The sequence below is a fragment of the Opisthocomus hoazin genome, chromosome 1, assembly GCF_030867145.1.
Source record: "Opisthocomus hoazin isolate bOpiHoa1 chromosome 1, bOpiHoa1.hap1, whole genome shotgun sequence".
Classification (NCBI taxonomy): Eukaryota; Metazoa; Chordata; class Aves; order Opisthocomiformes; family Opisthocomidae; genus Opisthocomus; species Opisthocomus hoazin.
Window position 1 is genome coordinate 8,394,084 of NC_134414.1, and position 1,153,433 is coordinate 9,547,516.

Genomic DNA, 1,153,433 nt, shown 5'->3' on the forward strand with positions numbered 1-1,153,433 from the left:
TAAGGCCTCCCCTCAGCCTCCTCTTCTCCAGACTAAACAGCCCCAGCTCCTTCAGCTGCTCCTCATAGACTTTCTCTCCAGGTCCTTCACCAGCTTTGTTGCCCTTCTCTGAACAGATTGTGTCTGTCCAGCATCTTAATGTCCTTCTTGTAGTGAGAGGCTCCAGCTCCTTTTCTGTCAGGCAGTTTTCCAGCCACTCGTCCCCAAGCCTGTAGCGTTGCATGGTGTTGTAGTGATCCAAGTGCAGGACCCGACATTTGGCTTTGTTGAACCTCAAGCTGTTGGCCTCGGCCCATCGATCCAGTCTGTCCAGATCCCTCTGCAGAACCTTCCTAGCCTCAAGCAGATCAACACTCCTGCCCAACTTGGTGTCTTCTGCAAACATACGGAGAGAGCACTCTACAATGGAGTGACTATGGCTGCCTAGTGATTAATTGCCAGCTGCCAGGTTAAATCACAACAGCCTACTGGAGCGGGTCTAGTGGAGGGCCACAAAAATGGTCAGAGGGCTGGAACACCCCTGCTGTGAGGAAAGGCTGAGAAAGTTGGGGTTGTTCAACCCGGAAAAGAGAAGGTTTGAAGGAAACCTTGTAGCAGCTTTCCAGTATCTGAAAGTGGCATAAAAGAAAGCTGGAGAGGGCGTTTTTACAAAGAGGGTAGATTTTGATTAGATATAAGGAAGAAATTTTTTACAATGAGTGTGATGAAACACAGGTACAGGTTGCCCTGAGAGGTGGTAGATGCCACATCTCTGGGAGCATTCAAGGTCAGGATGGACAGGGTTCAGAGCAACCTGATCAAGCTGAAGATGTCCTTGTTCATTGCAGGAAGGTTGGACCACATGACTTTTAAAAGTCCCTTCCAACCAAAAATATTCTGTGATTCTATGAACCCTGGGAAATGTAAGTTTTAATATCCACAATGGAATTTGTCTCCTCATGGTTTCAAGGGTGAAAGGTAGATTCCACTTATCCTGAGAAGAGATAAATCTAATTTTCTGCAGTTTTGTGGACCTGATTTATGATCCTACTGAACACTTTCCACTTATCTCTTTTTCGAAGTGGAGAATCTTTATTAATTTCTTCCATGCAAGCTATTCCATTCCTCTGATCCTCCATGTCATTATTCTCATTAGTCTTCTATTTCTTTTAATTTTTGTTGTGGTAGTATGACTAGTACATGTGCCTATAAGAAGTCACACAAGGAACCATTTAACGCAATAGAGATGTTCTTTTGTTCTCTACCTGTTTTCTAGTTATACCTCAATAGTCTATTTGTCGTCTGACCATACCAAAGACTGTCCTTAGTCTTTCTAATAAATGCCTGTAGCAATTCCAAGATCTTTTTCCTGAATATTAATGACTGATTTAAAGATCCTCATTATATACATATTGTTACAGGTTGCTTTTTCTTCTGTGATGAAAATTCTGTGCTTTTCAACAAAAAACAGTCAAAAACCCATGAAAATTTGAAATCTACAGAACAGCACAATGTGCTTCATGCAAATTTGGGAACACCTCATGAAATGTGAAGAATGAAGCAGTAGGCAATATTTCATGAGGTGTAGAACCTCAGAGTATAAGCTAAAGGCAAACATAAAATCTGTGCTTTAGATGAAAGTGTTCAGTACACGTTGAGAAAAAAAAAACACTATTAAATGGATAACATTGTTACTAAAAAGGTAGATAAATCGGATTTTTTGGATAAATATTTTTGTTCTCTAGTTGCAAAAAGAAAATTATTGGAAAATTAAAATCAGAATAAAATGCTACAACACAATGTAATGCTTTTCACTCCATTAGTAACCAAGGAAGATGTTAAACTTCTATTAGTAATGCATATTTGTTACCAGAAAGCTTGGATAACAATTTACAGCTGATTTTTGCACAAAGGAACATTTTTAATTAGTGCCCTGAGACATAAATAAGCGCCTAATGATACTTTGAAAATACTTAAGAGCTGAAGTCCTTCTCATTTTATTGGAGATAGGTGCCTATGTACTTAAAAAAAAAATCTGATGAGCATCTGCCTACATTTTACACACCTAAATACTTTATAATTCTAATTAAAAATCTTTTAGAACTAATAATTACACCATTAACTCATCCTTTCTGGTGGCTAAATTGAACACCTGCTTTTAATTATGATGACTTGGAAAAGAGAAGCAGCCTGAAGATTACAGGATTGTAGAATCGGAAATGCAGTGTTACATGAGTATATTTTGTTTAAATAAAACTGTCTTATCAGACAAGTGCCCAATTATCATTTGTATCAGAAAATATTTAATTTTACTCTTATTTGCTTTCAGCAAACATTAATTTCAGTACATGTAATGGGGAAAAGCAATGATCCTGAAAGCAGAAATCTCAGTTATGGATGATTTAGAAGCTTTTGGGGAATCAAAATTTCTTCTCTTCTGATTGAAATTATTTCTGTTTTCTGATTATGCTTGTAGACCATGGGCAGATGCTTAACAACATTAGCCTGTATTAATCTGTGAGTTAGGTAGCTTAGTAAGAAATGTACTACAGAATAGAAACTGATTATAACAAAACAAAAAAAGATCCCTGGCACTTTTGAGTAAATCTGAATAGAAAGTACCCTCAACATTTGTCCAATGGAGCTGTCATTTTAATCTATACTAGGAAGTTTAAATTATACCCAAACTCATGACAATCAAAACTATTCCTACAATGTGGATGAAGAGTGCTGTCAAATTGAAATCACTTACTCCTTTTATATGGGCATTGTGGGCTGGATAGGTGCCTTGTATTAAAGAAGCGGGCTAAATATCTTCATCACACCATGCACATTGTTGCTTTTTAATAAGAATACATAAGAATGACTTTTGAAAAACTGTATCTCAGTTTATGTGCATTGCTACTAATTGTCATAGGCTGGCAGAATTGTAGGCTACATCTGTAATGTGTAAGAGGAAACTAGATGGTGTCAGGGCTCAGGCTTGATGTGGGCAAACAACCACGTACATGATTATGTTGTTAATACAGGTCCTCTCATAAAATATAAACCAACAGATTTGAAGAGATGTCTAGAGACTGTCCAGTCCAACTTCCCACTCAAACATGTTCCAGCTTATATGTTAAAACATTTTGCTTAGGGCCTCATCCAGTTCAGTTTTGAAAACCAGGATGGCTGAAGATTGCACTCCTCTGGACTTCTGTTTCTGTGCTCGGTCACTCTCATTGTGACTTTTTTCCCCTTTCTCCTTATATTTAACCAGAATTTTCCCTTGTGCAGCTTGTTTTCACAGTTTCTTGCCTTCTACTGTGCACAACTGATAAGAACCTGATTTTGCCATTTCTGTAGGTCTGTGTTAAGTATCTGAAGACAGAAGTCTCCTCCTCATCTTTCTCCTCTCACAGCTGAATTAACCAGATCCTTCAGACTCTCTCTGTATTTCTTAAATCCTTTGATTTTCTTTGGCATATTGGATTGCATTTACTGATGGAGGCCATCACTTGCTTTGACAGGTTCTCTAGCCATCATGCTCTCAGCTGTGACTAACATCCAAGCATTGTTCACTTTGGAAATTTTGCAATTCAGATATAAGACAATGCTTTATTATTTTGAAATTCTATTAGAACACCTGACTAAGAGCAGAAAAATATATTTGTTGTTTTTAATTTAAAATCATCTGAATTTCACCTCAGACTGGATATCTGATCTTTGAAATACTATGCATTATTAAGCTGTGTAAATGTCCTTTGCAGTGTTCAGCTTTGCTTCTGTCAGCTGTCTCCAAATTTTCCCATAACTCTGCTCTCTGTTCAGCCATGTAGTTCAATGCTTTGATTTCTACTACTATGAACCCTCTATTCCCTCCACTTGTGCTTGCTTCTTCTCTAAAGTCTGGAATACTGAATTAAGGGTTATAAACTCAGTATAAAAAATATCTTGCAGGGTTTTTATATGTTTCAATAATTCACTACTACCATAAAAATGAGGAATAGTCTACTAAAATAATATTTTAATCAGAAGCAAAGGCAAATGAATATTGGAACCAAGGGTGAAGCCATGATATTTTACCAGCTGATGTTATTTAAATAAATCGACTGATCTGCACAACAAACACAAAACATAAATGAGATGTTTCATCCATCACTTCAAATCTTCAGGACTAGCTGATCAAAACCCAAATCCAGATTTGAATTTGACTATTGTTTCACATCGTCTTAAGTAATGATAACAAAGTGTTGGATGTTAACATCTTTAGGTGTGGAAGATGCAAAATCAGGGCACGGATCACGTCTCAGAGACAATTCTAGAATCTATGTCAGATTTTGGTTCATATTTTTTTCTTTAGCTTACAGCGACTTCTAGAAGTAGCATAGCTGGCTCTGTGAAGACTTCCCTCAGCACTAGAGAAACCTTGGATGATGAGTAATGGTTGAAGAGACAATTTTAATTAGTCATTCCCCATGAGAGGAACGATGATTGTCCTCAAATCCAGGAAATTCCATCTGTTTACATGAAGGGATTATTTGCATAAAGTATGTATTAGACAGCTGTTAAAATCCAAGTTTACTCCTGAGCTGCATATTTAATATGTTTACAAAATAAATAAAGATTTAGCCCATACTCTTCATACAATCTCACCTTTCATTAATGATCCAGAGAGTTGCCACCTGAGCCCAAAGAAACAGACAATCAAAAGCACTCAAAAAACAGATTTGGAAGGAAGTGTCAGGAGATCTGTTTGTGATGTGAGACCTCATTTCTTTGGAGAATCGAAATTGAAGAGGTAAATTCCTTGGCTGTTTTTGGTTGTGCTGTACCTTCCTCAGACACATCACCCCCTTTCGCAAAGTCACTTTGAAATGAGGCACCAGAAAGCTGCAGTTAGATAAGTGGAAGAAAAGTAAGCAACTCATGCAAAACTCTTTGATCTATAGAAAGTGATGGGCATTGCAGTGATGACAGTAGAGCGAGTGTGATGGGAAGTTTCAGCAGAGAGACCCACAAGAAACTGTAGGAAAACGGACAAATATTGGAAATTGCTAGGTATAAAATATTGCTCTTCCTTCAAAGTAAAACTACAACACACTGTGAAAGAAATACCAATTATTACTTCTAATTACAAAGAAGTGTGAATCACCATGGGTTTTTTTTCTAAATCCAAAATCTAATAAAGAGAATAATTAACATCTACACAGAATAATATTCTGGTGCAACCTACCTGAAATATTACATTGATTTCCAGGCTGTCATATAGCCAGACAGAAATTAATTTTCAGTAAGAACCTTAGAGAGAAGAAGCTGAAAATACAAGAGGACTAAAAATATTTATTTGTGAAATGTCCCCATTATGTGTAACTTCATTGAAACAATAAAGGCTTTTCCTCTAATATTTCTTCCTAATAAGGTTAAGGACTTGAATCTGCAGTGCACTTCAAAGCAGTTTTAAAATTCCTTTGCAGCTTAGGGATGGATTTTAGCTTGTATTTCTGCATATTGCTGAATTAAAAAGAAAATTACAGGAGTATTTAAGAATGTATAAAGTTTTGAAGGGATCAGAGTGCCATGGAGTACCATGGAGAAAATACTTAGGATGTCAAATAAAATTTACAAAAGAAGGAAAAAATGCTGAGTATGGAAAAAAACATGGAAAAATCCAAAAAGAAAATACATAATATTTGATAATCTTTAAAGCAGATTATTAAGGCACTGGGTAATATTTTATTCTCTCTGGAAAAGTAATGATCTAATACTAAATATTTTCTTTCCTTCAGATGCAATGATATATAAATAGATGTAGTGATATATGTCTTACTATAAACAACACCTAATTCATACATGTTTATATTAATTGAACAGGAGCTGCTATACTCTGGAATTTACTCTGAAACCGTATACTAATCGAAGATTAAACAAGCACATATCTGGGAGGTTGTAATGAGGCACCTTGTAAAGATACAGAAAGGTGAATTTTGGACACTGAAGCACTGAGCATTAAGTCAATCTAATCTAAGTCTTCCTAACATGACACAGCTTTATCTTAAAAACAAAACACTCCTAGCTGTTAGCTAGTGCTTTTTATATACTTTCTACCCTGAAAAGTCTGTTCTCCACTACTAAAATGATTGGTAATCTCCTAATTTCCATATATCTTCAGGGTCAGATTTACTGACAGCTAGGCATTACTCAGAGATGCGTAGGGGCTTCCTGAAAGGCACCAGAAGCTAAACCGCTTCCAGCTTACCCAAAAATTGTTTTTCCGAAGTTGTTTATGTTTCCCTTCTAGAATATCGTAGATAGTCCTTGCTTTGAATGCACAGTGAGGAAGCAGTTTTGGCTGTAAGATTTTTAGAGGAGATTGTAGTGGGCTTTGTGAGCTCAAGTAAAAAGGACTGATGTAGTGTGAAATTAGAGTTGTAAGTGATTAATACAATGGAAAGGTTCTGCCCTGTAAGTCTTAAATGACCTTCAGCTCTGATATGTAAATGTGCAGCAAAGCAGATCAAGGAGAATTTGTAAGGCTAAGATGGAAATTCTCTTTCACACAGAACATATAAATTATACAAGCATTGCTTATATCTGTATTTACCACTCAGCTATCTCAGCCTTCTTCCCCCACAGGTTTTGTTTTCTGCTTCTTTTGAAGGCATTGCTCTTTCTTTCTCAGGTCTTAAGGAGAAGCTGTATCCCTGTTTCCAACAAGACATGCTGATTTCATTTTCTGAATTCTCTTTAATCTGCCACTGAAGTTTGATGATGGCTTTACTGCAGCAAATATCTTTAATTTTGGATGTTTTGAAGAGGAAAACACTTTCTTTCCTTCCTTCCCTTTCCATTTGTATCAGTAGAAGATCTCAGTTCAACCAAGCACATAAAGATATCTGTAATTGTATACACCTGAGTGCTCATGTTGGCTTCACTTGTGTTTTTAAAAACTGGTCCAAAGGTCAGTAAGACTCTCCTTGACTTCTTTTTCAAAGGGGTCTGTGGATTGGATTTTTTTCTAGCAAACGGATCAGGCTTAAGCCCCCACAGCAACTCAGGAAGTTTGACATTCTCTTAAGCCTCCCTGCCTTCTGAAGAGCCTGACAACATTGATATGTGCATTAAATCATGTAAACACTGACCTGATGGTGTCATGAAGAAGCAGGCACAGGCAAGGCCATGGCACAGAGCCCTTGAATGGGTCCATGGACACTACTGCTCTATTGAAGCCAAGCAACTTCTATGCAAAACCAGACTTCTCTACAACAAAATGTTAACTAGGTGGGTGTGAAAATGTAAGCTGTTAGATCAAAAGAGATTCAAACAGTGGAATCTATGTATAGAGACTAATTCAGGATTCATTAAAGCGGTCAGGAAAATATTGTCTCTAACACTATCAGGATGCGGTCTGGGCTGAATTTAGATAGTAAAATTTTGTCGAAGTAGACTGTGCAAAGCAACAGGCATTTAAGTGCATTGTAATGTTAAAAATACCTTCACTTTGGTGATTTTAATCTTATATAGGAAAGTGTTCAATAAAATTGTGAGCTCAGTTAAACAACTGTTCCTTCTCCTTTCATTTTAATCACCATTGATAGAATAATAATAATCAGGAAGCATATACAAAGGTAAAGCCAAGCTCTTAAGCAGCTAAACCACACAAAATAATACTGCTTTCTGTGGCTGTACTTTTCTTCACATTTTCTACTAATAATTTTTATTATCCAAGAAGAACAATACTTCTGAAGAAATAAGCAAAAAATGGGAAGATGTTTCTATAAACATTCACTCACCATATGAAATGTATTCTTCTATTATTTCTTGCCCTGGTGGGTGTGCTTTCACAGCCAAATATGTAGTAATATAATGATGGAGGAAATGGAATTTTAAGCTTCCTCAATTTCCCCCAGAAAAAAAGAATTTAAAAGAAATCACACAGCTTTCCCATAAGCTTATTGACCAATTAACAATGTGGACATTATCAGATGATTTATGCAATAACTTGTAAGTACATATAGATATACGCAGTGAAATGCACATGAACAAAGTACACTTGGCTAAGCAATAAAAGAAAATAACAAGCTGCTTGGTGACTTCCTTATCACAGAATCACAGAATCACAGAATAGTAGGGGTTGGAAGGGACCTCTGTGGGTCATCTAGTCCAACCCCCCTGCCGAAGCAGGGTCACCTACAGCAGGCCGCACAGGACCCCGTCCAGGCGGGTCTTGAATATCTCCAGAGAAGGAGACTCCACAACCTCCCTGGGCAGCCTGTTCCAGTGCTCCGTCACCCTCAGAGGGAAGAAGTTCCTCCTCATGTTCAGACGGAACTTCCTGTGCCTCAGTTTGTGCCCATTACCCCTTGTCCTGTCACTGGGCACCACTGAAAAGAGCTTGTCCCCATCCTCCTGACACCCACCCTTCAGATATTTGTAGGCATTTATAAGGTCCCCTCGCAGCCTTCTCTTCTTCAGGCTGAACAAGCCCAGTTCCCTCAATCTCTCCTCGTAGGGGATATGCTCCAGTCCCCTCACCATCCTTGTAGCCCTCCGCTGGACTCTCTCAAGTAGCTCTTCATCTTTCTTGAACTGGGGAGCCCAGAACCGGACACAGTACTCCGGATGAGGCCTCACCGGGGCAGTGTAGAGGGGAAGGAGAACCTCCCTCCTCCTGCTAGCCACACTCTTCTTGATGCACCCCAGGATCCCATTGGCTTTCTTGGCAGCCAGGGCACACTGCTGGCTCATGGTTAACCTGTCGTCCACCAGGACACCCAGGTCCCTCTCCGCAGATCTGCTCTCCAGCAGGTCCACCCCAAGCCTGTACTGGTGCATGAGGTTGTTCCTCCCCAGGTGCAGGACCCTGCACTTGCCTTTGTTGAACCTCATCAGGTTCCTCTCTGCCCAGATTTCCAGCCTATCCAGGTCACGCTGAATGGCAGCACAGCCTTCTGGTGTATCTACCACACCTCCCAGTTTGGTGTCGTCAGCAAACTTGCTGAGGGTACATTCTAACTCTTCATCCAGGTCGTTGATGAAGAAGTTAAACAAGACTGGGCCCAGTACTGACCCCTGGGGGACACCACTTGTCACCAGCCTCCAACTAGACTCAGCGCCGCTGATGACAACCCTCTGAGTTCTGCCATTCAGCCAGTTCTCTATCACTTCACCGACCACTCATCCAGCCCACACTTCCTCAGCTTCCCTAGGAGGATATCATGGGAGACTGTGTCAAAAGCCTTGCTGAAGTCAAGGTAGACAACATCCACGGCTCTCCCTTCGTCTACCCAGCCAGTCATGTCATCGTAGAAAGCTATCAGATTGGTCAGGCATGATTTCCCTTTGGTGAATCCATGCTGACTACTCCTGATAACCTTCTTTTCTTCCACTTGCTTGATGATGGCCTCCAGGATAAGCTGCTCCATCACCTTTCCCGGGATGGAGGTGAGGCTGACCGGCCTGTAGTTCCCTGGGTCTTCCTTCTTGCCCTTTTTGAAGATTGGAGTGACATTGGCCTTTCTCCAGTCCTCGGGCACCTCTCCTGTCCTCCACGACCTCTCAAAGATGATGGGGAGTGTCTCAGCAATGACATCCGCCAGCTCCCTCAGCACTCGTGGGTGCATTCCATCGGGGCCCATGGATTTGCAGACGTCCAGATTGCTTAAGCGATCCCTCACACAGTCCTCCTCAACCAAGGGAAAATCGTCCTCTTTGTAGGCTTCTTCTCTTACCTCCGGGGCCTGGGATTCCTGAGGGCCAGTCTTAGCACTGAAGACTGAAGCAAAGAAGGCATTCAGTAGCTCTGCCTTCTCCGTATCCTCCGTCACCAGGACACCCGCCTCATTCAGCAGCGGCCCCACGTTGTCTCTAGCCTTCCTTTTGCTGCTGATGTAGTTGAAGAAGCCCTTCTTGTTGTTTTTGACATCCCTTGCCAGATTCAATTCCAGGTGAGCCTTGGCCTTCCTCGTCGCATCCCTGCATGCTCTCACCACGTTTTTGTACTCTTCCCAAGTGGCCTGTCCCTCTTTCCACATTCCATGGACCTTTCTCTTCTGCCTGATCTCCGCTAGAAGCTCCTTATTTAACCATGCAGGTCTCCTGCCTCCTTTGCTCGATTTCTTTCTCAGGGGGATGCATTGCTCCTGTGCATGGAAGAAGTGTTGTTTAAAAAGCGACCAGCACTCATGGACCCCCCTGCCTTCGAGAGCCCTGGACCACGGGATTCCTCCCAGTAGCTCCTTGAAGATGGCAAAGTCAGCCCTCCTGAGGTCCAGGGTTTTGATCCTGCTTATCGCCCTGCTTCCTCCATGCAGGATCCTGAACTCGACCATTTCATGGTCACTGCAGCCGAGTCCACCTCCAACCTTCACATCCTCCACCAGTCCCTCCTTGTTTGTTAACACGAGGTCCAGCAGCGCGCCTTTCCTTGTTGGTTCCTCCACCACTTGCATCAGAAAGTTATCATCGATGCTCTGTAGGAACCTCCTGGATTGCGCCTGCCCAGCTGTATGGTCTTCCCAGCTGATGTCAGGGTGGTTGAAGTCCCCCATGAGAACCAGGGCCTGTGACTGTGAGGCTGCTTGCAGCTGCCTGTAGAAGGCCTCATCAACCTCCTCCTCCTGGTCAGGTGGCCTGTAGTATACACCCACCGTAATGTCACCTGTGTGAGCCTGTCCCTTAATTCTAACCCACAAGCTTTCAACTCGTTCCTCATTGGCCCCCAGGCCAAGCTCAATGCATTCCAGTTGCTCCCTCACATATAGAGCAACTCCCCGTCCTCTCCTTCTTGGTCTGTCTTTCCTAAAGAGTCTGTAGCCATCTATGACAGCATGCCAGTCATGCGAGTTGTCCCACCACATTTCTGTGATGGCGACCAAGTCGTAGCCGTCCTGCTGTATAATGGCTTCCAGCTCCTCCTGTTTATTGCCCATGCTACGTGCATTGGTGTAGACACACTTGAGCTGGGCTGTCAATCTCACCCCTGGCCTTGGCATTCCAAGCCTAGGCTCATCCCTAGTGAGCTGGGCAATATCCCCTTCCCCCTTCGAACCTAGTTTAAAGCCCTCTCAATGAGCCCCGCCAGCTCATTTGAATATTCTTATATTCAAATTAAACTATGCAGTTTTCAGGCAATAAAAAAATCAAACACAACAGAATTGTATTTGTATTTAAAGAAATCACCACAATATTTATGATGAATGCAAATTAATAGCAAGAGACCAAGGCAAAACCCTCACAAATGCAATGACAATACACCGAGCCCAAAGAAGCCTCAGGTCATATAACTTGTCACAGAGTAAAAGTTTACTCGCTTTGTCCCTTTACGTGTAGATCGTGATCAACTGTGACCATCTTTATCTCCGCAGGGTGCAGAGGTTAGCATCATCCCCACTCCAAGTGCGGTGGGAGGAAATTCAGGGGCTGTACCATGCCCTCTCTGATTAGTTCCCACAACATGGATACTCGTCTCCACAAGCTTGGGACTCACAACACCAAAAGCAAACCACTGCGATGGGAGGTCATAGAAAGCCAGATTTGATGGGGGGGTGTCTTTGGAATCAGGAGCTTTGGGGCAGCATGGCACATTCAAGCATTTTCAGACCGTTTTTTTCCACAGGCACAGCCGGATTTATTCAGATCATCCTACTTTAGACCAAGGGACAAGCTCCAAATCCCACCCTACAAGTGTCAGACTCCCCAGAGTGACTTGATGGGGTTCCTGCAAAAGGCACAACCCTTATTTGCAATATAGCTGCCCAAGAGTTGAAAGGCAGATCTATTTTCCCAAGAGAGCGACTATGAATTTAAGAGCACAGCAATTTATGACACTATAAGCATTCCAGGTCAAAAGTGGTGTCCAGTTTGAACCAAAATAAAATCACTTAGGAAACTCATAATCAGAATTCCTTCCTCCTTTCATCAGCTGCACTTCATCTTCAACATAAAAACTCACTGTGATGGACTAAGAAGGATAGGAAACATTTGCATTAGGATTCCTAGCTAAGAATATATTTTCATGTAAAGCATGAGGGCAGAAATTTAATCCTCATGCAAACTGCTAAGCTGGGTATTCCTCAGCCAAGTCCCATGGCAAAGAAGACTCGCAGTCACTGTGTCAAACACAAAGCAGTGATGTTCTGGCAGCTTTCAGTGTGTGCTGTCCAAGACTGGAGCTTCTGGCATTCCCAGATAAAATCTGGGAGCACACCTGCTAAACAGCAAGCCTGAATATCTCAATAGGCCCCTCAGTCCTCTGTTTCACTCCTCTGTTCTTCCTCCTCCTCCTCACTTCTCTGCTATTCTTTTCATATCCCAGTTCATGCTTAACAAAAAAAAGTTTGAGAAGTACTACCTCCATTCCTGGTTTAACCTAATTGAAGCTAATAATAATATTAAAGCAAGCATGCATTTTCTTCACAGTGTCTTGGCTTTTTGCAGTATCTTAGAATTCTACATATTTTGTACTTTGTTCTAAAAATCCATTAAAGGCTTAGTAATTGGCAATGAGCACGTTATCATGAGTATTGCTGTACCCAAAACCTAGAATAGGTAGGAGGGAAAAACAAAACTAGCAGATGATTATTTCAGAAGCTCATTGAAGCTGGACCCTAATATCTGCTTATAATTCTTTCGATGCCATTAATTCTATCACTTTAATTCTGCTGATATATTAAGTTACTTGTGCTTTCACTAGGAAATTGAAGAAGCAGGAGGTCAGACCTCAAATATTTTCTTTCTTATTAGAGACTATAGAGATAATCCAGGATTTATGGAGTGTTTTGGGCTTTGAGGCAATAGCTACTGGTGGATGAAATGTTTTATGTATTGCAAAGGGAAGGGAAACCGTCAAAACAGAGCAATGTATTTCTGCATAGTCTCTTGAGCAGAAAGCGTAAATGTCTGGTTATTATTTCTGATTTGCTTTCAACTCTTCAACTCAAGTTTAAAGATGATACAGAAAGATTAATCCTTAGAATTGTCTGTCTCAGATGCTATAGATGTAAATGTATTTCATTAAAGGGGGAATGTGTTTAAATAGGAAAAGTAATCAAGTGGAATCTCAGCTCATAGACATCAATGGAAGCTTTTGCATTGCTTTCAGTGGAGCCAGCTTTTCACTAAGACATTGCATTTAAAAATCAAGCAAAATCTATTTCTTTTTTCTCACGTCTCTGTATTTCAGAAAAAAAAAATCAGTCACTGAAGCTCAGTGAACAAAGAAATATTAAAATTCCAAATTAATCTTGTTCAACTCTGTAGCTGTGCCACTGAGACAGAAAAATGGTTTTGGAAATCTGCCTATATGTTAGCACAATTATTAAATGTAGCCCCTAGATGGTGCTGCTAGAAACGTTCTGGCAAGTCAACCAAACATATAGACAATTACACCTAGGAAAATCTATTTATCAGTGGTGGTGAAGTTTACACCAACATTTACCTTGTTCTTTACCTGAAAGTCTGTGCTTAACATTCTTGGGTGTTTTTTCAGTATGTAACTAATGTGAAAAAGTCATACTCATGAAAGTAATATTAAGTGATGTTAAATGATATCAGACTTCACACCAGAAATGTGAAAATATCTGCACCATCTGACAAACCCCTTTTAATATTGCAGGAAGGTTGGCTAAAAGCTCCCATTGTAGTGTTTCTAAGGGTAGGATTGGCCTCATCTAACTTTCAGAGTGGCCTTCAGGTCCACATTCGTACACCGTATTTTATATATCTCTGTGTGAACTATGTGAACTTGTCTTTCAGCTAGTGCTCCAATGGGATACAAATCTCCTGTGTTCTGTCTGTGACCCCCATGAGGATGTCTTAGGTGTATCCGGATATCTCAAATGGTAAAAGAAACCTGTATATAGACAGCTGAATCCTGATCTTGGCATTAATTTAAATGAATTCCACATGTAATTTAAAGAGAGAGAGTAACTGAATAACCAATGTTATTCTGGAGGCCTTGGAAATCAACAGCATAAGATAACAAAAGCTTTCTCATACTTATCCTAAAAACAAAAAGTACTTCATATTTCATGAAAACACATTATAGAGCAGTACAAAGCCATCAGCTTTGATTGTCTCTCTACTTCTTTCCCACATCCTACACTATAAGGACCAAGCTCAAGAGACAAGCTGACTTTGAAACCTAGCTACTAAATTTGCTTCAGTCATCTGAAAACGGAATAGCATGCAAAGAAACCAAACCATAAACATGTTCCCTGTAGGCAAGTTGAATACAGGGCATTGTCACTATCACAGAAAGTTAACGAAAGAAGAGATTTTGCATCGTGGAAGGCAACTTCTTTTCCATGGCTGGCCATAAGATTAGATGGATTAGGTAAGAAAAAAAGCATGAAGGAAGGTATGTGTTAGCATCTGCCAGCAATAATTGTGCCTTGCTGAAAGTACAACTTGGAAAAAGTGCTCAGTTGAATTCCTCAGCAGTAGATGGTGACACATATACGCTTCTGCCTACCCTAGAAGATAGCATTAGCCAGTGTTGTCTTTGGACTTCACAAATTTGTGTCAGAAAAAGCCACTCAGAGGAAGTCCACCTGATAATCCATTGGCCTATACATTATTCGCCTGCATACAGTGAATACAAAACAAATTGAAAATACTCTCCTTTTTCAGTTGCAGCATTTTTACAATTATTTTGCCAGGGTATCCCTACCCAAGGTTTTTTGGGAAAAAATGGTCTACTGAATTTATGGCAACACAAGGCTCCAGATCCATCATCCACAGGACCTTTATTTTATACCATTGTGTCGCAACACCAGAGGCTGTAACTCATAGTTGTCATCAGTGCCTTAGAGTACCTGACAGGTTTTTCTGTTCTTTCTCCAGTGACATTTTGACATTTTGGAATTTTTGTTCTGATCTATGAGCAAGTAGGTGAAAGAGAAGCTCATGTGTAAGTCATGAGACAAGACCAAACAGCAAGAACAAAGGTCAACAGTGGTGTCCCTCTAATCTATATACGCATAAGGCACTCTGAGGATGGGTAGGTAACATGCCTACTGTATAAAACACAAAAATGTACCAATAGCTAACACATCTCTAACTAGATAACTCCATTTCCTATGTAATTGGGAGGAAAAAAAAAAAGCTAACATTAAAAAGCACAGAGTTTTTCAAAACGGCAATCATATTAAAAGAAAGAGAAACACCATCCAGAAAAAGACTGGTTTGGGAAGCAAATCTGAGAGATCTGATCATCTCATGCCTAACAATAAATGCAGGTGACATCAAGTGCCAAAGGAAGGAAAATAACTAAGAAATTTACACAAACATCACACTTTTACAGACTGACCTCAAAGAAAACTTTTATCTCTCATAGTCCATCTCTACCAAACTCACTCATATGAGTAAGAATCCATTCGGGGGAAAAAAAAAAAAAAAAAAAAATTAAGGTGTCTGTAAAATTCTGTTGCTTTTTGTACATTCTGATGTGACTCCCATGATTTTCACCTTTGCTTGTTCTTTAATTTGTCATGACAAACCTGTAGCCCCACTTAGAATACGGAAGTGAAATACAGGATGTTATAAGTAAAAGTGACAGGGACATGCCAAAACTCAAAGTACGCTTCATACAGCACCCAGACAAAGGTTTTTAAAACATTTTATAAAGGCTAACCTGTCTCTACTCCCTTCTCTCATAATGACTATAATGCTATCCAAACGAAGGTCATTCTAGTGGAGCAAAGGGCAAAGAACCACAAATATCTCTTTGCAGTATGAGGGGTGACATAGATCAGAAATGTTTTCCATGTATCACTTGTGCAGGATCTATTTTGTGAGATGAAGATGTGACAATATACGTCCAGGCAACTTTGTGTTTACCTCCGAGGTAGAGCAGCATTACTGCTCTCCTCAGGGAAGCTCTCTCCAAAGAACTAGGAGAAGGTTTCCTGGCTATGTCTCCTGGTGCAGCTGGGACCCTGTGTCAGAGTGAGTCAGAGCCAGAGCACCAGCAACCACATAATCTGCACTGAACAATAATGTTTAACATTTCCAGTATACAACCCCAAAACCTGTTTTTCTGCTATTTCTTTGACATAACACCACACTGCAGAAGGAAAAATCAGCCCGGCTCCCAGTTAATCTACACCGGTGCAGAAATGCAGATAATTCCCCATCTGCAAGCTACCTTGAGAAGGCAAAACACAGCACAGAGAATGGCTGGCCCTCCTGTAATCCCCTGTGTCTTATATTTTGCAGAATTGAGGCCCACACATGTAGCACAGCTTAGTACTGCACTCCCACAGCATCAAATCTGCAAACACAAGCATGAGATTTGACCACAGTCAGTCGGCGGCTTTCACCTTTTGGACGCTTCCCATTTTGTCTGCACTGTGCATGCTATAAAGCATGCTCTTTCTTTGGGGTTAACCAGATTGCTCTTTGGCAATAATGCTACAGCTGTTGGCGAAGCTGCTGAGAGGGTGCAGCGTGGGTGAGTTACAGCATGACAGGGCTGCACAGCACTTCAGTTCAATGAGCTAGGGCCAGAACTGAATATGCAGAGAGAAGTCAAAGGAATAGGTCTGTTATAAAGTGATCTGCTTTCTGTACCTCTCGCATTCTGGGAATCGATTTAGGATTTCCTAGGTGAGAGGTAAAGCCTCTGCTGTAAGGACACGTTGGGTGTGCATGGCAAAGTTTTGGTAGTGGGGGCTACAGGGGTCGCTTCTGTGAGAAGCTGCTAGAACCTTCTCCTATGTCTGGTGGAGCCAATACCAGCTGTCTCCCAGACGGACCTGCTGCTGGCCAAGGCCGAGCCCATCAGTGGTGGTCTTACCACCTCTGGGATAACATAGTTAAGAAGGGGGAAAAAAAAACCCTGGCAACTTTAGCTGGACAGAGCAGTGAGAATATGTAAAAGAAACAGCTCTGCAGACACCAAGGTCAGTAAAGAAAGAGGGGGAAGAGGTGCTCCAGGCGACGGAGCAGAGATTCCCTTTCAGCCCATGGAGAAAACTATGGTGAGGCAGGCTGTCCCCTTGAAGCCCATGGAGGTCCACGGTGGAACAGATATCATCCTTCAGGCCAGGGAGGACCCCACACCAGATCAGGTGAGTGACTGAAGGAGGCTGTGATCCCATGGAGAGCCCATGCTGGAGCAGGTTTGCTGGCAGGGCTTGTGACCCTGTCGGTGACCCACACTGAAGCATTCTGTTCCTGAAGGACTGCACCCCGTGGAAGGGATCCATGCTGGAGCTGTTCATGAAGAACTGCAGCCCATGGGAAGGACGCACATTGGAGCAGTTCATGGAGAACAGTCTCCCGTGGGAGGGACCCCATGCTGGAGCAGGGGCAGAGTGTGAGGAGTCCTCTCCCTGAAGAGGAAGGAGTGGCAGCAATGATGTGTGATGAACTGACTGCAAGCCCCATTCCCCATCCTTCTGTGCTACTCGGGGGAGGAGGGAGAGAAATTTCCTTGGGATAAGGGGAAGGTGGTATTTTTTTTGGATTTGTTTTTATTTCCCATTATCCTACTCCGATCTGATTGGTAATAAATTAAACTAATTTGCCCAAGTCAAGTCTCTTTTGCCCATGACGATAATTGGTGAGTGATCTCTCCCTGTCCTTATCTCGACACACGAAACTTTCATCATATTTTCTCTCCCCTGTCCAAATGAGAAGGGGGAGGGACAGAGCGGCTTTGGTGAACACCTGCCATCCAGCCAGGGTCAACCCACCACAAAGGACAACTGTCAGTTTGAGATACTTTTTGTCTGCTATGTCTCTGGCATGGATTATAGTTTATGTTAGTGATATGACAGAGTCAAAAGCGGGTCCATCTCCCATCACGAGCACGTTTGCTTTCCCACAGTAATTTTTGAGGGTATAGGAAGCTTTTTTTCCCAAATTCATTTTTGAGGCTATAATGTGACTTTGACTCCTTTTAGATGACTGGAAAAAGGATACTATACACTTGGCCAGTCGCTCATGGTGAAGAGTGTTTGTGAAAAAGCATAGTTTTTCAGGGTGGGACTATCTGGGGAAGATTTTGGCAGCTAGCTACAAATACTATTTCAGATCCAAGCACCTTACATTGTTCCACATTGTGTAACACTGATCAGATGAAGCTCTGTGTCCACAGTTGTATTTTCTTTCTGTCCATTAGGATTATTAAACTGTTGTCCTGCCTACCTCTATTACTCAGATGCCAATACTGAAAATATCTTCTGCGAGTCATACAACTGGCATTTTGACACCTGTATACTCAGCCCCCACAACACTGCTAATCAAAACCTACAGATGCTTTAAGAGAGGCTCATGAGGTGCTGGCATTCTCCAAAAAGGAAAAGAAAAACAGCTGTTCTCATTAACATTAAATGTGGTCCCAAAGCAGTACAAAGTTTCTTTTATAGAAGTCCCACCTGAACTAAGTTCAGATAAAGATTGCTGTGCCTCTTGTGTGAGCGGTTCACTCTATGTACAAAAAGAAGTGGCATGCTAGGTTCAAAGCCAGGACTGTAATTTCACCAGAACGCACTAAGGAAGGATTAGTGTTGGAGTCTGTGTTTGTGAAAAAATTTATAAAATAAAATCAAATCATTACAGCTGGTGTTTGTAGAGTACAAAGGAAAAGTTTTTGAAGTGATGGGGTCAAATTTTTAAATACAGATATCTAAACTGCACTTTGCACTCAAAAACCCCTTAGTTTATGCAATCTGAATAAATTAATGTTTATATACTGTTTTCAGTCTCTTTTAGATATGTGTAATTTTCTTTAGGATTATACATGTTATGGGTTCAGAAGATATTCTTCCCTTATCTGCCTAGGTATTACACTGCACTTGTCATCTGCTACATGTTGAAGGATATCAGTATCACTCCTCTTTCTATTGCTGGCGCCTCTCTGACAAGTACATGTGAAGCCCCTAAATCTCTTAAATGGGAACCCTAAAGCTCAGATGGGCATATGAAAGTAAGAAAGGAACAATAAGTCTCCTAGCTCATATGGTACAATGTGAAAAAAGGTGCTTTGTCTCCCCAAAAGCCCCAGATTGGTATTCTGTCTTAAACATCTGAATGGTCCTCTTCGTCTTGTAGACCTGGCAGATCATGAAGATGCTAGAGTTGAGCACCAGAAGGTAACTCAGACTTCCAACCTGTCCAGTCAAGTTGAAGAAGGTGTGAAAAGGAATAGGAGCTCCAAATCTGGTATAAAAATATTGTCTAATAGCTAGACTCCCAGTACTCACTTGGCTTATACAACACGAAGATCATTTCAAAATAATTGCAACAAAGGACATCAGGAGTCTGATACAATTTAGAACAATAAGAGGGCCTCAATGTGTAAGAATGTACAAGATTCTGCTACTTTAACTCACTTATTATACCTATGTAGTGTAACTGTAAAATAAAGAATTCAATTTATGTAGAAGGAAGTTAGAAGAACTTTCAAAAGAAGAGTTAACAAGGCATTCTAGGAAGTCCAGGTTGGAATACCATAGAAAACAATTCATAACACCAGCACTCAAATTTTTGGTTTAATTAGTTTAATCAGTGGGAAATTGCAAATTAATTCAAAAAAAGAATCCTAGACATTATTAATAGAAAACTGTAGTAAATGGAAAATCAGACCTATTTCTGGCGGTCAGATCCTTCCAGGAAAACAGTACAGAAGAACTATTTATCACCATGTCCTAAAGAGGATGATGAAAATACATTCAAGCAGCACGTATGACACTATCCTTTAGAACCAATCCCTTAATATAAAGAATATCACTTTACACTACAGGCAATAGGAACACCTGATGTTTTAAAATCCAGTTCTTTTCAGATGGTTTACCTATTGGAAACATTTGACTTCGAGCAGTAGAGAGACTAAAACAATGAATATTAAGATTTCCAGAAATCTGAGTGATTAAAAAGTTTTAATAAACTGGTTTACATTAAATTGGTGTTATTATTGCATACCCAAAAGTAAATCTGCAGATGGTTTAAATGGGCCTGTGCTAACAGACACCATTGGAAGATTTGGTAGATAGATTCTGTGCAAATGAGAACAGCCCTTGTTGCTGTTAATCTTCAGTAAATGTGCTAAATAAACAAGTGGCAACTGTTTAATATGTAATAACTTTCTTTTCACTGTCTTTTAAAATTAACTTGAATGCTCATTAGGGAACATCAACTGAAAAGTGTTAACATGAGTGTCACATTTTCAGGCGGTAACCCAACGTGTCACTAATACAAATCTATTTGTTAAACTGTATTACAATTATGAAAGAACTTGTAACCATAATAGCAATAAGACTTCTTGTAAATAAGCTGCCTGTTTGTGACAGGGGGACACAAACCTTGCCTTCTTTTTCTGGAATTATTTTGGAATTTTTTACCATTTTCAGAAACTTAAAATGTTCCAGGATTACATGTGCTGGGATATTTAGCATTTTTTAGTCCATTAAATATCTTCTGAGAGCAGCTGTTAGTACAAATTTAATATAAACAATCATTTTCATTTTCTGTGCCGATGGACTCACAGAAGCAATCTCAATTAAGGGTGTAAGCTTCTAAAATGATAAAGGAGGAGGAATCAAGCGGCCAGATCCTTAACTTTGAATGCCCTTTACTGAATCTCAATCCCCTACATGTCAAATGAGACTTAATCTTACATAACTACAACAAGATGGGTACAAGAACACATACATCTGAAACTACCTACACTTCTGTTCCCAAACATATACCTTTAATGACATATTTTAAATGAAAGGACTTCTTCTGTTGTTGAATGCAAAATTTGCCTACCAACCAAAAGTCCTTCTCTTCTGCTGGCAGGAGTGATACCAATATGAAACAAAGAAGAATCTATAATTAGCTAAATTTACATTAATCAGCCCCTATGTCAGGACCCTCAGAACACTAATTAGCCTTAATTGTCCTCACCTGTCTCACACAAGGCCTTCACCTACCCTCTTTGCACAGGGTCCCTTGTCCCATTCTGAGCTATGCCATAGGTGCGCCTGTCTTCAGACCTGTCCTTGCCAGACCTTGGACCTATGGTTTAGCTAGTCTATCTCCAGTCACGTCTTTGGTCCATCTCCTGGATGGACCTCTAGCCAACATTGCAGCCCTGTCTTGTGCTGCTCCTGACAACTCCCTAGATAGACCCTGGACCTAGTTATAATTATGTATATAAATGCCATGAATATGTAAAATGTATGTATGAAAACACACATCTGACTGAATCTATCCGTCATTTTGCTTCATAAGTTCACTAAGCAGGATAAAGGCAGGAAAAAATAGAAGGAAAAAAAAGAAATGAAAATGAGAAAAATATATCTGTAATTAATTAGTTTCATTTGTATGATTTTAGGCACTTGACACTGAAAACCCATAATTGTCCTTTCCAAACATTTTCATGGCTTCTTACAGGGCAAGGGCCATGGCTTCCTGAGTGTTAATTATATTCCATCCATTCCAAAGATTTTTGCAGTCCTCCAAGGCCTCTTTATTTCCTTCAAAAGGAGTAAATTTGCCTGAGGTTGGGGTCAGGGAATGGACATGAAGAATAATTGCCCTAATAGAAGAGCAAGAAGCAGATCATATGAAGACTGAAAACCAGTTGTTTGACTCCAAGATTATTTTAAGTCCATAAAAGCCACTTGCTTTGGCCTGGGAGGTCATACATCTTGTCTCTCTACCTCATGCTTGAGTCAAGGCTCTGTTGAACCTGACAAGCCATAACAAGTTTCTAAGTCAAAATTCTTTTCTTCCCATCCTTTTTTACAAATCAAGAGCCTCCCATTGCCACCCAGGTTTCCAGTTTTACCTCGTACACCTCACTACTTTGACAGCCTTGTGGGAGGACATGCAATGCAAGAGTGGCATGCTTATTTATGTGCTTTATCTGGGAAGACTGTATGACAAGTGGAAAGGAGGTAATCCCCTTGCTACGTGCCCTCCACTGAAGAAGTCTGGCTTGTGTGTCAGCTCTTTATTGTCCAGCACAACATGCTGTGCTTACTGCATTTTCATTCTGCTTGAACATCTCCTGATCTTCCAGAGTGTCAATGATAATTTGTGAATTAATTCTACTTTTTGGAATACTTTGAGTTCTGTGTAATCTCTCTGCAAAATTTCTAATGTATCTCAAAGCACAATGGCTTGAGGCTTTTTTCTCAGACTCTCTAGGCTTTGGATAGAGGGTGAATGTAACTTCAGTTTACATCATTGTATTGATTAAAAAAGAACATTTGGTTATTTTTAACTTCAGCTGTTTACATACCACTGGACAGCTCGAGGGGCCATTCCACAGCCAGAAGAAGCTTTGCTTTTTGAAAAACAATGGTTGCGCTGGATTGCCAGGCTAATACTTCTCACACCTGTGAAACAGACTGAAACAGTGGTATACGGTTCATAACTGGGGAATTCAGCTACGTCTTTCTCTGTACCATTTCTTCTTAAACTAAGAGTTGCATAGATAAAGGGTTTTTTTTAAAGAAAATGTTGTGGTGCCACAGATACGTGTACAGCTAAAGCTCAGTCTGTTTGCAGAAGAAACACAATAACTCCACTAAAAAAGAAATAAAAGATAATGCTGAACAAGTTAGCTCTACTTTCTAAGACATTTCTTTGCATCCAGCCACTTCAGAGCACCACTGTAAGAAACATCCACAGGGAGCTCTGACTCTTGAGGCAACTTTTAGAGAGAAACAAGATGATGTAACAAGTTAATGCAGCTTCGTATCATACAGTCGGAGAGGCAAAGTAAAAAACAATAAACCCTTTTAAGCAGCCTGCTCCTCTTGTTTTCCTGCTGTAGTAATATATGTTTGGTGGTTACATTACTCTTCAATATCTGTGATACCACTGGGGCAGTTTCAGCATGGTTTTGTTGGGTTTTGTTTTGTTGTTTGTTGTGTTTTGCTTTTTTTTTTTTTAATCCACACATGTTATTAAAGGGATGGAAAACTTATCTGCATGGGATTCTGCTTTTTCTTTCCTCTTCATTAATTCATCTTACCTCCAGGGGCTATCACAGAGTAGTTAAAACTGAGATTTTGTAAAAGACCTCTGGAAAGTTCTCACCTTTCCTAACACCACCATACAAATATTTTCTTATGCATCTGTTTCCTGCAATGACTCTGTTTATTCTTTTCACCATCAGTAATATACATCGTCAATTAATATCCTGTGTGCCTTTTTGCCAGCCAGCAATCATGCTGGGATAAAAGAGCTCCTAGACCTTATTCTAGGAAACATTCAGCCATAATTTAGGATAGCCAGACCCATTCCATCCCTCTGCCCTCTCCTTTTGATTTCAATCCTCACAGCATTTCTGAGAGAAAATGTGTTGGAGAAATCTTTTTCTCAGTGACTGATGCCATCTCAAGTTCAGAAGGGCTGGAAACTACAGTCAGCATTTGGCAATCAGGAACCCCGAGAGAGCCGTTTCTGTCACACATGAAATGCACAACAAATAGTAAAATCTCTGGTCTTAGAGTAGTCTTTGTGGAGGTGACAAGTCTATTGCAACAATGTAGGGCAACCAGCATGGGTATTCTCCCTTGAAGTGCAATTTGAATTCTCTGTCGGTAAAAATCAGCATTGTTTTTTCTGACTTCAGTGGAGCTATTCCTGCTGACAGCTGCTGTGCTTCTGGCCAGCCGTTTCCGATTGCTTGATTTTATGGCAATTTCTGAATCAGAGAGGTACATGGATGGTGCCAGACCACAGAACTTTCCCTTCCATTTTCGTAAATCTTTTAATAAATCTAAACAGAATTTGTGGAAAAACAAGAATACAGTGCTGAGTACTGCTATCCTGCAGATTTCCATAGGAACACAATGCAGTTATCTCCCTAGGCAGTCATTTGATATAGTTATGAAGTAATACACCCTAAAAAAACCTTTTTCTGTCATATTTATAGCAATTATGTCAAATAGTGAATTTAAATAATTTGAGTTGATTACTGCTGGTTTGTGAAAACACACAGTTTGATGTATTCACAAGTTTCAACTACAGTACGTGGAATGTAATTACATGGAGTACAAAGCTCCAGGGGAAGTTGTGTTTCCTAAATACACCCTGTCTGAAATGCAATGATCTATACATTTTTTTTCTCAAAATTTGAAAATATGATACATTTTATCAGTGGTTGATCATCTAGCAGATCTCCATTTTTAAAACTGAGCAGACGGTGCAAATAGAAAATAAAAATAGTCACAATCACAACAACCCATCTGTTATGTGAGCATGTAAATGAAATAATTATTTAATTTTGTTTCATATTTTTGTGGTCACTGTTTAAGACTGCCCTGAGTGCTGTTTTTACACAGTGAAAGCTAGAGTACAACTTCATTTATTTCAAAATAAGTCTTTGTAACAGGAAATCTGATAACAGTATTTTATCAGCTGATTCATAAAGGGGTCTTTAGGAGTTATTTTCTTAAAAGTATTGTAACATTTTTAATGACCAACAGTTCCTTAAGGAAAAAAGACTGGAATGATCATCTGACTATCAAATCCTGATGACTGTGATTGTAGGAAATATACAGAAAATGTACTGTCTTCAACTGACATGCTCCCAAATCCCACACAGCTTAGCACTTCCAAAAAAATCATGGTTATAATATGCTACAGAAAAGGAGCAGGAGAGCTGAGGTCTGTGGAAAGAGGCAGGGGGTGGAAGTCAGCATTTTGCCATGGTGCTGATCCCAGTGTTTATAGCAGCTTTCCCTCTTGTCCTTGTGCAACAATTCTTATCAGCTGCAGTGCCACAAATCCTGGCATAAATGGTTGTATTTCTGTGAGTTCCTCAGCCCCATTCACAGAACTTCCCACATGGAAATGCTGATTAAAATTTATGTTATGCTCTGAAATATACAAAGTTTCAGATTTGTTAAGTTTGAGCTTCTCTAAAGCATTTATATCTCACAAAAAAAAGATGAACATTAAAATCTGTTTTATTTGGGTTGCTGTGACAACCCTGAATAACCCTAAATTCCTTCTGTTCATATTTACTTACATTCCTGGCTTTGGAAACTCCTTATCCTTCTGATGCCTTTATTTTCCTTGCTGGTGAAGATCTTTTCATATCTAGCATGGGATGCATATCTGTTTATTTTATTTTTGACAAATAGTGCAACAGACATCAAGGAAGACTTTAGCGATTATTCTTTCTCCTTAAGCAATTACGTGCCCCTTCTATTGTTTCACATATCAAAACAATTCCAATTATTATCATTAAAATTTTAAATTTCCTTCTTCCTAAAGAGCTGAAATATATGTTTTTGGCAGGTTTAGTAATGGTTTGATTTGAACTCTTCTTCAAAGGACCAGGAAAACCTTTTTAAATATCTGGATAAATAGGACTTTCATACCCACAATAGGACAGTTTATTTAAGATTAACTAGAAATGAGCAGGGTAAGAAGTGAGGGAAAGTTCTCTTTTTGAAATAAATTGTGTACCTCCTGGGTGTACTCAGTTGCAACTTTGCTTTGACACAAGAGCACCTTCTTACTGTCCTTCATGACTAAACTTTTCATTGCTGTATCATTAGCTGATATACACTCATAAAAAAGAATCAGGATGGCGTGTCACTTTCTAATGTGACCGCTGTGTTCCAGTATAATTCTGAAATAGTGTTGCCTTCATGTTCTGCTCACGCTGGTGTTATGTTCTGAAAAAGATCATCGTCACAGAAAATGAAAAAAGAAAAAGTGAAATCTATAATAATACTATTTAGTTTCAAAAGCCTTTGAATCACATAAAAAATATGGCTAGAAAGAATGTCTCTCCCATTGACTATTTTCTACATAATAACTTAGATTATTGCCATTTCTTTTAATATTCTTGTACAAATTTCTAGAAAGGAGGAGTCTATACAAATGAGAATATATTTCCATGCCTGAAGATGCGAGCAAGTTTACATAAAAGTATAAGTGTATTTCCTTGTTCAGACATCTGGAAATTACAGAAATCTAGAGCTATCTGTAGGAATAGACAAGGAACTAATGCCACTTTCATTTATTCAGTGTATTAGTGCTTCATCTGGCAAACCATGACCTGACTACATGATCTTCACACTCACCTTCTCACATTGTAATATTTTTCCACTGATTTCAAATGTTGACCAATTAGTTAGAAACACAGTAATGATTATATAACATGTGTTTTTCTGGGTTTCTAAAAAAGCAAATGAATGATCCGATACATGAGAATTTACCACAGAGAAAACAATCTGTGATGATGCACTGGTCATAAATGCATGCATGGCCCAAAGACAGTATGTGATATTCATATTGGTATTAGCCAAAGAAGAGATATCAAAAATAAATGTGGATATATATAAATAAATGAGCGGTACAGGGAATGCAAAGCAGGTGCTCTGCCGTGGGGACTTTTCAGACAGTTCTGAGCAAGTGCAAACCGGAATGTCAGCATATTAGCGGCTGTTAGGGCATTGTTACCCAGGAAGATATGTCAGTAATTTCCTGCATGTATTGAAGCCTTCTTGAAGTCTGCTGGACCAAAGACTACATCCTAACTGATTTTTCCTCCAAATATTGTTATATGTCTGTTGCAGAGGTGCTCTTTATCATATCTCCAAGGCAACACCAATACAAATGTGTCCAAAAAGCAAAAATAATTCTTTGCCTTGGGAAAACCTCAGATTCCTGACTGAGTGGAAATAGCTGCAGCTCACCACACTGTCAACCACTGTCAGTAATCCCAGCAGCAAGACTCTTCAGGTAGCGAGGCACAGATGAAGAAGCGTTTTTATTATAAGACTTCCAGTAGGGCTCTAACTACAAGTTACTTCAATCAAAACACGTTCATTCTAGACCCATACACTGCACATTTCTAAACGAAAAACAACCCAGCTTAGGTTAGTTCAGGGTACCTGTTACTCTTCACTTTTGTGTTAGAAAGGAAGAAGGATTTTTTTCGGAGCAGTGGTAGAAAACACTGATTCCTCTGCCTATATGGTTATGCAAAAATTCCTTACGTATCTAGTCCATGCTGTCAGGAGTCTCCTTTTCCCTTCTTGCAAGCTCCTTCTCTTCAAGAGTGTGGACACAGATCTTAAATCTAATAATTTGCTCTCTGCTGCTGTCTTGAGATCCTTACTAACAGCTAGATAGCCTGACTCGTCTATAGTGGATGCACTCTTTCTATTTCATTTGATTATTACATGTTATGGTAGTTGATGTGGAAAAACAGCATCAAGTAAAAGATTACAGGAAGGTCATATCTTGGCTTTTACTTTAAAGGATCTTGCAAATTAATTTAGCAACAATATCAAATACGAAGCCAACTGCAGCTTTTAATTAACGAGAAATGCGTATTATAATTAATAATTTATCTTACAGACATAAATCATTTAATGACTTGGAGGTTAGAGATCAGTATACATAAAAAGAGATGTAAGCATGGAAAACATATGAAAGGTTTAATAAGAGGTAAAATTTTTCACATACATGGATTATAGTAATATTCAGTCTCCCTGAGAGGTAAAAGCACTTCTGCCACAGGATAACTGGGCTGTTTATGTGACATGAATTGATAAACCCCAGCTAATATACTGGATCCTTGGATTAAAGAACAACTTTCAAGAAATTTCTGTTCAGGAAAGGAAAGGTCTGAAGGAACTGGAGAGCTGGAACACCTTTAAAGAATACAACTCTTCTTAAAGTTTCTGGCCAAAAAAGTAAAAGTAAGGGTAGGTATTGCAACAATAAGTAGATGTGCACTAGGTTTCAAGACTATCAGTTGTTTCATTTTAGAATACTGCTCTGTTTGATTTTGAGCCAAAACCTACTGAAGCCAATAGAAGTTTTGAATTTGCACTGTGAACTTCATAGCATGCCCATGAATCATCCTCGTAGGCCTAAATTAATTTCATCTAATTTAAGGCAGCTGAGATGCCCATACGTGGAGCCAAGCTACAAACTGCTACAGAGAATGATTTTTTTGTGTTAATTGTAAAAGAAGTGGTGGAGCAATGGCATTGCTAAATAATCCTAATAACAAATGTGAATCCCCCACAGATTTGCAGAAAATTGTGATATATATGATATACTTAGCTTCCTAGATCTTTCCATGGCTGCTATGAAGCAATTCAAAGGGAGCTATTATTCAATTAATACAGAATAACACAGTGCAGTCACAGGCTATCAAAGAAAGAAAGAATTTAAGCACTTCAGAGAAGAAAGGAAAAAAATTAGGCTGTTTACTCAAAGTGAAAATATTTAACATGATACAGCACCAAATATAGCCGAAGCCTGAAAGCATTTCAAATGAAGAAATGAGTGGGGAGAGTGGAGTTGTAACTACTCTCTCAAAATCTACCTGTCTCAGCTTAAAGGCCAAATTTCTCTGTCAAGTCAAAACAGAGTAGAAAAGCTGATCTTCTTCACATCAGGAAGATTTAAAAGGTTTACACCAAGAGCCTAGATCTCTTGTTTGATCAGCAAGAAAACTGTCTCACCTAGGGTTTTTCTGAACCTACCTTTACTGGTCTCTTTAACAAGTTAGGATCATATGTCAAACTTAGTAAAAATCACCCCATGTTTTAGCTACTGAAGCTCCAAAAGTAGAAGCAAAAGTGCTATTGTAAACAGACTGAATCTAGATAATATCTCATAGTTAGACACTTAAGGCTGCCCCTACAGTGAGCATTGCAGCAGAATAGGAACAGATGACGTTCCAACAATGCAGCGAGTGGAGACAAATGGGAGATTCCCTTCAAAAGTTCATCCTGGTATGAAATAAAAGCAGGATTTTAGGTTCTCAATTCACTGTAGATTAATTAGAAACTCTAGATTTATGCTGCACAAAATTTGAAACATCTCCAAGAGAAGCTGAGCAGTTTTCCAGGTCAGGAAAGGATGCTTTGTTCGTGCAAATAAGGTAACACATTAGACCCTGAAAATTTTGGTTTCATCATCATCAAGATGATTAATTTTGATAAAGAAAGTCCAAATCCAGTCCTGAAATGCAAATTTATGAACAAGGAGACAAATAGTTTTGAAGTGCTTGCATTTCATTTTAGATCATTTCTGAATTGTGTTGAATGTATTAAGTTTAGGGCTAGAATTTAAAGAGCTGCTTTTGTTAGTTCTACTTTTGCATGCTTTCTGGTGTAGCCCATTGCAAATGTTCTCTTACTTTCTCATTTGGGCTGAACTTGAACTTGAATTTCCATACCGCAAGTCAGCACCAGACCAAAATCTTTCCCCCTTGCCCTATGGCTAATCTCCCACTTAGTCTTAGAGCCCCGTAAGTGACCTGATTTAATCTGAGTGGAAGTATCAATTGCTAATAGGTAGTTTTAGCAACAATACTTGTTATGTTACCTCAAAGCAACAAGACACCTCCTGTTTAAACACAATGATAGTAGAGGACCAGCATGTTTCAGGAACCTCAGGGTACAGGAGCCTGTCCTGATGTGGTCTGGTCTACGAATAAGGTTTCACCGTCAAGGGATGAGTTAGAATTTGAACTCTGAGTCTGATTAAATATAAATGTGCGTGTAGACAGGTCTGGCCCAACCACCCTTCTTGTATGAACTAGAACATCTTCCAAATGGTACTAATTTTACACCGACCATGATACAGATTAGCTGTCCAACATAGGTTTATTATTTTGATGGGGGATAGTTTTTGATTAGAAATCTTTAGGTGAAATTCAGAAGATACCACCCTCTGCTTCAAAATAAATAGTTTCTAAATTTTTCAGTATAGAAATGAGAGTTCACATTTAGGCACTGGAATGGTGATCAAAGATGTTTCTGTTTAGTATGATCTCTGGCCCGAGATTTTTTACAAATTTCACCTCCGATTCCCAAATGAGCTCAGCTAATAATCAGTGCCTTATTAGAAAGTTTTGAGAAACAACATGTCTTTTCAATCTGCCTACAAGGTCAAAAAAACTTCCAGCAGGATTTAGTATACGTGCACAAGCTTGATGTATTGAAGTGCTGCATTTTTTTACAATCTTAACAGTTTGATGAGAATATCAATTAAACATGACTGTGTAGTTAAGATTTCCATCTCCAAATCAAAGCAGTGTTATAATTTAGCACTGATCAGGAAAGCAGTAGCCGTCAGAAGGGAATGACAGAAGGGAGGCAGCTGCTTTCATATCCTTTTAGTGTCCATCTCTTTAATGAGCCTGAGGAGACAATTCCCTGCTGACTATTCATTAATTAATAGAATTTATGAGAGAAGAAGAACTATCAACATGCAAACAAGTAAAGAGCAGGTGATGACAGTCTTCTGTTTGCAAGGAATGAACATATGATGGAAAGGAAGCTTTTGAATAAATAAATGATCTGAAAGGGATATTTACCAAAACACTAAGTTCCCAATTCTTTGGTTGGGCAGCAATGAAGTGTGTCTTACAGCTTACCGGCAGTATGTTATTAAACTCATATTCTGAAATATCTGTGTTCAGATCAGGAAGAAAGAAGGAAGCAACCCAGAGGGTTCAGCAGATGACTCTTTCCCATTCTGAGATGATAACAACATTTTGCCCTGACTTGATTGCATTAATAAATGTTTGGGTAGACCCTGCTAGGAAACACTGCCTCCTTCCAGGTGGGTCTTTCAAAGTTATCCCCATAGCTTGCCCTTTGGTTGGGAAGTCTGAGATGCCTTGAGTAAGTTTTGCGAGGCAAACCAAACTCTTTCCCAGCCATGAAGATCTTAGGGTGAAGAACAGATTGTACCTAAATCAACCTTCAGAGGTTAATAAAGAGAGGACAATACCACAATTCTGGGTGACAGCCACCCTTTTGTCAGGCTAGAGACCCTTTGAAAATGTAAATCATCGTAGGGTAGCTGAGATTTCACAATTGGTGATAGCCTGGTATCAGTTCACAAAGGGGTTCTTTGAGCCTCTTTGCACAACTTGAATTCATGTAATATTAAACACCCACAGGCCACATTTCAATTCATTCTCTTTGTTCTGATCAGAAAGTGTAAAATAGCTGGATTTAGACACATTTGTACAAAGGAGAACTACCAGTAATGCTGATTCTGTCCCTTTTTTACTGGGGGTATTTTGTGTAGGATGTGTGAGGAACACAGTGGAGCTCAGCTCTGCAAGTGCAAGATCCTTAAAGACTTGATAATAGCAGCATATGCCAGAGCAACCACGAGTCTGCTGTAAACAGGACCTGATGAGGCAGCAAAGACTGGACACGCAAGATGGATTCCAACTATAAAAGCTCCAAACACTATCCCATCATGTTTTGGGGATTTACATTAGAAAGGCCATAGTGACAATCACTCTCATACAACTTGCCACTCGTAGAATTCTGTTCCGCACAATCTTGCATCTCTTGCATATGCAGTAGCCAAACACAAGGATTTCGTTCTTGACACTGTATACAACACACAAACTGCTCCACATATGTTCACAGGGTGGGTAGCTATAGCACATGCATTTTCTACTAAAGTTTCTAAATGTCAGGAATGTTACACATTTTTCTCAATAGCTGGTCTGTCGGATGGATGATGGAGAAATAAATAAACAACAAAATGAGTTGAGCAATTTTATCCAAGGTCATATGCAGTAGCTTAATGCATAACATGTCTGGAATGCTTCATAAAGGAAAAAAAGCACAGCAATTAACATGAGAAAATATGGAACACAGGAAGCCCTCCTCCTTTCATATTATGTTGTTTTATCAGAAGTGTAATAACTTAGGCAGGGGAGGAAGGGGGATTTCAATAACATGATTGATACTTGGATAAAAAGAGATAAGGCATAGGTAATAAAGTCCTTGATTCCATCATAAGTACATATGAGGTTAGATTTTGAATTTTTCTACTAAATATTCTCTATTTTCTTGGATTTCTAACATCTCTCCACATATTTTCTAAAATCTTCTGCACCAGGAGCCCTATGAAAACCTCACTTTTTATTATAACTTAGGTTATAATTAAAAAAAATCCCATCAAACCATACCAGAAACAAGAAAGTAAAAAAGTGTATTTTAAAACATTGTCTTAATGTTTATACCAGTCTTGGGTTTCTGTTTTATTTCTTTTGTATTTTAAGGGGTAATCCTCTCAACACCTCTTCCTGAATCCTTGAAATGACAGTACCAACTTTCGGGGGAAAGGACTGTGGTTATACAACATGTTTCTGCCTGTGCGAAATTCATTCATTGGCTCCAGCTTGGTTCAAGACTCCAAAATATTTTCAGTACAAACATGAAATAACAGAAAATAATAAGAGTAATTAACAAGTAAGCAAATTATAGTAGTTCCCTTGTAGTTACCTTCAAACAAGGTTGTGTGATAGAGAATGGAAGCCTGTCTTGTTTCACTGTAAAATACTCTGTTGACTTCTAACACGCAGCTTTCTTGACCCAGCAATTTCATTGGTGCGAAAGAACTATGATACCCCTGGACATTAAACCACATGCTGCTAATTACAAACAGGCATTTATATTTGTACTTTTTGACCATTTATCTCATTTCATGGTATCTTTAATCCAGCCACCAGTGAAAATATGACACATGGGAATCCTTATATCTTTTAAATTAGCTGACATGAATATTATAGCCATGGTGCATATCAGAAAACACAGGTGGATTGCCCAAGGTAGCACACACTGGAGCCTGGTGTCAGGCTGCCAAACCATTACAAAGATTTCCCCATACCTCAGATGGCAAAACCAGCAGATGTCTAGAGTGATGATTTCCAATGGAAACTGGGACAAATCCACACACAATTCAAAAGGATTGTAGCACTCTAAGCTACAACCAAAACAATATCAAGGCTACTAGGGAAGAAGAGAGAAGGGTTGTGTTTAAGGGGAGAAAGAAAAATAAACAAAATCATTGTTTTCCATTTTTTTTCTCGTTTTAACCACTGAAATTATCAGTTGAGCAGCTCTTTCGCACCTTCATGGCTTGACTGTGTTGAGCAAAAACAATCCTGGTCAAGACAATGGGATTGGAGCAGCTATCAAAATGCAAAGAGCTGGTGGATATGAAAACCCTGTCCTTCCCTCTCTCATACTAGGTGAGTTCACAGAGCACAGATACCCCAATGTTCGACGCAGGAGGCATGCAACTGGTGCATGTAACGGTGACTCAGACCTCCACAACCAGGTCACCTGATTGCACCACATTGAACAGTAGAATTAACAGCTTTATTCACTCCTTTCATTTGACAACCCTTTTTCCACTGACACAACCTGCCTCTCCCACACAACAAAATCTCCAACACCATCCATTAACAACAAATTCTTACTTGAGTTTATACTCATTTGTACATCGAAGTTGATGACAGGTGTTTTTTAAATATGCATAGTCCACATCTGGTACTCTTACCTTCACAAAACCAGTAGGATGTCTGAGCAAATCCAGTGAAAATGCAGCAAACTTCCTAAGAAAAATGAAAAAAAATTATCTGTCTTTCTGTCTACATATATACATAAATAAAGACTGTAATCAAATCTATAACTGTGAAATATATGAAGATAGCCAGTCTGGTGAGAACTTTGTACGCCAGCAATACACTAAGGTACATATCCTCCTTCCCTCCCAGCCTTCGGTTAACTCTAATTGTAGATGAGCATTCAAACATACTTGTTGCTAATAGTAATATTCTGGTCCCAGGTCTGATCATCATATGAAACTTGCCTATATATTGCACCAGAAATAATAGAGGAAATTAATAGTAATGCTTTCTGGTCTTATCTGTTACTATATGTGTAACAGAACAACCAATTTCAAAACAAGATCTGAACCGTCTGTCTAGAATTCTGGAAGATTTTTCTTGGTTCCACAGGTTTTTTGTTTATTCCTGAGGGTTATCAATCTTTGCGTATTTAGTGAAGGCCTAGAACTTATGAGACTAAAAATTTCAGATTTCTAGAGGCTAAAACTAGAACTACTACTATTTTAAGTTAAAAAAATTGAAAAGAATTACATTATCTTACTGTTCCTCATGAAATATTCAGACAACCAGTAAAAAAAAAAAGCATATAACTCCAAGAGTGAAGAAAAGATCAAATTGTTGGCATTCCTACTCAGCTTTTAGTCATGATACAAGAGCATAGGGAATCTGAATAGAATTGAAGGAGAGAAAATGTAAAGATCGTTAAGGAACATTTATTTCTTTATAAGATTCTTATTGAGCTTCTAAAACTCCTAGCTAAGAGGTAGTTCTGATACCAGAAGTGGCCATCAAAACATTTAGGAAAAAGAAGTTGTATCTGACTTCACAGAAAAGTAAAAATTACTGTGCTTTAAGCCCTGCCTCTGCTCTCTGATAAATTGTTTCAGTTCTGACTTCTTTTCAGTTCTGCCTTAACCTCTGTGTTTCTATGCTGAAATGACCAAATGAAGTATTATGAGGAAGCGTTTGGTGGTTTTTCTTTAATGCCTCAGACACGAATCACTTATTGTTCTGAGATGGATGAAAAAGCTGAAAATTAAGGAGCTGAAGTATCACTGATTCACCTGTAGTTTCCTTATGCAGATGTGTTCTAAAAGACTGACAGCGTGAGTCCGTAAATGCAACCTGTATTTCAATGCAATTGCTCCTACCACACCAGTTGTTACAGACTAAACACCTAAGTTACAGCACCCTTTTGGAATACATTTTTCCTAGTAATGCAGCTAACAGCCAAACACAAAGCTCAAGTTCAGCCTTGTCGAATTTGCTACCTATAGAGATAGATCTCCTTGTTTCTGATCCAAGTTCCTTCCTCCCCTTTTGCATTTTGTTTTGCTTTAATTTAATGACATGTGCTGGTTTTGGCTGGGATAACATTAATTTTCTTCATGGTACCTAGGGCGAGGCTGTTCTGGATTTGAGCTGGAAACAGTGTAGGTAACACAGGGAAGTTTTTGTATCGCTGAGCAGTTCTTACACAACATCAAGGTCTTTTCTGCCTCTCGCCCCAGCCCACCAATGAGGAGGCTGGGGGTGCACAAGGAGTCAGGAGGGGACACAGCCGGGACAGCTGACCCCAGCTGACCAAAGGGATATTCCATGCCGTATGATGTCAATCTTAGTAATAAAAAGCTGGGAGAAGAAGGAGGAAGGGGAGGACATTCAGAGTGACGATGTTTATGTTCCCAAGTAACCATTATGTGTGAGGGAGCCCTGCTTTCCTGGAGATGGCTGAACGTCTGCCTGCCAATGGGAAATGGTGAATGAATTGCTTATTTCCTTATTTTGCTTTGCTTGCATTTGCAGCTTTTGCTTTGCCTATTAAACTCTCTTCATCGCAACTCATGAGTTTTTTCACTTTTACCCTTCTGAGTCTCTCCCCCGTCCTGCCTGGGGGAAGTGAGCATACAGCTGCATGGTGTTAGGTGCTGGCTGGGGTTAAACCACGGCATAGCATAATTCAGAAAAATCATACTAGCACCTTCTTCCAGAGTTGAAGACACCAATCAGACGATTTCTCTGATGTACACCCTGTACCTTCCTACACAAGTTTGCAATGCGTGCTTCTCATTTACAGATTGCATCCAAGTGTTTAAGGCATTGACTTCTGCCAGCTACACCATGCAGACACGGTACTTCAAGGAAACATGAGCAAAGAGGACACTAGAGCTACAGCTGGAGTGCATGAAACATCCTGAGGAAGGAAGCTGTGGGGAAATACAGTCATTAGGTTTTCTGAAAGCTGCAGAGTGAAGTGACCTTAACCAGGAAAGTTTCTCTAGTTATATTAACTGCAGCAGGAGGTAAGACCAAGTCAGAGGTACTTGAAACAGATGTGGATGAGAATAAATCTCTAAATTAATTTGTCTAGGGAGTAAAGATGGGGTTGACCATGTTTTCTAAGGCTAATTGCATTTTTTGCTTTATTTTTCAGTTTCTGTATTTTTCACTTTAAGATTCTAAAAGAAAATAGGAGCCTGTCAGACAAACAAGCAAAGAATACACTTTCTCTATCATTCCTTTTTTAAATTCCTGTTATTAGACTTGTAAATCCTGGAGGTCCATTCACTCAAGAGGAGGGATCTGCAGGTGTTTCATATATGAAATCTGCAAACTTTTTGTTTGATTTTCAACAGAAACAAAAAAAGTAATTTAGGGTAGATCACTGAGTTAACCAGTAAGAGATGAAAAACAGTCCAATCAATCCTCCAACACTGCAATTCTGTATTCTGTGGCTGAATAGTCAGATCTTTCAAACTCCACACTAGAATTTACTCTACAATTTACACTAGATTGTAAACTCCAGGTTGCTGTCCTCTCCCATTTCCTTAAGTTTAATGTTAGCATGGATATTATATAGTTCTACAGCATGGTCCTAGTATTTACCGTAGTTTTACACTGATGTGCATTTATTGATTTCAGTTGTACTTATTCCCAGTTCACCTTGGCGTTACTGGGAAGACAGTCAAGCTCACAGTTTTTATGATTTGCATTTTTTTTCAAACAGAAGTGAAGAAAAACACTGCTGTGAGTAATTTGACATAATTTATGTCAGATATTAATTTTCTTTATTTTTCATCTACTACAAATATACATGACTTATTGGAGAAGATAGTTCTTCTGGAGGAAAAAAAGCTCATAAATTCCACTGAGTAACAAACTATTTTAAGTGGCTGTATATTTGAGTAGCTCATAAATATGCCTGATTTCAGCACTGGATTTACTATATTTTTAATTTTCCTACAGATTGGCCATAGTTTTAAAGGTTTTATCTGAAGCCGTCTGGTCCATTTAAAGGGCACAATGTACTTAACTATTCAACAGGCACTTGATCCCGTGAATGCACTTTGCTAGTAATGGGATTGTCATTTTCCAGGCCAGTAAAAAGCACTCACTGGAACACAAACAGATTGTGAGAGAGAATGCTCATGCTGATGTCTGGCAGCCTGACAAAGGGAAAAGAGAAATGTAGCCCTTTCCTGGATTAAGTTGCACTGACTCTATCTGTTCCAAACATTTGACTCAACTTCATTCTTCTCATTATACTTAAGACAATAATAGGATAACAGATCTGTGTCATGAAGGCACTGACCTTTGTCAGAGGGAACATTTTGACAGGAAAAGATGTGATATGCTACTACACTCTGTAATTTTGACAATGACTGACAGTGTGGCTGTATGTCAACATGGCAAATCTTATGCTTATGTTCTGACATTGTCATCCCTGGATTAACTCCTGTTTTTTTAGTGTCTATGATCACATAAAACTTTTCCAATGAAATTGCTAGATGGAGACAATTCATGGTGCCAGGAAGCCTTGATTCACCCCACACCTGTAAGAAATAACTTGTGCCCTAGGGAAAGAGGAGTTTTTGGATAAAGTGACAGGTAAACCTAGTGAACACTAATGCTTCTTATTTTGTTTCACTCCAGGGTGAGGATACTCTCAGCTTAATAAATTCCCATTTACATTGCCTGCTTCGTTGATGAATGTTGTATGTTGATGATGAACATTTGATTCTGCTCATTTTTCCGTTGAAGGGCTGGATTGGACAGAATGAGCAAATTTTAACATTGAGAAAAGATGTGTTATTGCATGGAATTTGAATACTTAGGATATAATCAATACATGGATAAAAATATTTTTCTTTATCTTCGGGATTTCTGTGTAGAGACACATCACCACACCAGCAAAGAATCCTATCCATAAGAAAAAGACATATATTCAAGTGGTTAGACAAGGTGAAAAAGAAAGAGGCACAGAAAAAGCCATTTGTCCAGAGACAGGGTGCAAATGTTCAGTATCTTTTTCAGAAATAGAAAATATTTCTCTGAATGTGCACTTCAGTAGCCACACCAAACAATTTATGCTGCCTGGTTTTCCTATCTGAATTTTACCTCTTGTTTGGGGGGATTGCAGTATCGCAATGTGGTATGGCGTGCAGTGTTCAATTCTTTTTTTTTTTTCAGAATAGCATGAAGAATATCTTTAGTGCTGTGCAGAGCAAACAAAATTGACAGTCTCTGCCCTAGTAGATCTTGCCTTGCAAACACTTACACAGAAGCAATTTCATTAATTTGGAATTTGTTCCTGTTCCCAGTGAAATCACTGGTGAAATTCCCAGTAACTCCAGCAGAGCAGGATCAAGACCAAGAATATTAACACTGACTTATGTGAGAACTCTCAGAGAACAAATTAAACTGAAATACAATCAAAGCAATGAAAACTTGTTTCCTATCTTTCACCTTCCATGATTTAGGTATAAAATTGCCTAGATGTAGCATCACTTCTCATTCAACTCTCTGAGTGACATTTAATGAGGTTTCATTTTTCACTATGACACTTTGACAAATGCTGTGTTACTATTGCTCTTAAGAGTGACTGTGCAAAACATTCCCACTCCGGAGGCATAGCGTGAGTATAGTGAGGCTCTAAATGAATTATGCATGAAATATGAGAATGCAAGCAAATGTTAACTAATTTCAAAATCGGTCAAAATCATGACAATTTAGTTGGTGACAAGTGAAGTCGTTTTTCTAAAACATTAACCGTGTCCCTTCTGGTAGATTGATTTGCAGAGCAGAAAAGGTCATTTTCCAAGCAGATGGGATATTTCCCAAGCAGAGGGGAATTCAGCTTCTACATGCCAGATATAATGAGAACCAATAAATTAGACAAAGCTCCTGTTTACCTAAGCTGAAATATTGATGGCCAAGTCCACGAGAATGCTAATGTCTGCATTCATCATTTTTTTTAAGTCTTCAAATTTAGAGCAGCACATGTTGTGATAGATCTATATATCATAGATACAGTAACATCAGACAAGGTACCAGCCACAGAATACGAATATAATGCAACAGAATAATTTCAGTTTCTTGCACACAAATTTCACTTTTATTGGCTAAAAAGAACTGGGATGTAAAGCACTACTAAGAGCAAACTGTATGTCTTGAAGTACTGATAGCAGATTACAAGATCTTTTAACTTTTGTGTTACCAGTGGCTAGAAGCTGGTCTGCAAGCTATGTGACATGATCTAGTGGTCTTCATAAAGTTCCCAGATTGTGACACCATATGGGTCCTTCATAAAGCAGTGTAACCCAGGCACAAGGATTGTAACAAACCTTTCAAGACAGAAAGGTACCATATGACTGGAAAACAGCAAGTTTAACAGCTTCACACACACAGACACACAGAATGTTTGGGGTTGGAAGAGACCTCTGTGGGTCATCTAGTCCATCCTCTGATTAAGTTAGTAGAACTAAAGTGATCCATATAACTAAAGGCCTTTATCTCCAATTTCTGAAGGATGTATTCTGAAGGAAAGGATAATTAAAGCCATGAAAACAAGTGAAAATATGTTAAAATACAGTAGCCATTTTGCCACGAGAACATAATGTGACAATAATCTGTTAATTTAGACATATGAAATAACCAGGAAGAAACTGTAGGCCTGTCTCAAAGGTTGTTAACATATGCAGGGGAAATCAGACAGGAGGTTTTTCCCAAGGGAAACTGCCCCGAAGGGCAAAAAGACCCAGGAATCCTAGATGCTCTCACGAGGTTCAACAAGGCCAAGTGCAAGGTTCTGCAAACATGTCAGGGCAGCCCTCGGTATCAATACAGGCTGGTAGAAGAAGGGATTGAGAGCAGCCCTGAGAAGCAGGACATGGGGGTGGTGGCAGATGAAAAGCTGGACATGAGCCAGCAATATGCACTCACAGCCCAGAAGCCAACTGTATCCTCAGCTGCATCAAAAGAAATGTGGCCAGCAGTGCAAGGGAGGAGATTCTGCAGCTTTACTTTGCTCTGGTGAGACCCCACCTAGAGTACTGCATTGAGCATCAGCACAGGAAAGACATAGACCTGTTCGAGCGGGTCCAGGGGAGACCACAGCAGTAATCTGAGGGCTGGAGCACCTCTGCTATGAGGAAAGACCGAGAGAGTGGGGGCTTGTTCAGCCTGGAGAAGAGAAGGCACTGGGGAGAGCTTCTGGCAGCCTTCCAGTACCTGAAGAGAGCTTATAAAGAAGGTGGCCACAGACTTTTTAGTAGGACCTGTAGCAATAGCACAAGGGGTGATGGTTTTAAACTAAGGGAGGGTAGATTTAGACAGGTTATAAGGAAGACATTTTTTACAATGAGGGTGGTGAAATACTGTCACATGTTGCACAGAGAGGTGGGAGATGCCCCATCCGTGGAAACATTCCAGGTCAGGTTTATGAACCTGATCTAGTTGAAGACGTCCCTGCTCATTACAGGGGAGCTGGACTAGACGGCCTTCAAAGGTCCCTTGGAATCCCAACTATTCTATGAATCTAGGATTCTTTCTTCAAAGGCAACCTCCTCAAAGTGCAAGAATGGCCCAACCCCAATGTGCAGGGACTCAAGCAGTAGTAGCAGAAGATCAGCATGAATAAACAAGGACATCCAAACTCAGATCAAACACAAAAGGAAGTGCAAAGAAGAAAGAAGTGGAGACAGATTTTCTAAAAGTATTTTAGATACATTTCCTGAGTGAGCAGGGATGGAGCTAGAACAACCCCACAAATCAGATGGAGTTCAGTCTAGCAAGACATGTGAAAGGCAACAAGCAGAGCTTAAGTACATTAGCAGTAAAAGTCAGGCCAAGGAAAATGTTTGTCTTGTGTTGAAGGGGGCTGATTACACAGTGATGAAAAATACAGAAGACTGAGTCACTCCATACTTTCTTTACTTACTCTTTATTGGTAAGTCTGCTCTCACCTTACCAGATCTCTGTGCCTAACAGTAGAGTTTGGGGAATGAGGGAAAGCATGACAGAAGACAATTATACCAGGAACTACTCTAACAAACTGGATGTACATAAAGCCATGGAAACAGTTGAGAAATGTCCAAGTATACCACAGAAATGGAAGTAATTTTAAGACTTCTTTCTGCCATTTTTGAAAGATCGCAGTGGTTGCTGGAGGGACCAAGTGGTGGAAAAAGACGATGTTACACTCAATCAGAAAGAGTAAGGAGGGAGATCCAGGGAATTACAGGCTCAGCAAAGAGCAGAATAAAGTCTTGGGAGTAGAACAACTTTATGCAACAGCACAGTCTGAGGACCAGCTCTTTGGGGAGCGTCTCTGCAGAAAAGGATATAGTGCCCTGATGGGCAAAAGTTGAGCACTATCTGCAACATGTCCTTGCTATCATGAGAGCTAAGCACTTTTGTGGCTGCTTGAACAGCAGTATAGCCAGACCGCTGAGGAAAGTGGTGATTGCCCCCAACTCAGGTATCATGAGACCATATCCACTGTACTATGGTTAGCTTTGGGTTCCCCAGTATGCAAGTGACAAATGGAGGAAAGTGCAGTGGAAGCCACCAAGAAAATCAGAGGTTGGAGCACATGACATACAAGGAGGGACTGAGAGAGCTGGAATTGTTTAGCTGGGAAAGAAAAAGCTCTCTTCAACTGCAAAGAAAAAAGTGATAGAGATCATAGACAGGCTCACCTTTGAGGCCACAGTGAAAATGCAAGAGGCAACAAGGGAAGTTCAGTTTGGATATTAGGTAATAGCTTTGATCTCTTTGATGAGAGTAATTAAGCACTGGAGCAGACTGCTCAGAGAGGCTTTGGAGTCTCCATCCTCAGAGAGAGTCCCTGTGCATCTCTGAGAAACCTGGTCTAACTTTCAAGCTGCTCCTGTAGAGGACCTGTAGAAAGTTGGAGTAGGCAATCTCAGAGAGTCTTTCCAATCTTCATTACTGTGTGATTCTTTGTCTCTAATTAGATAAAGAAGAATTAATGAGTCCATAGTGAAAAACAGCATCCTGGCAGAAAATCTGTCCCAGCAGGAGGAGCCTAGCAGCACAATTTTCATTAAAATTTCCTGTGGAAATTTTGATAGAACAGTATCTGAAAGCTGCAGTACAGTGATTTATTCTTTCCAACATGTAAAAAGACTGTTTCAACTGGAACCTCGTTCTGAAACAACATTTTGAAACTTTCACCCATTATTAAAATGGAAAAATCATGTTTATGTGATTTAAAAAAAAAATAATAAATGCAGGAAACTTGAGAAAAATTGTAAGTAGGATTGAATCTATAGCAATGTGGTGGGTACACGCTATTTTGATCTAAATCTTTAGCTCCTGATATAGATCCTTTGCACTGATCTGTTATCTTAATGCTGAGCTAGTAAAACTCCTGGGAATTCACCCTCTCTAAGGAAAATCCTAGCTGGCAGAGAAAGCAAGTATAGCTGCCTTTGCTCCAGGGTACTGAAGAGAAGCCCATTTCCAGGGCTGGGGTGGGAAACTAAACTAACCCATTATAATGGATACTGGGTTTGACAGTAATGAAGACGACTGTCACGTCTCCATGTAAGTACCTAAATATGTGGACTAATGAGACTACTGAAAATAGGTATACATTCCACATCCTTTGGGACAAAATTTTCATCTTTTTTTTTTTAATCAACAACAAAAAATCTCCAAATCTCTGATTTTTGGAAGTCTATAAATCTATTAAAATAAATTAACACTATAAAATAACGCTAGAGGAGAAAATACCTCTATTTCTTCTTAGAGGCATTACTCCTTCTGTGAGAGTTATGTTGGTTTCCATAGCAGCAATTGAAATGTGATGCTAGATTATGATTTTTCTTATAACTATATAAATCCAAAGTAGCATAATTATTAAAGTATTTGTTATGAATATTTACATGGTTTTCTGAAAGAAGAATTTACTTCACACCTTTACAATTTTCAATCATTCTTTTTAAAGCAACGGATAACTGACTGTAGCACAGAAAGAAACAATATATTCGTTATTTTAAAGCACATTCCCTCTGAAACTGTAGCCTTCTAACCAGTTAAGTTCATATTTCTTAAAAAACAAGAATGATATTTTTGCTGAGATTAATGAGAAAAAAAACAAAATTGTGTAAGTCATATATTTGTATTTTCTTAGGACATGCTGCGGAATTCTAGACAAACCTGTCCTGATAATGAATTTTGTTTATTAATAATGTCAGGCTATAAAACACTGCACAGTTTTCAGTACAGCCCAGAGATTAAAAGTCTTCCACTACACTCACATTCAGTGTAGTTTTTGATTCTAGACAAAATTCCAGACAGTAAGATTTATGCAATATGCTCAGAGTGCATTAATCCACTGCCCTACAAAGTCCATTAATTTTGAATACTGCTATCAATTGCACTACATGACATGGTGATAACTACATTACTACCTTTATAAAAATGCCTTTCCTGATATTGAGGGCCTCAGTTTTGCTCTCTGAATACTTTGTACAGTTATCTACATGCACATGGTTAGGCAGAAATCTCAAACACATATGCATATATGTTATATATTTGCATTAATATATTAGTTATAATATTAATTGTATTACATCTTCAACATAATGTTAGGATGCTCATTTCATTATGTTAGAGATTCATCAACTTTTTTATTGTTTACTCTTATTGTTAAACATTGTAAATTAAATTATCCATAAATAGAAACTAATGAAACTAAAGACCAACAACAGAAAGTAAAACCAACAATTCCATTCCATGCTGGCGGATTTAAAAGGATCAGACTATGGGTGTCAGGAGAAATTCTGATTCAGATGCACCATTCAATTTTATGGAGTCAAGGTGTGCTTTTCATTTTTAGAAGAGGGATTCATATTGTCTAGTTTCAGATATTTATAACATTTACTTCAAATGGAGAGAGGAAAACTAGAATTTTCCTTACAAACATGAGACATGTTAGTGTGTAAATCAGCTAACTGACACAGTCAGAGGGATCTCAACAGGTTGCTGAGAATGGTTGACAGAAACCCCACGAAGTTCAACAAAGGAAAATTAAATTCTCATAAATACAAGGATTTTTTTTAAGGACTTTTTTTTTCTCTTTTTTAATTGGAGGATGATTAAACACTGGGGCAGGTTTTCTGGAAAGGCTGTACAATCCCTATCCTTGAGCGTTCAAGACTTGACTGGAGACAGCCTTGAACAATCTCATCTAATCAGACCTGCTTTGAACAGGTGGTTGGACTAGAAGCCTTCCAGAAGTCCCTTCCAACCTAAATTATTTTCTGATTCTGTGACTTTAAAAGGGGATTTTATTGCCATCCTCAGCTGACAAAAGGAAGGCTATACAAGCTGTACTGGATGTGCAGAGTCATAGGATAAGACATGAAAGACACAAGCTCAAACACAGGAAGTGCTAGATTAATATAAGGAAAAAATTCTTCATCATAAGAGTAGTCAAGCACTGAAAAAGGGGACAAGAGAAACTGTGAAATTTCTAGGCTTGGAGATATTCAGAACGTGGCTGAAAAAGGTATTGAGCCACCTGATCTAGTTTTAAGGTTAGTCTTGCTTTTTGTGGGAGCCTGGACTTCACCAGCTCCAGAGATAATTTCCAATGAAGATCATTGTATGGTTCTGAACGTATAAAATTCCTCTTAATTTTGTTTTCATTTTAAAGGCTTGCATGAACAGTTTCTTCCAGGCATTCTGCAATCATTTTTTGATAGAAGCATCAACATCTGGTTGCAAAAACATCCCAGAGCAGTATTTACCTTTTCCCTATACATACATTATGTGTGCATTGTTTTACAGCAATTTCTGGTTCAAATTAGTGTCTGCAAAGATATAAGTCCCTCTGAAAGTATGACTACATATATGATCATATCTGAACAATGCGTAAGCAGTAATTAACCGTAGATTTCTTCTCTGCTTGTAAATGAGACAGAATTGGTAGAGCTGGAAATAATCAATGATTTTGTGACCTAATCTAATTTTTGCTTTGTTTCTTCTTGGATTATCTCAAACAGATGCTTGTGACATGTTAACTGAAAAAAAAATCCCAGTTTTCTGTTATAGAAAGTCATTAATACATTGGTCTGTCTATGGGTGGTCAAACACTTTCTACAGAATATGTTTCTAAGAGAGAAATGTGGCTGTCAGATGTTTTAAACCACAGCCTGCTTTCTACACAAATTTTGGGGTTGTTTTCAGAAGGAAGAATTCTGAAAAATTATTTTTTCACATGAAAAACTGGGTACTAAAAGAGAATATTTTGCCTTCCTGAAAATGGAAGGACTTTTCCATTTAATGATAGGCTCTGATTTTTATATGTATGCAATCTTTTTTTGCTGGACTTTAATTTCCTATGACATATAATAACCAAGGAACCCTCGTTTTACCATCCATGAAGCAAGGCATTGGTGTACAATTGTTTAAGTGGTTTAGCCAGGTGACTAGAGAATTATTTTTTTTAATGTTTAGTCATTATAATTTTCTTTCTTTTGAAATATTTCTTCGTATGTACCCCTGGGAGCAGCATGTATTTGCTGCATGTGACTCATCTATATAAGGCCTCTTCTAAGAAAGACAGTGGTAGAATTCAGGCTTGAATTTAAGAAGTCTTTGTTATGTACTGCTCCTCTAACCTGCACACAAACAAAACAAAACAAAACAAAAACCTTTTTCTGTCAAAAAAAGATCGCAATTAAAAATTTAAAAATGGTTGTGCATTTTACATAATAACAAGAACAATCCTTCCTCAATCAAATTATGAATTGAATTCTGCATATTTAGACAGGGTATCTGTTACATATGGTGCTGAAAGGAGTGTTTTTAACCATGCTTAAGAAAAAAGCTACATAAAAGTCATGTGGTGTAAATCTAAAGTCAAGAAGTACTGACATATTTAGTCTGATGAGGAAGAGGAAAACAAACTACTGGCAAAGTATAAGAGCAGATGGCCTTTTGTCACCCACATATCAAGCTTCTTGTATACCAGCTGTCACGGTGACATTTGTCTTTGTTCGTAGGACCCTAGGTTAAATAAGTCTCAGGTTAAGTAAAGGGATTTTTTTTTAGGTGAATTAATTCCTGAAAGCTGGGAGGACATCCATGGGGCCATTTGTATGCTTGTTATCCGTATTGTAGGTTACCACTTCCAAATCACTTACAGCAGCTGCTGGGGCCAAAAGTCCCATCACATTGTCTATTCTCTGAGCACAAATAGTTGATATCTAAATAGTTCATTGGTCTTCAGTTGTAGAATATATTTTTCTTGGATACAGTATAAATATGCAGATTTAACATGAGTAAGAGCTAAAGAAAGCTCCCAAAACTATTTTCACAAAGAAGTTTGAACCTTCAAATAGTGATGTATCAGCTTATTTTTACTTCTGTGAGCAATCTCACTAAAGTTATTTCATTAAGCATTAGGTAAATTCAGAGGGGTTAGGGACACTGGATCTTTAGTAGTTAACCTTGGTATGTTAAAAATTTCATATTGGGTCTTTAGGGTGTAAGGAGGAGAATGGAACAGAAAACTAAAGATTTTATCCTGTTTAAATATAACATTTCTTTTTTATTGTGTTTGTCTTTTCTTCTTCAGCTTTGATGGTCTCAATCACAGGCTTTCTCATGGATTGAGCTCTGGTACAGTGAAATACAGTCAGGGCAAGAAAAAATGAATTCTTTTAGTGTAAATATATATGAAAACACCCTAGGAATAGGTAACACTCCCCATCCTCTGTCTCTCAACATTTTTTGCATACTGGGTTCAAATATCTAAAAATACTCCCTGTCTGAGCTTTGATTTTTAAAGTATCTTTTCTGTCACAGTTCTGATACTGCATCTGTAGTAAGGAGAACTGTTGCCTTCTGGTAGCTACACAGATTGACTTTTGGCTCTCATATGCGGTTCATTCTCTCAACCCCTTACAGGACAGAAACAGAAACATTCTTCTCCATTTTAAATTTTTTTTTTAACGCTTCACTTGGGCTTTTCCTTTCTTCCTTATTTTTATTTATTTATACAGCATGAAACGATGAATTTTAAACCTAAACCATCTCTTGGTTCATCTTGTTCTTATAAAGTGTCTGGAAAATCTTTTGGGCACAGATTTTTTTCAAACTCCAAAATAAGGGAAATATGAAATATGTAACTTATATATGTAAATTTCTGGGTAGATACTTAACCATCCTGATGAGCAACTCTATTACTTGAGACATTTTCTATTTTAGATTGTGTCTACACAAGAGCAAAAGCAGCATGGCAATTTTTTAATCTTGCTCAGTGTTTCTTGTGACCTTTTGAAAGAGTGATCCTTCCTGACTCACATGTTTTCAGGCAACCCTAAAAAATCCACCTGTCCCTAATAGTTTTCTAGAGATGTTGGGGAATGCCTATCTCTGCAACGGCTATGTCTTCAATTACAATGTAGATGTACCCGTACTGTGTTACCAGCAGCCCTTCAGTGCTATCAACAGTACACTGGAGCACAGAATAACGCTGTTTAAAATAGTCAGCTGACACAAAGAAAGAGATTCAGTGGGAGAGGAGAAATCAACTACAGATCTATGCTCTAAAAATACATCCAAGTGACTGCAGAAGAGTCATCTGGCAGAAGAATCTCTGATTTAATAGTGACTTTACAGCCATTTTAGCCAATTGCTAAAGAATAACTGCTGGACAATGGTTGGAGGTCTATGATGCACTATCAGCAGTTTATTACACTAAATTACAATAATCTCCCTGTAAAATTTGTTTCCCATTTTTCTGTTTGCTGTAGCTACACACCTTTTCCTCATGCCACTATAAATGTGAGGTAGGAACTCATTTTTCCTTACAGCTAGGGTACAATTCCCGGTGCAATGAGCACAGGCCTCTAAATTTGGGTTCCAAAAGCTATAATAACATAAATCAATATCACAATAAATGTATTGATAACTGTGCAAATAGTTGAACAATCCTAGGCCGGTTTGATACAGTGTTAGATTCTAATCTGTGAATTCAGTGAATTAATTACACCTTTCATTTTTAATGTAGATTGCTAAATATTGTCCTGTTTCATATATCAATTGAAAAGTCAAAAAAATTACTATAAAAACCTATTTTTGGACAGCGCAACCCCATCACATGAGGTGAGACTGAATTATGCAACTAAACCATAACTGGAGAACATTATGGTTTTACATCACAATATAATCAGGATCAAAAAGCATTACGCACATTGAGAAACCTTTCCTGACAGTATGTGCAGTGGGCCTCGTACATATCGATAGTGAAAACGGTGACAACATTATCCAAATCCCATACAGATTTCCACTGTTGTGAGAGACTGGCTGGGTAGACGAAGGGAGAGCCGTGGATGTTGTCTACCTTGACTTCAGCAAGGCTTTTGACACAGTCTCCCATGATATCCTCCTAGGGAAGCTGAGGAAGTGTGGGCTGGATGAGTGGTCGGTGAAGTGGATAGAGAACTGGCTGAATGGCAGAACTCAGAGGGTTGTCATCAGCGGCGCTGAGTCTAGTTGGAGGCTGGTGACAAGTGGTGTCCCCCAGGGGTCAGTACTGGGCCCAGTCTTGTTTAACTTCTTCATCAACGACCTGGATGAAGAGTTAGAATGTACCCTCAGCAAGTTTGTTGACGACACCAAACTGGGAGGTGTGGTAGATACACCAGAAGGCTGTGCTGCCATTCAGCGTGACCTGGATAGGCTGGAAAGCTGGGCAGAGAGGAACCTGATGAGGTTCAACAAAGGCAAGTGCAGGGTCCTGCACCTGGGGAGGAACAACCTCATGCACCAGTACAGGCTTGGGGTGGACCTGCTGGAGAGCAGCTCTGCGGAGAGGGACCTGGGTGTCCTGGTGGACGACAGGTTAACCATGAGCCAGCAGTGTGCCCTGGCTGCCAAGAAAGCCAATGGGATCCTGGGGTGCATCAAGAAGAGTGTGGCTAGCAGGAGGAGGGAGGTTCTCCTTCCTCTCTACACTGCCCTGGTGAGGCCTCATCTGGAGTACTGTGTCCAGTTCTGGGCTCCCCAGTTCAAGAAAGATGAAGAGCTACTTGAGAGAGTCCAGCGGAGGGCTACGAGGATGGTGAGGGGACTGGAGCATCTCCCCTACGAGGAGAGGTTGAGGGAACTGGGCTTGTTCAGCCTGAAGAAGAGAAGGCTGCGAGGGGACCTTATAAATGCCTACAAATATCTGAAGGGTGGGTGTCAGGAGGATGGGGACAAGCTCTTTTCAGTGGTGCCCAGTGACAGGACAAGGGGCAATGGGCACAAACTGAGGCACAGGAAGTTCCGTCTGAACATGAGGAAGAACTTCTTCCCTCTGAGGGTGACGGAGCACTGGAACAGGCTGCCCAGGGAGGTTGTGGAGTCTCCTTCTCTGGAGATATTCAAGACCCGCCTGGACGGGGTCCTGTGCGGCCTGCTGTAGGTGACCCTGCTTCGGCAGGGGGTTGGACTAGATGACCCACAGAGGTCCCTTCCAACCCCTACTATTCTGTGATTCTGTGATTCTGTGAGAGTGCTCCAGGGATACATTTAAGGGTAATCAAGACTAGCACACATAGCAAACTGAAGCATATTGCGCACTGCTTTTTCCTTCCACATGTAGGCCCACAATTACTTCCCCTTTTTTTTTATTCTGCAATATGTGGGATGACATCTTTCAGCATGCTTACAATTTGTACTTCTGGAAATGGCAAACTTTGCCAGAAATAAAGTAGATTGTTGCCTTGTCACAAGAAAGGTCTCATCTTTCATTGTAAAGACTCCAAATTGTACATCAAGAAAGGAAATACTGGCAGCTATAATTTATAAAAGGGTATTCTTAAAGAAACAAACTAGAGGAACTCTACTCCAGTTAACTAGGGTCCAGAGGAGGACAACAAAGATGATCCGAGGGCTGGAGTACCTCTGCTATGAGCAAAGGCTGAGAGAGTTGGGGCTGTTCAGCCCGGAGAAGAGAAGGCTGCAGAGACCTTATTGCAACATTTCAGTACCTGAATGGGGCCTAAAGAAAAGATGGGGACAATCTTTTTAGCAAGGCCTGTTGTGATAGAACAAGGTGTAATGGCTTTAAACTAAGGGAAGGTAGATTTAAACTAGATATAAGGAAGAAATTTTTCACCATGAGGGTGGTGAAACATTGGAACCGGTTGTCCAGTGAGCTAGTGGAGGCCCCATCCCTGGAAACATTCCAGGCCAAGTTGGAGAAGGCTCTGAGCAACCTGATCTAGTTGAAGATGTCTCTGCTCACTATGGGGGGTTGTGCTAGATGTCCTCTAAAGGTCTCTTCCAACCCAAAGCACTCTGTGATTCTATAATTCTATGATTCTATTCAGTCCTTCTTAGTCACAAGCTGTTTGAGGTTTTCATCAGCCAGTGTTTGCTGGCCATGCTCTGATCTCGAACTGGGACAAATCTCACTGAATTCAATGAGCTGATTCAATTCCATGACAAGCTATAAAGTGTGCAGGTGATGGCTCACATATGTCACAGTTCCTCATCCTTCAGTTTTGCTTCTTGATAGCTTCTCCATACCATCATGAGTGGTTTTGCCCAAGAAAAAACAGGACGGTCCATCTGTTTTATAGTAGCTTCAAGACATTTGTATAAAATTCTGCTTGAAAAACCAGAAAAGCTAAAGACAGAATAAAGAGGATAGTTGTCCTCACCACAGGAGTTTTTCTAGTTGGATTGCTTTTTTTTTTTTTTCCTTCAGACCTTCTTTACAGTATTTTAAGTAGTACTAAATCAAAATCCCATTCCACAGTTCATTGCATTCATTAAGTTTTCTACTACAAATATTACTAGAATATGGTAGAAGGAGACATAAAAATGTGACCTGCACCAACAATGGTCATTTCAGTTCCTGTTCTACTTTTATTAGCATTGACGTTATAACTTCAAGTATCCTTCTCATGTTTGCTTTTGGATGTCTGCATTCTTCTACAAAAATGAAAACAGCAGTTTTTTTCTCCTCCCTTCTGTACCTGAAACTGTATCATAGATTTCCTGTGACCTCTTTGGCATGTTTAAAGTGAATGAAATGCTTTCTGTCCATTGAATAGAGTAGTGAAAAAAAAAAAATCCGTATATTTGGATCATGGCTGAAGGGGTTTCCTTCACATTATTGTTATTAATAACATAAATTTTAATATCAAATTTGTTTTAATTTGTAACAGTGTGAACGCGAAGTAATACTAATGTCGTGAGTGAATTTACCCTGGATTTTTAGTGAGTAGAGGCTCTGACTCGTGGACATCATTGAAGTTGCTCTGGATTTACCTCACAGTAATATGTCAGAGAATTAATCTGAGATTTGTTTACAGGAGTATAAAAGGGTAAATTTGCAGAGGACAATACAAGGACCAATTTAATTAACAGCAGCAGCATCCCTGAGAAAATGTTGGCTTGGCTTTTATTTACTGAGAACATTTTCTGTACAAGCTGGATGGATTCTTGGAATAAGCAAGAGAATGCAAAATCCCATTTATAAACAATAACAGTCCATTGTCGTGTCTTTGACTCATTGCTATTAAAGTATTAAATATAGCTCAGCCCTTAATGACTCTTTCAACAAAGAACTGCCAGTCCGAATAGTCGTCTTTAGGGTCTTGTATATTATTATTTTTTTCTTAAGCTGTCTCCAGTGGCATAAAATATTACTTATCGTGCAGAAGTCTGAACAGGTATTATAACTCCATCTTAAACAAAGAATGAAATGAGACAACCACACCTGTTTATTTTGTCCATTGCCATATGACATTGGCTACCAAACCCAACCAGTCTTGGGGGCGGAAATAAATCTTGTTAATTTTATGACTGGACAATGAAAGAATATGTCCTGCTCATTTTAAATAGTCTAACATGTAATAAAACATCCTCTAAGCTCTGGCTTGTAGGGAGAAATTTATTTTCGTATTATTCACAGTGAATTGCTCTTGATATTAATTACACAATAGCAATGGTATTGAATCCGTTGCTCTCTAGGGCCCATTGTACCCAGTAGCCTGACTGAATTTCCTTCTGCTTTCCCAACATATCAGGGAAAATATGATAGTTATAATACAGAGCAGGACGTGCACAAGGTGATGTGATCTGAAGTGGTCTGTAAAAACATCTGTTGAGCTACTATGAACGATGTTGTGTTCAAGGCTAGGAGACTGCCAATGGATGAAAAAAAATCACTACCTAATGGAAACAAATCTAAATGTTGATAAGACAAGAGAAATTTAAGAATTGACACAGAAAAGCGCTATATAGCTGCTTTCTGCCTTAATCAACTTGTGGTTTAATTTTTCTAACTAGTCTTACTCATGGTTTCTTGAAAGCAAGGGGGACAGATCCATTGTCGTGTTTGGATCAGTGGTATTTTCTATCAAAGTAAGTCTGGTATGGTTCCTAATTTATAGTAGATTTTGTAGTATGAACCGATCATAGTTGAAAACAGCAAGACACCCAAAACAATGTTCAGTTCTCTTGCAGTAAAGAAAATCTGTTTTTGACAGCTCTTGAATAAGAAGAGTCTGGGAGAGAGAAAGATAAAGATTTAGGAAAAAAAAAAAAACCTGTGAAGATGGCTATTTTGAAGAGTTGTTAAAACAAGTGTGGAAAAAGATTGAAAGTGGAAATAAAGAAATAAGGAATGAGAAATTTCAGAAAACACTTAAAAGAAATTGAAGAAGTCATTTGCCTACTTATAAATGATAGTATATTTTTTACAGCATAGATAAGAAAGGAGTTTTTTATTATTTTGTTTCTAACTCTGGCAAAAATCTTCTGTCCAAGTGAGGAAACCTTTGAAAGAAAGACAAATGAGGTCCTGGGTATTTCACTGTGAAAAAAAATGTATGCAATTAAAGTGAGTGAAACAGTACAGTCTAGAAAGACCTACTCTAAAATATACACAATGACAATCAATTCACATATATAACTAAGATACAGAAAATTCCATGAAAATTTTCCCTACATTGTGAAAGAGGAACAGTTTGGGTTATTTTGGGTTTTTTAGGGTTTTTTATACATAGGAGATAGAAACCCTAACCTCTGTTACTTTCCTCTAAAAGTTTTAGAAGATAATATCATATCTATAGAAAACCAGCCATGGATGCCAAAGTATAAAACTTGCTTTGCTGAAAGTCTTGCAGGTATTTGTGGTGAGTTAATTGCTCCTTTCTGTAAAATAACCCTGTAAAATGTTGGAAAGAAGGGTATCTGTGAAAGTTTTCCCTGTGGAGTTCCGTAAGGGAGGACAAAGAGGCAAGGATTATACAGAGACCATGATCTTTTCCTGTTTCCATGGTGATACAGTTTCAGAAATGATGCACCCATTTAAACTAGTCGATCCTGCTGCATTGTATTTTAAGAAGATTTAACACTGCTGGTTGTGCATTGGAACGAGGATGAAGATCCTAAGCCCTGTTCAAACTCTTTCCATCCCTCTTGGACAGCACGGGGTAAGAGGAAAAACAATGTAGAAAAGCCACTGAGAGCGTGAAGATTCATGAAAAGTCTGACATTTCGAGGAAGATGGATTTCAGACATATACTCTTCAGAAACGGCCTGCATTCCTTACACAGTGATGGGAAAAATGAGGTTTTCTTTTTAAAAAAAGTCTCAGAGATGTTTCTATCAGTTGATCAGACATAATAGTCTACCTATGTTGCTGCATCCTGGAATTAAATTGTCACCATTTACTGAGAATGTGAATTGTCAGGGCTTGGCTTTGAGTTTTCTCTATTATGTATGCACTTATACCAGTAAGGAAGATGAAACTTTTAAATGGAGATAACAGTTGTCATCACAATAACCATACACATGGAAAATTTAGACAAGCTACTGGGCATCCATGTCCCTCTTCCAAGCCTCAAACTTCAAAGCTAGGGAAAACTCAGGTTAAGAGAAAATACTCAGTTTATTTAGGTGTAGGTTAGGTAATCCCTAAAATCAGCGTAGATCTGAGAGGATGTTAGTAGGATGATAGGATAATTATCTCTCATGAGAAACAGGAAGACAGATAGTTATTGTCTGTAGTTAGTGTAGGGGAAAGACAATATAACATGCAAAAAGATCAGTATCTCTACTTAGTTCATTGTTTCTGATATTCAACAGAATTATGAATTTTCCAGACTTTTCATTTCAGGGTGTTTTTCAAATCTTTATTGAGAATCATTAAAGAGGAAGTGACTGTTTTGTAAGAAGTGTTCCCTTACTGTCAGTGGGGTGTTTCTGCTCTTTATTGATTGCGTGAGTTGCTCCTGCTGTGTAGTTGTCCTGTGTTGCTACCACGAGGATACTGCTGCTCAAAATGAAATGTGTTACATCCCAGGACATGCAGGTACAAGATCCATGAATGCAGATATATCTATTGTGGAGTTATATACTATGGCTGTGGTGAGATCTGTAGGTGTTAAACTTGTTACACAAGCTACAAACAACTTGTCTCTTCCTTTTTCCTACAAAACAACTACTTTATCACATTCCTTAGCTGCATCCCATAGCCACTAGCGATTTTTTCCTTCAGGGTAGTCCATCTGATACATGTGTTATTAAACCATGACCAACTGTTCGCATCTTGAATTAGGGTTTGAAATGTCTTGGTTTTACTTCAGATACAAAGAAGGGCTCATGTGGCTGACAACTCAACTGATGTTTCACTTTCAACAACTGGTCTAGCAAAAGTTAAGACCTCTATCTGCAAACCTTATCTCACTAGTATCTTTGAACTTGCATCCAGATGAGGCCAACAAAGCTGGTGAAAGGGCCGGAAGGAATGTCCTATGAGGAGCGGCTAAGGGCTTTGGATTTGTTGAGTTTGGAGAATGGGAGGCTGAGGGGCAACCTCATTGCTCTCTGCAACTTCCTGAGGAGGGGAAGTGGAGAAGGAGGTGCTGATCTCTTCTCCCTGGAATCCAGTGATGGGACACAAGGGAATGGTTCAAAGCTGTGCCAGGGGAGGTTTAGACTGGACATGAGGAAGCATTTCTTTACTGAGAGGGTGGTCAAACACTGACACAGGCTTCCTAGAAGGTGGTCTATGCCCCATGTCTGTCGGTGTTTAAGAGGCATTTGGACAATGCCCTTAATAACGTTTTATCTTATGGTCATCCCTGAAGTGGTCAGGTAGTTGGACTAGATCATCCTTATAGGTCCCTTCCAACTGAAACCTTCTGTCTTCTCTTCTCTTCTCTTCTCTTCTCTTCTCTTCTCTTCTCTTCTCTTCTCTTCTCTTCTCTTCTCTTCTCTTCTCTTCTCTTCTCTTCTCTTCTCTTCTCTTCTCTTCTCTTCTCTTCTCTTCTCTTCTCTTCTCTTCTCTTCTCTTCTCTTCTCTTCTCTTCTCTTCTCTTCTCTTCTCTTCTCTTCTCCTCTCTTCTCTTCCAGTTGTTACTAAATGTATTCAGACAACATTCTGCAAATTTTCAGTATCTTCTTCCTGTCCTGGCCTTTTGCAGCATATTCCCATTTTAAAATTTTGATATAATCAACTCATAATATTATTTTACTTATCGATATATTCTGTTTGGGAGCTGGATTAAGACAGTTGCAGTGCCTACTCCCAGACTAATATAACCTGAGTAATCTTCCACAGATCTCAGGGCTCAAAATTTTTAATGACATATATTTATATAGTGTTTAATTAATTTAACTTCTTAGTTAGAGATTAAAAAATAGATTAAGATAGAAGAAAAGTGATCTGGTTTACAGGTATCAAACTATGCCGTTGAGAAACACAGAGAAATTAGTCACTGCTGTGAGTATTATTGAATTTACCCTATTATGGTTTAGTTGCTTAAAGCATAAAGATTTATGACCTTTAACAAGATAGGTTTTTTTATTTATTTCATTAAAAATCTCCTATGATGCAATTTCAAAAGAATAGAAAGGCAACAAGAAATGGTACATGTTCATTAAGAATCCAATTCAACATAAAAAAAAATGTATTTTTCGTAACCTGTATCGTTTGCTTTAGCCAGCAGTGTTCTAAAAACCCTTCAAAACTCCACATTCACGGGAACAAGTGTTATTCTTCTATACTCATCTCACGTGTTTATATGCCAATTTCAGAATGGATATGCCTTTCCTGGAAATCCAGCTGAAACTTCTGTAAAAACAGAGTTGGAGCATAGTCCCTTTCCAGGGATCTTAATCTGACACATAAAATACATCAGACAAATTTTATCCTGGCAGTGCTGCTTTCCTTCCAAGACTTCCAAAGGAGCCCAGATTGATGAGCTGGGATTGGACACCTGCGTTGTAGATAAGTGAACTGGATGAGATGTAAAGCATAGTTGGTTCCATCTGAACATGAGGAAGAACTTCTTTACTTTGAGGGTGACAAAGCACTGCAACAGGCTGCGCAGAGGGGTTGTGGAGACCCCTTCTCTGGAGATATTCAAAACATGCCTGGATATGGTCCTATGCATCTTGTTCTGGGTAAACCTGCTTTAGCAGGTGGGTTAGACTAGATGATCCCCAGAGGTCCCTTCCAACCCCTAACATACTGTGATTCTGTGACTCTGTGAGATGCATTTCCATAAACTATTTGCTAAGAACAAAAGTTAGAACTCCTGTGTCTACTTCTCAGAAGAGGCAAATAATTATGGATCCCTTGGGTTCTTGGTACTTAATCTCAAAAAAATCCCTGATTCTACTCTCCGAGGTAATCATTCAACTTACTAGGTATATTAGGTGCCCACAAACCTGCCTCCTGAAACTACTGCTATTTTGAGTAATGCTTTAAGATTACAGTATCAGATATTGGTGACACCTTCCTCATGGAGAAGAAATGAAAATTTTTTAAGGGTCTTTAATATTTGGAAAGTGTAAACACCTAAAGAAAAAAGCACATTTGTCAGAGTGGGGAAGTACATTCAGCTAGAAGTAATGAGCAGAGACATAGGGCTGTTTCTTTCTCTAGTATATGTCAGATACATTTATGAACTTGCAGTTTATTGTGCCTAAGTGTCAACCTTACAAATGAAAATTTTAGCAAAAAAGAAAAGTTTTATCACAAAAAGATCTGTTAAGCTTTGGAAAGCATTTTTGTTTGCTCATCAACAACTGTATAAATTTTAAAAATGCAACTTTTTTAAAAGATCGATTTTGCTTTTGCAAATAGAGGGACAGATTCTGTAATATTAATGACTGACTTTGAATCCATCAAACAAGCTTTAAAGTGGTGTTGCTTCACTGCAATGTCATTAAAAATTTGTGCAGAAGGATACTAGTGTAAGCTGAATTTGTCATTTGTATTCAGTACAAAAGAAAGTAGAAGAACAGTCATTGATACTTTCATTTTGGCAGGTCTGTTTCCTAGTTTATTGTAGACTATTTATAAATGCTACAAATATTTTAGTCCAAATTGGTGCACATTTTAGTACCTGAAAGACAAGATCTTTCTGATGGAGAAGTGTTAGCTGAGTACAGTCTGCTTATATGTAAAATGAGACATTGAAATTCTCTTCTCTACCGTAGTTAAGCAGTCTCAATCTCTCCCTTTGGAGTGGACAGACCACCTATTGAGACTCAAGTATTGGAAGCAGATAAGAAGTTTCTGAACTAAAATCCCTATTTCCTCTATATTTAATTGTTCTCAGTAGATCATTGACAGAGTTGCATTACCCAGGGAGAGGTAGTGTTGTGTCATTTCCATAACCAACTCTCTCCATGTTGTACTGTTGCTTTCAATAGTGGATCAAAGAAGCGAACAGTACAATCACGCTTGCTCATCTGAAAGGAATTAAATCTTTTAACCCTATGGTGTCAGAAGAATTTTTTTTGTCCTTTTGAACTATTTTAGTAGAGTCAGTTCATTATGCTTTAGTTTTATAGTTAACAGATGTGCTAAGAGTTTCACTTTATCCGTTATGGATCAGAAGTATTAATGCTATTGCTCACATATAGCGTAAGTTCATCTGGTTCAGCTGTGAATATGAGTGATGCTGAAAACAATATTGAAATGGGCTAATTATTAATCACAGAATTGCTGAGAATGGAAGGAAAGTGCTGAGATCATCTAGTCCAACCTCACTACTCAGATGGGGTCAGATGGAACATGTTGTCTGGGACTGCATCCAGTTGAGTTTTGGATATCTTCACAGACGGTAAAGCTATTTTTTGGCATCAGTCATGAATCTGATGTGCTTGGTGGGCCGTACACTATTACTTATATGTAATGCTATATAGTGTCTGGATTTATCTCAACGGTTTGCAAATAGGAAGGAGAAGCCTGTGAACAGACAGTGAAGAATTGCTGAAAACTAGTAGCAGGACAAGCTGGTTTGAACCCTCCTTAATCAGTAGTATTCCAGCGTAATTGGCATTATGGGGAATGTTCCAGAAATATATGAGACAAAAATAAAGCCAAATAAATAAAGGAAGTTTTGAGGGGCAAGGAAAAGTAGAAGACAGATAGACAGTGCTCAAGGAGAACGGAGAATCTGTCAATTCCAAAGGACGATAGGATTTTAGCAAATAGATACTCTTGTCCACCCTTTTGAAACTACATTTATTTTTCTGATGCTGTACATTAATTACAATAATAAGAAAAGAAGAAAACATTAACAAGAGGTGGTTTGACCAGTGTATACCATCCTTCATCCTTCCCCAAAGGGAAGGACTGCAAATACTCAGATTGTCTCAGATACAAGGAAGCTGCTGACACAGTGCAGTATAGCCCATGTCAAAAAAAGCAGAGAGGGCTTTGATCTAGAAAAGTGCTGAAGCATGCAGTTTAAATTTGGCTAAATAAGCTACTGGAAGTCTATTAAAATCAGTGGGGATTATAGATGTTCTTAAATACATGCTAAGCATTGACATGGTGTTCCCAGCCAGTGAACTCCAAAATATCTGAGGGATCCTACAAAAACACAGTGATCCACTCATAGGCAACGTCACCACTCAGGGCTTACCTCTCCTTACTAAGTCAGTCTATTTTGTAAACTGGGGATGACAGTATTGCCGCTTTTCCTTCCTTTCTCTGAAATCAGGTTTTTTCAGGACAGCAGTACCTCTCAAGCACGTAACCTCTGCATAACACAAAACAGAATGGGGGTAGTCTCTTGATGGGGGATTCTCAGTGCTTAAGGAAACAGAACTACAAGAAGCTATTAGCAAAAAAACCTCCCTGTAGCTCTAAGACGTCAACATTTTATTCTCTTATTGAAGCTGGATACTCTTTAACCTATTGTGTTGTTCTATTTGCAACATATGGAGAATTTTGGATGTAAATGTGATCTTCACCTTTGCTTTCACATGGCTTTAATAATAACTGCTGAACTGTTGAACTGCAAATCTACTGTACATAGAAATCAATTCTTATATCCTCACAGTAGGGACTATAAAATCAGGAACATAAAATCTCACGGATAGATACTCAGGAACTACAAATAATTCATCTTCATCTCCAGCATTCACAACAAAAGCGTGACTTTGGGCTTAAGAAGCTGAGGTAGATCAGTAGCTGGGAGATATGTGATCCCTTCTTGTCTGCTTTGTTCCTGCTTCCATCAGTGTAAACCAGTAAGCCATTCCTAATTGCATAAATAAAACACACTTCCAGTGTTAACAGTCCAAGTTCATTTCGAACAAATAAAATACAGAGACAACATTTTAAAATATTTGCCCGTAGATGGCTGAATTAAGAAACTTTCTTTAGCTTTTTTGAGTACTACCCAGCAAGAACAAATATAAAAATACATCCTCAATCAGAAACCAAGATTGGATGGAAATATCCTACTAATCTACCTCAGGCAAAAGCCTGTCTGAACAGATGGGCTTTTCTCTATGCCTTCAGGTTTTATTGTGTTACTGGTGGAAATTAGTTCCAGAGGAGAGAGCCTTCTCTTGAGAATTTGTCATCATCTGCTTCAAGATGTTAAACTCAGTATCACAGAAGGAGTGAAGCATTTCCCCAGAAAAATGGGACCTAAAGCATCTTAGAGAGTAGGATGATTTTATTGGCATGTAGTTTGCAGGGGACTCTCCTGGGCTGTAATGCCAACGTGTGCTGTCCACAGCTAATTCTTCTTCTGCAAGCAGTGTGGGAAAACCTGTCCTGAGAAGAGTGTTCACATTTGTTTGATATTTGCAACATCATACTCCAGACCAGACCGAATTGCTGAGCCACTCTCCATCATCTTTGAAAGGTCCTGGAGGACAGGAGAGGTGCTCGAGGACTGGAGAAAAGCAAGTGTCACTCCAGTCTTCAAAAAGGGTGAGAAGGGGGAGCCAGGGAACTACAGGCTGGTCAGCCTTACCTCCATCCTGGGAAAGGTGATGGAGCAACTCGTTCTGGAGGTCATCATTAAGCAGGCTGAGAAAAGAAGGTTATCAGAAGTAGTCACCATGGATTCACTAAGGGGAAATCAGGCTTGAGAAATCTGATAACATTCTACGATTGCATGACTGGATGGGGAGAGGACGGGAGAGCAGTGGATGTTGTCTACCTGGACTTCAGCAAGGCTTTTGACACAGTCTCCCATAACATTCTCCTTGGGAAGCTCAGCAAGAGTGGGGTGGATGAGTGGTCGGTGAAGTGGATAGAGAACTGGCTGAATGGCAGAACTCAGAGGGTTGTCATCAGCGGCGCTGAGTCTAGTTGGAGGCTGGTGACAAGTGGTGTCCCCCAGGGGTCAGTACTGGGCCCAGTCTTGTTTAACTTCTTCATCAACGACCTGGATGAAGAGTTAGAATGTACCCTCAGCAAGTTTGCTGACGACACCAAACTGGGAGGTGTGGTAGATACACCAGAAGGCTGTGCTGCCATTCAGCGTGACCTGGAGAGGCTGGAAAGTTGGGCAGAGAGGAACCTGATGAGGTTCAATAAGGGCAAGTGCAGGGTCCTGCACATGGGGAGGAAAAACCCATTGCACCAGTACAGGCTTGGGGTGGACCTGCTGGAGAGCAGCTCTGCGGAGAGGGACCTGGGTGTCCCGGGGGATGACAAGTTGACCATGAGTCAGCAGTATGCCCTGGTCGCGAAGAAGTCCAGTGGCATCCTGGGGTGCATTAAGAAGAGTGTGGCCAGTAGGTCGAGGGAGGTTCTCCTCCCCCTCTACACTGCCCTAGTGAGGCCCCATCTAGAGTACTGTGTCCAGCTCTGGGCTCCCCAGTTCAAGAAAGATGAAAAGCTACTGGACAGAGTCCATCAGAGGGCTACAAGGATGGTGAGGGGACTGGAGCTTCTCTACTAAGAGGAAAGGCTGAGGGAGCTGGGCTTGTTTAGCCTGAAGAAGAGAAGGCTGAGAGGGAACCTTATAAATGCTATAACCTTATAAAGGCTGTCCAGAGAGGTTGTGGAGTCTCCTTCTCTGGAGATATACAAGACCCGCCTGGACAAGGTCCTCTACAACCTACTGTAGGTGACCCTGCTTCGGCAGGAGGGTTGGACTAGATGACCCCCAGAGGTCCCTTCCAACCCCTACCATTCTGTGATTCTGTGATTCTGTGATAAATATCTTCAGGGTGGGTGTCAGGAGGATGGGGCCAAACTCTTTTCAGTGGTGCCCAGTGACAGGACAAGGGGCAACGGGCACAAACTGAAGAATAGGAAGTTCCATTCGAAAATGAGGAAGAACTTCTTTACTGTGAGGGTGACAGAGCCCTGGAACAGGCTGTCCAGAGGGATTATGGATTGTCCTTCTCTGGAGATATTCAAGACCCACCTGGGCAAGGTCACGTGCAGCCTGCTCTAGATGACCCTGCTTGAGCAGGCTGTTTGGACTAGATGATCCACAGAGGTCCCTTCCAACTGCTAATGTTCTGTGATTCTGTGAATTACCTGAACAGACTGCTAGGAAACTTAGAAAATTTCAGGGGCTGAGAAATCTGGATATAAAGATTCGAAATTAGGTTCAGAGAAGCATACTGCCACAAAGCAAGAGAGTAACTAATTTCTCTAAAATGAAAATATTTTTAGTGTTACAACCATTTCTAAGTTTTAATTACTGGTGTTGTGTATAGCACCCTTTTGACGTAGTCCTTGATCCTGTGACTACTCACGGGATTTGGAGATTTGCTTAAAGAAAAATAGAAGTGGAGGTTGTTGCTCATCTGCCTGATATGTTTAAGGTTAAGCAGAATTATTTATTTTTTCCTTTTATTTTTGAATCAAAGTTTTTATTATAAATTTACTGTCCTACTGTTCATTATATATGCAAGTTATTCTAGAGTGTATTGTCATTTTAATTAATGGTTTTCACAGAAGGGAAGACAGTAATCCATTAGGGCTATATAAAAAAACATTTTAAATTAAATACAATCAACAGAACTTTACAGAAAATCAACTCCTTTTTGGTAAATGGCGTATTGATTTTACAGCTTTGCATGCATATTGTGTCATTTAGAGAAAATGTCTATTCGAAGTGTCTCCCTGCTCCTTGTGAACATGCTTCTGAAAAAGTAAATAGTTTGCCAGGGTCTGGTCTAATTTAGTTACACTACATGTTGTCAACAGCAGTAGGTGGCAATCACCATGGGACCAAAAAAAAGGCACTTTGACAGCAAATATAAAATGGTGAATAAAAATTGTGTTTCTATACAAGATGAAAATTGGTTGTGAATGAACTGGACTGGAAACCAGATGCAATATTTGGGATTGATTCTGACTTTTACTGGGTCACTATGAGGGTGAAAATTATTTTCAGTCTTAGCAGACTTCACTAGGCACCCTGTTTAGGAAGGCTATGGAATTTAAGAGACAATGGTGCTTTTTTAAGATAACGTGAACTGTGTGGTCTGGTTGCCTAAGGAATGGATGGCTTGCGATTCTTAGTGACAGGCACAGAAAGATCCTTGTTGGCACGTAATGGAGAGTGTGGACCTGTCAAGGTGTGGGTGCAATCCTGTACTGTGACACCAAAGAGAGTCTGGGTGATGCTCTTAATCATATGTTTTACTTCTAGGTCATCCTTTGCGGAGCAGGGAGTTGGACTTGATGATCCTTACGGGTCACTTCCAGCTTGAGATATTCTACGATTCTATGATTAGGGCATCTGAGCCAGACTGACAATGGGAATGACAGGGCATGACCAGTAGTACTGTTGCACTTGGCTGAGTACCATATTTCACAGAGGCAGAAGTTACTGAGACTTCAGAAATGTCTCCATGCTGCATGCGGTCAAATCCAGAACTTTTGAAAGGTCTTAAATGAGTAGAAAAAGTGGAGTGCCCACATGACGAGGATAAGCACTTAAAACAGAAGAAGCCATCAGACAAATGTCTGCTGTACCTAATTGGGATCAGGGATGTGAAAGTGGGGCATATCCCAAGTGCCGGTTAAGGATTCAGGCATCTAAGCTCTCAGCTATGCTAAAGTGGGTAATTTTCTCTTATTCTGACTCATCATTTCTCTTCTGGGCCTAAGCAGCTATGCTGGTCTTTCAGTGCTAGCAGATATTTCTCTGAGGACATTTTATGTCAGATAAAGCTGAGGAGTGGAGCAGGGTAGGTGAGGGGCTCCAAAGGGAAACTTCCTAATTTCACAGCGAGTGGGTAAGCAGATAGACAGAAAATGTGCATAATTGACCCTTTTTTCTGAATACCTAACCAGGTGGGAGCACTAAGATATACTCTGAAGATATGTTTCTATCATATTCCGTGGGTTAAAAGATCAAAAAAAGAATGAGTGAACTCTTGTTGACTTTCCTGGTTGTCTCTGTGAGGGACAGAGCTGAGGACTCAAAGCAAGTGTTATCTTAGCACCATGTTAAAGAATTATGTCATTTTAAAAGTAGGAAATGGAGGGTTGGGTTTTTTTCCATAACATGGGGTTTTGAAACCGTAGCACTCGGCTTCCATGATGATTTTTCTCTCTCTTGACCTAACAGTATAGGCTTTATTCTTTTCTCACTTTTTAATCTGCTTTAAAACAAAATTTAACTCCTCTGGCTTTGGCGGATTCATTCTGAGTCATACCCTGGAGTAATGAAGTGAATGACAACCCAATATGAAGCATATGATTGTGCAGAGTGAATTCTGTATTGGCCTGCACCCTGCATAATTGCATCAAAGTCAATCTAAGCCATGTAAGTTACTGCAGAATTTTTTCTGTGAAAGAAAGAAAATAAAATAAAATGAAAGAGCCCGTGTCTAGCCTTGTGTTTTATCCTAAGCCAAATTCATAGACAGCTTGCATTCGCCAACCTTCTCAGAAAGAGCCTAAAGGGACCTGTTTGCCAACATTTGATTCCCTGGCAGCAAGCTTTTTGTACTTCCGTTAATTAGCCAGCACAGGATGTTTTCAGCTTCTCTGGAATACTCTAGCCAAGGGCAGACTCTACGGACACACATCAGAAAACAGCCTCTGACTCTACAGAAAACCACTGAGGAATCCCATACTCATTGCTTGGAGAACTGGAACAGATGCACTGAAGAGAAGAGTCCAGGAACACAGATTTTTGTGTATGTTTTTTTTCAGGGTTTAACAATCCTATAGTGGCATGCATTTGACTTGCCAAGCAGAAGGCAGTGGTTTCATCTGTATCAGGCACTCAGGCAGAGCAGCTTGTTATATATTATAAACAAATATGCTACAATGAAAGCATACTTTAATTTGTTAAAAGCAGGACTAATTTCAGGTCAGAGCAGTCTGAAATATCAGCACTTATTTAAAGGAGATATAGATGCATAAGCACACATGTTTGGAGATGCAGGCACCTCCTTCTGCACAAATTTAGCTGAACTACTACCCAAGAGTACTCTGCAGTTAGTGACATGAAAATTTAAATATCCTGTCTAATAATCACTATGTCTTAAAGAATACAATCTGTGGGAAAGACATGAATATATTTAAACAAAAATATACATAAAAATATCTGATAGACAACTTTTTGTTTCTTTATGAGAAATTACATCTCTCTAATACATTAAAATATGATCTCATCACATTGAGGCATAGAAAGTAATACATATTGAATAAAACTCGACACAAATGCATTGCACGACAGATGAAATGCCTGCTAAACCTTCTCTGAGATTCAGACACCTAAAAATGACCAAATCAAGGAAGTCAACTAAATCCACTATATTTTCCCCAAAATGAGGAAAGTTCAGTGGATTTCAGAAAAATAGTAAATTGCCTTCTATACAGTGAAGGCACACCTGCTAACATTATTGATATGTCAGTGCTATCTGGTTTTCAGTGACTGTTCTCCGAGCAGAAATGTTCTCTTCATAGGAATAAATAAAGAGAGAAGAACATCCTGAAAAAGTTAAAATCTCTTAAAACATAATTAGAGGGGAATGGATGTTTCTAAAAGATGCATTTAAAACTATCATAAAAAAGAGAAAATTTATTCTGATCCAGGTCTTCCCAGTGGTCCTGTGAGAAAGGTGTGTGCTTAGTATTCCATACTTCTGACTCCAAAGGAGAAAAAGATCTACTTACTTTTTAATAAGTTTCACTTTCCTCTGTATGCACACTTTCAAATACCTCCCGTTTTTCCTAGTAATCAGTTATTCAGTGTGAAGCTACTGTTCAACACATCACAGAGGAGCAGATCATTACTTGGTGTAAACTGTTCTAATTTGATGAAGACTTTGCATCCAAACTGTTGCAAACATGATGCTGTTTTTCCAAGAATTACAGTATTCTAATAAATTTACTTCAGCTGACAACTGGTTTCCTGCAAATATTTTTAAGGAATTTTGCAGGCAGGACTGAAATTCAGCCACAGCATATGACCACATAACTTTGTGAGAAGAGTAATTTCCTGAAAAATAGAGATTGTGATGTATACAAATGTACTTAGCCTTATGTCAAATGGAAGGAGTTACATTATTTCATTTTATTGTACACTTCTCTGAGAACTTGAGGTGAAAAGCAGTATACAGAAGCATACACCAGAATAGGTCAATGGACCAACTAATATTTTGACCTTGACAGTGACCTGTAGAAGTTCTTCAGAAGGGGATGTAAGATCTTTGTGACACACTAAGCGAAATAACTTGTACACAAACGAGAACTTCCCCTATTCTTATCTTATTGCTTACTAAAAAGTGTGATTTTTAAGTAAACAAGGCTGAAATCAATAGAGAACAATTAATGTAAGAACCATCCAAAATCTATTCAAGAGAAAGCACAAAAAATTAGTTCTGTCTTTAATATTTTATCTTTAAAAATATTTCATCAATTAGGAAAAATGTGTTTGAATTTCAAAGCTTTCAAATAGAGCATTTCTACAAAAGCAAGGAGAAAAAAATAAATTGTTATGAAACTCTATAACAGTCACTTAACCCTATGTATTCTGTGTCTTTCTATGCCTAATTTTCCTTCCACTTGAAAATGCTGTATTAGCAACACTCTTCATTGATGATTACCGGAATCTGGTCCTTGGAGTCCAGCTGAGGTTGCAGAAACTTTCGGCAAGTTCAGGGACAATGTCCTAAGCGAAAGCACAGAGGTTTTCTTTTCTTTTTAATTTTTCTTCTTTTTTTATTAAGATTTAACTGAGCTTTGTTTCAGAGTAGTGGACTGTGAAACTAGGATAGGAAGATTAGTCTTTGCTGGGAAAAAGTTATGTATGAAATATTACTATGACAAGGTTGTGTGGACAGTTTGTGATGTGTGAAATGAAATCCCTACTCAATGTGCCTAGGCAATGCAATTAGTGCTATCCTGGTCAGGGATTTCTTGTTAGAACTGAGAAGATTTGTCCTGAAGAGCAAGTAACTAAAGTAAGTTTATTTAAAGCCCTACTTTTACAAATGCACATTTCCTTGAGATATCCACTCTGATTTATCATTTTAATGCATCTATAATGGGTTAAAGTGAAGGGTCATTTTCAAGAAACTTTTGTGGCTAAGTTCTGAATATCTAGCAAATCCTCAGTCAGAACAGTAAAAGCAGCAATTCAGTCACTGTGCAGAGGTGGGGAAACTCAAGCTGACTAGGAGATTCCAATTCAATTAATTTTTCATAGAGTATACCATCTTAAAGAAAACCAACAACTGCTACATAAGAAATTATTATGTTTTTCTGGCCAAAAAACCCAAAACAATATAAAGAAATAAACATAAAAAACAACATTCGACTTTCTCCAGGAAAACTGAACCATTGTCTACCGGGCAGAAATTACTTTAACCTGGAGCGGCAAGTCACAATTGACAAAAGAATTTCTGATTTGAAAATATAAATTTTATTTCTTCCCTTCTGACAATGAAATGTAACCTTTTTTCCCTGTTTTTTTTCCAATTCGTAACAAAACAACATGTTTTCAGAAATGGCACTGGTGGAAAACAAGTACATATTTTCCAGCCAAGCACAGCCATCAGAAACCATACAAACAGCTCACCGAGACTGAAGCGGACACGCTCCTTTATCAGTTAGTTATTCTCATTATCTTAATATTATTTAGGCTAGAGCTACTTATTTCCCGGCTTCAAGGCTTGAGAGGTTCATAAAGTTTCGTTCTGACCCTGTTCACAGAGATGAAAACCATACTTATGTTATTACGTCCTTGCTGTAAGGACTGTTTAATACAATGAGATAGTAATATTGAAGGCTTCTAACAATTTAAACCTTTATCAGAAATGTGACTGAACCAGCTTGCAGATGAAAACAATACAAAGACTGCACATGATAGTAAATCACACGGGCACAGGAAGAATCCTAGACACCAGAGTGTGCAAAGTCAATAAGCTGTTAATATGTTCTTTGGCATGAATTTTGGCCGTCTTTCTGTACAGTTCCCTGATACAGTTTGGCTGTCAAAATATTCCAAAGGTGATTCCAAATAGCCTGTTTCTACACAGCCACCTTGTACTGAAAGCTACAACATGGTATTTGGCCTCAGTGTCGGGAAGCATTTCTGGGCATGTTCAATTTACTACTACCCAAAATGTCCTGGTTTTTGGCTGCCCAGATGTTGTGTGTGTTCCTTGCCTGTGTCCATAAGGCTAGGCAGAAAACAGAAGTTTATTATCTCTGACTGAAAACATAAAGTGGGTAGAAAAGATGTTTAAAAAAACAAAATAAAAATGCTTTTAAAACTGAAAGCAGAACTGAAATAAGGGTCTCCAAAATCTGAATCTCTAGTCATTGAAAGGTAATCCCGTGACTCAGTCCTTAGGGCAGCATAGAGGGACACAGTCAGAGAAATACACGTAACCAAAGAAGTAAAACAGAAATCCAGGTGGGAACTGGTCTTGAAAGGAATTATAAATTCCATATTCATGAGAACACTTTGAAATAAGATCTGACATGAATAATTTCATTCAGAGGGTTAGAGTCATGTGGAGAGAAAATGTACTTTATTCAGAATAAAGGTTGAATTTTTGTCCTGTGTGATTTATTTCTGTGCCTATATCTTTGTATTATTGTCAATGATATATAATGAAAACATAAACAACCAGGAAAGCCATTTCATAACAGGAGTCTCAAAAGGATGAACTAAATTAGCTTTACGTGCATACTTTAAACATAGTATCATTTTACCTGTTTCTTTCTTTTGCAAAATCTTCTCAGACACCTAGATTATAAATTCTCTACTAAAAAGCATGTTTTCCTTCCAGTATATTGCCTAGCTCAGGAGAGCTCTGATTCTTATTAAAATCCATAGATGGATTAACTGCTATTAATTATTCTAATTTATTACAAGTTTAAAGAGTAGTGTCATCTTCAAATAAATATAATTGCTTTGTCTGTTTGGACTTTCCAAATTAGGAACTAAATCTCAGGGATTATGCTCAATCTAACATAAACTGTTCCTCACCTTGGCTAGATCTTTGAGATGCTATCAAAAGATGTATTATCAGGAGTTAAAAATTAACAATATTTCTTAGTTTTGATGAAGTTGAAAAGACAAAACTTGAGACAGCTACATAAAAAAGGGGGTCTAGATAAATTGAAATGGGAATGACAAAAGAGAGATGCTGGAGTGTGGTAAATCTCTAATGACTCATTGGGAATAACCCTGAATTCCAAAACAGGGGGAAATGTAGTTCAAAACAATTTCAAAAAGTGGAAAATGAATAAATGTTCAGATGAATCTGGCTTTGGGAATTAAACACGCAGTTCTTCGCATGAAGTAATCCTACTGAAGTTACTACTGTGGAATGGTAATATTTATAAGGAGGAATAGCTGGTTGAGATGAGATTACAAACCTTAGTCTAACACAGGTTCCTGTTGTGGCATATTTACTAGGTAGCCACACAAATCTTTTATAAGGAGTTATTTGCAAGCTTATGACCTTTTCCTTCCTTTCATTCCCGTTTCACTTACATTATCTCTCAAAATATAAGAAAGGGAGTCTCAGAACTAATTCAGGTTAGAACTATATATTGTATAGAGGAAACCTTGATTTGAAAAGAAAAAGTAATTTCTTAGAAGTTCTCCTCTGCAAGGATTTTGCTTCTACCAAGAGTTTAAAAATTGATACATACTCAATGGAAATAGTGATTATGCAAAGAATAAAAGATTCTGTCAATAATTTGTTGTTGGTATGCTAATTATGGTTTTTGTACTTTGCAAATGCTTTACAAACAAAGATTTTGAACATGCAAAATAGAGCTAGCTGAAATGCTTTTTGATTCAAGTGATATTCAACAGAATTGAGTGCTAAATAAAAGCTTTTTTTTGCTATGCTTTTTTTTTCCCCTCAAAAATATCAGCCTTTCTTAGGAAAAATAAAATCACTCCAAATGACTAAAAATTGAAAAATGTTGATTTTTCAAGACCTGAAATGGTTTTGATGGAGTGTCTCTACTATACCTCAGGGAATTCACCATGCAAGCCATCACTTTTTTAGGGTCATTTCCTGCAAAATGCCAAACAGTCCTCTAACTAGCAATAAATGCAATTCATTCTCTCACTGCCGCTTGATCTTTTCTATATTCTTTCTCTGCTGTTGCCTCTGTTGGAGGCTTTCACCTCCATGAGACATATGGCAAAGCCTGGTTGGATAGACTGCAGGTGTGAAACCCCATATTAACAACCCTTAGCTTCAACAGTTAAGATCTCACTAGTAGATACCACAGGTACTTCATGTATAGCTGACTACTGAAATTGTCTGCAGTTCCATCACCTGAATAACCTATGTGGCAAATAAACTTCCATGTCTTCACTAAATCACAAATTTTCTTCTGTTTTATGAACTTTTTCTGCAGTTATGGAAACCTCTACAAATTATACAAATAGCAACAGAAAACAACTCTGCTTCTGCTGCAGAAGAACTTAGTTTGGAAGGGACCTCAGTACATGATCTAGTCCTAACCTCTGCTTAAAGCAAGGCCAACTTTGAACAGGTTGCTCAGGACCTTACTCGAAGTTTGCAAATCTCTGAGGATGGAGGTTCCACAAAATCTCATTGTTGAGCCATTTCCCTAAGACTTAATCAGAATTTCATTTGTTGCAGTTTGTGCTCATTACATTTTATGTACACCTCTGACAGCAGTCTGGCTCTATCTTCTCTATATCTTTCCATTAGATAGATGAGAACAGCAATAACATAGCCCGTTGGGCTTTGAAGTGAACAAGATGAACTGAACAAACCCAGTTCTCTTCGGCTTTCCTTGTACATAAGTAGTAGTGCTTGTTTACCAGAAGTCATGACAAAGAAATCAAAGGAGAGTCAGAGCCTGAGGAATTTTACTAATTTCTTAATCAGACCCTTTTCCTTTTTGCTTTGGCTTTTTTTTTTTTTTTCCCCCTGTAAAAAGCTGTTTAAGGAGAAAAATTTGAAATCTTACCTTTCCTGGGGAGTTGCACATCACAAAAACATGGAAACCTTTTAAATGAGAAGGCTTCTCCAAGTCAAAATTATCACTAAAATAAAGTTAAATTAAAATAATAATAAAAAATTTAAAATAACTAAATAAAGCAAGAAGATATAAACAAGGAGGGCAGGAGAAAGGGTGAGGATGATATAATTCAGTTCTAAAAATTCTCCTGTACTACATATGTACAAAGTACATATACATAGTGAAATATATTACAGGGCCTACGACACCATACATATGTAGCCTGTCTCTGAAGAGTCAAAATATAAACTGGAGAAAGTCTGCTAAATGACCTGGAGATTTGTAGGAGGATCAAGAGGACTATGGAGCTCCATGTTCTTCCTCAGTGACCAGAGTGGATACTTGCACATCAGAAAGATTTGTGTTTCCCAGCCTTAAATGATTGGAAGGAAATTTTAAAGTGAGTCTGGTTAATTTATTCTATTCTTCTGCCAGAGCTACAAGCAAACCATAATACTGCACTGTAAACCCTCACATTTTGTAAACCCTACCAAATAATCTAACTCATCAGATTGGAGAAGTTTCTGTTTGTTCTGTCTGTTCAATAGAATGGCTTGAATGTAGAAACATGCTTTGTTGAGGTTGTTTTTTGTGATTCCAAGTGCTGAACCTGGTGTCAAACTGGGCTAGTTGTGTTTCATAGTTACTTTAACGAGTACTGAGTGTTAAAAAAATATGTATGCAACTCCTACAATTTACACCCCTGTTATTTCAAATAAAAAGCTCATTTGTTTTCTCTCAGTATTTTCCCATGTAGACAACCTGAATTTCCTGAAATGGGCATCAGAAAAAAGGAAAAAAATGTGCTGATGCAACAAGAATGACAAGTTGGTGAAGGATCTAGAGCACAAACCTTGTGAGGAGTGGCTGAGGGAATTGGGATTGTTTAGTCTGGAGAAGAGGAGGCTGAAGGGAGACCTTATTGCTCTCTACAACTGCCTGAATAGAGGTTGTAGTGAGGCAGGTGTTGGTCTCTTCTTTCACTGTGTTTCAGGATTATCTCTAAGGTGTCTATACTTATGTGAAAACAAACATCTTTTAAAAATTGTTCTTTCAAGAACATACAACTTTTTCTGAAACCGAAGGTTCCAGAGGGAGTAGTGTTTTCAGAGTGATTACGTGACTTTTGAGTTATAAATTTTACATCTTACTTAGTTTTGTATTGCTGAAAGGTAAGATTAAGTTCTTATTTAAAATCTATATTTTTAAGAAGTGTGAATACATAAGGGAAGAACATAGGTTTGGTGTAATGATCTGCTGTTTTAAGTTGTGCCCATGTCTGCTTTTTAAAAAACGTTATAAGATTATTTCCCATGGCATGTTGCCTGAAGTACATTTTATTTTAAAAACAGATTTAAATAAACAGCTTCTTTTTCACCCTGTAGTCTTTTCAGAAGCTTCCAGAGTCCCTAAGAAAACGTCTTTACCTCTGCCTAAAGCAGTAAATGTTTAGGGAACAGCCGAAATAGCAGTAGAGCATTTGCTGCAGTAAATATAAGCTGAAGCATTAGTATAAATGTTAAAATATTTATTAAAAAGTCTGAGTGAAATAAATGGTCGTGTTGTAAAAGTTTAATTTATTCTAAAAAAAATCAAATATCTAAAAGTTGATATGGGCCCTTTAAACAAAGAAAACTTATCTGTGGAAAAAAAAAAAGACAAATTATACCTTCAAAAATGCAATAATGGTGCCCATCTGAAGGCAAAAGCAAATGGATTGTCCAGGTATATCTGACCTACCCACAGTTGGTATGTTACCTTGCTACGTAGAAAAGTACTAAAATACATTAAATATCTATGCTAATTTGGTTTAGTAGAAAGCGTTTGCCTGCCTAGTCAGGGGCTATTTATTTAAAGGTCTCTCAAGACTGGAGCATTGGATCATTTTCTAAGAAAGTAAGTTAGAAATCATAGTGTGCCTCTCTCTCCCCTGTGTACCCTACTCTTATCAGCAAAACCTTGATTTGACTAAAGAGTTTGTGTGTATTTTATAATTATTCAGGAAAAATAAATAACTTAGATTTCTGAAATCTGATCCAAAATCCATTAAAGCCCTGAAAAGATTTAAATGATCTTTGAATAAGGCATTGTCTGTTAGTATGGTTATTTCAGTGACTGATACAGTCTATCTAATCCTACAGACTAATTCTGTTTACTCCACCTACTGTTTTCCTTTCTAATGGCTGGAATTTTACAAATTAGAGCTGAAGGTAATTTTACCTGGGTCTGAGACGATACGCAGGATTTTTGATGTTTAAAACTTGTAAGTCAAAATTCAAGTCTGAGAGCACCTTAGACTGACCTAAAAAGCAGTCAACACCATATAATGAAATTACTTCTTTTATGAGTGGATATAATGTGAATAACAAGAAAATCATAACGTCTGTAATGATTAAAAGCCTTTGTTTGTTGATTTTGGGCACAGTTGTTCTTCTAATGTCACAAAGAACTTCTGTCTCTGTCTGATATCTACGTGTGGGGTTTTTTTTCTTTTTATGCTCTTATCTTCGATTTTATTGGTGATTATTTTAACTAATTACTTTATAGACAAAAAAAAATACTGTTGCAACATGCCAAGAAGAACACTACGCTTATTTCTGGCGTAAGAAGGAACACAAGATCCAGATCACATACTGTAAGGCTCCCAGAAGGGTGACCAGAAGGACCAGAAAGAGCTTCTTTTCCTAACTCTACTGCTCCCCTTCTTACACTGAGCTATGACCTTCTAGTGGCACTCACTGCAGCCAGGTTGATGTTTTTCTTTTCTCCATATAGACAGTGGAGGACCTGGTATCCTTCTGTATTTTCAGCAGTTCAGACTTCTGCCTTTGTCTTCTTTATTCCTCCCCATCAAGTATTTGTACACATGGATATGACCTGCCTGAGCCTTCCCTTTTCCAGGTTGAACAACCCCAGGTGTCTTGGCCTCTCCTCATGTGAAAGATGCTCCAATCCCTAAATCATCTTTGTTGCCTTTTGCTGGACTAACTCCAGTACATCTGTATTGTACAGGGTAGTTCAGGAAGGGACTCATCATTCTATATGTGTCACACCAGGGCTGAGCAGAGGGGAAGGATTACCTCCTTCGACGTGCTGGCACCTCTCTGCCTAATGCACTCCAGGAAGCTGATGTCTGTCTTTGCCATGATGGCACATTGCTGGCTTGTGTTCATGATGGTACCCTTCAGGACCCCCAGGTTCATCTCTACCAAGTTGCTTTGCAGCCGGTTGGTCCTCAGCCTGTACTGTTACATGAGGCTGATCTTCCTCATGCAACTTTTTCCCTTGGTGAACTTGAGCTTTGTTTCAGACTATTTCAGACTTTCTCCAGCCTGCCAGGTCCTTCTGACTGAGAGCACAACCATCTGGTTTATCAGTCACTTCTCCCAACTTTGTATCATCTACAAACTTGCTGAAGGTTAACTGCACTCCATCATCCAGGTCATGAATGGAGATGGAGAATTGACATCAGTACCAACCCCTGGGGTGTGGTTACAGACGTCCTGCTGGACTTTCTACCACTGATATCAACCCTTTAAGCCCAGCAGTTCAGCCAGTTTTCAGTCCACTTCATGGTCCGCTTCTCTGTCCATACTTCATCAGTTTGTCTGTGAGGATGTTACGGAAGACAGTGTGGAAAACATTGCTGAAGTCAAGATGAATCACATCCATTGCTGTCTCCTTTTCCTGTCACCTAGATTCAAGACTGCTTAACTGAATTTCTGGCTATGGCATATACTTGTGGTCTTGCCAAGAAAACTAGTTAAGAAAATTCAGGTATTTTTGTGTTACAGAACACAGAAGTGCCCAGAAAAGTATTTTGCAGGTTATCTGGATTGCATAATCAATACAAGTTTTCAATATGTCTGCACATGTTTAAGAAGTGAGGTTCAAGACACTTTATCAATGCATAAGCTGCTTTGATCACAATCCATATTGATTTGAGGGCAAATATCTCACTATAGTGAGAAAACAGTCTTCTTAATGTGTGCTTTTTAAGAAAACAAACTTCTGTCAGATAAATATATTTTTAAAGGTTCCGTTATAAATGTGCACTAATGTATCAAGGAGGATGAATACATTAAGAACAAAAATCTGGCACTCGTACCCCTCTGTCTTTTTTTTCACTTTGCTTTTTAACATGGCAAGGCAACCAGACTGAATACCTCTGTAACTCTGTTCCCTTGTGTGATATTTTTTTTTTGTTTTCCCACACATTTTCCTTGAGATTTCTCATAGTGCTAGAACAGTTTATCTTCTTCTGAAATGTGCTGATTATGAAGCAGCATGGAAACGTGTAACATGAGAAGAGTTGAGTGCTACAGAAAGTAAAAATGACTGTCAATATTGATGATATTAGCCACAACCCTTTTTCTCTGAACATCTTTGATTATACTTATTTGAAGAGCAGTCAAGATACAGAAGATCAAAATCTGGTCTTAGTTACATTGATTTATATGCAGGGTGATTGCACTGCATTTAAGTGTTCCTAACAAAAGAGATGAATTTTTATTTGGTTTCTATATACAAAAAATACAGTTCACTAGCAACCTGCTAGGGTGAGGCTTTGGGATTTTTTTTTAATCCCTACTCCTTTGATTCATTCCTTCAAAGTATGTTTATTTATGCATTCTTTTATGAACGAAATCACAGCTCATTTTGCATTTCTCATTGGGATATCATTTAAGCAGAAGTCAAGCTTTGCCACATAGAGTCAGATGGTTTAATAGAGAAGATTGCTTAAATACCAAAGAACTGATTAAAACAGAGCCCTGGTGGATTCCTCAGTAAGTATTTTTACATATTACATATATCTTACAATATTTTGTTACGAACTGTAGACTTTGAGGGGCTGTGGGACAGATTCGAGTCAGCAATCTACGTACAAAACTGCGGACAAAATAAATCCCTGAACGCAGATGACTTTACATAGACTGTTTACATAGACAATTCATACAAATTAGTAATTTTAAAAACAGGAAAGTTATATTCTTTGAAGTATTAACCAAATATAGCTAAGATTTTTTTTGGCAAAAGAATGACTATGCACAGTCAAAACATGTTTAAAAAAACCACAAAAACCTTCTTTAAAGTTTCCTTCAAGGCTATGTTTGGTAAATCAGACTCTAAACACAAACGTACTGAGCAGAGTTATAGTAATTTTGTCTTGGTTTTCCTTATTTTATCTTTATTGAATACATCAGATTTTATTTTATACACAAGTACTCATAGATTGTTTACTGAAGTCACCCTTTGACTCCTTTAATAACTCCTACATAACTGGTTAGACATTAATTTTGCTAAATAGTAAGTGCTTAATTGGTTTTATGAAATCTGAATGTAATCAGACAGTCAACAGCACAGAGGACTCTTAACTAAAAGGTCTCCTAAAGAAGAGATTGCTTGTGCTTCAGCGGCAGCTCCATTAGGGTTTCATGAGAAGATTTCTTAGTGTGGAAATTGACTTCTTGTTAGTGAAGAAAATCAGAGAAAACTTATTCTAAAAACTGTCTGCCATGAGACTGGAAAAGAAGTGTCCCTGAGCGGAAGGATGTATGGCTGCAGTCACCACCAAACAAACCGTTGCAGAAGTTGCAATTGTGTTTCCTACAGGTAGAGCAAGTCATTTAAAGTACCTTTCAGTACTGGTTTCATTCAGAGTTGTTTTCTGGCTTTGGTCCAGGAGAAATCTTACTTTCTTCAGTATGCATATGTAGAGAAAAAAGTCCCTTATTCTAGCAGAACTTATTCCTGTTCACTAGGAATGGTGTATTTTCATAGGTTCTAGCTACTTAACAGCTATGTTTTTAAATGAAATCTCACAGACAAAGTGAAGGACTAGATGCTGGTGCAGGAACAAAACAGTCCTGTCTATTGATAGCACCAGTGGCAGCAAAAGAGGTAATCTGAGCAGGTCAGCAAACAAAGGTGTCTCAACCACATTGAACTGCCACAACTACCTTCACACCGTCCTCTTTCAACAAAAGATTCATCTTTATTGCATGCTGAGCTGAACAAAGATAAGGGAAGGCAGTGGACCAAAAAATGATACAGTACTTGTATTTAATTGCATTCAGTTGAATCTAACATAGCAAGAACACAGCAAAAATCAATTCTGGAGTAGTTCTTGAACATGCAAGACCTGAATTTCTGAATGCAAAACTTCCAGTCCTGATGATACTTGGCAGAGATCACTGGATCTATTTTTTTCCCATCTTTCTAGGAAGGACACTATATTAGTGCTACTCATTTAAACTGAGTATTCAGGTCTGCAACATAAGAGAGAAGGAGATTTCAGAATCCCCCTAACTTCTGAAATGCTTTAGAGTATCCTGTAAAATATCCATTACTATCTTACACGAGTTTGCTCACAGTGTGTTAAGCTCTGAATACCGAACAGTGAACCTACAACCCTCCCCACAACAATATTTAATACAATATGAACAAATCCCTAGTATAATAAATACATAAGAATAAAAAGAAACACTAATTTTCTTAATTTATCTGGTACTGTACAATCACGCAGAGATCCAAGTCACTAGAAAAATTGTATGAGGTAAAATGTGAGAGCACACAAATGTCCTTTCCAAACGAGTTCAGAAGTTTGTGTATTTGTGTATTCTGTTTTACTGTGTCAAATGACAAGTAAAAAAGCTTAAGAATAAGACACAAATATGACAATGTTTTTACAGTATATTTCCCTAGTGATTTCAAATAATCTATAGCTGTGAGAGTTTTTCAGCTAGTGATATCTTCTATTTACTAGATCTGGAGAGGTTTATTTTCTTATTAATCTAATTGCTTTTTCAAGACACATAAATTACTGGCACATATTTCTGTGTCACTGAGTTCCACAGCTACAGTATATTTTTTTCGTAATAGCACATCTGGTTTGCTGTTGCATGACTGTTGAGTAAAATCACCTACATTTAGTTATTTCACATCTGCTTTTCTATATTCGTTACAATTTCATAGTACTCTACTATGCACACACTCCATGGGCTTATCCAGTCTGGAAAACTGTGGTCAGTTTAGTCCCTTTTGACTAGTCACTACTTACAGTAGGAAACTATTCAGTACTTGGGATTAACTTCGTCCCCTTTAGCTTTATCTGAATTTACAAGGAAACATGGAGCATCTGCAGTATCTGTCTCACACAGGAGTTCAGTAAGGAACAAGCAATCAGGGAATTTCACTATAATAGAGAACAACATTCTGAAAGTGGGAGATGCATAAAAATAGATACAATAATGTATAAAAATACACAAAAACATATACACCCCTAAAGATTTTGCTAGTAGATGAAATGGGACTTTGAAATATAACACACAGTTCCTAAGTTTTGTAAGATCAACCAGACCTTCCGATCTGCACTGCAAATAGCTTGCTGTTCGTAGTGCCTTAAAACATCTCTTATGGGTTAAAGTACAGAGACACCTTAGTCTGAGAGACAAATCATTTCACTGTGATGATTCTTATTTAAATAAGGGACACTGAAGCAAGGAATTAAAATGTTTTTATTACCAGATTTGGTTCTGAGTTTAGTTCTCGTAGGAAAATCTTGACTTTAACTCCTTACTCGTAACTGCAGGTTAATGGAATGAAATTCAAGAGCAATGGAAATAAGTTTACTGCTTTGAATCTATTGAAAAGTTATGCGTACTTACTGCCTTCTGTACTGCTCCTAACCAGACTTGGACTTTCTCAATTTTGAGTTGTTTTGTTAGGCACTTGTGAGGTACTTGGATTATCTTGAAGTTCACTGGGAGAATTTACCATAATTGATGTGGTCATGTAAAGTGTGTGACCCAGTTGAACTCAGTATGAACTTGGAGCTCTTTACTAAATCTTCCCTTTGGGGAAAGTCAGAGATGTAAAATTTAAACATGACAGCAGGGTTTATAAACTTGATTATTACGGCAGGATTTCAGAGCACATTTATGACCTAAAACAGATAAGTCCCCGGACTAAAATAAGGTGGGGTAGCAGAAATCTTTCTATTTAGGGGTTTTTAAGATGATTTGTAGATCTGTCATTGAATTTATCTGTCTTAGTTGAGAAGCCAAAGAATGGCAGATGAGTCTGTGGATTTTTAAATCCACTTTGGAATGAGTCAACGATTTCAGATACTATTTTGACTAAATAGGATCTTTAAAATAAAGATCTATAAAGTAAAACACACCCTTGCACATTTATTCAGAGGATTTATAAATCACAAGTAGGAAAATTTTTAAGAAAAACATGCCCTGAAAATGTTTAATTGTTCCTGTGTTTGAAACTACCTGGCTTGTTTCTCCTATCATCTCCTCATTTAAGATGGAAATAAATCCTCTGAAAAAGTGAGATTTTCTGAAACACGCATGGACTCACCCCAGTTACAGGATAAAGCATGAATCTCAGCTTCAATACAACTGAAATTAGGACACTAACTTCACTTCTCATTAACTGAGTTCCTGGAGTACAAGGGTAGAGAGACAGAATATTCTCTGACCCTTTGTGCAAATAATTAAGGCTGCCATTCCTATAAGTTTTGTAGACTTTGCACACAACAAACTTTCTTACCTTAAGATTAGTATGGATACTCTCTTATGAAAGTGATGGACCCTATTCTTGGACAGCTTAAGGTCAAGTCTCAGCAGAGTTACAAGGAGGTGAGTGGCCTAAGGAGAGTTTGTGTCATCATGTACCAATTCTAATTAATCTGCAGTGGCACTCTGGTCAAGTCACTTTCCCTGTACTACTCTTTATCTTCCCATTTTTCATTTCTTTCATCTATTTGGTTAAAAAAAGTCTACCTCTTTAGGGCAGAGACTGTCTTTCATACATATCTGTCAGGACAGAGATGTTCATACACAAAACAAAACCAAACAACTGTATTAAACATTTTGCATTCAACTGAACTTTGAAATGGGTCACAATCTTTGGCTGAGGAATCAGTCTGCTATAGATAAGCTCACTTTCTGCAATAGTAGATAATTCTTATCTTGAAGAAGTTGTAATGTCAGCCAATATTATCACTATCACACTTCAAAAATAGGAGATAGCTAAAAGAAAGTAATTTAAAAACAAATAAACTGAACTCAAAAAGTGCTGCAGCAGTCTGAAGGAGTAATTATGGAGCTCTACAGTCAGTATTGCTTCTGTATATCTCAGCTGGTTGATTGAATAGCAAAAAATAGTTTTAGCTACTTTTGTTGTTTTAGATTTAGAAATATTTTCTTTTCTAATGTATGTGACATTGTTTCATTTGTGTTTCAAATCTTTTTTCTACTGAGACCTTCTTTTGGTAAAATAATTAATTGTAGACTAAGGATTAAGCATAATATTAATTTTTCTCTTTGTTAGTAAGGCTTGGAAACATTTCTGTCAAGCTACCTGTGAGCAGAACTGGGTGGGAAACAGTTTCAAACAAAGATCCATGCAGCCAGCTAGTCTGGGCTTGGGGTAAAACCCAAAACATTCAGGGCTGTCAGCAGACAGATAAAAATAATCTTGATATCAGTGATGTGGGCTCCCGTGTCAGAGGTATCAGATATGGGTTCAAATCCTTCATTAATACAAAAGAAAGAAAAAAAAAATGAAAAGAAAATAAAAACAGCCTTTGAACTTCAGTGTTCCTTCATAGTCATGCAACCTCATTATACAGACATCTGGCATGGGATGGGGCAGTGAAGCGTTCTTTCTTTGAAAATAGCTTCAAAAAAACCAAAATTTAAAAAGCCCCCTTTAACTGGGGCATTCTTACAAAGCAAAAAAAGAGTGGTTTCAATAAAATTCCAATTAAAACAGCATTTCAGAGTATTTATTCAGCCTAAACTTCTGTGAATTAGGTAAATGGTAGTAAAATTAGTATAGTCCCAGACAAGTATTCTATATTACATTTAATTACTAGAAAACAGTGTTTAAAACTTTGAAACATTGATTTATTCTTGACCATCAATAGAAACCCAAAAATCTACCTATATACATACTTGGACTGAGACAGGAATCTCATTACTACTTGGCAAAGGGTTAATTGATGTATCAAGAACTGGATCTTAAAATTTTATATGAATACATATGAAATCCAGTCACCAGGCACAAGGCAATGACTATTCAGAATTATTTCACTAGTTATGTCAGTGAAATAGTCTTTATCACTTAAACAAAAAAGAGGAATTATTATAACTGATCTGCAACAGAATAGCATCTATTAGCATAAAATCTTTGACAGAGATATTGACTGTCTTGAATGTATTTTTCACAGCACATTCCAACTACTCTGGCATCACAGGTGAACCATGTATAATCCAGGGCTGTATCTTCTCAGTAGTGAAAACAGGTCCTCTTCGTTTGTAAGAAGGACTCAGAGAGCAGAAATCTCTTACTACGAGATTCATCCCACCCAGTTCGAACCATCTATGTTGTAGGCATATCTGAATTAATTGTGTAAATATTTTCTAAAGGTAATTGAGGGAAAAAGGCATTCATAGAGAACATTTTTTCTCCTATTAAGACAGATAACTAAAACAAAGCATATAAATTGCACTTCCACAATGTCTTTTGTTTTTCTTTCCAGCAGCTGTAGGAGACTGAACAACCGGTTCAAGTGCAGATACCTACATTTCAAGGAAGGTAAGATTACCACAGGTCATCTGTGAACCATTCCCTCAATGACTTAATAATTCATTAACAACTTCCACAGCTGCCTGAAAGTCAGGAGAGTTTGCCCCACCCGAGTTGTATAAGAATTAGTACCTTTTTCTAAAGGCTAATACAGATCTCAGGAAAGAGATCATGATTTTTCAGTACTCATAACCAGATTTTGGAGTCTGACCCGTGCTGAGAACTTTGCAAGCAGTCTCAAAAATCTCAAGAAAGAAATGACTGGGTAAGAATCAGAAAAGCAAATTTCAGGTATCTGCTAAATTCACAGGATGAGCTGCAATTCAGCTCACAGAGACAGCCAAATATCTACTTTCAAAGCTTGTACATTATTTGTACAGCTGAGTCAGGGAGCTGTCGTCTCTGCACTGTGATGGATAATTATGGGACATCAGTCTGTAACTCCTAAATATTCAGAAGAAGCTTTTGTTTATAAAGACGTTTTAATACAAACAGAGAATTATTATTACAAAATAATAAGGTAAAAGAATATAAAAAATGGAAAATCCTTTGAATGTAGAAATCAATGGAACACTGGAAGGTACTCAGCGAAGAAGGAAGAAATCAAAGTAACTGTTTGAAATTCATGTTGTGGGGTTATTCTCTATCTTAAATTTTATCTAAAGATTTATGAAAAATTATTAATTTACAGATTTATAGAAGACCCATGAAGAAACTCTCTACTTATTTCAAATAGTAATACATCCAGACAATTCTGTGTTGAAAGATTTAAAGAATTGCATACATATGGAATATTGGCAAGAGCCAGAAAGACCTTTAGCTGAAGAAACTGTATCATGCTAAGTGAGCCTGTCTCTCTTTTGATTAAAAATACATGAACCACATCTGTATAGGTGTTTTACAAAGCTCCATCTCTTGACAAACACAATGCCTCAGATGGTGCATGCATCACTTTAATTAACAAGGCTTTAGAAAAAGATCTTCATGAAGAATTTTTTTGACCGAGCATACTAATGCATGATATGAGGAAGGACAATGCAAAAAGAAGTCTACTAGCTTCACTCCGAGCAACAGTAGCAAAACAGCAGTATTAGTACTTGTATGTCAAAGCTTTCATCGGTGGCTCTGCAGTAGGATCTTCCTTTCTATTAACTTGTCTACCTTGACTATGACTGAGAGTTAAGAAGGAGACCTAGTAGTTGTGTTAGGGATCTTTGTTGCTTTTTTTGGTTGTTGTTGATGATTTGTTTTAAATTACTCAAAAGGAGACAATTCTTTTTTCTGTAATTGGACTACAGATGTACTATTCAATGTTTGTTCATTTTCGTTAGAAATCTAAGGCTTCATGAATAGAGCAATATAAGAAATTTTAAATAGAATTTAATAATCTACAAATTTCAAGCTCTATTGATTAGGATAACGAGGGGGGAGAGGGGAGACAACTCAAAAATTTTACCTGAGTCAATCGCAATATCTCAAACACCAGAAAGAATTTTAAAATATCCCAATAACACAAAAGGGGATGAGAACTAGCAGCTGTTGCCCAGAAAAAGAGATATTAGTATGGACTAGTTTAGAATCATAGAATGCTTTGGATTGGAAAGGACCTTTAAAGGCTATCTAGCCCAACCCCCTAAAGTGAGCAGGGACATCTTCAATTAGACCAGGTTGCTGAGAGCTCCATCCAACCTGGTCTTGAATGTTTCCAGGGATGTGGCCTCCACTACTTCTCTGGGCAACCTGTGCCAGTGTTTCACCACCCTCATTGTAAAAAAAATCTTCCTTATATCTAGTCTAAATCTACCCACCCTTAGTTTTAAACCATCACCCCTTGTCCAATTGCCACAAAACCTGCTGATAAGATTTTCCGCTTCTTTCCTATAGGCCCCCTTCAGGTACCAGAAGGCTGCTAGAAGGTCCTGCTTCGGCAGGAGGGTTGGACTAGATGACCCACAGAGGTCCCTTCCAACCCCTACTATTCTGTGATTCTGTGATTCTCCAGGCAGCCTTCTCTTCTCCAGGCTGAACGGCCCCAACTTCCTCAGCGTTTTCTCATAGAAGACGTGCTCCAGCCCTCGGATCATTTTTGTGGCCCTCCTCTGGACCCGCTCCAACAGGTCCATGTCCTTCTTGTGATGGGGGCTCCAGAGCTGGACGCAGGACTCCAGGTGGGGTCTCACCAGAGCAGAGTAGAGGGGAAAAATCACCTCCCTTGACCTGCTGGCCATATCTCTCTCGATGCAGCCCAGGATACGATTGGCCTTCCGGCCTGCAAGTGCACTTTGGTGGCTTATATCAAGCTTTTCATCCACCAGCACCCCCAAGTCCTTCTCGGCAGGCCTGCTTTCAGTCCCTGAATCCCCCAGCCTGTATCGATACCGGGGATTGCCCCAGTCCAGATGCAGGACCTTGCACTTGGCCTTGTTGAACCTCATAAGGTTCACACAGGCCCACTTCTTGAGCTTGTCCAGGTCTCTCTGGATGGCATCCCATCCTTCTGGCATGTCATCTGCACCACTCAGCTTGGTGTCATCTGCAAACTTGCTGAGGGTGTATTTGATCTCGCTAAGTCATTGACGGAAATGTTAAACAGCACCAATCCAAGTAAGGACCCCTGAGGGACACCACTTGTCACTGGCGTCCATTTGGACATCAAGCTGTTGACCACTAGCCTCTGGCTGCAACTATCCAACCATTTCCTCAGCCACTGAACAGTCCACCCATCAAATCGGTATTTCTCCAATTTAGAGAGAAGAATGTTGTGAGGGTCTATGTCGAAGGCTTTACAGAAGTCCAGCAAGATCACATGCATAGCTGTTCCTTTGCCTACTGATCTAGTCACACCATCATTGAAAGCCACAAAGTTGATCAGGCAGGACTTGCCCTTGGTGAAGCCATGCTGTCTGTCTTGAATCACCTCCCTGGCCTCCATGGGCCTTAGCATAGCTTCTAGAAGGACCTGTTCCGTTATTTTCCCAGGCACAGAGGTGAGGGTGACAGGTCAGTAGTTCCCAGGGTCCTCCTTCCTACCTTTTTTAAAAATGGGCACATTGTTTCCCTTCCTTCAGTCACCAGGGACTTTGCCTGGCTGCCATGACCTTTCAAACACCATGAAGAGTGGCCTGGCAATGACATCAGCCAATTCCCTCAGGACTCTGGAATGCATCTTGTTGGGCCCCATAGACTTATATATGTTCAGGTGCTTCAGGTGGTCCCAAACCTGGTCTTGCTTTACAGTGTGAGGGGCTTTGCCCCACTGGGTCCCCATCTTGGAGTCCATGAACAGGGGAGGGGTGAGGAGAGTGGTTGCCAGTGAAGATTGAGGTAAAAAAGTTGCTGAGTACCTCAGCCTTCTCCTCATCTGTTGATATAAGGTTGCCATTCTTGTTCATCAGGGGAAGTATGCTTCCTTTAACCTTCCTTTTCTGGCTGACATACCTGTAGAAGCCCTTCTTGTTATTCTTCTCAATCTTCTCCAAGTTCAGGTCCAGCAGAGCCTTGGCCCTCATGACCTCATCCCTACACAACTGGGCAGCATCGCTATACTCTTCCCAGGATACCTGTCCCTGCTTCTACTGCCTGTACAGTTCCCTCTTGCCCTTTAGTTTGACCAGCAAGTCTCGACTCAGCCATGCTGGTCTCTTCCCCTCCTTGCCTGACTTCTTACACCTGGGGACTGAGAGCTCCTGTGCCCTGTGGAAAGCATCCTTAAAGATCTGCTAGCTCTGTCCTGCCCCCCTGTCCTTGACCACTGTTTCCCAGGGAGTCCTACTGACTTTCTCCTTGAAGAGCTGGAAGTTGGCTTTCCTAAAATTTAGGGACCTGACTATACTCTTTGCCTTTCCGATATCCCTTAGGAGTGTGAATTCCACCAATGCATGATCACTTCAGCCCAGGTTGTCTCCAGTCTTGATGTCATCTATGAGCTCACTTGCATTGGTAAACATCAGGTCCAGTATTGCATCCCCTTGGGTAGTGGTGTCAATTGCTTGGCTTAAAAATTATCCTCAATGCATTCTAGGAATCTCCTGTGTTGACTGCAGCTCACCGTGCTACTTTTCTGGCAGATGCTGGAGTGCTTAAAGTCCCTCAGCAAGATGAGATACTGCGAGCGCGAAGCCTCCTGGAGCTGGTGGAAGAAGGCTTCGTCAATAGGCTCCCCTTAATGAGGCAGCCTGTAGTAGACATCCATGACCAGGTTCCCTTTGTTTCTTCTGTCTCTAATTCTTACCCGTAGGCTTTTGACCTGCTCATGACCGTTCTTCAGGGACAGCTCTTCACACTGTATTGATTTCTTAAGGTAGAGGGCAACGCCTCCACACTTCTTTCCCCATCTGTCCTTTTTGAACAGCCTGTAGCCATTGATAGCCATGCTCCAGTCATGGGATTCATCCCACCAAGTTTCAGTAAGAGCAATCAGATCATAGCTTTCTAGCAGCAGTTTAACCTTGCAGAACTAGTTTACTTTTATTGTCTGACTTCATGGCTCTTCAGCCTCTTACCTACTAACAGATTTATCAAGACACAAGGTAAATTAATGAAAAAAAACTAAAGTATCTACATTTTCATACTTTTCATGTCAGTGTAATATTCGTGAATGTGTAGATAAGTCTATCAACAATAGAAGGCAAAACAAATCTTTACTGGAAAAGTAAAACTTGTATTAGTTGTGTCTCTTTTGGAGCTAGTTACTGTGCCAGGATACAGAAAAATCAAATCCTGTTCAGAATGGCTTTTCCATTAAGGATGAAAACAAAGTCATATCCAAGTAGATAACACAGAAGAAAATGATTGATATAAACAAAGAGATCTGGGTAGGTTTTTTGTGTAAAGTTAAATACTTACAAGCTATGACAGTGTAATTTAGTTTATAAAGTAAACAATGACTACATACATATTAACTTTAACGAAAGAAGTATTTATTTTTCAAAAGTGGATTTTGTACCTTATCCTCTCCTTCCCTCTCTCTGTTTCCTTGCCAGTCAGCTTTCTTTTTCTGATGATATTTTGTGGGGGGTGTTCTGTTTAAAGATTTCATAAATGACACAATTTACTTGGAATTATTTGTATATGGTTTTAAAATATTTGCTTTTTAATATTTTTAGATGACTCCCTGATCGTTGTCTTTCTACTTGTGAGCAATATAAAAAGCTTCCAATATTGATTTGCTGCCTTCTTCTTCACATTGTTTTTATTAATTATCAGTAAATGCACTCAGTTATCTCAAACTGGAGAACTGAGTTTAGTCTTGTTGCTTGCAATTGAGTCACAGAGTGTTAGTTTGTAGAAGACTCTTCTCTTTGAAAAACAAAATCCACCACAAGCATTGCCTTTAGCATATCTCGCAAAAGCAATGTCAGAGCAGAAGAAAGGGAAAGCTCCCATTTTTCTAACCAAGTAAAATCTAAAAATTCTCAAGGGACATAAACAAAAAGCAGTATGAAAGGGTTTATTTTGTTCTTTTTTCTCTTCTTTTCACCTCAATTAAAGATGTTGGTTGAACGTCACTTAATTATCAAATTGCCAGGTGTAACACTAAACCTCTTGCAAAGACTTGTCTGCACAAACAGATTGAGAACTTCAGATTGTCATAAAATTAGATGCCATTGCATCTAGTCTTGGAGAGAAGGACTTCTCACAAGACCTATGAGGGTGAAAATCAAGAAAATTGAAGTGCCCCATTGGTTGATGCATTCTCCTTGGATGCAGAGAGGTCCCAGCTAACCCACGTTCAGAGAAAGAGCTTGGATCTCCCATATGCAAGTAGATAACCTTTATGTGTGTATATGATTGACAACTGTTTTGCAATTACCTCTTCTATAGCCTTAACCGAAAATATGATTCTGAACTGCAAATCATTTCCCAGTCACTGCCTCATCCAAAGAGGATAGACAAAGAATTCGATTTTAGTAGAGATGTCATGTTTTTTATTAATAGTAATAATAACAAAATCTGTGAGGAAATTCTAAATGTCTTTTTTCAGTAGCAGCCCAAAAAGTGATTGATTTAATTCTGTGAGGAAATTATATTCACAAAAATCAACAATAAAGTAGACAACAGAATGCCACAGACATTTTAAAATGATTGTAGCAGCCAGTAACCAGTGACAGATAATTTTCTACAAAATTAGTTTCTGATCTCTTAGTCCAAATTATCAACAGACACTGAAAGATTTCTTGAATAGAGGAGTCTGAGAGCAAATAATAGTAAAAGTGATACTAAATATAATGAAGTCTATAAATATCTTTGTCTATGTATGACATACTAAAATTTAGCCACGTCCCTCTCTGCTTGGTATTCTCTTTTCCACAGATAAAAATTTTCATGTTATTTTACAAGGATCTGTATTGTGGATACAGTTATTTCAACTTGTGGGATGGAACATTTGCAGAGTGTTGTCTACACTGACAGTTGTGATTGTACAGTTAGGAGTTGAAATGTTGGAGGCTACAGTAGTTAAAGAGAACTAAGGACTTAATAGATGAGTAGGAATCTAAATGTATTTTGACTGTGCTTCCAACCTGATTTAAAGTTGTGGAAGAGTCTGGGGATTGTTTTCTTATTTCATTTTTTTTTCTTTTTAATATTATCCTGTGAGAAGTAACATTATCTTAATCTGATGACATGGAAAATGGATACAATTTAGTGGCATTTTCAACAAACAAAGTACAAATGTTCTTAGCTGATAGATGTTTTTCACTGGCTTGTAAAGCACAGCAGGTGTGTCTAAGTCTTTGGTTCATTGGCTTGAAGACCAGTGACTCTCAGCATGCCCCAGGTTTGTCAGCGGCTGAGTTGAGCCCATTAGATGTTCCCACTGCATGCACACACCATGCAGTAGACCACAGGAATGAGCTGTGATGTTGATCTGTTCTAATGGAGCAAGTGCTCCTGCAGTGGGTACATTTTGTACGATTTTTGAGAAAATCTGATTTGGAAGACCACATTAAAAAAAAAAAGTTCATTATATAGTCATGAAATGCAGAATATACATAGCATACTGAAAGATTTTTTTTTTTTTTTTTGATTTCCAAACTGTTTTCCAGCATCTCTAAGTTTTTAAAATAGTGACAACTCACCTTACAGAAAGTGTGAATACCAACTATTTCTCACAGCTCCCTGTGTAACCTTCAGATAGTGACTATTGCCAGACCGATCCATAGTTAATCATTCTTCCCTACACCTCTGTAGAATAAAATAAAACTCCCTTCTGCCAGTCACAGAAAGGAAAACAAAGGAACAAAGACTATTTATCTAATACCACACATTTTCTGCCAATGAACCATTTTGGAATGTGGGACAGAAAGAATCTATCCTCTGACAGGGTAGCAGACACTCTAAGTAAAGAAATTTAAAAAACAAAAAAACATATATGGACATCAGAGAGAAAAGGAACAAGAGCAAAACAGCATCATTTTTAACTATAAGAAGGCGTATACTGTACCATTAAATAAGAAAACTGTCATTGAGCTTTGTCACCATGGCTGCACCTCGTACACAAATATAAGTGAATAACTGTGAAATGTGATAGCTGGAAACTCTGCCTGGGTTTGCATTATCAGCCTAAGAAGTCTTTGTTACAACTGACTACATTAGGATCCAAATGAATTTGTATGAATTTGCACAGCATTACTAGTGTCAAAGCAAGATGTTACTGGTGTTAAACAAAATTCAAGGGCAAGTGCAACGTACTTAGCAAAGTGATTATCTTTTCTACATAGGATTACTATTAAAAGGTTAGATAAAAAGTAAATTGAAAACTAAACATTTTCATAATCTTTAAAATATAAAATCTCTGTCTGGAAACACAAATGAAGTGATCATTAATCAACAAATTATACATTTCTGAAACAGATGTAAACCAATGCCATTGCAGCTTCAGATCACAATCTCCTGCTCTGCAACATATTTTTATAAATGTTGTAGGAATCAGCACTATTCTGAGTTTCCATTATTCTTTATTTTTGGTCAGACTAAAAATAACTCAGAGAAAGAGCTGTTCACAATATGCTAACACCTTTTTTAATCCTCCGTAGAAATAACAATCACAATGGTGAAAAAAAAAAGACAGATATCTCTAAAAAAGTAATGCAACTATTATCAATAAAGTTCTTAAACACAAATTTTTTTTTTAATTAAATGAATGTCTGCACTAGTTTTTTTTTACAGTAGAACAAGTTTTTTTTTTTCTCTTAACCAATATAATAATTGTTATTATTATCCATTTCCATTACAGGAAACACCTAGCGGGTCAGTAAAAGATCAGGGTCTATTGTTTTCAGTATAGAGAAGTAACGAGACAAGACTGTTGCTTTCCAGACAGCTCATAATATAAGTGATAGAAACTAAATCTATACTAAAAAAATCAAAAACATCAAGAAATATTCCCAGGCACTGGAATTCATTTGTTTATGTTGTGAATTGTCAGAGTGGTCTTCAGCATGTTTCTGGATAGGTCCAGGTAGCACTCTTCAAAATGATCCTAAAGTATGAGTCAGGAGGTAGTATGAACCGGAGACAATTCCCAGTCTACATTTTGAATTCAGCCACATTTTATTTTATTTTATTTTATTTTATTTTATTTTATTTTATTTTATTTTATTTTATTTTATTTTATTTTATTTTATTTTACTTTACTTTTTGTGCAAGCATGAATGCGGAGGCTGAGGGTCAAAGAAAGTCTTACACGTGTTTAGGACTCAATACTTGTGTAAAAGAGACAAATGGATGTGAGACTTAGAAGATAAATACGATGTAACAGAGTTTAGGCTGAAGAGCATTTCACAGAGCATGAACGCAAACTTCACAGCACTGAGGATCTATGCACAGTACAGCCTCTGTTCCCCTTGAAAGATCTTCAGACTAAGATAGTCCAAAAATGCCTCTTTGAAGTCTTTATCCCTCAGTTAGCCTGAGACATCCAAGAAAACCTTTTCCCTTTTTGTAATTGAAATCTGGGACAATAACGTATATTTTTTTCTACCATTCCAAATGATCCACTTCCAAATTGCTAGCATAATTCTCAGCTTGTCCATGAAGTAGAAAAGGCTCATTATTACCATGTCCTTGCTCTTGTCCTCATTTGGGCACAGCAGGAACAAGACTTCATGGGCTCTACAGTTCTCATATTTTGCAAGGGACTGGTAGTATCTCACGGAGCCATGCATTCAGACATCCTCTGGGCTGCTGCCTTCAGTTCCCTGAAGTTCACAATTAGGTTGATACCATTTTGGCTATTTCTATTCTTAGCATACATCACTGCTGTTTTACCTAGACAATTACATCACTCTCTGTTCCTCTGATCAAGCTCATATTCCAACATAAAAATGTATTTTTCAAAGGTACTTCACCAATGGCAGTGCAGTAATGTAGTTAAATACTGATTCTTCTTTAATGATATGATCTATTTCCATTTAAATTGTCCTGTTGAACTCACAAGACCTCATGCTCTAAAACTGAGAACATATTAAAAGTATTTTTCTGAAAAGGGAGAAAGACAAAAAGTCTTGTAGCCTTCATCTGAACACTTGATGGTGAAGTAGCTTACAAAGTTTGTTACACTTCGTACATTTCAGGTGTTTTTTTTAATTTTCTCAAGTAGCTTAGTATGGCATGCCTGCTTTGGGATTGCCTGCATTAGAGAGCAAACTTCTTCCCTTTCTTTTTTATTACCTAAGACAATAATGGTGGTTTTACCACTTGAAAAGAGGGCAATCTCTGTGGATAAGACACAAAATACAGTATCCATTCTGAAGTTGCAAACATAAAATCCACTTGCACAATTAATAAAAAATAATGCATATTTCTTAGCATTAGAGACACAACAAGAGATCTAACTTATTAAACTGTAATGAGACGAAATTTCATTCTCATCTGCTGTTTCCTAGTTAGAACAGTTAATAGATGGAAAACCAATTTAATTAAACTTCAAGAAAGGCTAATCCAGTAATGTAATGAAGTGGATTTACCCTGACTACATGTCAGAAATGTTCTCCCAGCCTCCTCCTCTGAAATGAATCTAATGTTAAGATACCTACAGATTCTCTCACTGGAGTCATGCGGCATTCAGAGTGGAAGGTCCTGCCGATTCGTCAATTTTTATGGAGATATACCTGTGACTTCTCAGGGCCATGTGGCTATGGGGACTCTTCTGATGACAAAGAACAACCCTTGCAGGGGTACAACACAAAAATGGGTGAAAAGATGGAATCATTCCATCCCAGAAAATTATAGAGATGCTGTGACCTTCATAGGCTCTGAAGTTTTATTTCTAGGCAGATCTACACAAGTATCTACACTCTGCTTTTCTTGCTCAAGATTGCATTGTATCTCTGTGACATCTGTAACTTATCACACAAATAGTTTTGTAATATCTGGAAAGACTTGCTATACACGTAGATTTTATAAACTAAGAACTTAGAGTAAGTATATGAAATATGAATAACAGGAAGAGACTGGTTGCAGGTACTGAATTTTCACTGAGCAAAGCTGTCTGTATATCTTATCATTGTTGCATATTTTATGGTAACTTTCTCTAACATCTTTTTTTCTGTCTTTAAGGAACATGAAATGATTGTATTAACACAAAGTATGTATTATTTTTTATGGTGGAAACACCTAGTAATCTTAGGCATAGAGCACGGCTGCTACTCCTAAAAATGTGTAATGTAACAGCATTCCTGGCACCCAAAACCTCAAAATTCAAGTGTGAAACACATGATAGTAGGATAATGTAGGACCCATACTTCAAGTCACATAATGAACATATGGCTGGATAGGTTCTCCTTGTCATGAACATGATGACTGCATTTACTACTAGAAACAACCAAGAAATTTCTCACGTTATATAGGAGTGCATAGGTGTGAAGACATCTAATATCTCTCCTAAAATACTTTAATACACATAAATCTATTAACTGGAAAAACAAAACAGAAAAAATCCAGCCCACTTTTAAATTATGATCATTGTTTAGTAACTAAAAACAGGCAAGAAACAAAACCACTATGTGTTCCCACACCACTGGTTCATGTATTTACTAAATCAGAAATCTTGAAATTATGAAAACTGGTGCTTTTTGCCCAATAAGCTTGACAACTCCAGGTGAATGTTATGGCCCTGCATAGAGGACCATAACATGCTGGGGCACTAACAAGGTTAAAATCAGTAGTGGTATGCGTATTTTGTTTGCATAACTTATCTCAATCTTCTAACCCTTGCAAAGCATTTTTGAAATCCTGTCGTTGCAAACACAACATGGAAATAACCTAGCTGGTTCTTCTACTCGTATTAAAAAAAACCTGTGTCCTTTCTCTGACCCACTGTGAATGCCACAGTAATCGAAAGAGAAGAAATAACTGGCAGGCAGCTTTGGAAGCACTGACACAAGGACAGTGGATAAGCACTGGCAAATAGGTATTTAGGCTTGTTTCAGCTGGTATGCCAAGCCATGAGCAGAAGGAGAAAAATCCCACTGAGCCACTGCGAATGTGGGAGAGGTGCAGCAGCACGTCCCCACTGATGGGTTACAAAGAGAGATAGGATGCTGACATTACCAATAGGAATTGAAAACAGAAAGAGAGAGAAGAGAAAAAGAAGAGACAGAAAAGAGGGAGGAGTATAATAGAACTGGAGAAAGTTTTTAGTACTCTTTTACCTTATTCCAATTACCATGTTACTCGGAAAAAGAGGGATTTATCTGACAATGGAATTGAAAGCTTGGAGGGAAGGAAACAGAAATGCTTGTTTGCCATTAATGGTTATAAAGGACAGGTTTGGTGTTTTTGTTTGTTTTGTTTTAAAGCAGGCCGAGATAGAGATTCAGAGAATAGGGTCTACAAATGGTGGCAAGTAATCTAATGGATTTCACTCAGTTAATCAACTAACTAAACTAGGGTTGGATTAGATCACCTGAAGCAACAACTATGAACACATTTCAAAGCTATACAGCAAGATTCATTTGGATCCAGCAGTTACATTTATGATATTAATCTTTAAAAATAGCTGCAGAGCAGAAGCATTTGGGTTCTAGAAGGGCAGTTTATGAAAATTATTTAAAATAAAATCAAATAAAATAGAATAAAATAAAATAAAACAAGTCTGGTAGGTAGAGTATAGTTGAATTTATATGAAAAAATAACATAGTATCACATGGCGTCATGCTTAAAAGTTATATTTTATGCAAGATAAGTTTATGAAGTCCTATGATAGAGGGATTAAATCTGATTTACTAATATTGCAAAATGCAATTGCTAATTTTGAGTAAGAAGAACCCGTTACAGAAGGTCACCCAATAATAGCACTCTTGCTCCACAGCTATTTAATTTTCCTAATCTTGATTTAGATCACAGTATAAAGATATTTCTGATTAAGTGAATGGATAACACAAAAAAACAGTTGGACTGCAAAACATAAAGGACACTTTGTTGCTGTTATGAGACAATCTGAACTGCCAGGCTGCTTGATCACAGTCCAAGGAAACAAGATGATAAAGGTTTATGTAAAGAAACACATAGGGAAAAAGTGAAAAGTATATTTCCAGCTGGGAGATTATGGCTTGGACACAAAATATTCTGCAGGAAAAAACGGTGCAATCATGACTGGAGACAACTTGAAGCACCAGTAGCTGATACACAGAAAGGACTGCTGCAAGGACACCTCATTTTGTGCAGATCAGACTCCAACATAAGAACCAGAAAGGACTGCTGCAAGGACACCTCATTTTGTGCAGATCAGACTCCAACATAAGAACCAGGTTTTGACCCAGATATTTACACTGTATCAAGTTAAATTAGATGGCCATGATGATTTGAGTGCTGAGTGGGCTTCATGTAACCTAGAGATTGGATGTCACCTGGAGGTTAACCAGCTAGTTTCCTAATTCCCTCAGAAGTTAATGGAGACAGTAAATCTGCCTCCAGATTTGTACAACGAGGACTTCTCAATAATCCTGAGCTTCACTGTTTAAAACCAGTAAACCTTGTGTAAGTAGTGTGTTATCTCTTTGTGCAGTGGAAAATGTAACATAAACTTGTTTGAATTTCTTCTTTTGTTGATCAGGCTGCAGGAAACACTGCTGTGATGATTCTCAGCTTATTCACAACTGCACACCAGATGGGAGACATTCCAATGAATCTTGATACATAAAAGGATGTATTTGCAGCTTGAGAAGTAAAAAGCAGATTCCCTAAAAGCTGCTAAGACTCAAAATCCCTATGACAGGGAATAGATGGAATTGTAACACAGAGATGAATTAATAGTGTTTTTCTTTCCACTTGTAAGGAGTACATAAAAATCTATGTACATAGAAACTAAGTATTGAAATACACAACCTGTATAGTTCTGATTACAATCTCCTCCTAAATGTTTGAAAGTTACAGTCTTTCAATACATTATCTTTCACATTCTGTGAAGAAGCTCCTTTGCAAAAAGTCCTCAAAACAAGAAAAAAAAAAGGAGTGGAGGAGAGGATATTTATCTTCTAAATCCCTTATTTTGACTTCTATTAAAAAGAAATTCTAGATTTCAAACAACCGTGTAATGTCCTCTGTTGAATGTAGGACTTCTTTCTATTTGGAGGCTTTAATGATGAGTTTAAGGATTTCATTTCATAGAAATAAAGCACCTTGTTTCCCTGAAATCTTTTCTTGGACTGATATCCTCCTATTTAATAATGTTTTCTACAGCTGTACTACAGTAAGTATTTTTATTAAGCGTGGGTAGCCCTGAAACATGGTTAGCAGCTTTAGAGTACCATAGATTAAAGTTTTTTATTTGACTTTTATTTGCGAATTCAAATCATGTAGTGTAGAGTTCTTGTTACCTATTTACTGAATTTATCTTTCACTGTACTAAAATGCTTTTTAACTCGTGTGTCCTGATACTCACACATTCTTAAGGATGACGGCAACCATAAGGTTGAAATACTGAAAGCCATCAAACAAGTGTGAAATGCTCATATCTTCAAGCACTTAGAGCACAGGACGCATCAAATAAGTAATAGGAAAGCAACCAGATGCATCTCTGTGAATGAGACTGAAAACAGCACTGAAGCTTAGAAACAGAGGAAAATTTGGACACTGAATACAGCTAAACTGTTTTTTACTGAAATTATATATTTATATGGAACAGATTGATTTGTAGAAAGCAAGATGATGTTTTTGCAACTATTTTTTTCAGGCACACAGCAGTTTCCAATAAAGGTCTGCTGGGACTTCCTTTGGGAAGTGGGGCACTGATCTTTCAAATCTCAAGCAAATTACACCATCACTGTAGGCAAATACTTTAACCATGTGCTTGCTGATGTCCTTTTTAATATGTAATTAAAGTATCTGCCTTCAACAAAGCATTAGCTTTTGGTTTACCATTTAACTGTTTTGCTTTGTTTCCAAGAATATTTCCTTATGTTTTTAAGTATCTTGAACATCACCAAGATAACTACACGCCTCTGGTACAGACCCATCTGTTGCCATCTACGTGAGGCAGTTGTCATAAGAAGTGTCACCATTTAGACATAAATGTCTCAGGGCTTAACACTTACCTAGGAGAGCAAGGTTCTGATAACCATTAAAAGTAAAAAAAGTAATACCTTACCTACTGTAAGTTTTGTTTATCAGTACTAAGACAAGTTATTAAAGAGTATTAGACCTAAACTACCTCTAGTCTGCTCAGTTCTGCTCTGCAGGCAGGAAATTATTTGCATACGAGATCATTACACACCTTTGGTATACTGAGTACACACAGATAAAGGACGTCCAAATGGATGTCCTTGCTATTGAAACATCAGCCTTGAATGACACCAGTAAAGAAATACTGGAGCTGTTGGGGTATCTAATGCAATTGAAAATGGAAACCTCTTGCACTCACAGTAACACATCAAATTCCAGATACTTCAATGAATGCAAACAACTTTGAATGTGGTCCACATGGAAATTTTTGAGTCAAGTGCTCTGTGACTGAAATCCATTTATGACCACTGTGAAAGTCTTCTAGAAGATCCTGCACTGCTATCAATATCTTCAGGTTGGCACTGGTGCCTCTAAGTTGGAAAAAGAATAGAAAATATGAATATTATCACCAGCCACTGCTTAAGCAGGTTCTTGGCTGCGCAGTAATTCTAATGTCTCTGGCAAACTAAATGCTGTCTTGTCTTACCGGCATCTCTCTCAAGAATAGTCTATTCTTTCTTCATCTCTGTTCAGAAGCTAAAGATATAAAATCCTGATGTTCGGAACTTCCTCTGTGTCTCAGACCTTCTTCAAGATAGTGAGACATGTGAGGGTTAGGAAGGATCATCCAGCTCAATCTGTTCCATAGTCTTATAATTTCAATGTTCAGTGACTATTTGCAAAAGTATTTGTGATACTTTGCCTAACCCTAAATATGGCAAACTGTGAGACTAGCAAGAATGCCAAACTGTTATCAGTGTCCGCATCTTAAAAGGAGTTTGGTCCAGAGAAAATCTGTTCCAAACATAAAAAAAAGAAGTTTTAGTCTTTTTTCAGGTAAGTAAGGACTTCTGGGATTTCATTGCAGGTGTTTCTGTATTGTCAGGAAAGCACCAACATTTGTCTCATCACTGAATCACCTTGACTTCTTCTCAATGCATTTGTAAGATTGCTGTGGGAAAGTACTCCTTTACTATTTTCTGTAAGCACCTTTCACAATGAGAAGTGCTCTCAAGAAACCCACAACTTGATGAAGATAATAAAAACTATCCAGATAAGTGATTACACTCATAAAACTGGTCATGACCTTGTTACCAGCTATAGGACAGAAACTGGAAGACGATTGTCAGTGACATGTGGCTAGTGTAAATGGAGAAATCATTACAAAGCTCATACTGCATTTGAATGCTAAATTAAGACACTTTCTGTAGAAGTAATGGCATAGTAAACCAGAGGTGAGTAAAAGTATGGATGAATTCCTACCAGATACAAGTCATCAAAAGCATTGCAACACAGAAGCTGCTCTCTGCCAGACCTGTAAATGAAGACATGACAAAAAGCAGAGACACCATGCCATGAGTGATGTCTCTTGAAGTCCTGTATACAAAGTCTGCTTTCAATCAAACAGATTTGGAAAACTGCAGATTTAGTCCTTGTTTGCTCCTGGTACTATGTATGCCCATGTAGAGGGCTTTCGAGAGGACCACAGGCATTAGCAAAATAAGACACGCTAGCGGTCTGTCCTGTCAGTGGCAGAATATGACTGATTCAACCCTTGAAACTTGAGTATGGATTGTTTCAAATAAAACTGACAGCATCAGCCATCTGTGAACAATCCAGCTATGTCTAACTCCTCTGACCTTTTCTTGCAGTACCAACTGCCTTGGCAACTTTAGTCAAACCTCAGCAGAGCCTTTACTCAGCTCCTGCACGTACTTTAAATCATTGAAATATTGTAAAGGCAACACCAGCCTGTTTGTTTTCTTCTCTTGTGCTCCAGCTTCTTCTTTGGGCGTTTCATCCATCGTTAATGCATGTATTGCAGAGGAGACTGTGTAGCTCTCAACGTTATTAACGGGCAACTGAACTCTTTAGGTCAGATAATACAACAGATTTTTAGAACAGATTAGTAATTGTAGCAGTTCAGCTATAGACAAAAAAAAGTGCTGCTTTCCAGATCATACTATCCAGAATCATCATGATTTCCAGCATATTCCGTATTTTTTTTCAGCTTAGAGTCCTGTTAGGGGTCTTAGAGCAGGTGGGGTAAGGCTGGCAGGAAGAAGGTGAATTTTCTTGTAGAATAACTAATAAATTTGGGAATAACTTACAGGTCTTAAGGAGCAGATCTTCAGGGACACGTTTCCACCAGCCATTTTATAAAACACAAGTGACTGTTGTTTATACCTTCCTATATTCTCTTTTCATACAGCCTGCTCCAGCATAGTGCGTGGTTTGATTACAGACCCTGAGAGATGTAATTATGAAATAGAAACAATAAATGTATTAGGGTCATTTATCTAAAACTAGATGTCAGTAATTGGTGACTGTTGTGTGCCCAAATGATAGCATCAAATTCAAAGAGGAGACTCATTCATTTTCTCACACAAAGGTAACGTTTTTTCTACACAAAAATGGATTTGAACAACAACATGCTTGTAGAGCAGGAGTGGAGTGCACTTCCGGGGAACACTAGAGAAAACCCAGATTCATCTCACTTGTGAAATATTTGTCTGAAAAAAAAGTTTAGATATAATAAGTTAATATTTTTGTTAAAAGCTGTGCTAATAATTGTTGCAGGATGTAATTGATTTTTATATTTCATTTTGAGAAATACTCATCAGCAAAATATTTTATGAATATTGTAAAAATTCAGCTGATATTTGACGCATAAGTGAATACACTTTCACACACATGAAAATCATTATATGTAAAGTATGTGAGTAAATCTACCTTCTCATGCATATACATAGGCATACTTGTCCTACATATTTCTATATCTGTGTGCTTATCTGTGTGTTAGTGAAACACAGAGATTAGCACAAAATTAGTGAAACTGTGAAAACATTCCTCTGAGATACATGTTTGTCTGGACAAGAAATAAGCAAATTTACCCTTGACCCAGTGAATCTGGAGGTAACCACTCAGATGTTTCCTCTTCCTCTGGGCAGATCCAGATGTGCTCTGGTTTACAAGTTTGCCCTTTCATTCTCCATTCAATTAACTTCTACACAAATATTGGCGAAATTAGGATAGGATAACAAGGAACACATGCACATAAAGGAAAATTGTCAAAAATGTTATATAATAAGGTGGATTTGTGTTGAGATTTATGATGACAGTAAATATTGGGATTATGAATCCTTTCTCTACACATGTATAAATAAAGAACACAGAAAAACAGATATAGACATTCAAGGGTTTCTCCAACTGCGCAGAAACTTTTTCCAGAACAGGTTATTTTCAACTCCTTCCCCCCTTGCTATGTGCTTTACAATTTGTCAAAAAAAAAAAAACAAAACAAACAGCTGTTTAGTTTAGTTTCAGTATGACTCTCCCTACCCTAATTAACTGAATACAGAATTATTACTTGTTTCAAATGTGCTTCTCTGGTGCTCGTCACCATATTATCTGTCTAACAAAGACTAATGAATTTATCTTCCTAGTGCCCTTGCGAGATAGTAATAGTACAGAAGAAAAATAAATAAGTAAATAACATCCCCTCATTCTTAAGAGCATCTTACGAAAAATTCTTCACTCATTTAGAGTTAAGCATATAAATTACAAGCGTCCACTGGTTTCGTAAAAAACAGTGATTCTTATAATGACACACGGTTATTAAATATCCACTGAAGACTTTGATTTATTGATCCAATTATCCCTTTAAAATACAGAGGTGTTACTATTTCTATTTTATGAAGTTTTTATATGGTTGGTCCAAGGTGACCCAGGAAACCACTATGTCACCTTCTCCAAAGATGGCTTACCAGATCCCTTAAAAGAGGGACTATGAAACAGTTTTGAGGAGGTGGTGCATGAAATTATAACTGAAGCATTACTTCCGATAATGGCACTGACCTTTTGTAAGTGTTGTGATAAAACTGAACAGGATCTGGAAAATACCTACAAGAATCGCAAGTCACTTTGAGAATCCTTCTAGACACCCATTATCTATATCTAATGTATGTCCCCATTCAGCACAAGTTGCCCTAAAAGAGGATACAGTGAACAGTATGAGAAGTACGGAAATGTACTGATTTACTATTCTGACTGCAGCCTTCATGTAAACTATTCGTCTGGATGCCCTAATGATTCTCATCTTGCTATGTTGTTTTTGCTTGGAGACAGCCTGCTGAAAAAATTACTTCAAAAAGTATATAGCAAATAAAAGCCCAGAAATGCAGACTGTGTTCAATGATATTGTTCTGGACTTAGGATATTGCACTCTTTTATGACAAACATGACAGGTCTACTATGGTATTTTTTGTTGGTTGGATTTTTGGGGGTTTTTTTTGTTTTGTTCTCTTGGGGTTTGGGGTGGGGTTTTTCCCCATAAATATAACTTACCCCTATTAATTCTTACCTCTTCTTTACAAATTTTTCCTTGAACTTGTCCTAGGCTTTATAAACTCAAGAGCACAGAAAGAGCAAGGAGACAAAGGCAATTTTGTGGTTGCACAAGGTACAGTCTTTATAGCACCTCATTCTTGCTGCTATAAAATGGTTGTTGGGCTTTTTTTTTAGCATTGCCACTATAAAATGTTATTAGAATGGTTTAATGTAGCAGACATTTTAAGTCACTCCAAGCAGAACTTCTTATACATCCTATTCAATCAAAACCACAATTATTTTCCTCTAAGTCTACTGTATGCTACTGAAGTAAAACTTGACTTAGAATGATTTTGGAAATGACTAAAGGTAATTTTTTCTTCACCCTCAGAGAACAGTGTGCCTGATACAGACACCGATTTTCTTTATAATAGCTAAAATATTCTCAGAGCAGAAACCACAACTTAACAGTCTCTCTTGTCTCCTCTCTAGCACCTTCACTGTGGTAAGAGTGTGGAGGTTTTCTCTGCTTTAGACGATGTACAGAATACACACAAGAGAAAGGGCAGAGGGATATCTGCCATAAAACACCTGGAAGAATTGAAATTACCTTCTGAGAAAAAAGGTTATGATTTCAGTGATATGGCTTTGTGCAAGGGGGTATGAAACTGTGTTCCAGATACACTGGAGAGGGACTGTTGCATAGGCTCCAATACTTCTGATTTAATGAATGTTTGAGCTGACCAACCTATAATTATTTTTGTGATTCATGGACAGCTCAAAATAATTTGGTTTGGGGACAATTTTATTTCTTAAATTTGCAGTTTTCTCTAATCAGTAGCAAAGTCCACATTATGTTTACATCATGGATGACAAACAGTTTAGAAGGTAGACATAAACTTCTTCAGCATTTTGTCTCTAATGTTTTGGTAATATAACACTGCACAGACTGGCAAAGTACTTCATTTCCAATAGGATTATGGAAAATTAGTCTGAGCTGCATATTTAAGGGGGCTATTTTAAAGGGAGCATTTTTATGCTGCACATTGCTCCCTCTTCTTTGCTGTCCTGCCAGTTTTCCATTCATTGACCAAGAGAGCCACAGAACAGCAGGACCTGAATATAGAATGCTCACCACATTTTTATTTTCAAGCAAGAAAGAACCCTGCTGAGTCAACAGGGCTCCTCGCAAGCTAACCATTCAGAGTTGGTGTGGTTTGTACATGTGCTTGTGATTATTTACTGGATTGAAGCTAGGCAAGGGAAAGAATAAATCTAACTTAATTAAAAAGTTTCGTTAGATGCATGAAACACACTTGCTAAACTCTTTGTTAGATTTATTTTTCCTTTATTCATTGAGGAGGAAAATGCCCTAAGAACTACTACATCATCAAAATGATAGAAATATAAAAAAAACCCACCTGACAGTGTGTCTTTAAAGGAACCTTGTTTGGAATTTAAGATTTTATGCCAGAACGCAAGTTTTCCTCTGTACACCGAAAAGGGTAACACATTCAGTGTCAGACTTTACCTGCAGAACCTTTTAATTTACAGAGAGCTAATTCTTCTTCTGAGCTCTGTGAGTTATTTTTTTTAATCGTACATGAGACTGGGCTATAGATTTCATTAATGGAGCCTGAGAACTTCTGTTATTCTGAAAAGGAAAATATTGGAAAGATCTTGGATATCAGAATATGATATATAGCTGCTGTGTGCAAAATTTTCGGTGCATTTTTATCCTTGAAATGATTCTATTTGTGCTCTCAAGGAGCTACCAATTCATAGTTTGACAGCCTAATATCTGCCGTGATAGCCTTCATTCTGCCACAGTCTCTTGGACAGGGTAATTAATGTAAGCGTACAAGAAACTGTAACTGACATTCTGATCAATAAAGGTCTGCTTGGCAAACTTGCAAACGACATTGAAGTGGGTTCCCAGGAGCTATTCTAATCTCAGCAGAGGGGTACACCATGTGAACACCTTCAGCTGCTCTCCTACACAATGCGTAAGCTGTAGTACAGTAGGTCATTAAGACTCAAACATTTTTATCATCTCCTTCTTTCAGCAATAGTTGCAGTGGGTTTCTGCTTGAAGAAAACAGCTCACAAATTCTTTTATCAAAATAATATGCAGATGTACATTACTGTAATGAAATGGGGTTAGCTTGTCATTTAACATTGGGTTACAACAGCCAAATTATACAGCAAACTTATTAACAGAAGGAAGCACTTTGCTATTTTATCTGAATAATATCTGATAATATTTTCTCCCCTAGGACAGTGAATTCCCAAATACTACAGCTGTCACATCCCTCAAAGCACCTATATCAACCCTGACTCTGACCACAACAATTTGAAATAAAAGCACAAATGTCCGTTCTTAAGATCTAAGGGAGACACATAACTCTCTCTTATGCATTTTTTTCATCAAAGAGTATCAATTCAGTTTTAAAAGGGACCATCTATTGTTTGTATTGCCAATAAAAAGGATTTGGGAAGAGTGGGATTAAAAGATGAAAAAAAAGTGTTTAGCAGCGTATACACAAATTTAAACACTGGTATAAAAATATTAACTAATAAACCCTCTGATTTTTCCTGGTAAATGGAAAGGCAACAAACAGATTTTAAATTCTGATCATTGTTAACCATGCACAGAACAACTTCAGTGTTTTTAATGAAGATGTGCTGAAAAAAATCAAAAGATGCTCTATTATGCAACTTGGATTATGTATTTTGGGATTGTGACTGCAGCAAAACACTGAAGTGTGTGATTAAACCTTCCTTGGTAAGTGTACCTAAAGGTCTGTTGAATCAGAGCCCTGATTGATTTGCTCAAGACCACACTGTGAATAAATACTCAGCAAGGAACTCAGACAGGACAATAAATTCACTGCACCTGAAACAAGTGAGTAGAGCTATATATATTCTTTGCTGTGGAACCTGCAACTTTAATCAACCAGCTGTGAGGAACAGAGAGAGATCTCTTTTCTACGGCACATGGTGACACAGATAGCAGCTGCTTAGTTTGCTGGATAGAGGTTTTATTCTCCTAGTCTGTAATTCCAACACCTAACAAAGTGCAATATTTCCTTTTGTGTGTGTGTGTTCTGGGAACAGGTCAGGTTTTTTTCTGGATGTACAGGGAAACTCTCTAAAACCACCATGTAATAAATATCAAATCCCAGGCTGCTTTTAGCAGCAGGACAGACTGAGGGCAGAAGCGTGATGAAAGCTGTGCACAACAGAGATCTGTTCATGACTTACCCAGATCATAGTCTCAGCAGTTGTCTCTGCTGAGATTCCTTCACCTGTCCTTACTGTCTGATTCCTGTACAACCTCAACCCCAGTCTGGTGTCAGACATGAAAATGGTCAAGGAAGCAGTTGTTTTGGGTGTGGTGAACTCACAGAGGATGCAAAAAACAAGCAAGAAGATAGAAAGTACATAGAAGGAGGTTTAAGTAACGGTGCCAATTTACTACGAAGCAATGAAGCCACAGCTGAAGGAGCGCTGGGAGATCCCTCCCAGGGATGCACTGAGGACAGTACGGGCTTTAAGGGTGAAAGAGTTGGTTGCAGAAAGGCAAATGAAGAAACCACACAGAACAGAGAAAAGGAAAGCAGAGCTACTTACTAGGCATAAATCAACGTCTCAGAAGTTCTGCTGGCTTTCCTGGGATGGGGAAATCAAGAGTTTCCTTCCTCTCATATTATTACTGCAAAATGTCTGGTGTCTCAACCTTTACGGGGCCACTGAATCCCACTCCCTGAGTTTGCTACCTAAGCTCTTAAACTCCAATAAATCAAGAAAATTGACATTTCTAAAAATAGCTCTTTTACATATCCTGAGGTAATTACAGCCCAGGAGGATTAGAAGCATTAAGCGTACATGAAGCCTCATGAAGTCCCTGGGGTATGATTCATCTCACCATACCACACCTCTTGCCTGTCTCATCCTAGCTAATCACCAAATATCTCCTAGTTTCTCCGCCTCTCTATTCTTCACCCCTCTTCCCCTCCCTGTAGAGGATATCTGTGAAACTGAAAGCTGATGCAAAAAAATGAGAACAATAGCTTAAAAATTCCCATTGTTCTGTTTCTGGTGGAAGAATTTCTGGGTCTTGCAGAGTGAAAGAAAATCCCCAAATGGTCATCTGGCTCCTTGTTATAGATCTCACAGCACTGAAACAATTTAGGCATGACTGGGAGTAAATATGGAAAATGTTAGCAAATGAAGGATTGAAAAATGACAGTGTAAAAGATGGAGAAAACTGGCTGGAATTTCATTTTGTGGGGGGATGAGTACCGACTCCAATGGGAAGCTGTGGGAATAAACACTTCTTAAATTAATCCGGTTTGTAGAGAGACTGATTTTATTCTGAAATTAAAAACTTTCTAGGAAGCAGATGGCACTTTTATTTTTCTTACCCTAGGGACACTTGCAGCCTTGGTGTTTCAGTACATAGGACTACTTATAAAATATGGGGGCTGGTCTTTACAGGCAGTCAGTCCCTCTGTATGCTGGTGCATGGCACAGTATGGCTAGAGCATCTTATACCACAAGAGCATGTAAGGCTGAAAGCAAAATGAATTACAGTGATTTTTGTGACTACCAGTTCCACTTACAAAAGTGAGTGAATAGAAAGACATAATCTACTGACTACGACTACTGGCTGGGAACATAACTGGTCAGAAGCAGCAGCAATCAGTTAACATGCATTTCTCTAACTGTTTTCACAGAATTGTTCAATTGTTTACTTATGAAGCAGAATATGACACTACCTGCCATAAAGCAAAACTGCCACTTGGAGTGTAACCTAATTCTGAAAGGTTAAGAGGAGAGAAAGGTACCTTGACACCATGTAGGATAAAGACTTAAGGACAGCCAGCCTTATCTTCAGGACATCTGTGAATCGCCTTGATATATGTCCTCAACTGGAAATCCACAGTTGTCTGTTGTGATGATTTGGTACTTGTCTCTGAACTAGCTGCCAGTAGCCATGACTGGAGGCACAATATTACGTTAGACAAACCATTCATCTGATCCACATTGCTGATAATTTCCCTAAGAAAACTGAGCTTTCTACATATTCAGCAGTTCAACCGTCTATAAGAACTTAAGAACTTTTTATTGCTGTAAGACATGTAAGATATCTAATTAATTCCATTCACTCTCTCTAATATCACATAAAATAATTACTTTAGTGTTGCATAAAATTGTCACATTTCTGAATGTGAATTCAAGATCTAACTTTTGTCTTCCCCATCTTATTCTTATCCTCACCCACATGTTTATGAAAAAGTGTTGGCAAAGTGTTTTTCTAAGTTGTTAATTAGAACACTGTGTACAGAATATTATTCCTTCATTATAGGAAACTACAAGTAGGTTCTTTTCCAGCAGAGACCGAAGAGTGACTTCTTTGCATGCTTTCCTTTCTCATTTGGTCTAGGAATAGTTTTCAACACCTACAGGAACCAGGAAGTAGTAACATTGATAATGCAATGACTTCTTTGCAGTTGGACTTGAATTATCAAAAAGCTGTTACTGAACTCCAGCCGAGACGTAGCCAAATCTGCTCAATAGCCACATATCGGATGATTAACTTTATATTACCAGTTTAGATGTTCTGACTTTCAACCAGAACTGTTGAATAATGCCACGTCATTAAACTAGGAAGAAGATAGTCCATTTCTATTTCTGGATCCTCTTGCAAGCCTTTGTGAATAAGGTTGGGAATAAGATAACAGCTCTGAGATATTACAATTTAAACTAAAGTCAGTATCTAAAGGCAAAGTGTCTAGTGTAAGTGAGGCTCCCTTTACCGACAATGGAAAAGACAGCAAATAAATTCCCAATCTATGAAACCGTAGATGAGGAAAGGTCTTCAATACGGAGTGATTCTCTTCACAGGTCTTTTTTTTACTTTTTTTTTTTTTTCCCTCTGTTTACTGTTTGCTATGCAGTTGGTATTATCTAAATGTTTAATATATGTTGGTGGCAAAATTCAGAACATTATACTGATAGTACATTTTATACACCACTGTATTTACAAGAGGTAAGTAAATGTGAACTCTAGAAACTGAAGGTGTAGATATCAGTGTTGACTCTTTTAGCTATATTCTTGCTCTTATTTTGGTGCTTTTTTTCTGAAGATACCAGCTTAGGGAATCAAGCGCGCTCTGCATCTATACACAGATGTAAAACTAGTTTATAGATTATGTCCCATTAAATAACATTTCTCATTATGTGTCTCAGTCTCAGTTTGTAAGGAAGTGCCAGAAATGTTATTCCTTACAAGAACTTTCTCTGCACATCCATTTAGATCAACATTAACATATATCAACACCAAGAAAGTTGACATGAAGTAATGAAACACTTGGAAAATTACTAGAAAGTTCGTAAACTAGAAAACAAAAATAAAATAGACCAAAATAACACAGAATTGTAAAGGGCTAAGTTCCATCTAGCGTGTTCTTGCGTTTTATGATACTGGTGCCTGATACTCAGACTGAAATAACTTGTGTGCTGTCACTGCTTCCTTAGAGTCATGTATTTCATGGTGAGGAGGATCTCTGAAATACATGGATAAACAGATATAAATACAGATGTGCTTATATATATTTTCCCTTCTGAAAAAACAAGTACAAACGTTCCTGTACTTAGCTATTTTGATTCAATTTACAAGTCATCTTTGAAGAGCTTTCAGTGGAATTGAACTTTATTGTGGAGTTTTCTACTTGGAAGACCACACTGGAGATGGTCAAAAAATCCATGAAGGTATAGAACAAACCAGCCAACTGAAATGTTATGAAAAAACATATATGACATGGCAAGAACTGAGATGAATTCTTAAAGTGGTGGTAGGGAAAAAGAAATCAATAATTACTTTAAAGGTCACCCAAGCAAGTCTAAATTTCAGTGAGAAGTGACTTTTACTATCAACATGTTGGACAACTGTAGTTGCTGACGGGAGCTGATGGGCCAGTAGACCCTCTCCGGAAGGAAACAGGAGACCTGGTTACCTGTGATATGGAGAAGGCTGAGGTACTCAACAACTTTTTTCCATCACTCCTCACTGGTATGGCCTCCAGCCATGTCAGCCAAGTCGCAGAGAGCACAGGCAGGGACTGAGAGAATGAAGAACTGCCCACTGTAGGAGAAGATCAGGTTCAAGACCCATCATATGTGAGAATTTGTGGCAGTCCAGTGAAGTTCCCAGTGACTGGAAAAGGGGAAACTTAACCTCTGTTTTTAAAAAGGGAAAAAAGGAAGACTTGAGGAACTACAGGCCAGTCAGTCTCAACTCTGTGCCCAGCAACTTCATAGAGCAGATCCACCTGGAAACTATACTAAGCAAGCGGAAAAGGAGATTATTGGTGACAGCCAGTGTGGCTTCACTAAGGGCAGACGGTGCCTGACAAATATGGTGGCCTTCTATGATGAGGTTATTGCGTTGGTGGATAAGGGAAGAGCAACTGATACCATCTACCCGGACTTGTGCAAAGCATTTCACACCGTCCTGCATGACAAGGTTGTCTCTAAATTGGAGACACATGGATTTGATGGATGGACCACTCGGTGGATAAGGAATTGGCTGGACGGTTACACTAAAAGAGTTGTGTTCAATGGCTCAATGTCCAAGTGGAGACCAGTGACGAGTGACATTCCTCAGAGGTCGGTACTGGGACTGATGCTGTTTAACATCTTTGTCGGCGACATGAACAGTGGGACTGAGTGCACCCTCAGCAAGTTTGCTGACAAGACCAAGCTGTGTGATGCAGTAAACACGCTGAAGGGAAGGGTTGCCATCGAGAGGGACCTCTACAGGCTTGAGAAGTGGGCCTGTGAAAACCTCATGAAGTTCAACAAGGCCTGGTACAAGGTACTGCACATGGGTCTGGGCAAGCTCAAGCACATATACAGGCTGGGCAGAGAAAGGATTGAGAGCAGCCCTGAGGAGAAAGACTTGGGGAAGCTGGTTGATGAGAAACTCAACATGACCCGGCAGTGTGTGCTCACAGCCCAGAAGGCCAACTGTATCCTGGGCTCCATCAAAAGAAGTGTGGCCATCAGGTTGAGGGAGGGGATTTTGCCTGTCTGCTCTGTTCTGGTGAGACCTCACCTGAAGTCCTAGCACAGGATAGACATGGAGTTGCTGGAGTGGGGCCAGAGGAGGACTACAAAAATGTTCAGAGGGCTGGAACATATATGCTGTGAGGAAAGGCTGGGAGAGCTGGGGCTGTTCAGCCTAGAGAAGAGAAGGCTGCGCGTTGACCTTCTAGCAGCCTTCCAGTACCTGAAGAGGGCTTGCAAGAAAGCTTGAGAGGGACTTCTTACAAGGTCATATAGTGATAGGATGAGGGATAATGGCTTCAGACTGAAAGAGTGGAGATTTTGATTAGATATAAAGAAGAACTCTTTACTATGAGGGCGGTGAAACACTGGCACAGGTTGCCCAGAGAAGTTGTGGCTGCCCCCTCCCTGGCGGTACTCAAGGCCAGGTTGGATGGGTCTCTGAGCAACCTGGTGTAGTAGAAGGTGTCCCTGCCCACACCAGGGGCATTTGGACTAGATGATCTGTAGGCTCCCTTCCAACCCAAACCATTCTATGATTCTATGATTCTATGAACTTTTCCATTAAAAGTGAAAGTAGGGAATGCAAAATAAATAATTCCCCTCTGATGGAGACCATTTTTCAAAAAGGAACTCTATTTTCTTTGAAGGGTAGAGAGACAGAAGGGATATTTTTTCAATAATATCAGGTGTCTTTCCTGTCCTGAATCCCCAAGATGCCTTAGCATCCCCAGAAGCTTGGAATGGCCCAACACATAGGAATGTACAGGTGATAATGGCACTGAGCTAGAAAGTCCAAAGAAGTTTATAATTAATTTCTTATGAACCTGGAGATAGTTACACTAATTTATCAAGTAGTGGGAAAAAATTTATTTTATGCATTCTAAAATGACTCTCCAAGCCTCAACATGTGTTTCTGTAAGATCACATACTAATTAAGTAGTTACTTGAAGTTGTACTCTCTGATTTTCCCTAAAATATATTTTCTTTCAGATTTTTATGTTCAAACAGTTTATTAGAGATTAAGAAAGTAACCATTTGGAAAAAAGAAAAACAGCAGAGAATCAGGAATAATTAATAATCTATAAAAAAGGTTATTTTGAGTAACCGGAAGCAGCACCTCAGCCTTAGTTCAGGGAACCCTCTGTATGCCTTACTTATTCAATTGCTAAGTCTGCCTCAGCAGGAGAAATAAAAAAATAAAACATTAGTTCTGTGTCAGTCTGTACAGACTGCCAAGTACAGCTGAGGAGAGACTGGAGATTTTAAGAGAAAAGTAATTTAATGAATTGATAAGTTTCAGAGCTACCTCTTCTTTTAGAATTGTTAGCTGTGTACAGAGATGAGAGTTTTAGGAAGGATTTTACAAAGCCCAGGGAGTCAAACAGGTGTTCAGATCCATTGGCAGCTTTTGAAAATCTCAGCCATAACTGCTGCTTTTTCGACAGGGTTGTGTGCTATGCTCCGTTTACATTCTGAAATCACTGATGGAAAAATGTTGTTTATTTTGGGCCAGAGTTAAGCTGTAGTGGTCTAATGAAATATGCATTTCCATCTGTTTGATCAGAGTAATCCTCTTACATCTATAATGTATTCAGCATAAGCACTATGATATCTTTAGTCATTAATTCCCCCAACATTAAGTGTTTGGGATTTAAATATGAGGCAGCAAATTAGTGCACAGTTACACTTAGAAACTACACTTAGTTTTCAGCAAATATTTTAATTTTCTCTTGGAATTTCCCAGGTTTTTTTTGTTTCCTTGAATAAAAGAATGAAAAACCAATTTATTGGATCAGAAGAAGCAACCAAACAGTGGTGATAAAGCATTTTTTATTTCCCTTTCTGATTTTGAGGTCACCCCTGGAGGAGTCCATAGGTTAAAAGGTACTGCCTGCAAGTACAAAAAGAGCATGCTTTTCAGAATGTTTGCACTGGCAGGACTACAATACCAAGAAACAATGTATCTCCCCAGTTTCTCGCCTTTCACTGTTACAAAGATTTCATCAACAGCAGAATCTCTTTTGCATTGATACCTTCATAAAACTTTGGTGCAGACATATGAAGGTACCTTCCCATCTCATCTCCCCAAAACACTTGTGATGCTATCTTTGCTCGCTCACTCTAGGACCCACCTTCCTTTTCAGGAGAGGACCTAACTGCTCATTTAACTTTTTAATACTTATTTTGGAGCTGCAGATATAAAACAATGTCAGTATCTTCTTGATTTGTTGATACAAATTTCTCTGCTCTTTCTTTCTATGTGTTCACTGCATTAAAATCAAACTCTGCACATCTTTGAACTCAAAACTTTGAATTCGTATGAGCAGCTCTGCCATAATATCCTTCTCATTCTCAATTTTCTCCTGTTTCTCCTAGACTATTTTCTTGATTGTCCTACTATCCTAATCTTTTTTCCTGTTGGTGTCCTTCATCCCACACAATGTTCAATGCCTTCCAGTGAAAAACCTGTCCTCTTACAAGCCAAAACCTATGTAATTCCTAGGTAAGGGTTTTTTTTATTTCTTTTTACTACAATGTAAATTAAGCCTTTTGAGATTTTAACAGCCCGTCTGCTTGTTAACAGAAGAGATGAGACTGCAGTGAGACAGGTCCCAGAAACAAGTTGCCATTACCTTTTTTAGTCTACCTGAAACATTGACAGTATCATCAATAATGTCAGCACAGTAACGGCCTTTGTATAGATAACTCATGATTTTTTGCAAGCTGACTGCCTCTGAACTGGGAAAACATCTTAGCATTGCCAATAAAGAACAGCTATTAAAAAATAATTTGTTGACAGTTTTAGTATTTTACACGAAGAAAGATAAACCTTATCAGAACACAATGCTCACATCCTATCCTGCCTCTGGAAGACAGTCATGTCTTAAACAACTACTTCAGTGTAGCTCTCAAGATTTCCACTGCAGCCTTCTATGGATTTAGTTAAAGATCATATGTGGGAGGTGACCAATTTTTACTAGTCTCTTGGGTAGTGGCTTAAGACAGGAATCGCTCTGTCACACTAGGTATGTCAGACTCTCAGGGTAGAAGATAATTGCTAGTCTCCTTTGAAAGTGGGGCACTACAAAGAAAAAAAAAGACAGGTTTGTGGACATAGCTAAGAAAGAACACATTAATTGTCCATTATTCTACCTAAAGCACATTGCTTGCTCATTAAGCACACAATGAACAAAATGGATTTACCCATACAGGGCCAGAAATTTTACAGCCCTCCCTTTCAAATAGTATGTCACAATATTTTATTTGCTTAGTCTACAAAAGAAAAGCAATAATACAAATGCAACTCCCCTTTCAAAGAACCACTTTACAAAATCCTGCTTACTCCTGTGATAGGAAAATAAACCAATCTACTTAAATACGATTATTAAGATAGTAGACCAAATATTATCTATTATTATTGTGTCAATCTTCTCAGCAAAAACTAGACAAGTACATATTTTGCCTAGGCAAGTAAATTTTCATAATCATTTCTGCAGCATGGGTTTCTGTTTATAAAGGCTTAATATTAGGTGCTACTTCAATACTTCTGAGAAGTTGAAAGACTTTTTGCCTCTCATTTGTTGCTTCTAGACCTTTCTTTTCTTCTCTTTTTATGCTTTTGATAAGAACTGAAATCCTATGAAAAAATATTTTGATATAAAGTGTCTGCTCAGACAGAACTCTCTTAGTATTATATATATGGGGATATTCCTTCTCAAAATTAACTACAATTAATTTACCTCTTTGTTTGCAAGAGTTTTTGGGAAATTAGATTTGATTTTGTTTTTTTCACTGTAGTCAACATATAGACAACTTATCATTTCCTTCATTCAAACTGTCCTTACACTCTCAGCCTGAAATTAACATTATTTTTTTAGTGTTGAGATAACAAAGATGCTCTTAAGGGATTCAGTAAGATTTCACAATACTTACATTGATTTATAGCATCTATCAAGTCTCTTTAACTAGATCCTGTCATCTGTGTCAAGCACAATTCCAGAAGATTGCACGTCTGTAATTCTCTATTGCTCCTCTACAGGTTTGGAGGTTCAAGTAAGAACTAACAATTAACACATTATTCTCAAAAAATATTCTATCAAACCAATAGAGAGTTGCGCATCACTAAATACTAAGATGTATATCCATACATTTTTCACCATGAAATAATACTGTTTTGAACTATTAGCAACCGAATTAAGAAGAAATCTTGGCACAAAGTAGTTTGTTGATATACTTCAATGTCAAAGGTTTGGGGACAATTTGGAAATTTTGATAAACAGAATATATTCCTGTGGATATGAAATTCAAATCTGCATTAACATTATGTCGTGAATCACTGACTAAAAGACAAAAGGTTTGAATCTGTTCACACTTAGCAATATCATATTTGTAACTGTAGCACTCACCTACAGCAAGGGCCAGAAGGAGGATCCCAGGAACTACAGGCCTGTCAGCCTGACCTCCATGCTGGGCAAGATTATGGAGCAGTTCGTCTTGAGTGTGCTCACTGGGCTTGTGAAGGACAGACTTGGCTGGGGGCCAAGCTCTTTTCAGTAGTGCCCAGCGACAGGACAAGGGGCAATGGGCACAAACTGAGGCACAGGAAGTTCCATCTGAACATGAGGAAGAATTTCTTCCCTTTGAGGGTGACGGAGCACAGGAAGAGGCTGCCCAGGGAGGTTGTGGAGTCTCCTTCTCTGGAGATATTCAAGACCCGCCTGGACGCGGTCCTGTACAGCCTACTGTAGGTGACCCTGCTTCGACAGGAGGGTTGGACTAGATGACCCCCAGAGGTCCCTTCCAACCCCTACCATTCTGTGATTCTGTGATTCTGTGACAGGGGATCAGGCCCAGTCAACATGGGTTCCTGAAAGGCAGGTCCTGCTTGACCAATCTGATCTCCTCCTATGACCAGGTGACCCACCTAATGGACGAGGGAAAGGCTGTGGGTGTTTTCTACCTGGACTTTAGCAAGTAAGGCCTTTGACACTGTTCTCCACAGCATCCTCCTGGAGAAACTAGCTGCCCATGGTTTAGATGGGTGTACTCCTCCCTGGATAAAGAACTGGCTGAATGGCCAAGCGCAGAGAGTGATGGTGAATGGAGCGCTGAACTATTACTTTGAGCTCAACTTTTGTAGACAGTGAATTTATCAACGGCAATTCCGAATCTGTGATAACTGTCGCTTGAATAAATTACCTATTGTTTCAACTTTGCGAAACTGTTTCAGTGAAAGTCCTTGGAAGGGCTCTGGCAGGTTAGTTGAATGTCAGACTCCCCTTACCCCCCCCTTCAACGCGACAGTAAAAAAATTGGCGTAGTTGGCAGGATTGCCATGGATAAACTGCTACAAAAATATAAGTGTGCACCTTCACAAGCAGGTATTGAATGGGCCCAGAAATTCTGGAAAGATGAGGATAAAGTGGTAGAACGTATAAAACAATGTTTAAGTGAGCAAAAGATCAAAGGCACTAAAGGCAAAAAATTTATTTGTGCTGTATTAGGGGCTTGCCTATCTTGCACGCAGAAAGAAATCAAAGAGTCCCCACCACCTGAAAAAATTGCAGATGTAGAATATGCTGCACTAAAATCAGAAAATGAAGTGTTAAAAACTTCACTGACTTTTGAAAAGGAAAGTGGAAAGAAATTTGAGACACAAATCGACACCCTAAAAGGTGAAATCGGTTACCTTAAATCGCAATTGTTTTGGGCCAATAGGCAAGAAAAACATTTAGAAGAAAAATTAAATCTCTCATTAAACCCGATACCGTCCTCGGTCTCAGCTAAACAAGTCCGCAAATTAACACAATATGCGGATCCCGAGACATGGGATGGAGACATCTGGGACAGGGATGATAATGGTGAACTGGAGGAAAATTCTGATTATGATTTGGCCCCAGAACCTATACCTATTCGACCATTGATTAAAACAGAAACCACCGATGAGGGTGGAGAACAGGTTCGTACTACTGTACGAACCATTCCATGGTCTCCTGCTGAATTGGCAAAATTGCAGGAAAAATATTCCAGGTATCTGGAGGAATCCGAGATGGAATATGTGTGTCGAGTCTCCCTTACTGGGGGAGATCGAATCCTCTTAAATGAGGAAGAAGCAGGAGGCTACTGGGGTCCTGGAGTATTCCTAACTACCACTCCAGGTAATCATAATTATTCATTAACTATGCGAGCTGCTTATTGGGCTGGTGGCATAGACCCACATGACAGAGGAGAACCTTCTGTTATAAAAACCTCAGAGTTCTCTGATTTGGTGACATCTGTGCAAAAGGCTGCCTGCATACAAGCAATGCATGAGCAGGATGTGTTAATAAGATCCCCAATGTTAGCCCCTATAGATCCAGCAAGATTAACTCCACTGATCCGAGGCCTCCCAGACAGTTTAAAAACATATGTGGCCAACATACAAGATCGACTTCAAGTCGCTCGCCCCAGACAAGGCCGACGCCCATGTCGAGGGCAAGATCGGGACCAAGATCAAAATCAAGGAATCACTTGGAGTGAATTTGTACAAGATATAGTAAACTACGGGCGCAGGATGGGATGGATCAGATCCTCACAGTTATCTGATCCGCCACCTCAGCGACTTCGCCAGATTCACAGCCCTAAGGCTAAGCCCAAATGCAAATTAAAATTTGATACGGAGCGTAACGAGCTCTGGCGTAAAGCTCGAGCTGTTGGGGTGCCACGGCATCTACTGATTGGTATATCCACGACTGACCTAAAAATTCTCGTACAGTCGTTAAGCCATAAGCTTAATTCAGCAAAGACAGGTCAGCCGGCAGAAAACAAAGCAACTTTTAACACTGCACCCTCCGCCCCACAGCAGGAGCTAATTGATCTGACAGACCCTCAGGCAAAAAACGCCTATCCGCAGGGAGGGCTGTGAGCCTCCTTCCTCGGTGGGTACTAGCTATACAGTGGCTCTCTGATACACCTCCCGAACCTGTCATTGCCATCCCGGTGGGACCAAAGAAAGTTTTTGTAAATTTTCTCATGGATACTGGTGCTCAAATTTCGGTAATCACCAAGGAGACTGCAGCATGCTTAAATGTAAAACCTGGTCGCCGTAAAGTAAAATTTACAGGCCTTGATGGAGTCATAAGGGAATGCCCTACAGCAAAAATTACCCTGTGGCTCCCGGGCGAACAAAGATTAACCCGCACTGAAGTACTGGTCGGTGCTGCTAACACTAATATTTTGGGATTTGATTTGTTGTATGGCAGAGTGTGGAAACTCCCTGATGGTTCAGTTTGGAGTTTTGCTGGGCGAGAAATTAAACAGAATGAGCCTAAAAAAATTAATTTATTAGAAATGTCCATATCTTTACCACCATCAAAAATTACAAACACAAAGCAGTACACCTTACCAGCAGCTGCGCAATCGGGTATTGACGGGGTGGTAAAAGACTTAGAAAACCGAGGCATCATCACTCGTACACACTCACCCTATAATTCCCCTGTCTGGCCAGTAAAAAAACCAAACGGGCAGTGGAGACTCACGATTGATTACAGGCGATTAAATGCCAACACTGCACCTTTAACTGCAGCTGTACTGAGCATTGCAGAATTAGTAACTCAGATACAGGGAGCATCTCACACATGGATGGCAACTTTAGATGTAAAAGATATGTTTTTTATGGTTCCACTCCAGGAACATGATAAAGCCCAATTTGCTTTTACCTGGAAAGGGATACAATACACCTTTAACAGGCTGCCTCAGGGATATTACCATTCCCCCACCATTGCTCACAATGCTTTAGCTAAAACACTGAGTGGAATTCCTGTTCCATCAGATGTTACTATATATCAATATATAGATGATCTTTTGATTGGAGGGGAACAATTTGACACTGTTAAACAGGCTATGGATGATGTGACATTGCAATTAACAGCCTTGGGTCTGGAAATTCCCCCATCCAAGTGTTAGGGACCAGCACAGGAAGTTAAATTCCTAGGGGTCTGGTGGATCAAAGGAGCCTTCTCTATCCCTCCTGACACACTGGAGAAAATAGAACAGGGACAGGATCCCTCTAATGTTAAGGAATTGCAACAAGTTTTAGGAACTTTAGTATACTGGCGTAAACATGTCCCTGGATTTTCTATCATTGCTCGACCCCTTTACAATTTACTGAGAAAAAAGAAATCATGGGAGTGGACAAATCAACATTCTAATGCCCTGAAGACACTGGTAAAAGAATTGAGACTATTTCAGCAGCTAGGTCCTGTACATCCCTCTGATCCAATTCATGTGGAATGGGGATTTAGTGAACACGGTTCTCACTGTAATGTTTGGCAAAAAGGACCTGAAGGGCCTGAGCATCCACTTGAGTTCAGTTCAAAGTCCTTTAATGATACTGAATCGCGATACTCAGATCTGGAAAAGGGACTATTGTCTTTGGTACGAGCTGTAAAGCGAGTGGAACAAACAAGAAAAAAACAGAGTGTAATCATTTGGGGATCTTTCCGCCTCCTAGACACAATATTTAAAGGGACGGTGCCGCCTGCTGGCATTGCCCAAAAGCCCACGGTCCGTAAGTGGTATGCCTATCTGGAAAGCATCCATGACATTATGCCTATTACAGAGGGCAGCACTAAAGTGTCTAAACTGCAAAAAGATATAGATAATACTTCGCTGTTCCAAACTCCTCCAAGCAAACCATCCCCAATTCGGGAGGCACTTCCTCTAACAGAAACCAGCAACCTCGAAGGGGTATGGTTCACTGATGCGTCATCCTACAGGCAAAATAATGAGTGGAATTACAATGCAGTGGCACTGGAAGTGGCCACGGGAGAACGGGTCAGGGAAACAGGTAAAGGAAGTGCACAAGTGGGGGAGCTTAGGGCAGTTTTATTAGCTGCACAACACAGTGCTGACTATATTTACACTGACTCATATGCTGTTTTTAAAGGAGCTACCGAGTGGGTTAGCCACTGGGCAGCCAACGACTGGCAGGTAAATAGAGTCCGAGTCTGGCAAACTGACAGCTGGAAACAATTGCTAAAAATAGGAGAACAAAGGATACTGCACATTGGTTGGGTGAAAGGGCATGATCAATCAGCCTCTATTGCTGCCCAGTTCAATCAACAATTTGATAGCCTCACACGGCTACACAAATTTGATATTGTAACTGATGAATTAGAATGGGAACGTTTACTTGAATGGTTACATGTAAAACGAGGGCACACTGGCCGAGCTGATTTGTATCGGGAAGGCATAGCCCGGGGATGGCCTGTGTCAACAAAACTGTATGAACAAGTGGTCACTGCCTGTTCACAGTGTCGCCTGCGACTTAACAAAGATCATCCAAGTAAGGCACCTCCCATGCACATCCGAAATAAAAAAACACTGTGGCACACCTGGCAAATTGATTACATAGGTCCATTGAGACCCTCAGGGGGTAAAAAACATATATTAGTAGGGGTGGAAGTTGTTTCAGGAATTACCATGGCAACAGCTGTCCCGGCTGCAACTGGAGATAACACAGTTTACAGCCTGAAGGAATGGTTCAGCACACTCCCCCTTCCTGAGGAGATTCAAAGTGACAACGGATCACACTTTACAGCTACAGTGGTACAAGACTGGGCAAAAGAAGAAGGAATTCGGTGGGTATTCCATACTCCGTACTACCCCCAAGCAAATGGTATTGTTGAGAGAACAAACGGGTTAGTTAAGCGATTTGCTAAAACCCACGAATCTGGGTGGCATCTACGATTATCCAATGCCATCTATCAATTAAATAATAGATGGGCTGGAGACGGCTGTCCCAAAATGAAAGCATTCTCTGCTTCTGCCACAATTCTGGTGCCAAAGGCAGATGTAAAACCAGAACATCCTACTGGCTTTTACGCAGGCTAGCCAGTGCTGGTTAAAATGCCTCACATTGGAACAGTGGCACTAGTATTAACAAAACCAAAAAATCTTTACGCTTGGGAAGCGAAAGATAACTCCGGAAAACTGCATCGAATCAGTGCTAGATGGATAGTACCTACCTTTTAACCTATTATATGCCGGTTTGAATGACAACCGAGCATTTTCCTTTCTTTTCTGTTTACAGGTGTTTTCCAAACGCTGGGAAACTACGCCTGAAAACACAGACTGTCACGTGTCAAAACAGACTGCCATTAAGGACTGCTAATTTATACTTCTAGTCCTAATCTGTGGAATCATCTGTGAACCAAAGTTTCCAGAAGGTCGAAACAATCTGACAAAAAGGACAATAGTGATTTAATTTTGATAGGAATACTGATTTCTAATTTTACTTGTATATTATGTGACCTTTTTTTTTACTTTTTGCTTTATTGTTTAGGTTACTGTTTTTATAATGCAAAATAGTTTTATTTTGTTGTGGTTTTGATAGTTATAATTTACTATAGAATTGTCAATATGAATCTTCTATCATGCATTGGCAGTGGTAGACAAATATGTGTAAGTTTAACATGTGTTTACATATTAGGTGTAATAACTGTGCGTGTGTTCCATAGAGATTATAATCAAAAAACAAAGAAGTCTTTGGGTATGATAGAGGAAAACGCAGCCTTTAAGTTATTACAAGGATTTCTTAGAATGATGAATTGGACTCAGGGAACCACTTGTCTTATGTTGCCAACGACCCCTGCAGAGGAACTCCCTTTTATGGTTATTCCCCTTGACTTAAAAGGAGCACTGCTGGATTTATGGGAAATGAAAGACAATACCATCTCCATACCATGGGGAAGTGGAATTACCTACAAACATTATACTTATCCTTCAAATCTTAACTATACCAACATATGGTCTAATTCTAACTGCACTCGAGAGCTTGACAAAAATTTCCTGAATTTAAACAACAAGATAAAATTGTCTATCGACTGCACGGAGGTACCCTGGCTTGACCAGCCTCCTCGACCATTCTGGGGTGTACCTATTACCTTTAAATATAATATCCCAGTACAAGCTGAATGGTGTATCGAATTTCCCTCAAACTATGGATCTAAGTGTAGTCCACAATCTAATGATGTACCTTGTATGTGGACTATTGCTGATCATAGAACTCGTTTTACACAATGGGGAGAAAAGCCTCCAATTACCATGCCGCTAGGGCCAGTCCAATTATGGAATTGTACTAACAAGATAACTTGTTCCAATATTGATGACTACCCATGGGTATGGATGGTTGCAGACCTTTACCATGCTTTAATAAGTGTATGTTTATGTCATAATTATAGTGCTCCAATCCCTAAGACAAGGTCAGAGTGTATGATAAAAGTGGATCCCAAACAGGTTAACACATGGGCATATCGTATAGTTTCTAGCAACAATGCTGAGCCACAGGCCAAAAGATGCCGAGTTCCTTTCCAGCATTATCTAAATGGACATAATAGCCTCGATGAACTTTAAAATAGTACGTGTAGCACTTTAATGCTACCTGCACCGCCTGAAACTGTATGGGTGTGTTCTAATGGACAAATATCAGACTACATTCAACCCTACTGGGATGGATTAGAATGTACTCTAGGTATTCCAAGTTTGTGTCCTACTATAGCTTTTAATTTCATTCAATCCTTAACAAAATCACGAGGACATAGAGCTAAAAGACAGTCACAAATGTGGAACTCTATGCAAGAAAATGTTAATCTTTTTGCCTGGCCGAGCTATTATACACCAGCAATGAGAATAAACTTGGGAATGAAAGCTTTTTGGGGTTATTGGACAGTAATTACCAATAATCGATTATATATAGAAAATTTGACATGGCAAGTAGAATCCCTAGCAAACTGGACAAAAACAGCAATTAATGCAGTTGACTTGCAGCTGCAAGCTACATCCAAAATGACGCTACAAAATAGGTTAGCCTTAGATATGATTTTGTTAAAAGAAAGTGGTGTTTGTGGATGGCTAAATGCCTCCTATCCTGTTGAAACTTGTTGTGTTTCTATCCCAAATGTATCCGTCACGTTACATCAAGCCATGGATGAAATGCGTAAGATTGCAGAACAGTCTCGAGAACTCCGTGAAAATATGAAGCAGAAGCCCTGGGAATGGACGGGGTGGATCTCGAAAGTTTTTAATGGACTTGGACTAAACATTAGTGGATGGATACAAAGTTTGATTCAATATGTACTGATGTTTATTGTACTCCTTATTGTTATTTCTGTGGGTTTATCATGTGTACAATCTTCATTAGCTAAAACTTTTAGTACGCATATTAGAATGCTTAAAGTTCATAACCCTGATTATGTACCTTTAATTCCTTCTCCTATTAGGGAGGAAGATGAGCCCCTCAACCCATCTGAACCTAAATTCCTCTAATATTCCCTTTTTACGAGATGTGACTAAAGTCACGGGGTGGATAATGTAATCGATGGCCTTGCTGGACTTGTCAAATGCAAGACAAAAGACAAACGGACTGAGGTTGTCAAGAGCTGAAGAGCTAACAAAGGAAGTAAATAACTGGTGCTTATCTTATCAGACAAAAGTAAGGGGGGATAGCCCATCACTGTAAACTCAGTGATCTGTGGGGCGCCGCGGAGGCTGCGCAGCCAGAGATTGCTTCAGAGATTGCTTTGGACAAAGCACAGATGGCCCCCGAATACACCTACCAAGATGCCCGCTCCGAAGGTGTGTCACACTGCTGAGTCCCGCCTCTGACGACACGACATTCCATGCCAAGAGCCAATCGATACACAATAATTGACTTAGTCCCACCTCGCAAAAAGATTTCCAAACATATAAAAATTGGCACTTGAAAACTCTCTATGGGAGGAGGAGCCAAGCGAGAACTTCACCTGACGGATGGGTCGACGGGCCTGAACCTCTCTTCCCCCCCCCAAGAAGGGACGCCTTTTTGGTAAGAGTCGCGCCTCTGACTTTGTCAGACGTACCCCCGGGAACACATTGTTAACTAAAGCGCTAAACTATCACTTTGAGCTCAACTTTTGTAGACAGTGAATTTATCAACGGCAATTCCGAATCTGTGATAACTGTCGCTTGAATAAATTACCTATTGTTTCAACTTTGCGAAACTGTTTCAGTGAAAGTCCTTGGAAGGGCTCTGGCAGGCTAGTTGAATGTCAGACTCCCCTTACCCCCCCCCCTTTAATGCGACAGTTCCCCATTTCCCCAATACTCTATTGCACAATTTAATTAAGCAGCATACGACTAATAACTTCATTTGGTTTCAAATCTTCTTCTTGAATTTTAATCATATTGTTCTTAAAATAGTGAATATGCTTTCCTTAGTGAGCTTTCAATACCTTCTATCATACATCTTTTTTCCCCTCTGATACTGTTAAAACAAACACACAGTGGGCAGACAGAAACCCAGAGAACCCTCATCAGTGCCATGAACCTTTCAGGGGTTCCTCAGGAGGCTTTCTAAGATCTCGTACCTTTCACATGTGAGATATGATACTGAAATTAGCGCAAATACTGTAAAATGTTCATGAAACTTTGATGTATTGGAAAAATACAAGGAGAGAAAAAACTGGTCTGAAAGAAATATTGTTTCCAGATTTTCCTCATTCTTGAAATTAGTTGACAATTCAAAAGTATGAATTAATCATTTCTTTTAGACTCTTATGAAGAAAACTAACAGCTGGATATTTTTGCAAAACAAATAATTTTCAGCCTTGAGGACATTTTTCATTCAGCTGCAGTAGTTTTGTCTTCCAAGCTTGGTGTCTAGTTGCACTTTTCAAAGAATCACAGAATTATGGAATGGTAGAGGTTGGAAGGGACCTCTGGAGATCATCTGGTCCAACCCCTCTGCCGAAGCAGGGTGACCCAGAGCAGGCTGCACAGGACCGCGTCCAGGCGGGTCTTGAATATCTCCAGAGAAGGAGACTCCACTACCTCCCTGGGCAGCCTGTTCCAGTGCTCTGTTACCCTCAGAGGGAAGAAATTCTTCCTCATGTTCAGGTGGAACTTCTTGTGCTTCAGCTTGTGCTTGTTGCCCCTCGTCCTGTCACTGGGCACCATTGAAAAGAGTCTGGTCCTGTCATCCTGACACCCACCCTTAAGATATTTATAAGCATTTCTAAGGTCCCCTCACAGCCTTGTCTTCTTCAGCCTGAACAAGCCCAGCTCCCTCAGCCTTTCCTCATAGGAGAGATGTTCCAGTCCCTGCATCATCCTCTTAGCCCTTCTCTGGACTTTATCCAGTAGTTCCTCATCTTTTTTGAAGTGGGGAGCCCAGAACTGGACACAGTACTCTAGATGGGGCTTTCCAAGGGCGGAGGAGAGGGGGAGGAGAACCTCCCTCAACCTGCTGGCCACACTCCTCCTAATGCCCCTCAGGATCCCCATTGGCCTTCTTGGGAGCCAGGGCACACTGCTGGCTCATGGTCAACTTGTCATCCACCAGTACTCCCAGGTCCCTCTCCACAGACCTGCTCTCCAGCAGGTCTGCCCCAAGCCTGTACTGCCCCTGTTCCTGGGGTTGTTCCTCTCCAGGTGCAGGACCCTGCACTTGCCCTTTTTGAACTTCATCAGGTTCCTCTCTGCCCAACACTCCAGCCTGTCCAGGTCTTGCTGAATGGCAGCACAGTCTTCTGGTGTATCAGCCACTCCTGACAGTTTTGTACTATCAGAAAATTTGCTGAGGGTACACTCTGTCCCTTCATCCACTGATGAAGAAATTGAACAAGATTGGGCTGAGTACTGACCTTTGGGGAAACAGCTGAAAGTGAGGAACTCCCAGAATAAAGTGAGGAACAGGGAGAGAAAATGAAACTTCTTTTTACCCGTCCTTAAAGAATTTTAATAAGAAAATTATCTTTACATTACTTCTGTGGAAGATGGAAACATTTTCCTTGAACACATTAATAATTGTCTGAAATTAATTTTTCATTGAAAGAGTGAAATATATCAGCATATCACAAACATAGACATAACAATTCAGACCATGTCATGGGCTGACTAACGAAAATCCTTCTATCTATCACAGCTTTCCAGCTGGGAAAAAAGATTATCATGGGTCTAGCACGCAGACTCACTAGAGTTTAACTGGATATTAGGGTTCAGCAGAAGGCGATAACAGTATTAAGACACTGTGAGGAAATGTCTATAACATCTACATGAGTTATGATTAATGAAATGCAATTGAGTCCAGAATGTCAAATAACTTATAGTCAGATCTTTGAGAATAAATGCTACTCTCTTGATCTAAAAGTCTTAAAACTCCATCTAAATGTCACTTTATTCACCTGTGTTCTATCTTGCATCTCACCTTGAGCTTCTGAGAAACTTCAGAGCATTTACAGAATGTGTCTCACTGGCACCTAATATGTCCTGTCCATTGCTGGCCAGTGCTGGTGTCTGCCTTTGCTTTTGCAGGCTTGTTTCATTCACTCTACTCTATCTTTATAGAGCTTCTGTTTAGTGAACAAAATAAATGCTTGAGTCTCAATGGAAACTCCAACAAACATCACAAGAGAACAATAATTTATAGAGCAGTAATGTGTGGAGCAATGCTAGAGACCACTGGCTTCTGACATCCTTTATTTTATTCTCAGAATGAGAACTAAACCACTGGCAAAGTCTTCTGGTTGGCGAAGGAGCCAACTTGGAGGGTTTCCCTATCGGAAACATGTTGCTTAGAGCACGAGACAGGAAAAGTGAACAACTGGTCTGCACTATAATTAAGTTTGAACAATAACCAGTCATGGCTTGATCGCCAGCTTATTTTGTCCAGCCTGGAATTTGCCATAAACTCAAAAGCCTTCCAGTGTTGCTTCAGCTATGAGGAGTACGTTTTGTTCTGTTGGAAAATAAGAACGTCTCGTGCAAAAATAGCAGGTCAAACTTCCTGCTGGAGTAACTCCATTTATTTCAGGGAAGTAGCACTGGAAGAAAACTTGACCAGACGGCCTAAATGAGAATCTAGATTACATGTGAGACATCAGTAAAGCTTTCTACCCTTTTTTTTCCCCCCACATCACTCTCTAGTGACCATATCCTCAGCATGCATAAATGACTATAGTTGCACTAATTTCCAACTAAGCCATGACTATTTGCACAGATTGAGAAAGCAACTACAGGTAGCAATACTGTTTTCCAGGAGTGAGTAGAGGAACACTCCACAGTGCTGTCAGAAGAGGTTGCATTTAGTTAATGTGAGATATAAAGAACCACAGGACAGATAGTGTCACAGTGCTATCAGTTACTAATATCCTTTAAAGAATATGAAAACTAATCTCACTGCAGGGAAACGAAATGGTCTTTTGATTTCCTGTAAATGGCCTTCCTAGGTAAGATCGCAAGTCTGCCTACTCCAGTATCCTGTTTCAAACTATTATGAAAAGCAAAGATGTGGTGAAGAATTGGAACAATAGGGTAAACCTGTAGCAGTCCTTATGCAGAATACTTCTGCAGATTACAGTAATTTCGGGTCTAGGGAGAGGTCAGGCAGGAGAAGGTGCACTGTAAGCCACTGGAATCATGGCAGTTGTGACTGAAAAACTCAAGTCATGTTCAGGATGAACAAATAATTAATTCTCTGAAATTCACTACTGCAGAATTCAGATTTTACTGCATGTCTTCAACAGAGTTGCTTATTTCTATGTCTTACAGTTTTTTTCCAGATATAACATTATAACAGAAAATGGCATTTGGTATGAGTGTGTTATCAGAAGTAGTTGATGTAATTAAATGATGTTAGTGAAATACTTAAACCAAGGTCAAAATTCAGACCAAGTTAATACAATGCAAGACTGATTCTGAAGTCCTTTCTCTCTATTTCAGTGTGATTACCATTTCATACTAACTAACACTGTTCAAGTAACTTGTATTAAACAGTTAACATGCAGTGTATGTCAAGCTGTTTAACTTGAAAATCACCTAAAATTTTTTGGGGAAAACAAAGAAAGGAAAAAACTCCAAACATCCAGTATGTCTGAAAGTGGTTAACTTGAGTAATTAATATATGTAGAAGTCTTAATATTTCCTCTGATGTTTCTGTCACCTAGTCTGTATCTTGTGGCATTGCTAAGGCATACCCTTACAAAGATTTCAAGGTTGGAAATCCATCATGCCCTTTGTAGGTTCTACGTTTACAGGTTTAGCAGTTAGCAGTGGCCCTTGAACAACAGGATGACTAACATCTCTCCAGATTAGTGAAAATTATATATATGTGAGTGTAAAATCTGATGAATCCAGTGACACAGGAAACATGATATGTAAACAATAGGTGGAAAACAGTGGGCAAAATGAGATAGTGTGGGGGGTGGGAGTGCGGGGGGGAGGATTCTTTGCATTTTGTCTTGCTTTTTTTAATTTTACATAGCAAACTCACTTGCAACATCACAGTAAATTTATGAAGGTTAGAGTGAAAACATTGTCCGTAACAAGAAAAACAAAATCAATAATGGTAGATGGCTTTGGACAAAACTTGAAGACCACTGTTTTTCGCAGCTAAGGAGTGCATTGTTATGGGCGTCAGTAGATTGTGAAAAGTGTGACAACTAGCTGTCTGAATTAATTCAGTTAATTTTAACTTTTAATATTGTGTCAATTTTTTCTTTCCTTTGAGAAATAAGGAAATTCATATTCATTAGGTACTGGTTACTTTTTTTGCTTTTCATCTGACATTCCAACAGACATATTTAAACAACACAAAACTCAGTGAAAGTAGAGATAAAAATAATATGTAGACCCTCTTATGCTGATAATACATGAGAGACTTGAAAAGTTTGTTGTCTTTTTTTTCCTTGCTCTAAGAATTAACATCAGCAGGGCTGGACAAGCGTATGAAAGGCTACAGTCAAAAAAGTTATTTACATCAAGGAATGCACAGCTTGCTTAAAAATATGCTTAAACAGTTGTAAGTGAAGGTAAAGAAGCAAAATATATGTTATGCTACATGACATTCGGTGAAGACGCTCACATTTGCTTTAAAATATTACAGCAAGATAGTCTGTATTTTCTGATATACTTTTAGGAAAGTACTTTAGAATTCAGATCTTGCTGTACTATTTCTGCTGTTTGGATTTCCATACAATTCTAGGCCAAGTCCCTGGGATTCGTTACATAGGTAGTGTTATATCGATAATGCCTTATGCCCTTACTCAGAAATAAATTCCCTCTTGGCAATTATAATTTGTCTCTGGGCTATTATTAACATCAGTTATTTTCCTATGGAAATAAAAGTTCACTGCTGACTGGAAGGACCTTACATTTAGGAGGTCTTCAGCAGTGTTGGCAAATAAAGGAGCTTTCACTGAAAGGCTGCTATATGGAGAAGAGAAATGAACTTGATGCTTGCTGTATTACTAAGTGTTATTTGTGTGCCTAGAGTTGTACATTGTAGTACAAAAATATTGCATTTAAGCATGCAAAATACAATTAAAATTGGTTTAATTAAAGAATACAGTTATACTTGCTCATGTTCAAAAGGGAAAATAAACAAAATATAACATTATAGAAGCTCCATTGATTTGCACAATGACAGAAGTCATTAACTGAGCTGTGGTTAAATGGCACTCATCTGTTTCCAGAGGAAATGGGCCTGTGCTGTGGCTCTGTGATATATCTCAAAGTATTTTGCTTTTCATGTGTGATATGTATGAAATGTGCATTCTGTTGACTGGTAGCACAATCAGCAGGACGTATTTTGACAGCTAAATGGCAAATTTAAATGTGACTTTCTTTTTAGTGCTCTGGAATTTTTTACTTTCATTTTTTTTCCGCTGCATGTACAATATAGCCCTGCTGAAGGTTTTAAATATCTCATGCAGCTTACCCATAATGTATCATTCCCTGCATCTACATAAGTGTCATCATGTCCATTAAGTGTAAGCTGAACGTGCTACTCTGTTAGGATGTATTGCCTCAGGAATGTCTTCAGACTTCATCACACGGTAATTGTCATACCGATTACCACTGGGAATGCATAGATGAACCAAATTCAAGGGACTAGGGACTTCTTGTCTGAGAGAACAAAGCATATTTTATGTTTAAATGGCAAAGCCATTTAAAATGTTTAACTTTGCAAATGAAATTCTGTTTGGGGGAAGACCTAACTCTACAGCTTTAGTGGCTAATTAAGAAAAATCTGTTAGAAGATATTACTTTTCAGCTTTATAGTGCTCATTACTGAATGAACTTTACAACTCCTGGACTGGTTCCTCAGCTAGATGGAAACGCTTTCATGCACAGATTTCAATAAATTGTTTTAATGGAGTTACAACAACATTGCAACATATTTGAGAAAGCATCCTGTGCTTGGTATGATTATGTCCATTTTACAGCAGAGCGAAATGAGGGAGAAAGAGATTAGAAAGCATACTAATCTCATCTATTTTTAAGGGTGGGTTTCAGTTTGAAATGAAGACATCTAAATGTAATGATAATCCATCTCGGGGCTTAGTTATGCACACATAAGAGGGCTTATAATGGGATATCAGACATCCACAAGGAATTGGCACAGGAGTTACAAGCGAGCTAGCTATTTGAATGGTACCTAATCATGATGAATCTCCAAGGTACTAGACACGTATGTTTTGGATGTGATTTTCACCACAGATATCTTTTGTAGACTAATCTGAATTGTGCTCTGGGTGCCATTGACTATGTGCTCAATACAATTGCCCAAATGCACATCCGGTGCCAGTTATGTTGCCCTGGGGGTTTCCAGAAGGCATGCAGCTGCCACTCTGCAAAATCTAAATCTTCCTTGACCTCCTTCATTTCTGACAGCTCTATACAGATTTTCCGGACATCCTAAGGCAATTCAATTGGTCTTTTTGCATTTTGAATTTGACATCAAACTTACATGGAGATATCTGCACTTAGTATCCAGAGCTTATTCCCGTCTAAGATGTTTGCATAACGCATCCAATCTGAGATCACTTTGCAGTTAATGGAGAGGGATAATCACTTTTGGGATATAAATCACCTTGTTATAGAAAAAATACTAGACAGAATATAAGAAGTGTTGCTGTTTTGGGGCCTGGTATGCTACTCATATATATATATATTATTATAACTAAGTTGCTTAGCATTAGTGGCTAACTTCACTGAAGCCTTAGGCTGCACACTACGAATTAGTCAGCTAGATAAAGTGAACTTTCATTGAACCCTTGCCAAACTAAGTGAAGGAGTGCCCCAAAGACTTGGTGGCAGCTAGAAGATAGGGAAGACATCCATTGACAGCAGCAGGGCCTCTCTGAAGACAAGGGAAGAATCTTCAACCTGCCTAGAGACAATGCAGGGCCCCAATGAGGGACTGAAGCCCCCTGACCCAAATAACACCACTGGTCCTGCTGCTGCTTGGACACCACATGGAGAACTCTTGCAGGGCGGGTGTAAAGCCCAGTCCTGGCTAACTGGGGAGGTCCCAGTTGACGCTAAGTTAAGAAATGTGACACCCATCTACAAGCAGGGCCGGAAGGAAGATCTGGTGAACTACAGACCTGTCAGTCTGGTCGGTACCACGGAAGGTTGTGGAGCAGATCACGCTGAATGCCACCGTGAGACACATACAGGACAAGCAGTGTGATCACGCTCAGTCAGCATGAGTTTATGAAAGGTAGGTCCTCCTTGACTAATCTGATTGCCTTCCATAACAATGTGACCTGCTTAGTGGAGGATGGAAAGGCTGTTGATGCTGTCTACCTAGATCTTAGTAAAGCCTTTGACACTGTTTCCCCACAGCATCCTCCTGGAGAAACTGGCTTTGATGAGTGTACTCTTCACTGGGCAAAAATCTGGCTGGATGGCTGAGCCCAAAGAGTTCTGGTGAATGGAATGAAATTCATTTGGTGGCCAGTCACAAATGATGTTTCCCAGGGGTCGGTACTGGGGCCATTTCTGTTTAACAACTTTATCAACGATCTGGATGAGGGGATCAAGTGCACTGTCAGTAAGTTTACAGATGACATCAGGTTGGGCAAGAGTGTTCATCTGCCTGAGGGTAGCAAGGATCTGAACATGCTGGAACAATGGGCTGAGGCTAGTTGACTGAGATCCAACAAGGCTCAGCACTGTGTTCCGCACTTCAGTCACAAAAACCCCATTCAACGCTGCAGGCTTGGGGAGGAGTGACTGGAGAGCTGCCCAGCAGAAAAGAACTTTGGGGTGTTGGTTGGCAGCCTGCTGAACATGAGCCAGCAGTGTGCCCATGTAGCCAAGAAGGCCAACAGCATCCTGGCTTGTATCAGGATTAGTGTGGCCAGCAGGAGTAGGGCAGTGATCGTGCCCCTGTACTCCACACTGGTGAAGATGCACCTCAAATACTGTGTTCTGTTTTGGGTCCCTCACTAGAAGAAAGACTTTGAGGTACTAGAGCATGTCCAAAGATAGGCAATGAAGCTGATGAAGGGTCTAGAGCACAAGTCTTATGTAGCACAAGTCTTGTAGCAAGGTGGGGGTCAGTCTCTTCTCGCAAGTAACAAGCAATAGGACATTAGGAAACAGTAAAAAGTTATGCCAGGAGAGGTTTAGATTGGATATTAGGAAAAAATTCTTCACTTAAAGGGTTATCAAACACCGGAACAGGCTGCCCAGGGAAGTCATTGAGTCACCATCCCTGAAGGTATTTAAAAGACATGTAGACGTGGCACTCAGAGACAAGGTTTAGTGATGGACTTGGCAGTGTTAGGTTTACAGTTGGACATGATGATCTTAAGAGTCTTTTTTCAACCTAAACAATTCCATGATTCCATAAAACCGTTATTCTTTAGTTAATGATAGTTTAGATCTCAGAATTCACAGCATTTGCAGAAGGCAGGGGCTTAGGAGGGAGAGTTAGGAGGGAGCGTAAGTGTTGAAACTAATACCAGTCTTAACCAGGAGAATGGGGAACACTTTTCTCAAATCAGACCTCTGTTCTCATCAAAGTAACAGTAATTACATTATTTTCCATGTTGCTGGAAAGACTGTCTTGTTCTTACACACAGTACCCCTTAAGAGACCCATTGCAGAGTTTATGTGAGGTTTAACTTGAAGACTGGTCAAGCCACAGAACATTTCTTTAAGAAAATTAAAACCTGTGATTCTTGACATCCTGGCAAATATCTTGAAAGGCTTGCAGCTGATCTACTACTATGGCTAAATCACACAGAATTTGCTTATGCTTCAGTTCTGTTCTCTCTTTTCAGAAGTGAAGTACATATTTCAAGATCTTCAATGATGCTTTACCTCTCAGCTCAGAAATTTCTCAACACTGCAGATTCTGCAATGAGATTGTGGTACCAAACTTTCTAGTAAGCAATGAAAAGATGAGGATACATTCAGACTTGCCTTTTCATTTGGAGGATAAGAATTAAAGATTATCTCAGCATCCACAGCATTTTCTTTTTGTATGTTATAGGTAAGTAGAAATTCCTTTGAATACACAAATAAACAAAGTCTTGGTGCTATCTTGAAAGGAAAAAGTGAACAGGCTTGAACCATTTTAAAGAAGATTAAAATTATATCGAAGACACACAGGAAGATAAACTTTCATCATTATTACTGCAGGTGTCTTAGAATATGTATTAAGGCAAAAGCCAGAGGTAGGAAGCCCGAAATGAATATATGTAAATACCCAGATAAACCTATTGTTTGGGCACATTCTTATGTCTGTGTTCTGGTGGATGCGGTTTCCACTTCTTTTTGTGAATATTTTCCCTACCACAGAGCCAGGATGTGATTTATCTTGTCCAGTTTTGAGCATCATCATTACGGACATCTACATGGGGACCATAACAGGCTGAGGGTGGCTGACTTGCTGTAGTCATCTACATGAACTGCTTTCCTTGACTTTAAAGGGAGTATAAAGTGATGAGCATACACAGTAGATGTCTAAATTTCATCACATGAATCTCACTCTAAACAATGGTAAAGAGAATCCCCACAGTACATACATAATACCCAATTTATGAATGTCCTGTGTTCAGCCAGGAGAGGGTTATTTTTCACCAGAAGCCAGGAGGGGACACAGCTGGGCGGGCTGACACAAACTGGCCAAACAAAACTGGGTGTTCAGTACCATGTACCGTCATGCTGAATTCCGGTGGGGGAGCTGGGCAGGGGGAAGTCAGTTGCGGCTCGGGAGTGTGCGGGGCACTGGGTGGTGAGAGTTGCTCTGTGCATTTCGCTGTTTGTTTTGCATATTCTCCTTATCAGTATTATTGTTGCTACTGTTCCCATTTTTGCTGTTCTGTTAAACTGCCCTTATCCCGACCCATGAGTTTTTGCCTTTTTTTTCCAGTGTGGGGGAAAGGGGCGATAGAGCGACCACGTGGCCCTTTTGTTGCCGGCCACGGTCAAACTACAGCAATGAAAAGCATCAATAACATTGAAACAAAGAGCTATAGGTGTTCCTATTTGGAGAACAGGCCAATGTACAGCTTAACCACCTGTTCAAAGCAGTGTAAGCTGTGCAATTATGTCAAACTGAAAAAATCTATCAGTTTGTGGGTGTGTTTGTCTATAATGTTGCCTGTAATGCCTATAATGTCTATAATGCCTATAATATTGTTTTTGTTTTTTGCATGAGATCCAGAAAAAATTCAGTAGAAACCCCTAACAACCAAAGGCTAGTAAACCCTGGTGGAACAGGCAGCAATCAAGGGACAGTATCTGCCAGGTACTAAGAACTCATTTAGATCCATAAAAGTTTAAAGCACGTGGAGTTAGTGCTTCAGTATGCAGCATCTAGTACGTGATCAGCAGAGACAGTGTAGTATGGAAGAGTATAATAATTCAAACCTTTTATAAGCCAGTAACGGTCTGAAATTATTCTCTCACTATGGCCATTTTATACCTTGGGTTCTCACTTGCTAAGCACCAGCCTAATTTGGATTCGACTAATTATATTTTCCAGTCATTAGTAGCCCAGCAATGATGCAGAATAGATTTACAAAAGAAGTTTCCTCTTTTCCTTGTTCTTTAGAAAGGATTGAAAGCAGTACAAGGATGAAGCAATTAACAAGGAAGAAAGAAATCGGTGCGTTGTCTTTGTCTCCCAAACATTTACAGGATTACATCATACAAAACTAAGATTAGGGGAGAAAAGATGGTTTCAAAGGGAAAGTCAAGAACATTGCTAATCCCCATCCTGCTCCTAGAAGGGGAAAAAAAATCAGGCCATTGCAGGCCAAAAGGAAATTTGCTCAAGTTTGGAATTCATTATTTTCAGTTTAATATGTTGCATTATTTTTTCTTTTATTCTAATTACAAAACACTTAAAAATCTTGAAAAACAACTATAAAATATGGTTTTAGAAACCATGGAAATTCTGAAACAGTGTTTTATCAGCAGCACAGTATCTTCTTGGTGAATTAAATTAATTTGAACTTCTTGGTACGCATACTGTGGAAATTCTCAAGAATGAAAATTGCTTTCAATCCCTCATGAAGGTTCAAGGCTTTACAGCTATCAGGATGTCATATGAGTTTTGTTTCAGGATTTACAGACTCTTTGTCCCATGATCATTTGGGGATACTGGAACAACAAGTATTAAAATTGTAGGAAAATGAGGACTCTGGTAGGTGGCATGTCTTCAAAGCTGGCAGAGTTGCCAGGCACAAAGATTTCACATCTTTCTGGCAAAGATGTGAAAAGAGCCCCTCTGAAAATGTAGACTCTGAAAGAGTCTGGGCTCTTCATTCTGAGTTTATAGAGACCATTTAAGACACAACCAGTTCTGTATCTCATCGGGAAACAGCATAACCTCTCAGTGGAACTCAGCCTGTAATTCATTCAAGGTTTTGTCAAACTGAAGTTATTTAGTAACAACATTTAGAGCTAATAAAGTTAATGAGTTTTGATCAAAAATTCACTTTATAAGAAAGATACTGACCTTCTTAATAACTGGAAGTTTTATAACACTTTGATATTTTTAATTATGTGTCAAATAGCCAGGTGAACTTCATGATCTTAGAGGTCTTTTCCAACCTATGATTCTATGATTATGACATTATGGGTTTCTTATAGAATAGTGGAGAATTTAGTTGCAGTGCGTAGCCAATATTCACAAAACCAGAAAAAAACTCATACCGTAGAGGCTTGTTTCCCCTAACTTTTACTAAGATCAGATACATAATCAAAATTATCAATGAATAGCAGAAATTATTTTATGTTTGTTCTTAGCCGACAACTTACGTGGGATTGTAAATGTAGTTCAATTTATTTCAAATTTATAGACATTTGGACATTAGAGAGGTGATCAAAATATCTACTCTCATGCACTGTCCATTATCAAAACACCTCCGTCTCTGCTCTGAACAGGCACAGACACATTTCCGGTTGGTTCTTCAAATACTTTGAATTCAAGCAGGCAGGGTATTCTTGCTTGATCGGTTTCTTGCTTGATCCCAACAGCTTATCTAATATCACTCAGCCAGTTTACTGATACATGAGGACTTGTCAATCACCATAATTTTATCATGCATGTGAGACTTAACTCTTCCAAATGCATAGGTTACTTCTGAGCATATTGCCTTGATGTCTCTGTGTCTCTGAATGTGGGTATTGGCCATTTGTTTCTCTACCTAAAAACAAGTCCGAGAGCGAAAGAAATAAGAAGAATATGATAATAAACGAAAAGCGAATAAATAAAAGTTTAACGATATGTAATATATATGTTGTATATATTGCATTTTATGTTATATATTGTATTTTTTATATTATAGAATCAGAGAATCATTTTTGTTGGACAAGACCTTTAAAATGATCAAGTCCAACCATTAACCTACTGCTATAGCAGGTTGATCACTAAACCTTGTCTCTAAGTGCCACGTCTACATGTCTTTTAAATACCTCCGAGGATGGTGACTCAATCCTTTCCCTGGGCAGCCTGTTCCAGTGTTTGATAAGCCTTTTGGTGAATAAATTCTTTCTCATATCCAATTTAAACCTCCCCTAGCACAACTTGATTGATTCTATATTAATAAATAGAAACTTCAAACAAGTTTAAACCGGAAACAGGATAGCTTTCACATGAGGCTTTGTCAGAGCTGTTATCTGAGACAATGTTTTGTCTTAGAAGAGACTATTTTACAAAACAGTTAAAAAATAAGAAAGACATTTCTAAAAATTATTTTAAGAATTATTAAGAAGTCGCAAAGGCAATAAAAGCAGCTATTCTGGATTACATTTGAACAGCAAGGGAGAAATAATTTACCTGTAGTTCAGCTGGTACACTTTACTTGTCTTGATATTTTGGGAGTGTTTTAGTTTCCAATGCTTGAAATACATACTGGAGAGATAAAAGTATGTTTTTACAAATAGATTGAGTGGAGTGAGTCAGTCATGGCTATAAGTTTTCTGTTTCTCCTTGGCTGTAAATTTGTGGAAGACAAAGAGAAAGCGAGACTATTTGTTTTTGTTGTTTTAGAAGAAAATCCTCAATGAAATAATGCAATTTTGCATTTAGCAAGTACTGATTACTCTTTTGCACTCAGAAAGATGAAATTTACCTATGCTGGAAACTAAAACAAGTAGAAATTTATCATGTCATCCACAGGTGGTTAACAGTCTGCACTATTTCTCTGCACTGAATGCCTTTTTTTTCCTTGTCTTTTCATTATATATAATTTATTATATAAAATATTTATGTAAATACAAATATAATACATAAATATAAATTAAATAGAAGTTAATATAAAAATGTAGTGGTCTACGAACTTTAAATGAACTGCTTAAGCACATCAGGTATTACTAGCCTCCTTAATGAGTCTGGTATCATATTTTAAAGTAATCTTATAACTTGGTAGTCAGATATGTAAAACTGTCTGTTCTGCTAATCTCAGAATAGTAGAAATGGGTAATTACTAAGCAATAACCTTCTACATTCCTATGGTTATTGCGACTAAAGGGAACTTTGCAGAGTGCCTGTTCCTAAAACGTCAGGTATTTACATCAACATCTTGATGACACAAGCCTGTATTTTTTCCTTTACTATTAAAAGACTACTATGGAGCAGTCAGATTCAGTGATAATGAACTAGAATAAACAACTAGCTTGCTAACTAGAAATTACTCTTATTGCCATCACTTTAATAATCGCTCCCATACGCTACAAGGAAGATAATGTATTTTCTAATAAGGAAGTATAAAATGAAGGCGTCTTATTACTGTAATGCAGTAAATTTTAATGCCAATAAACACGTGAAAATGCTAAGAAAAAGGAACTTCCTCAAACAGCTTTACTTCAAAGTCAATGGAAAAGGCTCTTCATTTAAGAACAGCATGATCTCTTTGCCAACTGATACTGCCACATGCAGGGGAAAAGAACAGTACATGGGAGATTGGTAGCCTTCTTACTATGAAATGTAAAGAAGTTACATTTATTTTATTTAAAATCCCACACCTTTAAATGTTTTTTCCTCCAAATTTGAGTGCCAGATTAGTCTTTGGAATTCATACATCTTTAAATTTTCAAAGACTGGGTGGCAATTTCATTCCTTCTGATGGGTAGAGGAAAATTTCCTGCTAGCTTTCAGGACATTGTGATGGAAGAACAAATGCATTTGGTGATGCAGAACACTCTTCAAAGTCCTTACAATAAGAAATGCATGAGTCAACCCCCACTAATATCCCACACTAAAAGGTAACAGCAGAGCTGCTTTAAGTTCTGAACTGTACCAGAAGATAAAAGAATCATAAAGTTATGGGTCAGAAAAGACCTCTAAGATCATCAAGTCCAACTGTCAATCCAACATCACCATGCCTACTAAACTATGCCCCAAAGTGCCACTTCTACATTTCTTGAAGACCTCCACCGATGGTGACTCCACCACTTCCCTGGGCAGCCTGTTCCAATACGTAACCCTCTTCCAGTAAAGACATTTTTCCTAATATCCGATCTAAACCTCCGCTCACGCAACTTGAGGCAATTGTCTCTCATCCTGTCACTAGTTACCTGAGAGAAGAGACCAACACCTGCCTTACTACAACCTCCTTTCATATCATTGTAGAGAGCAGTAAGGTCTGCCCTCAGCCTCCTCTTCTCCAGACTAAAAAGCCACAGCTACCTCAGACGCTCCTCATAAGACTTGTTCTCTAGACCCCTCACCAGCCTCGTTACTCTTCTCTGGACACACTCCAGCACCTCGATGTCCTTCTTGTAGTGAGGGACACAAAATGGAACACAGTACTCCAGGTGCAGCCTCACCAGTGCTAAGTACATGGGCACAATCACCTCCCTACTCCTGCTGGCCACACCATTCCTGATACAAGCCAGGATGCCGTTGGCCTTCTTGACCACCTGGGCACACTGCTGGCTCATGTTCAGCTGGCTGTTGACCAACTACCCTAGGTCCTTTTCTGCTGGGCAGCTCTCCAGCCACTCCTTCCCAAGCCTGTAGCTTTGCACGGGATTGTTATGACCCAAGTACAGCACCCAGCATTTGGCCTTGTTGAACCTCATACAGTTGTCCTCAGCCCATCGATCCAGTCTGTCAAGATCCCTCTGCAGAGCCTTCCTACACTTGAGCAGATCAACACTCCCACTCAACTTGGTGTCATCTGCAGACTTACTGAGGGAGCACTCAATCCCCTCATCCAGATCAATGATAAAGGTGTTAAACAAGATCGGACCCAAAACTGAGCCCTGGGGAACACCACTTGTGACCGGCCACCAACTGGATTTAACTCCTTTCACCACCACTCTCTGCACTCGGCCATTCAGCCAGTCCTTTATCCAGCGAAGAGTACACCCATCTAAACCATGGGCAGCTAGTTTCTCCAGGAGGATGCTGTGGAGAACAGTGTCAAAGGCCTTACTGAAGTCCAGGTAGACGACACCCACAGCCTTTCCCTCATCCACTAGGCAGGTCACCTGGTCATAGGAGGAGATCAGGTTGGTCAAGCAGGACCTGCCTTTCTTGAATCCCTTGCTGGCTGGGCCTGATCCCCTTGTTGTCCTTCACATGCCCGGTGAGCACGTTCAGGATCAACCGTTCCATAATCTTGCCCGGCATGGAGGTCAGGCTGACAGGCCTGTAGTTTCTGGGATCATCCTTCCAGTCCTTTTTGTAGATTAGTGTTACACTGGTGATCCTCCAGTTATCTGGGACCTCCCCTGTTAGCCAGGACTGCTGATAGATGACAGAGACCAGCTCCTCCGCCAGTTCCCTCAGCACTCTTGGGTGGATCCCATCCGGCCCCTAAACTTGCAAGTGTCCAGGTGGCACAACAGGTCATTAACTGCTTCCTCCTGGATTATGGGAAGTTTGTTCCGCACTCTTTCTCTATCTTCCACACTGGGGGCTGACTATCCTGGGAATAACTAGCCTGACTATTTCAGACTGAGGAAAAGCAGGTATTAAGCTCTTCAGCCTTTTCCTCATTCAGGTTGGCAATATTTCCCCCCGCATCTAATAAGGGATGCAGACTCTCCTTGGCCTTCTTTTTGTTGTTGAGGTATTTGTAAATACATTTTTGTTGTCCCTTAGAACTGTGGCCAGCCTGAGTTCTAGCTGGGATTCTGCCTTCCTAATTTCCTCTCTGCATGACCTAACGAGACCCCTGTACTCCTCCTGAGACACCTGCCCTTTCTTCCATAAGTGGTAAGCCCTCCGTTTTTCCCTGAGTCCCAGCAAGAGCTCCCTGTTCAGTCAGGCCGGTCATCTTCCCTGTCAGTTTGTCTTGCGGCACATGGGGACAGCCTGCTCCTGTGCCTTTAATACTTCCTCCTTGAAGGACGTCCAGACTGCCTGACCCCTTTGCCATTCTTGACTCTCTCCCAGGGGACCCTCTCAGCCAGTGTCCTGAACAGGCCAAAGTCTGCCCTCTGAAAGCTCATGGTCGTGGATTTGATGGCCCCCCTCTTTACTTCGCCACAAACTGAGAACTCTATTTCATGGTCGCTAATCCCAAGATAGCCTCCGACTACCACATCTCCCATCAGTCTTTCTCTGTTAGCAGGTCTAGCAAGGTACCTCCCCTGGTGGGCTCACTTAGCAACTGCTTTAGGAAGTTATCTTCCACACACTCCTGCAGTTTTGCGACATCTCTAGAAGATAAATGCTGAAAGCCCCTCCAGCAGCCTTTGTGGCACTGGTGTTACCAGGGGCTTGCAATCCATCTCTTGAACAGGACCCAATCATTGCTGCTGTAAGCAGAAGGCTTCAGAAACTGTCACTCAAAGCAGCAGTTCTCTTTTATCTTGCTCCTAATTTAAGAGTGCAAATGGTAAATTAGCTAAAGAGGTAAAAATGAAGGCAGATTAACCTTTGAAACTGCTGCTAGGAGCTGTTGATTACCTTATTCAAGTCAATGAATCTTCACTAGAATCTGCATTACACACACAAATCTTTTAAGACCAATATATTGAGTATACACATATTCTTACATGACTACACCTTCACAATCTTTTTGCAATATTTTCCTCAAATTCTGAAAAGATTCTTTTTTTTAGCATTGTTTTCTTATTTCTTCTATTTAAATTTATAGGAGGTGAGATCTGGAGAGAGAACTCATTTTATTTTCTTTTAAGTGTAAATACCGCCTCGGTAATCATATGGACAATATATTGTGCTACCACATACTATAATATACATATATCTTTTTTGTCTGCTTGTGTGAGGTCTGCAAGACATCAGTATTTATGTTGTATAGTTTGTAGTGTCATCTATGTCAAATGACTTTCTTGAGCTTAACAGGAATGAAACTGAAGTGCTGATTATTAGCCCTCACACTAAATTGCTGCTGACTGACTTTCCTTTTCAATCAATCTTTTCACTTAAAGAGCTGCTGATGAAGCCTGACTGAAGACTTTGACAGCTATTCTATTTAAAAACAATTCTATTTATATACCATATGATTACTCTTATGGATACACGTGACAGAATCTGGTTTCTTGTGATTAGCAAATCTTATATGAGAACAACACTTTACTATTTCTATATCTTCCTTTCAGTAAGACGTCAGATACAAAACACAGCCCTCTCCTTCTCTTAAACCATTATTATTTCAAATGCTTCAGTAAGAGAGAATGGAAGATGGACTACAGGTCCCATAGTGATAACTAACAGTGGAGATGCAGATAGAAAAATAGTGGGTTAGACATACAGGGGAAAAAAAGGGAGCAAAATAAATCATGTTTTGAGATCTAGCAGTTATTCTGCGGCGCAAATCTGCTTGGTAATATGAAAGAAGGCAAGACAGTGGGGTTTGTTAGTTGTTTATTAAGTTATTTTTGAAACTATAATTTGGGTTTCTATTTTACATGTGATTTGGTCCATGAGATTTATATGGTGGCACTGAAGACTGATACTGGATTTAAACTCTGGCTCAAAAAATGAAATTCATAGCCCTTAGTTTGACAACAATGATCCCTGTACAGCACATGGAGGAAGTTAGAGTCAAAAAAAATGGATTCCCAACAAGCAGATCAACTAAACCAGCTAACAGGAAATGCTTAAGAATTGGCTATTTCTTCCCTTATACCAGGTTTGAGAGCCTCTGTGAGACTGCCACTCACAATCCCAAACCTCTTTCAGCTTAAAGTCAAGTGATTTCTAAGTACAATGAGCTCCTTCACTTCACTTTACAGTAATGAGGAATGAGCAATCACGATATGGAAGTGACAATACTTTTCAAGGAGCTCAGAAGTCTGGTTCATATGCATGATCGGCCTTCAGAAACAAATATCTGCACCTTTACCATGACAGGACAATACCCTAAAACAGTATTAATGGTCACCAGATAATCAATACTCTGAACTACAGCCATTAAAGTGGATTTAAACTAGATATTAAACTTTATAAAAATCAAGAACAGACTCAAAATAGACTGAACTGGGTGACAGAGGGAAAGGCTGTGGATGTTCTTTACCTAGACTCTAGTAAAGTCTTTGACACTGTTTCACACAGCATTCTCTTGGAGAAAGTGTCTGTTCATGGCTTCAACAGGTATTTATCTTGCTGGGTAAAAAACTGGCTGGATGGCTGGGCCCAAAGAGTTCTGGTGAACGGAATGAAATTCAGTTGTCAGGCATTCACAAGTGGTACTGGGGTCAGTTCAGTTTAATATCTTTAGCAATGATGTGGATGAGGGGATCAAGTATACCCTCAGTAAGTTTACAGAAGACATCAAGATGGGCAAGGGTGTTCATCTGCCTGAGGGTATGCAGGCACTGCAGAGGGATCTGGACAGACTGGATAGATGGGTGCCAAGGCCAACTGTATGAGGTTCAACAAGGCCAAATGCTGGGTCCTGCACTTACGTCACAACAACCTCATGCAAAGTTACAGACTTGGGGAGGAGTGGCTGGAAAGCTGCCTGGCGGAAAAGGACCTTGAGTTATTGGTTGACAACCAGCTGAACATGAGCCAGCAGTGTGCTCAGGTGGCCAAGAAGGCAAATGGCATCACAGAATCACAGAATCACAGAATGTTAGGGGTTGGAAGGGACCTTTGTCCGTCATCTAGTCCAACACTCCTGCCGAAGCAGGGTCACCTACAGTAGGCTGTAGAGGACCTTGTCCAGGCAGGTCTTGAATATCTCCAGAGAAGGAGACTCCACAACCTCCCTGGGCAGCCTGTTCCAGTGCTCCATCACCCTCAGAGGGAAGAAGTTCTTCCTCATGTTCAGACGGAACTTCCTCTTCTTCAGTTTGTGCCCATTGCCCCTTCCCTCTTGTCCTGTCGCTGGGCACTACTGAAAAGAATTTGGCCCCATCCTCCTGACACCCATCCGTAAGATATTTGTAAGCGTAAATTAGGTCCCATCTCAGCCTTCTCTTCTCCAGGCTGAACAAGCCCAGCTCCCTCAGCCTCTTCTCATAGGAGAGATGCTCCAGTCCCCTCATCATCCTCGTAGCCCTCCGCTGGAAACTCTCCAGTAGCTCTTCATCTTTCTTGAACTGGGGAGCCCAGAACTGGACACAGTACTCCAGATGAGGCCTCACTAGGGCAGTGTAGAGGGGAAGGAGAACCTCCCTCGACCTGCTGACCACACTCTTCTTTATGTACCCTAGAATGCCATTCGCCTTCTTGTCAGCCAGGGCACACTGCTGGCTCATGGTCAACCTGTCGTCCACCAGGACACCCAGGTCCCTCTCCACACAACTGCTCTCCAGCAGGTCCGCCCCAAGCCTGTACTGATGCATGGGGTTGTTCCTCCCCAGGTGCAGGACCCTGCATTTGGCTTTGCTGAACCTCATCAGGTTCCTCTCTGCCAAAGTTTCCAGCCTGTCCAGGTCACGCTGAATGGCAGCACAGCCTTCTGGTGTATCTACCACTCCTCCCAGTTTGGTGTCATCAGCAAACTTGCTGAGGGTACATTCTAACTCTTCATCCAGGTCGTTTATGAAGAAGTTAAACAAGACTGGGCCCAGTACTAACCACTGGGGGACACCACTAGTTACTGGCCTCCAACTAGACTCAGCGCCGCTGACGACAACCCTCTGAGTTCTGCCATTCAGCCATTTCCATTGCTGGAGCCGCACCCTGCCCTCCCTGAGGCAGCGGCAGCAGGAGGCGGCTCCACAGAAAGCAGAGAACCCCCATCCCTCTTGCCACCGAGCAGAAAGAGGGGGCCTAAGAGATGGGGGGGAATGGAAACGGGTCCCTGCTCGGGGGGGCAAGCGAATTTCCCCCCGGCCTCCCTCACCTGCTCAGTTGCCCTTAAGCAACAGGTATGGGGCTCTGGAATGTGAGGGACTGGCCACAGAGGATGTGGGTGAAGGTGAGGCTCCATCCAGGGGGTTGCCTAGAACGAGTCAGACAGCCCTACGTATTACAACTGCCTCAACTAAGAAAAAAAGGAGGGTCATTGTCATAGGCGATTCCCTTCTGAGGGGAACAGAGGGCCCGATCTGCCGACCGGACCCATCCCACAGGGAAGTCTGCTGCCTCCCTGGGGCCCGGGTGAGGGATGTTGCGAAGAAACTCCCTGGTCTGGTGCGGCCTTCTGATTACTACCCCCTCTTGGTAATGCAGGTTGGCGGGGACGAGGTAGCAGAAAGAAGTCCCAAGGCCATCAAAAGGGACTTCAGGGCACTAGGGCGACTGGTTGAGGGATCAGGGGCGCAGGTGGTGTTTTCCTCCATCCCATCAGTGGCAGGGGACAGCACTGAAAGGGGCAGGAAAACTCACCTGGTTAACAGGTGGCTTAGGGACTGGTGCCATCGGTCAAATTTTGGCTTTTTTGATCATGGGGAGGTATACACAGCACCGGGCCTGCTGGCAACAAGTGGAGCTCAGCTATCACAAAGGGGGAAAAGAATTCTTGGCCACGAGCTGGCGGGGCTCATTGAGAGGGCTTTAAACTAGGTTCGAAGGGGGAAGGGGATATTGCCCAGCTCACTAGGGATGAGCCTAGGCTTGGAGTGCCAAGGCCAGGGGTGAGATTGACAGCCCAGCTCAAGTGTGTTTACACCAATGCACGTAGCATGGGCAATAAACAGGAGGAGCTGGAAGCCATTATACAGCAGGACGGCTACGACTTGGTCGCCATCACAGAAACGTGGTGGGACAACTCGCATGACTGGCATGCTGTCATAGATGGCTACAGACTCTTTAGGAAAGACAGACCAACAAGGAGAGGTGGGGGAGTTGCTCTATATGTGAGGCAGCAACTGGAATGCATTGAGCTTGGCCTGGGGGCAAGTGAAGAAGGAGTTGAAAGCTTGTGGGTTAGAATTAAGGGACAGGCTCACACGGGTGACATTACGGTGGGTGTATACTACAGGCCACCTGACCAGGAGGAGGAGGTTGATGAGGCCTTCTACAGGCAGCTGCAAGCAGCCTCACAGTCACAGGCTCTGGTTCTCATGGGGGACTTCAACCACCCTGACATCAGCTGGGAAGACCATACAGCTAGGCAGGCGCAATCCAGGAGGTTCCTACAGAGCATCGATGATAACTTTCTGATGCAAGTGGTGGAGGAACCAACAAGGAAAGGCGCGCTGCTGGACCTCGTGTTAACAAACAAGGAGGGACTGGTGGAGGACGTGAAGGTTGGAGGTAGACTCGGCTGCAGTGACCATGAAATGGTCGAGTTCAGGATCCTGCATGGAGGAAGCAGGGCGATAAGCAGAATCAAAACCCTGGACCTCAGGAGGGCTGACTTTGCCCTCTTCAAGGAGCTACTGGGAGGAATCCCGTGGTCCAGGGCTCTCGAAGGCAGGGGGGTCCATGAGTGCTGGTCGCTTTTTAAACAACACTTCTTCCATGCACAGGAGCAATGCATCCCCCTGAGAAAGAAATTTAGCAAAGGAGGCAGGAGACCTGCATGGTTAAACAAGGAGCTTCTAGCGGAGATCAGGCAGAAGAGAAAGGTGCATGGCATGTGGAAAGAGGGACAGGCCACTTGGGAAGAGTACAGAAACGTAGTGAGAGCATGCAGGGATGCGACGAGGAAGGCCAAGGCTCACCTGGAATTGAAGCTGGCAAGGGATGTCAAAAACAACAAGAAGGGCTTCTTCAACTACATCAGCAGCAAAAGGAAGGCTAGGGACAACGTGGGGCCGCTGCTGAATGAGGCGGGTGTCCTGGTGACGGAGGATGCGGAGAAGGCAGAGCTAATGAATGCCTTCTTTGCTTCAGTCTTCAGTGCTAAGACTGGCCCTCAGGAATCCCAGGCCCCGGAGGTAAGAGAAGAAGCCTACAGAGAGGACGACTTTCCCTTGGTCAAGGAGGACTGTGTGAGGGATTGCTTAAGCGATCTGGATGTCCACAAATCCATGGGCCCCGATGGAATGCACCCACGAGTGCTGAGGGAGCTGGCGGATGTCATTGCTGAGCCACTCTCCATCATCTTTGAGAGGTCCTGGAGGACTGGAGAGGTGCCCGAGGACTGGAGAAAGGCCGATGTCACTCCAATCTTCAAAAAGGGCAAGAAGGAGGACCCAGGGAACTACAGGCCGGTCAGCCTCACCTCCATCCCGGGAAAGGTGATGGAGCAGCTTATCCTGGAGGCCATCATCAAGCAAGTGGAAGAAAAGAAGGTTATCAGGAGTAGTCAGCATGGATTCACCAAGGGGAAATCATGCCTGACCAATCTGATAGCTTTCTACGATGACATGACTGGCTGGGTAGACGAAGGGAGAGCTGTGGATGTTATCTACCTTGACTTCAGCAAGGCTTTCGACACAGTCTCCCATGATATCCTCCTGGGGAAGCTGAGGAAGTGTGGGCTGGATGAGTGGTCGGTGAAGTGGATAGAGAACTGGCTGAATGGCAGAACTCAGAGGGTTGTCATCAGCGGCGCTGAGTCTAGTTGGAGGCTGGTGACAAGTGGTGTCCCTCAGGGGTCAGTACTGGGCCCAGTCTTGTTTAACTTCTTCATCAACGACCTGGATGAAGAGTTAGAATGTACCCTCAGCAAGTTTGCTGACGACACCAAACTGGGAGGTGTGGTAGATACACCGGAAGGCTGTGCTGCCATTCAGCGTGACCTGGATAGGCTGGAGAGCTGGGCAGAGAGGAACCTGATGAGGTTCAACAAGGGCAAGTGCAGGGTCCTGCACCTGGGGAGGAACAACCTCATGCACCAGTACAGGCTTGGGGTGGACCTGCTGGAGAGCAGCTCTGCGGAGAGGGACCTGGGTGTCCTGGTGGACGACAGGTTAACTATGAGCCAGCAGTGTGCCCTGGCTGCCAAGAAGGCCAATGGGATCCTGGGGTGCATCAAGAAGAGTGTGGCCAGCAGGACAAGGGAGGTTCTCCTTCCCCTCTACACTACCCTGGTGAGGCCTCATCTGGAGTACTGTGTCCAGTTCTGGGCTCCCCAGTTCAAGAAGGATGAAGAGCTACTGGAGAGAGTCCAGCGGAGGGCTACAAGGATGGTGAGGGGACTGGAGCATCTCCACTACGAGGAGAGGTTGAGGGAACTGGGCTTGTTCAGCCTGAAGAAGAGAAGGCTGCGAGGGGACCTTATAAATGCCTACAAATATCTGAAGGCTGGGTGTCAGGAGGATGGGGACAAGCTCTTTTCAGTGGTGCCCAGTGACAGGACAAGGGGTAATGGGCACAAACTGAGGCACAGGAAGTTCCGTCTGAACATGAGGAGGAACTTCTTCTCTCTGAGGGTGACGGAGCACTGGAACAGGCTGCCCAGGGAGGTTGTGGAGTCTCCTTCTCTGGAGATATTCAAGACCCGCCTGGACAAGGTCCTGTGCAGCCTGCTGTAGGTGACCCTGCTTCGGCGGGGGGGTTGGACTAGATGACCCACAGAGGTCCCTTCCAACCCCTACTATTCTGTGATTCTGTGATTCTGTGATTCTCCTGGCTTGGATCAGGAATAGTGTGGCCAGCAGTAGCAGGGCAGCCATCATGCCCCTGTACTCGACACTGGTGAGGCCACACCTGGAATACTGTGTGCAGTTTTGGGTCCCTCACTAGAAGAAAGACATTGAGGTGCTGGAGCATGTCCAGAGAAGTGCAATGAAACTGGTGAAAGGTCTGGAGAACAGATCTTATGAGGAGCGGCTGAGGGAATTCAGGCTGTTTAGTGTGGAAAAGAGGGGGCGAAGGGGAGAACTTCTCACTCTCTACAGCCACCTGAAAGGAGGTTGTAGTGAGATGGGGGTCAGTCACTTCTCCCAAGTATCTAGTGATAAGACGAGAAGAAGCAGCTGCAAGTTGAGCTAGAGGAGCTTTAGGTTGGAAGTTAGCAAAAAATTCTTCACTTAAAGGGTTGACAATTATTTGAACGGGCTTCCCAGGGTGGTGGTTGAGTTACAATTCCTGGAGGTATTTGAAAGACTTGTAGATGTGCCACTAAAGGACATGTCTTAGTGGTGGACTTGCCTGTGTTAGGTTTACAGTTCTACTTGATGATCTAAACTGTCTTTTCCAACCTAAATGATTTTGTGATTCTATGATTCATAATTTACACTAGAGGATACACTACAGAGACGTGATGCTTTTCCTTTCTGGATGTAGGCCTGAGTTCGTAAGCAATATTATGTAGTTTATTTTCTATTAAGTAATTTCTAAAACAAAAAATTATTTTAGCTGCTCTCTGGGCTCCTTCCAGATTCCTAGGATTTAATAGGTTTTTTAATTTATTTTGTTTTCCCCAGCATAATACTTTTGCTCACGGGCAATAGCAGTCATAAATAATGCTGAAGTAAAATATGGGCGACGGACACTCTTACAACTCACTCATCTAAGGAAAAAAAGGAAAGTTTTTTCCTATACAAGGTGGTTCACAATATCTGGCAGGTTATGTGACTCACACTGTAGAGAGAATATTTCTCAAAATTAGGAAGAAACAGATAAAAATTAATATAATGCAGAAGTATCTCTCTGGGGATACCGTTTCCTGTAGTAAAAGGTGTTTAATACAGCAAAACCAGAAGAAAAATAAACCCCAAAAGCCAACAGCAAGATTCAACACGCAGATTTAGAAGCTAGCAATATTCAGATGAGGAATAAATGGCAATACTGTAAAACTAATGATAGTTAACCAGGAAAATCACTCAATCTGAGAGGTGGTGCCTTCTCTGTCACTTGGGAGTCTTGAGATTGAGTTTAGGTGTCTTTCCAAGGGATATACCCATCAAGAACCTCCAGACTAAAATCTTCCAAGTAGGTGGTCAATCTTTCTGAATTCAGTGGAAGAAATATGTTTAATGCACTGAGGCCAGCATCAGTTCTTTAAATTATGAAGACTCCTGTCCCTACATAGACTTCTACTGAATAAAGAATACTATTTACAGCTTAATTAGATAAATACAGGAGAGAAGATAACATGGGTGCAAGGCAGTAGAAGTTACCATCTTTAGAAAAAATGAAAACACAGAACAATAAGTGCTTTACATTAGCATATTTAGTGCTATTAAACCATCAGCATCACACAAAGTCAAACTCTGAGAAGAGAAATTAGAAAGAAATTACATTCATACTTTCACAAAATGGTGCAGAAAACTCCTTTTCATATGTTACAATGTGGAAGAAACTATATAATGACTGAGGGAATATGTATTGATTTAGTGATATAAACTAGGATGTGCTTTTCTTTTGGCCACTATGATTTTACTTCAGAAATGTTCAAAGAAGGTTAGTATACCACTAAATAGTACTTAAATTTGCTAGGAGTATTTGAGTAGGTTTTTGTTTTGAAAGACAATAAATAAAATAAAGATTTTGTTGTGGCACTTCCTGGCTTTTTGAAGGTCAGAAGCATTTGTTACGGAAATAAAATTCTCTACAGAAGTGGATGGCCATGGGAATATTAATAAGATTTGAAATTTTCTTGGATTGAATCCTTTGAAACTAAATTTTGGCTTTTAACACATGAAAGACATGGTCTGTTCAAAAACGGAAAGATAGATGACTGGTGAATCTTAAAACATATCCAGTTACAATAACAAAGGAGTGTGTGTGTTTCTCGGAGAAATCAGCTATTTTATAGGATCGTAGGCAAGAGAACACAGAGAGACAGGCCTGAAACAAATTATGAAAATTTGTGCATGGCCAAACAGCACCAAAATTGTTTGAATAATCTGAATTTAATTTTACTGTCCAATGCATATCCTACCAGAATACTACTCATCTAAGAAACACCTTAAGTTCTGGATGTTGGACTACAAATAACAAAATAAGAATGACGTTGTAACCTGTTGGAATATGGCACATGATTTACTGTGACAGTTCCATCAAAATTCACTTTTTTTGAAAATTATGGGAAATAAATATTTCATGCACATGGTTCTCATTAATTTTCCTAACCATGAAAAAATAAAACAATATGTAAAATGAATATTTTAAAACAGAAAAGCATTCTCAAAAAAACCCCTTATTTTTTCACAGTCTTTGATACATGAATAGAATACTTTTCATTTGTTTTGACATACTATGGGAGCAACAGAAAAACAATTAAAAGCATTTTTACCATTTCTCTATTGCCTACTAGAAAATTTCAGGAAACTGTTAAAACCAAAGATTTTAAATTTATTGTTAAACTGAAAAGAATTGGGGAAATAGTATCAGTTAATTTTATAACATTCTGTGTCCGCGCATTTTTTTCTTCATGTTCTGTTATTTAAAGATCTGTAAGAGATTATAGGAAACAAGATTCAATGCAACTGCCATCTATGCTGATAAAAAATTTTGCATACGACTTTTCTTACTACTATTATTAGCTAGGATTGACAAGATTAAAGAATAGTGTGGAGAATGACATGGAGCCACGCAGTGGTGTGGCAACCTGGGAAATGTCAAAATATGCCCGTGCTTCTGTTCCTGTGCCAAACTGTTTTGTGAGAATGGCTAAACTTCTACCTATCAAAATACCCACAAGGGTAAAGTCACAATATGTTTCGCTGGTTTTAGTGAGCTAAGGGCACTGGGTATCTCCAGGTGTGGGGATTTCTGATGAGTGTCAGTCTTGGTTGCCTCGGGTATCTCAGTTCTTCTACAGACATTAATTGGGGTTACCTACAAGCCCCCAGCACTACCACAGTCTTTCTGCAGCCAAAACTGAGCAGCAGAGTGCAGGGAGCTGCACATCAGACATAGCTCAGCAGCCTTAAGTCAGTCACTGCAGTTTTAATGGGAGAGCATGGCTAAAGCAGTTGGATGGTGATGGTGTTCCTCTGTCTTTGCGACATTTTGCTGTTTCTTCTAGCCATTTTGCCTCTTACACAGGGCCTGGCCAGCAAGCCAGATGATCATAATATCTGATAAATGTTGTGAGTGAATGGAGTGGATACTGCTGTGCATTGACAACTGAGCATCTGATGGCAAAAGTAGTATGTGCATGCAGAATATGTAGGAGAGAGGGAAGTATAATTGCAGGACAGAGAGAAACAGCATCGGAGGTTTCTACAAGAATGATAATAAGAATCATTAGGAGATGAAATAAAGCCCTCCTCCATGAATAGAGATTGTGAAGAATGGCATTATTTCCTGGAGAAATTAAACAAGCAAGAGGGGACATAATAAAGTGTTAAAAAACAAATGCTCTGTGGCAGAAGGAATGGGAACTACTGTTCCACCCTGGTATAAAGGAGGCCTTCAATCAAACAAGACAATTGCTGATTATTTCTAGACAATGAACAATTAGGCTGTGCAATACACAGCTGCATGATACAAAGGGAGACTGGACAGTTATATGACTAACAACACTACTGACTTAATGATCCAAGTTTTTGGTAGGGACACAAAACCCCATAATTTATATCAGTGTCTGTTAGCTATTAATAGCAAGTCTTTTGGAAGGAGGCAGCTTTTTTGTCTTTCTCAGCACATATTTTTTGTAGTTACTTCTCTGCAGCTACTGTTGAAGACATCAGAAGATGAGTTATACCTTTTCACTTGTACTATACCCCCATGAAATGCTACAGTACATTTCACCACAGTATGTGATAGACTTCTATTTTTGGGTACTGTTCATTGAAAATATATTGCCCTGGGAACAAGATGTAAAATGATCCGTTTCTGGCAGAATTATGCAGAACCTAATAATCTCCCATTAAGTCACACACTCAAACTCTTAACTGCTTGTCCAGCATCAGAGACACGAATATCTTCGGAAGCAGCACCTTCTGTCATAAATTTTATAACTAACTGGGAGTGTATGTGCTGGTGGTACAGAAACCAAGCCTTAAAAAATTCCACAGTCCTTTTCTTTCAGCTTAATGGGTTGACACTTCGATACTACTCAGCTGGCTGACAGTAGCTCTGTCCCAGTCTGACCTCCGGGCCACTGCAGTCAGCTTCTGATTTGCCTTCAGGTGTGGTTCAGAAAAAGTCAACTTCTGTACTGCATGTACATCTCAGACATGCTACACAGAGAGCCAATGTAGGTCAGCTGAGCACAGTTTTAATAAACTCTGCTGGTTTTCCTGTTGTTGCTGGCATTTCCATGGTCCAGCAGTTCAAGAAACTTCATTTCACATACCAATTCACTTCATTGTGTGGCTTTTCCCAAAGACTTCTCTTTCTGCAACTCTTCTTGCTCAGCAGAAATTTATGAGTCAGAAAGCATCCAGGAGATTCAGAGCATAAGATTTACCATTTTGGGGATAAACATTACCATTCACGAGCCATGCACTTGTTAGACAACTGTCATGCTGCCACCACTCGTCTGCTTGGCCAAAAGCATTAGAGCAGTCTAGATCCCTGTGGATTAGTAGAACCTTTGGATAGTGAAGCACTTACTAAATTGGAGGGACTGTGCACCACGCTGGCTTTGACTCTGTAGGAGTCCAGTGAGCATCACTCCTGCAGAGTTTATCAGCTGGCAAACTTTCACAGTGCTCTTGTCCTTGAGTAACCTGAAATGCTGTTTTTTGGCCCTATTCCTCAAGGCAACCTTGCCACGGAAAAAAATTTCAATCTCTTTTTGATAAGTGCAGCAAGAATTAGCTCTCTACTTCAACATGTTGGGATGGGTTCAGTGAGGAGACCACTGTCACCTCAAGCGACATAGCAGAATAACAGAAGCAGAGTTTATTAGGGTTTTATTACAGGTCATCTTTATAATCCTTGCTGCTCCAAGGACAGCTCACAGAAATGCCACAGTAAGCACAAGCATGTTAACATCCATTACCTCCTCTGTAGAACACCTTTGGTCAGCACTGAACAATGGTCATCTCAATCACTTAGATAGGTTGCCCCAGGAGGTTGTGGAGTCTCCCTCGCTGGAGATATTCAAAAGCTGTTGTCTTGGGCAACCAGCTGCAGGTGGCCCTGTGTGTGGGTGTGGGGAAGGAAAAGATTGGACAAGACCTCCAGAGGTTCCTTCCAACCTCAGTCATTCTGCGATTCTATAAAAGCAATGACAGGGCAGTTGATTATAATAGTTTACTTATAATCAGCATTTCTTGTGGAAAAATATTTTTGTTTTATATCATCACCACCATTTACTATCTATGTTGTGATAGCACCAAGGTTAGAGCTCAGTGTCAGTGACAGTGCCAAGACCCCTGAGCCTTGTAACATTAAGGCCAGACTAGAGAGGCTGACCATTGCTTCTCTGCCATGTTGGTGGTTATAAGAGTAGGGGATAACTATGTCCTATAGCCCCTCCCTCCATATCACTTGATTGCATTTGCATTACCATTGAGTTGTACAATGCTCCTACACAAAGACAGCATTTCCCCACCATGAGACAGGCAAAAACATCTTAGTAGCTGTGAACCTGCTCTTTCCACTATTGACTTCCCAGAAGAAAAAGGGCTGCAGGAAGGAGACATAATTGCTCCTCAGAAAGCTAACTTCCAATTCAACATCTTCAGACTAAAGCTAGTAAACTAAGGTGTTTACTGTAACCCTGAGCAACTTGGCCCTAATGACAAGTAAATCTTCATTCAATGGCACAAATATTAACCTGTGCCACAAGACAGAAATACTGCTTCAAAATGGTATTTTCTGCAGCATCAGGTTCTAAAAACCTACCACCCTACATAGTTACCTAGCACCTGGCACTAGAAGTAATGCTGTTTTATAATGATAGCTTCCAAATTGCACTTTTTAATCAGTAATTAAACTTTCAGAAATTGAAAGCATGTATGTCCTGGGTTTGGCCAGAACAGGGTTAATTTTCACCGGAATCCAGGAAGGGGCACAGCCGGGGGGTGGGGGCTGACCCCACCTGGCCATACAGAGCCGGGTATTCCATACCATGTGCCGTCACGCTGGGTTCGGGGGGGGGGGGGGGGGGGGGGGGGGGCGCGGCGGGAACGCACTCGCGGCTTGGGCGGGGGCAGCGCCGGTCCGGTTTCGGGAGAGCGGCTGTTGTACGGTTCGTGGTTGTGTTTTGTCCTTATTTGTATCGTTGTTGTTCCTGTTTTCCCTCTGTTTGCTGTTCTGTTAAACTGCCCTTATCCCGACCCACCAGTTTCTGCCTCTTTCCTTCCATTCTCCTCCGCACGCCGGCGGGGGGAGGGGCGGCCGCGTGGCGCTTTTGTTGCCGGCGGCAGCCGAAACCAAAACATTAAATTGGCGCCCAGACGTGGAGCGGGGATAACGGCAGGGCTGAGCAGCGGGTGTTAAAACTGCTTTCATAGATTTTGTTAAAATTTATCATACGCATTTACTGTGTTAGTTAAAGTCGCCGGTAAAAATGTTTCTGTCTGTGATCAGATGGCTGTGGTTTTTGAATCCGTACTTGCACTATGTTTTCCCTGTGGTGCTGTTCATTACCTCGGGGAAAAGGATCAGGGTGATGATTTTGCTATACTGTATGATGTCGACTTATGACATGATAACGTCAATGTGCATGAAATTAGGCTTGTATTTGCATGCGGCTCTGCGGTCATTTCCGTACCTCGGATCCTATGTCTTAGATTTTGTTAATAATCAAACCCAGTCTGTGGGGAAAACCGGAGGGGATACCTTCCCCCACTCTTTCGCCCCCCCTCTCTCCCTCAGGCTGGTCCTAACTGCTTTTGAGAATTTCGAGTACCCGTGGGATGCTCAGGGCAGCACTCTCCTTTTGTTATGCCTCCTGAATGGGTTGCAGGTTTTGTTTAGGGTTAAGCAAGTCGTTAAGAACATCGTGCAGAGACCTGCCCCGGGGCCGGATAGCTGTGAGTGGCTGGGTGTGTGGGACAGCATGGGCAAGTACCTAGGGCAGTGGACACCCCCGATGTTTTTTAAACTCACCCCTGAGCAAGTACAGAATCCGGAAAAACTAGTAAAATATCTGCAAAAAGTGTGCTGCCACCCTGGGAACTCCAGAGAGACACAGATCACAGCAACGTGCTGGGGTCTGGCCCACGCCTACCGAGCTGCCCTGTTTAACACTGTTCAGTGCCCTAAAGGGGAAAAGGGGGGAAACGAAGCGGCAGGCACTGCGACTGGCGCTGCCCCCCCAGCCGGCCCTGCAGCACCTCCAGCCCAGCAGGCAGTCACAGCCCCCCCGACCAGCACCACCGCTGCCACAGCTGCAGGGTCTGCCTCGGTTTCCCCAGCGGGCACAGCAGCTGCTCCAGCCCCAGCTCCAGCCACAGGCACAGTGACTGAGCCCAATGACCAACCTGTGCAGGTAGCAGTCGCCCCTGTAAAACTAAAGAAAGACGCAAAGAGAGCAGATCGCTCCAGGAGGGATGACGATGAGCCAGGGTCATCGCGGGAGACAGAGACAGAGATCATCACCCGGTCCCTGTCCCTGGGCGAGCTGCGAGACATGAGGAAAGACTTCAGCCGCCACCCAGGCGAGCACATTGCCACCTGGCTGCTGCGGTGCTGGGATAATGGGGCCAGCAGCTTGGAATTAGAGGGCAAGGAAGCCAAGCAGCTGGGATCCCTGGCCAGGGATGGGGGCATTGACAAGGCCATTGGGAAAAAGGAACAAATCCTCAACCTCTGGAGGAGACTTCTGTCAGGCGTGAGGGAGAGGTACCCCTTCAGTGACGATTTTGTATGCTATCCTGGCAAGTGGACCAATATGGAAAGGGGTATTCAGTACTTGAGGGAATTAGCTGTGCGGGAGCTGGTTTACTGTGACACAGACGATGAGCAGGTACCCACAGACCCAGATGAACTCCAGTGCTCACAATCCATGTGGAGGAAGTTTGTGCGGAGCGCACCCTCCTCGCATGCCAACTCACTGGCAGTTGTAAACTGGAAAGGTAAAGACGCACCAACAGTGGATGAGGTGGCTGTCAGACTCCGCCAATATGAGGAAAGTCTCTCTTCCTCCCTTGTCTCAGCTGTGAATAAACTGTCCCGACAGTTCCAGCAATTCAAAGAGGATATGTCCTACTCCCCACCTGTGCGGGCCCGCATCTCAGCTATTAGGGGCAAGCGTTTCTCTGCTCAGGAGAGAGAGTACAGAGGCTACACACCACGGGGCACCCTGTGGTTTTACCTGCGTGACCACGGAGAGGACATGAGGAAGTGGGATGGAAAACCCACCTCAAGTCTAGAGGCCCGAGTACGTGAGTTGCGAGGGAAAACAATCACCAAAGGGGATTCTGTTAGGAAAAGTGCCGCTCCAGTTTCCAGAAGCCAGCTCTCCAGACCAGGTAGAAAGTTTGACCTTGATTCTGATCCTCTGGAGGGGACCTCCAAGTCATTTTTACAGCAGGTGAGCAGCAAATTCTCTGACCAGGATTAGAGGGGCCCTGCCTCCAGCCAGGTGGAGGAAAGGGACAACTGTGTCTATTGGACGGTGTGGATTCGGTGGCCTGGCACGTCAGATCCACAAGAGTATAAAGCTCTAGTGGACACTGGTGCACAGTGTACTTTAATGCCATCAGAGTTCAAAGGGTCAGAGTCCATTTGCATTTCTGGAGTGACAGGGGGGTCCCAAGAGCTGAGTGTACTGGAGGCTGAAGTGAGCCTCACTGGGCAGGAGTGGCAGAAGCACCCCATTGTAACTGGCCCCGAGGCTCCGTGCATCCTTGGCATAGACTATCTTAGGAGAGGCTATTTCAAGGACCCAAAGGGGTATCGGTGGGCTTTTGGCATAGCTGCTGTGGAGACGGAAGAAATTAAACAGCTGTCCATTTTGCCTGGTCTCTCGGAGGATCCTTCCGTTGTGGGGTTGCTGAGGGTTGAAGAACAACAGGTACCCATCGCAACCACAACGGTGCACCGGCGACAGTATCGTACCAACCGAGACTCCCTTCTCCCCATTCATCAGCTGATCTGTCAACTGGAGAGTCAAGGAGTGATCAGCAAAACTCGCTCACCCTTTAATAGTCCCATATGGCCAGTGAGAAAATCTACTGGAGAGTGGAGACTGACAATAGACTACCGTGGCCTGAATGAAGTCACACCACCGCTGAGTGCTGCCGTGCCAGACATGCTAGAACTTCAATATCAGCTGGAGTCAAAGGCAGCCAAGTGGTACGCTACAATTGACATCGCTAATGCATTCTTCTTCATCCCTTTGGCAGCAGAGTGCAGGCCACAGTTTGCTTTCACCTGGAGGGGCATCCAGTACACCTGGAATCGACTGCCCCAGGGGTGGAAACACAGTCCCACCATTTGCCATGGACTAATCCAGACTGCACTGGAAAAGGGTGAAGCCCCAGAACATCTGCAGTACATCGATGACATCATTATATGGGGCGACACAGCGGAGGAGGTTTTCGAGAAAGGGGAGAAAATAGTTCAGATCCTTCTGAAAGCCGGTTTCGCCATTAAGCGAAGTAAAGTAAAGGGACCTGCGCAAGAGATCCAGTTTTTGGGAATAAAATGGCAGGATGGGCGCCGTCAAATCCCAATGGATGTCATCAACAAAATAGCAGCTATGTCTCCACCAACCAGCAAAAAGGAAGCACAGGCCTTCCTGGGTGTTGTGGGTTTTTGGAGGATGCACATCCCAAATTACAGCCAAATTGTGAGTCCTCTGTACCACGTGACCCGGAAGAAGAATGATTTTGAATGGGGCCCTGAGCAACGACAGGCATTTGAACAGATTAAAAGGGAGATAGTTCATGCCGTAGCCCTTGGTCCAGTCCGGTCAGGGCAAGATGTTAAAAACGTGCTCTACACCGCAGCCGGGGAGAATGGCCCAACCTGGAGCCTCTGGCAGAAAGCACCAGGGGAGACTCGAGGTCGACCCCTGGGGTTCTGGAGCCGGGGATACAAAGGATCCGAGGCCCGCTATACTCCCACTGAAAAAGAGATTCTGGCAGCATATGAAGGCGTTCGAGCTGCTTCAGAAGTGGTCGGCACTGAAGCACAGCTCCTCCTAGCTCCACGATTGCCGGTCCTGGGCTGGATGTTCAAAGAGAGGGTCCCCTCTACGCATCATGCCACCGATGCTACGTGGAGTAAGTGGGTCGCTCTGATCACCCAGCGTGCCCGAATGGGAAACCCCAGTCGCCCAGGAATTCTAGAGGTCATCATGGACTGGCCAGAAGGCAAAGATTTTGGAGCATCGCCAGAGGAGGAGGTGACACGTGCTGAAGAGGCCCCACTGTATAACCAGCTGCCAGAAGATAAGAAACAGTATGCCCTGTTCACGGATGGGTCCTGTCGCATTGTGGGGAAGCAGCGGAGGTGGAAGGCTGCTGTATGGAGCCCTACACGACAAGTCGCGGAAACTGCCGAGGGAGAAGGTGAGTCCAGCCAGTTTGCAGAGGTGAAAGCCATCCAGCTGGCTTTAGACATTGCCAGTCGAGAGAAGTGGCCAGTGCTCTATCTTTACACCGACTCTTGGATGGTGGCCAATGCCTTGTGGGGGTGGCTGCAGCAATGGAAGAAGAACAACTGGCAGCGCAGAGGCAAACCTATCTGGGCTGCCCCATTGTGGCAAGATATTGCTGCCCGGCTAGAGCAGTTGGCTGTAAAAGTCCGTCACGTGGACGCCCACGTCCCTAAGAGTCGGGCCACTGAAGAACATCAAAACAACCACCAGGTAGATCAGGCTGCTAAGATTGAAGTGGCTCAGGTGGATCTGGACTGGCAACATAAGGGTGAACTCTTTATAGCTCGGTGGGCCCATGACACCTCGGGCCACCAAGGAAGAGACGCGACATACAGATGGGCTCGTGACCGAGGGGTGGACTTGACCATGGACACTATTGCACAGGTTATCCATGAATGTGAGACATGCGCTGCAATCAAGCAAGCTAAGCGGGTAAAGCCTCAGTGGTATGGAGGACGATGGCTAAAATATAAATATGGGGAGGCTTGGCAGATTGACTACATCACACTGCCACAAACCCGCCAAGGCAAGCGCTATGTGCTCACAATGGTGGAGGCCACCACCGGATGGCTGGAAACCTACCCTGTGCCCCATGCCACCGCCCGGAATACCATCCTGGGCCTGGAAAAACAAGTCCTGTGGCGACATGGCACCCCCGAAAGAATCGAGTCGGACAACGGGACTCACTTTCGCAACAGCCTCATAGACACCTGGGCCAAAGAACACGGTATTGAGTGGGTGTATCACATCCCCTACCATGCACCAGCCTCTGGAAAGATTGAATGTTACAATGGGCTGCTAAAAACCACTTTGAGGGCAATGGGGGGTGGGACTTTTAAAAATTGGGATACCCATTTAGCAAAGGCCACCTGGTTGGTTAACACCAGAGGGTCCACCAACCGGGCTGGTCCTGCCCAGTCAAAACCTCAGCGCCCTGTAGAAGGGGATAAAGTCCCTGTAGTGCACATGCGGAACATGTTAGGGAAGACGGTTTGGGTTAATCCTGCCTCTGGCAAAGGCAAGCCTGTCCGCGGGATTGCCTTTGCTCAAGGACCTGGGTGTACCTGGTGGGTAATGCGGAAGGATGGGGAAGTCTGATGTGTACCTCATGGGGATTTGATTTTGGGCGAGAATAGTCCATAAATAAATTGTATAAAGTTAGTTGTTAAATAACCCTGTCACTGTCTGTTATCACTGTTATAATTGTTATATTTTGTACCAGTAGTAGCATAGTAAGAATCGTCCAGATTAAAGAAGGATGGATTTTTTCGATGAAAACCTAGCAGAGCACGGTGATGATGGAACTGGACCTGGCTTTCAACAACTGGCATCCAGCGACTTCATCAAGATCAACATCTCCTGCAGACTGTGGGCACAGGCCGCACCAGATACATCAGCCGTGAGCTCCGGATGCAGCAAGTGACCGCCCACCACCACACATCACCTCCCCTGCCACGGAAGACCATAACGACAGATGGAGCCTGAAGTCATGGATTAAATGAACTCAACGGACACTTTAGAGTGATGATCCATAGACTAAGGGAATGATATCTGGAGACAGGAGAAGTGGTGGTGATCGACCGGACAATGGGGGACCTGGGCATGACGTAGATGGTATGGAATAAGGGGTGGATAATGTCCTGGGTTTGGCCAGAACAGGGTTAATTTTCACCGGAATCCAGGAAGGGGCACAGCCGGGGGGTGGGGGCTGACCCCACCTGGCCATACAGAGCCGGGTATTCCATACCATGTGCCGTCACGCTGGGTTCCGGGGGGGGGGGGGGGGGGGGGCGCGGCGGGAACGCACTCGCGTTGGGCGGGGGCAGCGCCGGTCCGGTTTCGGGAGAGCGGCTGTTGTACGGTTCGTGGTTGTGTTCTGTCCTTATTTGTATCGTTGTTGTTCCTGTTTTCCCTCTGTTTGCTGTTCTGTTAAACTGCCCTTATCCCGACCCACCAGTTTCTGCCTCTTTCCTTCCATTCTCCTCCGCACGCCGGCGGGGGGAGGGGCGGCCGCGTGGCGCTTTTGTTGCCGGCGGCAGCCGAAACCAAAACAATGTACAAAAGATGAAATGCTTTCAATTGCTCTAATCAAAAGCACATTTTCATACATCTATGTACATAGAAACAAATGAATAAGATCTCTTAGGAACACATCCTGTCTATTATGCAAAATAAATTTTTTTTAGTACAAAATATTTGCAACAAAGTTCTCATTTAAATCCAGTCATCTGGGCCAAATTTGTTTTGAAAAGACAAAATGCGCAGGCTTCCCTGATGGGAATTTATCTCTCAGTAATTTGATGCAGGATTGGAATATCTGATCACTACTTTGCAAAGTTGCTTGGTAATGATGCAAAGCTACACTGAATACAGTCTAATCCAGTGTTTTGAGCAGGGGATCAGACAGCCTGGATACACTCTTTCTATGTCCTTTCACCTGCTATGTGATCCTAAACAAGATGCATCACTTCCCCGTGCCTCTCCTAGATATCCTTCCATGCCATTGTATTTTTTGTTTAATTTCTCATCTATCCCACATGCTGTCTTGTTTCACTTGCCATACATCCAGTATTTATGATATACATGATATACATCACTCCTTTAAGGCTATAAATTCTTTGTCTTTTACCAAGTAAATGTGTACCTGATACAAGAGCTTTAAAGCCTATTATTAATCATCCATCATGAATCACAAAGTCATAGAATCATAGAATCATAGAATGATTTGGGTTGGAAGCGACCTTACAGATCATCTAGTTCCAACCCCCCTGCCATAGGGCACACCTTCCACTAGACCAGGTTGCTCAAAGCCCCGTCCAATCTGGCCTTGAACTCTGCCAGGGAGGGGGCATCCACAACTTCTCTTGGCAACCACTTCCACTGGCTCACCACCCTCAGAGTAAAGAATTTCTTGCTTATATCTAAGCTAAATCTGCCCTCTTTCAGCTTGAAGCCATTACCCCTTGTCCTATTACTACATGCCCTTGTAAAACGTCTGTCTCCAGCTTACAATATACAGGCCAAAATATACACCTAAAAAGACGTACAAATAGTATAAATTGTGGAAAGGGGGTGGTGTACTTGCATGGGCAAGTTGAGGGGAAGGAGGAGGAAGGAAGCCTTGTGCTTCTTCTAAGCCTTATGAGAAATTTTTATAATGAACTTTGAATGAAACCTTGATTTCAGTAGGGATTTCTGGGTGCTATTGTAATACAAGTAGTAAGTACCATTAGATATACAATCTCAATTTATGCTCCAGGTTTAATATTTTTAAGCTATAGAAGTAGCCCTGATTATATGTCCTTCACTGACTTTTAAAGCATTTATAATTAGCTGCCAGAGCAGTTTTAGCCACTGACTGGAAATCTCCCAGCAAGGTCCCTATAAATAAACGGTTCAATAAATCATGTGATCTTCTTTCCATGGAAAGATTTGCTCTTATGAGAAGCAATGCCAATAGAAAATAACTAGAAAAATGATATTTATTTATGGAGAGCTAAGACGACACAGAAAAAGTGTTTGATAGTATACTTACTTAAACCTTATAAATTTTTTATTCATGATCCCTTCTTCTATACAAAATTACAGCTTTTCTTGGAGATATGTATTATAAAGATATTAATTTTGTATTGATTACTGTTTTCTATTATGTTTATGATGTTAAACACTGTTCAGAGCACAAACACGGCTCTGTATCCGGGGCTTAAAATGCTTGTTGCAGGTATGCACAAATTCTATTCTAAGCTATCTTAAAGCATATCTGCCTCAGAAAAATCAATACCACAGAGGAAAATAATAGCGTTTTGGGATTTTTTCATGATATGTCTAGGTAGGTCAGCAAAGATGGGATTTGAAGGATCAGTTTCCTCCATGCTGGAAGGCTGAATGGGTTGGACTTCATAATCTTAAAGGTCTTTTCCAACCTACATAATTCTGTGATTCTGTGATTCTATGATCACGGTGAAAAGCATTTCCCATGTCCCGAGGAAAAATGTGCTGCAGCATAAACATTGAAGAGTTGTGAAAAGCCTGCATTTTTTTCCCAGTTTATTTAAGTAAGTGAAGATACAAATTAAGTAGTAGTGAGGAAAAAGCTTTAGGCTTAGAATCTGTAACAAGCTCTCACCAGACCTACACACAGTAGAAGCACCACTATAATGCGAATACATCTTAACATGCCTGAAAAGGATTCAACATGACTGACAGTGAAATGTGTTCTAACAGCACAATTATCTGTGAACATATAAAGTCTGATCAAGCTCTTTTCATCCTTGGTTCACAATACAAGGAATTGTTTGTCTATCACCTTTTCATGCTGTTCATTTTTCTCCAGAAATATATTATTTTCACAAAAGCACATGTCAAAACACACATACCCACAAGAAATGTATGCATACATGTATAAAAAAGCTGAGCTACAAAGACCCTTTGTGGCAGGGAGACTGGGGCCATGGAGCAGCAGGACTTGAATTTTATGTTTCAGTCAAAACCTGGGCATTAGGTCAGTGTTGATTTTTTCAGCAGATATGAAGAGCTGAAGTGGTGAAGGTGAGGGACCATGAAACCAGAGCTCACGTTTGACTGTGGAAGGGGAAAGAGAAAGTTTCCTTGGCCACTGTGGTGGAAGTTCGATTTTGCCCTGCAGGGCCTAAATAACCATCACTACCTCTCTAGCCTTTATCCAGACTCAGCAAAGACAGGACTTATCAATCTTCCACTCACCCATAGCCTCTGCTATCTCCACCTTCAGAAGAAGTGAAGAGCTAGAAAATCTCCACTTCTGCACCCCTCTCACCAGCTGAAATCTACATTGCAGCCCATGAGCAACATTGCTCTCTGATAAAGTGTTCAGCCTGTGAAATATCCTGAGGGGTGCCGAAGCAGAAAATGCAGGCAGCCCAGCCGCATGCGACAAGGTCAAAAAGGGCACAAACAGCAATGTAAGACGTGTTCAGCATAACCACAGTTGCTCATAAGAAATTACAGCTTGCACACCTCTAGAAGATAAGGGAAAGGTAAAGAGATAGACATGCAACCTACTGGTTTTATCCCTTCAGTGCCACCTGCCATCCCACCAAGTCTTCTTCTTGGTCCGCAGTGGGATGCCTGGTGATCTTACCCCTCTGCAGCCAAGGCAAAGATGACATGAGTACTAGCTGGCAACATTTGGGAACTGTGATGAAGACTGTTCAGGCAGCTACTGAAGCTACTGCTCCTTTCTCTTACACTTGGGATGGAAAAACTCTTGAGTAATCTCACAGAGGTTTTGCAGGGCACAGCCAGCAGCCACTACTCAGAGGGCGTTTGAGACAGTGGGGACCAGCCACTGACTTGCAGTGACCATATAAACCACATGTTTCCACATACAATGAAACAAAGGTAAAGTATGTATACACTCCTGTGCTGACCAGGTACAGTACAATTACCCAGCAGCACAGGGGTAGGCAGTCTTTCTGACAATACAAACAGGTACCCAAATGCCATAAATGACTCTGTCCTGGCATGGAAACAATCAGTCACCGCAGGCTGGAGCCTGAGACCACAGCTTGGGAATCAGTGAAAATCATATTCTTTAGCTTAAGTTTGGGCTCCCTAAAATTTGCTCAGTTGTTGTAAGGTGGTGGTGACAGGTCATAGCTGGGGGCCTCAGCTCTGCCTCTCTGCACCTTCCAGTTCTGCACTGCAGACACTGTATTTCCACCAGCCTGAGCTCAGCTCCTAAGTACATAAAGTTCCTCTGACTGGGACAGAGTGATGCTATTGAGAAGGTGCAAGAAAATGAGCGATAAAGAAGTCTACAAACATTGGTAACAGGTCATCAAGAATTTCCTCCAAACAATATTCTGCAAGCATATGAGTTACCCTTCCCTGCAAAACCTGCCTATGTCCAATGACCAAACCAGGAGCTTGGCAAGAGAGGGGAGTTGGGTGACAGTGCTGTGCTATTGTTCATGAATGAGTAAGAACAAGACAGCTAGGATCTGGAAAAGAAGTAAGTCGTGACTTTAGCCAAGAGCAGAAATAGAGCTTGATTCCACCTTCTGAAGGGGACAACACTAGAAAAAAACACAACTCCAAATTCCTACCATCATCTCCATAAGACAGATGAAAGGGCAGCATCGCATTTCTGAGGAAAGTCTGCTGAAAGATCTCCTGTTCTGAGAGAAGATATTCAGGGACGTAATTGTATTTTGGACAGCTTCAGGTTACATGTTTATTGGGGATATTTTGCCTACAGACCAGAGCAGAGCTAATCAAAGGTAAAACACCTGAAATGCTTTAAGCACATACATTAATTTTTTGGTATCACCTGCTTCTATCTACTTGTTTTGCTCTTGCTGTGCTAATGAAAGCAAAGCCTGGCCATCAGTCTAAGACCCTAGAAATCACTCTGTTTACTTCTTAGCTCTCAGGCTTAGCTTTTGAAGGAAACAACTAGTTTCCTCCAAAGATAAAGGTAGGAGAAATGTTTCAGATGGTCTTCTTTCACTCCCACACTCCTAAGGAGTGACCCATGGTGCTTTTCCCTGTCAACATTCCCATTCCTCTGCTGCTACAGTATGTACATTTGGCTTTTGGCAAGTCTGGCACTTCTGGCAAGTTGTGGCAAAGGACTTCACCTTTTTGGAGTGCACTTTGTACTGAAAAAATATGAAAGTATGCTCTCCAAGTGCACTTACTAGAACCTGGAGAAGATCCAAGCCAGGTGCACTATGGTGTGGGTGAACACTTCGTGCTCCACAAGGAGCTAGTCCTGAGCAGTGTGGGTGGAATGTGCAGTTCTGCACCATGGCCTGAAGAGTTCAGTTCCAGACACCTTTAGCACTGCCAATGTTTTCTGTCTTCTTGGGCGTACTGTCTACGTTTTCCTACTTCAATAACTGCAGCAAAGCCTGCACACCCACAAAAAATAGTTGTAACTGTCTGAGTTTAAGGAAATTACTGCAGCGATCAGTGTCTAAGGGATTAATCATTTCCCTTATTTTCCAGTCACGGAAGAAGGAACAGTTTTGATGTTAGTTGGCACAACTAACGTTCCAACAACTCTACACACCAAGGTTCAATGAAGTTTAACTCTGTTCCTATTATGAAAGATTCACGTTGTCTAGGAAGCCCCTCCTTAAAAGGCTTAAGTTTGTGTTGTAAACGTGTTTTACATAAGGTAAACATTACATATTTTTATCCATGTCTACTGGCCATACAGAACTTAACCTACCTATATGATTATTTTGTTGAGTCTTTTCCTGTTTAACCAGCTATCTGCAAGAAACCAAAATAAACTCAGTAAAATCATTATTTTTGTAGCAAACTCCTTTCTAATCATTTCCCAGAAGCCCATGCTTTTCATTCACACTAATGGTCACTCAATGGGCAAGTGAAAAATGCAGGGAAACGTTTTGAGGAAAAAAAAGTGTAATTCGAGTGCCAGCATTTCTCCTAGTAAGTACATAGTAATTTTACACAGAAACTGGGCACTGTAATGAATGCCCAGTAAAACAAAATTGCTGTATAGAGTGCACAAGGAGGCATTTGAAGAGGCTCTGAGTGGATGGACACAAGCCAAGAGCAAGCAACAGGGGAAACAAAACACCCAATGATACTTCAGTGAAGTGTTTGCATGGGATTAGACTGTCAAGTCTATGCTCTTTTGTGTACTGAAAGATCTGCCATTTTGTTGAACTTGCTGCAGCGGCATGACCTGATGTCAGGAGAAAGTGCTCTGCATGCCCAGTGTTGATTCCCCTCAGCTTCAACTGATTACTTTGCCAATCAGTCAGATGCAATTTACAATCAGTTTTAAGATTGCTCATCTTTTCCTCCGACTGGCATGCTGACTCTTTGACAGAACAACAAATTATGGCCCATACCAATCAAAAGCACAAACTGGTTTCAAGTCGTATCCCTTTGTTAAGCAGTGGTGTATATTTCTCTTTCTCTTCCTGAAGAAGTTGGCTACACTTTGTTAGTGGAAATGGACACAATGGAAGTTCATACACACAGATAGCATGAGTTATTGGATGTCTATACACTTACCACCGTATCTACATTGAAGACACAAGTGATAAATTTCATCTTCCTAAACATGTTCTGTTGTTTCACGATATAATTAATAGAAAAATAGCACACTGCTCTAAGCACCAGCTTAAGAGGCAATAGTGGGGTATCTCTCTGATTCCCCTGGATGGAAACTGTGTTCTAGCAGTCTTGGAGAGAAGAGTATTTCAACTTACTTTTATCTCTTGATCTCATATGGCATAGTACCTAGTAATGGGCATGATGGGTGCTCTTAAGTATGTGATCTGCATCAGTCAGAAGATCTAGCCTAAGACTTCAAGGATTAGAGGCCTGCCAGTCCTATGCTCATCACTTTTAGCAAAACTACTAGTGTACCCCTACACCAAGGATTAAAATATTAAGATTTTGAGTACAACTTCTTGCACTAAGTATTAGCATTCCTTACAATAACATTCTCAGCTGAAAATGCCTCGTGAAAATTAGCAAGCTGAAGCTATTACCATGGCAACAAAGAGCTAGTAAACTCACATAAGAAATGGACAACAATTGTGAGAAACTGTCCTATATTTGACCAAGACAGACTCTGTTTTTAGGACACGAAATAGTTTCATATCATAGAATCATAGGGGTTGAAAGGGACTTCTGGCACTCTTCTAGTCCATCCTCCCTGACAAAGCAGGGTTACCCAGAGCAGGCTGCACATGACCTCATACAGACGAATTTTGAATATCTCAAGAGAAGGAGAATCCACAACCTCTCTGGGCAGCCCATTCCAGTGACCCGCCAACCTCAGAGGGAAGAAATTCTTCCTCGTGTTCAGACAGAACTTCCTGTGCTTCAGGTTGTGCCCATTGCCCCTTGTCCTGTCGCTGGGCACCACTGAAAAGACTCTGGCCTCGTACTCTTCACACCCACCCTTAAGATATTTATAGGCATTTATAAGGTCCCCTCTCAGCCTTCTCTACTTCAGGCTAAACAAGCCCAGCTCCCTCAGCCTTTCCTCATAGGAGAGATGTTCCAGTCCCCGCATCATCCTCATAGCCCTCCTCTCCAGTAGCTCCTCATCTTTCTTGAACTGGGAAGCCCAGAGATGAACAGAGTACTCCCAGATGAGGCCTCCCTAGGGCAGAGAAGAGGGGGAGGAGAACCTCAACCTGCTGGCCACACTCCTCTTAATGCACCCCAGAATACCTTAGGCCTTCTTGGCAGCCAGGGCACACTGCTGGCTCATGGTCAACTTGTCACCCACCAGTACTCCCAGGTCCCTCTCCACAGAGCTGCTCTCCAGCAGCTCCACCCCAAGCCTGTACTGGTACGTGGGGTTGCTCCTCCCCAGGTGCAGGACCCTGCACTTGCCCTTGTTGAACTTGTATACCTATATGAAACATATATCCATAGGGAAATATTTTCTACTGCATTTGAACTGTTGGTCATTCACTCATTCATTCATTCGTGAGGAGTTTGTATCCTTTAAGAGTACATTTTAATCAGATCTGTTGGGTAATGAACACACAAATGTCTTTGATATTTACTTCGAATTTGCTTATTCCTTTATTTCCCTGTTCTCCATTTGCTCTGCTTAGGACTCATTTTCCAAGTACTAATGATTAAGATGAACACATATTTTCTTCTTTTGAAGGGAAATGAGGTTCTGGTACATAAGGCAGGTGATTCAAATCATTTACTGAATTGTACCCGAGTCCTCTGATCTGTTTTCAGAGTTGCCTTGTAATGTAGGAAATGTCTTGTACAATGAACCTCAAGAGTTAAGTTGCAGACTATCCTAAATCAGTCGGTCTTGAGCCAAAAATTTATTCAGGGACATTAAAACAATTCAGTGCACGGGTAAGTGTTTGGGACTTCTGCTTTATTTGCTGCAGGTGTTTCAAGCTGGAGGTATGCCAGGCAGAGATCTCTTATAACACTCCTTCACCCTATGTAAGCAAGGACACACTCCTTCAATATATCTATAAGGGCTGGGAGAATCAGAGCGTCGGGATGCTTCAAACACTGAGGGAAGCTCCAGTGACTCCAGTATTCCTGAACATCAGCAATAGCAATGGCAGCTGTGGCTGCGGTCAATAAGACATTTGTCTAACAGAATGTTAAGCTGCTTTCCTATACTGTCATTATGCAGTTGACTGATTCTGATGTTTTCGTATAATTGTCTTGCTTGACGAGGAGTTCATTCTTGTCTCCTCATTTAAGATAATTTCTCTGACAACCATATGGACAGGATTTGTTCGTTAAAACGCCCACCCTTACTGTGAAATGATTTTTGGAAACAGCAACGTTTTTTTTTTTTTGTTTGAAGAAGAGGTGCAGTAGGAGGCAAAAACATTGTTTTCTATTTATCAATAGTTTGACCAGATATTTTGGTTAGTTTTGTCTGTTGGCTTAACTTGGGCTGGAGGTTTTGGATAGAATTATGCAAAAATAACATGATGCTTTGAAAATCCATGCACTCTAAAACCAAACAAATCATACCTAAAAAATTTCCTGCAAGCATGGGAATCTTGCTACTGCAGACAAATATTTGAAAAAAAAATGCATTCAGGTCCCTGTGACAAAGCTTTTAAATCTGTATGGTGAAGAAAGTTTATGATGACATAACCTCAATAAGATGAAACAAAGGAAAGCATGGAAAGGAAATGTTGTTACAGGGTAAATATGATTTTTTATAATATCCCTTAAAAATTTCTGCAGTATTTACAAAGAGGTTGGGTATTTAGAGAAAAGCTTGGAAAGTCTTTTTTACAATGAGAGTGGTAAAACACTGGCAAAGGTTGCCCAGAGAGGTGGTAGCTGCCCCATCCCTGGAAACATTCAAGGGCAGGTTGGAAGGGGCTCTGAGCAACCTGATATATTTGAATAGGTCCTTCCTCATTGTAGGGTAGGGTTGGATTACGTGACCTTTAAAGGTCCCTTCCAACCCAAACTATTATATGATTCTATGAAAATCAAAGTGATTGAATTATTTTCCTACCTTTCATATTCCTTTCCAGTATCATCTCAGGCAAGCCAGTCAGCATTTCGGTGTCTCAGCTTCATACGGGTAGGACAGAAATACTTCTCTCACAAGTAAATGTAAAAAAGCCACATACACTTAAAGACATCTCAGAAGATGAGGAGGAGTAAAATCTCTATGAATATAACATGATCCAGCCTGTCAATATAAGCTATAAGGGCTTAGCTGGCCTTGCCTCAGTCATAGTGCGAAAGATGCATGTACCTGTAAGGAGAACACCTTTGTAGTCACACCAGTACTGCTGTTGCCTCACTTAAAACAATTGTTCAAATGGGAAAAGAAAAATAGTATCTCTTAAGTTGGAGTGTCGAGACTATTTATTTGCTGTTTTCCAAAGATCCTTTTCTGCAATACAATGAAAATAGCACGCAAGATGTATTTTTTCTGTATATTGTACACAGGCAGCCTGTTGTCCTGACCCCTGTCACAGGAGGATTGTTTCCACCAGGCGAGAGTTGTATATAAGTATGAAATAGTTGTAAAGTAGTAAAGAAGTTTTTAATTTTACCCATCTGTCTTAAATGCAATGACATAACAAGGGTGTGCGTTTATGATAGATTTCCATAATAATGAGTGTTCATGTTTCTGCATAAGTAGTAGTCATAGCATGAAAATCAACACTAAGATACATTACAACTTCACAAAGTTTGTTTCTGTATTACTGTAAAACGGGACAAAGTAAAACCATACACACTTCACATGCAGATCACTGTGGTGTCCTGTCTCCTGAATCTGGAGTTTATTGTACAGGTGTTTTAACATGGAAGATAATTTTTTTCTGACCCTTCAGATGAGTTCCTTCTCTCTCTGTCCTTACCAAGGGGGATCATCTCTGATACACCATTTACATATTTTTCCAGAAGAATGCAATCCTATTCATTATTTCTGTTGCAACTGTCATAGAAAAGCCAAGAAAATATTGACACCAGTAATAATTCTACATCTCGCACACTCTGCACTAGAAAACTGTTCCCACCTTAAAGCTTTTTACACAATTTATTTTTCTTCCATCTATTCTTTAATTCCCTGTTTCCCTGAGGCATCTGGTAAGTACTCCTTGAAAGTTACGCCAGGATCACCCTGATGCTAAAGCAGCATTTTAGCCTAGCTCCTTGCAATTAAAGTCTGAACCAGAAGGCATTCAGCTTCCACTTTACTCTCTCAAGCATGAACAAGTGCAATTACTGCAAGAAGCTGAGAATCCTTGTCAGAAGCAGCAGGAGCCTCTGTCCTTAAAATGTTACTCTCATGTCACTGTCACTTACCCTGGACTCCTACACACCCTGATGGGGTGTCCTGGGAATCAGCCCCAATCGTATTCAGCAAGGCTAAGAAAAGACTTCACCTGTTAAAAAATTTCTTTCTAACAACTGGTGAGTTTTGGCTTATCTTCTGTTGGACTTCTTGTACTTGATGATAATTAAGAAGTTGGGGCAGCAGTCTCTTGTCAAATGTATTTTTTCAATGCTTCTTATCCAATTACACCTTCTTTTCCACCACCTTATATGTAAAAACCCTATTTCAGCATGTTCCTTAACATTCACCACAACACTCCTCATCTATTGTGTAATGGATAAGGTTTTTATCATCAGGATGAAATCATAGATGATCTGTCCATCATTTCTATGAAGACTGGGAATTTACTTAGATCTCAGAGATACAAGTCAGGATGAGATGTTTGTTGTTTTAATCTCCAGAAAATACTAAATTTCCCCCACTTTGAACAGTTTTTTTATTTGAGATATTTGTGTTCAGAATTTGACCAAATGTTGCTTAGTTTGTCTTTTAAAAAAAAATTCATTGCAGTTTGCTCATTCAAGAAAAGGATCCCAAATGCAAAACGACCTTTTCTATTGGCACTTACTAAAATGCCAATCATTCCTGGCCAGATTTTTTGCTTAGTATAAATTAAAAAAATGTCATTTGGAAAAATAAAATAATTCTCTCTTCTGATTTTTAGCCAGCAAAAAACCAGAATCCCCAAAAAAGAAAAGGATCCCAAATGCAAAGTGACCTTTTCCATTGGCACTTACTAAAATGCCAGTATTTCCTGGTGAGATTTTTGCTTATTATAAAATTAAAAAATGCCATTTGGGAAGAAAAGAGTTCTATCTTCTGAATTTTAGCCAACAAAGTTTTAAAAATTTATTTAAGTAGCACACAGGAAATTCCACAGAAAATTTCAATAGTTTGAAGTTTTGGCTGAGATTCAATTTGCCTTTTGATGCAGATTACCTGAATGTTTTTATGCCGTTTTGTCCCGAATAAAGTCTTTTAGGCTACTAACGGTATAGGACTTGTAGTTGGAACTCCTCAGTATTTACATCGTGAAAGATATTTGGTAAGTTACAGATGTTATTATGAAGCACTCAAAGCAGTAGTGACAGCCATGCGAGTGTCTTACAGTAATCCACCTTAATGATGATCAACATTAAATGTGTCAGTTACATCACAGATGTGTCCTTCAATATCATAAGCATCGGTCCAAGGACATAGTTTGCACTGTATTTCCAAAATTCTTAATACAATGAGGTTTCCAATTTTATGAAACTTGCAGTAACTATTGTAAAGTAAAATAATAAACAGCAGAAGAATGGAGATCAAGAAACCAGTAAAGGTGGAAAAAGCCCTTGGAAATATGCATGAGGCTAAAAATCAAAGGAGCTGAGATTTTCCCAGAAATCTTCAGTTCAAGAAGAAATCACATATTTCCTCTCCAAAGTGCAGTTCCAACACACTGAAGTCAGGAAGCTTGTTTTGCACTGTCAACTTGTTCAAAAGAAGGTGACTCACACAGGGTCGGAAGCAATAAGAAAAACAAGTAAGTCTCTGAAGATAAACATATCAACAAAATAACTTAAAGCAAGAGGTAAATTTGATAGAAATAAAAACTAGTCAGAAAGAAGCATTAATTGGAATCAATACATGGTTATGAAAATGTTTGAAAGACCTAAATAATTACAGCACTTAATGCTGTTGTCTTAAAGTAAAGTAGAAAGGTCAGATAATTAAATTGTCTTAATGTGAACAACAAGGAGTAAAAGCTGCAGCTTTTAAATGTGTTGGACTAGTACACAGACACGTGTGAGAAAGTAAATTATTCATTGACGAGAAAATTAAACTCATAAAGGAGAACCTACATAAACTGACATTTCTTGAAGCACTTAATGTAAACCCCTAACAAAACAAATTACCAGTAAAATGAAAATTAATAATTTTCTTGGCTCAAGTGACTTGCAGTGCTTCACATATTGTGGAAAATTGTCTCCCAATTCACAAGAGCACTGGCAATCACCAAAGACACAAGACATATTGAACTGTGTAGGGGAAAACACTGTTTACTCCCTAGTGAGGTAGAGGGAGAGGAGGAGATCTTTTCATTTGTAGTTCACCAGTCAGTTCTGGATAAAACACGAACACTTGGAGATAAAGGAAGGTGGGATTTTATTTTCTCTCTGCAGGAAGAAATACTAGGGAGAAGAAATGTAATCACCCTTTAAGAGGGTTTTTGCTTTTCACTAGCCGCCTTCTAATATTCATCTGCGTACACACCAAACCATCTCATCTACCCTATTCTCAGATGGGTCAGCGTGCTCTTGGGAATAAACAACTTAATTGAAGATAACAGAATGTCAGCACTAGTTTTAATACCTTAAGCTGGTACAACCTCTGTTCAAAGGATTCAGTCAAAAGATTATGCTATATTCAAAGAGGGCACAGAAACTCTTGCTGGAACTGTGAAAAAAAATAAGAACCTCAGTTTTGTACCAGCTTCTTCCTCCCATGCAACAGTCTTCTGGCCACACCATGCTGCAACTTCTGATAACTGGTATCATTTAGCAAAAAGCATTGAGAAGTACTGACTTGGAGAACGGTGTCTCTCTTTGAAGAAAGATTGTTCAGATTCAGCCTATGAATTACTCAGTATCTCTGGGCTTCACTTAGAAGTGAGGCTTATGAATACCCAGTTAGTATGCAGAATAAATCAATACCATTGTTAATCTGCAGTAAAATAATTATAATAAAATAAAAATCCACATTTCTTCAACAATTTTTAAATGCAAAAAAGCCTCCAACAAAAAATCTTTAGCTGAAGATCATAGCTCCTACTACGTAAGAGCTGTGGAAAAGCACTATATCAGTTACTGCTCCTAAAATACCCATTTAAGTGAGAAGTGAAGGTAACGATACCTAGGCTACATTTAGAGAACATGGCAGGTCATTTCAGTGGTCTGCCCTGGTGTACTGCACTGCAGTCGCTCCCACCGGAGGAGCTATTGGAGAAATTCAGAGCTCCCGTTTTTTCCCCACACCTTGACCCCAGCAGATTCAGACTCGGCAGCTGGGAAGCACCCCGTTTCAAAAGCGTGATGTTGCTTTCTTGACACGAATTTCAACATTTGATTCAGCTGCTGCAAGACTGGGTAAGTCAGTTTGTAACTCAAACTTCAAGTCCTGATTAAAATCAGGTAGTCTTACTTTAGGAAAAAGGAAATTCATCATTAAACAGTGGTCAGACTTGTGGAAATTTTCCCTCCCGGATCTCTTGAATTATCACACAGCATCTTATTGACCAGTATGTCAAAATGCCAATTTCTTGCTTGGAATGTTGGAAGTAAAAAAGCAAATCAATATCAGGAAATGTCACTCTTTCGATTAAATAGTTAAAGTTGCTTACAGAGTATGGGAAAGAATTAATTACAACAATGAATTTAAGGTGCTGGATTTTTTGTTCAGAAACCAGATAATTTACTCCTTAAGAGATTCTACATTTGAGATACAAAAAAAAGAATTTAGACGCTTCCTTTCTTTTCTGAAATAATTTGCTGTGAACGAAATTATGACAACTGCTGATTTGTGGGGAGACAGGGAGTCTTTTTAAATACTTTACTCAGCTCCAGTCAAAGAATTCCAACAGTCTCTAGTTTTGAGCAATGATAAAATAAAGTATTCATTTATACCAGATTCCTCCCTTTACTTGGAAAGTGTTTTATGAGATATAATTTAAGAGGAACTTCCTGCTGTGCAAGTGCCGCAGAATTGATCCATATGCTGTTAAAAATCTCCTGGCGAACAGAATAAGAGATTTAAGGACAAATTAGAAAACAAAACAAAATAAAACACCCAGCAAAGCAACTAATTTAGCTAATAAAAAAGAAACAAAAACTAAGTGTCTCATTTGTCTCTTCTCTTAAAGGTCTGCTTCTCTTTCACCTTCTTCATAAGCAAGGGCTGGAACACCTCTCCTATGAGGAAAGGTTGAGAGCTGGGGCTGCTTAGCCTGGAAAGAGAAGGCTGTGGGGAGACCTTATTGTCTCCTTTCAGTACTTCAAGGGGGGTTATAAGAAAGATGGGGACAGACTTTTTAGTAGCACCTGTAGTGACAGGACAAAGGGTAATTGTTTTAAAGTGAAAGAGAGTAGGTTTAGATCAGACACATAGAAGAAATTTTTTATGGTGAGGTTGGTGCGACACTGGAATAACTTGCTTAGAGAATTTCTGGATGCTCCATCATTAGAAGTGTTCAAAGGGGCTTTGAACAACTTGTTATAGTGAAAGTAGTGAAAGATGAGGTTGAACTAGATGATCTTTAAAGGTCCCTGACAACTCAAGCCATTCTAAGAGTCTATACTCGCTGGTATGTGTGACTTGGTATGACGTTATATTGAAGTTCATCATGGTACCAAAATGAAGAGGGAAACAAACTCCTTGGAGGCAGATGATACAATTAGGTTCAAAAAACAATTAGATAGCTACATGGGAAACAAGGATGCACATCCTTGGAGGTGCACATCCATAAGGGGTGCAGATCCATAAGTGCTCAACTGTGACGGTGGGGATAGGAGGAAGATGGTGGCCAGGCTGGTATGCTCTCCTTGTGTGATGTCTCATAGCAGCTCCTGGAAGGGAAGTCACCTAAATGCACCACTGTGCAGTCTGTGAGTGCTTTGTGTGTCATACAGCAAAACTCTCACCCTGAAATTATAAGGTTTTTGGGTCAGAGGCTCTCTGTGATGGTACATGTATATCCATGTCAGCCACACTACACCACCTGTCCAGATTCATCCCCTTTAATTACTAGACAATGTAAACAGTGAATGTGGTCTCCAGTTAGCAGACAAAATCTGCTCTCTCTGTTGCATCTAATATTCCCTGCAGCCTGCTTCCTCCCCTGAAGAAGGTGTCAAATTTAGCTGGAACTAACTGGCAGAAGTGGAAAAAATTCACAGGTGTTCCACATGTCTCTTTTCCTCACAAAAGGAGGATAACCTCCCATCACATTCCCCCTTGTCAAGAAACTACCATGAAACTTCATCAGCAATCAGGAGTATCTGGAACGAGATATAACTCACCACAAAGCAAAATGGGGGGGAGGGAAGGCAAACAACAAATATTTGAAAATCATAAAATGTCATCTCATGAAGAAATAACAGCTTGTTTTTTGATGTGCCAAAGCTCTCTGAAAGCCACAAAGGAACTGTGTATGCCAAGATAAAAAATACAGAAAATAGGTTTATTCTTTATTACATCTTCCTGAAAACCATGGAGGGGTTCTTTTAGGTCTATATTCAAGCATAATTAAGTGCTTAATATCAACTTTATTAATTTATTTGTGCTCATTGCTACATATCTTAGCATTTAGGACTCTAAGAAGCAAGCCTTACATACTGATTCTGTGATTATTTCCTCATAAATAGTTATGCATCGTAAAGTCATTGCTCATGCAGAAGCAATATGATATAAATACAAGTTACCTAGTCTGTTACAGCTCAGCAAGATTCTGAAAGATGGTCAAGTTACATCCAGGAAAGTTTACCTGTATTTCAAAAAGCACTGAAACAGATTTTTTCCTAAGTAAAAATGCCAGAAATCTATCAATCTTTTTTGACTTATTGTGTAAAAAGTGAAAGATGTCAGCCACAAAATCCAGAAGACAATTCCTTTTAGTTCCAGCAAGACTTGCTACCGACGAGTTGGACTTCTTGTTACCACTTATCCTTCATCTGTTACTGCTAAGCATACAGTAATCCTAATTTCAATGGAAAAGCTGTCAACAAAGTCACAAAGCTTCAAATGGTGTTCCTTCACAAGGAAGGGCAAAGCATGAGCAGCTGGTAACCACAACCCAGGCAGTGGTGACAACTTGACCACCAAGGATACAGTCCCAGCATACCTGAGCAAGATGATCCAAGCCTGGCTCTGCAGAGCTGCCAAGGGGCAGGTTGCTCTAGCAGCCTAACCATCATCACACAGCCAGGAGGTAGCTAGTCAAGTCAGGAAGTCAAGAGTGGCAAAGGCCAGGGCTGAAGACAGGTACATTTATAAAATAGCTCAGGTCCCAGTGCTGAGCTTAAACAGGACACATGAACAGAGGGTCCTTGGGTGGGAGTCCCAGGTGAGCCTGGTCAGGTCAATGAAGGTCCAGGAATGCACTCAGGCCCTTGAAAACACAACACTTAGCTCAGATGCAACAGGCTTAAATTCATATATGCAGGAGGGAGCTTGGTCTGCAGTCTATCAGATGTATAACCTTAACTGGAGGTCTATCTCACTCTATATAGATGTATATTCTATCATTATTTATTATCATTCCACAAAACCTTGTATGTTGGCTCCTTAGATTCCAGCTGCCCACACACTTACGGGCAGGAATAGCTAGCACAACTTCACTTTCAACATCTGCAGATAAACATACGTAATGCAGCATTTTGGCATAATGATTCCAACAAACAAAGTTATTTTTTTCATTTTCTCAATCTAATTGCACAAAAACTTAGCCACTTATTTTAAAATGCAAAAACATAGTAACTTCCAGAACTTTTAATAAAAAGGAAATGTATTTGGTTATTTATCACCCTACTAAAGACACTGGTATCACATTTGCATAAGATTTTTAAAAATTTATTATGCCTTGGCCTCTTTTAATGTTTTGAACCATTTTTTAAGAAAAGTATATACTGTTTTCATTTAAGCTACTCCAATCTCCTGCTCCTTCATTACAGATATGTTTCCTGTTTTGTTCATATCCAGGAAACCTGTGATTGGTTGGAGGATGTTATCTTTATTCTCAGCCCTTAGGATAATTAACCCTGAAACACACAATCAAGGCATTCCCATTAGTATGTTATACCGTAGCTACGTATTTTTGAAGATGCTGTACACATTATCCTACAGTCATCCTTGACATTTCATTAACAGCAGACACAAATGTATATAAGGTGAGAAAGACCTTGCTACAGGTTTTTTAATCAAAAAGATCCTATTCTTTAAATGTCACTCCAGCCCATTTTGAAGATTATTGTACGACGTGTTTTGGCTTGTCTACCTGAACAGCAGCTGCCAGCCTCAGGTTTAAAACCTGCCTCTGAAGGCCACAGGCGCAAGCCAAACTGGTCTGGAAGTCACACATCACCAAAGTAGAGCTCTGCTTCCCTTAAAAGAAAAAGGCCAATAGGTGCACTGCTGTGAATATGCAGCTCTGAGTTCACACCTGGCTTACAACTGGCCGTACGCTATGTCTCTGTGATATGTGTTACCCAGTAATATGACTCTGTTGTGAGATCCAGGAGGCTAACAGACTGGCCAGTGGTGAATATCATGACTCCTAAGACTCAGGAGACTGAGCTTTGGCTATTACTCTGCTCTGTGTACTAAAACACTGGTGATATCAGGCAAGCAAGAAAAGAGTTCATAACCTCTAGCAGAAATATTGATTCTTTACAGAAAGCAGCCGGTGATACTGTGCTCTGCAGAATAGCTAAACCATTGTGAAAAGGAGGAAGTTTGGGGGTTTGGACATTTTTTCTATTTATTTATTTTTTTCTTTCAACCTACACTGTGATAACAGCAGAACTAATCACTGGATTGGTATGTTATTGCTTTGGAAAGCTCAGTGTATACATTTGCAATTCTGAACAGCTTGCAGTAGCCTAACTATGAAATTCACAGAGATACTGTCAGGTTTGGTGAAGGTTAAAATGAAAAAAAATGTGTAACAATAGAAGCCTGCTTCTTCTGTCACTTGTGTGTGTTTCAGGCTTGTTCCATGCACACTGAAAGTGGACAGTCTATTCTTAAAACTGAAGCTATTTATTAATATTAATAGTTATTACAAGACTATCTCTGGAATGAGAAACCCTGTTGTTAATGTTCTAAATCTCTTATTTTTATCAAACTTCCCAGAGGAAGATAGCATTAGAAACCAGTCATACACCATTAGCTTCTTGGCATAGTGATTTCTCATAGGAAAACACTCTTATTATAGTAATGAGATTTAACACATTAGAATACAACCTAGGTGAAACACTTGCTTATAGTACAGCAGGACTCTGGTGGGTGTAAGAGTTCCCCTTCTGCACATTTAAACTTTGCATAATGAGTTAGCTTGGTGGTAGCCCAAAATGAAGAAGAGAAGCAGCAGAGTAGCTGGACAAGGAGCATGAAGGGAGATCAGACAGATACAGTAACCAAACAGAGCTCCACCTCTCTTTTTGCTTTTGAAATACATTTTATAGAGCTTGGTAGACTAAAATACCTTTTCTGTAACCATACTATAACACTAATCTGCTCTTCTACCTCTTTCCAAAATTTTTTTCAGAAAGGTTTGTATTTTTAAAAATACATGGACAATGGAAAGACATTCTTCTCCATTAAATCACTGTTGTTTAACATACTATTTATTATATTTTTATAAACATGATTCATATTTCTTCAGTGCTTCTCTAAAACCTGAAGCTAGCATATTCTTCATAGCTATGAGGAACGAAGGCTTCCCATGAAGTCTGTGTTCTAAAAGACAGAAGGAGAAGAAAAAAAAAAGGGGGTGTGAAAACCCCATAAAGTATAATTCCTATACCAACCAGCTTGACAGAGCTGAGGATCAAAAGCGGCTTTCATGAAACACAGATGTGAATAGGGCAAGGGGCTGTCTCTCACCTCATGAAAGTTGTGCAGTTCTTAAGGGGCATTAACACGAGCCTTGGGAGTAGCTGAACTTTGGGATGAAATGGAAAGGGAAAAAAGACAGTTTAAAGAAGTAAGATAGTAAGGCAGTTAATGTTTTACTGGGAATGATGAAAGGTGGCATGGTAATAACAATGTGTGATGTCAGACCAAAGCAAATCGGACTGGCAAAAGAGCAGGAAAATTTACAGGTGGCCTTACACTCCCAAGGCTATTCTGTTAATCAGTTCTCCAGGCAAATAAGTTTTTAATTATAGAAGAAACTTACTTACTTCTGTCTCTTAGAAGGAAGCCAACAGATTAAAGAAACTCTAGCTCTAATTTGTTAATTTCTGTCCATTTTTATGAGAAAGTCTGTGTAATGGAAACTTACAAGAGCTGAGTTACTAAAATATGAAAATCACAGAATTAGCATTTATTCTGATTCTTTGGCTGAGGCTGTCAAGAAAAGAGCTTGTGCTGATCACAGAATACTACTTAGCTTAAGAGCTGCTGCAGTTTGCTAATTTTCATTAACTGTCAAGGGTTAACTCTAAGAAAAGTTAAATGGCACCAATTTTAGATGACCCACTTTAATATTGATGAGATTAGGCTCTTATGCTTATCTTCAATGGTCCCTATCACACTGGATTTTGTCCTGCTTTATACACTGCATGGTTATCCAACATTTCATTGTCTTTAGATTTGAGGGTTAAAGGAGTTTGATTCACACTTCATCCCTAGAGAACACTCATTACCAAGGTGTTTAATACTTCTAATGTGTACTACTGCTTGCAATGGCTTCTGTAGTACATTTGGCATTAACACATACCAATTCACTTTTCGCCTTTCAAATTGTTTGTGTTTATGCTGATTTTGCAAGAAATTTACCAGTAAGTTCTCATCTGAAGACCTCAGGAGGTACTAAAAAGTATGTACGAGAGAACACCATATTTAGCTCTTATTAAGAGATGTATGCATGGGTTTGCTTTGTTTGAAGGGATTCTGTGCTGGTTTATGGAAAAGCAGGTAATGCAGATTAAGAGAAAATTTAAACTGAGCTAGCAAGTCATGCTGGGAACTACTAAAGTTGTTAATATTTGAGAATATAATGAAAGACAAGATCATTCCACAAAAATTCTGCGAAGGATTTTCAAAACCAGACATTTTAATCTATGTTAATCACAGTGATATCTGAAATCTTGTTTTGTAAGGTTTGATAAGGCTTTGGAGACACTGAGAATAATATATTTAACACCCAATGCATTGCATGTGTGATTCATCATCTAGAAAAATTAGGGGAAACCTTTTTGTGGACTGCAAACAACGATGTTTCAGACTTCGGTCATCTTCAGAGGCACTCATCTGGAGAGGCAGGGATTATAAAAATCAGAATGGAAATGAGGCATACATGATTCAATGGAAAGAAAACCAGGCAGGGCAGCAAAAGAGAGGGATAATGGAAAGTGGGTTTGCAAACGCAGAAGAAGATTGAAGGAGTTCATTGCAAAATACCTAGAGACAGTCTGAGATAAAGGAGATCCCTGGAGGGTTCAGTCACCAAAAGTATATATCTCCATCCTTGGTGTATAATAACTCTAGCATTGAAGATATTGGACAGTGTGTAACCAGGAATTCTGAGGTCCCTCAAGGGAATCCAGTCCAAGTCTAGAAGCACTACGGGCAAATCTGCACATGACTAATGAAAGTGACTTCACCACTTCGGGAATTAAGCTACCCTCTGAGCTGCAGCACTTGGATGGACCAGCTCAGGTCTCTGCCATACGCTCCTCTGTGCAGTGTGAGACATTCCCCTGATGCTATTCTGCAGAGCTCCTCCTCAAATGCACAGTCATTGAACCCCTTCTCCCCCACCCACAAAAAAAATCCAGGGTAATATTGCTTTGTTATTTTAATAGATTATTGCACATCAGAATCAACAGAGAATGTGAGTGGAGATGACTCGTATTTTTTTTCAAAAGAAGAGTTGAACATGTGAATTGAAACCGGAGAAAATACTTCAAGCATAGCTCACTTCTGACAGCATCCTAATCAATTTATCTATCCCATTGCATAGATTAAAAAGCATCATATGCACTACAAGTGCTCCACTGTGCTGTCAGATGCCTCTGCCCTGTCCCTGTGCGGATGCTGAACTGGCTGAAAGGTCTTACTAGAGGCTTCTCCACACAAAATATCCCTTCTACTAGATAAAACCTTCAGTGGAAATCAGTCTTCATATTTCTACAACTCACTTACGCTTTTATTTGCTCGTAAACTTAGACCTCTGAAGAAGAATATTGAAAATCCATCAATTACATAAAAGGTTTGTGTTGCCAGGCCCAAAGGTGTGACTCAGCATGTTTATCCTTTACATGCATTTAATAAAAATTCTTCAATCACTGTGGTCTTTTCTCAAGGCAAAGCATTTTAGAACAAAATAACTAAGCTTGAAATTCATGGCAATGGAAACACATGAGAGTGGTTCATTTATAACTTGGCTGCAAGTAATTGGTATATTGTTCTTCTCTATTGGTTTTTCTTATTTACCTCTTAAAACAGAATGTCGTGTCATTAAATCTGCTCCATTGGTATCTGCCAGCTTAGCAGTATGTTGCCCTGCATTTTTATGAAGTATATGTGAAGCTTTTAATTTGCTATTCTTCACTGCATTTACTACTCTCACAAGACCATCCTGTGTCATCCTTTTCCAAGTAGAGTAGTAATTTACCCTGAAAATGATTTTTTTTTCATTAGATTTCAGTAGCACAAACTAATGCTTTATAAAAGAAAGGATAGAAGAGTTTGGCCCAGGTGTATGAAAATCAGTTTTTCTTTTTCAATAAGGACAACACATTTTTCAGAGGGTTGTTTTGGTGGATTTTTTAGTGGTTTTTTTTTCTTTTTTTTTTGATCAGAGAGTTACTTAAAAAATCAAGTTAGAAGCTACTGAAAACTTTTCAGAGGAACAGTTTTCAGTTAAAAAGACTGCACAGCTTTGCCTGAATCAAAACATTTTATTTCAACATTTCTCTTCAATGACATTTTCAATTTTGAGTGTCATTGTTTGCAGTGTGTGCTGACACAGTAAGATGATTTATTTTAACTTAATAATTTCAATACCTGTTTGTTCTGACTTTTATAATATGAAATCTTTAATTGCAATTTTATATACAGTTTTTCCTTGACTACTCTGTTTTTCCTTGAAGTAGTCCTGTACCTAGAAAAAGGAACAGCAAAGCCTCACTACTAATAAAGCAAAACATTTCAATGATGAGAAATGTTGAAAGAGGGAGAGAAAAGTAAGCTGAGACTGTCAGGGTCACATCCCCTGCCAAGGCTCAAAGCTTCTATCAGAAGACCATCTGTGATGTGAAGAAATTTTGTGGAAAAGGGATGCCTTTTAAAGGTCTGTGAAAGAAACCCTGACCAGTGTGATTGCTGTAACAGCAAAATGTTCTTGCTGATGAATGAATTAATAGTGACATACAACATTAAAAAGATGTCAGCTTGATATTACATGACAACGGCAGAAGATGACTAGCTTTCTGCAACCCAGTCAAATCAATTACTACAGCCCACTTCAGAGGTCAACTCGTTGCCCTCACTATGACCCGGGTCCACACTGCAACATTACACATGGGGGAACTGAGTGATCTGTGACCAGTGTGAATATTACCTAAACAACCCTGTGAACAAAGACATAAATGTGGCACCAAGCAACACAACACCAGGGCTGGAGAGCACAAAATTGATGGGGAGGCACCCAAAAGGGATGAGCAAAATAGCTCTTATCTTCTCCATATCCCACAATATATGTGTGCATGATACAGTCATCAACCACAATCCTTAAATGTTATTTCATCCTCACAAACAAATAGGTTAGCATTTCAACTTCATCACATTTTTTATCAGGTTTCAGCCTTCTCCTCTGAGATGTGCTCCCCAGATACCTTTGAATTATTACAACTATAATACAGATAGATAAGACTCTTGTAATGCTAGAAGCATCCTCCCATACCACTCCCAAATCAGAAGTGGACTGAGCTTGCTGGGTATGCTTGCTGGCAGGGCAAGTTGCTATTGTCCTAGCCAGATCTTCGATCCTTTCAAAAGAAAAAGAGAGCCCTGAGTTTTAGCTGATGCTTATTTCTGAAGCTTTTGCTGCTAAAGCAATGTGCATACTAAAGTACTGCAAATGCTCAATAATATTGAAGTAGTCTGGAATTTCAGAAGCTGTTCTGGATTCATGCTGTATGAAAACTGTCCGTCATGCATGGCTATTGTAACCAGGTTTAAAGCATAAAGAGTCGAGGAATACATGTGTAATTTCTGTGTCCACTGTGTCTGCCAGGATTTAGAAGTGCAGTGTTAAAAATCAACTACTCTCTCCCCCAAGGATGTGTATGATGAATTATTAATAACACAAATGTTTCCCTGCACTGTTATTTTACTTCAGTAATTTTGCATAACTACCAGAGCTCTTTCAGGGCACTGCCAGTTTTTTAAAGCTCAGCCATGCTGCACTAGAAGAAAGCAAAACATTACAAATATAGTCTTTGTGAATACAAATTGTGAGCAGTGTGTATTTACCAACACACAGCTGAAAAATCTCTGTCTAGATGGGACAGAGTTGATAGATAAAAGCTGCCATGCAAAGAAAGAAGATTATCCCAATCTACAGCTTTTAATAAAAATATGTGCTGAGGCATAGTTTTACGTACTGTTTTAAAAATGCAATATTCATGCATGTATTAATGTAAGAAAAGTAAGGTATAGCTCCTAAAAAGCACTTTTAAAGTACACACAGTACATTTATTGAATAATGAAGCTAACCATAGTGTAACTAGGAAATACATTCTGGGGTGATATGTAAACCTGCATTGATTTTTCTCCTTTCTTTTGACTAGCTTCTCCTCCATTTACCTTAACAATAGAAAAGGCATTTAAACTAGAAGGAAGTTCTCCAGGTCACTCAGTTTATCTCTTAGTTTAGTGTATTTAATGTTTTATATCCTTACTTAAACTGAGATAAATCTGAAGGACAAATTGTAGCCTCACATTCCTGATTTCAGCAGATTATATACCTACGAGAGTAAGAACAAATGTTAAAAAGACTGAAATGGCACAGAAGAAGCCTGTGATGACTTGGTTAGCAGGGACACACTAGTCATATACATTTCACGGTAGCGTTGAATTGAAGTATCAGGTATCGTCTTCTCTTCGGACCAAGCTCAGCATCAAGTGATATTCACTTGCTGCTTGCTCTGTCAGGCTGCACATTTGCTCATTAAAGCAGCTACGTTTTATACAGTCTACTTTTTTCACTATGTTCTCAAAATAAATAGGAAGCAAAAATAACAATAAAATAGTAAACACTTGGAGTGTACTGTTTTTTTGTATCTTTGCCATCACAAAAAATCGATATATTCTTAAAGTATCTCGGCGGCTTAAGTATCATTCCTTGGATGAAAAGAGAACTAAACCACTGAGACAAGACACGAGTTTCCTTGAGCAAAGTTTGTCAGCTTCAGCTATGCCACAATGAGCTGGGCACGCTCAGCCCTTCCTGAGCTTCAGTGCTGTTGAGGCTGAGCTCAACCTGGTCTTGCAAGCATCACCTTCTTCCCAGAGCTTTAGCTCCAAGAGAACCAAGAGAAAGGAGTGCAGTCAGGGTATGCAGAATGCACATACGTCAATGAATCATTTCAATATTTTAAGTATGTCATCTAAAATTTCCATCCACAGTTCCAAATCATCGATCAGACACATTTTTTTTAGTTCTTTCACTCAGTTTGTGCAAATACAAATCCCACTGGCACAGAAGAAAAATGCTGGAATAATGGCTACATTTTGTTTTTGTTTTCTGTGCGTTACAACAATCATAACTTACTGTCATTCTAGTGAAAGCCATATGCATCTAAACACAGTGTCTTCAGAAAACAAATTAGAAACTGAATAAGCCACATACTGAAACAGGAATCTAACAGATCTGGAAAGCAGAAAGAAACGCTGATGAATTGCATGCAGCTTTTCCCTCATAAAACTGAGCACTCTGTTTGAATGCTGGCCAGACATGCTGTTCGTGTTTCAGTTGATCCTCACGCCTTAAGATTACATATTATTTTTAAAAACTTCAAGTATGCATCTGTTTAGAAATACATATTCCTCCATACCAAAAGGACAGGTGTGGTGATGCTCCTGGTGACTTCAAAATCAGTGGAATATTTCTCTCTTCTCCTTGAATTGATAATATATTTGAATAATTAGAAATCCCGAGTTTATATCTCGGTGGCTGCTACTTATTTCCTCAAAGTATTTAAAAAAACGTACATTTCAGGTAATATAAAATAAGGGCAATATTCAAGTCCAAGAGATTTAAAAACTTGATCCTTCATGGAAATTTTATGACACAAACCTCCCAGAGTCATCACATACTGCAAAAAACCTGTTGTGATCGATCTCATAGATGTTTACAGACTATGTAAGAAACGTCTGGGAAGTAGAGGTGTAACTTCTGAAACTGGTTAGTAAGCTTGGTTGCTGAATACAGATTTGCGTACTGGTGCCAATTAAAAAAACCAACACTACCATCAATTTCTCTCAAGCATCCATCTCTCAAAGCTAAAGAAACTAAACGAACTCTGCAAAACCTTTGTGGTTGCCTCAGGATACCCTAGGGCTTTATGTGCCTTTCATCATAATACAGCGATCAGAGAGAGCATGTTAAAACACTGGAAATTTGCAATTGTTTTCTTTTTTTGTCTCTTTTTTTTCTTTTATTTTTTTTTTAAATTCTGTGGTTCATTTTAATCTTCTGAATGTAAAATACCCAGCCCATTTATAATCTAAATCAATAAATCTGTGGAAGGTATTTGGGTTGGCACTTCATTTGCACAAGATTTTCTTTACAGAAAACTGATAAAGTCAGTCTTCTGTCATAAGCAATTATTTTAAAACTAATCTGTTCCATTGCTACTTAGTGGCAGAAGGTCTTAGTAGTGCTTTGTGAAGGTGTGTTGCCTGGAACCGCAATATCCTGCTTCAACACTACAATACTATCTTCTTCCTAGAACTCAGAAGAAGTTTTATTTGGTGGCGGTAAGCAGGTATTCTTAATAAATCATTCATTAAGTAAAGTGCTGGTCTATATCTAAAATCTTTTATGAATTCTGATTGAATTTGATAAATAAATCATTATTGCACTGGGGGGGGTGGGGAAATAATCACAAACAATCAAACAAAAAACCAACCCCATCCTTCCAAGGTAAATTTACAAAACAAGTAAGGTTTATTCTTTTATCCAGTAGCCTATGGAACAAGAGGCTTACTTGTGCCTACAAGAGATACATGTTTTAAACCTAAATGTCTTGAACCTACAGTTACCAGTACTTTGTGTGATATTCTGCATAGGACTACTGCTGTTTCTTTCCTTGAAGCTATCCGAATGCAGTATGACTTGAGAGTGATTTAATAATTTGAAAACAAGTATACAAGTATGGAAGTGGGGTTACCTAGGTTTCAGTATCTACTTTTTTCTACTTAATATATATTTTTTCTGAAAACCACATGGTGCTTCCATTCATGCTGAAGTACATTCATTACTAGAGTAATTTAGTTCAGTTCCATAACCTCCTGAAAAATTAAAAATGAAGCTACTAAATTTTCTAAGCAAAAACCTTAAACGAAAAAATACCAGGTTGTTTATTTCTGTCTTTTCGATCTGAAGTCCATAATACAGTTAGGTATAGGACTTCTAATCTAATTATGATATTTTGGTCAAGGACTGTGATTTCTTTGGGATTTTTACATGTTTATAAAGCACTAAAGATGCTTAGGAAAACAGGAAACCAATCGAAATGCTTCTGATGTATTTTACTGCAATATAGGATACACAGGTGTCTGGCACCACTAATACAAATTTCCATACAGTATTGCCTTGATGGAGAGTTGACAGTAATTCTGTCTCCCTTATCTGATGTTGGAAAGCTCTTGAGACGAAAAAGACAGACTTCAGACAAAACTTTGTTATTCTGAGTGGTGAACAAAGTCTTCTGTTGCCTCTCTTGCTGCAAAGTCAAGGCTTAATACTTGCTGGTTTCTCAATTCAATGACTACTTCATGGAAAACTTCATTTATATATCTTTGAGTTTGCAGTGAGGTAGATTAAGAAAAGGATGGAAACAATTCTGCTTCCTCATCATTAGAGTAATTTAGACGAATGCAAGAAATAAGTTTTTTGATTGGAAGGAATAGCCAAACTGGAAGGTGTTAGAAACTTGGTAGAAATTTGGAAGGCTATGTCTATTTTTAATGCAATTTAAGAGAAGAACGGTGAAAAAGGAAAGTTTCAATTGCTCTCATTAGAACTTTTTATTACACCATTACAGTATTTTTCATTCTGGTTTGATGTGAAATGGAATCAAAACCCTTGTTCCACTAAAGAAGGAATTTCAATTTTTAAAAAGCTTGAGTTAATGATGCTGTGTATAAAAATAAACAAAAAATCTTCCCAGCTGTCTGTGGCCTCTCTGTATTTCTAAACTAGTGATTAACTTGGTTGCATTCTCCATCTGTAAAATGGGGTGGATTGCAGCAACCTGATGCTAGAGATGTTCACAAACAGCACAGTGAGGGAAGTCATCCAAGTGCAGAAATAGCTAGGTACACTGCACTCACCAAAGCATTTACTGGGAAACCTAAATCCAATCTAAGAAACTGGGCTTCTTCTAAGTTCAAAAAGCTAATTAATCTTTGTATTCATAAATGTTCAGAGGCCCCAGGGGGCTGATATATTTTTAACAGTGCTGGGGGATGACAGGTGGTGGTTTTCACCACTGTTATCAGCTGTGATCTTGAACATTGACAGACAGTTTCTGTAGTCTATTTTTCCGCTTTTCTTAATTACTCAGGCTTTGTGAAGTGGCCTTTTTTCTTTAAGCAAGCAAGGGGTATTTTTTAGAGAAAACAGGCATAAATTGGTATAGGCTGCAGGAAAAAAAATCACAGCACGAAACAGTTCTTGATATATCACATAGAACTGTTCTCAGAAATCTTTAATAATAAAAAAAAAAAACCAGCCAAAGATAGGGAACAAAGAGAACAAGTAGACAGGAAAAGTTTAGTAGGGGCAGGATGTCCTTCTGGGGGAGATGAAATATATCCTCACATATCAACCCTCCGATCAGGCTTACTTTGCTTCCCCTTCTCCCTGGAGGGAAATAGAAGATTTGTTCTGCCAAAGACAGTGTGTTTCACTGATAAGCAATGCTTACCTTGCCAGTGTCTCACTGCTTACTGCTCTTGCTGCTTTAATAATGCGGCTATTTATTCTGCTTTCACTGCAGGGAAACAAAGGCTTTGGTTAAATTTCCTTTGATGTCCTGATTTAATCACCTTGCATTAAACTGCTGTATTCTGTAAGCAAAACAGAAATCACCATGAAGTGCATTTTCTCCTTATCATATCAATGCATAAGTAAGAAATCTCTTTGCAAATCAGATATTTCTTTCACTAATAGAAAGAATCTCACCTGTTCTGTGTTTGACCTACCAGCAGAATACTTAATGTAATGTTATGTTCAGGTACAATTTTTTAATTTCCTTCTAGCACTGTCTATGAGTGTTAGAGAGAACAGAGAAGGCGTTTTCCAATGCTTTAAGAGGCTTCTTTCTTATAATAAACAAATTATAAAATATGGACATGGTTTCTAAACCTCTGTAAAAAGTCAGGCTTTTCCAACGCTCAGATCTTTTGCTCGAATTTTACTTTTAATTGTGCTTTTGCTCTAATAGTCATACATATGTTTCACAATTCAAAAGGAAGTACTCAATGATCCATTCTATTCTTCTTTACAAAAACTACGCCCCATCGATGGCAGCACACACTTGTCACCATATATATATGCAGTTTATTTCCATTCAGAAACACAGGTTTCTCATACCTGGTTTTCAGATTTATTGTAACATCATTATGCTTTACTATGGGCAAAGACTGCAAATCACACTGAAATATGAAATACTTTTTTATGTGACTTTTATTGAACAGGATAAAGGATAATAATTAAAGTGCCACAAACTTGTCTCAAGCAAGACAATAATAATAATAATAATAATAATAATAATAATAATAATAATAATAACAATGATGGAGTACAAACTCTCAAAAAAGATGCAAGGCAGGACTAACTTCTTAAAAAAATAAAAAAACTACTAAGTATTCTTTGTGTTTTACTTCCCTGAGCTGGAACTACTTCGCTAAAATGAAAAAAATGTACTGATGTTGAAGTTAGGAAGTTATAAACGGAGATGGTCACACTCAGTCTTCTCCTGACTGGAAATGGGGACGTGGAGCTGCAGCAGCCTCACCTCTATTAGGCTGCTGGATTCAGCAGTTCCTAACAATCTGCCTTAGTTTTGGTGACCTATCAGTTCTTTCAAAGTTTGTTCCCCAGCAGCGGTTTTCAGAGACTGAGGCACAGCAGCTTGCTGGGAAGTTGTGCTCAAATCCATCTTGGTGAAACCCACCTTCACCAGTAACAAACTACAGAGCAGTGCAGTGGAGTCTTGTGAAGAAACAACTAACCAACAACAACAAATTTGTTTATGATTCAGTATTTCCACAGCACTACCTTCCCCTGAAAATTTACTTTCCACCAGTAGCTTTGAGATCTGTAGCCTTCTAATCTGATTTACAAGGAAACATTTCCTTCTGAATATTGTAGTTCTGCAGGGACTTCCCTTGATTTGTTTAAACTGCTTTTGAAACTCTCCACTTTTCAGTATCCTCAGCTCCCTGAGAAGGATGCAAAGGTTATTCCAAATGATAGTGGATTTGCTAAACCTACTTATGGTCCCTTGCAAACCAATTTTGTGTTATATTTTTTCACCTTCTTAGGCTCTGGCCAAGAGGCTCCTTATAGGAGACAAAACACATCCCTATAATAAACCGAGTTTAGGAAGTGAAGCAGTACAAACCACAATCTGGCTTTTTTTTTTTCACCAAGGGCTCCATCCTGTCCCTCTGCTATTACATGATTTTTATTGAGTTGAAAATATGTGGGGTTAAGAAATGTATGTAATTATTGAAAAAAAAACAATATTAGGAAAAAAATCTTTAAGGAGATTAATTTATTTATAGATGTAGAAAAAAAATTAAATTTTTGGGGAAAAAAGCTATCAGGTAAATACAATAGTATTTCAGGAGGAAATAATTTGATAGAAGCTCTTTAATTTAATTAAAAGTCTTCCTTGTGATAGAGACTGATGTAAACCCCAGGATTCTTGATTTTTACCTATTTATGAGGAATAAGATAAAACCTTAAATTTTAAACTCTGACTTTTTCTTCCAATAAGTACTCAACTAACATGATTGTTTACTACATGGGGCATTACTCTAATTTCTTGGAATGGTACAGCTGAGCAAAAACCTTGGAGGAACAGTCTGTCTCTCTGCACTTCTTATAAAGCTGATCGAAAACTGCAGATAATGAAGAGTTGTTTCGGTCCTTTAACATTAACATAGAGGTTTGTATGTGTACAGATTCAGTACATCCTTCAGGCTATATGTACACCAAAATAATTGTCCCTATACAAACACAAAGGCACATAATCCCAGCCCTTCAGAGATTTCAATATAAATTATACTGTTATAACTCAGATGACAGGGGATAAAGTGTGAGACTAAAGGTAAAGAGTATTGGTAAAGTGGCTTTTGATGTTAGCATGACTTTTATTGTTAGAAACTGCATTTTTACTTGTAAATTATAGAGCAGCAAGTATGGACATCATCTCAGAATGACCATCAGAAGATGGTCTGGTCCAAATTTTGTGGGAAAGGCAGCCTAGATGAGATTAACTAACACCTGTTTGTCTCATCCAAAACAGTTTCTTTCTTTCTAGAAAAATTAAAATAGTTCCATGACAACTCTGAAATAAATCAACTGATGCTCTGGAATATTTCAGCATTCTGGATATTTCATTATACAACTTAAGCAGTAAGCATGAAACTACAAAAATTTAAAATGAAAGGCTGTAGGGAGTCTAATAAAGTCTACATTATTTCAACCACCACCACGATACTGCCACACAAACACTGGTTTTATTACTTGCAAGGAGGACAGACTTTTCATTTCAACAATAACAAAAATTCCCAGAACTCATATTCAGGTATTTTAGGGGGAGAAGTTAGTTTATTAAAAAAATCACAATTTTCATGCCATGTTATTGTATTAATTATTCCTTTAACTGTTGTGCTTCTTAGAGCTCTACAGAACTGTCCTATCTTTCATTAAAGTTGCAGCTTAATTGCCCTTAAAATATTTAAGATTAATAAAAACATTCTTGGCAATGAAAATGATTGAAAACGAAAAATTAATTTAAATAGTCTTGGATGTGAACAGTGTGTTACATGGACTGGAGACTGGGAATAGGACAAAAAGCAAAGGATGCTTAAGTGGTACTATTACTTCTTAAAATTTTATATGACAGTGCTTTACTTCAGGGGTTGTGTTAATCTGCCTCTGCTGGTTTGATCCAAATCAAAAATCATTTCACACCAGGAGTTATGTCTTCAGTGACCTACACGGGTTTTATATCAGACTCTGTTTTACTTCATTAATTAGTAATGTACATGGGCTCAAATACCACCAAAATTTAACTGACAGGATTAAATTTTGAATTTTGCATTTAGCAGTGAGGGCAGATGAGTAATAGGAAAATGTCCAGATAGGTCCAGGTAAATCAAGAAATGTCCTGATTCTACCACAATATCAGGGGCCCAGGAAAATGTGCCTTCAGGCTTCATGTTTCTGTGAGTCAGAAAGATTGTAATACCTTACTAGCAAAAGTGTCTGCTTTGAACATTTTGGCACTAATCGAGTGAAGAATTTGCAAAACTGTATTTGCAAAAGATAATAACTTGGTTGTACCTGATGAAGATACACGGGTATTTGCGCCCCTGGATAGATTTACACAAAATACCAGATGACTTTGTAAAGGTTTCTTCAAAACAGTGCAGGTAAATGATGCTCGTGTTCCTATAGAAGCTTCAACTGGACTTCTATGTATTGATTACACCAAAATTCCTGTTGGGCACTGTTCATAATGAAATATAAGGAGAAAATAATCTTATCTGGTTTTATCTGTCTAAGAGTTTATCCTCTAGTTCAAGTTGTTCACGTAAAGGCCTTTTATCCTTAATGATACAGGAAGTATAGACCTCTTCAGGGAGTGATTTGTCCCATCATGAGACAGATGCTCTACACCACACAAGCGACTCGCCCACTGCAGGGGTAAATTTCTCTCTGTTGATTTGAATTGGGATTTCTAGTATATGGCAGCATGCTCTGCTTAATAATAGGGATACTTGTTATTATACAAAAGCAGATAACATACATTTAGCTATTTAATAGGTATACCTAGAAGTACTTTCGTTTTATATAGTACATTTCTCAAAGGAGAAAGGAAGGGTGTCTAATTTCAATAAGACACTACTGTAGATATTTCTCCCAAATTACTTCTATGCTTTCAAAATTAAAAAAAAAAAACCAAAAAAACCCCACATCTCTGTGACTAATATTCTGGCTTAATGCTTTTGCCGAATTACTCAAAGGGAATACGCTTTGTTTTTCTTCCCAGAGGCTAGGAGTCTGACTCAGGGCTGCAGAACATATTCTCCCATGTTCAGTCCTGTCCTGAAAAAAAATTTCTTTAGTTTAAAAAGATGTGTCCTTTTATTATTTTTTTCCTTAATAATGTAAAGGGGATGTATGTTTTCATGGAGAAAGAGTAAAAAATTAATATATTATATTTTAGTTTGAGGGGTCACTTAGTAGAAAGGAACAGAATAAGACTAGATCTTTTATTTAAGGATGCTGAAGGATTTTATTCACTGATCATGTAATGGAAAATGCATAAACATTCCTTGAAGCACTTACAGTTATTTAGGAGTTTTCTACTCTAATTCAGGAAGGCACTATCTACTTGCTTATTTCAGACTTGAGTATGTACTGCAACCATTAGGTATACTCACAATAAAAAATGTGAATAGCTGCTCGTACTCTATCTACATTCTTTGACAGCCAGGCAATGAACAAGCACCAACTAAATTCAGAGCCAGGGTATAACAGTACTGTCACTGGAGATGGAGAAAAAAGCTCAGTGAATGAGGCACCAAACCCAGAGCAGTTCCCTGCCCAAGAGGATGTGTCTTGAGGATATATCAGATATTAAATTGCTCATTTGATTCCAGCCAGGATTCAGCCTTGTTTGTCTCACGACATTTTCAGACAAACCTTTACTGAACTGTTTACACTTCTCAAGGTAAGTCATCCTTAGAGCAACACGGTCTGTCACTGCTGAGGGAAAATGAAGGGTTTTTTTCTCATGTAAGACAAACAGCAGCAACATCTCCGGCACATCCTCCCCATCCTGGGAAACAAAGCAATCATATTTGCTATTGCACTTTCTATCAGCATAGCATAAGTCTGCCAGCTTCCCCTTTTCACCTCTCCCAGCTTTCTAGTTTCTTGTTTGAATGCTCTTCATCATTTTCAAATTTTCCTTTTGGTAGATTCAATACTCAAATAACTATTACTTTGCAATGCACACACAGTAACCCAAATTTTCCATTCACTGGATTATCTTCATTTTCTAAGGAAAAAATAGCACTTCATTACATATCTATTCATCTGTGTGTTTGGTGAAATGCAAGATTATTCTGGACAGAATATAGGCTATTTATTTATTTATGTATTTGTTGGAGATAAAAAGAGGAGATGGACAGGTGGTTAGTAGGGTATTAAGGGACAGGATTTTTGGAAGGGTGGCTTTAAATGTCATTATTAGTATCCTTTAAACAGACACCTTTTCTCTCCAGTGCAAAGTTTATGATATGTGATGATATAGACATTTTAAAGGCAATTTGGGGTTATACTAAAAATTATAGTTAAAAACTAATTATAAGTGTTCAGGTGAAAACTCGAAGTTCGAAACTTCAAGAAGACACTTGATTTTTTTAACCCTTAATCCTCCTTCCTTGACAATAATATCTTTCATGTTGTAAAACTGGCATAATAAACTAATTTAAAATTTTACACTAATTTTTTATTTTTATTGTTCTTTTTCAGAAAGAATAAAGCAAAGGTTTCTGACACCAGAAAAAAATATTAGCTGTGCTCTGGTGTCAGGGATGGCACTTCTGCCTAAGGCAGCCCCACGACCAGTTGATAGCAAATATGAGGAGTGAGGGTAACAGTAGAGAGGACCTGTCTTTGGTCAGGACACATTTAGAATCACTGTCATTAAGAACAAGAGGAAACCACAGACATTTTGAAGGACACATTTCCATTCAGGAGTTCATTGCAGTAGATATTACCCCACCAATGACACTGAAACAAACCCCTCAGCTACCTCCTGCAAAATGTTGATTCAGCATCATATCTGATGTCCTGATGTGCAGGATGTGAATTGTAGGAGCTGCTGGAGATGCTAGGATGTGTGAACAGGCAGGAGGAGGAACCAGGCTACGGCTGGAAAAATTAAAAAATCATCAGAATAGGCTAGTTTCCCCTGAGGATAATTTGTGGTTTTGTAGAAAAACTCCAATAAATAATAGAGTTGATCGCGTAGATAAACAAATAAGTAAAGCTATCAAAAAAAAGAGGCAATATATCCTTAACACATCATCAGGTCTTTGGAGGCATTCTATTGTAACTTCAACAGTCTGTAGTTTTATGCAGTATTAATGCCAGTTATATTTAGATAAGGTTTAAAATATACAGCCCAGTGGAGGGATGCGTTGATAATAATGAAGCAAAGTTATGCTCTTAAAGGTAGTTAAAGTAACATGATAGGATATTGCAGTCTTACACAAAATATTTCTGAAGATGAAAGCAAATTTCTAAGGTTTCTGATGAAATATTTTTAATATTGATATTGGAAGTTTCTTTACAGAAGGCATTTTGTGTTCACTTTCAGAATAGAATACTAGTTCCAAAATCTTTTTTTATAGTTTCCTACTAGGTTTATGCTGTTTTAGTTCATGAAATGCAAGAGTGTAAGAGATTTTTTTTTTAAAAACCAATCTCATAGTAATTGAAGTCATATCTTTAGATATTGAAAAAACATATATTTTATTGTGGAATAGCAGCGATTAACCAAGATGCTTTTGTTAGCTTACACATTGTCATGACATGGATGCATCCCTGTGTTAGAGAGAGAACACAGCTGCATGGCCAGTTATGTGTTGCAGAATTACAAGTACGTGTTTCAATTTGTGAGGACCTTAATAAAAGGTACCATGGGTCAAGAGGGAGATTTTCACCTCTCCCTTTCAAAATACAGACCTCATTTTATCTGATTGTCTTTGTCTTCCTCCCTCCTTCCTGCCCCACAGGCACCAGGGCATAACAGACCGTATTTATTTATAAGTCTGTATAAATAAATAATAGTAATGTAACAATGGGTAGACAGAGATTATTTCCAATACATTAAGCTGGCTGCTCTATGGTGTTAATACCAACACACATGCACAACGAAAAAGAAAAGAAAATAAAATGGTATTTATGGGAGAAGGGAATGGAAAAAATATCAGGGAAAATACAAAATCCTAACATTACTTCAAAAATCTGGTTTTTACCACATGAAATAATTGTAATCACAATTTTATATTCTAATATGTTGGCTTTTATTTGTTGTTTAAAAATTTAGTTAATATCGTCATGCAATTAAACATAGACTTTTCACTGCATTATAGTGACATTAATGCTGATATATAACACAATGGCAAATTACTCCTACAATAGTACGTTCTTTGTGTTCTCATGATAATGACATTTCTGAATATGTCAAACATCACTAACTGTTGCATATAGCACCAGGTTCATAAAGTCTTTCCAGGTCCAAGTTAGTGTGCGTGTACACAAAAGAGGAGGATTTTTATCATCATTCTCACATTTTCACTTGGAAGTTTCTGGTGCTGGGATCTTGTGGTCAGCATTTCTTTGTGACATGAGAGGCAACAGATGTGGTTTCCTCTGTGGATAGATATCCCTATCCTATGTTTTTTTTCCTTCCTTTCCTTTCCTTTCCTTTCCTTTCCTTTCCTTTCCTTTCCTTTCCTTTCCTTTCCTTTCCTTTCCTTTCCTTTCCTTTCCTTTCCTTTCCTTTCCTTTCCTTTCCTTTCCTTTCCTTTCCTTTCCTTTCCTTTCCTTTCCTTTCCTTTCCTTGCCTTGCCTTGCCTTGCCTTGCCTTGCCTTGCCTTGCCTTGCCTTGCCTTGCCTTGCCTTGCCTTGCCTTGCCTTGCTTTTTTTCTTTTGATTTGGCAGAAGTAAATTGCTATATTTCAAACAACCACAAGAGCTCAGAGCTGGTGCCTGTCAAGGGAGCCTTAATTCCTTTCTGTGTAATTCCCTTTTTCCCTGTGAGCCCAGGCAGAGGATAAACATATGCTCACAGTGTAACCATACATTGGCAGAAGGGCAGAGTCCCTACCGCTGAGGTATCTTGGGTTTTAATCTTGAAGTACTTGAATTTAAATTCTTTTAATGTCTACAGCTATTGGAAAATACTACAGCAAATTCTGAAGTGACACTTGCTTGTCGGCCTTCAGGTTCTGCTACAAAGTTGGAGCACAAGTTTGTTCTCTCTAGAAGTAAGGAGAGGAAAGAAATTTGTTCCATCAAGGCCATTTGTTTCCTCACAGAAGATCCCAGATAAAATTCTGGTTCTTTCCTCCACCTCTGTTTTCAATATAGTCTTGAAATAAGTGATTCAGAGATCTCTGAGTTTCAAAAATATTTTCCATGATACAGCTAAACTTTTTTGGCTACTTAGAATTTATCTTAGACAATTCATACAGATGAAATAGCTCAACCTCTGTCTTCAATTTGTAAGATGATGCAGCTGCTTTTATATCCCAAGCATACTACTTATACCAAAATATGTGTACAGAGGTGAAAGAGCAAGCTAAATTTCTTTATGAGAGTCATGTAACAGTCAGTGACGAATAACTCATCTACTTTTAGGATTGTGACTGTATTTATTACCTCAAATCACAACTAAGGAGAAGAAATTAACTTAAATTGTAGCCATCGACTTTTCTTTGTTAGTAATTGAATAATTATTTTCATCACAAACATCAGAAATGTGAAACTACTGATTTTTCCATAATACAACTTCAATAAAATCCTCTTGTCCTGAGGTTGTCCCAGGTATCAAATCTCTGCTGAGCAGAGTTGTGTAGCTTAATTTGCCTCTGGGTTTTCTTCATGTGCATTTTATTCCTGGAGGTCTGGGTTGGTGCATGCAAGCAGTGGTTCTCCTTCATCTAAGTTAATTGAAGAGGATCAAGTGAATTAAATTTGCTTAAAAATGTTATAATAGTTGTCTGGTTGAGCTAATGAATGCTTAGTATATACAGTAAAGATACAAAAGAGGAAGCAAATTAAGGTTGACATAGAAACTCTGTATCTCTAATGTAAAATGGTCCAAGAAGATTGCTTTACTGTACTTTCATCTGCTCTTTCAGGAGAGACTAAAAAAATAACAGAGACTTACAAAAGGTGCCACTTTATCTGATGGCATCTAGAAATGAATCCTCATAAGCAGCCCCATTTCAGCCTTTTGTTTCCTTTAAAAGTGCTGTAACATTTCAGTCAGATACATTTGGATTTACTAAAGGTCTGTTAAGCTAGGCTGGCCTTATACCTTGGATACAGTGATTTACTATATTTTAGGTTAAAGGACATAAGCGATATTTAATCTGCCTAGAATTTATGACACCATCTAAAAGAATGCCAAACAGAAAGTTAATTAAAATGGCAAAAATAGGCTTAACAGAAATATTGCAAGATGGAGAAGGAATAAAAGAACAGGGAAAAAGGTAGCTACTGGATTGGAAAGAACTTATGGAATACATCAAGGACCAGTCTGGAAATAACCTAAGTTAGTATTTGTAATCATGGAATGACCTAAAGTAGTTCGTTAATCATATTTACAAAAGATGTGAAGTGGGATAACATCAAAAGTACAGAGAAGGGGAAACATTGTGCAAGGTGAGCTGAACTGTAAAGCCTAGAATAAGAGAAAGTGGGTGAAATTTATCAGAATAAATAACAAGGTTATACTTTGGGATAGAAAATGAGATAGATAACAAAACACTGAGGGAAAACTCCAAGATCCTGAATAGAATGTAGTATTCTGATTGCTCACATTTAGGAAGAATCAATTCAAAACAGAATAAAGACAGGAAGAAACTAGTAGAATAGGGGGAAGATGAGGATTTTTAAAATGGGACAAAGAGCCATTACATAGAAGTTTCTGAGAAGACATAATGCTTTGTCATATAAACAAATATGTGAAGGGAATAAACACCACAGATGTAAAATAACTATTTCACTGAAAGGCCAAGAACAAGCTTTGGTACAGAAAGAAGATGGGTATAAACAGTTTAATTAAATTTAGGATGGAAATTAGAAGAAGGCTTCCACCTTTCAAGAGAAAAAATTCTGGGAGATATTTCCAATATTACAAGAGGAGAGAAGAAAACCTAATCAACTTTACAATGGATTTCACAATGCAGGTAACCGGTTTGCCACTGCATGATGCAATCTCCTGACACGATACAGGACTGGGCTTGTAGTCCTGTTGCCTGTGTTGCTGACTGCTGGAGTTCTCCTGTTTGTAGCAACATCAAGTTTATTATCATTCCATAGCTATTCTTTAGTCACTATAGTTATTAACAAAGAAAGGATAATTATTTTAGTAGTTTCTCACAGAAATTGTTCTGTATGCTCTTGTAACCATCCTTGCTAAAAATGTCACATTATTTTGCATAAATATTTTTAAAACTAGAAAAATGCTAGATTACTGAAAAACTACATATGAAAGAGTAGAGCTTCAAAAAATATATGGGATTAAATTTATATAGCTCTTATTGGTTTAAAGCATTCACATTCAGTGAAGTCTCACTCCAGTATGCTCATAGCTATCTCCAAAATAACCCAGTTAGGAAAATCCTTAAATAATAACACAAAAACCAAAATCTACTTGAAGGACCGAACTATAATTCACAAATTATCATTCTTTTCCTGGAGGATTAGACTTCCACTGAAGGCTATGGAAACTTCTCATTCACTGAGTTTGTATTTTTCTGTGTATCAAGTTTATAAGACTGACACCAAAAGCAAATGCTAAGAAAAACGAAGTAAATTCCACAGCTCTTTATCAAAGCTAGTAAGGGCTAAAGCTCCACTATAAGAAAAGCACATCCTGACAGATGTCTCAAAACAGACAAATGACTACAATACACATTTAACAAAAGATTGACAATAAAATGCTGAAAATCAACAGTTAAATACCCAAATCCCACTGTTGTTACATGTCTCGACTGAGATCTTTCATCCCAGATGCCCTGCATAACTAAAGTACCTTTAGTGTGACATGTGCTGTTTCTTAAGAAAGCACACTATCAGAAGTGTCAACAGTGCATGGAACCAGAGATGTTGCAAAGTAGGGTCTTCACTGGGCAGTAGAACCAACATGCCCCCCAGATATCAAGGACTCATAATGGACCAAATGTTACACAGGGAGTGAGACTCAGTCCCAAGTCCAAATAATTTGTCCTCTTTAAAAACAACATGCATGGTTATACCAAACTGTGAGCTATGAGCTGTCATCAGCCAGTTCTGGTGTTGGGAAAGTTTAGCTTTCCTCTTGGCTCTCGTGGTCTTTTTATCCCTGTACTTCCTTCCTCCATTGTAAGAACATAAGCACTCAGATCAGTGTGGAGTTAAAAAGGCTGTTGAACCAACCTGGACTAAAACTAGCCAGATCTGAGTGTGTTTGTGTATATGTGTTTAACTAGGATCAGTTCCCCAGAAGAACACTATATTGCCTAATTATTCAAGTGTTTGCCAGCTTCTAGCAAACGAAATTGCTTGAGGAGATGCTGAACTAAAGTATATTTGCAGTTCTGGTGTTCAATTTCTTTCAGGAACATTTAATTTACCAAAAATAGTTTCCAATTAGTATAGGTTGCTTTACACTGTGTCGAACCAATTCAATTTATTGCACACAAAACTCTTCTTGAAAAGTGCCTGAAAATCAGAATGGCATTTTATTTGGAAATTAACTGCCAAGTGTTCTAACCCTTTCTGTTATGAGTCTCAAGAGCTTGCAGCATTTGAAGTTGAGAGATAGTGTCAACATGGTCAACAATGAATAAAAAAATGAAGAAAAATGATGTTTCAATATCATGGCATGAGGATACCTGCTGAGAGTGACCAGCCAGGACCTTGTTAAAGTTGTACTGAGCTCGATCAATGAAATCAAACATCTTATCAGCAAATTCTGCAATGTGATTGGTGGGCAAATCCAACTGGATGGACTGTATGTCAGCTATTTTTCAAAGTGACAGAAATAGTAATGGATCATCCGGAATGCTATTATTTAGTGCTAATGAATGATTGTTTGGTGATGGAAGAAAAATCAATTATGACAGCTGTGAGAGATGCTGCCCCTGTTCCATTATTCCAAAAATAAATAGCAAAACTGCCTGCTAAGGTAGGAAATAAGCTAGCATTCCCTGTGAGAGACAGAAGTTATAGGCAAAGAAGCAATTGGAACTTATGCTTACTGCATATAAATGATAACAGAGCCCCAAGACAGGAGCAGAAGTCCTTGAACTACTGCAAACACAATATTTTCCTGCTCACACTGCAAGAAATCAAAATGCATTCTCTCTCCAGACTGTTGAACAACTTTTCCTTGAACGTCAAATTTTGTCTTTTTGGGAAACCTTCATGCCTGATCCAAGATGAACAGTGCCTGAGAGGAAATGATGGGTGAGAAACAATTATGCTTGGACTGCTAAAAATTTAAGGAACAACAAGGGTTTAAAAAATAGCAAGAACCATCTTTTACAATAAAAAAGCCATTCCACCAAAAAACTAGCAGAAATTCACACATTGGCCAGCTTAGACAGAGCCCATATAGGAGTGTTTTCACTCTGAGACTAGGTAATGTGTTACTTGGAGCAGGCATTCTGTGCAACGAAATGAAGCTAAAAGCCAAATGAGAAATACAATTTCAGCAAAGATAGTAGGCAGCGTGCTCCTCCCTTCTAAAAAGGCTACAGTTAATGCAAAGTTTTTAAGACTACTAGGGATTTTTATGTGTACCACTGTGCATACAGATAGATATGGATAGACAGATATAGATGCACGTAGATATGCAGACCTAGACATAGACATAGACATGGGCATATGGGTACCAGAGTCATCTAACATCATCTCAGTTTAATATTGCCATCCCAGTACAAAATCAGTTTCCAAGGAAGATCTCAATTTCGATCTGCTTCCCAGGAATAAGGGAGCCCTCCTTCCCTTCGTGAGATCAAAAGGAAATGTGACAATGAAGTCGTGGAGTTGGATTGTGCCAAAGTTCACAGCTGAGTGCCAACAGTCAGTTACCTCCTCATTGCCTCCTCAGCCTCGGCACTTATGGACCAGACCCAGGGGACTACTGTCTTGTTCAATAGCACCATGCTCTTGCCTGTGCTTCACTCCTTCTGTCCTACCAGAACAGAGGAAGAGGAAGAAAAGGCATGAAAGGGATGGATTGAGTGTGCAGACATTCAGGCAATGTCCACTTACACATGGGCCACTCCTCTGGCAGTCTGCAGCTACAAGCAGCTGTCTTCTGTGTGTGTAAAGCTAGCCATGCATGGACTTTTTTGAAGAGCAGAACATATATGTATGGTCAGAATCTCAACAGACAGATCTAGCATTCACAGATTCAGTTGAAACCTTCCTCTTTATACCAACAGACTTTGACCAGAGTCTGAACATATTGTGCAAACAAGAGAAATAAAATTGCAGCAGAAGTTTCACCTTTAGGATACTTAAACTTACAGATGTCCATGGATAAATAATGAAGAAATAGGACAGGGAAGAAAGAATATGCTAAAAATAATATGTTTATAAAATTTTTTGAAGTGAAACAAGTTTAATTTGTGAATTCATTACTCTAGCGACAAGCTGCTAAAACACCAGTTGTACTAATGTGTCACAAAACTAGACACAAATTGAAGGAGACTAAACTTTCCATTATCTGAAACTCCCTTGGTAACGGAACGTGATTATTAAAGACAGTTGCTAATATGTCTTACTACGAATTTATCTGGGATTTAATACCTTTGATTACCAATTTAAATTAGTGTTTTAGTTATTTTAGCTCAATTTTATATGACAGCACAGCCAAAGGGAGATTTACCAGCAAAGTGAAGGGTAGCAGGACAAGAATATTGGTTTAGCTATGGGACATTTTGAGGCAGCTTTTACAAACTTTAATGAGCATAGCACATAAGTTAATTCTGGGAAAAGAATTCTGGAAGGATAAAAATACCTCATGGTGCATTTATCACAACAGTCTGTTCAGAATAAATGAAACACTGCCAGGGAACTGACCATCCAACATCTGCCAAATGTGGAACAACCGATGTCTTTCTGGGTACTACCTTTGTTAGCAAGTGACAGATTATTTGGGAAGCAGAGAGGTGTAACGTAGCCTCTTAAGTCTTAGGCATAGCGGGAGGTAATAACAAGCTCAGTATATGCAACTAAAGTTGTTAAGAAACACAAAAGCTGGGGCAGTTCCCTACCATAAGTCATGGAAACCATAGATGTATTTTTTTTTTCCATGCATATTTTCCACAGTATAAAACTATATAATAATTTTGCAAGGTGGTAAGAAAAAAGCTAGAGTATTTTATTTGAAAGTACTAAAGCTGTATTAATGGTTTTAAACTAAAAAAGGGTAGATTTAGATTAGACATAAGAAAGAAATTCTTTACTCCGAGGCTGGTGAGTGGTTGCTCAGAGAAGCTGTGGCTGAACCCTCCGTGGAAGTGTTCAAGGCCAGGTTGGATGGGACTTTGAGCAATGTGGTCTAGTGGAAGATGTCCCTGTCCATCGCAAGGGAGTTGGGACTAGATGATCTTTGAAGGTCCCTTCCGACCCAAACCATTCTATGATTCTGTGATTCTACAATTTATATCTTCAGCAGGAGACCAACATGCATTATGGCATCCTAAGTAAACCAAAATAATTTTCTCATTCATTCTGGATCTTTCTAAGCTCTGAGTGCCCTTTGACAGAGCCCTGTGACAGTTTATCGAAGAAGCCCAACAATGCAGGCAGGACAATTTGACAAAGAATGTAGGGGAATATGCAATAAAGCTTCACAGCCAGGAAAAAAAAAAAGCAGGCCTACTGAGCATACCATTGGACACCTTTGGAGGTATATAATTAACAATCAAGGACAACTGTGGATCTCTTCCAAGCCCTCAGTTCCAGGTAAGATGAAAGATCAAGTTTCTTCTTCAATATAATTTTGTTGCTGCTACCTTTCGTTGAAGTCGTTTGTCATGCTGTGACAAGCTATAGACAGGTTTCTGAGGACTTATGATTTTCTCAGATAAATACAATTATGGTAAGTTTAGTTCATGTTTCCTTACAGAAAATACAAATTAATTGTCTTCTGGTTTAAGTATTGCTTAAATGGATCTTCTTTTATTTTTTGAGCCCTAGCTGAACCAAAGACAATTAAAAATAATCTACTTTGGATTAATTCACTGTAATTTCTTGTTTTCAGTCAATCAAAACTTTTACTCAACATAAAGCAGCCTGACTTACTTTTGATATTTTAGTGTTTGTATTAAAATGCCTATTTGGCTAGATTTGGAAAAGAATTCATATTTAAGCCATAACAAACTGAAAATTTGAAAATTTTGAACTGCAGCAATATTGTACAATGAATCAGCCTTTCCCCTTGTTCTTCTCTTCACTGCAATTAGAGCAATTTTGCAAATACCTCGGTAAATTTTTTCTGCAAATAAAAGAAGTAGACAATAATTTTGAGGCATTACGTGTGTCTATAATACATTTATAAGTATTATGTGTTATCAATTGTCTGGTCAGAAACAGATTCAAAGCTATTGCATTTCAATGCAATTCCTATTCCTCATCTAGGGTGAGCTTTTGGGACTGGATTAATCCCACCTAACTTTAAAGACCTGATTGGTTTAGTATCATAAAGACATATTCACCTCATATGCATAATGCCACAGAAGGACACAGGAATCTCCTGAGGATCTCAAGCATATTTTCTGGGCTCAAACCAAGAAAGCACAGGGAGATAATAGGTTCTAGAACACAAGCCAAATGTCTTGGCAGAAAAAAAGTTTTAGGAAAAGGTAAAACAATGGGCAAAAAAAGTAAGCGTGATTAGTTCTCACTTTTATCTTGAGTTTCGTTATCTGGAGAATTTTAATATCTGCAGTTTCTGGGAGAAAGTGATTACAAGAGAATCTTCATGTTACGTTCAATAAATAAACAAAAAAATGAAACAGAAAGAACTCTGATCTGATTGCCAGGGAAAAAATAACTGGAAATATTAAACTTCAAGGATTAACATCCAGAAGGAAATAAAAAAATCAGGTGTCTACATTCAGAAGCAGCAACAGTGATTAACTGTTACGGATTGACAAAGAACAGATGCAACAATGAAATATGGAAAACAGTATGCAAAATTAAAGGCAATATCTGCAAACAAGGGTCTAAAATGAAATTTTCAGGAGAAGCAGAAATGCCCTAAATAAGCTGTTGATAAAGGTACATTCAAGCAACACCTTTCTTGGGTCTACCCCTCTAAACACCACACGGAATTTGTGGTAAATTCTATACAAGACATTACATACTTGTAAACATAAATAAGATGTAAAGCTTCACCCTTCTTTTTGCTAACATCAGGCAAGCATTACTTGAACATAGCAAGGCCTTGAACAATTTCTACAGTCAAAATCCAAAATCCCTTGGGTTGGCGGAAACAAGTAGCTAGGAAAACAATTTCAAAACCTACATATTCATTTATGTATATATATACAGAATCTGTTAGAATCTCATATTCTACCAGGTAAGCATTACATTTACGACACATTAACATTAATGAGGGTTTGAAGGTCACCAAAGTGTCGTTATCAGTGCTTGGCCCTGCAAGTATCTAAAAATGTTTCCTGTCAGCACAGCTTGGTTTCAGAGCCATCTTATAAGAATACTTGATTCTAAAACATCCTTATTGTGCACTCTAGGCATATTTCTAATCTAACAAATCAACACATTAGAGTGCTTATTGCCTTATTACCCATTTACAAAATCATGATCCTTCTTCTATGTTCAAGGCAAACCCTGACATGATATTTTACATATAATTATGGTATATAAATGATAAAACTCTTAATCAGTTAGATCTCTCAAGAGCCTGATTGCTTCTACCTACTTAACAAGAAGCTTTAATATAGGCAACAGAGCAACATGTCTAAATATACACCCTTAAAGAAGAATATTTTTCCATACGTTTCTAGTGCAGAGATCCCAAGGATTTTTATCACAGTTTATCTCTGACACATTTCTAGTGGCTGTAGATGGGATGAAGAAAAGTAAGTTTGTTTCAGGAGTTAATTTGAAGCTTGGACATTTGATTTTTCATCTAGCTTGAATCCAGGGGAGCCTGGGGATGAGCCAGGGGTTCATGGAGATCACTGTCTGTTTGCCTGCTCGGTCACTAGTTGTACATGGAGTGGACAGAGTTACACTGTTTATACAAACCTGCACACTACACTGCACTGCTGGAGCAACTAATACTGCTCGCTGCCAGTCATTACAGAGAAAACTGAAAGCTGGGTTTCATCTGCAATATGTTTTCTTCGGCAATTTAACATTCAAATAACCTGCAAGATTGATTTGTGGAAATGCCCTTTTTGTTTTTTTTGTCTTTCCTCTATCCAGAAAAAGGTAAGGTTCACTCAGTTAATCTCCCTAATGTGAAGACTGGGCCAGATAGTTTAATAATGAAAGCACAAGGTTTTGAAAGCAGCTTTGGGGAGCTTTTCCTGTTGCCTTCTGTGCTCCTTTTGTCTTCTTCAGTATTTGAGATGTTTTGATCTAGATATTTCATTTATTTCCATATCTGAATTCTGACCTTACTTGGGAATGTTTTGCTGATAAACTGTGATAATCCAGATCCACTAAGGCCATTTTATGTACCTTAGGAGAAGGAGTGGGAGAAAGGGGAAGGAAAGAACAACAAAGAAAGAAAGGAAAATGAATCAGGTCACAGTCTACACCAAGAATTCTTTTTTTTTTTTTTTTTCCCGTGAAAAAGAGCAGAAGGATAAAATGTCATAAACTTCCAAGAATAATCTCATGATTGATAGTGGTATAAATTGATGGTTGTCAATCTTAACAAAGAGGAAGCAACATTGCTGTGTTTCAAAGCCAAAGTTTCTGTCCCTGTAGTAAATCAACACCATCCTAAGGATGCTTTCAAATGTATGTATGAGAAAATAAACAATCTGTAAAACTACGTTTCTTTCAGGATTAATACTAGAAGCATCAATGACATTGCTGTGCTGCTAGAATGCAGAAAAATTTGCAGATGTAAATCTTTTCTCTCTCTACTCTGTCTGCAGCCAGGGAACTCTAGGAATTTTAAAACAGAGAGGCTGTGGACATGCCTATGGTCTTTTCATGGTGTTTTTATTGGAGGCTTGGGGAGCCAGCAGTGAAGCTTCACCCATGTCTTCTGCTAGTTTAATCCTGTGGTGGATTAATCCTAGTCAGCAGTACAAACCCACAGACACGGCTGTCAGGAGGTGCCACATCCCAGTCTTATTTGCAAGTCTAGTTTGAAATATTTTGCAACAATGAGAATTCCCTGGAATGAAGATATTACAGGCTAACAATTTTTCTGGTGTGTACAAGTCACCAGGTGTTCCAATTACATTTTTCTATACTTTGTTCTACATCTTTTAATGTCTAATAGGCAGTGCTACTCTGATGTACAATAATTCCCATCATGGGATCTCAAAGGGCTGAAACAAACGTTAACTAGTTTGCAAGACCTCAGCGCAGCTGGAATTTAAATATAGTAGTTGAGTGAGATGAATGGACAAGAGTGTTTTAAGGTAAGCTAACAAGAAAATACTCCTGGAAAAAAATGCTGGAAGCTATGAACTAATACGATGTTTTGTTAAAAATGTTTCTCTACGAGTTTTGCTAATAATATTCAGAGTGTGTGCAAACAGTGAATGCTTGGAGTTGGGACAATTTCACGTAAGTCTGTTTCCATAGAGAAAAAAATATTTTTAATATAATTTTGATATAAAATTTTAACTTTAAAAAGTGCATGTGATCCTGAATTTAGGAGACTCCTCAAAGACAGAGAGAGTATGTGTGCACTGTGGAGTCTAGGATGCCAAAGCTGGCTCTGTGTCCACTTACTGGACGCGAGGGGAAATCTTGTCAACAAGGATGAGGAAAAGTCTGAGGAGCTTAATGCCTGCTTTGCCTCAGTCTTTAATAGTCAGACTGGTTATTCCCAGGGTAGTCAGCCCCCAGTGCTGGAAGATAGGGAAGGAGAGCAGAAAAAACTTCCCATAATCCAGGAAGAATCAGTTAATGACCTGCTATGCCACCTGGACACTTGCAAGTCTATGCGGCTGGACGGGATCCACCAAGCAGTGCTGAGGAAACTGGCGGAGGAGAAGGTCAAGCCACTCTCAACCATCCATCAACAATCCTGGCTAACAAGGGAGGTCCCAGATGACTGGAGGATTGCCAGTGTAACAGCCATCTACAAGAAGGGCCAGAAGGAGGATTGTGGAGCCCTGGCTGGACGAGAGGGGACACAGTTTGGTGCCGTTGAGCAACCCAGGCTTTGTGCCAGAGATGGGCCTGGAGGGCAGTGGAAGCAGAGCATTGCTGGGAGGGCAGAGCGGTGAGCATGGAGCGCTGGCGCAGGGGGACTGCAGCATTGCCGCTCCCTGCCTCCTCGCCACTTCCTGCCCTATCGTCGCTTCTGCATCGAGATGACGCTCTGCTCCAATCGCAGCAGTTGTGCCCATATATGGTTAAAGGTAACTAGCCAATCAGAGGCTGTAGTTGCTTTGGTATATAAACCTTGTTTTGCTGATTAATAGAGGAGGACGATTTATGCTCATATTGAGTCGACATCGTTACTGCCGATCCGTCCTCCACTCCAACAAATGGAAGCAGAGGATGGTTGATTTCCCTGCTGCAGGGGCAGGTTCCCCGCAGAAATCTCTGAGACTGCCGTAAGCAGCGAGAGGGGGGGGAGTGGGTGAAGACGGCTGGGAGACGTGCTGCCTGGGTGCACAGTCGCAGGGCAGACACGGGAGATGTGCTGCCCGGGTGCATAGTCACAGGGCAGACACGGGAGAGGTGCTGCCTGGGTGCATAGTCGCAGGGCAGACATGTACAGCTGCCTCCCGGAGAAAAACGGGTCCGCAGGTGCTGCCTGGAGCAGACACAGTTTAAGGTGAGGCCGGGGCCGCAAGCATCGAGGTAGAGGCTGCGGCGGCGTTGCTCGTTGGTATTCTCTCTAAGAGAGGAATAGACGCAACGGCGGAGCAACTCGTGGAGTTGATTAACTTGGGGCAGCGATGGGGTCACTTTGTGGATACCCGGCTACTGTATTCTGTCTCGGAATGGCAAAAGTTGGGAGAGACAATGTGGAAAAAGACAATAGTGGGAGAGGAAAAGGAAGAGAAGGAAATAAAGGCTGTCCAGGGGCTCTGGCGAACAGTATTAGGGACTTTAAAGGCTATAGAGGCGGAACGAGGGACAGCGTGTGCGGCGGCACAGGTACTAGCTCCTGAATCCGGAAAGGATAAAGCGCCTAAGCCTGGGAAATTAGTACGGGTTTCTAATCTACCTGCGGTAAAAGGGATGACTGGGACTACCTGTAAGTCGATTGCCGAGATCCGGGCGAGTGCGGAGTGTAATTCGGACACTGTCAAAGGGGTGGGAGCCTTGCCGGAAGTTGCCCTTAGAGAGGCTAAGCAGAGAAATGAGCCTCATCCGGAAGTACTGCAACCCCCAGGGAGAGGGGAAGAGTGGCTGGTACCGCCCACAGAGGGGGCAGGGGAAGAGGCACGGCCTGCAGCATCGGCCCCTCCTCTCTATCCCCCGTTGCCACCCCCCAGCAAGGCGTCTTCACTCTCGACTCCCCCTAGTGGCAAGCGATACGAATTGCAGGAAAAGAAAGCGTGTGATCTTTTACAATCAGTTGTACACTTGGAAAGGCAGTTAACCTACCCCGCCCATGTGCTTCAGTTGTCGGCGTGTCTTGCCTGGAAGCTTTCCTTGTGCTGCCTGGTTCGTCTGCTCCATCCTTCGGAACCATCGTGCAGGGAGCCACTGAGAGTTACAGTAACTTCATCGACCGGCTATGGGACACGGTAATGAATCGCCCAGACTTAAACAATGAGAGCAAGCAATAGATGTTTCAGGTACTGGCTTTTGACAATGCCAACAGAACTACAAAGCAGGCATTTGTGCTATGGCAGATGGATGTCATCCCTCTGCTGTAGAGGTGGGGACCCCTGACATGGAGTTTAGATCTTCATGCAGCTCCTTTGCAGAAGACCTTCTTTTACAACAGCCGATTGCTCCCACACCCTGCAAGAAAAGGCTTAATTCTTTAGTGAGCTATTGTCCTGGGTTCGGTCAGAACAGGATTAATTTTCACTGGAATCCAGGAAGGGACACAGCCGGGCGGGCTGACCCCCACCTGGCCAAACAGAGCAGGGTATTCCATACCATGTGCCATCATGCTGGGTTCCGGTGGGGGGTAGCTGGGCGGGGGGAACTCTCTCGTGGCTCAGGAGCTCAGCGGTGGGAGTGGCTCTCTGGGTTGTGTGGTTTGTGTTGTGTTTTCTCCTTATCTGTATCGTTGTTGTTACTGTTCCCTTTGTTTGCTGTTCTGTTAAACTGCCCTTATCCCGACCCACCGGTTTCTGCCTGTTTCTTTCCATTCTGCTCCGCACCCTGGCAGGGGGAGGGGTGGCCACATGGCGCTTTGTTGCCGGCCACAGCCAAACCGTAGCAGCTATCTAATCCCTGGGATTACCTGTTTAGGCTTCAGGACATAAAACTGTTAGCACTATCACTGATTATAAATGTCATCAGCTGTAAATAATAATAAAAAAAAGGATAAGGATAAGGATAAGGATCTCAGTAACAATAGTGCTTCAGTTAATAACACAGACCATACCTTTCTCTATACTGCTGCTTCCATGAAGTAATTTCATTTCCATTTAAAGCATAGATTACAGATTGGGCAAGAAGATAAGGAAACTATTTTCCTTGTGTAGGTAAAGTTCAGATGTCACCCATCTTTCCTCCCTTACTTCTCCTAGATGTCCGAACAGAGAATATGGCAGAGTATTCAGCAGCAAATGACGCATTGCAAGTCATTTCCCTCTCATCAAATTACACTTCACAGGATATTAAAATTCCACATAATTAGACTTGTTTCTCAAGAGACTGCAGTTCTGCTGCTCTGCACATTATTTCTAGCTCTTCACCTGTTGCTACATCTCAAACCAGTGCTGATCGTTCCACAGATCCTGTAATCCCCCTTAAACCACATACATAGAAGTTTTTTTTTCTTTTTCTGACGTCCACACAGGCCATCAAGAGTGTTTCCATCAGCCAAACTCCAGATCAGTTTTAATGATCAAATTCTAGTCTTTTAAGCATTCTAATCTGAATGACATTAATTAAAACAGGTAGAGTAGGTAGAGAATGAATCAGATATTCACTTATTCTTCCTACAGCAAATGTTCAAACTTTCACACACATTTCAGAGTGAGTAATAAAAAAATTTCTAAAGGAAAAAGTATGTCGTCAACATGATTTTTAAATGCAGTCTTAAAGGGAAGCAGAGTATTCGTTTCTTATTTAAAAAGAAAGATTTCTTCTCCACTGGTAATCAGGGTAGCTATTAAACAGAAACTGCTAAACAATTTTAAATTAAATAATCCAAATATCTCAATTCGACTATCACAAAATTTGTGATAAACAGAACTCCCTGAATCTGCTCTGCTTATTTTTAACAGGTAGTGGAACAATACTTAAAGATCTGAGAGGACCAGAAATAAACTGCTATTGTGGCTGTATCTAAGAAAAGGTAAATAAGGATTAATTGGCCCATGTAATTTCAATTCAATCTCAAGCGGAATCATATAAAACAATGTGGGATTCCAACCACAAGAGTTCATATTGATAATGAAATCAAAGCCAAGCAAACGGTTTTACGGATGTTGCATACTGTCACACAGTATCATTTTTTTTTATGAGATCAAAAGTTTGTTTTATAGAGAAATGGTGGGTACAATCCCAAATGATGTTCAAATAAAGCTTAATATTAAATAAAATAAATGATATAAATTACACAATATAAAATCAAATGGAACACATCATTAGATTTCAGAATGTCACCTAGAATGGAGAGCCATCAGACAGTGAGTGTGCTTTAATTGAGATATCTCAGATATTTTGTCACAGTTTAGTGTTATTTAATACATTTAGAAATTATGTGCAATAAAATATAAAATAACCATTGGTAAAACTTGTAGATGAAGAAGTAATTAAAGTTTGGCAAGTGGGGCTTACTTCTATATAGTGGATTTCTGAGGCATACGAACAATTGATCCTTTATTACCAACTAATATTAGCCACATTCTCAAGATCAGCAAGATCTCAGCATTGTAATATCTAGTGCCTTCAAAAGGTCACTAAACTTCAGAAAAAAAAATTGTAGACCCTGTGTCTTGGTTTTGACTGGGATCAACTTAATTTTCTGTCTGGTAGCTGTTGTAGTGCTGTGTTTTGGATTTGGGATCAAAATAATATTGATAACATACTTATGTTTTTAATTATTGCTAGGTGGTCAAGGACAACTCAGCTTCCCACACTGCCAGGTGCACAAGAGGTTGGGAGGTGACACATCCAGGACAACTGATCCAACTGATCAAAGGGATATCCCATGCCATATGGTGTCATATTCAGCTTATAAAGCTGGGAGAAGAAGAAGGAAGGGGGGGACATTTGGAGTGATGACGTTTGTCTTCCTGAGTAATCTTTATGCATGATGGAGCCCTCCTTTCATGGAGATGGCTGAACACCCACCTGCTGATGGGAAGTGGTAAGTGAATTCCTAGTTTTGTTTTGTTGACTTGTATAGCTTTTTCTTCACCTATTAAGCTGTCTTTAACTCATCCCACAAGTTTTCTCACTTCTACCCTTCTGATTCTCTCCCTCATCCCTCCAAGGTAGGAGTGAGCAAGCAGCTGCCTGGTACTTGCCTGGCAGGTGGGGTTAAACCATGGTAACCTGATACGTAATCTGCTAAATTATGCCATGTACACTTGAAAGAGAAAGCTAAACAATCAAAAAAGTTTGGGACCAAAAAGAAAAACACAAAGCAAGACACACACCACTCCCCCATGGACTGATGGACACACCTTTTAATGAGAAACTAAAGCCCTCTGTCTATTTAACAGTTACACTCCATCTATTTAGTAGTCTGTGATCTGCTAACACATATATGTTTAGTGAGGAGTTTTCTGACAGCTGATTATTCTTCATTTCAGGAGAAACAAAAAATATTGGTGAAATCAGCTAGCTGGAAACTGAGGTTAAACACACACATATGAGAGACAGGGTGCACGTTTTGTAACAAGAAAATAGTAAATAGCACCTAGGACTCCCTGTTTAATAATGTCAATGCCTGGATATCTTTCAAACTGACAATCTACCTCAAATAAAAGTACAAGCTTACTTTAGAAGAGTTTGGGTAAGACATTTAGGCACATTAATGAAAAGATCAGGTCAGATATTTGTGAAGGTCCTTCCCAACCTTATCTTTACTAGTCTATATAAACAGGATGGTTTGACTGATGTCCTGAGTGCTTCCAAATTCAACATGAAGGTTTTGGGGCAAAGAAAAAATGTACAAAATTTTGTGAACAGCGTTCTCTATTCTAAGGTAGATATCTATCTGTGAACTGGTGATCCTGCATCTTCTTCGACTAAATAAAAGAGAGGGACATCAAGAAATGATTGATCTCAGTGTCTCAGCAGATGATGCAAGAAGGCTGAGGCACCTTTCCCAGCTGCAGAGTTCTGCACTATAAATACCTGTAAATTTATTAAATGAAGTAACCCTTCCCATCAGGGGGATTAACCTCTATGATGGAAAGACAAACGGGATAAAGTCAGGACTCATGACCAAGGTTTCTGGAAGAAACTATTCACTACGTGAAAATATGATGGCTTCCAACAATTGTGGTGTCAGTTCTCAAACTTTTCCCCATGGGGACAATAGCCCAGAAAATATTTTAGTGCCTTCCAAATTTACTATTTTCTGTTGTTTGAAGCATCAAGATGCTGACCCTAAAGTTATGCTTGCCAATTATTTTTAGGTTATCCTCTCATTGAATTTCAGTGCAGAAAACTGTTTTAAAGTAACTTCAGTTCCTGGAGCATAATTTTGCAATGTGAAGTAGAATCTGCACAGCCTCAATCATGATATCAGTTCATAAAAATAATTAAAGACTTGAAATGGCAGGACTTCAAAATGCACAAAGAAACATTACTCTTAGGGACTGTGTCTATCTTCTGAAAGAGATGATTATTTGAGATTTTTCTGTTTCATGAGTGATGGATCCACGAGCTCATCTTTCATTCTTCTGTTCTCTCAAGAAGGTTATATTTGCACAAACTAATTGGCAAAGCCACAGAAGTAAAATGATGTCAGTCTAATGTTCTCACGCAATTTCATAGTTGGCCTTTCTATTATGACAAGTTGCTGTACTTGAGAATAATGAGAGAATTCATTTCAAGTGGCATATCAAGCACATGGAAAAGCCAAAGTTACTGTAACTTCACATTTATGCATCACACACATGCATTGTACAGTTCTGTCTTTATCATTGGGAACTAGCAAAGTTATGTAAAGTGATCCAGTTGTGAAATGTAGTAATCTTTTCTGAGGTTTCCCTAAGGAGTCTATGTGGTCCATGTGGATCAGGTAAAAAACTACAGCTTGTAGAAGCACACACAAAAATAGGGAAAAAATCCCTAAGTATGACCCCAGACCACTAAATTAATTGAACACGACCATGATCTAAATTCAGGCCTTTTCCTAAGGTTACCAAAAGTACTCAGACAACAACATCACACTAAATATATTTAATAGACAGTAATAAACCTCAGCCCAGCCTTTCCATCCAAACATTCAGAACAGCCATGAAATCCTGGAGAAGTCAAAATGTATTTCTAACACTGATAATTGTTTATAGAAATTTTCCTGACTTACATTCGTGCACAGAAAAAAAATGTGAAGGTATGACATATAAATCTAGACAAATTGTAATCTCTTTTCAAGGAACCTGATACTTTGCTGGACCAGTAATTAAGTAAAGGCATTACAGACAGAGAAAATGTCTAAACATACACAAAATGTCACACTATGCATCAAATTATACATTTTCACTTAGTCACTGCAAAATTATTTTAAAAGGGAAGAATCCTCAATTGTGAATAAAATTTTTATGGTTTCTTAAACTGTAATTTATAGTATAAAATTATATAAAGCTGGGCTTCCAGTTTGTCGTTGGAATTTGAATTTAGATTTAAAATATGAAAAAGATAGGGCAGAAATGCCACCTTAGGTGGGCTGTCATTGGAAATGTTTCTGTTTGTGCTACATTTATGTGAGGGCTTTGTTGTTGTAATACCTTTATTAATTAATTTATTATTTGTATTCCTACTAATTTATTCATTAATTTATTCTTGTGCTACTTCATCTCTGAATTGTCAAAATCATATCGGAAAGCATAATTTAGGCTAAAAGGTTCTGCTAGCTTTTTTATTTTACTGCAGGCATATGAAAGGAAATACAGTGTACCAGTAATTAAAAGTAGGTAATGTTTTCATGAAGTTTGAGAAGTTGGTAGTGAACTAATCAGACATTAAGCAGGAAAAGAAGATCTCTGTTCCTTAGTATTTAAATTGTACAAGTACAACTTGTTAAGGTCATGTACTAATTTCCAGGCTTTTGGATCGTCTGCTGTGCTGTACCTCCTGCTGCACTGGGGTGGGATGGAGACAAAGGGAAATCATAGAAGTACGGAGTAAGTTAGGGTGGAAAGTGACTTTGGAGGTTGCTTGGTCCGATGTCTTCACTGCACTGAAAATCCCCAGACTGGACATACTTTGTGAGATGTCTTTTCACAAGTGCTGAATAGTAGGAAAAAGCCACTCCCCCTACTTTGCTGGATATGCCCTTACTAATGCAGCTTATGGTTTTGTTGGCCTTCACTGCTGTGAGGGCATGCTGAAGGCAGGTGGACTCCCCACTGCAACTGTCTAATCCTCTTTGACAAAGCTGTTTTTTCTCCGGTCTGTTCCTAACCTGTATAGCCGTATAGGGTTATTCAATCTCGGGTGCACGACTATGCGTTTGCCTTTGCTGAATTTCATGAAGTTTCTGCCAGCCTGTTGAGGTTCCTCTTGATGGCAGCCCTCCAGTACATCAGTTGCTCCCTCCAGCTTGGTGCAAGTTTTTGGATCATTCAGGTTGTTAGCAAGGACAGAAATACATTCACAAGCACTCACAGAAACTTTGCAGCACCCTCATAAGTTGTCTGAATAAAGTAAGCTCTAGTTTCCTTTCAGAGGGCCACAAGGGTGCACCTACCCTACAGAGCCACTGTCCAAAGCCAGGACACATGAGACTCACCCATACTCTCCCGAGAAAAATCTATAGCTTTAAGAGGATATACAGCCACTTAGCACATAGTGCAGCACACTAATAATGCTAGTTATTGTAGGGAAAATCATTAGGAAGAAAGAAGGAAAGGAAGAGAGAGTGGAAGATACATACTTCATGTTCAGGAGGCCTGAAGTCATTACTTTTGGGAAAGGTCATCGCATTTTTTTGTAAAAGGCAACTCACAAGTGGTGTATTGAGAAATGAAGAGAAGCAAGGACGATTCTGCAGGGAAGAAGGGCTTTGGGACTAATGCCACAAAACCACAATAAACCACAAGGTTCCTAAATGACAGCAGAGGCAAGAAGGAAAAAAATCCCTAAAACCACACTAAACCAGAGGTCATAAACCAAAGGAGGTATCAATAAAAACAAATGGCTGAAAACAGAGAAGGCATTATGGATATTGTTAAGAACATTACTGAAAAGACCTGATACCATGGTTAGCATGATTTTAGAGGGCAGAAATTTGTCACATCACATATACTTCTAACGCTCAGTCAGGTTGAAGAAGTTGGCAGTTTAGAAGCTAGAAGCCTGTTTTAGGCTTTCTTCCAAAGTCAGGGAGAACATGAAAATTCTTCATATGATGATGGAAAAGTTGCCCTCTGGAGGCAAGTCGAGGGACACTATACTCCTAACATGAGTGTCTCTAATAAATTAGGCCTGGGACCATCTAACCTAAACACTTAAATCACCTTTTTGCTATTATTCAGCTATTTAAGCTCATGGTCTCCTAAGTGGGTTCATGCCCTAAAGGGGAAGTACATTTTCTTTACAACTGTTTTAAAAGAACTGAATTTTAAAACTCGCTCCCTGTAACAACCACAGATATAACAAATTTACAGCTTCAGCCAACATAAAAGATACAGGAGCTAGCATCTCCTTGCTTCTTCTGAAATCCTGCTATGAAAAAAAAGCTTCTGTGTTTTTTAATAATGATTTCTACTTTATTTAAAAATAAGTACCAATGGGATTTATAAGATTAAGCAACCTGGGCTTTAAGTGATGTTTATATATTATTATTTTTTAGCCTGAGTTCTATCTTCAAAATTAAATTTTTAATAACCTTTCGGACTTATAGCCTCGGGGTAACAAGTTCTTTAACAGTAGTTCAAAGGTTTAATGTCACAGCAAAGACTTTGAAATATGATGTGATCCCCTTCATTCCAGAAAATTAGTGTTAAAAAAACATATGTATATCAAAGTTAAAATAATAATGAGGAAAAGATATGGACCCCAGCTCCAAAACAAGACAGGAGGGGAGGGAAATAAATTCAGCTATGGAAATGTTTTTGTGAGATTTCCTCCTGTGTTTTCTAAACTGTAACTGTTCCTAAACCTTCACAATCAAGCTGCAAATATTTATGATTTAGGAATGTGAGAGAGGGCAGTTACTCTGAACTTCACCTCCAGGTGAAGGTTAGACAAAACTTTGACCATGGGAGCATTCTCCCACCCATCCATCCCGTGGCCGATGTCCAGCTTAGTTATATTATGGTTGAAATCCATCGGTGAATATGGAAATAAACTCAGTAATGAGATACTGTAGGGCTTTTAGAAGGCTATAAGCCATTCAGAGTAATACAGTTAGTCTGACCCTAAGTGTCTGCCTAACACAGAGTTTTTTCAGAGATTTCTTATTTGATCAAATTTCGTCAGATATTCAGTTACTCTTGGTAATTCTGGATTTCAAATGCTGCCTTTGTTTCTCCGGATGAGGTCACTGTTGCTCGTGAGAGTAAGAGAATTATTTCGTGTTTCAAACTCCCTTCCAAAAAATTACTGAACCACTTGGAGTGAAATTGTCTGTAGAGGCATACAGTCTTTGTCAGTTATTGATGCCTTTTTTTTTTTCCAAATCAGAAAAATTATCCCACTAATTGAAGTTTGTTCATGTCGCAAATAAATGAAAACAGACTTTTAAAATATTTATCTGACAACTTCTTTAATAGCTTTCAGCTGACCTAGAAACATTTAGACAGTCCAATCCAGAGTTGATGTGCATTCCTGAATGACACAAAACAGACTTCAGTTATCACAATACTGCTCACATTCTTCTGAAGCAGGTTGTATGACAGTATGCTGCCCAAAATAATAATAATGGTATAAAAATGATGACACAAAAAAAGTCAGCCACCTCCTTCAAATAGAGTTCAGTGCTGTAATATTAAATGTATGCTCAGCAAAAAAAATAAAATACATGAATTAACCTCTATGTTTTCCTGTCCCTCATATAGACAGTACATAATTTGAAGTAATAATTCTATCACAAACTTTGATGCCAACAGAGATTTCAAAGCATTGACGCCAGTACGAGTGGGTATACACCAAAACCCGGCATATATCTACTTAGTTTCAAGGTTTATGTACAGTCTCTTTTTTTTTCTCTTCTCTTTCCACACTGCGAATAACAGACTCTCTAATATGGACTATCCACAAATCTGTTATCAAAAGAACAGCAGGAATGTATGAAAAACAAGTGTACATTCTGGAGAGACTGCCACCTGCCTTTTTTATTTGAATTGCTAGGAAAAGCTAGGTAAATAGCGCTAAATAAAAGAAAGATTTCAATACTTATTCAGAGCTAAAACCAGCAGACAAACAGAAGGTTAAAAGCGGGAAAAGGAGTTCAAGGAAAAAAAAAGAAAATCATATTGGTTAGCTGGAGTCATACTGTTCCCACAAAAGGACTGCATATTTGAAGATCAACAAAAACAATAGAAAAAATAATTTAATACCAAACTAACACATTGTTTAAGATAAGATTATTGTATCATCTGATTTAGTGTGTAAATTTTTGCACATTAAACAAGAGAAGTCATTGTTTGCAGTGGATTTGGGCTACTCCATCTTCAAAACCAAAGTATAAAAAATAGGCTTGGCCTATGGGCCAAATGGGGAAGAAAAGAGGTGGAATCTATAAACAAATCAAGATGATTCTGCTTTTTCTGCATGCTGGATTTTGATGACAATATTGCATGAGAAAGAGAAAAAATATTTGTATCTTTTTTTCCAGATTAAAATATTTAATCCTGTGAGTTCCCTCACAACAGTTTTACAGCTTTTGTGTTGTTTATTTTTCCCATCAGACAGAAAATAACCAAGCAGAGGAAGGGAGGAAGAGGAAGAGGAAAAGGAAGAGGGGGAAGAGGAAGAGAAAGAGGAAGAGCAACGCACAAAACCAAGAGGTGGAGACAGACCCATTCCATTATTTTTGGAATTAGAAGGAACAATCTGTATTTTTAGTCATGAATCAGCAAACTTCCTGTCTAAATCTCGTATTATTTCTGTGAACAAGCCTTTTTCTATGGAAAAAAAATCTTAACAAATTATTTTTCTTTTATATTTTTACAGCAAGTTTTGTTTTTGAGCAAATTATTAGACATGCTATAAAAAATTACATACTTACACTTCTTTTTATTTTTCAACATGTTTATTCCCATGGCAAAAATCAAAAGCAACTGAATATTTGGTCTACTAGCAAAACCAAAGTGAAAATATATTTTCAATGCAAGCTTTTCCTGATGGAAAATTGTAAACAGTTTTTTTTCCACTAATATCAGGCTTTTTTCATCCTGTTTTCCCCTGTGTCTCTTCCAGATGGAAACAAGTGGGATAAACAATAAATGAAGCTGCTCAGCATGGTTGCCAGATTTTGAATATTAAATTTCAGGCCTAAAGAGGGAAATCATACATGCACGTGTAAGTGTGCATAAAGAAGTAAGTCAAATGTCTCAGATATTGCCCAGGTCATCTAATACTTTCTTCCTGAACATTACCCAACACACCTGGCATTGGACCTAAGGCATGATTGTGATTTATCCAGAAGTTTGCTATAGCCATTTTTGTGGTTGACACCACCCAGCCTCCTGTACGAATGTAAATTTCCTTTCTGTGATTGCAACCAGTTGCTGCAAAAAATTTTTTTGGAAAAAAGTTATGTAAGGAAAGCATAGTTTGTATGGGATCTGACTCTATACATCAGGATAGCCCAGATCACATTAAGAGTTTTGACAGCTCTTCCATTCAGCTCTCTGCTAGTAAGCATAATCTGATATGGAGGCCATAAACAAGTGATTAAGAGCTTGCTTTCTCATATCAATCTTCCACTAAAAATATCAATGAATATCTATTTTATGTTGAAGGAGAAATTCCAAGGTATCTTGTAGAAGTCAAGAAAATTCATTGTAAGAATATTGGAGCAGGAAAAAAAATTACTGAAGACAAGCCAAATTATGTCCTCAGAAGATTCTATGTAAAGCTTAACGGCTTCTCTGCAATAACCTTAAGTCTATGTGAGCGTCACATAGATCAGAATTTCATATTACATCAATCATTTTTCAACACAAAATCATCTAACAAGAAAAAACAATCTTTTTATTTTTATCACCCCACACACAAACACAAACTGTACTAATATTTTACAAGTTCATCTCAGCTCTGCATTTTCGTTTGGAAGGCCATAGGGGAGGATGGAATGGATAATTTGCTCTAGCATCAAAAGGCTTGAGCATGCAAAGCAAAATGGGATACACGCATTTCTTCCTAGACGTCCCTCATGATGTTTCACATGACTATGTTTAAAGAATGAAGAAAATAAACAGCAAAAGATGTGTTTCTGGCTCACTGAGATTAATCACATTCAATTATTCTGCCCACGATATTTTGGAGAATGCAACGAAAACAAGAGCACAAAATCGACACCCCTTGCCAAGGCTATTACATATAGTCACCCAGAATCCTGCTATTAGTCATTCTAACTACAAGTAATCTACCAGTACAGATGCAATAACAGGGTAATTTTTTATTATCTTTTTCCCAGTGCAGCAGTTCGTGTTTCTCTGGTCATCTTACAAAAGGGCATGATTTTCTGCAATGAATGTCAGTCTCCCTCATTTTCGAACATGGGTACTGTAACACTTTGACCACTCAGCACAGAATTTAAACTAAGTCACTGGATTTAAAGTGTCTTTACTCCTCCACTGCTGCATGCATAACGGCTTTCATTGTACTCGGGAACACAGCGTGGTCACCATTTAACCTCATTACTTTCTAAAGCATCTTGAAAGACGCTTCCAGCTCAGAATGGTGCTACATAAAACTGTGTCCCCACTCTAAGGGCAGCTGGCAATTTAAGTGATATAGGAGGAGTGTGCTATAAAGAAAAGGAAGATAATGCAGTGGTTAGAAGGAGAAGCCAGCAGAGGGGAATCTGCAGAGTCTTCTCAGATTTCCCTCTGCCTTGGTGACTGATCACAAGGAATTTGTATGTAGATTTGATGGAAAAAATAATTGTGATTTTAACAGTGAAAGATCTCAATATATGCCCCTGCACCATGGCTTGTATCACCTAATGAGTTCATTGGATTTTTCTGAATCGTCATATCAAAGGGGAGAGACGTAGTTCCTCTCTCTAGTGAAAGAATCACCTAGTAGACATCGCTCCCATTCCCTGCTGTGCCACAGTGCCTCCCCAGTGTCCTCCATCCTCCCACAGTACTCAGCACCCAAAGTTCAGATATTCTGCACTGGAAATCTCTGTGGTCCTGGAGGTTCATCTTGAGGATCACCATAAAGTGATCAACAGATTTCTTCCCACACCTCTTTCCCTGACCCCATGTAATCTCTGTGAGGTTAAAGACAAATCTGAAACCACTTCTGTACTGCTCATCATTCTCCTATTGCTCCTGCCCTGCCTCCTTGGAATATAAACGTGAAATTAGAGGATTATGGTAATGCCACATATTCAGTACTGTTCTGCAATGGAATGCCTCTCTCTCTTTAAATAAAATAAAGCAAATTTTAGTTAATTGTGAAAAATTACAAGTCATTTCCATGCAAGAAGAAAGGATTAAAGAGGTAAGAACATGACCACAACTTGAACTGAGACATGGAAAACCCACAGAGCAAAACCAAAAAACCAGCAAAACCAAAAAACCAAGAAGCAGAAAACACCAAAAAAAGAATCTTACTTGTAAAAGAGTTACTTTTTTCCCCCAGAAGCAGAGGATACTATCTGTGCTGGAGAGAGATGCATTTTCAGCTTTGCTTCCATAGCAGTAACCTCGTCTTTGACTCATTCAAAAGACATAAACTAAGAGTGGTGACATTGTAAGGGTGAAAATACAGAGCGTAAAACAGAGCGATGACATTGGAACGAATATTGTTCCTGACTTGCAGTGGAGTAATGAAGGTGTAAAACAAGATTACAGTTTGTCTAGTGCCTGACATTTTTCTCCCTTTGGGACATCTTCATCACCAGTGACAGCACAATGACTTTATATGAGAACTTTTAGTAGAATGGTAGAGTCAAAGGGTAGAGTGTTCAAATGCAATTATAAGACAGTTACATATGCTTGCGTTCACACAGCTTGCTTCATCAATGTTCACATTAATTGTATTCACAAGCTACCTTCTTTATCAGTTTTTTTTACCTACTTGGAAAGAGCAGGAGTCTTCCTGATGTATGAGTCACTACTATACACTGTCAGCTCTCAAAAGACAAGGAAAGAAAAAAAAAAAGAAAAAGTAATGAAATTTTGCCACTCTTCAGCTCTGGATTAGTTCCAGACCTCCCAATTAACATCACTGTAATTTAAGTAAATGCCAGCTTCTGCAAAGATTTTTGTTTATTAGCCTTTTGCTCATTTCAATATTCATTTATAAGTTAATGTATAAAGTGTGAAAGTCACATAAGAGGGTATGTGGCAAAGCATAGCACTAACACAAATATGATTTCAAAAATTAAACTGCAGGAAATTGGACATTAACATCCTTCACAAAGATTATGTATAGTAACATGGATTTCTCTAGCAACTTGCGTCTGATTTCAGACATTCAGCTTCAGCTGTTGTCTTAGAAGTGTGAAACATCCACTGGTGAAACGGCTGAGACAGTTTTGCCGAGTTTCTAGAAATACAAAACATCCAAAAGTCACAAGTCATATCTATATCTTGGCAAGGAGAGCTACCCCTTTTCAAACACAGCTATAATATTGCTCCCTTTTGCCTCGACTTAACTTAGCTTCTCTCCTTACTATTTCAGCTCCTTATTTTCAGCCCTGTGTTCTCATTATATCTCTAACTATGGTCATTTATTCAGTGATTGCAGTAATACAACCTTGGTGTATTGAACACAATCACTGAATCAAAGACTATTCTTTTCTCCTGAGGGAACTTCTCTTAATAAGAAGGCTGCTTGCCCTTCTGGATAATCCGGGTACTTTGACAGCACGTCACCTTTTATTTACTCTCATTTTCTTCATTTGTGGTGACCGTGACATAGAAGTTTGTGCCTTTAGTTTGAAAATACTTCTGCAGTCCTGTGTTATTACTTTATGGCTGTTGTAGATCATATATTATAATTACAAATCCAGTGAAAAGCAAGAATAAATTAGGATAAACCCAGGTCAATCAGAAACTAAGCTAAAAAGGTGTTGCTTTTTTTTTTTCATATACTAATATTTAATTTAGCATGGTACTTTGTTTTAATATGTTTAATTGATATTAAAAGTGTTTGACTGCATCAACATGCAGTGCACAAATTAACACTAATTAGTTTTCTTCAATTTACAGCTAAGAAAATAATTCCCATCTCTGATATAAGAAACTAGTTGGAAGTCCAGGCACTGCATTTTGTGATGAATATTTAATTGCTAGTACAGCTAAATGTTCGTTTCTATCATTCAATACAGAATCCTGACATGTTTCTAGTCTCATATCCAAGTTTTTGGCTTTAGTAGCACCGTTTTTTTGTCAGTGGTCCACAAGGATATTTGTAGTCCTCAGAAACAAATTGACAAGTCCAAAGTGAATGGCTAAAAAACAGAAGATGATCAATACTGAGTTCCTAAGAATTCACAGTACTTTGGATGTTGCTTCCAGCATAGGGCCTGCTCCTGAGAAAAATGTCTCAACCACAGCTCTTTTATCCAGGAAAGCACCAACGTACCTCTTAAGAAGATGCCACTCACTGTCCTAACAGAATTTATCTAGGAACTGTTGGCCCCTACAGAAATAGGAAGTAGTAAAGTTTTTAACAGACAAGTTGTCATTTTTCTTGCATTACTCTTTCAGGATCTTTATTCTTTTCCAGATCTGTGTACCATGAGATACTGGTCATCACTGTGAGTAAATAGTAGTCCAGTCATAACCATGAGCATGCTACTCCAAGGAACATGGAAGGATGACCCATCTTCAACTACCTGTAAGAGCTCTCTATATTAGGAACAACATGACACCATAACAAAGAGTTATTACTATGTTGGTACTGCTCTTTTTATACATGTAGATAAAGAAGAACACTGGGATTTGTACATCATGTTCTGTTTAGGACAGAGATATGATGTGACAAAGTAAGAAGCAACTTCTCTAACATTTTCTGATTCATAAATTCACTCCTGGTTGAAGCCATTTTCTATGTTTTCCTCAAGGCAGACTGCAAAGTACTGTCCTAAATCATATTATGATAAACATTTCTTCTTCATTAACTTTTCTAGTTAGAAATATGATCTTTAACTACAGATAAATGTTTAAAGTACTAAAAACAGAAGAGGTACTGATCAGTGACTTTATTGGGAATGACTGGATTCTCTGGTTGTCAAAATGTTGAGTTACTTGCATTAAAGAAACTAATAGATTTCTGCTTGCCATGTTAGCAGAGGCATGAGCTAATTAGAAGAATAAACATTTCCTTTGCACATTTTACTTGTTAATCCTTCAGGTTCATTTCAGGTACTTATCCTGTTGCTTAGTTTCCATATTCAAACTGGAATGGAGCCAAGTGACTCATTTGTACCTAATTTTAGGAATTTTTTTTTTTTTTTAATATGAAAAGCCAGGAAGTATTCTTTCTAAAAACATAAAACAGCATTATAAATTCTAAATTCTGATATCACAACTAACTTGGCCATAGAACACAATGAATTTTACAATTTAAAGTAATTCTGGTGAATTTAAATTATACCTTTAAGGAAAAAAAATACCAAACATTTTATATTTTCAGGAAAAAAAAAAAAAAAAACACAAAAAACAGAAAAAGTAAAATAGTTAACTATTTACTTCTTCCCTCTTTTTGAAGATACTTCCAATTCAAAATTGACCTTATTTTGATTGGTTCAGATCAGGTAACAGCCATGGGTGTCTTCCAAACAAATCCACTCTAGGCTTCTATAATTTACATGCTGTAAGTATGAAATAAGTCTACATTTAATGATCCCTTCAATAGAAACTGAGACAGATCGATGTTTTTTTCTAATTTCAACAGATGAAATAACTAAATTGTTCCACCAAATTAATAAACCTTTGTAATTTATGAAAAAGAACCAAGCTTTGTTAACCTACAGAATACACAAAATGCTTGAGTCAATGAAAAATAAACTGACAGCATGCAAGGTGATACCAGAAGATGTATATTCATGAACGTGACATAATATCCTGAAAGTCTTTAAAAATATTGTTGTCTATTATTTGTCTGACTTAAAGAATTATTTTGATAGTTTAACCAGAATGATAAAAACTAATAAATTAAATACTGAGCAGAAATTACAATGCTGGTTAGACAGCTGTCTTTGCATCATGTTTATCATCTTGGTCTAAATCTTGGAAGATACTCCTACTTTTCTGTGTCAGCATAGTTTTACTTTCTCATAAAAAAAACCAGAGGTGAATTCCAAATTCTTTGCTTAAGTTCAGAGAGATAGAGGAGTTGAAAAAAGATTGAAGAAAGTTAAATGGAAACTGAATTTTTCTTCATTCCCAAATTGGTCATGCTGGAAAGCTTTTGAATGCTTCATTCCCACCCAACTAGTGCCTCTAATTTTCCTTCTCATGGACAGATAGCACCACCGAGAACTTATCTTTACATAGCAGAGAAGTGGTTGACAATGCACACGAGACACCCAGCCTGAGCTCTAAAGCTCAAGCAAAAAAAAAACTATTTGCACTAAGGGATGAGACAAAATCATCAGCAAAAACCAAGATCTCAGGAACAGATCCAGGGCTCAAACATTGAGTATCCCAGCTGCTAATGCACTTATGAGCAAACAGATTATGCTACACAGTCTGTGAGAAGCCAATCATTTCTAATAAGGTACCTTCTCCAAGGACCAGAGAGTAATGTACTCAGTCAAAGCGGGGCAAGTATTGCCAAATATCTGCTACAAAATTCTTCTGAAAGCAAGAGGTCCTTGATCCCTCAAGGACTGCTAGTGACAACACTGTATTTGCTAGGAGGAATTTATAGGGCAAGGCTACAGCATACTACATTATGCTGGAACGTGTTTCATGTTCAGGATGAACAGACTTCTTCATAAAAAGATACTGATATGTCAGAAGGTTTGAAACTGCAGTTATAAGCTTCTAGATTTTGCCACTTTGTATAGCCACAATTTACATTTGATTTTTATTTGCATGTCTGAGGCATGGAAATTAGCAGAAAGAAAAACTCCGACAGACAAAGAAATGAGAAAGGAAATGGTCACGAAGGTTCCATTTAGCTCAGGGAGACTGAACAGCCCTGAGTTTATTTGTGGTCAACAGAGAAAGATCAACATCTTCAAAGGACAATGCTCAAAACTAGGTTCTTGCTCTGAAACTCCCTGTTTCTCAGAGGAAATCTCACTCCATCCGCTGACTAGAGCAGGATTCAGGGGAATCTGCCCTCATTACTTTTGGGCAATACCACTGAAACACGTAATTCAGAATTCAATAAATATACATCTGCAAAGTCTGTGCAGACAGATGTGTCTCCATTTTCAGGGCGGTGTCTTTTCTTTTGATTGAGTGGGGTTTTTTGTTTATTTTTTTATAGATCACTTTTGAGAGCTTTTGATATACAATAGCAGCATTTAGGCTAACAACATTTCTGAATATTTATGCAGGACAAACTATTCCACTAGATGCAGTAGTGTCATAACTGGAGACATGCAACTATATGACAGATTAGAATCCCAACAAAGCAGTGGAAAAGAGAATGAGATCATTACACAATTACACATTTTACCTTAGCTTACGGGATGCTGTTCATAGTGTTTTCCTCAGTGGGGTTAATTTGTGAATACACATTGTCTTCTCTGTGTACTCACCTATGCCTTCTCACAGGACCTTTACGTGCCAATGATTTTTTCCTGTTCCCTATCTATTCTTTTTGTACTATGCATATAATTAAAATTACTCCATTTGTACTGCTGATAGAGGTGTGTTCCTGTGTTGTGGGTGAATTAGGTCATGTTTTGACCAGGCAAGAATGATTTTTTCTCTGTCACTTTGCTGAAGAAGTTAAAATCTCAGTGCAGTTAAATCATATGAAGTGTTCCTTTTAACTTTTGATACGGTATCTGTGAAGGGTCTTGAAACGCAGAACCAGATCACAGCATGAAAACTGTAGACTAAATGTATCCCTCTGGTGTTACATTTATGGGATTTTTTCCTCCCTCTGTAAAACTCTGTTAAGAAGTACTTATCTGCCTGTTCCAATTACTTCAGTACTTAAGTGGAGGATATAGGGGATACGTTTCTAGGAGGAATAGCGTAGAAGTTTATTAGTGACCTTAACAGCATTTTAGAGGTAGGAACATAATACTTCAGAATTTCAAAGCTGGGTCTTATTCATGCCTTTAAACCTGTAAGTGTCACTCCCATTGCTGGTTTTAGAACAGGAGAAGACAATTATTTTCAGAAAATTCTGTGTGACAGCAGGAGGGCATTCAGTACAAAATGCTTGAGAGACGTGGAATGAGACAAACTGCTATCCATTTCAGTGTGAAACACAAAAAAGAAATCAAACCAGGGTGGATTTGAGATAGCAACCGAACATTCTCTAAAAATTATTCTGTAAAAGTCATCAAACTATATAGTTTTTGCTTAATGAAAAAGTATTTTTTAAAAAGGTATAAGAGGCAGATTAATCTAGAAAAATATAAAAGGAAAATTCATTAAAACAAATGGATGTCTCAATGAACTTTGTATCCCGTAGCACAGAAGTTAGAATTGTTTTGTGGTTCCACCCTAGGTGCAGCTATGCATTTCAGCCAGAAATATCTGAAAAGAAAAGAAAAGAAGAGCTTACCTATGTCACCAATTTACGTAACTGCATCAAGTACGTCTTCGCTTCAGAGTCATCGATGGATTAATGTTGTCTGGAGGACTACAGTGTCCTGTAATGACAAGTTATAAATCATATGAAAAAGGAATTTATCATGTGCAGACAATAATAGCAAAGCATAGCCCAAACTGGGTTCCAGAACATTGTGTTCATCTACCATTTCTACACAGATGCCCACAAGGCATATATTACTTCTGTATCTTGTATCTGCACAACTAAGTGGAAAGAAAATTTACATTGTAGTGTGGGTAAAATATACTCAAAGGTCGAGTTTGACCTAAACATGAAGTTACTGCTATTAATATTTTAATTTTTTAAGAGGAGCTAAAGGAACAGGAATGATCTAATTAGCACATTATAGTATCACTAATTATCTAAAATATATTTTTACATGCCATTTACATTTCGAAGTCTTGATGTCTTATTGTCATTTTGATGCAAATTCAAAAATCTTCTGCCAGGGTAGTATATAAAGATAATTCCTCACTTTTAGTATCAAGAGATATAAAACATAGTTAGAAGAGGGCTGGAATGAAAAAAAATAGCAATCCAGTTTTACTACTAGAAAAAAAGATAGCATGAGCCTGGAGAGAAAAAAGAAAATGAGAATAGATCTCTGCAATGGTTAAACTGATACAGGGGACTCTAGTCCTCTTTTTTGTAATTTACATCTGAGACTTCAGCGCTGCTCTTTGACATTTGTGTGAAGTGGTCCAACAGTGAGTTGATTAACTATCCTGGGCTGAAATTCAGCAGTTCACCGGTCTGTCTCTTACACACATATATGGAGATTCAATTCTGGACTGAAGAAACCTTCCCATATAAAAGTTTTTTTTTTTTTAAATTGGCATATTTCAGTGGAAGAATTTGTTTTAGTGGAAATGGATTTTATTGAACAGGAAAACAGTTTGGCAGAAAATTTACAACCAGCATTAAAAATGAAGCTTTGACTTCTACTATTCCCAAACCACAGGGCATTGTAATTAAACTTCAAATCACTGTAATTAAGATTTGGCAGGAACTGTACATTCATGACAAATATAAGCAAAGTACTTCTTTTGGGATTTCCAGAACAAACTTGGGGATACTGACCCCCCTGTATTTTGTTGAATGATCAGCTGGTATTTTTGAATTTCCACTACTTACAGTGTCTGGTTGTCTGTCTAGGAGTCATTAATGTTGTCAGACCAACCCTGCAAGCCCAGAATTACAGGGTCCTAAAACATTTTAGGTTGGAGGGGACCTCTGGAGGTAATCTAGCCTAACCTCAGATCAGGTTCTGCTTTGACCTGAAATTTTTTCAAATACAGTTTTTTTCATGATGCACCACTCTACAAATTTAATGAACTGTTCCTTTGTGCACAAAATTGCATCACAGAGTGTACATGCCATTTTACTATTTTGTGGATACACTGCATCACAGGATATAGAGAGAAACGAGAACTGTTACTGAAGCACAGAACAGAATATTAGAAACCAAGGGGCAGAATTATTTTAACCCTCGAAAGTTGAATCAAAGTTATCTTGAGACTCCTGCAACATTCACCAAGTCCAATGAAAATTTCCCAGATAAGATCTCCTTTTCAAAAAGTTTTTCCTGTGTTTCCACAAAGTAATTTAGATCATTTATGGGTTTGTTTTCTTCCTGTCAATACCTGCCTCTTGATTTTGACTACATAGAGATCCTAGTGCTGCTATATGCCTGCGTACCTCCAGCACCTTCAATAGGTGGCTTTAATTAGAAAGTGTAAACCTAGGCCTTATGTCTTCATGAAGACTTTTATTTCTTCTTATATCATAGGTTAATAAAGCCGGATACCTTTCATATAAGTAATTTCTTTTTCTCTTCCAGGAATTTTTATCTTTGTACAGTTTTACAGGACTCCTAACTAAGGAGATAAATTTTGCAATGTGTTTTCATATGTTGTGTAACTGCCAGTTACTAAATGTGTGTATTTGTATCAAATAATAGATTAAGTCAGCTTTCTATCTGAAAAAAAAAATTTAATAAAAGTAAAGTATCAACTTCCAGAGGAAATGTTGGGACAATTTGCCTAGCAAGATGTAAAGTGAGTTGAGGCAACACCAAATGGGAATCTATATATTGTATTATTTTCCACTGAGTACATGCACAAAACAAAAATTAGAAAAAATGTTTCATACTATTCTAGAAATTATAGGACGTGTAGTTCTTCTCCAATTTTCTGATGTTTTGGAAAGAAGCTTATTTTCCTTCCTTGCAGTCACTGAAAGAACTCTAAACAAACTGCTATGCATCATATCGCTCACTTTAGTAATTTACAGGCATTTACAACTGCTAAGAACAGTACCACCCACAGAGAAGACTGCTACCGAATTATGCAAGAGCAAGCCACATATTTCAGACTGAATGAGGAAAGTAAGAACCATGTTGGATATTAAGAGAATTTATCACATTCAGAGGTTTGTAATTAATCTTGTCAGTGCATGAAACAGGCTAACCTGCGGGCAGGAACACAACCTTTTGGCACATTTCCCGTCTATGAGTGCACAGCCAGCCATGAACATACAGGATTGGAATCCATTAAAGTGACTGGACATACAATATATGTATATAATGGACATATACAATATATACATATTGAACATTTGATACATCCAGTATTGATACACACTAGTAGACAAAGGGATTGAGAGCAGTGCTGCCAAGAAAGACTTGGCCATACTGGAGGAGGAAAAGCTAGACACAAGCCAACAGTGTGCATTCATAGCCCTGAAGGCCAACCGTATCCTGGGCTGCACTGAAAGAAATATATTCAGCTGGTTGAGGGATGGGATCCTGCCCCTCTGCTCTAGTGGAACCCCCACTCCCCAGGAGCCCTGCTTCCAGCTCTGGAGACCCCAGCACAAGAAACACATGGACCTGTTGGAAACGGTCCAGAGGAGGGCCACAAAAATGATCTGAGGGCTGGAGCACTTCTGTTGTGAGGAAAGGCTGAGAGAGTTGAGGTTGTTCAGCCAGGAGAAGGGAAGGCTCTGGGGAGACCTCATTGCAGCCTTTCAATGCTTAAAGCGGGCTTATAAGAAAGATGGGGACAAACCTTTTTGTAGCGTCTGTAGCAATAGGACAAAGGGTAATATTTTTGAACTAAAAGAGGGGATATTCAGACTAGCTGTAAGGAAGAAATATTTTACCATGAGGGTGGTAAAACCCTGGCACAGGTTGCCCAGAGAAGTGGTAGGTGTCCCATCCCTGGAAACATTCCAGGTCAGATTGGATGGGGCTCTGAGCAACCTGATCTGGTTGAAGATGGTCCAACTCATTGCAGGGCGATTGGACTAGGTGGTCTTTAAAGGTCCCTTCCAACCCCAACTATTCTGTGATTCTATTCTATGACTCTGTAGTCTTCATCAAGTTCTTGAATAATATACTGCTTTCTTAGAAGTATTAAATATTCTTGTCATCAGTTCATAAATGTTGTACAGAAAACAGACAAACGCAATGCATTTTTAATAGCTAGCCTACAAGTAATGATACAGACCTTTCTAGAAGAGAATTCCATCTTGCTATCAGTGGAAGCAGAGAAATTTGCTCTGCAGTTGATCACAGCATGTCTGACTGATGGCTGGAAATGTCAATATTATGCCCATAAATACACTTTATAAATAACATTATCCTTGTTTTATGCAACCAGTGCAATCACCTAATTGAATACATTTACTTCTAGAACTTGTTCACACTCAAGATACGTGTAGTGAAATTGACTGAAAATAAATTACAATAGATTAGATTCTTTTATTGACCTTGACAAATGTACAAATGCACAAATTCCATACATTGTGATGATGATCCTTTTACAAAGATAAACTATAAAAAAGCATGCTGCAAAGGTCACTGCTGTTAGCACTGCTCTCTCCGTTGATTACAGGGAGCTTTCAGTGACAAGTCCAAAGGTAGGTATTTTTTAAGGAAATTGATTGTAGTGATTAAAGAGGCCTAAATTTCCTGTTGTGTTTCACAAAAGAAATATTCTGATTGCAAATGTAAGCATCTAGGTTAAGTAAGTTCCTTAAAGGGAACAAATAGGTACTCAATATGACCCTTCATACTTGCAATTTTTTATTGACTTAAGTGGTCTATGTCAGAGGGAAACTAAAATACAAGGTTAAGGAAGGCATCTTATTCGTGGTGACTGAAGGGACATGTGAGAAATGCTACTTGTGCTACTTATGCTTGGTATGCAGGGATCTTTTTGGTCTTAGAAAGCCCTTTCGGTAAGGACTATTACTGAAAAAAAAAAAAGAAATCGTGTATGCAAAACTGAAGTACTGTGACTGTGCATAGCACTCTGCAGTTTCATAGGAAAAAATGAATTGTGCCCCTCTTACATTAACAAATAGAGAATTGTACTGATTTTTCTATAAATGTACATTTATAATGATGCAGCTTGCGTGTATCAGTAAGGTTGACTTTTTTGTTTGTTTTTTTTTTTTGCTAGACATGAATAAAATATAGAAAAAGAAATAAAGGAATGATTCTGGAGGTAATTAATCTGGAAGTCAAGCTCATAGAAGTCTCCAGAAGTCCTAACTATTTGCATCAGAAGTTCTACTTTTACTAGAAATCACAACTAATTTGGAAAAAAATAGCCAGAAATATGTTGAAAAGCATATTTGGAAATGAACATTCTGCTTCCCACATTCTTTAAAACTTTGCATTCTAGTATAAAACATACCACAATAATATGTGGAAATATTGTCAGATTCTAGTGTTTTGATTAAGTCTTTTGTTTTCCTTCAAAAATCAAACATAATTTACAAAGCATGAAATCATTACCAAAGCTCTAACTCTCACATTACATCAGAATATCACATGGTAAACTTCTGGACATGGCTGGAAAGTGGACTTCTTTGTGTTGCATCATTTTTCAGTGTCTGAGCACCTAAGGAACTGATCATCTTAAGACATTCAGCTTCCTACCTGATAATACACATGGTATATTGGAGTTTTTACCCATACACAGATCCAGTGAACTGGTATAAGCACAAATTCAGACATTCAAGAACTGTGGAAAGTAGCAAAATTTATCATTTTTTAAATTAGTCACCAACATGGTAGAATCATGCTTTCCCAGTCCACTAAAATTTCATGCAAAGTTAACATTTGTAACTGACCCTGCTGATAACAGTAGCCTTTGAGCACCTAATAAGTCACCTGAGACAAAATCAATCTTATAACAAAAGTCTCCTGTGAGCACCATCCTTCAAGGATTGCCAACCTCATAGAAGACGTTTCTTTTTAAATTTCTCCTTTACTTTCAAAAAACTAAGTATGAACAAGATCAGAAACGTATGTTCTCAGGTGCCAATTTCCCCAGCTCTAATAGAGATAATAGAGTGAAAAGTGAAAAAGATAAGGTAATTGCCACTACCTTTTCTTAGCTTTTAGAGCAGGTTATGAAAGTACAATTTACTGCCTGTTACAATTATTAGAGTGATTCTCAGTTATGAGAAGAAGACTATGCTTCTTGCATGTACAAATATTTAGATTAATTTCATAATTTTTGGAAGCAATGATACACTTAATGAGCAATTACATATTTCTTCTTTAAGATTTGAACTGAACCTTGAGTTGATTCTCTTGCTTGCTCCCCATGATTTCAGTGGGACTGTAATTTTACTTCCCCTGACACTTTGGTGTGGGCAACCCCCCTTGCTCAGCAAAAGGAAAGGAAAGCCTAGAACATGAGTAAGAAAAATATCAGTTTTTTAAATCAGACACTTTAAGATCTAACAGCGTGGGTTCAGCGCATTCTGGACTGGAAAAGCAGCAAGGAAAGAGGGAGATGGGACAGTTAAGGAACAACCTGGATCCGGTGTTCGAGGAAGCGCGGAGGAAGTAATAAAGATTTTGTTCGGCAAACCCATCAGTTTGCCAGTCACTCCTGCACATCGTTAGCAGTGCTGTCAAGTTCAAAAAGGAAAACTGACATATAGAAAGCCATTCAAGTATTAAAACGATGTCAGAGACCCCACATTAGTTTGAGCCGTAAGTTGACCAAATGTCGTATCAAAAACTCTCCAAGCCTTGAAAACACTTTTTTATTTTGTGGGAAAGGAAAGATGTTAATGACCCAATTTCTTGCTTCCACAAACATGTTTAATAGCTTTTGAGGTTCTGAACACAGAAAAATATACTTAATGACCTAAGACAGCTATTTAAATAACAGTTTTAAACTTTAGCCTGCTCTGTAATGTTTCTTAGTAATGTAATTGAAGCCTTTGTACCTCATTAATTATTAAATGAATGTATTTTCCTTACAGCTTGGAGTCTTACTGACCTAGTCTATACGGAACCTGGAAGCTGCAACTACTTTGCACATAGTAATAAAAATAAGTTACGAAGTGCAGAGCTGACGAGTTGTTTTAAAGTACAACCATTTCCAAGTGAGATCACTTGGTCACCTCTGGTGATCAAGGATCTCCAATAACATGGATGGAGTGAGTCTTGATTTAAGGAACTGCAGTTCTCTAATCAGTGCATGAAGCAGACCCTTAACACAAGCAAGAGAAAAAGCTAAATATGTGATCAGCGTAATAATCCAAAGCTAAATATATGAAAAAACTTAATTTCTGAGGCTGACAATGGTCCTTTGCATTACATTCACTACAGTGCAGGCCTATTGCAGAGAAATGGACTTCAAAGTCATCATATGTGGACAAATATTCAAACAGAGTAATTGTAAAATGGATATAGGCACAGTTTAGTAGAGCAGTGCTATGTTTTTACAGAGTGAACCCGTTTCTGTGTTCAGTGTTATAATTTTGAGCACTTTCATTCAAGTTGGGTAAGCAGCTGAAAAAATTGTACATCCAGCTCCTTAGATCCCGATTCTTTTCATTTACGTGATGTGTTTTTTTCTAGTAAACAGATAGCTGGGGAAACAAGAAAATCTCCACAGGTAGCATTCTTCACAACTTAGGCACTTACTCATGTGTATGACTTGCTGTTTTAGGCATAGCTTTGCTAGGAAAAGAGAATAAAAGAGAAGCTGGAGCTAAGAGGATGTGTCTTATTCATCAGCTTCCAAAGTCCTGGTGCAACTATGCTGATTTAGAGATACACCAAATCTGGAACCAGGCACCTTCATAATAATTGTATATTCAACAGAGTGTTATATATTGAACCTATCCTTTTTCCTTTCTTTTTATTTTTCAGAATTATTTCTTTAGTAAAAATGAAGGAAAGACATAGGAAAACAAAAAGGAAATTACGTGTTATGCCATGAAGTCCTTTGCTGGAAACTGATCTTCCTGTCCCTAGCTGCTCATTTAGCAAAACGGGCTGTATTGTGACAAAAAAATTCCCCCTAGGAATCAAAAAGGCAGAAAAAAATCTGAAATACCTAAACAGTGCTTACCTATTATATTTCCTTCTCATAAGAGGCAGGAATTCCCAGGCCACTGTATACAGCTTTACCTAATGGACATGAACTAACTTTTATATATATTATCCTAAGCAGCCTTTGAGATGACAGCTCCATTCTTTCAGGCACTAAACAACACAGAACTGGAGATAATTCATGACCCAGAAACCATATAGTCCAAATAGAAGGAGAAATAAGAGATTATTTTTTTTCTTCAATAAATTAATGCAAATGAAGTCTTTTAAAGCCTACGTAACTGTTAGAAATACATGTTCCCGACACCTGGATCAGTACTGCATAAGCTATCCGCCAGTGCTGTGAGTATGAGCAGTATATCATCCTGTGATTTCAGTACCTTGAAGACTGAGGAACAGGACACTGCCTGCTGGGAACTGACAATTTGTCCTTTTACTCAAGTGTTTGAATTCCTCATCACTATGTTAGGCAAAGCACCTCCTTGGTAGTAATTGATGTGATGATACAGCCAAGGGTCACACTTCTGCTGTAGCTGGTGTTGAACCTTTTGATGTCTGAAGACTATTTGGAATGCTTCCCAGTCTATACATCTGCCCATCTAATTTAGAGTTAGGCAAATAAGGTTTCACTGGGGTGCTACAAGGATGATTAAGAACCTTAGTACCAATACTACACCACTTCCACTCTGTCAAACCCCCATGGGCTGTACTTTAAAGAAAATTGGGCAGATGGCTGCATGGTCAACAAATATGTGACAAAACACTTCTTCTAGATATTTGCAGTTTAACATGTGCTAGTGTTTATCCGTTTGTAGAACAAGCCACCTGCCAGTTGTTTGAGTGATATGACTGGCTAAGCATTGCTAAGCACTCTGTAATAACAACAACAATAATATTGCCAAAAAAAAAGAAAAAGTTGTACACAAGGTATGGACAGTGATGGCTTTTGCAGACAAAAAGCACAAATTAAGTCTCAGACAAAAACAATCTTCTGTTGCCAAAATATTTATTCATGGCATGCATTATCTGCATGATTCAGAAACAAGTACACCACTACTATATTACAAAATTTGCTGACAAGATGTAGAAAAGGCTATAACACTATAGCATCTATGCACTTTCTTTGTTACTATGCTGAGGTAGAAGTACATGAATACATTTTCAAAACTAGTTATATAGCTGATTGTCAGCAATTCATTCTCCAGCATCTCTGCTGCGTATCCTTGATTCAATTAACCCCAGAGCCATGAACATTTGGAAGCAAATATGAAAACAAAATCTTTGCAGCATGCAATGGATACAGATATCTTTTAGTAATATGTGTGTCTAGGGTAGCAATGATACCTCACTAGAAAGATCAACTGGCCTTAAATCATAAATGGACTTGTGACATTAGGTAATTCTCCTTGTTCTATTACAGATTAGGTGCCTGTACAGGACTTTAAAAATTCTCCCATCTCCAGTTGTGGAGGGAATTCAGCAAATTCTGAGTGTCTGTTTGAGTGCATTTTGAAACCTTAAACATGTGAACCATATCTATTTGTATTAATAAAATTCTGTATCTACATTCATAAAAGCATTTTTATCTCCAGCCATTTTTCCCCAATCTTTCAATATTACCAGTGACATTGCTGGATCCTAGTTGTTATGCAATACCTAAATGATGTGTAATCAAGGAATTGGAATAGGTGGTATATAGCGGCATTAACAGCTTCCTTTACAAGAGTAAGCAAGTTATACTAGCCTGAGTAGGTAAAACACTGATGACTTCTTCTGAGATCGTAGCTAGTTTCAATGTCCCTCTTGGGATGTTAAGTCTCACAGCATGATGTAAGATCCCTTGTGCTACAGTACACAAAAATAAAATATTTTTTTGCATTGGCAATTTTGACACTCACAGCACCTGCAAATTTTAATGGACTGGTGTTTAGTGACAAACTCGGGACACTCCTGTCTATTTCTTCTCAGATTAAATTGAAGATAAAATGAACACAGTCCATCTCCATCTACTCTTTCCTTAAACTAAGGAAGATCACAGAAAGAAAAACACCTGAGATACATCTCTAAAAGCTGAGTTTCTCCATAGTCATCTGAAAAACAGATGTTGGGTTTTCTCCGGCGACATCAAATCAAACACAGTACACACAAGTTCATTTGGATCTACATTCCCACGTTTGTTGTTTGATACAGATGCCTTATGCCAAGAATGCAAACTGTTCAGCTGCCAAAAGCAGGCACCCACAACACGTTCAAACGAAATCTTGAGAAGCACAGGATAAACAAAAAGTTATGTCCAGGCATACAGAAGCCTCATTATTATTTTAGACACTGCCCACTCTTGCAGAGAGTCTTCTTAGCTCTAAATCTCTACCAACAGTTTCCTTTCTAAACCCTTTTATATATTATTCATTACTAAACTCAAAGTCCCCAGTCAGGATGTCACTATGTTTTAAAACCATGCTGATGATTTTCCTCAACTCTCTGAATTCAGAGGTATAGGGGGAAAAGACTTGATGGGGTTGCCAAGTTTATTGCAGTGTAGAGGGTTGTGAAACACGGAAAGAATACAGCAGTTTTATGTCTTTTCCTCCCAGTTTTGGGCCTTTCCTGCCAAACTGTGAGAGCAGGCTTATGTAGCTGTTAGAGCTCTGCAGTCAGAGGGAAGGCTCTCTGCATTTTCGTTCTGCACATTCCTGTCAGCAGATGCTCGGCTTGGTACCCTTTATGCTATGCAGATCAAATCACAACAAACAGATCTTGAATAGAATTACCAGGTCTGCAACTCCACTAGAGAGGTCTTTGGTTACTAGCAATTTCCATATTTGTTAGTTCTACCCAGTCTCCGGCAAATAGAGAGAGGATCACCCAATACCGATCTGTCACTTGCCAAACCCTGACCTGGATCAGAATTACTTCTCTGAAATGGGGGTCTTAAAATGAAATTACAACAATATTAGTTAGCTAAAGTACTATCATATTTGCATTAGAAACAGAGCAATAATCTGAAAAATTATCATAAATACTAGAGTCTGGTACAGCACAAGGGCACAGTGGTCAAAGGCCAAAAACGTTTACACTTTTAATTTTTCCTTTCAAGAGGTTAGGATAAACCTTCCATTTTTGCAAGGTCTCACCCAGCTCAAAGAAAATAATATTCAAGTGAGATTCTTCAGTATAACTACCTCACATGTAATGAACATGAAAGCACCTCAATGAATGCCTGAATTTTACTTTATTATCATTCTCTGGTGGAAAAAAGAAAGGAATTTCATTTACATTTGGGATGAGTGTCCTTTGCTTGGGCTGGTGCTGGACTTTATTTCTAGGGTGGCTCTTATGTGCAATCTAAAATCAAGACTTTACACATATGCAATGTTTACCTCACTGTCTGCAAGACATGAACAAAACAGGACTCTGATCTAAAGTTTGTTAAACTCTAGGAATGTGTGGGGTCTGAGAGCAGGGAATATAATGAACTGATAATCTGCATAATGAGAAAAGTGTTGGGAGTGAAAGGTCAGGAAGAGGACTGTGTTCACAGAACACAAAATGTACACCTGTACAGGGTCTGCAGTAGGTTAGACTTGCCTTGCTCTATCTGAGCCCAAACAGAGCATTTACTGTAAGGAAAATTTCACCTGTCTCCTCTGTGGAAGTTTCCAAAATAAGCTGTTCCACAAATGAGGTTTAGGGATGTAGGGAAGAAACAATTATTGCACCTTGTAAACTTCTTTCTAGAAAAATTACAGTTATATTATCTGTGATGAAATATAGATTTGGGGAAAAAGAAAGAAGCAAACAAACAAAAAGATCACTCCAACCTTCTTTCTGCCTAATATTTAAGGGTAGAGAAAAAAAAAATTAAAATCCCTTGCTAATGTTTATGACAAATGAAGTAAAAGGAAGACTCAGAAAGCTTTCTGAGACTTTCAGTGTCTATTTTATTTCTTGCTATAAAGAAGGTGGGAAAACACAATAATGGACGTAACTCAATACGTTTTTACAAACAGATATTCTGTTCTCAGTGTGGTGTAGCTGTAACTGAAATTTCAAAGGCAAAAAAGGAAGCACAGTGCCAAAGAAGAGGTTTTTAATCAGAAGGAAGTTCAGCAGAAGGAGCAGTAGTATGGCTTCTTCACTGGTACAGCAGGACCCTCTGAACAATGAACCGGTGGCAATAATGTAGTAACTAATAGGAAAGCGCATATAAAGAGCAGGAGCTTAGCTTAGTTTGGGAAAACAGGGAGATTACCATAAGTGTGGCTGCAGCTTTTGCATTAGGTGTTTTAAAGCAGACAATGTTGCCGTGATGGGAAGCATGGAGTGACATAAGCAAATCAGGAAGCAAGAGGTGCAGAATTAGTTCATATGTCTAAAGACACTCTGGGGGCCAACGCCAAGAATAGCAACAAATCCGACTTTTATTATCAAAAAGCCAAGTACAGATAAAAGTAATTAGAAAAAGGCTGTCTGGTGAAGTAATTATGGATGCATGTATGCAGGTGGGCCCATTTGGGGCCTTGGTGGATAAATCTATACACCTAAACAAAAAAAAAAAAGGCAGAGTCTCTGTAACTGTCCAACATCATCCATACCTTCAAAGTGTTAACATAGTTACTGCAGTTTTAGCCCAAGATGAGTGACAGTTCTCCAAACAGTATCTGGGAACGGTGTGAGGTTGGCCCACGCCAGGGATGTTCAGAGATTTCCAACAGAGCCAACAGAGGTGCCCCACCCCCCAAGCACATATGCCCCAGGACACACAGACCCCTAAAGACACATCCACACACACACACACACAAATGCACTTTGATGGGTGTCACACACCCGGACAATGCTCATACTCCTGTTACCTAATGCAGTGCAATTTGTTAGAAAAGGATATGTTTTCTGCATATACCAACAAACAGAATCAGATTTCAAGTCATAAACATCAGCTGCGGGAGGGAGGGGGAAGCAGATACTATATTTATGAGTGTCTGAATTAATTTCAGACTCAGAGAGATGCTATTAAGGTTCTTTAAGAAAGTAAAGTATTTAAGGTAGTGAAAACATATCACAAATGTTCCTAGTTTCATTTGTTTACTGCTTTCACAAACGACTCCAAAGGACTCATTAATGGAAACTGATTGGAACAGGTTCTTTGTCCATGTCCAGTTTCTTTTATAATTGCTGAAGTCACTGAATTGGCATGAAACAGCTCCTCTTTAATTTGTCTGATTAAAAAGGGCACTTTCTCTTGCTGTACTCATTGGAGTGGAAATGAATTGTTCCCTGTCATGCACCAGGCTGTCCCCTTCATTTGATAAACCAAAGGATTAGGCAAATTTAGTCAAGGAGTCTTGAGGACTCTTCCCTCCCTCTATTCCCTTCATACCATGAGGTGAAACACTTTACTGATTATGAGACCTCCTTTTAATTTTTTGATTACATTAATTAATTTGGCTGTCAGGAGTGGACTGAATTTATTCCAGTCAGTTCTTCAGTAAATTATTTTCACAGAAGTATGTTCCTTATTTGAAAGGAGGATGCAGATTCCTTTGTCTTAAAAACAGAATGCAAGAATGAGTTTCGTTCATGGATAGCCCTTCTTTCATGATGAAAATTAAAAGTGTGGGGCTGGAGAGACCTCATTTGCTACTGTCTGACGAATGATCTAAATGTCAACAACTGTGTGAAGTGGGAGGAGGCTGCCAGGTTTATTTGGCAGTGTACTGTACCAAAGGTATTGGCTGCAAAACTGGGAGGGAGCACGGAAAGGTCAACCCTGAGAAAGCTGTGATGTTATCATCAGGGCAATTCAGAAAATCTACAACACCGTGAAAAAGCAAACTCGGGCTTCAGGTGTGCTATTTATGCACAAGGCCATGCGTTGCAAAGCACTTAGGGGAAGAAAAAATCTTTCACACAGAGCTCTGAGCAAGGTGCACCAGAGACACTGTAATAAACCTGTTTCTAGTACCTATGCACTTCTGGGATACTCTTGGGACTCTGAAGTCCTCCGCAGCCAACTTGTCTCTGTGCCCTCACCACTCTGCCCTCTACCATCCTCCCACTCCACAAACCTCAAGACTGAGGCTGCACAGCAGCTTTAGGGTAACTCAAAACCTACAGAAATGTCAAAATCACTACCATTAACATGAGTGGGTAAATGTATGGTGCTACACCACAGCAATCACTGCCTGTGCACATCACCTCTGAAATATGGAACAGGTGATTAGGCAGTCCTGAGAGAAAAAGAAAATGAAGAAAAAAAGGAAAAAGTTCATTTTTCCCCCTCCCGAAGACCAAAGGGAAAGGGGTGGGTGGGACACCAAAACTGTAACAGTTTCAACCAACTTCAGGTGTCACAAAAGGAAAGAACTTTTTTTGTTTTGCTTACTTGTTTATTTGCTTTTCTCCATTAAAAATCCACAAGAGCTCTCTCTGCTGATAAATAAGTGTTTTTTTCTAGGAAACAGATGCAAACTACATCTTCTGGAATGGGAAAGTTCCCCCTCATTTTTAACTTTTCCTAAAAAAAAGCAAGTCATGAATTCCATGTCTAAAAATCACAGGAATTGCAGGTCCGAGAAGTGTGGGGACTTGCAGAAGCAGCTAGAAACCCACACATAAAAAGCATCATGTAATTTTAACAGGTGAGTAGCCTGCTGCAGAGATATGGGACCTGCCAATTAACATGTCAAGTACGAATTAGAAAGGAGTTAATGTTATTTTTGGCAGAATGCCTTAGCCTCAGCATGATGTGATAAATCACTTGCTCCCCTTAAAATAAAAGGCCTTATCTTGACTTTAAAGACTCAATTTACTCCAGTGTGTCAAATGTACTTAGAATATCACCTCTCCTCTTTCAAGCAGCTTATCAGTATCCCAGACACTGACTCCTGGAGCCAAGAAGTCTGCAATATTCAAGCTGACTTTTTTCTCAACAGGAATAAAATTCAGGCTTTCTAGGAACTGCGGGTGCTTTTCTTTCCGTGGAGATAGAGTGACCACTAGATCACCAAGCTGAGCTCCTATGATCCCAGTCTAATCAGCTGTCACACTTTCCAGCAAGAAGGGGCTGGAAGCAGAGAGACATATGTAGTGAAGCAACCCCATTCTTCTCCAAACTCATGACATTTTTCATGACTTTGCAGGAAATTTGGTCAAAAAATGCTCTCGTGCTTTGTGTTTCATTCTGCATTATTTTTATATGCAGTTTATGCAGAATAACTTAATTGCATAAACAAATGCTGACAAGCACGGACTGTTCCTTCAGACACGTTTGACTACTGCTATCCAACCTTCATTCCCTTGGGAAGCCATCTCAAGTGTGACCATGTTCCTCCTTGCAAAATTTTTTCTGATATTTTACTCAAATTCATCTTCCGTGACTTTAGCCAATCGGAGTTTATTTGTAGGGTTAGATTAAAAAGCGAGGACCCCACAAATGGCTTCTCCCCTTGCCCAGTAAGTGTGAAGAGAAGCTAGACCGTAACCACTTTTCACAGAATCACAGAATCACAGAATGGCAGGGGTTGGAAGGGACCTCTGTGGGTCATCTAGTCCAACCCTCCTGCCGAAGCAGGGTCACCTACAGTAGGCCGCAGACGACCTTGTCCAGGCAGGTCTTGAATATCTCCAGAGAAGGAGACTCCACAACCTCCCTGGGCAGCCTGTTCCAGTGCTCCGTCACCCTCAAAGGGAAGAAATTCTTCCTCATATTCAGACAGAACTTCCTCTGCTTCAGTTTGTGCCCATTGCCCCTTGTCCTGTCACTGGACACTACTGAAAAGAGTTTGGCCCCATCCTCCTGACACCCAACCTTCAAATATTTGTAAGCATTTATAAGGTCCCCTCTCAGCCTTCTCTTCTTCAGGCTGAACAAGTCCAGCTCCTTCAGCCTCTCCTCACAGGACAGATGTTCCAGTCCCCTCACCTTTCCCGTAGCCCTCCGCTGGACTCTCGCCAGTAGCTCCTTATCTTTCTTGAAGTGGGGAGCCCAGAACTGGACACAGTACTCTAGATGAGGCCTCACCACGGCAGTGTAGAGGGGAAGGAGAACCTCCCTTGACCTGCTGGCCACACTCTTCTTGATGCACCCCAGGATTCCATTGGCCTTCTTGGGAGCCAGGGCACACTGCTGGCTCATGGTTAACCTGTCGTCCACCAGGACACCCAGGTCCCTCTCCGCAGAGCTGCACTCCAGCAGGTCCACCCCAAGCCTGTACTGTTGCCTGGGGTTGTTCCTCCCCAGGTGCAGGACCCTGCATTTGCCCCTGTTGAACCTCTTCAGGTTCCTCTCTGCCCTACTTTCCAGCCTGTCCAGGTCACGCTGAATGGCAGCACAGCCTTCTGGTGTATCCGCCACACCTCCCAGTTCGGTGTCATCAGCAAACTTGCTGAGGGTACATTCTAACTCTTCATCCAGGCCGTTGATGAAGAAGTTGAACAAGACTGGGCCGAGTACTGACCCCTGGGGGACACCACTTGTTACCAGCCTCCAACTAGATTCAGCGCCGCTGATGACAACCCTCTGAGTTCTGCCATTCAGCCAGTTCTCAATCCACCCCACCGACCACTCATCCAGCCCATACTTCCTGAGCTTCCCTAGGAGGATATTATGCTGTTTTGCTGTTCAATATTTGGAGGTACCAAATCTGCAATTTAGCATCTGGTAGTAAGATTCCTTCTGAGAGCAACAGAGTGTTCTGTCCCTGTCCTTCTTTCTCCCCATCCTCCCAAATTCCCTCATGAACAGTTATTCTCCTATTTGTGTTTTTTGAATCCCTAAGGAACAGGGAGCAGAACCCCAGCAACGTATTTGGCCATACGTGAAGGTCACTCTTGGCATTCCCGGTTGGGTGTTTGTAGGTACCTCTGGGCAGCTACAACTCTTCCCCATATGAGATGGAATAGCTACATCTTTTAGATGGATTGGATGCTTTTATTCCAAAACAGGCAGAAGAAGGAAATATGCATAGCTCTTAAACCCCCAAAAGAAACTGTGCATCAGTGCAATCACAAGCCAAACTTGGCAACGTTAGCAACAAACTGCGATACTGTAGAACTTAAAGTGCGCTGGTACAATCTTATTCCTTAGTTGCAGGAGAGACTTTTCCTGATAGGGCCCTCCCTGCACACCTTTGAGGGAAATAAAGCTTTGTGAATTTTTGGTAATAAGCCAGTGGGCTACAGTTTGTGTTGCACTGAATCTCTCTCGCATTTTTTATCTGCTCTTAGGGCAAATTTGACTCTTAGACCTTCTGTAATTCCACTGAAATCAATTGGACTGCCTGATGAGCAATTCAGAGTTGAATTTAAACCTCTGAGACACAAGTGATCCCTAACTAATTAACCTACAAACATTGTTGTGGATTGGCAATATGCCAACATATGGCCTGTATTGAAGATCCAAATCCATCAAAATTTATGAAGTTTTCTCAGTTAAACTCACATACAAGCCTTCTCCCAAAATCAGTGCTGAAGCAAACCAGCATGCACCACTGAAAAGAAAATATTTGTCCCATGAAAAATCTAATGGTAGAACAGCAACTGTCAAAGCAGTTTATAAATGGAACCATTGCAGTTTCATTTTCCTTGGCATGCTTCATGACATTTAATAATGGCAAATCTGTGAGGGTCACTATTCTGAAAATAGCACTTATCACTTAGCAGGAGGGGTTCTGTGTTCATGGCATTGCAATGACTTACAGCTTGAAGAGCTTGGACCCCTACCACTCTTAAAAATTTCCTATAAACTTCGACAACAGACGTACCTTATCTCTGCATATGCACACTATTTAGCAATGAGGCAGTGAACAGTAAGATACATTCCTAGACACATCTGTTTAACAGTGACCACACCATCAGCAAGACCAATGAAACCTCGTGAAAAACCTCAAAGTTTTGAGGAAGGATCACTGATGGCATCAGTCAAAGGCAGTGCTGCTCCAGGAACCATTTTCACAAGCAAAACCGGATTCTGAAAAAAGATCTCCTTCTCACCCTTATGGGCTGAAATAAGTTTGTATAGGTTTTTATAAGGCAGAGGAAGGGAAAGGGAAACTACATGTTCAGAATGATAAAGTTAGCCATTTATTTTGGCACGCATTATGAGGCAACAGGCACTTACTTAGTAAAACTCTTTTCAGTGACTGCTCTTTTGAAATGATGTGAAAAGATAGCTGTAAAACACTAGGGTTTTTATAATACTGGTATTTCTTCTTTATATGAAGATCTCACTTTTAAATTGCCATGTACTTCATCTTCAGCAAGAAAATAACTTCTGAGTAATACTCGCTTCAACCCTTTGAGCAATTCCCTTCAACATGAGCCCATCTCCAGTTTTTAACATTCACATCCAGATTCACCACTCACTTTTTTCTATTTTGACTCTGCTGTTCAAAACAGAATTATTATATTTTAATTAACTGAGATGAGGATACCATTTCCAGCTGTTAAATATTCTGTAAGTGCTCGGTATGTAATCTGAACACTAGTAACTTCTGTTCTTGGTATATTTAATTTCTCAAGTTGTCTTTCGGTATGAACAATGCAAAACTACTCCAGTCTTCCTAGTGAGTAACTTTGAACAAAATTTCTTCATCTAGAAATCCAAAACTTTTAAACATTTGAGAAATCTAATACATTTTAATCCATTTTTTCCCTGAACTTCATTTTTTATTTTCCTCGTAAATAACAATTTATTGAAAGTTCTCCCAGTTCTCAGCTATGACTTTTTATTTATTCATTTGACAAGTGAGCAAAAAAAGCCATTCTAGTTTAAACTCTGATTTGACATGTGCCCTATGTCACATCTCATGTAAAATCAGTCTGAAAACCTATTTTTTTTTCCTGAGGAAAACTATGGACCATAACATAGGAAATACGAATTGTTATTCCAATTGTGTTGCAATGCTATGGTTCAGAGCTTGTCCAGCTGTCCTTGTCTAGACTTTACAATGGGAATACTGGGTCAGAATAGACAACAAAGTCATACCTTTTTTGTTTTGAAATATCATTTTTAATACAGACAACTGCTTTTAGCAAGGCCTGAATCTTGACAATTTTAGAACTCATTTTGCACAACTAAAACCAGTCTGAATTTTGGTACTATCTAAATACTGTTGATTAAAATTAATTTAATCGTCTATTACAGTTGCACTGATAAATTACCTATCTTATATGCCTAACCTTCAAGTGATCTACCTGTATGATAGTTTCCTTGTGCATCTTTGTGCCACTAATGCTAAATGTAACCATTTTAAATATTTATACAAATTCCACTGTGAATTAACATGTATTGCCCCCAGACTTGGTAAGAAGGAGCTGAGAAAAAAAAGGAAACAAACAATAATAATCATGGAGAAGACTATTAATACAGTTTTACAAGAGTATTAAATTCAAATAAAATATTTACAGAGGATAAGCAATGTTTTTGGTACACTATGCAATTTACATTACAAGTAGGAGCAACTAATCTTTCACTCATTCTGGTTTATAACAGCTAAGCATGCACACACCAATTGAAGGGAACAGAGTTTTCATTATGAAACTATTTAAAAATAGATGTGTGAATATAAATGATCTATTTGTAGCCAAGCTCCAATAGATCTAAAATGAAAGCCAAAAAGTAAGATGGTGTTGAACACTATTGCTTTCAAGAACTGATTTATGTTGGGTTTTGGTACTAGAGTTATTCCCAGCTTATGAGTCCCGCATAACAACAACAATCTCAACCTAACAACAATGAAGATTTCTGCTTACTTAAATGGCTACTTAATTTTCTTTTTAACAGTGTTTCTGATACCAATTAAAGACAAGTGCACATTAACTGCTATATAGATGCTATTAGTTTTTCTTTTGCAGTTGGTAGCTCAAGACAAATAGCCAGTCTGCTGTTGTAAAGATTACTGTATGACTACATGATTTTTCAGCTTGCTGACAATTTGGAGCAAGTGAGAATAAAATCATTTCTATTGGCATAAACATATGGTAAACTGATATACATATTTTACCAAACACCAAATTTAAAAATAAAGCATCTCACAAATATCAATACATTTTTGAATGTGCGCAGTTTCTGTTAGATCTGAGAAAAGCCGATTTTAAGCAACCTTCAATTTACCAAAAAAAACCAAAAAACACCTCTGAAAAAAATAGACATTCTAGAACAAAAGGAACCATGTGAAGCACAGAAAGAAAGATACCTACTTCTATTTAGCTTTTCTATATTTGCCTTGAATTTATACCAATAAAGTCACAGAATCATAGAATGCTTTGTGTTGGAAGGGACCACTGAAGCTCATCTAATTCGCCCCTCCCCCCCTTGTCGCTGAAAGGGATGTCTTTTGCTAGATCATATAAAATTACAAAAAAATTAACAGGACATTAACGATATTTTGAAAATCAACAAAGCCTTATTTTTCAATGAAATTTCACAGTACAGTATGTCTCCAGCTCTGCCTACAAGTACACATGCATACTAAGGGATTGCACAGAATATACATTTATACATGTACGTACAGACACATATATTTTACATCTGTTTATACATATATAACATATATTTATACTATAAGTTTCTGTTATGTTATAAATGTTACACAATCTATGTTTCCACATCCAAAGGTGTTCCTTTGAGTTTGTTTTCTCTTGCTTAAGCGAAGAGAGCAGTCAACCTGTCTTTCACTGCTGCTTTTACAAAGCAAGTGTCCAGGACTCCACAATTAACATTTTATCTGTCAAGTTAATTCTCTCTACACAGTAGGATTGTCCTAAGCAATTTCCTTTCTGAATGTTTACACAATAAGGCAGTGAAACTACACTGTTGATGATGCAGTGTAAAGTTTTAATAATTTCTTTAGTTGATCTGGATTTGAACTGCTGGAAACTACCCAAGGTCTCAGTAGGTTCACTGCTTTGCTACAGTTTAAGCCTACAGATATTTTACTGGAAGTCTGCTTTTGTACGGCATTGACCCGGCTGTATCTGAAGATCATCACAATCACAGGTGTGAGCCTCTAACATTTCAGCTAACAACCACCTTCCAAATACAGCCTTGGCTCTAAAGGCAGCCTGAAGTGGACAAAGGTGGCATTTTTCTTCTATTATAGTAAGTTAGCTTTTCTTTCATTTGGGCCAGCTTATAGAAATTATCCTAGCCTTGATTTAAACTTATCTACCTCAAATATCTGCAAAAGATGATCAAAATTACTACTTGCCTACTTCAGCCAATGTTATCTATTTATTTATTTTTTATTTATTTATTTTCTAAATGTCATATCTTCTAAATCTTTAGTAAACACTTCCAATTTGAATTCTTTACCAGTGTGGCTAGTAAAGCTGTTTGGAAAGGGAGCTTTATAGGCTCTCACTTCAATGTCTGCTCATTCCAGTCAATGGAAAAATAAGAGGTTCTCCTTCCCCTCTCCTCTGCCCTAGTGAGACCCCATCTGGAGTACTGCATCCAGTTCTGGGTTTACCAGTTCAAGAAAGATAAGGAGCTACTGGAGAGATGCCAGAGGAGGGCTACAAGGATGATGAGGGGACAGGAGCATCTCTCCTACAAGGAAAGGCTGAGGGACCAGGGCTTGTTTAGCCTGAAGAAGAGAAGGCTGAGAGGGGACCTTACAAATGCCTATAAATATCTGAAGGGTGGTGTCAGGAGGATGGGGCCAAACTCTTTTCAGTGGCGCCCAGCGACAGGACAAGGGGCAACGGGCACAAAATGAAGCACAGGAAGTTCTATCTGAACATGAGGAAGAACTTCTTCCCTCTGAGGGTGACAGAGCCCTGGAACAGGCTGCCCAGGGAAGGTGTGGAGTCTCCTTCTCTGGAGATATTCAAGACTCGCCTGGACGCGGTCCTGTGCAGCTTGCTTTAGGTGACCCTGCTTCGGCAGGGGGGTTGGACTAGATGACCCACAGAGGTCCCTTCCAATCCCTAACATTCTGAGATACGGTGATTCTATGTTTTATGAAAAAAATCAATGTGAAAATATATATATATATTTTTTTGTCTGAAATATCATTTTTCATAGAAAAAGACATTTCCTTTTGCCAGGACTGGCTGTTCTTTCCAAAATGTATATTACTCAAGTTTTGTGCACTAAACTCTACAATGTTCTGTGAATAACAAAATCCTCTTGGGAAGATCCTACCCCAGAATGTCCCTAGCACTGTCAAACCAGCATATTTTCCAATCCATCTGTAGTCAGGGGTACTTTCCCACACTACAAGTTGTCCTTTATAGAGACGAAGTTATAGTGAACACTTTACTGAAAGACCTTTATTCTTTTTTTTCCCAGTGTATACATAAGTACCTAATGTTTGCTGCCAATTAAAATAATAAACAAACAGCATAAACTGTATGGATTAGAAAAGGGTGTAATTGCCCTTTTTAGTTGTATAAGTGAGTGGTGGTCTTGCTACAGGGAAGAGATAAACTAGACGGGAAGAGACAAACTAGGCTGGAATTCATTTTCATCTCCCATGGTGAAAACTTTTATTGTTGTTTTTCTGTGCTACAATAGTGGAATACAAAGCCTAAGTCACAACAAAGCAATAACACCACATTGATGTGTTCCCAGAATTGAAGCCATAGGCAAGCAACACTACTTACGGTCGGGCCCCAATTCAAGTCTCCTTACAACCCTCTGGGCATTTTGAGACTAAATAGCTTTGAAAAGGGGAACAGCACATTAGCAGGCCCTCTGAGACAGTCTGAGTAGAGTTACTGCATAAAAAACCCAGTTTAAATTATGTTAATAGAGCTGCAAGCTGCAAAGAATTTATTTCTGAGAACTAGTGCAAGACCCTGGAGTTTATGCATTTTTTACATCAGACTTTCACTCCCTTTCTGCAGTCCTGAGTCTCGCCAACAAACCTTTGTATGCCACCAGCAAAGGGGAATCTGTCGTTTATATCAACTATGCTTTGACCAGCTGTGGTCTTTAATGCCATTCATACCAGATCTTCTCTGTGTCTGTTCCCTAGAGTACGTCAAACCACTCTTTGTGCCCCAGAGCACATCAAAGCCCTCACTGCAATCCCAGTATGGCCATGGCATCGTACAAATGGTGTGTGGCAGATGGCACAAACCACGGCCATCCTCACAGCTGGGTCATGGAAGGAAAAGTGCTTCAAAGAAATTGCTGCAGTTGCCTAAATGGGCATTATGTAAGTCAGGAAGATAGTTCTCAGATATATGGGAACAGGGACTACGTTTTCACTGCAAGCTAATAATTAAAAACTTAACCTTGGAACACTAGCTATGATATGAAATGACAACCTGCCAAGCCCAGGCTTCTCCCATTGAATGTATATCTATCAGCAGCCTTCATGAATCATACAGACAAATGAACAAAAACAAGAACAGAGTGTGAAGGGGTAAAAGATGTGTATAAATTATCTGAAGTGACCCCAAAGAGGTTAATTGGTCTGGTTCTGGGAAAACTATGTGCCAGTGTCACTAATTGTGAGAACGTTCACCAGAAGATGTTTCTGCTGGCAACAACCAGTGCTTTAAGGAAAGAAAATTAATTGTCTCTAGCCCAAATTTTATCCTTTCTGACTTCATGGTGTGTTCAGCTGCTTGAAGGAGGGACAGTTGCTCAGCAGAATGCCATCTGAGATGACTGAATGGCCTTTCTACAAAGGGAAGAGGTTTGCATTCAAAATTTCATCGAGAGAGACACTGCTGCGAGGCGAGATCTGATTCCTGTCTCCCTAACACCAGCTCAAATCAGCAGGAAGCCAATGAAGTCAATAGACTATCAAAAGCAATAGGGTTAGACCCACATTAAATGTGTGTGAAAATGAGTGGGAAGAGATAAAGACTCAACATATCTGTATGTACATTTAAACCTACGATTTCTGAAAATACCAAACATAAGAAAAATCCAAGGTAATCTCGGATTATAAATGGGTCCATTTAGTTTTGACATTAAAACGTGGGTGTCATCTTCATGGCTTTTAGGTCTTTAATCATTTCGTTCTGCTATTCCATAATTCATAGCCTTCCACAGTTTATTGAATTGTTCAAGACTACTCACCCTTTTTTTTTTCATCTTTTTATTTTAGTTCTAAAATTTTTGTGTGTCTACATGCTTAGGAAGAAACGTGAAAGAGCTACTTAGCATTCAAAGGAGTGCTGCAAACAGTTATTTCAAGCCTTTTGTTCTAAAATAAAATAAAAAGCCAGGGGAGGAGATTTTTAAAATTTGTTTCAGAAAGGCTTTATTGCTCAGGTTTAAGGGAAAGACTTTTCCCCTGTCATAAGCCATCATCAATCTATGGTGCTGCTCTAATTTACACCACCTGAGGACTGAAAGTGACATAAAGTCAGAAACTAAAAAGTAAGAGATCACATGTGACTAACATCTGTCATATTGCTTAACATACTGTTGCTCAAGGAGCAAGATGACAAGAATTGGTGTAGTGCAAAAACAGAGCACGAGAAAAGCTTAAGCTTCGTATCTTGCTGCAAGTTTTCATTACTCCTACAATTCTTTTAAAAATGCAGCAAGTAGAAATACAACCTGCTAATACTAGCAGAAAATGGTTGGGCAGTTTTATCATACCTTTAAAGATGAGGTGCTGCAGGCGAGGTTGCAGAATGGCTTCTGCAATTTTATGCAGTCTAAAGATCTCTTGTAGGGTCTTTCTGATGGACAACTTGTAGTAGTTTCTGTTGACTCACAGAGTAAAGAGATTCTTCAAAACCAAGTGTTGTATACATTAAGAACACGGGGACACTGCACACGTGGAATGGCATGCAGAAAAGGAGTCACACAGGCAAAGCTCACTTTCTTTTCATAAAAAGTGTCTTGGTGAAGTTGTGGGCAGTCTCAGAGTCCATATGCCAATAAAAAACTTTTATTGGGATACCTTGTACATTGCTTTGGGAATGAGACACTAACGTTATGGAGACTACAAGAAAAGAGTTATAGGACTATAACAAGATATTGCAGAATAAATCTCACAACCCCAGGAGTCTTCAGGCAGAAGTCAAGAATGTTGGCCAGTTAAGGCATTTCTCTATTCATTGCAACATCCATAGTACCATGCTTGGTCTTCATACTTTGTTAACAGAATTCTACTTGTTGTAAATGTAATGCATGTAACAGTACATGGTAAAAATTCTCTTAAAACAACATACGAAGTTGTACAGTATGCATTCTTAAAGTTCTAATAGAAATGAGAAGATTTAAGCATAAAATATGTAATTAAGATTGCTCGTACTTGTACTTATAAAGGAACCCGAGGGATTAAGAGGGAAGGTAAAACTCTCATCACTTCATTGCAGTGGCAGAAACCCCAGTCACAGGAAAGTGGAATGAGTAAGGGGCAGCAGAGGAGAAGAGTCCCTTCCAAGCATCTTTCCACACTCCTTGGAAGTAAGGAGAATAGTGATGGAGGGGGGAGAGGACAGCAGCTATCACCTTGAGCAAAGAAACAATTTTCAAAGAGGAGAGCTGCTGAGATCAATTTACTGTAGGAGAAAGACAGATACAGAGCTGAAATATAGAAACAGCCAATATCATATCTAGATGATGAACAAAACTTAGTAACTAAGTTATTATTAAAAGATAACTAATCAAACAGAACCTTAACAATGTTAACAGAACTTAGTATTTTGCTTTATTTATGCATGTATGTATGTATCTTTTTATTTCTCTGATGCCTTGTACTGTGAATTTATGTTTTGATGTAAACATATTCTTTCAGCCTTAAAAATTGTCCAGGATGGAAGATGCCCCTGTCCAACCTGACACACAATTCCACATCCTTTGATGTAGTGAGTCTTCAAAATAATTTAAATGGTCATCTTGGCAACTGTCCATCTGCTCAGCATATGTTACAAGGGTGAGCCATGTGTGCCACCACAGAAGGGTTGGATAGACTGGCTTGAGGTCTGGTGCCACAGAAATCAGAGAAGAGGGGTCTTCTGAAGATCAGTGACAACTGGAAAATTTTTTACATTGTGGGCAGGGAGTGAGCATCAAGCTTGAATCTGAGGGACTGAGAGAGAGTTTACAGCAAGAGGCCAAATTCTTTTATTTGGGTACTTCTTACAAGCCATGTTCTTACTTTTTTTTTTTTTCTTCTTTTTTTCCTGGAGCAGGAAAGGACAAGTAGGAGGAAAAGACTATGCTCAGCAAATGCGGAATAGCCAAGCCTTGCAAGTTGTTAATCCAAAAGAAGATCATGCCTGGTTTTCCGCATCTTAAATTCTGCATAGGCAGAGGGAGAGCAAAGGACCTTTGTGTGTGTATGTTATTTACTCCTAGAAGAGCACTCAGCATTCTTTCTGTACTGCTGCAACACCAACCCATCAATAAACAGTAATGAAAATAAGAACATGTATAAATATTCCTGGGGGATACCTATTTGTTTGATTGATAGAAAGTATCCATCTTTTATACACTGTCATGCACTGTTGTATAAACATGCATCGTCTGAAAAATAATATAAAGAAAACCTAGTTAACATTACTGTGACAACCGCCAGAAGGTATGCAATACACAATTTTTCCCCAGATAAAATAATTTTGGAGTAAAACCTAAAGGCTATTTCACCCATAGTTGAGCGAAGCTAGGGAATGTTATTAATTACAGGGTCAAGGTGACCACAAAAATCTCATCTTTCTTTAAATGCTGCAAAAATCTTTGAAGTATTCAAAGGTCTTGACCGAAAATCTAAAGACAAATTTGGGTTGGGTGACACTCATATTTGTCTCACCATATGCCTGCTCTGATAAGAGAGCTATGTAACCTAGGCTTTTATTACTCCAAAGTCCACAACACCCTGTCCGTACTCACAGAATCTAGGCTCAGACCTGGTTGTTACCAGTTTTTCAGAAGAGTGAGCAAAGTCAGGTCCCTCATGCATTTGAACAATGTAGACATAGTTGGAGAGTCATTTGGGCTTGCAAAAAATGCTGCACGTGGCTCTCCATTTCCCAGAAAACAGGCCTCTAAAAATACCTTCATCTAGATGAAAATATCGTATCTAGATGACTAGTTACATTGGAAAATGTTGACCTTACTGAAAATGAGTATCAAAGCTTTCTTAACTGCTATTGTCTTGGTTTATTTCCTTAAGTGCCTTGGATGTCCACAAATAACATGTCGTTCTGATAGTCTAAAGTGCTTAAGTACAGAAAGCAAAAGTGAAAGAAGCAGATTCATGTGACTGCACATGGACTATGAGAAGAGCTGTATGGGTCACACCAGAGGTTCACTTAGGACCTGATTAATGTGATCGCTAGTGCAGACGCAGTAAAACAGAAGAGGTGGTCACAGTTAGAGGATCGTACACTCCCAGCAATATTCTCCTATATTCCGGGAATCTGTCACCTTCTTGGTGTCTTGAGCTGGTGGTTATATCTTTAAAATTCGTAACCTAGAATCATGTGTACTTTACTTATTGTTCCTATGATGACAGAAAAAAATTTAAATTAGCAGAATTCCAAAATAATTTATATGGAGAGGGCCTCTGAAGGTCATCTGATTTAAATCCTCATTCAGAGTAGGGTAATCATTGGAATATTTCCAGAACAGTTAATGGCTGCAGCAATGCTCAACCACAAGAGTTAACAAATAAAAAAATACACACCCCTCAATAATTAGCCACCAGTGAAATTCTGCTGTAGTCCATGGTTTTAAAACTTTTCACTACTTTCTTCCCTGCATATGGGCCACATTTATATACTTTCAAATGTGCAATATACTCTGAAGCCAAATCACACAGCTATCATGATGGACAGAACTGAAAGCAGCTAGTATTTTGAAAGTAAATCTATAGAGAAAGAGAAATAAGCCAATACATAAGAATCATTTATTTTAGTCTGACACACATATTGTTGAACATCATTTATCAACTGTAGAGCAAGTTACAGTCCTGTTACAGCACCAGTTATTTCAGGGAAAAAGAACTTCCCAGACCATCAGCGGAATTCTGGGGCACCAGAAAAGTGTGCTGTGCCCTGTATCTCCTGGGCACCCGTGCTGCATTCATGGCTTCACAGATCCCAGGCTTACCCAAAATCAAGGAGAAGCACCCTCATGGGCAAAATAAAGGCATGTATCACACGTAACAATTTCCCTCTAAACACCCCACAATTCTGCAATGCTATTTTGATGTGCTTCTTTTATAACAGAGCATGGGTGCCCTTCTCCAGGCTGTTTAGACCAGACTGTTCAACAGATGGCAAGGCAAAGTCATGTATGTCCTCAGCAGCTAACCCATATGCGGCTTGAAAAGAAAATACAGAAAGCTACAGTAACATGACAGAATCCACTACTGGCTTTTAATCCTGATAGTGATGCAGAGATGAGCCATGACCACAGCTGTATGTGCCTTTGGGAGAACACTTTGCCCAGCTCGGGTTCAAAAACAGATGATTAGAAGTAAATCAATATAACCTGCCGTTCTTCTTCACTCTGTCCTCTTTCAGAAAAATAATCAGCAGCACAGCACTGGATATTGAGAGCTATATTCTGCCTGAAACAACTCACATCATACTGAAAATTCACATCATACTGAAAAAGTTCACATCATACTGAAAAAGTTCCTGGAGGACAGGAGAGGTACCCGAGGACTGGAGAAAGGCCAATGTCACTCCAATCTTCAAAAAGGGCAAGAAGGAGGACCCAGTGAACTGCAGGCCGGTCAGCCTCACCTCCATCCCGGGAAAGGTGATGGAGCAGCTTATCCTGGAGGCCATCATCAAGCAAGTGGAGGAAAAGAAGGTTATCAGGAGTAGTCAGCATGGATTCACCAAAGGGAAATCATGCCTGACCAATCTGATAGCTTTCTACGATGACATGACTGGCTGGGTAGACGAAGGGAGAGCCGTGGATGTTATCTACCTTGACTTCAGCAAGGCTTTCGACACAGTCTCCCATGATATCCTCCTAGGGAAGCTGAGGAAGTGTGGGCTGGTTGAGTGGTCGGTGAAGTGGATAGAGAACTGGCTGAATGGCAGAACTCAGAGGGTTGTCGTCAGCGGCGCTGAGTCTAGTTGGAGGCTGGTGACAAGTGGTGTCCCTCAGGGGTCAGTACTTGGCCCAGTCTTGTTTAACTTCTTCATCAACGACCTGGATGAAGAGTTAGAATGTACCCTCAGCAAGTTTGCTGATGACACCAAACTGGGAGGTGTGGTAGATACACCAGAAGGCTGTGCTGCCATTCAGCGTGACCTGGACAGGCTGGAAAGTTGGGCAGAGAGGAACCTGATGAGGTTCAACAGGGGCAAATGCAGGGTCCTGCACCTGGGGAGGAACAACCTCATGCACCAGTACAGGCTTGGGGTGGACCTGCTGGAGAGCAGCTCTGCGGAGAGGGACCTGGGTGTCCTGGTGGATGACAGGTTAACCATGAGCCAGCAGTGTGCCCTGGCTGCTAAGAAGGCCAATGGGATCCTGGGGTGCATCAAGAAGAGTGTGGCCAGCAGGACAAGGGAGGTTCTCCTTCCCCTCTACACTGCCCTGGTGAGGCCTCATCTGGAGTACTGTGTCCAGTTCTGGGCTCCCCAGTTCAAGAAGGATGAAGAGCTACTGGAGAGAGTCCAGCGGAGGGCTACAAGGATGGTGAGGGGACTGGAGCATCTCCACTACGAGGAGAGGTTGAGGGAACTGGGTTTGTTCAGCCTGAAGAAGAGAAGGCTGCGAGGGGACCTTATAAATGCCTACAAATATCTGAAGGGTGGGTGTCAGGAGGATGGGGCCAAGCTCTTTTCAGTGGTGCCCAGTGACAGGACAAGGGGCAATGGGCACAAACTGAGGCAGAGGAAGTTCCGTCTGAACATGAGGAGGAACTTCTTGTCTCTGAGGGTGACGGAGCACTGGAACAGGCTGCCCAGGGAGGTTGTGGAGTCTCCTTCTCTGGAGATATTCAAGACCCGCCTGGACAAGATCCTATGCAGCCTACTGTAGGTGACCCTGCTTCGGCAGGGGGGTTGGACTAGATGACCCACAGAGGTCCCTTCCAACCCCTACTATTCTGTGATTCTGTGATTCTGTGATTCTGTGAAAACCAGAGGAAACCAGCAGCAGCAAAAAAGGGAGGTTTTATTCTTTCTAAAGAAAAGTGAGGGTAAAAGTCACTTGCAAAGAAAATTATCACGCTGTTTCCAGGCTATGAAAATCACGATGTGACAATCTGCATCAGTAATTTTTGTGCAGGAACAAAGATCCAGGGCTAGATATTATTCTGCTGGTTCATGCATTAGAAGTGTACAGGTAATATTGAGTGTTTCCGTATTTGTGTGTTATTAGTAATATGCTCTGTCCTAACGATCGTATTGTGATGGACAGTGAATGAGCACTGTCATAAATAACTTCTAAACATTTTGTTCTTTTGCCTGTTTTATTTCATGAATAAAAAACACATAGGTATGAAGAGATCGGATGGCTTGTGTAAGGCTGTGCAAAATACCCATTTGACAGTCCTGTGTTGAATTACAGAGCCCTGAATACCAAGCCTCGACTTAACCGTAACACTATCCTTATCTTTCTGATCTTGTGATCCTACAAAAAGTCTCCATTGCTCTGAAACAGACATTTTTGCCCTGTGGAAGCAAGATCCTTCAGCAGAAAATTTACTAAACTTTCAATGTTACATGTTGAACAAGGTCTGAAGTTATAAACAGCCCCACCAATCCTACTAGGAGAGCTAGCCAGGAAACAGAATTTCACTTCTGTGAAAAATGTCACAGTTGAGGGAAAACTAATTAAAAAACAAGAATAAAATTGCATGGCAAATACCTTTAGAAAAGAAATTCAATAATATGTCTTGAAGCTTCTGTATCCCAAAATATATTCCTGGCTGCCCTGCCCAGGTGAACACATTTCCACTCTGGGTTCCTGGAGGGTCTCGCCTTCAGCTCATCTGCAGTCTGCTTGCTGATCTTCTGCTGACACACATCAGTACCTGGAGGCATTTTGACTCAGAAAGAAAGTTTCTTGGAAGGCAGATTGGTGGGTGAGCTGGCAGGAAACCAGGCAGCTTTGCTGTCAGCCTTGCTCCTCTTGGAATCAACATGTTCCCGAGGAACGTTTAACTCTGACAAATCAGCTTTTTTCCAATGGAAAACATTCTGTCAGAACATTTCTGCCCACTTCTGCTATGTCTTCATCCTTGTCACTCTCTGCCACGATGGGAAAATGTAACTGTTGAGATTAGCGCACATTGGTCGCCTTTCTCTCCGGGCAAGATGTTGAACTTGCCCATCTGCCACCCCTTCCCCTTGGGCAATGTTAGTAGGGTGTGACATAGGAAAATGTTTCTTGTGCTCCTACTCTATCACCTTCCTCTTACACTACCCTGCCAGAACATTGGCTTCATAAAAGACACACAAGTAGTGCTTTGTCCTTTAAAAATGTTTAAGAGCTTTCCTGTAAGAGAACCGAGGTTGGGGGTGATTTTTGTTTACAGTCTCTAGTATAACATGCTATCGCGTCGATGTAATAAAATGTGAGTGCATTATTTTTAAATACTGCAGCAGATTTAATTACTGCTACTTGCAAAAATAAACGCCACTTGTTGCCACAATTATCAGGCACAATAGCAGACATCAACCACTCTGCTGTTCACAGTTTTAATGAGAAGCAGTCACTTCATTCAGGTTCCTTTTTTCCTCTAAAATGCAATTAACAAACAGTGATTAGTTGAGCCAATTCCAAACTGTATTCAAATGAAAGCAATTTGGCTAGTTTGTAAGTCCAATAGGTGATGCTTTCTGAAGTCCCTAAGAGAATTAATTGCATGTTTCCACCCAAACATGTTCTAGGGAGGAGAAAGATAAAAGTTCTCTTTGATACAAAGGCTTTGCTTTTGACAGTGCAAATTATTTTTCTATAAAACCATATCATTTGGACACACCCACAAGACTGAGAAATATGTATCTGCACCAAAGCTTTTTCTTCTTTGGAGAAAGTATTGTTCCTTAAAGTGCAAAATGTTCTTCTTCAGTATAACTGCACATCTGAAACACTCCAGCTGCCAACATTTTAAGAAATTTCATATAAATAAAGATTTTTTTTTTTAATAGTGATGTCTATTTATGTCCAAAACCTGAAAGGAAACATTCAGATGTGTTCTAATAATTTCAAGAGACTGATAAATCAGTGATGAGTTTATACGGAAGTGATTTTCTTACCTTCTTTGCAAAGCACTTGGTCAGAGAGCTCAGCTTCACCATAAATACAAAACATGACTGCAGTTTCATTTTCAAACAAGTTCAGACCCAGAAGCTATGGCAGCATAAGGACAATTCTGATGGCATTATTAATGGTTTGAGTTCCTACCCAGAGAAAGCAGAAAGCTTTCTAACTGCGTTATTTCCATTTCATTTGTTATTTTTCAGGTATCCCAGGAGTTAAGAAGTCTAAAAATGAAACTGCAAAGTACAAGTAACCAAGAATGCAAGGACTTCAAAATGCTAAGTTCAGTAACTTCTCCAAATCTCCCACTGACTATTTCCACAAACCTAACAGGGTTGACAAAAATCCCATTACATTTTATGCAAGAATAAGACTGTCTTCTTTAGAGTCCTGGCCAAATTCTAATTACCTTCAGCCTACCTAGAATTCTCCCTGAAGTATTAATGGGATGTGGTTGTCTTCACTTTCTGTCCTAAATTGTTGTAAAGTGCTCTATTAAACGGCTGTCCAAACCTGGCTATGCTTTACTGGGGAGCAAAATAGTAATAGATTTATACACAGCGCACACATGCATACAGTAGGTATGCTACACATACCTAAACAACACTGTCAAAAACACTGTCATCAGAGGATGTCATTAGCTGTGCGGACTGAACACCAGCTGTCTCAAAACAGAGACAGTAAGAGTTAATAATACATGCAAGGTTTTATTTGTTTGCATTGAGGTTTATCCAAAATTTGCTCATGACTCTACTTGCATGACAACTAAGTCAACAAAGGTTCACTGATGTTAAAAATGGGTGCATTATTACATGTTTTTCCACTCCACAGAGCTGCAGGAGTAGCTGATATGCATTCAGTCCCCAGTGAGTGTGAAAATTCATTGCACATAGATGAAAATTGCAATATAAAGATATTATTTTTTGATGGTACTCTCACTGAATTGTTCCTGTGTCGTAATTAAGGTTACACCTAGAATTGCAATAACCAAAGCAAGTTTGAGAGTACGGTTTTTCCTCAACATATCCACTCATCTCTTACACTCTTGGACTCTCCCTCTCAGTCACATCTCAGGTTTTGGAGTTTGCACAGGTGTATGGAATAAAGGCCCATCAAACGCTCAGAAATTTGTCTTTTGTCTTTCCAGTCCTCACCACTCATTAACGACACTCGCAGACACGGCTTTGACTGTTTTCATTTTTTTCTCCTTCACTCCCTCTATTTCATGTTGCACAAAGAGCTGTGAAACAAAGACTCATCAAAGTCATCATTACACTACATTTATGTGCACAGAACTGCCTTTCTCATCTATTAGGCTTTTTAAACGTTCCAGGTCCCTCTGTGGCTGGATTTCCTCTCATTATATTGGCTTCCTTGTCACCCATGGCTGACAACTTCTGCAATTGCCCTCCTCCTCCTTTCCCCCTTCTCTTTTTTTTCTGGGCAAAATACCACTATGCATAATCTTCCATTTGTTTGAATTCAAACAAAATAGCACTTTTTGTTATTGTTAGCAAAATTAAAATTTTAAATGAGTTATTGTTTGCACTGATTTTCATCTGAACAACTTATTAGTCCCTTTTTTTCACTTTCAAAGAGTCAAAAATGTTTACTGGTGAAAAATTTTCATGTATTTTTCATAAAGTGTAAATATGAAAGAACCAGATAACCTGATTTCTCTGTATCAGATTAACTGCAGAAACCCCTTTACAGAAGTGTTTTGTAACAGGTCATAGTTTTTTATAGGTGAAGAGCAGTAATTTAGCAGTGAAAAAAGAAAAATAAATGTATATGCACATTAGTACTGTTACCTACATTTCTCCCATGGCCCACCCACAGGAGAAAGTCCCATAACAGTTCCTGTGCCTCCATGACTGAGCAGATACTCCATCACATGGTGGCTCACCGGCAGGTGACAAGCTGCCTTTCAGACCTTCTCTGTCTTCAAGTGTCCTGCGAACTGGGAGGTCTACCCTGGCTCCACCTTCTTTACTCCATGTTGTTGGATATTTATACACACTGACAGAACCCCTCTTGAGCTTTCATTTCTCTAGGCTGATGAGTCACAGCCTTCAGCCTCTCATCATATGTCAGGTGCTCCAGTGACTTAGTAATCTTCATGGACCTTTCACTAGACATGCTCTGATAAGTCAATATTTCTTGTACTGGGGAGCCCAGCATTGGGCTCAGCATCCCAGATGTCTCTCACGAGACATGAGCAGAGGAGCAGTGTCACCTCCTTCAACATGCTGGCAATGTTCTGCTTAATGTAACACATGATACTGGTGGCCACCTTTGTCATGAATGCACATTCCTCCCTCGTGGTCAGCGTGGTGTCCACCTGGATCCCCAGGTCATTCTCTGTCAAGACGCTTTCCAGTCCGTTGGTCCCCCAGGGTTATTTCTTCCCAGAGACAAGAATAAGCATCTCCCTTTGTTGAACTTCACGAGTATTAGCAAGCCACCAGCAACATACAGAAACATTAGAGTCTGACACAGCCTTTTAGGTAAAACACATTGGAGCAAATTCTAGTTCCATGAAAAAAAAAATTCCTAGCAACAACTGCAGAATCTGTAACTTTAAAGTTAACATATAGAATTAAAGCAGTGTACAATAGGATCATCACTGGTCACTTCTAGTCTAACGTAACATACATGCCACCTTGTATTCTCTACAAGACAAAGGAGACATATTTCTCGAAGCTGTGCTAAAAAGGATTGTCATCATCAAGAATTTTTTCAGAGTATCTGTTAGTGTAGTGATGTCAGTGGTGTAAGGCTGAGATATACCAATTGAAACAAAGCAGACACAATAAAAATACTTGGAGCAAGGTTATAAACAAAATGCCCTCATCCTATAATCTCTTATCACCCTCCAAAAGATCCTTTCACAATGTTGGTTTAATGCAAGGCTCTGAGCCTCACCAGTGATTTTTGTTTGAAGCCAAAAGCACAGGTCAGTTACCGTTCATGCTGATGCTTCCTTGTATTAAAAAAAAAAAAAAATAAATCAAAAAAAAAGGGTTATAAACCAGACTGCTGGAATAACAGTCTGGGCAGGAATAAAAGAATATGATTATTTCCCGCTACTGATCTGTTGACTTTTGCTGCACTGCATTGTAATCTACAGGCAGTCAAAACATGCAAGATCAATATCTTTCGCATAGTTACTTGATGTCCCGTGGGTTGCCCCTGGATGACACGAATCTCAGGCTGCTACTGCAGTGGTTGTGGGCTGCTAGGCTTCCCTTGCTGCAGCCCTGGGGAAGACACAGCATCACTGCACCCATTCCAGCATGCTGAAGTTTGAGTGAGATTTTTTTTCCAGCATTAGATGAATACAGAGAGTGTGGTAGGAGCAGAATTATTCCTAAAAGGAAGATGTGTTGTACGTATATCCAATTTGCTCTTCAATAATTAAACATATGTTTATAAGCTAACCAATTTCATTTGCTAGCATACAGACTTAAAAAACATGATTTTTTCTAAAATATTTGTAAATTTTTCAGGCTACTCTATTCTTTTTCTGCATTTCTTAATAAAGCCTAATAGCTCTTCTCAAATTAAACTAAATTAATATGCCAGCTGTACCCAGCTTTGAGCAGACAAAACCCCCAATGGTTTATAATAAATTAATACATATGGTGATGGTACATCTTAACATGAAACTCTCATTTGCATGTTGGATGCCAGAATCTATTAGTTTTGCTTCATAGTTCTTACATTAAGTTTATCTCAAGACATCACTCTCCCTGCCGATAAGTGCAATTAACTAAATATTAATTTGCCCTAAGTGGATTTTTGTATTCTGATTTATAACTGATGGATGAATGTTTAGTAAAGAACTGTTTTAAATTCCAATATTTTCTTATTGCCCCACTAAACTTATAATCCCTCTCCCCTGTGGGTTTCCATTATCCAGCTGTGACTTGCATTTATTTTTTTTTCAGTTTAGGACCTCTAATGGTTAATATAGGCACCGTTGCTTTAAATGGACGTTAGTTTGGCTGCCACATGGACTCCAGGCTTGACTACAATTAAGCGTGTACATAAGCATTTCTAGAATCAGCATCTCAGCAGCAGCCTCCTCTCTTTTTCATTTGTCTTCCGCTAAAAAGAAACACTGGACGCACAGATAATCTTAACAATTTATTGAGCTCCAAGTTCTAGCAGAGACCAGACATGAAGGCATCGTGACCACTTACAGTGCAGATGTCTTCCAAGATTAGGGTTAAAAAGTCAGATCCTCTGTAGTCATTAGTATTTCAGTTCTGGGTTCCATTTCAGATATGGATGTCTAGGGCAGTTGGGTATATTGTAAAATATCCTATTTGGATTGCAGCCTCTGGTGCAGTCTCCCACAGATCCTGTGTCATATCTGCCTGACTTGCGTGGATTTCTGTCATATTCTACGGCAACTGAGATAACACTAAGCAGTCATGTGTGGGCCACTGAGAGAAGCCATCAGTGGGTGAAAGGGACATTAAAGGTAAAATTCCATATGCGACAGACAACTTCGTTTAGATGTTCTCTAATGAGTGAAGTGTCCAAGCTCCCACTACAATCAAAAGAGAGTTATTCAACAGAGAGGCATTGGCCTAAAAGTAGGCCACTAAAATTATGTTAGAAATAGTGGGCTATCCTCCCTGACCTCCTGTTGTGGTTTGGCTCTGGCCAGCAATACAGGGCCACGCGGTTGCTCTATTGCCCCTGCCCCACTGGGGCGGGGAGGAGAATGGAAAGAAAAAGGCAAAACTCGTGGGTTGGGATAAGGGCAGTTTAACAGAACAGCAAAGGAAAAGAACAGTAACAACAATAATATTGATAAGAAGAATATACAAAACAAACAGTGGAATGCATAGAGCATCTCTCACCGCCCGATGCCCAGCGCTCTCCTGAGCTGCTATTAACTTCCTCCCAGCCAGCTCCCCCTTTCAGAACCAAGCACGACGTCATATGGTATTGAATACCCTGTTTTGTTTGTCCAGTTTGGTCAGCCGGCCCAGCTGTGTCCCCTCCTGGCTTCTTATAAAAATTAACCCTATCCTGGCTGGACCCAGGACACCTCCACCTGCTACTCCAAATGATCATTCAGTGTCACTTCTACCAGCCATCTAAGTTGCATCTAAGCAAGCACCTATCCAGCTTGAATAACTAATGCCTGTTATGCTCATGCATCTGAACCTCAGCCACTGATCCTGTTCAGCTCTAGGCTCCACTGACTATACTGACGTATGGGGTCTGGCTGGGATGGGCTTCACTTTCCCTATAGTGCTGTGCTTTGTATTTGTAACTAGAAGGTGTTGATGACACTGCAGTGTTTTGGCAGCTGCTGAGCAATGCTTGCACAGCATCAAGGCTGTCTCTCCAAATTCCCTTGCTCCCCCATTGATGAGTAGGATGGGGATGGGCAAGAGGTTGGAATGGGACATAGCCAGGACAGCTAACCTAAACTGACCAAGGGGCTATTTCATTTCATAAGACATTGTGCTCAGCAATAAAAGCTGAGAGATAGGAGGAGTAGGGGCATTCATTATTTAAGCATTTATCTTCCAATGCAACCCCTACACATACTGAGGCCCTGCTTCCCAGGAAGTGGCTGGCCATCTCTTGCTGATGGCAAATAAAGAATAAATCTCTTTTGCTTTGCTTTGATTTCGTGTGTGTCTTTTGTTTTTCTTTATTAAGCTGTCGTTATCTTGACCCGTGAGCTTTTAGTCTTATTTTCTTCCCCTGTCCTGCTGAGGAGGAAGAGTAATAGAGCAGCTTGGTAGGCACCAGGAGGCCAGTCAAGGTCAAGTCACCACAATGGAGTGCATATTGATATGTAGAAAACTAAATGCAAGCATCCCACCCTTGGTGTCCAAATACTTTCAAAGACTAAGCTAAAAGCTATATATGTTATATTTGCTAAAAGTATACATGTTAAAGCTTTATAAGTACATGTATATATACACATACACACCTACAGGTATAGGTATATATATGTATATATGGATCAACAGGGAAACAAAGCTTTAAAACAACCAGAAGCATGCATGCCTAGAAATGTCCATTTTAATAGAGCAGTGCTAATAAAAATACTCCCCACGTACCATATTTATGCTATACATGTATGTAGTATTTGGGGGTCTGTGCAGAATACTAGCAGAGTAATGTCACCTTTCCTAAATAAATTTTCTAAACGGAATACCACACAGTGAGAAGATTTTTGTGAAGCCTAACTCATCAGTTTCAAATATGTCTCACTTCCTTACGAGCAGAGGTTAGGATATTCCTACATCCAACTATCTTGGAAAATTTCGTGACACCTACAAAAGATAGGGGCAATTAAATTACAATTAAATACAATTAGTCTCTTTCTGTGAGTATTAGCTTTCAGTGATGGCTAATTTGCCACTAGATCATTATTGGGAAAAGTATCCACCATACAGTTCCAGCACTGCTACTCCTTGTTATGGGGCTGAGAAAAAACATTAAGTCAAAACTTAACCATATGGATTTGCCCAAGATGTAACAGTGGTTAGGATATATTAGACACTGCATCAGAAATAATGCCAAATTCATTAGCCAATTAGACAGCGTGATACTTGTTCCCAATATTGCATCTTATCTCAAATTATTTATTAATATACAGCATCAAGATCAGTAGCTTTGTCCTCTACAGAGACCTCAAGGTAAGTCATCAGGAACAACAGGCATTTCTGCAGGGTTCCTTGAAGGCTTCAAGAGAAGCTATGCCTTTTTGGGAGCCAGTAAACCACAAGGTATTAAACATGTGGTTCCACAGCTGAAATTGCAAAATTGTTGAATGAAAAGATTGTAGAATATATTTTGCCTATTCAACAGTTTTATATGACGAGATGTATTTGGAGGAACTGGGGTTTATTCCACCCATCTGTAGAGAGGGAAACTGGACTTCAAGGAATGGAACCACCTCTGAAGGCACATCACTGGCCTGATGAACAACCTAACAAATTTGTAAATGATCCAAGAAAATAATTGTGTTTCTGTTCCCTGATTCAGTGACTACTTATGTATTTACTTCAGAGCGTCATCATGTAGCACCAGAAGAAGCCACTGGGACCAAGACTCTTCCTTTCCAAGGGAATGACTTCCAAACCAGATTCCAGGTTTCCTCACTTCTGATCTCATCAATTTTGCTTTCCATTCTGATTGCATCCAGATCCATAAGGACTGTAGAGAATGCTGTCACCACTTGCAGCTTGAGGATAGGTGCTCTGCAGGCAGATAAGTTTCTTCTCAAGATGAGAAGGATATTGGATTATGATATGTCAGTTCCTTCCAATAAGTGTTAAGAGCTGGCTACTAATGACTTTGCTGAGCTTTAGATTTTGTGAAGAATTTTTCCATAAACTACTATCATGTTGCCTTCAGGGGGTTGAACTGACCAACACAATGACAGTTAATTTGAATAACCTGCCCAAACACCACCCTAATTCTGTTCAGCTCTGTTGAACAAGTTGAGCTCTTCTTATTCAAAATAATTATTAAGAAATATTTGGCCAAAGGTGAAGAAAAAAAGAACAACCTGGAGGTTCCCTTGAAAATTGGTAACTGTGGCTTTGCTTGCATTTGTGCACAAGCCTATTCAGAAACTATATGGTCCTTCTAGAAATGGTCTTGTTTTCTATCATCCCTCTGTTTGGTAACCTTAGCATTAGTGTCTCAGGTGAGAGCACTGGAAGATGTCATCACCTGAGGGACACTGGCCAAGAAGGAATTACAGGTGATGGGAGGATGGGAAAATGCAACACTTCTTGGCAGGCTGGCTTACACAAGTAAAAACCAGAACTTTTGGTGGAAGCTCATCAGGTTTTTGTAAGACTTACAAAGAAAGAAGTGATTATACTTGGGTAGTTGCTACATTGTGAGATTACCTGCTGTTCTTCTAATAGCAACAATCATCAAAAAGCTCTGTTCACCTTTTGTATCTATCTCCTGTAAATGCTCAAAGGTCTCCAAGGTGAAGGTAATATATCCCTTCTAAGGCTACCTCAGTTGTGAGCTGGATACCCTATTGATGTTCTTCCCTTAACCATTGTTTTCCCACAAACTTCTGGATTTTGTAGCAATCCCATTGACAGCAAATCTTTTGGGGTCCAGGTGGTTGAGGTGTTAAGCTCTTCAAGCAGTTGTTGCCATTCTAGAAATTAGGAGATCTATATGCTGCTAGCTGTGTTGCAGAATAAGTACTAAGTAATGAAGCTGTCAGTAGACAATTCTCTGAGGTGGATATCTGGTAAGTCAGGAGGCACAGTTTGAGAGAGTAAGGAGACTTTGATCAGGACAGTAATAATTTATGAATCAGACAGATATCATTACAAAGACAGAGGATGACAGAGGATATTTTAAGGGACTTTTTCTGATCCCTGGCAACAGATGACTGCAGCAGTTCTTTCTATTCTGCAACATCTGTTCATTCTGTGGAGTTTAATATATGTACAAATGGATCTTTCAAAAATCAAAATAGAAATTGAGTCACATGCCTTCTAAATTTCATATGTTTTGACAAGACAAAAGTGAGTAAATAGCAGTCTCTGTTTATTATAGTCATACAAATATTGGTGTACATAAATTGTACACAGCAAAAATATGGAGTGGTAGCTAGCAGCTATGACAATGGAATCTAGCAACCTTTTAGCCTATGTTCTTTGCCATTAGCATGATTCAAAGGATGCATAGTACTGCATATAAAAAAAAAAATTTCTGTCTCTATTAAAATGGAATAGCTAAAGTGAAAGGTTTTCCAAAAAATACTGATGGCCTAACTGCGATAGAGCGAGTATAATTGCCCTTGTTCCAGCAATTTGTACAGTTTTAGCTCTACCTTAAACCATTAAATTCCAGCTGAATAATCATAACTCTTTCAACACCAGAAATGTGGTTTTTAAGACTTCCACCATTTCTCTCGGGAACAAAACCACTTTAAATGCCATGCGCCTAAATAAAACAATTTGAATTTTAAGCAACCAGCATTTACAAGGAAATGAAATGCAATCTAAAGATCAGGACTTTTTTCAAAGCAGTTGTTTGCAGAATAATAAAGCTTACTGGGAACTACAGTGTGCTCTGGAAAAATCTGCAAATAGTAGAAAAATACACTGAATGGAATATTCGTTATTTGTCCAGCCCTAGTCACGGACTCTCAAACGTTTCCACTACAGAAGGGAAGCTCTGATCAGTGTCCAATAACATTAGACAAACCCCAATAACACAACAAACCTTCAGTTTAAGTATACGTCATAGAAAAGCACAGGATTTAGGTGAGTGTGCGAAACTGCCTTCAGAGTTACGGTTTCCAGCTTTGTATCTTCTGTGACAAAGAGGACCATGATTAATGCAGCATCTTCCACAATCTGACTGCTCAAAAGAGATGGAAAAAGCTAGGTAATTTCCTGGTCCAATGGAATTTTTATTAGTTCCCATCCTATCTCTCTTTATTTTCTGATCAAGTTGAGCATTTTAAGATCAGTTTTCCAAACTATCGCTATTAGAGAGCTGCTCTGGAATTCAACTCTTCTAATGAAGAGAAGTCACCTTCCAACTTCCTTTTTTCTTTTCTTTTTTTCTCATGAGCTGTTTGTATCCATTTGTTCGTATTCCAGTGTTCTCCTGTAGTTTAGCTTGTACTTTTGTTGCTGTCTTTAATTTCTTGATCCATTTACACTCTGCTGTGCAGGGCTGGACAAAGTCAGATCCAAAGACATCAAATTTGCAAAACATTCAAATCTGCATTTAATTTTAATGTGCATGTAAAAGACTTGTCTAAGTTAGAATTTAAGTACATAAAGCTTCATACAGATACACTGAAATCTGTTTTTTAGAGAAAAGTATTTATCTGACAGTCATGCCTTTTCAAAAATCTATTTAATCCACACTGCACACTGGTGTCCATACCCACACTGTTTTGAGGAGAAATAATTTATGATGATGAGACTTTAAGGATATTTTTATAATTTTATGCATTTAGGCCAAATTTTCCTGTCAGGTTATGTGACTAAATGACCATCTCCATGAACACAAAGGAGCACAGAAGAACAGTGACGGGCACAGGGTGGTTCCAAATAACTGCATCAGAGACACGAGCCCCTGAGGTGGTGCCTCCCAGGGCTGTCCCAGGGGGGTGACTCCCAGCACCATGGGGCAGTGGGAGAGAACCTTATACACTGGTGGTGTCAGTGCCTATGGGAGTTGTGGGGTGAAGGGGAACAAGATTTGGGATTCCACAAGACTTGCTATGGGATGTCTAATGGAGAAACCAAAAGTGGGGACAGGAAGGGATGAAGGTAAACAAATGTAGAAAAACAGAGACGAGGGGACAAACAGAGCCAGCAGCCTCTAAACAGTGCATGTGTGTAGCCATGCTCCACACCCGATGGGCACAGTCTGTCCTGTCTTCTCACTTAAATGTTTTCTTGGGTTGAGGCCTCTCTATTTGGCTGTGTGCACGCCTATGAGTATCTGAACACCAGTGAATGGGTTGGGACCAGAGGTCATAGGGGCCCATGTGTCTGTAGTGCCAGAAACCAGGGTGAAAGTAGAACGGGCACATCATGAGAGTGTGTATGTCAGTGAGTGATCACTACCAAACATCACGCCAGACTAGGTGGCAAGTAGGATTTAACACTTGGAAGCCAGATATCAGAGAAGCCGTAAGCCTGGGCTGGATACAGGAGGGACCTAAGGGGCTGTGAGTTGGCTGTCAGAGGGACCAGGGGGACCCAGCTAGGGGCTCACAGCCACGGGTTTGAATCAGCTACTGGAGAGACCCAGTGCACAGTTGTGTGTGTGTGAGTGAAGTCATTTTGACCAGCAGGCTGTGGCCTCAGGGTCTCCCGTGTCCAAGAGCCAGCAACCAGGGAGACTAGGATCCAGTGTCAGGTCTTGGGCAGAGTGAAGGTCTGATCCTAGCTGCTGGGGGGGTCCACACTGCACATAGGTGTATACATATGGACATTTCCCAGCAGCAGACCTTCATACCGATGAGCCGGAGGATAAGGCTATTTGCGTTGATTGTGTTTGTGTGAGCACTGTGTATTCTTTATGTGTTGATAAGCGTGACCAGGCATATGCGTGTGTATAAATACATTGCATGCACATATATCTGTGTATGTATGTGCCTGTGTGGAGTATATGTTCAGCCTTGCTCCTGGCTGGCCCTAAAAACAGAGCTGCAGCAGCCTTACCTGTATTAGGCTACTGCATTAGGAAACTCATAACATCTTCCACAGGTCCTTTATTTATATTTGACAAACATGCAAAATAATCAAAATAACAGCATTTCTCAGATCTGAGTTGGGGAAAAAATACGTGAGATCTTTAAGGCCTAAGGAAGGCATTAGACAAAGGTAAATTGGATTTTGTTGGAGATATTTGCTTTGACACTGTTTTTTAAAAAGAGTTAGTTAAATTTGCCCAACGTTATGTGTTCAAAAGGCAAACAAACCCAGCATTTTCCGCAAAGCAGACTGAACACAATATACGTGTATGCACACAAGCAGAGAGACTAAAACAAATTTGCACAGGGTTGTACACGCATCTATCTGATGAATGCTGGGAAAAGCGGGAGGGAGCGTTCTTGCGGTGCGTGACACTGAATACATGCAGTGCTGGGCATAGGGGTAATTATAGCCTGTGCAACTCCTTGAGCAAATCCGCATCCACGGGCTCCAATTCAGTCTTGACCCACCTGAGTACTTAAAGACTTGGCTTGGCAAGAGGAGATACTGCGGAGGCTGTTAGGCATATACCAGCTTTCTATGCATTAAACATGCATGCAACATGTGCAAGGAAGCTATGTCACTATTGCAATTTGCAGTGTTAAAAGTTGTCAAGTTTCAAGTAGGAGATACTGCAGGAAAAGCATTAGTAATGGTGCCATCTTGTGTTCAACATCTGAAAATGTTGCATAATTTTTCACTGTGATAATAAATTTATAACTAACTTTATGAAGCCAGAGTGTATAAAAGACTTCAGCCTGAATTTCTGTTGATTGTCAGAGAAGAAAACAAATTTTTGAGCCTTCTTTCAGCAAATCAGTTTGTGTTTAAACATATGGGATTGTGTTTCAAATGAATGTTAGGGATGATTAATCTAAAGGAAATAAAATATTACTAGCAGTGATTTTCTCAGTCTCACTATCAAGAAGTCTTTATACATTACCTTTTTTTGTGTATTTTACACTGTGCATAGCATTCCAAATCTAAACTTCATAGAAATGTTACCTCAATGAATTGCTATAAAATTTTCGAAAGAGAAAGCCGAGTAAATGCAAAATCTTAGGAACACCAAGAAGGTACTTCCTACTTATGTCCTTATACCTAAAATTACATAAAACAGCAAAAAAGATGCAACCTTCTGCAAAGAGAAATAAAGCTAACAAGCCAGCACCAGAGCCATCTGGCTGCAAACACACAGGAAGCCACGAACCGTACTTTCTTTTAGTGAAGGTGATTTCTTCTGACAATAGTCTCACAAGATGCAAACTGCACAAAGAGCTGCGAAAACATCTCATCATCCAGAGAAGTTGCTCCATCATATATGCAAAAACCCCAAAGATACTTCAATGCACACACATATCTCCCAGAATACTGAGGGATCTGACCAAAGTAAAAGTATTTTTTTGGGGTTTTACATTTTCAACAATTTTTATCTAATGGCAAGAAGTGCTAGAATGTTAAATCTTTTGCATGTGAAAAATTATTTCCTGATTTGTACTTATCTTGGGCATGCAAATATCAGCTTCAGAAACTCAAAGCATATGTACAGCTTGACCCTAAATATGAATTTAATGTGATTTCAGTGGAAATAACCTGAGGTCTATTTTACTTAAGATGTCTACTATTCAATGCAGTTTTTCAGTCGTATCAAGTAACTAATTGCACTGAGTGACAGATAAGGCTATTTCAACAACTGGGAAAAAAAAAATCAAGAAAAGTAAATCATCTTTCCTTAAGATCTTAAAATAAATTTATAATGACACAAATTTGTTGCATACAGTTTGCTGATGGATTCAGGGAAAGAAAGAACAGCTTATATAGCTTATTTTTTATATCAGTTGTTGATGTTTGAATTGCAAATCTCTGGATGCAATATGTTTTACAAGAACTGCTGAGCTGCAATATGTCCTGCTTTCAGAAGGCTTTCAGCATGGCAATAAGCAGAGAATGTTATCCTTTATCTGACCATATATTCCTGTTGGACAGGATGGACATATACTCCTGCTTGTCCCGCGTGATTTCCTTGTCTCTAAATTGGAAGGACATGGATTTACAGATGGACCACCCTTTGGATAAGGAACTAGCTTGATGGATGCACACAAAGAGTGTCCATGGCCCAAAGTCCGGGTGGAGACCAGTGACGAGTAGTGTGCCTCAGGGGTTGGTACTGAGGCCAGTGCTGTTCAATATCTTTGTCCGTGACATGGACAGTGGGACTGAGTGCACCCTCAGCAAGTTTCCTGACTACATCAAGCTGTGTGGTGTGGTTGACATGCGGAAGGGAAGAGATTCCATTCAGAAGGACGTTGACAGGCTGGAGAGGTGGGCCTGCGTGAACCACATGAAGTTCAACAAGGCCAAGTGCAAGGTCCCACACATGGGTCGGGGCAATCCCAAATACAAGTACAGGCTGGATGGAGGATGGGTTGAGAACAGCCCTGAGGACAAGGACTTGGAGTTACTGCTGGATGAGAAGATCAACATGACCCTACAATGTGCGCTTGCAGCCCAGAAACCCAACCGTATCCTGGGCTGCATCAAGAGAGGTGTGGCCAGCAGGTTAAGGGAGGTGATTCTGCCCCTTTACTTCGCTCTCCTGAGACCCCACCTGGAGTCCTGCATCCAGCTTTAGAGCCCCCAAAATAGGAAGGACATGGATGTGTTGGAGTGGGTCCAGAGGAGGGCCACGAAGATGATCCATGGGCTGGAATACCTCTCCTACGAGGACAGGCTAGGACCGTTGGGGCTGTTCAGTCTGGAGGAGAGAAGGCTCTGGGGTGACCTTCTAGCAGCCTTCCAGTACCTGAAGGGGGCCTACAGGAAGGATGGAGAGGGACTTTTCACAAGGGTTTGTAGTGATAGGACAAGGGGGAATGGCTGTAAACTACAAGAGGGCAGATTCAGATTAGATATTAGGAAGAAATTCTTCCCCAGGAGGGTGGTGAAACACTGGCCGAGGTTGCCCAGAGAAGCTGTGGCTGCCCCCTCCCTGTCAGTGTTCAAGAAGAAGTTGGATGGAGCTCTGAGCAATCTGGTCTAGTGAAAGATGTCCCTGCTCATGACAGGGGAGTTGGAACCAGATGACCTCTAAAGGTCGCTTCCAACCCTTGCCATTCTATGATTCTATGATTCTATGATAGAGTTCAACAGTACTTGGCTGGGCAGTGTTCTAACTTTACACGGAGTAAAACATGACTACTTGCAAACCACATGTTTAATTTAACTCTTTTCCACTGTTGCTAGATACTTTTGGTGTATCCTTGCCATAAACTTTTTATTTAAATAAGCATTATAAATCCCAATCCTTATTTCTATTAATATGAATCAGAATATGATTGCAACAACTGTGGAATAATCTACACAAGTTGGTTTCATTGACAGCAGCCTTTATCAACTGCTTCTCCAGCGCTCTCACAAATGCTGCTGGATATTTTTTCCATAATGCTCTCAGGGCATGGGGAAAAACTGTCTTGCAAGTGATTAACCTGATATTTTCCCCTTTTTTTAAAGCTGTCATAACATCAGCAGATTACTTCATTATAGCAGTGGGTAGAAAACTGATGAATTTCACTTCAGCACTGTTTTGGTTTGGCCTGGATAAATGCCAGGTGCCCACTAAAAGTGCTCTATCACTCCGCCTCCTCAACTGGACAGGGGAAAGGAGACACAATGGAAGGCTCGAGGGTCGAGGTAAGGACAGAGAGAGATCACTCACCAATTACTGTCATGGACAAAACAGGCTGAACTTGGGGAGACAAGGGAGTTTAATTTATCATCAGTCAAATCAGAGTAGGATAACAGGAACTAAAACTAGATCTTAAAACATCTTCCCCCATCCCCTTCCTTCTTCCCGGCCTCAGCTTCAATCCTGATTCTCTATCTCCTCCCCCCCAAGCGGTACAGGGGAATGGGGAATAGGGGTTATGGTCAGTTCATCACATGTTGTCTCTGCCACCCCTTCCTCCTCAGGGGAAGGACTCCTCACACTCTTTCCCTGCTCCAGTGTGAGGTCCCTGTCACGGGAGACAGTTCTTCACAAACTTCTCCAAAGTGAGTCCTTCTCATGGGCTGCAGCTCTTCACGAACTGCCCGAGCATGGGTTCCTCCCACGGGGTGCAGTCCTTCAGGAACAGGCTGCTCCAGCGTGGGTCCTCACAGGGTCACATGCCCTGCCAGCAAACCTGCTCTGGTGTGGGCTCCTCTCTCCATGGGTCCGCAGGTCCTGGCAGGAGCCTGCTCCCATGTGGGGCTCCCCACAGGGTCACAGCCTCCTTCAGACATCCCCCTGCTCTGGCATGGGATCCCTTCCACAGGCTACAGGTGAATATCTGCTTCACCTTGGGCCTCCATGGGATGCAGGGGGAGAGCCTGCCTCATAATGGTCTTCATCACAGGCTGCAGGGGAAAAGTCTCTGCTCTGGTGTCTGGAGCACCTCCTCCTCCTCTTTCTTCACTGACCTTGGTGTCTACCGACTTGTTTCTTTCACAGAGTCTCACTCCTGTCTCTTGATTGTTGCTTCCCTACAGCTTTTTTTCCCCTTCTTAAATATGTTATCATAGAGGCACTACCACTGTCGCTGATTGGCTTGGCCTTGGCCAGTGGCAGGTCCGTCTTAGAGTCGGTTGGCAGTGGCTCTATCAGACAGGGCGGAAGCTTCTAGCAACTTCTCACAGAAGCCACCTCTATAGACCCCCGCTAGCAAAACCTTGCCACGCAAACCCATAACATTCTGCAATACTTCCTGAAATGTTACTTCTTATTCCCAAATCCGTTCACTTTCCCCCCGTTTGTCCCAGTTCTCACCAAGGTCCAGCCCCACAAATTCCTTTAATCTCTTAATCTTCCCATAGAGGGGCTGCCTTTGTCCTGTGTTATTCTTTACAATGTTGTTAACACGATCAATTAAATGTGCAAATCAAGAAGGAACAGTTTGATACAGAGTTTAGTTTTGTGGGGTTTTTTTCTTTTTTTTCTTTTTTTTTTTTTTTTGTTTTGCTTTTTTTTCTGTGGGTTTTGGGGCTTTTTTTTTGTTTTATTTTGAGGGGTTGCGGTTATTTTCTTTTAAAGGCCTCTCAAGCTCTACCACAGATCTGAACTTTCAGCAGCTTTCATGGATACTCCTCTTGGATCTATGGCCTACTCCTAGCTCTGCTCTTTAACAGTTATCTTTTTTATTTATCTGCCTCTTAGATTTATTTATATAAGTTCATCCACATTGGTACCTCATAGAATATATTCAGAGGATCTGCTTAAATTTATAACCTATTTCCAGACCAGGTACATGAAACAAAGTGGTCATATTTTTATGAAACTAAGTTGTGTTCTGACTTTGGAGCTGCAATTCACTTCACAGGTTATAAATGAAAAAATACATTTGGAAAAGGACATGATTTTATGAGTAATGTTTTAAAACAATGCTTTTTAAGCATATTTGGCACAACTCTGTTTGTGTGGGGAAATTGAAGCTCATATTACTTTCAATAAATTATAAACAAGAACTTTAAGATCTTTCTTTAAGAAAAAAAGAAAATAAAACCAACAAACCACACTGTGCCAAAATGCAGAAAGATGACTTCAGTGCTATGGCATGATGGAATTTGTTAACTAACTGTTAACATTTATGAAATTCTGAGTGGGGAGTCTCTCTACTGACCTGAAAAGGAAATGAAAAAATTATAGACAGTGCAAAAAAGTACTTAAAATGATGTGGCACAGGAGGAAAAAACAAGTAAACAAACAAGAAACTGCACCCAAGCAACCAAAAACAACCCAAATCAGCAGCAATAAAAAAACTGTTCTGTTATTTAGAGTAAAAATTCTACTGCAATACCTAGAGGAGGTGGAGCTATTAAGCGACAAATCCAGGATCACTAATCTCTTTTTACAGATTGTGACCTGAAAGAAGCCACTCCAGATTCAGAGTCTCAAAAGATAATGCAAGTTCTGTGCTACTTGATGCTTCATGACCTGTATGATTTTGGTAGGTAGGACAGCTTTAGAAATGATAGGTGTTTGGAAGCTGTATCCCTTCAGGAGCTTCTCAGCATCTCTAAGGCAAAGCAGAGGTTATATAAACACGTTCAATACTGAGATGTTGCTGCCTGCTGAAACACACATAACGTAGGTGTAAATGTTTTAGTAAAGATAGAAAAGAATGACCTAGAAGGTTTGGGTATTTTAAGCTGTCTTGCAAAATTCAGTCAAGGAGAAAGAACTTAAAAATCAATATTTGAATGTGGATATGCACGTGAAAAGATATTTTCAAATCATCTTCAACGAGGAGACCTCAAAACATTCCCCATGTTTTGGGAGACGAATTATGCATGTCTATGTGCTTGTGATGTGCAGCAAGGAGCTGCACAAATCTCACTGATGGACAAGACACCTACAACCTGCATGGAGGAAACAGGGCAATAAGTAGGATCAAAACCTTGGACTTCAGGAGAGATAACTTTAGCCTCTTCAAAGACCCACTTAGAGGAATCCCGTGGGTCAGGGCTATAGAAGGTAGGGGCGTCCAAAAAAGAGCTGGTCACTGTTTAAATATCACTTCCTCAATGCTCAGGATCGGTGCATCCTCCTGAGCAAGCAATCTGGCAAAGCAAGCAGGAGACCCTCATGGATGACCAAGGAGCTTCTAGTGGAACTCGAATGGAAGAGAAAGGTCTATGGAATGTGGAAAGAGGGACAGGCCACTTGGGAGGAGTACAGGAACTTTGTCAGAGCATGCAGGGATGCAACGAGAAAGGCCAAGGCCCACCTGGAACTGAATCTGGCAAGGGATGTCAAGGACAACAAGAAAGGCTTCTTCAAGTGCATCAGCAGAAAAAGGAAGACTAGGGTTAATGTGGGACCACTGCTGAATGAGGTGGGTGTCCTTGTGATGGAGGATGCAGAGAAGACAGAGTTACGGAATACCTTCTTCGCTTCAGTCTTCAGTGCCAAGGCAGGCCCTCAAGAATCCCAGGCCCCGGAGGTAAGAGAAGAAGTCTACAGAAAGGACGACCTTCCCTTGGTCAAGGAGGACTGCGTGAGGGATCACTTAAGCAATCTGGACGTTCACAAATCCATGGGCCCCGATGGAATGCACCCACGAGTGCTGAGGAAGCTAGCGGATGTCATTGCTGAGCCACTCTCCACCATCTTTGAGAGGTCCTGGAGCACAGGAGAGGTGCCCGAGGACTGGAGAAAGGCCAATGTCACTCCAATCTTCAAAAAGTGCAAGAAGCAGGACCCAGGGAACTACAGGCCGGTCAGCCTCACCTCCATCCCGGGAAAGATGATGGAAATGCTCATTCTGGGGGCCATCATCAAGCAAGTGGAGGAAAAGAAGGTTATCAGGAGTAGTCAGCATGGATTTAGTAAGGGGAAATCATGCTTGACCAATCTGATAGCTTTCTACAATGGCATGACTGGCTGGGTGGATGAGGGGAGAGCAGTGAAGGATGTCTACCTCGACTTCGGCAAGGCTTTTAACACTGTCTCCCATAACATCCTCCTAGGGAAGCTCAGGAAGTGTGGACTGGACGAGTGGTCGGTGAGGTGGATTGAGAAATGGCTGAATGGCAGAAATCAGAGGGTTGTCAGCAGCGGCGCTGAGTCTAGTTGGAGGCTGGTAAATAGTGGTATCCCCCAGGGGTCAGTAGTCAGCCCAGTCTTGTTTAACTTCTTCATCAATGACCTGGATGAATAGTTAGAATGTACCCTCAGCAAGTTTGCTGATGACACAAAGCTACGAGGAGTGGTGGATACACCAGAAGACTGTGCTGCCATTCAGCGTGACCTGGACAGGCTGGAAAGTTGGGCAGAGAGGAACCTTATGAGGTTCAACAAGGGCAAGTGCAGGGTCCTGCAGCTGGGGAGGAACAACCCCACGTACCAGTACAGGCTTGGGGTGGACCTGCTGGAGAGCAGCTCTGTGGAGACAGACCGGGGTGTGCTGGTTTATGACAAGTTGACCATGAGTCAGCAGTGTGCCCTGGCTCCCAAGAAGGCCAATAGGATCCTGGGGTGCATTAAGAAGAGTGTGGCCAGTAGGTCGAGGGAGATTTTCCTCCCCCTCTACTCTGTCCTAGTGAGGTCGCATCTGGACTATTGCATCCAGTTCTGGGCTCCCCACTTCAAGAAAAATGAGGAGCTACTGGAGAGAGTCTAGTGGAGGGCTACGAGGATTATGAGGGGGCTGGAACATCTCTTCTATGAGGAAAGGTTGAGGGAACTGGGCTTGTTTAGCCTGAAGAAGAGAAGGCTGAGAGCAGACCTTATAAATGCATATAAATGTCTTCAGGGTGGGTGTCAAGAGGATGGGGCCAAACTCTTTTCAGTGGTGACCAGCGACAGGACAAGGGGCAATGGGCACAAACTGAAGCAGAGGAAGTTCCGTCTGAACGTGAGGAAGAAATTCTTCACTCTGAGGGTGACAGAGCCCTGGAACAGGCTGCCCAGGGAGGCTGTGGAGTCTGCTTCTCTGGAGATATTCAAGACCCGCCTGGACAAGGTCCTGTGCAGCTTGCTCTAGGTGACCCTGCTGTGGCAGGGGTGTTGGACTAGATGACCCACAGAAGTCCCTTCCAACCCCTAACATTCTGCAATTCTTTTAAGTTTTTAAGAAGGAGAAAGTTTGGGAGACGTCATGTACTAACCTCCTTCTATAATTCACTGAAGCCTCAAAAGTCCATGTCTACTATACCAGCTTCCTCAAACTGGGGCTCCAAATGAATTAAATCAATGAGTTTGCAACTGATAGACACTACAAAATCAGCTCTTTTAGTTAATTGTATTCATAACTTCCTGAAAATTAAAACTATACCACAAACACTGTGAGATCAGCTAAGGAAATTCATAAGCAGAAATTATGCTCTGCAGATTTCTGAAACTTCTGTATTTCTGTTCTGTTTAAGACCAGGTGGGACATCTTGACTTCTGAGGACTGGGCAAACTCAAAATCTATAAATTTTACAGTTGGAGAAGAAAAACTTTGTTGCTCTTTACATGGCCAAAGTCAGTTAGAGAGAGAAATGAGACCACCAGCTCAGGAAAGGGGAGTTTCCATCAGAGAAACACTGAGGATACTGGGCATGTGGTAAGAAGACTGAAGAGGAGAATAAGGAGGTATGTACATGAGCAGTAATTTATCTTGGTTCTCAAAGTCTTCCGCATTTAAAGAATAAATTCCGGCAACCTTCTTTGCTACTCTTGGAGGATGCAAGCTCTCGACACGATGAAATGTGTTAAAGTAGCAGCCTGCTGACTCATGGATACATTGCACTGAACAGATCTAAATATTTTATGAAGCATAAAATGAGCAATGAACTGTGCAGCATTTCAACACTTGCTTACAATTCTAGCTATTACAAACTAAAGCACAGCAAGTCTTTAAAAGACGAGAGAGAGGAAGAGAAAGAAGAAAAGCCCTAAAACCCAATACAGCTGGCTAACAGCTTTTACAAAGAATTCTGACTCAGTCAGTAGAGGAGCAAACCCTAGATGGTGATATTAAGGGACTGGAGGCTGGCAGGAGATTCTCTCATCGGAACAACAGCACAAAAGAAAAGAAAACACATTTACTAGTTCAGGGCAGTTTTTTTGTCATCAGACTGCAATTCCCCTGAGTCTTAGGGCCATGTATATCAGGGATGGCACAGGCTACTCTGGTAGTGAATTTGGTGCAATGTACACAACAGGGTCTTTTGGGCACCAAATCCATGCCAGAAGCCATATAGTTTCATGTTGCTTTCTTTGATCCCCATCACCATGGTGGCTGAGACAGCACTACGAGCCGTGATTGGTATAATAAGTTTGGCCCGAACAGTACTAAATAAATGAGTTATTTATCTTTGTTTACTTGCGAATCATACTGAAGCATGATTTTGTATCTTGTTTTCGCTTCTGATGCTTCTGATGAGTCCTTTTATTTCAGTAAATGAATAAATAAAACTACTTTGTGTCTGACATCTATAATATTGTCCCAAATTCCTATGTTTCATTGTGTGCTTCAGCCAAGTATTCCACTAGATGACCTTTAAAGGTCCTTTCTAACCTAAACTATTGTATGATTCTCTGATTCTAATCTCTGAAGCTTTGTGGAGAATTAGGTTCCCATCATCTGCCCGAGTCTCAATTACTAGCTCTGTTACAATTAGCTGCAAAATTTTTTAGTCAAAATCACACCAAATGACTCCATACAGTACCATCTGCCTAAATCTGGGTATGGTAAAGACTTTTTCCTGTCTATGTTTTTGACGTCTGCATAACTTGAATAAAAATAAACCCCCCCTAGACTTAGAAACATAGACTAATTTAATCTGGAGAAGGGCATTGTCTAGTGCAACCTCCAGATGAAAGAAGGGCCAACTTCAAAATTGGATATAACTCTGAAGTTAGACCGTGGTTTTTGACTGCTTCGAAATGATGACTTTTCATTTCCTTATGTCTAATTGGATTGTCCCTTACTGTGTTATATGCATTCTGACTCCAGTTCTTTCATTGCTCAGCTCTGAGAAGATTCTGTCTCTTAGTCTCTGTGTGCTCCCAGTAGGAAGCTGCAGACAGCAAGAATGTTCCTCTTCTCCTCTTCTCCAGCCTGAACAACCCAGCTCTCAGCCTCGCTTCCCACATCCTGGCCAACTTGGTGGCCCTTTGCTGGACTATCTCCAATATATCAATGTCTGTCTTGTGCTACAGAGCCCCAAAGTGAGGAAAATACTGGAGATCAAGTCTGAGAAGGGCTGAATGGATGGAACTGTAAACATAGAAAGAATGGCAATCCACCAAAGAATCACAAAACCAGGCAAAAACTAATGGCCTTAAAAAAAAGAAGGAAACTTGAGGCTTTAACTCTTCTAAAGTTGTAGGAAACAGAGCTTCCTTTCTTAGAGAAAGCACAGGAAGAAATTTCTGACCAGCAACACAAAAATAACATTAAATAAATTAATTAATAAATTTATTTTAAAAAAATTGTATTTACATCAAACACTGTGATCATGGGACAGTTAGGAAACAAAGATGAATGTGCAAGAAGAGCCACTCTAAATTATTCAGAGTCTCAATTCCTGACTCCCATCACTACAGTAGGCGTAACAGACTTTTCCTGATTCTGCTTACCTGCAGCGCAGACTCCCTTTTGATGTAGAAATCCTGCTGTAGCAAATATTTCTGTTGATATCATAAGACTGATTTGGCTCTAGGTGAGTAATCTGTCTCTCGGAGCTCCTCCTCACTTGGTGTGTTAGAGCTGCAATACCACAAACTAGCCCATCCTTTAGAATATTTTTGGATTTCTGACTTGTGTTTGCTTTGCAGTTGTGTGCAGACAGGCGTTGTGTACAGCCAGTGATGGCGATTATTATTTTCTGAGGAAGAATATACTTTATATTTTATATCTATTTTTCTTCATATTTTGGATTTCAATACAAACAAAAGAGATGTGGATCAGTTAGGTCTGTTGCAGGTTAAAAGGCTGCACTCTACTGTTCAAAAACTATACTGCACAACATTTCTAAAATCAGTCTATTCTTGAATGCTTCCTTTCTTTATGCAACTAAATTTGCATATCCTGCAGCTGAAAAAGGCATAATTAGTAATTTGTGATTAATTTACGCGGGAGAAGCTATAAAAATCTTAGGTATTTACATAGTTCTCATAAATTAGAGTCACAAACTGTAATTTGTTAAATTGAAATTCTGCTAAAAGCTTGCATTTACATAGATGTTCAGATGCTAAAGTGTTGACATGCATTTTAAAATCAACACTGCTGGCACATTCATAATTCATGCCAATGAGCTGGAAGGTTTGTTTGGGAAGTTATTCGGATAGTAAAATACGATGGCCAGTAAGAAACTGCAATTGTAACCACTCTCACCCAGTGAAAACACACATCTTCTTAATTAAGAGTAGAAGATGTTTCTACGGAAGATCTGCATGCATGATCATTGCCAAAAATGGGGCTACTCTGATTGATGTAGTATAATAACTTGTGCTAGTCCCGTGGACCTGCTTGATATTCAGTATTTGTAAGAAAAAAGGTCAGGAAATAGGCTGCACAAATCTGCGTGGACAAGTCTGCCCTTGGTAGATGATGAAAGTTCGCAGATGAAGACATCAAACAAGATGTTCACTTCAAGAAAGGAATATGAAAAAAGTCAAAATTCCCTCATTTTAAGATCTGTATCAATGCATCTGAATTCAAAATTTAAAGGTCATGTTAAGGTCTGGGAAAGCTCTTTTCTGTAATGTTGCAACTGTCAGTGGTACTAATGCAAATAGTGAGACGGTTAATGGACTGAGAGAGAAACATCAATGCCAGGTCACACATTCGCTGACACAAGTTAGCATAGATCTACAGAGGCATAGCTAGCATTATGTCCTCCAAGAACCTGTCACCTAATGTACTCAAAAATGATCAAATTTTACTTGTTAACAGTGAAGAAGCAATGTTTTAGTATTTTAAAATACCAATGTAGAGAGTGTCTTGGATAGATGAGTGATTTTATTTTTGTTTTCAAACCACACCCTGTGTAACCAGATATGACTAACTTAGGACTAAGTGTCTATGCATACAAACATTTGTATATTTATAGAAAAGTAGGATACTATATGATTTCCTTCTAAAAGGTCAGCATGGTTCTGTAGGAGCAGAAATGGATAAAATAGTACTGAAATATAAAATAGTATTGAAGTATTGATATATGCCTGCTGTATAGATAAGTTAACTCTGGCAAAAGATGGAAAAGTAAAATGCCCAGTCAGTACTTATTGATGATGTCAGGTGGGATGTCTTCAGAAATCTCTAGGAAAACAGTTTTTTTCTGGCACTGCTATTTATCCACACACTGGATACAAACTGATGGAGGCAACATCCTCCCTCTTGACTCAGCAGAGGCTGTGAACAGAGTTGCCCAGATTCATCTCACTTGGTCTGAAGGAACAGTGTAGCTCTTAATGCAGTGAAGGGTAAAGACAGACCACTCCAGGCCCAGGTAAGATCATAGGTGGGCTGAAACTCCCTCTGAAGACATCTGATTCCTTCCTCTTTCTCTCACTTGCAGACAATCAGCTCTTTTCCCATCCAGGTGTCTAAAGGTTTGTGAGATGGCTCCTCATCGTTGTATTTCAAATGAAAACAAGCAGTACAAGCTCTTGCACTATTTTCCAAAACTTTCATTTAGTTTTTTCACTCCTCTTTGGTCTCGTTCCGTGCTGGAAAACTGTATATCAAAGTCTCCATATTCTCTAGCCTTTTACAGAGATGCTGTACAAATTTATCTTTCATCTTATTGGATTGCCCAACCCAGGCTTGATGACACTCTGCTAACACTACACACATGTCCATACCTATACCCAGAGGCAATCTTCCAATAGAACAGACTTTGCTCTCTCGGGTTCTCTTTCTGCCCAATTGCTCTGCCAAAGCCTTTGCAACCCCAAGTAGCTGCACAGTGATCTGTCCCTTGTTAAGTCAGATCCTTAGTGAATGCAATATGAGTTTGTGCTTGCCTCTGTCCCAAAAAGCAGTGAAACAGATGTTTGCATACCAAAGTGCCATCAATGTTTATTTGAATCTGATACCTTCTAGCGTTAGATCACAGGTATGAGCCAAGGCAATGCCCTGGAAATTTGCTGTAACAGTAAACTCCTAATGGGTCCAACAGTATGGAAGAATATCCTCTGTCCATCCAGAGCTGACATGCAGTCTGGTGCTTTGCACTGCGGTATTTATCATGGACTTAGGCTATCCATAAGGTTTAACAGATGTATGTGACAGCAGCCAAGATGCTGACTGTAAGTGTTGAGAACACTTGTCAATGAAATAAAAAATCTAATAGAATGAAAAAAATTACATCGGACATAATTTTCAAAGTAATAACGTCTATTTTTATTGTCTTTTTTTTTATGAAGTATTACATCTCCTTCCTTACTCTGTAGCACTTTACTTGAGACTGAGTCCCACAACCTAGTCTACTGCAAGCTCCTTAGAGAACAGAAAATTATGTTTTCAGTTCTTAATTTTCATGCACATCTTGCCACAGTGGCTAGCTCTCCTTAGAAGAGAAGCGGAGTTATTTGTTACTGCAAAGCATGCTGCTGCTAATAAGATTAGAGGTGATGCATGCTCATATTTTCACCATTACCAATAAAGCCTCACTCCCATGTGTTTAACTGTTCAAATCTTCACAGAGATCTGTGATTAGTAAAATGCGAGGCAGCCAGGAGTTTCCACAGAAGTCAGCAGAAACAGTACTCAGCAGTTCTGAAAATAAATTTTGAAACCAGAATAATCATATAATCTAATTTTTTTCATTGTGTTGGCCCCATAAAATGTATTTAGATGCCTACATAATCTTTTAGAGACTTTCTTATAGATATCTGTATCTTAAAAAAAAATTAACATTTTCTCTGGTTTTCAACATTGGCCCTATTAAATACTGCTACAACATTCAAGGGACATTTTAAATTTTTTATCTGTATTTCTTGGGGATGGCATTAGATCAATTGGCTTTTTCATCAAGTTGTGAGTTTCACATAATCAAAACAGTATAAATTTACTTCCATGTTTTAGTTTTTATCTTGTTACTTAAATACTATGGTCAAAAACGGCTTGCCAGAGGTTAAATACTGGTGTTGTAAGATGTTAGGAGTTTTGGAAATGTTTGTTGTAAAGAAAAGAACATATAACATACAATATACAGTGACAAACTTGTTGCCCAGTCAAAGAAATTTACAGTAGACCCATCACCGTGGGTAAAATAGTCAACACTATTGACTAAATAGTATAATAATATTTTATTTTATTTTATTTTATTTTATTTTATTTTATTTTATTTTATTTTATTTTATTTTATTTTATGTGCCCATATACCATTGCATCATAGCTTTTGTTGAGTTATGGAAATAGTCTGTCTGGGGGACCTTCAAATGCATGTCAGTAAATACTGTGAGAAGGAGTTTAACCAAATTTCTGTCAGGACTAGTTTAGGCTTAGGTGATTTTTGGAGGGGAACAGGGACATGAATGGTCACCAGAAGTCCACTCCTTGTATTTTGATAAACAGAAACAGAACTGCTTATGAACGCCATGTTAACATATGCAGTTCCTTACATACACCCTTCTATATGTGAGATTCCTTGCTCCTCTATAGTGAAGGGAAAAGGCAGATGGGTTCCAGAGAGACATTTAGATTAAGGTTTTAATCCCCAGCTGCTAAGAATTGACACTTGCAGTTGGAGCTGTTGGCAAGCACTACTGTATAGGACCACAAGGCCAATTGCAAAAGTGCCACAAAAATATATTGATACTCCCACCTGCCCTCAATCCCTTTCACTATCACATTTTTTGCCTCTTGTCTCTGGCACAGATTATATTGACAGCCTCAATTCATATTCTTCTGTCCCTAGTACTTCTGATGAGCAAGCACTGAATAAAATTGTGCTGCTGGTTTACAACAGGGATTTGGCTATGGTCGATGTACCAGATGCAGATCAGTCACCAAGACATGACTGTCTGAAGCAAACACACTCTTTGGAAAATATCTTTACTCCACTCTGTTTAGTGGACACGCATAAATAGAAAACTAGGGGAATTATTTGGCCAGACCTTTGTCCCTATCCTAGAGTATAACTCAGCTGAAGATGAAGAGAAAAACTACCAATTTTCAGAAATACTTAAATTCTGAAGTGTGGTAGACACTGCCTAGTGTTTTCAAGGATGTTTTAACACATTTTTAGATTCCTGAGGTTTCCAAATTTCCAGTCCAGCAAGGGATTTCGAAAAGTACCTTGGCAAGGATTGTTACCATCAAATCTCCCATAAAACACAGATATATCTGTTTTCTTTCCAGCATGGTGATGGTGTTACCCCCTTTTCCCTCAGGTTACACAAGAGTTGTACGTTCAACCAGTCGCAGCCTCCAGTCATTTAAAAATAATTTGCAGGAGAACTCATAAATCAACAAACCAGAGATTTGGCTTAGAGCAGGGAGGTTTCCATTCCTTCCTGCTGAACTCCTGCTCCTGATCAGAAGGGAATGAAGAATTCAAATGGCCAGAATAACAGAGGCAGAGGCACTCAGCAGCTGAATAGTTATAAAAGTACTTCAAGATCAGGGAGTTTTGAGAGTCTCCTCCTGTTCCTAGGAATGTTTGAATTTTTCTGTTAAACTGAAATGATCTGGGGAGCAAGGAAGATAAGTACTGATTAAGACCCACCATATGTTGATTCAGAAGAGTTTTCTCCATCTTACCAGTTAAAGTAGAATCCACAGCACAGAAAAATATCTGAGCTTTTGTGAGATTATCTGACTCAAAGAAGTCTTTTGGGGATATACCTGGTGAAATGCACTGAAAGTGTGGTGTCAGCATCTAAGAAAGGCAAAGAAAAGTAACTTGTGTCTGGTTCAAGAACTAGATTAAATTTTTGAAAGCTCTGTAGGGAGCTGGAGGTTCTTAAGGGCAGTGGTGGTTCATGGGGGTAGATGCAACAGTTTTCAGAGTAATGTATATGCATGGATACCACAACATTTTATTTATGCATCATAGTTGCAAATCAATTGAAGATCCAAATCTAATCACTGCAGCAGGAGCTTGCTCCATCCCTAACCAGAAACCTCTAGTTACGATTCAGTCTTCCCACTCAGCATACCATATCTTAAGTACTGGTCACAGTAAACGTACCTTCCTTCACCAAGCTTTATTTTTTGCTGACTCTTATTTTTTAAACAACTGTGAAAAGTAATCTCATCTGGTCTGTCCCTGTACTGAATTAATGCTGACATTCTCCACCTCTGAACAGCCATTTCTCTAAAACGGTTCTGGCCCTTTCAAAGACTCTAGCTAAAGTTTTTTTGTCTCCAGACTCCAGCTCTCTGCACAGTTGCTCTTGCTCTTGGGAACATTAGAAAATCTCTCCCTAATTGGTCCTATGCTACCTTTTAAAGGTCATACCCATGATTCTTCTTATTCACTTGAGAGCAATTCTTTTAAAGGGCAGGACTGGGTGCAGATTTATAATAATGTTCCTATATTGTTGCTGGATAGAAAGCAACAAAAAAACATAAGTAATCCTATAGGCAAGTCAACTGTCATAAGCTTTCCAATCCATAAGACTCTTGACTGAGTTCCAGCAAGTTTTTCAGAAAAGGATCCAAACTCCTAGATTTATTTCCATGCTGTGAAACTTTGGACGTTTATGTCTAGTCAAATCAATTCACTTTTATAAAAGTGATATTACATCCCAGAGCTGACTTCCTATCTGTCAATCAAGAACTTCTTTTAATAATATTTGAAAATACTAAAGGGCATTTATTTATCCTTTGCAATAAGTAATTTAGGTCTCAGCACATAATTAACATAAGTCACTAGTTAAACTAAGCAAGGATTAGCAAATTAAAATGTAACTAGTTTTTTTTTGCATAATTTGTTAAAATTATGTGCTTTGTGTGAATGACAGGTGGGTGATAAAGATTTTAATACAAATTGTGTTCCAAAAGCTTCTCTGACTTTGTAGGAGTTTCAGTGGAAAAGTAACTGTTTATTTCACTATTTTATTTTAGTGAATATGAGTCTGTCACAAACTCCTGGTAAATGTAGAGGAATTAGACAATAGTTTAAAATGTTTTTCCAAACTGTAAGACGATTTACTGTTCTTTTTCATAAACTCCAGGAGCACTTTAGGATCCCACCCAGAACAGCTTAGAGTCTCATCAGGTTAGAGGGCTTGTTAGACAAACAACAAAAGAAATGAAATTACTGTTTTAGTAGTGGAAAATCATAGCCCAAAGGGATCATATGACTTGTTCAAAGCCATGTAACAAAAATGAGGAGATGGAACTGCATTGTCTGGGTTTCAGAGCAGCTGTTTTGCTGCAGTCAGTGCCTGCAAACTAGTGTCAGACCAGCTTTCTCCCAATCACTGCACCACATTCAATTCAAAATTATGCAAAGAGGCAATTTAGGCTATGTATCCTGAAAAAGTGCATGCAGTATTAAGAAGGTATAAATTTATTATTTCATATATTAATCTCATGGAATGGTCTAGTGGAAGATGTTCCTGCTCATGGCAGGGGTGTTGGAACCAGACGATCTTTAAGGTCCCTTCCAACCCTTACCAGTCTATGATTCTGTGATTCTACGCTAATGTCAAAATAATGGAGCATCAGAATAATGTTTTGGTAAATCTTCTGTGAAATGTCTATATTTGGTTTCTCTTTGCAGAAACTGCTTCATCTCATAGATGTTTGTTTTTAATTCAATATGCTGACATGAGATATTGTAAAAAGGTATAACTGTGAGGCAGCTAAAAGGAGAAGACTCCTCACTCCTGTTGCTCACACAGCCTTAGTTGATTTCCTGTACTGTATAACAACATAATGCAGGATACTTCTGCAGAATCCACTTAAACTTGACTAATAAACTTCCACGTACATGAACTTGCAGCATTAACAATATCTACTCATTAGTCAGCTGCGCCACCTGAAAATGAAGGTGTGCTTTGTATCAGGGTTTTTACAGCATCAGAAGTTGAATGTATTGCAAAGTGGTCCAGCGAAGCCTCCTAAACATATTTGGTCTTTAGTGCACTCTAAAATGTTCTTAACAGTTGTGTATCTACTCAATGCTTGCATGGCATAATTTTGAGAGCACATCGAGGAACTTTTTTTGCCTTTGCAGAAGGAAAGAACACATGGAAAATCAGCTTGGGGAATATGGCCTGATCCAAAATGCATGCATACTCGAAGTAGCATGCACTGATTTTAGTGGATTTAACCTGTGTCCTGTGATGAAAAGAACCAGGCACTGCTCTACAGAAACAATCCCGAACATTACAGATTTCGGCACACGGAGAAGTACAGGTAAGGCTGATAGCTCAGTTTCTTTCTTTGTGGCCATCATGTCTCTGCTAGAAAAGGATGATGTATTAATTCAATTTCTATGAATAACACAGATGATACAGAAATGGCAAAAATGTTTCTATGTTTTTCACTGGCTGGGACCTACAAGGGATGTCCTGAGATCTGGCTGTCTACCTGGGTACAGGAGTGGGAGCACAGCACTGACAGTTGCTCTATGGTCACACAGTGGTCCAGCCAGCAGCTGTAGGCAGGCCTTTCCTTTTTTAAACTGATTCCTACTTTTTTTAAACTGATACAAGTAAAACAATAGGCCTTTTTTAAAATATATGATCTTATTTTCTTACCTGACCTAGATTTGCTAATCCAGGAAGCCACCTTTGACTTTAAATGACGCTGCAGGGTAAGTATTTTAGCCTTCCGTGTAGGTATTGGCTGACTGAAGTATGAGAAGGTTTCAAGAAGCGTTTGCAATGTGGATGTAGGGTATCATGAAAATACCTTGTATGTGGCTAGAAGGAAGATTCAGATTTACGCAGACTAGAAGCATGAGGTATATCTCCTAAAATAGCTATTCACTTGCTAAGGGTTCCACTGAGGCTTGAAGGATGACAGAGTGCCATTATAAATAAGCTGTTGTCTGCTCAGCTTTGGATGACAAATTCAGGTGCTACAATGCTTTGCCTTTTGCAATACGTCATTTTCTTAAAGCATACAGTTGCTTAGGCAAAACTCTGCTTAGGTGCTAAAAATTCTCAGAAGGACAATTAGCAGAAGTAGGACAATTGTACCTGACAGTTCTATAATAATATGAACGCTATTGACTTGCCCAAAATAATAGCAGCACATAAACCAGAGTCATTGTATATGTTTGGTCTTTTGTCTATAATTTAAAGGATAACTTATATCTCCTTCAGTGTGATAGCACTATTAATTATATTTTACTACAGGTGCCTATTTTTGGTGTTGGAAAGGACTAAGGAAGTTGTGACTGCAGAAGGGAAACAAAGTTAAAAATAGTGCCACAGACAGCTGTACTGCTTGGCTAATATGGCTCCTTCTGCAAGAAATGCTAGTGTGACCACTTTCCAGCAGATCACCAGTTCTCACTTAGGTTAACATCACCTACCTCTACAATTGGCAGTTGCTCCTCAGTGCAACTTTATTGTTCATACACCAACAGCTACATCATCAGTTGCAAGAATTTAATGGCTTGAAATTAATAAATTAAACTACCTAAATATAGTTTTAAAAAATCATATCCTTTTTCCCAACTTAATTCTCCAAGAAGCTTTGTCAATTGTCCTCAGAATAATCACTTACACAAGATGCAGGGGCTGCCAGAACTACTCCAGTGTATTCTGAAATATTTTCCATGCTGGAATAAAATACACAAGCAATCCTCTCTTTTCCTCTCCCTTATGGTCATTAACCTTGCATACAAGAGACCAAGATACTGTATGAAGTTCCTGTACTCTAAAAATAGCCACATTTGAAAGGAAAGGAGTAGATACATACCCTGAGCTGATGGCTCAAGGTTGTCTGTTCTGATGGGAAAACTCATATCCCTGCTAACCAGTTGGATACAGCTCAGTTCAATACTTCTGTTTTTAGCATTTCTTTCTGCCTAACACGAGACAGCTATAGACCAAGTACTTTTACTTCAATCTACACGTTGATTAATGTCCTGCTTTGAGCCTTATTCTGAAGTACCTACTTCTCATGTACCAGCACAGAAATTAGCACAAGGATGACAAGTCCTTAGAGTCATGCAAGTATTTTATTACAGCTACATACCTATTAGAGAACTCTGGATTGGGTGAATGATCATTCAGGTGTTCCTGTCCACCCAAAAGGGATACAGTTTTTAGAAAAGAAGAGGCAAGGCAAGGCAAGGCAAGGCAAGGCAAGGCAAGGCAAGGCAAGGCAAGGCAAGGCAAGGCAAGGCAAGGCAAGGCAAGGCAAGGCAAGGCAAGGAAAGGAAAGGAAAGGAAAGGAAAGGAAAGGAAAGGAAAGGAAAGGAAAGGAAAGGAAAGGAAAGGAAAGGAAAGGAAAGGAAAGGAAAGGAAAGGAAAGGAAAGGAAAGGAAAGGAAAGGAAAGGAAAGGAAAGGAAAGGAAAGGAAAGGAATACAAGAATATTTTATTACTAAGATGAAAAATATTCTGATAAAATGGTAATAGACTAAGATGTGTTAGAGTTGTGAGGACAGGACACACAATATAAATAGAAGGCTTCAATTATCCTCTGTAGCTGTGTAAATGTCACATCACAATGTGATGGTGAAATGCCACCTTCCTCATGGATCAGGTAGTTAAGGATACCAAAGTGAAGAAACAGCTCTTGACTTGATCTAGGTTAGAAAAAAGGAGCTGAATTATAATTCTATTGTTAAAGATCTTCTCTTAAAGTGCACATAATGTGTTTAGAGTTAACAATCCTCATAAGTGAATCAAGAACCAAAATCTACTACAAGAGCTTTTATTTTCAATAAGGGTGACCAGTGTGTAAGCTTGTTAAGAAGGAACCAAGAGCTAAAAGGCTTCAATGTTTGCATGTGGCATAGAGATAAAGGACATAATTTTAGGCATTCTAAGCAAGTATATGTCTGTCAGAAAATTGTATGGCAACAAAAAACCACTATAGAAAGACCAGAAAAGAGAAAAGAAAGGAAGAAAAAAAGGCAGTAAGACTGGACAGAAGGACAAAAGAGGCCATTAAAAGAACAACATTCCTTAAGAAAGCTATACTCATGTTCAACCAAGGAAAACAGAAAACACACCCAAAGCAGAAAAAGTTCCTGTCAGCTGGTAGAGACAGTGTGCATTCAAGATATCAAAGAAGGACAGATTGATTAAAAGTATAATACTGACCAAAACTAGTGAATTAACTGTAAAATATGATCAATATTGAGTAACAGGAAATAGAGAATATGCCAAAGACAGGCATGTGTTACAATCCACTTGCAGTTCTCTGAAGGTACCAAGCAGCATGTTGCTTAAAAAGGGCCAATTGTTATTGTTTGTCTCCTTGTATGGCCAAAGGCTTCTGATAAATCTCTCATTCATGATTCCTACAGAAACTAAGCTGCTGTAGGACAGGAAGAAATACATGTTCTAAACTAAAATACATAGGTGAAATTATAGAAAACAAAATTAGGGAACAGATTATCAGTTTTGAGAATGTAGGGAAGATTGCCACTAAAGTACTACAGGGACTAAAGACTGCTAGAATGCTAGAGTCTTGTGCTAGTAACTTCTACTGGTTGACTTCTTAAGAAATTACCTAGGAAATGAGCTAATAATGAGTAACAAATCTTGCTGATCAAACTAAGTCATTTAGAGCAATATAACTGAAAAACTGATTGAGAAAAACTGCAGAAAAAAATCATGGTACTGAGTGTCATTCATCTGACCAAATCTGTGAATCTACAGTGCGCTGAGGCCTCTGTTCCCTTTTTACAATCAGTGGAAGGATATAGGTACTTTTATGGAGTGACTGATCTCACAGAATCACAGAATGTTAGGGTTTGGAAGGGACCTCTGTGGGTCATCTAGTCCAGTCCCCCTGCTGAAGCAGGGTCACCTACAGCAGGCTGCACAGGATCATGTCCAGACAAATTCTGAATATCTCCAGAGAAGGAGACTCCACAACCTCCCTGGGCAGCGTGTTCCTGTGCTCCGTCACCCTCAGAGGGAAGAAGTTCTTCCTTATGTTCAGACAGAACTTCCTGTGCCTCAGTTTGTGCCCGTTGTCCCTTGTCCTGTCGCTGGGCACCACTGAAAAGAGTCTGGCCCCTTCCTCCTGACACCCACCCTTCAGATATAGCTAAGCATTTATAAGATCTCCACCCAGCCTTTCCTTGCAGAAGAGATGCTCCAGTCCCCTCATCATCCTCTTATCCCTCCTGTGGATTCTTTCCAATAGTTGCTCATCTTTGTTGAACTGAGGACCCCAGGACTCACCATGATGCAGGTTTGGATAAATCATCCCTTACAAATGCCAGTTTGTCTCCATTGATTATAAAGGGAGCCAAAGGCAGAGCTCAGATGTCACCAGATAAATCTCACCTTGAAAGATTTGGGCATAAAATGCCTGATGAAATTTGATATAACTATTTAGAAAGAGATGTATAGGATAACCAATCCTAACTTTACATACACAATATAGAGTATCAACTAGCTATTACCACTCAAGAAGGTTATCTTAAAATTATATTTCTTAATTCCAGGAAATGTCATTTCAGTGCTCAGAAGCAGTCAAAATCAAACCACATGGCAATAATTAGACAATGATAGAGAATACAACAGAAATCGTCATGCCACTGTGTAACCTCAGCAACTTCAGTACTGTCTTTGGTTGTGGTCCTTTCTTTCCAGTAAATGTAGATTGGAAATAGGAAATATTCAGAGAAGGTGACACAGACGATAACGCTACAGAATAAGACCAGGACCCTCCAGTCTGAAAAAAAAAAGAGGGTGGAGGGGACAGTGATAGTAGCCTATGAAATAGTGAGTGGCATTTATAAAGTTAAAAAGCAGTTACCATTCACTGTATTTTTTTTTGCTACATAGCCAGGTACACTAAATTAAATTACTAGAATGAAAAGTGTAGCAGAAACAAAGGGAACAGCTTTTCCACACAGCTGGATTTAAGGTGGGAAGTCATTTGCAGCAGAAGACTGTGGAATTCAAATGTTTCTGTCAACTCGAAGAGCAATTAAAAAATTTAATGGAAAAAAATAGACACAGGTGCTACTGAAACCAAAAATACCTTTCTTGTTTTTGCCCCAGAATTCTGTAAGATGTAGTATTCAGATTTCTGAGAGGACATGGTTGAGGAATGTTACCTGTGTGTTTGCCCTGTTATTACATATATCCATTTTTTCTAGGCCCCTGCCACAGACTGCTAGAACTAAATGAGCTATAGTCTGACTTTGTATACCTGTTCTCACATTCTAGTGTAAACCTTCTGACCTATTATTTCCTATTACATTTTCCAAGGGAGCTACAAGTCCCTTAAACCTATTAACAGAGACTTGTCTTTTATAGTTATTTTTCCATACACTGAGCTGCAGTAGGGCAATGATTTGTTATTAAAATGTAGAGACTAATTCTGTCAGTAGTATGGATGGTGTAGACAGGCAAAGGTGAAAAATTAGGTTGTTGTAAAAGTGTTTTCTTTGTAAATTATAACAGATTAAAATGAAGCAGAGTTCATTGTCTATTCCCATATTCAAAATTTTCATTAAATCTGCTCTAGAATTATTTTGACCCACCCACAGTACTGATAGAATATGTTCAATAACAAGCCTCATATCATAATGAGCTAAGCTATTCCTGATGAATTCCATGGGTTCTGAAAGAAAACAGCATCTGGTAAGATCAGGCTATAAGATAAGTTACGACAGGCATAGGTTCACTTTTGCTTTGGTTGTGAGTGATTTGAAGAGAAATTCGGCTGCAACATGAGCACTTAATGAATTTTGTAGATCCCATAAGGCTTCCTAGAGCTGTGTTCATAGAGGTTTGTGGAGCCCTGGCTGGACGAGAGGGGACATAGTTTGGTGCTGTTGAGCAACCCAGGCTTTGTGGCGGAGATGGACCTGGGGGCAGTGGAAGCGGAGCGCTGCTGAGAGGGCAGAGCAGCAGGTGCAGGGTGCTGGTGCAGGGGGACTGCCGCACTGCCGCTCCCTGCCTCCTTGCCGCTTCCTGCCCTATCGTCGCTTCCGCGTCGAGATGACGCTCTGCTCCAACCGCAGCAGTTGTGCCCATATATGGTTAAGGGTAACTAGCCATTCAGAGGCTGTAGTTGCTTTGGTATATAAGCCTTGTTTTGCTGATTAATAGGGCAGAACGATTTATGCTCATATTGAGTCGACATCGTTACTGCCGATCCGTCCCCCACTCCTACAGAGGTTAATATCATATTGCTTTCTAGAAGTGTTTTTGTGAAACTCTTGTGCTTTACATCACTGATGAACTCCATGATCAGGTGTTTCCATTTCCCAGAACGTTTCTTTACTGGCCAGACAAGAGATCACACACCAAGGTGATGATCTGCTCTGCTCCTGGCAGGGGGGATTGGATGGAGATAAATCCCTGTCTTTTCTGCTGCCAGAGATTGTACTACCCACAGGTTGACAGAAATCTGCACGGAGCCCCCAGAAGTGATATGCACTTCAGACTGACCCTTGTCACATGTAGGACTGCAGTCAGACATCATGATGCTCTTGCCATGGAGGGAGCAATACTAATGGGTTGAGTTATCAGCTCAGTAGGCAAAGAGCATTCAACAGATGAACAGAAGCAGAAGGGAGCAGATAAAAGAAAAGGAATCTGTATTCTGTTTATTGAATGTTGTGCTTCCTCCAGAGTAACAGCAACACCTTTTCCTTTTAATTTTTCCATTTCAGTTTGATCACAACCCATGCAGATGTTGTTTCATGCTTCGGGTGTTTAAACTGACTAATTTTGAGCGTGTCCATGGGGTATGCATCTTTTAGCACTTGAGCAGTGCTTCACACTTCTGCTCCTCACACTTCTGCTCTTTATAGGCTTTGGGAAATGCTCCTTCACACTTGGAGACACTTCCGTTAAGCTGCCTGGAAGCAGGAATTTTGTCCTATCATTTTAGTAAATTCAGACTTAAGCTGAAAATAAGGAATCCTGAGAAAGTCAGTTTTTCCTATTTTAGAAACCTATCAAATATTTCCCCTGTGGTTAGTTAACATGAAAAATATGGACAACTCACAACTGAACTTTGTATGTTAAAAGCCCTTTCATCAAACTGCATTTATGGAAGAAATTACCTCAGTGAAAGACAAAAAAAAAGCTTTATCAGGATAAAATCAGAAGGAACTAAGACTCCTACACTAAAACAAAACAGAGGCATACTGAATTTTCTGAGCACAAGGAAGAATTCAAATAAATTTCAGTGGGGTTCTTAACAGAAAATAATATAGACTGCACCAGTAATAATTATACATGTAAAAAAGCAGTCGAGAGGAAAAAAAGTTCCTCAATGTTGTGATACAGACTATCCATTAATTTAACACATTTCTTTATCATTAAAATTCCAGTAAAAAAGTGGTACTTTTTCCTCTTTTTCTCCTTTGGAACACAGAGAACAATTAATTCCTCTCTACAACTGAATGCTTACTCTACTTTTCAGGAGAAAAAGAATGCAAATCTCTTCAGTGTTTCACTTTAGGTTATATTTTCTAATTTTCTGATCAATGGTGGTTTCTTCTGTCTTCTCTATTACTTGTTTACATCTGTGTTAAGGTATGTTTCCCAACATTGGACACAGTATTCAAGTGCCAACTGAAGCAGAATAATTACTTTAGATGTGTCTGCCAGTCCTATGAGTGGATTCTTTAATATATTTCAATTTATTTGAAAAGATATCCTATTAAATAAAAGCAGAGTAATTACCCTTAATCTCCTGACATTCCTAGCAATATATCTATACCTAAAATCCACCTTTTTTACAGTGATAACACATTAAATTAGTGTATAACAATATTTGGTTTGGATGAGGAATTTTGAAGTGGATTTCCAGGAATTTCCATTTATCGTGCTTTTTTTATCATCAGAGAGTGGTCTCAGAGTAAACATGTTGAATTCTGTTAGGATGAAACTCCCTTGGAAGTTGTGCCAAGGAGCACATGTAAACACAAGTTCTTCAGCTGCTACCTGCTTTTAAGATCACAGGAAGGACCAATCTACCCTTAATCTGAATTTACCCTCTCCTGGAAACACTTTTTGCATTGATTGCATGTTTTCAAGATTTTTTCTCTATTAAAAAAAAAAAATATTTTGGGCTGCACTCATTGCTAAAATAAATTTAGCTACTTTGAACTCTCACTTCTTTCAGGCTTATAAGCATATTTGTATCATTGTCCTCACCAGCCTGAAATAATCCTATGTCAAAGCTCTTCTGGGCATGCAAGTTTAAGTGACTTAGTGTTGCAATGGAAGTTGGTAGAAGAATGGTGAATTAAACACAAATACCCCAAAACATACACCACTACCTCATTCTTCCCTCCAGCTACATTAGCAAAGGGGATTTTATGAGGTTTTTATTTTGTTTGGTTTTATTTTTCTCCCCCAATGCTGTGAGACAAAATCAAGTAGGCATATGCCATATGATGGTCTGCAGTTGCAGGGAATATGTCTCAACGGAGACAGGTTTTTCATATTACCTTTACTGTGCACTTTCTCAATGCTGAGGAGAACTTCCCCCCCCCCTTTATTTTTCATTACTGTATTAGTAATTTTGATGGACCTTCCATATTAGATTCAGCACCCCAAGATGTTATTTTAAACAGTATTTTAGTTGAGAATCTTCCATATACATGCTGCAGTCGTACTGGAAAAAATTTTTATTAGTAAAGTACCATTAGGCTATTGCAACAGTAATCTGATTTTACAATATAGTATAAACTGGAGGAAAAGAAACATTAAGTGTTATTTGTCAAGAAGAGTGATCTTTATTAGATCTAACCTTTCTCTAAGCCAACACAATAAAAAGGTGAGTGTCATTTTTATACTTGTAAAGAATAGTTTTGCTTACAGTAAGCAAAAGATGAGTCTCACAGAGGACTTCAAAATCTCTTTGGAAATAATTGAATCTCATTACCAAGCATGTACTATGAAGCTCTTATGATTTGCCCCAATCAACTATTAAAACCATGTTCCTACTCAGAGCACTACCTACCCAACCTCTACTGCTACACAGTGTAGTACTAGTGAATTGACCTTTTATGAAGACTTACAGCACCATGTAATTAACATTTTCTATGTACAGAGTTAAGACTTAATGAAACTGTGAGGTTAAATGTCAATACATCCTTTGCAAGCATTTTTGATATTACAGTTCTTGGCTTTCAGATGTTAATGATTTGCTTTCTGTACCCATTTTGTTTTTTGAAAAAAAATTGCAAATTTGTACTGCAGCGAACAATGCGGTCCAACTTCACTCTGAGCAACACCAGCCAAGGAAGAATAACTCTAAAGTGCAAAGCAATAAACTGTGTTGGAGATTATTTTATGATCCTGATCGAAAATCCATTGCAGTGGATGGAAATGTATTGTACTTGAGTTTGCATGGTTTCCAGATATCCTGTTCTGCACAGTTTCATTTTAACATCCAGAGCAGCAATACATAAGACTTCTAGATGGTCATCACAATCTTTTTGCAAGACTAGTAGTTGATTCTCACACCTCTGAACCAAAGTGACTACCCTAGAAATAGGCAAGTGTAGATAGTAGTTTCATCGGTGGTTGAAAACTATTATTAAAGAGATAAATGAGTATTGTTTCCCCTATATCTTCATGATACTTGAAATTCAGAGAAGAGATTTCCCATTTCTCACTTCAGATTTTTCCATTCACAATTCAAATCTTTCACTGACTGTAAGATTTTTGGGTATGAATGAGTCTTCTCGTATCTTTACTTGAACACTCTGGATTCAACTAGGAAGAAGCTGTGGTATAACAGACACTGTAAGAGTTGCTTCATCTTGAGTACCATAGAAGTTGAATGTATTTCTTTATTTAAGTAGATCTATAAATACTAAATACTAAATTGCATTTACTATTGTGTCTCAGTGTCATATCAAATTAAACTCTGAGTACTCAGGCTGTTATCTGCCTATGTTGACATGCATTTTGTTTCACAGATAATTAATTCTAATTAAGACAATTAAGAAAGATCATGTTTCTAGGGCAATTTTGCATGAATTTTTTTAAACGCCATTGACTAATACATTTAAAGCAGTTCTGAAATCCATACACAACTGAATGAGCACTAGAATTTATGAAAGCCACACTCCTATCTTATCAGCTGGTTCTTCTCGTACATCTTATGATATACATCACCGATTTTCATTTTCATCTCACTGAAAAAATGCCCAACATGCTGCAGATCTTGTCAGAGCAGAGCCAAAACCAGTTTTTCATATACATTGGGAAATCAACTGAAAGTGTATATATCACTCTGGAACAGCGAGTTATTATAAGGAACGTTTGAAATCCAGCTAGGAGGCAACAGGCTATAGAACAGAAAGTGAAGGCTAGACGATAATCTACTGAGTCCTCTTGGCTCCAAAGAAGAAAGTGACCTTCGAAAAAAGAAAAAAAGGCAAAGGAAACAGATTTCTGAAACAACTAGAAAGGAAATCTTGAACTGCATGGAAACTGGGCTTCTAACGTTGCCTGTCCCATGGTGCCACAACATATCAAAAGACCAATTTGTTCAAAGTTTGTCCTTTCAGGTTTTCAGGGAAAATGTCTTTTATTATAACCAACAGCGGAGAATTGTTTTTGGGAATCTTTGCAACAACAGTAGTCACACATTTGTCTCTAGCACATGAATTGTGTCCCAGAAGAAAATTACAAAGTATTAGCAAAAGAATATTGGAAATTATAACTAATATTTTGCTCATGGGCTCCTGGAAGCTGCAGCAAATTACTTTGGAATTAGAAAACTCTGGACATCCAGCACTGTGTCCAAGGCAGAACACAACCACATTACAAAAGACAGATCCTAGTAAAAAAATCCAATCTATGCCCTTCATTCTCTGTCTTTCAGAGACATGTCCCTCCAGTTTTCAGCTTAGCACTTTCTTCTGACATTGAGTTTGCTATATTTAGTGGTTTGGCTAGTAATCTACATGTTACCTGTGCATTTCTCTCTCTTCTACACAAGTAATCATAGCAAAGGGGAGAGTTAGAGAACTTTAAGGAAATAGACCTTCTGTAATTCAATGTTTCAGGCCAAAATCTAAGGAGACGTCTCCCCTACGAGGAGAGGCTGAGGGAGCTGGGCCTGTTCAGCCTGAAGAAGAGAAGGCTGCGAGGGGACCTAATAAATGCTTACAAATATCTCAAGGGTGGGTGTCAGGAGGATGGGGCCAAACTCTTTTCAGTGGTGCCCAGTGACAGGACAAGGGGCAATGGGCACAAACTGAGGCACAGGAAGTTCCATCTGAACATGAGGAAGAACTTCTTCCCTCTGAGGCTGACGGAGCACTGGAACAGTCTGCCCAGGGAGGTTGTGGAGTCTCCTTCTCTGGAGATATTCAAGACCCGCCTGGACAAGGTCCTGTGCAACCTGCTGTAGGTGACCCTGCTTCAGCAGGAGGGTTGGACTAGATGACCCACAGAGGTCCCTTCCAACCCCTACCATTCTGTGATTCTGTGATTCTGTGAGATCTTCCAGTGCTACGTGCAGGATCTGATGGAGACCTTACTGCAGTAGCACAAAACACTGAGTCTAATTAATAGCTGGAGAATTCCTTTTCCTTCTTCCCTGACTACATTCCCCAAGGCTGAGGTGTGGCTTTTATATTCAGTCTAATTTCACTCAGTCAGAAGTTAAATACCAGGCCCTCCTAAACCAGGTGACAATGTGAGGCTAGAAGTTCTGAGATAGGTAGCATTTGCTAACTTTCACAATAAAATGGCATGACCCAGGAGTGGCAGTTAGACAAAGAAAGAAAAGAGTGCTCTTGTGGCAAAGATGAATGATGCATCTTTAGGTGCAATATGAAGGAAATTTCTTAATAGCAGCAGAAAGAAGATTCTGAATTTCTGGAAGTTTGGGGGGGTTTTGTTTTGTTTTTTTTTTTAATTGTTTGTTTATTTGTTTTGTTCTATGCAAGCAAAAAAATGTGTGTAATAAAGACATAATTTAAAAAAGGTTTTTAAAGTTCAAATGAAACAAAAATTTTCTTTAAGCATTTCTATCTATTGCACTTTCTCAGAAGAGACATACAAATATTGTTTAACCTTCTGCCAGTTAAAAAAAACTGTATAAACAGAAAGTGTTTATAAATGTATGATTTATTTACATAGGCACAGCATTTATAGACATCCTAAGCTCAGGCTGCCTATATAGGCAAAACAGACTCAAAGTCAGGTCAGATACAACACTCGTGCAGAGAAGCAAGCTCCCAACTGAGACCATAGTCTGACCCTTTTATATTCCCATCCACATACTGAAGATTCGAACTTTTACATAAGTTATTCCATAAACTCTTCCCGTTGTTCACCCATAAAAACAACTTTATTCTCATAACTCTTTTGTGTTAAGATCACATTGCATCAACACAAGCAAAGGAATCTTCTTATTTCTGTGCTGATGAAGGAAAACTGCTTTTGAATATTGTGTCTTATGCTCTTTATTAATCTAATGGAAATCTTCAAGGCCTTCTTTAGAATGTCACTAATTTCTGATTTGAATATGAATAATAAATGACTAATAAATCTGTTGGAAGTTAAGTTAAAAACCCAACTTGATAGGAGTATCCCAGAAGAGAAACAAGAAAGCCAGGCAGGGAAAAATTATACCAAACATTATCTTTGACAGCGCAATTTTCATCTCTACATGTGAAAATGCATTACAAAGGAAGTTAATTATCATTATTACCACTTTCCTTTCAGATTGGTAAGCTTAGTCTTAAGGTGATTATATAACTCAACAGAGATCCAGGGTGAAAAGCAAGGGAAAGAACCTGTATCTCTGAATATCTGCCTGTTTGTTAGCAACTTGGCCAACCATGAAAAAAGTGAATGAAATATTGAAGGCAATGAAAAAGTAGCAATTAGCACATCACAGCAAACATGTCAAAATATGTCTACAGTGGCTTCCTTTAGTTAGGGTTCTCCATTTTTCCTAGGTGCCAACTGCCAGGTGAAAAAGAAGGACATGAGGGCCAGTTTACAATATTATACTTGAACCAGCTTTTGATAAAATCTTGCAGCTAATATTCAACAATGGCATAAAAAGACATGGCCTTGGAATAAAGAATTCCTATGGTGTGATCAGAGTAAATTACTTCTTTTCTTTGTATTGTGTATAGCTTCCCCTTTTATTTCATAAATCATGTGGAAAACATTTCTGCTTAAGATTTTAAATCAGTTGCTGCATACCTCTAATTTCATCTGCACAATTGCATGGTGTGGCGTACCTTAAAAATCAAAAACTACATATGAATGGATAGCAGAAACCTACTGGCTTTTATCCTGCAAGTTCAACAGCAATACCTTTTCTTGATGTTGTTCTTTAGACAAAAGTATTGTTTCTTCTGAGATTAATAGTATTTAATAACACATAGCCAGAGGTACAGATGATATTAGAAAACGCAGACTCTAAAAACTTCCTGGTTCTATGCATTTAGGGTGTCTCCTCTACTTTTAACTGTCTTTTGTAGACTCTGAATTGTTCATAGTTTAGTTACAAAGGCAACTTTCCTTCTGCAAAGCCATGAAATGATGCAGTCTTCAATCTAAAACCTCTCAGAAACCATTTAGCAAGAACTGTGATAACAATTTTTTCCATAAAAGCGTAATTTCACTAATAATTTTACAACTAAGCATCAACTTCCAAGTAGATCTTGATGATGTCTCTATTGGTCTGCCTGTGAGTAGAGAGGCACGGTGGAAGAGAGTTTCATTAACCATGATTTTCTCTCTTACTAGAACTCTTTAGAAGAAGTCTCTTTGCTTCACTTGGTGTCCCTTCCTGAGGGACTTTTCTCAGTAGCTTTCTTTTCTTCTTTCTTTGGTTTCCTTCCTCTTGTTTTTCACCTATTTTTCATATCTTTTTTGTCCCACCATTTTCTCCTCCTCTCATTCATCTCGCTCATGTTTTTTTATTAACCTCATACCACATGAACTGTCAGACAGCACATTACCACTGCAAGTCATATTGTCTAAACAGTAGAAATACTCTGCTCTTTATTTTCTGTAAAAGCTTTTGTAAGAAAAAAAGAAGTTTTTATGTTCTGAGGGTATGAAATTACTCTGTAAACTCTGATGATCATGGCTGTGTTGTCTGATGTTTCTGTCTGTTGATACTAATAAAATTTGTAAATAACACAAGACACCATTTCAGATCTTGGTACAAGCCTGGAGTTTTTCACAGTATGAGGATGAATGTTTCAATTTCATGTTAGTGCTGTGGAGATCACTTGGGCTCCTGATCTTCTCACCGCACTCATATTCTAGGTGTGTTTTGAAGAAGCAATGAAAAATTATCAAAATACTCACACTAGCTGATGCAACAGCTGGAGCTTACATCACATCAGCTGAACGTCCAGCTACTTTCATCATCAAACTAAAACTAATCTTTACTTGATCCTCTGATAAAAGCATTTATAAGCTCCTTAAACACTCTGAGGTGTACAACGGAGTATGATTTGTCAAAGGCCCTTTTCAAACTCTGTCTGTGAATCGGTTTACAATGGATTCAGTAATGACCTCAGGTTATCAACAGACTGCTCTTGTGAGCAAGGACTTTGATTAGAAAGCCTTAATACTGGCGGAAACATCTAGGCCTGAGAGCAACTCAGATTTCAGAAACAAATAGTAAAAAAGGTTACAACCTATAAAAGATACATTATTCAAGAATTAACAACAAGAAGCTCTTTTCTTTCATTCTCTTTCTCTGCCCTGACTCAGGCACCTACAAGTTCAGTGGTTTGCTCTCTGATGTTGTCAACAGCTGACATTTCAAGAGTAACCTGTGAAACTAGTGCACTCTGGCAGCCCCCCTACCAGCACCTCCTATAGGTCATCCAAAATGAGAGGAAATTTGAGGGATCTTTTTAATTCAGTTTTATTCTGAAGCTAATCCTGTAGCTCTTCAAATACCAAATTAGGAAAAAAAAAAAAACTTAAATAAAATAAGGCCATGTCGTTCATCAATTTAACATTGGGAAAGTTTTAAGTTGAGATGAAATTATACCCTTCTATACACTTCTTTTTATTCTCATCTTTTTTCCATGGTTATGATCGTGCTTAGTTTCATCTGCTCATTTAATTTTGTTTGGTTTCTTTTTACTTCTCAACCCTGTATTTCATAACATTCACCAACACATCAATTCTCTGCTTGTGACATAAACAGTACTGAAGTTTGGTCATAAAATGAAGATGGAGATTCCAGCTGCTGTAGCCCTAAGGGAATTCTTTCATGGGTTCTATGGCCTCACACCAATGCAGGTTCCTTTTCCAGTGTTGTACTCTTGCAGCGCTGCCTCTGGGTTGATGTTCATACCTAGGTAATGCAGTACTTTAAAAATACTCTGCACTGGGGAGAAATATTGGAAACATCTTCACTAAGATATTTTATTAAAAAGTACTTTCTCATATACATTAGCTGTCACTAGCTAACATTTGTGGAGCACATATCTGCTGTAAAGAAGCGAGCATGCAATAGCAACAGAAGAACAGTGACATGATGTTCAAGAATTTGGGATAAAAGTGGATGTTTGTTTCTTTAAAAAAGCAAGATAATCACTTATAGGATATCTAAGTTAATTAAATGTACCATGTGGGGGAAAAATTAACTACAAGGAAAAACATATGGATAATTATAAATGAGATTCAAATACTAATTATAGTAATACAATTTCACTTAAAACTCACAAGCAATTTTATTGAGCCTATGGGAAGACGAAACATAGTCTGCAGTTTTAGAAAATGGTAGCATTGTCAGAAGAGCTATCGCAAGAAGTTCACAGCCCCAGTCTAACCCTCAGTGTTTTCTGCTTCTAATTTGCTCATCTGAGTGAGGCAGTTAACCACAAACCCACAAACAGATGTACTGGTACAAGAGAGACTGAGTCAAACAGCATCATAGGAAGACAGGACTGTAAAAGAATCCTAAGATGTCTTTGTAAATCAAGCAAGTACCTTGTGAAACTATACTCTAAAGGTAGATCCATAGACGAGTTTCAGATATGGTGGTAAATTGTCTGTACTAATACTTCTTGGCTGCCTGCATCCTGATGTGGAGCCTGTAACGTTGAGTTACAACAGCATCTCAGAGTCAGATGCAGAAAAGGCAAATGTTAACCTGAAGAGTTTATGATAAACCCTCCACTTCACTGTCCCCTGAGAACATCCTGGGGCTCTACTTAGATGTACTGGGTCTGCCTGAGAGTTCATTTTCTTCGTAGCAGTCAGTACGGTGCTGTGTTTTGGATTTGTGACCAGGATGACCAAAGGGATATCCAATACCATATGATGTTATACTCAGCAACAAAAGCTGCGGGAAGGAAGAGGAAGGCGGTGGGGGTGGGGGGGGCAGGGTGGAGAGGGTGTTGGAGTTTGGAATTATGCCATTTGTCTTCCCAAGTAAACAATACATGTGAGGAAGCCCTGCTTTCCTGGAGAAGGCTGAAAAACTACCTGCTAATAGGAAGTAATGAACAAATTCCTTAGTTTCCTTTGCTTTATGTATTGAACTGTCTGCAGTTTGAGGCACAAGTTTTCTCTTTTACCCTTCTCATCCTCTCCCTATCCCACTGGGACAGAGCAAACTGCTGTGTGGGGCTTAGCTGCCTACTGTTAACCCTCAACATTATGTCAGATCAATTTACTCAGGAGTCTATTCTCTCTGAAGAGTGGCCTAATCATTGGTCGTGGTCCCTCTTCCAATCTCCCTCTCTCCCTGCTGGTCCAGTTCATCTTGAATTAATTTACTGAGAAGAAGAATTTCAGAAAAAAACTTTTCCCCGCTCTTTTTTGTGCATGCAGTCCATGTCTCTGTCTGATTACTCAAACTCTCCATTTGCAGAAGGACTCATGGACAAGTTTCTCTGAACAGTGATCTTCCACAGCAAGTGCAATAATGTGCAAGCAGACCTGGGAAGGAGCTCTGAATCTTTCAGGCTGAGAAAGAGAGCTTACCTGCAAAGCAACCATTTTATGAAGAAGGGTATCATCTTCTTTTTTTCAATATTTTTAAGTGACAGTATCTTTGGCACTATGCTCTGCAGAGACCCTAGTCCTTCCATTGATAAGGTTAGGTTTGCTTTCGTAGACTTCCCTGAGGGCCTTTTATGCAAGAGACTGCCTCAGTTGTCTCTGTATGGGCTAAATTTGGTGGCAAACACTCACTTCTTTACACCATGAAACCAGTGGACACCCGCAGAAAGATAGATAAGCACAAATGCACAAATAAGAGAGGTGCCTGCTGAGTGTGGGTGTAGGGTCTATTTGCTCATATGTAGACATCTATAAGGAAAATAATCATCTTAGGCTCCCATACAGTCCAAAGAGGTAAAGGATAATTTGTCACATCCTAAAATAGATGTTTAAAAGAGACCAGGCAAAAAATATCTTTAAAATTCTTCCTAAACTTGAGACAGAATAATATGAGGCACTAATATCCCTAATATCCCTTTTTTCTGATCTGGCCTCAACTTAGGTATATGAAGGCTGTATTTCGTGAATTTCTGAAGTCACCTACATATACAAATGATGTCACAAATCACTGTTAAAAAGAGCCCCAAAACAAGTACACTTAAAACTTGGAGGTATTTTAATTCCAGATGATGAATTACATTTGATGAGAGTCTGCATTTTATTTACTAAGAGGATGAAATTTCTCAGCTGAACTTTAAATGCAAACCCATATTTGATGGCTTGTTTTAAGTGTCTTACCCAGAACAGCATTTAAGCTTTAAAGAACTGAAGGCCTTCTCTAATGTCCCTGGGACCTCAGTTTACAACATTAACGAATTGTTGGCTTAAACAGTGATGCTTTTCTGAACTGCAAGCTGAAATCCAAGTGGTCCTTTAGGGTCCACGTCTCCCTGATGCAATGTGTCAGCACTGCTGTTCACAGTCGGTGATGGTTTGGTGTATATACAGTAGCAAGGGCAAAACTGACCCTTTGTGTGACAGTCACAAATCATATTTACTGTAACGTGCACTGGTAAAAATAGCAAGGTAAATGCTTCATTGTCAGAAGAATCTGAAACACATTGTTGAATATTTGTTAACACACTAGATCTTTGTATCTTGTGCAAAAACCTCATGGCACTAGCTCACACACAATGTTCAAACCTCACTTCTTCATTCAAGACATGCATGCAGCTGTATTTCTAGCCTACTCTTTCAACTGCACATTCATCAAGAGAAGAATATTTGGGAGTCATGGGGGAATTACGCTTTCCTCAATCAGATATTTTAAAAACAAATATTTCCCACAGATAAAAAAATGAAAAAAAAGCAAAAACTTCTAAACACTTTTAACAGAAAAAATAGCTATGCAGCATTTTCTGCATAATTGTCACTGAAAATCCCTGAGCAAGCTTCAAAACAAGCCAAGATTTGTGTGTTACATTCCCCCCTTTTTTAACGCAGCAACGTCAGAGTGTCAGTGTATTCTGTAACATGCTGTGAACTTCCATAGAAGGTTTCACAGGTTGGAGGGTAGGGAGGTTAATGGCTTCTAATAAAGTCGTATTACAATATGATGAGATTTTGTTTCTAATTTTTTTTAAACCTTCTCAAACAAAAACCAGATAGCTGTGTGGTTTATATCTTAACGAACTCACTACTTCTGAGATGTTTTGATGAAAGTGGCTAGCTCTTTGTTTTTTTGAAAAAATACTGACACTAATATGACAATCTCACCACTGTCTTCCTCTTAGCATTTCCATGAGTTTAGTTTTGCTTAGTTTTCATTTGTATCATTTAATTACTGAACCACAGGGATTAAACAGAATATTGCCAACAATTCACCTGTGTGTTGACCTGTGTCCTCTCAGAATCTCTCTATTTCTGTGCAAAGGTCCCAAGTGACAGAGACATTTTTACCTTTAGTCAGAGTCTCGACTAGTGACTCCTTATCGCCACTTTTAGAAAATGCATTTTATTTGTAGTTTGAATTTATGCAGCTTTCAACTCCCAAACATGGGATTGGGTAATCCTTCAGTCTCTTAAAGGACTTCTGTTGTCTTCTTTGAAAAGCAGCCTGTGGAACAGACGTGTTATCTACTGTGCCAACAAGGCTTTTATTTGGACACTATTTTTCACCTAGCATATCAAACTTTCTATTTATGGTGTCATTTAAATAACTGCCAGTGAAGAGAAATGGTTGCTCGATCAAGGCTAGTAAAACTCAACTTGGGGAGAACACTTTTTATGACAAATTTTTAAAATCTAAGAAGAAGAAGACGTAACAACATCCAGAAGTAGGAAAGGGAAACTATGTAAGCTAATCTGAGGCTAGAAATAATGAAGAGAATTTACCACTAAGACAATTAATAAAAGCACGTCATGCATTTTTCAGCACTAGAGATCAAGACTGTATACCTACTTCAACACATGGAAGTGCACTTCGCAGAATTATGAGCTAGAAACAGGAATGATTGGATGGAAATCTGTTCCTGTGGTGTCATGAAAGCAAGTTCGATAAACAGGCAAGCCCCTTTTCATCTCCAGTTGTTCAAAGAACTACAGTAAAAGAGGATAAAACTGGATGGCAATGTAACGTACAAATAAACCTGTCACAATTTTAATTTGTCAAATTTGTTTTTTTCTTTTCCTAATAAAACAGGTATATTTAGTCATAAAATGACCAAAGAGAGAAACAAACAACATAATTTCATGGTAAGATTAATGGAGTTTTATTGTTAAATTACATATGTCTGGATGGCTACAGGTAGTCCCACACAACTATCACTACAGTTGCAATATTGACTTTGTCTTTTTTACACCAGTAAGGATGAAATCTTTAAACTACAAAACACTGAATGCCTGTTTAGACTGTCGAATACCCCACTGTCAGTGTTGTGAGGGAGATTTTGCCCCAGTTTTGGGAAGGCTGGTAGAAAAAGAGATAGCGAAAAGCTTTGTAGAGCATTTTGCTTTAATAGATGCTTTTTGTAGAGTTACTTAAAATGTACTTGCTACTGAAACAAAGATGGGTTCAAGAAATCCACAGGAACTTATTTTCAAATCTGATAGGCCTTCTTGGAAACGGAAACAGTCTGCAGTTATTTCTGCAAAATTCTGTCTGTTTAGATTTGTTTAGTCCTTTTTCAGTTCCTTGCACTGAAGGAACCTCAGAAAGAGCTGCCATCCAGTGCTGCTGCAGTCTATGGTTCTCCGAGAAGAAAGTTTGTTCTGATATCTAAGGGCAGAGACACTACAGTGCTGCTGTAGCTTCTACACATTGCTAACCTAGATCCTCTGACAGCTCACTGAAGTGTGAGGTCCCAAGCTAAACTATACAGATTGTCAAGACAGAACATCTGGAGCATGTACGACAGATCTACAGATTCATCCCTGTTACAATTTTCATTTTCATTGAAGCATTAACCTCCTGAAACCTTCTCCTATTTCTACCCACGCATGCATAAGAAGGGTGTCATTAGCCACCCGATTTCATACTGGTTTTTATTGCTGTTTCTTAAATGTTTCATACGGTACAACTGAATGGACAGAGGCATCCAGAATTGGCACCTGATCCTCTGTGAACTAGATGAGAAGAAAAAATCTTAATACTCCATTCCACAGATTAGGTTTTATCAAGACTATCCAGCTTTTATTATTGCCAGAAAAGTTATAGTCTTGTGAAAAGCCATGTCAAAAATGTGTTATATATCAAAGCAACTTTTAACTTTACAAGCATGTTTAAAATTATGTATGCACTGGGGAAATTAATGTGGAAATGATTCATTTGAAGAAGTTGTGTTTGATGATGAACCTTGAGTTTTACATTCTGCTGATATCTAGCGTCAGACAGGTGAGAAAGCACATCTTTAAATTATTAAAATGTATTCTGTCACGATCAGTCCAGACATAAACAGCTCTTAAATTAGCCAAACAAATGCTAACTTGTTTAAATGGACCAAAATCTCCAGTCAGTCAATTCTCTTGGTTTGGACCTTCTGTGTCAACTTGATGTGATAAACCAGGGTGGGATGATGTCGCACAGAAAAAAGAGTGCAGGTCCCTATGCAGTGATTCATCTCACTTATTTATTATGAAACTGTTTAAAGAAAAGAAAGATCACCGAACTCTGCATGTCATTTATCTCAGTTCATATCTCAAGAGGATAATACTGGTTCATATTTATCCTTCCTTCATGAGATACAAAAACTCCAAAGTTTTAGGGAAGACCAGAGATTCAGTCAGGAATCCTTCTTGAATTAAAAATCTTATTTTATAAACACGGAGGAAAAGGTATTACATAAAAATTGTGATATAAACTCCCCAAAACATAGAATGAATTGCATAAATATGCCTAAATGAAATGTATTTTGGAGGGAATTTCTTCTCCAGTGCTTGTAAATTCAGAGTTAACAAATATGAGGACTGTTATGGCAACATAAATAGAATATTTATGGTTTATGGGTCTGGTTCTCCCATCCCTCTTATCAATCTTCTGTAAATGTAACTCTTGATAGGTAAAACTAGTTTAAAGATTTTAAAATTTTCAAGATTTTCAGAAGAATAGGAAACTTCCAAAAGTTGCAAAGAGCAGCAAGTGGAAGAAAAGAAGGTTATCAGGAGTAGTCAGCGTGGATTCACCAAGGGGAAATCATGCCTGACCAATCTGATAGCTTTCTACGATGACATGACTGGCTGGGTAGACGAAGGGAGAGCCGTGGATGTTGTCTACCTGGACTTCAGCAAGGCTTTGGACACAGTCTCCCATGATATCCTCCTAGGGAAGCTCAGGAAGTGTGGGCTGGTTGAGTGGTCGGTGAAGTGGACAGAGAACTGGCTGAATGGCAGAACTCAGAGGGTTGTCATCAGCAGCTCTGAGTCTAGTTGGAGGCTGGTAACAAGTGGTGTCCCTCAGGGGTCAGTACTTGGCCCAGCCTTGTTTAACTTCTTCATCAACGACCTGGATGAAGAGTTAGAATGTACCTTCAGCAAGTTTGCTGATGACACCAAACTGGGAGGTGTGGTAGACACACCGGAAGGCTGTGCTGCCATTCAGCGTGACCTGGATAGGCTGGAAAGTTGGGCAGAGAGGAACCTGATGAGGTTCAACAAAGGCAAGTGCAGGGTCCTGCACCTGGGGAGGAACAACCTCATGCACCAGTACAGGCTTGGGACGGACCTGCTGGAGTGCAGCTCTGCGGAGAGGGACCTGGGTGTCCTGGTGGACGACAGGTTAACCATGAGCCAGCAGTGTGCCCTTGCTGCCAAGAAAGCCAATGGGATCCTGGGATGCATCAAGAAGAGTGTGGCCAGCAGGACGAGAGAGGTTCTCCTTCCCCTCTACACTGCCCTGGTGAGGCCTCATCTGGAGTACTGTGTCCAGTTCTGGGCTCCCCAGTTCAAGAAAAATGAAGAGCTACTGGAGAGAGTCCAGCGGAGGGCTACAAGGATGATGAGGGGACTGGAACATCTCTGCTACAAGGAGAGGCTGAGGGAACTGGGCTTGTTCAGCCTGAAGAAGAGAAGGCTGCGAGGGGACCTAATAAATGCTTATAAATATCTGAAGGGTGAGTGTCAGGAGGATGGGGCCAAGCTCTTTTCAGTGGTGCCCAGTGACAGGACAAGCGGCAATGGGCACAAACTGAGGCACAGGAAGTTCCGTCTGAACATGAGGAGGAACTTCGTCCCTCTGAGGGTGACGGAGCACTGGAACAGTCTGCCCAGGGAGGTTGTGGAGTCTCCTTCTCTGGAGATATTCAAGACCCGCCTGGACAAGGTCCTGTGCAGCCTGCTGTAGGTGACCCTGCTTCAGCAGGAGGGTTGGACTAGATGACCCACAGAGGTCCCTTCCAACCCCTACTATTCTGTGATTCTGTGATTCTGTAATCTTCTGTTGCAATGAGTTCACTTTAGTTTTATATGCTCAAAAGTTTTCTAGGCACTTGGAATCACAGTTTTTGAAATCTCTATAGTAAATATTAAAGGGGACAATGCTGAAAAAATGTATCTGCCTTAGGCAGGCCAACAAATAACTTCACTAACCTTCTGTCCAAGATTTGAAAACAAAAATGACAATGCCAAATCTACAGCATGAATTTGCTTCTGAATAAACTTACAACAAAATAAATCAAGAGGAAACCCTAAGGACCATATTTAGTATTCAAAGATGCAGAAGAAGGGACTATTTCAACTGAGTTACTGAAACAGAATTTGTGATGGGGGACTTCTAACCTCTTCATTTTAAATAACTGCACTTGTTATTTTTTCCCATATTAAATTAACTGATTTCTACTAGGTCTTTCAACATCCATTCATTTCAGAAGTTTGTGTAAGTAATCACAGAGAGAAGTACAGATATCTATGCATATTTTGTATAAAAATGGCTAATAGAAGGACCGATGCTAGCTTAAAATGCCATTACCTATCTACCTATATTTTTGCCATTGTTTAAACATCACTTTATAACCCGGTTATTCACAGCCTTTTGTAAAAAATTGCATACATTGGAGCCTTTACCGTACAGATACTCTACATCTTGGAACTGGGAGACTACGGGATTTTTTGATGCAAAGACAAACTCAGCTTGCAGGAACAGAAAAGAGAATTGCTGAAACTATTGCTTTTGTGAAGCATTTTCAGTAAAGACACTGCTTTGTGATTCAATCCCTGCCAAAAAGGGGGTTCTATTTTTTTTTCCGTTTCCTAGAGAACCTTGTACACTTTTCATTTCTAAGTAAAATGACAATTTTTTTTGCTTTGTTATTACTACTTCATGGTTCCACATCTTAATTTGCTAAGCATATGCTCCTCTGATGAAGTCAGCAGATGTTTCTTCTCTTGAGCTCAGCCTGCAAATGTCTCAGCATTGTTAAAAGAGCTATATGCCAGAAATGCTAACTAAACTAACCATGTAATACAAACAGATAGAACCTTTATTGGTCAAATTCCCAGGTTATTTTTATTATTTCATAGCTATCATTAATCTTATCAAAAATATAACTGTGGCTTCAGAATTCGAAATTCTCTTTGTTCCCAGAATCAATGCATCAGAATTCATCTTTAGGATGTGATATCATTAATTATCTCAGGCAATTTAAAAACAAAAAACCCAGCTGCATTGTTTAACAGGTGACTGGCCAGAGTCAGGCTCAACACACTCCCTAGGGATATTATTTTTTACATCATTTCTGACCTTGCACACTAGGCCTGTCACATCTTTCTTATCCCTATCAATACACTAAAGTATGTATTTAACATTTCAACCCTCATTTCCCCAACCTGTTGTATTCCCTTTGGGCTAACAATCTGTATGTAGCTGTAGTAGCTGGTGAAAGCATTTCACTGCATTATTTAGTATTGTTTGCTTTGTCTGAGTGCTGGAGAGAATATTGATGAGCACGACTGTTTTATTCATAGCACTAATTCAGAAGTCATATCTCTTCATGTACCTGTTTTACAGTTGGTGACTATGTTCTTTGGGATTTTTAAGCAATATTGTTTTTCAAAATGGTGTTCTGTCTTACACAAGCCACACATGAGTGTAAGAAACAGTAGTTCATATACTTACCTGCAGAAGAAGAAAAGGATGACGGGTTTAACACCTTCAAATATCTTCATTTTTTCTCTTGAGACACTGACATGCAGTAAGAAATTTCTTACCAAAAGTTCACTGAAGATTTGCATTTTCTTTCTTTGCATTTTGGACACATAGGTACTGATGGTCCTATACTACAAGTTCTAACTTCAAGAAAGCCATATTTATTTCTAATTCTAGACACACTCCCTGAGACCATGAGGGGTGTATGACTGACGATACGTTCACGTCCATGATTCTCTGGAAGACTGGATTCTCCACCTACTACAAGAGATGTTGCATCCCTTCCATCACCTGTATCATAACCTGCCAGGTACACTTCAACATAAGCCATATCATTCTGTCAGGGCCCTTCTAATCACTCCTGAGGTTCTACCTGCAGCTCTGGTTGCTTTACAATGTGCATGGCAGATGGCAAGCATAACCTCAAAAATGACATGTATCACAACGCTTCAATCTATGCCATAATCCTAAGGTTTGTTCGGCATAAAAATTAAGGTTATTATAACATATCCAGAATCTAGCCTCACACGTGTTTGACTTTCTTTAGTAGTCCAGGAAGGTTATACTACAGTGGAGGGGAGCAATAAAAGGCAGATGGACCTTTATGAATACACAGAAGGACACCTAAGCAGTGTTCCCTAGAACCAGGTAGAAATAATAGTTTCTAAAAGTGGAGACACCTTATTCACCTCATTCACCAGCAACCCTGTTTGCCTTTGTTCTCAGTACTGCTGAGTACCTATAGCACAATTTAGGCTGGTTTTATGTTAGCCTTTCCCTGACATTTAGCTGCTAGGTTAGCCATATCTGCAGAGAAGAACAAGCTAGCCCTCCAGTGAGCATTTCTCTCTCTACTGTCGTTAGCTTTTTTTGTTTGGTTGTGTGGTTTTGTTTGTTTTTTTCCTTGATTTTATACTCTATTATTGAGACAAACACAAATGAAGCTGCCATTATTTGATCATTTCGTCACAAAACTTAGCAAAGTCTGTATTTTAGAATTAGCAAATGTCCTTCAAATCTTGATGTACATCTGACATTTTTCATTGATCAGGACTTGAAGACGTCCAGCTCTGCCTGGAGAAAAACAATTACGTATGCCAACAGAGAAATTCATGTATCTTTCCTAAACTTCTAGTAAGTTTAAGTTTCAAGAAGAAACCTCTCCTAGGGGATCACTATCTTATTTAATTGGATGTTGTGGTAGGCTAAGATGAGAACAGTTGAGCTGAAGAAAGAAGTCAGAAAATCTTCATGAAAAGGCATATTTTTTCCTGCACCTCTAGGCACCTAGCAAAATAGAGCTCTGATCAATAATTAAGGATATAGGAATAGATTTGGCAGAACTAATAAACAGTATTCATGTGAAAGGTACTGCACAAGATATTGTTCTTTCTTCTTGGAGTCATTAATGGACACATACTTTGTTCCTCATTCGTGAGATGTACATCGATAATCAACCCACTCATGAAAAGAAAACAATGAAGCCCAACATACAGTTAAATACGCAATATTTCTTCTATCATAAAAGATTGCACATTGCTAGGAAGAGAAACCATCAACAAGCTCAGAAATGACAAATACAATTCGGTTTATTCACAGAGAGATGAGCAGTTCACTTTTGGCAGTTTCAGGTTATTGAACTGAAGCAAATGGACACAGTTCCTTTCAAAGCTAAGAAATGGTGTTTGACAGGTGATTAATATGACAATCAAAATAAGCACATTAAAAAAAAGCAACACAAAAATTGGGATTGCATGAGTCAAAATTTTTACGCTACTTCTAACCGTGTAAGTCAAAGGTCAGAGTTTGCATTCCACTGGGTTTTAGATGGGTGACAAAGATCTAAAGTGAATAACAATGAAAAATCGTAGGGGAAGGAAGGTTTGGTCATCATGAGATTAATTCCTTTGACAAGTATAATGTTTTCTATAACCTCAGTTTCACGGTCGAGCATTTTTAGTATAATGAACTTTCTATAATAGATGTTAAGGAATTCCTAGACCATGTGTGGTAGAAATAAATTTTGATAAAATACATACTTCACCTCATATTCACAGGCAATTAAGAAGACAACTATTTTAATACACAGGGGCTTACACATATTTAATACTCCAAATACAAAAAAACCCAAATAAGAAATTTTAATTTATTTTTTATTTTCTTCTGTGTCTCTTCAAAGATTACAATATACACTTTTTTAGGGGTAGAAATTGAAGATTTTTAGTGATAATTTTATATCTTGTAATGAGTATTTCAGCTCTTTAATGACTTGACTGCAGTGTAATTAATGCTAAATAAAATAGATCCCTCTAGCATTTTACTTATTAGCTGTAGATTGAAAATAAGATCAAAAAGATTATGCTGGCTGATATACTGGGTAGTATGACCTTGACCCTAGTAAGTGTTGATACATATTATCCACCAGCACCTACATCTGAGAACAAAACTGACTTTTTTGTTTAGTCATTTCTATTATTACCTGGATCTTCATCTTCAGATGTTCACTCTCTCTATGGCTTGACCATAATCCAACTGCTCAACAACTGAGTTACCTGCATCTTATTAACTAGCATCTCAATTCACCTCTGCTGGGATCTGAGACTGAAATACTAATGACAAGAAGAGAGACTCACCCAAGCATCTATTACTACACTACAAGACAAATAACAAAAAAGATAAGAAAGCCAAAGGCACCTACATATAGATAAAATTATAGAACTATTAATACAACTGGAACCTTACCTGAAGTCAAAAGAGTGGTAATAAAGTATTTTGTTCCTATGAAGAGTTTTAGAGAGGTCAAATAATTTTTGCATACAATAATGTCACATTCTCACCCAGTACCATGAGTCAATGGGTGTGCACCTTACAGACTGGGTGGGGGGTTCACTACTTACAGGGATGGGACAAATTGTGGGGGGCTGGAAAAATAATCTTTGGCTTGTACAAGACTTATCATGGGATATTTAGGAGAGCAATTAAGATGGGGAAAGAGAGTTATCAAGGTAAAAAAAATGTGGGGAAATAGAGGGAGAAGAGGGAGAAGAGCTGGTTGCATATCAACAGGCTGCTAGTTGGTGTGTTTGTCTGGCCATGCCCTGCAGCTGGTAGGTGCAGCTGTCCGTATTCTCACTGAACTCCATTTCTAGCTGTTTTCTCAGGTGAAGGGCTCTCTGTTCTGCCTGTGTGTATGTGTATGGGTCTCTGAGTACCAGTGAATGGAGTGGGACCAGGGGTCATAGAGGCCCATGTGTCTGTGCTGTCAACTAGAGTGACTAGAGCACATGAACATCATGTGGGTGTGTACATCAGTGGATGATTGCCAGCAAGCATCAAGCCAGATTAGCCAACAAGTAGGACTAGGCACTCAGGAACGAAGTGTTGAGGTGGCCATAAGTCTGGGCTGGGTACTGAACGGACCCAAGGGGCTGTGAGCTGGCTGCTGGAGGAGTCCCATTCCGTGACTGTGGTGTCTGAGGGCCAAATGGGAGACCCATTTGTATGTTTATATCCCTGTGCATGAGGCAACTGGAGAAAAGAGGATCCAATAAAATCTACTTTATAGCCTTATTCAAGATAATTTAATACAGAGACCCACAGTACAAGTGCACACACACATGTGTGTGCATGAGCAAAGCGGTGTCTACCAGCAGCTGGACTGGGGCTGCAGCCTCAAAAGCTCATCTGTTCAGGTACCAGCAACTGAGGAGACTGGAATCAAAGGGCAGCTACTGGGCTTGACAGAGGTTCTGACCCCGGCTGCTGAGGGGGATCCACCTTGCAACAGACCTTCATCCTGATGAACCAGACGAAGGAACAGGATGAGACTGTTTGTGTTTGTGGGTGCTGAGTAATTGTATGTGTGCCTTGCCATGTGTGTGTGCGCAGACGTGTATTGTATACATCTCTTTGTGTGTATACCTATAGGGAACACACACTCAGCAGGGGTTCTGGCTAGAGTTGGTAACAGGGAGCTGTGACAACCTAGTATCTGTTGGTCTCCTACATTTCACAGCTTCAAACAGAATGAGCCTGGCTCATCCAGAGCTACAAAATAGATTTAAAAAAGGATATAGAACAATATCAAAACCTGTCATCCATTATGTCTTCACTAGGGTTTTTTTCTTCCTCATATAGCGTGGAAGTTTATGCTCTGTATGGTTTAGCTGATCCTTAGTTCTTTAGGAGTGGAGATGTTTCTATACAAATTAGCTATAGAAAACAGATGTTGATAGTTCTTGGAGCCCTGTAGCCCTGTAGTACGGCTTTTCCACTCTGCATAACAGGCCATAAGCTTCGTGCTGAGTTTGCAAGGCCTCAGGACTGAGAGTTATCAGGCTTGCTCTGACTGAACTTTTGCCAACCTGCTTAAGCTTCACTATAGTGGCTTTAGCTGTTAAAACGATTTCTCTAGTAGACCATGTGTCTGCCTATGTGTAGTTTGTAATACTTTCATTTATCTTTGCATGATACAACTATAGTTTTACATAAACAGAAATAATAAGCAGTTATTCAATGTAGAATGAGATATTTATGACTCTAACCCAATGATTTAGAGAAATACAAGCCTAGTAGGATAGCAGAGACCTTGAGAAGGGGAGACACAGGACGTGGCACAGAGGATTAGAGACGGGATGGTAAGAGGTGGGCAGAGCTGGCATTAGAGACAGCTCACCCACAGTGAATTAAACAAATACAGACCTGGAGCTGGGCAAAACTGAGTTTAGGGGTGACAGAGACAATGAAGCCATATCTGACAGAAGTACCTAAGTAAATTTGGATGTAATGTGGAGCTGCAGACAGATGAAGAGCTAGGTGTAAAAACATGTTAAATAAGCATCTGAAAATGGATCCCAGGTGGTTCCTAGGACAAGGAAGAGGAAACCATCAGCATGAACATTATATTCCTCTTGATAAAGGACCCCAGAAGCTGACTGTTTGCTGTAACACTCCCTAAAACAACCACTAGCAGAATAAAACTGCCAACCTTGGGACCCAGAGGAGCAAAGGAAGGGTGAGAACACCAGGGCAAGGAACAGAGAATGAGAAGTGTGTGCATAACAGTTTTAACTGCATAATTCTTTCTTTTTCTGTAACATTTAGGTCTCAATAAATAGCATTTCCTGGATATGACTGTTGAGATTTCACTTACATAAAAAATAAATTCTTGGGTTTATACATATATTGAAAAAGTGTGCTTACTCTTTTCCCATAAACAAGATTTTGAGCCTAATATTCTCACGTGAAAGTTACTAAAATTACTGAATTATACTGGCTGGAATGAAACCTGCATTATGCCCAAAACAATAATGCATGATTTCCAAAAAACTGAACCAAAGAATGAAAGAAATTTAATCTTTTAAAAGCCCCATGAGACATATAATAGTAATACAGAAGCACGCTACGAGCAATATTTCTCATGTAGTGCATCACTGGTTTTAAATTTGATCTAGAGGCAAGATTTTCAACTCATCTTTAACTAAGCATCAATTTTATACACGTAATTTTGCAGACACAAATAACTACAGAAGCATTTTATGCTTACTGTGATACAAGGAACAAAAACCAACTAAGTAACTCGTGTAAATCATAGCAAAAAGAATACAAATATAAATGGAGCAGGCAATAAACACTGGGCCATGGATAACCACAGGTTTAGGTCGTTCAGAGCTTTTAACAGAGTGCACTTTCACCTGAAGACAAAAGCTGCCAGTGTTTTGCTTCCACTTTTGAAAATAACTTTTGGTGGAAGGAGATTTAAGTTACCATTCCTACTTTGAAATGCAATCACTAATCATGTGCATGTTCTCCATTTATTATTATGCAAAGTAAAAATGGGTAACTAAGTGAAATGCAGAAAGCAATGATAATTTCTTTAGACTGATATGTTTCAATTCATATTTCAGTTCATTAAGGGTATGTCAAAAGGAGTTATTCAAGCTCAGCTGAAGGTTGGTAGCATTTTGAGAAAAGAAAGGCAATTTCTTCATTGAATGTCTCTGCTTGATCACTTGTACTAACCTGATAATATTTGTTACTGTTCAATAGGTCTCTGTGCAAGTGGTAGAAACTGATTTCCTGGTCAAAAAACAGCTCACCTACCCCTGTTCAGCATACTTTTTTTTTTGCCTTTTTTTTTTTGTGTGTGTGAGGATATGGTCTGAAGAAGGAAGAAGTGATTTAGGGATTTGAACAATTTGTCTGTGTAAACACAGGCATCTTCTGCCATTTGAGATGCTCTTGCTTCCAGTCATCCCTTAGGGGATGCATAAAGGGTCTAACCTAAATCTTGTCTATTATCTGCCAGTCCACATGAATGCCTTAGATACACCAGGATACCTCTTAGCACGACTTAAAATGTCATTATATACCTCTGTTTAGGCACTTGAATTACTCTCACATGGTCTCAAATCACTTAAAACAGGAATGAATTACAGCTGACATGCTCAGAGTAAAGCCCTTGGAAAGTTATTATTTCTGGAGCTAAATACTAACCGGGTTCTAAACCTAAACTCCCTGCATTAGGAAAGATGCCAGTGAAATCACGAAAATTATGCAAATAAAACCTGGATCATATCTTGGAAATCTAAAAAAATGATTTTCAGGACGTTTTCCTTCATTGGTGATCTTAGAGGTCTTTTCCAACCTTAATGCTTCTGTGATTCTATGGACTATTTCAATTTTTTGTGTTTTTGAGTGTCACTGCATTGCTCAGAGTCATAACTGTCTTATAGCCCTTTTTCTTGCAAAGCTTTCAAACAAACAACCGTTCTTTTTCCTGCACTCTTTCTCTCCAGAAGTACATCTACATATATTTTCCAAAGCTACTATCTACCTCTTTGCACCTCACCGAATGCTCTTTATCAGACATCTGTTGCTGTACTAGGTGATGTCAGTGTCAACAACTCATAACTTGTATGCAGGTGGCCAGGTGAACATAAATACATGTTTATAACCCTCCACTGCAAGCTCAGAGGAACCACCCTAGATGTGGACTGTAAGACTGAAATTTCTGCAGGGGTGCCTATCCTTGCTGTAGGTTTGAGAGAAGGGTTAAATAGACGTGAGGTGCAAGTACTGTGCTCTTTTTAGTATTATTATTACCACTGTTATACCTAATCTAATAATACCTCAAAGTATCAAGGAAAAATCAAGACTCAGTTTTATACCAGCCTACATATGCAAAATAAGACCCAAGTTTCCAAACCTTATCCTTGAACAAGGTAGAAGAATAAATGTGTGAAAAATAAAGCCTTAAGAGTTCCTTTTATACTCTTCAGTCAGGAACAAAGAATCTCAGAGTTTAAGAATGTGAAAAAAAGTGAAAAATGTACCTGAAATATATGTGAAAAAATGTATGACGTGGTTTGGAAATGAACATATGAAATGTATTTTTTCTGGAACAGTTATATCAATCTTAAGTTGAGAAAAACCTCATATCCATTCCAACAGTGAAAACTGCATTGATAAATCAAGAATTATTTTATTTTATTTTATTTTATTTTATTTTATTTTATTTTATTTTATTTTATTTTATTTTATTTTATTTTGTTTTGTTTTATTTTGTTTTGTCTTATTTTATTTTATCTTTCAGCTGAATCTCTCAGTAGGAACCTGGGTCTGTGAGTTCCTACCCATTTGGTCTAACAACCAAATATTTCGTCCCTGAAGCATAACCACTTAAATTTACTCCTTTTTTATACGTTTTTGTCTGAGGCCATGAATTGTGGTAAAGCACATAGAAAAAGGATTTTGTCTTTTTCAAATGTGACAGATTGACATAAACAACATGTGCACCGTAGTCAATGTGAATGGATTGATGTAAATATTCACATGTTCATCTCATAAGTAACTGACTTGGTAGCAAACGTTGTAATAATTTTCAGCAGTGCAAAATGTCTGGAAAAACTTAATGTTGAACAAAAACACACCAAACAAAAGACAACTTTGTATATCAGTCGAGTTCATGGAAATACTGTATTTGTTGTAGTCCCCACTGAAAGCAGTAGTTGATCTTCTGCCAAAGTCAACTTGGTGACAATTTTCTTGAGGCTAAAATGCATTGCTATCAATTGCAGCCGAGTACTGTGTCCAGCCCTGGAGCGCTCAGCACAGCAAAGCCATGGACCTGTTGGAGCGGGGCCAGAGGAGGCCACAAAAATTATCAGAGGGCTGTAACACCTCTCCTACAAGGAAAGGCTGAGAGAGTGTGGGCTTTTCAGCCTGGAGAACAGAAGGCTGTGGGGAGACCTTAGAGCAGCCTTCCAGCACTGAAAGGGTGCTAATAAGAAAGATAGGGGCAAACATTTTAGCACAGACTGTTGCTATTGGATAAGGAGTAACGGTTTTAAACTAAGGGAGGGTAGGTTCAGGCTACATATAAGGAAGAAATTTTTTTCAATGAGAGTGGTGAATCACTGGAACAGGTTGCCTGGAGAGGTGGCAGACGCCCCATCCCTGGAAACATTCAAGGTCAGGTTGGACGGGGCTCTGAGCAACCTGATCTAGTTGAAGATGTCACTGATCACTGCAGGGGTTTTGGACTAGATGACCTTTAAAGGTCCCTTCCAACCCAAACTATCTTATGATTCTACGATTCTGTGATCTAATACTTGTTTTGCCACCCTTATCCCTTTTCATTTATGAGGTGTCACATAGGAATTATCCCTCCCTATATCTTTCATAAAATATTTTGGTGCTACTTATTGAGTAATATTGGTCATTACCGTAAAATCATGAATTGTGATTGTCTGGAAGAGAATCATCTTCATTTCACTTGTTCTGTTCTTCATTCTAGTGATACATATGTCTCCATATACCTAGGAAATAATTGGTTTGGAAATCTCAGCACAATCTCTATTTCATTTTGAAAGAGGGAAATGGTTCTTTTGACTACCTATCTTAAAAACTGAAATAAAACTTTTGGCTGCTCTGTCGAGACATCCTGAAGAGCATCATGAGTGTGTTTGCTTCTTTCTAAATGTCATAGTACACCTGGATGGGCCACATTCTCAGCTGGCACAGGCAACCTTAATTCTCATGAAATCAATGAACCTGTATTTGTCTATGCCAACCAGGAATTAGAAAACTGCTCCTCCAGTCAGTAGGTATTTGAGAACAGCAACATCAATGGACGCAGATATTTTTATGCACCTTAAATAAGTTCTCTGTATTAGAAAACATATATTTTCTGATTGTTTTACAAGTAGGAATGTATTTTAACCTTCTCACACAACTCCTTTCACAAACAACAGGTAGGAATCTGTACTGTATAGAAGTCTACTGCATAAAAGGTGTTTTAAAAATGCACAAGTGTTATAGACTGTTGTGAGATGATACATTTTAAAAAAAGAAGTTTGTATGTGCCTTCTAAAGTAATCACCTCAATTTACCCTTAAACTTTTGACTACTTTTATTTTTCATCGAATTTTAGGCAAATTCTTCTTTGAGGGGTTAAAGATTGCTTATCTTGAAAAGAAGTGCACAAAGTTAGATAGAAAAAGAGTGACAAATGCTTTTAATGGCTGGGAAGCTGGCTTAGGGCATCTTGTCCCTTGCACCAAGCACATGCTAAGTGGTCTCAAGTCAGTTGCTGTGACCAGGAGAGAGAGTTTGTAGTCAAGAAGGGAAAGAAGGAAATTATATGGTGAGAAAAGTGCCCCAAAAGGACTTGAAAATGATGTAAATGAATTCTGAAAGCTTCAGTAATGACCCAGACCATCACGTCCTTCCACTCAGAAGAGAGGGGAAGTTTCTGCATCGACAGGCTTTTTTAAATGTCACATTTGATAATAATACGGAGGTGCAGGATTTAGTGAAAATGCATAAATTACATCTCAGCTGTGTAGACGAAAGTGGACTTGTTCTGATTTGCATCCTGCAAGGACCACATCAGTGTAAATTGTGCAAAATGCTTAAATTAGGCACTGTTGCAGAGCCTGAAATTTAAAACCCCTGAATGCTTCAGAAGAGATCATGAACAGGTTTAATCATCACTAACTCTGAAGTATGTGCAAACAGAGCGGAAAAGCAGCATCTGTCCACTGACAGATATCACCACACATTGCCAGGCAAAGATGTCTGAGTGGCTTCTGAACCAGCTCAGCCAGAAGGAGCAATAGGATGTTGGTGTGATACCTCACCCAGAGAAATTAAAGCCTACAAAATTATCTGGGGACGTGGGATCATTTAATTCAGCTAAACTGCCTCTGGCATTCCAGCTAGCAAAACAGGACAGTTTGTGTTTGGACTAACAATAGTTCTCAGTACTCCAGTTATCTCATATGATGTTCAGAGTCCCAAATGCACATTCACTACCAACTATACATTGAGCTGTTTCAACCCTTCTTCTGGTTCAATGTATTGCCTATTTCTAGTACCTAGAGCATATTAAGTATAGACAGGTCTAGACAGAAGGAAAAATTACATTTTTTTTTTCCAAGTGATAGAATCTTAACATCTTAGAATGCTTTAGGTTGGAAGGGACCTTTAAAAGCCATCTAGCCCAAACCCCCTGCAGTGAGCAGGGACATCGTCAACTAGACCAGGTTGCTTGGAGCCCCGCCCAACCTGACCTTGAATGTTTCCAGGGATGGGGACTCCACTACCTTTATGGGCAACCCATTCCAATGCTTCACCAACCTCACCGTAAAAAATTTCTTCCTTCTATCTAACCTAAATCTACTCTTCCCTTAATTTAAAGCCATTCCTCCTCGTCCTATCGCAACAGGCTCTGCTGAAAAGATTTTCCCTGTCTTTCCTATAGGCCCCCTTCAGGTACTGAAAGGCTGCTTTAAGGTCACCCCGCAACCTTCACTCCTCCAGGCTGAAAACCCCCAACTCTCTCAGCCTTTCCTCACAGCAGAGGGGTTCCAGCCCTCTGATCATTTTTGTGGCCTCCTCTGGCCCCTCTCCAACAGATCCAGGTCTTTGCTGTGCTGAGGGCACCAGAGCTGGACACAGGACTCCAGGTGGGGTCTCTTAGAGGAGAACAGAGGGACAGAATCCCCTCCCTCGACCTGCTGGCCACGCTTCTTTTGATGCAGCCCAGGACATGGTTGGCTATTTAGGCTGTAAGTGCACATTGGTGGGTCATGTCCAGGTATTCCTCCACCAGTAGCCCCAAGTCCTTCTCGGCAGGGCTGCTCTCAAACCTTTCATCCCCCGGCATGTTTTGATAGCGGGTATTGCCCTGACCAAGGTGCAGGACTTTGTACTCGGCCTTGTTGAACCTCATGAGGTTCACACAGGTCCACTTCTCAAGCTTGTCCAAGTGTCTCTGGATATATATCTAATAAAAGAAAACCTGAGTAAAATTATGCAGTTCATGGGAAAAAAATTGTTGACATATTCAACAACCCAAATAGTTTTTCTTAGCATAATCTCAGTAAAAGATAAAAGTTTTTGTTCTATCAATGGTTTTTACAGTCTGACATGACACATAGACAACATGAAATCCCACCTCTGCAATCTAAATGGAAAATCTGTAATATCAAATTCTCATCTGTTATCACCAATAAGCATAGTTCATAAGAAGATAATGAGAATAAACATGCTCTAAAATGAACATAGGAATTCATTGTTCTTTCCCTGATTCAACGCCAGAAATCAGTATTGTTGAAGCTTTTCTTTTTCTTTATAAAAGAAAATAAAAATGATGCGATGGAAAACCATGATTCTAAAGTATTTATTTTTTTCATTCTGGAACAGACTGAGGTGATCCTAACCTTGAGGAGCTGCTCTCGGGGAAGAACAATTAGCCAGGGTAGACACTGCTGGACCAGAGCTGGTGAACTCAGCTAGCACCAAGGAATGTTGAGGATTGCGGAGTGTGAGCAGATAAAACACAAAACTCAGACAGGCAATGGTTATCTGTGGCTGGTGAGGCTGGGAAGATCAGCAACCAGTGAGGCTGGTACAAAGCTGGATCTAAAAAAATCTGAAAATGTCAAAAATCAAATGCTCTGTTTATGGAGAACAGATTAATATGCTTAAGAGTTAGAATTCTCTGAGCCTGGAAAAGAAACTAAGAGAGGACTGAAATTGAAGAAGGAGAAAGTTACAGAATGAGGTAGTGCGTTTAAAAAAAAATTTAGTGACAAGCCCAAGCAATAGAACAAAACTCATGCTGTTGTGAACTGAGCCCCATAGGAAGGGTCAGGTTCCATTTACTTCAATACAGTAAGAGAACCTTGCCCCATATATCAATGTGCTGGTAATATAGTAAATGATCATTTCCATTTTGCAGCAAGAAAACAGAAACAGTGAAGTTAAGCACCCAAGTTCACACCAATAACTATATCCAGACTGCTAGTCTCTTAATGACAAGACCAATGCCTTAATCACTTTTCTTCCCTGATTTCCATTTCTCCATATGCCACATTTTATGACCATAATCAAATCCTTTGACTCATGTGTATCATCATTTAACCATTCATCATTTAAAGTATTTACCTCGCAAAGGATGCCGGAGACAAACATTCCATGAATCATTAAATACTTTCATTGAAAATCATGTCAAACATGACTATTATTATTAACTGTATTAATAATAATTAGTAATGGTCATTAGATAACACATTTGTAGTGCTCATAATTCTTTTCACTAAAAAGCATCTGTCCTTTAGAGAATAACTGCTCAAAGTTAATTGTCAGGTGGTCTTAATGACATCATTTATACTGAGGATATAATAGACCATAAAGTGAAGTTCCCTAAAATGCTAAATCTTCAGTCTAAAATGTTACACTTACAGAATCACAGAATCACAGAATAGTAGGGGTTGGAAGGGACCTCTGTGGGTCATCTAGTCCAACCCCCCTGCCGAAGCAGGGTCACCTACAGTAGGCTGCACAGGATCTTGTCCAGGCGGGTCTTGAATATCTCCAAAGAAGGAGACTCCACAACCTCCCTGGGCAGACTGTTCCAGTGCTCCGTCACCCTCAGAGGGAAGCAGTTCTTCCTCATTTTCAGACGGAACTTCCTGTGCCTCAGTTTGTGCCCATTGCCCCTTGTCCTGTCACTGGGCACCACTGAAAAGAGCTTGGCCCCATCCTCCTGACACCCACCCTTCAGATATTTGTAGGCATTTATACATAAGCTTTGTATTTCCAAGACAAGTTTAAGACAGTAATAATAAGTGCTTAACAAATGATAATCATATAAAGGTGTTTCTTGCTTTCTGGAGACCTATAGGGATGTGTCACTCATTGAAACCAAATCAGTAAAGTGTAATAAATGCAGCTCAGGTATCAGATAAAGTATAAGAGATACAATAAAAGATTTTCGCCTGAAACATGGGCATAGAGCACTGAACAGCAATATAAATACACAGAGGGATTAGAATGTAATTGTCCTGTGGAACAGGACTTGGTTTTTTAGTATGATTTCCTCTGTCCAAATAAGCTCCAATTTTGCATTGCAGCAAGAAAACTTCTCCTTTAAGCACCATCAATAAAATTTCCAGCTGACCTTTTCACGCCTTCTATAAGGAAGCTAAATGTTACTTGCTTTTCACATTCAATAAAAACTATTACTATTTTCTAGTTCAGTGCATATCTGTGTTATCATGGGGGAAAAGTCACTTTGCACTGTGTGTTAATCTTGCCTTTAAAGTTCATTTCCAAGCTTTTGGGTTGCTAAATGTGTTGCCTTGGTTTATTCAGGAGCCCCAAGTCATGTGTGACAGACTAACTTAAAGTTCATCTGAAGGTCTTCAGATGTTTGGGCCTTCATATCCATTTGCCATGTTTTGCATTTTTAAAAAAATAAACAAAAGTAACCAGAGAATATTTTTCGTTTAGCATAATGCTAGACAGAATGGCACTGAGTTTCAAAAAAATGAATGGTTATTCTGGACAGAACTTCAACTGGTGCAAAGTAATACAGTAGCACTGACTTCAGTAGAGCTATTTCCCAGTTAAGAATAATGGGACACTTCTGATGTATCTCTGAACAATGATCCCAGTCAACATTTTCAGTGACTGGAGTCTAGTTGTGAAGTTTGAAAACTCTTTAGATAATACCACCAACTGTATCTTCCTCATCAGATTTTCTTTAGATGAGATGCTCTATTAGCCTCCTGAGATCTTCATAAGTAGCACCTTACATGTGAGCATCTTTCTAAGCAGAATACTCATGTATGTAAGAACACTGATGAATTATGGTTTGTTTGTTTTTTTTTTTCTCTGTCCAGACAGCCATTCATAGCAAAGTAAGGCTGAAGGCGCAAAGTGTTAAAATCTAAATCACAAAGTCATTAAATTATAGAATGGTTTGTGTTGGTCGGGACCGTTAAAGGTCATGTAGTTCCAACCCTCATGCCATAGACAGGGACACCTTTCACTAGACTAGGTTGCCCAAAGCCCCATCCATCCTAGCTTTGAACACTGCCAGGGAGGGGACATTCACAAGTTCTGTGGGCAACCAGTTACAGTATCTCACAACACTTCGCTTCAGAAATAATTTCTGCCTTATATCTACGTTCTTTCATTCAATAGCTGTTGCCCCTTGTCCTGTCGTTACAGGCCTTGGTAAAAAGTCTCTGTCTGTCTTACAAACCCCTTTATATACTGGAAGAACACACTAAGGAGTCCCCAGAGACCCACACAGATAAGGTAAACAATGCTTTTACATTCACTGGAGCCAGGATTCCTCTCCTATGGACCATTAGACTGTAGATACCTATTTTTCAGCTAGTTGCCCTATATTTCCTTTGTACCAATGAAAAGAAATAGGTGTCTTTAAACATACATAGTTTTGATGTGTATTTTTGGCTGAGATAAATCATACTCTAGAAGTGCCTATATCTCTCAGGGACTATAAGAGAAATCATTATAACTAGCTTCCACCCTGGAAGCTCTTCCTTTTCATCCCTTAGTCCTCGAATGTAGGTTTCAGAAAAGTTAGAAACTATAGAAAACTCCCTTCTTTACTGGAGCTGTCAGAATCCTCTTCCTGCTCTATAACAGGAAGTCTTTTAGAGCTGTTTATTCTAAGTTTGTTATAAGGAGGCCTTTGACAGTTTTAGTGGAATTACAGTACTACTCAAAAGGTGTTATGCACTACAATATTTTATGTAAGCACTGAAAATTCATCTTTCAGGTTTGTAATAAAGACATTCTGTCTTACGTGCCGTTAAAATACCACCCCAATGAACTATTTGGACACTATTTCTATGATACACGATGTAATAAAATATATGAAGAAGCTCTAAAAATTTCTTAGAAGTACAAACCATGAGTGGTTAATGTCTCAGGTGTTTGCATTTCAGTTGGTTAGTCTCAGAGATCCTAAATACTCTGCGATATTCTGAAAACTGTAAAAGAGAGTATGTCCCAAACAGAGTATAAAATGACATAAATCTTGTAAAATATCTAAACCTATGTGAATGCATGTGGAACAAGAATTATATTTGCAAACTTTTTTGTAATCTCTGTTAGCTCAGTGAACCAAGGACAGATCTCCCAAAATTCTCTTTCACCTATGATAATTAATTTGAATTTAATTATGCTGATTATTGGGCTTGAACCTGAGTTGCAAAAGATACTGTACTAGAATGGGCTCTATGCAATTCCTCCTCCATGTCATCAAGATCCTTCTTGGCATCTGACCCTCACCTTCACCCAGTAAGACGAAGGATGGCAGTGTGAGCCAGGTGCTCACAAGACAAAGGATCCAGCACATGTGTGGAGAAAGAAAGTGAGAAAGGCTATGTGCATGTGTAGAGAATCTTGGTGAAACTTGAGATGGGATCAATAGGGAGAGACATAAAAACTTCAGTATAAGTGTTGGTGTATGGAAGATTAAGATTTCAAACAGCTAATCAGCTCTTTATATTTTTTTCATTTATATTATTGATTCTGACTAGAAGTAACGATAAGCAGCCTTGTTCTCTGTCACTGGCTAGAAATGTCTGTTTCCTTCTGCAAAGGCTACCTTTGCCTTGACATTTACTCCATGTGCCCAGACATAGATGACACGACCCTTAGGAAAAGTCAGTTAAAGAAAAAGAAGAAAGGCAGAGTTAGAAAATAACTGTTATTCAGAGTGTGCCACTGTCTTCTGGTACAAAACAAAACTCTGAGAATACCAGGCTTGTGAGGATCACTCTCCCTTTTGTTCATACAGATCTACAGAAGAGCAGCACCTTCCTCCTCTTGTACTCAGCTTTCCCCTCTTTGTAATAACCCACAAAAATTATTGATAAAAAGTGGCCTCAAAGATATACTGAAAATGTCAAATAGAAATACCAGAGTTCTGCCAAATGTCCTAAATCTAGGAAATTTTCTTCTAGTTTACTGCACAAAGTGCTGAGCAAACCTAACTACTCAAAAGTACTGTCCAGATAAGTTATCAGAAAGATGAGCACTTCTTATGCGTATGATGAAAGGCTTTTTTTTTTTTCCTTTCTTCTCTTTTCACAGAAGTGTAATGTCTGATAATTTAAGAAATAGTAACCATAATTACAATGTAATCATGTTTTCACCGACATCAACATTAATTAGCTAGTAAAATACCAGACAATACTAAAAGGAATCTTTTAGTTATTTCAAGTAGTGTTCAGTCAGATTCCTTTGAAAGTCAGTAAAAACCATCGTGTAAGAATAAAATTTGTTTCTGTGGTTTTAACAGCATGCGCAGTATAGAAAGAAAAATGTCTCAAATCATGCTATATAGCATTATGCGAATAAGTAATAGTTTCTCCCCAGCAGACTAAGTCAGGTTATGCAACTGCAGTTGACAACTTTACATGAGAAGTCTCAGTGCAAAACTTCATCCAGATGCCCTGAAAAGGAGAATTAAAAGTTAAAATAGAAATGGCCAGATTTGGATGGGATTTTCAACAAACCCATCCAGTCTTAATGGTGATGTTTCAGGAATTCTTTGGCTATTTACTACTTCCTGTAGCTGAAATCTTATTTGATTTCCTTTCCTCCCTTTCTCATCTCGTTTTAAAAAGGCCTGACTAAAAGCACTGAGTCACTAGTATCTTGAATTTTCCATTCTTTTTACCTCCCCTAATTCAAATCAAAATAAACCTTGAGTAGCATTCCTTAAAAAATACATCAGCCTCTATTTTCTGTGGCATTAGTCAATGGTTGCAGTCAGCTAGTGCCAGATTATCAGTCAAGTCCCTCTTCTTGTACTGCAAGGAGGACTGCACTGTGGTAATACCCTGTTTCAGCCTCTCTACTTTTCCTGAGTACCAGTTTTTTTCAATCACAGGGGAAAAAATCTGATTTAACTTCAGTATTATTCACAAAGCACTATGCAGATTTAAATAACAGATCTATGCTCTGTAAGTCCTCACAAGCAATTATAAGCAGCAGTTTTCAGAGAATACCAATGACAGAGCAAATCTTCACATACAGAAAACACTCTAATAGTATTAAAAATACTTAAAGATTATTAAAGAAACTAGTGATGCGTAAAGTGCATCAGCCACAGAGAGATTCACCCTACTTAACCGTACACATCTGAAAAGTAGGTGTCGCTGCCTAAGATGATCACCAGATGCTCCTTTTATCATCAATGGGGAAAAATACGTTCTTTCAGTGTGAGATACGGCCAGCTTTTTCAGATGTACACTAGGATGAGATGAAGCATGTCTTCAGAGGCTGAGAAAAAGGGAAAATCCTCCATTCCCCCCCCAAAATCACCACAGTCCTAAAAGAATAGTTTTAGGACTTTAAAATGGCTTCACTCTAACTTATGAATGAAAAGGTGTCAATTCAACAAGTCATTGAAACAAGATCTGTGTACTGTATTATGAATTATGTATACACTGAGACCAGGCCTCAGTGCACATATACGTCTTGTTCATGTACTAGCCATCAGCTGAATCTACATGACTGTCTTCAGTTTCTGTGTTTACTTCTTTCTTCCTCTAGCATTGATTAGATCATCTCACAGATACAGAACACAGAGCTTTCATTCCCTTCCACTCAGCCTCAGAAATAAAGAAATATGAAACCCAAGGGTTCCAAGTGCAACACTTGCAAGTGTATTTTTGGTCACTTCTTCTCTTAGCAGTTACAAACGCAAAGCTGAATATGAACAAAAGATTGCAAATGTTGCAATGTTTTGTGTATTTCTCCACACATTTCTACCGTAATAAAACTGTGTTATGTTTTTTCTTATTACCAGCAAACTTTTGGGAATCTTCTGGGAGTAAATGAAAAGCAAAGCAAAACCAGGTGAATATCTGATTGTACACATTGTCTAGAGTTTACTGCAAATCTTCACACATCTGGAATGTATTTGGTTGAGTGCAGCATCTCAGCTGGGAGTGTAACTTTTTAAAATGAACTTGATTTCCTATATAGCATTAACACTTTGTCGACAGATATCAGACTTATCAAAGACATATTTATCATGTTTTCAGGCTTTCACGTGAACATCCTGTAGCTCCACTGACAGTGTAGTATGGTGCAGTGAAAAGAATCAGTCAAATTAGTTCCTCAGCAACTAAAGAATTGCATCCGTTTTCCAACAACCCCATTCTTAATCACTCAGGAGAGCTGGAAAAATAGCTGTACTTCCGAAACAGCAAAGAAAAGCCCAAAGTCCCATTCAGCTTGCTTACTTCATGTATTCAAAGTGGCTTACAGGACAACAGCAGCAATTTCTTTCCCCGTGGTGCTCAATACTACAGTTGCAGAATGCAGTGCAAACAGTGATGCAAATATTTCCACAGCTCATCTTGAATGGTGGCATATTAAAAAACAAACAAACAAACAAACAAAAAACAAGATCAAAATTGCCAATTTATGTCCTATACCTTGACTTTGTGTTTAGGATATTCCACTCTGCTTAGTGCTTTATACATTCAAGGCAGCAATCCCATTGGCTTCATCAGCAGATGTGAATGATCAGCACTTCCATAAATCACAGCTAAAACTTTCAGTCACACATCCTATCCCAACCCTAGTAGCATCTACCTCTGCATGGGCCACGTGCTTGGCTTCAATTCTAGATCATCTTCTCCATTCCTGCCAGATTTGATTCTTTTTCCATGCTGCCACCCTGAAGGCATGACTTGGGATAATGAGCACAGGACTGGCAAATCCACTGTTGCAGCCTAAAGCAGCGTTTTATCTGAATGTTCTCTATATTTTGGTAAGGACCATACCAAATTAAGATATACTTGAAAAAAAAAAAGTACATAATGAACTGCATAAGATTTCTACTGAGCATGACAAACTGAGATTTCTGCAGATAAAAAGTTCATAGCAGGTGTCCAGGGTGGAGAAATTCAAGCTCAAGCAAAAAGTATTTGAGATAATAAATGATAACTGAAAATAGAAAGATAAAGTGAGTAATTTCATATAACCTTCTATTATGATTGTGTTACCAGCCACATCAATAAACAGAAAATCCCTTGGCTGAAGTTAACAGCATAATACATTTTGATCTGTAATTATCTCACATGAAAACTGTCAGCAGATCCCCAGAAGATACTCTCTGAAGTAGTACATTTATTAATGCTAAAGGCTTACAGCATAGGTTTTCTTCTTTTTTTATTAAGGTTTTCAAAAAATAAATTTTCCTATGATATTGGAAATCTTGCATTTAAAGACACTTTATAGGATCACAGGTCAAGATGTCTCTGGTGGATGTCATAACTTTACATATGGTCTCCTTCATCTGTGAGAGTAAATAAACAAGCTACTAATCTCTATTTTTCAATTAGTAAAAATAAGCCATTCGAAGATATCTCTAAAGAGGTTTTCTGTTTGACTGATACTTAGCAGAGTTACAACAATGCTCTTCAAGCTCTTATAAATTACTTGTAAATGAGTCTTATGAATTACTAAAGCCCTACAACAAAATTACTGTGACTCCTTGTTTATTTGTGTTATATCAAGAAGTTACAACTGAGTACAGTTACTCATAAATAAATGAAGTTTCAAATAAATTTTGACTAATATATTAACATTTTACCTTGATGATGCTTCCCCTCAAAAACATATAACCTTTTAAAAAGATCCGCATCCACCAGCTGTCAAAGTTTTAGTGATCAGTGTCAAATTTTAGTGTTAGGAATGCCCTTTATTAGCGTATGAGTTCATTACCCTCATTTTCAATCCAAACCACTGGCATCTCTGAACAACACAATGCAGGACAGACCATGGAAATAGGGATTTTTGCCATCTTTGTAAAACATATTGAGATCCCAGGACAGATAGCAGCTACACAGTAGTTATTGCTACTGTTATTTCTGTTCTTTCAGTCCAAGTCTTCATGACAGTTCTCAAGACGATATGAGACAATCTCGGAGAGAGGTGGCAAGGAAGAGCTTTATCTGCCCCTACAGCTGGAGGAGGGCTTGGTGGAGATGGGCCAGGGTAACGTGCTCGTGAAGATCAGGGAATGGTGTGGGCTATGGTTGACCACAGCTGTTGCAGAGATGCTGGCTTTGTGTCAGCATGTGGGAGAATGGAGGGTGGCCTTTGTTTAAGGTGGAAATCTGTCAGCAGCTGAGTTGATCAACTGGTGATGTTTCTCCTTGAGTTCATCAAAAATATGAATGTCTCCACGACCTAACCAGACCAACACAGGGATCATGAATATGTGGTTCAGCTCAGACTAGAGTATGAAGGCTGAACAACTGACAGGAAAGTTTTGGGGAGAACGGCAGTCTTGGGCTGGCTTCCACCCAAGTGTTCCTTCCCACTGACTGGGGATGCCCAGCATTGTAATCGTGAGCAGATAATAGAGACCAGTAATGGGAATCACATTCGTATTGTGATCAAACAGTGTTTTCCGATATCTATATGTATATATTGCTAAGTGTAACCTACATTTATATTATGTTATGCAATACATTCTGTATCACTCTGCTAAATCAGAAATCCTGTGTAACATCAACTATCTTTAAATAAATAAATTTGGTATTACACATTACAACCTCCATGTGTACAATATCGAAAAGAAGCTGGTCAGAACGTATTGGACTCTGATAAGCTTTAAGTGCCAGTCCTCCGCTCCAATATATTGCAATAATTGAAATAGCTCAAACAAAATCCACAAAATATATGGTGAGCGCTCAGAATATTTTGCAGTAGTTCTTACCTGAGTAGTAAAATAACCCTGATTATCTCTGTATTTGAACACTTCCCTAAAGATAGCCATTCTTAGACTCTCAGAAGGCAAACTGATCCAATATGATGGGACCCACAGCAGTGTCATGTACCACAGCACATATACTGAGGCCTTGTTTTGTAAACACCAGCATAACACTCTCTCATCGTCAGAATCATTTATCCTACAACATTTCTCCCAAAACATGGAAAATGGCAATTCTGAGCAACAACACTGCCAATATTTTTACCTAGCCTCTGGCTATCCACTAAGTACACAAGTTGTCCTCTTTGGTTGCAATCAGTCTGGAGCATCCAGATGATCTCCGGTACTTCAGCAAGTGGCTGGGCTAAAAATGGGAGAGGAAATAATGAATGAAGCACAGCTGAAGGTCAGTCTGTATAAACTTGTCTCTGGTAGTGGCTGCTGGAGGAGACAGTTAGATATTTCCAGGAGCAGTCAAACACAGGAAAAGCAGATGGCTTAGATCTTCTCAGGGCAGAGACCTTGTCTTATAACATATAACTGCACAAATCTACATACAATCATTACAACAAGTAAACATTTCTCAAGAGCTCTGCCATTTCTGATGATTATCTCTTTCCTTAGAGACCACTGAGTTTTCTGTGCTAAAAATGACAGAATCACAGAATCACAGAATGGTAGGGGTTGGAAGGGACCTCTGTGGGTCATCTAGTCCAACCGCCCCTGCCGAAGCAGGGTCACCTAGATCAGGCAAAATGTTCATAGCCTCCTTGAATAGACCCGACCCTCCCCTTCATTAGATTGCTTTTACACTAGTATTATTTAGTTCAGCATCATGTTTCTACAAATTTCAATTATTTTCTTCCAAGATCTCTCTGCGCTCAAGACATTCTAAGATAGGAGTATAAACATGTAATTTTAATGATAGATAAATGAGACCTATTTCAATATTTTGGCTCAAATGACCCTTCATTGCAGTTGTTCCAGGGAATGAACTGCCTCTTAATGTTTGTTAAATGCCACTGATAGAAGACCATATCTGTAACTGTAGAGAACAGTGTGTGAAAATGATTTAATGTTTCAAAACTCTCTGGAACTCATACTGTGGCTGACTTTCTCAAATCGATTTTTGACAAAGTAATTCAAAGTTATGTGCTAAAACTGTATTATGCAACCTGCTCTGGAGTCTGCCATAGTTCACTGGTTCTGCTGTGTGCTCACAGATGACAACATCTACCAGATCTCATCGGCGCCACAATTTTCTGCACAACAGGAAGATTTAAAAACAAACAAATTGAAGCTGAACAAGTATCAAAAGAGACAACTTTGATGGAAGGCATCATTTAGCCTTGAAGATAACAACAACAGAAAAGATTTAGATGTCAGATAAGCTGCAATCACAGGTAATCTGGATTCATAAGAGATATCTACAACAGGCTGAAACACAATATGAAAGGCCAGAATTGTATTCCCTTGTCCATTTGGGCAGAACAGGAGTGTGTTTGCTGAAGTCTGTTAATGTTAACGTTACTGAAACGGGAATTTGGATTCACATCTCTGTTTCTAACAATGTATATAGTTCATCTTGTATGTCTTTCCCTCAGAGTTATCAGAATCCATTCTTTTGTATCTGATTCTTCACAGATACTTTTCTAATTATGTTTGCAAACACCCAATCAATATGAAATCATTGTTCTTTTTAAAAAGCATTTAATCAAGCCAAGATGTGAGACATGCACCATAAATGAGTTTTGTCCTACTACAGTAATTTTCAGCCTGCTGTACAGGCTATATATCTTGCTCACTATTTCACATTCATAGTGACAACAAGAACAATTTTTTTTTATTATCTGTTTTGGTGAAGACCCAGCAGGCAATGAGCCCTTGAGCTCTGTGAAAACTTGGACAGACTAAAGAGACTTAAACAGGAGGACAAACATAAATCTATGAAGGTGAAGTCCCTTGTCCAACAGACGACAGCATCAGATTAACTCCACAAGACTCCTGGAGCTGAATTGAAGAGCCTTCTACAAGTACTTTTCTCCTCCTTTTAGTATCAGACTTGGTTTGGTTTTTTTCCCCCATCTGATTTGCAAATAGGGGAATATGAGTATTCAGTCTTCAAAGTAACTCAAAATTACCTTGGCATATATAAACTTAGGAATCTTCTAAACAACAAAGTGCTGTCTTGATCTAAGACTGAATTCCTCACACAATTAATAGGTACAATAATAAACTACCATTACGCCAGTTTACAGATATATAGTGCCTGTAATCCTTCATCAAGAATAGCTTGCATGTTAAACTGTTTTCACAGATCTGGCTCTCTATACAGAAGACAATGTTATGTGATGACATAAAAGTTTTATTACAACAAATTTGAAATGACCAAGTGAATTACATTGGCCAGCCCAAACTTATTCTAATAAAAAGCTTTACAACTCCATCCTGTATTTTGCTTAAGCCTTACATTTCATAGAAAAGCTATTTTAGAATTTTTTTTATTGAGTCTTTAAAAAATGTATTGGCACCTTAATTTGTATTTCTGTGCCTGCAACATCCAAGCTACTCTAATGCCATGCATCTAACTATACTGTCAATTAAAAAAAAAAAAAAAGCTTTTTTTTTTTAAACCTGTAGAAACACATCTAAAACCATTTAGGCCAGATTCTATGCTATCTTTCTGGTGTAAAGAGAAAAGTAATGCTTTTCATGTCAACAGAAAGATACTGGTAAAGAAATGGAAACAGAGAAGGATCAGTCCTTTTTAATATAAATCAAAATATCACTCCTGTTTTAAGGCTCAATATTTAATCATCTGCTAGGTTTCTAAATAAATGCTCCATAACACTTGATACAGCTGAAAAGCTGAAACTCTCAGCTCTCCAATGAAACAGAACACCTATTTCTAACCCTGACAATTCTCAAGAGATTGAACCTTAAAATTATTGGTAGAACTGGGCTGAATATTGCATTAATAGAACTTTTAGCAATATAATTGCCAAGCTCAAATTTTAGTAGACCCACCACTGAGGAAAAAAAAGGAGAGAAAGGGAAAGAGATGGGTAGAAAAAATTAAGGAAAAAAAACCCAACAGCCCCCACATGTTAAAAGGTCAGGAGATATGTTTTGAAAACCTGAATTATATGTGTGCACATAGATATATGATAGTTTTTAACAGAGCAGGTACACTGTCAGACAAAAGAGCATAAATTGTGTAAGCGGTTAGAAATAACATTATCTTTGTTGGGGGTTTTGTAGTGTTCAGGTACTAAAATATGCAAAGTGCTACGTTACAGAGAAATGGTTGTATATTATAGCACAAGAATGAGTTGAACAGAAAGAAAAGAAGGTGGAAATTAACTACAATTTATTTAATGTTCCTCTGATATGCTTTTTGCCAGCTAGTCTTTTACATTTAGTTACATGTTTCTGTTCAACTTAGTTTGAGGGTATGATCCCCTCCCTATGCATTTATTTCAGTGCTGAGTTGGGGTATTTTTTCAGTTGCTTTTTCTAAAATCATGGGGAAAAAATGTGGTTTGGGAAGGTCCAGAACTTCTCTTGGCCTGAAGGCCGAACCACTACGTGCTTCTGTGGATCCGTGGCATTAGTACACTCTATGTTACAGTATATTTGTGCACTGTACTCTGTAGAGTTTCACCTTATTTTTTCTTTGGGAGGCCCCAGAGGTTTCATTACACAATGCTGTTTGTAGCCTACCATTATTTCAATGAGAAACATCTAAGACAGTGCACAGATATATAAGATGCTACAAAGGAATGAAGTAGAGGAGAAGACACCAGCAGTAGGTGCAGTGACCCAGAAGATCCTCGATCTCATTCCTGAAACTGAGGTCACATAATGTTCTCCAAAGCACAATGTTTTACGCATGTGACTTGAATCATGGAACTGAGATCAAGACACCCTCATTCCAGCGTGTACTGGAGTCTTGCTTCCAATGTAGCTCAGCTATCTGGCTGTATGATCTGGTATGGACCATTGCCTATACTTGACAGCTATACTCCACGTACGGCAGCGATACAGTCCTATTATTCTGGTGCAGAGCACACAACAAAATGCTCTATGGAAGCACTGTGAAGCAAGTATATATCATCATGCCAACATTTCACATGTCATGCTGAAAAAACAAGGAGACGTAAAATGCCTTGATTTAAATATCTAAGATCCTATATGTCAGAAAACATGTTCTCTACCTTCAATTTTGTTAGGCTGTCTCTTTGTGATATTTCCTCACACATGAGTAATTTTATGAATCTACATAAAGATTACCTGAAAGTTTGCATTAATTCCAGATAAAATGTATATATCTGGATGGCTACAGAAAAAAAAAGAGAGACATCAAAGACTGCAATGACTTCAGACAAAAAAAAACCAAAAAGATGATCAGTTAGTGAAATAAAATGTTTATGATTTCCCTTAGTCACAGCTTTAGGTGTGTATATATATATATATAGACATGCACACAGAAAAAATCTGTAAAAGTAGGTCCAGTGTTCATATTGCAGCAGATAACCAGTAATCACAACAGATCAGTTTTGGGGGACAAAACCAGAAAAGAAGGGAATAGCTCAACCCTTCTGAGAATTCAAGTCAGACAATCACAGAATCCCAGAATTTTAGGGGTTGGAAGGGACCTCTGTGGGTCATCTAGTTCAACCCTCCTGCCGAAGCAGGGTCACCCAGACCAGGCTACACAGGACCTTGTCCAGGCGGGTCTTGAATATCTCCAGAGATATTCTCCAGGGAGATGCCCCTCCCTAGGGAACCTGTTCCAGGGCTTCGTCACCCTCAGAGGAAAAAAGTTATTCCTCATGTTCAGATGGAACTTCCTCTGCTTCAGTTAGTGCCCATTGCCCAGTCCTGTCACTGGGCACCACTGAAAAGAGTCTGGCCCCGTCCTCCTGATACTCACCCTTAAGATATTTATAAACATTTACTGCGTCCCCTCTCAGCCTTCTCTTCTCCAGGCTAAACAAGCCCAGCTCCCTCAGCCTTTCCTCATAGGAGAGATGCTCCAGTCCCCTCATCATCCTCATAGCCCTCCGCTGGACTCTCTCCAGTAGCTCCTCATTTTTCTTGAACTGGGGAGCCCAGAACTGGATGCAATAGTTCAGATGCAGCCTCACTAGGGCAGAGTAGAGTGGGAGGAGAACCTCCCTCGACCTGCTGGCCACACTCTTCTTAATGCACCCCAGGATCCTATTGGCCTTCTTGGGAGCCAGGGCACACTGCTGACTCATGGTCTACTTGTCATGAACCAGCACACCCCGGTCTGTCTCCACAGAGCTGCTCTCCAGCAGGTCCGCTCAGAGCCTGTACTGTTGCCTGGGGTTGTTCCTTCCCAGGTGCAGGACCCTGCACCTGCACTTGTTGGACTTCATCAGGTTCCTCTCTGCCCAACTTTCCAGCCTGTCCAGGTCTCGCTGCATGGCAGCACAGCCTGCTAATGTATCCACCACTCCTCCCAGTATGTATGAAATATATGCTTTTGCTTAGAGTACAAAATATGCAATTAACAGTATCAGCAAACACAGTATTTGAAGATTCAGATGACTGTTGCAAATGTCATACTGCAGAAGCATGCCAAGTACTTTTTAGTTGTATGCTTATAAATTCTGAAGTACAAACTACTTAGCAAAAGAAAAATAAAATTAAAAAAAGGAAAATGTAATCGCAAAAACAAGTTAAAACTGTTTATTGCTGATGAGAAGTACATTAATTCAAATGAAAATGCATTATATTACAGGCACTAAACAAACACTATCAAAATCCTGGAGGTTTTTCTGCATTAAAAAGTAAGCCGCAAAAATCACGTACCAGTGGAGAATGCATCTGGTTTATAGCTAGCTCTTAAATTAATAAATCAACTGTCACATAATTGTAACTTCTACCTGAATGACAGCTTCAATTAATTTTGTATTGGTTCTCAGTGCAGAGATGAGGTCAAGGTATCTTTTCGCTGCATTCCTAAATTTAAACAACAGACAATCTCATCCTTCTGGTTAAAAGTAATCAATATTAGCAATTTATCATAATTTGCTTTACAGTGCACACTTGTGCTGTTTAATCAAATGTCCTACCTGCTTTGTTTGTTCACAGTTGCGTGAAAGACATCCACTGAGCATGCCCAATACATTTTCCTTTTCCTCACAGCATCACTACTGTGCCCACTGCCCCTTGAGTCATGCTCCAAGTGTTACTGGATAAGTTACCCTGAGATTGACAGGGCCTAGAAATGAGACACCACCCTAAAGATCTCATGATAAATGAGTCAGTTTTGCCAACAGGTTCCCCAATGAAAAAAAAACAAACAAAAAGCCAAGAAAACCAACAAATCAACCAAGCAACAAATAAACAATATGACACCCCCCCCCCCAAAAAAAAAAGGAGTTCGATTAGAAACTTTCCTATCTCAAATATAGAATAGAATCATAGATCTAATAAGCATTTTAGTTGGAAAGGACCTTTAAGATAATGGAGTCCAACCATAAACCTAACACCACCAAGTCCACCACCAAACCATGTCCCTAAGTGTCACATCTACACATCTTTTAAATAACTTCAGGGATGTTGATTCCACTGCTTCCCTGGGCAGCCTGTTCCAATGGTACACAACCCTTCCATTGAAGAAATTTTTCTAACATCCAATCTAAACCTCCCCTGGTGCAAGCTGAGGTCATTTCCTCTCATCCTATCACTTGTTACATGGGAGAAAAGACCAACATCTGCCTCACTACGACCTCCTTTCAGGTAGTTGAAGAGAGCAACAAGGTCTCCCTTCAGCCTCCTTTTCTCAAGGCTCCGTTTTCTTATCTTTAAGGTAGATCAATCTTCAATGAGATTTAATGGTAGAATAGGAGAGGCTGTCGTAATTACCAGCCATGACCTTTTATATCCAAAGCTAAAATACAACATTTATTGTTAGGAGATATGCAGTTTACTGTAATGGACTATACAGACTCTTTAAGGATCAGGAAAGCAGCTGGCTCAGCTCTTAAATGAAATGGCTGAAGGACATGATTTCCAGCTTAGGTTTTTAACTATCTACATCCGAGTACAGAGTGATGGAGTTAGATGAAGCACAGCATAGAATCACAGAATCACAGAATGGCAGGAGTTGGAAGGGACGTCTGTGGGTCATCTAGTCCAACACTCCTGACAAAGTAGGATCACCTACAGAAGGCTGCAGAGGATCTTCTCCAGGCAGGTCTTGAATATCTCCAGAGAAGGACAATCCACAACCTCCCTGGGCAGCCCCTTCCAGTGCTCCATCACCCTCAGAGGGAAGAAATTCTTCCTCATCTTCAGACGGAACTTCCTGTGCTTCAGCTTGTGCCCATTGCCCCTTGTCCTGTCACTGGGCACTAATAAAAAGAGTCTGGCCACATCCTCCTGACACCCATCCTTACGATATTTGTAAGTATATATTAGATCCCGTCGCAGCCTTCTCTTCTTCAGGCTGAACAAGCCCAGTTCCCTCAGCCTCTCCTCACAGGAGAGATGTTCCAGTCCCCTCACCATTTATGTAGCCCTCCGCTGGACTCTCGCCTGTAGCTCCTCATCTTTCTTGAAGTGGGGAGCCCAGAACTGAACACAGTACTCCAGATGAGGCCTCACCAGGGCAGTGTAGAGGGGAAGGAGAACCTCCCTTGACCTGCTGACCACACTCCTCCTGATGCATCCCAGAATGCCTTTGGCCTTCTTGGGAGCCAGGGCACACTGCTGGCTCATGGTTAACCTGTCGTCCACCAGCACTCCCAGGTCCCTCTCCACAGAGCTGCTCTCCAGCGGGTCCACCCCAAGACTGTACTGTTGCCTGGGGTTGTTCCTCCCCAGGTGCAAGACGCTGCATTTGCCTTTGTTGAACCTCATCAGGTTCCTCTCTGCCCAGCTTTCCAGCCTGTCCAGGTCTCACTGAATGGCAGCACAGCCTGCCGGTGTATCTACCACATACCTCCCAGTTTGGTGTCATCAGGAAACTTGCTGAGGGTACATTCTAACTCTTCATCCAGGTCGTTGATGAAGAAGTTAAACAAGGCTGGGCCCAGTACTGACTCCTGAGGGACACCACTAGTTACCAGCCTCCAACTAGACTCAGTGCCACTGACGACAATTCTGTGTGTTCTGCCATTCAGCCAGTTCTCAATGCACCTCACCGACCACTCATCCAGCCCATACTTCCTGAGCTTCCCTAGGATGATGTTATGGGAGACTGTGTCGAACATCCACGGCTCTCCCCTCATCTACCCAGCCGGTCATGTCATTGTAGAAAGCTATCAGATTGGTCAGGCATGATTTCCCCTTGGTGAATCCATGCTGACTACTCCTCATCACCTTCTTTTCCTCCACTTGCTTGTTGATGACTTCCAGGATGAACTGCTCGATCACCTTTCCTGGGATGGAGGTGAGGCTGACTGGCCTGTAGTTCCCTGGGTCGTCCTTCTTGCCCTTTTTGAAGCATGACTTAGTTAATCTCATTTCTCTTGAAGAACTTCCCCAAAAGTAGGTCTGTATCAGGGGTACCTGGGAGACACACTGAGGCATGTTCTGCGATGAAGATATCCCGTTTGAAGCCTTGCTGGAGGATGATAAGTTTTTTCATGTCTTTTGGGCGTAATTATCTTTGATTTGGAAACCAAAGCATGGGGAAAAGGAGAAAAGTGGATGCTCTAGTATTGTCCTGGTGTGAAGTCTGGACATGGGTAGGTTGTATCACTAGATCTAGGATCTGGTAAGAAGAAGTACCAGGTTCATTTAAAGGTATAGCTAGGAAGGGTGAAGGATATAGCTATAAAGATATAGTTTCTTGGGTGAAGTTCTGTCCCAACTGAAGAGCCATCAGCTCCCAGGAGAGTTGTTGTTACCCTTTTGCGTGAAAGGCAGGCTTGCCTTACCTTTTGTTGTTAGTCTGTTAAATATAATTTGTTTGAATACTTTTTCATTAGAGTGTCAATAAGCATCCTTGCCTGTGTCCTAAAGGAAGACTAGCCTAGGTTCACTAAGTTGATGCCTGAGTAACTGAGGCTTTGTAGGGGTACAGAAGTTATGGTTTTAGGGGGCTCCTTCCTAAGGGCAGAGTGAAATGTAGTGTCTTCTCTTGCCATTTGTCCACACATTGAGAGCTGTGCTACATGTCCAGGGATTGAGGCAACTGCAGTGGTGGTGGATGGCATATACACAAATGTCTTGTAGTGTGAATTGGTTTCTTCAGCATTGGGGATCAGGTAGGTATATGACTACAAAGCACCACCCAAAAATGGGATTGCAGGTGCAATCCTTAGGCACACTAAGAAAGTGGACCAAGAGAAGCAGGAAGCAACAATGTTAGCAGGAACCTATCAAAATCCAGTTTTTCCTGTATTTTTATCTAAAATTGTATGTTTTTCCTCTTCAACACAGTGTCTTTCTCTAGGCTGTTTTTCTGATGGGGTGGTGGTGGTGTGCGTTTTTTAACTGTCTCTGTGGTGGTTCTCAAAGTCAAAATGTGTTTGATATTTTTGAGAAAGCAGGAGTTAAAAACAGGTAAAACCTCCATAGGTACTTCTCCAGTTTAAGCATCCCTCTGTGCAGGCATTTTTCCAAGTTTCCCAGTGTTCCCTTGCTTTAGAGGAGGGTGATTGTCCATGGCACTGTGCCATCAATGTGTTGAGTCTGAAAGCCATCCAAGGTCAATACAGTCCTATTCCGGAAAAATATGTGTTATTTTTTACTGTCTAGAGCTAATTTGCAGAACTACTAATACCATAAGTTAGGGCAGTATTTCTGGAAAACATCTGTGAGTGTCTGAGGAGACGTAGCTTTACTAAAAGAAGTGTAAAATAGTAGATCAGCATGGTGAAGTTTTGCTTTCATTAAACTGTGTGTCTGTTTATCACCTGTCCTAAATTCTACACTAAAGCCAAAATAAAGCATCAGCTATATCCCTAGCTGGTAACTAGAAAAGATAATAGTTTGCTGGACACTGCACCTAAATCTTCCTTACATTCCATCATTTGTCACTCAAATCCCAAATGACTGTAAATTATTCAACTTGTTTTGGCTCCATCTAAAGACAATTTTTAACAAAAAAGTTTCCAAAAGTACTATTCTAGGTTTATCATACTTGTGGAAATCTTTATAAAATATACCTGTAATGCAAATACTTTGGGGACATTCATGGTTTACATGCCTGAATAGACCTTGCTGGACCTCGTATTAACAAACAAGGAGGGAATGGTGGAGGATGTGAATGTCGGAGGTAGACTCGGCTGCAGTGACCATGAAATGGTCGAGTTCAGGATCCTGCATGGAGGAAGCAGGGCGATAAGCAGGATCAAAACCTTGGACCTCAGGAGGGCTGACTTTGCCCTCTTCAAGGAGCTACTAGGAGGAATCCCATGGGCCAAGGCTCTCGAAGGCAGGGGGGTCCAAGAGTGCTGGTTGCTCTTTAAACAACACTTCCTCCATGCTCAGAAGCGGTGCATCCCCCTGAGAAAGAAATCAACGAAAGGAGGCAGGAGGCAGGAGACCCGCATGGTTAAACAAGGAGCTTCTAGCGGAGATCAGGTGGAAGAGAAAAATCCATGGAACGTGGAAAGAGGGGCAGGCCACTTGGGAAGAGTACAAAAACGTGGTCAGAACGTGCAGGGATGCTACGAGGAAGGCCAAAGCCCACCTGGAATTGAAGCTGGCAAGGGATGTCAAAAACAACAAGAAGGGCTTCTTCAACTACATCAGCAGCAAAAGGAAGGCTAGGGACAATGTGGGGCCACTGCTGAATGAGGCGGGTGTCCTGGTGACAGAGGATGCGGAGAAGGCAGAGCTACTGAATGCCTTCTTTGCTTCAGTCTTCAGTGCCAAGGCAGGCCCTCAGGAATCCCAGGCCCCGGAGGTAAGAGAGGAAGCCTACAAAGAGGACGTCTTTCCCTTGGTCGAGGAGGACTGTGTGAGGGATCGCTTAAGCGATCTGGACGTCAAAAAATCCTTGGGCTCCGATGGAATGCACCCACGAGTGCTGAGGGAGCTGGCGGATGTCATTGCTGAGCCACTGTTCATCATCTTTGAGAGGTCCTGGAGCACAGGAGAGGTGCCCGAGGACTGGAGAAAGGCCAAAGTCACTCCAATCTTCAAAAAGGGCAAGAAGGAGGACCCAGGGATCTACAGGCCGGTCAGCCTCACCTCCATCCCGGGAAAGGTGATCGAGCAGCTTATCTTGGAGGTCATCAACAAGCAAGTGGAGGAAAAGAAGGTGATGAGGAGTAGTCAGCATGGATTCACCAAGGGGAAATCATGCCTGACCAATCTGATAGCTTTCTATAATGACATGACCGGCTGGGTAGATGAGGGGAGAGCCGTGGATATTTTCTACCTTGACTTCAGCAAGGCTTTCAACACAGTCTCCCATAACATCATCCTAGGGAAGCTCAGGAAGTATGGGCTGGATGAGTGGTCAGTGAAGTGGATTGAGAACTGGCTGAATGGCAGAACACACAGAATTGTCGTCAGTGGCACTGAGTCTAGTTGGAGGCTGGTAACTAGTGGTGTCCCTCAGGAGTCAGTACTGGGCCCAGCCTTGTTTAACTTCTTCATCAACGACCTGGATGAAGAGTTAGAATGTACCCTCAGCAAGTTTCCTGATGACACCAAACTGGGAGGTATGTGGTAGATACACCGGCAGGCTGTGCTGCCATTCAGTGAGACCTGGACAGGCTGGAAAGCTGGGCAGAGAGGAACCTGATGAGGTTCAACAAAGGCAAATGCAGCGTCTTGCACCTGGGGAGGAACAACCCCAGGCAACAGTACAGTCTTGGGGTGGACCCGCTGGAGAGCAGCTCTGTGGAGAGGGACCTGGGAGTGCTGGTGGACGACAGGTTAACCATGAGCCAGCAGTGTGCCCTGGCTCCCAAGAAGGCCAAAGGCATTCTGGGATGCATCAGGAGGAGTGTGGTCAGCAGGTCAAGGGAGGTTCTCCTTCCCCTCTACACTGCCCTGGTGAGGCCTCATCTGGAGTACTGTGTTCAGTTCTGGGCTCCCCACTTCAAGAAAGATGAGGAGCTACAGGCGAGAGTCCAGCGGAGGGCTACATAAATGGTGAGGGGACTGGAACATCTCTCCTGTGAGGAGAGGCTGAGGGAACTGGGCTTGTTCAGCCTGAAGAAGAGAAGGCTGCGACGGGATCTAATATATACTTACAAATATCGTAAGGGTGGGTGTCAGGAGGATGTGGCCAGACTCTTTTTATTAGTGCCCAGTGACAGGACAAGGGGCAACGGGCACAAACTGAAGCACAGGAAGTTCCGTCTGAAGATGAGGAAGAATTTCTTCCCTCTGAGGGTGATGGAGCACTGGAAGGGGCTGCCCAGGGAGGTTGTGGATTGTCCTTCTCTGGAGATATTCAAGACCCACCTGGACAAGATCCTCTGCAGCCTTCTGTGTGTAACCCTACTTCGGTAGGAGGGTTGGATTAGATGACCCACAGAGGTCCCTTCCAACCCCTACCATTCCATGTTTTTGATTCTGTAACCCATTTTTTTCCATCAGGACTATGTCACGTCTCTAAGACCGGCAGTAATGTGAAGGTATTAAGCTGTAATGACTCCTCAGGAGCACTCTGGGACAACAAATCGGGTGAAGTCTATGTAGAAATTGCAAACGGGCCAGAGAGTGGAAAAATACCCTCATTAAAGTACAAGGAAACATGTTCTATGTATATATTGGATCTTAAAAATTTCTGAGCTTGATTAGTGACAGGAAAGCTCAGAATTAGTCACAAATATATTTAAAAAATACCTAGGACAGAAGAATGTATTGATGTTTATACAGATTAGGCTTCTATTTCATTATAAGATTAGCTGAGAAAAACTGAGTACCATATCTATGAGAAGGAGATTACATCCATTATTTGGAGTAGTCGTCACTTGCATAAGGCAAAATTATAGATTGCTTTTTGGACAGTGGTCACAGACACTGAAGACTTCACAGCAGTGAGGAAATTAAGGCAGGAAAGTGCAGGCAAGGAGTTTATTATTTTTGTTCAGATCTGTACATCTCTTCTGATACCTTTAAAGTAAAGGGGAGCTTTGTTCAGAGAGCTTTGCAGAATTTTTCTGTGCTTTCCATTTCAGCTGTTCAGAGCAAAAAGCATTAGAGAGTTGGGATTCAGTAAAACTCCTGTCCAGACACTGTGGTCATTTCTGGGCATGAGACATTTGTGGGATGGGGGGCAGCATCCCAGTACAGTGCAGAAGTAGCATTCTGAGTTTCTACCCAAAATAGGCTGCAGATCAGCCAGAGACGGTCACTGGAACCTGCAGAGATCCAGAGAATGTAATGGCTACAAACACAATGGACTGAAGCCCAAATACAGCAGTTTGGTCAGCCTCCACCCTGGAGGACTTCATCTGTGGTAGACCTTCCAGGGAAAAATTTTTCACCTTTTGACGCATTTTCCACCTGGTCAGTTAAAACCTGCAGAGGACACCAACTTCGACTGTTGTACATCTTGAATTGCAGCCAACCACGTCATTTCTGCTAGTGACGCTGACTCACAGGAATGCACAGATATTTCAGAGAGCCTGTGCTTCAGCAAGGGCACAGCCAAGCAGTTTGTACCAATAAACCTGCAGTGACGGGAAAAGGTTTCCGGGCTATACTAGCAAAGGAGTTGTTTTTATAAACAGTTTGTTTTCAGTCTTTTCAATTCCACATACCTTTACTCCAACCAGCAACATCAAATAGGTTCATCATGTAAGTAAAATGGGGCATTGTATATCATTCTAATTTGAAACCCACACCTATATCTGAAAATGAAGACACAATCTGGAATTATAGACTTTTTAAATCTGCACAGAAATGAGCATATAAAGCCATTTTCCTTTGTAGTTGGTTTTCTCTTTATAGACATAGGACCCGTCTGAAGCCAAGTGAGAGTTTTTCCATTTCAGTGGGCTTTAGATTATATCCATAATACGCAGAGGGAACATATGTACTTTATAATAGCAGGATAAAAACTGCATCTGCAGAGCAAGGTGACAGGGTACAACTGCTCAAATCCCTGTGCAAGAAAATGCATATTACAATCTTTTCACTAATACTTCATGATTCTTATAATCAGAGCTGTTGATGAGATAGGAAAGACATCGTTTTCACTAAGGACAAAGAAATTCTAAACACAAAATCAGAAGACAATAGCTTTACAAAAAATTAAAAATCACATACTACACTCAAGAGAAAAGATAGATGCGTGAATTACTCCTTGTAGATATGTTTCTTCCTCCAGGTTTGAACACTAAATCACAAGATTTGTAAACCAAGGATGCATCTGATTATTAACAATCAGGAGAACATGAAATACAGTGGAGTTCTCTACCAAAGCACTCAGGTGTGTTTCTGTCTGAGCCTTTAACCTGCTGAACATGATTGTATTATTAATACTAGATATTTCTGTATTGCTTGCAGCCCTGAGACATAAATTACACCATACAGGTTTCTAAGAACTTCAGTGCTTTGGAGGTGAAAATCATATGGAAGGAATGTGCCATAGAAAACACAGGAAGAAATCTGGAAATAAATGCAAAAGATTAGTTACTGGGTAAAAAGAGGGAAGCTATTGCGGAAGCCACATTATTGGGAGGCTGAAAAGCTCTGCTTACTACAGTACGGATTCAAGCAGAATAAAATAAATTTTTACTTTTATTCTAGTTATTCCTCAAGGTCATCATTTGGATATCTGCCATTTGCGTAGTGGGATGTAAACATTTTTTGAAATGTCAAGTTACACAGCGACAATTCGGGGCTGAGCAAACGTTAAAGCATGTTGTTAAGGGTATTGTCTTAAACACTGACTGGCTTGGGACATCAACCACCATTCTAGGAAGTCTGTTACAGTGTTTGATTATCATCTTTGTAAAGAAATGTTTCCTAACATCTAGTCTGTACCTCTCCTGATGCAGCTTTCAACCGTCCCCACACAGCCTGTCACTGGATCCCAGGGAGAAGGGATCACCACCTCCCTCTCTACTTCTTCCTCGACGTCACCCCTCAGCTTGCTTTTCTCCAAACCAGACAAATCTGAAGTCCTTAGCTGCTCCTCACAGGACATGCCTTCTAGCACATTCAACAGGTTTGTTGCACTCCTCTGGACACATTCAAGGACCTTAACATCATTCATAAATTGTGGGGACCAGAGCTGCACACAGTAATACAGCTGAGGCTGCACCAACCCTAAATACAGCAGGATAATCATCTCTTTTCACTGGCCAGTTATGCTGTGCTTGACACTCTGCAGGATGCAGTTTGCCCTCTTGGCTGCCAGGACACACTCCTGACTCGTATTGAGCCTGCTGTCAACCAGCACCTCCTCTCGCTTGTGCCTGGCGTTACTCCTTCCTGGGTGCAGAATCTGGCATTTTTTCTTGTCAAATTTCACGCCATTTCTAATTGTCCAGTGCTCCAATCTGTCTAGATCCCACTGCAAGGCTTTTTGTCCCTTGGGAGAGTCAACAGCAGCACCCAGCTTGGTAAACTTGCTAATGGTGCATTTGACTCCTGCATCCAGATCATTGATAAAAATATTGAGCAGAACAAGCCCTAGAACTGAACCCTGAGGAGCACTGCTGGTTGCTTCAGATGCAGGCCCATTCACTACAACTCTTTGAGCTCTGCCCTTCATCCAGTTCTTCACTCAGCACATCATGAACTCTCTCATTCCACAGACGACAGACGACTTTTCCAGAAGGATGTTGTGAAGGACAGTATCAAAAGCCTTAGTAAATACCAGGGGAACTACATCTGCTGTAGCTTGCCCTGAACTGGAATTCCTATGACATTGGCCAATATAACACTGAATCTGAAGTAGTAAAATTGCTGAAAGACAGTGCATTATCTTTGCTCTCTAATGCCATGATATACTTGCTTGGCTTTGGAACGACTCAAGGAGAGGGATAAGTGAAAGCCCACTTTTGCCTAGAAAAGGCTTGCACAGCCCTAACTCAATATGCCCAAGACAGGTGACGACAGACCAACCTGGTGTAGAGAAGAGCTACCTTGTTGAACCATGGCTGATATAGGTCTTGGCTTTGGGAACGCAGCTGCATCCCCATGTACAGTGACATTTCAGTACAATGCTATAGCACCTTTCTTCTCAAATGGGAACAGGAAGGTAAATCTGATCCTTCTTCTGTTTAAAGGTGTCTCCCTTTTGGCACCGAGGGTGCAGTTCCCTGAGGATACATGTGTTTGTGTAAATGATCTTTGCAACAGTTAAACATCATTTATAGCTCATGGTCTGTATCATGTCTTCAGGACATTTCTTTGCAAAACAGATCAGCTCTTGTGTAGAGGAATTTATCTGTTTGTGTCTGTTTTAAATAGCTTTTGCATCTTGTCACTGCTTGCATTTTCTGACTTTCTTCTTTTTCCTTGACAATTCTTAACAGCACCATGTTAAACTTACTGAATGCACTAATTTTTTCTTTCAGTAAGTAATTACTACACCAAGTGTCGGATCCAATTCGGTATCTTCATTCATTTTTTACACCCTTTTATTTACTGTTTACACACTAGTGCTGACCTCAAGCAGTCTGGCTGGATTTTTCTTTGAGCTTCAGGTATTTTTCCTTTGTACTCTTGGGCAAGTACGTAATTTAGCAGATACTTCCATCTTCTCGCATACAAAATTGCTTGTACGCAAGAACCTCAGATTTTCCAAATCTTGACTTTTGCCTAATTTTTTCTTCTTTAGTAACAGTGTTTCACTGCAAAATAGATGAGATTTCCAAATCCTGATACTAACATAACAAAGATAAAATGCCTTCATTAAGTGCTTTCCTAAATGCTCTCAGTTAGACATTAGTGACACACCTGAAAGTAGTTCTTAGTGACTGTTCAGCAGCAGCTAAAACCTGCAAAAGCCAAACTGACGTGATAAGTGAGAACTTCAGAGAGAAGTGACAAGGTCTGCAATAGGAACTGGGACTAGTGTAGAAGCAGTGGGTCTGAACTATTTCAGGATCAGGACTGAGCTACGCAATTCACAGATATTTGACAGAAATGAATATAAAGAAGGAATTAAAAAAAAAAAAAACAAACCATCCCAAACTAACATTAAGGCATATTGTTGCAGAGTAGAAATTGAGATAATTACACTCTTTGAGATTTCCTCCTTGCTTACTAGGAAGTTGCCTGGAAGCTGCCTTTTAAAACTCGGTAAGGCAAATATCTTGGAAATGAGTGGTGAAAAGCAGAATAAAGGAAAATATGTGTTCCTTGTCTGACAGTGCGATGTAGCTCATAATGACCATTTCTTTGAACTTCACATGAAAAAAATAATAAGAATAGCTACAGGAGATGGACAAACTAATCAAATATTTGCTACTGTGTGCTGCATTTCATAAGGAAATGTGACTTGTGCAATTGCACTGTCTGTTCAGCATCAGTTTTCTCCCTGGAGTTATTCACCCTCAAAGTGGAGAGCTCCTACATATTTAAGTCTGGGGAAAAAGAGCAGCTGAGAAGAAAAATGCAAGTTCGTGACTATTTACCTCAATTTTTGTGCCTCTCAAAATGACTGCAATGAGGGAAAAGTTGCAAAAGGAGCTCAGTGCTTCAGTATTTTTCTTGTCTGCTATCAAGCCAGTCAATACATTTATATAAGCTGAGCTATCAACATATACTTATCCCAGAGCCTGTTATGGCATTTGCTGTGCCGCCGCACAAGGGGCTTTGCAGGGGAGCAGAGGTATTCAGGGACTGATAAAGTAACAGAGAAAGAAGATGCTGGGAAAGCTGGAGATGTTGTAGTCAGGAAGGGAAAACCAAGTAACTCGTGGCATAATTCCACCTGAAATCATGTTTTATTAGTTCTGCTGCTTGTGCATATTCTGAATAAATTCTCACTAGTCTTGGCATGAGATTGTCACATCAATTCTTGCATAAAGAAATGGAAAAATAAAAACTTGTGATTAAGATGAAACAAGAGAAATCAAGACATTTGAATTCTTATTCAGATTCTGTCTCTGTCTGCTTTGGGAAAAATATGTACCATCTTTTGAAGACATTGGGCAACTTAAATGAGAAAATACAGCTCTACTAGTATCCCACATAAATCTCTCCTGGAGTATATAGGAAATCCCTGGGAATGCAGGGAAGAGCTGGAATACAGCACTTTTATAGCACAGGTTTCGTATCACTGCAGTTACTGTGGGCTTTTTCAGAGAAAAGCTGCAAGCTATTCATCTGCTAATGTTTTAAAAGCAGTTCTGTGTTGCAGAGACTGCTCTGCAGGAGATATGATTTATCCTGTGGCTGTATGAATTCTTCTCTGCTGGATACACTCTGGAGTGGGTGGGAACCTGCAGTGCTTGCTGCAGCACAGACAAATACACGCTTCACAGTAATGTTGCTGCATTAATGATTTGTGTATTAAATTTAGGAATTATATGAGAGAAATTTGTAGCAAACATGAAGAAAGCTGCTAGAAAAAAATGTTAATTCTGATAGACTTCTGAGGTTGCCCTTAGGGAAACAGACAATATATTCAGGAGACACAGTGTCTCGGATTTTTAAGGCCACTAACCTGAATACTGCCCAAATCAACTAATTGTCCAGGACAGTGAAACAAATTTGCTATGACAGGCTAAAAGGTAATAACTTGTTTACTAAAGTTTGGAAGTTTACATCAAACAAGTTGCCAGATGAATAAGAAATAAATCAGGCAGGAAGAGCATATTACAGTATGATGGATGCCTCTTGTATGGCATAAGAACTGTCGTCTGGAAAAGTGCTGTCTCCAGGCTTTATGAGAACTTGGGAAAAAACATCTATAGATGAGTTTTATGCCATAGTCAGCATGCCTGGCAGTCAGGCACTTACAAAGCTTTATAACTGGAAGACTTCTCAGTTTGTCCCCAGATGCTGAAATAGTTGCAAATCCCTGGAGAAATGTATTTGCCAGTGGCAGTAACTTTTTATTCATTTTCATAACTCTTCCTGAGGTGTGAAGTTCCTGTAACTGTTGCAGATAACTCCTGGTCAGCTTTTCTGTCAACTGGTTCAATACGACTGATATTTTGTGCCATGTGTTGTGACTCTTTGTTCTGGTTTGGCTGTGGCTGGCAATAAAAATGCCATGCGGACGCCCCTCCCCCTGCTGGGGTGCGGAGGAGAAGAATGGAAAGAAACAGGCAGAAAACGTTGGATCGGGATAAGGGCAGTTTAACAGAACAGCAAACAAAGGGAACAGTAACAACAATGATACAGATCAGGAGAAAACACAACACAAACCGATGACCCACAGAACCGTTCTCCCGGACAGGACCGGCGCCTGCGCTCCCGAGCTGCGAGTGAGTTCCTGCCCCCAGCTCCCCCTCACCGGAACCCAGCATGACTCACATGGTATGGAATACCCTGCTCTGTTTGGCCGGGTGGGGTCAGCCCGCCCGGCTGTGTCCCTTCCTGGAGTCCAGTGAAAATTAACCCTGTCCTGGCCAAACCCAGGACACTCTTCAATCACCAGAAAGATTGAGCTCTGATAACTGATCACTGTACATATCAAAAAAAAACCAAAATTGAGGTGCTGTCAGACAAACCATTACCTATAAATTCTTTTACCTGACCGAACCAGTAGAACTCTACCATAGAAATCTGATGTGATAAAAGCCAAAAGCAAAACAGAAAGCGGCCATTGAATTGTTGGTTAAAGCAGGCAGCTAGGGGACAACTAGTCCAGCCCCCTGACAAACTAGAGTTGTTCCCAATACCATACTGGGTAAGCAGCTTTGCATCTGGACAGCTCTTTGAAATATCCAGTAATGGTCATTCCACAGCAGAAACCCTGTATCTTGCTGAGAAGACATACATATGGGGAGTGATGAAAACCTGTCTGTACATCAAAAAAATGACAGATGTGGTTAGTCTGAAACAGTTGTATTCCCTACTACACAATGCACAAGCAAATTTAAGGCCAAAGAACCAAAAGTGATAACACCAGTAAAGAAATGGTTAAAGAGATTTTTGTATAAGGGTTTGTAATGAGGAAATTTAAACAATGAACAAGTGAGCTTCCAAGGAAGGTGTCTGTGAGGGAGAGAGAAAAATCTGTGTCTTTCTTTTCAGGCTGCCAACACTTATGAAGTTAACTAAACTTTTAAAGCCAGAATACTCTAATAGGCATACATTTTAAGGTCAACATCATGGTCTGGCAGAATCACATATTCTTACAATAACTCTGAATTCCATGAGAAATTATTCCCTCCAGTCAATGTACATACTGAAAATGTCTTAGGAACATGTAGCATGGAACAAATTAACACAGTATTTTGGAGATATTACATTTCCACATACTTTAGTGAGAATTTACTTTCTTCATCATTTTGATTATAAGGATCCCTAAGCATGTGATGAATGCCTCTAAGCAGAAACCTGTTTTATGGAAAGACATATGATTCACCATTGTACTTGAACAATTTATTTTTTAATTAGAGCTCAAATGTAATAGCTGAGTATTCTCCTGTCCTGTCTCTATTTTAAATGTCCTCTCACTTTCTTCTAGCCTCATCATGAGAAAGCGAGAGACATTTGCTAAACTACATTTTCCAAAATACTTAAGGAAAGTCTGAAGAAATCTTTCAATACAATCTCCCTGAAATCTAACCACATTCTTTACAAAGTCAAAAGTAGAGATAACAATATATGTTGCCTTATGAAGTGTTGTTACTAGCCTGTGTGAATTTGCAGGAATGTCTGGATACTGCTATATGTATTTAGTTTTGCAACGCCCAAAGTTACAGGCTGACAGTTAAAACACACAACTAGGTAGAGTAGAAAAGAAAAAAGCACTGTTCTGATTTACTTTAATCTATTGTGTGTAGTTTGAGAGTCTCATACATTCTATACTTGGAGATTTTCATAAATGCATCTTAACTTTTTACTCTTAAAAACTGTGGATATTGTAATCGTATTTCGAATGGCTCAAACTATGAAACATCCTCAGATGCTTCCTGACAGTGAAGAGCTGGAAAGGCAATAAAGATGAGGGTGAGATGACATTTAAAAAAATATATACAAGAAATTAGTATTTTATTTTCCTTTCTTAAAAATGCACATTTTTTTAAATGGTGGGCTTAAATCTAGTATACCAGTTTTGATGTTACTATATTTAAAAAAAAAATCCAATTAAATACTTCACTAATGCAGATTCTTTTATGTTCTTATGATTATTTATTTTGTCATATTATGATATGTCTTGTTATGTTGTTGAACCTTCGGTGCTCACTTCCTCTTGCTGTTTTATGAGCTACAAGAAACTTGTCCCACTTTGTCACATGGCTTGTTCCTGCCTTCAGCCACATCTCTGTGAATAAGTCCACATCAGCTTTTGTGAGCAGGCAGAGACCAGTTCAGTTTTTTCACTGAGGTGATCAGAAGGTGTGTAGTCAATGCAAAACTATGTTTGAGCTAAAAAAAGCAGCACTTTGTTATTGCTGTAAGATATCTATCAGTTCTGAGTAAGAGCACAAAGTCTTTTCTTTGTGCTTATGGAAGTCTGCAAAGCCACACTTATAACCCGGTGTTCAGATTATCCAATTTGTAGATTTTGCGGTACTGAATTGGATACTTCTTGCCATGTTCTTTGTGGGGAGAAAAAAAAAGAAACAAAGAGGCTACAATTGATGCAGAGGACTCTTGACAGACCTTTGATTTTTGTTGTAAGATCCTGTTACAAAACTTTTTTCACAGTACAATATTTTATACAGTCACCAAACATACGTTACCTCATGGTTTTCAAGCTCATTGTCTTGGGTTATGACAGTGAACTACATGCATTAGAGTTTACAGAGGAACTTTGCATAGAGGCGTTCAGAGAGATTTACTCTGCACTCATAGAAACTTGAAATAAACCATATCAAGCACACGTAAAGAACTATATTGACTCCTCACGGTTTAAGGTCACTGGTTCACCTCCATTAAGACATCTGAAGCAATCCTAACAAAGTTGTCATACATTCAAGTCGTATTTACTGGACCTAATCTTCTTAGAACCATGTCACTGCTGCTGGAATAAACAGGGACATGGTTGTCAAAGACTCTTAATTTTCAGTGACAGCTGTCAAAGGGTCTTTCTTAGACACTAGTCATATTTTTGATAAGAAAATAGAGTTTCAGGCCACAAGCTGGCCACAGAAAAAGAGCAGTTGTGACTGCGTACAGTCTTGTTTCCCCCATTTAATTTGAAATCACAAATGGTAAATTGGATTTTGTGGTTCAAATAAGATAGAAACAGAGACTAATTATCTCCAGTTTATTTATTACTTTTTTCAATCAGTATTTATTTTATAAACTAACTGACACATTATCCTAGCTCAAAGCAGTGACATTGGACTTTTTTTTTTTAAACTTGAATTTCGTATGTACTTTTAAAAAAGAACAATGCACTACATAAAAGCAAAGACAAAGCTGTGGAATGTCAGCTGGGTTGGTAGGGACTCCCCAGGGCAATGATTCATGGTGCACAGAAATAAAATGACAGATGACCACTGACCTCAAAGGGTTTGGCTTTATGGTCCTAGAAATGTTTCCATGAACCACAGGGAAGACACATGATGCAGGATTTTGCTACAGGCTCAAAGATTGGTGTACGGAACTACGGAAAGCACAATGCTTTCAAATATGTTTCTCTTGAAATCTTTCATGTTCTAACCTTAATAAGGGAAATAAATGAAGCAGAAACACTTACAAACAAAAATTAGAAAAAAGGAAAATTCACATGACTTAATACAAAGAGGAGTTTTGAGATTTATAAAATTGGGGTTTTCATTCTCATCCCTCACCTTCTGCCTCTTGCAATTCATTTTTCTCTCTTGCAGCCTACTGCATCACTCCTAGATTTTTGAAGGAGTTACCAGTGAAGGACTCCAGAGATGCATCACAGAGATAAAGATTTAGAAAATACTGAAAGACACCAAAGGCACAGGCCTGAAGAAATATCAGACAGAGCTACATTATACAGCTCAGAGTTAATTGTTCTGGGAGAAATGAGGGCAGCATTATCCACAGAATCAGTGTTCCTCAAAGCACATCTTTAAAAAAAATCTCCTTTCTACAGAAGACCTTCTTGACTACTGTTCCAGTGACCTTGTATTGGAGCAGACCAATACTCACCTCTGCATTCGTTCCACAGCCTAGTTCTTCCCTTCACATTTTGATCAAAAAGTATCTCTCAGCCTCAGAGGGCACCGTGGAAACTCAGATCTCAGAAGAATCACTCAGCCTAAAATGAAAAGAGGCAGACTTCCAGACAGACATGACTGTATAATTTCTAAGTCATGCTGCAGATTGAATAAGATGAAAATTTGCAGATACACAACTGAACAAAGTCATACTTTTGAAGTGCAAGTTATAAAACCATCTTTAAAGGCAAAATTATTTAACTTTCTAGAAATACACTAAAAGAAAATCTTCTAAGTGCAAGTATAAAGGATATGTGTTTTAGTTGAGACATTGACTAAAACTGTAATAAGAAAATAAAAATTCAAGTTCAGCTTGTTTTCCCAATAGCTCTGTTTACAAGGGTCAGAAGGAGACTTCAGTCAGATAAGGGTCTAAGAACAAGTTATTACACTTACTGTAAAAAACAATGAAAAAACAATGAAAAATCTAATAGTAAAGAAAATTTACTTTTCCATCAGGGATGTAGTTTTAGGTTTCAGATCTTAGACTCCTTTTTTAGTGTTAGAAAGAGCCCTCTCCATGGGGTAGATAACACAGGTAAATCTGGTTCAGACCCTTGGACCCTCCTCCAAAGCCTCACCTATTAACCACTCCTTGAGACAAAATGTATGAGTTGAAGGAGGGTGCAATTTGATGTCTGACTGGTTGATCATTAATTAGGAAGAACACAGCTAATTATCCATCTTATCTATGCAAGTTGTCTGAGGTTCGGTGTCCTGTCCAGGCTAGTCACTGAGGTTCCCATTAAAGTGAAGAGAAAGTTAAAAACCACTGCAGAGAGTTCTTCATTTTGTTCTGAGCTTGGTATTTGAGGTGAATGGGATGAAATGTTTTCTGGATCCGGCTGTTTCTTCCACTGATATATAGGGAGTTTAACAACCAGGCTAGGCCAGATACTGATCTTTCATATCCAAGGTGAGACAAGACTTGCTAAACAACACAGAGAAGCCCAGTGCTGAGGGTTTGAGAGATTAAAGCTATTCTCTCTATTTATTTGTCTCTGTTTCACTGTATGGTTACTGGCTAGAGCAATTCCCGGGCTGCTTATTGCCTATATCAGATTTAAAAGCACAGTTTGTGTGTCTTCACATGAGTCCTAAGCATTTATCACTGCAATAACTTCACCTCACTGATCTGGTAATATGCTTAGATGTTTTATAAAGAAGTCATGATCATAATTTTTGTTGTATTATAAAATTCACGAAAATACACATCACTGGGCATTCTTAGGCCAGATGCAGAAATGCAAGAAGATTAAGTGTTTAATTCTCATTGTATTACAGAATCACAGAATCACAGAATAGTAGGGGTTGGAAGGGACCTCTGTGGGTCATCTAGTCCAACCCCCCTGCCGAAGCAGGGTCACCTACAGCAGGCCGCACAGGACCCCGTCCAGGCGGGTCTTGAATATCTCCAGAGAAGGAGACTCTACAACCTCCCTGGGCAGCCTGTTCCAGTGCTCCGTCACCCTCAGAGGGAAGAAGTTCCTCCTCATGTTCAGACGGAACTTCCTCTGCCTCAGTTTGTGCCCATTGCCCCTTGTCCTGTCACTGGGCACCACTGAAAAGAGCTTGGCCCCATCCTCCTGACACCCACCCTTCAGATATTTGTAGGCATTTATAAGGTCCCCTCGCAGCCTTCTCTTCTTCAGGCTGAACAAGCCCGGTTCCCTCAACCTCTCCTCGTAGAGGAGATGCTCCAGTCCCCTCACCATCCTCGTAGCCCTCCGCTGGACTCTCTCCAGTAGCTCTTCATCTTTCTTGAAGTGGGGAGCCCAGAACTGGACAGAGTACTCCAGATGAGGCCTCACCAGGGCAGTGTAGAGGGGAAGGAGAACCTCCCTCCTCCTGCTAGCCACACTCTTCTTGATGCACCCCAGGATCCCATTGGCTTTCTTGTCAGCCAGGGCACACTGCTGGCTCATGGTTAACCTGTCGTCCACCAGGACACCCAGGTCCCTCTCCGCAGAGCTGCTCTCCAGCAGGTCCACCCCAAGCCTGTACTGGTGCATGAGGTTGTTCCTCCCCAGGTGCAGGACCCTGCACTTGCCCTTGTTGAACCTCATCAGGTTCCTCTCTGCCCAGCTTTCCAGCCTATCCAGGTCACGCTGAATGGCAGCACAGCCTTCTGGTGTATCTACCACACCTCCCAGTTTGGTGTCGTCAGCAAACTTGCTGAGGGTACACTCTAACTCTTCATCCAGGTCGTTGATGAAGAAGTTAAACAAGACTGGGCCCAGTACTGACCCCTGGGGGACACCACTTGTCACCAGCCTCCAACTAGACTCAGCGCCGCTGATGACAACCCTCTGAGTTCTGCCATTCAGCCAGTTCTCTATCCACTTCACCGACCACTCATCCAGCCCACACTTCCTCAGCTTCCCTAGGAGGATATCATGGGAGACTGTGTCGAAAGCCTTGCTGAAGTCCAGGTAGACAACATCCACGGCTCTCCCTTCGTCTACCCAGCCAGTCATGTCATCGTAGAAAGCTATCAGATTGGTCAGGCATGATTTCCCTTTGGTGAATCCATGCTGACTACTCCTGATAACCTTCTTTTCTTCCACTTGCTTCATGATGGCCTCCAGGATAAGCTGCTCCATCACCTTTCCCGGTATTAATTCCCAACAGATTTAGCTATGTATTAAATTTGTGCATATATATACATTATACAACCTTTATTCTAAAGTTTGTTGGGTTTTATCTGTGAAAGCAGTGCATAGTCCGTGGCTACTGGACATGGAAGTCTTTTGGCAAATCTTTCTTCTTAGCTTCTGTGAGTTTACGCTTTGATTTTGTCCAAATGCATCTACTAAGCCAATTTTTGGAATAAAGAGAAAAGTAGCTCCTGATACCATGACAGCAGAAAATATGCTATCACAAGTCACTTCAGTAAACTCCACCAATTTTTCATACTCTGCAGAAGGTGTATTTTGCTATTCTTTCTGTACTGAGAAAGGATGCATTTGACTCTATGGAACTGATCTGTTCCCTTAGGACAAAGCCAAGCTTCTCTCGTTTAGTTTCACGGGGCTGACTGAAGGTATCTTCATTCTGTAGGCTTCAACAAAATGTATCTGTTAAGTGCACATATGTATTCTGAGACCCTAATCCCATGGTATATTTAGTGATGTTAAGCCATTTAATGATGGAAACCAGAATTTCTTTGCAACCTAGATTAGGTCTTGCCCAGGGGAAGAAGTTACTAACATAAAGCTCTCTTTTGTTTGTCTTTTGTTTTGTTTTGTTTGCTTGCTTCGGTAAGATAACCTGCTCATTCACAAGGCTTTGACCTCCACATTCACACACAACCGCAAGCTGGAAGAACAGAAGATGACATTTGCCTCCTGAACTGTTGTTATGTGTTTAATATCTTCATTATTATTAGAGGATAAGGCTGGTGTTTGATATGCAGATTGCCTCAGGTTTTCAGTTCTTTCTTCAATTTTACTGGAAGAGTTTGGAGTAGAATTTATCAGGAGGAAAGATAAAGACCCTTAAAGGATAGTCTTTTAAGAATGGTCCTAATAATTCTAAAGTACACTTAATGAGATCGTTATGTATTATATTCAGTGACCAACTGACTGGCTGTGTCCATATTTATACATGGCAAGAAAGGTTTCTGCAAAACATTAGACCATTTTGCAGATGAATGAGGTCAAACATATATTCTGAATACATGTCAAGTCCTTTTGACGCTTTTTAGAGCGTTTTCCAGATATTTAAGATGCCAATAACATGTTAAGCCTCTTATTTGCCTTTACGTGTGCATATTTCAAATGACTGGCAAGCAAGAACGTATTTTATTCTTCTGGGATAGTCATATAGAATTATTGTCACAATGTGCAGCAGGTCCACATAATGCTCCACAGTACTAAGAGGTAAGGAGTACTCTTTAGCTGTTCCCAGAAGTTTAGGAGCTGATAATGAGTAGGTCAGCATAGGAAGAGTGTTTTGCTGTGTACTACCATAGCCAGGAGCTCTTTGGTAAACAGTATGCTATAAAGGTGTCTGCATCTCAACAAATTCCCAGCAGATCTCCAACACTTTATAATACAGGCAACCACTGTAATTACACTACTGAAAAGTATAAGAAGTATACTATTATACCATTTTGATAATGACCCTACAGAGTCAGTTTGTGAAGACAGAAAGAAAACTTCTGAGAAAGCACAGTGTAAATTAAGGGGTGTAAACTCAATCCTCCTGCTTATACGAATTACTACTAATCATTTTTCATAAAAAATCTTTGTATTATTATAATACTTTTACAGCAACACAACGGCAAAACAATTATAATTATGCTAAAAGTATGTTAAAAGAATACCATTAAATCCACCAAGTCAAGCACCCAGAAATTACCATTTGCTACACTACTATAAAGTTCACTTCTTTGCACATAGAAGTCACAACTGACTTAGTTTATGTGATCTCAATTACTTTTCCCCAAAGCCCTGCCTTTATCCATCCACAGGCTAGACAGTTCTCAGTTAACACAAGGGTCTAAGCAGCCTAAGATAAGTTTGAAATTGGCCTTGCTTTGAACAGAGAATTAAACTACATGACACCCCAAGATTCCTTCCAGTTTAATTTGTTCTACCATTCTTTACAGTACCTTTTCTCCATTCTTATTGCTGATTCTGTAACTCTAGATTTTTTTATAAAGTAATAAAACTCCATTTAAAATAACCAAGCTTCCTATGGTGACACCACCATCATTCCACTTTTATAAATGTGAGACTAAAAATGGAAACATTTCCAAGGCCAAACAGGAAAAATGCAGGAGAAGAAGGGAATTAATTCGAGTCTCATGGTAATATCATACTTACTGTTTCAACCACACTCAGCTCCAGTGCATTTTTAAAAATAGCTTTAAAACCAGCTCCGCTTTTACAAGCTGAAGCAATTGAATGGACCCAGGGTCCTCCTTTGGAAGATAGCAGCATACCTTTAGAGAACTGTTAAACTTCTGAAAATTGTCTTCCATACAGTTATGCAGTGATTAGAGATTCCAATTCACAATGCCAAGAAGCTCCATTTTCTTCTTTTCACTTAATTCCTGGCAGCTGCATCCCCATATCTGTGTATTCCCCAAGCCCAGCCAAAACAAACCTTAAGCTCTGATTTAACATAGATTTCAGCTAGATAAAAGAATCATTAGAGTGACCCATCAGATTCATACTGGTTGGAGTCAAATGCTAAACATTAGAAAGCTTTAACTGAGGGAACCTGCCAAAAGAGTCAGCTTAGAAGTCCATTTCCAACATACTCTTGACAGAATTCTTTTATTAACTGTTCTTTTGAAAACTTAAAAATTTTGTTCAGAATGAACATATTTGCATGAGTGCATTATCTACTCATTTATTATATATATATCTTTTTTGCAGAAAAATCTCAATGTAATTATTATCAGATCCACACTGAGAAAAGCCAACTATGACTGTAATATCATTTTTCAAGACTCAGTGAAGGCATGGGATAATAGATAGGCAGGTTCAGCATTAATTGTCTCATGGCCCCCACAAATGAGACAGAACTAGCCCATTGAAATGGCCTACCCTGCATCAATGCCACCCTAGACCAGGTTTCTGTGGAGCAAAGTTGTTCCACATATTTTAGCACTTGGATCTGATCTTTTAACTTTATGCTGGAGGTTTGTAACCTATGGCATTTTTTTTTATAGCTTTTTTTTTTGTGTATATAATTCTGCTCAAAGGCCTCAGAGCAATGAGATGGCACACTTGCATTTGCTTCATTGCTGTTTTGTAGTATGATGCTGAAGGTGTGGTTCATTACCTTCTCATGCTAGGAAAATGTTGAATATTTACATGTCCATGGCCAACTGGGGTAGAGCTGGAGGACTCCTGTGTGCAGGGACTTGAATGCATTGCAGTCCTCACCCACACTGCTGAGCTGGAGAGGCTCTTTGAGCAACTGGCTCAGTCTGTATGTCTTTGTGGAATGAATGATCTGGCTTATTCCAGAAGTGACTATGGCAGCCCACCAGGAAGAAGCTTGCTATTTGGAAAGTCAGAGGACAAGGGTTCTGGAACAAGGCAGGGAAAGAAACAAACCATTTGTTTAGATCTTGCAGTTGAATAAATTTGTTCTAGAAATGATAAAAATAGTCACTGTGAAATCGTTTGTGCACTACTGAGCTTTATTAATTTCAGGAAAAGAGTTTAAAGCAAGTAACCTGAAAGCATTTTAGAGGTTTCCACTGACTTAACAAGGTCTGACTTAGGTCTCAATGTACACCAAAAGTAATTTTACCATCACAGAAATTACTTAATCTTTGACAAGTCTGATTTGGTTATAGTCAGTAAAAAAGATTCACCAGGGTATACAAGTACATGCAGAATATTATGTCTGTAAATCAATGAATCCCGAGTAAAACATGACTTCCCCACAGAAAGGAAAATAAATGTCTTATGAGACAGTAAATGTTTTCATAACTCACTTTGCATACAGGCAATATGAGAAATATTGATGTCATGCTGCAAAAGGTATTGAGAAATGAATAAGCAAGTGTTACCCTTTGTATCATACATTGTACTGTCTTAATGACTTCTCATGTGGCTTAAAGAGCCTGCACTAGCTTCCCTTTCATCATGGCATCAAAATCGACTCTTTCATTTGCATATATCTGACATGAGGGTCACATGGGGCTAATTCTTGGGCTTGTCCAGGGTCCTCTCGATTCATCCATTCCCTCAGGCTTCATACATGCCTAGATTATTCACTCATTTTGCTTTTACACCAGGTTTAATCTGCTGATACAACAGTTCCTCTTAACTGACATCAGCCCTCCATGGTTAGTGAAACAAAATAAACATCAAGAGTAGCAAATAAAGTTTCAAAATATTTGCTGCTTATTCATTTTCAAAATACTTCCCTTTCTGCTTTCATTTTTGCTGAAGCAGGGGCCACAAAAGTCATCTGACTCTAATGACTTTCAGGGGATTTGGAGAGAATAAAGTCCTATGACTTCTACAGGAACACAGGAATAGAGTTTTCTGTCTATAAAATCCGTTGGATACTACCATTTTTCCAGGTCTTTTCCAATTTCCAACAAATTTCCAGGCCATTTTAAGACTGAACCATTTAATTCTCTTCATTAACACAGCACCGCCTCCAGCTATTTCTAAGCAAGCCCCAAAGTGACCTTGGTTATACTTTTATTTATTTAAATTATCATTTTGATAATAACAAAAATAAAATCGTATCAAATAAAATTATTGTTAGTCTGCAGAATAAGTTTGACATGGGCTTCATATCCCTCTGAAGGTATTTGAGAGAGCAATATGCCAAATGTATAAAGGTCTAAGTGGAAGGACTGAATTATTTATGCTCAACTCTCTTCTAGAAAGGGAAAACCAAAATGAACCAAGAGGTTAAAAAAAAAAAAAAAGAAAAAAGAAATAGTACTGGAAAAGTAACAGGTACTTTGAGTCTGTATTGCTGACAGTCTTAAACCAAGAAAGACTCTCCTTGGATATGCTGGTCCCATAACAAAGTGAATTTGTTGTGATTTCAGACATGCACTTTGTTACAAAATACACAAAGCCTTCCTGCCTCCTCCTCACCCACTCCCCAACGGGAGCTGGTATCTGTAGCACTTTGTGCTGTGCTTCAGCAGTTCACATAGCATTTTAATTCCTTCTTTGGTCTTGCAAACAAAATCCTTACATATTTTATTTCATTGTAAGAATGTGAGGAGAAGAAGGAGACTGTTAAGAATATAAAGAATGATTGAAGGGAAAAGGGAACAATAATTGGAATAGCCTTCTAGAAAAAGCAAATACCTATTTAAAAAAGACACTACAACTGGGAGACCAGGGAGAGGAACAGTTTACTATTGCCAACATTCAGTAAAATGCTGGTTATTAGAGAAATATCTTTATTATAAGCTGGACATTTTTATACCCTATGTAAAAATGTCATTGAGGCCTCCTGGTGTTTGTGCATAAAATACTAACTACTTTTCTTCCTCTCTTTTAGGCAAAATGGCCACCAAACCTGGAAGAGAGTACATCCATTATCACATTCATTTGCTTTTGGCAGTGCTCGAACACAGTTTACTTCCAATTCTTAGGACCTCTCTTGGTAGGCAATGGAAAATACCGACATTTGCTAACAAACTCCATGTTATACACCTGAGTTCTACACATGCAGAAATGTCCTAGCTTGACTCAGCCTAAACATGTGAAACACAACTGAAGCAAGATTAGTATTAAAAACACAAGACACAAACACAAGGTAATTTTTGAGTGATGATTACCTCAATGAACAGTGATCAGAGTTCATTACAGTTGGAAATTTTGCAGGATCTGTGAGAAGCGATTCAAAGGAAATCTTCTAGGAAAGATCATATATTGATATTGCATATTTTTATATATCTGCTTCTAGGAGAAAACTATCTTGTTTTGGCATTTGGAGAAAACAATAAAATATCCAATTTAACATGATATTTCTGTTAATATAACAGTGCAAGGGTATAAAATCAGGAGATCTAGGAAAGTCAATTTTTGCACAGCAGAATGATACTTAATAGGCACAAAAATGACCTATATAATCTACTAAGTGTGTCTGGTCTAGTTATTAAGTTTCCCAGTCAATATGTGTAAAAAAATTCTTATCTTTTTATAAAGAGGAATCAATATTTGTTGTATACTCTGAGCCCTCAGAGGTTAATTAGAAAGCAGAAGGAACAAAAACTAAGCCTCTGTTTTTTGTGAGAACGTGTGATTGTTTATCATGGGGAATATACAGCAATGCATCTCAAACAAGCTTGTTTAAAGGCCGCATCTGTGAATGACAGAACTATAAGTGCCAAAAACAACCTTAGGAAAATAGGACAGCTTACAACTTGGGTAGAGCCAGAACTGGTGTAGTCAAAAATGCAGAATAGGTGTGAATTTACATAAAAGATAAAGGTTGCTAAGAAGTAAAAGTCTTTCTGATCTCAGTTCTGTACCTTACAACTTAAGAAAGCATGTTTCCTTTTAATAAGAAAGAATGTTTTCTACAGCTACCAGTATTGCAGGAAGGTTACTTAACCCTTCTACAGTCAGTCTCTCTAAAAATCAGCTGAAATGAAGTATCTTAGTAAATAAAAAGGGATGCAATTTTTGAAAGAGAAAACACATCCAAAGGAAAACTGGAAAGACGGCCAAATCCTCTGGGTGTTAGTACTGATGGCCCGCAGCCATACTACCTTGGATTGTGATCTTGAAGTCTCACAGGACAAGCAAGGTCAGACTTGGTCAATACTCAAAAAGGACACCTACAAAGTAAGTTCAGGTGCTGCAAGCCATAGTGTTGCCAATTCAGCAGCAAGAACTTTTCTTCTGTCTTGAGCATTTAATCACTGCCTCAGGCGTGGTCATAGGGATCATTCTACTCCAGGCAGTGCTACCTTCTGAGCAGTTATAACATTGCAGTCCTGACCACTTGAGGGCATTAAGAAAATCACATCACTTCTTAAAGTGCAGAAGCATTAGCCTTACTAGCCTGTCCAGATTTCAATCAGATATTAAATATTTCAGGTTGTTTTCACTGATTAAGTATTCTTTTCAGCTCTTTCATAAAGCAGAGCTTTATTGTTGCTCTGTTCTTTTATATGCATACACAATCAGTAACAAACATACATTGAGCATTGTTATGTTTAAAGGTTCTTTGTGAGTAAAACCCAATATTTTTTGGTCATAGGACTAAAAAAAAAATCACTAATGGTCTTCTAGGGTTACCACTGTTTTCATCATATAATATTTTTTTTGTTTTTTACTCTGTTAATATAATTTTTCAGTGGTGCTTTGAAAATGCAAACAATTGCTGTAGTAGTCTTTAGCAGGTTCTCTGAATAGTTTTTAATCTTTTTCCTATGGTATTTCTTACATTTAGAGTTCTTTTCCTTTGTTTATACAGTGGGGACTTTCTTCAGATCTGTCTTCAGAATTGCTTCCTGTCTGAGAATCACCAATGACAATATTTTGACTATCTCTGCTTAAGTCTTTCTTACATTTAATTTGGTCTTACGGGCCTGGTTCCCAAAAGCCCCAGAATGGCTTTGACCCCTTTCTTTGCAGTAAGGCTCAGCTTCCCAAATGCTAAGCAGCCTGAATTCACATTGCCTGTTATGGTATCTAATTTAGGCATCAGAATTGCTAGGATTTCTAAATTCTAAGTAGTAATGAGCAATTTGTACAGCTGCAGAAACAGGCAAAGTGGCCTGGTCCTAAGTCAAGGGCCATGTCCAGTTATACGTATATGATGGCAAGAAAAGTCAGGAAAACTATCTAGTCGGAACCCATTGTAAGATGGTTATGGTTAAATAAGAGAAATATTAGACTTACTACATAGTTTGAGTATTATGAGGGACCATTACAGAGCTTCAATTTCTTCTGAATTAAACTTCATATCACTTATTTGCACACTGTGACTCTGTGTGATTTCCTCATGGTTTCTAACCAAATAATAAGTATAGAAGATGAAAAGGAGGAGACCACAGTTCAGAACTGTTATGCATAAGGCAAGTGCCTTCCTCTTTAAAATTATCTTGTTTTGTATGAAGATTCTTTCTATAAATAACTGTGATTCCCCCACTGCAGTTGAGTTTTTTCTACGGCAGTCTAGTTTTCCAGACCTGTAAGCATTTTTTTTCTTTTTTTTTTTTCCTGTTTTTCCAAATGATACCCAGCTAATTTCCTTGTAGAATTGGTGGTTTATCTGTGACTACTTCGTGACAATATCATGTGAAACAGTGTCAAATGACTTGTTAGAGTCAAGAGATACAACTTCTACTGTTGCTGCCCTATGTGTAAGACCTGTTACCCTATCACAGAAAGGAATCAGATAGGTTTCACAGCATTTGTTCTTGACAGATCCGTTCAGAGAGTTTGTCCTTTCCTTGTTTCATTTTAATGCTCTTATGTTTATTTTTTTTCCTTTTATTTTCCTTTTTCACCCTTAGGCACTTCTAAATAATTTGTTTCATTCCATGTCTCAGTCATTTTCCAGGAATCAACAACAGAGCAGCTGTGAACTCTCAGACTGAGCATGGGTCCTACTTGTTGAAGTCAACAGAACCGAAACAGGTGCATGAGTGTTTATCTGAGCAGGAACGGACAACGATAATAGAGCAAATGTCTGTACCAAGTACTTAGGGGGAAATGTCAATAGGTTGGGCTTTTTCTCACGGCTTTCCCTGTCTGGTGTGATGCTCTGAAAAGCCAGAGTTGAAGACTCAATAGTCAGAGGGTTATTAAGCAGGTATTCTTTATTGCGGCGCTGCGTACATGGGGGATCTCTCCTCCAAACGTGCGCACCAAACACCCTGTCATTTCAGGTTAAATATAATCACAATATAACATATTCATTATATTTCCGAGAAATGCTTAGCATATTCATAACTCTTCCAACAACTAATTAGCATATGTTAATATCTTTCACGCTTGTCTGTTAGGGTCCTCAGGTGGTCTTTGAGGGTCTCACAATGAAGGCTTATACTTTTCATCACAGTGTCCCCTGGTTGACCTTTGTTTCTGCGCAGACTCATTTCTAAGATTACGTATACCGTGTCATTCCAGATTGTTTTGCTCTGGTCTTGTTGCCCTCTTGGTGCCTCTTTATCTCTGTAGCTTGGTACATCTGCCCTCCCAAGGCTGAACTGTCTGGACTAGAATTATTTAGGAGCCTTTCTCTCTTAGAGCTTTCCTGTCTTCTCAAAACAGCAAGTCAAGTATGTCTAAGTAGTGTTATTGAGCAGCCTCTTTATCTTAAAGCTTTCCTGTCTTCTCAAAACAGCAAGGATCTACTTTAGTTTAATTACAATCACTCTGGTAACTGAAAATTTTACATTTACGGGTATCAGGTGGCTACTTCAAAAACATTTCATGTATTTATCAGCAACTAAGAAAAGATACTGTCTTTAGGGACCTGCTTTTAAATATTGTTGAGATGGAAAAATAATAAGGAAGAGAAGTTACTATCTTAATGTGATTTGCAGCCCTACAATATGTTTTAGAAATGAAGAAAATGTATCTGGGAATAACAAAGGCTGTTCCTACACTATAGAACTCTGTTTTCAAAAGCACCTACTCAGAGATGCATTTGAAGTCATCATGGTTCACCATTAACTCTCAGGAAACAGTACGATCCTTGGATATATAAAAAAATTTGCACAGTTCCCCCCACCTTCCCCAATAACTGGAAACCTAGTTCTAATGTCCTGTCTAAATTTATCCATAACCAGGATTTAGAGTCATGGAATCATAGAATGGTTTTGATTGCAAGGAACCTTAAAGATCATCTAGTTCCAACTCCCCAGCAATGGGCAGCGACATCTTCTACTAGACCAGTTTGCTCAAAGACCCATCCAGCCTGGCCATGAACACTTCCAGGGAGGGGGCAGCCACAACCTCTCTGGGCAACCTGTTCCAGGGCCTCATCACCTTCATAGTAAAGAACTACTTCCTTCTATCTAATCTAAGTCTACCCTTTTTCAGTTTGAAGCCATCACCCTTTGTCCTGTCACTACCCACCTTCTAAAAAGTCCCTCTCCATCCTTCCTGTAGGCCCCCTTCAGGTACTGGAAGGCTGCTAGAAGGTCTCCCTGGAGACTTCTCTTCTCCAGATGGATCAATGCCAATTCTCTCGGCCTTTCCCCATAGGAGAGCTGTTTCAGCCCTCGGATCATTTTTGTGGCCTCCTCTGGATCCACTCCAACAGATTCTTGTCTTTCCTGTGCTGAAGGCTCCAGATCTGGACACAGGACTCCAGGTGGGATCTCACCAGCGCAGAGTAGAGGGATAGAATCCCATTCCTCAGCCTGATGGCCGTGCTGCATTTGATGCAGTCCAGGATATGGTTGGCCTTCCAGACTAAGTGCACACTGCTGGGTCGTGTTCAGCTTTTGATCCACCCGTACCCCCAAGAACTTCTCCCCAGCATTGCTCTCAATCCACTGTCCACCCAGCCTGTATTTGTACTTGGGATTACCCCAACTCAGATGCAGGGCCTTGTGCTTGGCCTTGTTGAACTTCATGAGGTTCACATAGGCCCACCTCTCAAGCCTGTCAAGCTCCCTCTACATGGCACCCCTTCCCTCCAGAGCATCAGCTGCACCACACAGCTTGGTGTTATCAGCAAACTTGCTGAGGGTGCATTCAATCCCACTGTCCATGTTACCATCAAAGATGTTAAACAGTACCAGTCCCAATACTTACCCCTGAGGAACGCCACTCATCACTGGTTTCCACCTGGATATCGAGCCATTGAATGCAAATCTTTGAGTGCAACCATCCAGCCAATTCCTTATCCACCAAGTGTTCCATCCATCAAATTCATGTTTATTTCTGATTTAAGAACAAGGGTGTTGTGAGAGACAGTGTCAAATGCTTTGCTTGAGTCAGGGCAGATGACATCAGTTGCTCATCCCTTTCCACCAAAGTGGTAATACCGCTGTAGAAGGCCACCACATTTGTCAGACATGATTTGCCCTTATTGAAGCCATGTTGGCTGTCAGCTACCACCTCCTTGGTTTCCATGTGCCTTAGCATAGTTTCCAGGAGGATCTGCTCTATGATGTTGCTGGACACAGAGGCGAGACTGACTGGCCTGTAGTTCCCCAGGTCTTCCTTTCTTCTGTTTTTACAAATGTAATTTACGTTTCCCCTTTTCCAGTCACCTGGGAACTTCATCAGACTGCTACAACTCTCACATATGATGCATAGCAGTTTAGCAACTTCATCTGTCAGTACTCTCAGGACCTACAGATGCGCTTCATCAGGTCCCGTGGACTTGTGGGCCTTCAGGTTCCTTAGATGGACTCAAACATGATCTTTTCCTACAGTGGGCCGTTCTTCATTCTCTCAGTCCCTGCCTTTGCCTTCTGTGACTTGGGCATTGTGGCTGGAGCCCATGCCAGTGAAGAGTGAGGGGAAAAAAGTCATTGAGTACCTTAGCCTTCTCCATATATCAGGTAACCTTGTCTCCTATTTCCTTCCAGAGAGAGCCCACATTTTCCCTAGTCTTTATCTTAGCACTGAAGTACCTATAGAATCTTTTCTTGTTGCCCTTAACATCCCTGGTCAGATATAATTCTATCGGGGCTTCAGATTTCCTAACCTGATCCGTGGCTGCTCAGAAGGTTTCTCTGTACTCTTCCCAGGCTACCTGTCCTTGCTTCCATCCTCTGTAGGCTTACTTTTTGTGCCTCATTTTGTCCAGGAGCTCCTTGTTCATCCAGGCTGGCCTCCTGACATTTTTGCCAGACTTCCTTTTTGTTGGGATGCATCACTCCTGTGTTTGGAGGAAGTGATCCTTGAATATTAGCCAGTTTTCGTGGACCACCTTTCCCTCCAGGGTTTTCTTCTGTGATGCTCTACCGAGCAGATCCCTTAAGAGGCCAGAGTCTGCGCTCCTGAAGTCCATGGTAGTGAGCTTGCTGTGCACACTCCTCGCTACCTTAAGCATCTTGAACTCCACCTTTGTGGAGTTCCATTTGTGCTAGCAGACTTCTCAGCTCTGCTGACAATATATAAGATATTCCAGTGTCTGTTCTGTATTTTATTTTTTTTTTCTTTCTAAATGAGACAAATAGAAACGTGAAAGAATACACCATATTAGGCAGCACTGATAAATAAGAACTACAGAAGTTTATTGGAAAAGTGGTGGATTTGTCTCTCACCACTTAACATTTTAAAAATGAAATTATAGTATCTGCCTTAAAACTGCATTTTAACCTAGTGCCTGTGGGCATGAAGAAAGGGAAGGCTAAACAGATGGATGTGATGATCTCTTTGGCTAAGGAATTTTTAGATATATTTTAGGTGTATCAATTTTCCTATTACTTGCTGCTTTCCAGAGTCTCAGGGAAAACAGAATCATCTAGAGTACTGTGTCCAGTTCTGGGCTCCCCAGTTCAAGAAAGATGAAGAGCTACTGAAGAGAGTCCAGCGGAGGGCTACGAGGATGATGAGGGGACTGGAACATCTCCACTACGAGGAGAGGTTGAGGGAACTGGGCTTGTTCAGCCTGAAGAAGAGAAGGCTGCAAGGGGACCTAATAAATGCTTATAAATATCTGAAGGGTGGGTGTCAGGAGGATGGGGCCAAGCTCTTTTCAGTGGTGCCCAGTGACAGGACAAGGGGCAATGGGCACAAACTGAGGCAGAGGAAGTTCCGTCTGAACATGAGGAAGAACTTCTTCCCTCTGAGGGTGACGGAGCACTGGAACAGGCTTCCCAGGGAGGTTGTGGAGTCTCCTTCTCTGGAGCTGTTCAAGACCCGCCTGGACAAGGTCCTGTGCAGCTTGCTGTAGGTGACCCTGCTTCGGCAGGAGGGTTGGACTAAATGACCCACAGAGGTCCCTTCCAACCCCCACTATTCTGTGATCTGCACTGCCTTCATCACCCTTTTAAGACTTGAAGATATGCACAACTCTTTCTTCAGAGGCTTCCTACCAGGATTATGACACTTACTTCTTACTTTCTTTCTCCCTCCAAAGTTAAAATATACATATTTGGAGGTTGATCTCTCTGCCAGCTTTGGAAATTGGCTTGTGTTAGAGGCAGCACATCAGCAAGTGAAGATACAAGCTTTTGTGACACTGAAAGCTGACTTCTCTTAGGTGTTTGGCTACTGTCATTCTGTCTGGACCAAGAAGACATACTGGATCCAGAAAATCTCTGCTGTCAATTCTGGGGAAGTTTGTTGGCAGACAGCGTAAGGTGGGTTGCTTTGCTTTGTAACTTGATGAAGATACCAGCTGCCATGGGCAGACCATACCTTTCACATCCTCATCTCCTCCAAAAATTACAGGTACTGTAGCTTTTAAGGCCCTCGAGTTCTGACTGTAACATGCATTTTTTAGCTCTAATGACTCAAACTATTAAGTCTAAATTAAATTCCTTTGTTGGTGTACCACATTTTGATCAAGTTGCCAAGAATAAAACATCTGGGAAGGAAGCCTTCTACCCTTTAACGCAGCAGAAGTGATGACTAAAATTGATACAGAACTGCTAAAAATGTTGAAATAGACTATGCTGTGGTAAAAAATCCAAACACCTAATGGAGGAAGTGTTAATACTTCATGTTCCCCCATCTTTCTAGACCTAGAGAAGGTTTCAGTTCGTACTTAATTTTTCTCAAATTGGTGTGAGGTCTCATACTTTATGGACTAAAGATTAACACTATTCTTTTTCCGCCTAAATTTGTAATAAACGAGCAGTGCAAATACCAGCTTATACAATGTATTGTGGACCAGAAGGATGTGAAAATTACAGTATGTCACAATCATTATTTCATTTTAATTGACACAAGGAAGCCTCATATTTTTTCCATGCCATAAAGATAACTAAAAGTGAGAAAAAAACCTGGCTTTTGAGTACTATTATCCTGATAAAGTTCTGTCTCTTATTTTGCACTTGGGTATTTTTCTTCTTTATCTTTCCTACTTCTGTACTATTTTCTTTCTGAAAACACATAATTTTTATTAGGACATATTGCTGGCAAATGTGTTGATAGACTGAATCATGAAGATGAAAGCATAAAGAAGCCAGGAATTTTAGATGTGTTTTTGCACCTGTCATTTTTGCAGCACACTCTCCACCTGGGACTGACACTATTATTTTGTCTCTTGAAGTTGGGTTACCCTGACATACTTGCAAAGGCTGGAGGAGAAGGGAGCTGGCAATATTCATTTCACTCTGATTTCTGAAGCTACAAGATCGTCATCTGCATTAAGCAGGTTTCCAGTACCTTACACAGTCAAACATGGCCAATATGAGTTATGCCCTGCAGGACGGTTTCTGAGAAATCCGATATGAATTACCCTTTGAATAGCCTTAGCCCTTTAGCTTTGGCTGGACACCCACATTTTAGATTGTGAAAGCTGGCTGAGATGATTCTTACTCAGAATATTTATCTTTATTAAGCCAGATCTGCAGATCTGTGTTATCCTGACATAGCACTGCTGAAATGAACTTAGCTTCCTTTGTCAATAATGTTTGAGAATCTTTCAAATTTTAGTAGCAAACATTGAACTTTGTTAAACATACCCCCGTGCCCTAAGTAATAGAAGGCATCTCAGAATTATTATTGTGAAACTGAGAGATCAGATAATTCTCGAACTAGAATGCATGCATGAACCTAAACACATCCTTCTCTTTGCAAAGAAAGAAAAGACACATCCTGCTGCTCGTAATCATGGAGAAAGGTGTCTTTATCCCAAGAGCAAAAGAAGTCAGCAGAAATATTCATGGAGTAAAATAGAGCGAAGTGACAGAACAGGAAAACAGAATCTGGACTTTTGGATTTAAAACAGAAACCTCAAAACTGAGAGCCTGTGATATCTAAACAATGACAAGTTCACAGCAAATCATGGAGCAGTCAGAACCAGCACCTCCCAGTAGGAATGCTCCAGTACAAAACCAATTTGTCTTATTTCCAAAATTTCACTGTCTCATGGCGCTTAGGAGCTTGCTTTTTTTTTTTTCTTATCTGCCAAGAAAGTACAAAGAGTTACAGGTAAACTGCTTTGGGTCACCTCTTTTGAAGTGCCAAGTACCCTCAGTGATGTTTTGTAATGAGCAGAACCTGACTAGAATACAAACATGGTATTTTTTATGCTCTCTGTGCAGTTTGGAAAACAACAACACGATCCCCAAGCAGAATCGCAGATAAATGGCATCAGAGCTCTCTCTTGGCAATGTGTATCTCTGCTAGGGCCCAAAACTCTTTGAGAAATTTCAACTGTCAGGCTGCAACAGACGAGCCAGCCGTTATCCTCCTCAAACCCACAGGCCTGATTAGCACCTGCACTGTCATTCTTCTGTCTGCAAGGAAGTAATAAACCTGTTCAACAGCTGCGTAGGTGAAAATATACCCTGTGGCGTATCTCAGCATCCTGCTATTATAGAGAGGAATACTCAGCAAGAACAGCACAAATCTGATGAACTACTTAATGCTCTGCCTTTGGAGTTGACTTTCTGGTGTCTAGAAGAACTTCCAAGACATTTCTTCCCCACAGGATGCAGTAACACAGGACAAGTCCTTCACTTAACTCTGAAAGGGTTTGAACTGGAGTCACAGGACCTGACTTACGAACAGCACCAGGTTAAATCAGGCAAGACTAATTAATATAGATGGCATATACTTTCTGAAAAACAGATTAATGTCTGAACATGGTAATATAAACAACTCCGTAGATATAGCAGCCCAATTCCTTATAGCAAAACATTACTGTACTGTGGGCTGTAAAGGAGTTCCATGGTTACAGCTACGCAGAACAATTTGAAAAGAAGAAACCTCACTGGAAAGCCTCAAGTGTGGCACTTTCTTCGGGTAGTGCTCTTTACTGACTGAAGACAGTATTCAATTCACCTTCCTAAACTAGCTGTGTCAGAAAAATATTTAAAGGTTTGGTAAAATGAATTCTGTGCATGGATTTTAATGTAGTACGAATAAATTACACACTGCAAATAACCATTAAGGCTAACTTAACTGTGCTGTAGCCATTTGATTGTATAAGGTGACTGATTTGTGTCTTTCCTTAGGAAAATACTTCACATATTTCTTACAAAATTTTACTAATGACAATGCTGTACTGATATACTAGTAAAAGTGTTTACAAAATGTGTTAAAGATTCTTTCTTTACAAAACCTTGATAAAAGTCCAAACAATCTACAAAAAATGTCCATGAGGACATTTGTTTGTTTCATGAGAAGAAAAAAACTGCAGAAGGTGGAAAATGATATTCAAGTATAATGTAAATTCTTCATTCAGCGTTTTCAGTTCAAAATTGCTCTGCAGCAAAAGCCATACAAGGCCATGGAGATGTCATTCCCATTAGATATGCTGGAAGATCTCTGATTTAAGTCCTGCAATGAGGACAGAAAATTGCTGTAGAATGTCTTTTTCTGTGAGCCAAGTTCCTAACAGTGACACTTATTTGATTTCTTTGGTGGTAATTTTAACATTGCTGTTATACTCTTTTCTGGAATAGGTAATTCATAGTCCCTACATGGCAAAGAGAATTGTTCTTCATGTTACTCTGGAAAACAGAAACAGTCTGAGAAGTTTAACCATTTCGTATGTTTATATGCTGCAATTCTCTGTAAGTCAGTATGGGATTTACCATCTTTGGGCTCACACTAAAGAACACAGAAATGCCTGATTAGAAACTCTGGATCCTAGAGATGGTGGGTTTAGGAGGCAATGATTATATGTCTTTCAGATGCATAAGGCTGTTTTCACACAAAACTATCGTTCCACAGTGGATTTTTTTTTTTTTTTAAGACACGCAGGTATATTTTACACTCCCCTATGCTTTTCTACATTGCAAAGGCATGAGTCTCATCACCTCTGTAAAGCTGTAAGCTGATGTAACTCTGTTACTCTCGAGTGTTCCCTAATTTAGTCAGCACTATATCAAATCAGTCCATGTTTATTTTTATAGCATATTGGAAAGCTGTGAATAGGTATATGTGTTGTTATTTTGACATTATATAGAATAGTTTCAGAAATAATGTGCAAGATTGCAGTGCTCTAAGAAAATTTCACTAATGGTGTTTCCCACAGTAGTAAACTTAAATTGGCAAAGAATACTAATATTTAATTTATGCTAAAATAAATTTGCATACAGCAAACGACATTTTTCCTATTACTTAGTAGATTGCACAGTGTGTCTGAAGCCAGCCATAAGCAAAACACACTTTAATTGTCAATTTAAGTGGGATTACTGTGATATTGTTTCTAAAACTCAATGTAGTCACTTCTAATAGGATTCATAACAGTGCAGACATACTTTCTTATTCGAGATGAAATTGCCTGTAAACTATTCTGCTCCAAACAAAATGTTTCTCTCTAAGATACTTGGTTACTTGAACAATGGTGGAACAATTTGAAAGTCTATCAAACATATCTCCTAATGTGTGTTAGAATTTTCTACCTTTACAAGTGTTAATCTCTACAGCAGGCACATGCACTGTTTAAAACTCTGATTTAGTTTCTTACTGTCTCATGGTGATATACATGAACTACAGCGTTTGAAATCTTTAGCGGATTTTTCATAAAGCTTCTCACAAGCTTTATTGATGTTACAGAGATTCATCTATGACCTTCTCCACATAGGCCTTAAATCCAGTCCTTCTTAAAGGATTTTCATAATTAGTACAAGATTCAGTAAACCACATATTTGAGTCAGTTAAAATTGTAGAATCATAGACTCATTTATGTTGGAAAATACCTTGAAGTTCATAGAATCATGGGTTGGAAAAGACCTCTAGGATCATCATGTTCAACCATCCTCCCAACACTTCCTTGCCTACTAAACCATATCCTGAAGTGCCACATCTACAAGTTTTTTGAACACCTCCATTGCCTCTCATCTTATCGCTAGTTGTCTGGGAGAAGAGACCAACACCTGTCTCACGACAACCTCCTTTCAGGTAGTTGTAGAGAGCAATAAGGTGTCCCCTCAGCCTCCTCTTCTCCACACTAAACAGCCCCAGTTCCCTCAGCCGCTCCTCATAAGATCATCGAGTCCAACCGTTAACCTAGCACTGTCAAGTCCACCACTAAATCATGCCTCATTTACACGTCTTTCAAATACCTCCAGGGATGGCGACTCAACCACCTCCCTGGGCAGCCAATTTTGAATACTTGATAACCCTTTCAGTGAAGAAATTTTTCCTAATATCCAATCTAAACCTCCCCTGACACAAGTTGAGGCCACTGCCTCTCATCCTGTCACTAGTTACTTGGGAGAAGAGACCAACACCCACCTCACCATAACCTACTTTCAAGTAGTTGTAGAGAGCAACAAGGTCTCCCCTCAGTCTCCTCTTCTCAAGACTAAACAGCCCCAGTTCCCTCAGCCGCCCCTCATAAAACTTGTTCTCTAGACCCCTCACCAACTTCACTGCCCTTCTCTGGACATGCTCCAGCAACTCAATGTCCTTCTTGTAGTGAGGGGCCCAAAATGGAACACAGTGCTCGAGGTGTGGCCTCACCAGTACCAAGTACAGGGGCACGATCACTGCCCTACTCCTGCTGGCCACACTATTCCTGATATAAGCCAGGATGCCCTTGGCCTTCTTGGCCACCTGGGCACACTGCTGGCTCATGTTCAGCTGGCTGTCAACCAACATCCCCAGCTCCTTTTCTGCTGGGCAGCTTTCCATCCATTCTTCCCCATGCCTGTAGCATTGCATGGGATTGTTGTGACCAAAGAGCAGGATCTGGCATCTGGCCTTGTTGAACCTCATACTATTGGCCTCATCCCATTGATCCAGCCTGTCCAGATCCCTCTGTAGAACCTTCATACCCTCAGGCACATCAACACTCGTGCCCAGTCTGGTGTCATCTGAAAACTTACTGAGGATGCGCTTAATCCCCTCATCCAGATCATTAATAAACAGAACTGGCCTCAAAACTGAACTCTGGGGAACACCACTCATGACAGGCTACCATCTTGGTTTAACTCTGTTCACCACAACTCTTTGGGCCCTACCATCCAGTCAGTTTTTTTTACTCAGCAAAGCATATGCCCATCTAAACCATGAACAGCCAGTTTCTCCAGGAGAATATTGTGGGAAAAATTTTGATATTGAAGGTTCATTTAAGTACAGTTGTATATATTTTTTAGGTAGATGTTTAGCAGAGGACACGATAGTACAGACTAATCTCAAATGTCACTTTTCATTCTTTCCATTAGCCCAAATATTCCAGGTCCATCACAGTGTTGCAATGATAATTTCATTACTGTTTTCCACATGGAATAATTCTGAAGTTCCTGAACACCAGGGACCTCAGGCAAAAGCCTATTAACCCTAAATGATCTCAACAAGAGATTCTACATCTGAGAACCACATACTGGCTAGCGTCAGAAAGAAGAATAAAATAATGATTCCCAAACTTTCCAAAAAGACAAGACACTCTCAACAACATGGCAGTTCTCTGCAAAAAACATATTCAGATACGAACAATATTTTGAAACCCAGTCAATGATAAAAACTACAAACAGTCAAAGCAGTGAACTGCAGCGAAAGACTTACATCGTGTGCTGTTTGGAAAAAACATATCACTCACCCTTTTCTTGGACTGTACAATAGATCTACAGCACTAGATGAATGCAATCTCTCTCAGAAAGGCTTCTTAAGCTCTTCTCCCACCACATAGCTCTGCCTGAACTCATTAAAGAGTTCTCTGAATTGGTTTCACATGTGAACACAGAGATTTCAGGCCCCTTGCTAGCGGAACAATATTTCATATTGTTCTTTGTTAGTCTCTTTGATCTTCCGAGTTCTAGATTCTATGTCTCAATACGTGAAACACTAACAGAGGATCTTATGCTTAAGAGGGAGAGAAAAAGTGATACAAAAAAGGCTTTTCAGAATGGTTTTAAGGAACACTAATGTAACTGAAAATCAAGTCCTCCAGAGTCAGGTAATGAGTCGTTTACAGTAATATGGTGTAAACAATCCAAAGACTAAGATAAATCAGTAAAACAGACACAAAGGAGAAGTTCTCCATGCATGGATCATTTTTTTCCAGAGGATTCTGTTTCCTTTAAGTTATCTTTTTCATATTGTTTGCATGGCAGTAGAGAACAGCCAACAAAGAGAAGAATCATTATGCAACTACAGTTACACCTGAACAAAGTGTGTGCTGCTGTTAAACATTTGTCCTCTGCTTTCCTAGTTAAATCTGTTAACAAGATTTACTCTTGGGGAAATAGGCAAGTGCAGGTTAAAGCAGGAACTAATTTCCTGCTGGTATTGTGTAAAAGTAAATAGTTTTGTATGAAACTGAATGCTAATTTAAAAAAACAGAAGGCCCAAAAATCATGCAACCCTTCACAAACATGTCACAAGATCTTCTCCATCTTTTTGCAAAAAGCAGAGCCTTGCAACTCTTATTAGTGTCTGGATCATATGTCTGAGAATTAGGGCTGGATTCTTCTAATTCCATCACTTTATTAAGTTGAATGGCTCTCAAACCAAACAGCTATAAACGAAAAGGAAGTCAAGCAAGCAAACATCCTTATGTTTGTGTCTTTGCAATTGGGTGCTCAGGAGAGTTCTGTTGAGTTCTCTGCTCAACTACACATTAACTGGGAGATCTCGGTAAGCCCCTTGGGGCTGATCCCGCGAAAGTTCTCAGACATCACACAGAACTTCTTTTCCCGGTGTCTGCCTCAGCACAGCTCAGAGCTCTTCGCTGGTGCTCCAGCTCCCATCCAGCCCAAAGGAGGATGAAGGCTAACACAGTGCCTTAGACTGGGACCTATAAATCAGTACTACACTAAATGTGGGTTAGTTGCAAACCAACTAGTCAGGAGCAATTGCAGACTTTTGCAGATCCTTCTTTCAGGCAAACATGCAAGAGGACTGAAGATAGCGAGCAGTGCAAAGAATCATAAGAAAAATAGACAGAATGCTTTTCTGGAAGCACCTTTCATGTGCTTTCAAATTAGCACAGCACTGTGCTGTGCTTGCCTGGACCATGCCTCAGACACCATTGGATGATTTTGATGGGAACAGATATTGCAAGGATAACTACAGAGGCAACAGGCAGGTGTCAGGCTGCTAAGTGCAGGCAAGATGGCAGCAGCTGTGGATAAAATTTCCAACAGAAATTGAAATATTTACAGCTTCAGTACTGAAAACACAGATGCTTGCTTGTTGTGTAGCTCGGTGAACACTTCACTTCTTCCCCAATTACTAGCCAAAGGTCAAAGGCTTTGTATTGACCTAACAGTACAGAATCTAGGGAGCTGTCTGTACTTGTCTTGGGTTGAGATGATTTGGGTTGGTTTAGCTGTGACAACAATTGCTTAGTGTTCAGGTGAGGACAGTCAGACTTGTTTTTAGCTTAGTTCTATGAATACTGTAGCTGAAAAAGGTCAAACCCATGTAGTCACTGAGAAACTAACATGAAACCTTCATGTAAGTTAGGTCTGAGAGAGAACACTGTGGTGGTTTAGCTAATAGCTGGCAGGTGAACATAGCCAAACTTTGAAGAAAGGTCATATAAGTAGAATGTGTTAGAAAATATACTCCAACTGGGAGAAGAAAGAGATTTGTACTATCAAAACCAAGCTCTTCCCAGGAGAGAGCACAGGATGCTGCTGACTTCCTGCAGTTCCCTCAGCTTGCTTGAGGCAGGTACTGCAAACCAAGGATCATAGAGACAGATGAAGGGTGAGAACCTCAGCAGCTAAAAGGGGTGCAAGCTAGGAAGCTTTCGTTTAATCATTTTAATGCCATTAGGATTACTCTTTAATAACTAGATTATTTGGAATATTAGTTGTAGTATCATTATACCTGTACTGCTACAAGTAAGTGTTGATGCTGGTTAGGCTATAACAAAAGCATGTGTGTGACTGATGGCTTCAGATGTCTCAGATCAGTTGCATTTTTCAGGATAGTATACTGGTAACAGAAGAAAATTGTTAATATCTTATTTAAGGAGCTTCAGTGCTTTGCATGATCTGGGCATATTTTTTCTTGCCATGTCTACAGTTTTTGTCAACCTTGTCAACTGCCAACTTTTGAGGACAGTTCCTTTCACACTGCTGCAGGATGTTGCATTCATGTTCAAGTCAATCACGTCCTATGCCTGAGCTTCCTGTCCATGTGAGGCAGTTTAGCTCACTTCGGATGCCAGCCTAACTGTAGGTTATATGGATTCAGGGAAGTCTGAGCTCAAGCTATAGAGAGAAAGCAAAGGGTTGTGCTTGAGTCACTGTTCTCCCTAGTACTAGAGCAATATTTCAATATCTGTCAGGGGTGATATGAAAAAAGTTGCTTTAAAGATTGTGATGTGTCCTGGTCTTTAACGATGAAGATCCTAATAATAATAGGAAGTTATTTAAACAAATCAATTTCTCTTACAGGATACTAAGATTTTTTTATCTGTATCATTGTTAAAGTTTGTAGGAAAATATATCCCTCCCTTTTGTTTTTAAAAACTAAACATGGAGTCTGAGATCTCTAAAGACCTGAGAAAGAGGAACAGAAAAGTATAGGAACTCTATTAATATCGCCAGAAATTTGCTGGTCAGTTTGTAGAAACCAAACCAGACTGCCAGTCTAGGAGAAACTGGATGTCAAAGACAACTAGGTAAAAATTCACATACGCACTTAGCAAAGGTCTGAAGTGACCCTTTGCAGCACAATTAGCTCTTATAGAATGCTAGTGCTCTCCACCTCACCCAAGCATAACAAACCACATACATCTGCCTCAGGTTTGGAGTCTATCACATGGGATTGCCTAGTTTCAGGCGAGGTGGCAAGGTAGACAGAAACCATATCATGCTCTGTTACTTTAGCCATACTCCATGACCAGCTTGTTAGTATACTTGGAATTGAAACTCAGAGATATATCTTACCATGAAGCAGGAAATATTGGATTTCCCACAGTTACAGCTGCCAGTCATATTAATTTCAAGATATTCAGTATTTAGTGAGTGCGTCACTGACTTATTATTATTTAAAGGATAAAGTTTATAGTGTTAAAAAGTACACAAAGCAATAAAATTGCTTTTGAGGTTGATTAAATACCTCAGCAGAATAGATGTTCATTCCCTTGAGAACTTATAAAAAGAGTCCAACACTAGATGAAAAGAAAGAAAGGATTTAACCAACATTATTTCAGGATAGGAGCTAATTTCCTACAGGCACCAATCCCTTTCTTACTATCAATATGTTCCTTTTGTGTAGAAACTTTTCATGTCATCCACATAATCTTTTTCATCTATGAACTTTCACTGTCATAAAAAAGACCCAGGTAGAAACCGCTGAGTTTTGCTTTTTTTCTCCTCTCTCTCTTTCTTTCTCTCTTCTAATTCATGTTCATACACTATTGATTTTCACAGTTCTGAAGAAATTTATTAAGAAATTATTGCATTTTGAAGGAATACTACGAGCAGGTTAGGGTTTTTTGTTCTTAGGAGATAAAAGAACCCCAAGAGAATCTTTCAAAATTTAACATTTTGGGGAAAAATATTACTTTTAAACTTAGATGTCTCGTATGTTTTAGAACAGATGGAATTGAGTAGAGAGATGAAATGGGAAGGCACTTGTTTTATTTGCGTAACCTTAATGCTGACATTTCTGCAAGGCAGATGTTTTAAACAGACAAGGGGAAAAAATGGATGAGAAATCAAATTATTCAGCCAAAGAACCATAGAATTTAGGAACTGTGAGATGAACTCAGTTTTCTTAAAATCTCTCTGATGTTGTCACTGAACGCGATCCAGCTCTAAGTCAAACTGGTAGAGCGATGTAATTTCTTGCTTGCAGTTACCTGGTAAGCTGTGCCCATCTCTCTCTAAAATGGCTGCAAGTCCTGGTCTCCCCACCATTTTGTAACTACATTTCAGGTTGTAAAACTGAACTTCGATACTGGATATCAACTTTGAACATTGCATACAAATTGCAGAATGTGCAACACATAACACAGAAGCAAAGCACAGAGTGTTTCACACATGCTTCACCGGTTCTCAATTAAAAAGGTTTAAACCCAATTCAGTGTGCCTTTGTTAATCTCCAGGGCTGAGGTACCACGAATTCACTCCTTCCTTTGTGAGCCATCTAGACAGATGGAAGACAGGGCACAACTTTGAATCAGAAGTGGCTTAGTGGAGGAATACAGAGAGTATAACTCCTTATCACAAGAAAACAGAGTTAGCCTGAGCCTGGCAATATTCGGAGCAGAACACTCCTCCTCCTCCTCCCCTTGAACAAATTATGCCACAATAATGAAGGCTAGCTGTGTAACAAGGGAAGGGATTTAATGGAGAGGGAGGGGAAAAACAACTGAAAGAGAATGACTGAATCAAATAAAAGGACAATATGGTTCCTTTATGGCAGAGTCTGCACAGTTCTTCATTTTGTTGTGGTGGTTCAGTAATGTGGTGATGAAGGAGATCTTAAAAAAACCAGACCAGATGAGCATAGGTTATCTGAACAGCAAAATTCACAGCCAGGAACAGTAAAAAGAAAATACATGTATAACAAATGAGTAAGGATTTTTTCTCTCCTACTTAGCAAATGTTAAGAGATTGTTCATGCCTCACTGACTCTACCAGATCTTTGGCACTGTAGATTACAAGGTCTCATATTCCTATTAACTAGTGAAATAGGAGCTTTATTCAGTTTGAAGATCAAACCAGTGAGTATCTATTTGTCTCAAGAAGAGTTGTAGTTTGCTCAAGATAAGTTTATGGTCTTTCAAGTAAATAAATAAATAAATAAATAAATAAATAAATAAATAAATCTTGCTGTGAATCTTAATATATTCTTGAACAAAACCAGCAAAGAATAGTATTATATTGAATATAATTATACTTCTAAATTACATCTTGAATTATTGATGGAATATTGACCCACACAGTGTATCTCTAATAACCAATTCCTAGCATCCACACTTACAACTTAATACACCCTAACAATGTATTAACAGAACAGTAGATGGAACTATAAATTAAATCTTTTTTATCACCCTATATTTTATTAAAATCCATTAGACTATTTTGCCATGTACAAAGTCAAACCTAAAACTTATTCAACATTCGCTTGGCCAAGTTACTGCACATAGAAGACTTTATCAGACCATCTGCAACTTTAAAAACTTTAGTCTCAGTAAATCTGTCAGAACTAAGAATAATAATTTGTTGTGGTCTTGACTGAGTTACATGTACCACAAAAGTGGTAAGATTAGTGAAATGAACACAACACTAACCAACTCTGGTGATTATATTTCTTTAGCATAAAAACTACTAAAATGAATAAGAAATTTATCTTTTTCTTTTTTTATTCTTTTTCTATGCATGCAAGGAACTAAATTTTGTTTATTTTTTTTGGCATATAATCATAACAGAATCACAATAACTGCTTCATTAACATCTCTTGATCAGATCCTGATCTGAGCTTGCAGGGTTGCTAACTGGGAAAAACAAAACAAAAGAAAAATCAGACATTCACTAAGAAACATCAAATCCCCTGTAACACTCCATTGTTACAACCTGCTTTTTGATTTAAAAATTTACAAGATTACTCTGGAGTGAGTGAAGAACAATAAATATGATCACTGTATAAAGTACTGTGTAAATGTGAAAATCACTTCTAGTGACCAAAGCACTCTAATTAATACACAACCGTGAAGATGTTACTGAAGAAAGTGCTTTTATATCTCTGCTTTTGCAAATATTTATGTAGTTTTGCTTGTACATACATACAAAATTTAATATTCTGTAGTCTAATTGTAGTTCCGTTTTTTGAATCATGACAAAATTATATAGTGCCAGGTCCCTAATACTCCAGAGACCTTACAGCTCAAAGAAGACAGGGATACAAATTCAAGAGGGTGAAAATGTCACAGAGAGAAGCAGTTTACAAGACTTCACACCACCAATGAATGTGACATGGACCTAAGTGACACTGGCTGTGACTTATCCAACGGACCTGGTTTCCAATCTCTGATTCTCTTTTTTTTAAAAAACACAGCACCCCTCAGGCTATGTTTTAAATAGAGTTCATTGGAGAAATTATCTCATTTACTCTAGAGTTTCTCAGTATGCTAACACTGAAAAAACTTAACAAACCTTGCTCAATTTTGATGAGAGTGCAGTTGGCTTCAGACAAGGGTTTATCTTCTATCCAGTGGTGGTGCGTAAGTCCTTTCCACCTCAATGCTGCAGCTAACAAGCCTTTATGACTGTAAAGACCAACAGTGCAATAGGAAAGAAAAAGTCCTGGGAGCCACAGACTAAAGCAAACATTTTTTTTCTCCACTTCATATTTTTTCCTTGTTTGAATAGCAGTAGTGAAACCGTGCAAGTGGCCTTTTGGTCACTCCACAAGAGCCTGCTTAGTTTTATTTCTCATGTTCTCTGGTAGGCTGAAGTAAATTCAGTAACATTCAGGACAGTTCAGTCAGCGGTGGCTCTGCTTTTGATGTCCAGAGTTGTGATGCGATATATTAGAGCATGAGCAAAGATTATGGGGATTACCTGCCCTTTCAGAAAAGCCACAATTTCTTGTGCCTCATACTGAAATAAAGTGAAACGTCACCTGTATGACAGTTTCCAACTTTATGATCTATTTGATGAATGATGGAGTAGAAGATATTTCCAAATAACAATGGCTTATAGAAAGAAATTAGGCTTCCGAGCCATTGTGAATGTCAAGTAGTTTAATGTCTGCATCTCCAGCACTAAAACATAAACTGTAAATTTTGTTGTTCACAGTGGCAGAACTTGTACTCCTTACTCCAGAATTCTGTCTCTGGAATTCAGCTTGTGCCATGTGTGTTAAACATGCAGGCCATTAGAAAAGACAATCTGTAAATATGTTTTATATTTCATAGAATCATAGAATGATTTGGGTTGGAAAGGACGTTATAAATCATCTAGTTCCAAGTCCCCTGCCATGGGCAGGGACACCTTCCACTACACCAATTAGCTCAACGACCTATCTAACCTGGCCATGAACACTTCCAGGGAGGGGGCATCCAGAACTTCTCTGGGCAACCTATTCTAGTGCCTCAGCACCCTCATAGTAAAGAATTTCTTTCTTCTATCTAATATAAATCTACTGTCTTTCAACTTGAATCTATTACCCCTTGTCCTTTTTAAGTCAAACTAATCAGGAGTGACCATACATTTTGTATTCAAGAAATTTCTAAGACTAAATGAATTTTTGTTAGGGTAAAAAAAAATCTCTGTTCATGTGGTCTACATTGCTGTTATGGAAAATGATCTGAGGGTTACCTTATTTCTAATTAAATGGACTAAATGAGACAGAATTAAGCCTTTATGAGAGATTAAAAATAGTGGCATAACCCACAAAGGAGTGTACAATCCAAAGTGAGGACACTTAGTTTTTATTATTTATGTATTCTCAAGAGCATTCTGTAAAAGCTTTTGAGCATTCTGAAACTTCTTCATCATCTGAAACACTTATACACTTGTTTATTTTAAATATTCAGTGGGTTTTATCAAATGTTTATAGTTAATTGCATATGGAAATATTTTACTGGACAGGGGAAAGAAGAAAAAAAATAAATTAAGACTCATTCCTAAGATTTGAAAAAAACAATGTGAAAAGCAAAAAAATTAACTAGAAGTACAAATTAAAATGATCTTCAATTCCAAACTTGTGATGAATTCATGCTTCCTGAAGCATTGGTCCTGTAGGAAAGGCTGAGAGAGAGTCTTATTTACCTTTACGACACTCTTCACTGAAGCTGTCACATAATGAAGTCTCAACTTTAAGTTTTCGATGTTTGTTCAACTAGAGACTGAACTTTACAGAATTGCCAGTTTATCACTGCGATGTTTCCTCAGTTTTCAGGAGAGCATTCTCCATCTTTAAGACTCAGGTAAATGGTGTGATGCACCATGAAATCACACTGTCATTCACTGAGGGGGGCAGGCAAAGTACACAGATGAAATATTTCTACACAAATAGTAAAACCCATCATTGTCCCAAAGTTCGTCTTATGTATGTACTGCAATATTCTATCAGTTCTTAGGCACAAACCTAAAAGTCTGCTTCTCCTCAAGTTGTAGATTATCCACTTGGAACTATCATCCATAATTTCAGAGAAAGCATTCATCATCTCCAAAAAATGTAAGCTAGAAAATCTGACGAGTATAACATAAAACTCTCCTTATAATATTTCGCTCTTACAAGTGCATGAACAAACACACACTGAGGGTTTGGCCAAACCGTGTGTAGTACATTGCTTCAGGATCAAACAGACCTCTGTGTAATAACTACGCTTTTCTGATCCTCAGGACTGCCTGAGCGCTGCATTGTTCCTACTGAAGTTAAAGTCTTTTCTGATACTCTGCTGCACAGTAGTTGTGCTACTTTCATGTAAGAATCTGTATAAATGGATAGAGATGGTGGTGATAGTATAGGGAAAATACTCTGCTTATTTTAAGTTTCAAGTCCTCTGCAGTGTGATACAATTTAACCTGGTGTTATTACAAGATCTGACTTAACCTGGAACAGATTCTGGCTTGCTGAGTAGTACAGAAATAGAAACTAATTATTAAACTAATTATTATTAAATTTTTATAAGTGTTAGTTCCCAAAAACTAGCATTTGTCTCAATCTCCCTTTCAGATAACTATTAAAAAGTTGTAAGTTCTTATTTCGAGAGCAATGCAAATAACTTATAGTAATTTTTGAAAAAGATGAATTACAATAGCACTCGGTTTAAAGAAAATAAACCACCAAACCAATAAAACATTGAGAGCTGTCCAAGGCGCTTCCAACGAAGAGTATATTGCATCTAAATTTCACCAGTGACCTTCTACAACAAAGCTCCATGCTACATAAATTATAAGAAATCACTTGGATATAAAGAGAAATGGCCTGATATATATTGTAACTAGAAAAATTATTTGTTAAAGAGAGCCATCTGGAAAATTGTCTTTTGCCTGCTTTCCTATAAATAATGCAGAAATCTTGCTTCATGAAGAGAAATAAAGACTTCTACTCTCAGACACAGTTCTCAGACTCATGCTTTCTGGCAACCTCTTCATTTTATAATAATAAATTTATTTTAAATTAGAAATTAACTGTATTCCTTCACTTTGATTTAAGAAATGTGACAAAATCAGAAAATTTAGAAGGTTTTCCCGGGTTTAAAGTAAATAGTCTGATTTATAACTTTTGAGGCTACCCATAGAAACTTATTTCAATAACTGCCATAATTTTACACATCTTTATATAATATTGGGATGGAAGAGTCTTCTGAGGAATTCACTACTCTACTAGTTTGGCTTGCTCTCACGGTATTTTCCTGATGTATTTTAGAAGTTAATTACTTGACAACAGGATTAAAGCAAAAGGAAGGCGTCAGAAATCCTGGACTGCAAAAATGGAATTCAAATATCTGTATATTTATTGCTGGCTGCTGAAATCAAAAGAATTTGCACTCCATAGAATCATAAAATCATAGAATAATTAAGGTTGGAAAAGACCTCTAAGATTATCAAGTCCAGCCGCCAATCCAACACCACCGCACCTGCTAAGCCATGTCCTGAAGTGCCACATCTACACATTTTTTAAACACCTCCAGGGACGGTGACTCAACTGCTTCCCTGGGCAGCCTGTTTCAATGCCTGACTACTCTTTCAACAAAGAATTTTTTCCTAATATCCAAACTAAACCTCCCCATATGCAATTTGAGCCCATTTTCTCTCATCTTCTTGCAAGTTACCTGGGAGAAGAGACCAACACCTGCCTCACTACAACCTCCTTTCAGGTAGCTGCAGAGCGCAATAAGGTCCCCCCTCATCCTTCTCTTCTCCAGACTAAACAGCCCCAGTTCCCTCAGCTGCTCCTCATAAGACTTGTGCTCTAGGCCCTTCTCCAGCTTTGTTGCCCTTCTCTGGACATGGTCCAGCACCTCAATGCCTTCTTGTAGTGAGGGGCCCAAAACGGAACACAGTACTCGAGATGTGGCTTCACCAGTGCTGACTGCAGGGGCATGATCGCTTCCCCGCTCCTGCTGGCTATATCCAAATATAAACAGGATAGATCCTTCCTAAGCTATTGTTCATATAGGGAGTGTGGATGGAACATTATTCGTTTATAAATGCTTTTTTTTTCCTGTCTTCTCTACAAAGAGGAGTCTGATTTTGTGTCAGGATTTTTGTTATTATGGCTCAAGCCTTTAAAAGAAGGTCCATTCCTATGCATCTGGGCACAATTAATTACCGCTCCAGGCATAGAAAAATGAATATTCCAAATTGCTGCATATGATTACTAACCAGAGACAAGAATTTAATCTTGTCTGTAGAATAAATAACAGGAGTCATCAGAGATGGAAGTGAATAAAACAGAGAAGTTTAATGAAGCACTGTACAATTTTTTTTTGTTTATGTCAAATTAGTTGACCAGTTACCTCTAGCTATACCAATTAAAAATTTAGTAATATACAAAGACAAGGCGGTTTCTGCCTTGATGTTGCTAGTCCAGATCAGTTCTGTACTTTCCATATAGATTTAATTTTAGTGAGTTACACTGAAGCAAAAATTGCCTCTGCCTCTAAAAGCATTGTGATAATTATTTCTAGCCAAAAATAACCTTCCCCGAAAAAACACCCACCTAGTTTGCAGATGGGGAAAGGCACAGGTTACAATACAAGAGGTTATTACTGCTGAGACTGTGGCTATTTCCCTACATGGACAGATTTGAACCGATGAAAGCAACGGTTGGATGCCCTGTTTTCGTGCAAATGTCCCCTGCGATAATGGATTGTGCAGCAGATCCTTGGCCAAGGCACAAAGATGTACCGCAAATCCCTCGCTCTTCTATCATGCTGACATCTGAAGCACCCAGCAGAGAAAAAGAGAAAGTGGCTTGTAAACAAATTACTTCTTCATTTATTATCTGGGAAAAAAATGTAAAAGAAGAGAGAAGGAAAGAAATTTTTGGTAGTATTTTGGGACCAGCTGTCGCTGTTTTGTGAGGCTTGGCTGATGCTGCATGAGATATAGAGCAAGAACTCAGTTCTTGCGCTATAGATACATCGCTCATGCTGTGTTTAGTTTTCTGCAAAAACAATAGTGTGGGGGCGGGGGGGGGGGGGAGGAAGCAGGGTGTTGAGCACAACCTGAGCTGTGACTTTCCAAGGGCATGGTAACACCCTTTTCTTGGGATGGGTCCCAGTTAAGGGGATGATGGGATTTGGTGTTTGGTGCTCACTGCTCTGGTTGGAAGGTGTTTCGTGGTGCTCCTGTCCCCAGGAAAATAGCTGGCAGTGGTAGCTCAGAGGGATGTTGGGGGGTTCAGCCTTCAGCAAACTGGTTGTGGGTGGAGGGTTAACACTGCGGCTGCCTGAATACTCAAGAATACCCCTTATAAACCCGAGCAGATAGTCTGTATAGAAATGGGCCGTAGGCAGTCAAAAGCACCTTCAATCAACCCTTTTCCTGCGGGTCCTCATTCAGCTTCCAACATGCACATCCAAATCACAGAATCACAGAATGGTAGGTGTTGGAAGGGACGTCTGTGGGTCATCTAGTTCAACCCTCCTGCCGAAGCAGGGCCACCTACAGCAGGCTGCACAGGACCGCGTCCAGGCGGGTCTTGAATATCTCCAGAGAAGGAGACTCTACAACCACCCTGGGCAGCCTGTTCCAGTGCTCTGTCACCCTCAGAGGGAAGAAGTTGTTCCTCATCAGTTTCTGCCCGTTGCCCCTTGTCCTGTTGCTGGGCACCACTGAAAAGAGTTTGGCCCCATCCTCCTGACACCCACCCTTCAGATATTTGGAAGTATAATTAGGTGCCCTCGCAGCCTTCTCTTCTTCAGGCTGAACAAGCCCAGCTCCCTCAGCCTCTCCTCGTAGGAGAGATGTTCCAGTCCGCTCACCACTTATGTAGCCCTCCGCTGGACTCTCTTCAGTAGCTCCTCATCTTTCTTGAAGTGGGGAGCCCAGAACTGGACACAGTACTCCAGATTAGGCCTCACTAGGGTGGAATAGAGGGGGAGGAGAACCTCCCTCGACCTGCTGGCCACACTCTTCTTAATGCACCCAAGGACACTATTTGCCTTCTTGGCAGCCAGGGCACACTGCTGGCTCATGGTCAATCTGTCATCTACCAGCACTCCCAGGTCCCTGTCCACAGAGCTGCTCTCCTGCAGGTCCGCCCCAAGCCTGTACTGATGCAATGGGTAAATGCTACTATGTCACACACACCATCTCTGCTCTTAAATTTATTATTATTTCAGGCAGACATTTGTGTTCATAGTTCAGAGCTGTGCCAGACCATGTGTGCTGTCCATAAGCTGGCTTTGAAACATACAGGTGTGCTTTCAATCTGAAAAAGAAAAAGGCTTTTTATAAAGTTCCCAAACTCTCTAAGAGAGTGGTACAAACAAGTGTGTTTTAAGCACTTCTAACGCTCACATCGTCACAGGCCAAGCCTTGTGAACCACAGCATTGCTTTGTGCATTACACAAAAGGGCTCACTTCCATCAGCAAAACATGTAGCCCAAAAGATTAAATCAGGCAAATGTTGCTTGTATGGTGGGAGTTTGCTCCTGTCTCAGCTCTGTGTGAGGGAAGCACTAGTGTAACAGCACACATTATTCAAAATATATGAAACAACATCAGAAGTGTGGTATTCACTGGCACTGTATGTAATCTAGGTAGCCTACTAAGTCCCAACACCCGTTTATCATACCATTAACTTTGTGCCCAATTTCTTAAAGAGGAAAGCAGCCTTATGAGGGGAACGCACCGCTGAATTAAAGCTCAAACCATTGTCCAGTGTTCATTTGCTGCAGTACATAGGTTCCTGGTGACATTCAGCTAATGAATTTTCTTGATGATTAACTACCCATTATATGCGGCCATTATAATAGAAAAGTATTAGCTCCTGTTACAAGGGAGGTGGTTGTCATTACTACAAGTAGTCTGGTTTTGTATTTTTTTTCTCTTCCTCCTTTCTCTTGCAAAGTCAAAGCAAAACATAGCTTGGGAAAATTTCATTAAAATTCAGCAATATGCTGAAAAGAAAACACTGCTCTGCTGAGCAATAAAAAGTATTTGGATTCAGATTTTTCACTAGCTGCTGAATTAGAAGAAAAGTGAAATGCAGACATAGATATAAACCAGCTCCTATCTGGAGTTTTTATATTTATTTTCATTATAAATGTAATTATACAGAGCGTGATCCAGAAGTCAAAAAGAAAAAATAAAAATAAAAAGACCATGTACAGTTTGTACAGATATTTCTCTGATAACAGGTCTTATAATGAACAGTGAATGTTCTTTTTCTTTTCCTTTGCCAATTTTCAATGCTTTTCATATTCGGAGAGTGCTCTTTTTTTGCTTAAACTGCACTGACATCTTGTGGCACTGAATTAGTAAGATCCTAAGAACAAAACTGTAAACATTCATAAAATGCAAGTTACCTTGTTTGTCTTCATGCAAGTGCTGTCCTCTTTAACTCTGGAGCTGGTTTATGTTTACTCGCTTGCTTACAATCAAAGTAGGTGCGTGTTATGTAGGTAGGGCAGACTAGTGCATGAACACTGTAGCATATGTTTTAAAAATGTATTTACTCTTGCAAATTTGGGTATTAATGTGAGAAGTTCTCTACAGTTTTGTGCCACGACTCAGGAGCGTTCACCAGGGCAGCAAAGCTGCTTTAAGGCTGAGGCTAATCTGACAAAATCTACCTAAAATTTTGAGACATCATGATAGGATAAGATTTTATGCCATAAAACAGAGTATGTGTGAAGCCTGTTGACTAAAAAGCCCATGTGGGTGAGCACACACACTCACACCCTCTCTCACACACAGGCATCAAGAGAGAACATCATTAATCTCCTAGCTGGTGCTTTATCACCTTGGCAACAGCAAAGCATTTAGAATAACTTCAGGCCTTTTCATCATTGAAAATGAAGACAAGATACTGGCAGCAATCATCAGCTGAATAAAGATCTCCTAGTGGAAGTCCATACACAGAATAGATTATTTGGCAGCAAATTAGGTTCCTGAATACAGTAAACTCCAAAGGAATATCTTTTTCATCTTTTCAAAAGACCAGGAAATAGTTTGTGATGATCTATTATAAGCAAAGCAAAAGCAAACTACAGTTATGTAAAAAGAAGTTTTCAAGGGGAGGTAGCTGCAGCATTTCTTTTGTCTGTCATTGTATACTTCCCGAACTGAATGCTCCTAAATCTTGTGAGTATTATCAGAGGCTATATACTCATATCAAAGGAAACCACATCTCCCTAGGAAACCACAGGAAAACAGGCAGACACTTAAACACTTAAGCTGAAGTAGAGTTTCCATCACATTCATGCCTGTTATCCATAGCTGCAGTATCTGAAAATCTCTTGTTATATATATATATATATATTTTTTTTTTAAGCTGCACAAGACACTTTTGAGAGAGAAACATTACTATACTTTACAGATGGAGAACTGGAGCAGAAGAAAATTAAGTCATTTGTCTAATATGAGAGAAAAAATATGTAGCGAAGTGATGAATTTAAACAAATGCATCAAATGAAGATGAACTAGCCACTCTCTGAATTAGCTGGCATGTTGTTGTCCAGCTCAGTTTTTTTCCTTCCATTGATTCTTCATATAAACTGTCTAACAAACCTGATCAGGTGGCATGCTCTGTGGGGTTTGTGCACATGCTGAAAAATGGAATTAAAAGGAATTCCTATTAGGACACTAAGGAAAAAAAACCTGGAATACAGACTGACTAAAACAAATCACAATAGCCTGGTTTCTGAAAGCTTTGGGAGAAGATAATTTTTTAAACATTTTCTAACTTTTACTTAAAGTTCTGCCTGCATCAACTGTATTTGAACTTTCATGTGAGATTTCTGTGTTACAGAAAGCCTGCTTTATTTCGATGTGTGCTTGGAGAAAGTCAATAATGATGATGTCCTGGTTTTGGCTGGACTAGAGTTAATTCTCCACCCAGTAACTGCTGTGTTTTGGATTTAGTATGAGAAGAATGTTGACAACACTGATGTTTTTAGTTTTTACTAAGAAATCAAAGACATTTTCCAGTTTCCCATGTTCAGCTAATGATCAAGCATGCAGAAGCTGGGAAGGGGGATAAGTCAGAGAGCTAGCCCGAACTGGCCAGTGGAAACATTCCATACTACAGGCATTTATAAATGGAGGTTGGTGGGAGGGAAAGAATCCTGGTTTTTTTTTCTCTTCTCGTATTCTGCGAGTCTGAATACTCTTTTATCAGAAGTTTGAACTTTTCCAGGAGCTCAGTCTTATTTGTGAATTTCACTAAATTTGCAAAATCCATGAGTTCCAGGTTCCATGATTGCTGCTCAGGGACTGGCTGTGACTTGGTCATCAGGAGGTGAGAAAATTGTATTATGTATAGCGCGTTTTGCATATTCAGTAGTAGCAGTAGTAGTATTTCCTTTATCGTCTTATTAAACTCTTTTTATCTCAGTCCAAAAGTTTTGCCTTTTGTTCATTTCTCCTCCCTGTCTCACTGAGAGGAAGGGAGGGGTGAGCGAGTGGCTGTCTAGTGCTTAGTTGCCAGTTGCGGGCTTAAACCATGACAGATGACTCATGGACTTTATCAAACCATGGGAATAATCAGTAGCATCGGCGATATCTAATATTGATTATATGTGCAGGGGTCTTTTCCCTTCCCTGAATATATAAAAATATGCCTGTACTGCTATGAAAAGGAAATTCAGAGTATTCTAGTTACTTTCTTGATTTTTGCCATGCTCAGTTTTTAGGCTTGATTAGCTTGTTTGCTTCCATATTCCAGACAGGGTAGACAGTGATGGCATGCCTGACCACCTCTGAGAGCCATTTTAATGGGACCTGTGGTATTTAAAGCAGTATGAGCAATTTTCTAACACAGCTCACCCAAGTCATTGATAAAATTTATGTATTATTGCATGATAATAGGGCATCATTGGAATACGTCTTAAAAAACAAGAACTTCTATTAAATAAAAATCTTCCAGGCTGCTAGGAGGCTGCAAAGTTTTCCTTTGCCAAGGACCAAAACAGGAAATATCTATAAAGATCCTGGGAAATCTTTCAACAACGAAATTATCAAAATGGTGGTAATCTTCCTATATTGGTGTGCTGATTTCCAGAAGACTGACACTCCAAGAATCTTCTCTCAAGACACTACTATATTGTTTCTCAGCTTCTCCTATACTGTTTTCATTCTTTTCTGCCACTAAATGTTCTTTATTCTTAAGTCTTCCACTTAAACAACTCACCAATGATAACAGGAAACAATGAGAAATACTCACACTGTATGATGTGCTTTAACATATTTAACTAAGGGGATAACACAACTTCAAGTTAATAACAGAAAAGCTTTACTATTTACAGAGGAGCTTCAGCCACTCCCATATATTAAACGGTTTGCCTGGACAAATTCAAGGTCCTGTGTGTGGGAGAGTCTAACACTCCCCACTCCCAAAAGTTATGTGTTGGAGACTGACTGTTCCAGTTCAGCAGAAAAGTTAAGGGGCATGAGCAAGCAATGTGCCCAAGCAGAAAAGAGAAGCAGCAGCATCTTGGGCTCTAAGAGCAGACGCAGGTACGGAAGATCCAGGGAAAGAATTACTCCTCTATAATCAGCACTTGTGACACCACATGTAGCCACTGCATCGACTTTTGGGCACCCCAGCATAGGGAAGACATAAATCAGAATGAGTTCATTCAAGGGCCACCAAGAGGATTGGGGCTGGACCACTTGCTGTGTGTAGAGATGTCATAGGAGGTGGGCTTGTTCAGAGTGGAGAAGAAAGAGCTCTAGGGGCACCTAACTGCAAGGGATCGCTTAAGCGATCTGGACGTTCACAAATCCATGGGCCCTGATGGAATGCACCCACAAGTGCTGAGGGAGCTGGCAGATGTCATTGCTGAGCAACTCTCCATGATCTTTGAGAGGTCCTGGAGGACAGGAGAGGTGCCCAAGGACTGGAGAAAAGCCAAAGCCAATCTTCAAAAACGGCAAGAAGGAGGATTCAGGGAAATACAGGCCGGTCAGCCTCACCTCCATCCCGGGAAACATGATGGAGCAGCGTATCCTGGAGGTCATCAACAAAAGAGTGGAGGAAAAGAAGGTTATCAGGAGTAGTCAGCATGGGTGCACCAAGGGGAAATCATGCCTGACCAATCTGATAGCTTTCTACCATGACATGACTGGCTGGGTAGACGAAAGGAGAGCTGTGGATGTTCTCTACCTTGACTTCAGCAAGGCTTTTGACACAGTCTACCATAATATCCTCCTAGGGAAGCTCAGGAAGTATGGGCTGGATAAGTGGTCGGTGAAGAGGATTGAGAAATGGCTGAATGGCAGAACTCAGAGGGTTGTCATCAGCGGCGCTGAGTCTAGTTGGAGGCTGGTAACTAGTGGTGTCCCCCAGGGGTCAGTACTGGGCCCAGCCTTGTTCAACTTCTTCATCAACGACCTGGATGAAGAGTTAGAGTGTACCCTCAGCAAGTTTGCTGATGACACCAAACTGGGAGATGTGGTAGATACACCAGAAGGCTGTGCTGCCATTCAGCATGACCTGGATAGACTGGAGAGTTGGGCAGAGAGGAACCTGATGAGGTTCAACAAAGGCAAATGCAGCGTCCTGCACCTGGGGAGGAACAACCCCAGGCAACAGTACAGGCTTGGGGTGAACCTGCTGGAGAGCAGCTCTGTGGAGAGGGACCTGGGTGTCCTGGTGGATGACAGGTTAACCATGAGCCAGCAGTGTGTCCTGGCTGCTAAGAAGGCCAATGGCATTCTGGGGTGCATTAGGAGGAGTGTGGCCAGCAGGTCGAGGGAGGTTCTCCTTCCCCTCTACACTGCCCTGGTGAGGCCTCATCTGGAGTACTCTGTCCAGTTCTGGGCTCCCCACTTCAAGAAAGATGAGGAGCTACTGGAGAGAGTCCAGCGGAGGGCTACATAAATGGTGAGGGGACTGGAACATCTCTCCTACGACGAGAGGCTGAGGGAGCTGGACTTGTTCAGCCTGAAGAAGAGAAGGCTGCGAGGGGACCTAATATATACTTACAAATATCTGAAGGGTGGGTGTCAGGACGATGGGGCCAAACTCTTTTCAGTAGTGCCCAGCGACAAGACAAGGGGCAATGGGCACAAACTGAGGCACAGGAATTTCTGTCTGAACATGAGGAAGAACTTCTTCCCTCTGAGAGTGACTGAGCACTGGAACACGCTGCCCAGGGAGGTTGTGGATTGTCCTTCTCTGGAGATATTCAAGACCCACCTGGACAAGATCCTCTGCAGCCTGCTGTAGGTGACCCTGCTTCGGCAGGAGTGTTGGACTAGATGACCCACAGAGGTCCCTTCCAACCCCTACCATTCTGTGATTCTGTGATTCTGTGATTCTGTGATTCTGTGATTCTGTGATTCTGTGATTCTGTGATTCTGTCTCAGAGCCTACAGGCAGGTCATTTAGAAGGCAAGACCAACTCTTCACAGCATTACAGTGCTGGGACTTGAGAAATCATCTTGGCTTCGTGATGATATAACTGCTTGTTGGTATTGTTAAACTGAAGTATGTTGAATTGTTCTAGATAAGCCAACATATTGAAGAGAATCACTGATGCTTCGTGTAATAGTCAAGAAATTAACCATACATTTCAGCACTTATTTGGTAGCAAATAACAAATTTTCATATACCTGGGCCTCTCCAGAAGTTACTGTGTTCTTAAGATGACTTAAATTACTAGTAAGTCTAGACAGTGTAAGGAGATGGAGGCAATTGTCTACTTGGATTTTGATTTGGGTTTGCTGTGGGTTTTTTTCATTAATGACATAATTGTATTTCAACGACTATCTTAAGGGGTTATAAAAATCAGTGAAAATTCATTCTTTTTGGACTTCCCCTATCACTTTTTGTAGAAATACAGAAGTAGCTAGGCTATAAAAGCAGGGATGGTAAACGAACTGCAAAGCTATTCACGCAGAAAACATTTAAAGGGACTGTGATTTATTTATAGTTAGAGTTTTCTAACTGGAAAGATCCCTTTTACAAGAAAATACACACCAAAAGCCCAGGAGAAAGATTGATTTTGCAGTGCAAAGCAACACTAACCAACGTACTCAAGTTCATCCTGGGTCCTGGAAGCCTGTATTCTTCCACGTGTTTGGTGTAGATTCTTGGGACAAAATTTAAATCCATGTTGAGAGGAAACCTCATTTACTTTAAACATCTAGTGAGATCTGAAATCAGTGAGATTTTTTTATCTTTCCTTATTTCACGCTGAGCAAAATTTTTTTGTATTTCTCACTTTCACTACAAATGCTTTTAGAGTGTACCTATTTCACATTGTTACATTGGTTAACTGTTATAGGTACCACTGCTCTGTACAGACTGACATCTCTTTTGTGCTAATTTAACATAATCCTATATCTACACCACTGACACCCAAAAGACAGCTCCTATTATTTACTTAAAGTGCCTTTAATTCACCATGTCTCCGAATCCACCATAATATATAACATTCTCTTTTCAAATTAAGATATGAAATCAGGTTATTAAATACATGTTATGATAACAAATTTTCTATATACCTTTATTTTAACATCATTAATGACATGCATACTTCTCTTTGTTACTACTATATGGAAAACTATTTGTTTTTGTAAAAACCTCTTGGGTTGGGAATACAAATATTATTTGTAATGTTTGGAACTACTGGTAAGAGTGCAACAGAGGGCTACAAAGACGATGAGGGCACTGGAGCATCTCTCCTATGAGGAAAGGCTGAGGGAGCTAGCTCTGCTAGGACTGTTTAGCCTAGCTCAGCTAGGACTGTTTAGCCTAGAGAAGAGAAGGCTGAGATGGGACCTTATAAATGCCTATGAATATCTTAAGGATGGGGCCAGAGTCTTTTCAGTGGTGCCCAGTGACAGGACAAGGGGCAACAGGCACAAACTGAAGCATAGGAAGTTCCATTTGAACATGAGGAAGAAATTCTTTACTTTGAGAGTGACAGAGCACTGGAACAGGCTGCCCAGACAGGTTGTGGCATCTCCTTCTCTGGAGACATTCAAAACCCACCTGGACAAGGTCCTATTCAGCCTGCTCTAGGTGACCCTGCTTTGGCAGGGTGGTTGGACTGAACAATCCCAGAGGTCCCTTCCAACCCCTACCATTATGTGATTCAGTGGTTATTGTTTTTTAGAGACACAGTTTTAATATTTTTTGCGGTTTTCCCCAAATATTGGTTTTACTCTCATTCCACTCAATCAAAAACTGATTTACTTTGGAATGAAGGCCACAGGCATTGGTAGCTGTGGTTTTTTTTGGTACTGCCACAAAGACAAAGACTTGAACTTCCAGAGAGCAGATATCCTGAGGAAACAGTTCAAACATTTACAGTAAACTGTCCCTGGAGAGTCCCTTTAGAAGAAACTTTAATAAGTTTTCACTTTCCCAGTTTGCCACAGTCCAACTTGGTGCACTACTGCCAATAGGTTCTATAGAAGTCTCATTCAGCACATTTGAATAAAATATAGATTTTATTTTTATGAATGAGAAAAGTATTTTGAACAAAAATTGTATTTGGGAAGATAATGGCTCAAAAATAAAAAGATAATGCAAGAAAAAAATATACAGAGAAACATAGATGCTTACTGAACTGAGTCTCAAGATTTGCCTTATCACAGTGGACACTTCACTTCTGTCAGATTCAAAGAGAGCATCTAAGAAGTTGGGAAGAATTTGATGAACTTGGTTAAGATAGACTGCTTTTGCAGGCATGCGTATTTCTTGTCTATTGTGATGTCTTAGAGATAGAAGTGTAATTTCATCTACTTGCTTTCCCGTAAAGAAGAATATTTTCCTCTGACAGACATGTTTCCCAAATTAAAGTATTCTGTGTCAGAAGATATTTTTAGGCAGCACTCCTAAAACAATTAACTTTTACAATGACTAAATTGCACCTTTGTTTTTTTGGTTACAGCATCTTAACCTTTGTAATTATAAAATGCAGTGGATAGGGAAGTTGTTTTGGGACTAGCTGATAGTACAGAAACTTTAGGTTGATCAAGGTTTGGGTGTTTTTTTTGATTTTGATTTTTTGTGGGTTGTATTGGTGGTGGCTTTTTGAGATATGAGGACAGTTTCTCAAAATATTACAGTCTGCGAGTCAGCCACGCAATTTCACACAGGTAATGGCAGTAGGCACTAGCCAAGCAAGAAACCAATTTGTATAAGACTTCACTTTATCACACCAACCTAGAAGGATGCTCTGTGTAGTAACTACACAAGGCCTTGATAATAAATGACTCTGAGGGAAAAGTGATTAGTCATATTTGCAGTTGTTAGTTTAGCAAGGTGAAACACATTCCAGTGGAAGAAGATTACCTTACTGATACATGTTGAGAGACATGAATTCAGAGGCCATAGTAGATGGGCATAAAATTTAAAAGTATGCAATTTATTTTAAGAAACTTCTTTGTTAGAGGAAGGCTGTGGAGACTTCTTTTTAAAGCACAATCAAACAAGCATTGGAAAAGGGTGATCTCTTCTGGAACATACACGGACTGGTCATATGGTTGATATATGCAACAAGTGTAGGATCACGCTAAACAGATGGCACACAAAATACTTCCTTTTTCGCTCTACTTCCCAAAGGAGAAAACAATTGACACACAAGATACGCCATGACATATTGTCACAGGCTGCTCTGCATTTAGCATTTCACAATACTGTTCTCTTGAAATGATATGCTATAAAACAGTCTTGGTCTTAAAGGTCTCCCCATCAAAGTTTCTTAGGTTTCTGTTGGTTTTCTGTCTTCCTATAGCAATATAATAATTTTGGCCGAAGTTTTTACTGCTATCAACTCAGATATCAGCAGATACTGTCACGGCATGAGCATCATGGTTAGTCTTTCCCAGCAGCCTTTTGCAGTGGTTCATCACCACTCAGCTTGTGCAATGGAAGCTTAACAGGAGATGCAAATCTACTTGTGCGTTTCATTCTAAGTAGACAGCAGTACATATATAAAATGTCTGCAACCAGGCCTTCTATTACTTGCAGTCACTGGAACTGTTCAGAATGAGGTCTGAGTGCCATGACAGTCAACCTCTGTGGTCAGCAGCAGTGGGAACTGGATTTCCACCTGGCATTTCCAAAAATATCTTGTTACTTTCTTATATAGATGAAGTGGTTGAGGGGGAAGCGTACTGATTTTTTCCTTATGTCTAGTCTAAATCTACCCTCCTTCAGTTTAAAGCCATTCCTCCTTGTCCTATCGCAAAAAGCCCTGCTGAAAAGATTTTCTCCATCTTTCCTATAGGCCCCCTTCAGGTACTTTTTTTTTTTCTTACGGGTTGGAAGGGACCTCTGTGGGTCATCTAGTCCAACGCCCCTGCCACAACAGGATCTCCTACAGCAGGCTGCACAGGACCTTGTCCAGGCGGGTCTTGAATATCTCCAGAGAAGGACAATCCACAACTTCCCTGGGCAGCCTGTTCCAGTGCTCCGTCACCCTCAGAGGGAAGAAGTTCTTCCTCATGTTCAGACGGAATTTCCTGTGCTTCAGTTTGTGCCCATTGCCCCTTGTCCTGTCACTGGGCACTACTGAAAAGAGTCTGTTCACATCCTCCTGACACCCACCCTGAAGATATTTATAGGCTTTTATAAGGTCTCCTGGCAGCCTTCTCTTCTCTAGGCTAAACAGTCCCAGCTCCCTCAGCCTTTCCTCATAGGACAAATGCTCCAGTCCCCTCATCATCCTCGTAGTCCTCCGCTGGACTCTCTCCAGTAGCTCCTCATCTTTCTTGAAGTGGGGAGCCCAGAACTGGACACAGTACTCCACACGGGGCCTCACCAGGGCAGAGGAAAGGGGGAGGAGAACCTCCCTCGACCTGCTGGCCACACTCCTCTTAATGCATCCCAGGATCCCATTGGCCTTCTTGGCAACCAAGACACACTGCTGGCCAACCTGTCGTCCACCAGGACTCCCAAGTCCCTCTCCACAGAGCTGCTCCCCAACAGGTGCGCCCCAAGCCTGTACTGGTGCATGAGGTTGTTCCTCCCCAGGTGCAGGACCCTGCACTTGTTCCTGTTGAACTTCATCAGGTTCATGACTGCCCAACACTCCAGCCTGTTCAGGTCATGCTGAATGTCAGCACAGCCTTCCGGTGTATCCACCACTCCTCCCAGTTTGGTGTCATCAGCAAACTTGTTGAGGGTGCACTCTAACTCTTCATCCAGGTCGTTGATGAAGAAGTTAAACAAGACTAGGCCCAGTACTGACCCCTGGGGGACATCACTAGTTACAGGCTTCCAACTAGACTCAGCGCTGCTGATGACAACCCTGAGTTCTGCCATTCAGCCATTTCTCAATCCACCTCACCGACCACTTATCCAGCCCACACTTCCTGAGCTTCCCTAGGAGGATGTTATGGGAGATAGCATCAAAAGCCTTGCTGAAGTCGAGGTAGACAGCCTCCACTGGTCTCCCCTCATCTACCCAGCCAGTCATACCATCGTAGAAAGCTATCAGATTGGTCAGGCATGATTTCCCGTTGGTGAATCCATGTTGACTACTCATTATAATCTTTTTTTCCTCTGTAAGGCCTGTAAGGTCTCCCCGCAGCCTTCACTTCTCCAGGCTGAATAACCCAAATTCTCTCAGCCTTTCCTCACAGCAGAGGTGCTCTAACCCTCGGATCATCTTTGTGACCCTCCTCTAGCCCTGCTCCAACAGGTCCATGTCTTTCTTGTGCTGAGGGCTCCAGAGCTGAATGCAGGACTCCTGGGGGGTTCTCACCAGATAGGAGCAGAGCAGCAGAATCACCTCCCTCAAACTGCTGGCCTCACTGCTTTGGATGCAGCCCAGGATATATTTGGCCTTCTGGGCTGCGAGTACACATTGGTGGCTCATGTCAAGCTTTTCATCCACCAGTACCTCCAAGTCCTTCTTGGCAGGACTGTTCTCAATTCCCTCATCCCCCAGCCTGTAACGATAGTAGGACTGCCCCGACCCAGATGCAGGACCTTGCACTTGGCCCTGTTGAACCTCTTGAGGTTCTCACAGGCCCATTTTTTGAGCTTGTCCTTGTCCCGCTGGATGTCATCCCATCCTTCTGGTGTGTCAGCTGTACCACTCAGCTTGGTGTCATCTGCAAACTTGCTAAGGGTTCTCTCAATCCCGCTGTCTACGTCATTGATGAAAATGTTAAATAGCACCGATCCCAGTACAAACCCCTGAGGGACGCCACTTCTGACTGGTGTTCATTTGGACTTCGAGCCGTTGAACACTACCCTCTGGCATTTAATCTCCTAGTGAGGTGAGTTTCCTCCAAAGTTTCCATAAGATTCTAAGAGAAACCACATGCTGATTTTCCCTTCCCAGGGTTATGGAGAATCATTTAAGATACTTGACTGTATTAGTTAACGTACTGAATATTAGCCAGTTATCACACAGAGTGTTAAAAGTATCCCACAAGAATTTTTTAATAATATAGTTGTTCCTCTATTCTCTTTAACAAATGAACAGTTTATACAGATTTATCAAAAGGTGAATATCACAGTCGTCCCAGTCACTCTTTTCTTACAAGCAAGCATTTCTGTCTGTGCGTGTTCTGCCCTCAAGTCCTGTATACTGAGATACTGCATTTCACTATCGCCTGTTGAATACGTTTGTCTGCATTCCCAACTCATTGGAACTTAATATGCTTGAAATTTATAGCTTATGCTTGTCTTACTGCATTGTGATATTGTAATTATTACTATTAATCCTTTCATCACATAACAATACAACATGATACTTCAGTCCTCTGTTACCAGTCAGTAACTGTTACTCACTAAAGTGCTGTCTTTTACCTCTGATAAAAATCCTGCATTCTATTTTCCTCTACTTCGGATCCTTTAGGTCATTAGTTTGACTAAAGAGTCCTTCAAATGACCAGTAAAGAGATTTTTGTGTTCTAATTCCAGTGATCAGTCCCTTACCTGTAAGTAGGCAGCTTTTCTAATTTCATTGTAAGTCTGTTCAAAGTGTTACAAACACACAGGATGAGATCAGACTGTTTTTTTTTTCTTTGCATTACAGCACCTCTGAATGCACAATGAGGTTATTTATTAAATTTCTAACTATGTAATTTTGGTGAAAGGGACATATTGGTTTTGGATGAAGACACTAGTAAGAGGATTTCAATATAATACCGACATGATCTTAGTCATACTATCTATTCTCTCTGTAGGGTGTTTTCAGTTTCTTCCAATGTTAGTCCGATTTTTCTGTTTAAACTAGGTCTTTGTTAGTAGGAACTCATTATTATATCTATATGTTTTAGGCCTCTGATCTCCGTTGGGATTCTTACGGATTTGATGCAAATATATGGTATTAATAATACAAAACCAGAGGGAAAATGTATCTTCACTTGAAATGCAGTATTTGACAGTTAAATTGATGCGGTTTTATTATTATCTGTCTAGTGTCTGTAGAAATTCTTGATTAAAACCAATTAATAGACATGGTAATCTTGGATGTGTTTCATGCCATCAAAGCAAAATCAGCATAACTAAAGAATAAATTTTAGTAATTTTAAAAATAATACATATTGAAAGTCATTGGAATTAAGATTAAGACATGGCTAAAGAAGATCAAGACAGCTGTTTAAACATCCGGTTCAAGCTTCTTGCCTTTTCTTTCAAGGTCCTACATAGCTTATTCAGCTTGTTAAAGAGAAGGTTGAAAGGTGATCTGATCACTTGTTTGAAGTACGTAAATAGTGATACTTATTCTGGGGAAGTTCTGCTCAACAAGTGCCTAGCAAAACCACGCCTGAAAGTGGAACCTGGAAAATTAAAATTTTGGATATAATAGTAAAATTTTGAGGAGTGAGAGAATTAAAATACTTAATATTTAACCAAGCTAACTTGAGAGAGAAATCTCACCATCCTATTTCTTTCTACAAAGAAATCAAGGCAAATGTTGCACCCAGCCTCAAGAAAAGTTAAAAAGACAATGCAGGGAACCACCAGCTGGTCAGCCTCACCCCAGTCCCTGGGAAAACCATGGAGGTGAATCCTTCTGGAACACATTATGGCATACATGAAGGAGGAGGTGATCAGGAGCAGTCAGTAAAGGTTTGCCAAGGATAACTCACAGTTGACCCAACTGATTGCCTTCTATGAAAAAATAGTGGCTGGATCTCTGGATGAGAAGAAAGCAGTGGCTGTTACTCAGCTTGTCTTCAGCAAGGTTTTTGTTCCTGTCTCCCTCATTGGAGGCTTTCATGTCTCTTCCTGAGAAACCTGGTTTGAGTTCAGGGTTGACCATGCTTTGAAGAAGAGATTGGGCTAGAAAACCCCTGAGCTCCCTTCCAGTCTGAGCTATCCTGTGATCCTCGGAAAGATCTTGTTCCACAAGAGGACTGAGATCTAATATGAGCTGAACTATCCTTCTCCAATGCCTGTAAAACAGTCACTACAGTCTTAATTTGAGTGAGCTCAAAGCAGTGCCTAAAATTAGGTGGGATGTTCCCAGGCAAATTGACATAGTGTGGTTACTACTGTCTGGAGTCCCTAAGAACGGATTAGAGTATGTCATGTTTTTCTCCAGCTACTAGTGTGTTTTCTATAGTTTATGAGGGGTGAGGGTCAAGCTAGACTGTGAGGAGTGCTCATTCTGGACTTTGTAACTCCTTTTGTGCATGGCTACCTATGGACCAGGATTTCTAGGTTACTTTTAAAGCACTGATGCTACTCACAGAACTGTTCTAGTTCAAATCTCACAGGGTGGAGAATGACTACAAGGGAAGACTTAAAAATAGGACAGTGAAAAAAAATTCTCTTTCCCAGATTTATTTCCATATTAGAGCTGTAACACTATGTACCTACCAATTTTAAGCACAAGATAAAATATAACTTATATAAATTATTAGTGGGATCATATTTTTCAATAACTTGTTGCTCTTTTAAACATTTATGAAAGAAGTTAGGGAAAGAACACCAGGAAAAAAACACACAAATCTTGTAATCCAAAAGTCTTTTGGGTCTATCATTTCAACTTAGCCTTGTTCTTTCATAACACAGGACAATCATATCAGATTAGGATTTGTCTTCACAGACAATGTATGAGCTGCACCACAATTACCTTGTTACACGAACATCACAAGGATTGTTGGTGCCTTGGGCGAGAATCCTTCATGCTGCGTCATTTTGCCTTATGATAAATTATACTCATTAACAATGTATGAATAATGGTGGCTTGCAGTGATGACAAAAGACTCAGATGATTTTACATTTTATTTAAAACCTTGTTGTGTGGAAATCTACCTCCTGCTGGACTTCCAGAGTCCTAATGAGTCCTACTAAATGGTTTATTTTTCAGTTTGTAGCTGTTTCTAGCTCTGATGCCTGTTTTACAAATTCTTCCCCAACAAAGAAGAGTCATAAGTCTTGAAAAGTCCTGGTCACACAACTGAAAGTGAAGCAGCATGAGACAGCAGTAGATGGGACTAAGATTTGGGAATTTTAGTGTTTTCTTCTAGTCTCTGTCCTAATAATCTCAGGAAAGTCATTTTCTCTTCATGTTCCCACTGGTCCTCTCCTCTGGAGAATGAACTACTTAATGAGATATTGGGACCCTAAATTCAGGTAGGACTTTTGTAATACAATATTATATGCTCCTGATTTATAGTTTCCTAGACAACAACCTGCTAAGGTGCAAAAAAAGAAAAACACCCCAACGAACAAAGAGCACTCTCCCCTAAAAAACACCCCAAGCAACAACCAGGATTTCCAAGTATTAAGAGCTTATTTCTTGCAGAGGTTTGTGTCTTATCTTGGCAATTCGGATACAGTGATCAAGTCCATGATACATTAGACAAAAGCTGTATAATTTTTCCGGATTGCAGTGTACATTCTGAGTTCTGAATACAGAACTAAAGCTTGATTTTAAGTGTTCTTTGTATTGTCTTCCCAGTATAATGTTAAATTCCCATCTCAAATTAAATACATACATAGTAAACAGTATAGTTTACTTAGTTTTTTCAAAGAATGTTATTGCACTAGATTCTCACTTATAAATCTAGAAATATTATTTACTTACATTTAAAGTTATTTACAGAAAAGAAACAAGGTATTTATAAAACACACTGGGCACCCAGCTTCTTTCAAACTTCAATGGATTCTGAACAAATCTCACTCATTCAGACTGATATCCAGCCAGATACATTTTCTGATTTCACAATATTAAAGAAGACCAGACCTGTTTTTAAAAATCATCTCAGACAGGATTTTTCAGGTTAGCTAGAGAGGCAGAAAATATTGGTTATTTGACAACTTCTACAAAGGCAGAGAAAGCATGATTTAGAGTTCAGGAGCATTTACCTCAAAAAGCATACTCATTATCCACCTTGTTAAAACTGAGGTGAAAAGTACCACTCTTGGACTCTTTATGATGACTCCAGTCCTGGCAAGCTGTGGCAGAGCCAGTGCCTCTGAGAGCTCTGTCTCAAAAATGACTGTGAAGTTTTAGTAAACCATCATATTCTCCAAATCAGGTTTGCACCTACACGTCAGCTATCCTCACTTCTTCAAAATCAGTGCAAATAAGTACACCAGATAAAGTTGGTATTGTCTCTTTTCCAAAGTACATTATTCCACTTTTCACTGTAAACTCTATTTTATATATTGATCAACAGACTTGTTTGCCATTGCTTTTCATTGGTAAGCTTCAGCACTTATCAGCTGCATGTTGAACTTTTTAGATCAGATACCATCAGCAACTCTTCTTCTTTTCACTAGTGGTTATGGATGTGACAAAGAACCTGCAGGATATAGAATCTGTTATTTCCAGTGCTAAAATAGATTTACAAATGCACCTTGCACTAAACTTGTCTCTGCTGATCTGCCATTGATTTATTGTGTTATTTGCCTTCTTGAATGTGCTGTTTAGGGTAGGCAAATGCTCTGTAAATTCATCCAGATTATCGGAAAGTTGTGTATCATAACATTGACTTGATCCGTCTTTAGTGTTGCTTTTGTAGCAGGTTAAACTAATATGTCTCATCATCATCCTTAATCTGGTTTGGATCACCTATGAATCCTGTTCACAGATGCTTGCATATGTATCAGAAAATCACCTCATTCCATTTATAAATAAAACCTCTACATAGATATCTTTTTTTAAGAAATAACTTTTTTTTTTTTTTTTTCTGGCAAAAGCATTCCAGACCTGGTTGTGATAATTATTGTGATATCTAGGTTGCAGAGATTGGGAGTAGAATTCACTGTGTTTATGGTGAAGGTGTCATCAGATTCCACATAGAGATGCATAGTGAAAGGGCAAGAGGCAATGCTAACAAGACAAAGCAAGAGAAATTTCAAGTAGCCGTGAGGAAAAAGTTGTTCACAATGAGAGTGATGAAACACTGGAAAAGTTTGCCCAGGTCAGATCTGAGATCTCCATCCCTGAAGATATGCAAAACTCACCTAGGCAAGACTTTGAGCAAGCAGATCTACCTTTGAAATTGGTCCTGAGCTGAGAAGAACTTTGGAATATATGATCTCCAGAAGTCCCTGCCCACTTAGATTTTTGAAATCAGGAGCCTGAGTTTCTATTCACTCATCCAGGAACTATCTACCCTAAAATTTTATTGCTTTGAACTGTTACCAATTAAACTCTTAAAAGCTTTTACTGAAGGGATAAAAGCTTAACAAATGATTGGCAAATGTTAGTAATAGATGGAGATGTAGAATATATTTTAGTGGTTAAATGCATAGGATGAAAATAAGTTAAAAATAAAGAGAAAACTGGACTTAGATGGTCTGAGGTTAATACTAGAAAGCTAGAACTCATCCTAATCACAAAAGTAATTCCCTCTGTTTGTGAAAAATATCACAGAAGGCTAGAAAAGTCCTAAGTCTCACAGCAGAAATTTTCAGATCTTAGCATTCTATTTTTATGCAAGTATTTTCTAATATTTTCAGCCAAAATGCAATCAGTGATGTATCAAAAACTTTAATTTTTCTCTTCTCAGCTTACATATGGTGCATTGCTATAGTATGATGTTAAACTTTGCTTTGCAGAGGTTAAGCCATCTGAAGAGAGCACGATAACTAACCCTTTGCAGAAAATGATCAAACAAATATAATTCTTGAAAGTCAATGTATTTTGAGTGACAGTGCAAGATTCTGTTCTGACACAAACTTACAAATGCCTAGAAGAAGAGGTACAAAGCCACTAATGTTCAAATAGAAACTAAGAGAAACTGAAATGTATGAATATATCAACATGATTAAAAGCAGCAAATCACGGTTCTGAGCAGTTCTAATACAATGAAGTAGTCAGAATTGTCCTATTTATCTGCAGAATCAGTGGGGAGGAAGGCACAACTCCAGTAAGCAATTCACATCAGAGGTGCAATTAATTGCCCTCCGGAGGTGCTTCTATAACCCCAATAGCTAAGAAAAAATCTTGCTCTTTAGGGTTTCCATGAGATGAATCAAGGTTTAACTTATCAAATGGAATAGCCTTTTTCTAGTTAAAAAACTGAAATGAGCAGAACAAGCATAAAGCAACTCTGAAAATACTAACAGGATAAAAGCTGAAATTGTTACCTAGTTACACAAAAAATTACTGGTAGGAGCACTGCAACATTCTTTAACAGAATTATGCTGTTAAAACTACTTGAGTACAGCTATAATAAAAATGTGAGACACAGGAAGGGCTAGAACCTGGACCTGACCCTTTGTCTAAGTCCATACCTATGGGTACATCCCCACCAGTAAATGCAATGCGTCAAGTGCCATTCACCACTACGGAGGGCAAGATGCACAGCACGCTTCTCCATGCAGGTGAATTCTTTTCTTTAATAAAGTAGAATGATTTCTACCATGCTTCCAACTGAGAGCAGCCTGTGGTTTGTGCCATTCTTCAGCTCATGATGGACATTTGTTGGGAGCTCACAACGCGCAACAAAGCATATGCCACAGTCTAGGCTCTTTCTAGCTTAGTAACACAGATGAGTCATAAAATCCAGTTTGACCACAAGTTCTTGTGTAGAAGTTCTAGATTAGGATGATGCACTGCCACAGATTTCTCTAAATTATGCTGGATGTAATCAAGGTTAAGCGAGATGATCTGAGGCATATAGCTTTGGACACCTCCCTAATCAGGTCCTAGACACTGTTCTACTAGATAGCTTACTGTGCTTATATAAATATCACTTTTTCAAAGGCACTTTCTTATTCTGGTTTTGGAAACATTTTCTATTCCTTTCTAAAGTCTTTTGTAAGCTGTTTTCCAGGGGAATAGCTTCCTTGCATAAAGGTACCGCAGCTGCACTGGGACCAAGTGCCTGCCTAGAAAGTGGAGGCAGACACTGTGCAGGCTGGAGAGGCAGAGACAAAGCCAATAACACTATATTATTCACTGCTTGATTTGATTTCTGGTCAGTGGTATGATTTCCCCAAAATGAACTGTGACATTTCCTACAGCTGCCTCCTCAGCATATAAAAAAGGATTCTGCTAACCTGGAATGGCCACAAGGGAAAATATTTGCCAGCTCTAGCTCTGTACACAATGCGAGAAAAGAAACTATTCAGTTCAGCTATGTGATACAGTTCAATCACAATGATTCCCTTTTAGGAGAACAGAAAGAACACTGTGTTTGAAAATTCATGGTCAGGACCCATTCTTGTTATCATTCAAGGATTTGATATAAACACACTATCGTCTCAATATGAGCTTAAGACTGCAATCTTATTTTGTACAGATTTTGAATGTAATAGAAAGAAAGGTTAAAAAACAGCATCTTACTGATGACATTTCATGTATGTGTTGTAATAGAGCGCCTTGTGTTACTTTCCTTTTTCACGTCAGTTCATTTTTTAACATGCGTATAATTTTATTCCTTCGATTTGGTTAACTGGCTTCATCTGTTGTTTCACTAGTAAAAGAACTCTAAAAAGATTAATAAAACCATAGAAATTTCAAACAAAAATGCTCTGTAATTGAGACAATTTGATAGAAGTAGATCTATGTTTTCTAAATAGCATGTTGCACCTCTTTTATTTCTCTGACTTTCACTTACTACAGATTACATTTTTCACAGTGAAATGCTATTGTATGCAAATGTTATTTCAAGAATCCATGGGCAAGCTTATTTCATGGTCTCTATATATCTTGTTAAACTCTTTTGAATTAACATCTTGTGATAACAGATACCTCAAGTTACAGGTGCACGAGCAGCTTAAAATAACTATTTTTGTACCCTGGAACAGTAACATGCAATACTATATATCAAATTGCAGACACAACTTGATGAATACCTGTGCAGTTTCTCATCTATTGTTAGTTGTTTCATTTGCTAGGCTTTTTAAAAATAATTTTTATTGAACAATAAGATAATGATTAGATGGTCTATATTTTATTTTGCATTGTGTCAATGTACAACAAAACACAGTAAAAACAACATGGTGATAAGTGGCTAAATCAGTTAGTGTTAACTCCAGTAGAAAATTTCTATTGGAGATAATAGGAATAGTTTCAGTATAACAAATAGATACAATAACACTCAGCATATTTTATGTCAAATTTAAAACAGAATGATCCAGCTACCACTGAACTGTACAGAACGGTTTTCTTTGACTTGGATGGTCCTGAAAAACACCCTGACACCTCAACCACATCTCTGAAAAACATCAGATTTGGAATTCTGTGTATGTACCATAACACTGACACCACATATATTTCTGTCAGTGCAGAGTATGAGTTTTAGGAATGACGGATGAACTGCAGCACTGAGAGAAGTTACGCAGCTTCATTTCCAGCATGTTCAGAGACATGTTTAATTGACCTAAAATTGAAGTATGTTGTGAGGAAAAAGGTTAAAGCTAAACCATTTTCCTCTGGTGTGGACACCCATTTGCAAGGGCAAAGATTTGCCTTTGAAACCATGATTAAATATTAGGCTGGTATTACAATGAATTGAATTAATTCTTGAATTAAATTGAACATTTTGATGGTATTAAAAGAACAATCCAAGAAAAATACATGTTCAAACATAGCAAGTTTCAAATCAGAAAGACTTACCAATCTGTCAGTAATATTTTAACGCCACTTTTCTTAACAGCAGTTGGAGACTGGGGAAAGAGAAAGCAAGAGATTTGTCTCAGTTGCTTTATACAGCAAGGTAGGAATCAGAAGTGGGTGCCAGTGAATCAGATGCCTCAGGTCAGTGGAGTGTCCTCCAGCACATCACTGCAACATCCCGAGTCCTCTGTGATGGCACAGATTTATACCAGAAAGACATCAGAAAAAGAAACAGAGAAATACATATACATACAGATATATATGTATGTAAATATGAATTAATCTATATTTATATTTTATATATATGCAATCATTTATATATGGATAGATATTGGGGTTTATATATATATATAAACATAGTTTAGCCAATATGAACTATTAGCCTTAAAAAAAAGGGCAAAGGTGTAACTTATGACTTAAATTTTAATTTAAGCATTTGAAAATTAATTGAAAACATACTATCTCAGTAGAAAGATTTCAACACATTATTTGGTTTTAAACTCTGAAATAAATTACAAAAAAGTACATCAATTCAGAGGATAAAGAATGAAAGTCACTAAACTGATACAAAAGTTTATAAAAAATTCCCACTCACTTTAACAATTGAAGACCCAAATACTGACTCTAAGAACAGTAAACAATGTTTAAACCACAGCTTTTTTAGGAAAAAAATATTTTTACTATAGATAGAATTTTGCCATAAGTGAGGAGTCAGGATATTTTAAGGAATATCATACTGTATTCAGTGATCAAAAAACATGAAGTCTAAAAGTTTAAATCTCTTCTGAAATTTGGCATATTTGGTCATAATTAAATTCTAACCTAAAAATTATAAATGTTCATAGTAACAAAGTGAAACATACCTGGCTCATAGGACTTACGGAAAGCTACTGGGTCTAACGTCTTATTCCCTCTCTACAGGCACCATCCAACACTCCACAACAGTGTTGAGAGTTTGGTAATTCTCTTTATTGGAAGTTTAGTTATAATAATAATAAAAATAAGATTCCAAGAAGTTGGTGAGCATTACTGCATTAGTAGTGCACAGACACCCCAGAGAGAATCAAGCTGCTTCTCTGTTTTCTCAGAAGCTCTTCTATTCAAAAACTCATCAGTTCAACCAAAATTGGTGTGTCAGAGAGGAAGTCACAGCTAAACTCAACATAGCTTTAGGCTGCACTGAAATATTGAAATTAATTGAAACAAAATTACTGAGGAAAGTGAAGATTCTAAATGTTATCAGACCAAAATGCCAATTATTTGTAAACCCAATGGTCAAATTGTCTTCTTCAAATCCATTATTTCAGAGTATAAAGGCTGTTACATGAGAAGATGAAATGTTCTGTATGCAGGGGGTTAAGCAACTGTCATTAAAACCATCATGAGACTTTAAATAGTGACAAGAGTAAAAAGTAGCAATCCACACAATGTAATCTCAGCTCTGTTTTCCTTTAATACCACTCACTGCATCAGGTCTGTACTCTGTGTATAGAGGCTTAACACTATCTGAAGAAATCCCACTCAGTCTCCTTCACAAGCAGATAATGACGGGAAATATCCCTAAGAGCATTAGTCATTCACAAACAATGGTAAGTACTATGGGATTTTATTCCAACATCATTTTATGCTTCTGTGGTTCAGAACGCTAATGAATTAGATTGTATTTCTAGTAAGAGGCTCTATGGGATAAGAATGTCAAATAAATATCTACTTAAACTGTAGGTTTTCAAGCTTTTTACAAATTCTTTGCTTCAAACAAGCTGATCACATCACAAAAACAGACAGATAAACATAACAAATTCATGTATATAATACTTTTTTTCTGGTTACTTACCAACCTAAGACCTAAAATTTGATTGTTACTAGTGAAGGCTTATTCGAATCAAGATCAGAGACAATAAATTTAAAGACATGAGCCTGAGAAGGTTTTTATGTTGCTGTTTCGTTTACTCCTACTATCCATTATGTTTTCATTTCCAAACCTACTCTGAGCTGTATCTGCTTAGAAGATGGTTGTGGATGAGTGTCATTGTTTGTCAGAATTTGTCTGTAACTCACACCAAGAAATTTTCTCCATTTTTACCCCCACTACATAGTTAGTTACAAAGAATACTACTACATATTTTCAGCATGGCTAATCACACACCGTAATTAATGGGGTAGGAGTACCATCAAACAGACAAAAGAACTGCCTAGTACAACAGAAGAGCTTTTAATGGAGGCATGAAATACAGAAGGAGAGAATTTGCACAAAAAATAAAAAACGTAAATAGTATTTATGGACAGCTGGTTTCTGTGTTAGAATATTGCCCAAATGGCAACTGGCCTGCCATGTGAAATTTTTGAAAGCAGGGCGGGAAAAAGCAATATAATGTTTTGTGAAACAATATTGTTCCCGGAGAAGTGGCCTAAATATGCAAACAGTGCTTTCTCTTTCGCTATGTTAGGAATGTAATTAAGGACAAGAAAAAAAATGCTTTTGACTGGGAGATTTAGCTCCTCCTGTCAGAACAAGAAGAGTCTATGTTTCAGTGAGCATCCGGTAAACCCATGGAAAGGGTTTGTTCTGAAGTACCTCTTGGTTATTATTGTAATTAAATGTAACTCTTAGGAAACAAGATGTGAATTCCCATCATTTTGCCTTTTCTTTCAGCCTTTTTATTGTCTAGAGGAGCATATGTGTGTGTGTCTCACATTTAGCTGTTAGTAGTAACTGCTATCCTGTCTATTCATACAGACGTATTTTCCCAACATACAACCATCATTACTGAGATATTCACGTCAAACTATGCCACCTATTTCACCTTCTGATGCAAGTAGAGCAAATGTTGGTATTTCACCAAGAATGATGAAAATCATTGTATTCCCATAAATTTACAAGAACTAATACATTCTCTGCTTAAAGCCAAAGAAGATTTAGGACTGAGTTATATATGATAATGACACACAAGTTGCTTAGATAAAATAGTAGCCACGTCAGAAATATATTGTGATGAACATCCAAAGAGGGGAAGTTGCATTTGACCCATTGCAATAACGAAGAAACAGCCAGCTTGCTGGAGTGAGCACACTTCAGATTAAGAAATCACAAAGAAGGACATTTTGGAGTAGTCTGCCATGTAGAAGAGAGCCTGTTGAAAAGGCAGTAGTACCACACGAACCCCAAATGATGCATTAGAATCATGCAGCAATACTAGTTCTGCTTCAAAAGCAGTATCAGCAGCACCACAGCTTAAGTTAATAGCTACACGTAAGAAACATTTCAAATTGAGAAACTGAGGATTTTACTGTTAGAATATGTTATATTTTAGTTTGCCCATAAAACCTTGAATCAGTCTCCTTTTGCATACATATTATGAAAGTCCTTCATTGCACCACTTGAGTCTCATGCAGTTCACAGAACGAACAACAAGGGTAAGGAAGTACGATTACTTTTGTACAGGCAGGTTTTTTCTGCATGAACTGATTATTGATGTTTTCAGATCACTCCTCCAGCACACTGCTATGCAAACATAAGAATACATGATCTGTTCTTCTGGTTATTCTGAAATTCCAGGAAATTTTGGGATAGGTCTGAGTGGTCGTTCACTTCTTAAATTGTGTAATCCAGAGATTATACACTTGAAATTGGTAGACTGCTTGGCTGGGCTTCATTTCACCTACCTTTAGCCACATAAAAATTAGACTCGTAGTCTAAGCCAGGTTTCTAATTTCTTTCTATAAGCAATGGAGAGAGACAATCACTTCCAGATTCATTCAATCCTGAACTAGACAACGAAGATTAATGAAGGACTGTCTGAACAACCCTGTCTCACTTAACTGACGTTATGATTGGCTTAGACAAAACCCCTAACAATTATATGGTTAATAAGACATGATTGATTCTACCTCAAAATACACAGATCTCACTTTCCTTCCATGTTCTACCATGTATTCATAAGGGAGCATTAAGTGTCCCAATGAAAATAAATTGCAGGCATTTTCTTAAGGATAGTGCAATAGATGTGCTCAGAAAACCATGCAGCAAAAGTGAGGAAGTCCTGGTCCATTGGTCAGCAAGGGACATGGCTATTCCACTATAACAGTTACTTAGTGTTAGAATTAAGACTGAATAATCATCTCTGCTGAACAGAAAATATAATTATTACGAATCAGGCAGTCAATGACCCTGATGTAAGCCTATTGTAGAATCTCAGTGCTATAGAAGCACACATATGTAAAGCTAAAATGTAAATGTATCAATGCATAATAAGTAAAAGGAGGGTTTCTGCATATTACTTCTAATACACAGAAGTAATTGACAGCCAGTTACCAGCTAATTAGGAATGACCATAAACTGTTTAACAAAAACAAACCTCAGATTTTGGAGGGGCAAAAAAAAGAGTTTAGCTGTGAATTTTCCCAAGATCTCAGCCAGTTTATGAAGATACAGGTCAAAAAGCATGCCTGTTAAGTCAGGGTACTCATGCATAACCTCATTCCCGTGTCGCTAAGCTGCTTCACAGGGCACTGTTGGCAGCTGTGGCTGTGCCGCCACCCAGGAGTCCTCAGGAGAGGCCAGTCTAGCTATAGGGACAGGCTTCCAACATCCAAGAAGGTAACATATATACCTTCAGTACAACTCTTTTGGCAAAACTGCACCCGAGCAAAGCAAAAGCTATTTCTTAGATGCCTGAGATCCTTCTACTGGCAATAACCAAAGTCGCATTCAAGAAGCTTCTGCATTGTCTCCATTTATTAGTGAAAGTTATGTAGTGTGGTGATGCATCCGTCCAAACCTAGATATTTCATTGAATGGACGATGTGGCATAGACAATGGTTCTTTCAGTCTTTCAAAGCATACTAAAAGTTTTCATGTCATTCATTTAATCAACATCAGGCCTTGCTCTGCAAATCAAAGTACTGGCCTAGAAACTTCCCAGCTAGAAAGGTATAAAAGAAGGAAATGATAAAAAGTATGTAATTTGCATTTACTAATACAGGAGTAACATGTTTTAAACTGAGGAGTTTTGAAGACTACAGAAAGAATAAGGAAATGCAAAATGAAAATCAATGGATGACAGCAGGTATGATGAAACATCTGTTACTTCTGCTTAACACATACAAGCTCAGAAGGAATAGCTTATGTAAAAACAGAGCAGAGGAAAAAAGTAAAATAACATATTCTGACCTACCATTAAGGAACAGCACCTTATCAAGGCACAACACAAGAGTCTAAGAACGCAAAAATTCCAATTTTCTTAAGTCAACTTGTCACATCTGATCAAATCTCACTTATAGCTTTGCTTATGTGTTGGTACACAAATATCTGTAGGCACGTGTCTCCAACCAGAGATTCTCTTTCCCTTCTCCACTGAATAGGTGAATGGGAAGACATTGTCCCTCTGCTAGTGGGGCTGGTAGTGGAGTGGCAGCAGCTGCCAGTTGACGTGGAGCAGATGTAAAAGCCACTTCCACAATGTGTTATGATGCACACAGTGGGATTTATCTCACTTAGGTTTTGATGTCCTCAGAAAAGACACCTACATTTAGGATAATCACCTGGACCTTCATCACTGGCACTGCTGAGAAACAGGCACTTTCAGAGCTTGACTTCCTTAAATAGACATTTCGCACCTCTGGGCTCATACGAACCATTCCCCACTTTTATTTTGAATCTCTCTACCACATTTCCCAGTCTAAGAAAGCAGCTGCATCTCCTGCGAGGCAGCAGTCAAAAGTAGATGTGGAGTGCCAAAAGCTTGCTACTGTATTACAATTTTTTTTTTTCCTGCCACTGAAAAAAGCCCTGTGTTTTTATACTCAGAAAAGTTGTCAAGTTTTTTGCAGCCCTGAATTCAGTAACCAACTATGATCCCACAGCAGGCACTTCTGTATTTTTGTGACAGCTTCTTAGGCAAAAGTAGCTCATTATCAAAAACATTTTTAAAGGACTTGAAATGGAGCTTCACATTGAATTTTCATCCTTTTTTCTTAATTTTTCATTAGACCTTTAGTTTTTTCATACTCTAAATCTGGTGTAGTGCCTTGAAGCAGCCATGTTATCTTGCTGATAGAAGTGTTGCTTACACCTTATTCCTTCCTCTTTTACAAGCATTCAAGGAAAAGATACAAATAGTTTAAAAAGAAAATGTTTACTCAGGAGTAAGGTCTGGTTCATCTAGTGGATTTTTTTCTGAGTTAGATTAATTCTTCTAGGGATTTCTGGAGGTTGCTTCTTATGGCTGTATACACTTTTAAAATAGATGTGTTTGCTGCTTTGATTGCTTTGTCTTTTATTTAAAGTTTTTTTTTGGCTGATGCTTTGGGATATATGTCTAATTGATTTTTTATGTTTTTCACACAGGATTTTCAGTGCTAGGTGTACTACATCATTGTTTCCAGGGGTGGGTAACTCACTGCTGGGCCCTGAGGATCCCAAGTTTGCCTTGCTCAGTAAATCTGCAGGTACTATTTCTAGAACCTGTTTATTTTATTGTAAGAAATGGACAATAATTAGTCCTTTTCTATTTTTTCCCCACACCATAAACTGTACTTACCCATCTTTTCCCTTCTGTAGGAGGATTATTTATTGTTATTTGCCTAATCGTCCTCCTCTTCATTATCATCATGGTAGCTGGAGGTTTTTGCTGAAATGTCTGTACATGACCAGTTTATAGCCAGAAGATAAGAGAAAAATTCTCACCCTGAATACCTTGCAGTCTTCTGAGAAAGAACAGGGGAGGAACTGGAGGGAACAGGAGGCCTGAAGCATGTTTTGACTGCAGATCCAGTGTAGCACAGGAAGACGTGAGCTTGCTTTAAACAAGCTGCCTCAGGTACCAGAGCAGCCTGGCCACAAGCACCCAGACAAGACCATCGGCCAATTTTTGAGAAGCAAAGCAAATTAGGCCATGTGTTGCTCTCTGCTTCCTTGGCTCAATAGTTTCCTGTAGGTGAGCTGAAGACAAGTATTGATGTGTAGCATCGCAGCACCAACCAAGCTTACTGCTGATAGAAATCCTACATCCCAGCACAGCTAGGAGCAAAATCTAATGCCGCATCCCACTTCGTGGGAAATGTTTGCAAGGAACCATCAGACTGCAGGGATCTGAAGAACAAATGAAATTAGTGTTTTAAGGAAATGCCTTTGCCTTCAGGATTCTCTAGAGCCTGACCCTGCAGCAAGCTCCACAGAGTTCACCCTGTTCCAGGATCCAAGCCAAGGCAGGGAGTGCTTTCAGCAGGGAAAGCACAGGCATATCATGAATTTATGCTAAAGGTACCCCTCTGTCAAAACAGCTGTTTGAAGTTGAAAAACCTGGGAGGAAGTCAGGCAGTTTTTCCAATCTTTAGTGTTGAACTTTTAAGAATTAAGTCTTTGTGCAGCTCCATAACTGCACAGAACTGTTTCTTTCTCCCTGGCTGCTGTAATTCGTAAGCCTCCATGTTATCTCTGGATCTTTGGTTATTACTTCTTGATTAACAAAATAATGAGCAAAAAAAAAGTATTTTCTATTTCAAGGTTAAAGCCAACTTTATGTGTTGAAAAATTAAGCTATGAAATATGTTCAACATCACTGATTAGTTGTCCTCTCTCAGAAAACAGTCCCTACCTTATCAACGCACAGGCATAATAATGTATCTCTTTCATACCTTGTCTTTCAAGGTAATATTTAAATCATAAGTAGCTGTCCTAAAGGATTCACAGATTTTAAGGCTGAAAGAAGCTGTTCCATGACCATCTAAATGCCACTGTTTCATCCAGTAGTCTTGTATGGAGCCTCATTAATGTGTTTAGCTAAATCATTGTACCAGAATGACACCCATTCTTGATTTAAAAAGTGAGACACAGAGAACTTGCCACCTATCTCAATGCCATTTTTTTAGTGCCCTGTGGCAGTGATTTGTAAATGTGTACCACTGAATTCCAATTCTACCTTGTGCAGCTTCATCTTCTATCCGTTTTTTCCTTTTACACATCTCAAGTACATTGCATTACCTATCCAGCAAAAGTTTAGTGTGAGGATTGTCAATAGATTGAATAAATGCAGTAAAAATAGGACCATAGGAATGTTGATAATTTTCCTTTTTGATACTTCAAGTTATTACTGTTTGATTGTGGGGTTTTTTTCCAAAGTTGTTCACAATTTCTCCTTTAAAATTCTGCTCTTGAGAAAATAAAAGCTGCTGATAGCAGAGGTTGCTATAGAAAAACCACACAGGGCAGAATTCTTAAGAGATTCCTGAAGAATCACTAGCAGAACCAGTCTTTCTTATATCTCTTTACTCTCTACCATACCCTCCCAATCAGGTTTAGGAAAACAAGAAGATTCCTTTAAAATAATCTCCTTTACTTATGTAAAATCAATAGATTGTATTCTGATAATATGAGCATGTTTGCTCGTTGATTATTCCCAATATTCATGAATAGAGCCCGGGGGCCACTTCTGAGAACGGTGATGCACTATGTTTCATTTTTTATCACAGATGATAGAAAGATTCTCTTGCTAAAAAGGCTTTATCTAGATATGTAAGACATAGCTGAGAGAAAGGATCTACATTTTGGAAGAATGGACAATGAGGGAACTAAGCACCTCACCCACTTCACATTGAAGCAGAGCAAGTCACTTTTTTGTATTCTCCTGTTTCACTGCTGTAGTATTTGAGCACTTTATAATCTTCAGATACAATTATGAATCTACTCAATTCGTGTACTTGGTGGAGAAGTACAACTGTCCTCATTTTTACAAAGAAAGAAAAGAGGGAGAGAGCAAAAGCAAGCAAAGAAAGGACCAGTTGTCTGAACAGGAAGCCACCTTATGAGATATGAATTTTTGGCAATTGTCTCTAGTGACTTTAAAAAAAAAAAATTGCTGAGCTACTTCAGGGTATTAGCTATTACTGTATGTAATACACTTCCCAAGACTGGAACAAATATCTTTTTCATTTTCTTTGCATTACACCCGCTGCTAAAAACTGGCAGTAGTATTATAAATATTTTTTAGTTTCTTCATTTGTTGTTAAATTCATAAATCTCAGTAACTATAAATGTATCTCAAGGTCAGAGTTACTACAATAACCCATTCATTTTGTTTTCCTTTCACCAAATCCATTATCTGAACAGATCATTAGGTGACCTTTTTAGTTACAGCAATTCAATAAAACTTACATTAGATGGAGTTTCTGGAACATTAGTCTAATGTGCTTTAAAAGATCACCTTCTCTGAGCAATATAATAAGTTTCTGTGAAAAGCATAAAGCATGTAATATGTAATAAAATCTGGCCTTTAATGAACCATCTAGAAAAACTGACTTGTTTTATAATTCAACAGAAAACCTCCCTTAATTAATGGTTAAGGGGCCAACAGTAGCTGCTGAATATTACTTTTGATTATAGATTCCACTTGTTTTTCTTTTTTAAATGTATGCTTCTGATTTATGCTGCTCAAGAAATTACAGTTTAGATGACCTTGGTTACAGAAATAATATGCAATGAAAAGCCATACTTAGAGCTAATTAAAAGGGCTCTCTGATTACCAGCTTGTACCAATTGCACTAAGATACTGCATAATTTTCCAAAGTAGTAGTCAGGACTGTAAATTTAATAAACTGGCTTAGATGTTTGATGGATGCTGATTTTCTTCAACAGATGCAAGACTAGAAAACACCTTGTGGCCAGGCAGATAAACAATAAATAAAATATAGCTCCAACTATCGAGCAGGAAATCTGTATCAGGGAGATTGCACAGGCTCACTAAAATCCACGATTTCCCTGAAGAATATAAGACATTACATCTGGTTCTCCTTGCAACTAAATCAGGAATAACTGCTTAAAAACCAGCTGGAATTATCCAGTTGGAATTACGTACATCTTGTGCTTCCAGATTGCTGTCAAGAAGAAAGTGAGTTTAACTTTCATTTCTAACCTGTCTGGAGAGGTTTGTATGCAGGAAGAGAAACAATAATAGCTTTTCACCAGTCCAGCATCAGCAATCAGTCATTTCTCCTCCAGATGTATGCACACAGGAACATAAACCAATTTGAGTAAAGGTCAGAACACATCAAAATATCGAACTGAGTAAGTTCCTATTGCTACTAGGGTTTATTGAGCAGACTTGCATTCATTCAGTCTGTGGGCATTTCATTTCGCTCCATATGTTTCCACGTCACCCACTGTCACCCACTGAAGCAGCTGGATGCATATAAACTTTTCAGAATCTTTGCTTGGTTCTTCATCCACAGAAGCATGGTAGTAATTATTTCCTTTTCCCAATCACTACCTCTACGACCCATCTGCACAAAATTACAGGATATATTAAGGAACTATTTTATATTTCAGAAATAAAAACAATTTTAATTGCAATATTACAATATATTTAATATTACAATTGCACAAGAGATAGACGGCACGTAAAGAAGTAGTCCAAATGCGACAACTAAATACTCCAGTTATTTTTCAGCTTGTACCTTTACTTAGTAGATTGGGTAAACCACACTATAAATTTAGGTATACCATGGAATCATACTGCTTCCAACAACAGATACATATTTTTCTGGTTCTGTGATGAAGTCAGTTACATAATTTACTTGTTGTTGTCTGACCTTACCCATAGGCCACTTGCTAATTACCAAACAGTGCATTTGGATAGCGGTGTTATATCCCTTTCAATACCCATCAATAACTTCGCAGTACTTCTCTGCTAAATTTTTGTATACCATATTATTTTGAAAACCCTAAGAATGAGAAGAATGTGGGTTCTTCTTATGCATGGGCTTAACAGGCCAAAACAAAGAATTGTCTAGTTTATTTTTGAATCTCTTTCAGTAGAGAGTAGTTATTAATTAAAAAAAAAAAAAAGTGTAAGGAATGCTTTGTTTTCAGTTAGAGATCCAATTCATAATCTTCTATTGCCCTAAGAAAACTTGGGTGTCTGGCTTCTCAGATGCCCTTTCATGTCATTTTTCCCTTCTAGAGACAATGCTTTTCTTGTAGGTTCATTTATTATTGTCATGCAAATTATCGAAATATGTTAAATGATCTGTTAATTTTATCTTGCTGTTCTGTGTAATTAAAGAGATTTAAAAAAAAGGTTATTAAAGAACCGCTTGAAGTATGCTACATTGTATGTTGATAGAGATCAGCCAGTGATGTGCAGTTTTTTTTCTTGAGTGAAGCAGTACCAATCCACATATGTAACCCAAAAAACATTTGTTTTTTCAGCTGTTTCCTATATATTTTTCCCAGATCATAACCCAGCATAAGACTAATTTCCAATATCTTATCACCTAAACTCTCTCTATTTTGCATTAATGTCTAAAATATTCATATATAATTTCATATCTACCTCTTTTTATTCATTGGAGAATTAATACCTCATAGTCAGAAGTTCTGAGATTTTTTTCCCCCTAGTTCCTAATAATAGTAATTTAAATTAGAAAAATAATGGTCTCCTTTATTTTCTAAAAGTCAACCATTTTTCCCTCGCTAGATAAATTCTTTAAGATTATTAATTTGTGCAGACAACAATAATGAAAAGCTGCACCATTTTAATTATATTTATTCTCCCTAGGCAACTAGGCAGTTAATTGTTTGAATTACTAAGTTAAAAAGAAATGTTAAGTAACAGGAATGCCAGCATTGCCAATGACTTCAGTGGGAGCAGTACTGAGTCCATAATTGGCTCTTGAATTGTGAAATGCACTCACGAGGCCTGTGAGCTTTCTAAATTCAACTTAAGTATTTAAGAGTGTTTAACAGGTCTCATGCATTGTACAGGCTTTGAGGTGGCCTTCCAAATTTCCCCAGCACAAAGTGTATTTGACATGATTCAGAAAAGGTTTTTATGCTGCTTATGGTGTAATAGTTATTCTCCTGCTGCACTTCAGAAAGCTGAGAAACACACTGAGCATTCATAAGCACTGCAACGTATTACAGATTGGCAAAAGTAAAAACAGCTTTCCAGTCTTCATGTTGCTGAGACAGGCTGCAACATGGCACATGCTTTTGTACTGTGATATCCGGGAATTTTTGAGGTGGTTTCCACACAGCAATGATTTAGTGCTAGCTTTGCAGTTCTCTATATGCATTCATAATGCTTCGTTGATTTTAATTGCAGGATCTTCTCCCAAATTCTCTCAGAAAACATATACTATGTCCCCCAGAAAAATAAAAAAGCTTCTTTACTGGTATCATCAAATAATTATTGAGATAACTGCAGAGGTACTTGTGCATTTATGCTTTGTGTTAAGTTATCCAAAGGGCTAAGCTGCCATTTACCTTAGAAACCATTGGTGCTTTTGGGCACAGGTCAACCATTTAGTATTTCTTGTCAATTTCCTTGTAGAAGCTGGCTAGAAATTCTTTACAACCAATTCTTCCTTTAGAAAAATCTGATCATCAAAATTAACATTTTACAATTGATTTTTTATCCTTTTTGGTTTAATCTTTTTCTCATCAGAGATTTTCTTTCTCTATAGTGGAATTTTTTTTAAAAAGTAAAGCTGGAGAATAACATCTTAATTTCCCAATAATTTAGTAATTTCGTACTAATAAGAAATAGATTTACAAAAAAAAATTTATATTCTCTAATATAAATTTGACAAACTGGATTTCTGAGATCCTAGGCAAGTGTTGTGAACAAGAGGTTACTATGAAGGTATTCTGCTCTTTAGTTTTCCCAGGAAAAAAAATTAAATGGTCTTAACTATTTCACACTGGAAATCAAGAAAGATTATGAAATTACAAAGACAAGTGAAATAAAAAATCATATATCCACTTCCAGTTTAATTTCAATAACACCTTAGCTTGACTGAAATAAATAAAGCTTAATACAGTATAAATCTTCAGTAACAGCCATCACTTTAGCAACTAACTTTAAAGACTCTAACTTTTAAAAATATTCTCGGAGAAAAAATTAAGATTTTAGCTTTCATCTGCAACTAAACTACCCAGGAAGAACCATAATATCTCTCCAATATGAATACAACTTGCTAAAAATTTCTAAAATATTTTTCCTCAAACCTTATTTTTGTCATTGCAATAAATTAGACACACACATGTTTTTGGAAATGCATTGATAATTTAAGTGCTACAAATAGTTGCATATATAACCGAGATGCCAAGGAAACAAATGTTACAATCCTCTAAGACTTTGCAATTGTTGGTCCAAAATGCAAAGTGCTTGGCAACTTAAAGGATGAAGCTGTGTTTACTAATTTTCTAGCTGGGAGGTTAAATAGGAAGGAATCAACTCTGAAACATATGCAAGCAGTCTGGCTTACCCACTTTTGTAAGTCCCCAAACAGCTGGTGTAGAGAAAACCCGCTGTTGTGTGTTGCTGAGCCACTGAAGGGGATGAGGAGAAACAAAGCCAGTAATAGTTTTCGAAGGTCTCTCTTGTAACTGTATGAAATTAAACTCTTCGGGAAAAATCTCCGTGTGGTCAGGACTTTTACTAGGAAGAAGAATGATTAGGGCTTTAATAGATGCCATAGTGACTTACTATTCATATAGGCTGATGGAAATTAATTTCTGAAGTCCATATTAATAAGTGAATGGGCTTTAGAGGTGCTGAGAACACCCATTTATATGGACATTGAAGAAAGAGAAAAGACTGGTGTAATTGGCAGAGAAAAAAAGAAGCACGAAGAAATGATTGTGATGGATATGTAGGGAGAACATATACAATTTACAACTTTGCAGGCAAACAAATATATCAGCTGTACTTTTCGAGATGAGCATATGGAAAAAACAGGAGGCACCACAATGCAGTGACAGCCATTTGGCTGAGCTGGTCAGGGTCAAGACAGTTTCAGAGGACATAGTAAGGACATGGATGAGGCAGGACACAGGATTGTGCAGCAGAGACCGATTCCCTCTCTATGTAGGAGCATGGGGGTTTACTTTAGAAAAAAAGAGATCTTAACACGCCAGTCTAATCTATGTGAAGACCCCCACCAAAGGTCAGTGCAGGGAAGCCCACACTCCGAATGTTTTGAGCCATCTGTGCTTTGTTACTTAATCTTGATGAAGACTAATACAGACGTGTTTTATGCGCTGAAACCAATTGCACATCCAAATCACTGGAAAAGTACTGCTGGTTTGGGGTTTTGGGGGGCTTTTTTCTTTATGTTATTGGATTTTTTTTTTTTAAACAAACAAACCCAACAACAATGAAAACAGCTGCAAAGTAGCAATTTCACTTCTGTCACCCACGTTCCAGACCCTCTGGCTAAAATTACACCACCCAAATCAAGAGTGCAGCTCCTACAATCTGTTTCTTACCTAAACTCTCAGTGTATTCTGTAGTGTGCAGCGATGAAAATGATTTTTTTATGTAACACTCCATTAGATTCAGCTGTCTCCTTTATGCTTGCCAAATGGTATGTTCTTCCTTCTTGCTTACCTCTGTGTTGCTCTCCAGCTGCTGCTATCTACCTTCATGTCCCACAATTTTCTGTCCATGCATGCTTTGATTACGACAGTTCCTACAATTCTGATCAGCTTTTGGGCCATACAACGTATTAGCTGGTGACAACTAGTCCAAGATTAGTGTCATTAGCTCTTAGTAAGTACATATGTTCAGAGATTTACACCTTCCCTGTCTCCTGAGGTTTACAGAAAACTGAACTAAACAAGCAATACCAGATACAAGAAGTTCAGAGGATATTTCTCCCACTCAAGGTATACTTCATAGCATTGCTCTTCAGTTATCGCTATTTAGAGAACCGTGTCTTCCCATATTCACTTGCTCAAATACAAATACCAAGGTTTCTAAAATGTCAGGACAGAACTGGCTTTTTTTGTTATTGATAGCACGCAGGTGCTTATTTCTTAGCTTGTAGTAGTATTTCCACACCTGTTATAGCAACAAAGCCTTTAATTCACAACTTCAAGAATGCAGTTTGAACATGGCATATCTGAATTAGATAGAATAACAGATTAGTTTAGATTGGTAGGAAACTGTGATGTCAGCTATTCCAACCTTTGCTCAAAGTAGAGCTGATTTCAACTTTATATGGAGTTGCTTAGGGCCTTTTACACTTCAGTTGTGAATTATTTTCAGAGCTGCAGATACACAGCCACTGTGGGCAATTCTTCCTTCCTTTTTCCCTTGCTGAGATTTGTGCCTATTGCTTCTTATCCTTTCACAGTGTCTCCTTCAGAGCCTGGCTCTGTTTTCTCTCTGACCCTCCATCAGGTGTTGGAAGACAGTAATAAAATGTCCCCTTTACCATCTGTTTTTCAGACTGAACAAACCTGGCTCCCTCAGCCACTCCTTGTACATCATGTACTATAGCTCTCCAGCCAACCAGACTTGCACCAGTTTGCCAATCTGTCTCTTATGCTGGGAAGCCCCAACATAGACAGTACTGCAGATGCAGCCTTGCAAGTACCAAACTTCCTGCCACCAGCTGGTTATACTTTGGCTAACACAGACCACTATGGAGTTAGCTTTCATCACCAAGGGCCCAGTGTGACTTGTATTCAATCTGTTGTCCACCAAAAGTCCCAGGACATTTTAGTGGAGCTGCTTTCTAGCCAGTTCTCCCCCTGTCTGTATTGTTGTATGGGGTTAACTCCCTTCCAGATACAAAACTTTGCATTTACTTTTGTTAAACTTCATGAGGTTTCTGCCAGCCTATTCGTAAAGCTTGTCGAGATCTCTCTGAAGAGCAGCTCTGCCTTCCAGTGTATTAATTATTCTCCCCAATTTGATGTTGTCCATGAGCTTGCTGAAAATGATTTCTGTCCCATGGCCTAGGTCACTGACCATGAGTGACAGACCAGTATCAGCCCCTGAGGACTGCCATTTGTAACTGGTCACCAGCAAGACTTTGAATCTCTAATTACTACCCTCTGTCCAACCTGCTCTTCATCACTTGCTCATTTGCTCACCAGAAAATGCAAAATGTCTCTGAATTGCTATAATTGCTTTTTTAATTGTCACCATGTTGATCTTGCTTGCTTTATGTCTGGATTGCTATTTACCTGGGTCATAATTCTGACTTTTAACTTGAATTTTAAATACCTGACACATATTTAAACATATAACTTCACATGAAAGGTAGGAAAAAAAGTTCCATCTTGCTCCTGAAGATAAATTAGGAACAAACATCACTTTGCTCTTTCCTCTTTCCCACTCCCTGATGCTAATGTATTATCCCTGAGAGTTTCCGCTATTTTCTTTGCAGCTCTAGCAATGCCTTGTTTACCTGCTTCATAATGATTACCTGCTGCTTTCTTTTCATCAGGTTGTCTCATCTGGAACAGAGCACACATACTGCTTATTTTAATTAATGATAACTGGAGTACTAGGCATTTTCTAGTTGATCCAGTCTGATAACAGTCAGCACAATTGATCGCGCAGTTGTGTACCTAGTACAGCATTGTTTCAGGGCAGCACATCTGCCTCCATAGTAAGGAGAAAGATGGCTCTGAGACAGAGGGAGGAACTGCCCAAGTGTGGAATAAAAAATCTGGGGGGTGGATAAACAAGGTCATACTACACCATCACATATTTTCATAAAGCTTTACATGAACAGACAGATATTAATGTTTCAACTCGAAAGATGGTGCACGACAGCTCCCAGCCTTAATGGTAAATAATTCTTTCACCAGAAGACACAAAGCTTTGCTTTTTCCCTTGCTCCTCCATGCAGAGATATTCAAGGTGCATTTCCTGAATTGCAGCATGAAGGACGTTAAATGATGAGTCAAAAAGTGAACAGTCTGCACACTGAAAGTCACATTTTGCAGGAAGGGATGTTACATGAGGTAAGATATTTCTTTCAATGCTTTTTTATGTGTGTCCATGCAAATTTTCAATGTCCACAAAGGACTTTAAAAAGCTGCTAAGAATCAGAAAATAACATCTGCCAAATCTTCCAATTCCTGGAAGCTGAATACAACAGTTTTATGAAGAAGTTAAAGGAGAGCCACAAAAAGTGATTCAGGAATTGGAAAACAGTGAATTAGAAAGTGAAATTTCAGGAGTATGTTTTATTAAGGTAGGAAGTGAATCAGTCATTGCATAGTGTTAGTGTTTAAAAAGATATCTGATGGTGATGACAGGTCTTTCAGACAAAACTGTAACAAGGATCAATAGTTAAAAGATGTAATTTTTCTAGCAGTGGAAATACTTAGATCAGTTTATCAGAACAGCACTGGCCTTGGCTTTTCCTGGAATTATTAAAGTCAGGTGAATTATGTTCCTAAAAGGAATATAGAGATTATAGAAACTGGATTAAAACTCTCTGTGTAAATGACAGACAGATGATAGCTTGGCCAAAGGTTGTACCTAATCTTGAATACATGAATCATAAGAGTCTTATGCGTATGTTGCACTTCATTGCTTTTTGTTCCAGTTTTCTACAGGACGTATGCAATAATTCAACCCATGGTGGACTGACATGGTATTGTCTGCCCATAGTTATTGCACTTCATGTAGTTTAAATTAGATTAAGTTGAATGTGGATTACATCTGAACCTTATAATTCATAAATATATGATATTTAGAACAGTATTTAATAAAGGCACTATCTTCAAGCACGTATTTAAGAGCTTGGAATTAGTCTGGAGGCAATATTAAAAAAATCAGAAATAGTCAGAGTTCATCAGGCTCTTGGCTAAAATAATGACATTGACAGCGACAGGACGACATTTCAGTTTGAGCCATTACTGAGTCTTGGACAAGGGAAAATCATTAGCAGATGAAAAGAAACAGAAATCTCAATGGGAAATACATGGGTCTCTCTGTTTTTCATCAGAAACAATTTCAAAACAAAACAAAATAAATCCAGTCATGTCTGGGCTAAACTGGTAATACTTTTTCCCTAATCTAAGATGTGAAACAAAAATACTATCTGCAGTGTGATAATTAATGAAGAAAATATACCAGAAGTTCTAGGTCTTTTTTTCCCCCTCTGTATTTTTCAGTCATATATTGCTCCTGAAGGTTTTCCTAAAGTCTAATCACATAATTATTTTGGATACAATGCAAGATGTCACCAAGCCATCAGCACCTGTCAGACAGGTTCGTGCTCTCCAGCCAAACTGCATGTGCGTGTTCATGCAAGCACTATTTAATCTGTCTTGGTCTATATCCAGTTACTGCCAACTACCTGCAACAGTGGTAGAAACTATAGCATAAAAGCAGACTAAGAGCATTTTTGTTGTCCAGCAATGCAGTTTGGCTGAAAAGATTCTAAGGTGCTCAACTCCTTCAGTCAAATGCGAAAAAGAAGCATCAAATTGCGTATTTAGCCAGCTGAATTTAGAAACAAGGCTTTCATATGACTAGATAGCTACTAACTTCCATTAATTTAAGGAGTGAAAGCTAGTAATTACGCTACCAAACATTAGGACAGGGGTGGTGAATAATCTGACTTCAGTTCTAAAGGGAATTTCTCCTTTCAGAAAAAAGTAATTATTCACACCAGAATCTGGCAGGACATTAGAGTTAATCGCCACTATTCTTCATAAAATCTTTAATGATCACAAACAGTCAGGACCTCCAATTTACATCTCATTTGCAAGATAGCATCTTTTAGCAGCATGGGACTTCCTAACACACTCTCAAGTACTAAATGATTAAAGACTTCTTCTTGCAGTACCTAGATTTTCTCAGTCTAACCTTACTTACCTCTGCTGCAACTACTACATGAAGATGCTTAGCCTGTAGTTGCAGAAATACAAGGATGTGTCTACATTTAATCATTTTTTTCCTTCAAGAGGCTAAAATTGAACCTTAAGAGGGAGAAGAGCATCCTCTGCTTTCCTTCTAGTAAAATATGACAAACCCCACTGTGCTAGTCTCTGTCTATGAAGCGCTCTCCAAAGAAGCAGATGAACAGACCAGATGTACACAGCTTGTCTGATACCTTGCTGCTTCAATAATTTTCATTACAGTAATTGTTGCTTAATGCTGGTATAATTTGTTGCTCAAAGGAAACAATTTTTGTTTCCTTTGATGATGTTACAGTGATGCCTGCTCTTTTCCTGAAAGACCCAGGACCTCTCCTACCCACAGAGAAGCTTGGAGGTGAAGCTGACTTTACGACCCTGAAAGAAGGCAGAAGGCCGGGGACGTCTGAGCACGGGGTTGCTGTGAAAAGCCATGAAAGCATGGATAGCTGCAAGCCTCCACAGCTCGTGCTGTGCATCAGCAGACATCAGCAACTGGCAACTGTTGGAGTAGCAGTCATATATTTACATGGCATGTGACTCCTTTACACTGACAGCTTAATTTTATTAACGGTAGCAAGTGGTTGAAATGCTATTTGCATAAAATATGTTTTGCGCTAGAAGTAATTTTATGTACAAGAGACACACTTTGGAAATATTGCTTGTAAGTCTGTTTTTCTTAGGAAAGAATACATAAATAAAAGTAAAAATATACACTCTACTATGTGTGTCTACATCCTCCCCCCCAGTTTAAGCTCTTTTCCGATATTCTAAAGCCATCTTGTCACTAGTCTTCCCTTTCAGCTCAAGGCAGAAGTATTTTTAAGAGGATTCTAGTCTGAGAGGTTGTGTGATTTGAGGACCAAGTAGGATTTGTTATCTGGTTTGGACAAATCACCTGCAAAGCTTAGGGCTTTGTCAGTCCACAGCGTCTCCTAGAGTTTGTCTGTCACAGCACAGAGAAAGCGACTAACCCCCAAAATTAAGAAATCCCTCAATATGCTCATGGGACTTTTTGTTCTCATAGTCTTTGCAAGCTGATGCATGTGTTAGATCCTCTGTCCCAGACAGAAGATCCTCTATTGAGCAACAGATTCTCCCCTCAAAACTAAACCTATACCTTATACATATTTACTAAACATACAAATATATTGAATTTTCTAATAGACATATTTACTAAAGATACTAAACTGGTATCTCATAACTGTTTCTAGCTCAACACAATGGTCTTTCCCTCTTTTACTGCAGTGCTTCTGTAGTACAGCATTGCAGAGGAGGTAAAGTTGAGCAGGAGAGAGGAACCATTTATTTAGCAAGAGCACCATTTTTTTGAAAGCTTCTTTGCCACATGCTAGTGCAGCAGCTCTCCCTTGATGCCTTATATGCACCAACTAGTCACTGGCCTATAGGACAAAAGACAAATCTGATTTTGTCAGGTGAGAAACGGGGAACAAGAGAAGGGAAAATCAAAAAGGCATCTCCTGAAAAGGAAATGTTGTCTGAGACAATCACTTCTGGGGATAGCCCTGAGAAGCATGATATGCTTCCTGCTAACGGGCAGTTTTCATCTTTTTATTTTAACCTCAGAGAGTTATTAAATTCTTAGTGGTAGAAAGGTCCACCAGCAACTATTAAACATGTTGGTCTGGATACAGTTTCCAAAGTCTTGTTGTTCACTGCCGAAGATACAGAATGGGGACAAGGTATACCTCTGATCATGTAATTGCATGACTGTGTAGGGATTTGTGTGTTCTCAGTAGGAAGGAAAACTCACCCCAAAACTGGACATAAATGGACTGACACTTTATCTCACCTTCACTAAGAAACTGACCTGCAAAGCACCAGTTTTACTTAGGTACTCTCTTGGCAAACAGTATTCTCGAACAATGCAAAAACCCCACAACTCCTCAGATGCAATCAGGGCCTTTATGCACTGTCAGACTGCAGAACAAATGAAAACTTGTAAAACAGATAATACCAAATTAAACTGTTGCTGCCACGTGAATGAACATGGTCGTATATACAAGCTCAAATAGTGTGATTTGGGTCATTTGAGATCTCTCACATGAAATATTTTCTCTGCCGTTAACCAGACGTACGTTTACTTTAGTGCTTTCCTGTGCACCAGATTAACTCCATGAGAATGACAAATATGAATGTTATTTTAAAAGATTAATCTCTTCAACCTGTAAAAGCCATGAACTTCAAAGTTAATACAGGTTTGACAATATGTCACATACAGGCTTGCCCTTTCTCCCATTCCCAAAAGAGGAGTACTGTTTCTTATTTAGATATGGGATTTTTCTGGTTTTCTTAAAGTGTTGGGAGAATACTTCCATTATATAAAAAACATTTTTCTATACAAATATTAGTCATTACTTGGTTCAGTGCCCAGAAAAGACATCCCCTGTAGTTCTCTGATCTGCTTAACAGGTGCTCTTTTAACCACACTGTCCTCTTTCATCAAGCAGTAACCTTCAGTAAACTGAGATAATTTACCGTCAAAGTTCTGCTCTCACAAACCTGCTGCTGTAACAGAAAATTCCAATCTGATGTGACAAAATTCTGTTAACCGCAGTGCAACAATATGAATCACCAAATTTGAATTGAATGAGCCTTGTAATGCCTCAGGCATAACGTTTTAGTGGCTGAAGAATTTGACATTACACTCATTTCGAGTATCTATAATCCTATAGTTATCCTGAGAGCAAAGAACCTCCGCTCAATAACAGTATCTACACAGCAGACATTATTAAAATACACTGCACATATACAACAAGAAAAGTAAGCTTCACAAATGGAACTCTCTGTCACATACCTGTAACAGGTAATTGAAGGAATCAGTTTTTAGGTGACCCATATATTTTGTATTTTCCTGCTAAGACCCTCAACAGCTTTCATATTTAAATATCACAGCTCTTCAAGAAACCAGAAGGACTCCACAAGTTTGGGTTTTCTTTCAGACATACAGATTCCTGGGAGTAACAAGTACACTGAAAACGTTGGAGTTGGAACTGGCATAAACAAAAGAACCATCAGGCAATCAAATTCCGCAAAGAATGGAAATTATTTTATCTAAAGGACAGTTGGGAAAATTCCATCTATTCTGTAAGCTATACAAAGCTCAGCTCTTGCCTATTCTCCTGTGGAATAACTTTAGCCCACAGTTTCTCTGAGGAATACCATTCCATTAATGTGATGTTTGTATTTAAGGCCAAAACAGAATTGTACCTTTTTAGAAGATGCCCAAGGCACGGTTGGAATTGTTAACATTTCTACCTTCAGAGCAAGTACGGAACAACAGAAAAGCTTTTATCTCTGGACATGGTGTTTGTGTTTCGAGTCTAATACCCAAATCCCAGCTACATTCCACCCTACAGCTGTACCAAGCTACAGACAGAGTAGAGAACTAGTCACATTTGAAGGAGGATGCGGCCAAACTATTGTCTCTGCTAACTGAGTTTAGAGTGACTGCATGCCATATGAGGTATATCAGTTTTTGTAGCTAGTGGTGTTTTCATCTTCAGAAAAAGCTCTTGGCTCTTAGAGTAGAGGTTAGGCAGATGTGGACTTCAAAGGGCCAAAACTGAGGTTGGTCATAGATGCACTGTGCGGTGGTCATCTAATGATGGTAGTGTCTAGAACCGGTGAGAAGCTTCCCTTAGGTTAAGTTTCGGTGAACGGGTAAGGAGGAAGAAAGAGCAACTGCCCTCCAAGTTGCATAATATGCCTTTTTTCCACTCTTAACAAAAATTTTCTTTATCAAGTGATCTTGAAAGAGCTAACACAAGGCATACGGTAAGCAAAAGTCAGTTTAGATTTATTTCAGCTCTCAGTAGTATGCTAAAAACACACCTCTTTGCCTAACAGTACATTAATAAGGACACTTCAGCAAAACGTTTTATTTCCCCAAACAAAATGAATCCTGCAGTTTCTGCTTCTTCCTAAAACAGATTTGGACTGCCAACGCTACAAACGGGTGCACTCCGGACTCAGTAGAGTCCTTGCTGATGCAGTAGTGATTCATTCCCTGTTTCATTGCACTTCCTCAGTGATAGTTGGAAGACACCATATATGTAAAAAATTGTGAAGATGAAGTGGAAGATGACAAATATCACATGTAGTGCAATTAATGCACAAGAATTCTAGCATAATTTCCATCCAGGATAAAGTACCACAAGTAAAAAAAAAGACTCCTTGCAGCTCCAGGTAAAAAGCAACAACTACATGATCATAGAAGCATAGACATTATATACATAATTGTCCCTGCTCACCTTCTCTGTGAATGGGGACTCAACATAGCTACAGATATTGGATTGATTATATGAGGAATGAGCAGAAGGGGCTGATAAAACAACATCTAAATAAACAAAATAATAAAGAATCCTACCAAAGGCATAGTAACAGAAAAAATTTGCTTGAAAGAAAGTACAGGAATGTAAAGAAATAGCAGCAGAAAGAAAGATCCTGGGGCTCTGATCCAAGGTCATTTCATTGTTACAGTTAAGAGCTTCCCAGTTTTGCTCATGAAGGAAGGTGATGACTACTCTTTCACTTCTATATTCTTTGCGGTTTTTGCTTGATGATTCACCCACACAGGATTTCAGAGCTGCATAAACTGCTTCTGTGCTGAGCAATACAGCAGGAAGGCAGGTTCAATTAAAGTCCTCCTTCAGTACTGAAGGCTCCATTGCATGTCATTTATCATTTTTTTTCCCCACATACTACTAGTAGTGTAATAAATAAGGACTAGTTTATAGCTGCTATTTCATAGAACCATTATTTGAAAAAAAAAACAGTAATAAAATTAATTGCATATTTAAGCAGAGTTAACAAATGTTCAAATGTCATCTGTCTGAGCCGAGTGACACATTTTTCAACTGTTCACTAATTCAATGTTGTTTCAGATGCCTGAAGAGATTTCTCAGAGCTGTTTCATAGTCAGGTCGCAGTACTAACCATGCAATTTCAATTATTAAATTAGAATAAATTCTTAGGAAACAAGTGAATACATGATAGAAGAAAGCCCAGACCATCTGAGTCTTTGGAAACTCTTGTTGTACACAGCGGGTGTTTCATCAGGATCCAGATCAATTAACATCCCAAATCAGCACAGAAACTTTATAGAAGAAGATGCACAGCAGGCAATATATGTGTCAGTCATCTTTATCCACCTGCTGAATCTTCTTAACTCTACTATTTTTCATATGTGATTTTCTTTAAATCGTATCATTGCAAATCAATCATCTTGGTGTATTTTCACCTTAAATTCCCTCTTTCCTCAAAAACCCTACACTGCACACAAGCAACATCATAGGCAGCCTTCTAGCCATCTCAGTGTCAGCGATAAAGAGAGATGGATGACTTTCATATTCCTGAAGAGGACAGAAGAGACTCTTGTCTCTGACCCAGGTGCCTGGTGCCACTGTCTTTAGTGTGGATAAATGCTGTTAATATGACAAATTTTCTGAAAGAGCTTTGTGATCTTGACAGTTAGACAGCTCTCAGGCACTGATTTTAGATGCTGCATCTGCTTGTCTGCAATTTTTTTCAAACTCCATACTTTATAGAGGTTACACTTACGGACAGGGACTTACTATGAAAACCAGTCACCAAGCACACTTGCTGTAACACTGTGGTAACGATTTCTTCTTGCTCCTCAGCACATCCTGACGGGGGAATTCAATCAAAATAAAGTCATAACATAGGACAGGAGTGAGGGAATTCACAGAGCTTGTACAGGTCAGAGCACAGGCTTGAAGAGCACGCACTGACTTTGCTTGTTGAAACAATGTTGTGGCTTGAGTCGGGGCAGTGCATTATGGTGAAAACTATTTTATTTCACTCATATCCACTACATCCTTACAACTATGGGAGGCAAACTGTTAACACTCTGCCGTCTTTCATCTTAAACCAAGACACAGATGCCAATTTGAGCTCTAATCCATTTTAATATTGGTCATTTGAAAATGTATAAATACAGATATTTCAAGATCAACTTCTGCAACTAATTTGAAAAAAAAGAATACAGAATTGCATTGTGATTTTTTTTTCTAGGATAGGATCAGATTTCACGACTGTTTTACAGCTAGTGACTTACCTAACAAGATAGCTAGATGGTGCTAAAACATACTTGTTGCAACATAGTTTTACTGCTGGTTACATGTTTTTAAATAGAGTCTTTTCTCTTTATGTTTGTCTAGAACTACAATATTTATGTACACTCTCATCCAGCAATATCCAGAAAAAATTCCTAGTGAGTCTGGAAAGCTTTTTTATTCCTATACTAAAAATGAGATATATGAGATGGAGAAATAAAGGGACTATGATCGATCAATCAGATTTCTTGAGTCACAGATGAGTAGGTTAGCCACAGGACTATCTCTTCTTTCTGAAGTGTGCCCACCACTGAAATATATCTTTATCTGGAGTGAAATCTAACAGTTAACCCATGAGCCAGGCTAAACAGAAATTTGTATCTGAAGAAAATGGAAATTCAAGAATTAAATTGAGTCCATGCCATAAAAATCTAAGCATCTGAAAAATATAGTAACCATGTTATGAGTATTTTTTGAGTCATACATAAATATTTTAAAATAAAAATTAATAAAAATAAATAAAAATATAACCTCTCACCTTTTTTAAGACCCATACTCATTTAAAGGATAAGCGGAGAACAAGTTTGTATAGAAACCCAGATTTATTACAGGCATCATTTTTCCAGGACTAAACTTTCCTTGTGGAAATTTTACCAAGTAATCAAATTTCATTTTACCCCCATTAGAGGCTTTCTCAGGGAAGGCTGCTTATAAATTAAATCAAGTAATTAAACTGAAAGTGAGAAATATTTGAAATAATCAGATAAATTTAGTTGCATACACTGCATTCATGTTTGTCAGGAGTATTTTTTGCTAAACTCATAGTAGTCCGCTCCTCACAGCTACTCAATTAAATCAGTCTCGTTACTTACATCACCTGCTGCAAAGCTGCTCTACATTAATGAATCAGGCCCATTTTCTTTCTCTTGTATTTTGAAATGTCTTTTGATAAAAACAGGAATATAAAAATCCGCTAGCTAAGAGAACTCAGTTCACTTTGAGAACAACTCCAGTAAGTGATCAAATCTTCAAAGGCTCATCTAGGGTGCACAGCATGAAAACCAGCTCATGTGACCTGCTCAGAGCAGGGATCTTTTCCACGTATGATTCCCATCTGCAGCTGTTGAATACCTAACAGATCGTGTCTGGAAATTGATGGAGGTACATGTTCCTCCCTGCTGTTGTCTGCAGCCCTACCCATTTCAGGCGAGGGTTGGAGGTGTGGGATGTAGGAGCAGCTTGTTGCTCCTACATAACCTACTGAGCTTGAGAGTGCAGAGTCCCATGCTGTGGTCTCTGGTCCCAAATCATTCTCTAAGAACTGCAGACACCCTGTCATTTTGAGCAAGGACTCTTTTACCCAGTTGTACCATTCAAGTTTTCAACAACAGGCAAGATTTTATCTATCAGACCAATGAGGAACTGCCCCAAAGTTCACAATACTGCCTTGCCTGACCTCTAAATCTTTAAAGAAATAGCTGTTTTCGGAAAGAATATGTTTATACTGAGCTGATTTCTGTACCATTCTATCAAGGTAGGGGTAGAGCAGATGGCTCCCAGAAGGCCAGCTAAGGCATTTACATATTCCTCTTAACACACCGGCAGTTTGATCAGTATCTACCCAGCTTTGGAGGCAGAACAACTTTCACAGGCAATTCTTTTTCCCTGTATTTTGTGTTTTCAGACTTCTACTTGCTTGAAGTGCAAGGACTGTGCACTTCATCACAACAACACTCTTGAATCTGCTTTTCTGCTTTCCTTTGTGGTTGTTAGGATCTGTCAGGCTTCTGGTACATCTTATTCAGTACAAGCACTACAATGACCAGTGACCTGGACCACTTGTTCAGTGTCAACACAAGGAGAGAGGAAGAAAAGCACACGAAACAACAAACTGCTGAGGAAGGATTTGCTATTGCTCTCTCAATAAGATGTGAAACTCTCTTTCCATTTATCTCACTCTCTACACACACTGGTACCTGTGAAGATGAAAGAGCTTACAACAAACGAAGAAGTGGACATATCAATTTCTAAACCATCCAGTGAAGTATTTCCTCCTTGGCAGTGGATAACAGTAGATGCTTCAGGGGAAGATGTCAGTGTGGCATGAAATAATGAAACCTCTTCCATTAGGAAGAGCATGTGTTGTGTTGTTATGTTTCAGACTTTCATGTTTTGCTTTTCTGGTTGTTTTTTTCCCTTGTTTTTTAAGTCCTTGCTTCATAAAAATGTCTATATCTTTACAGTAGCCTGTTAAACTCTTCAGGTCTCTGGACATGTTCCTACAGCCAGGTACGGACAGCTGCTTGGCAGGTTCACTTCTGCTCCTTGCCAGAGATATATGAACCAGATCCAGCCCAGAGACCTTTCAAACATGTTTAATGACCTTGCTTTCTCAGCAGGGCTTATTAGCATCCGTACAGCCTAGCTTGTTGGAGCAGGATGGCCTTGTGCCCGACCAGGCTGGACGATGGACAGAGCAGTGTCTCAATTAGACCAAAGCATCAGGTAAAATTTCCCATGCTTTCCCCTATAGAGCAGACATCTCCCTTCATAGGTGCTAAGAAATGCCATCTTCAGGGCAGAAAGAAAGGCTAGCCAATAAAACCCAGGGAATTTTTCAAAGAGTCTATCCACTCAATCACTTGAATGTTGAACAGAAGGGACCAGAAATACAGATGGCAATTTCTCCTTTCGGTTTCTGCAGAGATTTGGGCTCCAGGCTACAGATCTCAGAAGGCAGTCTTCACAGGTGATGAAATGCTTTCCTTGTCAAAACAAGACTTTTGTTTTTGTTTTTTTTTTTACACAGACGATTAGATAGCAATTTGGTTAGCAGATGCTGAGTGATAGGATCTCACAAATCAGCAAATCCTGCCTTCCCCCCAGTCTACACCTGTTATTCTATCACCATGATGAGTGCTGAACCTGAAAGTGATTGAATTTAAATATCTCCCTCAGATATTTATGGAAGAAAGGAAAAAGCAAAACAAGGCAAATTTGGAGAAGTAGTACTCTGGCCCAGAAAGGGGCAAATTGAGCTGCAGGAAAACAGCATCTTGCCTTTTTAAATGTTCATTTGCTCTTACTGTTTATACCTTACCTGAAGCCACATCACCTTGGGTTTATGACATCTCCGCTGGTGATTTTTCAAAAGATTATGATATTGGATTAAATATAAGCTGCAATTTTTATGACAAAAGACCTATTGCCCTTTAGAAAATAAGCAGTAAATAGGACTCCCGTTTTCCAAACATTTATATAGCTATCAAGTTGTTTTCATACTAAAGGCTTATTTTGGACAGATACAAACTCAGATTTTTTTCCACAGAGACTAACATTTTATTCCAAATTCTGAATTGCAATTGCACTAAAAAAAGCCTGTTATTCAATAGCATACAAAATTAAACTTATCGTCATGGCTTTCCCTATCCCAATTTCAGAGAAGCATATGGACTTGGAAGCCATACCTTAGCTCTCAAATCCTGGCAGCATACTTAGCAAAAGTATCTCAATTCCTTTACGTGTTGCTAACATGGCATCATTAATTACTGAAGTAGCTTCAAGCTACTTAATATTTATTATAAACAACAAATATGTGGTTACCATGTTTCACTCTGGATCCATTTTATTTACCCAGAAAGTTCAAATCTATAAAATGAAAAGGATTGGGAAAACTTGATTTTTGATGTAAAGAGCTCAAAAATACACATTTTTTTTTGCTCCTAAGCAAATATAACAAGTCCGTTCTCCTCTGCTCTCCTGATTTCATTACAGACATATCAGTGGAGTTACAGTGGTATTAGATTGAAGTAACCAAGTGGTGAATTAGGTCCTGTACATTTCATTACAGCAGCATAAAGCAGGTGCAAAGTTCATATGGTTCTCTGATAACATGAACACTGAAAGAGAAAATATATTCATTCTAGTAGTTTAAAAATATCTAACTAGAGAAAGCACTGACATGTTTATTTTTCTTCAATGGTATCTATATACACTTCATATCTGAGAAATAAAAGATAAAGTTTGTAAAACTGCCACCACAGTGAACTCTGTTGTGTGATTTATATCATGGTATTTGCAGATGACACTGTACTGCATTAGCTTAGGGCAGACTAAGAAAACATACTTGAATTGGAATAATTTGCTCAGCTTTTAGATCAGCTCAGTGCTGGACTTATATTTATCTGCAAATTCGTTTGCACCTTCAAATTTGTCCACATTTGCAGATGAATTCTTCTTCTATTTTACCACAAATCACAAGTAAACTTGTATGACAAACACTGATGAAAACCCCTGCTTGTCAAATCCCAGACCATGTACTCAGAGTTTATCCTTCTTTTCTGCTAACTGCTTTTTTGGCCCTGTGGACTACAATGCATCTCTTTTCATTTTGTAGCCATGCCACAGCTTACATGATTCTGGTCATCCGACTTTGTGTTCTTCCTCATTAGTTTCTCCTTCAGAGTTCAAGCGCTTTTTCTCCTATTCTCTCCTGCATTTTGTAATTTTGATTGCATTTTGTATTTTCACAGTTTTCATAAGTATTTTTATACCAAGGTCTCACTAACTCATTTCAAAATTCCTGGCTGGATGCAGATGTGTGAATTCCATGAGGCAAGCAGCTGCATTTTCTCCATCTGAAATTTCTGCAAACTGCATGAGATGTCTTTGTGACTCCAGGCACAAGAGAAGGTCAAGATAAACAACAATGACTAAGAACAAGAGTATTAGGCTTTATGTAAGAGTTATTCGACTGGAGAGCTGCAGATAGGTAAAAGCATTCATACCAAAAGAATGGTTAACATTGTTATAGTATTGTGTTTATAAATTTCTATGTAAATATTTGTAAGATGCCCAGTAAACAAATTGTTTGATAGAAATGAATAAGCAAATAACAGAGCTGGTTGGAAATTTTCCATCAGTGAAAAAAGCTGCTTCTATAAAATTAACATTTTCTATGGAAAAATGCCTGTGAAATTGGCACTTTCAATTAGGGAAGAATCTAAAGTTCTGTTTGTTAAACCAATTGAAGTATTTTTGAATCATTAAATAAATGGATTAACTAGATTGATATCTACCAGTATGATGGTCTCCTGACCTGAAGTTCAAGATGAGGTAATCAGCAGAGTAAAGGGAATATTTTTTTTTTTTTTCTCTTTTTTTAATCTAATGCCTACAACAGGTGAAAGGTGGACAGGGAAGAATTCCTTTGAAAGACTTGCTGGGCTGAGCTGTCTGATCAAGGCACAACAGCTGGGTCTGTATTTTCTTGTTGCCTGTTTTTCCGCTTTCTACATTGGCTCAAAAAATCCAGAAAAAAAGCCTTGTAACCTGTAGAGAATGTCACACCTGGAAACCTTTACCCAGGCTTTTCTACAGTCCACAACAACTATGTATGGCACATATTTTTTCACAGTGCCACACTGAGGAATAAAAAAATTAAGAATAATCTCTGTGGACTATTTAAGCGAGATTTGTAAATTAGTTGCAGACATATTCAGGCTTTTTCTGCCATTGTCCCAAGCCAGCTGGGTGACAGCCAGATCTAGAAACCACACCTGCAACAGTGAGATGGTGTGCTTGGGCTAATAAGCTTTCTCTCTCAGCAATATAAATTGGCACAAACACAGTTCTCTACTAAGACAACTGTACAACATCTACATAGATGAATCGGATCCATCCTCAGGGAAAAATTGGCCCTTGGGTCAGCATGGGTTAAAACGTAACTAATTATGGATTGCCCTGTCTTAAACCACTGGTCCCTGGTGAGAGAAGCCTGAAAACAAAGACAGTTTTTACCATGGAGACAACGGTATCTATACCCACCAGAAATTTAACACACACCAGGGAAAAGCTTTCTGAACACTATTTCCCTCTGGCATAAAACATCAACAGTGCTCATACCATCACCAAGACTGGCTACACAGCACTCTGGACTAGGAAGCACCCATAGGAACAGCACATATACTGTGCCTGTCCTTGGAGATCCCACCAGGTAAAAAGTATTACAGCTGTCCATACCTGGAAGTTGTACAAAACCTCCTTCATCCCCGCTTTAATGTTTCTTAAATATTCTTTGTGTTTATAAGCTGCTGGTTCAAGGTTATTGTTAATTGCCATGCAATTAGCATAATAGCTTCTGGTTATCTTGAAACACAGGCAGAAACAGATCACATCCGCCTGCGATTAACTCTGTAGGCAGTCCTCAAAGTTGCTGTGCACAAACATACCTAAGAAGCTCAAAAGAATGAGGAAAAGAAGCTGTCCTAGCTGTCCTACAGTCACTACCATCCAAGTTTTCTCCCATTGACATACAAGTCCAGCACTTTGTGGAACACGTATAATTGCTTTTACTCTTTCCTCCTCAGCCTACTCTTCTTCCTACACTCCTTTACCAAATAGATTTCCCTCTATAGCAGACAGTAACGAGCAGTACTTAATGAGTTGCATGATAATCACTGGGAGAGGAGGCCTGTCATGTCCAGAGTCCACAGCTGCAAAATATTCTTCTAGCAAGAAAACACAGAGATGTAGAAGAGGAAAGCATCTTCCTTTAACCCATAATCTGTTTGCTGATCTTTGAACAACAGAAGACTAAAGCATTGTGACAGCTCAGCAACCTGCCCCTTTCTTAGCATTTTGTTTCTGTAAATCAGTTATTTATAGTGTTTGTACAGACAGAGTGGTATTTTTTTTCCCTAATAATAAATACACAAAATAACGCTCTGTCATCAATCTGGCTAAGTCTACTCATCCTGCTTTCAGCTGCACAATGACCTTTTCATGCTGACTGAGTAATGTGTCCCTTACATGTTTTGTAACAGATATAGATTGCTTACCTTCTCTTTTTGCTTGATGGAAAGCTGATTAATAGCACCGTGAGAACTATCCTCTTGTGATCAATTAATCATCTGTCATAATTGTTCCATAGCTAAATAATTATTAATTTTGGGTGCTTGTGATAGTGAAGGTTGACAGTGTTGAAAGGAGAACATGTTCTCTTTGCTTCACTGGGGACTTGGGTCTAAAAACCTCACAGAAATAGATACATGTCAAGGCATTTTATCCTTCTGTAATTTGTATTCTAGTGATCCCTTTCAGGGAATATATCAAAGTATTCATTAGATGTCTGTAGCCGAGGGAAACAGATAATGGAAACACAAAGCCATTCTTGGGAACACTGATGGTTTGAAGGCTGTTCCAGCCAACCCCAGCTCTGCTACCTTACTTCAATAATAGTATAAATGAGTAAAATTATTTATCTTCACTCACTACTCAATGACCTATGTGCAGAGAATAAAGTAGATTTATTATTTCCTGCTAGTTATCAGTGAACACCAATTTGTATTTGAAAACACCTAATTCATCAGTGGTAACAAAGGTGAATTGCATCTTGACATGCCCTCCACTCCAACACCAAGATCCTTTTGGCCAATAGAGAGTCTCAACTGGTAATGCGGGAGGGCTCAATGCATGCATTTTTCCGTCTAGGTCTGTAATTTGACCTGTCAGTGGATATCATGTTAGGGAGTTCATAAAAAAGGAGAATTCTGGCTGAGCATCATTCTGTACCTAAGTGCTCAGAAGACTATAGCCAAACATAGCATGAATTCATGAAGAACTGTGCCACAGGAAAACTGACTTTACCATTTTGCTAACCCTTAGAATCCAGACCTGTCTAAAAGTGTGATAGTACTATTTAAATACAATATCTGAAACAATGACACTACACCTTAAAATTTAAAACCCTGCAAAATTATTTCCTTACAGAGAAGTTTTACATTTAAAGGTTTCCTTTAGAACTTGCAAAAGCCAAGACTACTTCTCTGTTCTTCCAATTTATTAAGAAACCCCAAACAAACCCAAACCCTAAAAATTTATTAAGAAAAGCCATTACACCCCTAGTTCTTCACTTCTTGTTTGAATACATATCCCAAGCAAAGGGTTTTCAAGCAGAGGCAAGCAGGGTTTCTAAATAAGTAAGCATTGTGCTGACACAGATTCTAAAGACGGTACTCTTAGTTCTGACTCCTAATCTTATTCCAAAGGACTCTTAATTCTTTAATGTTATGTATAGTAATACTGGATTTTGGAGGTGGGGTACTGTTTCCTTACTCTACTCTTCGTTCGTTATAAGGTAAGATTCATGACACACAACCTAGGGGTTCAGAACAGACTCACAGGATATCTTATCTAGAAGGGGAACAACTTTTCTGATATGAAAGAAGTGTTTCATAAAATGAAGGGATAAGTGATCTGTGACCAAGACATCAGTGTTTCTAATGCACCAGATGCCTTCATCAGTGTTCTTCCTCAATTACTGGAGAAAAGACTACTTTGAAAGTTGGACATTTTGAGTTTGGTTTGGGCATTGACATTGAACTAAACACAGTCTTGAGACTGTATCAGACAAGCAATCTTTTTCTTTCTTTCTTTTTCTTTTTTTTCCCGATTAAAGGAAGTGTTGAATATATTTGTAAAACATACTAAAAAAAAAAAGCAACCCCACATTAGAAAAGAGGTAAAGCAAACAGTGTAATATTCATGAATGCTATCCCTAAACTTCAGAAAGACAATGAAACTTTCTTGAGCACATACAGCATCATTCTATTGCTTCCGAAATTCTCAAGATTAATCTTCAGCTGTTGACCTTTCAAATAAGGATCTAGTTATCAAAAAAATAACCAGTTCTTTATACCTTTCTGCATTTGCAGTTTTTCACATGAAAACTTAGATGTCAGTGGTGGCATTTTAAATGAAACCATGATTTCACAGTTGCTTAAGCAATAATACTGAAAAAGAATCATATTATGGAGCTCTTTGAATGACCAGTCCACTTGAGTAGGTATCTAATTAAATAAAACAAGGTCCTAGAAGGTGCAGTCGTTTCCATTCTCTTGAATGCAAACCCTTGGCTCTCAAGACCTTGGGAAATGCAACATTAATGCATGTTAGTACAGAAAAAACCAGCTCTTTTCTGAAAATCTAACAAATTATTATTATTTCAGTACAATCATACAGCATGATTTCTGTATTATTTCCTTAGTAAGCGATGTAAGTTGGAAAATAGATGCTTTATGAGAAATGAGTAAAACTGTTGTTAAACTACCCTCTCAAATGACAGTGGTTAATTTTGTATTTAATGATAACATTTGAAAGTAAAGGCAATTTGGAAGCCAAATATTTACTTTGTGTGGTATAGCCTCTTGAATAAATGACTGTTCTTAAAGATAAGCTTGAGGATTACGTGTGCGCAGATAACAAGATTTACCAAAAATAATTCAGCATGATTAATGGTCTTTGACCAAAGAAGTTAATGATATGCTTTCATAAAATATTAACTCTCAGGAACTGTGGGTCTAGCTATCTGAGATTCTTTCTTATCTGTATATTTATCTCCAATAGCTGACATTTCTATTACCGCGTATTCCTACAGCAAGAAATCCCCTGCAAAATATGAAACTGGAGTAAAATTCATATCGTAAAGTCCTCTACGTTTTGGGCAGTCTCCAGATTCGTTCAGGTTTAGACCAGTCTCTGGATTTTATTAGAACTTCCTCCTGTTTTCTCTGACTTATTTAATTCCTTTCCTCCCAGTTGTTTTCACCTACAAATTTACAGACAGATGTTGGGGTGTTATACTGAAACTGTGTAAATAAATTAGTAAATTAGGCTTCATTTTCTGACACTGGGTAAGTTGTCACAACAAAATTCTCCAATAGGTCTGCATAATTTAAAGAAGGAAAGAAATAAAAATAAAACCTTCTACAGTGTGTTTCCAAAAAGCCTTAAAATAAAAAGATTGTAAATTGTGCTACCCCTCTTTATCTTCAGAATTTGCTTCATCTTCATTAGAAAGCAAATGAAAGCCGGCCTCAAATACTGGGCATTTTAAGATTTTTGGACCATGCAGAATATTGTATCTCTTAGACTAGTAACGTGCTTGTACGCAAGATTTTCAGTTTTCTATTTCTGATCTTATGTTTGACCTGTTTAACTCAGAAGTATTCCTGGAAAGAGAAGGAAGATACTTCGAACAGTTACAAGACTCATCTCCTCTATTCATATAGATGAAAAGGTGTCTTACATATCACTTACTAGGAAAGAGTGAAAAGCTGAATTGTATCCTGGAAATGCATCCTTTTCACTACTTTCACTACTTATGTCAGACTTAAATATATGTACTTGGTGATTTGACTCCACTTTATTACAACGTCATTCTCTCCCAACATTAGGTATAACAGTTAACGTCTCGGAAGCATGCAGAAGTGTGTTTAAATAGATGGAGCACCTTTACATGTTTCACCCAAGTAACTTCACGGCATGTCCTTTTTTCTCTGTTAGATATGATTTACTTTACAAAATGATAATGCCAGATAAATTTCATGTCTTTAAACTATTTTTCAATGTGTATTAATGGCTGACTACTGTCATTCATACCGACTGTAAATTACATTGATTTTTTGAGGGAAAAATTTCCTGGGACATATTTGATTTTTTCTAGGAAAGTGAGAGTATAGTTTACCACAAGTTTAAGGTCACTCTTTCTTGCCCAGCTGGTGTTCAGTGGCATAGTGCTGTGTGGTATTCTGAGGTGCTGAAGTGTGGGAATAACAAGGTTCACCTATTCTAAAACTCAGTAATTTTACATGAAATTGTGTGCTGGTTTAGGCTGGGGGGACAGTTAACTTTCTGCATGGTAGCTAGTATGAGCTAAAAACAGCATGAATAATACGGAAGAGCTAACTTTGGTCTCTTCAAGGACCTAGTTGGAGGAATATCATGGGTAAAGGCTATAGAAGGTAGGGGCGTCCAAGAGAGCTGGTCACTGTTTAAGCATCGCTTCCTCCTCAGGAAATTGTGGTCAGGATCAGTGCATCCCGCTGAGCAAGAAATCTAGCAAAACAGGCAGGAGACCCACATGGATGAACAAGGAGCTTCTAGCTAAACTCAGTTGGAAGGGAAAGGTCTATGGAATGTGGAAAGAGGGACAGTCCACTTGTCAGAGCATGCAGGGATGCAACAAGGAAGGCTGAGGTCCATCTGGAGTTCAGTCTGGCAAGGGATGCCAAGGACAACAAGAAGGGCTTCTTCAAGTACATCAGTAGAAAAATGGAAGACTAGGGATAATGTGGGCCACTGCTGAACGAGATGGGTGTCCTGGTGACAGAGGATACAGAGAAGGTAGAGTTAGCGAATGCCTTCTTTGATTCAGTCTTCAGTGTTAAGGCCAACCCTCGGGAATCCCAGGCCCTGGAGGTAAGAGAGGAAGCCTGCAGAGAGGATGACCTTCTCTTGGTCAAGCAGGATACTTTGAGTGATTCTTTAAGCAATCTGGACACTCACAAATCCACTGGCTCCTGTGCAATGCACCCACGAGTGCTGAGGGAGCTGGCGGATGTCATTCCTGAGCCACTCTCCACCATCTTTGAAAGGTCCTGGAGGACAGGAGAGGTGCTAGAGGACTGGAGAAAAGCCAATGTCATGCCAGTCTTCAAAAGGGGCAAGAAGGAGGACCCAGGGAACTACAGGCCGGTCAGCCTTACCTCCATCCCGGGAAAGGTGTTCGAGCAGCTCATTCTGGAGGTCATCAACAAGCAAGTGGAGGAAAAGAAAGTTATCAGAAGTAGTCAGCATGGATTCACCAAGGGGAAATCATGCCTGACCGATCTGATAGCTTTCTATGATGGCATGACTGGCTGGGTAGATGAGGGGAGAGCCATGAATGTTGTCTACCTAGACTTCAGCAAGGGCTTTGACACTGTGTCCCATAACATCCTCCTAGAGAAGCTCAGGAAGTGTGGGTTGGATGAGAGGTCTGTGAGGTGGATTGAGAAGTGGCTGAATGGCAGAACTCAGAGGGTTGTCATCAGCGGTGCAGAGTCTAGTTGGGGGCATGTAACTAGTGGTGTTCCCCAAGGGTTAGTACTGGACCCACTCTTTTTCAACTTCTTCGTCAATGACCTGGATGAAGAGTTAGAATGTACCCTCAGCAAGTTTGCTGATGACGTCAAACTGGGAGGTATGTGGTAGATACACCGGAAGGCTGCGCTGCCATTCAGCGAGAGCTAGACAGGCTGGAGAGCTGGACAGAGACAAACCTGAGAAAATACAACAAGGGCAAGTGCAGGGTCCTGCACCTGGGGAGGAACAACGCCATGCACCAGTACAGGCTTGGGGTGGACCTGCTGGAGAGCAGCTCTGCAGAGAGGGACTTGGGAGTCCTGGTGGACGACAGGTTGGCCATGAGCCAGCAGTGTGCCCTGGCTGCCAAGAAGGCCAATGGTGTCCTGGAGGGCATTAAGAGGATTGTGGCCAGCAGGTCGAAGGAGATTCTCCTTCCCCTCTCCTCTGCCCTAGGGAGGCCCCATCTGGAGTACTGCATCCAGTTCTGGGCTACCCACTTCAAAAAAATGAGGAGCTACTGGAGAGAGTCCAGTGGAGGTCTACGAGGATGGTGAGGGGATTGGAGCATCTCTCCTACGAGGAGAGGCTGAGGGAGCTGGGCTTGTTCAGCCTGAAGAAGAGAAGGCTCAGAGTAGACCTTATAAATGCTTATAAATATCTTAAGGGCGGGTGTCAAGAAGATGGGGCCAGACTCTTTTCAGTGGTGCCCAGTGACAGGACAAGGGGCAACGGGCACAAACTGAAGCAGAGGAAGTTCCATCTGAACATGAGGAAGAACTTCTTCCCTCTGAGGGTGACAGAGCAGTGGCACAGGCTGCGCAGGGAGGTTGTGGAGTCTCCTTCTCTGGAGATATTCAAGACCTGCCTGGACGCGGTCCTCTGCAGCCTGCTGTAGGTGACCCTGTTTTGGCAGCGGGCTTGGACTAGATGACCCACATAGGTCCCTTCCAATCCCTAAGATTCTGTGATTCTGTGATTCTGCAGATGTTTTATTTATTGCTGAGCAGTGCTTACAAAGTCACAGTCTTTTTGGTTTCTCACACCACCCCACCAGAGAGGAGGTTGGGGGTACATAGTGAGTTGAGAGGAGACACGGTCCGAGACAGCTGACCCCAACTAATCAAAGGGATATTCCATACCACGTGACCTCATGCTCACAATACAAAGATTGGAGAAGAAGAAGGAAGGGCGGGACGTTCAGAGTGACGGCATTTGTGTTTCTGAGTTACTCGGGATGTAGCTCTGCTTTACTGGAGAAGCGTGAACACCCACCTGATGATTGTGAAGTGGTGAATGAATTCCTTGTTTTGCTTTGCTTCTGTGGCCAGCTTTTGCTTTACCGGTTAAACAGCCTTTGTCTCAACCCAAGCGTTTTCTCACTTTTACCCTTCTGATTCTCTCCCCCATCCTGCTTGGGGGAGTGAGTGAGCAGCTTTCTGGTGCTTAATTGCCGGCTGGGGTTAAACCACAACAAATTTTTTTATTGCTTTTGCCATAATGGACCATCAATCACGTGAAACTGATTTTGTAAATCCTGTATTGCTTCTGGCAGCTGATTTTTTTAATAGGTCAGTTAAGCTTTCTCATGGCCTAGGCTTCATAGACTCTTGGGATTCCATTTCAACATAGAATTATGCTTGTGTATTGCTTGTGCCATAGAGATAAAATCTTTTTAAATTTTCTCAGATACTTGATGTAGTGGATTGATTATTTATTTATTTATTTATTTAGTGACAGTTAGGATCTTTTCAAGCTTACTTGTTTGGACAATTTACCCATCTGTTTGAATGCTGATACTTCAACAGTACCTTAGTAGCTGGTGGTCACAATAATTAGTCTTACTATGTGTTTGATAGGTATTCTTAAGACGTTTTTCTCATGCAAATTGTGGCAACAGAAGAATCATAGAATCGTAATCACAGAATGGTTTGGGTTGGAAGGAACCTGAAAGATTGTCTAGTTCAAAGACCCCCTGCCATGGACAGGGACACCTTCCACTACACCAGGTTGCTCAAAGCCCCATCCAACCTGTCCTTGAACACTTCCAGGGAGAAGGCATCCACAGCTTCTCTGGGCAATCTGTTCCAGTGCCTCACCACCCTCACAGTAAATCACTTCTTTCTTATATCTAATCTAAATCTACCCTCTTTCAGTTTAAAGTCATTACCCCTTGACTTATCCCTGTCCTATCCTCATAAAAATCCCTCTCCAGATTTCTTGTAGGCCCCCTTCAGGTACTGAAAGGCTGCTCTAATGTCTCCCTGCAGTCTGCTCTTCTCCAGGCTGAACAGCCTCAGCTCTCTCAGTTTTTCCTCACAGCAGAGGGGTTCCAGCCTTCGGATCATTGCTGTGGCCTCCTCCGGCCCCTCTCCAAAAGGTCCATGTCTGTCCTGTGCAGAGGGCTCCAGAGCTGGATGCAGGACTCCAGGTGGGGTCTCACCAGAGTAGATGGGCAGAATCACCTCCCTTGACCTGCTGGCCACTGTGCTTTTGATGCAGCCCAGGATATGGCTAACCTTCTGGGCTGCAACTGCACATTGCTGGGTTATGTTCAGCTTTTCATGCACCAGTACCCCCAAGGCCTTCTGGGAAAGGTTGCTCTCTATCTTTTCATCCCCCAGCCTGTACTGATAGTGGGAGTTGCCCCATCCCAGGTGCAGGACCCTGCACTTGGCCTTGTTGAACTTCATGAGGTTTGCACAGGCTCACATTTCAAGCCAGTCAAGGTCTCTCTGGATGGCATCCCTTCCTTCCAGTATGTCAACTGCACCACACAGCTTGGTGTCATCTGCAAACTTTCTGAGGGCGCACTCCATCCCACTGTCTATGTCAACAACAAATCTGTCAAACAACACCAGTCCCAATACCGACCCCTCAGGAACATGACTCATCACTTGGACATCGAGCTGTTGACCACAACTCTTTGAGTGCCACCATCCAGACAATTCCTTATCCACCAAATGGTCCATCCATCAGATCCATATCTCTCCAATTTAAGACAAGAATGTTGTGCTGAACTGTGTCAAATATTTCGCTCAAGGCCAGGTACATGACGTCAGCTGCTCTTCCCTTATCCACCAACACAGTAACCCCACCAAATAGTTCTTGTTTCTCCAGGTCAGAACTCAAATCACGTTATGTCTGCAGGGTAAAGTTTACAGTGAGGGTTAATAACTTTTAGTTGACTAATAGACATGTATGGAAGAGACAGACTAGAACTTGGAGACACAAATTATTCTTCAGAGAAATGTGACTGTCACAAAACCATGTTCCACTTGCAAAAAAATTCACAATTTTTCAGCAAAATGTATTATGCAGATATGTACATTAAGTTTTCAGTATGGTCATACAAAATTCCCAGAGTTAATTCTCTCAGGAAAACTTGTTCCCATTGTTATTTGCAGAGTCTGAGGTTTCTGTCGATCTTCTTGCCAAAAAAAACATTTTCGCCAGAAAGCTAGCACTATGACAATAAACAAGGTTGGAAAGTACATTAAAAAAACAGCTCAAACTTCTGTTTACTCAGCATTAATAAATGTCCAGGTGGTTTGAATCCCCTTTGCATTGCTAAATTAGGGTAGCAAATGACAGAGGACAAGAAGGAAAAATGAAAGACATTTCTACAGAAGTAAAAGAAAATATACAACTTCAATATCTCCCAACAAGAATAATAGGACATGACTAGATAGTTATAGTCTGTATTGTTACAGCTTTGCAACACTGCCAGGCCTAATTCCACATTTTACTCTTTAGGAGTCATACTTTCAGCCTTTGTGGAATTGGGTTGTAGCAAGTAAGTAGTCTTACTCAACTTCTTCCCTCTGAGGGTGACGGAGCAGTGGCACAGGCTTCCCAGGGAGGTTGTGGAGTCTCCTTCTCTGGAGATATTCAAGACCTGCCTGGACGCGGTCCTCTGCAGCCTGCTCTAGGTGACCATGCATCGGCAGGAGGGTTGGACTAGATGACCTACAGAGGTCCCTTCCAACCCCTACCATTCTGTGATTCTGTGTGATTCTGTGATTATATGATTTTTTTTAAAATGGAAATCCACTGTCAGTTCAGTAGAATTTGTCAACTAGGAACTGGATGATCACAGAGCCATGATGTGGCTGAGTTTGAAGGGACCTCTGGAGACCTAGTCCAGTTCCCCTGCTCAAACTAGCGATCTACAGCAGGTTGCCTAGGGCTGTGTGTAGCTTCGTCCAGATCGCTCAGCCCTGAGGGAAAAGAGTTTTTATCTTACGCTTGAATTAAATTTCCTGTACTTCGTGTCCATTGCCTCTAGTCCTGTCACTGGACAAAACTGAGAAGGGTCTGGTGCCACCTTCTTTACTCCTCCCCATCACGTATTTATACACATTCATAATATCCCCCTTGAGCCTTTTACTGGCTGAACAGTCTCAGCTCTCTTAGCCTAACTTTGTATGGAAGATGCTCCAATCCCAGAACCATCTCTCCTCCCTTTGGTGGACTCTTTCTGGTATGTTCATATCTGTTTTGTACAGAGGAGCCCAGAAAGGGACACAGAACTTCAGATGTGTCTCACCAGGGCTGACAGAGGGGAAATATCACCTCCCTTGACCTGTTGGCAATGCTCTTCCTAGTGCAGACCAAGAAGCTGATGACCCACTTTGCTGCAAGGACACATTGCTGGCTAGTCATCAACTTGGTGTCCACCAGGATCACTAAGTCCTTTTTTTTGCCAAACTGCTTTCCAGATGGTCAGCCTCCAGCCTGTTGGGGTAGTTAGGGTTATTCCTCCAAGGGGCAGGACTTGGCATTTCCCTTTGTTGTCCTTGTGAGTTTTTTGTCAGCACATTTCTCCAGCCTGTGCCCGTCCCTCTGGATGGCAACACAACGTTCTGGTGTATCAGGCATTCCTCTCAGTTTTGTGTCATCTGCAGACTTGCAGAGGGTGCATTCTGTCACATTGTCTAGGTCACAATTAGATTGATAACAATGGTAAAACTTGGTATTGCAATTTCCAAGGACTGTCAGTTCATGAGAAATAATGTTTTATTTTTTTTGTTTGTTTTTCTATCTGCTCACCAACAGCAAAGGGTAAAAAATGGTCTTACTAACTATTAAAACAAAGTTCATAGACTGCCAATGAAGCAAGTTTAGGAAAAGGCAGATGTAACTGAAGACAAATCAAACAAGAAGTTTGTCATGGCTGTTATCCTCATGGGTAAGATTTGATCATCAACTTACAGAAATAAGTGTAAAATCACATGATTTTTGGGTTGAAAACCATAATGGTTGTATTTTTCATGTGTAGATATGAAATATGTCAGATTTAAAACAAAAAAAAAAGAAAACGTAGCAAATAATATTTTATAGATTGACAAGTGAATGTATCACGTTACTGAAGAGTTTTTAGATGATGTTGATTGACTAAGGAGGAAAATAGAGCTATTTGTTCTTCCTTTGCCTTGCCTTCCCTGCCCTTCTCTTTGTAATATAATTTCAAGAATCACTTTCATTTTAAAATCTGCCTCCCTTTAAAGACTTAGAGAAACTTTTATGGAAGTTACTGTTTACTAGGGAGGAAGAAATGGTAGAATAAACTAGGAGCAAAAGAAAATTTGTGGTTTTACTGGGAGGCAGGTTTCAGCTCCTGAATAAGACCTGTTTAGGTATTCTTGTGTGAGGTAGTTTTCAATGTTCCTTTTATAATCAATAGAGATTGAGAATATACTCCATATTCAGTTAACCATACACTAAGTGTCAGCTTCGGGTGAACAACATTACTTTCCAAGGTTCATTTAATTTATTGACTAGATCCCTGTAACTCACATGTCAATACCCAATTGTACTTGTCTTAAGCTAAATCTGAATCCCAACGAAAGTTTCTTTTTGTAAAACAATTTGTCCATAAAGAATAAAAATTCATGGGATTAAACACTAGAATTCAGGAACATCAGCAGCTTTAATCACATGCTGCTTCTGTCCCTCCACAGACTGCCCCTCAAGATTGTTGAGTTTTCTGTGTGTATTTCCAGCCAAGTGGAAAAGAGACAGTGGGACACTAACCAGTAAGTGAAATTGGATAAGGAAGAAATATCATGACCTAGAAGAAATATTGATGGAAGAAAATTTTAAAACTAATGAGCTCAAACCTTAGGACATTTCCAATATAATCATTTTAGGACCAAGTAGGTCTTTCCAGATTTTAGATACCAGGCATTGTTCTTTCAGTAGTGGGGAGAAACAAGTTGAAAGTCTTTGCTCTCCATAAGGAGAAATTGCAGATCTAAGTAGGGTGGAAGAAAAGCTCTCCTGGAGGATGAAGTGGGTGGATTCATGCACGTGTTTCCTCTTGCTTCTGTAGCAGACCAGCAACCCCCACATTGGCTGACTCAATGAAAGTTTTTCCTTCATTTGTTATGTGAGACCTTTCTTAATAGTTTAAAACTATACGCTGTGTACTATGTACTTCTCCATCATCAAGTAATTTAACTCCTTGGTTTGCTCTTGGGTGATTGTCTGCATTACATTATTTCAGGTCCAGACTCTGTTGGAGTGAACTGGCTAGTTCTTTCTGGGTTAACACCTAGATGAGATTCTAGAAATAGTTTTCCCCAAAAACCATTCTTACTAGATAATATGAATGAGACCACATCCAGTCCAGATTTAGGCATCCTGAAACCATTCCAGCATGTTTTACATCCATACATGTCTTTATATGATGCAACACATATCCTTGGCATCATGCCAGGTTGCAAGACAGCCCTCACTTTATTTCAAGTACTTACAGGTATAAATATGCACAAAAGGAGACACCTGAGCAAAGAGCTTTGCAGGCTAGATATGACCATCCTACTTTATATGAATGTAACCGTGAGTGGTGTCAATGCAAGCTATTCTCCACTTTGTTTACACCAGCACTACTTCATGGAGTGGGTGAAAAGAAGAAATATCCATTTCAGTTAGGGCAGCAGGTACAGAACCTCCAAACCCCTTTTTTTCATTGTTGTTTAGTAATGTTCTGCAGAAAAATCTTAGTCCAAGACCTTGACATGACCCATGATGAACAATGAGGTATGCGATTTTTCAGACTACCCTCAGGGCTGAGCTGAATGGCTTTTAATCGGGTCAAGGCAGGCTTATAATGGACTTCAGTGTCTTTTCTATCATGTTCTTATTGCCATGATAGGGGCTCAGTTTGATAATACAGTTTCAGGGCATTATCATGTAAGTAGCTTTCATATTGAATTAGCAAATTATATAACAACAGGATAAGAAAACTAATGCATGCTGGACGTCTCTTACAATAAGCTTCTGCATCTTTTCACCACAAAATGACATCTGAGACCTTTATTTTCCTTTTCAGTGCAATCAGTCAGTATGAAAAGCTCTGCTCTACTGTTAAAAACAGATCATCCCACCTATTAAATGTTGTTCAGCAGAACATCCATGTCAGCCTTGCAGCAAGAAAAAAAAGATAACAATAGTAACTTATGTTCCATTTCTGTTTTCTTTGAAATATGTACGGAATTATATAGGCAAATATATTTCTGTGTTTGTGTTGTCTGCATTAGCTTGACACTGTGGATCCACAATTGCTAATACTAGATCTATTCTCTTCCACAGCAGCTGTACTGCTTGCTGCGGATCTGAACCACACACTTGACTGCCTATGTCAAATTAGCACCCGATCCGGGATTTATGTCACCTTTGTGCTGTCTGAAAGGCAGCAGGGAATATCTGATCTGGTAAGAAGCCACATAGCTGAAGTTAGGCAGCGGACGATTTTTTAAGGGGCAGACAGTTTAATCCAGAGATGCACTGGATGCTCCATGCGGAGCTGTTTTTAAGTGTATACTAGTGCCAGATTTCCTGTATTGTTTAGCAAGCAACTGAAGCACTCGCCTAGCCTGAACTGACCTTTAAAGATGCTTTCACCAGCTTGACCTATGACTTAAGTCATCTACAATCCCTAAAGTTCTTTCTCAAAATTCATCTGTGGCAATGACTGGAAAATAGCTCAGGTGCCCAAAGTACCTTCTCCTCTGTCCAGAGAAACTAAATCACACATGCTCTGAACATGCAAGCATTGAATGTTAGAGTCAGGCTGCCCTGAAAATTAACCCGTTCAGGCAAGAGTCAAATCTTCTTCCTTTGCATGGAAAATGAGCTATCTCAAAATGCATTCAGCTCTTTCATCTGCCTATGAGTAGATACACATTTATTTTAAGAATGCCATGCTATTTTATGTAATCAAGCCATTCTGTAATAATGTATGCACCTTTCTTCATCCTCCATGCTTCTCAACCAAACACCATGTAGTTATGAAAATTTTTCACATATAGGTGTGAATATTTCTCAAGGAGGGGCACATCTGTAGTTGCTGACAATATTACCTTATTTATTATTTTATTAGATTAATTACTAAAGTAATCATCTATCACAGTATTTGCAGAATACTTTTGACCACATCTTTCAGGGATTTTTCTGTATGTTTAATTTCTGATTCTGTGTGATTACTGTCATATTATGGCATACAGTTTGGCTAAAGATTATTGACAGACTGTTCGCTACTGTGATTTGTCACAGGTCCAGTAGTTTGCACAGAAATCATAGAATTCAAATGACACTAATTGAGCTTGTGTGATATGCTCACAAGCGTAAAAGTAGTGACACTTGATAAAGACAAACATGGGTTTGTTGGTAACGGTCGCACAATGTAGAATATTGTCTTGTCTTCCCTAAAGTTTATGGCAAAAGTACCACTTCCTTCTCCAATGCCAGGACTTATGTGAAGCTATTTTTCTGTGTGTTGAAACTGGCAAGTAGCAAACGGTCTTGTTATAGACCTCTCACTGAGATACCGGTCACATAGTACCAAAAATGGAAGAGGAACATTAACTGTCAAACATAGACGTAAGCCACATAACAAATACAGCAAGAAAAAAAATAAACTATCTTGTATGCAACAGAACAAGGAAAAAGAAGGAATCTCATGCTTTCATAAGTATTTGTTCGTTCAAAAAATAAAGAACCTTTCTGTACTTCACCCTTTGCCATCTGCTTTTCTGTTCCTTTGCCTTTGAAGGTTTGTGCCCAGTGCTGCTGTGGGTGTTGATAGTGTGATCACAGCACATTGTGTTTCAGGTTCATTTTCCAAATAAATCAAGCAGGGGCAACACCACCGCACAGGTTTGATGTGCCTGGGCAGATATAGAAAATATTAACCTGACGTCAAGAAACCTGGGAGTAGACGCTTTCTGTCACTGTATGGTCTGACTCTACCCTGAGGACTCTGTTCAAGGGTAGAGAAGTACTACAGTTCCCCTTACAGACAGGAAAAATTCAGAGAAAATATTTCTAAGATTTTCTACTGCCAGGATACCACTGGATGGTGATTTGCATATGGATAACCATAAAAAAGGATTGTACACAGCCTACTGAAACACGAGAAATCTGTGACAAAGGCACACTAAAAATCAGTGCTTTAACCACGCAGTCATCTTTCTCCTCTGAGAGGTATCCGCCTCATTTTCAAACTGTAGGCACCATAGACACTAAAATCCTGGCACCTATCTCCATGGCGAGCAGAGTTGCAAACCTTAAATCATCTGATTGATACAGAAAGTACATGTTTAATCCTTGGAGAGCAGGCGTTCTCTGCACAGGTGTTATTTACATTTGGCTCTTAAAGGTGAGGAATGAAAGCACTAACTTGGGGATAAAACACAAATACATTTGATGCCTTGATCCCCAAATCTCTAGCTATGTCCAGAAGAAAATGAACTGTAATGAGAGTCTGCCTGCGCTGCTGTTGAGAGAGCCTGAATTTTCAGAAGATATAACCTGGCTGTTACTTATTTGTCTTGTTCTGTGTGCACTGAACTAAAAGAACGAAAAATACACATCAGGAATGGATTTTGTAATAAGCTCTTAAAAATAGACATACTTATCTGCATTTCCTCCTTGAAGAACCTGACAAAGAACAGTGTTATGAAATAGTGAACTGATTTAAATAGCTTCTGAAGCTAAGAGTTTTGCCTTGTGAACCTGTTGCACAGGGAGAGCAGCTGCAATTTAATGGATTAAGTTTGAGCCTAGGAGATTGCAAGCTCCAACTTGTAGAGTAAACCTGCCTTTTAGCAATGATACGAGTTTGAGCTGGAGGCTGGAGCCTCTGTGAACCTCAATGACCTGGCTTATCTGTAAAACATGGAAAGCAAAGCTGTTTTCTAAAAGCTCAACAGCTGTACAAGGCAAGAGGAAATCTAGTTTATTAACAGAAACGGGTTTGGTCAGAGATCTTCCTTATCATATCTTTCATCTTTCTCTCCCCTCCTGTATACATGATACATGAAATATGCATTGGGGGAGGAAGGGGGTGGGGTGGGGATAGAAATACTGATTCTAGAACAGAAATTTTTGTTTTGATGATTCTAGGGTTTTTAATCGTTTTTTGTTTTGGCCTGAAAGACAAATAGGAGTTCAGGACTTCCCCAGGGAGCTGATACTTAGGCACATTCCTCTCTGGTTTGTTTGAATTTTCTTTTTACAGTAGTTAAGCTTTCACTTAGAATCCCTGCTTTTACACTCAATTTTTAGCCTGCCCTGTTACTGCTCCAGATTTTCTAAGGACCTTCTTCTTCCCAAAACTCTTTGTTGATTTTTACATTCACACTTAACAACAAAGGAGAGACTTTCCTTGTAGTCCATTATAGAAGTTATAATTAAGAATAATTACATAATATCAGCGATACGGGTGATTCTTATTTACCCCATAGTACTAAGCTTCAGCACTTTTTATGTATGTTTAGTATATAGCGCTTTTCTTCAAGGCTATACCAGACTCCCACATTTATTTGCAGGGTCTTGGAAAATTTTGCCCTATCTCAGCTGACCTAAAGTCTACAGCTTCTCAACTTCTCTTCAGTAATAGTTACAAATAACTTTTGTGGATTTACTAAAATACAATACAGTTGTTTCTTTCAGCATCACCGGAGAGAACTGGATTGCCCAAAATAAAAAAGGTATTCAGACGGAAAGAAGGTGGTTGTGTCCTTTTATCTCTAATCTCCCACAAATCCTTTTGTACCAGAGTCATTTTCTCACCCTATGTAACCACTTTCTTGTAAAACTATCTGTAACTCCACTGACCAAAAATAACCAAAAGCTGCACCAGAGTACAAGAGGAATGGATGTTTCTCACCAAGAAATTAGCCCTGCACATGACTCATTTTGTGACCATGTAGGATCCTACTGTTCTTGTTGGCTTTGACTCTGGGAACAAGAACGTTTTTCTCAGAGACTGAGAGCTGTGGAGTCTCCGTCATTGTGTGTGGCCATAATGACAAATCAGGCCTCTGAATATCACTTGGAGCAGAACTTCACCAAGGAACACCTGTATCAAAAAAACAACCTCATGTTGAGTTACCGCATAACTTGAAAGACCTTAGTTGGTAGTCAATCCATCATAACTTGATATACTTTGCTCCAGGGGGTTAGTTACACTTGCAGATAAAATAAGAACCTTGTTCTTAGTCTAATCTTGTCTTTCTTCATCTCTCAGGTACTGTATCGTGTTTCTCTCTACTAGTGTAAAGAGCCTTTTCCTACCAGCGAACTTTTCCCTATGCATGGGATGCTCTTGACCTTCTTTTTGAGAAGTTTCATAGTCTGAGTTACATCAGCCTTTCAGTCTTCTAAGGAAATTTTCTAGTAAGCTGTTCCTGATGTTTAGTCAATCAGCCTCCTTTTTGAACCTTTCCTCTTCCTGGTCCTTCCACCCCAAAACAATTCCACACAAATTCAGACATCTTCAGAGAATAACAGAAGTCATCAGAGAACCATGGGGAGCAGGAACTTACCACCTCCAGTCGTAGGTACCATCTTTCCATCTGTTTACCATGTTCTCATCTCAATTTTACTGACTTCAGACATCCAGAATTTAACAGATGGGAAGGAGATGATTGAAGGGAAACCTCACAAACTTCTCACATATTTATTTTAAAATTTGAATTTTCTTGTGCATGTTTTCGTCAATAAAGTTGGTGTGTGAAAGCATACAGCATGTCCAGGGTGAGATATATACCTGAAGAGTATAGCTTTTATTTATTTTTTATTTTATTTTTTTTTAAGCTGCCTGATATATGTGGAAAATACTCAAAAGTAAGTTTCTCTCTCTAGGTTCTTTGAGGACTTTGTTGAAAGGCAAGAAAATCAATTGTTTATACAGCAACTTCATTTCATTCCAGGCATGGACTGAAGCACACACTTATTTAACAATAAATCTTCTCCTATGAAATATAGGTGAATGTGATAAAAAAAAAAAAGAGCAATAAAATATTCTGCATCTATACATAAGATTCCATGCTCTGCTTTCAAACAACTTTAGAGTGGTGGATAAAAAGCTTTTTATTACTGCAGGAAAATGAAACATGGAGATGGTTAATGAATTATTAGAAGCCCCACAGATACAAGATCTAAACCGAGACGAACCCAAGGTATGCGTCCTTCTTGCTCAATTTACAATGCTTTTCACAGAACCTACTAAACCTTGTGAGGATCAGAGCTAGGTTAATTCCTTTAAAATTCGTTCTGGACAAAAGTTATTCCATAGCAACATTTGTTGAATAATGTATTTGGATGAAGACTGCTCAACCAGCGCTACGAATGTACAATGTTTGAACTGCATGTGAATATACATTGTAAGAAGCTCAAGTACTAGAAGTAGTTCATGGGCTGTTCAAAGCAAGCAGTCAGTTATCAAGATACATGACAGCAAGGTGTATGATCATGACAACAACAAATCAATGCAAAAAGTGATTTTCTAAAGAAATCATTAAAGTTGGTTTATAGACAACTATACTGCTTTGGCTATGAACTCTTAAATAATGATCCATAATACTAAAACAAAAAAAGGTGGGAAAAAGAGCCTTGAGTGAGCTATTTGACTTCTAATATTTTGATATAAGATTTAACAATTTAACTCTTGAAAGCTCAAGAGCTTTCAGCTTGCTCAGCTTAAAACTACAAGGATACAGTGGATTTCATGACCAAAAAAATATAGAATTATATTTAGTTAATGCCTCAGAAATAAATGAGGAAAATATACTGCATATTCACTAATTTTAAATTGTTTGTACTTTGAGTCACTAACTTTTTCCTCCAAGTGTGAGTGTATAAGAACAAAGTCAGCACCAGGGACTTTCCTACTTTTGTGTTTGCCCAAATCTGTCACACTTTTCTTAGAATTCATCCCTTCAAAATGAGGAAGGCACTGCACAAGAATTTCCTAGACTAGGGTGGCTTAAAGGAAAATGTGCAACACTCTGAATAAATGATTTGTTTTAGATTTGTTACAAGCTGAGTAGAGAGTATTCAAACAAGAAGCAGTGGTCCCTAAAGACAGTGCAGGTTATCTTGGAGATTTAGCTGCTGCAGTTGAATAGCAGCACTGTGATCTCAAATGAAAAACTAGGAACATACAAGGAAAGCAAAAAAAGCCAGAAATTAGATAATATTTACATGCACACATGTCCTGGCATTGCTGGAGTTGAAGGCTTTCTCGCTCCTTCTTCCGGTAAATATGAGGACAGAGATAATTTACTGAGTAGATGACATCAAAATGCAGTGATGAAAGGGAAGGACATCCCAATGGTGTTCAGCAGAATGATACAGAGAGCTGAGAAACCTCAGCATTTTCCACTCTGTAGTCTATGAGATAATTTGTTGCCGAAGTATAAAAGTAGAAGCTAAAATAAGCCAAAATATAAGGAGAAAAAATGAAAGAAGAGACTAGCAATGCTCCCAGGGGTAATTTGGGTATCATCCAAGGGTTCTCAGTTTTGCTGAGAACAGCAGTTTGAAGCTACAGATGTTCACACAAGTGAAGATGTTCAAACAGAAGGTGAACTGAAGACTGTTAAGCATCTTGTCCCTTAACCTGGTAATGCATGTAGGCTTTTCTCTACAGTCAGCAAGAAAGGCAAGGTATTTCTGAATGCATCCACAGGGCCAGCCTGAGATTTTAACCTTATGCCACTGACTCTAGAAAGAAAAGAAAGTCATCTCCATGTCAACAAGATGCAGTAGGCCAAGGGACTGGGAAGAAGAAATTTTAATAGATGTCTGAGTTTTCATTCACTTTCTGAACTCTTTTTTGAGAAAATGTGCTTTGGAGATGACTTTCAGAATAATCACAGACTGGTTGTAGTAAGTGCCAGGAGGCAGGGGATTTGTGATCTTAGCTCGTCACAACTTCAGGGAATTTGAGCCAAGAGATATTCTATCCCAGCATAATCTCTTGTAGGTGATACTTTTGGGAAAATTTCTGTCTATTCCTTGTGCTTGAGCAGAGCTATGACATGAACTCATGCAACTGTAAAAAAAGAATGACAAAAGAGACGGGCTGCAGCTGTGGTCCACAGATGATTTAAGAATGACAAAGTAAGTTTTTAGATTACATCTTTTCTCCATTCTTGCTGAATTTATCTGAGAGATAGGTACATAATTATTCAGCAGGTACAGGTATGTTACTCTACATGTCCAATAGCACTACTTCAGATTCCCAGAGGAAGCCCTGGACATCTCAAGCATGAGCAATAGGATTTCTTTGTCCAATGGCACTCAGATTACACCTGTATAGCATGTTAGGGGACTGAAGTTTGTTTGGTTGAATACCTATATAAAAGTTCAGAATGTATGTCTTCTGATTTACCAAATGAGGGCAATAAATACTTGTTCACAATTCCTGTTATATATCTTTCTTGGAGGTATTCAGAAGTTCCTCAGAAAAAAAGCTTATTTCCTTCTGTTCTGATGGTGAGAGTTAATTATAATAGACAGACTTCTCTTGTCTTCTTTAAGAGAGTGAGAAAGTCTATAAATACCTTCTTTTTTCTGATGTTTCTCAGGATGCAAGTTTTTCAAGTATTTTTATTCTTCACCACACATCTTACATATACTATGTTTGAACAATCTTTCACATTGATGTTTGGATACATGCAGCTACATTTTATTTCCTCCTTTTATTTCTTATCTTAATTTTAGACAAAGAAAATACTTGTATGGCCATCTCTTCTCTGGAAGGGAAATAAACAGTGCAAACACAGAAACAAACAAGAATGTCTGAGGGGTTAAAAAGTGAAGATTAAAACTGAAGAGAGGAAAGAGAAAGAAAAAAAAATTAAGAACAATCTTAAAGGAGACAGGGAAAAATTAGGAAAAAATAGAAAGACAGCACTCTGTAAAAGAAAAATGAATCAGCTTGTGGGGTAAGCGAAACCAAGTGACAGGGGAAGGACAGCAAAGCAGAACTGACTGAAGAGGGAATTGAAAGGGAAACTTCAAATATCTCAAGGTCTCAGCATGTGGGCTTTTTCTTTTTTAAACACCTTCACAAGGAAAAGGAGGAATTGTGTCTACAAAGCTGTCACAAAACAAAAAGTATAAATCTGCCAAAACCAATAAGCTGTCTTGTAGTGTGTGCTTATTAGAATAAAGTAAACATGTGAATGAACCCAGTTTGATGTCATTAGTATGCATTTGCAAAAATAACAGCAACAGAAGCAAAAACAGCCAAGATTTTTAGAGGAAGTGATAATAAAGCAGTGTAATAAATGAAGAATAAAATAATTTTCTTTTCTAGAAAAGATAAAAATACGGACTCCATAAAGGAGGGGAAAAATAAAAGAAGAAATAAGGTTAGGAAAAAATTAAATGCAAATATGACATTAGCGAAAGGGGAGGGAGAGGGTAGAAGAGGAGAAAAAATCTAGTCTAATCACCTGCCAATCCATTTTTTAATTTATGTATTTGCTTGTCCATCTTAATCTCATCAAAATATCACATCCGAGTGCCCAAAGGCCAAAAAGGGTTTAATTTCTCCCCTTCTCCCCAACATGAAACCGAAGGATAAAGATGTCAAGTTATAATTCCTATTTAGCTGTTTGACTCTGCTTTTCCTGTGGTAGCAAAATAACTGATCTGCAACAGAGCGTTCAGTGTGAGAATCCCAGTTCAGCATTATCTGCTTTTCGAAGGTTGCACCATTGCTCTGGGTTATCTATCTGCACTGTGAAAAGAGACCACCCAAAATAGATGGCTCAGATCTGTACAAATTTTCCTCACTTCTCCCCCTTTTCAAAGTGATCTTTGTTTTCTGATAAGAAAATGTTGTCCCTCTCCCGTCACACAGATAGGCTGAATACTAGTGTGGCCTCTCAGGAAGGAAAAGAGCAAAGTTTTAGGCATCAGACAAGATCCTTTAACCTCTGAAATGCTTACGAGTGTCAGGAACTCTGGTTTTAAGAGTGCCAAAGTTCTTTTCCATTGTACATTGCCAATAATTGGTAGTCATTATGATTACTTGGCCAATATAAAGATCTTTTGAGTCATTGCAAAGATATAGGCGTTGGGAGGGAGAAATGGTAGTTTGGAAATTCTGAAGCATACAGCTAAAAAGTTATATGAACATGCAGCTAATTTATTTTTTTAATCACAGAATCACAGAATGGTAGGGGTTGGAAGGGACCTCTGTGGGTCATCTAGTCCAACCCTCCCGGCGAAGTAGGGTCACCTACAGCAGTCTGCAGAGGACCGTGTCCAGGCAGGTCTTGAATATCTCCAGAGAAGGAGACTCCACAACCTCCCTGGGCAGCCTGTTCCAGGGCTCCGTCACCCTCAGAGGGAAGAAGATCTTCCTCATGTTCAGATGGAACTTCCTCTGCTTCAGATTGTGCCCATTGCCCCTTGTCCTATCACTGGGCACCACTGAAAAGAGTCTGGCCCCATCCTCCTGACACCCACCCTTCAGACATTTATAGGCATTTTTAAGGTCCCCTCTCATCCTTCTCTTCTCGAGGCTAAACAAGCTCAGCTCCCTCAGCCTCTCCTCGTAGGAGAGATGCTCCAGTCCCCTCACCGTCCTCGTAGCCCTCCGCTGGACTCTCTCCAGTACCTCCTCATCTTTCTTGAACTGGAGAGCCCAGAACTGGACACAGTACTCTATATGGGGCCTCCCTAGGGCAGTGTAGAGGGGGATGAGAACCTCCCTCGACCTGTTGGCCACACTTCTCTTAATGCACCCCAGAATGCCAGTGGCCTTCTTGGCAGCCAGGGCACACTGCTGCCTCATGGTTAACCTGTCATCCCCCAGCATATCCATGTCCCGCTCCACAGAGCTGCACTCCAGCAGCTCAGCCCCGAGCCTGTACTGATGGACAGTGTTATTCCTCCCCAGGTGCATGACCTTCCACGTGCCCTTGTTGAATTTCATCAGGTTCCTCTCCAGCCTGTCCAGGTCTCGCTGAATGGCAGCACAGTCTTCTGGTGTATCAGCCACTCCTCCTAGTTTTGTGTCATCAGCAAATTTGCTGAGGGTACATTCTAACTCTTCCTCCAGGTCATTGATGAAGCAGTTGAACAAGACTGGGCCAAATACTAACCCCTGGGGGACCTCACTAGTTACAGGCCTCAGTGTTAACAGATAGTCACGATCAGTTGCACATTCGTTCAGTAACCAAACTTTTTTTCGCATAAATCTGTTTCTAGACACATGTTTCTATGAAGGATTGTCTGACAGATTCAAGAACAGCATTATTTATACACCTAGCTAAGCTCCAGTGACCTCCCATACAGATGTCCTCAAACAAGAAACAAATAGAACAAGAAATATTGAGAGGAAGAGGGATTAGCTTTGAGAAGTGTTTCATAACATTGAAGAAACTGTCCTTGTGATATCAATGAAATGAAGGCTGAGCGTTACTATAAGGAAGACAGTAAATAAATAGAGATAAAACTAATCCCAGGTTATAATCCTATTATAAACTCTTCCAGAAGGTAGAACTTTACTTCAGACCTTGCAGGAAGGTGGGAAGTCATAGTTCAAGAAAAGATAGGTACAGTCTGGCATCTTCATTGACACGTATTTTATTTTTGAGATTAACCAAAATTCGTCAGAATAAATTACCACCATGGTGCTGTCAGATGCAAAGAAGGTCAAAGGCTTTGTGATCACAGTTAGAAAACTGGCAACAGAGAAAATTAGAGCTTTAGCGCCATTTATAAGAACATCTGTTCTGAGATCCCTGGAGCTGGCAGTGCTGCCTTGTGTATCTCTGCAGAGAGGTAATTAGCACCATGGAGGACACCAAAATATCAGAAAGAAAAAGGAAGACTCTATGGTTAGCAGTAGAGACACATTAATATTAGAGTTAACAGAGTTCATATCCACCGCCCAACTGCTGATTTGGTCAGGTACAGCCTGTGATTAATTCAAGCAAAATGAAAATACATGACAAAGCAGACCAGCACTGAAACCCTGAATGTCTGTGGTAACTCCTCTTTCTGATTCACATGCTGGAAGACTAGTAGGGAGAAATTTGCCAACTTCATGAAGATGCTACTGAGATTGCAATCCAAAGTCCCTTAATTTTTGCACAAGAAAATACTGCTTTTCCTGGAAGGAGAATTGTGATGAATTCTGACCTAGAAAAGCAAACACTGTAGCACTAAAAAACCCAAAAATTTGGCAGAACAAAGGCTTGTTTTTCATGTAGTCAGCATGAACAACTGCACTACTCACCTTTTTCAGCATCCTTACAATGATCTTGGTTCTGCCATAGCTACTGGCCTTCTATGAAATGCAGATAGCATTTTCCCATATCTGTTGTCTGCATTTCATGTAACTTGCAAAGTTCAAGGGGAAATGTACTGGTGAATGAAGTCTTATTTTCAATCGCCATATAAACACTGCTTAGTCAAAGAAATCTTGGCATACTTCTCTTTAAACATTTTTTGTGCAAAAATAGTAATTGTCAAAACATTAATCACATTTATTTACCTACTTTCTGGGATAAACTAGACATAGAAACAAGCCAGCTACAATTTGATGCATGATATTTCATTGTAAAATAATAATCAGAAAGCTTTTATAAATTGTACCAGAAAAAAAAGATCCGCAGAGAGTACAGATAATGAATTTAGGAAGGGAAAGGTTGAAATCCAAAGAGCAGGGCAAGATCAGAAAATAGATGGGAAACTGTATCTACTGTGGAAGAAGATATGAAAATAAATGGAACCTTAGGGGAATGATGGAAAGGGAAAGGACAAAACTAATAACTTATTTACCAATTCAGTCATTTAAAATTCTAATTTATGTACCCATCTATCCCACTCTATGCTGTGTGTAACAAAAATTTCATCAGTACAATATAAAGACATCAATTGCTTGAGCTTTGTCCTCCTCTCCCCTGGAAGCACTGAAGGATATTTTATTAATCATTGCTCCTGCTTCAGATCTTCCCCTCCTGAAGGGGAGGAGGCAGTGAAATAGCCGAGCAGGGGTCGTTATTTTCATACTCGTCTCTGATCCCTTTCCTTCAGAGTGCCACGAGAAATGGGTTTGCAAATATATAAAAAGAAGTGAGCTCACTGGGGAAATGAATTTTGCCAGAGCTTCCTGATCAGGTTAAAAAATCCAAATGCCATTACCAACACCCCCCCCTCTTCCTAAAAAAAAAAAAAAAAACTAACACAAAAAATTCCTCATTTCTTTCAGGATGCTTTCTGTTCATGATGTTGCCAGCTGGAAAAAGAACCAGATGTTCCAACATACAGTTACAAAATACAATTCTATCTTCATATGGACTATCAAAAATGAGAATTTATAAAAAATCACATCTAATTTTCACCTACCTCTTTCATTTTCCTCTAAGCAAGGACAAAAATGGGAATAGCTGCTTGAGACACAAAGGAACATTTCTGCCATGCAGACTCCTGCCAGTTCCTTGAGAAAGAAGCCATCACACAACCTCTGCACCCTAGTATTATTTAAGTCTTCATGACTTCCTTGATCAATCTGATAGCTTTCTATGATGGCATGAATGGCTGGGTAAAGGAGGGGAGAGCAGTGGATGTTGTCTACCTTCAGCAAGGCTTTTGACACTGTCTCCCATAATATCCTCCTAGGGAAGCTCAGGAAGTGTGGGTTAGATGAGTGGTCAGTGAGGTGGATGGAGAACTGGCTGAATGGCAGAACTCAGAGGGCTGTCAGCAGCAGTGCAGATTCTAGTTGGAGGCCTGTAACTAGTGGCAATCCCCAATGGTTAGTACTCAACCCAGTCTTATTCAACTTCTTCATCAATGACCTGGACGAAGAGTTAGAGTGTACCCTCAGCAAGTTTGCTGATGACACAAAAGCACAAAGATAAAAAAGGCCAGTTTACGAGTAACGGCAACCAGGACATGATCACATCTGATGCTGACTCCAATTTGACTCCAGACACAGTGACCAGGTTGTCCACTGGAGAACATCTGTCTCTCCTCCTGGTATGCAGCTCCTTGAATTTTCTTCTTCCCCTCTTCTTGCTCTTTCCTAACCTCAAAATTTAATTGCAACACACTCTTGCAGAAAGCTGAGGAAGGATATGAAGGGTGGTGACAGTTTGAGCACCATGCATAAGTGAATCATGGCTACACAGTATATACACCCTAGGATTTTACTGAGTGCCACAAACATGTGTGCTTTAGGTGTCATGGCCAATATTCCAAATTGTGGTGACAGGGTAAAATGAGACAGGAATAGCATGGCTTGTGATGGGTCACTGCGTAAATCTGAATAGCACCCTTCAGTCTGGGGAGCTGCTCAAAGGAAATCCTTGACAGCAACCTGAGGGAGATGTAGAAGTGGTCTCATGGATTATCCTCACACTACTGGAAAGAAAATAAGACTACAAGGTGGTTCATTTTGTTTCCTCTGCATTTTAACAAGTCTAAAATTCCTACATTTATAACAGTGATTTACAAATGTGCAGATTTGGACGTGAATGGAGTCTGTAGTTCAGAATGATGCTGTATATCAAGAACTTCATGCTGCAATAACAGAAGTTTCAGTTTTCAGACAGTGTTTGATATCATGAAGAATACTCTGCCTAATCTACGTCTATTTGAAATAAATATTGATGAAAATAATGACAATTACCGCAAACATTTAGAAAGTAAGTAATACTTAGATTGTAGGAGTCTTTGACTTATCAATTATGAAGTCAGAAGGTGTCAACATAATCTTCTAAAAAAAACCAGAAATCAATATTTTAAAGACACTTACACAGTCACATGTCCTTGGGTATATGAAATCAGACATATAGATTCATGTTTGTCTCCATTATAAAAACAGCCGCAATTAGTGTGAAGTGAGAATTGTAATAAAAGAAATCAGGTACTTTGTAAAGTACATGGAAAGTTATAAAGAGCTTTCATGACACAGACAGGGCTGCCATATTAAGGCTTTTTAGTAGACTGCCTTTTGAGCTACAGAGTTAATGATTATGATCAGGCTAGGTTTAACTGGCAGAGTAGATGCAAGAGACCCTAGAATATGTTAGAGTTCCTTGAATTTATCCTCTGGTGAATTTCTAAAAGCAACTGAGCTACAGAGTAATGAAGAGACTAGCAATTCTTAAAAATAATCATAGGACAATATCAACATGACACAAATAGTAAATGTTGGAGAGGACTATCTGAACCCGTACAATATTTTCCCTTGCAAGATAGATCTCACTGTACTCAGAGAATTCAGGTTCAGCACAGTATAACAGCTTTACTCTTTTGATTCATGAATTCCAATTAACAAGGGCAATAAATACAGTTCCCACAATCCCTACACTGAATTTAATTATTGTAGTTAGAGACGTTATTACAGCACAGCAAACAGCTTCCGACTCTTGTAAAACACAGCCTGTTCGACTCATACAGAGATCCACAGAACTGCAATTAACTGGTATCTGGCTAATCTTTTGGCATTTTACTCTGAGCAAGAAGCGTATGAAGATGATACTGTGTGGGTAGTTAAGGCTTGGCGGTCTGAAGATGTCGCGCTGTACGGAAAGGTAGTGTCCCCCCCCTCTCCTAATAGCCAATAGCGTTTAACCCGTGAAGTAAGCAGACGGAAATGATGCTGTAAACCTAGGCTATATAACGCTGTGTTATTTATCAATAAACGCCATTTGCCGTCCACCACATTGGTGTCTGCGTGCTGATGACCCAAGCGGCCGAGGGGTGGGTTGCCGAGCCGTCCCTGAACCAGGTCGCCACGCCAACAAAGGCGACAATACTGGAAGATTTATTTCCAGTATTGTTCAGGAAGATGCGTATCTTGGAAATGTTGCTAATGAATCATCCAAATACAGCCACTGTTTCACAATTTTTAGTGAGAAGTAATTGTCTACGGCTGGATTTTGGATAGGAAAAATTAGAACGTGTTCAATAGGACTGGATTTTTCTTCTCATAGAGTTGTTGCTGCTATCGTTTGGAGCAAGGGCTTCGATTTCGGTGTGACATGACAGGTGTTCAGACTGCCACCACCCTTCATTATCCTCAGTCGTCTCTCTGCCTGCTAGCAGATGTGTCTTCTGGTGCTCTCACCAACACCAATCCAAATGTGAATAAAATTTCAAAATTTGTGACGTGATAGCTCCTGCACATTCAGGAAAAAAAACACAAAACACAATATGTTACAGATGGGCATCTAGACAGTCTGTGCAGCTGAACTCCCTTCCAACCTGAGAGCCAAGGTTCCCATTTCATGAAGGTGAGGACACATGACAAGCTGTTACAGGCTGGTCCATGACCCGAAGTGAAATGAGGATGCGATTAGTGTGCTTATCTGAACATGAGCATGGGGAAGAAGTCCCAAGCCTGGCAATTTACATTTAATCTTAATAGTCTATTCTCACAGCAGCAGAGCTGGCCATAAATGAAGAGTGCTCTAGATCACCAACCTAGCTGCAGTGCTGGGGTCTTGCAGTCTCCCTCCCGTCTTCTGTTTAAAAGAAAAAGTATACCCAGCTGCAATCCTTAAGTTTCATTTTGGAATCATACCCAGAGAGAAAAATCTTGGAAGAATTTCAGCTTTTTACCCACCTCCTACTGACATCGTACTTTTCGGTTTGACAAGTGTTAACCATTTGCAGACTGCTAATGTGTTACTCTACCACAACTAAATTAGAGGACTTGCAAAACAGTCCAAGAACTCAGATATTAATATTTCCTTGATAGTAAACATTCAATTTCATAATGAAGGGTGTCAAGGAGATGAGAATAACTTATTATTATTTGCTCATACTGTGTGCTGGAAAAAATACAGGAAAAATGCTTTATTCAGATTTGGAGGAAAGACTCTGCTTTCCAGACAATCATAGTAAATTTAATTTAATTGGAGTACGTGGCTGCAAAACCCTCATGACATTTGTTCACCTTTGTATCATGAGCTCCTCAACAAATAAGCTTTTTACACCCCTTAGTCAATTGTACACAACACTTCTAATGCATTGTACCATAAAGTCCATTTCTGATTGAAATCTTTAAGCACTGGAATAAGACAGTGAAGTACTACTGCTGCTAAGATCCTTATATTAAAATAAATGAATAAAACTGAGTATGGGAGCATACTTGTATAAGATGCAGAAACAGGTCTACAAAAGAAAACTTGCAAAGAAGATTTTATCAGAGAGCTATCAACATCTGGGTTTAAGAAGCATGCCCAGAAGCAGCATTCTTGGCTCAATCACCAGCTGTTTGCATGATGACTTTCCAAAATAGTTTATCAAGTGTTCCTCACACATTTTACAAGATATAGAAGACTTAAAAACCTTAAGAAAATATCCTACATCTGGTAAACAACAATAAATTATGACATTTAACATAGTCCTAACTTTATATTGTATGAAGAAATAATGTTGCAAAATATCTCAAAAATGTGTGTGAAAGTGTGATAATCTATTTTATCATTAATTTTCACATTGTCATACTACTGCTGTTGTTGTACTGGAGATGGTGTACTGATAATTTCAGTACAAGACAATTCTCTTCTTTTTTCAGAAAAACCTGGTCAAAATGGAAGACCCACCAGACACAACTAAGGGAAAGAGTCCTCTGAAATACTTGTGAGAAGTCAAGAAGATCAAACAATGTAGTAGATCAAAAAGAAGGTGTAACTAGAATTTTAAGAAAGTAAGAATGCATGTACACTCCAAAAGGAAGAAGCTGGCAATAGGAACAAGATACTGACAATTTGCAGTTGCTCCTTGCCATGAACATAGAGTTATGTGTTAGCTGGGTGAACAATAAAGCCTTTTCATTTTGTCTCCACATCAAGACCGAATTATCACTGTCTGCAACTGTGGTTCCATCCTTATCTGATCTTTGTTACTATGACTGGAAGAACTCCTCTGAGCTGAGTTTATTTATTTGAGTATGACATGGCGTCAGTCAGAAAGCTGAATAAAGTCTAAGGTATAATAAAAATTGATCTTTAGGGAAAGCTTTCAATGAAAGCATGTCATTCCTGAGTTTTCAGTTTCAATAGCATATGTATATTTCTTGCGTTTATTAGAATAAGTAAAGACTTCTAAGCATGACTGAATAATTTAAACTTAGTTTGCCATTTTCAAGGAACGTTGCCTTGTACTCTGTTGAAAACTTGCAAAAATTTTAGTGTTCATACAGAACACTTAGAAGAAAAATCTCTAATTACATCAATGTAATCTCTAATTACATCAATTGGAGCAATAGACCTTGGTAACTTGCATTGCCCAGGGGACATGACGATGTTTTGTGCTTTGAAAAACCCAGTGTTGAATCACTAGGAGGACTGCAACTTAACTGTTTTTTTCTTGTTAAGCAAGAGAAGAAAGGATGAGGAAAAACCTGAAGATGTCAGAAAGTTGATAGAAAAAGCAAATCACAAGGAAGCTAATGTCTGTGCAATATCCCCCTTCTTTGGTTACCAGCAATAAAGTTAAATGTCTGAATCACAGAATGCGACAAAAAAAAGTGCATGTACAGAAATCATCAAGCCCCAAACTGTTCTTCAGATATGTAGTAAACCAAATTTTAGCACGTGAGTTCTGGGAAGACCAGACATCTTAAGAAACAAATTTTCAGTCCATTTAGGGACTTGCAGGACTATAACTGCTCCTTTTCTCACATGCTTGAACAGTCTTTCTCGTCAGAAGTCACCTTGCTGCCACTCTTACTGCTTGTCACAAACTCTTTGGGAGACATCTTTTTCTTATCCTGTGTCACTAGACTTTAAAATAACCAGTGGCCAGCATCTACTTCCCAGGAACCTACTACTGATGCTTCTCTCTTCCTCCCTTCCTCTCTTTCTTATAATACTGGATTTTAAATTCTTAAAATACACATGTTGATATTAGGAGTTGTCCTCAGTTTTTGTTGCCAAATGTCCAAATGCATCTGGAATATAATATTATCTTGTAACAATACTCTTTAATGGTGAATTAATATCACTTAAATTGCTTAATATATTGTTTTCCATTCAAAAAAAATGGTGTTTGCAATCCTTTTAGGAATGTTCTTGTACTATTTGGAAGGAATATTTGAAATTCAGTGACCAGAAATCTCTGTTTCCTTTTGCAATGAAGCTATCCATTGGAAGAATTCAATGAAAAAACTGTATGTGGTGATATCATTAAAGATTGTAACTTCTGGGTGTTGCAAAGGCAAACTTAAATAAATTTTTTTTATTTTTCAAATTTTAAATGACTACTTTTGCCAACTCTATATCTTTGACATGAATGTGCCTTTCAGTGCACAGAAGTGTTAAGACTGTGATACCTTTTGCAGGCCATCACCGTTTCGGCACCATTAACAAACAGCCTCGCACTGATATGATGCTGAATTCATTTGTGCTTGTATAACCATTGTGCCATTTTGACAGCCAACTGTAATTCAAATCCCTTTGTCAGTACTATACACCAATTGTGATGCATATTTGAATTAATCCTGATTTTCATTGCTTACTTACACTTTTTGAGTAATGTAAGTGACACACGTCACAGCAAATCCTACTCACCATGGAAGTCAGCAATATTTCTGGCACTGCCTCTAGAAGAGGGAAAATGTTATCTGTTCAGAAAGATTCACACTAGAGCATCTCCTTGTACCTCTTCATAACCAGCGTGAAGAAAGCAAAAGTTTCTATTCTGGTAATCTTTTTTTCAAAGCACACCATTTAAGTTACAGCTTCTGTAAAACCCTGGAATTGGGTTCACTTGCCTTTTTATTCCGGGTTTTCAGTTGTAACGAAAATTAATAAATAACCTCCACTTCAATCTCTTACTTATTTTACAGTAAGTACATGTCACATTGGTGTGAGCACCGCTTGGGGTAGCGCAGTACATTGAAATCCTTTGCAAGCATGCCTGGGTCCAGATAGTATTTCTCAATATCCTATCAACTTTTAAGTTTTGCATTAATGAAATGTTACTTTGTGTGATTACTATAGCAAGAGGTGAACGATGCATGAAATAAAAAGCTGTCAAATCCTTGAGAAAGTGCTCAGCACAATGACACATGCCTGCTTACTGTATTCAAAGAGTTCGAACAATATTCTTCTCAAGTGAGAAGCACTGAAACAAATGGTTGTCACTTCACAGGACTCGGACATACTCAAAATCACAAAAATCTTGTGCAGTTTTTTCCTATGTTTTAGACTAAAATGAAAGAAACACAAGGTCAATTAATCCTGTTATGAATTAATTTCTGCCTTGGGATGTTGCCTGGAACAGTTGTAGTCAGGCTTCCACAAAATAAAGTACTAACTAAGATCTTCAGTGTGGGAAAATGGACGATTCTGGAGAATATCCTCCTAGGGAAGCTCAGGAAGTGTGGGCTGGATGAGTGGTGAGTGAGATGGATTGAGAACTGGGTGAATGGCAGAACTCAGAGGGTTGTCATCAGCGACACTGAGTCTAGAACTCAGAGGGGTGTCATCAGTGGCGCTGAGTCTAGTTGGAGGCCTGTCACTAGTGGTATCCCCCAGGGGTCAGTACTCAGCCCAGTCTTGTTTAACTTCTTCATCAACGACCTGGATGAAGAGTTAGAATGTACCCTCAACAAGTTTGCTGATGACACCAAACTAGGAGGAGTGGCTGATACACTAGCAGGCTATGCTGCCATTCAGCGTGACCTGGAGAGGCTGGAAAGCTGGGCGGAGAGGAACCTGGTGAGGTTCAACAAGGGCAAGTGCAGGGTCCTGCACCTGGGGAGGAACAACCCCATGCATCGGTACAGACTTGGGGTGGACCTGCTGGAGTGCAGCTCTGCGGAGAGGAACCTGGGAGTGCTGGTGGACGACAGGTTAACCATGAACCAGCAGCGTGCCCTGGCTGCCAAGAAAGCGAATGGGATCCTGGGATGCATTAGGAGGAGTGTGGCCAGCAGGTCGAGGGAGGTTCTCCTTCCTCTCTACACCGCCCTATTGAGGCCTCATCTGGGGTACTGTGTCCAGTTCTGGGCTCCCCAGTTCAAGAAAGATGAGGAGCTATTGGAGAGAGTCCAGAGGTGGGCTACGAGGACGGTGAGGGGACAGGAGCATCTCTCCTACAAGGAGATGCTGAGGGAGCTGAGCTTGTTCAACCTGAAGAAGAGAAGGCTGCGAGGGGACCTTATAAATGCCTACAAATATCTGAAGGGTGGGTGTCAGGAGGATGGGGCCAGACTCTTTTCAGTGGTGCCCAGTGACAGGACAAGGGGCAATGGGCACAAACTGAAGCAGAGGAAGTTCCAGCTGAACATGAGGAAGAACTTCTTCACTCTGAGGGTGACGGAGCCCTGGAACAGGCTGCCCAGGGAGGTTGTGGAGTCTCCTTCTCTGGAGATATTCAAGACCCGCCTGAACGCGGTCCTGTGCAGCCTGCTGTAGGTGACCCTGCTTCGGCAGGGGGTTTGGATTAGATGACCCACAGAGGTCCCTTCCAACCCCTGCCATTCTGTGATTCTGTGATACGACCTACAGGTACATTAAAATCTCTTGCACAAAGAAGGTGAATAGGACTGATCTGTTACTGTCTTTGCCAGAACAGGAAATAGGTGACATCAAATGAAAAAGGAGTTAAAAGCAAACAAAAGAAGGTGGTTTTCCACATAACACATGGGGAAGATGTGAGACTCCTTGCCAGAAGAGACCAGTGCTAAAAGTCTGCATGGATTCAAAGGATGAATGGACATACCCACAGGAATGAAATCAATTGGTGTTACTTAAATACATAAAACCATTTCTGGTTCACATAGTCCGTGTAAAAGTTTAATGCCTGGAAGAGAAACGGGAGGAAGTAGAATTTATGTTTGCCCAGTTTGTGCAATCTTCTCTTGGCTCTATGCTGCCATCAAAGGGAGGTCACTGGACAGACAGAATTCTGGTCCCAATCAGTATGACTGAATTAATGTTAGTGAATTATGCAGCCTCATAATGTCTTTTCACTGTATATTTTATGAATTATAACAATTCTTTCATGGTTTTTGTTATGTCCAACTATAAAATATAGCCTCCATGCCACAGCTATAATTATTTGTATTAGTCAAGTACCTGGATCCCAGAAAATAATTGCATCCTAGTGTGCCAAAGGTTGTAAACACATGCACAGCAATAAGAGCAATTCTGTCCTATGTAGCATAAGGACAAAATTAGTTCCAAATGCAATTATATTGGATCCAGAATGGTCTCCCAAATGAAACAATTTTGTCCGTTCAGAAGGATTGACATTACTGTTTCAACTCATTACTCTTCATATCCAGTAATAAAGCAAAAGCACAAGTTCTACTTCGGTTGAATCACTTTCACATGACTAACACAGTACAATACAGTGGAATTATTCTTGGTTTACTGTGTAGTAAACAAGAGAATAAAGCTCATTTCAGAAATGGCAATTAGTTATTCGCTTCACTTCTATTTAGAAAGAACAGTTGTGTTTTTATTGGAGAACACCTCTTTCCTGTTGTGGATCCTGACTATTATTTCCAATGATGTTCAACTATTTTGCATTTAGCTTTACTATGCATATCTTACTAAATCCAAGAAGGTGAAGTTTGGCTTTCCTTGGGAAATGCAGAACACTTAAAAATCTCTCCAGGATCTTTGCTACATATTTCCTTTCACCTAAACTTTTCAAAATTATTATGAATTGACATGAGGAGAAAAAGGAACACCCAAAAAAATACTGATAATTTTTGTCAAATTCTGGATATCAAAAAATGTAATTATCTTTAATGAATGGACAGGTCTGATTGTCAAGATCTCCTCAGTGCACATAGGTTATGTACCAATGATTTATATTAATTTTAAGTGGATTAAGGGCACATTTCAGCGATGCAGCTGAGACCATGCAATGTCTCCTCGTGGCAGAGAAAGGGCCATCCTGCTCCTACCAGCTGCTGCTGGTTTCCTTGTGCCAGATCTGATTCCCAGCAGTCTCCATCACAAGTATTTGTTTCACTGAACTGACAGAAAACTAACACACCAAAACAAGTGCGTGTATTCTGTAAACTTAGCAAGTTAGATCAGCTCAGTGAAAGCAGGAAGAGGAGTGCCAGAGTCAACTCCTACGCGGAGCAGGTGGGAGAAGAGTTAGGGGCAGTCTGGGAGGAGACAGAGCAAAACAGAGCTGCTCTTTACATTCACAGCAAAAAAAATAGATGGACTGAACTGTAGCACGCAAATATACAAAAACACAGTTCTTGCAGGTTACAACAAATTCTTACAGTATTTCACAAATAATTTCATGCAGTAATTAACTAATTTATTAGGATCCCATGGGGCCTAGCGAAGAAAGATGCTCTGTGGTGTAGATCCGGCCAATATGCTCTGGATGAAGACACCAGGTCGTTTTAATTGTTTTACCTTAGGGCCGGGGATCCATCCCTGTGTCCTAAGCAGGTTAGGTCATTATGTTCGCATTCTGGATGGAGTTAAAATAATTTCCTCTACATAGAAGCCTTTAATGCTCTTTTAAGACTAATCCCCAGCAGTCTGTTATCCTAGATTCATGTTCCACTATTCTACGATCAAAGTTGGTCAAATATGAAGTCCAAATTTAAAAATTCATTTATACATGTTTTAAAACAGTGTTATTTCACAAATTCGGTAGTTTAATATTGACTTCTGTTAACAAAATATATGTCACAAGTTGCAGAAACGCTGTTTCTCCCCTTCTTTCTGTCACTCTCAGACAGCCATGGAGTGGTTTAAGGGGTAACTTTTCTAAGTGTGTTGTGCTGAGATTGGAATCAACTGAAAATTTATGGACTGACAACCTCTAGACTTCTTTTGTAAGAGACTAACAGCATTTCTGGTAGGAGCTATAGATGTCACTAATCCAGAGGTTTATTTGAAACTCAGACAGTCAGTACTTTATGTTTATTTTTTCCCCCTTTCTGCACCTTGGTCATGAATGGTTCTATCACATCTCCCTCATTCAGGAAGAGCTTGTGTCTGACTGTATTGTAGATTGAATCACAGCAGCCACATTCTCCTCTTCTACTCCCACTCCCCTCTCTGACTTAGCCAGAGAGTCAATATGATGACTAAGGGCAGTAAAACTGTTTCTCATTCTGCTGTGCTTCACTAGGCTGCCTTGTTATTTTGAAGTCTCTCCTCCATATGGTGGCATGCTCTTGTCCCCATATTTCACTGTCTTCCAGGGGAGCATCCATCCACTTTTCTGATACCATGTTGCCCTCTAGTGAAAAATACTTCACTTCTCTCATGCTTCACTTCACCCAGCTCTTACGGTGCTGACATTTTCTTGCAGCATTACTGGTTATATGGCTGGGGTTCTTTTTGTTCTGTTTTGGTTTAGTTTTAGATCATGCCCTTTTCTATGCTGGAAAAACTTCCTTCATCCTGTCCCTCTAGGATATTAGTTGAGGCAGACTCACTTTGGCTCCAGTCTGCAAGAAGATCCTGAGTTTCTGCGCTGTTCTCAACCACATATATTTATATATGATGGACTGAGTTCACCCAGGAACGATTTCTGCCTCAGGGCTTAGTTATTGCAGAAAGCAGGAGTAATTTTGCCTCTATCGGCATGACAGCAGGTGGCCAATGGTACCCAGTATGTAGAAAATTCACTGGAAAAATGGGAGGAAAAGGAGGCAGCTGCAAACACCTCACCTCTTCCTTTGAGACCTGACTGTCAGTGTCTACTCTCACCTGGTCTCTGGAGGGAGGCAGAAAGGCCCCAGCGTGCTACTGTGGGACCCAAAAATTATTTCTGTGTTTAAAAAGGCATGTATAAACTAGCAGACACTGGAGGCAGAGAGGAGACAGTCACCTGTAGCTCCTGACACACTTGCTGGAGTGGGTTAAACTCTGACTTTCACTTTAACTGAGTTTATCCAGGCTCTTTCCTCTTAATGTCCATACAACAGACTTTTATAAAAATGGCAGAGAGATCTCCTGTGTTCATGGGAAATGCTGTGGCAGGGGGTGATCCCTATTCCTTCCACATAAAGAAATAATTCATATTTTAAATGTAGGTGATCGTTTGAACAGCTTCTTTCACTCAGGGCTCTAATTCAGCATAATTCTGCACTTTAAGATAATTGTCTTTGCTTTGATTTTGCTTAATTTAGTTTCCAAAGGCACTAGCTTCTAGTGAGATCTCCAGAAGCCATGTCACCAAGATACATAATCTGTCTGGACTACACAGTCCCTCCAAAAAAAGTTATACTTTCTCTGAGTACGTCTACGTCTGCCAAAGTTGATGGGAAAATCCAGATGACAGAAGAGCTCATTTGAAATATGTTTTCATTATGATTATTAAACACTCCCAAACCAGAGGCAATGCTATAAAAGCCATTACGCTGTCTTTGATTAATAACACCACTACCAATGTAGCAACATTAGATATTTATTCCAAACTGTGTCATTCAGTTAATGAGATAGTATTTGTTCTTTCTTGGCTTGGACTCAATGTTTTCCTTCTGTTCTGCAATCTCCTTTTAGGCCTACTGTGACACAAAAGTGCTTTATATGTTGTGAGACTAGTGGTGAGCATTACCAGAAATCATTATATATATTAACGTGACTGTCCCATACTAGTGAGGAATCAGTGCAATGGACAGCACATGAATGTCCAAATACTGAAAAATATTGTGAGCAAGGTATTCCCAGATTTTCAGAAACAGGCTCTGGAACTTTTCATATGACTCAACAAGTAACCATCTCAGGGATCTGTACCAAGCTAGTCTTCACTAACAGCTGTTGGGTTTTGGGGGTTGTTGTGCTTGGGGATTTTTTTCAAAAAAGAGATTTCTTAGTGTCTGACAGATTTGTTATTGGCTTATTCTGAGGGAAAACGGCAGAAGTATAGTCCACCTCAGACTTTCTGGAAATGTGGAAGGGTTGCTCAAATGTACTAGTAATCTGAAGTCACCACCTGATTCAAATGGACAGTATCCTTTCCCATCACCAGAGGAAAAGGAACAGCTGCCCTGCACGTGTGGCCTTGAAACCCATGTACAGTGTGCTTGTTAAGTAAAGTTTGTCTACAAAATAACTTGACTTTATACACACCCTCACTGCTTCTCATTATTTTTCTTCATTACAATGTTAACTTCAGCTTCTCTCGGTAACCTGGGCAGCCTTCTGGTTTACAAAATCTAGTATACGATTGCTTTGTTTCAAGAGAAAGGGTGCTAATAGCAGCCCTGATAAAGATATGCAACTGAAAACAGCATAAACTGTTGCCAATATTTAAATCTCTCTTCTGGTTCGCTGCGTACCATTATTCTCTGTGCCACGACATTTACTGCTGCTCCTGTAGGAGATGCTTCATGGGGTTGCCAAAAATGCTGTCAGAGAACGGCACTATTAGCGACTCCACATGGATGTGAGCAGACAAGTAATTCAACATTTTGCAGTCACCAGACCATGGTTCTTGGAAGAAAACTGGATGGTGGCAAAAGCAAAGAAACAAAAAAAATCCCAGCCCCTCTGCCTGTGAGGGACACAAATATTTTCACAAACACAGGAATTAATACGAAATTTTTACAGAACTGGGGCTCAAGCAGATTTGTTTTCCCAAACAGATTCTTCCATTCTTAATCAGCATCCCCAGCTGTCCCTGCTGGGAAACTCTGCATCTCTTTTCACTCTTGTCCTTGGCTGTGCTGAACTGGTGTTTCCAAAAGTAATTACCTCACGAAGTGTAGTTGAACACCCAAAAATACTAAGAATTGCTTATTCAGTGCCAGCTACTCTGCTTCCCCAAGCTGAAAGTGCTGCTTCAGGTCAGCAAGAGTCACAGGGTGACAAGGGAAGCCAGGACTTCACCAACAGGGACAGGCTACAAAGCAACTGGATGGGGGAGGGGTGGCTGGCTGCTTATGAAATGCAGATCCAAGACACTGTCTCAAGCTACACATTAGAGAAGTGCAACACAAAAAAAGGCAAATTTTGTATGTGCACGTGTGGAAGAGTGTATGTGCATGGACAGTGATAGTTATGGACACACTTGGTCATGTAACACAGCACTAAGCAACTGAACAATTAATGCTTTTATTTACTGCAAATTATTTTTAGTAACAATACTCTAAAATTTCTTGAAATATTAAGTTAATTTGCTATTAGCAGTCTTGACTGAATTTTAGCTATATCTCAGAAGCAGTGATATATTAGAGTAAGAAAGTAGTTTACAATGCTAAAATCAAATAGCATTACAACCAAAGGGCTTGTAATCATGAAATTGAAATACTGCCTCCTTTCTGGGGTAGTTTACACTACAAGTCACCTCTACCCTTTGCAATAAGCTAAGTCATTTCAAGGTCACAGAATCAAAGAATCACAGAATGTTCGGGGTTGGAAGGGAGCTCTGGGATCATCTAGTCCAACACCCCTGCCGAAGCAGGGTCACCTAGAGCAGACTGCACAGGACCTTGTCCAGGTGGGTCTTGAATATCTCCAGAGAAGGAGACTCCACAACCTCCCTGGGCAGCCTGTTCCAGGGCTCCGTCATCCTCAGAGGGAAGAAGTTCTTCCTCATGTTCAGCTGGAACTTCCTCTGCTTCAGTTTGTGCCCATTGCCCCTTGTCCTGTTGCTGGGCACCACTGAAAAGAGTCTGGTCCCATCCTCCCGACACCCACCCTGGAGATATTTATAGGCATTTATTAGGTCCCCTCTCAGCCTTCTCTTGCTCAGGCTAAACAGAATCATAGAATGGTAAGGGTTGGAAGTGACCTGAAATATCATCTAGTTCCAACCCCCCTGCCATGAGCAGGGACAAAAGATGGGCCACTGCAACGGATAAACATACCAGTCCTCTCACAGTGACTTCATATCTGTTCTTCTGTTGTTGCTTCCCATATACTAAAATCACAACAATCCATAGATGAAGTACTGTTGACGTCTGCTCTTTGCCTAACAGTAAGTGCAACGCTAAGATACATGATCTTTCATCTTGAAGGATCTCAAAATGCAGTACTGTCTGTTATTGAAATTGCTTGTTCTCTACTGAAATTCAGCAGTCATCAAGAAAAAAAGAAAAACACTCATTATTTCGTTCTGCTCATACCTCTGTCTGAGCTACAGAGAGCTTCTTAAATTTTGAGCTTTTATCAGCTCTGTCTATGCATTATTAATTTATTAAGATTGAACTGAGTAAGTGCTAATATCTTGTACAGAAATCTGATATTCTTTTATTTGTTACGAGTGAGTCATTTTACTTTTCCTACTACCAAGATCTTCCCTACACTTAAATATGGCTAGCAATTGCAAAATTTGGCTTCACAGTGCATCTAAGCTGATGAAAAGGCAGTAGAATCATAGCAGGGATTCCTGACATTGGTAATTAAGATCCTTTGTACAGTTTTGCCTCAGATATCAGTGTTAGATCCAGTTCCACATGCAGAGTACATTAATTTTGTCCATTGAATTAAAACACGCATCATTTAAGTCGAGTATCTCCTATTTTCCATTTGAGGGGCTTCTGGGAACAGTCCTACAGTGAAAGCGGGCTGGGAGAGCCATGCCAGCTATACGATAGCAGACTTCATGGCACACAGCCAACTTAACCACTCCTTTGCATCTGCGTGGTGGGATTTATACATCTGTAAAGTGGGCATAAAATACTACAAAACCATTTTGTCTAGGTGAAAAAAAAACTAAATAAAGCACAAGAATACGGTCTACTCAGTACCTCAGGTAATTGTAATTAATACACGTAAGGCAGCTTTCCACTGAATATCATTAATCTCAAGGGGAAATGGGCAGTATTGCCTGTGAGGTTTATACAGCCACAGTAGGCAAATACTTTAAATCAAATTGCAGCTCAGAAATATGATGGTATCATCTGCTCTTATTTATATTGTTTAAGCGTGATCTGCACAGTTATTATCACCTCACAGAGACTCACACACCACATCGTGAAATTTGCATGAAAACAACAGCTGTCAAACAACAGTAATTGCAAGAAAGTACCACGGTGAAAAGAGGCAGCTATGAATTCTCTTTGGCAAAATTAGCAAATTCATCAGAATTAGCTTCTGCATGACCAAATGGGATAGAAACACATCTACAAGCATGTGTGTCCTTCAAGTACATAAAAGTTAGCATTAATTAAAACGCTTATTTTTCCATCTGTACTTTGCAATCCATTTCTATCCAGTCTGCTCTGTGTGTGCACTCCAGCAGAAACTTTGCAATCCAGGCATTTCCATTAAAATCCTCTTTTTCAATAACAAGATGTGGTACACAAAGAACTGTTGCAGCTGTTGGGGAGATCATTACTGTGGGTGCAAGTAGCCATTTGCATGCGTCCAAGCCAGTTATGTGGGGAATCAGCTAAAATGCCTCATGGACCACTGAACTCTTGAAACTGGCCTTGGGGGATGTTACGCACGTATGATCAGTCACAGAGGAAGACATCCTTGGTGCCCTCCGAAAAGCAGAGATTGTGACAGAGCAAACAATGTATGTACAAAAGGACCCTTGCAGCCATTTCCTGATGTTCTGCACTTGTGCTGGTAACTTAAATGAAACAACAGACGTGGCCAGATGCGCATGGATTTCTTTCATCACATATTTAGCACGCATCTATTTATTATTTATTCACAATTTAGATACCTCCATTACAATTCATCAGTGAGATCAGGCCTCAGTGGATAACACTAAGTCGTTTTGATTTGGTTTTTTTTTTTTTCAATTTGTATGGCTTGTAATCTTTACATGCTTACAATACCTATGTTTCATAGTGGATCAGGATTTCAACAGCAGATTTAAATAAAACATACTAGAATGTGGGAGGATGTAAAAGGCAACAACTTATAATGGATATCTAATAACAGCTAAAAAAATTTGGAATATCTTTGATAATCCTTTTATACTAAATTCTACATCTGCTATTGTTTCATTATGCTTATTGAATATACTTTTATTCCTATTTATTTTCTCTTTATAATTATAGTTCATTATGTGTATTACATTTGTTATCCTCTAATACTGTAGAATCATATCAATAACAATTTTCAAATAGTTCAATAGTCCAGACCCCAGCTGAAGTCCCCACTGAAATCTAAATTCCGGCTGCCATCTTCTTTTCTGGATGGAAAAAACTGAGTCTTCCAAGGAAAGACAATGAATAGTATCTTAATGTTGTGCCCGCCAGAGGGATGGGATAGGCAGAGGTAGCAATAGGTGCTAAGGTCCTTAATCTGGCAAAGGAATGCATTTGAAAGTTAATCTCAAGGAGAAGGTGCCCATCCACACAGGTAGTTATACACCATACCCAGTTACAAGTATTGCTTGCAAGTATGACAGTTATGACTTCAAGAAAATTCTGGATAAACCATGGACAGTAGTTGAGATACAGCAATAAACCTGGGTACTGCAGAAGCATTGCACAAAAACAGTCCTCTCACTGACTCTGTAGTTAGAGGATTGAGGGACAACACCGAACTACAGCGTACTAACCATCTCCATCAGCTAAATCACAGTAGTTGAGCTTATGCGTATTACCAGACTTCTGTTTTGTGGGTTAAAACACGTTAGTTCAAACCTCTATCTTTGGAGGAGCTGTATCGTGAGACTAGGGTGAACTCAGGGTACATGCTCGGGTACTTTCTGCTGTAGTGTATTGCTCATCCAGCACCTAGTAACCCAGCAGGCTTCCCTACCCTGTCCACCTCTGAGCTTTATGTCAATTCACAGACAAGCTAGTGTTCTGCTTCAGGACATAATCACAACCTCAATTTAAAGCCTGTGTGCACATAAAGGTGGGATTTTCGCTGCTGATGGGTTTTTTTGTGCATCTGTCAACAGAGTGTGTCGTTTGCTACATGTTGACATGTAGTCACCCTTGTCAGTGTACAAATGCAATGCATCCTTACTTTCTTTCCATGACCCTCAGATGTTGCTTGTCTGCCCTTCAATTCTTTTCCAAATGCCCATTATCAATTGGATTTAACTCCACAGATTATGTAAGAATGATAAAGATTGCTTTTGCCAGGCAAACAGGTCTTGGATCCAGAATTTGGTCAAGACCTAAAGGCAACACAAGCTTTCATTCCTCAAAAGGCTATTGTCCTTCTGGAGTGGCTGAGCTTACTCCCACCTTTGTGAAATCCCATAAAAATGACCTAATAGCTTTCACTTAAATAGTGTCACATTAAGCATTTTGCACCAAACAACTGAACTTCCACAAACCACTTGTGGTCATTGTAGTATTTTAGTGGAATTAAAGAAAGAAAGAAAGAAAAAGAATTCATAAAACTGTATTTTAAGACTTAGTACACCCAAAAACTCTTCCTGAATTCCCCACACAGAGCAGCAGCTGTTTCCACGCCTGAAACTTAGTACATTGGATTTGTTGAAAACTCATCCCAGTTTAAATCCTTTTACTTTACAAAATTCTAATCTTCCCTGTTTTATACAGTCCTGTTTCCTCTTATGTTTGAATTCCTCCTCTTCTGTGCAATAAAATATGTGATAGCTAAGCTCCCATGTCTACCTCTGCTAATCCAGCAGCCAGCCTGTAATTTCAGTGAGCCCTACGTACCTGTCCCCTAGGGCTCAATTTAATTCTCTTTCACTTATCTCAAGGGGAAAAAATCACAATCCTCATGCCAGGCCAAGCTGGCACAATCACTCCAAGAAAACTCATTTTATCTTTGTTGTTATTTACTTCAGACAGCAAGCACTTAAACCAAAGATATGATCCTCGATGCCAAAGGCTGACACACAGCTCTAGCAAGCACTGAGATGCTCAGTATCTCTGCCAGCTATGAATGATACATGTGTGAGGTGTAAGGGTGTTCTGTGAGCAACATTAAAGTGGGTTTTGATCATCTGATCAAAGCGTGCTGTAAATCAGCGTAGTCTTTAATGTACCGAATATGAAGTTTTGTTCCTTCATGAATGAAAGTGACTTGCTATATGTAGGGCAAGGCTGTTTATAACATACAGCACACCGTTTTAATTGTCATTTTGCACTCTGTGCTGCGTTGCTTCAAAACAGTGAAAAAGCATTTGCAAATAAATTTTAAAATATTCTTCCAAATGTGAGGGAGCTGTCTGGTTTAGGTGCTTAGGTGGGAATGGGAAGTCTGTATTTCTACAACTAAAATATTAAGCTTTAGTTTGGATATGACATAGTTTTTCATTGACCTCAGCCACTGCAATTAAGAGTCCCTCACAACATGAGAGGTCCATTTAAGTACCTAAAGACTTCTAAGAAGAGACTATCTCATCTCTGCTCATCATCTAGGTCAAGAGAGCTTCCTGTTTTCTGTGGTAGACCTCTGAGATATGTCATAGAAACTGAACAGTATAATTGCCCTCCTCTCCGTCTTCACTAAAGGAGAAGGCTACAGTGCTCAGTGCAGATAGATTAGATAGAGCTGCCACATTTAGCCACATTTCAACTTCCGAGAGTGCATGAGTCTGACTGCTAACATAGCCAGGGAAGGTGGATATCAAAAAGTGAGAGGTGGGAGTCTCCAGGGATGACTAACTATACCGTGCTGGGGTGTCCCAGAGCTGGCTGTCAGAGCCTTGCTTAGATTCAGGGCAGGGTATGGCTTCGGAAAAATTGCCCATACAAGTGTAGAGAGCCTTAATATTGCAGAGGAACCACACTTCCAAATTTCTTATGTCAGTCGTAATGACTAACAGGCTACATAAACCCTTAATGTGATGCACCATGCTCACATGCACTTTGCCTTTCTCATCCAACTTCAATCCTGCAACAGAAAGTGAAATGCAGTCAGGCTCCGTGAGAGAAAACCATGTTTAGGATCCTCATATATGCCTTCACTTTGCTCTATAGCATGACAGTTGTGCATGCAGCACAATATGCTGGTGGTCTAATTCACAGTGTTATGACCAAGGTCTGTCTCTGTCCATGCGTGAATTATCCAGAGCATTTCAGCTGCCTTACTACTGTTCTACCAGTGTTAATGCCTGCGGGGGCAATTGTTTGGAAAAGCAGAGCATAAAAAACATTTTTGCTTTTAATGTAGCAAAAAATTATTCTAAAAGATGAGTGACACAAACTCCATATACGGAATAAAGAGGTGGACTGTCTAGCAAAAGGAAGAGAAAAATAATTTGGACACTAAGATTTAAACAAAATCAGTGAATCCCTACACTGAACCAACCCAAAACTTTCTATGATTCTATGATTCTATGATTCTATGATTCTATGATTCTATGATTCTATGATTCTATGATTCTATGATTCTATGATTCTATGAACTTGGGGTGTTCAGAAAGTGCATCCCTTTACTGAAAAGCAGTCACATCACGGGAGAAGAGTCTGCTCAGTTATGTGAATCCAACACGTACATTTGCATCTGCAGACTCTAAGACACACCAGCTTTCAAAGTATTTATGTCTAATGTGCCAAACAGTAAGGAAATGGAAACAGCTTTACTCCAAGGGTGCAAAAGTGAGTTCTCAGTAATATGCCTATGAGTGGAACGAAAAATGTGTGCTGAGTTAGGAATGCATGCCAGTTCCTTAAATATTGACTCTAGCTTTAAGCATCTGCTGATGTGCACAAGACTGGAGTTTCTCAGAAGACAAAGCTCTCTGATTTGGTTTGAAGGTCCAGTCACTTTAACTAATGCACAAATAAAGCAAATCTTAATGGCCTATTACTGTCTGCATACTTAGCCTGGATCATCTCCAGAGTTCGCTTATCTAGTTACTGTGGCCAAAAAAAAGTGTGCATATAAGCCTTACAATAACTCATTATGGATCCATTACAGCTTCTCCTGAAGACAGTGACTTTTTTTGACTGACTTTCACTAGTACTAAATTAGCAAGTAGGACAAATACAGTAAGAAAAAAACCAGAGAAACACGTATATTTCTAGGGTTTGCAAATACTTTTGGCAAGTTGTCATTTTTCAGTGAAAACTTTTTCATTAGAAGTAGTCCTGACCATCCCTCTTCGTGTGGCAAGAAATGTGGAATTTAAGTTATAAATGGGACATAAGAATGAAATTCACATTTGTCCTATAATTATAGTTGTGGTGTAACTGTGTACGGGGGGTGTGCCTATGCATAAATCTGTTGATGGCATAATGAGCAATTTAAACCCTGGACCATTTTGAGATGAGGGGGTAGACTGAACCTCTAGCCACTGTCTTCACAAAGAATGGGATGAAATGTTACAGGAGCAATCCTAGTGGTAATCTGGGGCAGTCACAACAAATCCCCTTGTCGGCTTGTGTCTATGCCCCAATGAATTTGTTTCTTTCCAGTGCATTGATTCATATCTCAAGTGGAGAAACTACCATCCTAGAAACTCCCCAGGGTGTTCCTACTCCAGAGCTAACCAACCTGTACATAGACAAGATACTCGTAAACAGGAGTTTCTAGATATGCAGAATCACAGAATCACAGAATCACAGAATAGTAGGGGTTGGAAGAGACCTCTGTGGGTCATCTAGTCCAACCCTCCTGCCGAAGCAGGGTCACCTACAGCAGGCTGCACAGGACCACGAAAAGCATCACGCAGGACAGTGAAGATCATTAGGAGCTCTTTGGTAGATAATTTAAGGTAATCAACAGCAATAGAGTGGACAAGTGATGAAATGATCACACAGGACTTCAAGCCAGTTCGATACAGGAATTCAGCAGAACAATGTTTTGGGGAGTCTTGGCCAACCCTGCTGGAGATACTGTTACAAAGACACTTGCAACAGAAAGTCTTACCACCACTCAGACAGTAGCTTGCCATCCTGTTCAAGAGATTTTATTCCTCATGCAAGGATTAGCCTGTGCAAAGATCCCAATACACTACGGTTTTTTTTAGCAACTTCCTCTCCATGAGTGTCTGTGCAACATCTAAAACAGTTACTTTTGTCTTGAGGTGCATTCCTTTACTGTTTCACGTACAGACACTCCAGCCTGTGTTCAATCCTGTGGGACGTACTGCTTGCTTGACAGTGTTTCTGTTACAGAAAAAACATTAAAAAGCTTAGGTGAAGTGCAATGATCTATCTCAGTCAGCCTTGTTGTGAAATCAAAAGCAGAGGCACAGAAGAACTTCTGGACTCGAATTCAGGAGAGCTAATTTGGCCTCTGCAACGACCTACTTGGAGGAATCCCGTGGGTCAGGGCTATAGAAGGTAAGGGGGTCCAAGAGAGCTGGTCACTGCTTAAGCGTCACTTCCTCCATGCTCAGGATCAGTGCACCCCCCTGAGCAAGAAATCTAGCAAAACAGACAGGAGACCCATATGGATGAGTAAGCAGCTTCTAGTGGGACTCAGATGGAAGAGAAAGGTCCATGGAATGTGGAAAGAGGGACACGTCACTTGTCAGAGCATGCAGGGATGCAACGAGGAAGGCTAAGGTTCACCTGCAATTGAATCTGGCAAGGGATCTCAAGGACATCAAGAAGGGCTTCTTCAAGTACATTAGCAGCAAACAGAAGACTAGGGATAATGTGGGGCCACTGCTGAACGAGCTGGGTGTCCTGGTGACAAAGGATACAGAGAAGGTAGAATTAATAAATACCTTCATTGCTTCAGTCTTTAGTTCTAAGGCCAGCCCTCAGGAATCCCAGGCCTTGGAGGTAAGAGAGGAAGCCTACAGAGAGGATGACCTTCCCTTGGTTGAGGAGGACTGTGTGAGGGATCACTTAAGCAATCTGGACGCCCACAGATCCATGGGCCCTGATTGAACGCACCCAAAAGTGCTGAGAGAGCTGGCAGATTTCATTGCTGAGCCACTCTCCACCATCTTTGAAAGGTCCTGGGGGACAGTGGAGCTGTTGAAGGAATGGAGAGAAGCCATTGTCACTTCAGTCCTCAAGAAGTGTAAGAAGCAGGACCCAGGGAACAACAGGCTGGTCAGCCTCACCTCCATACCGGGAAAGGTGATGGAAGTGCTCATTCTGGAGGTCATAATTAAGCAAATGGAGAAAAAGAGGGTTATCAGGAGTAGTCAGCATGGATTCACCAAGGGGAAATCATGCTTAACCAATCTGATAGCTTTCCATGATGGTGTGACTGACTGGCTAGAGGAGGAGAGAGCAGTGGATGTTGTCTACCTCGACTTCAGCAATGCTTTTGACAATGTCTTCCATAACATCCTCCTAGGAAACCTCAGGAAGTGTGGGCTGGATGAGTGGTCGGTGAAGTGGATTGAGAACTGGGTGAATGGCAGAACTCAGAAGGTTGTCATCAGCGGTGCTGAGTCTAGTTGGAGGCCTGTAACTAGTGGTGTCCCCCAGGGGTAAGTACTCGGCCCAGTCTTGTTCAACTTCTTCATCAACGACCTGGATAAAGGGACAGAGTGCACCCTCAGCAAGTTTGCTGATGACACAAAACTGGGAGGAGTTGGCTGATACACCAGAAGGCTGTGCTGCCATTCAGCGTGACCTGGATAGGCTGGAGTGTTGGGCAGAGAGGAACCTGACGAGGTTCAACAAGGGCGAGTGCAGGGTCCTGCACCTGGGGAGGAACAACCCCATGCACCAGTACAGGCTTGGGGTGGACCTGCTGGAGTGCAGCTCTGCGGAGAGGGACCCAGGTGTCCTGGTGGACGACAGGTTAACCATGAGCCAGCAGTGTGTCCTGGTTGCCAAGAAGGCCAATGGTGTCCTGGGGTGCATTAAGAAGAGTGTGGCCAGCAGGTCGAGGGAGGTTCTCCTTCCGCTCTGCCCTGCCCTATTGAGGCCCCATCTGGAGTACTGCGTCCAGTTCTGGGCTCCCCAGTTCAAGAAAGATGAGGAGCTACCGGAGAGAGTCCAGAGGTGGGATAAGAAGATGATGAGGGAACTGGAGCATCTGTCCTACAAGGAAAGGGTGAGGAAGCTGGGCTTGTTTAGCCTCGAGAAGAGATAGCTGAGAGGAGATCTTATAAATGCCTATAAATATCTGAAGGGTGGGTGTCAGGAGGATGGGGCCAGACTCTTTTCAGTGGTGCCCAGTGACAGAACAAGGCGCAATGTGCATAAACTGAAGCAGAGGAAGTTCCGTCTGAACATGAAGAAGAACTTCTTCCCTCTGAGGGTGATGAAGCCCTGGAACAGGCTGCCCAGAGGGGCTGTGGAGTCTCCTTCTCCGGAGATATTCAAGACCCGCCTGGGTGAGGTCCTGTGCAGCCTGCTCTAGGTGACCCTGCTTTGGTAAGCAGATTATACCAGATGTTCCCCAGAGGTCTCTTCCAGCCACTACCATTCTGTGATTCTGCAATTCTGTAACAGTTTTCATTCCATCCGCTTTCAAATACATGGAGTTCCTTTTAATTCTTTACTCACTGATTTCTTTAAATTTTTTATCAAATTTTTTTAAAAAAGAATTAACACCAACGTTGCTGTAGAGTGTGATAATAAAAACAATTTTGTGTATTGTTTTCTTAAGAGTTTCGAGGATGACACAATAAGAAGTATTAGCAGAGCCAAAGTGGGAGATTTTGCATAAGTATTGTCCTCATTAAATGGCATTGACAAACCTCCTGATGTAGAATAGAGGATTCTTACTGTAACCCAGGACTAGATTGCTTAAGAGGACAGTTCATAGTTGGTTAAAGAAGTGTTTAAAATGAGACTGTGACCTCTTTGAAACTCGAGAAGAAAATTGGGAGCTTTATCAATTTCAGTTGGTTAATTTAACATTGAAGTGAATTATCGAATTTTGTAAGAATCTGTTGTATTCTGTATTAACTGGTTTTTTTAGTATTTTTATTCACAAACAACACTTTAATGAATTTTAACAGAAGTTGTTTTAGGTCTGTATAGTGTAGACGTAATGTAAAATGCCACAAAGCACTAGTGACCATGTGCAAGTCCTGCGGTAAATAAGAGCCTCTAATACTTGCAAGATTGATCCAAATTATTTTTCTATATTCAGTATTAATTGATTTTTTTTTCCTGATTTTTACCTAATTGAAGAGGGACTCATTAACAAATCTTTTCCTGTAGAGCTTATTTACTGTCCAGTATCCTGTATTTTATAGAATTGTATAAAACATGTCAAAGTTTTCCTATAAGGGAAATGGACATCGTTAATACAACAGACATCCACAGAATATTGTTCACAGAAGACATACAAATTAAAGGCCATAAATGTTAAATAATTAACAACGAGGGAAAACAGCAGCCTCATTTTTTCTCAGCTTTCTTTCAGATGCTGATAAGAAGCAGACAATGAATTCAAAGAACAAAAGAACCATTTAGAAAATGTCCTGGCACCCACCATCTTCAGATTATACCTGGGACAAATTAATGCAGAGGTACACAATAGGACAATTAGATAATGGCCAAGCAACCATTTTTTTCTATAAATACTGAAAATGAGGATGTATTGGGAATATTAAGAACTTCTGAAAAGAGATACAGCCACCTTGCTTTCTGATATGCAGAACACCAGCTTCCTATTTAATAAGTAAAGCTGCCTTCTCTAGTCTCTTGGAAGAAAATCTCATAATACACCTTCCATTTCATGCATGTTAGAAATACAAAATCTGTCAGTCACGCAGGTTTAACGACGATTTCCCAAACCCTTCTGCATGGTACTGCTGCTTTGATTATGGCTCTAACTATAGCAAAAAATCAAACTCTGAACCCTTGTTGTGTTAAGTGGGAAAGAAAAAAATCTATGACACAGTTTCTGCTGGGTGGCCAGTATGGATGGCTGGTTGTAAAGGCAGATTGTACTTTCATGTGATAATTCTTCTTCAGGGTCAGTCAACCAGAATGCTGATGTCAAGACGATCTGTCCCTCTGTCATGGTTTAACCTCGTAGATCTGAATTAGGACCATGCAGGTGCTCACCAGTGACTAGGATCACACAGCCTCTTACTTCTCTCTCCAGTGGGATGGGGAGGAGAATGGGACAAAGTAAAAATAGTGGGTTGAGATAAAGACTGCTTAATAAGACAACAAAGGAAATAATAAAAATAGAATATGCAAAACAAGCAATCATAGAATCATAGAATCATTAAGGTTGGAAAAGACCTCTAAGATCATCAAGTCCAACCATCAACCCACACCACCATGCCTGCTAAACCATGTCCTCAAGTGCCACGTCTACATCTTTTTTGAACACCTCCAGGGATGGTGACTCCACCACTGCCTTGGGCAGCCTATTCCAATGCCTGAACACTCTTTCAATAAAGAAATTTTTCCTAATATCTAATCTAAACCTCCCCTGACACAACTTGAGGCCATTTCCTCTCGTCCTATTCTGGTTACATGGGAGAAGAGATCAACACCCACCTCACTACAGCTTCCTTTCAGGTAGCTGTAGAGAGCAACAAGGTCCCCCCTCAGTCTCCTCTTCTCCAGAATAAACAGCCCCAGCTCCCTCAGCCGCTCATCATAAAACTTGCTCTCTAGACCCCTCACCAGCCTCGTTGCCCTTCTCTGGTGTCCAGGGTTCGGCCAGGACAGGGTTCATTTTCACCAGAATCCAGGAAGGGACACAGCCAGGTGGGCTGACCCAACCTGGCCAAACAGAGCAGGGTATTCCATACCATGTGCTCTCATGCCGGGTTCTGGTTGGAGGGGAGCTGGGCAGCAGGAAGTCAGTCAAGGCTCAGGAGCCCATGGCAGCAGCAGGCGGTAAGAGTTCTGCATTCCACTGTTTTGTTTTGTGTATTCTCCTTATCTGTATCATTGTTGTTACTGTTCCCTTTGTTTGCTGTTCTTTTAAACTGCCCTTATGCCGACCCACCAGATTTTTGCCTGTTTCTTTCCATTCTCCTCCACACCTCAGTGGGGGGAGGGGCGGTCACGTGGCGCTCTTGTTGCTGGCCACAGCTAAACTATAACATTAAATTTGGTGCCCAGCGTGGGGCGGGGATAATGGCAGGGCTGAGTAGAGGATGACAAAACAATTTTCTTAGAGTTTGTTATACGCATTTATTTTGTTAGTTAAACAGTCACCAGTAAAAATGTTTCTGTCTGGCCACCTGGGCAGACTGCTGGCTCATGTTCAGCCGGCTGTCGACCAACACCCTCAGGTCCTTTTCCACCAGGCAGTTTTCAGCCACTCTTCTCCAAGCCTGTAACATCACATGGGATTGTTGTGACTGAAGCGCAGCACCCGGCGCTTGGCCTTATTGAATTTCATACAAATGGCCTCAGCCCACCAATCCAGTCTGTCCAGATCCATCTGCAGAGCCTTCCGACCATTGAGCAAATTGACACTCCCGCCCAACTTGCTGTCATCTGCAAACTTACTGAGTGAGCACTCAATTCCCTCATCCAGATCATTAATAAAGATATTAAACAAGATGGGTCCCAAAACTGAGCTCTGGGGAACACCACTCATGACCGGCCGCCAGCTGGATTTCACCAGCACTCTCTGGGCTCGGCCATTCAGCTAGTTCTTTATCCAGAGAAGAGTACACCCATCGAAACCATGGGAAGCTAACACACAACAGAATTATTTTTCACCTCCTGATGACTGGTTGTGCAGCCAGTCCCTGAGCAGAGATCATGGAACCCACAGACTTCACCAAAATCCCAGAAAAAGAGAATTGCTGCCCACTGGGCAACCCCCAATTATAAACTGAGCATGATGTCTATGATATGGAATATTTCCAATGACCAGCTTGGATTAGCTACCTGGCTACGTACCTCCCAGGTCCCGCACACCTGTTTGTTAGCCGAAAATGGGAAACTGCAAAAAGACCTTTTTAGCAACAACTATAAATGTCAGCATTATCAACATTATTCTCATACTAAATCCAAAAGACAGCAATTACTGGGTGGAGAATTAACTCTATCCCAGCTGAAACCAGGACACCCTCTAAGCTGAAGTATTATTTGATCTTACTTTTGGGATTAAGCAGCTTAACCTCACCCTTTTCTATAGACTGTGAATAAAGGCATAACGTAGCCCTCAGTAAATATGGCACAATATTTGTGATTTAGGGGCTTTAAAGCACACCCTGCAAGGTGTTTCTCAGCTCCAGAACCAGTGGCAGCACAGCCGTGCCAGTGGGATGCTAAACCTTGGGTATTAATTGTGACTCGAAGGCCAGAGTGCGTTGGCACACACAGCGCCATGCTAATGTGGCTGTTCCTTATCTGGTCTTAGGGCTCGCTGTCTAGCAACACCTGCGTTAATATTTGTATGGCTTTGTGCTGCTCCCTGCTCCCCTATAAAGCAATCCATTCAGGGTTCAGAACTGTATGTTTCAATCTGCTGTCTAGATGTACACTTAAACCGCACCGTATGAAAACTTAATACAAACAACCTCTAGGGAAATGTACATTAATATGATGGCACCAATGCTATATTTCTTCTAAATTCCAACTACCTGAAACATACCTTTAAAACAATTACTATGTGCATACACTAAAATATACAGAAACACAATGTTATGTAGAAACATAATGCAGTACAATACACATAGGCAGCATACACAAGCATATTCTTTATTCAGAATTTTAGTGCTTTTGTATGACATGTACTTAAGGAGGTTTTGATAAAGAAAGCACGAAAGAATATTCAGTCAATCTAGAAATTACATCTTTTCCACCTCATATGATTTTAGGTGGGACTGGTTGGTCCCCCGTACATACCTACTTACTTAATTAAATATTTAAAGTAGAAAATGAAGCTCGCTGCAGACATGCAGATATATAAATAGCAACTTGCATTACAGCTTGCACATGGAAATTGGTACAGAGAGTTATATTTCATGGCCAATATAATTGCAGGTGATGGGAAATGTCAGCTGTGTACAAAGAGATTTTCTGCAACAGCATCTGTTTGATCCACTGTCTGTTCCCTCAGGAGGCTGAAGTTATGTACATAGCCATATCTGTTTTCCCTCTACAGCCCCTCGGTATGAATTCATGAAGCATTCTCCATAGCACAGATTGGCTGCTCAGATTGTTCTCTGAGGACAGGATTTAGACTCAAACTTTTCATGCAGTTTGCGATTTATAAAAAAGAATTGGCTTTCAAAATAAATTATGGCTGCATGTTAGAAAAATAGAAATATGGTTAGCTCCTATCTGGCCTTCCTATATATTGATATGGCCTCTCTGGCTATTCATCCCAAATTGACTGGCCCTGTGTGTGCAAAACACTGGGATAGATTTTACAAGTGAGAGGTACACTGTATCTAGTAAGAGACAAGAACTCTGATTATGATAGAGACAGAAGCACATAGAAGGGTGGCCAAGAAAAACTGCATGCAGAAGTTATACACAGACCTCTTACCTAATAGAGGAAGTTTGACCTTCCCCCTTAGAAAACTATTTTTTTTCTCAAAAATTTCGAAACAGCTGTCATCCTATCAATGCACATATAAAAGTATAGGATATTTTTACACTATTAAATTGTTTAGGGCAGGGACTCTTAGCCGTAGGACCTGCTGCATTAACTAGCCACATCCATAGTACATAACATTTGACCCTGAATCTCCTCTGATCTCTTTTTGTAGGATTGTTCAAAGTGTTCAAAATAATCCGAGAGTGTTGTTGGCACCCATATGGGTGGAATTTTCATAATATGTATCTGGGACAATGCATTGTGTGCTCAGAGGAGGAGGCTGGACTAGATGACCTGAAGATAATTCCACCCTGAATTGTCCTATGATGTCGCGATGCTATGAGGTGTACCCGGATGAGCTAGGGATGTCTGACAGTACAAAGGAAAACTCCGTAGGAAGAAGGGAAACAAATTTAGTGGAGGTTTTTTTTGTGGGGGTTTTTCCAGGTTTCTTTTGGACATGGTTCTTTGTCCATCTTATTCCAAGAATAATGTCTTAACATTGTCTTAGACAGGCTGGTAGACATCTCCATGCCAGAGAGAGCTAACTATTAAGTACCAGGACTGATCAGGTGCTCAATGCTTGAGCTAGCATCTTTACACTTTACTTGGCATAGTACATTCAGGCATGGAGACTACTTTCTTATTTTGCTAAAAAAAAAAAAAAAAGGGGAGAAAAAAGAGCAGCAATAAAAATAATATTGTTCTCAGTGTAATGTTCTTGGTGAAATGTACACTTTACAGCATCAAAAGAGGCAAGGCAATCTAATGTTTTTTCTGGACTATAATAGCATGCAAGTATTAATGGAAAAATTAATATATAGACTGTGCAATGTAGCTAAAATTATGTTAATATATCACTTTATTCTCATATGACACTGAATACACTGTATTACCTGTTCTTTGATGACCACAAATTTTAGGTACTTCAGAGAAAACCAAGTCATTGTTATCATAATTTTTCATCTTGTTTTTATTTTCTTTTATCCACTCTTAATTTTTTTTTTAATTAATATGTTTTTTTTTTTCTACCAGTGTCTGTCAAAAGATGGCACTTTTGCCTCAAAAGAAGATGACATATAAGAGAGGATGCTGTTGAAAAATCTGTCATAAATAGTACTAAGAAGACAGAAATGTTCAGCAGTTATTTTTGCCTGTTATCTGTACCAAAACAGGAAGGAAAAGTTATCTATTTGAAGGATAAATCAAAAAGGTTATCAATTCTGAGAAAAGAACATAAACTTTTTCAACACAATCAGCTGACTTACAAATAACAGTCTTAAAGAACTAGCTGCAGGAGATTTCTGAAATGAAGTTGTGAATTTGTAATGATATATTGGTAAAATTTATTTAGTAAACTGGCAAACTGGAAATACCTTCATGGACTGATAATAATATGATTACCTTATCTAAAGAAAAGTAAATCACGGAGCTATGAACTTGTTTAACTGGTATCAATATAGTGAAGAAAATTTTGCTTCGTTCATGATGTTACCAATAAAGAACTAGAGGTTTAAAAAATTCTAAATGCTTGTGAGTATTATGAAGAACATCTTTCATGAAGGAGAGGTTTTGTTGTATAAAACTATCAGAGAGCTTGTTAAGTAAATAAACCATTTTAATATTCTGTACTTGAGTTTCTCTGCAGCTTTCCAGTAATATTACATGACATTTGTATTTAAAAATAAAAAATAACCCAAACTGTAGTATATTTTAGGGAATTACTTCACCACTTAACAGATCAACTTTGTTTATCCAACCGTTATATTGATCCCCACTTCCACTCGTCAAGTACAGCATTGACAGAACAGACTTTCTATAAGGTGTACCATGACAGTTTTAGCAGGTTTTCTTAATAGTTGGGATTTAGTCCAACAGTGTTGAACATATTGTGTCAACAGCTCATCAACAGAAAAGGTAATCTTTGCTGATGACATATTCAGGGGTTGTAAATCTTTGTAAACCTACTGAAAGAACGGCAGATGGCTGTTTCCGAGAGTTAACTGACATACTCCCAATTCAATGAAATGTGGAGTAATTCACATAGTTGAATAGAAATGAAAACTAAAAAAAAAAGCTGGGGAGTTGTGGAAGAAATGTATTCATAGAAGTCCTAAGACATACAGTGCACAATGATAGGAAGTTTTAGCTAAACAACTTCACTCTTGAGATGAAGTACAATTTCTTGTCAATGTGGGAAAGTAGTTACTATGGGTAGATGCTGATCTTATTTTCAGTCAGCAACCATACATATAAATAATGTTTCTTTGGGCAATGGATGCTTTAAGTCACCTCGTTCATGGCAATTCTTTTGGAGATCTATTCAACTCTATTTGGTCTTGCTAAGGTTGCAGCTGCCTTTCTCACCGCTTAACTCTCCCACTGTCTTTATGAAAACACTAATTACCTTTACACTGTCTGCTCCCAGTGTCACACACAAAGTCCAGACTCTCTACTGCATCACACTGCAGTTCGTTAAATTTACCCTATACTTTCAGGGCTTTGTGTTGAAGAGTGTTTGAGCACAATAGAAGCATACAGTACTGGTTGCAGCTGATGGAATGGAATGGTTTTTGTTCAGCTCAATTTATTAAAAAAAAAGGAAAACAAAAACAACCCACAGCAGCTTCTTTCGTTGATGACTATGTCTTGTGCAGATGTCTTCAGCCAGAATAGCAACCTGATTTGATATCAGGAAGGACCTCATCCTGATCAAAATGCCCATAATCCTGAAATTCTTTGTTACAGGGCATTTTGCTTACCAGGACCTGCTGATATCTTTGACTTTGTGAATTCCTCAGCCATCGTGGAGACTTCAGAGCAGGAACTGACAAAAACATGCCCAAGCCAGTCCCCTGCTTCTACAGTCAGAAACCATACTCTACCTTTGCTACACTTGTCAGGCTTTATCTGCAAAGTTGTTCAATTTTGTGCCACTTATAGTGTCTCTAGATGGCAAAAAAACCCACTTTTTTTGAAGAAGCCATAGTTAGAATAGTAGAATAATAGAAAGTTTAAGGTTAGAGAGGATATCTGGAGGTCATTTAGTCCAACTCCTGATCAGGGTCAATGAGATCAGGTTGCTCAGACCTTTGTGCAGTCAGGCTTTGAATGTCTCAAGGATGAAGATCGTACAGGCTCTCTCAGCCACTGTTCAAATGTTTGAACATTGTAATGATGAAAAAACCAAATCTTTACATGATTTAATACCTCTTCCTTGAACACATATCACCAGAATTGTACTCTGTGTTTAAGATGAAATGTCCTTGGAGTCTTGTACAATCAGTCTTGTGCAGTCTGTATTAAAAGTTACTTGTCTGTCCTAGGAGTATGTTTGACTTTTTCACAGTTGGGTTGTATTGAAACTTAGTAATCTTTCGCCGATGAACTCCTATTACCAAGGCCCTTCTCTCCACCTTTTTCTAACTAATCTATTCCTAAGAAATAATGGTCAGGTTTGAAATTAGGTTTCCAAGTTTACTTTATGCTATCCGCTTGCACTTTATGAATTTCATCCTATTCCTATTACTTCTGCTCTCATGGTCATTTTATTCTTTCACTATGATGAAACAACAGTTTTCTGTCTTCCAAATGATGCTTCCCTATTTTTGCTTCTATGCCAAGACCACAAATGAAAACATTAAACACAACTGCTCCCAAAATTGAACTTTGAGAAATTTCAGTAGCAGCCTCCTTCTAGGTTAATGCTTCCCCTGCATTTAAGCTTGCTGTCAACTCCCCACTTTTATAGTTTCTGGACTAAACACTATTGACTTGATCTTAAATAATAGTTTTAAATCTGATTCCATGCCAAACTATTTTCTGTGTTTAGCTGTATTTCTTTTACGTATTATTTAATTTACAGTAAAGGACATCTAGTGTGAGATAATTTACTCCCAATAAGCTCATATTGCATTGCTGCTCATTTTTGGCAGTCATTTCTTCTTCAAAATGATTAAACTGGTGGCGCACTGGCTTTGTATTTTCTTAGCTTATATTTTGGAAAAGCTGTAATTAAAATACGTCCATGGATTCAACATACATATAATTAATATATCAAAAGTAAAATTACTGATTTGGTAGTGGTTTTCAGCTTAAATTCTGAAGAAGTGTGAAAGAAAAGCCAAGAAAGAATTTGGATAGATGCTGCAGACATGGTTAAACCTTGTTATGAAAAACACCACAGGTCAGCAAAACAAACCTCCCAAAATACAGTCACAAAATACTTGAACAAAGACAAAACACCTTCCTGCACTTTCTGTTTAAAGACCCAGATTAATGTCAGTTGAACAGAATCACTGTTAGATAAGTGAGCAAAAGGACCAGGTGTCTTTCACATTCTCAAGACCATTACTTTGTAAGGTTGACATACCAAAATTTTGCTCCAGTTTATTGTACATGCTGTTAACATTCCCTGCTGAATCTTCCAGATCAAGAGGTACCAATGTAAAAGGAAAGGAAGCACTTTGTCTTGCCACATCTATGCCTCTGTTTCATGTGTTCAAGCATAGCTAAGTGAATAGTCAACAGAAAGTAAATAATTAATTTTCCTTTTATTCTGATTGTGAAATTTCCAGGATCAGATTATAAATTTGTTGAAAACTTGGAAACTTCAAGCTGTTTAATAGTCCCAGAGAAGCCAGCAATACTTACAATACTTGGGACTAAATGTGTGTGTGTGTTTCTCTGTGAGATCCGTTACAGGAAGGAGTTAAAACATCTTTGGTGTAGAATTCCTGTTCATTAAATTTCTTACTGAATTCAACAATACAGATCATGCTGTTGTTACACCAAATGATCTACAAGCATAGACAGTATAGCTTTAACTGAAAATCATATATTTTCCTCCAAAATACTCCAATTTATGATTAATATTGTGTTCATTTGCTGTGTAAGTAATCACAGTCTGAATATGTTTTTGATCATTTAACTTACAAAAATAACTAGAGAAGTAAGTAAACTCCACAATAGACAGAAACAGTCATGCATGTACATAGCGTATATACAGCATATATACACCCTGCAATAAATCTGGCCTTCAGTAAACTGAAACTACACAAAGTGTAAATACCACTAAGTCACAAGTTTGATCTGTATCCCAAGGAAGAAGAATATCATTCCACTCACACGGTGAGGTGATGTGGTATAGATTATATCTCAGAGGCTGTGAATACAAAAATTGGAATTTCCTATTTGAACATTCAAATACTCTATTAATTTTCTTACCTATCCTGCTATTAAAGTCTCATGCCTAGGAAAGTCCTGGAGAGGGAACTGAGATTGCCTTTTGAATTTGAAGAAAGTTTCGTCCCCAGATTATCACTAAAGCACACCTTCATCTCCATCATCCATTTTCCACTGTGTCCTAGTTATTCTTTTTCATTGACCAAAGTGAGGGCAGCAGGTGCTTCCCACATCCCTTTCTTCTAAAATAGTATGTTTTGCTTCACTTCTCAATGAAGGAAAGAGGGAGAGAGAGACAATTTCAAGGAGATAATGCATTTGACCTCTCTGTTAATATTCAAAATGCTGGTCAGGAAGGTTAGGAGCAAACATCAGCTTTCTTTCACACCTCTTAGCTCATTCCACAAATTAATAACATCATACTGGGAGCAGCCTAGACCCAGAGTAATGAATGTTAGCCATAGTTCCTGCTGGCTGCTTCCGAGGATGCATTTATTTTTCTCATTATCTTACACACAATCTCCCAGCTATTGTCTGCTACCCCTGCTCACTTAGGAAACCTCAGAAAGTGCTAAAGATGTCAAGAAGCAATAAGCCTCATTTATTTTTATGGCCTTCATCAGCACTTTCTTTTTTGCTTAAAGGCCTATAATAGAATCCACTGATTAGAATCAGCACCATATCAGAATATAGATATGATAGCCCTTTTCTGAAGGTGAATGGGCTACTGAAGGACACTTTCTCCATTTGATACTTCTAAAGTATGCTGAAGCTAAATAAAATTAATTGTATTATTTCTTTTCTTCTTTTCTTTCTCCTTCTTGCTACTTTCCCAGATATTTAGAAATTGATTAACTAAAACATTAAGGAAGATGATCATAAGAAGTCCACCTAATTAAAAGAAAATTGTTCAACTGAAAAAATACCACAATGTAAGCAGTTGGATTTGATAGCTATTAATAAAATGGTATGAATGAACAGAGAAACTCACATTTCTTAAATGCCATATTTACCACAAAACTAAACGAAGAAGCAAATAATTTATTTCTATTACACTTTTTTCACTTTAATTTCATCCAAGTAATAGTCACAGGAAAATGTATAATAAACAGGTTCTCTGTTCTCTTCTCTGCACAGGTCTGACCTCAAAAATGTTCTATTTTCAAACCCCAGGTATATAAATCCCTGATTAATATTTTAAAAAGAAGAAATAGTTTCTCCTTAGTGCACATTTATTTTCTATAGACAATCGTAACAAGTGAAGGTTAGCAGACTTCTAGCCCAGTTCTAGTCAACGATTTCACTTTATTACAAACTTAACAATAACTTTTGCATTAGAATTATTTCCACAAGATGAAGGACAGAGGTAAGACTGCGCAAAAAAGAATGTGCTGTGTGCTTACAGTGCAACCACTGTTCTTTACAAAATTCTTGCATTCTTATACCCAGAAGCAATTTTTCTTTTGTATATATCTATAAAGAAAATTCACCCAAATACTTCTCCAATTTTAGAAGTAATCCATACAAGCTGTTTATATGGAACTTTCAGCATACTTTTATTGTTCTAGTATTGATCTATTGTTTCTTTGATAGGCAATACCTCCAGGTCATGTTGTTTCCAAGCTGTTCTATCTGTGGGGTCCAGATTTACTGGTGGCAAGGGAAAGTTACTGCTTTTGAGTATCATCTCATTTCTGAAGAAGTAAGATTCAGGCTAGTAGAGGGACTAATATTTTAAGAATAAGGTGTCTCTTCTTCAGAGAAAGGCACTCTAGACATGAACAATTAACAAGAAATCTTCCATGCTAGGACTGCCCATGTAGAGGTGTACAAAAATTATTCTGTCTCACTGAAACTGGAAATCTGGTAGGCTATTAAAGTATGCCACTTGCCTCTCATATATACCACATTGTATAGCGTATTTTCACAATCATGAAGTGTCATTTTGTCTGGGTGATCAGGGTGAGAGGAGAAGGTGCTGCAGAAAAATAATGAAACAGCAATCTTATGTGACGTGAACAGATTTACTACACTTTCACAGAAATTGCTTCACATTAAGATGAAGATTCAAAAACTATACAGAAATCACATTCACAAAAGAGAAAACTCATATACACACATCCTAAATCCATCACACAGTGAAAAACAGAAGAAAAAAGTGTTACTGTACTTGGATCACCCAGGGTAAGTTTTCGTTCAAACACAACTAACCATCTATGGAAAGAAAGAAAAAAGCTAATTCTTGATGTCCAGGAGTGGGGTTTTTTTTTAAAAAAGGTGGTTATAATCAGGATTTGTTATACTAAAATTGATAATTTTCCTGTGTTCGTTACAGATAAACAGCTTTGCCCTTTCTAGACATGAACAGGAATATGTAGTGCTAGCTGAAACAAACAGAAAAAAAATAAGAAAATCGGTAAATGTAATCACTCTTCATGAAAGATGTAAGAGGAAGCTGTACTGAGCATGATAGCACAAGGGGACCATTTCTCTCAAAACCTTGTTTATCGTCCATGTTAGCTTTCACAAAGGGATACAGAATGTTTACAGCCAGCTAATGGAAGTGGTCAAGCATACACAATTTCCTGGTTCCAAGGAAGCAGCCCTTAAAGAGGTCTGCTCACATCCCTGTCATGGAGGTAAGCAGAAGATGAGGTGAAAGATAAGAGGTGAAAGACTCTAGACATCACGTTTGGATGCCTCAGCCGTCAGATGCACATGTAGAATTGTAAACGTACATGCATGTATGCTCACACAGAGACAGCGTTACTATGCACAGGCAATGAAGAAATACATAGAATCATAGAATCATAGGATCATAGAATCATAGAATCATAGAATGGTTATGGTTGGAAGGGACCTTAAAAACCATCTGGTTCCAACCCCCCTGCCATGAGCAGGGACATCTTCCACTACACCAGGTTGCTCAGAGCTCCATCCAGCCTGGCCTCGAAGACTGCCAGGGAGGGGGCAGCCACAACTTCTCTAGTTAACCTGGTCCAGTGCTTAACCACCCTCATGGGGAAGAATTTCTTCCTAATATCTAATCTAAATCTGCCCTCTTTCAGTTTAGAGCCATTCCCCCTTGCCCTATCACTACACACCCTTGTGAAATTGAATTTGCCTGCTGTAGGTGACCCTGCTTCGGCAGGGGGGTTGGACTAGATGACACACAGAGGTCCCTTCCAACCCCTACTATTCTGTGATTCTGTGATTCTGTGAAATCTCCCTCTCCATCATTTCTGTAGGCCCTCTTCAGGTACTAGAAGGCTGATCTAAGGTCACCCCGGAGCCTTCTCTTCTCCAGGCTGAACAGCCCCAACTCCCTCCGCCTGTCCTTGTAGGAGAGGTACTCCAGCCCTCGGATCATCTTCGTGGCCCCTCCTCTGGACCCACTCCAACACTTCCATGTCCTTCTTATGTTGGGGGCTTCAGAGCTGGACGCAGGACTCCGGGTGGGGTCTCACAAGAGCGGAGTAAAGGGACAGAATCACCTCCCTTGACCTGCTGGTCACGCTTCTCTTGATGCAGCCCAGGATACGGTTTACTTTCTGGGTTGCATGAGCACATTGCTGGCTCATGTTGAGCTTCTCCTCCACCAGTACCCCCAAGTTCTTCTCCTCAGGGCTGCTCTCCAGCCACTCTCGGCCCAGCCTGTACTTGTGTTTGGGGTTGCCCTGACCCATGTGCAGGACCCTGCATTTGGCCTTGTTGTATACACTCCCTTGCTACAGCAGGTGAGGTTTTCAGCAGTTATTAACTATGACAAACCTGAGCTCTTTAGCAAGGTCTCCTACCTTGCCATATTACCAAGCCTTGCTTTTGGAAGTAACTCTCATTTCCTCACTCATAAAAGTTGTGTCACTCTGGCCTACTGACTCTACCGAACTCTGGCCCTCAGTTGACAATTTCTTCTGGACTTTTATTCTCTTTTTTTGGCATGGTCTTCACTTCTATTAGTGCTCTCCAGCACGAAATTTTTGAAGATGTTGGCAGAGCTGATGTATATGTCTAAAGAGCAGTGATTCCCTCCCTTTCTTCCCAACCTCACAGTTGTAGTGCTGGCTGCTTGGACGTTGCAGATCTTGTTCTTCCAGGTTCATTGCCCATTAGTACAACCAAGAAGGTCTTGAGAGCAGCCGCAAAGCACTCGTCAAAAGACTGACACCATATGAACTGTGAAATCAATCATGCACATGTGGTGTATTTGGGGGATTTTTAATAGAAGAAATCTTTGTCCCCTGCTCGGTTACATACATGGTTACACTCAAAGTGTGCTGTCATTAAATCACCAATCTGCTTGAGTTCACAGCAAAATTTAAATGCAGGCTTTGAGTGGTAAAGTCTTTCACCTTTCCTGAACAAGCTACAGTTCATTAGTTGGGAGTATGAAGAAGCTCATAAACTTCCTACATGGATGAGCCATCTAATGGAAATGAGAGGCCAAACTTTCAGTGTGAGATATTATTTTACTAGAAAAAACAAGCATAGCAGTGTGGTACACTACAATACTGCTAAATAGAAGACTCTTTGAATGCGGTTGACCAGTAATTCTCTAGTACTCTGTAAGGATGTTTTACATGATTTTTGCAAAATTTGCAGAGCTCTGGATAATTTCTGCTTAAACAGGACTTTTTTTTTCTTTTTTACGAGTTTCGTTCTAGATGGATAATTGGAGAGGAATCACAAATATATACCAAACAGTTTACACTTTTACAAGTCAGGGATAAAAAACTCGCTAAATTCTTACTACTCCTACCTAGCAGATACTTTCCTAAGTAGACAGATAGACAGATAGATAAAAAGACAGTTTTCCTGATACTTTTAAGCTAATAATGAATTAAACAGACTGAATACTTTAAATTATATGTGCAGGTGAAATAAAACTGATTGAAATACAGTACATTGCAGGTTCCTCAAAAAGTATAAGCAAGAGATTTTCAATCTGTAAAATAGGCCCTATGGTGCCACATTCTTGGAGGAAAATTAATAAATAAAGATATGAGGTTCAGGAGCAGTGGTTTTTTAAAACCATACAAAGGTCTTAGATTACATGTAAATCACCTTAAAACACAGAGCTCTACAACTGATGTCAGCCATCTCTTTCTTATTCAGAATCATTAATCTGTTGGACATGACAAATCTTTTTAGCAGAAAGGAATAAATTTGAGATAATAAGTTTTAAAGTAATGAATAACTCTTGCCTATGAGGTGCTTTAATGACTTTCCTTGTCAGAATTCAGATTTTATTATTAACTCTACAGAATGGCAGCAGCCTGAAGAGATACAGTTACAAATCAATTTCACTACTCTTTTAAAAAGAGTCACTAATTGACCTCAATTTCTGATGGAGTCACATATTTCCTCCCATACTTTATTTTAATGATGTGTATATCAAGGATTTAGTGACTGGTCGTAAAGGAATTTATTTTAACTCTGTGTTGCTTTGTATAGGCTTTTAATGGCAGAAATATAAATCATTTTGAAAGCATTAACTTTAATGGTTAGGATGTATTTTTTAAACCCTTTAATAGTTAAGACGATCATCATTTTGTTAAAATACGTGCTTGATTCATGTACTTTAAAATAGTAAAGAGTTATAGTGAAGAAAGAACATTCAAATTCTCCATATAACACTTATTACAGACTGTAAAATATTTTACTTAGCTTTCATGGGATCTTAAAAAGAAATGACACTAGAATTAACAAATGGCTTTTTGATAAAACACTGTTTACTGCATCCTGTGCAATTATGAAGTACATCCTTACAAAGTTTCAAGGCATATGAGTAGTAACTACCCAAAATACTTTTTTTTTAATTACATTGCGTCAGATTTTGTTCTGATTTTTATCTGCCAGAAGCTCGAACACTTTACTACATGTCATTTGATGTTTGGTATACTATAAAATGAAAATATCTGGCCTTTCCTAAACCAGAGAAAATCTGATGCAAATCCAGATGTTTTAAATAGCACTACTGCACCAGTCACATCTGAGTTTATAAGGTAAAAGAGCCAATATTTGAAAGATACAGGCTTTCAGAAGTAATTAGAGAGTGTATATTCTCTTCAGATCTCATTTTAGCATGAATCACAACAGGAAAGGGAAGAATGAAGGGGATGGAAAAGAGTAAGGAGGCTGAAGGTCTATCTGTTTATCTGGCCAAGCCTTGCATCTGATAACCACAGACTGTCTCCATGGTTCTGGGGGCCATCAGCTGGAGACATACATTAGTATGTGTCCACTAGTGAATGTATTGCTGTTCTGGAGCCAAAGTGGTTCCAGTCAAGTACTGATTTTGGTTTGTGTTGGTCTGCATGGCCGGTTGTGGCTGAATAATGTATGAGCATGTGTGTATGTGTACTGGGGACATCTGTTCAGCCCTACTGCTGGCTAGACTGGGAGACACAGCACCATCTGGGCTTTGGTGAACTGGTACAGAAGGTACTGTCAAGGTCTGTAGAGGACCAGGAGGAGGAATTGCCTGGATGCCAAAGTGCCCAGACTTCATCTTCCCTTAGCAAAGAGTACAGCTGAAGTGTGTGATACGAGACTGGAACTAAACTATCACTGCAAGAACTTCTTTGTTTGCATTTTCTGTACATTCTGACATGCAAAGAAAGTATGAAAAGCAAAATTACACCAAATACTCACTTTCAAGCCTAACTTCTGAACACATACCAAATACTTCAATTCAGCCATGAATTTTCAATGCTGATTATTTGTTACTTCTATTGCTAGAAAAGCATGGATCATTAAAATTTCAGTCCCGTGTTACATGCAGACAGACATACAATGATATATTTCAACAATGAAATCTATGCAATTACTGTTGCAACTCAGTTGTTTGACTATGTAAGTGTAGTGAGGAGCAACCAATTGCTTAAAAGAGGTGGAGGGAAACCCAGGGCACCACAATACACGTCCAAAACCAAATTCAAATATAACTGCCATACAGGCATCTTCAGAAAATAATGTTAGTCCTTTCAACCTCCTATAATCTCATAGTGAAACCAAAACATATCTTAATATTATCCAGATAAATAGAACTGTGTTTGTTCACATAATAATTCAGACCGCAGTCCTTTCATTGTCTTTACTTACCACAGTCCCTTCATCATGTTTTTAACATATTTGTCCACCGTGTTTTAACTCTGATTTCAATGGTGGAAGCAAAGAGTGGGTAAAGAAATAAATCAGATGCTTCACTGTGAAGCACATAACATTGCTGTGTTTGTCGGTACAAGGCTACCAGTCCTTTTCTGAGAAATAAAAAAGGAAAAAAAATGTAGCAGTACCTAATAGATGTCCCTGCTCATTGCAGGAGGGTTGGACTACATAGCTTTTAAAGGTCCCTTCCACTTCAATCTGTTCCATGACACTATGCTTCTATGGGAAAATTCAATGTAAAGAAAAAGAAAGAATAAGAAAGACATATAAAGCACTCATTATTTGTGCCAGAACTTCTACTCCTAAACTACTATAAGTCTGTGTGAAATAATGTAACTGCAGAAACAGAGGAACACCAGGAAAAGCTAAGAATTGCCACCGAGAGAAAGAGAGAAAGAAAGAAAGAAAGAAAGAAAGAAAGAAAGAAAGAAAGAAAGAAAGAAAGAAAGAAAGAAAGAAAGAAAGAAAGAAAGAAAGAAAGAAAGAAAGAAAGAAAGAAAGAAAGAAAGAAAGAAAGAAAGAAAGAAAGAAAGAAAGAAAGAAAGAAAGAAAGAAAGAAAGAAAGATGAAAGCACTTTGACTTTAAAGAATGCTATAAGAGTAAAAACACTACTCACTAAAAATTATTGGGCCTTTTTCACATAAATGCATCTGTTTTTTACAGCACAAAGCATGGAAAGCAGAGTTTTCTCAAATTTAATAAACCTCTTCCCATATTTTTTTGTTATACTGTATCAAAGAGTACCCCACTTCACACACTGATGGAAAAGTAGAAAAAAATAAAATCATGACCGTTACCTTACACTGACGTTTGGCAGTGGAAAGGAATAGTCATGATTTAACTCAATACACGCAAATGAATGTCAAGATCTGGCCCATACTGAATCTTGTAATCCTGTTTTGGCTAAGCTATTTACATTCTTAAATGGAGTAAGTGTTTGCTCCTAGCTGGATTAAACTCCAGCTTAGATCTCTCTCTGCACAATACGCACCACTAAAAAACAGAAAAACATGCTGCTTTTTTCCCAGGCTGCAGCCAGCCTGAAGCAACCACTTATGTTCTCTCATCACAGGAATTTAAAAAGTTTTTGACATGTCACATCTCTACTGAAAGTTGTAGTGCAATCAGACTCTAATTGTGAAGAAAAACAGGCCCAAAAGGTGCCATTTCACAGCTTTAAGTATCTTCTAAAGATGCTTCAAGGGCCCACAATTAACCTGAGGTGCAGTCAGATGAGGCTGATATTTAGATAACTATTCTGTTAATTATATATTCGTATATATACATCTGTTTATCTACATCATTAAATGCTCTTCATGTTGCTTCTGTTCTGTAGAGGTAAACTTTGTTTTCCTTTCCTTTTCCGTACCACCTTGCCCATACACAGAAAAAAAACCCAAACATGTCTGAACAACACTGTTTCATACACACGTCAGCTTTATCACTCTGTGTTCTTGTGTGTGTGTGTCTATGTATTTAAAAAAATCAAGTGGGGCACACCTAATCTGAAGCATTCTTGGTACCACATCTTTCACAAGATCATAGACTGTATTACACAAAAAGCAGTAGTCAGCATGGTAGTAGTTTTGCATGGTCCGCACTCCATTTTTCCTCCTTATACATTAAAAATGTATTAAGATGTTTAAATTGCAAACTCAAATCACAGAAACAATGTCTAACATAAACCTCAGCTCAGCTTCCGTAAGTGCGTCCATTTGCATGATCTCAAATTATACATTCAGAGATTTATTACCCGTAGGACTCTGCCTCTTTTAAATAACAGCCAGTCATTCCCAGTTTCTGTGTGTATCTCATTTGGTATAGGTGCCAGACATTATTTAACACAAACAATTTAAATCTTGCAACAGTTCTGCATCATTAGTTTCTTAATGGGTGCAGGGATGGATGACAGACAGCAGGAGAAAGGAATCATTCGGCAGGGTGATGCCAGCGGCGCCAAAGCAATGGAGATGCATAAGACCACTGACAGAAGCGCGAGTAGTTTCATGTGAATAGAATAGAATAGAATAGAATAGAATAGAATAGAATAGAATAGAATAGAATAGAATAGAATAGAATAATTTCAGTTGGGAGGCACTTACAATGCTCATCTAGTCCAACTACCAGACCATTTCAGAACTGTCCATAAGCTAAAACATGTTATTAAGGGCATTGTCCAAATGCCTCTTAAACACTGACAGGTCTGGGGCATTGACCACCTCTCTGGGAAGCCTGTTCAAGGGTTTGACCACCCTTTTGGTGAAGAAATGCTCCTCATGTCCAGTGTAAACCTCCCTGGTACAGCTTTGGACCGTTTCCATGCGTCCTATCCCTGGATCCCAGGGAGAAGAGATCGGCACCTCCCTCTCCACTTCCCCTCCTCAAGAAGCTGTAGAGAGCAATGAGGCCACCCTTTCAGAGCAGATTCTGGCTGAAGCAGGAAAAACAGCTCCTAAAAGCAACCAAGTACAGAGATGTATTTTTTCCTTGGTGTCTGAAGATGGCTTTGGGTCGTGGAAAGTTCATACACACTTCAGAGAAGACACTTCTCCTTGAAGCATTTTTAAACACGCGTACACACAAATGGATTTTCACACAAAGTTGCAAAATGTGTTCTATGTATTTATTTTAGGATGTGATTTCAGTACTCGTGTTTTTTCCAGATCTGACTCATGATTTTTGAATACACAGAGGTTACTTGCTGCAAGATATGTCCTTTCCACTCATACCAGCTCAGATGACAAATTGACATTAACAGTTTCTCTGGCACTGGAATTGCCCATGACCAGAGTGCCTAGCACGAAAATCATATGTTCTCTTAAACTGCACTCTGCTCAAAATATTTAAGGCACATTATTATCAACTAAAATATCTATGTCAGGCACAGCTGAATATATTTATATTAAGTAAAATGTGAGTTATTGATATAAATTATAATCTCAAGTAAAATAATTTCTAAAGACCTGTCAGTATTTTATTTCTTAATTACTTGAGGAGATAAGTTCTCTTCCTTTTCTTTTTCTACTAAATCCTTTATTTCAAAATTATGGTAATACAATTTTCTTTTTTTCTCTTGCGGTCCCTTTCCTAAGGATTTACAACTATTTAGGGGTCTGAAGAAACATGTTTGGGATTTTGTTCAGTGTTTGCTTTTTTCTAAATTTGGCTAATCCTCAGAGGTAGTATTTTTGTGGGATTTTTTTCTAGTGTCTTTCTATAGTACATTCATTGATATACATCCTGTTAAAGTCATTTGTATTGAAACAGAAATGTTTCACAACTTCTATATTTGCTCAAAAATCAAGAAAATATAATTTAATAGCGCAATATAAGCTATGGGATGCACAGCCTTGCAAACATATCTCTGCTGACTTGGAGCTGGTGATCAATCTCAAAAAATAGTCACACAGTGAGTGGGTTTCATCTCAGTTTTAGACACCTACGACATACTTCATGCAGCCTTCCTTCATCATCAGGGCGGTGAAACAGGCACTTTCACCCATCTTCTGCGAACAGCTACATTAGGATGAGCTGGAGGACATCTTACAAAGCCTATTTCTCTCGACAGAAGAAGGGATTCCTAGGAGACCGCATGAGATGTGGACATCTGCTTTACAGTTAAGTAAGATAAATTCCACCCAGCACCCCTAGAGTGCTTCTGAATCTTTAAGAATTCTTGTCTTTAAAGAAAAAAATAAAAAATTATTTAAAAAAAAATCACGGAGTTTACCATGTACAGGTACTTGGGAAATTTTCCAGTGTAACTTGTAATTTTCAGGTGCAATCCACAGCATGAATTACAAAACAAATCACCTGTCAGTGTGCACAGGAGCGTTTTGGTTTCATTGACAGATAAACCGTTATTTAGAAAGCAATACTGGGCTTCTGGATCCACAGAGCGTTACAGTAACCATCAGACCTTCCCTTAAAGCCTCTGGCTCTAGTATTGATAACAGATATGAACCTTGTGCTAGCAAGCCATTCAGTTTGGTAATTCAGTAACCTCATGCAAATTTAGAGCCAGCTGGTCTTGCTTTGGTTTGTGGAGCTATTTATCTGCATCAGCCCAGAAGACAGCTACATAATGTCCTGGTACTCTGCAAAAAAGCACAGCTTGGTGCTACCAGAGGGGCGAGATTGTCCTGGGGGAAAGGAAGGGGCACTCTGTGATGGTGCTGCTCTAGAGAGTTTTCTGATATTTTTGTAAGCCACATTACCAAAGTGTATTTAGTGAGGACGCTGTTCATTCAACTTCTAAAATTTGCAATTGTGCCCAGCTTCTTCACGTGTTTCACCCGGCAACTGCAACAGTTTAAAAAGATAAATGACAGTGCAGAGGTAGAAAGTGCGCTTTCTCATTTCTAGCCCCTCATCGCGGTGCCTTGGTTGCACATCAACCACCTTGAAATCTCTTGAAAACATCCCTGGACAAAAAAGAAAGTATGAAGGCAATACCTGCTCCCGCAAATATTGTTTCAAGAACATACCCTGTGTAAACAGACTTCAGATACAGATAAGCAATCCTACCTAGATGAAGAAACTAAAATCTTCACATAAAAACAATATATGACCACACACTGACAGGATGAAAAATAAATTCAGCTTGTCTTTAAACATATTCTTTAGCTGTGCATACCTGTAAAATCTAGCTGCAACATGGATGTTTAGGTTTCTGCCAAATATTTGCAAATCTATACAAATTTCCTACTTCACCCAAACAGTTCATGAGAAAAGGATGGCCTTGAATGTCAAGGGTACAGGAGACAATCTGATTCTACCTAGAAAGAAATCCTCAGTCACCTCTTCAGGTATGGCACACATGCCCGGGAACACGCCTAACACTGAGGCCAGCTGACACAGAAGAGCCCACATTTTACTGCGCTAGTAAAATCTCAGCCTGCAGACAGAGAGTCTGCATGAAAGTGCCTCCTGGGTGAGGTCCCTGGAAGGATTCTGCTTCCAAACTGAGCTCAGGAGCTATTTAAGGGAACGTGAGTTAGCAAGGGCAAAAAGCCTGCAAGGAACTGCTTGAGCAATTTCACAGTCTGTGCAGTTACATTCCCGTGCCCGGCAATGTTCTCCAGCTCTGTTTAATTTACTGCCATAGATACAGCCAGACCATCTTTCATCCTAAAAGGTGAATCAATCTTCCATCGTCGGGGTATTCCTGTCATACGGAGGGAGGAGGTTAGAAGATGTATGCTCTGTAAAGCCTAATAACCATGAAAAGGAAGAGCCCTAGCCAAGACTTTCTGTAATGGAAGTTTTACTGAACACAATAGCCAGCATTGTCTTAATGTTCATTGCTTAGTCTGATTAGGAAAAAAATCAAGATAATATCTTGCAGACACCCGTACAGCTGGAAATGCTACCCAGACTGTATTACATCTTTATAAAAATTAGTGTGATGCTAAGCACAGAGCTTAGCCCTATGGTACTGTAAGAGGACAGATTTTAATGGCATCTTCAAAATAACATGTTCTGTAAACAACGTACTCATACCAAAGACCTAAAAGGTCACATTAATATAAGATCATTTTCTTCTCATATTCACCTATCACACTTAAGGCCATCAAAGAGAAGAAGGAAAAAAAAATCACTTTTTATAGGACTTGCTGAGGGTTAAAACATTGATGGTTTATAAACTGAAGGAGTGGGAATAATGAAGTTTCAGAGTTGCAGGATGACAACAGAGAAGCATTAATATGCACTGGCAACTCCTTTCTACAAAGGCAGTTCAGCACATGCCTCAGCTGACCATATTTCCAACAGCATCAAAAGCAAATATATTCTTTTAGTTAGCTTAGTTTAGCATATAAACAGTGCAGATTTGTTTGATCTGCACAAAATGGATTCTTAAATTTATTTGATGCAATAATCTGAAGCTGTTGCAAGCTATTCAGTACTCCCACAGGCCCCATCACATTTCATCCATCGTATTTCTCAGTTTAAATTTTCTTTGGTAAAGTTTCTGTGTAAACAGGAGAAAAAATGGATTTGGGTGATTCCCATCAACTTTTCACTATTTGTGTGAAATCAGACTTTGGGTTGATCTCTGTCTTGTTAGACAGTAGCCAAACGAAAGCAAAATTCAGCTGTTTCTGCAGTATCTCTGAAAGAAACATTAAGTTAAAAAAAAATAATGAACATTAGAAACAAAACAAAAACCAAAACATAGGGATGATGTACTGGATTGTCTATTGCATCTCCATGTCTGAATATAATAATGATAGTAATTCTGAGCAGATTAGTTTCTGGAATACCAGTCTCCACCCTTTCCCCTCCCTGCTTTCCTTCCTTTTGAAATGTAGTTATAGAATTAAATGGTGAAATTATAGGAAGAAATATACCAAGTGATCAAAAGCAATTGGTTGATGGGTGTTTGAAGACCTCAACAAAATTAGCATTCAACAGGAGAGCTGAGATATACAGGTGCATTATATTCTTGCCAAGCAGCACTGGTTTATATCAATGTGGGTAATAAAAGAGTACAGAAGATTTTCCTGTATAACAGGGCTGACTTATCATGAAAGAAATCTTAACACAATTCTATTTTTTCTACTGAGGCAGAAAACTTTGTTGGAAAGCAGAAAAGGGATGCAAATAACCTTGGTCTGAACTGTGAGACCCAGAAGTTTGCCCCACCTCTCTGGGCTGGATGTGTAGCTGATGACCTCCAGCTGGTATGGTGGGGAAAAGGAGGATGCTGCCTGATCTATCCTCTCTCTGCCCTCCTCTGTCCCACCAGCTTTCCACCAGAATGTGGCTTGGGCAGGAGAAATGCAGGAGCTGAGAATGCACCAAAGAGGTCCTCAAGGTGGGCAGCTGAAGTCACCACCAAATACACACAACTGAGCACATCTCCATCATTCTGTGTTCAACGTGTGAAAAAGTATTTCCTCCTGAACACCAAATAAGCATTGTATTCATTCTGGTTAATTCACTCTATATAGAATATCTCAGTTTGAAGGGACCTACAACATTTGATGACAGCCTTATCACATGAACATGACATTGAGAGCCTAATAAAGAGATTTAAATAGCCACTTGCCTTATCTTCTCCATTGTCAGACATGACCTTGTACTCTCTCATGTAACTATTTGTCTGACTGTGGGCTAGATGTCCAGCACAAGTGGTTAAATCTTTTGGTAAAGACTATTTTTCCACTCCTTAATACGCTATCCTAATTGCATTGTTAGTCCTCTAAAACCAGTAACGTTTAATTTGCAGGATCTTTTGACATTTATGTTGGAAAGGATTGGTTTGGACTTTCAAAGAATCAAAAAGGTTTTCATTCAGTTATGGAATAAGATTATCCATCAATGCAGAAGAAAAGAGGTTGTATCCAAACTGAGCTACTTTTAGAACTGAAACAAGGCAGTAACACTGCTGAAAATCAATCTTCTGATGAAAATATGATGAAGTATGTAGGATACTTAAAAAGAGTGAGATCCTGTGTTTTTGCATGCCTTGACTTCAGAAGACCTTGTCTTTGAAGTTTTAAGCACCTTTTTCACCTGTTCTTTCAAATGTGTGACATGGAACGGCCACAAGGATTTGATACATAACATTGAGTAAATTATTAAAAAATAGTAAAAAAAGTTTATTACTTTATTTGATAGTTAAGATTAACTGCTAAAGATGACTATCCTTTTATTGCTTTCTTAATATAGGTTTTGTAGCAATCTCAAAAAAAAGTTTACTCTTTTGACTTTTTGAGTACTAACAAAGGAAGAAATCCTCCAACTAAATTTTTTAATAGCTGCATTTTGGCAAGTGTCTTTTCAGACTGTATTACTACAACATGTCAGCTACCGGCAGGTCTCATTACCTGGGAGTGCAAGAGATAATCTGAATAGCAGGCTCTGTCTCTGAAACCTCTCCCTTGTTGAATTGCAGACAAGCAAGAATACATAAACCTCTGCAGTGTCTTGACGACTGAGCAGAGTGCTGATTCAGAGTTGCCGTCCAAAGTTTCAGCCCAGTTTAAAAGCAAGAGCACTGGCGAGATCTGGAGGCAAAATATTCAGTGGAGTTGTGTGGCAGGTTCCCTGCAAGCAGCTTTGCAGAAACTGCCTGCTGCCACCTCCGTGCTGCTCTGTGGATAAATTTCAAGAGTGTCAGTCGGCATCCTCATTTGCATTACTCACAGATGTCCCTGAAAAGCCATGTATCCTGGGACCATTTTTATGACATTGGATGTGAAATGAATGTTCTGTAATTTTAAATTCAACATCTGCAGGTTTTCTTAGTTATCTAGGTTTCAAGAAACCTTGCTTCCATTTACAAGTCGAATCAGTTTAGTTCATTCAAATTCTGCAAGAGCATTGAAGATCTTCATATCTTGCAAGAACATAAAATCATAAATCAAGTAGAACACGCAACTCATATCTCCTGTTACAGTGAAGAAGATCAGGAATAGCCGGAGAGAAATAAGAAAAATTATATATATATGTATTATATATATTTTATATATATATATTATATTTTATATATATATATTCTGATAAAAGCAGAAACAGAGCAGCCTTATAGTTTTCAAATTACTATATAGATTTCATAGACTTAATTTCTGTTGTCTTTGTAGCAAGTTCTTGTATTTTAATTTTCTAGTCTCTCTCTTAATTAGCATGAGTAGGGTTTCCATGTCTTCAGGTAGGAAACAGACCTAAATTTATTCTTAAAATACGCATTTCAATAATTAATTTGGGTACATTCATGTCAGCTTCTCTGGAGAAGAACAACTCCACAGGGTGCACATACTTTGTCTTAAACTATATATTTTAAAGGAAAGTCATCAAAAATTTACCCATATTTCTTCCAGATTCCATGCTCTTGTTTATGTATTCAGATTATGTATTCAGATTATTCAGATTATGCCAAGATTTTTTTTTTATAGTTCAATAAAATTCCAATATTCAGAGATATGTTGCAATGGGGCTTAAAGATTGTATTATTCATATTATTTGTTGTTATGCACAATACTTAGCAAAATAAAAATCAAGGCACATTAGTGATGTTTTATTATGCCAGAAAAAGCTCTGGTGACTGCCCTAATTTGACTATAGGTGTAAGAACCACTCATTAAAATCTAATGTCAGACTCAAAGCTAGCACAAACTTTCATTATGCAAACATGAAATCAACTGGAAGGGCTAATGAAGGTAGAAAGATACCCTAGATGTCAATAGAAAACAATCTACTTCCAAACAGAGTCCTTCTTCTGGGAGTTTCCCCCATCTACAATAAAAAATTTGTTTACTGATATCCTAGTACTTTGTAAATTGATGAATCATGAAAGCACAGTAAAATAATATGGTGAATCTCAGACATAACTTATTTCTTAGCTTAATTATATACTTAATTCAATGATTGGTATTGCCCTTGTTCATCTCAAATTGAACACTCAGTTTTAGACAGCATGTTATAGTCATTCCATACTAAGAACTGACAAAGTAAAGGAAACTGATTGATGGATTTAACATTCCTTTGATATGACTGATTTGCATTCCACAGAATTAATTCTGCTGCTTTCTTTAAATCTAAATTCAGATACAGTCATAATTTAAATAGACTTCCATGAAAAAAAATTGGGTGGTGTTCCCAGCTCTCTTTTGTGCCTGCTGATGAGCTTAAATCAATTTCCTGAATTCCAAATTATCAGCTTTTATGAGTAAAATGAGAATATAGCCAAGCAATTACAAAAATGACCTCCAGAGACCACCTAGTTCATCTTTCCATTTGGGGAAAACTTTAATTATGCTTACAAAGTCTCCAAGAGAGGTTTACCTAAATTGTTCTTTATCCTACAGGGTTAAAAGCTTCCAAAACCTGCTTTGATAATCTGATGAGGATGAGACTTATTGTCTACTTGTAAAAGTGGTTTGAAAGTTACTGATTAAAATACCTGTATAATCGTCGCTGCCATGGTGAAGTTTATATTATAAAATTTGTAATATAAAGAGCACCAACCCAAGTGACAACTGTTGGATGTTAGAAAGATCAAAGACTTTGGAATAAAATCCCAAAGTATTCACTATCAGCTGCAGACATTATCTTGTTTTTATTCTTCCTCAGTTGCTGGAAAAACTGAGGAAAATAACAAATTTAAGAACATGGTGAGTTTCAGAGTAACATCAGTTTATTCCACTACAGATCGTGATCTTGGCAATAAGGCGTCACTAATCCACATCTGTTCAGGATAGGAATATAATGATGATGGAAATGCTTTGCTTGTGTCTCGGTTTGATATTTGCCTTGGGAATGTGAGAATACGTTTGCATATTCTAGGAGGACGATAATATGAATAAAGAAACTTTTTCCACTTAGCAGAGTTGCAAAATAAAGCTTAATGAGGGGAAGACATTTCCTAGCCATGGTACCTATCAGCATGCAAGTGAGCTACTGTTTCAAGGAAAGGTGTACAACACGTGTTCAAGCTATCAAACTATCACATGTTTAATCTGAAACTTTATTACAAATCTGCCGTAAATTACCTTTCTGATTAGATAAGGCATGACCTCCATCTCTTGAGAACCCAAAATGAATTCAGGGACAGTCACATACCTTCCAATTATTGCTGTAATTTAGGGAGCATTACACTTTGTGATAGTCAGCATGAAAAATCAATCTGAGCTTTTAAATAAGATTTAACATAATTCAGTGCAGAAACCAAATATTAAAAAATACTAATATTGTTTTCTTAAGCTTCATAATAGTTGCCTATTAATGAGAATTTCACAAAATAGTGAAGCTTTTCATTGTTTTTGCAAACACATCTGAATATTGTAAAAAAAGAGACCATGAGACACAAAACTGAAAACCGAGGATGCCTGATACATCTTCTAGTGCTGAATTTCTTTGTGGCCTTTATGTAAGTCACAGTTTGATGAACAGTTAAGCACTATCTGATGGCAAGGAAGAATTAAATTAAGATCATTTTATGAAGCTCTAGGGTCTACCTCCACTCTAATTACAGTAGCTTTAGTATGAATATCTGCAGAATCAATATAAAAATGCACCCCTCTGTGATATTAAATGTCAGCTTTTCCCATAAACTAAAATTTAAGTTTCAGTTTAGCAAAGTACTCAAGCATATACATAATTTTAAGCAAGAGTAGTCCCACTGACTACATAGCAAGAGGCAAGTTAATCAAGTTTAAATATTAACTAAAACCTGTCCTGAAATGGGTAATAATATATTGAATAGCTTCCACAGTAGATTTTTTGTTGGTAATCTCTAGTCACCTTGCAAAAGAGAAAAGTGCAATTATGAGTGTTAGAGATGAGAAAAGTCACACAAAGAGACAAAGCTATTTGGCCAAGCATATTTCTAGATCAGTATCAAGGTATGGAAGAATGTCAGAGCAATACATAAGGCATTGTCCACCCAGTGCGCCATAAAGCTTAAAAAAATTATAACAAAAGCAGCACTACATGTCTCTTATTTTATCCTAAAATTATTTTTTTTGTAAATTACTACACAGTGAGAAGAATATTTCAGCTAAGGGCAAGAATATGCACCAGCTGTAACCACTTTCTCTATTACATATAGAAAAAGAACTTCTGATTAGTGATTATACATGTTAAACATAACCCTTAAACTGTGAGAGATTTTATCAATCTCAGTAAGGATACAGGAAACCTGAACATACTGAAGGTCCAGTTAAAACAGATTTCTTGTTATCCTATCCTTTGTAGCTGTCTAGACGCTCAAAAACCCAGTGAGATATAGTGTTATCACTTTTGAAATATGTAATTATATAATTGTTGCAGAAAACAAATACGTTATTTAGAAATAAAGAAACAAAGAACCCCTAGTGTTCTAGAAATTCAGTGGAGGAAATGTATATCTCTGTAACTACTCTGCTCATGCTAGACTTCTTTCGGATGTCGTAGAGGAAGAATAGTGCTCTATGACACAGTGTATCCTGTCCTAAAATCAGTCAGAGGTGAAAATGTAGAAATCTGTGCTGTATAAATCTAACACAACTGACTTCTACAGATAGTTCACACAAAGATACAATCTCAAGGATTTTCCACAGGTACTTGGAGGTTTCTGCAAAGCACACCAGACTTTCATCTGTATCGGCAATAGGTTTATAGATTCATTTATAGAAATGTCACACAGGAATTTTGAGACAGAACAGAAAGCTGACTCCTAAATCTCAGGCTAATATCACTATCTTTACCACAGGATGAACCCAAGACTTGTCTCCTCCGACAGCAAATGACCTTTTGTCTCTCTACAGCCCTATTTGAAATGCAGCAGATTGAAGGTTCTTGTTTAATTTTCTGCTCAGATTTTGACTTAGGTTACAGAACTTGGTGAGTATACTATTAGCAGGTTCAAGTAGCAATGCCTTGAAGTGGAGAAGAATGAAAGAACCCTAATTCATCTAATTCTCCAAAGTCAGTAGCCAAAGGCGTTGACCAGAATGAGAAAATAAGAGAAAATAGAGACTTACCCCTCTTTCAAAGGAAGGTTGAGCAGCCAGTAGCTATGAACTTCTGTACTGAATTTTAGTCTCTGTGCATGGAGTGGTAGAGCTGAGTATTTACCATCAATTCACTAGAGTAGTCTTATAATTCGGGGGGGGGGGGGGGGGGGGGGGGGGGGCGGCAACAACATAACCCAGTGTATCTGCTGAAATCTACATAATAAATACAATTAATCATTCCAGAATGCAAATATTAACCTAGAAACCACAATGAATCAGTTAAATAAGGCCTGAGCCTGGATCTTAGTAGGCTTGTGTCTGGCTCCCAGGTCTACCCACAATCATGTGTCTGGTGCTTTAGGAAGATTTTATTTCTGACCTCAGCCTCATGTTCTAACACGTGGTTTCTTTTAGCACGATTTTTCAGGACATTATGCCTCCTAAATAGAGAAAAGACTTACTTATGAAAAAAATTTAATTATGTTAGCAGTTATTATACACAACCTGAAATAACCATCTTGGTCTTAGGTTTAAGGTAGTCTCACTGGCATTTGTGCAACACTGTCTGCACACTTGTTCATTTGTCCTAGAAATGCCATTTGACTTTCTTCTCTTCAGCTCCCCAGGCTGCTCATGAAAGGATAGTTTCTAAACATCCAAAAGGTATTTTAAAAATAAACCTGGAAGATTAGATGCACTTGGAACCTGTGACAATGGAGGAGGTATAAATATCTAAAACAAATACTTGAAAAATAAATTTGACTCTCTTACAGTAAATGTTATTGAAATAAAAAACTGTATTTACATTTACCAGGAGTTACTTTCATACATTCCTTCAAAAAAAAAAAGTCATTTTTTATGTAGTTCAGAGAAACCTTCAGCTTATAAAAATTCCCTAACACATATTATTGAAGAAAAGATAATAAATAGATTTTTAAATCAATGCATGATAAAATAAACTCTAATTAAAAAGCTATAAGAGTGGACATAATACAGTCATTGGAAACTATTATATGGCTAATTAAAATCCCTCACCCACAACCAAAGATTGTCTATCACTCCTAAAAAATATCTGAAAATGAAAATAGTTTTTATTGACATTTTCTTTTGAAAAGTCTGACTTTAAAAATAAAACTTAAACTATATAGACATGTGTGTAGATTAGATATTAAAAGTTTTGTTTTAAAAGACAAAACTGATGAAAAACTCTTACTGGTATTGTGTTTCAGAGTTCTTCTCTCTACAGGACATGTCAAAATATCACAAATACTGAAGTTGTTTGGTTTATTGGTGAAAAAACAGAGTTTTCTCCCACTTTTGAAAATATTATTAAAACAAGCGGGGGGAAAGAGAAACAAAACCAAAAAAATTTTCATTTAAATCATCTTTTATTTCAAAATGAGGATGGATAAACTCTGGAACAGTTCGAGAGGTTGTGAAAGTTAGACCATTGAAGATTTTCAATATTTGACTAGCTGGGTCCCTGAGAAACCTGGTTTAACTCTGAAAGTGGCACTGCTTTGAAAAGGAGCTTGGATGCAGTGTTTTTCAGAGGTTCTTTCCATCTTAAATTATTCTATAATTATTTTTGTTCTATGTTTGTCCCTCTGGTGGTCGGATTCAATACCTCAACACTTTATAACCAAGCCAATGAATTTAAAACAACTGTAACTGAGGATCAAGTTTCTAATATCCTCTAAAGGCCGAAGAGATCCTTGAAGATCTTAAAAAGAGAATCAAGACACACACACACACACACAAAGATAGAAAATAAAGGAAAAGAGCACAGAGGATGAGAGTGTCAGTTGTAGATGTAAGGGTGTGTGGAAAGGAAAGATAACATGGATATCCTGCATAGGACATCTAGTCAATGAGGTTGACAACAACTCAACACGAAAAAAACCCGAAAACAAGAGACAAGATGAATAATAAATTGAACACTGAAGGTTAGGAACCATAACAACATAGAGGCAATGGAAACTGTATGAAAGACAAGAGCTCTCAGGTCACAGATGGGTGGGCCAGTAAAGCAATCACTTAAGTGGTGGGAAAAAGCAAGCTTTATTGGGATACAATCCCAATCTATTATTAGATGTTTGAGGAGGCTAGTAGGATAGTGTAAAGTTTGTTGTAGGATGTTTTGGGACCGTGGACACGTGCAAAACTTCTGGGATGTTTAGGTGAAGGGCCAAATGTGGGTAAAAGATTGAATCAAAGACAATTGGGTAGGAACAACCATGGAAAAAATAGAGGAAAATGGGATTAAAGGAGTTAGGTGTATGTAATCAAGCTGCAGATGAGGTCAAGTCCCACACCTGATCACCGCCCCTGAATTATCATGTTTTCCACATGATTTTGACCTGTTGAATGTGTGGATATGTAGGGTGACTTGCCAGTGAAGTCAGTCAGGATTAGTTAGCGGGTAGGTGGACGCCAATCTTAGGAAGCTGAGGGCTCAAAAAGGGACATAGAGTCTGGAACGGATCCAGAAAGGGCTTACGATGTGGTCTGCTTTCAAGTGACAAGTGGACGTGCATGTGGCTGTGGATCAGGAGACTGAGGGGGTGTGCACATTGGAAATCCTGTTCAGCCAGAGAGGAGAAATAGGGTCACGTCTCTGCTTGCCCATGTCTGTGCGAGTGTCGTATGTGTTTATGCTGGTGATGTTAAAAACACTGCTCCCTGTCTGTGTTGGTCTTTGCTTCTGGACGTCTGTGTATTGCATGTCTTGGCATCTCTAGAGTACAGGCTCAGCCTTGCTTTTGTTAGACTGAGGTGGAGAAGTCCCTTCAGTAGAAGTCGTCAGATTTGCCTTCCCTTAACAAGTAATAGGAAATAGAAGGAAGGCCTTTTTTTCTTTTTCCTGATATAAACTTCTGATGGAAAATTATGCAGTCTTTTAAAAGCAGTAGCATGCATGCATGTATATTCTGGTAGTCTTGCCTACAACTCTGATGAGACCTGAAATTTTCACAGTGTGGACTGCTGTGGCAACCACAACTGTTCTTGTCCTATTAGAAGATACCCGAATGACACAGCTTGAAACCAGAGTCAATATTCAAGGCCTTACAAGTCTCTTCTGTTAGCAAAAAAACACACTTCAATAAGTGCTAAAGATAATGAAGTTTGCCTTCCTCGAGATTTGTCTCCTGTATTTCTTCCAAGATATTTCAAACTTCCCACTTTCTCTCAAGAACCCATGTACTCCAACACTTCCAAGTTTATCCTGAAGTCAAGCACATTTAATAATTTCAATCTTCACCTGGGCTGTATGCCAATATAGAACTGCATGGATGCTGATTTGCTATTTGGACCTTGCTAAATATATTTATATTGCCCTTTACATCAAGAAAACACTACAGAGTGAAGAGCTGTCCCTGAAGAATAACCACAAGCAGGTCGAAAGCATATGGGTAAGAATCGGAGAGAGAGGCAACAAAGGGAACCTAGTGGTTGGTGTCTACTACAGGCCGCCAGATCAAGAGGAGCTGACAGACGAAGCGTTCTTTCTCCAACTCCAGGAGGCTTCACGCTCGCAGGCTCTCGTCCTACTGGGGGACTTCAACCACCCCGATATCGGCTGGAAAAGCAACACGGCAAGCTGTACGCAATCTAGCAGGATCCTAGAATGCATTGAGGGCAACTTCTTAAGCCAGGTATTAAGCACCCCTACCCGAGGGGATGAGATACTAGACCTGGTGGTCACCAATGAGAGTGAGCTCGTTGGGGATGTCAAGATCAGAGGTAGCCTGGGTTGCAGTGACCACGCGCTGGTGGAACTAACGCTATGGAGGGAAATGGGAATAACGAAGAGCATAGTCAGGACCCTAAATTTTAGGAGGGCAAACTTCCAGCTCTTCAAGGAGATAGTCAGAAGGACTCCCTGGGAAACGGTCCTCAGGGACAGGGGAACAGAACAGAGCTGGCAGGTCTTTAAGGATGTATTCCAGAGAGCGCAAGAGCTCTCGATCCCCAAGTGTAAGAAGTCAGGCAGAGAAGAGACTGGCATGGCTGAGACAAAAGATGCTGGTCAAACTAAGGAAGAAGAGGGAACTGCACAGTCAGTGGAAGCAGGGACTGGCTTCCTGGGAAGAGTATAGGGAAGCTGCCCGGTTGTGTAGGGATGGGGTCAGGAAGGCCAAGGCACAGCTGGAGCTGAACTTGGCAAGGGATGAGAAAAATAACAAGAAGGGCTTCTACAGGTATGTCAGCCGGAAAAAGATGGTCAAAGAAAGCGTACCCCCGCTCATGAGCGAGACCGGCGAACTAGCAACAGCAGATGAGGAGAAAGCTGAGGTACTCAACAACAACTTTGGCAACCTCTCTCCTCACCCCTCCCGAGTCGATGGATGGCATGAAGGAGACCAGGAGGGTAAAATGCCTCCGACTGTAAGTGAAGACCAGGTTCGGGACCTCCTGAGGAACCGAAACGTACAGAAGTCCATGGGACCTGATGCATCCCAGAGTCCTGAGGGAACTGGCTGATGTAGTTACCAAGCCACTCTCCATGATATTTGAAAAGTCATGGCAGTCAGGGGAAGTCCTCAGTGACTGGAAAAAGGGAAACATTGTGCCCCTTTTCAAAAAGGGTAGAAAGGAAGACCCTGGGAACTACCGACCTGTCAGCCTCACCTCTGTGCCTGGGAAGATCATGGAACAGATCCTCCTAGAAGATATGCTAAGGCACATGGAGGCCAGGGAGGTGATTTGAGACAGCCAGCATGGCTTCACCAAGGGCAAGTCCTGCCTCACCAACCTAGTGGCTTTCTATGATGGTGTAACAACGAGAGTGGACAAGGGAAAACCAGTGGACGTCATCTATCTGGATTTTTGTAAAACCTTTGACACAGTCCCCCACAACATCCTTCTCTCCAAATTGGAGAGCCATGGATTTGATGGGTGGACCGTTCGGTGGATAAGGAATTGGTTGGATGGTCGCAGCCAAAGAGTAGTGGCCAACAGCTCAATGTCCAGATGGAGACCAGTGACGAGTGGAGTCCCTCAGGGGTCTGTACTGGGACCGGTGCTGTTCAATATATTCATCAATGACACGGACAGCGACTTCGAGTGTACCCTCAGCAAGTTTGCAGATGACACCAAGCTGAGTGGTGCAGTTGAGACACCAAAAGGACGAGATGTCATCCAGAGGGACCTGGACAAGCTGGAGAGGTGGGCCTGTGTGAACCTCATGAGGTTCAACAAGGCCAAATGCAAGGTCCTACACCTGGGTCGGGGTAATCCCCGCTATCAATACAGGCTGGGGGATGAAAGGATCGAGAGCAGCTCTGCTGAGAGGGACTTGGGGGTACTGATAGACAAAAGGCTGGACATGAGCCGGCAATGTGCGCTGGCAGTCCAGAGGGCCAACTGTGTCCTGGGCTGTATTAAGAGAAGCATGGCCAGCAGTTCAAGGGAGGTGATTCTGCCCCTCTACTCTGCTCTGGTGAGACCTCACCTGGAGTATTGCGTTCAGCTCTGGAGCCCTCAGCACAAGAAGGACATGGAACTGTTGGAGTGGGTCCAAAGGAGGGCTACAAAAATGATCCGAGGGCTGGAGCACTTCTCCTATGAGGACAGGCTGAGAGAGTTGGGCTTGTTCAGCCTGGAGAAGAGAAGGCTGCGGGGAGACCTGATTGCAGCCTTTCAGTACTTAAAGGGAGCCTATAGGAAAGATGGGGACAATCTTTTTAGTAGAGACAGCAGTGACAGGATGAGGGGTAATGGTTTTAAACTAAAACAGGGTAGGTTTAGGCTAGATATAAGGAAGCAATTCTTTACAATGAGGGTTGTGAAACACTGGAACAGGTTGCCCAGAGAGGTAGCGGAGGCCCCATCCCTGGAAACATTCAAGACCAGGTTGGACAGGGCTCTGAGCAACCTGATCTAGTTAGTGGTGTCCCTGCTCGCTGCTGGGGGGTTGGACTAGATGACCTCTAGGAGTCCCTTCCAACCCAAAACTTTCTATGATTCTATGATTTATTTATATATGTTCATATGGTTGATTTTTTACTACTTTTTAGTCAATGGGGCCATGAGACAGTCTTCAATTCAACTGCTGACTTTCACGAAACTAGTAAAAATCAGTATCTTAACAAACTCTAGCTTTCCATTAAATTTATCTGAAAATGACCAGACTCCAGAAATTCCTCAAGTGAGAAAGAAAGGGAGACAAAAAGGCAAACACAGAAATACTACATGCTGCTTTTTGCTTCAAAAAAATCAGGGCAAAAAAAAAACCCCAATGTTAATAGATTCAGGCAGTTTTTTTGTGCGATCCTATTTATAGATTAAAAATGTCCACAAAATTCTTATGGAAACAAATCAAGATTTCATTCAGTTTCAAGTATTGTTTCAGGCCTCTCATCCCACAAAACTTCAGACTCTGATATGCCCTTGTTATTTTTTTCTATCTATACAATTTCATAAGCAAGTTTCTTCATAACTTGTGAATTCACCTAGACTTGTCTTACCTGTAGGATGGTATTACGGAAGTTTTAATCATCCATTTGTGCAGCAAAGGATCGCTTTCTGTCTCCTACAGAGTTCAGTATTTCATCCAATCAATCTTGTTCATCTGGTGTAGTGTTCGTGTATGCACTGACATTTGAGACAAGGGCTGAAAGAAACTCCTGAGCAGAGGAAGGGAATACTGTGTTTTCTGTACCATGCTTTCCCAAGAAGCATTGGAAGTTGTTACTTAACTGACCTCACAAGTCAGAATACATCACAATCCATAGACATTCACATTGTGTTGTTAATTCACAAACACTGTCAGACAAGCTCACACACCAAATTAGTGATGCCATAATCTTTGCTACCAAAACGTGGATCTGCTCTTACTTACAGACAGATATTCCATTTTTTGTAGAACACCTGCTATCAAAAGTTAACGAGTTTGAACCTAGTTACTGGAATGTATTGATACAGTCATAAGAGGTGATACTATAGCGTTTAGTTTTCAATGCATATTTTAAGCAGATGGGAAAATATTTGCCTTCATATAAAATAGATGTGCATCTTATAGTTAATACATACATTGACTGCAGTTTGGAAAGAGGCTGTGGAAGGTAATAATGTGCTTTTTTAACTCCATTAGGAATGAATATCGAGATAGTCCCTTATTACTGTAAATTAAATGGTCTGGAAAAAGACATGGCTGCCTCTGTTCTCAGGTATGCACACAGACAAGAAAGTAAGTTACATTTCAAACTTAACTGGAGACTCTAACCAACCCAGTATTTTTTGAATGGACGAACACATGGGAAAAAAAAACAATCCAGAAGGTTTCAGGAGTATATTGATGAAAAGTTTCCAACAGAGGTAATCAAGCAGCTGATGAGGAGAGGTGCTCTACAAGACTTTATACCTACAGCCAGTAAGAACTGGTTGGGAATGTGAAGGATGGGTTATATCTGGCTGCAGTGACAGTGAGATGGTGTTGTTCAGGATCCTAAGATGAGAGAATAAGATAAATAGTAGGATCACAGACCTGGACTTCAGGGAAAAATATATTTTGCACTATTCAGAGAACTGCTTCAAGGAATCCCTTGGGATAGTTCAATAAGGCTAAGTGCAAGGTCCTGCACATGGGTCGGGGCAACCCCAAACACAAGTAAAGGCTGAGCGGAGAGTGGCTCGAGAGCATCCCTGAGGACAAGGACTTGGAGTTACTGCTGGATGAGAAGCTCAACATGAACCAGCAATATGCGCTTGCAGCCCAGCAAGCAAACCGTATCCTGGGCTGCATTAAGAGAAGGGTAGCCAGCAGGGCGAGGGAGGGGATTCTGCCCCTTTACTCCGCTCTTGTCAGACCCCACCTGGAGTCCTGCGTCCAGCTCTGGAGCCCTCAAAATAGGAAGGACATGGATGTGTTGTAGTGGATCCAGAGGAGGGCCACGAAGATGATCCATGGGCTGGAGTACCTCTCCTACGAGGACAGGCTAGGACCGTTGGGGCTGTTCAGCCTGGAGAAGAGAAGGCTCTGGGGTGACCTTCTAGCAGCTTTCCAGTACCTGAAGGGGACCTACAGGAAGGATGGAGGGGGACTTTTCACAAGGGTGTGTAGATAGGACAAGGAGGAATAGCTGTAAACTACAAGAGGGCAGATTTAGATTGGATATTAGGAAGAAATTCTTCACCATGAGGGTGGTGAAACACTGGCCCAGGTTGCCCAGAGAAGCTGTGGCTGCCCCCTCCCTGGCAGCATTCAAGGCCAGGTTGGATGGAGGTCTGAGCAAACTGGTCTAGTGAAAGATGTCCCTACTCATGGCGGGGGGGTTGGAAATAGATGATCTTCAGGCTCGCTTCCAACCCTTACCATTCTATGATTCTATGATTCTGTACAGTCCTGGAGCGAAGAAGGATACAGAAGAGTTGGTTGATATTCAGGTATTTACTCCAAGCTGAAGGGCTGTCCACCCCAGTGAGCATGAGATCAAACAAAGGCAACAAGAGGCCTTCATGAATGATCAAGTAGCTCCTGGACTCAAGGACTAAACTTGTACATAAGAGGAAAGCTTACAAGAGTTGGAAACAGGGACAGGTGACCCATGAGGAATATGGAAACACTGTTTGAGCATACAGGAATGTGGTTGGGAAAGCCAGAGCTCACCTGAAGTTGAATCTGATTAGAGACATGAATGGCAATAAAAATTACTTCTACAGCTATAGCAGCAGCGAAAGGCAGACTGGGAAAAGTGTGGGCCAGATACTGAATGGGGAAAGGCACCTTGAACAGAATAAACTAGGCTAGTCTAGGATAGACTAGAATAGAATTGAATATATTTAGTGGGAAGTGATCTGCAATGATCACCTAGTCCAATTGCCTGAAAATTCAGGGCTGACCAAGTTAAAGCATGTTAATAAGGGCTTTTTCCAAATGCCTCTCAAACAGTGAGCAGCTTCGGACATCGACCACCTCTCTAGGAAACCTGCTCCAGTATTTGACCACCTGCTTAGTAAGGAAATTTTTATTAACATCTAGTCTGAATCTCCCCTGGCATAGCTTTGAACATTTTCCATGCGTCCTGTCGCTGGATACCAGGGAGAAGAGATCAGCATCTCCCGCTCCACTACCCCTCCTCAGGAAGCTCGAGAGCAGCGACTTCACCCCTCAGCCTCCTGTTCTCCAAACTAGACAAATCCAGAGTCCTTAGCCACTCCTCACAGGACATGCCCTCCAGCCCTTTCACCAACTTTGTTGCCCTCCTCTGGAGGAGGACCTTGACATCATTCTTAAATTGTGGTGCCCAGAACTGCACACAGTACTCCAGGTGAGACTGCATCAACAATGATTACAGCGGGATAATCAGCTCTTTTGACGGGCTGGTTATGCTGTCTGTGTTTGATGCACCGCAGGATGCAGTTTGCGCTCTTGGCTGCCAGGGCACACTGCTGACTCATACTGAGCCTGCTGTCAACCAGAACCCCCAGATCCCTTTCTGCAGGGCTGCTTTCCAGTCATTCGTCTTCTTTCACCTGGTGACAAAAGATACTGAAAAGGTTGAGGAAAAGGCTATGCCTGCTTTCCCTTGATCTGTATTGGTAAGACAAGCCTTTAGGAGGGAAAGTCTAGAACAAGAAAAAATTACCTTTGTTGGAGAATGATCAGGTTAGGGAACATATAATTTAACTGGACATGCACAAGACTATCAAACCTGACAGGATGCACCCACAAGTCCTGATGGAGCCGGCCAGTGCCATTGCAAAGCTGCTTTTGACTACCTTTGAAAGACTATGAAAAATGAAGGTGATTATGGAAGACTGGAAGAAAGAAAATACCACCCTGTCTCTCCGCTCTGAGACTTTGCATGATTCTGATCACATGAAGGTCACTCATTCATTTCTCGGTGACCTACACAGAAAAGTGAGCACCCTGTGAAAGAGGAGAGTATGGAGAAGTATTTTTTTTTGTGAACCAAAAGTCAATCTCTGCACCTGTGCAGTTACCTCCTACCACTAGTTGAGGTAGTTCTTAAACCTGTAATTTAGCCTTTTGTATTTCATTCCAAACCATTGCCTGTTGGAATACATGTTCTGTCCTTTAATTTCCTCCTAGTCATTATGGTTTATCTTATGCTTTCTTTTCAGTCAGAACGGAAAAAGAGGAAAGATCACTCCAGTGCTCATTCCAAAGAATGCTATTATCAATGTGAAAGGGATTTTGATGCACACAACTCCAAAAAAATCATTATATCCCTTCTCCACTGTCCACATTGCAGTTATTCAGTATGCACAGAAGCCTGCCAAGAGATAATGAGGTGACGTTCAAGGTCTTCATCTTCAATACAACAGAACAGTCCAGTTTTCACTCACAGCTTTGTATGACAGTATTTTCTTAAAAGTGCACCCACTGCAGAAGAGAGGGGTGGGCATTTGAGGTTTTTTGGTTTGTTTTGTTTTCTCTTAGAGATTAACCTCCCCTGGTGAGCAAGAATGGCAACCTCGTATCAACAGATGAGGAGAAGCTTGAGGTACTCAGCAACAACTTTGCCTCAGTCTTCACAGGCAACCTCTTTCCTCCCCACTCCCCGGTTGATGGACTCCAAGATGGGGACCAGAGGCGCAAAGCCCCTCCCACTGTAAAGGAAGACCAGATTCGGGACTACTCTCCATAATATTTGAAAGATCATGACAGTCAGGAGAAATTCCTGGTGACTGGAAGAAAGGAAACATTGCGCCCATTTTTAAAAGAAGTAGGAAGGAGGACCCTGGCAATTACTGACCTGTCAGCCTCACCTCTGTGCCTGCAAAGGTCACGGAACAGATCCTCCTAGAAGCTATGCTAAGGCACATGGAGGCCAGGGAGGTAATTCAAGACAGCCAGCATGGCTTCACCAAGGGCAATTCCTGCCTTGTCAACCTAGTGGCTTTCTGTGGTGGAGTGACTAAGTCAGTGGACAATGGAAGAGTTATGGATGTGATCTATCTGGACTTCTGTAAAACCTTCGACACAGTCCCTCACAGCATTCTTCTCTCTAAAATGGAGAAATATGGATTTGATGGGTGGACTGTTGGGAGGATAAGGAATTGGTTGAAAGGTGGGGGCCAGAGACTAATGGTAAAAAGCTCAAAGTCCAAATGGATGCCAGTGACAAGTGGTGTCCCTCAGGGTTCCTTAATGGGACTGGTGCTGTTTAACAATTTTGTCAATGACTTAGAAAGATCAAGTGCACCCTCAGCAAGTTTGCAGATGACACCAAGCGGAGTGGTCCAGTTCACACACCAGAAGGAAGGGCTGCCATCCAAAGGGACATGGAAAAGCTTGAGAAGGGGGCTTGTGTGAACCTCATGAGGTTCAACAAGGTTGAGTGCAAGGTCCTGCATCGTACGTGATGCAGGGCTTGAGAGCAGCCGTGCCGAGAAGTACTTGGGGGTACTGTTGGAGGAAAGGCTAGACATGAGCCACCAATGTGTGCTTGCAGCCCAGAAGGCCAACCGTATCCTGGGCTGTATTAAGAGAAGCACGGCCAGTAAGTTAATGGAGGGGATTCTGCCCCTCTGCTCTGCTCTGGTGAGATCCCACCTGGAGTCCTGCGTCCAGCTCTGGAACTCTCAGCGTAAGAAAGACATGGATGTGTTGGAGTGGGTCCAGAGGAGGGCCACAAAGATGATCTGAGTACTGGAGCACCTCTCCTATGAGGAAAGGCTGAGACAGTTGGGGCTGTTCAGCCTGGAAAAGACACGGCTGCATGGAGAACTTCTAGCAGCCTTCCAGTACCTGAAGGGGGCCTATAGGAAAGAAGGGTAAAAAACCTTTTCAGCAGGGCTTGTTGCGATGAGACAAGAAGTAATGGCTTTAAACTAAGGGAGGGTGGGGGGATGTAGATTTAGGCTAGATCTAAGGAAGAAAATTTTTACAATGAGGGTCATGAAACCCTGGCACAGGTTGCCCAGAGAAGTAGTGGAGGCCCCGTCCCTGGAAGCTTTCAAGGCTGGGTTGGAAGGAGCTCTGAGCAATGTGGTCTAGTTGAAAATGTCCATGCTCCCTGCAGGCGGTTGGGCTAGATGACCTCTAAAGGTCCCTTCCAACCCAAAGCATTCTATGATTCTATGATTCTATGATTTACTCTACAGAGGAACCCCAGAGTGACTAAACATACATTAGAGCCAGCAGGTTGAGTACTGCAACACACAGAAAAAAGCTTTTTGTCAAGAAATCAGCCTCTGCTCCTTAGCTATTCAAAGGGGAAAAATGGTGGTCCCTGTACAGCTGGACAGTTCTTTTGTTGCAGCTGTCAGAGCTATTTGGTACCGGGCAGAAGATGCTCCAGTTATAAAGCGTATTAGAAATATGGCTATAGAAAGTGTCTAATCACTCCCCTTCTCCCTGATACAGGCTGCAGCAAAGCTCATGTACAGTTGAAAAAAAAAGAAAGAAAAATGACACAAACAAGAAAACCTAAACACAGCCATTAAATTTGTTGCCTAGGTAGAGAAATTGTATTAGCACTATATTGCTGTGTCATTGCATATATGATTCAAGTATTGAATGCCTCTAAATGTGATTTAATTAACCATGCTACAGATTCAGGTTGCTTGGTACATAACAAAGTCAGGCAGCTTCAGTATTTCCAAATCCCTAGGTGTTACCTCCACCAAGCCTGAAACAATTCACTTACAGAAAATCACATACCATAGTGGATGATAAATAGGTATTCAGAGGGATTATTACACCAGATAGGGTAAAGGAAAAAAGAGTTAAAGGGGGAATTTGCACCGGGAAATGAAATCTGACATTTTTTGCAGAGTGTCTGTTATTGTTCGGAGAGCTTAGCATGCTGTCTGCTGCTTTTTTGTACATTTTACCTAGTGTGAATCCTGCAAAATGAGTTTTGTTAAATAGCCTTTTATACTTTCTCAGAAATCCCCCAAACAAAATACAAGCAAACATCTTCTTTGAGAAAAAAAATGAGATGCCAAGCAACTTTACAAAAATTGACCTTTTGGTTTTCATTAGTGCTTTAACATAATATGTATATGTATTTATACATATATACATATTTTTTTTTTTTAGGTTGCATCCTGACACATTTAGCAAGAATTTTGTATGACAATATAGAGTCCTTTTTGATAAAGTTTTAAGTTTTCCTGACTTCTATTCTAGTGTACTGTGGTTTCCCTTCATGAGAAAATACTATCAGTTCATTGCCTGAGATACATTGCTAACAAAAGCCCATGGGTTAACTTTTCTTAGGAATTAAAAAAAAAAAAAAATGGTTGAAAAAGAGAAAAAATATGACTAAGTAATGGTAGTAAGGTCTCACTACATAATAAAAAATTAAAAAAAACCCCATGCAAACAAAAACTAACCAACTCCCAGATTTTCCCTTTGTTAATTTTAATAATTTCCATATCCCTGGTGACACGATGCTGTCACCTACTGGTTACAGAGTTGCTTTTCAAAGTATAGTCATTTGAAGAAAAATAAGAAGCGATAGGGTATGCTCTGGATGGTCTGGAACAACCTTTCAGCTAGTGAAAATTAGTACAATTTTCTTTAAAGTCAGTGGAATTTGTCTGGTTTACAGCAGCTGAGTAGCTAATGCCGGCTGCAAGAGAGAAACTTTGGTCTACTATACCACTAAAGCCCTTGCAGTGTGTTTCATCTTAAAATCCATCTTGGGGTATAAGCTTGCACATTAATACGGCTCACATGCGCAGATTTTTCCTGCTGTGAATTGCTATTGTTTTAACGAATAGAATAAAGCCCACATTGGGACAGTTTCCTGAAGTTCTGCCTCTATTCGCCAACAGAAGAGTTAAAGACTAAAGCCTCTGCACATTTCTTCCACAGTTACTCCACTGTTTTGCCAACCACCTTACTTCTCCTTTCTTTTTATTTGTGTGTCCTCTACTATGTAAAGCGATGTTCAGCATGGTCCTGTGCTGATGGTCTGGACTTGCTGCCCTCTGGGAAGAGGACTGTGAATCAGCCCATATAAATTCCTGTCGTTCCAGCGTTTGCATGTACATGGCACTCCCTGAGGAAGGCAAGGGGAAGGGGTTCAGCCAAAGCTCCAGACTGCGCTACAGGAAAAAAAAAAAAAAAAAAAAAAAAAAGGTGAAGATTTGCAGAATTTGCAGCTACTCTGAGACACCACATCGTATATTTGCTGTAGACGATCCTGTTTGGCTGCGATACTTTGTGACTCACATCGCTGACAACATGCCATTGCCAAAAAAAACCCAAGGGGACACTGATCCCCAAGTCACTTTGTGGAATTACAAGTGTCCATCCTCCTAACTTCTGGGCTTTTTTCCCATCTGTTATTACTCCAGCTGCTTTCTCCTCCCATCTCTTGTTTCTCAAAAAGGCATTTGCACTGGAATGTAGAAAAGGGACATTCCCACTTCTGTTCTTTTCATAAACATACAGCTATCACTAGAGATGTTTTTATCCCATGATGCACCTCCCTATCACAGTGTTTAGCACCTTCTTGGCTTTCTGGCCATTTCTCCAACGAGCTGTTTTCTGATTGCCCCTTATTTATGGCACTAGCACACACGGAGGGTAGCTGAAGAAACAGCATTTTCAACACAGCAGCAGGACAAAAAAGATGCAGTATTAGAATAGTTTATCCAGCTCAGCTTCATTAACATGATGAGCTTTCAGTCAACACAAGATACTAAGTATGCCTGCCAAGTCACATACACTTCCAAAAGAAAAATATTTATGGCATTAAAATAATTCATCTTCCTTTGTGTTACTAAAAATTTCTATTTATTTTTTAGCACTCTTCATGTTATTGCTAAGGTATGATAAAAAAATAACAAACAAAACTTAAGCCCGAAATAAAGCTATAATCTGCACAGAAATTGCATGACAATGAAGCTTGCTCCTTAGCCAAGTACCTGTGGTTCACTACCTTTTCTTTGCCATCTGGAGTATGTTTTCCTGATTTACACATTTAAACAGAATCTGTCTCTTGTCTTTGGGGACACACTTTCAGGTACCACTTTTTTTAAGTAGTTACAGAAATATACACACAATTTTAAGCAGTTTTAGATAGAATGTCAATGCTTAAATATTGGCTACATGTCCAGTCTCTGAAGAAAGCAAAAGAACACATCTTGTGGCTTGATGGCTAACAGTTTATCCCACCTTTCAAGTGTGTACAATTGTTGGATGTATGGAAAGGAAGGACAATAAAAATCTGTAAAGCAGAAAGTGATGAAAGTTCCTGAGGAATCACTTCACATGGACAAATTGGAGATATCTTGGATGAGTATCATGCTCTAATTTGTGTTTGTGGTGTAACCCTATTTAATTTCACAGTCTTGCTCATATCTTTCATTGCAATATGTTCAAGTCCTATTTAAGCCCAGGGTGACTAGTTCAGATGGCAACATTGGTGTTGCTAGAATAATACCATGGTCAGAGTCACAAAGCAGAAAAGAGAAGAGTGCATAATAGAATATGCCCTTACCTCTTTCAAACAGCAAGAAGTTGACTCTTTTACAGACAACAAACATTGCAGGAATCCAAGTGGGTACACGTGATCTTTTGAGTAGACACATGCTGCACAACATACATAACTTAGGGCTTTAATTTTTTAAAGCATTTTAAGTTTTCAAATTAGAATGTTTAGTGCTTACCAGACTAAAGAATATATTTATGACTCTTATTAAAAAAAGAAAAAAAACAAAACTTTGGGTACAGTAATGGTTCTTTACCTTGAAAAAATCAACACAATTGCTATTTTGACTGTCTTTACTAGTGTTCTCTGATGACTCAGAAATACCTTATGCTGAAATCACCACAGATGATATTATAAAAAGTTTAGTAACACTATGTATGAACATTAGCATGTATATGAGTGACTGAATCCTCACATGTCACTCAGAAGTACTGTATGTGCTGCTCAAAACACGAACAGTTGTTGCCTCTAGTCTGCAGCCCTGAGCAACTGCAGCTTATCATACATATTGTCTCTCTCAACATAAAAATACTTAAAAAAAACATGGCCAGCCTTCCGGTCTCCTTCTATAATTCACCCCTAAGACACATTTCTTTGCCAAAAAAAAATATAAAATGGATTCCCCTAACCTTCAACTTTGGATCTTCCTGCTATCTTCCTTCTCTGTGCTTCAAGAGTAACAAGAAATCAGTCTACAATCACTTTGGAAAGAAAAGGCTAAGAAAAGAGTTGATCTTTCCATGGGAGAAAAACAACTACTAACAGGAAATGCTTGAAAGGCTAGGATGTCTTATGAGGAGTGGTTGAGGAAGCTGGGGCTGGTTAGTTTGGAGAAGAGGAGGCTGAGGAGCGGCCTTATTGCTCTCTACAACTACCTGAAAGGAGGTTGTAGTGAGGCAGGTGGTGGTCTCTTCTCCCAGGTAACCAGAAATAGGAGGAGAGACAATGGCCTCAAGCTGCATCAGAGGAGGTTCAGATTAGATATTAGGAAAAATTTCTTTACTGAAAGAGTGGTCAAACATTGGAATAGACTGTTCAGGGAGGTGGTGGAGTCCCCATCCCTGGAGGTGTTTAAAAAACATGTAGATGTGGCACTTTTGGATATGGTTTAGTAGGCATGGTGTTGTTTGGCAGATGGTTGGACGGACTTGATGATCCTAAAGGTCTTTTCCAACTGTAATGATTCTATGATTCTATGATTCTATGTTGGATCAAGTCAAGATCTCCAGGAAAAGGTAATCTCTTCTATAATAGCCGTGGATGAAGTGGTCTGAACCAACGATTATGCAGGGTTTTGTGCTTCTTTTTCCATTTCCTTTCTCAGGTGAGCTACAATCCTGTCAAAATTAGTAGTAATGACAAAGATTCAGGACTCTGAATATGAAAGGATCAGGTTTTGGTGTGGTTAAGTACATTGAATGATTTCAGAACAATTATTCGCAGTATATTTAATCATCTTAGCTGATGCCATCTCAGTGCTTTTGAGAATTTAACAAAGATGGGATGAGCACTGGAACACTGAAAAAAGCTAAACATGATCCTTAGCTTCAAAAAGAGAAGAAAGCAAAGAGTCAGAAAAAATGCAAACCTCATAGCTAACCTTCAAGTCACATAAAATCTTTGTGTAAACATAATTTCCACTTTGTCTTGATGAGGTCTAGAACGGAAGTCAGGGATTAGGCCCGTGAATGACTTCAAGGCAAATCGGAAAGCCCAGCTATGCAAATTCATTAACAAGGTTCAGATGCATTTCTAAGGTTATGTCCTAAGGGAAGCATATCTGGCAATATATACCTCAATAGAATAGCTCACCTGTTTGTGAGTAGTATCAGGGATGCTATCATAATTCTACCTATGACTTTGGGAATGTAACACCTACTTTTTTCTCTATCTTCTCTGCTTGGAGCTTTGTAAGAGAAGGATGTAACAGCTTATCTGGCAGTACTTCACTTCTGCTCAACAGAAGAGAAAGGCCTCTACATGTCAGCGTCTTACATGACAGCTGATCTCAGAATGCCTTAAGAAATTCTGGTCTTGATTTTGATATAACAGTATTTGTATTGGTTGTGTTGTGAATCCAGAAATAAACATCCTACCAAGTGAATAATAATAAAACATTATTTCAATCTTCATTCCATCTCTTATCTCTACACAATAAAAAGAAAATGACATCAACCAATTAAGCAAATACTTTGTAATAGAAAAGATACTGAGCTATTATTTTGTTTAAAATTCAATAAATATATGAATTGCAGTTTTAGCAGAGAAAAAATACCTGAAGGGTAATACATGATCAGTTCATACACACAAATTCTACTAACCAACCAGAGCTGTAAATAATGCTATACTTGATAGAGAGACTCCGTCCTCCTCTGTCAGAGGACAACACTTAGTGTAAAGACTACCACAGCTCACAGGGTTGTGTTGAATCAGAAGAAAAAATGGAAGATTTACATCACATCACTGAATTTTCTACAAATGTTTTACAGGGATCAAGATGGACTTCAAGTATCAAAACAAGCCCTACGACTTGGAAAGACATAGACTCATGCTTTCAACACAGGGTATCATTTTGAAATGCTCGCACTGAACAATAAGCCTGTTGTGTTTACACATTTTATCAACATTTCTTTAAATGGAATATCACTTTTCAGAGCACAGTGTCAGATTGCAATGGTGGGTAGTTTTAAGGCATCTATAGCCCTGCTGCCTACTTTCCAGCGGAGTTACACTGAACTCCTCTAATAAGAGGCAAAAACCTGTTATTCTTTATTTTCAACTGAAGATTTGAAATTCCAAAAGGCAAAATGCTAGATCTAACAAAACAGCAAGTAAATGCAGAATTCTCCTTGAAGTCCTGTGTTCTTAGAGCAGAATCTCTGGAGTAGCAGTCACTCAAACTCCCTAAACTACATATTAGAAATGTAAAATCCCTCATAAAAGAGCTCACAACCCCCAGCATAGTACTCAAAATACTAGCCTTAAAACAACTTACTCATGGGCCAGCTAAAATCCACAGCTATTCAACAGGGAAAAGCTGAAAAAAAATGAAGAAGTCCTCAATACCATTTTTCTGGAGCCTTAATCTAATCAAGTTGTTAAACTACATGGAAGAAGTACTGGATGAAGCACTACAGTCTCTTTTACCGAGAAACTAAAAACTAGATCACCTTAATGGATACTTCTGGCTTTTATAGTCCATAAATCAGTTCTATGAGAACAAAAATGTTCTAGCTCACGTCACTTGTTAAAACACTGAAGTCCTTCTATTAGCTCAGAGACTTTGGACCAGGAGTTTTTGTCAGAGAAATTAAAGATGGATGCATTTGTACTGAGGTAATGACCAGGTTTAAAACCAAAGAAATTTTGAGACAGGTAGGGTGAACCAGGGTTTAGCCTTTAAAGTGTAAAGCTCAAAGTTCTATGTATTAGGGATAGAAAAAAGTTATACTTTCATTTTGAAGTTATGGCATACTGTGTTTTCATGAAAAAAAAAAAAGGGGAAAAAAGGCAGCATTTAATAATTTATAGATTATTTGAAAAGAACCATGCAGGCATGAAGATTTAAGAAAGAAAGTAAAGAAATTCGGTATTGAAGATCTTCAAAACTATGGTAATAATGAGTCTGAAGGGCTTCCGTCAGGACAATGATATATCTATGAAGAGGATGCTACTTCATGATTGTCAAATGGGGCTGAAAGATCCAAATGTCTTCAACACTGTCTTGTCAGCTAAGCATAAAGCTTTGAAATGCTGATTTACTGAGAGAAGGTCACTGAAGGACATGGTGGCTGCCTTATTGGTCTGACCTAAAACCAAGATTTTTGATTCACACAATGTATTGAGCGCTGAAATTTGTGAAGGCTTTATTCACATTTGCAAGGAAAAAAGCCTTTAGACAACATGAAAGAGGGAGTTGGGGAGGCCTTGGAGTGGACCATACTGAGCAGCAGAAGCACAAAGTAAAGCTTGTAGGCCCCCTTCAGCTACTGGAAAGCTGCTATAAATTCTCCCCAGAGCCTTCTCTTTTCCAGGCTGAACAACCCCAATTCTCTCCGCCTTTTCTCACAGGAAAGGTTCTCCAGCCCTCGAATAAGTTTTGTGGCCCTCCTCTGGCCCTGCCCCAACAGGTCCATGTCTTCCTGTGCTGAGGGATCCAGAGCTGGGTGCCTGACTACCAGGGGGGCTCAGAAAAGTGGAGTAGAGGGGCAGATTCACCTCTCTCGACCTGCTGGCCATGCTTCTTCTGATGCAGCCCAGGACACGGTTGGCCTTCTGGGCTGCGAGCTCACACTGTTGGGTCATGCTGAGTTTCTTATCAACCAGCACCCCTAAGGCCTTCTCCTCAGGGCTGCTCTCAATCCTTTCTCCACCCAGCCTGTATTTGTGCTTGGGATTGTCCCGACCCATGTTCAGGACCTTGCACTTGGCCTTGTTGAACTTCTTGAATTCACACATGCCCAACTCTCCAGCCTGTGAAGGTCCCTCTGGATGGCAACCCTTCCCTCCAGTGTGTTGACTACATCCCTCAGCTTGGTGTCATTGTTTCTTTTCATCCAAGAGGCAGATATTCTGCCCATAATTTCAGAATGGAAAACGTTATCTGAACAAAAAGTCATGAGGTGTCCAGTCCAACAAAGCTCTTTTTCTTCTGTCTACAGGTGAGTCTGAAAAATCCTCTCCTGGCAAAATGTCTTGGATGATATGATAAGACTGTGAGTGTACATAGCGCATATGAATGTAATATCTGAAGCTGCCTGACAAGGTGTTTTCCCCAAAGCTGATAACACTGAGAGGAAATTAGAATGACAAAGTTTGCATAAATCAACCACCAGCCATATTAAACTAGATTACCAAGGGACTCTCCAAGGAAAGAAGGAGTCCACCTGAAAAGACATGTAAAAGAAGGATGAAAATATGTGACTGTGGGGAGGTACACTGGAGTTCAAACAGAGTGGCAGTCAAGCCAAGAATGATACTGCCAGAATTTATTCTACCGGTATCATGACTTCCACTTAAGGCCTGATGGAACATCCTTCCTGCCAGATACTGTGAAGAGCCTGCACCCTGCTGATGGGTGGACAGTGCAGGGGCAACAAGTAGGCACCCACACCTGGGGTGCGAGGGTGTCAGTGCATGAATGAGGCTCTCTTGTCGCCAGGTAGATTAGCGGATTGGCGAAGCAGCACAGGTGCACAAGAAGCTGGAGTACCCACGACACCTACAGAATGTATGAACAACTGGGAGATGTGCTTCCAATGTATGCTTGTAACCTGCCCTTTTGGTGGGGTAGGATGCACATAACTCTGTGTGTGTCTGTGATTACAGTTTACAGCAATTAGTTACAGAATGATGTTTTGAAATTTGTTGGTGCTTATTGACATTTTGTAAGGATCTGGTAAGGTGGTTTATGTGTTGTATTTCTGATATTGATGCTGAACATATAGTCCACTGACTGCCAGTTAGTTATGTGTTGCTATTATATCAATACAACACTTTGACCCTGGTTTCATACAAACCACAAGATGAGCAGTTTTGACTGCATCATCAGTTTTCGAAGTGAACAGAGCAGTTGGTGATGTGACAGTCTTAACAATCTGCTTCCCTCACTGCTACAGTTTTGATCTCTTCCAGAAGGTTAAATTTACTTATCTTTGTTGTCAAAAAATTACTGCTGGTTTACTTGCGTTTTTTAAGTCCTTTGGCAATGATCTTTGCATCTTTATTTCAGAAAAAGATATTTCTCTGATTTTTGAAATCATAGCATCCTAAACCATATCTGATTTGGTCTGTTTCTTCCCTTCCAGTGGTGTAACACAAAACAATACACTTTGGGAAATTCAGATCACTGTACAAGTAGTGTGCAGTTTGCTGCAACTTAACAAGAAGGCCTGGCACACTTCAGCAGGCAAAGTAACATAAGTTCCTCATCTGGAAATTATTCTTCACATAGTCTCCACCATCTTCTCTTTCAGACCCTGAAAGAGGTTCCACTTCCATCAATGTTGACACCAGTGAAGATTAAACATATTTATCTGGAGAGCTGCTGAGCACCTGTGTCTCTTTCAAAGGATCTGTGGGAATTCAGCATTACAGGAAGAGAGGACTCTTCTTTAGGTTATTAAATTAAGCTAGTCAAGTTTGTTAAAGTATGGGCTATAATTTTATGTCTGCTACAGATCAAAGAGGTAGCTCTTTTAAAAAAAAATTGATACTGGAGTCCATGCTTCTGTTTAATCCTGTTGGCTTGGCCCCAACTGATCATCTGTTTTTCTGGCATCACACTATTTTTCTGTAAGCAAAATATAAAGAAGATGTAGTTCTGTGCACAAAGAAGTAGCAGATTTCTGACAGCAGGTTTCATTCTCTGCCCCAGATCTACCGCACTCAGCACTTCTCGTGGAAAAGAGCAGGCGGTCAAAGGGTTGATGCACAGAGAAATGACACTATTTGGTAAAGCCTCTGAATTAATAAAACCTTAATATCCTTCAATGAACCTAATACTCTGATTGCAATATTGCTTCTACTGTTCTTTTTTTGTTTAGTTGCTTCATTGCACATCATCATTTGTCTAATATCGAGTCTCTGAGTTAATAACAATTTAGTTGGGCTGTCAGGACTAGAAATAAAACATTAAATGAAAATATTCTTGCACTTATGAAGCTCTGAGATTGGAGCTTGCCCTTGCTATTTCCTGTGTTTTTTTTTCCTGACTTTTCAAACTTGGACTATTAAAGCAGCAAAAATCTTTGTGACCTGAAATGAACTGTCTGTGAAGAAGCCATGTGTCAGGAAAGTGTGAAGACAGTAGTGTACATCAGTCTCACAACTGCTTTGTTAGATTTTTACTTGAACTGATAATAGTTAACATATAATATATCCAGTCAGGCTACATTACAGAATACTATTAAGCATGTGCCTGTCTCCTTTGTACAACTGACATTTAAGACACCAAATTAAGAGGATTGATAGATTTTTGTTGCCCATGGTTTCCAAACATTTTAATTTTATTGTGTAAGTAGTGTAGATGTTCATATATCTTACTTTCATAGTTTTTTATTATTGTGCCATTGCTGAAATTATCCAACAAACTGAAGAAAAATCCAGTTATAAGAAAAGGGCAAAAAGAAACTCAGCCATACAAAGAGAAGATGAAAAGAAGACTAGAAAAATAATGCTGAAATGGTAACCCTGGTAAAAGGGAAATTACCAGAGAAGCTCTTCAAGGCTCATTTTTTTCTGATGATATAGGGTACAAAATGCCAGAGTTAAAATAAAGTTTGCAGATGATGCCAAACTCCGTATCAGTATTTCTCTATTAGGGATAAAATGGCAAGTGCTAGAGAAAAGCATTAGTTTGGCATGAGAACTCGTTTAAGTAAATTGAAACTGGAAATGAAAGAGAGGTTTATATCCAGTGGAACATGAAACAGAAACAGATCACCTCTTTCTACAGTCTACAGAATTAACAGAGCCCATTGCACATCACATGCCAGAGAATGGAGAAAAAAATTAGCAATTATATTTTAAGTTTTCAAAACTTCAGCCCCAGCAATAACACTTCCTTAACACTGAGTGTCAGACTCTGAAACTGTTAACCAGTGATTAAACCACTCAGGTCATTAATAACCTGTAGAATGTAAGAGATGTTTCCCCATTGACTAGGAAGCACCTGCATAGTTCAAATTAAGTTCAAAATTATGAGCTAACACAATTGCAACAAATTGCACAATGGATCAAAAAAAAAGCAGCTTTGAACCCTGTTATACTCTAATATTTCAAAGACATTTTTTCTTCTTTTTTTTTTCATCTTAAGTGTAAACACAGCTCACAGAAGAGGAAGAAGATATTGTAATTGTAATAAAATTAATCAACAGGATTACCACAGTCATAGAATCATACAATAGTTTGGGTTGGAATGTACTTTTAAAGGTCATCTAGCCCAATCCGCCTGCAATGACCAGAGACATCTTCAACTCAATCAGATTGCTCAGAGCCCTGTCCAACCTGGCCTTGAGTGTTTCCAGCGACAGGGCATCTACCACCTCACTGGGCAACCTGTGCCAGGGTTTCTCGACCCTCATTGTAAAAAATTTCTCCCTTTTATCTTGTCTAAAAGTACCCTCTTTTAGTTTAAAATCATTACCCGTTGTCCTACTACTACAGGCCCTATTAAAACATTTGTCCCCATCTGTCTTATAAGTTCCCAAGATCTCTGAAAGGGAAGATGAGTATCCAATATCATGAGATTCAATGGCCTAATCCACCTCCCTGTATTATCCCATGAGCATGAAGAGCAATGCAACCCCTATCCTAACTCTGCAAGAACATTATAAACTCAATTTTATTGCCGAAGGATATTAATTATGTATTATTGAGGCACTCTCTTATATGTAGAAGATCCATTCAGGACTGAGTGTTACAACCCAGGACCTACAGATGAACTCTGTTTTGAAGGTCTGACACCTGTCGGTGAGATGACACAGCCTAGGGTATCTCAAATGATAAGACAACTTTGTTTGGGCAACTGCATCCATCCTCAGATGTCTGTTTTTCTGCTCGAGCTCAGTCACGGTTTCTGGAAGACAGCCCCGTGTGTTACAACACTGTGCCGCTCCAAAAGTTGTGGGAAACAGAATTAATCTACCTTCCTTATGAAACTGTCCAGTTACTTTTATTACTGTTTTCCTGGTTTGTCATGTGTATGCAGACCATAACTTCCTTGGAGGTTTGCAAATTAAATAGTAGGCAACTAGATAAAAAGAAATCTCTCTCAAAGTACATTTGTCAGGATATAAATTCCATTCAAAACTTTCATTCTGTCATTCCCCAAGTTTTTCATTCTTCATGTGGTAGTCTTCATTATGTTAAATATTGTTTTATACGCATTGTTTCACACTTTTTCTCCATGTTCTACTGTCTTTCCTCAGTCAGTCTTGCCTCCAACCTGGTTTCTCCTCTGGCTTTTCTTCCACATTCTGTTCCTAATTCCCAGGGTCAGTTCCCACTTCTTTTCCTCTTCCCTTCAAATATGTAATAATGTACTTCTAACTCTGAGAGTTTCTGCTTTTATCATCTGGCTAGAAATAGCCAGATATAACATCATCTTTACCCAGGTCTTATCCTTTCTTCATTCAAATGAGACCTCTAGACAGTTAGTGATAGATTAGATCTTACAGTTTCCTTGCTCCATCTTCTGTTTTTTTTAATCCAGACTAGGCAGTGCCCCAGCTGCCTAGCCATAACAGCTGGATGAATTTTCAGGGAATTAGCTGTAAAGCTTTGCTAGGTATCTCTGAAAATGATTTTAATCTCATTTAGTATTTAGCTATACTTGCTCAGATTTTCATGGTTGCAACCAATTTCCATTTATCCTCCCAAATTCAAAATACTTGCATTAAAGCACTTCAAAGAAGGAAGAAAAAAATGAGAGAAAAGTTTGAAAATCTATAATCCATTCTCCAGTAAGCATGCTCCTGAAAACAACATGATTAATTTTAAAAATGATATTATATGGTTAATAGTCATTGATCTTGCAGAGAAAAATATCAGCAGTCTAAATAAACACATGTGCTAACCTGAATTGAAACAGTGAGGTGTGGAATGTGTCCTGGTAGAATTAACCAAACAAACAAAACCAGAAGTAATCTTCTTTCTGCTTGTAGACTATTTACAAGGAACAAAAAATAAAAAGAAAAAAGAAAAGGATGAAAATCTGCATATTCAGCCCTCTCCAGATTGTTCTAGCAACTTCAGGTCCTTGGAAAAGAATTAATATTTTTCAGCTCTTCGGTTACCACGTTGAACTGTGATCTGACTTCACATTTCTTGTTCTGCTCCTCCCATTTTCTTCTTACCGATCTCAGTGAAATAACATGAAAGGCAAAAGGGTAACAACTCTTCATAGCCATTTCCTCCCTCTTTTATCTCAGAATACTTCGTTTCTTATGATCTTTACCCCTGTTCATGTTGCTCAGCTGTGTAAAGGATACATAGAAATACCAAACACTTGAATATAACCTCTACTAGATAAAGGGTAAAAAACCACATCTCCTCACACCCCTGTAGTATGTGATTCTGCGCCACTTCTCTGATGATAAATTAGACCACAATGAACATAAGGCCAGAGTCAACTGCAAGGCTTACATCTGAACTTCAGGTTTTGAATTAACGTTTAAAAGATACTCATACGAACTATCCAGTCTTTTGAATATACAGTCCTCAACCTGGCAGTCTTCTAAGAAATGAATCACTGATAAAATTTCTCGCATTTCTGTTTTTAATCACAGCTGGAATCTTGACAAGAACAGCATCTCCTATGAAGTTATTTTCATGTGTTGTCCTACCCAGACACTTAAAAAAAAAAATGATACTGCATTTGAGTATCAGCTTAAAAGCTTTATTTTAAAGCTGGACAAACTGTTGATATTTTTTTTTTCTTGGGTTTCATTTTCACTTATTTAAACAAACACTTAACATCATAGTGGGGAAGGAGATGATCCAGGGGCAGCAAATCCAGGGAAATCTTACACAGGAACCTAGACTTCATAATTGTCCAATCCAGTGCAGGAGGTGCCACACGGCAGCTTAAGTGAGGAGGCACTGGGGCGTACAATGGAGATGCGGCACCTGTCTTCTCATATGAAAGCACCTGGGGTACTGTCTAAAGCTGCCTTCCAGTAGCCCCTCTTGTGTGTAGGTCTCACTGCAGGACACCGGCTTTGATGCAGAGCTCTGCTGTTATCAGCTATGGACTCCCCCGTACAAGGTCTACCACAACATGCAGCAGGACGTAGAGTACAGAGCATGCAACAAACACGATACTACCAGTTGGGTCCACAGATTATGCAGCACCCTTGTAGCTTTGAGAAAACTGCAAGTGATATCTTTTCACACATTTCTCCTCTTTCAAAGTACAAAAATTAGGAAACTAAATGTAAATACAGAAGCTGAGATATGATCCTGTTATCAAATGTTTTTTTACCAAAATCATTCACCTGCAGTGGTGGCCTTGTATAGCTGTATGTGCATGCATGCACACATTGTATTCTATGTACATATACACAATGTTCAGAATAAACCGTTTGATTTTAGCATGAGCATCAGTAATTCAGAGGATCACTGGATAATCTAATTATAAGATGTTATATAAGATGTGAGATATATCCACAGTGTTTGAAAGGTGCTATAAAACATTATAACCGTAACTATATAAATTATTTCTAAGATATAAAGATCCAGCCAAACTGATTTTAGTGGGATCGGAGGCTCCACTTCCCTTAAACTTTTAGAAGAGTTAATGGGAAAATTGATTCTCATCTCACATCTTTGAGGGAGACAAAGTATGGAGGTGAGGAATGGGGGAATGAAAAAATTTTTTTTTCAGTTTAACTGTATAAGTCATGTGTAAAAGTCTGAGAATTTTGCTTCTTTCACTCAGAGACCAATATTTTCAGATAAAGGATTGTGCTTCTACCTATTGATCTCAGTTCATTAAAGTCAGAATTTTGCCTGTTATTTTACCTGAAATGCATCCTAGGTTAAAAAAAAGAGATACGTCCCCCTAACCATTTGCAATTCAAATGTGAAACTTCCAACAAAACTGCAGTACATCAACCCAGAACAAACAACTCATCAAACCCCATAATCATGGCATGATCCCAGTAATGAAAAATGAGCTTTGCAACAGCCTGTAATTAGCAAGCGAATGACAGGCACATTCTAAACATTTCCAAACATATGGGTAATTATTGAAGAGCTATGACAGTAATTCATCAACAGGCCTATCCATCTTCCTATGGTTCTATGTTCTGGCTGCTTCTTAGTGGATCTTAACATGCTATTCAGTAATTTGGTGGAAACCTTATCACCCAAGAGCAATGATAGGGTTCCACCCATAATGAGATGGAAAATTAAAAGAACCATCACTTAAAAGGAGTGTTGAGATTCCAGATAACTGCCCTAAAACATTTGATATTTCCAACCTGCAGTCTTTCCAACCATAAAATTTGCTGGTGGGAATTTTCAGATTTCTGCAAGAACAGGTATTTGTCTATAATTCTATACTAAGAAAGTGGAGGAGGGGGTTGAAAGAAGACTTGTACAAAATAGGTTAAAGATGACTGTAGACTTGATTAAGAGCCTTAAAGTTGTAAACCTTTTATCCCAGTAACATTCAGATCCCCAAAAGGTGAAAAGTATTATTAATACCTAATCTTATGGTAGTATCTTACAGCATCCCCATAGGGAAAGAAGAAACCTTATTGACAAGTGTGTTGACCAAAAAGATGAATAGTAAACAGAGAAAGCCAGTTTGGAAGCTCTGATGAACCAAACAAATAGCAGCTAGTTGAAAAACGCAGCCACTGTCATCACCTATTTAGAAAACGAAAACTGGACCACAGAAGGAAGAATAGTCATTGATCTGTTTGTTAATGGTTGCAGAAATAAACTTATCCTGTCATGAACACTCAACTTTTTATTTATGCATAACAGCTAAGTAGGTTTTTTGCAAAGATATTGGAAGACAGAGATGAAGCTGGATGCCGGAACAAGAATCCCTAAGTCTAATTAATCAGGCTTTTCACCCTAAAATCGCCTTGCTACAACCAGTAAAGCTTGAAAATGGCTTGCAGTAGGACTTTCATTTTCAATGTATGAAAATGGGGGTGGGGATTGAGAAGGAGTGAAAGAGAAGGAGAAAGGCTGGGCATAATATTCACCTTCACACTGAACTGCTTCTCCTCGTCAAAGTTATATAGCAGAAGAATAGACAGGAGTGAGCTGACATCAATCATCCTTACGGATCTTTACTTTTTATTCATTGTTCTATTGATTTCTTTCAGCATTATTTCATAGGTAGATTGCAATAAAAGTCATTTCTTATTATGTCTCCATTTTAACTCATAAAGCATATGACACAATAGTTTTTGAATGAAGGACAGGTTCCCTAAGGGAAAGAACAAAATCCTGGGTAAAAGCACAGATTTATTGATCTTGCCTTCAATAATAATGATTAAAATCTAACCAAGCACTATTGCCTTAATAAATTATTCAGCTCTCTTTCCCTCTCCCACTTTCCAACTGCATGCACTCCAAAAAAGAAAACTTCCATCACAAAATGCTGAAAACACTATCTTCTTCCTGCAGGGAGCCATGACAATGTTAAAAACATGTTAAATAACAGCCTCTTGCAGACAAGAAATACTTTGGCCCAAAGCCCAGATGACCACCAACTGCGCAGAGAAAACAACATATGTCCTATATAGGAGGGGAAGAGATTTTTTCAGCTCTTTCTATTTTCTAGGTAAATTTAAGGGCACTGTTTACCTAGTTATCCACATTTTCTCTTGCAGTGGAGCAATAAGGACTGTTCCCATAACCATAACTCTCTCTTCTGTAAAAGAATACATCCCCTGTGGGTTATGCTGGAGGCTTATACTCATTTATCAAGTGTCTTCACCCCAAATCTCAGGATTTTTCCATTGTCAAGGCATTTTCTGCCTAAGATTGCTCCTGGGATGTCCAGCCCTGAAGCAGAGATTTCCAGAACAGGACACACTATTCACTGAAATAAAGCTAGCAAAGAGTACAATTTGTTAGTTAGATCAAAATCCCATACCTTCATTTTAATTTGTTAGAACTTCCATGCTCATGTTTCATTCAAAGTTCCTGGTAAGATTTACTATATTGTATGTTTATAAAGAATGAAATATCAGGTGCAGAAAATAATCCTTCATACTCGGTATGCTTATACATAATACACACCTGAATATTTTCTCCTTTTGAACAATAACTTGATGAAAAAATAGGAAGACCAGCATAAAATACATAACATTTTTAGATAGTGATGATGCACTAAAAAGAAATGTTTCATATAACCACTCTCAAATTAACTTCTACGCCACAACTATAATACTAATTATGTATCTGAATTGCTAGGGAAACACTTGTCCACCAAGATGACACTGGCTATGGATAGGAGTGGATAAAGGTGTCAGTCATTTCAAATAAGATTAATGATTCAGACCATAAAGATCTCAGATTAACTTTCCAGAAAGGTCAAAAGAATCATATAAGCAACCATTTTCTCTTGTGAATATAATTCATGTAGTTTCAATCAAGGACAATGTTTAAAAGCATGCATGCCTAGTTTGACTTAACCTGATAATGACTTATTTAATAAGACTGCTTTTATTTAAAAGTTACATAGCTTTATGGAAAGAATTAGCTGGGATATATGACAGATTAACAAAATGAGATTATATTTATACAAACTGCTATAAGAAAAGCTTGCTATTAGGGGGTTCTGGAAACAATTTTTTTGTGATTTGAAATCAGTGCTATCAAATGCAAGCGTAGTTCCACTCTTCAAGCACCAAGCAAGTCCAAAACCAGGATTTACCTTTTTGTTGTTTAAAATACACAGAGCCTACTCCTTCAAGTCTGATCTAATATAAATTCAAATTTATCTTAAAGCATGAATCTATGCAGTTTTAAATTCCTTCTTTTGAAACACTCTCAACACTCTTATGATATTAAAATCAGCATGATATAAATAACAATTTCCTCCCATAGCAAATTCTATCAGTGTTTTATGATCTGTTGTTATGGGTGGTAGAAGTAGTAGCTTCACTTAAAAAAATAGGCACCAAATATGTACCAGGTATATGAATTTCACAACAGGTGGTGTAATAAAGTATTTAACATTTGTTTCAAACATAATCACAGAATCACAGAATCACAGAATGGTAGGGGTTGGAAGGGACCTCTGTGGGTCATCTAGTCCTCCAGGGTCACCTACAGCAGGCTGTACAGGACCTTGTCCAGGCGGGTCTTGAATATCTCCAGAGAAGGAGACTCTACAACCTCCCTGGGCAGCCTGTTGCAGGGCTCCGTCACCCTCAAAGAGAAGAAGTTCTTCCTCATGTTCAGACGGAACTTCCTGTGCCTCAGTTTGTGCCCATTGCCCCTTGTTCTGTCGCTGGGCACTACTGAAAAGAGCTTGGCCCCATCCTCCTGACACCCACCCTTCAGATATTTTTAAGCATATATTAGGTCCCCTCTCAGCCTTCTCTTCTTCAGGCTGAACAAGCCCAGCTCCCTCAGCCTCTCCTCATAGGAGAGATGTTCCAGTCCCCTCACCATCCTTGTAGCCCTCCGCTGGACTCTCTCAAGTAGTTCTTCATCTTTCTTGAACTGGGGAGCCCAGAACCGGACAGAGTACTCCAGATGAGGCCTCACCAGGACACTGTAGAGGGGAAAGAGAACCTCCCTCGACCTGCTGACCACACTCTTCTTGATGCACCCCAGGATCCCGCTGGTCTTCTTGGCAGCCAGGGCACACTGCTGGCTCATGGTTAACCTGTCGTCCACCAGGACACCCAGGTCCCTCTCCACAAAGCTGCTCTCCAGCTGGTTCACCCCAAGCCTATACTGATGCATGGGGTTGTTCCTCCCCAGGTGCAGGACCCTGCATTTGCCTTTGTTGAACCTCATCAGGTTCCTCTCTGCCCAACTTTCCAACCTGTCCAGGTCACGCTGAATGGCAGCACAGCCTTCCGGTGTGTCTACCACACCTCCCAGTTTGGTGTCATCAGCAAACTTGCTGAGGGTACATTCTAACTCTTCATCCAGGTTGTTGATGAAGAAGTTAAACAAGACTGGGCCCAATGCTTTACAATGTGAACTTGTGCTCCAAGTGCAACTTTTACTGACTTTTAGGTCTATCAGAATTAATCTCGTTTTTAAAAAGATGCTTCCAAATCATCCTAAGTGGCCACAACAGACAGGGCCAGCTCTAATTCGGTATAGCATATTCTCCTTTTAGCTAAAGACAGAAACTAGATGATCAAATCAAACAGTCCACCTGCATGCAATTAGTTTGCCCAAACACTTTTGAACTTTCCCCATATAAATGCCATGTCTTACTGAAATAAAATGTGGTACAACTGATCCCAAGGTGCTCTCCACCTTCAGTTCTCCCAGTGGGGACTGCCGGGGAGAATCAGTGACTTTATACATTATTTATGATGAAAACTGGAAGGGAAATAGAAAAAAAAAGTTGATCCTTTCTGCAAATGAAATTGCAGAAGTTTTCCCATATTCCAACTAGGACCAAGTGTCTTTGCAATGCTATTTTTAATGGGGTTTTGTGATACTCTCATATTCAGAGCAGGAAGAGGAAAACCTCTGATTGTCAGACTCTACAGAAATTCTGATTTATCAGAGGGTGGATTATACATATCTTATGTTTTATGAAGTATTAAACACTTGCCTGCCCTGAAACAAGCAACAGCTTCAATATATGCTGCAAAAAAATTGAAAGCTTAGCCATCAGAGCAGTGAGGATCCATTTTTGCAGTGGAGAAGGCAGGAAAAAATCCCTTATTTATGACGTTATTTTCATTTATGAATAACAGTATAGGGTGTGGTAGAAGGTGATAGTAGGGAACTGAATTTGTTGACTTGTAAGGTTCCTTCCTTAAAACAGCAGCTGTGTTCTTGGCTCCAGTACGTACCTGTTGTATATTGCATATTTTTGCTGTAACTCATAAAAGATTATTTGTTATGAATCATGGGATATTCGAAACTCTGCAGTCCTGATTCAGTTTAGCAGATTGACACTCCACTTTTTTTTAGGGAATACAAACATATCCACATTCAGTGAGAAGTAACACTTAAGTGAAGACTTCTCGGTAAGAATTCAGAATAACAGAGCTGTTGTATGAATCACCTATAGTGAAGACAGTAACGTTACAAAGGCGGCTACTTCTACACCTAGTTTTATGTCTGTTATTCAATATTACCTCATCCCGCAGGATATTCTTTCAAAATCAGTTCTAAAATGCGTAAAACTGCATCTTGGATATTCTGAGCACTGAAATACAAAATACGATCATGGAGCGATACTGACTGGGGGATTCCTCAGGGAGAATGTGCAATTATCCAGAGTGAAAAGCAGGATAGGAAGATATTGACAGACCTGGACTATTGAATTTAGGTGTAACTGGACAGGCAGTGATATTGACTCTCAGGAAAATTTTCACCCAAGGCAAGATTTAATCTCTGAAGAAACCAATCTTAATGTAAAGACATATGATTTAATTGTTCACCCAGCAGAAAACCTCAAGGAAGAAGAAATAAAGTGAACATCCTAAGCCTCACTGAAAGAGCACAGATTCAAGGTTTGAGTCACTATGTGCCACTCTTTCACTCTTTTTCTCTGAAACACACCTTCTCAGTATACGTGTCTTTGTGCCCAGCAGCTAGGTCATAGAATAGTAAATGTGACTCTGATTTCTACACATACAATCTGACACCTCACAGTAAATATTTTATATTTTGCATATACTTGTTTCTGAGAAAGGATTTAATAAACCTATATTTTAGAACTGAAATATGTATCAGGTTTTAACACATTTTTCTGGTAAGCTTCAAATGCTTTTTAAGAAAAGACACTGGTTATCCCACAGTGGAAAAGAGAGTAAATCAAAGCAGAGTTCCTTGTCCTGGTCAGTCCTTCAGATTTGCAACAGTGTCAGGAAAAGAGAACAGCCCTTGCAACCCAACGCAATCCTGCAATTGTCTCTGCCTCCCAGGATGAAAGGGACAAGCTTCAGAAGAGTGTTTCTCCTAATGCCACACAATATTTTGCACAGAAATACCGCACATTTGACAACACTGATAAAATTTGAAGTTAGAGATTTATGCATAGCATAAAGCTTTATAAAATGTTTTCAAAAATGAGTGATCAATAAACACAATTTGTGGACAATTAGAAAATCCTGAAGTTTTCACTTTGCCTGTGTGGCACTGGAGTTGACTACCTAAGAGTAAAGGGACAAGAAGCCACTATAAGCAGAGCACACTGTTCCTCTAGATTTTGAAAGGGGAAAGTTAAGTGCCCAGATGCTGGATGGAGAGACACTTAGTCAAAGGAAGAACGGCGAAGAAGGGGTAGAGTACAAAATGCCATCTTTGTATTCTGTATTAGCTGTAAGGCAAAAACCGAAAGATGTCCCGGAAGTAGCAAGTTAGAGCCTATGGATACTGTCCTTAGGCTTCCCACCTTCTTCAGTAACACTGTGGAGAATTTAGGCTACCTTGGAGACAAGTGTCTTTCTAGGATGCAACAAGACTTCTGTGCCTAGGTGTCCTTGTAAATCTGGGATAAAATATTTGACTCAATGTCATGCAAGTAGGTTGAGGAAATGCAAAGCCTTGAAAAAAAAGATAAAGAATCATCATTTGAATGGGTATCTATGTATCACCAAGTTGTTGGACCAGCTCTTCTTTTTGTACAGATTATTTCAGAAGATGGGCAAGAGTCCATAAGGTTTCACAGTCAGTTGTTTTAGAATATGTAATCTGATTTTTTTTCTTATCACAGTTTGGAAAGGAGAATTGAAATGTTATTTGGAAATATCTGTGATTCATAAACTACCAGCGTTAGGAATCTGGATTTATTATGGAGGTCTATGTTGGCTACTACACAGAACAAAACACTATTTAATGTCCAGAAAAATTCAGTTTGAGACTTGGAACCCTTGTAAATGGTTTATTCAAAATTTATTTATTCAAAAATACATGTTGTATACCTGTGAATTCCTGCCAGAACAAAAGTCTAATTCCATAAAAAAGAAAAAACCAAAAATGTCTTCTATTTCTTCTATTTGAAAAGTGTGATGAAAAAGATATCCTGCAGGTGTCCAAGACAGCAGCATGACTTATGTTTTTCATGCTTTTGTTTTATTTAACTGAAGTAGAACTTTATGAAATTAAATTCAGTGTACACAATAACGGTATACACACAACCTCATCATCCAAACACTTGCCTTCTCCTATCTGTCTCCTTCTAAGAAACAGCTGTCTGGGATGGCAAGGAAACAAAGCAGTTCAGTGAAGAAATTTATCTGTACTCAGCGAACTAAATTTGAAAAGAAGTTCTAGAGGACCTGACTGAAGTGTTTAAGATGACACAGATAAGAATTAAAAGGGATCATCTTATCTACTTTTTACAGTCTAGTAAACAAGACAATTTGGTATGATTATTCATTGTACTGGTAAATTTACAGTAAAAAAGAAGAAATATTATTGATATACTGAGAAATTAGTCACCTTGGGAACTTCAAAATTTAGACTGGTCAGAAAAAAATGGTGCACATGGATTGAAAATATGAGTAACTGAAGAGATGTGAACAAGATTTTTATATTTTATGCATTCAGTAAATGAAACTTCAGATACAGATTGACTCCTAAAGGGTTCAGGTAAAGTGTCTTCTTTCACAAATACTCCTACTCCTTTCTTCTGCCTCATGTTCCTCAAGGAGTCTTCACAGATAGATAAGAGCCAACTGCCATTGCCAAAAGCTGATCTCCCAGTTGCAGCCGTCTATAATAACACGATTCAGGTCTAGCTAGGTGCAGTACCTAATGACTGAGCAAATGCAGATGATCTGGATATCTTTAAAACATGTACTTCTACCCTTGAAGTTCCAGACACAACAGAGTAGAACCATCTCAGGTTTGTTTGCACATTACAGGGCAGATTTGCCTCTTAATAACTGCTAAAAGTGTGTCACATGTATCCCCTTCCATGCCAGAGTCCCTGCTAAAAAAATGTTTTCAGAATAAGCTTCTAGCTTTTACCAGCAATTGAGCAGGGTTTAAATAGTACAGCTTCTCTACCTGTCCTATGCCAGAAAATACTACAAACATTTGGCCACATTTTGAATTCCTGAGCACACAGAGTAGGTTTTAATGCACTTCTGTTCAGATATAGCAAGGACCGTCTAGAAGAAAGAAATTACTTTCAGGAGAAAATATAATTAGACGACTGGAAAATGGAAGTCCCACATCAAAGAAAGTCTCTTCTAATTTCTTTTCATTCATTCACTCCATCACAGAGATCGTTGTTATGAGTAAAAACTTAATTTTCAAGCTTAATCCAAGAGAAATTTGCCACTTCAACACTTTCTAAATCTAAGAAGTTCCAAGACTGGCTTCAAATAAAATTTACCTGAAATTTGTGTTCTTCTATATTACGCAGTTGTTAAAAATATATTAAACAGACAATTTTTGAAATGGAATCTTTTGATTTGATTCTTCCTTTTCCTTCATGTTTAGATTCAGGGTGATTATTAACCCTGTGAACAAACAGTGAAAATTCTTAAAGTATGAGAAAAATTTATCATAACTCATAAGATAGTTGAGAAAGGTGTTGATTCTCTTGAACAGTGCAGTTGTCCCCACATCTCTGTTCACGCCCAACACACAATTTTTACTCTTGATGCAATTCTAACTTTTTGGAAGATCTTTTCAAATGCAAGTTCATACTGTATATTGATCTGGAGAAATGACCAGTTAGATGTCTGCAACGCTACAGGCTTGGGGAGGAGTGGCTGGAAGTCTGCCTGGTGGAAAGGACCTTGGTGTGTTGGTCAACAGCTGGCTGAACATGAGCCGGCAGTGTGCCCAGGCTTGTATTAGGAATGGTGTGGCCAATAGAAATAGGGAGGTGATCATGCCCCTGTACTCAGCACTGGTGAGGCCGCACCTGGAGTACTGTGTTAAGTTTTGGGCCCCTCACTACAAGAAGGACATTGAGGTGCTGGAACATGTCCAGAGAAGGGCAATGAGGCTGGTGAGGGGTCTAGAGAACAAGTCCTATGAGGAGCAGCTGAGGGGGCTGGGGTTGTTCAGTCTGGAGAAGAGGAGGCTGAGGGGGGACCTTATTGCTCTCTACAACTGCCTGAAAGGCTGTTGTAGTGAGGCAGGTGGTGGTCTCTTCTCCCAGGTAACTAGCAATAGGACAAGAGGCAATGGCCTCAAGTTGCATCAGGGGAAGTTTAGATTAGATATTAGGAAAAATATCTTTACTGAAAGAGTGGTCAGGCATTGGAACAGGCTGTCCAGGGAGGTGGTTGAGTCACCATCCCTGGAGGTGTTTATAAAATGTGTAAATGTGGCACTTGAGGATATGGTTTAGTAGGCATGGTGGTGTTGGGTGGGTGGTTGAACTTGATAATCTTTTCCAACCTATGATTCTATGACTCTATGATTCTATGATTCTATGTATTGCTTTCCATTTATACACGCACATAACCTCTTCTCATATAGTTGTAAATTAAATATTAACAGCAGTTTAACATAAGGGAGTCAACAGCATCTTGTCAACAAATTTAAATCTTAGAAGTAATAGTGTGTTTAACAGAAATACGGACTCTTTTTTAACAGTAACTATGACCTGCAATTTAGAATTCAGAGCAATAATCTGTTCTTGTTTTGTGGGACGGTTCCTTATTTTTTGGAAACATTTGCTGTAATTATTTCTCTTTTTACAAGGACTACTGAAAAAATGAATAAAATAAAATTGAACTCTTCAGGTACAAATGATGACACAACAGCCAAAGTCAGAAAGAAAAAAAACCTGTGGCATCTCTAAAAGACTAACTTGCCCATCCGAATGCAACTTTCCAAAGAAATTCTGTTCATGTTCCGTTTCTGTGTAAAGTTCGCTCGACTGATAATTTAATCACTGGCAAATCCACTTCGTTTGCAATTCGGTAGCTTAGGTTCATGTCGTATTAGTTGATTTCTCTGTGATTTGTGCATTGCAAGTAAAATCACGGCTTTTCCATCTGAATTAAGGTAGGAAGTTATAGGGATATTTGTTTCCACACTGGAGACATGGGGTGATGGTTTATTCGCTTTCCATACGTATGTAAGATTTTACTATTTCAGCTGTGGTTATCCAAATAGAACTTCGGCATTGATATTTGGCTGTGCCAAATACTCTAGAGGAATTAATATGTGAGGAGGATAGTTAACAGTGAGGCATCCCTGTATGGCAAGCCTGCAAATATTTTGTTTGAATGCATAATACCAATCATTTATTTTCATTTTCTTCCAGCTGAGATTAGGATAGTAAGCACGAAGTGAAACTAGAATGTCGACTTCTGCTAGTCATAAATCTGGAAACTGTTCTCCCAACACAAAAAATGCAAGATATTATCTTCGTCTTTAGCAGTTAGTCATCAAATGATATACAGATAATGCATATAGTGTCTGTCACACTTGACCCTTTTCTCAAAGGAAAAAAAATTCACATGCTGTTGGCTCAGGCTTGCTTAGACCTAAGAAACCTGTCTAGTTTCCATGTCCACCTCAGAAGAACACAGGGACTGTGCAAGATGTTTTTTAACCTCTGAATGAATTAAGCTGGGATTTTGTAAAGAATAGGCTTGTGTGATCACCTCAGATTGTCTACAGAGCAGATGTAACCTGTAAACCAAGTGGTGCTGAGACAGGGCAAAAGAAAGGGGAGAAATTAATATCTCATAAAGGAAACACTTAATGGGTCTGAAAAGAATCCTCAGGTACAGATCCAAGTTAAACAGAGTTATCATATTCTCACGTGTCAGCTCTGTGCCTGTGAAATCTTCCCAGATGAGATGTAACATGACTGTCCTTAAACCTTTTTCATTACAGACTGGGTCGAACTGAATTACTTCGGATTTGTCAGGGGCTAAGGACATACGTGCAGACTGTAGCAACAGATAAGCAGATATATGGTAACCCATTAAGACGCTTAGGACACCAATACTTGAGTATGTATCTAAATTGATTGCACAGGAAATCTTAAGTGATGCACAGCTTTGCTTTGGAGAGCTTGGTGTTTTTCTGAATTGACAACAAATGTATACACACACACTTACTTATTTTATTACTCCTGATTAAATGACAACACTTATGAGAAGAAAAGCAAATCAAATGCAATTTGAGAACTCATCTGTTTCTACTCCACTTGAACCAAATCAGCCTCTTGAGAATTGTAGTAATCATATGGATAATTAGCATTGTGATTGTTATATTTGTATCTTTATGAGATTTTAATGTGTTATTTGTTTCTCCAACTCTTCTTCTTTCCCTCTTGATATTTTAATATGAATTATTTAGTTAAAAATACTTAGTGAATCTGTGAAAGTAAGTGAATTGTAAACTATCCACCCACATTGTCTGTTTGTCAGTATTCTTAGCCATGAGTGTATTCATTAATACAGATTGTTTCTCTGTGAAGGAGAATGACTGATATTGCAGTAGCATCTGTAGACACTGAAAAGGTTTTAGTGCAGTATAGCAGGTTGGTCCAACTCCAGAGGAGCTTCTAGTGAGAAGTATAAAGCCAGGGCATACCAATTAATTGTGTATGTCACACAAGATTCTCACCAGCAACATTATTTATTTTTCTTTCAGATCTTCTGGTATTAACATCTATTCATTTAGGAAGAATTTGGATGGCTTATTCTCTCAACCACTGCAAAAAAAACTAGTTCATCATGTGGAAAGTCTTCACTTCCTCCAAGCATCTTTCCATAGTTCAAAAGTTTTTAAGAGATTTTTGTTAATATTTTTGTAAACAAAGTCTAATTATAGGACGATGATGTACAAGTGTTCAACCTTCATAAAATTGTGAGAATACAAAACCAGATACTTCTAGTGGAATTTGTTTCCAATAGAGCCAAAGGACGCTGATTTTGCACTGTTGAAGCCCATGTGTTCTTCACTGCTTCTGTTCTGGAATACGGTTGAAGCATAAGGATGTGTAAGGGAGGCAATAACACAAATATTCAGTCAATCAGGTATTTCTTTTTAATGCTGAATGAGCTTGTCTGTCTACTATTATTTCATTTTAACAAAGGTTTTAAGCTTGAGCTTAATTATGAGAGAGAATCCAAGTTCCATTTCACAGGTCTCCAGCATACTCTGTATTTAAATCTATCTGTAGAAAGACAGGAAAAAATAAAAACCTTGACTTTAAGCATGTTCTTACATCTTATAAACTAAGGCAGAATATGAGAGTAAGTTCATATGCTGTTAGTGTCCGTGACGTTCCTTTTCAGACAAAAACCTACTGAAAAGGAATGGATTGCAGAGGCTTGGGTTCTGGCCACATCTGGAAGCTCAGAATTTTTAAATTTAAGTACTGAAATGCTAGTTCTTAGTTGAAAATTTGGCATGGCTGCTTTAAAGTGTGAAAATACCTGAAGAACTCACGTCTACTCCCACAAACACAAGTAAATTCTGCGGCCACCACTGGATTTGAATTACTTTGTTCTCTATCTCAACAAGATTATGAGGTGACAGGAAATCTTTTAAGCTTAAAATTAATCCTTTTCTTCACAACCTCCCCGCAAGTTTTCGAGGTTTGTGATGTTACATTTTGTTGTGACTCTTGACGTTTGCAATACTGAAAGAAGTCTGGAAGAAGCAAGCACCTGGTAGTGTGTGATATCTGTGTCCCTTCAGTACCAATGCTTATGAACTAACATTTGGTGGATATTATAAAAATATCAAAATGAAGATTTTCTGTTGCATAATTAAAAAAAAAGTTTTGAATTTATGACAGTAATAAAAACAACATAAAAGTAAGAACATGCAGAAAAAGCCCCACATTTTTCACATGTCCACAATGTACTCTAAAGATCTAAATCTTCTGTTGCACAATTAACTTCTGCCTATATAAAGACAATCAATAGGTCCGCATGGCAACATGGTAACAGCATTGTTAATAAAGCTGCATGTTTTTGTTCAGAAGATGAGATGCTCCTTTCCAGGATTGTACAGAAGAAAACAGGAATTACCAAATCCATAAGTGACAAAAATGCTCCTGCTCCTCTTAAAAAAATAAAAAAATTTAAAAAAGCAAAAACCCAACAACCAACAGTAAAACAAATGGCTTGTTGTTAAAGGCGAAGTAAGATATAGAGGTTGATTGAAGAATTAATTAATAAAAGTCTGAAAAGCAAATACAAATATAAATGTAACACCTTAATTCAGAGTTTGTATCCTAAAAGAGAGAAAAGACTCGGTAGGAACTTGAAAGTTTCTCTCTGTAGGAGCTGTTCACATCTTACATTCCAAGCAAGAAACATAAAAACCTAAGAGCGGAACTCAGAGGTTTTGAGCTGTGTTACAGTCAGCCCTGCCAAGCCCCATGCATGGCTCATTCAGCTCTTTTTCTCTTCCACAGATAAGCTCTGAAGCTTCCAGTCACTACTCCAAATGTTCCTCTTTTTTTTTCGCATGATCACATAAATAGTACTATTCACATGAGTTCAGTCAAATAAACAAAACGCTCACAACACTGAAGCCTAAAACAGTTTTCAATAAGGATACTGCTACAGGGTCCCATAACACCTTGTGCATAGTAACAATTTTGCAATGGTTGCAGAACTATTCTCTGTTCTGCTGTTGACTCCGAAAATTATTCTAGCTCCTTGATATCTGCAGCAATACACCATGTGTGGATTTAATGGTGGTCATTCTTGGCCAAAAACATAAATGTACCCCTCATTACAGGTCTTTTTCCTCTGTATTTGTTTCCTATTTGCACCACTGCTGTCTTTTCTGATTTTATCACTCTTGTTATGGCCTGTAAGTGTAATGGGTTTGACTGCAATAAGAAAATTTGATGCGTAAGTATATCAAAAGAGCCAAACACTGCCTTGGCACAAAAGCCTATTGACCTATCAATCTAGCAATCCGGAATGAAACGACTGCATTTTTTCTAGCCATGCAATTTCACTGCCATGTTCCTTAATAGCTAGCTATATAGTATCATAAAAATTCAGTCCAATGAATTTCAGTGAAAGACATTATAATGGGGCCAATAATCATGTGAACTCTAAGTACATACTAGATAGTATTTATTTGATTTTTACAGCACAGAAACAGGAAAAAACACTTATAGAAACCAGAAAAATGTTAAGGAGATTTTCATATCTCATCTTTTATGTAGAGATACAATGTAAGTAGCCCTTCAAACAGAAAAAAATCTGAAAGTAACAGATATCATTCTGTCATCCCATACTATCTGCAGTAACTATTTCTAGAATGTTTTTTTGACCATCATATATCTGTTTATGACAAATTTTAAAGATTCAGATAGAATTTCTGTTTATGTTAAACTCAAAATACTGGAAAGCTGCCTTGTAATTCTCACTCCCACAGCTACAGAAATCTTTGATCATACAAGATTTCGCTCATGTAAGTGCACAGAGCACCTTTATAATGACCAAATATTGGACTAAGATCTCCAAGGCAGAAACAGGAGCCTCTTCAGTTTGACTGATATAAAAAATGTCCAGACACAGAGAAGGAGAGAAAAAATAGTGTCAAAACCTCAAGCAATTACTGTCTGCTGCCTTATGGAATACACTGGCAACCTGAGCAAGGAGGAATCAACTCAAAATGCTTCGGAGATGGCAGTCTCTCCTTTCTGCTCTGTCTTCTCTGGATTCATAATCATAAGGTTTCCCTTGGAGATAGGAATATAAACCAGTCCCTACTTACAGATAATGTCTGGAAGATAGGAAAGTAGCAACACGGCTTCACGAAGGGCAAACCATGCCTGGCCAACTTGGTAGCATTCTATGATGGGGCTACAGGGTTGGTGGACAAAGGGCAGGCAACTGACATCATTTACCTGAACTTGTGCAAGGCATTCGACACTGTGCTGCATGATGTCCTTGTCTCTAAATTGGAAGGACATGGATTTGACACATGGACCATTTGCTGGATAAGGAACTGGCTTGATGGATGCACTCAAAGAGTTGCAGTTAATGTCTCAATGTCCAGGTGGAGACCAGTGATGAGCGGTGTGCCTCAGGGGTCGGTACTGGGGCCAGTGCTGTTCCACATCTTTCTCGGCGACATGGACAGTGGGACTGAGTGCACCCTCAGCAAGTTTCCTGACTACATGAAGCTTTGTGGTGTGGTTGACATGCGGGAGGGAAGAGATGCCATTCAGAAGGACCTTGACAGGCTGGAGAGTTGGGCCTGCGTGAACCACATGAAGTTCAACAAGGCCAAGTGCAAGGTCCCACACATGGGTCGGGGCAATCCCAGACACAAGTACAGGCTGGATGGAGGATGGGTTGAGAACAGCCCTAAGGAGAAGGACTTGGAGTTACTGCTGGATGAGAAGCTCAACATGAACCAGCAATGTGCACTTGAAGCCCAGTAAGCAAACCGTATCCTGGGCTGCATCAAGAGAAGGGTAGCCAGCAGGGCGAGGGAGGGGATTCTGCCCCTTTACTCCGCTCTTGTCAGACCCCACCTGGAGTCCTGCGCCCAGCTCTGAAGCCCCCAACATAAGAAGGACCTGGATGTGTTGGAGGAGGTCCAGAGGAGGGCTACAAAGATGATCAGAGGGCTGGAGTACCTCTCCTATGAGGACAGGCTGAGGGAGTTGGGGCTGTTCAGCCTGGAGAAGAGAAAGCTCCAGTCACCTTCTAGCAGCCTTCCAGTACCTGAAGGGGGCCTACAGGAAGGATGGAGAGGGACTTTTCACAAGAGTGTGTAGTGATAGGGCAAGGGGGAATGGTTGTAAACTAAAAGACGGCAGATTTAGATTAGATATCGGGAAGAAATTCTTCACCATGAGGGTGGTGAAGCACTGGACCAGTTTGCCCAGAGAAGTTGTGGCTGCCCCCTTCCTAGAAGTGTTCCAGGCCAGACTGGATGGAGCTCTTAGCAACCTGGTCTAGTTGAAGATATCCCTGCTCACTGCAGAGGGAGTTGGTCTAGATGACCTCTAAAGGTCCCTTCCATGACAAAGCTTTCTATGATTCTATGAAAATTGCAGAAGACTAGACAGTTGTTCACCTTGAAATGCAGATCTCAGCTGTCAAATTTAATGGGAAGATTCCTATCGATTTCAATAATTTACTTCGGATTCAAGGTTCTTTGAGCAGTTCTACCTCTAATACATTCACTACAGTAAGTTCAAAAGAATCTTAATCATGATTATCAATTTTTCTTGAGGACAAAACAAAAGCCTGCATGACCTACAAGATAAACCTTCTTGTAGTCATATTATCTTTCGGATATTGTCATTGATTTCAATCAGACTGCAAGAGACATTTATATTTCCCTATCACTACTGTGTTCCATTCACTTGAAAAGGAAAAAGTTGGTTTACTTAAAAAAAAAAAAAAGAAACAAAGAATTAGCAGCACTAAGTGTCATAAGTTTGATGCTCAGTTTATGATATCACAGGTTCCTTAATAATTTGAATTAGAGAAGGGACAGCAGTAAACATGCCTTTTAAATCTGATGACAAATAATAATGCGCTTCCTCTTGGCTCAGTTAATACGAAAAAGCATTTAAAGTATTACTAATGTGTCTTTTTTGAAACCATTACCCTGATTACCGTAACATTAGATCACAAATAACTTGAAAAATGATTAAAAGAAAAACTTACATTTCTGACTAATAATGAAATAAATAATTGACAGCTGCAGCAGTCAGGTTTATTTGCTAAATGCATGGATTATAAAACTCACATGACCTTAGCTACTTTGTCTGCAATAGTCTAGTAGTCTTATGTCACGTAAAATTTTTCACTCCAAAAAAGCTTATGCATATCAGAAATGAAATTTTTTAGTTTTCAAGCCTTCAGATTTGTTTGGGTGAAAAATTGTGGAGATTGTGATGCTCTTTTTGTTACACGAGGTGGACAATGCTTAGTGTAATGAGGCACTGATCTGCAGCTAAAAGCTACGTGTACTGTTATAATAGAGGTCAATGATAGTTTGCTTTCTGTAAAAATAACTTTCAGTAGTAAAATATGTGCTAGAAAGGTGAAATGAATGGTTGTGGAGATAAAATTCATATCATTTATATGTAGCCCAGTTAGTTGCAAAAATGTAGTCCAGTTGGTTTCCCTTCTTCATAAAACTGAAATCGCTCATGTGATTTGTTTATTATCTTTTCTGGAATGAATGCCTGATTTTCAGTAATGTATGATTTATTGTGTATTTAAATAGACAAACTCTATGAACCACTAGAGATTAGTTCAGGGTCTGCTGAACAGAGCATAGCTGTTAAACAATGTTTTGAATAGGAACTTGGATTTATTTCTTTGCAATACATATTTTGCTCTTGGTCAAATTTGAAGCCTGTATTTCTCCTCCTGACTAACTAACTATCCTTTTCTAATTTTGTCAACAAATCAACTTAATAATAGGCTCAGCTGTATGCCAAACCAAGAACGTGATTCAACAAAGTCTCTTAAATGGTGTTTAACTTGGAACATGTGAAGAATGAGAGTCTTAAGGATTGTTTTATAAGAAAACAAATTGGGTAGGTAAGAGAGCATGAAATTTTGCATGAAAGCAGAGAAGGTTCAATTTTATCTCTCAGAGCAAATAAATATCATGTGCCTAATATATAAAATGTTTCAAGTATTCTTTTGATGATAGTAAAGGAAGTAAAGGGAAACAGTCAAGTAAGTCCTTTGCATTGTTTTTGCTGAATTATGAAAGCGTTGATGGGCTAAGATACTAATCCCGTTCTCAAGACCTTTGCTTCTAGTTAGTTTGATTTATTTTATAGAACCACATGAGAGATCCCCAGAGGTAGTTTAGTTCAACTTTGTGTCCAAAATAAGTCCATTTAAGGCAAATTGCTGAGTACCTTATTTACTCTAGTTCAGGATATCTTCAAGCAAGGAGATGCCATAGCCTTAGTCACATGAGCTAATATTTTTGGGTCTGAAGGGTGAGATTCACTTTTTCTCACATAGGTGTGAGCTAGTTAACGGGAATCTATAATCAGTCCAGAGGTTTAATAACTCTAGCATTTGATTCTTCTTATTTTAAGAAAAAATCTGCAGTATATCAGATGAATCGTGCTCTGGATTCGCCCACTATTCACTCACTATAAAGCCATCCCACGTTACTGGTTCAGATAGAATGGATATACTGTAAAAAATCTTAAGTCAGGTCTGATGAATCTTATGCAAATAGAAGTAAAGACAAATAAGGATCTCTAAATTTTTCTAGTAATATAAACAGAAAGTTTTAATGAAAATCACCTTGCTGAAATTACTGTGAATTACTCAATCTGGAAGAATCGTTTTCACTGATAAACTAATAAGAGAATCAGGATAATTCCCAAACTTACTCCAGCTGCATCAAAGAATATCAAGCTGATAATGATGTTATGTTGTCTCTAGGAAAACAATCAATTTTGCTACTGAATTAATCACAGAAATTCATATAAAAAAATCATGAAGGAGATTCAATCATGTTTGATCACCTAGTCACTGCAGGTTTCACTTTCATTACCTGTTTCTGAGTGGTCGGACTGATGTTTATCCACATGTTGACCACCTGTGTTTCCATTTCTTTTGTTAGGAAATACCACTGGGAAGATTTTCTTTTGAACAAAGGTCCTTTCTACTTTCTTCCAACTACAGCCCTCCTATAAAAAAACCTTTTTTTTGCTTATAGTTTATAAATGTCTAAGAAATATATGGTAAGGTGATGGTAAAATTAGTGGTAAATATCTTTCTCCTGAGGACTGATACATCTGCCTTCACAGTTAATGATGAAACTCCCATTGACCTCCACCATCAAAATTGAAAGGTTAGTCATAAATTACTCTTTTAATTACTCCTCATTATTCAGTCATTTCGGCCCCTTGATCATGAACTGTTTCCAGACACTTCCATGAACAGCTGCCAACTTGATTAAGGGTTTTTTTTGTTGTTTGGTTTCCTCACTGATTATTGGCAGGAACAGCTTATGCACTGTATTTCAAATACAAAGTACTACCCAGAGAAACCCAAAGAAGCCTGATCAAGGACATAACACCTCTGCACACACAGCTCTCAGTCACGTTTTCTGTAGTGTTACACCACATGCTGCCTCTCAATTTAGTTTACTGCTGGTGCCTTTTTGTCTCCCTTGGCAGTAATGTGGCATCTAGATTTCTTTTTGTCCCTTATGTACCTCAGGGTTTTTTTTTTTTTTTTTGACAGACCTATTATTACCTGTTTTTCCAAACTGAAGACACCAATTTAAGAGACAGCTAAGGAGCTGCACACGTGAACACAGATCTCACCTCCCAACATGATCTTCAAGCAAATGCCACCACATGGTTCACATGTGCTGATTAAAGTGTAATAAAATTGGTCACGATTCAGCCTTTCTAGTTACTATTAGGGTTCAGTTAAACTGCATTTAGGATTCTGTCATGTGTTTACAAGCAAGGCAAATACTCAATTTATTATTTTTATTCACTTATCTTTTGCCATAGTGTTTCCACATTGTCTCCCCAGAGTTCAGAGGATTTAAGCTAGAAATACAAGCCAGGATTCTACCTGGAGGCTTAGGAGCCTGCTTAAGCTAAGTTTTCCTCACTGGCACACATTCTTTTTTTCATGGTCTGACAGTGGTTTTTAATGCATGTCATATTTTATTTTATTAGCTTGTTGGAAAAGAAGTCAACCCTGATTTACTAGAATTTTCCCATTTTTATTTTACATTGGTGGCCCACTGTCCTTCCCATCCCATTCTTCAAAATGTCAATGAATGTGTCCTTATAACAGTAAAAATGGAACTGTTCTCATGTTAAGAACCTTTACCCCAGATATAAAGACTCATGTCTCCCTGAAATGGCAGTACTTTATCCATGAACAGTGAATCTACAGAACAGGTTAGTGAGGCAAGATATGAATATGATAACTAATTGAAACCACAGGTGAAATTTAGATCAGCAAAATGTAATTATCTGAACCTAAGCTCTTCCAGAACATGTGGGTTATCTCCTGCTCTTGCAGGGGCTGGCATGGGATCATTAGTGACCACATGTAGTCAGAACCTCATTTTCCATCTCGTCTGAAAGACATCACCTCCAGGAGCACAGTAGCCAACACACATGCTGGGGCACAAATTAAGAAACAGTCTATTATTGGAAATGTTGACAGTACCTCTCATAGCACCTTGCTGTTTGTTGGGTGCCTCCTCCAGCATGACCCTGATTATGTATCTTCAGGTAAATTATTTATGTTTTGTATTGGATTTCTGGGCCTGTGCCTGCAACACGTTCTGACTGCTCTCTTAAAATAGCACCTCTCTTTAAACCCATTCCCTCTGCTCTGTGGGTTGTCTGTCTTGCACTGAGGGAAAATAGGAATCTGATCTTTGCAAAGCATCTTATATGAATTCCTACCATGTAAAGCTATTTTATAAATTATTCCACTGTCATAAAAATATGGCAAAAATTGAATGGTCTTGCTAGAACATAATCACTCATTTCCAAACTGTCTTTAATCAATAGATAATCCATATTCCCATTCCCACTCTTACAGTAGATTCCACATCCAATGTCAATCAAGTAATTAAACATAAAAGTTAAGGCTAGGTGTTTTTCAGGCATCATAGCCTTGTGAATTCATGATTTCAAGCTATGACTGTACCAGTTACCCAGTTATTTGACAAATCCTATGTTCCGCAGTGTGGTGTTTAATTAGGGCTACTTAAGCTATTAGATATTTGCACTGGTAGAGAAAGAGGAAGATTAAAAAACAAAAAAGAAGTCCATGCAGTCCCCAAGGCGGGTTAAAATGATTGAATGAAGCACTTATTTTTCCTTATATATTCCTGTGCTCCTGTGAATTTGATGCAGTTGTCAAACAATGTCACTTTGACACATGGTAGCACCAGATAATCAGATTACAATGAAAAACAATAAAAAGGGAATTGAGCTGGGTCATTCTTGACCCACTCTGTCATTCACCCTGGGGATCTTTCAAAGGTATCTGATGACAGTGCAGCCAAAGGGCGATGTCCTTGAATAACTCAGCATCTGTGTCAAATAAAAGTGAGCTCTGCTTTCCTTCCCTTGCAGTATTTTACATGCAAATCCCATGTCTGCTGTATATTTGTCATTCCCTGCCACTTACCTTTTATTAGCCTTAAAAAGGAAGAAAACCATAGAAGTGTAAGTGCAAAAACCATTGCTATCGCTGGAAAAATATAAGAGTTTCATTTGCCTTAATAACTGGGTATTAGTCTGTAGGTTATTAGACAAAATTCAAGATACCTTTGCTAACTCTGGACTTGACCAGGGATGTTTTTTTTTCTCTTAGCAGTACAAAGAATTGCTACCTCATCAGGTAGTTGAGCTATTTTGCATTTTTTTTTTTACTAAGTGAACTTGGGCTCTTTTTAGAGTGTCAGTCTAAATCTCATTCCCAAACCTGGAATTTTCAAGTAGTTTTTCTTGGAGCCCTACCCCTCCCACCCGTAACATGTCTGAAAACCAGCATCCAACTATCTACACAAACCCCTACTCTGCTCCCACCTTCAGCTGCATATGTGAAAGTCATTCTTATATCTGAGATTTTTGAGTAGTCAAGCGCTTAACTCTCCATCCATAAAGCCAAAGACATGTTGAAATGGCTGCTACTGCACATGTATGGAAAACCAGAATTATTTAGCCAGGCAGCATTGAGGCCAGTTCTCCAGGGTAATGCCCTTACTGCACTGTGTTTTTTGCTGTCCCATACCTGAATGTCTCAGAACTGCCTGTTTTAACCTCAGGTTGAAATTGCCTAAGGCAATTTGGGATGATCCTTGGATTTGGATCATCCTTGGTTTTCCCGTATAGTCAACATTTTGTAAAAAAAGTTAAACTTACAAAGCTCTGAATGATCTAGGATCATAGGACTGAAACACAAAAAGAACCCCAAACCATGTACTATATTCCTCAGACAACACTGAATTCTTCTCTCCAGTCTATGATTTTAAGGCTTTCTTTTCTGGTTTGAACTATGTAAATGAACTGTGCTCTCCCCCGCCCTGTTATATTTCATTAATGAAAAATAGATTTTTTTTTCCCATTCTCCCTGGCACCAATGTTTCCTCTTTTCTCCATCACCTTAACCTTCATTGCAACTCTTTTTGTTACTGTAACATTCTTACTTCTAGGTGGCCTGTAAGGCACGCTAGGTGTCCCACCACCTTTTCTCTTGTTTCTAAACACCTTTTATTCCATTCATATAGATGCCTAAAGTTGATTCCATAACCATCTTCTCTGCGTTCTGTGACAAAAGTTTGTTGACCATGACTCCATTAATAACAATAACATGTCCCCTCATAGACACTTAACACCTACCTATGTCACCAGAAAGTATATAAAGCAGTTCTAAACCTCTGTGTCTTGCTGATCACATGGCTGAGTAAAGAGAAGCTGGATGGCTATTGTATCAAAGCCTTATTTCCTACTTTTACAAGTAGGCATGTCTAATTTTTGTAGATGTTACAGCTGACTGATAGTATTCAAATGAAAACATGGTTTGAAAAGTAGTTTTATTTCTCACTTCAATACTTAAGTAAGATTTTAGCTTTAATAAATTATGGTTGTTTTTTTGTTTCTTAATTATTTTTTCCAAATTGTTCTGGCAAGTGCAGAGTTTATGTTTTGCTGGCAAGGAACACTTCCAAGTCCCCACTGTTTCCCATCTAATTCTTCTGTGCACTCCACAAAGGCAGCTCTTCCATGCATAGGATACCTGGGAGATGCTTCAGGTGAGCCTTTTCTATTTAGAGATTACTGAAGGAAAAAATGTTGGATACACCAGGAGGGATTTAGTAGCCTCTGGAGGGCCTGAAAAACATTTTAATCTTGTTCAAATTAGAATCTAATAAAATTTTTCGGAGTTAGGTCAAGCCTCACAAATTTCTAATTTTGTCAGGATATCTTTATACATAACTAATGACTAACTTTCATTTGGATTAATTTCACAACGCAAACTGTAAATCACTAGAGACTGAGTCTCCTTCCTGGAGAGGTGTCAGTCTTATCGGGTCACAACTAGGCCTTGTGTACGCAGTTCTGCCCTATCCTCAACACATATCCTGACAACAGGACTGCTTCTGGCCCACATTAGATTCTCTCAGAGGCAATAACTGTTGGTACTGGATAGGAGGGGGCCTATCTAGAGATTCCTTGACAGGCTTGGGGAGCAAGACCGTGCAAAGCTCATGAAGTGAGTGGAAGGTCCTGCACCTGGATTAGGGGAATCCCCAATATCAATACAGACAGGGGGATGAATGGATCAAGAGCAGCCCTGTGGAACAGGGTGTGGGGGTACACTGGTGGATGAAAAGCTGGATAGGAACCGGCAATGTGCTCTTGCAGCCCAGCAAGCCACTGTATGCTGGTCTGCATCAAAAGCAGCGTGACCAGCAGATTGAGGGAGGGGATTCTGCCCCTTTACTCTACTCTGGTGAGACCACACCTCAAGTCCTGCGTCTAGTTCTAAGGTTCCCACTATAAGAAAGACAGAGATGTGTCAGAGAAGGCAATGGAAATGATCAGAGGCCTGGAACACCTCTCCTGTGTGGAAAGGTTGATAGAGTTGAGGTTGCTCAGCCTGGAGAAGCGAAGGTTCCAGGGAGAACTTATTGCGACCTTGGCGTACTTACAGGGGGTTTATAAGAAAAATGGAGAGAAACCTTTTAGTTACAAGGGGCAATGGTTTCAAACTGGAAGAAGGTAGGTTTAGACTGGACATAAGGAAGACTTTTTTTAAGATATGGTTGGTAAGACACTGGAACAGATTTCCTAGAGAAGTTGTGGATGCCCCTTTATTGGAGGTGTTCAAGATCAGGTTGGATGGGGCTCTGAGCAACCTGGGAGGGGGGTTAGAAACCAGATGTTTAAAGGTCACTTCTAAACCAAACAGTTCTATTATTCTATGATTCTATGATTCCATGACTAGTCTCGCTACTCTAACTAGTCTTAGGGCTCCAATAGTTGATAAGATTTACGCATTTTCACATGCAGTCACCAAACACATGATATAATTTCTTTCTGCTGTCATATTTGATCATTCTCAGATTTTCTTTGTGATAGCCCTAGTTATGAAATATCTTTGTGCATTTGCGTTTCTTTGGCCACCTTCCACTGTCCACCCTACAGAGCTCAAATTATCTCTTTTACCTGCTTCTTGTTACTTGCACTTAGCATGCTGTTGCACAGAGAAGGTTTGAATGCAATTCATTTTTCATTCATTTTCACCAACAAATAACACAATCCTTTTCTGTCATCTTTTAAAGTGTTTTTTCTTGCTATACTCTGCCACATGAACATCAGTCCTAGTACTTGCAGGCATGAAAATAACTAGTGCTTTGTGGGAATTGTTCTAATCAAAAAGGGAAGTAATTTCATGTTCTGTGATGTTTTAATGCCTTATCTCCTTTCTGTCCTACGTTGATTCAGGAAAAATTAAAAAAAAAAGAATGCATAAACCTATTCATAAACTTTCAAAACTGAATTCAGGAAAGCTTAAAGTGAAATGAATCCCATGTGACAGAATTGTATGATGGTTGACCTAATAGATCCAACTGTTTCCTAGAAAGCTTTAATGTTTTATTATGTAAATCTACAGCAGCATGAACTGTTGACCAAATAGACTCTTTTGAAGATGCTATCAAGTCAAGGAGTACTCAGGAACTCTCCATCATGCACATGACTGATGAAGCAGGCAATAAGAGCTTCTTTGGAACACTATTGTCTGTTCTGCCAGGGAATTTTGGTGCTTGAACATACACAAGTTATCTTTTTAATTTTCTCATAAATTCGTATGCTATCTTTTCTCAGAAATTTGTTTTTCTTTCAATAATCTAATAACTCACTTCACTTTCATTTTTTCCTTGCAAACTATCAATGGAATGGCTTGGTAAAAGTCCATTTAAATAAAAATACTCTCAGAAATAATGGCAACTCACTTTCATTTACAGCAAAATCAAGAAGAACTTTCAGAGTATGTACTCCAAGAGGCCTGAATATGATTAGATGATAAGTGTTCTACTTCAGCATCACAAATTATCAAAGTATACACTCAAAGTATTCAGCTTGCTAAGTCAGAAGTATCAAAGGCATTACTTCTTTCTCTTACAGTATCCTGAAAGGGGTATGTTCAGTTGTTCTTTCCTACAAACAGTGGAATGCATTAAGAAGAGGGCATTGCCATCAGACTGTGACTGTGCAGCAAGAGCTGTCTGCTTTCTCTCAGCTGCTTCAATCTGGGCCAGATGGAAAGTCTGAAGAGGGAAACCTCCCCCCCTCTTTGCAAAGACAACAGAAGATGCCCAGCTGGGAGAGGACCTCTGGAATGTAGAGTATGGGAAAATATAGAAAGTAGAAAGGTGATAATATGAACAGAGATCAGAAGTTCCTGACAGGACTAGGCTTCAGATGGGCTAAAAAGTAAAAAGTTGTTCCTAAGGCTGCAGAGGGTATTGTCAAGAATTTATTGCAAGAGTTTGAGCCCCACAAAACTGTTGGTTTGAGAACAAGTCTGAAGACAAGAACCCACTTCTCATGACTTGAGCATGGGCATAAAATGAAATACAAGAAACTTATTTAAACATATGAAAAAATATTTCTTGTTATTGTAAGGGTGATTAACCAGGTCCACATGGCTAAATGCTGTGTGCTGCACTTCAGTCACAACAACTCCATGCAACGGTGCAGGCTTAGAGAGGAGTGGCTGGAAAGCTGCCTGGCGGAAAAGGACCTTAGGGTGTTGGCTGACAGCCAGTTGAACATGAGCCAGCAGTGTGCCCAGGTGGCCAAGGACAACAGCATCCTGGCATGTATCAGGATTAGTGGCCAGCAGGAGAAGGGAGGTGATCGTGCCCCTGTACTCAGCACTGGTGAGGCTGCACCTGGAGTACTGTGTTAAGTTTTGGGCCCCTCACTACAAGAAAGACATTGATTTGCTGGAGTGTGTCCAGAGAAAGGCAATGAGACTGGTGAGGGGTCTGGAGCACAAGTCTTATGAGGAGCAGCTGAGGGAGCTGGGGCTGATTAGTCTGGAGAAGAGGAGACTGAGGGGGGACCTTGTTGCTTTCTATAACTACCTGAAAGGCTGTTGTAGTGAGGCAGGTGTTGGTCTCTTCTCCCAAGCAACCAGCAATAGGACGAGAGACAATGGCCTCAAGTTGCATCAGGCAAGGTTTAGATTAGGTATTAGGAAAAATTTCTTTACTGAAAGAGTGGTCAGGCATTGGAATAGGCTATCCAGGGAAGTGGTGGAGTCACCATCCCTGGAGGTGTTTATAAAATGTGTAAATGTGGCACTTGAGGATATGGTTTAGTAGGCATGGTGTTGTGGGGTAGATGGTTGGACTTGATAATCTTAGAGGTCTTTTCCAACCTATGATTCCAGGACTCTATGATTCTATGAACCATTGGAACAGATTTCCCAGTAAGTTTGTAGGGTTGCCATCCTTGGATGCACATGGGCCTGGGCAACCTGCTCGAGTTGAGCAGTTTTTGAGCTTGGGTCTGGACTGGATGATCTGCAGAGATGCCCTCCACCCCCCTTCTATTCTGTGATGCTCTGATTAGCACAGCAAACTGAGACAAAATGTTTTCCCTTGTATATTAACCTGTCCATGTTCTATTTGCTCTACGTCAAGGATTTCTGGATAGTTTGTGTTCCAGTACGATTTAGTTTTAGAGATTTACAACCCTCTTGGGAACAGTTATGCTAATTTATGAATATATTTTATTATTGTTAGGCTGTATTTGTTAAATTCTTCTTCAGGAATATGCAGATCTGTTTTAAAGATCTGATTTCTCATTTTAAACATTTTTGCTACACTGCAGCTGTATATTCTAGGACTCTAGTAGAAAACAGCAACAGATCCTTAAATGCGTCAACATTGTCTGGCACCTATAATTAGCTACCACAGGGAGCTAACAACTTTATCATTACTCTAATTAGTAAACTACGCTTTCCTACCTGAGCCCAAAATGTCCATTTGCTAATGCCAGTACTGCTAATCTGTGACGGCCACCCTAGTGCTCTTTCAGTATCTATTGTAATAAGGCTCTCCACTGAAGCCTGCTGTGATTGTTGACATGCATTATAACACCAGCTTAATTACTAAACTACTAAAATATATGCGCTTATATATGCTTACTTCTCTGAAGTGCTTCCTTTAGGTAACTGATAGCAACATAAACCTGATGTTTAATAGGTACTACCTAGAGAAAGTGAGGAGGAAATCTGAAGTTTTTCTTAAGGTCACTTTCTAGCATTTGAAGGGGTGATAGTTCACAGTATGAACTATAGTTTTGGAGCAAATGAGACCTTTTTTCAAGATAAATCAATACTACCCCTAGAAATTGCTGCTGGAAGTCCCCTTCTTTCTCCTTCATTTGCAATTTGCAAATGCAGACGGGAAAGTCAGATATTAACTGATGTTCATAATATTATCATTAATGTGTTAGAAACAAAAGGAAAAGCACTTCACAGGTAACAACAGGGTATTCACACGTGACCAGGAGTTCAACTTTGATCAAGATAATCAACCAAAGACAAGAAAAATTCTTACTGTTCTATGCAGCTGACATTTTTCTAGCAGTATCGTGCCATTAATATGCTACAGGGAGGTGCGGAATAACAGATCATTACAAAAAGGATGGGTACTTTAACTTGTACCTCAACCCTGATGTATTTCTCACCTTTTGTTTGCCTCAGAAATGTAATCCTAAACAACTTTTTGTGTAGATTTATAACTTTCAGGTTGAAAACGTATGGCTTGTTATACAGAGAGATGGAAATACATTACTTTTGTCCAAAAAAAAAAAATAAACTGAGAGCTTAATCATATGATGTAAAAGAAGTCTTTGTGTGAAAATGCTTTAAATGAGCAAGCTCCTTAATGGACGTGATACAATTGTCAGCCACGAAGCTAACATATGCTGTATGTTCTTCAGCAACATATTGCAATTCAGGGTATGAAACAAAACTAGTTAAGACACTGAAAAGAGTCTTGCTGAATGCTTGATGCTGTGGATTTGGCATAGTAAATTTTTCCCTGCACTTCGGCTTCAATCATGAATTGTTCAATTTCAATATTTATTTTACATATCTAGCAAATTAGTTGAAAAGAAGGGAAAAAAACTCTAAGGGACCTTGCAGAGAATTTCTCTAAATCCAACTCCAGGTACGACTGTTACTTTATTTTGACAGAATGGTTATCATCTTTCCTTTTCAATTCAGAAAATGGAAACTGTATGTACAATTCATCAAAGTTTCAAATGAACACTTAATAACTCTGTCAGTGATTTTCTTGTTTACTAGATCCTCACAGATCCTTTTAACTTTGCCTGATTTATCTTTTTTCCTTCCCTTACCATGCTAACACAATTCAAAGAGTAATTTATCTTATTTAATCTAATAATTTTCAGTCATTTACTCATGAACAGTCCTTAACTGCAATTGGAGTAGCAGTCCCACAAAACTGTGAGTGCTCTTGCTTATAAACACTTTTTGTGGGTGCATTATCACTGTTTGGAACTCACTTTGCTTTTGTGTTAGACCAATTTCAAAATTTAAGTGCAGTGTTAAGTGCTGAATCTCAAACTGTATAAACTCAGAAAAACCATATTCGGTAAAGTAACCAAAAGAAATATAATGGCAGACTAAGAATAATTTTGGCCTTACACCTTTACAATGAAATTTCCTTTTGCTTCACTGGAAGTTCTGATAAATTGCACTAATACTGAAGAACCACCAGCTAACGTCCAACAGTTCACAATTATACATTGTCAGCTAAAACCAAAGATTAAAAAAATGCACTAAATTACTTTCTTCACCTCTGAATGCTCAAATGCTGAAAAGCATTAGTGAAGTATGTTTCTTAATAAAGACATTAATAAATCTGAACATTGTCAAAACATTAAAAACTGAGATCTGTTTTCTTTCTTCAAATACTCTCTTATTCTAGGAAAAAAACTGAACCTTAGGCAATCATTTCATTATGGGTTTTATAAAAACAAATACATCTTGATTGCTTTGAAACAGCAACCTAAGTCATGTGGTACTGCAATTTATACATTCAGAGAATACCATCTGGTGTTAAAAATCCAATACTGCAAAGACTGACACTACATTCATGTGTTTAAATGGCCTTAAAAAATGTGAATTTTTTTTCTGATTAAAATTTTCTCTTTTTTTCTGAGATACTGATGATGACAACTTCCTTCTGTCTGTTGCAAGGAAAATGATTTCATGCAAAAAGTATTATGTATGTACACAGTGCAGGAAGAGATATATCAAGACTATTTCTGGAATAGTCAAAAATGTTTAAGGAGATGCTTTTTTTTTTAATGATACAACAGGAATAGAAATTGTTATTTCAGATTATAGTTCTTACGAGAATTGTTACAGTTTGTTGAACTTACCACCATTTTTTTGGCTTTGGTTTTATTCGAGAACTTCCACTCAACCCAGGGCTTTGAAACACCTGCTGAATTTCAGGTTTCTTTTTGTCTTCTCTGTCTTTCATCATTTTCCCTGTGATCACAAGGATTGCTAGCACAACCTGCAGCATGTTACTATCCAGAAGTGCTACTAACTCGATTGATTAGGAGCATCCTAGCTTGCTTTAGCAGGTACAAGAGGTTAACATAGGTTGACTGTTCAGAGCATGAACCCCACAACTCTACAGACCTAACCTGTCAGCTGCTCTGCACTCACATTGTTGGGAGAAATCACACTGAGCAAACTACTGAATGTTGTGTTCAGAACATGCAGTGCGGGGTTGTGCTCATACACTTCCAAGAGATGGTATTTTTTGTTTCCAAACTGGCTCCATATTATCAAGCTTGCTAAGTCTGACTCGGACAGCTTGCTACATGCTGTGCTCTCTAACAGTAGGACTGCCGTAACGTCTTTATCTGCACACTCCACTTTCGTTGTACTAAAGGAAATAGAGCGACATCAATGCACGTCTCTATAAACGTAATTAGGTTTACAGTCACAGTTCGGCAGCTTAGGACAGGTTTCAGCTCATGAGGAAAGGTCCTTTTGCTCTTTGAAAATAAAATCGTCAACCACTAAAACTGGTTGGTTGTTCGGTCCTGTCCACTCAGGAGTTTTGAGACCAATGTTGCTCTTGCTTCTAACAGAATATGTATACAAGAATGACACTCATCTTGCTAACTATGCGTAGTTGCCTACTGTTTTTCCGCTGTTAAATAATGAGGACATCTAAGGCACGGTGCATAGGAGTAAAGCATATTTTTTTCACTGAGAATGAAAGGTACCTAAGACTTTAGCTCAGGTAGACATGTCTGCAAGAGTAGCCTCTATATTTACTACCCATGTTGTTACTGAATCATTAGACACCCAGTTTTTCTTCTGTTTGTTACCTTCCAAGATGGGTATAACAGATGGTATTATTTTTCTGTGTTATGTTCCTATTCTATTCCTGTCAATGTGCACACTTATGAATGAGTTTCAGCCTGGCAGAACGCTCTGCGAATAACATGAATATTGCAAATAGGTACTGATACACATTGGCATCATTTGTTCACTTATCTCGAAGCAGTCATAGTGCATTCAGCTAACATGTACATACATACGAAATTAATAGGCAGACAGCCACACATCAATCAAAACTTTAATACATTGTTACCTCTCAGCTGTTCCACTGTCCCACAAATCTGTTCCCTCACTTAAAGCAACTCATGCCACTGACACATGAAATGCATTTAAAAGTAAACTCAGTGTTTGAAGGTGTGTTGCATTGAAGTAATTTTACAGCATGCTAAGATTAGTTTCTTCTGATTCTTAGGACCTGCCCAGCAAGAAATTCTTTTGCTGTGGATTAAGGACCAATATTTGTTTAAAGGCAACTGTCTGTTCAATAGTATAACAATGTTCTATTAACGTATTTCTTCTAAATATTTTATTTCTTTTGCACTTAGCTGAGAAAACAGACACAGTTATAGAGAGCATGCCTTCCTTAAAGGCATATACTGAATAACCAAAGCTCCAATTGTTACTGAAGTATCACAGGTAACACATTTTACTTTCTGTGGTTCTAGGAGCAGGGATGTGTTACTCATCTGCCACCTATTTTCCCTTACTATTTCTTAGTAGCTTTCACAGAAATAAACTGCAGCACAAAGTATTATTTTATATTTCTTTTTCTTCTCTATTTGTTTCACGTGCCCCTGCTCAATGGGAATTACTATTTTTCTGACCAAATGATGAGTCTAAGGTATTGCTCTTACATCTGGAAGTCAAGGTTCTTCATATTCACAATCCCTCCTCCTTATCTCTTAAAAAAAAACAGTACACAGATATACATCAAGCTGGCTATAAAGGATTTAAACACAAGACTCTTTCTCGTGATCTTGCAGGAAAATTCTAGTGTCAGAGTGGTTTTGATTTTGCTCTAGATAATTTTGAAAGGTTGCTTGGCCATCTGGCATAACATCAACCCAAGATCCAGGAGATATCTACTGGGATTTAGCTAATCAGGTACAGATTTATACATCTGAGTTATCACCTCTTTATAGTCCCCAGAGAGAAATGGGCAGATCTGTGGTAAAATTAACCTTATCTCCCTAAAGCAGATATTTAAAAATCTCTTCGTTGACCATAGAGATCTACAAGAATAGGCCACAGAGGCTAGCTGAGATGTAGTGTCCTGGTTGCAGCTGGGATAGAATTATTTTTCTTTCTAGTAGCTGCTGTGTTTTGGCTTTAGTACAAGAAGAATGTTGATAACACTGATGTCTTTTGTTGTTGCTAAGAAAATCAAGGGCTTTCTCTGGTTTCCCACATTCGGCTAATAAGCAGGTGTGCAGGAGCTGAGAGGGAGCATAGCCTGACAGATAGCCCAGATTGGCCAATGGAAATATTCTATACTACAGACATCATGTTCAGTTTATAAATGGGGGTTGGCTGAGGGGCAGGGATCTCTTCTTGTTTCCGTGAGTTTGAACCCTCTCGTGACTGGGAGTACAAACTTCTCCAGGACTTTGTTTTTCCTCCATGAGTTTGGTATTCTGTGAAATTCGTGAGTTTGACCAAGTCTGCAAAATTCTTGAGCTCCAGGAAATCTGCAGGTCCCATGATTGCTGCTCGGGAACTGACTGTTAATTGGTTGTCTTTATCTCAACCCAGGAGATTTACCTTTTGTGCATTTCTCCTTCCCATCCTGCTGAGGCAAGGGGTGAGCAAGAAGCTATCAGGTCCTAGTTGCTGGCTGCCAGGTTAAACATCAACATATAGTCACAACTTTGTAATATAAATCCCATATCTGTTATATTTTCTTAGTTTTGCCTTTAGCAAGTTGTTTTGCCCTTGTATTTCATCTGTAATTTGTAGCACCATTTTTGCTCAATATGGGTTCTCTTTTCCTCTGAATTTTCAACTTATAGCACCATCATAAACATCTTCAGAACCCTTAATCTGTCCATGCCTTGTGGAACAGTGTGTGGTTTTTTTTATAATTACCATTACTTTAATTTACTGTAACAAGGGTCCTATGTTTGTTTACCTGGTTTTGCTGTTACAGGAAACTTCCTCCTGGTGGTAGATAAGTTTTGTGCGTCATCTTAAGTCAAAAGTCTCTTCTGTAGTCAGATTTTCTTGCAAGGAATTGCAAGACTTAGCAGGTCAAATTCAACTGTTTTCTTCCTGTAGCATTAATAGGGTGCAGCTTCAGCCATGGTGATTTCCCCAGACCTCGTTCTTAAGACAAATTCCAAAATAATAATAGAACAGCTTCTTAAATCACTTTTCCTCATCTCTATTAAAATGTCATCCAAAACCATATGCTTTTCCCCCCTTGCCTATCCCTCTTAATTTTTCTCTATTACTTACCTTATGACTAAATTCTTCATTAATTCTGAGTACATTGTGTATACACACTGTTTTCTTTCATGCTGCCGTCTGTCTCGTTCTGCTGGGTGAAGCACTTAGGGACAATAGCTTCTATCAGAATCCACTGTTTAGAAAAAGTCTGTGTTGTGCTGGTCCAATACACAGTTTGTAAAATATAGCATTCTACAGAAATTATACACATACCAGAAAAGCAGGGGCATAGACACTGGTTAGCACAAAACCAAAAATTCCTATCAGTGTGTCTGTTGCAGGGAAGAGAAGACAGCTGAAAAAAAACTAGGTCTCTTGGCTATTTTTTAGGTCATTAACTAAGAGAAGAATTTTTAAGAGCATTGTAAATGTGAATGAAAAGGTTCAGGATTCTAAATAAGCCTCCTTTTGTTACTGACTTTTAATCTTTAATAATTTTGGCAAGTTTTTCCATGGCATGACAACTGTTCCCCCACACCTTTTCAGATGCTTCTTTGTTTCTACTTTTACTCATGGTTGCACTGCTGACCTTTGAAAAGAGATGGATTACAGCAACGCATTAACAGCTTATGTAAAGACATACTGTCATTTGGTTGCACGCATTTCTAGTTCTTTAGGAAGCCATGTGTAATGAAATATGTGATGGATTAATATTGCTGATGATACTGTTTAAAGAATTCTCTGCTCTTTTATGCTCTGTCTCTTTCTCCTTATAAAAACTCAGAGAAGGAAAAGCTTTATTCAGATGTCATTTGGTCACCACTGAGAGGTGAGAAGTTTGACCCAAGGCTGATTCCTTTACAGTCAGAAGTCCAACTGCCTGCTCTGACCTTCTGAGCTACATTTGAGCAATGACACGTGTGAAGGAAGAGGTCCTCATGCTCAGGTCTCCAGAAGGGAGCCTTTGTTTCGGAGAAACAGATCAGGACTATGCTTCACAAAATCTGAGTTCTCTTTTTGCCACTGGAAGGTAGTGGAACCTCAGGGAAGATGCCTCAGTTCTCAGAATTTTTGATTCCACTCCATTTACACTGAAAATCCTTTTAAGCAGGCGGTAATCCTTTATAGCCTTTACATTGTTTATGTCTGGGTAATACTTTTGCAAGACTACTGGCAGTATGATATTTCAAATGACAGCCAAAAAAAGCACATATATTTCAATTTTATTTTCTCTTTAAAATCCCAAATGCTTCAAAGGGCAGTTGACTATTGTTTGTATTTGTTCTTTGGAGAGCATTCAGACTGATAACTGCCATATTCACATGTGTCATAACAGAAAACTAACATGGCAGTTAATTAGCTTTGTGAACCTTTCCCAAGATTTTCATCATTTGAAGTTATTTGTGTATTGCATACTTCACACTTGGAGCCTGGAGTTATTCGCTGAACTGTCTGGGGAGTTGGCAGCTGTGGAAAAACTAAATTTGTAGCCAAATGCCAGCAGGTTTTATCTTTTTTATCATTGTTGTTTGACAACAATATTAGCTGTAGATAGGAGGAAAGAAATCAAGGATGGGATAGAGTGTGCAGACAGGCTAGTGGAATGGCAGCCTGGAACAGGTGAGACTACTCATAGCTCTCTTGCAGTCATTAGGATGTGGTTGAACAAGATGTTTCAAGGAAATTGGTCAGAAACAAGATGTATGACTGTACCTTCTAAGAGAGAGAATTGAAACCTGTCTGTCTCATAGCCTGAGCGATTTTAAGTAGTACAGGAGTGTTCTTAGAAAGAAATACAGATGAGCAGGGAAGAGAGAAAGGGCAGGTTTGGCTGAGGAACATCCGGATCAAGAGAAGTTTTCTGAAGCAAAGAGACAGTCTTTCAGGCACTAGCAGACAGTATTTGTGGCTGAGTTACCACAGCATAGAACAAAGTGCTATAGGGGATTAGGAAATGTGTAAATCAGAAAGGAAACAGGTAGCTCCAGAGACCAGAGGTAACCACAGCTTAAAATGTGAATAGTTAAAGAGAAATCTTTCAGGGAGGTCATTATTGCAGGGCACCCACTGGCTGGCTGTACTGGTATATTAGACAAGACAGGGCACAGACCTAAGCACTGATACATTATTGCATTTGCCCAGGTCTATTTTCATTCAAGAACAGAAAGGACAGCCAGGACGTTCAAAGTAATGATTAATATTTTTAATGATGATTTGGAAAAGAAGTGGAAGATAATTTCAATTAGATTTTTCAAATATTAAAACCAGAGAGGACCAGACTGCTGTATGGAATTGAGATGACTGGATAAATAAAATACCACTATTTTAATCTATCGGAACTAAAAAAAGTCTTAACGCTAAGAGGAAGATACACAAGCCATCTTTGCCAAAAAGGTAATTATGTTGTAGAAGGCAGTGACTGTGGAAAGGATATATTTTGCTGGTAGCTAAGAAACTAATATGGTTTCCTCTGCACTGCTGTAACAGAGCTAATGCATTCCGTGGAAATATGAACAGGATTTGACACAAATATATTATATTGTAGGAATCAGTAATATCAAGGAAAAATTCACCAACCAAAGCTCTTCAAAGAAATATTCTATTTTCATAAGATAATTTTTTTTCCTTTGCACACAGGAGTCAAAATGTGTCGTTGCACAGTTATCTGGTGAATAATCAGAGAGACATTCCACACACCGATTTCTATAGTAAACATCCCTTAGTCAAAAATCAGGGGTTTTTTTAGTAAAATACGAAAGATTTAGTGTAGCTATACTGCACTTCCGTGACGGAGAGAAAGAGTTCTTCCTGGAGAATTCTGTCACAGCAGTAGTTCTTGGTAAAATAATGTGAGAAAATCAATGCATGGGAATAAATATGAATTGTTATCAAGTTGGAAAGTAATGCCTTTACGGATAATAGCAGAACCCAGGATGCAGAAAGATGTGTACTCCTTTTCATTTTACAAAGGGAGGATGCAGAAGCAACAAAATGATTGTAACCTATTCAACCAAAAGAAAGCTGAAGCAAAAGGAGAGGCCAACAAATAGTTAAATCCTGTCTCAGTTACCGGCAAACAAAATATGGCAAACTGTAGCTTGGATTTTACATGCGTTATCGGGAGTTAATTATTTTCTAATGACCTGGGGTCTTGGTCTGAGAGCAGATTTATAACATACTCAGCTTAAGAAAAAAGAAGCTTCAGAGTCTAGTGAATACCATTGAAAACCTTTGCTTTAACTTCCTGGTGCCCTGTTCGTTCCCACCAGAACTTTACCACCCTCAGCAAAATTTTGCAAGTCATATTTCCCTCCTACCCTAAGCAGAAGCTGCACAACTGCTAACACCCAGCTCAGCACCGCAACACACCAGCGCAGGAAGGACACGCTAGAGCAGAACTTACACTGCATTTGCAGAGTGGTCCTCAAAGTGGATTTCCCTGGCTATTCCCAAAGTTGCAGAGACGCACGCAGCAATTCAAGGTGAATACAAAAAACAGCACACAGGAGTCCTGACATTTCAGCTGCTCTGAGTTTTCATTCATGAGTCAAGCAGTGAGAAACTATTGTGAAAATACGAGTTGCGCCTCTTCTTTTCACTTTGGAGTTGTTTGAAGCAGATAGTTTTGTGCTAGAAAAACACATTCAGTGAATGTGTTGCAGAGAGCTTGTGCATTAATGTGCTTATGCAGTGGTCATCAGCGAGGATTTCACTTGCTATCCTCGAACACGCAGAGGTGGTTGAGCGGCAGCTTAGCTGAATGTGGAAAGGGATGTTGCAAACTCTTTTATACTGTTATGAATTTTTTTGTCTGTCTGTGTTTTCCAGCACATACCAACAAAATGAGAATATTTAGTTCTTACTATCTTTGTAACAGATAACACATACCTCCTTCTTTGTTCTTTAGCTCACTGGCTAAAGAATATTAGTGCTGATGCTGTACAGAATTGACATTGTCAGACCGCTGTTTTATTGCTAACTATTAATGATGTCTGTAGTCCTCCTAACTAACCACAAGAATCTGCAACCATAAATAGCATTAGGTCTTTTTCTGCTGCAGTTTCATTTATATAATACTTCTCAATTTTTTTTTCTTCCAAACTTTGCTGTTTGGGTCAGCTAGCCTCCTCCTATATATGAGTATAGTTTCACCGAGGTTAGTGGAATTCTATCAAATCCTGTCATAGGAGAATCTGGCTGTGCATTTGGCTTTCATTCAATCTGGCTAGGCTGTGTGGATTTCACTGACTCCAGTTCATTTTCTGTAGGACTCTGGCATTAGCACTGTCAAACATTTACACCTTGCCCCTTTGATAACTCTGCTGGTTTTTCAAAGCTTTAATTATCTGACTCCTGGACCGTGATAGGTACAGCGTTTTATGCTTATCATCTCTACAAATGTTATGAACTCAATAAAGTGATCAAATAATTCAGTATTTAAACAGATTTCACTATTCAATTGCACTACAAAGGTGTGGATTTACATTCATGCTGGAATGTGATCTATAAATGCAGAGGTACAGGTCTATGCATCTGTATGCATAACAGGTGATTGAAACCATTAGAGAAATATAAAAGTAAAATTCTTCATAAGTTTAAGACTAGAAATCTTTTTGAGAAAAGAGAAGGAACTGGGATGAGATTACGCATTTCAGAAAGAATTAAAGTAAGCTAGAATATGCTAATGATATCAAAGAATATTTCATTTGATTAAGGTTGCTTCTATGCAGTAAACAGACATCCAAGAGTGTCTTTGTATCAGTTCCACCAGATTATTTAACAGTTTCTACACAAAGTGAAAGTGCAGCCCAAGATAAACCAAACTGGTCTCTACTTCTCCTGTGGTCTCCTTGGAATCAGATAAAAGTAAACTTTTCCTTTGCCACCTTTTGGATATGAGCACCAAACTACTTTTTTCTTTTTTTTAGCTACGTGCAATCTGTTCCTTTTCAATGACCCTGTTTTGGAAACCCCCGTTTTATTAAATAAGTTGGAAGTTAATTGCAGTCATTATAATCTCCTTAGATTCTTAGTAGTTTAATTTATGTTTGTGCATGCAACTGTTGGGATTGACTGAAAAAGTACAAATCCACACAGCCTTACACAGCATTCTCTTGATTAGGAACTGATGTCTCCTAAAGTAACAATAATGGATGAAGATGGGAGCATCTATGGAGAAAAGGCCATATGCCTGAGAAGCAGGCAATACTCAGAAGACATCAGAAAGATTTCTAAAGTGATGAAGGAACAGCTTTACTGGCAAATAATTACTTAAGAGAGATGAAAACAAATTCATGATACTGAAGCAAGTCCGTCACCTGTGCAACAAAGTAGGTGTAGCAGACACGCCATTTTTGCTTATGCTTTTCAACAGGAAGGGAAAAAAGTCCTTTACAAAATGACAACTCACTGTGAAGCATAGACAAGATAAAAGAAAAAGTAGCAGGTAGCCTATGTAGTGTAATTAGGAAAAGTTCGCTTTGTACAGAGAGTAAGCCAAATGCTGACTTTAGTGACAGTCATGAAACTCCTCTGGAGGGTAGCCAACAGCAAATTTTTAATGCCTCCAACCTGTACCTCCTCTCTGCAGTACCGCTTAGTCATGCTAACTTTTCCTGAAACATTTTTGTCTTCTAAATTAAGGTATTCTTGGAGCCTGAATTCTGGACTTCACTTTCCACTGTCTCCTTGCTATCCAACATCCACCTTCAGCTGGCAAGCTCTCCAAATTTCTCTGCCTTTTCACCCCCTTGAGATACCTAAACAATAAATTCACTTCAATTGCAACGGGTTTAATAGTATTTTCTTAAATATCTCGAGGCTTACCTGCTACTGAAATAAAAATGAGTCAAGTAATTGGTGGCCTTAAACAGCTGCGGGTTCTTGACACAAAGAAGATCTGAGTAAAAATACATGCTTGACTCTTTCTGTCTTCCCACAGCTGCTTTAAAGACTTCAATATCCTCAGTCAGATTTTCTCTAAAAGAAAACCGATGGGGTCTCCTACAGTCATCCTCAGTGACCTCCTTGCAGAACTTAATTCTTTGTGACTCTAGTGCCAGTTTTGCATTGGTTATGATTGTGAAAATGGGATGGTCAAACAGTCAATAAAAATTATGGTCTGTAAAACTCTAAAAAACACTTTACATGTCAATGTGAATCCTTAGGAGCATAAATAATGCCAGATGAGCAAAGAAGTGAAATTGTGTTTGTCCATCATATTTGAGAAAGTCATGGCAGTCCAGTGAAGTTCCCACTGATTGGAAAAGGGGAAATGTAACCCCCATTTTTAAACAGGGAAAAAGGAAGACCTTGGGGACTACTGGCTAGTCAGTCTCACTTCTGTGCCTGGCAAGATCATGGAGCAGATCCTCCTGGAAACCATGTTAGGACACATGGAAAATAAAGAGGTCATTGGCTGAAACCAACATGGCTTCACTAAGGGCAAATTGTGCCTGAAAAGTTTGGTGACATTCTACGATGGGGTTACTGTGTTGGTGGTTAGGGGAAGAGCAACTGATGTTATCTGCCTGGACTCATGCAAAGCATTTGACACTGTCCCTTATTACATCCTTGTCTTTAAATTGGAGAGACACAGACTTGATGAATGGACCACTCAGTGGGTAAAGAATTGGCTAGATGCTCACGCTCCAAGAATTGCTGCCAAAGACTCGATGTCCAAGTGGAGAACAGTGACAAATGGCATTCCTCAGGGGTCAATATTGGGACTGGTGCTGTTTACCATCTTTGTCGGTGACACGGACAGTGGGACTGAGTGCACCCTTATCAAGTTTGCCAATGACACCAAGCTGCGTGGTGCAGTCGACATGCTGGAGGGAAGGGATGCCGTCCAGAGGGACCTTGACAGGCCTGAGAGGTGGGCCTGTACAATCCTCATTAAGTTCAACAAGGCCAAGTGCAAGGTCCCACATGTGGGTCAGGGCAGTCCCAAGCACAAATACAGGCTGGGTGGAGAATGGGTTGAGAGCAGCCCTGAGAAGAAGGACTTAGGGGTGCTGGTTGATAAGAAACTCAGCATGACCCAGCAGTGTGCACTCGCAGCCCAGAAGGCCAAAAGTATATTGGGCTGAATAAAAGGAAGTGTGGCCAGCAGGGCAAGGGAGGTGATTCTCCCCTCCTGTTCTGCTCTGGTAGGGCCTCACCTGGAGTCCCCACATCCAGCTCTGGAGCCCTCAGCATAAGAAAGACATAGACCAGTTAGAGCAGGGCCAGAGGAGGGCCACAAAAATGATCCGAGGGCTGGAGCACCTCTGCTCTGAGGAAAGGCTGAGAGAGTTGGGGTTGTGCAGCCTGCAGAAGAGAAGGCTCTGGGGAGACCTTATAGCAGCCTTCAAGTGCCTGAAGGGGGCCTACAAAAAGATAGAGACTTTTTACAAGGGCATGTAGTGATGGGACAAGGGGTAATGGCTTTAAACTGAAAGTAGGTAGGTTTACATTAGATATAATAAAAAAATTCTTTACTATGAAGGTGGTGAAACACTGGCACTTGTTGTCCGGAGAAGTTGTGGCTGCCCCCTCCCTGAAATTGTTCAACGCCAGGTAGGGTGGGACTTTGAGCAACATGGTCTAGTAGAAGGTACTCTTGCCCATGGTAGGGGGGTTGTAACTAGGTGATCTTTAAGGTCCTTGCTAACTCAAACCATTCTATGATTCTATGTTCCTCATCCACTGGCCAGATTAACTCAAAAATATGTTTCTTGTGTGCAAAGCTCATTAGCCCTTCTTGCTACTTATCACATTTTGATTTTTATCACTAGTTCTCAGCACTCATCCCTTGCTCAAAGAGTGTTTTTCAGAAATACTGTCCACAGGTGCACGAACACTCTCTTCTGATAATACAGTTTCTGGTACAGTTTTGGCTAAATCTCTTCGACTTCTCCCACTTATTTTCTCGATAGCCTTTCAAAGTGAGTTTCTTTTTTTTTTTTTCCATTTCCACTGCTTTTACAACTCCACCAACCTCTCTCTTTCAACAGACATACAGTTCTGGTGTCACTTGTGATACATCTCTCTCCTCCCTACATGGATGCTGTCATTAATTCCTTGTATTTCTCTCCCCATCTCCCACATTTATATCACCTCTGAAATGCATGTGTTACAACTGTTAATCTTTGAGCATTTACAGCCATGAAACGCATGATGAAATTGTAAGGTCTGACAACTTCTTGTGCCTATGGATTTATGCTAAAAACCTGACCTAGTTCGGTATGTCTTTCAGCCAGAAATGCCTCTATCATTGACAGTGTCCTGTTTGAATATCTACCACTAAACGTATTTTGTCTTGTAATTGTCAAAGTGCACTGAAAACATGTAAGCAGTCTCCACGTGTGAACCTAAATTCAATAAGAGGAACCAAGGGATGGGAAGGAAAGGACATTCCTTGCAGCAGGAGAGTGAGTGTTCAGTATAGCCATCAAATTACTTCTGCTTGGCAGGAAGAATATTACAAGGTGATACTTAAAGTGCTCCATTAACATGAACATACACAATTCCACTTCCTACTCCATTCTTCAGTCTCCTCCCTTACTTGCATAACGGTACTGCTTGTGGGACCAGATGCTCAGTAATATTTAACTTCCTTTAAAATCACAAATCTCTGAAAATTTGTATCTCAATGGAGAATTCCTACATTTCTGCTAACTGGTAAACTTCATCCAATTTCATATACAGGAGAGTTTTGAAGATTGCCTGGAGAGCATATGGATTTGCCAAAGCAACCCCTCCAAGTGTGGGTTATTATTTTGTTCTTTTGAATGAGTGTATTCTCTTAAGCTTCTGTAGGACACCACAAAACCGCAACACTGTATGTTCTTTTTAAGATTCGAGTGTTAATTAAACATTTCCACCTCAATGAATGAATTTTGTATAATCTCTCTAGAAAATTGAGCTCTGCATCCTTAATTGCTGTGCCATAGGTCAAGCAGATGATAATGTATTTACTCTAGTGGAAATAAAGAATTTACTCCTTGTTTTAAGCATTCAACTTCTCTTCATATACAAGTGTAAAAATCTCCACAGTATTAAAACAGTATAATTAGATCATTGTTATATTCAAAGCTATTTTCCTCAGATTAAATAAAATCCTAAATAATTTCAGTTTCTGCCCCTGCTAATTAGCATGGTTTTTTGTGTGTTTCATTTAAATATCATGCAGGACCAATTCACTGCTTTCACTTCTGGGACTCTATTTGTTACATACTTGTTCCTTAGAGACCTAAAGCAATTAAAATTAAATTGAATTTATAGCTTAATCCTTCCCTGAGAGCTACAGGACAAAAATTATTAGAGCTTTCCAGAGGCTTTCCTTTTTTAGAACAATCCTATTCAGTGACTCAAACAAAACTCTGCCTTACTTGCGGGAGTAGTTCATTCACTTATCTCAGCATGTGTCATGCTTTTTCTTTCTTATTGCAACTTTGCACAAATAAGCCCACAAATATTTCATGCTTAAACACTGACTTTGAAGAGTACAATAAAAGTAATTATATTATGTATATGCATATTCATTTTATTCATGTTTTAAGTGCACCTTTTCATGATCTGTCACAGCCTCCTGGAGATTGGAGTATCTGCCCTAAATATTTAGATTTTAGAATGAGCTAATTTTTTTCCTGTGTCGATTTGTGGTAGACAAATGTACAAAAAAGATAAGACTCACAAGATATATAATGTTGTTCGCTGTCTTGGTGTTTCTTTAAAATCTATGTAGAATAAATAAGCAAATTAAGACACAACTCATCTGGCCTAATTTAGATGCCAACATCAGGATGAGATGAATCATGACCTCATGGAAATGGCTGCTTCACAGCCTGGTATCTCTAGATCTGCCACTTATGTCTGTATTTGACAATGAATGCTATTCATAAACTTTGAAACTGCAGCACATGGAAGTGGAAATGTTATTTTACTTCTTGTTCTAAATATAGCTTTCATCTAAGAAGCGTATAAAAGCAAAGGATGCAGGATGTCCTTGTTACACAGTCTCATGGTCAGATTTGAAGTAAAGATATATTAATGTGTGACTGTCTGACTCTAAGAGGGTCCTACCTTCTTTTAATAGACTGATTTGTATGAATCTAGGCAGTAAAAATGCTTTAATAAATGCTCTCATGAAACAGTTACAGAAAAGTCTATGCTATTTGAGGTGTTACCTAGCCTTCAGAGGGAATTATTGAAATAACATTGAAATAGGGGGAAAAGATGGAGTTGATCACACTGAATTATATATGAAAAGGTAAGAAATGTAGAAAAGTTATACAGAATATGAATAATAACTCTGAAAAAGTCTGTGATGAATCATGTGATAAAGAATAAAATGTCCGTCTTTCAACATAACAGGAGCAAAATGAATCCTTACAATGGCCTACATTCATCACTAGCTGAAAGGGATAAGACAATGAGAAGGCAGAAAAATTCTTTTGATTGTGTTTGACACTTAATGTATTTGACAGGCTGGTGGATAAGGATTTCATGCAAATTGAATCACTAATTTTTCTTCCAGTGTTAGCTAAAGAAAATGTTAGAACATATCTACAAATGTTTTACAGTGCAAAACTGGCTTTACAAATAACTAGAAACCAAAATTTTTTTAAAGAATTTGGAACTGTGATACTAATTTATTGAGGTGAATTGAAAGAAGAGCAACTTTCGATATACTTTTAAAACATCAGGTGGGATGATTTGAGCAATTACAGGCTGACTAGTCTAAAATGCTTTCTAAAAAAAGAAGTCACTGGAACAGAAATCTTGTCTAGTCAATGTCAGTCTGCATAATAAGCTAGAAAATAAGTCATCAAGAAAACTTCACAAGGCTTTTGGAAAAGTGATTGATAAAGCTAATTGTAGGGATATGATATATTTAGATTTCTCTGCTGGATATAAGTAACATTCTTTTGTATGACTACTATGCCATTAAAAAAATAAAAATAGATAAAAGGCTACTTGTGAGACCATTCATGATTAGTATGGAGGACACTGGATAAGATGTGTTCCTGTGTGTGAGCTGGCAGAACACAGCATAAGCTGTGATCATGATAACATGATAACATAATATTCCAAGCCACTCTCCATGATACTTGAATGCCAAGCCACTTGCAATGATACTTGAAAAGTCATGGCAGTCAGGCGAAGTCCCTGGTGACGGGAAGAAAGGAAACATTGTGCCCATTTTGAAAAACGGTACAAAGGAGGATCCTGGGAACTACTGACCTGTCAGCCTCACCTCTGTGCCTGGGAAGATCATGGAACAGATCCTCCTAGAAGCTATGCTAAGGCCCATGGAGGACAGGGAAGTGAATCAAGACAACCAGCATGGCTTCACCAAGGGCAACTCCTGCCTGATCAACTTTGTGGCTTTCTATGATGGCGTGACTAGATCAGTGGACAAGGAAAGAGCTATGGGTGTGATCTGTCTGGACTTCTGTAAAGCCTTCGACAAAGTCCGTCACAACATCTTTCTCTCTAAATTGGAGAAATATGGATTTGATGGGTGGACTGTTCGGTGGTTAAGGCATTGGTTGGAAGGCTTGAGCCAGAGGGTAGTGATCAAAAGTGCAGTGTCCAGATGGAGTTTGGTGATGAGTGATGTCCCTCAGGGGTCTGTATTGGTACAAGCGCTGTTTAATATTTTCATCAATGACATAGACAGCAGGATCAAATGCACGCTCAGCAAGGTTGCCAATAACATCAAGTTGTGTAGTGCAGTTGATACACTGGGGGGAACAGATGCCATCCAGTGGGACCTTGACAAGCCTGAGAGGTGGTCTTTGAGAACCTCATGAAGTTCGACAAGGCCAAGTACAAGGTCATGCATTTGGGTTGGGGCAATCCCAAACACAAATACAGGCTGGGTGGAGAATGGGTTGAGAACAGACCTGAGGACAAGGACTTAGGGGTGCTGCTGGATGAAAAGCTTGATACGGCCTTGTAATGTATGCTTGCAACCCAGAAGGCCAGCCGTAACCTGGGCTGCATCAAGAGAGATTTGGCCCACAGGTCAAGGGAGGTGACTCTCCCTGCTTACTCTGCTCTGGTAGGACCTCACCTGGAGTCCCCACATCCAGCTCTGGAGCCCTCAGCATAAGAAAGACGTGGACCTGTTGGAGCGGGTCCAGAGGAGGCCACAAAATGATCTGAGGACTGGAGCACCTCTGCTCTGAGGAAAGGCTGAGAGAGTTGGGGTTGTCCAGCCTGCAGAAGAGAAGGCTCTGGGGAGACCTTACAGCAGCCTTCAAGTGCCTGAAGGGGGCCTACAAGAAAGCTAGAGAGGGGCTTTTTACAAGGGCATGTAGTGATGGGACAAGGGGTAATGAGTTTAAGCTGAAAGAGCACAGCTTTAGGCTACATACAGGGAAGAAGTTTTTTACTATGAAGGTGGTGAAACACTGACACGTGTTGCCCAGAGAGGTGGTCGATGCCCCATTCCTGGAAACATTCAAGGTCAGGTTCAACGAGGCTCTGAGTAATCTGATCCAGTTGAAGATGTCCCTGCTCATTGCAAGGGGTTTGAACTAGATGATGTTTAAAGGTCCCTTCCAACCCAATCTGTTCTATAATTCTATGAGCCTATGAACATTCCTCAATTTAATTCTTCACACAAAGCTTCACCTACTTCACTATAGACAAATACAAGAATATCAACACTGAAATCACAGTGTGTGTTCTTTGAAAACTTCATGTGCCTCCTGAGAATTTAAAAATATAAATCTTAATTAACTTTTGTATTAGAATTATTTTTAACCAGCTCTTTAAAGAACTGTTTTCCTGTGTCAGACAATTTTATTCTCAACTGCTTTAGACTAACCTGGTGGAGCAAAGAATCATAAAAAAGGTCTCCAAAAAAGATTTATTTCTAAAATAAATTAGTTAGATGAAGGGTTTTTTTTTTTCATTTTCATTCTTCACTATTGAATTTCTCCTTTCGTAGAGGTTGAAAATTTGTCGTTTTCAAGAAAATTCAAGGAGGTAGATTTTCCCGAAAATGTCTGCCCTTCCCCATTTTTCTCATTGTACTGAATATGCTGGCAATAAAGGTAGCTTCTTTCTTGATTTAAGCCACGTTGGCATCTTCCTCTGCTGCTTAAATCAGCAATCTCCCTGTTTTCTAAAGCAAGCTGATTTTATTCCTGCTGGTTACATCTGAACCTAAAATATAGCTTCTCTAGAAACTACTTCTGTTCATGTTCCCAGTTGGAATAATGGATAATAGCTTCTGTTTCTACCAGACCAAAGCCTCAAAAGCCACTTATGCTTGCTTGCTGTATGTATAAATAATAACACTCAATTTAAAGAAGGTCCTGGGTGATCTTTTTACTAGTCGCCAAATATAATGTTAATGCTCTTGAAGTAGGAGAAAGTTATACTCCTTGGAAAGAATATAACTAATGGATTCCTTTTGCACAAAATAGTCACAAGTATTTATATCAAAACAGCAGATAATTTAAGTGCTGGAGCACCTACATTTTTTCTATTCGTCTCCCTCATATCTTTTGCTTCTGTCTGTCTTCATCTCCACAATTTAGTTCTGTTTCCAAATGCTTATGGAGATTCTGACTTAATTAGTGTAGTGGCAGTTAATGTCAAGAAAACAGAAACTCTGTTTGCTGTCTGGTCACTTCGTCCCTGACATACAAACTTTTCCCGTGCTTTGTGCAGCTGAGATACACCTCTGAACATCTTTGTTAAATATTTTTAAGCTTCATGGTTAAAATCAAGGGTCAGCACAAATCTCATTGGCCATAAATCCGACATGGTTAGTCCAGGCCCGTTTCTACAGACAATATAGAATCATAGAATCATAGGTTGGAAAAGACCTCTAAGATCATCAAGTCCAATCATCAACCCAACAACACCATGCCTAATAAACTGTGTCCTGAAGTGCCACATCTACATGTTTTTTGAACACCTCCAGGGATGGGGACTCATCCACCTCCCTGGGCAGCCTGTTCCAATGCTTGACCACTCTTTCAGTAACGAAATTTTTCCTAATATCTAATCTGAACCTCCCCTGATGCAGCTTCAGGCCATTGTCTCTCATCCTATTGCTAGTTACGTGGGAGAAGAGACCAACACCTGCCACACTACAACCTCCTTTCAGGTAGTTATAGAAAGCAATAAGATCCTCCATCAGCCTTCTCCTCTCCAGACTAAGGAGCCCCAGCTACCTCAGCCTTGTTCTCTATACTCCTTATCAGCCTTGTTGCCCTTTGGACTCTCAACGTCCTACTTGTAGTGAGGGGCCCAAAACTGAACACAGTACTTCAGATGCAGTCTCACCAGTGCCAAGTACAGGGGCATGATCACCCCCCTACTCCTGCTGGCCACGTTATTCCTGATACAAGCCAGGATGCCATTGGCCTTCTTGACCACCTGAGCACACTGCTGGCTCATGTTGAGCTGGCTGTCGACCAATACCCCCAAGGTCCTTTTCCTCTGAGCAGCTTTCCATCCACTCTTCCCCATGCCTGTAGAATTGCATGGGGTTGTTGTGACCGAAGTGCAGGACCCGACATTTGACCTTGTTGTACCTCGTACAGCTGGACTCGGCCCATCAATCCAGTCTGTCCAGATCCCTCTGCAGAGCCTTCCTAGCCTTGAGCAGATCAACACCCCCGCCCAACTTGGTGTCATCTGCAAACTTACCGAAGGAGTACACAATCCCCTCATCCAGATCCTTCATAAAGATGTTAAACAAGGCTGGACACACACTAACATCTCATTATTCCAGCCTTTATTCCAGCTTTTACCTGTTACCCAGATTTCTAATCTTGTATTGTCACCTGATTGACTCTCCTGCATGTTCAGTCAGTGTAAGAGCTGTCCCCTGAAACACTCTAAGATACGGACATGCTTTGTCTCAGTCTACTCTACTGGAAATTCTTTGACTTCATCAGAGAAAATGGGAAGATTTCTGCTGGCCTCCAAGAAAAGGAAAATTTGTTATCAATGAATCAAACAAGAGATTCAGCTTTAATGAATTGTTACTATTTTTCCAATTCTGCTTACAGTTGTGCTTCATTTTACACTACATCTTACTTCAATTTAGATGAATGATGCTATCAAGGTAAGTTCATTTGTCCATGTCTTGGCACACTAAGGGCTGGCATGGTGTTATGGATTTGCATGGCAAAGTTTTGGTAGTGCGGGGGCTATAGAGGTAGCTTCTGTGAGAAGCTGCAAGAAGCTTCCCCTGTGTCTGATAAAGCCAGTGCCAGCTGGCTCTAAGATGGACCCGCTGCTGGCCAACGCCAAGCCAATCAGCAACAGTGGTAGCACCTCTCTGGTAACATATTTAAGAAGGGGAAGAAAAATACTGTGGTGGGACAGCAGTCGAGAGAGAGGAGTGAGATGATGTGAAAGAAACAACTCTGCAGACACCAAGCTCAGTAAAGAAGGAGGGGGAGGAAGTGCCTGAGATGCCAGAGCAGAGTCTTCCCTTGAAGCTCATGATGAAGACCATGGTGAGGCAGCTTGTCCCCCTACAGTCCATGGAGGTCCATGGTGGAGCAGATATCCACCTGTGGATATCCACCACCATGGAAGGGACCCCACGCCAGAGCAGGTGGGTGCCTGAAGGAGGCTGTGAGCCCATGGGAAGCCCGTGCTGAAGCAGACTCATGGCAGGACCTGTGGACCCATAGAGAGAGGAGCCCACACCAGAGCAGTTCTGCTGGTAGGTCTTGCGACCCTGTGGGGACACATGCTGGAGCAGCCTGTTCCTGAAGGACTGCACCCCGTAGCAAGGACCCATAATGGGGCAGTTTGTGAAGAGCTGCAGCCTGTGGGAAGGACTCAGTTTGGAGAAGTTTGTGGAGAACTGTCTCCTGTGAGAGGGACCTCATGCTGGAGCAGGGGAAGAGTGTGAGGAGTCTTCCCCTGAGGGACAACGAGCGACAGAGACAACATGTGATGAACTGACTGCAACCCCCATTCCCTGTCCTCCTGTGCTACCCGGGGGGAGGAGGTAGAGAAAACGGAGTGAAGTTGAGCCTGGGAAGTAGGGAGGGGATGGGGGAAGGTGTTTTAAAATCTGGATTTATTTTCTAACTGTCCTGTTCTGATTTGATTGATGATGAATTTGAGGTGGACTGAGAACTGGTTGAATGGCAGAACTCAGAGGGTTGTCATCAGCAGCACTGAGTCTAGTTGGAGGCTGGCAACTAGTGGTGTCCCCCAGGGGTCAGTACTAGGCGCAGTCTTGTTTAACTTCTTCATCAACGACCTGGATGAAGGGTTAGAATGTACCCTCAGCAAGTTTGCTGACGACACCAAACTGGGAGGTATGTGGTAGATACACCGGCAGGCTGTGCTCCCATTCAGCATAACCTGGACAGGCTGGAAAGCTGGGCAGAGAGGAACCTGGTGAGGTTCAACAAGGGCAAGTGCAGGGTGCTGCATCTGGGGAGGAACAACCCCATGCATCAATACAGGTTTGGGGGAGACCTGCTGGAGAGCAGCTCTGTGGAGAGGGACCTGGGTGTCCTGGTGGATGACAGGCTAACCATGAGCCAGCAGTGTGCCCTGGCTGCCAAGAAAGAAAATGGGATCCTGGGATGCATTAAGAGGAGTGTGGCCAGCAGGTCGAGGGAGGTTCTCCTTCCCCTCTACACTGCCCTAGTGAGGCCCCGTCTGCAGTACTCTGTCCAGTTCTGGGCTCCCCACTTCAAGAAAGATGAAATGCTACTGGAGAGAGTCCAGTGGAGGGCTACGAGGATGATGAAGGGACTAGAGCATCTCTCCTACGAGGAGAGGCTGAGGGAGCTGGGCTTGTTCAGCCTGAAGAAGAGAAGGCTGAGAGGGGACCTAATAAATGTTTATAAATATCTCAAGGGTGGGTGTCAGGAGAATGGGGCCAGACTCTTTTCAGTGGTGTCCAGCAACAGGAAAAGGGGCAATGGGCACAAACTAAAGCACAGGAAGTTCCATCTGAACATGAGGAAGAACTTCTTCCCTCTGAGGGTGATGGAGCACTGGCATAGGTTGCCCAGGGAGGTTGTGGAGTCTCCTTCTCTGGAGATATTCGAGACCCACCTGGATGAGGTCATGTGCAGCCTACTGTAGGTGACCCTGCTTTGGCAGGTGTGTTGGACTAGATGATCCCCAGAGGTCCCTTCCAACCCTTACCATTCTGTGATTCTGTGATTCTGTGATTCTGTAAATTTCCTTTTCTCCCCAAGTTCAGTCTGTTTTGTCCATTACAGTAGTTGGTGAGTGACCTCTCCCTGTCCTTATCTTGACCGACAAGCCTTTCATCGTATTTCCTCTCCCCTGTCCATCTGAGGAGGGGGAGTGATAGAGTGGTTTTGGTGGGCACCTGGCATTTATCCAGTCCAAACCAAAACAAAACACAGGGCATGGGTTTCCCCAGCCAGGGCACATCCCAGCTCCCAGCAAGTGAGTAGGGCAGATCTGGAGATGCCACTAAGTTCAAAGAAGAGCCCAGGCAAGTTCATGTTTATAAGGCGGGTACAAAATCAGGCCATGAAGTGAATCCACAAGTCAGAGTCCAGATCACTAGGGTCCAGGCATGGGCATGACTGCGAGGGATCTGGACACAGGTATACTTATAACACACTGCTGGCAGCTACTGGCAGGAACCATATGGGGCTTCTGGGACCATTGCACAAGTTGTGTGGGTGGAGGCCTCCACTTGAGCTGATTAGGCCAGCAAGAGCTATTAGTACCCCTTAGTAGACACAATCTGAGTAATGAACCCTTTATCTATATGTTCATCTAGACTACTTCCTTACTGCTTTTTCTGAATAATGGAATACTTCAAATGACAAATTTTCTGAAACTACCTAGCATTCATAGTGAAGAGGAAATCTTTTAGCAGAAGCATCAGGCCTTAGCACTAACACATCTGGGTCCAATGTACTGGACTTGTTTAACCTGGAGAAGACAGGGTTAGAGCGAACCTAATAGCAACTTTCCAGTACCAAAGAGAAGTTTACTGAAAAGGCAAAGCCAGCCTCTGCAGTAAGTTCAAGGACAAGAGAAATAAGAAATTGAAATGGGGACATTCTAGTGGGATATAAGGAAAAGAAATTTTACTATAAGTATAATTCAGCACTGGAACGGTTGCCTAGAGAAGATCGATGATCTCCATCTTTGGATATTTTGAAGTCCAAACCAGACAAAACTTTGAGCATCCTGCTGTAGATAATCCTTCTTTGAGCAGGGAGCTTGAATGGAGACCTCCTGAGGCACCTTCAAATCTGAGTGATACCATGAGCCTACACAATTCACGCAGATAAATGCTAGTGTTTCTCTTCTCTAGCTGTGTAAAATTCACCACACTGAAACAGCGTCATCTTCTTTTTTCTTTGCTCCCTCACCCTCACCCCTAATCTGGTACTCTTTAGATACAACGTCTGCTCCATACTAAGTATAGGATAGTTCAAGGGAAAGATGAGAATATGTCTAGGGATTCAGAAGTAAGTGAGAACTACTAGTAGGAGGACAACTATGTCTAATGTATTTTTTCTTTTTAGCTTTCCTAGTAAAACATGAAAGAAAATGAGGATTTATGAGGAACCCAACTCCAAGATAACAAATTCGTCTAGAGTTAGACCTTACTCAATAGTAAGGCTCCATTCCTAGTGAGGTCATGTTTTTGTTTAACAGAGCTTAATCAGAACTGAACCCTAAAACCATCATCAGCAAAATACTTTGGAGTGTTTCCATTTCGTTGTATGTGAAGTACCACACCGTGATGTCACTCATTTGGAGTGTTCACAACATTGTCTCAAAAAGTTACAAATTGCCCATTTTGGTGCTGTCTACAGAGCAGACAAGAGCCAGGAAGAACAAAACAATCCCAGGAAGAACAAAACGATCCCGTCTACTATATAACATCACCTATTTATTAATTATGATGCATTTAAACTATGACTAAAAGAAGGAGCCGATGCAAATCATCATACACTGCACAATTCTGATTTGTGAATGGAGAGCTTAGGTGGATGGGAGATGCTGTGAATAAAGGCAGGGAGACGAGTCTTTGTCTTCTGGATTTATTTCCAGTTATTGTTATATAATCTAGGCTGCAAAAACTTTGCTGTAAAGCAAAAAACACATACCAAGTCCAAATATCTCTCTTCCCTCCTCTTATTCCTCTCTTTCTCTCATAATCTATTAATCTGTTCTGGTTTATTTAAATTGCAAATAATTTAAAGAGTGAAAACAACCAGCAGAATGAGCAATCCTTGCCTGAAGGGCTTGACAGTGTTCCTCTGAGTGATGCATGAGCAGGCAGGAGGTTTCTGAAGAGCGGATGGCATATCAAAGATTTCTTTCCTCTGCAGTAAGATAGCACTCATTATCAAAAGAGACATGAAACAAGGACCGCTTCAAATTTATGCTGTTAGGCAGATGTATCCAACCAGTTACTCTACTCATTCTTCAAGTTTAAAGTGAAATATAATAATATAGAAAGCTGATAATGTATATTCTTTCATAGAAGAACCAATTACAGGTGCACAGCACGTTTTACAAAGACTTTTATGGATGGCTGTTTGTTTAGGTCACAGTACAATTTCTCAGGATTAATAAATGGTAAAGTAACATATGCGAGAACTCAGCAATACCTTTATGTTAGAACTACGCTTGAATATTTCAGAATCCACATTTGGTAAACCAATGTTTTAAGATTGAAGATGTCATTGAGGAGGCTAAGTGTCATCATATATTATTACTTTGCGGTCTTTAAAAAAAGTAATAGGATCTTGTATTTTTAAAATCACTAGCTACGAGCACATATGAATTTTGAATGATCATAGCCCATAATTCCATAACTTTCCACGGAAATATCATAAAGGCTGAGAGTTGGGGTTGTTCAGCCTGGAGAAAAGAAGGCTCTGGGGAGACCTTCTAGTAGCCTTCCAGTACCTGAAGGTGGCCTGCAAGTAAGACGAAGAAGGACTTTTCACAATGGCATGTATTGATAGGACAAGGGGTAATGGCTTTAGGCTGAAAGACCGTAGATTTACATTAGAAAGACATTCTGTACTATGAGGTTGGTGACGCACTGGCACATGTTTCCCAGACAATTTCTGGATGCCCCCTCCCTGGAAGTGTTCAAAGCCAGGTTGGATGGGGCTTTGAGCAACTAGTGGAAGGTGTCCCTGCCCATGGCAGGGGACTTGGAACTACATGATTTTTAAGATCCTTTCTAACCCAAACCATTCTATGATTCTATCATTCTATGAAACAGGATTTTGTGCCATTCTGTGCCATGTGCTTTAGAAAAAGGATCCCTTATTTCTGGTACCCTTGATGCCATGATTTCTGAAAGATGCATCACTATGCAAAGATAAGGTCTAAAGTTCAGCAGACACAATTCTCTTCTGATATACCTCACCTTCTTGACTTGTATTTGACTCTTTATAGATTAATACACAGTTCTTATGAGATGTTTAACGGTTTGGCTTTTTTAAATTTGCAAAATCTGGCAATTTGCATATTTAAGAATAAATCCATACTTTATTTCTAATCACTCAGCTTAGCAATGAAAACAGGACTCAATGAAGTTTTCTGATTCACTCACTAAGCTAATCAAGGGTTTTTCCATGCTACCACTAACATTTGTGCTATGCCTACCCAATGTGGGAATTTCACAGAATCACAGAATCACAGAATGGTAGGGGTTGGAAGGGACCTCTGTGGGTCATCTAGTCCAACCCTCCTGCCGAAACAGGGTCACCTACAGCAGGCTGCACAGGACCTTGTCCAGGCGGGTCTTGAATATCTCCAGAGAAGGAGACTCCACAACCTTCCTGGGCAGCCTATGCCAGTGCTCCTTTACCCTCAGAGGGAAGAAGTTCTTCCTCATGTTCAGACGGAACTTCCTGTGCTTTAGTTTGTGCCCATTGCCCCTTTTCCTGTTGCTGGGCACTACTGAAAAGAGTCTGGTCCCATCCTCCTGACACCCACCCTTCAGATATCTGTAAGCATATATTAGGTCCCCTCTCAGCCTTCTCTTCTTCAGGCTGAACAAGCCCAGCTCCCTCAGCCTTTCCTCGTAGGAGAGATCCTCTAGTCCCCTCATCATCCTCGTAGCCCTCCGCTGGACTCTCTCCAGTAGCTCCTCATCTTTCTTGAAGTGGTGAGCCCAGAACTGGACACAGTACTCCAGATGAGGCTTCACTAGGGCAGTGTAGAGGGGAAGGAGAACCTCCCTCGACCTGCTGGCCACACTCCTCTTAATGCACCCCAATATCCTATTGGCTTTCCTTGCAGCCAGGGCACACTGCTGGCTCATGGTTAACCTGTCATCCACCAGGACACCCAGGTCCCTCTCCGCAGAGCTGCATTCCAACAGGTCCACCCCAAACCTGTACCGGTGCATGGGGTTGTTCCTCCCCAGGTGCAGGACCCTGCACTTGCCCTTGTTGAACCTCACCAGGTTCCTCTCTGCCCAGCTTTCCAGCCTGTCCAGGTTATGCTGAATGGGAGCACAGCCTTCTGGTGTATCTACCACATCTCCCAGTTTGGTGTCATCAGCAAACTTGCTGAGGGTACATTCTAACCCTTCATCCAGGTCGTTGATGAAGAAGTTAAACAAGACTGGGCCTAGTACTGACCCCTGGGGGACACCACTAGTTACCGGCCTCCAACTAGACTCAGTGCTGCTGATGACAACCCTCTGAGTTCTAGTTTCAGGTAGTCCCACTGAATTATGGAACAGAACTGGATCCTACTTAGGATGTAACATCACTCAAGACAGTTTTGGGCAAAGAGATGTAACTGCACACAGAGCTCTGCAAAAAAATTAATTGCTTTCTTCCTAGAAATAATTTATAAAATTCTCCCAAACTGTTTCCTATCCCGAACTGGGCCATACAACTGGGATATGCTGTTATTACCTAGATCTGTTTCCCTCCACCTTTATTCAGTGTCACTTAACACAGAAACACTTGGTAAGGCATCAATTGCTGCATTTCTCTGAATTCTGCAGATGTTAAGTACCTTTTTTTAATTATGATTTTTCTAGTCAGTACAGCATGACCTTACTGGGACTTACAGGATTTGTCTGTGTACTTCAATTAAAAACTTGTAATGTGTTGTAATCACTACTGTTTATCTGACTAAGTAAGGATTTGAAAAGAAAGCAGACAAATTTTATCCTATTGATTGTCTTTGTTTCAGTATATTTACTCACCAGGAGAAATTTATTTAAATTTATTTTATTGACAAATGAGGCTCAGTAATTTCCAGTAAGGTTGTGTATGTTCTTAGATTATTTCTATCTTATTTAAACCTCTAACTCCTGGAAGCCCTGAAAGTCTGTGTAAAATCATCTTTTATTGTTTTCATGGTCCACGTATGGCACACACAGCAAAAGCATCACCCATGCTTTTGTATACATGCTACATACTTCAGTGGAACTCAGTACTGTATTTTGGCCAATTCTGTAGTTGAAATTCATATATACTTATATTCATTAAAAGTCTTATCTTTACATTCTCTTTTTTGGTATTGAAGAAATGAGTAAGACACAGTAAATTCCAGAAGCTCTGACTTTAAAAAGAGCCAAGAACTGGCCTAGTCAGTTCAATTCAATGTCAGCAGGATGTTTCTTACTGACTTAAATAAAAGGCAAATTAAATCAATGGTGACTGCTCCCCCCCAAAATACAATGTAGTCTCTGTTTTTGTTTTTTATTTTTGTGTTAGTTTGTTGGTTTTTTTTTTTTGCCAAGGACTAAAAACCTGTGGTACATTTTGTACTCTACATATCAAATTTCATATATGAAGCACGGTCTACTGGTCAATTTGCCACCTTCTGTTTTCTGATCAAAATACGCACTTCTAAGTTTTGGAAAAAAGCTATTTACGATTTGAGAGAATAGACTGAAGATATTTTATTGGACTTGTTGTGAAAACATAAAGACATATTGCATGCAGTATATATATTTGTCAGCAGGCATGCAGTCTTGTACTAAACTCTCCAAATATATTTTATGTAGGTGGCAATACAATGGAACAGGCTTAATGAAAAGGGACTTTCTCTGAGAAAAGGGAGGTAGAAGCTCTGATCTAATTCATTGAACAAAACAAAGTCTTTTTTCCAAATCAGATATCTAAAATCTGATATTCTAAGTAAAGATCTCCTGAACTTATTTTAGAAATAGCATCCAATTTCTTTGTCTGACAGCAAAAATTCTATGGATCTATCAGCCAGATGTGTTATTAAATCTGTAATGTTATTTATTTTTTATTGTTTTGAGTTAATAATCTCACAAGATAATGGCTAAATACTCCAGCAAAAGGGGTGATTTACAAATCAGATAGGTTTAAGCCTAGCGCAGAAAATTTCTTTAGCAACTAAAAGAAGATTTACGTCACTGTTTGGATTTGGTTGGTTGGTTGGTTGATTTTTACTTCATAGTGTTTTCTAGCTGGCATAAATCAGATGACTACTGTTGTATTTCCCAGTTATGAGGTAGCTTCTAATCTAATACACCTCTTTTCTCCGGTTTTTTAATTGCTATGGTAGCATTTGTCTTCCTTTTCAGTTATTTTGAAATCTATGAATGCTGACAAATGGTACTATATAGAAAGTGAATATTATTGCAGAGTAAATGCCTGGGTAACAAGACAGCGTGGTGAATATTTGCAAATATTGTATGCACCAGGTTGCTCTGTATTAAGAAGAATTAATGGTTATAAGTTGTGAATTACCTAAGCTGTCATCATGGAGAGAGAGCACAGTTAGTGTCCGACAACTTTCAATAGCAACAGGGTAGGTATGATTTAATTGATCTACAAGTGCAGGTGTTCTTTACCTATCTCAGTGTATTACTTCTTCAGCACCGTTTAGCGTTCAATTTTACTTCCCTCTGCTTTGTAAATAAAAGTTCTTGCACATATTTATCTTGAGCTTATATGGAACATGTCCATTAAAATTTGTCATTAACAAAACATTGCAAACATTGTATTAGACCCTGTCTTCCTCTGTGACTCAAAAAGGCCACATGTAGATTGCTGAAACTTCCTCATAAAGCCCAGTGTTCAGTTTTACTTATGGACAGGTTCTTGGTAGTTTCCTGCTCATTGTCTAAAGAAGTCTTTATGTTTTTCCCGTTCAGTAGTTTGGAGACTTTTGTGCAACTCATCTGTCTGTGCAGATAGGTATCTAACAGGACACGAATATTTGCAAAGCTTCTATGAGCACCAACCTGAGGTTCTCCTGGCATCTCTCACATAACAGTAAATATAGCTTAATCTCTAACATGCTCAGGAAACATCACCAAAAAAAAAGGAAAAAAAGAAATTTCTGGAAAAGTAAGAATAGTAACAGAGTTTTCTGTACTCTAGCAGTTTTCAGTAGAGGAATCCCTGGCCTTGTGTACTTGTCAGAAGCTGCCATAAGAAACCTAAGGCGAAATTTTCAGCAGTTTTACACCTCTGTTAAGTTTGAAAAATATGGAAGAGAGAGACATTAGCTCTCATAACTGATCTCCTTTTTAGCTCAGAAACTGAGTCATACTTTTGGAAATCTGACCTTAAATAATTCCTCAATTTGAGGTCCCTCAGAAAAACACCATGAAAGCCACTGTTATAGGAGGACTCAGTAAGAGGCATGAGTTGATTGTTTCCAAAAGTACACTGCTTAAACTGTCAAGACTCTGCTTTGCCACATTTTAGACTACATTTCTTGCCCTATCTGAATATGTTGTGATGTAACTATACCAATATTTTACTTTTACATACTTTTATTTATCATTTATTATTTATTTTATTTATAATTTATTTTTAATTTATTTTTTAATACTTTTTAGAAAGGGAAAAATGAAGACCCAAGGAACTACAGGCCAGTCAGTCTCACCTCTGTGCCTGGTAAGATAATGGACCAGATCCTTCTCGAAACCATGCTGAGGCACATGGATAACAAGGACGTGACTGGGGACAGCCAACATGGTTTCACGAAGGGCAAATCATGCCTGGCCAACTTGGTAGCATTCTATGATGGGGTTACAGCGTTGATCGACAAAGGGCGGGCAACTGACATCGTCTGCCTGGACTTGTGCAAGGCATTCGACACTGTCCTGCATGAAGTCCTTGTCTCTAAATTGGAAGGACATGGATTTGACACATGGACCATTTGCTGGATAAGGAACTGGATTGATGGACGCACTCAAAGAGTTGCAGTCAATTTCTCCATGTCCACGTGGAGACCAGTGATGAGTGCTGTGCCTCAGGGGTCGGTACTGGGGCCAGTGCTGTTCCACATCTTTCTCAGCAACATAGACAGTGGGACTGAGTGCACCCTCAGCAAGTTTCCTGACGACACCAAGCTTTGTGGTGTGGTTGACACGCAGAAGGGAAGGGATGCCATTCAGAGGGACCTTGACAGGCTGGAGAGTTGGGCCTGCGTGAACCGCATGAAGTTCAATAAGGCCAAGTGCAAGGTCCTGCACATGGGTCGGGGAAATCCCAAACACAAGTACAGGCTAAGCGAAGAGTGGCTCGAGAGCAGCCCTGAGGAGAAGAACTAGGGGGTACTGCTGGATGAGAAGCTCACCATGAGCTGTCAATGGGCGCTTGCAGCCCAGAAGGCCAACAATATCCTGGGCTGCGTCAAGAGAAGCGTGACCAGCAGGTCAAGAGAGGTGATTCTGCCCCTTTACTCCGCTCTCGTGAGACCCCATGTGGAGTCCTGTGTCCAGCTCTGGAGCCCCCAACAGAAGAAGGATCTGGATGTGTTGGAGCAGGTCCAGAGGAGGGTCACGAATGTGTTCAGAGGGCTGGACTACCTCTCCTACGAGGACAGGCTGAGGGAGTTAGGGCTGTTCAGCCTGGGGAAGGCTCCGGGGTGACCTTATAACGTCCTTCCAGTGCCTGAAGGGGCCTACAGGAAGGATGGAGAGAGACTTTTCATAAGTGTGTGTAGTGATAGGAGAAGGGGGAATGTCTGTAAACTACAAGAGGGCAGATTTAGATTAGATATTGGGAAGAAATTCTTCACCATGAGGGTGGTGAAACACTGGAACCAGGTTGACTAGAGAAGCTGTGGCTGCCCCCTCCCTGGCAGTGTTCAAGGCCAGTTTGGATGGAGCTCTGAGCAACCTGGTGTAGGGAAGATGTCCCTGCTCATGGCAGAGGGGGTGGAATCAGATGATCTTTAAGGTCCCTTCCAATCCTTGCCATTCTATGATTCTATGATTCTATGATATCCAAGTCTTCTGATGTCTTGTGTATTTTTAGTTCCTGAAACATGAAATGCAGACTCTTCATGGAAGAGGATGATGCACAATATATTTAATAAATTATGCAGACTATCAAGATCCACAAAATAGTACTGGCTGATTTGTCAAAGGACCTGAACAGGAATCTGGGGTGCACTCAACATGCAAACAGTAGTATCATCTGTTTCCCTGTAAATTAACAGTAATAGAATAAAATTTCTATTGTTTCGCAATAAAGAGAAGAGGGAATATTTTACTGTGTAAATTTCACATCTCATAAGCATTATACTTCAGATTCTTCATCAAAAATTCTGTGGCATGGAGCTAAAAGGAAATGCATGGGAGGCAGGTACTTCAAGTGTATTGTGTATAGACATATAGACAATATTCACCATGAAAAGCTAATTTGTGGAATGCTATGCTGCAGTGAAGCATTAATTGTAAAAATATTAACAGAAACCTCAAAACTTGTGGGTAATAACATGAAAAAAGAAAACAAAAGCAACAAAATCCCAGAATTTTTCTAGTTCAAGTACTTTTCCATCTGCTCTACCTGATCAAAGCAACCCCACCTACATAGTGTAATTAACATAGGATGGGAGGGGTGACCTGAGATCACTTGGTCATCAGCACATTGGAGAGTTTCTGTGAGCGGCCAGTGTGAGACTGGGCCAGAAAATGGAAGAAGTATTAACTGAACTTTTAGATGTCAAGCTGAACTTGCAAAACGAGTTCTTCAAGACTAAAGGCAGCTTTTCAAGCATGATGTAAAAATATAACATCTGTTGTACTGAGAAGTTAAATTTTCCTGTTACAATTTCATCTTGTATGGTTTGTTGATGGCTTTTTGGAGGAAACAATGTTATCTTCAGCATGAGAGTTCAAGAGTAACCTTAAATTTCTGATTTAAAATATTTCTGGCTGAAATATCAAAATCCATGTTACACAACGTGTTTGTAGAGCAGTACATAGCGCTGGGAAACCTGCTGTAACTGACACTGTTTTGAGCAGGAGGGTTAGACTACATCATCTCCAGCAGTCCCCTCCAACCCCAAATATTGTGTGATTCTGTGATTTAGATTTTTAACTTGATGACAGACTTTAAAACCAAAATTTTAAAATTATGAACATGAACTTCACCATTATTTCAGCCATACTAATTCATAACTCTTCCTAAATATATGAGAATATTAGAGTTTCATGACTCCAGGCTTTTCGTCTAACAGCAGGATTTTTCATAATCAATACTTAGATAGAGTCACAGCTTGATTTTCTTCCTATACTATCAGCATGCCTAAATGTGAATTTAAAAGACTAAGTATCCATTTTTTCAGCTGAAGAAACTTCTTAATATAATGTTATTGTGGAGTAGTTTTCAGAGATTTATATGAGGGAGGGACAAGAGTGAACAGAACAACATTCCACAACTGTAAAATGTCCTTAAGTACTTTTATCAAGTGCTGCCAATGTTTTAATCTATTTAAGTTCCACTCTGGTGACTCATAATCTTGTAAAGGCACTCTACCTTGAAACAAAGTTCTCTGGAAACCTGCAGAAAACCAGACATACAAGAAAGTGGAGGGAGGAAACAGGGATAGAGGGTTAGTCAGAGAAGTGGAAGTATCTTCAGGGAGTTAGCACTGGAAAAGATGCTATGGGTATAGGTCGCAGGGTGTACAATTTTCCTTCAAGTGTAGCTCATGTGCCTGCTGCATTTCATTTTTGTTTTATTTTTAAAGGTGACCTGTATGTTATATGCATGGAAATACAGTATCTATAATAAGATTCCACAGAGACTCACTAACCACACACACAGATTCTGCATCATGATTATGGAGTTAGCTATAACCAACGGTTTCAGGCTCCTTCAGAAGTGAAAAAGAAATGAACAGAAAAAAGTATGTTAAGAAAAGGTGGCAGAGTCACAAACATCATCTGTGGCAGTTTCAGCTTTGGAAAATCTGTGCTGGTTGATTTGAGGCTTTTGTGTAAAATGGGATGACAATCCATTATTAATATGTTTAAAATTTCAGCATACAACCTACATGTTAAAATGGATTGTTTAGATGGTTACACAATACACACTTCTGATTTTTAATCCCTCTAATGGCACTTAACTTCTGTGAGATCCTGAAGATATTCCTTAATTTCTCCCCATTTCTCAGAAAGTTAAAACTGAAAATTGTCTGCTTTTGTGAATTCTGAGAAAAATTCTGCATTAGCTTTTGTGGTTTCAGTTTTCTTGTAAAATTGCACCAAAAGTAAATATGTTTCTTTGCCTGTAAATGCGCATTAAATAAAAATGAGCATACATTATAAATGGTGGAAATGGAGCAATCTGTACAGAAAAGCTATTTTTTTTCTTCCATTCCTATCGTGATTTGAACATGATTTGACCAGTTTACAGATAAATAAGGTATAGATGACAACAGTGCTGTTCAAAATAGTTCAGTCCTACAATATGCTATCCAACAGATGTGCATCCTGTGAGTCAGAGGCCATAAATACTTCTGTCAAGACAAAAGAAAAATGCTAGCAAGAATTCTCTGGTTTATTGAAGTATTACTGTGTTCTCTACTCTGGGAAACACAGTGGTCTGGAAAAAAAAACAGATCCCATTCAGAAACACCTTGTAGTAAAGCAGCTCTGTTCATGACAGAATCACTACTACACTGCATCAGACTAAAAACCAAATAGATAAGTAAACCAACAAATGTAATGTTTCATCATTATTCTCATTAAATTGTCATGTACTTTTCTTCCCCAGATTCCCTTTTCCTATCTAAACTAATTAGCAAGATAAATGTATAAATAAAATCTTGCTTGTAAGTGGTCTTATCACCATGGGATCAATTCTACTGTCACACACAGCTCCCACTGTATCCCGGTCGTGTTCCTGCAGTACAAGGATGCTGCTGAGTTGTAAGAGTTCTGCTTTGCTGTGAGTACAGATGGGGAAAAAATGAAAGAAATAAGAAAGTCTCTAAGTATTTATTTAGACTGATCAAAGAAACAAACCAAAGCAGCTGCCATGGATGTGAAAGAGCCACAAACTCTAATAGAAAAAAAAAAAACACAGTGATGACGCTAAGAAAATGTGGGCATTTTATTTTTCTAATGAAAAGGACAGTTTAGCAATCAATAGTTCTTCAAAAAGCTGAAGCATAGCTTGTGGTAGGTTTATCTAAAAAAATTACAAAGAATCCTTGCACTATAACATCAGAGTGAGATTCATCTTATCAAACATTGGAATTGGATTCACCTCCTGTATCTTTAGAAATCTACACATCGATATCTGCATCTGAGTTCAATTTGAGCCACTGGAGTGAAATAGGAATGACTTATTTGAGTTATCTTAGTTGTCCACTTTAAGATGAGACAGCCTCTACCTAAATTTCCTAGTTTTTGCTTCACTGAATAGAAAGACAGTCCAGGATGAATAGTCCAATATATGTACTACAGATACACAAAGTTGGGTGAATTGAATCCCCACTTAGCTGGGTAAGCTTTAACTATGTAACCCAAGGTTAACTGTGCAGAATCTAGGTTTGTTGTCTAGGACTCCACTGTCGATGGAGAAGAGGAAAGGTATTTTTTAAAAAGTTATTCTTCCAGCTTTTCATAAGTTACCTATTTGATCATAAAGCACCTTCTGAAGGTGCCTAACTCTCTCTGTTGGCTACAGAGGGGCAAAAATGAAGAATGTAGGCTGGACATTAAACTCTAAGGTGACTAAGAGGAGCATCCACTTTTGCTTTCTGATAAAGAAAACTTTTGCCAATGAGCTATAACCTTGTGTCATCTTTCAGCAAAAGTTAAGCAGAAATGGAGAAGGTATACATTAGTCCTGAGCTACAAGAATGCTGTCATAGCTAATGAGCTGCAGGGTCTTCAGCTTCTGGTCCAACTTCAAGCTAAAGGGGCTGAAGATCGTCAAAGAAGGACGATGTCTGCATTAAAAAGTTGGCATTCAGAAAAGAAGGTTTATAGAAACTCCATCTCTGGACTCTGTCACCAAGGTTTATCCTCTTTCTCCCTATCCCATAACAAGAAAGAGCCTTTCCATTTGGACCACTGCTTTGGCTGGAGAAAAAGTGTCTCTAAATCCCTATGACAGTAGCACAGGTAGACCTGGAGAAAGAGGATGAGATCGACTGTGGATGGCACTGGCATGGGCCCTGCTAGCATGTCCCACGTGATGCTTCTGCTGGCCTCAGCGGGATGGGTGTTGAAGGAGCTCTGGGTCAGCACACTTCTTAAGTAAGCCATGCCTGAAAGTTCAGACTGCAGGGCCTGTGCTCACTGTGAGGGAAGATGCTTCAGACTGCTGTATCTGGACACACCACTTCCAAGGTTGGGATATGTGCCTCCATTGCTGTGAGAAGCTCTTGGGCAGAGCTGGAAGAGATACTTCACCCAGCTGTGTCCAGCCAACACCTGCCCCACCCTATCCTCGTCACTACTGCTGTTCTCTGCCTGACTGCTGGGTGGTACCTGGGTATTTCAGGGCCAGTTGGAAGTGCTCCCCAGAGTGGCAGGAGAGAGGAAAGGCAGCTTGCATCTCTCAGAGATCTTTCTTTGCCCCTTCCCTGTGCATACACAACCAGAAGGAGCAGAGGAAGCTCAGGTGACCCAGTTGTCGTCCATCAAGCTGCTACTGAAGGAACAGTGCTGCAACACAGCAATGTCATGAGAGTCACTCCTGTCTCCACTCTACCTCCAGACGATAATTCAGCCCAGTATCAGGTGCATCACTTCTCACTTTCCACTATTTTCGCCTTGCCCAGGTGGCAACACTACACGTCAGGAGTCTGGAGAGGCTGGTCAAGGGCCAGGCAAAGGTGAAGTGTGTCAGACCAGCATGATGAGCTTTGGTGGTAGATCCCCATGTGCCAGACTCCCCCAGAGCTGGCTTCCTGTCCTACTGGGCACGTCCCAGGTCACTGGCTACTGTAAATCCCTTGGTCGTTCCCACCTCTCACACATTGCCATGGGGTCAATGCAGTTTGCTGGGGACCTTTCTGCTGTGGGGCTGCTCGGTAAGCACAGCATGGTTTTTTGCAGGTTGGTCCCAAGCAGCAGCCACCACTGGTCCCCTCTGGCAGTGAAGGTGGACTCGGCCATTTGGCTGATGAGTTTGGAGAAGACGGGCAGTCTCCCTTGCATTCAGTGGTAGGACGACAGTGCTGAGAGTGTACTGGAGTGTTCGCCTGGCCCTGCTCATCTATGGTAATCATCTAAACCATCTAATGTAAAACCAGCCCATGACTGATAACATGACTAGCAAAAGGCAAAGTTTCACAGATACAAATAATGTCTCTATAAAAAGTTTTTCAAAAATAAGGGCTATTACCTAGTTTTACTTGGGGTCCTCCATGATAAAGACGTTTATACTGAGTTACTTGGCTGTTGCTATTGGAATTTGGAAGTAAAAACGCACTAAAAGAAACATTGAGCAGAAGCGTCAATCTCAGAATGGTTGAGGTTGACAGGAACCTCTGGAGATCATCTAGTCCAAAACCCCTGATCAGTGAAGGATAAAATAGAGCAAGTTCCTTAAAATGGGAAATGAAGACTAAAGAACAATGCTGAAAATTACAGAAATCCTCCTTTATGGTTGGACATTTGGCCAGTAATACTACATGTGACATATGCTTTTTTATTTTGTGTTCAGTCTGGTAACAAATCAGTGTGTCCAGCAGGGGAGGAAGATTCCAGGACTCTGTCCACCTATATTTTTGATGGACAATAATAACAATATAGATGTAACTATTTGTTTTGACACAATGTAACCATCTCTATACCTTTATCTAATTATGTCGTAAGGCCTTGTAAGCTTCATTGTGTGTGTTCATGATAGTTTAATGAACTCTGCTTCAAACGATATGAAAACCTCAGCAGGTGTAGACAGATATAAGTCAGTTGTAATGAAAGAATATATAACACTTTTCAACATCTGAATATCAACCTTTTTTTTTTTCTTTATCCTTGATACACAGACAACTGAAACCCAGTGGGACAGTGCCTTGAAGTGTGATATGTAACTGTCACATTAATTAAAAACTGAGCTTGAAAATACGACTTGCCGAACCCAAACAAGTCTAAACAGATCATTTGGTTTTGTGTTCCCACAGTGTGTCAGGATGCCTCTGGTGTCATGCAAAAGAGAAAGGAAAGATGTTAATTATATGTCCTTTTGTATCTGTTGATATTAAAAAGATGTGAAGCAATCCTGACAATATCGTTAGACCTGTGGCAGACAGCATTATACTGTTTTTATCTTTTGGAAGGTATAATTTAGGTGAAAAAGTAGTTTCTTTTCATATTTTCTTCTATTAATGTGGTCTACCTGGAATATTCTGTGATTAATGTAACTTTTCTATTTCTCAAAACATGTCACACTTACAAAATTGTTACGGTGCTAACATTTCAGCCCTAGAAAAGTGAGCAAACGTGAAAGATCTTTGTCTCACGGCAATATCTAATATTTCAGGTTTCAGATTCTTTCCTGATTCTGTACATAATCTAAGAAATTCAAGAGGTAGCAATTACAAGTGTGAAAAACTTTGTTCCAAACTGTTCACAGTGGTATTTGCAGGCCACAGAGAATTCAGAGTAGAATTTTCTTTGCATATTAGACAATTTCATATTGTACTACATCAATAGTTGTGCTATAGTTATTGGCTAGGACTCACCATTGCTGCCTTTACCTTTGAAGTTCTACTGAAAAAAAAAATCTAATTCTTGAGTACTGTCATAGTTCAACTTGAAAAAGTTGCAGTGAATTCTGCACACTGCCACAGTTCTTTCATATTTTTTTGCTTTTTTGTGTTTAGGACCCTAATTCAGCTTGAGGTTGCAGCTGCCCGAGTTTAGCTCCATGAATGTGTTATGGTCATGGCTGCTGAAGGCAGAGGCTGATCTTGTTCCTATCCCTGGTTGTTCCTTCTGTTCCACATGCTGCTTTCTCCTTTGTTTGTTCAGAAGATCTTGTGTCTGCCTCATGAAAGACTATGTTGGAAGAACAGTTAAAGTTAAAACTAACTCAAAATAAAAGCAGGGAAAAAAAAAAAAATAAAAAAATTTTTAAATGGGTTCAATGGCTCACTTTGGTTTGTAACTGGTTTTGGCCATTGAATTATGACTGTAGAAGACCCATTGCAAAAGGATTGATAATTGCATGTTATAAGAGCTTGGACTATGGAGAAAGTTATAACAAAGGGTCTTAACTCTGGAGTAATATTGCCCAAGTCAAAGATTTCAGAGTTTTGTCTGACATACTCCTTATTTACTAGCTTTTTTTTTTTTTCTTTAGAAAGGTCTCCACAGGAAAAAGAAAAATCCACCAGCTATATTTCAAGCTTCATTTCACTTTCAGACACACTGGTGTAATCCACATGCATACTGATGAAAACAAAGCCAGACTCAAGCTCGAAATCAATAGTGTTTTCTATTAAATATTTTCTTCCTTTCCTCTTGCTCTGCCGTGTGTGTAAAACAGATTTCAAAACATGAACTGAAGAGTTTTTGCTTTACAACTATAGTGCTTTATAATCTGCTATTCCTGCTCTTGTGGAAAGTGTAATGCATCATAACAGATGTATTTATGTATATAAAAATATATATGTATGCGTGTACATGTGCAAATTGAAATACTTTGCTCTCTCTGCTCCCCACATGTCTATGCAATACTCTGCTTATTGTGAAATATTTGTGTATAAAATTTAAATTCATATGATCCAACTTACCTATTATAATGTCTTTTGTGGTTGCCATCTGTCATACAGCAACAGAAAAAATTTTTTCCCCAACAGAAGAAAAAAAGCCATGCATAATATCAACAAGGGTCTTCTAAAAAATGTTAAAAGATCCACAATAGACACATTCAATAAAAGTCTCAAAGGAGGTATATTTCTCTCTGAATCTCTGTATAAAAAGGCTTTTAAAGTTTACCAACATTTGATTTCAACTATTTAGCTTAAGCTAAACGGATGCATTATTCATGTCAGCAAAGCACATAAATAATGCCAATTTTATCTCCAAAAATATTTTAAAAGCTAACTTGGGTGTAACTTGCAATTTATAGCTAAGGCTTTACCAACTCATTAAAGCAAAACTGGGTAAGAAATTTCTCACCCAGTTCAACAGAGAATGAGTTGACAAGTTATTATATGTGAAGGTGACTGCTAAATATATCCCCTGAACATTAAATATAACCACCTCAGAAAAGGGATATTTGAACACACATATTCACAAGTACACACACTCTTTCATCAACACATTCTGTAGCCTGAAGTAGTAGGTGAATTTTGTTCAAGGACTTCAATGTCACTTAATTATTTTTAACAGAATTGATAGATTTGCGTCTCTGATATCACCTTTTAAACTGTTTAGAAATATAATTCATGAAAGAACACAAGAGACACTGTTGTCATTGGAGTACTAAACACGAACAAAATAGAACAGCCTGCTAATGGGGAAATTATTCTAGAGGTAGAAAATGATACTTCCACTCATTAACGTGCAGTATGGATCGAGGAATGAATTGCTATTTTGAGCTTTCAGACCGAAATCTCAGAACTGGACACTTTTGCCATTTAGGCCTAATCCAGCTCTTATGTAGGGCAGCGGGAACGTGCTAGCAGTCGAATCAGTAGACATTGTCTACTTCAATTTCTTTGTATGTAAATTCAGAGAATATTACCTCTGCAGTGCTGTTGTGAAGCAATAAAGTTACCAATGACTGATGCTGTCGCTATTTCTGTTTCAGCTGGTTTCCTATTGGATGGATCAATTGATTTCATCTGTGCATTTCAGATAGTTTCCTCAGAATTACCTAGACAAAAGTCATGGTTGTTTCCTTAATCTACAATCCCTAAAGGCTCGTCAATTGCCCTTTTAACCCCTTCTTTCCTTTTGTCCCTATTTGACTGCAAGTGCTGACAGAGATGACAAGGATCTATAACTCTTCATCCTGTTGCATGAATTGTGGTATTTTTACCCCCTTTCCTCACTCTGACAGAGTGTACAGACATGTCTGTTGTCTCCAACTTTTCTTTCCTGTTGTCTTCTGTCAGGTGGTGGTGACAATTTGTGTGATACAGATTTATCAGTACCCTTTTCCCCTTATCACCTAGGCTAAGCCAAATATGTACTCTACAAACATTTGCAATCCCTTGTGAAAGGCCTTACTCATAAAAACATTGAGGCATAACTTTAGCACACGTTTAATTACCTATCTGATTTGGAGTATTTTTGCCATTTCTCTATTGTACTTCTATAACTAGTTATACTTTTCACTGCATTGATTAAATGAACCTTGGCATGATGGTCATTTAATTGCAAATTCTGTTGATGTATTTAATCTTTTTATTTATATCAATAATTGACCTAATCCATACAAAACAAGATTCATTGCAAACATTTGAAAGAAATAGAAAATAGTACAAACTTTTTCCAAATTTTATATGAGATACACTGGAAAGTTCAATATAAACATGAACATCCCTATCTTGTATACATTTGTTTATCTGGACTTTGTTAGGTACTGGATAAGCAACTCAATGTCTTGAAAGAAAGTCTGTTCCTTTAGAATCATAGATTCGTGGAACTGTTTATATTGGAAGGGACTTTTAACGGTCATCTAGTCCAAATCCCTCCTTGCAATGAGCAGGAACATCTTCAACTAGATCAGGTTGCTCAGAGCCCCGTCCAGCTTTGTCTTGATTTACTATTGCCCAGCTGTAAGGATGAAGCAGGAGAAGTCTGGTATAAAAGCCTGTAATCTCATAATATGCAGTATAACTTGCTATTTCAAAAGCTTGAGTAGCTGTGACCCAGGCAATTCCATAGTAAAAACAAACCTGCAATTCCGGGAATGTTTTCCAGGCTCAAGTATGAAGTCTAGACATATTGCAGCTTAGATAGCTGTATCTCTCAGATATGTAAAACTGGCTTATAAATCTCAGAATACGTTCCCCAGAAACTATATGAAAATATATTGGCCATTCTGACAAGAGGCAGACACTTTTATTTTTGCCAGCACTACCACATGTTACCTGGATCCAGCAGAATGCATCTAGGATAAACAAAGCTTTATGGCAGACCATTACTACCAGAGGACTGATCCTGTGAAGACCATGACAATAATGCAGGAACTTTTCTGCTGTAAAATATATCTTGGAGGCAAAATATAAGGTGTACAAACAAGGACTTGAAAACCATCTTCTCTTTCTTTCTCTTTCTCTTTCTCTTTCTCTTTCTCTTTCTCTTTCTCTTTCTCTTTCTCTTTCTCTTTCTCTTTCTCTTTCTCTTTCTCTTTCTCTTTCTCTTTCTCTTTCTCTTTCTCTTTCTCTTTCTCTTTCTCTTTCTCTTTTCTCTTTCTCTTTTCTCTTTCTCTTTCTCTTTCTTTCTCTTTCTCTTTCTTTCTCTTTCTCTTTCTCTTTCTCTTTCTCTTTCTCTTTCTCTTTCTCTTTCTCTTTCTCTTTCTCTTTCTCTTTCTCTTTCTCTTTCTCTTTCTCTTTCTTTCTCATTCCTTCTCCCTTTCCCTTTCCCTTTCCCTTTCCCTTTCCCTTTCCCTTTCCCTTTCCCTGCCCCTTTCCCTTTCCCTTTCATTCTCTCATTCTAGTTCTTTTTTCCTTCTTTCTCTTTCTTTGTTTGTCTGTTTCTTTCTTTCTTTGTTGTTAGTGGTTGTCAGATATGTCCTGTGTACCCCTGTCGAAAGTACTCCAGAGTAATCAGCAAAACATGTAACAGAAATTAAAGCTGAACTGGAGCAGGAAGAAGTGAGAAATGGTATTTTTAGAGTTTAAGAGCATTGCACAAATAATCACATGATAAACATCTCCATATTTAACCCTAAAGACAGGTAAACAAGAATGCCTGGTACCAGTAAAAATGCAGCCATCCGGGAGGAATCTACAAGTGCTGCTCTGACATGCTCTGTGACACCTTTACTCTAAGCAAGATGGAGGGTGAGGATATGTAAACATCAGGCTCCAGCATTTGTGCTGCAGTATTAATTCCTCTAGCACTCACAGTGTTTCACTTTTCCTTCATACAAAACAAGAGCTTCATATAATGATCAGACTTTCTATAGCAAATTATTAAGGGAGAGAAAATGAGGAAGTCTTTCTTTTTGCCATTGATCTGAGTTTTTCTATCTGTGACTGCTTTTCCACTTCAGTGCATCATTAATGGATATTTTTGGTAATCTTTGAGAAAGGTGAAGGATTTAAAAAAAAAATTTAAAAATAGTATTTAAAAGAATTTTAAAACATCTTGGCATTATTAAGTATTTAAAATCCTTCAAGGAAAAAATATTTATTTGAATAAGTTCACTGTTCTTTAAAAAAAAGGAACATTATTTTATAAGTATCTGAAAGTTGACGCCTGTGAGACAGTGACTCATTTTTTCCAAAAGACTCTGCAAAAGCTTTCAGGGAGAGGAGGACATAAACTAATAATAAAAAGGTTGAGAAAGAAATGCTTCAGTATCTCTTTTACAAAAATTGAGTACTTCTGTGGCGTTTCTTCTAGTCTTGGTAGATTTTTTATAATGCCTCTTTTTTTGTCTTCTGGCATCTGAGCAGCGCAAAGCAAATGCTGCAGCAGAGAGGAGGTCATCCTCTGCATGAGCGAAGATGTACCATGGTCTTTCATTCTGTGCTCCTTTCAAAGTTAGCTCGAAGAGTTTCACAGTCTTTACAGACGATGTCAAGAAGAAAGGGGAGAAAAAGGTGAAACATACAGAAAAGATATTTGGAAAGCTCTTCTGAAGCATATTAAACACACATTTATCTCTAGGACCAAGATCCCAAAGTTGACCTTAGAGGCTGTCAACCGTACTTGCAAAGTGAAGAAAGAATTGAAACATTTCAGATGATCTATGAAACCTGAAAGGCAGACTTTCCTTCGGAATTGCAAATGCAGGACTACCTGTACCCTCCCAGCCGGAATTCTGTCAGCAAGTGCATATAGAAACTATACAAGTCCTTAATGGCTGTGAAACTTCTGAGTTGGGAGAATGACCAGAGCTTGTAGACAGCAATCTGTCCGAGATGATAACAGCTGTCAGGTTCTTCTGCATTCTCCCAAGCATGCAGGAAATACCAGCTGAGCCACAGATCATCCAATGTGCCTGGGGCCAGTCTCTGCTGCAAGCCCCTCTTGGATGGAGCAGCCATGGTGTTTAACCCTTCCACCCTCCCACTGGAACAGAGAGGCTGTAGGAAAGATGCCTTTTTGAAAAGTATCCCTGGCCTTTGTTAACTCCTAAATCCTTGTCCTGAGGATTATTTGGAAATGGGTTATTTGGCATAGCCCAGTGCCATCCAAGGAACCACTGCAATAACTGAACAGAATCAGCACTGGGATTCCAGGGCCAAGACCAGCCTTGTTTAGTTCATTTGTCCATAAAAATAATAACGACCTCCTCGACACTTATGCTTCCTTTAACAGCTTCTTAGCTAGTATCTATATTCCCTAGAATATAACTTCACTCTCTTTAACCTTAGAACAAATTACAAAGCCCACTTCCTTCACCTTGAATTCACTGATACAAAGCCACTGAGACTCCATTTCACAGATTTTTCAACAGATCATTTTTCAGGAGCTCCTTTTTAGCTAAATATCTGCCTGCTTTTGGGTTTCTCATCTGTTCAGCTAACTATGCATCTCTAAGCCTGAATTTCCCTGTACAGCTGCCTCCTGCAGAGAGAGACACTGCTCAGCCCAGGGAACTGCTGGGATTCTCAAGGAACCAGACAGAAACCATCAATAAAGATTTCTGTGTGCATTTTTTTCAGTACTTGCATCTTAGTTGCATCTATTCCACAAACTCTTTGCTGGGTACTTCAAAGGTAGCTTTCCAGGGCTTTTCTTGAACTTACAAATCCCTTTCATTCACTGAAACACCTTCTTGCTTACATTGTCCTTCCTTAGTTTAAAGCTTCAGAGAAAATATAATAAGGGCCTAGAGTTTCAGAGCTTTAGCATGTGTAAGTCTCTATGGTCATAGTATCCCCACAGGTATTTGCAAAATAGGATCTTTGTGATGAACATAATATGGCAGCGTAAATATATGCAGCTTTAAGAGCCAAAACTCTTCCCAAGGAGTGGTGAGTACTGATCCTATTGTGTATCTATTGAATTAGATGGCTTATAAAGTTCATGTGTATGGAGGGAATGTAGTAAATATAGAGAACACCTATTCTCAGTTTCTCTCTATCTATTCATGCCTTGCTGAAACTTGAGGAATTTGCCAGTATTGTACATGGATTGTGCATCCATCCTGTCTCAAATCATCTCCCAGAGTTCATTGTTGAAGAAATCAGCCAACAGAAGAATGAAGATAATTGCAAGGCATCTTCTTCTAGGGCTGTAAGAAGATAGGTATGGCTTTTCCCATTAAATAGGATGATTTCAGCAGAATTTTTGTTCTGTTAGGGACCATATTAGTAATTAGCCCAAAGAGACAGAGCATTTACTGGAGTGTCAGAAAGAGAGCCACAGTTCTGCGTAGACCAGTTTCAAGCCTCAGACCAGACAGAAAACGATAAAGAACTTTCCACGACTTTCAACTGTAATGCTGGTAGAGAACTTGACAAGGCTGCAAGTAAAGCAGATGGGGAAATCTGCTGTTTATTTTCATGCTGATTTGATTTTTTAATTTCTTTTGATGTGTAAGATAGCTGATAATGTGATCTTTCCTCATCTATGAATGGAGACATGAATCTTTTATCACACCTCAGAAAGCAGCACTGTGTTTGAGTAAGCTAAGGTTTTTGCTCAGGGCTGTCCTGTGGCACAGCTCCTTTCATTATCCATTAGCTTAGATAATGCTAGAGAGTAAGTCTCCCACCAAACTCTTTATCTTCAAATCTTCGGAAGCCTGGGAGTAAATACAATTCTTTCATTTTATAGATTAAGTCAGCAAGTGATGAGGGCAGGTGTGAAGGACTGTATGTAGTAGAATGGAGCAATATGACTAAATCTGAAGAAATTACTGTTACAGATTATTGTCTACATTTCCTGTCTCTTCAATCAGTTTACAATATAAATGCACTTTTAAGGTGGATAACTGTATTTCTTCGTAATTTTGTTTAGAGAAATGGCTGTATAGTTTTTTGAGAACACACTACAAAAAAAAGTGGATCAATCTCTCAATTACAATTTCAGATGCAACTGAAGGGCTGAATTTAACTACTAAAAACACACATTTAAATTGAGAGGTAATAGACCAACTTCACTATAAGCAATGCAATCAAGATTTTCTCCAGCAGCGATTAATCTTGTCCCTGAGAAATCACGCAAGTGAGGGTTCTGCTAGAATTACTGGAATGACTTCATGTCCCATGAGTGATGCTGTTTCAGCATCCTATTTGGCTGGTAGCATTGTCTGCTCATTCAGGAACATTTCTTATCAATTTCTTGTACAAATACTACCATTGTAATAAAGTAATGCTGACATCAATAGAAGTAGCATTGCCACATAACCCCATCATCTCTCCTTGGGGGCATATTAGCTCCTGTTCTGCCTCAGAAATCTCTGCCCTTCAGCCTACTGACAAAACTGTTTCCCGCAATAGAGCTGGAACTTCTTTTTGTCAACAGCAATTAGTAAGAATAGAACATATATGTGTATAAATGTATGAAAATGACATTTCCTAGGGACAATCCAACACTCTCAAAATGAAGGTTTGCTGTGGTTTATGTCCCAGTTTATGTAAGAGCTAGTATCCGTTCATTACTTTAAAGTCTGATATCTCCACGACAAAGCTTGAGATGTCTGCAGAAGGACATTTCAGTTCCTGATTTCCCCCTAAAACTCCCCTAAAATTTTAACAAAGAGTTAAATACCACCTGGGATGGAGCTGACGCTGTCCAGAATGGTCACACTTAATTTAAGGCACTAAAGCAGATGAACTAACATCTAAGTGCACTTAAGTATTACATTAAATGCAGTTGGAAAGAACAACAAATGACTTCTCATTTAGGTTTACCTTGTGGAAACCATCAGGAGTATCCAAGGAAGAAGCGTGTCCTTGGATTTATATCCCTAAACGTGATATATTGGACTGACAAAAGGTAAGATCATGTGATCTTGCATGTGTATTCACATCAGGTTGCTCTTATTTTCACAGAATAAAGAGTAGCAGCTTGCAAAAGTCATTATTAAAAAATTTATTGCCTATGCGACATAAGCTTATTTTGGAGAGGTATCAATTGATTCCACTCATGGGTGATATTTAGCAGTGATCCTCTGTAACGAATTTATATAAGAGGGAAGAGCTAGTCATTGCGCCTGGGAAAATTCCCTGGTAACTTGCTCCCTTTCTGCCTACTTTATCCTCATGACCAATGTTTCATTTATGAATCAATCTTCTAGAACATAGAGTTGTTTAAATTTCCTCCTGAGTAAAAAATTACCTTAAAATCTTCCTAAGCATTTCTCCAAATGTAAGGAAAAAGGAGAGCAATGCAGATGTGTGTTTGGTACAGGTGCCTTCAGTGATCAAGGTCCTACTTTAAGATTTTTAGATGCATAACTAGCTGAGATGAATCTAAGTACATTGCAGGACTACTAGGCTGGATTTAAAGATTAATAGCATGTAATCTGGGTACAGACTGACGGGAATTGTCAGGTATACAAGGAAGAACTGTCATTGCGGGTCTCACGTAGACCAGGAGTATAGAGGCACTAAGTAGCATATAATTTTCTTAAAGATGTTTTTATTCCTACTTTCTCAAGGGAAATATTTCTTCAAACTGATTTCCATAGCCTGCTCCAAAGTCTATGCTGGGCAGGGTCTTTCCTCGACCTGTAAACCTTATCCATAGGTAGTGTGGCTTTTTCTGGATATTCCTAAGTTTGGAACATATGCACCAAGACATTTTAAATGAGTTGTTAATTAGTCAGTGCTTAAACAACAACACATTTTCTCTAGTGTACTGTTCCAATACTAATAACTCATGCTCTTCCCATCTGTTTCAATCCACCTGTTATCATTATTTTCAACCTGCAATGAAAAGTCTTTGATGAAGGAACAAATTTCCCAGAGTATGTTCATACCCAAAACCAATGATAACACTTTTTGCTGCTATCATAAGGCACGTGTTAAATATTTTCCTTTAGTGTTGATATTGTAAATTGAAATTCATACCAAAAATGAGACAAGGATGCTTTGTAGCAAAGAGGATTTTACTTTTTTTGAGGGGGAATAGATACTGGAAAGAAACATACACAGTATTTCCACATGACCACATGCTTTTGTTAAATTAATGCTTTTCACATCTAATTAACTAAATAAGACTCAGTATAACTTACACCAGCAGTGTGAGATTTATCTTCTGGGTATCTGAGTATCTTCTATATTATATTCTTAAATGTCCTGGAAGCAGAAACCTGCAGATGTTTTCATTCTTAGTGAGTATTTTTCCTAAGGAAAGTGATTAAAGACAGGGAGAACCAGGTAACCTGGGACATGGGGAAGGATTATTTTGAGACAGTATTACTGATATTGGTTGATATGTCTTAATTAATCCCTGTTATATTTCTTGTTTCAAAGAAATATTCATGTTATTTGTTTCAAAATTTCCAATTGGAAATAGTTATTGTTTTATAATTCCTCGCTTTTTTTATTTTTGCAAACCACGAAGGGACCTTAGTTGAAGACACATTAGAATAAATGGGTCAAGTATTTACGTGCACACAATTGTGCAATCAATAAAAGAAATAGCACCTGGCAATAAATCACAGCTTATACCATTTAAATAAAAAATCATACTCTACAACCCCAAACCAAAGTAATTCAAAAAAAAAAAGGAGACAAGGGAGAACATTTTAAAAGAAATATCGGGTATATAAGAAGACAGTTGAATGTATAGGTGTGTGTCAGAGGAGTTATGCCTCAACAGGGATCTATGACTTTATTGGGTTTTCTGTACACAGGTATCCAGTGACACCGGAGACGTACCCACCACCCTTGGGTTCTGACCTCTCTCTTCTGCAGGTACTGTGCCCTATCTGCCAGGCACTGAGTAGCTGCCTCAGTCTGAGGGGATCTCTGAGCCCAGACACTTGTGTGAGAGAAGCTTAATCACAGCCCCTGTCACCACAGCACCAGGAACCTCAAGAAGGGTTCAGTTGACCAAATGCAGGTTTCTAACACAAGTTTAATCTTTCAGCAACAGCTATGACTGTACCAGAAGCAGACAGCTACACCCTCCAGTGCTCTGACATAACATGTATGCCAATCTGGGGAAGATTTGACCATCTGCAAATCAGCGAGTGACATGCAAAGGATAGGCTTGGAGCACTTAACTCTGACTGGAGCTGGACAGCAACATGAAAATAGAAAGTGAAACATTAGACTGTTTACATCAATATAAGCATAATAAAGGCAATAGGTGGTACAGCAGTCATAACCTACTTTACATCACTAAAACCGAAAACAAAATTTTACCTGAAGACATCAAATGGCCTTTCTCAAGATTTGGTGGCACAGGACACCAGATCATTGAGATCCTGCTGATACTATTATCCTCTGCCCTTTCCCAGGAAGAGCAAAGCGTATGAGAACACACACCCACAAATAACACAGTCTTATCACATAAAAATGCATTTAAACAGGCACAAAGTATATCCATGGCTGGATCCAGTGCTGTTAGAACAGTGTTCACAGAAGGAAGATGAAAATCCTGCGTGCACGTGTTCTTACAGTCTGCTGTGGTAGCCATAGCATAGAGCTATGAGCTGCTGCCAAGTGCACTCCAAGCAAAGTTGTCCCTCCATATGAATTCCAGAAAGTATCCAAATCTTTGTAATCAACACAAAGAAATATCAGTTCACTGTTGTGAATCTGACTGTAGGTCCATAAAGGAAGGTCTAGTCTGGAGCGGTGCTTTTGCATTTATACTGAAAGATCTTGGTGGCTACCCAGACTCTGGACAACAGTGTCCGCAGTGTCCGCTCAGTCACAGCATCACAGTCACAGAATCGTGGGAGTTGGAAGGGACCTCTGTGGGTCATCTGGCCCAACCTCCCTGCCAAAGCACGGTCACATACAGCAGGCTGCACAGGACCTCATCCAGGTGGGTTTTGAGTATCTCCAGAGAAGGAGATTCCACAAGCCCTCTGGGCAGCCTGGTCCAGGGCTCCACAACCCTCAGAGGAATACAAGGAAGAAGTTCTTCCTTGTGTTCAGCTGGAACTGCCCATGCTTCCATTTGTGCCTGTTGCCTCTGTCCTGTCACTGGGCACCACTGCACAGAGTCTGGAAAGACTGCACAGATACTGGGAGCTTGTACATTTTTTTAAAACAGTGAACCACTGCTGTTACACTCCTTCCTCTATAAACAAGCACATGCTACCATTTTGCAGAAACCGAACATAAGGAGTCATGGAAGAAGCCAAATCTTGCCTTTAGATTTCAAGAAGGAGCTCTTAATCTCATTGCCTGCAAAGAGGTCCAATGCCATCTCAGCTTGCATTTCTAAGACTTAATTCCCATCAAATTATGTTCCAATTTCTTTGGAGGGGTTATTCAAGATATTAGCATGAGAGAAATTTAATATTCCTTTCTTTATGTATCTATACACATCTACAGTATCCCTACTCTGGAAATAAACATGTCTCCAGAGTGAGAAATCTAATAATTTCATATGTTTCTGATTCTTCAATATCTCTAATAAATGATGCCACAATCACAGGGTATACATTTGGCAAAGCCTGATCAATGCATATTGAACAGTATCAACAATGTCTCTATCATTTGGCAGTAAGGATATAATGTGTCTTGTCATTCAATGTCACTAGAGACCTGTTCCATTCTTCTGTTCCCTTTTCAGGATCACTCTGGACCAACCACTGTGGCACACTTCTCCCTTTGCAGAGACAGATTTTTCATTTCCCTGGCAAACCACATGGGGCAAAGATGCTGTTATACCCAGGCAATCTTTTGTAAGCAATTGTCAGTTAATTGTGCTGTTTTCTCAAGAGGATTAAAAAACAACTAATCAGAATGAAGAACTTTTCTGTCCTCTGTCAGTATCTTTAATTTGATTTTACAGAATTACCAAAATTAACCAAAGAACATAGATTCTGCTGTTTCTGTCTAACCTGTAGTAGGACTGAGGCTCCAAGCACAGTCATGTTCAGGGTGTGTCTTCCCCAAGGACCTTGCAGCTGAGATGAAGACAGCATGCGGGCAGGAACAAAGGGCAGGGAGGAGTAAAGATATAGGTAACAGTCATCAGATTGAATAGATAGTGCACATTTCAACAAGATAAACTGTTAACTCCTAATCCCTCAGAAATCCCAGGCCTCGGAGGTAAGAGGAGAAGCCTATAGAGAGGACGACTTTCCCTTGGTCGAGGAGGACTGTGTGAGGGATTACTTAAGCGATCTGGATGTCCACAAATCCATGGGCCCCGATGGAATGTATCCACGAGTGCTGAGAGAGCTGGCGGATGTCATTGCTGAGCCACTCTCCATTATCTTTGAGAGGTCGTGGAGGACAGGAGAGGTGCCCGAGGACTGGAGAAAGGCCAATGTCACTCCAATCTTCAAAAAGGGCAAGAAGGAGGACCCAGGGAACTACAGGCCGGTCAGCCTCACCTCCATCCCAGGAAAGGTGATGGAGCAGCTTATCCTGGAGGCCATCATGAAGCAAGTGGAAGAAAAGAAGGTTATCAGGAGTAGTCAGCATGGATTCACCAAGGGGAAATCATGCCTGACCAATCTGATAGCTTTCTACGATGACATGACTGGCTAGGTAGATGAAGGGAGAGCCGTGGATGTTGTCTATCTGGACTTCAGCAAGGCTTTCGACACAGTCTCCCATAATATCCTCCTAGGGAAGCTGAGGAAGTGTGGGCTGGATGAGTGGTCGGTGAAGTGGATAGAGAACTGGCTGAATGGCAGAACTCAGAGGGTTGTCATCAGTGGCACTGAGTCTAGTTGGAGGCTGGTGACAAGTGGTGTCCCTCAGGGGTCAGTACTGGGCCCAGTCTTGTTTAACTTCTTCATCAACGACCTGGATGAAGAGTTAGAATGTACCCTCAGCAAATTTGCTGATGACACCAAACTGGGAGGAGTGGCAGACACACCAGAAGGCTGTGCTGCCATTCAGCGTGACCTGGATAGGCTGGAAAGCTGGGCAGAGAGGAACCTGATGAGGTTCAACAAAGGCAAGTGCAGGGTCCTGCACCTGGGGAGGAACAACCCCATGTATCAGTACAGGCTTGGGACAGACCTGCTGGAGAGCAGCTCTGCGGAGAGGGACCTGGGTGTCCTGGTGGACGACAGGTTAACCATAAGCCAGCAGTGTGCCCTGGCTGCCAAGAAAGCCAATGGAATCCTGGGATGCATCAAGAAGAGTGTGGCCAGCAGGACGAGGGAAGTTCTCCTTCCCCTCTACAGTGCCCTGGTGAGGCCTCATCTGGAGTACTGTGTCCAGTTCTGGGCTCCGCAGTTCAAGAAAGATGAAGAGCTACTGGGAGAGAGTCCAGCGGAGGACTACAAGGATGATGAGGGGACTGGAACATCTCTCCTACGAGGAGAGGCTGAGGGAGCTGGGCTTGTTCAGCCTGAAGAAGAGAAGGCTGCGAGGGGACCTAATAAATGCTTACAAATATCTGGAGGGTGGGTGTCAGGAGGATGGGGCCAAGGTCTTTTCAGTGGTGCCCAGTGACAGGACAAGGGGCAATGGGCACAAACTGAGGCACAGGAATTTCTGTCTGAACATGAGGAAGAACTTCTTCCCTCTGAGGGTGACGGAGCACTGGCACAGGGTGCCCAGGGAGGTTGTGGAGTCTCCTTCTCTGGAGATATTCAAGACCTGCCTGGACAAGGTCCTGTGCAGCCTGCTGTAGGTGACCCTGCTTCGGCAGGAGGCTTGGACTAGATGACCCACAGAGGTCCCTTCCAGCCCCTACTATTCTGTGATTCTGTGATTCTGTGATTCTGTGAATGCAATACTCAGAGAATAGTCAGGCTACATAAATAGTAGGACTATCTGCTTTGTTTTCTGTGTTGCCACGTTCACGGGAGTGATCTGGCATTTAAGAGAAGTTTAAGCTGAACTGAAGGAGGTGTACATGTATATGGCACAGTGTTGTCTCATCTGACTAAGAACTAGACTGGGTATAGTCTAGAGGCTGTAGGAATTACTCCAAACTTGGAGAAGTCCTGAAAGGTATTTTAGCTCCAAGAAACACTCCCTGAAGTTAAAGTCTGTGCCTGATGTTCCTGGCACTGGGAATAACTACCTTCCTTGAAGGGAATGTAGTATCACCCTGAATAACTGGGAAGGAACTTCATGCAAGCCTCCTCCCACATTCACCGTTGTCTGCCTTGTCGGTTTCTTGTCGTAGGAGTATATTGAGAACAGGCTTTGCTCTCCAAGCTGTGCTTGGACCCAAAATAGGCAAAAATGTAATGTGTCCTACTAGTAAGACAAAAGAACACAGTATTTAATTTCTCCTCCACCTGCATTTTCAAAAGCACCGGGAGGTGAGATCTAGTGGTATCATAATGGTAGTTGTAGTGGTACCGAGGAAGACGTTCCGAAAGTGTCTTCTACTACATGGAGTTCAGCTAAACTTTAGCTTGCCTTTTTCTGACATGTAAACATGTATCTGGGATTAAATAAAAAGAAGGAGGATAACTCCACATAAATATTTCTGATTCAGTACAATCAAGGATTGTATTAAATTAACTCTTCTGCTGAACAGGTCTAAGTTTAGATTTTATTTTAAAATGGGCTCTTAGTGCAATAGTTGTACAAATTATTCTCCAGGTGAGTACCAAATGTTTAGAGGATCTTCTAGAATTTTTATAAATCATCTAGGATTTTTATAAAATCGCAGCTCATTCCTAAAGATAATGTTTCCATAGGGCAAGTAGTTATTTATTCACTGTAATATGCTTAAAATATAAATTTGGTTTTGTTCTCGGGATGAGTCTGGAGAAGTGTATTTTGACTTGGCCTGGACAAATGCCAGGTGCCCACCAAAACTACTCTATCACTCCCACTTCTCAACTGGACAGGGGAGAGGAAATATGCTGAAAGGCTCGAGGGTCGAGACAAGGACAGGGAGAGATCACTCAGCAATGACCGTCATGGACAAAACAGTTTGAACTTGGGGAGAAAAGACAGTTTAATTTATCATCAATCAAATCGGAGAAGGATAATGAGAAAAAAACCTAGATCTTAAAATACCTTCCCCCCACTCCTCCCTTCTTCCCAGGCTCAACTTCACTCCCGATTTTTTTACCTCCTCCCCACGAGCAGCACAGGGGGATGGGGAATGGAGGTTGAGGTCAGTTCATCACAAGTTGTCTTTGCCACTCCTTGTCCCTCAGTGGGAGGACTCCTCACACTCTTCCCCTGCTCCAGCATGAGGTCCCTCTCACAGGAGACAGTTTTCCACAAACTTCTCCAATGTGAGTCCTTCTCACACACTGCAGCTCTTCACGAACTGCCCCATGGGTCGCAGTCCTTCAGGAACAGGCTGCCCCAGCGTGGGTCTTCCACTGGTCCGCAGGTCCTGCCAGGAGCCTGCTCAAGCAAGGGCTTCACAAGGGGTCACTGCCTCCTTCAGGCATACATCTGCTCCAGCATGGGGTCTTCCATGGGCTACAGGTGGATATCTGCTCCACCGTGGACCTCCATGGACTGCAACGGGACAGTCTACCTCACCCTGGTCTTCATCATGGACTGCAGGGGAAAAGTCTCTGCTCCGGTGTCTGGAGCACCTCCTCCCCCTCCTTCTTCACTGACCTTTGTATCTTTAGAGTTGTTTCTTTCACATAGTCTCACTCCTCTCTCTCGACTGCTTCCTTCCCACAGCTTTTTTTCCCTTCTGTCCTGGGTTCGGCCAGGACAGGGTTAATTTTCACCAGAATCCAGGAAGGGACACAGCCAGGCAGGCTGACCCAACCTGGCCGAACAGAGCAGGGTATTCCATACCATGTGCCGTCATGCTGGGTTCTAGTTGGGGGGAGCTGAGCGGCGGGAACTCTCTCACAGCTCGGGAGCGTGCAGCAGTGGCAGGCGGTGAGAGTTCTGTGCTCTACTGGTTAGTTTTGTGTATTCTCCTTATCTGTATCATTGTTGTTATTGTTCCCTTTGTTGGCTGTTCTGTTAAACTGCCCTTATCCCGACCCACCAGTTTCTGCCTGTTTCTTTCCATTCTTCTCCTCCGCACCACAGCGGGGGGAGGGACAGCCACTCGGCGCTTTTGTTGCCGGCCACAGCCAAACCATAACACCTTCTTCTATATGTTATCACACCACTGTCGCTGATTGGTTTGGCTTTGGGCAGCGGCGGTTCCGTCTTAGAGCCAGCTGGCACTGGCTCTGTCAGACATTGGGGAAGCTTCTAGCAGCTTCTCACAGAAGCCACCCCATAGCCCCCCCCATTACCAAAACCTTGCCACGCAAACCCATAATAAGGTGTGAATGACCCACAACTTGCAGAGTGCTGAGCACCAACTGGCATTTAGGCTTGTGCTAACTACATTGTAAAAGATATCAGAGACATTGCCACTCTTCATTAGTTACACAGAGCGAAATGCTGTTACTCTATTTTGCTTTGTGCACTGTGGTTTCATGAGGCAGAATCTTATAAAAAAATATATTTAGTAAATGTTTATATATATATCTCATATAAATATGAAATTTTTATGAGAATTATTTTATTCTAGGCACATGAACTTGAAGCTCCCCAATTAAAACTCATGCATTTCTTAGGCTGTCCAAACCCATGTCTCAACAGCACTTGATGCAATATTGGTAAATCACATGTACAACTATCTGGTACACTACCTTCTCCTACGAATTTTGTTCTCTGCCTGCCACCCTGACTACCTCTATCTTTCTGTTATTTCCATAACTTCATCTTATCCTGTAGGCCCTGAATATAAACATGTTTGCACACATATTCACATACAATAACATTAATTGTGGCCAGCAGGTCAAGAGAGGGGATTCTTCTTCTCTGCTCTGCTCTGCTCTGCTCTGCTCTGCTCTGCTCTGGTGAGACCTCCCTGGGAGTCCTGTGTCCAGCTCTGGAGCCCTCAGCACAGCAAAGACCTGGACCTGTTGGAGCAGGTCCAGAGGAGGCCACAGCAATGATCCGAGGGCTGGAGCACCTCTGCTATGAGCAAAGGCTGAGAGAGTTGGGGCTGTTCAGCCTGGAGAAGAGAAGGTTCTGGGGAGAATTTATTGAGGCCTTTCAGTACTTAAAAGGGGCTTCTAAGAAAGATAAGGACAAACTTCTTAGTAGTGCCTGTTGCGACAGGACAAGGGGTAATGGCTTAAAAATGAAAGATGGTGGATATAGATTAGACATAAAGAAGAAATTCTTTACTATGAGGGTTGTGAGGCACTGGAACAGGTTTTCAAAAGAAGTTGTGGACACCACCTCCCTGGAAGTGTTCAAGGCCAAGTTTGATGGGGCTTTGAGCTACCTGGTGTAGTGGAAGGTGTCCCTGCCCATGGCAGAAGGGTTGGAATTAGATGATTTATACGGTCCCTTCCAACCCAAACCATTCTAAGTTTCTATGATTCTATGAAATTCCCTAGTATTTTCAGGATTGGGACTGCAAAATTTTTAGAGTAGGCTGTCTTACTTCTATGGGACTTGGGACAGTGACTGGCATTATGGGCCTCTACACACTCTTGAAGTTACTGGAAACCAGAGTAATATATGAAGTACAAAGGAAGACAAATCTAAGACTATGTGGAATAGAAATATTAGTCTTGCTTCCTTAAGAAAACAGATTATTACTGAGTGAGCTCCCTTGAGAATTAGATGTGCTTCTTAACGAGTTGATATTAAAACAGGAAAAATTGTGTACTGAGCCTATTAAAAGTAGTAGACTGTGGACTGTACGTTTAATCCTGCTTCCCATGAAATCAGTGCTGAAACTCTGACCAAGCCAATCAATACAACTGCCACCACTCATTTTACTTCATGTGGGCTCTAGGGTGAACAGGCAGTTCGTACATCACTCTGCCCTTTAAGCTGAAACAAATAGCTCAGACTCAGCCTCTATGAAGATTTTTTGGAGAGCTTAAGACCTTTTGCCCCAACTCAATTTTGGGTACAGGTCAGAGTTGAACAGGTATTACTCACCATTGATAGAGCTATATCTGCTGAGAAACACATAGCTGCTGCCTGTGATTTTGAAACCCCACCCTTCAGTTCAGAGTGCAGTGTACCTTAAATATAAACCACTGAAAAAAATTACCTAGAAAAAAATAATTTTGTTTTAAACAACTCTACTTCTCCTCCTCATCTATTTAAGAGTGCTACCTTGTTACTGAAAATGTTTCCTAGATTTCTTGGAGTATTCTCCTTACAGAAGAGGAAAGGTTTGTCTTTATTTTTCTTGAGGAAAGTGGTGGGATTTTAATGGGACCAGTTCTAAACAGAAATGTTCCACACCGTGTTTGAATAGCAGCATATGAGAAGGTTCTAGACATGGCAGTAGACATTTGTAAAATGACAAAAAAATCAGTATGGATTTCATTTAAAAGTTTTAGTTTTCTTATTCTCACTAAGGAAAATTGTTGTTAACTGGAAATCATATGGGAATTTCATTAGCTAAAGTATTATTAAATGCCTTTTTAGTTCAGTCACTTCAATAAATACTGATTAAAGACATGAAAAGACATATAGAAAATGATTTACAATGAGCATAATGAAAAAAATGTAAAGATTTAAGAGGATTTGTGGTTTTCTTTCTTTTTCTTTTTTGTGTGCTTGTAACAGTACGTAACACAAAGAAGCTGTTTTACATTGTGCTTAGAGAAGATAACACATTTTAAAATAGCATGTGTAATGGGATACCCTCCAGGAAATTTTGGGCAAACAAAATGCTTGATGACTCTGGCAGTCTAACTTCTAAGAGCCCATTCCACTTTAGAAATGTTGATGATGAACAAGTTGCTGGGAAAACATATAAGGTAAAGAAACATTTTACAAAATTTCATTTATGCAGCTTCCAAGACAGATATAACACCTGTTCTTTCCAGCCCAAACTTTTCTGTATTCTGCTTATTTACATTATCTTACTCCAGTCACCAAATCATTTGATAGTAACTCTGTAAAGTAGGTGAAAGCAGTCATCTTTATTTTACAGATAGAGGATGGAAATCCAGATAGACCAGTGAAGTGGAGGTCATGTAGGAAGTCTCTGGCCAAAAAAGTATTTCATCCAGGATGCTAAAATTTGAAAGCGATTACTTTAGGGTCCCAGTCACTCATTTTTCTTCATGCCAGAAAAGAAATGACTAGAACCAATTTATGAAGGAAATAAACTTTTAAAAAATAAATTAAAGAAAATAAAAAATTGTTTGATTAGAATATCATAAGCACAATAAATAATAATCCTATCCTATTCTTTATTAAGAACTGAATGTTATCCAGCACTGACAATCAAAGCGTGATATTCAGACTGTCACCAGCTGACCACTTGATCAGTTAACCAGTTTTGGGGCCTAAATTTCAGAAAGTGACTGTGAAGGCACCTATTTTCAAGTATCACTTAATCTCTAGAGAAGCCTATAATTTATTAGTTGTCTTTATTTTAGGCTACAGAGTTCCAAAGGTACCTGTGTACACATAACTTCCTTGGTATATGGAGCACCCAGACATGAAATGGGTAGAATTTAGGCACCCGAGCACCACTGCAGTTTTGAAATGAGCAAGGAGACATCAAAACTCCACTTAAGCCCCTGTTAGGTATGTTCTGAGTATACGTGATTTACATGGTCAGCTTGAGGTTTCCTCCAGAGCTACTTGCCAGTTGCAACAGAGGTGGTGCCATGCACTTTTTGACAAATAAGCTAGCACAAATATTTTTGACTTTGGAAGCTGAATATGAGCTTCAAGACACATACCACAAACATGTAAAGATGAAGGCAGCCTTATAAGTGATTCAAGGCATTGAATGGAGCATCTCTGCAAGGCCCTAGTTCTCCATTGCTGGATAGGGCTGGACTGCATATGCAGGACAGTCTCAAGGTGTGCTGGACACTCCAGCCTCCTTATGTCTTGCTGGCCTGTTTCAGTCTTTGGCTTCAGTTTTGGACTAACAAGCACCTTCCTCCCAGCACCGTTCCCCTACCTGTACAGATACACATGGACTTCTGACAAACCACACGTAATTCAGGAGCTACAAACTAGTCGGTCACAACAGACACTTGAGAAGGACACAGGAAATCTGGATGTCTGCATACTTCTTAGCCCAAGAGAAGTAACCCTGTGCTGTTCAGCGTGCTCTGATTGCCACTTAGTGGTCAGATTTGGGACTTTCAAATTGTGGATTATTAGTTTTTATAATTCAGTAATCATTCGCAGCAAAATGACCCAGTGCCTCCCCCCATCGCTTCCCCCAGGAATAATTACTGCGGGAAGTCTCGGAGCAGAAATTGTACGGGGTATGGGAGGAGGCAAAAAACAAGTAAGCACACTTTCTCTTCCACTTAGGGGAGTATCCTACTTACTTCCACCTAAAGTCAAGATTCTACTTGGCTTCAGTTGTTTCTAACACAATAAATTTTTCCTGACCCTTCAGCAGCAGAGGAGGAAAGTGTCCCTTCATACCATGTCTATTGTTAGGCACCTGCCCGTCAAGGATTATTGATATCTCCACTTTCTCATAAGACTTCCACAGAGACTTTCCCTTTTGTTAGATGTCAAAACTGAACTGAAATTCAGGCTGTAACACAGGGAAATGCTGGTTTCAGAAGTCTAAAACTGTTTTTAAAGATCACTAAATCATTGAGCCATACGAGAACCTAATACAGCGTGTGCTAAACAACTAGCAGTAACATAGCCTGTAAGCATCTGTTGCAATCAGTTTTACCCCTCCGCATAACTCAACACTCATTTTTCTTGTGTGTCTTGATTGATATTCAGATGGCAGATAGCTTTGCTAGAGATATCAAAGCACAGAGTCTGGATTTCTAAAGATCAGATTAGGATTTTGTTCAACCTCCTTTAAAACAAAGCCCCTTCCCCTGTGCTGTAGGTGCAGTTTTTCAAGTATTATATATTCTGTGAGGCACTTTGAAGTTAATAAATATTATTGTGTCAAATAAAATAAAATAAAGCCTTCTCAGTGAGACAAAGATCAGCTTCAGTACTACATAATATATGGCTTTAGCCCCTGGCAGAGAGTTCTGGGAGTTACAGTGGTTGAAAGAATTTGAGAGCACAGCAGTGGGTTTGGATAACAGGGTATCTAAGCTACAAGAAAGTATTAGCTTTTAAAAAAAGGAGTTAAGAGGTGAAAGAGTTATGTAGATGGTCTTTTAAAACTTGTGAGAAGAAATAACTCCTGTAAAAAAAGAGAGGAAATTTTTATGTGTACTTTATAAGAAGACTTCTTTTTTCTGTCCAATAAAGCATATGAAACATGGAAAAGCTTTAATTCTTAGTTACATGTAATGAGTTTCCATCAGTTTCATAGGTCCTCCTTTTGTTGCCTGCTACTGTAAGAGTGAAAATTGGCAACCTCTGCTTTCATACCGTAACCTTGCTCAGGGTACGAAACGAGTTTTCCTAAGGAAAACACAGCTACTTTGGAAGTATTATGGCTCCTGAGAAGCAACAGCTAAAAAAGGCGACATGTTTGAGCATCATCAGGAAGGATACTGAGAACAGAAAAGAATATACCATTTACAACTGCATAAAACCTTGCCTACCATGCATAGTTCATCCCTGCAGAGCAGGAGTGACATATTAGAGTTAAAGAAGGTGCGGAGCAGAGCTACTAAATTAACAAATGGGACAGAGCTATGGTTCTGCGAGGAGAGACTAAAGAGGTTTGGACTTCTCAGTTTAAGAAGAAAGCTGAAGGATACGTCTTCAAGGTTTGCATCCTGAAGGTGGTGTACAAAATGAGTGCAGGAACATTAATCTTCACCCACACAGTACTGCATTTTATCTAATCTGGAGAAGGATGTCACTGGATTTTTTGAAATCACAGGTTAAGCTGAGCAATCATTGGAAAAGGTTTCTTCTCTTTGCCTTTGCCCCTGTATCTGTTTGAATCTGGCAGGCAGTGGCATAGTATAGTCATTATTTTCTGTAGATCATTAGACAACCATCATTTGGACAAAGTATAAAGCAAAAATAAATACCTCCTAGTAACGAACAGTTTTTATTGTTAAGTTTTCTTTTTCCACTAGTCTGAGGCATGGCATACCGTTCCTTAGCAAGAAAAACATGTCAGCAAACTAACCAAGATTATGCATAACATATGTGTGTGTAAGGGAGGGAAATCAAAAAGGAAATATTAAGGCACTGCAAGCTTCTAGTGTCAGACCTCTCCATATATCACACTTCTCTCTACCAACATATTCTCTTTCGCTAGGTTTTAACACAACTTAAGTGTTGTTCTGTACCTTGGATACAATACCCACAGAAATCACAGAAATATTATATATAGGGTTCAGAACAAGTTCAGACACACGCTTCCGAAATTTGAGGTATCCAGAAACAGGTCTAAAACAAATCTTCATGTTACCATATATAGTGCAGAAACTTTGAAAATCATCAGCGGAAGATCTTGTCCACCTACTGTAGGTACCTAAGTTTAGGACAACAGGATGTTATCCAGAAAGCCTTTCTGTGTGCCTGACCCCAGCATAAATAGAGAATTAAGACACAGTGGTAGGACTCCTTCAACACATAGTGCCTCTGCTTCCCCTGGTTCGTGTCTCTTTCACCAGAAAAATTCCTCTGCTTTTCGATACTACGTCATTGATTGTTAACTATTTGCTGGGCCTAGTTAGTATCTGTACAACAAGGCTTTGATTTTAACTGCAGTACTATCAATTGTTTTTCAAACTTCAAAAATGTACTAAAATGCAGAAGTAAAACCCCAAGAATTTTTTCTTCTTAGCTATAATGTGTTCCGAATTTTCTTCAGATGAAAATTATTGTATAAAATACATAAGCACATATCAGACATCAATCTCAGTAAAATTTTTGATATTTTTCCTATAAATCTCATAGATGTTCATCTGTTCAATGTTTAAAACTTTAAAGATTCAGTGTTCAAATGTTAAGATATCTTCTTGAGCTTATGCAAATAATAAAATTAAATCAGTGATCTTTAATTGTCCAGATCCAGAGTGGATCTTTAACTGTCTTGAGAACTGTTTTGCACTATGTATTCGTGTATTGCTAAATCTCCTTTTTTTTTTTCTTGTGGAAAGTGGAGCGGGGCGTTGAAGAAGGCTCCAAGAAAATGTAAGAAATCGAAGAAGAGAGAAAGAGAGGAAGAGGATTTCAGGAATAATAGCATTTATTCCAAAAGCATATCTTTGTTTAGCACTGAAGAAAATGGAAAGCAATTCTGTCAGTAGGTACAATGTTATTACATGCTATTAAAATAGAAAAAAACCCACACATTTAATTGTTACTATAAAGTGTTCAAATGAATGTTTCACGTTCGGTGGCAATAATTTCTATATGTGCAAATGAAAGACTAACTCATTAGAAATTTTTTTCCTGTAATATCTAGGTATCTGGTTGCCTCCTCAAAATGATTTATCAGAAATATTTCCAAATGACTATTCAAGTCTATTGAGAGGCATTAAGTATTAGCTTAAGGTGAACACTACAAACAAATTATGAACCAAATTAAGTGAGTTCAGCAAAGCCCATCATGATTTTGTGGCTCCCTCCGAAAGACATACAAGGGAATGACCAATCTAAGAGCCTTCTCTGATGGCATGACCAGCTGGGAGAGCTGTGGAAGTTGTCTACCTTGACTTCAGCAAGGCTGGAGTGTTGTGTCCAGTTCTGGGCTCCCCACTTCAAGAAAGATGAAGAGCTGCTGGGAGAGAGTCCAAAGCAGGGTTACGAAGATGATGAGGGCACTGGAGCATCTCTCCTACGAGGAAAGGCTGAGGGAGCTGGGCTTGTTCAGCCTGAAGAAGAGAAGGCTGCGAGGGGACCTAATATATACTTACAAATATCTGAAGGGTGGGTGTCAGGAGGATGAGGCCAAGCTCTTTTCAGTGGTGCCCAGTGACAGGACAAGGAGCAAAGGACACAAACTGAAGCACAGGAAGTTCCGTCTGAACATGAAGAAGAGCTTCTTCCCTCTGAGGGTGACGGAGCACTGGAACAGGCTGCCCAGGGAGGCTGTGGATTCTCCTTCTCTGCAGATATTCAAACCTGCAGATATTCATCGCTTGGGTGAGGTCCTCTGCAGCCTGATCTAGGTGACCCTGCTTTGCAGGAGAGTTGGACTAGTTGATCCCCAGAGGTCCCTTCCAACCCCTACCATTCCGTGATTCTGTGAAATTCATCTCCCTGAAGGCTTGCAAAAATGTGAAACATACACGTCTTAACCTTCTAAATAGGTCTAACAGACAAAGGGAAATTATAAGGTTCAGCTGAGTAGTTGCTACTTACCAGTGTTATTCAAGCTTTGAGCAAGTATCAAACATTGCGAAAGGGCATTCATAAGCAATATGTTAACCCTTATAACTTAATGTTAAAATAAAATTAAATTAAAAAAGGATAAAATTTTGCATTTCGGAAATGACAGGTTGCTCTTCAACAGAATTTGTGACCTGAGTTTTATTGTGTAACAAATCTTTGTGCCCTGTCAATATAATTTGCCACAGCAGTGTATGAGACAAGGATAACTATGAATCAAATGAAACAGAAGCTACTTACCTTATCTGCTCTTGCAATAGATACCCAGTCTATCATTTTGAAAATTTTTGTTCATTAACATTGTATGCTACAAGATTAGTGCCCTCAATTCAGCATGTGCCATTACGCATCTACCATCTCTTGCACAGGTACTGTCCTTTTATTTAAAGAAAAGTCAGATGGGCATCCGTCTACTCAGAAAAACCTGTAAGAAATAGACTGTTATATTACATCTTTATGAAAACATATTTTAACTGGAAACAGAAAGAAATAAAGTGGGGCCATGCTACAACAGTCCCTGCTCTGCAAGAAAATCATAATAGCAAACAATCATGTTGGGTGGACACTGAATATCTAGCAGCAGATGAAGGAAAAATAAGAAGGCAAGCAATGTTTTTAACAGCATTCACTGAAACAGAAGTCTTTCTGAAATTCATTCCACTGTCATCTCAAACATAAGAAAAATAACATTAATGGCTATAGAGTTTACAGAAGTCTAGCCTATACATTCTGAGATTCAGCTCATTTACAAGAAGAGGGTCCACGGATTTTGCTTCTTATTTCTTTCTGTTTTCTTGGACCTGGGGGTGTTGTTTGACAGCTGGCTGAACATGAGCCAGCAGTGTGCCCAGGTGGCCAAACAGGCCAACACCATCCTGGCTCGTATCAGGAACGGTGTGGCCAGCAGGAGTAGGGAGGTGATTGTGCCTCTGTACTCAGCACTGGTGATGCTGCATCTGGAGTACTGTGTCAGTTTTGGGCCCCTCACTACAAGAAGGACATTGAGGTGCTGGAGCGTGTCCAGAGAAGGGCAACGAGGCTGGTGAGGGGTCTGGAGAACAAGTCTGATGAGGAGCGGCTGAGGGAGCTGGGGCTGTTTAGTCTGGAGAAGAGAGAGGCTGAGGGGGGACCTTATTGCTTTCTACAACTACTTGAAAGTAGGTTGTGGTAAGGTGGGGGTTGTTCTCTTCTCCCAAGTAACTAGCAACAGGACGAGAGGCAGTGGCCTCAAGTTATGTCAGGGGAGGTTTTAGGTTAGATATTAGGAAAAATTTCTTCCCTGAAAGAGTGGTCAGGCATTGGAACAGGCTGCCCAGGGAGGTGGTTGAGTCACCATCCCTGGAGGTGTTCAAAAATTTATAGATGTGGCACTTCGGGATATGGTTTAGCAGTCATGGTGGTGTTAGGCTGACGATTGGACTTGATGATCTTAGAGGTCTTTTCCAACCTATGATTCTATGATTCTATGATTCTATGATTCTGTTTTCTGATGCTTGTTACCGTGTGAGAAAGCTCTGATTTCTTAAACAATTCCTTACCTTCAAATGTTCATGCTGAATTTTAAAGCATTTTCTGACAATTTGACACTATAACAATACTCTTTGGTCCTACATAATAATGAATTTGACATCAACATCAAAAAACTGGCAGAATCAGTAAGAAAATATAGACTCAAGCTTCCAGTTCTGCCTCTTGTCAGAAAACACTTCCTCATTTATTTAAAAAATAACAATAGTAATAACTTAATAACTAACAACATTTGCTTGTTAAGAAAAAAACCCTTACTGTTTTTGCAACCCAGTTAATAAAAGACGAGTGCCATTTTCCCCTGATTCTGGAATTTATGTCTAGACTACGGCTATGGGGTAATCAGCAATGTACTTTACTAAATAAGAAAAATCAAGCTGTTTGAAAGTTAAAAATGATACTGTTAGAGACAATCTTTTATTTTGTTGTAGTTAGAGCTACCACAAGATCTACAATGTCAGCTGTCAAGAAACAGATGTACTTCATCCAAAGTTTAAAACACAAGTTCTTTTCAGACTGCGTTACATAACCAGCAGTAGTGTTAAATTACTAGGTGGATAAAATAGAATAATTGCTAATAATAAAGAAGGACAAACATTTGTCAGTAAATATTCTATATTGGAAAGGAAAGTTAAGAATGTTGTCGTAAAATGTAGAGTGAGTGAAACGCTATGTACTCCAACCATAATTAATAGTAATACCTAGCAGCGGTTACTAAAACTGAGGAGTTTTTGATGAGCAAATTCAGAGAATACTCATCTAAGAACTTAATCATATGGATCAACAATGGGTCAAAAGTACTGACTTGACAATATATTTTGGAGATCTGAAGATGTTCCAGAATAAAGCCATGCTTTAAAAACATATAAAAAAGTGTGTTTTTTCCATATGGAAAGCTATAGATCTGTGTTTTGGTTTGTCTGCAGCCGGCAACAAAAGTGCCATGCGGCCGCCACTCCCCCCGCTGGGGTGCGGAGGAGAATGGAAAGAAAACAGACAGAAACTGGTGGGTCGGGATAAGGGCAGTTTAACAGAACAGCAAACAAAGGGAACAGTAACAACAATGATACAGATCAGGAGAAAACACAACACAAACCGCTCCACCCACAGAGCCGTTCTCCCGGACCGGACCGGCGCCTGCGCTCCCAAGCCGCGAGTGAGTTCCCGCTGCCCAGCTCCCCCCCACCGGAACCCAGCATGACGGCACATGGTATGGAATACCCTGCTCTGTTTGGCCAGGTGGGGTCAGCCCTCCCGGCTGTGCCCCTTCCTGGAGTCCGGTGAAAATTAACCCTGTCCTGGCCAAACCCAGGACAATCTGCAGGTACAACAACATCTTAGAAAAATTTGTAGAATAGCTAATATTAAATTCAGTCAAGAAGCATTGAAAGAATGCTTTACTATTAATGCTATTCTGCATTTGTAGAAAGTTAAGCTACACTGGCAACATTTTACTATGTTTACCTCTTTGTGTGATGAAAATAATGATGTTGCTGCAATAGATTTCTGTAATACACTTGACTTGAGATCACCTGACATCTTGAGTCATAAAGCTTGAACAATTTAACATTCATGTATTAAAAGGATTAAAAACTTGTTGATAACAAGGTTCAGAACACAATCCTAAATTAGAATCATTGTCAACCAGCTGCATTTCAAGTAAAATCTCATGGAGGTTTTTTAGTTTCTTTCAGTTCTGTGTATCTTAATCTTTTTATCAATAGCTTAGGAATAGATAAATACACAACAAAACCATATGTACAAAAGACACAGATTTTGTTGACGACCAAATGCCTAGGGAGCAGCAAATAAAGGAGGACAGGTCTTCCCTATAGCCTGTAAGCAAACCGTATGTGTTTCCAAATTAAAAACACACATCAAAGGCGAGAATATAGGCCACAGCAGTACAATGACAGATTCTATCTTGAACGCTGTGATTCTGAAATGGTCTTCGGATGAAAAAGGGTAATAAACTGAGAATAACTTCCCAATACAATTTTGTAACCAAAAGGGTTAATATGATCCTAGGATTATAAACCTGGAAATGTGCCACAGGATGAGAAAACTGAAACCCTATGTTTGTCAAAATTGTAACTCCTGCTGTAATTCTGGACAGTGTTCTGGTCGCCATACGTTAAGCAGGTTACTAACACCCTTGGAAAAGATTCAGAAAAGATCCACTGAATGACTGATTGACAGGAAAATACACATAACATTGAAAAAACAGATGAGGTCAATCCAATTAGGTTATCATACAGACCACAAGGGAGAGACTCAGTCACATACCATAAGCACCTGTAAGAGAAACAGAGCTTTGACGATGGATCTTCAGTCTAGAAGGCAAATATATTAAAAAGATCACTTGGAAAATAGATAAATTCAGAATGGGAAGAAAGTAAAAAAATTTAACAAGGCAAATAATGCCATAGATGGTGAGTGTTCTTGTCAATAAAATCAATTAAAATTTCAGTTCTTAATCAGTGACTTTGTACTACAAAAAACTGCTGGGATTGCATCTAGAAAGATGGAGACTGTTACTGTTAACAGCACTCTACACCTGGAAAATGAAAGTCTTGTAACAACACAGCTTCCAGGGGTATTAGTTCATGCACTGTGAGACAGCACTTTGTAGACTTCAGGGCCTACAGAGACTCCTGGAACTGTCCCTTCTGATTCTTTGACAAAGGAATTTGTAATGTACTTCCCTACTTTATCCTTTTTATGCTCTTCTGTGTATAAGGGGTTTGTCTTGTCATGAATATGCAAAGTTATCCAGCCATGTTTACCTGCCCTGAACATCTCTTCCTATCTATTGGTCTTACAATTGTTGCAGAACATATCAGTATGATCAAAATAATGTAATTCTGTGGAAAAAATTCACTCTCACAACTCACCGACTGAGGTTATTACAAGGTGAAGTAATATATAGGGCGAGACACTTCAGCATACCCAGCCATGCAAAAAATTATATATCTTAAAAAACAGAAATCTTCTATATACATTCATACAGCTTACTGTAACTTATAAGAATATTTAATACTATCAAGTCTACCATACAGACTATCACAAAAAGTGAATATTGACCATTTCTACTAGGATAATAAGCCTGTTTTCTGAAGTCTGCTCATGATAAAATTAATTTGTAGGGTATTCCACTTCTGTAAAATGCAAAGTCTATTCTGACCATTATTTTCCTTTCACTCTTCTGGAAAATGAACCCAACAGTGCAAAACTGCATATTAGAAAGTCATTTCCAGTTAATTCCAGTTCCCTGGTCTACAAAAGAAGGAAGGTGAATATGGCACCTGTCATAAGAAGAACTCTGATGGGCAATGTCAAGTCAAATCCTTTAGAGTACTGAATCTCAGAAAATGTTTTTGGATAAAATATTATCAAGAAAAAGTGTAAGAACAGGTACACGCCAAAACAACTTACATATTATCATACCAGTCAGACTCATCCACTTGAACCTGCAATATCCTGAAATCATCTACTGCAAGTCTTACCATCTTTGTGAATCTGAAACTATGCATACCATCAGCCCACGAAAAACACCAGTTGGCTGAGGAGATACTAGGTAGAAAGATGGTCTCTCAATTATTACAGCATTCACAATATATGGCAGAAATCAAAACCACCATGAAAATAATCTGCATCAGAGTTCAAAAACTGAGACAGAGATTCTTGATCTTCTTCCCCATCTTTCTACACATGCAGACAGAGCTTCTCCCTTTTGTTCCTCTCCCAGATTATCGCCCAGTCTATAATGCAAAAATGTTGTATTTTATTTCATGGCCTCATAATGCTGAAAACAAATTTAAAGTCCTAGTGGATAAAAGCTGTGTAACAGTTTTTGACAAAGTTGGGCTGCTACGAAAGTATAGTCTGTTCCTTTCTGCATAAAATATTTTTCAAACTCAGCTTTGGGGCAATAGCTTTCCTGATACACTCCGAAAAGGGATTCTCATCTTTCCCACAGTTCTGCTCTAATTGCAGTAAGGTTAAACCTTAACATATAAAAGCATATACACTATTTTGCCCTGGTGCTCACAAAACCTTTTCTGAAAGGAACTATTTTTTATTTGCTTGGTTGTCTGTTTTCAGGAAGAGGATTTGGAAACTGATATTTTAATTTCCAGTTTTGATCTTTCATCATATAGAAGGATCGTATTTTCAAACTTTGTCTCAATGCTCTGAAGGCTGCAAGCATTTTTCTCCAACCAAACTTGTAATTCATATACAATGACTTGCCTCCAGGAGTGAACGGTGTAAGTACATGCTCATATATCATGTAACATGGAGTGTCTGATCCATTAACTCTTGGGAGAAGGGAAGTTGACTGTTCTTATGTTTAGAAATTATCTTAAGGGCATCCCCACTTGGTTAAAAGCAGCTTGGAGAATTCTTAACAACCAGATCTTCACATTACACATATTAGCTATTTCTGAATATTATTGTTGTGTTTTGGTGCCCAGGACCAGTCTCATAGATTTTACACTCTTTACCGAAAGCTCACTGTCACTGTCTCACTCATGCAAAATCATGTGTAGGTCAAATGAAACTTTGCTCCTCATGCCACCCCCAGGTTTAGCAAAAGCAGTGATGCAGAGTCATTTCCTGCACTAACACACAGATAAGGATTCAGCATCATGCCTCCGAGAAGTGTTGCTCTTTCTGAGAATCCTGATCAGAATGATTAAATCTGGTCCTGTATCCATACTTGCCTTCCAGTGCTGGAAATGTTGCAGCTGTAAATGTGGTTGCACAATTATATGAAGCTTTAGGTACCTTTGGATCAGTCTGGGTACTTAATTAAAAAAGATCAAGGTGTCTGAGTAGATATAGTAGCGAATTATCCTCCAGCACTTGTGGACCCTCTCCTCCTTGTGCCACAAGGATTCTTTGCAAAACCTCCCACCCCACTAGCCACTTTGCTGTGATGTAAAGAAGAGCTACTAAGAGTGACATGTCCTACAAAGTGCCCCGAGACAGCTCAGTAATATCAAAGTGGAAGTTCTATATATTCATTAATTATTGACAATAATCGATCCGAACTCTATCTGAATTGCCAACTGTATAAGGTAAGGGTAATGAAAATAGTGGAGTGGAATCTGTATCTTCATAAAACATCCAGTTTATATCTGGGATAAGATCCAAGTTCATTGAGATGAACAGAAAGGGGCCCAGTACCTCCCTCAGACATTTGTACTTCAATGACTGACAGGCAAACGCGGCAGCCGTCTTTTCCTCATCAATGGTGTAAATGCAGTCCCAGCTTTATCCAATACTAGATACGCCTGATATTCTCTCTCTCTGGGATGTCATCATGGAAACAGTCTTGATTACTTAATGTTCCTTAAAATGGTACTAGCTCAGCTAATCAATGTTATTCTGTTGTTAAGCAGGGTATTTTTCCTTTCTGAAACAGTATTGATTACCTAATTATTACCATTAGAAGCACCCAAAACCAACACACATTTAAGCCAGTGATGGCATGGCTGCTGTTAAACCTCTCACTAGTAGTACTATTCTACTTCTACTCCATTTGCAGAACTTCCCTATTTTTTAATGTCTTAAACCCTCTCACTGTCCTAATATTTAGCAATGTTAGGATTTTCCCCTCTCCCCCAGCTTCCACCAGCAGACAGTATAAAATTAACAACAAGCAACCGGATCCAACAGCTGGTTCCAGAAAGCAATCATACAAGACACAAAGAAAGCAATATGGCAGTGGATATAGACACAGCACCTGTTTCTAATTTTTAGAAGTGAAACCTTAATGCCACCTCATTCAAACTTACTTTAGAAAGCAATTGACAACAGGAAAAATCATAAAATTGGCAGGAAACTAAGACTTGGCTATTGAGAAATAAGAACTTCATACTGTGAATTAGAATATATGTGTATATCTATATATATATTGCTATTGCATCATTAGGAAAAACTGGCTCTACAGCTGTATTTATGATTATTGAAGGATTCTTCTGTTTATACTTAGCCATAAAATTATACATACTTAAAAACTCTGATACCTCTTTAAAAAGGCAACAGTCAACCTGTCTGTCTCTATACTCCTAGCGTGTTTTAACCTGATATTTAAAACACTTTGTGGGATTTGCCCTAGATGATAAATTACTCATTTTTTCCTGACTTTTCACTGTGGGTTATGTACGTTTTGTGAATCGTGAATTGTATACATGATCACATGTATGCGTTTGTGTGTATTCCCTCTTGCACAGTGCAAGTAGTATACTCTTTTGCATTATCTATATATAAACAATGAAGTTTACTCTCTTTTTTTTAGTTCATGTATAGCATACATTATTAACTGTGGATTCACATTGCAGATAGAGTATGCATAAAACATATACTGTATAATATCAGAGGAGATTTTTAAGCTCCTTCTGTGCAAACGATGCCCTATAGGTAGCCCACATGAGATTCGTGAAAGCCTGAGAACTTTTAAAAACGGGAAAGGTGATGATCAGTGAAAAGGCTAGAGCAATAAGGTTTTTAGGCTGCAGCATCGCTGGGAAAGGTAAGTAGATATGGTCCGATACTTTCTTGGTGAGATCTGATGTGCTTTCAGGGGTGTGCAACTTCATGGTGAGATATGTCAGAAAGGGCTTTAAGTATGCAAAAACAGTCACAGAAACAGTTTTTCCTCCTATACGGCCTGAGATGTAGAAGGTGGAGTGAATTCATGGATGCACCTCAGAGCATGTCAACCAGGGCCCAGTTGTACAAATGCATAGCAACTGATGGTCCTTACCTACACAGCTACAGACTAAGATCTGCATCAAGTTTTTGTGCCTGAAGAAGACAGAAAATACTGCCTACATCATACTTGTTTTGTTCTCTCAGCCTCACACACTTCAGCAAGAGGGATAGATGTGACTGTCGTATTCAGCCTTATAAGCAGTCTGAATACAGACCTGAAGGACAAGGTGAAACACAAAAATATAGCAAAACAGGTCAGGAGAGAACAAAAATAGAGATATTTGCAGCCAGGCACTGCAAGTTGTTACAAGATTCATCTTAACAAGCCTCAACAACAACTTTCTATACATTCAGTGGAAAGGATTGGTTGATCAACAATGTGAAAGTCAGCAAAATGAATTAAATTTGACCTAAATTAATTTAAATTCAAAAAAACTTTTTTGATTTTTGAGTTTTGTTTCTGCTGGAAGAACAGATTAAGCAAAAAACTGTAGTCTACCGTAACATGACAGTGTTCTCCTATGATAATGCTAAACATACTCAGTTTACTACTGACATCAAGGAAACTAGAGAGTCTACACAGTACCAGAAAAGGGAATAGGGGGAAAGAAGGACAAAGAAAGAGGAAACTGCTACATTTCTTTCTCCTTGGTATAGCTTTTCTTGCCAAGAATGGACTTAAGCTCAAGTTGCTTCTTGCTATGGTACCTGGCATACTGTCACATGTGTGTTCCTGCTCACAAGCAGCATCAGCATGCTGGCCACAATCTACTTCAAAAACAAATGAGGTCCAAAAATATCCTCCTCTCTAAACAGGGTGTGTGGGTGTGTGTGTGTGCATGCTTGCATGTGTGATCTATGCAAAAATCCTGTCAAAATATTCTGGTTCATCAAAAGTCTAATTTACTTACATTTTTGGGAGACTGTAGAGGCTGATTAACATGACGCATTGCAATTCAGAAGGAATGTTGACTGAAGCATTTTAGGAGTCTGGGATGTGGGAGCACAAGGTAGAAAAGCATATGGAGCTCAGTGAATGAAACAGGAGGCTCCCTATTCTGCTATGATTTACGTTCCTCAACTTGTGAGAACTTGATGGCTTTCTGAGATAAGAGATTTTGTTTAGAAAAATCTTATACAATGAAAAAATCATTATACAGCTTTCTTTATTCATCTTTGATATGCCCAGCTACATCCTCCATCACCTTTTACAGACTCCAGGATTTGGGTTTGATTAAAGAGAAAAATAGTCAGCACTATAAGCTAATTTATGAATAGTAAGTTAAAATATTTCAATGAAAGCATATAGAAATTATTTTTTATCTCCTGGATTTAGGGAAACTATAGCAACATTCACCCTGCAAAATAAAATTGAATGACATTTTATATTAGGTCTTTTAAATTTCTGTGATAACTTTCCCATGCATCTGAAACTAGATTAATTTTACATATTTTCATTATTTATTGAATTCCTTTTGTTTAACCGAATACCGAAATTTCTCCAGAGTCTTAGAAAATTAGAGAGTCACAGAATTGTTCTCTAACTGCTTTCTGTAATACCAAAACAATGTAAATTGCCAAGTCAAAATCTCCAACTAGTGGAAATGTTTGCTAGTAGCCTTCCTGAAAGGAAATCACCTCATACATTATGCACACTGCCATATCTCTGCTTAGTAACTTTACAGCAAAACCAGTATTTCACTGCAATGAATTACTCCTCCTTACCCCAGCAACATTCACTACAGTTAATTATTGGTTTGCACAGGCTAATAGTCCAGAGCAAAGAAGACAAAGAGGAAAGTACTCACCATCCCACTGTCAAATTATCAACTGACAGGACACAGAATTTCACATTATTATGACATATGGGGTTTCTTATTTTTTTATAAAGAGTGTATTTATGTACAGCCTGAGGGAAGATGTAAAGATGTATTCAGCTTAAGCTGGCCTTCATGCCTAATGGAGAAGGGCTGGATCTTTGCAAGAAGTGGCTACTCTCTCTATTTTTATGTGATCAACAATTAAGGCTCATTTCTGTTGCTTAGTGTAGCATTCAGTCTTATCTAAGATGTTGCAGGATGCTCTCTGTGCCCTCAAGTTTCCACTGCAGCAGGACCCATATTCCCATAGGTGCTGCATTATATTGTCCTCATGCCTACCTTGCACTAGAAGACTAAGCTCCCATTCCAGGCCATAATGATCTGGTCAATACAGTCAGCAGAGCCTAGAAAACTATTTAGCTGACTAAACAGGCATTTATATTTAGGATTAATCTGGAGCCGAATCCCACATTTGGCTTCTGGCTATAAGTTACTCTACCATAAAGGTAGCCCAAAGGAACTTTCAGGCTAAGCAAGGAGACATATAATGAGTTTAGACATCAGCTTAGACAGTGCTAGATGGCAGATGAACCATATCACAGTCTGGGACTTTAATTCCCATTTCAGCAGGTTCTGGACACACACATCAGTTGAGATACAGAAGAGTGGGTCTTGATGTTCATTTCTTTATGTGTATGGGTTATAAACCCACTTGGAAAGTGATATAATCTAGATGAAAATGAGTTTTTTTCATTCAACCTGTGTCATGTAGTGACAGAATTTGAGAGCAAAAGGAGGGAGTCATAAGCATCGTGTTGTTTGAGGTTGACTTTCTAACAAGACTTTTGCTGAGAAAGAACCAGACCTTTACTTGCTAATGGACAGTATAGTGGCTAGCCTCTGGATGCGATATGAATTTAGTACTGTTAGCAGTTGCTGGAGTGTTTCCTTAGACTATGCAGCAGATGAATTTCTCCATGAATACAAGTCTCCATGTCTCCGACTCACAGAGGCGTAGCAAGGTTGAGTACAGATTGGCACTCATTGCAGATGGATGGTGGCACTTTTGCTATCTAGCGTAGACAGGAGAAGGTTCCTGATAAATTATTAAGCTCATGGGATGACACTCTTGTTTATTCCCCCATTTTGAAGGAAGGCACCCAGGAGGTCACACTGGCTGGCTCGTGGGTGCTCACTGTTACCACCAACAGTCTCACCCATCGGCTTTTTGAAGAAGCTGAGGACAGTGCCCTGCTGTGGCGGCACAAGAATGCAAGAACAAATTCAAGCACCAACAGCGGCTTAGGAAAAGGTAGCGATGGATGTCCAGGTTACAGGGAGAAACACAACTACCGGACCTCCGGCCTCAGAAGAGGTTGTCATGTGAACAACACCAACCCAGGCTATGAAACTTCCCTGCAGAGAATTTCAGTTATTATTGCACCTTAATTTCCAAATATTATTTCTGACTAGAGATATATCCCAGAACAGTGAAAGCCTGTTCTCCCCCCAACAGGTTAAATCTCTTCTTTTGTGTATAAATCATCTTGGTTTCACGCTTTGCATAGCACTGTGAATGCATGTTGAATATTCCCTGTTCAGCTTTGAATTCAAAATGATGTTACTGATCATGCAATCGGTTAATTAGCTCTGAAGGGGTTAATGGAGATGGAGGAAAGTTCTTCTGAAAGCAAACTATGCCTGAAACCACATATTTTTATGTCATTGCCTTGCAAAAAAGCATCACACCAAAATAGCATTAAGGAAAGACAAATTAAACAGGAGAGTAGTAGCCAGGGGAGTCTTAAAGTTAATCCAGCGTATTGCTTTAAAAAAGGTTGCCATCTGGATCGTAGTTTGCCCAAATATTGAAGCTTCATGGCATTTTCTTCCTTTCATCTTCATTATCAGCTACCGTTCATGAGAGAACCAAAAAACCTGTGCAGTATTCCAGCGTTGCAGCGTATGAGTGATATAAGAAGCATTCAGAAATCCCTGTTAAAATGTGTAAATAGATAAGTGTCTTCTACAACAACTCTGCAGCTGTTTGTATGACAGTAGCCTCTTACGGACTCACAGCCATGGAGCAATGGTAAATCATACGAGTGCTGGAGCTCCAAAAGCACACAACACCATGCTCTCACTTTTTCCAGGCAGATGGGTGGATGTTGTGTCCCCTTTGCCAATCAATCCAGATTCGAATAACTCCACTAAGCTTTTGTGAGCTGTTTCAAATCCTCCTCTTTACCTCGGGTATCACAGGCAACAGCTAAAGGCACCTCTTTGCATAAAATACCTCAAAACACTAGAGGGCCGGTTGGCTTCGCAAGCACAGCGCTGGGGCTGAGAGACTGTAACTTAACAAAATGCATCTGAGGCTCCGGATGCCAGCTTTAACGAGCAAGGCAGAAGACGAACGCATCAGCGATTGCATTTTGTACGATCGACAAATCTGCTTTGAAGAGGCGCACGGGTGAGGTGGCCGAGAGAGCAAAATGAATTACCTCTCGCCTCCTCTGAGGTGGCGGTGGAGGTCGGGAAGCAGCTGTGGCACACATTAAAACGTAAGACGAGACCTTATATGCCTTAAAAGGAATTAAACAGAGAGGCTTGGGAGGGTGGGATTTTTTGTTTTGGTTTGGTTTGGTTTTTTTCTTTATTTTCTCCTAGGCTTTGGTTAGGGGAAAGATAAAAGGTGATTGCTCTCAAATACCTGCAGTTCTTACCGCACACAGGCAGATTTTCAATCCTAGTGAGTAAAAAGGCAAATTCTCCATTTTGGCTACTTTTCCTGGAATAACACCAAGCTTTGAAGGAGCAGAGCCAGGTCCTCGGGTCACAGAAATTCAAACAGCTTCAAGGGAAAGTAAGATCTTACATCAGTTTGCACCCGTGTAAACAACTTCTGTTCATTTAAACAACTTCCTACTGTTTTCGGGAGGGTAGTCTGATTTCCTCTCCCTGGAAACAGAATCCTACCAATCACATTGTTTTTCTCTTATGTACTTAAATATATATTTATATGTGGGTAGGTGGGAGGAACCAACAGAAAGTTTGCACCTAAGCACCAGGCTGATTCAGAAGTCCTTAAAAATGAAGGCAAATGAAAGGGACAAACAATTTTTCCCCATCCCCCGAGGAAGAGACACTGAGTGACAGCCCACTGCAGGCTGAGGGCTGGAGCAGCTGGGAGGTACGACTCACCGGCCAGGCTGACCTTGCCAACGGTGAGCAGCATGGTCCAGCCCGGGTGAGGACTGACTGACAAAGCCATGCCCGTGGACGTTACGAAGCTTAGATTCATTTTGAGCACTCGTGGATAGCTCCACTTGTCACACTTTTGAGAGGTAGGTACTCCTCAGCTCCCAGTGCTTTCCAGATACTGGGAGGATTTTTAAAGAAATAATCACAGAGAGCCTCAAGAGGATTTCTTAGGTGGCTTTATATGACACAGTTCTCATCTGGATGTTTTATTCTGCTGCGTAGTTAAGGAGATCTGCAGTATGACCCATTAATGGATATTTTTTTAGTAATACTGAAGTCATTGAGACCTACGGGCAGCTAGGATTATGTAAGTATTTTAGATGCTTTGTCTCTAGACACGCATGCACATGCACACATGCTGCCTCTGTATTTTCAAGACCATTCTACTTCTACCTGCAGGGGAGAACCATCTCTGCTGCTTGTATAATTTTGATAAATCACAAAGAAGAGGATTTTCCTAGGGGGAGATTAGTCAAATTATTTTCCATCCTTCAAGTACACTAGACTTACAGTGGGCTTCTCTGACCCTAGCAACATCCCAAAGTAAGTTTCAGTCAGTGCAAACACAGGATGTAACAAGATAAAATTAAATCATCAAAACATTAGCAATGTCTAGGATATGCTCAGAGGAAACTGTATAGCATTAGGGAAATAACATCTCAAGAGAGAGCAGTATCTGAACTGTACTTTATTTTCATTGCTGATGACCTGTTAGCAAAAGAATCCACAAGTATAAGCAACAGATCAAGTTGGACGCAAGTAAATAAGAGGTACAGTCAGCTACTTACTGCACTACATGCTTATCTGTATTATGTTTATTTGAGGAAACACTTATGCATTGCTTGTCACAATACCTCAACCTGCAAATTCTTTGATCTAAGATTTCATCTCCTTGAAAAGTCAGAATTATCATAAAAATCTTTGGAGCAAAAATCCAAACGCTATGAATATTCATTCTCTTCACAGCTGTTACATTTATGGAAATGCAATAACAGCAAACTTCTTGGATTTGGCAAAGACTTTCACCAGATGAATACATGCCAGTGAAAGAACTTAAGTGAAATGAAAAGCTTGGCTTGTTCCCCTTTTTGAAAGAAGTGTGCTGCAGTCCAGAGCATTTTGAAAGTTAATGACAGAGGATTTTTTCAAATTTCAAAACATGTATGCAAATTTCAGCTGGCAGTGCATGCACAGACCATATTTAATAAACACATCAATTTGAAAGCAGTGTTCCACGTCGACGGTTAAATAGCCGATGAATGGAAATTTTGCCCTGGTAGAAATTACAGCAGTCTATTTGCTTGTGATACGAAATCTAGTCAGAGTTGTCACCTTCCCTGAAAGTTTAATCCAATCATATAATGTTACCACTTAACAAACAATCTACATGGGTAACTTGTATATAAATACAATAATAAAACACACAAAAAAATGTACCTGTCCATTTATTTCTGTTGCTATGATTTGCTAAAGCCCTGCTCCAGCAGCTCTCTGGAAAACTGCATAGACCAGGAATGTCTGCAAGTGAGATGCACAGATAGAAACATTCAGCACAAGATGTAAGGTAAAGAAGACTGCAACATACCTTCAGCAGTGTGCTTCTTCCTCCCCAGCCAGTCAGTTCTCAAGAACATACACTACTGATGGGACTAGGAAAGTAATTGTAACTGGACTACTAATACGTAGATTCACGAAACCAGATGTGACAACAGGGTGTCACTAGGTCCTTTTCAAACTTGCCTCCAGTACTGTCTCCTAGTTCCTCCAGACAGAATTAGACAGTTGCTGCTAGGATCAGAGCTGAAGAAGCAAGGGTGCTTTTTGACTGCAGTTGCTAATGCTCCACTTTCAGCGAAAGCGCAGAAGTATGTGTGTGCCTGCACTAACTGCACACACTCATCAGCCTGCTACAAGCTGGGAGATGTGATATGCATACTGAAAGAGCTGTGCAGGGAGGAGTAGTTCAGAAGCACACCCATGCCTGCTCTGCTAGTAATTGCACCCTACTGACCTCCCTGGGCTGGATCACTGCTGTATAATTCATCTATAAGTCTATTAGTCAATAAGCAATGGATCTGAAATAGTCCACAGGCGGAGAGGAGAGGAGGGGACAAATGCAGCTTCAAGCCTTGAAACAGCAAACTTTCAAGATAGCTGTTTTACATTTCTCTGCCCTTAACATTCCCAATGCAAATGTCATGGTCCGTAGGTGAAGGCAATTGGATTTAATTTTAATTAATAATCTGAAAGAGGACTTCTTTAGATATGATGAAGCACATTTTTTACAAAAGTCTTTAATAAGAACCATTATAATTCCAGGGTTTATAGGAGTACAAACAGACCCCAGAAGTGAAGGTGGCCCCACAGAGCAAGGTGGTATACTGACTTGCTCTAAAAAACAGAACTTACAGTCAGATTGGGTATGACAAATGCAAGACATATCTGTATCTTTACTTTTCATAAGAGAAAATGAGCTTCAGAGGGTAAAGAGGTATGCCCAAGGTCATACAAGGAATTTGAACCCAGATCTCCTACATCCTATTCCAGTTTCTTACAAATAAAAACAGGCTGCTTCCGTAGACACAAATTACCAAAACATGAAGCAGCCCAGGCTTCCACTAGGAACAATCTTTGGTATGAACCAAGATGGCAACTGTCCATCTTCTGTCTTCATGTCTTCATGTCAATTCATTTCTAATAGCAATATCATAATAAGATAGCATTTTAAAATGCAACATTTTCACATTAATTTAATGATGGAAACTTGACAGGTGATTCTGCTGGGATGTAGTCCAACCTGCTCCTGGAAAATCGAGCTGTTGCGTTAGCCTGCACATCTTTTTAAGAAAAGCTGTAGGATTAAATTTGCTTTGGTTGGTCAAGCTCTACTTATCCTGTATTGAAAGATCCTCTTCTAGATCCCACAGTCAGACACTGGCTTCCGAATGTGTTGATGGTGGAAAAAGCTACATCATGAATAATCAGCACCAGGGTCTAGCAGCACTGGAGTGGTTCTGGAGAGTATTCGTCCCAGGACAGACTGTATCCTGCTTTATTTGTGAGGTTTGATAAGATCACAGCTCAAGGTGGTGTGGCTGCAGGCCATAAAGATAAAACTTAGGATGTGAAAAATCTTCAGACGCTGCTTCAGAGTAGCAGCATGTCTGCAGGGAATGTTTCCTGAGTTAAGATAAGAGTTTCTTTTTGGCTATTGTTATTTACAGACTACTGGACAGAACAAACAGCTTTGAGTCCACAGTGTTTGCAGCCTTAATGAACAAGAAATACAAGAAAACACACTGTAGCAGAGCTTTCAAAACGCAGTAATATTGAACAAAAACGCATTTAAAAATATACTAAAAACCTCTACATCTCATTTTATAAATGTATTATACTGAAATACTATTATATTATCTCAGTAAAATCACTCAGTACTATCTGACTTCAGATCTACATTGACGTTAATGAGAATTCTTCGTCAGGGAGAAGAATTTGGTAACAGAAAAACAATTTTGGAAATCCAACAGGAATAGTTCCGTAGGGTATTTTCAGATATGCTAAATACAGCTATTTTAATTTGATTCTCTACCCAGCTTAGTTGCAAGCAAACACTTCAGCTCTTACCCTGCATCAGACCTGGACATTCTGGGCAGTTCTATTTATTTTTTTTCTTACTTCAGAAAAGGAGGCACCTAAGAAAGATCCAAACCCACAAATATTTAATCAAATAGGCAATACACAAGACCAGGCAGCCCAAAAGGGCTAGTCCTGGGAGCAAAATTACTGCTTATAAAGTGTGAGCTTTTGTGGATATCTGAAAATGTGGCATTGTACTGGGTTGTCCTTGTCTAAAGACTGGCAATTACTAGAGGCTCTAGAGGTACATAGAAGTGTTGGAAAAAGTGAAATGAATAATTCCATAGGTGAGGAAAGACCTGTGCAGAAGCATTTTGAACACCTGGCAGAGATACAAGGAGTGAGGATCATAAAGAATGCAGGTATTGTGAATTGTATAAGAGATGCTTACAACTCCATTAGCCTGTGTTATGTGGATAGGAGTATTTCTACACGGAGCACAGTGATAAGACGTGGAGCTCTTTTGTCCTCCAACCTGCCCAGAAGTCACTTGAAGGGTGGAAGCCCTGTCCTCCCTCTGAGCTGATTGGCAGCATCTGGAAAATTAGTTCCTAATTAGTGTTGGTAGTCCTGCCTGAGCTCAGAGCTGACTTAAATTTATGTGGATATTGTCAGCATGGCACCACACTCAGGCAGGTTAAAGCTGCCTCTCAGTAGTGTAGATTCACCCAGGCTCCGTGCCAGGCTAACCACGTCATAGACTACTGTTGTTCTGGTTATTGTTACATCTTTATTGTTACGGCTTAAAAAAAAAAAAAAAAAAAGAATAAAAGAGAAAAAAACTGAGAATGGGGTTTATTGCATGTTAACTTGGGTTCAGAAAGGATTTTAGAAGTTCTGGGATTTTTGCCAAATCTTTAAGATTCTGACAATACTTACAAGTCATATTAAACAGTAAATAAACTACTAGTGATTCAGAAAAAAAAAGCACCAAACAAATCTAAACATTCGTTAAATCAATATCTCTTTACAGAATAAGCAAAGCCTCTAATTTTTTTTTTCCCTGCAGGATAGGCACTTTTTATGAAAAGGAACAAATATCCTCCTGCTTTAGAACAAAGCCAAGTATGATGCATATTGCGCTGTGATATGGAATACTCTCTGCAGAATATTTAGCAAACCAGTGACAACAGCAACTCCCTACAGTCTCCTTCAAAGGACATTGGATTTTTCCTTGTAAATAAATTATCTGGGATGAGTAAAAGAAAAAACATTTGTTCTCATTGTTTTAAAATGAAAAACCAAGCATATCAAAAGGCCAAAGCATTTGGTCTAGGTTTTCTTTTTCAACTTCTATATCTTATGGATGCCTAATTTTAGATTATTTTTGAAACATGATTTTACAGAAACAACACTTGCCTGCCCTGGAAATCAAACTCTTTCAAAATGGTGTAAATAGGGTCCCTGAAGAAAACACCCCTGTTGTAAAGCTTAACAATTACACTTGTTGTGTTGGACAATTTCAAAATATTTAAGAAGATAAACACCATTCTATCCTAAATCAACTGGCTTTTCTTATATCTCCCCAATAAACAAGGTTTGTAACTCACATAGGAAGCAAAATAATGAGGTATCTCCACTCTTGATTCTTCTAACATTAGGTTAAATCTCCAAATGAGTGTGTTGTTAAGAAACATGCTTGAGCCTACAATACATTAATAATTTAATAAGGGTAGCTTAAAGGTGGCTAGTACTGTTTAATGCCAACGTAGATGTAGGGTAGTCTACAATGGGAGCCCAAGAAAGGACAAAAAATGATTGTTTGCCAGTCATTCAGGGTTTATTTTGTTTCATTTAGAAGATTCAGTGCTAGAATTGAAAGACTGTATAGCAACAAACCATTGTCGAAAGACTGAAGAATGAATAAGATAAACTCTTGAAGCTGTAGGTAACTGGAAGTAGGGCTGAAATAAAATTGTTGTAAGACCCATAAAATCCAGAGTGTATTGTTTCCCAAAATTCAGAGGTTAATATAAAGTGTGGTTGAAAGGCAGCAGTGATCACTTCTATTCCCAATGAATTCCTTATGTCTGCACATAACTTTCATGCCTTTCATGTGCACAGAGCCCTGAGGGTGCACACAGATACACAGAAGTTAAGAGAGTACTGCCCAAATGGATAGCCTTGCAGCTACCTAGGTGACGGTGTATTCCCAGGGAACAGGCTCTCTAGAATATACCATTCAGGAAATACATTTCCAAAGAAGTGTTTGAAGAAGAAATTAGAGATTGCCCTTGTTTAGAGTTATTCCCTAATTTATTATTTAATGGGTTGTGTTGATACCCTCCTAGCATAAATCAGAAGGAGCAATGTTTTTTAAAACAATGGCAAGTAGATAATCTCCAGTTTAAAATAACTTAATTTCTGAACAGTCTTTAATTATTCCGTAGTCCTCTTTCTGTCTTTATTGAAGCTTTTTCTCCCTTCCATTGAAAACAGATGCTTCCATCCGAACTAGACCCTTCCATCCTTTCAACTCGCCTGCAAATCCCAGACATAATGTGGAGTTCGTACCTATCCGTAGAACAACACAGGTTCAATAAAAAAAAAAAAAAAGGAAAACATTAAAACCCCCCAGCTGGAATTTCTCCTTCTTCAACAGCAAATCTACACATCTATACAAACAAATTTTACAATATTTTTAAAATGTATAACGCATAAAGGAGAGTCCTGACACCTTCCCTATGTCGTAGACAGTCATTTTCTGCAAAGACTCAGTGATTCACAGAGCAAACAAGCTCAGGACATATGTATACATATATATATATACATATAAGTGTATGTATTTAAATAAACTCCTGTACTGATATTTTGCTATTTGTTAACTTGCCTGACAGCAATATGGAAACATTATTACCTGAGAGTAGATGGTATTTAGGAACTCAAAGCCCATATCTTGATACTATATTGCTGTTAGCATTCCACATTTCACATTCTAAAGATATTGACTTTTTTCTCTTCATACTCTCAGAGCGAGGGTACATGAATGTCATTCAAGCGAGGCTGTGTATTTAACCTAGAAGACACATTTTTTCTTTAACACTGAACATTAATAATTTACCCTCTAAGATATTAGAATAGCATCAAATTCCACTCATATTTTTACAAGATTTGTATGTGACAGCTAGTCTTCCAGGTTCTTTTCACAAGCAAAGTTCTCTGAACGTGGTCCATACATAAGAAACTGTGTTTTCTTAAGTTGTGAATAATAAGTTATTTTAATACTATATTTGAGTTTTTAGTAACATTTGTATTTATGAAAATTAGTGGCTGACAAAGACCTGTGAGTTGGAATTCACACTAAAAGTCAGACATTAAAACAAAAAAAAGATGTGGAGAGAATGTGATGTGACTGCTTGATTACTTTGTAATTTTTTTCTCTATGCTTATGATCTATTTTGCAGTCTCCATTTTAAAGTCAAGATGAAAGTCAATTCAGACTGGTCACAAGGATAAAGACGCTGTAATATAGAGGACTCATTCTGATCTCATTCAAAACAAGCTTCAGAGAGATATAATTCTTCAGCTTTCCTATATGACACTGTATCTTCTCCAACAAGAACTCATGAAAGATAAGGTCATATTGACTACTAATGCAGGTGGGTCGTGGTCCTAAAGTAGTTGTCGATTTACAGACATCTTCTACATGTTCTTACTTCTGATTTAAAGTCATATTTCTGAAATGTCAGCTGCAAGTAATTTTGTTTTCCCCATTTGCCCTAGCTAAGATGTGTATCGACATGTTTTCCTTCGTAAGGCAGCCATTAGAGGCATAAATGTCAGACATGAAGAAGATACTAGGTCATACCATCTCTTTAACAGCAATGTGCATAGCCATCTGTCCCTTAAATCTCTCTGTGAACCTGTTACTCTGCTTTTGAGAAGGAAACTGGACTGCATTACCATTGAATCATTACTACATCGAGCTGTGAAATCCCGTGTCTATATGTTTAATAAAAATTGTATAGATAGGAAAGATATGAGGAGTTCTGGTGTATGTGCAAACTTTCAAAAATGTCTTTCAAAAAACTTCATTGATCTGGGACGAGAGATCCCACTGACACGTAAGATGTGTTCCTAAGTTATGAGGGCTCTAAAATATGCATGTCTTAATTACACATGCTTAAGCTAACAATTAAATGGAGATTAAATGTGAACCTTGGCCAAAGTAATGATCTTTCAAAAATATATTCTTCCATGTGAATCATTCAAACAACAATTTTTAAAGCCTTTCTCTCAAACACCTTTGTGAAAAGGAAAACATAAGTAGAAGTTTACGTCCTTATCCACAATAGTCAGAGGGCACTACCTTCTCCAGTCACACTAATTCAGATAAAAGCAAACTGAGTTCAGTGAACAGCCTTTACTGCCAATTCTAACTTTTCACTGGAGGTGCATGTTTGGGGAGCGGAGGTTGTCCTGACCCAATATAACTTTGAAAAGTTGGATGAGATCACAACCCCAGGTTTTAAGTAATTCAATATGCTACAGAGCTAAAACCACTTGATCTGTGTCTGCCTTGAACTATAAATAAAAGGCTGACCATACTTCTTCTCTAACTTTGTTTCTTGGTAGTGTTCCAAGACTCCTTAATCTAACGGGCATTTTCATCCCCAAGAAAAAAAAATTTAAACAGAGCTTCCTCTTAAAAAGTAGTAAACACACTCATGGAAACTGTTGTTGAAACAGAAATATGGAAATCCTGGCATTCATGGTATGAAGCCTATCATCAATCCTATTGCCACAGTCTGAAAAGCAGCAGTAGAATATTTCCTACACTGATAATTTCATACACTGTGAAGGATCAGTGTGGCATACTATTATAAACTGGGCTATTTCACTGCAATGTAAAGAACAAAAAGTCATTTCATACTCACCATCATTTCTTTACTCAGTACAAGTATGTCCAGCACCAATGGATAAAGTAATGTGCTATTTTAATGCTTGGACATTTTAGATCTGGATTCAGCAAAAAATTTTTATGCACTTGCTTTACTTTAAGTGACATAGTATTCCCATGTCTTTCAGTGGATGAGGGGAGTATCAATAGGAAGCATAACCGAGCTGCTGTAAATACCACTGGGTCAGAGGAAAGAGGCAGCCACAGCATAGTTAGTGAGGTGCTAATTAGATAATGTGGTGAGAAACAGAGCTAAGTACAGAGGAAGGGCAGAAGGCTTAGAGACCTAGAATAAATGTGAATGCTGAGCGGTAGGAACAGATATAAGATGGAAAAAATGGACTCCAAGTCTGTATGATGTAGTACATCGTTACACTGGAAGAGTCAAAGAAAACAGAAAAGACTGAGTGCTGTAGACTAGTACAGAGACTCTTGGATGGGACTCAGCTCACAACTCCTTCATTACAGTCCAGAGTAAAACAACTACACGGCTCTTCTGAAAGGCAAGCCTGGAAAACCAAGCCTAGTTATTTCATTGCCTAAGTGCGAGACTCATATATGAACCGTTTGATGCTTCTTACTAAACAAAGCCCGTTTGTTGTGTCATTGATATCAATAATTGCTATTATAAAGATGCCAGAGCCAATCCAGTCCCTGCTGTTTAAACACAATCAGCCTCCCTGGCTGAACTTCAGACTTGTCTGTCAGGATTCTGGGCAGCCAGAGTGCTATCATGCAGACTGTAAAGCCATTCCCAGAGTGCCCATGGTTCAAGCCCCAGCAGGTGAGAGGCAGGCTTGGGGTAAAATTTTCAGAAGTGGCTCATGGTGGGGCTTATACTCTATGTCATGCAGATATTTATTCCTTTCTTTCGACTTTGGAATAGAAATGCAGATCTCAGTCATAAGCCTTCAAAAAAATAAATAGGAAAATATTATGTGAGTGCTTTTTTCTTTTTCCCCTCAGAGTTTAGTAAGACTGTGGATTGTCTCCAGAGAGGAAACATGGAAGGTTCACTGGTCTGAGACACTTCAAACAGAGCTGGAAAAGCATGACCACGAATGTTTCTTTAGCCTCAGGGGGAGGACTGGGTAAATGGTTAGGTACTGCCAACTTCCAGTTCCTGTAAGTTTGTTTGAAAATTTCCCTGTTCACAATGATTTGTGCCCTGTTGCTAGGCAGCAAATCTGCTCATTCTTGGTTCACCCTTGTCTCTGGAAGGACCAGAGCAATGCCTTGTTTGCCATCAAGGAACTCCAGAGATCAATTAGCTTTCTGGGCTGCCCTAGGTACAGCTTTACAGTGCTCAAAGTTACAAGCATATCCGTGAAATCAGACACTTGTTCCTATTTGTTTTTACTTGGCATACAGAGCTCAGCTGAGAAGAAGGAAAAACAAGTTAGAGAAGTGGTGGCAGGGGAGGGTTCTTATTCTTCAGGAAGTCACAGTATCTGTCCCGCAGACATTTTTTTCCTGTGAATTCTAAAAGGAAGCTGCTGAAAACTTTTTCATAAATACCAAGAGGTCTTCTGTTGGACGCTCTGTGGAGTAGGAGCATAGACAGTGAAGTGTTGAAAATTTCTTTCTGGCAAGGAAACAGAAGGGACAGCCAGGGTCCTATCCCATTTCCACAATGAGCAGAGGATAAATGCTGACTGCCCAACAGAATCCATCACTAGACTCTCAAGTTTCAGGTCCTTTACCTTTGCATCTAAAGGTGGGACTGCTTCTTCAAGGTATAAGTTTTAAGACTTTCGCTCTATAACTACATGAAAAATGGACAATGCTTTGTCAGAGTTTCTGGAGGCATTGCCAAAACAAAATCTTTACAGTTTCTATTTTATGCCTGTTTTTTTCTGAGAAATGTAAAAAACAAACCCAAATACTGCCCAGCAAGTGAATATTCATGTGTGACTCACTCCAAATTCACCTCCATGTTACCAGGATTCATTCTCTGCATGGCTTTCCACGAAACTGCCCCCTAAGAGGTTTTTTAAGGGTCTTTTCCTAACAATGAAAAGGACAAACAAGAGCTCACTGTATTTGTCTGAGAAAAGGAAATGAGGGAGAGGTATAAAAGCAAAGTAGCTTGCAGAAGAAAGAAAAAAAATCCCATAAATTTCCAGATATTGCCAGTCTCATCTGAAGCTCCCAGAAAAGCTCTTAGGTCAGTGATCACAAATAGTGACAACTGCATCCGTAAAAACTGGCAAAGAGAAAAAGAGGAAAGAATTTTTTTCCAGAAGAATAGGAACTAATGAAGTCTGGTTTTCCACACCTTGATGGGGTGGAGTGTGTGTGTAATTGCTACACCTGACTGGAGAGCATTTTCCACAATTGGTAATTTACAAGGGCTCACACTCATTTTGATATCTGCTCTTCAAAAACCTATGTGCTGATGCCAAAGTTTTCCCTCAGTCAAATATGTACAGGGAGAGTTTGTAAAATTTCTCTTCCCTATTCACATACCCATCTTTATAAAACTTGTAATGACTTCATTATCTTTGATCCCTTCTAAATCACTATCTGGCTAAAAATAAGCCAATGAATTTACAACCCACAACAAACACAGAAGTTTGTACATATGCACAGATATGCTGTGTGCAGACTAAGAAAATCTTAAGGGAATATTAGAGACAGAGGAGGAGGTGACAAAGACTGCGTGTCCCAACTTGCCCATGAGAATGAGGATGTCCAGGTCTGAGACTGATCATACAAGAGGCTGAGGATCTATCAGGCTATGCAGGGGTTAAAAATTAGTGGTGGGAATGATAGAAAACACAGCAGTTCTTAACTGCAGTTTCTACCAAACAAGACAACATAGCCCTGACTCATATATGCAGAGCAGGAGTCCATAAGCCTTGTTTTCTGGGAAAGCAATGTTTAAAACTACAAAAATATTTCAATCAGCCAGACATAGAGATTTTATATTGGTTACGTGCATACAGTGCAAATGGGAGACTCAGACACTTACAGCTTATATATGTCTTATAATACAGAATGTATCTGAAAAGTTTAAGGACTTTTTCCATTTTTATTCTGGAAGAGAAAAGTGGACTAGAGCCTCAAATCAGAAAAAAAGTCAAGTTATATTTGAGCCAGCGGAATCTTCTCACCCAGAGAACAGACAAAGCTGGGAAAACTATACAGCCATCCACCCCTAAACTTGGATGCTGGGTCACTGCTAGTTGGTTTCTCTCTGTGCCTAAAACACGGGAGGGAATGGGAAAACAGGCATTTTCCCAGACAGAAGGATAAATCCAGTCAGTGGTATTTGCCTTGTGGGCTGTGAGTGTGGGGAGGAATGTAGAACAATGTAAGCATTTCTACATCTGGGAAGACAGAAGTCCTCCTAGGACCTGGGAGTGATATAATAAAAACTACATTGGACAACAGAGAGATATGTTACATCCAAACTACCAGAAATGATGTTTTTGGCTGCTTTATGCCCAGAAGGATGCACAGTATGTACTATATAATGCTGCATCCTGTGTGGCTGCACCATGTGCTTAGGGCTGAGACTTCTTGCAAGCCCATGCTTAAGTGCCCACGCAGATGCAGTTGTTACCACAGAAGACCTTGCAAGTATGATTTATTGAAAAGGTTTTTCTAGGCATGAGAAATGTACGTATATATTGTGCATTGTAGCACCATTTCTTTCTGTTATGTGTTCATGTTTAGTCAGTGGTTGAATCTCTATGGCTTCACATGGGAGCCTAGCTTATGATACTACTACCCTAATGCTTAAAGATCTTGGCCATGGTGTACAGGTTTTGCAGTGGGATATTAATATAATTTATTTTACTTAACCAAGGTGCCTAGGAGCTCTCAAAGCTCTGTAGTTTCTCTCTATAGCCAGCAGAAAGAGACAGGTTCCTTGAGATGCTCATTCAGGTTCCTTGAGATGTTCATTCAAAGTGAATAAATCATATATTCGTCACCTCAGCTGGAGTGCTCTGGATTCTTCCCCGAGAGAAAAGAAGTTTCTCAGAAATGTGGAGCCTTGTCACAAGATGAGGAGGAAAGACTTAAAACGCCACTGTCTTGCTGAGAGGGTTGTATGAAAAAATAAAGAAATCCATCAAAAGAAAACAACAAAAAACCTACCCAAAAACCCACCTAAAAAAGCACCTTCCACAAACATGGAATTTCAAAGACAAATCAAATTATTTCTACTCAACCTCCTGAATGTTTTGACTCCAAACAAATCTATATAGTTCCAGATTATCCATTTGAGGTGTCTTGCAGGAGTCATGGTTTAGGCACTTGTAGAAGATCGCTACAAACTGGTTTTGCCTCGGTATTGCTGTTGTACCGTCACCTTTTGACCTCTGAAGAAACCGCCACAACAAACCTGCAGGAAAGTACCATACTGCACTTGTGCACGGACTAGTGCGTGAAGGGCTGCCTAAGCAGGTAGCACACCTGACACGAAGTGCACGTACCAAATGTGCTCTGCGCATGCACAAACGCCCCTATAAAAGGACAGCTCATGCTCCCCTGAAGGTGCACTTTTTCACTTTGTTTTTTCTTCTCGTCGCTTTTCTCCCAGAATTCGCCCGTGCTGGAACCTCAGCGCCTTCATAGGGACTGAGCCGACTGGACATCATTGGATCCGTGGTGGTGGTAACTGATCTCCCCTGCACTCCTTTCCTCACCTGCTCGGGTAGTCCGACTTTACTCCTTTATTTCTTTCTCTCTCTCTTTCTTCTGTTCTCCTCTTTCCCTCCCTCCGCTGCCTCCCTGCCCAACCTCCAGTTCCCAGTTCATTGAAATAAAGTTTGCAAGGTTGCACGGCATCTGACTCTGTTTGCATCTTAACCTCGTCCTTGGGATTGTATTGAAACCTCCCTGACATTGGATCGGGACAGCACTTCACATCCCTAATTTCATTTTTGGGATGAATTCCCTGACATAATGCATCATAGTTCTCAGTCGTGGTAGGAGGAGGTAATGCATCAAATGTGAGCTGAACATCTGTCATACATTAGGGGAGACGAAGTCCTGGAGATCTTCCTGCCTGTATAATAGAAAAAGACCAAAACTCACAGGGGCTAAGTTCCTATGACAGATAGGAACCTAATTTTAGAGATCTGCAGTGTAGGTGGGCACATTTGAACTAGTCATCTGCACTCTATTTATAGCCAACGGGACAGAAACAAGCACTTTTCGAGAGAGATTTATTTCATTGTAGACATCTATAACTGGCCAGGTGATTCCTCTATTTCTCTTTATGAATCATAAGGAAAAGCAAGAAGACTTTGGACTAAATGACTACATAGCAGAGACATAATTAAGTGAAATGACTCTCATTCATTGCGACAACATTCACAAGAGAATATTTTTTTTTTCTTTTTCAGAATTGTTCTCTCTGAGAGTATTTTTGTAAATAAAATGCATAAACTATCTCTGCAAATAACATTCTTATTGGGAAGAAGTGCATCTAATCATGGACCTACTTTTCCTTCAGAAAGAGTTTTAACAGAAAAATTACAGCCAGGCCTATTCCTTAGTCTTCTACATCTTCAAGTAAAACCATCAAGTGTTTTTTTCCTCTCTCTAATCACCAAGTCTACAAACATCCATTTGGGTGTGAGAGTCCTGCTATGTTCTTTACAGATGGTGCATTATTTTTCTGAGATATATAGAGCATTCTATTTATTTTGTAATTTTACCAGATGACCTTTATTAATATTGCATAATGGGTCAAATATTCTTACTGTAGTACAGAACTATCTAATCTGTGCCAATGGTTTGGCAGTTCACTTGTCTGTTTATCCCTAACCTATGGAAAAGGCAGTGGGAAAGGCTCTTTTGTTTCATGTAGGTAACCACCTCCACATAAATATCCTCAATATTTCCTTAATTTCTGGGACATCAGAAATGATGAGAAGTCATTATGAAGTTCTGTTAAATAAGCCATTCATTTTCAGTGTGGTGTATGTCTGAAGAGTGCTAGCTGTCTAAAGACTAATATGAGGATGAATCTATTCTATATCTATTCCATTCTATATCTATTCTATTCTATTCTATTCTATTCTATTCTATTCTATTCTATTCTATATTTAAAGGCAGACCCCGGTTTGTCAGAAGAAAAATTTTTCCTATGTCATAACAAAATCCAAAACAATATTTCCCAGAATTTTGTGCCAATTTTTCTCAGAAACAATCAATTTCTAAATGTCCCTTATCATAAATTCTCTTAAACTTGAAGTTTATTCGAATTCAAGTGAAACAAGATGCAAAGACACAGTCACTTCAATTCAAGAGAAGATGCTTTTATCTTGTGTACTTCTGTTTCTTCTTACATCTGTATCTTTTTATCTAAATTCAGAACCCCAAGCCGTTTTCAGGGATTATGAGTCTCCCTTGCATTAGGGCAAATACACTTCAGTATTGTGCCTTTCACCGTGATTTTAGAGTTGCAGCATATGGTGAGAAGAAGGAGAAGGCAAAATAATCTTAGGAGCTGGAGTGACAATCTGTGAGTCCACTCAGTGTTTGGGTTCAGAAGTACTCCCTGTTCAAAACAATCACATACTCATGAAGCCACACGTATACTGATTTGATTAACAGTCCTCAATCCAGAGATCTCATAACACCTCAGCCCTCCTAATTCTGCAGTGTTTTTTTCCCATGTGTTGATTTACAATGCTTTCTACGATGACATGACTGGCTGGGTAGACGAAGGGAGAGCCGTGGATGTTGTCTACCTCGACTTCAGCAAGGCTTTCGACACAGTCTCCCATAATATCCTCCTAGGGAAGCTGAGGAAGTGTGGGCTGGATGAGTGGTCGGTGAAGTGGATTGAGAACTGGCTGAATGGCAGAACTCAGAGGGTTGTCATCAGCAGCACCGAGTCTAGTTGGAGGCTGGTAACTAGTGGTGTCCTTCAGGGATCAGTACTGGGCCCAGTCTTGTTTAACTTCTTCATCAATGACCTGGATGAAGATTTAGAATGTACCCTCAGCAAGTTTGCTGATGACACCAAACTGGGAGATGTGGTAGACACACTGGCAGGCTGTGCTGCCATTCAGCGTGACCTGGATAGGCTGGAAAGCTGGGCAGAGAGGAACCTGATGAGGTTCAACAAAGGCAAATGCAGGGTCCTGCACCTGGGGAGGAACAACCTCATGCACCAGTACAGGCTTGGGACAGACCTGCTGGAGTGCAGCTCTGCGGAGAGGGACCTGGGTGTCCTGGTGGACGACAGGTTAACCATGAGCCAGCAGTGTGCCCTGGCTGCCAAGAAAGCCAGTGGAATCCTGGGGTGCATCAAGAAGAGCGTGGCCAGCAGGATGAGGGAGGTTCTCCTTCCCCTCTACACTGCCCTAGTGAAGCCTCATCTGGAGTACTGCGTCCAGTTCTGGGCTCCCCACTTCAAGAAAGATGAGGAGCTACTGGAGAGAGTCCAGAAGAGGGCTACGAGGATGGTGAGGGGACTGGAGTGTCTCTCCTACGAGGAAAGGCTGAGGGAGCTGGGCTTGTTCAGCCTGAAGAAGAGAAGGCTGAGAGGGGACCTAATATATACTTACAAATATCTGAAGGGTGGGTGTCAGGAGGATGGGGCCAGACTCTTTTCAGTAGTGCCCAGCAACAGGAAAAGGGGCAATGGGCACAAACTGAAGCACAGGAAGTTCCGTCTGAACATGAGGAAGAACTTCTTCCCTCTGAGGATGATGGAGCACTGGCATAGGCTGCCCAGGGAGGTTGTGGAGTCTCCTTCTCTGGAGATATTCAAGACCTGCCTGGACAAGGTCCTGTGCAGCCTGCTGTAGGTGACCCTGCTTCGGCAGGAGGCTTGGACTAGATGACCCACAGAGGTCCCTTCCAGCCCCTACTATTCTGTGATTCTGTGATTCTGTGATTTTGGGTTGAAGCACTAAACAAATCTTGAAAAAATCATGAAATACCTCTGACATTAGACTTTTCTTCATTAACATATAAATTTGTAAGCACAAAGAAACACACTCAGTAAGAACAGGAAAAATATTATAAAGAAGATATCTTAATTACAACCTCAATTAGAATTATCCTTCAGCTCTGAATGACCTCTTTCATGCAAAAGACTAGATTAACTCTATCCTTCTATAACTCAGAAAGAGCAAAAGTCCTTAAAATTATCAGCAATGAGACTTGTATTTTCCATGATCTCTCTGACATACCATCTAGAAGTGAAAGCCATAGAAGTGGAAGAGACATCTGAGTCATTATTTTCGGCATCCCAATATTGCACTAACCATGCTGTACAGAACTTGCATAAAATTACTACAATGTGTCATAAAGCTAGCTAGGTTTTGCCCATATCAGAAAGCTTTTCAAGGTCTAACTGCTCTGTTTCATGTTTATGTATATTTGTTTCAGACCAGTTTCGAGACCTTGATCTTAAATCATTTGCTTTACCTTGTTCCTATTTCTGATAGATTCAAATGATTTTCCCAACTTCAAATCAGCCAGAAAAACAGTTATCAAATATCTATGTCTTTTTCCCATGCTAGTAATTTCATCATCACAGGAACTTATAAGAACAGGCTTTTTCTCTTTGAGACCCTCTTCACAGGGTTTGTTTTCTTTCTGTTGATGTTTGTTGGTATCCTTCCATCATTTGTTCGCAGTCACGCGCAAATTTAGTCTAGTCAAAGCTGGGACTTTTTTATGTTCTTTCCTTCATTAATCTTTACTAGGAGATTTATTTGGACATGTTGATCTAGGTGTTGTGATAAATAGTTTTTGTAGATTAGTCACAGTGAATAAATGAAAAGACCATTGTGGCTACAGGTATAGTAGCACAGTGTTAACCCTGCAGGTTCAGAACGCCGCACAACCAGTTGTGAAGACATCTTCCTTTTGTCAGAGCTCAAAAATACTCACTGCACCAGCAGAGTGCCAGGTTAAAACTAATATACTGTTGATTCATGCCACTTAAACTTTATTTCAAATTTGGTAAAGAACTGTATGCATGTGTGTAGGAGATAAGCTAAGCTTCAGAATACAAACTTTTATTATTCATGTATTTAGATGCAGGAATATCTAAGAAACCCAGTGGTTTAGAAGCTATACGAACGGAGAAAAATAAACCAACAGAAAAAAAGAGCTCAGACAGAAATATTTCCATGTATCTAAGTATGACAATCACAAGGAAATAGTAAAGCAAATTCAAGCAGTATGCCAGCCTGTAGGCTCTGCCATTTGCTCTTTAACAGATCTTAAGTTTGATGTAGACATCATTCCAAATAAAGATTGGAGGAGCATAATGAAATAGTTTTCATGAGCATAGTGAGGCATACAGGAGAAAGCGGAAGAGTATTTCTAGGGAAGCAGAGTCACCTTTCTCTTCTGCAGATTTTCAGGTCAAAGGGCTGGAATTTGGTTTGGTTACCTCTCTGCACTGTGCTCATTGCTACATGAATATCGTACACAGACTTGCATATTACATGCAGTTTGTCCTTTGAACTGAAAATTTAACTGTATACATTGTACAGTCCTATCTATTTATATTATATCTAACCCTCTGGGAGCTCTTAGCACTCAGTGTTGCTTGTATTATGATGTAGTCTTCTTTACGGAACTGCTTTTTTCCTTGCTGCTTGACTTTTCTCATCTATCTTGTAATTAAAATCTCTTTTGATTCCATTTGGCATTTCACCATCTGCACACAAGGAAATACCTTGAAACTGGTCTGCCTGTGACTTCACACTGTCCACTAATTAAACTGGGTTTTAATCAGAGATTCTTAATCACTCTTAATTTTCTGACTACAAGGTGGTTGTATCTGCACTCATTTCCCCAGTGACTTCTTAAAGGATGGATGTACAAATGAAAACTGACTGTACAAATGAGATTGCAGGGTTCCATATTTATTCCTTCACAACGATTCCTGATCAGGTTTGCTCTATTTACAAGAACATTCATTATTTCTCTAGCTGCTACTTGGGCAGATTTTATCTGGAATGTAGAATTCAAGTTGTGTCCTTTGCATTATGCACTTTCGACATAGAAAGAGGGAAGCAAGAAAAACAAAATAAAACAGAACAAAATAAAACAAAGCAAAACAAAACCCTCTCCGAGAAAGGTTGTGGGGAAAAAACCCCACTTGTTCTAGTTTCTCTGTTAGCATGGAAGTTATTGACAAAAATGGTCTGGATTTCAGCTGCACGCCCCTGCAGACTGAAAACTTTAACACAAAAAGCTGAAAAGCAAGACCAAAAGATGTTGTTATAGAACCTTTTTTTTATCACATTATCAGCTGAATTTTTTTTTCCAAGTACCTCCTTGCTACTTACAAGATTTAGACTTTAATCCACTGGAGTAAGGGTAACTTTATATTGTATTAAGAAAGCTCCTTGACAGACTATTTGATCAGGGTGGAATCTTACTGTAGCTGCTTTAATGTTACAGACAAGGGAAAATTATAAAAGGAATAGTACATTGGGTATGTTTTTGGTTGAGAGGTGTCAGTATCCAGAGAAAACACTGCACACCTGGGTTGTCTTCTCAACTGTGTGATGCTGAATACATCATTTCCATTCTATTCCCACTCGTTTTCCCCCTTCTGCCCTGCCTTCATCTTGTATTTTGGACTGTGAGCTCCTCAATGTGAGCAGTTTCTTTTAGCTTGTTTACACATTTGGTTTATTATAATGAGACAAAATTCATTATTCAAGTTGTTAATAACTCCTGCATGGTAAATCATAGTTTTCTGTTTCTGCTTCTTTCTACAACCGCATTTTAAAGGGCTATAAAAAAATAAAATTCTAAGAATGTCTAAACCACTCTACAATCTATTATATTGTTCATCTATACTCTTCTGGCTCATTTGTCCCTGTGAGAACTCTTGGCATATTTAAAAGTCTTTTGCCATCTCTTTCCACCATGCAGCATGATCAGTGTACAGGCAAATCATACCCTAATTTTTTCAGTATTCACTGTTCTCATGAGTGATGTGAGTGTGTTATAATCCTCTTTATGAGAGTTTCAGAGATTCTGTCCTGAAAAGACATCTTTCAACCTTCCCACTTCTTCTTTGTAATGGAACCTTGTCTGATGCCAATCGATGAGAGAAGTGCATTTCCCTCTCCTGACATTTAGTTCATGCCTGGGATACTGGCTGTTATATTCTAGCTAATTCCTGTTTCCACTCCAGCTTCCAGTGGTAAAATGCTGAAATTCATCCCCTCTACATTATTCATAATGTGATATTAAAGATGCAGTAAATACCAGCAATCTGATTGCTGTAGCTCAGCTTCCCTCTTTCAGTCCCAAAAGTTCTGCATTTTGAACTCTGGTAGGGGTAGTATAAAATCTTGAAGTAATACAATTAAGCAAGTTGGATTTAAGGATAAGAGAGAGCTAACGTTCTCCAGATTTCGGATTTAGTCTCTTGCCATGCCCAAAACTTCATTTGTGAGACTGTGAGACTTGCAGAGAAGTAGTCAGGTCAGGCCGCTTACCTCTATGCTGATTTAAGAAATAACCATAGAATCATAAAACCATATAATAGTCCAGGCTGGAAGGGACCTTGAAAGATCATTGCGTCCAAACTTTCATGTAAAGGGAGCTTAGATGAAGTTATCTATCACCCTTTTCAACCCACTCTTGAAAACCTCTGTTGATGGGGACTCTATCACATCTCTAAGGAGATTATTGCAGTGGGTGGTTGTTCTTACTGTAAAAACTTTATTTCGTATGTTGAGTTGAAACTTCTCCTCGTGCAATTTGCACTCCTTGCCCCTTGTCTCCTCCACGTCTTTCTTTGTGAAGGGTGAGACTCCATCCTCTTTCCAGCTGCCCATTAAGTACTGGAATACTGTGATGAGGTCCCCCGGAGCCTGCTCTTCTCCAGGGAGGAAAGACCTAACTCTTTCAGTCTTTCCTTGTAGGCAGTCATCCTATATACTCACGGTACCTGGCAGTCATGGGATTAAATACATTCCTAATTACAAATTAGTTGAACACTACTCTAGAAACTATGAGATCAAAGAGCTCATTTAAACTCTGGTCCTAGCTGGTGTGGCTGGCAAGACACTTGTATCATACCACAGTCTTGCACTTCAACTGCGTCCAAGATACCTCCACCTTACTCTCCCTCCATTCTGGTGTATTCCTCAGGGTTATGCATTATTGACTACGGATTAGCAGTTGGAGGTCAGAAGCCATATTCTGTGGGGCATGAACTTCAAGAGCTTCCTTCTGTGGTGCCCTGAGCAGTCAGGGTGGAGGAAGGTGTTTAAGTAATGCTCATTTCATTAACACTTGGCTGTAGGTGGCGGGGTAAAACATGTGCATTGATACAGCCTTGTATCAGCACTTTCAATGGGAGGCAGCTGGAAAAAAAAAAAAAGAAAGAAAATTCAAAAACAGTGGGAATTATACAGATGTCAGAAAAAATCTGCCCTCACGCTGTCCGTGAACAGGAGGAGATGTGAAATGTGGGTGACACAGCTTATTGCACATGTCAGTGGCAGAATTAACACTGAACTGCACATCATAAAGATACAGATCGTTGGCAGGATACTCAAAGAATACTGGTGGCTTTATTGATGTCATTGTTCTCCTCCTCCTATTTCCCCAGTGTCTAAACCCAGGAATATCTCATTACCAAGTCTTTTCAGAGAACACCAGGGAGTATGGGAGTACAAAAAATTGCTAGTAAAACAAGAACTGCCAACTGAAACCATCAAGATCATTATCAGGCAAGGCTTCAAATACTGCAAGTATAACAGGGACAGTTCTGAGTGCTAATGAGCATCTAGATAGCGTAGGCATTTTCTCACCCCCTGAGAAAGGGTCAAAATTAATCTGACGAAATCAGTGTGCCACAGCATTGGAGCAAGAATACTCATGAAAAGGTCTGCAGGTGTTAGAGAAAGAAAATTTTTAAAAGTACACTTAGAATAGAGTACTCAGGTAGAGGCAGGTCTGGGGCAAGAATACATACACACACATGAACATATGTGTGTGTCTATGTATGCATGTATATAAATACATTAAAATATACTATAAATTTGTGCAGACTGTTTTGTGTAATACACATGACAGAAGACCACACAACATAATCCAAGATTTTAAGGGGTTTATATCAAAACAGCAAAAATAAAAAATACCTTCCGTCCCTCCGCTGACAGATTACTCATAAATTCTACTTCCATATTATCAATACTTACTGACTGCATTATCACACCATAGGAATCATCTGCCCAAATGTTCACTGTATGCTTGTCAGTTTAGCAGTCCCAACCTTCAGAACTTTATCTCTCTTGCAGGATCTTCCAACTCTCTTACTGCAGTGACTTCTCCGTGGCAGGACTGGACTCAGTGAATCAAAAACTCTATGCAGAATCATCTCCCACTACAGCAAAGGCTCCTCTGTCTGCTTTATCATCTACTATTCTTCAACGTCCTGATGCTGTGGCTTTTGCTACCTGACATTCCCACTTGGTGACTAAAGCTGTTGACTGCTGTCTATCTTTTCTCATCATGACCCTTTATCATGAAGCCACAAGGCCTGTACGTCCTTAGGAAAGTCTTCCCAGTGCCATGCTTAGAGAAAATTCTTTAGGGCAGTTGTGTCTCAGCACTATCTTCTTTTCACCTTCCCACTTCTCTGCCCCTACACATATACCCTCTGATACAGGATTCATAGAGGAGCACTGTACACTACAATGTCTCTGAGCATCTTCCACTTTCTTCACCCTGTTCCATCACCCTCCATTCTGATCTCTGCAGCTCATATAGGCTGAGATCAACAGTGACTGCTTTACCTGCACTGAAGTCACAGGTGTTGCCACTGTCTTTGTAGCTGAGGCCTGTTAATTTATCCCATCATAATCATAAAGACACAGAGAAATTGTGTAGACATGTGATGGACCTAGCACTTCAGCAAGGAACATGCACCATTGCCCATATATACTGACAGTGACCCACAGGCTTCTAAGGATCAAATAGACCAGCTCAAATCTAAAAATACTGTTCACCCACTTTGGGTTTCCAAAGTGTTTGTATGCTGTTACTGATTAGGAACCTGTTCCTGATTCTTATGACTTAAAATGCAGCTTATCCTCCAGCTTTATGGCATGTTAAAATGATTGTGGGGTGGAGGGAGAGGAGGGCGGCAAACAAAATAAACCACAAAAAAAACACCCTAAGAAAAAAGAAAGAAAACCACACAAGATTCGGGAACTGAATGCAGTGAACATGTTCTTGAATATATTTATTTAGTATTCACCTGGTTCCCGTACCAACAGGGAAAAACAGATACTTCCATCAGAAAATGTAGTATATAAACACCAACACTCCTAGTACTTGAAGAACAGAATTTATTTAAGAGGATAAAGTAACGTTTGAACTATTAGCTATAGCTGAACTTACTTTTCTCAAAAACTGCTATGGATAAAAGGATAACTTCTGAATAGCATATTTTTCTCTTTGACAGTATCTACTCTGCCGATAATTCACACAAATCTGCTTGTCAAAACTACAATAACTTCACTTTATCTGAAGAATACTGGTGTGAATTCCAGAAAGATACCCTCAAAACCTTTGCTTTTACCATCCATTTTCTAAACTATTACCATCATCTGTAAAGAAGAAGTGCTGTTCCTGTAATTCCTTGTAAGACAGTCTTCCCACTTGCAGGAGAATGTGTGGTGTCTTTCAAAAATATTTACTACATGTCCCTGTCTAAACATTAAATTATTTTCGAAACAACCCTCTTTATACTGCTCCAATATGTTTTCTGTTATAACATTGATGCTTTCTACACTTGCCTTATTAAGAAGCAAGATCTGGGTGAAAAGAGTATAATTTCCAGTATTTCCTTGTTCTTTTGTGAAGTCCAAATTATTCTTATTGTAAAATAGAAGTCAGTGTACACTTTTATAACAGCAACTTTTGAGTTGAAATCAGAGGATGTTTTTCCAAGCAGCGAGATTTCTTGGAAGAGTCACTTTAATCTTATGTCTGATGAATTTGTGTCTCAGAGCAGCCAGCAAAAATGCATTTTCTTTCAATTTTGTAATGAAAACACAGACTGACATGAGTTCCCCATGTTGCTTATGACAGTCAACCTCTAGGTACCATGAACGACAAGGGGACTGGCAGATTTGCACAACATGGGTATGGAAAACATGTTGACAAAGCAAAGTTTTCCATATTTTCACTTGAAAATTGCACTGCAACAGCTGCAGCTGCCAGCCAGAAATTTTGTGCAACCCGCTTTAAGTGTTCATGTATTATTTGTGCCTGTCATGTTCCATCAGACATTTTGTCTGATGTTGATGCACCAAATGTTGTGTACCTAAGATAGAGTTCTTGTCTTCATATGTCTTCTGTTCTTTTTATTAGTACAGCTTTACACATACAGAACTCTATGAGTCTTTTTTTTGTTATTTAACCACTTGATTTTTACTAAACTTGTCTTCCCATGCAGGAGTTTTGATATATGTTTCTCTCCTGACATTAAGGTCAATGTATTTCTGCCTTATGATATCATTGATAACACTTTTTCAAGGATAGCTCTTCCTTCAGTCAAAAAAGGCTGACCTCTATATTTTGACAGCCGCATTCTTGCACCTAAGAACATCAAAATAGCAGAAGGGTACTCCTGCCACTGAGAGAAACTCAGAATATAATCTTACTAATCCTATGAAAGACTGAAAGAGCACAATAAAGAGGGACGAAGCATCCCTCACTGTTATCTCCAACAGTGCACTTCACAGGCATCAGTCTGACTTCCCTCAACCCACAGAGCCCTAACGGTGGTGATTCTGCCTCTCTGCTTCGCTCTGGTGAGACCCCACATGGAGTCCTGTGTCCAGCTCTGGAGCCCTCAGCACAGCAAAGACAAGGATCTGCTGGAGTGGGTCCAGAGGAGGCCATAAAAAAGATCAGAGGGCTGGCACAGCTCTCTTAGGAGGAAAGGCTGCAAGAGTTGGGGCTGTTCAGCCTGGAGAAGAGCAGCCCTTCAGTGCCTGAAGGGGTCCTGCAAGCAAGCTGGAGAGGGACTTCTTACAAGGGCATGTAGTGATAGAACAATGGGTAGTGACTTTAACCTGAAAAAGTGTAGACTGAGACTAGATATAGGACAGATTTTCTTTACTGTGTGGGAGGTGAGGCACTGGAACAGGTTGCTCAAAGAAGTTGTGGAAGCCACCTGCCTGGAAGTGTTTCAGGCCAGGCTGGATGGGGCTTTAGCAACCTGGTTTAGTGGAAGGCATCCCTGCCCATGGCAGGGGGGCAGGAAATCCCTTCCAACGCAAACCATGCTATGATTCTATGAAATAAACACGTGCCATTATGTTGTGAGAAGCAGAAGCTCAGAGCGATTAAGTAGCTGTAAAGAAACTCTGCCCCACTGTTAAAAATTGAAGCTGTGCTTTCCACAGGACAATCAATGGCTTCAGGCGTGCAAGTTTGTTTTCTTCTCCCATACAGAAGGATAAAGTGCTTTAGCTGACACTAAACCACAAGGTGGATGCCACGTAGAATTAAAAAGACTGGTAATGAGGTATAAAATTCCTGTGCCAGAAACCCAGAGCACTTCTCCACAGTTTTTAGGAGCACAGGAAGCAGGGATTGACTAGGAGCTTTAGAAGATGATGCTGACAGCACCTGCTAAAAGGGGAAAGAATGCTCTGAATTTGGATGCCACTCAAGAGCGAAGTGGTCCTGGTATCAAGTGATAGACAAAAACAGAGTGGTGCAAATGTGTCAAAGTATTGAAAAGTTGCTTACCTGGACAGTATCTCATCAGGAGATGCATAGCTTTGCTGTGTCAAAAAGGCTGGGATTTCTTAATCTCTCTTGTTTCTCCTTCCTCTTTACCCGTCATCTCCTTTTATGTCAGAAGTTCTTCTTGGGGACTGCATGAGCCGAGCTCAGTGTAAAAGGTGTTCAAAGAACACAACAGTCCAAGCAAATTTCATGAAATTCAGAAACTACCAGCCTCATCCAAACTGGTTTGAAGTCAATACAAATCTCTGTAGTGATTTGAAAGGGCTGAGTACAAAGCCCTCAGTGTATAATTTCTGCTGGAGGCATTTGTAGATTTAGGAGCTCAGTAAGGAAGACAAGGTTGAAAAGGACCTCTTAGGTCATCAAGTCCAGTCACACAGAATTTCTGATATCTCATCATATACTCCCTTTCATTAGTTTATCAGCCTCCATCTGTGAATGTCAGAACAAAGGTGCAACAGCGCAATATTCCTCTGATGCAGAGAAAAAGGCAAAAGAGACAATAGAACAGGTTTCTTTAAAACCAGAAGTTAAATATTTAACCTACAGTGAAACTGAAAATGAGATGCTTGTGATCATTCCTATGAGGCTCATTGTATTCATATTAAGCCCCTAGCGATAGCTGGCAAACCTGGAAGAGGAAGACATTTACACTGAATTTACTGATTGAAACTTAGTAAATAATTACACAATTCAGGAAGCAAAAGACAGAAGACAGATAAGATCAATCTGTCTTAGATGTGTCAGTGCTGCACAGTTAAAAGACATGAAAAGCAAGGGAAAATGTGTCCAAAGTCAGCTGACATGACTCTGAACTCAGAAAAGGGAATAGGAACGCTGAGTAAGAAGGAGCTATTTTTACCGTCTTTTTTTCACCTTAGAATCCTAAGTTAAAGGACTTGAGCAAATAAGCGCATGTAAGAGTTGTTTTCAGCTTAGTGTGTTCTCATTAAAAAAAAAAAAAATACAAACCAAGGGCTAATTTATGTTATTTGATGTATTTATTGGTGGAAAATTCTAATCCCCATTCTAAGAACAAAGACATAACACATCTTAGTTTAAAAATAATGTATCCTGTATGGGGTTGTTCTTTCTTAAGACCTCTTTTTCTCCAGTAGGTTTCCTTTTTCTATAACTCTCATCTGTTCTTTGGACAGATATCGCTGTCCTAAAAGAAGACAACTGAAAGATTTATAATGGGTCATTTAGAGAATCACATTTTCTTCTTGTTCTCTTTGCAGTTAGATATGAAACTTTGTTATCTTAATTTTCTTGGACAATTCTTGGGAATGTATATTGTTTGTTTGCTAGCTTTATCATGGCACTTAAAATTCATGTTCTGATGGTAAGTTATAAGGCTGTATCCTGTCACTGAAGCCATGAAGGTCTGAGAGTTAGATTTTCAGTCCATAACTATGAATTAAAAATTTGCCCATTACTAATACATTTATTTTATCCAGGCATTTTGGTAAATGTTCTTGTAACATTTTGGGGAGTCACCAGATGGCACTAAAACATTGTAAGGTGCCAAAAAAACATTACATTTCTTGCCAACAAATTCATTATTTTGCAATTATATCATTTTCTCTCTACTTCGGCTGCAGCTTGAACTAATAATCTCCTTTAAATTCCACTGAACTAGAGGCACTGGCAAATGTGCTTTGAGCCAGACAGCAGCAGGATGAACTTCAAGAAATAGGTACATCATAAAAAAAAAAGAACACTACCAAGAATATTTTTTCATTATTCGAACCTTGAGATTATCACAGAATCACAGAATCACAGAATAGTAGGGGTTGGAAGGGACCTCTGTGGGTCATCTAGTCCAACCCCCCAGCCGAAGCAGGGTCACCTACAGCAGGCTGCACAGGACCTTGTCCAGGCGGGTCTTGAATATCTCCAGAGAAGGAGACTCCACAACCTCCCTGGGCAGCCTGTTCCAGTGCTCTGTCACCCTCAGAGAGAAGAAGTTCCTCCTCATGTTCAGACGGAACTTCCTGTGCCTCAGTTTGTGCCCATTGCCCCTTGTCCTGTCACTGGGCACCACTGAAAAGAGCTTGGCCCCATCCTCCTGACACCCACCCTTCAGATATTTGTAGGCATTTATAAGGTCCCCTCGCAGCCTTCTCTTCTTCAGGCTGAACTAGCCCAGTTCCCTCAACCTCTCCTCGTAGTGGAGATGCTCCAGTCCCCTCACCATCCTTGTAGACCTCCGCTGGACTCTCTCCAGTAGCTCTTCATCCTTCTTGAACTGGGGAGCCCAGAACTGGACAGAGTACTCCAGATGAGGCCTCACCAGGGCAGTGTAGAGGGGAAGGAGAACCTCCCTTGTCCTGCTGGCCACACTCTTCTTGATGCACCCCAGGATCCCATTGGCCTTCTTGGCAGCCAGGGCACACTGCTGGCTCATAGCTAACCTGTCGTCCACCAGGACACCCAGGTCCCTCTCCGCAGAGCTGCTCTCCAGCAGGTCCACCCCAAGCCTGTACTGGTGCATGAGGTTGTTCCTCCCCAGGTGCAGGACCCTGCACTTGCCCTTGTTGAACCTCATCAGGTTCCTCTCTGCCCAGCTCTCCAGCCTATCCAGGTCACGCTGAATGGCAGAACAGCCTTCTGGTGTATCTACCACACCTCCCAGTTTGGTGTCGTCAGCAAACTTGCTGAGGGTACATTCTAACTCTTCATCCAAGTCGTTGATGAAGAAGTTAAACAAGACTGGGCCCAGTACTGACCCCTGAGGGACACCACTTGTCACCAGCCTCCAACTAGACTCAGCGCCGCTGATGACAGCCCTCTGAGTTCTGCCATTCAGCCAGTTCTCTATCCACTTCACCGACCAGTTATGTTCCTTTTCTGGACATCTGAGCCTAGCAAAGAAAATTTTACAGGACCTGCTTACTACATCAGTACAGATTCGACCTGTTCCTGAGAAAGCTCTAGCCCTTTCCTTGTCTACACCTGTCTGGAGTTTATCTTTCCTTCTCATTTCCACTGTGCAATGGAAACACTGAATACTTGAGATACTGCTATCATGTTTAACATGAAGCTGTATTCTGCTTTATATGCCTAGTGATCAATGACTGACCAAAAATTTCTCTTTCCAGGTTTCCTGTATTCAACTGTGACCAGAATCCCGTACTTCAAGGTGAATATAAGAAAAATTGAAAGAATTTAAGTTCTATTTAAAGATCTCAGAATATTCCAGAAGTCTTTGGCAAAACATTATGTTTTAAATGTATCTAATATATTTTGGTACATCTATCCTATGCTGTAACTTATTTACTGTTTTGTAAACCCTTCCCTTGGCATATAATTTTAAATCTTTTCCTATCTGGATTCACATTCTACCCTCCCCATGTTAATAAAAATAAATATTTACATCATTTTCTTGTTCTCCAAATTGATGCAACTGGTCTCAGTCCTTTTTTAATCAATGACTGCAACCCTGACAAATGAGTTTTACAAATATTGAAAGAGTCTGTCCAGGTCTCTTCAGAGGAAAATACTCAGGTTGAGGAACTATATCATGTGTACATAGTACTCCTAGGGTAAATCAGAGAACAAATGCAGTGCATAAATCATATTAAAATTTAGAAAAAAAAATCTAAAATCCTAAAAATCTTTACTGAATTACAGACCCAACGAAATCACCATTAAGTCTGAAAGGAAGAATATCCTATTCATCTACTCATTTTTTTTCAACAGAGACAGTTAGGACTGTGAAGAGTCTTCATGGAAATTTTGACAAAACAAAAGGTAGACTTCATCGAAAGCTACTAGCAGACTGGATCAGCTCCACTTGGCATGCTGAAGTCTCCCAGCCAAATAACATTCATTTTTATAAAATATTTGTTTTATCCTCTCCACTTCTGAGCATGGGGAGGACAGAACAGAGAGTAGAACAAGCACAGTAGTTCATCCTAAAGTCCCTGTTTTGAGAGTCTAAAGTGGGGAGAACAAGGTTTTTTTCAGTTAATAACATTTTTTCACTGAAACTTGCCTAAAAACAATTTATATGTGGAGATTTTTCAAAACGCAAGGAGAGTAGTTGGAATAGTATTGCTGCAATCACTGGTTTTGACTCTGAGTTGAAGTACTCCAAAGGTTCAAGGGACTCGCTTGAAATAATGGCCTCAGGAGAGTAACAGCGCCCCTGAAACAACTAAATATAGAAGATAATGAGTGGCTACCCGTAGAGAAATTTCATCTTTACTATTCATGCCAGCATGGACCCTGCCCTAGAGTTCACAACTGCTCAGAAGCCATCCCATAAAGTCACACTGTTCCAGAGCCCTGATCCCCCGTTCTCTTTTCAGGGTGAATACAAGACCATAATCTGGCCACACTCTGACATCCATTCATCACCTTCTGAGTTTCTGCATTACCTTATGAGCAAAGTAAGGAGGCAAAATATTTTTTATCCAGACAAAATCCACTGTGTGATAGATGAAGCTTCACAAATACACGCTCCAGAAAGCATCCAATCATTTAAAGAACTCTCAGTACAAACCACAGTAACCTTGAAATATTTTGGAATATTTGATAAATCTCTCTCCTACCCTAAGCTTATTTCTTTTTAATGAAAAATCACAACTAAACACTTTGGTTAGAGTCAGGTAAATGCTTTGTGGACCTTCCATCATGTACTTCAAATTTTCTGTTAGCATGGATTTCTCTAGAGCAGAGATTGCCTTTGAAGGGCCATCACCTCCATTGATGCTTTTGCAGTGTGGAAAAACACCTCCTAGAAGAAACCCACTCTGCGGCCCTCTGTTTCATCTTCCCATTTGTGCTTTTTATTGCAGGTGGAATTACTGATTGCTGTTTTGCTCCTACAGATGCAACTCTAACAGTCTAAATATGGCAGCACTGAAGCAGTTCATAAACATTAATTAATATATCCTCATTACATTCCTCTGAGAAGACTGATGATAAAGCGGTGAAGGTGTCTTGGTATGAATCCAGAGGTGTGAGTTCATGTCTCTCCCTGGACTCCTTCCAAGCATCACTCCCAGTCAGCTTGGCTATAAATGAGTACCACAGCAATGGGGCTGAGGAAATCAAAGGCATTCAGATGGGATATTAGCCACATCACTCCCCTGTGGGACGTTAGCAAAGGAAACTGTTGTCCTTGCCCAGATGAGCACAATTAGCCCTTGTGATGGTTTGTTTCCACTACATACAGAGGTGCTACCACCACCCTTCTGATGAGAACAACTAGGACAGAGAGAGATGAAGACTCAGATCTTCAAAGTCGTTTGAAGCTCTAAATCCCAGTATACTCAGTGGGCATTAGACGCACAAACACTTCGACTATTTCAGTCGAAGTGATTTGTCTCTGTTCTGTGGCAGAACAGAAAATTGACCCTGACTCATAAGTTAAGTCAACTGGGATATTTGTTTTCTCTTCTGCTAATCTTTGCTGGTAAAAACAATAATTACTCAAGAGATTCATCCCACTGTGTTGAAGAATGTCTTGAAAATTCATATGCGTTGTCACACAACCAGGAATAAAGTTTGTTTAGTCATATGAGATGAAAGCTAATAAATACTGCTTTGCATTCACTGCCTGTCATGTTCATTATTCTTATTAAAAGATCCAACATAGTTTTTAGCATGGGACAAGACAATCGCTGCCTTGAAGAGCTTATATAAAACTTCTCATTCAAGAAACTCACAAAGCATTTATAAGCAGTAAATATTTAAATCATTAGATATTATAATATGTCTTTAAAGATGGGAAACTGAGGTAGAGAACCCACTGCACTACTCAGAGCATCACTTAAATGATGCCCAAACAGAAATAAAAAGCACTATTATGGATTTCTTGTCCTGTACTCTAATCACCAAACCCATTTCCTCCTAATAAATAATTTAAATTGTTTTTATTGTAATGAACTATAAAGAAATAAAAAATCATTTATGTTGCCCCAAGGTGAGTAAAGATAAAAAGGCAATGCAGATACATGTCCTCCTGTTTTTCATTTAAGTGTATTGTACAAATAATACAATGAAAATTTTGAAAATTAAACTTTCCATCATTAGCTAAATAGGCAGAAGTAAATGTCTACATGATAAATAACAGGTTCTTGCAGCATCATTTAAAGACCAAACTACACTGAAAAGTATCCCCTTTTATCAGATCTTTTTTGGAGTCTGCTAGATGCACTGGAACCAGTGAAGCCATAAATACATCAAAATATGGAGGTAAACAAAATCATAAAACATCCAAAGAGACAACTGAAACACCCATGAATACATAAATATTTATGAAGCAAGAGGTACTTTTGAAAGACCCAGCAGGTTTCATTGGATTGAACAGTCCAATCAAACCATTGTGTGTTCACATGATGGACGAAACAGGAATTACTTGGCAGGGAAAGGAAACAATGGATTTGTAATGTATTTCAACTAGCTTTACCATTTTTTAACTTCCCACTGTAAAAAAAATGGCCTTCCGTGTGATGTGAACATAAAACTATCAGTTTCCAGATACAAAGTATTCCAGATGAAATTTCAACCAGCCCAATACACTTCTGAATGTGTCATCTAAAATGTTTATTCACATTTATAGTATTTTTTTCTAGTTTACACTTCCTAGACATATCTGTGCTTTGAGGCTCTGAACATGATATTTTTGAATGCCAGCAAATATTTTTTTACATTTTACATCAAAAAACTGTAACTCAAACATACCCTCTTGAGATCATCTTTTTTCAACTTCGTCTCAAGAAATAACCATCCGCAGCATTCATTTGACATCCACACTTTGTCCATCTGGGTGGAGATCCTAAATCCCTTTGCTCTACCAGATGTTTGTGTAGGTAGTCCAAAGATATGGAGCTGGGAACACTTGCCCTTGTTGTGCACAAAATACGGCAATTGCAGCAGTTTGTAAACAGTTAAAGGCTTTATATAATAAGTTTCCTATGGGATTGATGTGAAAGCTGGACAGAATAGGATAGACCTGTATGCTTCCTTTCTTCATTTACATATATTTTCTGTTTTTCCTGATTTAAGGACCATAAAGCTCATTAAATCAGACTGGCTAGTAGCATCTTGTATGTATCATACATTCAAGATATTATGCATAGTTTCTCTGGTATCCAGCAATAGGGCACGAAGAACTGGAATGAAGCTGTGTCAGGGGAAGTTCAGATTGGACATTAGGAAAAAGTTCTTCACTGAGCGGGTGGTTGGTCACTGGAACAGGCTCCCCAGGGATGTGGTCATGGCACCAAGTTTGTCAGAGTTGAAGAAGCGTCTGAACGATGTCATATGATTTAGTTCTAGGTAGTCCTGCAGGGAGTAGGGATTTGGACTGAAAGATTCTCATGAAACCCTTCTAACTTGAGATATCCTGTGATTTTATGATACACCATGTCCTGTAAAAACCCCAGCAACTTAGGTCTAAGGCACTTTTTTTCAGAAAGTTACATAGCCTTCTTCAAACATACTAAAGGATGAAGAACCCAGTACTTTCCCTTGTAGCTTGATGTCATCAAACTAAAATTCGTCATCTCTTTCAGTGTCCACTCAGAAGCAGGAACAGCGCTATCGAGGGTGGTCTAATGAACTGAACAAAAGTAGAATAAAACAGTGGAAATTTGATATAGCTCCTGTATTTCTTCATTTTTGACTTAGCTTTCCTAAAATTTACTGTTTAGTGCTAACAACAATGTTCTTTCTCAGGAGCTAAACCTCCTTTACTAAGAATATGAGCCCAGATATTTTGGTGCAAACCTGTAGCTTCAGGGCTAGAGCAGATTTTACATGTAATAGCTATTACGATACAAGCATGAAAAGCTAGTTGGGCTACACAGGTTGAGATCTACTGATCTTTTCCTCTCCTCAAAATCACTGTGACCTGGCACTGTGATTCAAGATTTCGAAATCCTATGGCTATGTATGCAACTGAGCTACTTGTTACATATCCTGTCCCAGCCAAGGATCTCAAAGGAATTATTACTCCTAAAATTAGCTGTAATCAATGCATATTGTGGCATTGTGTAAATATCTAATGCTTTCCCACCAACATGGAATGCACTTAGAGTTACACACACGTATTCATTCAGAATTCATTTTCATCATAGGAATTATCTAAAGTACAGTAGGAGACTTCCTTGAGTAAAATGACAACTTATACTTACTATTTTTACTAATGTGAATGCCATTTCTCGATAAAACACGTAACAGATAACTAGTCTTACTAGATGTTGCCTGAACAGACCACTCATTTGATGAATAACAGTAAAATTAATGGATTAATTTTCTCTGGTATTTAACCAGCATGTTCCTTCCAAGTTTGAATGTAAATATAGGGACAGAGTCTGCAGTCCTTATTTGTACCATGTAGCCTTTGCAAAACAAGCACTTTCATCGTGTTTTTGCATGATGTCCCAACAGTCTTATTTGTACAATCATTCCAGCACAATTTAGGCACCATTTCAATTAAATCAAGGGAAAGAACCTATTGTTGTTACAGTTCCCCACTTTAATAAATAGAGAACATCATGAATGAAGGTTTGCAGACTCTGGTACATTTTACAGATTTAAGAATTTGGACCAAAATAATGAATCAAACTGAATCATTACATGAAATTAACCCTTCTTCAGGCCTTTTTGTCTCAGCAGGTTGGTTCTGAGCCTTTATTGTCTCCACACACTCTGCAGGATGCTTCACCTTGGGTCAGTTTTTTTTAAGAGCTCTAGTTACTGTATCACCATGGGTTTAGCTAAACACTGTCTTTAGCCCTGCAGATCACTTGCAGCAGCAGGCGGCCACCATGCTCCCTGGCCTGGCTGAATATAGTATTTTTATAATTTCAGCAAGCATTCAAGGAGACTTCCAAAGGCAAACAAACTTTGGAAATGTGGGAGATGAGAGCACTATGTAAGTGTCTGTAGTAATGAACTATGCTTCCATGGAACTGGTTCTGCTTGACACTAAGTACCTGAAAACAAATTTTAGGGTGGTCAGGCAGGTCAGAGTGTGTCTCTGTACTGAAGCTAAAAATCAAACTACTGATGTATGTGACTCTCATTATAATTATCCCTTTAAGTGAAGTATTGTCTAAGAGACTCACCACGTCTGTCAGCTTCTGCGAACTTCACTAAACAAAGGACTGCAGAAGAATGTTACTTTCAGGACCTCCACATGTAGATTTAGTGTTGGATAAATTAAATGGCCAAAAGTTGCTGGTATCTTTCTAGGGTGTGTAACCATCAGGAAAATATAACTTGTCTTTATAGCTGCAAGTGTGTAGATCAGCAGAGCTGCAGGTCTTGTTGACCTGACCTTGGCTGGCATAATGGCAGGCACTAAATTCCATCAAAGGGCTGAATGGAGGACAGAGGGAACAGACTCTGTTCCACAGCTTTGCATCACACAGTGCTTTCGCCTGGGCTGGCGGGAGAAGGGCTCTGAACACTGGGGATTGCTCACGGGCTGTACTTCCCAAAAAGTGTATCAGTGGAGTCAAAACTCTGGAAGCACAATGATGTTTAGAATAGAATAGAATAGAATAGAATAGAATAGAATAGAATAGAATAGAATAGAATAGAATAGAATAGAATAGAATAGAATAGAATAGAATATGTCTGATATATCCAAAAGTCCTGCACTGTCCTACATACCTCTTCACAAAAAAGCTATCCCACATCTTTCTGGAAGAATGTGTACTCTTCATAGTCTTTTCTTTTTCCTAGAGAAAACCACCAGAACATTATCTTGTCTTTCAGATATAAAAATGAGATCTGTCAATCCACTAAAATCTGTCTGCACTACCATGACTCCTGTTTTACATGTTTACCAGCTCTGATCGCCTCCCTCTGAACAGCATCCCTTCTGTGTGAAGCTCAGGATGCTTGGCTTGAGAAAGTGAGGTTATAAAAAAAGAGGGTAGTGTTCTTTGTATTTGTTACTACTGCGTTTCTTTTCTTTTTTTGTTTTATTGTGTAGTGACAGGAATGACATCCAGCCAAATATCAAATGAAACATCCAGCAATACAAATTGTTTGCAAGTGAAATCTTCGGCATAGGAAGATAAAATGGTCCACAGAGACTTGCTAGTTTATATAAGCAGTGACTCCTCTAAGTCAGTGTCATCTCAGATGTGGAATTTAAAATGGAAGTGCTTCTTCATAGTTATACATACTGCTTAAATGCCACCTTTTATTCATCTTGCTTGTTTTACATCTAGACTAGTAGTAGGTCTTATGCATAAAGGGGGAAATAAAACATTTAAAAAAGGAAATTTTGAGGCTACGTGGGGCTACGTGTTGACAGATTACATGGAGAATGAGTAAATATTCTTTGTCAGAGTATGTACTTGATCTTACTAGAATCTTATGGTAATAAAGCACTTCTATTCTTTGAGCTCCTTAAACATCTTTTATCTAGAAAGAAGGTTAATAGTACACTGAAGCTGCATTTGAGAAGGTAAGATGAAAGTACAGTTTCCTGATGATTAATGCAGCCTTTAAAACAATTTACAGTCTAAGAACCTATTAACACACACTGTAAAATCTATTATAAACTAAGCAAGACAGTAATATCATACAAAGCACACAGGGAAACAAGACCTTTGAAGAAAAAAGCAGGTTTTGGGTTTTAATAAAATTTTATTTTATTTTTTGAAACATTGATTTCCAGATTGTTGAATTTTTGTGAGATCTAGATAGTTTATACAATCATGATTAGGACCTTCTTAGTCTCCTGGGTCATCAGTGTAGCAACAATGTTGCAATGCAGCGGCCTTCTTCACATCAGCTAGGATCTGTGCTGGACTTTGGAAGACCTCCAACAGTATGTTTTTGGTCCATGTTAAACTTGGGAGAAGTAGTCTATTGATCTCAAAATAAACAAAAACCACTGTCCTAGATGATGACGTGAAATGAAGATAGCAGTTACAAAATATGATGTACTCTCTACTTAATAAGTATGTTCTGTTGAACATTTGAAGAAGAGGGAACTTGCAGGGGGGTTCACATCACCTAAATATGAGATTCGTGCAGTGTAGACAACCAGATGTGAGTCAATTTGTCTCACCTCCCTTTGCATTCAAAGAAAAGAAACATGCACAAGTGGTATGGCCCACTTGGATGTCAGTTTTTGGGTGAGATAAAAAGTGTGTTAGACATCCTCCATGGACTATATTGGGAGTCTGGACAGCTAACTCTGTTATACAGATATGACTTCCAGCCTACGTGTATCTACAATGAATCTAAATATTATTTTTCTAAGCTTTCTACTATAAATCTAGCAAATCAGTCTGCTGTCCTGTTGTTTATATCTGTCTATGAGACATAAAGATTTTTATGGTATAGCAACGAAGATAGCTCAGCCAGTATAGATCTCTATCCGCTATGATATTACAATTACACCAAACATCTTATTCATAATATTCAAATTAATTATTTCAGATAACAGTAAATACAGGAGGAAATTCCATGGAACTGGTGGAATTCCATCAAAATATTGCATAATAGGAAATATTTTATGTTCTCCTAGATAGAAATTTTGTCTGTACTTGCAAAAAAAAAAAGCTAATTAGTATTTAATTAAATAATTCACTGATCATTTTTTGCACAAGCTGGTATTCACCGGTCATATTTCTCAATTATAAACTACTTTCTACTGGTCAGTGTGCAACAGTACCCAGAAGTCAAAAAAATCAAACCTATGGCTGAAAACATCCAAAATCTATAAAGATTCAAGGCCCGAGTCATTACCACAGCTGTAGCTTTTATGTCATACTACACAGATGGTTTATTGGCTAACAAGCAGGGAACAGAGTGGGAGTGACCAAAAGTGTTTCTACATTTTCTCTGCCTGGTATTGTTGACAGGACAGTACTACAGGGAAGGATGGGTTACTTCATCACTGTAGTGCTGGTAACGCCATGCCTGACCTATCCTTACTGTTGGTAGGTGCATGCTGGGATCTTCACTCAGAGGTTGTATAGATCCAGACTTACTCTGCTGGTGTGCTACTCAGCCAACTTCAAGGTTGCACTTCAATGTGACCTTGTGTTGATAGTCTGTACTCAAGAAAGGAGTATTTGGGATGCAGAAAAGTCCCAGGAAACCTTTTTAGAATGTACACGTATCTGTTGAAAATGTTAAACATCTATATTAACATCAGGTAGGATGAAAATCTAACATTAATAATCATCTTCTGATTTTGATGATGGCGAGTGAAAACAGTTTCACTTGTGGGATAATAAATCCTTTACGAAATAGCTTCCAACTTCCTCAAAACCGTATGGGGTTAAATATCTCCTTCTCTGGAGATATTCAAGGCTCGCCTGGACAAGGTCCTCTGCAGCCTGCCGTAGGTGACCCTACTTCGGCAGGAGGGTTGGACTAGATGACCCACAGAGGTCCCTTCCAACCCCTACCATTCTGTGATTCTGTGATTCTGTGACTGTTGCATGAGAGAAGACACTGGGGCAGATACTGCCTGATGTGACACCTCCAATGGACTTGGTGTGTAGAACCTGACTGTGTATTATGATAAAGTCTTTTCTCTCTGAGGTATTTAATTCAATAATTTCATAGGCACCTTCCTGCTACACATTTGTTAGGATTTTTTTCTCCCCAAGAGCACAGTCTCTAAGCTGTGATTTGTTACTGTAGTAGTTTATCAGATTGTTATTCTGAAAGATTTCTGTTAACAGGGCATATTTGGTATAGCAATTCCATGCAGAGACTCACTAATAACAATTGAGGAGAAAGTCGGGAGATTTAACTCAGCTATACCTGAAGAAAATAAGTGGATTAATATAAAAGTACTACAACTGCTAGATTTCAGCCTACTCTTTGTACATTAATTGAAAGGTTTAATGAGGAACCAAAGATTGTGGGGAAGCTGCACTCTATCTGATATCTCATTTGGGTTGATTCATGGTTCCAAATGGAGCTTGGAGTTCATTATTAATAGTTAATGTTTATCAGAAGGTGCCTACCTTTATCAGCTTATATAGACACATTACAAATATGGTGTTCTTCAAAATCTATTTCTCCCAAGTCTGAGGATAATCACAGGATCTATTTGCTTCTTAGGGTCCTCACTGTAGTTCTTTTCTCTATATGTGTCCCTCTCTTCTTCTGCGTCTCTATGGATTTTTGTTTCAAAATTTTATGCAATAGTTTTTCAAGTTTGCAAGCTTCACCAACATGCTGTAGCAAGGATTTCCACAGCTTGATTCCAAGCTATGCAGAGCTACCTGCTTGCATTATATTTAAATCTGCCACTTGCTAAATTATTTGATATTCCAAGTTCTCATAGTGGAAGAGACAAAGAGCAGTCATTTCCCTGTTAACTCTGCTTGATTTTGTAGACCTCGGTCATACTGCCTCTCAAAGATCTCTTACCCAGGCTGAAGAGCCAAAGTGTACTTGGCCATCCCTCATACAGAAGTAGTTTCACTTCTTTGATAATCTGAGAAGGAAACACTTTCTTAAATTTTTTTCAGCTTTACCAAATCCTTGTCAAACAATTTTTCGCTTATCCTTTTTGAAAATGAGGAGGGGAAATGGGGAATAACTTTGTGTGGTGTTTTTATACACAAATGCTTCATTGATTTCCACATTTGTCTTGTTCCCTGTTCCCTTCCTAGGGTTCAATTTGATGGCTAACAGCTGATATTTGCATAGAAATACTTGTCTATTATACCTCCAAGATCTCACTCCTGAAAGATAATCACCAGCTTGTAGTCCATTACCATGGGTATAAAGCCAAGATTGTTTTCATGGGTCAGCTTATTTTCCATCTACCTACACTCAAATTTATCTACCACATCACTACTGTTGCAACACTTCACAGTTGGCCCTGAATAATTTAGGATTGCCAGCAACCTTTGTCACCTCAGTCTTCATGCTTTTCCAAATCACTCACTAATTTATTGAACAGCAGTGTCCCTTTACAGCTTCTTTTGGTCATGCAACCACCTGATCTCATCCTTTTTGTCCTTTTAAAAATTTCTTTACTTATTCAAGGGTTGCCTCTGTCTCCCTGGTGTCTCTGAACATGGCTGGCAAGGGACCTTGTTGAAAAGTCTTCTGGAAACCCACCGAAGCTGCAGACAGCTACTACTGCATAAGAAGCCTATTAATAGGATTGAGTAAATGTGTAGAACTTCAAATTATTGCTATCTGAGGGGATGCTGAGCTCACAGATACTATACATATAGTATAAGCATTCATATCACACTGTGGTCTAAGAATGCTTATTGTTTATTAGTGCCTTGCAATTTTATTTGTGTTGAGGAAGACAAAACACCTATTTCAATGCAGTGATTCCTAGTACAGGTGCTGATCCTGCACAGATACTGACAAGGAAGTCTTTTAATTTCTAGAGCATTCTTAAGCTAGACTATTCATAAAATAGAACAATTATAGTTATAAAAACCCATATGCATAACAGTTGACTAAAGCTCACCTTAGATGAAAATAAGCCCTGCTCTGGGTATGCCCCAGCTGGATCTGCAGAGCAGTGTCTTCAAGGGTAAATGAAGAGGCTTCTGGCCCCAGGAATTTAAAGCAGAGATAAAAGGGGAAAAATCAGTATTTTCAACATACTGCTGAAAAGATTTTCATCTCTCCATTCCCTAGTAATGACTCATGCAGTAAAGGGCTAGCTTACATCTGCCAGGACAGGTCCTCATTATGCCAGACTGGTCTGTGCATAGGATCTTTGGGTCATCTGGCTGCACACCAGTGCCAGCTGGGAAGGAAGAAGGTGCAGGCCTTATGATATCCACCAGGACATCAGCTGTCAAGTTCCTTCTCTTTATTACAAGGCTGAGATTACATTACAAGGTCAGCATAAAACACAGCATGTAGTTCTGAGCATCTACACCACTCCCTTGTGAACTGCTAAACAATGAAACAGATATGTTTCAGTACTATGTAAAAGCCAAGGTTTTGCAGTCTGTATTCCTCTGACAGCCTAGAATGAATATTTTAATCAACAAATTTTATTTCATTTCTCATATTTAGAAACACCATTCATTTCACAAATGCAGAATGTACACGAGACAGCAATCAGTATACTTCAATGCAATAAACCCGAAATAAAAGACCTCACAACACAAGCATCCCTACAAGTGTACTGATTTCACAGTAACACAAAAAAAGGTGCAGCATTGCTAGGGCTAGATTCAGAGCACTGTATCCAGACAACCCCTGTCTCTCTCCTTTCCCAGTTTTATCCAGTTCTGTGCTGACGTTTACTGTGAACTCTATACTGTGGTCTCTCTGTCTTATCCAGATGATGGACACATTCACAGTAGAAAGACCACAAGAAAAGAGAACACTCAGTGTTGTGTACAAAATAAGGGCAATTCTTCTCATCTCTTTCAACATCATTCCACCATCAAAAGAAACAGTAAAGACAAATTATACATATCTTTTTATTATTTTTACTTCTGCTGTAGTGCAAGAGGAAAATACGTTCTTTGGGTTTCTTCTTCTGTTTCATTATAAAGAGAAACTGCTCATAGTTCAAACTGGGGTGCAGATAAGTTTGGATAAGATTTCAAACTTCAGAGATATCAATTAGAAATTACAACAAATTAGAGGTAAAATAACATATGTTATTCTCCCAGTATGGTTTAAAATGGCAAAAAAAAATATTTTGATCAGTTTGGAGGTGTAATTTGTCATTCAAGTTTGGTTTCAGCATGCTGTAACCAGATTGTGAAACCACTCCTGGCTGATACAGATTTACTAAGGGTATGTATTCCAGACTAGTGGGGCTTGATTCGCTTTTTGAAGGCTCATAAATATGGATTAGCTCTAAACCCTCTAGAATCTTTGGAGTTCGGTGGATTCTTTGTACACTGTATTAAGCAAAAAATGGTTAGCTTTCATGTCAGAAGGTGGGCAATAAACAGAGATTTGATGGAAACCTCACAGGAAAAGTACAGAATCTACAGAGGAAGAAACAAGGCAGAAGAACATTTAGAGGGTAAGTGCTAAAGAGGGGGGATTTTTAGCAGAAGACAGTATGAGATGAACAGAAGGTCTGCATTCCTTTTGGTGTATATTACAAGGCAAACTTGGAGTTATGCCCAGGAATCCTTAATCTTTCCCACTTTTACATGAAAAAAAAAATAAGAGCTTCTGGAGAAAATATGTGATCTGAAAATTAAAATTGTGTCAGAACATATATGTATATGTTTGCAATATGTATCTATGGGTTATGTTTATATTTCAGCTTTCTTGAGAGGAAATGAGGAAAGGTAAAAAAAACATAAGAAACATACAATTTACAGAAGTTTCTGTTCTCTAAGATCAGTACAAGAATAAGTGCATATCTGATTACAACATTGTGAGACAATATCTGTTCACCACGGCTCTAGACTGCAGAAATATTTTCTACAGGTCATCGTTGAGGCCAAGGCTTCAGCATGTCCCAAAGGCGGCTGTAGTTTTCAATAGATTTTGGAAGAATCACAGAATCACAGAATCACAGAATCACAGAATGGTAGGGGCTGGAAGGGACCTCTGTGGGTCATCTAGTCCAACCCTCCTGCCAAAGCAGGGTCACCTACAGCAGGCTGTAGAGGAATTTGTCCAGGAGGGTCTTCAATATCTGCAGAGAAGGAGACTCCACAACCTCCCTGGGCAGCCTGTTCCAGGGCTCTGTCAACCTAAGAGGGAAGAAGTTCTTCCTCATGTTCAGATGGAACTTCCTGTGCTTCAGTTTGTGCCCATTGCCCCTTTTCCTGTTGCTGGGCACTACTGAAAAGAGCTTGGCCCGTCCTCCTGACACCCACCCTTCAGATATTTGTAAGTATATATTAGGTCCCCTCGCAGCCTTCTCTTCTTCAGGCTGAACAAGCCCAGCTCCCTCAGCCTCTCCTCACAGGAGAGGTGTTCCAGTCCCCTCACCATCCTTTTAGCCCTCCACTGGACTCTCTCCAGTAGCTCTTCATCTTTCTTGAACTGGGGAGCCCAGAACTGGACACGGTACTTCAGATGAGGCTTCACTAGGGCAGTGTGGAGGGGAAGGAGAACTTCCCTCGACCTGCTGGCCACGCTCTTCTTGATGCACCCCAGGATTCCATTGGCTTTCTTGGCAGCCAGGGCACACTGCTGGCTCATGGTTAACCTGTCGTCCACCAGGACACTCAGGTCCCTCTCCACAGAGCTGCTCTCCAGCAGGTCCACTCCAAGCCTGTACTGGTGCATGGGGTTGTTCCTCCCCAGGTGCAGGACCCTGCATTTGCCTTTGTTGAACCTCATCAGGTTCCTCTCTGCCCAACTTTCCAGCCTATCCAGGTCACGCTGAATTACAGCACAGATTTCCGGTGTATCTACCACATCTCCCAGTTTGGTGTCATCAGCAAACTTGCTGAGGGTACATTCTAAATCTTCATCCAGGTCGTTGATGAAGAAGTTAAACAAGACTGGGCCCAGTACTGACCCCTGGGGGACACCACTAGTTACCAGCCTCCAACTAGACTCAGCGCCGCTGATGACAACCCTCTGAGTTCTGCCATTCAGCCAGTTCTCAATCCACTTCACCGACCACTCATCCAGCCCACACTTCCTCAGCTTCCCTAGGAGGATATCATGGGAGACTGTGTCGAAAACCTTGCTGAAGTTGAGGTAGACAACATCCACGGCTCTCCCTTCGTCTACCCAGCCAGTCATGTCATTGTAGAAAGCTATTAGATTGGTCAGGCATGATTTCCCCTTGGTGAATCCATGCTGACTACTCCTGATAACCTTCTTTTCTTCCACTTGCTTGATGATGGCCTCCAGGATAAGCTGCTCCATCACCTTTCCCGGGATGGAGGTGAGGCTAACCGGCCTGTAGTTCCCTGGGTCCTCCTTCTTGCCCTTTTTGAAGATTGGAGTGACATTGGCCTTTCTCCAGTCCTCGGGCACCTCTCCTGTCCTCCAGGACTTCTCAAAGATGATGGAGAGTGGCTCAGCAATGACATCTGCCAGCTCCCTCAGCACTCGTGGGTGCATTCCATCAGGGCCCATGGATTTGTGGACGTCCAGATTGCTTAAGCAATCCCTCACACAGTCCTCCTCGACCAAGGGAAAGTCATCCTCACTGTAGGTTTCTTCTCTTACCTTTGGGGCCTGGGATTCCTGAGGGCCAGTCTTAGCACTGAAGACTGAAGCAAAGAAGGCATTCAGTAGCTCTGCCTTCTCCGCATCCTCCTTCAGCAGGACACCCGCCTCATTCAGCAGCGGCCCCACATTGTCCCTAGCCTTCCTTTTGCTGCTGATGTAGTTGAAGAAGCCCTTCTTGTTGTTTTTGACATCCCTTGCCAGCTTCAATTCCAGGTGGGCTTTGGCCTTCCTCGTCGCATCCCTGCAGGTTCTGACCACATTCCTGTATTCTTCCCAAGTGGCCTGCTCCTCTTTCCACATTCCATGGACCTTTCTCTTCCACCTGATCTCCGCTAGAAGCTCCTTGTTTAACCATGCAGGTCTCCTGCCTCCTTTGCTCGATTTCTTTCTCAGGGGGATGCACCGCTCCTGAGCATGGAGGAGGAGATGTTTAAAGAGCAACCAGCACCCTTGGACCCCCCTGCCTTCGAGAGCCCTGGCCCATGGGATTCCTCCCAGTAGCTCCTTGAAGAGGGCAAAGTCAGCCCTCCTGAGGTCCAAGGTTTTGATCCTGCTTATCACCCTGCTTCCTCCACGCAGAATCCTGAACTCCACCATTTCATGGTCACTGCAGCCGAGTCTACCTCCGACCTTCACATCCTCCACCAGACCCTCCTTGTTTGTTAATACAAGGTCCAGCTGCCCTTCTTTCCTTGTTGGTTCCTCTGCCACTTGCATCAGAAAGTTATCATCGACGCTCTGTGGGAACCTCCTGGATTGCACCTGCCTAACTGTATGGTCTTCCCAGCTGATGTCAGCGTGGTTGAAGTCCCCCATGAGAACCAGGGCCTGTGACTGTGAGGCTGCTTGCCGCTGCCTGTAGAAGGCCTCATCAACCTCCTCCTCCTGGTCAGGTGGCCTGTAGTACACACCCACCCTAATGTCACCCTTATGAGCCTGTCCCTTAATTCTAACCCACAAGCTTTCAACTTGTTCCTCATTTGCCCCCAGGCCAAGCTCAATGTATTCCAGTTGCTCCCTCACATATAGAGCAACTCCCCCACCTCTCCTTGTTGGCCTGTCTTTCCTAAAGAGTCTGTAGCCATCTATGACAGCATGCCAGTCATGCGAGTTGTCCCACCACGTTTCTGTTATGGCGACCAAGTCGTAGCTGTCCTGCTGTATAATGGCTTCCAGCTCCTCCAGTTTATTGCCCATGCTACGTGCATTGGTGTAGACACTCTTGAGCTGGGCTGTCAATCTCACCCCTGACCCTGGCACGCCAAGCCTATGCTCATCCCTAGTGAGCTGGGCGATATCCCCTTCCCCCTTCGAACCTAGTTTAAAGCCCTCTCAATGACCCCTGCCAGCTCGTGAACAAGAATCCTTTTTCCCCTTTGAGACAGCTGAGTTCCACCTGTCGCCAGCAGGCCCGGTGCTGTGTACACCTCACCATGATCAAAGAAGCCAAAATTCGACCGATGGCACCAGTCCCTGAGCCACCTGTTAACCAGGTGAGTTTTCCTGCCCCTTTCACTGCTGTTCCCTGCCACTGAAGGGATGGAGGAAATCACCGTCTGCGCCCCTGATCCCTCAACCAGTCGCTCCAGTGTTTTGAAGTCCCTTTTGATGGCCTTGGGACTTCTCTCCTCTGTCTCGTCCCCGCCAACCTGCATTACCAAGAGGGGGTAGTAATCAATAGGCCGCACCAGACCAGGGAGTTTCTTAGCAACTTCCCTAACCCGGGCCCCAGGGAGGCAGCAGACTTCCCTGTGGGATGGGTCCGGTCGGCAGATTGGGCCCTCTGTTCCCCTCAGAAGGGAATCACCTATGACAATGACCCTCCTTTTTTTCTTAGTTGGGGCAGTTGTAATTCTTGGGGCTGTCTGACTCGTTCTAGGCAACCCCCTGGATGGACCTTCACCTTCACCCACTTCCTCTGTGGCCAGTCCCTCACATTCCAGAGTCCCATATCTCTTGCTTAAGGGCAACTGGGCAGGTGAGGGAGGCCCAGGGGGAGATTCGCTTGCCCCCCCGAGCAGGGATCCTTTTCCATTCCCCCCCGTCTCTTAGGTCCCCTCTTTCTGCTCGGTGGCAAGAGGGTAGGGGTTTCTCTGTTTTTCGTGGAGCTGCCTTCTGCTGCCTCTGCCTCATGGAGGGCAGGGAGCGGCTCCACCAGTCGATCTCTCTCTCACACTCCCGGATGCTCAAGCACTAGAAGAATGCACAAGAAATAAAAAAGTATTCCTCAAGAAATCTCTCCAGATTTTAGGTCTTGCTATGTAATTAATGTCATATTTACTTCCTACATAACTCCATCTTTCTTTTTTTCTTCCCCTTGATGCTGGCCACTACCAATGGAAAATAGTTTACTTCCTTACAAATAATTAGATAAATTATTTTTCTCTTTGTCCATCTGATATGACTGGAAAACTGTACCAAAATTAATTCAATGAGTCAAAACTCAAAATTTCCTTTTCAGAATTGCTAATATTTTGAGTTACAACAAATAAAAATAATTTTAATTTCTTATGGAATAATGTCAAGAAACAAAATATTTTGTTTTGATTTTTTTCCAAACCTTTTGCTTCTCTAAGCAAAGTTGTTGACTTTATGTGGACTGATAACTACCAGAACACAAACTGTATCTCAGTTAACAAAACTAGTAGGACAATAAGCATGTATTAGTGAAGCCTTTATTGCTACTGTCACTGAAATCTTCAGCTTAGAAATTTTTTTGTGCAAATGAGCAACGGTTAACCATCCTGTCAAAGGACACATAACCAAATAACTGTTTGTCATAAGCCTTCCAAATGTAGCTTTGAATAATGGGTGTTTAAAGAGAAGTTGGAGGAAAAAAATGGAACCTGAAAGACTTTGGAGACACAGAGTTACCACAGCAAAAGGGATAACCATGGTAGCTATAGTGCTCATTAATTTAAACGAATGTTCTAATTTAGAAGGCAGACCACCTAAGATAAAGATAGATATAACAAAGGAAAAACTTCTGTATTTTTATGTACAGGGTATTAGAGACACTTTTTACGAGGACAAATGTGAGTGGTTAGCGATATGGGAATTTGGGAAAGGAAATCTCTGAAATTAATACCAATTCTTGCTGTCTCAACTACTTTCATTTTCCCAAAAGACATCATGTAAATAGTTCAAATTTTCTGTTGTTTCTCTGCCTTTTGTAAAATCAAGAATATTGTTGTTTTGCATGGCTTTGAAATTAAAAAATACATAAAGTTATATTATCGAGGTTTTTATTGATGTAACAACATCTGCTACAAAACAGAATAAGAAAGCTGAACCTACCAGACCACAGCATATCATTTCAAGTATGATACCTAATTAATGTATGTCAGATTAGACTGCACAAACAAATTATTTTTTTTAATGGTGCTTATAAAAAAAATGACTTATTCTTCTTCTCAATATAGTAAGGTACAATCCACTTCTAAAGATATTAAAAAGATACTTAATGTCAGATACTAGCAAGAAATTCTCTCTTCCTCCACCACTTAGATAGAATAGAAATTCTCTCACACCAGTTTGACAACATGAATCCCTAGATGTGTATATCATCTCATTAGAGACTGATTCAGTTATTATCTGCCAGGAATACTTTCATTCTGTATGATCTACCAGCATTAACGTAAGTAGAACTCTTTCCTATATATGAAAGCCACAGACTATCCACCTCTCTGTTGTCTTCTTCCTCCTTCTGTTTCCAGCGATCTACTACTTAAGCCATCATGTTCTTCATCCACATTGCCAAGCTTAGCTTTTTGCCCAGGTCTTCTCATTTTACAAGCGAGAAATAGTTCTCTGCTCCACATCATACATTTGTTTGAGAAATTTTATGATATTCTTCATTCCGACAATGAAGATAATATTCTACATCAATAGTTTGTATGAATATTTGGGGAGGAACTGGGGTTGATCTTGCATCTCCTGTGGAATTTGTATAGACTTCAAGTAATTCTTATACCACTGTGTAGGTCCACTGACCTCAATGCAGATGCATAAGATTTACATTATTGCTAAATCTCTGGGCCCCACGAAGAAGCAAGGCCAGGGGATTAATTATAGAGAAGAAGTAGACTGTTAATAAACACGGAGTTAAGCAAGCTTGTACAGTTAAGACTCAGGTGAATCAACCTCCTTGAGCAAAAAAATGAAAAGGGATTAATGTGTTTCCTTTCTGCGGTGGTTTGAACTTGGCTTGTTGCCAGGTGCCCACCGAAGCCGCCCTGTCACTGCCCTCCTCAGATGGACATGGGAGACAAAATATAACGAAAGGCTTCATGGTGGAGATAAGGACAGGGAGATCACTCACAAATCACCATCACAGGCAAGACAGACTCGACTTGGGGAAATAAGTTTAATTTGTGGCCAATCAGATCAGAGAAGGGTAATGAGAAATAAAACCTAAATCTGAAAAAAATCTTTCCCCCACCCCTCCCTTCTTCCCAAGCTCAACTTCATTCCCATATTTCCTACCACCTCTTCCTGAGTGGTGCAGGGGGTTGGGGAATGGGGGCTGTGGTCAGTTCATCACACGTTGTTTCTGCCACACCATCCTCCTCAGGGGGAGGACTTCTCACATCCTGCCACTGCTCCAGCATGGGGTCCTTCCCATGGGAGATAGTCCTCCTTGAATGCTCCCATGTGGGTCCTTCATGTCCCCCATGGGGTCACAAGTCCTGTTAGCAAACCTCCAGCGTGGGATCTTCTCTGCACAGGACCACAGGTCCTGCCAGAAGCCTGCTCAAGCATGGGCTATCCACGGGGTCACAACCTCCTTCAGGCATCCATCTGCTTTGGCGTGGGGTCCTCCCCAGGATGCAGGTGGGTATCTGCTCCACTGTAGGCCTCCATGGACTTCAGAGGGACAACCTGCCTCACCATGGTCTGCTCCACGGGCTGCAGGTGAATCTCTGCTCTGGCTCCTGGACCACCTTCTGCCCCTCATTCTTCTCTGACCTTCATGTCTGCAGAGCTGTTTCTCTTGCACATTGTCACTCCACTCTCTGGCTACAGTAGCAGAGACTTTTTTTTCTCTTCTTAACTACGTTATCCCAGAGGCGCTACCACTGTCACTGATGGGCTCGGCCTTGGCCTTGGTCTTGGTGCCAGCTGGCACTGGCTCTATTGGACGTCACAGAAGCCACCACTTTAGCGTCCCCTACTACAAAAACCTGGCCACACAAACCCAGTACATTCTCCTTTTGAGTTAGTAACTCCATCTCTGAACAAGTAATAGCAAATAAGACGTTGCAACCTCCTCCTTTTTTTTTGTCTACACACACTTGTTTGTCATGTTCTCCATTTCGTTTTCTGTAAAACACAAGAAAAAAAAAGCAAAATAAAGCAGAAGCTCTCAAATTTCCTTTGTCATGTACACACAATTTTTACAGTAGTTGCCATTAGTAGCTATTGTTAGTTTTGAATGAGTACAAGGAGATAGCTTATATGTAATGTTTCTATTTTTAAACATTACAGGTATTGCAGGTAGTCATTGACAAGAACAGGAATTGAATTGTCATGTTAATAGGCTTAAAAGAAGCATGATGCAACAAAATGGGCACAGGGATCTATATAAAAAGACATTTTTTTACTGTGCTTCAGTGTTATGGTTTGGCTGCAGCCGGCAAAAAAAGCGCCAAGCGGCCGCCCCTCTCCCCCGTCGGTGTGCGGAGGAGAATGGAAAGAAACAGGCAGAAACCAGTGGGTCGGGATAAGGGCAGTTTAACAGAACAGCAAACAAAGGGAACAGGAACAACAACGATACAGATCAGGAGAAAACACAACACAAACCACACAACCCACAGAGCCGCTCCCAAGCCGTTGAGCTCCCAAGACACGAGAGAGTTCCCGCCGCCCCGCTCCCCCCACCGGAACCCAGCATGACAGCACATGGTGTGGAATACCCTGCTCTGTTTGGCCAGGTGAGGTCAGCCCTCCCGGCTTTGCCCCTTCCTGGATTCTGGTGAAAATTAACCCTGTCCTGGCCAAACCCAGGACATTCAGTCTTTACCAAAAACAGTTCTCAACAGAAAACTCTGGCTGCTCTGTTTATGATGCTATTTATTTATGTTATGCTTTTTATGATGTTAAAGAGAGATCCACGCAGATCCTGTCACCAAGGTAGGCATTAACTGTTACATTTGTAACTTCTGATGATACGGACTATGGTTCACAACCTTAATTGGGATGCATAAAGATCTCAAATAGATTGATTCCTGGAGCATGATGGTTAAAACCAATAGATGGAGTGAGAGTGAGTCAAAGAACTTCTTGTGAAGAACTTCTTATATGGTCTGTCTTCCATCCTCAGTTCTTTAATCCTTGTTAATTCACCTGTTGTACCACAGTCTTACTGGAGTTTCAAGGTCCTTTCTCAGTGTTGCAAATAATCTGCACTGAAAGGAGGACCTGTAAGAATACCTGAAAATGTTCTGAGATTATCCAGCAAATGCCACTCTCTGTTTCCCAGTGTTGTATTTGAATCACCTTTCCTTTCCCTCACCGTGGGACTAGAGACTTGGGTTACAGCAGGGCCCTGGCTCCTCCCTTCTGCTTCTCTTTATTTCAAGTGAATAAACAATGCCTTTCAAGGTATACCATTACCCATTACACTGTAAAACACAAGAACAACAGGGACAGAACAGGGTTATACTGGATAGGAACAACTGAGTTATAGGTAAGATCCTAGGCATTTCTTATTTATCCATCTGAATTCTGCATTTATACCTTAGGATTAATATTTCTAGAATTATATCCAGTTTTCTTCCAGTTAGTAAAAAATGTGGAGCATTTATCTGTGGCTGAGTAACACATAATCATCAGGGTTTTACACAGAGGAGCTGTGAGGTCTCATGCTGTGTAATAGTTTGTGCAAACTTGAGAGACACACAACGACTCTTGTACAAAATGTGAGAGGACCAGGAGCATTGTACCTTGTGTATTTCACAGATAGAGCTAACATTGTCTCAGCATATTCTCAGACACAGACGGTGAGAGCTCACAACCCCAACCAGAACATAATGGAACCTGCTAGTGTTGTTTATGTTCCATGTAATTTGGTGTCACTTTAAGCTTCTTCACAAAGCATAATCTTGCTCTGTTCTTCTGCCCCCAGCTACAGGTTGTGTGGGATTTAATAACTATTCAGCTGCAAGGTGAGTCAGTTGAGCTTGAGGCTCAAACACAAAACCTATTTTTGGTTGATTAATTTTTCATATCAGTGAGATGAAGTAACTCATTGCATGATTTGACATGCAGAACTTGAAGGGGGCTTATAAGAAAGATGGAGACAAAATATTTAGCAGGACCTGTCATGAAAAGACAAGGGGCAATGGTTTTGAACTAAAAGAGGGTATGTTCAGAATGAATATAAGGAAGAATATTTTACAATGAGAGTGTCACTTTAAAAGGGGTAAAGGAGTCTGATAAGTGGCAAAGGGAAAGTCATCCCATGAGTCATGAAGTTCAGAGCAGAACTCTTGTGTTCTGACGTCTCTTAGAGAGGACCCTATGTGTGGCTGGATCTACTCCTAGTCTCAGACTTGGTCAATGGTTTATGTCTAAGGGGTCAAGTATGTAGCAACTTATCAGATTCAGCGTTTGCCTGTCAGAGCCCTTCCAAGGTCTTTCACTGAAACAGTTTTACAAAGTTGAAACATCAGGTAACTTATTCAAGTGACAGGTATCACAGATTCAGGATTGCCGTTGATAAATGCACTGTCTACAAAAGTTGAGCTCAAGGTAATAGATTAGAGCTTTAGTTAACAATATGTTCCCAGGCATACGCCAGAGGTGCTTATCTTACCGAAAAGGCAAGGGAGGGGAGGAGAGGATCAAGCCCGTCGACCGGCCCGTCAGGTAAAATTTTTGCTTGGCTCCTCCTACAAAGAGGGCTTTCAAGTGCCAATTTTTATACTTTTGAAATTATTTTGGTGAGGTGGGGCTAAGTTAATTATTATGTGTCAATTGGCTCTTGTCATGGTGTGTTGCGTCATCAGAAGTGGGACTCAACAGTTCGACACGCCTTTGGAGCAGGGATCTTGGTAAGTGCTCAGGGGGGTCATCTGTTTTTTATCTGAATCAGTCTCTGGTTGAGCAGCCTCCATCCACCCCAGAGATGAATTGATTTACAGTGATGGGCTATCCCCCTTTACTTCTGCCTGGTAAGATAAGAGCAAATTAATTGCTCCCTTTGTTAACTCTTTGGCGCTTGATGTGAGACTCCAAGCATGTCTTTCGTCTTGCATTGACAAGTCCAGCAAGACCATCGACCCACAGAGGGTGATGAAACAGTGGAACAGGTTGCCGAGAGGTGGTAGATGCCCCATCCTTGGAAACATTAGAGGTCAAGTTGGACAGGGCTCTGAGCAACCTGATCAAGTTGCTGTCACTGCACATTGCAGGGGGAGGTTGGACTAGATGACCTTTAAAGGTGTGTTATAGTTTGGCTGCGGCCGGCAACAAAAGCGCCACATGGCCGCCCCTCCCCCCCTCTAGGGTGCAGAGGAGAATGGAAAGAAAAAGGAAAAACTGATGGGTCGGGATAAGGGCAGTTTAACAGAACAGCAGACAAAGGGAACAGCAACAACAATGACACAGATAAGGAGAATACACAACACTAAAGAGCAGAACACAGAGAACCACTCTCACCGATCACCACCGTGTGCTCCCGAGCCGCGACTGACTTCCTGCTGCCAGCTCCCGTCAACCAGAACCCAGCATGACAGCACATGGTATGGAATACCCTGCTCTGTTTGGCCAGGTTGGGTCAGCCCGCCTGGCTGTGTCCCCTCCTGGCTCCTGGTGAAAATTAACCCTGGCCTGGCCAAACCCAGGACAAGGTGCCTCCCAAACCAAACTATTCTATGATTCTATGATTGCTAAATATAGTGCTGGAGAGGTGGTTAAACATGTGCATAGGGAAGAGATATTGGAAGGGGCTTAGAAGAAGCCTGCCTTTGAAGTGCAGCAGATTTAGTATAGCACAAACCTACATACCGGGTGGTGTTCATCAGTTTCTAACCTGTGCAGTGCAGATCCAAAGCCCTGTAGCACCTCGTCTATTCTCTTACGCCTTCCTATGCTGCCCATGATTTCCCTGGATAGCCATCTTTTCCTGCCATTTTACTTATTCCCAGTTTCTCAAGCAGATCTCAGCCACCAGCTTGGATCAGCCACTGGCATTTAAAATCTGCATTCATAGGCATCTCATGGTACGTTACGTTACGTTAGTCACCCAGAAACTCAGTTGTGAGTCACTGTGGTGGAGCATGATGTGTTAGCTCTTAAGCAATTTCCCTTGCAAAATTAATCCTTTGCAAAATTCTGCTTGTCAAAGACCTGAGAAAAGGAGTTTGGACCTTTTTTTCTTTTGCATTCTTTACATTTTCTTTCTCATTGTATCTCTTTTGCTGTCTTGCACAGGTTTTTTACTTGATATTTAACTCCCTTATGGGATGTATCTTAGTTCTATGTTAAAACTTGTAATCTCAAAGAAGAGCATGAAGCCTGAATAGCTAAGGCAGAAAGTGATTTCTTCTGACAAGCTATATAAATCACTTTCCATTATTTATTTTATGCCTTTGCTATTTAATTTTATTAACCAATTAACTTTAATGAAAAGGAGATATTTTGCTGAAGATGTACATGCCTTACTATTGTAAATAATAAGAGCAATTAGCTACAGGGCTTCAGTATCTATGAAATATACAACCAAGCAATAAGGTCCACATTTTCAGAGGCATTTACACATCTAGACATGCAAAATTGTCACGCAGGAGGATAGTTTGTAAGTGCTGCAGCAGTTAACTTTCTTTAAGTGGCAGCTAAGCATTGGGTTGTCTGAATCCTTTGTTTCCAATTTAGCAGTCAAATGAAAAATTTCATGGGAAAACAGGTTCAAATCAAACAGAATTTTAGAAAAAAAATCAATTTCAATAAATATTTTTAAAAGACCTCTGTATTTTTAAGACTTGGGTGGAAGGGGGAGAAAAGGGAACGGAAGGCATCTCTCTCAATGTAAAATCCCAATGGTCTGAGCATCATTCAGGCTTAACCACAGCTCTCACATCTGGCTGAGGTGTTTGTGCACATATGTCCACAGCTGCCCATATTTCTCATCACTCTAAACCTTTCAATAATGGTTTTCTTTAATCCCTGCTTTTGGATCATTTACACTTTACATGGAATATGTTAAATTACCACAGTCAAAGATCAAGACAATTCACCAGCTCAGACATCAAGGCTCTCAGATAGTGAGAGAAATCCCTGGATTCTCATCCCTTCTTCATGATAACTTTTGCAAAGAACTGCATCAACTAGAGGCTAAAATTTTTCAGCTTTCTGTTTTTTCAAATAGTAACCTGCTCCTCCAGGCCCATCTTCCAGGATCCCGGGGATGGAGATTTCTCAGATGTCTGCAAACAGAAACAGATTGGAGGTTTTCCACAGCCCAGGTCAGTCTTTTAATCATGAAATGTCTGTCAAAAAGGACTGCTAGTATCTCATCTACTGCATTTTGTAAATCTAGCCCTCCATTTAAAAAATAAAATAAAATTAAATTAAAAATTAAATAAATCAATCAAGTCAATACTGTTTAACAAGTGTCTCAAAGCAGCCTTAAGTAGTGGCTTTGACTGATAAAACCCGTTAGGGAGGTAGTGTAAAGGTCTTATTTCTTTGTCTCTAAACATAGAAGGATCACACCGGTGGAACTTCTTAAAAGTTACTGCAAAGCAAAAATCAAGTTGGTACAAAATTTAAAAACACTACATTTCATTTCAGCTACTTTACCTGCAGCTCAGATCATGTGTCCCACAGCAGGACTCAGGAGTAAAGCAAACTCAGACGAAACCTGTCACTGTGCAAATTCTGTCCTTTGCCTGTTCAACTTCAAGGTCTAGTTTTTGCTTTCAATAATTATTGGCAAAATTTCTTTCTGATTCCCTGAACTAATTGCTGGTAGATAACAGCTGATTTTTCCTCAAATCTCATAAAGAACTTAGACAACAGAGAGACTGAAGTATTCAGGGAACAGGAAAAAAAGAAAGATGACAAGACAGGATAATGTGGGACATGGCAAGGTGAGGCAGGAGAACTTTTTCTGATCCACTTGTATCAAAACCTCTACTTCCCTCATACTACCTGGAGTTTTCTTCGTGCAGCAATCTCCGCAGGAACTGGCGAGCCCAAATTCACCATTTTTTCTTACTAATAAGATTTTTACTGTCAGATTAGTTAGGTACTTGGTACTTCATGTTTAGGTATTTTGGCATTTTGGTATTTTTGGCATTAGATACCCCAGGCTTTCACCTGCGTCTTGAAGCACACAGTCACCTGTAATAATCAGACTCTCTGGGGCTCAGATGACCTGTAAGTACTTGAAACCCTGAGCAAAGCTTGGAAGATTATAAAAGACATTCTTAATATTTCTGAGGTAGCAAAATAAGAGGGAAATTGCTCTGACTTTTCATATGCATCAGAAGTAAACAAAAGGGAAAGTATGATACGTATAAATTGTATGCAGCATGAAATTGTTGCCAACAGCAGTGAGGACAAATGACCTAGAAAGGTTAGACAAATAAGCAGAAAACCTCAAAATGAAAAGCCATGGGAAATGCAAGCTAATAAATGCAGAAGGGGGGGGGAAATAATAACAGAACACAACTATGATTCTGTGATTCTATGAAAAGGAAAATCCAGAGTAGTAGTGCTAAAATTGACTTACTGGAGAACAGAAAATGGCCAATAAGACCTGAAATAGCAATGTGATATGACAGCAAACAGTCAATACAATTTTGGCTCTCTGATGTACAGCTACTCTTTAATGGGGCACAGATGTGATAATCCATCATCTGGGAATCACTTTTGAGAAGTCTCTTTCTTGAATTGTGTGAATTGTGCGAATAATCTGTATCTCACTGGTTTCATTTCATGGGCTCTAGTTGTTGTGCTGGAGGACAGAGGAAACAGACGATTCTTATAGATGAGCTCTGTGCCAGTCATGACATTGCAGAGCTCAGTGGAGCTCCCTGAATCATGTCCTCTTCAAAAAGAAGAGTACCAGATCACCCAGGCATTGCTTGTATGACCTTGAAACCTTTGATCATCTTTGCTTCCTTTCTATGAACCTTTTCAAGTTCTAGTATATCATTTTTTGACATGAAAGGTCTACAACAGCCACTCAGTGTTCAATGTGGGCCATATTGTGGTTTTATGTAACTAGCTTCTCGTTAGTTCTCTCTTCCTTTCCCTGTGAGTTGTTTCTTTTTATTTTTAAAGTTGAACCAATATATTCAAGAAATTCTTTTTCTTCACCCCAAGATCTCATTCCCCAGTGGGTGGACTGAGTTCAGAGTTCATAATTTTTTATGTGAAGCTACAATTGTTTATTCACAGCTCACATAGTTTTACATTTATCTACAATTGCTTTCATATGCCATTTTCTTACCCAGCTGCGGAATCTTTTAAGGACCTTCTGCAATTTGTCACAATGGACTTCATCCATTTTACCTTGCAGATCTCTGTATAATCAGCAAGCTTTGTCACAACATATCCACTTTTCCAGGTCATTTATGAATATGTCAAATAGCAGATCTAAGAACAGCATCCTGTGAGACTTCACTGCTGACCTTCCTCCATGGAGAGGGCTGATCACTTACTTACCCCTGTTTCATCTTCCAGAGCTTATGATCCTTTCTATCTTCTTCATTTGAATACAACTTTCAGGTTTTTATTAATACCAGCTTAATTCTGAAATGACCTCTTTTAACTTTGCTGCTTAGCCATTTCTACTTTTTCTCAAGTCCATCGCAAAAAGTGGTATGCATGGGCATTGCACTTTCCATGCAGTATGCCTCAAAAGTCTCTATGTCACCCGCTAAGTTTTAATTGTCTTTCTTACCTTTTTTAGTTTCCTTTTAACAAACTTTCTCATTTTTATGTACATCCTCTTCTTGAAGTTTAGCACAACTGAAGTGATTTTTTCAAGGGGGCCTTTGTTGTTCATTTGGTGAGTCCTGACTGTCCTGAAGTACATTTTCAGCATTTTTTTTTTTCCAGAAAATATTTTAATTGTTATGGAAAAAAAAAGGTTTAGTGATCTGCCTGCCAGAGCTTAGAAACAAGTGGCAATAACAGACCTCAGCAAGCTAGCTAGGGAAGGGGAGGAAAGAAGGAGGGTTAAAAAGTGCACAAATACACACAGCAGGTAAAGGCAAAAGCAGACGGATGGAGGTGCCTGCAACACCCTGTGGATCAGAAGATGAGTGAGAAAGGAGTTCCTACCCTTCAAATATCAAGGCTGGAAACAAAATTATTATGTGAGTACTGTGTATGAAAAAGGGAGAGAAGAGTGCTGTTGAGTCCCCAAGAGCTCTGTTGCCCCACAGAAAGCACCCCTTTTTTCATTCAGTCCTCTCTTTGCCACAGACAAGCAATGTATTTTCAACTTGCCAAGTCCACACCCTTTTGATGTTGATCAATATCCGTCTGTTGTCTGTCTTATCCTTAGATTATCAACGTTATTGTCAGGGATTGTTGCTTTTTAAAAATTTTTTAAATTATGTTTAATTTTATATTTCCATTGTAAGGAACCAGGTCATGACTGAGGTTATCAGGCACTACTGTAATAATATAAATACTCCCAAAATGTGTCCGAGATGTGGGTCTCCTGAGGTGAGGGCTCCCAATGCTCTCTGGAACCTTCTTCGGAATATACATTTTTGCCTTTGTTCTTTCTTCAAAGATGAGAACCAAAGCATAGTGTAAGTCAATTTTTTACTGTAGGGAAAATCTTGACTCCAAACCACCTGTATCTCCCCACAAAGTCCTGAGTAACAGCCGATTCAACAAAAGGGGAACAAATATCGTTAAAAGTGTATTACTACAATGCACAATCATGGGACTAAATGTTATTCCTTCCTCTTTTGGTAAGCCAAAATCATTTGTGCTCCAGATGTGTTCCCTTTCAGAAAAATGTAACGGGCTCCAGTTCCATCTGTTCATGCTTCTGTGGATATAAACCCCATTTTAGTGATGAAAACATAGCCCAAAATAAAAAGCAAAATACAGAGTACAAAAAAAAAATGTGTTTGGCCTTAAAGGAACTGTCTCTTTTTTGAAAACCTCATACTGAGCAAACAAAAGCAAAAAGTGTCTGTTGATGTAATATTTATCACTCAAATCAGTAATGTTGCAATGATCAAAGAAAATATATTTACCAGTAGGGTGCAGGGTATAGATGTTGTTAGAGTTTGAAAGCAGGAACAGTAAAATATTGAATCCTGAATACAATTTTAATACATTAGACTCTTTTGACAACATCTATGCCCTGTTATAATTCTAGTAGAAATGAAACTATTAAAGTAAAGACCAAAAGAATAACTTCTGAAAGAATATTCTTCTCTAAAAATGGGGAGATAAGGCTTTGCATCATTATGCTTTCATGAAAATTCAGCAATTCCTGTGCTATGACAAAACAACAAAAAAGAAATATCTTTTCTTTGAACTTTTGCTTTCATTTTCTGCGATCAAAATGTATCAACATTTAGTAAAGAACAAGGAACTCTTTCTGAAGGATGCATCCAGTTTCTGACTCACCGTGGTAGATAAGCCTCAACCAACTCTTGATTTAGTTTTTTGTCTGCTTCAGACACGTTTTCCAGAGAGGGTAAGTGAACATTCATTTATAGCAGCATTTACATTGCTGGATATGAGGCCTTGGTGGTAAAGAAAACTTGATGACTCAAGGGGAAGTAACAGGTTTGCCTCTATATATCTTAAAGTATTTATCCCAAAGATTTCTCCAAACCTGCAGTTTTGATTTTTTCCAGCTAAATTGTTTACATCTTTAAAGCTGGTACTCAGGGGGAGTAAGACAGGCAGAAGGTATGAATGAGAATGTGAACCTGTTCTAAGTAATATTTCTTGTTCTTTTTTCCCACTAATAAATAGATGTTATAGGAAAACCTGCCATTTTGACTACTTTCACTTCTATTTGAACCCAAAGAATAAACTGAGAATGTCTTCTCTGGATCATTATTTTCAAGCTGACACTGCTCATCTTTCCAGCTTCATGTCATGCAGTCATTGTGCCTTCATTTCAGAGGTTTTAAACATAAACATAGTGGGATTCTCTTGTTTCAGTCTTCAAGTTGCCATTGCTCTGTTTCTCTGAGTTTGATCATGAATGGGTTAAGTATTGCTTTCATTTGATAGAGATAGATTAAATTTTTTTCGCAGTACATTGATGTCCTAGAATCATAACTTTACAGAGCAAATCTGGGGGAAGATTTGACCCTCCTGGTCTAGGATACAAATTGAAAATACTGAGGCAGCTTCAGTGGAAATACACAGAGGTCCTAACTGTGAACAGATTGTACTTTGTGCAGTTCCAGCAGGAATTACATTTGCTTACCAGCTGCAAGGCTGAATGACCCAATATCTCCCCTTCACACTTCCAGTTACACAGGTTGTAGTGAATCTAAGTGCTAGTTCAGGCCTGCAAAGACCTCAGCCTAGACCTCAGGATTTTCTGAATCAGAGAACAATCTATAATCATGATCACAGAATCACAGAATCACAGAATAGTAGGGGTTGGAAGGGACCTCTGTGGGTCATCTAGTCCAACCCCCCCGCCGAAGCAGGGTCACCTACAGCAGGCTGCACAGGACCTTGTCCAGGCGGGTCTTGAATATCTCCAGAGAAGGAGACTCCACAACCTCCCTGGGCAGCCTGTTCCAGTGCTCCGTCACCCTCAGAGAGAAGAAGTTCCTCCTCATGTTCAGACGGAACTTCCTGTGCCTCAGTTTGTGCCCATTACCCCTTGTCCTATCACTGGGCACCACTGAAAAGAGCTTGGCCCCATCCTCCTGACACCCACCCTGCAGATATTTGTAGGCATTTATAAGGTCCCCTCGCAGCCTTCTCTTCTTCAGGCTGAACAAGCCCAGTTCCCTCAACCTCTCCTCGTAGTGGAGATGCTCCAGTCCCCTCACCATCCTTGTAGCCCTCCGCTGGACTCTCTCCAGTAGCTCTTCATCCTTCTTGAACTGGGGAGCCCAGAACTGGACACAGTACTCCAGATGAGGCCTCACCAGGGTAGTGTAGAGGGGAAGGAGAACCTCCCTTGTCCTGCTGGCCACACTCTTCTTGATGCACCCCAGGATCCCATTGGCCTTCTTGGCAGCCAGGGCACACTGCTGGCTCATAGTTAACCTGTTAATGATGCATCTCATTTTTATTTCCTGGTTCCATTAAGTCAATGTTTTGCTACTGAATCTCATTAACAGCAAACTATGATCTAGTCTTATTATTACTGCCACTTACACCGCTGAATTAAGATAGCTGGAGCCATACTTTGCCTCTTCTCATCCTCATTTCAGGTAAACAGCAAGGATGCTGGTATGCTTGCCATACAAGGACCCAAGATACATAGAGGACTTTTAGAAAGATTTCTTGTTCCCTCTGGTTTCCTTGACAGAGTTTATTTCTCCAGTCACAAGCACGCATGGAGCATCCAAATTTCAGGTTTCAATGCAACTTTCCCATAGTTCATTGATTCTATCATTACCGAAAAAATCATATGACTTCCATTCGAAATGCTATCACAATCCAAAGGATTTGAAACAATTTCATCTCCCTCTAGAACACAAATTCAATTAATTTTTCCTGGTTTTACAGGTTTAACATAACTTCCTTTGCTACACTAATGGTTGTATCTAGATGGTGTGGCCTCTCTTTGGATGAATTAGAGATATTTTTTCAAGTTTTTGAAAGCACTGCTGTGTCTCGTAATTGTTCCTAAATCTTAATCCTTCTACTCTTTTCCTCTGTCTTCCAGATAATTCCAGAAATCCGTGTTTGACCATGCATTGGTTGTACAAAGAAGATTCATTTTATTACACAGTGAGAGTAAAATGTTCTTATTGTTATTTCAGTTGATTTTACACCCGTTGTTCTTTGGGCAGAAAATCTGTCGTTGACTTCATCCACTATAGTTACATGAAAATAACAGTAATAGCCATAGTACCATAGCCATGATACATCTTTTTGATTTTCTTTACAACACGCCTGAGGAGCTCACAGCTTTCTGTTTATGGAGGCACCACTACTGAAAAGCTAAACGCTCTCCCAGTATTACACAGGAAGTCTGTGACAGTGCACATAGTTTATCCCTCAAATCCTAAGCCTGAATTAGAAACCTAATCATTTTTTCTAACATAGAATACTTGGCATGGCTAAGGAAAATGGTCTGCCATGAAATTTCAAAGCCTACAGCAAATAATATTATTGTTAAATAACTCTATGTGTGTGTGTTTGAGTAATTTCAATTTGTTCCTCAAGACCAAGACCATGAGACTCTTAACCTTACTGTAGTTCAGGAATGGATAAGTAGATGAACCACTTAATGTGAAAGGGAGAGAAAACTACTACTGGGTCGCTGCAGGAGCACAGTCTTACCCTTTCATAGTGACAGAAAGACAGAGCCAAGCCTATTCATCCCTGTTTAGTCCTTGATGACATTGCGTCCACTATAATTGCAGTGGATGGCAGGAACTTAAGGGGAGTTCCTTGTAGCTGGCATGAAGTTCTCTACAGTTTGTTGCCTTCTAATGGGAAAGGTTACCTTTGTCCAAGCAAACAAAACCCTTGCACATGGCTTTAAGGGATCTTGGATGACATTATGTCTCTAGGAGAGGCACGTAAAACAAAGATACCTCTTTATCTGAGTACTTCCTAATGTCACAGCACTCACACTGGGGATATGATTACATGCCTTCAGTTCACCTCCCCAGGAATGGTAGGAAGGCTCACACTGTCTTCTCTTCACAGCAATCATGGCACTTTTTCCACAATGCACAGCACAAGCTGCCTTGCCTGGCACCTAGATGGTGTGATTGCTGTTTAATGGGGCAGCCTACTGTGGACCACTCCCACCATTGCCTTGGCTGAAGTCTATGAAGGATGCATTTTGCCAAAGTTAAAGAAAGTGGCAATCTCAGCCGCACAGACAGAGCTCTGTTATCTCCAATCTCTATCACAGCAGTTAACCTAACTATCAAATTATTTTTTTTCTCTTTAAGAAAAAAAAAATATTAAGTGTATCATGCTGTTACACTGAAAACAAAAGTTCAACAGAATGTTCAAAGGCATAGTAGACAATTTGCCCTTCCAGCTCTTTCTGTGTTTTAAGGTATAACTTATATTTAATGTTCTGTTAAACCTAACACTGCTTCTAAACGTCGACTTGACAAAACCATACAAATTTTTAAAATAAAAAGACTGGAACTGAGCAGGTTCATAACCAAAAAGCTTAATGTATTTATTTGTAAATACACATTTTTTTTATGATTTTCCATAGTTAGTCAGTAGCCATTTTAATCATCAAGATGGAACTGCACTTGTTATTCTGTTATGCTGTTATCTCATGTTAGTTTGCAATGCTCCAAGTCTAATGAAGAGTCCTGAGCATCCTTGAGCAGTTTGGTTTCCATGTTTCCACATTGTACTCACAGCAGGTCTCCAAAAGCCTGCAGCCATCACTGGCTTGTCTACATCTCCTGCTGTTATTATCTTTCACATAGCTGGAACAACAGTTTTTAGAAGAAGCTGCAGCGAAACAAGCCAAATGCAGACATTGCATGGAGAAACGCTGAAGTGCAATGCCTGAGGTGTTATTGACGCACATCATCTGCTGAGGCACCACAGAAGAGCTATCTGCATTTATCCAGGATGTAGGAACCCAGTAATGGGTAGATATCAAACCAAGTGCAGATACACTGTTATGCAGTATACTATATACCGATGTCATCTACCTGGACTTGAGCAAAGCATTTGACACTGCCCTGCACCACATACTTGTCTCTAAATCAGAGAGACATGGATTTGATGGATGGACCACTTGGTGGATAAGGAAATGGCTGGATAGCCACACTCAAAGAGTTGCAGTCAGCTGCTCGAAGTCCAAGTGAAAACCATCAATGAATGGTATTCCTGAGGTGTCGGTACTGGGACCGACGCTGTTTAACATCTTTGTCAGCGACACGGACAGTGGGATTGAATACACCCTCAGAAAGTTTTCCAACGACACCAAGCTGTGTGGTGCGGTTCACACTGGAGGGAAGGGATGCCACTCAGAGGGACCTTGACAGGCTTGAGAGATGGGCCTGTGCAAACCTCATGAAGTTCTATAAGGCCAAGTGCAAGTTCTCGCACCTGGGTCAGGGCAATCCCAAGCACGAATACAGGCTGGGTGGAGAGCAGCCCTGAGGACAAGGACCTGCAGGTGCTGGTTGACAACAAGCTCAACATGATCTGGCAATGTGTGCTCACACCCCAGAAGGCCAAAAGTATCCTAGGTTGCATCCCCAGCAGCGTGGGCAGCAGGTCGAGGGAGGGGATTCTGCCCCTCTGCTCTGCTTTTGTGAGACCCCACCTGCAGTCCTCTGTCCAGCTCTGGAGTCCTCAGCACAGGAAAGACATGGAGCTGTTGGAGTGGGTCCAGAGGAGGCCACAAAAATGATCATAGGGATGGAACACTTTTCCTGTGATGAAAGGCTGAGAGAGTTGAGGTTGCTCAGCCTGAAGAAGAGCAGGCTGTAGGGAGATCTTATAGCAGTCTTCCAGTACCTGAATGGGGGCCTACAAGAAAGCTGGAGAGGGACTTTTAATAAGGGCGTGCGGTGACGGGACAATGGGTAATGGCTTTAAACAGAGAGAGTGGATTTAGTTTAGCTATAATGAAGAAACTCTTTACTCTGAGGATTGTGAGGCTCTGGAACAGGTTGCCCAGCGCCACTGTGGATGCCCCCTCCCTGGCAGTGTTCAAAGCCAGGTTGGCGGGGTCTTTGAGCAATCTGGTCTAGTGGAAGATGTCCCTGCCCATGGCAGGGGGGTCGGAACTAAATGATCTATGAAGTCTCTTCCAACCCATATCATTCCATGATTCTATGATTCTATGCAGATGCCTTTTTAAAAAACACAGCCATAGTCATGGGTTTTGTTTTTTATGTTCTTGTTTCTTCTTTTTACTTCTTCTTTATGTTGCCATGAGTTTATTAAGTGTTCATTACTCATCTGTAAAATTCATTTTTGTTTATGATATGAAATTTCAGTGCTTTGCGATAGCTACCACAACAGCATCCAGGCAAGTTCTGAAGCAAATGCCTCATTACAGAGCTTCTTGCGTTTTCATACAGTTATTGATGGTTTCAATTTATTTATTTCTTCTCCTATACCAGGTTCAACAAGTAAAATCACATTCCAAAAATGTTGTTAAATGAAAGAACTGCCAGTCTAAGAAGGCTGAGTGTGAAAAATGCAAGCACAGTCAGTAACATTTAACTAAAGTCTCCAAAAGATAAGCACTAGGCAGTGAAGAAAGAACTTACTGGCCAGTTCTATGAAAGAGACCTCACTACCTGCTTTCTCAGCCAGCAAGCTTTGCCAATGCATGGAAAAGAGCTTGAAGAACGTATCATAATGCATATATATATGAAGGGATAAGTAGTCTTTTAATAACCTACGGTAGTGACAAATTACTTCATCCTCCTGCCTAAGCTCCAACTCAGTTTTAGCAGTCATCGCATTTGAGAGTATCATCAAAGCTTCAAGCATTTCATGATGCACACTTCACCACTGTGGAAGCAGTAGCCTTTTGAAAACCATATTCCCTCTTGATTTCTGATATCTAAAAATGGAACATTTTATAAATCCCTGAACAGGGATTAGAATAAAGCATGGACTAAAAATAAAACATGGTCTTCTATCTCTTTATCTTCCAAACATGCAAGCTAAGATTGACTAGAATTTGTCACAAATCACAAATTTTAGTGATGTGATGTTAAATTTTACAAATGACACTCTTACATTTCTTTTTTTAAGAGAAAGTTTTATTTTAAAACTGAAATCGTATACAGGAAATGGTGCAAAGAACATAAAGAAAGAACAGAGATTCATTGCATTTTGATGATTTAAACTGAAAAAAACCACAATTTGAGGTCAACTACAAATAACTTTCTATATTTTGGTGTGTTTCCCATATCTATCTCTAATAAACACAAAAGACTAACGAGGTCAGTAATTTTTGTGTTGTATAGGTATACCCTCAGCTTTGTCTCTTTCCCTTTTTTCTTTCCTTCCATTTTATTACATTTCTTCCAGATTTGTCCCTTTTGCTTCTTTTCTTGTCTCTCCACACACACTCTTTCAGCTTTTTCTATGCAAATAGAAACTAAGCAACGCCTCAGTGCAACTTTTTGAACTCTCAGTTCAATCTAGGCTAGAAATCAGGAAAAATAATCCCTCCACCCCATCGCTCTTCAAGCACTACATTGGTGCTGCAGTACACTTACATTATATAACTGAGGTTGGTAAAAAGCCATTAACACTGCAAAAAAAATTTCCGAATAATAACACAGACATAATAATATTGTGCTGACAGATCCTGACTGACAGAGAGAGACAGGTCTTCCCATTAAAAGAAAACATGAAAGCTAGTGATGATGACAGTGGTAATAATACTGTAAAACTCAGCTTCTGGCCCTTTGCATTTTAGAAGAGATAAAATTCTGTGACTTTTATAGATATATATATATTTAAGGGTTGAAACATGTAATCTAATTAACTGCTTACCCTCAGAGAAACTCACTTAGCATTTGTATGAAAGCTTTTTCACTCCATTTTCACCTGCTTTTCTGAAGTATCAAAGGATTCTGGGAAAAGGCAAGGGACAAGAAAGCCAGTTAATCCCTTAATAGTCTTCCAGCATCAAAGCAGGACTTCATACATGGCCTCAAAAGAAACCTAACAGGACAAATATCAATTACCCCAAATATAGACTAGTGCAAAATACTTTAGGTAGACATATATACATGTATATACACATATAGATAAATGAGCTTCATGTCTCTTATCAGCGGAATGCTTACATTTGCATGTAAATTGTTGTCTTTGTGTACTCCTATCTACTGATGACAGGCAGGAATGGTTAGCTGCTGGAAAAATGCCATTTTGCAACTTGCTAAATGAAACATTTTGATTTCTCCTGTTGAAGCAACACTTCATTCCTACATTAAGCTAATTTTAGACAATCATTAGACAAATTGGATGCCCTCTGCACCCTATCGACAAATGGAGTTCACACCTGCCCACGTATTATGCACAGTATTATATTTGTCAAGGCATGAAGGCTTTGTGTTATTTTGAATAATGTCTTTAGGCTGGTTGTAGGCCCACAGGGATCCTTTCCCCACTCTATCCACACCAGAACCAGTATGTTCTTTCTTTCTGCTTCAATCTCCTCTTTCCCTATTCATACCGTGCTCCTGACAGCACTCTCAATATGTATTTGAATAACACCTGTCATCAAAATAGCTCACTTTCAGCTGACCCACTACTTCCTCATACCCTCAGAATATCCTGATATCCTTGAATATTCTGAATATCCTTGAATATTCTGAATCTCCAAAATGCAGCTATCAACAACTGGGATTCAAATGCTTATTCCATAAATCAAAATCATAACATAAGCAAAGGGCTTGTCATAAATATACTCATCTCTGCTTCCCTCCTTCCTCAACAAAAGATGAGGGGAGAAAAGATAGTCTTTGCAGTATGCTCAGAGTGCAAATAAATCTGGGTGATACAGTTCCAGCTGGGGTCTGAATTACAACCCTTAAAATGCACTCCAACAGCTGCATCTTGTTAGTACTGATGGAGCACCATTTCCTTGATCTTAGCTGGCCCCACATGCAACTGCTCTGATGCTTTTAATTGCACTTGCAGAACTCACTTAAACAAGCTACAGTCCTCAATTTTTCTGCAAAGAATTAGAAAGATTGATTTTTGAAACCTGTCTTGCAGAATGAGATCTGGTGTTCTGTATTAGTGCTTGGTAACTCACACCACCCAAGTTTTGCCCTCAAATTGTTTCTGAGCATGTTTTAAGCTTAGCCACTTCCATGGCAGATTTAACAGCGCCCCAGAAGGTATCCAGGAAACAATCTAAAGGCCAGAATCAGGAGCTCCTCTCTCCAGTGACATCATAGGTTACCTAAGAGTGTAAATTAGATGTTTGTGTGGCAGTGCAGCCACTCCATCCCTGATACAGGAGGTGGGTTCTGGACCTGATCCATCCATCATCCTATGAAAGGACCTAAGGAGGGAGCACATGGGCAATACAGACTTTCAAAGCTCTTGACACTTCTCATTTAGCAAATCTTTACACTTTTTTGTTATTCATAAGATTAAACCAGAAGAAAACAAAACCAGGAGCAGAACAACAGTTTGAGTTTTGCATAAAGAAATATCCAGACCACAAGAATAGAGTCTTTTCTCTCCTGTACTTCTGCATCCCAGGGTCCCTCATTGCTAGCTGCAGTTCTTCAACATGAAATGTTTTAAAGGGTGTCTCAAATAAAATCCCATGATTAGGACACTCTCTTGGGATATGGAGCTCGAGATTCAAATCCCTCTCACTGTAAAGGGCCTACACTTTCTTCTTCCTGGTCAGATGTCCAGGGGCGTTGCCAGATGTGAGAGGCAAATGGCCCACTAGGTATTTAGATAATTTCAGTATGCCCTGATGAGAGATAAGCAGAGATTGCACACAGGACACTTTAAAAGATTTTTCAATGTGTTAGATGAAGTTTAAGTGCACTTCTGGCCGGAGGATTTATGACACTTTATTTAGGGCTGAGGAGACTGAGCTCCAAGTAGAGAATATATTCATCATTAAAGAATATGTGATATTTGAAAAGCTTTCCAAGACATAAATTCTTCACAGACTTTTCTCCTAAAACAAACAGGGCTCACCTTTGCTTTTGAAGTGTGGCTATGGTCATCAGAGCTATAAGACCTTCATAGTGTGTACTGACGTGGAGATAAAATCATGGTTCTCCAGGCACTGAGAGGAGCTTGGAATTTTTATTGCATGACTGAATGAAGACCTCACAGATAAAGAGACAAAGGGTAGATACAACGCACGACCTTACAAAGAGAAGAGAGCTTGTAAAATACGCATAGTAAAGCCATATGCATCTGGATATCTGAGGTACTCCCCTTTGAGGCAATGCAGTAGTACTGTTAAAGAATTAATTTATTTTCCCTAAATAATATCAGACCTTATCTCTCAGATCTCCAACTCAGAGTGGAAAGAAATGTTTGCCATTCACAAGGGCCTTCCAAACCTGATCTACTAGACATTTTTCCTTCTGTATTTCAATTTGGCCAGTATCAAATTAAAGGAGGGAAAAAAAAAAACCCAAACCCTTAATTAGTCACCTTCTCCTTGTTGCAACAGGAGTCAACAGACCTAAAGAATACATTTTGTCTCTTTCCCTTGTGGATATTTCAGGGCTGAATTGGCAGCAAATAATTAATAGCTACTGGTATATGTAGAGCTACCGCTTCTAATCAGGAACTTGAAGTTCCTCCAGGAACTTGTGCTGGATTCCTGGCAATGAATCTGTTATTCAATGACAAATGTGGGATAAAGAAAAAATGAGCATATAAAATGTTTTTGGAATTTACCTCATCCTGTTCTCCATTGTCATCAAAATGTTACTTCAGCTGTTCAGGTTTACATACTTCTCATTTTGTGCAATTGAAGGACTGTAGTGCTAGCTCCCAAATTCAAAGGATTACATGTATCAGAATCTTTCAGGGAGGTTGAACATCTTGACTATGAAACATAGTTCAGTATGTTTCACAAGATTAATATGAATTTAATTGAACCAGCAGAAGAATACTGCACAGAATGGCACAGCTGTTAATTCTTACACTTCTCTGCCTGATCCAATTCTCACTCAAAAGGAGTCTTTCCAATTAGTTTAACCGAAGATGGATTGGACCCGCAGGGTTCATCCAAATTGCAAAGAAGTGCCCAAGAAACCATTGTTAATTTCTGTAAGCAGTAAATAAGCTCCTTATTTAGTATAAATAGAATTGATACTGAAATAGATTGAAGTGGTGAACAGGCTTTCTGTTGAAGTTCAGAGAAAAATGAATTTTATTCTGGATTTCTCTTTGCAGATTGACCAGAGTTACAAGAAAACAAGCATCATTTTTCAGAGGTCAATGCATTTTGTAGCAAAACCTAGCAAAGATCCCATTTTGTCAGAAAGGAAAATAATTTTCCAAGTTTTAAAAGAATAAAATGTTCCAATGATTACACAGATTGGTGAAAATATAAATGAAAAATTCTCCATAAAACTTCCCTTACATATCCATCAGTTTAAAATTAATTAGATAATAAACTATTTTTTGCCTCTCTATTATTTGCATGGGAAAACCTAGAATAACAATCCTTAACAGAAACGTAAAAGTTGGATGATGCCTGTTGGAAGGATCAGTGGGTGAACAGATGGACTCTAATCTCATCTCTCTCTTTGATTCATAAAGCCTTGAGCAAGAATCAGTGTGCAACATACTTAGATGTCTACAGATGTCTATGTGTGTCTTGAAAGCTCTGTTTGCCTAGATTCTTTTTATATGCAGTGGAAAAACAGAGGAATTTGTAGAATGTTCGTCATCTGAGCTATTTTTCACATTTACCTTAGAAAGAGTGGAGTCACACCTCCAAAGTGCCTAATTCTCTCCAACGATTATAAAGACTTTCTAGACAAACACTTAGGTTTAGCCATCCATATCTACATGTATAAACCCTGCTCAAGGTAGACTCTCCACCTTTTTTTTTGTTTTATTCTTCCCTTTCTTTCCTGTGCTGAGAAGTTTAACTCTTCGAGAAAAGAACATATTTAGGTGAAGAAGTTTAACCCACGAGGAAAGGTGCTATGCTGGACCTTGTTCTCACCAACAAGGAAGGGCTGGTGGGGAAAATGAAGCTCAAGGGCAGCCTCTGCGGCAGTGACCATGAAGCAGTGGAGTTCAAAATCCTGAGGGCAGCAAGGAGAGCACAAAGCAAACTCACTACCTTGGACTTCAGGAGAGCAGACTCTGGCCCCTTGAAAGATCTGCTCGGTAGGGTATCATGGAATAAAGCCCTGGAGGGAATGTAGGCCCAAGAAAGCCAATTAATATTCAAGGATCACCTCCTCCAAAATCAGGAGTGATGAATCCCATCAAAGAGAAAGTCATGTAAAATCACCAGGAGGTCGGCGTGGATGAACTGTGTCCAGTTCTGGGCTCCCCAGTTCAAGAAAGATGAAGAGCTACTGGAGAGAGTCAAGCGGAGGGCTACAAGGATGATGAGGGGACTGGAACATCTCCCCTACGAGGAGAGGTTGAGTGAACTGGGCTTGTTCAGCCTGAAGAAGAGAAGGCTGAGAGGGGACCTTATAAATGCTTACAAATATCTGAAGGGTGGGTGTCAGGAGGATGGGGCCAAGCTCTTTTCAGTGGTGCCCAGTGACAGGACAAGCGGCAATGGGCACAAACTGAGGCACAGGAAGTTCCGTCTGAACATGAGGAAGAACTTCTTCCCTCTGAGGGTGACGGAGCACTGGAACAGGCTGCCCAGGGAGGTTGTGGAGTCTCCTTCTCTGGAGATATTCAAGACCCACCTGGACGCGGTCCTGTGCAGCCTGCTGTAGGTGACCCTGCTTCAGCAGGAGGGTTGGACTAGATGACCCACAGAGGTCCCTTCCAGCCCCTACTATTCTGTGATTCTGTGATTCACGGGCAACTTCTCCAGCCACAATGCCCAAGTCACAGAAGGCAAGGTCAGGGACTGGGGGAACAAAGAACTGCCTGCTGTAGGAAAAGATCATATGTGAGACCATCTAAGGAATCTAAAGGTGCAAAAGTCCGTGGGACCTGATGAGGTGCATCTACGGGTCCTGAGGGAACTGGCAAGTCAGGTTGCTAAGCCACTAATGCATCATATAGAAGAAGTCATGGCAGTCCAGTGAAGTTCCCTGGTGACTTGAAAAGGGGAAACATAAACTACACTTGTAAAAAGAGAAGAAAGGAAGACCTGGGGAACTACAGGCCAGTCAGTCTCACCTCTGTGCCTGCTAAGATAATGGAGTAGGTCCTCCTGGAAACTATGCTAAGGCACACGGAAAAAATGGACTTGATTGGTGGCAGCCAACATAGAATCACAGAATCATAGAATCATAGGTTGGAAAAGACCTCTAAGATCATCAAGTCCAACCATCCACCCAACACCACCATGCCTACTAAACCATATCCCGAAGTGCCACATCTATAAATTTTTTAACACCTCCAGGGATGGTGACTCAACCACCTCCCTGGGCAGCCTGTTCCAATGCCTGACCACTCTTTCAGTAAAGATATTTTTCCTAATATCCAATTTAAACCTTCCCTAATGCAACTTGAGGCCCTTGCCTCTCATCCTATTGCTAGTTACCTGGGAGAAGAGACCAACACCCGCCTCACTACAACCTCCTTTCAGGTAGCTGTAGAGAGTAATATGGTCCCCCCTCAGCCTCCTCTTCTCCACACTAAATAGCTCTAGTTCCCTCAGCTGCTCCTCATAAGATTTGTTCTCTAGACACCTCACCAGCCTCATTGCCCTTCTCTGGGCACACTCCAGCAAATCAATGTTCTTCTTATAGTGAAGGGCCCAAAACTGAACACAGTACTCCAGGTGCAGCCTCACCAGTGCCAAGTACAGGGGCACAGTCACCTCCCTACTGCTGCTGGTCACACTATTCCTGATCCAAGCCAGGATGCTGTTTGCCTTCTTGACCACCTGGGCACACTGGTGGCTCATGTTCAGCCGGCTGTCAACAAACACACCAAGGTCCTTTTCTGCCAGGCAGCTTTCCAGCCACTCCACCCCTGAAGCATTGCATGGGATTGTTATGACTGAAGTGAAGGACCCGGCATTTGGCCTTGCTGAACCTTAGCATGGCTTCACTAAGGGCAAATAATGCCTGACAAATTCGGTGGCTTTCTCAAAGGGGTTACGGTGTTGGTGGATATGGGAAGAGCAACTGACATAATCTACCTGGACTTGAACAAAGCATTTGACACTGTATTGCATGACATCTTTGTCTCTAAATCGGTGAGGCATGAATTCAATGGATAGACCACTCAGCGGATAAGGAATTAACTGGATGGTCACTCTCAGAGACTTGTGGTCAATGGCTCGATGTTGAAGTGGAGACCAGTGATGAGTGGCGTTCCTTAGGGGTCAGTGTTGGGACCGGCGTTGCTTAACATCTTTGTCAGCGACATGGACAGTGGGATTGAGTACACCCTCAGCAAGTCTGCCGACAACAACAAGTTGTGTGGTGTGGTTCACACGCTAGATGGAAGGAATGCCATCCAGAGGGACCTTGACAGGCTTGAGAGGTGGGCCTGTGCAAACCTCATGAAGTTCAATAAGGCAAAGTGCAAGGTCCTGCACCTGGGTCGGGGCAATCCCAAGCACAAATACAGGCTGGACAGAAAATGGGTTGAGAGCAGCCCTGAGGAGAAGGACTTGGGGGGGGTGTTTGAAGAGAAACTACACACGACATGGCAATCTGCAGCAGATGTATCCTGGGCTGCACCAAAAGAATTGTGGGCAGCAGGGCGAGGGAGGTGATTCTGTCCCTCTACTCTGCTCTGGTGAGATCTCACCTGGAGTCCTGCATCCAGCTCTGGAGCCCTCAGCACAGAAAAGACATGGAGCTGTTGGAGTAGGGCCAGAGGAGGCCACAAAAATGATCATAGCAATGGAACACCTCTCCTATGAGGAAAGGCTGAGAGAGTTGGGGCTGTTCAGCGTGGAAAAGAGAAGACTCTGAGGAAGCCTTCTAGCAACCTTCCAGTACCTGAAGGAGGCCTAGAAGAAAGCTAGAGAGGGACTTTACACAAGGGCCTTTATTGATGGGACAATGGGTAAAGGCTTTAATCTGAAACAGGGTAGATTTAGATTAGATATAGGAAAGAAATTCCTCACTGTGAGGGAGGTGAGGCCCTGGAACAGGTTACCCAGAGAAGTTGTGCATGCCCCTCCCTTCAAGTGTTTCAGGCCAGGCTGGATGGGGTTTTGAGCAACCTGATGTAGTAGAAGGTGTCCCTGCCCATGGCATGGAGGTGGGAACTAGATGATCTTCAAGGTCCCTTCAATACTAAAACATTCTCTGGTTCTATGATCCTGAGAGAAACTTTGTCTTGCTGAACATTACAGAGGTACTTCATGCTTTGAAATGGCTGCACAGAGATTCAGTGGAAATGTTCTTTCTTTCTGCAAGGGACATTCCACAGTTGTTCCAGTTGTATTACTTGGATACAGCTATTCCCAGATTTTAGGCTTTCCTCTAACTTTATTAAGATCAGAGAGTTATCTTGCTTTTCTTCAGGATTCAGTGATATTGGGGTTGTCCATCTTTCCTTTGATTTGCCACCACGGATGAGGAAAAGGCTAAGGTACTTAGTTCCTACTTTGCCTCAGTCTTTAATAGTCAGACTAGTTATTCCCAGGTTACTCAGCCCCCAGTGCTAGAAGATAGCGAAGGAGTGCGGAACAAACTTCCCATAATCCAGGAGGAAGCAGTTAATGACCTGCTATGCCACCTGAATACTTACAAGTCTATGGGGCCGGATGGGATCCACCCAAGAGTGCTGAGGGAACTGGCAGAGGAGCTGGCTAAGCCACTCTCTGTCATCTATCAGCAGTCCTGGTTAATAGGCGAGGTCCCAGATGACTGCAGGATAGCCAACATAACAGCCATCTACAAGGGCCAGAAGGAGGATCCCAGAAACTACAGGCCTGTCAGCCTGACCTTGGTGCCAGGCAAGATTATGGAGCGGTTCAACTTGAGTGCACTGAATTGGGCATGTAAAGGACAACCAGGGACCCAGCCCAGCCAGCATGTGTTCATGAAAGGCAGGTCCTGCTTGACAAACTTGATCTCCTTCTATAACCACGTGACCCAACTAATAGATGAGGAAGGCTGTGGATGTCATCTACCTGGACTTTAGTAAGGCCTTTTGCAGTGCTCCGCACAGCATCCTCCTGGAGAAACTAGCTGCCCATGGTTTGGATGGGTGTACTCTTAACTGGATAAAGAACTGGCTGAATGGCCGAGTGCAGAGAGTGATAGTGAATGGAGTTAAATCCAGCTGGTGACCGGTCTTGAGTGGTGTTCCCCAGGGCTCAGTTCTGTGTTCAGTCTTGTTTAACAGCTTTATCAATGATCTGGATGAGAGGAATGAGGGCTCCCTCAGTAAGCTTGCAGATGACACCAAGTTAGTTGGGAGTGTCGATCTACTCGAGGGTCGAAATGCCCTGCAGAGGGATCTGGACAGCCTGGATCAACGAGCTTAGGCCAACTGTATGAGGTTCAACAAGGTCAAATGCCAGGTCCTGCACTTGGGTCACAACAACCCCTTGCAACGCTACAGGCTTGGGGAAGACTGTCTGGAAAGCTGCCCAGTGGAAAAGGACCTTAGGGTGTTGGCCGACAGCCAGCTGAACATGAGCCACCAGTGTGCCCAGGTGGCCAAGAAGGCAAACAGCATCCTGGCTTGGATCAGGAACAGTATGGCCAGCAGAAATAGGGAGGTGATCATGGCCCTATACTCGACACTGGTGAGGCTGCACTTGGAGTACTGTGTTCCATTTTGGACCCCTCGCTACAAGAAAGACATTGAGGTGCTGGAGCTTGTCCAAAGAAAAGCAACAAGGCTGGTGAGGGGTCTAGAGAACAAGTCTTAAGAGAAGCAGCTGAGGGAACTGGGGCTGTTTATTCTGGAGAAGAGAAGGCTGAGGGGACACCTTATTGCTCTTTACAACTACTTGAAAGGAGATTGTAGGAGGCAGGTGTTGGTCTCGTCCCCCAGGTAACTAGAGATAGGACTAGAGGCAAGGGCCTCAAGTTGCATTAGGGAAGGTTTAAATTGGATATTAGGAAAAATAATGAAAGAGTGGTCAGGCATTGGAACAGGCTTCCCAGGGAGGTGGTTGAGTCACCATCCCTGGAGGTGTTCAAAAAATTTATAGATGTGGCACTTCGGGATATGTGGTGGTGTTGGGTGGATGGTTGGACTTGATGATCTTAAAGTTTTCTTCCAGCCTTAATGATTCTGTGTTTCACTCTTGGAATTGTATAGCTGAGCTCTGCCCTTAAATTATCTACAAGCTATGGAGAATTATGTAGCCTTTCATGGTCAGTGCATTTGCCCTTTTGCTCCCGTTTCCGGACGGTTCACATCAGCTGAGATCTTCTGCTGGTGGAACTTCAACTTCTCAGCTACCTCTGCCTCTTTTGGCCTATATTGCACTTGCTTTTGCTTTACCAAGCCTTTATCAAAGTAGTTTCAGCAATCTCCCCAAAGCTTTAGAGTGTTAATACATATGAAGAATGCCTCATTAAAGATTAGCTGTGTACAGTAAAAAGCCAAGTGTGGGAGCAGATACCTCCTGAAGTATTTGTATTTCTCAGCTCTGGGTGGTTGCAGCATGCTAAGTACCCTATACCGTGTCATAAAAAGGTATAGATCACCCCTGCACCATTAAGATTTGCTTGCTTCCTTCCAGCAAAATCAGAAAAATTCCTGGTCCCTCTGGCTTTTTACCCATACTCACCCTTACCTGAAGTTTTACAGTAAAAGTCTTCTTCATTGATAATTAAGGCTGAATCAGTGATATTGCCTGCATGTTAGAGATGGCAATGATGCAGATTGTGCAAGTGTCTGTGTGTGTTGTATATGTAATTAACAGTTACAGTGAAGAAGGAGTTATTATTATATCTCGAACAATTTTATAGAAACAGAATCTATTTCTTCAGCCTCTTTCACACCACATCAACATAGGCCTTCTCTGACCGTGTAATAGATCTTTTTCACCTCTATTTTCTGAGATTTATTTGCTGATGTCTACGGCAAAGGAGGAGCAATGCAGTAAGAACAATGTATGACTGTTAAATAGCTCAATTTCGATGCTAGTCATGTTTAAGCATTTTATTGCTGGATAGTAATAACTTTTTTATGAATGTTTGGAGATAACATATGTCTCTTCACCCTGCTCCTTATGGGGTGGAACTGTAAACAAAATATTTTATATGAGTACTCGCTATAAAACTCAAAATAAATCAAGTTCCTCTCTCACCCTGGTTAAACATACTGTTGCCACAGGTTGATTTCAGTGCTCCAGGATGAAGATCCCAGATCTACTGCCAGTTGCATGGACTTCACACCCAGTTTTAGCCCTTATATTGTAAAAAGCTAGTGGCCCTAAAGCTGCGGAGAGTTTTCTGGGGAAGCAGGTCTCATTAATGCAGGCACAGAAATGTACTAGCATATACCTCTTGCAATGTAGATGGCTTCGAGCATGGGCAAATGAGCTCTTATCTGTTTGCATCTGCCTGAGTAGCCATCTGTGATCAGAATTCATTTTCTGGCCTGGCTGTCAGGTGGTGGAGCAAAGCAAATTCTGTCTCCAGGCAGTTACAAGATGCCAGCGTAACCAAAAGATCCTGATCCAAAGATCTCTGAAGTCCAAATTCAGCCTCCCTTAGCTTTGATGGCATCTTAATCAAAGCCGTATTTCACTACTTTTACCTACCCTGAATTCCCCTGGATCCTGAATTTATCCCTGAGAAAGTGCAGATATGGACAAAAGCATGATTCACCTCTATCAGTACAAACTCTGCCTGGTTCCTACTTAGAAAAAAATCTAAATGGTTTTGACTGAACTCTTTCAGCTGGAAAGGTAGGAGTTGACTTTGAGGGCTGTCACTCCGGACCCAAGTTCAAGAGGGACAGAAGTATCCTGATTTATCCGGTGCAAAGTCAGTACTTGAAAGTTATTGAATTTTTTGCTGGCCATTTAACGCATTTAACTTCAGGCATGTATCTAAGGAGCCTAATTGCTATAGGTTCTGCACACAAGCAATTGATAAAGACAAGTCTATTTGGAGGGCAACGAAGACCTGCTAAGATACTAATTGCCTGCTGAAGGTTCCTATCTATGTACGTTAACTACCTGAGGTCAGCAGAGTGATGACACTTCTTAGGTAAGCTCTTCAAGCTGATTCCCAAATTTTTGTGGGACAATCCTGGCTACAACTTAAGACTTGTTATCAGCAGACATTAGTCAGAATTCAAGCTGCTTCTGTTCTCAGGGAGCAGCAACAAGGGGTTGGATTGAAAAAAAAATTCAAAATCAGGTAACTTTTGAGACATTGCTTCAGAACACTAGAAAACTGTTTCAGGACAAATATCTTCTATCCTAAAACAAATCTCCCAAGGAGCTCCGCAGCCAGGGACTCTCACACAGAATTCTGAACTGTCAGTACCGGAAGAAAAGATAGAGCATCATAGCATGTGTATGGTCTGAGAATAAGGCCTGCAGAGAAGAGTAGGGCAAGACAAGCTGACTGCAGCTCATAGGAAGCTCAGTAGGAGAATTTAACACTGATTTTTTTTTTTTTTATTTTTATATCTTATACCTCGTTATTTCTCTCACATGTCAAATATTCTGCCACTTTTTATTTTCATTCTTGCCTTGAGCTCTATGTCTATACTGAGAGAATCCTTGCTGTTGATTTCATCAAAAGGATTTCTGTGGCACAAGAAACATTTCTGTTGTTCCTTACTCTCATTCAGAACATTAACAAGAGCAGGATAATGGATTCCTATGTACATGCAATGCCACTCTTCCTATAAAAATGCATATATAGTACCGTGCTTCTAGCTTGCTAACAGCTACAAACTGTTTTTATACTGATACCCTAATACATCCTCAGGATTTTTGATCAATTCTCAACAAGATGTGTCCTACAATGGTGTTGTTATATTTTAATCTCCATTGGAAGCAGAGTAATGAGATGTGCAAAGAAGATATAAGGCCTCTACTATGTCCATTTTTACATTAAAATCCCATTGCAATGCTGCCTAAAATCTAAGAAAATTGTGGGAAGCTACATATAGAAAGACTGAAAATTCAAGGGCAAAGGAGGTGAAGGGAGAGAAACTGTATGTTTCCTGAACTTCATTTTTAGCTCTTTTCCTTAACCGTACCTAGAATTCTGATATTTTTGATTTTTTGATGTTGCACATAAGCTAACTGTAGGAAAATCAAGACCAAATCTGTGAAGATAAGAATACATGGATATATTTATCTAATCCTCAGCTGTGCAATTTGCAACCAGTAAAACATTCAAGAATACCTATCAAAATTAATATCAATAAATGTTCACTGACATGAAATAAAGATGGCAAAATCTGCATCTCATTTTTATTTTCTCACTAGATACAGAATCATAAAACCAAGGAACTTGGAGTGAGGAAACACATAATTGGTTTTCTTAGTCATTTTCTATAGCATCACACACTCTGATAAAGGTTTCTAAAGCCACCATGGTCTATACATCTGAAAAAATAAACTTGACCTCCCAACCCCACCCCAGATAGACTAATCTAATGGAAAACAACACCTTACCTTGTGGCTGGTAACCCTGTCCCGGGTAACATCTGAGGTACTCTAAGGAGCTTTGCGTTGTCCTCAATGAATTCTTCCATTAGGTCAAAGCTTCCCTGATTTTACCCCCATCTAATCATTAGAATGAGACTATGCCCTGGATTCAGCTAGGATAGGGTTAATTTTCACAAGAAGCCAGGAGGGGACACAGCCAGGACAACTGACCCAAACTGGCCAAACAAAACCGGTTGTTAGATACCATGTGACGTCATGCTCGGTTCTGAGTGGGGGAGCTGGCTGGGGGGAGGTTAACTGAGGCTTGGGAGCACACTGGGCATTGGGTGGTCAGAGTTGCTCTGTGCATTTCTTCTTATCAGTATTGTTGTTGTGTACTGTTCACTTCCTTTGCTGTTCTGTTTAATATTTTTCTTCCAATTCTTCTCCTGGTGGGAGGAGGAGCAATAGAGCGACCATGTGGTCCTTTGTTGCTGGACGGTGCTAAATCGCAGAAGTCCTTTTTGGTGCTCAATGTGGGGCTGGGATAATGGCAGAGCTGAGCAGAGTGTGTTAAAACAACATTATTATAATTTGTTATATGCATTTATTGTATTAGTTAAATAATTACTGGTAAAAATGTTGCTTTCTTAGGTCACACTGTTGTGGTATGTAAACCCTTACCTGCAATATGTATTCACTGTGGTGTTCATCACCTCTGGGGAAAGGATCGGAATTTCCATTTTGCTGTACTGTGTAATATTGACTTATGATATGATAACATCAGTGGGCATGAGGTCAGGCTTTTATTTGTATGCAGCGCTGCCATCATTTCCATATCTCGGATGCTATCTGTCGGAATATGTTAATAACTGAACTCACTCTATGGTGAAAACTGGAGGGGATACTTTCCCCCACTTTTTCACCCTTCCTCTCTCCTTCAGGCTAGTCACAACAGCTTTTGAGAATTTTGAATATCCTTGGGATGTTCAAGCCAGCACGCTCCTATCACTATGTCTCCTGAATAGGTTTCAGGTCTTTTTAAGGGCTAAACAACTATTTAAAAACTTCTCCCAGCAATCTGCCGCGAGGCTGAACAGCTATGAGTGTCGGGGTGTGTAGCATAACATGGACAAGTCTCTAGGACAGTGGGCATTACAGGTGTTCTGGAACTTCACCCCCGACCATGTGCAGAATCCTGACAAACTAGTAAAATATTTAGAAAAAGTGTGCTGCCACTCTGGTAATTCCAGAGAGACACAAATCACTGCAATGTGCTGGGGTCTGGCCCACGCCTACTGAGTCCGCTTCAACACTATTCAGTGCTCTAAAGGCGAGGGGGGGAAAACAAGGCCACATATGCCACAGCTGCCCCAACCCCCTCAACAGGAACCGCGGCTGACCCAGCCCCCACAGCAGGCATGGCGGCTACTCAAATCCCGGCAACAGGCACTGCAGTTAAACTGGAAAACCAACTCGTGCTGGTATCAGCTGCCCCTATTGAGAAAAAAAAAATCAGTTGGCCTAGTAAGGGATGATGATGAACCAGGGCCATTACGAGAGCAGGAGGAGGAGGCAGAGCGGGAGATAATCACCCGACCCTGTTCCTGAGTGACCTGCCAGATATGCAGAAAGATTTCAGCTGCCACCCAGGTAAGTACATTGTTACCTGACTGTTCTGATGCTGGGCTAACAGGGCCAGTAGCTTGGAATTGGAGGGCAGGCAGCCCAAGAAGCTTGGGTCCCTGGCAAGAGAAGGGAGCATTGACAAGGCAATTGGAAAAAAGAGACAAGACCTCAGCCTCTGGAGGTGACTTCAGTCAGGCATGAGAGAAACATACCCCATCAGTGAAGGTGTTGTGTGTTGTCCAGGACAATACGAAGAGATGTATCCAGTACCTGAGGGAATTAGCCATGCGGGAAGTGGTTTATTACAACCCAGACAATGCCCAGTTACCCAGAGACCCAGGTGAAATCCAATGCACATAGAATCATAGGTTGGAAAAGACCTCTAAGATCATTGAGCACAACCATCCGCCCAACAACACCATGCCTAATAAACCATATCCTGAAGTGCCACATCTACATGTTTTTTGAACACCTCCAGGGATGAAGACTCAGCCACCTCCCTGGACAGCCTATTCTAATGCCTGACCACTCTTTCAGTACAGAAATTATTTTCCCAGTTAAGGGACTACACCGATACGTTAAGTCCAATCAAGACACAAACATAGTAAGTATATGGTCAAAACACTACTCTTGTAGTAGGGGTACATAGCGCTTGTACCACAACATGTATATATATATCTGTATAGTTCTGATCTGATTGTACAACAGTCATACCAGCTCACCGTATTTCAGCAGACTTTGTTATTTGATGCCTAGCATGAATTTGAAGACGTATGGAGTATGTTTGAGTTACAAATTGCTGATGATTCAGCTCAAGTTTCCTACTTCTGTTGGCATTGTAAGAGGAATGAAAGAGAAATCAACAGAGCTTATATTAGAAGGAAACAGAAATATCTTTACTGCTTACTAAACTGCTTATATGAACTCTCTATATGGCTGTGAAGCTTATAACTGGTCACAATAAGCAACTTTAGTTGCTATAATTCCACATCAAAGTCAAAGAATAGGATTCATGAAGCTAAGAATTTTCAGATCACTCCATTCATTCTTGGATGAATGGTATAAATGACCTTTCAGGGAGACTCCTGTGACTCTGTGACAATCAAACCAGCCAGAGAACATTTCTCCTGTATTTGAGCTGGGCAATATCAGGTTACCTCCTAATCCTGACCTATCATTAATCACTGCAGAGCCAGCCGCAGAAAAAAATATCAGCAATCGAATAGAAAAGTCTGGAAGGGAAGAGGGTGCATTGCCTGACAGAAGCAGAAGTAAGTGCTCTGGCAGGCTGTTCAGATTTGGAAAGCCCTGTTTGTCTCGCCATACTCTCACAGCAAAGGGGATCAATAGAAAAAAATCAAATGCATTATCTTTGTTTACATCCTAGGCACAACAGTGTGAAAATCCTCACCAGGCTGAGGAGCCTGACAGCGTGTGATGGATGCCCTGTTTAAATGATGCCTTTGAAAGCTTTCACAATGCTCTGACAGAGGACTCACTGGAGAACAAATGACTTTCCTTTAAATTACAAGAGCCTGGGTTGAGAAGACAGACTGTGTGAATGTCACACCATAAATTCAATATATTCAACTGCTTCTGGTGCTAAAGAGCTGTTGTTAGTGGTGAAAACACGTCCAAGATTGTCTTTGACCCAAGGAAGTTTGGGTTACCAGTAATAAGAAAGACACAATATTTTATTTTGAATTTTTTTTCCACTTACAGAATATGCTTGCAATAAACAATAGAACTGTGCTTCAGGCTTGAACTTGCTATGCTGGCAACCCATATAAAAATAATACATAAAAATCCAATGGAAGCGCTGAAGTGTGCATTGTGTATTATTCTTAAGTGCATACAGAGCGTGTACCAGTATAGCTATTTGGTGTATTAAGTGTGTTATGAAGCTCTGGAATAATAGGTGAAATATCTGGAGATGGCGCTTTTACATAAACATAGCCTTTCTTTAGAAGAAATACGTATATTTCATGCAAACTATGTGGGGTTATTGGTAAAGTTTAATCTTTTTGTAAAATGTGCACACTCATGCTCCTCCCCATATATTACTGAGTTACGAGTAAAGAAAACCTCTTTGGAATAAAGTAGGTGCACTGCCAGAAACATTCGTTTTTGTGGGTTTCTGATGGGTAAGTAAACCCATGCTAACTGTGATTCTGTGATTCTGTAACCAAGCAAAACTCACACCTCCAGGTTGGATGTAGATACGCTTGACTTCAGATTCCCAGATACTACACCTGGAAAACTAATTTCCAGAGATTTTGGCCACCATGTGCACATCAAAACAAACAAATAAACAAAATTAGAAACTAAGCCCTAAACATAAAACTTTTGGCAACATATTTATGCTTCCTGCTGAGGTTGCTGCATACTTCTTAAAGATGCTATGCTGAACAATCACAGTGGAAACAATGCCCCTTGCTGTAATGGCTTTTAGAAGACCAAACTCAATAAAGGAATGTGAAGGACCTCGTTATGGAGAAGAAGAAAGTCAGATAGATAGAAATTACTTCCTTTCAGAACTCTCTAAATTCTGTAGGAGCTCTTATCTTTTTTTACTATTAAAATAATCCATTTTTACAGATTTCTACAGTTCTTCCTACAGTTTTTGCTAAAGGTAGTTTGCTAGTACCTTGCCTAACTGAAAAATTCATAAATGCTTTTAGAGCATCACAACCTGTGCAACAAATATCCATATGCTGTATCTGTCTTGTACAACTCTGATTGCCATTTTTTATAAGGGAAACAGGAAGAAAGATGCTGAGGCATTACATAAAATCAGAACAAAATGTGAAACAAAAATTAATTACACCCCTGGGTGGATCATTCAGCATTAAGGCCATCTTATGGTTTTGTAGTCTTCTGGAAAAATGAACAAAGTACAATGACCTGAAGTTGGTTTAGTGCCAAATTACAATGTGCAAACTCAGAGCTCTGTGTTCACTTTGTGTTGGACTTTCACTGATATTGCCCCAAAAAGTTGCTCAGAATCACCAGAGGAAGAAGTCGTAATTGAAAACCCAAAAAGGGGTGAGGGGATTTTTTTTTTTTCTTTTTGTTCTTTATTTCTTTTTCCCATTTTGTGTCATGGAGTTTGATAAAAAAATACTTTTTTCAAAATTTTGCTAAAGAATGCCAAAGTACTTTATGGAAAATGAGTATTAGGTACTCAAGAAAGATGAAAATTCAGCCTTTCCCTTGATCTGTCCTTTACTACCCTCCTCTTACTTTTTGTGAGACTTCCAGGTGTCTGATTTATGTCCAGTCTCCTTCTTTGCATGGGGAAGTCGTGCTTTGAATCGACTGGGTGAAATTCGTGGAGCTCCTACTGCTGTACTGGTTTCTGTAATCTGTAATTTTGAATAATGGCTAGTGTAAACTAACTGAGTTTAATGCAGTTTGCACTTTCTTTGGCCGGTAATCAATTTTGCCCTGAGAAAAAGACTTCATAAATGAATTTTTTTTTTCTAATCACTTTGAACTTCACCTGAAACCACACATACAAGAATAAAAATATTTAGTGGCTATTGGAGATATGACGAATATACTGCAAAATCTCTGACTCTTTCTGAAAATATCAATCTAAGTGGGTAAAACCTCAGTACATCATAAAATTCTCAAGAAATGATCAGCCATTAACTTCACATATGTTAATAATGTCATTTTTGTTCAGTTATGCATGTCAATGTGCACTTCAATTAAGTTCAGAAATTCACCTCAGCCAAACACAAGCCCTGAAAAAAATTTTTCCTGAACTTCAGTTTTCACTTAGGTCACAGGATGGACCAGAACTCTGATCCCAGATTTTAAATTCTGTATTGGACCTCACAGCCCCCTTGAGAGTTGATATCAGCATCCTCAGCCTACATAAGAGTAAGCCTAACTACATGATGTGCTGACTCTGCCAATGCTTTACACCTTGCTATTCCGATAGAGTTATTGAAAACGGAATCGGGTTGTCTCCACTTTAATCAAGGGTGAAAGCAAGACAAGTTGTAAAGGAGTGGGAATGAGCAGTGCAATTTGTTGACTACTGCAAATCCTGCTCCATAATTCTATTTCTTTCGATGATGGTTATTTGAATTCACTTAGTAGTCAGAACATATCATTAAAAAAAAAAGTATATATAAATTTACAATTGAAGTTAATGGGGTGTTTATAAAATATAAATCTGCTGGCTGTTGAGGCTCATGGGTAGTAAAACAGACAATTATTGCTCTGAAAGTTCCACTGAAAAATAAAAAGCTGTTGTCTTTGGAAGTGTTTTCTTAAATCATATTATCTGGTTTGCACAAAATTTGCAGACCTGTGTTTAATGATCTTAGATGGCTGTCCGCTTAGATAGTATGTCTTTTCTAGCTCTCTGTGATGTTGTGAGCATCGTTTTGTCAGCCATTAAATTCCTTTTCAAACACATTTGTGAAAATTAAAGTGTGGGATTAATGCAGAAGTGAGGAAATGAAGGTCACCTAGAAGACATTTGGTCTCAGTTTGTTTTTATCATCAATCTGCCAGAGCAAGGCATGTGGTGCTTCGGATTGAGAAACTGAGTGATGCTTGGATCTGAGAATATTGGCCATGATCTTCTCTCCTAGGTATCAGGGAGCGTTTGTATGACCGTCAGTAATCCCTCACCTTATCTGTACCACGTCGGCAACTTGAATTTTCACTCAGATTTGTTTCAAAGTGTGTTAAAGTGATGATGGCAATGATAGGGTTGAGTGTTTATGGGTGAGAATCAAGGGGAGGGCCAACAAGACAGACATCATGGTGGGAGTCTGTTATAGACCACCCAACCAGGATGAAGAGGCAGATGAAGTATGCTATAAGCAGCTGGGGTAAGTCTCATAATCACTGGCCCTTGTTCTTGTAGGGGACTTCAACTTAGCAGGTATCTGCTGGAAATACAACACAACAGAGAGGGAACAGTCCAGGAGGTTCTTCGAGTGTGTGCAAGATAACTTCCTGACACAGCTGGTGAGTGAGCCAACTAGGGAGGGTGCCCACTGGACAGGGAAGGACTTGTGGGTGATGTAACAGTTGGAGGCTGCCTTGGGCACAGCGACCACGTAGTGATAGATTTTTCAATTCTCAGAGAAGTAAGGAGGGAGGTTAGCAGAACCTCCACCTTGGACTTCCACAGGGCAGAATTTGGCCTGTTTAGAAACTTGGTTGACAGAGTCCCTTGGGAGGTAGTCCTGAAGGGCAAAGGACTCCAGGAAGGCTGGACATTGCTCAAGGAGGAAGTCTTAAAGACACAGGAGCCGGCCATCCTCATGTGCTGAATGACAAGACAGCGGAGAAGAAGACCAGCCTGGCTGAGCAGAGGGTTTTGGCTCAGTAAAAAAGCAACAGTTTATGTCCTTTGGAATAAGGGGCAGGCCACTCAGGACTACAAGGAAGTCATGTAGGGAGAAAGTTAGAAGAGCCCCACAAGAACTTAGCCTGACTACTGGCATAAAAGACATTAAAAAATGTCTCTGTATATACATTCGTAACAAAAGGAGGGCAAAGGAGAATCTCCATCTTCTACTAGATGAAGGTGGAAACTTAGTGACAAAGGAGGAGGAAAAGGCTGAGGTACTTGGTGTCTTCTTTGTCTCAGTCTTTAATAGTAAGGGAAGCTGTTCTCAGGGTACCCAGCCCCCTGAGCAGAAAGACAGGAATGGGAAACAGAAGGAAACCCCCACAATCTGCAGAGAAACTGTAAGTGACCAACTACTCCACATAGACACTCACAAGTCTATGGAGCTGGATGGGATCTACCCAAGGGTGCTGAAAGAGCTGACGAATGTACTTGCCAAGCCACTTTCCATTGTCTTAGCAGTCCTGGGTAACCGGGGAGGTCCCAAACAACTGGAAGTTAGCTAATGTGATGCCCGTCTACCAGAAGGGCCAGAAGAAGGATCCTGGGAACTACAGGCCTGTCAGCCTGACCTCTGTGCCAGACAAGATTATGGAGTAGATCATCTTGAGTGCCATCAAGCAGCACATGCAGGACAACCAGGGGATCAGGCCCAGTAAGCATATGAAAGCAAGATCCTGGCTAACCTGATCTCCTTGTATGACAAGGTGACCTACGTAGTGGAAGAGGGAAATGTCGTGGATGTTTTCTACCTAGACTTTAGCAAAGCCTTTGACACTGTTTCCCACAGCATCCTCCTGGATAATCTAGCTGCCCATAGTTCGGATGGGTGTACAATTAGCTGAGTAAAATATTGCCTGGATGGCCAGGCCCAAAGAGTTATGGTGAATGGAGTTTTATCCCGTTGGCAGATGGTCACTAGTGGTGTTCCCCAGGACTCAGTGCTGGGGCCAGTTCTGTTTAACATCTTTATCAATGATCTGGATGAGGGGATCGAGAGCACCCTCAGTAAGTTTGCAGATGATACCAAGTTGGGTGGGAGTGTTGATCTGCTTGAGGGTAGGAAAACTCTGCAGAGGGATCTGGACAGTCTGGGTCGATGGGCTGAGGCCATCTGTATGAGGTTTAACAATGCTTAGTGCTGGTTCCTGCACTTCGGTCACAAGAACCCCAGGCTACAGGCTTGGGGAGGAGTGGCTGGAAAGCTGCCCAGTGGAAAAGGACCTTGGGGGTATTGGTTGACAGCCGGCTGAACATGAGCCAGCAATGTGTCCAGGTGGCCAAGAAGGCCAACGGCATCCTGGCTTATATCAGGAATGGTGTGGCCAGCAGGAGTAGGGAGGGGATCGTGCCCCCATACCCGGAACTGGTGAGGCTGCACCTGGAGTACTGTGTTCCATTTTGGGCCCCTCACTACAAGAAGGACATTGAGGTGCTGGAGTGTGTCCAAAGAAGAGCAACGAGGCTGGTGAAGGGTCTAGAGAACAAATCTTATGAGCAATGGCTGAGGGACTGAGGTTCGTTCAATCTGGAGAAAACGGGACTCAGGGGAGACCTTATTGCTTTCTACAACTACCTGAAAGGCTGTTGTAGTGAGGCAGGTGTTGGTCTCTCTCCCAACTAACAGGCAATAACACATGGGGAAATGGACTGTAGCTGCATCAGGGGTGGTTTAGATTGGACATTAGGAAAAATTTCTTCCCTGAAAGAGCTGTTAAGCATTGGAACAGGCTGCCCAGGGAAGTGGTTGAGGCACAATCCCTGAAGGTATTTAAAAGATGTATAGAAGCGGAGGTTAAGGACATGGTTTAGTGATGGAATTGACAGTGTTGGGTTAATTGTTGGACTCAATAATCTTGAAGGTGTCCTCCGACCGAAATGATTCTATGATTCTACGATTCTATAAAGTCACCACAAACTGAAAAAACAGATGTATGTATTTATATGCAATTGGTAGTCCTAGTTTGCTTAAAATAATCTCTGAAAATAATCTTTTCAAAGAGTTTTCTAGAACAAGAAGCCACTCTAAGGGTATTTCCACCCTGAAAATTGTTGTATACTGCTGTTTCTGTGTATATTAACAAGTATAACAGGAAGGATTTTTCATAAGGGTGTGTAAAAGTGCTACACTGTCAAGTGTTTTATGGAGTATGAAATTGTAAGTGTAAACACAATAATAGTAAGATGGGGACTGCAGTATAGTTAAGAGTGATCAAAATCAATAAATACACACAACTGTCTTGATGCATCATAAAAGCAGGGAGCTCATAACGGTTGCCTCTCCACACCAAAATGAAAGTAAACCAGAAAACAGAAGAGGAACAGCTATGACATTTCAGGGTCTAGTATCCACATCCAAGCAACGTGCTTCAGTATTGGAGAGATGCCTACAGCAAAGCCCAGACTGAAAGTTTTTTAAAGACAATGGGATTTGTTCTTTTGGCCTACGTGATTAAAAAGAGAAACAAAACATGATATTATCTACACCAATTTCATTCTGAAGTCAGCCTTAAAATTCAAAGTCTCCTTCTAACAATGTATTTAGCAGCCTGCAGAAACAGTGGAGCCAAAACAAGTCTTTGTCTCCCTAATTAAATACTGGTTGTGTCTGTGGCCCCACAATTCATTATCATGGCACAGAGCATTAACACTTCAAACTGCAGAGGAACTGTGTAAAATATTTTTGTGATGGGCCTTTATTAATTGCATCATGTGGGTCTTTAAGAAAAGTGATTTAGAATGCGAAATTGTGAGTTTAGATCTCTGCAATTTATGACTGACTGTTAAAAAGCCCCCAGAAGCACATGACAGTGTACATAATGTTTTTGTAGTATGTGTAATATTTGATATGCAATATAAGTTTTCTGTATGTTTGTAATAGCTATAATAAGTGATCTATTTGAAACAAACAGCGACATCCATGCTTCTGGTTTTTTATGCCCAGTTTCATATGACCAAAATACAGATCTTCAAGTGCAATGACTTCTTGTGAAAATGCTGCTTGTTAGGGGCTCTACCAGCAACGCTTTTTAGCACAAATCGAATTCAAATGCAGAAGCAATGTCAGTATTTTCTGACTCATTCAGATATAGGCACAAATATTTTGCTGAATATATGCCACATTTTTGGTTCACCATAAGTGATCTAACACACATTCAGAGGACAGACTATCCTAAGATGTGCAATGATCCAAACTTTCATTTCAGCAGGGTATATTCATGCACCTAACTTCAAACAACTCTCATCCCACAAGTGAGGCCTAATAGAAAAATTACTTCAGTGGGTTAAATTTGGACTAATAGGAGCTAAGGATATCTTCAATGTGCAGGGGCCCATTTCTTAATGTGAGAAGGTTATAATTAAATTTCCATAGGCAACTGTTTCATTCCATTTTTTCCATTTCACTACTGCCCTTGGATAAATTGAAGGTTTCTTTGTGTATGAGTTCAGAATTCAAACACTGTGTAAGCTGAGAAAACTTCTGTCCCCTCTGGTACGTAAAAATGGAGGAATGATATTCATCCATTGTCTTCAACAGAATTAATTTAAAGATGAGTTCAGAACACAGAAACTGAAATGTATTTTTCCATATATGCCACATTCTTGACTCTGGTTTCCTAAAATCTGTACAGAAAAAGTCTTCCTACGCAGAACTGCTGTGAAAAATCACATTCACAGCTATTTCACTTATAGTGCCAAAATTAATAACAAATATTTTCCTCACTAAAGAATTCAGAGCTGCCAATATCCTGTATAGAACTGCACAAATGAAACTGCTCAGTTCAGAGTCTACCACTGTTAATTTCTATCTTTGCATCTGGGCAGGAGCTGTTAAGGTTTGTTTAATTATTACTTCACTATAATATAGTCCACAGAGAAAAATTAATTGCAAAATGTATTCATCTTGCGGGGAAAGTAATATCAGCTAGGATAAAAGTTGAAGCTTTTCCAATTAAAGCGGCTGTCAGTAAAGTGCAGAATGTGATGGTAAATGCAAAAAAGTAGTTTAAGTTTAGCTCTCCTGCAAATACACCATGGACTGGGTGTGTGAACACCATCTGTCCAAACACTGGCCAAACCGATCTTTTTAATAATTATGTAGATTCAAACACAGCCATCATTACATGCAGTGCAGTTTTACTTCAAGGTTCTTTGAAGACAAGGAAGATCTCTATTTGTCCATGGAGGACTAAGTCATGAGTCACTTTCGGAGTATTTACTCAGCCCGCTTTCATTGCATTCATTGGTTGCATCTCTGAATAAGGACTCAATAGACCTGATGTCAGAAGAGCAGCAGAGTTTTATCTGCAGTCCTGTTAAATGGTAATCTCTTTTTAATCCCACGAAAGAAGAGGCTCCATGTTCAACTGGTATTAATTGCCCTATGTCCCATATTGCCATTTTGATGTTACAAATATGGTATGCTTAATTTATTAGCAGATTTATCAGTTTTTAATCAATTGTCTCCTAGAGCAAGCAAGCTACTGGATCAGATGGACGGTTACTGGCTATTTTAACTAAAAAATTATTCGGAAATGGTCATGAAAAGTAGCACCTGGCTTTTTTAGAAAAGTAACAAGCTGCTTGCTTCTATTAGTTTTAAAAATTTTCCAATATTGATTAAGAAAAGAGTTGTAAAAATGTTCTGGAGAGAATGTAGGCATGTGTTTAATTGCTTTTCTGAATATGGACCTCTGGACCTCATCGAGGCTAAATGATCTGACATTTGTTTTTGTAGGAGTCTGCAGTAATTAATGGGTGCTTGTCATGGTTTAAATGGGCAGCCATCAACTAAGCACTAGTCAGCTGCTCGCTCACCCCTCCCTTTCCCCCATCAGGATAAGGAAGAGGAATAGACAAAAGGGAGAACTCGTGGGTTGAGGTAAAGACTGTTTAATAAGGTGAAAAATTAAATACTAATAGTCATACAACTAATAACAATACTGATAATAAGAATGACAATAATGAGTATACCAAACAAACTATGTACAATACAATTTCTCCCCATGAGCAATCGTGGAACCCTGAACTTCTGAATTTTGCAAATTTTGCAAAACTTCCCCAAAAAAACAAACTCCCAGACAAGTTCAAACTCCCAGACAAGAGAGGATTCGAACTCACAGAAAATAAAAGAGCAAATTCCTGCCCCCCAGCCAACCCCCATTCATAAACTGAGCGTGACATGAAGGGTATGGATATTTCCATTGGCCAGCTTGGGCTACCTTCCTACCTTTGCTTCCTCTGAGCTCCTGCACACCTGTTCATTAGCTAAATATGAGAAACAGGAAAAAAGTCCTTGATTTCATAGCAACAGCTGAAAACGTCAGGGTTATCAACATTCTTCTCTTACTAAATCCAAAACACAGCAGATACTGGGAAGAAAATTAACTCTATCCCAGCTGAAAGCAGGACAGTACTACTAGTATATGAGCATTACTAGATGGGAAATCTTGGTCTTGTGTATGTTTTGCTGACCCAAGATTTCATCCAACATTTTGAAGTATGGAACTAGAGACGAATTAGATAGTACGTGCAACACAATATGCTAAGTCATAGTCAGAAGTTTTATAGCATAAATGCAGGATTTCCAGCTTGGATCCATTACTCCAAGCCTCATTCCTCTAGCAAGTAAAATACTGTCAAGCACAGAGGAGCAGATATGGTTTCTTTCAAACAGATTTATTGTCAATACACCTATTAAGCAGTGTTCTACCTTTTGGAAAAAAAATGAGTTTGAGTTTTGTGTTATATTCTTTGTGCTATTCCATTTAATTTCAAAGCATAGCAGTCTCTAAACACTCTAAAGTTATTTTGTACCGGCTGAGGATCTACACCAGCAGGTTTATAAAAGCTCTAGTTCGTGGAGAAAAAGCATAGTTTTCTTGGCATTTTACCAATTGAAACAGCAAAAACTGGGACCCAAAAGATACATTGTGACGCTATCAGAACTCATTTCTGTACCTCATACATGAGTGATTCATTCATTCATGGAATCACAAAGCAGGTAAGAATAATACCAGGGACAATATTGTTGTAAAAGCCATATCCATCTCTCCCACAGAGATATGATGTCTAAGACTATAAAGTCTGCCATAGTAGGTAGGAACCAAAGGCCACTCTAGCCCAAAGTCATTCCAGCAATGACCAAAAACAGCAACTCTTGTTATGGAGACAGTGTAATAAAAAAAGTCACAAGAAAATACTTCCCTGAAACACTCTTCCAATTCCAACTGTGGCTCGGGGAAGTCTCGATCCAGAGGTATTATCCCTTTATTCAACACTTTGTGGTGGATTTTTCTTCCATGACTTTTTCCAGTGACTTTTTTAATTCATATGAAATTAATACCCACAGGCATGCATTGCATAGCCTATCTATGTGCTGTATGAATATTATTTAATGAACTTGCCAGGTACTATTGATAACAAATGCTGGAACCTCGATATGGCAACTTCCCTTATCTATTAGGTTTCTTTGAGAAATCAGTACTTACAAGACGTAGAAGGAGCAGAGATATCTTCCCGGAGCTTCTTTAGTATTTACAGACTGTATGTAGGTTCCTCATTCCAATTAAAATACACTTGCACAATACCTTAATCTTCCTTACAAATTGAATGGTATAAATTTCAAAAAAAATATAACTTAATGAAAGGGAGATATTTTAGGCATGACTCTGATTTTTCTGTAACTGTAAATAGGCAAATATGAGAAAAATTATTGGTATTATTCTCTAAGGTGGGAGCAGCAATTTTGGATTAAGATAGTCCTCATTCAAAGGGTGATTTTTAAATAGAAACATGAGGAATAAGCAAAGTGAAAACCTGAAGTTGTTACTAACCTGTCTGCTGCTTTCATATGTCCTTTAATGAGAAAACTATAAAGCTGTTGCAGTAAGAAAATTTCTTTTGCTAATGTTGTAAATATAGGAAAAGTACCTGTTAAAAGAGTTTTCTTTTGTAAAAAATCAAGAAAAATAAGCAATCTGACATCATCATTTGCCTGGTGAGGTCATTATCCAGTTGCAAAAAGCAGCTGTGTTATCCCTTGATCATTATAATGTAGAATAAGGAAAGAAAAGGTTTCTGAATGACTTCATGCCGTTTATTACTTGCTGTTCATCCGTTATCTTGATTACATTATTAAAATGATCATGATGTAGTGCTGAAATTACATTTTGTTCACCAACATTTTAAGGCTTATAGTGCACACAGTGCTATTCTGTATTATCATGGCATTTAAGTACTACTGCACATCTTTTTTCCCAGTACCACTATGCTATTTTGTGGAAATAAATTAGCAAAAATAGCCTGGGCATAACTTCCATTCTTGTGCATAATTTATATGGCTCCATAATTAATAGTTGTGTCTGAGACACAAATTAGTCATTCTAAGTAATGAGACTTTTCTTAGGAAAAATATGTTTCATCTCACACCAATGCACGGTTTATTTGGAGGTATTTTTTCCTTTTAAATGACCGGTATGTAGAAATATTTCATAAGCACCATCATTTTTTTATCCTTTTAAGATTATTTTTATATACTTGTTTGCATGTGTGATGGTTCAGTTTTTCTTTTGTTGGTTATTCTCTTTTACGGCAAATAAAAATATGTTTGGATAAATTGCACATAAAGTTGTTTATTGCTGCTTAAATCTGCCGGGGGTTTAAAAAGAACATACCCTGCAGCAATTCTCATTCAAATTGGGTGAAGATCCCACCTCTTGTTAAATTCTGTGCTTTATTTCTTCTACCATATCCTGCAGCATGGACAATAAACAGAATGACCTTGGAACTCAGGAGAGGTTTTGCTGTATTGTAGCTGGTGTTCATTGACATAGATCCAGCAAGCATGAAACTATGATTGTTTACAGGCCATGAACGCTCAAGACACTGCTGAATTCTTTATTTTTAGCTCCTTTTTTCATTTACAATTGCTGATATGAAAAAGCCCCCTGGAATGGTGCGTGCCTGAGGCACAGGGCAATATGTAGACTAGTAAATAAAGCAAGCTGCAGCTAGGCCTTTGGCCTGAGGCCTCTTGGTGTGGTATAGCTTGTGTACATTTATCTAAAAATGGGGAGGCCTCTTTCCTTGCTGCTGTGGTTTGGCCAAGCGGCCGCCCCTCCCTCCCCGCTGGGATGCGGAGGAGAATGGAAAGAAACAGGCAAAAACTGATGGGTCAGGATAAGGGCAGTTTAACAGAACAGCAAATAAAGGGAACAGGAACAACAACGATATAGATCAGGAGAATACACAAAACAAAACAGTAGAGCGCAGAACTCTCACCACCCACCGCTGCCGTGTGCCCCCCGAGCCACGAGAGAGTTCCCGCCACCCAGCTCCCCCCCACCGGAACCCAGCATGATGGCACATGGTATTGAATACCTGGCTCTGGCCAGACTGGGTCAGCCCACCTGGCTGTGCCCCTTCCTGGATTCTGGTGAAAATTTACCCTGTCCTGGCCGAACCCAGGACACTTGCTTATGGGAAATGTTGAGGCTCCTGGATTGTGTTTGAAGAAGTGGTGAAAGACTATTAGCCATCACTAAAACCATGTCAGAAACCATGCTAATAATTGAACAGTACGACCTATCACAGGCCAGTGCTCCCACCCCACTCACATTTTATTAATTAGTATAGAAGTCAGTCAATGATTTTGGGTTAGGAACCTGACTTACATGCTGGTGTCAACAGCAATTCCTGCCCTGAAGAGCACAAGGCTGAATGTGAATGCAGTTGGTTTCCCAGGGCAGGAGCTGCAGATCCTTCTTTGCTTGCAGGAGTGAGAAAAGGCAGGAATGCATATGCTCTCTACTGAGGAAGTTTAAACCCCATGTCTGCAGAGGGAGGTTAACTACATATATGCTTGAACAGAATACATAACATATATTCTTGAAAAGAACAGTCTAGTTAGAGCAAATTTTGTTTCATGAGAAGTGAAGTATACACACATTATACATTTTGGCATCTCGAAACCCACATTTGAGAAAATTTCTCTGCTTGGAAACAAGCATACCTACACTTATGGTGGATTAATATCTGGTCTCTGTCACTGCTTGTAAAATACTGTTATAGCTCATGTGAATGGCAAAATTTTATGACTAGGTATTGGAGTTAGTTTCTGGGTGCACACCACAAACACATGAACATATAAGCAATTTCTGAAAAGCAGCTCATGCCCATGGGAAGTGGCCGAGCTGGGTCACTGAAATCACCAATTACTTTGAAAAATGTCAGACAATAAGCAGAGTTATCTAATGTTAAATATTTATAGACAATCATTTGGTTACCCACCACCTTCTAAATATCTTGTTCTGCAACTGCTGACTGGTAAAAAGTCAGCAATACCAAACAAAAAAAATAACTTATTTCAAGAGGATTTTCCATTGTGTCTAATTTTTTTGCCCACTGAAGTCAGTGGCAAAATTATCTTGGATTTAAAGGGCAGAGAATTAGGTCATTAGTGTCTCCTAATCCATTTGTTCTAAACCTCCTAGAGAGAGACAAGCACGGTAACTGTAGAAGAGAAGACATTTGTTTTAATTTTGCTTATTTGAGGTAACAAAATCTGGCACCAAATGCATTTGTGTGTCTGGGTGTAATAATTCTCCTTTCAAAGAACTGCTATTTCTCTCTCGCCTCAGGACCATTAAGGTGTTAAGTGCAAAGAGGCGTCTTGATGGAAGTAGGCTCCAGACAGTCTGAGATGTGAAGAATCAGCCTGGTGAGAGTTACCACATCAGACTGTTGATTAAACAAAGGCAACTCAGTACTGTATCACCAACAAGAAGCACAAGGAGCGGTGGGAGGCAGAGGAAAAATAAAATATTATGAGTGGAAAGAGACAGAAAATCCTACCCCACCTATTCATCACAAAAGAGATTCTTATTCATTTTCTTCTTCCTTAACCTCTCTCAAGTTTGAAGTTTAATACTTCTACTGAATCCAATCACAGCTTTGTTGGCTGCAACAATTTATGAGGTAGAGATAGGCAAAGACAGAAGCTGGCGTTAAAGGTTTTCGTATCAATAGCCGCTCTCTAACTATGATCATAGGTTTGCAGCACTGCCGCCCACTACCTCCACCTACTCTCCCTTTTGTCAACAAGGGCAATCAGTCATCTCATAACAGAAACAGACTCAAAAAAGAAGCCTCTATCTTCACAATAAATTGACATGGATATTAAAATGCAAATCCATCATCATAAACCTCTGGAAATCCATTTGGATGATAACAACGAATGCGAAGCTAGCTTAAGGCTTTGAATAATGACTTTGAAAATAATTTTTAAAAAAGGTTTTCCCCCCTGTTTACCTCCTTTCCTTTAGTTTCATGAACCCAACTTTTCTGTGTATTCTTCAACAGCATCTGCAGACTAACCTGTAGCAAGTGTGAGAAAGGAATTGAAACAGACAAATGTTCTGGGGCTGTAAATCCACACATGACCAGATGAGTGCAATTGGAGCCATCTGACTTGACCTTTCCCACTCATACTGGACATCTGCACTGTCACCTCCAATGGTATCTTACCTGGTGTATTTTTCTGGTTTGAACATTCCATTATGCACAGCTGCATATGTATGATGCCTGACACAGCTCAGCTATCAGCTCTGGAAGGTCTCAGGCAGTCTGAGCAGCAGGTCCAAAAGGAAGCATTTAAGATAGATTGAGCTGAGAGGAAAATTTTATATCTCCCCTTGGGCTTTTGCTTTAGAAAGAAAATTCCATAATTTGAGAAGACAGGCTTATTAATTATATGTATCAAGAATTATACTGGCTTTGAGACATTATGTTAAGACAAATAAAGCTTTGTCTCAGACACACTCTGGAGGGGATCCAGTCATCTTTCATGCTGGAACTTGTTTGCCATTTTGTATGCGTGTGGTCACAAACAGTGACTTTTGGTTTAAATACAGCTATGTTTGTGAGGGGTTGGTGGTAAGCAGTTGTGTCTCTTCTTGTACAGGGAACTGATGAAAGACAAAGTACATATCTGTGGAGGTCACAAGGCTATTGCCAAGATCATGTTAGTTCTCCAGTTAAAATTTTGTAACCCAGATAAGCTCTATTCTTATCATCATAAAATCCGGAGAGACAAATCTCATATATACAGCTTCTTTCTGATAGCTGTTGGAAACATTTGTCTGTCTGGAATAATTTTATCAGGCATGGAATACAGCAAGAATCCATATCCAAGAACTGGCTTTCAGTATCTCTCCCTAAATCAATCAAGTTCTTTTGATTCCTGCTATCTTTTGCTGGAAACTGTATTACAGGCAATAATGCAATAAATTCTGAAGTCACATCAAGAGATAAGTAAGCTCTCTCTGGTTGTTTGTCACATGGAAGTTGCAGATCCTCACCTTCTTATTAATCGTGGTATGTAGAAAGCCCTATCAGTAATGGTACAAGATAACATCCAAACAAAAACTCTGCTTTCTAACAGTATAAAAGAATCTATCATGCAATGTAGCAACTCCCACCTTTAGTTCGCCAGTTTATACTTTCTTTCAATTCAGGGACACTGTTAGGAGTAAGCAAATAAGAGAATGGCTCAGGCATAACAAAGAATATGTGCCAAATACCCACTGTGGGACTGAAAGCAGGAAGCATCCTCCAATGTCACCACCTTTCCAACTGAACCGACTGAGCCTCCAAAAATATTTAATGTCTTCCTTGCTGTTACAAAGTTTATTTGCCAAAAAACGGGAAGTGAGGATTTCTGGGAAAACACAGACCTAAAGAAATACCCATTCAGGATGGGAGGGAGAGAGGAAATGAAGGATAAAGCAGGGAGGAAGCTCATTATTGTGGTTGGCAGCAATGAATATTACCATTCTCAACCAGCAACTCCCTGTACTTTTTAACAGCAAGTTTAGAATGAGGAAAGCAATAAAGATTTTACTTAAAGAAATTTATTCTTCTTGATTCATCAGGAAAGCAACTCTACAAACAGTTTTCATGGTTTCCCGTATGAAAATAGGTCTCTGTAGTTTTTTATCAAGTAAAAGTCATCTTTTCTCCTTAACAATGTATATCATTAAATCATCATCCCATCATAACAAGGACAACGCGAAATGCTGAAATGATGGAATGCAGGCTGGGATCCCACAAACAAGAAATGTATTCTCTATGTGCCGTTGAGTGAGCCAGTGGAGCAAAGACTGGCAGCATACCTGTCCTGTTGAAAGCTGATTGATAACAGGGGCAGATTATTTATAGCAAGCTTTATCATAGGACTTTTTATAGAACTTCATGCAGGAGAATATGAACTGAGCTCATTATTTTTTTCTCATCCTGACCAAGGCTCCACATCTAAAATGAGATTGTTAGTGTGGATAAAGACACTATTCTGAAGAAGTAGCATCCTTTAGCAAACTTGTTTCTCCCTCTGCCACTGAGATTTTATTTCATTTCACTGGTGAAGAGTCATCAGTGCCCAATCTGATATTTTACAGTTGATAAGAACACACAGCTCTGCCAATTCAGCAAATGTACATAGTTTGACCCATTATAAATACAATACCTGCAATCTTAGCTGACATCCTGGAGACTTAAGGACTGGAGAAAAGATGAATTTCTATAGCCTAGGCTGAGCAAAAAATATAACTGTGTAAAGTTTGACAAAGTTTGGAAAAAGCAGTCAGAAGGCTATTTTATGATTCCCTGATTTCTAATAGGATCTCTTGAGCTGTGTTGTGAAAATATTTGAAGACATTTAAACACTTGTTGCTGGACCAGATTTTTAAGAACCGAAGGAAAATCTTTTCAGAAGCTTGGAAACTGGGCAGGAGTGAACTGAAGAAGGCCGTAAGCTCCAAGGACCTGGCCAAAGCTATCTGGCTAGCAGAGAGGAGCAGAAGTAATACGCTTTATGAGTAAATTGCCAGGTTAGATAACTAAATAAAGCCTCAAGCTTCTAAATGTAACTTTCTTAACTCATGCATTTTCTTTCAGTGCTTCCTGTAGGTATAGCCTAATGTGTATGTCTCACATCTAGAGCAATGTAAAACCATGTTCATAAAGACAACTTTCTGAATAATTACAACAAGCAAAGCTACTGAATATCTTCATTCTTATGGACATACACAACTAGGTTATCTCTTCTACTTGGTCCTGGTATAAGCAGAGGGATACACACAGGTTTAAGAAATCTAGACCTCCTTTCCCTTTTCTCTACTAGTCCACTGCCACCTCCAGGAAAAAAAAAAAAAAGAAAACAAAAACATATTTCAGTGTAAAAATAAGTGATTAGTAAAAATGATGAGAAAAAGACAGAACAATCTGAAATCAAACCTTATGATTTTTATTTCCTTTCAGGCAGTGTGAGTTTTATGAACTTTTCAGTACTTGGAGGTGGGGTCATTTGCAGTAAGCTTTTCTGCTATTCAGCCTCCCTGGGTGCATTGTCACAGAGAATTCCAAATAGTCTCACTCTTCTCACAAACAGAGTAAAGAAAACTTTCTACAGAGGGAGCTACACTTGCTTACATCTACAGCTGTGGGTTAATATTGTGCCCTTTTTTGTTTCTGTTTTCAATTTTCCCCCTAATACTTTGTAGTTAAGAGACACTGCAATTCTATAGATCATGAAAAGAGTAAAACTTTGTTTATGCTTTTCTTCCCAAACTGTGTGTCTGTAAGCGTTACCAGTATCTTTCTGAATGAATTACAGCGGGGTCATTCTGCTCCCAGAAAGTGATAGTGTCAGACAGTGTACAATGTCATGATGGACTCACCTGAATTTATATAGATAATAGAAAGTCTTGGAGAAAGAAAGATTCTTAGCAGTGTATTCAGGAGTCAGTGACAAAGCCATGAGGAGCGTAAGCAATTTGGCCAAGTTTACACAGGGAATCTCAGGTAAAGCTGGGAGCTGAATCCTAGAGTTGAGAACTGTATCCAGATCCTGAGCCTGGGAAATGCTTTTATCCTAAAGTCCATCCCTATTCTTCTCCTGTCTGGCTAAACTTCTGTACCCTTGGTTAGTCTATGTGAAAATAGCTAATTAAGTTTTGAAAGATGTCTTGGCCTACTTAGCTGGCACCATTCCAGTAATTAGGCTGATGCAAGAAGCCTGTGGTTTGACTTTCAGAGTGTTGTTATGTTAGGGATGTAACTATTGTTAAATAAAGCACAATTAGACAGCTATTGTTAAAAAAACACGCCAAAACCTCAAACTTAAAAAAAAACTAAAAAAAAACCCTTGAGAAAAAAATGTAAAAATACCACAAATCCAAACACAATAACTGGCAAAAACAGGAGAACTACAATGTTGAAAGAATACTTGCCCAGCGACTCCTTACACCAACCAATCAGTGACACCTCAGGGCCATTCACCATCCAGTAAAAATCAACAAATTTGGATGATGCCTTCCAACTCATATACCCCATCCAACTTTGCCCAAGGTGGTGATGGCATGGCCCTACCTTTGGGGACACCTGACCATGGAGGACCTCCAGGGACACCTGAAACTAAGCTTGCATGGCATCATGAGCTGACAAGCTCAGTATCATTCTCCTCCTGACCTCTGACAACCACCACTTCAGCAAACCAGGAAACGGGAATTAGAGATAACCAAGTTTCTGCAGCTGTGTGTTGTTCTACACATTAGTAATCAGTCTGTCGCTGAAGCAATAAATACTCAAAAATTTCTTCACATGGATCCTGTTATTGCTCAGTAATTAATGCATGTACTTAGTCTGTCCTGACCTAACCCATGAAAAAAGGATGTGAAGGATTAAAATTTTGACTGGCTTACTTAGCATTTCTCGTTAAAGATATGCACAAATGTTTAACTGAATATTGAAATAAATTAATGAAATCAAATATATTACCTGAGGAACACAGCATCAGATGTAAATGTTTATTTCATTGTGAAACAACCATATCTCTGCTTATTGAAAACCATAAGAAAGGGAGGAAAAAACCCAATACTTTAGAAAACAAAACTATTGCCCCATAAAAACTGTGAGGCATTAATGCTGGTTTTGGACAGACAAAATCAGTTGGTGTGCTTTGACAGATGTTTTAGATTACATGGGTTTTTCTTGAACAGATATAATTAGACTCAGTAAGATATCCATGCATAGCAATTAAATCTATAATGGCTCTATGTTTTGTAGAACGTCCTCTCTAGCACTAACAAATCTAAAGTATTCTTACTAATATTTTGTTGAATTTTGCTAAATATTTTATGTAACAGCATTTGGCAATCTAGAGGAAGCCTGGTGGTTTATTATTAGTAGATCTAGCTTTACTCTCACAGATGAAACACCGTGTAAGAGAGAACAGCAAGAGGCTCTCTTTGCAGTGAGGCCTCTATGTGAGTAAACATGGATAATGAATCAACCTTTTTCCCTTCAGTAGATTCTTCTCTGCAATCTGCCTGTACAAAACCAGTATCTTCCGATTCGTTAGGAAGATGTTCTTTATATTCATATGAAGGGCTCAGAACATATAAATCATCCGAGACTGAAATTTCACCTAACTTTAGCTGTTTAAGAGTTCAACACTAAGGCTAAGACCATGAGCTAAGCTTTTCCAAAAGCCAGTAGCAAGGCCAAGGCATTTCCGAAGGATGCTTCACCCCTTGCTAAAATAAGTCCACAGCTCTGGAAGTGCTTTCAGTGACTAAGGACTAGTCTGTGGGTCAATCTAGGTAGTAAGCCTACAGCTGTATTGAGGCGTAACAATCCTACACATAAATGATTAAAAATCCTACCTGCAGAACTCTGGGGATGATTAGTGACAAAAAAATCTTAGTTCTTGGGATCTCTGGTGGTATATGCAGAGTTGCTATTTGGAAAACTAACAAGCATCTTTTACTTGAAAACTGAATGTGTTTGATATGCAAATTATTGACTATGGACTTTCTCAATGCTATTTTTACAGAGTAATATTTTCAAAGCATACCGCGCTTTAGCATTAGTTTTTCCAAGTGAATAGATTACAGGCTGAAATTAAAGATGCTGCAGATATGTTTGTACATGAAAAAGCCTGATAAGCCTGAAGATCTAGAGTTTGGGGCCTGCAAGTATTTTGATAAGCACATCTTTGCCCTCACAAATTAGTATTAACTTGCTTTTCTAGTTAACTCCTTCAAATATTGCCTCTCCTGTTTAGAAAGAATATTATGTCAGTACCACAGTAGCCTTACTAAAAGAGGTGCAAATAAAAGGATTCTTATTATGAGGAAAACAATCCAAGTGATGCTGAGTTCTGAATCATCGGTCAACTGTTTCAGCAGTCTGCAAAAACTGAAGGCACTTCCTTGTTGTTAAATTCTTTTTACAAGAAAAAACTTTGCCACTGTCATGAACACATCTGCCTCAATGTGAACGTCTGCTGTTTCCACAAATATTTTCCAAAGGCCACTATTAGCTCCAGGCTTCTTCGAAAGGTGGATAAAGGCACTTTTGCTGTCCTAAGAATGAGCGGCTGAGGTAAAGCTGCCTTTGCAGTTAGGAAAGGGCAAACTTGAGGTAGAAAGACAGGGGAAAAGCTAGTCCAGGAAATTCTTGCTTGGAGCTCCTCTCCACTGCCCAGGTGATCAAGAAGATAGTATAAGGAAAGGTGAGGGACCCAACAGCCGTGAGATTTAGTCAGATTTCCTTGTTTATAGAGTTTGGACTTCTTCTAACTAGCCTCTGATATGGAATCGTCTCAGAAGTAGGAGAAAGTGGGTACATTCTGGAAGGTTTCTACCTGAGCATGGAGAATGCCCTCTCAGATTCCCTGGAATCCTGTCTCTCCTGGTTCCTCCACAACTTTAAGTTAGCATGGAATGAGACCATATTAAAAAATCTGTGTAGGTAGCAAACAAAATGCTCTCCAAAAGCTAATTCCATGAAAATACCTGTATTTGAGTAGATCAGCAGATGTATCCGTCTGCTTGGCTTGTGTGCTAAGTAAACTGAGATCCCTTTTAAATATATAGCCCTTTAAATACATAGCTGTAAGCGACAGCTGATGTTCAGTAGTCTTTTTACAATAATCATGTCTTGGGATTTATAACAAAATTTAGTGCACTTTTTGGTATTTGTAGGCATGATTAAAAGTTCGAGATTATAAACATCTTTATGAGTTTAACAGAGTTCACTCCCGGGCTTAACACAATTGCAAGTCTTAACTCCAAACCACCTACTGAAATCCCTGCCATAGCTTAGTACAAAATCAGTGTAACTAAAAGTAACTAAGTAGGATTTTAGCATAAAGTTGATACTAGCACTAAAATTGATGCTAGAGATTCAATATTAATTATGTTGGTAGAAATAATAATCTACAGGTCACAAGTGATGAAAATAACTGAAGGAGTTTATATCATTTTTCTGGCTGCATGTATATTTTAAAGGTGCTCTGTTTATAAAACTAGATGATACATGGTGCTAAATCTAGCAGCATCATCTCATTTTCATAACAAATTTGGAGTTTATTTAGTAAGTAATATATACATATGCAAAACAGAGCTCTTATAAATGAAAAAATACCCAATAATCTTTACTTAAACAAGTTAAAAAAACCCACCTCATGCTGTTTTCCTACACATAGTGTTTTGCTGCAAGTAAAATTGCACAAATGTTTCCACTAGCACTGCATTTTACAGATAATTTATTTTTCAAGCATCAGTGCCAATCCCCAGTAAGATCTCTTATCTGATATGTGTTATCCATTGCCATTGCTATTCAGGCTTTTTCGCTTACTGCAAGTATCTTAATCATGAAGATTGCTTCCCCACACCGAGTTATCATTGAATTTGTACATAAATGTTTCAAAGTATTTAGTCAATCACATATGAGCTGCCATTTTAATAAGTTTGCAACAATTACATGTACTTATTGATCTCTCATAATACTAACAACATATTTAAATCCTTTATTTCCTCAGTATTCACAATAGATACTCATTATCTAACATCATTCTGGAATATAAAAATCAAGACACATGTCAAATGATGACAAAACATGCAAAAAAATAAAAATACTAGAAAATGTCATTGAGATGAAGGAGTAAAGCTTTCCAGATATTTATCAATTAAATAATCTTTAAAAAATATGCCCATTTGCTGAACCTGAAACATTTCGTTTCATTTGACATGTCTAGGTTTTGACAGACTCACTGAGTTCAAAACAGGGTGTGGAGGAAGTTCTTTCTACTTTCCTGGCATCTCTTCTCCAGCACTTAAAGACCTTGAAATGCTTTAACACTGATCTTCTTGTCAACTGCTCAAGCTCTGAAATTTGTGATGAAAAAAACGATTTTCCTGGAGAGCTGCAGGATCCAGCAAGTTTCTAATTCACCAGAAATTTAAAAGCTATTCCAATCCAGACTGAAACTGAAACTAAACCAGGTATATATTTTTTTTCGCAAACTGGAAATCTGGATCTTCATCTCATTCTAACTGGACAATAAAAATAATTGTACAATAGATTTCAACTGAAGAAACTTTGGAATTCTAACTGTAGCTTTTGGAACTGTAGCATTTGATAGAGGCTGAAGAGAAGCAAATAGGAAGAAAGGATTAGCTGAAAGACAAGAATATGGTTTTACTTACTTTAACTAAATGTTCTTCCCCATACCTCTTTAGACAGAAAGAAGATCAGAGGTACTACCAGGACATACAGTCTACTAGATTATACGAGAAGGAAAGCTTGTATATAAAACATTTGGGTCTGATATGAAAAAACAACAGGCGGGGCTGATGTAAATAATTAAAGTCTTTAAAGGCAAAAACAAAAGACATAGTAGACTATGGTGATGATGACAAGAACATACCCTATACTGGAAACTTAAGGGAGCAAATGTTGAAGGGAAAAATTGAGGGAGATGATCCATTCATACTAAAGTAGATCATTCGGCAACAGCAGTCAGATAAGAAAGATTTACATGTAAAAGGTGAAAGCAGACAAAAAGAAAGAGATTTTATTCCCTTTTCAAAACGCTGTCATTCTATGAAGAATGTTAACAGAAAGTTTCAGAAACATGGCTCAGAAATGTACGTCAAGGCGTGAAAGGACAGTCTCAAAACCAAAATACTTTTACATTTGATCAAAGTGAAGCTGTGTGTGAGCTAATAACATCCTTGCAACTAAGAAGTAGAGTATCAGAGCTCAGTCACTCAAAATCCTGGCCCAAATTACACATCTACTTGGAATGGTCTAGCCAAGGATGGTGCAACCAGGTCCGTTATCCATCCTAGTAAACAGTTGTAGGAGTGAATATATGTGAAATGCCTTAAAAGATTCGAGGTACTCCTTCATATCTTTCATATGTGTTCCAGTTACATTATCTGCTTTAAATACTAATTTTGACAGTAACTACGAGATATAAAATGCAGGAAAAAAGTCTTAATTATAAGACTCTGGAAATATTTTATTATATAATCCCATGAACCAATGCTGAAACATTGGCTTGTCTGTATTTAATGAGGTTAGGTTATTTTACTGATGTGAGATAGGAAGTGTTGTGTAAGGAAAGAAGGAAAAAACTCTTGTGTATTTTAAAATACAGGCATAAAGATACAGAGAAAATGATTGAGAAATGGTGTTTTATTAAGTTTACACTTGACATCTGAGCTTCTGTTACTTACTGCATGTGCTCTCATGAACTACTCCACTGCTGAGTTAAAGAGGTTTAATCTCATGTATTTCACCTTGCAACTGAATTTTGTTAAGCGTCAGGATAATTACAATGATGCATCCAATGGGGGATAATCTAGCACATCATCATAGCCGTGTCATTTTAGACTTCTGTATTATTAATGAACACTCCTGTAATAAAAGCAAAAATAAATAGGCAAAAGACTTGTTATTCCTTTTGTCGTAGATCCACGTTGTTCTGGTTCTAGGGAAGGAAATATAGTTTGATGTCTTGTGTAATAAGTCCCAGCATCTCAACTAATCAACCTCTGAAGTGGCAGAATCATCTACTTTAATGTAGGGTTGACCATTCTTGAACTTTTGTTGGGTCCATATATAGTGTGTGTCCCTTTTGTAAAGCCACTTTCTCTAATTTTAAATTCTTCTAGTCAATTACTCCTTCCCTCTTAATGCTTCCTTAGTATGTTGACATTATTAAAGAAATAAGAGCATAAAATTGGGGTAGCAAAGTAGAGAATTAAAACCTACTGAAGATCAACTGAAGACTAATTATACGTGTTTTACTAGGCTGAAACGTGTCTGAGCCAAAACCGCGCAATCAGTCCCTTTCCCTGAAAGACACTTTATTATATACAGCAGGTAAGCAGGTTCTGATTATTATGTTTGGATAGAGTTTTCACGTACACTTTCCATATATTACCACTCAAGGCTTTATCTAACTGAGACACATAATTGTATTCACCAAGCGTTTGGAAAATATATACAGGAGTTAAAGTTTGTCTAAGTGAAAAATTGGTTATTCTTACAGAAGAAGGTTTCACTTTTTTTTTTTTTTTCTGAGTCTTCATAGTAAAATCTCTCAGGACAGCTGATAAAAAGAACTTGAAGCATCTAATTTATAGACTTATAAAGAACTGCAAATAACCTGCACAAGAAGTCATTACTCACAGAGGACGAAGAAAATGGTCTACAATTCAAGTAATGAATCAGGATCTTCTCTTTTTTTTATTTTAATTTTTATATGTTAGGCAGATTTACAGAGTTTTGAAACATTGCACATTTGATTTAGCTTTTTTATTTAATTTTTTTTTTATTTTTTAGAAATTGTGATTTAGTCGAATATTTTGTCATGATCCCCAGCAGAATGAGATATGTCCATTACTGCCTCTCCACAGTGTTCAATAGTGGGGGGTCATTTATTTTCAAAAGGTGACAAACCATGTTGCAGAGAGGAGTAGAGTCTCTTCCATGACAAGCTGATTTTATTCATTATTTTTTAAGGTTTCTTCTCCCTGTTCAAGGCATGGACTTAGAAAACAATTGTACTTTCAGTCACTGGCAACATTTATTTTCATGAATCCATAGCATTCACTTTCATAGCTCGCAGTGCCAGCTTAAGTTCAGATTTTCCAAGAGACTCGTTCAGGTACCATGAGAGTCAGCATTGCTGCACTGGATTTTAGACACTCAGTTCTTAAAATGGAATTTTTAATCTGAAGTGGAGACCTTAGTTCCTTATATACAGGAGTCAGGTAGAGTTCAGTGCTCAATTTCACAATCCTCTATACACTGAACTGACAACACCCAACAGTAAACACTAGAAGGAAAGCTCTGCCTGGCGATCAACGCTACTTCCAGCTTAGTGACTCAGGCAAGGACCATCATTCCATTACCCTACAAAAATACATGACATTTCTTCTCACACAGAGGACTCACTCATGCCATCATCACCACTTCAATCCATTTGAGTTCTAATCCTGGCACTGGCAAGATAAATTCTGTTCCCTCTGCAGCTCAAGATGCTTTGAACCATATATCTTATCTGCTTACAAGTTTTTTTAATCACACACAGTTACAGAACACTGGGTCAGTAAAATTTCTATTCTTCTTGACATTCTAAAGCCATAATAATCATCTGCAGCAAGAAAGAAATTCTACAAGATTACGATACGTTGATCAAGATTATGTTATGCTGCTCTGGTGAGAACTTCCTGTAGCCCTGTATACAGCTCTGGAGCCCTCAGCACAGGAAAGACATGGTCCTGTTGGAGTGGGTTCAGAGGAGGGCACAAAAATTATCATAGGGATGGAACACCTCTCCTGTGAGAAAATGTTGAGAGAGTTGGGGCTGTTCAGCCTGGAGAAGAGAAGGCGCTGGGGTGATTTTATAACAGCCTTCCAGTACCTGAAGGGAGCCTACAAGAAAGATGGAGAGGGACTTCTTACAAGGGCATGTAGTGATAGGAGAAGGGGTAATGGCTTTAATCTGAAAGAGGGTAGATTTAGACTAGATATAAGACAGAAATTTTTTACTTTGAGGGTTGTGAGGCACTGGCACAGGTTGCCTGGAGAATTTGTGGATGTCCCCTCCCTGGAGGTGTTCAAGACCAGGTTGATTCTATGATTCTATGATTCTATGATTCTATGATTCTATGTTTCTATGATTCTATGATTCTATGATTCTATGAAGATGGACCCTAATTAGAAACAGGTAACAAAACACTGACCATCTTAACTTCCATTAAAACATCAGATACTGAGAGGTAGCTCCATCATTCCCTATTTTCTGTTGACCTATTCTGAAAAAATAATTAATGTAGCCTAATAAGAGTCATTATATTCATATATCTTGTGTACATACATTTTGAGTTTGAATATATATATTCTGAATTTAATCCAATGTCCTGTAAATGTGATTTTGTATTGGCTGTATTTCAAGATCCCAACTATTAACTTTTTGTATTCCAGTGCCATAAAAACCAACATAAGAATAATTCTGGCATTTGTATTTTCAACCCAAAGCATTCTCTTTTTATTGTACATTTTGGGGAGACTGCTAGTTATGAATTCTTTTAGCTTACATTTGCAATACGACTGTACTGGCATCCTTCAGGCTCATCTCCAGTAGTTAACTTCTAGTCAAATAATATCCTGCTCTGAAAGCCTTTGATATGCTAATACAGCAATGTAAATTTCAGACTTGAATTCATTTTCATGTACAGTAATTACTCACAAACACAGGTGAGCCTCTTTCAGTTTTACTGCCCCTATTTACAGATCAAAGGCACGGCTAAGCCCTGACATCAAAGAAGTGATTTAACCTTTTGCATTTTATCACAAAGAACAAGTCAGAGCTACAAGTTAAAGAATTTTTAATTGCCAACTGAAAAAAAACCCAAAATGTCATGATGAAGTAGTCAAAGGGGAGCAATTCTGCAGATCAGAAGTAACAACAAGACTAAATCCTGTCCTGCAAGAATAAAAATACAAGCTAGATTCTTAGTAGAGCTATCTATAAGCTTTGCTATTGGTGGTGGACGAAATTCTCTGACCTGTATCATAAAGAGTACTCCAGTAAACAAATCCACTGACATAAAGAGTACTCACTTCAGAGGAAAGAAATTTCTATTATAGTGCTGGCAGAACCCCATCTAGAATGTATTATGCCTACAAATATCTGAAGGGTGGGTGTCAGGAGGATGGGGCCAAGCTCTTTTCAGTGGTGCCCAGTGACAGGACAAGGGGCAATGGGCACAAACTGAGGCACAGGAAGTTCCGTCTGAACATGAGGAAGAACTTCTTCCCTCTGAGGGTGACGGAGCACTGGAACAGGCTGCCCAGGGAGGTTGTGGAGTCTCCTTCTCTGGAGATATTCAAGACCCGCCTGGACAAGATCCTGTGCAGCCTACTGTAGGTGACCCTGCTTCGGCAGGGGGGTTGGACTAGATGACCCACAGAGGTCCCTTCCAACCCCTACTATTCTGTGATTCTGTGATTCTGTGATTATTTTAGGGTATGACCTTAAACATTTTTATAGATACACATTACTGTGCTAAACAGCATTTTCATAGGAATAAATGGATATTACTCTTTTAAGTAATATCATACAATGTGTAAATACAAGATCAGAGACTTAGTTCCTCTTTCAAGTTAATGAGAAATTCAAGAACAAATCCTGTGTTCTGTATACATGTCATATATATAATCAGTCTTCAGTAATGGATAAACCGTTTCAAGAAATAATCCTCTTTGCTTTTCAATCAATCCTTCACTTAAAACATTCAGCATTTATATTCATATTACCTACTGTCATACAGCAACACCATATTGTTTCTATTCTTCAGTCAGCTCTCAAGACTTTAAAGAAAAAAAACAAATTGTCAGTAAAAATTGTTACTCTGGCTTACAAATTCGGATATTTTATGCTACATTTTATGTCTTCTTCCTTATATCCACATAATATATAAGTTTTGCAGATTCTTTCTGCATGGCAAGCCTTTATTTTTAACACCAAAGGGCTAAATTCTGCTTCCACCACAGTCAGTAGTTTTGAGTGGCATGAGACAGAGCTGTTTGCTTTGTCTGAGTCAGTTTCTTTTCCTGATTTAGGAATATTTAACACATAATGGGAGCAGTTCCTCACCGTCTCATTGCCTTGGAAAGGCTCTCATCTGTTGGCAAGGAAATAGTTTGGAAATCTTTCTTTTCCAGGACAAATGGGTATTTTATTTCATCCTCGAAGCATACAATAAACAACATGCCCAAGTCTTCTAGGCAAAGCATCACTTTTGTCTTTGTCATTCATTGAGGAACTAGAAAGCCAGTACATATTTCCATTCAGGTTGCGTCAAAGGTATTGGCACTGCTATAGAAGATGGCAGCCACTATTTGTTGCTTTGGGATTCTGAGCAATAACACTGGTTGTGATGAACTCAGTTTGTATGGCCAAATTATCCTCTGTATGTACTTTACTGAGAAGCCTTGTACGGTGATATTATCTGTCATATTCCCCATTTCGGGCTGCAGTTAATATCAAGAACAAGAAGAACACCGCAACTTAAACTCAGCAAGCCAGTAAAGACATCAACAACATTTCAGATTATATTTCCAAGTAAAAGTGTACCTCTCACTACTTAAAACCTTTTAGATGAAATTCTGTCTTCTAGTTGAAAGAAATCTCTAAATCCTTCAATGGGATTCGATGGGTTCCTCATTTATTGAGACACACATCTAGTGTACAGGATGGCAAGCGTCAGCATGGCACTCTCCTATCACCTATGGGAATCTTCGTGCGTAGTTTTTGCATAAGGCAACTAGTATAGTCTAGACTGAAGTTTATCTCTGCATTCTAGGGCAAGATTTTAAATAACAACATGAAGTGTTCTTCTAACATGAAGGTGTCGACGTTGAACTGCCGAAGCGTGTACCAAACCAGTGAAGACTGATGTAGAACTGAAAACAAAGAGGTAAGCTCAGATAACACAATGCAGAATATCTTTATCAGGGCAAGAATCTTTACCAGGATGCCAATGGGAATTCACCACTGACAAAATAAGGAGTTGTATAAGGACCAACTGAACTGGTCTCCCTAATATGTACTGCAAGCAGCCTTCTGAAGCAGCTCTATACTGCTTAGTATGTTTTCCAGGAGTGGGGGATGATTAATACTGGTAATTCCAGTGTTCCCTTATGTCAGAATATGCTGGCATGGCTTAAAAAAGCATCAGTCCCTTATTTAATTTTGAATTCTCAGAGCAGAACAACAATATGGTAAAGGCTGAGCTGAAACCTTGAGAGACATTCTCACCAACTCTATGGGTTATTCAGCTCTCAAGTAAGTCCTGGCAGTTGCAGGAAAAAAAAAAGTCGTCGTTCGATTTCATTCATCTCTATTCTAACCCCTCACCTTTCAACGAGGAACAGAGTCACATAGGCTGGAGATAAGTCTTCAGTTGTACTGGCTTTGTAAGCAAGGAAGAAAATAACTACACATCAACTGGCATAAAATAGAAACAAAAACTTTTTATGTAAAGTTGATAATTTCTGCAAAAGAAATGCTCTTTGGAGACAGGCTGTAGGATGATTCTTACCAAGAAGGGGATGAGAGACATGACACATGGATTGCTCTGAATGAGAAATTATGCACTGTGCTGAACGACATAATGAAAGCAAGTATGAGCATGACTGTTAGTGCCACAATTCTTTTATGGTCTAGTTTTCTTTAATTCATTACATGTATGTTATTAACGCTTATTTTCCTGTCCAGTTGAAATGAAATGGTGACATTATCAGGATCAGGCTAGTAAAAATGCCTTCTAACTACTGCCAACTTATAAAAGGTAATCTACTTTGACATATTTAGCAATTTAACAGAAGATAATAAGAATAACTAGATTCTCTTCATGTGCTTCGTAAGCTCGTAGGTACCAAGATTTCATACCCTGATGAGATTTCAGAGGAAGCCGCCTGAGAACAGCATTTACAATAAAGTTTAGGTCCAAAACTTTTACTATTTATTTATTTATTTAATGAAATCTTCTGCAAGACATTTTAATAACGTTTAGTCAAAAAGAAAAAAAAAATGTTAAAGCCCCTAAGGGACTGGCAAGAAAAATTTCTTCAGAGATACAGGGACACAGGGGATGTATAGAGTCGGGTTTCTAGTTTTAGGTTATAGTACCTGGGATTTGTATGTGTCACATGGACTTTGCATAAAATATAAAACTCATCAACAGAAAGAACTATTCACTGTGAAAAGAGTAGTATCGTCCCACCAAGTATGAAAACTGACTCCATCACAACATGTGATAGCCCCAATGAGCCATCAAGGACACTACAACTTTATTCTACAGCCCCAGTTGCTTGCAAGTGAGTTTGATAGCATACACCGGATCTTGAGAGCACATTATTTTAACACGACATGTCAAATCAACCAGCTCAGATACAGTGGAGGCATAGGACTGGGAAGGATCCAGACCTGAATCAATTGCTCAGTGATTAATATCACTTAACCTATGTACCTCTTCTCTCCCAGCCGAATGTGAACCAGCTTATCTTCCTATTTCTCTTTTTCGGCCAGCTCTACCCTGAACTACAGTATGTAGGGTAGCAACAACCCCGTTCACTCCTAATCCATCTCCACCAACTTTGCACAGACTCGCAGCCTTGAGGAAATTAGCTCAACCTTTCCTGTGGGCTATACTATGCTGCATATGTCCTATGTAAACACTTCGATCACAGCAAATTCAAGGTAATTTGACTTAACCAAGGAGACTTACTTAACTTAAATTAATATGACATAAGATGCAAAATGTTGATCAAATATCTATATCGCTGTCACGTATGGAATTCTGTGAGATTTAGCACTTATCCCATACAATGCAAAAGACTGGATTATATCCGACACCTCTTGGTAGAGCAGTGAGAAGGGAGAAGAAAAAGATCATTGTGTTTCTTTCCACATAAGAGTTCAGGTACAATCTAGCACATTTCTAACGAATAAAAAAAGAAACCTGGGGAGGAACAACCTCATGCACCAGTACAGGCTTGGGGTGGACCTGCTGGAGAGCAGCTCTGCGGAGAGGGACCTGGGTGTCCTGGTGGATGACAGGTTAACTATGAGCCAGCAGTGTGCCCTGGCTGCCAAGAAGGTCAATGGGATCCTGGGGTGCATCAAGAAGAGTGTGGCCAGCAGGACAAGGGAGGTTCTCCTTCCCCTCTACACTGCCCTGGTGAGGCCTCATCTGGAGTACTGTGTCCAGTTCTGGGCTCCCCAGTTCAAGAAGGATGAAGAGCTACTGGAGAGAGTCCAGCGGAGGGCTACGAGGATGGTGAGGGGACTGGAACATCTCCACTACGAGGAGAGGTTGAGGGAACTGGGCTTGTTCAGCCTGAAGAAGAGAAGGCTGCGAGGGGACCTTATAAATGCCTACAAATATCTGAAGGGTGGGTGTCAGGAGGATGGGGCCAAGCTCTTTTCAGTGGTGCCCAGTGACAGGACAAGGGGTAATGGGCACAAACTGAGGCACAGGAAGTTCCGTCTGAACATGAGGAGGAACTTCTTCTCTCTGAGGGTGACGGAGCACTGGAACAGGCTGCCCAGGGAGGTTGTGGAGTCTCCTTCTCTGGAGATATTCAAGACCCGCCTGGACAGGGTCCTGTGCAGCCTGCTGTAGGTGACCCTGCTTCGGCAGGGGGGTTGGACTAGATGACCCACAGAGGTCCCTTCCAACCCCTACTATTCTGTGATTCTGTGATTCTGTGTAAATTCCAGTAATAGAAAGACCTAGAAAGATTCTTCGCTGCATTTCCTAGTATGCTTCCTGTTTCTTGTGTGACCTTCAGCAATTTCAGCCTCCCTCAGTTTCTCCTCAATTTCATGTCAGTTTTAATCCATAAAAATAGTATTATTTTCTTCACAGGAGCATGGTAAGACTTTTAAAACAGAAAGAAAGTATTAGACAAAAAGTGGCAGAAACATGTAAATTACTGTTACCAGAGCTGGTTTCATTTCTAAGTCTCTTCCCCTTCACTGCTTCTGCTGTTGTTTTCTGTTTTCCTCATCAGAATGAAACTAGGAAGCATAGGAAGAAATCTTCTTTCACCAGATACATCTCATGAGTTTTCAATGTTTCATTTGTTTGTTTATTCACCTTCGCAGAATCTTTCTGATGGAAATCAAGTCCTTCCAGACAAGGAAGCTCTGCAGTGTATTTTTTAGGGTCGTTATTATGCAAGAAATATGGCTTGCAAAGAACTGCCATTGGGCTGATTGAATTGTCTGGAAGAGAGTTAAAATGTGCCCTGGAGCTGATTAGGCCAGCCAGTGTCAATGACAGAAGAAGAGCAAAAGATTTAGCGTCAGAGAAATTGCAATGTTTATCTGGGAGGAGAAGTGGAGAGCTCAGCACTATTTGCTTTTAAGCAACAAATATTTTGCTCTAGCACTGCTGAGCACATCATACTTTTACGGCTGTACTATGCTGGGGCATGCACATGTATTTTTCATGCTGCAAGCTCTAACTGACTTGCAATGTTTGTAATAACCTGAATTTTCTGGGTAGATTGAAACAAAGCCACAAGATGGAAAACTAGACAACCCAGCAACAGAATCACTCATGGAGGGATTCCTGAATAGGTTCTGTTCTCACAGAGGCCACCAGTCTCAAAGGACACAACCTCAGAGCATCATTTGGATGGGCCATAGTAAGAAATGCTATAGAAGTAAAGAAAAACACACTCATGCCATAATGAAATAATAGTTCAGACAAATACCCCTGAGTCTGCAGAGGTCACTCAAAAATTTAATGCTAAGCAGAAATCAGACACAAAAGGAAGTATTCTCACTGTCTTCTTTAAGTTCCAAGGGTCATCAGGGAAGGTTACAATCCATATCTACGTCCTCTGAATCATGCTCTGGAGCACAGTACTGTTGTCTCTAAAGGGATCATGGAGTATGTTCTTTGGCATTTTGCTAGGACAGCAATTTTTATTGGAATCGATATCCACAAAATAGAATGTTAACAACTTACTTCAGAAATGCTTGCTTTTTTGTACATCCAGTAGTTAAGACATCCACAAGTATTTCACCTCTACACCATCACAGAGGCACTGCAGCAGGCTGCCTGTGAGGATCCACCACCCAGCAACAGCAACCAAGAGGCCTGTTGGGCAATACGCTCAATCATACAACTTTCAACAGTGGGACAATGGCACAGCCACCCTTAGGGCTCCCGCATTACTGGTGTCTCTTCTCCCAGTCACTTCCTTTCCCAGAGACAATTTGAGGCATTTTACACATGAAGGCAAAAGCAAATTTTGGGGCCTCAGGATTGCTGTGACTGAATGCATGACTTACCAGCCAAGGGACAAGACTGTTGAGAGTGGAAGATGTGCAGCCCACTACCATAATCTGATGCCAAATACCAGTAAACACCAAAGGGACGATTACTTCCAGTCAATATGAGCGTTCACTAGAAGTCTGTGTGTGGTCGGTAATGAGAATCACCCCTGAAACTGTGGGCAAGCAAGAAGGCAGAGTCATACAGACATGGTGTCTATGACAAAAGAAAGCAACATTTCCAGATGCAGGAACACTGTTAACTCGGATTCCTTCAGCTCGTCTCCTCTTAGCTTTACCACTGCACATGTGGTGAATTTATCTCACTAGCACTGAAGCTGGAAGATGGTTTGGTCAATAATCATCTGCTTCTTTTCATTATGTGCTGATCTTCCCTGTGATGGATTGTACTCTTTGTTGTTATTACAAAAATAATTTGAAAGGTACCACACTTCTCTTCCTTTAATCATACACCATTTCTGATTCCTTGTTTTTCTCAGGACTCAGATTTCATAACAGCAAAGGCAGAAAAGTTATATTTTCACGGCAAAGTTGATAGAGACATGAGTTCCTTCTTAGCAACATTTGCTATTGCAGGAATTGAAAAAAGTGGTGATGTTCTCGATCCCTGCTCTTATCTTGTGACACATTCTAGGTTGTATCTTTTGGTACTGTATGTTCAGTTTAAGGTTTGTCACAGGGTGTTGGAAAGTATTTTGCATTCTCTGGTACAGAAGAGACACCCTATGGCTTCCCCTAGACTACTATTTACTAGTTGTTCACTTATGGTTTAGTGGATTGCTACCTCCTACTCCCATGAGACAGTGTGTCCTTCTGCTTAGATGTGCTGAGCTAGGCTTAAATATTGTCAAAAACTTCCTCACAAGTGTACATAGATCTGACAGATATTTAGAAAATAACATATCCAAGTTCAAATATATTTGCATGAAGATAACTTACCTTATCACAGCACTCCTGACTTTTGGTATAGACAGACCGTAGAATTTCTAATTACAGCTTTCACAGTTAGTGTTATGTGTACCTGTGACTGTTGTTTTTAATGTTATTGTGTTAATACATGGCAAGGGGACAGCATACTTCACTTCTGCAAGGTTTAAATGAAAAGACTGCAGCTGAGAGTCAGGCTGGAGACCAAATTTCATTAGTTACGATATAAATTCATAATATCCTGGATAGTTAACAATCTAAATGGATAGGACAGACCAATGGTAGGAGAATAGCTATCACACAGAGGTGAAGCATGTTATTCAAAGTGATGTATAAGGTTACAGCCAGAAATAGAACTCAGGTGCAGACCTACTTGGAGAAGGCCATGGGATGACAGAGCCTATAACCCCTTCTTCTTCCTGCCACCTCTAGGACTGTTCAGCACAACATGCCATAGAAGCTATCCAGCTTTCCCTCATCCCAAACCAGACTGAAATCAAGGTCTCAAAAGTCCCACATCAGTCTCCCGCTACACATTATTCTCCATTTCTCAGCCCACATCAGTATCATCATGTGATAAAATTATGCAGGAGGGGATAAACCAGAGTTGCAAGTTTGAGAAACCAGCTAGATTTACACACTAAATATTGATTGTTCCATTTCTGTAATGCTTAGCTGTAGGCGTGGGTAACGGACCGTTGTAACGATGTGACCCCAATATGAGTATGATCGTACACCTTTATTAGTCAGCAAAACAAGGTTTATATAGCAAAACTATTACAGCATCTGAATGGTTAAAACCCCAACCCATATATAGGCAAAACTACTGCAACTCGTTGTGATTGGTGCAGAGCTGCATCTCGAAGTGAAAACAGTACTGTGGCAGGAAACAGCAACGTGGCAGGAAGGAAGTGACAGTGTGGCAGGAAACGGTGACGTTCCCCCTGCTCCAGTGTCCCAAGCTCGTCGCTCTGCCTTCCCAGCAGGGTTCCGTGTCAGCCGTTCCCAAGGCTCACCTCCGGATCAGAACCTGGGTTGCTCAACGCACCAAACTATGTCCCCTCTCGTCCAGCCAGGACTCCACAATTCCCCCTTTTTGTTTTTTGAGCAAGCCAGGTTTGCTTCGTCCTCTTGGAGAGAGCCTTTTTAAGACAGCTAAAGCAAATACATATTATAACTCCAACAGCAAGTAACACGATACATATGCGCAAAATTTCTATAATTAAACCGTTAAGCCAAGTGGGCAGATTACCAAAGAGCAAGGTGAGAAATCCATCAAAAAATCCCTGGTTTTGTTGTATTTGATTGGCGTGCTGTTCAAGTCATTATAATTGCTTGTGGATGGACTTACTATGATCGGACAAGTTCATACAGCACATGCCTTCGAAATCCTCACAACCATGTCCCTGGGCCAGCAGTAAAAAATCAATTGCAGCTCTATTTTGCAATACTGCATGTCGTAGACTACTCTGATCTTCTAGCAGGGATTGCAAGACTTTTGTGGTAACACTGGCTTGCTTCTCTGCCCAGCGTTCCGTGTTCACCAATCTACTTCTGTAGCAGTGTTCCGTGTTCGCTACTTTCAAGGTCTATCTCCATTACCAAGCCTGGGTTGCTCAACAGCACCAAACTATGTCCCCTCTCATCCAGCCAGGACTCCACAATTCCCCCTTTTTGTTTTTTGAGCAAGCCAGGTATAGTTGATGAGGTTGTTGATGATGATGAGAGCTGACATTAATTTTGGTCTTCAGCTTGCTACCACTCTTTCAGAGGCCCACACAAACTACAATACTAACAGTATAAGAACACAAATGCTAGTTGAAGACATAGAGATGTGAAGTGCATACCACAACCTGCTGGATATAAAGAAAGATTAAATTAACTTGAGAATGATACATACTGATGGTAAATCTGTTACCTAGCATATTGGTGTAGATTGATTTACTTGTATTCAATTTTCTTGCTGGATTTACTTGTATCCAATTTTCTTCCTGTGTGGATGGTGGGACTAAAGTACCGCTTGACCACAACATATCATTATTGTCAATGGGAGGGAATGCATCTCACCACGTCAGGCATCGAAATAGCAGTGTATCCATAATATGAGCTCAGTAAATTTGCACTTGGGTTATAGGTATACTTATCATATATACAAACATCCATAACATTTAGTATTAGCTATCGATATTAATTACCTAGGTTAAGATCAATGTACCTAGAACTATGACTCATTAACTATATAGGCTAAAATTAATGTACATAAAAGCATAAAGCTGCAAACATCGCCACATCTATTCCCTGCTGCATCAAATGCTTCCGAAGTTTTGATAAATCAGAGTCCAAATACAACAATCTAAAGTCAAAAACCAGAAATAGTCAATACCTGCAGAACTTACCAAACCAAAAGACACAAAACAGTTACTTAGTCCAGACAAATCCGTTAGATCACAGAAACCAAATAAATCCATCAGATCACAGAAATACAAACACGGTAACATAAAATCACACGTTCATGGTCGCGACCACACACACACACAGGCACACCAAGTTTTCAGCATAAATCCAAATATTGCAAAGACAGGACTTACAATAATATTCAACATTTAACAGACAAATTCCCAAGCTTCAGTTTCAGGAAGAGTACTCTCTTTTCAATTCAGGATTAGAAAGGACACTTTCCCTTCTCGTCAGGGATATAGCTCAATGCTGTGAAGCTTTTACTATGACTGACAAATAGGCAACAAAAAACAATACTGGAAGAATGCCTTTGCCTTATTAATGGTTCACGCTCAGAACTTTTTGGTCCAGTGATCAGAGGTTCTCCCCGAGAATCCCTCGGTGCCGGCTGGAGGTCCTGCAATCCCTCGGACCATTGAAGTTCAAGAGCAGCGTCCTACCTGGGTACCCAAAATCTATTACTAGAAAGCAGCAAAATAATTAACTTCCTAAAACTTAATGTTGGAGTTCTAGAAAGCAGGCATTCTTTACTGCAGTACTGAACGCACAGGGAATAGTTCTACTCAAATGTGTGTACCGAAAAGACACTCTTACTAGATATTTATGCCATGTTAACATACATAATCATTACATTTCTGCAAAGTACTTATCATTCTCCATTTCTCCCCCCCCCCTTTTTTTTTTTTTTTTTTAAATATTAATGTCTTTTGTACATGCATATTGGCACCTCTAGGCAGTTGTCAGGAGCCCTCAGGTGAAGGTTTATACTTTTCCTCACGGTGTCTGCTAGTTGACCTTTGCTCTTGTGCAGACGCAGTTCTAAAATCGCATATACCATGTCCTCCAAGATTGCTTCGTTATACAAAAGCTGTTGTGGGAGATAATTGCCAAATATGCAAGGAATATATTAATTGGTGTGGGTGGTGCACCCACTGCAGTCATCAGAGTACTTGCTTTTGCTGTAATTTTTTCAGTGTTCCCTGTGTAATAGGATCATCCAGAGTGGGTCTCTTCTGCTTCCATGTCAGAGGTTGCTCCCTGAGAGTGAGTGTGGTCACCTCTGGCATCGGATTCTGCGTTACGTTCTTTCAGCTCATGATATAGCTTCACATATTTTGCTGGTAACCATCAAGGGCCTGTTGAAAGAAGAACACACGCATACCCTCTTCCCCACGTTATTAGTTCTATAGGACTTGTCCATTGTGATTCCCCAAATTCTCTATACCATACTTTTGGTCGAACCACAAATGGAGGGACCATCCCGAATTGACGGTCAGCTGCTATTGTAAATAATTGATCATCAGAACGATTTTAAAAATTAAGTACATTAACTGTTCCTGTGGGGTAACACTGCCCATAGGATTCCCCCTTTTTTGTTTATTTAGCATAGCTTTGAGGGTCCCGTGGACACTTTCGACAATGGCTTGTGCAGTAGAAGAATGTTGTATACCTGTAACATGTTGTATACTCCAGTCCTGTAGGAAAACAGAAATTGTCCGTGAAACGTTCCTTTTCTCCCGTATGTGCTGTGGCTACCAGAAATCCTGAGAAAGTATCCACATTAACATGTACACAATGCAGTCGACCAAATGTTGATATATGTGTAACATCACTTTGCCACAACTCATCAGCTCGTAAACCACGAGGGTTCCCTCCTGCACACGATGGTACGGGTGTAATACATTGACAATCAGGGCATGCATGAACATTTTTTGTGGCTTGCCCCTGGGGCAAAGCAAATTGTTTATGCAAGGAAGAAGCATTTTGATGAAAGAAGTCATGAGATAATCGGGCTTGCTTGAAACTGTGTGGCAGTACTGCTGCCATTGTCAATTGATCTGCTACAACTTTTTCTTCAGTTATTGGTTTTAGTAGAGTAGTATGTAACTATATATGCATTATAAAATATACACGTACACGATTTTCTAATTTCAATAGCAATTGCATCTGCAATGCATTGAACAATATTCACAACATGCAGAATCTGTGACAACATTGATTGGTTCAGTCGAAAACAATTCAAAAAACGTGCAAGGCCGCTGATAGCTTAAAAATTTGTGTGGATCCTTCAACGACTAAAATAGATGATTGCTAATCTGATGAATTTGTTTGTTTCCAAAACACTGTTCATGCTCCTTTAATAGGAACAGAAACACGTCGGTTTTTTGGCTGCAATGAAATTTGAGAGAGGGAATGTAACAGCTTATGTTGTGGAAGGGTATAACGTATGTTATTTAAATAATCAGCTAGAGCGGCTTGCAGTGATAAGGATTCACTGTTTAAAGCCACAAAGTCATCTTTAGCCAGCAGCAGGCAAATAGTATCAACTTGCTGACAGTGATTCCAACTTTGTGCTATTAAGGACACTATGATGTGTACCTTTGAAGTCAATGTTTTCATGGGCGTATGAGACAAAAAGATTCATTCCAGAGTCTTCAACTTCTGCGTGTTAACACACCACTGATCGAAAAGAGGGTAAGGCTGTAAAACAAAACCTTCATAAATGATATACAAATTTGTTGGCAATTCGACATTAATTCTGAAGGTAAAGGCAATTGCAATTCTATCTGAAATCTTTTGTAAAACAGTTTTTGCTTTTGGCATTGATCTTCGGGAAAATAATAAATCTGAGTCCTTTTTGACAAAGTAAATAGAGGGGACAAATCTTCATCTGTAAAGTCAATATTTTCACTTTTCAGCAGAGTGAATAACATCATCTAGGTAGACTATTTGAACCTTGGAAAGATAATAAAGTCCAGCTGTTTGTTCACAAGGAATTCTACTGCAGTAATTGAATTGTATACATTTTTTGTAACCAAGTCCTTGAATGTTAGAAAAGATGGTTCTCGCCGCGCCACTTCTGGGCTGGCCGAAACGGGCCGGCGCGCTGAGATGGAGGGAAGGGGGGGGGGGGGGGGGGGGGGGGGGGGAAGGGGGGGGGGGGAGGAACCGTGCCGCCGGTTGCCCGGGGGGAGCCATGTGCCCCACCAGGTGTAAGGTTTGCTGACCCGTTCGATGCGGTGACTGCTGGCGTGGCGGCTGTACAGGGTCTGAGGGACTGTGCAGTTTTATGTTGGAATTCACCTCGTTTTGATCTCAGGTCGGGTACGCCAATTGCTGTCGAGAGACCCTGTTGTACACTTTCGGGATGCCGGATTTTTACACCCCACTTCCCGTTTCTCTGGATTCAAAGGATCGTCAGGTTTTGGCAGATTTACTTCCCGCACTTCTCATGTTCGGTAGGAATTTCGTCGTATGTAGGGTTAAATTTCAGCAGACTGCTGCTCTGTCCTTGCTTTTGAGATAAGGACAGAGGTATAGCAGCTGCTTCTGAGATAGTCTCTGTAAGTTTTAGAGCATTTAAAGCTGTATGCACTGATTTCCAAGTAATGATTTCCTCAGGTATTTTAAACCGCAAGACTTTGTTCTTTCAAACTTCACTGTAAAATAATTCTTTAATGGAGCCTTCGCTCCTTTTCTCAGTGACTGTCCCATTCTCCAGCGAGCCGGGGGGGGGGGGCGGGGAAAACAGACCTGATTCCTGCTCAGGGTCTGTTAGACCCAGCCCCTGCTCACGGCTTTCTTCAAGTGGTAACTTAGTGGCCACTCCTCCGGCCAAACACCTGTACTTACGATTGTCATCCATTAATCTGTTCCACAGGACAGGCTGAGGCTTGTGTACCTCAGATAATGGTGGCAACGTTCCACTGTCCATCTAGGATGGTATCTCTTGTAACACCGCTCCAGCGGGTAGGTGTGATCCGTGCCAGAGGCCCAGCTAAACATCTCGGAGAAGAAGCCTCATTTTCCCGATGGGGGGGTTGGTAACGATTGACATATGCTGGAACTGCGAGCTCTTGTCTTGAAGATGCTGCAAAACTGACTGCAACAGATCGCACGGTTTTTGGGTTTGTTTTTGGTTTTTGGTTTTTTTTTTTTTTTGAGTAATTCGTTCTGGCCGGCATCAGAGGGCGTCGGGAGTGGAGACGCCTCGCTGGAATGTGGCAGGGGTGAATAGAGAGGAGGGGCCGATGTTGCAGGCCGCGCCCCAGGAGGGGCCGATGTCGTAAGCCGCACCCTTTCTCCCTCCCCCTCTGGGGGTGGTACTAGCCGCTCCTCCCCTCTTCCGAAAGACAGTCGCAGTTCCGCACCCGACTCCTCCCCGCTCCCTGGGGGCGGTCGTACTACCGCGTCCGGCTCGCATTTCGAGTTGATGTCTCTGGCAGCAACTTCCGGTGGGCCACCCCCCTCTGCGCCGAGACCGGAACCGCACTCTGCACTCGCTCGAATCTCAGCAATTGTGTTACAAGTGATCCCAGTCATCCCTCTAACGGCAGGTAGCCCGAAAACCCGTGCTAATGTCCCAGGCTTAGGCGCGTGATCTTTCCCGGGCTCCAGAGCTAGCATCTGAGCTGCAGCACACGCCACCTCTCGTTCAGCTTTCATGGCTACTGTTCGCCAGAGCTCGCGGACGGCTTTTATCTCCTTTTCCTCCTTGTCCTCCCCCATTATTGTCCTTTCCCACATCATCTCTCCTAACTCTTGCCATTCCGAGACGGAAATCAGTACCGGGGTATCCGCAAAGTGACCCCATCGTTGCCCCAGTTTAATCAACTTCATGAGTTGGTTTGCCGTTGTGTCTATTCCTCTCTTAGAGAGAATACCGACTAACAACGTTGCCGCGGCATCCACCTCCATGCCAGCGACCCCGGCCTCCACGTTAAAATTTAGCTGCGCCAGGCAGCCCCAGTGTGGCTCGAAAATCCCTGGGAGTCGGCCATCCGTACCTGCCCTGCGCATCCGCACCCAGGCAGGACCCTCCCAGCCGTTACTCCCACGCCCCCCTCTCTAGCTGCTCACCACAGACCGAGGGCCTCCTGCAGGGGAAACCGTCCATCCGCTGCTACTAAAAGTAGGCGTGGGTAACGGACCGTTGTAACGATGTGACCCCAATATGAGTATGATCGTACACCTTTATTAGTCAGCAAAACAAGGTTTATATAGCAAAACTATTACAGCATCTGAATGGTTAAAACCCCAACCCATATATAGGCAAAACTACTGCAACTCGTTGTGATTGGTGCAGAGCTGCATCTCGAAGTGAAAACAGTACTGTGGCAGGAAACAGCAACGTGGCAGGAAGGAAGTGACAGTGTGGCAGGAAACGGTGACGTTCCCCCTGCTCCAGTGTCCCGAGCTCGTCGCTCTGCCTTCCCAGCAGGGTTCCGTGTCAGCCGCTCCCAAGGCTCACCTCCGGATCAGAACCTGGGTTGCTCAACGCACCAAACTATGTCCCCTCTCGTCCAGCCAGGACTCCACACTTAGCCTTCAAGAGAGCATCATGAATATGTTAGGGATGATACTTGGGTCAGGGTGTTGCATTAGGACATTTGGACTGCTCCTCAGTACCTGTGCCAGCTTGAGAAAACTGCACAACACTAACACTGTGCTGCACACGTATCCTAAATAACAACACTGAGATGTGCTTGAAATTAAGAGTGACAGAATAATTTAGTAGCAATGTGGGATTCTATTAACTGTAATGAGATGACACAGACCAAAATGAAATTCTGAATTGAATGATTTCCTAACAACAGCAAGGTGGTTATAATGTAGGACTAACCCTCCATATGAAATGCTTTGCTTTTTCAGTCATTCATCCCATTGCTTTCACCTGAATAAAAGTTGGGGCAGGACCAGAGATTTTAAAAGCAGAGTTTGCTGGTGTGCACGTGGCTGGTATGCATATTGAAGAGACTGAATGTCTTAAATAATTGTTTTAATAAATAACCAGCATGTGTTAAAAAACATGATCCCTTCTAGATATACAATTCATAAAATGCAGTGGCACCACCCAGTAAAGAGAGAGTCGGAAAGCAAATGAACAAATGAAAGCAGCAGCAAACAGAAACTGCTCACATAAACAGAACCCAGGCATTGCAAACAAGTTTTATTTTTAAAAATGTCTCTTCAACAGGAATGGACATGAGGCAAAGGGAGTGAATGGGCTGGCAGTGGCAAAATTCCTAGAACAGTGATGAGGCGTGTGCAATGGCTCTTGTGGATGACAGTATGAGATTTCAAAGAGATATAATGTGGGTCTTTTTTATTCCAGAAATAAAATCAAATGAATGAAATTGCAACTCCAACATCCACATGCAAATTTGGAAACCTTAGAGACTGTCCATTAACTGACAGGATAGGCTGTGGGTTGTCTGACCCTACATGACGGGAGAGACTGCTGAGAGAAAGATTTCACCCTGGAGAAATTAATCTTGAGAGTAAGGACAGCAAAACTGTTGGGGGAAAAGCTCCAAACAATGCCAATCATCGGTTCAGAACAAATACAGTCAAAAAGAAGGTCATAGACTAAGTAAAAAGCTGAAGCAGACTGACCAAGAGGACGAGTGTCCAGTTAATGTATGGCAGAATGCAATACAAAGTGTCCAGACAGAGGGCAGCCATGGGAGCAGATGGACCACGCGGTCTGGAGAAAGCGAGCAGGACATGTCACAGTTCAGAATGAAATATTCCTGGGGACAAGAATGATGCTGTCTCTGTATGATGGAGTGCTTGCTACTCTGTGATGAGATGGATGGCAAGTTGGACTCAGAGAAGATATTAGAAATGAGAGCAGCATCACAGATGGAAATGCAGCAATATTTCTTAGGAGAAGTCTGACTAGTTCTTAATGACCTACTGAAAAGCTTTCTGAGAGAACAGGTAAATTTTAGCTCCTTTTTTTTGCCATTTTCTTTCAAAGAGTAATGGAGTAGTGAAAGCTGATTCACAGTGTCTGCAGGGTAACGGTTGCAATACACCTATTCAGCTTCTTTTGACACAAAGAGGTTGAACTGGACTACTTGGAAATCTTAATGACCATTAAGGGTTGCTGAATTTGAGCTAACAATTCTAGACCAAAAACTTTTTTCTGGAAAATCAGGAAGAGTAAGTTTGAAAAGGTAATAGAATCTAGGAGGAGGTACTTCTGGTTTATCACAGAAGACTGAAAATTTAGTGAAGAGTAAATAAATTATCTGATACCAGAATTTGATGTACTTCCCTTACATAGAAAAATATTTGGAGTGGCATCTGAATAGTCACCTGCTACATTTTCTATGTGTTAAATTGCAAAAGCAAACCACTTCTACTGTCAAGTAGAAAGTTCAAAAAGAGACAAACAAAGGATGATGAAAGTATTTACTGATGAAACAGATTGAGTTTAAACCTAAGAATGTCAGTACTCTTTGTTAATTAAATTCTTAAAAGTAATTTGTTTTTAAAGACAATTTTAATTATAGAACTTTCATGAGAGAAGTAGAGAGTTGTACCTGAAATAACAGACGTTTTTATTGTACAGCTGATTCTCATATCTCAGAGACACAATGAACCAAGGCAAAACATTCTCAAACACAGCCTTACTCCACAGATCTCATTAAAAACAGGGGCACAGTTTCTCAAATTACGTGTACAAGACTGGAGGAGTGGGAAGACAGGAAAAGGGGAGAAAGAAAACACCATTTCTGATTTCTTGTTTTTCTCAGGACTCAAATTTCATAACAGCAAAGGCAGAAAAGTTATAGTTTCAGGGCAATCTGCATCAGTACAGGATTGGGGCACACCTGCTGGGGAGCAGCTCTGCACTGAGGCACCTGCGAGTGCTGGTGGACGACAGGTTGACCATGAGCCAGCAGTGTGCCCTGGCTGCCAAGAAGGCCAATGGCATTCTGGGGTGCATTAGGAGGAGTGTGGCCACTAGGTCAAGGGAGGTTCTCCTTCCCCTCTACACTGCCCTAGTGAGGCCCCTTCTGGAGTACTCTGTCCAGTTCTGGGCTCCCCAGTTCAAGAAGGTTGGGGAGCTACTGGAGAGAGTCCAGCGGAGGACTACAAGGGTGATGAGGGGACTGGAACATCTCTCCTATGAGGAGAGGTTGAGGGAGCTGGGCTTGTTCAGCCTGAAGAAGAGAAGGCTGCGAGGGGACCTAATATATACTTACAAATATCTGAAGGGTGGGTGTCAGGAGGATGGGGCCAAGCTCTTTTCAGTGGTGCCCAGCGACAGGACAAGGGGCAATGGGCACAAACTGAGGCACAGGAAGTTCCATCTGAACATGAGGAAGAACTTCTTCCCTCTGAGGGTGACGGAGCACTGGAACAGGCTGCCCAGGGAGGTTGTGGAGTCTCCTTCTCTGGAGATATTCAAGACCCGCCTGGACGCGGTCCTGTGCAGCCTGCTGTAGGTGACCCTGCTTCAGCAGGAGGGTTGGACTAGATGACCCACAGAGGTCCCTTCCAACCCCTACCGTTCTGTGATTCTGTGATTCTGTGACATAATTTCACCATGCCCATCAACCTGGCTTTCCAGGACTCTACCAACACAGACATACATCCAGGTTTATTCAGCAGCTGCAGGAAACCTGCTGCTATAGGCTCCTGCTGTCTACGCGATCTGTAATTAAAGCTCCTGCTCCTGCTTTCCTTATTCCATTTTCCTGTTTTATCTAACCTTACATAATCAAATGTAACCTTTAGCTTTTGTAAACATAATATTATTGCCACTGAAGGGCAATAACATCTGCTGCCTCATAATTTTTTTCTACACAGGTATTTTTGTCTCCCAGTGGTGATACCTTTGGCTTCTTGTATTAGTAAACACTACCATGCGAGTGTGAGCTTTATGTATTTGCTTACACACAGCCTTTTTATCTGACATCTTGCATTGGATAGGTGATGTAGGTGAGAGTTTGTGCTATGTCTGTCATTCATGAGTTGTTTGTAACCCTCAAGGGTATTTTGGTTTGCCTACTACTGAGAGGATAGCTTCACGAGAAAACATTTCGGAAATTGCTTTTGGATCAAGCAATCTTATTTATCCAGAAAATTCTGTCTGAACACAACAAAACATTTCCTATTTACTTACGCTGTTCTCTTCCATAGCATTTTCTTTTTTTTTAAAAAAAAGAACTTTTCTTAAACTGCAGGGTTAAAACTCATTTTGGTGAGGGCTTGGTATTCTTTCTCCTTTTTCTTTTTAAATTTTCTGGGAGAGAGGAAACAGTGCCCTACAGTACTGTTAATGCTTACCATCAGCAGAGCCTTGCTTATCACCCTCAAAATATTTCTTGTTCTTGTGGAGATACATTTATTTTCATCCTTGGTAACTCCTGTGCAACTGACATTTAGTCCACAGCAGAAAGCATCATCCACCCTTAGCTCAGTGCCTTCAGTGAACATTGATTAAATTTAGGTCACCCAGATTCGATTCGGAAAAAAAGGCTTCTGGTGTCCAGACATATTTCTGTTTATTTAGATTTAGAGGGTTATTTTTTTCACATCGATGATTCAACACATCAGCAATACACATCTAGCTGGGATGAAATCCCTCTTGATCCTCCTTTACATCTCTGGAAAGGCATACATTTAAGTAATTCTTTATTTAGCAATGGAAGACACCTTAATGTGAAGAAACATATGTAGTCTCACTCCTCCTGAAAACGCATAGCTAGATCTTTAGATCTAGATCTTCCAAGATATTTAGACTTCTTCCTACCAAGGATAATTTGGATTTTTAGCTTAACCAACTTTTAAAACCTTCAATGTTACTTTCAGAGGAATGGAGATGCTTAAATACAAGTACCTAAGAGTCTTCTGAGAACTAGGGATTTAAACTTTGTTTCTCACTTATCCACCTATAAAATCGGCATAATATTACATTATTATAGTATGCAGTATGCTAAGTCACAAAATGTTTATGATGTGTCCAGGTATAGTATGGATTGGGATTCAATAAATAAAAAGTAGTGAAACTCATTCAGAGTATTTAGTCAAGCTTCAGCTGACTTTAGTAGGAATTACATCCGTGATCACCTTTTGTCTCCTGTGAATGCATTTGAGTTCATTCTCCTACAAAAGCCCTTAAACTTACTGTCATTAATCCACAATTTACAAATCAAGTGATGCTATCTACCATATCACACATACACAATGCTTGCACCTTTATAGGCTACTTCCTTTACACATCAAAAGGTCTTTGCCTGGAACACAGAACAAGCACTAGGAGTTTTGAAAGGACTTATTTTCACTCTGAGATTTTTGGAGAATTTACCTTAACGTAAAGCTAGGCAGCGAAAACTCACTGGTTGGGGAAGAAAAAAGCCACACAGGACCTGAGCTGGAAATGGATCAGACCTCATATTTTATGTTTTGGGGTTTTTTTCCACCATAAATCTCAGAAATTATTCAATGTTTATTTCAACGTGAAATCAGTATTAATCAAGACTTTATAGAAACTTCAAAAGGAGGGACTATAATGGTTTGAATGGCAGACCTTTTAACACGGCAAAGCAGATGAATGTCACTGAAATATATTTTTGCACCTTGAAAGGTAAACTGGTCACTACTGGTTACCAGCAGTCCCTTTAATTTACATATTTATTTAGTGCTTTTGAATTTCCCTGGTGTTTCACAGGTCTTATTTCACACTTGCCTCCATCAGCTTTGTGTTCTGCTTGTAATTTGAAATTCCAGTTCTCTGTTTTTCTACTTCCTTCCTTGGGTACCAATAAAACCTCCATCTGTGTTAAAAAATTAATATTGATGTGCAGATTGAGTATAAAAATGTACGTAGACCAGCTTCAAACAAGTCCTGGTGATTTCATTAAATCTTCTTAACAGCCTCTGTCAGTGGGAGCTCTGTTCTCAGAGAAAATGACTTGCTGTATTTCTTCCAAATCATTATTTGATTTTTAAAGCAAAACAGCCCCAAGCTAAAATAATAGACAATTAGTTTGCCCACAGTCAAATCAAGACTTATCAGCTAAGATCCTTTATGGGACATACAGTAGATGAAGCGTGTTCTACTTTAAAACAAGAAATTCCACTTTGTAGGTTTGTTTCAACAGTTGTACTATTACAAGAGGATTGTATGTTAACAGGCTAAGTTATTGCTTGAACAGTTTTTTCTTGGAGTAGGAAAAGAATTATACTGGTCCAAGGACTTTTATGGCTCTTTTTTTTAGATTATTAGGAATACTAACTGAACCATGATTACAGCAATCAAATATTACAAATACAGTACCTGGGCCAGTGTAACATGTAATCCAGAAAACTCTCATGATTTATGCAGGGTACTTCCCACAATCTGTGCATTTGATTGGGAGATAAATTCAGATTGCTTCCTCTCCATTTCAAATTGGGAAATATATGTAATAGATTCCAGTAGAGAAATGAATAAGTAACATGTCAGACTGCAGGTCAGGTAGAAAATTCATAAAGTTTCCTCAGAAGTTTTCAGGATAACACAAGCACACCAAGGCATTATTTTCCTTGCTACTAATGAGGAAGCTCTCTCTCAGCTAGGACTGTATACATAAGTTATCAGGAGATGAAGTAGGGTGTGGATTTGTCAGTGAAAATCCGGGAATAAAACCTCATAACACCAATGTAGTGTTAAAAGGCAGGCATTCTTTATTGCAGCGCTGGATGCACGGGGGATAATTCCACCAAACCTGCATACCTCATACCTTTTTCCATGAAGTTTATATAGATCAAAAATACACATATTTATTTTATTCATGCATATCCAATATTATTCTCTTTGGCGATTTCTGTAAACTTTTCTCACTTCTTACATAGATTGTTGCGCAGATTCAGTTACCCTCTTCCATTGTTCCTTTTTGAGTAGGTGGTATTATTTGAGTAGGGTGTCTTTGAGTCAGTGGTCGCCATCTCCTCCTGCTGGAATTACCTTTTACCTGTTAGGCTTGCAATCTTGGCAAACCTGATCAGTTTCTTCAGTCTGTTTCACAGAAACACACTCGATCATTTCTCTTGACAAAAACACAATTACCCACTATGGTTAGCGTTAATGGTTACGTAGAGACTAGACCCTTTGCTCCAAGACCTAATGTCCAGGTGGGTAGGGCTGTACCAGGAACATAGCAGCACTGTTCATGTTTATGGTCATCTGATTCTATCACCCTGGTTACAGATTTATAACTACATCAGCTGCTGTGTGAGCAACAGTTCCCCGAAAGCACAGTTTTATCCTGCAATAAGTCGCTATGGCTTGCCCCTCAGAGAAAGTGAGATGTTGCTGAGGGTCATTGTCATGCAGTAAATCACCTGACTTTCTTCATGGCAGCTTGTTTGGGTTGCTACATGCCAGTATCCCAATTACAAACAGTAAGCATAATTTTTATACTTCTTTCTACTAATTTTATTTCAGGCAACTGCTTCCACTTCTATAAAGCCACTTTAGTGAATATGTATCTTTTTTTTTTAACTGACACATCATAGGACTAATGTCAAGCCTATATTTGGGTCTTGCTAAGGATTGTGTTGAATAGGCTGCTAACAGTAAGAATCATCTCACCTAATTTTATTTATTTATGTCAGGTGTCTTGTTTAAACCAGTCACCAAGGATCTTTGCATCATAAAATCATAGAATCGTAGAATTGTAGAATCATAGAATCATAGAATCATATAAACACAGAATCACAAAATCATAGCTTTGGGTTGGAAGGGACATTTAGAGGTCATCCAACCCAACCTCCCTGCGTGAGCAGGGACATCTTCAACTAGACCAGGTTGCTCAGAGCCCCGTCCAACATGGCCTTGAATGTTTCCAAGGATGGGGCCTCCACAGTCTTTCTGGGCAACCCATTCCAGTGTTTCACCAAAAAATTTCTTCCTTGCATCTAGTCTAAATCTACCCTCCCTTAGTTTAAAGCCATTGCTTCTTGTCTTATCACAACAAGCCCTGCTGAAGATATTTTCCCCGTCTTTCCTCTAGGCCCCATTCAGGCACTGAAAGGCTGATGTAAGGTCTCCCCACAGCCTTCTCTTCTCTAGTCTGAACAGCCCCAGCTCTTAGCCTTTACTCCTAGGAGAGGTGCTCCAGCCCTCGGATCTTCTTTGTGGCCCTCTTCTAGACCTGCTGCAAATACTCTACGTCATTCTTGTGCTGGGGGCCTCAGAGCTGGACGAAAGACTCCAGGTGGGGTCTCAGCAGAGCAGAGCAGAGGGGCAGAATCCCCTCTCTTGACCTACTGGCCGCAATTCTTTTTATGCAGCCCAGGATACAGTTGACCTTCTGGGCTGCAAGAGCACTTTGGAGACTCATGTCAAGCTTTTCATCCACCAGTACCCCTAAGTCCCTCTCGGCAGGGCTGCTCTCGAGCCCTTCATTCCCCAGCCTGTACTGATAGTGGGGGTTGCCCCAATCAGGTGCAGGACCTTGCACTTGGCTTTATTGAACCTCATGAGGTTCACACAGGCCCACTTCTTGAGATTGTCCACATCCCTCTGGATGAAATCCTTTCCTTCTAGTGCGTCAACTGCACTACTCAGCTTTGTGTCATCTGCTATCTTGCTGAGGGTGCACTCAATCTCGCTAAGTTATTGACGAAAATGTTAAACAGCACCGCTTCCAGAACAGACCCCTGAGGGATACCACTTGTCACCGTCATCCATGTGTACATCGAGCTGTTGACCGCTGCCGTCTGGCTGTGACCTTCCAACCAATTGTTTAGCCACCCAACAGTCCAACCATCAAATCCACATTTCTCCAATTTAGAGAGAAGGATGTTGTGAGGGACCATGTCAAGGGCTTTACAGAAGTCCAGCTAGATCACATTCATAGCCCTTCCCTTGTCCACTGATCTAGTCATGCCATCATAGAAAGCCACTAGATTGGTCAGGCAGGACTCTCCCTTGGTGAAGCCATGCTGGCTGTCTCAAATCACCTCCCTGTCCTCCATGTGCCTTAGCATAGCTGCTAGGAGCATCTGTTGCATGATCTTTGCAGGCACAGAAGTGAGGTTGACAGGTCGGTAGTTTCCAGGGTCCTCTTTCCTATCTTTTTTAAAAATGGGCACAATGGTTCCCTTCCTCCAGTCACCAGGGACTTCACCTGTCTGCCATGATCTTTTAAATATCACGGAGAGTGACATGGCAATGACATCAGCCAATTCCCTCAGGACTCTGGGATGCATCTTGTCAGGTCTCATAGATATCTGTATGTTCAGGTTCCTCAGGTGGTCTGGAACCTGGTCTTCTGTTACAGTGGGAGGGGCTTTGCCCCTCTGGTCCCCATCTTGGAGTCCATCTGGGGCTGGGGGGGGGCGAGGAGAGAGGTTGCCTATGAAGACCAATGCAAAGTTGTTGTTGAGTACCTCAGCCTTCTCCTTATCTGTTGATACAAGGTTACCATTCTTGTTCATCAGGGGAGGTACACTTTCCTTAACTTTCCTTTTCTGGTTGATATATCTGTAGAAGCCCTTCTTGTTATTCTCAGCATCACTTGCCAAGTTCAGCTCCAGCTGCACCTTGGCCCTCATGACCTCATCCCTACACAACCGGGCAGCATCCTTATATTCTTCCCAAGATACCTGTCCCTGCTTCCACTGCCTATACAGTTCCCTCTTGCCCTTTAGTTTGACCAGCAGGTCTCGATTCAGCCATGCCAGCGTCTTCTCTTCCTTGCCTGACTTCTTCCACCTGGGGACTGAGAGCTCTCGCACTCTGTGGAACACATCCTTAAAGATCTGCCAGCTCTGTTCTGCCCCCCTGTCCTTGAGGACCATTTCCCAGGGGGTCCTACTGACTAACTCCTTGAAGAGCTGGAAGTTGGCTTTCCTAAAATTTAGGGTCCTGACTATACTCTCCCTTATCCCTCAGGACTGTGAACTCCACCAGTGCATGATAACTGCAGCCGAGGTTGCCTCCAGTCTTAACGTCACCGAAGATCTCCCTTGCATTTGTGAGCATCAGGTCCAGTATTGCATCCCCTGGGGTAAAGGTGTCAATTACCTGGTTTAAAAAGTTATCCTCAACACATTCTAGGAATCTGCTGGATTACCTACTTCTTGCCGTACTACTTTTCCAGCAGATGTCAGGGTGGTTGAAGTTCCCCAGCAGGACGAGAGACTACTATGTCTAATATCATCAGTAGACAAGTGACATCCCATAGCAGGCCGTAACAATAAATCCATCTACCTTAGTATTTTAGCTCTACCAAGGTTTACAGAAGAGTAGTGTAAGTAGAGGGAACTTACAGCAACATTTCCGCAGGTTATTCTCCCACTTTCCAACCCTTTCTGGCTTAGTGGCTGATGTCTTTGTATTTGTATCCTGCATGGGGTTTTATTCCAGGAATAAGTCCAGAATATCCTTCATCCCATGTCAAATTTTAGCATCCTAAATGTCACATGGGGTAGAGTTCCTGTGTGTAACCACCTCTCATGCGAAGAATCAAAATCTCCATGACATAGTCGTCAAAGACTCAACAAGGCACCTCCTTTTCTGACTTGATATGTTTAACTCTTCCATCATTGGAAGCCACTCCACATCTCCATCCAACATCCACATTGCTCTTCTATGAATTTTCCCCAGATATCTCATATCTGTTTTGAGATTATAAGCAAAATTATAAACAAGATAAACAGTGGATTTATATGATGAATAAATGAACTGTCTGTCTGTCAAGACATTACCTCAGTTATTGTGTTTCTAAAGCATATGATATAATCAGGCTCTGATCTACCTTCTGAAAATGCAAGCTTTTATAATACAAGTAATAATAATAAGAGGTAACAGAGTTCTGATGTTACACACCTCAAAAAGGGTACTCTGGAAGAGAAATAAGATTTGTAAACATCTGTGAAAACATGCATTTTAATTAACATGTCAGTTTCAAGTGCATCAAGAAGAGTGTGGCCAGCAGGACGAGGGAGGTTCTCCTTCCCCTCTACACTGCCCTAGTGAGGCCTCATCTAGAGTACTCAGTCCAGTTCTGGGCTCCCCACTTCAAGAAAGATGAAGAGCTACTGGAGAGAGTCAAGCGGAGGGCTACGAGGATGGTGAGGGGACTGGAACATCTCCTCTACGAGGAGAGGTTGAGGGAACTGGGCTTGTTCAGCCTGAAGAAGAGAAGGCTGCGACGGGACCTTATAAATGCTTACAAATATCTGAAGGGTGAGTGTCAGGAGGATGGGGCCAAGCTCTTTTCAGTGGTGCCCAGTGACAGGAAAAGGGCAATGGGCACAAACTGAGACACAGGAAGTTCCATCTGAACATGAGGAAGAACTTCTTCCCTCTGAGGGTGACAGAGCACTGGAACAGGCTGCCCAGGGAGGTTGTGGAGTCTCCTTCTCTGGAGATATTCAAGACCCACCTGGACAAGGTCCTGTGCAGCCTGCTGTAGGTGACCCTGCTTCGGCGGGGGGGTTGGACCAGATGACCCACAGAGGTCCCCTCCAACCCCTACCATTCTGTGATTCCGTGATTCAGTCGGTGAAGTGGATAGAGAACTGGCTGAGTGGCAGAACTCAGAGGGTTGTCATCAGCGGCGCTGAGTCTAGTTGGAGGCTGGTAACTAGTGGTGTCCCTCAGGGGTCAGTACTAGGCCCAGTCTTTTTTAACTTCTTCATCAACGACCTGGATGAAGAGTTAGAATGTACCCTCAGCAAGTTTGCTGACGACACCAAACTGGGAGGAGTGGTAGATACACCAGAAGGCTGTGCTGCCATTCAGCGTGACCTGGATAGGCTGGAAAGCTGTGCAGAGAGGAACCTGATGATGTTCAACAAAGGCAAATGCAGGGTCCTTCACCTGGGGAGGAACAACCTCATGCACCAGTACAGGCTTGGGGTGGACCTGCTGGAGAGCAGCTCTGCGGAGAGGGACCTGGGTGTCCTGGTGGACGACAGGTTAACCATGAGCCAGCAGTGTGCCCTGGCTACCAAGAAAGCCAATGGGTTCCTGGGGTGCATCAAGAAGAGCGTGGCCAGCAGGACGAGGGATGTTCTTCTTCCCCTCTACACTGCCCTGGTGAGGCCTCATCTAGAGTACTCAGTCCAGTTCTGGGCTCCCCAGTTCAAGAAAGATGAAGAGCTACTGGAGAGAGTCCAGCGGAGGGCTACGAGGATGGTGAGGGGACTGGAGCATCTGCCCTACGAGGAGAGGCTGAGGGAGCTGGGCTTGTTCATCCTGAAGAAGAGAAGGCTGCGAGGGGACCTTATAAATGCCTACAAATATCTGAATGGTGGGTGTCAGGAGGATGGGGCCAAGCTCTTTTCAGTGGTGCCCAGTGACAGGACAAGGGGCAATGGGCACAAACTGAGGCACAGGAAGTTCCGTCTGAACATGAGGAAGAACTTCTTCCCTCTGAGGGTGACGGAGCACTGGAACAGGCTGCCCAGGGAGGTTGTGGAGTCTCCTTCTCTGGAGATATTCAAGACCCGCCTAGACAAGGTCCTGTGCAGCCTACTGTAGGTGACCCTGCTTCGGCAGGGGGGTTGGACTAGATGACCCACAGAGTTCCCTTCCAACCCCTACTATTCTGTGATTCTGTGATTCTGTGATTCTGTGAAAGGAGGATTTTAAAGGGATTTCTGCTACTGAGGGGATTATTTTTGTTTTCTATTTCTGGCAGATGACTTTGCCTCAGGACTACACAGGAGTTTTGCAGTCACCTCTCCAGTATAGGACCTGGTTATTCTTGAGGGCACTCTATGGCAGTATAATACAAACCACAATTGTCAATACATCATTGATAATGCATAGAATCCAAGGGTAAGACTAAAGGTTTCATAGCTTGAAGAGCATAATAAATCTGCATTGTGTAGGTGCATGAGGGCATCTGGCTTTTCTTAGACATGTCTCTGCAAGATTTGCTTGTGAATTGGAGTGATAGCAAGAAGCATAGAGCTGACACACAAAACCCACCAGTTCATTCATCAGTGTGTTCGATAGTCCTCTGAAGTTAAAGAAAAATGTTTAATCTGTTCAGAAATACTAGCATTATAGAACTATGAAAATCTGAAGCATATGTATACTGAGAAATACGGCAGCTACAATAAAACTGTAAATGACTTATCAGAAAGGAGAAAGGTGGAAGCATTGAGATCTTGATGTGTTGCTGGACAAGAATGTTTGCATCATTTTTGAGGGCTGCTCAAGAAGAAATTTTTAGCTGTATTTGCTGCAGTTTAGCCAGGAAAAACATGCTGCTTTTGAAACAGTGAAGAATACATTACTGGAACCGCAAAATTTCATTTAGACATGATTTAAAATCATAGAAAATTGGAAAAGTGTCCCTCTTCCAATTCTGACAAACAGGCACAACTACAGGTACTCTCCAAGAATGCATTACAGATGCGTTTATACACATACGTTACTCCATAGCAGACAGGTTTTCACTTAACTAGGTTGGTTACTGAAATAACTTACTAAGCACAGTTTGCAGTTTGTGTGCCGTTCTTCAGCAGTGACAGGGTTGTTGAAAAGTTGCAAGGGTTAATTCCAGTAGAGCAAATACTTGGAGAGGATATTTATTGTGCACTTGCCAGTATTTTATTGTCCAGTGGTGTAAGAAAAAACTTGTCACTTAGGCAGCCAAGAGAGCTCCTTCATTGCTCTGGAAAAAAAAAAAATCTGATATTTTATAGCAAATATAATAATGACTGTTCCGCATTTTATCACTGCATTATACACCAGGGAGCATTCTGCTCCAGGCTATCAGATCTGTCTCCCATGTTTTCTGTCCTTACTCAGCAGGCTGAGTTTGTCTGCAAGAGCTTGTTCTTTCCACATCGAGCTTTTCAAGTCTTTGTTCAGGAACATGATGCAACCCATTGTGATCTCTTTCTACATGAGAAGGTGAGATGATAGAGGAAAGAGGGAGAGCTAAAATGCCTCTGGATGGAAGCGCACACTGAAAGGTTCCTTTCCCAACAACATCATCCATTCACAAAAAAATCTTCATGGGTTTCAAAGAACTATATTGAAAGATAAATTTTTAAAGATGCTTTTGGTCAACAGAACTGTGTTAATTCTACAGCCACAGAAAAATATGACCAAATTTCATGCAGTTCACGAGTTCTTGTGAAGTTAAGGATTTTTTAGTAAGCAGAAGAGAATGACATGGAACAGGCTGCCCAGGGAGGCTGTGGATTCTCCTTTGGAGATATTCAAGACCCGCCTGGACAAGGTCCTGTGCAGACTGCTGTACGTGACCCTGCTTCGGCAGGGGGGCTGGACTAGATGACCCACAGAGTTCCCTTCCAACCCCTACCATTCTGTGATTCTGTGATTCTGTGACATTTTCTTTCCCAATGTGGCTCCACTCTCTTTCCAAAAGAATAACTTGAAATATTTTAAGATTCCTCTAAGAATCTGAATTCAAATGTGCAGATTTATTTTATCTATTTAATGGATTTTTGTTAGTTTCAGGAGTTGGTGATAATTACTTTCCAGCTAAAGTGGGAAGCAAGTATTGATACTTCAGTGTTAATAATGGATGACTGAAAAAAAGCATCTCAAAAATTAGGAATAACTTATTTACAAGAACATGTGGAACAACAAGATAGAGTTGATGTATCAGGTTTGCATTCAAGATTTTTGTAGCGGAGGGGCTACAGAAGTAGTTTCTATAAGAAGCTGCTAAAAATTTCCCCTCTGTCCAATAGAACCAATGCTAGTCGACTCCAAGACAGACCTGCCGCTGGCCAAGACCAAGCCAAGCAGCAACAGCGGCAGTGCCTCTGGGATAACATAGCGAAGACTGAGAGAAAAAAACTGTGCAACAGCAGCTGAGAGAGAGGAGTGAGAATATGTGAGAGAAACAACTCTGCAGACACTGAGATCAGTGAAGAAGGAGGTGAGGACGTGCTCCAGGTGATGGAGCAGAGGTTCCCCTGGAGCCCGTGGAGCAGATCACAGTGAGGCAGGCTGTGCCCCTCCAGCCCATGGAGGTCAACGGTGGAGCAGATCTCCACCTGCAAGCTGGGAAGGAACCCACATCAGAAAAGGTGCATGCCCAAAGGAAACTGTGACCCCGTGTAAAGCCCACATTGGAATAGGGTCCTGGAAGGACCTGTGGTCCCGCAGGGGAACCTCACTGGAGCTGTCTTTCCTGAAGGACTGCACCCTGTAGAAGGGACCTATGCTGGAGCAGTTTGTGAAAATCTGTCTCCCGTGGGAGTGTGAGGAGTCCTCCCCGTGAGCAGGAAGGAGCGGCAGAGACAAAGTGTGATGAATTGACAGTAACTCCCATTCCCCTTCCCACTGTGCCTCTCGGGGGTAGGAGGTTGAGAAAATCGGGAGCGGTGTTGAGCCAAGGAAGAAGGGAGGGGTAGGGGGAAGATGTTTTAAGATTTAGGTTTTATTTTCTTATTACCTTACTCTGATTTGATTGGTAGTAAATTAAATTCATTTTCCCCAAGTCAAGTTTGGTGATAGCAATTATTGAGTGATCTCTCCCAGTCCTTATCTCGACCCATGAGCCTTCCGTTATATTTTCCCTCCCCTATACAGCTGAGGAAGGGAGTGACAGAGCAGCTTTTGTGGGCGTCTGGCATCCAGCCAGGGTTAAACCCACCACAGCTGTCTTTTCTAAGAGTGAGCTGAATAAAGAGACAACTGGACTAAACTCCTTTGCCGATATATATTAGCTGAGAAATGAAATGTGTGTTTGGTTCTTCATATTTGTTTCAGAGTAACCTCATAACTTCAAGCTTTCAAAGCTTCCTACTAGTCTGCTCTAGTGAGGCCCCATCAGGTCTACGTACAGCTCTGGAGCCTTCAGTACAGGAAAAACATAGGACTGTTGCAGTGGGGCCAGAGGAAGCCACAAAAATGATCATAGGGATGGAACACCTCTGCTGTGAGGAAAGGCTGAGAGAGTTAGGGCTGTTCAGCCTGGAGAAGAGAAGGGTCCGGGGTGACCTTATAGAAGCCTTCCAGTACCTGAAGGGGCCTACAAGAAAGATGGAGAGGGACTTTTTACAAAGGCATATAGTGACAGGAAAAGGGATAATGGCTTTAAACTGGAAAAGGGTACATTTATACTAGATATAAGGAAGAAATTTTCTAATTTCAGGGTGGTGAGGCCCTGGCACAGGTAGCCCAGAGAAGCTGTGGCTGCCCCCTCCCTGGAAGTGTTCAAGGTCAGGCTGGACAGGACTTTGAGCAACCTGGTCTAGTGGAAGGTGTCCCTGCCCATGGCACGGGGGTTGGAACTAGCTGATCTTTAAGGCCCCTTCCAACCCAAACCATTCTACGATTCTATGATTTTTTTTTCCCAACCGTATTGGACGTTCCTTTTTGATCACAATGAGTTCTGGGCGACACTTGTAGATGGTTTTATAAAGTGAGCTGTATAGTCAATGACATAACTTCCTTACCCAGGCTTCCAGCATAGCATACCTGGAGGAAAGCAGTCAACAACAGGCTTTATGTCTTATGCATGTGATTGGGAAGAAATCCATATACAATCAAAGCTGATGGAAATCACTCACCTCCACTAATCCTAAAGAAGGAATGTCCAGTCAAAGTAAAATTGTAATTTTAAGAGGCCTTATTAAACATCAGGAAGGTAACTATAACTGTATCTTACCAGGTCTAATAAAATGTACTTACCATCTCCATCCATATATATATAAAATGTATGAATTATATATATAAAAAAATATTTTATTATAGGATATGTATCTAGAAGTAAATGTAAAGGTTCAAATTCACAGATAATTTTCTCAGAGAAGTTCCATTCTGGAGGATATTGCACAAAATGCTAACAAGAGACTAACCATGCCACAGGGAGCTTAGATTTTAGAAGAGCAAGACAGACTGTTTAAAGACACAGTGACTTTCTTCTTATCTTTCAGTATAACAGAAGCAGGTCTAAGAATAACACCCAGAACATCTGAAAGGACGTATTTCAACTGCTACTATTCAATAGTTCTAAATACATCTATCCCAGTCCTCAAGATCTTTCCTTCCATATTTTACTTCTACTAGGGTAGAAGCATTTAATACAGCAGAGAAGATTCAGAACTTTCCTAGTGTTACCAGGATAGGGTTTCATCTGGATTGATCTAGTTTATTTAAATGATGCTTACAGTACAAGAAAGAAAACATTTAGCCTGAAAACAAGAATCTTATATAATATTTTTACAGGAGATTTAAGGTGACAGACAGAAATAACAAGCTTTGCTATCTAATATCCTTCTATTTATTAAGGTCCTGTGCAGCCTGCTGTAGGTGACCCTGCTTCGGCAGGGGGGTTGGACTAGACGACCCACAGAGGTCCCTTCCAACCCCTACCATTCTGTGATTTTGTGATTTATCTAGTCTTTAATAGAACATACAAAGGCATTATTGCAACCCAAATGAAAAACTCTTCGAGTCATCACGAGCCCTTAGTAATGGGTAGAACATTATCGCTTTGTTGGAGATCCCAGACAAGGTCAAAATTTAATATGAAAACCGAAAGTGAAAATCAGTCTTTTTTTCTCTCTTTAAACAAGAGCATAGAGGAAAACCATGCTACCTAGACATCTCAGCACTTTTTACTCATTCAGTCAAGTCTTTAGTCACCTTAGGACCTATGGCCAAACTTGACAACTAAAGCAGCATTAGAGCAAGATTTTCTCATATTTAAAGAACACAATAGATAAGTTTGTGAGCAGGCAGTAGTAAAGTCCATTTACAAGCTGCTTAGAAGCTGCTCCATAAATACAAAATTATCTAATTGGCATAAGGGCCTCACTTCTGTATTTGCTTAAAACTTCTTCTTTAGACCTTTGCTTTTACTAGAAAGCACAAAAGATATTACAGGCAAACTTCAGATGACCATCAAGATCTCTTCAATTTCTTGTATTCATGTCTATCTTCCATGGAAATTAGTGTGAAAATATGATTTTTTTATTTGAAAAGCAAGTAATTCTGCCTACCTTTCATAATTGCATTATTCTATCTATGCCATCTGAGAGATTTTATTTTCCAGAGAGTAAGTGTTTAACTTACCCATAGCACAGTTTAATTTCTTACAAATCCTTGAGGATCTAGTGTTTTTATGAATCTTATCTAAAGAAGATACATCAATCTGTATGGCATCACTAACTAGACTATGATATTTTCAAAAAATTATTAGTGGTCAGGGAAATCAAATTCTCTCTAACTATCTTTTTGAGGGTATCCCATCTTCTACTAGGAGTATCATTAGGTCTATTAAATAGCTTCTCCAAACTTTTGACATGAAAAATGTCCTTAATTAAGAAAGGGTTAGAGTGTCCTTTATCAAAGGAAGCACAGTCTTGTGGATTATATGATAAAAATTTCATGTGATCTGTGTTGAATGATCAAAGTTTTCCTTGGCTTAAAGATGTGATTTTTTTAAAAATAAGAAATATTCTGTTAATTGGTAAATATTAGGGGATTGATTCAGGGGTGTTGCAATGGAGTTATGTTAGCAGAAAACCAACATACAGAATGGTGTCTCTACTCCAAGGAAGTGTAGCATGTGGTAAATAAAATATTCACTTTAGGAAATTTTACATAAAATTTCTGTAAAGACGAGATTTGATGTTTCATATTGGAGACAACTGCAAACTTCTGATAAGGTTTATACAAAAGTGGCTTTTCAAACTCTGGAACAAAATCTGTTTCTGAATAGTAAATTCCAAGTTTACCCAATGTTTTTTTAACCTAAAATGTAGAATCGTTTTGGAGAGTTCCTGGTCAGCATGTGAAAATGCTTTACAGTCTCTCACTCAAAATAATTTGCTCTGCATCATACAACAAGGTCCCACTTAGTCAGCAGGGAACTAAAATGTGTTTCCAAGCTCAAGACGAGCACTAGTGTTATCAAACTAGCAACCTGACCCTCAAAATTGGGTTTCTTCAGGGACATTTATCTCAGTAACTTTAGCAACTGCTAATGCAGATGTCTACATTTGAGGTAGTCACTCTGGGCTCCTCCAGGAGAGGAGGAGAATCAAAATGCTTTAAAAACATGATTCATTTGAACAATTTTACACTTTTTTGTTTGGGCAATGTCGCGTTAAAAGGGGGGGTAAGGGGAGTCTGATATTCAACTAGCCTGCCAGAGCCCTTCCAAGGACTTTCACTGAAACAGTTTCGCAAAGTTGAAACAATAGGTAATTTATTCAAGCGACAGTTATCACAGATTCGGAATGGTCGTTGATAAATTCGCTGTCTACAAAAGTTGAGCTCAAAGTAATAGTTTAGCGCTTTAGTTAACCATGTGTTCCTGGGGATACGTCTGACAAAGTCAGAGGAGCGACTCTTACCAAAAAGGTGTCCCTTCTTGGGGGGGGAAGAGAGGTTCAGGTCCGTCCATCAGGTGAAGCTCTCGCTTGGCTCCTCCTCCCAAAGAGAGTTTTCAAGTGCCAATTTTTATATGTTTAGAAATCTTTTTGCGAGGTGGGACTAAGTCAAGTATTGTGTATCAAATGGCTCTTGGCATGGAATGTCGTGTCGTCAGAAGTGGGACTCAGCAGTGTGACATGCCTTCAGAGCAGGCATCTTGGTATGTGCACACGGGGGCCATCTGTGCTTTATCCAAAGCAATCTCTGAAGAAATCTCTGGCTGCGCAGGCTCCGCGGCGCCCCACAGATCACTGGGTTTACAGTAATGGGCTATCCCCCCTTACTTTTGTCTGATAAGATAAGCACCAGTTATTTACTTCCTTGGTTATCTCCTCGGCCCCCGATACCTCAGTGAGAGACGCCTCAGTCCGTTTGTCTTTTGTCTTGCATTTGACAAGTCCAGCAAGCCATCGGTTACAGGTAAGTAAAACGCATTCTGCAAGTGCTCCTTTTTTCTCCATCGACTGTAAAGTAGTTCTACCAATTTCAGTTCTTGCAAGCTGAATAAACGTCTAACAGCTGCCTACATTTTCCCATAAGATATACAGGAGGAGGGTCAACCTTTTTTCGTTCTCATACTATGTTTGTTTGGTAGCAGGGAAGGTTTGCAATACCATTTGCATAAATTCATATCTCGTGGTCTCACTTGCAGGCTTGCAATTTGAAGAAATGTGTTAGGAAATTCTCGTCAGACAAATCCAGGGAGACTTGACAGACATCACTATTCAAATTCAGAATACAGTATTGCTGCATCAGACACATGGCACAATCTTTACATTTCTAGTAGTGTCACAGGAAGGAGGAAAGGAACAACAGGAAGCCACATCCAAATTCCTTTCATATCTTGATGTAGTTAACTAATTAACCTGGGTATTTTAGTCATTTTTGATGTAAATATGGATATTAATTAAGTAGGTACAACAGAAGTAATGCAGGAAACAGGGGTAGATCTAAGCATTAATTATTTGTCTCTGTCAAAAATACAGAATCTTTTTCAAGATAGCTTGAAATTAGGAGGTCAGTATTAGGTGGACTCTGGGTTTTCTCACAGAGACAAAGTAGTATTAAAAAAAGATGCTTTTTCCCTGAATTAAGTGGTCTATTCATTTCAGCCAGAATATCCCCCATCAAACTATATCTTTTAAATTAATTAATTGTTGCTTACTTTGATTTCTGCATCCTGAAGTTTTTGTTTCAATTTTGCTTCTCTCTGGAACACAAAACTTCTTATTCTTCCACCAGTTAAAAATAATTGGCTCTGAAATAATTGCACAAAAAATGCCAGGGTGTTGAAAAGAAGCATCTTAAATGCGCAAGTTCTGGAAAGAAAGATCTCTGATAATGGAATCAAGTACTGCAAGAGATTAAAAGCTGAAAACATCTGGGAAAAAAGCAAATTAACTGAGCTTCTGGAGTGAATAGATGTGGTCTTTAGCATTTAGAAATATAATTTCCCCCTTCTGATTCCCCAGTGAAACACAGAGGCAGGACACTATAGCCTGCCTTATTTTTCACGTCTTTTGTTCTGAAGTACAGTTGCTTCTTTCTGGGGTTTATATAGAAGATATCCAAAGCCTTATCCAAAAAAAAAATCAACTGTTCTGAACACCCTTGATATAGTTAGTGCTAAAACCCAAGAGAAAATATTTCATTTTGTTCAATCATTAAGATTGATTAAAAATAAAATACAGTGATTAGAGAGAGAGCATACAAAAGTGGAGAATGACATTAACACCGTGAAAATATTTTCAAGGGCTGCTCAGCTGTAATATTGTCATCAAACGATTTCATCAACAGAAGAATTTTAGCCGGTTCATCTTCTGTAAGCCTTATAGCAAATGCTGATCTAAAAACAAGGAGAAGAAGGGACGGAACTTCTTAGCCTGGAGGTAGAGATTGTTTGTATTATTGCCTTTATTACTGCCTTCAGTTAAGCTTGAGCAATTCACTATGTAGTACAAGCTCAGACCAAAAGATCATGTTAACCCCCAGATCTTACTAGCCTATATTTGCAAAGAGAGAAAAGTGAGCATTCAGGAAGTTACAAGTTCCAAAAGCTAAGCTAGGTCAAGATTATATCCCCAGCAAAGTATGCATTGAAATAAGTTTATATTTCATTATTTTCATCCTACTAATATATATTATAGCAGCTCTGCTGAAAAGGACCTGAAAGTCCTAGAGGACAGAAGGCTGATCATGAGCCAGCCCTGTGCCCTGGCAGTGATGATGGCCAGAAGCATCCTGGGCTGCAGCAGCAGGAACAGGGTGAGGAGGTCACCATGACCCTTTACTCAGCGCTTGTTAGTCCACAGTGAGATACAGTATCCAGCTTTGGCACTGCAGTACCAAAAGGATGGTGATAAACAGCAAGACTATGAGGAACTGGAGCACTTGCAATTGTGAGGATAGAGACCTGGTCTTACTGAGCCAGGAAGTATGTAACAACAGCCCCCCAGCACCTGTGGGAAGGATATCAAGGAGGCAGATCCAGGCTCTTCACCGTAATGGGAGGATGGAAAGCAATACTGCATAAGTTGAAACAAGAAAGGTTCAAGCTGGATAGAAATAGAAGTTTTTCACTCTGAGGACAGTCAGGTTGCCCAGAGAAGTTGTATGATCTCCACGATTTGAGATTTTCAAGACCAGACTGCTTAAAACCCTGAGCTACGAGGTCTGATCTTACCTCTGACCCTGCTTGGAAAAAGAGATTGGACTACAGACCTCCTGAGACCCCTGCTCATATGAGTTTTCCTGTGAATCTATGACCCTAGAAGAAAAACAACATTTGGGGTGAAGTTCTGAATCTGAGGAGTAAGCAAAGAGAGTTTCTCCCTCAAGTGATTCTTTATCATGCTTTTGGAAATACTTTGTAGTTTACATTCACTCTGAGTAACAACATTGCATGAAAGAAATGCTTTTGTGACATTTGATCCTCAGCAGAAACAGCCTTCAAGATGTTGAAGAGTAGTTAGTCATTGATACCAAGAAGAAGAATTAAAATATTTAAATATTAAGTTCTAGAATAGTCTTTATAATTGGCATAATCTTTATACGAGTGCTTTAGCACTTGCTTGTAAACATGGTAATTTCTGATCTGTGAGTTTCTCTGCAATCTGTCCTGACCACAATACCCAATGGTTGTCTGCTAGGGTAGGATGAGCTTACCAAATCTAAATTTCCGTCAGTGAGGTAATCATCCTGGGCTGCTTTTATGGTCGTTAAAGAGAAACTGGCACCGTTAGCTTACAAGTCTTCACAACCCATATCAACAATTTCACTCTCTAAAACAGCTAATTATTTTATATGTATTGGCCATAAAAGGAATTTATCTGAACTTAGTTGAGAGAAGTCATCTTTGTGGTCCCGTCTCCAATTGCTGACACTTAGATTTCCACCTACACATGTGCACACCACGTAGGTGATTCCTCACCCAGAAAAAGAGTTAGAAACAGATTTTAATGAGAAGACAAACTACACTCATAGGCACAATGTATGGCCACATACATGCACTGACCAACCCTGTTATATATGAAACACTCCACTTTACCTGTTTGCCCATGCTGGTTCCTCTCCCAACTACCTTTATCCCTCCCTTTTGCCACCTGTGGATCATCACCCAAATGCCCCATAGTAAGTTGTGGAATCCAGAAATGCTCTTCCCAGCACAACACAATGTGTCTCACCCCCATAAGCAGTGACCATCCACAGTCTGTAAGGTGCTCTCCCATTGGCTTGCAGTGCTGTGTGTCACACCTGGCCATGGGGCTGAGAGTGCCTTGGGACAGCTCTGGGAGGCATTATGTCTCTCAAGCAGTCACTGGAACTCCCCCACGTGCCCTTGTGCCTCTGTTCTCCTTTGCATGTGTGGAGATGGGCCTTTCTTCGTGTGATCCAATAACACATATTTCTAAGGATGAGGGCTTATAACGCACAATTTATTGTCCAAATTTTGGACGCTTTTCCAAAACAGCAATGAAATCTAGGGACTGAATCCCAAGCTACTATAAATGAGAGCTGTTCTCATCTATTCTCTAAAGTTTTCAGTGTATCTTCTCTTTAAGTGTGCCTTTTCTTCAGCTTTACCACACTATGAAACTTTCATTTTACATTGCATTTTTCAGGCATAAGACATGGCTATGTTTCAATATTATAAATATATATAAAACTTGTTAAAAACTTTCTGGAATACTGCATTGCAGAAGAGTCACACGAATATCATGTTAGATATGTTATTTTGGCATGTGGCACCCATCAAGTCTTCACAGGTTTTTAACTATTTTCCCAAAAAATATCATAGAATCACAGAATGGTAGGGGTTGGAAGGGACCTCTGTGGGTCTTCTAGTCCAATACCCCTGCCGAAGCAGGGTCACCTACAGCAGGCTGCACAGGACCTTGTCTAGGCGGGTCTTGAATATCTCCAGAGAAGGAGACTCCACAACCTCCCTGGGCAGCCTGTTCCAGGGCTCCGTCACCCTCAGAGGGAAGAAGTTCTTCCTCATGTTCAGTTGGAACTTCCTCTGCTTCATTTTGTTCCCGTTGCCCCTTGTCCTGTCGCTGGGCACCACTGAAAAGACCTTGACCCCATCCTCCTGACAGCCACCCTTGAGATATTTAGAAGCATTTATAAGGTTCCCTCTCAGCCTTCTCTTCTTCAGGCTAAACAAACCCAGCTCCCTCAGTGTTTCCTCGTCGGAGAGATGCTCCTGTCCCCTCATCATCTTTGTAGCCCTCTTCTGGACTCTCTCCGGTAGCTCCTCATCTTTCTTGAACTGGGGAGCCCAGAACTGGATTGAGTACTCCAGATGGGGCCTCACTAGGGCAGAGTAGAAGGGGAATAATAGCGAATAAAGAATACTCTTTTGTTCCAGATTCCCATGAGGTCTTAAAAAAAAAAGACAAAAAGACATGTTCTTTATGAAAATACAATAAAATGTGTCTGGAAAGCTTTAAACTTTACTTTTTTTTGGCAGCTTTTCTTTTTTTATCCCATTTACAACCAGTTCATTGCATTGCTTCTTAAGATGACATTTCTTTTTTCCCCACCAAACAAAACCAAAAATCTCATAAATTTGTTTTTCTCTTTATATTGAACTCCACTGGAAACTTTGTTGTCTGACAGTTGTGTCTCCCTCATTACTAATGATTTTGTGGTATCGCTTTACAGCTGACTTTGTTCTGACACATAAGATCAGAAAAGCCTGAGCCTAAATGCCTAAGTCTTAAATTTTAACTGTCCTTCAGTTTAAATTCTTCCTGCAGACTGTTCTCCATTTGGTGATTTGTAGATGCTGTTTTTTTCCCCATTGTTATTACATTGCCCTCTAGAAATGCTGACAAAGATTGGCTGCATGAGTTCACCCTGTGTCAGCCTTTCATACTCTTCCAAGTTGAAATGTTTCTATTGTCATTACTGAGAAAGATTCAACATATGTAGATGCATATTCTATATACTGTTCTGCTTCCAGCAGCCAAATCATTTCTTCTGTTATGCTGTCAGCTTTCTCAAGGCCACTAGGAAAACACCAGTCTTTGCACACAAGACCCAACTCACCGTTTATGACACAGAGGCTGCTGGAAATGCAGTTACTAGTGTGTCAGTAGGCAGCTGTTGATCTTTAGACACTACACGGAGCAGGGAAAAGGGATTCCCAAGCCCCAGAGTGTTCATGGTTTCTGAGGATCTGATGGTCACATTTTATAAAATGTGGGTGTTGACGAGTATGCTGTGTAAATTCCCCATTTTTTCAGTTGGTAAGATGCTTACATGCTACGTGCAAGGCATGACTGCAAAAAAACACCCCAATGAAACAGAATTTCAGTTTTGAATCACAACAAAGGCAGCTTCTTCTCAGATTTTTCTGGGATCATGGTCTAAAACACACACTAAGATATACATCGAGAGGAAGATGAGAGGCAAAAAAACAGTCCTATTCTCTCCTTCTGCCCAAACCAAGCAAACTGTACAAGCAGGGAATGGGGCTACCATAGTGAATCTATGCAGAATATGGATCTAGGGCAAAAGGCAGCTGCTTCTGACCGAGTTGTCCCATGGCAGGAACTTTCTGTGCTACAGGTTGATGCTTGCTATAATTATTCATCTGGGAGGAAATCAGGGTTAGTCCAGGGTTAGACCTCTGTGGAGATTTGTTAACTCACTGACATATGTCACCTGTGGCAGGAAGTGCAGTTTACGACGTTCTGGATTCTACTGTGAGATTAACTTATATCAGGACAATAACAAGTTACATACAAGACAAAATAAATGCAACAATCACAAATTACTCTTCAAGGTGATAAAGTAGGGACAAGAGGACGCATTTAGAGATGTGTACATGTGGTAATGGGGATATTTGAGAGAGGGGTGTTTAGACAACGAAAAGGTTCAGGAAATATATTATGAGGAAGAACAGTGAAGGTCAACAATATGAACAGCAAGGATTAAGGGACCTGTGAGAGAATCAGAGACTGGGTGCAAGGAGATCAGCAGGAGTCCTTAACTTGGTAAAAAAATGAATAGAAAGGGTAGACAAGGAGGGGCAAGTAAAAAAAAAATGAGAACTGAAGATGTAGCTCAGATATAGTAACACTTATCCACCTTTGTGAAATGCGTTTTGCAGACTAGGGAAACGGAGGCTGTGGAATGCAGAAATGGTCTCCCAGATGACTAGTAGGAGCAGTGTTAATATGAATATTACAACTTTTTGTGAAGTCGTAGAGGCAAGAGCATCACTGAGAAACAGTGAATATCTGAAGTTATAAATAATACAGATAAAGTAACAAAACAATCAGTACTTCCAGAGATGGCTCCTGGCTGGCCCAGATACAGCAGACCCGGACATGACATAACAAATAAAAGTAGGAGAATAGAGCAGCAAAGCAGCAGTCACAGCTACTTATGGCTCCAGTGACTCAGAAACAAGTTCTGCTCACTCAAGAAAACTTGCACGAGGTGTGTAAACAGACTTTGTGTTTCCTTACCCATATTCTTTTCAAAGAGTATCATCCTACTGGGCTAGCTCCCCATCTCCTGCTTTTCTCAGACCTACAGAACATCTGAAAGATAATGACAATATTTCTACCTAACCTATTAATTATTTCTGCCCCGTAACGGAAAAGAGCAAGAACTTTCAACAACTCTGTAACAACCTGTCTGACTTCCCAAGCAGGTTCTGCCCTGCCATCTCTGACATGGATTTCTCTACCCATTCAAGTTCTCATGGTGCTAAAAGCTACATGAAATCAATTTCCTGCAACAGGAAATGTAGAAAAAAAAAACGTTCCTTATACTAGCACAGGAACAGAAGTGAATGACATACTAGGCATTTTCAGCCCCATACAATAACTCCTGGATCTGGATACATCTGAAGTTGGAAAATATTTATTTTCAGAAAACCAGTTCATGTTGAAATAGTACAAAATTTTGACAAGTTTTATAACATTCCATTTTTAATTTAAGAAAAAGGCCTTTTTTTTTTTTCCCTCTGCAAATGCGATAATGAAATCATAGAGGAAAGAGATTACCCCCTTCAGACACCATGAACAAAATTCTTCTACTGTCCCACATGTTATTAGCCATTAAAAATATTAAGTTAAAATCGGAGCAGCACTTTATAAGAGGGAGATACTGCTTTTGTTGTAACCTAATGTACCATTTAAACCAGCTAATTCTTACCACTGTTTATCATATTGCCTCCTAACATATGATCCTGGTGCCTGAATTTACAACCAGGCACATTAGTCTTAGCCCTCATCTTACCTGAGAGACCCTTCTTTGTTTTCTCTAAAAAGCACAGAAATCTTTCAAAGGCACTTGGGCTCACACCGTCAGTTTCCATTGCAAAGTTAGCTGCATTGAAACTGATTTTACTAGGGAGAAAAAGAAGTCTTTTTGACTTTTTGTAATGTTCGGTATCATGCAAAGCTCATGGAGATCAATGGCTTTTCTTTAGAAAAGTGTGTTAAGGCAGGTTCTCAGCTGATGTAATATGACAATTTGAATGCCAAGGTTTGCCACTTGTAGAGCTGATCAAGTAACCTTCCTTTCCTTCAAATACACTACTTGATGAAGAAAGGCTGTCAACACTAACTATCTAACTATTAATGGAGTATTTATCACCAGGAATCTGAAACAACTAACTGCCTAGTTTACACATTCAGAAACACAAGTATGCAATTACTTGAGACCTGAAGCACTGCCTTCAGGTGAGCTTCTTTGGTATCATACATTGTCCTGTCCTTATACAAAATTTATACAGGTCTGATTCCCTTATTTGTCAAAGCAATCTGGTAGGTTTTCAGGATATTTTGTGATATAAATAGACATTTCAGTTAGGGAGGAAGCTGTGTGACAGAAAGGGTCCTGTGATCATTAAAAGGCATATATTTCACATGGATTAATGTGACGCACTTGCAAAGCTACAAATTAGGATCTTGTCCAGAGAGTGATGCAGAAGGTTAACTTTTCTTTAGATAAGTTATATAAGAAAAGGTGGTATAAGACAAGATGCGGGTATTTCCTTGAAAGAAGAGGTTGGATATAAGAAAGTTTCAACTAAAAAAAAATGAAAATATGATCTTTCATCCATACCCTAGTGTTCATACCTGAGATTAAGTGCCTATAATAGTATCATGCATGTCAAGTTCCTTCTAGAGACAAGTGGAAGACACAGGCACATTTAGGACTGACTTAGACTGACATTTCACCCCATCAGATAGCTCTTTTGAATAGATGTCTAGGACTGGAAAACTCTCTTGTTTCCCTGTTCCTATATCACCTTATCCTGACTTAGGTGTCTCAATTAAATGCCTAGTACAGTAATAGTTGTCCAAGAGGCAGAAAGCATGAAGTGTGTTCTTTGTTAAATCAAGTACAAATCTAATTTTCTTTACAAAGGCAGATATTCAGTGCCATCAAAACACCATTGTGTTTAGGTTTTCAAGCACAATGGTACTTAACACTTGCCTTTGTGAAGTTGCATCTACATAATATAGGGAGTCATAATTGCCTCCCTAACTCAAGAGGTAGGTGCAAGGAGGATATAACACCAGGCACTCTGTCAACACCACAGGGGCCAAAAATAGCATCACATTAAAATGTGGGCAGTGGTATTTTTTCCTGTACATTCACTTCCCCCAGTTTAACCTCAGTTGTACGGTATGCTGACTTATTTCAAAAATTCAGGTAATCAGGTCTTGCCCTACATTTCTGTTCATGCTTTGGAAATATACACTGAAATATCAAGATGCCATACCCCATGCAAAAGAAATAATAATCTGATTCATCCAATGAAACTGTTTCAAGAAGAAAGCTCTAAGGTCAAGTACTGATGTCTTTCATCAAAGCAAGTTCCCATGGAAATCAAGGGGAATTCTGCCAGATGAAGGACTAGATAAAAAACTTAGGTTCCGGCCCTTACTGCTCATAACTTGTGATTTAAGCACTGTTTTTACCAAACATTGCACTTCATGGACTCTTTGATTCAATACTGCATGCCATCTTATTCCAGTTATTTTAAGAAGTGATCTGTGTAATGTTAACATGATGAACCTAAATTGCAAGAAACACTGTCTGTCTACCAAGAATTTGAAGAGGGAGGCACTCATTTTCAGAAGTGCTTGACAGCAACTAGATTAATTTTTTAAGTATCCTTGGAGGGCCATGTGTGTCTTGGGTTAAAGACTGGGAAGGAGTGAAGTGGGACTGAAAGGCAAAGCATTCACTCTCATCAGAATGAGCTCTACTTGAGAAAAATGTCCAAAGGTGTCAAGGAGTCTTAGGACAAGTCTTAGATTTGTCTCCTTGCATCTTCGACATCTGCTGTTTCAATGGCATCTCTGGGTTTCTCAGAGGGGTTCATTTTAGTAGAAATAAAATGAATCTACAAAGAAAAGTTACCAAACTACTTGAATGTATTTAGAAACTAGTTCTCAGTTTCCATCAGCCTCCATTTATAAAGTCACCAAAAATAACATGTTGTGTATTTTCATTTTAGTATGATACACCTCAGTCTGGTTGGCAGGGACCTGAGCATCCAGAGGTCCCCTTAGAAATCCTATGACTCAGTGGGGAGCAGGGTATATCACTGTTTTTCTTTTCAACACTTCGGAATAGTTTTCATAGAATCATAGAATGGTTTGGGTTGGAAGGGGCCTTTAAAGACCATCTAGCCCTACTCCCCTGCAGTGAGCAGGGACATCGTCAACTAGATCAGGTTGCTCAGAGCCCCGTCCAACCTGACCTTGAATGTTTCCAGGCATGGGGCCTCCACAGCCTTTCTGGGCAACCCATTCCAGTGTTTCACCACCCTCATTGTTGATAATTTCTTCCTTGTATCTAATCTAAATCTACCCTCCCTTAGTTTAAAGTTATTGCGCCTTGTCCTATCACAACAGGTCTTGCTGAACAGCCCCAACTCTCTCAGCCTGTCCTCATAGGACAGGTGCTCCAGCCCTCGGATCGTGGTTGTGGCCCTCTGCTGGACCTGCTACAACAGTTCCATGTCTTTCTTGTACTGGGGGTCTCCAGAGCTGGATGCATGACTCAGGTGGGATCTCACCAGAGCAGAACAGAGCAGCAGAATCACCTCCCTCGACCTGCTGGTGATGCAGCCCAGGGTACGATTGGCCTTCTGGGCTGCGAGCACACATAGGTGGCTCATATCCAGCTTTTCTTCCACCAGTACCCCCAAATCCTTCTTGGCAGGGCTGCTCTCAATCCCTTCATCCCCTTTTTTTCTTATTAGGAACGTTATTCTGTATCTAAGTACTTCTTAATATCTTGTCCTTTCCTCTGAAGGATCTAGTACTGAATGTAGTATTGGCTAATGTTGGAGAAAGGTTGCTAGGCTGTGCGTCTGATCCAGTCTGACAATTTCCATGATCCTACCAAAGAAATAAGGATATATTTGAAAAGGTGGCACTTAGGTTCATCTCATATAAGACTCTGTCATTTTTAACCTGAGTGTTACATGAGCACTTGCCTTACTAGGGGTCGTCAAGGAGATTTCAGACTGTAACATGTAACTTCACTTTTTTGTTGGTTTGTTATTTTGTGGTTTTCTTTTGAAGTTAACATTTAGGAAAGTTTAGCTTTCATAGGATCTGTTTTCTACAAAAAAGAAAAAAAAAAGAAATGTTGTATTAGGACTTCAGGTTCCTCTTTTGATTAGTTAAGAATGCTGAAAATAGTGCTCTTTTGAAATCCTTGCAATGTACTCTCTGTAAAAAAAAACCCTATTATATAATACATGCAAGCATATATTTCCTTTGATTCTTTTTAGATCTAAAAAGGGAACATCTTATATAACATATATATCTGCAGAAGTAGATTATGCTCATTTTTTTTTCTCATAGGCTGTTTGGAGGACATTTCCCTTTTCATCATAATTAACTACTGAAAAGTGGAACATTGGATGATTAAAAATATTTCTTTCTTTTTTTATAAAATTATTTCTCCCTAGAGGTTAAAGAAAACATGATCTGTATATACATATTTTTCTGCAGATCATATTTAGCTATGTATGTGTAGAGTCTATGTGATTGATCTAGTCAGGAAGAACATTCTGATCAGAGGTATATGGTAAAGGACGACCTCAGAATCAAATATGTGTCAGGTCTGAATCTTCTTCTTCATTTTCTAAATGATAGTAGTGAAGATTTTCCTGTTCTTCTATAGGTTAGAATATTTTAACTTTTAAATCTCCTCACTACCTCCTCTGAATTATTAAAAGTTGATGACAATCTAGACAGTGTACTCAATAAAAATCCAAGTCCATGCAGCAATAGCTTGTCTTCCTTTTTAAAATAGGACAAAAACCTTTGATGCAAACTGCAAAAACTATTTAATTTTTCAAAATTACACATTCTTGTAAGGATTCATAGACAGCTAATGATACTGATCTTTAGTCTTATTTTGATAACGAAATCTCTCACCTTAAAACAAATTAAGTAACTTAGGTTTTTATTATTATTTTCTGCTGCATTATTAATGATATGTATTGACTCAATCAGAGACTTAGATTTCTTTTGCTACGTATGTTATAAAGAAGACAATGAAAAATAGACTGTATCCACAACATCTTGCGGTACAAGAACAAGCTTTGTTCTCATATGTTTTCATGTTCTTACTGTTCCATGTGCAGGTTATTTCTCATATAAGTGGATATTTTTGTTCGTGAACTTATTGAAGGAAAATTGATTACTAATTGGAAGAACTGGGAAAACAAATATGTTGACTTTGTTTCTAGTGAGTGTAGTTTCAGACAGATGGATTTCATATTTAGTTTAACTTGAAATACAGATAAAATATTATGTTACCAATAAGTAATGAACATGTAATAAATAACAGATTATTAATATTTACTGCTTTCAAAGATTAAAATAAAATCCATCATTTAAAAATAATGAGAACATTCATTGGCATAATATTTTGACAACATTTTTATGTTTCTCAAAATGTAAAATTACAAAACACAAAATATCTTGTAAAACAAAAATACCCACATAGAACATTCTTTCTAGACTGTTATAATAAGATTTTTCCTATCAATAATATGAAACGGTATCATCCAGTTCAAATGGAAAATATTATTATGGCTTAAAATAAAGAATTAAAAGAAACATTGAACTGAAACAGAAGACACACAAGAGGAGCTGGATTCCTATCTGACTCTTTTATTTAACTGGAAATTTTGAGTAAGTCAGTTCTCCCACCTTTCTCCATCTGCAAAGCAAGGATAGTGATGCTGATCTTAATTTTGAAGTGCCTTTACTGGCAAAAAATATTGTACAAAGTCTAAAGTTTGAGGGTGTCCCCTTTTAGGTCAAATTCCAATGACAATGGAAACACAAGACCCCCCTTAGGTCATTAACTTTAATTTGTAGAGCTATTTGTAGGCTATACATGAGAGATATCAGAATCAGCCTCACAGCAGCACTAAGCAATAAATTGCGTAAACATAATGCTGCTTTCCTATGATTTCTGTAAAAGTTATTTTAAAAGCAATGTATACAATACTCCTTTAGAGCTTTGAAAGACGAGTCCATTGAAATTCTTCTCTAGTTACCACTGAGAGTTTTATCAAGTCTTATCTGTTACATCTTCATGAGAAAATTTAAATAAAATGACTGACTAGAATAAAGAATTTCTCTGAATACATTGACATTTCATAAATGTGACCTATGCTAAAATCAAGGCAGTGGCCAGAGAAATGAGATGACATTAGAAAGTGTCGTCTTTGTTCAAAGAATAAAGAGACAGAAGACATGTTAAAAACCCACTTTTAATTAACACCAGTTAAATGTAATTTTTTTAAAAGCTTGCTGACATTAAACAAACAATTGTATTTGGTCTTCTTCTACAGGAAATGAAAAACAAAATCATTTGCCACTGTGATCCAGTAAGGGAGAGGAAGTGTAGGGAAAACCTAGTAGATCTGCAGGAGGTCTTTGAAAAAGCAATTACAAAAATGCACTAAACTCACGGTAGTTCTGGAAGGAGAACACATATTTAGACTAGCAGATGACTAACTAGCTACACTTCTCTTGGAAAACCATTCCAATGGCTTTCAAACCCATGGTCAACAAACAAGAAAACAGAAGGACAATACTGTAAAAATCCTAGGAGCTTAATTAATGTAAGTTCTGAAGAATGGGAAAAAAATGCTCTTTTCAGACAAAAAAAATGTGCCAGGTTTTGAGAGTGGACTGTTTGAGAGTCTGAGAAGCTGATACTACTGTTGCAAGCAGCTAATCAATTGCTGCCATCTGCAGAGCTCGTTTCACAGATCCACATTCATGAGGAATTTTTATGTAGATAGTGTCACAAGGATCCTCTTCAGGTCAGATCTTGTTCCATCTAATACCGGAGGGAATCTTACCACTGACTTTAACAGATGCAGGAACATTCTGCCAAATTTATAACCCACTAGTTTGAACCTGCACAGGAGAGTTAACCTGTCATAGTATTATTTCTGTGTCAGAGAACATTGCAGAAAGCTAAAAAGCTCTTTTCACTTTTATAGAAATATTTATTTTAACATGGTATAAGGACTAGCTGAAGCTGAAAGAACATTCCCCCCCCCCGGCTTTTCTTCACTCTTAACTTTTGTTTTTAAATAGAAAATACTCTAGGAATCACACATGCAAACAACATCTTCCAAAAATATCCACACATCAACAGTGAAATCTGCTTGAATTTTCAGAGAGTCTGAAAAAACAGCTGTGCTAACTATGTGTTTGTGTCAGTAGTAGTGAATCAACATCTTTATTATAGGTTATTGCATTATTACATGCAAGAAAGGAATAAGATCTAAATTTGCATTTTTAATATTTTAGTCAAAAATGTTTGAGGAGGGAAAAACAAAGAATACCTTCTTCATAGATAATAAAATAGGACAATCACACCCCTGAAGACTGAAAGAGTGAAGAGAGAGGGACAGCACAACCATTTTCATTTCCTTCAGAGAGGCATATTTCAATTTTTGTTAAAGTGATTCCAACCAATATTAAATGCCAACAATATATTTTCCCACATGCTTGCAGTATATTGAAATACATGGCACAAAAAAGTAACCATGTTTGGAGGAGAGCTGTCTGGGTACAGCTACAACCTACAATGAAATTTTCTTCTTGGAAGTGGATGTGAAGAATTTATTTTCTGCCAGCTATGACCTTTGACTATGGCAAGGTTGGGAAAGGTACCATATAACTTCCAAAGCAGGCATTTGGTTAGGATATTAGATCTGATGTTGCTCCAAGGTACTTTGTCAATATTTAAGTCGCAGAGCAAGGCACTCTTGTACCATTCTCTTTAACCAAGCAAATGCATTTCAGCACAAAAAAAAGGCAGAAGCAGTTGCCAGTTCAGTCAGGGGATACTGAGCCTCACAGTGGCACCTGACAACACAGCAGAGGCACACACCCCACTGAACTGAGCTGTAGAAAAGGCGGGGAGATGAATGGCTGCAGTCTCCTTAACTTCTAGTTATAAATCTGTTTGCATAACCAAACCCAACAACAGTAGCATTCCCAAGAGTGAGCAGTTATTTCCAGACTAAAGAAAAACGGCATGAAAGATATGTATACCAGCACCATCTAGTGATGTCTGCCAAATCACTGGTTCCTTGATATTCAGGACCCATAAGAAAGCTCCCTAGCTGTATGCACACCTGCAGCAGCATGCCCATGAACACCACTTTACGATCTTTGAGATGTCTTTGAATTTTGTGCCATAATCTCATTTTTATACACTACAGGCTTGCATGTTTTCTGTGAAGACCTTTCATCAAAATGCAGGCAAAAATATCTGAACTTATTGAAACGTATGTGATTGCCAAGCACAAAACTTGAAGTGGTGTAGTGTTGTATTATCATGATTATTTAAAACTGTTGGCTGGGTATGTCAGAGGATTTTGCCTGGATTCAAGTTGTTAAAATATTTATTCACGAGTTATTAATTAGTAAAAGCATGATGGTGACATTGAGAGAAGTTTCAGGTTTATGAAGACGTTGAGTATTCACACTTATCGATAATGAAATTTTGGACTTTTATTTTGGTGCACCTGAATTTTCTGTTACAAAACCGGCTGTGTTATTATCTGGAGCAACCTTCATTTATTTTAACTGAACAGTGACATAGCATAAAAAGAATAGCCAGCTGTGAGTTGTGGGGGAAAGAAATACATAAAGTATTTAAAAATGTTGCCTCATAATAATCAAAGGCACTGTATGAATAGAATCATAGAATCATTTAGGTTGAAAAAGACCTTTAAGATCATTGTGTCCAGTCATTGACCTAACACTATCAAGTCCACCATTAAACCATGCCCTAAGTGCCACATCTACACATCTTTTAAATGCCTCCACAGATGGTGACTCAACCACTTCCCTGGGCAGACTGTTCCAATGCTTGACAATCCTTTCAGTAAAGAAATTTTTCCTAATATCCAACCTAAATGTCCCTTGGCACAACTTGTATTCCATGTTTAAGAAGGCTCAACAGACATGATGTCAACAAAAGTAGTAGCATATGTAGGTCAGAACTCATATATCAAAGCAAATATTGCAAGCAAAATTCTTCTGAGAACTTAGGAATGCCAGCCTGGTAGAGACAAAATTTCAAATATAACAAGTGTTCTTCACATATGAAACGGTGCAGCAAGTGGAAGAACACAGCCATAGAAGATGAAATACAGAGCATTTTATGCTGGCATGACAAATAAACACCTACCCAAACACAAGACAACAGCAGCACAGATAAGAAAATAGTGATTTTTAAATCAACATGGTGCCAAATCCTGATTTTCTTCAGGCCACACTTGTTGGAAGAGTAAAAAATCATAGAATCATAGAATCATAGAATAATAGAATCATAGAATCATAGAATCAAAGAATCATAGAATCGTAGACTGGTTTGGGTTGGAAGGGACCTTTAAAGGTCATCTAGCCCAACCCCCCAGATGTAAGCAGGGATATCTTCAACTAGGCCAGGTTGCTGAGAGCCCCGTCCAACCTGACCTTGAATGTTTCCAGGCATGGGACCTCCACTACTTCTCTGGGAAATCTGTTCCAGTGTTTCACCACCCTCACGGTAAAAAATTTCTTCCTTATATCTCGTTTAAATCTACCCTCCCTTAGTTTAAAGACATTGCCCCTTGTGCTATCACAACAGGCCCTGCTAATAAGATTTTCCCCATCTTTCTGCTAAGCCCCCTTCAGGTACTGAAAGACTGCTAAAGGGTCTCCCCGCAGCCCTCTCTTCTCCAGGCTGAACAGCCCCAACTCGCTCAGCTTTTCCTCATAGGAGAGGTGTTCCAGCCCTCAGATCATTTTTGTGGCCTCCTCTGCACCCACTCCAACAGGTCCATGTCTTTTCTGTGCTGAGGGCTCCAGAGCTGGACACAGGACTCCAGCTGGAGTCTCACCAGAGCAGAGTAGAGGGGCAGAATCACCTCCCTCGACAGCATCAGTTCCAGTATGGACCCCTGAAGGACACCACTTGTCACCGTCATCAATTTGGACATCAAGCTGATGACTGCTACAGTCTGGCTGTGACCTTCCAACCAATTGCTTAGCCACCCAACAGTCCAACCATCAAATCCATATTTCTCCATTTTAGAGAGAAGGATGTTGTGAGGGACTGTGTCAAGGGCTTTACAGAAGTCCAGCTAGATCACATCCGTAGCCCTTCCCTTGTCCACTGATCTAGTCATGCCATCATAGAAAGCCACTAGATTGGTCAGGCAGGACTCTCCCTTGGTGAAGCCATGCTAGCTGTTTATAATCACCTCCCTGTCCTCCATGTGCCTTAGCATAGCTGCTAGGAGGACCTGTTCCACGGTCTTTGCAGGCACAAATTTGAGGCTGACAGGTCAGTAGTTCTCAGGGTCCTCCTTCTTATCTTTTTTAAAAATGGGCACAATGGTTCCCTTCCTCCAGTCACCAGGGACTTCACTTGACTGCCATGATCTTTTAAATATCACGGAGAGTGACATGGCAATGACATCAGCCAGTTCCCTCAGGATTCTGGGATGCATCTTGTCACGTCCCATAGACTTCTGTATGTTCAGGTTCCTCAGGTGGTCCGGAACCTGGTCTTCTGTTACAGTGGGAGGGGCTTTGCCCCTCTGGTCCCCATCTTGGAGTCCATCTGGGGCTGGGGAGGGGAGAGGAGAGAGGTTGCCAGTGAAGACTGAGGCAAAGTTGTTGTTGAGTACCTCAGCCTTCTTTTCATCTGTTGAGATGAAGTTGCCATTCTTGTTCATCAGAGGGGGTACTCTTTCTTTAACCTTCCTCTTAAGAGATCAAATAGCTGTTGGTTGACTTGGAGCAAGCATAAAGCAAGCTCACGCACAACCATTGGGTAGATCACGCTAGTGGGAACAGATGAGTTTGGCTTCAGTTGCTTAAGCCATGGGCGCTGATGGCACATGTATAGATACACCAAATAAAGTATGTAACATACATGAAAAGTCAAGTCTGAGCCATTGCTTCAACAGCACCTAAAAAGTAAGATGACCATAGTGACCCAAGACAGCAGTATGCTGTTTGGCTCTTTCGTTAATAAATATGGGGAAGCAAAATAACAGATGAACCATAACTATTAGGATATTTTTGCATATTCGGGTCTGAAACCGCCATTACAACCTCAGTAACTACACTGCCCACTAGCTTTCTCTTCGCTAAAATTGATTTACCGTTACAGCTTTTTCTTTGCACTGTATCCTTCTAGAGCAATCCACACAGTCAGTTGAGGACATAAAAATCTGTCTTTGCTACTTAAGTGTTCAAACAATCACAGTTTAAATGCCAAAGTTATCCTGCTGAGGTCTGTGTCTCCTTGTAGAGTCAGTGGTGAGAGATACTTTCCTCAGGAAGATCATTCAGAGCATGTAAATTAACTAGCTATGATGCAAACCTAAAGGTAAGTGGAGAAGATGAATGTGTGTCTCTGTTAAACAGCTGCTACTGGAAAATAGCGAATCCATCTGAATGGCAAGTCTTACTCACTAGATGAAACGGCTCTAAGGAAAAAACTTGATAACAAGCTTTGAATGATAAAGGCAGTGCCACGGCAAGTTGAAGGTTTCTGCTTTTCTTTACATGTATGTTCATATGAACTGTTATGCACCCGTGGCTTGCTCAGCTGTTCTAAGAAGTCATGAAGAACAAGGCTATATCCTGTTGTTCACCCTACTCATGTTTGTACCTGCAGTGAAGCATGGGCTCTGTTCTTCCAAAGAAGTGATCAGGAATGGAAGGCAAATATTGGGGTTATCCTAATATTCTTTCCTATGCAATAAGAATTATTATAATTGTATTGATGTTCTTTTTCAGATAGGAAGAATTGAATTTCACCTTTGCACCTGTGTGAACATGGTATTTCTCCCCAGATACTTGCATAACTTGGGAGGGAAAAGGGGGTGGGGTTTTATTTACAGAAGAAGTATCACTACATACCTAATGTTATTCACTATGCATCTAGCCACATCTAAAGACATGATAATGGGCTAGGTGGGTATGTGGTCTGATCCTCTAGACTTTTTCTCATCATCTCACAATCCTAGCCTTTCTCTCTGAGTTTCTTGCTCTTTTGTCCTGCATGAGGGAGAAGAGGGTCACCAAAGAATTGCACTTCTATGCATATACCCATGTACAGTTTTTTTCATCAGCAAAGAGGAGAAGAGAGCCTTTGGGATTTTTAATTTTCTTTTTCCATTCCTTCTGTGAAAGTAGGTTGAAACCAGATGGGATCATAAAGATAAAAGAAGTTCCATTAAGTGCCAGCAGAGATGCTATTAGTATGCTAATGGACAGATGTTTTCTTAAAGAAGAGATAAAAGATATAAAAGGTGTCAGGAGAATAAATAGTTCCTTGTTTTTCAATGTAGAATCCAACACAGAAATGACCAATAAGATAAAGTGATTCAGCAAAGGAAGAAGTTCATGAAGTCATTTTAGAAGTTTTGGCAACATTGACTCCGGGATTTTAAAAAGTTGCCATTAAAAGTTTCTTCAGTATCCATATATATACACTGGTGTCCCTGAGTGAAGAAGATATGCTAGCTAGCTAATGGCTTCTCACAATAGAACTGTGTTCAAAAATTACACCCAGTAAAGCAGTTTCCAAAAAAATAAAGTGCCACAATACTTCATGTAAGTTCAATCAGTAGAAAGCAAATCTAGTCACTAATAACTTAAACCAGCTACGTAAGTTGTGAATAACTGTCAAATAGGCCTTTATTAACAGAAGTTCCTTAAACCACATGTGCGTTTATTTATTTTAATCTAGATATATGTCAAAAAGCCATTGTTACATCCATATCTCAAGTACTGAAATGCTACCCAATTCTTTGTTTTGTTTGTTTTTAATTAAATCTATTCAGGTCTGAACTTGAGAGAAGAAAATACGTAATACCATAGAAAGGAACCTCCTATCTATGAGATGATATCTGTACCAAGATGAAAACACTCAGAGGATTTATAGGTTATAAACCATAGCATTATTACAATGTATGAAAAACAAAGATTAATTTTTTTCTCCTTAAGAAAGCAAGAAGTACTTTGTAACCAAGTGTGTTGTGCCATGTAGCTGCTTGGCTTTGATTCTGACTCTGCAGGTGCAGAACACACAAGTTTGCTTTATTCAGGGAAACAGCTCCACTGATACTACCCAAAGGAGAAAGGAGAGCCATGTGCTATGTCATTTGCAAGATTACTGCAGGTAAGCAGTGATACTCTATTCACATGTACCCAAATCCTGTACGTAGCTCAGCAAGTGTAAAAATTGCACAGGAACCTGCTGTTGTGGATTTTACAAACTGATGGCTAGGGTTTCCAAGGAAAGACAGTACATCGGGCTGGCCCCTGAACAGTCATAGAGATGTATTACAATTTTGTTTGAAAAGCATACTGTATGACTTATGCACTGATCTTCAAATATTGTCTTTACAGCACTTGTAAACCATTAACAATGAAATAAATTCCAAATATTCAACACAACATGTGTATTCAGATTGCTTCATGGAATACAACTCCTGGGGACATTTTATTTGAATGTGCTCAAAAGCATAAGAGTAGAGCTCGGCAGATTCCATTGGATAAGCTTTGGATACAACTATCATTACCAAAACCACTTCGTCAATGGACTAAACTTGCCTCTTGTAGCAAACAACTTTGACTGTACTCTGCAACGGTCAGTGGAGACAAGAGGAAAATTCAGGGGGAAAAAGTCTTCAAAGAACTGTGGAAAGTTCGTATTTCTGTTGAATTGATGAATTTGTTGCCTGTGCTTACAGTCCTGCCTTAATCCACGAGATGGAATCTCAGGCAGTTGCTTTGCATCACTCACTGTGCACATGATGGGCAGTATTGTAGGAGAAATGCTACCCTGGTATAGAGCTGCCAGGAACTCCAAACTTGATCTTTTTGTCAGCTACATCATACGAGAAAAGAAGGGTCAAGTGTGGGACACCATCAAAGGTAAAAAAAGAGTATATTAGAGACTTTTTAAGCTACATTTCACTTGTGGCACAGATACCAGAGCTAAAATATTATTGCTATTTGAATTTCCACTGGCCAGTGTAGGAAAAAATCTGTATTCCCATTGTAGCACCTTTGGTTGTCTGCTATGCAGAAAACCCCAAAACCCACTACTCTGATTTCATAGAGAACCATCGTCCATGGAATTAGAGTATTTTGTTGAAAAAGAAGAACTTTATCTAGTCCGTTTCTTGTACTAGTTCCCATCAGGGTGGTATATGAACGCAGCTGGGGACCATTAAAAGGAAAGTTGGTGTTCTGCTTTGGAAAGAAGAGAGACTTGATAAAACAGCTGATAAAATGAATGAAAAAGGAAAGAAGATTAACATAGTGAGGTGAAACAGGTCAGCTTGAAAAAAAAGAGTGAAAACTGTGGCACGACATCAGTTTCTCTTTATATATTGACACTACTCACAGGCAGAAATCAAGGGAAGGTAGGGCTTCCATACAGAGATAAAAAGAGATGCTGACACCAGGGAATGATCAATGAAAGCATACCTTTACCAACCCTGAGTAAAACGGAACTGACTTGGTACACATCACTGTGTACGAACTTGTACCAGTTTACTGCAAAGGAGCTACTAACAGGAATATGCCTGAAAGACGCGTTATTTCTATGATACTACCTAAAGATACCCAATGCGACTTCTAAAGTGAATTCAGTAAGAGGAAGAAATTCTAAAAACAGAAATTTCAACCCTGATGTCTGATTTATTGTTAGTGAGTGCTGTGAGCATAATACCAAATGGGACATAATTAAGACAGGGGTTTCATTTAACAGTAGATATTGTCTCATTCATCAGGCAGCTGCAGCATACTGGGAGACACGTCAGCCCTCTGTTGTAGGAACACATGCAGGGCAATAAAAAGTTTGAAATAATATGTCCTATAAGAAAGCAGCAGAAGAAATGGAGTTATTTAACTCAGAGTGTGGAGCGCCCAAGTCATATACATAAAGGGCTTCCTCAGATTGTTCTGTATGCTGAGGACAGATGGACAAGGAATAATGGTAGTGTATTTCAGCCTCAGAATCCTGTATCAGAATAATAGCAAACTACGATTCAAAGAGCGGAATACTAGGATAGGAGGCTAGTGCATCTCCATCATAGGAGATTTTTAAAGATCATAAATAGGTAAGGTGGTTCTGATGATCTCCCAAGGTACTTCCAGTTCTGTTTTGTTGAATGTTATGCCTGTCTGCAGTAACACAGAGGTGTAATACGCATTGTTTGTCCTTTCTGTGTCTTGTTCATAAAGATTAGCTCTCTTTCAATCCCAAAAACCAATTTCTAGCCAACCAAGTTTAGGGATTTTTTTTGGTTGTAATTATTCCAACATCAGACATGGACTGAATAGTACCAACTTAAAGACCTGTCAGCTCTGATTCTGAAGCATGTTAATGCATGCATGAAACAAATGCTACTAGCAGCTCTAAGAGATACAGAAACAACCACCTGTAGTGTAGTAATAACTGGGACTATTCCTGCTTGTTGGAGAAGGTAGGAACTACATCTTTTTATGCCAGTTTTGCACTAGTAAAACAAACAGAACCAGAAAACTTTCCTGGGTGCTAGTATTCAATCTTCTGGATCATGAAACTTAGAATGATCTCTCTGTGGTTTAGACCATGGTTCCTCAGTAAACAAAATGGGGCTATATCTATAGGGGCATAGGAAATGACAATGTAGTTGAGTTTGTATTCTCATCTTGGGAGCCAAATTTCATTTCTACTCCAACATATAGCTGTTAATCTCACTAGTATGATTCCAAACATTCTTGTAGATCATATAAATATCTAACCCCTTAAAAGTCTTAACTGAGTCTAAAAATAGATGTGGTTATTTCCCCAGAAAAGCTCTTATTTTTTCTTGTTGGTTATCAGAATGCAGCCAAATTTCAAACACAGAAAAACTTCTGTGAAAGAAAACTACACTTCTTTTATAAGATATGCTTGCTGTCTTTTCCTAAGGTACAGTTTAAAAAAAAATATTAACCTACAATCTGGCATTCACTGTTACAATGCTGGAAAACATCTTTTTGCAAGTCTTAATTCCAAAGGAATCCGGATCAATATATACCAGGTACTGCACTAACACAAAATTACACACAGTCCTTGTCTCAGAGAACCTGTGAGAGTCAGTCTGCAAAACCTAGATGCTGGGTCTTCACAGCTGGTTTACGTTAGCGGTATTACCTAGATTGTAGGCTTGTGGGCAGACAGAATGTGGTGGTGTCAATAGATTGCCAATATCCACAGCTCAAAATAATCTCATACATCTTTTAATAAAAGGTTAGTAACTATCTATAATGCATAGTTAGCAAGTCTACCATGCAATAGGTATGAATAATTTATGAATCCTTCACAATTCTTATAGAAAGGAAATCTTACACAAAAAGTGACCTGTTTCTCTGTTAAAGAACATCACGAGGCCCTGCAGTGAGATCAGTTTCTTACTGTGTTGTCAAACAAGCACATGGGGACAGCTTCTGTGTCAGGAGTTTATCACATACTTACTAAAAACCACATATTTTTTTTAATCTCTGTTGTCCAGATAGAGAATAGAGGTGCAGAGAGATGCAGATTGCCTCTTCTGTGTACCTGTTTGGCTATTGCAGTGCCTAAAAAAATAGACATTGCTGAGTTAGACCACTAGGTCTTTATAAAGAGTGATTTAAATCTCCTGGACATTTGTCAGGAGCAAGCCTTTCTGAAAGAGGAAAGAGTAATTAGTTTGATTTCTATTCCTAATATCATGCACCATACCTAACCTCACTTAAATGTAAAGTGCACAAATAAATCAGTGTAGAGTAAAATCCAGGACTTCCCTCATGTTTTATTACACCTTGTTAGATCTTTGTCTTATGACCTTTGTATTCCTCTCTCAACAGCCTCCCAGCTTCCACTGCAAGCATCAAATCTCCCTTTCATGTTGCTATTCCATCTCAACCTGCTACTCTAATGTCCAGGGCATTCTGCTGAAGAAATATGCCTTGAATCCTACTCTGTCTCACGAGATGCTTGAGTCCATGCCTCTCGCTTCTTTGGTAGGAACTGCAACCCAGACCTACCAGCAGTAATGATCTGGGCAGCAGACTACCAGATTTACTAACAAATGGCTGCTGAACTCAGAACAGGGGGAACCTGCTGCTTCTGGACTCGACCATATTGACAGGTCCGCTATAATAAGTAGATATTATGCAAATCAGGGTCGCCGGTAACACCACTTTCCCTCACTGTGCATTTTTGAATGAAAATGACCATGACTGATGTGTTTTGTGTTGAACTTAATGCTTGTCCAGAGGATTAGGCATGGTCTGAGCATACTTGATGAATCAAGACTCTCTGGGGACCTTCTCTCTCTGATTTATGCCAAAATTTGGTATTCCTGGTGCTCACACTAGAACTCCTCCGAGTATGCCTGGAATCCTATCCTCAGGAACTGAATTATCATTGAGTGATGTGGTCCTGTGTGGAACCACTGCTTGGTGTTAAGTGCTGGTCCTGTTACACTGAACTGGAAGTGTTCGTCCAGTGTTGTTCTTAAATGTTCTATTTATTTTATTAATACATGAGACAAAAGAACATTTCAATTAGAAGAAATGCAGGCATCTTAATGACAGAGGCAATGGTCAGCTCATATCTCTACAACCACAGCTTTGAGCATTAACAGTGAAGCCATTCTTCAGTGTACCTTGGTGCACTATTCTATCGTGTTACCTCAGTGATAAAGTACCACACACTACCAAATGGATAAAAGGCTATGGAAACCTTTGAAAGTGTTCCTCTGTGGCTTAGCTTTTGATAAACCAAATCACCAAATTCGTTCTGGTTCTGCATAATCTACCTATTATTTTCTAATAAAACTCTATTTTAAGTTTGATACTTGATGTTGTAAGTTTAGAATTAATATTCAGGAGAAAGTGATATGTATATAGGTATAGATAGTAAAAAAAATGTGAGGAAAAATCTTCTGTTTGGAATAGATGAGAAGTAAAGAAGTACATAAACTTTAAAGTTTCTGCGGTGCCAGTGAGAAGACTGTGTTTACCTTTTTTTGTCCTGAGCAATATCTCTGGGGCAGAACTGCACCCATTATAAATTAGCTCAGCCAATCTGAAATCAGTGAAGCTAGGAAGATTTATTCCAGGTGAAGTTTCTATCTTTTATATCCTTCATTCCAAGCACTAACTCCACAGGGCTGTGTAGAATTCCCATATGGTACTGACAGTTAATTTGTCTTGGTATTTTGGAGTAAAAGGGTAGAGATAGACAAAAGTAACCTTTAGATCACTGAATGCAATGTTGTATTTACTTTGTTTTTCCCTGCTCTGAAATTTTAGAAACAATTTTCATTTGCCGGGCTGACCAACACAAGTTTCTTCAAATGGCCATATCTCAAACACAGAAAAAAAAAATCAGAGCTTTGTGAACAATTAGGGGACAGAAGCTGCTGGATCACTGTCATTTTTTAACATGGCAGCCAGCAACTAGGACCATGTAGCCACTCGCTGCTCCCTCTCACAGTGGGATGAGGAGGAGAATGGGAAAACGTGAAATTCATCAGCTGACAAAAAGACAGTTTGATAAGACAACAAAGGAAGTGTTAATTTGCAAAATAAGCAATAGACAATACATTTTTTTCTGACTACTTGATTACACAAATAAGTAAATGTAAAAAAAATATGTTTTTTTTTTTAAAAAAATCCACTGATATAATGGAGCTATTACATCAAATATGATTTATTTACATGCATGACTCAGTAGAAAACATTCATATTTTAATACTAAAGAAAAGAAATACTGACTTCACAATCAATGAATGTAGTAATACCAAACTGAAAGCAGTGAGAGGTCACGAAGAGCCTGGACTATGCAAGAGTCTGAGAATCAGTGGGAATCAGGACATCCTTTCTCCAAGAGACCTTTTAATCTATTAAAAATAGACACAGGAAGATAAAGCACATTAAGAGGTCCTTCCAAATTTAGATTTATTTTATACCACAGCTTAGCTGCCCATAGCATCAGAGAACTAATTCCCCACACAGAAGTTGTGTTCATGTTAATTTCTAAGTTTCTCCCTTCACTAAAAATCCAGCTTAACAGGACATTTACATCCCTGTACTGAAACAACTTAAGGTTTTGCTCAATCTTAAGCATATTCTGAAGCCATGTTAAAATCTAGGAAGATTTAGATGTGAGCATAACTCATTGTTACACTTAATAGACCACAAGACTTATCTAAAGTTATTAAGTCAATAGAAAGACCTCTGTGGATTGAAATGGTTGGTAGGTCAGGGTCTAAACGCATTCTGATGTATCTTCCCTCACTTTTTATAGACACTGCAGTACTTCTTAAGTTTACCAAATGCGTTTCATGTGCTTACTTGTTGAATGGGTATTCTAATTCAGAACAACTAACCAGGTACTCTTTTTGCCAGCAAAGTGCTTCAAGTCTCCAAGTACCACAGCACAGGACTGAAAATGTTAAATTCTTGTCCAAAATAAAAAGAAATATATTAGCAGTTTGGGCTGCAGTTCCTTTCTAAGAGTCTCCAGAAATTACTGCTTCAGGTACTGACTGAAGGCCAGCAGGTCGAGGGAGGGGATTCTGTTCCTTTCCTCTGCTCTCGTGAGACCCCACGTGAAGTACTGCGTCCAGCTCTGGAGCCCCCAGCATAGAAAGGACATGGATGTATTGGAGTGGGTCCAGAGGAGGGCCACAAAGATGATCAGAGGGCTGGAGTACCTCTCCTATGAGTACAGGCTGAGGAAGTTGGGGCTGTTCAGCCTGGAGAAGAGAAGGCTTCGGGGTGATCTTAGAGCAGACTTCCAGTACCCGAAGGGGGCCTACTGGAAGGATGGAAGGATGGAGACGGACTTTTCACAAGGGTGTGTAGCGATAGGACAAAGGGGAAAGGCTCTAAACTAAAAGAGGACAGATTTAGAGTAGGTATTAGGAAGAAATTCTTCACCATGAGGGTGGTGAAACACTGGACCTGGTTGACTAGAGAAGCTGTGGCTGCCCCCTCCCTGGCACTGTTCAAGGCCAGGTTGGATGGAGCTCTGAGCAACCTGGTCTAGTGGAAGATATCCCTGCTCATGGCAGGGGGATTGGAACTAGGTGGTCTTCAAGGTCGCTTCCAACCCTTACCATTCTATGATTCTATGAAACATTTTCAACCTGAATATTTTATTCCATCCCTCTATTTATACCAATCTGATTAACATTATTAAAGAGGTATAGAAGTACTTAATGTTACAACATAGGTACTTAATAGACACTTCCCTATATACTTACCTATGTACTAATCTGTTATGTGTATTTGTGGTAAAAGGTGGTTTTATAAAGACTGCAAACATCAAAAAGTAGCTTATATTTGAATAATAAACTAAAGTGAAAGACAACACCTTATTTACTGATTGCACTGTATTTTTATTTAGTAACATTTAACCCCCAATGCCATTGGAAGACTTGAAGCCAACAGTAATTCCATGGATAAAGGAAAGGTCTGAACAAAAACGTCCTCAAATTGCAGGACCATTTTCCTTACTGAACAGGTTTTGGGTGAATTTCTCAGTGCTGAACGTGTAATTGAATTCTGCACTGCAGAAGAGGTATTTACATCCACAGACAGATTGAAAAAGAATGTTTTAGCATGAGTTTCTAATTAGTTTTCCTTGGGCAAAATTTGTTCTCACTTGCACTGGTCATCAGTTTTGATATTCTCTGTTTATACTAAGAAAAGTGAAAGAGGAAGTCTGCTCTCTTGATTCTGTTCTCATTGTCATACTTTATTGACAAATAATCTGTAACAATCCAGATGCTACTGAGATTCCTCTGCTTGTGATTTCCAGAGTTTTATCACAAGCATTTTTATTGAGGAGTATATTTAATTTCTTTCAGCGTAAATCTACAGCTCTCAAATTCTAAGAGGGAAGGAAATTCACACTGAAGCACTTGTTAGCTGGTCCTCTATGACGCTGAGTTCCTACAGTGATTTTTTGCCACAACTTTTTGCCTCAGTCTTCACTGGAAACCTCTCTCCTCACGCCTCCCGAGTCGATGGATGGCATGAACGAGACCAGGAGGATAAAATCCCTCCAGCTGTAAGTGAAGACCAGGTTCGGGACCTCCTGAAGAACCTAAATGTACAGAAGTCCATGGAACCTGATGAGATGCATCCCAGAGTCCTGAGGGAACTGGCTGATGTAGTTGCCAAGCAGCCACTCTCCATGATATTTGAAAAGTCATGGCAGTCAGGGGAAGTCCTCAGTGACTAGAAAAAGGGAAACATTGTGCCCGTTTTCAAAAAGGGTAGAAAGGAAGACCCTGGGAACTACCGACCTGTCAGCCTCACCTCTGTGCCTGGGAAGATCATGGAACAGATCCTCCTAGAAGATATGCTAAGGCTCATGGAGGCCAGGGAGGTGATTCGAGACAGCCAGCATGACTTCATCAAGGGCAAGTCCTTCCTGACCAACCTAGTGGTTTTCTATGATGGTGCAACAACAAGAGTGGACAAGGGAAAACAAATGGATGTCATCTATCTGGATTTTTGTAAAGCCTTTTACACAGTCCCCCACAACATCCTTCTCTCTAAATTGGAGAGCCATGGATTTGATGGGTGGACCATTCGGTGGATAAGGAATTGGTTGGATGGTCGCAGCCAAAGGGTAGTGGCCAACGGCTCAATGTCTGGATGGAGACCAGTGACGAGTGGAGTCCCTCAGGGGTCCGTACTGGGACCGGTGCTGTTCGATATATTTATCAATGACATGGACAGCGACTTCGAGTGTACCCTCAGCAAGTTTGCAGATGACACCAAGCTGAGTGGTGCAGTTGAGATACCAGAAGGACGAGATGTCATCCAGAGGTACCTGGACAAGCTGGAGAGGTGGGCCTGTGTGAACCTCATGAGGTTCAACAAGGCCAAATGCAAGGTCCTACACCTGGGTCGGGGTAATCCCCGGTATCAATACAGGCTGGGGGATGAAAGGATCGAGAGTAGCTCTGCTGAGAGGGACTTGGGGGTACTAATAGACGAAAGGCTGGACATGAGCCGACAATGTGCGCTGGCAGCCCAGAGGGTCAACCGTGTCACAGAATCACAGAATCACAGAATCACAGAATAGTAGGGGTTGGAAGGGACCTCTGTGGGTCATCTAGTCCAACCCTCCTGACGAAGCAGGGTCACCTACAGCAGGCCGCACAGGACCTTGTCCAGGCGGGTCTTGAATATCTCCAGAGAAGGAGACTCCACAACCTCCCTGGGCAGCCTGTTCCAGTGCTCTGTCACCCTCAGAGGGAAGAAGTTCCTCCTCATGTTCAGACGGAACTTCCTGTGCCTCAGTTTGTGCCCATTGCCCCTTGTCCTGTCACTAGGCACCACTGAAAACAGCTTGGCCCCATCCTCCTGACACCCACCCTTCAGATATTTGTAGGCATTTATAAGGTCCCCTCGCAGGTCCCCTGGACTGCATCAAGAGAAGCGTGGCCAGCAGGTCGAGGGAGGTGATTCTGCCCCTCTACTCTGCTCTGGTGAGACCTCACCTGGAGTACTGCTTTCAGCTCTGGAGCCCTCAGCACAAGAAGGACATGGAACTGTTGGAGTGGGTCCAAAGGAGGGCTACAAAAATGATCCGAGGGCTGGAGCACCTCTCCTATGAGGACAGGCTGAGAGAGCTGGGCTTGTTCAGCCTGGAGAAGAGAAGGCTGCGGGGAGACCTGATTGCAGCCTTTCAGTACTTAAAGGGAGCCTATAGGAAAGATGGGGACAATCTTTTCAGTAGAGACAGCAGTGACAGGATGAGGGGTAATGGTTTTAAACTAAAACAGGGTAGATTTAGGCTAGATATAAGGAAGAAATTCTTTGCAATGAGGGTTGTGAAACACTTGAACGGGTTGCCCAGAGAGGTAGTGGAGGCTCCATCCCTGGAAACATTCAAGACCAAGTTGGACAGGGCTCTGAGCAACCTGATCTAGTTAGCGGTGTCCCTGCTCGCTGCAGGGGGGTTGGACTAGATGACCTCTAGGGGTCTCTTCCGACCCAAAACTTTCTATGATTCTATGATTCTATGATTTAAGAACATATTTGCATTTTAGTTTTGCAGCTCTTCCTCTCCTTGGGGTTCGGAAAATATAGCAGGCTTCTACTAGATCTCTGCAACACTGAAACTTGCAGCATGATTTAAGAACAGTTTTCATTTTAGGTCTTCAGACTTAAGACTCCAAGGAATTGGAAAGTATGGCAGGCTTAGCTGTATGGCTGCAGCTTCAATTCCCAGGGTTATTTCTGGTTTGTTTATTTGCTTGTTTTAAAGAAGCTTTTAATTTCTATTCTTCTTGCAGTTAAGATTTAAAAAAAAGTCTAACATGCAAACCTCCAGTAAATATGTGCATCCTCGTTATTCCCCCGGTGATGGAATCAGAACCTTCCTTCTAATTCCAGGGTCTGCAGATTTGCAAGGCATCAGAAGAGAAAAGCTAAATGTGTTTTTGGAAAAATAATGTACTAAGTCAATCGTGACACCCACAGGAAAACAAAGGAAAGTCAAGAACATGTCACAAGTGACAAACTTTATGTGACTGCAAGTGGGAAGGAAAACAGAAGTCTAAGTTAAACATATGGAGGACTTAAAGAATCAGATGATGTAAGAGGAGTGGTTCTTCAGATTTTATGTAGTTAGGATCTGATGTACTCTTAGTAGAGTGAACAGTGTTATGCTTCTCATGGCAGTGAGCAAAATACTAGGAGCTAGAGTTCAGTTCAAGTTGAAACTCAAGTATATGGCTGGGCCTCTCTACAAATAACTCACAGAAGATAAACATTTGCACACAACTGAGGAAGAATGCCCAGAAGAGAAAGGAAAGTTCTTTTCAGCCTTCTCCTCTCTGGACTGAATGAATCTAACTCCCTTATCCTCCCCTCACATGCCATGTGCTCTTGAAGCCTAACCATCTTTGTTGATGCTCCTCTGGATTCCCTCCAGTTCGTCAATGTCTTTCTCATACTGCTGAGTCCAAATCCAGACATAATGCTTCCCATGTGTTCATACAAAAGGCCAAATAAAGAAAATAACCATTTCCCTCAGCCTGCTGGCTATGATGCTACTAATGCAACATCATAGTTGTATGTGGTTAACCCTTATCGCCACAGAGGCACGCTGCTGACTCATGTTCAACTCATTCCGCATGAGGACGTCCACATCATTTTCCACAAAGCTGTTTTCTAGACATCCAGCCCCAAGACTGTGCTTTTTCATGGGCTTATTCTGCATCAGATGTGGAACTTCACTGTTTATTTGGCTAAAATTCATACTGCTTGTGGCAGTCCATTTTTCCAGCACATAAAAATCCCTTTAAAAAACAGCCCTGCCCTCCAGCAAATTGATCATTCCACCCAGTTTGAATTTGTCTTTAGTTCACTCATCTCAAACTCCAAGTCATTACTCACAGGAAAAAGTATCAAAGCAGTACTGACCCCAATGAAATATCACTCATATTTGGCCACCAGTGGGATTCCAAACCACTGACAACTACTCTTTGAGCCTGGCAGTCCAGTTATTTTGCTACACACTTTGCAATCAACACATAGAGTATATTGACTAGATTTGACCATTGGACTACGATAAAAGTATGCAAAAACAGGTTGAAAGCCTTGCTAAAATCAAGGTAAATGACATCTACTGGTGTCCCATTAGCTGCAGTCAGTTTTTCCAATGTAGAAGGCACAACCTGCCTTTGGTCAGTCCATGCTGACTGTTCACGTGTCTAGATCCAGCTTTCAAGGGGACTAGCTCCACAACCTTCCAGGAACTAAAGTGAGGCTTACTGCTTCCTGGATGCTCCTTTTTGTTATCTTTGATAAATGGCATTATATTTGTCTGTTTCCAATTGTCACAAATCTGCCCTGACTCTTCTAATCATTCAAAGATGACACAGACTAGCCTTGCAACCACATCAGTCAGCTCCCTCAGCACTCTTGGACACACCTCATCTGGTCCAATTATCTGGTTGATTTGAAGTCCTGAACTTGGATGCAGAGACCAATATCAGATTGACATTCTCAGTAGATCCACATTTATAAATTTACCATATGACCTCAGCCTTCACCACATTGCACTTCCTAAGCTATAACTATTCCACCCTTTAACAAATTTCAATTTCTGTTCTTGTAGCTGTTTGCATTTCTTCAAAACTACCATTACCTGACCTCTGGTGGATTAATTTCCAGGCCTGAGAAATGTGCAAGTCATCTGAAAATTTGACTGGAAAATTCTGTATTCCCTATTCTACACCATAGAGAAGCTGCATGCTTGCAAATCAGATAAACCACAGCTAAAGCTTTTTCTCCTCCCCAGGCATATGGCTATGTCCTTTCTTGTCCTCTGAGGCCCATAGACATCTTCTCCTCTATAGTCCACTGAGCCACTAAACTCCACAATTAGGGCTCTGATTCTTTCCTTCCTTTCATTTTTTTTTTGACTGTTAATGCCACACCACAAGTATGATCGCATTAGGGATAAGTTTCTTCACTGAACTAAGAAATCGATCTGCTCACATCTAATTGACAGCCTTAATTTGAGCAATTGCATATACCTAGTAAGAGCACTTTTCATACAGTGCTTTCCACACCTGAATCTCAGGTTACTCCCAGAAGAAATCAGTGTTATTATCTTTAGCTTTCAGACAGCTAACACGAGACACAGATGCTTACTGAAGTATACCAGCAAGCCAGAAGGAGAATGAGGATGGTAGCACAGCTTGACTAAATGCTCAACCCAATGTTGTTTCCCTAGGCTGCCTTAAAGAAACTCTCCTTAAAAGCTCGCCAAGGCACATCAAAAATTTTAGCTTTGAATTTTCAACCTGGACAACATGAAACATGTGGACTTCTGTAACTCTGTATCAATTGCCAAAACTGCCATTTGAAAGTTATTTTGGGCAGACAAACTCTGTTCCTACTGTTCCTGAAGCATCCAGATTATTCATAATTATAGAACTTCAACAGTAAAGAATAAAGTTGCTGCCATCTTGCATTTTCATGAGCTTGCATGACAATATAAATTGTCATTTTGCGTATTTTGTTCTGCGGCTCAGCCACCTCCTGTGGTACAAATCTACTTAAAACTACTGGTTGTATGCAGTAGATATGTATCATGCCTTTCTTATTTGAATAATTTCTAAGAAAAATAATCCAAATGTTTTCAAACTAAAGAAGGTGGAAAATACAAGTAACAACATGTTCACTTTTATGTACAAAAAACTGGGGACTTTTCTCAATGTGACCAAATTTGCTCGTCCTTACCGCAAAATATGACTCTCTTGAAGATAAGGAGAGCTTTATGAGAGAGGATTATTTTTTCCCTTTTTTCCTTTTTGTTTAGTGATTCGTAAGCAGGAATTGGATAGTTATGAAAATATACTCTACAAATTAGAGAAGTTAAAGGTCATTTACTGACAGGTCAGCCTGTCTCTTTATGTGAGTGTTCATTCCCACTCATCTTACAATCACAGAGCACATGAATTACTTTTGGAAGAGTTTATTGTGGGAGGTAATGAGATTATAAACTTCAAGGTGTTTGCTAAGGTTCCTGGACAATAAGGACTCAAGCAACTGTCACTATGTGCCACAAAAAAAGGCCAAATCTTTGTCTGCTGGATTACATATCTGATTATGTCATAGCTATTTATGAGCCTGATCCTATTGTTTATAAATCTGCAAAGTTTATTTAATTTTTAAATCAGAAACTTTAATGAGAAATTATGTCTCATTCTTACTTAATTTATATGCAACTTACAAATGTTTTCTTCCCACTGAATACCATTAATGTTTTTTTCAAGTAAAAATGCCGTCGACTGGATCATTAGATTTTTACTTACACTAGGCTAAAATTGGTGTATTCCCTGTTCCAAAATCATCATTTACGAAGAAAAGGAAACAGTCCACCTTTGACCTTTCTAGCTTCTATTGTATTTCTAAGAGAAAGTGCAGCTGCTTCAGGAAGACAGATGCTTTTGTAGGAGTTCAGAGATTAGAGCCCTCTGTTTGGATATGTCAAGCTTTTCTTCCAGAGCACTTGGGCTCTGTAACCATTTATTGGAGGTCTTGTACACAATATAGGCAGAATTTTGTACAAAAGAAAAACACAGAAAGAAGTTTGTTATCAAATTAGATAATAGAACGCAGACTTGTACTGCAGGAAAATAATGCTGCAAGGACACATAACTTCTGGGTTGGAAAGTCACCGGTTTCTTGCCAAATTAGTGTTTAGTTCTATTTTCAAGATTTATATATGCATTAAAGGTTCAGTATCTGTATAACCTTTCTCTGTTCATTCCTGCAGTTGATATCTCAGGGCCGTTGGTGGATTGTGTTCCAGCAATGACAGTCCAGACAAGAAGAACAGTCTCAGAACATTCTTGTAGTCTTTCAGCTCAGGCTCTTTCTAGTTTGTATGATGTTTTCATGCTCCACAAAGATATCGCAGAAGTCACCAACCCTCAGGGAACCCGTTCATTTAAGAAACTGAGTAAGGTTTCAGTCTAAAATGCTCTCACACACATGAAGGATCTTCTTAATTTCACCTTCAAAAGCATTTCAGCTCAAGTTCAAGTTGGGTCAGAGAGCAGGAAAGAATATTATTTTTTTGTTCTGACCTCATTTGCCCTCCCTGTCTCTGGCCTGACAATAGAACCAGGCTTCCAGCAAGGTCTCCTTCCATTTCACTGGAGAAGTCAAGGACTGAAAACAAAGACCCGATAAACTTCTCACCTTTGGTCGTTCCTTCCATATCTGTGCTGTGACACAATGATTAGAAAGATTAAGAATTTCTATTGCCTTTGTTTGTGTCTATCTGTGGATAAAGAAATAATCTTGTTTTCTTGTAGTAGAGTACCAAATTAAATTCAGAGTAATGTAAGAGAAACTATTGGATACCACCTTCCTAATGACACTTCTATTCTCACAATCTATGCACATATAATATTCTGAAAATAAAATATTTTATACTATAACCCTCTCAAATCAGATTATGTCCTACCTGCTCCATCTTGAGAGGGCTAATCAGCTACATATCCATCATGGAACACAGCATAACAGTTAGTGATAAAAGTGATTTGGAAGAGAGCAACGGAAGAATCTTCCAGCTTCAACAGTCTTCAAACAAAGGAAAAAATGTCTATGAATCTTTAAAATCTGTAAAACCAGTGATCTACTATTCTAGTCATCAATCAGATAGAATGTTATCAGTGAAACTTGTTTCCAACTTTTTTTCCTCTACATATTTAACATTATGTCTTCAAAACACAGAAAGTCAGTAGATTCCAAATCCATTCAACTGAGTTACTTAAAACTAAATAAAATAGATTTGAGCTTATTTAACAGGCTTTATCAGCACTGCAAGAGACATTCAGATACTTATTCAGGTATGTGCTCAGTCACACTATAACATGATCCTATATGTAGGCACTTTTTCATTTCTGAAAGGAGATATGAAACATTTCACTCCTTATACGTTAAAAATGCCCACAGGTATCCAGTAAAAAAAATTAACAAGGCAAAGCCTGTGGTTTTACTTCCTTACAGTCACTGCAATTCATGATGTAGTTAGCTCACTTCAAGGAATAAAGAAGCAGGAGGCATCACCTGACGGCAGACTATTTAGTGGTTATGGCAATGCATGAAAATGAAAATGGCAGTATCTGAGTGGATAGACCTTTCTGTGTACTGGCCACCAGCAACACATACACGTACAAGGAGAAATAAATGGTTCCTGAAAGGATCGTAGAGATTACATGGTCCTTTTTCTCCATCCTTTCTATGCTGCGGGACTGCTCAGGATGTAGTATTAGGTACAGCTCAGAACTAAACACATAGATCATGAAGACCTGCAAGAGAATAGAAAGTGTCAAGTGTTCTCCAGCCTTAATTTCAGGTATGTGAGCAATTCCCAACAAAAGCCTCTAGAAACATTTTCAGTATTAGCCATTAATGGAAAATCCCTTAGCACTGATCAAAAATCAGAGGGGATGCAGTAAGCAGAGAATGAGCATTTCAAGAAGGTTTATGATTTTAGAGGAAGGTGACCCTATTCTGAGATGTGTATTTCTTCCAAGTGAAACATCCCAACAATTCACAACTACTTCTTCATATTTTTAATCCCTTGTTTTCATTTTCCTTACAGATTTAAAGTGTATCATAAAATCATAGAATCATAGGTTGGAAAAGACCTCTAAGATCATCAAGTCCAACCATCTGCCAAACAGCACCATGCCTACTAAACCATACCTTCAAGTGCCATATCTACACATTCTTTTATCACCTCCAGGGATGGTGACTCAACCACCACCCTAGGTATCCTGTTCCAATGCCTGTTAACTTTTTCAATAAAGACATTTTTCCTGATATCTAATCTAAATTTCCCCTGACACAACTTGAGGCCATTTCCTCTTGTTCTATCCCTAGTTACTTGGGAGATCAACACCTGCCTCACTACAGCCTCCTTTCAAGTACTTGTAGAAAGCAATAAGGTGTCCCCTCAACCACCTCTTCTCCAGGCTAAGCAGCCCCAGTTCCCTCAGCTGCTCCTCATAAGACTTGTTCTCTAGACCTTTCACCAGCCTCATTGCCCTTCTCTGGACACACTCCAGCACCTCCATGTCCTTCTTGTAGTGAGGGGCTCAAAATGGAACACAGCACTCCAGGTGCGGCCTCACCAGTGTCGAGTACAGGGGCATGATCACCTCCCCACACCTGCTGGCCACACTATTCCTGATCCAAGCCAGGATGCCATTGGCCTTCTTGGCCACCTGAGCACACTGCTGGCTCATGTTGAGCTGGGTGTCGACCAACACCCCCAGGTCCTTTTCCACTGGACAGCTTTCCAGACAGTCTTCCCCAAGCCTGTAGTGTTGCATGGGGTTGTTGTGACCCAAGTGCAGGACCCAGCACCTGACCTTGTTGAAACTCATACAGTCGGCCTTGGCCCGTCAATGCAGGCTGTCCAGATCCCTCTGCAGAGCCTTCTTACCCTCAAGCAGATCGACACTGCCACCCAACTTGGTGTCATCTGCAAACTTACTGAGGGAGCACTCAATCCCTTCATCCAGATCATTGATAAAGCTGTTAAACAAGACTGGACCCAAAACTGAGCCCTGGGGAACACCACTCGTGACCAGCCACCAGCTGATTTTAGCTCCATTCACCACCACTCTCTGTACTCGGCCATTCAGCCAGTTCTTTGTCCAGCGAAGAGTACACCCATTCAAACCATGGGCAGCTAGTTTCTCCAGGAGGATACTGTGGGGAACAGTATTAAAGACCTTAAAAAAAGTCCAGGTAGATGAAGTCCACAGCCTTTCCCTCATCCACTAGGTGGGTCACCTGGTCATAGGAGATCAGGTTTGTGAAGCAGGACCTGCCTTTCATGAACCCATGATGGCTGGGCCTGATCTCCTGGTTGTCCCTCACATGCTCAGTGAGGGCACTCAGGATGAATCCCTCCATAACCTTGCCTGGTACTGAGGTCAATCTGAGAGGCCTGCAGTTCCCAGAATCCTCCTTCCAGCCCTTCTTGCAGTTGGGTGTTACTTTGGCGATCCTGGGTGTGACATTAGCGATCTTATACGTAGCCATAACACAGAAATTTATGCTTCTGCTCAACCATGTGTTCAGGAACACCTCAGCTACTCTGAAATTGTCACAGTTATATATCCAGCTAGCATGAAAAATGTGTTTGACAACCACTACTTTGACCCCTTTCTGCTGATTAGACCCTACTGGATTTCCAGCTGGATTCCCCAGCTGGTAAGAATAGAAGAAGAAGAAAGAAAGAAAGAAAGGAAAGAAAAAGCTAAAAAAGCAAACTTGATAAAAAAGGTCAAAATCATCATTAGTTACATTTTTCATGTGTTATCATAGAATAACAGTGAGAAGATCTTGTATGTTAATTTTTACCAGAATATAATGAAGGTGTAATAACACTTGTGTTATATGCAAGCTCATTCTTTGCTGTTACAGCAACTTTTGTGTAAACCTTTGGTAAAGAGATTGAAGAAGCATCAGTAACCATGGTACACTTGGAAGTTTCTGTGGTGTTTACTTCTTACTTGATGAACAGCTGCTATAGCACTTTGCACCATTAAAATTTTTTAGTTATTTTCTTAAATACTAAAACCAATTTCTGCAGGGAATTATTTGCCTCTCTAAAAGTTTTAATGATTTTTTTCTTATTTTCCATTTCAGAAATACTTACACCAGCTATAGATTGAAGACCAATACTTATAGTGTCAAAAGTATGCATTGACAATGACAGCTCACTAAAATTCTGCTTATCCAGCAGGATGAATTTCATTGCAATAGTTCAAATTCCTGTTAAAGGCATGCCTCTGTCTGCAGGCAGGACAGTAATCAAGGCAGGAGTGGGGGGAGAAATCTAACCCTGCGATCTGGTTGAAGAAATTTACCTTTCTGAAGAGAAAGGACAGGATGATCAGCACAGCTTTTGCTACGAGATGAACCCGTGAACAATTTATAAGCTGTGTGCTCTATGTTGAAGGATATCTCAAAATCTCTGCCAGGAGATATCCTTGGACAAAAAAATGCTAGGATGTGCTCTTCTGGATCAAATGAAATCACAGCTTTGACTAGCTTTATTTTAGCAAAAACTTCTGTCTCGCGCTCAAAAGAGTGTAATGATAAACACTCCTCTTTAACACAGTTCTTGACAAGTTCACAGCAGTCCTCAAGGTCTTTTTTTAAATTATCTGAGCTGCAGCTAACATATCCCTGTGAACCAAGCTGGAAGACACATCTGATAAAATGACAAAAACACAGATAAACCAAAACCAAAGTTCATATTTGGTTCCATAGTTATTTGTATTACAGTAGTGTAGTACTTCAGAACTAACTTTAGATACTATGACCCTTTTGTGAAAGGTGTTGTTTGAATGTGTTTCCTGCTCCTGATTCTTTAGAAACAAAATACATAATAAAAAACCCAAGATGGCTGCAGACAGGTGGACACGTTGGAAGAAGAACCTCAGTGACTGGTACAGTAGGTAGTGTCCTCTAAGTGTCGCTGCTATGACTACAACATAGTCAATGATTTTGTAGATATACTATTAAAAAAACTCCTTTACAGAAGTTTCAAAGCAACTACTTAGCTTTGCAATGTCACCTCCCCCAAGCATGAGAGAATCACCTTTTTTGGAAGAGATAATAAACTAAAGGTGAGAAATAGCATTATGGAAAAAAATGAGACATCAATTCAAACTTAAACAACAAATCCGATCAACAGGAATAAATATTGCCTATGAAGGGATCTGTGCAAGGACATGCCTGCCGTCCAGAATCAGAATAAAGACTAGAGTTTAAAGCACTCAAGCCTTTTGTAATAAAATTTATAGAGCATTGGACAGGGTAGGTTCAAAAGGTATACTTGCAAGCAGTTGGGAGAGAAGAAATAAATTCTAGTGGCAAATTCCTCTAAATTTAACCTAGCAGAACACTTCTAGTCTTACAGTATAATTTTTTCTACATTTCTCATTTATTGTTTGCAATTGGCTGCTGCCTACTGTTGAATACATTTTCAGGATTTCAACATACTTATTACACTAACTAAATAAACCACTTTAGATCCTTTTGAAGAAAGGAAGAATCTGTATTCATCAATACAGTCAGGCTGGACAGAGAGATGAGAACTGAAGTTCAACGTACCTTTAAGAGATTCAAACATAGCTTCTGGGGTGTGTAAGATCCTTAAATTCCCACTATCATCAATGGAGATCTCAGTACAACCCTGGAATCTAGAGAGCTGAGCAGCTGACATGGACAGGACTCATTTTCTTATCTATAGGCACCTTAGATATCTGGATCGCCTTGGTCAATCTGGATAGCTTAGAGTGTCTTAGACACTTTGACAGGCTGGAAAATATGGCATAGGACTGCTGGGACACCTATATTCTTTCTGATGCGGCAGCTGGATACCAGGTAAGAAGTCCTAGAGTACCTATAGTGTAACTAGACACCTATGTTTAGACAACTGAATCCTACTCTAGGTTTCCACTTTGACAGCTGGATTGCTCCTAAGGCTCTGCTGATTGTAGTAACAGGTAGGAGTCTGATTATTTAGCTGAATGACACATTTGAGGTGTTTGCTTGAGTGAAATCAGAAGCTCTCAAAGTCAAACAGCAGACTTATGGTAGTGACCCCACTGAAAAAAAACTCCGTTTATTTTCTTCTCCTGTTGTTTCTTTCCACCTTCAGCTGGACAAGGGTGACCATTTAACAAATTCAAATACCCAATGTTCCACGCAAAGCTATAGAATCAGTTCAGGAGAATTATTTCTGCACAATTACATGCTGTGCAGCCATTTGTGGAAGTGTAAAGTCAGCTTAAAGCAGAGAAATTGGTATGTCACCATCTATTGATAGTGGTTCTAATAGAAGGCCAAGGACAAAAATCAGATTTATGTAAATGCTACTGTAATCATTCCAGATCAAAAGTGACACTGGCACAGCTCTATTTCTTTACACTGGGCAAAATATTTGCATCTCATATGCTATCGATAGAAGTCTGGTTTAGCAATAACAACAGTAAGATGACAACTTTCAGAAAGTATATTTGTGGATTATTCAATTCATGCAATATTATGAACTGACAGAGTAATAGATAAAACTCAAACTTTCGTGCTATCTCATTGAATCAAAGCAATTCTGTTCCAGACTACCCTGTTTATGAATTCCTTCAGTAATGAAATTATTTACTCATGCCTCCCAATTGACTTGCAGTTTGTCTCTCCAGGATCCTTTAACCTCTTTTGTCACCTTGAAGAGTATATTACTTAGTAAGTAGTCCAGTGAAGCAAAGAGGAATATATGGCAGAGTTAATGGCGTACACATCATAACTTTGCCTGTAATAAATGTGTACAGTATTCTGCAATTTCTTTTTACAATCAGCACCCTGAAAACATTGTTCTCCAAAGGGGTGGAACTCACCCCAGTATGAAACAGAAGAACAAGGTCTGAAAGTCACTTAAGTTCCTGGTTCCTGACACTTTCTCTGTTGGTCTCACAGGCCAAGCAAATTTTCTTTTTTATCTGAAGGATAAGAAAGGCATGAACAACAGCTACTAAAATTTCAGCACATGCTTCTGCAGATTTAATGTAAAGCTGCCTTGAGAAAAATCGAGTTATCTAGTTATCCTCCACCCAAGCTCATGGCAAGAAAAACTATAATGTTATTCTTAGCAGATGTTTGCCTAAATTATCCTTTAAATGATACAGATTTAACTACTTCTATTGACATTCCTGAGCTAGTCTACCAGAAATGTTTTCCTAATGCCCAATCTAAATATCTCTTGCTGAATATTAAGCCTATTCTTGTCTTGGATGACAGAATAGGGAATACACTTATCCAACAAGAAAATGTCAGTACAAAGCTTGAAGGAACCGTAAATGTTTTGGAACCCAGAGAATAATTCACTCATTTCTGTTTTGCATCTTATCTGAAAATGGTTGTCATGTCTGCATGGAGTCACTCTTTTCCTAAACTAAATTCGATGTCTCTCCATATTTCCTCTTTTTTAAAAATATCTGATCATGTAGTATACTCTTGCTAGTTAGCACACATCTTTTTTGAGGCTGGAGTGCCTAAAGCTCCAAGTAAAGGGCTTAGTAGTACCAAGCAGAGCAGAAGCATTAATGCATGTGTCAGTTGCAAGATACATTCTTCATATAAAGTGTGTCACTAACACTTGTTTCAAATTGAGTTGCACTGTAGAAGAGATTTCTCTCTAAAACTGCTGTCTAACAAGCTGTCCTGTTCTTTGTTCTGTTCCACCAAAAATGTATTCCTAAAAATTTGCAATTCTTAAATTATAAATTAATTAACTCTATTGTTCTTTCTGTTACCCAAGTCATAAAAAAATTGTTGAAAAATACTGAAGAGAAAAAAATCCCTCAGAAACCACATAAAGCTCTACCCCCGTAAGTATTTCCAAGCACTTTTACCTGTTCACCTTAGTAGTTAAATCCACTTCATGTTGCTCTATCTTGCGGCTCAGGATAGTTTAGATTACTTCTATGTATAGGTATTGATTTGCCATTGTTTCTTAATCTGAGACAGTCATTATCTGCCAGATGTCCATCAGCAGCAGGCCTATAGAATGACAAAACTCTTCCATAAAGTCCAAAAAATAAATCTTCTGTGTGCAGGTAATGAATATTCCTAACAGGTATTAGATTTCTTTGGATTTGGATCAGTGAATAAAAGATAAAGTCAGTTTTAAATATTTTTAACTACTTCAGTTAACACTTCCCTTTCACTCAAATCTGATATAGACATACTGATCATGAGCTGGAATATATATATGCAGAGGTAATACAACTCATCGTCACTAAAAGTGAGATTTCTATAAGATTTGCACAACTGCTACTGAGTGACATTAGTCTTTTCAGGAACATTTCTAATGTCCTTCTGAAAGCCAATCAAAGATCCTCTTAATATGTCCATTTAATTAGAAGCTGAAAAATTTGGTCTTTCTACTGCTGTCAGGAGCATATTGTATGCAGGGATTGAAATAGATTTGATTGGCTTCTCGACATGTAGCTTCACTTCAAGCAACAATTCTAGAGCACAGATAATTGGTGCCCTGCAGCTTTCCCCACTGAAAATCAATTGAATTTCCATTACGTTTCAATTGTCTTGCAATGGGAAACCTACAGGGTTTTGTTGGCTGGTGTTTTTTTTAATATTACCTTCTGCACTAGAGAATAAAAGTTTCTAATGCTTTTCCCTAGGTAACCTAGTAGCAACACAAGAAAATAATCAGTTCAAACAATCTGCTCTCCAAGAAACTCCCTTACCAAAAGGGCGGATAATCTTCTCCTGTATTGTACTGATTTTCTCATACTTCCAAGCTTTGCCTCAGTCACCATGGTCTGCAGCTATTTTTGCAATGTGTTCTTCACCTAGCACTTCATCTGGAAATGCTTTTTCTAAATGATTATTCACCGCAGCAGGCACCGTACCCAGTAGCAACATATGTGTAGACTAATTCAGTACTTCAAGTCCGTACATATCTAAAGGCAGAGAAAAAAACATTTATTTTGGTGTTCATTAGTTTACTATCTTATAAAAAACAGAACTATCTTTTCAGTTGCTCCTTTGTCCAGCCAAAGCACGTGACCACATAAAACTGAACACAGGAGAGACTGAAGCAAGTTGAGGCAAGGACATCACCACTTTGTATTTTCTTTCTCTGTTCACAGCAGCTGCTTCCACCTTGTTAGACTGCACAAGACGTGACATCCGTGTTGACTCCTTACTCTGCTTCGACCCCAAATGGCGAGTACTGAAAAAATTTGTTATAGCCATCAGGGCAAAGTTGGAAGAACTGCTCCATGTAAGCAAACACAGATTTACCAGGCAGAAGTATACATCCATGGCCTTCCTTATTTTAGTGATAGCCTTTGGAAACAGAGCTCAGTGATATTTAACTATCTGCTCAGAACAAACACAGGTGGCATTTGGGAAATAAAGGGGGAAAGGAAAAACTAGTGCTTTATTAGATCAGAGCAGTTGAAAGTGATTGTTTTTGAATGAATTTCTGTTTTAACAGAAGTCTTCCATGCCGTATTCTGATATCGTTACATGACTTTACAAAAATCAGGAGAGAGGAAATAATTATTTTAAGCCTTAATCAGGTACCAGAATAGAAGATTTCTGGACTGATAAAAAAAGGTGAATAATCTTGAAATAAAAGTTCAAAAAATGTGGTTCATTCAGTTTTGTATTTGATGTTTACTTATACTGTGCAGAGTTGATCCAGATGTTCCTTCAACTTATTATAATAATAATTTCTTTTCTTTAGCTCTTCTTAAAACGTTAATAACTTTTTAAACTTTTTTACTGACCAGATTTACCATCTGAAATTCCACCGAATGTTGATTGATATTCTAGAAGAATATGGAGTTACATTATTCTTGATCTATAAACAATTTCTGACATTTTAAACAACACAGTTTAAAAGTTAAAGTTCTTCTCAGTGCCACTGTGAAATGCTGTTCAAAAGTACTTATGCACCAACAGCCATCACACAGATGTCTACCAATGTTTTTCAACATAAAGAGACACCGTCTGCCACTCTAAGAACTTCTTTTAACTTTTTCAAGTTACAAGTTGTATTCCGGACGCTTTTTCCCCATGTAATGCTGAAGAGTTAGACGAAACATTTCCTTCTACAAACTTCAAATATGTGCCAAATTCCAAATTTAATTCACAAAATATAACCAATGACATACTAATGGATGTTACATTCATATAGCTATAGAAACTACATTACATTAATTAGAACTTTGTAAATGCTGTAATTAAGATATTCAGTGACAGCTGCCTTTCCTGTCCCTTAGCTTCACCAAGAAATCTCCCAGCACTACTTATTTTGGAACTGTCAGCTGCACGGATGCAGGAAAAGCCATCTGTTGGCATTTTTTAAATGTTAACTGACAGAGGTTCCAAACAATTGCTGCTAATACTTTTTTTTAAAATTCAAAATAGTATTAATTATTTTTTAAAATTCTGTATCTGACTTTGGCAAAATTTATGTCATTAGCACTTAAAAATGCATGCATCTTTGGTTTCAGATCTGACTGATGTACCCATCCAACACAGGATCTGAATAATACCGTTGTCTTACATGCACAAATCAAGCATTTTTTGATGTTTTATCCTTGGTCATATTTGTAAAGCTTTATCACAGAGTTATAGAAGCATTTAGGTTGGAAAAGACCTTTAATGTCATTGAGTCCAACCATAAACCTAACACTGTAGAGTCCTACTAAATCAAGTCCCTAAGTGTCACGTCTACACGCCTTTTAAATACCTCTAGGGGTGGTGACTCAACCACTTCCCTGGGCAGCCAGTTCCAATACTTGATAACCCTTTCTGTGAAGAATTTTTTCCTGTTATCCATCTAAACTTGCCCTGGTGCAACTTCAGGCCATTTCCCCTTGTCTTATCACTTGTTACCCAAAAGAGATATGGTCATCTACCAAAGGTCTACAAAGTCACTCTGTGGATATTTGCTCTTCTGCATTGTGGAGTCAAGATTTATTTTTCCTCACATTTGGGACTTTCACAGGCTCAACACAGATGACTTTTGATACCAGTTTACATGATCGTTCTTTCTTTTCTGTAACCTTAATAACTTCTTAACCGGTCTATCCTTCACATATAGGAAATGCAGAAAGCTGCCAACGTTCTTGTATGTTAAAGTTTTTGCTTTCATATTCTAATTATTTATTTATCTCAATGGACTTTTGATCCTTCTTGTCAGAGCAGGCCACCACCCCCTCCCCCAAATCTGGTGTTCTTAATCTGTTCTTTTAATCCCACCATATGAAGCCATTTCCTTGTGAATAACAATTCTCCCTCTTTGATGTTTACACCCTCCAAACAATCTGTTGCTGTTATCAGACCTGAAGGAATAATGAATTCAGTGAATTATACATTTTTTCCCTGTGTCAGCAAGCAGATGGCAAAATTCTTAAACTCATTCATCATTTGAAATTATATTGGAAGAGCCTTCAGATTTGCTGTGTGGGAGCTGCATGAATGACAGACATTCTGCACATCCACACTATCAACTAAGTTAACTCCATGGTTAACTCCTATGTCCCATTTCCCCAGTCATCGACACTAGAAAACCATTCATTTAGTCCTGAAATCTTTGGTAGAGTAAGATAGGTCTACCTTAAGAAAAAACTTTGCTGTAACTCTGGGATAATTTATTTCAAGGACAGTCTGCAACAGGATAAGATAGCATCAGGTCCGATTTCCTATACGCTACTCTATCTTTACAAAAAATAGGCTTTTTCTGTAAACTGTTTTGAGTACCTCGAAGTCCCACTCCAGCCACTTAACACATTTAGTCAGTACTATGCGAGAAAAACGATGTTCTGGTGGACTGCAGCTCAGCAGTCATATCATTTCAGACACTGCAATGAAAACAAAAATGCCAAAAGTAGTATTTATGCTCTAGAGCCACAGGGAGCTAAAAAAGAAATTTAAGAAGGTTCAAGGTTGTGTTGTGAAAGGCATATATGGCTGCACTACTGCAAAGTTTACACAGCTTTGAATAGAAATGGATACAACCCCTCTGCATCACTTTGCCTTGAGTGAAGGCATTTAATATTGTAGATTTAGCCTTTAAGCCTTGAACACAATAATTTTTTCACTCATCCAAGGAAATGTTCTGTTTAGTTTGACAGTGTAGCTCCTCAGGTGGAACAAGAGCAACCTCCTCACTCTTCCACTAACAGAAAGTTGTTGGGGTAGGACTGGGAGCATGTATAGAGGGGTATGTGATGTTTTGGACTTTTACTCTTCGAGAAGCAGAAGTAGAGCAAGTATGTACTTTCTAAGGTGACTTTTGAGTCAGTACAACTTGTTAGGACTGTGTCCGAAGATGCAACGGAGTATTTGAAGAGCTTCATTAATAAAATATCAATAAAACATAAATAAATCACTATGTCAAATAATCCTGTTGAAAAGTAACAGCTACTTTGCATGTCTCAGCATGTCGCAAATTGCTTGTAAATCTGATGCTATGGTGTTTATAGCAACCTCTGATTTTTAGCAGCCTGGGGCACTTTAAGTAAAAATTTTTTTTAAGAGGTTGATGGACAGAATGAAAAAGAAATATTCCTTAATAAGCACTGGGGAGATTTGTTCATCATAGAATAGGACATGAAGGAGGCAGTCGTACACTAAGCAACCAATGAACCTTTTGTTATAAAAGAATGTACCTCAAATCCAAAACCTATCTGGGAGGTGCATTATGTGGAACTAACCATCCTGAATCCCTTCCCAAAACACAATACATAAGATCTTTTCCTCAAGCAAGAAGAGAAAGAGTTCATTCACCTATTTTAAACTGCCCTGCATGTGCTGTCTCATTATTTAGAACAAGCCCTTATGAAGCGCAAAACCCAAACTTAATTCTTTTCTTTCACTGAGCAATTTGAACCTGCTTCTCAAGAAGTTACCTACCTAGTTGTATTACACACCACAGGTCGACATTTCACTAGTATTTCCTTAGCCAGTGACTTTTTAGCAGAAAGTATAGAAACCTTAGTTAAAGAAAGAACTAGATTGAGGTATAATCACTGCTCTGGCTATCGAGTTACAGAGCTATGTTCATTCTCTTAGGCTTGGCGAATCCTATAAACCGTGGAGACTGATACTGCTTCTCTCACAGATGTATCCATACTCCCTGTTCGCTGATGAATGGAAGTGTGCTTTGTAAGTTGGGTGATATGGGACACAACTGAAACCAGGATGATGAGACAAGTATTCTGATACCTACACCAATTTGATAAAAATGGAATACTGTGTGTTTTGGGAAGGTTGGAGATTTCATTGGGGTTATTTTGTTGATTTACTTTGATTTTTTTTTTTTTTTTTTTTAATTTCCAGCTAAATAAGAGGAGGAATGCCTTTTCTGTAAAGCTTGACAGGACTTCGACATAAAAGAAATACGATTGCTCATGCTTTCAACTCTGGGACACTTCTGGTCATAGTGAAACAGAACTCTAAGTTTCTGAGAAACTTGCTGGAAAAGTCCATAGGCACCTATGATGAGATCAATCTAACTTATACACCTGAGCTGGATTTAGATATTTATGAGTAATTCTTAATTACAGTTATCAGAGCTTGTGATCAAGGGTGAATACAAGAACTATGAAGGCTCCAGTCCTTCTCATAAGCAAATTGACTGGATTCTTCTATCTTCCATTAACCTGGAATTTATCAATAGAATTGTGCTTGAACTACATAACAATGCAAAAATATTTTAATTACTTCAGTGATTTCTTTCAAAGTTAGAGATTTCAAAATTCTTTAAAAAATCCTAGGAAGAAATCCCATAATTTATGATATGTACTTTCTTTTAGTGGAGTTACAAATGCTCACAAACAAAAGGGCTTCATCAAATTACATGCCTTTGGATCAAAACTACTAAATCAATAAACCATTATGTCAAAAAATTGAAAATTCTTCAGTAAAATTTATGTCAAAGAGTCAGCATTGTTTCCATCAAAATAAGCAATCAAATGAACATAACAAACACACCACAATGTTTATAAGCTTCCATTTATAACTGATTTATTCATGTTTATAAATGGAGTTTTGTAATATAACTCCAGTATGCCCTGAAATACATTGGTAAATTAAAAATTCAAACCAGTTACAAGAGTAAAACTTTTATCCATTTACAAAACTTTTCCCTTAAATTTTGAAATACTTTTTAAACATTCATTTTTGAGAATTTCTGCCGTTTTAGTTTCCAAGTATCAGAAAAATAAAATCTCTGTAATTAAGAAAAACTAGGGTTTGCTGGTCTATAGTATAAAAAGGAGAGAGAACTATAGTTTAAAGAGAAAATTCAGTACCCAATCAGTTAAGGACTTCCGGAAAGTCTGGGCATAAGCGTGAACTCATTAATATTTCCACTAGCACAATCAGATCTTAAGAAGATGTCCACCTGTTTGAGTACTTTGCTGCAGAGGTCTAGGTCTTATGTTTGAAAACTGATGTAAGCAGCAGAAAAAGGTAGAAAATGTCTTTCTACTGAGAAAGTCTTGCATACATGAGTAAGAAATACTTGTATAAGGAGGTTTTTCAGGGTTTATATTTTCACAGATATTAATGACACTTTCAGAGGACTAAAAATCCCATCCCATCTCATAACAGAAACTGATTATATGGGAAGTAAAGCTGAAGATAGTTTTCTCTTCTAATTCTGCTCTTTCTTCCTCAGAGGAAACTTGAGGACACCAGAACTGATGAATGAGATTAAATGGGTTTAGTCTGACTTTGCAGAGCAACTGTTAGGGATTCCAGATTTTACTACTGGTATTAAACATATTTCGATGAAACTAGAAGGTGACAGAACCCTGTCGTTTACGGATTAATGGAGAAGTTAAGAATAACTATCCTTCCAATTCATAAATCTGAAGGAAAAAAAGCATTTTAATCAAATAAGGAGAGATTAGTTATTTGGCTATGTTCTCTGTTTGTTTAGGCTAGACTGAACTGCAAGGAATCTGTAATAATAGAAGATTGTAAAGTAAAACACATCAAAGATCAACATAACCCAGAATTCTGATTTTGATTGTAGTCAGAAGCAGATGCTAAGAAGATGCAAGAAATTCAAAACAGACAGATAAGAAAAAAATGCAGTACTCAGCTGCATCCTGGTTTTTCGCAAATAACACTGATCCTGTAACAAAGCATGTTGCACTCTTTGCAATTCCTTGTGGCACTAATTAGAATATGCCCAAATGCAGTTTGATAAACATATGCATATCACTCCTTCTGTGAGCCTTGCTAAATTCTTAATTCATTGAAAAAAACCACTGCTTGTTACATTTCCACAAACCCATCTAAAAGAGGGAACTGTTTGTCCCAGGAAGACTGCACTTAATCTCTGATTCCCCAACTCAGCAATACTCAAAAGTGAATAAGCAGTGGAAGGGAGGCATCGAGACATTCCTACCCATTCTTTATCACATACATCCCCAGGAGAAGTCCTAAGAGAATAGCCTTTATAATAGTTCTGCTCCAACACACCCACCAAAGGTTAAGAAGCACAACATCCTGCATCCCAGTCACACTGAAAAGTATGAGATTATAAAATCTTCAGGAAAATATATTTTTAGCAATATACTGTGCCTGGCAAAATAATGGTGGAATAACAGAAAGAAGTGGATGAAATAATAATGTGAATATGAACTATAAAATAGACATCACCAGCTTTGATATTCAAGAATATATAATACTTTGCTAAATAAGCTATTGCAGTGAGGGAGACAGAAAGGTGACTTTCATCTACTCAAAGATTAGAAGAAAAAAAACCCCAAAAGTAATTGAAATATTTACTCTTCTTATGAAAAAAAAAAATCTGAAAAACAGCAAAAAATGTTATTCCAGGAACGCAGAAGTTTCATTTCAATGGGTTTTACTTTACTGTTTCAGCATTTAACATTACTTAAAAGAAAGTTTTTTTACTGCCTTCCCTTTAGGTAGAGCATGAGTCAAAAAGATCATGGAATCTTGGAGTAGTTTGGAGGTTGGGAGGGACGATTAAAGATCATCCAGTCCAAACCCCCGCCATCAGGGCAGGGACATGTTTTGCTAGATAAGGTTGCTCAAAGCCCCACCCAACCTGACATTGAACACTTCCACTGATGCAGTCACTCCATTGTAGAAAGTCACTAAATCCGTCAGGCATGATTTGCCCTTGGTGAAGCCATGTTGTCTGTCTCCAATCACCTCATTGTCTTCCATATGCCTTGACATATCTTCCAGCAGGATCTGTTCCATTATCTGACTGGACATGGAGGAGAGTCTGACTGGTTAGTAGCGCCCACAGTCTTTCTTTTGTCCTTTTCAAGAAAAATGGGCATGATGTTTCCCTTTTCCCGCTCTAAGGGGACTTTGTCTGACTTTCATGACTTTTGAAATGTGATGGAGAATGGCTAGACAATATCCAACAATTCCCTTGGTACCCCGAGATGTATCTTGTCAAGTCTCATGGAGTTATGTTCAGGTTTCTCGTATGGTCTCAAAGCTAATCTTCTCCTACAACGTCGCCTCCCATGCTGAATCAGAGCTGCCGCTCGTCAGGGCTCAGCACTTCCCACTCTTGGGGTGGGGGGGGGGGGCAGGGGCTGGCTGACCCTCTCTCTCCCTGGGCACCTGCCTTGGCAGTTCTGCCACTTAGAAAGGTTCCCCCGAAGCGACCCCTCGCTCTGGAGCCCTTCGCCACGCGATCTTCCTAACATAGGGGCATGTTAGGGGAAGGGGAAAAGTTCATCCTTCTGCCATGAGCAGAGACAAGGGTTCTGTCTCCCATATCTCATGAGTTACTTGTGACAGTCAGCTCCAGGTTTAATTCAGACTTACATAATTCTTTTGGTGTTCTTGAGTAATATTTCACCATATTTTTGTGAAATTAGTGGTCTGAGAAAATACTTAGTTTTCATTGCACTAAACCTTACAATGGAAAAGTCTTGCACTAGAAAATTTCATCAGCACTACTCAATCTAGTTTAAATAATTGATACAGAACATTTTTGTACATCTATGTTAGACTGAACTAAATCCTAACTTGCTACACATATTTTATAGTTTTGTTGTTTTTTTTCTAACTCTTTAACCATAACTAGGCATATTTATAAGGAAAATCAGTAAGCTTCTTTTAAACTGCTTGATACGGTTGCTGGTTTGAATTCATTGACCTCCTCACTATATTTCCATCATTCTGAAATTCATTTCTAAACTAAAAGCACTAAAGAAAAAATAGTGAACTTTTTAATAAATTTTAAAATTTCCTCAAGGAAAACATTATGTCCTTCCGAAAGTGTTTGGGTCAAAGGCTTCGGGGAGATTTCAGCTGAATTTTTCATGGGGTGAAGAAAATCAAACTGCTTGAGTTTTCCACAGTGAATGAAACATTCATCCAAATACTCAAAATGGCAGCTAATGTTACAATTAACATTTCATTTAATGGAATGTTTAACAAAATCTGCAGGACCTGAGGTCCAAAATCATCAACCCTTGCTCCAGGCAACTCTAAATTATCTGAATATTCAAATTGCATTGTAAGCTAGATGTTTCTTTTATGATTCAGCAAATTAATGGTATATAGAGAGCCATGTAACATGCAGGAGGCACTAGAAGAAAGGGAGGCAGAATACTCGTTAGCTCTTAATTTAAGGTAGCACTGCCTTGGCTCTAAATCTCTGTCAACTTTTGGAAGAGGCTGAAAAATTACATACAGCTACTTCTACTTCCCCATTTGACTGATACCAAACTTAGCTAATGCCCAAAAGAGAGAGTGTTTGTTCAGTGAATTGGGTCACCAGAACTTCATCCATCATCTTGCTGCAGGGTTCAGTGAGCCCACTGCTCACCTTCAGACACTAGCACCTTGGAACATTTCGATCTCTTGATCTTCATTTCTTTAGAGCTAAATTATTATCCTGAAAGATGTGTTAAGTCTGATCTTAAATATACATTAGAATAAATGCATAATGATTGTGAGTTCTTTGGACACTATGATAATGAGATCTATAAAAAAATGAAGTCTAGACAAAACTGTCTTTCCTATTTTCTCTCCTTACCTTCTCCAGAACTTCATTAATAGATATTAATACTATTTTAATACTTAAACACATTCCAATATGTATTCCTTATATTTTCTACCTTGGCACCTAAGCTTCCCTTGAGAAATTATAATGAATTTCTAAAGACTTCCTCAGCACATCATCTCAGACCAAGCAAACTATCATTTCCCATTTTACTGTTTCTTCCTCTGTTTAGTAATCTCCACAGTATACCATCCAGAGTACAGGTAATTGATAGGTGACTCATTCAATTAGAGCTGTGTAGTTTGCTGAATGGTGTCGTATAACTGTTATATAACTGAACAGGAAAAACAGCAAAATAGAAAGGTCTGTTTTTTATACATTCACAAAAAAATGCACAACACGTTCCTTAGAATTTATAAATAGTAATAATTTCCAGAACTGTTCTATCACTAAGCAGCTCTTAGGACCTTCTGCTCCATAGAATGACCTGAGAAACTATTTATTTTCATATCAGTTTGTTAGTTTCTTAGAATTTTAGAAAAGAATTGGCTCTGCTTCTAAGACATCATTAAAAATGCAGAGCCCTGTTTCCAGTTTGATATGAGGCTGTACACAATACACTTTTCAAACTGTGTCGCTAGGAAATACTCTATTTGTGTCCGTATTACTACAAAGATTTGTAACAAATGTTTACTCCTTCAAATGAAGTAATTATGATAGCCCAGCTGTTCAAGAATTTAGCCAAGAGTTTAATGGAGCATTAATTTTACAATACTTTCTTCTGAATATAAGTTATAAAAAACCCTACCATGACTGCCATTTGTTACTGAACATTTCTGAATCTCTTTACTCATTATAATATCAGTTAACACAGCAAGTTTAATATACAAATCCAAAGAAGAGGTAATTTTTTATATACTAGAAATATTATATATAATTGTACATTTGTATTTCATAGACTATAATGCAGTCTACGCAGTGCACTATGGGAGACTCCTGCATCTTTTCCAGCCACCAACTAGGCAATTTTCTGCATGTCTACGGCTACATCTCTGTAGATAAACAGCACAGGAAGAACTTGATCTGCATCCCTGTAGTTAACTGTTTTAACTTTCAAATTTCAAGCACCAGAACAGGATGCTTTGGAGACTGTCTTCTGATTTATAAAACTGTCTCAGTCATTGCCTCAGACAGAGATGTTTTGGTCCAGATTAATCTAAACTATGTGTTTACTATTAAAAAGTAACAGTAATTGTGCTTAAATCAATTGGACACAGATTAGTTTATTAATGTAGACGCACTGGAAGAATACTTTTAATGTCCTCATAGCCATCCAGTGAAACTGAAAAATTTAGAAAGCTGAAGAACAGTTGAAGTTATGAATCAGATTTCTTAATTAACTCAGAACCAATCCACAAATACACTTCATTTCTAAATTGTTCTAACTCCAGTTCATTGGCTTAGAAACTGCATATAAACTTAATTCTAGAGGAGACGGAACTAGGCAGGAAACATATCTACTGTGCAGCATGGGTGTTGACGCTACCTGACGTTCAGGTAACAAAGAACAGATGCTTTCTTCCAGAACTCACTGACAGATACTTCACAGAGCCACTTGTCTTATGGCAAGGCGGGAGTCTTCATGCAACATAGAAAGAAGTAAAAACTCAGTGGGTTTGAGGAAGATGTATCCCGCGATCTTGGTAGTGCACAAAGGTAAAAAGCCTGGCATCAGATCTAAGATGAGGAGGTATGATCTCAGGAAATATATCCAGAAATTGCTGAATTAATAAAAAGTGCAAGAAGCACAATGGCACAGAATCTCAATTAGCAGCAACTAACAGACAATTTGTCTGAACACAAAGGAAATCATTCCCCCACATACTATTTTTAAAGATCTCAGAAGCCAGCAGCGAATCACAACAAAATGATGCTGATCAGACATAGGTTCTGCAATGAATTCATTTCAGGGAGTGGACCACAAACAGATCAACATGCTTTGCAAAAGATTGCTGTCTCCCACACACCTGGTTATCTGTATTATCTGGTATCCAGTAGAGCTGCTGAATAAAATCTGTTTAGCTGAACAGATGATTAAATTTATTAACAACACTTTTATTGGATTTACTAAAGTAGCTAAGCATACTAATAGAATTAGGAATTTCAACAAAATATTCTGAATCAAAAATATCTCTAATTAGAAATGTCTGCTTTTAAACTCCTAGATAATATCAAAACATAGCAGTGTCTGGGAGATGAGGACTGAGCTTTTGCTGCTTGTGGTAAAAATCTCAGAACAGTAGAATTTTCCTCCAAAATATCCCAGTGTCATGATCAGTGGTGCCTTCATGAAGTTATAGAACTAGACAAACATCTCATAGTATATGTGATACAGACAAATACGTGAGATATTACACGAGACAGACACGTAGGATACATCATTCATGCCATCTAGAAATTTCTTCTATTCTACTGGGCAGGAACGCATTATATGCGTATAATGTTAAGTAATGCCCTGCCTTAAGAGCTGCATAGGGTTTGACATAGTCACTGCAGTCTGGTTGGCTTATCCTGTATTGCGTGGTTCGCCTTTGCTGCAAAAGGTTTGAAGGAAATCAATATGATTAGGAAGAACAACACTGAGCTGAGGCAGGACAAATCACTCACAAAAAGTTTCGAGTGCAGCTGAAAGCAGAAGTTATTGGATATCTCATGTAAAAACACATTGCACAGGAGATTTCCAAATGAAAGCATTCTGGCTGCACTTCTAAAGAATCTCCAGAAGATACTTTTTTATTGCTCCGTATACAAAATGTTATGTAAAGGAGGCCCAAACAGAGAAATCAATGGTGCTAAAGAATAGACAAGTGAATCAGCGCTTTAAAAACACACACATAACTCCAGAGCAGAGCTGGATATATGCAGGGAATTCTGTGACTAACTAAGCCTGATCAAAGACAGCATTATACATATCTGTTTGCCTAGATACACCAGTGATAAATGCTTGAACAAACTCAGAAGAGCAGAGGCTGGGATTCTAGTAGTAGCTCATTTGCAATCTAGAACTTAAGCAGCCTGGCCTGTTGCAACGGTGCACATCAGAGAATGAAAAAATGGCAATTTCCTACCTTGCAGAAGGGCTAGGAGAAAAAATCAGGAAGCATGTGGACCAAAACAACAAAATCACCTGAAGTTTGTGACTGTCCTCAGGACAGGTAGCAAAGTACCAGGATTAAGCTTCCGGGGCAGATTTATCTTGAGGGAAGGTAACTAATGGTCCTTTAGTTCCTTTTCCAAGACACCAACAGAGTACAAGGAATCAGCAATTTCTTTAGGTCTGAATATAGCCAGATAGAACAATTTTCTGCATGTAGATTTAATTTTGTTTACATGACAGTTGTCATGTTGCTTTTGCTTAACTGAATTATTTTTAGCATAATCATCTAATCATTGATTTAGACACTGGAAAAAGAAAACATAAACAATTAAGCAAATACTTAGGTAAACACCTTTTTTCTTCCTTCTCTAAGCTCAGCTTAAGGCAAACTCTTCTCTCTTCGAAGTCTCAGCTGCTTTCATTTTTGTTGTGGGTTACACTCAGCCTGTCCCAACGCCTTTGGTGAAGCAAAGGATGTGTAATGGTTTCCTTCTGCCCATCCCTGATTCCTACTGGTTTTTCTCCACTTCGTGTGACTTGTTGGTTTTCCTCTGCCACTTCTGCCTCTCAGTATCCCTAGCTCACTATGGGTCACCTATGGCCACAGTCTCTCAGATGTGTCCCTGCTCCAGAGTGAATTGCCCATGGCCACAGTCCTTTCATGTTGTCCTTGCCCCACCATGGGTTGCAAGTTGCTAACTTGGTTCTCACCTGATTTTGGGATGTGTGTTCCATTCATATAGTAAGTAATAGAGTGAACCTTGTCATCAAACTTTAAGTCACACTGTTATAATCTCTTATTAAAATTACTTTTGCTAATACTTTTGGCCATGATTCTTTAAGTAGCCTAAACCACACTCATTCACAACAGAAGCATCATGTGAGAGTGATTGATCTGTACCATGTGGTCTTACCTATAAATCCAGAGCAGACTGGCGTTGGAAACAGGTAAGAAGCAGCAGTGATTTGACACAGATAACTTCAGCTAACTGGAGACCGGCTGAGCAGAAGCATGCCACTGAGCATTGAGTCCATCATCTATAGGCTTTGAAATATGGTGAAATTTCAAAGTACAACCATAGTCTAAAAATTCTTTAAAGAGGAGGTGATTTCTTAGCAGTCTGAAGATCTTCTGGGAATTGGACTGAGTCAATAAGATGCATTTATAATTCAGGTACCTTGAGCATGAGTCATATTTGCTCCTGCTCTATCAATTTTTGCTCAGTTTTTAATAACTCATTGGACTTTGATCAATTTTGAGGTCATTTCCCTTGAATAATCTAGAGACTTTGCCATCAGCTTTCCGGATATCATTATACTCAGCCTCAGAAAAATAATTTCTTAGGTAGCATGTGAAATGTGAAGTATCTTTCAAATATTCAGCACCTTGTGCATTCAGAATGATTTGTGTCAGCTCAAACTATTCTCCCAGAGAGAGAGCCATTAGAAATGTTCGTGCTGCAGCTGCAATGATCCTTGTGAGGTATGTGACTTTGCTAACTCCAGGCACTTCTGAACTACTTTGACCTGTAGTTTAGGTGACACTGAGTACCAGTCACAAAGAAAGAATCTGCAGGTTAACTTGGTGCAATATTACAAGACATCAAATAGCACATTTCAGCTGGCACCCAAAAGTGGGCAGTTTGAACTAAATATCATATGACATGCATCAAGGACTAGATACGGGAAGGCCAGAGAGGTATTTTTTTCAGATCCTTATTCCTCCTCCTCCTGGAGAAAACCTTATAAAGAGCTAAAAGTAACTTGAAGTGTAGTTGTAAGAGATGCTTTTGCACAGAGGTGAATCCCTTGCAAAAGTCGATGTTCAAAGCAAAAATAGGAACCCACAACAGTGAGTGAATCCAGGTTTTTGAGTTAATTGCAAGCACCACAAAAACTGTCAGAGAAGCCTAGCACTATGGTTATGTCAACAGTAGGGTGGGCAATATTTTTGTGTGTATGAATCCAGTGAAAGCCCCTGATGCTCCCAACCGCATGCCAGGACTAGAACGAAGAATAAGCTGCCTTCTACCTCACAGACATTCCTGCACAGAAAGCAAGCCAGGAATGCAGGTCAGAAGGGAATTGTGGCACATGTCCACTAGGTATCAGACCTAGTTACCAGAAGGTCAGGACCTACTGGTGCTTTCCATCATGTACTTGTACATCAGTCAGGATGTGTCTCCTCCCTCAAAGCATACAGTGTATTTTTGTTGACCCAGTAGTACAGATGACTGTAAGGACCCGACAGCACACAAAAGAAGGACAGATCAATTGTGAACTTGTATTCCATTTTCTTGCTGTTGACATAGGCATTAAATAAGTGGCTAGAAAGAAATCACATGAGCATCGCACTCAGTTCAAGCAAGGAGCTGTTCACACTTCATCAGGTTGGGCTGACCTGACTTCAAACTGTGGATGTAGTTCTGTAAGCCAGAATGGAAGAAAACTTGTTGGATGGATGCTGAAAGTGTTATGCCACAGAAAAGAAAAAAAAATACACAGTATCATATCTATTTGAAACAGTTTTACCAGTAGATCTACTGACTCAGTTTTAAAAGTTTCAGCATTAACTCCTTTGCAACATACAATGAATATACTGATAGAGTAAATGGGATCACCACTGGTAGAGTTAGCTTTCTTCAGGTTGGATTATCTGAAGCAAAAAATTTTTAATAGCCGTGTTCATCAGTTAATCTATCCAAAGTGCTGTTGAATGGATGTGTCAAGTAACAAAGAGCAATTACTTGCTCTATCACTAAAAGCAGTCACAAGTGTAAGCACAAAACTCCATAAATATATTGATGTTGCTTTTTTTCTAAAACACCTTTGACTCCAGCATTGCCATTTTAAAGGCTCTTCCGTTCTCCACATATGTACAGCACTACATCTGTACTGGGTTCGGCCAGGACAGGGTTAATTTTCACCAGAAACCAGGAAGGGGCACAGCCGGGTGGGCTGGCCCAACCCAAACCTGGCCAAACAGAGCCGGGTATTCCATACCATGTGCCGTCATGCTGGGTTTCGGTGGGGGGGGCGGCACTGCTGGAACTCTCTCACGGCTCGGGAGCCCATGGCGCCGGTCCTGTCCGGGAGAACGGCTCTCTGGGTTGTGGGGTTTGTGTTGTGTTTTCTCCCGATCTGTATCGTTGTTGTTCCTGTTCCCTTTTGTTTACTGTTCTGTTAAACTGCCCTTATCCCGATCCACCAGTTTCTGCCTCTTTCTTTCCATTCTCCTCCGCACCCCGGCGGGGGGAGGGGCGGCCGCGTAGCGCTTTTGTTGCCGGCAGCAGCCAAAACCAGAACATTAAATTTGGCGCCCAAGTGTGGGGCAGGGATAACGGCAGGGCTGAGCAGCAGGTGTTATAACAGCTTTCTTAGGTTTTGTTATAATTTGTTGTACGTATTTACTGTGTTAGTTAAACAGTCGCCGGTAAAAATGTTTCTGTTTTTGATCAGATGGTTGAGGTTTTTGAATCCGTACTTGCTGTACTTGTTCCCTGTGGTGATGTTCATTACCTCGGGGAAAAGGATCAGGATTATGATTTTACTGTACTGTATGATGTCGACTTATGACATGATAGCATCACTGTGCATGAAATTAGGCTTGTATTTGCATGCGGCACTGTGATCATTTCCATACCTCGGATCCTATGTCTTAGAATTTGTTAATAATTAAACCCAGTCTGTGGGGAAAACCGGAGGTGATGCCTTCCCCCACTCTTTCGCCCCCCCTCTCTCCTTCAGGCTGGTCCTAACGGCTTTTGAGAATTTCGAGTACCCGTGGGATGCTCAGGGCAACACTCTCCTTTTGTTATGCCTCCTGAATGGGTTGCAGGTTTTGTTTAGGGTTAAACAAGTAGTTAAGAACATAGTGCAGAGACCTGCCCCGGGGCTGGATAGCTGTGAGTGGTTGGGTGTGTGGAACAGCATGGGAAAGTACCTAGGGCAGTGGGCACCACCGGTGTTTTTTAAACTTACCCCTGAACAAGTGCAGAATCCAGACAGTCTAGTAAAATATCTGCAAAAAGTGTGCTGCCAACCTGGGAACTCCAGAGAGACACAAATCACTGCAACGTGCTGGGGTCTGGCCCACGCCTACAGAGCTTCCCTGTTCAACACTGTTCAATGCATTAAAGGGGAAGGGGGGGGAAATGAAGCGGCTGGCACTGCCCCCCCCAGCCGGCCCTGCAGATCCTCCAGCACAGCAGGCAGTCACAACCTCCCCCTGACCAGCACCACGACTGCTGCAGCCACTGGCGTTGTCCCGGCTTCCTCAGCAGGCACGGCAGTTCCTGCAGCTCCAGCTCCAGCCCCAGTTTCAGCAGCAGACATCGTGGCTGAGCCCAATGACCAGCCTGTGCCAGTAGCAATCGCCCTTGTAAAACTAAAGAAAGACGCAAAGAGAGCAGATCGCTCCGGGAGGGATGACAATGAGCCAGGGTCATCGCGGGAGACAGAGACAAAGATCATCACCCGGTCCCTGTCCCTGGGCGAGCTGCGAGACATGCGGAAAGATTTCAGCCGCCACCCAGGCGAGCACATTGTCACCTGGCTGCTGCGGTGCTGGGATAACGGGGCCAGCAGCTTGGAATTAGAGGGCAAGGAAGCCAAGAAGCTGGGATCCCTGGCGAGGGATGGGGTCATTGACAAGGCCATTGGGAAGAAGGAACAAGTCCTCAGCCTCTGGAGGAGACTTCTGTCAGGCGTGAGGAAGAGGTACCCCTTCAGTGACGACTTTGTATGCTATCCTGGCAAGTGGACCAATATGGAAAGGGGTATTCAGTACTTGAGGGAATTAGCTGTGCGGGAGCTGGTTTACTGTGACACAGACGATGAGCAGGTACCCACAGACCCAGATGAACTCCAGTGCTCACAATCCATGTGGAGGAAGTTTGTGCGGAGTGTACCCTCCTCGCATGCCAACTCACTGGCAGTTGTAAACTGGAAAGGTAAGGAGGTACCAACAGTGGATGAGGTGGCTGTCAGACTCCGCCAATACGAGGAAAGTCTCTCTTCCTCCCTTGTCTCAGCTGTGGAGAAACTGACCCGAGAGGTGCGGCAAATCAAAGAGAACATATCCTACTCCCCACCTGTACAGGCCAGCATCTCAGCTATTAGGGGCAAACGTTTCTCTGCTCAGGAGAGGGAATACAGAGGCTACACACCCCGGGGTACCCTGTGGTTCTACCTGCGTGACCACGGAGAGGACATAAGGAAGTGGGATGGAAAACCCACCTCAAGTCTAGAGGCACGAGAGCGTGAGTTGCGAGGTAAAACAACCACCAAAGGGGATTCTGTTAGGAAAAATGCCGCCCCACTTTCCAGCAGCCAGCTCTCCAGACCAGGTAGACAGTTTGATCTTGATTCCAATCCTCTGGAGGGGACCTCCACGTCATTTTTACAGCAGATGAGCAGCAAATTCTCTGACCAGGATTAGACGGGCCTTGCCTCCAGCCAGGTGGAGGAAAGGGACAACCGCGTTTATTGGTCGATGTGGACTCGGTGGCCTGGCACGTCAGATCCACAAGAGTATAAAGCTCTAGTGGACACTGATGCACAGTGTACTTTAATGTCATCAGATTTCAAAGGGTCAGAGTCCATTTGCATTTCTGGAGTGACAGGGGAGTCCCAAAAGCTGAGTGTATTGGAGGCTGAAGTGAGCCTCACTGGGCAGGACTGGCAGAAGCACCCCATTGTAACTGGCCCCGAGGCTCCGTGCATCCTTGGTATCGACTCTCTTAGGAGAGGGTATTTCAAGGACCCAAAAGGGTATCGGTGGGCTTTTGGTATAGCTGCTGTGGAGACGGAAGAAATTAAACAGCTGTCCATTTTGCCTGGTCTCTCGGAGGATACTTCCATTGTGGAGTTGCTGGCGGGGGGAGGGGCGGCCGTGTGGCGCTTTTGTTGCCGACGGCAGCCAAAACCAGAACAACATCCACAAATGATATTTGAAGTCATCTGGTTGGATATCTCTACATACTCCTAAAGTCCACTTTATACACTTGAACTTTAAAAGATGAACTGTGTTTTCTACAGTTCTAGTGAAAAAACATTATCACTTAAAAATTATTTTAGCTCTATTTAAAAACAATAAGCAAGATAGAAAAGCAATTCTAGGAATGAGAGTAAGATCATATAAAAAGTGAAAAGCAGCTTAATGGCTGCAAACAATTTATCTGTAGATAACATAGCTGGGAGCAGAGTTGAAACAGAAAAGAGACGGAAAGTTGCACACCAAATGGAATTTTCTGAGGTTTGATATAAACAGGTGATATATTTCACAGGACTGCCACCAAATGTCAAAATCCCTGAATTTTGGTTTTATGATTGTCCTCAGAGAATAAAGTTTTCATTTTTACAGTCTTCTGCACAGTCTGACTCCATTCAGGACTAGAAATGGACTTGATGTAACGTCCACCTTCTTCCACCAACAAATCCTGAATAATGTAGCAAACTTTTCTTATTTTTCAGAAGACAGAGATACCACTGGCTAAGAATTAATCTTATGGGGGTGTTTATCCAACATGCACCCCATATCCATGGCTACATTTTCATCAATCTTTATCTAGTGGGGACACCAAATTTTCTAGCTATGCATTGTTCGTGTCTACTTTGACATATTTGGAGCTGTGCTTGCTACAAGAACCAAGGAGAACTGCTGTGTTTCCTTGAGCTTAAAAGTTCAGTGCTCTAGTATTTCAAAATGAAGAGCTTCAGTAAATTGTGCCTACTTTTGTCTCAAGGATATGTATTATATATCAAGTGTATAGATGTGTTAAATTAATGCACTACCATGATTTCCAGCATCTGCTTTGTCCATTAAATGGAGTTGCTGACAATTTAAATACCTTGGCTAAGAAATGTAGTACAAAGTTCTTTTTAAAATAAGTCATGTTTTTCACCTGGTGATGCATTGCTTTATTGACTAAAATGTGTTACACTCCAAAGGCTCAATGTTTTCTATAGGACAGAAAGTTCTGGCAAACAGAAAAAGCAAACTTGTCCTGAATATTTCTCACACTCAGTAGCTCATTTGCTCTTCATAATTTCCTTCTGATTACAGTTTTTCCTTTTCTTTCCCCCAGTTAATCACAGAAAAGTGAATTTAAGGTCAATTAACTAAAGAATTGAACCTCACATAATTTCACATAAATTTTAAGGTTTCTCTTTTGAGATTATCAGTTTTTATTCTTCATCTATAATTACATATCACTGTCTTCATTGGTGTAATAACTTCATAGCTTCATTTTCTGATAGTAATAAGAAATTGAAAGATCCAGGAAAGAGTTTTGTTACTTGGAATATAAACATCTGAATTCAGAATAAGGTCAAAAACTGAAGGTTGAAAATCTCTTCTGAAGCACTGTGTAAGGGTAGATGCATCCAAGCTCAGCAGGAACTTCTTTGTTTGTCTTCATATTTCTCTAAGTATTTAAAATTTTATTTACGCACATACACAGAAGTCCTTCAGTCTTGCTCATTTTGTCTGCACCATTTGTGTCTTCATACTAAGCTAAGGATTAGAGACCAAAAGTTATTGTACTCACGCTTCTTGAAAGGGTTCATCTAAAAAAAAGATCTATGAAGTACATACTGCTGGGAACAGGCTCATCATAAAATCCAGCAGCAGGTCTGCTTTCTTTTTAAAAACTAATAGAATGGCATGATATCTTACTCATTAAATAATATCCTATTTTTGCAAGCAGCCATGGAGGAAGTGAAAAATCTGTTTTTAAATTTGTATAATCTGTTTATGGCCATACTTTGCAAATATTTGTCTGTAGATGGATAAGGGAAAGACAGTTGTCCTGTTCTTAGTTTTTTCCTCAAAGATCCTCAGGAGACAAGAACCCAACACAATCATTTCAAAGCGAGTGCCTTACACAGCTAATGAATCAGACTTCTAATGATGAAACCCTTTTGGATGGTGTTTCCTCATTCCATCCTTAGCTGCTGGTATCTGCCTTTTGTTTAACAATATAATGTCCCTTTCTCTTAATTTTATCACAGTCTCCTGTACAAACCCCAAAAATTTACAATTTAGACCTAAAAACTTCAAATGTTACCTGTTTCAGTTCATATTCATAATGCAAGTGGCATACTTCCTGCTTGTTTAAAAATAAAGTAGTGGTTCACTTAGGAGGTGGATGTATTTTTTAGACAAAACTACCATACGCCGTAGGTTACTTAAAACACCTTTGGAAGTCTTAACAAGGACAAAGAGCTCAAAGAGGAAACTGGTTAAATGCAAAGATGTGTGTTTTATTTCTAATTTAACAATAGGAGTAATAATTCATTAGAATAAACTGCCAGAGGCTATGATGTCATCTCCATCACCCTGTGTTTTCAGATGAAGACTATAGATGGTGGCATGAACTTAATCAGGTAAGAATTTTTGGTCTCCATAGAGGATTAAACTAAATCAAATGCTGCAACTGGAGTTATAAAGGAGGGCAGATCAAGTGCTCCATTTCTGTTCCCATAGTCCACAGAACTGTACATAGAGTGTTGACCTGTCCTAACACTGAATATAAGATTTCCTGTGAATTTTAATGTCAACATAGTGTTTTAAGCTGAGGTAGTGTTTTAAACTGAGGTAGAATGAATGGCAGTCCTCAACAAAATCCATTTTTTAATTTCATTAAAGCTGCCAATAAACACCTGCATCAAGTCTAGTTCCCCATGCTTCAAACATATCCAAAATACATTTTAACATAATTTTTAAATTTAAAAAAAGAATATACTCATACATGACCAGTATGTGTAGTATCTTCTCTTGGGTTTACACTGTTGATAAGGATAGTAAAAATGTGGGGGATTTTAAAACAAAACTCCATTTTATACATATCAAAGACAGGCTTGAATCTGAGTTTCCTGAACCCTGAGCAAGAACCCAAATCAGTTCTTATCACACAAAATGCTTCATAACTATTTTTCTGAGAGTTATGGTCCTAGAACAAGGCCTAGCAATTACAGATAAATATATTCAGTGACTTCTTTACTCTAGTTTAAATCTGTCTGAAATTATAGTTTTGATAAATGCACTACCTAATTATTTAAAAATCAGTCACTTAAGTTATTGTGCTCAGGCTAATAGTATCAAAGTAATTAATTCTAAAATAGAATATCAATCACTGGAATCCGTACTACATTTCTATATTATAATGTAAAAGTAGCAGGCAATAAAAAATACTTAACTGGCTATATTAATTTTTAGAATCAAAAGAATAACCATCTCTGAAATTTTATTTATGTTATAAACTCAACTTATATTTTATTAGCAATAAATTTTAATAGTCATAGGTTTATTTATGGGACAATAAATTATGCAGGGAAGCTATCTTTCTGAAAGTTACTATGCACAATAAATACTATTTGTCAGAGAAAATTTAAGTACAGCTAGCTAAGAGGAGAGAATATCACAGAAGGAACTTTTAGAGAAAAACGAGACGGAAAAAATAAGTTATTATTCAATTAAACCAGAGGATCAGAATCCCATGTAGACTAGATATTACTAATTGTAAAGACTTTGGAAAAGGGAGAATGGAAAAATTTGTGGCCTGGAAGTCACGATCCTCAGTGAAAGATAAAAGCAGCTCTTTCCATAAGAAGTGTAAAGAGACGGCCTGTTTAAGGCCTGCATCTGTCATGTAGGAAAGTTCTCTTTGATTGCAAATATCTCTTTAATCTAGAAGATAAAAAGGTTCACATGAACCCAGAGGCTGAGAGGCAAAAAAAATCAGACTACAAAGAAGATGCAGTTTTTAAACAATCAGTACAATTAACCATTAAAAACCCCTGTCACGAGCCATAAGAGATTCTATATAATTTAAAAGCTTTTGAAAAACAGATCATCCCTCAAAAGTTTCATGCAAGAATTGTATGAGATTCTTCCTTTTGCTCCTAAGGCTACAGACATAAATCTGTCATAATTTTATTTTCACTTTTATCTTTCAGTAATACAAAATTTTCCTGTAAAAATCCTCTTTTAAAAAGACCTTCCTGATCAATTTAATCTTTTAGGAATGCCCTTTAAATCTTCATTATTCCATCCATTTGCAAATATAAAATGAAAATATTTTTGAAAATCGTTCACAAAGAGAGATTAAAGATCCTTTAGACAAAAAGGCTTTGTATTAGTACAAATTTAAAATGTTAATCATGATGGTGAATGTTGAATGGACTAACTGTTATGTCAGTCAGGACAAGTCTAACATTCTGTTCAAATTTATGTTTACATGCTAAAATGAATGTTAAGGCCTCATTCGTTTTTCACAAATATCCAGGCCTTTGTGGCAAAAGTGAAATATAGAAAAACTAATTTGGAATGGTTTTGGAAAGTCTTCATTCCAAAATGAGATCTATGGATGCAGGTCTTTAGAAAACTGACACAAAGGATCAGCAGATGAAAACAGAAAACCAGTTTTAATGTACAGTTTCTGCTCCAGTGCCTGGGAAGCTGGAACACTTGGTGGACATTAATAACAAAAAGAACTGATGCTTTGAAATCAATGTTTTTTTCCTTTGTACACATAAATATGAACTGGAGTCTCAAATTATGCGTGCTTTTAAAAAGAATAAATATATTTTCTTCTTTGTGTCTTGTAAGAAATGTGCATTATACTTCTATACAGAAAGGCACTATCTCGTGTTTTTAAAATATTTAGGAATCTTCAGAATATTCTACACAAGGATGAATGAGTTGATTCCCTTTTAAAATTAACACTTCAGAGACAATATCTCATTACAAAAAAAAAAAAAAAGTCTCTGTAATACCACTGTAATGTCTTTAAGGGATATATCTTAATCTTGCCCTGATCTTGCAAAATCAGCCTTATGTAAAAGCCACACATGTAACACTACCAATTAACAGAGAACATCTTTTCTGAAAGAGGAGTGTTACCAGCTCATAATTTTTATGCTAATACAGACTTAATTTGAATTGTTCTAAGCATGTATTACAGTGTCTAAATTACAGGCCAGAAAGTACTTTGATCTGCTATTTCTCTGAATGGTAGTGACTGTAACAAGCAATAGTATCTAATATGTTACTCATGTTGAGTACAATTTGATTACATCCTTAAACTCCACAATGCTATACATTGGTGGTGCCTGACATTACAGAACTGCACACAACTTCGCTGCAGGCACCAGTAATGGATTTAGTAGGATTTTTTAAAAGGATTGCACTTGCTAGGGAATTTGCCTTGATGGTAACAATAGAGAATCAGAACCTGCATTCAATAACTTCAGTTGAAGGAGTATTTAACTTAAACTTGTATTAGTTTGCTGATACCTATAAATAAAATCTCCTCTGTGAACAGAGGACAAGCTGGGAAAGTGCAGAAGGGAACTTGAAAGAACTTAGGTGGTCTCTATACACATGCAAGGTTTACTGCAGTAGACTATATTTTTTAACATTTTCAGTAATACATTGGTTCTGATGAAAACAGTTCTCATAGACATCAGTGAGCAGCTTTACCTCAACTTGGTTGAGATCTAGACAAGGTTCCCAGGTCTAAATGCATCAAAGAGCTGTAGCTATGAGCTATAGGTATTAAGGTACTCAGTACTACAGTGCCGGAGATGTTAGGAACTCAGCTCTGGCAGTAGAAATTGTAAAACTGAAGGCTATGTTTAATGGACCTTGTTAGGCTCCCTATCACATTTTGCAGGAATCAGTGTTCAGATGGTTGGAAGGGAGACTTGGACTCACCAAGAATGAGAGTCAAAAGGAAGGACTCCGCTATCAGAAACACAGTCTTAAGGACTTGAAAACTACTGTTAAACACCCCTAAGTAAATGGAACATGGAGCCTGCAGCCGTATCTTGTCTTGAGATCTCTTTTTCCTAATGTTGTCATTTCTTTCTTCCTGAAGGACTTCCCAGCACAGAGGACCATTGGTAAGGGGAAGTTCCTACTTGGAAAAAGTGTCCATGTAGAAAGCTTTCTGTTTGACTTTACTGCATTTAATTTCTTGTATCAATAAATATCTTTCAGTCTTGCCATCTTAGTAGCAGTCAGTTCCAAACACCCACCCTGATGTACACAAAAATACGCTGCGTTACACTAAGTCATGACATGAGTCTGTAGGTAGTAGTATGCTAATACAATATCACAATTGATTTTCTAAGCTTTTCCAGTATAATACATTTAGTACACACAACTATTGTCAATATATACCAAATTGGCAACATTGCACCAATTTGATCAAGAAAAATGAAAAAAAGTTATTTAATGAAGAGAATATGCAATAGCAATTTGCTTGGGCTTTTTAGAACTCCAAAGATTTCACAGCTTCTTTCTGTGACCATACCACAGATGTCAGTCATCTACTTCTTAACAGCTTTATTAGTCTTCAAGAATTGATTAGCTTATACAGGCACTCACATATCACTGCAGTATAATGCAAAGAACATCCATATCTGGAATTGGTTCAGCAAAATTGGCTTGAAACTGAAATCATTGTCAGCGACCATTGGTGGTAATCATGTAGGATTTCCTTGAAATATTCTCCTTTGCTACTGTGGCATGTTGACCTTGGCTGGCTGCCAGGTGCTCACCAAGCCATTCTACCACTCCCTCTTCTCAACAGGACAGGGGGAGAAAACAGGACAAAAAGGTAGAGGAGATCACTTACTGGTTACCATCAAAGGTAAAGTAGACTTGACTCGGGGAAATTAATTTAGTTTATTCCCAATCAGAACTCCAAGCAGGATAAGGACAAATGAAACCAAATCTTAAACACCTTCCCCCCACCTCTCCCTTTTTCTGGGCTGGGCTCAACCTCACTCCCAATTTCTCTCCCTCCTCCCCCCAAGTGGCACAGGGAGACGGGGAATGGGGCTTAGAGCCAGTTTATCACATGTTGTCTCTGCTGCTCCTTCCTCCTCAGAAGGAGGGCTCCTCACACTTGACCCTGCTCCAGTGTGGCGTCCCTCCCATGGGAGTCGGTCCTCCATTAACTTCTCTAACATGAGTCCTTCTATCCCTTATCCAAGACTTTGAACAGTTTTGAGGACCTTCAGAACATCTTCAGTGGCACAGTTCATCTCTGTGAAAAATAAATAAAATTAGCAACACAAGAACTTCTGCTTACTGATATTTTAGTCGCATAGCTTCTAGTATTCTATAGTATGAGACTTATCTTCCACATTACTCCTAATTTCACAAATCTCAAGACTGAACATTTCTGGTCTATTTTTCTTTTCCAGCAAATGCTATTTCTTACCTCACGTTATTTTCTTCTTGACTACACATTTTTTGGGGATCCACTTTGTCATTGTGCAGATGACAAAAACAAAACACAGGATTAATCACAGAGTCGTTGTCACAGTCGGTGAATTTACTTAGCTCTTACCACTATAACACAATTCAAATAATAATTAAAAATTCAGCCCAATTAACTTAGAACATTTGTTATGTATGTAGACTTAGACTTAATTATCCCACGTGCGCGTGTCTGTGTGGGACTGACATGCTTCCCAGACCAGAGAAAGGATTCTATGTTTTTCAGGACATGGTTTAGTAGGTTTATTAGGCACGGAGGTGTTGGGTTGATTGTTGGACCTGATAATGTTAGAGGTCTTTTCCAACCTTGATGATTCTATGATTCTGTAATACCTGTTTCTAAGATTATCTTTTTGCCTAGTGACTCTTCAGTGTTAAGAACATCAAAATAAGCAGGTAGAGAGCTTTCTTTTGTTTAACGAAGGAAGGCTTCAAGAAAAATCTCCTTTTAAACTGATGAGTTTGGGTGTCTGAACAGTATGCTGTCTATTGTGAATACCTCCATGAAGTAATTAATGCTCTCCACACATTTTGTGTGCAAGTCAGCGATCTCAGGAGACACAATTCCAATTTTTTTGAGCTGAGGATAATAGGATTTATCACACCTACATCTACCTGTATTTTTTCCCCAAGGTCACACAAGTATCAGAACAACAACTCAAATGCAGAATATCTCTGAGAACTAAACTTGAGATTATATGGGAACGTATAAAAAGCAGTGCAAAATGTATCTCCCGTCAGGTAGCACAGAATTGAACTGCCTGGCACTTTTGGCCATTTGCTGATCTAGCAACTTGGGAATTTAAACCCTATAGTAAAATTCATTAATTTCTATAATGTAAATTATTTCCTCAGAAGTGTATTTCCCATAAGTGAGATAGGTTTGCTGTGGCCATGAATAAATCAACAAAGAAATAATCTTTATAGGCAGTGCTAAAAAATCCTGACTCAGGGGGGAAATCTGAACATAAATAACAGAGAAGAGTTTACAGAACAAAACCCACACAAACGCATTAAAAATAAATTTATATTATGGAAAAAAAAGGACTATGTGAAAAAGCAATCTACCTAAGTCTAGCATTGCAGATCTGACATTCACTGTATTGATCAAAACCCTGTTTGTCAGGGAAATGCTTGATAATACTATTTGATAATATTATTGTGACATAAATTCAGCAACCAGCAGGACACAGAGATATCTTTAAGGTCTAACACGCAGTTATGAGGTTTTAATCTGACCAATCTGACCAATCTGATAGCTTTCTACGATGACATGACTGGCTGGGTAGACGAAGGGAGAGCCGTGGATGTTGTCTACCTTGACTTCAGCACGGCTTTCGACACAGTCTCCCATGATGTCCTCCTAGGGAAGCTGAGGAACTGTGGGCTGGATGAGTGGTCGGTGAAGTGGATTGAGAACTGGCTGAATGGCAGAACTCAGAGGGTTGTCATCAGCGGCGCTGAGTCTAGTTGGAGGCTGGTAACTAGTGGTGTCCCTCAGGGGTCAGTACTGGGCCCAGTCTTGTTTAACTTCTTCATCAACGACCTGGATGAAGAGTTAGAGTGTACCCTCAGCAAGTTTGCTGACGACACCAAACTGGGAGGTGTGGCAGATACACCAGAAGGCTGTGCTGCCATTCAGCGTGACCTGGATAGGCTGGAAAGTTGGGCAGAGAGGAACCTGATGAGGTTCAACAAGGGCAAGTGCAGGGTCCTGCACCTGGGGAGGAACAACCTCATGCACCAGTACAGGCTTGGGGCGGACCTGCTGGAGACCAGCTCTGCGGAGAGGGACCTGGGTGTCCTGGTGGACGACAGGTTAACCATGAGCCAGCAGTGTGCCCTGGCTGCCAAGAAAGCCAATGGGATCCTGGGGTGCATCAAGAAGAGTGTGGCCAGCAGGACGAGGGAGGTTCTCCTTCCCCTCTACACTGCCCTGGTGAGGCCTCATCTGGAGTACTCTGTCCAGTTCTGGGCTCCCCAGTTCAAGAAAGATGAAGAGCTACTGGAGAGAGTCCAGCGGAGGGCTACGAGGATGGTGAGGGGACTGGAGCATCTCCCCTACGAGGAGAGGTTGAGGGAACTGGGCTTGTTCAGCCTGAAGAAGAGAAGGCTGCGAGGGGACCTTATAAATGCCTACAAATATCTGAAGGGTGGGTGTCAGGAGGATGGGGCCAAGGTCTTTTCAGTGGTGCCCAGTGACAGGACAAGGGGTAATGGGCACAAACTGAGGCACAGGAAGTTCCGTCTGAATATGAGGAAGAACTTCTTCCCTCTGAGGGTGATGGAGCACTGGAACAGGCTGCCCAGGGAGGTTGTGGAGTCTCCTTCTCTGGACATATTCAAGACCCACCTGGACAAGGTCCTGTGCAGCCTACTGTAGGTGACCCTGCTTCGGCAGGGGGGTTGGACTAGATGACCCACAGAGGTCCCTTCCAACCCCTACTATTCTGTGATTCTGTGATTCTGTGATTCTGTAATCAAGATAAGAGTGGTGACCATCATTTTCTTGAGTGACTAATGATTTGAGCTAGGTTATTCCCTGTGTGCTTATCTAGACATGCCTTCAAGGAAACCAGTAGAGAAAAAGAAACAGTCAGCATTTTCTGAAAGCTCTCTTTTCAGGGTGCTAGAAAAGTGGCACCACAAATCAAGACACCTGAGCTCACTTTTCAAAATCTCTCTGTACGTTCTGTATTTTTACAGTTATCTTTTTTGTATACAAAAAGGCAAATGGATTATGTTGCTTCTCCTTTGCCTTAAATGAGTTTTCAAGAATGCGAGCAAGTTTCTGTGAAAATAAAAAAAAACCCAAACAAATAAAAAACAAACAAGAAGAATTTTTCTTCCTCAGAGATACTTAACTATGCCGTTCCTCTTAGTTATATACCAAGAAGCTCCGCATCTCTGACAGCTCTCAGGAACACAGAACTGCTTCTTCAAGATCCTGTGGTTGCTCCACACATGCTGTGCAGTTCAAAGACTTTAGGTATTGTATTTGTGCTCAGGAAAGCTGCTTGGACAAAGAGCAGTAGATCCAACAAGCTGTTTGCCTTAGGCAGCACTTCATTATTTGCAGCTCTCGCTTCCACAAAAAGGTCTTCTTTCTTCTTTCAGTCAAAAAGGGCAATAACAAACATCAGCTGGAAGAATTTTGGAGCAGAGTTCACCTGATGGTGAGCTTCACTACCGTCCTTCATCAACTAGGGTCACGCTATATAAATTTTTGCTTATATGTACACAGACTGAAGGTTTTTCAGGGTAAGTAATGTATTCTTAGAGTATCTACAATGGTGAAACCTTAATATCTGATACTATAACTTTTATCTATACATGTAGAACTAAATATAAATAAATACAAAGGTATGTGGGGCAGGACTGACAATACTCTGTTATTAAGACAGCCCAGCATTTCTTTACATAAAAACCTGTTTTAATAGGTTAGAATTACATTACACTTTCAGTGTTTCGCAAAGTTTATTTTGGTTTGCTGTCTTCTGTGTTCAAGGGTATTTCACAGAGGTTTATCTTTTTCTTTGTTTTGAAGAACCCAGAATGATTGAGAAAATGTTTCAGAGAAAAATATTATCGGCAAATACTGCTTTGTCCACCCTAACGAGCCTTTGGAGACATGTCCTCCTTAATGTCCTCTTACAGTTTCATCCTTTGAAAAAAACCTTGAAATTTGCCAGAGGTTGTTTGATATCAAGGACGTGCCATTTTCTGCCCTCAGGAAAATACAGCTCCATCAGAACCTTTCAGGACTTCCTCAAGCATCTGACACTACGTACCAATGACTGAACTATGTATCGCTAGTGTCCCCACAGAATGGTTGAACTCAAAAACACTTCCCTTATAATGTCTTCCCATTAGTCCTCTCCCTTGTCATTGTACAGTCTAACTACACGATGCTCTCTCAATGAACTGCAATATTTTAAGTGATCATTGTCCACTTCTGTGCACTGAATAAGGGAGGAATCTTTAGGAGAAAAATGTCATTGTTGTACAAGTATGAATAGAGAAAAGGAGGCAGAATTAATTGGCCAGGCAACCTTATTCCTGAAATCTCCTAACTTCTGAGAACTGGATTTGTCAATCTCAGTACTATTTTTGCACACTTTGTGCGCAACCTATTTTATATGTGTCTGATTCTGATTCAATAGTAACTAAAGCTACTAACTAAAGTGAGGTGGAGGTCAACCAACTGCTTATATTTCATCTGAATTTAACCACACTATTTTCCAATAATGGAGGCTAAATACAAGATGAGATTATATTTTCACACCATATATGTGTGCACTGAGCATATTTGTCTTTGTAACACCTAAAGCAAAATAATATGATCTGAGAAAAATTTTTACATTTTGTGTGGCTGTGAAATAGTTCATAGTTACATTACCTTTAATTAGCAGTATTCCTGCAGTCATGAAGCTTTTCAGCCTTTACTTCATTTTTGCAGTAAAAATGCTTTTTAAATGTGGTTTCTGATAGGCATACATAAAGAAACTATAAAGGGTGTGGGAGACAAATCAATGAAATAAATATTTACAGAGGATTAAGGTCTGTAAATTATGTATCTTCCAAAGAATATTACTTTCCTGTCAAACATCCTATTGATCTTCTTAGGCTCTTTAACTCTTCCTCCTCTCTGCTGAATACATTCTGGTAAGAAAAAGAATATTCCTAAGTTTCAGAGATAATTGATCCCTCAGACTACACCTTCATCGGTTCTGTATGGACATTGGGAATAACTTGGAAACAAGCAAAAGTAAAACCGACAATACATCTCCTACTATTTTGAACACTTGAAGAGCAGGCAGTGTTACCGTTCCTCCAGTCCAAGTACTAAACTCATTGTATAAGCAAGAGCCACAACACACAAACTGCATGCTTTGGAGAATATGAGAAAGAAAGTTCTGGACAACTTTTACAGGTACAACAACTTTCCGAAGGGTCTCCTCATTACACACAATCACAGAATCACAGAATCACAGAATGGTAGGGGTTGGAAGGGACCTCTGTGGGTCATCTAGTCCAACCCTCCTGCTGAAGCAGGGTCACCTACAGCAGGCTGCACAGGACCTTGTCCAGGTGGGTCTTGAATATGTCCAGAGAAGGAGACTCCACAACCTCCCTGGGCAGCCTGTTCCAGTGCTCCATCACCCTCAAAGAGAAGAAGTTCTTCCTCATATTCAGACGGAACTTCCTTTGCTTCAGTTTGTGCCCTTGCCCCTTTTCCTGTTGCTGGGCACTACTGAAAAGAGCTTGGCCCCATCCTCCTGACACCCAACCTTAAGATATTTGTAAGTATACATTAGGTCCCCTCTCAGCCTTCTCTTCTTCAGGCTGAACAAGCCTAGCTCCCTCAGCCTCTCCTTGTAGGAGAGATGTTCCTGTCCCCTCACCATCCTTGTAGCCCTCCGCTGGCCTCTCTCCAGTAGCTCCTCATCTTTCTTGAACTGGGGAGCCCAGAACTGGACACAGTACTCCAGATGAGGCCTCACCAGGGCAGTGTAGAGGGGAAGGAGAACCTCCGTCGACCTGCTGGCCACACTCATCCTAATGCACTGCAGAATGTCATTGGCCTTCTTGGCAGCCAGGGCACACTGCTGGCTCATGGTTAACCACAGCAGAATAAGTTTCAAAAGGGTATACTTCTGGGGTAAAGAGAACTCTGCTAATGTCAACTTTGCTTATTGGTCCACTAATAAGGAAATAATAGAAAAACAGCTTCAACGGGTAGTGTCCTGAAATCTAGCCAATAACCAATACGTAGGGAAGAGTAAGAAAAGAGTGAATGTGTATTGTATTTGAAATTCTCCCCACCCTCTTAGGAAATTCTTAAATCAGATTTAATTTCCCCATGTTTAGTAATATTCAAAGAATTTCTTGTTCATGTACTTGTGCAGTTTTCCCTAGAACCAACATAATTTTTTAGCAATCGCAATATCCCTGGCAAGCAGTCAGGAAGGACTCTGGAAAAGAGAGTATGGAAAGTTTTGTGGCCTCAAGTCATGATCTGTAGTGAAAAATAAATGGTCTTGTACTGCTTGTACAAAAAAATACCTCCTTCTGTTTGTGTAGAATTTGGTTAATTGAGTTAATTGAGCTGCCTCTTTTTGGTAAAAGAGAGAATGAGCAATCAATCCATAGCTATACTATTTTTGTTGGAGTTTTTGTCATTCAGGATTCTGTAGCTCTCTACCACTCCCTCCCTTTCAGTTATTTCTGTTCCCAACTAAATCCTGGATAATTTCGTTGCTCTTTGTGCATAGGTCATCCCATATGTCTCAGCATCCTCACTCAAAATCTTATACACTCTTCTATATCCAGTTAGGTTCCACAGTTCTGCAGCTGGCAACATAATGCAGCTTGTCATGGGAAATGTATTTGAGTGGCTCATAACCCATCTGTACTTCCAGACCCAAGTCCTGGTAATCCTCCCATTATGCTCTCTTTAGCTGTGAAGGTAAAAACGGAATTAATATCATCTAATTTTAGCATACCCCCAAATAGCAGAAGCTCATATTAGCAATATAGCAGTCCTCAATGAATCGTAACATTGGCCAAAGAAACCCCAGAAAAATACTGTGACAAACTTTGGAGATAGGATTTCTTCTCCTCTTTACTACCTCCTTCTCTTTTGGAGTCTCATCACTAGCCTACAGCTCTGCCTCCTGAATTTCATGGTAGACTGAAAAATGTTAGGAAAAGTCAGCAAAAACACTCGGAATACAGTCTTGGACTGCATAGATCTGGAAGGTGGATTTGTTTGTTTTCAATTACTGTGAAATTTCCTTGTCTCTAGTGACAAGTAGGACATGTCTGGATAACTTCACATGATCCATAGATCTGGTAATAACCTAACAATACAAAGTACACTGTTACGTACGCATCCTTTATTATGGTGCTGGGCACAGGAGGGATCTCTCCTCCAAACATGTGTACCGAACACCCTTTTCATTCCAGGTTAAATGCAATCACAGCATATATATTCATTATATTTCTGAGAAATGCTTAGCATATTCATGTTTTTTCTGAGAACTATTTAGCATATGTTAATGTCCTTCATGCATGTCTGTTGATGTCTCCAGGTGGTTGTCGGGGGTCTTCAGATGAAGGCTCGTACTTTTCATCACAATGTCTGCTGGTTGACCTTTGTTTCTGCGCAAACTCAGTTCTAAGATCACATATACTGTGTCCTTCAAGGTTGTTTTGCTCTGGTCTTGTTGCCCTCTTGGTGCCTTTTTATCTCTGTAGCTTGGTGCATCTGCCCTCCCAAGGCCAAGCTGTCTGGAGTAGAATTATTTAGGCGTCTCTTATTCTACAGCGATCCCAACTATCCACTGAGGACCAAGACTTGCTTTGGTTTTAATTATTTTATTGTGCAGTGGTTCCAATGACAGAAAGTAATAACCTATATCTACATACTTCACTAACATTCATATGTAGCTTACACATATTTGAAACAGAAGTTAGTACAACATTTACAGTATTTGATCATTATGTATGCAAGAATACAAAATGTAATAATAAAAACTACTAAAAACTAGAAAATATCATTAAGTTACTTTGTTATAATTTCATGTTTCTTATGAACCCTTCTATCAATCTTCCATAGGTTGTGTATATCTCTGTCATTCAGACTCTCTAGCGAGAAGTCTAGGTTCTCTGCAGTCAACAACTGCATGTTTCCAAACGGAGAGTCACAGTATCTAATTCAGTCAGTGATTATAGTCTATATGGTCTGCACAACTCAGTTCTGCAAGATCCATGCATGGGCACTTTGTATTTCCATTCACGCCTTACTTTTTGCCAGTGAGATCCCAGAAGCGAATCAATAAATTCCTGTGATCAGTGATGTCTAAACATGTCTCTGGTATTCTTCATTTGAAGTTCAACTTGCTTGGCTTGTGTTCTGAGCTGTCAGGAAGCCAGAGAACCACACCACCACAGTGCTAAGCCTGAGCTAAAAACCCTGTTTAGTATCGTTGTCATATTTACTACAGTTTTGTATCTTCCACTTCAGAGAAGGTTTGTATCCAGCTTGCTTGGTGTGAGCCAGAATGAAGTCACATCTGCTTGCCAAAGGCATCAGCCATCCCTCAAGTTATTGTTCAGTCTGATAATATCCACAGGAAATTCACTCCAGAATGATTCACCGGCAGCTAATCTACATATCTGTAGAAAAGTTGTGTGCTGATTTATATCCTTTGCACCCCAAAGTGAGGAAAGAGTGGATAACAAGCTATAGCATTTTGTGCAAAGTTGTATTTGGACTTTTACTTCTTATTCTGAGACTAAAACTAGAATTGTTAATCTTCTTGTCCCCAGTCACTGTGTAGTGTTCCTGTCCTCTATCGGTATGAAGGTTGGTATGTGCTGCTCTTTAATGTCTCTTTGTAGAAGGAGCAGATCTGACTTCTCTGGTCACATAAAGATCCATCAGGACCATAGGAAGGATAGAAATCAGTTCCTCAGATTCAGATGTATCTAAGAAGTTATGAGCCCAGTAGGGAGGTAAACTGGGCAATAACGTGAGTGCTTACCCATCACAGGCCACATAACGTATAAACTGCTCCTGGTCACACTAATTAGACAATTCCAGTCCCTGAAGACTCTTCAACACACTGCCAGGCATTAAGACCACACAAGCTCAGGACCTCCAAAAAATGTCACCTTTTTATTGGTAATAAGGCATTGACTTTTGTGTTTCCATTTCTGAAAAAATTTCGATCTAGGTAGTGTGTTATTCTCCAGCTTTGGAGACATAAAAAAAAATCCTTTTGCTCTAACTGTAACAAACAGCAGAACATGGGAGAGAAGAAAGCCCCCTCCTTTGTGAGAGCAGCCTCTCCCCATGACAAGGTTGTACTTCTCCCTTACTCAGTGAATCTGCATAGGCCCACTTTTCCCTTTGGCAATATACAATTCAGAAGGTCATGACTCCTGGAAAGAACTTTAATGGAGCTGTGAACATGTACTGAAGAAAGGATATAATCCTCTTTCCACTTAGACTCACAGCAAAAATGTGGTCCTTCTCAAGGCTTAGTAGCTAATTAATAGCAGAATATGTTTAAATACAGTAAGTTGTTGTACATGCTTTGGAATTCAATGAATCCTAATAAGCAAAATCAGGCTCTTTTATGTAAACTAATCACTTATGGTGAAGCTCTCTTTGTAACATCTTTATTGCATTATTCCAGAGACAATAAATTGCTCCTTTCAGCGTAGGCAGTATTTCTCAACTCTCACACTCTGTAAATCTTGTTTTCTTCTCAAACTGCCAGTTTTATTTTAAACAATTGTACTGAAGTATGCACCACAATTCACATGCCATATATTACCTCCTATCAACAGCTGCTTTAACCACCGCGATTCCTGCTTTCCAGTTTCAGTTTCTTATTTATGTACCTTGTCAGCTGGGAAAACAAATATGTTGAAATCACTTCCACACCAAGAGCAGAAGAATATTACATTGGATAAGGCTTTCAGTAGCATCTTGGGATCTTCAACACGATTTTTACTGACCAACACCAACACAGCTGTTAATGACTTTGATAACTAATAATAGATTGCATTTCTGAGGCCTAAGAAAATGTCTTCACACATTATTACGTGGTGTTTATTTTGAAGTACTGCAATCACTGGTAAGAACAGCCTGTTATATACTGAATTGTTTTTATTGGTTTATGATGGAATGTTCTTGTTTCTTATTTGCATTTCCCACTTCACTACAATTTGTTATAGTTTGATATCATCCTGAACAAAATCCAGAAAATTAACTAGATTTACTGAAAAGAAGTTCCATTTAAGGACTTAGCAGACTTCAGGGAAGACTAGGAAAAAAAATTTAATAACTCCACATCATAGTTCAGAATTATATTTCAAAAGAGTTCTGTGGGGACCTAAAAAAATAAACTTTCTTCTTCTTAAATGACAGAGAAGTTGCTTGAATAAAGTCTGACCATTCTCTCAACAATCAGTGTTTGGTGGAAATCAGAACTGTAAACAGGTAGGTGCCAAGAAAATAAAATTGCGACTTCATTTGGGCATAAATGCTAACTGCTCTTCACCCTTTGTTCTTAAAAAACATGAGTCCTTGACATAAAAAAGGTAACTTGTGTCTAACTGAGGATAAATTTTGTGATGTCTCACTTCCACTGAAGTTCAGAGTGCTCTGTAACTCACTACTTCTGGTACTTTGAAGTGTCACCTCCTAACTGGTTTAGCAATTGATAGATCTCTTACAGGTCTGCTAGGTGGGCATATTTAATGAACTGATCAATCCTTAACACCTCTGTTTGAACAGAGATTAAAAACTGGTGTAAACAGATATAGATTAGAGGTACCTGAGATTATACTGCTTTAGTTGAAGTTGCCTCTTTGAAGTTTGCATTTTTCTTCTTTTGACAATACATCAAACTCTGATTTATTGTTTACAAGTTTACTATTAAAACTCCATAGTTTCAGTCACGAAAATGATGAGTGATAAAACATTGACATGATTCTTCTGAAAGAACACATTTATAAAAAATGTAACATGCAACATCACTAATGGAACTCCATGTCCTTGCAAATCCTCCTAGAATTATCAATCAGTTTAAGTGCAACAGCAACCAAATTTCTGCCTGATGGGGTATGAATATTCAATGTTCTTTTTCTTCATTTGTGTAAAAAGAAATCTAATCTCTATTTAAGCATTGCAAGTGATGATTAATGGACAGCTTCCTGTGATAACATCTTCCCATAATTATGTGTTGTCATTGTTACGTGTCCCGTTTTTGGCTGGGATGGATAGAGTTAATTTTCTTTCTGGTAGCTGGTGCAGTGCTGTGTTTTGGATTTGGTACAAGAATAGTGTTGATAGCATACTGATGTTTTTAGTTGTTGTTAGGCAGTGAAAGACTTTTCAGCTTCTCATGCTGGCCTAGCTTGCCAGGTGCATGGGAAGCTGGGAAGTGACAAATCTAGGATAGCCAACTCAAATTAGTCAAAAGGAATATTCTGTTCCATATGACATCATGCTCAGTGTATAAGCTATGGGAGTTTGCTGGGGTGCAGCAATTGCTGCTTGGGCACGGGCTAGGTACTGTTCACAGGGTGGTGAGTGACTGCATTGAGCATCATTTGTTTTGTACATATTACTATTATTGTTGTTATTATTATTATTAATGTTGTCTGTTCCTTTGTTTTCCTATTAAACTGTCTTTATCTCAACCCACAAGTTTCTACTTTTTTTCCCATTCTTCTCCACATCCCACTGCGGGGGCAGGAGGGACATGGGTTGTGAGAGCAACTGTCCTGTGCTTAGTTGCTGGCTGGGGTTAAACCATGGCATTTTCTTATATTTTATTTCCAGTATGAGTGTTTATAGCTCTAGCTTCCAGTCATAGGAATTGAGCAATTGCTCAAGTTACCTCTAAACTCTCATTAATAGCAATAGAATCATAGAATATCCTGAGCTGGAAGGGGATCACCGAGTCCAACTCTTGACTTTACATAGTGCAACCTAAAAGTTAAACCATATATCTAAGAATGTTAGTCAAACGCTTCTTGAACACTGACAGGCTTGGGGCCAAGACCACTTCCCTGGGAAGCTTGCTCCAGTACTCCTCTCACTGAAGAATCTTTTCCTAATATCCAGTCTGAACAGCCCCGACACAGCTTCATGCCATTTCCACCTGTCCTATGACTAGTCACCAGAAAGACAAGATCAGCACCTCACTTTCTGCTTCTCCTCATAAGGAAGCTGCAAACAGCAATGAGGTCACCCCTCAGTGTCCTCTTCTCTAAGCTGAAAAAACCTAGCATCCTCAGCCACTCCTCCTAAGTCATGCCCTCTAGTCTTTTCACTACCTTTTTTTCTATCCTTTGGACACATTCTAATATTTTTATGTCCTTTTTATATTGTGCAGCCCAAAACTGCATACAGTACTTGAGGTGAGACCACACCAATGCCAAGTATATTGGGACAATCACTGCTTTTGACCGGCTAGCTACATATGCTTAATGTACCCTGGGAACTGTTGGCCCTTTTGGCTTCCAGAGCACATTGTTGACTCATATTGAGCTTGCCATCAACCAAAACCCCCAGATCCTTTTCTGCAGGGATGCATTCCAGCCTCTTTGTGCCTGCAATCTGTACGTATATCCAGGATTACGCCACCTCAGATGCAGAATATGGAATTTATTCTTATTAAATTTTATATGGTTGGTGACTGCCCAGCACTCTAATCTATCAAGATCTCTCTCTCAGGCTTCTCTGCCCTTGAGGGAATCAATAGCTCCTCCTAATTTAATATTGTCAGCAAACTTACTTAGTATGCACTCAAATCCTAGGTTCTAGGTCATTGACAAAAACATTGAAGAGAACTGTCCCTAAAATTGAGCCCTGGGGAGTACTACTATTGACTGGCTTCCAGTCTGATGTTACCCCATTTACTACAACTTTTTGAGCCTCATTCTTCTGCCAATTGTTCACTTATCGTATGATCTACTTGTCTAGCTGGATACTCGACATTTTGTCCAGAAGGGTACTGTGAAAGACAGTACCAAAAGCTTTGCTAAAATTCAAAAAAACCCACATCCACTGCCTTCCCTTCATCCATGAGGTGGGTAACCTTGTCATTCATATTAAGTTAGCAAGTCATGACTTTCCCTTCGTGAACCCATGTTGGCTTTGACCAAGTGTTTTTTCAAGTGTTTTTAAATAACTCCCATAATATTCTCCTCCATAATTTTATGAGGCACTGCAGTAATGAGAAACTACTTAGCCTTTGTAGGGTGCATTGTACAAGTTTAAATTGTCTTCATTGCTCCACTCTTGAGCTCCATCTTCTCTGATATTCTTGTAAAATGTTGTGAATAAGATTGTATATCACCTTCCAATATTAGTCTCATACATGCCTGTATTTGGTTTACGTGGCATGGTTTTGGTACTGGGGGAGGCTGCAGGGGTGGTCTCTGTGAGAAAGGAGCAGGAACTGCCCCCATGTTAGACAGAATCTCTTCTAGTTGCCTCCAAAATGGACCCACTGCTGGCCAGAGCTGAGCCCATCAGCCAATCCTATGGTTCCTCTCCTGTGACGTATTGAAGAAGGGGGAAAAAATTCTGTGCTACAGCTGCAAAAGACATGGAGTAAAAAAAAAAGAAAAATAGAGAAAATAGCCCTTCAGACACCAAGGTCAGTGAAGGAGGAGGAGGTGCTCCAGGTGCCAGACAAGTAATTCCCCTGCAGGCCATGGAGAAGACCATGGGAAGCAGGTCTTTCCCCTGAAGCCCATGAAGGAACAGGCAGGAGCAGATATCCACACTGCAGCCCATGAAGGGCTGCATGCCAGAGCAGGTGGATACACCCTGGAGGAAGCTGCAGCCTCTGGAGAGCCCACACTGGAGAAGGCTTCTAAAAAGAACTATGGTTCATGGAGAGGAATCTACACAGAATCAGGTTGTCTGGCAGGAACTGACCATGCAGAGGAGCCACACTGGAGCAGCCTGTTCCTGAAGCAATGTGTCTCATGGGAAGGATGCATGCTGAAGCAGTTTATGAAGAAGTTTGGCCAGTGGGAAGGACCTGCACTGGAGAAGTTGAAGACGGACTGTCTTACATGGGAGGGACCCCATGCTGGAGCAGGAGAACAGTGCGAGGAGGAAGAAACGACAGAGATGAAGCATTATGAAATGATCACAACCCCCATTCTGCATCCTTCCTGTGTTGTTTGAGGGGGAGGAAATAGAAGGGTCAGGAATGAAGGAGTGAAGTTGAACCTGGGAAGAAAGAGTTGGGGGAATATATTTTAGTTTTGTCTTGTTTTCTCACCAATCTACTCTATTTTTTATTGGCAATAAATTAAATTATTCTTCCCCAAGTCAAATGAGTTTTGTCCATGACAGTAATTGCTGATCAATCTCCCTGTTCTTATCCCAACCCATGAGCTTTTCCATCTTATTCTATCCCCCTATCATACTGAGGAGTGAGGAGGTGAAGCAAGAGAGTGGATTGGTGGTCATCTGGCAGCCAGCCATGGTTAAGCAGCCACAATATCTCATATAAAAGTGATAGCTAACTTTCTATTACTTGAAGTTCCTGGTTTTGCAACAGGAATTCACTTTCTTTCTGCCAATCTGAAGTCCCTGTTTTTTGGGGTATTTGTTCCCTGTAAAATAAAGAAGGACTTGCAATTGAAAGATTTACCTCCCTGAAGCAGTGGGAAAGACTGAAACCAGTCTTGGCGTATTTTTTAACATACTCTGTATAAAAGTAGATGTCTAAGGGAGAATGTTTAAGTGAGAGTCAGAGATTCTGTAGTGCAAGAATCAGATGTTAGTCAGAAAATTACTGCAGGGGACACTGAAAATATGACTTCTAGCTGACTGTTGGAGAGACCAAGTAAACAGAAATTCCTGTATTTCCGTTCATACTGCCTCTTTCATTCCATTTACTACCAATGAGAAAAGCCTGAGTCCTTCTTCTTTACTGTCTCTCATGAGGTGTTTATATACAATGATAAGATGTCCCCTGAGCCTTCTCCACACTAAATAGACCCAGCATGCATAGCCTGCCTTTGTATAGCAGCTGCTCCAACTCTTTAACCTTCTTAGTGACACTAATGGTGTCAAGTAACCAGATAACAGCTTCTGTCTCTGTGCTGGATCAGACACAAGCCTCTGTGAAGTCAGATCTCTGGTTCAACTTGTTCCTCTCAACAGCAACAGAGGTCACTCTGGAGTCTTTGTTGAGTATGTGAAGAGCTTTATGACTGTCTGCAGAAGTGGTTTTCTAGCTCCATTGGAAGGAAAAGTGATCATTTTGGAAATGGTTTATAAGTTTAATAGAAATACAATGCTATTGGGCATGGTGGGTTGACCCTGGCTGGCAAAGGGTTGACCCCACCCAGTCACTTGTTCAATCTCCCCGACTGGAATGGGGGAGAGAAAGGCAAGAAAAATGCACGGGTTGAGATAAAGACAGTTTAATAAGCACAGAGGAAGAAGAAAGAAAAAGAAAAGCAAGTGATACAAAGACAATTGCTCACCATCTTCCACAAGAAAATCAATGACATAAAATACCACAGAATATCTCTTCATTAAATTTGAATCAAATGCACTGGCTGTGTCCTCTCCAAACTTCTTGAATACCCCCAGTCTTCTCACTGGATGAGCAGAATGAGAAATAGAGGAAACTTTGACTATGCAAGAGTTAAAACCCAGTACAGGGAGACTCTGAACTTGGAACACAAGGCTGAAGAGCCCACACCTAAGTGTTCAAGAAATGCTAATGTCTTTGGGAACTCACCTGGAGACCCTTTTCCCAGGGGGCTGTGTTTCAGTAAATAAATTCTCAATGCTTTCTGAAAAAAGAGTTCCCTTGAAGGTGCCTCAAATCTTATATCAGAGTCTCTCTGTCCTTCCAAGAATCCTTGACAAAATATACTATCCAAAATGACTAGGTGCTTTCAAAAATCTGATCTTCATTTCATCCCCTAAATTCTTAACTATGCTGACAAATTCAGGAAAGGCTGCAAAACCCTTCGTATCAAAATAAAATAATTAAATGTATTCTGAATTAAATTATTCCCTAGCAGAGAATCATCAGAGATTAATATTCCACGTACATCTTGTTTCAGCCTCATGCTGTCATTCTGCGCAAGATAAATTTCACCCATTGATACAACTTCTTCATCAATGACTCCTACTCTTAATAACAACATCAGGACTTTACAGAATTAAGCATATGAGCCAAAAAATAAGAGCATGAATGCCAGCTTGCCTGCAATACTGAGCTTGATATAATGTTGTGCTGTCTTTATGGAGGACTCAGAGGATCTTGGTCATTAAAACATAACAATGGAAGGGTCCCCCAAAGAGCATATTTTGATACTCAAAGTATTATAAAACTCCTGAAAGATGATTAAGTTCAGCTAAGAGGGCCATAATCCAGGAATTCTCTCACTAAAAAGCCGAGCTTGAGGATTCCATCAAGTCAAAGACCTTCGAAAGCTATATCCCTCCCTAAAGAGATCTCTAATACTGCAAACATGGGCATTATGAAAAGAAAAATTAAACCAGAAACTTGCATAAGTAGCCTTTAATGGAGCCTCTCCAGTAGATCTGGCAGTGGTGCACGCTTATTTCTTCTTCCTAGGGGACTGTTCCACAGGTTGTTATTCCTCAGGTGTGCCCGTATCACACGTGCCCCTTTCCCATTCACATGACCTTCATTCCCTAATTTTCCTTTTACAAACCTGCTCTCTTTGACAAGGGATCTGTTTGCATAATCTTCCTGGAATTTTCTACTCTCCAGTCCAGCAAGATCACCTACATGAAAAATTGCTTCTTACCAGCTTCCAATAGTGAGGGAAAAAACACCCTGCAGACTACCCAAATACAGTATTAGAATTTTTTTTTGCTAAAATCTAAAATCCATACAGACTTTTCACTAATATGAAGTTTGACATACTCTAAAAAGCCCTGTCAATTTGGGAGATATTTTATTAATCTCCTTTCAGCTGTGACAACTCTCAACAATAAAAGATGAGGAAGGAGAACTTTCACCCCTTTTCCATTGTTTTTGGGGTATCCCACTTCTCTGAAATCCAACCTTAATTGTAGTCAGGGTAAATCCTCAGATACAATTTCAAAAAATGAACTGTGAAGATAATGATAGAAGTTATTCCTTTACATCAAAACATAGCACATATTCTGCCTTGGGAAACTTTAGGCTAGCAGGTTGAGGGAGGTTCTCCTCCCACTCTGCTCTGCCCTGGTGAGGCCTCATCTGGAGTACTCTGTCCAGTTCTGAACTCCCCACTTCAAGAAAGATGAGGAGCTACTGGAGAGGGTCCAGAGGAGGGCTGCAAAGATGATGAGGGGACTGGAGCATCTCTCCTACGAGGAGAGGCTGAGGGAGTTGGGCTTGTTCAGCCTGAAGAAGAGAAGGATGAGAGGGGAACTTATAAATGCCTAAAAATATTTTAAGGGTGGGTGTCAGGAGGATGGGGCCAGACTCTTTTCAATGGTGCCCAGCCACAGGACAAGGGGCAATGGGCACAAACTGAAGCACAGGAAGTTCCGTCTGAACATGAGGAAGAACTTCTTCCCTCTGAGGGTGACGGAGCACTGGAACAGGTTGCCCAGGGAGGTTGTGGATTCTCCTTCTCTGAAGATATTCAAGATCCACCTGGACAAGGTCCTGTGCAGCCTGCTGTAGGTGACCCTGCTTCGGCAGGGGTGTTGGACTAGATGACCCACAGAGGTCCCTTCCAACCCCTGCCATTCTGTGATTCTGTGATTCTGTGATTCAGTGAGACTAAAGACAAAGAAATAAGCAGGTCATGTCTTTGTGGTATCTAGATGTTCTTTCTAGACAGAAGACTTTTCTAGATCTCTTCCCAATGTTCTATTCCAGATAGATGATACCTAACATTCAAGATGAGCTGAGATTTCATCACAGTGTAACCCAAACAAGACTCAGTTCTCCTATGAGGAAGCATATTCATAGCTTACAGATGTATAACATTTTAAAATTATTGTCAAGTTCGGAGTCTTTTTTGAAAATATTTTGTTCATTCCATTGTGTTCAAAAATGCGCATATGGGAGTAGGAATTTTTGCTTGTACTTTTTCTAATCAGATAATATGCACACTTCCTGACCTCTTCAGGTCACAGTTAATTTATTACCACAACGAATGCAGACAGCATTGCCTGTCTTCTACACACTCCTGAGATTTACCACATGAGGTATTTTTAAGTATAAATCCCTTAACATCTGCCTTAATTTAGTAGATAAGATCATTAACAGCCATTATATCTAATCAACATCTAATCCTTGTAGAAGGGATTCATTAGCAGGATGAAATAGGAGCAGAAGCCCACTAATGATAAATGTTTATTTTCTTTGAATAAATTTCCGCTAGGGAAGAACTGGCAACACTTGAAAAAACTCTTCCAGAGCAATGCTGGACTGCATACTGAAGTATCACCCTCAAGCAGTAGATCATTAAGAACGTGATGTCTGCTTTTATGTCTGTAAACACAAAACAGTTTCTTCACAAAACGGAGAAAAGGGTCAGAGTTAAGAATCATTAGGACAACATTTGACTTGCGGTGTCATCTAAAGTAGAATACTCTTTCCTGAATGAAGACAATATTATTGTGCTTCCAGAAGATTTCCACTGTATGTGGAGATACAGGACCACATGCTATAACAACCACATTTCTAAGGTCTGTATCGAAGGAAGAGGAGAATGTGACTGTACAGCTATGAGATTTCTGTGTCCTTTAAAGTAACCAGGTACACTTTCTGAAGTGCCTGGCCATGGGCTTCTACCTTTTCAAGTTAAATTTCTTAGGCTTCTGACTGTTATATTAGAATATAAATCACAGTAACTGTACATTAATGTTTTATGTGTCAGAATGGAGTCATCTGGGGTCACTTTAGGCTGAGGAGGAACATAATGTTAGCACAAGCTTCTGCCTGACCAGCCCTTGAATCTTTGTTTTGTTTTATTACAGATTAGCTGAAGAAGGAGGAAAGCCTTAAAACTAGTAGTCCTAATAAAGTCTCTAAATAATTCAACATTTGCTGTGGACTGGTTTGTTTTAAGCTATTCTTCTCCTTCTCACCTTTATTTTTTCAGGCAAATGGTTATAACAATCATAAATTTCCAAGTATCTCCAAATGATTTAAAAGGCTTTCACTGTATCGTAAGAATCTGACTACTGTTCTAATTCTAATCTAAGGATGTTCAAGCATCTATTTCTCATATATTGCAGTTTTGCTTGCTTCTACAAGTGTGGAAATTACTCCTACACTTTAGACACTTGTTTAAGCAACCTTATACCACACCTCCATCTACTCTTTGGCTGAACAGAGAGAATCTGAATGATGAACACATCTTGACCCTCAGAGAATCTATGTATTCATTACTTTTGCTTTTTTATAAAATCATAGAATCATAGGAAACCTCTAAGATCATCAAGTCCAGCTATCCACCCAACACCACCATGCCTACTAAACCATGTCCCGAAGTGCCACATCTACAAGTTTTTTAAACACCTTCAGGGATGCTGAGTCCACCACCTCCTTGGGCAGTCTGTTCCAATGCCTAACTACTCTTTCTGTTAAGAGATTTTTTCCTAATATCTAATGTAAACCTCCCCTGACGCAACTTGAGGCCACTGCCTCTCATCCTATCGCTAGTTACCTGGGAGAAGAGACCAACACCTGCCTCACTACAACCTCCTTTCAGGTAGTTGTGGAGAGCAATAAGATCACCCTTCAGCCTCCTCTTCTCCAGATTATATAACCCCAGCTCCCTCAGCTGCTCCTCTTAAGACTTGTTCTCTAGACCCCTCACCAGCCTTGTTGCCTTTCTTTGGACAAGCTCCAGCACCTCAATGTCTTTCTTGTAGTGAGGGGCGACTACACCCTCTATAAGTTTAACCTCTTTGCACTCAGAAATTCCTGCCTTTGTATTTCTGGGGTTTGGTTAATTTTTGTATTCAAGTTACACTGGATAAAACTCCTACACATCACTGAAGATAGGGTCTGGAATCCAGACCTAACTGACAATTTTTCCAAAAGCATCTGTATCTCTGGGATACATAGTAAAGCTCTGACTCCCTCTTTCTAACACCATCAGTGCGCGATTTGTGTGCATGGTTGTTGTAGAAACTTCAGCAGAACGTGTGTCAAACTGACCAATCCTGGCTTGACTACAAGTCAGAAGTCTCTAAGGGTCAGTTATGTGCATTAGCTATTTCAGTCTGGAAAGGACACAGAATCCACAATTACCATTTCATAGCATGAGTATCATTACCATTAAGCTAGTGTACAAAACCCAGGCTCTGATCAGAAATTAGTGTAGCTGTGATTGTTGCTGTAGGCGACCCTGCTTCGGCAAGGGGGTTGGACTAGATGACCCACAGAGGTCCTTTCCAATCCCTACCATTCTGTGATTCTGTGATTCTGTGATTGTTCTGAAATTAGAGCTTAGTATCTTGATGTGCTCAAAGCAGACTTACCAGGACAGCATTTTCAGACAACTTGTGTGCAGGTACAACTAGTCTGAGAAAACTAGATGGTCCAGGATAGGAAATAGAAATCCTACAGCTCAGCAGCAAGACATGTCTTTGGACATGTGCAGGACTAAATAATGGAACCTGGAGTGCTGGTCAGCATCAGGCTCCTCTAATGAATCAATCCTAAATTTATGTGACAGTTGATGACTGAACGTGCCCAACTCAAGTTCATCAAAGTGATTTAACCTTGAGGAATAAAAGCATTAAATAACTTCTAGAAAAATTTTTAATTGATGCTTAGCCCACAAAACTTCTACACTTCAGAACAACAAAACCTCCAAACTGTGGCACTGGTGTAGTGCACCTACACTGCTCCAGGTAAGATTGTCTGTTATGTTTTGAATTCAAGGGCAGTCCTACCATCTGGGATCTATATCTTCTCATGAAAGTAGCCTGCTCTAGCTTAAAAGTTCAGGCTGCCTACAAATTCCATCTCTCTGCATTGCAGGTTGTGTCAAAACAAGATTTCTGATCACCTTCCTGCCTAGGCCAGTCAACTCAAGGTCTTATGGGATTGCTGGATGCCTACGGAAAATTGAGGCATTGTATAGTGAGCGCAGTCAATTGATCTTCCTAGGAAGAAGAGCAACAAAGAGCCTTTTATGAATAGACGAAGAAGATAAATGTTTCTGTTGACCTAAAAATGACCTTGGTGATGCTCTGGACAACACTGTAGACACCACCATTGACTCATCTCCTTGTCAGATTTGTTCATTTAGACAGAAGTGGTGTCCTGAGTTTTGATCTATTTCTTTTCACCTCAGGGATTTTCAGAGTTCATCAAAAATAAATTAATCTGAATCTTTTGAAAACACTTCATAATTCTGTCATGAAATGTAAAATGGAGACCTATTTAATATTTACCCTTTGCATTTGTCCTTCCACATCATGTTAATCTTCCCATACCCCTCATTTTGCATACATATCTCTGTTTTTTTTTTCTGTTGTTCTGTTGTTGAAATCTAAAATCCATACAGGAGTTTCACTAATGCGGGGTTTGACATACTCCAAGAAGCCCTGTCAGTTTGGGGGATATTTTATGAATCTCTTTTTTCAGCTGTGATAACACTCAACAAACAAGATGAGCAGCTCCAGAGATAATTTTTACAGTGATATATGCAGCTTCGGATAGGACTTAACACCAAGGTCAGGAAAATTCACACAATCTGTTTGAGAACATAATGTTGCAAAACTGAACTCATAAATAGACTTTAAGAAAAAAAGTGAACAAAGATGAATAGCGAGAAGTGCATGCTCATTTGGCACTAACTTCTATTCAGTATTGACCCCTGTGCAGGAAAACCCTTCTCAAGACATGAGATGAGTCTCCGTCAAATTGTTCTACATTAGTGTCTGCCTTTTCCCCAGACTAGCAGTATTTGTCTACACACATGGATCCCTGAAAGCTACCTTTAAAGCTGGTCAGTAAAAGGCTCTCTAGATCTTTGCTACTCGTCAGAAGGCAAAATCTAAATACTGGGAAGAAAGCCAGCAGGGATCACTCCCTCCACCTCAGGATAAAGGACTGTGAAGCACAGGGTTTGGATAGAGAGTAACCAATGTTTTCTTGAACATTATACCAGTGACTGTGTAAGTGAGCATCAGATCATCAAAACACTTACTCTTTCTCATATTTAGTTTGTTAGTGGATCAGTAACATAATTAATTACACTCTGCTTTCCCAGCACATAGCCTTACCTAGGGAGAATGGATGAGGACAGTACTTCACCACAAGCTTCATCCAGTGTTTTTAAAATTACCGGCTTAACTCCAATACAGTCGTAGGGATAAGAAAGGTCAGATTTTCAAGAAAGGTGAGATTTAAACACACATGTTATAACTCCTGCTGGATTAGAGCATGCAGGTTGTCAGCCATCACAAAGGAGGCAGCTCCTACTGCTTCCTATTTGAGGTGGCTAACTAATATTGCAACACCTGAAAAATTGGTGTCTAGCTCAGGCAGAATGATTAACAAAGCCTAGATCAGGATTTATTAAAAATATATTTTGATATCTAAGCGCATTTCTATTGATTCAAATTAATGCCTTTACTCCCATGCATCCCACAAGTCTTTACTGAAGAACCGTACGCCTCTCAAGAAAGTACCTAAGCTAGAGATACTCACTTCCCACAGTCCACAGACGGCACAGGGATTAACATACATATATGTACGCTGATAATTCTGTGCATGAAATGGGTAGGAGCCCCAAGCCAGCAAGGGGAAGCAATGAGCTGTTGGGTGACTCTGAACAGGTCCCTGTCTGTTGTAAGTCAGTGTCATGTCTTCTTTGCAAGACACAAAATAATTGGAGAGCACAAGGATGCTTCAAGATGTTCTAATGGTTTAATTCAACACATCAAGATTTTGTAACATAAGCATGTGAGAAGAGACAGACACAAATCCAACAAATATTGAAGCTGGTGTCTGAAATCCAGAGTGTACAAGAATGAAGAGCAGAAATCTTTAGGCTTCATCAGAGCAGGTTTTCATCTTGGACGGAATCCATTCCTTGACTTGACTACACAGTGGATAGCACACTTCACTTCTGTGCACTGCATCCTAGGATAGCTGTATGCTGCTACGCGTACTGTTCAGAATATAAAACACATCAGAGCCATCTATACTGACAGCAGGGTACAGCCACACTAGAGCAAAGCCAGCAGGGAAACTGCGTGCAGTAATTTCTACAGATATGGGAAACAATACATTTCAAGGAAGTGCTAAAAACAGGTTGTGAAGTTAGGAAAAACAAGCAGCAAGCCAGCATCATTTTCAGTACATTGAGAGCTGCAGTCCTCACTTTCGTGGAGCTTCCTACCACTCACCTGTTCTATTTAATTCACATTACATGGACAACAGGTTAATCCCCCATATTGCTTTTCCACGTACTTCGCTGTTACTGCCAAATCAATTTATGTCAGTAAGGTTTGTTTCACTTGCATGCCCCCAGGGGCTTACTTATATGTGGGACTTGTGCTTTTTGTTGTTATTGATGTTTTTGCCCTGAGCAAGTCATTTTGGTTGCTGAAGAAACACACTGCTGTACAGAGAGTGCTAAAACTCAGAATGCAGATAAAGGTTCAGCTATACTGCACAATGCTATTCAAGCTTTAACACAAGTTTTGCTGTTCATGTCTCTTGTTTTCAGGGGGGTGGCGGGGTTGAGGGAGGATAAATTCAAACAAAGGCACTATTTTCTGCATACAAACCCCACAGGACCAAATTCTGCCACCTTTATTCTTCTGGAGCAATTCTAATCAAGTACACAGGGTTCACCAGAGTTAGTTTATGCCTTTAGGCACAGCCTTGCGGAAAGAGTGCAAACAAGGGATCCAAAGGCTAAGAACTGCTCTGAGAAGGTTAATTATGTCTTTTACTCCCTCACTTGTATCCTTCATTTTTTTCACTTTGGAATTACAGGGAATAGGATACAACAGGTATATATCTTCACTGCAGAAAGTGGATGAGCTGGAGTTGGAGGAAATAAAGTGTTGATTTTTAATTCTGGTGTGGTGGATCGACCTCCACTGGCTGTCAGACTCCCACCCAGCCACTCTCTCACTCCCCTCCTCAACTGGATGGCAGGAGATAATAGGTTGCAAAGGGTTATGGGTCAAGATAAAGACAGGGAGGTTACTTACCTGTTACTGTCACAGGCAAAACAGGGTCAAACAGAGCAAGACTGAATGAATTTATTGACTGTTAAAAATAGGGTGGGATGGTGGCGGAAAAAGACAAAACTAAAAACAACTTCCCACCACCCCCATTTCTTTCCAGACTCAGCTTCAGACACAAATCTTCTACCTCTCCCTCCCCAAGTGGCACAGGGAGTATAGGGAATGGGAGTAGTGGTCATTTCATGAAATTTCACCTCTGCCACTCCTTCCTCCTCACACTGTTCCGTTGCTCCAGTACAGGGTCTCTTCCAGGGGATGCAGCCCTTCTTGAACTTTGAGTTGCTGGAGTGTGTCCAGAGAAGGGCAACGAGGCTGGTGAGGGGTCTAGAGAACAAGTCTTTTGAGGAGCAGCTGAGGGAGCTGAGGCTGTTTAGTCTGGAGAAGAAGAGGTTGAGAGGGGCTCTTATTGCTCTCTACAACTACTTGAAAGGAGGCTGTAGTGAGGCAGGTGTTGGTCTCTTCTCCCAGGTAACTAGCGATAGGACGAGAGGCAATGGCCTCAAGTTGCATCAGGGGAGGTTTACATTAGATATTAGGAAGAATTTCTTTACTGAAAGAGTGGTCAGACATTGGAACAGGCTGTTCAGGGAGGTGGGTGAGTCACCATCCCTGGAGGTGTTTAAAAAACTTGTAGATGTGGCACTTCGGGACATGGTTTAGTAGGCATGGTGGTGTTGGGTGGATGGTTGGACTTGATGATCTTAGAGGTTTTTTCCAACCTATGATTCTATGATTCTGTGATTCTATGAACTTCTCCATCATGGGTCCTTCCCATGAAATGCAGTTTGTCACTAACTGCTCCAGCATGAGTCCTTTCCAAGGGGTACAGTCTCCTTCAAGAATGAACTGCTTCAGCATGTGTTCCACATGGGTCACAGTTCCAGCCATAACATCTGCTCCTGTGTGGGCTCCTCTCCATGGGCTGCAGGGCTCATCCATTTGCTGCAGCGTGGGGTCCTGCACAGGCTGCAGTGTGGGTATCTGCTTCGCCATGGTCCTCCATGGGATGCAGAGGAACAACCTGCTACCCCATGGTCTTCTCCACAGGCTAAAGGGGAATCTCTGCTCTGGTGCCTGGAGCACCTCCACTTCACTGACTTTGGTTTCTGCATGGCTGTTTCTCTCACATTTTTCTCTCACTTCTTTCTCTCATAGCTGCTGCACAGTGTTTTCTACCCTTTCTGCAATATGTTATCACAGATGTTACTACCAGCTCCACAAGGAAGAAGAGAAGAGTCATAGTTGTAGGAGACTCCCAGCTGAGGGGAACAGAGGGTCCGATATGCCAGGCAGACCCTCCTCTCAGGGAAGTCTGTTGCCTCCCGGGAGCACGGGTCAAGGACATTGCTAGGAAACTTCCTAGACTGGTCCGACCCTCAGACTGTTATCCTCTACTGCTCTTCCATGTGGGTGCGGACGAAGTTGCAGTAAGTAGCCCGAAGGCAATTAAAAAAAAATTCAAAGCCCTAGGACAATTAGTAAAGGAATCTGGAGCACAGGTTATCTTTTCATCGCTCCTTCCAGTGGCGGGCAGAGACGTTGAGCGACATAGGCAGACTCAGTCTATTAACACATGGCTCCGTGACTGGTGTCACTGCGACAACTTTGGGTTCTTTGACCATGGGATGACATACACAGCACCAAGCTTGCTGGCATCAAATGGGGACCAGCTTTCTAAAATGGGGAAGAGGATCTTTGCCCAAAAGCTTGCGGGGCTCATTGACAGGGCTTTAAACTAGAGGTGAAGGGGGAAGGGGAACCTATCAGGCTTGCCAGCGACAGGCTAGGGGAGGATACACAATGGTTAGAGGGATGGGTGGCTAGTAGGAACCCTCAACCCGTTGCCCAGCAGCAAGTGAGGGACACTGCAACAATGTGGATGTCTTGCCAAAGGGAGCTGTAGGCGCCTGAGGTATCAGGTGCCAACAAGAAAATACCCATGAAGCACCTCAAGGGAAAAAAGGAGTGCTCTGCTATGAAGGTAAGAAGGCCGACAGTTCAGATGAAATGCCTCTATACAAACGCACGCAGCATGGGAAACAAACAGGAGGAGCTGGAAGCAGTCGTGCTGCTGGAAAGCTACGACCTGATTGCCGTCACGGAAACTTGGTGGTATGAATCCCACGACTGGAATGTGGTTCTTGATGGCTACAGGCTGTTCAGAAGGGACAGGCGAGGAAGGAGGGGCGGGGGCGTTGCCCTTTACATCAAGAAAACACTACAGAGTGAAGAGCTGTCCCTGAAGAATAGCCACAAGCAGGTCGAAAGCATATGGGTAAGAATCGGAGAGAGAGGCAACAAAGGGAACCTAGTGGCTGGTGTCTACTACAGGCCGCCAGATCAAGAGGAGCTGACAGACGAAGTGTTCTTCCTCCAACTCCAGGAGGCTTCGCGCTCGCAGGCTCTCGTCCTACTGGGGGACTTCAACCACCCCAACATCTGCTGGAAAAGCAACACGGCAAGCTGTAGGCAATCCAGCAGGTTCCTAGAATGCATTGAAGACAACTTCTTAAGCCAGGTAATAAGCACCCCTACCCGAGGGGATGCGATACTAGACCTGGTAGTCACTAATGCGAGTGAGCTCGTTGGGGATGTCAAGATCAGAGGTAGCCTGGGCTGCAGTGACCACGTGCTGGTGGAACTAACGCTACGGAGGGAAATGGGAATAACAAAGAGCATAGTCAGGACCCTAAATTTTAGGAGGGCAAAATTCCAGCTCTTCAAGGAGATAGTCAGAAGGACTCCCTGGGAAACGGTCCTCAGGGACAGGGGAACAGAACAGAGCTGGCAGGTCTTTAAGGATGTATTCCACAGAGCACAAGAGCTCTCAGTCCCCAAGTGTAAGAAGTCGGGCAGAGAAGTGAAGAGTCCGGCATGGCTGAGGCAAGAGATGCTGGTCAAACTAAGGAAGAAGAGGGAACTGCACAGTCAGTGGAAGCAGGGACTGGCTTCCTGGGAAGAGTATAGGGAAGCTGCCCGGTTGTGTAGGGATGGGGTCAGGAAGGCCAAGGCACATTTGGAGCTGAACTTGGCAAGGGATGTGAAAAATAACAAGAAGGGCTTCTACAGGTATGTCAGCCGGAAAAAGATGGTCAAAGAAAGCGTACTCCCGCTCATGAGCGAGACCGGCGAACTAGCAACAGCAGATGAGGAGAAAGCTGAGGTACTCAACAACTTTTTTGCCTCAGTCTTCACTGGAAACCTCTCTCCTAACACCTCCCGAGTCGATGAATGGCATGAAGGAGACCAGGAGGGTAAAATCCCTCCTGCTGTAAGTGAAGACCATTTTCGGGACCTCCTGCAGAACCTAAATGTACAGAAGTCCATGGGACCTGATGAGATATATCCCAGAGTCCTGAGGGAACTGGCTGATGTAGTTGCCAAGCCACTCTCCATGATATTTGAAAAGTCATGGCAGTCAGGGGAAGTTCCCAGTGACTGGAAAAAGGGAAACATTGTGCCCGTTTTCAAAAAGGGTAGAAAGGAAGACCCTGGGAACTACCGACCTGTCAGCCTCACCTCTGTGCCTGGGAAGATCATGGAACAGATCCTCCTAGAAGATATGCTAAGGCACATGGAGGCCAGGGAGGTGATTCGAGACAGCCAGCATGGTTTCACCAAGGGCAAGTCCTTCCTGACCAACCTAGTGGCTGTCTATGATGGTGTAACAACAAGGGTGGACAAGGGAAAACTTATGGATGTCATCTATCTGGATTTTTGTAAAACCTTTGACACAGTCCCCCACAACATCCTTCTCTCTAAATTGGAGAGCCATGGATTTGATGGGTGGACCATTCGGTGGATAAGGAATTGGTTGGATGGTCGCAGCCAAAGGGTAGTGGTCAACGGCTCAATGTCCAGATGGAGACCAGTGACGAGTGGAGTCCCTCAGGGGTCCGTACTGGGACCGGTGCTGTTCAATATATTCATCAATGACATGGACAGTGACATCGAGTGTACCCTCAGCAAGTTTGCAGATGACACCATTTGCAGATGCTGAGTGGTATGGTCGAGACACCAGAAGGACGAGATGCCATCCAGAGGGACCTGGACAAGCTGGAGAGGTGGGCCTGTGTGAACCTCATGAGGTTCAACAAGGCCAAGTACAAGATCCTACAACTTGGTCGGGGTAATCGCCACTATCAATACAGGCTGGGGGATGAAAGGATCGAGAGTAGCTCTGCTAAGAGGGACTTGGGGGTACTGATAAATGAAAGGCTGGACATGAGCCGGCAATGTGCGCTGGCAGCCCAGAGGGCCAACCGTGTCCTGGACTGCATCAGGAGAAGCACAGCCAGCAGGTCGAGAGTAGTGATTCTGCCCCTCTACTCTGCTCTGGTGAGACCTCACCTGGAGTACTGCATTCAGCTCTGGAGCCCTCAGCACAAGAAGGACATGGAACTGTTGGAGTGGGTCCAAAGGAGGGCTACAAAAATGATCCGAGGGCTGGAGCACCTCTCCTATGAGGACAGGCTGAGAGAGTTGGGCTTGTTCAGCCTGGAGAAGAGAAGGCTGCGGGGAGACCTGATTGCAGCATTTCAGGACTTAAAGGGAGCCTATAAGAAAGATGGGGACAATCTTTTTAGTAGAGACAGCAGTGACAGGGCAAGGGGTAATGGTTTTAAACTAAAACAGGGTAGGTTTAGGCTAGATATAAGGAAGAAATTCTTTACAATGAGGGTTGTGAAACACTGGAACGGGTTGCCCAGAGAGGTAGTGGAGGCCCCATCCCTGGAAACATTCAAGACCAGGTTGGACAGGGCTCTGAGCAACCTGATCTAGTTAGCGGTGTCCCTGCTCGCTGCGGGGGGGGGTGGACTAGATGACCTCTAGGGGTCCCTTCCAACCCAAAACTTTCTATGATTCTATGATTCTATGTGCCTCCAGCTTGGCAGATGGGCTCAGCTTTGGGCCGTGGTGGGTCCATCTTGGAGCTGGCTGAAACTGGCTGTGTCTGACAAGGGGCAGCCCTTGGTGTCTTCTCATACAGACCACTTCTGCTGTCCGCCCCACTACTAAAACCTTGCCATGTAAACCCAATACATCTGGTTAAAGAAACTGACTTGGTTATGCAAAGTATATTGAAAAAAAGACATCTATCTGCTTCTAAACAAGAGAGGGGAGTGACAGCAGGAGCAGAGACATAGTCACCTGTAAAGGGTCTGGTTTGGCTTGCAAATAGAATTTAGTATTCTGGGTCAGATCTGTGACTGCACATTTTAAACATTGCAAGGAGTGAGCTGAATCCAACTTTCTCTGGTGTTTCACTCATGAAAGCAGCTGTACCAAGAGGGTGAATGGCCCCCGCATGCATTTGGCCTGACCAGCTAGCAGTCTGCCAAGCAATTCCTGCCCACAGCTGGGGCGTTAGCCTGGGCCAAGACCCATTCTCAATAGACAGTTTAATTTAAAAGCATTTTGGAGGGAAAGAAAGTTTAACAGTATAAATAAACCTTTCCATGCCATCTGGGCTCAGATCCAAAGACAAGTCCTGGGTAAATATAATATATCCATATAAAGCATAGCTAGTAAGAAAGCATGAAAGAGGATAAAGAATGAGCACATCTCTTGGCTGGCAGGCCATTCACACACATTCCGTCAACTCAGATTACCATACTTCATCCACGACTTTTTTCTCATTCTATAAAGAACAAGAAATATGGAAAGGTGTGCTTCCCACGTTCAACTTGCTCACAAAGATTGCTTGAGGAATTAAGGCTTTGTATGTGTTGTATATCCTTGGCTGCTCTCAAAGGTGTGTTGGAAAGCCAGAGTTGAGACTGGACACCTTTTCCACATGTCATCACACCTAGCACTGCTGGCATCGGTGTAACAAGAAGACTCAGCTGACGCCATCGTACAACTCAAAATTTGGGAGCAGCTAGCAGAAAGATGACATGCTTGGGACTGTCAAGAAGTGGCAGCACTCGTTAAGAAACTTCTCTGAGGTTCAACCGCTGCAAGTAGGGCCCCTGGGACTAGAATAATCAGCATTTTTTTCTGCAGGGCCTGGTGTTCTTAGCATACCTGAAACGTGCACACCATCTCAGTCCAAGAAAGATTAATTTGCAGCCTTGACATTACAGTATTTAACACTTATTGGACAGGATTAAATTCATTCTGCAGTAGAGTTTGCTCTCAGCAGGATTTATGGGAATCCATGCTTAATTACTGCAGTATTGGCAGTCCTCCAGCTCCCATCCACAGTCCTACTTCCTACCTGAACAGATTCATGTTGCTATTAATGGCTATGTATGCACAAATATACAAAAAACACCAGGTACCATATTCTGATGCGTAGGCCAACTGTTTCAGCACACCTTGTACCAAAACAGATAAGCCTCTTTACATTCCCAGCACAGAAACCCAAAACCCAAACTGACCTGAAGTGGACCACAGCCCATACTAACCCCCGAACTCTGCCTGAGTGCTGCGTGAGAGAGCTGACCCTCACCAAAGCCATGTCAGTGTAACAGGCCATATGATTGTCATGCAAACCTTGTGCCCTGGCAATGTCACTGTATTAATATAGATGTAACCTTTTAATACTTCATTTCTCTGGAGACATTTAGCGAGACATTAACCATTCACATACTGGCTATCCATCTTTTCAAATGAAAAAATATCTACACATGCACAAACACACTTCAACGTGAGTGGTTTAACCTTCATCCCTCAGCTCACTGAATTCTTAAAAAGAGTCAGAACATGTTTCCTTCATTACAAGGTACATATAGTGATAACAATACCTGTCAGAAGGGCACACTTCTTCTCAATGCCACCACTTTCTTCACGTCAGTGGCTGATTCCCACTGTACTTTCACTGCATGCCACCAGCTAATTGTCAATGTTATTTTCAAGTTCCATGAATAATCAAGAACGAATTATCAAAAATTATATTTTTCATCTTATATTACCTCTAGATTTTGGAAACATCCTGAATATACTGCTTAGTGGAGAAAGGTGCATCTGTGGCTTTCTGTAAAAACTGCATTTGAAAAAACTTATCTATGAAGCTAATGACAGCGGTGTACTTAAGTGTAAACCAGTACACTCGTTTATAATTTGGGAAATACAGAGTTAATTCACACATAACTTACACCAGACCAGAAATTAATCACACCTCAGAAATAAAATATTAAAATTACTGTACAATGATTAACAAAGAAAACATCAAGTTTTAAAATAAAGCAGAGTGAGTATTTTTCAGCTTGCTGCTATAACATCAGGGACTAAATTATACAGAGGCCTTGCATTCCATCCCTTCAGGAGCATGACACAGCATGTGCCAGGCAAGCCCCTTTTCCGAAGGGCTGCATTGGCATTCCTCTGCACGCATGACCCTGCTAAGTACCAGACCTCAGCCACAGCATAGCTGAGCATTTTCTCTCCCATTTCAGAACTCTGCATGTCAGAAGCAAATGAGTAGTAGACTGCAGCTCTGTATAACTCATGAGCCACTGAGAATCACCATGACTTGTGTATCAAAGCTGTGGAGAAAGAGTGCAGTGAGTATCAGTGGTACAACAGATATGAGCTGATCATTGATCAGTTTATCATTGATCTGATAAACAAAGCAGGAAGGCTGGAAGATTTGCATACGTACCCTATAACTGCAGTAATACAGGCAGCACTCACCATGTAGACAGGACCATCATGGTCAACCAGCCATGTCACGGCTGCATCAAAAGAAACGTGACAGCAGATCGAGGGACGTCATTCTGCCTTCTGGCCCGCTACTCCACTCTGCTTTCGTGAGACTGCACCTGGAGTCCTGTGCCCAGCTCTGGAGCCCCCAGCACAAGAAGGACATGGAGTTTTTGGAGCAGGGCCAGAGGAGGCCACAAAGATGATCTCAGGGCTGGAGAACCTCTCGTATGAAGACAGGCTGACAGAGTTGGAGTTGTTCAGCCTGCAGAAGAGAAGGCTGAGGGGAGACCTTCCAGTACCTGAAAGAGGGCCTACAAGAAAGCTGGAGAGGGACTTTTTATAAGGACATATAGCAGTAGAACAAGGGGTAATGGTTTCAAGATGAAAGAGGCTAGATTTAGATTAGATATAAGGAAGAAATTCTTTATTTTGAGGGTTGTGAGGCTCTGGCACAGGTTGCCCAGAGAAGCTGTGGATGTCCTCTCCTGGAATTGTTGAAGGCCAGGTTGGATGGAGTTTTGAGCAACGTGGTGCAGTGGAAGGTGTCCCTGCCCACAGCAGGTGACTTGGAACTAGATGATCTATAAGGTCCCTTCCAGCCCAAACCATTCTATGATTCTGTGACCATCCTTTACCTGTAAACAAAAAAAACTAGCTGGAAGGAAACTACCTACTTGTAACCATGATTTCTAAGGAAGCGTTTCTGAATTACAGCCCTTATGTGATTTATACAGACCTAAGCTGTTCCCTTCTGGTCAGAAAATTATGCCCCATTTTGAAATTATTTTTTAGGTTGTAATTTTTTTTAATCATGTTTCTTCTGGGGAGACCTGGGCCCCTTATACTGCACATTTCATGGTACATCCAAAGACCTTCCGAAAAAAAAACATTTTCTCAGTATACTTAAATATGCTAAGTGTTAATCAGATCCTCAATCTCAAGAAATGTACTTGAGTATTTTAATCTTGGAAGAATCTGCTAATTCATACTGAGATAGAAGATTTTACTTTCAAGTAAATTTAAGTAACGCATTGCTGTTCTGTGTTCTGCTCTTCTGCCTTTGATTTAAACCTTCAGTGGAAAGTAAATAGAAGATACAGATTCCTAATTAAAGAAATTTGTCTCCTAATATGGTCGTTTTCTGTTCTAATTTAAAAAAATAAGGTTTTATTAAGTAAGGGCAAATGATTTAAGGCAGCAGACCCTTTTTATCACAATAAAAAGCTGCAATTGCTTAGATAACTCATGACTGCTCTACAAAATTGTACTTCTGGTAAAGATGCAAGAATTGAAGGCTGACATTTTTAAACCCAAATCGTCAGATGCTTTCTTTACTAGCATTTTACCTGACTGCTTTTAATTCCGCAAAGTTGGTATATGATAGTCAAGTCTAACGCACAATAGATCTCACCATGAGTGGACAGAGGTGCTGTCAAGTCTTATCATCTTTAGAATGAAGGCAGAAGTCCCTGGCACAATTCACTTCTAATTAAATTTTACTCTCCATTGAACACTCTGCTGAAGTTCACAGTTGCTGGCAGCAGAGGAGAGCCTAAGGCTGTGGTGCTATGCCTGACACATCTAGTGCTCCTTCCAAATTTCTGTAAACATTCTTGTATCTTATCACCTCATCAAAGCTCCAAGCTTCATTCTTAACACCCTAAGGATAAAACAGGCATATTGTATGTTACTTCTAGATCTAGCTAAAGAGTGAGTGCAGAGGGAACCTTTCTAAATGCAAGATTACTTGGTTTAAATGTTGGACAATGACAGAAACCTCGAGGACAAGTATATAATCCTAAACATTTTCACAGCTCCCCCAGCCGCTATAAATAGTTGTTTAAAAACTGTATTTTGTTCTACTTTTGAAAACTAAGAAAATATACATTCTGTTGAAAAAGGGCAACAAAACTGTAAACTTACTGTTTTTTTAAAAAAGTATTTGTTATAAAACAAATAGTAATTTATGCACATTGTGACAGCCTCACTTCTTCACACACAGAAGGAGGGGGCAAATAAACATTTCCAAAGCCTTCTGAATCAACTGCTTCCTTAACCTTGTCCTCTAGTCTGATGCCTACTGTAACTAAATAGGAAGGTAGTTCTGACTGCTAGAGTGCTCTTAATATTCTCACCATTACACTGTGTTGCCACTGTCTCATGTGCATCTGTTTTAACTTCTTATTTAGGCTGTACTTTCTTCATGTCAGGAAAAGCTGAAGTTACAAATTTTGTGCAGAACATTGCACAAAAAGGCACCAAATCCTCAGGGTTATTACAGGTAAAAAGTCACCACAAAGAACTGTTACACAGGAGAAGGAAGGTGATGGGACCCTTGTCTATGATTATGGAGGAGCATCAAATCATGGAATATAGAATAGTTTCATTTGGAATGGACCTTTAAAGGTCATCTAGTCCAACCCCTCCATATGTAACAGTATGTCACGTATATATACATAAAGACACATACATACAGCATATCTAACAGTAAGTCACAGCTTGTAAATGAGTCGCAGAACTGAGGTTGAAAAGACCTCTGGAGAGCATCAGGGTCAGTTAGAGCAGGTTGCTGAGGTCCTTGTCTAGTCAAGTTTTGAATATCTCCACTGATGGAGACTTCACAACCTCCCTGGGCAGCCTGTTCCAATGTTTGACCACTCTCACTGTATAAGCACCTTTTTCCTCTACTTGAATGCTATTACCTGCATTTCATCTTGTGCCCTTTGTCTCATGTCCTGTCACTGGTCAGACTTCTGGCTAGTCTGAGCTTGCTCCGGACTTTCCCATGGGTCTCAGAGACCAGGGATTCCTGAAGGCAAATCATGTTAGCAAAGACCACAACAAAGAATGCATTGAGTACCCTTTGCATGTCCTTTGTCACAAGGTTTTCTGCCCCATTCATCAGCTGTCCCACGTTTTCCCAAAATGTCTTCCTTTTGCTGCTGCTATACCTGCAGGAGTCCTTGTTGTTGTCATTTTACCCCCTTCCAGATTCATCTCCAAGCTGGCTTTCCTAAGCCCATCCCTACACACTTGGAAAATGCCTCTAAATTCCTGCTGGGTCATTTGCCCTGCTTTCACATCTTGTATACTTCCTTTTTATATTCCTTTTTTTTTCAGGAGCTCCTTGTTCATCACAGGAGCTCCTGCTACCTTTGCATAACCTCCTGCTTAAAGGGATGGGCCAGTCTTGAACTTGGAGCAGGTCATTCTTGAAAATTAACTGACTTTTATGATCTTCTTCTTCTCTCTAGGACAATATTCCATGGTATTCTTTCAAGCAGTTCTCTGAACAGTCCAAAGTCTGTTCTTTGGAAGTCCAGGGTTGTAACTCTGTTATTTGCCTGGTTCCCTCCTTCCAGGGTCCTGAACTCCACCACTCATGGTCACCACAGACACGCCTTCTCCAGCCTTCACATCCCAATCAGTCCTTCCTTGTTTGTAAACCCAGAAATCTTTTTACATAAAAGCACAACAAATAAAATAAACCCACTACGGATGGAGATAATAAGATGAGTCTGAAGAGATTCAAATTCTGTGTGAGTCTGACACAAAGAATCTGCAATGCAGGCTGACCTCTGCAATACACATAAACCTGGCAGGATTCTGATATAAGGATTTGTTGCCATTTCCAACAGAAAAATTATTATGGAACAGTATTTGCTGAAATACAAACCATAGCACTTTTGGCATGCTTTATGGGCTTAATCACCAAAATTAGCCCTCAAGAAATCCCTGTAACTTTGCTGAGTAATTCCTTTGAAATTATCTAGGAGAAAAGTATTCTTCCAATCTTTTTTTTCCCTCATTTTAATTTAAGTAATTTTTCAAAGCTTTTGTATGAAAAACTCAAAATCTAACTACAGGTTCTATTTCCATGTGCAGTGGATGGAATAATCAATAATGCAGAGGCAGGTTTTAGACCAGCATCAATATAGTGTTTTAGGAAAGATTTTCTAAAATCTGAACTTGAAATACCATTTTTGACCATGGAAAGCTGTTTTGCTATACAATCACTTTCAAACAACTAGAATAAATTTTCCCTCTTTCTTTGCAGAGATTCTGAAGTAATTAGTCTTGGGAGAAGGCCTAGTTTGTTTTGATCTTGCAAAAAATTTTTCATTGTAAGTAAAAGAAAATGTTTCCGACAGATAAAACTATAAATTACTTCAAGGGAGATTTTACCAGTTGATGTTGAAAACATGAAAATTTTGGCCGAAGGGTGAAGAAACAAATACAGATCAGTTATATTTTCCAAGCTCACCATGATCACCTTGCTCAACAAAAGTAAACACTGGGCTCACTTTCTTGACAGCTTCTCCCTTGTTGATGGTGGTTATATATTGTTACAAATGAAGATTCTCAGCAGAATGGCACACAAGGTAACAGGATTGCATTATTCGTAAGAGAAAAGCAAAAGTGAAAACTGAAAAAGTGTTACCAAAGATGGGTTGTGCATATCTGGATTTTTAATCCATCAAAATACAAAGAGTAAATTGGTAAAAGCAAACAGTGGAAAGGCTGCAAGGCTTTAAATCGTACCTGTTACCTGCTGCGTGCCTTTCTTCATATGCTTTACAACAAGAACAAGTAAAGCAGACACAGACCTTTTCTTAAGACACTTTTCTTAAGACAAGTTAATTGGCGTATTGAATCTGGGGATATCTGAGAAAGTAATGTAACAACAGGGGAAGGGACAGAACCCCGGCTCAGCCATCGCTGTTCTTTGGATTGCAGATCTGATGGGGAAACCTGTCGTAACTTGTTCTGTTGGAGGCCACCAAGAAGTTACCATCAGCGATGGAAGAAGGGAAGACTGAAGGGACTTGTTGGGACTTGGTGATCTCCATGTCGTTCTGTCTTGAAGGAATTTGTGGGAAGGAGAAGCTTATGCAAGAAAACCTCACAGAAAGAATGCCTTAAGTGACTACAAAACCCTAGACAACCTTCATGTTTGTGAAGTAAAAGCTGACATAAAATTGTCTTTTCAGTTTCCACAGCTGTCTCCACAAAATCTTTGACTACCTACAACCGCTTTACAGGGATGTAGATCATTAATGGACATAATAATATTTAACACACTTTTAAAGCTTAGAAAGCTCATATTTTAAAGAAATTCCAGGCGCTTGGATAAGAGAAACTGTCTAGAAATACCTCTTTCATTATTATTTTGATAATTATCCAAATCACGTGAGTTTGCACCCCAAAAATGTACTCGTTATCTTTTTAGATCATAATAGATGGATAAAAAGAAGGCCAAGAGAGATAATAAAAGCCATATGACCAGAACATTAGTGCATTCACATTCCTTAGCCTGAAGAGCACTGATTACAACTGTCCAGCTGTTTTTCCTTTATTTGGTGGCATTTCTGTTAACTACGAGAAGAGGTGAGTACTGAGGAATAATCTCTGGATAAAATGGCTGCCCTAAACAAGCTTAATTCTAAGAATACTTTAAACTGTTTATCATTAGGTGTCTTTCCTCCTCATCTCTTTTACAATCACATTTTTCTGTGACTGTCTTCTGAATTTTACCATCAAAGCATGTCATTAATCTCCATTATAAGTCTGCAACTTGCCTAATTCAGTAGAGCTGAGGCCTTGGGGCATGACATAAAAATCAATCAACAAGAAGTTTTTACATCATAAGATTTATACTGTCCCAGCATTCAAGTCTTATGAATAAGCCACTGGTTTTGGAATTAAAAAGCTTTGTCCATCACTGAATGCACAAGACTGAGGGAATAGTTTTCCATTTCTAAACAAACAGGCAAGTGTAGCATAAAACATGTAGTATTGGCCACAGGGAAAAGGGATCTGACACACAACAGACAAAGACCATTTCTGGGGGAAAATCACTTCTCATTTGTTTTTCACACTGGTGATGTATCTCCATAAACCCATATAAATATGGGCCTTTGCCCCATAGCTTCCTACTTCCTTGCTCCCGATGTTTGAACTGAAAGCACGGTGCCCTCCAATATAACTAATTTAAATTCACAGAAGAAACACACCACAACCAGTTTTATTCTGAGTTAGATCCTGCCATATGTTGAGTATTCTTAATTTCCTTTAATGTCAATGAGACTCAAGGACTACTCGGTGTTTGGCACCAAGTACTCCATGCCCAACAGTCAACTGCACGTCTGGCACTATATATTAAAATCCACTGTCTCCAAAGGTATCATTAATGCTGATACATAGAGCCAACAATTGGCCCATGCACTTCCAAAGCTTCATTTTGGCTGTATCAACCATCATTCCCCCAGGCACTGAGGTCCTCTTTCAGGAAAAGGTTCTGGAAATAAGTATACCCGACTAGTTATTCAAGGGGCACCAGACACTGGCTGGATATGTTCAGAATTCGACTATAGATTTAATGATCTTTTCTTAAAGTGCTCAGCAGTGTACTTTCATCATACAGCGTCTGCTGTTCAAAAATTTAGTTGCAGGGTAGGCCCTTTCCAGAGAAAATGACATTAGCCAGAAATTGTCTTACTAATTAGATACCAAAGGAGGACGCACAGACAGAAATGATATGGTAAGAGATGAAAATCAATAATGGAGGAGGAGATTTTCTCCCATCTGAAGAATTTTTGTAGGCTTAGGAGAGTCCCCTTCATTCTTCAAATACACACCTTTTAAAATGTCGTTAAAAAGCTGAGATGTATTCTTCAACTCCAAAATATCCTAGTAATTTAACACGTCAGTTTCCACAATCTAGGAGAAGGGACTAAAAAGCTGTAGAGTTGATGTCTCTAGCCCAACGACTATGTGATTTCTACAAAGTGAAATAACCCCTGTAGTCAAGCCTGGAAGGGGAACCTGACTGACATGCAGGGTTTCTGTCTTTTACTTGCCTGATAGGAGACCTAGCTTCAAATATAGGCAATGCAGCACTTTCTGATGAAAATCCATTTCATGGAAGTATTGCTTTAATCATCAAGGTCTTCTGACTGTACAAGAAGAAAAAGAAAGTTTTTAACATATAGTTAAATCTACAGTAGAGAAGCAGGCTCTGGTTTTAACATGAACCAGCTGGTTTGTTTAGGGTGATGATTTTGCATAGGTCTGGAGTTTACCTTTACTTGCTAACTTACTACACTGTAAAATTTTCCATTAGGTTTAGGAGAGGTAGTAACACTTCTTCTTCCCTGCTTAAGATGGTATCTTTGAAGCAAAGCACTTTTAAAAACTCTAGCATAAATATTGGTGTTATCCACAGCCTAAGTTACATTTGCATTAAACTGTCTTGCTAAATGTAGTATTTTTTCTTAACACTCTTAGTCTATTTTTTAAATCTAATTTACTTTCTTCATTTTGTTTGAAGTATTCAGACTATATACTGAACAATACCACTTTTGGAACATTTTGTTATTGCAGATAGCTGATTTCATAAAGAAATTGTCACATCTCAGACCCTAAACCAGTGTACAGTTTTACTTGTCACTGTTGCTAAATTTAACTCAGCTCTCCAGAGATTAAATACAGATTCATTAAGCTGCTTCACGCTTTTATCCATTCTCATGTTCTTGAAAGATTTCTCATTTATTACAAAGAAAACATGGCTAATTGTTAATTAGAAAGTGCATACAAATGTGATAAGATTTAATTAACTCAAACAAATACAATTCAAAGTTTAATAAAAAGATTTAGCTGTTTTAGCTCTTGAAAAAAGTTCTATCCTACATTTGCAAAAGTCCTACTTGGTGTCCCTGTTACCCTGTGGGATTTGACCTTCAGATACATTCCTTCAAAACAGACCAAAAAAAAAAAGTAGATAAAGATCTTACAATACATTTGAAAATCTGCAGTGTCGTACTTCAAACTTTGCTGGAAAACCTTAACTGAAACAGTATTCTATAAGAAAAGACTTTTTCAACAAGGGAAGCATTAAATAAGGAAAGCAAGACAATATTTATGAAATTTCCTGCAGAAAAAAAGTGATCTTTTGTATCCTGGAAAAGATGAAAATTTACTTTTCATATAAAATATTCATTTTAAAAATTACTTTTCTCTAGATAAGTTTTGTTACATAGGTTATACTCTGACTCAAGAACAGTCACATTGCACTGAATCTCTGTCAAGTCAAGTTAATGTCAAATTTTACTCTCTACTCCCATTGACCTCTGTATATTCAGGAATAGGAAGGATCGGGACGTAAGATAAAAAAGACTAGGTAATAGCATCCTGACATTCGGGACTCAAAGTTTACGTTTCTGGTAAATTCAACTTGTAATGTGCAGTTACAACCTAATTAATAGAATAAAAAGGTAACACTAAAGACAAATTACCTTTTAAGTTAAGGGCTCAGAATTTACAGTTGGAAATCAGTGTATAATTTAGGCTTGCATAATCTTCTGCAAAACCTGAGACACAGCAAAAAAGATATTAGCCAGAAGAGTGAAAGAGTTTTAAAGAATTCAGACTGCTGGATGCAGTAAAATGAAAATATCCTTTATCTCACACTTGTTATATAAAAATTACCAACTCTTCTTGGCAAGCCTCAGATGATAGTCTAGGAGGAGGTATGTATTTTCTCTGCAGCTGGGGTCCTGAAAAATAGTGACTTATGAAGGATTTACTGGAAAGTTGCTCAGAATTCTTCACAAGTTTCTTTCTCTCATGGAAAGTTCTGTTGGTAAAACTTACATTATGTTAAATTTGCCTGTATCTACCACCTAAAAATTACAAGGTGCACCCAAGTGTTGTTTTCAGCTAAAAATTGGAAATAAATATTCTGCTCATTTTAAATATATTTGGATAGGTGTGGTAACGCAAAAATAGTAAGTGACACTCTATGTGGCCATTTTTTTTTTTTTAAACACAGGTATTGTTATCACTATAGAAATAAATGCAAAACAAAGAATCAAAAAAAGTCTCAATATTCTTTATATGTCAAGCAGTCCTATGAGATCACAGCATGTCTGCTGTTTTATAGTATATGCTAGGGAAGAAAAGCAACAGCAAAGAGTTTAATCTGAAATAGCAGTAGAGACCAGGCTCTCGATAAACAGGTGAATATCTATAATCTGTAGAATATGCCAATAATGCACCAAGAAGAGCAATTTTTTGCTGGGCAGTTGCAGAAAGAGAAAAAAAGTCTTTTGTGCACTGATAACAAAACATATCAGACAGAAAAGAAAGAACAGCACAAGCCAAAATTCAGGTTGGATCTCCCAGCATTTTCCATAAAGGGGAAGAGGGATTGCGATTCAATACTATGCCCTGTGAACTCTGCTACATGTCTGTATTCAGACAATTTTCCTGAGAAATAAACAAGTTGTTATGTGCAGGCTTGATGATAGAACTTGCAACACAGTCAGCAAAACCAAACTCAGTTGCTCTGGGGTATGTACCATTGTAGGGTACAAGTGCCTCACCTTCCTGTAGGTAGGAAAAATAAGGCAGGTGGATCAGGGCTGGTCACCCCCTTTAAGACCCCTATCAATGCCTGAGGAGTGAGACACTGTCCTTTCCGTTTAGCTGAAATATCCTACATATTGTAATTGCAGCCCTACTCTGATTAATATTATGTTTATGTCAAGAACATCAGCTGCAAAATTAGGAGGGATGGTGAAACACTCAAGTGAAATGCTCTCTCCTTCTCATACTTTCTTAAAAAAATTATACTGCAAATCTTTGTAAATTACAGTAAAATCCAGAATTCAACTGCATGAAGAAGCACATTCCCCATTTACCATTTTTCACGTCTAGAATAGCCATGCCACATTACTACCCTAATAACTAGTGAGACTTGGAACACCATAATACAAAACATCTGTATCCACTCCCACAGTGACCAATGAGAGCTAATTTTCTACAGCCAGGACAAATTATTAACTTCAAGGATGACAGCATCTGTCTCTGTGATGTATAAACGTGCCTTCCCCTCTGGCCTAAGAGAAGATTGATCTAAGCAAGGGCGCAGAAACAGGGGCATTACAGCAAGGATACCCCTTGTAGGAAACCAGCTGTTACCTATTTATCTTTGTATGGCCGAGGAGCCTTTATCCAAGATACAGCTGTTCCTTCCTTTCCTCCTTATTAGCTACACCTGCCTCTAGCAGATGAGTGTGATTGTTTAATGCTTTTCTCAGTATTTAAAGTTTTATACATGTTCTTAGTATTCCCTTGTTCTCCCAGGTAGAAGTTTAAAGACACTGTCAATTTATCTTCATGGTAAAAAAGGGACAGGCTTGTTTTTATTTTCATAGAATGAATGAATAAAATATTCCTTGTTTTTTTAAGGTTTTAAAAATCAAGGGAAGACAGCTGTTTTCTTCCATCCAACCATGAGTTCGTAATACAGCTGTAACATTATGTGACCTCAAAATTTTTGCTAGGACTGAAATTTCCCAAAGGAAACATGCTGCTAAGCATAAGTCATACAATTCTTACTCTTTACATAAGACTCAGCTAAACATTTAGTGGCCAGTTACGCCAATTACAGTGCTGTTTTTCCCTTCAGATAACAGCACAGGTTTTTGGAAGGAGACAGCTTATATTTTCTACCCACCTATATACAGTTGTATACTGGATATGTAAAGTTCTACACTTGCTTTCTGTCCTACCCTGCCTCATAAGTGATCTTAACTCTGTACTCCTCTGTACTGAATACTCATCATCTAGCAATATATCACAGAATCATAGAATGGTTTGGGTTGCAAGGGACTTTATAGATCATCTAGTTCCAAGTCACCTGCTGTGGGCAGGGACACCTTCCACTACACCACGTTGCTCAAAACCCCATCCAACCTGGCTTTCAACAATTCCAGGAGGGCACATCCACAGCTTCTCTGGGCAACCCGTGCCAGAGCCTCACAACCCTCAAAATAAAGAATTTCTTCTTTATATCTAATCTAAATCTAGCCTCTTTTAGCTTGAAGCCGTTACCCCTCTCCAGCTTTCTTGTAGGCCCTCTTTCAGGTACTGGAAGGCTGCTATAAGGGCTTCTCTTCTGCAGGCTGAACAACTCCAACTCTGTCAGCCTGTCTTCATACAAGAGGTTCTCCAGCCCTGAGATCATCTTTGTGGCCTCCTCTGGCCCTGCTCCAAAAACTCCATGTCCTTCTTGTGCTGGGGGCTCCAGAGCTGGGCACAGGACTCCAGATGGGGTCTCATGAGAGCAGAGTAGAGGGGTAGAAGCACCTCCCTTGACCTACTGGCCACTCTGCTGGGGATGCAGCCCAGGATATTGTTGGCCTTCTGGGCTGCAAGCACACATTGCCGGGTCATGTTGAGCTTCTCATCAACCAGCACCCCAAAGTCCTTCTCCTCAGGGATGCTCTCATCCCATTCTCCGCCTAGCCTGTATTTGTGCTTGGGATTGCCCCTACGCGTGTACAGGACCTTGCACTTGGCCTTACTGAACTTCGTGAAGTTTGCACAGGCCCACCTCTCCAGCCTGTCCAGGTCCCTCTGGACGGCATCCCTTCCCTCCAGTGTGTCGACCGCACCACACAGCTTGGTGTTGTCGGCAGACTTGCTGAGGGTGTACTCAGTCCAATTGTCCATGTCACTGACAAAGATGTTAAGCAGCTGTGGTCCCAACACCGATACCTTAGGAATACCACTCTTCACTGGCCTCCACGTGAACATAGAGCTATTGACTGCAACACTTTGAGTGTCAGTTCTTACTGCATCACCTAAAGACCCCACCCAAAACTTGAACTGACTTTTCAGTATATTGTATAAATATGCATCAAGAGAATGCAAGCTATACAGATAAAAATTTGGAGCTGAAAATGAGCAGATCTGGGAATAGCCCACAGGTGTCCCATATTCTCACTCAGTGCTCTTTATGCTGCTCTGACTCATAAATGATCGATTCACAGTTGTTGTAACATTTATCTCTAAAACCGCCGTAGCGTGTCTGGAAAAACTACCGGACAGATTCACCCTCCTAATGGCACAAAACACACAATAACAGATCCATTTTACTTAGGTATCGACTTTGCCTCCTCACTCGATCAGCAGCCACATGGTATATGAAATTCCATCCTACATCTGTAACAGTGAACAAGTACATTGAGAATAAGCATTAAGATAGTCACAATTCATGCAACATGAAAGCTACTTTCAGTTTAACAAGCAGATGAGCAAAAGCAGTTCCTGAACACGGCTGAGGTTTGCATTGACTGCCTGCCAGACAAGTACATATCTAGCATATTCACAAGCGGGGCTGCCTGTAGCCATGGGCACCCCAGCACAACTGGAGACTGCATCAGCTTGGCCTTGCATGGCGTCCTTTCATGTTTTGGTGGGAGCACAGAAACAGTCTCTCCTCTTTCATTTGCCCTACTCAAAGCAGCAGCAGTGCCCATCAAGGGCAGCTTCCCTCCTGACACGATTTCTTGCTGGCCAGGACTCAGTCCTTGTCTGAGATCCCAAAAGCTGCAAGACTGCCCCTGTGTCTCACTAACTTCATTCATCAAAAGTTGATTTCTGTTGTGCTTAGGAAAGGCATGGGATAATAATTGCAAATCATTCCAATAGATAAGCAGGCCAAATAAAGTAGTGTCTAGTAATTCATCTAACCCACTTCTTCAAATTAAAAGGCTTTCTTGTAGATTGAGAATAAATTAATCATGAGTCTGTAAACCACAGAACACTGGTAAACGCAAAGAGAATAACGAGTACATGACAGGAAGCAGAGCATATCATACGCAAGGATGTATCTGCTCATTAAGTACAACACATAAATATGCAACCGTCTTTTCTGAAGGACATGAAGGATAGGCTGTAGGTGGAAAATTCTAAAGAGTAACAAACAAACATTTCGTCTTATTCAACCACCCATGTTCTTTCTCGTAGAAGTAGATGCATCCAGGCAGACACAGAAACAAGCCAAAACAGGGCAGAAGCATCTGCAAAATATATTCACAAAGATTTAAATAAGATATGTTTGGCCATTTGGGGGATGAAGGTTATCTGAACTTCATCTAATTGGGAAAGGATTTCAGCAGCAATTCCATTATTTAATACAATTTACATTTGTTTTTCTCCAAGAATTAAAGTGTGAAGGAAGAGAAATTTCCATTTTTCTTCCCTCTACTGCTTGTCCTCCCCATAGTCATCTGGATGCAGTGCAAGAAGACTCCCAAGGCTGCCTGTACTCTTTGGCCACACACTAATATCTCTTTTAGATGGTTTATTATAAACTCTGTTGGTTGTCTCTGGTCGTCTGCTGTATATTGATTCTTAGTACTGGGCCTGCTGCAGCGTGCTTTTACTTCCAAACTTCTAAATTACATCATCTGGAGAGACTTTGGCTTCTATACTGAATTCCTCTTTAATCTCAAAAAAAACTCTTCTGCCTCTTTATACATCAGCTGTGGAGGGCTGTGTGCTTGTCTACTTGTAATCTAAAGCTGGTATCATTTCAGAATCTGATGTAGGATTGAGTGACATCAACTAATGAGATTAGTGCCTCTAGGGTCTTGCTCATCTCTCCAGAGCCACAGCAGTGTAATAGATTGCAGAAGGTGGTTATGAAATCATTTGCTACTCTACCTTCCTCTTACTTGTACAAATGAAAATTTCTTTGTGCTGTAGCATAAAGTACTTACCAAAATACTACCCTGTTCTGCAGAGCAGTGCAGCTTCTGGAAAATAAAATGGCCCTTCTATATACCTCATTGTACAGGATAAGGCATGTTTTCCTTCTTGTTACTAACGAAAATTAAAAGCCTATGCAGTGTCTGGAACCAGTTTTCCCAGAGTGACCATCTCTCTGAGTCCTAAAGAACCAAAATGTGATGGCAGGGTTATTACAAAAGGCTGTATAAGATAAAGCTCTTTCTTATTGTTTCAATATACGTCTCCACCTCCATTTTCTCAGTCTATGTTGCTTTAGCACAAAATTTAGCCTTTTAAGATGGAAAATTGTTATTGCCATGGTGGACTCAAAACTAGCTTCAGTTTCTTGTTTTCTCCCCAAGCTCTGAGGAGTAGTGAACGCATCCCGGCATGTTGCCTCAAGTGCCCTCTATTTTTTAAACTTCTTCCTGATATAGTTACCTGTAGAGTCAAGAAGATCTACCTGTTTTGGATGCTATCTTCAGCTTTTTAAGTTTTCTTTCTAGTTTTTGAGTTTCACATTTTTTTTTAAATGTTACATTAAGATTCCAGAAGACCAACATACAGTGGGCATAAACCTGCCTTTAATCCTTGCTTACGTATACCTTCTTCTTTGCTGTGTTTCCACCACTGTCCATCCACAGTTAGCACCCTGATGCTCTGCTAATGTTCTTGCATTTAAAGCCCTATTTTGAAGGCTATTGCATGAGCTATTGTGGTCATCTGTCCGCCTTTTTCTCTCTCAAATTCTTGATCCTTGGCATGCCAAATCACATCTTAACCCTATTCTAGTGCTTAAGCCAACTCCCTGTTAGCCTTCTGGAAGCTGGATTACTTCCAAAATGAACAAGTAAGAACCAGAAACATTATTTCGTGTTAGCCAAATGCCCTTTTCCGTTCAGAACTATTTAGAAAAGAAAAGGAATAAAAGCAGCTGGCAGAGTACATCACTGGTCTCTGAGCTCTTTTAACCGAATATGTGGTGACTGCACTCACTGGATCAACATGACTGTACTAAAAACCATAGAACTGTTATTAAGAGATTGAAAAATAATCCCAGAAGTATCTTTTCAAGTGGCATGATAAAGAGTTTTTTTTCAATCTCTGAGAACCAGGCATGGTCTGAAAATCAGAAGGGATTCTTTCCAACACACGGATGTTAGTCTTTTGTCTTTAATTATGATCAAATTGACATTTTATCATTTTAAGTATACGTTTGATATTTCATATCTATAATGTGTTAGGTACACTGCACCACAGAGAAACTGAACCTTCACAAGAACAGTCAGGCAGTATTTATCTAAAATTTTTCTTTCATTGTTTCAAGCCACTAAAAGCAACAATTTAACTCATCTCAGTAGAGAAATAGCTTTCCAGTGATCATCGATAAGGCATTGCTCAGACCTTTCACTCTTAAAATGTTTTTTCACAACCAACAGGAAAAAAGAGCGGTCATTAAAACCACCAGTGTCACTCAGGTTCAACCCCACTCGTTACAGAGCAGAAACATTTTTAAAAGGTGAAATAAAAGTATCCTGAGTGAAATCCACCTTGATACGTTGTAAGAAAACTTGCAGTCACCTGCCATGGATAACTCAGCTTGGTTTTCCAGAGCCAAGAAGGTCAAATAAGGTCAGGGACATGGGGAAAGTAACCTATGCTTATTGATTCTGTGGTTTGGTTTTTTTTCCTCTCTATGCACAGATGAAGGTTTTACAAGCATATAGCTAGGAGTCTAACAACCAAATCTACTAAGAATGAACAAATAAGAAAGGGTAAATTCTACACATTCAAGTTGCTTTTACTGTTCCGTGTTTCTTTGCTTTAGAAAATAACAGAAAGAGCCATTGAATACCTCAAAATTATAGAAAGAAATCCAAGCCTTATTTTAGCATCCACCGGTCACCCCTAAGCTCTTCGGATACAGTTTTCTTGCCATATCCTTTAGAAACTAGTTATTATGCAAAAGTCCAGAAAAGCAAACTCATCTACAAAGCATGCTTGAGGTGTACCCACAGCAGTGATGGCTGAAACAAAAATGGTCCAGATGGAGCATGTGGAGATGGTATAAGGACACGGATCTAAGAGCTGGAAGGTACATCAACACCCTTCACTAAAGGGTGGCTATCCCACAAATTCTATGAGGCTTCTGGTACCAAAGGAGCTTTGTAACAGCGCAGCCATCTTGTTCACCTTCCACTTTGCCATGTCAATGGACCTGGGTGGCCAGAAGTGCTGAGAGGTTCTTTGCAGCACAGGCTGGATTTTCCTCCCAGTTCTTGGGATATTTTGTTCTGACTATAGTTTAAAAACCTTTCCAGTGGATACTTTGGCTAACCATGTATATTTCTTTATTTTTGCTCTTCTTTTTGTTATACACACCAAAAGATCTTGTTGCTCGTGGTTGATTTAATTAGTACTTGGGGAACTGGGTCTGGCAGATTACATGACTGCTTGCAGAGTGGAAATTCTCAATTATCAGTATGCTAATGAATTTACAGAAGCCATGTTTTCTCATTTTCACCTTTTACCCTTTGCCCGCTTTCAGGGGATAAAACAGGCCAGTTATCATTTTTGTCAGGATGAGATTAATAGCATGAGTTCAGACATCCAGCATACGGTTGCTTTTGTCGTTTCACAGAACAGCAGTAAGTACAAACCACTTATATGCTCTCATTTCTAGCAGTTCATACATTTTAAGTGTTCAAAATATTGGGGATTTTTTAAAGGATCATTGCATTTCCACATTTTAGTAGATTCATTTTTCTTGTTTCACTCTACAAGAGGCATCATGCGTTACCAAGCCAATGGTTTCTTTATGCAATCAAAATTTGTCTTCCAGCTCTGAAAAACTAGTATATACTTCCGTGCTTGTCATCTTGCAAGTCATATTAGGAAATCCTTTTTTTTTCAGTACTTTTCTATTTGTATTTCTTTCCTGCATAATATTTTTATAGCATCATTATAATGTTGGTAGGAAACCCAACAAAAGTCATGCAGCTGACTTCAATGCTACCATTGATAAAACTGCTGGATTTAATGGTGGCTGCACTGGATGTCAGGAAGTGGTTTGTGTATCGTGTGTAAAATAATGCATTCAGTAATAAATAGTTAGAAAACCGAGTAGTAGGCATATTCTCAAGGTTTCTCTGCAAAATAAAAATTCTGTTGGGGAAGCCAGATTGGTTTTGCTGTTTTGTCTTTTTTTAATCTGGTATCTATTATTACATAGTCTTTTTCTCTGATCCTGTTGCTAGGGTCATTCACAGTACAAACATTATTTCCACTTAAATGACACAAAGCTTATGAATACACTTGTAGGGAAGAGGGAAGATTCTTTTCCTTTCTCTGTAGATGTGGAAGCCCTCTCAGTCATAGAAGTGATGAGATTGCAACTGATTTATTTCTCTATGATGGAGATACCAAGACTATTAAAAAAAAATAAAAACAAAAAGTAAAATCGTATTGCGGTCAAATATACATATTATTTTTATGTAGGTGGTATTCCAAGAAATGTGATTTCTGCCCACCTCAGTATGTAATTGTTATCCAAGACTATTACTGTAAAATTAATTGGAAAAAAAGGAAAAAAAGACATGAGAAGAAAGATTGTCCTTGCCTGAGTAACTAGAAAGTGATGACTTTCTTTTTTTAACAAAGAAAATGTTTTTTTTTTATGAGCCATGAGAAAAGAAGCTGATGAATAATGTTTCTTTTCTCTGATTCATTTTCCAAACAACCCTCTCAAAGAAGATTCCTGCTGTTTTAAAATAATGCAGAACACCATACTAAATAATTACTAATAAAAAAGTATTGTCTGTTTCTGCAACAACAGCATAATCTAGTTGTTTGACTGTAAAGAAATGTAAAGAAACCTGGAGAAAAAATGCAAAACACTTCGATTACTGAAAAGGTTCAAAACAAACCAAGCATTTTGTAGTTACATCCTGTGCATTCTTCTTTAGTGACTGTTTTATAAGTCTATAAAAAGAGAGATACCAGAAAGTTAGGAACAATTAGGTGAAGATGAAAATGGAACATTATACTGATGGCTTGCTGCATATAATAATAATTGCAAAACTTTTGGTTCTTTTAGAATTTGGCATGAGTTTTTGGTTCACCTTCAGTCTTGTTCAAGCATTCTCACTTTTCCATTTAAAAGGTATACATCATACACATTTCAATTAAGTTATATTTTTCAGGGGAGGAAAACAAAATAGCTGATACTCACATCTGTGAATACACACCGCAGTCAGGATTAACCTGACAGTCATAGGCAAAGAAGAAATATTGAAGTCAGAGGATTGTCTGCATCTGTCTATATACTAAACACCTCTTCAGAATGACATAAATACTGTCAGAGCATAACTAAAGTACCAACTGGAGCAGCCTGCAGCAAAAAAAGATCAGACTCAAGTGTTTTCAGAATTGGGTGTTTGAGGTTAAGTACTGAAGATCCCCATTTAGGCTATGGGAAATGAGTACTTCAGATCACAGATGACTGAGTGGCTCTTGGACCACTGCAACACCTATCAAGTAAGTGAGCTTTACAGATGTAGCACGGCCTGAGGCCAGAACGCTCAAAAGCCCTGAGCCCTGAAATAGGGCAAGGTTAAACACTGAACTAGGGGCACTGTTTCTTCCTTTACATCACATCCCCGGCCTGTCACCCTGGGCAGTTCATTCCAGACAAAGACAGTAACCTCTACATAATCTTTACACTTCTGAAAATTTACTGGAATATCTGTGTTGGAGTCTCTGCTTTGCTTGTCCCAAACTCCAGTCATGAGTTGACAGCTTTCGTGGAGTTTCACTTTTCTTCTGCAAGGTAAAATGCAGCTGAATTGGGAAGTACTTGCTTTACCTTTCTCAAAAGAAATACTATTTCAGACTCAACTGTTAGCAAGTACTTTATATTTTGTTAGCATTACCTAATCAGTATTGTGCTCTGCTGTGTCTAGCCTCATTTCATCCTTGAAACATTTCCGCAACTCAGGAGGAGTGCAAGACTTAGGAGTCAGAAGCACAGGTATAATTGGGATTCAACAGTTTTGTCTGAGAGCCTTCTTCAACCCACTAGAACATGCTGTCTCTAATCACTAGAAGTGGGAAGGTTTTGTGCTGGGAGTACTGACACACCTGCTAACAACTGTTTGTTCTGTGTTCAGCCACTTACCACTGGGTTGAACTCACACCCACTGAAGCCAGTGACAAAACGCTCCTGGTTGCAGCAGGACCCGTATGAAGAAATAAAGCAAAAGCACAGACAGCATGGTTTGTCTGCACACACTCATCCTCTTCATCACGGTACTACATCCTAGCTTAGCCTTTCAAAATACACTGCAGTTTGCATGCTAAATGCAGAAGGAAGAGAAAACAGGGCCATATTCAGTGAAGACATTGTAACTGAACAGACTTTTTAAAGCTTTACACAACAAGGACATTTTTACAGTCTCCATATTTGGTGGCATTTGATTTTAATTTACAGGTGGATGGACCTGCAACAAGTCGTTTGAAGTCTGTTCTTCATATTTGGGTTTCATTTTCTGCCACTTTAATGATCTTGGAAGCTCATAATTAGTTACAAAAGCTACCATTTTTCTGACATAGCATAAAAATCTCTACAAGACATAGAAAGGAGACATCTTTGCAATTAGACTAAAATAAGTATTCAGAATCAGTATTTGTCTTCCTCCTGCTGTCTAAGTACTGTGATTAGGTCTAGTGTGTGGTTTCACTGTTCATTATAAATTTTGATCTGTTTTTACAACATAGATGTCTTCCTGATACTTTTCTTTCAAAACTCAATTCTGAACATTTAGCACCCAACTGACAGCCCCTTGTTGCTTTCAGTGAATAATTTTTCATCAATAATCTCATTGATCTGTGTGAATACTTGCTCACCAGAGGGAGTAAGAAGACTTTTACATACTAATGATTTTTCAAAAAGTGATTCACTGCTTAAGCAGCAAGGGGACACATTCAGACATCCTGACACTGGTGGCACTGTCCTCAGTACCTCCACTGATGCTTAGCTCTGTGGTGACAAAATATTTAACCCAAGTATTGGTGTCAGATCATAACCCTTGGCAAGCTGAATGGCTCCAAAATACATCCATTCCTGCACTAATGTAAAAGGGATGTGGAGTGGACAAAGCACTCCAGCGTAGAGAGGGAGCCCTTTCCTACCAACTGCTTACAACTCCTTATGGGACAGATTGCCCTGAAGGCGAGAAAAAGCAAAGATCTTTTGAGCTATCGTCAGCCTGCAGAGTTTCTACAGGTCCAGAAGGAAAAATCACAAATGAAAGAGCAGTTTTCCAGGTCCCATGGGATATAAAGTCTGAGTGAACTCTCAGCATGTGAAGTTTCATCAAGCTGTACTGAGAGGTCTGACTGTCTTGTGCTGTAGCTACCATCTTTCTATGCAGAGCAACTGTTTTTCCAGACACCTGGAATACCCTCCAGAAAAGCAGCTGGTTGCTCTGACAAAAGCTGTGGCCAGTATCTTCTTCAAAACAGATTGGGAATTTGACAACTACTAGAGAGAAACCCATACAGAGACTTTCTGAAATCGCTGTTCTTCTCTGGTGGGTCAAAACCTTACCAGATGACACCAAGGGCTCAGGGCCTGAGGGCTTATGCCTTGAAAAAGAACTGCTTACAGACCTGTGCACCTCCGTAAAGGAACAGCTGGTAAATCGTGTCCTCATGTGCCTGGTCCAGATGTTTTTTGTGGGAAGTGACTTGTAGGTATACCTGGGATTTATGCTGGAGCTGACATGATACAATCTGCAGCAAAAAACAACAGCTACACTTCCACTTTCATCCATTTCAGTGACCAGCCCATAACTGAGCAGCCCACCCCATAACTTCACGGTATCTATCTGCTGATTTAATCTTCCTGCAACTTGCTCTTCCCAGTGCTTTCTCTCTGTACTGGGGTTTTGGCTCAGCACTGCTACATGACATTTTCCTTATTCTGTTTAATGAGGTACAACACATCCCTCTTCTACTGAATCCTGCAAGGATGAACGAAGGGAAATTCACTCATCAGCTCAGAGACTACCAGGCACAAGTGGGAGCGGGTGCAGGAAGTCGATCTCAAAGCTTCCACGGATATGAAGAAAGATTAACAACATCAGGAGGGCTAATGTATTTCAAGCACCACTTAGTAGCGACCCATAACCATTACTGAAATAGTCATTCACACTGAATGAGATTTTTACAGGAAGCAATTCACCCATTTCCTAGTCTTTGGTCTCTCTGAAGAACAGAAAAGGGGTTACGAAAGTCACTATATAGGAGTGAGTGACTTCAGGATAACATACCTACAAAACCGCCCTTCTCTTTCCATCAGATGACTCTTATCAATGCAATTGCATTTCTCAAGTACCTTGTAACTGTGATGGTCCTTTCAGCGAGAATATTTTAGGATGACAAAAAAAAGTAAAACAAAGATGTCCTGATGGAATGACGTGTTTGTCCATTTTAAATCGGCCGCTCAGGAGACATACTAGACTTGTGGAAAGCACACCCTAAACTACAGCCAATGCACAAGGGCTGACTGAAATGACACCAAAGAGATCCATGTATCTGGGAGGAATTAAAGACTATTGAGGGACATCCTGACTACACAGAGGCAGATCAGGAGTACCCCACAACAATGAAATAAAACTAGTTTAAGAAAGAGAGAATCAAACCTAAAATTTGAATGGAAACTTCCCAGAAGGTCTTGTATTCTTTTGTGCAAAAGAAGAGTTGAATCTGAACAGATAAATTAATTTAAATATTTTGGCATAACAAGGTACTTCTAATCAGAAGCATATTTGCAGAGTAGACCAGAAACAATACCACGGGACGAGGAGACTTCTTATTTGGAAAAAAAAAAATCTACAGGTCTGTTTGCACATATTTCAATTGCTCAAACTCTTAAGCTTTTTAAAAACTATGATAACAGAACTAAGCTGCATAGCTGGGATGTGCACTTCGCAGCAGAGCTTGTCTGGGGGACCCTCTTTCAAAAGGTGTCATGCAGATTATGGAAGACAAAAGGTAGCACAAAAGGAAAAGACTAAGTATATTTACATTGAATAGAGGTGGATTTTTACTTGCAGTATACTGTATTTCTACACTCACGCAATGCTGGATCTGGAATCTTCTCTGTTTAATACTCTGGAACAGGTCCAAATTTCCAAATATTTTCCAAAAACCAGAAGTTTCTGTTACTCTGATTTATAACCCAACAAATCCAACACTCAAGCTTTGCTGAAAATTTCATCCATGCTACAGGCAGCAGTGAAGCAGAGAAAATAATTACATATATCAAATTGTTGTCTACACAAAGTAGCCTATGTCTCTATGGTATAGTGTAAACTACCAAGCAGATCCACCTGTTGTTCAGCATCCTCATAGTGCACAGCCCTTACGTCTCCTTGATATAAAATTAAATGGAAAGTTAAGCATGGGGGCAATTATTCCAAAGAAAATAGCGAAATCAGCAGAAATACTTGGAACAGAAAAGTTGAGTGCAGTTATTTCATCTGACTTTATACTTGCATTTTCCGCAGACTGTAAAATCCCCCATGAATGGTATGTATTTTTCTACTGCTAATAGACAAATAAATAAATAAATAAATAAATAAATAAATAAATAAATAAATAAATAGATAATTGTCCTGCCTTTCTTAGATATCCATATGCAGATGATCAGGAATTAGCCACCTGCAGTCACATTAGCATCTTTCAATTGTCCAAGGCCGTTGAAAGTTTCGGAAACACAGACTGACATCACTGCTGACTTCACACCAGTGCCTGGGAAAGGAAGGTGCCATTGATTGCGAGCCAGTGGGAATTTCCATGCTTCAGATTTCGAGCCAGCGGGAATCCCCACACTTGAACTGAACGTCCCAGGACAGTACCACACTTCTCATCTGCCGTACTTCATTCTGTGCCCTTACAGCCACACAAAATGCAAACATAATGAGTTGCAGTGTCTTTGAAACAAAAAAAAGTGGGTTATGCCTGACCTGTGTAAAGCCTTTCTATGGAAGCTGTTGTCACAGCAGATGATGTTCTTTTCGTGCTCCAGGTTGCAGAAACAGCAGTGAAACAGTCTGAATATTGTGTAAAGGTTGTAAATGTCACAGCCTGTTACTGCCTGGACACCTGTACAGAACAGGTGTCAGTGCTATAAAAAATGTCCATCCTGCGAGGCCACTTTTCTGAAGCGGGGAGGTACACACTGGAACTGACTGCTGCTTCTTTTGATTAGCTGGCTTGAGCTCACATTGGGCAATGGAGCAGTCAGGAAGGATTAAACCATTCATCAAATCCAACTGAATGATAACTCTCTTGAGCAAGAGACGGAAAAGAAACAAAGGAACAAAGTGTGCTGCAGGTGAGTATAAACAATGGCTCCAGCTTAGCCTTGCTGACCAACCTGCAAATGGTGCTGCTCCATGAGGCAGAATTGAACCAGGAGAGTTTGGCAAAGGACTATCTCAGCTCTGGACAGAATGAGATTAGGTATTACTATTATTCTTTGTTTCTTCAGGACATATTCAGACCCTGCAGGGATGAAAGCTCTGTAAGTGTCTTGATATACCATGGCATAAAACTCAAGGTGCTGAGCATTTGTAATTCCAAAGATCACAAAATGCTTGTAACTCAAACTTGGGCAACTAATCCCATGCATGAGGAGAAATATATTTCTAAGTCCCAAATTAATTTAATGTGATTTGTACTCCCAAACGGGAGTTTATATGATTTTCTCGAATGTTTACACATTTGTATTATGACGTCACTGAAGACAGTTGAATACTGTAAGACTTGATTTGGTTCATGTACCAAAGAGACAAGAGGGCTGAGCTCGGGGCTGATTTAAAATGACACAGGTCTGTCAAAGTCAATAAAACCACAAAGATACACATGAAGGGAAAGCCATCATCCGAGTTTTCTTCAGTGTTGCTTTTGGGTTGTTTTCAGTAACAACAATGACGTTTATTGCTGTTATTACTATTCCAACTTTTGAAGTTAATTTTTTGTAGGCTTTTCAGATATTTGTATTTGGGAGAAAATTGCCCAAGTTGTAGTTTCTTTTCAGGACAGGGTGCGTTTTTAGGAAGCTTGAAGGAAAACAATTAGTGAATGGGCCCTCACTGCAAATGAGCAAGACAAGGTAGAAGGCAAGTTTCACCTGTGCGTTTTGGATGCTGACTAACATATAGATCAAAAGTCGATTAATTAAGAACTATGCAGAACTATGACCATGCATGTAAAGAAAATTCATGATTCAGAGGATATGAACCGTACTAAAACCTTGATTTTTACTGTATTTGCAGCCACTAGGTGCCACTCTGGGCTGTAGGAAGAACCAAGCAGGACCCCTTGGAAGCAAAAGAGACAATGTCTGGCTTCAATCTATGTGGAAGCCTGTTCTATTTTCCTATAGATACATATCTTCTATATGCTCTCTGTTATACTTTGCTGTATCATGATGTGTTCAGACAAGCAGAATTAACTCTCTAAAGTTAAACTTGATTGGATGCTTCTTGATTTTTGAACAGATAGTTCTGCAGCCTTAAAACCTTTTACTGTGGAGGAATAAAGTGGGGAGAGGCATAAAATATATAAAGGTAGCTTGCTTGCTAAGCATAGTATTGCCAAGTCAATACACTTATTTTTCAGCTAAGCAACTGAAAGGGATATGTAGGAACAGTAAAAGTTAAATCAACATCGTATTGATATATTAAAGTGCTGATGGTGCAAGGGGAAACCAATCAACAGACTAATTGCTACCAAAGAAAAATACGAAGAGATTCTCATTATCACCACTACAACATATCTATTACAGAGGACCCTATCTCTGTCTTCACTTGCTCATTAGAATGGTGCATATCTTACTCACACTCAATTAGAAGAAATCCTATTCTGAGATTACTTTTGTGTATAGTCTCCCAAGAGCTAACCGCTGTTTCCAGATGGAGAACTCACTTTATAACAACATCCTGTTCTTCCACACCCAACAAACAGAAGCAAAAAAACCCCAAAAAATCAACCTCCAAAACCGTGTTCATAATCCATCCTTTACTTTGTATTCAGCTCAACTGCTCCTGAGTTCATTCATTGCTACAGGATGACCACCCTTACCTCTGGTCCAAGAATACCATCAAAACAAAGCACATTCAGTTTATTTTTACAGCCCCATTGAATCTTTGTTTTTGAAGGTGGTTTGACAGGGTATTTCCATTCCCCTTTCTCTTCACAATTTGTGCCAGTTAGAACTAGATTATGGGCATATCTACAGAAACAGGAGCAGATAGGCCTACTCGTGATTTTTGTTGTATGGATGTAAAGTACATTAACAAGTGGCTGCTTGGAGGCCTTACTTTGGTAGTGAACATTCCCATTTATTCTCTTATAACCAAATTGCTCCTTTTCAGTGTCTAGCTTCAAGTATTAATGAGGATCTAAGTCTGATAAACATTTTCACAAAACCCTGACTGATATCAGACCCAGGTATATCTTACTCCAGTATGCTCGACTTCACTGACGTTCCTTGTGTGTGGGCATTTTTTTGCATATGAGAAACCCTGACAATCACCTTATAGAGGAAGAATATCAAACATAAATCTAAATCCATCAGGAATTAAAATGTGATTCTTCCCTGGGAAAAAACCTTCATTGAGTTTACAAGTACCCAGTGGTAATTTTCCCAGTCTCCTCCTTTTTCTCAAGTAGTCTTCCCTCGAAAATAATGTAGCCTCTAAGAACTACCTGGGTTCTTTTTCTCATTACATCACATTGAATAATAAAAGCTCTGCAAGCCAAATTACATCCTTCCTTCTGCCTGCATTGCTGCTGGGTAAAGAGTCTGTATGGCTATAGCTGCATGGAAGTGAGTAACAGCTGCGAATCACCTTCTTGCAGGAACCGCTACCAGGAACAAGACAGAAAATATACTTCTCTGTTTTCAGGGAGAAGAGACCTAAATTCCAGCCACAACCTTCCAACTTTCGTATCAGCTACTGGCTAAAAACCCCCTTCTGAGATCACAGACAGGGCTGAATAGGTTGTCTTTTCTCTCCACCACTCTTGCAAAACAAGAGGATGCCATGACAACTAAGAGAGTATATTTCAGAGCCACTGATGTCTGTACTGACTGATAGTTGCAGAGTTTAGCACTACCTGTTGTAACCAGTATAATTGATTTCATTACTTTCATACTGCTATGACTGCAGTACACTCACCGGTACTCCAGAAACCCATTATTCTAGCTCTGCCTACTCTCAGACTCAGTAAATGTACAAAACCAGCCATAACTGGCTCTCTCATGACGTCTGGGTTGGACATTAGGTCTTCAGTAAAAAATCTTCTGCTGCCCTATTCATTCCTCACCTAAAACAGTTTATTTTGAAGTAAATGGATGTAACAGACTAGATTACAATCATCTAACGTCTGTCCACTGCACATGACCTCAGCTCGCATCTGAACCAGATGCATGCAAAGTAAAGCTATCAGTCACAGATTAAAGAAGAGCTGCTAAAAAATTAGGACCTTTGCAGCAATGAAGCAGTGAGTGTAGTCTTCACCACCAACATCTCACGAGAAGTGAGTTCTGAATGATTTTCTTCCATCCACCTGCAGCATACTAGATTGTCACACGGTACAAAAACTCCTCAGATTTTCAGTGGAAAACGTCCCAGGTAAGAATATTTTGTTCGGTTTCAGACAGTCCAGTTATTACAACTGGCATTGCTATTTTCTCTGTTTACAGATTGCTTATGATTAATGACACATAAAAGAGCTCACTGATGTCCTTTGCATCATGGCGATGACATATTCCCGTCTCATTAGCCTGAGAGGTTTCAGTGTAAAATTCAGTAAAGCTACAGACATTCAAATTACCTACACACAGAATCATAGAATCATAGAATAGTAAGGATTGGAAGGGATCTTAAAGATCATCTGGTTCCAACCCCATTGCTATGAGCAGGGACATCTTCAGCTAGATCAGGTTGCTCAGAGCTCCATCCAGCCTGACCTTGAGCACTGCCAGGGAGGGGGCAGCCACAGCTTCTCTGGGCAACCTGGACCAGTGTTTCACCACCCTCATGGTGAAGAACTTCTTCCCAATATCTAATCTAAATCTGTCCTCTTTCAGTTTAGAGCCGTTCCCCCTTGTCCTATCACTACACACCCTTGTGAAAAGTCCCTCTCCATCCTTCCTGTAGGCCCCCTTCAGGTACTGGAAGGCTGCTAGAAGGTCACCCTGGAGCCTTCTCTCCTCCAGGCTGAACAGCCTAAACTCACTTAACCTGTCCTTGTAGGAGGGGTACTTCAGCCCTCCGATCATCTTCGTGGTCCTCCTCTGGACCCGCTCCAACACATCCATGTCCTACTTATGTTGGGGGCTCCAGAGCTGGACACAGGACTCCGGGTGGGGTCTCATGAGAGTGGAGTAAAGGGGCAGAATCACCTTCCTCGCCCTGATGGCCACGCTTCGCTTGATGCAGCCCAGGATACTGTTGGCTTTCTGGGCTGCAAGCGCACATTGTTGGCTCATGTTGAGCTTGTCATCCACCAGTACCCCCAAGTCCTTCTCCTCAGGGCTTCTTCAAGCCACTCTCTGCTCAGCCTGTAGTTGTGTTTGGGACTTCCCTGACCCATGTGCAGGACCTTGCACTTGGCCTTGTTGAACTTCATGTGGTTCACGCAGGCCCACCTCTCCAGCCTGTTGAGGTCCCTCTGAATGGGGTCCCTTCCCTCCAGCATGTCAACCACACCACACAGCTTGGTGTCGCTGGCAAACTTGCTGAGGGTGCACTCAGTCCCACTGTCCATGTCACTGACAAAGATACTAAACAGCACTGGCCCCAGTACCGACCCCCGAGGCACACCACTCTTCACTGGTCTTCACCTGGACATTGAGCCATTAACTGCAACTCTTTGTGTGTGCCCATCAAGCCAGTTCCTTATCCAGTGAGTGGTCCATCTGTCAAATCCATGTCCTTACAATTTAGAGAGATGTTTGCTTGCATAGGACCGTCATCTATTCCTTGTGGCCCAGCCTTCACAGCTAGCCCACCTGATCTTCAGTTTAGATGCCACACTTGAGGACATCATAAAATACTCACTGTCTTGAATAACTTCAAGACACCTTCCAGCTTCTGGGTGACAAATTATTCCAATTCAGTGGAAATGGACTCCAACAACATATGAAAAGCTAATACAGAATCTTACTACAGGACAATAAATCATTATCTTCACACAATGCAGATTCTCAAACATACCCTGTCTTCTCATCAAATATTTTTCTGCAGTCCTTTGTTTAAGGAACAGCAACATTAGCCACAGTACATGACATGCGATGAAATGTAATAATTTCTTTAAAGCTGCAATGATAAGGCTCTGCTACTGGCCTACAACCTTCCTGTCAGCCTCTGCTGAAGCTGCCAAATGAGTCTCCAAGGAGCTATATGAGGTGTTCAACTGCTTCATCAATCCTGAGTGCCTACAACCCTCTGCAGAACATAGTAGAGTTCCTGCAGTGCATTATGAGCCTTCACTAAAAAGAGTGTGTGCATTTGGAAAGGCTTTCCACATAGCATGACTTTGCTTATGGACATTGTTTATGTCCATTAGCCCACAACACATCTCCATTCCCAGGCTTACGTACAGCCAGGAACCTTGAACACCCAGAAGGACTGGTAAAACTCACTCTTACCCAATGTTTCACTCTCAACAAAAGAGCTATAAACAGTTAATGCCACCCTGAACTGAAACAGTTAAGGCAGCATTTGAAGACAGAAAACCTTAAAACATAGTAGAATCCAAGAAACTCAAGACATCCAACCTCGATATATTTATTCATAGCCATAGCCAATTTACATTCAGTTCCAAGCTTGATATAATTTGGATTCAGACTAGGACCAGGAACTAAAGCCACAGATGGAAGATTTTATAATTTCTATACATAAATTCATTTCCCTTGGTACCTCTGGAACCTTCAATACTTCAGACTTGCCTGAAAAGCTGTGATAGAGAGAAATCTGTTAAAAATCCTGAATATATTCATATTCTTTCTGTCACTTCTGCTCAGGTCTTTTCCTGCAAGAACCAAGTCCTCCATCAGTGGAATTATACAAGGTCCAGTTTTCACTTTTGTACTTTTTAACGTGTACATGGAAGGACCAAATAAATTCCTGAGGAAATGTGAGTTCAAGTGACATTCATGTATAGAAGAAGCTGTGAAGTACAGGAGCTATGTATATAAACATGCTTATGTTTATATATATAGAACACAGCTGCAGACTGCATGACCATTCCTGAAAAAGGTCTAGTTGAATGAGCTCAGCTAATGGGAATGCATATTTGGCTGAAGTCAAATCCCAGCTAAAGCTTTGGTTACAGGTGAGCATCTATGGCCATAACACAGCCTGTGATACTGGAAGTACATGCCTGTGTGGTTGGTTGATCCTGGATGGCTGCCGGATGCCCACCAAAGCCGCTCTATCACTCTTCCTCCTCAACTGGACAGAGGAGGGAAAATACAAAAGGCTTTTGGGTTCAGATAAGGACACTTACCAATTACAATCACAGGCAAAACAGACTCAGTTTGGGGAAATTAGTTTCTTTTATTAACAATCAAACCAGATTAGGGTAATGAGAAAGAAAAGCTAGTTTTTGAAACACTTTCCCCCCACTTCTGCCTTCTTCCCAGGCTCAACTTTACTACCAAATTATCTATCTTCTCCTCCCAAGCAACACAGATCTAGATTCACACTCAGAAAATGATTGGATAGGTTATCACTACCTCTATCCATAGATCAAACCTATCTATCCTCTTCCGTAAAACTTGGATCAAATTGAAGAACTCAAGTTTTATTTTTTAAATACCCTCCAGAATAGACACCATAGAGACCCAGAGGAGCTAAGAGCTTTACAGTGATCCCCAAGTCGGCAACAGTTCTTTGGTGGCTCAGCTGAGTTCTCCAAAGAAGAAGATGACCCTTTCTGAGGCCTTTCTTGAAGCATCCAGAACTAAGACCACCACAGATATTGCAACCTTCTGCTCCAGGAACAAGAAAAACAGCTTCTATCTTATCTATATTTCATATAGAAAAATACGCAAATCTTCAAAAAGAAAAGTATCTCATCACTTCTCACACTTCTGCCACTGGAGAACGAGTGACAGACAAAGACTGTGACAGAAGGCGTAGTCACATCTCTGATGGCCACCAATTGGAAGACAGTCCAAAATTACAAAAGTAGGATGACTGTGCAAGATTCTATCTTAAGTGATCATCTTTGTATGAGGCCTGCAGAACTCAGAGGTACAGATAAGAAGCAAAAATTTCAAGTGTTCCTTTTATTAACTGATGCAACTCTGCAAACACAGTGAACCAACTTTTGAAGATGACGAGACTCACATAGCAGTCCTCAGAACAAATTTCATAGAATCAATGTGTGAGGTCACTGTCATGACATCACTTTTGACAGCAAGGGTAGCAATATCCTACTTATATACTCAAGTAAGGACATATATTAATGAATTGCATATGTTATCTGTTGTTTGTGTGTCTGCTTCAGAACATTTCATTGTTTCTCATATCTAATTGTTAAGCATGCTTAAGAAGTATCAAGCTAAAAACAGGGAAGGAAAAAATAAGATAGTGGTATCAGTAAGCTTTGTAAACTCTGGTAGTAGGGTATAATTGAACTTTAACCTTTAATCTCTATTTTAATTTCTGTAGTTGTTTCATTAACCTAATATTCTCCTGTAAGATCTGCCAGCTCATCAACACATGTGTAGACACATTTCTAGTTAATTTACTTTATTGATTTGAAGTTTACAAAAAAAGTAATTTCTTTGGAGCCTAGATGACATATGCATGTTTCATTATTATTGTTTCAAATTTTCTTCCATTCCAGGCAAATTTTAGCACAAATAAAAGCTCAAGAGCCTTGATTCAAAAGGTATAATCAACACACAATGTTGTAAAAGCAGGAAAACATGAGACTGTGCAGCAGCCCTCCCTTTAGTTAACAGTATTTTTAATGACTTTATCCTTCATGGTTGCCCAAAGCACCCTGTGAAATAAACCTTTAACTCTTACATCGTTTCTGTCTTAAGGGTAATGAGCCATATGCGAAGACATCTGCAATGCCTGAAAAGCATGATCATTAATTAGGTAAAAGACAGGACATTTTCTGATTGCTGATATGGAAAAATAAAAGCCTTTCAAAAAGTCACTGGAATGAAGAAAGAAAATTTGGCCTTTAGTTTGCAAGATGTGAATATTGTAGGTATGAGTTGTATTTCTTGTATGTGTTTGGGAGCAAAATTACTACATTGTGAGAGCAAGACACCAGAGAGGAGACAGAGAGCCAAGGGAAGGGAATTCTGTGAAAAAGGCTAAGACAACAGCATATGTTATTTGTACAGAAATCTCTTTCTGACTTATGTGGAAAGTCTGAAGGAAGACACAAAAGCAGGGCACAGATTGTAGGCTTAACCTCTTACTTTCCCTGCTCTAATAGTCCTTAGCTTACAAATTACAAGGTCAGGCACTCTGATCTTGCAGTTTTCTCTGAAACTAGGTGAAGCCTTCGCATCTGCTCCTGACTGAACATCCATTTTGAGTTACCTTCATTTACACCTTTACCTGGCACCATCTGGTGTCAGGCACACCATCCTGCAGGGACAAGCCCTGTCTGCATTCTCAATGAAGCATGTGAAGCTGTACCTGCAGTAGACTGGGGGTTTTGTATAAATTTGTGATTGCTTCATTGGTCGCTATCCCTGTTTTTTCCCTAGCTTGGAGAAAAACATCTGGAAGTGTTTTGCGATTGAAAGAACAGAATATATGCCTGGGATAGAAAAAATAGTTTACATGGAGAAGTGGAAAGAAAGATTCACGCCAGACTGAGATAAGAATGAATCATCACCTTGCTGATCTCTCCCCATTGATCATAAAGGGAAATGAGACAGCTACTTCAGAACAGATGCCTGACTTTTAGAATCCTGAAGTCAGGTGAATGTAATCCCTGTCAAGCTTGAGAGATGAGTGGTTTAGAGCCTCAAGTTCTGTGTGTTCTTGGAGGTAGCTCCAAGCCAGAAGTCTGTCTTACACCCAGGTTCAGAGCTGGTTGGACTCCATCTCTTGGTTTTTATCAAAAAGACCTATTTGGCTGTTATATTCTCAGAGAAGGGGTATATTTGCCAGGAAACTTGCACTTTTTGTAGACTTGCAAGTACAGTCTTCCATCCTTTATAATGGCTACATACACAAATACCCAGAACTTTTACAGGATTTCTGCTCTACTGCTCAGTCTGTATAGATTCATGGCTTAGATTTCCTAAGTGATATGAAAACAAACAAATTAAGGTTATTCATACAGCATTTATATATTTGGTGTGCTAACTGATCAGTAAATACCACTCTTCCTCATAATGTGAGAAATCTCTGTACACAAGGTACACGCTGTCTAATGCATGCTTAACAAAATTGGTACCCAGGTGAAAAGACACAGATTGAACATAAATCCTCTTGGATCAGCATGGCTCTGAGTCTGACTTAATAAACTCTATTGTTATATCACGTTTAAACGAGAGCTACTTGATGTCACACCACTTTGTAAATTGGAGCACAAGTGCTCTAATCTGTCTCTATTCACTTCCAGCTAGACAGACAACTGAAGCACATCTTTTCTCAGCTGAAAAAAACCCTCAGGACTGTAATTTCTTCCTATTTTGTTTCCATTATACTGTTATTATGTACAGTTTCTTATGGTTTCCTTTCAGTGACTCAAAAAATGGTAATTCAGTGATTTCCACATGTTATTGAAGACTTCACAGGGAAGGAATGAAAAGAATTTTAAGATAAAATCCTTCATGTTTTATACAAAAGAATCATTTGTTGATAGGGTGTTCCAGTGACTCAGTGCTCTAGATTTTCAGGAAATATAACTTGTCCTTAACTCCCGATTTTTAGATACATATTTAAACGGAAGCTATGGGCTTCATGAACAAGTATTTTTTGATTTGTCTTAGAGTCTGTTCAGCAGAGGAATTTGGCCCCATGCATTTACCCTGTTCCCCAGGTAAGCCTACCCCTGGAAGCATGACAATCATGAAATGAGGGTTTCAATGCATTCTGGGAGTTTCTGGAGTGTAAGTCCTTGGCAGATGGAGATAGCATCCTGAACAATCTGAACAATTCTGCCAGATTCGAGCCAGCATTATGATTAATGTATATACATGATCTGTGGAAGTGAAGAAGAATATTTGAAACAAAAAGAGATAAGAAGTGCCAACAGAAATGTCCAAGATGATCAGCCTCCTCATGCTGCTGTTAACTCCAATTAGCTAGATGGTTTCTACTAGATTCTTCACAAACAGAGTGGTCTTCTGAATAATCACTACTATTTCTCGACCGGGAAGGATAATGACAACTCAAGGGTTTATCAGGTACAATATGTTACTGTTTAAGACATTGGATCTACTGACTGCTTCTTTCTTGAAAGCAACAGACAGAGTAGCAGTAGCACCATGCATAACAGAGCAGCTCCTCAAAGGGGTTCCTCACAGAATAAGGGGTGTGCAAGTCTGTACTGCTATTTGTCAAGTCATCAGTCATTCAAAGCAGTAAATAAACTCTTTGTAGCATATTAAAAAACATTACCATGTGCTTAGACAATGCTAACACTTACACTCCAGGAAAGAAAATTAACATGATCATGCTACTCAGTATTGACTTCCTAGTGACTAACATGGAGGAAATCACAGCTATCAGACAAAGAGATAGACCTCAGGTGACACTTGGAATTAAGAAAAACACACACCAAATAAATGCCTCTCTTGAACTGTTAGGAGAAGATTGCTTTAAATGCAGGGTTTTGCTCCAAACAACAACTTGGCAGCTTTTGCTTTTTAGAAGGAAAATCTGTTTCCTTTTACTTGAAACACTTATGGATCACGGCCCAGCCCTCAGTGACAGATGTTGATAACACAAAAAATACAGCTGACAGAAATTCTTATCATAAAAAAAAATATTATGACTAAGATATCCATCCTGCCAACACTTATTCATAGCCTTAACTTGCAACATACAAATTTTTTATGTTTGTAGCATCAGGGCCCAAGTTTAAATGGATTTTTTTTTTTTTTTTTTCAGTAACACCGCCTGTTTGGCATTTCCCGGCATGTGTTACTAGGGACAGCAGAAGCTGAGTTATTAGTTGCAGGGACAAGAGATAAGCAGTCAGTGATTTCAAACTTGAGGCTGCAAGCCTGGCAACATCAATAGAAGCGGGACTGTAATCCTGAAAACAGTCAAAAACAGAAAAAAAGTTGGGAGGTTACTAAAATAAACCTTGAATTCTGCTTCAAAAGGGTTGTAATGAAACTCCTTAGGTATTTATATCTTCCAAACACCTTTGTAAAGGAAGTTAACGCATTTATCGCAGCAAATCTAGGGAAATAGGTTCCTGAAGGAAAATAGCCCTGACTGATCATGTTCAGAATTGCACTCTTGGATTTCAAATAAAGCTATTCCTGGTATGTTCCGCTGGGACAGTAGAGCTATCTCAACAAAGAGATTCACCTTAGCTGTTGAAGAATGGAGACACATCCTCTTTAGTTCCCTGTCAACTCAGTGAAGGGAAACAGGACCACCTAAGATACAATACATCTGGCCTCTTTTAGGCAGCTGCTGCAGACCCTAGAGAGGTGGAGGGTGTCCATCTTGCAGATCTGCAAGGGGGGCTGAGGGTTACCATGGCAGACTGAATATAAAGATCTAAAGTAAAGTGAGATGCGTCCCACCACAGATCACTGAGTTGAGGAAGCATACAGAATTCGGTGTCCTAAAAGGATCTGGAATTCAGGACTTCTCTGACACAACCTTGCCTAGCCATTGAGAGAAGGTGATCCAGTTCTGGCACCTCTAACAGCTAGATTTGGACTTTGAGACTCCTGCGGCTGGACATCACACACAGAGACTGCTATATATCCACATTTGGTACCTCCCAGCCAAGGAACAGCACTTTATCCTCATGCAATCATCTGCTTTTCTTGCCCTCCACCTCCTCCACAGAAACATCCATCTTTCTCCTTCTCTTCCTCTTCCTCACACATGAGATATCACTTCCCCACCTGTGTCTCACAGCCACCCTTCTTCCTCCCTTAGTGTAATCCACCATATTCAGCATTTTCTGTACAACTAAGAGAGCATTTATTGATGGAAATTTTAAGAATTCCATTTTAATAGATTTCATTTATTCAAAAAATGTTGAAAAAGTACATCTCTTCAATTTGAACTGGATGTCTCCCCTCCTGGCACTGGGGTATCAACGACAGACAAACACAAGGCCTACAGCATCCTGTCCTTTCTGTACGCTGTTGGTGTGCCTTCACAATTCCTGCCCTGTGGATGCCTCAGAATTGTCACAGATCTTGGACAGAAATATTTTAAAAGACCTCTAAGAGTGTGGGGAGGAAAGCTCCACTTCCCTTTTCTTAAAATATTGGGATTTTCATATTCACCCCTGGTTGCCCTAAGAATGAAGAAGTTGCCTAAATGTATGTGCTTCCCATGATATTTTTCTCCTCAGAGTCTCATCAGCAGGAGCAACTTGGTTCAATTTCCTCCCCATCCACAGCAGCTGAACCATAAATTGGCAAGCTCACCAAATGAGGGAACATAAGTGTAATTGCACTTAATTGACAGGGCATCACATAGAGCAACCGACAAGTTCAAGGGCGGAAACGTTAATGACAGCAGCGTGTATATATAGCAACAGTCATTTTTGATCAGGAATAGGATGCGGAGATGTTTTAATTGCCACACTTAATGGTATACATGCCGTGCTACATTTAACCTATTTGAAAGCTGATGTGCAGGTTGCACAGCATTAGAACGTTAATAAATTGCTGCTGCATGTGGTTCCAACTGGAGAGAAAATACGATTTTCAGCTCAGGCTGCACTTTACAAATGCTTATGATTGACTTAACCAAGGAAGCAACGCTTCCCTTATTAAGATTTCTTATGCTTCAGCAAAGGTTATGCAATTTTTTTTTTCAAGGTGAGTCATCTCAAACCCCGGTATTGTTTTCATGTTTTCTGTTAATTGCAGGGAAACCAGAGCAGGCAGTGGTTTGCATAACCTTCAGGACTCTGTAATGCCTATCTAGACCATGTCTTCCTTGCGGCTCAGAGATCACATATTCTGTTGGTTTATCTCTAATGTATGGCTGTCACTGACTGTACCTTTAATGTTCTTATCCTAATGGAAAGCAATTAAGGGCAATATTTTTTAAGAGAACCAGCCAAAGGGCTGGATTATAGCTTAAAAGAGGGCTGATTTTCAACCAGTGATTGCAAAGTGCTTAAAATTGGCAGGGAAAAAAGACTATAAAACCTAGAAGTGATCAATGTTATCTGAGAAATCCTGCCCACAGAAAATAGCTGCAGAATTGGATGGGCTTTGATATAACAAAGATCTTTATAACCACTGTTCACTATAGGTACATTTCAAACAAACAGCTGAGTTTTATGTCCATGTCCTGAGCTTCAATCTTTTATTGCCTTGAGACAAAATGCACTGTATGTGCTTATATGAGGGTTCTGTCCATCAGTAGATCACAGTATTGTTAAAATTCAGGGGCATAAGAGTGTCCACAGAGTTATGTGTTTATTCACTATGACATTTTCTGAAGGGATAAAACCTTTGGTCCCATTCCTTATATAGCTGGTTCTACTTGCATACACATACCACCTAATCTGAGGAGTCATTTGTACAGAAATGTTCGAGTCACAGCATCAAATTTTATTCTCTTGCCTTTATGCTGGCTGTTATCAGCCATGCCTTTGTATGAATTAACAGGGCCCAATTAGCAGGAGCTTCAGATAAGCAGCCTTTATGTGTTTGATTGTATAGCAAAGAAATTAAAAGACTGATGTTTTTACCTTAAAGCTACAAAACCGAAATAGCTAACTGGTATAATACAAGCATAGAGCTATCCTCACAGAAGTGACACATTCAGAACATTATGGTGATTAATGTTTAAAAGGGTAGAAGTGAAGGCAAAGAATTTACACAGCAGTGGGCTTGTTCTTCAGGAGTCTGATAGACACATTATGAATACAAAACAATAGTTGCACATAAATGGAGAAATAATAGAATAAAAACAAGATTTTCCCTTGTTTCCTTGATTTTCGACATTAGCTTGGAAACGGTATATTATTTAAGATCTAGATTTGTTTAACTCTTTCAACAGTGGTAAAGACAGGACACTCACAGGAGCAGACTAAAATCAGAAGACTGCACAGAAACATCTTCACCATCTATGAATTTACTGTTAAAGTTATACTTGCAAGTTGTTTTCTTCTGCATTCGGTTGTGCTGTTTTGTCTTCTTACTTTGTATTCTTGATTCAAAGACCCATACATGGAATGGAATATGCATTATGCAAGTGGCAACACTTGTAGCTGTCTTTCAGGACTGGTGCAAAGGAACAATTCTAATCACTTGATTTTTCCACTCACCCAATGTTTTGCATCTCAGAGTTTACAGAGGAGGTCCCTGGCCTCTTGAAAACCACATTAGTTTTGCCATTCATTTCCTGATCTCCACTCAGTTACACAGAAAAGGAAGAAGGCACGGTGTCATAGAAACATCCATCACTATAATTCATGATATGAAGAGCTATGTCACATTTTATCTTTGTGGACAGTTTCACAAAGGTGGATGACAAAGGTTCATTATATTTTCAAGCAGATATGGCTATCACTGCAGTGGCCAACACAAAACAACAACAAAAGCCAATTGTTGGAAAGAAACAAAAGCATATCAATTGGAGAAAAATCAAGAAGAGCAATGGAAACGACCGGAGGTCTGGAATAGTCTATGAGGAAAGACAGTAAGTATTAGGACTGTGATTAAAAGACGGAAAGCAACAGCTTTAAACTGCCAGAGAGATCCAGCCCAGACCTGCAAAATGTTTGTTGAAGGTAAGGTTCGTGAAGCCTGGGAAAGACTTGTCTGGGGAGGCTGTGAAACTCCCATCGCCGATGGTCTCAGAAACATGCTAGACAAGTATCCGTCAAGAAGAGCAGATGTATTGCTGAGACTGCCTTCAAGGTCTTATGGGTTTTTTCCAGGATGTTTTGTAAGATTTTTACACAGTACTTCATTTCTTAATGCAAACACACACGTACTCCTCTAAACAGCACAGAAAATAATAATAGCAAGTTAGATATACAAGAAGAACAAAGATGGCTTCAGAATAGATAAAAATTAATTTCATAGTAATTATGAGGTAGAAGGAGATACTAAAAATGTAAGCATGAATTTTAATAAATTAAATTATCTTTAGAAATTAATGAAAGTATGAAGTAATTATCTGTTCTGATGAAAACACCTTTTTTTTAACAAAATACTTAAAAATAAGAACTTGGAGAACGCTGTGTTGGAAAAAAAATTATTAGCAGAAAGAGCTATATCTACACTAATAAATCAGATGTGCCTGGTGCTGAAATCCACTGCCACACAGTGGTCCATGCCCATCTTCTCACCCTACAAATCTGGACATCTATGTGCAGACTCCCTTTTGGAAATGGTCTTTGGCAAGCAATTTTTTTCCAAACAACGCCCCTAACCATGAGTAAGTGCAGGTCAAAAATGTGCTGCGGGATGTCTCAGTGTTTAGTCATGGGGGTACTGGAGTTCCAGTGCCCAGGAATGTTTTCTGTAAAAGTTTAATTTAGTGGTATAAGCATAACTAATGATAGCAGTGTCATAGCAGAGTAACTCCCAAGCTGCTCTGGATGTACAGCATTGCACAAGAATAAATACCTGGTGCCAGGGCCTGGAAGGCACTACCATGGTGGCTGTTTGGGGTCCCAGTAGTAAGATTGTAGTCCCTGAAGAGGAACAAGTTTCAAGAACAATGGGAAGTGCAGTTTGGATCTTGCCGTTGCAATCGGAGATAAAAGTATGTGAATTCTGTCTCCCGAACTACAGAAGGGATGAAATGGGTTATATGCAGTTTCTGAAAGAATCCAAGACCTCAAGTCTTGAGGATAAAAAAAAAATAGGAGAACAAAAATAGCATGCAGGCTCAAATTATTGGTGTTCTCAGGCTGCTCCCAGTATTTCCTGTTGGCCAGACCTAGCCAGTCTAAGAAAATTAGACTATGGAAAGTATCAAATATATGAATGTAACTGAACTTTAGTTTGTATGGATTTGGGTTAGTATGGTTTGGGTCTAGTCTACTATAGTATGGCCAATATTACCAAGGACCAGACATCTGCCTAGAAACCAGCAGCGCTGATGAGTGTCTAGTCCAGCACCCCAGGGATTGTCTGTAAAAACACTAGTGTTTCATTTTACTGGTAGGTGAGTGAATTGGATTGAAAACTGAGGTTTTGGTCTCTTCTTCTGATTGACAAGCACCCTTGAGCACACAGCTTCTATAATAAGACTTTCCTTTATTCAAAATCAGGATAGAGAAGCCAGGAGACACAAAACCAAAGGAACAAGCCCTCTTAGCCTGCAGCTCCCCAGTCCTGCCTTTCAGGATTGAAGCTCTTGGGCTTCCCTCTTCAGCAACATTAGTCTCACAGTCTTTCTGAAACAGTGGAAAGTAGTCTGCTTTACATTCAAGCAGTCAGAAGTTCAAATCCTGGTAAAACTGTCCTGCAGATCATGAATATTTTCATCCTGTACCTTGCAGGAGCACTGAACTCAGAAAGTAAATTGCAAGGGAAAATTTTCATAGTAAGTGAAACCATGCTGCAACATATAATGGGAACACAGCCTTTTTTCTGATAAAAGTTCTTTGTGTTTCTCTTTTACTAAGAGGGACCATGCCAATTTCTCTGTACACATGGCAGATCAGAAGGCGCTTTCATAATGCAAACCATTAGAGTAGCTTCTGAATGTACCTGGCATTGCTCTGAATTTGCACTACCCATTGTTCCTCTTCATCTCAATCAAAGAGAATAGCTCTGAACAAAGATTAATGAAAATCATTATTAACGTGATTATTCACAGAGATTATTTCCAGAGATTGATTATTCACAGAGATTATTAGTGTCTGAGGCATTCTTAATTCTGTGTTTATAGGTGAGATCCATTTTCATTAAAGTTCACACACACACACGCACAAACACACTCTCTTTTTTAAGCTTAGGAACCAGCCTTAAATTAAAGGGACAAATGCTGGCATCCTGAGTACAACTGTTGTTCCATTCCCTCTGCTCAAAGGAAAAAGACAAAATCAACTAAAATTATTTCCTAATCCCAGGCAGGGCAGAAATTAGTCACAGATCACTACAGATCTCTCTGCAGTGTTTATATAATGATATTTATTCAAAGCAGAAGTATTCACATCCCATTTGCTGGCTAAGGGCCTGGGAGATCCTTAAATCAAACTTTCCTTCCATCTCAAATCTGAGATGGCTACACATCAGAAATGATGTAAATTACACACAGAAAAAGTTTTGTCACTTACGGCCCATTTAATTGCACATTTGCCAGTCACCAAAAAAGATTTGAAAGACCTTTCTTTTTGCTGTGATGAGCAATTTTTACTCCCAAATAATACAACAAGCACATAACCACCACTCATCTCTAATTTAATATCCACAGCCATTGCTGGTGTAATTATAGATGAGACACATCTTGCTTGATTTTAGGTATTATCCTGTACAGTTGTACTAGTCACCCTAGCTTCCATTTCACGAAGACCGAAAGTTGTAAATCATCTAATATACTTCAGATAGCTATTTTAGGACAAATCATGCATAGAAGTTCCTCTTTCATTCCTCTGAGCCACTGCAGATATCTAAAATTTAGCAAGAGTAATAATGCCCTTTGTCTGCTAGTCTTGCCTGTGAGATACATGGCCAGAGCCTTTCTGGCTTCCTGAATGAACACTACACGAGAGGGGAAAGGCTGGAAGACTTTGGTGCAGAAGATGCATCAGGAAACCTCCTAAGACATTACATACACCATTTCCAGTACGAATACCTATGTGATCTAATTTAAGAGTCTTTGCTGCCTTCTGTCAAGTACTTATTCCTCTCCCTGCTGGATTTTGGATGACTAACTCTTCTAAATTGTCCAAATATTTCCAATAAAAACATGACCTGTAGCAAAAAAACCTCCATTTAATGGAAAATATGTGCTGTCTTCTCACAGGTGTATTATTAACCTTTGTAAAACCTGCCTAGCCTCATATGAATGAAACCAAAATGGAGCCAGAAAATAAAGATCAGGATTATGATGGCCTGCAGGCAATCGTAATAATAAAACATGACTGAAACAGAAATTAAGTCCTAATCTCATCCAGTAAAAAGCAGAGGCATGGTGCAAGAAGATACTATAGACACAAGGTCATATCCTTAGATGCTTCTATTACTGGTCTTCTAAGCATACATTGACTTAGACTCATTGCAAGGCATTTCAGCAGTTTAACTCCTTTCTTCCTCAAGAATGAGAGGCTAGACGGGGCAAAAGCTCTTGACAAGAATAAGTTGCAACAGCTGCTGCTGAGGAGTGAAATTTTCCAGACAGTTATTGCTGCTGCAGGGGGTGATGACCATGCACCCATACACTCTGTAACCACCCACCATACTCTGACCTCCCTCTCAGACTTTCACATAGCTTGAGACTGAGGTTTCCATTGACTGAAATGTGCTGCTGGCATTTGCTAATGAAGGTAATCTTGATCCTGCAGGCCTCTGTGCAGTGCCTGGGGGTGGGCTCCAGAATACAGCTCCATTGTCCGTTTACCTCTTGTCCATCATATAACAATGGATCAATTGTAATAACTAATGGGAGTATTTTGGAACTCGTGAATATTCTGTGGAATTCATTGCAAATTAAATGTGTCATTTGATACACATAAGACATGTTAAGTGCTAACAAATTCTCTCCAGTTCTGATCTCTGAAATGTTAGTCTTACAGAATTTTACAGTGTTACTGTAAATTCTTAAAGACAGCCAGCTGATGGATATATTGTAGATTGCAATACCTATAAAAGATGGGGTGACTGAACAAGATGTGGGTTTATCTCTCCAGTGAAGCCATGAATTATCTGAGGGAATATGACAAGCAATTCATCAAAATAAAAACCACACAGTCAAGCAAGAGTATATATTCCTTTAAAGCTTAAGCCAAAGCCCATCAGAATTCAACAGCAGGCTTTCTATTGACTTCAGGAGGCTCTCAGTGCAGACCTAGAGGAAAATTCATGGCTAAACTGGAAGGCTAGTTATAAAGTGGTATAAAGTTGTAAATTGGAATAATACACGTTTATCCCTTCTGAATAAAAGACTTTCATGTGTGCAACTTATATGTGTTAGCATGTTATGTTTCAACTCAGTGCCTTAATCTTTTCTAGCCTGAAGAGAAAAAGTAAGATTTTGCTTTTAAAATAGTGAAATATCGTCCACAGTAAACACTGGTCACATAAATTTTGTAGTAGGAGATCCCCTTTCCTCTTTGCAGCACATTTGCCTCATCATCCATGGATTTCCTTTCTGTAGAACTGTGCCATTCTTATGCATACAAATACGATTCTTTACCCGAAGTAAGCATACATGGCTTTATTGTGGAAGAAGGACATAAGCATTCAAGAATTGTGACATTTCCCACCAGAGGGAGAAAAGAAAAGACCATTACGGTTCTGTAACAGCCCTTTCATCTGCACAATTTGTTGCATGTTCTTTTACGTCACTTTACCATGCCTCCGTACACATTAGCGAAACCTTAATGACCCCCTCCACCTTCCTCAGCAAGAAGCAATCATCTGGAGATGCAGAACTGGCCAAGAAGCTTTTCCTACATCAGTAGTGAAGGTGGGGTGAAAAAAATCTTCAGCCTGTCCTAGAGAAGACAAATCAAAAGTGCCATCTGGTTGTCAGCCATGTTAAGTCTTTCAAGAAGATGAGTACTGCAGTTTTTATTAGCAAAACCAGACGCCTGCACTCTGGAGCTTAGATATAACTTGACCTTGAATCCTGACTGATGCGTTGTGTTCTGAACTGCCTATTTATTTGGAATTTTCTCAGTTTCAGACCACATCTGTTGGTAAAACAAAAGATACGAATTCTCAGTGTGGTACGTAGTGCAAAGCTTTATGAACTGCTTTTTACTGAAAGCCTGTCGAACTGAAATCCTTCTGCTATGCACAGAACAAACACAGCAGAGACAGCTGTAGCATTGACTCGCCTGCCCTGCCTTAGCTCAGGAGATCCCAGCACTGTTTGCTTGGTCAGCCCTTCAGTCCCTCTGCTGATTCCACCTCCTGCATTCACAGTTGTCATTAATAGCATGCTCTGAGATGGGGCTGCTTGACCGGCACATAGGATATGATTTGAATCATTTCAGATTCCCCACTAAAAATGACACATAAAAGCAGAGAACAAAACTAATGATGATTTCAAATTAACACTCCGTATGAGACAGCACAGCCTTTCCCCAGGGTCCAGAGCTTCCCAGTCTTCAAAACTTTTCAGTAAAAGCCTTTTTATTTAAGTTTTGCCAGACTGCATAAACAAAGACAATCTCAGACAAACAATAGCAAACATCAGAAAAGAATTGTTCTAAGATATGCCAGAACACCAACTGAAAGCATTGCAAATGTGTATGCACATGTATAAAGAAACTGTCTGAACACTTGAAGGAAGAGTTTGCTGTACAAACATTTCTCTTGTTATTTAGTCTAAAGAAACTTGACAAAATGTATTCAGAAAGGGGTTTTGTCTAGTAAGAATCACAAAGAGGGCGATATATACTAAAATAACATAAATTTATCCATCAAGCTGAGAGTACCAAAGTGCAGAGCCTTGGAGCGGCAGCAGCATGGAAGCCAAAGCCCTATATACAGTATCTCAGCACGATACCATGGCCAAGCTTAGCTGACCGGAGAAGTTAAACCAACTGATTACCTAATCCCAGCTTTGGGGCAAGCTCATTTAGCAATAGGACAACAACCTACATTTCATGGTGCTCCCAAATCCTTAGGCCTTAAATCCCACTTTTTAAGTGGATTTAAGCAATTTAAGTTCACAGGAAATATTTGAACTTCACTCTTAGAGATTTCCTTCATAGAGATAAGTGGTTTTTTATACACTCCGTATTTACAGAAATTATTTCTAAGCTCTTGATTTTTAATTAAATGCCATAAATGGTGGGGGAGATACAAACTCTTCTGCAGGGATATACAGAACTTTCTTCATAGGCTGCTTCTTGCACTCCTGGGGACAGAAGTCGCATCTTCTGAATGCTGCTGAGAAGTTAGCCTGGAGGGCCTGATGAGGGGTCTTTTAACCTGGTTCAGAATGGCAAAAGGGTGCTTCTTACCTTGCCTCCCTGAAGCCAACTCCTTGGTGCAATATTTCCTTGAGCCCTCAGAATAATCCAGAGTTACCATTGAGAATGGCAGAGGCAGGACTTTCCTGGCCAAGAACCCAACACGTTACATTTAAGACAGACCAGTGACACACTGGGTCTTCTACCCTTGCCTTCCACAAAGACAGAGTTGGCAGTCAAGGGCTCCCCAGCCACAGCAAGACCATGAAACTCAGTGGCTAATGGCACTGATGTTGCCCAGAACACAGCTCATCATTGGATCACAGAATGACAGAATGGTAGGGGTTGGAAGGGACCTCTGTGGGTCATCTAGTCCAACCCTCCTGACGAAGCAGGGTTACCTACAACAGGCTACACAGGACCACGTCCAGGCGGGTCTTGAATATCTCCAGAGAAGCAGACTCCACAACCTCTCTGGGCAACCTGTTCCAGTGTTCCGTCACCCTCAGAGGGAAGAAGTTCTTCCTCATGTTCAGATGGAACTTCCTGTGCCTCAGTTTGTGCCCAATGCCCCTTGTCCTGTCGCTGGGCACCACTGAAAAGAGCTTGGCCCCATCCTCCTGACACCCACCCTTCAGATATTTATAAGCATTTATTAGGTCCCCTCTCAGCCTTCTCTTCTTCAGGCTGAACAAGCCCAGCTCCCTCAGCCTCTCCTCACAGGAGAGATGCTCCAGTCCCTTCACCATCCTCGTAGCCCTCCACTGGACTGTCTCCAGTAGCTGCTCATCTTTCTTGAAGTGGGGAGCCCAGAACTGGACGCAGTACTCCAGATGGGGCCTCACTAGGGCAGACTAGAGGGGAAGGAGAACCTCCCTCGACCTCCTGGCCACACTCCTCCTAATGCATCCCAGGATCCCATTATCTTTCTTGGCAGTCAGGGCACACTGCTGGCTCATGGTCAACCTGTCGTCCACCAGGACATTCAGGTCCCTCTCCACAGAGCTGCTCTCCAGCAGGTCCGCCCCAAGCCTGTACTGGTGCATGAGGTTGTTCCTCCCAAGTTGCAGGACCCTGCACTTGCCCTTTATTTTTGCGCAATGATATAAATTTGACATTACAGTTATGTTACACATAACAGTCTCTGTTGCTTTCAGTCATGCAGGTTTATCCATTTCTTTCAGTGGACGATTTGTAACTTGGTGGACATCTTCAACGGCATTTTCAGTGCTGTGGCTTGATATGACCTGCCTTACCAGACCTCCTTCCCTCTGCTGGGATCTGTTCCTCACTCACAGTTTGTGAAGATCCCCAGTAAAAAGAGAAGCTATGGCCAGAATTGCAAGAAGCAGATGCATAAAATGAGATGTCATAATTCTTTTTTATCTCTGTTAAAATGTTTGAGAAGCCAGTTGGATGGAGGATTGTCAGAAACTTGTCTAGCAGATCTTTTAGTTTTAGTTTTATCCCATAATAGATATCTTTGAATGTCTTAATGATTTTTTTTTTATTTGTGCATTGTTGTTTTGAATATACAAGTGGACATATATGTGTGATTTAACTTTCTTCACAATTCTCAATTTGAGTATAAATTTGGAGAATAAAAAGAGCAAAGGAAATGTGAAAATATTTATAAATATCTTTAGAAGCATATGGACAAACTCTTCTTGTATTTTGGGGCAGGGCTGACTGAATGTTTTTCTTCCTGATGATAGTCTTTCAGAAAACTGGAAGGAGTACTTGGGTGAGCTCTGAAGACCTTCAAAATTTTTGCAAATTAAAGTAACTGAGGAAATATTTCATATAAACACAGCATTTCTTCACTTCCTTCCTTCTTTGTTAGGAGTGATGAACATGTTGAATGATTGTACAGAAACAGGTTCATAACAACAGAAACCAAATCAACAATCTTGTAATTAAAGCCCAAGAAATTGATGTTTATATGTGTGACTTTACATACGTAATACTGCCTACATTCTGTACAAAATGAATATCAAATTTAGCTTAGATGTAAAGGCTTGTCATCATGCTCATAGAAAGACACCATCCTTTGGTTTTGTTACATGCGAATATATTGCCGTGTACCAACAGATTACTATCAAATCATAGCATTCCTTCTTGTTCTTATCAAGCTGTTGCCTGATCAGTCAAGATCAGGATCCAACCACGTCAGGTACTGGGCAAAGACAAGACAGTGCATAGTCACCATCGAAATGATCTCAAGAGTCAGATGGCAAATAGAGAATAAGTTAATTATCTAATCAGTGAGAGTAATGTGAAGCCCAGCAAATAACATGCCAGTCACAGGAAGGGGTTGGTTTGTTTTCATATCTGTATGGAAGGACTTGGGAGTGCAGTGGATAAAGTGGTTGAGAATAAACCATTGAGGGGGTGTATTAGTGTAAACCTGGAGCATACAAAACTGGAAAGAAAACCGACAGCCAAAATTAAAGGAAATGCCCTGATGATGTTGGCCTCTGCTTTTACGACTGCCCTTGCTAGCTACAGGTAGTCATAACAGCAATAACAACGATAAAATTCTGATGGCATAAGAAATTTTATTTAACTTTGCCAGCTTATGTTGAAAAGATTAATTAGATATAGTAGGTTGGATTTTCCCTAGGTGTGATGCTTCCTTGTAGAAGGTTTGTATCCATGATGCGAAACAAAGCCCTCATCTCAATACTGGGGCCAGTGCATAGTGAAGCATACCAGTGGTACTCTTTTCAGTTCTGCCAGTAGTTCCATCGAGCTCTGTTCCATCTGAGACTGTGGCAGCTCACATCAGAGTGTAATTTATTTACCTATGACCCAGACAGACAAGGTGAAAACTCAGCCCATTTCTCATGCTGTCCCTTCCAAGATCCTTAAATGTTAGAAAGACTGTGCTTGCAATGCTTGCTTGTCTCAGAGGTTTAAGAAATTATCCCTCTTGTTCTGCTGAATGTCTACAATAATCTGGTTAAGACTTGCCACCGGAAGACACTTTTCTTAAATAGACAGCTACAACATCAATCCTCAGACAAGTTTTTGCAACTCATTGCAGGAGCATCCACAAATTAGACATGAATCCCCTGGTGCTCTGTTGGGACTCTAGGCAAAGTGAGGATGGACCAGTATGTTCCCTTTGATGTGTCTATGCTCAGAAGGATGGGACACCTGCTATTTTGTTCATCTGTCCAAATTACTCCAAGAATTAGACCACACATTAAAGTGAAAGCAACATTTCTTTTATTGAGGTGAAAAATGTAAGTAATTAATAACAGTATCTGAAAACAGCTGCATAGATATAAATGAAACCGTGACTGGTAGCTTGCTACCCCTGGTTACACTCCACAGCATTTACGTTCAGCTAGAAAACACAGTTCTGCAATATGGGTTATCTCTACTCAAGATGCCGACTGCTGCTTCCCCCAAATGTATTCGTCTGGAAACTGTATTACTGGAAATTCATTTTGAAAGTATGCCTAAGCATCTCCTGCACCATGTAAATGTGGTACTTGCTAGAAGTGCATGACTTCTACAAGCTCGAGAAGTGGGCCCGTATGAATCTCATGAAGCTCAGTACAGCTAAGTGCAATGTCCTGCACATGGGTCAGTATCTGCACAGGCTGGGGGATAAAGGGATTGAGAGCAGCCCTGAGGAGAAGGACTTGTGGGTACTGGCTGAGAAGCTCAACATGACCTGGCAGTGTGCACTTGCAGCCCAGAAGGCCAAACATATCCTGGGCTGTATCAAAAGGAACGTGGTCAGCAAAGCGAGGGAGGGGATTCTGCCCCTCTACTCTGCTCTGGTGAGACCCCGCCAGGAGTCTTATGTCCAGCTCTGGAGCCCTCAGCACAGGAAAGACATGGACCTGTTGGAGCAGGTCCAGAGGAGGGCAAGAAAAATCATCTGAGGCCTGAAACCCCTCTCCTGTGAGGAAAGGCTGAGAGAGTTGGGGCTGTTCAGCCTGGAGAAGTGAAGGCTCTGGGTTCACCTTATTGCAGCCTTCCAGTACTTAAAGGAGGCCTATAAGAAAGATGGAGAGGGAGTTTTTACAAGTGTATGTAGGGATAAGGCAAGGGATAATGGTTTTAAACTAAAAGAGAGTAGATTTAGATTAGATGTAAGAAAGAAATTCTTTACTCTGAGGGTGGTGAGGCACTGGATCAGGTTGCCCAGAGAAGCTGTGGATGTCCCTCTCTGGAAGTGTTCAAGGCCAGGTTGGATGGGGCTTTGAGCAACCTGGTCTGGTGGAAGGTGTACCTGACCATGGCAGGGGGATTGGAACTAGGTGATCTATAAGATTCCTTCCAACCCAAATCATTCTATGATTCTATGATTTTCTAATGATGAAAGCAAGGCCTACAAATATACGTGATGTTTAAATTGACTGTAAAGACTTCATTTACTCACTGAAGATTAATTCGTCCCTGAATCCAGGAATGCTGGCTTTAAACTTTAGTATGTAAGTTTGTAGCATGCATATTGGGGACTGTATTTTATACAACATAGCAAAAGCAACAAGAAAGGCATCTGCTTACTCTCCTTACTCTTGAAAGAGATTGCCACAAGTTCCAGGTGAGCTTATCAAGTAAGTTGGAAGAGATCTCGTTACTTCTTACTGTGCTGCTAGACTGAATTAAATAACAAACAATTCAGCCCTCAGTCATTGTTAAGCTGGCAAGTGTGAGTTCAGGTAAATTCTGGAGAAAGAGAAAAACTTCAGCTGATAAACACAGAGAAACTTTCAGACTGTATGCTTCAGGAAAAACAGAAATTTAACTCTATTCAAAAGTCCGCTGCTGGGAGTTTCATTTTAATCAGTCATTTTCTTCTAGTTTTTATTTGCACAGCAGATCTGAGCAAATTGAAAAGTGTTTTTTTCTCCTTTGGTGCACGCTGGGTTCCTAGCTCTTCCTATACAGGAGAATTCAGTTTCGTAGCGATAAGTTCAAGAATACACAGATAAGGCACTTGTAGCAAGTTGGGGGGGAGGGGGGTGTGCAGAAAGACTACCAGGCATGAACGGAAAGTACTGAGGAAATACAGAAAAAGGAGTAATTGTCAGATACATCTGACTTACCAGAACCAGACATTTTTCTCCAATCTACAATCTTCAGCCAGAGCGAAAGCAGTGAGCTTTGCTGATGTTAATTTCATCTCTTCATTGTCTTGGAAAGCAGGACTAGACAGCTTATGGAGAGAGATAACATAAGCACTGAGCTCTGTTGAACCTTGGCATCTTTCTGGTTTTAATCTCAATTTATTGTCCAAACTCTTCCTCTCTACTGACTGGACTAAATCCAGATTTAAATAAAAAAAGGTATGGGCTCGATTCAAACTCCATTTGAGTCTGGATGCTCTGTTCTGAGGTGGAAACGTCACCAGCCTCAGCAGGGAGATGGGGAAGTTTTAAGCTCTGCAGCCAGCACTGCCGCAAGTGTGCAACATGAGATAGAGGTGACTGAGTATGGACAGCTTCTGACACAGAATAGGCATAAACAAAAGGACAACCATGCTGGGTCAGCTAGTTTAGTGTCCTGTCATCAAAAGTGACTAGCAGCAGACGAGTGGGGAGGAGGATACAGGCACAGAGACTGTACAGCAACACTAGGCCAGAATAGTCCTCTGCTCCTCAAAAATTTGCAGTTTAGGGACATCCTGAATGAGACCCATGGTCTCAGTTCATTAGCCCTCAACGTATTATTTTTCCGAGAATTCATCCAGTCGCCTTCTCTATGCACAGTTTCAACACCCACAGCCTCTAGTGGAGGGAATTTCAGAGGTTTGTTCTCTGTTGCGTGACAGAATTTTCTTGTTTTGTTTGCTGTGAACCTGCTACCAGCTACCTTGACTTGAAGACCCTAGTACCTGTCTGGGTAGAGAGATGAAAATTATTTCCTACCAGCCCTTTATGCACCCCACAGAACTTCATACACCTTTGCTATAACCTTCACTCAGTTGCCACTATTTTTTTCCTGAAAAGCTGCACCTTATTTAGTCTGTCCTCATGTGAAATCTACATCCTCATCCCATTGATTACCTGTGCTACTGCTCACTTGGCCTTTGCTAGTAGCATTTTGCCCTTGAAACAGAGACCAGAACTGCACGTGGAATTTAAAATGCAGGCACACCAGCACTTTACATAGTGATATAAGGATATTTTCTATTTTATTCTCTTTTGTAACAATTCTTACCACAGCTGGGCACTGAGTTCAATAAAACTATATATTATAACCCCAAGATCTCATTTCTGAGTAATAGCAGTTACCTCAGAGCCCGTCATTTGGTATGTGAAGTTTGGATTGTTTTTCCCCATGTATGTCATTTTACATTTATCTGTCCTGAATTTCATCTTCCACTTACTTAATCACCAAGTCGTTTAGTCTCTAACAAACCTTCTGCAATTCTCCATAGTTGTTTCTCACTTTTAACTCTGCAGCTTAACTTAGCCCTCCCACTCCCATGGCACACCCATGCTTGATCTTACATCCTTCAAATAAAACACTCAGAAACTTTGATCAAGTTGAGATTAATAATGGAGATTTGTCTTAGAAATTTGCCTCTATATTTTAAATATTGGCATGCTTTCCTATACCTGCAAACCTTTGAACCACTGGAAAGCTACACAAGCAGTGTTACAGGGAAAAGAAGAAAGAGAGGAAGATGGAGTAAGTGAGACAGAGAATTTGATTATCAGGAATATAAACATTATTCTGTATAGAGCTATAGAAGATAACCTAGACAAGGGGTTTCATGATAGCCTCCCAAATTAGCTATTTTTATGCATTGAAACTTGATGTCATTGTATAGGCTTTCCATATTAATGCCCTAAATTAATTATTTCCATTTCTGCTCTGGCAGAGCTATGATCTTGCTAGCATGCAAGCTCCAGCTCAGAGGGATTATAACCCAATGGACCGATTTAAGAAAGCAGTTAAGGACACATGTAGTTCCAGTCAGCTGATTAAGTTCTTCCCTAAATATGTCTGTTTTCCAGAGTCATGGCTGAGTCTGGAGGGTCTGGACTTGGAACTGATTCACAGCCCTCAGTTAGTGTTCCTCAGTTATGTTCTCCCTGCTCTTAAAATTCTGCCTAGGAGAAGGAAAAAAAAAAAAGACATGACTGATGCAAGGTGGGATCTTGAATCTGTAAGTTGCATTTAAACAGATAGGAACAAGAAAATATTATAATAGCCTCTTGCCATCATAGTCTTCCGGCCTGCCACACTTGCTGAGTGCTTAGTGACATTAGACTAACTCGAAACTGTTCCTTGTAATGCTCCTTAATTAAGCCACAAGAAAGCAAGCAAACAAGCAAACAAAGAGAAGCTTGACAGCACATCATTCAGGGTTTGAGAAATGCAGTCAAATTGTACGTAATCCTTTACCACTTTGGATGCAAACACTTGGCTTCAAAAGTTGAAAATGTGTTATTCTGTAAATCATTTTTTAATTATATTTCATTTTTAATTCAAAACCAGGCCAGCATTGATTTATTTCACTCAACTACATCAGCTCTGTAATGTTATTCTTCAGTTTTACTTTCAATCTGGCTCTGACTGATAACATTTTCTGATCGATGAAAAGGCAGAGGTTGTTACCAAAAGTAATGGTATGTTATAAAGCTGCTCTAGTCCAACAATTAAGGGCATTTTATTATGTAATAAAGCCAATGCTATTTTTTCCACTGTAGCCACACAACATTAATTCAGACACTAATTTTCACGTGATATATTATTGATGGGCAAAAATGCATTTATTTCCATCAAGCTCAAAAATCATATATCTTTTAATGTATTAATGTAACCAGAGCCCTCAGGAGGCTGTAATGTGATCTTTCTTAATTGAGACAAAATGTAGGCATAGCTACTGATTAGATTCAGCCGTCAGAGTGGCCCTTCCTGAGCTGGGTGGTATGGAAAGGCATGAGCATGAACAGAAGGTAGAAACAACCTTCTGCTCTACACGGTATTAGAATAACTGAGTACTTACCAGCACTGTGTTAAACAATGTGCCTAAGAAGAGTTTATTCTCACTGCTACTATCTAGTCTGAGAAATGAATGCTTGGGAGAGGTGATCGCTGGCAGGCGTTTGTTACTGTTTTCAGGTGCACGTTTCTCTTGTTTCACATCAAAGACTGAAGAGTGAACAAAAGCACCTGGCACTGGGAACAGCAAAAAGTCTTTGTGTCCTATAAGAGCTCCCTGAACAGTTTTAGCCTTGCCCTAAGAAAAGTGCTTCTTGCACAGGGGAACTTTATCTGGAAGTTATTAAGTTGCACTTTGTCTGAGATTGGAGCTTTTCTAGAGCCTCCAGTGACATTTTAGTTAAACTGTAGACAGACCGTAGCTGTGCAGATTTCCTTTGAATTTGATTCAGCTTCCAGTGGGAAGCCTGGAAGAATACAGAAGATTTGAGGTGGTAGTACGCCCATACTGGAGCCTTCTGAGTGGAGAAAACTATGAATAAGTGCATACATCAAGGAGTCATTGTAAAATTTAGGAATTCAAATTTATAGCTAAGTCTTTAAGGCATCTGAGCATAGGTTCATATTTGCCATTAATGACAGTTATTGGGCTGCTTTGGCATGAGCTGGTAGCATGAAAATCCAGCTTTGTAACAGTACATGTTAAAAGACAACAAGATTTCTGGTAAGAAACATTCATGCATCAGATCTTTATTCATCACAAAACTCTGGAGAATTAAATAGAATTTTTTTTCCAGTGAAGGGGATAAGTAAAAGTCCTACTGCAGAGTGTCTGCTTCTGAATTAGCTCCTCAAAGGTAATTTTTAGAGACAAACTGCTGAATGAGATGAAGGACTAGCCTGATTCACTGGGACCCTTTCTCTGTTTCAAAAGCTAGAATGATCCTCAGCTCATTAGGGAGTTATATGCATCTGTCAAAGATCCATCAGTGGTAAAGGCAAAGAACTTATAGCTTGGGAGACATTTTTTCCACTCTAAATTATTCTATATACCTCCACTGTGATCTGTGTCAGGTCACAAATTAGGCCTCATTTTCTCATCCCTTATCCTTTCTAAATGGTAATAGTAACACTTCCCTTACAGGACTGCAGTAGGTCTTCATAACCCAGAATCTGCAGAGCACCAGTACGCTGTAAGTGAAAATCTCTAGAGAAATACAAGCTGCCATTGAGCATCTCTGAAATCAAACGAGATGGGACAAAAGAAAAGATTAATGGCAAAAACAGCACTGTCCTGGCTCACAAGGGTATGGCCAAAGTGATCAATAAAGAATGTCTTTCCCATTTCCAGTAGAATGGGCAGGGTATGAGTGTGTAAGAGAAGCCAAGACACAGATTTATGAAATCCCCAAAAGGTATGAGTCCTGTCTAAATCTGAGACTCAGAAGGAAAGAAAATCTACCCTGTCTACTCTGGTAAGAAATGATTCCATTTTCTCTTTAAACTGTTGTGAAAAACCAGAAGTAAACAATAAAAATAAAAAATACTGCTTTTATTTCTGAAAACAATTAGATCATGGTGGTATGTAGTGATAATGTTGCTGAGTTTTGCATCATTTATACTACCGGATGGCAAGCTATTTGTTAATAACTGCCTGCTGTTGTGGAATCCCCTGACAGAGGGCCATATGTGCTGCAAAATCTCAGGCATTTGGGTGAATGATTGGACATGTGCAGTTCAAAATTTCCTTATCAGTCATTTATTTGCTCATGAGGCTGTTTTTTTTTCTTTTCCTCCTTCCCCCATTTATCCTAAGTTTGCTTTGAAATCAGTTAAGTTCTTAAAATGTCCTTAGGTAAAAAAAAAAGAGACACTATCTATGCCATCATGGACAGGGTACTAACCTTCTCCATTACATGGAAAAAAAGCTGAAAAATCAATAATCAAGTTTTATTAAACAAGCACCTAAGGTGTGGGAGGGACAGGAGTAAAATCAAGTTGCTTAGAGTTGGAAGTTAATCCGAGAATAGCTGAGAAGAGACTTCTGCAAGGATGGTTTGACCTTGCAGCTCTTACTCCTGTGCAGGGCATGCATACTGCAAAAAGACACAAAAATGCAGAACTGCTTTGAAGAAGCCATTCTCACAGAAATAGAGAGCTGGGAAGCATTAAATGAAGTAGTTTCCACAGCCCATGTTTGAAAAGGAGACCCACAGCCCCAGCAGGAAAGAGAAGTCTGTGACCAGCACTGCTTAGGGCTTCAGTGCAAAGGGCAGACACTTGTGTTTGAAGGGACCTTGCTCTGCCACCTTCTCTGAAGCTGGTTCTGTAAACATTCAGTGAATGTGGCACTTCACACCAAATATTCACATGTGGATTCCCCTAGGCCTGTGCAGTGAGACCAAGCTCTACACCATGAGTACAGTGAGATTTTCTGCTTTTAATGTGGAACGAGAGAGTGCCCTCTCGCTCCTCACAGAGAGAAACCCATAACTCCTCATCATATGCACAGAGTTGTATACTGCAGGCGCATAGGCCAACTATCACAGAGATTAAGTGTCTCACCTTGAAGCACCACATATGTGATCTGATGTGTCACACAAGTGATTTCCATCTTGTATCTCAGAAGCGCTGACCTTTCAAAGAGTCCCAGCTCTCAGCTATCTGCAACGAAAAAGGTGAACTGGGAAGCTGGTCTTCGAGCAACTATGATAACCTTGACACATTGCGCAGAAGATGGTGCTTCAGGTGGTTGCCATCATTGCTTGTTATCTCCTTCTCCTTTCAGAAATCCGGGTCTGACCATCCCAAAGTTTCACTACTCTATGCAATGAGACATCTGCCTTGCAGAGTGGGAACAGCAGACACTAATCAATGAGGAAGAGCACAATAGAGGAAGGATCCAGATCTGTACATGAATAATGTGGTGAAGGCACAAGCATCAGTCAGGCCTACGGCAGAATATGCATCATGTTGGTATTTTTCAATTTTTTCCATGTTCAGCTGTTGCTACAGACCTCCAGTGTATGGTGATCAAGATCGCAGAAAGAAGTCCCAAGGCCATCAAAAGGGACTTCAGGGCACTGGGGCAACTGGTTGAGGGATCAGGGACGCAGGTGGTGTTTTCCTCCATCCCATCAGTGGCAGGGAACAGCACTGAAAGGGGCAGGAAAACTCACCTGGTTAACAGGTGGCTCAGAGACTGGTGCCATCGGTCAAATTTTGGATTGTTTGATCATGGGGAGGTGTACACAGCACCGGGCCTGCTGGCGACAGGTGGAACTCAGCTGTCTCAAAGGGGAAAAAGAATTCTTGGCCACGAGCTGGCGGGGCTCATTGAGAGGGCTTTAAACTAGGTTCGAAGGGGGAAGGGGATATCGCCCAGCTCACTAGGGATGAGCCTAGGCTTGGAGTGCCAAGGCCAGGGGTGAGATTGACAGCCCAGCTCAAGTGTGTTTACACCAATGCATGTAGCATGGGCAATAAACAGGAGGAGCTGGAAGCCATTATACAGCAGGACGGCTACGACTTGGTCGCCATAACAGAAACGTGGTGGGACAACTCGCATGACTGGCATGCTGTCATAGATGGCTACAGACCCTTTAGGAAAGACAAACCAACAAGGAGAGGTGGGGGAGTTGCTCTATATGTGAGGGAGCAAGTAGAATGCATTGAGCTTGGCCTGGGGGCAAATGAGGACCAAGTTGAAAGCTTGTGGGTTAGAATTAAGGGACAGGCTCATAAGGGTGACATTACGGTGGGTGTGTACTACAGGCCACCTGCCCAGGAGGAGGAGGTTGATGAGGCCTTCTACAGGCAGCGGCAAGCAGCCTCACAGTCACAGGCCCTGGTTCTCATGGGGGACTTCAACCACCCTGACATCAGCTGGGAAGACCATACAGCTAGGCAGGCGCAATCCAGGAGGTTCCTACAGAGCATCGATGACAACTTTCTGATGCAAGTGGTGGAGGAACCAACAAGGAAAGGCGCGCAGCTAGACCTTGTATTAACAAACAAGGAGGGACTGGTTGAGGATGTGAAGGTCGGAGGTAGACTCGGCTGCAGTGACCATGAAATGGTGGAGTTCAGGATCCTGCGTGGAGGAAGCAGGGTGATAAGCAGGATCAAAACCTTGGACCTCAGGAGGGCTGACTTTGCCCTCTTCAAGGAGCTACTGGGAGGAATCCCATGGGCCAGGGCTCTCGAAGGCAGGGGGGTCCATGAGTGCTGGTCGCTCTTTAAACAACACTTCTTCCATGCACAGGAGCAATGCATCCCCCTGAGAAAGAAATTGAGCAAAGGAGGCAGGAGACCTGCATGGTTAAACAAGGAGCTTCTAGCGGAGATCAGGTGGAAGAGAAAGGTCCATGGAATGTGGAAAGAGGGGCAGGCCACTTGGGAAGAGTACAGGAACGTGGTGAGAGCATGCAGTGATGTGATGAGGAAGGCCAAAGCCCACCTGGAGTTGAAGCTGGCAAGGGATGTCAAAAACAACAAGAAGGGCTTCTTCAACTACATCAGCAGAAAAAGGAAGGCTAGGGACAATGTGGGGCCGCTGCTGAATGAGGCGGGTGTCCTGGTGACGGAGGATGCAGAGAAGGCAGAGCTACTGAATGCCTTCTTTGCTTCAGTCTTCAGTGCTAAGACTGGCCCTCAGGAATCCCAGGCCCCGGAGGTAAGAGAAGAAGCCTACAGTGAGGACGACTTTCCCTTGGTCGAGGAGGACTGTGTGAGGGATCGCTTAAGCGATCTGGACGTCCACAAATCCATGGGCCCCGATGGAATGCACCCACAAGTGCTGAGAGAGCTGGCGGATGTCATTGCTGAGCCACTCTCCATCATCTTTGAGAGGTCCTGGAGGACAGGAGAGGTGCCCGAGGACTGGAGAAAGGCCGATGTCACTCCAGTCTTCAAAAAGGGCAAGAAGGAGGACCCAGGGAACTACAGGCCGGTCAGCCTCACCTCCATCCCGGGAAAGGTGATGGAGCAGCTTATCCTGAAGGCCATCATCAAGCAAGTGGAAGAAAAGAAGGTGATGAGGAGTAGTCAGCACGGATTCACCAAGGGGAAATCATGCCTGACCAATCTAAAAGCTTTCTATGATGACATGACTGGCTGGGTAGACGAAGGGAAAGCCGTGGATGTTGTCTACCTTGACTTCAGCAAGGCTTTCGACACAGTCTCCCATGATATCCTCCTAGGGAAGCTGAGGAAGTGTAGGCTGGATGAGTGGTCGGTGAAGTGGATAGAGAACTGGCTGAATGGCAGAACTCAGAGGGTTGTCATCAGCGGCGCTGAGTCTAGTTGGTAACAAGTGGTGCCCCCAGGGGTCAGTACTGGGCCCAGTCTTGTTTAACTTCTTCATCAACGACCTGAATGAAGAGTTAGAATGTACCCTCAGCAAGTTTGCTGATGACACCAAACTGGGAGGTGTGATAGATACACCGGAAGGCTGTGCTGCCATTCAGCGTGACCTGGATAGGCTGGAAAGTTGGGCAGAGAGGAACCTGATGAGGTTCAACAAAGGCAAATGCAGTGTCCTGCAGCTGGGGAGGAACAAACCCATGCACCAGTATAGGCTTGGGGTGGACCTGCTAGAGAGCAGCTCTGCGGAGAGGGTCCTGGGTGTCCTGGTGGACGACAGGTTGACCATGAGCCAGCAGTGTGCCATGGCTGCCAAGAAAGATAACGGGATCCTGGGATGCATTAGGAGGAGTGTGGCCAGCAGGACGAGGGAGGTTCTCCTTCCCTTCTACAGTGCCCTGGTGAGGTCTCATCTGGAGTACTCTGTCCAGTTCTGGGCTCCCCACTTCAAGAAAGATGAAGAGCTACTGGAGACAGTCCAGCGGAGGGCTACAGGGATGATGAGGGAACTGGAGCCTCTCTCCTGTGAGGAGAGGCTGAGGGAGCTAGGCTTGTTCAGCCTGAAGAAGAGAAGGCTGAGAGGGGACCTAATAAATGCTTATAAATATCTGAAGGGTGGGTGTCAGGAGGATGGGGCCAAGCTCTTTTCAGTGGTGCCCAGTGACAGGACAAGTGGCAATAGGCACAAACTGAGGCACAGGAAGTTCCATCTGAACATGAGAAAGAACTTCTTCCCTCTGAGGGTGACGGAGCACTGGAACAGGCTGCCCAGAGAGGTTGTGGAGTCTCCTTCTCTGGAGATATTCAAGACCCGCCTGGACAAGGTCCTGTGCAGCCTGCTGTAGGTGACCCTGCTTCGGCAGGGGGGTTGGACTAGATGACCCACAGAGGTCCCTTCCAACCCCTACTATTCTGTGATTCTGTGATTCTGTGATTCTGTGATTCTGTGATGCGGGCCACCCTCTCAGCACTGTGGCTACTAATATATCCTATAGAAGCCTGATAATTTGTGACTATTAGATGTGAAATTGCCACTGGGACATTCTGACTACTGCTGTGAACTGATTTGTTCATTCGTGACTGTTCTGTCCCTGATCCCCAACTTGGGTTTTTTTGCCTTTAATCTCTGTCTTTTCCTCATCCCTGCTTTTACATTAACCTTACCATTTTTCCAAAAAACATGGCTTATTATTTCTAAATCTCATTTAGTTCATGATTTCTTTTCTTTCCTAGAGTCACAGATAAAGGGGAATATTAATTTATCAGTCTTAACACTAGATAGCTCTAGTCCACACTGAGACTCCGTTTGAGTGAACTGCCAACAAACTAAAGCCTGTGACCTTCATCTGCCTCAGTCATGACCCAAAAATGACTGATTTTACAGTGGCCCGTTGCGAATGTGAAATTAAACAACATGACCTCTTTTGAGGTACGCTTGCCTTTTGAAGGATGATCACGTCTCCCTTTGATCATCCCTTTAATCCTTGTCTGAAATATTTCATGAGAATCGTATCATAACATAAGAAACACGGTGGACTCAGCAATGAAAATTGTACCCGCACATTCAATACAAGACATGAGAGAGAAAGTATACTTGCCTACTTCACCTGTCGTAAGTGGCAACAAGTGGAGAGTTAGTTTTGAAAATAATTATTGCTTCCCTCATGCAGGGCTTTGAAGACAACATCTGGAAATCAGTTCTTTGGCTAAGGAGCCACCGGGGATCTCTAGTACTCTGATGTCTTCTCTGAGGAAATGTGAAAAGTATTTTGGATAATAAATACATCTGAGAGCTCATAATCATTTGGAGACATTTATAAATAGAAAAATATGATAAATTATTCAGCTACCTGTTTAACTAATGCTTTGGTGTCCTAAGCATGGTTTGGCATGGTGTCCTTTTTGGCTACTATGTGAGAATAGAACCTGACAAAATGGCAGAAGAAAATTTTTAAAAGATGTACGTTGTACAAATAGATAAGAAGTTTTTCTGGTGGCAAGGCTTTAACCTCTACATTTTTCACTGACTCTTTGTCAATAACGCTACTTTTCAAAATGCCAGTGTTCAGCTTTTGCTTGCTGCCAACAATCTAACAGGACACATCAATAAGAATTATATTACACAAAATATAGCAAAGAACAGCAATTTCAAGTGGAGGCACAATGTTTTCCTGCCCTTCTCACACATGTTCTTCTACCAGCATAAAATACAGGGCAACTTCTAAGTTTTTAAGACGCAACATGAATTAAAGCTAAAGTTTTAACATAGTTGCAATAAAGATAATTGTGAATCTTAGTGATTCAGTAATTAGAAAAGAAAATGTTATGATATAAAGTAAGAAATATTCTTTTCCTTCTCCAAGCACTTTGAAATATGGAATGAACTGTGTTTTCTTCCTTCTTTATCAGTTGGGATATGTTTATGAACACTATTTTTGTATTTCTTTTCTTTTACTTGTTGTTTGTTTTGAATCAAGGTGATCCATGGCAAACACTTTTAGCCAAAACCCGTTAAGTTATTCACCAATTAGGTGCCCAGTAACATGGTAAAAACAGAAATTAAAAGCCATGCTGAATAAGAGTATGTTCCTCACAGTTCGTCTCAAAAACTCACTGCCGAAGAATCCCTGAGTGCTAGTATCCAATCTATATTGCAGAGTTAGTCAGCAATTCAGAGGAATTCATTTCGCAGTCGATTCTATCAGCAACACTACCAGGGAGTAAGAAAGCTGAAGGAAATTGCATCTACCTTCACTAAGTAATTGACTGAACAACAAACATTTCAACATAATCCACTTAAATCATAATTAAACTTCCCAAACACCAACCCTTCTGTTTTCAATGCTTTTTTTATGGGCAACAAAACAATTCACTACTCTTTAATAAACTACCTACTTGAAAATATGTATGTTTGTAACATACCCAGAAGCAGCCTCAACTTATTATGTGCATTTTCTTGAAATGGGGAGCAATCCTGAACTCCTTTATCATCTTTATTTTGATCTGTTAATGTGCATGAAAATCTTCCCTTCATTCCTATATTATCTCCTTTTAGCTGATGGCTTCCAAATGCTTGGAAATACACTTGTAAATTAGAAGACTAGCATTATCTATGTGCAGGTGTCCTCCAGTGAGCTGAGTTCCTCAGCTCTCTTTACACTCTAGCCTATCCTCCATTTAATGTAATGTCTCAGGAGAAATTTAGCCCACTCTACAGTATACACATATTGGCTGGCCAGCTGAGTTAGTTTCCAGGATTCACTGACAGCAATGACAGGTTTGTCACCGAAGACACATGAGGATACTTGTAGGTAGATGTAAATGTTGATGCTTTTATTTAGAGTTGAATCTTTCCTTGCAATTTAACATGATTTTAAGTAGACTGTGAATTAAAAATAGCATAGTGCTTCCTGATTAAATCCCTGTGGCAATGCTTTTATTTTGTAATTAGGGCTTTAGTTTAAAACTAGTTTGATTCTTGTACAAAGGAGTGAACTCTTCAAAGGGTTCATCATCACTTTTCTTGAGCTGTCTGGTCAGCAGAAACTTTCATGAACTTTTGTCCTAGCTCTTTTGTCTGGAAGCTGGAGACAAAGAGCGAGTAAGACAAGAACTGATCGCTACAAAGAGAACAGAGAGCCTAGATAGTTCCACACATCTTTAGAGTGGGATTTCACCACTGACGACTCCGTAATAGGCTGGCACACAGCCTGGATTAATTTCACCTAATTTCAGACTGTAAAAATATCCACACTCGTGATTCTCATTCCAGGTTCCCTGCATTACAACTGGAAAGATAGAGTAATTTTTGGGGTGTAATTCATCTGAACTACATTAGGCATCTTTATTAGGAGGAAAAGAATTGTTGCTTAAAAGCATCTGTTCCTCTTCACTAAATATGGTGGAGATTTGATCCAGGTGACTAGCTCCTGCGTAGATAACTGTATCTGATCAGAGGTCTCCCTGACTCAGTACTGAAGGCCAAGGAAACAAGGTGAGTCTGTGCTAAATCAGGGAGAGGACTTGCAAGACTGTCTGACTGATTCAGTCACTTACAGTTGAGTTAATAAGCAGGAACACACACTTCAGCTTTAAGAGGAAACATACACACCCCCAAAACAACCCCCCAAAACCTCCATCCCCCCCAAAAAAAAACCAAACACCAAAACAGCAAAAACATTCAAAAAAAACCCATCAGAAAACTCTTCCAGGACAATGTTTTCCATGTAAGCACAACCTCAATCAGAACAGCAGAGAGGCTTCACACTGATCCTATGGCAGGACAAATTCTGGTACTGTTGCTTCCAGTATTTTTTCTTCCAGTTCTTCTGAGCTTTCTATCTAGACTAGTACATCTGTATAACAGGTTCCCTACAGCCACATCACAGAACGAAAACAAAGTGAAAGATCAGGAAAGGGCTAGCAGTTACCTCCACCCTATATTACCTCTGCAAACTAAGAAAAAAAAATGCCTGAGAGAAGGAAATGGCAGATTATTTTTTTTTGGCTTGTAGTCCATGTTTCAAAGAAATTGCTTTATTTTGTTCCCTTTTTAACTAATAAGTTGTCTCAAGAGCTCCATTCTCTCAGTCTCATTGATTGTGGTACCTTTTCTTCACACCCCTGCAGAGATTACTCTGCAGTCGGACACAGTGGACAAGATACCTTGTAATACAGTAGACCTACAGTATGTTTACCCCCCGAGTAAATCTACTTCTTTCAAGTGAAAAGCTTGTTTTATGCACTACACGCAACTATTTTTAACAAACAACATGCTTTTCCGCAGTCTATATTATTCACACATGACACTGCCACAGAAGGACTATCAGGGGAGTCACTCTACTGAACTATGAAGGCTGCTGGTATCCCATAGGCTGCTAACACCCAGGATATTCAAAGACTGTAGTTCACCGCTCTCTGAAGACTTAAAATAAATGTTCTGTGTGACAACATCAGACAGAAGTACTCACCCATGAAACCCAGAATATGAGTTACTTCCAGACATGTACCAGGAAGGTTCTGTGAGACTCTCAGGCAGGAAGGTAGAGTGGTGGATGCTAGACCAGTTTCTACATATCACAGCCAGGACAAAAAGCTAAAGTTTGAAAGTCAGATTGATCAACTGGGTGCTGAGGTTCAGCCCCAGCTCCAGAAGCTTTATGATTTCACAGAGCACTTTCATCTCTCTCTGTAGAGCAAAGCAGAGTGATTCATATAAACAAGTTTTAATCGTGTTAACACTGTGTTCTGTAAGTGTTAATCTGTACTCCTCCTACCAGGGTCATCACAGAGGGATGCATGTTACCTACATACTCTTAGTAATTGTGTCACTAAGTTTAAGACAGTATAAGCATGTTGCTGATTGTTTAGACAATTTTTCAACCAACTAAAAGCAAGGGAGTCCAAAACACTTCCTAAATCCTCTCAAATCGCTTTAAAAATCCCTAGGATTAAAAAACCCCTCAGCTTTGGTTTTTTTCATTCTGTGTTTTCAACTTTTAGATTCCTTTGGGGTTTCCACTTCTTTCTCTCTCTTGTGCCTTCTTCACCATAAACCAAGTACTGTACTCAGAAGCTAGAATAGGCTTCTTAATGACCTATTGAGAATGAAGTGAATAATTTAAGATTTACAATAGCTTTAAATTGCTTTTTCTTCTTGGAGGGTATAGACTACTTTACAGAGGGGAGACTTGTTCTCCTTCTGTTTGCTTGCAATGAAATGATACAAAATCCTGTATCATATTTTCTTTGTGTTAATTGGGGTTTTAACTTTAGCCTTTGCTTCCTTTGCTTACAGTGATGTACATCAAAGCCCTTAAAATCCATTTTAATTGTGCTGAGTGGATTTAGTGAATTACACTAGTACTCTTTCTATTAATAAGCGTGTGAAAGGAAGACTATTCTCTATATAAATTAATAGAGCTAATCAGTCGTTGTACCATTGTAATACACATGACAGCATTTGGCAGTGCTTCAAAAGGGAGTAAAAGTTTTGGGGCTTATGTCCAGGATCACATTTTTGCAGCCCACTCACAGAGAGGAAAATGAGTTTATCTCCACATCCTGTTAAAATATCCGGAATTTATCTGGTCACCACATAAATATCAGCTCATTAGGGCGTTTGTTTGGAAGAAATCTCGAAGCGGGAATAGGAATTACTGTACAGTTCTGAAGCTAATCAAGTAAGAGAATTGTTTTTTGTAACATAACACTTACCAGCCCTATTCATGATGAAACCCTATAGCTTGCTACTGACAGACACAGAGGAAGACAATCTCTGCCCACCTCTAAGAAAAGAGAAAAAAAATAGATCCAAACAAGGCAACATAAGAAAACAGATATTATATTGCTCTTTGTATGCAACAGGGTCTCACCATATCAGTCTACTATTACTACTTAATGAGGCATTTTACTTATGTCACAAGAAAGAGCAGTTTTAGAAAAGACGTGATGTAGTTTATTAAATAACAAGGAAGAGGTCACAAAGAAGTCGTTTGCTAAATGTTTTTGAGATTATCTTTTTATAAATTTGAAAATCACCTCAGGACACAATACATTGATGTTTGTTCACAAAGTGAGCAAGTCAGTGGTGGAAGTAAGGAAGACAGGCAGACTGAGGACTGGTGTTGCACAATTCGTATTCTGAACAAAACACAATAGGTAGCAAGAGAAAAATTTTCAGTGTTGTAAGACATTTGCTGTTGAATTTAATGAGAACATAATCAAGCTAGCATGAAGTAGTTTCAGAAAACCTCCTTTCAATCTCTTTCTTAATTATAAGGACAGTGATGGTTTCTGAGAGTCTGGAGGTGTAACAGGAGTATCACTGATTTCAGGCCCTCCTTTCCTTACACAACTCAAGTACCCTGCCTCTATCTTCCCAGGGTAGGATTTAGTTTTCTAAACATAAGCATTTCTAGGTCAGTTGTGGTGTCCTCAAGTTTTCAAGACACAAACATGGCAGTGAATGAAAGACCTATAAGGGACTCAGAGGCAGTTGGAGACTGGGCAGGACACCTAACACAGTACTAGTCCTCTATTTACACAACGGAATTCTCTCCTTCTTTACAGTCATGCAAGCTATGTGCCAGTAATATCCACTTTCCTCCATTGACTGCAGAAGGAAATGTGGGGTTGTGTTCAGATAGAGATGACAGCTTTATAGATTCCAGACCAAATTTAGTGAATTTCACCTACAGTGGTTGCATACACAGACAGATGCATTCAAGAGGTGTTGGACAGAAAGTGCACAGAATGTGCTGCTGATCTCTCTGGGCTTTCTATGTGTCTCATAGATCAGATTAAAGCTACTAAACTGTAAATATATCAGAGCAGCTGCACATTAAAAAATCCAAGCCTTATGGAAAAAAATTCTTCAGATTCTGGTCAAGTCAGTTCTATGGACAGAAAAGTAGGACGTAGCTGCGAGAACTTGGTTGTGTGACAACTTAGGACATGATATTTGCGGCTGCAGTACTATGACCTTAACAGGAGTTTAACTCTAAATATCTGAAACTGAGGAAGATCAAGACTCACATAACTGAGAAGTGAAATGAGGGACATGTACTGAAGCAGAGTTATAATTTAATTTATGAGTTAAATGCCACGTTGGATTTTCGGTCACCCTCCAGTACAGACCCTGGTTCCTGCTAAGGTTAATCATTTCTGTAAGAAAGAAAAGGAACAGCTTGTAAAGGCTGTATCTCTGGTAGTTTCAGGGTAACTCAAAACGTTAGCATACTGTTGAGAATCTTTATCTTATCTTCTATTGACATGCAACTAACGTGAAAGAACATCATTTGCATTCAGCCAGCAAACATTAAGCAAAAAGTGAATTAGGGATGACAGGTGCTGCTCTCTTTATGAGCTCACAGAGTGCCTTCTCCTATACAAATAGACACAGATGATCTTCAGTGACTCGTAATTCCTCCATTTCGATTCTGAGCAGAGCTGATTGCTAGTCAGATTTGCTGAGGTGCTGAGTATGCACAACTTACACTAAAGTCCACTGAGACACGTGTGCTCAGCCAATCTACTTCAGATGTGGGTTTTGTTGGCTTGCTGAAATATTTTGTTATTCTGTAACTCCAACTTCAGAGGCAGCTAAACACCATCCGAGTTAATCAAATCAGCAATTTGCATAATAATATGCAAAAGCTATCAAGGAAGGCTAATTGTTTTCTTACTCAGTAAAAATTGCTGCCTATCCCATTCTTCATTTTCATTAGCTTCAAAATAGTTTTATTAAAAGATTTGATGCTCATGACCTGTGCTGGATAGATAGGTCTCTTCTTTCATGTCTCCCTAACAAGATATAACTTTAAATAAACCAGAAGTGCATAACAAAGTTATTGATAAACTTACACTATGAAACAGAGAGATACTCTTATGTGCAGTTGAAGCTACTAAAGTAGGTTTTCTGTAGGAGAGCTGGTTCTAATTAGATTTATGTCACAAGACAAAAGTTAAAAACCCCAACAAACCAAAACTTGTCAAAGCAGCAGATTCCTGAAGCAGAGAAACAAAATAAAAATAAAATGTTTGCAAACCACAACTGCCCTGGACCTTCATTTACTTGATGATACCCAGGAGGAGCAAAAGCCCCCTTAAATAAAACAGTCAGTAACAGCAACTTACACAGAGCAGCAACTGAGTTAACACATTATTATAAAGATAATACTATTGAACCCAGTCAAGCCTGATAAGCATTTGGGATTCTATTCAGGTCATCAAGTTGGATTTTAGGATGCTCTTCACTCAATTTCCCTTTCCTGTTACTGTGGTTGAATTTATCGAAGTTAAACTACTGTAAAACTAGGCTCATGCAGAGCAACTTAGGCCTCAGTATCACTGTTCTTCCCCGTGATAATTGTTTCCATAATTGTTCTTGTCATTGTAGTAGATGATCTGCACAGAAGTAGAAGGAAAAAGAAAGGTTGTGTCCTTTCCTGCTACTTTATAAGGCATGATGATAGCTTCATAAAATTTTATTGTATTACTATACCAAGACCATAATACCATTCCCATATTTTATTACCACTCCAAGAGCTCGAAGTTGAACTCAGACAAATACAACATTGAAATAAGATGTAATTTGCTACCACTGAAGGCAGGGAAACATAGGAATGATTTGTTGGGAGGGCTAAAGGAATAGCGAGGAAATGACCCTGTTCCTGCATTCTTCAGAATCTCTTGGCTCCAGTCCCCTCAGATCTCAGAGATGAAATTAGAAAGCTTTCTAAGAGATAACCCTCGACCCGTAATCTGGGAGACATTCTTTGGCCTGTGCCTGTCATGGAGGTCTGCATGTCTACAGTGATTGTTCTGGCTTGGTATCTACATCTCACAGCCCACAAGTTTGCTGTCTGCACTGCCCTTGCTGTCTTAATGCTTTCGAGACCATAATAAGACAGGAGTTACAATATGACCTCAAGGGTAAGCATTTCCTGCAGATATAAGAATAAATATACATAATTTTACTCTTGGAGGGGGAAGCGAGGTAGGTGTATGTGCCTGGTTGTCAGAGGCACATACCGTGTCAGTGGAGCAGTCCGTCTAACTCAAGGTTATTGTCAATCCTTGCCAAAATAAGTTATGTAGGGAAGAATCTGAAAACAAGGCAAAGAAATAGTGGTGTTTCAGTGTTGTGCTCTTTTGCAGTTAGCAGTTCCTCACTCTGGGACTTCTGAAGCACCAGTTTCACTATAGTTCTGTGCCTCTAATCCCTCTTTCTGGAGCACTCAAGTAGGAATGATCTCCGTTATCTGGCTGGTGTTTCTTGTTCATCTCTTCAAACTGCTCTCCTGACAAAGTCAGAAACGGTTCTCCATTGTCTCCACATGAAGACCTTGATAAGCATTTTTGCTTTTGTCTGTTTTATGAGATATATTTTCTCTACTGAAATGCGACATTTTTAACCTAATTGATTTTGTGTCCTTAAGGTCTCTTGGCATTACTTTCAGCTGGTGTCTCCTCTACTGTATATGTGATTTACATTTGACAAAACTAAAATGTTTGGTTTAACTGTAGCCTTGAACTAGGGAAGCTGGATGAAAATAATGGCTTGAGACAAATGGTGGTACAATTGGTGCCTTCTAGACTTAAATTTTGTGACAACGTTCTAAAGTTGTTCTGCTTGTGTATTGGGTTTACGTGGCAAGGTTTTGGTAGTGGAGGGCTGCAGAGCTGGCTTCTGTGAGAAGAGATCAGGAGCTGCCCCTATGTCAGACAGAATTGGTTCCAGCCAGCTCCAGAATGGACCTGCCGCTGGCCAAGTTTGAGGCCATCAGCAACACTGGTAGTGCCTCTGTGATAACATATCGAAGGAAAGCTAAAAAATTATGTACAGCAGCTACGAAAGAGAAGAGTGAGGAAAGAATGTGAGAGAAACAGCCTTGCAGACACCAAGATCAGTGAAGAAGGAGGGGGAGGAGGTGCTGCAGGTGGCAGAGCAGATTCCCTTGCAGCCCCTGGTGAAGACCATTGTGAAGCAGACTGCCCCCTTGCAGACCACGGTGGACCATGTCGGAGCAGATATCCGTACTGCATCCCATGGAAGATCACAGCAGGTGGATGTCCCATGAAGGAAGCTGCACACAATGGAGAGGAGCCCACACAGGAACAGGTTTTATGGCAGGACCTGTAACCCCATGGGGGATGCACACTGGAGCAGGTTATTCCTGAAGGACTGCACCTCTTGGATAGGACCCATGCTGGAGCAGTTCATCAAAAACTGCAGCCTGTGGGAAGGACCCACGTTGGAGAAGTTCAAGAAGAAAGGTATCCCAGGGAAAGGGCCCTACCCTGGGGCAGGGGAAGAGTGTGAGGAGTCCTCTCCCCAGGGAGGAAGGAATGGCCAAGAAGAAGAGCTATAAACTGACCACGACCCCTGTTCCCTATCCCCCTGCACATCTCAGGGAATAGAAAGAATAATTAGTAGAGTCAGGAGCAAAGGTGTGAAGTTGAGCCTGGGACGAAGGGAGGGGTGCAGGGAATGTAGTTTTAATTTTGTCTTTGTTTCTCACCATCCTACCCTACTTTTAACTCACAATATTAATCCTCCCAAAGTCAAGGTTTTTTGACCATGACAGTAACTGGTAAATGATCTCCCTGTCCTTATCTTGACCCACAAGCATTTCCATCCTGTTTTCTTCCCCTTGTCATCTTGAAGAGGGGGAGTGAAAGAGCAGCTGAGTAGGGATGTGGCAGCTAGCCAAGGTTCACCCACAACATCTCGTTCACTAGTTTTTCTTAGGGACTTTAGCTCCTGGGATTTGCCTTTTCCTGTTAGGTGTAGAGCTTTTACAGATGTACAGTATGAACGGCTTTATCATTTTGCAAACACATTATATCTTGCTTACAGCAAATTCACCATCATTTCCGAAAAGCCCTTCAGGCAAATGGACTGAAAAGTTATTCAGCTGAACTGATGTAAAGAAGCTCTCTGTTTCTGATTATAAAAAAGTGACCTCACTAGGGAAAAATCTTGGAAAACTATCAAGGAATGGTAAAACCTGGACTGCTACTCTTTCATTCCACTACAACTGATGGAAAGATACTACCCTATTTCCACAGGCTACACTGCCTCTAGGCTCAACACACTGTTTCAGCTTACTCAGCTGTAGCTCATGTTCCAGCTTCCTCTTGAGATTCTTTTCTCCAAAGAACTCCATGCAGCTGGGACTATTAAAATGAGATTATTTGGAAAAAGAAAAAAAAAAAACAAAAACATTGGAAAATAAAACCGCTAAATAAACTGTTACAGAGCCACCTTCATATACCTACGAGGAACTGCAGAGGGCACAACAAAAGCATGGTAGGGTCTTGTTTAGCAGTTCCCCAATACAGTCAGTTCCAAAATAAGAAAACAAGTCTGAAAGCTTATGAGTGATGCAGGCCTGTGCAAAATATTCCGCCGTGGGTGGGAGCCACATTCCCGCTTCACCTCTCACAAGGATACGGGTCCCTGATGTTCCCTGCTTGTCCCTGTCCCACCTGTCAATATTATTCTGAAAGCTGAGGAAATGCAAAAGCAATCACTTCTTAAAGTCTATATTATACTTTTTTTTGCACAATAAACAGCATTTTTGATGTGGGCAAGAAGAGAGAGAACAAAACAAACCTTTCAACTTCTTCCATAAAAGCCACATTATATCTTATTTTTCATGTCCTTTCCCTTTTTTCCCCTCTGCAGTCCCTGGAGAATCAGCACAGTGTTTTCTTCATAAACAGATTTCAGCACAGACTTGAAAATGTCACTGTTAACAATGAATTATCCTAGATGTAGAGAGAGCACTGTAGTCATCAATATTCTTTCTGTAAGATCTCAAGGCTCTGAATCACTGATAAAAAGGAAAGCAAGGGAAGAAAAGGATTACACAGTAAATAAATTTGACTAGCATTAGGAATTTAACATGCTGGCTGGCACAGTCAACTGACTAAATCAATGCATCAGCCATGGAATGGGCTGCCATACAGTTCCCTCACACTCTACTGTATTCCTCTGTCAGTAGCTAACATATCTCAAAAACACAATTTTATAGGTGACAGTATCTAACATATTTGTCAGACTGAACAGTTTTGCTTTCAAGCCAAAGTTAGAAAAATCAGATCATTTTAGAATGACAAACACCTCAGAGTTTCGAAGTTTCCAGCATTTCCAGTAAATTATTAACAAGTATTGTTACCAGTTTAAGAAATAGGATAAATGAGAAAATATTATTAGTGTAAATGTGTGTGTTTTAGATATATTATTGCAAGCTTCAGCTGAAACTGCTAGAGGAGTCAGATAGTATTTTTAAATATAAAGGCTATGTTTCACAACTATTTTTTCATTAAATTATTTACTTGCTTAAACACAGACCATCATAACACTTAAAAAGTTGAAATGGTAGCTTTAAACTAATACTAAACACTTTGCTTGCTATAGTATTTTGCTTCAGAAGACATTAGGGAATTTCAGTAATTAATAATGCTCCACAGTGTTTCAGTGGTGGGTGTGAAAGGGCTCTGTAAAGGGATAAATATTCCTATTCCCTTTTTAGAGATGGAGAAATCGAAGCAAAGTGACTTGCCAGGCAGAGTGTCTTGGTCTATAAGCAGATCCAGGAAAAGGAAACAAACCCCTCAATTGCAGTCCAGGAAACGACCATAAATATAAAAAAGATGACTGGCAAAGTCTTTTTAATATTGGCAGTTCTTTTAAAATAAAACATTAAATTCAGACATGAGAATTATTATTTTGCAGAGGAATAAGAACATGAAGTGCAGTATGAGGTCCATTTAGCTCCTTTGGGGACTGTTTCCACACAACAAATAAGAAGTTGAACGTAATGGGTAAATAAAAAAGGAGTGGCAGGAGAATTTTAGAGGTAAAGTCAGAAAGAAAAAAACCCAGAAAGGTATACAAAATAAATAAATAAAAACTCTCTGTAAGTAGATTTTCAGTAAGAGAATAAACCAAGAAACAGTTAATTCAATGACTACTGTACAACGAATCTACCACTACAAAGGAGAAATATCTGTTACCATTCATGCATCAGTCTTCTGTTAAAAAGTTAAATGTGGTCAGACATTTAACATAAGCAGGAAAAAAGAACAAATTTAATATTTCTTAGAAACCCAGGTACTCTCAAATGTGCTTGACTCAGTGATCTCCTCTTATGAGTATTCAGAGAACCACTCTGAGATCTTATAGAAAATGAGCAAAATTATGGAAGACGACTGAAAAAAGAAAAATGAAGTGACCATCTTTAAAGTAGAGAAAAAGGAGGTGTAGGGGAACTTTAAGTCCCAGGAAAGTACCATCACAAAAACACTATTTGAAAATATTTAAAAGAGAATAGGGAGACAATTTACAGCCAACTTGACTTTCTCAGGAATTAATCATGTCAAATAAATTGAATTTCCTTCCCTGCCAGGGTAACAAGCTTTACAGACAGGGAAAAAGAAACAGATAACCTGTATCTCAATTCTAAGCTGGCTTTCATGCTGTTTGATATACTGTTCTCAGACGGAAGCTCAGGAAAGGCCTGTAGCTTGCGTATAAAGTTGACTGGAAAATCATATTCAAAGAGTAGCTATCAAGGCTTTGGTTTTAAAGTAGAAAGACACATAAGGTGGAGTTACCGATGAGTTTAACTTCAGCCTAATACTCTTAAGTATCTGTTCAAAGGAATACAGACTATGTTTATTAAATACACAGAAGATACTAAGCTGCAAACATTGGAAAGCATGATTAAAATTCCAAAGAGAGGAACTGTTTTCAGAAGCAGGAAAAAAAGCTATGATGCAATTTAATAAGAAGAATTAGAGGATGTAGTTATAACCAACCAAATAAAAACTGATTGGAAGAAAGATAGCTTAAGTAACCGGTAACCCATGGAAATATCTGGGGCTCTGGTGGATCACCACCAGCTGTATATATGTGACTGCTGAAGTGAAATATTTACACTCTCATGTGTCGCATGTAATGAGTATGTCATGCGTTCACCCTTTCACTGCACTCACTGCTCAGAAGTTCTCTAATGAAGCATCGTGTTCAGCTCTGAATATTGAACATCAGGAAAAGTGTGGGTGAATTAGAGTCCGCTGAGGGGAAAAGTACAGAGTTATTAGTGGTCTGGAAGTCATGATCTATAAGGAAATATGTAAGGAATAGTTGGGTTTTTTTGTCTAGAGTAGACTGACATAAAACATTACAAATGTCCTCAAAGCCTCAAAGTCCTGCATAGGAACATGATATCCATGATAGATAGGACACAAGGAGTTTAGACTCCACAATAGGTCAGTGAGGATAGTGAAGCAATGGAACAAATTTGCTGGCAGCTTTTGGAACCCTAACCATCAGCCCATTTTAAGAATAAATTACACAAATAGCTCTCAGAATCGCATTGGAATAACTGATCACACCTTGGCGCAGACAGATGGACTAGTGATTTTCTGCAATTCTTTCAAAGGGCTATTTTTCTGTGACTCTGACAAGGGGAAAGACTTGTTAAGGAGAAGCTTCCAAAGGCACCTAATTTTAATAGGAAATTTCAGGTATCCAGTTCAGGATGTGAAAAATCTGATTCTGGGTTTCTTTTTTCATCTGGGAAGGAAAATAATTTTTTAATAGGTGTCACCACCAATACCTACAAAGAAAAAGCTTTGGAGAATGTTTTTCAAATATTCAGATGAGAACATCTTTTTCCGATATAGCTCTTCAACTAGTGGGGTGGGTATTGAATGACTGGCTGTGGATTTTCCTTCCCAAAGAATGCTGGTGTACACTTAAAAGTGCATCCTTGTGGAGCCTAGAAATGCTGCAACTGAATTTGCAGCATTGTGGGTTCCCTTAGGACTATGCTGCTGCATTTCACTATGATAATCCGACTTGGGATAACAAAAGATATTTTGGCTCCTGGGACAAGATCTCCATGTGAAGTCTCCCCACATATTATCCCTCATAAATTTTGCTGTGACAACAGGTTAATGGCTCCTGAGACCTGTAGAATTCAAATCCACTGGAAAATATAAAGCGTGGAAGTCTGGGGCTGATGTTGCTAACATATTTCTCCCCTGTGTTCCGACTTCAGACTCTACTTCTCAAACAAGCATCTTGCTGTTTTGCTGTCATTGTGCTTTGATTTAGTCACTCACAATAATATCCTTGCTTTTCATGTCTACCTATTTTCAGCTCCCTACATAATTTCCGAGCTTATTTGCTATAGGAGAAAACTGTAAATTTAAAGGCTCTCCACACCTGGGGTGTCTTGGACTGCTCTGACTACACAAATAGACTGAGTGCCCTCAGTTCCCAGTGAGAGTCAACAGCAATCAGTCACATGGAGACATTTTTATTATCGTTCTCTTCAAATATCTGTGTAGGAGTATCTTGCAGCACAGATGTAGGTCTAAAAATAAATCCTCCTGGCTGAAAACCTCTCCCATTGATAACCATGTTTGTGTTTGAGGAATTTTTTCCACTTCTTTCTTCCTTAAAGTAGAACTGAAGAGTGTGATTTGGTGCCAGGAACAGAGATTGTGCCAAATCATTTCTCATGCTATAGCATATGCTTAAGCTGAGAAGAAATACCACAGAATGCTACACCTACATTAACAATTTCAACTTGACTTGACAATATTCTCCCGCCACATATATACAGACTATACAACCAAGAAGGCTGGATAAAAATCTCATTGGTTTAGCATGGCCTGTACCGTAAACAATCTTGGAGGTCAAATTCATGCACACTTTGAACCAGCACCCTACTTGTCAAAGCTTGAGCAACATGTTTACCTAGGTAACCCTGCAGGCAAGAAATATGCAGAGATGGAAAGGACAGGATAGATGAAAACATAGTATTAGTAACTGTTGTGACAGAGCTGACTGCTGCAGGAATGCTATATGACATACGAATGAATGAATGAACGAACGAATGAATGAACGAATGAATGAATGAACGAACAAGATATACAGTGAAAGACTTCCATGTCTTGTATTTTCCTGTTGTCTGTTCATGGTGTCTGTGTGAGAGCAGAGCCTTTTTTTACCCCATTTGATGATGTAATTTCTTCAAAAAACATCAAATGGAGCTGCACTTAAGTGTCCAGCTATCCCTGAAAGACTAGCTGGGGTAAGCTGGAGCCAATTGTTAACCAGAGAGAAGATGGAAAGCTTTCAGGTCTCTATGAGAGTGAGTTCAGTGAGACTTATATGGGATTTATTCTGTCATTGTAGACAGCTAAAATTGATCAGATGGTCTGGACTCAGAAAATGCCTATTTCTCTTTGTTGACTGTAAGGCAGACAGAGAACAGAAGGTCCATACCTTACGTGGAAAGACCTTACAGATCTCTTCCTTTGCATATTTACTGGAGGGTACAGAAATGCTTATGTAGCTGGGTTTGTTGTAGGGTGGGGGTGGAGGATTATAAACTGCTGTAAGTTATGCAGAAAAATAGAGTGTGATTTGGTGGTAGGTTTAAAATTCTATTATGTGAAGGAGGAAATACAATCTGTATGTAAAGCCAAGAACTTATTGTTAATATAATCCTAACAGGGTAATCAAGGAGTTATTATTAGTCTCTATCTAAATATTAAAAATAAAAAAGAATCTAAAGAACACTATGATACAGAAATGTCTCAATAATAATAGAATACTGAAGATTGTTATACACATAGTCCCTATCTTCTACCCTTTTTTTTCCCAGCATTATATTCACATTTCCACTGCCATCCAGGCACTGGATTTCATGGCTTCCATCTGGTCAGTGGAGGGGTGAAGGCTGTACCACAAATTGACTGCTGGCTTTGCTCTAGTGTGGCTGTACTCTGTCATCAGTATAGATGACTCTGCTGTGTTTTATACTCTGAAGAGTACATGTACCAGCATGCAGCTAACCTAGGATGCAGTGCACAGAAGTGAAGCTCATATATACGGACTATACAACCAAGAAGGCTGGATAAAAATCTGATTGATTTAGCATGGCCTGTGTCATAAGCAATCTTGGAGCTCAAATTCATGCACACTTTGAGCCAGCACCCTACTTGTCAAAGCTTGAGCGACTTGTTTACCTAGGTAACCCTGCAGGCAAGAAATATTGTTGCGAGTGTGTTATCCATTGTGTAGTCAAGGAATGGATTCCGTCCAGGAGTGAAATCCTGCTCCAAAGAATCACAGAATCACAGAATCGCAGGGGTTGGAAAGGACCTCTGGGTATCTCCTACTCCAGTCCCCCTGGCAAAGCAGTATCACCTACAGCAGGCTGCACAAGAGCATGTCCAGGCAGGTTTTGAATATCTCCAGAGAAGGAGACTCAACAATCCCTCCAGGCAGCATGTTCCTGTGCTCCGTCACCCTCTTAGTTTAAAGCCATTACTCCTTGTCCTGTCACAACATGCCTTGCTAAAAAGATTTTCCCCATCTGTCCTATAGGCCCCCTTTACTGAAAGGCCGCAGTAAGGTCTCCACGCAGCCTTCTCTGCTCCAGGCTGAACATCTGCAAGTCTCTCAGACTTTCCTCACAGCAGAGGGGTTCCAGCCCTCGGATATTTTTCGTGGTCCTCCTCTAGACCTGTTGTGACGGGACAATGAATAACGGCTTTAAACTAAGAGAGGGTAGATTTAGATTAGATATAAGGAAGAAATTTTTTGCAATGAGGGTAATGAAACACTGGAGCGGTTTGCCCAGAGAGGTGGTGGAGGCCACATCCCTGGAAACATTCCAGGCCAGGTTGGACAGGGATCTGAGCAACCTGGTCTAGCTGAAGATGTCCCTGCTCACTGCAGAGTTCTATCTGACCTTTAAAGGTTCCTTCCAAACCAAATCATTCTATGTTTCTATGATCTTGTCACCGAATTGCATGTGTTCTCCTCGTGTAAGTGAATGTCATCCCAGTACATAGTAGCAGCTGCTCATAACTTCTTAAACAGAAAGATACCTTCCTGGTCATGCCGTGGAGAAAGAATTTCAGTGTGTGGTCTTCAGCAGACTCTGAAAAGCTTTTGTTTCCTAGCCAGGTTACCTAGTACAGAACTAATAATATCTTTAGTAACAACATTTTGAAAAACTTTCCTCAAGCCACAGTAAAATCATTGTTATACAGTATGTCTGTTGCTATAACACATATAGCTGAAGTTCTTCAGAAAGCTATATGCTACCGTCACAATGTTTATAGGTTGATTAAAAATGTGGGAATTTAAAGAATCTTTTCTTATGGCTTTGGATCAGTGAAGTTACCTCTCTTTATTACCATAACAATACTTTTCCTTACAAAGCCACTAGCTCTACTAAGGAGGCACCTTTCATAATTATATAAATATAATTATATATATTATACATATAATCAGTGGCAATAGTACTCTCAATAAAAATGGGAAATTGTATTATTGTTTATAGTAGTGCTCTATACATTCTTGTTAAACTTCCTTTTTTCGGTATTTCTCTGCAGAGATCTTTATTTTTAAGGTCTTTTACTTCTCTCAACTTTCAGATTATCAAAGTGCACCAAAACATTTTTCTTTGTACTTGCCTGAATTGGCTTACCTTCAGCTGAGGAAAGTACCATCTTTATCTTCGGATCCTTTTTCTGGATTTTTGTCTTCTGGCTTTTGGAATGCATTATTATTCACATTCCTTGGCAACATGTTACAAGCCACAAGCCCGTATTTTTGTAGGCACCTTACAAACCTCACAGAGGGTGGTACTTTCCAAAATTAACATACATTTCAGGTGCCTTTAACAGAAAGAGTCTGGTTTTCTTCCCACTTTATACACAGGGAACTGTGACAGAGTAAAACCCGAGTGTAATCTAAGAAGTTATTCACAGAATCACAGAATGACAGAAAGGTAGGGGTTGGAAGGGACCTCTGTGGGTCATCTAGTCCAACACCCCTGCCGAAGCAGGGTCGCCTACAGCAGGCTGCAAAGGACCTTGTCCAGGCAGGTCTTGAATATATCCAGAGAAGGAGACTCCACAAACTTCCTGGGAAGCCTGTTCCAGGGCTCCGTCACCCTCAGAGGGAAGAAGAAAAAAAAGTTTCGTGCCTAAAGAAGTAAGCACAAACTCCTTGATTAAGCAATACAAGATTAGTAATAAACCAGATTTTATTGATCCTTCCACAACCTATTCTTTGTCTATAGATCCTGAGCTATTGACACTACCAGGGTCCACACAGTCCAGCAGACTGGTAATAGGGTCAAATTAAAACTTATTTCGATAACCACTAGCTTGGAAACACCCCCACATAAAACTATTGCCCACAGCTCTTTACAGCTTGCCGGTGTCATCTAGCAGTCGAGAGCTCACCTGTAGGTTGTCAGTACCATCCAGTAAAATGAAGCAGTTGTAAATTTACTTTAAAAACGTAACCAACATTTGTCTGCAGCTGTTGCACTTCTCTGGAACAGCACAAGTAACCAGACCATGCTAGCAGTTCTGGTTCTTAACCCTTAGAACATCAAAAGCCAAATTTTCTTTGTCTGTTAGTATTCTTACACACTTTTCACATCAGCTGTTTCCTATGTTATCTGCAAAGGGCTAACTCCTCAAGCTCTATCTATCTCAGTTGCTACCAGCTTGGAAACCTACCTAGGATCTGATGATTTCAGTAGTAAGCAGACCCTTAGTTTCTGTTGAGAATCTGAGCATACGGCTGAGGATAAGCATGTTCTTCCAGACAGGACTGAAATAAAGTTGCCTTTCAAGAATGGCATTCATGGAGCTAGGAAACCAGAGCACATTGAAGGCCTGGATATAGAAACTGATTGTTCCATTCATTCTAAAACTGCTCATGTGGAATTTGGCTGGGTAAAGAGCCAAGCAACAGGACCAGCAAAAAGCAAAAGAAATTAGTTTAGCCAGTGCCATCCTAAGGCACGATCTCCTAACTGCCCTGATTCTAGATACCTATGTTGGAAAGGGATCACTACATAGTAAGTATGACAGTGGACTTGCTATTTTGCAGTGGACTAGACTAACTGAGCAGCAAGTGTTTGATGGTGAATAAGGCCTTAAAATGGCTTGGCTGAAGTAGGAAGTGCTCATCTATGCTGCTTTGCCCACAAAACACTAGTTCATAGTTTACAGTCTTGAACTACAAAATTTTTGAATTTCAGGACACTATTTCCCATTATATCCTTTTAGGGATGCTCAGGAAGGGTGGACTACATGAGTGGACAGTGAGGTGGATTAAGAACTGGCTGAAAGGCAGAGCTCAGAGGGTTGTCATCAGTGGTGCTGAGTCTAGTTGGAGGGCTGCAACAAGTGGGGTTCCCTGGAAGTCAGTACTAGGCGCAGTCCTGTTCAATTTTTTCATCAATGACCTGGATGAGGGGACAGAGTGTACCCTCAGCAAGTTTGCTGATGACACAAAATTGGGAGGAGTGGTAGATACACCAGAAGGCTGTGCTGCCATTCAGCATGAACTGGACAGGCTGGGGAGTTGGGTAGAGAGGAACCTGATGAAGTTCAACAGGGGCAAGTGCAGGGTCCTGCAGCTGGGGAGGAACAACATCATGCACCAGTACAGGCTTGGGGTGGACCTGCTGGAGAGCGGCTCTGTGGAAATGGACCTGGGTGTCCTGGTGCATGACAAGTTAATCATGAGCCAGTAGTGTGCCCTGGCTGCCCAGAAGGCCAGTTGGATCCTGGGGTGCATTAAGGAGGAGGGAGGTTCTCCTCCCCCTCTCTTCTGCCCTAGTGAGTCCCCATCTGGAGTACTGCATCTAGTTCTGTGCTTCCCAGTTCAAGAAAGTACTGGAGAGAGTCCAGAGGAGGGCTACAAAGAAGATGAGGGGACATATTCCAAATTTTTCTAAATGGTTCATTGATCACCTGGATGGGTCCAAATAGTTTATCACTCCTTTGTAATAGATCCTGCTCAACAGAGCTGATAACATCAGTCAATTAATCTGATTAATTAGTCTTCTTTTTTATTGGCCAGTGATTCCTGAACATATTTTTATTTCTCATTTCATTAGTTCAAACTGTTCTTCACAAATAGCTCTCTGGCTCTACACTTCAGTTATTCTGGGTAAAATTGACAGTTCTCCACAAGATCTGACCACCAGTCAAACTCCAGCAAAGCCAGGAGTCTTGTGCTGTACAGCTGGTCATTCAAGTCCCACAGGATTTTTTTGTGGCATCCTCTATGCCTTTTGGTTATAATTTGTAGCAAAGGATAGCAAGTGTAAGATATTCCATTTCATCAATGCCCAAATTCATGCATAAACACGAGCATACACACCACCAGCAGCTAGTCACCAAATGGGTAAACAAGAACACATTTCTAACAATTTCTGTTATCAGTAGGAGGAAAAATACTCAGTAAATATAACCAAAATCAGAATTCAAATTAAAGCTATATATCACTATCGAGTATTCATATGTCCATTATTAAAATTATCTGGAAGGACACTAATTCTTAATGAGTTATTTGAGACCACATGCATGCACCCTGTAAACCCCCAATAAAAAATTGTCATTATATTTTGCCCACTACTAATAATCATTCCCTTTTTAATATATCTCATAATTTTTGAAATTCTGGAGTAGTACTATTAATAATATTATTAATAAAATATCCTAACTATTTCTGTATCATTAATAAAACATGTAAAGGATTTATTAATAAGATTTTTGCGAGTCCACACACACCCATTAAGAGTCACCAGTGACAATGTACGATTCTATTACATTCTATTCAGCTGTAATAGATAATCTCTTTTTCAAGTAACCTGTAATTCAGAAATTTCAACTGAAATTTCAATAGTATTAATTATTTACCTGATATTTGAAATTACATGGCAGTTAGCAATATATTAACAATTACTGGGTCTGTGAAATATCATGACTAATACTTCACGATGACCAAGTGTTTCTAATTCTCTTTATGTGTTATTTTGTTCTATTATTTTCTAATAAAGCCTACCTGCCATCACATCTGTAATAGAGCTAGGCCCATTTTATTATCCAGGCAGAGCTAACAGGACCTCAAGACTTTTTCCTCAGCTCTCTGTTAACTAAAATGCTTTCCCAGAACAGTCAGGAACAAGTTCAACTCCATGAGGCATAAGGTCACTGAGAGTTATTTTGAATATGATTTGAAGAATAGCATGAAAATACATGTTCTTCCCAGTACTGAAATGGGTCATTAACTAAGATTTAGATGCAATGGTATTCAAATATCATTTGCCAGATGCACTTTGCAGCACTTTTTAGTGAGAGAAGGAGAAAATATAAAGCAAAAATATCTCTTCTGAATAATACTCACAGCTAAATTTGGGACATATTTTGGCATCTGAACATTAAATATACTAAGACATTCAAAAAGTCTCATTAGCCCCAAAGGCTTTTATATGTACATTGGCCACAGAAAAATCCCTGTTAAAATTTCCTTCAGCTCAGAGTTTCACCTGCCACAGAGGGCCTAAAATTGATATTCCTTTCCAGGAAGTGACCTCAAGGCAAAGACAGTTCATGGGTAGATAGCCCCCATGGACAGTTCTACAACTGCATTATAAACTAAGATCTTGACTTACAGTCCATTCTCCTCTACAATCTTTGCAGAAAAACCTGACTTGCTTGAAGTTACAAGCTTGATCATATAATCCAACACAGACCTGAACTCTGTTGTAATCTCAGTTTGTAAGCCATCCATTTTGGAATGAGAAGGTAAGCAAAAATCGCTGATTACAGGTAAGTCTCTAGTTCCTTCTCACAGTTCCTCTTTGAAAGTGAGAAATGTTGAGATACCTGACGAAGAAAGGATCCTAGCACTGCTTATCATAACAAACCATTGGACATGTATCTGTGTTCACACATGCAGATACACAAAAACACACTGGAGAAGGCAGGTACGATGTAGATATTGTAAGGTAGGAGCAGTTTTCTTGTGGGAATATTTGCCCAAGGACAAGGCAAGCCTAAATGTTAAGACCTTACAATGGATGCCATTGTTAATTATACAATATGGGCATGACTTTGACAAAGTAAGATCTAACGCCTTGTGTCATCCATGGCTGCAACAGACATTCTTCTCTGGGGATATTATTCCAAGTCTATTCTGGTTTTTTCCTCCATGCACACTCTATTGGGATTGAAGGCATTTAGCTAATTCATTGTTCCAACGAATATTCCCTCCTCCCACATACTTCACAAAATTAAAAACTCATCATAAAGGTCCCCGAAACCCAACATTTGATTAAAAGAGGCAATCAATTCAATACATCCATTCTTACTGCTTAACACATCCTAACACATGTAATGGAGAAATTTAACTACCAGTAAACAATTATCCACCACAAACAATTAAGGACAAATGGTACATACATGCATTTTGGTTTTTGTAGCAGGATGACTGAACTGCTATGTTATGGGAGATTTGTTTTACTTTCTGCTGCTTATAGGATGTGTCACTGTAATACAGATGACACACTTAGATGGCCAGCTTTACAAATTGGGATAACAGAGTGAGCTGGTTGAACAGGCCTGAAGTATACAAATAGATGCCAATATTTTATCTGGATGAATTTCTGTCCACTAATGAATCGACTTGAGCATAGATAAAATATAAAACCAAAGAAGTCTGGATACTCAGAGTTCTTCACAATAAAGATAAGGAGGTATTTTTAAAACATTAATGATTCCAACTCCAGGATGTTTAATTGCAACATTAAGTTTAATATGTTAACAGAAAAATGTTCAACAGCTCCTACAGGAAAAAGGTGATCAATACCTCATTCTGGCAATTAATTCACAGTGTTATTGACTTTTGCCAAAAATAATTAACCCCTAATGAGGAAAAACTATTCAAAATGTATATTCACAGAGCTAGAATCTAGATAGTGTGAATGAATAGGTATGAATGAACAACTGTGAACAAAGCAGACTGCAACTTACCTAAATGAAGTAATCTGAGACATCTCTTGAGGGGGGTTCTTGAGGAAAGTTCTCTGGATCTGCCTCATCTCCTGAATCTACTCATAGAAAGTCAAGATTTTTCCTCCCAGTGAATTCAGACAGCTCTCATTGCAGCAGTGTGAATAGTCCCTTTGTTCCTAGACGGCCTGCACACCTGTTATCCCAACAGGAGCTGAACCCACAACTTCATCTACTACCCCTGGAACTTATGTTTCACAGGGCCTATGCTGGGACTGGGCCTGGTAATAAACTACATGAGCAATTTGTTCCCTCTTATCTCACCATCTGGCAGCTCCATAGGGGTTGCATCTGCTATAAGGTTACCATAGCCTTTGCCAATGACAGATTCGAGAGCTTAGTCTGTGAGCTCATTTCTCTCTTCAACAGCTCGTTAGAGGACATGTAACCCTCTTTTTCAGGTTGAACTAAGCTGAAGCTAACTGAAGATCCTACAAACTCTTGTCTCTATAACGTTTGGGGTGAAGGACTAGTTTCATTTTGTAAAATGTTCCTGCCAAACAGATGAAGATAATGCTAACACAGAAATTCCAGCACAGCACAACACATACAGGATCTTTCACACATGCCATGCCTCAGAACTGCATGAATCAGCTAGAAAGCGGAATGAATTAAAACCACAGACTTAGGAAGGGAGTCTCTTATATGCTCCTGTTCTGAAGACATTGCGGTTCCACACACGGTTTCTATATTCTTCTTCCCTTTGTCCAAGAAGGTTTTCACCCAAAGACCACAAAAGCCAACACAAAATTTTATGTTGCTGTAAATGGACTTTGGGTAAGAATCTAAGCAAAATACACATCTCTGATCAAACCTCTCTGAGCACTGCAAAGAGCAATCAGAATGCAGATAACATTTCACTGTTTCTAATTCTTCATTATCACAGCATTATAGATATTATGGCTGGGGTTTTTTCCTCCTTCTCTGCTGATGTTGCTACATCAGTCAAATGTCCCTATAGCTAATTATGCAGACATATTTCAATCTGATTAAAACTCACATCAGTGTAATTGAAAAACATCAGTGGCAATGCTCTAGAGGGAGACAACGTTACAAGTATTTTTAATAGCTATAGGTGTGCCTTTCTTTTACTGCAATTACCTCATATTTCGCATAGTAAGGTCCTGCTTCCACTGATTCTGAGCTTGCTGAACTTTAACTGCTAAGGCTGAGCAATTATATGCCAGGTGACTACCTGAGTCTCATTTTTCTGGGATTGAGACGAGGGTCCAGGTGGGAGATGGTGTGGCTTTCTGTGATTGTAAAATTAATTTTAAAACACACACATGCAGCACTGAATTGAGATTGTACTTGCAAAAGTAATTCTGACTTTGAAATGAGTGGCTTTGACCTCTTTTAATGTAGTTCTGTGTGTATGGGAGTGTAATGTCCCACATAGTTACTAGCCTCTCATTCCTTCATTTTCTTGCCATTTAGATGTGGGCACAGAGGGTCTTTGCCATCAGTGGTTCTCTTATCTTACTCTGCAGAAGCAACGATCTCAAGGCACACAGTCCTCTGCTTGAACATTGCCCTGTATAGCTGTTTTTGATGGGAGGACCTGCAGGCTTCTCTGCTGTCTGCTGAAGGACCTGCAGGGCTCACCTCCTCCTTTTGAGCCAGTGGGGTTTGGATTTTGACACCTGGTAAGAGAAAGGCCAGCCAACCCCACTTTATAGTGCTCTCTGTGACAGAAACTCTTTTTAAAATTCCTTTGACAGAGCTGCTTCCTAAAGCTTTAAATGTTCAACTGACTGTTGATAGTCTTATCTCTCATAGTTAATAAGAATGACTGTCCCATTTAGTCAACCAAGCATTTATCACTGAAGATGTCTCAAATTAAGAAGAAATGGATGATAAATGACTCTGTCTGTCTTTGTCCATGTTAGTATCATTTGAAAAGGAAGGGAGGGTCATTCTCTGTCTTTTTAAAGTAATTTACACTTCTGCTGCTATTAATTTGTTTAGTCATGATGTCACAAAGGCATTTGTCAATATCATTGTCAGTAAAGGTTGATGGAATAGAATTAAAACCTGGTTATGAAGAAACTGCCTGCAGATGCTTACATAGCCTCTAGGGGATGTCAAAGCAGAGGAGCAAGAAAGTTCTTACCGCTGATGGCAATGTGTGACCGACTGATGAAAAAAAGTACTTGGAGCTTATTACAGTATTTAATAAGTCTGGGAGGCATCTCACTTCTTTACTAAAAGCCTGCTCATAAAAGCCCCCAGAATGGGAAGCAAGAGGTATAAGAAAAGAGAATACCAAGAACAAAAATACCACCGACATCTCTGAGACTTTGGCTATAATACCCACTTTCTCTTCCTGTCATGAGTCACTTGCTGATCTGTATAATTATTCTTTTTATCCTCCTCTTTTCTGTCACAGTGCTGTTTTGTCACTCACCAGAAGTGGCTCCATTACAGTGGCAATTACTGTCCAGAGCAGTTACTAGCTCTCTGACTTCTGTTTGAATGAGCTGGATAAACATTGTCATTTGCAGTCCTTTTGGTGACAGTCATTTTCTTTGCGCAAGTTAAATTGTTACAGAAATGTGCCCCTTTCTGGGACTTCCAAGCTTCATCTTCCTTTTCCACTGTCCAGCTGATTCCTTCAGCAAAATTGGTTATGGCGTATCTGCCTGTTGGAAGAAACGATATGAAATTGAACAGGGTTTTTTTTATATCTTGCTGATATGCCAAGTCCTTCAAGGAATGAAAAATGAGTCATAGCTGATGCCAGTCATTCACGACCATTGCCAGAACTGTAATGCAAATGTAACTGCAAAACAGTGATATGCATATTCTTGGATGCAAAATTATTTTGAGTTTGCCCCTTCTTATATACGGTTGGAAAAGAAGTCGTCCTTCCACGAGGAGAAGAAGGAAACCCTTCAGAAGTGGGAAAAGCTCTGCAGAAAATCATATTCGAAGCACATTTTCTATTTCTGTATGCCATTTGTGGAGATGGGTCAAAGAGAGGCAAATAACATAAATCCTGTGCAATCTAAGAACATGTAAACAAACGTCAGAGATCCCCCAAAGCCGCTAAGCTTGAGTGTAAAATCTCTCTCCGTGATGATTCTCTCTCCTTTTTCAGTGTGCCCCTTTCAGTGATATTCAGTATTTCCTCTTAAGCTCCAGCTCAAGGATTAAGAAGAGACATTAAAAACTCCTAAGCAATGAAAGACAACAATCTACATAGTAGAACAGAAAGGTTTGAAAACGCGAATCTCTGTGACCTAAAAGTTCAAAGCCATTGGATAAATTGAAACAACCTATTAATACTGGGGATTTTATTTTGTTTTGTGTTTTTCTTTTAATTATATAATTTTTGAGCCAAACCCGGACTTGACTTTAAGTGGTCGGGGATTTGGAGTGCTTCTTGCCCTTTCAGTGTAATATCCCAGTGTCCTTCAGCAACATTAGTAACCCACTCTGGTCCACTTTTGTCATGATCTTCTCCCAATGCTCTGCAATTTCTCAAACGATCACATCTAACTCAGCTCTTAAATCTTTCCTCCATCCATTCCTGGGATGTCTTGCCTACCTACCTTAATGAATCCAAATCTGAGCTAGCACATGCACAGTGCAGAGTTTTTCCCTTCCCAGAAACCTCCTTGCTTGGTTAAAGCAAGTTTTACCAAGAAAAAACTGCCCATGCCATCAAATGCAATCAGGGGGTTTAAGTCTCTGATTAAATTGCTACTTTAATACATATTTCTGTTGCTTTTGAGAGAAAGGAAGAGTTTGTGTCATCAGCTTGACTTATAAGTCTTCTAGCTTAACCTATTTAAGACTACTCTTGTCTCAACGACATGTATATGTAGATGACCCAACTATATCAAAGCTATCAGCAACACCTCTGAAACTGTTAATGTACCAAGAAACTCACTAGCTAAATAAAGGGCTCATATAAACTGAAGGGCACTTATCTCCCCTTGACAACAAGGAAATTTATGCACCGAGAGTAAATAACTTCTCCAAGTTCATACGAGTCTTGGGAAATGGATTCAAATTCTGCGCAGTCCCATCCCAGCCTCCTCAGAAATTCATGGTTAAGTCAGACTGGAAATGATGAAAAGAAATTCCAGGATTTTCTGTTGGTTAGTGAAAAGCAAAATGAATCCTTATTCCTCTCTCCAAAATGGCCGTTGATGTGGAACCTCACAGTTCCCTAAATGGCTCAATTTCCTTGTGGAGCTGCTTAACCCTGCTGCAAAGAGTGGCACCATGAGGCACAGCCACCAGCACCGTACGCTCCGTTCAGCTGGCCTAACTCAGAGAGCAGGTCCATCCCTGTTCTTGGTGAAACATCAGCAGCAAACACTTTTGCTGACTTCCCACTCAGCAACCTCTGTTATTGTTTCTAGAATCATCCCTCTAAAGGAAAACCTCTTCCACCATATAACAAAAAGAGGTAAATATAACAGAGGAGTACTTAATCTTTCATTCTCACTGCCTCTCAATATGTTATCCTAACCTCATACTAATTTTTTGTCCCAGTCTGGGTTCTCTCCTTTCCCATCCTCACAGATGCACTCATCCTGCAGACCTTTATTCTGAGAAATTTTTTTCCCTAAACCCATTTGATTATCTGTATTGCCAGGGTCAGTGTTCTATCTCTTACTGTATTTTTCTCCTTATTATAAAACTGGCTGATGGCAGTGGAAATCCTTATGCATTTATATGCAGATGACATTTCTATTTTCACTGAATGATGAGGTGTCCTCTTTTCCTAATTCTCTTCCCTCTCAAATGGCAAATGTGATCATCTGTCTTAATAAGCACCTTTTCCTTTGCAAGGCTTGATGAAAAAAAGTGTGGCATAGGTTTGTGTTCCTTTCTCTACTTAAGATATCTCTGTTGTCCAATACGAACCACTGAATTAAGAACAGTGTGGCCAGCAGGTTGAAGGACCTTCTATTCCCCTCTCCTCTGCCCTAATGAGGCCCCATCTGGAGTGCTGTGTCCAGTTCTGGGCTCCCCACTTAAAGAAAGATGAGGAGCTACTGGAAAGAGTCCAGCGAAGGGCTATGAGGATGATGAGGGACCTGGAGCATCTCTCATATGAGGAAAGGATGAGGGAGCTGGGCTTGTCTAACCTGAAGAAGAGAAGGCTGAGAGGGGACCTTATAAATGCCTACAAATATCTTAAGGGTGGGTGTGAAGAAGACGGAGCCAGACTCTTTTCAGTGGTGCCCAGCAACAGGACAAGGGGCATTGGGCACAAACCGAAGCAGAGGAAGTTCTGTCTGAACATGAGGAAGAACTTCTTCCCTCTGAGGGTGACGGAGCACTGGAACAGGTTGCCCAGAGAGGTTGTGGAGTCTCCTTCTCTGGAGATATTCAAGACTTGCCTGGACGCAGTCCTGTGCAGCCTGCTGTAGGTGACCCTGCTTTGGCAGGGGGCTGGGACTAGATGACCCATAGAGGTACTTTCCAACCTCTAAGATTCTGTGATTCTGTGAATTTTCAGGGCTAAAAGATGTGTAGATCTTAGATACGATCAACAAAATTTTTTACAAGTATTCACACCACCACTTTGATGCTTGCAGATTCATTGATGCTGTTGAAGAGACTCATCTCTATCTGACCAAGTTACAGTCTAAGTTGAAAGAAATCTGACCAGTCCAAGGAGTAAAGCTAGACGCAGGAATCACTAGATGTTATCTATAGTCTTTGGATTACAGAGTACAGCAATCCTGTTAAAATATTACACTTCTGTTTTAATTGTACAACTTCCTACGTTGTCACTCAGCAGTAACAATCTTTCTGAATGCAAAAAAGATTGTTAAAAAAAAATGTTATCACTCTTCCAATTTTCTTCATATCTAAAATTAACTCATTTAAAATTGCGAAACTCTGCATTTGAAATAACTGGGAAACTGGAACAAAAATAAAATCTTCAGTTTTGTATGTGGGGATCTTTATGATAGAGTCGTCAGAAAGACAAATATTTGATTATTGAAAAGTATCCTACACAATTATGTAATCAAAAAATGTATTAGCCAGCCAGAGACAATACTGAAAGTACATCAACACACTAGTGGCCATGAGATGTACAGACAGGCAGCATCATGAATTTGTCAAATTCTGCAGCAGATCTAATCCTGCACTTGCTCAGGCACACATCTTCCTGAAGTTCCTTTGCTATGTATCTTTTCTCGAAAGAGTCTGCCTTCCAGTAGTCTAGAACCAGCATATGACCTGCTGAATTAAAGATGAAGCAGGAAGGCAATCTCATCAGATTGTTTGACTTAATGAGTACAATTTTTACATTTCATGTTAACTCTGACTTCCACGTGTTCTCTACCCCTGCTCAGCAATTCATCGGAGTCTGCTTAAAAGCTGTGAAGTACATCTGCATTACTCACTGGAGTAAGGACTAATTTTAATACACTTTTTTTCTGCAGAAGAGAGTCTTTAGGCATATGTGTCTTCATGGATACCTTTCTGCCAATATTTAATTTCGGATAACTTTTTTGCACTGGGGTGTTTTTATTAAAAAGCTTTGATTAACAATGAAGTTTGGCTAACAATCCAGATGGAGGCCCTGGAATGAATCTCTCTAATCACATCAAAATAAGAAATGAGCTCATCGTAAGGCATTCTGCTTTATTTCCTGGAAATGTAGTGCTCCTTGTTTACATATAAACTTCTTTTTCTGGAGAAACATCAATCTAGCAGGAGAAAAAAATGAGTATCCATCCTGTACATTATTCTGGTAATGATCATAATATTAAAAATATTGATAAATATACTAAAATAAAGATCTTGCCCATTTTAGTCTGAATATGATCACACCAGATCATAGAGACCATCAGCTGCCCTGAAAAATATTAGTTCTGCTGTGACACTAAATTGAGCAACCTGGAATCAAGGAAGATTTTTACATGGAGTTTTTTAACAGAAAAAAATAATTAAATTCATAAATCTTCCCTTCCTGTTGAAAAACAATGAAGAGCAAGGGAAAGAGCTGAAGGTATAGTGTGTAAACTGAAGGTCATACTGTGGTAATAAACCACAGAACCATTTACCAGTGACTAGACCCAAAGCCTGTGACGAAATTTCAAAAAAGGAAAAGTAAATTCTTAGAATTTCTTCAGGGTTAGAAGATGTTCCTTAGCCCCAGTTACATCTAATAGCCACTGAATTTTGCCAAGACAATGACATCAATGGTTTTCAGCACTTCTGCTATGCCTGAATCATCTCCAATTGCCTGCTTGCTTCTCATCATCTTTGTATGCTTTGACTTGAGCCAAAATTTTATTAATCGGTTTCATACTGTTCAGATTCACTTAATCCATTAAAATATGATTTTGAGGTGGGGACAAGTCTATTGAAATGCTCGAATTTTCTGGGGTTTTTTCTTATTTAGATGTAAGCCTTTCTCATGTTGTTTGTCTTTTTTATTTAGCCTTGCAGATTAATCTTAATGTTAGTAGCAAATAAGACACATTCACACTGTGATCTGTTATAAAAAGCAGTACATGCAACGTTTAGAAACTAACAGGCTAGATTTAGGTACAAAAGAGTCTACATTGCAAATATCTGCAGGTAGGTAGGACAAGACATTACAGACCAAAATGAACAAGTTATTTCAAGAAGAAACGAGGGACTGAAAAAAAAGTTAAAAATCTAAGTATTTTTGCTAAATCTGTGCCTCTGGTGAATTTACACTTATTTCTGCACTGAGTAGTCCACCTATTAAATAGTGTTTCACAATAAATGAGTTCCATATACAATAGTAAGGGTCCCTAATATAGGTCTTCTATGACCTACAATAATTTAGGGTCCTGTCACCTTCCTGTTAAGACCCAGAAAAAATTAATCACTTTGAATTTCAAACATTTTAGATCACATTCAGACTCCAGGTTGCAGTCATCATAGTAGTGGCTTCCTCAAGACTGCAATTTCTCCTGTGTTAAAAGTCTATCTCACAAATTTCAGACATGGAAAATGTCTTTGGTTCGTACTGCATGTCAGATTGACTTCTAAGTGATGCTTTTTATTAAAAAAAAAAGAAAAAGAAAAAGCACAGCTTTTAAAATTCTCATTTCAAAGTTCTTGTTTAATATTAGAGATTATGAAGTGCAATTTTGTGAATTTATACATTGCCATAATCTAGCATGATACTATGTATTTTCTACTTCCCATGACTTCAAGGATGACATCAACTGGAAAGATGTATTCAGCCCTTGCAGGAGGGTTTCTACTTTGCTGCAGGGTGGCATGGTGGCTATCACACAGTTTGGGTTCTGTTGTATTCTTATTTTTTCCTGTAAGCATGAATAAATCTTATTTGATTAGGTTTGGTTTTATCATTACATCAAGATCTTTTAAATCAATAAAATTATTTCTTTTCACTAAGAGAAAGCTTTGCATTCTTCCCTTTGCTGCTTAAAATGGTTTAACAGCAGCTTCAATGTAACAAAATTAGGAGGAGGACAATGAGGAGTAAATCATATGAGGGCAAGAACTTCTGATTATGACTGTCTTCATCACCTGTTTTCCCACCAGATTCTATCAGTAACCTTGGGCACCTGAGCAATGCTACCAATTTTCTGTAGCATAAAGGAAGTTTAACTACTTTAAAATGATTATGGGCTCTAGAAGAAAGGAACCCTTGCTTTTCTCAGTTCTTTAACCCCACTGAAGAACTAGTTGCATAGTTGGCTTATTTCTTGTGATGCATTAAAAGACCAGAAAGGCAACCGGTCACATGCTCTGCAGCCCGTTCAAGAACATGCATAAGCAGACTCATTTCCTCAAGGGGAGTATTCAGAGTTTGTGTGGGGGAAGGGTATTCAGAGTTGTGATACTGATCAATATCAGCCTAATTAAAATTATCCATGATTAGAATTCCTCTAACCTTGCAAGATTTTTTTTCAATCAGCATTTCTTGATCTATTTTGTCTCACTGCTATATAATCTATGTGACTGTGTCCAAGAATAATCTGATTTTATTTATCACCTTGAGTTTTTTGTTCATATCATCTGTGCTGCATCAGCCCTAAATACCAATATAATTTCTTGACTCACAGACGTATTACAATTCTCAGCTTGCGGTCATCCTCTTCTTGCTGCTTTCTTTTGTTCACAGCTTTGTCATACTCTCTATTCTGGAATTTAAAATTCCATTATTTTTTTCTGGTTCTTCCTTCTATTGTTCGCATAATGTTCTGCATATCAGTATTTAAGCCAAATGACTAATTAGAAATTATATAGTCCAGTGCAGAATACTTGATTGTTTCCCTCTCCACAAAGGAAGAAGCATCTGCATTATGATTAACTAAGTAAGTGCATTAAGATTAACGAAGTGAGACGTATTCAGTCCAGCTTCCTATAGCAGGTATTTAGTATAAGGCAATCATTTAGAAAATCTAGTATGAATTTACACTACAAAACATAACAGTCCCCACTGGAACAGTTATCATCCCTAAAGGGACGATACTTTATCAAAGAGACTAGGCACTTAAAGTGGCTTATGCCAGCTAATTTGAAAAGTCTTTCTTAGGATTGCACTAATTTGGCTGTTGGTGCACAACACTGTAACATTTTCACAGAATCACAGAATGACAGAATGGTAGGGGCTGGAAGGGACCTCTGTGGGTCATCTAGTCCAACCCCCCTGCCGAAGCAGGGTCACCTACAGCAGGCATATGATGGTTTTAAACAGCATCTGGCCTTTTCAGAGCAGAGAGTGGACTGGCATCAAGCAATGAATGTGTGTTAGGACAACATAAAGTCATAGGAGGAGGGACTACAGGAAAAGGAAAGATGCTGTTATCAGCAATAGTGTCAAAAGCTCTTCTGGCCAGGCTTCGTTCTATATTTGCTGCTCCCAGACATTTTTTAGGCAACACTAGGAAAACCTTAACCATCAAGCTTTTACATAAATCCAACACAAGTCTCAGAATTTTCACATTGACTGTCAGCTGTAGCCAGTGGGAACCTCACCTTGAATAAAGATCTAGTCCATAGTACTAAAACAGTCAAGTACAGAACATTTCCAGTTGTTCAAACAAAAATACTGGTACTTTTTAACCTAGCCCTGTCTATGAAACAGCCCTACATCTACAAAAAGTCTTGGTACCTCTATTTGAGTTCAGCAGTTTGTAGAGGTCATGATCCCAGCAGTCATTAGAATAACTAGTCTGACCTCCTATACGCTGTAGATTAACTGTCCATGGAGTGCAGCAATTTGTGTCTATATCAACTTTCAACAATGTATCCAGACTCAATCCAAAGGTATGAGGAGAATTTCATTCCCACAAGGAGGACACCACTCCTCCTTCCTAGTCTGTTTAAAACTTATTTCTTCCTGGTTTCTCATTTAAGTCTGCCTGGCTTCAAATGTCAATCTAGGTTTTCCTTAAGCCATCTTTGCTAGAATAAAACATTGATTGTTACTCAATATTTTGTTCCTAAATACCATTATCATACCCTTCTCTCATTTTGACACACAGAGACCGTTAACTTCTCTCACTAAAAGTCTTTTTTCTTCAGTCCTTGAATAATGTTTGCGATTCTTCTCCATCCTTTTGAATTTTTTCACCTTTTTTGACTGTGGATATTGAGTTTCACATATTACTTAGTCTTGTATCCAAGACCAAAATCAATTCTCTACTGCAGTTATTCATCCAAAGATTACCTTTCTCCATAAGTTCATTCTAGCACTTCATGTTCAGTTGCTCACCCATTATAATCATTTGAAAGTACCTTGTTTTTCTCGTTCATTAAAAAAAAGTAACCAGCTCTTGCAGTGAACACCACAGACTAATCCATGAAGAAATGATTCAGAGATCACAGCAGGTGGATTTCAAGGTAGATATCTCCATCTGGGCAGTCATTTAGACTTTTCACTTAAGGAAACGGGCATGCCCACAAGGAACAAATCCGATTATTTTATGTGTGTGCTGAAGGATTGTATGAACTGCATTCTAAAAGTGTTCATAGACCATGAAGACTACTCCTAGACAGCTTACAGGGTTAAGAAGTTGGTGTCTAATAAACCATTATCTTTTGGTTTTCTTGCACCACCCACTAGTGGACCCATATGCTGTTTATCTGAAAATGCTCGGGTTTTGGCAAGCGCTCTTGCTGATTTCTTTTATAGGGTAAAAGGGTCTTTCAGCACTGCACAAAATCTTTGCACGAGAGGGCACGATATCAAAGCACAGGGACTAATTAAAAATAACAATCTTTAAAACTCAGTTGGAGGAACCTAGAAAATTAATGAATGGCTTCAGAGTGTTTGACTACATGGCTGAGCCTGCTGTAATAATCAAAGGATTCAAACATTCAGCCTCAGTCACAGGGTTATTTGCTTTTCTCTAAATGAAAATAATAGAAGGAGGAAGCAAGTGTGTGCATTCATGTGCATGTGCAAGTGTGTGTAGAACAGCTATGGCATGAGGTCAGCATTTCCCAAGTCCCAGCTCCCAGGATGGAGATTACTTCATAATTTTAATCAACAAACCTGTTATTCTACCACAGAAACAAAGCATCTTAAATAACATTTACAGATGGGATCAATAATTTGGGCTGCTTTTATTAAATTGCCTAAATAGGGAATTTATAAATTGACAGTTGAGTCATTCAAAAACAAACTCAAAGATTCAAGGACTGAAAGCTTATCAGCCTTGACTGATTATCTCTAAAATCTGTACATCACTAGCACTGGCTCTACATGAGAATAACTGAGACTTCAATACTGCTGTATACGGCTGGAGAAAAAATCCATCTACAGCTAGAACGTGTCACGGTGTTCATGCTGCAGCAAAGCACTGAAACTGAACAATGAATCTCCCTTTAATTGAAATTCATCCCACCAAACTTTAAGGCTTCTAACGGTGGATTAGTTAGAATAGTTGTCTGACATTTAGATGCCTACGGTTAGCAGAAATTAATTCCATGATGTAAAATACCCACAGTATAACTCTGGTTACACAGGTAACGAGACGCAGTTTTCCTGCTTGTGGTCTTCTGGTACACCAGGAGTGGGAAATGGGCTTTGCCCTTGTTTTTAAGTTAGCATCAAGGTTTCAGTTTCTTCCAATACAGAATCACAGAATCACAGAATGGTAGGGGTTGGAAGGGACCTCTGTGGGTCATCTAGTCCAACCCCCCTGCCGAAGCAGGGTCACCTACAGCAGGCTGCACAGGACTGCGTCCAGGCAAGTCTTGAATATCTCCAGAGAAGGAGACTCCACAACCTCCCTGGGCAGCCTGGGCCAGGGCTCCATCACCCTCAGAGGGAAGAAGTTCTTCCTCATGTTCAGACAGAACTTTCTCTGCTTCGGTTTGTGCCCAATGCCCCTTGTCCTGTCGCTGGGCACCACTGAAAAGAGCTTGGCCCCTTCCTCCTGACATCCGCCCTTGAGATATTTATAAGCATATATTAGGTCCCCTCTCAGCCTTCTCTTCTTCAGGCTGAACAAGCCCAGCTCCCTCAGCCTCTCCTCATAGGAGAGATGTTCCAGTCCCTTCACCATCCTCGTAGCCCTCTTCTGGACTCTCTCCAGTAGCTGCTCATCTTTCTTGAAGTGGGGAGCCCAGAACTCGACGCAGTACTCCAGATGGGACCTCACTAGGGTAGAGTAGAGGGGAAAGAGAACCTCCCTCGACCTGCTGGCCACACTCCTCCTAATGGACCCCAGAATGCCATTGGCCTTCTTGGCAGCCAGGGCACACTGCTGGATCATGGTTAACCTGTCGTCCACCAGGACACCCAGGTCCCTCTCCGCAGAGCTGCTCTCCAGCATGTCAGCCCCAAAATGTATATATACATATATATATATACACATATATATGTATATTATATATAATATACATATATGCAGGCTTCTGTAAGAAACACATCTATAAGACAGGAATTTCGTCAATGGACCTCTGTGGCTGTGTGTCAGACTCTCAAAAAAAGAGTACTGCTTACATGCTGTGAAGACTGAGCAGCTTCTGATTAGCAACTGGGACATTTCTTGAATTACCTGCCTGGAAATTAATTGGAGAAAAAAAAGAGTCAGAGGCAGAAAAAAAAGCCATAACCAGGCCTTGACACAAAGAAACAAGAGAGTATTATAGAAATTGGGCTCTAGGTATACAGGAAGAGTGAAGATATTAGAGATCTGATCTTCCTGAAGGCCAGGCAGGATGCAGGGAGAATGATGTTTACACAACTAACCACACAGTATCAGGATGCTAGAAGCACTGCACTGAAACTGCACTTTGCCTAGGCTAATTAGTCCTGCTGAGAAATTCTATCCTACTGTCATTAAACAGCTCCACTTCCTAAACCGCTTGTTCAGTCTCCAATGTAGACATATGTCCCCATCCCCAGAGAATTATACGAGTTAATTCCTATACCTCAAGCAGAAGATTTATGCTGTTGAGCTCACAACAAAGCACAAGATTAGATAAGAGTAAGTGTGTGCTCTGCTTTGCGATTTTGTTTTCTGCAATTTTATTTTCTGAAATGTATTGTGTAGTTGTGTGTTCGTCCTGGTAGGAAGCTAAACACTACGCAGTCTCTCACTCACTCCCTTCCCCCACCCCGGTGGGTTGAGGGAAGAGGAAAGCACGGGTAAAAGAAGGAAAACTTGGGGTTTGAGATAAAAAAAAATATTTAATAAGTGAAAGAGAAGTGGAAGAAGAGAGAAGCAAACAAGATAAACCAAGTGATGCAAAGGCAATATTTTACCACCTCTCCTGGGTTGACCGATGCCCAGCCAGCTACCAAGGGGAAAAAAAACGCACTAACCTTCCTAAAACTCCCTCTTTTCACTTTTTATTGCTGATGTCGTATGGTATGGGATATCTGTTTGGTTAGCTCAGGTCACCTGCCCACTTGTGTCCATAACACGTTGTACAATTTCCAATGTATTCACTGTGGGGGCAGAGTGGCAAACATAGGCAGCCTTGATGCTGTGCAAAGACTGTTCAGCAATAGCTAGAATATCAGTATGTTACTCGTATTGTTTAGGTCACAAATATAAAACACAGCACCATCTAAGTTGCTATGACAAAAGGTAACTCTATCCCAGCGAGGTCCAGCACGCTGCTGAATAAGATACTTCAAGTGTAGCCTCTTGGTGAGATGCCTTTGGTGGAGGTGAGTCATTATAGCACACACAAATACAGTGAGATCTGTAGCTTGGCAAACCAAGCTTACTGTGATTTATTCCTTCCAGCACAAGGAGTCTCATTATGTTTGTATATATTACAGTGAGATATCATTCCAGATGTCTGTGACTAAAGTGTTTACATTCACAGACAGAGAAGTTGGATAGAAGAAAAACAAAAAAAAAGTTACCTGATCAACTGAATAAAATCATATATAAATAATAATTTCTACTTCTAAATGCAGAAAACAAACACGCTTCATTCTTTTTCTCCCTCTGTTGACAACACAAGGGTAAGATTCTTCACCCAGCCTTTGGCTGGGATCATTACACACTCTTATTTTCCAGTGCCTTGGTGGGCATGTTTGGCTGTGCCTTTGAAGCTAAATTCCCTAACTGTCCACACTGTCAGCCCCTCAGATTTTCCTCTGAGGGATACTGATAACATCTGATGAGAAACACCAAGTGCAAATCTGCAGGAGTACTTAGCCCTTGCTCCAAGGTGTCCCTAGGTGCAGTCCTATAGCTCATAACCTGAACTGTCCTGCATCTGAGAGCACCTCATCTGAAAGGCCACATTTTCATGCCACGCCCCAGTAGCCCTAACCCCCAGTCAATAATTTTTTTTCCAAAAGTCCACAGTCTAGTACTCCTATTTATAATCTAGTGCCACCATAATTAGTCAAGGGAAATATGTCGTCTGGGGAGCAGTAAGTAGTTACAGTCCCTTCAATGCTTTCTCTGTTCACAGAACATAAGAGAAGACAATTCTTCAAAACCACAAGACCACATGTGCTATTCCCATCAGTATAAAAATGGCATGGCACAGATTATATCATAGTTTTTACTGAGATGTGTAGGTATTGGAGAACACAGAGAACTGCATTTACGAAGACTTTCTGAATGATAGCCACCAAAAAATGGAGAGAATCCTGTCTTGCCTGGTGTCCATGCCAAAAATGGTGAACCTGTCAATACCAAACCAATACGCTACAAATCTGTAGGATCTTTGCTAGAGACAACTTTCAGAGTTGATGATCGCCATTTCTTGGCTAGAGTGAAAACCAAAAATAATACCAACTCCTAGCACAAAGCTATGCAAGTTGACCTCTGCTATATGACAAAATATCTAACAAGTGATTGCATCATTCCTGAAGAACACTGGCATGTCCCAGTGGATGGTTTGATGAACAAGCAGACATAAAAGTCAAGTCTGTACTGCTAAATATGACAATTCTTGTGAAAATGTAAAGACAATGGAACACGATTATCTGTGTTTTTAGAACGGTCCATGGCATACCTTTTGACAAAGGGCAAGCAGCATTGTCCGTGACATTTCTCTGGCACCGCTGATAGCATAAACCAGAGACCACTCTTGGTTCCACAGACTGGTTGTCCCCATTTGGAGGTGCAGATAATTTATTCACATAGGCATAGATCCTTGTATGCCAGTTGGTCTCGCAGATAGTTGTCTCACTCACATCTAGTTTACTAGTATAAACACAGACGAAGTCCCAAAATCTTGATGGGGGTAGTCTTCAGCAGCTCAACCATGTTTTCAGTGTACAGGAGAGCAGCAGACAAATTACATGCATTATCAAGGTTCACAAGCATCTGCCTGAAGACAGCTAGAAACGGAATGAGAAAATGTAGCATTTCAGTTATGTGCCCAGTTTTATATCTGGAAAATATGAATAATAATGCTAATTTCTATTTTAAAATGGGGACTTATGAGATTGGAAGTGCAGGAAGAGCTCTAAAAATTACAATATACATGTTGAAAGCATGATTTATTCAGCAGTGTTACTCAGTTAGCATTATTGGCACTAATGCTACCAGAAAAAGAAAAAAGTGTCTAGTAGACAGGGCAGGAAATGAACCACTTAGAAATTAAAAATGCATTCACAGAAATCCCTAAGAGAAGACATTTATGTCCCAGATAACTTACCCATTTATTCAAGGAAATCAAAAAGTAGCCCACAAGTCAAGTAACAATTGAATTAGGATACCAATCGCTATATCTATTAAGTTTTTTAAAATTACATGACGAAGTCTAAAAGAACATTCCAGTATAATGGGAAACATTATTCTTACTGCTACATCTAATTACAAAGAGGTGTAAATCACTCAGTCTAGCCTTTAAAAAAAGTACTTCAAATACATAACATCAAAAATTGAGAAGAGGTATGCAGCTCCCATATGAATGGATCGCACAGCTGGCAATTTGTAGAGTCACTGTGAAAGAAGTTCTACTGAAAATTTTCATCTGTCCTCAGCAGGGCCATGGCAATGGGACTGGGATGAGGACAGACTGGACATCAGCTCACGGCTTGGGGCCAGGCAGGGCAAGGCTGTGGCAGAGCTACAAAGCAGCATTCTGCCACATCACTGAGTCAGTGATGGATGGCCCAGGGTTGGGGTGAAACGGGGTCCTTGGCCATGGGCAGGGTGCCCAGGGCAGGTGAACCGGGATGGTAAGGACTCTTAGTGCCCTCAGGGCCCAGACAATTTTACCTCATCAAAGCATTTAAGCACATGTTTTTATTTTAAGGCCCAGGTAAGCAGTTAAGAAGGTGACTGATTTTACTTTACAAGCAGCTGATCTCAACACAAATTACTGACACAGATTCAAGTGCTCCTTTTAAATATAGGCCACTTTTACCTGCATTGAAGTGGGAAGAACTAGTCAGGTATTTAAAACACTAGGCTGGATCAGGATGGGATAAAAGAACTTTATTCGTTACACAATTCTCTGTCCAACAGCGTACTGCAATTGAATAGTAATGATAGCATTAATTTTTAGGACTTCAGCGTTTTAGTAAATTAATTTGCCCTCTGTCTTGGGAGGCAAAGGGCAGAGAGGGAGTCCGTAAATATTGATGAATTTTTTTAATGGATGATGAGAGCCTTCATTGGTGGAAAAACACTTAGCTGGTTTATACTGTATTCCAGACATCCCTATGTCACTTTCAATTCTGAAGTCTGATGCTGTTCTGAAATAGGATGCGACATTAAAATCTGTGAGATGAAGTTCAGCGTCTTCTCTTTCCTTCAGTCTGAATAAATTACCAAGCTAATAACATTACTTTTTTAGACTGCATTAAAGACCAGTGTCAATCGCAAAGTTTTTTCTGAACTAATTCCAGTCTACATTGGCAAGTCTGCATGTAATTTGGTCCTTGTTAACCTCCAGGAAAGTGCCCTTTCACCCCTTCAGCTAGCAAATACTCAATGTTGTTACTGGTGAGTCACTATCATTTCATCTGACCAATTTTGTGAGACTTTTAGATAGAAATGCAGGATCACGCAAGTGAAGTTGATATGTATTTTCAGGGATAGCTTTAGGATATTCTACTTTTACAAACTAAAAAATTTGTCAGATGAAAGCTAATGACTTTGTACATTTGTACCAGACTGGTGGGCATTTGGAAATCCAGTTGCACAGATCCATTGCACATATGTAGATCGTTGCTGTAGCTCATGTGCTATTGCACATAAGACCTTGCATGTGCAAGAAGTAGTAGCTGTATTTTACATTCTACTCATTATTCCTAAGTCTAAGAAGCCCACAGTGTGTCAGATCTAGTCCTCAGGTATACCCTATACAGATATATAATGTACAGTAGATTTTACATATTCAGAGGATAGCAAAGTGTGTATCTGGGACAGAATTTTTGTGCATGTTTGTATCTGGCTAGATAGACAAATATTAACCCAATGTCACTGTACTAATGCCCAGTTCTTTACCATGCAAGTTAATGGTAGTTCTCCGTTAGCTGATAGTACTTGCAGGCTGCATCTGTACTAGTGAACAAAATGTTACAGAACTATTCCTTGACATAGAAGACAAATGACACAGTACAGCTTTTACCCATCCTTTTAAACCCTTTCAGCCCCCAGTGCAATATGTCCATATTCAAACAGCTTGCTGCGAATCACCACTGATAGCTTCCCAACTTTGTCTTGGTAGGCATTTGGCAGAACTCTAGATGCTTCCAGCCAAAACTGTGCCAGAGACAATTCTCACAAGAGTAGAGACAATTGAGTCCCAGGACACAGGACCATACCCTGGCATTATTTAATCTAGTAGCATAGATGTGGCTATAGCCTATTATGATAATGGAACAGTTAAAAGAGAGAGCAAAAACTATCCAATGTATGCACGTTGCATAAAGGTGTATTTTTGTGGAACTATATATCTGAAAATTTTCTTTTGTCTAATTATGTACAAGTATGGAAAAAAACTCCAAGAAAACCAATTAATTTACCCCAGTTTACCTCAGCAGTGATTCTGACCCAGGACAGATTACTCAAAACTCTTTTTTCATTTATTTGAAGTTGGTTAACTAAACAAAGAGAAGGCAGTCCATCAACCAAAAACAAGAGGACTGCAAATAGACCATTCTACCCAAATCCAGTTTTCATAGCCATTTCTTCCTTTCCTAGTTTAATTGCAATTTCAGTACTAGTAAACAATCCTGGGTTGATGGATGAAACTATTCGTTTCCAGACTAAACACCAATGCAGGAAATATCATTGTGGAAGTAGGGTGTATAACCTGTCAGAGACTCCCTGAGGCAGACAGGGGATAAAAGAAAACTCTAAGGATGAGGACAAAAGAAATGTTCTTCCCATTTTTATCCATAGCCTGTAATTGAAGCCCTGAGCAACTGGTTTAAACAGAGATATCTGTTTTAACAGAGGAATCTCTCCTGTCTTGCCCTTTGATTCCCACCTCTCCCCTCTTTGTAATCATAGAATCACTAAATCATTAAGGTTGGAAAAGACCTCTAAGATCATCAAGTCCAACCGTCAACGCAACACCACCATTACTACTAAACCATATCTCGAAGTGCCACATTTTTTGTGCCATCTACATGTTTTTTTGAACAGCTCCAGGGATGGTGACTCCACCAGTACCCTGGGCAGCCTGTTCCAATGCCTGACCACTCTTTCAGTAAAGAAAATTTTCCTAATATCCAATCTAAACTTCCCCTGATGTAACTTGACGCCATTGCCTCTCATCCTACAGCTAGTTAGCTGGGAGAAGAGACCAACACCTGCCTCACTACAACCTCCTTTCAGGTAGCTGTAGAGAGCAGTAATGTGTCCCCTCAGCCTCCTCTTCTCCAGGCTAAACAACCCCAGTTCCCTCAGCTGCTCCTCATAAAACTTGTTCTCTAGACCCCTCACCAGCACCGTTGCTTTTCTCTGGACACACTCCAGCCCCTCAATGTCCTTCTTGTAGTGAGGGGCCTAAAATGGAACACAGTACTCCAGGTGCGGCCTCACCAGTGCCAAGTACAGGGGCACCGATCATCTCTCTACTCCTGCTGGCCACACTATTCCTGATACAAGCCAGGATGCCATTGGCCTTCTTGGCCACCTGGGCACACTGCTGGCTCATGTTCAGCTGGCTGTTGACCAGTACCCCAAGGTCTTTTTCCACTCGGCAGCTTTCCAGCCACTCCTCCCCAAGCCTGTAGCATTGCATGGGGTTGTTGTGGCCGTATTGCAGGACCTGGCATTTGGCCTTGTTGAATCTCATACAACTGGCCTTGGCCCGTCTATCCAGTCTGTCCAGATCCCTCTGCAGAGCCTTCCTACCCTCAAGCAGATTGACACTCCCACTCAACTTGGTGTCATCTCCAAAGTTACTGAGGGAGTACTCAATCCCTTCATCCAGATCATTGATAATGATGCTAAACAAGACCGGACCCAAAACTGAGCCCTGAGGAATATCACTCGTGACCGGCCACCAGCTGGATTTAACTCCATTCACTATCACTCTCTGCGCTCGGCCACTCAGCCAGTTCTTTACCCATTGAAAAGTACACCCATCCAAACCATGCATAGCTAGTTTCTCCAGGAGGATGCTGTGGGGAACAATGTCAAAGGCCTTACTAAAGTTGAGGTAGCCAACATCCACAACCTTTCCGTCATCTGTTAGGTGGGTCACCTGGTCATAGCAGGAGATCAGGTTTGTGAAGCAGGACCTGCCTTTCATGAACCAATGCTGGCTGGGCCTGATCCCCTGGTTGTCCTTCACATGCCCGATTCAGTGCACTCGAGTTGAACTGCTCCATAATCTTCCCCAACACCAAGGTCAGGCTGACCTGGTGCCAATCTCCACTCATTTCTCACTGCAAGCCATCAATGCCCACAGGTTGCTGAAGCTCAATCACATTTTGGGTGAGTCATAAGTTTGGGCTGGAAACAGCAGCTCTGCATGCTCCCTCCTGGTCTCTTACACCTTAGAGGAAAAATAAATGGCACCATGGTCATACTGGGATCTGTTGTTTCTGCCTCTCCTTGGCAAAATCTGCACTTCCAGTGTAATCCAGTGACAACCTCACTTTCCCTCTAGCCACTAAAGTAAGTGAAAACATTACCTGAGTCAAGTAAATAGTTGGAAAAAGATTTAAACAAGGCAAAACAAAGAATTTGTGAACACTGAGCTTTAAAGAGTCCAATCTACATCAGTACCTGAAGTACATCATCTCCAGGTTCCCATAACTCCTGTCACCTAACCAGAACACTGTTCTGGGCAACCTGCTCTAACTGACTCTACTTTAGAAGGCATATTGGACTAGATATCACAAGAGGTCTCTTCCAATGTAAACGAATCTTCAATTCTGTGATACATATTGGTGTGGTCTTGTTAATGGGAGCTACATTTCAGTGCTCAGTTTTTAATTGTTGTATAAGTACTCAGTAAAGTTCAGCTGTTACAGCCAAACTGATTCTACTTGACAGCTTGACACTGTTCACTGCTGGAAATGTCTGGAACAAGAAGGAAGAGTGAGGAGAAGGAGCAGATGTTGATGAAACTTTCTCAAAAATATCTGGAAAGTCTCCCTAAATGCATGGAGCTGCCATACCCATGCCGTTCTGATTAGTTAACAGTAAAACAGGCAGAGAAAAGTAGATCAACTTAATCATAGAGAGGAAATCTGAGTTGTTGTGTCCTTTACCTTAAAAGCCTCCACCACTGTAAACTTTCTACACTTCTGCTGGAGTATATTAGAAATATTAATCTCCCTTCAGGAGTCACTGTTAGGCCCGAGATCTGATTTAGGCCACCTATGATAAAAAGAGAATGTAGCATCCCCTACAGCACTGAAGTTCAAGAAAGAAACAAGATCCTTCTTCTATCCTTTACCCAGAGCCATGGATCAAAGGGGGCCATCTGCAAGATGACTGTAACGTAAGCACCAAGACTATTCCGTCCTATGGACACTACAGGGAACTGGCAGTTGCTTGTAGAGAAAAGTTCGGATCAATGACCTTTCTCTTGAACTTGGGCTTTCCAGTAGACATCTACCTCTGAGTTAGGCAGAAGAGTTGGTCTGAACAAAGTTCCTTTTCTCTAAAGAGTGCCCTTCTCTCCAATGAAGTGACAAGGAAAGCACACTTGCATTGGATCATGAAGCGGAGAAAAAGTGCTTATAATCAGTGAAGTGATTCGATGCACCAGCTCAGTCTCCTTGTCTCCTGTTCTCCTGTTGAGGTACTGGTATTACATTCCCATGCTTGTATGAGAGGCACATGGAAAATCCCACTTGCAAACAAACTCCTGGGACAAAAGAACAACCTGAAAAATTTGTGGTCTAAATTTCTGGAACCTTGGCAGTTGTCTGGTCCCTCCATTTACAAGCATCAACAGAAACTGAATTGCCCTGGAGGTGTCTGCATTTCAGCAGTGGGGAGTAATATCATATATGACAGGTGCACATATGGCCCTCAGTAAAGGAAGTGGATAAGAATAATGGCAGAATGATGTGCAGTGATGTTTTTTAACTGCTGAAAAACCGGAAATGAGAAAAAAATGACATTCTTATACAGGTATTAATTGAAATGTCCTGACGGTTCTATGACAGCTCGAGAGTTTTACGTATCTGAAGTCTATAGGTTCCCATTTGGAACTATGGCATAAAGAGGTTCAAAGAAAAAAGCAAAATACTATTATTCCTATTATCTTTCTAAGACAGTATTTTATTCACATTTATGAACTGTTTCAATTTGCCATGAAGTTTAAGCATTTCTATTCTTTTCTGAATCCTAAATTAATTGGTACTGAGAACCTCTGACCTATTTTTTTCTGTTATATTTTCTGTTTTTTAGAAAAAAAAAGAACACATTTCTAGAGAACCACCTAAGAAGAATCTGAAACTGTAGGTACTGTATTTCACCAGATGCTTATCACCTCTCTGTCTATCTCATTTTAAAAAGAAGCTGTACTGAAAATGGAATTTGATTATGAAAGGAATCAATTGTAACTCAGCAAAAAGCACCTCTTTCATGATTTTCATAGCCCTGCTGCTTCACCTTAATTAGCTTCATTTGTAATTTATTCTTCCTGCAACTTTGCCCTTCTAAATAACTGAAAAATGATGGGAAACCTTTGGAAAGAAATTTGCTGTTACAGAATTATAGAAGAAACTGGATGTACTCATTTTAAGTGCCTAGTAATAGTCTCATAGGTCTTAAGAAAATATTGTCATTCAATTTAAACAGGGTTTTATTTCATCCAGGTGCAGCTGGATATCAGAATTGTAATGTAAATACAACAATCTATTGTCAAGAGTGTAGGTATTTTAATTTCTTTGTAGACAATATAAAGCTGGATTTTCTGATTAACTGGCAAGGATAATCAGCATGCAACTGTGGGAAACAATCATTAATGTGATGAAATATGAAAATGAGACTCATGCATAGGGAAAAGGTGGAGCGGCAGTCCTAGGCTGAAGAACCAGATTCATGTTCTGGGTTTGATTTCTGTCTTTGCTGCAGGCAGAGTTCTCAGTCTACAAAGAGAAAATACAGGTATTTTCTTTCTCTCACCCTCGTTCATGGTTGAAAAGGATAAACACAAGGACTACCTCTCATCTTTTGCACATGTATAATCTAGGGCATAGGACCTTGGTTGCCATGCAAATACCTACATTTGAATATATGCAATTGATATAGAGATAAAAGCTATGTGCAAATTGAGAGCAGGTGTATCACCAGGCATATATCTATTTTCCGTACATGAAAAACTGGGACAGGCAAAAGTAAAAATTCTTAGGAATGTAAAAATATCTTAGCAGAAGTTTTATAACATTTGCCACCTCACCACAGGGAATGATAGAAACAGTTTTATCCAGTATACTTACTAATCTTACAAGTTCACATTTTACTGAAATAGCTGTTTTCATCACAGAGAAGCTGATGTACTGATGTATATGTGCAGCTGAAGGAAATGTTCAAAATCACTTGGTGGAAGCTAAGGATGATTTTTACATATGCAAACCACATGCATCAATTCCTAGATAATATTTTCGAAACAGCTATGTATATTCATTTATATTAATTACTGCTTTTCAGAAATCAACTCCACATATACTCATTATAAGGAAACATTTCCAGTGTTCCTGTTTTGCCCAAGAGAAAATAATTTGGCTGGGAAGGCAATTTATTTCATTCTTGGGAGTTTAATTTATGGCATACACATGAGGTTTTTCCAAAGTAAAATTATCCCAGCCCTGAATTTTAATATGATGGAGCACAGTGCTGACTTTTATTTTTGATTGTAGTTCAGATAATGAAGATTACTTTAACATTTTAGACAAAACACTGATAAGACCAGCAATATATATGGAAATGAGATTTGAGTTTTTGCTGAATTTATTTCTTCTAGGTAACAGCAAAGCTCAAGTTCTAAGCTTGCTTGCTTCATACCATGGAGTGCATTAGGATTATGATTCCGTTCACTTTTCTATAAATGGATTAACCTTATTTAATTCAAGCTGCTTTCAGGTGTCCTTGGAGGGCAGCTCTTGCACCCCAAATTGTATTTAGTGGAAATTATTTGCTATAGCTCTAACAAATCTATATCTTGAAGGGAAATACAGGAAGAATTAACTGTATCTGAAGGACATAGTTCAGGGTTTAGGTACTAACGGGAAAAAAAAAATGAGGTTTCTTGCTTCTTTTCCCATTTTCACTACATACTGTCTGTGTAACGTGTAGACACATCATTTAAGCCCAGGTTTTAAGCACTGTTTTGTGCAGACTGTGTCCTAGTGCATTGAAAAGGTAAAGAAACTTTACTTTTTTTTGCAAGTCCCCTTGTTCAAATTCTTCTTGCATTGACTCTGCACTTTGCAAGGAGGTGCTCCACAGAGCTCCCTAACCCAGTCCCCTGGACAACCACAGTGACAGATATGGTGTTTCCTTTAGTGTATCTTTGGAAGGAAATCTTGATGCTGTCAAGGATGCACAAGAGGAAGAATCATATAATCATGGAATGGTAAGGGTTGGAAGCGACCTTAAAGATCTCACCCAGGTGTCACTTAGGTGAAAGCGTTGGGTCATCACCTGTTATTTCTGTCTGATAAGCGAATCACTCCCTTCATTTAACTCTTTGGTACCTGACACACGAGTCCAAGCAAGTCCTCCTTTGTCATTGACAAGTCCAGCAAGGCCGTTGACCCGCAATACATCAGCTAGATTTTATAAAAGCAGTCTTGCCTTCCATGGCAAGTATGAGGTGGTGTGAGTAAATCAACAGATTGCAAAAGCCACATAGACAGAAGTGTGGTATGGCAGCTCATTGGAACAGGCAGGGAAGAATTTACCATGAATCCTTGGGGTGTCAGTCCAGGCTACCTTTTGCAGCCTGTAAAATATAGTTCCTACAGTCACAAAGGATCATTTGATGGCTTATTGCCCTAGAGCCAAAATCAAAAAGTGTTTTGAAAATTATGTTTGTTCTGTGATTTTTTTCATGTGTGAAAAAAATTCCTCCTCATACACTCTTACAGATACCCAGACTTCCTCCAAAATCAGGGAATACCAATACTTAAATCCTCAAAGGCACTATGTGATTAGTCAGCAATGGAATCTTTCCCATGGAATGGCTAAAAGGTCCACCATTTTCAGAAGAGAAATAATGCATGTTGCCTTTTCCTTTGGACATGCAAAGGTTGCCCTTACATACAACAAAACTCCAGAACTCTGGCACTGAAGTAACCAGGCTAAAAAGTTCACTTATTCTTTCTTCAGTCCTTCCTTTGTGCTGGGGTAATCTAGTAGCAGTAATTGTCTCAACTGGTCTTCCCACAGCAAGGATCTGCTTTGCCCGGATGTGAGCAAAGCCAGTGGAAAGACCCTCTTTTTGCCTCCTCCACCTGTAGTTTATTCCATAGGAATAGAATAACTACTGGTTTGAAATTATTATTATTTAAATTAACATAGCTTTTATAGGCGCCAAGCACTTTTCAGGGCCTGTGGATCTGAGACTTTTCAAATCCACAGTAAGAGTCCATCCCTTTGCACAAAGACTTCACAAAGCCGATAGACATAATGGGAGAAGAGCAGAAGAGAAGTGAATGACTTGTCTAGGTAATTCAGCAGGTCAAAATAAGTTACTGATCTCTGTTGTCCTCCAAACCATTGCGTATCCATCAGGCAGTGCTCTTTTAAAGTGCTTAATGTCCAGTTCTGTGACTTGCTGTGGAAACAATTAACCAAAATAAAAGCGGGAAAAGCCTTCTGAACACAAACAGTCTTTCTCCCCTTTAATAAAGAAATAACTTAGGTGGGTAGGATGACTCCCAAAATACGTTACTGATGCCTTTCAGAGATAATCTGGGAATTCAAATACTTTCAATATTCAAATAATATTCAAATTTATTTGAATATTCAGTATTCAAATAATACTGTTGACTGTTGTTTTTCCTATGTGGCTCTGATAGCAAATTAGTTGGTCCTAGCAGCTGTCAGAGCTTTCAGAAAGTAAGGCATGAATTTTCAGCATTGTGGTTTGTACACAGAATCCAGCTGCTTGCCATTGTTTTTCTCTTCTACATCTCCCATTCCTTCCTGGCCTCGAGCTCGTAAAATGCAAGAAAAAAGCCAGAAAAAAGGCATGAAGCCTCATGTCTGGATTGAGACAATATTGTTATTAATTCTGGAAACAGTATATTCATCGTTATCTGATTCTTTGGCATCCTTTGCTGTGGAAAGAATGAGCTTTCTAAAATTAAACTTGTTAGCCAACATTTAAAACCAGGCAATAAAGCGATTAAAAGGAAAGCCAGGGAACTTACACCTGAGGTGAAGAAGCACGTACCAAAGGAAAGTCAGTAGCATGGAGCTCTTTCTCCAGATCTGCTACTGAATCATGCCAGTCAAGGACAGCATTTTTTGTTTCCATTGTCTGTAGACTAGGCTCTAAATCCTTAGTCAGAAACCTTCACAGAATCACAGAATCACAGAACTTTAAGGGTTGGAAGGGATCTCTGTGGATCATTTAGTCCAACCCCCCCTGCCAAAGCAGAATCACCCAGAGCAGGTTGCACAGGATCGCTTCCAGGTGGGTCTTGAATATCTCCAGGGAAGGAGAATCCATAACCTCTCTGGGCAACCTGTTCCAGTGCTCTGTCACCCTCAGAGGGAAGAAGTTCTTCCTCATGTTCAGCTGGAACTTCCTCTGCTTCAGTTTGTGCCCGTTGCCCCTTGTCCTGTCGCTGGGCACCACTGCAAAGAGGTCATAAAATCATGGAATGGTTTAGGTTGGAAGGGACCTTTAAAGATCAACTAGTCCAGCCTCCCTTCAATGAGCAGGGACATCTTCAACCAGATCAGGTTGCCCAGAGCTCAGTCCAACCTGACTTTGAATGTTTGCAGGGATGCGGCGTCTACCACTTTCTGGTCAACTTGTGCCCGTGTTATACCACACTGATTGTAAAAACTTTCTTTCTTCCTTATATCCAGTCTAAATTTACCCTCTTTTAGTTTAGACCTTTTGTCCTCTCTCAACAGGAACTGCTAAAAAGTTTGTCCTCATCTTTCTTATAAGACCCCTTTAAGTACTGAAAGTCCTCGCAGACTTCTCTTCTCCAGGCTGAACAGCCCCAACTCTCTCAGGTCACTGACATTTGTCTCTGCACTAGATGTTGTTCTACCAGTGCTACAAAATATGCAGCATTTCACATATTCACTTCAGCACCTGAGAAAGAGAGAATCCACAAAAACCTATAGGAAGAAACTGGTTCAAAGGCAGTCTTCATTGAATGCTGCATATACTCAGGCATATGTATTACCAATAAATTGCACAAAACCACATGGATATGAATTGATACGTAAGTAGACTTCTCAAAATGTGTTTATAAAACAGTTGCAGAAGGTGAATCATTTTGCAAAATGAAAGGAAAAAAAAAGAGAACAAGAAGTTTGCACTTGTTTACCTGTTGCGAGGGTTTAAACTCTAAAATAACCACACCTAGAGAAATTTAACTTTGTGTTCTGACACATTCCTGTCATTCAGGAATATGAGATTTCATGTATTTCACTTACTATGAATGTGATTATGCCTAGAGAACACGAGGAAATGTAGGAGGACATGTCACCATTTGTGAGAGATGTTGGAGGACATCTCCACCATCTCAGAGATGGAGACTTTTGGAGGTACTGAATAATGATGCAACATGAGAGCCTACAGCTTTGCTTTCATTCTTAAAAGAGAAATGAGACATCTGTCTCTTGAGAAGCAAGGCAGTAGTTTGTACCAAAGCTTTAATGCACTATGCAAGTGCCAACAAAAGACCTTCTTCACAGAAAGGAGAACTGAAGGCCACAAAGGAAAAAGGGAACGGTGGAATCTAAAAATTAAAAATTCAGGGATTATCCTAAGATGTGATGTATTTTTACTTTCATAGCTAGAGAATTTCCAGGCACAGAAGGGCAGCAGACCTTGTCGTACTGGGTACTACAGATGTATATATACATAAGTGTGATAGGAAGTGCTCACACATCAAAAGATTCAATTAAGAAAGAAGCAGTCAGACAAACTTCTTAACTTTTTCTTCAAATTTTCTTATCTTTGCTGTTCACCCTCAAGGACAGCAATTTGTGAACTCAGCTTTAAAGTGTGTGAAGTAGTTCAGAAACTTTTGCCATATAGGGTGGCCCCAAAGCTTAATGCGTTAATGTCTGTCTCAGAAGTTACCCTCTCATTCACACAGAAATGGGCAAATCTGCCTCTCCTTCAAAGTGAAATGGATCACACCTCTCATTAACACAGCATTTGATCACACACAGCAGGTGTCATCCTGCTTACAAGATATGTCATATTGCAATAATGTGCTCATTAATATCGATTATAAAGAACAGTATTCTTGAAAATCAATGGTAAATTATTTACCTTCTTTTAAAATTATGTAATGGACAGAAATAAGGAAGATGTCTAGCAATATGTATGATGACCCTGCATATCACAGACCATCAGACTTCACCCACCATCTGGGTGTCAGGGAGCCTAACAAACCTCTGCCTGCTTTGTTCTGCTCCCCTCTTCCAGGTTGATTTCCTCACAGTAATGCAAGGACAGAGCATTATGTCATCTCCATTTTCACTTTCAAGATCAAGATATCATGTGACATTATGAACTCAAACTTCAGGAACACTGGCCCGGAGATAATCTGCACCCAGGTTTTCTATAACCATTACAAAGGGAAATGCAGATATTTTCAGATTCATTGGAGGTTTTTTGTTAAACCATAGAGCCTAGTAATGAAAGTATAAACAACCAGCAGCTGTATTTATGAGTCCATTAAAGGAACCATCTTAGGAAACTGCAGTTAAAGTCTGTTTATCACTGCTCCCGTATACTGATTCCAAAAGCTTAGCTTTAATGAGCTATAAAAAAGGAAAACAAGCTATTTCCAAACAATTCTCACAATTTAAATAATAATTAACAAATAAATCTAGAAACCATAAAAGAAAATAGCAAGTAAGAGATGGGGCCCCAGTCAGGAGAGGATGTGTGCCTAACTCTGTACAAGGGAGCACAAGTCCAAACTCAGCAGAGACAAGAACCAACACATTGCTTCCCATGGAGTTACACCACAGCCAAGTCAACTCTTAAAGCAACTAGAGCCGGTTAACAGCCTGCTCCTGTGGAGATCCATGGGAAGAATAATCCCTCATGCTGTACTTGAGATTGAAAAGTAGAAGGAAGACTCTGTGTCTGCATTCAGAGAGGGGGCAGATGAGGCGGGGGGTACCATCCTGCTCCTAACATGGATTCCTGAACCATGGACACAGTATAGTGACACCCAGCTCTCTGCTCTACCTCAGAGTTACTTACCCTTCATAGTCTTTATTCCTGCTCCTGTTCAGATGTCTGAACTCTTCCCAAGCCATCCTGACCTTTTTCCCTAATTTTGCATTTTCCAGGTAGAAATTTTTAGACTGAACTGTAGAGTGCACACATATTCCCCATGCCTTGAGCCAAGAATGAGTCACATATGAGGAAATCCAGGTCTTTCAAGACAGATCTCGTGTCTTAAAGGTGCCTTTTCTTCATGTGAGCCACACAAACTCCTTTAGGAACTAAGTGTCTTTATAAAGAATATTAAAATTCATGTTTAAATTGTTATTCCATCCTTTAGCTGTCTAAGCCCGTTGTGCTGCAATGCTGTGCTCTTAACTCCTGACAGAAGAATGTAAGAATGGCCATAATGGGGCATACAAAAGCCGTTCTAGCCCAACATTTTCTCTATCAAAGCAGTCAAAAGCAGATAGCTAGGAAAAAGAAAAAAAACAGTAATAAAATTCACTGGGGGCACATACAGTTATATCTCCCTGACATACTCTTCCAGCCTCCATCACTCTGTGGCTCCGACACACTTTGTGCTTAACAACCCTTGAATGAATTTTCCTCCCATAAATTTGTCTAATTGCTTTCTGAGTGTGTGTAAACTTTTGACATCCACAGTATCTTCTGACAGTAAATTCCACAGCTGAGATATGTAAGAGAACTAGAATTAGCAGAAAGGACATACAACTCAAGGAATCAAACTTACTTCTCAGACCTCAGGTGTAGTTTAGCCACCGTGTAGAGAAGAATGTAACACATGAAACGCAGCCGGTAGGTTATATTTCAGCTATTCTCTTCTCTTCAGCAATTCCTTTTGCCTATCTTGGGCATTCCCTGGTACAGCATGCTGTTTTGAGGTCATCATACTCCTCATCAGCTGTCAATGTCTTCATCTGTTAGTGAACCTGGTACTTAATCTATTTTGACTAGTGTGTAGATTTTACTGTGTGCTTGCTTGCCTCTTTCAGTACCTAAATATTTGTGAAAACATGACCTCAAGTGTTGTCCCAGTTCCATTCTTACACAAATGAGTGCCAATCAGCCTGGGGAACTGACAAATACTCCAAAAACACACAGAGAATAATCAAAATCTTTTTACCTACCTGGACGCAGCAGTAACAAAAGCACTGCTGAAGGATTAACAAGTACATCTCTAACTTATATTGAGGGAAAGAGAACACATGATGTAACAGGCTTGGAAGGAACATAAAACAAATGATCATGTTAACATTAAAGCAGATTAAATAAGTCACAGTACATTAAATTACTTTGTGTAGCTTTGTACACTCCTCAGGTACCGCTGGGCTGAAACCCATATGGGACAATTCAGTTTTCCAGGGAAAACGCCATAGCATTGAAAGCGCAAATTTGCACAGTCCTGTGGGAACTGAGACTCCGTAGCATTTAAAACACTGATTTTGTACCTGAACAATGTGGATACTCAGCGAGTGAGGTGTCGTTCCCTTACGCTAATGAGTCTGTATATTTAAAATGCATGCAGCTTGAGAACAAGCCCGTAAGTTGCTACTTATGCTGAATATTATGCCACCAGGGAACGGTATAATGCAAAGTTCAATTACAAATGAGGTTTCAAAGGCAAGACATTTACATCATGTCATCAGATATATGGGCAGTGAAAAAACTGTTTACTACCACCTAGATAACAGCGCTCATTTTGGACTGTTACGCACACTGTCTTGAGACTGTCAGATTGATTGTCAGTTGTTGTTTCTCAGATGTTAAGAAACAGATTTATGTCTGTAACTGTTATTTCAATTCTTCTTTCCCAGCAGGAATAAATGCTTAACTCCTAAAGGAGTTATATACCAACATGCCTTTGCAAACCTCAATTTTAATCTTAAAAAAAAAGGGCAATCCAAGTATTCAGCCCAATTATTAAAATAACATCTGAATGCATCCCCACTGAAAGCAGTGAGATACTTTAAGAAACTAGTAATTTTGCTGTGTAAATATGTAGTGCACCATCCCTGAGCAATGGAAAGCATGGCTCCCGACTTCAAATAGTGACACAACGAACTCCAAGCAGTCTTGAATTGAGGGTCATAAGGAATTACATGAGGCCCAGATTGCTTGGCTCATACTCTTTGGATGTCCCAGCATTTAGGTCAGAATACACTGCATGATATTGCAAATTTTATAATATACTCATAATTTAAATTATAAGTATAATCTTAAACTTTATTTTGTCTTGTAAAATGGAGGAGACCATGACAGTTCTTCTGTTTTCTTTCTAACGGGCTCTGCATAAGTGAGCAGAATTCAAGGGATTGTTGCAGGCATTTTGTTTATGCAAAGAAACTAGAGATTAGGGTTTCAATCAAAATGAGATTTTTTTTTTTAACTTTCCCCCAAATTCTTTAGAAAGTTGCTTTTTTTTTTTTGGCAGCTCCAGTTTCTTTCTACTCTAGTTCTTCCAGTGCCATGCTTTCTATCAAACCATGACTTCACAAGAAAAAAATAAAACATAAAACCCAGACTTCTTGTTGCAAAACACAGAGGTTACATTTATACTGACATAATTATATTTATGCTCCATTTAGACTGATAAACAGCACCAGAAAGTGTTCTAGGGACTGGAATTCAATCAAGTATATAGGTAAGCTGTCATAGCAGTCCCTGGCCATGCTTTTGGCCACAGCCTGATTAGTGGCCACCTGAGCAATTTTGGGGAACTGTTCAGGAGTTAGCATGCACCAGGGATCCTTCTCAGCAGGCAGTTTGCATGCAGGCACCCTGTAATGGAGGATTAGAGGTTTTATTAGTATGTATTTGAATCAATTCATGCCAATTGTCCTTATCACTAGGAAACATCCTAAGCGTATTTAAGGTACTAGTAGATAGGTAGCCACAGAGTCCAGGTATCTGAGATAAACATGAATTATTTCGTTGCAGTAAATTTTAAATATGAAAAATATTTGGCTCCCATGAACAGATGACAGTTTCATACATAGCCAGTGCCCTGGCACTACACTTTTATTAATGAATAGAGTAGTCTTATCTGATTCTTCTCCACTGTCAAAGAATCCCTGTTTAAGGAGAAAATAGCATGTGTGGATATACACTTAATCAGGAGATATACTAATTGTGACGACACGTATATGTAAGTTGTTTAAACGGTGCTACTCCTGCAATCAAGCATTGCAAGACTTCTCCAGTTTTGCCTGGAGTACATTGGCTTCGCAGGACTTTTTTGTCTCTTCAGTTTCAATAAACACTTTTCAGTGCCAGTAGTTCTTACAGTAATTGGAATTTTTTCTTTAAAATCCCAACTTTTAGGAGCCCTTGACCACAACAAAATCTTCAGTTTCAGTGTTGATAATGGGTTTTTCTAACTAACTCTTGCAATTTCAGTGGCAAACAATGAAAATGCAAGCCTTGCACTCTTCAAATCTGTTAAGAAATAGCAAGGATCTGTATCCTACCTAATCATGATTCTTACTCAAACACAAGACTGGAGGTGGGAGAGGAAATGTGGTGTTATTCATGAGTGTCTAGGCTGCATAACAGCACAACCTAGTCCTAAGTGTCTGATGTGGTTGAGTTGATATGCTGGTGTTAATATATGTATTAATATTACTTTATATGCTGTCATTGTAGAAAAGTTCAGAGTAGAGCTGCTAATCTCACTGGAAAATGGTTTCCTCTGATCTCTGACAATTTTTCCTGATTAAAGATTTTTTTTGATCTTTTGTTATCACCACATGAAAAGAAACTCAAAAATATTTTTGAGAAAGTGTGGGTTTTATAGCAGATCCCTGAAGAAGATTTTGTGTTTGCTTTCACACCTCACTAGCCACTCTGTAATTCCCCAGGTTAGCTTGTGAACAAAAATGTTGATAAACTGCTGGAAAAACAAACAGACAAAACTGCTACTGCGTAAGCAGTTTATCTGCTGTGGCATCGTTCATTAAACAAGTCCCTTTGCACTTTCCGGACAGCTCTTGACAAAATGCTTCTTCCCTTTGCTGATACAGTGCCACTAACTGACTGGCCATGTAATAAGCATGAAAGTTAAGTAATTATATGCTTGATTAGTGAATAGTCTTTTCCTGAGCTGCACTATAGAGTCATTTAGTTCATATTATGGCTTATTACGGTATTCTATAGATGCTAATTCACTGTGTGCATGTATAGGTACACATTTATATGTAACACGGGACCACGAGCTAAAAGAATAGTAGCAGCTTGCTGTCTGGGATACATCGGTTGCCTCTCATCATTAGACATTTATAAGTATGTAGCTTATTTTCTTATATTTGATACTGGCAGAAGGGACCACAGCCTGCTGGCCACTCTGCCCTCTCTGCCAGCTACTTACAGTGTGAACCTGCACTGCCTCCCATGCCCTCTTGACTACCATTGATGTAGCCTGTAAAGGTCCCAGCGGTGTGGCTGTTATTCAGACAAATAAAGACTTGTCCTGGCCTTGAAAAGGTTCCCATTCTCGACCAGGAGTCATCAGCTACCCCTGTGCTAGTAGCATCCGCCTTTATTTCTGTATGTTTAAGCGTAAGCCTCAGTCAGTTCCCAAGTCCATGTCTGCCTACAATCCCACTCGCCCAGAGGAAGGCTGGGGGTAAGGTGTTGAGCATACTGAGTATAAAGGTATACCTCTGTTTAGAGAAAAAATATTGTTCATATCCTTCCTGTGGAGGCTATGAGGAGCAGATTCTCTCTGTGCTCGTTTTATTATATTCTTCCTGAAACATCAGGGGGGTTTAATGTGCAGGGATGATGTTTCATCAGTACAACTTACACGGTCATTGCTATATTGTTTACGTCTTGAAAATTCAGTGTCTCACTAGCTACCTTACAAATCAAAGATACGAATATTTTCTTTTAGTAAAAGACTATGTGGTACATCTTTTTTATTTTTAGATTTCTGGATTTTATGCAGGAATATATATATTTGGTCTTGGTCTGGTTACTTATGTTTAAATACCCTGATTAAATGGGTTTTTATTTCTTGAAACTGCTCATGTTTGCTTCTTCTTTGCTTCATATGCTTTATCATTTTATGAACTTCTATCTCAATTTTTATTTGAAGGTGAAGATCTTTTATGATATCATCTTTCTGATGCAGACTACATCAAACTTAAATATTTCCCTAGTTCCTAATAACAGGAAACTTCTCTTCTCTGTAACTTTTTCTCTGTCACCCACTGAAATACTAATTGTGTTATCCCACTCCTTTGGCTGGTCCTGCACAAGTTACTCAATGAAGTTCAAAATGCAATGTAAGTTTTTGGTTGATATTTATTCTCCCATGTTTAATTATTCAAACTGGCTTCCAAGTCTTATCTCTTGCTCGTCTCACATTGCTCATCTTCTCCTCATCACCATCTCATCCTAGAACTCTCCAGCTTTATGTTTTATGCTGGTGTATCATTTCTCTTCAGCAACTAAAAGCCTTCAAGAGTGACTTCTGTCTGTCCCTGAAGGAGTCACCCGTGTCTCTGCTTCCCTGATCGCCTCCAGTTGGCTCCCCTAGGCTCAAAAGAGAGTATTCTGTCTTTCAGGGCAAGAGAATGTCCTCACTGCATGCTCAAATACTTTAAGAGAAGCATTAAAACTATCTTGTGGTTTTTAGAAATATTTCCAATGTTGTATGCATACTCAGAAGTAGTTTCATTTGGAAAACTTGAACGTTTTGCACCTTACGGATCATGCAGTACAGCAGGGCACACAAAAAGTAAGATTTAAATTTCATCCTCTTTGACACAGTATTTTTATATTGCAGGAAGTTGCCATTATTACATAGTTGTACAAGTGGCATATGTGCAAGAAAACCCAGTTACTTTAGAAGAAAAATATTATGATTTTGATGCAGCCACAGCTTGCCCATGTTTGGCAAATTGGGGCTTGTCCTTAGCTGGCATAAAGGGCAAATTCTTAGTAGCTTTTGCAGAGTTATACCAATTTATACCAAGTGAAAATACTGTCAAAGTCTTCTGGGGAATAAGAGACCAATGCAGAGAGCTTGTCTGACCTTTCCAGGGAGGACATTATCAAAGACTTATTCTTTCCAGAATTCTGACTTGTTTATTTTAGTGACCTTTCTGGATAATACTGATGTTTTTCTCTGACTTTAAAATGCTCTCAGGTAGGGAATTCCTTCACTGCTCTGACACAGCAACTGAATTCTAATCTATGTCCAAACTCCATCACTTCCTTTTCCAAGAATTTCATGCTGCAGTCTTGACAAGAGGATTATTGCAGTGAAACTTTTATTTTTCCACAGATTCTTTGTCTCTTATTCCTGAATCTTGAAAAAAGCCTACCAAATCATGAATCAGACCAGATTTAAGGAATTGTCTAATGACAGAATAAAAACCTACCAAGATTCAAAATGCATATGAGCAGGTGATGCACTGCTAGTGACCAGCTACTTAATTGCTTTTGGATACACTTGTAATGACCTGGTTCTGTGTGGTCACCAGGCTTGGCCTCTGTCTTGCATCTGTAGTGTCTGTGGGATGCATGTCGCAAAGTGAATTAAGTTCTTTCCCACACTAGGATTTCTCCAGCTGGCAGCTATTAATTTTGCTCTACATCAGAGCCAGGAAGCTTCCAGGGATTATCTCTACCTGTAGTATGGATGACCTGGACAGAAGTTCTAGAGTGGGTCAGCTTTATTGTTCAGATACACCCTCTTGTACTCTCACTATTCGGTATGAAGCTGCCTCCTTTTTTAGGAACTTCCAGAGTAGATCTAGAAGCTTTCATACTTACAATCTTCCTGAATCAATTGCTAAAGATTAAGCTTTCCATCGCTCTCTGGAGCTAGTACTTGTATTGCTTTCTGCAAATCTGACCCGTGTCTAAACAAAAGTTAGAAGGTAACGTCTTCCTTTTTGTTATCTTTTCACCATCAAAGTTATCTGACTCTATGTAAAACCTTCCTCGTTGAGTTTTATCACTGCCTGCTGTCCTGGTTTCAGCTGAGATAGAGTTAGTTTTCTTCCTAGTAGCTGGTGTGGAGCTGTAATCTGGATTTGGGATGAGAATAATGTTGATAACACACTGATGTTTCAGTTGTTGCTAAGCAGTGCTTACACTAAGGCAAGGAATTTTCAGCTTCTCATATGGTCCTGCCAGCGAGTAGGCTGGGGGTGTACAAGAACCTGGGAGGGGACACAGCCAGGACAGCTGATCCAAACTAGCCAAAGGGATATTCCATACTATATGACGTCATTCTGAACATATAAACTGGGGGAGCTGGCTGGAGACGGCAGCTGCTGCTTGGGGACTAGCTGGGCATTGGTCAGTGGGTGGTGAACAATTGTATTGTGGATCAACAATTGTATTGTGCATCACTTGTTTTGCATGTTTAATTATTGTTATTATTACTACCTCCATTACTATTAGCAGCAGCAGCAGCAGCATGATTTTTCCTTCCTTTTCTGTCCTACTAAACTGTCCTAATCTGAGCCCACAAGTTTGATCTTTTTTCGATTCTCTCCCCCATCCCATTGTGAGGGAGTGAGTGAATGGATGTGTGGTGTTCAGCTGCCCACTGGGTTAAACCACACCACCAATAAAAAATCAAAGGTGGAGAATCAGAAGAACATGGATGTGTACAACTCAGCATAGGAAAAACAAGTTCAGCACTTAATCTACAAGCAAGAAGAACCTCATTCTTCTTCAAATGGTTGCCACCTCTTGAAGTAAAATAATTGTCTCTCCCCTTTTCAATGAAAAGTGTGAAAACATATTTCCCAGTACTGAATGAAAATACACCATAGGGAGGTAGACCTAAATTACTCTCTCAAAGAGAGAGGCCTCTATCAATCAATGACAGAGACCAGAGGGGTTTATTCTGACTGTAATTCCCCACAGAGAAACGATAACCATATTCAACAGGCACCTAAAAAGATAGTATTTTAAGGAATCTTTTAGGATATCTGACCACTGGTACAAATTATATGAAAAAATATCCACAGAGACTCACCCTTAGCTGAATAACTTTCTAGGAATGAGGCTACTGTGACTGAGGAGAAATCTATGAGATCGCAAAGTGAGGAGAGAAAATTACAGAATCACAGGATAACTCAGGTTGGATGGGGCATCTGACGGTCATCTAGTTCAACCTTCTGCGTGAAGCACGGTGACCCATGAAATCAGACCAAGTTGCTCAGGAAATCCTCCAAGGTCTGAGATCCCACAGTCTCTCTAGAACCCTGTTCCACTGCACAACTGTCCTCATGGTGAAAGTTTCTGTGCATATCCAGTTTGAACCTCTCTTGTATCAATGTATGCCCCTTATCTCATGTTTCCCACCGCATACTACAGTGGAGATCTTGGCTCAGGTAGTAGGTTAGCTTTGGTAGATAGCCAAAGGACCACTCAGCTGCTCACTCACTCTCCCTCCTCGGCAGGGCAGGGTAAGAAAACAGGATTAAAAGGTTCATTCTTTGACACAAACAGAGGGAGACTACATACCAGTTACTGTCATGGACAAAACAGATGCAGCTTGGGGAGTCCTGATGCTTTACCCTAATAGTATGAGGAACTACACCTAATACAGAAAAAAACTGAGGGAAAAGCTGGGCGATAAGACTGATCAGAATGGCAGACAGGCAGAATAAGTAGTGATAGGATATCTAAACAAGGGAACAGCTTGCATTTGGACACCATTATTCAGACTGAATTATGGTAGCACAAGTGTTGTTGAACAGTTTTGGTGACTGGAAAATACCTTTTGAAGAGTAAATCCTGTTGCCAAAATGTACTAATATGACAAGCATAGTAAGATACAGTCATACACAAATGAGGCTGAAAACCAAAAAGGAAATAGCACAAATGAAAAAGAATGGACTGAGGTCAGAATTTATTTCAGGACAGATTGTCAGAAAGGTCCTACTGAGACTGTGTTTGGGATCTGATTCAGACAGTCAAGACATTTGACTGTGGCAAATACTCTTATTAATAGTTGTGGTGGGTTGTCCTTGGCTGGCTGCCAGGTTCCCACCAAGCCGCTCTATCACTCTCCCTCCTCAGCTGGACAGGAGAGAGAAAATATAATGAAAGGATCGTGGATCAAGGTAAGGACAGGGTAATCACTCGGCTATCACCTTCCTGGGCAAAACAGACTCATGGAAATTAATTTAATTTATTGCCAATCAAATCAGACTAGGGTAATGAGAAATAAAACCAAATCTTAAACACCTTCTCCCCAACCCCTCGCTTCTTCCTGGGCTCAGCTTCACTCCTGGTTTTCTCTGCCTCCCCCCCAAGAGGTGCAACAGGATGGGGACTGGGGATTGTGGTCAGTTCATTGCATATTGTCTCTGCTGCTGCTTCCTTCTGCCACTCTTCCTCTGCTCCATTGTGGGGCTCCTCCCACGGGACACAGTGAACTTCTCCAGCCTGGGTCTTTCCCACAGGCTACAGTTCTTCATGAACTGCTCCATCGTGGGTCCTTTCCATATATCCTTTCCATTGGGTGCAGTCCTTCAGGAACAGATTGCTCCAGTATGGGTCATAGAATCATAGAATCATAGAAAGTTTTGGGTTGGAAGAGACCCCTAGAGGTCATCTAGTCCAACCCCCCCGCAGCAAGCAGGGACACCGCTAACTAGATCAGGTTGCTCAGAGCACTGTCCAACTTGGTCTTGAATGTTTCCAGGGATGGGGCCTCCACTACCTCTCTGGGCAACCCGTTCCAGTGTTTCACAACCCTCATTGTAAAGAATTTCTTCCTTATATACAGCCTAAACCTACCCTGTTTTAGTTTAAAACCATTACCCCTCGTCCTGTCACTGCTGTCTCTACTAAAAAGATTGTCCCCATCTTTCTTATAGGCTCCCTTTAAGTACTGAAACGCTGCAATCAGGTCTCCCCGCAGCCTTCTCTTCTCCAGGCTGAACAAGCCCAACTCTCTCAGCCTGTCCTCACAGGAGAGGTGCTCCAGCCCTCGGATCATTTTTGTAGCCCTCCTTTGGAGCTGCTCCAACAGTTCCATGTCCTTCTTGTGCTGAGGGCTCCAGAGCTGAATGCAGTACTCCAGGTGAGGTCTCACCAGAGCAGAGTAGAGGGGCAGAATCACCTCTCTCGACCTGCTGGCCACGCTTCTCTTGATGCAGTCCAGGACACGGATGGCCCTCTGGGCTGCCAGCGCACATTGCCGGCTCATGTCCAGCCTTTCGTCTATCAGCACCCCCAAGTCCCTCTCAGCAGGGCTGCTCTCGATCCTTTCATCCCCCAGCCTGTATTGATACCGGGGATTACCCCGACCCAGGTGTAGGACCTTGCACTTGGCCTTCTTGAACCTTATGAGGTTCACACAGGCCCACCTCTCCAGCTTGTCCAGGTCCCTCTGGACGGCATCCCATCCTTCTGCTGTATCAGCCGTACCACTCAGCTTGGTGTCATCTGCAAACTTGCTGAGGGTACACTCGATGTCACTGTCCATGTCATTGATGAATATATTGAACCGCACCGGTCCCAGTACGGACCCCTGAGGGACTCCACTCGTCACTGGTCTCCATCTGGACATTGAGCCGTTGACCACTACCCTTTGGCTGCGACCATCCAACCAATTCCTTATCCACTGAACAGTCCACCCATCAAATCCATGGCTCTCCAATTTAGAGAGAAGGATGTTGTGGGGGACCGTGTCAAAAGCTTTACAAAATTCCGGATAGATGACGTTCATCGCATCACCTGTGGGGTAACAAATCCTGCTAGCAAACCTGCTCCTGTGTGGGATCCTCTCTCCATGGACCCACAGCTCCTGCCAGGAGCCTGCTCCAGCATGGGCTTTCCACGGAGTCACAGCTTCCTTTGGGAGCATTCTCCTGCTCCAGTGTAGGGTCCTCCACAGGCTGCAGGTGGATATTTGCTCCACCGTGGACCTCCCTTCTTAAATTTATTATCTCAGAGGTGCTACCGCTGTCACTGATGGGCTTGGCCTCAGCCAGAGGCGGGTCCATCTTGGAGCTGGCTGGCATTGGCTCTGTTGGACACAGGAACCTTCTAGCAACTTGTCACAGAATGCACTCCCATAGCCCCTCTGCTGCCAAAAGCTCGCCATGCAAACCCAATACAATAGTACTGGAGAGAAAAGTATTGTCAAGGTTGCTGTATTGTTGGAAACTAATTTCCCAGACACAGGTTTAATCATAGAATCATAGAATTATTTGGGTTGGAAGGGACCTTTAGATGCCATCTAGCCCAACCCACTTCAGTAGTCAGGTATATCTTCAACTAGACCAGGTTGCTCAGAGCCCCATCCAACCTGGGCTTCATTGTTTCCAGATATAGGGCCTCCACTACCTCTCTGGGAAATCTGTTCCAGTGTTTCAATACTCATCACAGATTTATGAAGGGTAAACTGTACTTGACCAGCCTAATAGACATCTACGATGAGATGACTAGCTCCATGAAGAAGAAGAGAGCAGTGGATGTTGTTTATCTTAATTTTAGTATGGCTTTTCACTCCGTCTCCTATAAAATCCTCATAGACATAAGAAGGAAGAGTGCTGCCATTAAGATGGACCTCAACTAGCTGAAGAAGTGCGCTGACAGGAATCTCATGGAGGTCAATAAAGGGAAATGTCAAGTCCTTCTCCTGGAAAGAAATAACCCTATGCACTAGTACAGGTTGGAGACTGACGAACTGGAAAACTGTTTTGCAGAAAAGGACCTGGGGATCCTGGTGGAATATGAGTTGTGCTTGAGACAGCGATGTTCCCCTGCAACAAAGAAGTCCAACAGCTTCCTGGGTTGCATCAGGAAGACTGTTGCCATAAGGTTGAGGGGGCTGATCCTTCCCCTCTTCTGCCTCTCTGGAAAGACACATGTGGGGTGCTGTGTCCAGTACAGGGTTACCCAACACAAGAGAGATATGGACATGCTTTAGTGAGTCCAGAAAAGGGCCCCAAACGTGATTAGTGGGGAAAGAGCATCTGAAACAGGGAGAGGCTGAGAGAGCTCGGACTCTTTAGCCTGGAGCAGACAAATCTCAGGGTGGGGAATCTCATCGATGTGTGTAAGTATTTGATGGGAGGGTGTCAAGAGAATGGATCCAGACTCCTTTCAGTAGTGTCTAATAAATTGACAAAAGGCAATGGTCACAAACTGAAATATAGAAAATCCTGTTTCAACACAGGAAAAATAACTTTTAATCTGAGGGTGGTCAATCACTGGAACAGGATGTCCAGAGAGGTTATAGATAGTCCACCTGTGGAGACCAGCCATAGCCTGAAAAAACTGTTCTATCTGATCCCACTTTGAGGTCTTCAGGGCCATGGAGCTGAATAGCCATAGCCCTGAGAAAGTTGCTCTATCTGACACTGCTCTGAGGTCTTAAAGACCACGGACTTTGGGAGGTGTCTTCCAGCCCCCAAGATTCCTTATTTTACTGCTAGAAACAAAGAAAAAAATCTAGCTGCACTTTTTTCGTTGGCAAATAAATTGAACTATTTCTCCAGCTGAAACGTAAATAAAAGATTAGATATTATGAACTATGGGATTTTTATTTAAAACATTAGATTTATCTTTTTTTTACTCCCTCCTTGATTTACAGTCTATTTGGAAAACATATTTATTGACATTTTATGAAGGTGAGTTTTCCCACATCATTCTATCATGACCCCATTACATGTTAGCCAGAACAAAACCTCTAAACAAAATTTAAAGTTCTGTTCTCTTGTATATTACTTCTCATTTTTACCATTCATTTCAGTTGTAAAATATGTGGCCTCCTGCCAGCATTATTATGCCAGCTTCCCATATGAATGTTAAGCAGGCAACAATGATGCACTATAATTACAGTGCTTGAAATGATTGGAAATAAATTGGCACTCCAATTATAGATGGTTGAAAGTGGCTCCAGTATATCACAGCCAGTCCATTAATTTCTGAAGTAGCTCAGGCAATCTCACTATTTTAGTGACATTTGTTATTCACTGCTGCAATGAATCACAGCGAACAGTGGGGCCTTGAAATTAACAAGTTGAAGGACATATGAAAACAAAAGAACTTAAACCAATCCATGTTACTTTGTGCCCTGAAGAGAAAATAACCTCCAAAAGCAATATTGAAACCTATTTGCTGCAGTTTGAGAAAGAAAATGTTAATGTATTTTTTGGTCTTGCGCAATGTCTTCAGTCAATTTACACAGCATTCCAACTGAGCAGGGAAATAATTTTATGGAAATCTGCACAGTAAGCACATCCACATTTCTACAGTGTACTACAAATATTATAATGGAAAAGCTAGGACTGTAAATGTAAATACTGTGTCTTATGTTTGCTTATCTCAGCAGGCTACTACTCTCAAGATAACACATTATTATGTTAGTATTGGTAAATCAGTCCAGGTGAGATGAGAATCGGGCCTGTGACAAACACCCATAGTGAATCCAGTCTGTACAGAAACTTAATTTCTTCAATATTTACTGTGCACTTATTCATCCCCGTTGCCCCTTTAGGTCATCCTGAGCCTTAAAAATACTTTGTTTTGCCCTGATCTGTTTCCCCCTTTGTTGTGAAAGGTTACTGTCAACCAGTCATTAGCCCTGTTTCTCTGAAGCTGCATTTATAGTCACCAGAACAATAGAGAAAGAAGGAATAACATCACTGAAGAAGAGAAGAGGAGTGAAGACTGCTTCCTTGCAGGCATCTACCAGTGACTCTGTAGCTGGTCTCTGCCAGCTCTATGTATAGTCAAGGTGGGAGGATGAAGAGAAATATGTGAGCTCCAGACTTCCAGGGTTCTTCACACACTGTACAATGCAGTCTCTTCAATTCAAAAATGGTCTAAAATTTTAAATACATTCATATACCTCCCTTGTGCACTGGGTAGTGGAAAGGGCTGGTCACAGGGCAGCAACAACCCCCTTTCAGCAGGACGATGCTTCTAGGCACAGGAAATAAAGACCAACATCTGAACACCCCAAACACTGCTGCAGATCTAAACTTTGCAATGGGAATTTTCAACTACAATAATTACTTGTAAAAAATGTAAAATTAACTTCAAAGAATGACTAAAAGACTAAAGCTAGTAATAATTGCCAAGTCATCAGGGCCTGAAATTACAATTTAAATGTTAGCAATTCCCCATTGCTCTTTCAAGGATTTACAATTATGTCACTTCAGATTAAGAAGCAAGCAATGAAACAAAAATTTTAAGAGCTATTCTATGTAGTCTCTTAAAATAACTGAAAATATAAAATGCAATCAGCCACATTCACCCTCAGGTGTTCTGTATGAGATTCTTGATGGGGAAAAAAATTGAGCACTAAACTTCTTTCTTATGCACATATGTCTTCTCCCAATTTTGTGAGAATCTTTAGTATTTGGAATTAAAAATGGCTCTTGAAAACATTATTCTATTTTGCTTTGTCCCATTATCCATGCCAAGAGGAAGGTAACTATGATGGCTGCTCAAGGAAGCTTTTTACGTGACAGAACTGTTGAAAATTCCAGCTTGATGCAGAAAATACTGGCACTCAAGACAAGGACTTCTAATTTAGTCAGCTGTGGCTCATAGAAATTGAAGACTGGAAAACGGAAGGGGAAGGGGAAAAGGGAGATAAAAGAAAAGAAAAGAAAAAAGAAAAGAAAAGAAAAGAAAAGAAAAGAAAAGAAAAGAAAAGAAAAGAAAAGAAAAGAAAAGAAAAGAAAAGAAAAGAAAAGAAAAGAAAAGAAAAGAAAAGAAAAGAAAAGAAAAGAAAAGAAAAGAAAAGAAAAGAAAAGAAAAGAAAAGAAAAGAAAAGAAAAGGGAAAAAAGGAAAAGGGAAAAAAGGAAAAGGGAAAAAAGGAGAAAGGAAAAAAGGAAAACAGGAAAAAAATTCTGACGGTCACTTCTATACCATTTCATTCAAGCCTCAGGTTTGAGGAAAGAATGTACCTAGGTCATTGTATTTGTCACCAATACCCAATCTTTTTCCATTTTGTCTAATTCCTTTTTAAATCTCACATCATTTTTGGCTGCTACAGTGTCTGTTGCAATGAGTTGCAGCATTTAATAAGGCACTGTACAATAATGCACTTCCTTATGCTTGCTTAAACCTGATGACTTTTTTCACTCAATATCTGCTCATTTTTATCTCAAAAGAGGAAATAAAAATCTTCAACAATAAATTTTGTCATTTTTTAATTTTGCTTGTTGTAAATATACATGATTGAAATCATAATTTTGTCTTTCATTTATTTTGTTCTGAAGCAACTGCAGTACCTGCAGATTAATCCACTTTAAAGTGATGATTTTATTTTTCACAAGCACACAAACAGGTTGAAATATCTATAAGACATGGAGTGATTTCAGAAGACCTCTAATTTCCTTTCTGCTTTGAAAAATAATGACAAAATTATCATCTTTTGGTCACTTTCTCATTCTGATAAACAGAGAAAATCTGAAACGGAGTGTAATTTTAGGATGTCTGGTTGGCAAGAAAGTTAAAATATAACAGAAATATCTTCACTTGAAATGTCTCATTTAGCATTTCAGCATTGGACCAAATTTTACTATGTCTTCTCTTTTTGTCTCTGTAGTAGGGCATAAAATCAGCAGAAAATCTAGAGCCCAATGTCTAGACATGGGTTAAGGTCCTTGATCTCTCTTCAGGTTCAAAAAGAAACAACGCCCAAATCTGCCCTTTAAGAAGGAGAAGACAAAAATCTCCACTAGTACGTGGTATGAGTAGTCAACTCCCTAGCCCTTTAAAAGGTGCAAATCAAACACACATTAAGGTGCCACATAGTAAATTATTTGGTACATATTTTCAGCTATTCAGGGACAATACCATCTGTCCTCAAATCAAGTAGATTTGATTTAGAAGCCGTAGTGATTCCCAAGGGACGAGTTAATGATGAATTAAGGAGTCTGGAACATAGTATTTGCCACAGACCAGAGCATTGACATGGGAAATACTAAAAAGTAATTTTGTGATCTATGATGAAGCAAATTTTTGATCAGCTTTTGATCTGAATCCTCTTCATTAGTAATGTTCTCAAGATATTGATTTCTTGTCCCCAATTCAAATTTTCATATTTGTATTTTTGAGCCAGAAGAATTAAGTTTAAACTTTTCTCTCTTACTATCTAGTGTTAAAATGCATGTCATCTTTCTGATTTATGTCAAGAAATTTATATTTCAGTCTCATAAATATAGTATGTAAACCTGAAGTGCAGATCAAGCACTAGATTAATGTCACCATGCTCTATGTAGACTGTTTTAGATGGCTGGGGTAACATGTTTTACCAAAAAAACTGAACACACTTTGGAATTGTGAGTACTGATCTTGTGCAACAGTCAAATGGGGCAAGCAAGATGACTGGGGTAAGATGGAAAATCTGGTTTGTAAACTTTGCATGAGAATTTCAAGGAAAAAAGGATAAATGGAAATCAGTTTAATAAAGAATTTAATCACAGAAATCGAAGTAATTTCTATAAACAAATTTTTAGGGGAAAAAAAACAAAAAACTTTTCAAAGAAACTTGCATGTTGTCTGTGATGAAATTCTAAGTGTGACTAGCAAATGGAACTGTATTGATCAGACTCTATTGGATGTTTACCTCAAACCTAAAGAATTTGTACACTAGTGTTAAAAATACCCACCTAAGCTGACCGCGAATTGTCTGGCAGATCTCAAAAAGAAGCTTTTGCCAAGGAATCTTTTAATGGGGTTCTGCAGGAGTCAGGATAAGACATTATTTTTCAATATTTTCATCGCATTTTTAAAGAAACTATAAAACCACTGCTTATAACACTAGCAGGAGGTACAGTGTGTTAATCACACTAAAAAAGGTTGTGCAAATGAAGACTGCTTCAGAGCTTTTTGCTGAGGATGTTTTAATGCAGTGGCACACAAAGATATACTGCAGGAAATAAGAAAGGCCATATTGATAGGAATGGAAGACTTTAAACTGAAAAGATCTGTTTCTGAGAGACTTGGGATTCATCACAGACCAAATGAGAAATGAAGGAATCACTGTGTTTGAATATCTGCTTTACAGCTTTGAACTCTTCAAAATTTCTTCTTTAGCAGTTCAGAAATCTTGACTCTAGCAGTGCAGCAGGGCTCTTGCAGCAGTCAGTGCAAAGTCCACTGTCAAAATTGTTGAGAATCAGATCAAGTCCAAAAGAGTACTTTACATTTATCGAAATGTTGTACAAAGATTAACTAATTGGATTGCTATCATTAGAAAGTTCTTTGGGAGGGAACAAATGAAAACGTCTTTTTAGTAGTTGTTGCTTGCTCCAACCTTTCGCACTAAAACTAAAATACCACGAATAAAATGAAAAAGCTTTTTATTTTTAACAGTTCATTCTCTATTCCATCAACTTGGATCAATGTGTTTGAAGGAGGTCACTGTCAAGTTACTGACTTCTTAGATGTACAATTTAAGCCTAATTAAATGTTTGATGGAACTCTCTCAGTAAAATGAACTCGTTCAAATAGGAGATAATTTAAGATCATCCACTAAGGACCTTTTCTTCTTCCATACAGAACATAAATTTTTTATTTCATCTTACAACATAAATTAAACTTGAAAAAGAGGTGTGGAGTTTGTTCCAAACTTGCAGATTTATATAAAATATTCAAATTAATACTACCCTTTCACCTTGGTGATATTACGAATTATGTTTCTAGCAGACTTGCAGAACTTGAATGTACTATAGCCTTCTTAAAATACCTTTCAATCTCCTTGTTACCTGTTGATTTTGTTATGTTCCTTGTCCAGAACTATGTGAAAAACTTCTATGGTTCTTATTAAAAGTGGTCTCCCAAAAAAAAGAGCTATTACCACATGATGGTTTGGTGGTTTTTTTCTTCCTGGAAGGCCTTAAAACTCACACCAGGATAACATTTAAATCTGAATGCTGCTAAACTCTGCTAACCTCCCTGTTTGCTTACCTTGCTGCGAAACCAATTTGCAGATTCCTACTTATTCAGCATTCATTACCAAAATGCCTGACCCAGCATATTGCTTCCTTGCCAAATTGCTTACTTTGACTTCTAAAACGTACTCTGTATCGACTTTGAGAACCGAGTCCTGATTTTGTATTAACTGCAGATTCCTATTCCCACACGCAAATGACATGTTATCACAGTACGTTACAAGCCAGAATTTAAACCCTGTGCTTCCTGGATACCAGTTATATTGTCATGAAATGCTAATCATTGAGACCAGAGGTTTTTGGAGATCTCTTCAGTGCAAGGAGATCAAATGTCCTTGGGAGACCGTGTTGTGGTGTGCTAAAGGATGATGAGGGTATGAGCAGATTCGGTTTGGATGTGGAGCTGGAACAGTTTAAAAGCATTTTACTCCTTATTGCTGACTACTTTGTAGCAGGTCACCTGGTGCCCTTCAGCTGGTGGTGGTCAAGACTGTAGTACTCAAACTACAGAATCATAGTATCATAGAATCATAAAATCATAGAATGCTTAGGGATGGAAGGGACCTCTGGAGGTCATCTAGTCTAAGCCCCCTGCAGTGAGTAGGGACATCTTTAACTAGATCAGGTTGCTCAGCAGAAACTACTAACACACAGAAGCAGGGAGCAAACAGCAAAAAGGGTATAACTTACGTATGCCTTGCATGGGCACGGCATTTTCTGAAAGTCATGTGAATACATGACCCCTTCCAAAACAAGTCCCAGTAGCCAGTTCAGTGACAGAATATTGAGTCAGATGAAGCTCTGGTCTGACCAGTTTGTATATTCTCACACCACATTTACAACTGAAATACTGTAGCTGCCTGGGAGAACATTCTAAATATGCCTCAATTCAGTCAGCCAGATGAGCATCCATCCCTTTTCACATTTTTGTTTCTACTTATTGATAAATGAAAGTGTTACATGCAAGAGCTGGGGTTCCAGTGAAACACGCAGAATAATATATTGATATACATATATTGTGTAGTATATTGTGTATATATATAGGCAAAATACATAATATATAAGTGAACATGCATGCAATTTTAAATATGTCTTTTGTAAATTGGCCAGATCTAGAAGTTTGCTCCTAAGCATCTGATCTTCTACTTGACTTACCGATCGTTCACCATTGTACAGGATTCAGAGACTTCCTGACAGTCAATTAAAAAAATACACATAATGCCGGTTCAACACAGAACTCTACAAGAATTTAACTGGGTTCTCCTCTGTGTCAAAATAGTGAGGGGGAATCTCCATTTCAGACCTTGATTACAGATCTCTGCTTTGACTTCTGAGTGCTTATCCTGAGCCTTGCCTTGCAAAACCAGATCACGCTGCAGCATTAGCAGTTCTTGTCCCTGGATGACGTTCATGGTCCTTGCTAAGGTCTTGCATAGTGCAGTTGTAAAGCCTGTGTGGTATTGCTCCAATCTAAAGCCACACTAAAATGCTCTCCCCCACTTCCTGGGAAAGAAAACTCTTTGCCCATTGCTACTATAATTATAAAATATGCAGGAAGCAACATCTGCCAAGTGTTCTTATGCTAGGATACATGAAATATCCCATATTCTCTGACTCTGGATATAATTTTTTGTTTTCATTCAAAAAAAGTCTGGAATTGAAGACTGAATTCTGTAGCTTTGACTAGTCTCAAGTAAGGCAAATTTTGCTTTCTAAGTTTGTACATACATACTTAATGAGAGAACAAAACTAATGGTTTATGTCTTTTCAGCAAATTAAATGAGAAGGAGAAAATAATTGCTCAGGAATATGTTACCCAAATGTTTTCCCAGACATTGTACAGGGTCTTTTACTTTACAGTGAACTGAATTCCTTAATTTTCCCTCTTTTCTTTCCTGTCAGAAGTTAAGGCCTGATTCAGAGTACAGTGAAGCCAAGAAGAACCCTTCCACGGTTTTCCATGCTTACCAGGTCCACTACTTCAATGTTTAAATATATTAAATGAAGGTTGCCATCACTCTCTGAGAGGTTTAGTTAGCTTCCGTGGAGATCATCCTCCCTTTAGGTAAATCTTCGCATTTTCACAGAATCATAGAATCACAGAATGGTAGGGGTTGGAAGGGACCTCTGTGGGTCATCTAGTCCAAACCTCCTGCTGAAGCAGGGTCACCTACAGCAGGCTGTAGAGGACCTTGTCCAGGCGGGTCTTGAATATCTCCAGAGAAGCAGACTCCACAACCTCCCTGGGCAGCCTGTTCCAGTGCTCCGTCAGCCTCAGAGGGAAGAAATTCTTCCTCACGTTCAGATGGAACTTCCTGTGCTTCAGTTTGTGCCCATTGCACCTTGTCCTGTCACTGGGCACTACTGAAAAGAGCTTGGCCCCATCCTCCTGACACCCACCCTTCAGATATTTGTAAGCATATGTTAGGTCCCCTCGCAGCCTTCTCTTCTTCAGGCTGAACAAGCTCAGCTCCCTCAGCCTCTCCTCACAGGAGAGATGCTCCAGTCCCCTCACCATCCTCGTAGCTCTCCACTGGACTCTCTCCAGTAGCTGCTCATCTTTCTTGAATTGGGGAGCCCAGAACTGGACACAGTACTCCAGATGAGGCCTCACTAGGGGAGAGCAGAGGGGAAGGAGAACCTCCCTTGACCTGCTGGCCACACTCCTCCTAATGCACCCCAGAATGCCATTGGCCTTCTTGGCAGCCAGGGCACACTGCTGGCTCATGGTTAACCTGTCGTCCACCAGGACACCCAGGTCCTTCTCCGCAGAGCTGCTCTCCAGCGGGTCCACCCCAAGCCTGTACTGATGCAGACACTACCAGGACATCAAGGGCATATTCTGAACCACTCAAGAAAATCTGTCTGCTTTCCACCTCACAACTAAACACAATCAGGGAACTGTAAGTTTGCAAATGCTAACACCTTACAGTTTTTTAAAACAGCTCCCATCTTTCAAGCACTCATCTGAATCAAAGCTGAACACTGAACATTTTGAGGCTGCAAGAACAACACCAGTTTCTGAATCACTGAAGGGTTACAGAATTCTAGATGAAGTATATTTATTCACTGTTTCTGAGTATGCAGCTATCATTAGCCCTGTATAGTAATGAAGATATGGAGGTATGGGACAATGATGCTCTGGTTCATGGGAAATCAGTGGCAGATGATTTGTAGTCCCCTATAATAAGTACTACCCCACATCACTGCTGATACAGGCATTTCAAATGTTCAGCCATGACGGCGTATTTGTTCCTTTCAAAAGTTTATGAAGTCCTTGATCTGGAGGTCAGTAAACAAATATGATAGCTGTGAGTGAGCTCAGATGCAATGTAATGGGGAGTTAATTTTCACTGCCCTGTCTCTAGATTAATCAGCTGAGGACAAAGATGAATTAAACAATGTATTAACCGACTGATATAACAAAGCAGAAGCTATATTTATCTGTCTCTGAAACCATCGACTCCAACAGCTTTATTTGAATTCATTTTCTCCAGTTAGAATAACACATGCAGTGAACTTGGTTCCTGAACATCAGATATATAGTCACCCACATTGTATCCAGCAGCACTGAATAAACCAATACCAACAGAACAGTTTCTTCTGATGCTGGTTTTACCTCAGCAAGAGAAAAAAAGAGAATTAAGCAGATTTGCAATACCTTATTTACAAAAGTGCCAAATGCCATCGCAAAGCAGAACTAATTTAATTTGATACACCTTCCAATCTCTACAAAGCTCAGTCAGGTGGAAAATAGTCTCTTTGGCGCAGGGATCAGGGGCAGAATGAAGTCCTACAGTGCTCTGCAACTGCTGAAGCTATCACGCTTCTCCAGTGTAAGCCATTCAGCAGCTTTGCAACTGCCTAGTAAAGTCAGAAACCCAAATAAACCAGCAATAGAGGGAGAGGTATGGATTATGGTTTTTCAGAGTTTCAAAGCTATTGAGTTTCCACCAGTCCCATAACTTTAATATTAGTTTGGATTACCTAGCACTTCCACAAGCAAGGTCATTTACAGAGATGGTGAAAAAAGTGAAAGAAAAACGCAATCAAAACCTAGAAATTCCCTTGAGAGATCCTGCAATACACTATATTTCCTACTCATAGAAGGGGAAGCTGTGCCTCATGGAATGCTGATGATCACAGACAGACAGAAGATGGGGTTCAGTGAGAGACCATGAACCTAACAGAGGAATGAGAACATGAGATGCTCATGCTTTGCTTTGAAATAAAATTGGCATCACATCTTCGCACAGTGTGTCTGCCTCCACTTCTCTCCCTTATGGCTTTACATTAGGTAGAGTTCTGTTTTCTTCGTGTTGTTGCACATTATTGCAGAGGGGATCTGACAAAAGCATTTGCTGTGATATTAATTCTGCTCTCACAGAAGTAAATGGGGGTCCTGAAAACCCCCTAGAGAATAAGTTTTTCAGGGAAATGAATGACATTCCCAAAGTTTTTACAAGCTGCGATGGAGATGTGAGTATCTGGGTGTTACGCAAAATCATCATGAAAGTGACTACCTAAAGATAAAGTATCCAGCCTACAAATATTTGTATTCTACCATTCAAGCACAAAACAATATTACTAAAACCAATGGAAAAAGCTTTGATTTCAACACGTCTTCTCATCACTTTTAAAGGGAACAGTTTTCATCTTCTTAACTGCAGAGTTCTCACACTCATCAAGGTTATACTAAGTGGGAAGTGTTAACGGAGACAGTGCTCAAGTGAAACACATTCATACATTAGGACAATGCAGTGTGGGGCATATAAACCTTTCAACTTGCCCTTAACCCCAGAAATGGTTGTATTTCTGTAGTGTGAAATTATTTTACATGCAATACTTTCTTTAATACTTCCTCTATCACTCGTTAACCAATTTTTAAAAAGGGAAAAATGTTCTTTTCCTGGTGATCTGTATTTTATAAAGAAAGTAGAATGAATCTCAGCAAACAAGCAAAAAGCCCTTGAAAGCTGGTGTACTAGCGAAAGGCTATGTTGAAAATGTCCACCTTAAATATTTACTTCTTTATTTGGACTATTCCCACAGGTACAAGAAAATAATATTTAAACCCAATTTGCTGGACAGAATGATGCGTTCTTTAAAGCTAGGTTTTTCCACTTTGTGAAAATCCTTCTTTACTGGTATGAATTAATTACCCATAGAAAGGAATAAAAGGAGTGATATTCCTATTCTACAGGATGACATAGTCACAATGGAACTAGAAATTGAAAGGATAAATCTTGTAATGAATGGTGACATGCTTTATAGGCATATAAGTGCTACAGAGAAGTTGATATTAACATTCCCCAGTTTTAATAAGTTCTTGATCCTGATCCAACCAAGAATTCAGAAGCCCAGTTGCGATCTAATGCCTTTCCAGAAATAGCACAAAATAAAACTTTAATGTCATTCATTTCCCCATGGGCACGGTAACGTGCCCATATCTTTTCTTTCTGGAGAGCTAACTCAAAGACTTTGCATATTACAAGAACTAGGCAAATCTATGAGGCTAGGTCCTGCAGCCAGCATATTCCCCATGCAGGTGATGGTATTGTATTTATGAAACCCCTTAAATCACTCCCATGTGGTCCAAGCCGTTTTTTCACTACAGAGTCAAGCTCACAGCTAACTGTCATGCCCTCCTTTAATAGCACTTTGGAAATAAAGAGGAAAGACGACCAAAGAAATGCTCATTAGTCATTCACCTAGGAAAGAAGAAATTAACACACAGCACTTAATGCACTGCTTCAACATGAAACATCTAGAGACGCCACACTGCAGAGTAAGCTGAAGCAATTTTCTTCGCCTTCACGGTCTGGAGCAACCCTATAAACTAAACCACAACTAGAAGATGCAATTCCCTGAACAGAAACTGGTCAGGTCACCAAAAAGTCCAAAGAACACCAAGCCTCCATTGAAACCAATGGTGAAGTTGAGTTTCAGGCTCCTACTGTGAGTGATGCTGTCTTTTAATCACGGCATCTCTCCAGCTACAAATTAGATCCAGCTGATTACCTGTTTGACCCCAGGCAATATGTCAGCCTGGTGTGATCCTTCAGCTATCACGCTTCCATCACATGGTCTAACCCAGAAGGTGCATCCCATATGAGTGGTTAAGAAGTTAAATAATAACTGATTGATTGTTGATGTATTTATTAGAAACTATGTCTTATGGGAATTCCTAACTCCGCCTCAATCATCTCTACAGCCACCACAAAGAGGAAAAATTTATTATGTCATCTCTGCCTTTGCCCTGCCTGTTATCCCATTGCCAGCCAAGTCTGTATCGGGGTGTATGTTCACTACAGTAGGGACCTCCTCTCTGTAACTGAGTCCATACTACCAAATGAAACAGGGGCTGGGATCACTGTCTGACTCTGAAGCCAAACAGCATCAATTAACATCCAACTGCATTTCACAGCACTTGGCCCTGGATCTCTTCTGGACCCCTTGTGGTGTCCCTAAGACCTCAGACATGGCTATTATTTTGCTCTTTTTCTGTCCAAAGCGTCCAAAACAAAATGAGGCTCTGTCTCAGCACCCACCACAGTAGAGAGTAAAAAGGTGTGGATGTTACATGTGTCCTGATGCACATCATGAAGGCATGTAGGGCTATTTGAGAGCATAAGAGCTGATGACATAGTCCTGAAGGACTGTGTAGAATGGAGGAATGATGGGCTCATCCATACAGTTTACTAAGAATGGTCCTTGGCAAGTGGTCATTGTCTCATGTTGCACTAAATGGCCAGAGCCAAAATCCCACTTTGGACAATTCACACAAGCTCATCCCCTAACCCTATCTCATTTAGTTATTTTATATAGCCTTATATTATTTTTATACTAATAAACTAAACAGTGCCTGGGCTCATTCTCGGGCCAACAGTGAGTTTAGCTGGCACCATCTGGCGATAAATGCAATATTATAAATCCTCTTCCCTGCAGAAACATGTAGCCACAGCAAAAACAACCTCAGGGAATATTTTCTGGACTGCACTAACTCCTGAACCTCTTGAACTAGTTGGGAAGGCTAAAGCTTTAACAGAGCCTTCCTCACCGTTTAGAAGAACAGAAAATCAAGTTGTATAGCTCTGGCCCAGGACCTGACTGTGTTTTAATTGCAGACTCCTGGCTCCCATTGCAATCTAATTTATAGCTACTGTGAGAGACAGTGGTGAGGGGACAGGTAGAAAAGGGAATTATTACATGTGTGGATATTGCTTTTAGTAAAATTTTAAAAAAAATTCCTGCAGTTCTTCCAACATTTGGGGATAAATTTGTCAAACTGTTAAACTCACTAGCTATTCCTGCTCCTTAATCACTGTGCCCCCATAAATTCTAATGTACTTCTTTTATATCAAAAGTATTATTTGGTATAAGTGATAAAGTGACACATTTGGTAGCTTTGTAAATTTACATTTGAAGAATCGTGGCTGTCATAAAATAACCAAGCTGTCAGATTGAAAAGTCAGAGTGAAGCAAGGTGGTTAACTGAAATGCGACTCCCATGAAGAATTTTCTTGTCACTCTCTATGTGGAGGCATCTGCTGCAAATATCGAATCTGAAGTCAACAGGCACTTTGATCGCAGGATGATTTATGTCAGCAATCAAATGTCTGAGTGGTAACCACACATCTGTCACCAGGACAATGTGGCATAAAAGAGAATTTAATTGCTTTTGGATTATAAATAAAATGAACGTTGCAGGAATAAATTACAAGATCACTGTTAATTTGTTGATTGTGCTATCAAGGGCAAGAAAAACTATTGGACATAAAAAACAAAGTTATTTTTTGCTCCTGGGAGATGTAGTTAGAACATTTTAATAACAAATGACAACAATTTCATTTTGGTAGGTATATACAATCCAAAAAAAAAAAAGTTGGTGTTGAAGAATCTGGCACGTCTGTCTCATATTTAATCAACTCTTGTAGGTGTTAATGGAGGAAACAATCTGGGATAAAGGACTTGTGAAAGTCAGCTATTAAATATATATTTAATATTTAGATCAGCTTTCCTATTTTCTTCCTCCCACCCATTATTTAACTCTGATGGTTTGGAAGAGAACCATTTCTGAGGGAAAACAAGCTGTGTACTCACCACCATACATGTCTAATTTGTGTGTGATGTCCAACCAAATTATGGGTGTCTAGCATACCAGGATGATACAACCTAAGAAATGCACCTGTGTTCCTTGTGTAACTAATGGGGAGCAGCTTGGAACTCAGCTGGGCTGTAGGATTTGGATTAGATAAATATCTGCATGTGTACAAGTTGTCTGTGTTCCTGTTGTGATCGATGGTTAATAAGGGAGTGATTCAGTTGCCATAAAGTGGTGTGCCGTGTCCTTTGGATTGCTCTAGGGTACCTGGGAAGTCTGCATAGGGCTTGCAGAGATGACTCATGACCTCTTTCCTTCTGGGTTAGGAGCTGGAGACAAAGCAGGATTCCTTAGGGCACCAAAACAACACCAGATTGGGCAAGCCCGTCACCTTATCCTTTGGCATGGAAGAAGACCACATTCATTCTTCAAGTTCTTCAAAACATGCTGCTAGGCCAAATGCTTCTTACTTGAGTGTTGCAAAGCTCAGGTAAGGTCTCCACAATAGGCAGCTGGAATTCACCTTGGAGTCCCTGTAAAGCACAACATAAGTGTCATCATTTCCCAGACTTCAGAAAAAGAAAGGGGCATGGAGAGCCGTATTTGTGTTTTGCCACTGTGACCCTGTTGAGGTCGGAGCATTCCAGCCTCCAGGCTCCCTTGTTTTCATGTGTCTTTTCAATTTAAATAATTTGTGAGATTCAGCTTTCATGGAGAGTGTTTAAGCTCATGGGCCACAGATCTCAGTTGCACACAGAAAGTGTTAGTGTTAACAGCATAGTAATAACAGCAATAACAGTAAGCACCTTCCCTGCATTTCATATCTGGACTGATGAAGTGTTTGGTGTAGGCCCGAAGCTAAATGAAATTTAACATTAACTCTTGAGCCCTTACTGAGTACCGCTTACTATAATATAATACAGCATAATTTGCAAGTATGTTTAACTCTCATACAGTCCTAGTGAGAGAGGTAAATAATACATGCAGTGAGTACATGAATAAGCACCGATGGAGAAAGGTTAGCAGACTAGTCTAGGGTGAATTATTCATTGTGAGGGATTTACCTTCCCAATTTAACCCATTTTTGCTGCTCAGCAATGATTGGCAACCAGGTTTGGAACCTAATTCCACTTGCAAACTGACTTAAGTGACATAGAAGCAGCAGAGAGTTGTCAAAGACTGCCTCAGGGAGCGCTGCTGTACAGAGTGTGTCCTGTCTGGTGTCAAAAGAGCACAAGGGGTCTGTGCCATCTTCTTTGCCAAGTGCCTGCCTAGGCAGCGTGACAAGGAACAGATGCTATTTTCTCAGTTTGGTTTATTTTAACTCACTTGCAACAACTGAACAAGTTGCTTTAGTTTATGTACAGAACCTTAGCTATACCAAAATATGAAAGAAGCAAAAATCTGTCTTCAAATCTTCCATTGTTGACTCTGTATCTGAATATTAATTGATTATTTGCAGCATACAGTTACAATTACATGGCATTATGACTTTTTTCTTATTCATCTTTAATAAGTGCATTATCAGTATAAAGCATAGATACGAACTCCTACTGGGTCAGTCCCACCAGGGCCTATTTATTGAATTTTGACGAAAGCCTAGGTCACTTAAGTAGATCCACTTTATCTTCTCCATTGGAAGAGTTTCTGTAGGAGAAGACATTGCTACAAGAAGTGAACAAGTGAGTGAGTGAACAGGCTTCTAGAAATGAAGAGCCAGAGAGGATCAGGTGAGGAGACAAGGCACTAGACACAGATACTTACAATAAGATGTAGAAATCTTAGAGGAAGACATTTGAGGAAATGTGATGCAACAGGAGCTGCTATTGGAGACAAAATGCTGGGTCCAGTTAGGAGCTGAAAATACCGTGCGAGCACAGGGAAATCACAGAAAGGCAAAATGAGGGTTAGATCCAGAGGCCAGAGTAAAGATGAGAACATTGTGAGTGCTTTTTAAGAATAAAAACAATCTGTCAATCTATCTTCTCCCCCCTCTCCCAAGTCTCTTCACTTAAACACCTACAACCAACAAATAAATATAGTTTTAATTTGCAAAAAGGGAGATTCAGGTTAGACATTTGAAAGTTCATTCTAAAAGGAAACACTGCACAAGAATAAATTGTCTCTGAGCTCGTGGTGTCCTCACCATTGAAAGTCTTTCAAAATAGAGGAAAGAATATTTATCCGGAGTAATGTAACATAACCAGTCCTCTCTGAATCAAGAGAATGGACAAAATAGTTTCCTGAGGTCCCTTTCTGAGTCTCAGTTAAGCAAGTGGTAAACGGAGTCTGAGAGACTGTTCTCCTGCGTTACTGTTTTCCTAACACTGGTTCAGTTTTCTCCTGCAGATCCATCCAGCCTCCACTGAATGCCAAAGGTGAGACAATCACCTGTGACACTTTCTTTCATTCTCTGCTTCACTGACGAGAACACAGCAGTCCTTATCTTTTCCACAGATATTCCATGCACTGCTCTCAGACAGAACCTCTCCAGCTCTCTGTTTTGAAGGGCAAGTTGAAAGTAAAAATCCACGTGATCTCTCTATCGTCTTTACCTGCCCAATGACAGAACTGTGAAATATTGTGTTTAAGATCCCCCAAAAGGAACAGGCAGTCTTTTTGAAGAAGGCTTTTCGCTCGTCTCCTTCCTCACTTCCTAATATTCAGACATGATAGCCCCCTTTGCAGGCATATCTCATTCTTGCTGTAGGACTGCTAAATGCCAAAGGCATTCAGTGTTCACCTAGAGATACACATTGACAAATGTCACAAATGCATTTATGATAGGACTCTTTGGAGGATACCATATAAAATTGTTACACATAAGGGCAGATGTAGCGTCAGTCTCACTGAAGAAAGTGTACCCACTGTTGTGCCATGTTAGGGAGTATGTCTGCTCCAACAGAAAATGACGTAAAAGAGGTTAAAACTCCTTTTGACTTACCACCATTTCTTAATACAGAGCAGAAAGATTGACTATAACATGGCATAAAATGCACTAGGCTGGGACCCAGGAGACCTGAAGTCACTGGGAACATATGACAAAGAAAGGCAAATGAAGTCTGCATGGAAAAATAGACTTGGTTTAAAAAAAATCATAATCCATGAGCCTTTGAGCCAGGGCATAATGGCTGTCTCTTTTTTCTGAAAATGCAGTAGTCCACTGTTTGATGTCACTCATTGAGTAAAATTATAGTCCTAAAATTAATCAGCTGCCTTCTACCCTAAGAGGGTTTATTTTTTTTAATTGGTTGTACAGGGAATCTCGAGTAAGCAGCTTAGATGGAGATGTCAGCAAGAAGAGATAAACACTATCCCTTTAACTTGAGAACTTTACTGTACAAAATGCACTCAGGCTTTCAGGCACATAAAAGTTTAGGCAAGGCTCCTGAGAATTTATTTCTTAGACTTGCATAACTGAAACACACCTTAGTCCTGCACCATAAATCTCAAAATTTCTTTTAGACATGGGTCAAAATTTAGAAGAGGGAACAGGTTCTAGTGTAATCTTTTTGCTTAAACTTCTTGGGATTTTTTTTAAATTCCATGTTGACAATCAGGCATAATTTGATTAATATGATACATTTTTCTCCAATTAAAAAAAAACACCGCAGGAATTTTAGTTCTTGTGACAAGCTTGTTGTATTTCTATTATGCTACCAGTATCTGAATGATGATTTGCAGTCTGTAAAAGGTTAAATGACTGAGTCCACTTTTACTTGTCTCTGTTTCTATAGCCAGTCATCAGCAGGAAGACCTATAGTAACAGTGATCTGTGATAAGTGGATAGGGGTCATTAACAAGGCCATTTCCATGCCAAGTTCTTAAATAAGCAAGTTCACTCATAACTCAGTCTAACAACAGCATGCCTAGGGAAGTCTTCAGACCACAGGCAAAGATCTTCCAGGAAGATCTGGGTTCAATACTGTGATATAAACCCCAGAATGTTCAATTCCAAGGGTGCTGAATGGGAATGTTCAGATGTGAATCAATTCTGTATCACCAGCAGCTAAACATCTCTGAAAAAAGGACACAAGGCACTGTAGAAATTATTATGACAGTTAGACCTGTTCCATGCAGCCAGTTTTTGGAAGTTTAATGTTATTGCTCAGCTGCCAGGATAAAAATGTGTATTGAATTTCACTGAAGTCAAACATCCTAAAAGGAATAATTAACCCTCGAAATTAGAACACTTGCATTTGGACTTCCCTTCAGGTTCTTCACTGGTTCCACCTATCTCATGACCCTTTTAATTACTGCATTTTAGCAACAGAGCCACAAGTGAACAGTAAGGTTGAATATACAGACTAAAATCAAGAAGCTTTTACACATGTGCTCATCTTGAAATATAAGGTACAATGACAAGAAACAGTTTCTGAATTCAATCTATGCTTAGATTCTTCTCCAAAGTGCAGTAGAAACATAGGCATATATCGTGATTAAAGACTGGGAAAATGGGGTTACATTATAAGAATGCATGAATATTTCATTATTACTTTGCATTTCTGTAACATTTTTTCTCTTCAAAGCACCACAGAGCACTGACAAAATAATACTCCTGCAGAGAATATGAGACCAATGACACTGCTTTAGGCAGACATTACAACTGTGACCCTCCAGGAATGTTGCAGAAGTCACTGTATTTCCATCTTATACTTTCCTAGGCAAGAGGAAAGAGACTTTAATGAACATTATTCAGGAGAAGAATCCAGGGATGAATCTGCTTTGTGTTATGCACAACTCCAGGAATTCATTGAGGAAAAGTTATGATGTAACATAGCTGTGCTTGAATTATGTGGCAGACTGAGCAGTTTATTGGGTGTCTGTTTTGCTAACAGCTGGAGATCTTTGGAAGAAAATCCTACCAGATTCCTTCTAGCTGTAAAGATTATAACAATTTATCAGATGAGACAGCGGCCACTTGTTTCTTTTTTTCAGTCATTGCCTTTCAGAAGGCTTAATGGCAATATATTGCAGGAGATTCGAGGGTCTGCAAACACACTAGACATGTTTGGCCATGTGGGGCATAGTGTAGAGGACCTCACAAGTCTGAGGTCTTGCTTGAAGGCATGACAGCAGCATCCAAAAATGGCCGAGTGTCATTTTGATCATGAGCTCACACCGAAGTTTCAGCTGAAAATGTAAACAAAGCCAGGATTATACGGCCAGAAGAAACTAATACAGTCTTCTAACATGCTCTCTGAAGCATACAGATCCCAGAATGTTAATAATCCTTTTTTCATATGCAAAAGCCTGCTATTCAATTAGCTCAAAGACTTCAGAAAGACATTTCTTCTTGAATTGAAGGCAGGTATTTATGATTTACCATATCTCTTTGTAAGGATCCAAAGGCTATTGAATCTCATTGACAAAAACAGTTTTGCGTCTTACTTCCGACTTGAACATTTCTCATCTTGGTTGCCAGTGCATGTACAAGTTGCTATTCATTTGTTCTACAAATGTAGAAAGGTTAGAAAAATAGAGTGCACCTATGTGGCACAGCCTCTGATTTGGAACTATAATGACGCTTCACAGATTTTCAGGATAATTTTCAAAGTACGGACAGAAGAACTCCTCACAGCATACCTGTTAGGGTTAGCAAAACTCTTGTGCAGATAAGCGGCTTGCCACTTGTGTCATATGTACATACAATAATACTTCAGTTTTCTGCCATCACACCAGGTGTGCAAGACTTCTTTCAAGATTTACTGTAGATCTCACTTCTAGTACAAGAAGTTTCTTGTTCTTGCTTATCATACTTCAGAAAAGCCAAGTCAGTTTATTCACCCTTTCTTTCACTCATGATGAAGGCAGATGAAGAGGAATTTCATAACAGAAAAGACTAGTAATCAATTCTCCACCCTAATCTCAGAAGTCAGGTTGTTGGAAAAGCATTCTCATATAAAGAAGGCCGTTTCAGCCAACTTTAAAAAGATATCTCTCTTAAAAAAATACCGTGAGCAACTTTTCCATTTTCACTGGGAGGGCAGAAGACTGAAAGAAGTCACCATAAACAATCATATGTAGTTCACAACAGCACAATGCTCCTGCTACCATCAAAGCAAAAACGATAGGTCATTAAACTCTCACAGCAGAAAGATCCTGTTCTGGTGACAGCTGCTCTACTGTGTAATGCACTGAGGAAAACACCATTAAGTGTAATTAAACAAAACGCCTAAAACATAAGGACAGAGACCTTTTTTCTTCTCAAAATTAAAATCCTCTGTGTACGTGCAAAATTATCTCCCACCACAATCATCCTCTCTTTTTCCTCTCAGGAAAAGAGACAGATGTCCAATTGGCAAGGAGTATGAAGAGTGTTACAGTCTCAATTTGCTTCACGCTTCCTCTTTCTAATCCCGTTCATGCCCTTTTCCATCATTTTCTGCTTTGCGTACATTTCCCTCCTTACCAGGCTGCTGCTTCTCCTCTTCATGCTTCCTGTGAGTTTGTTTCTCTCCTCTCCTCCAAAAAGATGCCTCCACTTCTGTCTGGCAGTCTTTGCTGTATCATCTTCCTTTGTCTCCTACATGTTCCCCCCATTCCCCATGTTCTATGCCTGGCTTCTGGATACTGGTTTCCTAATATTGGATCCAGTTCCTCAGTTAGCTTCTCTGCTCACTGAATGGGTGAGATTCCTTAGATCCCTAGTTCTGGCCAAATTAGGGGCCAGGCAATTTCTGTCAGACATTTATCCCTGTTCCCTGAACTCCTTGTCTTCCTTGTCAGTGCTACTGATCTCCTTCTGGTACCTCTCTGGTTGGCATGCATTTCTGGTACCTTTCAGGTTCTTGACAAGCAGTGCAAGTTCAGGAGAGGGTCACCAAGATGGTCAGGAACTGGGGCACATTGTCTGTGACGAGAGGCTGAGAGAGCAGCATTTGCTCATCCTGGAGAGGAGAGGGCTTCAGGGTCACCCAACCGCAGCCCCACTGTGCCTACAAAGAGGTCACTGAGACCAATTCCTTGAAGAGCTGGAAGTTTGATTTCCTAAAATTCAGCGTCTTGACCCATATCCCTTAGGACTGCAAACTCCAGCAGTGCATGATCACTGCAGCCCAGGCTGTCTCCAGTCTTGACATCACTGATTAGCTGATTAGCTCAGTTGCATTGATGACCATAAGGTCCAGTATCGCACGCCCTCTGGCTTGAGAAATTATCCTCAACACATTCCAGGACTCTCCTGGATTGCCTATAGCTTACTGTGCTACTTTTCCAGCAGATTTCCAGGTGGTTGAAGTCCACCAGCAGAACAAGAGCCTGCAAGCGTGATGCCTTCTGTACCTGGAGTAAAAAGGCTTCATCAACAGTCTCCCTTTGATCAGGTGGCCTGTAATAGACACCAACCACAAGGTTCTCTTTGTTCCCTCAGTCTCTGATTCTTACCCATAAGCTTTCGACCTTCTTGTGGCTATTCTTCAGAGACAGCTCTTCACACTCTATCCATTTCCTGACACAAAGGGCAATGCTCCTTCCTCATCTGTCCCTTCTGAACAGCCTGTAGCCATCGATAGCCACATTCCAGTCATGGGATTCCTCCCACCAAGTTTCAGTAACGGCAACTAGGTCATAACTTTCTAGTGGCATGGTGGCTTCCAGCTCCTCCTGTTTGTTGCACATGTTGCATACATTGGCATAGAGGCACTTCAGGTGGGCTGTCGGCCATGTCACCTTCTTAGAGGAACGCCCCTTCATTCCTTTGAGGTATTTCACTGGTGTTTCCCTGTTGGCTTCTATTACCTCAGGAGCACCTGGCTCATCTCTGTATTACTTCAAGTGTTCTGCAGTGTAGCCAGCACATCTCAGAGCAACAGGCTGAGGGCCCTTGTTAGCACCCTGTCCCTCTAACCTTAGCATGTCATCCCACAGCTTGTTGTAGGAAAGCCTGATATTGTCCCCCAGCCCCTTCAAGCACTTGCAGCTTCCTAACACAGCCTACTTCTATCTCTGACCTTCACAGAGAGCAGCTCTGAACTTAGTTTGTTTCTTTATTTCAGAGGGGTCCTCATCAATTCTGATTTGTAATAATTTGAAATCAAAGCATGGGAACAAAATGCTCCTGTCTCTATCAGTCATTACATTACATATTCTTGACAGCTTCAATATACCTTGCTTAGAAACAGAAGCAAGTCATTTACTTTCCATGCTATCTTACATAAACCCCTTTTTACTATGCTTTTGGATTTTCCTGATCATAGAAGACCTAATGCTTCCCTGGAGGTCTCTGCATGTGTCCAAAGAGAGCATTCTTCTCTCTTTGGACAAAGGAAATCAAACTTGTGGCAATATCACTTTGAATAGTCAGCCTGCATAACAGAAACAATTACTGAATGCTTAATTTGCATCTTAGTGGGTATGTAAATAGAAATCTATCTTAGGCAAACAGTTTTGTCATATGTAGGAAAAATATTGTCTTCATGTGTGTGAGGTCAATTAATTCCCACAGTGCTACTATTTTACAAGCTAGATTTAACGAAGACACAAAAATTCCCCCAGTTAGAATTGTGGATGGGCTGTATTTTACTTATCATCAGTCTTTAACTCTTTAGCATCCAGTCTATGCTGTTTCCGTCTATAGTCAGTGACAGTGGGTAGCTTGTCCAAAGTACATACTTCTCCTAGAATGGGACAAATGACCTTCAACACATCTACAGTGACTATAGGCAGAGCCGAAAAGGATTAATTTAACCCAGATGCTGATGCTGGCAAAAGTTATAGGAGATTCCACCTTCTGCCCATGTTATCCCTGTTAACCAGGCTGTGCCTGGCTTTGTTTGTTGCTTTGATCCAGTTTTGAGCCCATGGGTGCCATGAGAATTTAAATATAACAGCAAGCTATGACAGTCCAATAACAGAAACCCTTGGGAAAATATATAGAGTTCTGAGGTACAACCTTCCTTCTTTTCCCCCCTTGGGATGCCAAAGTCTTCTGACAGGCAGCTTTATAGAGCTCTGTACGTCCCCTCTCACACCCCCAACCAGCTTATGCGAGGAAATAAAAGTCCCTGATCTGCTTTACCATGCAGAAATCATTCAGGCATTTGCCATACATATCTACTAAACTTGTCACTGTCTGTAGATAAGTTGTTAGATTGATAACAAGCACTTATTTGAACTTGAGGCCCCCAGCCTGCAGCATTTGTGGCTGCTCCCTGATATCAAACATCTTCTTGTGCCAGGATGCCTTATCTGGAAAGAAAGCTAACAGACTTTTTCTGGAAAGCGTGAATAGCAATGCAGAGATAAGACTTACTTCCAAGGAAACATGGATATACAGGGTAACTAAATCAACTTGCGTATGTTTACATCTTAAAAAATTAAGAACTGCTCTGCAAGAAAGGACTAAAAGGCTAAATGTGCCTGGCTCTTGCTCTTCCAGAAACCTTTAGAGACCAGCCTACAACTGTGTCTAAACTAATATCTGAGCAAAGTGGATGCAAAGACTTGAGAAGAATGTTGGCCTCAGACCAGATGAACCATGAAGAAGGCACTACTGGCATAAAAGTGCCAGAAGGTTCCCACAACAGCAGATTGATGGGGTCAGCAAAATCTGTTCTGCCCTCTTCACCTAGACTCCATTCTCAGCTGAGTGGCTTATGTCACTAATAAGTAAGCTCCCAAGATACTTCAGAAAGGAACCTGGCTCCATTCTCAGATTTTTTTGCTCCTGCCTCAACCACAAGCAGTGCAGGCAAGAGGTCACCCCAGCCACAGAAAGAAAGGTGAAGGACTCCAGACACCTACTCTGTTCCTCTTCCCTGTGTCAGCAAGGGTGGAAACAGGCATAAATGCAAGCTGGCCATGCCAGGGGTCAAGGCCACAGCCCCCTGATACTCGACTATGGCACCTATTCAAAGTCTCTGGAGAAGGAGAGTTTGTCACTGTCACTGAAATTGTCCATTTTACTAAGAGATTTTCAGTCAACCCTGCATGTAGACACAGCTCTGAAGTTTTAAACTTCATCTGCACCACAGAAAATCAGGCACACATGATGAAAATTTTAAATTGAGAGGGTACTGTTCCCTAAAGAGGTTAAATATTTAGCATAAGGAAAAACAATCAATTGCATTAATTTCTCAGAGAACAACGCCTGAAGAGTAACACAAAAAATCTACAAACTTTCATCAGCAGGACTGGTAATATTGAAATAGGTTGACTCAAAGCTTAACAATAGACAACAGCACAACATATTGCTACGGTACATTTGTAGAGAGGTGGCAGTTTTTCTGTTGTTTTATTGTAGGTAAACTAAACAACAGAAGTTTCTCTGGTGTTAATGAACTGAATTAGAGCTCTCAGTTTCAGTTGGCTACTTGGGCTCACTTGAGACCTCCTGTGAGACTCTGAGCAACTCGCTTAAGCTATCTGTCTCTACAGGATCAATTTTTAAAATGTAGGTGATACATCCCTACAGGACTGCAGGGACTAAGCGCAGATATCCTGTCCTGGGTGTAGTACGCATAACTGACTAGATAAAATTATTGCAGATAGTTCACCAGAGAACTCCAGCAGATAATGGTATAATATTTGCAAATAATCAATTTTCTTTTCCAAAGTGGAGGTAGACTTGAGCAATTTTTTGTTTCTGATACTGATATATTTATACAGCTTGTAGCTTTTTTCTCTTTATTTCCCCATAGGGCACACACATAAAACATTTACATTAAACCAAAAAAATATGTGGTTGCTTTATTAATATTAAATTCACTTCCACAGAATCCACTTAATTAAAACTCTGCCCAGAAGACTGCTTCACAATTCATGGACATCCTGACCATACTTTAAGCAGGGTAAAAAATAGTGCAACAGTAATATTTTTAAGTATATTACAAATATATAGGTATCAGTAGTAACTCAAGCTTTCTTGCTAATAATATAGTTCCAAAACCACTGTCTCTGTGGGAACCATTACTATTTAAATAACATTGTGCAGTGTTATTCATTTTGAATAACATGCATTTTGAATTGTAATTGTACCAGGAATTATTTCAAATTCAATTCTGTTCGTGCTGCAAGCCTGGCACTTCAGTAAGGTACGTGCATAAAAGCGTTTGTACATATGTACAAGAAATGGGGAAATTTTCAAAGCCATAGTACATTAGCCTTGCCAGCTGTAATAGGAAGAGAGTCAGCTCTCCAATCAGCATAGACTGGAGCCGGAGAGCATAGAGTACTCTCAAAGAAATCATTAAATGACTTTTCTGTCCAGATGATAGTGTCTCTGCATTGACCAGGTCTCCCTGAAATTTTAGCAAGACAACCGTTCTAAAATAAGTCCTTAAGTTAGTGGCAAAAAACATCTCCTATTTTCCACAATGAAGGAAAGGAAGGACCAAATACTACCAGTCTGCATCCCTTTAAATGCAAACATTTCAAGAAAATTGTATAAAAATATGCAAAAATAATTTTTTGGTCTCTGCTAGTTTTTGCAAACCTATGAAAAGCAGGAGTTCCCACTGAAGATGCTGTGAGCTGATGCCCCAATCTTCCTACAGTCAGTGTGAATTCTTCTGGCAGCTGGATGAAAACCCAGGTCATTGCTAGCACATAAAGACAACTATAGCATGGCAGTTCTAGTTGTTTTCAAGGCACTAAATGATGACAGGGGAAGGAGGAGAGGAAGAGGTGAGACAAAGGTGAAGAAAAGTAGTTCATGTGAAGACTAATTCTGTGTTAACTAAGATCTGTCTTTATGTCAGACATGAGTACATGTACCTTCCCAGACTGGCTATGAGGCTTCAGAAAGTACCCAAGCAGTGAATGGATTGAAGAAAGTTTTCTTTTTTTTCATATTTTTTCTAAGCAAAACACCTTGGTTCACTGTGAGTTTGCTATTCTATAGTAATCTTGCTTGCATAATCTTCAAAAATAAAATATTCGATAAAATGGACTCTCACTTTGGTTAAACAGCAGATGTTCCTGACTAGAATGAAGAAAGCAAACAGATTTGAATAAATATTGCCTCATGCACAGTGACAGTCAAGCTGCATCCTCAGCAACAGTTAGTATCAGGCAATGCTTCTCCAAGCATTAAAAACACAAAAATGGGGCTATGATGTTATTTTTCTTCACATTCTAAGTGTCTGAGGAAGGACTGCTTCTATATTGGTACAAATTCCCACTGGAGAAAATCACATCATGTATTTTCGCCAAATAAAATGCCTGACCTTTTACTTAGTGAATTTTATGACCGTAGGAATAAGACAAAACCTTAACCAGAGTCAGGATGAACATTGCCTCTTCCTAGCACTCAGTATATCCTCAGGCAATGCAGTGTGAAATCAGTACATATGAACTCAAGTGTAGTTGCATTTGTATTGTCCAGGGACTAATTTAGACTTACTTCTTGGTGTTTTCTTTCTGACTAACAGTCCACAGCAAGCTACAGGAAGCAATTCAAAGCAACAGCTGGACGGTCGTCTTCAGGTGCATTTTAATGGCTCACACTAAAACTCTACTGAAGACTTTTATGTTAAAATAGGGATTTTTGCAGAGATATAAAAGTAGTGCTCGCTAATAAGCAGACCACCAGATGTCCTCCATGGGTAGGTCTGTACTTCACATATATCTACAGCACAGTTCACCTATTCCATTAGCCCGCAAGCCAGACCTAGCTGACTGTTGAAACTGCTCTTTTTGGGGACTAGTAACACTGAGCGGGACACCAGAGCGTCAGGCTGCAACCCAGAGCCCTCATGAGACCACAACAGCAGGCACACTTAGTACTGTGGCCTGTCATACACATCACAGCAATTAACATATAGATCAAAAATGAATGTCTACATATTCATCCACCAGATCTATTATAATTTGCTTTTTTAATTCTTTTTTTCTTATCTTCTACTTTCCACTAGTTAAAATTGGGGCATGATAGATGCCTTTACTGGAAGGGAAACCCGGACAAATTTTCTGTGCTTAAAATGTAGGAGAGTCTGATGCCACCTTTCACTAGCAGTCATTTGTATGGAGAGCTGCAAAATTTTTGCACAAACTCTCCCAAGGTAGTAAGGTTGTATGGTAATGGTAGTATTAGTCTATGCTTGTTTGAAAAGAACTGTCAGCACCACTTTAAATTTGACACTGCATCATCACAAGTGGACAAACACTCCAATTAAATGTTTACAAGACCATGTTTGCTTGTTTTACTAATTCTTCCTTCCCCTGGGTCTTAGGAAAATTCTTCCCTCCTGCTCTTGCACATCATCTGCAGAAATCCTCACAAAGCTCCACAGAAATATGGAGGTGTCAAGGCCCACACAGAGCTAGGTGGAAGACTATTCATACTCCATGTCAGCCTTCTGTTTTTCTTCACTAACACAGGTTTTGTCATTTGTTTCTAACGCAGAAAGATAATGACATTAAAAATAATGTTCCCTTCCAAAGTTAACAAGTTGGAGATGTATCTAGTGCTCTTCTACTCTTTCACCATTCTTTTAGCCTTTCTTTTTGCAGAACATAATTTTGGAACACAGACAACTTGACAGCACCCTAGTCACGACATATAAAGGTCAACATTTCTAGAAGTAATTATATTCCAGACAAATAATATTCAAGTAAAAAAGCCATAACTTTCCTTTAAGTAGGTGTCTTGTCTACATGTTTAGCAGTGAATCATTGCACTCAATTTAATATAATAAATTTGGCAATACAGCGTGGGTTCGGACTATGGATATCTGACACCCCTTCTTCTGTCTCCAATTCAGACAGGATTCTCCCAGCTCTCAATATTTCCTAATAGAGTTTTTATCCCTAGAAGTCCATGATTCAGCCCTCAGCAGATAAAATTCACATTCTCAGATAATGAATTCTCAGTTCTAAATTTTAACTGCTCAGGGTCTCTATTGTTTGCAAGAGCTGCATGGGCCAGAATGAAATTTGTAATCCTTTGCTCAGTCAGGGCTCTGTGTCTGATCCCTGGATAATCGGAGTCATTTACAGCTAATAATTTAGGAATATGGATCAAGCCCAGGAGGTCTGTTCGTCAAGATTTAGTCACCACCAATAGTGATGCCAACAGTGGTCAAAACTGAAATTTGCACATTGAACAAACATTCTAAATCTGCTATTATTTTAAACGTGTCATGGTTACTTTTCTTTATGTCAGTTCTTAAGCAGTCACCAAACCACTTACTTCTCATCAGGGGTTAGTTCAGTAGGCAGCTAAAGTAAGCTTCAGATCTCAAACTTTATCCATTTTTTACTTATAAAGAGCAAAATAATATTGTAATAATTTTTCTGCAGGGAAAATCTCATTTTGGGGATATAAGTCACAAATAATTCACAGTTTTTGTTCAAACTTTAAAAACAAAATTCACCTTCAGGCACCACTTAATCACAGAGAAATTTCACTTGAAAATTTAGAGAATTTTTTGAAACATATCTGAATGTAATAGAGGCAGCACTGGTGCCAAATGATATTCATTGTTAAAGAATTTCATTAAGTCAGGGTCTCAAGCATAATATTGCATAAGGAAGCCGAATTTGCTGCAAAGTCAATAGTCATCTTTTGTGTAATACATTCAACTTTTCACAAAGAAACAGCCATAGAATCAAATTACTGGAAAGTTCCTTTAAATCTTACCAGGAAGAGAAGCTGTTCTAATCTTGATGCTTAAAAATATTTTGCGTTAGGAATCATGCCCTAAAGACAGTTCACAGAGCATAAAGAATGGCAGAGTTAAATTGAAGGTTAAAAATCTCACTATTTTCCCAATTATTAAAAGACATACACAGTAATTTTGTACCTTGCCTGACTGCCAGTTACACTACATATCAAGCTTTCCAATTTCCTTAGAGTAGAGGAGGAATCAGTGTTAAATAATGGTATCCAGCAAAACAAAACAACCTAGACATGACATTAATTCCCTGATGTCTCTGGAAGTAACGTCCAAGCTCCCAGCGTAGCGGCCAGAGACCTTAAGCCAGCTGACCCCACTTAAAGAAAATCTTGGGTAATTGTACACCAGCCCAAAAAGTTTTCATTCAGAAAGAAAATAAAAGACTGAGTGTGATAAAACACCCAATCTAAGAGAACCTCTTGTTTAATAATACATGAGGATGAACCTCTTAAGACAGTTTAATTTCCTCTGATTTTAGTTGTCTAAAATTCAGGTACAAGCTTAACAAAAGATTTCTCTACTGTCAGATGAGAAAGTCCAGTGCCTCAGTAGCCAATTTAACCCACCCCAAGTTTGTTGTCATCAGAATTCTTCCAGAGTGCAATTCACTGCCAGCACAGTGGGATCTGGATTATACGTCCAAGCAGGCTGGTACAAAGGAATCAGGTTTTCGAAAACTACTCTGTAGACAGATTCAGGTATTACAGAATCACAGAATCACAGAATGGCAGGGGTTGGAAGGGACCTCTGTGGGTCATCTAGTCCAACCCTCCTGCCGAAGCAGGGTCATCTACAGTAGGCTGCAGAGGACCTTGTCCAGGCAGGTCTTAAATATCTCCAGAGAAGGAGACTCCACCACCTCCCTGGGCAGCCTGTTCCAGTGCTCCATCAGCCTCAGAGGGAAGAAATTCTTCCTCATGTTCAGACGGAACATCCTGTGCTTCAGTTTGTGCCCATTGCCCCTTGTCCTGTCGCTGGGCACCACTGAAAAAGTCTGGCCCCATCCTCCTGACACCCATCCTGGAGATATTGGTAAGCATTTCTAAGGTCCTCTCTCAGCCTTCTCTTCTTCAGGCTGAACAAGCCCAGCTCCCTCAGCCTCTCCTCGTAGCAGAGATGTTTGAACAATGACACAATACCAAAGCTATCCAGTTCCAAAGAATCTGCAGAGCTTTCTCACCTGCCTGTTTCCCTCTGTGTTTCGATATAGAAGAGACCACAAGTGACTTCAGATCTATCAAGACAAGCGCAGTTTTACTCTCTGTGTTACTGTGCTGTGAGATGGGTGAGGGCAGGTGTAGGTAGTTATGAGGGACACCTCTGATGGACAGGGCACAGAAGCAGAAGTCACTTACTCTGGGCTTCGTTCATTACTCTGGCACTGATATACTAACTCACTCTTCTTTCAATACCATGTATCCCCTTTTTAAAATGAGTATAGCTGTATCACTAGAGATTGACAATGCCTCACAGGGGTATTTCTTGTGAGCTGCAATTAAGCAACATCTGTAAAATATATTGTGATAACATCAAGGATATATGAAATATATATGAATATATACGAAAAATATACGATATATGAAAGCAAAACACCTCTGTGAAGCACCAGGCAGCCAAAAAATCGAATGGTTTATACATGTATTAAAAACGGGTCTTAAAAACCAAAACATCTGTTGTCCAAAAGATAATTCATGCTTCACAGTACATCTCCAGTCATTTTCACTTTGTCCTGTGTAAAACAAAAAGATTTTGAATGTAAGAGAAATTTATTATACACACCGCTCTAAAGTAATCTGAAACCAGACATCAGGGTTCATCTAATTTGTCAAGAAAGCTATTTGTTACCTATTGGTGTGAAAATCATGTTTACTTCTTATATTGCTTGAGGCAAAATACATAGATTCAAAGTTAATTTTCTTTCATAAATAAAACATTGACAAAATCTTCTCTGCACTGTACTTTGAGCACAGGCTCGAGTGTTGGTGTATGGATGCCATCTACTGGGTAGGACTTCACTGTGGAAACCTGTAGGGTTTCATTCTCTGCCAAATATCCCTGCAATCTGGCTAAGGGACTGTCTATGTGTTTCAGAATTCTGTCTAATGTACCTTCCCCCCCGCCCCTTTCTGGGATGCTGCGTAAAAAGCTATTTTTCTCTGTCTTCAAAAAGTATTGCTGCTATTAAATATGTGGTACTTAAGGAAACATAGCGTCTCCCTCTCAGCAATGCACTAATGCAGGCAAAGAACCTGAATAATAATTGTACCACAAAAAAAAAACAAACACATGAATGCTTCAGAAGATTAATACATAAGGCCATTATATCAAAGAGCAGCTCAGTAAATTGTATTTATCAATGTAGTCAGTGTGATTTATAAGGCATGAAACTGAGCCCTGATTTGAATTCCCTGTTAAAACGCACACTGTGTTTACATGGTCTGGGAGTCAGCAAAGCTCTTGTACATTTGGGTAGTTTTGAGGACCCAATAATCCCATTGATTTGAATCACACAACTCACCAGCTACAGGAAAAACACGTACTTTCATGCTCTGAGTAATTGGAACTTTATATAATAAGGCAGAATAATTCCCTTTAATGCCAAAATACTCAGCAATAGTCACTGAATGGATTATTCTAGGAGATTATCCCTCAAAAACAGTCTTTCATGGTTTTTAAATGAGAAAATGTATCTCTCAAGACAGCGCAAAGGGGAAAGCTCTTTGCAGCCAGGGTAGGGAAGGGACATTTACTGTGGTCCACTTTTCTGGAGTGGGCTAATCTACCAGTACGCACAAGGTCCTAATGTGAGCAGAGCCCTCGGACCCCAGGAATGTGCTATGTCCTGAACTGGTGACTGTAAATATTCAGATGTCAAACATAATAAAGACCCAAATGGGTGAAGTGCTAAGTATCTTTGGCAAAACATCTTCAGCCCTTCAGTGAGAGAATGGGGCCTTAAAAATGTCCACACGGTACTCGATCACTAAATCTATCCAAGGTCCTAAGTTCAAAAAGTCTTTTCCTTTGGACCTGAAAGGAAATACTGAGCAGCGTTTCTGGTTGAGTGTAACCAAAGAATTCTTTGCAGGGAGACTAACATAGCCTTGCCAGTATTAAGCAAAGCTGAAGGAAAAAAGATGAGACTGTACCTCAAAAAGAAGAGAAATCCCGAGATCATGCAGCACCAAGAAAAAGCAGATGGACAAAAACCTGCAGGCTGGTGTTGTAATGAGTAAATCTTGGTTTGACAAGCCCACCTGTACTTTTTCAGGGATAGACCAGAGAGAAGACAAGGACAACATGCTGGAGGTAATCTAATTTGATTACAAAGAGTCATTTGTTGAATAACGACACAGTAGGATGATCAGTACAGAAAATCCTGCATATTGTCCTTGAATATTCGTAGGACAGTAGGCCTATTTTAACACAGGTTTATGGTCCAAAGGGAAGGAAATGGCAAGTGAAATACCACTGTAGAATTAAACCTACTTCCAGAAGAATCACCACAAAAATGCAAGGAGAGCAAAAATAAATCTCTCAAAGGACGTGTAATCTGTGCAGCATAGAAGTCCACAACTGCGACTGGGAACCATTGACACCTGGATGACTGCATTCACATACCTATTCTAAAAGACATGGAAATGTATTCCAAGTTTCAAATATGTTCTGAGTTTCAACATGTTCAAAAGTGAATCTAAGTAGTCCGAAAATATCTGTGCTTTTTCAGAGGGGATATGTGCTCTGATTTGAATATAACACAGTCATGAGAGCTAATAATGCCATAAAGGGAACTTCTACTTGTTTAGACATCAGTACCATCAATGTGGAAAGAAAAATTATCCAAATGATCAAAAAAAAGTGCTTTCTCACAGTGCTAAATGAATATTTCGCAGTGTGAAAAAATAAAAAAAATAGGTATTTACATATAAAATTCAGATGTACAAAGGATATTTACAAAACTGTCAAAACATTAAAGGCTGAAGTGAAACACAATTAAACAGCAACTTCTAGAATAATTAATGAAACTAGAGTGAAATTCAAGAATTAATATTAAGTAAGAGGAAAGGTTATCAAGTCTTGCTCATAACAAAGGAGACAGAACACTTTCCTCAATGTAAGCACCACTCATGAATTTGGAAAAAATGTGGGTTTTCGGGCCTCATGTGCATCTGTCAGTTGAAATGACATTCACTTATCATTACAGTCTCACACTGCTTCACCTAGCCTTAGCAGAGATTCCTTGGCCCTGCCATCATAGTGAAGGAATCTTTCTCACTGCACGTGATGAAAGTACCCAAAGTAACACTTGCTTTTCCATTTTGAGTCCAATCAGAAAATATAAGAAAAAGGGAGAAAATAATTCTTCTGATTTTCTCAGCTGTGGTTCATTGGTAGACAGTAACCCAAAGTTAAAAGCAGGTTCTTCCATATTTCTGAAGGTCAACTTCCTACTAGGGCTAATTGGATCAATTCTAACAAAATGAGTCTTCCTCAAAATGGTCTGTTGCATCAATCTAGTATGTGGCAATTTTACTGATGCTTTCTGAAGTTCCATTTGCTGGATTCCAAAGTGTAACAAAATGAAACTTCAGGATTTTTAAACTCACAAAACCGAATAATTTTCCAACAGTTCAGAACAAAATAATCTTATGCGCCAGTCAACTCTATGATCACAAAAATGCACAAATAATTATTTGTTTTAGTATAAATATTTACACTGTCCCACACATAGCCAGTTGCCAGTATGAAATATTTATTTTCTAATTATTATCAAAACATCTTAAAATAAAAAATGGTACATTCTACTTCTCTATCAGATATCCTTTTCACAGCAGCAGAGGCTCTTGGGAAATCTGTCAGTGTGAAATACCAACTTTCAGCTTTTTCTTTTTGTTTCTTTTGAGAATGTTTATTTTGAGACTTTAAGACCCACTTGTCTCTCTAAAGGCTATTGGCAAAGTCAGGCAAGTAGATCTATATTCTTTCACAGTAACGTTATGGTCAGCTGGCTGGGACGAGCTTGCTCCACATTTGTCTCCAGCATTTTCTAGCTAGAAGCAGATGTCTTCCAAATCTTACTTTATTCTTTGAGCAGTGCATCAGAAAAAGGTGAGGACCATTGACATGGTTTTAATTTTCTTTTAATGCATCTATTACTTTACCTTAAAAAATAAGTCATGTTAGATGGCAGATATGAGTGGCTGATTTGAAGGACCTTGTAAGCATTCTGTAGTATAGTCACTGCAAAGCTGTCGTCTTTGCCAAATATTTCATTAAACATTTTTTAACAGTCCTGTTTTGCTTGTACTGCATAAATAAAGCGGTATTTTATGTGCTGCTTTAAGTAATGGGGCATATATATTCTGTAACCAGCTAGAGTTCCCTTGGGGAAATACCAGGTAGCTTCATAGTAATCGCATTTCCCTTAGCGTACTTGGTAATTACTAATTATTCTTAATGAGATCAAAGTAATTGCTGTGTAACCTTCAACCATGGTTTAGACATTGAGAAATAATGTATGGCATAATAATTTACTCTGTAATTGCAACTATCTTGCTATTGCATGCATTTTACCATGTCACTGGATGTTCGATAGTTACCAAGCAAATAAAAAATCATCTCGTCACATTTATAGCCCAGATCCCTTCCTCCTATATAAGCAGCTGCAGGAGAGACAAAGTTCACTCCCAGATTCCCTGCAGCAGAGCATTTGTGCTCACAATTCTGCTTGATACCCTTGAACAGCCAAGATTTGCAGCCTACAACGAGCAGGGCATGAGGCCACTAACTGCTTCTGCTTATGGCCCTCCAAAGGACAGTGCGTGTTAGAGATTTGAACCAGGTCCCTCTGCTACAATGGGAAAGTTCTGGTATCTCTAGGTGGAACACTATGAAGACCTACATTTTCTTGTTTCAACCGGTCAGTTTGTTTGGCAAAGTGCTGTGTGTTATTGTGGTATTTCATTTGGTTGCTTATGGCCCAGATATATTTGTGATCTGATTTTGCAGCTTCTCTTTGTACAATATCTTGACAATAAGGTCTTCTGCATGCTGCTTGTTCTACTGAAAGTTTTCTCAAAGCTCTGAAAACTGTCCTCCTTGATTGTTGTAACCCTTTCTTTGGACTGTGATGCTTTATCTGGACCTTTAATCCCCCTTTCTTCTCAACTATAAATAATGTCCTCCATTCCTTACGTTCCTTTACATCATATGTATTTTTTTTTTTATTCCAGTCCTTTCATAATTTCTACTTAACACACCTACTTAATCTTTTGTATTTTAGAAGGTCAACTCTCTTAACTTTGGTGTCCAAAGGTCTTGGTCACACATCTTCCTCTTATCTTCTATCCTTTTTCCCTGTGTCACAAGTAAGAAGTAGAAAAGAATCTCTTTACCAAAACCTGAAAAACCACCATGATCCTTACATTCAAAGCAAATCAGTAGTTCACACAGTGATGCTAGAAATGCATGAAACTGCTGCTATGAATTTGCACAATCTGTTTATATTTTATTTTTCGTTTACCCAGTGAAGGTGGGGTGCATTTTTACCTCACCTGTCCATTACGATTTCTATTTTACACTGGAAGGTCTCTGGAAAAAGGGTTGTCATTTACAGTATGCCTCTACAGGTCAATAAGATCTGATAACAAAAAAAATCTAAACCGATTGTAGATTTTCTGTAGAGCTGCACTGATGATTTGGTAATTCTTCTTATTATCAGACAATATCATTGTCATGTATATGAATACAACACGAGGTGCTCAATACAGAACACATAACAAATCAATTAGAGATTTTTTTCTTATTTTTCTCTTTCATTTTCTCTTCTGAACTCAGTTATGTAGTTATTTTCTATCATCTGCTAAATTTCAAGGAGCTGCTTTGATCTGTGTATATCTACATATATTTTCCGACTGCTACTATTCTATTATTAGCTTTGTACACTTTCATGTGTCTTTATCTATCAACTTTATTACCAAAAAATCTATTATATAAACTCTCCAGACAAAATAAATATATGTCATTAGATTCACAAAGAGTCTTTAGGATAAGAGAACCCTAGGAAAGACAAAATTCTGATTCATCTTCTAAATACATGTTTAATATAGGTCAGCTGAATCATCTGGAGTTGATTATCTTTCCTGGGGAACTTCAGACAGAATTGGGAAAATTAACTTAACTTTCAGACGGTTATACTGGGATGGGGGAGGGTATTTATTTTACCTGAGAGAAGACAGGTATCCCTCAAAACACATGTCGGTAAAGACATTATACAAATGATTAACTCAAGAAGTGTCTCTGTCTCAGAATCTTTAATATGGAAGGAAAAATGTTGTTTTGGAAAATAGTAATTGCACATTACAGATTTATGCAGTCTGGGCTACACAGAACAGTTTGAGGAAGTGGAAAGATCAGGCTTCGTCAGAAACAAGTGAAATTGCTTATTTTCCACATAAACCACCTAACAGTAGGAGTGGGCAAACAATCTTTGCATGCAAATCAATTGCAGCCAGATTTCGTGCAGTAAAGAAATCCCAGCCCATCCAAAGCCTTCACTTTTGTAATCTCCTGGAGTGTTTTGAATCAGCTTATGGCAGCTTCACACAATTTTTATGACATTAACTCTTGTAAAGTGAACTAAAACCGTTACAGAAACGACCACACCAAGTCAGCTGAAGTAAGAATGTAATATTCAGAGGAGTGTTGCAGACATAAAGAGCTCCGACCTACAGCTGCCCAGCTGCTTCTTTGAGAAAATTACCATCCGCCATAACGTTACATGCCCCATTGTCTTGTCCCCTTTGCTGTTGAGGCACACTGCTTGAATATTCAAGAAACGTCTTTCTTTGGGACCTGTAGAATGAGTCAGGGAAAATTCTCCTTTTCCATTCTCCTTTTCAGAGAGGAATAGTCTGTCTGTATCAAAAGGCTTCAGCAACAGACAAAAATAACAGTTTAAGATTTGGGATGTTGAGCTCTTACACTATTACCTCAAACCCTCAAAAATCTAAACAGGAGGAATAGCTCACTAGGATTTTGTTTTATAAAACTTTGCTTTCTTTTTCCTTACCTTTCCTTTAGGTTTCATTGTAGCTAAAGATTTCGAATCAGTGGTCTTCTGACAGGATAGAAGTGTGACACCACCACCTACATATGCATTTTAGACATTTTTAGATACTTGAATGACCATTAGAATCCTAGTATTTTTCTCTACTGAGATGATTTATTTCTCTATTTTGAGACTCTTAAGTGATATTCATCAGGTTCAACAAGGCCATGTGCAAGGTCCTGTGTCAACAGAGGCTGGGGGACGAAAGAATGGAGAGCAACCCTGCCAACCAGGACTTGGGGCTACTGGTGGGTGAAAAGCTGGACATGACCTGACAATGGGTGCTCGCAGTCCAGAAGGCCAACTGTGTCCTGGGCTGCATCCCCAGCAGCGTGGCCAACAGGTCAAGGGAGGGGATTCTGCCCCTCTACTCTGCTGTAGTGAGACCCCACCTGGAGTCCTATGTCCAGCTCTGGATCCCTCAGCACAGGACAGACATGGACCTGTTGGAGCGAGGCCAGAGGAGGCCACAGCAAGGATCGGAGGGCTGGAACCCCTCTGCTGTGAGGAAAGACTGAGAGAGTTGGAGCTGTTCAGCCTGGAGAAGAGAAGGCTCCAGGGAGACCTTATTGTGGTCTTCCAGTACTTAAAAGGGGTTTTTCAGAAAGTTGGGGACAAACGTTTTAGCAGGGGCTGTTACAATAGGGCAAGGAGTAATGGTTTTAAACTCAAAGACGATAGATTCAGACTAGAGATAAGGAAGAAACTCTCGACAATCAGGGTGGTGAAACAGTGGCGCAGGTTGCCCAGAGAGGTGGTCGATGCCCCATCTCTGGGGAACGTTCCATGTCAGGTTGGACAGGGCTCTGAGCAACCTGATCGAGTTGAAGATGTCCCTGCTCATTGTAGGGGTTTGGACCAGCTGACTTTTAAAGCTTCTCTCCAACCCAACTACTCCATGATTCTATGATTTTACTCAGTTCCAGCAAGTTCTGTATACAGTAAAGTATAAGGGATTATTATTACCCCTCCCTGAAGAAACAGTTGTGTACAGAGTTTTGCACAATATGAGGTCATTGTTTCTGCCTTTTATAATTATATGTTGGTGGTCCTAGTGCCAATCTAGACACATTTTAGATACCCCACAATATAATACACCCTCTGCAGTTGGTACAATTTTGCCTTTCCTCATACTAAAGTGTCTAAATCAAAACAGCTACTTCAGCCCAACAGTGTAAGAAATACAGAAACAGAAATCAGAGAGCTTTACTTGGAAGGTTTCATCCTAAAAAAAGGAACAAAAGTATAATTCTAAAAGTGTGACTTTTTATGAGTCTTTATAGTTCAGAACAAAAACATTTTCTTCAAAAATAAGCAGCATCACGTGGCATTCCCTTTTTCATGCTGCATGTGCACCGTGTTGTGACATTGACCATCAGCAGAAATCTCAAGATGTTGGAATGCAAAAAAGCAGCACTCTTGTGTAGCTGGTGAAACTTATAAACAGAAACGTTCGTTAATAATGTTAATTTTATTAACAGAAACATTTGTTTCTGTTAATAAAAACTTACTCTTTCTGGACTTTTTAAGCTCCAGTGACAGCAGTATATATGCAGACAACAGACAATAGCTGTTTTTCTGTGCTAGAGGGCATGACAATAGCTGGAACTGAGCAGAAAATCAAGGGTCAATTCCTCTGCTTATGGGGATGTGTATTTCTGACTGCTGGACAGAAAATTAATAGGAACCAGCAGATTTTGCTGACTCTTTTTTCCCACATTGACTGGTTGCCCTATGTATTTTAGACAGAGCAACCAGTTATTTATTGTATTTGGCTGCAAATCCTTGAGGAAGAGAGTCAGAGAACTTAGTCAAGGAAATCTTGGAAGGACTTGAACAGAGTCCCTCCAAAATTGCTGCTCAGACAAGAGCCTTTCCTTTCCACTCTCTAGTACTGCAGTCCTTACTGCCATCACAGCAGTAAAATGGTAAACTAGTTGCTTCTACAGAAGAGTTGGATGGGAATTAGAATATTTAAATCACCCAGCTGTCCATGGGGACCTCATTAGTACCCAGCTTGCCTGTGAAATTACCACATTTCAGGGAATCATCATGTTGTTACCTAACTTGCAGTACAAACACTGCTGTGCCATGACACTACATGAACCCCAGAAAACCTGTTGCAAACAGACTAGTCTAGATTTGCTACACAGCAGGAAAGAAGTCCAAAAACTGTCTGGACAGCTGAAGTGGTAGCAAAAAAACCAGAGCCTGGTTCTACCTGTTTCTACTTTTTCAAGGGGTCTTTTCTTACAGAGCTGGATACGGTGACCCCAAATCAACTCCTTATTCACTTGAGAACTGACCACTTATTCTGAAAAATATCTTTCTTGGTCTGATAAATTAAAGTTATATAAAATATTGCTAACATTACTTTTAATTCCTTTATTTCGGTATTTTGAAAAGTTGCCTTAAAACAATTAAACTGGCGTTTTTCAAAGGTGGCTTGCCTTGGCCTGAGTCCATTCCCATTGCTACATGTCAATGTTAACTGACATCTCAAGAAAGAAAATCCTGAGAGGGATAGACCTAATTCTCATTCTTTCGGCTTTCCTTCTTTCTCACTCAGAAAAGAAAATTAAAGACAGATCCAGATGCAGAAGGCATAGAAACTGGCTGCTGTTCAGTGACCACTGAACACTTTCAAAATTCACATCATAAATTCTCATTTGAAAGAAATCTTGTCTTCAAAACTTTTCATGTTATAATGTTTTTGGTCTAATGAATAATTCCAGTTATGAAATGGGAGTCCAGAATAATTTGCAAGTAACTTAAAGATTTATGGAACTGAATATATATTATGTGAAATGAACTGTCCTTCTCCCACACTGTTGGTATAGGTACACATATAAAGCGTGTTTTTCTATTCCTTTTCCCTGTAAAAGTTTAAAGGGATGGGACAGAATCTTTAGATCAAGTTTCATCTCTTCTGCAGTGGAACATTCAGGTATTAGCAGCACGACACTCACTAGCAGATCATTGCTGGTGGACTCCATCTAACCTGAGTGCAGCCATCTAAAAATTATCTGTCATCTACTTCAAGTTATTGATCTGTATTTAAGGGACAAAGAAGTGCACTTTTGAAGTATGGCTCCAACCACCTCTTCTTGCCATCCAGCTTAGGACAAGATAAACCATTCTCTTCAGCTACTTATATCCCACTGACAAGAGAAACTAAATAACTTGCACAGACATCTAAATTTCTAGGCAGGTGAGATGAATCTCAGCCTGCCTGTCCATTCGCAATGGATGTAACTTGTGCAGTTTCCCCAAATAATACGATGTCATGCTTGGATTTGCATCTCCAAGCATAAGGTTTATATAGTAAAATGCAAAAGGGGGGCTTTGAAGAAATAATTTCAAAAGAGCTTTAAAGAGTTTGAATTACTTTTTCTGCCACTAACTTCCCTTGATTTCCCACCAAGACCCATGAAACTTGAAAAGGCTGCCTATCTCTTCTGCATGCTTAATATATTCCTCTCCCCTCCAAAGCATCTGTATCATACTCAAAGAGAAATGTGTTTTTATAAACAACTCAGCAGTCAGCAGGAGGTGAGATGATAGCTAGCTAGTGAGGCTCCAGTTAAAGACAAGATATTCCAGCATTACAGAAGATGGAGTCAGATAAGACGAACTGCAGGAGGGTTTTGATTTTTATCTTAATAATTCTCTGTCCCTACATGGCTTTGAGTAAAACACCATAAGAAAAAGGAAAGAAAAAACTGCAGTGTAAGACAAGAACTTTTTTTTTCAGTACTCTCTTTGTGGGAAGAGTCTGATCCAGAAGCTGTTATAGTTTGATCTGCTGGCCATCAGAAGATATTGAGATGGGGTAATGAACAATTGATACCTGCCGCCTTTGTTAGATTTGTTTTCCAATCTGTCATGCTAATAATACTACAAAAAATAAAATCAAGATGCAGAGTTGCCTTCTTTACTGCAATCACATAAGTGATCTTTAAAGCAAAAGCTGGCTGGCAGTTAGTATGTCTTTCATACTCACAGTATTCTCAGCCTGAAAGAAGAAGCCAGAAAACAAATGTTGAAAAGGATACCTTGGGGACAGCTTCAAAGACTGTGTTCTTTTACAATTCATGCCATGCAATTTACATATTTATTTAAACTCTGTGTGCGTGTGTGTGTATCCCATGAAACATTTGGAATGCTTCAACCTATTGGTGAAATATTTATTCTTTCATATTTACATAGTTCCCCATTAACAGCCATAGAAATAGCCTATGTCAAACTGCTACCCAAAAAGGTTGACTGGACAGTTTTCTGACACTCTTGACGTTCAACATTCGTACATCTCTTTCGTGTCCTCTAAAAGCATTCCGGTCCCAGATTTTAATGCTGTGTAAACCTAAACCTAAGCCTAAAAAACCCGCTAAGAAATAATAAGTGTGTCAGTAATTTTTACTGCATTTTTAAAACATCCATTTACTCCATTTTTGCTACATTTGTAATATAGCTCCCAACCAGCTATGTCTCTTCTACTGTAGCTACACCATTGCTTTTGACAAAAAACTTCACAATTTCAAGTCATAATTAAAAACAAAAGCCTAAAAATGGGAAAGAATAAAGTGTGCATTTTGTTTTAAAATGGACATCTGAATAGAGTCAGGAAATCCCTCATAAGGACTAAGGAAGAGGTGGTGTGTTACGGTATTCTAACCATTATTCCTCTCCGGTCTTCTACAGACATTTCTCAGGGGACTTCTGGGGACTTTTACTGACACAAATGTCACTGCAAACAAGAGAAAAGCAAATGCTATTTTTCTTCAAACAACTTTTTTCTTCAAAGCTGTAACTTTGACTTCAGCACTTTACCAAGATGAACAGCTTCATTACTGATAAAAACGGTGGTGGTTTTTTGGGTGGGAAAGAAATGCGAATGGAGATATAACAAACATCAAGCCAGTTTAGCCACTCAGTTTTAATCCTATTATATTTCCCACTCATCCTCCTTTGCTGCAAGATAACATTTTCTAATAAAAATAATCCAAGCTGTAATTTTGTCTGTCATAGTGGGGATAACACAAGGTTTCTGCCCTACTTAAATGGCACTCAACCCCTATATCAAAAAAGCAGGTGGGACTTTGGTGGTGTAAAGTCTTGTGCTGCAACATTTGCTTCCACCCTACAAGAGATTAAGTGACCAGAACAGAATTATGTGCTAACAAGTAAATGGTTGTAAGTGGAAGGTGCAAACTTCAACTGTTGGAAGTGGAAGATGCCAACTGTCAGTCTCATCTCTGTGCCTGGTAAGATGATGGAGAAGATCCTGCTTGAAACCACATTAAGGCACATGGATAACAAGGAGGTGACCGGGGACAGCCAACATGGCTTCACCAAGGGCAAATCACGCCTGACCAACTTGGTATCCTTCTATGATGGGATTACAGCGTTAGCGGGCAAAGGGCAGGCAACTGGCATCAACTACCTGGACTTGTACAAGGCATTTGACACTGTCCTGCACGATGTCCTTGTCTCTAAATTGGAAGGACATGGATTTGACATATGGACCACTCTTTGAATTAGGAACTGGCTTGATGGACGCACTCAAAGAGTTGCAGTCAATGTCTCGATGGTCCAGGTGGAGACCAGTGATGAGTGATGTGCCTCAGGGGTCAGTACTGGGGTCGGTGCAGTTTAATATCTTTGTCGGCGATATGGACAGTGGGACCGAGTGCACCCTCAGCAAGTTTGCTAACAACACCAAGCTTTGTGGTGTGGTTGACATGCAGGAGGGAAGGGATGCCATTCAGAAGGACCTTGACAGGCTGGAGAGGTGGGCCTGCGTGAACTGCATGAAATTCAACAAGGCCAAGTGCAAGGTCCTGCACATGGGTCGGGGTAATCCCAAACACAAGCACAGGCTGGGAGGAGACTGGCTCAAGAGCAGCCCTGAGGAGAAGGACTTGGGGGTACTGATGGATGAGAAGCTCATCATGAGCCAGCAATGTGCGCTTGCAGCCCAGAAAGCCAACCCTATCCTGGGCTGCATCAAGAGAAGCGTGACCAGCAGGTCGAGAGAGGTGATTCTGCCCTTTTACTCCGCTCTCAGACTCCACCTGGAGTCCAGTGTCCAGCTCTGGAGCCCTCAACATAAGTAGGACCTGGATGTGCTGGAGCGGCTCCAGAGGAGGGCCACGAAGATGATTCGAGGGCTGGAGCACCTCTCCTATGAGGACAGGCTGAGGGAGTTGGGGCTGTTCAGCCTGGAGAAGAGAAGGCTCTGGGGTGGCCTTCTAGCAGCCTTCCAGTACCTGAAGGGGGCCCACAGGAAGGATGGAGAGGGACTTTTCACAAGGGTGTGAGGTGATAGGACAAGGGGGAACGGTTGTAAACCAAAAGAGGGCAGATTTAGATTAGATATTAGGAAGAAGTTCTTCACCATGAGGGTGGTGAAACACTGGAGCCAGGTTGCCCAGAGAAGCTGTGTCTGCACCCTGCCTGGCAGTGTTCAAGGCCAGGTTGAATGGAGCTCTGAGCAACCTGGTCTAGTGGAAGATGTCCCTGCTCATGGCAGAGGGGTTGGAACCAGATGATCTTTAAGGTCCCTTCCAACCCTTACCATTCTATGGTCTATGATTCTGTGATAACTTAGGCCTGAGGAAGTTCTTGATTAAGCTTTCTGTCCCTAGTGTGCCCTTGAGCAAATCATCCGATTTTATTCTCCAAATAAGCAAGTGGCACAAGCTTGCAGGGTCATACTTTAAGAGGGCTCCATTCTTACTAAAATAAACAAGCTTTTTATCAAAGCCACTGTTTAAAGAGCTGTTTCAGGTTCACACATTTCAGCCATGTAGACATAGACTGATTGTTGTTGTTCTGGTGTTTTTCCAAGTAGTTGCCTTTTAGCTTCTCTGCTTTTTCTTCAGAAATCTATGCTACTCACAGATTGAACTTTACATGTATGAGGAACCTCCATGATTTCTCTGTTAAAAGTATCTGTTGATTTCTGTCACATTACTCCTCTTGCCCTTTGAAGTAGCATGGTAAAAGCTTTTGCTTGGGTCTCAGTACGTTCCAGTTTGGTACCTGCTGCTCCTTAGTTTCCCCTCTGTAAAATGCACATTGTAACACATAGTCTCCCAACTTCAGTTACTCACATCTATGTTAACTGCAAATTCTTTAAGGCAAGATCTCTGCCTCTTGCTCAATGATGGAACAGAGGTGTGAGTGTGTCCCTAATTTTGGTTGATCATGTGTCACTTCTACTTTAATACAGACTACAAAACAAAAGCAATATGTATTAAATGGCTTTTGAACTCCCAAGGGCAGATAATAAATGAGAGGAGACTAGAGTTATAAAGAATGAGAGGGTAAACAAAACAAGGTGAGATTCACTATGATATTCAAAAATAATACACATCCCAGATATTGAATGAGGCAGTGAAACTTAGAAAGTCCCATTGACAGAAGAGCTTTACTGAGGCTTGGTACAACCTGGTGATAAAGTACAGCAAGCATCGATGCCATGTGCAACATCACCTGAGGGCAAATACATAAAAGGTCTTTCCGGATGTCAGTGCAGCAACCGGAGATGGAATACCAAAGGCATCTGTAGGTAATTTATCAGAAAGATATTCGCAAAAATTGAGGGGATTCACAGAACAGCAGTTAAAATAACCAGAGGGCAGGAAGGATTGATTTGATAGGAAAGATTCAGAGCACTAGCTATAACCTAGATAGCCATAGCTGTAGTGAGAAGGCTTAGGATAGAATAGCAAGAAATTCAACTGCTTGTCATAGCTGATGGTGTGTTCTGCAGAGTTTCCAAGCCGGACACATACATTTTAAAACACTCATGCAGCACAGACAAAAATGTGCTTTCATTGCCTGGGGGCTGAAAATGTTTCGGGGCTTAAACTGTCTTTCTTGTTCTAAATCTGACAAGGGCCCCACACAGTGAAGCCCTTGGGAGGTGTCAATGTGGCCTCTTTCCTTTGCCAGCTACACCCACTGGAAACCAGTCAACACAGCAACCAGAAATTGGTTTGCAGGGATTTGTAACAGGAATAATAAGCCTGATGTGTATGCAGTATGAATGCAAATGTGTGTGCATGTGTGTGGGCAATGAAGAAACAAAGGAACAAGCATTAAAATTCTGGCCTGTATTGATAGCAAGCACCATTCCCAAGGCACTGTTCCCAGATGCCCAGTTGAGGAATGTGTGGTTGCTGTGACTCCAACGAGGCTTTCCCTCTGATAAGAGCACAGTACCAATGACTTGTCAACAGCAAATATTACATTCCAATACCAGCAAGATGGCAACACATTGGCAGTACATGACATGTGCCATTTCTTTTCCTTTTAATCCAACAGGATAACAGATGCATGGTTCAAAGAAACAAAGGAAAACAGACCATGAGCAGTAATCTTCACTAAGATTTATGGAATCTGAAACAAGCAAGATTCTTAAGCAAAGGCCGAAGAACTGATAATGATTACAAAGGCCCCAGTTTACAGGAAACTCAGCTGAAGTTTTACTTCAGAGACCACTCCTTGCCACTGCAGGCCAATAGAACAACGCACAACATGAGTGGCTCAAAATATCTTCCTGCTGCTGAAATCCAAATGAGAAAATAGTAATGACTGGTTGATGTTGCATATATTTCAATAATACTAATGTGATGATCAGTTCATTGTGCAGTTCCATATAGTTGAATTATTAGCTTCAGCGACATTTCCAGTCGTCTTTTGAAGAGTTCATGCCAAGCAGTGTGAGACTGATGTTACTTTGACAAAAACAAGTAGAAAGAAACTAAAATCTTCCCTGCAATTCTGAATTATTCATACAAATTATTTCTAAGAAATAGTTGTCCATCTGATACAACAAAATGCAGTATCCACAGCCTATTCATTTAGCTCAGTGCACAGCAAATCACCATCATTTTTCTGAGCTAAAAATGTAAATACACAACGGTTTGTCAGGTCAGTTGTATATATATTACTTCAGTTCATCTAGGTAAATACCGTGCTTATTATCCAACACAGCTACCAGCAAATTCTGGTCAGCAGGTCAGGAGGAAGACAGTCATTAACCACCATGCCACTGCTCTCTCTCCTGACTTTTGACCTTAAAGTCAAGTCAGGTTTGCCTGGCTCAGTGCTTGGAAGTTCGTGATTCAGTGAACGGCACTCTTCCTTCTGACTGTGAAGTGAACTGGTGCCCTGCTCATGGCGTGAAGGAGCGCTTTGCTTCTGAAGGTGCCAGCTGTTGGAAAAGATGTAGTACTAAGGTCCTGACCATTTCCTTGTTAAGCATCCTGTAGTACTTCTTGCAAGAACTTCTTAAAGTCAACTTCTCCTGCTTCAACAATCACATCTTCCCTAACCAGACATGTTTACAGTTTCAGCTGGATCCAACTTTCTTGTCCACTTTGTTCCCTAAAACTCCTGTGTAAAGCCTCTTAGCTGCTTGAAGTGACAACCACAAGCTAAAGAGCAAAAAGACAGCAGTAGGGAGTTTCATGACCTATGTTCCCTGTGGATCACCACTGTACGAATTACACAGTATTGTTGCATTCAGATTGTTAACTGGTGCACAGCAGCTGAGAGTGTGCTTCATTTCCCCGGTAGCAAGGTATACTATCCGCTGTACTGCGCTCCAGAACCTGCAGCGTGAAAGTCGCTACAGGAGAGCAGTGACTTTAAAGAGGTGTTATAACTATGCTTCATTATTGCCCAAGTAGAGAGACTAACGACCACAAAGCTTCATTAAAAAACTTCACTGGGTCTTTAAGTATCTTGTAGCTCTCAACAAATTGAAGGTAAGATTTAGAGGTTATGATTTTACTAATAAGTACAGGGTCCTTTCTCTGGCTTCAAGGGCAAGTGGCATGACACAGTCATCTACGCGGTGAACCTCTCTTCCACTCCAAAACAGCAGGGATTTGTCCACTCTGCCTGACGCAATAGCCCAGCTCAAGTGTGTCTACACCAATGCATGTAGCATGGGCAATAAACAGGAGGAGCTGGAAGCCATTATACAGCAGGACGGCTATGACTTGGTCGCCATAACAGAAACGTGGTGGGACAACTCGCATGACTGGTATGTTGTCATGGATGGCTACAGACTCTTTAGGAAAGACAGGCCAACAGGGAGAGGTGGGGAGTTGCTCTATATGTGAGGGAGCAACTGGAATGCATTGAGCTTGGCCTGGGGGCAAATGAGGAACAAGTTGAAAGCTTGTGGGTTAGAATTAAGGGACAGGCTCATAAGGGTGACATTACGGTGGGTGTATACTACAGGCCACCTAACCAGAGGAGGAAATTGATGAGGCCTTCTACAGGCAGCTGCAAGCAGCCTCACAATCACAGGCCCTGGTTCTCATGGGGGACTTCAACCACCCTGACATTTTCCGTCTGAACATGAGGAAGAACTTCTTCCCTCTGAGGGTGATGGAGTCCTGGAACAGGCTGCCCAGGGAGGTTGTGGAGTCTCCTTCTCTGGAGATATTCAAGACCCGCCTGGAAAAGGTCCTGTCCAGCCTGCTGTAGGTGACCCTGCTTCGGCAGGGGGGTTGGACTAGATGACCCACAGAGGTCCCTTCCAACCCCTAATATTCTGTGATTCTGTGATTCTGCGACATCAGCTGGGAAGACCACACAGCTAGGCAGGCACAATCCAGGAGGTTCCTACAGAGCATCGATGATAACTTTCTGATGCAAGTGGTGGAGGAACCAACAAGGAAAGGCGCTCTGCTGGACCTTGTATTAACAAAAAAGGAGGGACTGGTTGAGGATGTGAAGGTCAGAGGTAGACTCGGCTGCAGTGACCATGAAATGGTGGAGTTCAGGATCCTGCGTGGAGGAAGCAGGGCGATAAGCAGGATCAAAACCTTGGACCTCAGGAGGGCTGACTTTGCCCTCTTCAAGGAGCTACTGGGAGGAATCCCGTGGGCCAGGGCTCTCGAAGGCAGGGGGGTCCATGAGTGCTGGTCGCTCTTTAAACGACACTTCCTTCATGCTCAGGAGCAATGCATCCCCCTGAGAAAGAAATCGAGCAAAGGAGGCAGGAGACCTGCATGGTTAAACAAGGAGCTTCTAGTGGAGATCAGGTGGAAGAGAAAGGTCCATGGAATGTGGAAAGAGGGGCAGGTCACTTGGGAACAGTACAGGAATGTGGTCAGAGCATGCAGGGATGCGACGAGGAAGGCCAAAGCCCACCTGGAATTGAAGCTGGCAAGGGAGGTCAAAAACAACAAGAAGGCCTTCTTCAACTACATCAGCAGCAAAAGGAAGGCTAGGGACAATGTGGGGCCGCTGCTGAATGAGGCGGGTGTCCTGGTAACGGAGGATGCGGAGAAGGCAGAGCTACTGAATGTCTTCTTTGTTTCAGTCTTCAGTGCTAAGACTGGCCCTCAGGAATCCCAGGCCCCAAAGGTAAGAGAATAAGCCTACAGAGAGGATGACTTTCCCTTGGTCGAGGAGGACTGTGTGAGGGATCGCTTAAGCAATCTGGACGCCCACAAATCCATGGGCCCCGATGGAATGCACCCACAAGTGCTGAGAGAGCTGGCGGATGTCATTGCTGAGCCACTCTCCACCATCTTTGAGCGGTCCTGGAGGAAAGGAGAGGTGCCCGAGGACTGGAGAAAGGCCAATGTCACTCCAATCTTCAAAAAGGGCAAGAAAGAGGACCCAGGGAACTACAGGCCGGTCAGCCTCACCTCCATCCCGGGAAAGGTGATGGAGCAGCTTATCCTGGAGGCCATCATCAAGCAAGTGGAAGAAAAGAAGGTTATCAGGAGTAGTCAGCATGGATTCACCAAGGGGAAATCATGCCTGACCAATCTAATAGCTTTCTACGATGACATGACTGGCTGGGTAGACGAAGGGAGAGCCGTGGATGTTGTCTACCTCGACTTCAGCAAGGCTTTCGACACAGTCTCCCATGATATCCTTCTAGGGAAGCTGAGGAAGTGTGGGCTGGATGAGTGGTCGGTGAAGTGGATTGAGAACTGGCTGGATGGCAGAACTCAGAGGGTTGTCATCAGCGGCGCTGAGTCTAGTTGGAGGCTGGTGACAAGTGGTGTCCCCCAGGGGTCAGTACTGGGCCCAGTCTTGTTTAACTACTTCATCAACGACCTGGATGAAGAGTTAGAATGTACCCTCAGCAAGTTTGCTGATGACACCAAACTGGGAGGTGTGGTAGATACACCAGAAGGCTGTGGTGCCATTCAGCATGAACTGGACAGGCTGGGGAGTTGGGTAGAGAGGAACCTGATGAAGTTCAACAGGGGCAAGTGCAGGGTCCTGCAGCTGGGGAGGAACAACATCATGCACCAGTACAGGCTTGGGGTGGACCTGCTGGAGAGCAGCTCTGCGGAGAGGGACCTGGGTGTCCTGGTGGACGACAGGTTAACCATGAGCCAGCAGTGTGCCCTGGCTGCCAAAAAGGTCAATGGGATCCTGGGGTCCATCAAGAAGAGTGTGGCCAGCAGGACAAGGAAGGTTCTCCTTCCCTCTACACTGCCCTGGTGAGGCCTCATCTGGAGTACTGTGTCCAGTTCTGGGCTCCCCAGTTCAAGAAAGAGGAAGAGCTACTGGAGAGAGTGCAGCAGAGGGCTACAAGGATGGTGAGGGGACTGGAACATCTCTCCTATGAGGAGAGGCTGAGGGAGCTGGGCTTGTTCAGCCTGAAGAAGAGAAGGCTGCGAGGGGGCCTAATAAATGATTACAAATATCTGACGGGTGGGTGTCAGGAGGATGGGGCCAAATTCTTTTCAGTAGTGCCCAGCGACAGGACAAGTGGCAATGGGCACAAAATGAAGCACAGGAAGTTCCGTCTGAACATGAGGAAGAACTTCTTCCCTCTGAGGCTGACGGAGCACTGGAACAGGCTGCCCAGAGAAGTTGTGGAGTCTCCTTCTCTGGAGATATTCAAGACCCGCCTGGACGCGGTCCTGTGCAGCCTGCTGTAGGTGACCCTGCTTTGGCAGGAGGGTTGGACTAGATGACCCCCAGAGGTCCCTTCCAACCCCTGCCATTCTGTGATTCTGAGATTCTGTGATTGTCTAGGAGACTGTTAGATGGCATGAGCCAAAAACACAGCAGGGACTTCGCAAAATAAGGAATGGTATAGACAGGGATGGAAGCGGTATTTGAGTCCATGCTTTGGCTCTCCAGTTCTATTCTATAGACAAAACCTGACAAAAAGGTGTCTAGGTTCCTGATGGGCTGTGCTCTGGGACTATGTTGTTGCTATATACTAAAAAGAATCATAACTCCAGGGAGCAGCCACAAGATCCTGGGAGCTTTGAGTTCTCCAGTGGTAGTCCTACAAGAAAAAAATCAGTTGATTCTGACTGAAACAAAATAACATTAAAAGTTTAATTAAACTAAAATTTCCAGCTAACTCGAAATCATGGTTGTTAGCCAAATCTAACTTGATTCTCTTCCCTGCTAGGAAGAAGACAATAATAGCGCTACCAGTACTCTAAAGCTTGCAAATGAGTTCAAGTCATGCAAAGAAACAACTTCCAGCTGAGATAAGTTTGACCTAGGTCAATGCAGGGAAAACTCCTATTAGTCTGCCTTCTAAATGAGAAACCTGCTTCAGGCTCAACTGCAGTAATAATTCATAGTCTGTACAGTCAGTCCAGCCACCATGTGGAGTCGAAATTGCACAGTAACTGAAGCCCCCCGTAGTATATAGACGTATCTGCATAACCCTTTTGCCAAGCCTTGACTGACAGTCAGAGGGGCCAGGATCAATTTCTGGAGTCACAACTACATGGTGACTTGAACCCTACTAAGAAACACTAGAACATTAAGTGAAGATTTTTGATTACTCACTATGTCACAGTTCTTCTTCTGTAAGTGATGACTCAGGTGGCTAAAAAATGCAGTCTTTGGTTTATGGGAGAAAATAAAAAGAAAATAGGACAACACAGCGGACAATGCAAACCACTAGCTATTCCTTTTCCAACCAATCCTTAAAACTCTCCTTTTGGATTTTTGGTGACTCTGTTGTTTCTCTTGATGAGACAGGAAGATGTGTCCCATCTCCTCTATGGCCCACGTAGAGTTTGTTTTTGTCATATTTCTATCCTCTTCAGATTTGGTTCTCTTTTCCCCTTCTATATGTGAAATATTTATTTCATTCTCTTTTTATTCTGATTCTAGAGGAGGAATACTTCTGTATCAAAGACTTATCCGGAGGAGCTTTAAATGACCGTCCTAACAGCCTCACTTGTCATAGCAGCGTCGCTGCACCTCTTTCATATAGACAAGACTCTGCAGTGGAAAAGCAGGATGACTACAGTAACGCCTGCAGTAGTACTATTTACTGTGGTTGAAATAAAACAATAATATTTTTACTTAGTATTGATTGAATCGATTTTCCTTTCTCTGCACAAGACTTAAATTCTCTGACATTTTTTTCTGACTGAAGTGTACTGAATTTATTGGCTGCTCCTGGAGGCTTTCAGCAGTCTCTTTCTTGCCGTTGCAGAAATTCCATACAAGCTTCTGTGCCACCATTGCTCATGATAGTTGTGAACGAGAAATCTGGCATCTCTCTTACTCACTGAGCTGAGCAGCAGTCATGTATGAGTAGGTCACTGCTAATTGTAAGGCTGTGGAAAATCAAACCAAGTAATTGCTGGAAACCTGATGAAACCTTTAAGTGATATCAAAGACTATTCTTACTCAAAGCAGGCATTTACTCAAAGAAAGGAAACCAGAAGCAAAGAAGCAAGTTTGAAAGGTAGGATATGTTTTCAGAAAATGTCTGAAGAGTCTTAAAGCATAGGAATAAACAGATACTTAAGTGTTTTTTACATAATTTGAGATGTCTCCAATGTAGGCACCTGCATCTGAGTTGGACTACATACTTAGACCACTTTTTAGTTAACAGAACATGCTTTGATATTAGTAGGGGTTTATAGGAAAGAGTTTCTTTGTAAGGTAGGCAAAGGAAAATAACCTTAAACAAGCATATTTCCTTCAATATATCAGAGCCCAGAGTAACCAGCTCAGATGGAAACATCTAGATTTTCTTGTGGCAGGAGAGAAAGATCCTGCTCCAAGATTCTCTCTCTGGTATCCCACATGGATTCAGTTTGCACAGACAGTTCCTGGATTAATTCTATAATTTATGAATGTTGACAATTAGAAGGGATGAAAAATGAAACAGATGAGAAGACAGTCTATTTTGTCCTCCAAAATTCAGATTATTCAGTGAAAATTCATAAAAATTTCAAAATAGTTGACTGAAAGCCAAGAATATCACTACAAAATAAAATCTCAGTGCCAAATGGAAGGGGTAGCTGTGTTGTTTTAAGCCTTCACCCTCTTCTGTGGGCCAATCACCCCTATCAAACCACATCTTCCATGAAATACTGCATTGTGGCCAAAATTCACTTTTCATCATGAAAAAAGTATGGTTAATCAAAGTTCAGTTTTCTTTGAAAATCAGTTATGACAAAATTTCTTTCAACAGTCTCAGCTTAGTCTCCTAAGCCCCTTGTCTTCGCTTGCTTACTACCAGCACCCACACCACAGGTCTTTCTCAGGCCTTCAATAGCAATAATGAACACGACAGTGTTAAGACAAAGACAGTGGTAACTGTCTTTGCAGTTCTGCATAAATGCGGCCAAGTCGTATCTAACCTCTCTCTGCACTGGGAGAGAGAAGAGAGAGGCTGTGCCGCCAGATGGCTGTCACCATCTGACACAACCTGCACACTGCCCTAGGTCGGTGGTTACGATCTACAGGGAAGGCTACAGACCCCTTGAAGAACTTTATCTCAACTTTTTCCAGTGTAGTAGCTGGCAATAATAGAAGATTTAGTAAGCAAAATATTCTGGCAAATGAAAAAGTCAGCTTGATACAAAAGAAAAGAAAGGGTTGTCTTTGCTGAACACTCCTCAGCTATCTTGGGATGTATAATTAAACATGAAGATGCAGCCCAATATTTCCTCTTGTAGGGTCAGGTACATGGCAGCTGAACAAGGCTGCATTGCTGTGATTTGTACCTTACCATCTTCATCCAGCAGAACCAGAAAACTAACCATTCTTCGTGGTTTAACGACTCATCCACTTCAAGGGTAATGCCATGCACGAAATATTTTTGCTACTTAGAGTCCAATTATCAGTGACAGAGGGAAATCTTTGCAGTTCTGCCAGGCCCACTCTTATTGGTGCAAGTACAGTCAAAGAAAAATAGCCGCTTTAGGGCAGCTCCACTCACAGTCGTGTTTGGAAAGCTGGTCCAGAGATAAAGGAGGCAGCACCAAGGAAATAGCACAGCTCACTTTCTCCATGCCAGGAGTCCTTTTCCGCTTTTGACACCTACAACTGTCAAAGACCATTATAGAAAGCTCATGAAAACGTGACAGTGTAGTCTAGGACCGCCCCACTGTTTTTCTGTGACAGCATGATGTGCTGAAAGCATTAATGACTTCTGTGTGGATCCTGATTCATTAAGGCAAGCTCTGAACACACTGTTTGGATTGAGTCATCAGGAGATGGTCTTTATTGCAGATCTCAGTAAAGTTTCAGCATCTTATGGACTTCTAGTCCATGTCACACCTGAACTGTAAAATGGAAAACTGAGCTATGGACTTCAGTGTCTTCAAGGATAACCATCTGCAGGAAGGAGGTATATTTTGATTCAATAGGATTTAAGTGCTTAAATTGGATCTTAGGATGTAATTTCTTTGGGAGATATGGTCCTTAGTCCATGTGGCTCTGTTTTCAAACTTTTTCAGATTTGTGGGTCCCCACAAACCTTACACCAGACTGTAAATCCGTCTAGAATCCATGTCCAGACCCCAGGTCCTGTTTATGCAGTCTCCATCTCCCACTTTGGGTCTCTCCAGATGCTGGTGTCCTCCTACTCACTAGTTAGTCCAGCTTGAAGTTCACTAGCAAATCACCCACATACATCCAGGCAGAGAAGAGAGCAAGGTTACACAGAAAATAGCTAGAAATAGACTTTTATAAGAAGACAGAACAGATTGCAGTCATCAGGATAATTTTGTTTCACTTCTTACCAGAACAGGTTTAATCTCTTCAAGCATACACTTGAGTGGCTTCATTAGTTGCCCAATGATCGGTGACTAGTCTTTATTAGTGGCTCTGTTATCTTTGTTACAGTTTATATATCTATGTGTTTAATTGTGATTTTTCCTGTACCTTGTCTTTGTCTTTTATGTTGAACAAATATTAACCAGATGGCCTTAAAAAACAGTTGCCATTACAAATAACACATATGAGGATACACTGAAATATTATAAATGATCTCCCTGTAATCTAATGACATTTTTCCACTGTCTCTCATGTCATATGTAAATGTTGCACAACTAGTACACTACAACAGACAGCTGCTAGAGATCTCACAAGCTAGCTCTCTAATCATGACCTAAACAAGGACATGTCAAATGCCCATTCAAATGTGATTAAGACATTCCTAAAAAATGATAGATAGTAGTGAGGAAAGAAGGAAATATGAGTATACAAAGATAAAATGTGACAACAACAGTAAATATCAGTACTTTAAAGGAAACCTTGCGATGACTTTATTTTGCTTTTTAATTTTGATCTGCTACATGGAATACCTGATGGGTGTTATCTATGGTTGCTTCTGATCTTTCTTGTGCCTATTTGTCTGGATTGTGTTTGTGTGTGTGTATGTGTGTGTGGAATAGTTTTTGAGCTAAGCATCCTAGAAAAATTACAATGATAAGCCCTGACAGAAATGTAACTGGCTCTGTTGAGTCAGCTCCTTTGCCCTAGATTTGCTGCTTCAGCCTTGCAAGCAGAGGTTAACAGAGGCCATGCCAAAATAATCTCATCCTGCTTTTTTTTTTATAGTTATCTAGATAGGAGAAGCTTGAAGGGATGTCATGACTGCACGGAAGCAAAACATTAGCAATCATATCAAGAGGAATATACAAGGAGAGGATTAATATTTATACTTGAGTTTACCTTGTCTGGAAATGAGATACTGCATCCAAATAGGGTAATCTTAGCAGGTGGGATTCTGATCTCAGATATTCTGATACAAATTCAGATGGCTGACTTCAATTAAGATAAATTTGCATAAATAAAATCAAAACAGAATCAAAATATTAACTCCTATCTAATGACTTCCAAGACACAGTACAAGGATCCGACTGTTATACACTTGTCCATTGCTTCAGAGATTCCCCTTCTAACAAATGAAGTTTCCTTTGGGTTTTGTAACAGGAAGAATTAAGTCTGGAAATCAGAACTAAATATGTGGGTCGTTTACTCTAGTCTCATCTGAGGAGGCCTAAGATCCTTGTCACATAGACAAAGATGTTTGCACATCCTCTGAACCAGTAGTCAAGGTTCTGTGCAGTATCAGCTTCACACTGCTACAATCTGTGTCAAGAACGTTTTCAGCTAAGTCCAAAGACCTCAGTCATAGTCCACTGAAGAACCCATGTAGTGGGGCCTCAGGTTATTCAAGCAATAATGATGTCGTATATGATTCTGGGAATTTGACTTCTACAAAAGAAACCAGACGAAACCCAAAGCTACCTATCTATCAGCATCTGAAACACCATAGCTCTTCTATGAGTCTGGATCTTTTGAACACATGGTCAAAGTCCCATGACGAGATAACTACACTACTTAGTAATTAAGTGAACATTCAGGCCTATACTGACCAGTAGAACCTGAGAAGAAATAATTATTTTCCAGCATGACAGAATTAATGTGCAATAAGCTGTTAGAGTTGTAGCAAAATATAATTTACTAAACCATTATTATTTCTCTGATACGTATTTTTACTTCAGTTGACAATTTTACTGGCATTAACCTGATATTTTCTTACAAATCATTAGTACAGATTCTGTAGGGCACTAAGATGAGAGTAGATTCCCTGAGATCCCACTGTAGGCAACAAATAATTTCCCCCTTTATAATGACTTTTTAAAATAGCTCCACTGAAGCCCTCAGCATGCAGTATAGTAGCACAGATCTCCAAATTTAAATATTAATGTGCCAGGTTAGTACTTGCCTAATAAAGCTGTGAAGATATTGCAGTAATAAATATGACAGGTCATGGATACCATGAAGATTATCTGGAAGGCAAGAACATAGCCAGAACTTGCCACATGGACATGAAAGTATTCATAGGAGCAAATAAACTGTGTACGTTTTCTCCTGGTGTCTGCTCGTCTCCCTTCAGGATCCCATGAATATTAACTTGGGTAAAGATCACAAGATCAGCCCTTCATCTTCCCAAGCACAGTTGTTCTTTTAACAATGTCAAGACAGAAAGCTCAGAACTACTTTGTAGATGTTGGGTTTTCAAAGGACTGAGCCCAGAAATAGGCACAGCCTGGCTGTAGAAATGTAACAGTGGTAATGGTAAGTACCACCACCAGTGAGAAAATGGGTTTACACAGCTATTAAGCCACTGACACCACTGGTATTCTAAGAATGTAACTATATGAGGTATTATCTCAAAAAGTCAGTTTTGTATAATTTTTCAAAATATCATCCTATATTTAATGTTTCTGCTTCAACTTCTAAGGAAAACAAGAAAGCAGAAGTTTTCCTATCTAAAAAAAAGTGAGGAATAACTGTTTGGTTGCTTCAATTCAGTAGTTCAGTAACAAATATGCAATGGACATAAATAAAAATCTATTCTTCTGTGGCATGATACAGTCTCAGGATAGCATATCAGCTGACCAATAGGCACTGCTCTACAGCTGTCCATCGAGATACACCAGCTCACAGCAGCTGAGGGTTAGGTTTTAGCACTTGTTATTTTCATGTTGAGATCATCAGGAGAACATAGCTTTTATTGGCATCTCCTGATAAAAAAGTATTGCGGTCAAAGCCTAAGCAATCCAAAAGGTCCCTTATGCAGGTTTATGAGCTGAGGGGGCTATTTGACAAAATAAATAACCCAGAAGAGTCTAAAACACATTGCGGTCAGTCTTCTTGAGCCACAGCTGTTTGATCAGTTCTTTTCAGCCCTTTTTCAAGACCTCAGCATCAGAAATATGTAAGGCATATTACTCCCAGGAGGCTTTACAAGAGCGTATCTACAAACCAGACTGGAAACTCATCCTTCACTCTCTACATCCTCCCTGTCCCCCACCCCAAAACAGGATTTTTAGTAGCAGTATAACATAGACGAATTAACAGTACTAACAGAATTTTGCAGTATATCAGTCATATTAAGCTAAACCTTCATATCTGTTTCTGCCCTCAGTCATTTAGGTGCCTGCAGAAGCAAATGCCTTGTGATTAAAATTATACACGCCACAGGTTACAGGGGAGACCTTTGTTCATCTGCACAGACCTTACTTTGCATAGTAGTGTCTCAAATGGCAAAGGAGAAAACATGTCATATAGGTTTTTATTTAGCCCCAATGCTGTTAAATTATTTAGGTCGTTATTAAAATATGAAACAAGATTCAAACAGAAAAAATGCTTAAATTTTTAAACAGGTATCATTTAAAACTCTTTATTTTGATGGAATAAATTACACCAGCATGGCTTTTAGCAGTACAAAGGTCAGGATTCCAACCCAAGTGGAATGTTAAAGTACATGCATTCAAACACAAAACACCAAAAATGAAAGTGAAAACCTTTAAATAGTTTGTTTCAATCTCATTAAATATTTGACTTGTTACACAAGGCACTCAATATAAGTTCTTCTGAGGCACTAGTGATGCTAAGGACGAAATCACATCGCCTGAAGTGACAATGGAAGTTAGGCATCTAGTCTAGGCTGATTTTACTCTCTCTCCATAGTCAGCGGAGAGAAACAGCTGCTTCCAGATGGTGATTCATTCTTCCTACCTTAAGGGATAATGTACCCTCTGCAGCCTCCTTTTCTTTCTTGACTATAAGAAGAGCCCAGTCACTTTCAGTAGCCTAGCCTACTTTTTAGAATACTCATTTAAATTTTAGATGGTCAAAATAAGCTGATGCACCGTACTTATAAGAAATGCCACAACAAACACAGTAACTTGAGTAGTGTCCATTGACCAGTTTAATTACAAGTTTAAGTTATCTAGAACTTCACTTGTCACTGAGACTAGAATTAAGTAACTGATTTTTCCAATTAAGTGGCAAAAGCAAAAAGAGATACAATCAAATACATTCAAAATTCAGATTTATTTTAGTTCACTCCAAACCAAGACTTTGAATTTTCTACAAATTAAAAAAAAAAAAAAAGATGTTTCAGATGGACAAAATATTTCATTCAGGGATAGAGGAAATGAACTCTAAAAGGATTTGCGAAGAGGGGGTTTCTGTTACAGACTGCCTAGACAAGGGTAAGCAGCACATGAGGCTTGCTGCAGACTAGCAGAAGCTCATATTCATGTTGATTTCCAGCATCCACACATCCTGAAGACCAACATGGCACTATGGAGGCAATTCATAAAGTTGCTACACTAACACTGGTGGTAATTTCTTGATGCAAACCGTGTATAACAGCACTGTTAAATGAGCATCTGATTCTGTGCCCACCAAAACCCACAGTGAAACCTATGCCTGTTTCAACGCATGAAGAACTCAACAAGAGGAATAATCCCATTTTGGGAAAGACTCTTAAAATAAACTGCAAAAATACATTTTTCAAGTAAGCTGAATTGTAGGAATATCTGGCATATGGATGCTTTCTTCCATACTGAAGTCCAGTCTCAAGATACATCAAGCGATAGACTCGCACCATTGATTTTAGCTCGATGCCTGGCTCAGACCAAAATCAAATCAAAATTACTTACATGAGGTGGAAAAAATTTTTCATTTTTACCATGATACGACCAACATGAGATTGAATGGCAGAACTCAGAGGGTTGTGGTCAGCGGCACTGAGTCTAGTTGGAGGCCTGTAACTAGTGGTGTCCCCCAGTGGTCAGTACTGGGCCCAGTCTTGTTTAACTTCTTCATCAACGACCTGGATGAAGAGTTAGAATGTACCCTCAGCAAGTTTGCTGATGACACCAAACTGGGAGGAGTGGTAGATACACCAGCAGGCTGTGCTGCCATTCAGCGTGGCCTGGATAGGCTGGAAAGTTGGGCAGAGAGGAACCTGATGAGGTTCAACAAGGGCAAGTGCAGGGTCCTGCAGCTGGGGAGGAACAACCCCATGCATCAGTACAGGCTTGGAGTGGACCTGCTGGAGAGCAGCTCTGTGGAGAGGGACCTGGGTGTCCTGGTGGACGACAGGTTGACCATGAGCCAGCAGTGTGCCCTGGCTGCCAAGAAAGTTAATGGGATTCTGGGATATATTAGGAGGAATGTGGCCAGCAGGTCGAGGGAGGTTCTCCTTCCCCTCTACAGTGCCCTAGTGCGGCACCATCTGGAGTACTGTGTCCAGTTCTGGGCTCCCCAGTTCAAGAAAGATGAGCAGCTACTGGAGAGAGTGCAGCAGAGGGCTATAAAGATGATGAGGGGACTGGAACATCTCTCCTACGAGGAGAGGCTGAGGGAGCTGGGCTTGTTCAGCCTGAAGAAGAGAAGGCTGAGAGGGGACCTAATAAATGCTTATAAATATCTGAAGGGTGGGTGTCAGGAGAATGGGGCCAAACTCTTTTCAGTAGTGCCCAGCGACAGGACAAGAGGCAATGGGCACAAACTGAAGCACAAGAAGTTCCGTCTGAACATGAGGAAGAACTTCTTCCCTCTGAGGCTGACGGAGCACTAGAACCGGCTGCCCAGAGCAACTGTGGAGTCTCCTTCTCTGGAGATATTCAAGACCTGCTTGGACACGGTCCTGTGCAGCTTGCTCTGCGTGACCCTGCTTCGTCAGGAGTGTTGGACTAGATGACCCACAGAGGTCCCTTCCAACCCCTACCATTCTGTGATTCTGTGTATAAATGGTGTCAAAGTAGTCACATGTCAAACTACACATGAATTTCCACACAAAATTTAAATTTTTTAAAGTAGTTATTTCCTTTTTGGTCCTTTATTTTCTCCTTCTCCCTTACGGTAGGGTGAATACATGTGACCCACCTGAGTGGAACTGGAATGACACTCAACAGAAGATAAAAAAGAATGACCTAATGCCAGTGCACTGTCAGCTATGAACATTAAAAAAAAAAAAATCTGAAAAAGCAACAGCATTGTTTTACCTCCAATCTCTTTACTTAGAACTTTCACAATACAACCACTTTCATGTTAAAATAAAAAGGAAAAAAAACTTCAAAGAGAAGTCTGATTTTTACAGATGACTGGTGTTCTTTAATACCGACTCATAAGAACATTGTTGTAAGTATAAACTTTTTCTGACAGGAGAGAAGATAAAAAAAAAAAATTAATCTTTACAATCCTGCACTGACTGTGAAAAGCTGAAACATTGTGAGTTTCAGAAGTGTCATCCTTCATCTCTCATTCTTGTGCACTACTCAAAGAACCTCAACACTTCTAAATTTATTTAAACCCACAGTTAAAGTTCTTCTCCCTTTCATATTTGCATTAGAAGTGACTCAAAGAGACATAGCTATTCTTAGCTGAAAAGTGTGTTATCAATTGCCTAATGAAAAAGCAATTAATGATGGTTATGTTCAGTCCTTGATGGTAGAAGAGGGCCCTGCTCTCATTTACATCATTATTAGCCAGGAAAATCTCCAGTGAAATAATGAAAATTAGTCTGGTATAAATCAAGTATCAGTTCAGTAAACAGGAACAGAAGAGATTTGGTCTTTCAAACTGAAGTGAAATGATACACTGTTTAGACTAATTTCCTATCAAATACAGTTACTATTCTTAGCAGATTGATTATCATATTTCTTGTTGATGAAGACCTGAATTAAGTCAACAACTTCAGTAAGGAAAAATGTTAAGACCACTTAAATACTGATTGAAACAAACTAATATTTTGGCTGATACTTCAGCACAGAATCTCATAACCCATCCATCAGCGAAACGTTCAGAACAAGCAGACCATCCAGAGAGAGATCTTGTACCAAGGGCATTGACCTCTGAAGAAAGACTGAGAACTTGTGAAGATCTGATGGCAGCTGGCTGAGGCAGAGCCAGAGTAATCACAGAGAAGAAAAAGTTCCACTCTTTGGAACCCCATTATAAAATACTGATACCTACAATGCAGTACACATTTTTCTGGCTGGCAGTGGCCTACGAACATTAGAAACTCTGCGTTTTTGTACCCCAGGAAATATATTAAAAATTGCATCACAGTTTAGGTTGGAAGAAACCTTTGGATGTTGTATGAATGTTTACTTGATTTATTGTGCTTATTTTCATGGATATGTTGGAGGGAGTCCAGAGGAAGGCCATGAAGATGATCAGAGGGCTGGCGCACCTCGCCTACAAGGACAGGCTAAGAGAGTTGGGGCTGTTCAGCCTGGAGAAGAGAAGGCTCCGGGTTCACCTTATAGCAGCCTTCCAGTACCTGAAGGGGGCCCACAGGAAGAATGGAGATAGTCTTCTCACTAGGGTGTGAGATGAAAGGACAAGGGGGAATGGCTGTAAACTAAAAGAGGGCAGATTTAGATTAGATATTTGGAAGAAATTCTTCACCATGAGGGTGGTGAAACACTGGTACAGGTTGCCCAGAGAAGCTGTGGCTGCCCCCTCCCTGGCAGTGTTCAAGGCCAGGTTGGATGGAGCTCTGAGCAACCTGCTGTGGGGAAGATGTCCCTGCTCATGGCAGAGGGGTTGGAACCAGATGATCTTTAAGGTCCCTTCCAACCCTTACCATTCTATGATTCTAGATTTTATATACTTGCTTTAAAAAAGTAGCAACTTTTAGATAACATTCCAGCTTTAATGAGTTGTGGAGTAGGATAAATTTTATGTGAATAGTACAGGTTAAATACATCTACAAATACCTGTAAATGCACTCATATCACTCCTTCACCTTCTCCTGAAAATCATCGTAGCAATTGGACCACTGGATCACTGACACCGATAGCTATTAGGCTGTTCAACTGTATTGTTCATGTTGACAGTAGTATTCAGTCATCTCTTGGTTTATGTAAGTCTTTTGTAACATAGGTCACTTTTCTGCTTTAGGTTCATGAAGGACCTAGCTGTGTCATATGTGTAAGTATAACAATAACTGGGTTATAAATGTACAATATGCAAGTAAAGTAAATAAAATATGGCCACAAAGGCAGTCTTCAAGCTTGACATGCTCACAGCTACCAAAATTCAAGTCTGATAAGCATGCTAAAAGCCAACAGGCTTGTCTTGATCCACCTTTTGAGGTGCAAACATGCAAACCTCCTGCACAGAACTGTTGCACTGTAGCTATATATTATGCAGGACTAGTGTAAGAACGTTCCATCCATGACAAACATTGCAGCTGCTGTGGCCAATTTTATTTCTCAAATGATTTTTCTTGTTTTTCCTGTTACCTACTAAGGTGGCAAGACCAGCTTCCTCTAACTGAAACAAGGATTGGCATAACCACAGGAGCTCAAGAAGCTTTAAGCAACCTCTCACAGGTTACTCACTACAGAAAGCAGTAAAGACTCAGTTTGTAATTACTGTTACAGCCTCCACAAACCTACAGCCCTGCACTTCATGTCAGCCATCCAAGTGTCAGTAACAAAGTTTATTATACAAACAGATACAATGAATTTGCAGACAGATATTGCACAAAAAAAAAGATACTATAAAAATTGCTTTCCACCCCAAATTAAAATGATTCTATTAATCTTGCCTTAGATATACTTGAACAATTAAACTAATTGCTACCTTCAGATTAAATTCACCATTAAATGTTTACTAAGAACTCTTTTGCGCATAAAATAATAGATTTCTGGAAGTGAGTGTTAGATAATCCTTTAGCATGTTGGAATTCAGGTGATGAAAAGGGCCCAGATGGATAACTTCTTAAAGGAATTAAATTTCCTGTTTTGACTTACGTTAGATCCTGTTTTAAGAACCATGGTAGGTACAAGGACATGCTGCTAAGATTCTTGCTTTGGTATCAAAATACATTTTGCAGTTTCGAAGGGCACAGCAGTCATGTATCCAAATCAGTTAACATCTGTACTGAGAATCACAGAATCACAGAATGGTAGGGGTTGGAAGGGACCCCTGTGGGTCACCTAGTCCAACACCCCTGCCGAAGCAGGGTCACCCAGAGCAAGCTGCACAGGACCTCACACAGGCAGGGTTTGAAGACCTCCAGAGAAGGAGACTCCACAGTCGCTCTGGGCAGCCGGTTCCAGTGTTCCATCAGCCTCAGAGTGCAGAAGTTGCTTGTGTTCAGATGGAACTTCCTGTGCTTCAGTTTGTGCTCATTGCCCCTTGTCCTGTCACTGGGCACCACTGAAAAGAGTCTGGCCCTGTCCTCCTGACACCCACCCTTCAGATATTTATAAGCATTTATAAGGTCCCATCGCAGCCTTCTCTTCTCCAGGCTGAACAAGCCCAGCTCCCTCAGCCTTTCCTCGTAGGATAGATGTTCCTGCCCCCTCATCATCTTTGTAGCCCTCCTCTGGACTCTCTCCAGTAGCTCCTCATCTTTCTTGAACTGGGGAGCCCAGAACTGGACAGAGTACTCCAGATGGTGCCTCACTAGGGCACTGTAGAGGGGAAGGAGAACCTCCCTCTACCTGCGGGCCACACTCCTCCTAATGAATCCCAGAATCCCATTAGCTTTCTTGGCAGCCAGGGCACACTGCTGGCTCATGGTCAACCTGTCGTCCACCAGGACACCCGGGTCCGTCTCCACAGAGCTGCTCTCCTGTACTGATGCATGGGGTTGTTCCTCCCCAGCTGCAGGACCCTGCACTTGCCCTTGTTGAACCTCATCAGGTTCCTCTGCGTCCAACTCTCCAGCCTGTCCAGGTCTCGCTGAATGGCACCACAGCCTTCTGGTGTATCCACCACTCCTCCCAGTTTGGTGTCATCCACAAACTTGCTGAGCATACACTCTGTCCCCTTCATCCAGGTCGTTGATGAAGAAGTTAAACAAGACTGGGCCGAGTACTGACCCCTGGGGAACTCCCTTTGTTACCGGCTTCCCACTAGACTCTACACCACTGATGACAACCCTCTGAGTTCTACCATTCAGCCAGCTCTCAATCCACCTCACTTTCCACCCATCTAGCCCACACTTCGTGAGCTTCCCTATGAGGATGTTATGAAAGACAGTGTCTATAGCTGTTTACTGGAAAAAGCTTTGTGGCTTCTGATATAAGTAGATGGCATGCAGGAAAGTTAATACTTTCTGCGTTCTCCTGAAATAAATCTCACTTATATCTCCACATACACCCAAAATCTCTTTTTACAACCTGTCTCTATTCATTTCCAAGATCTTCAGACACCACTTAGGTTCCAATGAGTCCCACTAGATGGGATATCAAGGACTTATTTTCAAATACACGTTCCTATTACTGTCAGCATTTTCTTGCCATGGGCAATGGTCATTTTAAACCCAAACTCGTTCCTGGAGTGTGAAGTACATGGCTATCTCTAGGTGCCAGTCCCTCAAGAGTTTCCAGCAGTCCTCAGACTGCCATGGTTACTACCCAACACATTAAAGCTGCTCTGTCTTTGTTTCTAACACATTTGTATTTTTGTACTCATTTTTTCCTCTCTCCAGTGATTAAGGAAAGGAAATGTTTTAATCATTTATGAACTTCAGACCCAGTCTGGAAGGAAATGCTCAGCCTTGCATGCCTTCTAAATATATCCCATTAATTTCTAACCTTTCATGTAATCTAATTCAGTCATAGAATTGTAGAATCATAGAATCATAGAATGGTTTTAGATAGCGGGACCTATAGAGGTCATCTAGCCGAACTTGCCTGTAATGAGCAAGGACATTTTCAACTAGATCAGGCTGCTGAGACCCCCGTCCAACCCGACCTTGAATGTTTCCAGGGATGGGGCATATACCACCTCTCTGGGCAACCTATGCCAATGTTTCACCACCCTCATTGTAAAAAATTTGTTCCTTCTATCCAGTCTAATACTACAGGTTTTTACTTTAAAACCATTGCCTCTTTCTTATTGCAACATGCCCTGCTAAAAAGTTTGTCCAAAATAAAATGTCAGTGTCCAAAGCAAAAGTTGTTGATACTGCTTGTTACAGACTCTTTGCTTAAACAATATCTTTTGCCTCAACTGAGCTGCTGCAGCATATTTTCTACACCAAAGTCAGTCAAGGTGACTCTAGGGCTTAAGCCGGCAGGTGCCATAAACCCCAAAACGACCAGGTTGGAACATTACAACAACCTTCCACCAGGCATTTCTGGCCATCTCACAGCATGCATATCCCTAAAAAATCTGAAAAGAATTCACTGATAAAGAAATTCACCTGATTTCCACATTTTAGAAAGAGCATAAACGAAAGGAAAACTTTGTTAGCTAAAGAAAATGAATGTCAGGTCTTTCTCTTCTTTACAAAAGAGTTTGGACTAAAATTACTTTCTTTTCTGGAAGATTTGTGTGCACATTCTCCCTCAGTAAAGTATATTATCTATCACAGTATGAGTGAATTGTACAAGTAGGTTACATTTAATGAGAAAAAGTACTATGTTTTTAAAAATCTAAGGACAGCAGAAACTAGGATATCACCAAAAATAGTCCTTCTGATCATGCTGGCTGTCTTTACATTGGTTTTGGACAATGCGTTCAAAAAGTAACACCCATTTTACCTCCATCATTAGGAAAACTTCACTAAGATAACCTCGATAACATATGCTTAAAAGTTTCTGGCCTTCAATCAAAAAATAACACTGAGAATTTCCAAAGTAAGAATGTGCTGATCTACCCATTATTAAGCTGAGTATTAACCTCTGAAAATATCTCTTTAAGATACAGGGTCCTATTCAGTATTCACTCCTACCGTACTCTCACAAATATTAAGAGAATTGCAAAACTTACTTCCCTCAAGTCTGAATATGCCTTATAGCTTGTACCATTGTATCTCATCTCTTTTAGTTTTTTTGCCTGACACACAAGGAAGGTAATTCCACAGAGCTGGATCCGTGAGATACCCAACTTCCCAGACTTGGCCGGGATTGAGAATATAAAATTCAGGAGGGAAGAGAGTGAGAAATTATTTTTACCATAGTTTACTTATTTATTACCATTATTTATTTCCCTTTCTCATTGCACAGGAAAACTATATCTATTAGTTCAATTTTTCTTTTTAAATCCTCTCATTAGCCTCTTAATTGTTCTGAAAATATAATTCAGATTATCTCTCATTAATAATCCTGTTTGCTCTCCTTGCGTAGCACAGAGGGAACAGATTCTGGCTGCCACAGACCACAGCTAACACCCAGCACTCATCCGCCTTCTGCCTAGATTCGGCATTAAAATCCAGGTATCCAGCTCTAATGGCCCCCTTATTGCTAGTACACAAGGTATCAAGGGGAAGAGTATGGCCAGTCAAGTGTTGTTCCCCATATTCATGTCCACATTGCAAGTCAGCAACTGCAAACACGATAGCTGATAGACCATGCCTGAACTAATTTTCAAGCGTATATTCTAGGACAGAGGACAGTTTAATTTTGATTACACCCTTTAAAATCAGGGACTGGGATGGAACGCAAGCAGCAATGGGCTATTCTTGCAGGAGCAGGAGGTGTTACAGGCTTGGGGTCATTTTCTCATATTTCTTATTTAAGGATGGTCCCATACTTCTAGTTTCAAAAATACATAAAACCCATGACCTAATGTAATTAATTCAGCCCTGTCTACCAAGGTCTGCAGGCAGCCTAGAAGAGATGACTAGCTGAGCTGGGAAGAGATCTCTTCTCCTAGAAGAGGCAATTCAGTGGAACACAACCTGTGGGACGCAGGCACAGGAATTTCCATCCTTGGAGGATGGACAGTGCTCTGGACAACCTGTTCTAGCAGACCCTGTTCGAGGAGAGGGGTTGGACTAGGCAATGTCCAGAGCTTCCTTGCACCCTCAGCTGCTGTGTGATTCTGTGAAAAGGTAGCTCTCAGAAGTGTGAGCTGGCTCATTTATCTCACTCTGGAGCTGTTACAGGGCCCTGGAAATGTAAGAGCAATTTGCACAGAGACTGACAGTTGAGAAGATGACAATCCACACAGGGAATATTACAAAGAGTGTTGAATCACACTATCCTTTATTACATAAACAAATTTTACAACTATTCTTGTTAATCTTATTACAAATGTTTTAATAGTAGAGAGAACTTTAATAATACTGTAGGACCACCACTGCTGATGCCATCAGTATGGCAACACCACAGAAGTCATGCACCTATATGCTGAATGAGTGATGACCAGCAGAGGGTATCCATGATGAAGGCTGACTGTCACAGATTTGGGCGTACTGTCTCACTGATCCGTCCCAGAGTCCAGATTCATAGCTGCTCTGCCTCAGGCACACAGTGAAGGCAGGTTCCTAGTCTTCTTCTCTCCAGCTGGCAGTCAGATATACAGAAGGGTCTGCTCTGGGGTCCTTGGAAGACAATTCCCAAAACTGATCTGCCACTGCCTGTGCTTTTATCAGTAATTTCTGGTCTAGTCATCACATAGGTCTCCCAACCAGATACTCTTCACCCATCTTGCCATATGATTTTCCATTGTCACCAGTCTCTGAAAGACCATACCTTTCCACTAGCAGCTTCTAACAATCACCTGAAAGGTTAACAGTTTGTTTTTTTATACCAGTCACCTCAGGTAGTTTCCATTTTCTATATCAATCAACTTAAAACTCAACAGTTTGTTTTCTTTTTATACCAATAAATTTAAAGTTACCATTTGCACACTTTGGCTGACAACAGGCATCAATGGAAGACCATGTGGACTTAACTCAGATGCCCCATGATAACAACTGGCATGGCACTATTTTATTTGACTGAGAGGAAGAGGCAGAACTACAGATTGCATCACTGTCTCTAACTGTTGTCTCTTTTGACACTGCAGACACTAAGCATCAGGGTAATGAACAAGGAAGACATTTTCCCTGAAATTTATCTTCTGCTTCAGAACAGATATGCAGAGCTTTAGGACAGCGTTCCGCACTTCCTAAAACCTAAGCCATTTTCCTCACAGGTGTTCAAAAATTAAAATGCACCCAAATCCAAGTCTTCTGGCTGTGAAATGCACTGAAATTGAAAACATAAAAGCTCCTATTCAGATTATTACCTGTCATGTTCTTGCCTTTGTGTTAGTGAAGAAGCTTTCTAGTACTGCAGAGGACTGTAAAGCCCCACACTTAAAAGCAGTTCAGGAAGTTGATCTGATTTATCTCATTTGCAGTAAACCATCCGTCTGCATTCAGAACACCATGAAGACCCAAATTAAGCTGCCATTGCTGGCATATCTCACAGCTCTCTGCAGTCCTCTTCACACATTGATCTCTGCTGGAGTTTCAGTGACATGACATTTCCCTGCAGGATCAGTAATGGCACCTGCATAGGTGTCCATGCACCACGTCGTACAAACAGCTTTCAGCTCTGTTCAGCTCTCATTTAGTACTTTATGTAACTACACGGATTTAAATCAAAGGGAGTTGTTAGTGAGAAGCAAACAGGAAACAACATAACAACAGATAAAAGTTCTCAAGGCAACAGAGCGGAGGAGCTGTTAGCTGAAAGTTTTCATGGGTGGCACAATTAAGCCTTTCCAGACATCAACTAGGAGAAAAAGAATTTTAATACCTTAAAAGATCCCAGAATGGTGGTCAATATTTCAGTAGATGCTAAGGATGTGTCAATTTTAATCGAATAGACACATTCTAACAGAGATGTGATAGAAACTGCAGCTAGCAGCCCTGTACGGACTGTACATTTGATGCTTTGACTTAGAAAAGCTGGCTTTAGTTCACTCTGACCACCCCATGAGATTCCAAGATAAATGACACTCATGTGGATCTGTCAGATTAATAGATGGGGAAGGAGAAGGATAGGGGGTCACTGTATCTTCAAGAATCAGTTTAAAATTAGAAAGGCCACAGAAATGGCATGTTCAGCTGTAACTCTGGTGGGAACAACATGGTTTGCAGCAACATTTCTTGGGTAGTGCTACACCATCAGCTTCGCTCTGACTTTTCTTTCCAGATCCAACTCGCATGCCTTGATTTGTTCCTAGACCTTTTCAACAGCAACCAGCTAGGTCCTTCCCAGACAAAGCCTGGCTATAGCTCCGAGCACTACTGACTCCAGTAGAATCACTTACAGGCAGTATAGAATAAAACTAAACAATTTACTCTGATCCACACCAGAGTACTGCAGTGCTACCCTGCAAAGCCTTGCTCCCTCAAGTATCTGCACAGCCTCTCAATACATGCTCTGGGACATACTTGCCACAAAATGGCAAGCTGTGGGGCTATGACAGTGGCATTACTTAATTTCAGGCTTTTGAAACTGAAAAGGCATTAATTTCTGATAATTATTTCTTAGTGCCACACAGCGGCTATTTTGGACTTGGAGCAGACTTCGGACAAGTGCTATGCACTGCAAATACAACCAACTCTCTCTTCAAAACACCTCTGTTGCAGATCGTATTTGGGAGCTACTCTTTATCCCCTGACTTGGAGACTAGAAAATACACTCTAGAGGAGCTGTCGAGCAGTGTAAATGTCACCTTTAAAGACTTGCTTCAAGAATTCCTCTCAAGTCAAGAGTGGCAACAGACATTTGAAGATAGGGTCCCTTCCAAACTTGTTCTGTGGGTTCTGTGGATACATTTTGGTTCAGACTCTTCTTGCACACATACTCCAGCTATAATAAAAAAATAGTAAATATTATAGAATACATTAAATACATAGTATGAAAAGAAACATGTCAAATTATTTTTATCCCATCACAAGTCACTCCTTTAATGGATGATGGAAGGAGGAATAAGAAAAGGCACAAAGTTTATGTATGCAGAAAAGAAATAAAGTGAAAACTGGTCATAAGAACCCTGCTAAGCCTTCTGTCTGGCTTTTGGCACCTTCACAGAGAAGGGGCCAAAGCCACATGTTCCTACCAAAACAAGGAAGGAGGCAAAGAGGTGGTGTTCGAGCAGTGAGGGAGACCCTTGCTGGGCTGCCTTCTGGGTAAGGGGGACAGATGAGGAGTGGAGGGCATGATAGCCCTGATGAGAAGGACTCTCTGCCTGTGTACTCACCAGTTCCAGCAGTGCAGACTTTGACCCTTGCCAGACTCTCCTCTGTGGTGCCCAGTAATAGTCTGAGAAGCAATGGACAGGACATGAAATACAGAAAACTCCATTCAAACGTGAAGAAAAATCATTTTCACTGGGAGGGTATTCAAACACTGATATGAGCCACTTGGAGAGGTTGTGGTGTTTCCACCCTGCTCTAGCTGACTCTGCTTTGAGCAAGGGGACTTGGACTAGGTGATGTCCAGAGATGCCTTCCAGCTGCAGAGATTCTGTGATTCACCGTCTCACAGGTCACAAGTAAAAGAATTACTCAGTAGACTGTTAAGCAAGCAGGAGAAATTAAAACAAGGACTTCCAACAGAAGAGTAAAATCCATTTTACTACCTCAAGTTATAAATTTGAAGGGGATAGGAAGGCATTTTGGAAGGCACAGGTCTCACAAAATCATAAACTACTATATTTCTCACCAGATAAAATGAACAACACAACAATTTCAGATGTTTCAAAGAAGATGAAACAAAAAAAATACGTATTTCAGCTATAAAATTTCATCTTTCTCAGTAACTAACCTACTAAATATTTGGATTACCTCTGTCATTCAATTTGCAGTAATGTTTAAGGCCAGGCACCTTCCCATATTACTTGAAACCAGTGTTGAAGCGCTCAAGCTGTGATATAAAGTGAACAGTTTGTCTCCTAAATACCCTATAAATTCTCCCAAACATTTAACTTGGGATGTGTGACTGTTGTTCAGGCAATCTGTTTATGATTGCCTGAAATCCTTCCTCTTCTCTTCTGTCTTTTTGCTGGGCATACCACCTCATTCAGTATCAGCAGAAAATCCACCTCTTTTCCATTTACCGTTGTAAGAAAAACGTAGTTGACTACTACAGGGAATGGAAATTCCTACATTTTCATTTGCCATTTTCCTAGGCAACTCTTTTGGAATTACTAATGGTTTAAGTTCTTTTAGAGGTCATAGAAGAAACTTATATTTGTTCTTTTACCCTTCAAAATTTCTTCTTTTTAAGCTCAAAAAACCTTCAGAAGTCAGCAATGGGACATCAACTACAGTATTACAGGTTTGTCCTTTGCAAACAATTATTTATTCCTAAAAATGCCCATAAGTTTAAGATTAAAAGCAGCTGTCAGAGAATGAGTAATTTTCTGTTTTATCCTACCATGATCATTCTCCTTTTAAAAAAGTCCAGAAAAAGTATCATTCAGCTACATACTCTGAGGATAATCAGGATCTGCAGGATCAGTGAAAGAAACATATTCAGGATCGAAGGTCTCAGTAGAGAGCACCTACCTGATACCCCGTGAATTTCAAGAAGAGCATCCCTCTACCCACAGTGCAGATACATGCAGAGAGATGCATCTTTCCACTGGACACCATATGAGATCCATCTTACTGGCTGTATAGATCATCATCATCTCAGACTACAGTCAGAAGCAGAAATACAAGGTAGTGTAACATAAATCTCTGGGGAACTATAATAAGGTTCTTGTAGGTGTTTTTGCATCAACTCAGGGAAACTATGTACTAATTTGTGAGCAGGCTTCAAAGCAAGTCACAGGTGGAGTCAACTCACATCACGCCAAGGCAGGCAGCTTCAGTGGTGAACAAAATCCATTGCCATCAGCACATTCTTTGCTACCTTCTGTATCTCAGTTCATTTTTCTGCTCTCAGGCAAGGTCACAGAAATCCGATACGAGATTGGATGAGCCCTTGAGCTTTTCCCTAAGGCAGATGCAGCTGAATCCTTCTCAGCAGTGGGTCAAGTCTCTGTCCCCATGCCATCATCCATGACGTGAGATTTAACTGCCCTCCCTCAACTATGCCTCAGCCTCGTCTGGTCACAGCTGCTTTGTCTATTTGCCTGATAGAATTAAAAATTTGAGCAGTCACCCAGGCTAGGTCTATGCAGAGAGGTGCCTAAGGACCAAAACTGGAGAAGGAAATAGGTGAATAAAAGCCAGATTGCCATGAGTGAGAGTCAGACTGTCAGATCACTGAGAACACATGAAACAGAGAATAGGGAAATAATCTCTTAGTCCACCTCTTTCCTCCTCCTGCACAGGAAAAACCATGTCTACATTAGTGAGTGGCCCAAGGGTAGGTACATGGAGAGAAACAACCGGTGGTAAGTACCAGCACTCATGCATACGTTGTCAGTGGGACTTACATTAGCCTAGCTCTAGCCTGCTCCTGCGAACTGAAGGTCCATTAACAGCTGGAGTGCCTTGGCAGCAACCCTGGAGCACATCTTGTGGTCACTTTCTTGCCAAAGAAATCCAGTTTGTGCACTTCAAGACTGCTCCGCTGTGTGGGAAAAAAAGCACAGTAAAGGACATGAACAGATGGTTTTCTTCGAACACTCTCGCCAGACACAAACTAAACCACTAATATAGATGCACCTTGAAGACAAGATACACTCTGGAGTTCTAACTACGGCTGTGTCTACTTGGTGGCTGACCTGTGATTTATGTGTATTTTAAGTTGAATTTCTGCCAGAGAGCTGCAAAACTTAAAAGCCTGTGCTGTGAATTCCTGGCCACGTGGCTCCCTAGGAGTGGAGGAAAAAACTCATATCTCACTTTTTAAGTTGGCTAAGGGGAAGACTAAACACATGGTTCTTCAATGCAGGGAGACACAGAGGGGGTGGGCAAAAATTGTTCAATGTTTGGCCCCTAAAAATCCTGTCCTCCACTTTGCAGTGCCCTCTACAGATGGACATGCTTTAGACTACTCTGCTAATTAGGAATATTCTGCCCATTTTATGTGGTGTAACTTACAAAATGAGGAGAATATCACTGCTTTCAATATATAGAATATAGCTTATCTTGAGCAGAAGCAACATTATTCCCATTTCACTGAAACAGACATAGAGTTTACTTATGTCAGTATTTTTCAAACAGTAGTAAATTAATTTTTTAACACTGAATTTCCTAGGTATCAAAAAAAAAAACCCTCCAAAATCTTACTCCAGAAAACAAGAAAATTATTTGTGTAACACTTTTTAAATAATATGATTTATTTGTTTGGAATGTGATTTACTGTTTTATACATGTAATACTGTGACTTTTTTTTCAAGCTAATTTTATTTCAAAAATTGATGTCCTTTAAAATAATAATATTAAATATAGCAGGTCAACTACCAGCATATTGTACATTTTATTTTGAGTCAAAGGAAGTCTTTGGTGGGAAGGTTTCTACACCACCTAAGTAAGCGATGCTTCCACACCAAAGGTCCCACACTGATTTCAGGTTTCCAGCCTGCTCCTTGACAGCAGGCTGGACTTAGCACCATAGCTACTAAGGGAGTGCAAGTGAGTGAAATCCTCTGTCCATTCAGTCTTCAGGAGCGTCATCTGCTTTCCTCTGCAGATGTCCAAGAAAGGAGGAACAGAGAGAAAACACCCAGACAGTAGTGACAGCTGTAGCAGAGGAACCCATACGATTTACAAAGAATGGCAATGAGGCATACGACAGAAGTATCCCACTTTGCTTCGGTAAGTTTAGCTACCTCTGCCAAGTGCCTTTATCCTCTCAAGCTCAAAGCAGAGAGTCCCATACTGTCGAAAGGGGCCAGCGAAAGCAGGTATAAGTTTCTCCACAGCATGGCAAAAAGCAGCTTTCAGGAGCTCCAGAACACTCTCCCTTACATATCTGTACCGCACTGGCTGAGCAACATGCCATGTGAGTGATTTCCAGCAGCGTTTCTCCATGAGCATCAGCATGCTGGGGACATACTTCAAATGTTGTGAAGATGAAAAAACATATGCATATGCCTCCAGTTACAGAAAGGAAGTCATTTATCTTTTAGTTTTCTTTCTAAATTGAGTAGATATTTAGAATTAAAATCTGAACATGGACTTGTTTGGTACCTAGGCACCTCCAAACAGGTGAGGAAGTACTGCTGAAAATGCTAACACCTCGAGAATACCAGAGGCAAATCATCTTACTTTCCTTTATCTACTATTACAAACAGAAGAATACTCACTAGTCCATATAAAACTTTCCATATGACCTAACAGCCAAGACAGACATTATACCCTTTGACCCAAATGTAATTTTATATCATTCAAGTTTTCCATAGAAAAAAGTATTTTGTGATTGAGAGATATAACCACAAAAACATTTTACTTTTTTTCTTAATTACAAAATAACTTATTTCTGTGAAGAAAAGAGAAAATAATTAACTCTACATTGGGCAATGTTTGCTGAGTGCATGAATGGAAAGTGGAAAATTCATGCTCATGAATTTACTTTAAAATTCTACATTTCTGCTTTCCCAGAAGGACAAAAATGTATCACACAGCCATGAACATTCACCACAAGAAACTTTACAATTCCACAGTTTTTTTTTACAAATTTCAGTCAGCCTTCTCGTCTCCTCATATCTGTGGCAGTTGAACTGATCTTTTATTTAGGCCAAATAACACACCCCTTACCCATGCTGACTTCAATACCCCAGTACTTGCTTCAAGAGTTATAAATTACTTAGCAGAAAATGGCAGAATATGGTCATTGTACCATATATTCTTTGGCTGAAGGAAGTAATTTCTCAAGTGTGGCCCTTACCTCTTTGAAGACCTGTTCACTGAGAAATTCACATCCACCGACATCCCATTTCCACACATAGTCCACGTTTTCTGTAATGGAGCGGGTCTTTCATTTTCATAGAACCATAGGTTGGAAAAGACCTCTAAGGTCATCGAGTTCAACCATCCACCCAACACCACCATGCCCACTAAACCATCTCCTGAAGTGCCACATCTACACATATTTTGAACACCTCCAGGGACAGGAACTCAACCACCTCCCTGGGCAGCCTATTCCAATGCCTGACCACTCTTTCAGTAAAGAAATTTCTCCCAACATCTAATCTAAACCTCGCCTGATGCAACTCGAGGTCATTGCCTCTCGTCCTTTCACTACTTACCTGGGAGAAGAGACCACCACCTGCCTTACTACAACCTCCTTTCAGGTTGTTCAACAACAAATTCTCTCTAAAAAAAAACAATTTACAAACACAGAAGCACTTCACCAAAGACACAGGTACTCAGTATTTCTGAAAGGACAGTCAGGGCTGAGATTTAATTTACAGTAAATACCAGGGAGAAAGAACACAGCAAATATCTTCAAAAGGGCTGAAAAGCCAGGAAGTGCTATAAACACAAAGAAAACCACTGCTGAGGAAGTATCTTCACTGTGTATTACTGAAAGCTGCGACATACACTGAAGAGACAGCTTTCCAGACATGCCCTGGTTCTACACTCCTCCACTGGCAACAGCTATGGACCAGTTTTGCAGACCACGCATTGGCCACATTTATGTTTAGTAGTCCAGGTGACAAGGCATTCGGCCAAGAGGCAAAACAATTAGGTTCAAATGGCTGATTTAAATCGGGCAGAGAAGGGCTACAGATATCTTTCATGCAATCTCTAGCCAAAGTATGAAGTCCTTTCTCCCAGTGGCCCCCATTTCCATACATTTCAAAACAATTATTTCACCAGGACAAGTAAGTACTATAACTCATCCTGGTGGGAGCAATGCAAGCCAATATTAACCTAGACTATACATGATACATTATACTTTAACTCACAAAGTAAGAAACCATGAAGCAAGGATAAAGGTATCAGAAATTTATGGAGGGTTTAGATCTCTCTGTAACAGAAATGCAAGGCAGATAGGATGGGCCAAAACTGAAAAATTCTTTTTCTGAACTGGTCAATTAAAACATATATGCAAAAGAGCATCAATATATGGAAGAGGAAGGCTATTCTTCTAAGTAAATTTCTTCTGCATGTCAGCAATACTTTGTGTTGTATCTAAATTCATGGCTTGAAATTATTCAGGGAATGCTTAAATAATGCAATGCATCAAATCCATTTTAAAATTAACTACATTTTTGCCTTTCCAGACACTGCAAATTATTCTCAGTTGTAATTTACAATAGGCAACTGTTAATTTACCTAACCCATATTTTATGAATATGTATTGACTAATTGCAAGTCCATGGTTCAGGGTAAATAAATACGTGATTTATATTCAGGCAAGTCATACAATCAATTTTCAATCTACTTCCTCACATACAGTATCAGACTGTGACAGGTTTATTTGCATTGACACGAGATGTCATAGTTTTGTGAACTGCAAAATGTAAATGTGAAACATTATTCAACAGTCACCAGTGGCTCATGCCCAGCAGTAACGTCCAGAGCAAAACCTCAGACTGTCAGCGGCCCATCTGCTGCTGCTTGACTATCAATTGAACAAAACTCTAATCTAAGCAGACCTGTCTTCACCCAGGGATCGGTTGTGCTGGCAATTTTGTTTCCGACGGTGACTGCTAATTTTACGTTTCCTCTTCTCATCTACCCGGAAAAGAGAGCAGCACTTCTGCCATTGGGTAATGGGAGAAAAGGATGTGACTGTACCCTCTGTGTACTTGGACTTGGCCTTTCAGGTCACAATCATTGTTAAGAGCAGTTAATCAAGCTTTCAAATTAGTGCAAAAGGTCTGTCCTGCTTCTTTTTTGAGTGCTAGGGGTCATCTTAAACAAGATTCAATGGACACGCTGCATCAGGGATTTTACTGGTAATAGAGCTCCGAAATAACTGACTGCTTTTTGCAATCCATTCACTGCCACTAAAACTATTCATTTAAATAGAATATGATTAAAAAACATTCCATGAGGAAGTACTCCTAACCTTTTCTTTAATCAGATATCTGGAGATTCACCTACTGTCTCCAAAACTAAATCTCCACACTGAGAAAACCAGTCTGAGTGAATGCTTTGGATGCTTTGTGCTTCAGAGTCCTGCAGAAAACGAAATTCTCCAGTCTGTAGAGATTTCCATGTTCTTTGGATATGGTTTCATTTTTCCTCCTCTTTCTCCTTAATGAATCACTGAAGGACTGAATTGTGACCTGGGTCTGTGTTTTCACTGCTGAACGTTAGGCAGTTTTCCTTGTAGTAATAATAAATATGAGAAGCATTTGACAGGAGTTACTTGTGTCTGGCTATTAGTTTTAGAGCAGTGCTCCTTCCCAACTTTTTTTTTTTTTTTACCTCTCTGAAGGCGTGTTTTTGGATTGTAGAAAAAGAAACAAATCACCTTTCAAGTCACAGTCATGTGTGAGTCAAGTGCTGGCAATTTTGTTTACTATGATGCCTTGTTGCCTAAACGTAGGCTCGTAATGCTGCTGTAGGTGTTCCAGGCTATCATGCACGCCCTACATATGTTTATCTGAGATATGAGCTTCCCAGAGACCCTTTGTCGTATGTGCCCTCTATGATGGGGCAGGGGGAGGGCAGCCCCAAATATTTCACATGGCCCTAAACCTCTTTATAGAGGGAACAGAACTCTATCATGACTCATAGAAATCAACAGAAACCCAAAATCTATGAATCTGTTGGATAAGCTCAGCCAGAGGAGAAACAGTTAAATTTAGAAAACACTATTCATTCAGCTATAGCCATAAAGGTATTTCACATGATGATATTCTGATTCACTCAATAACTGTTTTCTTACTAGCAGCTTTAGAGCTATTTAATGATGTCATTATACCCACAAGACCACCTGTTAAAGAAGGGGAATACGATGAAAACGATGAGGTGGTGGAGTGAGACGAGGAAGATACATTCATTAGAGACGCAAGAAGGCAGCTGGTGTTATTGGACATTAAAAGGAGGTTGGGGAGCCTTGTTAGAAGTTATGTAGTCTCCTGAAAGAATTACCGAATGAAACAGCTAAAAAGTTTTGTGTTGTAGAAAAGGATTGGCAATTACAGACATCCTTTAATTGTACTTCAAATTAAGGAAGATACAGACAAAAGATTAAATCACAATTTTAATCGATACTAAGAAAAGACTCATTAAAAAAAAAGCTTCCAGTTTCATTTCTTGAGACAGTGTGGGGTTCAGTGAGCAATTTGAATGGAGTTGCAGGCTGGAGATAATTATTTGCATTAGCATTTCAGATGGGTTTCCATGTAAATACCAGCTCTTTGGTGTGCTATGGACGTAGACAAAAAGCAAGATAAATGCTTGATCTCCTTTATATGGTCCTAGATTATGTCATTTAATAGGTAGTCAACAGCATGGGGATTGAATGATACAAGCTTTTGAAAACAGCTCTGGGATCTAATTAATTGGGACAAATTATCCAAAGCAGCTTGGCATTGAGGAATGAGGACAGACTCAGAGAGAAATGACAGATGGATGTGCAGAAAAGAAAGATAGAAAGACCTTTGCTGCTCTTGAAGGGCTAAGCCTAAAGGTCACTCTCACTCCACCAAAAGGGTTTTGTGTCATGGTTTTGTGAGTCAATATTATTTGCGTGACACCTAAATGTCCATATTTCACAGAATCACAGAATCACAGAACGGCAGGGGTTAGAAGGGACCTCTGTGGGTCATCTAGTCCAACCCTCCTTCCAAAGCAGGGTCACCTACAGCAGGCTGCACAGGACCACGTCCAGGTGGGTCTTGAATATCTCCAGAGAAGGACACTCCACAGCCTCCCTGGGCAGCCTGTTCCAGTGCTCCGTCACCCTCAGAGGGAAGAAGTTCCTCCTCATGTTCAGACGGAACTTCCTGTGCCTCAGTTTGTGCCCATTACCCCTTGTCCTGTCACTGGGCACCACTGAAAAGACCTTGGCCCCATCCTCCTGACACCCACCCTTCAGATATTTATAAGCATTTATTAGGTCCCCTCGCAGCCTTCTCTTCTTCAGGCTGAACAAGCTCAGTTCCCTCAGCCTCTCCTCATAGGAGAGATGTTCCAGTCCCCTCACCATCCTCGTAGCCTTCCGCTGGACTCTCTCCAGTAGCTCTTCATCTTTCTTGAACTGCGGAGCCCAGAACTGGACAGAGTACTCCAGATGAGGCCTCACCAGGGCAGTGTAGAGGGGGAGGAGAACTCCCTCGACCTGCTGGCCACACTCCTCCTAATGAATCCAAGGATCCCATTGGCCTTCTGGGCAGCCAGGGCACACTGCTGGCTCATGGTTAACCTGTCGTCCACCAGGACACCCAGGTCCCTCTCCGCAGAGCTGCTCTCCAGCAGGTCCACCCCAAGCCTGTACTGATGCATGGGGTTGTTCCTCCCCAGGTGCAGGACCCTGCATTTGCCCCTGTTGAACCTCATCAGGTTCCTCTCTGCCCAACTTTCCAGCCTATCCAGGTTACGCTGAATGGCAGCACAGCCTTCCAGTGTGTCTACCACACCTCCCAGTTTGATGTCATCAGCAAACTTGCTGAGGGTACATTCTAACTCTTCATCCAGGTCGTTGATGAAGAAGTTAAACAAGACTGGGCCCAGTACTGACCCCTGAGGGACACCACTAGTTACCAGCCTCCAACTTAACTCAGTGCCACTGATGACAACCCTCTGAGTTCTGCCTTTCAGCCAGTTCTCTATCCACTTCACCGACCACTCATCCAGCCCACACTTCCTCAGCTTCCCTAGGAGGATATCATGGGAGATTGTGTCGAAAGCCTTGCTGAAGTCTGGGTAGACAACATTCACGCCTCTCCCCCGTCATCTACCCAGCCAGTCATGTCATCGTAGAAAGCTATTAGATTGGTCAGGCATGATTTCTCCTTGGTGAATCCATGCTGACTACTCCTGATCACCTTCTTTTCTTCCACTTGCTTGATGATGGCCTCCAGGATAAGCTGCTCCATCACCTTTCCCGGGATCACAGAATCACAGAATCACAGAATCACAGAATAGTAGCGGTTGGAAGGGACCTCTGGGGGTCATCTAGTCCAACCCCCCTACCGAAGCAGGGTCACCTACAGCAGGCTGCACAGGACCTTGTCCAGGCGGGTCTTGAATATCTCCAGAGAAGGAGACTCCACAACCTCCCTGGGCAGCATGTTCCAGTGCTCCGTCACCCTCAGAGGGAAGAAGTTCTTCCTCCTGTTCAGACGGAACTTCCTGTGTCTCAGTTTGTGCCCATTGCCCCTTGTCCTGTCACTGGGCACCACTGAAAAGACCTTGGCCCCATCCTCCTGACACCCACCCTTCAGATATTTGTAGGCATTTATAAGGTCCCCTCTCAGCCTTCTCTTCTTCAGGCTGAACAACCCCAGTTCCCTCAATCTCTCCTCGTAGGGAAGATGCTCCAGTCCCCTCACCATCCTCGTAGCCCTCCGCTGGACTCTCTCCAGTAGCTCTTCATCTTTCTTGAACTGGGGAGCCCAGAACTGGACTGAGTACTCTAGATGAGGCCTCACTAGGGCACTGTAGAGGGGAAGGAGAACCTCCCTCGTCACAGAATCACAGAATCACAGAATAAAAGGGGTTGGAAGGGACCTCTGTGGGTCATCTAGTCCAACCCCCCCGCCGAAGCACGGTCACCTACAGTAGTCTGCACAGGATCTTGTCCAGGCGGGTCTTGAATATCTCCAGAGAAGGAGACTCCACAACCTCCCTGGGCAGCCTGTTCCAGTGCTCCGTCAGCCTCAGAGGGAAGAAGTTCCTCCTCATGTTCAGACGGAACTTCCTGTGCCTCAGTTTGTGCCCATTACCCCTTGTCCTGTCACTGGGCACCACTGAAAAGAGCTTGGCCCCATCCTCCTGACACCCACCCTTCAGATATTTGTAGGCATTTGTAAGGTCCCCTCGCAGCCTTCTCTTCTTCAGGCTGAACAAGCCCAGTTCCCTCAACCTCTCCTCGTAGGGGAGATGCTCCAGTCCCCTCACCATCCTTGTAGCCCTCCGCTGGACTCTCTCCAGTAGTTCTTCATCCATCTTGAACTGGGGAGCCCAGAACTGGACACAGTACTCCAGATGAGGCCTCACCAGGGCAGTGTAGAGGGGAAGGAGAACCTCCCTTGTCCTGCTGGCCACACTCTTCTTGATGCACCCCAGGATCCCATTGGCTTTCTTGGCAGCCAGGGCACACTGCTGGCTCATGGTTAACCTGTCGTCCACCAGGACACCCAGGTCCCTCTCCGCAGAGCTGCTCTCCAGCAGGTCCACCCCAAGCCTGTACTGGTGCATGAGGTTGTTCCTCCCCAGGTGCAGGACCCTGCACTTGCCCTTGTTGAACCTCATCAGGTTCCTCTCTGCCCAGCTTTCCAGCCTATCCAGGTCACGCTGAATGGCAGCACAGCCTTCTGGTGTATCTACCACACCTCCCAGTTTGGTGTCATCAGCAAACTTGCTGAGGGTACATTCTAACTCTTCATCCAGGTCGTTGATGAAGAAATACTGGTGCATGAGGTTGTTCCTCATGGGATGGAGGTGAGGCTGACCGGCCTGTAGTTCCCTGGGTCCTCTTTCTTGCCCTTTTTGAAGATTGTAGTGACATTGGCCTTTCTCCAGTCCTCGGGCACCTCTCTTGTCCTCCAGGACCGCTCAAAGATGGTGGAGAGTGGCTCGGCAATGACATCCGCCAGCTCTCTCAGCACTCGTGGGTGCATTCCATCAGGGCCCATGGATTTGTGGACGTCCAGATTGCTTAAGCGATCCCTCACACAGTACTCCTCAACCAAGGGAAAGTCATCCTCTCTGTAGGCTTCCTCTCTTACCTCCGGGGCCTGGGATTCCTGAGGGCCAGTCTTAGCACTGAAGACTGAAGCAAAGAAGACATTCAGTAGCTCTGCCTTCTCCGCATCCTCCGTTACCAGGACACCCGCCTCATTCAGCAGCGGCCCCACATTTTCCCTAGCCTTCCTTTTGCTGCTGATGTAGTTGAAGAAGCCCTTCTTGTTGTTTTTGACCTCCCTTGCCAGCTTCAATTCCAGGTGGGCCTTGGCCTTCCTCGTCGCATCCCTGCACGCTCTGACCACATTGCTGTACTCTTCCCAAGTGGCCTGCCCCTCTTTCCACATTCCATGGACCTTTCTCTTCCACCTGATCTCCGCTAGAAGCTCCTTGTTTAATCATGCAGGTCTCCTGCCTCCTTTGCTCGATTTCTTTCTCAGGGGGATGCATTGCTCCTGAGCATGAAGGAAGTGTCGTTTAAAGAGCGACCAGTACTCTTGGACCCCCCATATGCCACTCCATATGTCCTGAGCTTAATGCCCAGTGGGTGATCAGACGCAAAAACCAGTAGATTTGAACAGTGGTCGGACATGTGGTTGGGACTGGTCACATTGGCTTACCCTCAGGTTGCACCCTGTACCTAAGCTGCTGGCCACTGTGTGGGCTGAACCTTCTAGAAGGGTGGGCCCTGAGCACCAGCAGACAACAGCCAATAGCCAGCCACCGTGGGAACGTGAGCCTATCAGAATCAAGGATATCCCCCCCAAATCCCGTAACTAACAGAAGGGGGCAGAGACCCCCTGAGAGGTGGCCTGAAGGCTCCTGGAGAGGAGGGCTCCATCCCCCCACAGACTGGGACTGGACCGCGGTGTCTCCCCATGGGATGGGGAGGCCACGTCATGCACTAATGCCAAACATATTGGTGACTAAAAGCTTTTGGGGTATCCGAGTCCCTTTAATCTGTTGTCTGTTCAGTCTCAAACCACAAACCCACCCCGCAGGTCTGAGAGACATCCTATTTCCACAGGCTGCTTAGACCCCCTTGTATATCTGGATATGCCGACGTTAATGAAGATGGAGGATAATCAGCAGCATAGTGATAAACTAAGATGCCTGTCGTGCATAATCATCACAAACATCACTTTAAAATCAGAGAATATAATCAGAAGTTATAGAATCATAGATTCATAGAATGGTAAGGGTTGGAAGGGACCTTAAAGATCATACAGTTCCAACCCCCCTGCCATGGGCAGTGACACCTTCCACTAGACCAGGTGGCTCAAAGCCTCATCCAATCTGACCTTGAACACTGCCAGAGAGGGGACATTCACAGCTTCTCTGGGCAACCTGTGCCAGTGCCTCACCACTCTCAGAGTGAAGAATTTATGCCTTATATCCAGTCCAAATCTACTCTCTTTCAGCTTAAAGCCACTACGCTTTGTCCTGTCACTACACTTTGTAAAAAGTCCCTCTCCAGCTTTCTTGTAGGCCCCTTCAGGTACTGGAAGGTTGCTAGAAGGTCTCCCTGAAGCCTTCTCTTCTCCAGGCTGAACAGCCCCAACTCTCTAGCCTTTCCTCACAGCAGAGGTGTTTCAGCCCTCAGATCATTGCTGTGGCCTCCTCTGGTCTCACTCCAACAGGTCCATGTCTGTCCTGCGCCGAGGTCTCCAGAGCTGGATGAAAGACTCCAGGTGGGATCGCACCGCAGCAGAGTAGTCAATGACATCCCAGAATTTTTGGGCCTTGCAGAAGGCATTTAGTTCTTTCTAGAACGTGATCATACACCACATGGCATGTCCAAGCACTGACAATGATTCTTACCTCAGCTTCAGCTCTTTTGTCTTTACTTTAAACACTCTAGCAAGAAAGCACACTTGTGAAATACCAAACCATCTGCTGATCTAACTTTATTGGCTTTAGTGGAATTTCTTCCAATAGAGAATTTTGCCAGGGAACACTTGGCAGATCCAATCGTACACCAGTGCTGCAGGACACTCACAGAAGTTTTCTGAAGTTGTGCCTTATGAATGCTCACCCCAGAGAGTTACAGTCACTGACTCGGAAAGCTAGCACAACATAAGTTAGCCACAGTTCGGTCCATAAAGATGCATAGCCTTTCTCCTGTCTCCCAGTCCTCTGAAACCTGAGGACCTGATTTGACACTGACATCTTTCACGGCCATCCCAGCAACTGGCTATTCATTTCCGTTCTGCATTGTTTTCTCCAGGTATGACTAGGCTGCTGTTAGGTCCCTCCAAAGCCATCTCTTCACTAGGCTGAACAAGACCCATTCCCTCAGCATCTCCTCACAGGGCAAGTGCTCCAACCCCTCACCATGTTGGTGGCCATCATGCAAGTTTATCAACATCTTTCTTGTACTGACAGACCCAAAACTGGACATAGGATTTCATGTGTGCTCTAATGAGTCCTCAGTGATATTCACTTCCTTTGAAGTGAAGGATACTGTTGACTTTCATTCCAAAAGAACAAATGGAAGAGGCAACAAAAAGTAGAGTCCACCATCTGTCAAAGATGCGTTCTCCTATTTGTCACAAACTCCATAATCACAGCTAGAATTTTTAATCTAATGATCAATAATTAAGCAGTATAGAATAAGTAGTCTGCAAACACCATCCACAAACTGAAATATCTGCAAACGTATGAAATGTACTGCACTCACACAAAGCATAAAGGATATAGAAAATCAACAAAAAACTTCCTACAGAATAGTTCATCCAGATGTGCCAGAAATCATAGCCTGTAGTAGCAATTTCCTGAATAATACATTGTTTTAATGAGTAAACACTTTATTTATACAATGACATTCTGACTTCTATTGCTGCCCTCAGAAGCATAGTTGTATAAACAGAATTATTTCAAGAATGCAACTATGCAAACATTGAATACTGTTCATTAGAGACTCTCAAAACACTTTTATCACCATTAAATAACTATTACATGACTTCCATGAGGTAGGTCAGTACAGTGAATGTCAAGATCCTATGCATCTGCTGTCAGCAAGTCCAGCCTCTATGAAAAATCAACCTTGGCAACGGGAAAAGTGAAAAGGGAATCTGTTAGACAGCACACAAGCAAATAGTGAGACCGTTTCTGAATGACATCTACATATCTGACTTAGAGCAATGCCTGTTTTTCACAGTATTTGTAAAACCGTCACTCTTTTATTTCAAAATGTCACTGTGAGGCAGAGAGCTACCACTGCCCCATGTTTAGAAGGAATTAAAAAAAACTAAAGGATAAAGCCACAAAGAAACTTGGGCACCTGACTGACACTGAAATTAATCCCACTTTGGCTACTGCCTAACTTTGGAGAGCCCCTAAGTTCAACAAGTCAACAAGTGGGATTTCTGACAGAAAACTTTCCACTGAGTTTCTGCTTTAAATGGCTCCATCTTGGCATTGCTTGACAGCTTTATATCTATCTTCCATCCAAGCTTTCTGAGACTTTTAGGTACAAACACTTAAACACTCTGACAACATCCTTATCAATCCAAGATTCACTCCAAAACAGGTCTTACTGTCCCACTCCTCTCACATGCAAAAGATCAACAAGAGCACCCACCCATCACTGACTTCTGGGTGCAGTTCTACCCTCCTCCAGAGGTAATGCAAAACTTTTACTGAATGTATTTATTCCATCAGTGATCTATGCTCTGCACATTGCTAGGACAGGCTTACTGCTTCCAGTGGACATCCCACCTGAGAACGAACTTAGACGTCTCTGTACTGTGCCATTCACCAGTGAATTGGACAAGGACACCAGACATCAGTGGCTGAGCAAGAAATTGAGGTCTCACAGGGCTTGCATTAATGAGCTGAACACTTTATTTCATCCTGCTGCAGTTAGAGCTGCAAACTGCCAGTGTTTCTATTTCTACGACACTTTTCAGAAAGCTAGGGGAGAGTCAAGTTTAAGCGAAAGGGGTATTTTCACTGAGTTTGGGGGTTTTTTTACACCTTTATTACTTTTCAGGGAAAGAACTATTCTCCAAAAAAACAAAAAATATTTAAACAGTGTGTTTCATTAACAAGTTTTATGAAGCTTATTGTTAGAAACTGACTACTGGTGCAGTGATTTCCCTTGATTACAATTACAGGAGCAAAGTTAGTTAATGCCAAGTAGTTGTCTGTGCTTTTGCCAAATAAGAACTATTTCAGAGCTATAATGGTTCCAGCATATTGTGTAAATGCATATTTTATTTAGATTTCTTATCCCAAGAGTTAAAAATATGTATTCATTAGAACCTAATTCCTTCAGTCTATGCCATGGGCTATTAAAAATAAGTTTTACATTATTTAATTACTTTTTTGAGGTAATAAGTGCTTGGAAAGCTTGAAAGATTACTTTGCGTAAAAACCTTACATCTACATGATCAGTATTGTGTGCATTGTCATCTCCCAAAGTACAAACCTTTACCTTTTGAATGTGAAAAACACCCCCTTTGTTATTATAATTGATATATGATTTATGGCTCCCTTCCCAAAATGTAGTGAGGACATCTTTCTCTGAAAAAAATATTTGTTTAGGAACCATTAACTGATAGGACAACAAGAATTTGGCCATCTATTTCAGAGCACAGTTCATATAATGTATCCATCCACAAGTTTTAGCCAAAATCCTTCAATAAAAAAGGGAAAAAATAGAAGCTAATGTTCCTCTTCTTGTAATGATCCTTTAGGCCTCATCTACATACAAAGTTAATTACTTTAAACTATCAGAGGGAAAGCCTTGCCATCAGGCTTACAAAGGTAGGCAGCAATTTTTCATTCAAGTACATCTTTGTGGAAAACTTTACGATATTTCCTATCATCAAAACCTACAGAAAGATATTATGCTGAGGGTGTTTAACCAAAAGAGGTTATTGCACTTCATTAAACTGACCCTAATATTGGAATAACTCTCCCCTATCTGCATTTATCTAAAATGTAGATATGTACTGTAAAGTAATCAGCTAAATCTGTAATGTCAGTGCGGAAAGATGAGACTCTTCAAAGGGTAATTAATCCTCTGCTAAGACAGGAAGGATGAATCACCCTCTGGAAATACCTTTTTCCATCAACAGTACTTTTTCACATCATGCATAATAAAACTGTGAAACTCATTACCACAGGATGCTGTGGAGGCCCAGACGAAAGGCACTAATGCATTTAAAAGCCCTAGACTAATTCATGGAGAATGGGTGCAGTAAGCAGATGGTCTGAAAATAGTCACCAGCTCAGGAAGTCCATAAAAAATATATCTGCAAGGTGGGAAGTATCCCTTTGTATACTGCTTGTTTCTTACACTCTTTTCTAAACATCTGGTACCAGTCCCTATTGGAAACAGAATACAAGATTAGATGGTCTGTTGGTCCAACCCAGTGGGATAGCTCTTTTGTTCTAAAGTTAACTCACGTCCTCAGTCAACACATGTATTCCCCTGAAGAAAACCATGTGTAGACAAATACTAGACAGTTTTTCTTTATATGAGGACATACCATTCTATTTAGTATCACGACATTTTATTTTGCTCCAAGATACTTCTTGGTCTGAGAAGTAGCCATGTTTTGTCAGCCAGTAGATTCTCTTGATAAGCAACAATCTGCAGAAAATTATTTCTGTGTGTTCTAAAAATAATATTTCATCCAAAAAGATCAAGTAGCTTTGTTTGGATATAACGTATTGTTACCTGCTGTCCATGTGTCTGATATACCAGGTATCTGTGATCAGCCATCCAAAACTGAGGCTCACTTTCTGTGGAACACATTCTAGAACATATTCAATGAATACGCAAACACATAGCGAGAACATGAACATGTTTTTGTCTTAAGACAAGTTGCAATAAAAACATACCTGAGAATAATAACTTATTTGAAATAGGACAGTACTAAATATGCCCTGCAGGGATACGTCTTGATAATCAGTAAACCTTCCACTTTCCCCTACTGTCATTTTCAGCATTAATCAGACCTGTTGCTTCCTGTGTCTCATTAGCTTTGTCAAATTTCTGGGACTGTGATTACATTTCCAAACATATGGGTGTGATTTTAATGAACTGTTAACATTTTAAGAAAATTGTATGGGTTCTAAAGACATTTTTTAGACAGTAATTATTAAATTATGGGAGTTTGGGCTCATCAGGACCAAACTACTGGAAAAAGGGCCTCAAGTCACAAGGTCAGAAGGAAAGAGTATCTTTCCAGTCTGAAAGCAACAATATTGACAGATGCTCTAATGGAATTAAGGACCATTTGGTGACAAACACGTTCCAAATCCCTGAGTATACTCTTTTTTTTTTTTTTTTTTAATTCTTACCAAAGGACATGGTTCATGGCCATCCATGTGACACGAACTTCTCATGCCTGAGCCAATCGTTTGGGAGTCTCTGAAGATAAAATGCTATAAATTGAGCTGAATACAGCAATGTGCCTAGGAGACACAAGTGGCTTTTAAAGTTACCTTCTTTCTTTAAAATATCTTTGAAATTCTGACATTTCTGTTCACTAATCAGCGGGTTATTTTTACACTCCAAAGGGACTTTCTTCTGACACACAGAACTTTCTACTGCAGTCTCCTGGGTTTAGTTCCTAACATTACCTGTAACTCCAATTAGCTACTTGTAGCATTGCATTTCCAGAGCCTTGCACACATTCAACTTTTATGGGGTAGGAATTAGTTGTGAAAATACACCCCATGCCTTTCTTCAACTTTGCCAGAAGGTTGTTCTCCTTTTCATCACATTTGTCAAGAAGCTGAAGCTATGTAGGATCCAGGAAATACATCTGTTTCTTTTGTCTCATACTCCGGTGGTCAAATACATAGTTATTTAATCCTAGATGAGTTCCTATGGTAGGTGAAGCCATTTCATTAATATGGGGTACATGCAATAACCAGAGGCATCCTATCCAGTAGGTGCCTTATTACTTTCCCACAGAAAGGCAGTCAGTGCAACTTTGTAGCTCACAGAGAAAACTCTGGGTTCCAGTAGTAAACTTTTTAAATCATGTATGTATATTATACCATACAAATCTCATCTTAATTGCGTTTTCCATACAGAGAAGCAGGATCAGTGAAAAGATGTTGAAATCTGGATATGGTTTAGGTTTCAGGTAACATTTTCCAAAATATCTGCGTGTCTCTCAAACCAAGGCCCTTAATTCAAGTCATGTAGGCCATCTTCAAACACAAAGCCATTGTGAAGTGAATCAGGGTAATCATGGTAAGTGAAGTGAATTGTGATAAGAATGTAAAGCACAAATATCCTGCAGTCATTTACCTTTCCTCTTGGCTGGCGGACAGTATAACTGTTGCAGGACTGAAATTGATAAGTTGACCTGTACCATTCCCCAATGCCATTATTCCAGCCTACAGCTAAGATTCTTTCTATTTAACTGTTGGCACTCAGTTTATGAACCCAAAATTAAATGTCTTCTCTAATCAACAGAGAAAGACTTCAGAACTTCAGAGGAAGATTCAGCTTGGCTGAACTGCCTTCTGTCTATGTTATACCATTGAACATGTAGGGAACTCTACAAGCCAGTTCATAACTTCAGTAACTAGCTGGCCATGAGTGTGCGTTCACAGAATCACAGAATCACAGAATGGTAGGGGTTGGAAGGGACCTCTGGGGGTCATCTAATCCAACCCCCCTGCTGAAGCAGGGTCACCTACAGCAGGCTGCATAGCACCTTTTCCAGGTGGGTCTTGAATATCTCCAGAGAAGGAGACTCCACAACCTCTCTGAGCAACTTCTTCCAGGGCTCCGTGACCCTCAGAGGGAAGAAGTTCTTCCTCACGTTCAGCTGGAACTTCCTCTGCTTCAGTTTGTGCCCATTGCCCCTTGTCCTGTCGCTGGGCACCACTGAAAAGAGTCTGGCCCCGTCCTCCTGACACCCACCCTTAGGATATTTCCAAGCATTTGTAAGATCCCCTCGCAGCCTTCTCTTCTTCAGTCTAAACAAGCCCAGCTCCCTCAGCCTTTTCTCATAGAAGAGATGCTCCAGTCCCCTCATCATCCTTGTAGCCCTCTGCTGGACTCTCTCCAGTAGCTCCTCATCTTTCTTGAACTGGGGAGCCCAAAACTGGACAGAGTACTCCAGATGGGGCCTCACTAGGGCAGAGTAAAGGGGGAGGAGAACTCCCTCGACCTGCTGGCCACACTCCCCTTAATGCACCCCAGGTGCATTTCTGCAGCTTAGCTTAAGCCGAAACCAGACTGTCCACAAGAAGCACTAGTACAGAATAGCTGTTCTGAGCTACATTCAAAGCCTTAACCTGTGTGTGACTCAATGGTCCTAGTCTCCACAAAAATCCTTAGAATTCAGATTTCCAAATCCTTGTTTGTAAATGGGAACCCAATGCCTGAGTCAATATGGTGCTTTGGATGATAATTTTCATGACTAGAGAAACAGATGCTTCCCTGAGGGTCATAAACTGAAAGTGTCTAGATTAGGAAGAAAGACTAATCAGGAAAAACAAAACCAAGAGAGGCATTTTGAACAAAGTGCATCAAGACTCCCAAACTTTTATTATGTAGTTCCTGCCATTTAATGCCAAAATCTCTCCAAGACAAAAAACCAGTCCTCTCTGGATCTGATGAACAGTGACTTTCAGATCCGTTTGCTTCAATCTAGACATCCTTTGCAATAACGCAAATATGAAGATTTGACATTTCCTCTTCCCTGATTAATACCAATATTTTCCTTTAATCTCATTATTCTTACTGTATGTTGATGATTAGTACTACTGATGTTTTCCTTTAATCTCACTGTTCTTACTTTGTTGATGGTTAGTTCATAGTAGAACTCACAAAAGGTGAAGCCAGCCATGAAAAAGATAACATTAAAAATGAACCATAAAAGGAAGAGAAGAATGAAGGGTACAATACACAGGAAATTTGTGACTAACCCAATATTATACATTCCTCTTATGTGAGAAATATATATGCTAAAAATCATAATTTTTCATAAGTATAGGAACTCAGAATCTAACAGCAGTCAAAATTAAGATGTTCTTTTTAAACTTAATTCAGTCACTTCTGCATATGCTTATATATGTACACATGTATATATGTACATATGCTTATATATGTACATGTGTACAAATATACACAACCGGTTCCTTGGTCACATAATATTTCTTCAATAAAATTGCTCCAGCCAGTATCACATCTTGTGTTTCCTTACAGGCCTCACAATTCTTCCAACCAAACCTGACTCCTCACCTCATCTTTCCAAACTGCTTCCTGATCCTACATGATTTCTTTCTAGTTTCTATTTTCTCATCCCAGCCTAGTTCTCTCAGGCTGATTTTCAAGCTTTCATCACATTTTAAAACTCTCCCACTAAAACTCTCTTCCTTAACTTACTTGGGTCAACCCCAAACCTTGAGTCTATTCCTTTCTTTCCACTACAGCTCTATTTTCCCTGGGATGCCAGCTCTTTAGCTCAGCTTGAACCTGCAGTTACAGGCAAAATTGAGCAGTACCAGTATCACCTCTTTCTCCAACCCACAGATCCCTGTGGATTTGGGATTACACTAAGAGTGGTGGAAGTCTGATGGCCACTATTAGCTAGTGAAGGACCACAACAACACAGAAGGGAAGGAAAAGGGATTTATAGTTCCAGACTGGGATTAAGAAGAGTCAACACAACTCAGCAAACTTCACTGCTCTTAAACAGATATCTGTACAATTGGAAATTAATAGTAATTTGCGACATATACAAGGAGTTAACTGAAGTTAGAACACTTTATTTAAAATGTAATTACTTTCTACTGTGGATCAGTTTGGGTGCTGTAATTCTGAAAAAAATGTTGAAATGCTCTCACCTTTCTTAGACCTTTTCACATTTTTTGGTTAATTTTATTTGCCTTGTCAAACATATGAAGACTGGATTATTAATAATATTATAATGTGGCAGGTGCATATTTGTGTGGGGGAAGGTGTCATTTTCAAGTGACAGCTGAACCTTTTGCTGAAATATAAGGTTTCCTCCCAGGAGAAAATGATCTTATCTCTTCTTTTTTCTCTGGGTATGCTATGCTATATGATAGAAAATGTTAATATTAGAAGTGGAACAGATGGCTCAGATTGAGATTGGGGGCACTGCTGCAACTTAGAGATGGGGAAACAGATTCAAAAAGGAGATGTCAAGAGCAGAAAATTCAATTAAAAGGTTCATTTTGAGGAAGCAGGTGTGTGAGTTTTATTACTGAGACCTCCACATTCTCATTTAGAGTAACCCATTTATGAGGCTTGTTATGAACTTGTCTAACCCTGTTGCTGGCATTTTACTATCTATGACTACTTGAAAGGAATTTTAAATGTCATTGGGTAGATCTTGCTCTCTCTTTGGTTACATCTGAGAATCTGACGGCTATATTTCAATAGAAAGGCTGACAAGCCTATGATTCTCATTAGGCACAGCAGAATATAGATGCTTCGGGATCTTTCTGAATGGGCAGCTTTACATTAACTCAGTCCTATATTTCTGCCATTATTAGCAAGCATAGAAAGCACCCAAAATGATGTTTAACAGATTTTCAGCAACCTCACAGTGTGGTGTAACTAACATACTATAAAACTAATATCCTCCTAAGAACAGATTGTGTATAGTTCTGTATAAGATACAACAGCTTTGAGCTGATCCTTAAGACTCTCCTAGGCACTATTCTTGCTAACATATTATTCAGACCTTTGAAGAAGATAGGACTGAAGACTGACAGGCTTACCAAGTCCAAACCCCTTATCCAAGAAATCAGATTATATGACCTGTTTCATAAAGTAACCCAAAATCCATCTTAAATACAGCCCGGAGAGTTTTGCCCTAACTTAAATGTCATTTAAGAACCACACAGCTCTTGAAGCCTACTTCTAATTCTAAGACCAGGTTTATGTAGTTTGCTAATTCCATTCTGCTTTCCACTGCTTCCAGACAAGCTCCTTCCACAGGTGTTTCTGTGTTCACAGTTGTATCTCCTTGCATGCTGTCCCTAAATTTTGAGAGTTCCTTCTTAATCCACATAAAAGTACCTGATGCAGCAGTGCATAAAGTAAATCCTCTCTTCCTAATCCCTTTCCTTTCTCTTTCGGACTTCATCCCTTCAAGAAGAACTTACATGTTGCTTTCACAGAAGATCCTGAATGTAACCAAAATGTAGATTCTGGAGGGCTAGGGAGAGAACAAAGTGTAAGGCTTGAAGCTCCTTCCTAGGAATTACCTGCCAGCATCCTTATTTGAATCCCAAATGGTCTGTGGCACCAGGAGCTCAAGAGATTGCATCATATATCTGACATATTCTCAGCACTTCCTGCACTGAATCAGAATTCAGATATGCACATGGGGAAACCAGGAGGGCAGGAAAACTGTCTTTGTGTTCATTTGCATAGAAGCAGCTGTAATCCCATCCTTCAATTCTTATTCAGGCAAAGCCCCTAAATCCAGATTCATAGTTACTGGTCCAGAATATAGTGTCACTTCGCTGATTTATGTTGTCCTTGTGACATGCAGCAGCTGTGCAGCCAGCTTTATCCTATTACCCTTCAGTAAACAGCAGGCCAGCCCACATCCCACCCAAGTAATTGTATCTGGAAGAAGGCTCAGTCTGAGAAAAATCTGAAGACACACCTCAGCTAATCAGATTTTACCTAGATCATGACTCGTGTTGAATCATGAAACACAAGTGGACATGACTCAACTTTGCGCCTCTAGATAACCATTCTGTAGTATGGTGAGTAATTGTCTGTTTCCCAGACATCAAATGACCTGGCAGAATTAAAATATTTTCAGACTCTCCCCAAAATTCTAACACTTGTAATGGAAAAACATCTCTCAGTAAAGGCTGAGAAAGTTGGGCTGTTCAGCCTGGAGAAGAGAAGGCTGCAGGGAGACCTTCTAGCAGTCTTCCAGTACCTGAAGGGGCCTACAAGAAAGCTGGAGAGGGACTTTTTACAAGGGCCTGTAGTGACAGGGCAAGGGGTAATGGCTCTAAACTGAAAGAGAGTAGATTTGGACTGGATATAAGGCATAAATTCTTCACTCTGAGGGTGGTGAGGCACTGGCACAGGTTGCCCAGAGAAGCTGTGAATGTCCCCTCTCTGGCAGTGTTCAAGGTCAGATTGGATGAGGCTTTGAGCCACCTGGTCTAGTGGAAGGTGTCACTGCCCATGGCAGGGCGGTTGGAACTAGATGATCTATAAGGTCCCTTCCAACCCAAATCATTCTATGATTTTATGAAAAATAAACTAAAAGTTGTCTTAAAACTAATGCATCAATATTTTTTAAATTGTTCAAAACCACACAAGTCATTTCCTCTCAACTAAGGAAAGCAGTCCATGTCCTGTAATGACTTTTGACTGCTTGTTAAATCAAAAGTGCAAATATGAGCCCTTTGACACCACATGAACTCATATCATTCTGTAGAAATGTCATATGATGATGGTATAAGCTGTTAAGACAAAGTGATTGACACATTATCTTAACTACCCTCTCAGGTACTCTTTCTGAGACAATCAATTTGGTGTTCTATCTCATTAAATTTCACTGTTTTGGGATCTTATATTAGTTGAAAGAGACAGTCTACAGTGTCCTTGAACTGAAGGTATTTAAAGATCATTCTCACAGACAAGAATCCAGATCAGATAAGAGTCGGACCTGCTGCAAGCTGTCAAAAGGAAGGAGAAAAAGTGAAAGAAAATTATCCACCATATAACTGACTGAGGGATACCAAGATCTTCAAAAGGGTGTCAAGTCCTTTCTACATGATACTAGACAGAATCCAGCAGCAGCCAGTAGTCAGTGTAAGGAATGACTCAGTCATGCTATGAAAACCAAAATGTGCTGGCACATAAAGGCATTGCAGCAGCAAAGCTAAGTTTATTGCTCTGCTGCTTCTCTGCTTGCTAATAATAAATTACCACATTAATAACCCTTTATACTTATCCTATTTGAGATTATATGATTACTGTAAAACTTTTAACTACATTAGCAACACTACGCTAATTGCATTAACTGGCATAATAAAGTTAACGTACAAATATGGTGTCCTTGATACACACATGGTAAGATTGCACATCTCATAAAGATTAATATTGTTGGAATAATGTCACACTTTTTATCCAAGGCAGTATTACCAAACAACCATGACCCACTCACTTGAAGTCTTAAAATTTAATATTAGGTAACAGGTTTAAACCAGTCTGTTGGATGCAAACATAAAGGCAAATTTAGAGGTGATTTTATATAAATCAGAAGTTAATCAGGCAAAGACAATTTAAGTCCTATGAGATCCTCACCCTGAAAGAGACTGTACCAATGTAAATGGCCCAGGAATCCTGGAACAGCAGATCAGGATGTTTCAGTCTAAGCAGCTGGCAAACACCAGTTTCCTCGTATTTATTCCCAGTTCTACATGATCTTTGACATATAACACCGTCTCATTCTGTACTTGCATCTACTTTGACTTGCAGGAAATCTCGATAAAAGGAGGCAGTGGACTAGAAGGAAATTGAGACAGTAGCAAAATCAGTTTTTTCTACACTTCCCTCTCATCATAAAAAAAAAAAATAAAACAACATAGGGTTTGGCATAAAATCTGACCCACAAGCCAATACTTCACAGGATGAGTCTAGGAAAGGAGAGGGAAGTCAAAGCCAAACAAGCAAAGATTGTCTAGTAGATTATAGCAGCAGCTTGTGAATAAACAGCAGGGATGCAATGGTAGAGTCTGGTCAAGAAACAGGTGACAAGGAGTATGGAGCCTAGATTATAACATCTTCTCATGTTTCTTGATTTCTGGTGCGTTAACATGTTCTTTCCTACGTCTGCCCAGTTCCACACCCACAATGGGGACACCTCCACCCCAGACACCCGCTAGCTCTGGCCAGAGTCGTCCCATCCTTGGTGTGTGGGCCACTCAAAACTTGCTCTGAGCCACATGACTCTTGCCCTCTGAAGGCCATGCTTTGAACACAGGAGACAAACACAAGAGCTCAGGCATTCTTGTTGTGGGCAAGAGCAGAGCAGCCTCCTAGTATGTCAGGTTGTTGCTGCGAGTACCTGTCCTCACGCTACAGTTCCTCTTTTTGTAGAACATGAAATCCAGCGCCTGTTTGCCTAGTAATGGCGTTGCGAGTGGAATTGCAGTATGGATTGCTGGTGCCCCAGTGCAACCCCTCAACAACAGATGTGCTGAATAACCAGGCAAGAGAAATACTGTTTCCTTTGAGTACAGCCATGGTTTTAGCTTAATGTTCACTTGAAATACATGACCTTTTTGGCCTGCCAAGTAGCTGTACTAAAGCATTGAAATTTCTTTCAGTAAAGCTCTGAATGGAACAACATTGAAATCCAATACTTATTCATGTTACAGCACAGTAATTTGATATGTAATAAGCATTAAGGTAAATATAATTCTGTAGTTGACGAAGCTAAACTTTGCTCTATAGCTCAGATCTCTGGGGGAGACATGATACTTGACATTTCATTTGAAAAGCAAGGTAGCCTGATGGAGAAAAGAACTTCTCCATGTCAATAGTAGAAAAGCATTGGTGCATTTTATTTGATACGGTGGATTTGCTTAGCTTTATTTTCACATTTTAATAAGCTCATTTCATAAAAGTATAATGAAAATAGAAAGATCATCTATCATAAGAATGGACAGGAACGGATTTTTTCTTTGGATGTCTGTGTAGAAGAAAAACAGTTTTCTTCCTACTGTTAACAATAAATGTAAATTAAAAAATATGAAATTGCCTAAAACATCAAGTTGCTAAAGGGACATCATGATGCCTAAATGCCAACACTAGATTAATCAAAGAAGCTGAATTTTCATGATGCATAACTCTAAAACAATGATGACATCATTTTCAATTTGCAGTGTTAAATACCTCAATGTCAATACAATATGCAGTGCATTGGCAAAGAAACTCTTGTTCTTGAGGTATAAATCCTGTCTTTTTTGATACAGGCAGGTGAAGTTGGCCCTTACAGGTGGAACAATTTCCCATATGCCTGAGTAAGGGACAGGAGAAAGGACACAAGACAAGTGGAGAATCTTCGTGCAATCTCACCAGTGATCATGGGATAGCCCCATCAGGGATCCTCACCAGGGTAAACCAAAGCCAAGAGTGGCTACTCAGTCTGCACAGCTGTGTTTTCTCCTCACTTGATTCCTCTCAGCTCCCTTCTCACTTAGGGCTGCCATATACCATTTTCACTGCCAGAGAGCAGAAGAGACCTCCTCTCCCTCTCACAGACGGGCACCAGAGGGACAGAAAGAGTCTGGGGTATCTGCTCTTAGTTTGTAGCTGGGATCAGGAATGCACTTTTGAGGTGACTCTGCTGCCTGTTCCCGCTGAACCATGCTTTGCTTCTCCATCTTCAAGAGCATCAACAGGATCTTTTTCTGTTGAAAGCAACCAAATGAACTGCTCCAGGCACACAACTAATGTATTCAAACCACCACCTGCTATTCAGTCCTTGGGACAAGGCCAGAGATAGTACCAAGTACAAAACCCCAGCGTGCAGTCATCCCGTCCTCAGCTTCAGCTATGTCACTCCACAGACCCACTCCTATCGCATCCCTGAGACAAACTGACCCTTGGATATCCTGAGTTCAATTATACTGACACAGTGGTTCAAATCCTGCTTAGAAGATCTAAAAATAGATCCAGATACTACCACAGACATAGGGACCCTGGCTAGAAGTCATATTCAGGCTAGAAACACTACCCTCAAATAGTCACATGTGCCAACATACTGCCTCTAGACTCTCCCTAGGTGAAGATCCAATAGCTCCTGTTGTATTTAAATGGAAAACCAAGAGTTTTCTTCATCATCTGGTTAGACAATATCCCTGTTTTGGGAGATCAAAAAAAATCTATAATCTCCTACCTGTTTGTTAAGTATAACTCACTATGGAAAATGAAGGGAAAATGGACTTAGCATATTCAATTTCCATGTGTCAGTTTAATGGATTAAACATATAATGGTTGGGTTTAATGTTGATTGTACAATTCTTATTCACAGTAAGGACAGTTGACTAATTTAGCCCTTCTGATTTGTAAGACAAGATGGCCTATGACGGCCAATGCTGTATTTTTGCAATATTAAATCAATAACTATGCACCATCACAGGAACTGCAGGTATTGGGTGGTGAAGCCTCCTCATTCACTCCTGTTTCTCATCATGACCCCTGTATGGAAAGTAATGCTGGGGCTGCATCTTTCTTTCGCCTGGAGTGTCACATCAGCTCAAGAGTACTTATGAGGGCATTGTGATGTCTTTTAGTGACCAGCCCCCAAAGAGTAAAGAGGACAGCATTTAGAGTTAAACTCGAGAATCTCTTTACCGAGGCAACTTTAATGTCCTGCTAACATCTGGGTCCAGTTGCCTCCTCATCTCTTGTCCCCATCTGGGAAGAACAGGTTCAACTACTACTGTAACAAGAAGAATATCAATGCTTCAGAAGACAGAAGGTACCAGGGTTCAAAAGCGACGAAAGGTATATGAATCAAGGAGTGCTGATGGATACAAAAAGAGACCCTATATCTAAATTCTAACCTCTGATCACAAGTGTACCTCACTTCCATGTGTATGAGCTGCAGTGCTCTTATTCACAGGCACCATCCAAGTTGTCCTCATCAGCCTTTTCTCAGCAGCTCCTAATTATTCCTCACCTACTGTGAACTTCTCCGTAATTACTCTTTCCCTGTCTCTCCAGGGCTTCTGCAAGAATGACAATGCCATTTGCAAATCCGGAGTGACTCTGAGCTCTAAAGCTAACCTTTTGTGCATTTCTCTGTCCCTCCAAAGTTTTTATTTTCTTATAAAGTCTAAATTTGAAAATGCCTCATCAAAGTCAGTTAACTAAAGACCATTCTTCTCAAGTTGCTTCAAGGATGGAGAGGTAGACTGTGTAAGAGGCCTTGGAGAACCTGGTTGCATTTTTGTTATATTTAGACTGAGAGTATCAGTAAATGTTCATGTCTGTAAATAGGTCACAGAAACCAAAATACCAAGAGTCAAATACCATTTACCTTCCTCTAAACAGCTTCTCTAACCTCTTAACCTTGCAAAGCGAAAAGTCTCTCAGGACTAATCATTTCCTTCTATTTTTTCTGTCCACTTATCTCATTCTCAGTTGCTCTTCAGACCTAAATTTCCTAATGTCACACTTCTTTCTCTCCCCGTAGTGATGCTTACATGAAAGATACCCAGCCACATCCACCCTTCTCCCCTTACGAAACAAAGAGAAGAGCTTTGGAGATCTCATTGCCCTTGCTAGTGCTCAAGAACATCAGTGAGATTTACTTCAGTCCTTCCCACTTCATTGCTGCCACTTTAATTGGATCAGGTCCACTGACTCCTTTTCCTAGGATGAGATCAGAATAATTTGTTTGTTCTAAGTGGATCAAGCTGCACACCTGCATGCCATGAGCAGTGCCATGACGGTTTGGCTGGGTTTCTTCTTCATGTTTTTCTGGACTAGAATACCACTGACTATCATTTCAGCTACTGCCAGTCTTTCTGGCAGCCCATGGTCCTTCTCCTCAGACACCTTTTGCACATGCGATGTGTGAAGAATTCTCCTGAGCCACCATCTTCTGCATGGACCACAAAAAGCAATTCCATTGCCATTCTTTGTTTCTATTCCTATTCTTTCCTTACTTGTTCTCTTCTTGTTCTTCATTGACATTCATCTGCCAATATCTGAACCCAGTAGGCAGATACTGCAGAGTAAGTAACAGCCAGCCAAAAAGCAAGCTTGAATACTGGATCCCATCTGTTTACTTTGAGCAACCTAATTAAATCACTCTCCAAGATAAAGCCCTGGAGCAGTCCGGGAGATCTTTCCCCGCAAGAACAGCTTCCGAATGGCAGTATGGGTGAGATTGCATCAGGTTTGGTTCCATCACCCTAGAGTCTTTCAACAGTATTTCAGCAGGGTCCCCTATTCTCAAATTTCCTCACAGGCTCTCATGACATGTAGCATATAGTCTCATTATTATCCTATGAAAACACCATTCCGGCTGTAACACAGCTTTCATGTTGCTTCTGACATTTTAATGGAAAAAAACAAAACAAAACAAAACAAAATTATATTTTTGGGTCACCAGGACACCACAGGATACCAAGCAGGCCCAGCATGCCAAGCACTAAGGAGCAAGAACACAAAAACTCTAGAGGAAAACGGCCTTTAGCATGTGGACATGAGGCAGTTGATGCTCACAGGCATTTGTGAACAATCGGAAAATGAAGATATAATGCAGGGAACCAACTGGCCTGTAGCTTCTGTCCACAGACTGTAGAAATGGGATTCTCCTTTATCTCTTTCATTTGGATCCATGAGCTGCCCCAGTAACTACCACATTGAATATACTTGTTGTGGGGAGCTCAAGTATGGGTAAGTACAATCCAAGAACTCATGAATGTCAATAAATGGGCCAAGCTGCATCTGTTTAGGAAAAGGAAGGCATCTCTCAAAAGTATGCATCTTCTGAGTACTGTGTAGTCAGCATTCAGGCAGCCCAGAAATATTCTTATAGACACCACATAGCTATCTCCATATATCACCTTGCTGAAAGCTTGAAGGAAGCTTCAAAAAGATGCACAAAAAGCAATTTTGGAAATATCCAAGATTAAGATGAGCAGGCCTTTTGACAAATTATTCCATCCTTACACTAAGCATTTTAGCAGCAGACAGACCAAAATTACAAGAGATGGCGCTCTGCAGTTAATACCTAAGCTATTTCACATCCACAGAAGAAAATAGAAAACATAGGTTGAAATGCTGGTTTGACACAGGTCATTTCTTAAACCATTTTTGCTCCTCTCAGATTAGGTTGTCACAAGCAAAGGACATGACTGGACAGACAGGTAGGGCTGATTAAACTGTCACATGCCAATAATACATTAAGCTAGTTTGGCAGGGCAGGAGAAGCAAGAGTGACAAGGTTGCTGTCACTGGTTATATTTTGATATGTATGGCCACAACTGAAGCCCCTGAGGATGTCAAGGAACAAACACGAGGACATAAAGTAGGGGAGCATGCATTATGCATGCACAATTAGGGGGAAACAGTCATTAGTCAAGGACTAAATTGTAGGGATGCAAAGAATGGTACTGTAGCCCTCTCCTCCCATAGGATCTAGTTCCCTGCCCCTTTGGTTTTTGAACAAATCATTTGCTTTAAATCAAAATAGATACAAACTGCATTCATAGAAGCCTGACAGGTCACTACCATAGCGCCTGTCTTTAAAATCTCATTCATATTAATTTTCCTGACTCTTGCAGAACAGAAGGACAAGACCAAGAACAGCCATTATGATTTCATTTCATATTTAAGGCAAAGATAAATAGAGCACAAATGATCTGGAATTTGAGTTCAACTAAAATAAGCCTTTACATATGAGAATGCTTACAAAAAATGACTTCTGAAAGCAAAACAAAACAAAAACCAATGTGCAGTAATTCTGCAAGATGGTTTTGAAAAAAAATATTGAAAGTTCATGCATAGATTTCTCAGAGGATTTCTTCCTTCAGTCCTGATCCTAACCGGAAATAAAATCTACACATGCCTAAATAAATGTCATACATGCCTAAATAAGTATGTCATGCACAGCTGTTTAATCAATAATCATGGTTATAGTGCACCATTCCTCTTTTTCTCTTTTCACTTACACAGTCGAGTGTGAGGAATAGAGATGCCAAATTTCATTCACCTCTTCCTTAAATTATATATGTGCCAGCAGAAATGCTCTGAGCCTGAGGATTCTCTCTTAAGTGAGAATCCACTTGTAACTGTCATCACCATAAGGCCTTCAAAACTTCTCTGAGTCACTTCTTGCTTACAACAACGAGCATGAAAGCAAAATCCTACCTCATTGCTTAACTTCTGTCTCTAAAATGTTAATCACATTTGGGAGGAATCTTTTCAACATGGGTAACTAAAAGTCAGCAAACACACATCTGGAGCAATTGGAGTTGAGCAATATTTACAGTCAGGTTGTTTTTTATTATTACTATTATTATTATAGACATTTAGGGCATGCTTTTACTCATGTGTGCAACTAGTCCCACAGCTGTGCTTACTCTGTAGTGAGCCAGCCAGACACCTCTCTGTGGCAACATATTGTCCAAGCAAGTAATGTTCACTTGCTATTCATATATCCAATTTAGAACTTAGGTTCAAAAAAGGGCTGAATCCTGGTTTTGGTTCCATCTGCAGCTAAAGACTTCTGCCAGGACCAGCATGGTCATGTGCTGTCCATGGACATTTCCCTGAGCCTGAGCATTCAGCTGCTTCTCATGACGGATCTAACAGAAATTAAATTTTGGTCTGACTTCACTGTGAAATTAATTCCCTCTCTTTGTGTGTCTAAGCAGCCTCCACCATGGATCTGAATATTACTGTTTACTTTACTCTTCCTCCAGCTCATGAGCTGTCAAAACCAAAACCCTCAGAAGACTATGAAGGGATTCCCACTCGCTGCAGCGGGCTCCAGGAAAGCTGTCTGTAGTATGGAAATACTAACTGGACTATATTCTTTAACCAACATTCCCTTCAGTTTTTTATTACTGCAAACATTATCTTCTAGTCCCTGTTATTTCAAATTTGCTTTGAACCTCTGGAGAACAGAAAGCACATCGTGCTAATCTGGCCAGCCACTGGAATTCACACCCACCAGAGACAAGATCTTCAACTCCTGTGCTTGACAGCTACCAACATTTTGGTTTGTTCTGACTTACAGAGCAAAGGTTGAATGTGCAATTATTATGGTTAGTTGCAGTCTGACTTCTTTTTATATTTCTTTTATCCTAGGACTTGCCAAGTTCTTATTTCAAACAAATAGCTTCTATAGGGGAAATAACTTCCCACAGCATCAGAAGAAACAAGACGCCCTTATCCCACAAAAGTAGGGAAGATGAAACATGTCTATTCACAGCACCACAACTCAGCACAATTGAATGAGGCTTACTGTTCCAGACCTCATCTAATGGCCACTTGATTTTTTTAAAATAGGGAAACGCAGAGCAATTTACTGCCCTCAATCCATCAGCTTTCTGTGATGTTAGAAGTAAGGCTGCTCTTTCCTTTGTGCTGGGAAACAGAGACAAGAAACAAGATGCTCTATGCATCAAAGGGTGCCTGTTTACACCAAACTACAAATGAATGCCATATTTCTGAGTTGTGCAGAGTTTAAAAAACGGGGGGGTTAGTAACTCGTAGGAAACAGAAACAGCTGACTTGTTGTTTCAGGTAAGTCTTCAGCAATCAGTTAATGGCCTGATCAATGCAGCATGATCTAGGAAGCTAAATTGAAGGGAATTAGTACTTAAGAAGCACATATCTCCACGGGGGGACCACAGCCAGTAAAGTTAACCGCCTTTGGAAATGCAACTGCTTCATTTGATTTAAGAGGAAAAATAGTGTGAAACAAGATATAAGGACATCATGGATAATTGACATCCAGAGTGATACCCTTCAACAGGGAGCCTTCAGACTGAGAATTTATTGACACCCACAGACTCTGGTGGTAAGAGTGCTAACACATACATGTTCACATTTGGAACCGGGCAGCAGGAAGTCATGAATTTTTTATCATGCCATCACAAAGTTAAAGCTGATTTTTCCTGAAAGGAACAATGGTCTTTTAAAGAATAAAGAACAACCTCCCTATAGGTTGTGGAACATCTTTTGTTATATTCTTGTTACAACTACCTGTTAGTAACCATGTGAAACTAGTTATATGAAATACTTTTTGTATTAGGCGGAAGGGGGCAGAGGATTGGAGAGATTTTAATGTCACCAGGGCTACTGAACATCCGATTATCCCTTGTGTATATATGTCATACACTTCAGAAGGAATGAAGTAACTGTCTTTGAACCATGAAAACCATCCAGTAAAATATCTCACACAACACTGTGTCATGGTTTAACTGAATAGCCAGCAACTAAGCACTTCACAGCCACTTGCTCACCCCTCCCCTTCTCCCCAGTGGGATGGGGAGGAGAAATGGATAAAAGGGAAAACTCAAGGACTGAGACAAGGACAGTTTAATAAGACAGCAAAGGAAATACTAATACCACTACTACTAATAATAATAATTAAAATTATAATAATAATGGCAATAATGAATATGCAAAACAAACTACACATGATACAATTTTATCACTAGCTGATCACAGAATCACAGAATCACAGAATAGTAGGGGTTGGAAGGGACCTCTGTGGGTTATCTAGTCCAACCCCCCCGCCGAAGCAGGGTCACCTACAGCAGGCTGCACAGGACCTTGTCCAGGCGGGTCTTGAATATCTCCAGAGAAGGAGACTCCACAACTTCTCTGGGCAGCCTGTTCCAGTGCTCCGTCACCCTCAGAGAGAAGAAGTTCCTCCTCATGTTCAGACGGAACTTCCTGTGCCTCAGTTTGTGCCCATTACCCCTTGTCCTGTCACTGGGCACCACTGAAAAGAGCTTGGCCCCATCCTCCTGACACCCACCCTTCAGATATTTGTAGGCATTTATAAGGTCCCCTCGCAGCCTTCTCTTCTTCAGGCTGAACAAGCCCAGTTCCCTCAACCTCTCCTCGTAGTGGAGATGCTCCAGTCCCCTCACCATCCTTGTAGCCCTCCGCTGGACTCTCTCCAGTAGCTCTTCATCCTTCTTGAACTGGGGAGCCCAGAACTGGACACAGTACTCCAGATGAGGCCTCACCAGGGCAGTGTAGAGGGGAAGGAGAACCTCCCTTGTCCTGCTGGTCACACTCTTCTTGATGCACCCCAGGATCCCATTGGCCTTCTTGGCAGCCAGGGCACACTGCTGGCTCATAGTTAACCTGTCGTCCACCAGGACACCCAGGTCCCTCTCCGCAGAGCTGCTCTCCAGCAGGTCCACCCCAAGCCTGTACTGGTGCATGAGGTTGTTCCTCCCCAGGTGCAAGACCCTGCACTTGCCCTTGTTGAACCTCATCAGGTTCCTCTCTGCCCAGCTTTCCAGCCTATCCAGGTCACGCTGAATGGCAGCACAGCCTGCCGGTGTATCTACCACACCTCCCAGTTTGGTGTCGTCAGCAAACTTGCTGAGGGTACATTCTAACTCTTCATCCAGGTCGTTGATGAAGAAGTTAAACAAGACTGGGCCCAGTACTGACCCCTGAGGGACACCACTTGTCACCAGCCTCCAACTAGACTCAGCGCCGCTGATGACAACCCTCTGAGTTCTGCCATTCAGCCAGTTCTCTATCCACTTCACTCTATCACTGATGACCGATTCGCAGTCTGTCCCCGAGCAGTAATCATGGAACACCAAACTCATGAATTCTGTGAATTTCACAAAACTGAAAAAGACCGAACTCCAAGAAAAGTTTGGACTCCTGCACCAGAGAAGATTCAAACTCATGGAAACAAGAAAGAAAATTTACTGCCCCCCCGCCAACCTCTAGTCATAAACTGAGCACAATGTCTAAGGTATGGAATATTTCCTTTGGTCAGCTTGGGCGAGCTGCTTGGCTGTGCTCCCTCCCAGCTCCTGCACACTTGCTCATTCGCTGAACATGGGAGACTGGAGAAAGTCCTTGACTTCCTTGATCCCTGTTATCAACATTCTTCTCATACTAAATCCAAAACCCAGCAGCTACTGGGAAGAAAATTAACTCTAGCCCAGCCAAAACCAGGACACACCGCTAGCAGAATACTCTGAAGTTTTAGATTTCTTATTGTCTTTTCTCAGCAGTGCACAAAACCAGTTGCTCCATGTGGATTCTATGTAAGGCCTTGTGCATAGAACGTATGTTGTACATGTACAATGCAGCTGAGAGTCCAGTTTGAGCTGCTGGACCTGAAATCTGAGTTAGATTCCTGAAGGATGATACAGACCCCACAGTGCCTTTATGCACTCACGAAAATAGTGTTGACTGTAGAGACTTTATATGCCTCAGTGAAGACATCCTGACTTTTCAGACAAAGAGCTGACCCTTGCTGGTGAGCAGCCAGCGCTGAGGAGAATAAGGGGTCTGGTCCAAGCCCTCTGTCTTTCTTGGCACCTACAGTCATTGCTTCCAAAAATGAGAGAGGTGGTTCTTTCTTTCAGTAAGTGACTACTGTTTGACTGTGTCTTGCAGCTCAAGGGTTAGAGTATGCACCACAAAGGAGAGAGAGTCATAAAGGTGGACAGAGAATGGCCACAACACATTAACTGGGATGATAACTAAGACTTTATTCATCCTCCTTGGGGATATGCACCTGAAGAATGCACTGACCATTATTTCCTTCATACAGCCTCTAATCCTCTGGCTAACTAATAAAGCACATGGGGTGTGCTATCCTTAGCAGTTGCACTTCTCAAAAAAAAAACACAAGTAGAATAATGTTTTGTGTGTATTTTGGAGTTCATTTAACTCACCTGCCCGAGTAGGCTTCCAGAAGACTTTTTCTGGGCAATATTTAGTTCCCTGTCAGGTTATTGTGGAGTTAACTATCCAGCTGCACAAGCAGAAATGGGTCTGGCCTGAGGAAGGGGTGATATTCTTTGGATTTAAAATACCTTGAATTCAAATAGAAGTGTGAATAGTGGGTTAATGTACCACAGGGGATTTAGCAAGATGCTTTTATCAGAACTTTGGACCTGGGTATTTTAATTTTGCATACATCCTGCTCATAGTTCTCAATCCTGTATCTGAGCTAGCCTCTACTTGCTAGAGGCAAGAGCATGCTTAGAAAATCTGAGGCATCTCATGTTCTAATCTGGAATCCACCTAGAACTTGCCATACAACCTGAACCAGTCAGTTCCATGGCCCATTGCACAGACTGACTGATCAATTGATGAACATGTGAAATGAAGTGAATGTGAATGAACCGAAAGATGCTGTATGAACCAGCAGAACTAACTTCACTACTCTTCCTCGTCCCTTGGAGAGGTGGGAGCAATTTCATGCAAGAATCCAGCAGGCTACAGGCAAAGAAATCTGTTGCTTCTCCTTGCAAAATAAAAAATACATTTTGAGGAAAGACAAGCACATTAGACCTCCAATAGGACTCTAAGATTTGTTAACAAATTGTTCTAACTTCACAGTTGAAGACCTGAACTTGTCATTATTTCTACTGCACTGTCTGGATTTGTATTTAGACTTGAGCCAGATAAGTAGGTAGGCTAGAATACACACTGTTCACTTTTGTATAGGAATCTTTGTACCTTATACAACTGCATGGCATTTCTGGTTACTAGACTACAAGAATGTGAGTAGGAAAACATGAATTTCACACTTAGCATGTGAGCTGCTCCTTAGCAGGTGAACCTGAGTAGTTGCATGCATGTCCCTAACAAATGGTGAATGCAAGGTAGATAACTTCACATCTCACAGTGAAAACAAGTCAGGCAAAGTTGTGTTACTTTACATTAATCACAGACTAAGCAGGAGAGCAGGGACAGTGACTTCAGCTCAGTTAACATACAATGACATGTTAAATCATCAGAATATCAATCATCTGTCAGCATGGTGAGAGACAAGGGGACATAGAAAGTTCCAGCCCCCACAAAAAAAAATACAAGGGATTCCTAAATATGTCATTCTTATCCTACCTCTTTTTTCCAGCCTGACTTTTAATAAGCATTGTGTGTCCTTTCTGTTTCAGCTACACTTGACAAAAGCCCAGTTGTTTTATCCTTCTAATGGTCTAAGACCTGTTGTGCTTTGTTATGCTCAAAATTTTGTGTATGAGAAAAAAGTAAGCATACCCGATACACATAAAGCCAAGAATCTACTGTTAGTATAACTAAAACCTTAATAATCTAATCATTATTATTCCAGATCTAATTATTAGGGAAAAAAAGAATACTTCTATGCAAAAATTTCTCATAATAACCACTATAATACAATTAAAATTGTTATATACACACATCTGAATTCCTACCCCTTTTCCTGATGTTATGCTCACCGTTACCCTGCTCTTCTGGGTCACAAAGTTGGTAGTTTCATTCCAGAGATAGGAACAGGGCATGTTATGGCTAGCCATCATCATCTGGACTCGTTGACTGGGAGGAATATGATCTTCATATTGATGGTTTCTTCTTCCTCCTGTTAGGATCCATTTGATCTATGGATCCATTTGGGGATCCATTTTATATGTTTTTTAAGATGTTTTTATCCCTTGCTCTTTCTTAATCTGCTTGCAGCTCCATGTCACATATAAATTTACTATATATCATGCCCTTCAAGTATGTCAGATACTTGTTCATTGTTCTCCTTGTTGCCCCTAAAACCAGATTTGGCCAGCTCCAGGTCTGCATTTCATTTAACTGACCTTGGGTGGGTTGTTTACTGTCGTTGGGTCTCCAGTGCCAGCCTGTGCCCCATCTCTTATCATCCCCTGCCTGTGCCCCTCTACGCTGTGTCTTGTGTCTCCACTTCTCTGCTATCTTACCAGGCTTGTATTTCTCTATACTACATCATTACATTAAAGTCATAAAACCATGGAGGTACAACAGAAAGACAAAGAAAAGTGAAATAAATTAGTTGTAAACATCTGCTTAATTAGAAAAATTGCTATTAGGGCTACAAAGCTGTAAAACAAAGCTTAGGCGGGACACGAAGAGTTCAGACAAAGGAACCTGATGAGGTTCAACAAAGGCAAGTGCAGGGTCCTGCACCTGGGGAGGAACAACCTCATGCACCAGTACAGGCTTGGGGTGGACCTGCTGGAGAGCAGCTCTGCGGAGAGGGACCTGGGTGTCCTGGTGGACGACAGGTTAACTATGAGCCAGCAGTGTGCCCTGGCTGCCAAGAAGGCCAATGGGATCCTGGGGTGCATCAAGAAGAGTGTGGCCAGCAGGACAAGGGAGGTTCTCCTTCCCCTCTACACTGCCCTGGTGAGGCCTCATCTGGAGTACTGTGTCCAGTTCTGGGCTCCCCAGTTCAAGAAGGATGAAGAGCTACTGGAGAGAGTCCAGCGGAGGGCTACAAGGATGGTGAGGGGACTGGAGCATCTCCACTACGAGGAGAGGTTGAGGGAACTGGGCTTGTTCAGCCTGAAGAAGAGAAGGCTGCGAGGGGACCTTATAAATGCCTACAAATATCTGAAGGGTGGGTGTCAGGAGGATGGGGCCAAGCTCTTTTCAGTGGTGCCCAGTGACAGGACAAGGGGTAATGGGCACAAACTGAGGCACAGGAAGTTCCGTCTGAACATGAGGAGGAACTTCTTCTCTCTGAGGGTGACGGAGCACTGGAACAGTCTGCCCAGAGAGGTTGTGGAGTCTGCTTCTCTGGAGATATTCAAGACCCGCCTGGACAAGGTCCTGTGCAGCCTGCTGTAGGTGACCCTGTTTCGGCGGGGGGGTTGGACTAGATGACCCACAGAGGTCCCTTCCAACCCCTACTATTCTGTGATTCTGTGATTCTGTGAAACCTGACGCCTCAGTCTTGCAGCCTTGCGAATACTGCACAAAGCTCGTGGCCTGTTACTAGCAAAGGCAACACCATATTTGTCAGAGGCCTGTGTAGAAAAGTAGTAAGCCCTAAACTGAGCATGTCAATTTAAGTCAGTCTTCAACAGCATAGAACACTGGTGAGACTCGTTTAGAAGGATCAGTTGGAAAAATCCACTGTTCTTCTGGCGGATTCAAGCTTCCTTTCATTGTTGATAGCCACATCTTATGGTCTTTAGCTAAAGATATAAAGTGAATCAAGTGAGAAAAAAAATGAAAATAAATGCACAGCTCACTTCGATTACCTTGCACATTTTTATCATGAAGGATTTGCTATGGAAGAAGAAAATCTGATATGCAAGAATTAATGGCTCCAGGATATTAATACCATCTAGTTTTCTTTCTGTGCCATTTTCAGTCAACAACTTCAATCATGCAAACACTTACCAAAGTGCTAAGCATTGTACATTCAAGTGGTCCCAAGTGTAGTTGTGGGTTCTTTGAGCAAAGCTAATGAAAATGGTATGATAAGGAACTTCATTCCCAAAGGCTGGCTGATGCTCAGTTCCTACTGCAAGACAAAGCCACCAGGGTGTGTGATCTCTCCAGCTGGGTGCTGTGACACCATTCCTTGCTCCAATAACTACTAACGGGATTGTAAGACTTGACAGATCTTGTCATCCTGTTTCAGAAAAGGTATCTAGACTCAAAAGATTGTGCCTGGACTGCGAGCCCTGGTGAAAGAGCTGTGTGCTAGCTTGCTCAAGGCTACCACAAGCCCAAGCAGTCCCTAATGTGAACACATTTCCTCAATATTCCTCTGCTCAGGCTGACTCCTCTCAGCATTTAAGACATATCCCATGGTAAATAAAGGGCTGTTACACAGAGGGTGAGGTATTGACTGTCAGAGTAAATTAAAATGAAATTGGGCCCAATTAACACTCATTGCTTTTGCTAGTTTCTTTTCTGAACAAACGCACTGAAATGATGACAAACCTGTGCACGCTGCTTAAGCAGAAATCAATACAGAGACAGAAAATGCTATTTCTGACTGAAATTGCAGTGATAGCTTTCTTTTAGCAGAGGATATGTGGCATACATACTTAAAAACATTGCTTAACAAAGCTTACCCTTCAAACACAGCTTGCAAGCTCTTGTACCCACCTGTGTATTCTTTTCCTAGGGACTTCTTAACCTCCTCAGTTAATACACTGAAACATCATAGTTTTAGGCATAGCTTACACAGATCACTTTCGTCAAGTTGACATCAACTTATTAGCATGTCATCATGATCATTGTACAGCTGAACATTGCACTTCATTACTAGCCAACACCAAGACCAGCAAAGAATCCAGGCATCAAACCTGAATTAAAGTATCCTATCTTCATTTTGTTTTTAACCAATAACCGAGGTCACTTTAATCTTGCTGGATGGGATGACTTCTTTTTCTCAGCACCCCAACACTTTAATTCAAGCACATTTCTTTGGCTTTATGTCTTCCTGCTGCATTTCTGCATAATTAAAGCACTTCAATGTGGTCAACAAAGTTAAAAATACCCATTTGTCTTAGGTAAACTGGCAAATGTCCAGTAATAACCCAGTTATTTCTACCAGCAGTCCCTGTCTCTCCTACCATTCTGTTTTTTCACCAAATGTGCTGGAAGTTGAGCCTGGATACTATAGCAGGTAGTAAAACAGTAATAAATATATTCTCAGGAAGCTGTGGCTGTAAGGACTCCATTGCCTACAAAGTCTGTTGTAAATTATGCATTGCTGTTTAGTATCCTTGACATTTTTAGTAAGTGCAATAAAACACCTTTATAGAGTTGGAAAGAACTGTACGTCAGCTCAAGGGAAAAAAGAAAGAACAAATGAAAGACATAATTGTTTTATCTACAATAGATTCCTTTAGTAGATTACTACCGAAATGCACAGACTTTTTCCTTGTCTACTAGGCAGCATTAAAACCTGGAAGGCTCCATATGTCATTCAGCCAGTCACTAAATTAGAATATAACGTGCAGAATGGAAAGCTGAAGAAAATTGCACCCACTAAGTACAGAGCTACAGCAAGGAGCTACATTTGCCACCTTTCTAAAAGTAAATAAAGGATTAGGAGAGTGAGTAGGTACCCATCAGCAGCTCTCCAGAGATTACTAGAGATCTCCAGAGCATCACCTAAATCCTCAGAAACTCTTCTGTGCCAAAATCTAGGACTTAAAATTAGGCTTTGAGCAAGATAAAATATTACTTAGAACCAGAAGTAAGAAACCAGCTAACAGACAGATCTTAGATTTCTAGTGGCTCTAAAGCACAAGCAAGCTGTGTTCTGCCTTCCTCGGTGATCACAGCCCAAAGCACCCCTCTGCTGTCGTGGTCGGGGCTGCAGTGAAGTCATATATAGCAGACTTTCGGTTTTGCAGGTGTGATCTGGGGTTGCATTTTCACAGCTACTAATAAATACAGGCATCAATCTGACAGGATCGTTTCCAGCTACCTGATAGCAAGAGCAAAGTAAGCACTTAGGAACACAGATCATTCCTTTTTCGTTGTACTTAGGGTATTTTCAGTTTTGCTGACATTAGAGAAAAGCAAATTATCAGATTATTATGTGTTAAACCAGTTCTCTCTATCCTTCCTGAGGTAACTTTCTGTTCACCTTATCTTTGATGTCAGCAAGAAATTCACTCTTTTGGGCCCCAAAGTAAATGCCTCATAAGGTTCAAATTGTGAAACTGAACTCTAGCTGTGCTAATAAAAGCTATACCTTGAAGGTGTTTTCCTCTGTTTCCTGTATAGAAAAAATCATCTTGACTTCTCATACAAACATCCATGCAGTCATTTCTTCTACTCCTGAGGAATGCTTCTGGCCTGCATTCCTGTTCTGGCTTGGGGAACACAGTCCTTGAGATAAGATACTGTCCTCTCAAGACAAAAAAAACTCTGTATAGCTTTCCCCCTGCCCTCAACATGATTTCTATTCTGGTTAATAAAAAATAAAACATCTAGATCTGAATAACACAGTGCCACCCCCCTGAGTCTGAAGACAAACAAAAGTGAAAGATTTCTCTTGCAGCAGAATTATTTCTGGCACCTGTGTAACAGGAATCCTGGCTCCTTCCAGAATGTGAGCATCTTTTTAAGGCGACACCCATGAAAACATCAATCCCACTTCACCCTACTCAAAAGATGCTCACTGAAAGGCTGTTATTTATGTGCAATATTACTTTAAGTGGGAAGGATGTTATGAAACGTCTTGTTGAAGTTCTGCTCCAAGAGCACTAACCCAGCACCAGAAAAAATCCAGATGTGATCTACAAATGTCTGCAAACACCTGCCACTTGCTCATACCACGTTTACATCAGTAAGACAGACACTCATACAAGAAACAAACCTATTTCATGCTGCGCCCTGCTCCGCACATCCATCAGGATTTAAATGTGCCCCAAGCTAAACCCCCACTTGAATTTACTTCAGAAGTCAAAGTCTGAAGGAGAAGTAGTGGATTTTCTTGAGCTTCGGCTTTATGCTGGTGACAGGGTATCTGTATGGCTTTGGCACAGAGGTGCGCCCAGTGCCTCGGCTCCAGGCCAGAAGGACACAAGCAGGCTGCCACCAAGCTCACCCAAGAGCCCCACAGCAAGCAAGGAGCCTTCAAACAAGGGATGGCTGTGTCTGGCTGAAGCAAAAGGTGGAGTAAACAGAGGGCTCCAGGTCGACAACTTCAGCTCCTGACCTGAGTAACAGTCATAGCAAGAAGTCAGTCTACGCTGAATTTTGCAGCTGTTTCCCTGCTTGCTGTTGGACTCCAAACCAAGCTGGACACACCAGCTCCCATTCAAAAAAGCTATGTTCATCATAGTGCTTGTCATATCAAGCTAATCACCTGGCTGGTGAATCCATGCTTATTCACAATCTCCTGGCTTGGCAGTCGTGTTGGATGGACGCAGGCAGGGCACAGACCAGGTGTGCAGACCAAGCCTGGCCGGAGGCAGGGACTGCAGGCAAGTCTGCGCACTCTCCTCCCGCACCCCTTCGCCCTCCCTTTTGGAGATGTCTGTCCATAAGGATGTGGAAGCCGCCATCACACTAACAAAAACAGACCATAAACCCCGCTCTGCTGTAGCAAGATTAAAGAAAAACAACTAATCTATCATAGTTATTTTCAGAGTCAAATAAATGTCAGGAGGTCCTAACAAATGTCCTGCATTAAGTAGTCAAACCTGGAACATGTGATGTCTAGTGCTGCTCAGCAGTGGTTTGGTTTTGTCAATGTGTTTTTTGCCCTTGAAAGGATGACTTGTGGACGTCCTTTCCTTGGATGATATGACTGCCCTTCATTTTAATTGTCATTTTCAATTGCTTTAAGTCTGTGTGTTAATAAAGAAGATAAAAAAGCAGTTCTTATTTAAATCAGTTTTTACTTCACAGAAATGTGTTTGACCTTAAAATAAGCCTTTTGAAATTATCACTATCTGTACTGAAGTCTAAACTAATATAGTTAACTTCATTTCAATTAAGATAAATTTTTACTGCTTAAATTTTTATGGAAATGCAAACTACTGAATCGCTTGAAGCTACCAACATCTTACCTGAAACCAGAATTTTCTCATTATATAAATGAGTTATATATACATATTTTATATATTATTTAAAAAGTTATTAAACCATTTTTGACATTCAGACTCTCTCTTCCAGGTGCAAATGTTAATTTTCCAAAATTAAAAAAAAAAATCATTTAATAAATATCAGTTCAATATTTCTTTCAAAATATGGACAGAAAATTAGAATATTTCCTTTTCTTCCTCTGGTTTAGGACAAAAGATAAAATCAGAGCAAATGAGATCAGTAGCTTTAAAATCTTAAAGGACATAATGACAAGAAATAAGATTTGCTAACTAATTAATGGTAATATTTCATTTAGTTATTAAATGATGTTTTCAATATCAAACATTTTTCACTAACTTTGTTCGCTTATACATCTACCTTACCGAAGGTAGTTTTATTAAATTAATCATTTAAAAGCTTCTGTGGATTTAATTGAATTTTATTCCCATTTAAATGTAATTTGACACAAATCTCACACACAACATTAACCACCCAGTAAAAAGAAAATGTATCATTCATCATCCTATATAGTGAAAATGTGCGACGTAACTATCAGAATAAGTATATGTTGCGCTATGTTGCTACTTACACACAAAATCCCACATATATCTCTATATGGGTATAGACGTACGTCTCCGCATCCACATTGTGGGCTGGATGAGTGGTCAGTGAAGTGGATTGAGAACTGGCTGAATGGCAGAACTCAGAGGGTTGTCATCAGCAGCACTGAGTCTAGTTGGAGGCTGGTAACTAGTGGTGTCCCCCAGGGGTCAGTACTGGGCCCAGTCTTGTTTAACTTCTTCATCAACGACCTGGATGAAGAGTTAGAATGTACCCTCAGCAAGTTTGCTGACGACACCAAACTGGGAGGTGTGGTAGATACACCGGTAGGCTGTGCTGCCATTCAGTGAGACCTGGATAGGCTGGAAAGCTGGGCAGAGAGGAACCTGATGAGGTTCAACAAAGGCAAATGCAGGGTCCTGCACCTCGGGAGGAACAACCTCATGCACCAGTATAGGCTTGGGGTGGACCTGCTGGAGAGCAGCTCTGTGGAGAGGGACCTGGGTGTCCTGGTGGACGACAGGTTAACCATGAGCCAGCAGTGTGCCCTGGCTGCCAAGAAAGCCAATGGGATCCTGGGGTGCATCAAGAAGAGTGTGGCCAGCAGGACAAGGGAGGTTCTCCTTCCCCTCTACACTGCCCTGGTGAGGCCTCATCTGGAGTACTGTGTCCAGTTCTGGGCTCCCCAGTTCAAGAAGGATGAAGAGCTACTGGAGAGAGTCCAGCGTAGGGCTATGAGGATGATGAGGGGACTGGAACATCTCCCCTACGAGGAGAGGTTGAGGGAACTGGGCTTGTTCAGCCTGAAGAAGAGAAGGCTGAGAGGGGACCTTATAAATGCCTACAAATATCTGAAGGGTGGGTGTCAGGAGGATGGGGCCAAGCTCTTTTCAGTGGTGCCCAGTGACAGGACAAGGGGCAATGGGCACAAACTGAGACACAGGAAGTTCCTTCTGAACATGAGAAAGAACTTCCTCCCTCTGAGGGTGACGGAGCACTGGAACAGGCTGCCCAGGGAGGTTGTGGAGTCTCCTTCTCTGGAGCTGTTCAAGACCCACCTGGACGTGGTCCTGTGCAGCCTACTGTAGGTGACTCTGCTTCGTCAGGAGGGTTGGACTAGATGACCCACAGAGGTCCCTTCCAACCCCTGCCATTCTGTGATTCTGTGATTCTGTGATTCTGTGATATGTATGGTATATGTATACAAACATTGTCTTGGTTAGCAGAAAAATACTAAATTTATTCTAAACATCTATTAATTCCCAAATCAAGTAGTTTTAATGGTTATTCATTAGTAAGAACTAACCTGTCTCTGATAAAATAATTATAATTATAAATTCCAAACAAGATTATAATAGATTACATAAATCAAGGCTGCCCATTTACTGAGTTAAATTATTATCAGTATTGGCATTTTACATCACTTTGAATTAAATTAATTCAGTCAAGCAAGGACATTTTTTGTCATGAAAGTGTTCTAAAAGATTTACCGAAAATTGAATTAGAATGCTATCCACTCAAAAATTCACAACAAAATAACACAAATTATTTAGAACTAAAGATCTTCACATTAAACATGCTATGTAAAGAAAAATCTTGTTTTGGTTCCAGTTAGGATATTCCAGAGCCAGGGTGTGGGATGTTCCCGAAGACCTCATTTCCTGAGCCTTCCTTTGCCTTTTGGACATGTAATATTTTCTGCTTGAAACATTATTTAATAAATATTTTCTGTTTAAAGATGGATCTAAGGCAAAATAGGTGAATTTAGAAACGAGTTATAGTCTGACTTTTCCCAGACTGCAGTGGAATAGTATTATTCAAAATGAGAATAACCCACTGTGCCTGTACCCAAGCTCAGATCCGGAACAAGCAATCAGGGTTTTAACATCTATCTGACCTTCATTTTCATACCTTGTTTCAGGATCTTTTCTGCTTAATATTAAACCCCACGACCAGCATCTGACTAGACTCGGTACCAGGGCTGTGCAGGACCAACCATCTGCAGGCCTTGGCTCAGGTGCAGCAGCAGCTCACTGGGATGGCCAAACCACTTTGTGGAAAAGCGTGCCTGGTGTTATTTTCAAATCCACTATCTGGAAATTTTATTGGATGTCCCATTAACTATTCTGCTTCAGAAGGTAAGAACTCATCATTCTCTAGTCTTGTTCTTCTTTTCCTTTATTGCAGTATCCTTACTCCTTGAATACTCTCTTTTGTTCTTCAGCAATGGAAGAAACTACATCCATGCAATACCTCTGACGTGACTCCTACTCTTCTAGATAGCTTTTTTTTTGACCCACTGCATCATTGAAAAGAATGACCAGAACTGCAAGCATCATGGGTTTGTCTGGAGACTTTCTTCTTATTTTCTTGCTTTCTTTGACCTCATGTTCCTTATCTTCTATTTGATTTTGTACTAATGCTGACCTTTGAACTGACTGGCATTTTTACAAACTTTCTCTGTTCTCTATTCATCGGCTTCAAGATGTCTATCTGCACAGAAAATTAAATTCTATTAATGAAAGTCATCTCATCTAGGGATTATGTTGTTAACTCTAATGCTTTCAATAATTTTTCTTTGTGGTTCAAATGGACATGCAGATGCCTGAACAACAAGTCTAAACATGTTCACAAGGGACTTCAACACATGGATCTTTTGGATTTAGTGTTTTGGCACCAGAGTGATCCTAGATGAAAACTGCTGGTGCAGAGGATTAGTAGCTGTTGACCTGTATAATGGATTTATTAAGTGACTCTAAAGATATAAATGAGGAATATGGGCCAAAGCCCATATGCTGCATCATCCTGTGTGCATTGGGATGACTCTCCTACCTGTAATACTGTACATCTTCTCGTAACATCTGAGAATTTGATCACACGTATCCATCTGTAAAGCTGCCCTTTAGCAAGGTCTGGTGACCTTGACTAGTGGGCCAGGCAATCAGACACTAGCTGTTTTTATACATTCTTCACTAAGTGAGAGAAAGGTGAAGACTCAGAAAAGACAGAGCCTCTTTTATGTGTGGTGTGTATCGTGGTTACTCAGAGGAAGGAGGACAGCAATCCTTATACCAGGCCTAGAGACAATGAGAGAAATAATTCCCTTGGGCATCTCAAAGCCATACCAATATCACCACTGTCTTTCACTTAATCAAATGTGGCTTTAACTACGCATTTAACCTAAGTATCCCCTTTGTATTTTTCCAGAGCCACAGCAGTGGCAGAATCCTGGGTATTTCGCTCGGAATGGAACAGAATGGTTTTGCTACAAGACAAAAATTTTGTTTCCTCTACCTTGCCCACGGTGGTTAAAACTATTAACATCACACACTATTTTTTGAAAATGTGATGCAAGAGCATCCCAGTGCCAAACTGTCTGCCTCTGGAGTTATCTTCTGAGCATCGCCATTCACTAAATACATCACAGCCTTACCAAGTCACCTCCCAAAAGGAGCCATTCAGCTCATACTGCTGAACAACCATCATGACAGCTCCCCTAATAGATAGCTTTGCAAGTGTACCCAGTGCTACTCAATAGGTGAGCTGTGCAACACAAATTACCAGGAGTTATGTCCTTTCTGCAGTTGACTATAAAATTATATAGGACTCTCTCCATAAGGGACTTAACTTGCCTTCTGCAATGAACACAAATACGTGGCATGAATCATGAGGACAAAGACGAAACTGAATCTTAATAGCTAATTGCTTCACAGGGGAGAGATCACCTTTGTGAGGAAAAAAGGGACCTGTAAATTTAATACAAAGCCAGTGCCTCTTAAAGCCTTCATATAGAACTGAGGAGAGGATTACTTTCCTCATACAGTATTCTGTGTAATTTCTTCCTAATTTCTTGCATGTAAGCTAGCCAGCTATTTTGCAAGCTCAGGACGTATCTCAACTGCATCTGAGTTTCTTCCAGGACACACTTTCATCCTCTGATGAAGCATAAAGTCAAACAGCTCCAAAATGTCATTTTTCTTCCATACCTGTTCCTTTCCTATTGTTCTTTCAGCCATTTCAGGGACAACCTGGCCACTGTTCTCAAGATTCAGTGCTGGTCACAGTTACCACTGGTGTGTCTGGTGTACTGTATTTGAGCCAGTGCCAGCCAGCTCCAAGATGGACATGCCGCTGGTCAAGGCCGAGCCCATCAGCGACAGTGGTAGTGCCTCTGGGATAATGTATTTAAGAAGGGGGCAAAAAAACTGCGCAACACCAGCAGCAGTCAGAAGAGAGGAGTGACAATACGTGAGAGAAACAACTCTGCAGACACATTCTAGTTTAGGCTGAGATCATTTCTTCATCGTAGCTATATGGGCTATGTTCTGGATTTAAGCTAGAAACAGTCTTGACAACACAGGGATGTTTTAGTTATTGCTGAGCAGTCACAGCTTTTTCTGCTTCTCACCCCACTCCACCAGTGAGGAGGCTGGGGTGCACAAGGAGCTGGGAGGGCACACAGCTGGGACAGTTGACCCTAACAGACCAAGGGGATATTCCATGCCATATGACGTCATACTCAGTGTATAAAGCTGGGGGAGAAGAAGGAGGGGGGACGTTCGGACTGGTGGTGTTGATCTTCCCAAGTAACCATTGATGGAGCCCTGCTTTCCTGGAGATGGCTGAACACCTGCCCACCGATGGGAAGTAGTGAATGAATTCCTTGTTTTGCTTTGTTGACGTGCATAGCTTTTGCTTTATCTATTAAGCTGTCTTTATCTCAACCCACGAGTTTTCTTACTTTTACTCTTGCAACTCCCTCCCTCATCCTGCTGGAGGGGAGTGAGCGAGCAGCTGTGTCATGCTTGGTTGATGGCTGGGGTTAAACCATGACAAGACACCAAGGTCAGTGAAAGAGGGGGAGGAGGTTCTCCAGGCACCAGAGCAGAGATTCCCCTGCAGCTCAAGGAGAAGACCATGGTGACGCAGACATGTCCAGCCCATGGTGGAGCAGACATCCACCTGCAGCCCATGGAGGAACCCATGCCAAAGCAGGTGGATGCCTGAGGGACGCTGTGACCCCATGTGAAGCCCACTCTGGAGCAAGGTCCTGGCAGCACCTGTGGACCCATGGACAGAGAAGCCCATGCTGGAGCAGGTTTGCTGGCAGGACTTGTGACCTCACGGGGAGTTCCTGAAGGGCTGCACCCGGTGAAACGCACCCACACTGGAGCAATTCATAAAGAACTGCAACCCGTGGGAAAGACTCACTTTGGAGCAGTTTGTGGAGAACTGTCTCCTGTGGGAGGGACCTCACGCTGGAGCAGGGGCGGAGTGTCAGGAGTCCTCCCCCTGAGGAGGAAGGAGTGGCAAAGACAACGTGCGATGAACTGGCCATCCCCTGCTGACAAGGAGAAAGTAGAGAAATTGGGAGTGAAATTGAGCCCAGGAAGAAGGGAGGGGTGGGGGAAAGATGTTTTCAGATTTGTTTTTTGTTTCTCATCAGCCTACTCTGATTTGATTGGCAATAAATTAAATTCATTTTCCCCAAGTCGAGCCTGTTTTGCCTGTGAAGGTAATTGCTGAGTGATCTCTCCCTGTCCTTTTCTCAATTCACAAACCTTTTATTTTATCTTCTCTCCACTGTCTTGCTGAGGAGGGAAGTGATAGAACGGCTTTAGTGGGCACCTGGGTCAACCCACCACTGTCTGTCCATGTGAGAGGACAGACTGCAGCAAAGCATTACCCCCAGGGACTGTGACCATCATTTAGACCTCTGTTGCCCCTCCTCATGTTGAAATCCCATGTGCAGAAGGTGAGCTTAGTCACAGACCAGAAAGGAGGTCACAGCACTGGAGAAGAGTCAACCATAACCTTGAGATTTGTCCAGCTCTATCTAGACCAGTCTTCCCCCTGAATTTGGCAGATTCCTGACTTATCAGGACAAACTACAGAGGTTTTCCATGCCTTTCTTAGAGTAATTACTGTTAAAAGCCACAGAATTTGCCCAGAAGGTCAGTGTTGGCTAGCGTACTGGAACTGTGTCCTTGCACATCCTCTACCAGAATTGCAACACAAAAGGGGGTTAGCTTGGGCTTTGCTTTTTCTGTCCACTAAAGGAAATTGTGAGGACTGAGCTGTCCTCCCTTTTAACCTCTTCTTCTGTACACACACACGCACACACAAATACAAACTCCTGATCAGCTCATCCAGATCACACCCAATCATCCCACTCAATCAAGCTGGTGCAGAAGCAGAGCATAGGTAGGAGGCTGAATAGCCTTGATCTTGCCTTATCTTCATCAGCCTCTGCTGATAATTTAGGAAGAGCTACAGTAGCTTTCTTCTTCTGAAGCAAAAAGGACCCAGACACTGACTCACACTTCCTTTTCCATGTCCCTCTTGAACTTCCACTATTACAAGCCACCCCATTAAAGAGAAATGCATGTATCATTATTCTAGCTCTGGATGTCTGGTTGAGTACAGTACGAAGATTCCCATGTCCTCACAAAAATCGGCTGCTTCCTTACAAAAATCAGTTTCCTTCCGTGACCCAAATAAAGGCCTGACCTGAAATCAACTGGTAAATCTATTGGAGTTCTGAGAAATAAAACAAATAACTTCAGATGTCAAGGAGCAGAGCAACTCCAAAATTCAGTACTCAAGCTTGAAATTACTAACATCTGCTGTTGCCAAAGATTTTCATATTTTATATTTCTGAGTTAAGGGATGTGTACTATGAGACCAGAAGAAGCAAAAGCTTGTACATTGGTGAAAGCCTTTGAACAACAGCAATACCTTCAATTCCTATTGGAGGAGACTGGCACTGAACATGAACTTTCCGTTCATTCATCCCTTCAATAACGGAAATTGCTGCAGTTCCAATTTTCCAAATGGCACAAGGGTGGGTATGTTGGCATGAATTTGCCTAATCCTGGAAAACTGCTGTGTAATCAAGACACATGAGAGCCCTGGCACTGTTTGAGATGGTAGAGTGCATTACTAACAGTGGACTTTTATGGAAGTCATCTGCTGAACTTTAAACTTCACAACTCCATTTAAGTGAAGAGAGACTATTCCCGTTTCAGAAGTGGAGAAGCTGGAGAAGGATTTTAGTATAATCTGAAGAATCAGGAATCAACATTTGTTGCTTCTAGTACAAATGTTCCTTTTACTGAAGACAGCTCCTCAAAGATTTTTATTACTTGCCCCCACCAACAACTCTTTGCTTAGTTTCCCAGTTGATTATTTTCTTTGAAGGTTCCTAATGATTTAAAGTCATGTTACTCCCTTTTATTTTCACAGAACCATTCCAGGAGCAAAGACATGAGCCTCTTCACAGCGTGAACCCGTCATTTGTAGAAGCTTCTCTTTTGCATATTGTGAATGGACTGTATTTTTTTGTTAATTCATTTTTTTAAGGTGAAGAAAGTTTCTGCCTAGTCGAATTCAGCAAAAAAAATTATTTCATCTGAAACTCCTTCCATTCAGTTGTGTGAAAAGCATGCACTTCCTTAAAAGTAAAAGTGGTCTTTCTATATGCATCAGTTCAGGAAGATCAGAATCAATCCATCGTCTATTTAATCATTTTCAAAGACTCTTTTCACTCTGTCCTGCCATAACTCTTTTCTGCTACTTTAATTTCTCCTTTACTCTGTACTGGTGGCAAATGTTGTCCACATTACCGATGTACTAGGGCTATCACATGGGTGCTTCCATTTTGGTATAACTAAAGGGTGCCCAGGCTGGACATAAGGAAATGTCACCAGAACTTGATAATGGTCTCAAGAAATATTCCAGTGAAGCAGTAGCCCTACTTAATCTTTGTCCTAAAAAAAGCCAAAAACCCCATGACTTCAGTTCTTTTGTGTGTGTGCCCACCACTACATCTTAGCAGTGTCTTTAATAAATGTAGAAACACACAGAAATCTGCCTAATCCTCATAGAATCAAAGAATCACAGAATGGTAGGGGTTGGAAGGGACCTCTGTGGGTCATCTAGTCCAGTCCCCCTGCCTAAGCAGGGTCACCTAAAGCAGGCTGCACAGGACCGCATCCAGGCAGGTCTTGAATATCTCCAGAGAAGGAGACTCCACAACTTGCAGCAGGTCCGCCCCAAGCCTGTACTGATGCATGGGGCTGTTCCTCCCCAGGTGCAGGACCCTGCACTTGCCCTTGTCGAATTTCATCAGGTTCCTCTCTGCCCAACTTTCCAGCCTGTCCAGGTCTCACTGAATGGCAGCACAGCCTGCCGGTGTATCCACCACTCTTCCCAGTTTAGTATCATCAGCAAACTTTCTGAGGGTACATTCTAACTCTTCATCCAGGTAGTTGATGAAGAAGTTAAACAAGACTGGGCCCAGTACTAACCCCTGAGGGACACCACTAGTTACAGGCCTCCAACTAGACTCAGCGCCACTGATGACAACCCTCTGAGATCTGCCATTCAGCCAGTTCTCAATCCACCTCATTGGCCACTCATCCAGCCCACACTTCCTCAGCTTCCCTAGAAGGATGTTATGGGAGACTGTGTCGAAAGCCTTGCTGAAGTCGAGGTAGACAACATCCACGGCTCTCCTTTCATCTACCCAGCCAGTCACACCATCATAGAAAGCTATTAGATTGGTCAGGCATGATTTCGCCTTGGTGAATCCATGCTGACTACTCCTGATAACCTTGGTTTCCTCCACTTGCTTGATGATGACCTCTAGAATGAGTCGCTCCATCACCTTTCCTGGGATGGAAGGGAGGCTGACCGACCTGTAGTTCCCTGGGTCCTCCTTCTTACCCTTTTTGAAGATTGGAGTGACGTTGGCTTTTCTCCAGTCCTCGGGCATCTCTCCTGTCCTCCAGGACCTCTCATAGATGGTGGAGAGTGGCTCAGCAATGACATCCGCCAGCTCTCTCAGCACTCATGGGTGCATTCCATCGGGGCCCATGGATTTGTGGACGTCCAGATTGCTTAAGTGATCCCTCACACAGTCATCCTCAATCAAGGGAAAGTCATCCTCTCTGTAGGCTTCCTCTCTTGCCTCCAGGGCCTGGGATTCCTGAGGGCCTGCCTTGACACTGAAGACTGAAGCAAAGAAGGGATTAAGTAGCTCTGCCTTCTCTGCATCCTCTGTCACCAGGACACCCGCCTCACTTAGCAGTGGCCCACATTGTCCCTAGTCTTCCATTTGCTACTGATGTAGCTGAAGAAGCCCTTCTTGTTGTTTTTGACATCCCTTGCCAGCTTCAGTTCCAGGTGGGCCTTGGCCTTCCTTGTTGCATCTCTGCATGCTCTGACCACATTCCTGTACTCTTCCCAAGTGTTCTGTCCCTCTTTCCACATTCCATGGACCTTTCTCTTCCACCTGATCTCCGCTAGAAGCTCCTTGTTCATCCATGCTGGTCTCTTGCCTCCTTTGCTAGATTTCTTTCTCAGGGGGATGCACCGCTCCTGAGCATGGAGGAAGTGACGTTTAAACAGTGACCAGCACTCTTGGACCCCCCTGCCTTCGAAAGCCCTGGCCCATGGGATTCCTCCAAGTAGCTCGTTGAAGAGGGCAAAGTTAGCTCTCCTGAAGTCCAAGGTTTTAATCCTACTTATCGCCCTGCTTCCTCCACGCAGGATCCTGAACTCCACCATTTCATGGTCACTGCAGCCAAGTCTACCTCCGACCTTCACATCCTCCACCAGACCCTCCTTGTTTGTTAACACAAGGTCCAGCAGAGCACCTTTCCTTGTTGGTTCCTCCACCACTTGCATCAGAAAGTTATCATCGATTCTCTGCAGGAACCTCCTGGTTTGCGCCTGCCTAGCTGTGTGGTCTTCCTAGCTGATGTCAGGGTGGTTGAAGTCCCCCATGAGAACCAGGGCCTGTGACTGTGAGGCTGCTTGCAGCTGCTTGTAGAAGGCCTTATCAACTTCCTCCTCCTGGTCAGGTGGCCTGTAGTACTCACTAAATCTGGATATAGTGTCTGTATACAAAGGTGACCTCTTCCTAAAATTATTTCTCCATTCGCTGTCTACAGTGATATCCTTCATAATTTTGCTCTATTTCACTGCCTGTGACTAGCAGAGAAAACCTCGAGAAAAACACTGAATTGACTGGAGAATAATCAGATCTACATTCTGTAACAGAAATAAACATTTAACCATTGCTATTTCCTCAAGAAGATCAAATTCTTTGTAGCCAGAAAATGTTGCAATACATAGCTGTAGAGTTTGTCACTTATGAAAAGAATTATCTTACAAAGGAAACACAAAAGCAGCATTCATAAAGGTGAAGCTTCGTTTTTAGGAAGGTCGGTTTGCTCAGGTCAAAGTCACAAGACACTCTATTCCAGATTTTGTAGGATGATATATCACCACGCCAGTCATGTATAGAAAATGTACAGTTAGGGTTTATGTGCTGAGGGGAGATAATCTAGCCATATCCCCATCAGCAAAACAAAACAAACTGTATAATAGTTCCAATATCTGCACAAAGCCTACAAACCTGACTGCTTTTCAGAGCTCTATAAAACAGATAGAGCAAGATCCTAGGACCAAAGAAAGAAGAAAAACAGGGTATGCATGCTTTGCTCTGCTAGAGAAGATCAGGTATCTGCTGGTGTAGCATTTCAGCAAGTAATTTCTATATGCAGAGACGGGGGACCAACCACAGAGATTTAATGACAAAGGAGCACCTGTCTCTCTTGTGTATCACCAGAGCTGTGGATCTTGGGGTAGGACCTGAGATGAGGACACAGGTTCACAATTAATGGTTTGTGATTTCTTTCTAGCACTCTCACTGTCTGGAAGCCATATGTCTTTTATTTAACCCCAATTTCTCCATCCATAAACTACCTGCAAACAAATACATTATACTTGTAGAAAGTGATCCTCATCCCTCGAATTGGGGACAATAGGCTCACCACAAGATCCTCCAATAGCTGTGGGATCTCCCGCTTCTTGAGATCTACATGAGCACAGAGGTCAAAATAGGACGCGGCATATGGCATGTTGTTGGCTCAGTGTTATTGCCTTTTGGACAGCAAAGTTGGAAACCATTGGGATGAATACTGAAAAAAAAACCCTGCTTTTGAGGCATCTGGAATTTGACATTCTAGATGAAGGTCCCTAATTAATATTGTTGAATTAATAATTGAAGACGTTCCTGCTCATTGCATGGGGATTGGCCCAGTTGACCTTTAAAGGTCCTTTCCAACCCAGACTATTCTATGGTTCTAAGATTCTATAAAGCCTATCCCCAGATAGGCACATACCATCTAATCACCATACTTGCAGATAGGCTTAATGGAGCTTGCCATGGAAAGTGATGGAATCCACACAAATTAGACAGCTGGTCAGAACATGCAGGACTAGTATTTAGGGAATATTAATTAGGGACCTTCATCTAGAATGTCAAATTCCAGATGCCTCAAAAGCAGGGGGTTTTTTTCAGTATTCATCCCAATGGTTGCCAACTTTGCTGTCCAAAAGGCAATAACACTGAGCACAACAGCTACTGCATGCAAAAAGAAGAGCATGATAAAAACACAGATGCTTTATATAGCCCAGAGGGTTGGTTGTGGTAACTCCACAAAAGCCTGTAACGAAGTCACCCAGCCCAACCACTTCCACAGACGTGGACTTCACCACTACTCTTGCTCACAGACCGATTTTTCAAGGCTCACTTGCACCCCGTGCTTTCCAAGTGGCTTTAACACATTAGAGAACATTCGTGCTTTGGAGAGGACAAACACAAGGGCAGCACTAGAACTGCAATTCCCTGAACAGAAAAAGCTGTTTTTCCTAGACTGGGCGAAATTTGCAAATATAATATTCACCATTTCCCCTACATTTAACTGGTGTTTAGAAGAGGTAGGTAGAAAATGAACGGCCAGCAGATCCTTCCAAATACGCTAGCTGTGCTTTCTAAAGTCTCCTCTGCTATTTCTTAGCCATGCTCCAACTACAGCACAAGGCAGAATGTTCTGTACAGATAAAGTGTCGAAAATTGCTCAGAACCAATCTTCATATTGAAAGACATATTTTTCTTTAATTTAGCAATTCTGAATGGCCTTCAGCCACTTGAAGATGTTGAAAAGCACCACAAATATAAAGAATTACAGCATTTGCTTTAACCATAGAAGCAATTAACTCTCCAGCAGTGTGGAAAACACCTTTTGAGCTGTATTTATTGATGCATAGATTTCAGTGCAGTGTGATATTTGAAGACAAATTGCTGTGCCCATAATTAAGACTGTTGAGGAATTGGCAAGTGAAATATAATGATGAAAGACCAGCTCAAAGGGCAAGTGAGTTAGATTGGTCAGGATGATACAATCTATATGACCTCAGTGCCCTATTCCTGCTCATTGATTTCCCAATTAAATATAACTTTTTATTCAATCAGTTAGAATATACTGCGGGTTATTGATGCACTGCTAGTAGGAAAAAGAAATGAAGTAAAGATAAAACAGTGGGTGAGCGCTGTCTCATTTTAACATTTTATTAACCTTAATGTGGTCATGATGAAGATGATGTTATTAACTTAGATCTTTTCGTCCTTTTTTCATCTCTGTTTTTTTCTTTTATTTAAAAGAGAACTTATTCTGACCAGCCTAGGGTAGACAAAGCCCAGTCCTGGGAGGTGTAAGGCCCTTTTGCTCTCCTTTATCTGAACAATGCTAAAATGCCATTGTCAGTACTGCACCTTAGCCCCGTCTCAGCTAGATAAGAGACAAACAAGGAAAGCCACAGAGACAATGAGAGATGTGGAACTGTTTCTGTACAAGGACAAATTCAGTAGACTAGGACTTCAGCTTGGAAAAAAGCCAAAAGAATGAGACATAACGGCCTATGACATGCAAAATTACATGGAGAAGGCAAATAGTAGTGTTTAGCCCCGCTGAACTTAAGGCATCATACGCAGAAAGGAGCTGGAAGGAATGAAGAAAAGATACCCAGAAAGAGTACATCTGCATTTGGGCAAATTTAGTTGGACAAGAATGTTGCCAGAGGTTTGTGAGAAAAATGCTTTTGAATACAAACAGGTTTGCACGACAACTTATTTCTGGTTTATGCTGCTATTTTGAGCCAGACCCCTGCGCAACCAACCCATCATTATTTTTTCCAGGAGTAAGGCAGCAGCTTTTATTTACCCTTGCATCACAATTTATCTTTACCTGTTCCAATGCAAATTCAACATTCTGCCTATTAAGGAAAACTAGAATATGCTGACACTTTCACAGATTTGGAGGTCAGATAATAGTAAACATAATAGAATAGCAGTTACTCACTTCCACACTTTTGTCTGAACACAATACTTCACCCATGAGCTGGGACGACACTTAATACTACCATCTTGGTTTTATTCTGGCATACGCCAGCTTGAAGGTGAATAAACACCTTCTTCACATCCGATATTAATTCCCTTCCATATAGCAACATTTTCAGAAGATCTTGAATATTGACAAAACATGGAATAAATCCCAGTGTAACACAAATGGATCACTGTGCAGATTGCTATGTCCTAAGGACCTGATCATGAGCTTACATTTGTGCTCCAGGAATACCAGTCTTGTTAGGGGTCAATGGGACTGCATATAACAGATGAGATGTAGAGTGGAGACAAGCCAGGCCTCAGGGCAGTAATTAATTCTGTGTCTGGGCAACATGTAAAACTATATCTTCTGTTCAGGAAACATGGATTGTGAGATCCATTGAGTTTGCTGTCTATTGAAAAGCTGCAAAAGTGGACAAGGAGGATCGCTCTTTCCCACCATTCCCACCCCCTTTCTCAAGACAACACACACACATCTCTAGTATATCTCTAGAAACCAAAGAAAGCTCTATATGCCTTGAAGAACAGACATACACAGACACACAAAGAAAGTCAGTACAAAACATTTTGCTTTCAAGCTTCTCTGAGAAAAAGCAGATAGTTTAGTGCATTGGCAGATGCCCCTTCACCCGATAACATACATGCCCTTTCCAGGCTCTTCCATTATGGACAATGCCTTCTACCAAAGCTGACTCACTGTCTAGCAATGATGTTTCCAGAATACTCCACTTTCACAATAACTGAGAAAACTACTATGCATTTATCCTCACAGCTCCTTGCTGAGGTACAGAAATAGCATTACGCCCAACTTCACAGAGAGAGAAAGGTAGAATAAGGATAAATAACCTGATCTAAGTCTCAAAGGAAATGAATGAGAAATGGGATTTTGACAGAACTGGGTTCGAGTCTCAAAGTGGATAAAGCCCCGAGCAATCTGACACGGCTGAGAAGGGGTTTGGACTAGGTGACCTTCAGAGGTCCCCTCCAAACTACTTGATTCTGTGAGCAGCAGAGCAAGGACAGGGTCCCAGCAACCCTGTGTTACAGACCAAAGGTGCCTGTGACCCACCAAGCATCACAGCCCTGTGCAGAGGGACCAGGAGACTTCCTGAAAGAACATTAGCAGCCGTTAGTTCTAAGGCTATTACACTAACCCAGTTATTAATGGATTAGTCCAATATTTGAGATCTTTCTAGAGTTAAATTCAACTGCAAACCTACCAGCAAAACCCCCAAAGCCATGTAGGTCTAAATTTGAACTGCACATTGCACGTTAAAGAAATGAGCACAGAAGTACTACCTCACATGGTTCTAGGAAATTCTTGCAATTCATCATAATTCGAACGTCAAATTTCTTAAGATAAATGGTTGTCTTATGTGTGAAGTGTATTTACCTACATAACCAACTTATGGAAACTACTGTACTCTTCATCTTGTATCGCTGAACTTCCACACAGTATTTCCCTCACTTACAATCACATTTTATAAGGTCAGATTTAGACTAGCTTCTCAAGATCGACAAGGAACTGAACCTGAGAAGCAATTTTGCTGTGCTCAGTATAAACATTCTGAGTTGGCTCCTCTGCAGATCAGTGCTTCACTTAGACTTCTATGTAATCCTACTACTTTCTGAAACCTCCTACAGTATGAGAAATTACATCTTTCCTAGCCATTTTCATAGGAAAATAGACATTTTAAAAAACACAGGATTTTATGGCAGTTGTCTAGTCCCTAGACAGATTGCACTTGCTGCCCACATCTACAAAAAAGCAAACATTAGAACATCAGGCACCAGAGAACCGTCCCAACATGACTGAAACCGGATAACCCTCTTCATTCCAACTGACCCACGCCACTTTGTAACAGGAGAGGTCTGCCTCCAAATATGTCAGCACACTGCTGATCAGGCCACTCTTTAACATTCTTACAAATAGTTAACCGAACTTCAGTGTGAGAAATAAAAGAAAATTTATAAGCTGAAATCAAATATGGGCTCAGAAATTTCTGAAGAGGATTTCCAGTAGCATAGCTGAAGCATCCATGAGGTGATTTGACTAATGGCTAACCACATTCATCAAAGACCCAGGGAGGGCCAGAGGAACAACGAGAGGTGGAGGAGCCTCAGCTCTGAAGCCGGAGCACTGAATCACTTATTCCTGAGCCTCCCAGAGAAGAAGGATTAGACCTAGGGTGAAACCCTCCAAGATGATTCAGCCAAAGAAAATTCTTTCCCTGGAAATCTGAGCAAACTGAAAGGGGTTATTGCCTAAAGTGGGGTAGGACCTATTACAGGCGTCATAGGGATGGAACAGATAAAAACTGAGGATTGTGTAAAATGTGTTATGGGAGATTTTAAGAGGACTGTGGAAAGGTACAAAACTTATGAGATGTTTACAGGAGAGATCAAAGGTGGTGAAAGGGAGGGAATAAGGTGGATTGGGGAGGAGCAAGTGTGTGAAAACAGAGGAAAGAAGGGACAAAAAGGTCCAGCTGCCTGTAAAGCAATTGCTGGTCATTACTTCTGTCCAATCCGCACACCTGATCACAGCAATGTCACAGCTAAATGCTCTTCTTAAAAAGCTGTGTGAGTGTGCTCCCTCTGTGTGTGTGTGTGTGTGTGTGCATCATCCAGCAGCCAACACCAAGTTTGCTGGTTCTAGCTGATATCTGCCAGCCAGGAGCTTGAGGGGCTCTTAGGTCTGGGTGCCAGCAACTGAAAGAGATCAGGGTCTGAGGAACAGCTACCAGACAGTCTGTAGTGTTTGTGTGTGTGTGTGTGTGTGTGTGTGTGTGTGTCTGTGTCTGTGTGTACACGCACATGTGTATGCACCAGCTGGGCACACAGACTCACTGCCAGCTGGACCTGAAAACCCAGCCTGGCTTTAGCAGACCAGAGAAGCAACTCCCCTGGATTCCAATGTCTACATGATTTCTGACAGCATAATTTCTATGCTAACTCCTCCTTCAGCTTACGTTACCCTACTGCCTTTTTTTTGTACTCTTCAGATGCCCTGCAGTAGAGTCCATAGATGTGAAAGACCTTTTGCAGCTGCAGTGGGTTGGCATCCATGGGATTCAGAAGTCCACTGGCTGTGCGACCTGCAGCCATCAGGAACCCAGAGGGTGGGGACACTCCTTGGTGTATGTGTCGATGCTTTACAGAGCGAGCCTCAAGGAGGTTTCTATTCCTGCCACTTTTTCTCACGAAACTTGGCTGCTATCCTCTTTGTGGGTGTTACTACTGCTAGGGACGCAAGTAATAGTGCACTGGTTGAAGTGAATGCATTTTAGCTCAGTATTTCAGCTCTGATGAGCCTCACAGAGCTCTGTGTTGGTCCAGTCTAAAATGTCAATGGACATTGGTGATCTAAATGTAGTGTACACCAGTGATCTAAAACAAAAAGCAAGGGCTACAGAAGGTTGAGTGCAATCTGCCATCCTAATTAATCCTAATGACCTGTGTTAACTTCTGTACACTCAATGAGATTTAGATTTTCTGGATTCTTTCCCCAAATGCACCACAAACTTTGTGACTACTTGACTGAAGCACTTGCAGACTGATACAAAGCTCACTGCAGCGAATGGAAATCCTTTTGCATCTCACATTCACACACATAAAATGAAGGTGATAGCTCAGATTTATCTCGTTGATAGTCTTACCTGTGTAAACTTGTCAAAGATCATGAGGAGATAGGAACCATGGAGCTACAAACATACAAATAATATTAGTTATTTACAGAGGCCTGCTTATTCATGCAACTCTATAGATCAAAATCTGGGTAGAAGAGGAAGAGCATTCCTAAGAAAAGAGGAAAAAAAACCCTTCCTGCTCAGGGAACAAATCACAGTAAGTTTTCACACAAAAAATATCACAGGACACCATTCTACCAACACTCTTATCAAAATTAGCGGAAACTACAAATCCTAGTTTTCTTTTGCAAAAAAAGCACCCAGTATATAAGATCCTCAAGGACACTGGAGTGAAGCACTGAAGATAAAATGAATAGCTTAATTACCTGTCATAATTTATTGGACATAGACAACTGATTCCATGGACCTCTAAAATTAATTCCTGATGACCTTGAAACGAAGAAACTGTGTGAAGGACAATTAGACTTTCTTTTTTCCATAGAAAAAATTCCAAAATTGTCAGGATCTATTAAACATTTTTACATGATAGAAGAGGAGATAATCCTTCTCAGAACCTCCAAATATCCTGATCTGAAGCCCATCTGTTTAGGAAAGCACATGATCCGTGTTTACATCCTTTTATCCCCCTTTGAGGATCACAGTTAGAAGACACAGGTTCACTATATAAAAAATGTTAAAAGACACTAGGGTTTCAGCCTAATTCACTTAACTGTAGATATCTACTCTTTAGGTCTCTATAACTAGAGCTAGTCATCTTGGCTTAGCTTTGGGATAGGTGGAAACAAACAGGCATTTTATCTTTGTGGGGTATTACATCCTATAGTAAATATCTAGAATAGCTCAGAAGAAAGCATGTATTTCCTTCCATTAGCTGTAAAGACAGTCCAGTCTACTAAGTCCAGTGACTCAGTAAATGTCTACATTTGGTAGTCATGATGGATCCCGTGCAGTTGCTCCAGGATTCACAGATGTCTCTGATGGATCTGGTAGTGGACTCACACCTCCCAGGACCCACTTCTGCAATGTTGTCTGACTACTAACTTCAGAAGAGAAAACACTGCTGAATCCTGCAACGTTTCAAGACATCATGCATTCCTACTGAAGCATAGTTTCTTTCCCTTTGAAATAGCTGGCGAATCCAACGGGCAGAAAAACGCACAGAAGAAACACCACGACAGAGAGAAATCTTTTAGGAAGACATTACAGAGACATCCATCTGCAAAACAGGTTCTGGAGGAAACCTAGTCCTTCTGAATACTTTCTTCTTTTCTCTCTAGTCTGTTGTCTGGGAGGAATTTTAACTAGGGTGTCCTGATTTCACAGCTTGGCAGCATGAGAATATTGTCCCAGAAATCTGCTCTGGAGCAGGGGGCCAGGGCAGCTGCATCACTAAAGAGGTGGAAAATAGCAGTGCCGCTACTGCATTTTGCTGCAGAGTTTTCTGACCCTCTGTAAATGTGGGGCAGTCAAAATACACAGACGGATTGCTCTTCTACAGTATGTCACTCCACTCTTCAAAAAGGGCAAGAAGGAGGACCCAGGGAACTACAGGCCGGTCAGCCTCACCTCCATCCCGGGAAAGGTGATGGAGCAGCTTATCCTGGAGGCCATCATCAAGCAAGTGGAAGAAAAGAAGGTGATCAGGAGTAGTCAGCATGGATTCACCAAGGGGAAATCATGCCTGACCAATCTAATAGCTTTCTACGATGACATGACTGGCTGGGTAGACGAAGGGAGAGCCGTGGATGTTGTCTACCTCGACTTCAGCAAGGCTTTCGACACAGTCTCCCATGATATCCTCCTAGGGAAGCTGAGGAAGTGTGGGCTGGATGAGTGGTCGGTGAAGTGGATTGAGAACTGGCTGGATGGCAGAGGGTTGTCATCAGTGGCGCTGAGTCTAGTTGGAGGCTGGTAGCTAGTGGTGTCCCCCAGGGGTCAGTACTGGGCCCAGTCTTGTTTAACTTCTTCATCAACTACCTGGATGAAGAGTTAGAATGTACCCTCAGAAAGTTTGCTGATGACACCAAACTGGGAGGTGTGGTAGATACACCGGAAGGCTGTGCTGCCATTCAGTGTGACGTGGACAGGCTGGAAAGTTGGGCAGAGAGGAACCTGATGAGGTTCAACAAGGGCAAGTGCAGGGTCCTGCACCTGGGGAGGAACAACCCCATGCATCAGTACAGGCTTGAGGCAGACCTGCTGGACAGCAGCTCTGCAGAGAGGGACCTGGGTGTCCTGGTGGACGACAGGTTAACCATGAGCCAGCAGTGTGCCCTGGCTGCCAAAAAGGCCAACGGCATCCTGGGGTGCATTAGGAAGAATGTGGCCAGTAGGTTGAGGGAGGTTCTCCTTCCCCTCTACACTGCCCTGGTGAGGCCTCATCTGGAGTACTGTGTCCAGTTCTGGGCTCCCCAGTTCAAGAAAGATGAGGAGATACTGGAGAGAGTCCAGCGGAGGGCTACGAGGATGGTGAGGGTACTGGAGCATCTCTCCTACGAGGAGAGGCTGAGGGAGCTGGGCTTGTTCAGCCTGAAGAAGAGAAGGCCGCGAGGGGACCTTAGAAATGCTTATAAATATCTTAAGGGTGGGTGTCAGGAGGATGGGGCCAAGCTCTTTTCAGTAGTGCCCAGTGACAGGATAAGGTGCAATGGGCACAAACTGAAGCACAGGAAGTTCCATCTGAACATGAGGAAGAACTTCTTCCCTCTGAGGGTGACGGAGCACTGGAACAGGCTGCCCAGAGGGGCTGTGGAGTCTCCTTCTCTGGAGATATTCCAACCATGGCTGGACGCAGTCCTGTGCAGCCTGCTGTAGGTGACCCTGCTTTGGCGGGAGGGTTGGACTAGATGACCCACAGAGGTCCCTTCCAACCCCTAACATTCCATGGTTCTGTGATTCTGTGATCTTCCCTTGTGGATCCCTTATTCCAAAATAAAAGTTTCTGTTCCTGAAAATCAGTTCTGTTCTAGGAGCAAACTAAGTGTCTGCAATGAAATAATTATCACTCTGAAATAGGAGTAGTCCCATAGTGATCTGCCTCTGCTGGTGGGAGAGCTGTTCTGCTCAGGTTCCCCATTCAGCCATTTTCTACCGTATCTGTGCTGAAAAATCTCTCCTCCTTCAATTGAAAGCTGAACCTAGGATTCTCTGATTTCTGTCTAAATTGTGCTCTTTCCACAGTGATTCTGCCGGCAAGGAAAACATATAAATGGTCTGTGATTACATTGGTCACACTTCTCATATTTTTTGTACCTGTCCTCATTATTTGTGGAGGAAAAAGGTTCATATGCAGCCTTCTCAGAGATGCAGCATCCGTCTCATCTGTTAAAGACTTTCCCTTGATGTCATAGGAGCTTTAGCAATTTGCATCACTTAAGGATCCATCTGTGTTTTGCAGGTGTCAAAACAGTGAGAGCATAAGTCTGAAATGAATCAGTATTTTCCCTGTGCTCAAGTGAGATAGTTTGAAAACTCCCCTGGCTGTGGGCTCAGTGAGATCTGAGCAATTCCCCTTGCAATGGATAAACAATCTTTCAAGGGAATCGTCTCTCTGAGAGGATCCTTCCTTAAATTGTTTCTATCTTTTCTTCAGAGCTCAGCCACATCACAGCATTTTCATGAGCCTTCTCTGAGTGTGTCACATCCGTGCTGGGATCAGTGCGATCAACCAGTCTGGGCTTCTGCATAATGATCACCTGCTGGAGAATTTTCTTTATTAAGTCCAGTATTCATGGCTGAGCTGCAGCCCTGCCTGCAGAGAAGTATAAAATCTCGCTTTAAAGACCTCCAAACAAATGATCTAACACAGCCCCTAGCAAGGTATTTCAGCAGCTAAACATTAAAAGCATTTGCCTTACTTCTCCCAAAATGCTTTTTATGTAATGTTTGTCTGCACTGGGTAGAGACCGTGATCAAGGCACAAACAAATGAGCTTTATACCACTACATGGTGTTCTGACTCTCCCTACAGAAGTTTCCTCATACAAATATCAATTTTTCACTGAATCTCCTGTATCAGCATTCCTAGAATTGGCTTAGCTTTACATTTCTCTCCCAAAGCCTTGCTATAAATAGCTGAATCTCATATATCATTTAAGGAGAATAAAACATTACTCCTTGCATTCATTTATTTGATTTTACAGCCTAGCTTGCATGTTAATCAAACGCATAAAGTGCTGAGGTGCATAGGTGCCAAGTAAAAGTCAATATTTTACCGTGAACCTCATTTATCTACATTAGCCTGAAACAAGGTAGATCTGTAAATTTGAACATTATTGAATTTAATGACAAAGATCAATTACAACATCTTTGACATGACAGGGATGTGTCAGATGAGGAAGGGGAAAGCATCAATTCTTCCTAAGGGAGCTTATAAATGCTGGCCGGTTGGTACTGTCCATCTCTTCCATTGGCCTGATGTGCGTGAACACTTAAATAATATCAGTTGTGTTTGAAATACACACCCACAGTTTAAAAGGAGTTTTAAACAGAGCTAAGTTATAGTCAGCTCTCTGAGGGATTGCTCAGCCGGACTGGCTGGAGTACAAGAAAAAAAGCAATATTAAGTGTCTTCATGGGAGAGATCCACAATTTGGCTGCAAAACTGAAAGCATTTCTGAACTCAGGCTGCTTCTTTCTGTGTCCAGTAGACAAATACCAACCGAACTGTTTTAAGAGCACCGTGGTAGTGCAGACTGTTAATTACAAAGCTCCCTGGAAGTACAAGCACTGCTTTTCTGAAGGCAGCTTGGGAAGACATGGACAATAACTTCCACTGATGGAAACTGCCACATTTCACTGAAGTCACCACCTAGAGACACGTAACACCTCCTGTCCGCCCTTCAGCCCTATGCCCTTTCTCCAGCACTGGGTAGGAAGCATTAGTCTGTCCAAGTTGCTGATATACCATCCACCTGGTAGGATGGTGTTTGCCAGTAGCCACTTACAGCTTGGCTTGACCAGAATGAAGGTGATGTTTCCCAAAGGAAAAAAGATTTTTTTTCCCCCACTTATTTTCTAGACTTGCATCCAAGGTTTACTTACACCATCACAGCCTTTGAATCAAAGCCAGGAATCAAAGAAGTTCAACACATCTCAGAATTGGCTACGTATCTCAATATGTTTTTCCAAATCCTGGAAGCCAAGGCTAACTGCATTCTTAACACGCATTTTTAGTTAGCATATAGGCAGAGACTAGTTATTATGGATTAAGTCTTTAATCACACAAATCCTGTAACCCTGATGGAACTTCATTAAACTGCTTACACAAGGAAGGGCTACAAGGTTGTATTCCGTATTTTCACTGGAAATTCTTAAGTAACTACCCCCCAGAAAAGCAAGGTCTCTTGTTAAGAAAAGTTCTTTCAGGTTGAATAAAATGTTTTTTAAAAGTTTGAGAGGTTCTAAAATGAACCCCTACAATATAAATCACTTTGTCTTCCTTTACATTTATCTTATTAAACAGCCCAAACCACCCAACAAGTAACCCAGCGTGAGATGGCCTAAAGTACACAGCTCAGATGTTGAGTCTTCTACACAGAGAAATTCCACTCCAAGTTTTTAAAAGTACTGCTGTTTCTCACCAACTGCTCATACATGAAGGCCTTGGATTCAGCCCCTCATCCTACACTTCTGCTTGCAAAGACAGCAGTACGTGTATTGTGGAATATCAATTTATCAGCATGATAATGAGAGCAAGGGCTTCTTTCAGCTAAAACTGCCTTTCGTGGAAGTATTCCAGTACACATGAACAGCAAGCTCAGATCCGGAGTCTGG

At 40.1% G+C, this 1,153,433-nt stretch overlaps 1 long non-coding RNA gene across 1 annotated transcript; it reads right to left on the bottom strand.

Moving 5' to 3' along the window:
* Positions 1-33,266: 33,266 nt before the first annotated feature.
* On the bottom strand, positions 33,267-654,282 carry LOC142361669 (uncharacterized). The gene is made up of 4 exons (XR_012764312.1): positions 654,033-654,282; positions 411,615-411,664; positions 225,784-225,871; positions 33,267-33,322 (listed from the first exon to the last, which is right to left on the bottom strand). It is a non-coding gene; the product is annotated as an uncharacterized LOC142361669 (long non-coding RNA).
* Between the last annotated feature and the right edge of the window lie 499,151 nt (positions 654,283-1,153,433).